This window comes from Bubalus kerabau, chromosome 14 (assembly GCF_029407905.1).
Source record: "Bubalus kerabau isolate K-KA32 ecotype Philippines breed swamp buffalo chromosome 14, PCC_UOA_SB_1v2, whole genome shotgun sequence".
NCBI lineage: Eukaryota > Metazoa > Chordata > Mammalia > Artiodactyla > Bovidae > Bubalus > Bubalus kerabau.
The window spans coordinates 33,587,578-34,484,325 of record NC_073637.1 but is presented as its reverse complement, the minus strand read 5'-3'; the positions used below and the strand labels follow the sequence as shown (position 1 = coordinate 34,484,325).

General features: G+C 40.1%; 3 protein-coding genes and 4 long non-coding RNA genes across 16 annotated transcripts in view; 4 read left to right on the top strand and 3 right to left on the bottom strand.

Annotated features, from left to right (window-relative positions):
• Positions 1–11,014: 11,014 nt before the first annotated feature.
• LOC129626762 (uncharacterized) lies at positions 11,015–48,351 on the bottom strand. 3 transcript variants are annotated; one of them, XR_008702190.1, is made up of 3 exons: positions 48,093–48,351; positions 14,746–14,823; positions 11,015–13,689 (listed from the first exon to the last, which is right to left on the bottom strand). It is a non-coding gene; the product is annotated as an uncharacterized LOC129626762 (long non-coding RNA). The 3 variants fall into 3 exon arrangements; XR_008702189.1 differs by lacking the exon at positions 48,093–48,351 and adding an exon at positions 37,484–38,055; XR_008702188.1 differs by lacking the exon at positions 48,093–48,351 and adding an exon at positions 36,613–36,902.
• On the top strand, positions 37,041–42,500 carry LOC129626761 (uncharacterized). Its single transcript, XR_008702187.1, has 2 exons — positions 37,041–37,260; positions 41,120–42,500. It is a non-coding gene; the product is annotated as an uncharacterized LOC129626761 (long non-coding RNA).
• Positions 48,352–77,186: 28,835 nt separating the features above from the next.
• Positions 77,187–864,802, bottom strand: PREX2 (phosphatidylinositol-3,4,5-trisphosphate dependent Rac exchange factor 2). 5 transcript variants are annotated; one of them, XM_055546191.1, is made up of 40 exons: positions 383,860–384,288; positions 312,298–312,369; positions 308,990–309,112; positions 306,308–306,412; positions 301,056–301,157; positions 297,601–297,762; positions 287,106–287,239; positions 284,622–284,725; positions 283,150–283,299; positions 277,783–277,927; positions 272,785–272,885; positions 265,247–265,350; positions 254,132–254,181; positions 251,122–251,197; positions 246,090–246,162; positions 243,483–243,625; positions 243,234–243,326; positions 239,306–239,454; positions 233,626–233,711; positions 227,512–227,648; positions 224,052–224,169; positions 222,196–222,380; positions 219,661–219,822; positions 204,055–204,274; positions 203,300–203,507; positions 191,430–191,609; positions 187,545–187,639; positions 186,605–186,687; positions 185,421–185,511; positions 184,651–184,779; positions 177,131–177,172; positions 171,988–172,205; positions 164,102–164,204; positions 157,597–157,740; positions 147,681–147,795; positions 120,976–121,042; positions 120,546–120,736; positions 96,294–96,396; positions 89,658–89,725; positions 77,187–82,702 (listed from the first exon to the last, which is right to left on the bottom strand). In XM_055546191.1, exons 1-40 carry the CDS (start codon positions 383,998–384,000, stop codon positions 82,657–82,659), a joined length of 4,818 nt encoding a protein of 1,605 aa, XP_055402166.1. In that variant the 5' UTR covers positions 384,001–384,288; the 3' UTR covers positions 77,187–82,656. The 5 variants fall into 5 exon arrangements, 2 of the variants coding, with proteins under 2 accessions (XP_055402166.1, XP_055402167.1); XM_055546192.1 differs by lacking the exons at positions 312,298–312,369; positions 383,860–384,288 and having other exon boundaries at positions 308,994–309,086; XR_008702180.1 differs by lacking the exons at positions 77,187–82,702; positions 89,658–89,725; positions 96,294–96,396; ... (35 more) ...; positions 312,298–312,369; positions 383,860–384,288 and adding exons at positions 731,980–732,117; positions 732,239–732,276; positions 748,289–748,457; ... (1 more) ...; positions 828,667–828,770; positions 864,426–864,566.
• On the bottom strand, positions 437,771–488,839 carry LOC129626759 (uncharacterized). Of its 3 annotated transcripts, none has more exons than XR_008702184.1 (6): positions 487,669–487,685; positions 486,628–486,753; positions 486,115–486,225; positions 481,171–481,563; positions 480,920–481,017; positions 437,771–438,338 (listed from the first exon to the last, which is right to left on the bottom strand). It is a non-coding gene; the product is annotated as an uncharacterized LOC129626759 (long non-coding RNA). The 3 variants fall into 3 exon arrangements; XR_008702183.1 differs by lacking the exon at positions 487,669–487,685 and adding an exon at positions 488,372–488,499 and having other exon boundaries at positions 437,776–438,338; XR_008702185.1 differs by lacking the exons at positions 486,628–486,753; positions 487,669–487,685 and adding an exon at positions 488,372–488,839 and having other exon boundaries at positions 437,777–438,338.
• On the top strand, positions 532,966–842,068 carry CPA6 (carboxypeptidase A6). 2 transcript variants are annotated; one of them, XM_055546193.1, is made up of 12 exons: positions 532,966–533,444; positions 534,255–534,388; positions 673,052–673,127; positions 749,216–749,340; positions 757,575–757,689; positions 759,786–759,887; positions 762,394–762,498; positions 790,849–790,959; positions 791,452–791,542; positions 833,978–834,180; positions 838,307–838,391; positions 841,866–842,068. In XM_055546193.1, the coding sequence occupies exons 1-12, from the start codon at positions 533,379–533,381 to the stop codon at positions 842,051–842,053; spliced, it is 1,401 nt and encodes a 466-aa protein (XP_055402168.1). In that variant the 5' UTR covers positions 532,966–533,378; the 3' UTR covers positions 842,054–842,068. The 2 variants fall into 2 exon arrangements, 1 of the variants encoding a protein (XP_055402168.1); XR_008702182.1 differs by lacking the exons at positions 532,966–533,444; positions 673,052–673,127; positions 749,216–749,340; ... (6 more) ...; positions 838,307–838,391; positions 841,866–842,068 and adding an exon at positions 540,052–540,742 and having other exon boundaries at positions 533,990–534,388.
• LOC129626760 (uncharacterized) lies at positions 678,818–718,366 on the top strand. Its single transcript, XR_008702186.1, has 4 exons — positions 678,818–679,082; positions 711,277–711,546; positions 715,710–715,924; positions 717,654–718,366. It is a non-coding gene; the product is annotated as an uncharacterized LOC129626760 (long non-coding RNA).
• Positions 864,803–888,736: 23,934 nt separating the features above from the next.
• ARFGEF1 (ADP ribosylation factor guanine nucleotide exchange factor 1) overlaps positions 888,737–896,748 on the top strand; it is a 162,239-nt gene continuing 154,227 nt past the window's right edge. The window contains exons 1-2 of the mRNA XM_055546164.1: positions 888,737–888,847; positions 891,985–892,140. Of these exons, the coding sequence (XP_055402139.1) occupies positions 892,119–892,140 (22 nt within the window). The 5' untranslated portion in view covers positions 888,737–888,847; positions 891,985–892,118. The remainder of the gene's footprint in view (positions 888,848–891,984; positions 892,141–896,748) is intronic.

Genomic DNA, 896,748 nt, shown 5'->3' with positions numbered 1-896,748 from the left:
CTCACATCCATACATGACTACTGGAAAAACCGTAGCTTTAACTATATGGACTTTTGTTGGCAAAGTAATATCTCTGCTTTTTAATACCCTAAGTTTGTCATGGCTTTTCTTCCAAGGAGCAAGCATCTTTTAATTTCATGGCTGCATTTACCATCTGCAGTGATTCTGGAGCACAAGAAAATAAAGTCTGTCATTGTTTCCTTTGTTTCCCCATCTATTTGCCATGGAGTGATGGGACCGGATACAATGATATTAGTTTTTGAATGTTGAGTTTTAAGCCAGCTTTTTCACTCTCCTCTTTCACTTTCATCAGGAGGCTCTTTAGTTCCTCTTTGCTTTCTGCCATATGGGTTGTGTCCTCGACATATCTGAAGTTATTGATATTTCTCCCATCAACCTTTATTTCAGCTTGTGCTTCATCCAGCCTGGCATTTCACATGATGTACTAAGCAGGGTGACAATATACAGCTTTGACGTTCTCCTTTTCCTATTTGGAACCAGGCTGTTGTCCCATGTCCAGTTCTGACTGTTGCTTCCTGACTTGCATATAGGTTTCTCAAGAGGCAGGTCCGGTGGTCTGGTATTCCCATCTCTTGCAGAATTTTCCACAGTTTATTGTGATCCACACAGTCAAAGGCTTTGGCATACTCAATAGAGCAGAAATAGATGTTTTTCTGGAACTCTCTTGCTTTTTTGATGATCCAGCGGGTGTTGGTAATTCGCTCTCTGGTTCCTCTGCCTTTTCTAAAACCAGCTTAAACATCTGGAAGTTCATGGTTCATGTATTGCTGAAGCCTGGCTTGGAGAATTTTGAGCATTTCTTTACTAGCATGTGAGATGAGTGCAATTGTGCAGTAGTTTGAGCATTCTTTGGCATTGCCTTTCTTTGGGATTGGAATGAAAACTGACCTTTTCCAGTCCTGTGGCCACTGCTGAATTTGCCAAATTTGCTGGCATATTGAGTGCAGCACTTTCACAACATCATCTTTTAGGATTTGAAATAGCTCAACTGGGATTCCATCACCTCCACTAGCTTTGTTCGTAGTGATGCTTCCTAAGGCCCACTTGACTTCACATTCCAGGATGTCTGGCTCTAGGTCAGTGATCACACCATTGTGAATATCTGGGTTGTGAAGATCTTTTTTGTACAGTTCTTCTGTGTATTCTTGCCATCTCTTCTTAATATCTTCTGCTTCTGTTAGGTCCATATCATTGCTGTCCTTTATTGAGCCCATCTTTGCATGAAATGTTCCTTTGGTATCTCTAATTTCTTGAAGAGATCTCTAGTCTTTCCCATTCTGTTGTTTTCCTCTATTTCTTTGCATTGATCGCTGAAGAAGGCTTTCTTATCTCTTCTTGCTATTCTTTGGAACTGTGCATTCAGATACTTATATCTTTCCTTTTCTCCTTTGCTTTTCACTTCTCTTCTTTTCACATCTATTTGGTAAGGCCTCCTCAGACAGACATTTTGCTTTTTTTGCATTTCTTTTTCTTGGGGATGGTCTTCATCTCTGTCTCCTGTACAACGTCATGAACCTCCATCCATAGTTCATCAGGCACTCTATCAGATCTATTCCCTTAAATCTATTTCTCACTTTCACTGTATAATCATAAGGGATGTGATTTAGGTCATACCTGAATGGTCTAGTGGTTTTCCCCACTTTCTTTAATTTAAGTCTGAATTTGGCAATAAGGAGTTCATGATTTGAGCCACCGTCAGCTCCTTGTCTTGTTTTTGCTGACTGTATAGAGCTTCTCCATCTTTGGCTGCAAAGAATATAATCAATCTGATTTTGGTGTTGACCATCTGGTGACATCCATGTGTAGTCTTTTCTTGTGTTGTTGGAAGAGGGTGTTTGCTATGACCAGTGCATTCTCTTGGCAAAACTCTATTAGTCTTTGCCCTGCTTCATTCTGTACTCCAAGGCCAAATTTGCCTGTCACTCCAGGTGTTTCTCGACGTCCTACTTTTGCATTCCAGTCCCCTATAATGAAAAGGACATCTTTTTGGGGTGTTAGTTCTAAAGGTCTTATAGATCTTCATAGAACCATTCAACTTCAGCTTCTTCAGCATTACTATTTGGGGCATAGGTTTGGATTACCGTAATATTGAATAGTTTGCCTTGTAAATGAACAGAGATCATTCTGTCGTTTTTGGGATTGCATCCAAGTACTGTATTTCAGACTCTTTTGTTGACCATAATGGCTACTCCATATCTCTTAAGGGATTCCTGCCCACAGTAGTAGATATAATGGTCATCTGCGTTAGGTTCACCCATTCCAGTCCATTTTAGTTCACTGATTCCTAGAATGTCGACGTTCACTCTTGCCATCTTCTGTTTGACCACTTCCAATTTGCCTTGATTCATGGACCTAACATTCCAGGTTCCTATGCAATATTGCTCTTTACAGCATCAGACCTTGCTTCTATCACCAGTCACATCCACAACTGGGTATTGTTTTTGCTTTGGCTCCATCCATCCCTTCATTCTTTCTGGAGTTATTTCTCCACTGTTCTCCAGTAGCATATTGGGCACTTACCGACCTAGGGAGTTCCTCTTTCAGTATCCTATCATTTTGCCTTTTCATACTGTTCATGGGGTTAAAATCCATTTTAAAAGAGGGAACAGGGGAGTCTTCTTCCAAATGTCAACTCCCTTCTAGAATCTACTTTTCTTCTTGAGGTGTCTTGAGGTAGTTGTTTGTCTTATCTCATCCAGGGTTTATGGTTCTAATTTACTGGAAGTTCAGTCAATTAGGAAATTACTTGGACACCACACAGGAAGTGGTACCCTCGGTAATTCATTTTTGAAGTTTTCTGCTACTCTCTGAATTCTGTTTCCTCTGAAGATTTTCTCTTACCTATTTGTTTGGGCCCCTTTCATGTTAAAACCTTTCCTGAATGTCTGGTGATCCTTGGTTGTGCATCCTTGGTTGACAAAAAATCAGGCAGATTAAAAGATCCACCCTGCTGGCTGTAGCTTACTGAGCGGCAGATTTTTCTTTCTTTTTTTAACTTTTCTAAATGTTTTTATTTTTTTTAATAATTAAATATTGAAAATTTTACAAAAATGTTAAATGATTGAGGTTCTTTTCATTTTTTCCCCCCTCAAAGGTTCTGAACATAAATGGATCTTTTCTTAAGGGCAACCTTGTTGGTATTTCCTCATTATTTTGGTGCAGCTCCCTCAGATATGCAGGTCTTCTCTTTGGAGTTGCTCTGTTATAGACAGATAACCTCTGAAATCAATTTCATACTGAAAATATATTAGTTAAGATGGTTGTCAATCATATAGATAAAAATCATTAATGAAATTCCTTTTTCAGGTATGTTGCATACAATTTACTTATACTCTCTTTGGTTTTTCTCAATGAACACTTCCCTATTGACTAAATTAGATATTTCTGTTCAAATAGTAAAACCCCAAACAAGCAGAAACTCCTCAAAATCTTAAATTTTTTAAATTTCTGGATAGTATGATATCCCCATTACCTTTATTTTCATTGCAATTTTATTTTATCCTCTGTAAGAGAGGCTTCTTTCTCCCATGAGTTCTATGTTATGACTATACAGAACTCCTTGTATGCATGCATGCTAGGTTGCTTCTGTCGTGTTGGACTCTTTGCAACCCCATGGACTGTAGCTCACCAGGCTCCTCTGTCCAGGGGATTCTCCAGGCAAGAATAGTGGAGAGGGTTGCCATGCCTTCCTCCAGGGGATCTTCCCGACCCAGGGATAGAACACATGTCTCTTATGTCTCCCACATTGGCAGATGGGTTCTTTACCACTAACGCCATCTGGGAAGCCCCTACCAAACTCCTTACCTTCTGTCAAACAGAGCTTAAAGACTTTTTCAGTTTTGTGACTTTCCACAGAATATACTTTCTTCCTAAAATTCCCTCTTTCTTTCTACATTTAGCTACAGAGCTTCTACTTTCCTTCATTATTCAGCATAGTGATTTCTTCTGTGAGTGCCTCTGACTTTTCCAGACAGACTTGTTCTGACTCATTCATTCTATATTTAACTGAAACAGTGCACTTAACTCTATTGATAGACTTACTTTTTCTCTTGTAATAACTTTGTTCATATGTCTTTCTTACTGGTCTGTGAATTCCATAAAGGCAAGGACTCACATTACTTTTTGAAACCAATCTTACCAACTGACAGCATCTCCATTAATGACCAGAGATCCACACCAATCACATTCCATACTCTCTTTGTAGTAAGAGTCACATTACCCCAGTTCAGTTCAGTTCACTTCAGTTCAGTCACTCAGTCGTGTCAGACTCTTTGCAACCCTATGGACTGCAACACACCAAGCTTCCCTGTTATCACCAGCTCCTGGAGTTTGCTCAAACTCGTGTCCATCAAGTCAGTGATGCCATCCAAGCGTCTCATCCTCTATTATCCCCTTTTCCTCCTGCCTTCAATCTTTCCTAGCATCAAGGTCTTTACCAATGAGTCAGTTCTTCACATCAGGTGGCCAAAGTACTGGAGTTTCAGCTTCAGCATCAGTCCTTCCAATGAATATTCAAGACTGATTTCCTTTAGGATGGACTGGTTGGATCTCCTTGCACTCTAAGGGACTCTCAAGAGTCTTCTCCAACACCACAGTTCAAAAGCATCAGTTCTTTAGCGCTCAGCTTTCCTGATAGCTCAGGTTGTAAAGAATTTGCTGGTAATGCAGGAGACCCCAATTCAATTCCTGGGTCAGGAAGATCTGCTGTAGAAGGGACAGGTTACCCACTCCAGTATTCTTGGGCTTCACTTGTGGCTCAGCTGGTAAAGAACTCACCTGCAATGCAGGAGACCTGGGTTCGATCCTAGGGTTGGGAAGATTCCCTAGAGAGGGGAACGGCTAACCACTCCAGTATTCTGGCCTAGAGAATTCAGTCCATGGTGTCCCAAAGAATGTGATGCAGCTGGACAACTTTCACTTTCAGGTTACTCAAGGGAGACCTTATACTTTTATTATGGAATTATTATTTAGCTAAAAAATGAATATATATATGTGTACATTGTATATGTATATATGTGTCATAAACATTTTAAGTATTAGCTGAAGCTATTTTATATTCAAGTATTTTTTTTTATATTCAAGTATTTAAAATTCCAAGTTATGATAATTTAGAGTCTCATTCAATAAGCTTGAATGCATGCATTATAGGTAGCATAGAGTCTGTTACTCTTTTATCCACTATGATTTCTGTTGTGGAATTTAATATGAGAAAGAAGATTGTTTCTGTAATGAATTCACAAATGTGTTTCCATTTTGAAATACTGGGTATTCATGTGTGCAGGTGTCAGCTGGATAAATATATATAATAGCTTTTAAAGTAGTAGATTTTACACAATGATGGACATGGAATTAGTACTTATAAAATAATCTGTGGAGGCTTGTTTCAGTTATAAGGGACAAACTACAGACCTGGTATATAGACGGAGCCCTGAGTAATACTTTTTCCAGATCTTCATGGTACTAAAGTGTTTGAAGGAGAATCAACAGCTGTTGTGTGAATCTATTGAAGCATTAGGAAAAATTTATTCTCCAAGTAAATTTAGCTTAAAACTCTATAGACGCTTTTGAGGATTTCAAACAGATGCAATCCTTCATATCTACAAGGAACTAGACATGAAATCCTAAAAATAAATAAAAGTGAAATTATAATGGAGTCTATCTATACTTTAAGCAAATCTAGTGTGATTTTTATTACACTCAAATGAAATGTGTCTCTGAAAATAAGTGTGCCACCAATTTCCTGAGAATTCTTATAAATTTCCTCACCCCAAGGTGAAGAAAACGAAAATTTAAAATCATGAGAATGTTTCCTTTACCAGATGGAATCTAGAGACTTGAAGAAATAAGAAGAAAGGATGAAATGTGACCAAAGCAACTATAACATGTTAAAATTTTGCTTTGCTGGACAAATGTACCTATGGTGAGTACATTGGTCACCAGAAAGCAGGACAGGGGGTTGTGGTGTTGAATGGAGGTGGGTCCTTAACTGAAACTCCCTTTGGTGTGCACCACCTTCCCTTGTGGGTCAAATGGTAAAGAGTGTGCCTGCAATGCAGGAGACCTGGGTTCAATTCCTGGGTTGGGAATATCTCCTGGAGGAGGAAATGGCAACCCACTCCAGAATTCTTGCCTGAAGAATTCCATGGACAGAGAAGACTTGTAGGCCCATGGGGGTCACAAAGAATTGGACACGACTAAGCAACTAACATTTTACTTGGTGTGCACTGGCTTTGCACCCAGTCTGGTGTAGGGAATACAGCTTTCCTCCATGGGGTCTCTCAGCTAGGTAAATGCTTATGGTTAGACCTGAAAACACATGCAAAATTTTGGCCTGGACCCAGGCTCCCCAAATGCCAATATAAATGACTGTTATTTTCCTTAAATTGAAGCATTGTCTTCAAGGAATAAATTAGTCTGACCTTAAGAACTGACTCATTTGAAAAGACCCTGATGCTGGGAAAGATGGAGGGCAGGAGGAGAAGGGGACGACAGAAGATGAGATGGTTAGATGGCATCACCGATTCAACGGACATGGGTTTAAGTAGACTCCAGGAGTTGGTGATGGACAGGGAGGCCTGGCGTGGTGCAGTTCATGGGATAGCAAAGAGTCAGACATGACTGAGTGACTGAACTAAACTGAACTGAACATCTATGAAAAAAAGTTAAGATGGAGATAAATAATTCAATAAACTATACAGATCAGATCATAGTCTTAGTGTTAATATTGTGTTAGATGGATCATTACCATGTTTGCAGATAACATTTAGGTTTAAATTTTAATTCAAATTTGCTTATTTAAATATTAAAATAGTGCATGTGTGCATGCTAAGTAGCTTCTATTGTGTCCAACTCTTTGCAATCCGATGGACCAGAGCCTGCCAAGCTCCTCTGTCAATTGGATTCTCCAGGCAAGAATACTGGAGTGGGCTGTCAAGTCCTCCTCCAGGGTATCTTACCCACCCAGGGATCCAACCCACTTTACCACTAGTGCCACCTGGGAAGCCCGAAATAGCCATACAAAAAATAGTCAATCAATCTTTGATAATGGTGCAAGGGTAATTCAATAGAAAAAATGATAGTTTTTTCAACAATTGGTGTGGGTACAATTGTACATTCACATTTGTTTGTTTGTTTTCCTTGCTTGTGCATGCACACAGTCATGTGCATCTATCTGCAAACTCATGAACTGCAGTCCGCCAGGCTCCCCTGTCCATGGAATTCTACAGGCAAGAATTCTGGAATGGGTTGCCATTCCCTTCTTCAGGGGATCTTCCCAACCCAGGGCTCAAACTCTTGTCTCTTGCATCTGCTTCATTGAGAGGCAGTTCTTTACTAGCTGACCCACCAGCCCCCCTCCTTTTTTTTCTTATCTAGGATTAACTTAGCTTTAAAAACAGAAAAAAGTTATCAATTCACTCTTCTCAACTTAACTGGACAGTCTACCTGTGGTATAACTGCCAGGTAAAACAAACATTTTTACAATTTGATGGCCCCTAGCTTTTTTTTTTTTCTTTCTTCACAGAAAGGAAAGAAATAATATGAAAACAGCTCAAGGTATACACTGACAAATAAAAATATATGAGGAAAGACGATCACAAGGTTTGATTTAACTGGAAAAACAGAGGAGATTGGTCTATGTTAAAAAAAAATGCCAATCCTGAAAAGTTGAGTGTGAAGATTTTAGAGCAATATTATTATTATTTTATAGCAATAAAATATATTATTCATTTGTATGTGAATTACATTTTGAAATGACAATATTTTGGATTTATTTTATTAAATAAAAATGTTTTTAAAATTTAAAAATAATGACATGAAGATCTGTATAAATCATCATGTAACAGACATAAGGATACATGAAAGAATGAAATGATAGTAAAAAAATCATAGAATGCTGAAAGGCTTTGAAAAATATAGGAGATAAAAGAATTTAAAAGGGAAAATGATTGAAACTAGTCAAATACCACAATGATGTTGGTGCTGAATTGATTAAATTCCACTTCCCAGGTATTAAAAATATTTTCCTTTTAACAAATTGGCCTATGAAGGTTACCACTGAGATGAGCATCTTTTAAAACTAAACAAAGTAGGGATGTCAAATGCTTCCATGTGCTGCTCCCCCAATAACTGCAAAGGCCATTCAGAGGGAAAAGTTGGGATAGTTAGGAGAAGATCAATTAACATTTTAAAAGTATAAAACCAATTCCTAGGATGAATGCTTTATATTACATTGGTGGGTCAAATCTTTCCAATTTAAAAGAACTTCAGTTCAGTCACTCAGTCATGCCCGACTCTTAGCAACCCCATGAATTGCAGCACGCCAGCCCTCTCTGTCCATCACCAACTCCCAGAGTTCACCCACACTCATGTGCATTGAGTCAGTGATGCCATCCAGCTGTCTCATCCTCTGTCACCCCCTTCTCCTCCTGCCCCCAATCCCTCCCAGCATCAGAGTCTTTTCCAATGAGTCAACTCTTCACATGAGGTGACCAAAGTATTGGAGTTTCAGCCTCAGCATCAGTCCTTCCAATGAACACCCAGGACTGATCTCCTTTAGGATGGACTGGTTGGATTCCTTGCAGTCCAAGGGACTCGAAAGAGTCTTCTCCAACACCACAATTCAAAAGCATCAATTCTTCAGTGCTCAGCTTTCTTCACAGTCCAACTCTCACATCCATACATGACCACTGGAAAAACCATAGCCTTGACTAGAAGGACCTTTGTTGGCAAAGTGATGTCTCTGCTTTTTAATATGTTATCTAGGTTGGTCATAACTTTCCTTCCAAGGAGTAAGCGTCTTTAAATTTCATGGCTGCAGTCACCATCTGCAGTGATTTTGGAGCCCCCCAAAAATAATGTCTGACACTGTTTCCACATCTATTTCCCATGAAATGATGGGACTGGATGCCATAATCTTAGTTTTCTGAATGTTGAGCTTTAAGCCAACTTTTTCACTCTCCTCTTTCACTTTGATCAAGAGGCTTTTTAGTTCCTCTTCACTTTCTGCCATAAGGGTGGTGTCATCTGTATATCTGAGGTTATTGATACTTCTCCCGGCAATCTTGATTCCAGCTTGTGCTTCTTCCAGCCCAGTGTTTCTCATGATGTACTCTGCATATAAGTTAAATAAGCAGGATGACAATATACAGCCTTGACGCACTCCTTTTCCTATTTGGAACCAGTCTGTTGTTCCATGTAGGCTGCAATAATATAACACAGAATGCCATATTTGCATTTTCAAGATTTAGATATAACCCTTAATCTTGTTTTCCTAGAAAGAGACATTTCTGCTACTGGGTAAAAGAAAACACAATAGTGCAGTCTTGAGATCTCCTTCTGCATATTACTTAAGCCAGAGTAACATTCTGGTATCTCAATAATCACAGCCATTCTTTGTCAGTATATATAAAGTATACAATGAGATTCCAGGTTCAAATCGAATGAGAAAATATATGTTTGTTTCTGTTTATATAATAATTTCTCCTTCAGCTTCTTAAACTTTCATTCAGTGTATTAATTCAGCTTTTTAAAATTTGGATATAGTTGCTTTTCAATGCTGAGTTCGTTTCTGCTGTACAACGATGTGAATCAGTCACATGTATACATATATCCCCTTTCTCATGGACCTCCCCTCCAGGTCATCACAGAGCATGGAGCTGAGTTCCCTGCTGCTATACAGAAGGTTACAATTAGCAATTAATATTTTACACATGCTTCCTGATGGCTCAGACGGTAAAGGATCTTCCTGCAATGCGGGAGACTTGGGTTCAATCCCTGGGTTGGGAAGATCCCCTGGAGAAGGGAATGGCAACCCACTCCAGTACTCTTGCCTGCAGAATCCCATGGACAGAGGAGCCTGGTGGGCTACAGCCCAAGGAGTCACAGAATCAGATACAACTAGGTGACTAACACTTTCTTTCTTTGTTTCTTACACATGGTAGTGTATATATATATAGATCTTAATCTCCCAATTCATCTCACCCTCCACTGTCACACATCTATTCTCTATGTCTGTGTCTCTATTGCTATTACAAATATGTTCGTCTGTATCCTTTTTGTAGATTCCACATATATGTATTAATATACAACATTTGTTTTTCTCTTTCTGATTAAAATCAGTGATTAACTCTCTCACTTTTTCAGCTTCTAATATAAGACAGTCTGTGTCCCAGTTAATAGTAGAGGGAAAATATAAAAAGAGAAGAGAGGCCAAACAGTGGATTTAATACTTATTAGCCCTTTCTTCTACATAACAAAATTAATGGCTCCCACTTGCATTTCTCTTCAGTGAGTTCTAGATCAAAGCAGGGTCGAGGACTGTAAAACATGTGAAGGAATCTTAACATGATTTATTTATAAACATAAAGTAACCCTCCCACTCTCTTTATTATTCATACTAGATAAAAAATCTACTAGTTGTTTTCATTTCCTCCTATAGAAAGGAGTTAACCAAAGATACAGGCTCTAAGAATAACATCAAGATATGCCAATGTTTTGTTTAGTTGTTTAGTTTTTAGTTTTTTAAGTTTTTTAAGATTGGTAATGGGCTTCATTTGATTATATAAGAACATTTAAGTATTATTGTAATACATAATTTCTATGTTTTGAACCACTGTTGTTGTTTAGCCACTAAGTTATACCCAACTCTTCTGTGACCCCATAGAATGTAGCCCTGCCAGGCTCCTCTGTCCATGGGATTTCCCAGGTAAGAATACTGAAGTGGGTAGCATTTCCTCCTCCAGGGGATCTTCGCAGCCAGGGATGAAACCCTCATCTCCTGCATTGTCAGGTGGGTTCTTTACCACTAAGCCACCTGGGAAGCCCTCTTTGAACCATTATTCCACTTTAAATTTTTTTATGAAATGTTAACGATTTATTTGGTTTTAGAAACTGAGCTTCTAAAAAATAGGTTAAATTAATTAGCATAATAATGATGAAAAATAAGGTGATTAAAAAATACCTTCAGAAGTTTTTGTTTTATTGTTATTATCATTACTGTTTTGAAGTAGGAAAGTACACTGTATATATAGATAAAAGAGAGAGAAAAAAAGCATCAGACCCTCCAATTCCTAGACTCCAAGCTACTTTCAAAAAGTTTTCTTCCTATTTCTCCAATAAAACCATATTGTTCTACTTTCTTCACAATTTCTCACCTTGGCATTTTTACTCAGTTTCTCCTAGTTAAATACCCTCCCCCTTCTCTCTCACCAGAAATCTACAAATCTCCGAAGCCCAGCTCCAGTGGAGCTCTTTTTAGCCACCCAACAATTTCTCCCTCTCCTGGATCTGCATCCAAGGATCATATCAACTGTACATTGGTACAGCATACCATCCAACATCCATCTTGATTAGTTAGCTATACTTTTTTGTTCACTGGGAATTGCACCATATCAATTGTAACTTGCATAATTCTACTTCTGCTGAAAGTGAAAGTCACTCAGTTGTGTCCAACTCTTTACGACCCCATGGACTATACAGTCCATGGAATTCTCCAGGTTAGAATACTGGAGTGGGTAGTCTTTCGCTTCTCCAGGGGAGCTTCCCAACCCAGGGATCAAAACCAGGTCTCCCACATTGCAGGTAGATTCTTTACCAGCTGAGCCACAAAGGAAGCCCAAAAATACTGGAGTGGGTAGCCTATCCCTTCTCCAGCAGATCTTCCCAACCCAGGAATCAAACTGGGGTCTCCTGCATTGCAGGTGGATTCTTTACCAACTGAGCTATCAGGGAAGCCCCCAATATTAATTCAGCAAATATTCACTGAGCCTCTGCTCTAGAGACTAGGGATAAATGGTGCATTAAAATCAACTCAATTTTTACTCCCAAGGAGCTAACAAGCTTTCATTCATATATTTGACTATAATTTAATTTTAATGTTATATCTTAGTTATATTTCTACATGTTTAGATCTTATGCCTGTAACTACATTTCAAACATGTATAGAACAGTCTCAATCTTTGTATCTGACACAATGGTCAGCATACATCTCACAAAACACAGAATTAAAGAAAACTGGAAGAATCTTTGGAGATCCATTAAAAAAAAAGATTGAATTATAGAATAAGAAATTGACAAGGAGAAGACTGAACTGTCTAAAGCCTAAAGTCACATGGCAAGATCTTCTAAGTAGGTATTTACTGATTTGGTGAGCTTGAAGAAATCTCTTGTTCAAGATCTCATGAGAGTCTTTGCCAAACTAACTCCCTCACTTGCTAGTTTACATTTCTCACATCATCAGTAGTTTATTTGGTAACAGATTTCAGAGACATATTTTCTATGATTCTCCCTATTTTTACAGATGGGAAAATGAGTCAGGAGACAATTTGATAATTTGATTTCTTCAAGAACATGTCAGCTGAATATACCCATTTGATTTACTGGTGAAGATGGATTGATTTCTCCCTAAGATCAAGAGCAAGACAAGGATGTTTCCTCCCTCCACTGCTATTCAACATGGTGCTAAAAGTTCTAATCAGTGCAGTAAGGGAAGAAAAAGAAACAAAAGGCATAACCAATTAGAAGGGAAGAACTGAAAATATCTCTATTTAAAAATAACACGACTGTCTACATAGAAAATCCCAAGGAATTTACACAGAAACTCTTAAACTAATAAGTACATTCAGTAATGTCACAGAATAAAAGATCAACACACAACACTAAAAACAAACATGAAGAAACTGAAATCAAAAGGATAATGCCATTTATAATCATTCTAACGGAAACAAAATACTTAGGGATTATAGTTAAGAAGACATGTGCAGGATGTGTATAATGAAAATTTAAAATGCTGATAAAATAAATAAAAGATGATGTAAATAAATAGAATTGTCATGTTCAAGTTATATTCATGAATTAGAAGGCTAAATGAGTAAAGATGGCCATTCTCCTCAGTATAGCCTGTAGATTTAATGTAATACCCATCAGTATCCCAGCAGGATAATTGTAGACATGGTCAAGTTATTCTAAAATTTATATGGCAATTCACAGACTCTACCAGAGATAAGATAATCTTGAAAAAGAAGAATGAAGTGATTAAAATTACTCTCACCAATATAAAGTCTTACTTATAGCTGCAGTCTAGTGGTTTTCCCTACTTTCTTCAATTTCAGTCTGAATTTGGCAATAAGGAGTTCATGGTCTGAGCCACAGTCAGCTCCTGGTCTTGTTTTTGCTGACTGTATAGAGCTTCTCCATCTTTGGCTGCAAAGAATATAATCAATCTGATTTCACTGTTGACCATCTGGTGATGTCCATGTATAGAGTCTTCTCTTGTGTTGTTGGAAGAGGGTGTTTGTTATGACCAGTGCATTTTCTTGGCAAAACTCTATTAGTCTTTGCCCTGCTTCATTCCATATTCCAAGGCCAAATTTACCTGTTACTCAAGGTGTTTCTTGACTTCCTACTTTTGCATTCCAGTCCCCTATAATGAAAAGGACATCTTTTTTGGGTGTTAGTTCTAGAAGGTCTTGTAGGTCTGAGAACCATTCAACTTCAGCTTCTTCAGCATTACTGGTTGGGGCATAGACTTGGATTACTGTGATATTGAATGGTTTGCCTTGGAAACGAACAGAGATCATTCTGTCGTTTTTGAGATTGCATCCAAGTACTGCATTTCGGACTCTTTTGTCGACCATGATGGCTACTCCATTTCTTCTGAGGGATTCCTGCCTGCAGTAGTAGATATAATGGTCATCTGAGTTAAATTCACCCATTCCAGTTCATTTTAGTTCGCTGATTCCTAGAATGTCGACATTCACTCTTGCTATCTCTTGTTTGACCACTTCCAATTTGCCTTGATTCATGGACCTGACATTCCAGGTTCCTATGCAATATTGCTCTTTTTTTATTTTTAATTTTTTTTTTTTGCCATGCTTCTCTTTTTATTTATTTTTTTGTTTTCTTTTTTTTAATTTTATTTTATTTTTAAACTTTACAATATTGTATTAGTTTTGCCAAATATCGAAATGAATCCGCCACAGGTATACCTGTGTTCCCCATCCTGAACCCTCCTCCCTCCTCCCTCCCCATACCCTCCCTCTGGGTCGTCCCAGTGCACCAGCCCCAAGCATCCAGTATCGTGCATTGAACCTGGACTGGCGATTCGTTTCATACATGATATTATACATGTTTCAATGCCATTCTCCCAAATCTCCCCCCCCCCACCCCCACAGAGTCCATAAGACTGATCTATACATCAGTGTCTCTTTTGCTATCTTGTACACTGCAATATTGCTCTTTACAGCATTGGACCTTGCTTCTATCACCAGTCACATCCACAGCTGGGTATTCTTTTTGCTTTGGCTCCATCCCTTCATTCTTTCTGGAGTTAGTTCTCCACTGATCTCCAGTAGCATATTGGGCACCTACTGACCTGGGGAGTTTCTCTTTCAGTATCCTATCATTTTGCCTTTTCATACTGTTCATGGGGTTCTCAAGGCAAGAATACTGAAGTGGTTTGCCATTCCCCTCTCCAGTGGTGTTCATGGGGTTCTCTAGGCAAGAATACTGAAGTGGCTTGCCATTCCCTTCTCCAGTAGACCACATTCTGTCAGATCTCTCCACCCTCTTGGGTTGCCCCATGGACACAGCTTAGTTTCATTGAGTTAGACAAAGTTGTGGTCCTAGTGTGATTAGATTGACTAGTTTTCTGTGAGTATGGTTTCAGTATGTTTGCCCTCTGATGCCCTCTTGCAACACCTACCATCTTACTTGAGTTTCTCTTACCTTGGGCATGGGGTATCTCTTCACGGCTGCTCCAGCAAAGCGCAGCCATTGCTCCTTACCTTGGAGAAAGGGTATCTCCTACAGTGGAAGAGAGAAATACATTTAAGGGCCTAGATCTGATAGATAGAGTGCCTGATGAACTATGGAATGAGGTTCATGACATTGTACAGGAGACAGGGATCAAGACCATCCCCATGGAAAAGAAATGCAAAAAAGCAAAATGGCTGTCTGGAGAGGCCTTAAAAATAGCTGTGAAAAGAAGAGAAGTGAAAAGCAAAGGAGAAAAGGAAAGATATAAACATCTGAATGCAGAGTTCCAAAGAATAGCAAGAAGAGATAAGAAAGCCTTCTTCAGCGATCAATGCAAAGAAATAGAAGAAAACAACAGAATGGGAAAGACTAGAGATCTCTTCAAGAAAATCAGAGATACCAAAGGAACATTTCATGCAAAGATGGGCTCGATAAAAGACAGAAATGGTATGGACCTAACAGAAGCAGAAGATATTAAGAACAGATGGCAAGAATACACAGAACAATTGTACAAAAAAGATCTTCACGACCCAGATAATCACAATGGTGTGATCACTGACCTAGAGCCAGACATCCTGGAATGTGAAGTCAAGTGGGCCTTAGGAAGCATCACTATGAACAAAGCTAGTGGAGGTGATGGAATTCCAGTGGAGCTATTTCAAATCCTGAAAGATGATGCTGTGAAAGTGCTGCACTCAATATGCCAGCAAATTTGGAAAACTCAGCAGTGGCCACAGGACTGGAAAAGGTCAGTTTGCATTCCAATCCCAAAGAAAGGCAATGCCAAAGAATGCTCAAACTACTGCACAATTGCACTCATCTCACACGCTAGTAAAGTAATGCTCAAAATTCTCCAAGCCAGGCTTCAGCAACACGTGAACTGTGAACTTCCTGATGTTCAAGCTGGTTTTAGAAAAGGCAGAGGAACCAGAGATCAAATTGCCAGCATCCGCTGGATCATGGAAAAAGCAAGAGAGTTCCAGAAAAACATCTATTTCTGCTTTATTGACTATGCCAAAGCCTTTGACTGTGTAGATCACAATAAACTGTGGAAATTCTGAAAGAGATGGGAATACCAGACCACCTGATCTGCTTCTTGAAAAATTTGTATGCAGTTCAGGAAGCAACAGTTAGAACTGGACATGGAACAACAGACTGGTTCCAAATAGGAAAAGGAGTACATCAAGGCTGTATATTGTTACCCTGTTTATTTAACTTCTATGCAGAGTACATCATGAGAAACACTGGACTGGAAGAAGCACAAGCTGGTTTCAAGATTGCCGGGAGAAATATCAATAAGCTCAGATATGCAGATGACACCACCCTTATAGCAGAAAGTGAAGAGGAACTAAAAAGCCTCTTGATGAAAGTAAAAGTGGAGAGTGAAAAAGTTGGCTTAAAGCTCAACATTCAGAAAACAAAGATCATGGCATCTGGTCCCATCACTTCATGGGAAATAGATGGAGAAACAGTGGAAACAGTGTCAGACTTTATTTTTCTGGGCTCCAAAATCACTGCAGATGGTGACTGCAGCCATGAAATTAAAAGACATTTACTCCTTGGAAGGAAAGTTATGACCAACCTAGATAGCATATTCAAAAGCAGAGACATTACTTTGCCAACAAAGGTTCGTCTAGTCAAGGCAATGGTTTTTCCTGTGGTCGTGTATGGATGTGAGAGTTGGACTGTGAAGAAGGCTGAGCACCAAAGAATTGATGCTTTTGAACTGTGGTGCTGGAAAAGACTCTTGAGAGTCTCTTGGACTGCAAGGAGATCCAACCAGTCCATTCTGAAGGAGATCAGCCCTGGGATTTCTTTGGAAGGAATGATGCTAAAGCTGAAACTCCAGTACTTTGGCCACCTCATGCGAAGAGTTGACTCATTGGAAAAGACTCTGATGTTGGGAGGGATTGGGGGCAGGAGGAGAAGGGGATGACAGAGGATGAGATGGCTGGATGGCATCACTGACTCGATGGACATGAGTCTGAGTGAATTCCAGGAGTTGGTGATGGACAGGGAGGCCTGGCGTCCTGTGATTCATGGGGTCACAAAGAGTCGGACACGACTGAGCGACTGATCTGATCTGATAGCTGCAGTATTCATGACAGTGCAGGATTGGAGAAATGGATATATGAATCAGTGACATAAAAATATGCAAATATGTGTAACTTAATTTTGATAAAAGTGCAGAAGCATTTCAGTGGAGTAAGAACTGTTTTCTCAACAAATGGTGCTGCAGCAATTAAACACCCACAAGAAAAAAAAAATGAAGCCTGATTTACTCCTTACACTTGATACAAAAATTAACTCAAATTTGGTTTAACTGGGTGAATTTAAATGTAAGATATAAAATTATAAAATTCTTAGGAAAAATATAGGATAAAATCTTAAGGATCTAGAGCAAGACAAAGAGGTGTTAGGCATGATGCCAATAGCACAATCGATAAAAGGGAAACAGTAAGTAAGACTTTTTTTCTAAATTTAAAACATCTCAGCAAAAGACTATTTTAAGTAGATGAAATGATAAACTACAGACTGAAAGAAATTATTTGTAAGCCAGATAGACAACACAGAACTAATGTGAAGAGTTTAGAAAGTCTTCCCAAAACTCAACAATAACCAACACACAGTTAAAATAGGGAAAGAGGCAAAAGAGATAAAGAGACAAATTCCTCCAGAAAGATATGCATATGGTACATAACCACATTAAAAGATGTTGAGCATCTTTAGCTATCAAGGAAATACAAACTAAAACTACAATAAGATATCATTACATAGATGTCAGAATGGATAACATTTAAAAATAGTGATAATATCAAATGCTGGTAATAATGTGGAAGAACTGGATCACTCACACACTGCAAGTTAGAATGTAAAGCAGTACAGTCACTCTGGAAAAAGTTTAGCAATTAGCATGTGGTGCGGCAACTGCACTCCTGAGTCTTTATCCCAGAGGAATGAAAACATGTTTGCATAAAAATCGGGACACGTTCATAGCAGCTTTATTCATAACAATGCAAAACTGAAATGAATCCAGATGTTCTTCAACAGATGAATGGTTTAGCAAATGCTATTCTATCCATTCCATGGAATACTACTCAGAAATAAAAGAGAATGAACTATTGATGCAAGATGTCACTGGAGTGAATCTCTAGGGAATTATGCCAAGTGTAAAAGCTAAGCTAAGCTAAGTCACTTCAGTCGTGTCCGACTCTGTGCGATCCCACAGACAGCAGCCCACCAGGCTACCCCGTCCCTGGGATTCTCCAGGCAAGAACACTGGAGTGGGTTGCCATTTCTTTCTCCAATGCATGAAAGTGAAAAGTGAAAGTGAAATTGCTCAGTCATGTCCGACTCTTAGTGACCCCATGGACTGCAGCCTACCAGGCTCCTCCGCCCATGGGATTTTCCAGGCAAGAGTACTGGAGTGGGGTGCCATTGCCTTCTCTGGCCAAGTGTAAAAAGCCATACCTAAAATGTTGCAAGCTGTATGACTCCATTTTGTATAACATTTAAGAAATCACAGAACTTGAGCTTGAAGAACAGCTTAGTGATGGGGGAGGGGCCGAGGAAGGTAGGTTTGTTAATAAAAGGGCAATGAAGAGTTCCTCATGGCAGTGGAATTGTTCTTTATCTTGACTGTGGTAATCAACATATTGAACCTACACATGTGGTAAAATTGTATACAACTAAATGAAGTGAAGTGAAGTGAAAGTTGCTCAGTCGTGTCCGACCATTTGTGACCCCATGGACTATACTGTCCATGGAATTCTCCAGGCCAGAATACTGGGGTGGGTAGCCTTTCCCTTCTCCGGGGGATCTTCCCAACCCAGGGTTCAAACCCAGGTCTCCTGCATTGCAGGTGGATTCTGTACCAGCTGAGCCACAAGGGAATCACACCACAAATGAGAACAAGTAAAACTGGGTAGGTGAATAAATTCTAGGTCAATATTCTGGTGATGAAAATGTGCCATTTTGGGGGGTAAAATTTTAATACAAGTGGAGACTAGGGAAAGTGCACACAGGATTTGTGGTTCAGTCAGTAGTCTTAAACAGCTCTTCTGATTTCATGTTATATCCTCTGCATCTCAATAATTTAATCATTTCTTGATGATTCAAAAGACTTTCAGATCTTATACTGTGCCTGGCTCATCAATAATCACATTAGTCATCACGAATAACATTATAGATATGAGACTTGATTTGGATTTGTGGTGACCCTTTTTTGATGTCAATGTTCCTTCTTAAAAAATTTTTTTTCAATGCTCCTTTTCTCAATAAAGCAAAGACATTAAAAAAAAAAAAAGATTTGTTTGAGGTTCCTGCCAGTTTGAATAAATAGAATTTTATTAACCACAAACCTTTAAATATTAATGTATGTGAACAATTTTCAAAAGTTTTTTTTTTTTTTCAAGTTTTGTAATGAAAAGGAAACAATGTTATACTTGACCAAGTATGCATGAAGGGATGTAGATTGATCAGGTATGTATGTCATGGACTTTTGGTTTGATGCAAAAAATGTTTTTATTCTTGTTAATTCTTGTACTGGAACCTTTGGGTCAAAGGTTCTAATTTAATGAAAATGCATGATAGTGAATCTTCTTTGGGTACTATGCATTCTAATAGATGGCAGTGAACTTTTCACAGTATTAGTAGCTATATGAATGTAATTTTGTATGAATTTCAGGTAAAATAGTTACTAAGAAATATCTAAATTTCATCCTGAGCCAGATGACTGGATTTGATTTTACCCCTGGTTGCTTTAGCCAGTTGAGATCTCATATTTGGGGAGAAATAAAACTTGAATTATCTCACTAAAAAGAATATGATTACTAGCAATAACAATCTGAGTTATTTCATATTTGAATTGACTTCATGTGTTTTTACAGCTGACATTCTAAAGATCAGTAACAATTTTTAAAACCTTGAAATAGTTTCAGTTCAGTTGTTCAGTCATGTCCGACTCTTTGCAACCCCATGGACTATAGCATGCCAGGCTTCCCTGTCTATCACAAACTCCCGGAGATTGCTCAAACTCATGTCCATCCAGTTGGTGATGCCATCCAAACATCTCATCCTCTGTCATCCCCTTTTCCTCCTGCCTTCAATCTTTCCAGCATCAGGGTCTTTTCCAATGAGTTAGTTCTTCACATCAGGTGGCCAAAGTATTGGAGTTTCAGCTTCAGCATCAGTCCTTCCAATGAATGTTCAGGACTGATTTCCTTTAGGATGGACTGGTTTGATCTCCTTGAAGTCCAAGGGACTCTCAAGAGTATTCTCCAACACTACAGTTAAAAAGCATCAATTCTTTGTCCCTCAGCTTTTTTTATAGTCCAACTCTCACACCCATATATGACTACTGGAAAAACCATAGCTTTGACTAGACGGACCTTTGTTGGCAAAGTAATGTCTCTGTTTTTTAATATGCTGTCTAGGTTTGTCATAGCTTTTCTTCCAAGGGGCAAGTGTGTTTTAATTTCATGGCTGCAGCTGCCATATGCAATGATTTTAGAGCCTAAGAAAAGAAAGTCTGTCACTGTTTCCATTGTTTCTCCAACTATTTTCCATGAAGTGATGGATCTGCATGCTATGGTCTTAGTTTTTTGAATGTTGAAATACTTTAGTAAAGTTTATACATTAGTCCAAAGATAAAATTAACATGCTCTGCCCTTAATGGAAAATTTCTGTAGAATTACAGCTGAGGAGTGAGGTAATGAGCTAGAAAATGCAGGTTGAAGTATCAGAACCAAATTTCTATCAAATTGAAGTCAGTGTAACTATACTTTTATTTATTGACACCCAGCTCCTTCCAAAAGCATTTGAAGTTGGTCCAAGTAAATAACATCTTCACCTTCTAAGAGGCATCCTCTTGAACTCAATAAATCTGAGAAGAGTAATAAATTTAGAAGAAAAATACATTCCAGGCCTGAGTTCACCAAATTAAAGTAGTTTTGCCTGGCAAGAATGCATCTGCTTTTGAAAGCAAACAATTTAAAATTTGATTAAAAAAAAAAAAGATTCAGTAGTACCATCACCATGAAATGGAAACACAGATTTTGAATCTCAGATGATCTTTCTTCCATAAATGCCAAAGTTTCTCTTCATTTCAGTCACATCATCTTTAGCGGATTGCATTTCTTGTGGAAAGAAGCCCAAGTTTACACTCCGTAGCCATGAACATGGCCACATTCATTTTGCAAAAATGAGCTGGCTGTGCCAGGAAACAAGCCCCATAAAAATAAGACAATGAGCTGGCCTTCCACCACAGTGCTCTGCCATGAAGAAGAGAGGAAAATGCTCTCCCAGCATTTCCTCTATATTTAAGTTGCATATTCCTTTGAGAAGCCAATGAAAGCTATGGACATATCCCCAGGAGAGGAATAAAGGCAGACACATCCATCCAAATACAATTCTTAATGATTTGAAGGCGGTCATGAAACCCTTACATCTCCTTCTGTGGTCACCTGCTGTGCTCACCAGCTCTTCCCCTTTCTTCTTTTTCTCTTTAGAGCCCTTAACACTCCCCTGCCACATTTAGCTTTGTCCTAACAGTTGTCTTTGATGTTTTGCTTAGTTCTATCAGTGCGATAGCAGGCCAACTTTAGTATACAAATTGCATTTGGTGTGTGTGTGGGGAGGGGGCAACATTTATCATATGGCAAGCGCTGTATTGTGGGCTTCCCAGGTGGCTCAGTGGTAAAGAATCCGCCTGTTAGTGCAGAAGATGCAGGAAACTTGGGTTCAATCCTTGGGTCAGAAAATCCCCTGAAGGAGGACATGGCAACCCTCTCCATTAATCTTGCCTGGGAAGTCCCAGGGACAGAGGAGCCTGTTGGGCTAAAACCAAAGGGGCCACAAAGAGTCAGACATGACTGAGCAACAGAGCACAGAGCATGCAAAGCCCCGTATTAAATTCTCAAAAGAATCACACAAAATACGAATTGTAGTTTTCTATATTTGACTGCCTAGATAACTATAGAGAGGTATAGTAACATCTCCAAATCACATGTCTGGATTGGAACACATGTCTATTTGATTCTCAACTTTCCCTCTTAAATTTGTTTTCTGAGCACATGAATCTATATTGTGGTGCTCAGGAGGTACTCTAGTCTTCTGGGAAATAACGTCTTTCTACTTTTTCTACTACTACTACTACTACTACGTCGCCTCAGTCGTGTCTGACTCTGTGCGACCCCATAGACGGCAGCCAACCAGGCTCCGCCATCCCTGGGATTCTCCAGGCAAGAACACTGGAGTGGGTTGCCATTTCCTTCTCCAAGGCATGAAAGGGAAAAGTGAAAGTGAAGTCGCTCAGTGGTGTCCGACTCTTCGCGACCCCATGGACTGCGGCCTACCAGGTTCCTCTGTCCATGGGATTTTCCAGGCAAGAGTACTGGAGTGGGGTGCCGTTGCCTTCTCTGCTACTTTTTCTACTTAGATCTTTCCAGAAATTAACCCTGCTGTCTGCTGCCAGGTACCCCAGAAGAAGACTGACTCCCCTTCCCCCCACCACCCGCCCCTGTCAAGACGACCACTTTATGCACATCTGTGGAAACCCAGGGTCTTATGGACCTCCCTGACAGGCCAGTTCTGTACTAGCTCCTTGTAAATGAATCAAAACTCATCTTTAGGGGTTAACATAAAGATCAAATATCCCCACTTTTCTTAGATTTACAAATTCAATCCTACGAGTTTTTTTAGTAAATATTCAGTTCAGTTGCTCAGTCATGTCCAACTCTTTGTGACCCCATGAATTGCAGCATGCCAGGCCTCCCTGTCCATCACCTACTCCTGGAGTTCACTCAAACTCACGTCCATTGAGTCAGTGATGCCATCCAGCCATCTCATCCTTTGTTGTCCCCTTCTCGTCCTGCCCCCAATCCCTCCCAGCATATTAGCTAAGCAAATATTTTCAGATGCCATTGCTTTTCAAGCAACTTTCTTGACACTACTATTTGTTATATTATTTTTTAAAAAGCTATCTTATAATTGTTACTGAAGCATTAGCAAGCCCTCTTCTGAAGACCCAGATTGAAGACTGGGTTCTTGATTATTTCTTGTTTCATGTAGTTTCCTCATAGTATCCCGTTCATTTGTCTTTTAAAATTTGCTTGCTTATTCTGTTCATTCTTATTCCTTAAGCAAGAATATCTGATCTATCATTTATTAATATCCCAAGTTCAATTTTTAAAAATTAACATCTAGTCCCGTAGTGCATGCTTTTGTTCACTAGCAACTAACATAACTGTTCATGCTCTGATCACATAGTAAACATACACCATCTACAACGGAATTCTTCTGTATTCCCTGTAGCACCTAGTAGAGGGCTGAGCATGTAGCAAGGTTCTGGAACTGAGTTGAAATGAATGCATGCTTTATCACATATCATGTACTATTCTGGAAATTTTAAAAGAAGGTATTATTTTAGGTGATGTCTCATTTTCCAAGTGAAATGCATTATAAAGTCACATATATAGTTACACATGAAAATATTTTTAAAGTAACTGAATGCAATGGAATCTCAAAGAACCAAAAAGATTAAATTACGTTTGTCAAAGAAGCAATCATCATAAATTGTTCCATTTAATCTGTTACCTCTTATTAAAGAATAGATCATACACACATGGTTGCTTAAGAATAAAAACAAACAAGCAATAAAAGACTATTGAAAAAGAAACATCTAACTAGATTAGGTGGTTTAACCACAAATGTCCCAGATATGAGAAAATCACCAAAAGCCTTAACAATATGGTGGGTTTTTTCAAAGTCACATGGCCATGATTCTTCTCATTGCATATAACAAATGTTTTATTGAATGTTACAGAGGTGACTATTCTACCTTTCTCCTTGTTTTGACGTCCTTTTCACCTCTACTTTACCTGGGGATACCTCTGCAATATGTTGCAGTATTTGAAAATCAATAACTGAAAAGACCAATGATTACTCAGTTGTGAAGTTTCCCCCCACCCCCTCTCGGTGCTCCTCTCTGGAAAGTAGCCAGCTCTGCTTGCAAATTACTGGATTGTGCTTGTGCTGACTATTGTGTTTCCAACATAATTATTTTTTTTGGAATTGATTTGAATCAGCACCATGAAATGTTAGCATTAAACTCTATAAACTTTTTGTGGAGCCTACATTCAACTTTAATGCACATAATAGAGGGAAGTTGGCACTGGAACTGAGGACAGTAGCAGAAATCAAAATTAGTGAGTTTAACAGGTGTTCTTTCAGTGAATACATGAAACTACAAGTTCCAAAGTCATGCTCCTGGTAGGTAAATTTTTGTTAATTTTAGCAAGGCTTCATCCTGCTTATTATACTATTCTCTAAATTATAAGTAATCCTATCATTGGAAATTTATGGAGTTTATTTGTTCCTGTGGTTTATTTTTAAGACCTCAGAACCAAAAGGAGAAAATAAGCGAAGAAAACAAAGGGCTAGAATCTGGAGGAAAGCACTTATAAGTAATGTTAGCTACATGATTTACCTTTGCAAGAATCATTTGACTCTTCCATTCATTAATTTTTCTCTGAAAGTCATCCTTGATGTTTTTCAATTTAGGATAATATAAAGTCATAACATGATATTGTCCTTCATTATCCATATGGTTAACCCTTTCAGTCAAAACTATCAAGATGATATAGACAAAATTTCTTCCATTAAAGCATTCTCATGTGAAAGTGAAAGTGAAGTCGCTCAGTCGTGTCCGACTCTTTGCGACCCCATGGACTGTAGCCCACCAGGCTCCTCCGTCCATGGGATTCTCCAGGCAAGACTACTGGAGTGGGTTGCCATTTCCTTCTCCAGGGGATCTTCCCAACCCAGGTATCGAACCCAGGTCTCCCACATTGCAGGCAGATGCTTTAACCTCTGAGCCACCAGGGAAGCCCTCTTCTCATGTGAAGGGAAGCCATTTTTTCCCAAATATGGGAACTGAGAGAGTCTGGTAGAGGTAAAACAGTATGGAATTATTCTTAAATATCTGACATGCTAAATTCAAGATTTAAATATTAGAGTCTTACTTTCTGCATTATACATACACCAAAGTTAAGGGAATCAAACAACTTTCATGACAGGCACAAGCAATTCAGCTTATTAATTTCTAATTCAGCTTATTAGATGGGAATAAAAAGATTAAAAACAATATCAAAATATCAAAACAGAAATGATAATAGTAATGGAAATTAAATTTACCAAGGGCTTAGGGAACCATGTCTTTCATTAAATACTTTATATGTATAAATAATTATGGACCTTCTAATGTAAGTACTATGTTTATTCTCAGTGTACTAATACAGATTAGTATTTAATCCTTAAATTAAATTGAAGGTGGGAGGAGAAGGGGATGACAGAGGATGAGATGGTTGGATGGCATCACCAGCTCAATGGACATGAGTTTGAATAAACTCGGGAGTTGGTGATGGACAGGGAGGCCTGGAGTGCTACAGTCCATAGGGTCACCAAGAGTAGGACATGACTGAGTGACTGAACTGAACTGAACTAAGGATTAAAGAACATTATCAAGAACATATAGCCTACAAGCAGCAAAGCAGGGATCTTGCTCTCAGAACCAACTAAGCTTGTAGTTCAAGTTTATTCTGTTTCCCAAACAATGAAAAAAATTAATGATTGATAACCTTATAGCTTTATATAATTTTCTCATTCAGCACCTTCTTTGTGCCTGTCACTCTGTCAACATTATGTTTATCTAAGTCTAAAGAAAGTAAAATTCCATTTCAAGAATCTGCCACTGAACAGAGCAGACTATAGCTATGCAAATATAATGGGAATTCAAAACATTATCAACAACAGTAAGAGGAGGGCAGTCCTAACAGGATTGGCAAGACTGCAGATTTCAAAACACGAGAATACAGAAAATAAAAGCAGTTACTATAACATGATACTCTTAATCTATTAAGGAATTTCATTTACAAAATGTATTTTTAACATATTATCAATTTTATTTATAATATGTATTTTCATAGAATGACTACACTAGAAGGTATAATGAAGTAATTAGGTCTTTGCAGAAGTAGGTGGAATCACTATAAAAATAACACTTACAGGAACAGACAGATGATACTGGGGATTTTTGTTTATCACATTTGTGTGCATGTTCTTTTTTGGCAACTAAACAATCCTAACTGGCATTGCCACCAAGAGACCACTTCCCCAGATGATAAAAAATTTTGGGGGAAAAAAAAATTCCCTCTTAATTTATGTGGTAATGCCATTTCTTGAAAATTCAGTACATATTTAATAATAAGCTACTCAAAAACCTTTTGGAGAAGGAAATGACAACCCACTCCAGTATTCTTACCTGGAGAATCCCATGGATGGAGGAGACTTGTGGGATACAGTCCATGGGGTCACAAAGAGTCGGACACAACTAAAGCCATTTAGCACAAAAACCTTTTCAGTCTATCTGTGAAATTGAACTGGGATCTCAACTCCAATAATTATATATAGTTTTTTAAATATGTGCTTATGCCGCTAGGGACATAGGAACTAATGTCCAACACAAGGAAGTTTGGGGGTTTTCCCACGCGGGGCATCATCTACCCTTCCTAGCATCCGCACACCAGGTATCAATGGTATAGTCAGTTCTGCTATAACATGATATACACACTCCTTTAAAAATACAAATTAAGAGCCACAGAGATTTTGATGGGGAAAAGGGGCTAAATTTTGTCATCAACATGTTTAAAACAAGATAGAAACATCATAAAAAAGGGTAGTACAATTTTCTATATGTGAGTGAAAGTTGCTCAGTCTTGTCCAACTCTTTGCAACCCCATGGACTATACAGTCCATCGAATTCTCCAGGCCAGAATACTGGAGTGGGTAGCCTTTCCCTTCTCCAGGGGATCTTCCCAACCCAGGGATCAAACCCAGGTCTCCCACATTGCAGGCAGATTATTTACCAGCTGAGCCACAAGGGAAGCCAAATTTTCTATATATCCAGTGATAATAAATGTATAAAATCTAGGATAAATATGGTATTTTATCTTGCAAAAGACCTGGAGTTTATTTGGGGAAGTGGGCGTAGGAAGGGATGCAACTTGAAAGTGATTCTGAGGTACTAGGAGGCAGGTTTTCTGATCTGTAGCATCAGATGCAGAGAGATATGGCTCATTAACCTTCTGGAGATCTCGCTCAGCTTTTAATCCCACGGCATGTTTTTACATTTGAGATTCAGGCCCTTCAAGGTACATGTTTATAGCAGATGTCTATTTCATCAAAATTGAAATTTTGATCCAATGTATAACCTTCTTCTTCAATTAAGTTAGGAATTATTGCTTAAAATTCTTTTCCAACTTTCTCATCTGCATCCAGAGCTTTGCCTGGCAACTGAAGACGCTGGACATCATGGTGTTCTTGGAAACCTCTAAGCCTGACACTATAGCACCAAGAGGATAGCTGACAGTTTCCATGAGGACCTTCAGGTGTTTCCTTTTTTGTAAGTACTACTTGGGGTTTTGAAAAGAAAGTGAAAGTGTTAGTTGCTCAGTCGTGTCCGACTCTGTGCGCCACTATGGACTGTAGCCCGCAGGGTCCTCTGTTCATGGGTTTCTCCAGGTGAGCATACTGGAGTGGGTTGTCATTCCTTTCTTGGAGAATCAAACCCAGGTCTTCTGCCTTGCAGGCAGATTCTTTACCATCTGAGCCACCTTGGAGTTTTGAGCCAGGATGCTTAAAAAGATTTGTGATGTTGAAAAAGTGTTTGGTTTGTGTTGTATCAGTTCAGTTCAGTTGCTCAGTCATGTCCAGCTCTTTTCAACCCCATGGACTGCAGCACACCAGGCCTCCCTGTCCATCACCAATTCCCAGAGTTTACTCAAACCCATGTTCAGCAAGTCAGTGATGCCATCCAACCATCTCATCCTCTGTCGTCCCCTTCTCCTCCCTCCTTCAATCTTGCCCAGCATCAGGGTCTTTTCCAGTGAGTCAGTTCTTTGCATCAGGTGGCCAAAGTATTGGCATTTCAGCATCAACATCAGTCTTTCTGTTGTCCTTTTGCATTTGTGAATATATATTTACAAATGCGAAAGGACAACAAAACATAACTTATGTAGCATAACATACATGGTAAACTGAGGTACTAGTAGATGTTTGAGTGTGTGTGTGTGTTGTTTATTTCCATGCATCTGGTTCATCTTGGTGCCGTTATTTGCATTATCATAATTTTCCCTCATGAAATTTTGCAAAAAAGCAAATGTTAAATTCACCTTATGCTAAAATTGTTTCCTAATATACTGATTTTCTTGGAATAAATTTATGGTTTCAAAAGAAGCATTATAGCAGAAATGACTGTACAGTTCAATCACTGTTATGACAAAAAAAAAATCCAACAAATTCTTTTATATGCTCCTCTGGGGATGAGAACCACTGCTGTGGTTCTTCATGATTCTGGTTGGCGAAACGTTACCTCTAAAGTGTCTTTGGCATGTTGACCTCAGTTATTAGGTTAACTCTCAAACACTCATTTTTCTTGTTTTCAGAGCTGCCTACATATACGAGGTTATACTGGAGTAGAGAAATGGGAAACTTAGTTGTGAAAGGCAGGGGAAGCTTATACAATAAAGATGAGCTGGGTCATGAAGAATAAGTGCTCTCCAAGCAGCCTGAGCAAAGGCCCAAAAAAGTGATTTACTGAACAGAGAGAAGCACGAGTTGAGTTTGGTAGCATGTGGGCTGTATAGAGGGAGTGGCAGGGAAGGACTCAGGGAAATTCTTTGCCATGCTAAGTTTGGACTTCAGTCTCAGGTAGTGGCCAAGCTATAAAGCTTTGTCAGCATAAGGGTAATAGGTCTGAAGTGCATTAAGAAAGATCAGTAGCAGCAACAGACTGAAGGCCAGTCCTCCAGGCTGATGGGACTGTACCTTCCAGTCTTGAACAACAGAAGATTATCAGAAATACAAAGCATGAATGTCAGCTAAGGCAAGGATGTGTTTATGAAAAAAAAATTATGGGGAAAAATAGTGCTATCTTTTGTTAAGTAAGTACTATATGCCAGGCAGTGTCTTGTGTCCTAAACATTTAAAAAAACCATCATAACATCTATATGAGTTTGACTGCATGGAATCACATTTTAATCTCTGTTTTACAGATGATGAGAATAAGGCGGCACAGTTTATTTAATCTGCCATTTAGAAATAATCAGCAGGGGTTGCAAAGAATTGACTGAGAGTCTAACACTTCAACTTTTACTGTTTCAGGACAAAATCACTTTCTTAAAAAAGTGTGCCTTCCACTCCTTAAACCATTTAATAAAATCTCCTTGTATATGAAATGTTTCCTTATTAATTTTAGTAGGTTTAAGTATATACAGTCAACTACAAATTGGCACTTGCCATCTACAAGGATCAAATCATGTGCTGTTACAGCGGCTGACCTTCAACACACCTTAAAGGGGTTCAGGGTGGAAAGCAGAAATGAGGTACTCTGTGCTGGTGGGGGCAGGAACTGGCAAGATAGGTCTTCAGATAGATATTTTCAGGAGCTGATTTTTATGAGCCCAATTCTTGAATCTCCTCATATATAGAAAAGCACTAAAATCCTTCATGGTGATATTTGTTTCTCATGGCTAGCAAACGCTTCACAAGACTAGCAGAAACCTGGAAAAAATATTTGCTTGACTGCATGTATCCCCTCTTCACCAAAATCTCATGTATACTGACCATCCCCCCCTGCTTCTTTGGAGCAGTTTCTCAGAGCTATCTGAGGTGCTGTCTCCCAGTCTGCACTCTTGATTTTGCCCCAAGTAAAACTTAACTCACAGCTTTGGCACATGCCCTAACTGCGTGGTCCAGACTGGCCCTTGACATCTGTAATGTGGTCTGAGCACAGGGTGGAGGTCACTGAATGCAACATCCTATGAGCAAATGAAACTAGAGGAAGTGCAAAGAAAAAGGGAAAAAAAAGAAAAGATCCAAAGAAACTAGAGGCTGGAGATGTTGAGTACTGGTCCAACCTTTCAAAGTGATAGAGTGAGAACCACAACAGAAGCCTTGGTAATCCCCACTTCATGCTCTTCTAGTCAATGTCAGGGCCTAAGAGCTGGAGTTAGAAGAGACAGCAGTTCAAATCCTGGTAACACCACATCCAAGCTGGGAAACTAGTGAAGAGAGACTTCTGGGATGCTGAGAGGAGCAACAGATGCTTAATTTTGGATTGTGATCTTCCCACGGACTGTTGCCCAGTCTTCAGCTCTATGAGGCCTTTGCTCATCCCAGGGCCTCACACATAGCACTGCCCTTAGAACTTGAATAAAAACTCACTGCTCAGCCACAGCCTCCCAGCTCCATCCCTCCCAGGTCCCCTCTTCCCAGGAGATCAAGCCCTGAGCCTTTGGAGTGGGAGCACTGACTCCAAGACCCTAGACCACCAGAGAACTAACCCTAGGGAGTATCAAATAGTGAGAACTCACCCAAAGGAAACCACTTGAATACAAGCCCTGGCATCACCCAACCACCAGTAGCACCCTGTGCAGGACACCTCATCTAAACAACAAACAAAGCAAAAATACAAACCAGATCCTCAGCAGACAAGATTACCACCTCACTCAGCCTTGCCCATCAGAGAAAAATCAAACAAACAAAAACTCAGCACAAATCTCATGCTATATGAAACTTATACAAACCACTGGATTGACCTTAGGAGGGAAGAAACCAAAAGGAAGAAAGAATTCAACCTTGAAGTCTGGGAAAAGGAGACCTCAAACACAATAAGTTAAAAAATAATAATGAAAAGGCAGAGAAATACTACACAAATGAAGGAACAAACTAGAAACACAGAAGTCCAAATAAATGAAGAGGAAATAGGCAAACTACATGAAAAAGAATTCAGAATAATTCTTGAAAACAAAATGGAGAAAATGTAAGAATCAATTAACAAAGATCTAGAAGAATTAAAGAATAAACATACAGAGACAAACAACACAATTACTGAAATTAAAAATACTCTAGAAGGAATCAATAGCAGAATACCTGAAGCAGAAGAACAAACCAGTGAGCTGGAAGATAAAATGGTGAAAATAACTTCTGAAGAGCAGAATAAAGTAAAAAGAATGAAAAGAGCTGAGGACAATCTCAGAGACCTCTGGGACAATATCAAATGCACCAACACCCAAATTATAGGGGTCCCAGAAGAAGAGAAAAGGAAAGGGTATGAGAAAATTTTTGAAGCAATTATAGTTGAAAATTTCCCCAACATGGAAAAGGAAATAGTCAATCAAGTCTAAGAGGCACAAAGAATCCTATACAGGATAAAGACAAGGAGAAACACGCCAAGACACATATTAATCAAACTAACAAAGACTAAACACAAAGAAAGAATATTAGAAGCAGCAAGGGAGAAGCAACAAGTAGCATACAAGGGAAACTCCATATGCTTAACAGCTGAACTTTCGGCAGAAACTCTGCAGGCCAGAAGGGAATGGGAACACATGTATACCTGTGGCGGATTCATTTTGATATTTGGCAAAACTAATACAGTTATGTAAAGTTTAAAAATAAAATAAAATTAAAAAAAAAAAAAAGAAAGTACTGAAAGGGAAAATTCTACAACCAAGATTACTGTACCTGGCAAGGATCTCATTCAAAATTGATGGAGAAATAAAAGGCTTTTCAGACAAGCAAAAGTTAAGATAATTCAATACCACCAAACCAGCTTTACAACAAATGTTAAACAGACTTATATAGTCAAGAAATACAACAGAAGAAAAAAAGATTCACAAAATCAGTCCCATACAATTAAGAAAATGGCAACAGGAACACATATATATCAATAATTACTTTAAATGTAAATGGATTAAATGCTCCAACCAAAATACATAAACTGACTGAAGGGATACAAAAACAAGATCCATATATACGCTGTCTACAAGAAACCCACTTCAGACCTCATGACACATATAGACTGAAAGTGAGAGGATGGAAAAATACATTCCATGCAAATGGGAAGCAAAAGAAAGCTGGAGTAGCAATCCTCATATCAGACAAAATAGACCTTAAAATAAAGATTACAAGAAATAAGGAAGGACACTACATAATGATCAAAGGGTCGATCTAAGAGGAAGACATAACAATTGTAAATATCTATGCACCCAACATAGGAGCACCTCAATACATAAGACAAACACTAACATCCATAAAAGGAAAAATTGACAGTAACACAATAATAGTAGAAGACTTTAACATCCCACTCACACCAATGGACAGATCATCAAAACAGAAAATTAATAAGGAAACACAGGTCTTAAATGATACATTAGATGAGATGGATCTCAATGATATCTTCAGGACATTCCATCCAAATGCAGAAGAATACACCTTCTTCTCAAGTGCACATGGAACATTCTCCAGGATAGTCCACATCTTGGGTCACAAATGAAATCTCAGTAAATTTAAGAAAATTGAAATTGTATCAAGCATCTTCTCTAATAACAATAAAATGCTATGAGACTAGATATCAATTACAAGATAAAAACTGTAAGAAACAAAAACACATGGAGATTAAACAACACATTTTTAAATAACCAACAGGTTACTGAAGAAATCAAAAGGGAAATCAAAAAATTTCTAGAAACAAATGACAATGAAAACATGACAACTCAAAACCTATGGGATGCAGCAAAAGCAGTTCTAAGAGGGAAGTTTATAGCAATACCATCCTACCTCAAGAAACAAGAAAAAAATCGAATAGACAACCTAACTTTACACCTAAAACAACTGGAAAAAGAAGAAGAAGAAGAACAACAACAACAACAAAAAACAACCAAAATTAGTGGAAGGAAAGAAATCATAAAGATATAAGCAGAAATAAATGAAAAAGAAATGAAAGAAAGAATGGTAAGATTAATAAAACTAAAAGCTGGTTCTTTGAGAAGATAAACAAAATTGACAAATTTTAGTCAGATTCATCAAGAAAAAAAAGAGAGAAGAATCAAATCAACAAAATTAGAAATGAAAAAGGAGAGGTTACAGCAGACAATGCAGAAATATAAAGGATGATAAGAGACTATTATGAACAACTATATGGCAATAAAATGGATAACCTGGAAGAAATGGACAGATTCCTAGAAAAGCTCAATCTTCTAAGACTGAACCAGGAAGAAATAGAAATTATGAACAAACCAATTACAAGCACTGAAATTGAAGCATGATCAAAAATCTCCCCAAAAAACAAAAACCCAGGACCAGATGGCTTCACAGGAGAATTCTATCAAACATTTAGCAAAGAGCTAATGCCTATCCTTCTAAAACTCTTTCAAAAAATTGCAGAGGAAGGAACTCTTCCAAACTCATTCTATGAGGCCACCATCACCCTGACACCAAAACCAAACAACACACAAAAAAGAAAACTACAAGCAATATCACTGATGAATATAGATGCAAACATTTTCAACAAAATTTTAGCAAACAGAATTCAGCAACACATCAAAAAGCTCATACACCATGACCAAGTTGGGTTTATTCCTGGAATGCAAGGATTCTTCAATAGATGTAAATCAATCAATGTGATACACCATTTTAACAAATTGAAATATAAAAACCATATGATAATCTCAATAGATGCAGAAAAAGCCTTTGACAAAATTCAGCACCCATTTATGATTAAAACTCTTCAAAAAATGGGCATAGAAGAGACGAGACCTACCTCAACATAGTAAAAGGTCATATATGATAAGCCAACAGTAAACATTATCCTCAAAACTGAAAGCATTCCCCCTAAGATCAGGAACAAGACAATAGTGTCCACGTTCACCACTATTATTCACCATAGTTCTGGGAGTCCTAGCTATAGCAATCAGAGAAGAAAAAGAAAAAAAAGGAATCCAGATTGGAAAAGAAGTAGTAAAGCTCTCACTGTTTGCAGATGACAGGATACTGTACACAGAAAACCCTAAAGATAGTATAAGAAAATTACTAGAGCTAATCAGTGAATTTAGCAAAGTTGCAAGATACAAAATCAATACACAGAAATCACTTGCATTTCTATATACTAACAATGAAAAATTAGAAAGAGAAATTAAAGAATCAATCCCATTCACCATTGCAACAAAAAGAATTAAATATCTAGGAATAAACCTACCTAAGGAGACAAAAGAACCATACACAGAAAATTATAAGACACTAATGAAAGAAATCAAAGATGACATAAACAGATGGAGAGATATTCCATGTTCCTGGGTAGGAAGAATCAATATTGTGAAAATGACTATACTACCAAAAGCAGTCTACAAATTCAATGCAATCCCTATCAAATTGCCAATGGCATTTTTCATAGAACTAGAACAAAAAATTTCACAATTCATATGGAAACACAAAAGACCCCGAATAGCCAAAGCAGTCTTGAGAAAGAATGGAACTAGAGGAATCAACCTTCCTGACTTCAGTTACACTACAAAGCTACAGTCATAAAGACAGTATGGTAGTGGCACAAAAACAGAAATATAGACCAATGAAACAAGATAGAAAGCCCATAAGTAAACCCATGCACCTATGGGTACCTTATTTTTGACAAAGGAGGCAAGAATATACAATGGGGCAAAGACAGCCTCTTCAATAAATGGTGCTGGGAAAACTGAAGAGATACATGTAAAAGAATGAAATTAGAACACTTCCTAACATCATACACAAAGATAAACTCAAAATGGGTTAAGGACCTAAATGTAAGACCAGAAACTATAAAATTCTTACAGGAAGACAGGGAGAACACTCAATGACATAAATTAAAGCAAGATCCTCTATGACCCACCTCCTAGAGGAACAGAAGTAAAAACAAAAGTAAATAATTGGGACCTGATTAAACTTAAAAGCTTTTGCACAGCAAAGGAAATTATAATCAAGGTGAAAAAACAGCCCTCAGAATGGGAGAAAATAAGAGCAAATGAAACAGTTGACAAAGGATTAATTTCCAAAATATACAAGCTCATACAACTCAATGCCAGAAAAACAAACAACCCAATAAAAAAGTGGGAAACAGACCTAAACAGACATTTCTCCAAAGACATACAGATGGCTAATAAACACAAGAAAAGATGCTCAACATCGCTCATTATTAGAGAAATGCAAATTAAAGCTACACTGAGATATCATCTCACACCATTCAGAATCGCCATCATCAAAATGTCTACAAACAATAAATGCTGGAAAGGGTGTGGAGAAAAAGGAATGCTTCTGCACTGTTGTTGGGAATGTAAATTGATACAGCCACTATGGACGACGGTATGGAGATTCCTCAAAAAACTAGGAATAAAACCACTGTATAACCCAGCAATCCCACTCCTAGGCATATACCCTGAGGAAATCAAAATTGAAAAAGATACATGTATCCCATTGTTCATTGCAGCACAATTTACAATAGCTAGAACTTGGAAGCAACCTAGATATCCATCAACTGATGAATGGGTAAAGAAGCTGTGGTACATATATACAATGGAATATCACTCAGCCATAAAAAGGAACAAGGTTGAGTCAGTTCTGATGAGGTGGATGAACCTAGAACCTATTATACAGAGTGAAATGAGTCAGAAAGAGAAATAAATATCGTATTCTAACATGTATATATAGAATCTAGAAGAATGGTACTGAAGAGCTTATTTACAGGGCAGCAATGGAGAGAAACAGACATAGAGAATAGACTTATGGACATGGGGAGAAGGGAGGAGAGGGTGAGACCTATGGAGAGGGTGAGACCTATGGAAAGAGTAACATGGAAACTTACATTACCATATGTAAAATAGATAGCCAACAGGAATCTGCTGTATGGCTCAGGAAACCTAAACAGGGGCTCTGTATCAAACTAGAGGAGGGGAATGGGGAGGGAGATGGGAGGGAAGTTCAAAAGGCAGGGAATATATGTATACCTATGGCTGATTCATGTTGAGGTTTGACAGAAAACAATAAAATTCTGTAAAGTGATTATCCTTCAATAAAAAAAATTAAAAAGAAAAAAAAAGACTCACAACTTTCATGCTGTGCATTTTTTTAGACAACAATTTATTAAGTAGAATAATTCCAAACCCTTAGAAATGTTAGTTCTTACTGAAAACTAAGAAGCAATTGTGAACTGTTTGTTATATCAGTATTGTTTTCTCAAAGTTTCTAAGAGACCCAAACATCTTTAGTTTTTCTGTAACAAGACAAAAGTAGGTGAATTTAGACTTGTTTAACAATGAATGGTTCAGTGTTCTATCTTATTTGGAAATAATCTAGTCATTCTTTGAACTCCCATCATTTAACTTAACCTAGCAAAACTCTGAAGTCTCAAGTTACCAGAAAGATGAGGGGAAACTATTTTAAGTCGACCTAATAGAAAGCATAATTATTCTTAAAAGTTCACCTAAAAATTCTTCTCATTTACATTTAAATTACTTATGAAAATTCCAACTTACAAAGTTATTTTTCTTGCTGAAAAACTTTGTAGTTATCTTTGGTACAGTGAAAGTATTATAGCGTTAACAATGCTAAAGACTTCCCCATATTAATTAAATCAAACTTCAACTAGCTTTCATTTACTAAGGATTAATCCTTGATCTTGGGAACTTAACAAATATCTGGGATACTTTGTATTTGTGAAAATTTTATATAAGTGCTTATTATTTAAGCCAATTAAATAAACTTCCTTTAAAATTAATTTTGACAATACCATCTGAAGGTAGAAAAACACCACATTTAAAATGAACATATATAGACATTCATACATATATACAGATAGACACAGAAATATTTTCACTTTAAAATTTTAGTCATGAATCAGGTATAATACACAAGCTACTACTTTATTTAAAAAAAAAAACAAAAAACAACTGTTAGAATAAGTCTACTCACTCGATGTGGAGAAGGCTTTTAAGATGTTTATTTGCCCTTGACAAGCAATTTTTTAAGGAGGCTGTTTGGGAAAGAGTTCTTTTTGCAGTTTGTGTTTAAAATGGTCTCTTTTCCTTATTTTTTAGTCTTAGGAATAGGAGATGGCCTGCATAAGAGCTCCCCAAGAGGTCACATGCCTTTTGAAATAAATGGGGGATGTGTGGGGATCAGTGAAAAGGAATGGGTGGGATTTGAATGGTCTCTAAAGCTGCATTTCCAGCTTTTCAAAGATCTGTAATAGATAACATAGTTGATTCACCCTGTTCAATTACCATTTACACCTGGTTTTCAAAGGGGGCTGGCATTACAGCAGGAGGCATGACGGTTGGTCTTTTGTGAAGGAGGGATCTCAGCACTATTTAAAGGAAATTGATATAAAAAGAGCTGTGTAGAGAGAGGGAGGGGCTGAGAGAAGCACAGCAGGTGAACACCATTAGAAGAAGAAAGTAGAGAGAGAGGAACATTAGGGGAACATTAAGTAGTTTCTTTGAGGTTAGTCAGTCCCTGAGACAACTCAGAATTAGCCTTAGATAATTTGGAGTTAGTATCCTGGAGGGAAGCAATTTGGGAATTGCTAACTCACGTTGAGGCCTCAAAATGCCAGTTGAAGTAAGTTTCCCATTTGGACTGCCTTGTCTTACATCCTTTTCCTAATTGACTGCCCAGGTAGACTAATTTCAGCCAATTTAACTGTAAATCATCCCAGGGAATCATAGTCCAGTGAGATAAATCCTTGCAGGGTGAAGGGCCATAGTTGTGGTAGATAAAACCAGCCAGAGTACTAGAAGGAGGCCACTGTAGCCTTACCTTAATGCCAAGAGTAATTACTCACCAAGACAAAACAGGAAATAATGCCCAAGAACAGAAGCCAGGAACTAGAAAATAAACTAGAATCTCAGTCAAGGTGGAGACTCAGGTAGATGCTAGGCCAAACATGGCAGCTGTCTTGGCTCTCAGGGAGAGAGGGAGCTGTTTAGAAAGGGAAGTGACATCAAGCTGCTTCATCAGTTACCAGGGAAACCAGTAGAGAGGCCCTGCCCCTCACTGCAGTTTTGATAATTCTGGTGGAGATGTTCTGATCTAAAGACTAGAATAATCAGTAGTGTGGTTCTGGGGGCAAGTATGTGGGAAGGTCAGTCATGTGAGTAGGATGCAAATGAAGCAGGTACTGGTTGAGCAGAGAATAGACAGAGGGCAAGAGTACAGCCATCCATCTTGGTTGGGTGGCCTGATCATACGACTGTAAATAAGAAAAGGGTTTATCTGGGGTCTTAGGAACTGCAATTCAGGAAGCACAGATTCGAGTAGCAAGCAACTCAAACATGCTCCAAGGGAAGTAAAAATGGCAGAGGCTTATAAAGACAACGAAGACATTCCAGAGAATTTACAAAGGTTGCCTTGCAGAATTACTGTTAGTACTGGCAGGTAGTTAGCTGTGGGCAGCTGATTTGTTGCTAAGCTGCAGTTTCCAGAGAGTGAAGAAAATGAGTTCCAGGTGGGCTGATTGGTTGGCCAAGTCAGATGTTTATGTTGCCTCCAGGTACGATGTAAGTTCTGCTTCCTTAACAACCTCTGGTTCCACTTTAGATCCGTTCACATAAGGAACTCTATTTTATTGTTCAGGGTTCATGGGGTCTCCCCATGTCCTGAACTGCCCCAACATATTCCTAGTTCATGCAAATTAGGGCAACATAATTGTTACTAGCATAACTTTTTCACACTGAAAGGTGTTCCAATTTGGTGGGAAGAAGTCAAATGGAGGTAAACTCATGTAAGTTTCTTGTATCATTCAGAAACTAGTGCAGGTATTTACTTACATGTAATATGTTAAGGGGACTTCCCTGCTGGCTCATAGGGTAAAACGTCAAGGATGCATTTGGAAATGTATACTGCATGTGTGCTCAGTCCTGTCTGACTCTTTGTGATCCCATGGACTGCAGCCTGCCAGACTTCTCTGTCCATGAAATTTTCCAGGTAAGAATACTAAAGTGGGTTACCATTTCCTACTCCAGGGGATCTTCTCAATCCAGGAATTGAACCTATGTCTCCCACATTACAGGTGGATTCTTTACTGCTGAGCCACTGGGGAAACCCTTGGAAATGTATATTTAACTACTAAACACACAAAAAGTTAGAACTAGAAATTAAAAGAGAAGGAAAAAACATGTGACAGTAAAAAATATTTGATTAATCCAAAATAAGTTAGGAAAGAAGAAATAACATCAAATAAAGAATAGATGGGACTTGTAGAAAACAAATAGCAAGAAGATAGAACTGTATCAGTTATCAATTTATCAGTTATCAATTTAAGTGTAAACAGATTAAACACTCAAAACCAAAAATTACTATATTGGTTAAAAAACAAACAAGATCCAACTATGTACATATACACTTTAAATATAAAGACCCAGATGGGTTAAAAGTACACTCCACAGTACTGGCACAAGCAATGGGTAAGAAAGAGAACTTGAGAAAATGGTAATGTTCTAGAAAGACAGCTAAGAGGAATGAGAGACAGAGTTTGCTAGAAAAAAAAAGAGATTTCCACTTAACCTTGAAGGTCAGTTTTGCTGCTTATAAATTTTCAGAACCCAAGTCTAATAGTAAGCCTATGTCAGAGCCCAGGGTAGGCTGCCCCAAATATGCATCAATGGCATATTTGAATTAATGTCAGTTAAGAAACAGCCAATGTAAAAGGGATATTTTGACCTTCCTCTCTATGTCCTTGAAAGCAGGAAATAAATCTCCCATGTGAAAGGTACCCTCAGGGAACCAGAAGGTAGAAAGACATCCTTATTACCAGATAGGGGATTTAGGGGCCCAGAAGCCTGTACAAAAAAAACCAACAACCTCTTACTTCTTTCTTAATTTACTACCCATGCCCAAAGTTTACTTAAATTCCTTACTAATTAATGATGTCAACCTACGTTTCTTTGTCCTGTCAATTCCTCTGAAATTTATTGTTTGTCTAAAAAGTATAAAAGCTGCCTGCTCTGGCCACTTCTTAGGATCCATTTCTATGAGACGTCCTTACACATGAATTGGTGGCTCGATGGTAAATAATGTGCCTGTGATGCAGGAGACCTGGGTTCAATCCCTGGGTTTGGAAGATCCCCTGGAGAAGGGAATGGCTACCCACTCCAGTATTCTTGCCTGTAGAATATCCTGAACTGAGGAGCCTGGCAGGGTACAGTCCATGGGGTTGCAAAGTTGGAAATGACTGACTTTCACTTAGTTACATCTGAATTAAATTTCCTTTTCTCCTATTAATCTTCTTGTATCAATTTTATTATTGATTGAAAGCCACAAAAACTTGAAAAGGAAATTTCTCCATGACATAGTGAAAATAATTTTGCTAAAAATCCAAGGGCGGAAACTCAGGCTTCTAAATAATATAGAAAAAAAATTCTCCCAAACACTATGCTGTTCAGACATTTTACAATTTCAGTGAGAAATATTTCTGATCACAGCTTCATACACTGCAACAACTGTCCTTGATAAAATTGGCTCACAAAAAAACACAAAAGAATGAGCAGCTTATTCAACCTAGTTTTATAACAGTAACATCATTAAAATCATAAAAAGATTGTGTGGTTGCTTAAAAATAAAGAGTTTATGCTTTCATAGAGATAGAAACATTTTCTGGGTTTACATTTAGTTTCCCATCATTTGTTTTATAAACAATAAAAGATAATTGAATTGTATGTCAGAAAATATTTCAGTCCCAACTGCATCTTAAGACCTTTCAGTTAAAGACATTAAAAATTTCATAGCTTGTACATAAAAGCTGCTAGAATTTACCCACATTGTACTTATTAGTTAAATTATCACAGTCACATGGATTTTTGTGTTGGTTGGAGGGAATAATAGTATGTTTTCTAAAAGCTTGCCATTATTCTATTCAAGTAGAAAATCCCCTTCTTTGAGTTTCACATGTGTTTTACATGAAGGAATAACTAAGAGGGCTTCCCTGGTGGCTCAGCTGGTAAAGAATCTGCCTGCAATGTGGGAGACCTGGGTTCAATCCCTGAGTTGGGAAGATCTCCTGGAAAAGGGAACTGGCTACCCACTCCAGTATTCTGGCCTGGAGAATTCGATGGACTGGAATATAGTCCCTGGGGTTCGCAAAGAGTCAGACACAACAGAATGACTTTCACAAGAGGACATATTACATAGTATCTGTATGTCAGATATTTTCCGTGTGTCACTGACCGAATACCTTGACCCATCATCAGTTTAACTTGGATTGAATACCAAAAGTTGACCTTGACCTAAGCTCTTAGCCATAAAAAATATAAACAAACACTCCTTCACTCCAGTGCATTGAAGATTATTGCTTCTTTTGTGTTTGAAAATGGTTATTGACAGCAAAGTCAAATGGACAAAGCACTATTTGTACATAAGACTTTCTTCTGATTGGGGCCATTTTTACCCAGTGACTATCTTTTTGATTTGTGCCTATCTATAGAGCTCTTTCCTTTAGGATTCCTAAAGACATCAACCCTGGATACTCATTGGAAGGACTGATGCTGAATCTCCAATACTTCGGCCACCTGATGCAAAGAGATGACTCATTGGAAAAGACCCTGATAGCTGGGAAAGATTGAAGGCAGGAAGAGCAGCGGGTGACAAAGGATGAGATGGTTGGATGGCATCACCGACTCAATGGACAAGTTTGAGCAAACTCTGAGAGATACTGAAGGACAGGGAAGCCTGGTCTGCTGCAGTCTGTCGAGTTGCTGTTTCCATTCATACTGTGTCCACTTCTCAGTCCTGAACTAAGAACACTCGTTTCTGATTCTGTCTGTATTGTATCTCCCTGAAGTTGTTTTTCAGGACCTTGTAGATTGATTTGGAAGTTTTCTCTTAGGCATAAGGTGAAGGCATATACATGGCAAGATTACTGACAATGTAATTTCCAAAAAAGAGGATGCTTCACAGTGTCCTATCTAGAGAGGCTGTGAATAATGGAGACAGGCTGTGGATGGAAGTGATCAAGATGGTAGGGGTAATCTTGGGAAGAGGGGAGCCACTCTGCCATGATAGAATGTGACCCCCCGCTTAGGATCTCAGGTTGGGGCTTCATTTTGTTTCAGTGCCATTACTCCCCTGTGCCCCAGCCTTTCCTGTAGGTCACAGTGCTCTTTGTAATTTAATTCTCAACTCAGAGCATTTTATAAACTCAGTGACAGCAGTCTGTAGTTGCTCTTCACCCTTTTACTGAAGACAGAAAGACAGCAAGTTACCATAATCGACCAGTAATGGGCTTAACCAACAAACCGAACACCCTCTACATGAATTTCATGATAAAACACAATGTCAAAACCTTTAAGTTCCATTGGATAATATTTTTATATGAAAAACCAAATTGCATTTCTTTTGGTGACAACTTTAGGATAAAAGATACTATGTCAGTGTAACAATGATACTTAAATTCAAATTAACATGTGCACACACACACACACACACACACTGATCAAAGCTGGTTTTTAGCAAAGAATGCCTAAAGAAAAATTCTTAGTTATGATTTCTTCTGATTTTAAATTTGGTAATAGCATTATCAGTGATTTAAAACTGGAATCCAGTGTTTGAACGCTATGCCTAATATAATTAGTACAGTTATTTTTAAAGAAAATCATTTTGTGAACCAATTAATCAGATTTTCAACAATTTAAAAGAGCAAAACACCCTCTAACACATTCAAAAACAGACAAACAAACAAGGCTTCCAGTTTTCTAAATGTCTAACTGGATGTGAAACCTAAAAGGGAGCTACAGGTACAATACGCAAACCATAGAATTACAGCATTACCAACTATTTTAAATAAAATTTGACATTCCCTTCCTAAGTATTTCTGAATCCTTTATTTTTCTGAGTAAAGAAAAAATCTTGGGGGGTGGGGAATGTAGTCTCCTGAAAGACCCATTTTTGTTTGCATATCACAGAAAATGGAAGAACCAGATACTTTTTGTGAAGCCTGATGTTAAAGACACATGCCTGTTCAACCACTCTAACAAGTATTTGTGTAAAACTTTGTTTTCAAACACTTTATATAAATCTCCATTTGATCCCTATATTAATCTTATGTGCTAGTTGCTATTGCTGGTTCCTTTTAAAGGCAGGAGAATAAAAACTCGAAAACTCACCCACATTTACAAAGCTACAAAATATAAGCATTGATATTTGGATTCAGGTCTTTAGTGTTCATCAGGTAAAATTACCATTACTTATAGTAGAGATCCTTTCCGTTCAGTTCAGTTCAGTTGCTCAGTCGTGTCCGACTCTTTGTGACCCCATGAACTGCAGCACACCAGGCCTCCCCGTCCATCACCAACTCCCAGAGTTCACCAAAACCCACGTCCATCGAATCGGTGATGCCATCCAGCCATCTCATCCTCTGTTGTCCCCTTCTCCTCCTGCCCCCAATCCCTCCTAGCATCAGAGTCTTTTCCAATGAGTCAACTCTTTGCATGAGGTGGCCAAAGTATTGGAGTTTCACCTTTAGCATCATTCCTTCCAAAGAACACCTAGGACTGATCTCCTTCAGAATGGACTGGTTGGATCTCCTTGCAGTCCAAGGGACTCCAACACCACAGTTCAAAATCATCAATTCCTTGGCGCTCAGCTTTCTAAACAGTCCAACTCTCACATCCATACATGACCACTGGAAAAACCATAGCCTTGACTAGAAGGACCATTCTTGGCAAAGTAGTATCTCTGCTTTTGAATATGCTATCTACATTGGTCATAACTTTCCTTCCAAGGAGGAAGCATCTTTTAATTTCATGGCTGCAGTCACCATCTGCAGTGATTTTGGAGCTCCCAAAAATAAAGTCTGACACTGTTTCCACTGTTTCCCCATCTATTTGCCATTAAGTGATGGGACCAGATGCCATGATCTTAGTTTTCTGAATGTTGTGCTTTAAGCCAACTTTTTCACTCTCCTCTTTCACTTTCATCAAGAGGCTTTTGAGTTCCTCTTCACTTTCTGCCATAAGGGTGGTGTCATCTGCATATCTAAGGTTATTGATATTTCTCCCAGCAATATTGATTCCAGCTTCTTCCAGCCCAGCATTTCTCATGATGTACTCTGCATAGAAGTTAAATAAGCAGGGTGACAATATACAGCCTTGACGTACTCCTTTTCCTATCTGGAACCAGTCTGTTGTTCCATGTCCAGTTCTAACTGTTGCTTCCTGACCTGCATACGGGTTTCTCAAGAAGCAGGTCATTTGATGTCTCCATTCTGTACTGTGGGTCAGACATTAATTCCTATTGTGTGCTGTTCTTTACAAAATGGACAGGGGACTTTCCTGGTGGTCCAGTGGCTAAGACACCATGCTCCCAATGCCAGGAGCTTGGGTTTGATCCCTGGTAGGGAACTAGATCCCACATGCAGCAACTAAGACTAGGTGCGGCCAAATATGTAAATAATAAATATGAAAAAAATGGACAGAAATGCCCTTGAAGTTGTAGGGGAGCAAAATTTGCCACCCCAAAATGTGCTTCTTGAATGAAGATTAATGTAAGCTAATTATTTTTAAGAACCAGAAGACTCAGGAAGATTTTCTTGTTTCCTCCCCTTTAACTGCTTAAAGGGCTTCCCAGGTGGCAACAGTAGTAAAGAACACACCTGCCAGTCAGGACACATAAGAGAGATGGGTTCGATCCCATGGTTGGGAAGATGCCCTGGAGAAGGAAATGGCAACGCACTCCAGTATTCTTGCCTGGGAAATCCCATGGACAGAGGAGTCTGGCAGGCTACAATCCACAGGGTCAGAAAGAGTCAAACATGACTGAAGCGACTTAGCATGCATGCAACTGCATAAAAGAATTTAGATAAAAGGTCTGTTCCAGAGATATCTACAAAGAATATGGGCCAGGTGTGGTGGAGGGACCTCAGCAGGACCTAGAAATAAGAGCTCTTTTTGTGTCCTACTGACACTGCATTGTCCCCAAACCGTCATTTACCAAACATTTGCTTTTTTCATCCCCAAATCAGTTGACTCCCTCCCATTTGAAGTCCCAAACCACTACCCTCAACATCCTTTTTTTGTCATTAGCAGAAGATGGTATTTCAGGTGACAGTTTAGATCATTTTGGCAAGTTAGTTTTCCTGTTTTTTTTTTCTTCCTCATGTATATACGTTATTAAACTTTTGCTTGATTTTCTCCTGTTAATGTATCTATTGTCAATTTAATTCTTAGACCAGCCAGAAGAACCTAAAAGGATAGAAGGAAATTTTTTCATTCCCATGTATATCTTGATAATGAATTACACAACATCTTTCTATAGTCAAATTTGAATGGAGAGTCCCCAATTATTATTAGTCTTGAAACATGAAAAATATTTCTTTTTGCTAACATTATTTTATATACTGTAGTTAAGGATGGAGAATTTGCTCATTTATAAATTCCACACTCTATGAGTCAGCAGTTCAGCTTTTCTATATAAACAGATAACTAGAACATGATGTAAAATTTACATAGGTGACCTGCGTAGGACTCAATAACAGAATAGAGGTGCAGGAACAGAATATTGTACATGAGGATGAGAGGGAAGACAGTTCATAGAAATCTATGGAAAGCTTGGCCCTCACATCCCCAAATAACAATGAAACTATCCCAGTTGCAGACAATGGGGCTGAACCACGTCTGCTAGTCCCCTTATCCCTCTGCTCTGAGGCTTCTGAAAGCTACAAACCAACGATGCCCAGCTGCGCTACTGCCAAACATGTTTTAAAGAATCCTCAAAAATAAAAATTTTATGTAAAATAATTTCCACAAAGTTTTTTTTTTTTTTTTTTTAATGAAAATGACAAGCTCTGTCACTCAACCCCTCCTTCTTCAAACCACTCTCCTTGGGGAAGAACAAAGGAAATACATGAAGCCTATTTTTAAGCTGTAGCTTGCCTGTTTAGGCTTCCCCACCTAGTTTCTGCTAGAGCAGAATTTGATGCAACTTGTTTGAGAAGATTTGGTGGTGTCCAAGATGAATCACAGTTCAATCCAAACCGATGACTACCGAGGAAGTCTTTACTTGTGTATTTATTTATTGGTTCTAGTTTTTTCCATTCGGCCAGGAAACATAAAATGTTTCAAAAGTTCTAATGAAATTAGGACTAGGAATGGCTTCCCCAAATAAATGGAGAAAGATTACATAGATAGATGATAGAAGGATAGAGTGGTCTCTTGAATCATGTAGTTACACTTGGTAAGAGTGGGAATCTAAATTGGCCAGAATTGCACTTTCAAACTAGTCTCAGGGAAATGGTAGCATTGTTCTGAGACACAGAAAATATTTTCTTGTCGCTTCAGAAACAAGGGGAATGGAATCTTGCCCGTGGTTCGGTGCCCAGAGCATTTTCAACACCACAGTGAACATCTATCAAGGCACCATCTGCCAGCAACATAACCATCCATGGAAGTGTCAACAGGACTGCAGGCAGCTGCCTCTGGTCTCCCACATCTCTGCCTTTATGGGGACAGCCAGCTCCCCAGACTAATTCTTCTGTGGAACTTGGAGCTTAGATCCCACATTAATATGAAGCAAGAAATGTTTTTCATTGATTTCAGTCAGCACTCCAAGTCCAAAGGCAAATGGGGTTTCACAAACTATTATAAATGAAGTGGGGAAATGGTTCCATCTAAGTGTGAGAAAAGATTGTATCAGTTAGAAAGAGAAGGAATGGAGCTTATAGGCAGAAAAACCTTTAAGGGTTTAAATAGGGCACAATCTACAAAAAGGGAATGGAAATGACTCTGTCCCTCAACACAAAAGCCATGGAGAATGGGGAGGGAAAGACAGCAATGATGAGAAAGTACAACTGAGATTCTCTTCTGCTCACAACCTCAGAAATCTGCAAAGGCTTCACTTGGTATCGTAAAGTCCCCTACAAATGAACCTTCAAGTTATAAACTTTCACAGATGCAAACGCACATCCAATCACATAAGTTAGTTCATGGGTCTGGCGTACACTGTCACCTTCGTGCATCCTCTGCAAATGATTGTGCTTTGGTGTACTTTAGTGTACAGAACTTATAGAGTACAGTAGTATAATGGCTGTATCTCAAGCCCAGGATGTCAGGAATCAAGCAGAAAAGTAGCCTTGATGTAGCTGATACTACTGTACTTTTACTGTAAGATTAAAAATGTTTTTTCTCTATTTTTTGTGTTTGTGTTTTATGTATTATTCATGTGAAAAGTATTATAAACCTATTACAGTACAGTACCATATAACTTACTGTATTAGTTGGGTACCTAAGCTAACTTTGTTAGACTTATGAATGTGCTCTTGGAACAGAACTTGTTCATATGCAGGGTACTTACTGTATTGAAGTACTCCTGCTGAAATCAGTTAGAAACTGCATAGCTGAGGGTCTCCGTTGTGGGGATCAAAATTCATTATCATATGAACAGTAAATAGGCATGTAGAAAAAGCTGAACAGAAAACTATTTCTAATCTGCAGACACCCCAAAGAATATTACAGCAAATCACAAAACCAAAAATGTGGTGGCAAGGGAAGGAAAAACAAAGGAAATACCATATACACTTTGCTAAGCAAATATTAAATTGTGTATTTTGTTGATTATTCTTTCTAGATTTCTACAGTCACGTCATTTAATAGGTGTGCCTGGGGTAGTGCTCACCACACTCCCTAGTGTATCATAAAATTTAGAATCTTGGCTCCAGACTCAAAAGAGGAAGGAGAGCATTTGTTAAAATATGTAAAAGACAAAAGATTTCTTGTGATGCTTGTGCATGCGTGCTAAGTCACGTCTGACTCTTTGCAACCCCACAGACTGCAGCCCATCAGGGTCCTCTGTCCTTGGGATTGTCCAGGCAAGAATACTGGCGTGGGTAGCCAGGGATCAAACCTGTGCCTCTTAAGTCTCCTGCACTGGCAGGCAGGCTCTTTACTACTAGTGCCACCTGGGAAGTCCTTTCTTGTAGTATATCCCACAATTATTGACTATGTCTTTAAGAATTAAGGAAAAACAAAATTAAGTAGAGATCCCTCATACCTAACCAGCTGCCAGTCTATGCCCATTCTACTTCTGAGATAAACTTCCTTATATGCTCTTCTTTTCCATTACTGTGTTTATCCAAGACATATTTTGCCTATTTTTTTCTAGAAATTAATGGTTTTAACTGTTAAAGCTTGACCTAAATTAAGCTGATGCCCTATTGCCAGATGAGTGTTTCTGAAATTCTCATTCAAAATTTTCCTGCTCAGAACTTAATTTGTGTGTGCATTCCAACTGACACAGGATAAAATTCATACTTTTTAGTGTCTATATGTAAAGCAGACCAGAGAGCCTACAAAACATGCAATTAGTGTCCAGTAAAGTGTTTCATAAAGAAGAAAATGAAAAATAAAAAAGCAAGATGCTTTTCAGTCTACTTGTCATTAAGTACAACTTGCCAGATTCAAACTGACCTGGGTCCAATGTTTGCCACTTTCCTGGTGCTGAGTTTCTAACTCTCACAGGACCTTCTCTCTCCTTTTGGCTTGAACTTCACCATTTGAATTTGCTTACAGATTCTTCTCTCTCCCGTTTCACTCCTAGCATTCCCTGGTAGAGCTTCCACATATCTCAGCAAGAAAGATTGGTATGGGTTGTGGGAAAACATCCGAGGAGCTACACAGGTGTTCTGCCTTTATAGGAGCTGAAGTCTGTGGCCTGACCTCTTGAATCCACATGGTTACCATAAGTATAAACATCCTGTAAATGCAAATAATTTCAATTGTTCTACAAAACTTCATTAATGGTATTGAACATCCATCTGCAGTTTGTTTCAACTTAATCACAGGTAATTATTACTTCATTTTATTCATTTTATGTCCAAAAAAAGTCTTAAATGTAACATGTATTATGCATTGGAGGAAGTTTTAACTAACTGATGTCATTTGACTTATGAGAAATCACTTGGAAAGTAATTAAACACTAGTACTTTGCTGTAATTAAAAAAAATAATTTTACACATGTAACTATATAAGAAAATATATAATTTTATTAATTTGATACTATTTTATGTATATGTATGTATAATATATAATTATTTATAACTCATATAATGTATAATAAAATAATTTTGTAAATATCCATTCCTTTGAATTTTTTATAAATTCAAAGGATAACCTTTCCTATCCTACTTTCATTGCTAAACTTAGTTTTAAGAATGAAACTAAAGAAAAAAGGAAAAGTTGCAACTGCAAATTAATATAACTCAATTGATATACAAGAACTCAATTTTCTAATATAATTGCAAACTAAAATAGCTCCATTGATATAAACAGTCACCATCTGTTGAATGCTTGCTGTGCTGTTAGACTGGGTGTTTTATTTACATTATGACATTTCTGTCTCACTAGCACTGTTACTGGCTCAATATTCCTCCATTTCTCAGTGAGAGAAGGTAGGAGTTATTTTTCCCAAGATTAGACAAGTAAATAAGAGCAAAGATTCAAAACTTCTGAATTCAAAACCCATGTTCTTATCCAATGTCAAATCTTTGTCTACATAATTATTTTGAAGCCCAAACTTGGAAAGATGTTTTATAATAGCTAAGCTCACCTCTTCACAAAGAAGGTTAAATGGGGATAGTGCTTTATTGGATTTAAATGACCTCTTTCTGTAGTAATAAACTGTTGCAAAAGCTCCTGATATATTACTAAAGGATTTTTATTAGAAAAAGTATTTCATGATTATAGCTTCATGGAGGAAATAACTCTTGGATAAAAACCATACTTTAGAAAAGAACTGTCTCCAAAAAGCACATCAATCCTAGTATATCTCTTAGCTTTGGGGGACTGAAAAACACAGCCTGAGATCCCCCAAAACTTCAAAATATACTACTATAAAAGGCAGTAGGAAAAAGGATAATATATAACATTTTATGTCTGGTATCTAAATGGTAGTTAAGAAGCAACAACATTTGAGTTTGTGTAATCCAAATGCTAGCTTCCATGAACCTTACCCCATCAACCTTGCTGAACGCTGATAGAAAGTGGAGTTGATTTTCATTATTAAGTTCCTCAGTTGCTGCTGCTGCTGCTGCGTCGATTCAGTCGTGTCCAACTCTGTGTGACCCCATAGACGGCAGCCCACCAGGCTCCCCCGTCCCTGGGATTCTCCAGGCAAGAACACTGGAGTGGGTTGCCATTTCCTTTTCCAATGCATGAAAGTGAAAAGTGAAAGAGAAGCCACTCAGTCATGTCCGACTCTAGCGATCCCATGGACTACAGCCTACCAGGCTCCTCCGCCCATGGGATTTTCCAGGCAAGAGTACTGGAGTGGGGTGCCATTTCCTTCTCCAAGTTCCTCAGTTAACTGACATTATAAAAATGGAGACTGAATAACCCATCAGAGATGAACTGAAGTTTAAACCTCCATGGAATAATTCCATGGAATAGATGTCAATAAAATTCCATGTTTGCTAAGTTTCCTATTTGGGTTTTCATTCATGTTATTAAAAAACAGATAACTAAAAGATGCACAGCCTTGGAATAAAACATTGGCAAATTGAAAAAAAACTTGTTTTCATTAATTCTTCTTTTCATTAATTACCAAAGCAGAGGAAATGGGATTTGATTGTAGCAGGAAGGATTAGTTTACAATGATTAAGAGAAAAAAAGAATATGAACTAAATATACAACCAGTTCCCATATGAGCTAAAGTATATTCATGTGTGTGTATGTATGTGTGTGTGTATATATATATATATATATATATATATATATATATATATATATATAAAATTTCCATGAAAATGTTTTAAATAGGTCCAATGTTTGGCTACCTTGTTTTTTTTTCTTTGGATAAAATTGAAATTTTGAAAGTAGATATCCATTCTATTTGGTGGCTGAGGACCCTTCTTGAGCCAGATCCTCATTCCATTCACTAAATTTCATTTCACCGAAATCTTCTGGTTTGTTTTTGTGAGACCCACATGAAAGGTGGTGAGGGGGTGGGAGCTGGGGCACTGGATGTCAGCTAACTTACAAGACAGAGGAGCACAGGGAAATGATGCCACCTGCCTTGAGCGGCTTTCCTTGAGCTCTTTCTCTTTCAAGTTCCACTTTAAAAACGAGAACATAAAGTACTCCACATACTTTAATTCTTGTTTGAAAAAAAAATATGCTTCACACAGCTCTAATCTGAATTTGAATTGACATAAAAAGCTACAGAGGTACCCTCAAAAGGGAAAGTTAACTTTATTCTGAATCAAATATTGGAGCTTTACAATCACATTTTTTTCATCTACCTTTTACTTAAAATATGGGTGAATAATACTGGTACCTGAATAGATTGCCTTAAATAACTGAGTCAGAAAGAGAAGTTGCCATTGAGAAATAGAAATACAAACCCATCTTCTTGCATTATGAAAGCCAAAAAAAATAATCACTTCCCACAAAGAAAACCTGACCTATGTTCCCAGTCTGATATGTGTATTATTAATGTCACGAAGTCATTGTCCTCTAGAGAGTAACATGGGGTTCCTATTTGCATCTTTGTTACTTAGCTTTTATATAACACAGTCACCTTTTAAGAGGTCTTAAAGGTCAATTTTGATTTAGGTTTTTTGAGGTTTCCTCCTCTTTTCTCTTCTTGAATTCATTTGGAACGCGTTTTGGTTTGCAGTGTTCTGAACAATTTTGTGCTGAGTGGAAATCTACCCTAAGGTCCTAAGGATGCTTCCAGGAGACAAATTTTGACCACCCTATTGACTTACATGTTGAAAACCTAACATGTGTGTCTTTATGGAGTTCGGGACAGTGCTCAGATCTTTGGCTGTTTACCCCCAACCTCTTCAGGTTGCTGTTCAAAGCAGATAGGGGGTAAAATGTGTCCACCTCAGGCTTCATTTTCCAGAGGAGGAAATGAATTTATTCCCTTTTAGTGAGTACTATAACCTATCACCATGGCATCTGGTCCCATCACTTCATGGGAAATAGATAGCAAACAGTGGAAACAGTGTCAAGACTTTATTTTGGGGGGCTCCAAAATCACTGCAGATGGTGATTGCAGCCATGAAATTAAAAGATGCTTACTCCTTGGAAGAAAAGTGATGACCAACCTAGACAGCATATTCAAAAGCAGAGACACTACTTTGCCAACGAAGGTTCGTCTAGTCAAGGGCTATGGTTTTTCCAGTGGTCATGTATGGATATGAGAGTTGGACTGTGAAGAAAGCTAAAGTGAAAGTGAACTCACTCAGTCGTGTCCGACTCTTTGCGACCCCATGGACTGTAGCCTACCAGGCTCCTCCCTCCATGGGATTCTCCAGGCAAGAGTACTGGAGTGAGTTGCCATTTCCTTCTCCAGGGGGAAGAAAGCTAAGCACTGAAGAATTGATGCTTTTGAACTGTGGTGTTGGAGAAGACTCTTGAGAGTCCCTTGGACTGCAAGGAGATCCAACCAGCCCATTCTAAAGGATATCAGCCTTGGGTGTTCTTTGGAAGGACTGATGCTAAAGCTGAAACTCCAGTACTTTGGCCACCTCATGCGAAGAGTTGACTCATTGGAAAAGACTCTGATGCTGGGAGGGATTGGGGGCAGGAGGAGAAGGGGACAACAGAGGATGAGATGGCTGGATGGTATCACCGACTTGATGGACGTGAGTTTGAGTGAACTCCGGGAGTTGGTGATGGACAGGGAGGCCTGGCGTGCTGCAATTCATGGGGTCGCAAAGAGTTGGATACAACTGAGCGACTGAACTGAACTGAACTGATAACCTATCACCAACCTTCATATACTGTCCAGTAGTTCATCTTTAAAGAAGATGTGGAACATTTATACAGTGGAATATTATGCAGTCATTAAAAAGGAATCAAACTGGCTCATTTGTAGGGACGTGGATGGACCTAGAGACTGTCGTATAGAGTGAAGTAAGTCAGAAAGAGAAAAACAAATATTGTATATTAACACATAAATGTGGAATCTAGAAAAATGGCATCAGATCAGATCAGTTGCTCAGTCGTGTCCGACTCTTTGCGACCCCATGAATTGCAGCACGCCAGGCCTCCCTGTCCATCACCAATTCCTGGAGTTCACTGAGACTCACGTCCATCGAGTCAGTGATGCCATCCAGCCATCTCATCCTCTGTCGTCCCCTTCTCCTCCTGCCCCCAATCCCTTCCAGCATCAGAGTCTTTTCCAATGAGTCAACTCTTCGCATGAGGTGGCCAAAGTACTGGAGTTTCAGCTTTAGCATCATTCCTTCCAAAGAAATCCCAGGGCTGATCTCCTTCAGAATGGACTGGTTGGATCTCCTTGCAGTCCAAGGGACTCTCAAGAGTCTTCTCCAACACCACAGTTCAAAAGCATCAATTCTTCGGCGCTCAGCTTTCTTCACAATCCAAATCTCACATCCATACATGACCACAGGAAAAACCATAGCCTTGACTAGACGAACCTTTGTTGGCAAAGTAATGTCTCTGCTTTTGAATACGCTATCTAGGTTGATCATAACTTTCTTTCCAAGGAGTAAGCGTCTTTTAATTTCATGGCTGCAGTCACCATCTGCAATGATTTAGGAGCCCCCCAAGATAAAGTCTGACACTGTTTCCACTGTTTCCCTATCTATTTCCCATGAAGTGATGGGACTGGATGCCATGATCTTCGTTTTCTGAATGTTGAGCTTTAAGCCAACTTTTTCACTCTCCTCTTTCACTTTCATCAAGAGGCTTTTGAGTTCCTCTTCACTTTCTGCCATAAGGGTGGTGTCATCTGCATATCTGAGGTTATCGATATTTCTCCCAGCAATCTTGATTCCAGCTTGTGTTTCGTCCAGTCCAGCGTTTCTCATGATGTACTCTGCATATAAGTTAAATAAACAGGGTGACAATATACAGCCTTGACGTACTCCTTTTCCTATTTGGAACCAGTCTGTTGTTCCATGTCCAGTTATTTGCAAAACAGAAATAGAGACACAGATGTGGAGAACAAGCACATGGACACTGAGAGAGAAAGGGAGGGTGGTGGGATGAACTGAGATTGGGTTTGACATCTATACATTATTGATACTATGTATAAAATAGATAACTCTGTATAAAATAGGTAACTAACATGAACCTACTGTATAGCACAGAGAACTGTACTCAGTGCTTGGTGGTGACCTAAATAGGAAGGAAATCCAAAAAAAAGAGGGGATATGTGTATACATATAGCTGATTCATTTTGCTGTCCAGCAGATTCTAACTAGCAACACAGTAAAGCAGCTATACTCCAAAACAATAATTTAAAAAATAAAGGACTTGTACCTAAGTGGCTTCAGTTCTCAATGTGCTCACACTCATGATTATGTGGCTCATGCCCTCCTCGTCCTGCTGACTTAATTACATCCAGCTATGGAATCACAGGGAGCTAGATTTGGAAATGTTTGAGGAATTCTCGCAAAAGTGACACGGTCTAGCTCCAGTGTACATGGCTTTCCATGGCCAGAAGGAGTTCTAGTGGCCTATGTGAGCATGAAGCTGATGTAGATTTATTTTCTCTTTTCACACTCCCCAATCCCCCTTTCCCTGATAGCTCAGTTGGTAAAGAATCCACCTGCAATGCAGGAGACCCCAGTTTGATTCCTGGGTCAGGAAGATCCCCTGGAGAAGGGAAAGGCTACCCACTCCAGTATTCTGGCCCGGAGAATTCCATGGCTTGTATAGTCCATGGAGTCACAAAAAGTCAGACATGACTGAGCAACTTTCGCTTTCACTTCAAACCACCCTGAATTCCAACCCAGGTAAATCTGTTAATGCCAACCAATCAAGTTAATGTCAAGACTGACTGTATCTGCATGTGTGCATGCTAAGTCGCTTCAGTTGTGTCTGACTCTGCAACCTCAGGGACTGTAGCCTTCCAGGCTCCTCTGTCCATGGGATTCTCCAGGCAAGGATACCAGAGTGGGTTGCCATGCCCTCCTCCATGGGATCGTCCCAACTGAGAGATCGAACCCATGTCTCTTGAGTCTCCTGCACTGGCAGGAGGTTCTGTTTACCATTGGCAGTTTCTATTTACCAACAGAACCACCTGGGAAGCCCCTGATCTTGCGTAGTAACCTTTAAGTAAGTTGCTGCTCCCTTTTCTACAAATCTGTTTGTGTCCATAGAAAAACTCTGGGCAGGTCACCCCAGCTCCTGTCTGGCTATGCTTACCTTTCCACAAAAGGCAGCTCACCTTTTAGGACAATTAAGTCAGCCACAGGGCAGAGATAGTCATCTGGCCTCTAAGTGCTCCTCCCTGCATCAACAGGGATACAGGTTTACATCCAAGACCTAATAAAATCAATTGTTTAACATCAAGATCCTTATATCTGCCACCGTTCATCACTGTCAAATCCAAGCCTTTTCAGTCCCCTTTCCATTTCTGTATTCTCATCCCAGGTCTTGGCTTTCCAAACCCACCTCTGTTTTTCTGAACCCCTGGCCATTTATTTCCATGGTGCCCACCTTACTCCCCCAACCCCTGTCCCATACTCACACAAGATCTTAAATGTATTCAGCTCATTTTCAAAGTCTCTGCCTCATCACATCTCTCCTCCCCCAACAACATTGTCTAGGAAGCAGATGGCACCCCTGGCCATTTATTTCCATGGTGCCCACCTTACTCCCCCAACCCCTGTCCCATACTCACACAAGATCTTAAATGTATTCAGCTCATTTTCAAAGTCTCTGCCTCATCACATCTCTCCTCCCCCAACAACATTGTCTAGGAAGCAGATGGCTGCATCCCTCCTGCTCTCCACCATTCCTTTCAAACAGTTCCTTCTTCCTCCTCCCCTGGGGCTTTTAGGTTGATCACTGCATCTCTCACTTACAACACCCTGCTACTGGAATTGACTTATTTCCTTTTTTATCCCCAATTACAATACAATGACCCACATTCCTTGAACATTTTGTCATAGGGCTTGAATCTTTTACCACACACAAGGCTCATACAATATTTTTTAAAATTATTTATACCTAGTTATTATTAAAATATGGGTAAGCTTGAATGAACAATTTGCTTTGACATTCTATTTCTTGACTTTCAAAAATACTATTTGTGAGTTTTTTTTTAAACTGTATGTATGTTTTTTGCATTTAAAAGTGAGGAAAGATTTCGCATGCCACAACAAAGATCAAAGATCCTGTGTGCTACAACTAAGACTCAGTGCATCCATATAAATAAATAAATTATATATATATATATATATATATATTTTTTTTTTTTTTAATGAGGAGATGCTATGCTATAACTGGCATGGTATCTCCTAGACCAGGGAAGGTAAGTATACTTCTTTTGCCTGCCAACTTCAATTGCTTGGAGTACCAGTGACTCTTTTTTATTGGCTATTGGACACATGTATCCTGTGAATAATCCTGTAATTTGGTTAACAGGATTTGGTCATAAAGGGTCAGGAAAGGCAGATATTTCACTGCTTAGGACACTCTTCCAAAGAGTGCATGGCTAATATCAATTCAACCTTTAGTGAAAAAGTGAAAGTGTGTGTCACTCAGTTGTGTCTGATTCTTTGGGACCCCATGGGCTGTTTCTCTGTCCATGGGATTCTCCAGGCAAGAAAACTGGAGTGGGTTAGGTTTTGGCTTAAGTGTAACATCTTCAAAGACTGTCCAGCTCCAGACTTGAAGATGTTCTTGCTGTAAGCTTCCCTTGTCATAGTAAGTAAGTCTCTCTTATTTACTCTCTCTCTCTTCCCCAGATCATTAATTTCCCTAAAGAAACCCTGCCCATCTTGCTCACTATTGAATCTTTTGCTTGGGATATTGTCTGGCTCATTTGTTGTTGTTGCTGCTGTTCTGTCTCTAAGATGTGTCCAACTCTTTGTGACCCCATGGACTGTAGCCTGCCAGGCTTCCCTGTCTTTCACTATCTCCTGAGGCTTGCTCAAATTCATGTTCATTGAGTCAGTGATGCTATCTAACCATCTCATCCTCTGCCACCCTTTTCTCCTTTTGCCTTCAATCATATCTTACTATGTCTGGCACATAGTAAGTTCTTAATAAATATTGCTGAATAAATAAACCGTGTGGTCCTGATCTGCATGTCCGAATGTGTTCTCTACATTTTCTTCCTGTCCTAGACAGACAAGAGCCCTCGCTATTGCCTCTAAGTCTCTCCATTCCCTAACTTTCATACCTATAGACACAGTAGATTGGATTGCATCCCAGGAATGCAAACCTAACATGCCTGATTTTTGTTCTGAATCCTTCAATATCCATTTCCAACTTCACCTTCTCTAGCGAGCATTTCCTCATCTTATCTTCCCATTTGGGACTTCTGAACATTTCATCACTTCCTTTTTTATACTTTTAGAACTGGAAGGGACCTTAAATTTGATTTGACCCAACACTCCAAATCAACATACAAGAAAACAGGGCACCAAGGCATGTAGGGCCTTCCACAAGGTGACTCCTCAGTGGAGGAACAGAGCCTAGAAGTCAGTCTCCTGTGTTTATGCCCCTGCACATACCTCCTTTTTAAGGTCAAAGACCAACTTCACCATTATCAACTGAGAGGTCTAACTCATCTGATGGACGGATGGACATATTATTAAATACAAATGATCACAGTAGGGATATTTACAATTAAAAAAAAAAGCTGTCCAACTTTCTGAAAAGAATTACTTAAGCTCAGTGTATATTTTTCCAATAAATTAGGGTATTCACGTATCAGAAATGCTCACTGTAATATCCATTTGTATGAATGATTACACTGTTTGTAAAGCATTTCTCCCTTTCATACAATTTGAATACATTCGCTCTGATTCCAGATTTTTTTTTAAAAAAAAAAGCACTTTCAAGCTGATGACATCATAGTGATATTAATCTCCAAAGAGAAGCTTTTATGAGTTATAAACTACACTCTAGAACTGAAATAATCTTCTAAACTGAGCTATAACTTTTATGGTAGAAGCATTTAGCAAAGGTTGAAAAGGCATTTCTGCTGCAGTATATTTTCTCCATGACCCTCACAGCACTATTCTAGTTTCTATTTCCCACTCCACTCACTGCTGGCTCTTTATTTGGTTTAACCTGTTAACGTGTTTTGTTGTCAATGTGCCATTATTAGCAAAGATTGATTCCGAGCTCTTTGCAAAAAAAACATAGCAACAATAGTCAATGCTGCATGGCCCTACTAGAGCCTTGCTATTTATACTTTCCAAAGATTCTAGCATAAACCTGGTATGTTCTTCCTTATTAACTCCATCTTGCAAAATCATATTCACCTTTCAAGTCCCAGCCAAGTTCAGCAACAACTCAGCAGACTTTCTCCTCAAATCAGTCAGCAGTGATTGCTCCATCTGGTGCATCCAGAGAGATGGATGGCCCTTTGGATCGGGAACAGCATGAATAGCCATAAATATTTTTAGTTTGGTGGAAACCTCCTTTCGCTGCTACCTGTTCAGCTAATATACAGTGGAGAGAATAGAGAAAAAATCTATTAATGATGAATCACCAAAGTTCTAAGATGAGAATGGTTGACAGTCTGGACATTTCTCATAATCAGAAAGCTAGTAACTAGCTGCTTTCAGATGAAAGTTTTGATTATGAAGACTTAAAATCTGGATTTCCTAAAAAAACACTCCTGATACACAAATAAGTAAGGAGAAGGGTTACTTTCCCAGAAGTTGATGGGGAAATGAAATTGCCATGGAAAAATGAAAAGGGATCTATCAGAGGAAAGTAGCATATCTTAAATACTACTATGTGCTAGGAGTTATTTTAAGCATTTTACATCATTTTATTTAATTTATACATCCATACTGAATTAAAGAGATTGAGTTGGCCAAGGTAACTGATTAGCTAGTGTTTGTACACAGTTTTTGTTGTATGTATGTATATATATATATGTGGGCTTCCCAGGTGGTGCTAAAGAACTGCCTGCCAAGGCAGGATACGTAGGAGATGTGGGTTTGATCCCTGAGTCAGGAAGATCCTCTGGAGGAGGGCATGGCAACTCACTCTAGTATTCTTGCCTGGAGAATCTCATGGACAGAAGAGCCTGGCAGGCTACAGTCCATAGGGTCGCACAGAGTCGGACAGGACTGAAGGGACTTAGCACGCATGCATGCACGCATGTATTCATGTCTTTTTTTCCTCACTACTCCACACTGCCTGCATGAAGACTATTTCCTAGAGTAACTTGGAGAAAATAGACTATTTTCTGAGAGAACCAACAAATAGGGGCAATATGGCACCTGTTGTAGTGATGGACAAGGCTTTTGCTCTGTGTCTTTCTAACCAAGCAAACATGTGTCTTAGTCCATTCTGGATGGTATAACAAAATACCACAAAATGTTTACAAGACTGGGTAGCTTGTAAACAACAGAAACTTATTTCTCACAGTTCTAGAGGCTGAGAAGTCCAAGATAAAGGAATCAACAGATTCGATGTCTGGTGAAAGCCCAGTTCCTGGTTCTTCGAGGGCCAGCCTCTTGCTGTGTTCTCATGAGAAGAGGTGAGGGACCTCTCTGGGGCCTCTTTTATAAGGGCAATAATTCCATTCATGAAGGTTCCATCCTTGTGATCTAATTAGCCCCCAAAGACCCCACCTTCAAATACCATCACACTGAGGATGTTTCAACCTGTGAATTTTGCCTGCTTAGTCACTCAGTCATGTCCGACTCTTTGTGACCGCATGAACTGTAGCCCACCAGGTTCCTCTGTCCCTGGGATTCTCCAGGCAAGAACGGAGTGGGTTACCATTTCCTACCTCAAGGGATGTTTCTGACCCAGGGATTGAACCCGAATCTCTAAAGCTTCCTGCATTGGCAGGCGGGTTCTTTACCACTAGCTCCACCTGGGAACATTCAATCATGCTGAAAGGGAAGGGGGGATGGGCTCTGGGTCCAAGATGGAGCTGACAAAAGGGAGTTGTCGTGGTTCAGCCACATATACATACAGTGGAATATTATTCAGCCTTAAAAACAAAGGAAATTCCATCACATGCTGCACCTTGAGGACACTGTGCTAAGTGAAATAAGCCAGTTACACAGAGACAAACAGTGTATGATTCCGCTTGTATGAAGTACCTGGAATAGTAAATTGATAGAGACAGACCATAGAATGATGGTTGCCAGGGACTAGGGGAGGGGGCACAGGGGAGTTAGCATTGACGGGGCACAGAATTCCAGTTTTACAAGGTGAAAAAGAGTTACAAAGATGGGTCACACAACATCTGTGAACTCTATACTTAAAAACAGTTGAAATGTGTACATATAGCTGATTCACGTTGTACAGCAGAAACTAGCACAACATTGTAAAGTAATTATACTCGAGTTAAAAACAAGTAAATAAATGACCATGGAGAGCAATAACCCCAACAACAACAGAGTAATAAACTTTAAGAAAACCTATAAAAAGTAGTTGAGGTGGTAAGTTTAATATTATGGATATTTTATCACAATTAAAAATAAAAATTCAAGAGATCAGTTAGTAAATATCTGTAAGCCTCAGTTGCATCAGGTGTTAAATGAAGATAACAGTTGATCTGTCCTACGTTGGATGCAGGAAAACAGAATCACACATAGAAAATGCATCAGCACTGCTTGACTTGTATTATCTGCTTCCCAGATGCTAACTGTCCTTTTCATCACAGTCTCTGTTGTTTTTGCTGCTCTCTTGCCCAGCAGCAATTCTCTAGGATGCGGTCTCCTTACCATAGTGCTTCATAATGTTCAAAGCACTTACCACTCTGTGGGATTGTTGTAGCTACTGGGAGGTTTGCTCTTTCGTTTGCCATCCCCCACATAGGAAGCACGAGTTCCTGTTTTAATTGATCATGCTAGCCTCAAAGCCTGGAACAGTGCTGGCACACAGAGGGGCTAACACATACCATTAAAAATAAATTCTTTCTATTAGGGTGTCATCTCTGTTACATGACACTCAGATATTTTTTGTTCAGCTGCTGCTGCTGCTAAATCACTTCAGTAGTGTCCGACTCTGTGCGACCCCAGAGACGGCAGCCCCTAAATGATACAATAATCTGATGATAAAATTATCAGAGATGATTCCTAGGTGCAGCCCACACTCCTGAATCAGAATCTCCAGGCAACTTCCCAGGAACCTTTGCATTTCCTTTTTTTGGAGGGTGGTGGGGCACACTGCATGACACGTGGGATCTTAGTTCCATGACCAAGGATTGAGTCCACACCCCTTGCATCGTAAGCATGGAGTCTTAACCTCTGGACCTCCAGGGAAGTTCTAGGAATCTTTATTTGTAAACAAGATCCCCGGGTAAATTGAGCGCTGGTCCTTGCTACTCAAAATGTGTGCTCACTAGAAATGCAATCTCAGTCCTGACTCAGACCCACTGAATCAGAAGCTGTGTTCTAACAAGATTTCCAGGGGATGTATATGCATATGAAAGTTTAAAAAGCACTGGGTTAAGCTATATTCTCTTAGAGTTTTCAAATCTGATGGGTGTCACCAGAATTATTTAGTGAAGCTGGGTGGGAAGCCTGGGAAAAGGTACATGTTTGTCTTACAGTTTTGTGAATGATTCTGATGGTGAGGCAGACTTAGGAACCACCATTGGACTCCTATTTCCCACATATAGATTAACTCACTACATGATTTTTTTTTTAAATGGCCCCTGGTTCTCTTAGAAAAAAAAGTCATCCACCAAAGCTGTGAACATGTCATTAACAAAGTAACCAACAAATTAACTGAAAGTAACTGCCTACCAGCACAAAAGTACAGTACATGATGCTGGTGAGTTTTGGGGTCCCTCGAGGAGGTGCCTTCAAGCCATTAAAAGTGAGAGACTCTACCAGGATTGTCACAAACGGTACTGGGGACAATGTAACCATCCAAGAGAGCTCTACTATCTGTTCTCCACATATTCTAAGAAATTAACTCCTGTCACCTCCCATACCCCCATCCCTGTTTAAAGATATGTGCTCAGTCGCTCAGTCATGTCCAGCTCCTATGGGACCCTATGGACTGTAGCACACCAGGCTCTTCTGTTGGTGGGGTTTTTCAGGTGAGAATACTGGAGTGGGCTGCTCTTCCTCCTCCAGGGGATCTTCCCAACTCAAGGATTGAGCCTGAATTTCCGGCATCTCCTGCATTGGCAGGCAGTTTCTTTACCACTGAGCCACCTGAGAAGCCTGTTTAAAGATAGGTTTTATTATTATTCAGGGATGATGAGGCCAACGGATCAGGAGAGGACTGCCTTTGAAAAGATAGTTTGTTATAGTTCTCAAGAGAAGGGACATTCGTGCCATAGGGGGAGGTACCAGGGTTGGTCAGGATGCAGAAGAAGAAAGAGGAGGGAACATGGGAATAAGAGCCTTTACTGTGGTTTCTCTGAGAAGAAACATGTGAGGAAGGGAAAGTAGGCTTGGGCTAACTTCAGCAGGCTCTGGAGTAAGGGGTGTCCCTAGGGTCTGGTTCCTGACCCTGCAGTGATTAGAGCAGGGGAGAGTGGCTCAAGTTTGGGAGTCTGATAAACAAGATGGTGGGAATATAGGCTCTGCCTGGATTGGTTTGCATTTGTAAAGCACTGGAGATGGTGAGTTGTTTACTGTCTCAAAGAGTTGAGTCACCCTGGGAGGAGCAGACCCTGAGGGTCAGTAAAGCTCCAGCTGTTGAAACATCAGAATGGGGACTTCCCTGGTGGTCCAGTGGTTAGGTGCCCAATGCAGAGGACACAGGTTCAGGTGCCTGATTGAGGCACTAAGATCCCACAGGCCATGGGGCAACTAAGCCCACTTGCTCCAACTAAAGAAAGCCCTGATGCCACAGTGAAGACCCACGTGGCCAAAAATTAAAAAAAAAAAATGACAACAAAAAAATCAAAATGCAGAAAATAAAAGACATGGTCAATACAATCCCCTAATCCCCATCACTCTGCTAAGATCAGAAACATTTCATTTTTTTTTAATTGGAGGATCATTGCTTTACAATGTTGTGCTGGTTTCCCCTGAACAATATCAAGAATCAGTCATAACTATACACATGTATCTCCTCCTCCTTGTGCCTCACTCCCACCCCCACTTCCTGCCCTCCATTCTTATGCCAATCATAGAATTAGCACTGCCTTATTTGTAGAAAATACATCACCCTACTGATATCATACCGTTCCTTTCTGGGGTGTCATTTTCTACTGTTTCTGCAGTTAACATGATAATAATTGTGATATTGGAAATGGAGATGTGATTCAACTTTAACTTTCCAAATGAGATTACTCCCCTCAGCACTGGCAGAAGTTGCAATCAAGCTTTCACTTTTTAAGTTTTCTCAAACAACTGATTTTTCTCAGCCATTCCCTTAACTAACGTCAATGTAAATATTAATATAAGATATTTCAGATAACTTTTCACTCTGCCTATTCTCTAAAGATGAATTTGGCAGCACTTGCAGTCTGTCGCCAAGGGCTCAGGTATCTGAGACCTTTGTTTAGCTGAAGTCCGAGACTTTGATGAAACAGTCCTAGGAAAAATGAAACTTAATCACAGTCCTTTTCCTTTTCTCTTCTGGTTGAGGATTAAAGTGACAGTGGACTTTACTTTAGGACATCACTCCAGAAGATGCTTGAAATGCACCCCAGAAACTTGAGAAAAGAGGCAATGCCTCTTACATGTCTTCATGATTTATAATGTCAGATGTGAAAACATTGTATGATGGCGCTTCATCATCTTCTTTTACTCAGAGTGCCACAAGACATATTTCTTTCTGGATTTCAGTTTTAAAGTTCTAGTTCAAGATCAGTGATATTTATTATTAATTATCCAGTGAAGACTCTCCTGGGAACAATCATCTAGCTTTTTTACCTCTGACAATTTTATCCCCAAAGTAACGAAAGAATGGTCAGGGAATAAGTTCAGAATCACACTCCATCCATTGTTTAGATCTGAATTCAAAACTGTGTGCCAAAGACCATTGTTTGGTTTACTTTTTAAAGAATGATTTTATTCTATGGACAATAGCATGTGCAACTTAAATATTAGTGTTTCAAAATGCAACTAAATTCTTTAGATAGCCATACTGATAACTTTTTGATTCTTGGATGACATCTGATATAAAATATGAAGCTCTGTTTAGATCACTAAATTACAAAATATACACTGGGACTCCTAAACCCATTTTTCCACAAAACATGGTCTCTCCCAAGGTTAACATCACATTAGAGACTTACAGTTAAATAACAGATCCCAGAGAACAAAGCCAAATAAAACAAATCCAATACATGGATAGTTATATTCCCTTATCATGAAAAGCTACATGAAAAAAATCTAGCATTTTCATTAATAGAAAAATAAATCTTCACTGATACTCTGCCTACAATCTAAAACAAAAACAAAACCCAAAATCTTTATACTCCTTCCTTTTCAAACTATAGCTCCTTTCCTTTCTACCAACTTGATAAGAAAAATGATCTATAGCTGCTTTGTTTTCCTTTTCTGCTCAATATATAACCTATAGTAATCTGACTTCTGGACCAAGTATCTCTTGTAAAGATAACTACTTTCCTGTCCTAGTTTTAAAAGATCGGGAAATTCACAGAAGAGGAAATACACTGATAGATTTGTCACTGCAAGATAAAGCACATCATCAAGATTGGCAGTCTTCCTAAAGGAAATCACCCTGAATATTCATTGGCAGGACTGATGCCGAAGCTGAAGCTCCAATACTTTGGCCACCCGATGCAAAGAGCTGACTCACTGGAAAAAGACTGTAAAGCTGGGAAAGACTGAGGGCAAAAGAAGAAGGGGTCTCCAGAGGATGAGATGGTTCGAGAGCATCACTGACACAACGACATGAATTTGAGCAAATTTGGGGAGATAATGGAGGACAGAGGAGACTGGTGTGCTACAGTCTGTGGTGTTGCAAAGAGTCAAACACAACTTAGTGTTTGAACAACAGTTAGACTGGCACATGACCACTCTAGTACTATTCTCATAGCCATTTGTTGTTAATGCTTGCCCAGAATCCATTTGTGCTTGCGGTAACATCACCCTAATATTCTTTAGGGAATCTCCTGACAGCCTTCATTATTATTTGAGATAGACAGTGTAATTCTGGTCTTGCCAATGAGAGTACAGCAATCTGCTTGGCTCTAGTGACTGGTTTAAGGGAAGTCATATGACTCAGCCTACACCATCAAAAACAATGCAGGTATTTTGCAGAAACTTTTGGGGAGTTCTCTTCAACTACAGGTGGTAAGCTGTGTGAAATATAAGCTTAGTGTTGCTGGGGCCCATTTGTTATCACTAAAGGAGAGTTGGGGCTACCCTTGTGGCTCAGACAATAAAGAATCTGCCTGCAATGTGGGAGACCTGGGTTCTATCCCTGGGTTGGGAAGATTCCCCTGGATAAAGGAATAGCAACCCACTCCAGTATTCTTGCCTGGAGAATTACATGGACAGAGGAGCCTGGCAGGGCTTCATTCTATGGGGTCACAAAGAGCCAGACACAACTGAGTGACGAAGCATAGCACAAGGGAAAGCAACCCGAGAAAGGAGCAGAAACAAAGGAAAGCAAAGTCAAGAGACAAAGAGAAATTTCGGATGACATCATTTTAATCCCAGGGCTGGTCCTCCCCTAGAGATTAGCCTACAACATTTAACAACTTCATTGTATCCTTCTGATGTTCTGTTTTGGTTGTTAGGGTCACTCAAACTTTGGTTTCTATTACTTAAAGGAGGAAGTCAAGAGATATCTGGAGTAACAGGAAAATTTGGCCTTAGAATACAAAACAAAGCTGGTAAAAGGCTAACAGAGTTTTGCCAAGATAACGCACTGGTCATAGCAAACACCCTCTTCCAGTAACACAAGAGAAGACTCTACACAAGGACATCACCGGATGGTCAATACTGAAGTCAGATTGATTATATACTTTGCAGCCAAGATGGAGAAGCTCTACATAGTCAGCAAAAGTAAGACGGGGAGTTGACTGCAGCTCAGATGATGAACTCCTTACTGCCAAATTCAGACTTAAATTGAAGAAAGTAGGGAAAACCACTAGACCATTCAGGTATGGCCTAAATCAAAGTGAGAAATAGATTCAAGGGATTAGATCTGATAGAGTGCCTGAAGAACTATGGACAGAGGTTCACGACATTGTACCGGAGACAGTGATTAAGACCATCCTCAAAGGAAAGAAATACAAAAAGGCAAAATGGTTGCCTGTGGAGGCCTTACAAATAGCTGAGAAAAGAAGATAAGTGAAAGGCAAAGGAGAAAAGGAAAGATGTACCCATTTGAGTGCAGAGTTCCAAAGAATAGCAAGGAGAGATAAGAAGGACTTCCTCACTGATCTATGCAAAGAAATAGAGGAAAACAACAGAATGGGAAAGATTAGAAATCTCTTCAAGAAAATTAGAGATAACAAGGGAACATTTCATGGAAAGATGGGCACAATAAAGGACAGAAATGGTATGGAAGATACCATAAAACAAGCAGAAGATATTAAGAAGAGGTGGCAAGAATACACAGAAAAACTATACAAAAAAGATCTTCATGACCCAGATAATCACAATGGTGTGATCACTCACCTGGAGCCAGACATCCTGAAATGTGAAGTCAAGTGGGTCTTAGAAAGCATCACTATGAACAAAGCTAGTGGAGGTGATGGAATTCCAGTGGAGCTATTTCAAATCCTAAAAGATGATGCTGTGAAAGTGCTGCACTCAATATGTCAGCAAATTTGGAAAACTCAGCAGTGGCCACAGGACTGGAAAAGGTCAGTTTTCATTCCAATCACAAAGAAAGGCAATGCCAAAGAATGCTCAAACTACCACACAATTGCACTCATCTCACACACTAGTAAAGTGATGCTTAAAATTCTCCAAGCCAGGCTTCAGCAATATGTGAACCATGAACTTCCAGATGTTCAAGCTGGAGCTAGAAAAGGCAGAGGAACCAGAGGTCAAATTACCAACATTCACTGGATCATCGAAAAAGCAAGAGAGTTCCAGAAAAACATCTATTTCTGCTCTATTGACTATGCCAAAGCCTTTGACTATGTGGATCACAATAAACTGTGGAAAATTCTGAAAGAGATGGGAATACCAGAGCACCTGACCTGCCTCTTGAGAAACCTATATGCAGGTCAGGAGGCAACAGTTAGAACTGGACATGAAACAACAGACTGGTTCCAAATAGGAAAAGGAGTACGTCAAGGGTGTATATTGTCACCCTGGTTATTTAACTTATATGCAGAGTACATCATGAGAAACACTGGGCAGGAAGAAGCACAAGCTGGAATCAAGGTTGACGGGAGAAATATCAATAACCTCAGATATGCAGATGACACCACCCTTATGGCAGAAAGTGAAGAAGAACTAAAGAGCCTCTTGATGAAAGTTAAAGAGGAGAGTGTAAAAGTTGGCTTAAAGCTCAACATTCAGAAAACTAAGATCATGGCATCTGGTCGCATCACTTCATGGCAAATTTATGGGGGAACAATGGAAACACTGAGAGACTTTATTTTCTTGGGCTCCAAAATCACTGTAGATGGTGACTGAACCATGAAATTAAAAGACACTTACTCCTTGGAAGGAAAGCTATGACCAACCTAGACAGCATATTAAAAAGCAGAGACATTACTTTGCTGACAAAGGTCCATCTAGTCAAAGCTATGGTTTTTCCAGTAGTCATGTATGGATGTGAGAGTTGGACTATAAAGAAAGCTAAGCGCTGAAGTATTGATGCTTTTCAATTGCGGTGTTGGAGAAGACTCTTGAGAGTCCCTTGGACTGCAAGGAGATCCAATCAGTTCATCCTAAAGGAAATCAGTCCTGAATATTCATTGGAAGGACTGATGTTGAAGCTGAAACTCCAATACTTTGGCCACCTGATGTGAAGAACTGACTCATTGGTAAAGACCCTGATGCTGGGAAAGATTGAGGGCAGGAGGAGAAGGGGACAACAGAGCATGAGTTGGTTCAATGGCATCACTGACTCAATGGACATGAGTTTGAGTAAACTCCAGTAGTTGATGATGGACAGGGAAGACTAGTGTGCTGGGCTCCATAGGGTCAAAAAGAGTTGGACACAACTGAGCCACTGAACTGAATTGACTCATACTGAGAGAATTGGGCTAATACAAATATCAGTATTGTATAATCTATATGATATATTTACAAAAGTGCTGGTAAAAGGTACTTTGGTGAGATTAACTGTCATAATTCATTTTGAAAGAAATGTTTTTTGGTATTACAAAAAGCATATAGAAACAAAGAAAAATTTTAAAATTTAAGGATTTTAAATGTTCTTTTTCTCTTCTTAATCTACTTATAATTATGAATTTGGTAATTCCCTCTACCTTTCTGACCTCCATGACCACTCTATTTCTTTTTTTGTCAAACTTTTTATTTTATATTTGAGTATAGCCAATTAACAATATTGGGATAGTTTCAGATGCACAGCAGAACAACTCAGCCATACTAAGATACATGTATCCATTCTTCCCCAAACTGCACTCTCATCCAGTCTGCCACATAACATCAAGCAGAGTTTGAGATCAACAGGTATACATTGCTATATTTAAAATGGATAACAAAGGAGGACCTACTATATAGCACAGAGAACTCTGATCAACATTATGTGGAAACCAGTCTATTTCTTGAATCTTCTCTCAGTCACTTAAAATATTTCCTCAGGATTGCACTCACAGCATCTTTTCTTTTGCTTAAATTTCAGTGTCCCAGAATTTTATCCTCAGCTTCTAACTCCATGGGTTTTTGTGGGTGGCCTTATTATTCCCATATATTTCCTAGATTTCCCAGCCCCCATCTCTTACTTAGAATCTAGACAGATTGCTTTATTTGGACAACTAGCTGTCTCCATTTGGAAGTCCTCAAATTCAACATGCTGCAAAATGCATATACCATTGTCCCTCAGTATTGATGGGAGATTGGTTCCAAGACTTACACATACCAAAATCCAGGATGCTCAAGTCTCTCAAATAAAATAGCATGGTATTTGCATATAACTTATACACATCCTTCTGTATACTTTAAATCATCTCTAGGCTACTTATAATACCTAATAAAATGCAAATGTTATGTAAATAGTTGTAAATGCAATGTAAGTGTGTTAAAAGGAGGTGCTGACAAAAGCAAATTCAAGTTTCACTTTTCGAAACTTCTTTGAATTTTTAAAGAATAATTTGGATCCTTAGTTGATTGAATCTGTGAATGTGGAACCTGTGGATATATAGTTGAAGGGCCAACTATATTTTATTTTCTTTCAAATCTGCAACTCATCCTGCCTTCCCTTATTATGGGGGCCAACTGTCCAAGTTAAAACCTTTAGAGGTGTCCTTGATTCCTTCTTTTAATTTACTTTCCCATATCCTATGAACTAACACATGTTGCTAATACACCTCCTACATATTTCTCAAAACACCTTTTCTTCTGTATTCTCTGCGATACTCTTTTGTTATGAATTCCATCACTTTCCTTTAAACCAGTGATTCTCAAACCCCAATGTGCAAAGAGAATTGCCTGAAAAGCTTACTAAAATGAAATCCCCAAGCTTTGTGGTTGTTCAGTCGCTAAGCAATGTCCAAATCTTTGTGACCCCATAAACTGCAGCATGCCAGGCTTTCCTGTCTTTCACTGTCTGCTGGAGTTTGCTCAAGCTCAGGTCCATTGAGTTGGTGATGCCATTCAAACATCTCATCCTCTGCCACTCCGTTTTCCTCCTGCCCTCAATCTTTCCCAGCATGAGGGTCTTTTCCGATGCGTCAGCTCTTCGAAGCAGGTGGTCAAAGTATTGGAGCTTCAGCTTCAGCATCAGTCCTTCTGATGAATATTCAGGATTGATTTTCTTTAGGATTGACTGGTTTAATCTTGCTGTCCAAGGGACTCTCAAGAGTCTTCTCCAGCACCACAATTTGAAAGCATAATCCTTCAGGAAATTCTGACAAACTTGGTCTGAGAATTCCACTCTGAAAAACTCAATTTTGTTTATTGTAACAGCCTTCTAACTGCACTGCTATGAATGTAGCAATTTTGATCATTTGCTGCCCTGCTTCAACACTTCCAAAGGTTCACCACCACCCACAAGATAAACTGCGAACTCCTTTACATGGCATACCATGCTTTCAAATGACAGTTATCCCCTCCAATTCTATCTTCCTATTTCCCAAATAAGCCATCTGTCTGAATATTTGGAGAGCAGATCTTTCTCCCTAACTTTGTTCTACTTCATAGCAACATTTAATATTCTGTTATCTAATGAACACTATAGAGTGTTTCTAGGTACCAGGTTTAGTGCTAAGTTTTTACCTACAGTATCTCATTCAATATATGCTACAGTTCTGTGAAGTAAGGGGCAGTATTATTATAGTTTTACAGCTCAGAGAATTTTGAGAGTCAAATAAGTAACTTGCCCAGGGTCACACAGCTATTAACTGCTGGAGCGGCCCTTGAATCAAGAGTCCTGTACTGTACACAGTACACAGGCTCGCCATACCTCTAAAATACGAGCTCCTCGAGGGGCCCTGAGGGTGGCATGGTACTCAATTCCGATACCAAGTTTTCAAATAGTGGGTGCTCAATGTGTGCAGTTGACTTTCTCAATGAATGAATAAATGAATGAAAAACTGAGTGAATGACTGAATGAATGAATTCTAGGAGGAGGAAAGATAAAGAAGGAAAGCACAATGCTTCTTAGCCACATCTCAAAATGTGATTTCATGTTCAGGAATATATGTTCCTTACCAATACAACTACCTTTAAAACTAGCATTGTGAGAAGTGTTTAAAACTCACTGTATATTTTTAATTGAAATTTTTATGGATATTGTTGTAGATTCTCATGCAGTTGTAAGAAATAATTCAGAAAGAGCTAGTATGCCCTTTACCCAGTTTCCCTGAAAAGTTGTGGTCTTGCATAAGTATAGTAGAGCTTCATAACCAGAATGTCAATATTAATACTGTCAAAATAGAGACCTTTTCATCACCACAAAGACCATTCCTGTCACCCTTGTATAGCTACACAACATACTTCCTTCATTCTAATCGGTTTTCTATTTCTCTAATTTTGCCATTTCAAGAAAGCTATATAAATGGAATCATACAATATGAAATCTTTTGCAACTGGCTTTTTTCCGAGTTCTTTACATATTCTTAGACACTAATAATTTGTCAAATATGTAGTTTGCAACTATTTCCTCCCAGTCTGCAACTTGTCTTTTTACTGTCTTCACATAGGCTTTAAAATAGAAGAAGTTTTAAATTTTGATAAGATCTAATTATCAATTTTTCTTTTTATAGATCATGCTTTCTTATGTCAAATCTAAGAACTCAAGCGCTAGATCTCAAAGATTTTATATTTTTTTCTAAAAGTTTTGTCATTGCCTGTTTTACACTTAGGTCTATAATCCATTTTGAGTTAATTTTCATATAAGGCATAACATTGAGTTCAGAGATCATTTTTATACCTATCGGTGTCCAAATGCCTTAGAACCATTTGGTGAAAAAGCTATTCTTTATCCATTGAATTGCTTTTGAAACTTTGTCAAAATATATAAATAGACAATTATCTCAAAAGTTTGTGTGCATGCTAAGTTGCTTCAGTCATGTCTGACTCTTTGTGATCCTATCAGCTACAGCTGGCCATGCTCCGCTGTCCATAGGATTCTCTAGGCAAGAATACTGGAGTGGGTTGTCATGCCCTTCTCCAGGGGATCTTCCTGACCTAGGGATCAAACTCACATCTCTTGTGCACTGGCAGGTGGGTTCTTTACCACTAGTGCCACCTGGGAAACCCCATCTCAAAAGTTTAACTTAAGAAAAGCCTGTTTGGATGGTTGGATGCTTTGGAACTAGAGAGGTGATGTTTGCACACACAGCATGGCAGATGGACTAAGTGCCAGTGAATTTTACACTTTATAATGGTTGAGTTCATGTTATGTAAATTTCACCTCAATTAGAAAAAAGTGGGCTGACTTCCCTAGTGGTCCAGTGGTTAAGACTTTACCTTCCCGTGCAGGGGGTGTGGGTTCAATCCCTGGATGGGGAGCTAAGATCCTACAGGCCTAGCAGCCAAAATACTAAAGCATAAAACAGAAGCAATATTGTAACATACTCAATAAAAGACTCTTTCAGAAAAAAAAAAAAAAGTAGGAAAGAAAGCTAATCCTTCCAACCAATAGTTTAGAAAACTGAAATATGTTTTTCTAAGACTGTAAATAAGACTTTTCGTACCATCATTGAGTCTATTTTCTCCAGTAACTTCCAGATCCCTCATTGCTAAAATTAGGTAACGTCCTAACCTCTAACCTCTGAAATAAACATTTTTAACTGTGAGTCAACATGAGGGCACTTTGAGTGGCAGAGGTTTCTAACAGACCTAATATTTCCTGGCAATCTGTCCCTGTATGTCCTTAGTCATTCTTGCACCATCATTTATATCCTCACTTGTCTTCATCCTTCTGCACTAAAGTGCCCTCAACAGCACACTCTACTATATCATGTGGTGATCACTGCCTTTTTCTCTCAGCACACAGCCCTAGAATAATATATCTCATCATTTTTCTGACAAGGAGTTCACAGGTCTCTCCTACGTAAAAGCAGGATAGTGAGTCAAGGGCAGAGAGTCAAGGAACTCTGTGACTTGCTGAATTTCTAGACAGTCTTATACTGAAATTTTTCTTGAGTGTGCACTTGAACTAACAGTGAAAAATTCCTCATCACAAGGAATATCGGCGATGACCTGAGGGTTCATATTTTCAAGACACGGCTTCAAAAAATCTGTGAGATATCTGTATTACTGCAGAGGAAATCAACATTGAATATTCATTGGAAGGACTGATGTTGATGCTGAAGCTCCGTTACTTTGGCCACCTGACCTGAAGAGCTGACTCTTTGGAAAAGACCCTGATGCGGGGAAAAATTAAGGGCAGGAGGAGAAGGGGACGACAGAGGATGAGATGGCTTGATGGCATCATCGACTCAGTGAGCATGAATTTGAGCAAACTCTGGGAGATAGTGAAGGACAAGGAAGCCTAGCATGCTGCAGTTCATGGGGTCACAAAGAATCAAACATGACTTAGCAACTGAACAGCAACACTTCAGATCATGTTCAAATAGCAGACCAATGTCAGTCTAGAAAACCCCACACTTAACATTTTAAAATCAGTCAGTTCAGTTGCTTAGTCAAGATTGAATGAAAACTGACCTTTTCCAGTCCTGTGGCCACTGCTGAGTTTTCCAAATTTGCTGGCATATTGTGTGCAGCACTTTCACAACATCATCTTTTAGGATTTGAAATACCTCAACTGGAATTTCTGGAGAAGGCAATGGCACCCCACTCCGGTACTCTTGCCTGGAAAATCCCATGGACGGAGGAGCCTGGTGGGCTGCAGTCCATGGGGTCGCTAAGAGTAGGACACGACTGAGTGACTTCACTTTCACTTTTCACTTTCATGCATTGGAGAAGGAAATGGCAGCCCACTCCAGTGTTCTTGCCTGGAGAATCCCAGGGACAGGGGAGCCTGGTGGGCTTCTGTCTATGGAGTCGCACAGAGCTGGACACGACTGAAGTGACTTAGCAGCAGCAGCAACTGGAATTCCATCACCTCCATTAGCTTTGTTCGTAGTGATGCTTCCTAAGGCACACTTGACTTCACATTCCAGGATGTCTGGCTCTAGGTGAGTGATCACAGCATAGTGGTTATCTGGGTCATGAAGCTCCTTTTGGTATAGTCTTCTGTGTATTCTTAATACCTTCTGCTTCTGTTAGGTCCCTACCATTTTTGTCCTTTATTGTGCTCTTCTTTGCATGAAATTTTCCTTTGGTGTCTCTAATTTTCTTGAAGGGATGTCTACTCTTTCCCATTCTATCGTTTTCTTCTATTTCTTTGCATTGATCACTGAGGAAGGCTTTCTTGTCTCTCCTTGCTATTCTTTGGAACTCTGCATTCAGATGCTTATATCTTTCCTTTTCTCCTTTCTCTTCTTTTCTCAGCTATTTGTAAGGCCTCCTCAGACAACCATTTTGCCTTTTTGTATTTCTTTTCCTTGGGGATGGTCTTGATCACTGCCTCCTGTACAATGTCATGATCCTCTGTCCATAGTTCTTTGGGCACTCTGTCTATCAGATCTAATCCCTTTAATCTGTTTGTCACTTCCACTGTATAATCGTAAGGGATTTGATTTAGGTCATACCTGAATGGTCTAGTGGTTTTCCCTACTTTCTTCAATTTAAGTCTGAATTTGGCAGTAAGGAGTTCATGAGCTGAGCCATAGTCAGCTCCTGGTCTTATTTTTGCTGACTGTATAGAGCTTCTCCATCTTTGGCTGCAAAGAATATAATCAATCTGATTTCAGTATTGACCATCTGGTGATGTCCATGTGTAGAGTCTTCTCTTGTGCTGCTGGAAGAGGGTGTTTGCTATGACCAGTGCGTTATCTTGGCAAAACTCTGTTAGCCTTTTACCTGCTTTGTTTTTACTCCAAGGCCAAATTTGCCTGTTACTCCAAGTATCTCTTAACTTTCTACTTTTGCATTCCAGTCCCCTATGATGAAAAGGATATCTTTTTTGGGTTTTAGTTCTAGAAGATTTAGTTCTTGTAGGTCTTCATAGACCATTCAACTTCTTCTTCAGCATTAGTATATGGGGCATAGACTTACTTGCATTACTCTGATAGTGAATGGTTTGCCTTGGAATTGAACTGAAATCATTCTGTCATTTTTGAGATTGCATCCAAGTATTGCATTTCAGACTCTTTTGTTGACTGTGGGGGCTACTCCATTTCTTCTAAGGGATTCTTGCCCACAGTACTAGATACAATGGTCATCTGAGTTAAATTCACCCATTCCAGTCCATTTTAGTTCACTGATTCCTAAAATGTCGATGTTCACTCTTGCCATCTCCTGTTTGACCACTTTCAATTTACCTTGATTCATGTACCTAAATTTTAAAATACTTTTTGTGAAAAGAAAATTAGTCTTTAACCTTTACGTCATCTAACTTAAGCACCCTGGACATGGCCATGCAGAATTACAAATTTAGTCCAGAAAACATGGCAAACTGGTGCCATCAATATTTGAGTCACTTCATTTTGATATTTGGCAAAACTAATACAATTATGTAAAGTTTAAAAATAAAATTAAATTAAAAAAAATAAATAAAATATCCTCTATTCTAACATCTCATCACATTATAAGCTGAAATGATCAGAAAGGATATGTCTGCATTTGAATGGAGTATGTTCTTCCAAGCCCCTAACGTTCTGAACATGGATGAATGGAGACAATATCACATCCTGATTTTAATTCTAATCCACTGTTGTTGTTCATTTATGTCAATGTCCTTTGCTATACACCAGAAATTGACACAACATTGCACATTAACTATATTTCAGTAAAAAATAAAAATAGATTAAAAAAAAATTTGTCAGTAGTTCTTCCTTTAAGCCTTAAAGCTTTCCTCCCCCTGCCGCCACCAAACCAGGTAATAAATGGCTGCCCCATCTCTTGTTTACCTTCTTTCCCCTTTATGTTATCATGACATTTTTAGAACAGTTTTCCCACTCTGTGCTCCACTGAATATTTGCATTCCAAGAAAATATTAACAAATCTTCTATGAAACATGTCCTCTCTTCTAGAAGTTGTGAAACACATCACCTCTTTCTTCCAAAGTTGTGATTTTTATAAGTATATTAAAAGGTCAGAGAAGTCCTATGATAAAGCAAATCTGTTTGAGTCTGTGTTTCTTAAAACCAATTTTGACCACAAAATACGTTTTGTATGTGTGTCTAATAGCGACCTAATAGTGACTCTGGAACACCAGTGTCTGGACTGCTGCTCTAAAACAAATAACCTCTATTTGTTCATTCCAGTTTTTCTTATTACTGTATTAAATTTGCAATCTCAATATACCAGCAATCTCCAAAAGGTAAAATGTAGTTATTGATTTTTGTTTCCTCCAATGATTATCTCCTTCCTCTTTTCTGAGGTGGTCTATATAGTCAACATCATACAAATTTTTCAAACTCCTCACTGGAATTTTGTAATTTTTTATTATTGTTATTAACTAGATGTCTCAATTTTCTTCCCTGTAAAATGTCCAGACTTCTTAGCCTGGCACTGAGACACCTATACCATCCAGATTCAACCTTCTTTTCATTCCATATCTCTCTCTAATCACATCCATAAATCTTTTTTTTCTTTGGTATATAAAGAAATTTATAATCTAATAATAAAAAGCAACAAGCTCAATAAAAATGTGCAAGCATCTAAACAGACAATTCATACAAAACATTATTTGTGAAAGTTGCTCTGTCATGTCTGACTCTTTGCAGAATTCTCCAGGCCAAAATACTGGAGTGGGGAGCCTTTTCCTTCTCCAGGGGATCTTCCCAACCCAGGGATCGAACCCAGGTCTCCCGCATTGCAGGCAGATTCTTTACCATCTGAGCTACCAGGGAAGCCCCCAAATCATTATATTAACAGCCAAAAGCTCAGGTAAAATGTTCAGCATTATTAGTTATCATATTCACAAATCTCGATCCTCTATCCAAACTAATTTACTCACCATCTCACAATCTGGCACATTTGCATCTCAGTACAAGCTGTTCTTGTTACAAGGCCGCGTCCACTTCTTCTGTTGCTTAATCTTACACATTCTGAACACTGGCCTAGCCAACTTTGATCGTTTCTGTGTTTTCTCATTAGCCTTCCCCTTCTAGAACTGTAAACTCCACATGAGCAATAGCCATATATGTTTCTAAGGACTGATTATCCAGCTTAGCTCAGAACCTGTTAAGAAATTTCTAGATGCCCAATAAAGAGACATTGGGTTGAATCTGAATTCCTTGTATTTCTATGGCACATATTTCTCATCATCGTACCTCTCGTTTTGTATTGGAGTATATTGCCTTTTTTCGGTAATTACCATTTTAGTTTGTGCACTATGATAGTCATTTATATTATGAAGTTATTTAACTGTAGAGTCTGGGAATTATATGCATTTATAACACCCTCAGCAACCATGATAGGGGCTTATCCATAACAGGTACTGAATAAACCTTGATAGACTGGCTCATTAATTCAAGGAACACGCAGTCTCTTTCTGTGAAGCTTGCTGCTGCTGCTAAGTCGCTTCAGTTGTGTCTGAATCTGTGCGACCCCATAGACGGCAGCCCATCAGGCTCCACTGTCCCTGGGATTCTCCAGGCAAGAACACTGGAGTGGGTTGCCATTTCCTTCTCCAATGCATGAAAGTGAAAAGTCAAAGTGAAGTCGCTTAGTCGTTCCCGATTCTTAGCAACCCCATGGACTGGAGCCTACCAGGCTCCTCCGTCCATGGGATTTTCCAGGCAAGAGTACTGGAGTGGGGTGCCATTTCCTGCCCCTATTTAGCTTCTTTTCCTAGCAGTTACTGTCTCTACAACTCACCTTAGTTCATATTTGTAGATCTGTTTCACATGTTTATCAAAGTTTCTTCTATTGAGCTTGTGAATTCTTAAAGAATGAAAAGCTCTGTTTCATGCATATTTTTGTCTCTTAAACAGGTGAAAACATAACAGGAATTGATTAAATTTAAATGGATAGAAACTGAAATGGTCATACTACATTTCACTTTATTATTTTCGACACATGATACAATGTTACTATTCTAGTCTTTTCTGCAGACAAAAATAAATGATATAAAATACATAATACAGTTGATTATTTTAACCATGCACAAAATACTCAGAGATTCAAACTATGTTACATATATTTTACAAAGGAAAAAGCACACTACTATAATAACATATTCATGTGACATTTGTCATTACAGTTTGGGTGTTACACAACGTTAAATATGCATATATTCAAAAGAACCACTATTTATAGAACCCATTTGATATTTTAATGTTTAAAATAATGAAGAGTGTGTAAATGCATACTTATAAAAATATTTTTAAACAAAAAAGCTATGTTCTACTCATTTACTTGGCAGTTACAAAAATATATATTCATCTGAAACTCTAGTAAATTTGCTTGAGTGATTAGATACTTAAGTTTAAATGTATGCTTTCTAGAGCATTTTATCAACTTAGTATTCTTGAAATTACACAACATAGATATCTACATGGTATTAGAATAAGTTTGCATTACAAATAACGTCATTACAGGAAAAAGACACAAAGGAGATTAACGCGGAGGAGACAATGAGCAGATTTTTGAACCAAATACATGCAATGCATAAAGGCAGCCCACCAACTGTGCCTTTCACAAAGTGAATCCTCAAACACGTTTGTTGAATGAACACGAGTGGATAATATTTATTCTGTTATTTGACCCCAAATGAACTGTCCAAAGCTTTCTATTTCTACTAGAACTATCATTTAAGAATTCAATAATTTTGTTCTTAATCAACTACCTCTGATGGCAAAGCCAGATCAATAGACTCCAGACTAAGTAGCAGACTAGTGCCAGTCATCAAAAGATGGCCTACCAGCGACACTTACGCCATATTTAGACACACATTCAATATACTGAACCACTCCATATTTCATACCTTCATACAAAATAAGACAGAAGACTCTAAGTCATTTTTATAATGTATTATCATAAAAACAAAACATTATAAATATTAATATATGTATATAAAATATATATTTATCTCTTAGTATAGCTAGTAGACTTCAGAAATGTCTTCTCAGTGAGAGAAGCAAACTATCCTGAGTGAAGGAGGTCAAGCACAACTTGGCAAAATGAACGCTGAGATTACTGTTAAAAACAAAACTTTTAAGTAGCAAATTTTTCGAAAACAAAAGACTAAGCACAATAACTCTTATGGAATCACAGCACCTTCCAAGTTTGTGGCCCCTGTATGTAAAAGGAATCAGCCTGAGCCCATTCTTGGTCCAGACACCTGCTGGAAGCTTATCCCAACTCGTCTGCTTCACAAAGGATGAAACTCTTCTGAAGCTCATCTCTAAATGTGAAAAACTTTATAAAATACAGAATATTTTTCTTAATCAAGGTTCAGATGGTCCTAAACCGTTTCCAAAATTTTTGCCTTCATACTTACATAGGACAACTGACAACTCATTCGGCAAATCGATTAATATATACACCTGTTAATGAAGTAACTATTACTAACGTTGGGATCATAACTGAGCTATCATTTTGTATGATAATTCACTTTAAAAGCCTTTAAAAATGAAACATAAATTTTAAAATTCAGAAGCAATTTAATCACATGCTAAAGGTTAGTTTCACTATTTGTAAATTCAGCTAGTGAAGAAAATCTAAAAATGACCTTTAAAGTAAAAGGTAAATGAAAATGACTTAAAATTAGTCATTTCAAATTTCAACTTTATGTTTTACTGAATATGTAGGTGAATAAAAATATGCCTTCTATTCTACACTAAACCATGCTACATAGGAACTATTTGAACTAATGAAAGAGTAGTGTTCTAATTACAAATTTATTATTTTCAAATACATACAGTAACTCAAAGGAATGCTTCCAAGTCAGTAAAATTAGTTTTGCTGGTAAAATGTGTCCAAGGAGTAGAAAATAGTTTGTTTTCCTAAATGACTTAATATGCCACTCAGGATTTTTTTATCTGTTCATTTTCTTGGCTTTCACAGTTAATGCCAAGGTCAGTATCATGCTGTTCTGAATTCATCACAAAATTTAAATTAAGAGAGTCAGAACCAATATCATTACAATGTCATATATGTTATAATATCAGAAGTTATTCTAACTTTAAATTGAACATTGTTGCTGTAAGAAGAGTGGCCATTGAATGCAAGGGAATCTAAATCACTAGAAGAATGTAATTTGAAAAGACAAAAAATAGTATGACACTCCTAAGATGGGGATACTGGTTCATAAAATAAAGCCTAGATTCTAAATTCAACATTACATATCCAGTATAAGTAAAACCAGTACAAAAGTTCTTTCTTTCCTCCTTCCCTCCCTTCTTCCATCCCTCTTTATTTCCTCCTTCTTTCTTTCTTCCATTCTTTTTCATTAAATGTAATGGAAATAGGTGTAAAATTCTAGTCTCCTCGAATTACTCATACCTTTAATATTAATTTTTAATATTTAATAAGAAAACTTTATAAGGTACAATGGAATGTTTCAGATTTCTTGACTATGAGTTACTAGTTAACAAGTATTTATGATTCAGCCCCATATTAAGAACCAACATTTCTAGGCGTGACCTTCTGTTTTAGGTGGAGAGAGGCAGAGGTCCACACTTAAACTGCAAAGTTGGGAGAACCTGGAAGAACTGTTAGCAGGCTTTTGTAACGTTTAAAGGTACACTGGTTTCAGAACAGTATGTGAGCATTTAGGTAAACCCATTCTAAAAACTCAAGGCCAGTCTATGGTCACATCAAGGCCAATCTAGGGTCACACCACCCTGAACATGCCCGAGCCCATATAAAAGCTCCAGGTCAGTTGAATGCCCACTGTCACACAGAGGTACATGGTGGTGTTGAAGAGTTGTCCTTATTCATTCATTCACATGACTTTTTGCTGTCACCACTGTTTTGGAATCAGTCCAATTTTACATATTGTACTACTCAAGACTTTAAAAACATGTCTAAAACTGTTATCTTCAATTATGAGGAATAGATCATGTCTTTTCAGATTGCAATAGCATTAGGTTACTTCATAATGTGTATACAGAATGGCAAAATGTCCAGCATATCCTGTGATTTTCATATATTTAGAGGCACTTTATATGTTTCCATTCACTTTTTTCTTAACATAACACGTATAATATAATGGCCCACGCCACACAGAACTCCAACTTTACTAACAAATAACTGGCAGTATTATAACATTTCCTGTATTAATAAGGAAAAGTAACACAATGTATTAAGAAGGCAGACTTCCTAGGCTCAAATCCTGGTTCTACCACTTATTGGCCATGTGATCCTGGGCAAGTCACTGGACCATTCTTTGCTTCAGTTCCTCAACTGTAAAACAGGGGTGATGCTAAGAATATCACCTCAAAGCATCAATATGAGGATGAATGAAGCAATAACAAGAAACTATGGCAAAGCACCTGGAGGTATTGCTTGGCACATAGAAATTACTTAGGTTTTAGCTACAGTTTTCATTACAATAAAAAATCACAGTGATTGATGGTAACGTCATCACTAACTTTTGAGCCTTTACGTGCCAAGCACTGATAGATGGTACATTTACACCATGTTTAACCCTTAAAATAGTATTAAGTACATTATATAGAGATTCAATCTTAAAGTATGCTAATTTATAAACACTACAATAGCAGATAATTTCTCCCATGAAATACAAAGTATGACTGAAATGTTTAAGTGGCCTCTTCAGACCTTTAACAAGGAATACGGCTTCCAGGGTGGTGATCAGAGAACAGTAATGACAACATGAAAAGTACTTGCTAGTTAATCAGTTTTGCTCACTCATTATTCCCATGTTAAATGTAATCAAATCATCAGTAACAGGAACATCACAATTTACTAATTTCATGGACCTTCAGGATTACCGGCAATAGTATCAAAAATGTTAAAGCCCTGAAAGTTAAGAACACATTTAATGCGAATATTTATATTAAGGTTATGTCTTCATTAAATTCAAAGTGTTCAACTTTTTTGTCTGAAAACTCTGATGTTGGTTTATTTTTCATTATAAATATGTACTTATCATGAAAGTCTTCAATGTTTCTATGCGAAATAACATTTATTACCTTGACCAGGACATGAAGACCTCATATATACATAACATAGTGTTTCTGTTATTGAATACACAAGTGCTAGTGATGAAAGCTTTTTAATGAGTTTGAAAACTATTACCAAATTTCATAAATTAAAATTTAATAATGGTTGGTAAATACTTGACTTATGGACAGCATTTCATATTGGAAATTAATCTAAATCCACATAAGTATCACAATCACAGCAGGGGCATTTAACTGTTTTGAAAAATTATAGATTTAAAATCAATATTACAATTTTCACTATGCTAAGGAAACATTATTAATATTTTATCAATGTAGACAGATAAACATTATGTAAACTTTAGAATGAAAATAGAATATAGCTTGTACTTTCATAAATTATCAAGGTCTCTAATAGTCCTTTTAAAGTTCAACAAATTAAGCTTTATTTTCTCATGTTATACATATACTACCTTGATAGAAACACACTCAGTATGGTGTATTCTCTAAGAGTCTGACATCGCATATGAAAGCCTGAACAAGATTTTCAGGTATCTTTCAAATTTAAAGGTTGAGTTTTTTAATAGGTTTATTTTCCCCTGCTTCACCCTAGTCATCCTCCCAATCCTTCCCAATCCCTGCTTCTCCGCACCCCTGGACACCTACGTCCCAGCTTCAGGACTCATTATCCAAGGAAGCCATGTACATTTCAGAGACCGAGGACAGAACTGGTTCACTGGAACTCCCCCCGAGCGGAAAGCGTCCCTGAAAGCAGCTGGAAGAAGATGCTGCTGGACGCCTCAGTCAGTTCTCTTCTCCTCTACTGAGAAATACTCTTTCTCTTACTGAAAAAGAGTACAGGATGCTCCTCACCTTTCACCCACAAATGACTTTCTCAGATGCAAGCAGGAGACCAAAAACCTACGACGCCCAGTCTCTGCCGTCTGCCGCATTTCTGTGTGATCACCTGGAAAGTGTGACCAGGTTCTCCAATGACAGAATTCTTCAAGTGGAAATATCCATCATTACATGCTCCATTTGGAGAAGATGAAAAGCGAATGCAATATAGTAATTTCAATAAATGGGAAAGGAGGCACAATGGTTAATGTTTCATCTTGGATCTTTTTTCATATAATCTCCAGGACAAATAATTCATGTTAACACAGAGAGAAATCAGTTTGTGAAGCTGAGTTGTTTGAATGGACTTCTATCCATTTCCAGCACAAACATCTAAGTACAAACTGAACATTAGTTATTTACAGCATGATGAAAGAGTCAGAGAAAAAAAGTCCATTTCTTTATGTTGAGTGGAGGATGTTTAGCCAGCATGTCCTTTGTCTCATCCAGTGTTCAGAAGCTTCTGCTTGTCTGGTTCCTTGAAGATGCTCCTCATTCTTCTCCAACTGGAGGAGGCGGCTCACACAGCTTGTACAGCCTAGAAAAGGCATGGGAAGGTGTGACAGTGACCCAGCACATTTAGATCACTTGAGATGTTTTTATTGGTATGACAAATACATTGACAAGAACTTCTTGGTTTGGGAGTCAGTCAAGATCCTATCACCTATTTCACTAAAAATTGCATGTGCGTTAGCAAACTTCAAAATTTTGGTTCTGTTATTACAAAACACCCACGTCTCTTTGCACATCTACATGCCCACTGACTAGGCAATGCTGCCGTTTTTATACCAGCTGCTTCTGCTCCAGTGCTGTCAATCTGGGCTGTTCACCTTGCTGGTAGCAAAAGTGATGCTCTGAAATCTAGGAGGTACTTAGCATCATATGTATTATGATTATCTTGCAGCAACATAGCATCTCTCTCTGAAGTCATTCCTGACTTTCCGAGTTCTAGAACTCTGCCTCACTTGTACCATCCTGGTGGTGCTGACAGTTGGTCAAGGCTAGGCTGATGAGACACAGTCCTGAGGCCTGAATTTCAAGGCACAAGGAGCTGGTGTTTCCTAAGGAACACCTGCCCAGCTCTATCCACACTGTCAATCCCTTGTCAATAGAATCAGGTGGAGATTCAAGTGGGCCAAGGAATCCGTTTGAACTGGTGGCGATGACCCCAAGATGCTCTCTTTGCCTCTCAGGTCTAGTTTTCTGAAATCAGACAGCATGCAGGCAAAGCTCGGGGCACAGAACCTGGAAGATGACAAGTTCTATTGCTTCACGTTCTTCTGAATGGTTGACTCCTAACTCCAGAACCAAATGAAGGTTGATATAACTGCTTCAGTAGTGATACATAAAGCACACCCATTACTAAGGCCAAAGCTGAGAGAACAGGTAGGCTTCCCTGGTGGCTCAAACTGTAAAGAATCTGCCTGCAATGGAGACCTGGGTTCGATCCCTGGGTCAGGAAGATCCCCTGGAGAAGGAAATGGCAAGCCACTTCAGTATTCTTGCCAGGAGAGTTCCCATGGACAGAGGAGCCTGGTGGGCTACAGTCCATGGGGTCCCAAAGAGTTGGACATGACTGAGTGACTAACCTTTACACTTTGAGTGAACACCAGCAGATGTAATGAAGCTGGTTGTAAGCCTGGAGTCCTCGATAAGAATGTGGCCATGCTGGTCCTACTTCAGAGCTTAGTCTTATGCTCTAGAAATATAAGGTGTAAATTTCAACTTTGCTCCATTTTACGTTCTTTTTTTTTCCTTTTTTCAGCTACATCACACAGCACGTGAGATGCCAGTTCCCTGACCAGAGCTTTAACCAACACCTCCTATTGGAAGCATGGAGTCTTAACCATTGAACTGCCAGAGAAGTCCAACTTTACTCTGTGTTAAAAGCATTCCAAACCCAGGGGTCTCTGTGCTAAGTCACTATCTTTTACAGATGAAATTGAACACAGTTTAAATGTGCTGCTGACAAATTCAGCAAATTATAAACTTCCTCTCCCTTCAACATTTAATCCCACGGTCATTCAAAATCAAAGGGTGGGGGAGAATGAGAAAGATTTAATAGCAAGTTAGAAATCTAGTTAAACAAAATAACTTTCCCATTCTGGAAACCCAGACAAGAAGTAATTGCCTTTGGAGTCTGCAAGGTGTTTAATACCGTATGTGTCATCTCTGGGGAAGAAAATGAATGCTGAAATAAGGACATCTCACACCAGAAAAGCTTATTTCATCCTTCCTGGACAAAAGCATACGTTAAATTGAGCTGATAGACTTCAAAGCTGCTTGTGCAGCTGAAGGATATGATGTTGCTTCAGACTGCATTCCCAGAGCTGGAATAATAGAATGAAGGGACCATTCTTCTCTTTAATTTCATTTCATTTCCTGACAGTGCAGCCTAATGAGTGAAAAGGCCTCATGTAGAACAGGAACAGTTGGCTGGGTGGCAAACGTCCTTCCCTGTGAGGTCTGGGCTGAGAAGCCACCTGCCATTACCTTGCACTGCACGTTTCCACATAATGCAGCTAATGCCACTGGGTAGAGCAGTCAGGAGAAAAGGCTACTCCCTGCATTTACCTAATGAAGTAATAGCTCTGGGTACTGCAGCAGAGCTGGGCACATTCTACTTGGCGGAGGTTTCTTGGAAGGGACTCAGGGTTATCTGAGTCCAGACACATTTGTAATGGAACTTGCAGGCTTTGGAAATTGCAAACAGGCAGATCAAGCTCGGTAGTAAAATGTAATAGGTAAGAGCTGGACTTTCACTCTGTGCTGACCCGTTTGCTTTTTGGCATCTAAACAGTGAGGGAATGGAGGCTTTTGTTTGCCCAACATTTGGGGCTTTTGCCACATCCTCATGCCACTTGTGCACACCACGGGCCCTACAAGATAAAGATTGGTTTCCGGCTCCACTTTCTTCTTTTCTTGATGGGCTCAGGCAGCCATCCTGGAGCTGGTATTTCCAGCTCAAATCCAAGGCTGCAGACAGTAGGATTCTCAAACTTCAGTCTACACAGATCACAGCCTTCATTTTTCAACAAGGCACAAAGAAGAGCTGTGCTAAAGGAGACCACAAAACAGATGAAATTATCAACACTGCTCTGTCCCAAAGAACCCGCCTGCCAATCAGGAGATGCAAGAGACACGGGTTCGATCGCTGGGTTGGGAAGATCCCCTAGAGAAGGAAACCGCAACCCACTCCAATATCCTTGCTTGAAGAATCCTATGGATACAAGAGCCTGGCAGGCTACAGTCCATTGGGTTGCAAAGAGTCAGACATGACTGAGTACACATGAGCACTACCTGGGCACTCTGTCCTGAGGCAACTGTCTCCATTTTATAGATGGAAAAACTGTCTAATAAAGGTAAATATCCTAAGTAAGGTCACATGTTAGCAGCTTGGACCCAAAATCATTTTGTGTCTACAAATATGATACAAATACACACAAACTACAATTATGCAAATGAAGAAAATCAAGTTTTCATTACGTAATACTTGCCAAAGTGTGTAATGTAATAGAAAATAAGAGCAGTGTGCCATTATCTGGAATGTAATATCTGGTTCTTAGTGAAGACATATTTATTGCTCTGACCAGTCAATGTGTGCTAGTTAGAAGGAGAAGGAACCTCGTTTGCACCGCCCACCACAGCATCTCCATGTCCCACTGGGCCTCGTGTAGTATCACCAAGTAAGGCTCATCATCTTTTCCTACACATGCTTTTCTTCCTGTATCTACTATCTCAGTGACTAGAATCTTTCACCACTGTCATCCAAACCAGAGATCTATCTGGTGGCCATCCTAGAATCTTCCTCTTCACTACCCTCCTACAATGATTAGTAGTGTCCAAAGCATCTGCTGCTTTCAGTCTCATTTGTCCTCAAATGACTCCTAATGTTGCCAGACATAAAGTCTAAAATCCAAATCTTCCAGAAAGAAAGATGGTTTATTCATGGCTCTTTGTTGGCTTTGTGTTACCTTGAAAATTCTTCAGTCTGGTACAAGTCTTTTCCTGATCCAGCCCCTGCCAATGTCTCCAGCCTTGCTCTGTATAATTCTTAAATCACATTGAATCATCAGTCATAGAAGTCTAGGTGTAGCTGTCAGATGCGATGTGTTCTCTCAGCACTGGGGTCGCTGCATCAGCTCAGGAAGACATCTATTAATTACCATGCTGATGGGGTCAGGAATTCTTTGTGACCTCTCCTCTCCATCCTTAGGCTCAGTTATGTGCCTCTTCTATGTTCCCATGGCAATCTGTGCTATTCCTATCATGGTTCTTTATTTAAAAGTTAAAATATATATGCTTTATAACATTGTGTGATTTCAGGGGTACAGCACTATGATTTAGTATATTTGTCAATTTATTCTATTATAGGTTATTACAGTATAAAGGGTATACAATAAATTCCTTGCTATATAATAAATTCTTGTTGCTTATCTACTTGATATATAGTCTTTGTATCTATTATCTCACACCTTTAATGTGCCCCTTCCCCTTTCCTCTACACTTTGGTAGCCACAAGTTTTTTTCTATGTCTGTGAGCCTGTTTCTGTTTTACATGCAGTTTCATTTATATTATTTTTTAGATTCCACATGTAAGTGACATCACATGGTATTTGATTTATTTCACTCGGCATAATATTCTCTAGGTCCATCCACATGGCTGTAAATGGCAGAATTTTATTCTTTTTTACACGCTAAATTGCTTCAGTCATGTCCAGCTCTTTGTGACCCTATGGACTGTAGCCCACCAGGCTCCTCTGTTCATGGGATTCTCCAGGCAAGAGTACTAGAGTGGGTTGACATTTTCTATCCAGGGTTTGAACCCATGTCTCTTGGGTCTCCTGCACTGGCAGGCAAATTCCTTACCACTAGCACCACCTGGGAAGTCCATTCTTTTGTAAGGTTAAGTAGTATTTCATTGTGTGTATGTATACATACATTTACACATTTATATACATATATAATATATATACCACATCTTCTGAATTCAGTTCGTTGATTCCATGTCTTACTACTGTAAACAGAGCTACTATGAACATTGGGGGTACATGCATCTTTTTGAATTAGTTTTTTTTCTTTTTTCCAGATACATGCCTGGGGTGAAATTGCTGGATCATCCAGCAGTTCAATTTTTAGTTATTTAAGGAACCTCCACGCTGTTTTTCATAGTGGCTGCACTGTCATGGTTCTTATCACACACACACTCTATACTATTTTCATTTTATTCAGTTGTTGCTCTTTGACACCTCACTGACTGGTAGTGGGGATTATGTCTTTATCCCTAGCTTTTATCAAAGTGCATGACATCTGCAGTCGCACAGCAGAAATTCAATATATGTTTGCTCAGTGAATTTTAAAAAATGAAAGGCAGTGGATAGAGAAAGGAAAGCTGTAATAGAGATTGGTTGGGGATTTGAATCAAATACTATGTCAGTCAGAGACAGCAAAATATCTCCCTGAAGATGTTTCTAGAAACGTTACCCGTGCTTATGGAGGGCCTGGTCTTGAGAGACAAATGTGTTTTTCAAATCACTGTCTTTGGGGCCGAAATCCTCGTTCCCAGATGGGAGGGATCCCAGGTGCTCTGTGGTCCTTGGCGCCTTCCCTGTGCCCTCACAGAGCGCTTCTCGCTTTCTCCCTACCCTTGTGGTGTTTCGCTCTGGCTTCCCTGGTGGCTCCAACAGTAAAGAATCCACCTGCAAAGCAGGAGATGCAGGAGACCAGGCATGCATGGTATGGCAATCCACTCCAGTATTCTTGCCTGGGAAATCCCACGGACAGAGGAGCCTGGCCTCTTTAACTGAAAGCTCTTTGAGGGCCGGAACTATTTTTATCTCATGTTTACATTCTCCACTGGGCATAGCAGAGTGTTTTCCATTTCTTAAGTTCTCAGTATTTGTAGAATGAATGAAATCCTCAATAAATATTTGTAGAATGAATGAAAGCATAATTAAAATTGAAAAATTACTCTAGATTTCTCTCTCAGAGCAATTAACCCCTTGTAAAACATGTCCACTTTAGAGCTAGCAAGTTTTATTTATTTATTTTTTTTGCTTCAAGTGTTTTAAATGTAATCCAATAAACAAAACAATGAGCTCATCAGTTTCTTTTCTCATATTGAGGTTGCACACTGGTTTATTGATCAGGATGCTTAAGTCTCATCCCCTCTGTTCATTAGCATTTATAAGCCCCAGCTAAGAAGACCTCTCTGAGCCATTATCTTGTTTTCTTCTTGGAATTTTAAAGCTTCACTGGGTTTATTATCCAAATATACTATGTCTGTTAAGGTCCTGGAGAGAGAATGCCCATGTAAAGTGATTCTTCAGCAAGAGAAAGACTTAGACTCTCATTTAATCAACTATGAACAATAACATAAACAAGACTTGAGGATTAAATAGAGTTAGGAGTCAGCCCTGAAAATAAATGCAATTAGAACTTGAGGACCACATTCACTTTCAGGGGGAAATATTTTTCCCTTTTGAAAATACTTTGGCTGCCCACACAGTTTTTCAGAATGAATGCTGCAGTCATCATTCGCGTTCTGGTAACTGCTTCGTGACAGCGCTTGAAGCGCTTGCATTTTGTTAAAATGCAAATATATACAATCAAATGTAAAAGAAATTATTTAACTTTGCCCTACTTCAAGGCGGATGGCTGTCTACCCTAATGTCACCAGGGAAATCAAAGGAACATTTCTTCGATGGTTGTTTCCATGTTTCATTCAAAGGTGGATTAGTCCTTTGTCCATGAGTCCTTTCTCCTGATGGTATGTGTGCTGTGGACATTTGGTAGGATAATGAACAAGAAGCTCATTAATTGATTTATCCATTCACACATTCTCAAAGTCTGTTCACATATTCTATGTAGGCACTATGATGAGCAATGAATAAAATCCAAAAAGAATCTTCCCTGCCTCTAAAGAATTCATGTCCAACTTGGGCAGAAAGACAGGTAACAATACACTGCAGCAAAATCAGGGTTATAACAGATCAATACACAAGATGCTATGGGAACACAGAGAGAAAGAAAACCACAACTTCAAGGAGAAAATGATACCTGACATGAGTTTTGTGGTTATGGAGCAGTTTTTCATAAGACACATATGGAAAAACCCATCACACCAGAGAGAAAGCATGCGTGATTGTAGAAGTGTAAGTGGAAATGGCATTTTGGTGGCTTGGCACAGTTGGAACATCTATTTTAGTAGTACCTGGGTGGACTTTTGTTTTTGAATTCAGGATGGAATTTGCAAAACAGAATAATGTTGGTAATGCTACCTCTTAAGTTTGCTTCACCTAAAATTTCATTTAATCAGAGAACATTTACACCTAATCACATTGAGCCACGGAATGCTTACACGGCTGATTTCCATGAGTATATTCAGTAGTAGACTGGGTGTATCCTGTGGCGGCTGCACAAGCTGTGAGAGACACTGACTGGGACGTGGTAGCAAGACCTCTGGGAAAGAGCAGACCTGGGGAATCACTCACCTTGGAGCCGACTGCGGAGTCCGGTCTCTGACTCCCAAATTCTTTGCTGTGTTCTGAACTCTTGCTCCCTAAAAGAAATAAGGACAATCACTTTTAATTCTGCACCGTATTAGTAATTATTTAACATACCATGGGCTTCCCTGGTGGCTCAGCTGATAAAGAATCCACACGCAATGTGGGAGACCTGTATTTGATCCCTGGGTTGGGAAGATTCCCTGGAGAAGAGAACGGCTACTCACTCCAGTATTCTGGCCTGGAGAATTCCATGGACTGTATAGTCCATGGGGTCACAAAGAGTCGGACATGATCGAGTGACTATCACTTTCACTTCACTTTCAACATACCCTTAACATTTGAGTGGAGAGTGTCATTGCAATGATATATTTAACATCAAGAGATACTCAAGAAGGAGAAAGACATCATCGTCTGAGTATTTTCAAAATTGATGTTTTTAAGAATCAAAGTAGGGCTTCCCTGGTGGCTCAGTGATAAAGAATCTGCCTGCCAGAGTAGGAGACAAGGGTTCGATCCCCGATCTGGGAAGAGCTCACATGCAGTGGAGCAACTAAGCTTGTGTGTCACAACTATTGAACTTGTGCTCTAGAGCCCAAGAGCCACAACCACTGGGCCCACAGGCCACAACTGCTGAACCCCCAGCAGCCTAGAGCCCATATTCTGCAACCAGAGAAGGCACTGCAACGAGAAGCCCACACACGACAACCAGAGACCAGCTCCTGCTTGCCAAAACGTGGGAAAAGCCTGTGCAACAACAAAGACCCAGCACAGAAATGTTCCTTTAATTTTCCTGGTGACATTTGGGTAGACAGCCGTCTACCTTGAAGTAGGGCAGAGTTAAATAAATACATAAAATTTTTAAAAAGACTAAAAATAATACTGATACACTGTTTAAAAGGATTGATATTTATTTCAAGAGCCATCTAAATCATTTCAAAATAAGGTTGAATGACAGCTCCCTGTTCACTATCTCATCTATGTCATTATTCAATATTTAAGCAATAGTTAAGACACTGAAAACAGGAAGTGAGCAAACTAGAAATACCTGCTCTGCGCACCACCCCCCCCACCTCCACCCCCATTTTCCTGGGACAGAAATCACAGTTCTATCACCTGCATGCAGCTTGTTCTGTGCTTAGCTGAATAGCTGTTTAAAGATTCATAGTATTTATCAAGAAAATCTTTCCTTAAATAGTTTAAAGCGGTTTCTAGACAAGGCAGGTGCATGTGGATCTCTAAAATGTAAGAATTCTGCCTCAAAGATTATAGTACAAAGATAAGGTGCTTTAGCAATGAAAAAAGTCTTTGCAAATCTGTCGAGTTCAGGAATATTCATTGTCCACTTCCTAATGGGAATGAGTCACTACAAAGAAGCAAACACCAGAGTTTGGGGCTGAGTATAAATGGAGGAGAGTGATTTTAAAAATCCTGAAACTCTCTCTGCTGCTCCCCGATTCTGACAGACGGGAAAGGAAGAAAGAACAGGAGAAAAGAAAAGAAAGAAAGAAAAATAAAAGAATATATTCTCTAAAAATGGACCAAATCAAGGAAAGGAAATAGGGAAAAGAGGATGTGTAAGGCAAAAAACAGTTAGGAAGAAATTTAGGAATTGCAACTATGCATTGAAAAAATCTCTTCATTTTGAAGGAATTTTAGACTTAGAAAAAAGTTTACAAGCAGAACAGAGAGGTCACAAACCTTAACCACTAGGTAAACTCCCTCTAATGTTAACCCTTCACTTGGTCCTAGTGTGATGATCAAAAGCAGGAAATGTTATCAGCTAAGCTGTACATCTTATTCACCTTTCCCCATTCCCTCTCACTAATGCCCCTTTTTCATCCCAGAATCCAATCCAGGACCCCATTCTATCATCACATCTCCATGGTCTCCCCCAGTCTGGGGCAATTCCTCAGGTTTCCTTGGTCTTTCATGACCTTAATATTTGGGATGAGTACTGGTCATTGTTTTGCAGAATGTCTCTCAATCTGGGTCTGTCAGATGATTAGACAGAAGGTATGTATTTTGGGCAAGAAAATCACAGAAGTGATGTTACATCTTCTTAGTCCATATCACTGATGCTAACTGTCATCATACATTATGTCACCATAGTATATCTATGAACAAAGCCAGTGGAAGTGATGGAATGCCAGTTGAGCTATTTCAAATCCTGAAAGATGATGATGTGAAAGTGCTGCACTCAATATGCCAGCAAATTTGGAAAACTCAGCAGTGGCCACAGGACTGGAAAAGGTCAGTTTGCATTCCAATCCCAAAGAAAGGCAATGCCAAAGAATGCTCAAACTACTGCACAATTGCATTCATCTCACATGCTAGTAAAGTAATCCTCAAAATCCAGGCTTCAGCAATACATGAACCGTGAACTTCCAGATGTTCAAGCTGGTTTTAGAAAAGGCAGAGGAACCAGAGATCAAATTGCCAACATCCACTGGATCATTGAAAAAGCAAGAGTTCCAGAAAAACATCTATTTCTGCTTTATTGACTATGCCAAAGCCTTTGACTGTGTGGATCACAATCAACTGTGGGAAATTCTGAAAGAGATGGGAATACCAGAGCACCTGATCTGCCTCTTGAGAAACCTATATGCAGGTCAGGAAGCAACAGTTAGAACTGGACATGGAACAACAGCCTGGTTCCAAGTAGGAAAAGGAGTACGTCAAGGCTGTATACTGTCACCCTGCTTATTTAACTTATATGCAGAGTACATCATGAAAAACGCTGGGCTGGAGGAAGCACAAGCTGGAATAAAGATTGTCGGAAATCTTGTCGGAGAAATATCAATAACCTCAGATATGCAGATGACACCACCCTTATGGCAGAAAGTGAAGAAGAACTAAAAAGCCTCTTGATGAAAGTGAAAGAGGAGAGTGTAAAAGTTGGCTTAAAGCTCAACATTCAGAAAACTAAGATCATGGCCTCTGGGCCCATCACTTCATGGCAAATAGATGGGTAAACAGTGGAAACAGTGTCAGACTTTATTTTTTTGGGCTCCAAAATCACTGCAGAAGGTGATTGCAGACATGAAATTAAAAGTCGCTTACTCCTTGGAAGGAAAGTTATGACCAACCCAGACAGCATATTAAAAAGCAGAGACATTACTTTGTCAACAAAGGTCTGTCTAGTCAAGGCTATCGTTTTGCCAGTGGTCATGTACAGATGTGAGAGTTGGACTATAAAGAAAGCTGAGTGCCGAAGAATTGATGCTTTTGAACTGTGGTGTTGGAGAAGATTCTTGAGAGTCCCTTGGATTGCAAGGAGATCCAACCAGTCCATCCTAAAGGAAATCAGTCCTGGGTGTTCATTGGAAGGACTGATGTTGAAGGTGAAACTCTAATATTTTGGCCACCTGATGTGAAGAGATGACTCATTTAAAAAAACACATGTATACCTGTGGCGGATTCATTTTGATATTTGGCAAAACTAATACAATTATGTAAAGTTTAAAAATAAAATAAAATTTAAAACAAACAAACAAACAAACAAAATAAGAAGACCCTGATGTTGGGAAACATTGAGGGCAGGAGGAGAAGGGGATGGCAGAGGATGAAATGGTTAGATGGCATCACTGACTCAATGGACATGAGTTTGGGTAAACTCTGGGAGTTGGTGATGGACAAGGAGGCCTGGCGTGCTGTGGTTCATGGGGTCGCAAAGAGTCGGACGCAACTGAGCAATTGAACTGAACTTCTATCTTTTATTTTTCTTCTAACTCAACCAGTTAATGAAAACAACTCTATTAAGCAAGCATATATCCATAAAATTGGTATGTGAAAACTGTACAGTTTGCTCTCTATATCCTTTGCACCTGTAAGTTTAATCCACTATGTCACTGATCCACAGTTGGTTAAATCCATGGATGCAGAACCCATGGGTGTGGAAACCGGTGAAAACAGAAGGCCTTCTGTATTCATTGTACTCCTCTGGCATTTTATGTAAGGGATTTGCCCATCAGTGGATTTGTCATCTGTGGGGGCTTCTGGAACCAAACTGAGGGGGGATGTCTACACTGCAGTTAGAAATACAGACAAAAATTCATGCTGAAAAGTTTCCTGTTCCTCAAAAGGAAACTAAAGATCTTAGGAAATGTTATTCATTAATCAGACAAACTTTCTAACCATTCAGTCTCTTGGAAAGCTGAATCTAAATGATTGAAAGACAAGAGAATCAGAAAAGTTAGACAGCTGATTCACATTTGTGTTCTAACTAATCAGATTCTATGTCCGTAAGAGTTCGTTTGTGGATTGGATCCCAGACATTAACCTCACTGCCTGGAACTGCAGACACTAGAAAGAAGATGGGCCACAGAAGGAATATCTCAAAAGTCTCCCTGGGACCTGGGCACCCCAATTTCTATAAAGAGCAAGCCCCAGGCTCCATGATCTTTCACAAAGAAGGCACAAGTCAGGTTTTTGTCTCAGAACCAGATGTAGCAGAGAAACAAGTTAACAAAAGAAGGTATCTACCCATCCTCAATGGATTTATTAATAAACGATAGGAGGAAGGAGTGATGAATATTGAAAAATAGCACAGTTGAGAAATAAACTTACAAAGTTCACAATTTTTCAGTCTTTTATATTTTATAAATATATAGTAATACATATTAATAACATACATACGTGTGTGTGTGTGTGTGTGTGTGTTTAGTTGCTAAGTTGTGTCGTACTCTTTGTGACCCCCTGGACTGCAGCATGCCAGTCTTTCCTGTCCTTCACCATCTCCTGGAGTTTGCTCAAATTCATGTCCATTGAGCCAGTAATGCTATCTACCCATCTTATCCTCTGCCACATAAACATACTTAAAAGAGGTTTAAGCCGGTTAAACAACTCATCAAGACCCAGGTAATAGCACTTTTACTTTTCCCATCTGTATTTTATCTATCTTAGTTTCCAGTTGTAAGCGGCTAATGGTTTTGATTATCCAAATCCATATAGTAAGAATGTACATGTAGCTAACTCGTAATGACCTCCTCATTGGACTATTCTAAAAAAGGTCAATCATCAGTCTCCCAGTTTTGTCATAAACCATAATTCTGAGAGGGCTCCTCCAAGAATTATTGCCAAGTCACTGTAACAGCAACACAGTGAAACAGAAAAGTTAATCTCTTTCTGTATGTTTAGTGCCCAAATCCCAGCCCTGACATGAATAATCACAAGTTTACTTTGGATCTACTTTTTAAAACCAAATTTGAATATCTACCTGAAAAATCCTTCCAAAACCTGCAGGCTGTTCCTTCTGTATTTGCCCTTTTCCAGCTGACCCACACTGTGTCATGTGCTTCTCACAGATCTGACCTTTACTTAGCAAACCCCTCTTGGACCTTGTGAATTCTTAGTTTTCAATCCTCAGCACTGGGGTTCCCAACCCGAAGCACCAATGTATTGATATATAGTGCGTACTGTCTGTCCCTCATCTCTAAAGATCCCAGCCAGGCACCAGCCTCACTTGGGACTGTCTCCACGGATTTTTCTTCTGGTTCAGTTGACATTCTGTAGTGTGATCTTGGGAGCAAACCCATAGGGATTTATATGTTTACCTGAGAGGTATACACTAAGTCTTCAGTAAATAAAGCAGGCATAATTACAAAAGCATAGCTTAAAAATTAAGTCATTCACTACTAATGGATAATTCAAACCAAATCAGCAAGTAGAGAGATTTGTTAAATCAATTTTCTGAAGTAGCCCTAAGAAAAGGTGACAGAATAAAATATAAAATTGATGTCTTTTGATTTCTTTTGTCTCCTACAGATTTGTGACTTTTTTCTACTAGATTAAGCACGTTTTCCTCATAATTGGTACACTGGAGATTAGTGCATTTTTGTTAGCTTTTTAAAGAATCTTAAGGATTCAAAACTAAACTAGCATACCTAAAATACTATTGAGCCATTGTATAGAAAGTTCAAGTAATTCCCTGGTGGTCCAGTGGTTAGCACTTGGCACTTTAACAACAGGGACCTGGGATCATTACCTGTTCGGGGAACAAAGAGGGAGCAAGCCACTTGGCTGAGCCGAAAACAAAAAAGGAAGAAAGCTCATTCATTTTGTAAGAGTGTATTCTTTTTCACTTGTAGGTGCATCAGTGATCTAAATATAGTCCAAAGGCTGCTCTTCATCCTCTGAAGGAAAACCTGAGGTATGTTCTTTACCTTCAGAATAAGACACACACTTAGCATGGTGTGGAAGACCCTTCAAGATCTCCAGAAGCAAGCAGAGCCCTCAACTCTGGTTCCTCCTCACCCCTCCCCATTCCTCAGTCTATTACACAGCCTCACTAAATGAACTGTCATTCCCAGAAATTGCCTCAGTCCTTTTGTCTGGCACTTTACACAGCCTCAAATCCACTCCTCTCCATTCGCCAGGCCACCTCCCTTGCCTCCAACCTGTTACCTCTCACACATCCGTTTTCTCAGGTTGTCTGTGTTTCCTGGAGAACCCTCAGAGAGATGTCTGGGCTTCTTCCCTGGCAATCAGTATTTCTTGCTCACACTTCCCGAGCCTGGAAAAGGGCCTGTCACTTCCAGGCACCGTCCAGATTATGATAAATGAGCCAAGGAAACTTCAGGTTCAGGTCCTGAGAAATGACTTCCTGAAACGCGTGAGGCTCACCTGCTTCCGCATCACATCTGTAGCCTGCATGATGTACCGAGGAGGCAGCCCGTGGCTTCTGGCCAGAATGATGGCCTGCTCCAGGGTCACACTCAGGGTGCACCTGTGGACAAAAGCAAGGGCTTTGTAACAATGTTCACCAGTAACAATGCTCTTCAAGACAGCTGGGGTTGCCAATGAAAGGTGGAGCAATATGCCTCCTGGGAGAAGTATTCATTTTTCCCTGGTCATCTATCTCCCATGTACTCATGAGGTACGCATGTTAATAAACTTCTGTTTGTTTTTCTCTTGTTAATCTGTCTTTATTACAGGAGTCTCAGCTAAGAAGTCAGAAGAGTAGAGGGAAAATTATTTTTCCTCCTCTCTTACATGAATTTCAAAATCAAATTCAAAGCAGCCAAATTCAAAGCAACTAGACAATGAACCGTTTATTTTTCTATGTAGAATACCTGTTTAAAAATAGCTTTGAGAGGTACACTGCTGGGGTCCTAAGTTATTTGCATTTAAAACAAACCCATAATGAACACTTTTTAGGAGGGAGCTTATACATAGAAAATTTAAGTAAGTAGGATTAATAAGCTTTCTTATCAGATATTAATCTTTACTGATGTTTCATGTACTTTAAAGGAAACGACTCACTAATACTCGTCACTCATGTCCACATTTTCATGGTTAATAGACTTATGCTGATTTATATACAATATTTTAGAAAAAAGTGAAATTAATATTCATTGAGGTCAGAATTTTTTTTAAAGGTGTGTTTCTTGAACACAATCTAACAAGACTGTAAACTTTTGAAAAGGAACTCCTAATGAGTTATTTAGCAATGTGGTGCCCAGAACAGACTGAGAAAATTCACAATTTAGTCCTGAATTCAGTGATTGGTGAGCCCTGGTCCTCTTCTTTTAGCCCTCTTCCTTTCCTTTAAGGCCTTTCTTTCACTTCTTCCACATTTTTCTCTATAGCAACTCTTAGGGAGCTATGAACCCTCTATGCTTGTTCATATTTTCAAGTTTCTGAGTTGTTTTTTAGGGGTACCTTCTGCACACATTTCATAAAAATGCTACTTTTAGAGGTTTGTGCTAACATCTATATTAGTGGCTTTTGTTTTATTTTTACATTGATTGATATTTATTGTTTTTCTCTACACTTTCACATTTACCTCCCTGTGGTTTGGTACTTTACATGTGCATTTTTCTAGATCTGTTTAGAATTTCCCACAAATTAAAGTTCTACAGTGCAATTGCTTATATGTGACAAATATCTAGGTCATTTATCCATGTTTGTGAGGCTATACCACAGGAGCCCAGTACACCTGGTAGGTTCAGATATTGATGAATTACGAAAAAGGAGAAAGGGACTTGAAACATTACTGCTGCAATTTTAGAAAGAATCTGACAAAACACAGCCATATTATTAGACGTAATTGTACTCCTGGGAGAAATATGATCAGTTCCATTGGCTGTTAAATGACGTGAAAAGCAGTTTTCTTATTAACACTACAGAGAACTCTTTAGCATTAAGAACACATATTCAGATGGGCTGAAGTTTTATAATTAGCCTCTATATTATAGTATGAGCTTCCTTGATGGCACAGATAGTAAAGAATCTGCCCGCAATGCAGGAGACCCATGTTCAATCCTTGGGTCGGGAAGATGCCCTGGAGAAGGGGAGAAGGGATTGGATACACAGTCCAGTATATGATGTTTATGAATATTCAGTGTACAAGTTTTATAATAATATATAATCGTCCTTTTACATGTACCTCCATGCACATGCCAATGAAAGCCAAGAGCAATAATTGAGAGTTCATGTTTAAAAAAGAATCAATTTTTACAAAGCATTTAATTGTCAGCTTACTCAACATACAACATAACCTTTTTCTCCTTCTTAAGGTCTCCTGTACTCCAATTTTAAGTCCTTATTGATCCTAACATTGTAATCAATAATGTTCATTACACCAGCTGAATGAATCCAAGAAAAAAAATCTTTATCTTTTTCTCATCACACTGAAATATGTCTTTGCTTCCCAATAAAGGCTGACTTGCCCTCCTCAACTTACAACAAACACTCAGTTATTGTGGAGGATTTTCAACAGGCAGCTTGCATTATCCACTTTCTTAATCTTTTTAAACTGATTTATTTCTCTCTACATCAAACTGTCGTAAACAGTGGTACAGCAGCAAATTATCTGCCAGAGACTTTAAAAGGCTTTACTGTAATTTCCCGATCAATCAACAAGGGCAGTAACGTGCTCTTGGGCAGGGTACCTCAAAGAGTCACATCTTTAGAACCCATCATGTGAGTGCATGCCTGTGTGCTAAGTCGTTCCAAGCACGTCTGACTCTGTACGATCCTATGGACTGTAGCTGGCCAGGCTTCTCTGTCCAAGGGATTCTCCAGGCAAGAGTACTGGAATGGGTTGCCAGTCCCTTCTCCAAGAACCAATCACACACATCATCTAACAGAAAAATCTACCTTAAAAGTAATACATATGTTTTCTGTCATCAGCATGTCAAAACAGGATGTCTTTTCATACTAACCACTGAGTACCTTCCAGTGAGTTTCCAAGATTAATATGAAATTTTTAAAAGTGAAAAATTTTAAAAGAGACAGCCAGGTCAATGTGGGAAATTTTGCCTATTTGATTCAGTTTATTTATCTAATGGAAGTCTAGTTTTTCCATCACAGCATCACAGTTTCATTCTCATAATTAAGCATGTGTAAGAGCACCCAGCACTAAGCCCACAGCTCTGTGGTCAATACACCATTATTCACCTCATAGCTTTTTATCTTCTCTCACTATCTCAATCTGAATGGAACAATTCAGCATTTGCAAGAAGCAGTTTGATTCTGGCATTCTCTGAAATATTTCCAATCTAGAGTAGCACTTAGTTTTTCGATGATGCATAAATGTATACTCAGAGTTTGGCTTTACAAGAGAACACTGGATTTTACAGACACTTCTCTGATTACCAGTGAGTCTGTCCTGCTCACTGGGCAAGAGAAAGAAGGAAGCAGACCAGAGGTGGGGAATCCTGAGCAAATCTCATTCCATATGAGATTCCTTGTCTGAACCTCCAATTTCCTTTCTTGAATTATCTCTGTTCACACCTTAGGGAGTTAAATTAAAATATAAAAACATGCTAAGTTGCTTCAGTCATGTTTGACTCTTTGTGACCCTATGGACTGTAGCTCTCCAGGCTCCTCTGTCCATGGGACTCTCCAGGCAAGAATGCCGGAGGGGTTGCCATGCCCTCCTCCTGGGGATCTTCCTGACCCAAGGATCAATGGATTCTTTACCATAGTGCCACCTGGGAAGCCCAATATGTAGATAAATCTAAATTTTTACTCCATCCTGGAAAACATGGGTTCTGAACTGTTCAGCTTCTTCTAGCTGCAATATCATTTTTTAAATGTAAACAATTCTTTCCCTGAGAATCACAAAAATAAAAAAATAAAGACCACGGTGTAGAATCTGTCCTTCATAAAAAGGCAAATATAACATATGCACTGAGGAAAGCTGTTCCATAATTTTTGTAATAAGACATCCAAGTAATAGCTCAGCTTAGGGCATACTCCTGAGAATGTGCACTTGACAGGGCTGTGAAATTATGCAGAAATTGTGCATTCCCCATAGAAAGAAAAAGGAGAGGGTCAACACACCTGTGCATATAATGAATAAATCTTCTTGACATATTTCATATTAAAAATAGATCCATATCACTCAGAGATTTAGCATAGTTTTAATATGATAAATGTAAGGTATGGCCAATGGGTTCAATTTAATTTGAAAGGCACTTTGATTTAGTGATGCTATGGAAGAGTCACAAAGAGGTTCCTTTCTATTCATCCATTCATTCAACAAATATTTTTGAGCGTCTACTTTCTACCTATAAGTACCATTAAGTTCTGGCAATGGCAGATTTACTATCAAGATAACAAAGGTTGAATTTAATCTTTTACTATTAAAAACTCTAAAACTAATACAATTATGTAAAGTTTAAAAATAAAATAAAATTAAAAAAAAAATAAAAAATAAAACTTTATTAATGTTATTTAAGACACTCAAGGCTATGGTTTTTCCAGTGGTCACGTATGGATGTGAGAGTTGGACTGTGAAGAAAGCTGAGTGCCAAAGAATTGATGCTTTTGAAATGTGGTGTTGGAGAAGACTCTTGAGAGTCCCTTGGACTGCAAGGAGATCCAACCAGTCCATTCTGAAGGAGATCAGCCCTGGGATTTCTTTGGAAGGAATGATGCTAAGGCTGAAACTCCAGTACTTTGGCCACCTCGTGCGAAGAGCTGACTCACTGGAAAAGACTCTGATGCTGTGAGGGATTAGGGGCAGGAGGAAAAGGGGATGACAGAGGATGAGATGGCTGGATGGCATCACCGACTTGATGGATGTGAGTCACTTCAGTCGTGTCCAACTCCATGCAACCCCATAGACGGCAGCCCACCAGGCTCCCGCATCCCTGGGATTCTCCAGGCAAGAACACTGGAGTGGGTTGCCATTTCCTTCTCCAATGCATGGAAGTGAAAAGTGAAAGTGAGGTCGCTCAGTCATGTCCGAGTCTTCGTGACCCCATGGACTGCAGCCTACGAGGCTCCTCCATCCATGGGATTTTCCAGGCAAGAGTACTGGCGTGGGGTGCCATCACCTTCTCTGGAAGTAGAGTTTACCTGACTATAATTTGGCACATGTTTCATATGAGTCTGTTATTTTTATTCAAGTGCTTTTCCCAACTGACCCTAGAACATGAGATATCAATTTTGTATGTCAAACTATAGAGTTTAGTGTCAGAAAAAGCGTGTGAAATGGTCTCCCATTTGGCAGTCCTATTTCTTGATGCCAGGGCTCCACAATGACCGACATCCAAACCTCCACCTCAACTGGAGAGACAAAGCTCAGCTCCCTAAATTAGCTTAAATGCACCATATTACATTTCAACCATTTACTAACTCGTATCTATTTACACTCTATTTGGTTCACTTTTGAGACTTCAATTCTTATCTGAAGCAAGTTATGTGTTAATCTTTGTTTTTTAATATGTTAATCTTTTAAGATGACTCATGACATTTTAAATAAATTAGATAAAAGATTCTCCAAATCCAAGGACCTTCTATGTATTTGGTCATTTAGCAAAATCACAGATAAAATATCAGTTTTACTCAAATTACATTTTAAACCTCCAGAGCTCTAAAGCCACATTTAATGTTGACTCAATTTATACTGAACAAGGAAGCCCATCTCTGAAGGGTTGAAGTGCATCAAATTGAACACTTGGGGAGAGGCGTCACCCCTTTTGGACCACAAGGGTGATGCAGTAACTCACTGTGAAACTGACATAGCAAACCAAAACAACGTGACCTTTATGGCTTTGAGCTGTGGATTTATTTGCTGGCTTTCAGAATGTTCACAGTCAGGACCTCTAATGCTTGTTTGGCAGCTAATCATTATATTGTTCTCTCTTGGGGTGGTCCCAAACTTTGTCATTACTAGTGGAGGAGGATCCTTCAGATAGTAATAAACTGACATGTTAAATAAAAACTATGAGAAACTAGTGCAATCAAGATCTCTGAATTTGTAGCCACAAACATTTGCCTTAAATTCACATTATGTAGATGTTGAAGTTGAAAAAAAAAACTTAAAATGTAATTAAAAAGTGAAAAATACACTCTTTAGCAAGGTATATTTTGCTTTTATTTCTCCATATTTTAAACATTGAAGCTGAGTATAAATATTGGTGCTAGTGGTAAAGAATCTGCCTGCCAATGCAGGAGATGTAAGAGACTCAGGTTTGATCCCTAGGTTGGGAAGATCCCCTGGAGGAGGAAATGGCACCCCACTCCAGGATTCTTGCTATGAGAATGCCATGGACAGAGGAGCCTGACAGGCTACAGTCCGTGGGGTCACAAAGAGTCGGACACAACTGACCATCTGAACACTTCAATTGGATCCCTCAGAAATATTACATACTCAATTATGACTGAAAACTATGTCCCCAAACAAACCCCACTGAAGTCACTGCATTCAGGGATACATGTTTCTTTCCTGAGCAGTGATATTTAACTCTTTTGTGCAATAGTAACATAACTGAAGTACCTGGATAAGAATGTTCACTTTTTTGTGTGTGCTAGTGCAGTATAGTTTGCAGAATAATTTCCTAGAAAAATATGATAAACGGAAGACACACAGCCACAATTAAAAGGCATGTGTTGGGGTTTCTGAGTTTGAGGAACCATATGCCAAACAATGATTTTGACTGACGCTGGAAAAGGAAACATTAGACATGTCCTCTAACAAATTTTTTATATAAATTAGCTAAATATTTCAATACTTATTATTTATTTCAAAATTTCACTTGGAATAATTTGCATTAATATAAAGGTTAATTTAATTTTGTGCTATATAAGTGTGTGTGTGTGTGTGTGTTTGCTTAGTTATGTCTGACTCTTTGCAGCCCCATGGACTGTAGCCCTCAAGGCTCCTCTGTAAAGGAATTTTCTAGGCAAGAATACTGGAGTGGGTTGCTATTTCCTCCTCCAGAGGATCTTCCTGACCCAGGGGTGGAACCTGAGCCTCCTCCATTGGTCAACGGATTCTTTATCACTAGCGCCAACTGAGAAGCCCTGGGAAGCTAGATAAATACAAAGTGAAATACATTTTTAACCATTCTGAAATCAGCGAGGTTAGCCCCAGTGTAGAATTGCACCCAATGATAACAGTCTTGATTTTGTTTTTTAGCTCTGGACTTTCATGTGTATTGCCTCATTTTCACCATCTTTTCTGTGATGCTGCCCTTGGTCGTGAGCATAAGAGGGAAAAAATTCCCTTAGGTCAAATACATGGCTCAGAGTCTATGTATAAGAACAGCCTAAAGAATCTATCATTTGATAATATTCTTCACGTGAATTGTATGTCTTTATATAGTTATAGCCATTTATATTTAGAATCACACTGATTTAGATCTTAAAACATAAAATTATTTCCCTTATTCTATGAAAGGTTTCTTTTCCCCTCCTTTAATTAAAAGCCAGGTCCATTATCCTTGTTCAAGTGACTGTCACTAATAAGTTATTAGGAATCTAATCAGCTGTGACTCTCCAGGATCCTTTACTAAGTTGAAGTTACCTGGGCAGCATTCAAGTTTTGGAGAGGATAATAATGACTATGTCAGTCCCAAGAGAAGGTGAAATAAGCTGAAACAGTAGCTACAACTACTACTTGCCCACCACTCTTTCATACCTAGAAGTTTTTTATGACAGGTGGAAGATCCTGCGACCCCCTGGCTTTATGCACTTTGCAGCACCATCTGAACTTAGGAAGCCTAAGGCAAACTAGTTTCAACAATCTTTGACTAAAGGCACATTTCTCCCTGGTGAAGAAAATGTAAACGATTCTACTAACTTTCCAAATGTTTTTATACTTCGTGCTTGTGCTTTTCTCGTGATCCCATCTTATTCAACCATTAAAAACTAAAAACAGGGACTTCCCTGGTGCTCCAGTGGTTAAGAATCTGCCTTCCAATGCAGGGAATGTGGGTTCAATCCCTGGTCGAGGAACTAAGATCCCACGTGCCTTGGGGCAACTAAGGCCGCTTGAAAACTACTGAGCCTACAAGCCAAAACTAGAGAGAAGCCTGCGAGCCACATGGAAAGATCCTGCAAGCCACAACCGAGACTCAACAGAGCCAATAACAGTAATAATAATAATAAATAAAAAAGCAGCTGGAGGATATAGATGAGTTAGAGATTCTCCATTAACATTCTCTTATTTAATCTCAATCTTAAAATTCTTGAAATGTGCTACAAAGTTACTATAATTTAAGGTGTCCCATGAGTTAGTGCTTAGACACACTGTTTAAAAGACACTGTATAGTAATGGGTATATTAAGTATGGTGCAATCCAAGATTCTCATATTTACTAATTTTTAAATATTAATGAAAGTGCCAGCATTTAAAGAAATAAGAAAATTGTTAGAAGAAATAAGATGTAGAAATTATTTAATTCCTTAAAGGCGTATGTGCAATATTTGTAGTGTCTTCAACCTTCCCATTTTTGTAAAGCCTTCCCAGAGTGGGTATGGTCAAGATTAAAATTATTGTTTTCCTATAATCTTTCTCTAGTTATTTAAGATGACCCATTGTTTCACCTCCAGATTATGTTATAAGCTCCCAAGCCGTTCAAACCAAACTCATCAATTATAAGAGATAAATGTATGTGTGCCAGACCCATGTACTAAGGTATCTACTCTAGTATCTTTCATGCTTACCAATTTCATATTTCTTTTTAAAAATGTTTGTTTTATTGCATGTATTGAAATATTGATCTATTTTGAATTTAATTTTCTTGTTTCTGGCTGCACTGGGTCTTCATTGCTGCGCATGGGCTTTCTCTAGTTGTGGCAAGTGGGCTTCTCACTGTGGTGGCTTCTCTCGTTGCAGAGCAGGGACTCCAGGTGCACTAGCCTCAGCAGTTGTGGCTCACAGGCTTAGCTGCCCTGTGGCACGTGGGATCTTCCCGGACCAGGGATCAAACCCATGTCCTCTGAATTGGCAGGCAGATTCTTGCCCACTGGACCACCAGGGAAGTCCACTTCATGTTTCTTACTGTCTCTCAACTCTCTCCACTTGAGCCACACTGCTAGTATCATCTCTTGCCTGGACTGATGTAACCTCACTCTCACTCCTTTTATCTTGTCTCTTCCCACTATTCTTCGGAGGTGATCTTTTAAAAACGCAGGTGAAAAGGCAGACATTTCAATGGCTTTCCATTTGGTAACCTGAAACACAGAGTCGTCACAATATGGTCTCTGGTTTTCCTTACTTCTTCTCCACACTTCAACTCTACGTTCACAGTACCCTGAAGTCACCTCCTTCCAAGGTTCTCATATGCTGCTCCTCGCTGATGCCCTGGTTTGGGTCACATATCATACCTCTGGTCATGCTCTATTATATTTGTCTGAAAGGTGTAGGGATGAAGAATACGGGCATAAGAGGCAAACCCCCAGGGTTGCAGCTTGAATTTGCTAATTCTGTGGCTTTGGGCACATTACATAAATTTCTAAAACTCTGTTTTCTCACCTGTAAATTGACTTTAAGGATAGCATGCACCTCAGAGTATTGTTTTGAGAATTACATAAAATAATTTGTGTCTCATACTTAGGTCAGTATATATATAGCATGTAGTATATTCTCACCAAATTTTAGCAACTTTCATTAATATTACTGTCACTTTCACCACAAATAGGCCAGACTAGTGCCTGTATTGATTGCAACCTTCCTGGAACTAGTATACTTCCTGGGATTAAGTAAGGATTCAATAAACAATTATTGAAAAAAATTACATGAATTCCTAATGTGTTCCAACAGTATTATAGGTCACTCCTAAAAGATGCAATTAATTTCTTTATACTCTACATTGGCCATCTATTTGTTCAAGAAATGTTCACTTATTAAATGAACTTGGTACAGTAATAACTGAATTGTAGAGACAATAAATTTTAGTAAAAAACCAATCTCAGATTCCCTTAGAATTTCTAAACATGATATAGCTTTTCTTTCATCAGCAATGACTTGCATTTCCCTTTTTCTGGATTGAACCACTGCTCCTACCATGGCTTCTGATGAGCAACTCTGGATGGGTTTTGGTAATGCGAGGAAATCACACATTATACTACATTGATTCTTTAGCCTTACATCAATTCTATTAATTATTACTATTCTCTCATCAAAATGGTCCATTTACAATTTACCAATATTTTCCAGGTTCAGAAGACATGCTGGGACCCTAGCAGAATCAGGTCTTTTACACTGTCAAAATGACATGGGATTATGCTTCATCTCTCCTGTAGTTTCAAAAGCATGTGTCTATTTCTTTGAGTCACTTCACTGAAAAAAAAAAACCAAAACCAATCTTTTGGCTCTCTTTCTCCTATTGTCCATATGAGAACTGGTGCCACACGATACAGCTGACTGGCTTCCCAACGTGGCCCCCTCGTCAAGACCTCAGACTGTTAAGTGCCAGGAGAGCAAGGACGTCTTACATCCCTGGTTTGGGGCAGCACAGAGCATGCCCCACAGCAACGCTCCTCTCTCCCTCCATGAATGACTTGCAAACAAATGCTAGTACCTGATTCTTTCCAAGTCCTAAATGCTTGTCTCTGTTTTAACATATACTCTTGGTTTTGACTCAAGGGAAGAAGACTTCCCATCCCTGAATTCAAGGGGATCCCGTTCTGCTGTTCTTGAAGGACTTTCTATAAGCTATCAATGGAGGATTCTAAAAATAAGCTGTAACAGGATCCACTGTTTTGAGTATTCCACTTTTAAAAGATCAGAGGAGTGAGCTCATATCTTCATACACCTGTCATGCTATTGTGACTCATCACTGTGATTCTTCCAGCTTTACTGAGACCTGACATATAACATTGTGCTGGTTAAAGGTGTATATGTTGATCTGATACACTTACATGATGTAAAATGATTACCACTGCAGAATTAACTAATACCTCCATCGTATCACTTTAATTACTTGTTTTTGTTTTTTTTTGTGGTGAGAATATGTAATACCTACTCCGTTAGCAACCGCTGATTTTGTTTTAGATACAAGGTTTCCCCTACTTTAGTAGGTATGATCTAGTCTGCTTTCTAACTATGGTGCTGGAGAAAACTCTTGAGAGACCCTTGGACAGCAAAGATATCAAACCAGTCAACCCTAAAGGAAATCAACCCTGAATATTCATTGGAAGGACTGATGCTGAAGCTGAAACTCTGATACTTTGTCCACCTTATATGAAGAGCCGACTCACTGAAAAAGATCCTAATGCTGGGAAAGATCGAAGGCAAAAGGGGAATGGGTCAGCAGAGGATGAGATGGTTAGATAGCATCGCCAACTCAATGGACATAATTTGAGTAAACTCCGGTAGATAGTGGAGGACAGAGAAGCCTGGTGTGTGTAGCCCATGAGGTCGCAGAGTCAGACATGACTTTGCAACTGAACAATAACAACAAAATTATCTAGTCAATTGCATTTCATATTTCTATCTCTGCAGTGAGAAGATGGGTTCACTATTAGAAACAGAGATTAAGACAGAAACAATGGAGTGTACACTATTGCCAGGTCCTTCACTAGATGCTTTCACATATATTGCTCACTTAATTCTCATGTCATCTTTTTCAAAAAGAAATTATTAATTCCATTTCACCACTAAGTCTCTAAGAGACCAGGTGATATAATCATGGTCACACAGCAAGTAACAGGATTCAAAACCAGTTTTCTGATTTAAAATCTAGGACTGCATCCATTATACAAAAATCACATCACAAAGATCATTACATTTGGAGACTCTCAGCTCCCCAGATGCATAATTCAACAGTCCCAATCTTGGTCTCAGCATTTATATGCTCAGTGCATCATTCAGGCAGAGACTAATGCAGCCAGCCCAAACCACTTCACCATGAATGTGGACCTCCTCGTACTGAAATGTGTTCATGATTAAGAAGGAACTAGCTTCACAGATTGCTGAACAATTATATTGACTGTAACTCAATCAAATAGTAAAAATAAACTGAAAGAAGATCACGTTCCTTCTCTACTACAGATTTGTATTTTTCTATATGAAATGTACTGTTCCTTGTAAGGCATGTTCATTCCTGCAGGAATCTCATTTATCATGGCTTCTAATTACTTTTAACTACTGAGCACAGGGCACCACTGTGAAAAGTCTATCGACAACCAGAAGGAAGCACCCGATTGAACAAACTAATTGTTTAATGTTTCAGGGTGTTATTTTCCCTGCTTCTCTTTATTATACTTCACACCGAGGAAGAACTATACATCAGAGGGTTAAGGCAGTATGTTACACAGGAATCAATCCTGAAGTGACTAGTATGGTTCAACACATGCAGAGTGTCTGCAAAATTAATATGGAAAGCCCACTGCAGATCTATTGATCCTTCCCACCTTGGTCACCCTGAGCAATGTGTTTGTAACAAATGAAAAGCTTAAGAAAATTGCCACCAGTCAGCAGGGATTTCAAAAATCCAACACCTCTGTCCTTTTTCCCTTATAACAGAGGAGGCACTTTTCTTAATGAAACAAGCAAATATTTTTAAATGTGAAAAACAAGCAAACAGCTATTTGTTTTAAAGAATAAATAATACACTTACAGACATATGTGCGTGCATGTGCTCAGTCGTGTAGGACTCACAGGTGATCCCGTGGACTGTAGCCTGCCAGACTTCCCTGTTCATGGGATACTCCAGGCAAGAATAATGGAGTGGGTTACCATGCCCTCCTCCATGGGATCCTTCCCACCCAGGAATCCAATCTGCATCTCTTACATCTACTGCATTGGCAGGCAGTTTCTTTACCACTAGCACCACCTGGGAAGCCCATTCAACATTATTATTTGACTCTTGTCAAATAGGCAGTGCTGATGAAACCTTCTGTACCAACTCCTATGGTTCACAGTCTGAGAGCTGAAAGACAAGGGGTTAATGAATATTTGAAAAGAAAGCAGAGAGACGGCAGGCGGAGAGTGGCACCATAGAAAACCACTGAACAGAATGGAGAAGCAGCGGGCAACAGCTGGAAAGAGATCCTGGCAGCAGAAGCAGAGCCAAATTGAATACTCTGGCTCACTCCATATATCTTAAGGCAAAAAAGCAATCGTGTATAAAGGGCACATTTTCAGCACTGCACAGAGAATTAGCCATGAAATTCCCATTAAAGATAATAGGACTTTTCTATTGCAACTTTCAGTACATTCTCAGCAAGTTCTCAATGTCTATCCTTAAACCTAGGCTTCAAAATCAACTGCCAGGCATACACATTCTATAGCCCTCATTCCTTTCTCATCTAGCACATTAAGGCATGTTCTACTCTGACCAGGTTCGCTGCTGTGGTGAGTGCAGAGGCAATTATGGACCTTTGGGGGATGGGTAGCTGACCACTTGGCCACAGTAGGAGGTGTTTGCTAGGCTGAAGATGTACATGAATATGAAACATCTGTGGGTAAGGTAGGACCTTCATGACCACAGCCACCAGGTTTGAACCTGCTTCTCTGCATTTAAAATGATCCAGCCCGTGACCCTTTCTCCAGTAGATTTCACTTCTGTTTTGGTTTTATTTTTGGAATTTAACTGAATAGGTGAGGACCCTAATCCTGGCTGCTCAAAGGCTACCCAAAGGTCCTCATCACTCCCTCTCTAGTCCATCTGTTTTCGCTACTGGACTTTTGTCCTCAATTTTTGCAGGTTTTTTGATGACACCAGTGCTTAAGGGGTGTCCAGTATGTGATTTTTATCTGCCGCCCCCATCCTTTGACAGGATAATTGTTTTCTCTTTGACCTGTTTATGCAAGATACTAAGCAGAACTTTTGAGTATTTTTCATTCCTTTCTCGTAGATCCTACAGTGGTTTATTCTGAGGCTCTTGGGTGTACAGGTGACTGATGGTAGAGAATCAAGGAATCTTAATGCTTTTTACACACTCCTTGGTGGTCTTTTCTCACCTTCCACAGTAGGCAGCTGAGTCTTCTTTTATTACATTTCTGTGCCTGTTTCTGGAATACCTCTTCCCTGCTCCTAACACCTGAAGCATGTTCCCAGAAAACTCTTAGTACTGTGTTTCCATTACCCTTTGAGATTATATATATACTTGATTATTTATTGTTATTATACCCACTTGTACTCACATACAACTTTAGTCCTTGCTGAGTATGAATCCATCAAAGGACATCCCTATATAGGTACGGCTTCCCAGGTAGCACAGTGGTAAAGAATCTGCCTGCCAATGCAGGAGACTCAAGAGACACGGGTTTAATCCCTGGGTTGGGAAGATCCCCTGGAGGAGGAAATGGCAACCCATTCCAGTATTCTTGTCTGGAAAATTCCACGGACAGAATGGAGCCTGGCGGACTACAGTCCATGGGGTCACAGTCAGACATGATTGAGCGCACAGACACACAGGTACGCCATGGACATCTAACACTCAACATGTTATAGTTAATGCAACATCTGTCTCCACAATCCCCTCAATGACAAATGCATATCCTCCCCACCCCCACCACAGCAGCCTCCCTCCCCTCCGTCTTTCCACGCTGATGTTAACTGCAAATTGGCACTTGCCATCTACCTCTACAAGGATTAAATCATGTGCTAATGTGACTTAGCAGCAGCAGCAGCAATGCAGCTGCTGACTTTCAACATCCCCTTGAAAGGAGTTCATGGTGGAGAGCAGAAATGAGACACGCTGTGCTTGGGAGGAAAAACTGGCAGGACAGGTCTTCAGATAGACATTTTCAGAAGCTGATTTTATGAGCCCAATTCGTGTATCTCCTTATATCTAGAAAAGCACTGAAATCCTTCATGGTGATGACTGTTCTTCATGACTAGCAGAAACCTTCTGGAAAAATATGTGCTTGGTTGCATGTATTCCCCCTTCACCAAAACCTTATATATACCAGCCTCCCCCGCAGCTTCTGTAGAGCAGCTTCTCAGAGCTATCTGAGGTACTGTCTCCCAGGCTGCAGTCCTCATTTTGCCCCAGATGAAACTGAATTTGCAGCTCCCATGTTGAGCATTTTTTAAGTCTACACTGGAAGAGTCAGCATCTCTCTCCCCTGTTCTCTACTCCTCACCAGTTGTTCAGTTCTGTGTACTGCCGTTCCATACTTTTCACATGTCTTTTCCCTTCTAACTCTGTGCCCAGGCCTTAGTTTTGGGCTTCATCATGTGACTGAAGTCCTGTAAAATCCTGGCTGTCTCCCTGCCTCCCTCCTTGTCCCATTGTAGACCATGGTACTGATCTTCATTTTAAAAATATTTTTCAAGTATCTAATCATGTTATTCTTTTGCTAAAAGTCCTTCACTGGCTTCCTAGAGCCTCTGAGAGGGAGTCTCCAACTCTTAACTCAGTAGGCAGGGCATTCCATGCTCCAATTCCTGCCTTTATTGCTCCTTGCATCTCCCAGGACGGCTTCCTCCTCATTTCACTGTCCAGAAATAGCAAACTCTTTACTGTGACCTTCAGCCCCTTCCTATGCTATTTCACACTCCTCATTATTATATTTTCATACCATTCCTTTACAGGGGAATGTCCTCCTCCATTTCTGTCACCTGGTAAACACTGTCCATGCTTTAAAACCTGCAACAGGTGTTACATTACATCCTTCCTGCTTAAAAGGATTGAAATCTCACTTTTCGGTATTCCTCCAGAGGATTAGATGACCTAGTGCCCACTTGAAATTAACATCATAGAGGCAGAAATTGCTGCTTCCTCCCATCAGCTGCCCCCACATCACCTGCTCTCCTGCTCCAGATCACACAGAAAAAGAGGCAGTTCTGAAAGTGCTGGCCAATGAAACATTTATATTGGTGAGACACCCATACTTCTTCTCTCCTCTGGAGGAGAGAAAATCTGGCTTATGACAGTTAATACAGCCCTTATAAAACCACTAGCCATGAAATCCTCAGGAATACATCTTAGAGAATGACTGGAACTTTGTTTTTTATATAATTTTGCAGGTTTAGGGAAAACAATAGCTTCAGTTTCTTTCAAATAAAATCTGCAGAATCATGCCCTGTTTAACACTGTAATTCAAAGTTGATTCTACACTTGTCACTTTCAAATAGCTCAGTTTCAGAAATGTAAATACTTAAATTTTACTAGTTAAATAGAAAAATTGGGTTTAGCAAAATCCGATGAAATATCACTTATAATTATGTATTTAGATTATTTTCTCAAGATATGTTTAATGTACCTAGAATTTTCCAATTTTAATGATAGAAGGTAATAAGGTATAAGCTCTGACTTTATAAGTATTGACATTAAAGCTTGCCTAGCCAACAACACATGATTACTGGCAGTCTGAGCTAGAAACCACTACAATAAGAAGTGACTCATAATTACTGTTTTATTCTTCTTTCACAGTAATCTAATGAAAGCGATGAACATTTTTAAATAGAATAATTTAATGTACTAATTTATTAAGATTTCTATCAACTGCAAAGAAAAATTCAGGAAAAAAAACATATATGCAAATCTAGTCACCTCTACGGGGGAAAGAACTTTAGTAAGAGATAATGGAAAAAGGTAAAAGAATAAAACTTCTATCATATTTGAGATATTTGATATAATTCTATGAGAATAAATTTACTTATCTGGTTGCTTAAATTAGCATAAACTGTGGAGTTTTATTTGCCTACTTTACAATTTAGTATAATTTGAAGATCTGGGTTTACTTTTCTTTCTTCTCCCCTAGCTTTCAACAGAAGTATAATTAACAAATCTCATATAAATTTAAAGTATACAACTTGGCGATTTGATATACCTATACATTGTAAGATATTCTTCACAATTAAGCTAATTAACGCATTGATCACCTCACATTGTTACCATAATCTTTGTTGTTGTTGTTGTTTTTTCTTTCCTCTTTTGGTGGTAAAAGCACTTACTGCTGCTGCTGCTGCTAAGTCGCTTCAGTCGTGTCCGACTCTGTGCGACCCCATAGACGGCAGCCCACCAGGCTCCCCTGTCCCTGGGATTCTCCAGGCAAGAACACTGGAGTTGGTTGCCATTTCCTTCTCCAATGCAGGAAAGTGAAAAGTGAAAGTGAAGTCGCTCAGTCGTGTCCGACTCTAGTGACCCTATGGACTGCAGCCCACCAGGCTCCTCCGTCCATGGGATTTTCCAGGCAAAAGTACTGGAGTGGGGTGCCATTAAGATCCTAGCAAATGTCAAGAATATAATACAATATTAAGTATATTCACATTGTTATGTCAGATCTCCAGAATTAGTCATCTTGTGTAGCTGAAACTTTGTACCCCTTGACCAATGTCTCCCCATTTTCCCCCTCCTCCCCATAATTCTATTTTCTGCTCCTTTAAGTTTGCCAGAGTAAGTAAGATGTATACTTACAGCATAAGTAAGATATATTTTGTCTTTCTCCTAGAGCCCTATTATTATAGCATTTTATTTTTTCCCTTCTAAAGATTGGTACACAGTTTTACATTTTCACTTTTTTTTTGTTTAATTCATTAATGATTTTACTAGATATTAACAAATGGGAAAAGCTGCATTGGCCATAATCAAATTATAACTGTTAAAGAAAAATAAACTGCAGCCATATCTAATGACAATTTTAAATATCACTACTCACTGCTACTATCACTCATTGCTACTACTATCCTGATACAAAATAAGTGCTTTACACTAACATATGTTAGATTCCTGACTATAAGAGCATAAATTTAGGACTTCTTATTGGGAACGTACAGGATCCTGGCATCATGAGTTACCAGTTTCTTCTGTTCTAGTTAGCCACCTTTCTGGAGATTTAAAATTCAAGTATTTCCACTAATCTCATTACTGAAACTTCCAATGCATTTTTGGACAAAAAATAAGTGGATACAACTTTAAAACTACATTTGCTTATAGCAATCGTTTACTTTTTCCCTCTCATACCTAGAATCTAACCTACACACAGAAATCCCCAGAGTAAACCCACTCCTTGTGTTTGATGCGTTTTGTTGCAGCTTCATCATCTTCGCTGTTAGGACTCTGATCACCTACGCCAGGTTACCTTGAGTGCTCCACTTTTATAAGAGTCTGCATTCCTTACCCTGGGCCTATTTGTCAATTTGTCCTTTGATGTCATGGTGATGACAGAATAAAATATTGCTAAGAAAGAGTTCTTTAAAGTCAAACAAAAGTGGTTTTTAAAATTGTTAATTGATGGTTCCCTTAAAAAAGAATTTAAAAGATTGTTGCTATGAATTAAGAATCACTACACTGTTTATTTTCATTTTAAATAACTGTTTCATTAACCAAACTAGTAAGACACATTTCTCTTTAGTTGTTTTTAATTCCTGGATTTCATTTTTCTGAAAAATGCTGAGAGTCATATTTTGGGTTTTATTTTATGGTCACATGATGGGTTTTGTACATTTCTGCTGGAAGACGGATGACTGAGAATTCAACCACCCTCTGCAATACTATCTATCCAACGTGAAACTATGTCTCAGTTTCTAAATAACCAACTAAGAAATGCATCTTGGAAATATACTCCTTTTCAGTTAGAAACTTCATATATATAGTTTTTTTAGCTCCTAAAGCATTATATATGTTAAAATGAGTTTCCAGAATGTATAAAAGAAAAAGCAGTCCAACACTGGAATACATAAATGGCAGCCAGCTGGCTCATTATCATCGTGCTTTATAATAATGAGAAGAGGCCTTGCCATAGACTGTTTCCTCCTCATACCTGCGTGGGATTCAAAACAAAGCGGCTATGGTGCTGCTGCTGCAGGTGCTGGTGAAGCCCTGACACAGCGGGCCAGCCCCTTCTGATGCTGCTGTTCACATGCCCCACTGGTGACGGAACACCAAGTATATTAGCTAACGATGGGCCTTGTTTCCTGGAAGAGATTCATCTTCACAACAAAGCTTGAAGATTAAAGGTAATTTATGTTTACAGATCTCCAAGACTTTAGTGCTCAGACATCACAGGTGGGTCAGACGTGAGGACTGGGCTCAAATGACCTGTCTTCCTGCAGGATCATCCCAGAAATTCCTACACCACTGAAAATCTGTCATGAATAGATTAAAAGAAAGGAAAGGAAAGTTAAGTTGCTCAGTCGAGTCTGACTCTTTGCGACCCCATGGACTGCAGCCTCCCAGGCTCCTCTGTCCATGGGATTTTCCAGGCAAGAGTACTGGAGTGAGTTGACATTTTCTTCTCCAGGGGATCTTCCTGACTCAGGGATGAAGCTGTGTCTCCCACATTGCAGGTGGACGCTTTACCCTCTAATCCCCCAGGGAAGCCCTAGATTAAAAGAGGATGTGGACAAAAACTTCCTGGAATGAGTCCTCAAAGGGAAACGCTGTGATTCTAGAGTCCCTGCCCTCACTAGAAATTTCCTTGACCTAACGTTTCCAACCTAGATAGCATATTGAAAAGCAGAGACATTACTTTGCCAACAAAGGTCCGTCTAGTAAAGACTATGGTTTTTCCAGTGGTTGTGTATGGATGTGAGAGTTGGCCTGTGAAGAAAGCTGAGCATCGACGATTTGATGCTTTTGAACTGTGGTGTTGGAGAAGACTCTTGAGAGTCCCTTGGACTGCAAGGAGATCCAACCAGTCCATTCTGAAGGAGATCAGCCCTGGGATTTCTTTGGAAGGAATGATGCTAAAGCTGAAACTCCAGTACTTTGGCCACCTCATGCGAAGAGTTGACTCATTGGAAAAGCCTCTGATGCTGGGAGGGATTGGGGGCAAGAGGAGAAGGGGACGACAGAGGATGAGATGGCTGGATGGCATCACTGACTCGATGGACTTGAGTCTGAGTGAACTCCGGGAGTTGGTGATGGACAGGGAGGCCTGGCGTGCTGTGATTCATGGGGTCACAAAGAGTTGGACACGACTGAGTGACTGAACTGAACTGAACTGAACCTTTCAGGGAGCCTCTGGAAATATCCACCTACTTGTTGCCACTGGGGAAGGAAGCAGAAACAAACATCATGGGAGGGACGTGGAATCTTTGTTTTTGGAGGTGGTAAGGCTCAGGCTTGGGTTTTATAACTTTTGCAATATGCTGATTCGTCAGTATAATGATTAAAGGAAAACAGTTGGCTATTAAGTGGTGATGTGGAGAAAGAAGCAAAACAAAATGAAATACCACAATGAATGGAAGGATTCGGCAGAAGGATGTAATAGGGAAATTTAGGAACCCTCTGGCACGCTGTTGGAAGGGCTGCAGCAATCAACTGCATGGTATAAAAGAGAGCTTTAAAGCAGACTCACAGACAGAGAAAACAAACTATTGGTTACCAGTGGGAAGAGGGAAGCTTGGAGGGGCAACATAGCAATAGGGAGTAAAGTGTTAGTCGCTCAGTCATGGTCTGTCTCTTTGCAATCCCTGTAGCCTGCCAGGCTCCCCTGTCCATGGAATTTCTCAAGCAAGAAAACTTGAGTGGGTTGCCATTTCCTTTTCCAGGGGATCTTCCTGACCCAGCGATTGAACCTACATCTCCTGCACTGGCAGGTGGATTCTTTACCACTGAGCCACCAGGGAAGCCCTTATAAAACTATAGGTACTAATAAAACTATGTTCAGATGTATGTTGTTTGATAGAAGGAGTAAGAGATGAAAGCGAAACGGAAACGTTGGAAAAGTTCCATTTATCAAACTAGCTTTTAATATCACAGACACAGTTTAAAAGGCAAAAAAAAAGCCTGATCTTAATAAAAGACAATCTTCTTTCAATATTCAATAACAATGGAGGTATTTAACACAAGTGAATGATTGAGGAGTGTAGGGAGCAAAGTTCATCAGTAGAATTGTAATGCACACAAAGGACTGCCCTGGGAAAGAGAATTTAATAAAAACAAAGGTGGGCCAATCACTATGAAAAGATTTTAATAATTCATCCTGAATTCTATTTCTCCTAATCTTGCATTAGGGCTTCCCTGGTGGCTCAGTGGTAAAAAATCCACCTGCCAAGGAGGAGACTCAGTTTAATTTCTGGGTTGAGAAGATCCCCTGGAGAAGGAAATGAAAACTCACTCCAGTATCCTTGCCTGGGAAATCCCAAGGACAGTGGAGCCTGGTGGGCTACAGTCCAGGGGTTTGAAGTGAGTTGGACACAACTTAGTGACTAAACAACAACAAAAACCAGCTTTCATTCTCTGTGGTATGCCACCCTGGCGTCTAATTCAGGTTGGCGTTAAAACATCTAGATATGAATGCTAATTAAAACTGCCCTTTCATTCTGAAAAATCACATTCTTCTCTTTAATATCAAATACAGGCTTATAACTCAATACTTTAAAATATTTTAGATTCCTTTTTCTTGGTGAATAAAATCAGAAAAGGCAAGAAACTGATTATCTAATGTGGATGGCATATCGTTAACTACTTCCCATCTTAATTTTAAAAGTAAATGCTAAAAATAGTCTGTAATATTTATTCTATTTCATATTTTGTATTTCTCCCTTTGTCAGAACCTCAAGGTAAACCTCCATGTTCAATAATTAGGGTAGGTATGGATCTACTTGGGTTCCTTCCTAGCTTTCTGAATTATAATTACGGAAGAAGTATTTTAGTAACAGTGTTATGCAAGATTTCTGATTCTAATATAAATCAGCACACATTTTATCACCATGAAAAATCTAAGCATAGCCTTACCTGAAAGATTAAAGATATTACTAAATGCCTATATTACTCTGCATAATAGAAAAATAAAACAGTACTATTTTGAAATAGTTTTAACCTTAATTTCAGCATCTGTGATGGGGCATTTTTGCCTACATCTCAGTAAATCTCTCTGAAATGAATTAACTAAAGCTATATTTACTTTGAACTGCAGAAATGGAGAAAGCCAAAATACTTTGAAATTTCAGTGTTACTTGTGATTCCCTGGTGGCTCAGACAGTAAAGCCTCTGTCTACAATGCAGGAGACCCAGGTTTGAACCCTGGGTTGGGAAGATCCCCTGGAGAAGGAAATGGCAATCCACTCCAGTACTATTGCCTGGAAAATCCCATGGACAGAAGAGCCTGGTAGGCTACAGTCTATGGGGTCGCAAAGAGTCGGACACGACTGAGCAACTTCACTTTCACTTTCACTTTGTGATTCCAACACATCCATCAATGAATACAGCAATTAAAAAATGGTTGTGGAACACCGATCTATTTCTCCTACTCATCAATCGTCAAACTCTAAAACTGCTCATGGGACATATGAGAGAGTAACTTGGACAATTTGGTCATGATTCTAGGATTAAAAAATTCTAGAGTTTAAAAAACTCTGGCAGTTAAAAAATTTTTTTTGGCTATTCCATGAGGCTTGAACGATCTTACTTCCCCAACCAGGGATCGAACCCAGGCCCCCTGCAATGGATGCACAGAGTCCTAACCACTGAACCGCCAAGGAACCGCATTAAATGGCAAACTTAAAGGCATTAACTTTCAGTAAATTCATGTGGAGATAGGAGAATATGCTTGTAGTTTGAAGCCTGGCATGTCTCTTGGTTGTCACAGTCCTCAGATAACTATGATCTTACACCAGTGCAGAGTAAGAACATTAATCACAGTGATGACATACCGAGTGTCAAGGCCACAGTGGCCTCTATGTTCCTCGAACACATCATGCTGGCTCCCACTCGGACTCCCACACTTGCACTCTGCTCCCTACAATCGAATGCACTTTCTCTGAGATATCTGCATGACTCACTCTCGCATTTCACACAGGTCTCTAACCCAACAGAACTTCCTCCTTGGAAGATGAAATCCCCTCATCCCGTCTTGTCCCCTGTCACCTCTCTGACTTCTTTTCTGTATTTATGTCACCTACCATGTTACCATTTATTTACCTTGTCATCTGTTTCACTCCCACATGATTTACATTATATAACAGTAGGGAGGTTTTTGCTTTTTTTCCCCAATGCTTGATACCAGAAACTAGAACAGTGCTGGCACATAATTAGTGCTCAATGTATATTAACTGAGTGAATGGAAAGTAAATAAATGGATGAACGAATGAGAACAAATGATTGAACATGACTGATCAAAGACAGCATTTTTCTGCTGAACTCATTTAGTTGCAGATGATATTTCACCTAAGCTCTTAGTAAGCTTGCAATGCTTCCCAGGTAGTTTAGATTTAAAGAATCTGCCGGCAGATGCAGGAGAGGTGGGTTTGATCCCCGGGTTGGGAAGATCCCCAGGAGGAGGAAATGGCAACTCACTCCAGTAGTGTTGCCTGGAGAATCCCATGGACAGAGAAGCCTGGCAGGCTACAGATCAAAGGGTTTTAAAGAGTCAGACACGACTGAGTGACTGAGCGTGAGCATGAGTAAGCTTGCAATAGAGCACAAAGTACTCAGCAATTAAAATAAAGGGGACAATTCTGTCTATTGTGTCACTCACACAGGTGTAATTGCTCCTTTTAGTCTTGCCACACTTCATAAGCAAGGACATGCTGTGTAGGACTTGAAATCCATAATTCAGGCATATCAAGTCAAATGGAATTTCACAGATGAAAACCTACTGACTTGAATCAACTTTTTCTTTCTACCTCTTCAAAACCTCTACCCATCAAAACCCAGTTCAAACACTACCTTCTCCAGGGAAAGTTCCAACCATCTCCAAGATATATGTTGCTTCTGATTCTTATTTTTTAGCTGTAACTCTCCTAGGTCATTTATTTTTTTCTTGTAGTCTAAGTCATTTGTTATTTTTATTATATTTTTGTTATCTTATTTTGTCACATTATTATTTACTATTATGTTATGTTGTTTGTTGCTTATGCCTCGTGTCTCTAACATGAGCATCATCAATTTATGATGTTACCCAGCCAATAGCACCAACTGCGGTCCTTTACATGGATTAAGTACCAAGTAAGTTTGAATAAACAACAACTACTATTCTCTCAAAATCTAACTGGCCTCATACTAAGAACAGACCATGACTGGCAACGGAAGACTCTCTGCCTACCAGATTACAATGAGGACTAAATCCTGTTCTATTATTTTCACTTATATGGTTTTATTTCTCTGTGAAAACTGAGATGTGACAGAAGAGGAATAAGTGATTATGAAGAAGGACCTGACTTGGGGTTCTCCACTCATATTTGAATCTGATACAGCTGTAGGAATTTATTTACCTACTGGCTTTCCCAAACAGAGCGCTGATGCATAAGATAAACCACCTGAATAGAACCCATCTAAAACTCCTCCTTACAGTTTCAGGAAGAGCATATCGTATGGGCTTTTAGACTGTGATTTTTCCAGAAGTAGGAAGACAGTAGTAACCCCAAGAAAACATCTAACTCACAACAATTGAGTAACAAGGACCCAAACCACTGAAGAAAAGGTAAAAAACCATTTTTCTAGAAAATATTCTAGTCACCGGCTCCTACCAAGCAAGTTCCTAGAGTGCATAAAACAGATGCACAATTTTGTACCTAAAGTATAAATCTTAAGATATATAAAGAATGATAAGCTTCTAGGCCACAGTGATATAAATGTGGGATTGCATTCATTTTGTATGAATAAACAGTCACTGAAAATAGAACTAAAGCCAGAAATTACTCTGCAAGAATTAACACATCTCTGAAGTCTTATTCCAAATATGTTTCCAGCTATAATTTCACAGAGCTAAATGTAATAAACAAGAAAGTCCAAACATAACGAGGTGTAGTGAAGACGCAGGCAAGGATGCAGCAAGGTGGGAGTCACGTACCGATGCACGCCGCTGTTGCACATGATGACGTGGCAGGCCCCCAGCCTACTGCACAGCTCCGAGGACACTGACAGCAGCCCGACTCCGGAGGCGCTGCAAGCCGTGTTCACACAGGCAGCCGTGCGCTTGGATCTGATAAATGAGGCCACCAGTCGATAAAGTTCATCCAGAACATTGAGAGGCCTCATGAGCTGCAGGAAAAAACAAAAACAAAGATTAACATAAAGTTCAACAGGTTTAATAGAAAGATATGTTTTCAGATGGGCTATAATTCACAGTCATTATAACCTATAATCTAAAACATTTTATTATGGATGTAACAGAATTGGAGCTCACAAATTTTATACTGACACCGTGCTCAAGAACAACACCAACAAAATTAAATAAAAGGTAAATGGTAAAATATAGGGTCAGTGTAATCTATTTTTACCTTATCTACGTAGGCAGCTTTAGATGTAGAGTTTGGTGGTGAATTTGACTTGTCCAAATAGAATGCCCTGTAAGAATCCAAAGAATAAATGATCATTTATTGTTAGAAAAATTAAAAAGCATGAAGACGTGCAAGTTTTACTGATTTCCTTTTAAAGACAAATGAATTAACAAAGTGCTGAACGCTAGCATGAGTAGAACTGCAAAAAAAGAAAGTTTTCCATTCAGAAAAAAACAATTAAAGCTACCATCACCTCCATTATTTATTATACGGCCTTAGAGAGATATTTAATTTGTATATACCTCAATTTCCTCTTTTGTAATTTGGAGATTTTAGTAGTTTATATTAATAATACTTCATGAGGCAGCCAAGAAAATGAAGTGAGTTAATGCAAATAAAATACTTAGGAGGGGACACAGCACAGAATAAGTGCTCACTGATGCAGTAATTAATATTATTATAAAAGTTGAAGAAAGATATTTTCTCATGACTGTTGAAACACATGATCTGGTTTTAATTTATTATGCAAGTGACAGATTATGAAAATAATTCTCCAAACACTAATTTTAAACAGATTACTTAGCTGGATTCTTTCAGCCACTAAGTTATGTTCAGATGAGAAGTAAAATTCTCTTCAAAGACATACTGGTTCTTTTTTGTCACCAGGATGCAATATGGTCACAACTATTTTAATACACTAAGTGGAAAACTCACTCTAGAAAAGTGATACACAGCTGGCCACACTGAGCACTCTCCCTACTTTCTAAAAGAGACAGTCCTAAAAAAAAAAAAAAAAAAAGTTGTCACTGATTCACCCAGTGAAGAGGAGGATCACGTAGATCTAATCCTGCTATAGTCACTTGAACTGATGTGGCAGAAATCTACAAATTTTCACTGGGACAAAATGCTTAAAGAAAAACCCCCACATATTTGATGAAGCAAGCCAATAGAAAAACAGAATAAAACATTTTATAGATTTAAAATGTGTAAATGCCCACATCAAGTAAAACTTTATTCTGAGAGAATCTCACTTTTTCTAAATGCTATAGTGCTGTGCTTAGTCACTCAGTCCTATTTGATTCTTTGGGATCCCATGGCCTGTAGCCCTCCAGGCTCCTCTGTCCATGGGATTTCCCAGGCAAGAATACTGGAGTGGGTTGCCATGCCCTCCTCCAGGGGATCTTCCCAACCCAGGGATCGAACCCAGGTCTCCTGCATTGCAGGTGGATTCTTTACCATCTGAGCCACCAGGGAAGCCAAATGCTATAGAGCAAAATGAAAATAGATAAAGCATCTTATGATATAACCACACCCTTCAAAATGCTTTTAGAAGATAAAAGCTTATGACAAATTCAGAGCTAAATATATTTACTGATCTAGACTTGTGTGAGTAGTTAATATTCATTAATCCATAATTACAGACAGTGACAAATTATTATAAAATATATCTATGGGCTGATGACACTAAGAGAAGGTAACCATGAAATACAGCTTCTTCCTGACTCCTATGAAATTTACACAGCCAAGAAATATTTTAATTCAATCAATTATTTCTTAAAATAAAAATTTAGACTTGAGCCTGTAACTAATTTTGGGTACTCTCTGTTCAGAAAAATGATTGTTCAGCCATGAATTTTACCATCCCTAAGGTTTACAGGTATTCATAGAACTTCAGTATTTTTCAGAACATGACAAATTTCCAACATGAAATACATTTCTAATGCACTTCCCTTAATTACAAAAGTCTGGCAATACCCTTTAATCAAAATTTATGAGAGAGTTAATGGTAAAACTGGATTAATGCCAAAATTGACTGTAATTTAATATGCTTTTGAGGTTAGTAAGAATGAAGTCATGGCTCTTTGTCTCAATAAGCAAATCTTATTAAGACGGTTTTGAAAACACGCCTGCTACTTTACATAGGATGAACAGTAAGTTTTCTTTCATGCAGGCATGCATCAGGTTTCCTTGTTGCAACTTTGTAAATGAACCTTGCCTTACAAAATAAATGCAGTATGATAATATTTTCTATTTAGTCTCTAGAGAATAAAATACCAAGGAAAGAGGGATGTCATGTTACAATAAATGCAGTATAAATATATCCAAATTAAATAACTAAAAAGAAATGAATCTTGGGAAAGTATCTCATACAATCTAACAGCAAGGACAAATACAGAGGTATCTAGAATGTAGTCCAGGAAATGATAGGTAGGTTAAAAACTTACAGAAAGATACTGAAATACACACACATGAGGAAGAAGGAAGGCTCCATAAGAATATGGTACATGAGTTGGACTTGGATGGATGGATGGGATTCAGGACAGGCCAAAATGGAAAAACAGAATTTCAAGTAGAGGCAACACTATGAACAATAGAAGAGAAAGAGAAATGGATGGAGCCAACTTTGCCAGAGAGCAGGTTCATGTAAGGCAGAGAGACTGAGTACTGGGCAAGTGGGCTGGATTCACAGTGTGAGGAAATGAAATACCAAACTAAGATATAATTAATTTGTTAAGCAGTGGAGAAGCACTACGCAGGGAAAACTGCTACCAGTGAAAAAGTAGGAATAAATGGGAAATCCTCCAATTAAAAAAATAATAAAATTTCTGAAGCTGAAGCTCCAATACTTTGGCTACCCAATGTGAAGGGCCGACTCAATGGAAATGACCCTGACGCTGGGAAAGACTGAGGGCAGGAGAAGCGGAGGACAGAGGATGAGATGGTTGGATAGCATCACTGACTTGATGAACATGAGTTTGAGCAAGCTCTGAGAGATGGTGAAGGACAGGGAAGCCTGGATTGCTGCAGTCCATGGGGTTGCAAAAAGCTGGACATGACTTAGCAACTGAACAACAGCAACAAAATTATTTTTTTAAAAAGAATAAATAGAAAGAAGTACACGACCCATCAGCTATGACAATTTAGGGAAATTTGAGACCCTAGAAGTGAAAAGACTTTTTTTTTTTTTTGCAGCATGTGGGATTTTAGTTCCCTGACCAGGGATCAATCCCATGCCTCCCTGCATTGGAAGTGGGAGTCTTAACCACTGGACCACCAGGGAAGTCTGGGACACAGGGAATTGATATCTGCCGTGAAAGAAAGAAAATGAGTGCGGGGAACATCAAGATTAATTCAGACTCATGCAAGTTAATATACTAACAAGTTAGAAAAATGATTTCTCAAATAAGTAACATATTAGGATCACAGCTCTATAGGGTCAAGCTGATGCTCCAGGAATGGTCAGGCTTTTACATAAAGAGAGACCATGCAAAAGTCTGATAGGAGAGACACAGAGGTTAAATCAATGACAAAAGTGACTGGTATTTGGCAATCTCTCTGGCTGTTCGTCTCCCTTTTTCTGGGCATGCTGGAAGATAACCAGTTTCTAAGAGGTAATTAAGGTGCAAGAGTCTCTGGTGTTTTATAAGTAAGGAGGAACAACTACAGTATTCCACTCAGGTCTCTGCTAGATTCTTGTCTGTTCTTTACATCAGTGCTTATGAGATCATTTCTGTATTTATAATAATTTATGGAAATTTATCACTTGGCCAGACTCATATATAATTCTAATATCATGTCCTATCTCTAAATATTCTAACCTGGATCATGTAGTTTTTGGATTTTAGCATTTACTCTGCATTTCAAAAAGGAGTTATAACAGTGTTTGGTCAATTATAGATATTAGTCACAGACATGCCATTATTACAATGGTACAGTAGTTGACTATAGGTGTGACTGTTTCATAAGTACTATTGTTAAACTGCCTTTGACTATCATAGCACTTAAATTAAAGGGCGAAAATCCACAGAAAATCACATCAAAAGATACTGATCTCTTGTATAAATGAAAATCACCAGATAGGTTCAACCTGTGCCCACATATGGGCAAAGAATACATGCTAAATAAGTAGGTAGGAGAATGGTGATTTGCACCTTCATCTCACCCACCTTGAGTGACCATAAGCATTAGCTCTGACTTCTCTGAAACAGGTTTTACCTAAAGTTATATGAAGAGAAATCCTCAATAATGAGATAAACTTGGATTTGCTTGGATAAATTTGTCTCTTGGCTTGTCAAAAACAGAGCACCTAAAATTATAGTTTGCTGTCCCATAATCAAAGACAGTGCCTGATTCATAGCCTGTAATAATACTTGATGTAGTACTGAATTGAGTTTTACTTCATGAGAGCTCTAAAACACAGTCGAACAACTAAAAATACGTGTGACCTGATAGAGAAAAGGAACTATATTAAATATCTTAATTTAAAAATAAAATAATTATATTGCACTTTTGAAAAAGAATTCTTTGTAGGAAGGATTCTTTTTAAGTTTATAACTATGAGGCTACATCTCAATTAACACTGAAGCAAATACTTATAGGATATAACAATCATCAGAACTTAAAAATAGAGAGGAAGGGTATTTAATACTTCCTCCTCAATGAGAGAAAATGATGATTAAGAGACAAATATTCATAAGATCTCTTGCAAGACTCATAGGAGTGTTGTTTTACCTACAAATGACTAGCAGAAATGATACAGCAAATTCTTCTTCAGTGTTCTAAAGAAGAAAAGATGAAAATAAACATGATTAAGTACTATCATGTTTAGATGTTAAAAGCCTAACTTTTGGCTTCTATACTTATACACTGCTGCTGCTGCTGCTGCTGAGTTGTTGCTTCAGTCATGTCCGACTCTGTGCGACCCCAAGAGATGGCAGCCCACCAGGCTCCGCCGTCCCTGGGATACTCTAGGCAAGAACACTGGAGCGGCTTATACACTAGACCCTATAAAAATGGTGATTTTGTTTAATTGGGCTTCCCTGGTAGCTCAGATAGTAAAGAATTCATCCACAATGCGGGAGACCCAGGTTGGATCCCTGGGTTGGGAAGATGCCCTGGACGAGGGCTTGGCAACTCACTCCAGTGTTCTTGCCAGGAGAACCACATGGACAGAGGAGTCTGGCGGGCTACAGTCCATGGGGTTGCAAAGAGTCGGACACGACTGAGCAACTAAGCACACAAACACGAGGCCTTTAGTGCACAACACCTGACACACAGCAAATCACCCAGTGTTACTAATAGCTATCATTATCATTTTTATTCATTACTTAACATCTTTTTTTTAATTTAATTTTATTTTTAAACTTTACAATATTGTATTAGTTTTGCCAAATATTGAAATGAATCCACCACAGGTATACCTGTGTTCCCCATCCTGAACCCCCTTCCCTCCTCCCTCCCCATACCCTCCCTCTGGGTCGTCCCAGTGCACCAGCCCCAAGCATCCAGTATCGTGCATCGAACCTGGACTGGCGACTCGTTTCATACATGATATTATACATGTTTCAATGCCATTCTCCCAAATCTCCCCACCCTCTCCCTTTCCCATAGAGTCCATAAGACTGATCTATACTTAACATCTTAATGCTCAAACTACCGCACAGTTGCACTCATCTCACATGCTAGTAAAGTAATCCTCAAAATTCTCCAAGCCAGGCTTCAGCAGTACGTGAACCGTGAACTTCCTGATGTTCAAGCTGGTTTTAGAAAAGGCAGAGGAACCAGAGATCAAATTGCCAACATCCGCTGGATCATGGAAAAAGCAAGAGAGTTCCAGAAAAACATCTATTTCTGCTTTATTGACTATGCCAAAGCCTTTGACTGTGTGGATCACAATAAAATGTGGAAAATTCTGAAAGAGATGGGAATACCAGACCACCTGATCTGCCTCTTGAGAAATTTGTATGCAGGTCAGGAAGCAACAGTTAGAACTGGACATGGAACAACAGACTGGTTCCAAATAGGAAAAGGAATACGTCAAGGCTGTATATTGTCACCCTGTTTATTTAACCTATATGCAGAGTACATCATGAGAAACGCTGGGCTGGAAGAAACACAAGCTGGAATCAAGATTGCCGGGAGAAATATCAATAACCTCAGATATGCAGATGACACCACCCTTATGGCAGAAAGTGAAGAGGAACTCAAAAGCCCCTTGATGAAAGTGAAAGTGGAGAGTGAAAAAGTTGGCTTAAAGCTCAACATTCAGAAAACAAAGATCATGGCATCCGGTCCCATCACTTCATGGCAAATAGATGGGGAAACAGTGGAAACAGTGTCAGACTTTATTTTTCTGGGCTCCAAAATCACTGCAGATGGTGATTGCAGCCATGAAATTAAAAGACACTTACTCCTTGGAAGGAAAGTTATGACCAACCTAGATAGCATATTCAAAAGCAGAGACATTCCTTTGCCAACAAAGGTTCGTCTAGTCAAGGCTATGGTTTTTCCTGTGGTCATGTATGGATGTGAGAGTTGGACTGTGAAGAAGGCTGAGCGCCGAAGAATTGATGCTTTTGAACTGTGGTGTTGGAGAAGACTCTTGAGAGTCCCTTGGACTGCAAGGAGATCCAACCAGTCCATTCTGAAGGAGATCAGCCCTGGGATTTCTTTGGAAGGAATGATGCTAAAGCTGAAACTCCAGTACTTTGGCCATCTCATGTGAAGAGTTGACTCATTGGAAAAGCCTCTGATGCTGGGAGGGATTGGGGGCAGGAGGAGAAGGGGACGACAGAGGATGAGATGGCTGGATGGCATCACTGACTCGATGGACGTGGGTCTGAGTGAACTCAGGGAGTTGGTGATGGACAGGGAGGCCTGGCATGCTGCGATTCATGGGGTCGCAAAGAGTCGGACACAACTGAGCGACTGATCTGATCTGAACATTTTAAAATTTTTAAATAAAAATTGTACATATTTAAGGTAAATACTATGGTGATCTCATATAAATATACACAGTGAAATGACCAGAGTCAAGCTAATTAATATATAATATATTTAATAGCCTCACCTAGTTAACATTTTTTTGTGTATATAAAATCTCCTGGATTCCACTCTAAGCATAATTTCAGGGTTCAATACAATATTATTAAATATAGACAACATGCCTGCACATAAGCTCTCTAGATGCATTCATCTTCCATAACCACAAATTTGTACCCTCTGACCAACATCGTCCTATTTTCCCTACCTCCCTATTCTTTTCTGCTTCTATGAGTTCAACATCTTCATTTTTTCCCCCCAGATTCCACATAGAAGTGAGACCACATAGTACCCTTCTGTGGCTTATTTCAGTGAGCACAACGGCCTCCAGGTTTATCCCACTCTGTCCTGGCTGCAAGGTTTCTGCTAAGAAATCTGCTGACAGCCTCATTGAGGGTTTCTCTAGTACTGTACGTAAACAATTTTTTTTTTTCTTTTCAGTTTTAAAATTTCTGCCTTTGATTTTACACAACTTTATTATAATGTGTCTAGGAGAAGAACTTTCAGGGTTGAAACTCTTTGGAGACCTATAAACTCAGGAACTTGGATGTCCAAATTTCCACCCAGATTTAGGAATTTCTTAGATATTATTTCTTTAAAAAAGGCGTCTGTCCCTTTCTCCCTTTCTTCTCTTTCTGGGACTCCAGTAATGAGTTGGTTGTTTCTCTTGATGGTATCCCATAATTGATATAAGCTTTTTTTAGTTTTTCTTTTTCTTTTTGTTCCTCTGACTGGATAATTTAAAACACTCTGTCTTCAAGTTCACTGATTTTTTTTTTCTTTTGCTTGGTTGAATCTGTTGAAGTTCTCTATTAAATTTGGCAGTTCAATCAACATATTCCTCAACTCAAGAATTTCTGTTTGAGTTTTTGAAATGGTTTCTATTGCTTTGCTGGACATCTCATTTTCTTCTTTCACTGTTTTCCTAATTTGGTTGACCATGTTTTCTTACATTTCACTATACTTCTTTGAGGATCATTCTAAATTCTTTGTCAGGACATTTACAGATCTCCATTTTTTTAGAGTCAGTTATTGAAGCTTTTTTTTTTCTTTTTTCCCTTTGGTGATGACATGTTTCCTAGATTATTCATGATCCTTGTGGTCTTGCGTTGGCATCTGTGCATTTGAAGTAAGAGGCAACTCTTCCTATCTTCACTGACTGGCTTCAGCTGGGAAAACTTTTCACTGGTCAGTCCACACAGAAATTCTGCAAGGGCCATCGAATGGAATCTTCAGCATGCAGGTCTGGTGTCTGGTCAGCAAGTGGACCACAGGGACCAGCCTGGTACCTGGGTCTGCAGGAGCCCACCTGAAGCTCTATTTCTGAATTCTGCTAATGAAAATACATTAAGAAACTGAAAATCCCCCAGGACCCTTTTTTTTTTTTTTTGTAATTTCATTCTTCAGATGAACAGATTACAGGTTAAGTTTTAAAGAACTCTTTGAAACTAAACATGATCTATGTCATGTTACCTCTGTAAGCCCAGCACCTAGAATATTGCCTTGGCCAAAGCAGCTGCTCAATAAGTATTTGTTAAGTGAATCACTAAGTACATACTTAAGGAAAAGTGAAAATTAGCATGGATAAACAAGAAATCATCTCATCCACTACTGAGTCCTTTCTCCAAAGAACTATAAATTTGAGCAAGTACATTCCAGTGAAAAAGTAAATATGCCCTCATTGATTCCATGTATCTTTTAGACATTGTCCAATAACATCCTTCCTCTTCCAGTCAAAATTTTCTGCCAAGAAGCCTAACCTGGTAATCCTTCCAAACCTCTGAACGACTCCCCTCAGCTGACTCCGTCCACCTCACTACTCACACCATTCTTCCTAGTAATGCCAGTGAATTTATTTGTACTGACCAAAGTTGATGGTTTAATATAATTAAATAAATTAGAGAAATCAAATGGGCAGAAGTATCCTTAATTTATGAATGGCAATACAATTTTATTGAATTTTGTTAACAAGTTGCTTTAAAATCTTCCCTCCCTGCCAACATAGCTCCATGAGACTGGTTTTCTTCTATGAGACGCCTTGTACTCATGCCCAGTTGCTCAGTCATGTCCAACTCTCTGTGACCCCACAAACTGTAGCCTGCCAGGCTCCTCGGTCCATGGGATTGTTCCGGCAACCAGTGGGTTACCGTTTTCTCTACCAGGGGATCCTTCCAACCTAAGGATCAAACGCACATCGAATGCATTGGTAGGTGGATTCTTTACCACTGAGCTACCAGGGAAGCCCATTGGAAGGGTTTTGAGTTGTTAAAACAAGCATAGAAAGATTTTAAAGATGCATTTTCCCCTGTAAGCTATGCTATCATCCCAACCTAGATTAGTTACCAAACAAGAAATTAGTTACCATTAGTTACCACTCATCTCACACATCAAATACTTTAAATATTGGTATATGCAGTGTTTGTTCAATTCTTTAGATGTTGAATACGGGAAATCACTACTTCACTCCTAACTTTAATTTTGATTGCAGAATAACAAAAATGACCTTTATTAACTGCCCCCAAAATCTGGTGGCATTCAAGGTGTAGAAGAGCAGAGCTGCATGTGACACCTTCCATTTAGCTTTTAATCACAAACTGAATAAAAAGCTACCACTTCTAATACTGTCTTTGGAGGCACCTGGAAGCCTCCTTCTACTTTGTTCGTAGCACAGTAGGGCAATCATCGTTTCTGTCTTGGGACTAAATTCAGGCCTGGACACAAAACTGGGCTGTGCATCCTTCTAGATAGTTTTCCACCATTGTCTCTATCTTTAATAGTTTTTCTGGTGTGAAATCAAAGACAGTACCTAGGTTATTCTCAGAAGTATCTCTGTGCACAAATAGTGAAAGTGAAAGTCGCTCAGTCATGTCCGACTCTTTGCCACCCCGTGGACTATACAGTCATGGAATTCTCCAGGCCAGAATACAGGAGTGGGTAGCCCTTCCCTTCTCCAGGGGATCTTCCCAATCCAGGGATCTAACCCACGTCTCCCGAATTGCAGGAGGATTCTTCACCAGCTGAGCCACAAGGGAAGCCCAAGAATACTGGAGATAAAGCCTGCCCAATTCCATCCTGCAGAACTATTTTATGAAGATTGCCTCTGTCTTCCCCACAAGGCAGTGAGGTCACCTGCTCCAACACCGAGTCCCTTGGGAAGCCCTTGATTATAACTGCAATCTTCAAGTAAGTTGTTCTGTAGGAAACTCACAAAACCCATCTTCCATGAAACTCACCTGCAAACATGATGCCTTGTGAGGAGCTATTCCTTGAAAGTGAAGTGAAAGTGAGAATCACTCAGTTGTGTCTGACTCATTGCAACCCCATGGACTTGCAGTCCATGGAATTCTCCAGGTCAGAATATAGGAGTGGGTAGCCATTCCCTCAGAGAAGGCAATGGCAACCCACTGCAGTACTCTTGCCTGGAAAATCCCATGGATGGAGGAGCCTGGTAGGCTGCAGTCCATGGGGTTGCTAAGAGTCGGACACAACTGAGCGACTTCACTTTCACTTTTCACTTTGATGCATTGGAGAAGGAAACGGCAACCCACTCCAGTGTTCTTGCCTGGAGAATCCCAGGGACGGGGGAGCCTGATGGGCTGCCGTCTCTGGGGTCGCACAGAGTCAGACACAACTGAAGAGACTTAGCAGCAGCAGCAGCAGCCATTCCCTTCTCCAGGGGATCTTCCCAACCCAGGGATTGAACCCAGGTCTCCCACGTTGCAGGCAGATTCTTTACCAGCTGAGTCACAAGGGAAGCCCAAGAATACTGGAGTGGGTAGCCTATCCCTTCTCCAGTGGATCTTCCCAAACCAGGAATCAAACTGGAGTCTCCAGTATTGCAGGTGGATTCTTCACCAACTGAGCTATCAGGGAAGCCCTAGCTACTCCTTACACTAGGCAAATCCTGCTGCTGCTGCTACTGCTGCTAAGTCGCTTCAGTCATGTCCGACTCTGTGCAACCCCATAGATGGCAGCCCACCAGGCTCTCCTGTCCCTGGGATTCTCCAGGCAAGAACACTGGAGTGAGTTGCCATTTCCTTCTCCAATGCATGAAAGTGAAAAGTGAAAGTGAAGTCGCTCAGTCATATCCAACTCTTAGCAACCCCATGGACTGCAGCCTACCAGGCTCCTCCATCCAAGGGATTTTCCAGGCAAGAGTACTGCAGTGGGTTGCCATTGCCTTCTCTGCAAATCCTGAGGATGATGTAAATCTCCTCTCAATGTCATACTCATGTCAGCTTATGAAGCATTGCTAGCTCCACTGGATGAAAAGGAGATCAAGGCTCAGAGATACTGAGAACTTGCCCCAAGTCATACAGGCAATTAGTGCAAGAGTGGGGACTGGAATCCAAGTTTGACCAACTTTCCCTCCTCCAGTATATTACTACAGCAGGCAACTCCAGATCATTCACCTTCTGGTTTTTCTCATTATATCTTATTTCTACTTAGACTGTAGAAAGTCTAAGTTCAGTTCAGTCGCTCAGTCATGTCCGACACTTTGTGATCCCAGGGACCGCAGCACGCCAGGCCTCCCTGTCCATCACCAACTCCTGGAGTTTACCCAAACTCATGTCCATTGAGTTGGTGATGCCATCCAACCATCTCATCCTCTTTCATCCCCTTCTCCTCCTGCCCTCAATCTTTCCCAGCATCAGGGTCTTTTCAAATGAGTCAGTTCTTCACATCAGGTGGCCAAATTTTTGGAGTTTCTGCTTCAACATCAGTCCTTCCAATGAACACTCAGGACTGATCTCCTTAAGGATGGACTGGTTGGATCTCCTTGCAGTCCAAGGCACTCTCAAGAGTCTTCTCCAACACCACAGTTCAAAAGCATCAATTCTTCGGTGCTCAGCTTTCTTTATTGTCCAACTCTCACATCCATACATGACCACTGGAAAAACCATAGCCTTGACTAGACAGACCTTTGTTGGCAAAGTAATGTCTCTGTTTTTTAATATGCTGTATAGATTGACCATAACTTTCCTTCCAAGGAGTAAGTGTCTTTTAATTTCATGGATGCAATCACCATCTGCAGTGATTTTGGAGCCCCCCAAAAATAAAATCTCTCACTGTTTCCCCTTTTATTTGCCATGAAGTGATGGGACTGGATGCCATGATCTTAGTTTTCTGAATATTGAGCTTTAAGCCAACATTTTCACTCTCCTCTTTCCCTTTCATCAAGAAGCTCTTTAATTCTTCTTCACTTTCTGCCAGAAGGGTGGTGTCATCTGTATATCTGAGGTTATTGATATTTCTCCTGGCAATCTTGAGTCCAGCTTGTGCTTCCTCCAGCCTAGCGTTTCTCATGATGTACTCTGCATGTAAGTTAAATAAGCAGGGTGACAATATACAGCCTTGACGTACTCCTTTTCCTATGTGGAACCAGTCTGTTGTTCCATGTCCAGTTCTAACTCTTGCTTCCTGACCTGAATACAGGTTTCTCAAGAGGCAGGTCAGGTGGTCTGGTATTCCCATCTTTTTCTGAAAAAAAATTTTCCCATGAACTAAATGTCACTTGGTCTATTAAGCATATTACTATCTTTTCTTATTTAGCTCATAAGAAACACAATGAGCATCATATTAGGTCTATTAAAGATGCTTCTCCTTCAGACTAGGAAGATATTTGTTCATCTATGAGCTCTCATTGTGTTTTCTGAGTATATTTGGTGTATATCAGATTTCACTGATTTCTCAAGTATCAAGATGAAGTTCAACATTTATATCAACAGAAGCACCTCTAAGAAACTTTTAATTTATTACATAAATGCTATGAATGGAACAGAACTATAGGTTTTAAATTCTGCATAATGAACACATCTTAATATAACAGACTTGAAAGAAGTTCAGTTTTGTCCTTTAAATATTTTGCATTTAATTCTAGTATCATCATTATATAATTAAATTATATCTAAAATTAAATTATTATATCTAATTAATGTTATATTATTATATCTAATATGATAGTATATATTAGACAATTATTATATATCTAATATAATATAAAATTATATTATTATATCTAACAATTCAATACTTTATTTTGAAATTTGACGCAAAGATCATGACATAATGAATACTGATGATTTAAAATGTATGCAGATGAATTCCCCTTTCTTGACAATGTGTATGAGGTGCATTCATTATGAAGACAAAAACACGTTAGTGAGTTTAATTCACAGTCAGAAATCATCCAGAGATCATTTCTTTCATATACAAGTAACAATAAGACTCCAACTATTTCAGCTCCTTTTGCCTTTGTCTTCTGCTCTGGTCTTTGTCATAGCTTCTTTTCTGCTTCTACACTTATGAAGCTACCCCTTTTCAGAGAAAACAAAACAAATCCAAATGCTTCCTTGCCCTTTGAAATTCCCAATTTTTCAAGAAGATTTTCCATATTTGTGTTGTCCTTAACTCTTTCATTGTTAGTGATTAAAGTTGCATTAAAGCACGTCCCCAAGCCAAACACATTAATACTGGGATCATTCCCTACTTCAGAGAAGCAGTGGAGTGCTGTGATTAAGTGTGTGCTGTGGAGCTGGAAATACCTAGCTTGAGTCCTGGCTGCAACACTGCCAGGTGCCTGCATTTGAACGATTCACTGGCCCTCTCTGGATGTGAGGTGCTACCACCTGGGAAATTTCATGCATTATTTTGGCTTTTACTATGCATGACCTCTCAGAGAAGGCAATGGCACCCCACTCCAGCACTCTTGCCTGGAAAATCCCATGGGCGGAGGAGCCTGGTAGGCTGCAGTCCATGGGGTCGCTACAAGTCGGACACGACTGAACGACTTCACTTTCACTTTTCACTTTCATGCATTGGAGGAGGAAATGGCAACCCATTCCAGAATTCTTGCCTGGAGAATCCCAGGGACGGGAGAGCCTGGTGGGCTGCTGTCTGTGGGGTCGCACAGAGTCGGACACGACTGAAGCAACTTAGCAGCAGGAGCAGCAGCATGCACGACCTCTATGCTTTCTCTCTGTATCAGAGAACAATGCAGGCACCCAATCCAGCATGTCTCTGTCTCCCTCTCAACAAATCATGTTTCTGGTGGAAAAGATTTTTTCCCTCTATTTCTCAAATATTTCTAAAATCTATACCTTCCTATCCATCTCCATTTTTATCATATATGTAGAGTTCTTATTTCCACTTGTCTGAACTATTTTAATAGATTCTTAATCAGTCTTTCCACCTCTAGTCTCATTCTCATCCCTACTTTGTCCTCACTAGTACCCCCAGGCTGCTCAGTTATGTTCTGTATCATGGTTTTGTTGCCCCAAATTTTGGACATTGATAGATACACAAGCATTCATTAATTGTCCATTAATAAGTACCTTATCAGCAATGGGTAAACCAAAAAGAGAAAGACAAGGTGAAAAGCAGAAACAGATATGCATAAAAAGAATTTAAAATTTGATGTAAAAATGTCAAAACAGAAGCTTATAATGGGAAAATAAGGGAAAAGACTAACCTCAGGAAGGTGAGAAGACCTCTCAGGAAGGACAGATTTTGAAATATTCCAAGGGATTCCCAGGTGGCATTAGTGGTAAAGAACCCACCTGCCAATGCAGGATAGTAAGAGATGTGGGTTCAATCTCTGGTTTGGGAAGATCCCCTGGAGGAGGGCATGGCAACCTACTCTAGTATTCTTGCCTGGAGAATCTCATAGACAAAGGAGCTTGGTGGGCTACAATCCATGGGGTCGCAAAGAGTTGGACACAACTGAAGCAACTTAGCATGCAAGAAAGATGGGAAGAAATTGGCCAAAGCAACTGAAATTAGTGTCCTTCTGACTGCAGTTACCAGAAGCCAAGCAAAGACGTATTTGATTTTCTTCCTGAATGACTGAGAGAACTTCACACACTTGAATCTCTATAAGATGGAACGTTGTCCTCAGTTGAAGTTGGGTGGTCTATGTAACTAGACAGCCAATTTACAAACAGAATACCCTGACTCTTCACATAAATTATGACTTTCAATACATCCATATTAATTTTTCTGAGTTACAATTATGTCCTTTCAATCAAAAGCTCTGGGTCCAAGCTAAATTTTCTCACTGGTGAAGGGATAAGGTGATTTTCTTATCCCTTCTTTTGAAAGAAGGGATATGACTCTTTTGAAATAATCATTTAGAATGATTCATTCTCCTTCCATGGTCCATCCACCAAAGAAAAGAACTCTGAAATGTCAGCAAAAAGGAACTGAACATAAGCAATAGGAAAAAAATTCACTGAGAGAGTTTGACTAGGCTGCTTTGAATATATTTTTTAAAGACTGATTGTCCTTGTGCTCTGGTAGAAAAGTCAGCAGAGTTAAAAATAAGAATCAATCTTGCTTCCACAAGCAGGGACAATTTTTCCTCACAAAGTATATTTCCCTAACTGATTCTTCAGGGTGTGTTTATTTTTTCTTGGACACTTGCAGCTCTTTTTTATTCCAAAGGAAATTCTGAACACGAGGTACTTTGATCTTCCCTTTGCTTTGGTGAAAACAATAGCTTTTCTTAGCTTGCAGAGAGATAATTTTCTTCAAATGTTGCTTTTTGAAGATGATTTTATCTGCTGCTATTTGTCAGCCATAACATCTATTCATCCTGGATAAACTATCACAAAGAAGGACTTATCACAAAAATGTGAAAACTCATAGTCAAATCATTCTAATCCCCTTTGTTACCCTCACCTAAAAATTTAATTAAAATTCCTTTCATGTAATAATAAAATAAATATTAGACATAATTACAACTTCCCAAGGGTAAATGAATTAGTCTTAATTCACATAGAAATAAATATAGGCCAAATAATTAAATGAGATTATATGCATAAATATATTGGCGGCTCTATCATGTTTTCAGAAAGTAACAGTGACAAAGTTTAATAGAATTATAGCATTTTTCAAATAAAGAAGAGGGATGTTGCTCTCAAAAGTGCCACTAGAATTTCAACTTTGTCTGATCTTGTCTCATGTGAAATTTATGAACCTTGGCTACACTGATAAATTTTCTTTAGAGAAGTCTCCAACAGAGTCAGCATCTGTACCCTTCAAATGGCCCAGAATTTTCTGAATATAAAATGAAGTAGACTGGATCCTGGAATAAACTCAATAAAATGATAATGCCCTACCCAAAGACCAATACATTGCAATTCACTGGATTTCCAGTTCAAGTATTTTTACAGTATTGTGCATGCGTGCTAAGTTGCTTCAGGTGTGTCTGACTCTTTGTGACTCCATGGACCGCAGCCCACCAGGCTCCTCTGTCCATGGGATTCTCCCGGCAAGAATACTCGAGTGGGTTGCCATGCCCTCCTCCAGGGGATCTTCCAGACTCTGGGATCGAATGGTATCTCTTCTATCTCCTGCATTGGCAGGCAGGTTCTTTACCACTAGCTCCACCTGGAAAGCCCTTTTACAGTACTTGTTATGTACCAAGCACAGTGGTGAATTAACGTGGTTGCCCTCATGTATACATCAGCACGTAAATAACCTGCAGTTAAAACAAAATAAAAGAAAACACAGACTCTCCAAGAGTTTCAAAGAAGACACCAAGCAATTCCAGCCGAGGCTATCCCTGAAAGCTTCCTGCAGGAAGACATAGTCAAATCTGAGACGGGATGGGTCCTAAGCACAGTAATTCCCCTACATGTGAACATGCTCCATTCCAAGAGCTCGTTTGTAAGTTCAGTTTGTTGACGTGTTCAACAAAGTTAGCCTGGATACCCAATAAACATAATCGGCTATATCATACTGTACTGTAATAGGTTTATAATATGTTTCACACAAATAATACATAAAAAACAAAAGCAAAAAATAAAGAAAACATTTTGAATCTTCAGTACACACCTTGAAAGGTATGGTAGTACCAGCTACAATAGTGCTGCTTTCACACTTGCGTCCAGACATCTTGGGCCGCAGCAAGCTCTGTAGGTGATACAGTAGCGCTCACTGCACAGTAAGCGCACAGAAGCGAAACCACTCGCGGAGGACGCACTCACGTGACAGCGTACGCCAGGCACGCGGGCCAACTTACGTGACTGGGCATGCAAACCTGCGTTCACATCTTTGAAAGTTCACAACCTGAAGGCTCCTATGTAGGGGATTTACTGTCCACGCTTTCAGCACATGGAAATAGGGCTGGAGTGTGTCCTGAGTGACAGCTGGGTTGAAAGAAGTGAGGAACAGTTGATGGTATAGGAGGTAAAGGAGGGCATATGGATTCTGTTCATCCATTTGTTTCATGCCTTTCTTCCTCCTGAATTCCAGCCTCCAGACGCTTTATCGTTTCTCCTCAACCCTTCAGGACTTTTACTTATTCTTTTTTCTCTGTTAATCCTTAAGGAAATCAATCCTGAATATTCATTAGAAGGACAGTTGCTGAAGCTGAAGCTCCAATACCTTGGCCACCTGATGTAAGGAGCTGACTCATTAGAAAAGACCCTGATGCTGGGAAAGATTGAAGGCAAGAGGAAAAGTGGCCAACAGAGGATGAGATGGTTGGATGGCCTCACTGACTCAATGGCCATGGGTCTGAGCAAATTCCTGGAGATGGTGAAGGACAGGGAAGCCAGGGGTGCTGCAGTCCACGGCGTCACAAAGAGTCAGACACGACTGAGCCACTGAACAACAACCACAGTTCTCTATGTTGGAAAATACTCCCTTCCCCACAACTTTACCTCCCATCCCCTCCCCCTTAAACACTGTAAACCCAGCTTCTCTTCCAGAGAAAAAGTCACTTACTGAATTCATTCCTGTCCCTGATACTTGGTGGGGGTGAAGCGTGTGTCAAACACAAGTATCCTGCAGTTCCTTTAGTTTTATACACTGAAAGAATATGACACCTAGAGTATAACTTTAATTTTGTAAACATAGATCCTTTACCTATGTCAGATATAGGAAAGAAACTTAGTACACTTTTAAGCATTATGAACAAATTCAAATTCTTTGTAGATTTAGTTGTTTTCTCCTGCTACTGAAGAATCACTTCTCATATAAAACAAAATATACAGCTCTGAAATCTCCATAACCTATTGCAAATAGAAATAAACTGGATATACACATTTAGTCTACAGCTAGTCTTAGCAAAACAGAAATGTGGATGTATCTCAAGGTATAAAAAATGAATTTCAGCTGAAGATTGGATGGAAAGCAAATATAAAACTGCTATAGAAGAGTTCACTATGCATCTGGAATGTTTCCAGTTAATTAAAACAGAATAACTCTAAAATCTGCAGCTTTATAAAGTGAAGCAATTGAAGGACAAAGGCATTATCTGTATTTTAATTGATATTCTCTCTCTTGCTTGCTCTCAGATTTTATGAAGTTCATACTCTTGTTGATTTAAGATAGCTTGCACAGCTTCTCATCAACAGAACCAAAATTTTCCATTTCAAACTGGGGTATACTATTTACTGTCTAAACAAGGAATGGGAAATAGTGTGTTATGAGTCAAAGACTCTGTGGGAAGAAAAAGATGGGGACAGAAGACAAGTGCCTGTAACTGAGCAGGACCTTACATCATCGTCCTGGGACAAATACCTACCCCCACACCCTCCACCTGTCTCTTGCTTGTAAAAAAGGCCCCCAAGGCCTCCCCTGAGTTCCAAAGAATAAATTTAATCAGAGAAGTGAGAAAATGCAGAAAAAAGGCAGTCAGGAAAGGCAAAATATTACTTTAGCCATTAAATAAAGTCAAGGGTCTTTAGTTCCTTCTTGAGGACTATAGATAATTTGTTGTTATTCAGTTACTAAGCTGTGCCTGACTCTTTGTGACCCCATGGACTGCAGCATGCCAGGTTCCTCTGTCCTCCACTATCTCCTGGAGTTTGCTCAAATTCATGTCATAGATCATACCTCAAGCCATATCCCTGAGCTGTTTTGTAGATACTGACATGCTTACCAGCTGGAAGAAGTAAACTGCAGACTGGCCACAAACACATAACTCCAGACAGGCTGGAACCAGAAGGTTGATGACATCGGCTTTCGATCTCACCACCAACCAATCAGAAGACTGTACACAAGCTGATCACACATCCTGCAACCCACCTCCCTCATTCTACCTTTTTTGTCCCTGAAAGCCATCGGAGAGTCTGGGCCTTTTGAGCATTACCTGCCTGGACTCCTTGTTTGATGCTCTGCAACAAATGCTGAACTCCTTCACTACAACCTGGTGTCAGTGGACTGGCTTTACTGTGCATTAGGCAAGGGGGCCCAAGTCTGGATTGGTAATGAGCCGATGACTGCAGATGGGGTCAAAGCCTGAAGTCCTGCTATTCTTTATTTTCTCATGCTGTTTGATAGCTGTAAAGATGTGAAATGGTAGTAAGGCTATGCCATTCTTCATATCTGTCTCATGCCAGGAGAACATACTCATTTTTTTTCCCTTCAAGGTAGAGAGAAATGATCCATTTTATAGAGATGCTATCATGGGAACAGCCAAACATATGCATCCTTCTAGCCAGGCATTTCTCAGTTGAAAAAACTGTTCAAAATATATGACTCTGAGATTAATATTTGTGTAGCATTTCTTGCTAACCTAAACAAAATATCTATCATCCTTATACTTGTTATATAAAATATATTTCTGTTTTTTAAAAAATTCTCTTTAAAGACAGTGTCATTCTATATCCAAAAAAGGACATACTTTAAGAGAATATATGCTTTCAATAATTTCCTTGTCTGCTTTCTATAAAGATGATGAATTTACATTGAGATACCCCAAATTATAAGCCCTAAAATATTCAGTACAAAGTTGTTACTTCACCACACTAATAAATGACCTTAGAAACTAATATACAACTTGTTTCCTTTTGATTTTTCTCTTTTGCTTTAACGCTGACTTTATACTGAAAATGGTATTTGAAAAAAGCTAATCTAGATCCCTCAACCTGAAAGGAGCACTTTATAGAAGAATACTGTTCACACTCACATTTATCTCATTAGTCACCATGCAGTGCTGCTTTCTGCCAATAAACAGGATACATTAAAATGAAAGGGTTTGGCAATGATAAATTACATTTATGTAAGGTGGGGAAAAATGAGGCTAATGGGAAAGATGGCTTATGGCCAGAGTAAATACAAAGGGGAGTCTGAGTTAGAAAAGAGAATAAAACAGTGAAGGTAAGGAATGAGAATGCCCCTCTCTCCAGAATTTCGTGGTTAGAATTTCTGAGTTAGACACTTCACATGCTGTACTTCTTAAGAATCGGAAGGAAATCAATCAAGAACATCATCTGACTTGGCACCAGAGGGTATATTTTAGAAGCAGCTGTTAGAAATTTCCGCTGGCTCAATCCTGTTCACCCGGAGAAACAACTAACCCAGGGTGTGTGCAGGCACCCAGTGCCAGGGCTCTGATGCATGAGGCAGACTCCTGAGGTACATGGCCTCATCTGTATTCCCCTGGAGACTGGAGGAGAAACAATCAGAACAGCCAGCTGGCCACCGCATGCTTCACTACTGCTTCCAGCAAACTTCAACCATTTGAATTCTATTTGCAAGAGATGCATGAGCTATAACTGGACAGCAGGAATTCAATAAAACATTTGCAATGGTCTCCTTCCTTACAATAACATCCAAACTCCTATAATAGCCTACAGCCCTTACATAACCAGGCCTCTGCACAGCTCTCTCAACACAAACGATCCTTCTCAACTTGTCAGCGTTGCCCTGGCCACCTTTATCTTCCTCAGACAAGATAAGCTATTGCCATGACCCGTTTGCATCAATTTGCCGCTTTGGGAACGATCTTCCCCCATATTCTGGCAAGACCATCTCTTTGTGATTCAGGTTCCTTTCAAATCTTTTGTGTGCTTAGTCACGTCCAACTCTGTGACTCCATGGACTGCAGCCTGCCAGGTCCTTCTGACCATGGATTTCCCAGGCAAGAATACTGGAGTGGGTTGTCATTTCCTTCCCCAGAGAATATTCCCAACCCAGGGACTGAATCTGAGTCTTTGGCACTGACAGGTGGATTCTTTACCAGTGCGCCACCTGGGAAGCCCTTCTTTCAGATAACACCTAATATTTAAGTTCTTCCTAACTAATCTGCTCTTTTAGAATAGCAACTAGTTTCAGATTTTCTTCATTACACTTTTCACTATCCGCAATACATTGTTTATGGATTAGCTTATTTGTTCATTTTCCATCTTGGCCATTCTCACAAGAATGGAAACCTCATGAACATTTAATGGATAAATGATACAGAATCAAAGCAATTGGAGGCACTTGATAATATCTGATACCAAAACTTCGTAACAGAAAATTTATTTGTTGTGTAAACCATTTACTCCTCTCACTGAGATGGCCTAATATAGTAAAAAAACAAAAAAACAAAAAAACAAAAAAACAAAAAAAAACTATAGACTTTAAAGAGAAAAAAGTCTTTAAGTCTTGTTTTCACCACTTATTATCTGGGTTAACTTGTGCAACTTCCCTTTAAAATAGAGATGATAATATGGAACTCACTGGCTTATTAAATAATCTACATAACTCACCTAGCATTGTGACTGACTTCTAATGTGTTCTTAAAAATTGGTAGGTATTATGGCTACAATATCTTTTCTTTTAAGTAGCAAATTCCCACCTGCTCTTTGTTGTTCTGGAGAAATCTCTATAACTGCTGTGAAATCCTTCGTTTGTGCTTGTCCGGCATGCTTGCCCTGTGCTTTCTGTGACAGCCCACTGGTCTTCTGTGCTGCTCAGCCCACCCAGGAACAGGCACATGACTCAGGTCTTGTCAATGACACCAGGTACTTTGCTGGGAATCTTAGTTGGCAGGAGAGTACAGTGGGGATACCTTCTCTTCTCTAAATGCAATACTGGTCTGTGGTGACCACTTCTACCCCAAAGTGAAACAACTTTGCCTGAAAATGAAGCCCACAGAGAGGACAAGAATACCAAAAAGAGAGAGAAAGAAAGAGTATCTTGAAGCCCATATACCTGGATCCAGCTGTACCTGAAACACCCATAGTCACTGGATATACTGGTTATATAAGCCATATTATTTTGTTTATGCCTGTTTAAGTTTGGTTTCTGAAACCTGTAATCTAAAGAATTTTAGAATCTAAAGCTTTCCAATAAAGCTTTCCAAGAAGATAATCTAAAGCTTTCCAATAAGATAATAGTTTACCAATTTACCTACTTATGCTTGTTTGTGATAAAGCCTTTTCTGATATCTAATTAGTAAATTAACATTTGGAATGAAACAGTTTTCAGTGAAAGTGTTAAAAAGGCTCTAGAGCTATGAGGAACTAGTGACCCCTGAAGGTTTTTTTAACGTGGACAATAACAGCCTTTAAAGAAATGGTCAAGGTCAGCCCCTGGGTCTGAAAACCAAGAACAGATTGTTCAAGAGCAACATCTGAGTATTTGAGGTTACAAGTAACAGGAAAAATTAAGGAAGAAATTAACACCCTTACTCAAGAAATCAGCAGGGAAAAATGGCATTATTAGGAGTAAAGAGGAAAGTAATTGTCTTCCTGTGCAAAGGAAATTTAATATTCAGCAAGAAGGATATATAGCAGGTAACTGGTGACAAATGGAAACCCACTCCAGTGTTCTTGCCTGGAGAATCCCAGGGACAGGGGAGCCTGGTGGACTGCCGTCTATGGGGTGACACAGAATCGGGCACGACTGAAGCGACTTAGCAGCAGCAGCAGCAACTGGTGACAAGGGCATGTGATTTGTACCAAGTCTGTAGTCAAGGCTATGGTTTTTCCTGTGGTCACGTATGGATGTGAGAGTTGGACTGTGAAGAAGGCTGAGCGTCGAAGAATTGATGCTTTTGAACTGTGGTGTTGGAGAAGACTCTTGAGAGTCCCTTGGACTGCAAGGAGATCCAACCAGTCCATTCTGAAGGAGATCAGCCTTGGGATTTCTTTGGAGGGAATGATGCTGAACCTGAAATTCTAGTACTTTGGCCACCTCATGCGAAGAGCTGACTCATTGGAAAAGCCTCTGATGCTGGGAGGGATTGGGGGCAAGAGGAGAAGGGGACGACAGAGGATGAGATGGCTGGATGGCATCACTGACTCGATGGACTTGAGTCTGAGTGAACTCCGGGAGTTTGTGATGGACAGGGAGGCCTGGCGTGCTGTGATTCATGGGGTCGCAAAGAGTCAGACACGACTGAGTGACTGAACTGAACTGAACTGTACTTTTAATGCTCTCTTCGGGAAGAGATACATTAAAACATTTTCTTATGTTAAGAGGACAGCATGCAATTAATACATATGCTGTTTTTCTTAACAAAGAATCTTGAACATCTTGTCCTGTATCTATTCTTGTTATTGTTCAGTCGCTCAGTCATGTCGGACTCTTTGTGACCCCATGGACTGCAGCACACCAGGCTTCCCTATCCTTCACTATCTCCCAGAGTTTGCTCAAATTCATGTCCTCTATACATGAGTGTATATTTGTATTTTTTTAAAAAGACCCATAGGTGTATAAAGGCTATGCCCCATCCCCACTTTTCTCTGCCAGTTACAGCTAAATAATGGACATGAGTCGGACACGACTGAGTCGGACATGACTGAGCAACTGAACTGAACTGAAACATATATTTACGAGAGCTTTCTATACAAGATACTTTGATAAATGCAATGGGAAACAGAAAGATAAACTTACCCTGCATCTCAAAGAGCTTATAATAGAATAAAGAAGATAAAGAACCTATACACATAACTGTATCATCAGGGATAATAACTGAATTCTGTAACAGCCATAAAGTAAAATGGAAGAGGGAAAGGATGAGCTGTCACTCATTTAGCCTCGGCAGTGGCTCTGAAATTTGAGTGTGATTTGATGAGAATCACCTGGAAGGCTTGTTCCAACACAGAGTGTGGGGTCCACCCAAGAGATGCTTTTAACAAGCTTGCAGATGATACGGATGCTGCTGGTCTGGAGGTCATACTTTGACAACTTCCCGATCTATGGAATTGGTTTTCAATTCTAGTAACACATTGGACTTCCCTGGTGGCTCAGATGGTAAAAGCGTCTGCCTACACAATGCGGGAGACCTTGGTTTGATCCCTGGGTCAGAAAGATCCCCTAGAGAAGGAAATGGCAACCCACTCCAGTAGTCTTGCCTGGAAAATCCCATGGACGGAGAAGCCTGATAGGCTACAGTCCATGGGGTCACAAAGAGTTGGACACAACTGAGCGACTCACTTTTACTTTTCTAGTAACACATCAGAGTCTAAGGGACTTTTAAGGGCTTCTGAGGTGGTGCTAGTGGTAAAGAAGCCACCTGCCAATGCAGGGAACATAAGAGACATGGGTTAGATCCATGGGTCATGAAGATCCCCTGGAGGAGGGCATGGAAACCCACTCCAGTATTCTCGCCAGGAGAACCCCATGGACAGAGGAGCCTGGTGGACTATATTCCATAGGATTGCAAAGAATAGGACATGACTGAAGCGACTTAGCACGTAAGGGACTTCTGAAAAACTGAATGCCCAGGGCTTCATCCTAGCCCAAAAATAAATGAAAAATGTCTTACAAAGGAGACTATCCTAGAGCTGGACATTGAATCACATGAGTAGTAGCTTTATAGACAGGGGAGACAGGAAGCAGAAGCTAAGTGATGTGTGAAAACTCAGGGGAGAAGGGAAGTAAAGGGTCTGGTTAGAAATGAGGAAAGCAGCCTGGCTGGCACAGGCAGAGAAAGGAAGGAAGTCTTGGGCCAAGTCATGAAAGATGTTGGCTGCCTGGGAAGGGAGTTTGTGACTGTTTTTGGTGGGGGGAGAGCAATAAGAAATCAACAAATGCTTCGAGTAGAAGAGTGACATGGTCAGACATGTGGGTTAAAATTATTATCTGGGAGCAAAATTCTGAGCAGATTAGAACAACACTGCTCCTTGGAGATCAGAAATGAGTGAGGATGCTAAAGCAATGGTCTAGTGGGATGCTGGTCTGGTGGTCATACTTTGACAACTTCCCGATCTATAGAATTGGTTTTCAATTCTACCAACATATTAGAATCCTCCTAAGGGGCTTCTGAGGTGGTGCTAGTAGTAAAGAATCCACCTGCCAACACAGGAGACATAAGAGATGTGGGTTCAATTCCTGGGTCAGGAAGTTCCAGTTTGCTCAAACTGGACTTGGGGGGTGTATTGTCAGGGCCCACAGCTTCCATAGAAATGCTTTAATTTTGTATTCTTATTTGAAAGATAACCTATATTTTATCAGATATGAAAGCAAAAATTATCTTTTGTGCTAATGGTACTCAAATGAGAGGTCTTCACAAGATGTGACTTAGCTTCTTAAGTCAGTATTGCTTAGTCAGTGAGGGTGAAAGTCGCTCAGTCATGTCTGACTCTTGCAACCCCGTGGACTATACAGTCCAGGGAATTCTCTAGGCCAGTAATTCTGTGGTGGGTAGCCTTTCCCTTCTCCAGGGGATCTTCCCAACCCAGGGATCAAACCCAGGTCTCCCGCATTGCAGGCGGATTCTTTACCAGCTGAGCCACAAGGGAAGCCCAAGAATACTGGAGTGGGTAGCCTATCCCTTTGTCCAGCAGATCTTTCTGACCCAGGAATCTAGACACAGTATTGGAGCTTCCCTGATGGCTGAGATGGTAAAGAATCACCAGCAATTCAGGAGATGCAGGTTCAATCCCTGGGTTGGGAAAGATTCCCTGGAAAAGGGCATGGCAATCTCCTATTCTTATATCCAGTATTTCTGCCAGGAGCAGAGGAGCCAGGCAGGCTACGGTACATGCAGTCGCAAAACATCAGACACGACTAAGCACACATACACAGTATTTAAGAACTCAGGAATAACTATTTTTTTCCCTGTGAAAGTGTATTAGATGTCATTGAGAAATAACGATCTAGACAAGGTAATAAAATTAGAGCAGTCTAAGAGAATCATCAGGATCTTCAACTAGATTTTAGGAGGAAAAGAAAATGAGAAATGAAAAAATACTGGGGGCTTTGAGGCTAAAGACGATAAAATGATGGTAGAGAGTAAAGAACATGGAAAAGGGACAGGTTTGTGTGAGGCAGGGTTAGCGTGAGGATGCAGTCACAGTGAAACAAAGCCAACCCACTGGTGGTAACCACAAGAACCAACCCCTTCCTGCACCAGAAATTTTAGGAATTAATTTATCTTCATGATTTGGCCACATTATGGAAAAAAACAAAAAAAAAAGAAAAACAACAGTATTTTTGATTTACTAAGGCCTAAGGCAGAACAAAGTCTTTTTTCTTTTAAAAATAAAAGTCATAATCTGTCAATAATTTTAAAAGATGACCTATTACAAGAGTAATTTATAAAAGGGAGATACATAGGCTAATAATTAATTGAAGATTAAAGCTTCTGAATTAGAACACATTTCCCTTTCACTTATTGCGGTTAATTTTTCCCTGCCATTGATAATGGTATCAGTAAAATGATTTTTAGAGGAAAAACAATAAAATGCAATGCTACTTGAAAGTATTTGAAAGTAGATACTTTTTCTAATATCAAGCAGTACCTGTTTTATTTTATCTTCTATGTTAAACATATTCACCTCTTGGTATAAGTTACTGGCTGTTTGTTGTTTAATGGTACATAAAGAAAACTATTTTACCTTTAATCCACTGAATCTCCTAGGAGACACTGCTATAAAAGATCAATGGTTTTATTTTCCTGATAATGGTCTGCTAAATATTTAATCTCTTGATCTTCCTAAGAAATTAAGACAATATCATGAAAGTTCTAAAACTTTTTCTAACTTATTTGCAAAAAAAGAACCCATTAGAATATCAGAAATATTAAACTCTAAAGAAGAAGACTTTATATCAAAAGAAATATCATGATTAATCATCTAACGAATAATTGCAAAAGCTCTATTCATCTGCTCTTATTACAATATGAAAACCTTTTTTAAAACTGAACAATGACATACCTGAGCTTCTGGTTGTACTGTTTGACCTTTTCCAAGGAGGCTGCATTTATCTGAGCTTGAAATTCCTCCACTGAAACATTGTCTCTATAATAATATCCTTCCATGCTCTCCAGTGCTGTGAAAACAAGTAAATGTACTCTTCATGTGATTATATAACTCAGTTCTCTACATTTAGTGTCATCTTATTATTAGTAAATGGATTGAATAGCACCAAATATGACCATATATACAAGAAATAAGGTTAAACCAGTCCAAAAACAGATAAAAATCATTCTTGGGCTCAAACATTTGGCAATTATCTTTAGTAAGTAGGCAAAGGTAATTTCTAATTTAAACTGTCAGGACTTCCCTGGTGGTCCAACGGTTAGGAAGACTCTGTGCTCCCAATGCAGGGGGCCCAGGATCAATCCCTGGTTGGGGAACTAAGATCCCACATGCCACAACTACGCCTCAGTGCTGCAACTAGAGAAGCCCATGCAATGAAGACCCAGCCTAGCCAAGACAGATGAAAAGAAAAGAACTTAAAAAAATTTTTGTCTTCTATTTTTAAAAAAGTTTTGTACATGTTTTTGTGAAGCTGAACTCAAACTTCATATATATTTACACATATATATTATTTATACTCAAACTTCATGGTTTCCTTCATGGCTCAGTGGCAAAGAATTTGCCTGCCAATGCAGGAGATACTGGTTCAATCCCAGGGTGGGAAAGATTCCTTGGAGGAAAAAATGGCAACCTACTCCAGTATCCTTTCCTGGGAAATCCCACAGACGGAGGAGCGTGGCAGATTACAACCATGGGGTCAACAAAGAGCTGGACATGACTAAATGACTAAACAACACAACATACATATATATAAACACTTAAACGTATATATACACATATAAACACACACCATATATACACATGCATATAGCTAGGTATGAGATGCAGAAATGTGTATTAACATAACAAGAGTAAAAATTTGAATTTGTCTGTCTCCATGTATATTAATATTCTCTTGCAGTTGCAACTAAATTATGAAACAAGAAGTATAGATAAAGAGAACTGTTAGAATACTACCTCTAGTTCAATGGTCAGTTAATTCAGTTAAAAATAAATAAGCTCTGTCATGACCTTGAGGGGTAGAATGGAGGTGGGGTGAGAGGAAGGCTCAAGAGGGAGGGAATGTATGTATACACACAGCCGATTCACTTCACCGTATAGCAGAGACTAACAACATTGTAAAGCAATTATACTCTGATAAAAAAGGGACCATTTATGGAGAAACGTTTAAGGAAATAAATAAATAAGCTAAAACATATTTATATATATGTAAAACTTACCAATAATTTCAAATGCCTTTGATTAATATAGATTTCTTTCATAACTAACATTTTTAGTTAAGTGTTTCTTCTTCCTTTAGACTTTACACAGTGGTATTTTTAACCTTTTGGAGAGGAAATGAATCACATGAAAGTGCCTAGAAATACAAGATTCCCTTTCAAGAGGCTGCCAGCAACAGGAATGGCGATGGATCCAATTTGGAAATGCAAATTATTTCCCCTTGAACTTGTTACCACTAATGAGCCTCAATTTTCAGCAGACTAATTCAAAATGGATAAAAAAAATAATCTTTCAAAACTGCTAAATGCCATAGTCTCTAAACTAAATAATAATGTTTCCTCAAATTGACAAAAACATTACCACTTTGGGGCAAAGACAGAAAAGGCACTGCTAATTTTAGCTGTGCTGTTTTCTAAAGTAATCAGATTTTTAGGGCATTGAAGAAATGACAAAATTTTTAGAGTATTGCTAAATTTAATTTTTTTTTGAATGGCATTATTGGTCTATAACTGAGCAAATCATTTGTGGAAAATTAGAGAGAAAGCTTCCTAACATTTACTTCAGTAAAGAAAATTGAATTTGTGGGCTTCTTTCAAGGATTATTTATTTGTTTATTCCTTATGAATTCTGCGTTCATTAGAATATTTGCAACTGGTTCAGTAAGCTTCTGGGCCTGCATACACACAAGAAATACAAGGAGGTCTCCCTGATAAAACAATCCTCAAATACATGTGACATTCCCTTCCATTAAGAGTGTTATTTGTGAAAGGCCACTATTCCAGGAAGAGTCAGCCTATCAATAGTCATATTTCACTGTGCATTCCTCTTCTGAGTTATAAAGCTAATAGTGAAAACCCCTGCATTGGAGTAAAACCATAACTTTCACTGCTTAGTAGCTGTGTGACCTTGGGTATGTTAATTACTATCTAAGATACTCAGGTTCTTATTTGTGAAATGGAAAACACAACCACCTACTAATAAAGGTACTTGGGAAGCAATTACATTAAATAATAGTACTTAAGAGAGCCCATGACTATTCTTATCACTAACTGAATGTATTTTATGTACTAGGTGACCAGTGCCCCACAAGCATGATCTACTTCTATTTCCACAACAGGTGGAGATGATGGATGAGTGAGCCTAGCCAAACAGGAAGTTTGGTTCCAACTAAGAGGAGGATCCACGCAAGGATGTTTCAGTTTGTGATTTAAGGCCAAGAAGATTGGAAGGTGACACTAGGAAGGGGTAATGGGACAGGAGGCAGGGGGTTGACAGTGTGAAGGAACAAGAAAACCTCTGGGATCTAGTTTCTATAAAGTCTTGATGACTCAGCTTTGTCCAGAATGTCCAGTCCTGCTCTAAAAGCTTGTTACAAATAGAGAAACAAATGTTCCTTATATTTCTTAAGATATTTTCAAATTCACAACAGTTAAAATTCACAATTATATAAATTTAAAAACAATAAGAAAAGAGTTTAAAATGTTGCCAGGAGTCTCAACAATATAGGGAAATGAACCCCCCAAAAATGAGTTTTATGTTTAAAAAGTAAGCTTTGTATGGCAAAGTAGAGAAAGGAGAACAACATTCCCTATTTTAGGTGAACAACTTGGTTATATTTTTTAAAAAAGAAAATAGAATGACATATACCAAACTAAATTTGTATTCTCAGCAGGAAAAAAGGTTAAATATATAATAAAATCCAAACTTCAAAGTCTGACCCTTCCTTAGCATTTCCTTGTCTAATTTCTTAATTAGACAATTAAGTCTAACTGGTACAGGCATAGTTGGTTGAATAGTCTTGACATACTTGGTGTAATAAATATTTTAAAATAGTACCAACATATTTGGTTGAATAAACATTAACTTACTTAAGAGCACTTAATTGAAAGCAATATTTAAAACACTACTTGAGTTTGTTAGCTTGTTTTAGTCCTACTACTTTTGAATTTAGAAGCAAAACATTATTTTAAAAGCAGGTATAGTCAGTAAAAAAAAAAGTTAGAAAATTATAGATTAAATTATCTAAGACTGAAAATGAGCCTTTCTTCCACTCACTCAAAATACATTTCACAGCTTTTCCAAGAAAAGGATTGATCAGAAAAAAATATGGAGCCTCTGAGTAACAATTTTAAGAATAGTGTCAACTAACACCCTCTTCTGATAGCACAAAAGAATTGCACTAGTTAAAAAAGACACTACATATGGACTGTTACAAATCCCCAGAAATGGTCAGAATTCTTCAGAACTGGCCACAGCGTTTGTAAAGAAGGCAAGTTTTATCTGTTACTGTGACCAACACTGGGAAAGGCTGTGCTGCCTTGTAAAGAGATGTGGGTGCTCATGCTCATAAAGACCCACTCTTAACTTTGAGGAAATTTCAGTTCGGGGAACTGTTCCTTCCTTTCTAAAAAGCTATTACATATTCTGTTTATACATACTCTGCAAAACCCCAATGGAAAACTAAAGGATGCACCTTTTAAAGAACCTTAAGAAGAGTTTTCCAGGAAAAAAAAAAAAAGTAACTTAGAAACTGAGTGTTTATAACAGACTGCTCCCTTTTATTTAAAAGAGAAAGAGCACTCAAGTTTCTGGGTGATTTTAATTATGTTCAAAGAGGTAATATCTTTTATTTTTTTTGAGGTAATACCTTTTCAAGAAGTTAGGAGCAACAGTTTTGTGTGCCAGCTTTTTGCACAGGAAGTGAAGAAACCAAATATCCCCAAGAATGTGCTTGTGGAGAAAGAACCAGCATTGAATATTCCATTTAGTTTAAGGAAAATTACTATCAGAGACCCAGGCAGCACGTACTTAACACTTTACAAGAAAGGGATGCTATATTGCTGGGCAATATACCTAAAAAATATATACCTAAAAAAACAAACAAACAAAAACAAAAACTTTCATCTGATGTCGTGTCCCAAAGAAGTAGAATACATGGATCCAAGAACCTGCCTGCAAAGGTTCTTCCCGAGCTAGGGATTGAACCCATGTCTCCTGCATCTCCTGCACTGGCAGGACACTTTACTCCTGAGCCACTTGGGAAGCTCCCACTTTGTCCCACTAACATGCTGCTAAATTGTCCTCCCAGGAACAGAGGCCCATCACAGTCATGAAGAACACCCTCCCTAGACAAAGGAATGGATCTGAAGATGCAAGATGTGAACCGAGGCAGATGTTCTAGAGCCACCCACTCGCATCCCCTTTCCAAAACGAAGGGCTTATTCTCCAGCTGCAGTGACTGTCAGAAGGAATCACTCAGTGGTCAGCTCTCTAGGGCATCTTCAGCCTGTTCTGATAACAACTGTCCAGCCGAAATTCCATTTTCTCTGTGTAGCCCAAGTCCTAATGATCTAACAGTGTAGAAGCAAAAAGGCTCAGTTCTCACTGCCCCAGCTCCCCAGAATCTAGAAGTGTCAACACCGTGAAATGGACTCAGCTAATTAAGCAAAGATGAACTGGATACCTGCATGTGTGTGCGTGCAGTTATGTCTGACTCTTTGCAACCCCATGGACTGTAGCCCACCAGGCTTCTCTGTCCATGGAAATTTCCAGGCAAGAATACTGGAGTGGGTTGCCATTTTCTCCTTCAGGGGATCTTCCAGATCCAGGGATCGAACTCTCAGCTCTTGCGTCTTTGCATTGGCAGGGGGACTTGTTTTTAATTGGAGGATAATTACTTTACAATATTGTGATGATTTTTGCCATACATCAACATGAATTGGCCATAAGTAAACATGTCCTCTCTACCCTCCCACCTTCCTCCTCACCCCATCTCTCCAGAATGTCACAGAGCCATGGCTTTGGGTGCTCTACGTCAGACATCAAACTCCCACTGGCTATCTATTTTACATATGGTGAAAAGATGGGCAATGTCGCTCACCACTGGAGAAGTGCCAATCAAAACCACAAGGAGGCAGGCAGTTTCCTTACCACTGCACCACCAGAAAGTCTGTATAATTGCACAGTGATTTATAATCCACATCGCACTGTGCTTTCTCACTCCTGAGGGACATTAGAATCACCTGGAGAGCTTCTGAAATATACTGACATTTGAGCCCCACCTCCCAGAGATTCTGACTTCATTGGTTCGGTGTGGGACCAAGCACGGGTGTTTTCTAAAATGTTCCCAAGATGATTGAAGGGCAGCCAGCATTGAGCAGCACTGCAGGACTGCATGATAGCAAGCCAGGCACCCTGGGTGTCTATCTCCCTTGAACTCCCATTTTCACTCAGTTTATAGTCACTTGCTGTATCCAAGGGCTCATGAATCCCGACAGGATTCATTGTCTGGCTTGTAGGAAGTAATTCTAGAAGACTGCTTCACTGTGATCTCCATGTTCTAGTGGTTTGGTTATGCTTTGTGTTGATTTTTCTGTCTGGCTGTTTCTGTGTTCCTAACCTTGGAAATCTGTCTTTTTGTCATTTTGGCTGCCTAGATTCTTGTTCTTCAGCAGTTCTGGTTTTCAGCAATGGATGTTCCCTAGAGCGCACCTTACTTGCCTCCAACTCTGGAATTCCTGATTTACTAGTTGGTCTGATCTCTGCAGGGCGCCACATACATCAGAGTACCCTCCTCTGCCCAAGGATCCACGCAGACAAGAAAAATAACAAGTCAGGACATTTGCTTCTTCTTATAAGTATGTTGTCCTTGGTACCATATACTTGTGTGCTTCCCATGTGGCTCAGTGGTAAAGAATCCAGCTGCCAATGCAGGAGACGCAGGTTCTATCCCTGGGTTGGGAAGAATGCTCCAGTATTCTTGCCTGGGAAATCCCATGGACAGAGGAGCCTGGTGGGCTACAGTCCATGGGGTCACAGAAGAGCCAGACACAACTTAGCGACTAAACAACAACAAGCCATTTACTTAGCACCATCTACTATGGACCATATAGTTAGGAAGGCTTCCCAGGTGGCGCTAGTGGTAAGGAAACTGCCTGCTGATACAGGAGACATAAGAGACGTGGGTTCGATCCCTGGGTTGGGAAGTTCCCGTGGAGGTGGGCACAGCAACCCACTCCTGTATTCTTGCCTGGAGCATCCCACGGACAGAGGGGTCTGGTGAGCTGCAGCCCATCGGATTGCAAAGAGTTGGACACAACTGAAGCGGACTTAGCACGCATGCGCAAACAGTTAGGAGGGCTGGTTCTAATACATTTCCCAGGAAAACTTCAAATTCATCCACTTTATTCTTTTATATTTGCTAGCAAAGACTTATGTACCCACAAAATGAAAACCCTTCAAATAAACTTTCATCCCAGGAATAGACTCTATTTGGAATCCCTTCCCTTTACCACCACTTTCAATTACCAGATGGTAATCTCTACTCAAGCTGGGGCTGAATTTCCTGTGCTTCTCTCCAAGCTAATGAAAACTCAGAACAACTAACAATTCCTCATGGGAGTTCTGTGAGTGCAGAGGAACCTCTGCATCTCCTTTAAATAAACAACCTTATCACTGACAGATTGTTAATGAGACAGACTCCCTTCCAGTCTTCTTTACCTATCCGTGACCTCCATGGCAGAAGAATTTCCGCTATCGCCTCTTCAAATCATTTTTCATATTTTACTGCTGTGTGAATACTAAAACCTAATGTTTGTGAAAGCTTTTCTTTACATTACATTGTAAGAGCAATATTATACTCACTGAAATCATATATATTTAGGGATTCTTTTTAAATTAGCCTTAGCCACAATTATAAAATAGAGACTCCTTGCAAAATAATTCTTTCCCTGTGCATATTGGCTGCTGGGTAGGATATTCAGCTATTTATGGTTGTTTGTCACAAATGTAATCACTTTTTTAGAAGAGATGATTAATGCCATCTGTCATCTCAAGAATGACGTCAAAGACAAAATTTTTTAAAAGAGAGAAAGAAAGGAAATGAAAGGAAGGTCCTTTAACAAGTGCATGGTCTGCTTAAATGCTATAAAAGTGAACATTCCAGACCAGTAGCCTTTTCTTTCTTCTAAATCTTATGATCTCTGTAGTGCCTTTTCACATATTTTAGGCTAACCTATTCTCCTAGCCTAGTTCCAAAGGTGTATTTTTGCTATATTTCTTTTTTTTATTTCTTTCCATTGTAGATTCTGTTCACCTATATGGACTCTACCACATAAATGAAAACACCTTCTAGTAACTCCTAAGATCTCTTCGCTGAAATTTTTCTCAGCTTAAATGCATTCTTGCCAAGTGTCTGTTTAAGGTCGCCATTGTTTTTTGTGAACTGAGAACTTCCAGATGTACAAGCTGGATTTAGAAAAGGCAGAGGAACTACAGCTCAAATTGCCAGCATTCACTAGATCATAGAGAAAGCAAGGGAATTCCAGAAAAACACCTACTTCTGCTTCATTGACTATGCTAAAGCCTTTGACTCTGTGGATCACAACAAACTGTGAAAAATTCTTAAAGAGATGGGAATACCAGACCACCTTACCTGCCTCCTAAAAAACCTGAATGCAGGTCAAGAAGCAACAGTTAGAACAGGACATGGAACAACACACTGGGTGGTTCCCAAACTGGGAAAGGAGTGCGTCAAGGCTGTGGGTCGTCACCCTGCTTATTTACCTTACGCAGAGTGCACGCGAGAAACGCTGGGCTGGACGGCTCACAAGCTGGAATCAAGATTGCCCCGAGAAATGTCAACAAGCTCAGATATGCAAGTGACACCACTTTAATGACAAAAAGTGAAGAGGAACTAAAGAGCCTCTTGATGAGAGTGAGAGAGGAGAGTAAAAAAGCCGGCTTAAACCTCAACATTCAAAAAACTAAGATCATGGCATCTAGTCCCATCACTTCATGGAAATTAGAAGGCGGAAAAGTGAAAACAGTGACAGATTTTATATTCTGGGACTCCAAAATCACTGTGAATGGTGACTGCAGCCACGAAATTCAAACACACTTGCTCCTTGGAAGAAGAGCTTTGAAAAATCCAGACAGTGTATTAAAAAGCAGAGACATCACTTTGCTGACAAAGGTATGTATACTCCAAGCTATGATTTTTCCAGTAGTCATGTATGAATGTGAGAGTTGGACCATAAAGAAGGCTGAGCACCAAAGAACTGATGTTTTCAAATTGTGGTGCTGAGAGTCCCTTGGACTGCAAGATCAAATCAGTCAGTCTTAAAGGAAATCAACCCTGAATATCCATTGGAAGCACTGACGCTGAAGCTGGAACTCCAATACTTTGGCCACCTGATGCGAAGAACTGACTCACTGGAATAGACCCTGATGCTGGGAAAGATTGAGGGTAGGAGAAGAGGGTGACAGAGGATGGTTGGATGGCATTATCAACTCAGTGGACATGAGTCTGAGCAAACTCTGGGAGGTAGTGAAGGACAGGGAGGTCTGGAGTGCTGAAGTCCATGGGGTCACAGAGTACAGACATGACTTAGGGACTGAACAACAACAATAACATTGTTTTTAAACTATAGCAATTGAAGGAAGGGTAATCTATCTTGGAATGCGGGAGACCCGGGTTCAATCTCTGGGTCAGGAAGATCCCCTGAAGAAGGAAATGGCAACCCACTCCAGTACTCTTGTCTGGAGAATCCCATGGAGGGAGGAGCCTGGTAGGCTACAGTCCATGGGGTCGCAAAGAGTCAGACACGACTAAGCGACTTCACTTCATTTCAATCTATCTTTTAGAATTATAACATGCAGGAGGTACAAAGCAGAATTTTCACTTGGTAGTGAATTTAGATTTCACAAGACTGTCGGTTCTTCAGTCAGCAAACTTGATTTTATTCCTCTATTCTATTTTTATTAAAATAAAATTAAAAAAAAACTCCAAAGCAAAACCAAAGCAGTCTTGAAAACTCAAAAGAAGAAAAAATGTAGTATTCTGTGGTACCACTTAGAGAAATCTTGTGACCACAGCATGAATCTTTTTTAAAAAAATCATAGACAAAAAGAAACTATACAATATTCTGGATTTCTGATCTTTCTGGCTTTTGTGACTCCAAAGATTAAAAAGATTCAGGACCTTCCCTGGGAAATCAGTTCACTGCAAGAATCTTCTTATTCATGTCAATCTTAATTTCTTCTACTGTGGTTAACACTCATTGTTTACTTGCCAAAACAATTTTTTTTAATTTATAAAAGGGATACATTTTTACTGACAAAATTAACATAATGCAAAAAACTCAAAGAATAAAAAATCAACAATTTAATCACCCAATGGTATTGAAAACATTATATATATATGTAAGTATATACATACATGTATGATATAATTGAGTCTATACATTTTTTTGTAATCTGTGTATACTATCAAACTTTTTCTATCTCATAAAATATTTTAACCATATGTTAATGGCTTTACAATAATTTATTTAAGGCAAATTAATTTATCTTTATTTAAGCCACTCATGTCTTATTTCTCTATTATAAATAATGTTGCAATTCTACTTGATAAATATTTATACCATACATGATTTTTCCTTAACAGACGATCGCACAAGGAAACATACTAAGTATTCAGAATAAACTTTTGAATTCGTGAAAAAGCATGATGGTTATTATTACATTTCTTTTAAACAACTGATAAAGAAAATAATCTAAGTACACGAAGTATAAAAAAGAAAGCAATTACCTTGTGAAAAAAGAACAGGATGAATTTTAAACCCTCCTCCATTTTTCAACCGTTGAGGCAGTTGTTCAAAATGATAACTATCAATGTAGAAGTAAACTTTCAGAGCTTGCCGGCTTCCTTCTGCTTGATAAGTAAGAGGAACATCTAAAATGACATTTAATGTTATATTACTTCCTATTATCAGGGTATGTTATATAGTATGTTTGTTAAAAACTAGGATTCATCAATTACTTTACATTAAAAGTACCCATTTATATTAAGTTCAGGTTTGGCATATGTAACAGCGCTATTCAGTGAAAGAGTATTAAATCAGGTTCTCATTAGCTAACGCAACAGATTTATTATTGTACTGTATATAAAATTCTGAAACAGAAAACTTCGCTACACTTTGACACACCAGATGTCTCAGTTAACTAAATGAGAAGTTTAGATACACATGGTTTGGAATCAAAATCTCCCAAGGCAGCTGCCTCATTCATATTTTAGTCAAGATGACTCCTTGGGATACACTTGTAAAGGAGTGTGCAAGAAACTGAGTGCATAGCAACCATTATCAAAATTAGCACGGGTTTTGCAAACTCCACTCTGAGCACCAGATCAAAAATGCATTACCTCTGTCCCTGCCTTACAGTCATTAGACATTATCTGTTTAAATTCTTTTAGCTGCTTTCAAAGATCCTAAATTTAATTACTCACAACAAAACTCCAACCAACTTGAAAAGCTGGAATGCTGCAGTACTATTTCACAGTGTTATCATAAATCCTTCTTATTACGATACTTGTCCGTGACAAATAACTTCCACTTCATTAAAAAAGAATGCAAACTCTTCCTAAAAGGCTACAATAGTCACATTAACCAGTTTAAAATTAAGGCCAAAATAGAGTAAGTATTTAATATATGTTCTTGACTCAATATTATTTTTACCTTGCTTCTTGAAATAAAACTGTATAAAAGTAGAGCTCAAGATTAAATACCATAAGTGATCACAGATTCCAGGTTTCTTACTAAACGTATCTAATTCTGTATATCAATAGAGGACTTATTGTATTAACATCTACAATTCCTTTTTAAACCATATAATTATGGTTATTTTTTGTTTCTTTTTTTTTAAGGGAGACATGAAGAAATTGAGGTTAAGAAAGAGAATAAACAAATTTCACAGTTGAAGATTAAGAAGTTAAGTGCATTTTAATGAGTAGGAAAATTCTTTTTTTTCTGGTACTAAAATTAAAGAAAAAAGATGCATGAATACTAAATAAATTAGAGATTAAAATATACAAAATATTTGTATCTTCTAGTTCCCCTTTCCTTACAATGTCTTTCATATATATTATAATTTTGTTAAATTCTATCCCTTAGTTCCAATATAGTCAATCTCTGTATTTCCAAATGGATAATGTTATTGGAAAGAAAATGAGAATGCAGCAGTATCATATTACTGGGTTAGCAAAGCACAAATAAAGATGCAACACCAGGAATTAGGAAACAGAAAAATGATTGAAAATGATCAAGCATACTAAATCTAAAATGTGGTTAAAATTAAGAGTGCTATGTGAAAGACTTTTCCTCAAGGTATTTGCTACATATGTAAAAGTACAGGAGATGTTAGTGGTAAAGGATCTGCCTGCCAATGCATGAGACTTGAGACCTGGGTTCTATCCCTGGGTTGGGAAGATCCCCTGGAGGAGGACATGGCAACCCACTCCAGTATTCTTGCCTGGAGAATTTCATGAACAGAGGAGCCTGGCAGACTACAGTCCATGGGATCGCTAAGAGTTGGATATAACAGCAATTAACACCTTCATTTTCACTAATTACATCATATAACATGGGAAATATTTTGTACTTTCTCTATACCAAAATGGGTCAGATTGCCCATTTATTCCTTTGTATCTTTCACTAGTAGCTAAGGTCCATGCCAAGAGGGATTTTATTTTACTTAATCAATATTATATCCCTAGAACTTGGTTCAGTACCAAGCATGTTATATACACCTTATAATTATTTGTTCAAAGAAAATGAAATATCTTTAATCCAGATATTTGAGTTCTACTTGCTTGGCTTGCATTTTTCGTCAGAATCTTACTGTTCTTTAATGCAAAAATAAGACTGTGAATAATGCTAAATGGAGCTTTTTTAAAAGGACACAGATTAATAAAACAGAGACAGTGGCCTCAAATATTTACTGAATACTATCATAAGCCTTACATAGTGCTAGAGACTTTCAAATACATAATTTTCTTTAAGCCTCACAATCCCATGAGTCAGGGAAAGCTAATATTCTCATGCTTGCAGATGAGAATGGAGCCTGGATTTGAACTCAGATTTCCTGATGTCAAGGCCCAGTGTTCTCTATATGCTTCATGCTTCCAACCCTCTGGACTCAGTCTTTCCCTTATAGACACTCAGCCGACTAGTCATCATCACAGTGATGCAAATTAGTCAATCTAACCCCTCTGCTTCTAGGCTTACAGAAAGATCAAATCACATGCAGTTAATAAAAAAGTTCTAGTTTTCTTACACTATTTCAATACGATGTGATGATACTTGGGTATAAATAATTCTCTTCTTTCTTAAAACAACTCAAAATAATAACTATACTATCATAACAGTTTAAATTTGCTTAGAATACCTAGTATCATAGCCTTGGAACTGACTTGTCACTGGGGAACTAACTTCAAAAGTTGAGATTATGCTTCAGGGAAATATATAAAAATGTACTGCCACACAATGTAGCACAATTTTTGTGTTTATTGTGTCTACATTTATAATGTTATTTATATAATGTCAAAATATTATGTACATGGTCTCAATTGCTTTTAATATTTAGTATATATTTCTATATGCCAAAGTTAAATTTCTCATAATGGCTGTACAGTAAATATTCTATCAAGCTTAAAATACTGGTTCATCTCCAGTTTACTCAACAGACCATTCACCAGTAATGTCTTATTTGAATAATGGACAACGTGCTCCTTTGAGGTCATGGTTCCTCAGGCAAAATTTAAAAGAAAAAGTATCAGGTTATATTGTGAAAATAGAGTTTCTCTGCCTTGTAGTGAAATTATTCCTACAGTATTCAAGTAAATGAAAATATATTCTATATCTGCCCACAGAAGACTGTACAATTTGCCCAAATAATATTATCCTTATCAAATAATCCCCTTTACCGAATACCCCCTAGAATACAGCCTAAATCCCTAACATTGTAATTCATGTTTTTGTGCTCTCTCATTTATCAGTGGAGATGAAACTTTAATAAGATTCTATTCTCTCTGCCCTCATAATTTAATACATACAGGATGAACTACTTCCCATCTCCACAGCTACCCTCAAGGTCAAGTCACCATCATCTCTCACCTGGGTCACTGCAAGGCCTTCCTAAGTGGTCTCTCTGCTTCTGCCCTTGCCTGGTAAGGTCCACTCATCACAGCAGCACAGGCTGCCTTTATTTAGTATGTGCAATTCCCCAGCTCAGTGGCTCAATGAGAAAGGCAAAGCTCATTCAAAGATGTGGCCTCCTCTTTGTCCTCAGCCCCTTCTCCTTTCCCCTCTCTGACTTTGCTCCAGCCACACAGCCCTCCCTCCTATCCCCAGAATGTGTCACACATGCTCCCACCTTGGGGTCTTTGTTCTCATTGTTTCAGTGGACCTGGAACACCCTTCTCCCAAACAAAGTAGGCCCTTTACTGAATTTCTACATTCACAGATGCAGAAATACATTCACGGGTTCTGCATTCACAGATTCGACCAACTGCATGTCCAAAAAAAAATTCCAGAAAGCTCCAAAAAGCAAATTTGAATTTGCTTCCGATCAGCAACATTTTGCAGAGAAGGCAAGGGCAACCCACGCCAGTACTCTTGCCTGGAAAATCCCATGGATGGAGGAGCCTGGTAGGCTACAGTCCATAGGGTCGCTAAGAGTCGGCCACGACTGAGTGACTCCTCTTTCACTTTTCACTTTCATGCATTGGAGAAGGAAATGGCAACCCACTCAGTATTCTTGCCTGGAGAATCCCAGGGACGGGGGAGCCTGTTGGGCTGCCATCTATGGGGTCGCACAGAGTTGGACACAACTGAAGCAACTTAGCAGCAGCAGCAACATTTTGACCATTTACACTGGTATTTACATCAGAGCACTTATTAATATATTGGTATTCTAAGTGATCTAGAGATAATTTAAAGTATACGGGAGAATGTGCGTAGGTTACCTGCAAATACTACACCATTTTACATGATACTTGAGCATCCGTGGATTTTGGTATCTGAGAGGTTCCTGGAACCAATTCCTGAGAGATAACTCTGTCTGTATGACTTGTTTCTGGTCTTCACCCTCCGCCTGAGAATGCTTCCCTCCCTAGCATGTTACTCACAGGCAATCTCTCACCTGGCCCTTCATTTTCCCTCTTTGTTCTTTTCTATGTCCCTTCATGCAGTCATATTATCTCCTAATTTATTATCAAATTAACTCTTTTATTTCCTGTAATATTTATCTCTGTCTGCTTAGTCCTCTACTCCATCCAGCACCTGGAAATGTGCTTTGCCATAATAGGCATTTTAGAAATTTTTGATAAATGATTATCATTCCTGGATAACAAATTAAATGAATATTTATTGAGTCCCTATTTATTGTACTAGATATTGGAAATGTGAAAATAAATAAAAACCTTTCCAAGTTCTGAAGATACAGAGCTTCTACCATAATTCATAGGATCCTTACACTTACAGATAAACAAGAACCAGAAAAATAACAAACTGCTAAAAGATTTCTTGGCCCAATAGACACATTTTAAACCTATATGTGACAATGTTGAAGTGGTATATAAATGATGATAACTTGCAGAAACTAAACTTAAGAACTATTTCTCTGAATGTAGATTTCTAAAACAATGCCCTTGTTAGGCTTAACAATGGCAAATTGCTAAATGAAAGGGATACATTTCAATATTTCAATTGAATTTCATAACTTCTTTGCAACATTAGATACAACCAAGTTCTGTCGAAATTTTTTTCTTCATTATGCACGTTTGTTTTTCCTTCTACTTTTATAACCATAAAACCTTTCTGCCTGCTGCACTGTATAAACTGAATTGACATTTGTTCATTCATCTCCTTGAAAAAAAAATTGTCCTTTTTGTTCCAGGCACTCTCTTGGGTGCTGGAGGTACAACAATGAACAAGACAGGAAAAAGTTTTGCCATCTTGAAAACTGTACAGGATGAATAAGTGAATCAAAATAGTTAATATGATTATATTTGTACACATTAAAATTTTTGACATGGATAAAATCATCTTTGATTTCTACTTTTAAGCTAGCAAAAATGTAAAACATGTGTCTACTCCTTCAGAATTAAATTATAAATTTTATCAATTATTGTCAGATCAAACAATTATAATGCCTTTCCCAACTGATTTGATCTAAATGTTATACAATGTGGGCATAACTTAGGTCTCTGTGTATTACTGGTTCTAAATGCTCCAGTATATTGCCTGCTAACACATTCTTTACAGGATCATTTGAAGAGGAGCCATGGAAACCCAATACAGTCATTTCTGCTATATAATTGTTACATGTTAGAGCAAAAGCTTTGGATTCCTCAGAGATTATCTATATAGCTGGAAATACTAGGGCAGTTCTTTTATTAAAAAATATTGACATTAAAAAAAACAGCAGAAAGGACAAATGTTCTATCAACCCATTTATAAAATTCAGAGACAGAAAGTAGAATCAAGGTTAGCAGGGACTGGAGAAAGGGAGGAAGATAATTACTATTTAATGCATATGGAGTTTCTGTTTGGGAGGATGAAGAAGGTCTGCAGACGGATGGTGGAAATGGTTGCACAACATTTTGAATAAACTGAATTGTACATCGAAACTGATTGAGTGGTAAATTTAATGGTATGTATGCTGCTGCTACTGCTAAGTCACTTCAGTTGTGTCCGACCTTGTGCAACCCCATAGATAGCAGCCCACCAGGCTCCCCCGTCCCTGGGATTCTCCAGGCAAGAACACTGGAGTGGGTTGCCATTTCCTTCTCCAATGCATGAAAGTGAAAAGTGAAAGTGAAGTCCCTCAGTAAGTGTCTGACTCTTCGTGACCCCATGGACTGCAGCCTACCAGGCTCCTCCGTCCATGAGATTTTCCAGGCAAGAGTACTGGAGTGGGGTGCCATTGCCTTCTCCAAATGGTATGTATATTTTATCACAATAACAAAAAAGAAAGAAAAGACAATCTTGAGTAGCACAAAATTTGCTGCACACACTCCAAAAAAGTTTTAGAGGTCAGACTAACAGATAAAAACATCAATATAAAATTAGGTGTAGATTTAACATATTTATACTTTCTATCACTTCCCCAGTTGGTTTTATTATTTTACATTAAAAATAATATTTTACATATAACTTAATCTTCATATCAAATATATTCATATCCAAGTTTTGCCATATATTGTTTGATAACAAAATAAATCTTATAAAACACATATGAAATATTTAACTACCTACTTGCAACCAATGGTTCCTCTTCTGATGGTTTAAAGTAAAAAGAAACCTTTTCCAAATCAAACAGTGCAACCAGTGTGTCTTCTAGCATGGCTTGTTCATCTGTCTAGAGAGAAGAAAAACAATACATGATATGGTTAGATTGTTTGAGACAGAGCATAACATAACATAACACAACATCTCCAGACCAAACTAGCTTCACTTGTGTTTTATTTACATACAAACCACATTATCAACATACCTAAGAACTTACTGCCTAAAATGAAATGAACTAATCTTCAGATTTACAAGTTTCTTTTGTAGCTTCATGTTTTTCTTTTCCTCTACTGTCTACATGATTCTGAACAATTTTTCAGTCTATTTTGTAGCTAGATTCTAGTTATACTGATTTTATCTATTAGTTACAGACAAATGTGTACACATAAACATCTTATTTGCCTCCATATCTCTATAATCTTGTAAATGTAACGGCTGAAAAGTAAAAATACTGTTTTCTTAAAAAGCCACAGTACATAATGGTCATTGTATTTTACAATAAGATAACCTATGCATTATTCAATTTGCAATTTATGAAAACTGTGATAAAATCAATTTGCATGTATGTGATGATTTTTCTTCCAAAGAGCCTGGGGACAAGAATCATTTTCACTTGCCTTTATGAGGACTTAATCTTCCCTGTTGGCTCAGAAGGTAAGGAATCTACCTGCAACCCAGGAGACCGATATTCAATCCCTGGGTCAGGAAGATCCCCTGATAAGGGAATGGCAACCCACTCCAGTATTCTTACCTGGAGAATTCCATGGACAGAGGAACCTGGTGGGCTATAGTTCATGGGGTCACAAAGAATTGCTGGGAGGGATTGGGGGCAGGAGGAGAAGGGGACGACAGAGGATGAGATGGCTGGATGGCATCACTGACTCGATGGATGTGAGTCTGAGTGAACTCCGGGAGTTGGTGATGGACAGGGAGGCCTGGCGTGCTGCGATTCATGGGGTCGCAAAGAGTCGGACACGACTGAGCGACTGATCTGATCTGAGAGACTAACACTTCAAAACTTTCAATCTAGAATGTTGTGAATGTGAAATCTGATTTGTTTTAATCTTTCATTTCATTCCTATATTTTACAGTTGAGGTAGGTAAGACCCAGACTTAGTAACAAGTAATTGCATATCTCAGCATCATCATCTTTTAGTACTGGGTTCTGGGCAACCTATTAGCAGATCAGTGTAGTATCAAAGTCTTGTAGTAATTTCCTCATGAAAGAATAATTAACTTTATCATACACATCTTTTCTTTCAAAGGTAACATTTATTTCCTTAAGAAAATCAATGGTCTTTTTAAGCAATAATTTTAACATGCTATGTCCTCATTTTTAAAATTTGCTGTAGCTTATAACCATATTTTGGGGGCAGCATAAGTAGAGGGTGGAGATGGTAAAGAATTTCTATTGTGTGGGAAAAAACCATGAAGGCAGCCCCAGACCCCAAAGAAGGACAGCATGGGTAACAAAAGGTTAAGAGCATCATCACTTTGTACCTCAGTTCGGTACTTAACATAATGGATGGTACACACTCGATGCTGGATAAAGGTTTATGAGATTCTTACTTTTTAAAGTCCGTTGGAGGGTAGCAAAATGCTATAAATCTGAAATTGTAGGGACAGGACTAAAGAATGAGCATTTTTCCAGTTAACAGGAATATATACACACACAGGAAGAAATGTCCCAAACAGGCATTGTAATACGTAGATGTGGTTAAAGTCATACCCAAGGACCTAGGACTGCGTTCAGCACCCAGAGACACATAGACTGCCAGTGACTGCAGCTCCCCGGGAGCCCTTCACAGTCCCAGGAGACTTTTATGCTCTTGTTACAGAGACAGAAAGATTATGGGTTTCCTAGACTTTTTTAAACGACCTTTGGATTTTTTAAATCAATTTTTAAAAATTAACTTGGGGATTGTTGTTGTTGTTTAGTTGCTAAGTCATGTCTGACTCTTTTGTGGCCTCGTGGACTGTAGCCTGCCAGGCTCTTCTGTCCATGAGATTTCCCAGGCAAGAATATTGGAGTGGGTTGCCATTTCCTCCTCCAGGAGATTTTCCCGACTCAAGGATCGAACTTGTGTCTCCTGCACTGGTAGGCAGATTCATCATCACTGCATCATCAGGGAAGCCCAACTTAAGGGTATCAGACACCAATTTAAAATAAAAAATAACTTTCTTGAGATACAACTTACATATCATAAATTTCACCCGTTTTAAGTGTACAGCTCAAGGGCTTTTAGTATATATACAGAGCTGTAACCGCCACTATCATCTGATTCTAATACCTTTTCCCCACTAGGATTGAACCTCTACATACCTTCCCCCAATCCTTAGCTCCAGGAAATGACTAGCCTACTATCAGTCTCTAAAATTTGCCTTTTGTATTATTTCACAATAATGTAATCAAATAATACTGGTTTATTTCTCTTACAATATTTTCAGGGTTTATCCATGAGGTAGCATGTATCAGTTGCTGCTGCTAAGTCGCTTCAGTCGTGTCCAACTCTGTGCGACCCCATAGACGGCAGCCAACCAGGCTTGCCCGTCCCTGGGATTCTCCAGGCAAGAACACTGGAGTGGGTTGCCATTTCCTTCTCCAATGCATGAAAGTCAAAAGTGAAAGGGGAGTCGCTCAGTCGTGCCCGACTCTTCGCGACCCCATGGACTGCAGCCTACCAGGCTCCTCCATCCATGGGATTTTCCAGGCCAGAGTACTGGAGTGGGGTGCCATTGCCTGCTCCGAGCATGTATCAGTAGCTCACTCCTTTTTACTGCTTAATAATAGTCTATTGTGTGGATATACCCCAACTTGATTGTCACTCATCATTCAGTTTTTGGACAATTGGATTGTTTTCACATTTTAGCTATTATGAATAATTTTTCTAGGAACATTTGTTTTTGTTTAGAATTGTACATGTTTGTACATGTTTTTGTTAGAATATGTTTTCATTTCTCTTGGATATTACCTACAAGTAGAATTTCTGGGTCATATGGAAATTCCATGCTTAACATTTGGAGGAACTGCCAAAATGTTTTCCAAAATGACTGCTCTCTTTTACATTCCCTTCAACAGTGTATGAGGGTTTTAATTTCTCTACATCCTCGCCAACGCCTGTGCCTATCTTTGTCTTTCGGATTACATTCATCCACATCTCTGTGACACAGTATCCTATGCAGTTTTGATTCGCATGTCCCCAGTGGCTAAAGATGTTGATCATCTTTTCATGTGCCATTTATACTGTCTTTGGAAAAATGTCCATTCAAATCCTCTCTGCCTGCTTGTTAATTGAGTTGCCTTCTTATTCTTTAGTTTTAAAGGAGTCTTTATATAATCTGGATGTAAGCCAGTTACTAGATGCATGGATTACAAGCTTTTTTTTCCCCATTCCTTTGTAGGTTTACTTTCAAATAAAAGTACCAGCACATGACAGGCCAATGGCAGGCATTAAGTAAGAAGAGAATGCAAATGAAGCCTCATTAGCCAATTAATTCATTCAACAAACACTTAATGCCTACCATGTATTAAGAAGTGGGCAACTGATCTTATGTAATTCTTATTTGATAGGCAAGGAGTAATTAATATTTATTTTGTCTTAAAACACTTTTCACAAGAGGTGAAAATATGCTATAGGAATGAAATAATGATTAAATAATGATTAAATGACAATAATGAAAAATTATTTCTTCTCCCTTAGAAGAAATAGAGTAGCCCTCATAGCCAACAAAAGAATCTAAAATGCAGTATTTGGGTGCAATCTCAAAAAAGACAAAATGATCTCTGTTCATTTCCAAGGCAAATCATTCAATATCACAGTAATCCAAGTCTATGCCTCAACCAGTAATGCTGAAGAAGCTGAAGCTGAACGGTTCTATGAAGACCTACAAGACCTTCTAGAACTAACACCAAAAGAAGATGTCCTTTTCATCATAGGGGAGTGGAATGAAAAAGTAGGAAGTCAAGAGATACCTGGAGTTACAGATAAGTTTGGCCTTGAGTAAAAAATGATGCAGGGCAAAGGCTAACAAAGTTTTGCCAAGAGAACGCACTGGTCATAGCAAACACTCTCTTCCAACAACACAAGAGGCAACTCTACACATGGACATCACCAGAAGATCAATACTGAAATCAGATTGATTATATTCTTTGCAGTCAAAAATGGAGAAGCTCTGCTGCTGCTGCTGCTGCTAAGTCACTTCAGTTGTGTCCGACTCTGTGCAACCCCATAGACGGCAGCTCACCAGGCTCCCCTGTCCCTGGGATTCTCCAGGCAAGAACACTGGAGTGGGTTGCCATTTTCTTCTCCAATGCATGAAAGTGAAAAGTGAAAGTGAAGTCGCTCAGTAGTGTCCTACCCTCAGTGACCCCATGGACTGCAGCCTACCAGGCTCCTCCATCCATGGGATTTTCCAGGCAAGAGTACTGGAGTGGGGTGCCATTGCTCTATATGTCAGCAAAATATAGGAGCTGACTGTGGCTCAGATCATGAACTCCTTACTGCCAAATTCAGACTTAAATTGAAGAAAGTAGGGAAAACAACTAGGCCACTCAGGTATGACCTAATTCAAATTGGTTATGATTTTACATTGGAGGTGACGAATAGCTTCAAGGTAGAGTGTCTGAAGCACTATGGACGGAGGTTCATGACATTGTATAGGAGGCGGTGATCAAGACCATCCCCAAGAAAAAGAAATGCAACAAGGCAAAATGATTGTCTGAGGAGGACTTACAAATAGCTGAGAAAAAGAAGAGAAGCGAAAGGCAAAGGAGAAAAAGAAAGATACCCATCTGAAAGCAAAGAGTTCTAAATAATATCAAGGAGAGATAGGAAAGTCTTCCAAAGTAATCAGCGCAAGGAATTGAGGAAAACAATAGAATGGGAAAGACTAGAGATCTTTTCAAGAAAACTAGAGATACCAAGGGAACTTTTCATGCAAAGATGGGCACAATAAAAGACAAAAAGGGAAAAAAAAAAAAAAAAGACAAAAAGGGTATGGGCCTAATAGAAGCAGAATATATCAAGAAGAGGTGGCAAGAATACACAGAAGAACCATAGAAAAAGATATTAATCACCCAAATAACCATGATGGTCTGATCACTCAACCAGAGCCAGACATCCTGGGGTGCAAAGTCAAGTGGACCTTCAGAAGCATCACTACAAACAAAGCCAGTGGAGGTGATGGAATTCTAGCTGAGCTATCTGAAGTCCTAAAAGATGATGCTGTTAAAGTGTCACACTCAATATGTCAGCACATTTGGAAAACTCAGCAGTGGCCACAGGCCTGGAAAAGGTCAGGTTTCATTCCAATCCCAAAGAAAGGCAATGCCAAAGAATGCTCAAACTATCACACAATTGCACTCATCTCACATACTAGCAAAGTAATGCTCAAAATTCTCCAAGCCAGGCTTCAATAGTATATGAACCAAGAACTTCCAGATGTTCAAGCTGGATTTAGAAAAGGCAGAGGAATCAGATTGCCAACATCCTCTGGATCATAGAAAAAGCAAGAGAATTCCAGAAAAAATCTACTTCCACTTCATTGACTACGTTAAAGCCTTTGTGTGGATCACAACAAACTGGAAAACTGAAAGAAATGGGAATACCAGACCACCTTACCTGCCTCCTGAGAAACTGTATGCAGGTCAAGAAGCAACAGTTAGAAATGGACATGGAACAATGGACTGGTTTAAAATTGGGAAAGGAGTACATCAAGGCTGTATATTGTCACCCTGATTATTTAACTTCTATGCAGAGTACATCATGAGAAACGCTGGGCTGGAAGAAGCACAGCTGGAATCAATATTGCAGGGAGAAATATCAATAACCTCAGATATGCAGAAGACACCATGCTTATTGCAGAAAGTGAAGAGGAACTGAAGAGCCTCTTGATGAAAGTGAAAGAGGAGACTGAAAAAGTTGGCTCAAAGCTCAACATTCAGAAAACTAAGATCATGGCTTCTGGTCCCATCACTTCATGGCAAATAGATAGGGAAACAGTGGAAACAGAGACAGACTTTATATTTCCTTGTGCTCCAGAATCACTGCAAATGGTGACTGCAGCCATGAAATTAGAAGACGTTCTTGGAAGAAAAGCTATGACCAACCGAGACAGCATATTAAAATGCAGAGACATTACTTTGCCAACAAAGCTCCGTCTAGTCAAAGCTATGGTTTTTCCAGTAGTCATGTTTGGATGTGAGAGTTGGACTATAAAGAAAGCTGAGCACTGAAGAATTGATGTTTTTGAACTGTGGTGTTGGAGAAGACTCTTGAGAGTCCCTTGGACTGCAAGGAGATCAAACCAGTCCATCCTAAAGGAAATCAGTCCTGAATATTCATTGGAAGGACTGATGCTGAAGTTGAAGCTCCAATACTTTGGCCACCTGATGTGAAGAGCTGACTCATTAGAAAAGACCCTGATGCTGGGGAAGATTGAAGGCAGGAGGAGAAAGGGATGACAGAGGATGATATGGTTGGATGGCATCACTGACTCAATGAACATGAGTTTGAGGAAGCTCCAGGAGTTGGTGAAAGTCGGGAAATGAAAATGCTGCAGTCCATGGGGTCTCAAAGAGTTGGACACAACTGAGCAACTCAACAATAACATTTTAAAATTTTTCTTTAATTAAATCTTTTCTATTTGGTTATATTAGCAACCTAATAAGAAGTTAATCACACACATGGAGTGTATAAAGTCTTTACAAAAGAATGTAACTCTGTTTCATTGAATTTTATTCAATGAATGTCCTTATCTTATCATTCCAGAACTTTTTATGACCATGTAGTATAGCTATTACCCTATCCTCAATACCACTGAAGAAAAACATTATTTTGATGTGCAAACTCATATCTATTCATTTAAAAACTCAACCATGTTACTTGGAAGCTATATTTACTATGTGTACTTTAAAAGACAAATAGAACCTCATGTTTAAATCACAATTATATATAACATGCGCCTTTGGTTTAAATACCATGAACATATTTGCCTTGACACATCATGACAACTATCAGAGCCACAGGAAGTATGTGTGAAAAAGCTCTAAGTTCACCACAATCTCCTCAAATATTTTTGAGATGGCTTTCTTCATCTCTGCTGTGGACCACTGATGCATAAACACACAATATTTTACAGTAATTAAGGCAATGTTCTTAGATTTAACAGGACAAACACGCACACAAATGAAGGAAATAAAACCATTTGACACATGCAAATTTTAACCAGATTGTCAGACAGTATGGCATGCAAGTCATTAGAGTTCTTCTAAGAGCATCTTCCAGAACATCGACCTCAGGGGGAGCTCGGGGTATCATGGCAGACTCTTTCTTCTGTACTGGAAAGAAGCAACCAACACAGACAAACCCTCTTTCCTCTGCTGACCTTTCTCAGCCGGTGCTTAGGGATACAGGAATTAGTAACAGATGGAGGCTTTCTCAGCTTTTAGCAGCCACTGAGAATAAATAAAAATTAGGAAAGAAGAAATACCTTCGACCTACTTATTAAAAGTATATTTGCCCATGGAAAAATATACCTTTTTAAAAGAGCTGGATGGCTGCAGATATAATAATGAATTGATAGTCACTCAGTCATGTCTGACTCTTTGTGACCCCATGGACTGTAGCCCACTAGGCTCCTCTGTCCATGGAATTCTCTAGGCAAAATTACTGGAATGGGTTGCCATTCCCTACTTCGGAGGGTTTTCCTGACCCAGGAATGGAACTAGGGTCTCCTGCATCGCAGGCAGATTCTTTAGGGAAGGATAGTAATGAACAACCACTTTTTACTGGGACTAGGTCCCAATGTATGTTACATTTGGCCCAGCCAGGGGAGGCACTGGGATTCCTTACCAAGTTTGGTGATAGAAGGGACTGAAAGTGAAAAAGAACTCCTGCATTTGCTATTTGGTCCAGCCACCTTCTGCTGGCCTCCCACGTTTCCATCTCGTTTTCTTTGCTGTTGTCAAACATCTGGTTTAAGGCCGCCATGAGCTGCTCAGAGAAGGCACAGACGGTGGCCACCAGGCTCTGGCAGAAAACCATGTCTCTTCGGAGCTGAGTCTCGCTATCTGTGATGCAGGAGAACATAAAGATGGTTTTGCAAAATGTCATAGTTGAATAAAACCAGTTCATTAAGCATCTGCATTCACTGTTATTTCACTCTCTCTAAACTCACACCATGGGAAAATGTGAATTCAAGCTCTATTCATGAGCACATAGTTTTCAGTAAGTATCCTTTTTACAAAACATGGAACACCAAAAAGTGTTAGAAACATTAAGATCTTTTTCTTACTTGATATTGTGACTTGATTTTCCAATCACTAAATTGCTTTATAAACTCCAAGGAAATAAAATAAGGTTTATTCACTTTTTTTTTTTTTTTAGTAATGGAACATAATATGAATTGTTGTGTGACACTTTCCCTAAAGGAAATTCAAAGCCCAATTTTTCAGTTTGTGCTGGCAAAATATTATTAACAGTAAATTAAAGAAAATTATCTACTAGGCCTATTCAAATACTAATATAAAATATACATGGGGAAAGAGTACTGATGTCTGACTACTTGAAACAATAAACAAATCTAAATCTCCTGAAGTCACCTATTCAATGTCACAAGCTATCAATAGGTCCAGTTCAGAAATCCCTATATTTTTTGACATAATTAGATATTTACAGTTTTAGTATAAATCGACTTTTACTAGCATACTTCTTCTGCAATTAACTGGATTTTCGCCTGACCTCCTTTGAAGGTATGTTGACCCTGTGAACTGCCAGTTCTGGACCTCAGGTTTCTCAAATGGAAAGCAGCCCTGCCCTGAGAACTCAATCCCAAAGGGTTCACTCCTCTGAGACACAGGGTGTATGCAAACTACATAGCAACATAAACACCAAGCCACACCCTCTGTACACTGAAAAAGTACTTGTACTAGAAAAACAACACAGGTGAAAAATCAACATATCCCCAAATGTATTCTGAACATGTTGAGGGCTTGCAAACTTCTGAAATGAAGAAGCACTGTCAATAATTACTGTATAACATAAACATGCTGCTTTTATTCAGCAGTGAGTTCTTCTTGCTTTATTGATGAAAAGGCATATTTTTTTAAGTTGTTTAACCAAGGACATGAAACACCTGCTTTTAATAACTACCAAAGCATAGGGGAGGGGTTGGGGGCAGGAGGAGAAGGGGACGACAGAGGAAGAGATGGCTGGATGGCATCACCGACTCGATGGACATGAGTTTGAGTGAACTCCGGGAGCTGGTGACAGACAGGGAGGCCTGGTGTTGCGATTCATGGAGTCGCAAAGAGTCGGACACGACTGAGCGACTGATCTGAACTGAACTGAAAGCACAGGTGCACATAATTGCTGCTTGTTACTCAGTTTCACTGTTAGTAAAAACTAGTCTTGAAAATTTTATTAGAAACAAGATTAAATATGAAAAATAGTTAATTATATAATAAAAATATTTATTGATTAGGTTGAACTCTATGAACTTGCTGCTTTGGTAGCTCAACATAATTGAATATGGCAATTCCATATGGTTCAATCTGTTGACAACAACATATGTTAGACATTTCCCTTAAGTATTAAATATCATGTGCCCCATTCTAATAGATGGAAAAGAGTTTTTTACATGTCATTATAAAATGGGAAAACTGGGAAACAGTTTGCCCAGTTTCAACTAAGAAAAAAGCAAAACACCTGTTCTGTTGTACATAATTTCTAACAGTGTGTAGATATTCAACAAGTACTTACTGAATGAAAATAATGAATCAGCAGAGTGACTAACAACTAAATTAAGTGAATTGAAAGTGTATGCATTCATTCTCTGGCTTCTTGAAATGACGATTTAGTCTGACTTAACGGAAAAGGCTGGAGAAGGCAATGGCACCCCACTCCAGTACTCTTGCCTGGAAAATCCCATGGATGGAGGAGCCTGGTGGGCTGCAGTCCATGGGGTCGCTAAGAGTCGGCCATGACTGAGCGACTTCACTTTCACTTTTCACTTTCATGCATTGGAGAAGGAAATGGCAACCCACTCTAGTGTTCTTGCCTGGAGAATCTCAGGGACTGGGGAGCCTGGTGGGCTGCCATCTATGGGGTCGCACAGAGTCGGACATGACTGAAGCAACTTAGCAGCAGCAGCAGCAGTCTGACTTAAAAGGGTGATTCTTGGTTCATGGGCCCTCTGGCTGTGGGACACCCTTCTTCCCTCTCCACTCAGCAAACGTGAAATCGTTCTTCAAGAGTCCACTTACTGAAATACTGAAATATAACCTCCCCTTGTGAAATGTCCCCTCTCCTTCAGGAAGCTGGTATACTTTTCTCTGCCCCACCTCAGGCCTGGGGGTGTCTCCCCCTGCTGGAGGGCTAATGACCTAGCACTGTGAGAGTTTGCTTACATGCTTGTTTCCCAGGGGACAATCAGCATCAGTGCCAGGGGGAGTTGGCATATCGTGTGATTTATGCTCAGGGACTTTAAAGGCAAATAATCTGCTTTCAACTACCCATTCCACCATCTTTAAAGTGTATGATTCTAGGTATTAGATTCCTATTTTTAAAATAGGAGCTACTCCTACTTCTTAGATCTGTGATAAAGATAAATGGAATGTTTGTTCTCTACATATTTCTGCTTTGAAAATAGGTTCATCTCTACCATTTTTCAGGTGTAGAGAGAAAACATATGAACACCAAGGCAGGAAAGGGAGCTGGAGATTGGGCTTGACATACATACACTATTATGCATAAAATAGATAACTAATGAGAACCTACTGTAGAGCACAGGGAACTCTCCTCAGTGCTCTGTGATGGCCTAAATAGGAAGGAAATCTAAAAAGGAAGGAATATATATATATGCGTGAGTCACTTTGCTGCACAGTAGAAACTAACACAACACTGTAAAGCAACGATGTTGTTGTTGTTCAGTTGCCCAGTTGTGTCTGACTCCCTGCGACCCCATGGACTGCAGCACTCCAGTCCTCCCTGTCCCTCACCATCTCCTGGAGTTTGCCCAAGTTCATGTCCATTGCATCCGTGATGCCCTCCAGCCATCTCATCCTCTGACGCCCTCTTTTCCTTCTGCCCTCAATCTTTCCCAGCATCAGAGAAAGCAACCATACTCCAATAGAAATTAAAATAAATTAAAAAAGAAAATAGAGCTGAGTGGAGGCTCTATGTTCTTAAAGTAATAGATTTAAAAAAAAAGATAAATGCAATAAAAACATTTAAAGCACGTAGCAAGGTGAAATCGGACGTGATATTATCAAGATTCTTTTTCTCTCCTAGCATCTAATGTGGTACCCGGCACATGGGTGCTCAGAGAAGGAATGCCATGATAAAGAAAGAAACCCAATAAGAGAACTGAAAAGCATATAGGTCTTTTCCTTTTAATTATGCAGCTGTTCAAAATTCAAGTGTCCATCCTTTACCAAAGCTATTCTCATTCATCATTTTCATCAGTAAGAACTACAGCAGGAATCGCAAGAGCTGCTCCCAGCTTCTAGTAAAAGAAGAAAAGCAAAGCGTTCTGTCTTGTTCACGCGTGTGTGGGACAGCTTGTTTATTATTTTTTGCCAACTAAGAATTCCCATATAGTGAGAACACACTCAAAACAAATGGATTATTACCTATCCATTTGTTTCATTTCAGTATTTGAGAACCTACTTAAATTCATCTTCTACAAACATGTTTAAAAACATTAACACTTCATTTAGTCTAGGCTATTTAAAAAGCTCAAGTTTCATCTTAAGCTTGCTGATCTAAAAAGAATGAGAAGGTTTCTAGGCACACAAGTAATCCATCTGAAGTTGTAGGGAAAAGAAAGCAAAATAAACAAAAAGAAGAGAAAAGAAAAAGACAGAAATAAAAGGCAATTAAGAATAATGTTTAGCAGATACAGTCTGCCCTTTTAAAGTGAAAAGCATAATTTTGTGGCCAACAACATGGAGTAATATGTCTGTTTGGTACCATTCAAATGTAATAGGGAAAAAAAGAGTCAGGAAATTAAGTAAACAAAAAAAGAGAATTATGATAGGAAAAGACAATTTAAATCAAAATAAGAACACCCATCTGAATATTATTAAATAAAGCAACACATTACAGAACCACTTCTGGAACTGGCAGATCTAAGTCTCAATTTCAAAACTGCCACCTACTATTTATTAATTCACCCAATAAGGCATCTTTATGCCTAATCTTCTGGATGCCCCAAAATATGTGGTGACTGACTACATGTACTAGTTATGATTCATCTGCTTGAATGCAGATTTCTTCACCTTTAAAACTGTGGAAACAATAATAATGTTCTCACAGAGTAGTTGTGAGAACACAGTGAAATCCATAAAAATGAGGTACATCAACTCTGCTGTTATTATTAAAGTTCAAAAAATATGACATACTTTTATCATTATTATTACTCAGTCAAAAAGCAAGGCAAAAACCAATCATCAGAAGGAAAAAAAAAAGGCTTTCTTGTTTAAGTTGGCTCATCCATTCATTATAATTTAAATTTTCCAAGTGTGGTAGATTGTAAAGTAGTCACAAAGTCTTCCCCTCTCTGTGTCCATGCCCTTCCAAACCAATTTCTGATTGTGATTCCTCCCATCAAAAGTACAATCTGTTTCTCCTTGAATCAGAACCATCTACATCCTTGCTATAAACAAAAATTAGACACAGGTTCACAATAAAACTTATTTGTACAAGGAACTTTACCAAAACCTGGTTCCTTTCTCCTTTTAAATCATATTTTGTATAAATATACGTTTATATACGCTTTCATGCTTTTTACTTGTAATTGAAAATGAGCATGTTTTATGTCTTTATCATAAAATATTATAGAAGTATTTTTTAATCTCTGCAAGGCTTTGGAGAAGGTAGGGATCATATTTCCATCTATTGTGTAAACAGGTGAAGCCACTCCCTTCATATCATAAGACACCTAAGGTAGTGGACTGTAATAATTTCAAACAGTAAAAGTAATGCAAACTCTTACCTGAATATTCAAGAAGAGCCAGGAGTATCCTACACTTTACCTCTGCAGAGAAAGAAAATATACCAGTCAGTTGTTCAGTCTTTTTCTGCAACTAACATCATATTTTAGTTGTATAGTAAAAAATAAGCACAAACTCATTATATAAATATAATAAAATCCCATTCATTTGACAAGCCATTTTTTCCTATCTACCTACATATATTCTACCTATTGCTCAAGACCCTAAAATCATTTCCATATCTGAATTATATGAGCCTTGAAACATCATTCAAATCTTGCTATCTCTGTAGGTCATCATTAGCTTGCATGATGTTCTGTAAATGCCTACAGCGATTATGGTCTTGACCAGTAAATGTCAAATAGCATTTTTTTAAATTTTTAAACTTTTAAAGATTATATATACAATATTTCGAGCTTCTCTGGTGACTCAATGGTAAAGAATCTGCCTGCAATGCCGGAGGCCCCAGGTTCAATCCCTGGGTTGGGAAGATCCTCTGGAGAAGGGAATGACAATCCACTCTAATATTCTTGTATGGAGAATTCCATGGACAGAAGAGCCTAGAATGCTACAGTCCATGGGGTCACAAAGAGTCGGACATGACTGAGTGACCAACACTTCCACATTCCATACAGTATATAAAGAATATATATTATATAGTACAGCTGAGCGCTGAAGAATTGATGCTTTTGAACTGAGAGGTATTGGAGAAGACTCTTGAGAGTCCCTTGGCCTGCAAGGAGATCCAACCTGTTAATACTAAAGGAAATCAGTCCTGAATACTCATTGGAAGGACTGTCGCTGAAGCTGAAGCTCCAATACTTTGGCCACCTGATGTGAAGAACTGACTTATTGGAAAAGACCCTGATGCTGGGAAAAATTGAAGGCAGCAGGAGGAGGGGACAACAGAGGATGAGATGGTTGGATGGCATCATCGACTTGATGGACATGAGTTTGGGCAAGCTCTGGGAGTTGGTGATGGACAGGGAAGCCTGGTATGCTGCAGTCCATGGGCTTGTAAAGAGTTGGACACAACTGAGCGACTGATCACTGATATAAATATGCATTAATAAATATTATATTATAAATTATGGCTCAGCAGTAAAGAATCTGCCTGCTAATGCAGGAGACACAGGAGACATGGGTTCAGTCCTTGGGTTGGGAAGATCCCCTGCAGGAGGAAATGGCAACCCACTCCAGTATTCTGAAAAATTCCATGGACAGAGGAGCCTGGTGGGCTACAGTCCACAGGGTTGCAAAAAGTCGGACAACAACTGACTGAACAACTAAGCACATTACATACTGTGTATCACATATTAGAAACACATGTATATACTGTTCCTCTCCTATCTTTAGGTCAAAATATTGCCCTAAAGGGCTGAAAAATACTAAATATTTCCAAGTAGTCTTCTTCTCACCCCATCCCCACACAGGACCAACCACAGATGTCCGATAAATGATGTGTGTTAATGTCACACTCATTGCTGTGTACCCAATCAGCTATGCACTCATTTGCTTCCAATTGGTAGATAGTTTGCTTGCAGTGGGAAAATATTAAACATAAGGAGTTCCTTTATGTGCCCAAGATTATGGAAAATAGAAAAGGTTAGGTGGCATCCTATTCTAAATAAATTCACAGAATAATCAGAGCAATAAAATTAACAGATAAGATATGCAGGAAATACCAGAGAGGACATTAAGTTTTACAAGTGAGACACAAGGACAAATGGATTTCAGAGGCAGAAAAGTACACTGGACTGAGTCAGGAGACCCATCTATTATACACTAACTGTACCATTTTTAGTAAAGTGTTAATCGACTTTGGGTCTCATCTTGCTCATTCATAAGATAACATCTATGTTACCTAGTTTATAGTACTGTGCATAAAAAACACGTGGTGCTGTGCTTAGTCGCTCAGTCGTGTCCAACTCTTTGAGACCCCAGGGACTGTAGCCCACCAGGCTCCTCTATCCATGGGGATTCTCCAGGCAAGAATACTGGAATGGGTTGCCATGCCCTCCTCCAGGGGATCCTTCCAACCCAGGGATGCGATGGGACCCAGGTCTCCCGCACTGCAGGCGGATTCTTTACCATCTGAGCCACAAGGGAAGTGAAACACATGGGAATATATATCAAAAGGCTTGGAAAATTATTTAAAGTGCTCTGTACTGATGAAGCACTTTTATTATTGTGACTTGAATCTAGCTAAAGTTGGTATAGAATTTTTTTGAGTCTCAAAATTTTAAATGTTCAAAGTTAACTGTCAGGGGAGAAGTACATATCTTAAGAGTGGGAAAAGTGCTAGCAAGGCAATAGAGTAGGAAAAAAAAAAAGCCAAAAATTCAACAATCTAGCAAAGAAAAGATTTTATTACATCATTGCTGCTGCTGCTGCTGCTAAGTCGCTTCAGTCGTGTCCGACTCTGTGCGACCCCATAGACGGCAGCCCACCAGGCTCCCCCATCCCTGGGATTCTCCAGGCAAGAACATCATTAAGAGATTGCAATTGGGATCCAATTGGAAAATCCCAGTGAAAAATGGCTTCCAAATTAGATTGATGAGTTTAGATTGATCTAAGAGAAAATCACTCTAAGGCTCTGAGGCAGGGGACTGAACATGATATTTTAGGAGAATGAATCTGGTAAGGACTTACATGGACCAGAAAAGATGAATTAAATCAGATGAATTAAAAGGGGAATTAGCCAGAAAATGTCTCATTAACTGAAATATTAAGAAAAATGGAAAAACTGAAGAGAATTTTGAGTTTAAAAAAAAAGAAGCAGCTCTTTAGGATATTAGGACAAAGGCAGAGAAAAAAATGAAAAAAGTACTGCTGGAAAAATGAGAGCTTTCAAAGAGTATACTTTTGGTAGGTAGGCAGCAAAGGTATGATATGTCACGAACAGACGTATGAATTTAAGGTGACAGTGGATGCAATTTGGACGGGTATTCTTCCCCACACCACCAAGCAATTCTCCAACCCCAGCTGGGTACCCTACAATTCAATTTAATTCTGACACCATCTACCGGGATACAGTGCCAGATATCATGGGATAAGGTCTCACCCCCCAGGGGACGGCACCCCACCCCCACTTCAGACACCATTCACAAGTCCAGGCTGTCATCTGTGCTTCTTCTGATCAACTGGATACACACTAGAGGTTCCAGTGATCCCCTCCTTGGGTTCAATTAATTAGCTAAAACACCTCACAGAAGCCAGAGAAACACTTTCTGACTAGATTAGCAGTCTATTATAAAAGGACATAATTCAGGAACAGCCAGACGTAAGAGATGCACAGGCAAGGCATGGATGGGTAAGAGCACAGAGTTCCAGACACCAACACAAGTTCACACAACAGTCTCTCGGTCATGACTGACTCTTTGCAACCCCATGAACTGTAGTCCACCAGGCAACTCTGTTCATGGAACTTCCCAGGCAAGAAACCTGGACTGGGTTGCCATTTCCTTCTCCAGGGGCTATTTCGGATCCAGGAATCAAACCCAAGTCTCCTACGTCTCGTCTCTTGCAGTGGCAGGAGGATTCTTTACCACTGAGCCACCTGAAAAGCTGAAGTTCACCAACCCAGAAACTCTCCAACCCTCTCCTTCTGGGTTTTTCTGGCAGCTTTATAACAGAAGCACGGTCAATGAAATAATTGGCCATTGGCCACTGAACTCAATCTCCAACCCCTCTCCCTGCCTGGAATTCAGGGATAGATGGGGCTGAAAATTTCAACCTTCTATTCACAAGGCTGGCTCCCCTGGCAACCAGCCACCATCTTTAGGTGACTTCCCAAAGTCACCTCATTAACAGAACAAAAGACAGCTTTGCCTTCTCAGCACGGGGAATTCGGAAGCTTTTATATCTCTCTGTGCCAGGGAAGAGGATGAAGACCAAAGATATATATATATATATATATATATATATATATATATATATATTTATTCTAAAACAATACCACAGTGGGCTAACCACACAAATTACCTTCAGTTAGCTGATACTATGATTCCATAACTTAGCTGAGGGATAGGAGACAGACATAATCTTAGTGACATCACCCTATGACTCTGTCCCCATCTAGTCCGCTATTTCCTCTGCTCTCCTCTGCCCTCAGCTTACAGGCTATGAGTGAATGGTATGCATATTAATGGCACTGGAACAGTCCTTCCTACATAAAGACCATAGACTTACATTCTGGTATCATATTTGGTATATATTTGCTAGGATATTTCTAAATCAGAGATGAAGGCATGATGGTGTTCAGAACATGCTACCCTCAAATATGGCACTTTGGAATGCTGAGTTATTCATATTTTAAGTTGAAGGACTCTGAGAAACAGTGGGGACAGGAAGGACTCCCTGACCCCCACTTTTCCCCCTGAAGCAGATCATAAGACGCTCAGGAGGGCTATACCCAGAGGAAAGAGATGTCTATATCTCCAAAGAGCGAGGGATGCCAAAAGAGCAGGCCTTGCCACCAGTTTTACTACGCTTAGCACATACCCTGTGGTCCTGTAACAATTTTCTAGGACTTTCTGAAAGTGAAAGTCACTCAGTTGTGTCCGACTCTTTGCAACTCCATGGACTATACAGTCCATGGAATTCTCCAGGCCAGAATACTGGAGTGGGTAGCCTTTCCCTTCTCCAGGGGATCTTCCCAACCCAGGGATCGAACCCAGGTCTCCCATATTGCGGGCAGATTCTGTACCAGCTGAGCCACCAGGGAAGCCTTCAAACCTAGTATGAAAAGATGCAGATTTAATCTTTTCTTCTGGTCTTCATTTCCTTATAAAGGCTCTCGTGTCCATGTGAAACTTATATTAAATGAAGTTATATGCTTTTCTCCTGTTCATTTGGTTTTTGTCAGTCTAATTTACAAGGCTCCAGGCAGAGAAGCTAGGAGGGTAAATGGAAAAAGATGTTTTTTCCTCCTCTACAGGAACATCAGCTACACATACACACCAGAACATTCTGGCAAGGTAGCACTAAGTTAATTTCCAGCCCAGACCTGACCTTCCATTAAATCATTCTTTACAGAAGGACAGTTTGGGAAATAGAATGAAAATGTCTTTAATTGAACAGGATGAATCCATGGTGAACCGGTGAGGTTAGTTCTGAGTCCATCCACAGAACAAGCAGCTGATTACAAGGATCCCAGTGCAGCTGCTTCCGCCCCATAGAACAGCACTGGACACTACACAGACCACCAGGAAATGGCAGCTTGCCCTCTCCCTTGATGGTCCACTGAGCTGAACTACTGATTAACTGTTTTTAAAGACTCCTTAACGTGGTGACAATCACAGCTCTTACCCCCGCAAAAGTAATTGATACTGCATTTACTCTAAAAGCAAATATAATGTATACAGGAAAACCCAAAACTGATGAGAACAACTGCATTTAGATTCACAAATGACAGCTTTTAGGAGTGTTGTGATACTGGTATCTAGTCAGTGGAAATCTACTTTTTACTCAGCAAAGTATGGACTTTCCAGGTGGCTCAGTGGTAAAGAATCTGCCTGCCAATGCAGGTGATCGAACCCAGTTCGATCCCTGGGTTGCAAAGATTCCCTGGAGGAGGAAAATGGCAACCCACTCCAGTATTCTTGCCCAGAGAATCCCATAGACAGAGGAGCCTGGTGGGCTACAGTCCAAGGGGTCACAAAGAGCTGAACACAACGGAATGACTGAGTACACAACAGTAATATATATGCTTAAATTCCTTGAAGCTTTTAAAAATATATTTGTCATTTTGGCTATTCGTTATTTGGGGGGGGGTTTAAATTCAGACTTCTGATTGAATGTGATGTTATAATGTGTATGTAACTATAAAATAAAACTATAGCCAAGAAATCCAGCTGTGAAGGATAAAAGATTTCATCATATGATGGAATAGCTGTGATTTATTTGGAGTTTTCCATATGTGTAAAAATTTCTTATCTATTGATCTCTAAAGAATATCTAAGATGTTATACTTGACTGTATTTCTAGGCAGAAAACTTGGTAATCACAGAACATTTACACCATTCATATCATTTAGTAAATGAAGAAACTGAGGCACGAATGAATGATATCACAGGCTTAGACCCTATAGGGTTTAAGAACTTTCTTGTGTCAACAAAGTGTGTAACTCTCTCTGTGTGCCTGCAAGCTGAGTCACTTCAGTCGTGTCCGACTCTCTGTGACGCTATAGACTATAACCTGCCAGGCTCCTCTGTCCACAGGATTCTCCAGGCAAGAATACTGGAGTGGGTTGCCAGGTCCTTCTCCAGGGATGTTCCCGACCCAGGGATTGAACCCACATCTCCTGCATTACAGGTGGATTCTTTACCACTAGGGAAGCTCCCTTAATTTTAGGATAAATTTAGAATAATTTATCCTAAAAAAAATACTAGTGAGGGACTTCCCTGGTGGTCCAGTGGTTAGGACTTCATGCTTCCAATACAGGGGCCTGAGTTCAATCCCTGTTCAGGGAAATAAGATCCCACATGCTGTGCAAAGTGGCCAAAAGAGTAAAAAATATTTAAAATGGCAATGGTGGGTTAAAAAGTGGGTTACGATGTACTGTTACTTCAGCTGATTACTATTTACCACATTCAAATGACATATGGATGACTGAGGAATATAAATTTACATACAAGCATAATATGTATTATGCAGGTTTCTCCACCTTAGTCCTAAGGATATTTTAGACCAAATAATTCTTTGATGAGACAGACTATCTGGTGCCTTGTAAGATGTTTAGCAGCATCCCTAGCCTCTACCTACCAGATGCCCCATGATTGTGACAACGAGAAAATGTCTCCAGACATTGCCAAGCACTGGTCTAATACTGGGCAGAAAATCACTAATTGGAGATTCCAAAAATTAGACAAATTCCTCATTTCATCTTTTTCACTATCATCACTTTGGAAACTCTCAGAATATTTTCCTTAACAACTCTGACCCTATAATATGCAACCAAACTCACTGGCATTGTCTGGAAATTTTTTATATCTCTAATTAGAGGTGGTACCAGTTATGGGATGCTGAGTAGACCATCTCATGCTAGTATTAAAAATAACAAGCAACTTAGACAAACACCTCTGAAAGACAAACTGAAAAACTAATGATTCAACCTTATTTTGATTCTCACAGACTCACAATTGATTTTTTAGACTGTCCATGAAATGTAGTTTCAAGCATTTTGTGAATCCTTTAGAAATTTTTCTGATATAGTTTCATATTATAAAATATATGAAACTCCCTCATTTTCTACTCATCTTCCTAAGACTGAGCCTTTGCTTTATTTCCTACGACTATTCTTTGAGATACAGTCCACGTTGTTTAGACCCTTGGAACACAGGTTTTGTCATCTTATTCCTTCTCACCCTCTGCTTTCTCTCACCCTTTTCAGTCCTTTTATTTTCCTCATAATATGAAACACTCCAAAGAGTAATCAGGGCATGTCTGAATTTGAGGGTTTAATGGATTTTTAAATGAGTGTTGCTCATGTCATGGGATTTTTTTTGCTTTTTATCCTGACCTTCAACAAATCTTCTGATGTTCTGAGCAAGATTCCGGACGCTGCTGGGAAGATTCCAAGGATCTTGCTTGATGTGAAGTCTTAACCTTTTCGGACAACTCAGCTTTGGTTCCATTTCCTGCTGAAACTCTAAATAAACACAGAAAAGCTCTCTTAAGTCTCAACCATTTACCGGTTCACAAGCCCATAAACAACAGAAGCCTCTTCCTTTCATTCCTGTGGTCTTAGTCTAGTATCATGGTAGCAATTTATGTAGCTTTATTACGGGAGAAAATCTGTTAAATCTAAAACAAAGTCAGATCCTTATTATCTTCTCACAAAGGTTTAAACAAAGGAAGAAATCTAGATGAAAATCTCTATTTCAACATCCTAAACCGGACGGCAGAAAGTGGCAGCTCTAGAGCCTGTTCTGTTGGCCAACTCCCGCACCCCAACCCATTCCCAAATCCCCTTCCATCAGCACTGGGCTATACCCAAGCATTGAGCCTGATTTCAGCAGAAGCAACTCAACACTTACATTTCTTGAATTAATACATCCAGTCTGCCCTCTATAGGCTTTAAACATTTTAAATTTTCAAAGAACTCTAAAAAAGGTCCTACATTGGTTTATTATATATATTCAATGACTATCAGATAGAAGTAGTATTAAATGAACGACAGAACTAGCACCTAGAACCCTTTTTTTCTCATGCTCAGCTTTTGCCTCATGACTGTATTGTCCCCCACTTTTGTTTCCTAACTGCCTCGAACAGGTACATTGTAAACCTCACCTTGTAATCCTCGACCTGGTGTCAGGTACTTAGTTTGCTCAAAGGCCCTCACGACTGCTTGGCCTCTCAGGAGATTGGTTATGGAATCCACCTATCACAACAGCAGAGATTTGGGGGAGTTACAGAACTTCTCATAACACATAACAGACATTTCCAACAGTAAATCTCCTAGCATTTTTTCTGAAACCAATGATTATTTTGGGGCTCCTATGCTGCCAGCAAAATCTATCTTTGAATAAAATATTGGGATAAACTCACCTGATAACATTTTAAATGGCATCTCTTACTATCCTACCATATATCCATGTGCAATATACATGTGCTCAGCTGCATCCAACTCTGCCACACCATGGACTGCAGCTGCCAGGCTCCTCTGTCCGTGGGATTCTCCAGGCAAGAATACTGGAGTGGGTTGCTGTGCCCTACTCCAGGGGATCTTCCCGACCCAGGGATTGCCTCTCCTTTATTGGCAGGCAGATACTTTACCACTGTGCCACCTGGGACACCCACCACATATTCACACAAAATATAAATTTACTTTATAAAAGAAGTAAGAGGTCCAGGATGATTAAAAAAAAAAAACACCTAAAAGTTTTCATAATCCTTTACAAAGTGGTCAAAGTTTCTACATTATGGATTTTCATTGTGGTTATACATTTAAAAAAAAATGCAAAACACCAACATGAGCACCAAGACAATCTTGTGCTTCTTGAGATTAGAAATGAAATTGAACAAGAAATCATGAGGGAATATCTGAATATCCACAAAGAAACAAATAACAAATAGAACAACTCCTGTTTGTAAAATGCTTTAGCTCCTCTGTCCATGGGATTCTCCAGGCAAGAATACTGGAGTGGGTTGTCATTTCCTCCTCCAGGGGGTCTTCCTGACCCAGGGATCGAACCGGTCTTACATCTCCTACAGTGGCAAGTGGGTTCTTTACCACTAGCGCCACCTGAGAAGCCCTTATAATTTTTAAGGACTGTGAAATACTTGACATTCATAACGATCTTTTGGGTCAGATGGCTGAAGGAATCCCATGTCAAGCTCTGGAAACTGAAGTACACAAGGTAGAAAAACAGATGAGTTATTTCCATTCCAATTTGAAACTCCTTTACGTCTGGAAAATGGATTTTTAACAGTTCAGTCTGTGGAAAAAATTCCTACAATTGTCCCAATAGTACCTGGCTGAAAAGATGCTCAAGGCAGCTGTGTATCTTGTCCTGTTTATCACGAGAGATGCGAACATTTAGGGGAAGTTCATCACCTAGATATTAAAAAAAAAAATCATTCCTCTTATGTTTAACATTCCAAACCATTTTCGAGTAAATAAAGGAAAAAATAATTAAACACTAGCTCTTATTCCATATGTTAGTTCTCATGTTCAGAAAAAGAATTTCAAAGCTTTTTGACAGACATTAGGATGTTAGATTATCGCTCCTCTGAAGCTGCAGTAAAAGCAGAGGGACTCACAGAAAGAGCCCTGTGGTACCCGTGTCAATGATTCTTCCAAATGGTGCATTTATCTAATGGTTGAATAGCTGGGATAAGCAGCATATTTCAAATTTAAGACATTTCCCAACTGGATGAAAAGTCTTTTGTTCTTCATACACACAAAATAAAAACTGTATAAGACATTTATATCAAGCAGTATTTTTCTCATTGCCCCCTTCCCTATTGCCCACCTGAGCTCAGGTGCACCTGCTGTCTTCAAAGCCCGTCCCTCCTCTGCACACAATCAACAATGTCTAATGTCCTGGTAAAATTTGTTTCCTGTATAGTAATGCTATCTACCCTTTATAACCTTCTTCCTATATTCTAAGTACTGTCTGAGGCACTATGGTATTCAATTATTTTTTAAATTCATTTGTTTAAACCCTTCATAGTACCACAGAAACATCATAAGACAGCATTTATTAACATAAAAATCAGTTTATTCTTTCCATCTTTCAAAAAATTCACTGTTTATAAAGAGATTGGGAAACTGACTTTCTCAGGCATGTAAAACAAAGGCCATTGTGTGGCCACCAAGAATGGCTGTTCAAAGATAAAAAATGTGTATGGAGTAAACAAATGAATCCCAGAGGGCTGGCATCAGAGTTCACGTGGCTTCACCAAACGCACCTGAGTCCATCTCATCGCTGTGAAAATATGAGCTGCACTGGCTGCTGCAGATGCTGGTGAAGGAGGCTACGGAATTCCTGTTGCTGTTGCAGTCACTGAAAGTGATGAGGCACATGTCATTTTCACAAAAGGACAAAGTTTGGCAAAGTCTCCCTGTCACTTCTTATTGGATAAACATAGTATGCCACTGTGACATTTGTTAATATGCTTTCTAGAAATTGATGAAGAAGGCAAGTTTGCTCAAATCACATTTTAGCTTAGTTTAAAAGAAAAAAATTCAAATTCAATCATATTTCAAATTTTCTTCTTATATAACCTAATCATGAATTAATTTTAGAATGCACAGTTATTGGTGTGGTCCAGTGGCTAAGACTCTGCACTCATAATATGGGGGGGCCTGGGTTTGATCCCTGGTCAGGGAATTAGATTCTGCATGCTGGAAGTAAGAGCCAATGCAGCCAAATAAATAAATACTTTTGTAAAAAAATAAAAAAGTAAAATGCATAGTTAATTTACAGGAGCCAAACCAAACTTAAAATGTATGATCCATTTGATAGTATACACCTGTAGTTGATTTATTAAGAGAGACAAATCCTGTTTCATGATCTCTGCCTATGAATCCTTACTACAAACTTCGATTATAACTCATTCATTGCATTCTGAGCCCTTTCCCATCCCCTCAAGGAAGATGATGCCTTGCCTCCACTCCAGAGCCCAGCAAGGATGTCTCACCAAGTAAGTACTGGATAACGATGAATGCCAAGGGAAAGAAAGCTGGAGGTGTGAATATGGACACAAGACAGATTTCAGGTTTCAGAAATAGTGCAGCAGACGAAATTCTTTTTGCCTTTCAGAATAGGTAAAAAAGACTTATTTAACTTTAAATATACATTTATAATTTCTCTTTTACTCTAGCGAGAACTTGAGAGTAACTTTAATTATCTGATAACTAGAAGTTGAGGTAAGAAAGTATTTTTAGATCTGTAATTTCCCACTGGAGAGAAACCACAGGTTCTTATTAAAGAACCCCATAAAGGGTTCTTATTAAAGGTCTCCTTAGAAGCTAAAAAGTAAATGAAACAGTAAAAGTGGTTAATCTGTTTTTTATATTATTAAATTTCTAGAAATAATTAACTCACATACTCATTAAAATCCTTTTCATATAGAAACTGGAACTGTAGAGTGGTTAATAAATTGTGAGCCAGGCCACCTGATTTCCTGGGTAAATTATGTAACTCCTGTGAGTCTCAGCTTTCTTAGATGTAAAAAGCAGTTAATACCAGAACTTGCTACAGAGGACTGTGGTAGGAATTACCTGAAATCATCCTGTTTTTCCCATGTGTCTGGTAAAAATAAGCTTTTTTTTTTTCAACTTTTTATTTTGTATTGGGGTATTGTTGTTCACTCGCTAAGTCGTGTCTGACTCTGCAAACCCATGGACTGCAGCACACCACACTTCTCTGTCCTTCACTATCTCCCAGAGCTTGCTCAAACTCATGCCCATTGAGTCAGTGATGCCATCCAACCATCTCACCCCCTGTTGCCCTCTTCTCCTCCTGCCTTCAATCTTTCCTAGCATCAGGTTCTTTTCCAATGAGTTGGCTCTTCGATTCAGGTGGCCAAAGTATTGGAGCTTCAGCTTCGGCATCAGTCCTTCCATGCAATAGTCAGGCTTGATTTCCTTTAGGATTTACTGGTTTGATCTTCCTGCAGTCCAAAGGACTCTCAAGAGCACCCGAATTTCAAAAGCGTCAATTCTGCAGTGCTCACCCTTCTTTATGGTTATGGTTTCAGGTGGACAGCAAAGGGACACAACCATACATAAATATGTCTTAATGGAACCTATGAGTTTGTGCTAAATATCTCTGATGAAACAACTTTGATTTAATAATAATTACTAAATAACTTTTAATTGTAAAACACTACATAATAAATGAGTAAGTGAGAGAGCAATCATCTGCAGTTGATGTGAATAAAATGGAAGGTTCGGAAGCTGCACACCCAGCACACATGACAGGTTACCAGGGCCTCCCTGGGGTTCCAGAAGACACAAGGGGTCAAAGGAGAGAAAGCACTTTCAATTAATGAAGTTCACTGCAGGAGCCATCATGTGAACGTCGGGTAAGAAGATGGCAACAGAGTCTGGAGGGAAGGTGTTATGGATGAATTGTATCCCCCTCCTCAGATTCATATGTTGAAGTCCAACACTCAGTGTACCAGACTATGACCTTATTTGGAGGGAGGGTCGTTACAGAGGTAATCAAGTTAAAATGAGGTCATCAGTGGGGACCCTAGTCCAATATGGGCTTCTCAGTGGCGCTAGTCATAAAGAACCTGCCTGCAAATGCAGGACACATAAGAGACATAGGCTTGATCCCTGGGTTGGCAATCCCCTGGAGGAGGGCATGACAACCCACTCCAGTATTCTTGCCTGGAGAATCCCATGGACAGAGGAGGCTGGCAGGCTACACTCCAGAGGGTCGCAAAGAGTCAGACACGACTGAAGCAACTTAGCAGGCATGCATGAATACTAGTCCAATATGACCAGTGTCCTTGTAAGAAGAGGAAATGTGGACACAGAGACACACTTGGAAGGAAAAGGATGTGAAGAGACAGAAGGAGAAGACAGCCAACTGCAAGCCAAGAAGAGAGACCTGGTACAGAGCCTTCCTTCACAGCCCTCAGAAAGCAACAACATTGCTGACACCTGCATTTAGACTTCCAGCGCTAGAGCTCTAGGGTAATAAATATAAAGTTCTGTCGTTCAAACCACCTGTTTCTTGGTACTTTGTTCCCACAGTCCTACCAAAATTGTACAGAATGCATGGCAGGGAAGAAAAAATGCACAAAGCTGGTCACAGAGGTGAGGGAGTGAAATTTGTCCAATTAGCTTGAAACACAACGGAAGAGGAGAAACAAGACAAAAAGAGCCCCTATTCACTCAACAGTCCAATAATCAGAAACAGCTGCTGCTGCTCAGTCACTAAGTGGTGTCTGACTCTGTGTGACCCCATGGATTATAGTCCGCCAGGCTCCTTTGTCCACAGGGTTCTCCAGGCAAGAATATTGGAATGAGTTGCCATTTCCTCCTCCAGGGGATCTTGCCAACCTGGGTATTGAACCAGTGCCTCCTGACTGGCAGGCAGATTCTTTACCACTGAGCCACCAGAAACAGATATTCCCCCCAAACTGTTAACACATGCATGATTTGCTTATTTTCCATACATGTTACACAATCCATAAGAGAATAAAAAATCTCCCAAATTAGGCCCACTCAGCTGGAGGAAAAAATGGTTTTTCAAAATTTACACAGATTATAAAAGGGAAGAATTTGAAAGACTATGATGTCTCACTGTGCTGTCTGAGGTTGTTTAAGAGCTGCAGTTATTTTATGGGAAGTCCCCTGGAAGGCAAGGAGATGAAACCAGTCATTCTTAAAGGAAATCAACCCTGAATGTTCACTGGAAGGACTGATGCTGAAGCTGGAAGCTCCAGTACTTTGGCCACCTGCAAAGAACTGACTCATTGGTTAAGATCCTGATGCTGGGAACGACTGAGGGCAGGAAGAGAAGGGGGTGACAGAGAATAAGATGGTTGAATGGTATCACTGATTCAATGGACATGAGTTGGGCAAACTCCAGTGTACGGGCATACCACCCTGAACACACCTGATCTCGTATGAAGTTGGGCAAATGGAGATGATGAGGGACAGGGAAGCCTGGCACGCTTCAGTCCCTGAGGTTGTGAAGAGTCAGACATGACTTGGCAACTGAACCACAATAAATAAAAGCAACAGTCAAAAATTTTTTTCAAGACCTTTGTGGAAAACACAGAATCACCTTCAACTTGGTCGATGAGAAGAGTTTCAGGAATGAATGCATTTACCTGTAGGAGTCTCTGTTGCTGATGGTGTCATGACCCGAGTCTTCCTGCTCATCTCCGGCCATGTTAAAACAGACGCGTTTGCTGTTTCTCTCTCCCTTCTCGTTGTCACTGTCTGTTGGGACTATGGACTCAGATGCCTTACGTTCTAATTTAGGAGAATATGTTATCGAAGACAGAAGGCTGCAATGGGATTTAAAAAAGAAAGGGTAAGTGTACATTTTCACACAGGGGGCTACAAGTAACTACCTTGCTCATTAAATATGATAGGCTTATAGATATTTCTAGAATGCTTCTTCTAGATTTCCCCTGAAATTAATATCCTATTGCATATAATAGGGCTTCCCTGGTGGCTCAGTTGGTAAAGAATCCACCCACAACGCAGGAGACCTGAGTTCAATCCCTAGGTGGGGAAAATCCCCTGGAGGAGGGCACGGCAACCCACTCCAGTATTCTTGCCTGGGAAATCCCATGGACAGAGGACCCAGGCGGGGCTGCAGTCCATGGGGATGCAAGAGTCGGATATGACTTAGCAGCTAAATCGCCACTGCATATAAAGCCTGTCATGCCAAGTTCCTCTCAGAGTAAGAGAAACAGCACACTACTTGGACGAGAAAGTTGTATTCAAATCTAGGTTCTGCCATGGATTAGCTGTGCTATCCTAGCAAAACCAGGATAGTTCTCCTTGACATCTATGAAACATGGGTAGTAAGAAGAGTGTCCCACAGGGTTGCTGTGAGAATGAAATGCATGCAGCGCAGTGCCGGTTCACCACGGGCACACCTCGCTCCCCAGCCACTGTCACCACCATGTAAAGATACCTGGGAAACCTTAAAGTGCTAGCCAAATATTAAAACAAACACCATACGGGCAAAATCTCCTCACTGACTTACCTTCAGACAATAAAAACCCCTCTACCACTCTCCCTCTGCTTTGGGTTTCCTCCAGGCTTTCTCTATTTGTCAGAGAGAATGTCTTAGGGCAAACCCTTCTCATGCTCGTGTAAACAGAAGTCCTGCCTTTGTGACCCAAAGATGCTAAATACAGTCACGTACAAGATGGGGACAGGAGGCAGCAGGGGCTGCTACCCCAAGGGCATCCACAATCCACACATCATCAAACAGTCGTGAATCTGCCCAAAGGAAAAGCTCTTCCACTGGAATTTTACAGCTAAAACACACTGTCAGACTCTGAATTGGCATTAAACTAGATTTGGACTCTGAGTTGTGGCTCGGCAGTAAAGAATCTGCCTGGCAATGAAGGAGATTCAGGTTTGATCCCTGGGTTGGGAAGATCACCTAGAGAAGGAAATGGCAACCCATTCATGTATTCTTGCCTGGAGAATCCCATGGATAGAGGAGCCTGGCAGGCTACAGTCTAAGGGGTTGCAAAGAGTCGGAGATGACTCAGCAAAGAAATAACAACACAACTGATTCCACCAGGCTAAACTCGAAAGTTCAGCCGTAAATCACTTCCTAAACTAACTCAAAACGACACAATAATGGAATTAGTCCTTACTATCAAACGGTGTGCTGTAAAATTGCAAAACAAATTAAACCATAACTGAACAAAGGACTCAGACATGCTTTCTGCAGCCAGCATCATCTTTTCTTTTACCAAATACCAATGACATGCTGTTCTAACCAACAGTACATTTGCACGTTATCTTGACACCCATTTTTCTGTAGCAATGTCATATTTATTTTAGTTCAAGATCATGAAAAGATCTTACACTTCTTATTTATACCCCATAATGTCAAGCCCAATGCTGTGCACTGAGCAAATATTTATTAAGTGATTTCACTAATGAATTAATTACATTTATTGTACCATGCACTGTCCCTGGGGCTGTGAATACAGCATTTTACAAAACAAACAAAACTCCCTGCCTTCCTGAAGCTTAAATTATACTGGGAAGAAACAAACAATAAGCAAATAAACTGTATAGTATATAGTGTGTGGACAATGATGCTGAGTCACTCAGTCGTGTCCGACTCTTTGGGACCCCATGGACTATAGCCCACCAGGCACCTCTGTCCATGGAATTTTCCAGACAAGAATACTGGAGTGGGTTGCCATTTCCTCCACCAGGGGATCTTCCTGACACAGGGATTGAACCCGTGTCTCCTGCATTGGTAAGCAGATTCTTGACCACTGTACCACCTGGAAAGCCCATATAGAATATCACACGGCTACAAAGAGAAAGGGGAAAATTTAAAAAAAAAAAGAAGGAAGCTGGGGCTGCAACTTCAAATAGTCTCACCATGAGGTGGTATCTAAATAATATTTTGGCATTTTATAGTTTTTAGAAGCTTGGGAGAATGAGGAAGTTGTATTAGATTGCTCAGGGCTCTGTGAAGCTATGAATTATTTTAAAGACACTTTTTCTATTTGGAAAGACACTTTCATGTCTCCTAAGATAGATTGTACACTTCTTCACTCCCTCCACCTCAAAGGTTAAAGCATTAGATTAACTCCAATTACCCAAACTGCACACTGGCAGACAGATGAACCCTGAATACCAAAGAGGGAAGAGATGACAGAGTTCTCATTCTGCGAGGAGTCCTCTGTGCTTTAAACATCTTTTAAATGAGAAATCATGGGTCTCAGTATAAACACTTTTTTCAAAGCTCTGCAAATTATGTTCACATATTTGCTTTCCATTTTAAACAGTTGTAGTCTTGATTGTACTGATCCTGTGGGAACACTTGTTAGGCTAACAAACAGAGTATAGAAAAACAGTGTTTTTGACACTGAGTTTTGTTTTGTATTTTTTTTTTTTTTACAAAATTCCTAGATTCTTAGAAGCAAAAATAGAGGCTAAAGCTCAATATTTATGCTCACAGATATATTTTCCTTTACTTGTGTTCCTATACAGTGTTAAGCTCTCTCTGACAGCTTATAGGTCCATTGACTCTGAATGAACATCCTGAGCTGAGCATCATTTCTGGTCAGTCTGCACCTAATACTCCTGATGCATAAAGATTTTTGTATGTGGTAGATTGCACCTAGGGCTTCCCAGGTAGTGTGAGTGGTAAAAATCCTACCAAGGCAGCAGATGTAAGAGACACAGGTTTGATCTCTGGGTTGGGAAGATTCCCCTGGAGGAGGGCATGGCAACCCATTCCAGTATTCTGGCCTGGAAAATTCCATAGACAGAGGAACATGGCAGGGTACAGTTCATGGGGTTGCAAAAAGACATGACTGAAATGATTTAGCACACACACACACACACACACACACACAAGCAAGAAGGCACCATCTCTCCACAGATTAGCCACCAGCCTAACACTTGAGTGCCTAGAAGGTCAGGCACACTGGCTTTAGAAGCAGGGCTGCCCAGGCAGAGGTGCATCATGTTCTGGGATCAGAAAGAGGCTAATGCAACAGGAGCTCAGGGAAATAAGTTTGTTTTTTTTTTTTTGGTTGGGGGGGAGGGCAGGGACAAATCATGTTGGGATGTGCAGGCCACAGTAACACATCTCCTATTCTTCTACTTGCACTTCAGTGTCATTAAGTGGTTTTAAGCAAACAGCAAAATCTACCTGTACAGATTCCTCTGGCATCTGCCTAATGTAGAATGTACCAGATGGAGAGATGCAGCTGGAAAGTTCTATACCGAGTACTAGGGAGGGGATGATGGTTACCCAGTGCAAGGTGATGGGGTGGATAGGTTCTCAGGTACAACTGACAGAACCTGATAAGGTGCTGGAGGTGAAGCAAAAGGAAAGAAAGGAATCACAGAAGATACCTAGACTCTGGCTTCACAAATGGAAGGGATGGAGAATACTTTCCTGAGAAAAGGGACAACCTTGATGAGGGAGGGGTCAAAGTAGATTTAAATAGGTCAAAGTAGATATGAGGTTCAGAAACAAATTTAAGTTTGAGGAGTCTGTGATACAGCCCAGTGTTTCATAACCCAACTCAGACAGACTGTGAGAAGAAATCATTACATATAATCATATAACTTCCCTATATCAGGCTTCCCTGATAGTTCAGTTGGTAAAGAATCCACCTGCAATGCAGGAGATCTAGGTTCAATCCCTGGGTTGGGAAGATGTCCTGAAGAAGGGAAACGTTACCCACAACAGTATTCTGGCCTGGAGAATTCCATGGACTATACTGTACATGGGATCGCAAAGAGTCGGACACGACTGAGAGCAACTTTAACTTCATTTAATCATATAACTGTGACCAGTGAGCTAACACACATTAGCTTTTATGAAACTGTGCCTACTTTTTTACATTAACTAGCAAAATGCTTGTGAAAACCTAAAAGATAATTCAATCACTAGCCTTGACGTTCCTATCTGTAATCTCCAGGTCGCTAACTGTCCTCAATAATGTGTTTTGTTCATCACTCAACTATGAGGCCCCAGACACTTGGAAAATGAAGTCTGTTCTCAAACTTTGTGTCTTCATCAGCCCTCAATACTCTTTACGCATTTTCTTCCTGTAAGAATACACCAAGTCTGAATTTTAAAATCCCGTCAAATCCCTGTACTCTCCACGAAATATTTTTCCCTTTACTTATGTCTAGTGCCTAAGTGTCATTAACTGGAAAATAGCCCATTAAAGGGCAAAAGTATTTAGTGAGAAAGTCAATTCCTAGGCAGATGTTAAGAAGTCCAGGATCCCCAAGAAGGAGAAAGGGGTCTGAGGCTCTCGAAGTGGAGATAGGGGTCTGGAATTCTCAAGAAGGAGAAAAGGACAAACTTTTTTTTTTTTTTTTCTCTCTATTCCTTTCAGTTCAGTCGCTCAGTCGTGTCTGACTCTTTGCAACCCCATGAATCGCAGCACACCAGGCCTCCCTGTCCATCACCAACTCCCGGAGTTCACTGAGACTCACGTCCATCGAGTCAGTGATGCCATCTAGCCATCTCATACTCTGTCATCCCCTTCTCTTCCTGCTCCCAATCCCTCCCAGCATCAGAGTCGTTTCCAATGAGTCAACTCTTCGCATGGGGTGGCCAAAGTACTGGAGTTTCAGCTTTAGCATCATTCCTTCCAAATAACGCCAGGGCTGATCTCCTTCAGAATGGACTGGTTGGATCTCCTTGCAGTCCAAGGGATGCTCAAGAGTCTTCTCCAACACCACAGTTCAAAAGCATCAATTCTTTGGCACTCAGCTTTCTTCACAGTCCAACACTCACATCCATACATGACCACTGGAAAAACCATAGCCTTGACTAGACGGACCATTCTTGGCAAAGTAATGTCTCTGCTTTTGAATATGCTATCTAGGTTGGTCATAACTTTTCTTCCAAGGAGTAAGCATCTTTTAATTTCATGGCTGCAGTCACCATTTGCAGTGATTTTGGAGCCCCAAAAAATAAAGTCTGACACTGTTTCCACTGTTACCCCATCTATTTGCCAAGAAGTGATGAGACCGGATGCCATGATCTTAGTTTTCTGAATGTTGAGCTTTAAGCCAACTTTTTCACTTTCCTCTTTCACTTTCATCAAGAGGCTCTTTAGTTCTTCTTTGCTTTCTGTCATAAGGGTGGTGTCATCTGCATATCTGAGGTTATTGATAGTTCTCCCAGCAATCTTGATTCCAGCTTGTGTTTCTTCCAGTCCAGCGTTTCTCATGATGTACTCTGCATACAAGTTAAATAAGCAGGGTGACAATATACAGCCTTGACGAACTCCTTTTCCTATTTGGAACCAGTCTGTTGTTCCATGTCCAGTTCTAACTGTTGCTTCCTGACCTGCATACAGGTTTCTCAAGAGGCAGGTCAGGAGGTCTGGTATTCCCATCTCTTTCAGAATTTTCCACAGTTTATTGTGATCTACACAGTCAAAGGCTTTGGCATACTCAATAAAGCAGAAATAGATGTTTCTCTGGAACTCTCTTGCTGTTTCGATGATCCAGCGGATGTTGGCAATTTGGTCTCTGGTTCCTCTGCCTTTTCTAAAACCAGCTTGAACATCTGGAAGTTCACGGTTCATGTATTGCTGAAGCCTGGCTTGGAGAATTTTGAGCATTACTTTACTAGCAAGTGAGATGAGTGCAATTGTGCGGTAGTTTGAGCATTCTTTGGCATTGCCTTTCTTTGGGATTGGAATGCAAACTGACCTTTTCCAGTCCTGTGGTCACTGCTGAGTTTTCCAAATTTGCTGGCATATTGAGTGCAGCACTTTCACAGCATCCTTAGTCAATTACACAACTCAGTTTAAACTCTGTTTAAACTAGGGATTACACAACAACAATGTATCTGGCTGTAGGACAGTTTCTCCTTCCTGAAAACCTTCTGACTAATCCTGATATCTTAGAATGTATTATGGGAGTGGGTCTGGAGGATCTTTCTATTGTTAAATTCTAATCTTGTTATCCTAAAATGTAAATTGTGGGAGTAGGTCTGGTAAAATTTTCACAAACTTGAGACATTCTTTTGATTCATTGTAATAACTAATTAAAAGTATACAACTCCATTGCTAACACCAGCAAGGGGGGCACTCTTTCTGCCCCCTTCTGATGTCTGTGTCAGAAGCTTTCTCTGTCTCTTTTATACTTTAATAAAACTTTATTACACAAAAGCTCTGAGCAATCAAGCCTTGTCTCTGGCCCCAGATTGAATTCTTCTCTTCCGGAGGCCAAGAATCCCAGCATCTTTCATGGTTCAGCAGCAATCTTTCATTAGCTTCCCAAAATGGAACAGGAATCACCAAGTCTTGATGAAATTCATAACATCACCTTACTTCCTGTTACTAGACAGCAAATCTGTCTCCAGTTCTATCTTTGGATCTGAACAAGGTAGGAGGATTTAGAGGAATGCCTACACGTCATGTCAAAAGACATGTTCCCAAGAGACAGGAAAACCAGACTTCATGATTAGACAGGCTCAGCACTAGGTCCTTTCACAGGAATGAATGACTTCTAGAAAGGCGAGCAGTGAGGTGCTTCAAGGTTTTAATTCTCTTAAAAACTTGGCAGAGCATCTGAGATCTGCTTCTTCACTCTGCAGAGAATAATTTCTACATGGTGAGAAAATTGTTTGGTAAATATCTTTTTAAATGATTTGTCAAGCTCCACTGCAGCATCTCTGAATGATGCAATGGGGGACTCCAGGCACTTGGATGACTGAACTATTTTAAAGTGATTAGGTTACACACTGAATTATGGTGAAACATATTTATATTTGGGCTTCCCTGGTGGCTCAGATGGTAAAGCGTCTGCCTGCAATGCAGGGGACCCGGGTTCAATTCCTGCGTCGGGAAGATCCCCTGGAGAAGGAAATGGCAATCCACTCCAGCACTCTTGCCTGGAAAATCCCATGGATGGAGGAGCCTGATAGGCTACTGTCCATGGGGTCGCAAAGAGTCAGACATGACTGAGTGGAATTAAATTATATGGTGCACACAGAAAAGACCAAGGAAGTTGCTCATATCACTGGCGCATTTCACTTCACTTTCCTAGTAAACATGCACAGTTGGTGAAGGCTTTCAGAATAACAAGTAAAAATAGGTAAACATTTTAGGTAGGTAGTTTGGTTAATAAAAATAGCTTAACCCTCTTTCAGAAATTAGTGCTTTAAATATATAAACATTTTAAACCAAGTACAGGAAGCCCCTTGGCTCTAACCATTTTCTTGAAAGTATATCTACTTTAGCTGAACTTGTAAAAAAAAAATCAATAAATTAACAAAGACAGACAAAGTCTGGACAACTGCCAGGAAGTGCTGGGTAGTCAGTGCATTAGAAATCCAGTCTACAAGGCAGCGTTCACTCAGGTACATCAATAATCCTACCATTGACAAAGGACTCCTCTGAAAAGGAGGAGTAATAACTCTTGGTTTAACTGGAAGTGTGGGATTGGTCCAGATGCTCTCCTAAAATCCCTCTGAGATCTCAGATACATGAATGCTACTATCTATTGCCTTATTAATAAAAAGTCTTCCTCCTGAACTTTCTAAATACTTCAGGGGAAAAAAAGAGACTGGCTTCTAAAATAGAGTATAACATATATATTAATAATAAAATCAATTTATTAAGGAAAAATATAACATCCTAAAATATTAACTTCTCTGTCACACTGTCATTCTAAAACAATTCCAAATACCATATAATTGCTTAAAAATAACCACCTGTTCTCTCAGTAATCTCAAGCTGTTTAACTTGTTTATAACTGCCATGGTCACAATATACCAAGTGATAAAAGTAATTTTAAAAACTAGTGTATTTTAGACAAAGGAAAACAGAATTTCAATTCTAAATTAATTCATAAAAATGTCAGAAAACAATAGCACAGTAAATAGTAACTATCAAAATGTAATTTTAGGATCTCCCTGGTGGTCCAGTGGTTAAGAATCCACCTGCCAGTGCAGAGGACACAGGTTTGATCCCTGGTCTGGGAAGATTCCACTTGTGGCAGAACAACTGAGCCTGTGCCCTAGAGTCTGTGCTCCACAATGAGAGTAACCCCTGCTCACCTTGCCACAACTAGAGAAAGCCTGCACACACAGCAATGAAGACAGGGCACAGCCAAAAATAAATAATTAAACAAAATTTTAATAAATTAAGAGATAATCTTAGAAATATGATGCATCTAATATAATGATTTTCATCTCTAAATTTCAAAGATGTGTAAAGCAAGAGAAAGTGTCAGTTAAAATTTCATTAGTCTAATTACAACAGAGCCTTAGAGTAAGTTTTAAATATTTTAAGTCATATGTGAATTATCCATGGAAGTAGGGAAGATGTGTGTGAACTAAATAATACACATTTGATACTAATCTAAATCTGCAACTCCACAGTGAGTACAATAAAAAGAGGAAAATGGTCCTGATAGTCTTCAGATTCTACCCATTAGGATATATTCAACAATTTCAGGCTCCTAAATGATAAGCAAGCATGTCAAGCACTAGGCTGATTGCTCTTTGTATTCATTTTTATAATTTTCACCATAAATCAACACTTTGTTATTATTCACCCCATTCTATACATGAGGAAGTGAACTCGTAAAGTCCTGTATTTCCTAGACTAGATGTGATCATAATCACACCCATGACATAGCCAATTTCCTATAGAGTTCAGGCAGTTCTCTAACCATCAAATTCTGGAATGAGAATCAGAGTTGACCTCTTTGGAAGAATATTATTCAACTCCTTCTTCTTCTCTGTTCTTAATTTTTTTAAAAGTTCCAAATTACTGGCACAGAGATTTGGATAATTCCTCAGTAAACCAATAATTCAATCAGAAGAGAAAAACAGGTGTTGGTCATTCCTAGGGCTATAGACTTTTAGTTTTACTCATTTAACATGTTAAAGATTTGGTATATTTTACATTTTTCCATAACATCTATCAAGTGCCTATCCACCAAATATTGTGTTCTTGTCTGTAACAGATACAAGCAATTCCCTATACACAGTTTGTAGTCTTCCAATCATATTGTTCAATCGAACATTTGCACATTGAAACTCAGTGTTTTCTGTATGAAAGAATTTTATTCTCCTCTCTGGTACTAAATTCAGTTCAGTCGCTCGTCATGCCGACTCTTTGCGATACCATGGACTGCAGCACACCAGGCCTCCCTGTCCACCACCAACTCCCGGAGCTTACTCAAACTCATGTCCATCGAGTCAGTGATGCCATCCAACCATATCATCCTCGGTCGTCCCCTTCTCCTCCCACCTTCAACCTTTCCCAGCATCAGGGTCTTTTCTAGTGAGTCAGTTCTTTGCATCAGGTGGCCAAAGTATTGGAGTTTCAGCTTCAACATCAGTCCTTCCAATGAATATTCAGGACTGATTCCTTTAGGATAGACTGGTTGGATCTCCTTGCAGTCCAAGGGACTCTCAAGAGTCTTCTCCAACACCACAGTTCAAAAGCATCAATTCTTCGGCCCTCAGCTTTCTTTATAGTCCAACTCTCACATCCATATATGACCACTGGAAAAACCATAGCTTTGACGAGATGGACCTTTGTTGGCAAAGTAATATCTCTGGCTTTTTAATATGCTGTCTAGGTTGATCATAGCTTTTCTTCCAAAGAGCAAGCATCTTTTTATTTCATGGCTGAAGTCACCATCTTCAGTGATTTTGGAGCCCCACAAAATAAAGTCTCTCACTGTTTCCATTGTTTCCCCATCATTTGCTATGAAGTGATTGGACCAGATGCCATGATTTAAGTGTTCTGAATTTTGAGGGTTTTTTTTTAATGTATTTATTTTAATTGCAAGTTAATTACTTTACAACATTGTAGTGGTTTTTGCCATACATGGACATGAGTCAGTCATGGGTGTACGTGTTTCCCTCATCTTGAGCCCCCCCTACCTCCCTTCCCATCCCATCCCTCAGGGTTGTCCCAGTGCACCAGCTTTGAGTGCCCTGTTTCACGCATCGAACTTGGACTGGTGATCTATTTCACATATGGTAATACACATATTTCAATGCTGTTCTCTCAAATCATCCCACCCTCACCTTCTCTCAAAGAGTCCAAAAATCTACTCTTTATATCTGTGTCTCTTTTGCTGTCTCACATATAGGGTCATTGTTACCATCTTTTAAAATTCCATACATATGCATTAATATGCTGTATCAGTGTTTTCTTTTTGACTTACTTTCATTCTTATAATAGGCTCCAGTTTCATCCACCTCTTTAGAACTGATTCAAATGCATTCTTTTTAATAGCTGAGTAATATTCCACTGTGTATATGTACCACAGCTTTCTTATCCATTCGTCTGCCGATGGACATCTAGGCTGCTTCCATGTCAGATATTGTAAACAGTGCTGCAATGAACATTGGGGTACATGTGTCTCTTTCAATTCTGGTCTCCTCAGTGTGTATGCCCAGCAGTGGGATTGCTGGGTCATATGGCAGTTCTAGTTCCAGTTTTTTAAGGAATCTCCACACTGTTTTCCATAGTGGCTGTACTAGTTTACATTCCCACCAACAGTGTAAGAGGGTTCCCTTTTCTCCACATCCTCTCCAGCATTTATTGTTTGTAGACTTTTTGATAGCAGCCATTCTGACCGGTATAAGATAGTACCTCACTGTGGTTTTGATTTGCATTTCTCTGATAATGAGTGATGTTGAACATCTTTTCATGTGTTTGTTAGCCATCTGTATGTCTTCTTTGGAGAAATGTCTGTTTAGTTCTTTGGCCCATTTTTTGATTGGGTCATTTATTTTTCTGGTATTGAGCTACATGAGCTGCCTGTATATTTTTGAGGTTAATTCTTTGTCAGTTGCTTTGTTTGCTATCAAGCCAACTTTTTCACTCTCCTCTTTCACTTTCATCAAGAGGCTCTTTAGTTCTTCCTCACTTTCTGCCATAAGGGTGGTGTCATCTGCATGTCTGAGGCTATTGATATTTCTCCCAGTAATCTTGATTCCAGCTTATGCTTCATCCAGCCCTTCATTTTGCATGATGTATTCTGCATATAAGTTAAATAAGCATGGTGACAATATGCAGACTTGATGTCCTCCTTTACCAATTTGGAACCAGTCTGTTGTTCCATGTCCAGTTCTAACTGTTGCTTCTTGACCTGCATGCAGATTTCTCAGGAGGCAGGTAAGATGGTCTTTATTCTCTGGTACTAAATGCTTCCTTAAAACATAGGTCAACAGAATTGACATGTTTTGATTCAATGGACATGAACTTGGGCAAAATCTGGGAGATAGTGAGGGATAGGGGGCCTGGCGTGCTGCAGTTGATGTGGTCACAAAGAGTCAGACACCACTTAGCGACTTACATTGTTTGAACAACAACCACATCATTTTTAAGGTGATGGAATGAAGAGGACCTAAACGGTCAGCACAAATTCCTATATTTTCAAACACTACAAAGAATAATGGATGTTCAAGAGTCCCATTTCATACAGCTATTTTATCAGGAATATTTAAAAGGTCAGTAAATAAAATACTTACTCATCTATTTGACAAACACACATCTCCACCTCCTTCAGTGCAGTCTGAAGTTTGCCCAGAAGTTTCTGATAGATATCCTGGGTTTCTAAGTCTTCTTCTTTCAACAAATACCGGAGACCATGTCCATCTTGCTGTCCCAGAGACAGACCTGAAGGGGCTGCCATGGTCGTGATCGTATGTTGAATGTACACCATAGGGCTTAGTTTTCCTGAGGAGTTAAAATCATTCTATAGTAACAACTATTACCTTTAATTTACAGTAGCAATCCAGTGTAATCCATTTTAGACGCCCAACCTTACAAAAAATAAAATGCCAATCCAATGCTAAATTTAATTCAAGAATTAAAGCTTACAGGGAGTTGAGATTCAAAATTAGGATACAATTCAATTCCACGGCCCACTCTGATGGCATGGGATGGTACTCTGCTTTTCTTGCAGCTGCTCCTCCTATATTTTTCTCACAGTCACAGAGCCATTTCAGATGAAAGATTTCACAGCAAGATGAGCTGTGCTTATCAGACATACAAGGAAGCCAAAAACAATCATTCTTTTTGAAGGAAAAGTAATACAAAATGCATAAGTCCACTTTCATCCTACAAACACTTATGCATAATTATCCAAATGACTAGAGTGAGGAATCCTTTAGTTCAGACTTGCTGACATGCCAGGAATCTATCCAATTCCAGGGATGTGGGAATAGTTATGACTGCCTAAGTTACTTGTCATAATTTGATAAAATTTAAAAAGCTAACCTACCTTGTTCAGATTTATTTTCTTTATCATGAGAATTATGCTTCCTACTATCCAACTGAACGCCAAACGCACTCCCCAGGGATGTTGATGTTTTGGGATAAGAAACTTCCATCACATTGACATGGCAGTTGGTAGGGCAGAAGTCACTGCTGTGCAGAGGGGAGATTCTAGACTTGGCCTGTTTAAAGGTGGGCCAGGCTCTATTCTTTAGTACACGAGAAAACTGTAAATGAAAGAAGAAAGAGAAAGCAGTTAAACATGCTGTGATAATCAAACATTTCACTCCTGTCATCCATAGCAAAGTCAAAATAAAATTACATCATGTAACTGGAATGGGTGAAATAAATTATAAGTTGCTACAAATTAAGTCATTACTTTAAAACCTTCACATTCTTAGAAAAGCAAAGCCACAGAGGCAGCAAATGCAATGAATGCCTTTGAAACTCTGACTGCAAGCTAAGCGGTAAAAGAAATGAATTTAAGTGATCAATACCACTTACTAGGACTCAAATCCACAGGCTCCTAGCAGCTGAGAGTCAGAGAGAGAAATCGAATCAGCGTCCTAGGACACCAAGATAGGAACACAATATTTAAAGTGAGGCAAGCTGGAAGAATAGGGTAGCTGTCAGGTCAAGGGTAGAAGAAGGATTATTCCAAACACTGTGAGAAAGCTGACCCAGACCTGAGTCTGTGAACAGGCTAGACAGCAAAGCTCTGTGGTGGTACCCCTGAGGCAGAACAGACTGTACCTTCCATGGTTTCTACTAATGCCTGCCGAGCCTTGGTCAGGATCAGCCTGAAGACTGGTGTGGACTCTGCTTCTATGCCATTGAGAATAAAGTGATGCTCAAGGAATTTACACAGCTTCCTCATATAGCCACTCAATGACTTAAAACTTTGCAATTCATCCATGGTCTAGACGTGCCATGGTTTACGTGTGTGCTAAGCCATTCAGTCCACTCTGACTCTTTGTGACTATATGAACTATAGTCCACCAGGCTTTTCTGTCTATAGGCTTCTCCAGGCAAGAATACTGGAGTGAGTTGCCATGCCTTCCTCCAGGGGATCTTCCCAACCCAGGAATAGAACCCACATTGGCAGGTTCAATTGGCTTATGTCTCCTACATTGACAGGCAGGTTCTTTACCACTAGCACCACCTGGGAAGCCTGCCATGGTCTACACGGCCACCTAAAGTCTGATGCATACCCGGGTTATCTATCTCAAGCTCTCTTCCCTTTGCTCCTCTGGCTTGCACTCAGTTCCTCTCCCACACCGTCTACTCTCTGGAGATCCTGGTACAAACTGTTCAATATCACTAGAATATTCTTCCTTCATTTCTAAACTTCCTCCTATGCACTTTCAAGTTCTGTGAAATTGTCAAGAGATGTTCCTTGAGTGCCAGTCTAAGTTCAGTTTTCCTGGTGTTAGGTGTTAGGTTACAGCACTCTGTCACTCCCCCTTATAGTTATGAATAACTTTCTTATTTCCCTCTCCCTGAGCAGATGTGAACTCCACGAGGGTGATGCTGACATCTGTCTTGTGTACCACAAACAAAGCATCTCACAGAGACAGATTATAGTTTCAGAAGCAAAGGACTGAGAGCCACCAGCTCCCTATGTTTCAGTTGCGTGTGTGTGCTTAGTCACTCAGTCGTCTCTGACTCTTTGTGACCCCACGGACAGTAGCCCATCAGGCTTCTCTGTCCATGAGGATTCTCCAGGCAAGAATGCTGAAATGGGTTGCAATTTCCTCCTCCAAAGGATCTTTCCAACCCAGGGATCAAATCCAGGTCAAACCCATTGCAGTCAGGTTCTTCACCACCTAGGCCACCAGGGTATGTCATCCCCAAAACTGGAGGGCTTCTGAGGTGGTGCTAGTGGTAAAGAACCCACCTGTCAATGCAGGAGATATAAGAAACAAGGGTTCAATCCCTGGGTCAGGAAGATCTTCTGGAGGAGGAAATGGACTTAGCGACTTATCTAGGTTAAATTTAAGAATAAAGATGTGACACAAAAAAATCACATCTTATAAGCTCACTATTAGAATATGATCTATCTTATGTATATATTAAACTATGCTTTCAAATCATATGTCAGAAGCTACGAAGCTCAGCAAAGTGCTAGCACATAGTAGGACTCTGAATGGAACTGGACTAAAATGTAGGAATCTATTAACAAATTATTAACATATTTGATAATGATATGAAAGTGAAAGTGGAGAGTGAAAAAGGTGGCTTAAAGCTCAGCATTCGGAAAATGAAGATCATGGCATCCGGTCCCATCACTTCATGGGAAATAGATGGGGAAACAGTGTCAGACTTTAGTTTTTGGGGCTCCAAAATCACTGCAGATGGTGACTGCAGCCATGAAATTAAAAGACACTTACTCCTTGGAAGGAAAGTTATGCCCAACCTAGATAGCATATTCAAAAGCAGAGACATTACTTTGCCCACAAAGGTCCATCTAGTCAAGGCTATGGTTTTTCCTGTGGTCATGTATGGATGTGAGAGTTGGACTGTGAAGAAGGCTGAGCGCTGAAGAATTGATGCTTTTGAACTGTGGTGTTGGAGAAGACTCTTGAGAGGCCCTTGGACTGCAAGGAGATCCAACCCATCCATTTGAAGGAGATCAGCCCTGGGATTTCTTTGGAAGGAATGATGCTAAAGCTGAAACTCCAGTACTTAGGCCACCTCATGCAAAGAGTTGGCTCATTGGAAAAGACTCTGATGCTGGGAGGGATTGGGGGCAGGAGGAGAAGGGGACGACAGAGGATGAGATGGCTGGATGGCATCACTGACTTGATGGACATGAGTCTGAGTGAACTCTGGGAGTTGGTGATGTACAGGGAGGCCTGGCATGCTGTGATTCAGGGGGTCGCAAAGAGTCAGACATGACTGAGCGACTGAACTGAACTGAACTGATATAGTGAAAAATGGGACTTCCCTGGTAGCTCAGCTGGTAAAGAATCCCCCCACAATGCAGGAGTCTCTGGTTCAATTCCTGGGTCGGGAAGGTCCCCTGGAGAATGGATAGGCTACCTACTCCAGTATTCTTGAGCTTCCCTGGTGGCTCAGATGGTAAAGAATCCATCTTCAATACAGGAGACCTGGGTTCAATCCCTTGGTTGGGAAGAACCCCTGGAAGAGGGCAAGGCAACCCACTCCAGTCTTCTTGACTGGAGAATTCTATGGACAGAGGAGCCTGGCTACAGTCCATGGGGTCACAAAGAGTTGGACATGACTGAGCAACTAAGGACAGCACAATATAGTGAAAATAGTCTAAACACTGAAAGACAGAAAGGCATTTAGAGAATTCTTGATCTGTTTTTAAAAATATTTATTTATTTATTTGGCTGTGCTGAGTCTGTTAGTTGCAGCACGTGGAATCTTTAGTTGAGGCATGCAGTACCTATTTTTTTTTTTTTTAAGTTGTGGCACACGAACTCTTAAGTTGTGGCAGGTGGGTTCTAGTTCCCTGACCAGGGATTGAACCTGGGCCCCCTGTATTGGGAGCATGGAGTTTCAGCTACTGGACTACCAGGGAAGTCCTAAGAATTAATCAATCTATTAATCTCCAAAGGCTTCGCTGGTGGCTCAGACGGTAAAGCGTCTGCCTGCAGTGTGGGAAACCCGGGTTCAATCCCTGGGTTGGGAAGATCCCCTGGAGAAGGAAATGGCAACCCACTCCTGTACTCTTGCCTGGAAAATTCCATGGACTGAGAGGCTCCTCAGAGCCTGGTAGGCTACAGTCCATGGGGTCGCAAAGAGTTGGACACCACTGAGCGACTTCACTTTACTTTACTTTCACTTTTACTTCTAGTAGGGCTTCTACTAGAAGCCTTCTCTAAGGAGAGATAAGAAAGCCTTCCTCAACAATCAGTGCAAAGAAATAGAGGAAAACAACAGAAGGGGAAAGACTAGAGATCTCTTCAAGAAAATTAGAGATACCAAGGGAACATTTCATGCAAAGATGGGCTTGATAAAGGACAGAAATGGTATGGACCTAACAGAAGCAGAAGATATTAAGAAGAGGTGGCAAGAATACACAGAAGAACTGTACAAAAAAGATCTTCATGACCAAGATCATCACGATGGTATGATCACTCACCTAGAGCCAGACATCCTGGAATATTAAATCAAGTGGGCATTAGAAAGCATCATACGAACAAAGCTAGTGGAGGTGACGGAATTCCAGTTGAGCTATTTTGAATCCTAAAAAATGATGCTGTGAAAGTGCTGCACTCAATATGTCAGCAAATTTGGGAAACTCAGCAGTGGCCACAGGACTGGAAAAGGTCAGTTTACATTCCAATCCCAAAGAAAGGCAATGCCAAAGAATGCTCAAAATACCACACAGTTACATTCATCTCACACGCTAGTAAAGTAATGCTCAAAATTCTCCAAGCCAGGTTTCAGCGACACATGAACTGTGAACTTCCAGATGTTCAAGCTGGTTTTAGAAAAGGCAGAGGAACCAGAGATCAAATTGCCAACATCCACTGGATCATCAAAAAAGCAAGAGAGTTCCAGAAAAACATCTATTTCTGCTTTATTTACTGTGCCAAAGCCTTTGACTGTGTCACAATAAACTGTGGAAAATTCTTCAAGAGATGGGAATACCAGACCACCTGACCTGCCTCTTGAGAAATCTGTATGCAGGTCAGGAAGCAACAGTTAGAACTGAACATGGAACAACAGACTGGTTCCAAATAGGAAAAGGAATACGTCAAGGCTGTATATTGTCACCCTGCTTATTTAACTTATTTGCAGAGTACATCATGAGAAACGCTGGGCTGGAAGAAGCACAAGCTGGAATCAAGACTGCCGGGAGAAATATCAATAACCTCAGATATGCAGATGACACCACCCTTATGGCAGAAAGTGAAGAGGAACTAAAAAGCCTCTTGATGAAGGTGAAAGAGGAGAGTGAAAAAGTTGGCTTAAAGCTCAACATTCAGAAAACTAAGATCATGGCATCTGGTCCCATCACTTCATGGGAAATAGATGGGGAAACAGTGGAAATAGTGTCAGACTTTATTTTTGGAGGCTCCAAAATCACTGCAGATGGTGACTGCATCCATGAAATTAAAAGACGTTTACTCCTTGGAATGAAAGTTATGTCAACCTAGATAGCATATTAAAAAGCAGAGACATTACCTTGCAAACAAAGGTCTGTCTAGTCAAGGCTATGGTTTTTCCTGTGGTCATGCATGGACTGTGAAGAAAGCTGAGCACCAAAGAATTGATGCTTTTGAACTGTGATGTTGGAGAAGACTCTTGAGAGTCCCTTGGACTGCAAGGAGATCCAACCAGTCCATTTTAAAGGAGATCAGTCCTGGGTGTTCTTTGGAAGGACTGATGCTAAAGCTGAAACTCCAATACTTTGGCCACATCATGCGAAGAGCTGACTCATTGGAAAAGACCCTGATGCTTGGAGGGATTGGGTGCAGGAGGAGAAGGGGACGACAGAGGATGAGACGGCTGGATGGCATCACTGACTCAATGGATGTGAGTCTGAGTGAACTCCGGGAGTTGGTGATGGACAGGGAAGCCTGGCGTGCTGCAATTCACGGGGTGGCAGAGAGTCAGACATGACTGAGCGACTGAACTAAACTGACTGAGGGTTTCTCAGGTGGCGCTAGCAATAAAGAACCTGCCTGCCAGTGAAGGCAGATATAAGACACACGGCTTTGATCCCTGTGTCAGGAAGATCCCCTGGAGGGGAGCATGGCAACCCACCTCAGTCTTCTTGCCTGGAGAATCCTATAGACAGAGGAGACTCGCCGGCTGTGGTTCATAGGGTTGCAAAGAGTTGGACACGGCTGAAGTGACTTCATGCATGCAAATCTCTAGTAAATAGAGATCTATTACTCTCTCTTTATTACTATAGAAACTGTGACTTATCTCGGAAAGACCCAGAATTTAAGGCCAGATGCAAACTTTCCCTCAGAAGTTCTTTCCCACTGTAGTCGCAGGATAAACACCTTAGATCAGGCTCCCAAGGCACACACAAAAGCATGGAGATCAATTTCATTATGTCACAGCATCCACTGTAATAGGCAGTTAGCCTTCTCTCTCCTTCTTTTATTTTAATCAACTATTCATTCAAACAAAAACACAAAGAGAAGCATCTATGCATGATCCTGGGTTGTGCTGGAGATACAACTCCTGCCCCTACAGATTGTATTTTTGTGTAAACAGGAACTATCTCTTGAAAGCTCATTAAATATATGGAAGAAGTATTCCCATTGCCAAAAATAAGCCCAATTATGGAATTATTTGGAAATAGGAAAGGGAATCCAGAATTTTTAAAAATTCTCAGGCCAATACAGACTGAGTGGCATTCCTCCAAACAGCGCATAGTTTTGCGTCTGGATCCATCGCCCACACTTCCTGCCCCATGGGGATTAAACCCCAGCTTAGGGTTCACTCGGGTCCCCAGCAAGGTCTGAACATCTGTGGCCTGTACCACTGGCCAAAAACTCAAATCTGATGGCAACACCCTGGCAATGGAAACTAAAATATCAACCTGTTTCTATTTTTAAAACCTAAAATTTTCAGTCAAAACAATAAGGGAAAGCCAGTCTCTTTGAGATTTTAGTTTCTAAGGATACATTTTATTTTATAGAAAGAGGGCTGTTTGACGCTTTTATTTTAGAGAAAAATGGGTTGCTAATAATAGTTTGGGCTTCCCTGGTGGCTCAGTGATAAAAAATTTGCCTGCCAATGTAGGAGATGTGGGTTCAATCCCTGGGTTGGGAAGATCCCCTGGAGAAGGAAATGGCAACCCACTCCATTATTCTTGCCTGGGAAATCCCATGGACAGAGGAGCCTGGCAGACTGCAATCCATGTGGTCACTAAGAGTCAGACATGAATTAGCAACTAAACAACAAATAATAACAGTTTAAAAGTAAATATGTGGAAACTAAAAATAAATATTCACAAATGCTACAGTTTCTGTTGACACACATTTGATATACAGATGGAATTTACTTTCCATGACAGACTATTACCTTAGGTATCAACATTTTATTCAAACTGAAAAGATTTTTGAAATGTTCTCTTGTTAAGCTTGTTTCTCTACTTCATTAGAAAGATACCAACCTAGAGCCAGACATCCTGGAATGTGAAGTCAAGTGGGCCTTAGGAAGCATCACTACCAACAAAGCTAGTGGAGGTGTTGGAATTCCAGTTGAGCTATTTTGAATCCCAAAAGATGATGCTGTGAAAGTGATGCACTCAATATGTCAGCAAATTTGGAAAACTTAGCAGTGGCCACAGGACTGGAAAAGGTCAGTTTGCATTCCAATCCCAAAGAAAGGCAATGCCAAAGAATGCTCAAACTACCGCACAATTGCACTCATCGCACACACTAGTAAAGTAATGTTCAAAATTCTCCAAGCCAGGCTTCAGCAATTCATGAACTGTGAACTTCCAGATGTTCAAGCTGGTTTTAGAAAAGGGAGAGGAACCAGAGACCAAATTGCCAACATCTGCTGGATCATCAAAAAAGCAAGAGAGTTCCAGAAAAACATCTATTTCTGCTTTATTTACTGTGCCAAAGCCTGTGACTGTGTGGATCACAATAAACTGTGGAAAATTCTGAAAGAGATGGGAATACCAGACCTCCTGACCTGCCTCTTGAGAAATCTGTATGCAGGTCGGGAAGCAACAGTTAGAACTGGACATGGAACAACAGACTGGTTCCAAATAGGAAAAGAAATACATCAAGGCTGTATATTGTCACCTTGCTTATTTAACTTCTATGCAGAGTACATCATGAGAAATGCTGGGCTGGAAGAAGCACAAGCTGGAATCAAGATTGCCGGGAGAAATATCAATAACCTCAGATATGCAGATGACACCACCCTTATGGCAGAAAGTGAAGAACTAAAGAGCCTCTTGATGAAAGTGGAAGAGGAGAGTGAAAAAGTTGGCTTAAAGCTCAACATTCAGAAAACGAAGATCATGGCATCTGGTCCCATCACTTCTTGGCAAATAGATGGGGTAACAGTGGAAACAGTGTCAGACTTTATTTTTTGGGGCTCCAAAATCACTGAAGATGGTTATTGCAGCCATGAAATTCAGATGCTTCCTCATTGGAAGGAAAGTTATGACCAAACTAGACAGCATATTCAAAAGCAGAGACATTACTTTGTCAACAAAAGTCAGTCTACCCAAGGCTATGGTTTTTCCAGTAGTCATGTATCAATGTGAGAACTGGACTATAAAGTAAACTGAGCGCCGAAGAATTGATGCTTTTGAACTGTGGTGTTGGAGAAGACTCTTGAGAGTCCCTTGGACTGCAAGAAGATCCAACCAGTCCATCCTTAAGGAGATCAGTCTTGAGTGTTCATTAGAAGGACTGATGTTGAACATGAAACTCCAATACTTTGGTCACCTGGTGCGAAGAGCTGACTCATTAGAAAAGACCCTGATGCTGGGAAAGATTGAGGGCAGGAAGAGAAGGGGACAAGAGAGGATGAGATGGTCGGATAGTATCACCGACTCAATGGACATGAGTTTGGGTGGACTCCAGGAGTTGGTGATGGACAGAGAGGCCTGGCATGCTGCAGTTCATGGGGTCACACAGAGTCAGACATGACTGAGCGACTGAACTGAACTGAATGATTCTAAGTAGATTTATGGTCAAGAAGTGATGAAGAAGGGATTGCTTTTAAAGCACTAAAGTCCTAGTTCCTAAATGAAAAATAAAAATAAGTGAGACAGTACTCCATAGGACTGATACCTAGTTGGCTGCCTGCCAAATATGTGACACAAAGTCAATTCTTAATCTCCCTGAGGAAAAAAGCAGGATGATAAGAGTATTTGGTACACATGGCTACTTCAAGGCTCAAACAGCAATAATGTACATACAAGAGCTTTCAAACTTCAACAACATTCTTTTTATCATTTGAAATCATTGCCCAGTAGCCTGTCCACTTCTGCTTTAAAAGGTTCCCAAGCACCCAGTTACTCCTGAGGAAATGGAAGATGCTTCTCACATGCCAGGATGTTTTTGAGAATCACCTACTTTGGGGGGAAACCCCTATACTTTCTGCTTCTGATCCCTACAACATACACCCCTCATCAGTTCAGTTAACTCACTAAGTTGCATCCGACTCTTTGTGACCCATGGATTGTAGCCCACCAGGCTCCTCTGTCCATGGAATTCCCAGGCAAGAATACTGGAGTGGGTTGCTATTTCCTTCTCCAGGGGATCTTCCTGACCTTTGGATTGAACCCAGGCCTCCTGCACTGCAGGCAGATTCTTTACTAACAGAGCCACCAGGGAAGCCCATCTTTACCATCTGAGCCACCAGGAAAGCCCCATATACACCCCTCATTTTATCTCAAACCAGGCTGTTAGAAACCAAAATAACATCTTCTTTAATTGTTTATGTCATAAACAATTCAGCACATAGCTTGAACTGATCTTTTCTCTCCATCCTACACATAGCTTGAACTGATCTTTTCTCTCCGTACCCAAGGCTTCTTTGAGTCCAAATCACCATCAATATGGACATCTTTACAAACAAATCTGATGATTATGTCACTTTGAAACATCACTGGAAAAATCAGATTTTGTCAGGTTTCCTTTTTAATTGCATCCAACTCAAATCCTCCTTTCTGGCCCAGGCAGTCTGTCAACTCTTCCTCAATAAGATCAGTCTCATTTCTAAGTCTTTGCCTTTGCTTATGATATCTCTCTTTAGTTGAGAATGAAGTAAAGAGAGCTATCAAATCAATCTGACACATCTTTCCAACTGACAGCAGCTAGCATCTGCTGACTACTCAATCCAAGAGGATTTCTCCTCCTCTGAAATGCTATTGCCCTTGCAGTTCCCTGGTGGCTCCACAATAAAGCATCTGCCTGCAATGCAGGAGAGGCAGGAGACAGGGGTTCTATCCCTGGGTCAGGAAGATGCCCTGGAGGACAAAATGGCAACCCACTCCAGTATTATTGCCAGGAAAATTCCATGGACAGAGGAGCCTCATGGGCTACGTCCATGGGGTCGCAAAGAGTGGGACACAACTAAGCAATTGAGCATGTCCTCATTTGCAGTCAGAACCCTGCTGTTTAGCATAGTAACAACTACAGGTATACAAACAAGAAGTTTTAGAATAAAAGGGAACAAGGTTCAAATTCCACTGCTGTTCCCAGCTGCATGCCTTTGGGCAAGTTAGCGGACCACTCTGAACTTGAGTCACTTCATCAAAGAAATGTGTCTCATACCACTGTGTTGGTAAGATTACACAACACAAGCAAACTGTAAAATATGGCTTGTTGTTTAGTTGCTAAGTCGTGTCTGACTCTTTTGGAACTCCATGGACTATAGTCCACCAGGCTCCTCTGTCCATGGGATTTTCCAGGCAAGAATACTGGAGTGGGTTGCCATTTCCTTCTCCAGGGGATCTTTCCAACCCAGGATGCGTCTTCTGCATTGGCAGGTGGATTCTTTACCACTGACCCACCCAGGAAATCCAAAATACGGTACACAATGCCTGATACCAACTGTTATAAACTGTAGTGCTCTCCATAACTGCAGGAAGAGCAGGGTGGTGTAGAGCATGTAGAGCAGGGTGGTGAGTGCCAGCATATTCAACCATTATGGCAACACCTCCAAGGAGGCTCATGAGTATTATTATTGCTTCATGTATTTTGACCTTTCTTCTCAAGTAGACAGTATGTGGGAGAAGGAAGTCTTCTTCAAATAACTGACTTAAGGTCCCATTGCCTACACAAAACGTACACATTTAGTAAGTAATTTTCTAGTCTTCCTGTCCCATACTGCAACAAACTTGCTTTTGTGGATTTCAGTTTTTTGACCTCTGATATTTCATTAAGGAATGCATTAAACATATCTGCCACATAAAATGGATGTCTGCTTCTTTTGCAGGGCTATGTTTAAGGGCACTGCCCTGACATTCCTGTTGTTGCCTCTTTGAAACTCCGGGTGAGAGATTTCATTTAGAACTCCATCCAAGGAAAGTTCTGCCTCTCTTAAGAAATTATGTATATACTACAGAGATGCTGATAGATATGTGACAGACAGTGTTCCTTTTTCATTTTAGCCATCAGGAAGCTGAAGGCCGAACAGAATATGCCACTTGAGTAGGTAGAGTCTTAGGACCTACTTACCTATAGCCCTTTATTCTCTGATGATCTAGATCATCTCTCTCTCTCTCTCTTTTTTTTTCCAATGAATATCATCTTTTAAAAAAAATTTTTTTTTGAAATAAAAAATTTTTATACCATCTCTTCTAATAATTTTTTTAAGATTATCTTTTTTTGATGTGGACCATTTTTAAAGTCTTTATTGAATTTGCTACAGTGTTGCATCTGTTTTATGGGAAGATTTTTGTTGTTTGTCTTTTTGTTCCTGAGACATGTGGGACCTTAGATCCCCAGTCAAGGATCAAAATCGCACCCCCTGCGTTGGACGGTCAAGTCTTAACCACTGGACCACCAGGGAAGTCCCTCTAACATAGCTTTATCTCTAAATTTACCTGTTCATTTTCCTTCAATCTTCATTCTCTCCTTCTTTCTCTGAGTAATAAAGTTCCTTAAGCTTTAGTTTGGCACATGCATGCTAAGTCACTTCAGTCATGTCTGACTCTTTGCGATCCTATGGACTGTAGCCTGTCAGGCTCCTCTGTCCATGGGATTCTGCAGGCAAGAATGCTGGAAGTGGGTTGCCATGAACTCCTCCAGGGGATCCTTCTGATCCAGGGATCGAACCCGAGTCTTCTGTACCGCTGAGCCACCGGGGAAGCCCTTACTTTGGCACATGGATGCCCAGTTTGAGACTACATGTCCAAGCCTCCTTTGCACTAAAAGTCTGCTGCTGCTAAGTCACTTCAGTCGTGTCCGACTCTGTGCGACCCCATACATGGCAGCCCATCAGGCTCCACCGTCCCTGGGATTCTCCAGGCAAGAACACTGGAGTGGGTTGCCATTTCCTTCTCCAATGCATGAAAGTAAAAAGTGAAAGTGAAGTCGCTCAGTCATGTCCGACTCTAACAAGATGTAAATAGGGATGGTGTGTACAACTTCTGGGTCCTGCCCTCAAAAGGAAGCAATTCACTCTCTGCTTTCTCTTTCCCCGTTTAAGGGGAATTCATTTATACATGGTGGTGGTGAGCCAACTTTGGCTTTGTGGAAGAGGGCAATATCCTAGAGGAGAAAACAAAAATATAGGAGGATCCCCAGAAGATCATCAAACCCCAGCACACTGGACCCCTATCGGTTGGGCTTTCACAAGAGTGAGAAATAAACTTTCTGCTTTAAGTCTATGTTGTCTTGGCCCTTCTTAAAGCAGCTGAATCAATACCCTATGTAATGTGCCCTCATCCTAATGTTTTGCTTTTACTTAGATAGTTTACCTTCCCCTATGTATATTTCTTTAAGCTACTTCTACTGCTTTTGTTGTTTGAATGAATGCAGAGAAAATAGGAAGAAATTGAAAACGAGGTAGAAAAATGAGACACAGAACCGTGACAAGTTTGATAACCAGAATCTGCCTGAACCCTACCATACTTTATACAGATCTATCTCTGAAGTAGAATGACTCTCTTTTCAAAATGTGTTCAAAAGGGAACTACTAATTTGCATTTGTTTAGAGCTTTTAAATTTAACTTCAAAGAACTGTCACATCTCAAAGGGACAGGAAAAGTAAAAAGAAAATCTTCTGTTCTTCGGCTTCCACAAGGCTTATTCATGGAATCGTTCTCAAACTCAAAGGGGTCAACAGCAGTCATGGAAAGAGGGTGAACAGATATGACAGTTATACAGTGATCTTGAATATCACTTTTTCTTCATAAAATTATGACATCAATATATATGCAACTTAACAAGCCAAACAGTATGCTGCTAAGTCGCTTCAGTCGTGTCTGACTCTGTGTGACCCCACAGATGGCAGCCCACCAGGCTCCCCCGTCCCTGGGATTCTCCAGGCAAGAACACTGGAGTGGGTTGCCATTTCCTTCTCCAATGCAGGAAAGTGAAAAGTGAAAGTGAAGGCGCTCAGTCATGCCCGACCCTCAGCGACCCCATAGACTGCAGCCCTCCAGGCTCCTCCATCCAGCCAAACAGTATAGGAAGGCCTTAAAGAAAAACACAGCGAGTCCTCTTTTCTTTCTCCTACCTGAGGTAACCGAGATTGAAATTTCTTGGGTATTCTTTCATGCATTTGCCTATTTTTAAATGGATGTATCTGGACACAAAAGGGCTTATCTTTTATTTACCATATCAAACATAGTCAGTTAAGTCATATTCACAGACACTGGGATAGATAATATTTCCTAGTATGACCATCAAATTTTAAGCAACTAGTCTCTCCCTCACTCTTTTTTTTTTTTTTTTTAGCTTAAAGAACAGAGATGTATTCAGTCACACTTCCGCAGGCAAGAACTTCAAGATCAAGTGAAAAGTGAAAGTGAAGTTGCTCAGTCATGTCCGACTCTTTGTGACCCCATGGACTATAGCCTACCAGGCTCCTCTGTCCATGGGATTTTCCAGGCAACAGTACTGGAGTGGATTGCCATTTCCTTCTCCAGGGGATCTTCCCCACCCAGGGATCAAACCCAGGCCTCCCGCATTGTAGAAAGACGCTTTACCGTCTGAGCCACCAGGGAATTTGGCTAATTCACTTTCTGGTGAGGAAACTCTTCCTTTTAGGTCATTCATTGGCTATTAAACTCCCCCACACACATGTGCAAGCAAAATATCCATGCAACCAGCCTCACTTTGAAGAAAATAATTTAATTAGCTATCTTCCCATTGATACAAATAGAAAAAAAAATTAAAATATATTAAAAGATATGTTTTGGAGATCCATTTTTATTTACTCTGTCTCTAAAATATATTGTCAAATTCGCTAAATGTTCTCTGTCTGCTCTGTCTTCACCAGAGTCTATGCCACCACCATCACTCACCTGGACACACCTCTCTAGATTGCAAGATTGCACCTTGCAATCTACTCCTACAGGGGAGTCAGCACTATCTTTTTTTTGGATGTGATGTAGACCATCTTTATTAAGTCTGTTACAATACTGTTTCTGCTTTATGTTTTGGTTTTTGGGTGACGAGGCATGTGGGGTCTCAGCTCCCTGACCAGGGATTGGACCCACACCCCTGCACAGGCAGGCTAAGTATTGATACTGCACCACCACGGAAGTTCCCAGCATGACCTTTCAAAACCTACATTAAATGAAGCCACCATTATATCTAAAAACTTCCAACTTCTCGTTGATGTAAGAAGAAAATCCAAAGTCCCGAAAGATACCGAGTTTCACAGCATCTCATGCTGGTCCCTGCTGAAGTCTCCACTCTTAGGACTAATCTCTTTCCACCTGACACCGTGGCCTTCTTTCTGCTTTGAGGCCTAAAGGACTGATGCTGAAGCTGAAGCTCCAATACTTTGGCCACCTGATGCCAACGGCTGACTCATTGGAAAAACCTTTAATTCTGGGAAAGACTGAAGGCAGAATGAGAAGAGGGCAACAGAGGATGAAATGGGTGGCATCACTGATTCAATGGACATGAACATAGGTGAATCTCGGGAGATGGTGAGGGACAGGGAGGCCTGGTATGCTACAGTCCGTGGGGTCATGAAGAGCTGGACACGACTTGGCAACTGAACACCACCACCAGCTGTTCTGTCTACCTGAAGGCTTCTTCCTCCCTTTTGGAGAAAGAGCTCTACTTGTCATTTAAATACAAGCTTTCCTAAGGATGCTTTCTCTAGTACCCAGTTCAGAGTTCCCACACTGGTACTTCCCACCATGGTTGTCCTCATAATTCTCTTCAATAGTTTATTTTCCCCTTTGTAGACATGTATTTACTTTGTTGCTGTCTCCCCCAGTCAAATGGAAACATCATGAGGGAAGAATCTTTGCTGCCATATTCCTGGAACCAAGAACAGCTTCACACATAAAAGGTGCTCAATTAATATGATCAATTAATGAAGGAAACAGCCTGTGTTCCAAGTACTTTCTGATTGAGGACCCTGTTCCCTCTGTTGAGAGAACAGGTAAAGAACAACTACTGTATCATTTTAAAATCTGACTTCAGAATTACGTGGTTTGGATTAACATCCCTACTCTATACTTGCCAGTAAGAAATTTAATTCTTTGCATGAATGCAGGCATGATGCTCAGTTGTGTCTGACTCTTTGTGAAACCACAGCCCATAGCCCGCCAGGCTCCTCTGTCCATGGAATTTTCAGGCAAGAATACTGGAGTGGGTTGCCATTTCCTCCTCCAGGGGATCTTCCCAACCCAGGGATTGAACTCACATCTCCTGCTTCTCTTGCACTGGCTGGTGGATTCTTTACCACTGTGCCACCTGGGAATCCCAATTTAATTGTCTAGGTCTCAGTTATTATATTGGAAAACATGAAATAATGACTTAGCTTGCAAAGATCAAATGAGGTAAAGGATATAAAGGCATTTGAAAAACTCTAAAATGCTATATAAATCTTATCATTATTTCAATAAACTGGTACATAAATAAGGAATAAAAAATCAAACACTGAATTAAATTTGACATTACAATAATAATTTAAATAATAATCACGTGTGAAATACACAGAGCCTTTACTTTACCTTTTTATAACTGGATATTCTCTGACATATGCGCTCAATTTTTTCACTACAAATGGCACTGAATTTACTTTGAAGGTCAGTAGGTATCACTTCATTCAAAGAGCTAAGGCTGGTGCAGTTTTGTACGAAATGATCATCGCTTTTAGCCAGGGCTTCAAGAATCTGTAGGCACACACACACATAAAACAGAACAAGAAAATAAAAGCTTCAAAATCAGCCAAATAAAATGTTCACAATTCCACAACATAGGGTGTTTTTTCCCCAGTGTGCTTCTTTTAGCTGCCTGGGATTTCTGTGTTCAATAAACCCTGGCAGTGAAGTGATGGACTTGTGTGTCTGGCATCTCCTGTTTTCCCTTCTGCTGGCTATAAAAGGCTGCCTGAGGGAGGTGAGGGGACTTCAAAGACACCCTGCTGAATAAATCAGTACACTCTGATGTGGGAACACACTGCCCATATTTTAGTCAGAGTTATTCAGAACATTTTTTTTTCCTCAACTTGGTAGTGGAACAACAAAAACTAAGGAAAACCATATCCTTTCTTGCTACTGAGAGCCTGATACAGAGAGTGCATTTATAATAACAAATGTTCGAAGAAGGATGGAATAAATGAGACTTTCTCTTGCCAAAGTTAAAAAACAACATTGCTTCCAGTGTCTGAACTCTGTCTGATGAAAGCAGCAGATAAAACCATTCATATGATGTGCTCAATTAGTAAATCTTTTGGCTATCTGAATTGATTATAGGCAGCATGTGTGTGTATACATCATGAATCACTGAGAATTTCCAATGAACAGAGAATTAATTATGTGTATTATTTATATGTGGGCTTCCCAGGTGGTACTAGTGGTAAAGAACCCACCTGCCAATGCAGGAGACATAATAGATGCAGGCTCAATCCCTGGGTTGGAAATATTCCCTGGAGGAGGGCATGGCAACCCACTCCAGTATTCTTGCCTGGAGAATTCCATGGACAGAGGAGCTTAAACTAGTCTTTAAGCTCCAATGTTGTTGGAAGCAAGAGTTGGACACAACTGAAGCAACTTAGCACGAACATTATGTATATGTAGCATTTATGATTGTTCAAAGATCACAATGACTGATTACAACTTTGCATGAGATTTTTATAATACAGTGTGAGATAGACAATGTATAGATGTTTATTTGAGCTCCCTCACCACTTCCATTTCCCTGTCTTGCAGAATATGGAGTGTGAGTTTTTGGTTTAATAACTAGTCTAGAAATCAGAGCTCACTTTATCATTAGCAGTGTGGTCTTGGTTAAATTTCTTAATTTCTTTGACTTTCTTCATGTGTAAAATAGAAATATATACAGTATTAAGTTGTACAGTTGTCATATATAAAATAAACCACGTAATTTTGTAAATTTCAAAGAGTTAGAAAATGAGATAAAATAATTACAATAAACTGGTCCCAAAGTCTTCTATAGATCTTCTCAGTAGTGTAATTTATTAATAGTTGGCAATGGGTTGAATTTTGAAACTATAGATTCTTTATCAATAGATACATATAGTGGTACAATGTCAACATAATGATGGGATAATTTTAAGAAGCTGACTTCATATTGTAAAGCAATTACCCTCCAATTAAATTTTAAAAAACAAATGAAAAAAGAAATTGACTTTCAGAATATAAAAGAAAAACATAAAATAATTATTTTTGAAATAGTGCATTTGGATTTTTCTATTATTTTCTTCCACTAAAATTTTAAAAATACCAGCTGTTGTTACTAGATCTATCTCAACTATACACATTTGAAACACGAACTGAAATGAAGAAATAAAGGTGGTGAAGATACATGTTTCTTGTTGTACCTGAATCCTCCCAGGGTGATGTAAAAGTAGATGGAACACAAACGTTCTGACCTGCGGAGGGTGCAAAGGAGTCTGACCGATTTACTTTGTGGAAGGATCGTGGAAAGCAAACAGGGTGACCTCCTACTTACCACGTGTTTTATCCATTTGGATGAAGATCCTCTTCCTCCCTCCCTGTCTTGCTTTAAGGACTAAGGACAAGACTCTTCACAACTAAGAATTATATACACACCTGAAGATCTATTCATAAACTAGTCTCTAAGCTTCGAGAAACTGTATGAAATAAACATGAGCCTTACAGAATTTGAATGCATTTTACGACTTCAAATATTCTTCAGAGGATTATGTACATTTAGGAAAGCACCATCTGTCATGAAAACCATCTGAACCATTTTCACGATACTGAATTCACAGACATAGCAAGCTTACTAAATGCAGAGAACCTTTGCCAAATCAACTAATGCTCGCCTGGGCAAGCAGCTCATCTAACATAACACTGTGCTCCAAAGGAGGTCAATTAAAAAAAAAAAAAAAAAAGACTATACACAGTTGAGTAATGGGGGAAAAAAGAAGAAGAAAGAGAACTTGAATGAGCGGACAGCTGAAGCATTCACGCTATTTCATTTTTTAAAGTGGGGGTGGATGAGGACTTCAGGTGTTTTACTGACACCATAATGTCTTTCTCTGATGGGACCGCTCGTACCTTGGCAGTGAGGCTGAAGAAGCCTTTGGGCTCGATCATCTTCTCCACCACGTTGCACTTGATCCCAGCGGTGCTGTCATACTCATACACAACGCCATACTCCAGGTGGACATTGTCCACCGTCAAACTCACGTGCTCCGTCTTCCCGTCGATGATCGCCATGGTGTTGAACTTGTCAATTACCTCTGGAAAAAAGACGACTTTAATTCAGCAAATTCAGGAAGGGTTTTTTAGTCTCTTCAAATAATCTGAATCTCTCTGAATATTTTTTAGAGTTTTTAAAGGGTGACTAAATCTGATGTGCTAAATGAAGTATCTAGCTAACGGTTTTAAAAAGAAGAGCATTGAAAAAAAATACAAAATTGACTGATCCAAACCTTACCCTTCTAATATGACTAGTTTTATCTTTGCACATCCAGTTTTGATCTATGGACCATATGCATGCCTACTTATATCTGTATCAACATGAGACATACCATTTTTTCATGAAAATCATGCATAGCTTCAAGTCAGGGTTCCTAAAACTGCCTCAAACATTGGATGAATATTTTCTCAAAGCAGAAAAATACAGAAAATCATACTGAAGCAGAAAGGAGATGCAATAATTATTTTTTCAGCAGAGAGTGCCTGAATTTTTCCAAACAGCATCTTCTGAGACTAACTCATTGAGAAAATGTATCACTGCTGACCGTAATAAAATTTCCATCCCAAATATATTCCTATAGGTTTTTGGCCAACAATCAGTCAGCTAGTGAAAAAAAAATGTAGTCTCAAGCAAGAAACTGCTGAGGAATGAGGATTCTAACAGTAAATACTAAGTAAAAATACAGTACTAGTTTACTTAAAACAATTAATTCCTAGAATAAAGGCAGGACCAGTAAATATAAAATAGGCAAGAGCAGAAAAAACGTAATTTCAAAGGAACTATGAACTTTCTAAACTAGGGCTTCTCAAATTTTATTGTACATACAGATATTATCTTGCTAAAATTGAGATTCTCACCCAGTAGATCAAGGGTGGGGCTGAGCCTCTGTATCTCCATCTTATGTGATGCAGGTACTCATGGTTTGTGAACCACATTGGAGTGGGAAGGTTGACGCAACATTTAAACTCAAAACAAGGAAACACATTATAGCTGGGGTTTGAATCCTCATTCTACCACTTACTAGCTTGGGCACATTCATTAACCTCCATGGACCTCAATTTTTTCTCCATAAAGTTAGGGTGATGATAATTCTGATGCTTTTGAACTGTGGTGTTGAAGAAGACTCCTGAGAGTCCCTTGGACTGCAAGGAGATCAAAGCAGTCAATCCTAAGAGAAATCAACCCTGAATATTCATTGGAAGGACTGATGCTGAAGCTGAAGCTCTAATACTTTGACCAGCTGATGCAAAGAGCCAACTCACTGGAAAGACTCTGATGCTGGGAAAGACTGAAGGCAGGAGGAGAAGGGGATAACAGAGAATGAGATGGTTGGATGGCATCACTGACTCACTGAACATGAGTTTGAGCAAACTCTGGGAGATGGTGAAGGACAGGGAAGCCTGGTATGCTGCAGTCCCATGGGGTAGAAAAGAGTCGGACACGACTGAGTGACTGAACAACAAAACAGAGCTTCATTTCTGATAAGCTGATAAGGTAATCCATGTAAAATATATAACAGAGAGCCTAAGAAAGCGTCGTAGTTATTCCATGTTAGCCGTGAGCAATCATGACTTAGGGATTTGACGTGACGTCTATTTGAGATGATGACTAAGGTAGTCACCTGAACATATAAGGTTTTTAACAACTGGGACTCAGCAATGGCACATTGACAAAGAATCCTATAAGCCCAAGAGGAGAAGAAGAAACCCACCTTCTACTTTACAGTCAAAGGAATCCCCTGCGTCATCTCCTGGCGGTTTGGAGTTGGACTTCTGAAGGTCTTCCTGAGCGCTCTCAACACTATTATAAACCCATTGTATGGAATCTTGCTGGAAATGAAGGAAAGAAACCTCAGAGGTATTTAATATCAGTGTTTCCTAAAATGCATATCCATTTCATAAATGTGCTTCAGAAGAAGAGCTGACAATCTTATTCACCCTTCTCGTTTAAATACAATAAAATTTGAGAGAGAAGGAAAGTCAGTGTCCAAAACTGACAGGAAGTCAATGGCAATTAATATTTTTTTAACAAACTGACCTTTTTAAGCTTGAGGGTTTTTTTCTTCCAAAGATAGGTTTTTAAATAAGATGTATTTCCCAAATGTCTTACTCAAATGACTCAAGCATATCGTACAATGAACTATAGATTACATTTGTAAACAAAATAAATGGTAGATGGATACTTTTCTGAAGAAGCAGTCATCTGTAAGTGTACAGATGATTTAAATGTACTTCTTTAAAAAATATTTTTTACGTAGACCAGTTTTATAGCCTTCATTGAATTTGTTACAGTGTTCTGTCTGTTTTAGGTTTTAGTTTTTGGCCATGAGGCATGTGGGATCTTAGTTCCCTCACCAGGGATTGAGCCTGCACCCCCTGCACTGGAAGGCAAATCGCAACCACTGGACTACCAAGGAAGTCCCTAAAAAGCTCTCGTAACAGTCACACATGTTTCAAATACACTTAATGTTTTTTGTGAATCAAACCAATAAGAAAACTGGAAGAAGATGTTTCAACTCATGGGGTCCCCAATTGATATAACTACCTTTTAATCCTTCTACATCATAAATGATCCTATATTTTTTAAGTAGCAGTTCCCCATCTTATTTAGATAAATGAGAAAGATGAAATGGCTACCAAGTAAATGTTTACAGGGTTGCATTACTTTAATGTTTGTAGTTTTCCTAGGTAGGGTGATAAGATGAGTTGCATGACTGAAGTGTGATATAATTTGTATTATCCATCTTCACAATTGTGTTTAATTATTGTAGTGCTATACATTATTAAAGGCTTCCCTGATAGCTCAGTTGGTAAAGAATCTGCCTGCAACAGAAGGATCTCAGTTAAATTACTGGGTCAGGAAGATCCGCTGGAGAAGGGATAGGCTCCCCACTCTAATATTCTTGGGCTTCCCTTGGGGCTCAGCTGGTAAAGAATCTGCCTGCAATGCGGGAGACCGGGGTTCGATCCCTGGGTTGGGAAGATCCCTTGGAGAAGGGAAAGGCTACCCACTCCAGTATTCTGGCCTGGAGAATTCCATGGACTGTATAGTCCATGGGGTCACAAAGAAACAGACATGACTAAGAGACTTTCATTTCATTTATACATCATTAAGGGCTTGGACACGACTGAGCGACTGAACTGAACTGAACTGAACTGAAGGGCTTCCCTGGTGGCTCAGATGGTAAAGCCTGCAATGCAGGAGACCTGGGTTCAATCCCCAGGTTGGGAAGATCCCCTGGAGAAGGGAATGGCAACCCACTCCAGTACTCTTGCCTAGAAAATCCCATGGATGGAGGAGCCTGGGGTTTGGCTTCAAAAAGTCAGACATGACTGAGCAACTTCATTTTCACATATCATTAAAAGGCTTCCCAGATGGCGCAGTGGTAAAGAATCCACCTGCCAATGCAGGAGATGCAAGAGATGAGGGCTCAATCCCTGGAGCAGGAAGATCCCCTGGAGAAGGAAAGAGCAACCCACTCCAGTATTCCTGCCTGGAAAATTCCATAGATAGAGAAACCTGGTGGGCTACAGTCCATGACTTTGCCAAGAGTCAGAGCAACTGAGCACCAAAACCACATCATTAAAGTGCTAGTTAACACTTAATCATGCAAATAAACTTTGGTAACTGGTTGTGGCCTTCAAGGAACCAATCCCCCAGAATCCAAACCTTTGTGTAGCTCCTTCTGACCCTGGGCTTGGTCATGTGATATGACTTTTCGGAGGGCTAGTAACAAGCACAATATAGAGATCATCACTCGGAATATTCCCTCTTGAAACCTAGACACTATGCAGAAAGGAGAATTATGCTTAGGACTGGAAAGGAGGACCAGGTGGAGTGGCTCTTGAGTGAGAAACCTTCAGGAGGGGACCCCAGCACCAGTCAGTTCCCAGCAGAATGAAGCCCTCAAGGAACCAACACCAAGTCAACCGGAGAAGCAAGAGAAATAATTAATCACTGTTGTTCCAAGTCACAAAGTTTGGAACAGTCTGTCTTGCAGCAATGGATACCTGCTAGAGTGTGTTATATACCTGGTGAATTTCTCTGTTTATTTACTCCTTTTCTTAATTATTTCACTGGCCAACACCTCTCCAACAAGGAAGATAAGGGAAATGAAAAGAAACTCAACTCAACTCAGTTTAACTAATTCTTAAAATTCTGGCATAAGGGGAAAGATCTGATCATTTCAGTATCTTTTTAAAACTTCATTCACTAACATAGTTCAATAAATATGTATGAAACTACTGTTAATCCAAGTAACCTATGGATCGGCATGTGAATTCCAATTTGCTATGCTCGTTTGACCTTATTAGTAAGCAGAATTGATCAGCTATTTTCTTGGAGGCTCAGTATTTTGCAGGATGTCAGTCCTGGCCCAAGAGAAAGTAGTCATTCAGCTTTCCATTTTGGACACAAAATCATACTCCCAAATCCAAAAAAAGGAGTATTTTAGGTGCATGACAGAAAAAACAGAATGCCTCTCCTTTAGAATTCCTTTTGCACTCAATTAATTTGAGAGAATTTTATTTTTCTAACCCAATACTCATTTGTATCTCATGAGATAGTAAGTTTAGCTTACCAAATAGGATTTTAACTTTTTTTTTTGTATGGGATGTAAAGTTTGAATCAGAGGACAATACTTAAAATTTTAAGTAATGGCAAGCACATTGTGGTATTTTCTTTTAAGAGCTAAATTCAGTTACCTAAATAAAACATATCCAACAGCCAATCATGGACTCTATAAAGTATAACCTACAATTTTTTTCTCACAGAAGTTTTATAATAAACAGTGTAAGCATTTATAATTCATATATACCAACAAAATATATGCTGACCATTACAGATTCTAAAGCATCTGTCAAGAAAATAGTTCAGGCCTTTAGATTTCAATTTGATCAACACTTAACTATTTAAAAACTCATCACAAGGAAGATGAAAATAGCCCAGGACACTGTTTAAACTGGTGATAATACTACAGCAGCAAACTGTGGCCACTTAAGCAGAATCGATTATAACTAATTATGCACATAAAAGAAGCGTTATGAGACTGACAATGCTGCGCTTAAACATGAACCTGGCAGCGGAAACCACAGACAGTTCTGGCATCACCGCATGCCACCCCCAGGGCCTTCTGAGCGCGCTCGCCATTACAGCTGCACCAGGGCATTTACCTTCGTTGGTCTCCGGTACTTCCTGCAGGCCGTGACATGGGCAATTACGCTGGCGTGTGTCTCTTTGCTGACATTGATTCCGTTGACTTTGATGATACACTGTCCAGGGTGAAGACCAGCAGCTGCAGCCACAGTTCCTTTAAATACAAATGAGAAAATTGCCAAAAACTAATTATAGGAATATGATTCATTTCTATCCCATGTAACATAGGGAAGCAACTTTATTTTATTTAAGTTCCATATAGCAATTTTTTTTAATTAGAGTATAACTGCTTTATAATTTTGTGTTAGTTTTTAATATATATATATCTCCCCTCCCTCTTGAACCTCCCTCCCATCCCATCCCTTTTCCCACCCCTCTAGGTCATCATGAGCTGAGCTCCCTATGCTATACAGCAGCTTCTTAATAGCTATCTATGCACACGGTATATATGTCAATGCTACTCTCCCAATGTGTTGTACCCTCCACTTCCCAACCACCCCATGTCTACAAGTTCATCGCAGTTTCAAAATATAATAAAGAACTAGCTAGTATGTTCATGGCGGAGAAGGTAATGGCACCCCACTCCAGTATTCTTGCCTGGAAAATCCCATGGATGGAGGAGCCTGGTAGGCTGCAGTCCATGGGGTCGCTGAGGGTCAGACACGACTGAGCATCTTCACTTTCACTTTTCACCTTCATGCATTGGAGAAGGAAATGGCAACCCACTCCAGTGTTCTTGCCTGAAGAATCCCAGGGACAGGGAAGCCTGGTGGGCTGCCGTCTATGGGGTTGCACAGAGTCGGACACGACTAAAGTGACTTAGCAGTATGTTCATGGGCTTCCCTGGTGGCTCAGATGGTAAAGAATCTGCCTGCAATGTGGGAGGGCCAGGTTCAATCCCTGGGTTGGGAAGATTCCCTGGAGAAGGGAACAGCTGCCCACTCCAGTATTCTTGCCTGGATAATTCCATGGACAGAAGAGTTCTTGATGAATTTGGCTCTGATGGCAATGCCTTCTCAAACATTCTCTATTTATTTGGCCATTCAAACTGTGTTGAAGAGAATATCTTCCCACCCCATCTAAGAATTCGTTTGAAGGGATATTATAAAGAGATCTCTATCATGCTAATCAGTTACTTCCCCTTTCAAAAGTCTAATCAATCTAATATTCTATACATGCAAATATAATGGCAAAATGAGAAAACCAGAAGCACAGGCCTTTTTACCTTCATTTAGTCTACAAAATCTCTAAATATTAAAATAGTCTTCACTTTCATTTTTTTTTAAATGACAAAAGAAATTCTTTAAAAAAAAATCAAGTCCATAGCAACTAGGAGTGAACTGGATTTGCAAAGAAAATGAGTTTAAGATATGTACAAAGAGTCAGGAAGCACAGAATTTGTGGAGAATAAAATTAATCAGAAAACATCAACTGTCCACCATTTATTTGCACAGATATAGTGGCATATTCTAACCAGTGAGTTAAGATTTTCAGGACCTGCCAATCAATACTATTTGATATTCTGAACAAATCAACATTTACAAAGCACCACTGCTAAATACAATATATGTAATTAATATCAATGATTATAAAATTATCATAAGCATGTTAGAAGAACCTTCCTTTGCAAGCAAATAATGAAGGAATTATTCAACATGTTATTAAACATGTTAAAGAACATAATTGATATTCAAGAAGACAGTATACATTTTCTTCTCACTAAAATTCACTTCCAGAAATATTAAGTGGTTTTTCTGGATTAAGCTGAGCATTGAAGGAGGAAGGGAGGGACATTATCAGCAGAAAGAACAGCCTGGAATCTTTGAAAAAAAAAGAAGGTGGGGGGGCGGTTGTACAAATGGACTTATCTACAAAACAGAAATAGAACAACAGACGTAGAAAACAAACTTATGGTTACCAGGAGGTAAGAAAAGGGGAGGGATAAATTGGAGAATGGGACTGACATATACTCATTATTACATATAGAATAGATAACTAAAAGGACCTACTAATGCACAGCACAGGGAACTCTACTCAATACTTTGTCATGGATTATATGGGAAAAGAATCTTAAAAAGAGTAAATATATGTATATGCATATCTGACTCACTTTGCTGTACATCTGAAGCTGACACAACATTTTAAATCAACTATACTCCAATATTTAAAAAAAAAAAAACAAACAAACAAACAAGAAGAAAAGAAAGAACAGCCCCAAAGAGGTACTGAGTCAAGAAATAACCTGGACATTTGGGACCATAGGGGCAACTGGTGTCCGTCTTGAATGAAAGTGAGTGAAAAATACAGGAGGACAAAGCAGAGGCAGGTTTTGAAACTTATGAAGTGAACATTATTATATACACAAGAGGAAAAACATTTAAGAGTTTTAAGCAGAGAAGTGACATGATCCCTCCCCACCCACTGAAACAGGATGGATCATTGGAGTTCAAGTCAAAAATCAAAATCACAGTAAGCATCTACTGCAAATTCCCAGGTTGGAATTAAGGTAGCATTAGTTATGAAGGGGAGAACGAGATCAAGTATTTGATGTTTGATGATGGAGTTGATGGAGAGGTGAGAGTACCCAGGATCATTCCTAAGCCTCTGGACTCAGTGGCTGAGTAGATGGAGTTACTTAAATAAAGAGAGACTGCCCGGAGGTAAAGCAACTTCAGAGAATAGATGAAAAGTTCAACTGGGGAAAATACTGGATTTTAAGGTGCCAAAGGGGCACTGATGTGTAATAAACAAAATAAAATAAAAATTAGATCTTGGCTATAGAATTCAAGGAATCTGAGCAAAGAAATTCAGAAATCCCCAGCAAAGAGGATCAATACAATTGTTTATGTAGAAAGCACAGAAGGTAGAGAAGAGAAGAGAGTGCCAACAATTAAGGGGTCAACAGATGAAGAGTTGGCAGAGAAGGGATAGGAGAAAAATCTGAAAAGCACCATCTCAGAAGTCAAAATATGAACGTTTCACCCCAACAAGACTAGTCAGTTTAAACAAATGGGACAGAAAATTCAATTAAGACAGGAACTTTCAATATCCTTTGCACTTCTCAGTTTAGTCCATGATTACTCTTATAAGACATGGGCTACTCTTGAAGACATGGGTACGAGGTGGGAGGTGCTATAGCACTGGGCTGAAATTCAAGTAGGATGTGAGGAAGATCCAGCCAAAATACAGACCAGCATTTTGGGAAGTTTGGTCATGACAAAAATTAAAGTCCTGAGAGCAATATTCTGGAGCTGAGAGTCTCAGTCTTTGACATGCATATCAATCACCTGGGAGGGGGGGCGGTATCTTGTTGAAATGCAGATTCTGATTAGGTAAGTATTGGATGGGGCCTGAGATTCTATATTTCTAACCATTTCCCAAGTGATGCCAATGCTGTCGGTCTTTGGACCAAATTTTGAATGTCAAGGATCCAGAGGGGAAAATAAGGAAGAAGGCAAGTTTTGAGTTTGCTGTTCAATTCAAGATAGTTTTGTTTCTTTGTTTATTTCAATGAGGAAAAAGCTGACCACTTTTATGTGTGCTGTATATGCTAAGTTGCTTCCGTTGTGGCTGACTCTTTGCGATCCCATGGACTATAGCTCTCCAGGCTCCTCTGTCCATGGGATTCTCCAGGTAAGAATACTGGAGTGGGTTGCCATTTTCTTCTCCAGAGGATCTTCCCCACCTACGGATCAAACTGGCATCTCTTAAGTCTCCTGCATTGGCAGGTGGGTTCTTTACCACGTGCGCCACCTGGGAAACCCAAGGCTATTTTTATAGCCTTTACTATAGTAATTCAGTGAACAGAAAGGCTGAAAATTCTGTAAGGGGACTATCTGACAGTGTAATACCGCAGAGGCAGTATCTGAAGGGATAGGCTCCAGAATCTTTATAGAGATATTAACGTTGAACTCCAGAGAAGAAAATGGAACACCTGTTCCTCTAGAGTAGGAGAAAAACAGATGATGACCAAGTAGCCAACAAGATATAGGACTTGGAAGGCTTCATACCTGGGAGACAGGAGGCAATGATGAGGAGAAAACTGATCAGACACGTAAAGAGACTGCTGAGGAGTAACAGGGGCTCAGTAAAAGACTAGACAGTGACTTGGGATGACACTAATTCCCTATCCAAGACAATTCTTTCTCAGCTGCTCAAAAGAAATAGCAAAGGCTGTAATGAGGCTTATCTGAGGCCAAAACGAGGTGGTCTGGATGCACCTGAGGGATAAGGCCAAGAGGACCCTGGATGCACCTGAGAGACAGGGATGAGAGGATCCTAATGAAGCAGACAAGTGATGGTAGTGACCCACCATGGGGATAAAGCTGGCTCAGGGAGGAAGTGGTACTCTGTAGGATGTAATTCACCAGCAGAAAAGGAGAAGTATCCAAAGCTTGGACAACCCTATCAAATTTTGCTTATTGTTTTTTATTGAACTACAGTTCACTTACAAACCAACTGAATTTTAAAATAACCTGAGAATATCAAAGTGATGAGAGATTAAAAAAAAAAGACTCCAGCACCAGAACCTGGCATACTGGAATTGTAGATTCCACAGGTAGAAGTTCAGTCATTGATATGCTCTAGTGTGCGACCATGGGAAAAGGCTGAAGAAGAAAAATGGGAAAGAAGTTTATTTTTTCATGGCAAGATTACAGCGCAAAAGGAAACCACAGGCTATTATCTTATTTCATATTCACTCGAAAGGAGAAGCACATGAGCATTTCTTTGTTTTCTTCTTCAGAAGCAAAAGGCATAGTAACCAGAATTGGACTTAACCCTACGACTAAGTTTCCAAAATACAACCTTGCTCCTTAAAAGACAAGGAAAGAAAAAACTTGATTCACTCTGGTTTTCAGTTATTTCATAGTACTAATAAAGTGACTGGCTCCTTTTTGGGCTAGTGAAAATGAAGGAAATACTTATCACATCAAACATCCCTTTCGGTATGCAATGAATCCCATTTCTGTTTTATAATTTTAATGAGTAACTTGAAATATTTAAAATATCTATTAATCTATGTATTTTAAAAGTCTGAGTGAAAAGAAGTTTTTGAAGTAAGGTTAATTTTTATCACACATACACTAATGAAAGTGATTTTATAGACTCTAATAGAGGTCTAGCTAGTGTGTTCTTGATAAATTTGACTCCGATAGCAATGTCATCTCAAAATTTCCCAGTCTAATGTTGGAACGATCATGTTGAGATGCTTTACAAGTCACATATCTTAGTAATGAAAAGCATGTATATCTCTTGTTGAGATAAACATGTCGCTTACTGTGATCCTTCTTGCTAGAGCAGCAATTTATTTACTGTGGTTAGTAATGTGGGATCTAACAGTTATTTCTTTAAATTACATCAATGTTAGCATAAAATTTAAAAGTGTGTATGTTAACAAGAGATATCAAAAGCTGATTTGCCTGTCAAACAGAAAGAGAATAAAATATAAACATTAAGTTTTGGGTCCCCTAAATTATTTAATTTAAAATTGCATTTGATGGTTTATAAAACACATGGTTTATGAGACCCCTTGAAGTAATCATACAGCAGCAGACGCTACATAAACCACACAGATAATTCTTAAACCCAAACTCACATATAGAATTGCTGACAGAAATACAGTAATATGCTGTCAGAGAAAAACAGACCATCTTAAAATCATTACATCCTTTGATTACACTGAAACATGGAGAAAAGTGAGATTGAGAGGAATCATTCTCTTATGAATTTTTAACAATGATAAATTTGGCTTACAATTTGGAGAAGTTTTGTTTTGTTTTGTTTTGTTTAAATAAGAGTATTCTGGTGGAGGTGGATTAGTCACTAAATCGTGCCTGACTCCTGACACCCCATCTAATGTAGCCTGCCAGGCTTCTCTGTCCACTGGATTTCTCAGGCAAGAATACTGGAGTGGGTTGCCATTTCCTTCTCTGGGGGATATTCCTGACCCAGAGATTGAACCAGAGTCTCCTGCATTGCAGGAAGATTCTTGACCAACTGAGCCACTACCATTGAGCTAATACAGCAAACATTGAGAATATCCATAGCAACATGATTACACACATTTTTGTTCAGTAAGGACCATTCAAACCTGCTGGCCAGTTGGATACCACACAGGACCGCTTTCTCACCTCTTCCTACTGCGTGCACCACTGAAGGGCCATATCCTCGGATCTGGAAGCCAAGTCCTTCCGCTGAATCTGGGATTTTCACTGTCCTAAAGTCAATAGAAAATAAGGTAAGATGACTTTAAAATGCCACAACTGGTTAAAACAATAGCTGTCCACACAGCTATTGTGGACTGAATAAAATTCAATCCTTCCATAAATACATATCTGGGGTCTAATGTGTGAAAGAGACTGGGCTGGATAAGCATGGGGGGTGCACCTCCAAGGGACCCAGAGCAGGCACCCAATATCTCCCACTGAACACAGTCATTGCACAGAATATCCTGACCAAGGAACAGGCTCTGGTCACACCAACCTCCCTTTGAATCTTGATTTAGTCCCTTAATACTTGGCTAACTTGCATGAACTGCTTAACTGAGCCAGTTTCCGCAAAAAGATGATGGTGTTAAAACTACTTTGCAGGGTGTCAGGGAAGGTGAAAAGAGAAACCTTTGGTAAACTGCCCTGTCTCATGCTATGAACTGCGCAAGTACTTAGTACAATGGAAGCATCTCTTCCTAGTTTACTCTGACAAAGCCTTTGGTGCACTTTGCAAAGTCTCACTTTTAAAATTAACATAAAAGAAACACAAGGTTCATCCATTTCTACCTGTTGGGAACTTCAGCAAAGAGCAACAACAAAGAGCTGGTTTTAAAGAACAGACCTTTCAAACACAGTATCAAAATCATTTATTTAAGAATATGATTAACTTTCGTGTTCATTCAGTGGAATTTCAAAAGGATAACACATCAAAAGGTAAATCTGAATAAGAAAAGCCGTATTTTTTAATGAACCCACATGGAAATGAAGAGGAAGGGATGGAGATCTTGAGTCAGCCATCATGGCAAACAGGGATGGAGTAATAAACTGGCAGTAATAAACAAGCTACTCCAAGGAAGGAAGGCAGAAATCAGAGAGCAACAATGAAAAGCAGCGAACTCGAGATAAGACACAACATCATAACAACAAAAATGAGTCTAAATAAATTTCCAGAGAGAGCAAAGACAAATGAATACCCTGTAATAAATGTTGATGAATGGCGCTTGATGCCCAAAAAACAAAAGTGTTTTTCAAAAGATGATGAATGAATCATGAAATAAAAGCTGGCAGCATTTCAAGGGAACATGAGACAGAGTCTGAAGTTAGGTAGAGCAGCACTTACTCACTGTTTATGAAAGAGCTGGCGGAGCTGTTTGAGCAATGCTGCGTCTACAAAACTTCAGAAAGATACACGCTACACTTAGACTTAAAGGCAGAGGCTGGCCCTATAATTTCAAATATAACCCTGGCAGGCATTCTGGCAATCTGTGACAGAAATGCAAACTATCTGTTTTAGGGAAGCCTGAAAGTGTTATTATAGAATTTAAAGAATCCTTTGTCCATGGAATTCTCCAGGCAAGAATATTGGAGTGGGTAGCCATTCCCTTCTCCAGGGGATTTCCTGACCCAGGAATCAAATCCAGGTCTCCCGAGTTGTAGGCAGATTCTTTATCATCTGAGCCACCTGGGAAGCCCTGAAAATGTTATATAAATTAGGTTACACACTATGAAGTGATCTGTATATTGGTGGCACTGAGCTTATGGAATGAATTTATCCTTTATCCTTAATTAAACACTTTGCTATATAAGGCTATATCTGCTTCTTTTCCAACACCTTGCTCCTAGGGTCTGTCAAAGGTACACTGGAAGATGGAAGATTGACTAAGGAAAAGAAAAGGGAATAAACACATCTTCTGAGCATGAAATAAAAAATAGAGGTAGCTTATGCTTGACTATGAATAAGAGAATGAGAGTTCTTGAATGAGAGTTCACTTTTGGGGAAATGGGCTTCCCGGGTGGCACCAGCGGTAAAGAACCCACCTGCCACTGCAACAGACATAAGCAATGCAGGTTTGATCCCTGGGTCAGGAAGATCCTCTGGAGAAGGAAATGGCAACCCACTCCAGTATTCTTGCCTGGAGAATTTCATGGACAGAGGAGGCTGTCGGGCCACAGTTCATAGGGTGACAAAGAGTTAGACATGACTGAAGTGACTTAAGACTCACACTAAAATAACTTGGACCTTTCTGGCCATGGTGAATTATTGGTGCTTTTGAACTGTGAAAAATTCATAATGGACTCTCAAAACTCTTTATGAGTAAAGTCTATCCTTATATTGTTATTCGAGGTTGACTTTGCTCTAATCTTCAAGATTATTACATTTTTAACAAAATTTGTACAGAACACTGTGAGATGCATTTTATTCATAACACTGTAACTCTCTTCATAAAATGACCTTTGGAAAATATGTTTCCCTGCTGGGACCACTATACTATTAAATGAAGGATTAAATTTATGCAAGAGGAATGCTCATTTCCTGTAGAAAATGAGTGCACTAAATTATCTGCTACAAAGCCTTTTGAAAAATTCCTTGATATAATCAATGTGTAAAATACAGATGGGTTCAAAAGAAAAATTCTGTTGTATTTGCCTCTCATTTTTTGCCTTTTTACTACATAAATTATAAGTGGCCATTGTAAGAAAATATGAGAATGATTGACATGAATCATATGTTGGAATAAGGGCATAAAGGAAAGATTACAATATTTCAGACAAATTAAAAATAAAAAGGAAAAACTTGAGTATTCCATATAGTATCACTGACTCAGTGGACATGAGTTTGAGCAAAGTCCAGGATATAGTAAAGGACAGAGAAGCCTGGCATCCTGAAGTCCATGGGGTCACAAAGAGCTGGACATGACTTAGCGACTGAACAACAACAATTCTCAAAACAGTCTTGAAATACAATGTGAAACTTACTTTTCACGTAATAAAGAAGCAGTGGGGAAAAAATGAAATAAAAGAACAGATAAGCATCACAGATAACATCACTGGAGGACATACTACGTGCTGAACACATGACTAGGTTCTTTACAAACCTAGATTTATTTAAGTTCTTAGCACCTCTGTAACACTCTTACAGTCCCAATTTTTTTATGGATAAGGATACTGAAACAACACAATTAACAAGCAAGTGGTGAAAGAGCCTTGAATCTGGGCCAGAAATACAGGGTTTCAGATACGGTGCAGCAGACATGGAAGGAAGAGTCAGAACACCCAGGTTCAACCCTGCTCATCTAGCAACTAATTCTAAGACTAAGGATTTGCCTCTTTCTATTCAGTATTGAAGTGGATGGCTTCCCAGTCCTCTGAATTGAAATGTCTATGATCAATGAAAAGTATTTACAGGGTTAAATCAGAGGGCAAGGAACCATGGTGACGGCCTTTAGTTTACTAATAATTGCTCTGGAATCCTATGGCCTCATCCTTTTCCAGCCTGTCCTTTTCCTTTTAAATGCCCATGCAGAGTATATCACATGAAATGCTGGACTGGAGGAAGCACAAGCTGGAATCAAGATTGCCGGGAGAAATACCAACAACCTCAGATATACAGATGACACCACCCTTATGGCAGAAAGTGAAGAAGAACTAAAGAGCCTCCTGATGAAAGTGAAAGAGGAGAGTGAAAAAAGTTGGCTTAAAACTCAACATTCAGAAAACTAAGGTCATGGCATCCAGTCCCATCACTTCATGGCAATTAGATGAGGAAACAATGCAAACAGTGACAGACTTTATTTTTTTGAGCTCCAAAATCACTGCAGATGGTGAGTGCAGCCATGAAATTAAAAGGTGCTTGCTCCTTGGAAGAAAAGCTATGACCAACGTAGACAGCATATTAAAAACAGAGACATTACTTTGCCAACAAAGGTCTGTCTAATCAAAGCTATGGTTTTTCCAGTAGCATGTATGGATGTGAGAGTTGGACCTTTAAGCTGAGCACTGAAGAATTGAAGCTTTTGAACTGTGGTGTTGGAGAAGACTCTTGAGAGTCCCTTGGACAGCAAGGAAATCAATCCAGTCCACCCTAAAGGAAATCAGTCCTGAATATTCATTGGAAGGACTGCTGCTGAAGCTGAAGCTCCAATACTTTGGCCACCTGATGTGAAGAAATGACTCTTTGGAAAAGACCCTGATGCTGGGAAAGACTGAAAGCAGGAGAAGGGAATGACAGAGGATGAGATGGTTGGATGGTATCACCGACTCCATGGACTTAAGTTTAGGCAAGCTCTGGGGATGGTGATGGACAAGGAAGCCTGGTGTGCTACAGTCCATGGGATTGCAAAGAGTCAGACACAACTGAGGGACTGAACTGAAATTCAGAGGTAGGCAACTAGGTAAGCTTCATCTTAGATAGGATTGTATAAAAGGGAAGTAATAGACCATAACTGGGCTTCCCTGGTGGCTCAGTGGTAAAGAATCTGCATGCCAAGGCAGGAGACTTGAGTTTGACCCCTGGGTCAAGAAGACCCCTGAAGAAGGAAATGGCAACCTATTCCAATATTCTTGTCTGGGAAATCCCATGGACAGAGGAGCTAGGTGGGCTAAAAAAGCTGGTCACGGTCACAAAGACAACAAAAGATATTAATTAGGCTTAGAGAAAAGACATTATTATGGTTATCTGTTGCCCTCTGTCTCAAAGTCTTCCTAAATTACTAACTTTGATGAGTCGTGCTCACTCCTTCAGACCCCCTGGTAAGCCATGGGTAGAAGCTAGAGCCTCTACCTGGATGACACTGCAGAACTAGCCCATTACACTGCACTTCAACTCCTAAGATAAATGACGGATTCAGCTATTGCTGAAAATACATATCAAGGTAGGGAAGACACTATACCATATATACTTAGAATATTTTCATAAGCAGTTAAAATAAGCCTTTTTGCTTCTGAAGTGGTAACCTTCATTTATCTTAAAATTAATGAAGTTGCTTATTACTATAGAAAAATAATATAATTCAAAGAGAAATATGGATAAATAATATAATTTAAAGAGAAATATGGATATAATCATGTTAAGACATTATGCTAAGTACTTAATATACATTCTCTTGATTAATTGGTTCATGGAAATCTGATTCAGGGACATTAGATCATTGATGATTTTCAGACCAAAAGCCAATGTTTCCCAAGTATATCCATAATATCTTATTAATTTTTTTTCATAAAGCCCCCAGATCATTAATCATGCTCCCATTCTATAAAGATGTAATTATGTGTATCCCCTTGTGGACCTGACACAAAGAGCTAACTCACTGGAAAAGACCCATCACCAGGAGTTTGTGAAGGACAGGGGAGCCTGGTGGGCTACAGTCCATAGGGTAGCCAAGAAGGGGACATGAACAGCTGACTACATGAGCAACTGAACAACAAATTGTGTGTTTCAACACAGGGTGTTTTATCCATTCATAGTCCCTGAAATCCTTGGATTTAGGGAGCATGAGGGAATAAAGTTTCCATTACCAAGTGTCCTGCTGGTTTTCCTACTGGTAATCAAGCTCAACCCAACCCAAACAAGAAAAATTGGGGTAACAAAAGGAAAATATTATTTCTGCTGAAATTAACCTGCTTTAAGTAGCAACATAAAGTAGCTTAACCATCATAAGCAACATAACTTTTCCATCATCTAAAGACCAGTATCAGTGATGTTGGTGAGGTTCAAATGTGCAAGCAGTGAGATGCTTAATTTCAGACACCGATTTTGCTAACTTTTCTATTTTACTTGCTAATGTCTAATGTTTTCAAACACTGTATAAACTATACAACATACTCCCTTGGCTTTGTGCTCACGAGAACTCTTAGAGGTTTTCTGCTATTTAAGCATGATTTCAGGAAGCAATCCACTTCATTGAAAGGTCTCATAAAAACTAGGTCACCATTAATCGCAAAAATCTTTTTCCCAACTTCCATGCCAGCCATCTAGGAGAGAAATAGCAAAAAAAAAAAAAAAAAACAAAAAAAAATTTATTTTAATAAGAAACCTACTTTTTCACAGAATTAGAATCTGAAAAGGTCTAGAACTTAGTGATTTCTGACATTTTAATACATCTGCAATGTTTTTATACAACCTCATAGTACAGAACTGTGGAAGAGATAACACAGTTACTCCCTTTGATTCAGTTTTTCATTGGATCACCCATCTATACTGAAATTCTCCCTCCTTCCAGGACTTAACCCTGTACTTCACCTGTGACCCTTCTTTTCTGTTATCTTTAATAGTTCTTCTTACTTCATCCTTTTAACTATAGTCAAACCTCAGGTTAATTGTTTTTCCTGTGTTTTCCATCTATATCCAATTAACTCAGAGAGTTACAACCTCTATACAGACATGGATGACAACCAAATATGCATCTCTAGCCTGACACAGCGTAGGTGTCTGCAGGGAAGGAGAGAGAAATGCCTGGAATCCAAGGAAGAGCTCCAACAGGCATGGATCACAAGACGCTGGAAGGATAACATTATCTCTGCATGCCAACTAGGTCAATCTTCTTAACTAACCCTACTGCCAAAAAGGGAAAAAATAGGGTGGCTCAGGGGTAAAGAATTCACCTGCCAATGCAAGGGACTCAGGAGACTCGGGCTGCATACCTGGGTCAGGAAGGTACTCTGGAGGAAGAAATGGCAACCCACTCCAGTATTCCTGCCTGGGAAATCCCATGGACAGAGCAGCCTGGCGGGCTACAGTCCATGGGTTCACAAATAGAAACGATTAAGCAACCCACTCCAGTGTTCTTGCCTGGAGAATCCCAGGGACGGGGGAGCCTGGTGGGCTGCCGTCTATGGGGTCCCACAGAGTCGGACACCACTGAAGCGACTTAGCAGCAGCAGCAGCAGCAAGCACGCACACACACATGCACACTGCCTGTAAACTATAGTATATGCTGGTTACTAGCTAAAGGATGAAAACCTGGCAGAGGGCATTTTATTGGTGGCAGAGTCAGGTGAACCTGCGCTCCAAGAACATCATCTGAAAATGGGGAAAACATTTCCTCATCATAGAAAATTAACAAAAAAATTTATTTGTTGGCCAGGCCCACTAACAGGGTATGACCTGAGCAGATTTATTTTCTCTGACATTAATACGCTATACATAAAGCTTTCAGCGGGTTTCCCTGGTGGCTCAGCAGAAAGAACTGGTCTACCAATGCAGGAGACCCAAAAGACTCAGGTTTGATCCCTGGGTCAGGACAATCCCCTGGAGAAGGAAATGGCACTCTGCTTCAATATTCTTGCCTGGAAAATCCCATGAACGGAGGAGCCTGGTGGGCTACAGTCCATGGGGTTGCAAAGAGTAGGACAGGACTGAGCAACTAAACAGAAAGCTGTGTCTTTCATGAGGCTGACAAAAGCAGAGACCTCAGGCATCAGCAGCTAGAATGAGTGATAGCTGGCTACTGACTTTAAATAGGTTCAAAGTTAAAAGCCATGCTTTACTCATTCTCACATTCCTTATTAAAAATGTATATACTGAGAGACATTTGCTTGAGGAGTAAGCATTTTACAAGGCAGACAAAGGTAGGAACACTTTAAACCCAATATACTTGGGACAGAACATTACAACGCATGTTCCATGAGGGCAGAGAATTTTGTCTATTTCCTTCACTGCTGTATTCCCAGAGCCTAGAATGCTGCCAATCACATAACAGGTACTAAATAAATATTCCTGAGTGAGTGAATGGATGAATGATTGGGAGATTCCTCTGTTTAAAAGTCTTGTGGGGTGAGAGTACATTAATCAGCATTAACCCAATGAGAAAATCAATCAAAGCATGTGCTTTACTGATGGAAATTGTATTTAAATAAGATAACCAAAAATGAGAGGATTATGATTCACACACACACACATATATGGGGAGGGGGACACTTCCCTGGTGGCTCAGACGGTAAAGCATCTGGTTGCAATGTGGAAGACCCGGGTTTGATCCCTGGGTCAGGAAGATCCCCTGGAGAAGGAAATGGGAACCCACTCCAGTACTCTTGCCTGGAGAATCCCATGGATGGAGGAGCCTGGTACGCTACAGTCCATGGGGTCACAAAGAGTCAGATACAACTGAGTGACTTCATTTTCTCTTTCACACACACACACACACACACACACACACTGTTGATGTTGTTGTTCAGTCAGCCAGTCATGTCCAATTCTTTGTGACCCCATGGACTGCAGCACACCAGGCCTCCCTGTCCCTTACCATCTCCCGGAGTTTGCTCAAGTTCATGTTCTTCGCACTGGTGATGCCGTCCAGTCATCTTATCTTCTGATGCCCTCTTCTCCTTCTCCTCTCACTCTTTTCCATCATCAGGGACTTTTCCAATGAGTCATCTGTTTGCATCAGATGACCAAACTACTGGAGTTTCAGCTTCAGCAGCAGTCCTTCCAGTGAATATTCAGGGTTGATCTCCATTAAGATTGGCTGGTTTGATCTCCTTGCTGTTCACAGGACTTTCAGGAGTCTTCTCCAGCACCACATTTCAAAGGTATCAAATCTTTGTCGTTCTGCCTTCTTCACGCTTCAGCTCTCACAACCATACATGACCACTGGGAAGATCATAGCCTTGACTATACAGACCTTTGTCAGCAGAGTAACATCTCTGCTTTTCAAAACACTGTCTAGCCTTGTCATTGCTTTCCTGCTGAGAAGCAATGGGCTTCTGATTTCATGCATGGCTGCAGTCACCGTCCACAGTGATTTTGGAGCCCAAGAAGAGGAAGTCTGTCACACTTCTACCTTTCCCCCTTCTATTTGCCATGCACTAATGGGGCTGGACAGAGGAGCCTGGTGGGCTACCATCCATGGGGTCTGTAGCAAAGAGTTGGGCAACACTGAGTGACTAACACACACACACACACACACACACACAAGGGAGCTGGACGCCATGATCTTAGCAGATACACACACTACCTAATGTATAAAATAGATACCTAATGAGAACCTACTGTATAGCATAGGGGGGAGAAAAGAAAGTGTCATCTGTTTGTAGGACATATATTAAGCTAAGCTTAAAAATGCATTCCAATATACATTGGGTGCAGACAAATACTGTTTGATTCCACTTACACGAGGTACCTAGAATAGTCAAATTCATAGAGTCAGAAAGTCCACTGGCAGATCCCAGGTGCCAGGGGCTGGGATGGGGGAGGAGGAAAAATGGGGAGCTACCATTTAATGGGGACAGAGTTTCAGTTTATGAAGGTGAAAAATTTTGAGAGATGGATGATGGTGAAAGTTCCACAGCAATGTGAATGTACTTAGTGCCAATGAACTGTACAGTTAAATATGTTTAAAACAGTATGTTTTATATTATGTGCCTTTTACCACAATAAAAAAAATTTAAGTGATAGGGAAATAGAAGACACGGTTCTTGATTCAGTGGAAGAATCACGTAACATGCATAATAGTCCCACCCTAAACAGTCTCCACCAGGTTGCAGACTAGAATCAGACATGGACTAAGCCACCTGGACTCCTACAAGGTCAAGTTGAAGCTGTACATCTTTACAATACCTCCCCCACTCTCCTTAGCTACTCAGACACCCTCTTTCACAAATCCCAACAGTATTACAAAGAACCTCAGAATAAGATTATTCAGAATCATTATTTTCAATAAAGATACTTGAAGGCTGATTTCAGTTTGTTTAAAAACTTTTAAATGTGTATGTCACAGACAGAAAGTTTAAATAAAAACACTAATTTATATTACCTCAGCATTAGACCCCTTTTCCACCAACTTTATTATTGGAACTTTATTTTTGTCTTCTAATCCAAAACCATAGCTGCCTTCATTGGATTTAATCTGAAATGTAAAATATTAACATGACTAACAAAACAACTATGAAAAAAGTTACAAATCAAACAGATTGAAATGATACATTGTATCACCAAACATGTTTATGTAATCTATCAATGTCTAATGAAGAAGAAAATCTGCACAGCATAGTAATAAACTTACCAATAAGGATTTAGCTATAACATTTTCCACAACTTTTAAATCATGTTTCATCAGTCGATGTTTCATATTTGACCCTTCCATTTCCTCATCCGCAAAAAAACGGAAAAGTAGAGGTTCGTCTTTGAATTCACTTTTCTCAAGCACTATGGAAATAGAGAGCGAGCCCAAATCAATCTCATTTTCCATGCTGACAGACCTTCAGCCTGGAACAAGTTACATTCACAAATATCCCAACAATACTTTTTAATTTCCATAATTTCAAGCTGATGTTTCCTTCAATTACTGTTACCTAAAAGACTGAATTTTTAAAGATAAGTAATATTTTTTCATGATAAAGTTTTTTGACTTAACCAAATCTGCCGCCTTCCAGATTAAAATCCAACTTTTACTTTCAAAAGATTATATTGAATTTTAAAAATGCATGCAATTCAAAACATAGAATCCTACAGGGTTTTGAATTTGTAGTAAAACAGTTTAAGTAAAAGACAAAAACATTTCTGTTTTTAATATCCCACACAATTATGGGAAAATTCAAATGGGTTAAATGTAGCCTTTATGTGTGTGATCAATTCTCATCGTAGTCGCTTTTGTTCCAGCACTTCTAACCAGAAATCTGCCTTCTGGGTGAAATGTGATTTTAGTTTTCACCAATTCCTAGTCATCTGCATAAAAACACTGTTCTCAAATAACCTTATTTCTGCAAAGGTCAGTTTTTCCCTTTTATCTGAACATTAACATTTTCCCCCAAAGTCCCAAAGCTGCCTGACATGCTCTAATGATATAAGGTATATGTTTTGTTAGCCTTTTTAAAATATAAGGCTACATACTGATAGAAAGCATTTGTACTCAGTGAGATCCTGACAGTTGTCAAAGTGTCTTAAAAGAGAAATCTTCTTTCTACTTATCTATCCTTATATTCTTATTCTGGAAGCAATGCTGGGGAAGTTACTTAAACTCCTTGACTTCAGTTTCCTCACCAATAATATGTAGACAATAAAATCTTCTTCATAATGTTGGACAAAACTAAAATGTAACGAATGTAAATAATTTGGCATATAGTAGGCAAAAAAAAAAAAAAAAAGATAGCTCTTTTGTTTCATTATTCTAATGGAGTTCCAAATCATAACTGTTGATCAGTTATATGTATGGATTGATCTTTAAATGGAAAACTGCTGGCAACATAAATTTAACGAATAAAACTACCAACCACAAATTAAAAGGCAACACAAGTTGTAGCTGACAATAGGAAGGAGAATATAATTGAGATCGAGGTAAGCCTTGCCTAGGGCTTCCCAGGTGGCGCTAGTGGTAAAGAACCCGCCTGCTGATGTGGGAGACATAAGGGATGCAGGTTTGATCCCTGAGTCGGGAAGATCACATAGAGGAGGGCATGGCAACCCACTCCAGTATCCTTGCCTGGACAGGGGAGCCTGGCGGGCTGCAGCCCATAGGGCTGCAAGAATCGGACAGGACTGAAGCACTCACACAGGTAGCCCTTGCCGACATGACCTGCTTTATTCCCCAAACTCACATGGTGTTTCTGCTACTGCTGTTTTCCTCCACCAAACAGTCAGTCTAAAGGCAGGGAGAGAAAACATCCATAAGGCCAGGCATGAGCCCAACTGGCTGTGCCTTTACTGACAGAGACTTCCATAGGGAAAAACTTTACTGCAACCCAATATTTTAAAATAAATATTTAGATAAAATTGATGCTTGCTGATGCTTTAAAGAGAAAAATCATCAAAATCTTTGAAGGTTTTCAGCTTGATATTATAGTTTTAATTCCATATAATGATGCCATTTCTTCCATTCAATAATTGGCTTTTCAAAGACCAGTATTTCCTGTGGTCCAGAGACACTGGGATGTAATGGAAGTCCCAAAGGAACAAACGATAATCAAAGAGGCTTTCAAAATCACTGCTACTTTTCTGTTCTTATTTCTTCAGAAAAAGTAATTTATGAATATAATTGGCCAATAGGCACAAGAGCTATCAAATAAGTACCTAAGCAAATATTATTAACAATGGAAAGCGATGGTTTGGGTTTATGGAATCTATAAGATTGTATGAATAGAGAGGGAAAACTAAGTCTCATTACTTTTATAAATTTAAGAGAAATGAAGTCAACAAATAAGAAAGAAATTCAATCTTTAGTTAATAGTCAAAAAGAAAATTTTTTCCAGAAATTTATAATTTTGTTCTCTAATTTTGAAGGTTCTAAAAAATTCACTATAAATATGCAATTATATAAGCTCTCATTTAATCATTTTAATATATACTGGCATTAAAAAAAAAAAATGAAAGCCATGGGTCTGACTAGAATAGTTTCAAAGAGATAGATGAGCTGTTTTTTTTAACTTCTAGTTCAAGCTCTTGCTTTTTCAGAACCAGTCTAGAAAAACAGAAAAAAAGTCATGGCAACTTATAGATAATACTTGTGGAGACACTGCTTGCAGACGTGGTGGCCCAACAGGGACATGTGGCAAGACCCAGACAGTCTTGCTGCTCCCTCTTTAGAGGACTTCCCTGGCCACTGAGAGACTCCCAATGTCTTGACAAAACAAAACAGTGAAATACATCTGGAAGCTTCCAGAATAAATATGCTTACCATGGTGCATAAATCCATTGTCACAGAGCCCAATGCCAAATATCATCGCCTCTTCTCTGGTGCGGCAATCCCCCTGTCAACCACAAAAGCCCTGTACAAGTTAATAGGCGACCGAAGATTTTGCTGCATTGAAACCACATTTGACATTCTCAGCACTGTCCTGACAAAGCCATTCATACATTACGGCTGATGTTGCTTTCAGAAGCCCACTAACAATGCATCTAATTGTTATCAAACATTCTCTTGATTATGAAAATATCTTCTTTTGACATTAAAAACAAAGATTTACTATTTCTTGAGAAAAATTATGTTTGATTAAAAACAAAAATACATGAGTAACTACAATTTATTGCTACCACAAATGATGCCTTATTTCTTTGATCATATATCCCAATTATGCATCAAAGAAATATCCTATAGTTGAAAACTCACTAAATAAAGCTTGCTAAGTAAAAATCATTATGCATCATCTCCTGTATCACCTCCCACCAAATGGCCTTGCTCTTTAAGTGCCTCCAAAGAAACCTATTAATCTAGTGTGACTTGTAAGACCCTAAGAGTATGTTGTTCAGGGGAGTCAGCAAATGCAAGCTTCTCTTTCGCTCTTTTGCCAGAAAAAATAAAAATTAGCTCACATAACTGATGCCCAAAAGAAAGCCTAATGCAACCTTTTGTTATGATTTTTATCTAGAAAACATCTATTTTATTCATTCAAGTATGAATTCATATACACTCTTCCCTCTATAACATGGCTTCAGCATCTGAGAATTCAACCAACCACGGATCAAAACTAGTCAGAGGGAAAAAAAAAAAAAAAACCAAGGAAGTTCCAAAATGTAATACTTGAATTTGCAGAATCAGTGACTATTTATATAGCACTTACATTTCATCAGGTATTAAAAGTAATCTTAAGGTTAATTAAAAGATATGGGAGATTATATGCAAATGCATGCCATTTTATACAAGGGGCTTGAGCACCTGTGGATTTTGGTAACTGCAAGTGTCCTGGGACCAATATCTCCTAGACACCAACAGGACTGACTATGTATATGAATATGTATGTATATATGTATGTATCTGTTGTATCTGTGTCTATATAACCTTACAGTTGTATGTTTTACAGTTTAAGAAGTGCTTTCTTACATATTATCTCATTTTTTCTAGCCCTATCTTTTAGCTCTTAGGTACAATACTCTTCTGGGAAAGACTGAGGGCAGGAGGAGAAGGCAGAGACAGAGGATAAGATGGGCGGATGGCATCATAGACTCAATAGACATGAATTTGAGCAAACTCTGGGAGATAGAGAAGGACAGGAAAGCCTGGCATGCTGCAGTCCATGCGGTTACAAAGAGTCAGACATGACTGAGCTACTGAGTGACTGAACAACAACAATACTCTACCAAATCCATCCTTTCTTCTCTCTGGCTTCTATTTCATTCCTATGTCAGCGCCCTAATCCAGTGTTCCTTCATCTCACTTCTAAATGGCCATAATTCTTTTCCTGTACTGTCTTTAATATTGTACTCCTGTACTTTCTCTAATATTGCCATTATAGAATTAAATTTTCTTTGTTTTTTAAAAGACTTTTTTCTGGTATGGCCCATTTTTAAAGTCAATATTGTTAGAATATTGTTTCTGTTCTATGTTTTGGGTTTTTGGCCACAAGGATGTGGGATATTAGCTTCCGGATCAGGGATCAACCCCGTACCCACTGCATTGGAAGGCAAAGTCCAGGAAAGTCCTTAGAATTAAACTTTCTTACGCAGGAATACTGGGCTTCTCAGGTGGCGCTAGTGGTAAAGCACCTGCCGGCCAATGCAGGAGACATTAAGAGACGCAGGAAAGATCCCCTGGAGCAGGGCAGGGCAACCCACTCTAGTATTCTTGCCTAGAGAATTCCAGGGACAGAGAAGCCTGGAGGGCTATTGTCCTTAGGATCGTACAGAGTCAGACAGGACTGAAGGGACTAAGCCTGCACACACACACAGGAATACCATGTACCAAAACTTTAAACTAACTCTCATTTTTTATAATCATAAAGTATCAACATTTTGTTTTGGGCTTTGCATGCCTCCCATAACCCTGACTTCATTATACCCCTCCAGACCTATTTTCCAAAGGTTAGGTCACCTTTGCTCTCATCAATTTGGCTTCCAGACTGTGGCCAGGACTCCCTTTTGTTTATTTCCATCCTCGTTCTCATTCATGGAATCATTCACTCCACTCAATGCCTTAAATTCTACCTATCAGTCTATCAAGGACCAACACAAGTGCCGCCTTATGCTATAACAACTCTACCCCTCCCCAATCCTCCTGTTAATGATCACGATAATTACGATCTGTATCTTTAGACAATGCATCTGTCCTCTTTTCAAAATCTGTTAGTAATGTTCATACATTCACAGAAAAGATTTTTTTTTTGCTACACAGTGTGCTAAGTGCTAGAAGTAACAGAGTAAAACACTCAAACACAAAACACTTCCCTGCCCTCATAGTTGAAATCTGAAGAACGGAGTCACTTAAAATATATAAGTTGTTGTTTTTTGTTGTTCAGTCACTAAGATGTGTCCATCTCTTTGCTACCCCACGGACTGAAGCATGCCAGGCTTCCCTGTCCTTCGCTCTCTCCCGGAGTTTGCTCAAACTCATGTCCATTGAGTCAGTGATGCCACCGTCATGCAATTTAGTCAATACCTCCAAACAGGTGTCATACTAGGTGCTGGCACATAGGTTAACCAGCCCCCACCCAAAGAATCATGGGGACAGTTTCAATATAAAGTGGGATTATCTAAGACAGATACATCCAGGGAACTGGGACCACAGAGGAAGATGCTGAGCCAAGTCTGGAGGATCCAGCAAAGTTTACTGGGGGAGATGATGTTGAAGCAGAGCCTTAGAGGAAGTATAAAAATCAGCCCAACTGACTAACAGTCCCTTGAAGGCAGGAACCACATCTGCTTTCTGTTTTGTTGGCTTCTTTTATTTTAATCACCAAAGCACCTGCTTAAATGTTAAGTTCACAGTAAAAGCTTGTTTTAATAATCACCAACAGTATACACTGATTATTCAACTGACAGCCTTGGTGGAAAGAGACCCTTCCTTTAAAATAAAATCTCTTGTTCATCTTAGCTTAAGAACTTTAATTTACCATTCTCTTATCATTCAATTACCATACCTTTCTCCTCAAAGCCAGCCCATGTTGTCCTAATCTAAAGCTAGAGTTAATTATGTCTGATACTTACATATATGCAAGTTTTACACTATCAGAATCATAAAGCTTAAGTGATGGAGCTGCTGCTAAGTCACTTCAGTTGTGTCTGACTCTGTGCGACCTCCATAGACAGCAGCCCACCAGGCTCCCCCGTCCCTGGGATTCTCCAGGCAAGAACACTGGCGTGGGTTGCCATTTCCTTCTCCTAAGTGATGGAGAAGAGCTGATATATATAGTTATCCCAGTAAGCAGGAAACAGTTGTGAAAATAAAATCTAGACAGACTGAGTGACTCAGGCAAGTCTGCATAACTGCTTAACAGCAAAGCTGTCATCAGACCAGATTACCTGTATCCTAGTCCCTTTCAATTCTACTATGCAGGCATTTCTACAGGCACTGGCATAACAGACCAGAAAGAAAACCTGAAGTAAAAGAGAATTGCAACTTGGTCTGGGTTTTGAGCAACTTATTTTAGTCTTCTAATGTTCATACTTGGAAAGTAAAAGTGCCAAAAAGGAAAAAAAAAAGTTGATGACTGACTTCCTTTGTCAGAACTCTAAATATTTATTCAGTATTAGCCTTTGCTTCAAAAAAAAAAAAACTTTCTTCAGTTTTCTCACATAATCAACATAGAAGAATTCATGTGAATTCTCTAACAGTATAATTTCTATGTGAAATTTCAACTCTATTACCAAACATAGAACCAATCCCAATGACAGGCACTGATCAACATATTATAAATGGTTTTCACACTAGTAAACCCATTGAACACTGGAATTTGGGTTTTATCTAAAAAAGAACTGTTTGCTTTAAGATCTTAATTTCTCAATAAAATAAATCTAAATACTAAATGTAAAACCAGGTATTCCTGGATAGTCTAGAAGTTAATATTAAATAATAAAAATTTCAAAAAGTATGTGCACAGATAAATCAAATACGAATTAAACATTTATATTTAAGGCAAAAATAAACATTTCCATGACTGAGCATCAAATACTATTATTCACTTGTAACAAAAGATGTAGATGATTTTCTTCAGTAACAAAAAACTAACTTGACTCAAATATCCAAATGTAATGACAACATTTCAACCAAGCCATATTCCCTTCTCCAAAATAGTAAGTTCTGTCAAAGCAAATATCAGTTTTCTTGGCCTTTCCTTTAACCTGTGGAAAACATTTGATTATTTATTAGTTAATCTAGTATGATAAAACATCTAAATAAATTTATATTTGAATATATATTATAATGGGCTGGATGCCTTGAGTTGCAAATAACATTTCTCAGTACCAGCTGTCAGCTCCCACACTCTGAGAAGCAGAGTGACAATCACAATAAATTCTGCACTTTCTTATTTACAATGTGTGCAGATGGATACCAAAGCTCATAATATCAAGATACAATTATCATCTAACAGAGAAGACGGCACAAGGTGACTAGAATAACTTGCTAGGACTAAACATTAGATACCTTAAAAAAAATCTGTAAACAAAACATATGAGAAACTTCAGTACATATACACACTTTTCTTTAGTGATATTCAAATTACACTTAGTCTTTTGAATGGATCTCAGCTGATATTTTTGAATCACAAAACATCTCCCTCTTGAAAGACAATACAGCATAAAAATTAAGTTTGAAAACTCTGAAATCAGATGATCCAGGTTCAAATCCTAATTCTGCTTCATTCCAGCTGTATGAACTTGGTCAAGTCATTTCACTGTGTCTCATTGGCAAGTAGGGAGTTTTTAAAATCCCTAAATCACCTCAAAGTTTAAAGCAGCCATGAAGGTAACTCAGCAATTTCTATTTGTCTATTTACCTGTGCAATCAACCAGTCTATCAGCTTGTTGGCCATAACGACAGACTTGTAGGTTCTTAAGTGATAATCTTTATCTCTACAAAGGAAAGAGAAACCAAAAACACTAAGCAAGAGGGTAAGTAAGGGGGAAAAAAGAGGGGGATAAATAAGCACCAAGAACACTTCATTTAGTATCAGTGTGCAACAGAAAAGTTTACTCGACAGAATCTGAATTGATTGCCCCACTTACAAGTAAACAAGGGAGCTTTACAAGGTTTATGCAACACCTGACAATTCCCTTCATCAGTTCAAACCAGGAGAAGAAACCCCCAAGGATACCAAAATAGGACATTTCTTCTTTCACATTTTTTTATATCCAAATTGATTATTACTGCTGTCTTATTTGGTAATAACTTGGCTAGAAATACAATTGCTCATTAATAAAAGAATAATAAAACAAAATTCATTCCCTTTAAATCAAGATAGGGAAAAAATAAATAAATAAATAAATCAAGATAGGGTTTACGAAAGAATTCCTCAAAATGTGGAGAATAAATCCACCCTTTGCATTTCTGTTCTTGAATTCTCCAGGTAGGCACGATTTGCCCTGGAGGATGATTCAGTTGGCTCAGCTGTAGTGGCAGACCTCAGGCCTCCCCAGAGGGAAACACACATTCTTGTCATTTTGTCTGATCACAGCATGGCCTTAGTCACACCACATCCCCAGGCAGCCAAGGGAACCGAGAGCAGACTCTCCTGTCTGCAAAGTTCCCGGATCTGAGAAATCTTTCAAAGTCTAGTTAGATAACTACAAAGTGCTCAGGATCAGAACAAGACCCCAAGGGCAGAAATCTATGATTCATTTATTTTGCTGGCCTGAATCAAAATGGAATGAGAAAAGGAGATTCTTTCAAAATGTCAAAAAAAAAAAAAATCCAAACTGCAATCAACTTGACGTGACAAATAATTACTGGCTATATTCATGGTTCTTTTAACTTCTGTCAGCAATTTACAATTAATATTGACATCATTTCATCCACTCTCATAAAAAGCTCTCCAAAATATGACTGAAATTCCTGAGATTTCAATAGTGAATGTACTAGGTTAGCCAGTAATCAACAGCAGATTTTTTTTTTTTAATCTTTTAAAATCTGTCTCCGTTTCTGACACCCCATCATCCATTTCATCTTGGCTTCCATACGTGTCAAAAAGAAGGACAGGGTAGTTTTTATAGAATACATGTGGCTCTATGGATTTTTTCACCCAAGTCATTTTTCTTTTCATAAGCTGAGTTCATACATATTAAAAGCATGACTATCACACATTCCATCTGCTTTATGGATTTTTTCCCCATAAATTTACCCTTGACAACTCATAAACCATAGTCATTTCTAGCCAAAGAACAATTCCTTCTTATCAGCTCTTTTAGAATGTAACTTTCTTGATAAAAAATCTCACGTGGCTAAAATATATTTTCAGAACACATTTTCTCATATATAAAACCTACATACACACAGACACACACATGGCATGAAAAAATAATCCGGTATCGGTTTCTATTAGTTTAAGACCTGGGTTCAATCTCTGCGTTGGGAAGATCCCCTGGAGGAGGGCACGGCAACCCACTCCAGTATTCTTGCCTGGAGAATCCCATGGACAAAGGAGCCTGATGGGCTACAGTCCATGGGATTTCAAAGAGTCAGACACAACTGATCAACTGAACACACATACAAGCACAAAAAAACCCATGTGCTATTATTAAGTAACCATTTTTTAGCATTATGCTATCCAAAATATTTACAGAATGTCTGTGCCAGGAATATAGCAGAGAATCAACAAATACTGGTTTCTTTCTTTTTTTTTTTTACTTTGTGAAGCCTGCTTGTGAAAGTGGACAGGGCATTTTCAGGGGTAATAGGTAAGACTGTATTTTCTCTTTCAGGATCTGAAGTGTGGGCATTCCAACACTTAATCAGCAACTTTTGGAATTTTTTTTTTAAGCTCTGCATTTCCTTGGAATTGGAAACCAGAGTGAAAAATAGAAACACTGTCCATCAAACGCCTGGATTCTATATCCATGACTGAAAAGCCTCTACGTTCATTTTAGAAATCATACATTCATTTTTTTGTTCTGAAAAATATGTTTTAGTCAATAAACTCCAAATGAAATCTGGCCATCTGAAATTAATTTACTATTATATTACGTTATATCAGTTCTATCAGTTTGTGGATACTACAAATACAATTCTCCTCTTGATTATCTCTATTAGTAATCATAACATAAAACTCAAAGTTTTCTGCTATCTTTCTAAAAGGATAAACTGAAAATGAATCCTAATTTCTCTTTAGAAACCAGAAAGGCATATCTCTTCAGAAGTAAAAATATGGTATAGAGAAACTGATAAAATTATTAAATCCAAATTAATTCTTAAGTTTCAAGTGCAAAACTTTTTCTTTCAATAAAAGATGATTAAAAGAAAATATTTTGACATAAAATACAAATCAAAGATTTGATCATAAGTCTAATTGAAAAAATTAATATACAAGTAATCATAATGGTAAATATTTATTAGTAAATAGTATTTTGAAATCCTGTCTGGTTACTCAACTATTATTTATCAAATACTAACTGACTGTGGATAATTTCATTATCTAACCTGTAATTTACTATGCTGCTAAGTCACTTCAGTCGTGTCCAACTCTGTGCAACCCCATAGACGGCAGCCCACGAGGTTCCTCCATCCCTGGGATTTTCCAGGTAAGAACACTGGGGTGGGTTGGCATTTCCTTCTCCTTACTATGAATTAATGGCAAATAATTTTAGAAATCAGAATAAAAAGAGTAGAAGAAACTCTATAATTAGAGCTCCAGAAAATTTTGAAATATTTTAAGATAAATTGTTACTTAAAATATCTTTAAGAGCAAAATGTTCACGTTTGGAAGAAAAACAAAATAAGCTTAATAATATTTACCTAATATGCAATATAAATATTTCCATTTAAACTGCCCAGAATTTAGAAACTAGACTCACCTTATGACTGGAGTAAACAGACTGTGAAGACGACAATATAATCGTACACCCTGTTGTAAAATAAAGACATGTCAAAAGCAAGTAAAATCAGCCAATGGACATACCAATGAAATTTAGAAATAGATTATTCTGAAATTATTACACAATCTTAACCAATTTGAAGTTATTCAAATGTTACATTATATTAAAAAATCATATCTGAATAACTAAAAATAGGATTAAATTGTGTTATTAATTTTTCACCTACAAGTGACATTCATACATATGCATGTACAAACATGCATATGATACACATATATACACCTACGCATACATACAAAAAAGCCTTCCTCAGCGATCAATACAAAGAAAGAGAGGAAAGCAACAGAATGGGAAAGACTAGAGATCTCTTCAAGAAAGTTAGAGATAACAAGGGAACATTTCTTGCAACGATGGGCTCTATAAAAGACAGAAATGGTATGGACCTAACAGAAGCAGAAGATATTAAGAAGAGGGGGCAAGAAAACACAGAAGAACTGTACAAAAAAGATCTTCATGACCCAGATAATCACAATGGTGTTATCACTCACCTAGAGCCAGACATCCTGGAATGTGAAGTCAAGTGAGCCTTAGAAAGCATCACTACGGAGGGAGGAGCCAAGATGGCGGAGGAGTAGGACGGGGAGAACACTTTCTCCCCCACAAATTCATCAAAAGAGCATTTAAACATCGAGTAAATTCCACAAAACAACTTCCGAATGCCGGCAGAGGACATCAGGCACCCAGAAAAGCAGCCCAACTCTTCGAAAGGAGGTAGGAAAAAATATAAAAGACAAAAAAAGAGACAAAAGAGGGAGGGACGGAGTTCCGTCCCGGGAAGGGAGTCTTAAAAAGAGAGAAGTTTCCAAACACCAGGAAACCCTCTCACTGCCGAATCTGTGCCGAGCTTTGGAAGCACAGAGGGCAACATAAAAGGGAGGGGAAAAAAAAAATAAACAATTAAAAATCGCGGACTGTGAGCCCTACGGGAACTCCCCCAGCGGAGAAGCAGCGCAGACGCCTGCACACGGCATTAGCAAGCGGGGGCTGGGCAGGGAAGTGCGGCACGGGCTGTGTCCCTTAGAGTAAGAATCGGGCCGAATGTCCTGAGCGCTATCTGAGCGAAATAATTTGGGCTAGCAAACCAGACTGTGGGATATCTACCACGCGAAAAGCCAGCCCTAACCTAAGACACTGCCAGGCCCGCGCACAGAACAAAGGACTGAACAGAGATAGCCGGCTGCTGACCTCCCCCTCCGGTGACAGGCAACCAGAGCCGGAAGGGGGCAATCGCAGCCCCAGAGAGACACTATCTATAAAACTGTAAGCAGGCTTCTTTGCTAACTAAAACTTCTTGGGGGTCTGGACGGTCAACATCTGCCTGAGAAGGTGCGCCGGTTTTACACCCAGATAACCGAGTGGCGGGGAGGCGATAAGTCGCAGCATTGGCGCCCACCAAGCACCTCATCGCCTGAGCTGCTCGACCTGGGAAGAACACAAAACGCAGGCCCAACCGAGTCTGCGCCTCTGAGGACTACCCGAGTGCCTGAACCTGAGCGGCTTGGACCTGGGAGCTCAGTCCAGGGCCGGCCTCTGATTATTCCCGGCAGAACAACCTAGAGCCCAAGCAGTGTGGGCAGGGAGGTTACACGCGCCGTGAGCGGGGGCAGACCCAGTGTGGCTGAGGCACTTCGAGCGCACGCCAGTGTTATCTGTTTGCAGCATCCCTCCCTCCCTCCCCACAGCGCGGCTGAACAAGTGAGCCTAAATTAAAAAAAAAAAAAAAAAATAGGGTCCTCCACCGTCCCCTTTATGTCAGGGCGGGAACCAGACACTGAAGAGACCAGCAAACAGAAGAAGCTCTAACAGAGGGAAACGCCTTGGAAGCTACAGGCCATAGATTAAAACCCTGTGGTTACTACGGATTACATAGGAAGGGGCCTATAGATCTTGAGAAATATAAGTCGGACTAAGGAACTGCCAAAAATGAACTGAACCCACAATACTCACAACAAAACCAGAGAAAGACCTAGATATATTTTTACTATTTTTACGATCAATCTTTCTTTCTTTCTTTTTTTTTTTTAATTAAAAAAAAAATTTTTTTTAAGTCCTCTATTGTCCTTTAATTTTCACTTTTATAACTATTACTTTGCAAAAAAAAAAAAAAAAAGACCCTATTTTTTTTTTTTTCTTCTTCAGCAAACTTCATATATATATTTTATAATTTTTTGACCGTGGTTTTTTTTTTTTTTTTTTTTTTTTTCTTTTTCTTTTTTCTTTTTCTTCTTTTCTTTAACATTGCATTTTTGAAATTCCAAACTCTACTCTAGATTTTTAATTTTAGCCTTTTGATATATGTTATCAATTTTGTACCTATAGTTTTTTTCATAATTGCTGTGACTTTTTTTTTTTTCCTCTGTTTCTTTCTCTTCTTCTTTTATATAACATCGTATATCTGCAATTCCAAACTCTACTCAAGATTTTTAATTTATGCTTTTTGGTATTTGATATCAATTTTGTACCTGTATTTTCTTTATAATTTTTGCGACATTGTTTTTGTTGGTTTGTTTGTTTTCTCTCTTTATTTTTCTTCTTCTTCTTTTTTTTTTTTTTTTTTTTTTTAACGTTGTATTTTTGAAATTCCAAACTCTACTCTGGATTTTTAATTTTTGCTGTTTGGTATTAGTTATCAATTTTGTACCTGTAGTTTCTTTATTACTTTCACGACCTTGTTTGTTTTTCTTTGTTCGTTTTTTCTCTCTTTCTTTTCCTTCTCCTTTTCATTAACATCGCATTTTTGAAATTCCAAACTCTACTCTAATTTCTAATTTTTGTTTTTATGTATTTGTTACCAATTTTGTACCTTTAAGAACCCAATCTTCAGGACCCATTTTTCACTAGTGTACGAGATTACTGGCTTGACTGCTCTCTCTCCCTTTGGACTCTCCATTTTCTCCACCAGGTCACCTGTATCTCCTCCCTAACCCCTCTCTACTCTACCCAACTCTGTGAATTTCTGTGTGTTCCAGACGGTGGAGAACACTTAAGGAACTGATTACTGGCTGGATCTGTCTCCCGCCTTTTCATTTCCCCCTTTTATCCTTCTGGCCACCTCTGTCTCCTGCCTCCTTCTTCTCTTCCCTGTATAACTCCGTGAACATCTCTGAGTGGTCCAGTTGTGGAGTGCACATAAGGAAGTGACTACTGGCTAGCCCACTCTCTCCACTATTGATTCCACCTCATCTCATTTGGGTCACCTCTAACTCCCTCCTCCCTCTTCTCTTCTCCATGTAACGCTGTGAACCTCTCTGAGTGACCCTCACAGTAGAGAAACTTTTCATCTTTAACGTAGATGGCTTATCAGTGGTGCTGTATAGAAGGAGAAGTTTTGAAACTACTGTAAAATTAAGACCGATAACTGGAAGTAGGAGGCTTAAGTCCAATCCCTGACTCCAGGGAACTCCTGACTCCAAGGAACATTAATTGACAGGAGCTCATCAAACGCCTCCATACCGACACTGAAACCAAGCACCACACAAGGGCCAACAAGTTCCAGGGAAAGACATAACAAGCAAACTCTCCAGCAACAAAGGAACACAGCCCTGAGCTTCAAGATACAGGCTGCCCAAAGTCACCCCAAAACCATAGACATCTCATAACTCATTACTGGACATTTCATTACACTCCAGAGAGAAGAAATACAGCTCCATCCACCAGAACATCGACACAAGCTTCCCTAACCAGGAAACCTTGACAAGCCACCTGTACAAACCCACACACAGCGAGGAAACGCCACAATAAAGAGAACTCCACAAACTGCCAGAATACAGAAAGGACACCCCAAACTCAGCAATTTAAACAAGATGAAGAGACAGAGGAATAGCCAGCAGATAAAGGAACAGGATAAATGCCCACCAAACCAAACCAAAGAGGAAGAGATAGGGAATCTACCTGATAAAGAATTCCGAATAATGATAGTGAAATTGATCCAAAATCTTGAAATTAAAATGGAATCACAGATAAATAGCCTGGAGGCAAGGATTGAGAAGATGCAAGAAAGGTTTAACAAGGACTTACAAGAAATAAAAAAGAGTCAATATATAATGAATAATGCAATAAGTGAAATTAAAAACACTCTGGAGGCAACAAATAGTAGAATAACAGAGGCAGAAGATAGGATTAGTGAATTAGAAGATAGAATGGTAGAAATAAATGAATCAGAGAGGATAAAAGAAAAACGAATTAAAAGAAATGAGGACAATCTCAGAGACCTCCAGGACAATATTAAACGCTACAACATTCGAATCATAGGGGTCCCAGAAGAAGAAGACAAAAAGAAAGACCATGAGAAAATACTTGAGGAGATAATAGTTGAAAACTTCCCTAAAATGGGGAAGGAAATAATCACCCAAGTCCAAGAAACCCAGAGAGTCCCAAATAGGATAAACCCAAGGCGAAACACCCCAAGACACATAGTAATCAAATTAACAAAGATCAAACACAAAGAACAAATATTAAAAGCAGCAAGGGAAAAACAACAAATAACACACAAGGGAATTCCCATAAGGATAACAGCTGATCTTTCAATAGAAACTCTTCAAGCCAGGAGGGAATGGCAAGACATACTTAAAATGATGAAAGAAAATAATCTACAGCCCAGATTATTGTACCCAGCAAGGATCTCATTCAAGTATGAAGGAGAAATCAAAAGCTTTTCAGACAAGCAAAAGCTGAGAGAATTCTGCACCACCAAACCAGCTCTCCAACAAATACTAAAGGATATTCTCTAGACAGGAAACACAAAAATTGTGTATAAATTCGAACCCAAAACAATAAAGTAAATGGCAACGGGGTCATACTTATCAGTAATTACCTTAAACGTAAATGGGTTGAATGCCCCAACCAAAAGACAAAGACTGGCTGAATGGATACAAAAACAAGACCCCTGCATATGTTGTCTACAAGAGACCCACCTCAAAACAGGGGACACATACAGACTGAAAGTGAAGGGCTGGAAAAAGATTTTCCATGCGAATAGGGACCAAAAGAAAGCAGGAGTAGCAATACTCATATCAGATAAAATAGACTTTAAAACAAAGACTGTGAAAAGAGACAAAGATGGTCACTACATAATGATCAAAGGATCAATCCAAGAAGAAGATATAACAATTATAAATATATATGCACCCAACACGGGAGCACCGCAGTATGTAAGACAAATGCTAACAAGTATGAAAGAAGAAATTAACAATAACACAATAATAGTGGGAGATTTTAATACCCCACTCACACCTATGGATAGATCAACTAAACAGAAAATTAACAAGGAAACACAAACTTTAAACGATACAATAGACCAGTTAGACCTAATTGATATCTATAGGACATTTCATCCCAAAACAATGAATTTCACCTTCTTCTCAAGCGCACATGGAACCTTCTCCAGGATAGATCACATCCTGGGCCATAAAGCTAGCCTTGGTAAATTCAAAAAAATAGAAATCATTCCAAGCATCTTTTCTGACCACAATGCAGTAAGATTAGATCTCAATTACAGGAGAAAAACTATTAAAAAATCCAACATATGGAGGCTGAACAACACGCTGCTGAATAACCAACAAATCACAGAAGAAATCAAAAAAGAAATCAAAATTTGCATAGAAACGAATGAAAATGAAAACACAACAACCCAAAACCTGTGGGACACGGTAAAAGCAGTCCTAAGGGGAAAGTTCATAGCAATACAGGCACACCTCAAGAAACAAGAAAAAAGTCAAATAAATAACCTAACTCTACACCTAAAGCAACTAGAAAAGGAAGAAATGAAGAACCCCAGGGTTAGTAGAAGGAAAGAAATCTTAAAAATTAGAGCAGAAATAAATGCAAAAGAAACAAAAGAGACCATAGCAAAAATCAACAAAACCAAAAGCTGGTTCTTTGAAAGGATAAATAAAATTGACAAACCATTAGCCAGACTCATCAAGAAACAAAGGGAGAAAAATCAAATCAATAAAATTAGAAATGAAAATGGAGAGATCACAACAGACAACACAGAAATACAAAGGATCATAAGAGACTACTATCAACAATTATATGCCAATAAAATGGACAACGTGGAAGAAATGGACAAATTCTTAGAAAAGTACAACTTTCCAAAACTCGATCAGGAAGAAATAGAAAATCTTAACAGACCCATCACAAGCACGGAAATTGAAACTGTAATCAAAAATCTTCCAGCAAACAAAAGCCCAGGTCCAGACGGCTTCACAGCTGAATTCTACCAAAAATTTAGAGAAGAGCTAACACCTATCCTGCTCAAACTCTTCCAGAAAATTGCAGAGGATGGTAAACTTCCAAACTCATTCTATGAGGCCACCATCACCCTAATACCAAAACCTGACAAAGATCCCACAAAAAAAGAAAACTACAGGCCAATATCACTGATGAACATAGATGCAAAAATCCTTAACAAAATTCTAGCAATCAGAATCCAACAACACATTAAAAAGATCATACACCATGACCAAGTGGGCTTTATCCCAGGGATGCAAGGATTCTTCAATATCCGCAAATCAATCAATGTAATACACCACATTAACAAATTGAAAAATAAAAACCATATGATTATCTCAATAGATGCAGAGAAAGCCTTTGACAAAATTCAACATCCATTTATGATCAAAACTCTCCAGAAAGCAGGAATAGAAGGAACCTACCTCAACATAATCAAAGCTATATATGACAAACCCACAGCAAACATTATCCTCAATGGTGAAAAATTGAAAGCATTTCCTCTAAAGTCAGGAACAAGACAAGGGTGCCCACTTTCACCATTACTATTCAACATAGTTTTGGAAGTTTTGGCCACAGCAATCAGAGCAGAAAAAGAAATAAAAGGAATCCAAATTGGAAAAGAAGAAGTAAAGCTCTCACTGTTTGCAGATGACATGATCCTCTACATAGAAAACCCTAAAGACTCCACCAGAAAATTACTAGAACTAATCAATGACTATAGTAAAGTTGCAGGATATAAAATCAACACACAGAAATCCCTTGCATTCCTATACACTAATAATGAGAAAACAGAAAGAGAAATTAAGGAAACAATTCCATTCACCATTGCAACGGAAAGAATAAAATACTTAGGAATATATCTACCTAAAGAATCTAAAGACCTATATATAGAAAACTATAAAACACTGGTGAAAGAATTCAAAGAGGACACTAACAGATGGAGAAATATACCATGTTCATGGATTGGAAGAATCAATGTAGTGAAAATGAGTATACTACCCAAAGCAATCTATAGATTCAATGCAATCCCTATCAAGCTACCAACAGCATTCTTCACAGAGCTAGAACAAATAATTTCACAATTTGTATGGAAAAACAAAAAACCTCGAATAGCCAAAGCGATCTTGAGAAAGAAGAATGGAACTGGAGGAATCAACCTACCTGACTTCAGGCTCTACTACAAAGCCACAGTTATCAAGACAGTATGGTACTGGCACAAAGACAGAAATATAGATCAATGGAACAAAATAGAAAGCCCAGAGATAAATCCACGCACATATGGACACCTTATCTTTGACAAAGGAGGCAAGAATATACAATGGATTAAAGACAATCTCTTTAACAAGTGGTGCTGGGAACTCTGGTCAACCACTTGTAAAAGAATGAAACTAGAACACTTTCTAACACCATACACAAAAATAAACTCAAAATGGATTAAAGATCTAAACGTAAGACCAGAAACTATAAAACTCCTAGAGGAGAACATAGGCAAAACACTCTCTGACATACATCACAGCAGGATCCTCTATGACCCACCTCCCAGAATATTGGAAATAAAAGCAAAAATAAACAAATGGGACCTAATTAACCTTAAAAGCTTCTGCACATCAAAGGAAACTATTAGCAAGGTGAAAAGACAGCCTTCAGAATGGGAGAAGATAATAGCAAATGAAGCAACTGACAAACAACTAATCTCCAGAATATACAAGCAACTCCTACAGCTCAACTCCAGAAAAATAAATGACCCAATCAAAAAATGGGCCAAAGAACTAAATAGACATTTCTCCAAAGAAGACATACAGATGGCTAACAAACACATGAAAAGATGCTCAACATCACTCATTATCAGAGAAATGCAAATCAAAACCACTATGAGGTACCATTTCACACCAGTCAGAATGGCTGCAATCCAAAAGTCTACAAGTAATAAATGCTGGAGAGGGTGTGGAGAAAAGGGAACCCTCTTCCACTGTTGGTGGGAATGCAAACTAGTGCAGCCACTATGGAGAACAGTGTGGAGATTCCTTAAAAAACTGGAAATAGACATGCCTTATGATCCAGCAATCCCACTGCTGGGCATACACACTGAGAAAACCAGAAGGGAAAGAGACACGAGTACCCCAATGTTCATCGCAGCACTGTTTATAATAGCCAGGACATGGAAGCAACCTAGATGTCCATCAGCAGATGAATGGATAAGAAAGCTGTGGTACATATACACAATGGAGTATTATTCAGCCATTAAAAAGAATACATTTGAATCAGTTCTAATGAGGTGGATGAAACTGGAGCCTATTATACAGAGTGAAGTAAGCCAGAAAGAAAAACACCAATACAGTATACTAACGCATATATATGGAATTTAGAAAGATGGTAACAATAACCCTGTGTACGAGACAGCAAAAGAGACACTGATGTATAGAACAGTCTTATGGACTCTGTGGGAGAGGGAGAGGGTGGGAAGATTTGGGAGAATGGCATTGAAACATGTAAATATCATGTATGAAATGAGTTGCCAGTCCAGGTTCGATGTACGATACTGGATGCTTGGGGCTGGTGCACTGGGACGACCCAGAGGGATGGAATGGGGAGGGAGGAGGGAGGAGGGTTCAGGATGGGGAACACATGTATACCTGTGGCGGATTCATTTTGATATTTGGCAAATCTAATACAGTTATGTAAAGTTTAAAAATAAAATAAAATTTAAAAAAAAAAAAAAAAAAAAAAAGAAAGCATCACTACGAACAAAGCTAGTGGAGGTGATGGAATTCCAGTTGAGCTATTCCAAATCCTGAAAGATGATGCTGTGAAAGTGCTGCACTCAATATGCCAGCAAATTTGGAAAACTCAGCAGTGGCCACCAGACTGGAAAAGGTCAGTTTTCATTCCAATCCCAAAGAAAGGCAATGCCAAAGAATGCTCAAACTACCGCACAATTGCACTCATCTCACATGCTAGTAAAGTAATGCTCAAAATTCTCCAAGCCAGGTTTCAGCAATATGTGAACCATGAACTTCCAGATGTTCAAGCTGGTTTTAGAAAAGGCAGAGGAACCAGAGATCAAATTGCCAACATTCACTGGATCATGGAAAAAGGAAGAGAGTTCCAATAAACATCTATTTCTGCTTTATTGACTATGCCAAAGCCTTTGACTGTGTGGATCACAATAAACTGGAAAATTCTGAAAGAGATGGGAATACCAGAACACCTGACTGGCCTCTTGAGAAATCTGTATGCAGGTCAGGAAGCAACAGTTAGAACTGGACATGGAACAACAGACTGGTTCCAAATAGGAAAATGAATACATCAAGGCTGTATATTGTCACCCTGCTTATTTAACTTGTATGCAGAGTACATCATGAGAAACGCTGGGCTGGAAGAAGCACAAGCTGGAATCAAGATTGCCGGGAGAAATATCAATAACCTCAGATATGCAGATGACACCACCCTTATAGCAGAAAGTGAAGGAGAACTAAAGAGCCTCTTGATGAAAGTGAAAAAGTGAAAAAGGAGAGTGAAAAAGCTGGCTTAAAGCTCAACATTCACAAAACGAAGATCATGGCATCCGGTCCCATCACTTCTTGGCAATTAGATGGGGAAACAGTGGAAACAGTGTTCAGACTTTATTTTGGGGGGGGCTCCAAAATCACTGCAGATGGTGATTGCAGCCATAAAATTCAAAGACGCTTACTCCCTGGAAGGAAAGTTATGACCAACCTAGACAGCATATTAAAAAGCAGAGACATTCCTTTGTCAACAAAGGTCCATCTAGTCAAGATTATGGTTTTTCCAGTAGTCATGTATGGATGTGAAAGTTGGACTATAAAGAAAGCTGAGTGCAGAAGAACTGATGCTTTTGAACTCTGTTGTTGGAGAAAACTCTTGAGAGTCCCTTGGACTGCAGGGAGATCCAACCAGTCCTTCCTAAAGGAGATCAGTCCTGGGTGTTCATTGGAAGGACTAATGTTGAAGCTGAAACTCCAATACTTTGGTCATCTGATGTGAAGAGATGACTCACTGGAAAAGACCCTGATGCTGGGAAAGATTGAAGGCAGGAGGAGAAGGGGACGACAGAGGATGAGATGGTTTAATGGCATCACCAACTCAATGGACATGAGTTTGGGTGCCCTCCGGGAGGCCTGGCATGCTGCAGTTCATGGGATCGCAAAGCGTCAGACACAACTGAGCGACTAAACTGAACTAAATACATATATACATGTATATACATATAGGTATTTGTATATATATACACATATACATATACATAAGTATACATATATACATTCATGTGTGTGTGTATATACATACATATGACATATATACATACATGTGAAAAATATCTTAAGAATTATTTTTCTTAAAATATAAAATTTCAACATATAATGCAAACAGATGATTTATAAATCTATGCAATGACCCACCATACTACTTGATCATTATATGTCAATACAGAGTTTGCAAGTGTACAAAGAAAAATGATATTTCATGAATTTTATAATTTGTATTTTTGTTAAATGTATTCAAGTATCATGACCACTTGTTGCTACATGTAAAATAGTTTTCAATGGATATAATCTTCCCAGTGATGCAACTGCATTAGAAGAAGATAAGAGAAAAAAACAATAGGATTTAATATTACAATTCTTATAATGGCAAGAAAACACCGAGAGGCTTGTTTCCATATGTCACATAAAAACTTCCTATGCCAGAAGAATTTTGGTCTCCCTACAAAATTTTATCTTGCTTCAGTAGGACAACATGAATTCTTCCATTGATTAAAGGTGTGGGAGAGGCTATTACCTTTGAAATAACATCCTGCATCTCATTTCTTGGATAAAAGGTTCCATCATCATAACGAAATCTATATAGCATCTGTTCTGGTTTAAACTGATGTTTATCTGTAACTAAGAATATAAGAACAGCATATTAAAATCCTGACAATCCAAAAAGTAGAAGATAAAAACATATTTGTAAAACACATATTCCCAAATACTGAAAGCTTTTAATTTTATCAAAATCTTTTGTTTCCCTAACATAGTAATGCTAATCCAGTATTTCGGCAGTAAGATTAATGATAAGATTTTGTGATATAGTTACGATTTCCACAGATGGACTGAAGAACTAAACTGAGGTTAGCAACATTCAGCTAGCATAGTATATGTAACAGATACATATACCATATATACTATACATATTAGCATAGTATATATATATACTTTAATAAATGAGTATGTATTTTCTATTTCTTCACAATGCTCAAAGTCAAGTAGAAAGTGCCCTTCAAATAGCAGATACTCCAGTTAGTGAGTCATAATTTGATTCTCAGCCCCAGAAGTGAGTTTTAGCATTTATCTGTCTTATCTTATAGCAATCAAGCCAAGACCACACATACACGGATCTTAACCATTTATCCTGTGTTTAAATCTCCAGAGTACATTAGATAAATTCAATATGTAACTGATAACAAACTTTTAACAGTTTTCTTACATTGGCAAATGCTTTTCTTTTACATTGTTTAATTTTTTTTTCTTCAATGGAAAGTGAGAGTGGTCACCCTTCACTTTCATTCTTAGAATAAGATTTTCATATTTATAAAGACTCCTTCTAAACTTTCAAGTTTTATTTTTTCCAGAAGTATTTTATAGGTAGTCTAATAAAAAAATAATTGTTTTAGAAAGGAAAAACCTCAAATTAAATCTCAAAGAGTTTACATTTAAATGTTTCTTTACAGGGAATGCAACATTTGCAGAAAAGATAATTTATTGCAATGGGTTCTATTTTCATGATTAGATAGAAGACTTTGACCTTTACTTTTTGCTAAAAAAGTTGAAGGGAGAGAAAAACCTGTCAGGATTAATTCTAATAAACCATTTTAGGTGAGTCCATAAGAAAAACAAGAGACTTGTAACACACACACACACACGTATACAAAGTTTCAGCTATTTCACCCTAACCTATCCAAACCAAATGAATGACTTAATAGCCATAAAACTGAGATATGACTGCTGCCAAAAAGACAACATCACCTTTTGGCATCTCTTTTTCTAGGTTAAGTCAAAAAGAAAAACATATGTGAAAGAAAAATAAAATTGAAAGAAATATTTTGAAATCTTACAACATGTTTCAGAACTAGTTATTTGTTTCTCCTACGGAATCTACCTATTAATAATTCTCATTTTTATCCCTTAAGAGTCATTGAAATAAATGATTATATTGATATTCCAAAATTCAAGGAAACTTGGGTCCAAAGGTCTCCTGCCACAATAAAGGAAGTGGTGGGTCAACCTACTCAAAAATGGAGTCCTTCACTGTAAGGTAAACTCTTGTGATTTTGATCATAATTCTTGGGTTAATCTGTAACTTGTAGCTGTTCCCTTAGAAAAACAGTGAATAGTTCTGCACTGAAATTTATTCCCCCCAACTTCCTGAGGAGGGAATGGCTTTATTAACTGATGAGGAAGGTTGCTTAATACCATCTTTTAAACAACTATGCAATGCTGGGCATTACCAGGAATGTACTGGCAAATGTTTAACAGCTGTCTCTCTGGTGATGAGGCAGAAGGAACACTGATGTGTATAATTTGCCAATATCCACGGTACCAAAAATTCCCACACTGGCCAATTTCAAGCTCCCCAAATAAAGTCACTAAACACAGAATTAGACATGCAGTGACACATGATTATTTAGTATTCCCACCATAAAAAAATAGTAGATACAAATAATACCAAGTCCATAGACAATAAAATATAGTAAAAGAATTAGGAAGTGATGAGATTTAAGAATATATTAAATTTATAATATATGTACTTATATATTTACATCATTTCATTTTAATAATAGCTGTGGTTAACAATCAGCTTGCAATTTTTAAAAAACATTTAATCATCTGCTCTCTAGAGCTTGTACCAGCCAACTTCAGCACACCACTGGCTATAATGAATGAGCCCTCAGAATTCTCACATAAGCATTTTTAATGCAAATAATACAGCCAGATAAGAAGAACATTATCAACCTACCACAGAGAAAGTATATGCTGTCCCAACCCAAGAATTCCCAGTGTAGCAAGGCTCAGCCTCTGATGAAGTTCCCAGCAATATTTGCAACGTGAATAATAGCAATAATAGTCGACTTTTTTTTTCTTTTTTGCTGGTTCCTTTTAAAACAGATGACTCATTCAATTTTATTTTAGGAATTCTATTTTCACTAAAATGCAGCTGAAATCACATACTAATGAAACTAGCCTGTCTGGTTCTTATTTCTTCATCCTAATAAAATTATTAATGTGAAATTGCATAATGTGTTCTCTAACCATACTTTGGGAGAACCTCTATTAGTTAATTGTGAATACTTAAAAAAAAAAAAACATTATTTCCAGTGACAAAAGTTCTAACATGTGAAATCTGACACTACAGCTTGATCAGATACTAGTAACAGTAATAACACAGGTCATCAAAATCAAACAATATTCATGGAATGTACTCAGTGCTAGATTTCTCAGGGGAAAAAAAAGAGTTAATCATATTATAAATATTTCAATTCTTTTAAGTTAAATAATCAAAGCGTTCTTGTGTTTTAATTCAGAACTTACCTACTACTTTCTTTTCAAAATTGTATTCCTATTGGAGACAATACTGAGCCTGGGAGAAGTTGATTAGGACTGAAATTATGATATCCATTCAAAAAAAGGTTTACGTTGTTGATTTTTTTCTCTTTCTAGAAGGAGGTAGTTAAAAATATTTTGATACTTATATTACTAAAATGAATAAGGGTGGTTCCCTCTGTGATTCCTTCCAGATCTTTTAGCAGTCCTGAACTGGTCAGACTCTATATAACTATGTTCATGAAGATATTGAATAAGTATCATTCCACATCAACTTTGTACCAACTTAAAAGTGACTTTAATATGTTTGCCTAGCTATTCATGTATTCAGGGAAAGTAATAACAGTTTTGTTAATTGTAAAGTCCACCCATAACAGTCATGTCTGGTGGCTCAGATGATAAAGAATCTGCCTGCAGTGCAGGAGACCAAGGTTTGATCCTTGGGTCAGGAAGATCCCCTGGAGAAGGGAATGGATACCCACTAGAGTATTCTTGCCTAGAAAATCCCACAGACTGAGGAGCCCGACAGGCTACAGTTCATGGGGTCACAAAGAGTTGGACATGACTGAGTGACTAACACTTCCACTTTCTTCAGTTTTTAGAATTCAGTTCACTAAACAAACAAACAACTCTTCCTCATACAATTTCTGGGCCATCTATGTTGAAATAAAGCAAGAGAGGATAGTTGACTTGAAAATAATCTCACAGCTCCTTTGAAAGGACAACCTCTTTTCATGCCCTGACCTTTCCAGCATTGGGAATAAAGCTTCTCCAATATTCTGTTACCTGTCACAAGGTATCTCATAGTCAAAAAAGAAAATACTGTAGCAAACAAAGTAGCTCTTTCTAAAACATAGTTAACTCATCACACAGAAGTATAAAAAGTTACATATCCATAATTTTTTAAACAATTTAAATAGCAGCATCCATTGTTGACAGATAGCTTTAAGACTATTTTTTGTGTGTGTTATTTCTAATTCATAAAGGATTAAAGTGACTCAGATTAGCAGCAGGAGTCACAATAACTTCAACTGAAAATAAAAGTGTTAAAAGTGATTTCTGTGACTACTGTTTGCAGATATCATTGTAAAACATTAACACACGTATTATGATTATTCTAGCTTTCATATATTCATTGATTTTATATTGACCTAGGAGCTAAGCCTCAGGAACAGAAATTAAGTAACTGACTACCAAATTGCGTTAGCTTCTGTTTTTCCTGCATATGCAACTACAGGACGTTTTTAGGAGTCTCTTACAGTCAAGTGAGTGAGTGAGTGAAAGTTGATCATTCGTGTCTGACTCTTTGCGAGGTTCAGTCCATGGAATTCTCCAGGCCAGAATACTGGGGTGGGTATCATTCCCTTCTCCAGGGGATTTTCCCAATCCAGGGATCGAACCCAGGTCTTCTACATTGCAGATAGACTCTTTATCAGCTGAGCCACGAGGGAAGCAATCGCATATCTGAGTTGTGTCCACAGGTATGTGCACAAAAATGATATACAATGGGAAATGTACAAACCTATTTAAAACAAACAAAAAACTCCACCATTCCTCCAAGGTGATATTTAGGAGCACTGTATTGAAGATGGTCAAGGCTATATCAGGCACCAAAACCCTATACAGAGCCGAATGCCACAACCTCATCCTTCACTATTAACTAAATTTTATGTGAGTAAAAAATTAGCTTCTATAATGTGAGCCTCCTATAATGTGTTGGGAAGGTTTACTAATTACAGCAGCTAGTGCTAACCAATACAGCTTTCCTTCTCAATAGTCCCTGCAAAAAATTAGTTCTCCTAACCTAGTAGATTTCTGTCTTCTCTGAAAGGAGATATACCAAAGCTGGATTTCATAATGAACAAAGTAAAAAGATGGGCTTAAAACCATCAGACCATAGAAAAAATATCCCTGATTCATGTACACATACCTTCAAGTACCTAGCATAATATCTCCCATGTAGAAAGAAGGAAAGAATCAGTAAGGAACGGAATAAACAAGTGTCCATAAACAGATTTTTCCTTCCTTACTCTATGGGTAATGCATAGTCCCTGGAATTATACAGTCTGGAATGGGAAAAGAATAATCATTTCTGACAGTTAATGATTATACACAAAACTGCTTTATGTGCCACCTCCTTTATCTTCAATAAAATATAGGATAAAACAAATAACATTCAATCCTTGTCCCAATATATACCTGAAGGTGGGGTTAGAAGAGAAAGTCAAACACAAACAGGAAAGCCATCTAGCTCAGTATCTTAACTTATAAGATATTGGATGATGCTTTTAGCACACTAAATGCTAAATGGAGTTTTAATGACATTAATTGACCAAGTACAAAATCATATACAACTTCTCAGTATTATCTGTTTGTTCAAAATATAGCCATTCATTTATTCACTCACTCAGGAAATAATAATGAGGCACCTATATGTTCTGGGCATTGTACGCATTTGCTATACATTAACACACAAGGCTCCTGTTCTCATGGTGCTTCTATTTTGACTGAGATCTAGCGTAGGGATGAGAGATAAAGAGAGAAATATTAAACAAAGAAATAAATGAAACAACAGGACAATTTCAGAGACTGATAAGGAGTCCATGAAAAAAATAGCAAAAATTTAAAAGAAGTTTATTGAAATAATGGGGACTGGGTAGGATTCTAAAAGGCAGAGTGTCATGGAAGATGAGACCCAATACATCAGCATCTGTTAATTCATTCACTGTTGTTTCTCCAGGACCTAGACAGGTCCCTGACATTTATTAGGGATTACTAAGCAACTGCTGATTGAGAATAGCAAGAGCAAAGATCCTACATGAAAAGTCATCTTGGAGTGTTCAAAGAAGAGACAGAAGGTCAGGGTGGCCGCCACGTCAAGAGTTAGGTACAGACAACTCAGAGAGGAAGTCAGGGGCTCTATCATGTAGGGCTATGTACAAGAGCCTTGGTAAGAGATTTACATAAAAAATCTGGACTTGTCTTTAAGTTTAATGGGAAGCCAGTAGATGACTGTAAGCAAGAGAACACCTAGATCTTATAAATGTCTTAAAAGGTCTCTTCAGCTGTTTCCTGCAGAGTATTCTACAGGGGTGGAGGACGAACACTGAAACAAGGACAAAGAAGGTGGTGACTGGGAAGAAGGTGGGGATCCTGGGACAGCAGTAGTCTGATTAGTGACCTGTGTGTTGGTAGGGCTCACAGGACTTCATGGCATGAGGAAGGAACAGGAATGCTAGATGATTCCTATCTGGGTAGATGCGGACATTATACTGGCAACATCTACTGTGCTGGGGGAAAATTGGGAGAATCTAGTTTATTTTCATCTCACTCTAATTTAGGGAAAAAGACAAACATCAAAACTCCATAGCCAAATATCCGTATTTAGTCCCAGTTCCTTGTCTTTTTCTCTTCTTGCACATTTTGCACGAGAAATTCCTCAAGCTTTTATTCTTAGTTCAATCATCATTGCTTTGTTGGTTTTTTTTAGGTGTTTCTTATTGATGTGCTGAGAACCTGATGCTCTCTTGAAATGATTCACAAACACGACCTCATTGTCCCTCTACCTCAAGAGTTACATCCACAGGTTTTCAACCTCCTGCTGGGTCCTCACCTGCAGGAGGAGGGTCCCCAGTCCTTCATCTTCTCCCCCCTGGTCCTCCTCTTTAACTATCTCTGTCATCCAGACAGAAAGCACAGAAAATCTGATCTCACCCCTCATTCTTCATGGGCTCCCCTGGCGGCTCAGATGGTAAAGAATCTGCCTGCAGTGCAGGAGACCCAGGTTTGATACCTGGGGCGGGAAGATCCCCTGGAGAAGGAAATGTTAACCCACTCCAGTATTCTTGCCTGGATGAGCCCAATGGACAGAGGAGCCTGGTGGGCTACACTCCATGGAGTCGCAAAGAGTAGAACACGACTGAGTGACTAATACTACCTCACTCTGCATCTCCCAAGTCTAAAGAGGTATCACATATGCTCTCAGCTTCTAATGGACCCCTCTCATCATGCCCATGCACAGGGCCCTGGTCTTTCTTTCTCCTGAGGAAGGAACGATCCCTGCAGGCAGAATCTTCTTTAATCTCTAACTCTCCACTCCTCAGTTAGCTCCGAAACCAAGCTTTGGTCGCTCCTCTGGTTCCAGGTGCCCATCAGCTCCTCACTTCCTTCAGAAGCAGTCCCACATGCCACAGTCAGCAACGTAAGAGCTGCTAAGTTAGGGTGTGTGCCTTCCTTTCTCATCGCAGCCCTCTCCCCAGTATATTCATCTGTGAAAGGCATGGGCCTGCCTTGTGACATTGTGCTAGTTCTGAAGAGGCCACCATGAACTTCACGCTCCCCTTCACTACTTCTTCAGGGTGGAATGTCCTTCTGTCCTTGTCAGAGTTCCATTCACTCTACAATGCCCAGTGCTAAGGCCACCTCACTCACGAAGCATCCCAAATACCCTAGGTAAAACTCACCATTAAGGAACTTGTCTCAATCCTACATCATTCTTAACTGGAATTTAAGTCTTGCCTGTGTTGGAATTGTTTGTTTCAAGTTAACAAATAAATCAGCATAAGCCTATATTCCCTGAAACAATATTCTATACAGATGAGACACTCTAGGATGTTGGAAAAAAACATAAGCATCCTATAACGTGGACAAGTATTATAAACTAAACCAATCAATGCAACAAAGGCAAATGTAATTTGTGGAAAAATAAATTAAATAGGTGATTAATAAAATAATTACCATGATGGATGATTCCATTTTCCAATAATGCTTGTCCCAAGTGAACACCTTCCTCAGGCCTGTGAATCTCTCCAATTTCCAACAGCCATGACACAAATTCACTGCAATCGAAATCCAATGAAGAAGTTAAATCATTTTGTTTTTCCCCAGGAAGTCTATCTGTACCATGCATTTATCAAGCAGCTATGAAAGGAATATTCCTCAAAATACAAAGGGATGCTTGTAGTGAATCTTACATACATTGTTTTCATATATGTAAGGCCCATATATATTTACATTGGACTCTATTCTAGAAAACTCATGTCCATACATTCAGACTTACCTAAACTCTATTTAATAACTATTTAACTTATCTAGACCTTTAGTAAACACAAAGGGAAAATTCTAGAGTATCTTTATTAGACATATAAAAGCAAATTTGGGACTAGAGAGATACAACAGATTTTAAAGGTAACTAAACAGCAGAATTAGATAGAATAACAGTGACTTAAAATAAGAGATAAACTGTCTTGAATGTAGCTTTTCAGGCACAGAGAACCAATAGGTTTGAAACTCCAAGAGGGCATACAAAATAATTCTATTATGCATGCCCTATATGATAGAATTCTAAAAAGCTTCTTCCATCCACCTCCCTCCCATTATGGCAAAACCAATACAATATTGTAAAGTAATTAACCTCCAATTAAAATAAATTTATATTTTAAAAAATTTAAAAAATAAAAAAATCAGCAGAAACATAAAAAAAAGAATTCCATCCCTTGGTTTGTCAATTATATTCTAATCTAGGTAGCTCTGTGAATGGACTGGTATATGTAATTAAAATCCTAAGTCAGTTGACCTTAAAATATAGAAACTATCCAAGTGGGCCTGACTTGAGCAGCTGACCCCTTTGAAGCACAGAGTTTTCTCAGGCTGGTGGCATAAGAGGAAGTGAGAACGAGTAAAAGCACAGGAAAGATCCAGTGTGCCACTGCTGATTTTCAAGCTAGAAGGGGTCATATATCAAAGAATATAGACAACTTCCAATGGCCAGCATGGAAACTGGCACCTCATCCTTACAACCACAAAGGATGAAATTTTGCCCACAATCTGAATGTGCTGGAAAATGAAGTCTTCCTCAAAGATTCAAGATAAGAGCCCAGCCCCTGCCCTGCCAACACCTTGATTTTGCCCTTGTGAGACCCTGAGCACAGGACCTGCTCTAACTCACCTGGACTTCTGACCTACAGAAATACAAGTGAATACTACCTGTGCATCGTTTTAAGTGACTAAGTATATGACAATTTGTTTTGCAGCAATAGACAATGGTGTGTCTATTATGTGTGTTAGTCGCTCAGTCATGTCCAACTCTATGCAACCCCATCCACAGACTGCAGCCTGCCAGGCTCCTCTGTCCATCAGATTCTCCAAGCGAGAATACCAGAATGGGTTGTCATTTGGTTCTCCAGGGGATCTTCCTGATGCAGGGATCAAACTTGGGTCTCCTGCATTGCAGCCAGATTCTTTAACCATCTGAGCCACCAAGGAAGCCCCCAGTAGACAAATGTTAAACACTAAAAGACACAGAAAAGTCTGACTACCTTGTTTTCAAATTTTAAAATAACTTGGAAAATTCATCACTATATCTAAACTGCCATCCATAAGGAACCCTCCAGCACAAAACCATCCATCAGAACTGTCTACCATGCACATCTGCTGTGGTTGGGAAAGGCCACTGAGAATTAACAGCTTACATCACTCACTATTTTGGGAGAGGGTGGGGAGCCCCAGTGTTTTGTAACACTTAGGAGACCCTCATCTCAGTACTGATATTTTTTTTAAAAGGCCTGTGATATCACTAAGAGAACACAAATACAGAGACATCTTACAATAAAATATTTTATCATGCTCATGTTTAAAAAGCTAATGCTTAAACGCTTATGTTAACTAATGAATATATTTCAGAACAATTTTATTTTTGCACAGAGGCCAGAGAAGCAAAGCGATGGAAAGTGTCAGGAAATTACTTTTTAATTTGTTTCAAAACTAAAAGCAACACATATGAGAAAGTCAAATAACCAAGGGATATGGAAATTCAAACATAAATGTCTACTCCACAATGTACATTTTAAGGCAGAAGAAGCTATTAAAGGTCTTTGTATGCTTCTATTAAAGAAGAACCATTCCAAAAGAAAAGTAACATAGAATCTGGTATAGTGGTAACATCATGAACTTTGCAATAAGACAGCTTGGATTCAAACACTGTTTCTGTCTCTACGAGCTGTGTGATGTAGGGTGAGTAAATTTAATTCTCTAAGTCTCAGTTTGTTTGTTTTTTTTCTTCAATAACATGGAATTAATAAGAATATCAACCCCATAGAGCTGCCTGGGATTAAAGGAGCTGACAAATGTCAGGAACTCAACACTGGGCCTAATACATGGTAAGTGATTATTCAATGTCAGCCATCCATAAGTGGGCTGAGATGGTTGGCACAGAGCTAAAATATAATTCCTCATTTTTATCTTAGCAGATTCCTGAATGTTTCTAAATAAAGTGAGGGGAAAAAGCATATTTAATGTTTTCCTATAAATTAGGAGTATGGGGGAAAAAATAAAGGGTAGGGAAGAAAGTTAATGAGTGACTTTATTGCAGAACCTAATCAAGTAATAGAAAGATCCCATCCACACATGGTGAAGGGATCATGATTGGGTCAGAAACATCTCACACTCAGGTCATAGTAATGTTATGGAAAAGGCTACAATTAACATAGCAAATGTTTACTGAGTCTCCACTATGTCACCAGGGTTCTGGGCAACGCTTTGCAGATCACTGCAGTTAATGGGCACCACAGCCATAGGAGATGGTGTGGGTAAAGCCTTAATAGAACTCTTTGTCCTTTAGTAAGGACAAATTTGAGCCTGGGTGAGCTTTCTAGCTCTGTCTGCCTAGAAACTGATGAGGGTTGAATGTCAGTTATATTACTAGGTGGCATTCTTACCTGGAAACCTCATGTACAGAAGAGCCTGGAGGGCTACAGTCCATGGGGTCCCAAAGAACCCAACACGACTGAGCCACTAACACACTGCTTGTGGTCAAAATGGTTTCTGATAGTTAAATTGCACACTTATAAACACCTGGTGGGAAGCCACAGCTTGAAGTGACTCATCAAGTATTACTCTTGAAGTAAGGGGGTATTACGGGAACCTTGGAGGTTACACCAATGAGGTTGTTCTGAGAAAGGGTGTCTTCTTTGCAACATGGGACTCTTAAGCCAAGGGGGGCTCACATCTGCTCTCTCCCCTCACCTGGGGGCACAGCCAACACCAGAAACTACAGCTTCCTGCCGTTGTGTGGCCTGCTGCAAGGACCACCCCCAGTGAAGAGGGACCCCCACTGCTCCCCGGCAAGCACAGGGTCTCCTGGCCTATATTCTTCTGATGAGGTTGGAGTTGGCATAGTCTATGGTGATTTTGTATGTTGGACTTTCCTGATGGCTCAAATGGTATAGAATCTGCCTGCAATGCAGGAGACCTGAGTTCAATCCCTGGGTCAGGAAGATCCCCTAGAGAAGGGAATGGCAGCCCACTCCAGTCTGTATAGCTAAGAAGACATTCTGAAACATAATTAACACTGTTGTCATTGCACATAAAAATTAACAATAAATTCTAAGCATTCTCATCACAAGGGAAAATATTTTTTTTCTCTTTCTTTAATGAGTATCTAAATGAGATAACTGATGCTCACTAAACTAATTATAGTAAACCTTTTACAATGTATGTAAGTCAAATCATTATGCTGTGTACCTTAAACTGACACAATTATAGCTCAATAAAACTGGAAGACAAGAAAAAAAAAGAAGACATTTTGGTCAGTATCACAGGTAAGCAATACAATCATTTCTATTGTTATAGAGGAAAGAGAAATTTAACTCTTCCCCAGTCTCTCAACTGGGCTTCCCTGGAGGGGAAGAAACCACCTGCTAATGCAGGAGATTCAGGTTCAGTCCCTGGGTCAGAAGGATGCCCTGGAGAAGGAAACGGCAACCCACTCCAGTATTCTTGCTTGGAGAATCCCATGGACAGAGGAGCCTGGCAGGCTACCTTCTGTGGAGTCACAAAAGAGTTGGACACTACTTAGTGACTAAACAACAAATCTCTCAACTAGCCAGTGGCAGGATCAGATCTGAGTGGGGACTGGGTTTTGAACTATCTCTTCAGTGTACTTTTATAGCATTGACATTGTAAGTTCCTAGTTGTATGAACTTGGACATGTCAAACTCCCTGAGCCCCTAGTTTCTTAATCTTTAAAAAAAAAATTAAGGTTTTTAACTCTTAAGTATGTGTTTGAAGACTGGAAATTATGTACAGGAAGAAGCTGGCACAGAGCGTGTCCTAAGCAGAGCCACCTGAAGGCAGTTACCCTGCCCTCTGGCTTAACCCGGCAGAGATCCCCACCTACAGCCGAGTAGCATCTGCAGAACCAGAGGCACAAGTTTGATCTCTGAGCGGAACAACCAAGTGACCTCCCTGCCTGTTCCTCTGTGCCTGGCCCCTCGCGTGACCCACTTTTTCAGACTCTTCATCAATACCCTTTCATCCTGAGCCCAGCTGTCTAAATTCTGAATTAATTGGGAGTTTAGACTGTGTGCCTTTCAGTCTAAGTGACTCTAAGGCCCTGCACCCATGTCCTTGCCAGACTCTGTGCCCTACAGGCAAACCCGCCTGCCTGCCTGCTTCTGCCTAATCCCAGTCTGCCATGCCCCTGAAACACAGTTTATCAGAAATTACTAAAGTCATGGATGAATGGATGGATGGATGCCTTCAGTTTTCTGGTCAGGATTCCTGGCTCTATATCCACTCCCTTATCCCATTATGGCCTAGGACATGCGGATAGTAAAGAAATATTCAAAAACACTTAGGAGAATATTTTTTTAGGAAAAAATGAATAATTAAAGGAAAGTTAACACATGAGATTGTGAAAATATGAAAGAAACACAGGCAGCCAGACAACAACCCTACCTTCCCAGAAAGCATTTAGGGAACGTAGTCAGTTTTCTTTTTCTGTCTTTGATCAGATTTCCTTGTTTGCACATCATTTTATAAAGTTTCTCACCCTGTTCGGAGATCATTACCCAGGTGTCTTGCTCCATTCCTAATTTTAAACCTGTCAAAAATGAAAACACAGGACAGGTCACTGAAAAAGTCTCTTCATTTGTTCATGCATTCATAAAACAAAACATTCTTTGCATGTCTACCACGCGCTGGGATTTGTGGATACAAAGCTCGTGTGATAGGACTCTGGCTGTCAAGAAGTTCATATGGTACTAGGAAGACAGTCAAGGTGAGATGCCTGCAGCCAAAGGGCACCGCTGTGCAGACTGTGCCCCAGAGGCACGCGGTTTGGCTGGTGGAGGAAAAGGAGCTGTATCTCAGACTCCATGGACCCCTTTAGTAGGACTCATGCTTATGCTCAGCTGCTCAGTCATGTCTGACTCTTTGCAACCCCATGGACTGTAGCCCACCAGCTCCTCTGTCCATGGGATTCTCCAGACAAGAATACTGGAGTGTGTTGCCATTTCCTTCTCCAGGGGATCTTTCCAACCCATGGATCCAACCCAGGTCTCTGATATATCCTGCACTGGCAGGCAGGTTCTTTACCACTAGCACCACCTAGGAAGCCCTTGGTAGAACGAGATCAGCACAGCTAGACAGTGGCACTGGAGACAGCCTTAGAGGAAAAACTGTGCTATGGGAGAGAAATGGTCACAGTACCTAACCGCTATCTTAGGGAAGTTTCATGGATGGACCATGTTTGAATGCATGAATATGAACAGGATTTCCAGAGAGAGAACGTCTTCACAAAGGTCATCTGAAGGAAGAGGCACACAGCCCTGGGTTTCAGGTGACAGGACAGTAGATGGATGGATGGCTGGGCAGGGTCCTTGCTCACCAGCAGTCTCAGTGTATTTCATGCCTTCAGAACTGGGGGAACATCTATGAATTGTAACCAGAGGGAGGGGGAAGGCAGGGAAGTGCAGGAAAGTTTTGACGCTTTGGAAACAAAGCTCAGAGGACAGTATAGGGAATTAAAAGGAAGAGGGTGTAAAAAGAGAGAGACAATTAGGAGGGATCCACTAAAGTTCAGGCAAGTTCAAATCTCTGTAAACAATAGCAGGTTATCGGGAGAAGAGGATAAAGTTGAGAAATACCTGGGAGGTGGTATTGTTAAGACATAGCAATGGGTTAAATGTGGGTGTAGAGAGAAGAAATGAGGATGGCTTCCAGACAGTTGATGGGAGAACTGAATGGTGATGGGAAGGTGTCCTGGGCAAAGGGTTTCAGGTACAGAGAAATCCAGCACTGAGTAGCTTGAGCTGGGATGTTCACATGAAGCCCAGGGGGCAATTGATTAAGTGAGCATGGAGCTCCAGAGAGACAACAAGACTGGACACAAAGACTGAGAACCTGGCAGTGAAGAGTGGAAGTTAATCTGATAGAGACAGGCAATGCAGGCCAGGAAATTTAGAGGCAACCATTGCCAAAGGTAAAATTCTGGCCACACTGACAATCAGTGGATGGGACTGATGAAGACATGTGGCAGAAGAATTTCTGGATTTTTTTTTTTAGTCTTCTAATTACTAAGCTTCTTACTGAAATTTTATTTACAATGGAGAAGTCATTAACATTTGCCAGTAACAGTGAATAATCCATTACAAATAGAATAAACAGAGTTATGTAAGTTAAAAAGCAGAGTTAAGAATAACATAGGTAGAGTTATAGACTGTGCTTTCTTTTTTGTTTTCTTCCTTTTTTTAGGTCTTGGATGTATTTATATGCATAGCCAGTTCAAAAAAAAAGCTAAGGTTCAACTTGATGAAAAATTGACTATCTTTTAAAGGATTTGCTGTGTTCCTTGAATGGACTGTTAGATTCAACAAAACCCAAAGTGTCAGTTATGCATTCATGATCTTTGTTTTAAATTTTTTCTATCTGGTTCTTCATCTAAGATAAATCAAAGGAGTATTTTTAAATGTTTTAGAAATTCTTATAAAAATGTATACTATGACTAATTTAATCAAGGTAATAGAAATTTTTACATTCTTCAAGGGGAAATATCTAAAGATGGAAGGAAAAGCTCTTTATGTTCTAAAATTATATCATTAATGAGATATTTTATACCTAAATCTCTGGGGAAAGGAATAAACACTGTCACATTTCTCATCAATTATTTGGTAAAGAAAATAGTTAGTTATGCAAACACTTCTATTTCCTGGCTAATTACAGAAATGTGAATACGTGCAGGTAAACTTCACACACTGAGTATCACCAGACCAAATACTGTTTGCAAATCTTGATAAAAATATGAAGCAAATTTGAGCTAGACCTCCTCATGTGAACAAGTTCCTTATGGAGTTACATGACATTGATTCAGTGACATTGTAACAACACTTAAAAGTTAATATGCATGCAAAATGCCTTATTTTATAATTAGGATACTAAAATATTTGACCAAGGAACTTTCAGTGTACTGTTAAATACAGAGGGACAATTGGTGTAGGTCTCCAAACACTGAATTATATTATTAAAGCGTGTTTCTTAAAGCAAAACTCTATAATGATTCTTTAGAAATCAGGAAGGATAAAGTGTGACCATATATTAATCCATATATGTGGAATCTAGAAAAACAGTATAGATGATCTTGTTTGCAAAGCAGAAACAGAGACACAGATGTAGAGAACAAACATATGGATACCAAGGGGGAAAGGTGGAGGTGGGGTGAATTGGAGATTGGGATTGACATATATACACTATTGATATGATGTATAAAATAGATAACTAATGAGAACCTACTGAATAGCTCAGGGAACTCTACTCAGCAGTCTGTGGTGAACTACATGGGAAGGAAATCCAAAAATGAGCAGATACCTATACAGTATAGCTGATTCACTTTGTTGTACAGAAGAAATGAGCACAACATTCTAAAGCAACTATATTCCAGTAAAAAATTTTTTAAAAGTAATAAAGTGCAAAGAAAACTGAACAAATTTTAAAGCAAGTAAAACTATTTGCTGTAAAGTGAATGTCTGTATGTCCCCAAATGGTGTCCCCAGTAGCTCAGCAGGTCAAGAATCATCCTGCAATGCAGGAGACAGAGAAGACACAGGTTCAATCCCTGAGCTGGGAAGATCCCCTGAAGGAGGAAATGGCAACCCATTCCACTATTCTTGCCTGAAAAATTCCATGGGGAGAGGAGCCTGGTGGGCTACAGTAAAAAAGGTCGCAAAGAGTCGGACATGACTGAACAACTAAGCATGCATGCCCCCAAAATTCACATGTTGAAACCTAGTTTCCAATGTAATGGCATTAGGAGGTTGACCTTTGGGGTAATTAGTTCATGAGGGTGGAATCCTCATGAATGAGATTAGTGCCCTTATTAAGGAGATCTAAGAGAGCTCTTTCATGCCTTCCGCTAGGTGAGGACAAAGAGAAAACGGTCATCTACAAACCAGGAAACAGCCCTCAACATATACTGAGTCTTGGTCTTCCCACCCCTCTGAACTGTGAGAAATAAACTTCTGTTGTTCATAAGCCACCCAGTGCAGGGTATTCTGTTTCAGCAGTCTCAACAGAACTAAGACACTGTTTAAAACACACTGCTAGCCACAATCTAATTATTTTGCTAACTATATAAAGTTTTCTTTTATTTGATTTCCATAATGTGAAGTCAAGTGGGCCTTAGAAAGCATCACTATGAACAAAGCTAGTGGAGGTGATGGAATTCCAGTGGAGCTATTCCAAATCCTGAAAGATGATGCTGTGTAAGTGCGCACTCACTATGCCAGCAAATTTGGAAAACTCAGCAGTGGCCACAGGACTGGAAAAGGTCAGTTTTCATTCCAATCCCAAAGAAAGGCAATGCCAAAGAATGCTCAAACTACCGCACAACTGCACTCATCTCACATGCTAGTAAAGTAATGCTCAAAATTCTCCAAGCCAGGCTTCAGCAATATGTGAGCCATGAACTTCCTGATGTTCAATCTAGTTTTAGAAAAAGCAGAGGAACCAGAGATCAAATTGCCAACATCCGCTGAATCATGGAAAAAGCAAGAGTGTTCCAGAAAAACATCTATTTCTGCTTTATTGACTATGCCAAAGCCTTTGACTGTGTGGATCACAAAAAACTGTGGAAAATTCTGAAAGAGATGGGAATACCAGGGACCACCTGACCTGCCTCTTGAGAAATCTGTATGCAGGTCAGGAAGCAACAGTTACAACTGGACATGGGACAACAGACTGCTTCCAAATAGGAAAAGGAGTATGTCAAGGCTGTATATTATCACCCTGCTTATTTATCTTATATGCAGAGTACATCATGAGAAACGCTGGACTGGAAGAAACACAAGCTGGAATCAAGATTGCCAGGAGAAATATCAATAACCTCAGATACGCAGATGACACCACCCTTGGGCAGAAAGTGAAGAGGAACTAAAAGGCCTCTTGATGAAAGTGAAAGTGGAGAGTGAAAAAGTTGGCTTAAAGCTCAACATTCAGAAAACGAAGATCATGGCATCCGGTCCCATTACTCCATGGGAAATAGATGGGGAAACAGTGGAAACACTGTCAGACTTTATTTTTCTGGGCTCCAAAATCACTGCAGATGGTGACTGCAGCCATGAAATTAAAAGATGCTTACTCCTTGGAAGGAAAGTTATGACCAACCTAGATAGCATATTCAAAAGCAGAGACATTACTTTGCCAACAAAGGCCCGTCTAGTCAAGGCTATGGTTTTTCCACTGGTCATGTATGGATGTGAGAGTTGGACTGTGAAGAAGGCTAAGCACCGAAGAATTGATGCTTTTGAACTGTTGTTGGAGAAGACTCTTGAGAGTCCCATGGACTGCAAGGAGATCCAACCAGTCCATTCTGAAGGAGATCAGCTCTGGGATTTCTTTAGAGGGAATGATGCTGAAGCTGAAACTCCAGTACTTTGGCCACCTCATGCGAAGAGTTGACTCATTGGAAAAGACTCTGATGCTGGGAGGGATTGGGGGCAGGAGGAGAAGGGGACGACAGAGGATGAGATGGCTGGATGGCATCACTGACTCGATGGACGTGAGTCTGAGTGAACTCCGGGAGTTGGTGATGGACAGGGAGGCCTGGTGTGCTGCGATTCATGGGGTCGCGAAGAGTCGGACACGACTGAGCGACTGAATTGAACAACATTGGAAATATTCAAAATGTATTTTAGCATGGGCTAACATCACCTACTTAATGTAAGTGAACATCAAACACCATCTACTTCCTCATAACTTTTGCCCATTTTCTGCTTTCTTGTTAAATTTGAATCTTCACAAAGTATTATAATGCTCAATCCATATACGCACCTTTCCGCCGTTCTCGTTCTTTCAAAATAGCTTCAAACCATTCATGTTTCTCTTCAGGTGTTTTTGCCATACACACAAACCATTTATTTTTGGCCGTGTTATGTATCTTCCATCCGTTAACAACAATGTGTCCACTGCTATGGAAGTCAGCTGAAAATTAATAGGTAAAGTGAATGAACAAATGTAATATATATTAGAGCAACACAATCATTCATATCAAAAAAGTTCCAAAACCACTGAATTCTTCAAAATATCTTTATATGTGTGTATTGAAGAACATAAAATTTTTTAAAATAAAGAAACTTTTGTATACTAAATGCAGTCAGACCTGAAAAACAGAACATCCCTAATTCACAACATTAACAGTTGAACTTTTTAAAAAATCTATTCGGTTTTAGGGGACCCCTGGTACCTCATATGGTAAAAAATCTGCCTGTAATGTGGGAAACCCAGGTTCAATCCCTGGGTCAGCAAGATCCCCTATCCATGGGGTTGCAAAGAGTCGGACACGATTGAGCAACTAACATTTCATTTCATTTTTCATTTCATTCGGTTTTAATGAACAGTTTAAGAATTTCCATCTTATTCAATTCAAATCTGACTACTGTACTGCAATCTATGGTTTGCCCAACACTGCACTACAGACCACATTTTCTAGAAGTCAAACATTCTTGGCCTCTGGCCAACTACACAAATAAACTAGTTGTCAAGAAAGAATACAAAGGATCTGGCACTACTTTTTGAATGGCTTTCCAAGCCTGTACCAATGAAAATTAATTCCAGAAGGTTCAATGCTTTCCTATGACAGCTCTTAAGCTGGATGTTTTAATAGCATCATGATCAAACTACTATATACGTTATGGACACAACTACTAGTTGATGACACTCCCAGCTACTTTTGTATCTCTGTGTTTGATGTTAGTGTTTAACATGGTTTGGGCTTCCCTGGTGGCTCAGCAGTAAAGAATTCACCTGCCAATGCAGGAGACATGGTTCGATCTCTGGGTCTCAGTATTCTTGCCTGGGAAATCTCATGGACAGAGCCTGTCAGGCAGTCCATGGGGTCACATGAGTCGGACATGACTAGCAAAAGATGGAAGGCAAAAGGAGAAAGGGGCAGCAGAGGATGATACGGTTAGATAGCATCATCGACTCAACAGACATGAATCTGAGCTAACTCCAGGAGACAGTGGAAGACAGAGGAGCCTGGCACACTTGCAGTCCATGGGATCGCAAAGAGTCAGACACAACTTAGCGACTGAACAACAACAAACAAACATGCTTCAAGTGAAGATAATTTTCCGTTTTAAAAGAGTCCTCCTCTCGGTTATCTTCCCTTCCTCCTCCAACTGTTCTGCCTATCAAAGTATTTCTAAGCTCAAATTCACTGCAGATGAATCACTCAAGTGAAAAGTCTATCTTACAAGGGAGTTTATTATTGGCATTCCAATTTAAATTTACCAATCATTTACCTGTGCCATCATCCACATTCTCCACTTCCATCACCTCTGTATTGATCCGGCCACGAAAAAGGTACCGATGTCCATCAGTAGATGCTTTGCTATTTTTCAACCGTCTTATAACAAGAAGAAAATCACACACAAAAAACGTGGTTACTAAACTTAAGGCAAAACCTTGTTAAAGCAAGATAATTTAAGCCATTCTTTGAAAAAGAGATGCTAGTTCCATCAACAGTATCAAACATTAAGCTCTTGGTGTTTTTTTACTTGTGTCCTCAAATTCATAACAGTTCAGGTTGCTCTATAAGATGGTGCTAGACACGGAAGCCCTGAGCCAAGGACAACACACAGGTGGGAGGGTGAATACATGCTTTTGCTCAATATATGACATCAAAGATCCCCAATCAAACTCTGACAGACACTAAAAGTTGGTTATTCACAATTTCACTTGATTTCTTTCACAATTTCACTTCATTTCTCAATTTTCAGTAACTAGATGGTAATTTTTTCTCAATTCCTGGTAAATTTCAGTTAATACTTATGATCAAAGAGACTTGGACTGTACTGGAGGTTATTAAGCATTAACTAGCTCTAAAATATTTTTCCCATACTGTTGTAATATGATAACCGTACACTTGAAGAATAAGTCTCTCAAATATACCTATAATCCTTCATAAGAATCCTATTTATTTATAAAATAGTCTAAAACATTTCAAAATGTTGTGTATAGTACACTAGTACCAGCCTTTGATCTTAAAAACTGAGCAACACAAAGTAAAAAAAAAAAATCCAGGTTCAGATGAGCTTTTGTAATAATGAATTAGTCAGTTATGGATATATTTATACTTGAATCACTGAACACTCAGGGGAGATTGCTTTTAAAATATTTTAAAGAGGAAAGATTTGAAGAAATAATTCAAGAAGATTAAGCAACATTTAGTCATCCAAGAGACTTCAATTGACTTGAACTATTTGACTCATTGACAAAAGTCTGCTAACAACTGAATATACTAAAATTATTAATATATGTTTCATAATATATACTGAAATTATTAATGTATCATGTTACATATACACACTAAGCAAAAGTTAAGTTGTCAAGTACATTAATGCAGAGCTCCCTCCCCTCTTCTCCTCTGCATTTATATGTATTTGGTCCATGTTATACATACATTATGGCTATTTGCCAAGCAGCAGGATTTTGATTTTATAAAACTTTCCCTATCATTTAATTTATTTAACAGTTACAGCCATGAGACTATGAATGGCAACATCATTTGTACAGTTAATTTTGCAAAAGCTCTGACCTTGAGGGCAGTCATATATATAAGGATGGGAACAACTCTAATAAAAAAAAGATCTGATTCTCAAACAGATGTCTTTAATAATCAAACCTAGATGGATGTGTTAATTTAGTGGGAGAAACCTTTCACAATGGGTATTATATTAAATCATCACATTGTACACTTTAAATATCTTATAACTTTGTCAATAATACCTGACTAAAGTTGGGAAAAAATAATTGCACCTAAACAACTTGAATTACCTAATTTTTTTTATTCATCCCTTTATCTTAAAGTGTTCCCCTTTTATTTTTTGTCATCTTTCATGAGGCACACACATTTTATCACAATCTGCAATAAAGGTGGGCTTTGAATTAGAACTGAATGGGTCCAAAATTCATTTCTGTAACTATTATTTATGGGAAAGTTACTTAACCTCTCTGTGAGAACCTTTTGTTCTCTACAAAACAATGATAGTGAAAATACCTATTTTATAAATTTATTGGGAATATTATATAATTAATTCATGTGATTCTGAGATCATGCCTGACAGAGAATAAGCATTTTTTTTTAATTTCTCTTGGAGTATAGCTGTTTTACAGTGTTGTGTTAGTTCCTACTGTACAACCAAGTGTGTCAATTAAATGTATACATAGATCCCCTCATTTTGGATTTCCTTCCCATTTAGGTCACCACAGAGCATTGAGTAGAGTTCCCCATGCTAAACAGTCAGTTTCATTAGTTATTTATTTTATACATAGTATCAATAGTCTATATATATCAATTCCAATTTCCCAATTCATCCCACCACCCCTTTCCCCTCTTGGTGTCCATATGACCTTTTAATTTTTAAAGAGCTTCATACAGGTAGAATTAATAGCCTGTTCTAGATTTTCCTGAAACCCACATCTACTAATCCCAATCTTGCTGCTAAACACAAAAAATTGAGAAGAGCATACTACAAGAAATAAATAGGTTCATTTTCACAGGTGGTAGAAAAGGAATTTTTTAAAAAGCTCATTAAGATAGAGAGACGATAATTTAATTATTTCCTGGCTCTAATCCTAACCTGTTCTCTTTCTTGAAGTAGCAAGGAGAAGGGGCTGAGAATACATGGAAGTTTTTACTGATGAGGTCATGGGGGCACAGAGACAATGTTGAATCTGTGAAGTGGATAAACAGCTTTTAAAGTATTACCTGTCTACATTCTTACCTATGTTTTCTTTTGCAATACACCAAAAGGTTGTCAAAAAGAAAAAATACCCGCTCTTGAATATTTCCAGAAGAAATTTTCAGTAAGACTCCACACATTAGCATTTCTGTACAGGTATCAGTAATGTTGGACCCCTAAATCAGGAAAAATGGAGAAAATAATGTCTGATTACTTAACAGAAACTTTGACGCAGTTTTTTTCCTCCTGTTTTTATTTAAAGATGCAATATACAAACAGGATAGAAGTTCAAATAGTTTAAGTATTAATATACTGAGCTTAGGTGTCCTTCCCTCCCAGTCTCCTCCAGGTGAGTATCAGTAGGTATAGCTCCTCTTAAGAGATTCTATGTCTTCTTTAGTTATTTTACATATGTGTAAAATATGTAAAAAAATTTTACATATTTTACACAGCATATATAATGAATGTTATCTTTGTTCTCTAAAAATAGGAGATGATTTCAAACTAACTCATGACATGAATGTTCCTAATACTCATTTTCCTCCTCCTCCTCTCTTTCCTTGGTCTGGGAGAAGAGCTCCATGAACAAACGGAAAGTATGTGTCCATTTTTAGCCAGTCTTAATTTATATAAAATTGTTCCTCCATATCCATGGGTGAATGGTTCCAAGACTCCCAAAGATACCAAAATCTGAGGATGCTCAAGAGGCATAAATAAAATGGCATAGTATTTGCATATAATCTACACACCTCCCCCGTACATGTTAATCTCAAGATTGTATCTAAAATCTAATACAATGTAAAGTGAAAGTGTTAGTCACTCAGACAGGTCAGACTCTTTGCAACCCTGCGGACTGTAGCCCACCAGGTTCCTCTGTCCATTGATTCTCCAGGCAAGAGTACTGGAGTGGATAGCCATTCCCTTCTCCTGGGGATCTTCCCCGTTCAGGGATTGAATCCAAGTCATTGCAGGCAGATTCTTTACCATCTGAGCCACTAGGGAAGCCAATACAATGTAAATGTTACATCAGTTCAGTCGCTCAGTGTCTGACTCTTTTTGACCCCATGGACTGCAGCAGCCAGCAGCCAGGCCTCCCTGTCCATCACCAACTCCCGGAGTTTACTCAAACTCATGTCCATTGAGTTGGTGATGCCATCCAACCATGTCATCCTCTGCCATCCCCTTCTCCTCTGGCCTTCAATCTTTCCCAGCATCAGGGTCTTCGCATCAGGTGGCCAAAATGTCACGTAAATAGTCATAAATATAATGTAAATACTATCTAATAGTTGCTGGTGCAAGTTTTGTTTTATGAAACTTTCTGGAATTTTTTTTTTCCCCAAATAGTTTCAATCTGAAGTTGGCTGAAATTCTGGATGCAGAACCCGGAATACAGAAGGCCAACTGTCCCAACTTCTAGGACGGAGAGGAAGACAAAAGAAGAAATAAAAGGAAAAAAATCTATTTTAAGAGAGCAACCTTCCATAAAACCTTTCACCACAGTTATTAAAAGATGCACTGGCATGCTCATTCATTGAATAAACCCTTACTGAGTGCCCATGAAGGTCATATGATCAGCAACAAACTGATTCTTAACACAAGTGCTAATCATGGGAGGTTGAGAGGAGGAAGCACAAGAGAGAAGGAGCCTGGGCTCCTGAACCATCAACAAAGGGAAACTGCCCACTGGGCAGAACCTACACATGAGTGTCATGTGAACTGACCAGAAATGTCTACTTTGAGCCATTGGTCTTCCCCAGTGTCTCAGTAATAAAGAATCTGCCTGTGATGTAGGAGCCACAGCAGACACTGGTTCAACCCCTGGATCAGGAAGATCCCATGGTGGAGGACATGGCAACCCACTCCAGTATTACTGCCTGGAGAATGCCATGGACAGAGGAGCCCAGTGGGCTATAGTCCAAGAGGTCACAAAGAGTTGGACATGACTGAAGCGACTTAGCAGGTCATAAGTGTAAACTAGCATAACTAACTTGTTGAGTCACCGAGTTGGAACAAAAAAAAGGGGAACTTTTCAGTAGAGCTCTGTTAAGTGTGCTTTGTAAGAATACTTCTGTTTTAAATATGTATGGTCTTTTTTGATATTTAAAACTGAGAACATCAATATTAATTTCATATTTGCATATTAACAATGAATATTTTCCTGATTAATATTAAAAATTTAAATTAAAATAACTCATATAACTATAATAAGAAACTTCCCAAAAGAGAAGTTATTAAGACAGTGTCACTGCGTTAGTCTGGGTATCTATATTACAAACACATTTTACATTTGAAATACTTCCCTCTCTCCCTTTGTCATACGGGTAGAAATGGATAGAAATGGAGATCTGTCAAACATTCACACAATTTCATATATTTTGCAATGCGATAATTAAGCAAAAACTGTCATCAAATGTAAACATCAATCTCAACTGCAGTGGCAATGACTTCTAATTTATAGTGAATACATCTCTCCCTTAGAAAAAAAATTAGAATGGCATTTAAAATTTAAAAAAGGAAACATCACATTGATTATTGCACAAGGGACCTAAATAACATTATGAAAAGTGGCTTTATCAATAGCAATTTTATAAATGGTACAAAACACTTCACTTTAGATTATTCCATACAGTAGTCCATAAATGCCAATGCAGAAATATAGTCTGTTACATATGGAGAGGCAATGGCACCCCACTCCAGTACTCTTGCCTGGAAAATCCCATGGACGGAGGAGCCTGGTAGGCTGCAGGCCATGGGGTCTCGAAGAGTTGGACATGACTGAGCGACTTCACTTTCACTTTTCCCTTTCATGCATTGGAGAAGGAAATGGCAACCCACTCCAGTGTTCTTGCCTGGAGAATCCCAGGGCCGGGGGAGCCTGGTGGGCCGCCGTCTATGGGGTCGCACAGAGTCGGACTCGACTGAAGCGACTTAGCAGCAGCAGCAGCATTAGTATTATACTAATTTGCATATTAACCAGTCTTCCCAATAGTTTCCCAGGTTAAATATGTATGTATTTATTTGTAGATGTATTCCTAAATGAATGAAATACTAACAATACATTTTCTGACTTGTTTGTGGTGATTATCTTCATTAATAAATATAAGGAAAATTTAATGCGAATTTGAGCTAACTATAATCCGTCCTCTTACACAGCCTCAGGGGAGATACTGTCCAAGCACTGAAGAACTCATGGGACCACTGTGCAAAATAGAAAATGGATCTATTACTTGTGATGATAACTGACATACACTCTGAATGGTCCCATGTAAGGCCAACACAATCTCTTTGTAAATGTAACTTCTTTGGAAAGCCAAACATAATCAGAAAGGATCTCAGTGAGCTGAATTTCAGGGGAGTTTGTAAGCACTGGGCTGAAATGTGTTGAAAGTGAAAGAGTTAGTCGTTCAGCCGTGTCTGACTCTTTGCGACCCCATGGACTCTAGCCCGCCAGGCTCCTCCTTCCATGGGATTCTCCAGGCAAGAATACTGGAATCGGTTGTCACTTCCTACTCCAGGGGATCTTCCTGATCCAGAGACTGAACCCATAAATCCTGTGTCTCTTGCATTGGCAGGTGGATTCTTTACCACTGGCGGCATCTGGGAAGCCCCCTTCATCATGAAAGGTCCACCAAAATCTGAACATAGCTAAGATGTTCCTTCTACCTTCCAAGTTCTGTTATACCATTGCCTTTTGATGGTATGAATTGACTTCAGAAACCTAGAAGATCCTATTTCTCCTCTGGACCTTCTCCAGCTTGTCAGGGTTTCCCATAACATGAACACCTCCAAAAATGAATCAACCATTTGGATTGAGCTGGCAAATGAAAAATATAGAAGTGATATTATTATTTCTCCAGTCCCGTACAACACATTCCCTAGTGGCTTAGACGGTAAAGAATCCTGCAATGCAGGAGAGCTGAGTTCGATCTCTGGGTTGGGAAGATCCCCTGGAGGAGGGCATGGCAACCCACTCCAATATTTTTGCCTGGAGAATCCCCATGGACAAAGGAGCCTAGCAGGCTACAGTCCATGGCGTTGCAGAGTTGGACATGACTGAGCAACTAAGCACAAGGTTTTATTAGCACATCTATGGTAACCCCATGTTACATGTGATTCAAAGTTCCCCTAGGTCTTTCTCCTCTACCCTATACTTGAATATTTTGACTTTTCGATTCAGTTAATCCAGACTGACATCATAACAAGCTCTCAAACCTCTCACTAATATGCATTATATTGAAGGCATCACCATAAATTCCCATCAGCTCCCAATCAAAAATCAGAATAAGATGAATTGACCTCTTCGAAGTCAACACTTCTTTCCATAAGTGACTCAAAGCATCTGCTTAATTATCAATTAATGAAGTTGTATGGGGGTAAGAACATCAAACCCAACCACCCACAGTTTCTAGAATTCCTGTTATGCTTCATAGAGTATCTTGCAATATATACATATACCAAAAGAGACAAAGTTTATCTCACAATATACACATAATGCACATTTTACTAAATCCTATTGAGACAGTTTTATTACTGAGGTGATATGTCTTTAATATTTAACACCAGAATTTAGGAATTAGTACAGTAACACCTTTCCTATCTTCTACCATGGTAACCTCCTATCATCACATGAAATATTTTCATGAATAATTTAAATAATTCTTGGAAAACCTTTATGCACTTAAAGGAATCCATGTCAAAACATACAGATTTGTCTAAAAACCTCATTCTAAAAGAATGTCTTCTCTTTATATCAGATTCATCTTTTGCTGCTGCTGCTGCTAAGTCGTTTCAGTCGTGTCCAACTCTGTGCGACCCCATAGACAGCAGCCCACCAGGCTCCCCCGTCCCTGGGAGTCTCCAGGCAAGAACACTGGAGTGGGTTCAATGGGAAAAAAAGGCTACTGTGCCTTTGACTTACTATGATTTAATCTGTATATTATCTCCATGACAATGTTGGATAAAAATCATTAAAAATTCTTGAAACACAGATACATAGAGTATTATAAATACTGAAAAAAATTTGGCCAAGTGTAGATATACTCCTGTGTAATCACAATATTCCTCTCACTTCAAATTCATCTGATCTGCAAGCAGACACTTAATAAATGTCTGTTTTTGACTAATGTTGTGTCATATTTTCCTCTCACTTAAATAATATAATCTACCTTTCTCTGTAGCAGAAAAAAACAAAAACTCACAGCTTTATCTTTGAAATGAATGAGGTTTATGATATTTTGAAAATGATGTGCAATTTCTTTTTCATTATCTGGAAATGGCAAGAGAGATGCTAGGGTTAGGGATAAAGAAGCCAAGCTACAGAAATGAAATAGGATATGGTTAAAAGCATCAGCTTGCCAGGAAACACTCATCAGCCCTACAGTCCATCAAAATGAGGATGTCAAACAAATGAGCTAGAAAACAAAAAGTGTGGAAGCAATAAAACAAGCGAGGCAGGTCGTCAGAAAAGAGCAAAGCACCTAGGACAATCGTGCTCAAATTTCAGAGTTAAGACACACCTGATGGGACTATTAACATTTCTAGGTTCCCTGGCACTATCCCCAGAGAGGGTACATCTGGCTAAGTCCTGGACCATTCAGTAGATTCTGATGCACTGTGGTGTTCCATCAACACTTGAAGTCACACCGCTTTGGAAGCCTGAGCTCAGGCACTCAAGTGCATAGAACAGCAACTCTGCTGACACAGGGATGAAGGTGAGTATAGGGCCTGCTCTATGAGACCTCTAGGTGAGCAGTAGTCCCAACTGCTTCCCAGAGCCCAGGACAGAAGAGGAGTTTATCATATGTTCCATGGTCACAGTTACACCTATGCTATGGTCCAACATCACTGAATATTCATTTAAATTTGCATAACGTTATTTTGGGGCTTTCCTCGTTACTCACTCGGTAAAGAATCAACCTGTAATGCAGGAGACCCCAGTTCGATCCCTGGGTTGGGAAGATCCCCTGGAGAAGGAACTAGCAACTCATTCCAGTATTCTTGCCTGGAGAATCCCATGGACAGAGGAGCCTGGCAGGCCACCGTCTACGGGGTCGCAAGAGTCGGACACGACAGCAACTAAACCACCAATGTTATTTTGGGCTTCCTGCATGGCGCTAGTGGTAAAGATCCCACCGGCCAATACAGGAGACAGAAGACATGTGGGTTTGATCCAGGGATAGGGAATACCCTCCTGGAGGAAGGCATGGCAACCCACTCCAGTATTCTTGCTTGGAGAATCCCATGGACAAAGGAGCCTGGTGGGCTAGAGCCCATGGGGTCCAAAGAGTCAGACACTACTCAATGACAAACATTTATCTGTGTAATGGGGGTTATAGTACTTCAGTAAACTGTTAAAAGAGACCAAGATTGCCTACAATGGAATATCAGTGTCTCCCCAAAAGGAAGTTGGCTGATGGACAATTAAGGGCCCTTGTCCTCCCTTGAGCAAATTTACCCAAGTAAGATTATTTGAATCTTGGATTTTGATCTTGTATCTTGAATGGAGCAACATTAAGAATGGAAAAATTATTAGAACTTATCCCTGATACTGGGAAAGACTGAGGGCAAGAAAAGGGGGTGACACATGATGAGGTGGTTGAATGGCATCACTGCTTCAATGGACATGAGTTTGAGCCAACTCTGGCAGATGGTGAAGGACAGAGAAGTCTGGTATCCTGCAGTCCATGGGGTCACAAAGAGACACAACTGAGTGACTGAACAACGAACAACCCATTCTAGCTAGGGCACTAATGAGACTGTCAAAGAGCTTCAGCTGACTAGACAGCCTTTCGAGCCTGAGAGGGAAGCTCTTCTATTTATTTCACGAACTATTCAATACCTTTTAAATTAAATTTCCTTTCATTTCTGTTGCTTGGGGCCATATAACTTAAGTAAGATAACCCTTTCAGTAGTCAGGTGCATAGATTAGACAAATGAAGGGGATTTCTGAAGGGTAAAATCTAATGACTAAACCAAAGCTTTAAAATATTACCTCTCTCATCTGCAGAACATTTTACAGTGTTCAAAGTACTTTTCACTTATTTCATTGACCCCTGTAATAACCCAAACTGTATGTTGAAGAGATCTGGTGCTTTATCCACAAACTAAAGGTTAGAGTCCAGACTGGAAACCAAATCTGCTCGAAAGCCAGGTTTTTTATTATGTCATATGACTTGAGAACAATACATCTCCATTGTTTGTTTACTTAAATTCAACATAAAACAATGTAATGACAATTTAATGATACAAAACACTAGAGAGACAAGTTACACCTGAGATTTTAATGCCCTTCATATGATGAATGGGGAAATAAGACCCTGAATATTTAAGGGATCTACTTGAAATATAACAATAATCCACCGAAAGTAGAAATAATGCATACTATGTTATACCAGATTAAGATTCCATTGAAGAGAATTTTGGTTACTGGAGCAACAGTGTCATCTCTAAGATAATCTGCATGGTCTGCAGGAGCTCCTGGAAGGACTCAGATAGCTGCTGCTGTTGCTGTTCAGTCGTTCAATTGTACCCAACTCTTTGCGACCCCATGGACTGCAGCATGCCAGGCTTCCCTACCCTTCACTCTCCCAGAGTTTGCACAAAGTCCTGGCCATTAAGTCAATGATGCCTTCCAGTCATCTCATCCTCTGTCGTCCCCTTCTCCTCCTGCCCTCAATCTCTCCCAGCATCAGGCTCTTTCCAGTGAGTCGGCTCTTCGCATCAGGTGGCCAAAGTGTTGGCGCTTCACCTTCAGCATCAGTGCTTCCAACGAATAGTCAGGGTTGATTTCCTCAGGATTGACTGCTTTGATCTCCTTGCAGTTCAAGGGACTCTCAAGAGTCTTCTCCTGCACCGCAGTTCAAAAGCATCAATTTTTCCGTGCTCAGCCTTCTTCATAGTCCAACGTTAGCTGTTACTCAACATTAGCTCAAGGCTCCTAATGTCCAAAATTCTTGAAGGAACTGTTTTGTAACTGTCATGCCATCAGTCATCCATTCTTGGTCTTGTCTTAACCCCATAGAGTCACTCTGAACACACATAAAGCTGTCTGTAAGCTGAGCAAAACTCCCTGTTAGCAACTCAAAGAAAGCCCTAAGCATTCCAACTCCCTTACCAGGGCCTGAATTCATCCTCCATGACTGTGTCCCTTTGTTTTCTATGCCTCTGGAGGCTCACCAGATCGCAGTTTCTCTTTAACTTCTCTGAAGGGACAGTGCCTGAATACTGTAAAGCTTCCCGCATGCTCTCAATGTGGTGAACTGAGGTGTGCGATCAGGTACTTGTTACAAGTTTCCAACCAACTGGCTGGGCCCTGCTCCAGACAGCATTCCCTCTAAAGTCCTAAAACTCTCAAATCACTGGATGGCTGTGTCTTAGGCAATCATTTTCAAATCTGACTCAAGGAGACTTCATCTTGCCGCTCTTTGGAACTGACACTCATCTTCTCTGCCCTGTACCTGGAACTGTGGTCACATCAGATTTGCTGCCACCAGTTTCCTCTGTCCCCCGGTTCCATTTGTCTCTCCCACTGCAAGTTCTATAAGCCCACCGAAGTGGGTGAGGCTGGGACAGCCACTGTTGAGGCTACGAAGGACACAGTATGGACCACACAGCCTTATTCCTCTGAGTTGTTAACTGACCCTGAACAGTGCAAGAAATAGCAACACTTTTAAAGGAATCTCTCATTTCTGAAGGAGCTCCAATTTTTAGGATACACAGGAAGAAGAAACAAAATTATGACAGATTCCATTTCCCGAGAGAACTGAAAAGAGTCTTATGAAGGTTTTATTTTGGTCAAAGTCCTGGCAGAAGTCACTGACAAATCCTGCAGTTTAAAGCAAGTTTGGTGTTTCTTCCAATGTGTGAGTGACAACAGAATGGCAAAGCAAACTTTCCTCCATTTTTCTCAACCCAGCAGGACAACTGTTTTCAAGAAAAGAATTATCATGAATCAACTGTAATATACACAACCATTTAAACTGATTGAAATAAGTAGCATTCATGCTGAAATAAGAGTGACCCTGAATACTTGAAATGAAAGAATATAGACAAGGAAGAAGAGAAGTCAGATCCCAGTTAGCATTTTAAAAGATTCATGGTGAGAATAGACAAATAGGAGCATTCCCTGGGGTCAGTGTTTGAGGTTTCTTTGCAAATCTGAAAGGATATAGGTTAGGTCTAAATAGAAACCAACAAATTGAAGATAAAAAACAAATTAGTTAATTATAAAGCCCTAAAGATAAAAATAACCCCCTTGGATTTGTGTGATAATACTGGTGTGTGAACATTTTAAATCTTCTTACACTTTAAAAATATTATCTCAATTGCTTACTTTATAACAATAAGAAATTATCCTAGTTGAAAGCTCTTGATCATCTAAATTAAGTCAATTTAAAGAAAAAAATTTAGTTTATTCTTTTGTTGTTGCTGTTGAGTTGCTAAGTTGTATGCAACTCTTTTGCAACCCCAGGGACTGTAGCCCAGCAGGCTCCTCTGTCCATGAAATGCACCAGGCAAGAATACTGGAGTGGGTAGCCACTCCCTTCTCCAGGGGATCTTCCCAAACCAGGGATCAAACCTGCGTCTCCTATGTCTTTTACATTGGCAGGCAGATTCTTACCACTGAACCACCAGGAAAGCCCAGTTTATTATAGTTTATTACAGTGCTAAAGTAATATATGGGCTCTCCTTGGTGGCTCAGATGGTAAAGAATCCATCTGCAATGCAGGAGACCCACGTTTGATCCCTGGGTAGTAAAGATCCCCTGGAGAAAGGAATGGTTATCCACTCCAGTATTCTTGCACGGAAAATCCCATGAACAGAGGAGCCTGGTGGGCTATAGTCCATGAGGTCACAAAGAGTCAGACACAACTGAGCGACTAAGCACACAAAGTAATACAGAGCTCCAACTGCATGAACTGACAATCAAAATTACTATAGTTGCAAACATATTACAGATTCTGAATATCACTCTTCATTGGATTTTTTGTCATTTCAAAAAATCTTTCTTTAGTGAATCATGAAACCATAAAATTTTTCATCTTGAGTGCACCTTAAAAATCATGTCACAGCCAGCTCCTTCATCTTCAAAATTCAAATTTAGAGAGATGAAATAGAATAACATTCACCATGAAATACCTAGTTTAGAGTCTGAAAATAATAATATCAGAGCACAGGTTTGGAATCTTTCTCTCTCCAGGACTCAGGCTATGGTTATGGGCAACTAACCGAAGTTAAGACTGGAGAAAAGATTATCACACTGCACAAACACTGAGCTATCAAAGTTTATGATATACATACACCATTGTGATCGGCTCTACCGCAAAGCTTTCAGGTTGAAGTTAAGTCAATTAACCACCCCTCTAAAGATATTTAAAAAGAATAATGACAGCACTTTTTGGAACTAGTTAGAGCCTCTACCATTGTCTAGAAAAAGGACCATTTATGGTTCGGTTCCATCCAATGCCAGTAATACTACGCACAGCATAAGACATAACAAAACTATTTTAAGATCAATTGTTGAGTCCGATGACTGTACCTCCCAGCCTTCAATATGAGACTGCCACTCCTCTAAAACTTCCAGCTTTTCCATCTGTCTCTTGGCCTCGTTGATGTTGGAACAGACGGCTTTCATGGCTTGGAGAGCTTCCATGAGTGCTGCATAGTCACTGTGTTTCCTTGGAGTCCGCTTAAGCAACTCCTGTTTATACACAAAAAACAAATCGCCCTTTGATCTTCAGCTTTCTGGGACAGCAGGTTCAGACTGATCAGGAAATGAAAACTGCAAGGATCGTGAGAGCCACTTTCAGAAGTGACATCACAAACTCCACCAAGATCAAGACCCAGAAAAAAGCACTGAACAAGTAAGTGTCAGCACCTACATACCCCAGAGTCACTTTAAATTTTCCCTTAAAATGAAGTTGTTTTTAAAAACTAAATTAGATATCTCCTTTCAAACTATCAAATATCTCACCTACAGCATGTAATTTTTTAATATGATTTATAAGTTTTTATAATTTTTATGTTTGACTTGAGCTCCAAAACGAGGACTTCTTTATATGTTGATTCCAAAACTAATACAATTATGTAAAATTTAAAAATAAAATAAAATTTAAAAAAAAATTAAAAAAAAAAGAAAACTTACACTGCAAGAAAAAGAAAAAAAAAAAAAAGAATGGTAAACCATCAAACAAAAATATCCTATAATTTAAAAAATAATTTAAGTCCCTTACTTTCTAACACTTTTTGAGAAACTATAAAAAAGTGTCATAAACAAAGCAAATTTTTTAAATGTCTTATATTCTAGAAAAAACAAGTAATTTATAAATTCTGCAATACCCCATCATTAAAGGAGCAATTTATGCTGTTTTTGCCAACAACTTGGTTGTTTCTCTCTCAGTTTATTCTCTACAATGAATTCTATACACCCTTCAATAGCTTTTTCCTTTTTTCTTTTTATTTTTTTTTTCCATTCAGGATATCAGAACTAGAGTAATCTTTAATCTTATAAAAGGTCTTATTTAGAAGCACAAAATTAAACATCTTCACCCACTGTCTAGACAGCTGTGACCACACTGCTTTTTAATTAGTCATTTGTTTCCTTACGACCGTTGCCATCATCATGTAACTAACACAATTAGAGAAATCCGGAGGTAAATCTTGAAGAGAATTTTCTAAATTCTTAACACAGTGGGAAAATATGCAGTTGTTATGCTCTCTTGATGTTCTTTATTGTTGAAAATTCTGCCATCAACTTTGACCCTGCATTCAAAATATTCACACTCTGTTTGACAGAACCAGCACCAAAAGGATCCACATTACATCACTGCCAAGGTCAGGTTTAAAAAGTTATGCTGGATCACAAATCCACAAAAGAGAGATGCAGGCTTCTCCAGAAACCCTCAAGTCTTAGAGTTACTTGTAAATTATGTGAAGTGGTGAAGGCAGTCTACAGGCTACAATTGGGGGCTCCCATGGGCCTGTGCCAAGTGAGATCTCTGGAGTTGAGACATGAATTTAGATACTGTGAGACAGCAAAAGAAATGACCAGTAATAATCTGTCAGTTACTGGCTAGGAACCCTGTGCTGGTTGGCCAACCCAGTCATTTCAAGTTCTACAAATAAGACCAAGGTATCTTTTCTTTAAAACGCTGCCTAATCTCCTAATGTTTTCTAATGAATAAATAAAAACCATCCCAAATTAAACAGAATACCAGCTCAGTTTTTCAGTTGATGGTACAAAGGAGAAAAATATCAATACCAATATATATACTGCACAAGTAGTTTTTTCCTGTTTATCTGTGAAGATAATTTTTCAAAAAGCAAAGAGATGTCATTTCTCCATGACTTGTAGATGCTCTGAATTGACCTTTCTTCCTAAAGCAAGGATATGTCCATGTTCCTATCTCTGAGGCCACCTGAGGTCATCCTTGGTCAGAAATGAGTTGATTTAGAACAACCACATGACTTGATATCTTTCTTTTAATATCACCATCCCTTCTGATTCTTAAAACAAATCCTCGGGATTCCAAAACCAGGAGTAGGAATAAGAGGAGTGATGAGAATGCATGCAAATTTGTCACCAAATCAGAGGTAAGAAGGGACTACCAGAAAGATGGGAGTCACATCTGTGTCAATGCTGTCTACTCCTTGAAGACGGTGCCACAGTTCCTCAGACCTGGACATCCCTGTGCTAGCTTCTCTCTATGTGAGCTAACCAAGTGATTTACACTTGTTTTCTTTTAATAAGAAATCCTTCTCAAAGAAAATTTTCATTGAAATCTAATGTATGCAACTGACAAAAACTATAATGAAAAAATGTATTTTTAGTTCAAATTCATAACATCTATTTCTCAAAAAGTAAATCAATTAAGAATGCAAGTTAATATATCCATAGCATTTCTGAGTTTGTTTTTTAATTTAGATACTAAGAAGTAGTTAATTTATTAAAATAAATCAGAATCAAATACACATGAATAATAACGGCTAACATTTATGGAGTGCATACTATGCTAAATGATTTGTATAAAATAGCTTAATCAATTATTAGGTACTCCTTTATGTATATGAATACATATGTATGTATATCTATGTATACATAGATATATATGTATACATAGATATACAAACACACATTCTTTTAGGTATTTATTATAATTTCATATCATCATCATTATTTCTGTTTCATACATGAAACCCATGCCTTTAAGAGGTCAGATTACAATCTCACTCATGCAGCTAGTAAGCAGAAGGCGTAGGACTTGAACTCAGAACTCAGATGCTCAACCACTACCCCCAACTGACTATTCCGATGCCACATTTCCAAAAAAATTCCTTTCCAGAACTGCTATTCTAATCTATTCAATATCCTTATATTATGAACAATATTTAGTACATTACAATGTGTTTTCCATAATACAACTTTTGATCATTTGTAATGAGGCCATGGATCTACGATCATAGGCATTTCCTGTCTTCCAGAGGCAGAGTTTTCTTATAACTGTCTTTCCATGTTCTATCATTTATTATCCCATGTGACCCACTCCATTACCTGTAATAATGACCGAAAAAACCAGGCTCTGAAATTATATAACTTAGCCTTAACTTTATTAGCATCAAGAAGTCAACAATGGTTGAGGAAAGGAAAAAAAATCACAACAGCAGGTTTACTGAAGACAAAATAAAGTGCTATATAAACTGGTCATAATGTACTTAATGGGATTTATCTTGGAACTAATGTGTTTATACTAAAGGTAACTCAAACAAGTATTTTTTTTTTTTATGAAGAGCACAAAAAGTCTCTATTCCCAGACATTTGTTCCCTACTCTCTATATAAATTAGTGACAAAATAGCTATTTTTTCCCAATAACTGTATTTGTTTTTTCTTTAGAATGTCAGACTATTTAAAAGAAAATTTTTATTTTTAAAAAGATCATCAGCAAAAATATACAGATACAAGAGAAATGCAACAATGAAGAAAACACATAAAGTACCTTCAAAAGTAGAGGGTATTTGCATATTCTTTGTATTGGCGTTACCAAGTATCCTTCCAGAGGGACATCTGTGTTCTTCCGTCCTCCGAGCAGCATGCAGTTCTGGGGTGGAAATACAGACAACGAATTATATTTTCAAGCCTGATTCTCTCATAAACTTTTCTGTTGAAAACTTGTGAAAGCATGTCTCTATATAACTTCTGTCTCTGAGAAATGCATGTGGTGTACGTGCTCAGTCATGTCTGACTCTTTGTGACCCCATGGACTGTAGTACACCAGGCCCTTCTGTCCGTGGGATTCTCTAGGCAAGAATGCTGGAGTGGGTTATCATACCCTCCTCCAGAGGATCTTCCCGACCCAGGGATTGAACTCACATCTCCTGCGTTGCAGTCAGATTCTTTACCACTGAGCCACTGGGGAAGCCCGAGAAAAGCACATTTAGTTACAAATAAAATTTACAGGAGAGAAAGGAAATAATTTTGCATTTCAGTTTAGAGACCTGTGTTTTGTGTCTTTATCTTGAAAATGAATTCACATATATCCAACTGAATATGAAGTCTGAGGAAGAAGACAGAAAGTAAAAGATGGAGGAATGAATTAATGGAGAGATGTTGAGTGGATGGACAGATGTGCTGAGAAAAAGAAATAAACAGAGATGGAGGGATGAATTAATGGAGAGATGGATAAGTGGATGGATGGAGGGATGGATGTGCTGATGGATGAATAAACAGATGCACACGTGCATATATACATCATGCTTAGGGAAAGGTTGTGTAGTGATGCAGAAGGTCAGGCCTGAAGATGACTGGGTTCTCCCCATGCCCTGCCATTGGCAAGTGATGCAACCTGGACCAATTTCAAGGTTCTAATTTTCCTCTCTGTTAAACAGGCCAGTTTTAATCCAGTGATCTCTAAGCCACTTTGAGCTGTAATACCTCACCAATGACACTGGCCAGCCAGTCTCAGAGAAGGAGGTCAGACATGATCTCCACAGAGGCAAGATGAAAGAAGAAAACTCAAAGCCAACAATCACACTGAAATGAAATGGGAGCAGCTTCCGTTTACTAAAAGTGACAGTCAAGAGAATCGATGCTGATAAAGACTTGATCCTCTTAAGCACTTCATCTTTATTCTGTGTTTAAGCTGCAGCGACAATATAAAAAATTTAAAAAAAACAAGGGTTTTAATTTTAAAAATTTTTACAAACTTTTTTTGGCTGTGCCACAAGACTCATGAGATCTTAGTTCCCTAACCAGGGATTAAACCTGGGCCCTGGCAGTGAAAATGCCAATTCCTAACCACTGGACTGCCAGGGCATTCCCTAAAAAATAGTTTTGAAACTGATGTCAAAACCTGTTTCTGCAGCACCTATCACGGTGACTGGCACAGAGAAAGCAGATAATAAATATTCAACAAAGGAAGAAAAGGGCTCCTCAATACTGATAACTTAATAACCTGTATACCACTATCTTTTAAAATACAGTCTTACATTCAGCAAGAGGAGAGACTGAGTGCTGAGCAGGAAAGGAGATAAAAGGAACAGTGATGGAAGCAGAACAATGCCACCCCACCCCCACCCCTCCAGCCCCCACTGCCTTGAGCAACAGAGTTCAGCTCCAATCTGTGCAGCCAACTGGGCAAAACCAGTTCCGTGACTTGCACTTCACCAGCAACCTTAGACAGAGCAGCAAATAAGTGTCCCATTCAAACCTGTTCTAAGGGGTTTCAACCCCTCTTGCAATCAGGTCATCAAAATAACTCTTTCCACCTGTTATGGTACTATCCCCAGAGGAATCCTATGTATTAATAACATATCTACATACCATTCTACTTCCAGTGATGTTTCGGTGTTTCCATAGAGTGAGCACTCCTTATACATGCAGCCACCCCCTGTACCTAGCCCTGGGCTAAAGCACCCTAAGCAACTCATGACTGTCTAACTTGCTACTGGGGCTTCCCAGGTGGCTCAGTGGTAAATAATTCACTTGCCAATGAAGGAGACACAAGAGACGTGTGTTTGATCTCTGGGTCAGGAAGACACCCTGGAGTAGGAAATGGCAACCTGCTCCAGTATTCTTTTCTGGAGAATTCCATGGACAGGGGAGCCTGGTGGACTACAGTCCATGGGGCCACAGAGAGTCAGACACAACTGAGTGATTAAGTAGCAGCAACCTGCTTTTATTTTCTTATCCATTAGTCCTACATTGACTACAAACTCCCTTCTTAACAGCTGAGGTTGGTTGTCATTTTATTTCTTTTTAAACTTTTTATTGGAGTATAGCTGATTTACAATGTTGTGTTAGTTCCTGCTGCACAGCAAAGTGAATCCATCATACATATACACAGATCCACTCTTTTTCAGATTCTTTTCCCATATAGGTCATTACAGAGAACTGAGTGGAGTTCCCTGAGCTGTACAGTAGGTCCTTATTAGACTGGCTTGTGAGAGTCACCTCTCTACTTATGTAGACAGAACATATATATATATTTCCTAAATAAGCTCCCAGAGAGTCCACCAATCCTAAAAACTTACTCAGGTGATGGCATATGCAAGTACCCAAAATTATAACATCATCATCCCATATCTGTAAACCCTTAATGTTTTCCAAAGGGTGATTGCTATTATCCCTATTTAATGAGTAAGGAAAAGGACACCAGAGATGTAATGAATTTCCTAAAGTTATCCAGATAATTAGTGTCCACTTAGTGCCAAGGCAAGAACTATCAAAGCCAGGGTCTTCCTACCAGCAGCATCTGGGACTTGGGATATGTAGCGGAGACCCAGCTCTGCTGAGAACAGAGTGCCCTGAGGGGTACAGCAGAGTTCTGAGACTTCACAGGGAGCCCCATTAGTCCAAAGGTGCAGGAACTTCCTCTGGCCATGCCAGAGAGAAGAGATCAGTAAATTCTCTTCCCCCAAACAACTGATGCGTGTGTGCATGCTAAGTCGTTTCAGCCATGTCCAACTCTTTGCAACCCTATGGACTGTAGCCCTCCAGGCCCCTCTGTCCATGGGATTCTCCAGGCAAGAATACTGGAGTGGGTTGCCATGCCCTCCTCCAGAGGATCTTCCTGACCCAGGGATCAAACCATCTCCTGTGTCTCCTGCATTGCAGGAGGATTCTTTTACCATTGAGCAACCAGGGAAGCCCAAAACAACGGTTATACTAAACCAAATTGTGAGGGCAGGGGGGGACAACAATTTCAGGACTCTAGAAATCAACTAAAGTCAACAAATTGAGAAGTGTTTATTCACGAAAAACTGCTGAACTTCAGGTAAGAACAGAGGACTTGGTGGCATTCTTGCCTGGGCTCTTCCCTTTCTTCCCCCTCTTCTCCACCCCCGCCAACCAGGGTCATCCTCAGCTCATCCTGCATGGTGGCCCGGTCACAGTAGCACTGGAAACCAGCTATCAGAGGGGACCGCAGAGGGCAAAAATCCCACACCCAGGAGTGCTGGCAACGTAGCACACTGCCTACGAAAAATGGGCACGCTCACAATTATGCTAGCCCGAGACTCCGGTCCTGCTTGGGGCAAACGTCAGCCTGTGTATGTGCAGAGAAGAAATGAGATGATGGCCCCTTAAGAAGAAAAACCCAGGTCTGAGTTGGAAACTGCCTGCTCTGTGAATGTGTCCCCCCACACTCCCACACAGATCCAGAAATCAGATGCATCGTGATGTTCAGTTTACCTCTGACAAATTCCCAACTGACCACTAAGTTAAAAAGTCAGAGGAGTGACGCCTAAAGGGAAAAACTAAGTTATAAAACAAAAACTGAGTGAAGACGGGGGCAGCAGCTGCGTATACAAAAGACACAGATTCTCAAATTCAATCCAGGCAAGTTACTAAAAACAAAACAAACAAAAAAATGATAACCAGCCTCGGGAAATAGGACTTCCTAAGTTAAGATGCATTTATTAAAAAAAGAAAAGACCTGATCATAAACTCACTGTTTCAGCAATTCTACTCTAAGTATTTACCCAAGAGAATGAAAATGTATATCCACACGCAGACTTGTACATGAATATTCATAATAGTATTCTTTAGAACTGCCCAAACTGGGCATATCCTGACTTTACTAAGAAAAATCTTTCTCTCCGAAATGACTTCAAGGATCTTCAAGGCCCACCATTACCACAGTCAATCATTGACCCATTATTCATAAACTGGCAAATGGATAAACAAAACACAATGGAATATTATTCAGCAATAACAATGAATGGAGTATGGATACATGTTATAATAAGGATGAACCTCAAAATCATTTTAGTCAGCAAAAGAAGCCAGGCATTAAAAGATAGTATTGTATTATATTCCATTTATATGAAATCTCCAGAAAAGGCAAACCTAGAGGGATGGAGAGCAAATCGGTGATTTCCTGGAGCTAACAGTGGGAGTGGAAATGAGTTGTAAACAGGCATTCTATTTTTCAGTTTAAATGAACTGATCCAGGCTCTAAAACCGGATGGTGGAGATGGCCTCTCCACTCCACAGCTTGCTAAATATCACTGAATTCTATTTACAGTGAGGTTTTCACTGGCAATTATGATGTTTAAGTAACTGCCAAAGTATGCATTTTTTTGTACTATCCTAAAGAAATTAAACACAGATTTTTCTCTTTTTATGAACAATGAATAAAGAATATATGTAGGAGAAAGGTCAGTCTTGAAAATTCTTTTCTACCATCCCCATGAAGTGTTTCCTTCCTGTCACTGCCCTACTTAGAGCTCTCTAAGCAGCAGTAAATGAAACTCTAGAGACTGGAGGGATATAAAAGCAATGGTGAACTCGGGCATAAACATCTTCTCTCACTAAGAACCTGTGGTCTCATAACTCGTCAACCAGGAGAGGGCATGGCAGTGTTTCTCCATGAACAAGCTTCTCCCAACTCTCACTTCTTTTCATTTCATTCATTCATTTCATTTGTGTGTGTGTGTGTGTGTGTGTGTGTGATTTTAAGAGTATATATCAGACTGGCGAAACAGTTCATTCAGGTTTTTCCATATAACAGAAAACACTTAATAAACTTTTCAGCCAACTCAATTTATTACTATATGCATTTACTAAAGTACAGTTGATTTACAGTCTCACTTCTTACATTTCTCAAAGGACTCTCTAGCTCCGTAGCAGGGATATGTTAAAAACAGATGTCACACAAGCAGTTCTAATACTACCCTGATGCTATTCCTTGACTCTCAGTGGACCTATCAACAAATAACAGCATATGGTGACACATAAATATATACTTACCAAAAGAAATGTCCGGATTGTTCTTATTTTGTTAAGTTCAAAGAGCAATTTCTGTGCCTTCTCATGATTACTACAATATTCATCATAGATGCGAAACTTGTCTTTCTGTAAATTCAAGAATACATTAGAGTCATTTTATTAGCCATTTTGAAACATGAAAGGTGATGTTTACGAACAAACTTTATTATAGTAAACACTTAATTTCAAGAGCCATACTGTGTGTATATAGGAATATGTTTATTTTTTTCTGATCCATGAAGGGGATGGATCTAGGAAGGGGACAGACTTATATTCATTACAATCCAATATGATGTACACACAAAAAAGTAAATGAACCAAGTGGTAGCAGATTACAGACAAGAGAGCATTTAGCTTTACTGGGAGGGTTCAGTTACAGCTTTAGAAACGATATCATATCCAGGCAAGAGCAGGGAGATGAATCTACAATTCCCCAGCAGGGAGAGGGAAGAATGTATTTTGGTGGAAGGAAAAGCATGTGTCAGATCACAGAGGAATAGGACATAGTGCCCTGCAGGTCACATGCACCAATCTGGACAGTTTAAAAGGGGCATTGACAAAGTAAATGATATTCAGCAACAAGCAACTAAGATAATGACAGACCTTGAAGATGTTACATCTGAAAGGTCATCTCAGAGAAAGATACTTGTTTGCATATAAAAGTAAGGAAGTGCTGCTGCTTCTGCTGCTGCTAAGTCTCTTCAGTCGTGTCCGACTCTGTGAGACCCCATAGACAGCAACCCACCAGGCTCCCCTGTCCCTGGGATTCTCCAGGCAAGAACAATGGAGTGGGTTGCCATTTCCTTCTCCAATGCATGAAAGGGAAAAGTGAAGTCGCTCAGTCGTGTCCGACTCTTAGCGACCGCATGGACTGCAGCCCACCAGGCTCCTCCGTCCATGGGATTTTCCAGGCAAGAGTCCTGGAGTGGGGTGCCGCTGCCTTCTCTAGTAAGGAAGTGCAGCTACTTTCAAATAGCTGTCATACTTATTATAAAGGATTTATAAATCTTTGTAGCTCTGAAACACAAAACTAGGACCACTGGGTGCAAACTGCAAAGGCCATGATGGGCAGTGACAGGCAGATTTTGGATTAATATAGCGATTTTTCCAACAATTAGAGTTATCACTAAAAGTGATCAAGTAAAAGCAAGATGAACAATCTTCATAGGTGCTACAGAAAGGATACTTTCCTAAAAGGAGAAATGTCACACCACCCTGATCTCTAAGCTCTCTTCCATTTATAAGGTTTTCTACAAGTGACAATGATTAATATCTATCAAAGTGATCCAAATAAAAGAGGAAGACACAGAAAAGGTAGTGATCAAAGAGTAGAAGAGAAGTGTGTCCTCTGAAATTTCTAAGACATGCATTTAGAAACACTGAGTGCTATTTTATACAGCCAGAAGAAAATTGATTGAATGACTTTATTTCAAGAGATGGTATGAACCAGAAGAAAACAAACTTCAGAAATAGTTCAGCTAAATTCGTGGCTGACAGATTCATAGTGTGTTACTGAGGAAATGGATGTCAGGGAGCAAGATTCCCATGTGCAACCCAGGAATCAGTAACCCAGCAACCACTCCAGCTGGCAGGAGATCTGCATTCCTTCATGAAGGGGAACAGTCTGGATTAAGTGGACACAAACACACGTGACTTAGAGTTGTACCCAAGGAAAGTGTCATCTCCCTATACTCAAGGAGTCTCTCTCTTTCATAGAATTATTTTTACGGAATATTTTCTGATACTTAAAATAACATGTACAGAGTCTGCTCACTACATATATAGATCTAGAAACTACCCATCATTACTTTATAAAAGACTAACTAGAAATAAAAAAAATAAATGAAAATGGATTTCAATGACAAAATTTTTAAACAGAACACTAATCGTATAGCATTTTGATAAATAGATGGATTTCAACGGGTATTCTGAAAATTAGCAACAGGAGAATGATAGAAATAGAAGCACTACTTTTCTTTTGTCCGTATGAATGCCCTTTAGTTCTGAAAACAATTTTCACTATACAGGTGGCTTCTTACCTTGCAAATCGACTGCATAAATAATTTCAGCTATCATGTGTAAAGAAATGCAAACGATCATACAAGCATGACATACAATTTGAAACAACTGAGTCCTGACTGGCTTGTTCTTCTTCTGCACTGCTCCGTACAAGCCTCTGAGAAAAATTCAGATGCAAGCGTGTGTGTACCTTGAGGGACCAGGTCTGTTCATCTCCAGGTTTGTCAGAAGTCAATGAACAAGAGAACATTTTGACTAACACAAGGCTCATCACACCATTATAAGAGTGAGGATTTTCTGCCTCAAAAGAGAAATGCTCCATGTTTGAGAGTAACATAAAAATCCATTCATTATGGACAGCCTGAATATTCATTAGAATTCAAAGCTACAGCGGATGCGAAAAACTAACTCGTTGGGAAAAAAGAAAAGCCTGTTTATTCTGCACTGAATAAAATGGATGATGAGAGGCCCCCTCCCCTTTTCTGGCTCTAAGTGGAAGATTTCACTGGCCTTAAAAGACCCCAAACTTTTTTTTTGGTGTCAGATTTTACTTCTAACGCTGAATTCCCACATACTACTTTGCCAAAAGGGAAACCTTAAATGCTAGGGGGAAAAGCTTTTAAAATAAACAGAAATTGATCCTACAAACTGAAGAAAGCAGGTTCCCACTTCTTGCTGAGCGCTAGGTTCTGGATGTAAGCACTCTTCCACGACCTTTAAGAATTCTTTATGTACTGCAAGGATATCCTCAATGTTTGAGAACAGCATCTGTAAATAAATGTGTAAATGCAATAGTGAGGCAAGTTGGAAAAAAAATTCTATGGGAACATAGTATTTTCTCTCCACGTTGAGAACACTGGTGGAGAGCTGCCCTTTCCCACCCACCAGGCTGGCAGAGCACCCATTCTGTCTGGAGGTCCGCTCCCCTCCCACACAATTCTGGGAACCACCGAAAACCTGATCCAGGTTCTCAGGACAACCCGAAGTGACTGAATCCAAGCATGACAGTCCCATTCCACAAATGACAGTGGGCGGCAGGTAGAAAACCAGACTTGCTGGCTTTAGAGGAAGCACTTCTCTGCCCGCAGAAGTTACTGCTACGAGAGCCAAAGTATTGTCATGTTCCTGTGAGTAACAGCAATCTTTTGCTTGCAACCAAAAGCACCCAAACTATTAATAAAATACTCCATGGTAAGGAGAACAGAAAAGTGATTACTCAATTCAATGGGAAATAGAAATGCCTATAAAATTCATGGGGACTTTTTATTTTCAGTAAAATAACAGGGCAAGTTAGGATCCAAAATAAATATCAATGAAAACATGTACAGTTTAAATGAGTAGTAACAACTATAGCAGGATTCTCATTTACTATCTCCCCCCCCACCCCCGCTTTTTCCCCAAAACTCTTCACAATTTTCCTTCCCTATGGTTTAAAAGGAAATGCTCATACATTTGTGAGCTGAAGGTATTGTGCGGACATTTTCTGCACCAATGGACCATCCAAATCATTTGTTCCTCAGGAGTCAGAGCCTGGAAGTCACAATGGCCCACATCCTGCCTTCCAGGCCCCTCCAGTAATCCTCTCACACACGGTTCAGCTCCCTCCCCCTCAGAGACTGGAAAGTTTTTGGACTTGAGGTTATTTTTCTTCTTCCTTTCAAACACTTCCAAGGTCCTGGCAAAAAAAAAAAAAAAAGTCCCATCTTCTACACCATCCTCATAACCCTCCATTTCTCTTCCCAAATCCTATTTTCTTGTTTTCTCGCTGTCATCCACACAGGTGCCTGGCACAGAACTTACTCTGTGGCATTACACTGATACTTCCCTGGCATTCCTCTCCTTGCTATTCTTTGGAACTCTGAAATCAAATGGATATATCTTTCCTTTTCTCCTTTGCCTTTAGCTTCTCTTCTTTCCTCAGCTATTTGTAAGGCCTCTGCAGACAATCATTTTGCCTTTTTGCATTTCTTTTTCTTGGGGATGGCCTTGAACACTGCCTCCTGTACACTGTCATGAACCTCCGTCCATAGTTCTTCAGGCAGTCTGTCTTCAGATCTAATCCCTTGAATCTGTTTGTCAATTCCACTGTATAATCGTTAGGGATTTGATTTAGGTCATACCTGAAAGGTCTAGTGGTTATCCCTATTTTCTTCAATTTAAGTCTGAATTTGGCAATAAGGAGTTCATGATCTGAGCGACAGTCAGCTTCCAGTCTTGTTTTTGCTGATTGTATAGAGCTTCTCAATCTTTGGCTGCAAAGAATATAATTAATCTGATTTCGGTGTTGACCATCCGGTAATGTCCATGTGTAGAGTCTTCTCTTATGTAGTTGGAAGAAGGTGTTTGCTATGAACAGTAAGTTCTCTTGGCAAAACTCTATTAGCCTTTGCCCTGCTTTATTTTGTACGACAAAGCCAAATTTGCCTTTTACTGTAGGTATCTTGACTTCCTACTTTTGTATTCCAGTCCCCTATGATGAAGAAGACATCTTTTCTGGGTGTTAGTGCTAGAAGGTCTTGTAGGTCTTCATAGAACTGTTCAACTTCAGCTTCTTCAGCATTACTGGTCGAGGATTACTGTGATACCGAATGGTTTGCCTTGGAAACGAACAGAGACCATTCTGTCATTTTTGAGACTATATCCAAATACTGCATTTTGGACTCTTTTGTTGACTATGAGGGCTACTCCATTTCTTCTAAGGGATTCTTGCCCACAGTAGTAGATATAATGGTCATTTGAGTTAAATTCACCCATTCCAGTCCATTTTAGTTCACTGATTCCTAAAATGTCGATGTTCACTCTTGCCATCTCCTGTTTGACCACTTCTAATTTACCTTGTTTCATGGACCTAATATTCCAGGTTCCTAAGCAATACTGCTCTTTACAGCATCGAATTTTATTTCCATTACCAGTCACTTACACAACTGAGTGTTGTTTTTGCTTTGGCTCCATCTCTTCATTCTTTCTGGAGTTATTTCTTCACTGTTCCCAATATGTAGCATATTGGGCACCTAACAACCTGGGGAGTTCATCTTTCAGTGTCTTATCTTTTTGCCTTTTCATACTGTTCATGGGGTTCTCAAGGCAAGAATACTGAAGTGGTTTGCATTCCCTTCTTCAGTGGACCACGTTTTGTCAGAACTCTCCACCATAACCTGTCCATGTGGGGTGGCCCTACACAGCATGGCTCATAGTTTCATTGAGACAATACTTTGCCAGCAAAGGTCCATCTGGTCAAAGCTATGGTTTTTCCAGTAGTCATGTATGGATGTGAGAGTTGGACCATAAAAAAGTTGAGCACCAAAGAATTGATGCTTTTGAAGTGTGGTTGTTGGAGAAGACTCTTGAAAGTCCCTTGGACTGCAAGGAGATCCAACCAGTCCATCCTAAAAGAAATCAGTCCTGAATATTCTTTGGAAGGACTGATGCTGAAGCTGAAACTGCAATACTTTGGTCACCTGATGCAAAGAACTGACTCATTAGAAAAGACCCTGATGCGGGGAGAGATTGAAGGCAGGAGGAGAAGGGGACAACAGAGGATGAGATGGTTGGATGGCTTCACTGACTCGATGGACATGAGTTTGAGCAAGCTCCAGGAGTTGGTGATGGACAGGGAAGCCTGGCGTGCTGCAGTCCATGGGGTGGCAAAGAGTCAGACACGGCTGAGCGACTGAACTGAACTCCCTGGCATTCCAGTGGTTAACTCTTTGCCTTTCAGTGCAGGGGGTGAGGGTTCGATTCCTGGTCAGGGAGCTAAGATCTCACATGCTTAGTGGCCAAAAAAACAAAACATAAACCAGAAACAATATTGTAACAAATTCAATAAAGACTTAAAAAAACAACTTATACTGGAACTGGAGAGAAGTGGACAAGCCCTGAGGTAACACCCCACAGGTGACATTTTATCTGAGGGGACCGTGTACTGGGGTCAAGGGCCAGCTGCACCTCCTCACCTTCACGGTTTCTTCTGTTACATTTTTGTCAAGCTTCGATGCTGCGCACTGGTTCATCCGGTGCAAGAACGCCTGCAGGAAATAGGAAAAGATATTATGAAGACAACATGGGGTTCATCAAGTTACTGAGTGTTGATCCGAATCAATTATTTTTTTATAAGAATCCAGTAACTATCAAGTGTAATAGTTTTGTTGTATCAATAAAAGACAGAAACCTTGTGCATTGTTTGTTTCTCCTACCTGGGGATTATATTTCCTTTACAGTTTGGGACAGGGCCAAAAGTGATCATGTGGATATGAATTAAATGTATTTACCAAGATCTCAAAGTTCTGCAGTAAGATACTTAGAGTCAAATGTTGCCTAAACATCTAAGTCTTGTGAAGCACAAAGGACCAAAATTTAGCCAAAAGGGGACTTCTAATAAAAACAAAAGGGCCAGAAATTCTAAAGGGATCCCTTTACAAGTGAGAGAGATTGTGGGAGTGAGGAAGGAAGGGAGAAAGAAAAAGAGACTTTCAAGAAGACAAGGAAGAATTTCCCATCCTCTCCTGCCTGCCTTGAGTTTTTGTATTTCTGGGATCAGGTTCAGAGCTCTCTAAAGCCCTATGGTAGGCAAATAAGTTCATTAGTATTTCAAAGATCTAGACTCTTCCTGGTGGTCATTAAGCCCGTGATGAAATAAGCTATTATTTTTACAAAGAAAAAAAAAAGAGTTATTTATACTGGGCCTTACAAATGTTTAGAAGGAAAAAAATGATTTTCCATCCAGCAAATCTGGTCTGGGTCCTCAAAACAAGGTCCATTAACTACTTAAAGACCAGGCGAGATCATTCCTTCCTTTATCTGTCCTAAGAGCTCCAGCCACTACCTGCGAAGTCAGGGCACACAGAAGCTGGAAGGAATCTGGAGATACTCCACCAAACAAATGAAAATTAATGTAAGAATGTCTGTAGCATGCAAGGCTCCTCTGTCTATGGAATTTTCCAGGCAAGAATACCGGAGTGGATTACCATTCCCTTCTCCAGGGGATCTTTCCAACCCAGGGATCAAACCCAAGTCTCCCGCATTGAGAGGAATCCCATATTTACAAAGATTTAAAAGATTAACAAAACAAAGGATTGTTCATAATATTCCAAAATCATCACCCTCAAGACATTGCTAATAACAATACAAAATGACATAACACTTCTGAGGACAACTTAGTATAAATCTCAGATTTCTAAGTGGGCGTTTCCTTTAACCCAGCAATTCTATCTCTTGGAATTTATCCTAAGAAAATTTTCAGACAAGGGGTTTCAATGTATTGATTATAGAAGCAAAAACAGGGGAAACAACTTAAAAGCTCATCATTAAGGGGATCGTTTAATATATTATGGTACATGCAAACTACAGAATACTGGGAAAAAGTGTAATCAGAAATGGAATGAGATGAAAAGTATATATACATATGTCTGTCTTAAAAAGATGTCTGTAAACTATTGTTTGGTGGAAGTATGACTAAGCATACTGGATGCACACATACATACACACTTTTACATATATATGCATATGTGTATATATACACACATATATGTGTACACATGTATAATGTCAGAGTGCATTCATACTAAGAAAAATATGTGGCACACACTAAAATGCAAATAGTGATTACTTCCAGGTGGTAGGAAAGTGACCTTTGTACACTTTCTTATTTTCAGAATATCTGGCTGTGTGCATGTTAAACTTTTGTAGAACTTGTGTAAAGAGAAAAACAAAACCATCTAAAAGAACAAAACAACTGAACTGCAGGATCTCACTCCTAGCTTTAGCTTCAGCACCATCTTGATTCCTGATCCAGTGGGTTCACGTTTCAGATTCCATAACTTCAAAGCCACATCAGTACTAACAGCCTCATCTCAATGTAAGAATTCAGCTGAATTAAATAAAATGAATAAGAAAGTATTGGATGACACCTTAACTTTCTTATTAGAAATTTGTAATACAATCTTTTGAAATATTATCTAAAGTTAGGTATAATTGGCAATGGATAGAGATTTTCAAATTTTCTGGCTTTAATACCCATTTTAATTAGTGTTAACCTAATTTTCAATTTTCGTTTTTTTTTTTTTAACAATACCTTTATCAAAAATGCTCCTTAGCTCTTCCCATTTAGTCATGAAACAGCATGATGCTCTGACCACCAAGTTTACATTTCATATTGACCACACAGGAAACAGAAGCTCTCGTGCAAGCAAAACTTAAACTTCACCTCTACATTTATAAATCTTATCGTCATAAACTAAACTCAGTCACATTCTGAAACCAGCAAATTAAAGAAAGGAGTAGTGACATGAATCAAACTATGAGGCAAAAGGAAACATACAACCTAATAAAGTAAACTCTATCTTTATCTGACATTTTATCTTCTTATCCTCCGTGACAATATGGAACTTTTTGTTTAACTGCATGTGAAACAAAACCTGGAACTTCTTAGCATTTCTAACCAAGCATTTATGTTTCCCAAGAGCCTCATCTTATATAGCAGTGAAGGCAGAATTTAGATGCTTCTTGAGAGGGCAAATTCATGAAAACTGACAGTTTCTACAAAATGTGTAAGTCTTCCTTTCTGAAGATAAATGATGTGTTTACAGCATCAAACTTTAATAACCAGAATCTATAGAGTCCTTTCAAACTTTGGTAATTGGGGTATTTCATCATTCTCCTGTCATTCAAGGCAGCATTAATATTCTAGTCACAAAAATACATGAGATTTAGTATGTTGTTTTATCTCTGTATTCATTCATTCTCAGTGATTCAGAATCTCATCGGAATTAGATCATCTTCAATCTGATACAAATATAAGGAAAATAAGGACCAGAAAATGGCTTTAATGCCAGTGGTCCTCAAACTTTTCAATGTGTATAAGACTTGAAGAGTTTCAGAATGCCTTATCTTCTCTTCAATTTGCTTCACATTGTTTTCCTCTCAACAAGTTTGGTAAAATATATTAAATGCCATACATTAGTTAAAGAAAGCAAAAGAAGTCACAAATTTGCTACCACATCATCAAAAGAAAGAAGAAAACTCATTCAGATATAATAGGGAGATGCCAGCTTCATCCCTGTCTGTCCATCTGGGCCACTACCAGCTCAAAAGTAAAGTCCATAATGAGTTTTATCTCAGAATGCATTTGCTTATCTTATCATTTCAGTGTACTAAATTATAATCTTTCTCTTTTTGTCTTTCTCCCTCTTTTCATCAGTAACGCACACACAAATCACCCTCCAAAGTCACACAGATTTTTAACAGTTCACACTTTTAATTCCAGATACCTGATGCCAATTTGAGTTTCATATCATATAAGCATTAAACCTTATTACTCCTATAAATATTCTGCATTCAGAATGATCTTAGTATTAACCTGTCACCTTGAAATTGTGGCTATTCAATATGAATAGAGATGTATAAATTTTACATATGAAGGTGAAAAGGGAAAATTTAAAGAGCAGCTGTGCTACTGCAGGGAAAACGTATTTTCATTTAATGAAAATAGGTGGAAAAAATAAGACCAAATATTTCCTTTACCTCTTTAACTTAAGAGTACAACATCAAAAGTTTTTGGAAGATAGTGTTTTGTTTTGTCTTCCTGAGAGAAAGACAAAACTCTAAATAAATGAAAAGGGCTTGGGACTTCCCTGGTGGTCCAGTGACTAAGACTCCACACTCTCCCAATGCAGGGGCACAGGTTCGATCACTGGTCAGGAAACTAGATTCTACATGCTGCAACTAAGATCTGACACAGCCAAGTAAAATTTTTTTTTTTTTTAAAGAAAAGAAAAAGGCTTGCCATTGGAGTTTGCTTTGAACTCCTGGTTGACCGTGGCACCATTTAATTGGAACAGAGAAGTCAGAAGGGGGAGTAGCTGTTGGAGTGGGAGAATCAGAGTTTGTTCTAGCCATGTTGAGTTTGAGATGCCTACTGGACACCAATGTAGAAATCTCAAGTAGGGAGTCAGCTGTACTGATCTTTTTTCCAAAGGGAGATTGAAGCTAAAGTTAAAGGGTTGATGCTACTGGCAGGAAGATGTAACTCAGGGACAGTCTTCATAACTCAAGGAAGAGAGAAGAGACAGCTGGCTCCTATTCATTGGAGAAAATATGTAGGCAGAGAAGGAAAAAGGCCCCAGAACAGAACCTTGAGAGCATTCTAACATTTACAAGTCAAGTAAAAGAAGAGAAACCAAAGAAGCCAGGAAAGCAGGAGCAAAATCAGAGGAGTGCAGTGTCACAAAAGCCAATAGAGAGAGGGTTTCAGGAAAGAAGTAGTCAATTGCTTTAACAGTGCAGAGAATTCTAAGTACGAACAGATATGTGACTTGACAACACAAGGTGGGTCACTGGTGATCTTGACCATGGCGCAACCAAAGGAATGGGTACAGGATAAATAGAGAATAAGAAAATGGAGTTGGTAGCCACAGAGGTTTAAAGGTATTTAAAGTTTTGCTGAGAAAAGGAGGTGGATTTGAACCAAAGAAGCGTATATATTTTTTTTAAGCTAGAAAATACTAGCTCAATTCATCCAAGTTACATTTTATGTTCCCTTAATATACTTTGGTGAACCCTTCATAAATTTTCCACTCCACTGGATCTCATTTTTGCCTGAAGACCCACTGATTCCAATTTTGAAGTAGGACTCCTTCCTTTACCGTGGAAAAAAGTAACAGACATGCATATTGTGGTGTTAATATCTGTAAATTTAAATACATATCATGCATGTATTATAAATATTAACTACTAGCCAAAATGCTACAATATTATATTTAATTTGCATGCAAGGCATTGTTCTTGGCAGTGATTCTTAAATGGTTTAGCCTCTGGACTCCTATACATTCTTAAAAATGATGGAGAACTGTAAAGAGCTTTTATTTGTGTAACATATCTATCAATATTTAACATGTTAGAAACTAAAACTAAGAAAAATTTTATTATTTGTTATCCAGAAAATCATGTATAAATTTATTTTAAATTAACAATTATAAACCAATTATATGTTAACATATCTAACATACTTTTAAGAAAAACAGCTATCTTTTCCTAAAAAATTTCAGTGAGAAGTATGGTACTGTTTCATAGGAATGCAAATTTCTTTAATGTCTGGCTTAATAGAAGACATCTGGATGCTCATATGCTTCAATGTGTTGTGACACGTTGTTTGGAAACATTCTATTTTTTAAATGTATTTATTTATTTTTACTTTTGGCTGGGCTGAGTCTTTGTTGCTGTGCAGGTTTTTCTCTAGTTTCCACAAGCAGGGGCTACTCTCTAGTTGCAGTGTATGGGCTTCTCTTGTTGCACAACATGGGCTCGAGGGAACTCAGGCTTCAGCAATTGCATAATGTGGGCTCAGAAGTTTCAGATCCCAGGCTCTAGGAATTAGGCTCAATAGTTGTGGCACACAGGCTTAGTAGCTCCACAACATGTGGGATCCTCCCAGATCAGGGATGGAACCCGTGTCTCCTGCATTGGTAGGTGGATTCTTTACCAGGGAATCCCTGGAAACATTTTCAATCAGAGTTGGAAAAGGAAAAACTATGTTCATTTCTAGAACATTTTCAGTGCATTGTGAATATTCTTCTTTAAAACAACATCAAAATTCAGTAAGTGATAGTTTCTTAAAGGTAGTCATGATGTGGAATATGACATCATATCAGTGAACTTCTTGTACTCTGCTTTGTTAAAACCCATTGATCTATCCTGCAATATGAAGGGCCTTTTATCCATGCTTGCTGTTGTAGATTTTTTAATAGCAATTCACCGAGTTATGTATATTTTCCAATTAACACATTTTATTGCCTGGATCAAAAAACAAGATCCAACTATATGTTATCTAAAAGAAACCCATGATAAATATAAAAACACACATAGACTGAGAGCCAAGGGATGGTAAAATATATACCATGCTAACATTAATCAAAATAAAGTGGGAGAAGCCATATTATTTTCTGACAGAGCAGACCTCAAAAGCAAGAAGAGTTCTCAAAGATAATCAATTCTCCAAGAAGACATAACAATGCTTAACCTGTATGTATCTAACAAGAGCATCTAAATACATGAGACAAAAACTGATAGAACTGTCACGAACAATAAACGAGTCCACAGTCATTGTTGGAGACTTAATATTTAATCAGAAGTGGAAATATCTAGTAGGCAGAAAATCAGTAAGTATACAACTGAACTCAACAACATTATCAATTGGCTGGATATAAAATAACTATATCCAACAACAGCTATCACCAACCTAGACAGCATATTAAGAAGCAGAGACATTACTTTGCCAACAAAGGTCCATATAGTCAAAGCTGTGGTTTTTTTCCAGTAGTCATGTATGGATGGGAGAGTTGGACCTTATGGTCCAACTTCTTTATAGAAGGCTGAGCCGAAAAACTGATGCTTTCAAACTGTGGTGTTGGAGAAGACTCTTGAGAGTCCCTTGGACTGCAAGAAGATCCAACCATTCAATCCTAAAGGAAATCAGTCCTGAATGTTCATTGGAAGGACTGATGCTGAAGCTGAAATTCCAATACTTTGGCCATCTGATGAGAAGAGCTGACCCACTGGAAAAGACCCTGATGCTGGGAAAGACTGAAGGCAGGAGGAGAAGGGGACAACGGAGGAGGAGACAGCTGGATGGCATCACTGATTCAATGGACATAAGTTTGAGCAAACTCTGGGAGCTGGCCATGAACAGGGAAGCCTGGTGTGCTGCAGTCTATGGGGTTGCGAAGAGTTGGACATGACTGAGCAACTGATCTGAAACTGAACTGAACTCAACAACAGCAGAAAGTACATTCTTCTCAAGCTCACATGGAAAACTCGCCAAAATAGACCATATTCTGGGCAATAAAACACATTGTAACACACCTAAAAACATAGATATCATACAATATCTGACCACAATGGAACTAATTAAACTAAAAATCAATAATAGATAGTTAGAAAACCCCAAAATGCATGGATATTAAACAATACACTTCTAGATAACACATGGGTCAAGTAAGAAATCTCAGGAGATATAAAATATTTTGAAGAAAATGAAAATACAACTCACCAAAATTTCTAAGAAGCAGCAAAAGAAGAACTCAGAGGTAAGTTTATAGCATTGAAAGTATACATTAGAAAAGATTTAAATCAATAATCTAAGCTTTCACTTAGGAAAGAAGAGCAAACAATCCAAAGTCAGAAAAAGGGGGAAAAAATATAATAAAAATTAGAGAAGAAATCAGCAAAATTTAAAACATAAAATCAACACCAAAACTCAACAAAACCAAAAGCTGGTTCTTTGCAAAAGTAAATAAAGCTAATAACAAATGAAAAACAGGACACCAACAGAGATTGCATGGACATAAAAAGGATAATAAAGGAATATTATGAAAAATGTTATGACTGCAAATGATAACTTAAATGAAATGGATCAATTCCTTGACAGACATGACCTGCCAAAATTCACACAAAAAGAAATACAATTTAAATAGGACTTTATCTATAAAAGGAACTGAATCAATATTTATAAACCTTCTAAAATACAAAGCATCAGACTGAACAAGTTCACTGGTGAATTCTATCAAACAGTTAAAGGAAAAATTACATCAATTCTTCGAGTCTCTCCCAGAAGACGGAAGTAGAGGAAATACCTCCTAACTTGTTCTGTGAGGTCAGCATCCCTAATAGCAAGATCAGACAAAGATCTCACAGGAAAATGACACCAATATCACTCATAAATTAGATGCAACAATCCTAAACAAAATTTTAACAAATAAAATCCAAAGTGTATAAAAAAAACTATAAACCATTGGAAAATGGGAGTATTCCAGGTATGCAAAGTTGGTTCAACGTTGAAAATCAATTAATGTAAGCCATCAATAGTATAAGAAGAAAAATCATATAATCCTATCAATAGATGCATGAGAGGAGGCTGACAAAATCTAACAGCCATTCACAAAAATTGCTCTTGGCAAACTAAGAATAAAGGAGAATGTCCTCAACATTATAAAAAGTCTTTTAAAAGCTTCAGTTCAGTTCAGTCGATCAGTTATGTCTGACTCTCTGCAACCCCGTGGACTGCAGCACGCCAGGCCTCCCCATCTATCACCAACTCCCAGAGCTTGCTCAAACTTGTGTCCATCGAGCTGATGATGTCATCCAACCATCTGATCCTCTGTCATCCCCTTCTCCTCTCACCTTCAATCCTTCCCAGCACCAGGGTCTTTTCCTATGAGTCAGTTCTTCGAATCAGGTGGCCAAAGTATTGGAGTTTCAGCTTCAGAATCAGTCCTTTCAATGAATACTCAGGACTGATTTCCTTTAGGATGGACTGGTTGGATCTCCTTGCAGTCCAAGGGACTATCAAGAGTCTTCTCCAACACCACAGTTCAAAAGCATCAAATCTTCTGTGCTGAGTTTTCTTTATAGTCCAACTCTCACATCCATACACAACTACTGGAAAAACCATAGCTTTGACTAGATGGATCTTTGTTGGCAAAGTAATGTCTCTGCTTTTTAATATACTGTCTAGGTTGGTCATAGCTTTTGTTCCAAGGAGTAAGCGTCCTTTAGTTTCATGGCTGCAATCACCATCTGCAGTGATTTGGGAGCTCAAAAAAATTAAGTCAGCCACTGTTTCCCCATCTATTTGCCATGTATGGATATGAGAGTTGGACTATAAAGAAAGCTGAGTGCAGAAGAAGTGATGCTTTTGAACTGTGGTGTTGGAGAAGACTCTTGAGAGTCCCTTGGACAGGAAGGATATCCAACCAGTTCATCCTAAAGAAGATAAGTCCTGGGTGTTCATTGGAAGGGCTGATGTTGAAGCTGAAGCTCCAAGACTTTGGCCACCTGGTGCAAAGAGCTGACTCATTTCAAAAGACCCTGATGCTGGAAAGACTGAAGGCAGGAGAAGGGGATGACAAAGGATGAGATGGTTGATTGGCGTCATTGACTCAATGGACATGAGTTTGGGTAGGCTCTGGGAGTTGGTGTTGGACAGAGAGGCCTGGCATGCTGCAGCTCATGGGGTCGCAAAGAGTCGGACATGACTGAGTGACTGAACTGAACTGAACTGAACTGATGGGACTGGATGCCATGATCTTAGTTTTCTGAATGTTGAGTTTTAAGCAAACTTTTTCACTCTCCTCTTTCCCTTTCATCAAGAGGCTCTTTAGTTATTCTTCGCTTTCTGCCATAAGTGTGGTGTCATCTGCATATGTGAGGTTATTGATATTTCTCCTGGCAATCTTGATTCCAGCTTGTGCTTAATTCAGTCTGGCATTTTGCATGACGTACTCTGCATAGAAGTTAAATAAACAGGGTGACAATATACAGCCTTGACATACTTCTTTTCCTATTTGGAACCAGTCTGCTATTCCATGTCCAGTTCTAACTTGTTGCTTCCTGATCTGCATACAGATTTCTCAGAAGGCAGGTAAGGTGGTCTGGTATTCCCACCTCTTGAATTATTTTCCACAGTTTGTATTTAAAAACTTAGAGCCAGTATTATACATAATGGTGAGAAACTAGAAGCTTTCTCTGCTGCTGCTGCTAAGTTGCTTCAGTCGTGTCCAACTCTGTGCGACACCATAGATGGCAGGCTCCCCCATCCCTGGGATTCTCCAGGCAAGAACACTGGAGTGGGTTGCCATTTCCTTCTCCAATGCATGAAAGTGAAAAGTGAAAGGGAAGTCACTCAGTCGTGTCCGACTCTTAGCGACCCCATGGACTGCAGCCCACCAGGCTCCTCTGTCCATGGGACTTTCCAGGCAAGAGTACTGGAGTGTGGTGCCATTGCCTTCTCCGGAAGCTTTCTCTAAAAGCAAGCAAATAAAACAGAAAAGGACTCACAGATACAGAGGGGAGTGGAGTGGGGAAGAGGCAAGACAGGTGAAGAGGATTGCTAATGCTAAGTTGCTTCAGTCGTGTCCGACTCTTAAAAGGAACTAAATAATAAATAAGTCACAGGGACATAATGTACAGCATCAGTTCAGTTCAGTTCAGTTCAGTCACTCAGTCATGTCCAACTCTTTACGACCCCATGAATCGCAGCACGCCAGGCCTCCCTGTCCATCACAACTTCCAGAGTTCACTCAGACTCACGCCCATTGAGTCAGTGATGCCATCCAGCCATCTCATCCTCTGTCGTCCCCTTCTCCTCCTGCCCCCAATCCCTCCCAGCATCAGAGTCTTTTCCAATGAGTCAACTCTTCGCATGAGGTGGCCTAAGTACTGGAGTTTCAGCTTTAGCATCATTCCTTCCAAAGAAATCCCAGGGCTGATCTCCTTGAGAATGGACTGGTTGGATCTCCTTGCAGTCCATGGGACTCTCAAGAGTCTTCTCTAACACCACAGTTCAAAAGCATCAATTCTTCCGTGCTCAGCCTTCTTCACAGTCCAACTCTCACATCCATACATGACCACAGGAAAAACCATAGCCTTGACTAGACGGACCTTTGTTGGCAAAGTAATGTCTCTGCTTTTCAATATGCTATCTAGGTTGGACATAACTTTCCTTCCAAGGAGTAAGCGTCTTTTAATTTCATGGCTGCAGTCACCATCTGCAGTGATTTTGGAGCCCCCAAAAATAAAGTCTGAAACTGTTTCCCCATCTATTTCCCATGAAGTGGTGGGACCGGATGCCATGATCTTTGTTTTCTGAATGTTGAGCTTTAAGCCAACTTTTTCACTCTCCTCTTTCACTTTCATCAAGAGGCTTTTGAGTTCCTCTTCACTTTCTGCCATAAGGGTGGTGTCATCTGCATATGTGAGGTTATTGATATTTCTCCTGGCAATCTTGATTCCAGCTTGTGTTTCTTCCAGTCCAGTGTTTCTCATGATGTACTCTGCATGGGAATAATCAATTTCTTATGATAACTTTGGATGGTGTGTAATACATAAAAATTCTGAATCATTACGTTGTACACCTGAAACTAATGTAATATTTTAAGTCAACTATACCACAATAAAGGGGCTTCCCAGGTGGCTCAGTGGTAAAGAATCCTCCTACCAATTCAGGAGACAAAAGAGACTTGGGTTTAATCCCTGAGTTGGGAAGATCTCCTGGAGAAGGAAATTCAGTATTCTTGCCTGGAAAACTCCAAGCACAGAGCTGCCAGGTGGGCTACAGTCCATGGGGTCTCAAAGAGTTAGACAGGACTGCACAGGCAGGCACTACAATAGATAGAGAAGATTAAATTTTTAAAAGAAGGGACAAGAAGCTTTCCCACTGAGATCAGGAACAACAAAGGATGTCTCCTCTTACCATTTTATGATAAAAGACTGTTACTCAACATATACAAAGAACTCTTAAAACTCGACAAAAAATGAATAGCCTGATATTTAAAATGGGCAAAAGTACTGAACAGACACCTCACCAAAGCAGATATGTAGGTGACAAATAAGGATATGAAAAGTTGATCAAATCTTATGTTATTTGGCAACTGAAAATCAAAACAACAAGATACCTCTACACACTTATAGGAAGGGCAAAATCCAAAATATTGACAACACCAAAGGCTGGTGAGAATGTGGAGCAATCAGGAATTCTCATTCAGTGCCGGTGGGAATGCAAAATGGTACAGCCACTGTGTATGCTAAGTCGCTCAATTGTGTCTGACTCTTTGCAATCCCATGGACTGTAGCCCAGCAGACTTCTCTGTCTATGGCATTCTCCAGGCAAGAACACTGGAGTGGGTTGCCATGCCCTCCTCCAGGGAATCTTCCTGACCCAAGGAGCGAACCAGCATCTCTTGAGTCTCCTGAATTGGCAGGCAGATTCTTTACCACTAGTGCCACCTGGGAAGCCCACCTAGCACTCTGCTGCTGCTGCTAAGTCGCTTCAGTCGTGTCCGACTCTGTGCGACCCCATAGACGGCAGCCCACCAGGCTCCCCCATCACTGGGATTCTCCAGGCAAGAACACTGGAGTGGGTTGCCATTTCCTTCTCCAATGCATGAAAGTGAAAAGTGAAAGTGAAGTCGCTCAGTCGTGTCTGACTCTTTGCGATCCCATGGACTGCAGCCTACCAGGCTCCTCCATCCATGGGATTTTCCAGGCAAGAGTACTGGAGTGTGGTGCCATTGCCTTCTCCGACCTAGCACTCTACAAACCATCAAATATATATATATATATATATATATATATATGTTTTATATGTCACACCTGGATTTACTCAAGTGCCTAAAGAAATCACAATGGTACCTAAATAGTGTAACGTGATTCCTAGTGAAAGCTTTTTGAATGTTGTTTTCTTATAATTCAGACACAAAAGGATTTGTTGTGTCATAGATATTGAGGACCTTTTAAAACCTGCTCAATTTCCCAATCAAACAATGTTTCACTCTCTTTCAGAACAACTATGAATTCAAAGTGAACATCACCATTATCTAAGAGCCTAAGGAAAGTCAATTTTTCATCATACTATCTAGATCTTTTAAACTGCTTTGGCTGAAACTTTCCCAGGATTTAAGTATAATTATAACATTATTTGGTGTCTTCTATTTGCCTTCAGCACCCCAGAAGGCAGCATGATTAACTGTGATCCTCGGGAGTTTTTGAGGAAGAATTTATCTTTGTCAGCAGGTAATCAGTGCACTAACTACACACAAGACACGTGATTTTTAAAGATGTTTAATAGCTAAGGGGCTGGAAAGTCAAAGGACAACAGATGAAAAAGAAATGAGAACTATTCTCAACACAACTACAATCATGTATAAAATTATTTAAAAGTGAAAATTTTGGAAATTTGTTGAGGCAGTTAGAGTAAAAACTAAAATACAATCTTTTCTCAAGTGTCTTTTAAGTTACTGTTTCACTTTTTCTTATCTTTTCTTGGATTTTGATTCCAACCATCTTATTTCACAGCTCAGCCTGTAAAAGTAGGTATACTGAAGGTATCTTTCTTGAATATTTAACTTCCACTGACCTAAGAAAAGGAGTTGGTCTACTGCAAAGGTTGAGAGCAACAGAGATATTTTCTTACAGTAGAGGTATTTTAAACACAGCACAGAGTGACTAAAACATTGATTCAACTGATAACATAAAAAAAAAAAATAAGAGCATTCACATAAAAGTAACTACAGTCTCTCTTCAAACACAAAGGAAAAATCAACAAAGGGTTCACATTCCTAAATGGTTGCAATGGGCTGGAACAAAAGCAGCCACAAGTTTTCATTTGCTTCAGTCACCGCTACTCTTTCTATCCCTGCTGTGTGTGCTGAGTCCCTTCAGTCCTCTCAGACTCTTTGTGACCCCACGGACTGTAGCCCACCAGGTTCCTCTGAAAATGCGACTCTCCAGGCAAGAATACTGTAGTGAGTCTCCATGCCCTCCTCCAGGGGATCTTTCTGACCCAGGGTTTGAACTCATAGCTCTTACAACTCCTGCGTTGGCAGGCGGGTTCTTTACCACTAGTACCCCTGGGAAGCCCAACGTTGTTACCATTTTTACACAAAAATCCATTTCACTCACATCTGTGACTTAGAAATCTCCATAACCATTTCAGTTTCCAGTCCATGATCTTGAGGCTTTGCCACAGCCCTTTCGGATCTGATATATTTTTTTGTTTTTTAGCAGAATAAATGTCTGCACATTTACTTCAAAAAATATCACACAATATTAGTATCTTTGCCATAAGATCCACACAAAATCATACATGACTTTTTAGTAGCTCATAATTAAAGTCTGTTGTTGTTGTATGTTTCCAGAAAATCTATAATTAGATATTCATAGTATGCTTACTCATGCACTTGAATTTTTAATTTTTAAATTAAGGAAATTCAATAAATATTTTTGATTGGTTACATTTAACTTCTTTTTTAAATTTTATTTTTTAATTAATTTATTTTAATTGGAGAATAATTACTTTTAAATATTGTGGCGATTTTTGCCATACATCATCATGAATCGGCCTCAGATATACATGTGTCCCTCCCCCATCCTGAACCCCCTTCCCTCCTCCCTCCCCACCCCCTTCCTCTTCACTGTCACAGAGCACGGCTTTGGCGCCCTGCTTCATGCATGGAACTTGCACCGGTCATCTATTTTACATATGGTAATGTACATGTTTCAATGCTATTCTCTCAAACCACCCTACCCTCACCTTCTCCCGCTGATAAATTTTTTAATACTCATCATTTCAGAGTTCTAAGTTTTAAAGTATTTGACTGAAAATGAACTCCCAAGAGAGCTCTAAAAGCCTTAAATAAAAAAACTGAGAAAACTGGTGCCTATTTACTTAACACCGAGTTTTCCAATGAATTCACGATCAAGTTAGACGCTAATTCTCTGAAGTGACAGTTTCTACGACTCTGCAAATCATGTCTACAGCTGGTTTTCTCTAAGACTAAAAATAACTCTAATTCCTTTATTTTAAACTATTAAATTTTTTTTTAAATACAGTGACCTTTTTTTGTCAATAAACGCTTCTTGGCTTAGACACTCTCAGTACCACTTATTCATCATGATCTTGTGTTCCTTGTATTGTTTGGGGTGATTGATGTCTCCGGAATAGTCAGGGATATACCACATTTTAAGGAGAAATCAGCTAAATAAAGTAAATAAGATTAAGAAACACCCAATGCTTTCTAGGTGGCTCAGTGGTAAAGATCCCTGGGTGGGGAAGATCCCCAAGAGAAGGAAATGGCAACCCACTCCAGTATTCTTATCTGGGAAATCCATGGACAGAGGAGGCTGGTAGGCTCTAGTACATGGGGTTACAAAAGAGGGGGGACTTGACTTAGCAAGTAAACGACAGTAACAACATTTATAGCCAGCTGCTTTGAACCCCTGCAAAATTTACCCTCATATCCCACCCCCACACACCTACAAACAGCTACCCATACACCTATACAGATGTCTCCCAGGGGTAGAATTCAGCCCTAAGGTTAGCATTTATGAAGCCAAAGACTCTAAGTCTCAGTTTCTAAGTCTCACTCGATAAATCAGATTAATAATAACAATATCTATCTTCCAGGGAGATGAGAATTCACAGGTCATTTTCGCAGGCACCTGGCACTGTGCTAGTGCATAATTAGGACTAAATAATCGTTAGCCAGCATTTCTGCTATGAACGCTACAACAGCCACAGTTCTCTTACTTTTACCATGTTTTTGCTTTCAGTTTGTTTTTTATTGAAGTATAATTGACTTGGGCTTCCCTGGTGGCGCCAGTGGTAAAGACCACCTGCCAATGCAGGAGACATAAGACACATGGGTTCAATCCCTGGGTCGGGAAGATCCCCTGGAGGAGGGCATGGAAACCCACTCCCATGGACATGGAGAATCCCATGGACAAAGTAGCCTGGGCAGGGTATTGTCTATGGTGTTGCAAAGAGCCAGACAGGATTTAAGCTATTGAACGTGCATGCATAATTGATTTACAATTATTCAGGTATATAGCAAAGTGATTCAGTTATATATACACATCTATTAGGTTCATATTTCAGATTCTTTTCCACTAGAGGTTATTACAAGATACTGAATATAGTTCCTTGTGCTATGCATTAGGTCCTTGTTGTTTATCTATTTTACATGTAGCCATATGTGCCTGTTAATCCCAAATTCCTAATTTACCCCTCCTACCCCTTCCCCTTTTGGTAACCATAAGCTTATTTTCTATGTCTATTTCTGTTTTGTGGAATAATTTCATTTGTATTGTTCTTCTACTAGTGTTTTAAGTAATACCAGAGAGAACAGAACTAGAGGATAATGCCTCTCGGCTCCTCTATTAACAGTGAACCAATCCAACTAACGTTAACTTTGGAAGAATTCCTTGACTCTAAAATAAATAACTCAGGACACTTGTCAGGGGAATTTTATATATATACACACATATACACATACACACATGGGAATTATATATTTAAATATATATATATATATACACACACATATACACACACATATTCCATACTGTCAAATTATACTGGATCTTTTCTACTCAGGTTAGCCCTCAAATGTGGTTCATGTCAATCTCTTTATTCACATTTTCCAAACATTCCTGAAATGTAAAGATTAACAAACAGTAGAAGGTAGAAAAAAATCAATTCAAGATTAAGGGGGGTTCAGGATGGGGAACACATGTACCCCTGTGGTGGATTCATGTCAATGTATGGCAAAACCAATACAATATTGTAAAGTAATTAGCCTCCAATTAAAATAAATAAATTTATATTAAAAAAAAAGGTTAAACTGTAAGGTGTTAATATAGATTACAGCTGATCCCCATAATCCTTGAGAGGACTTAGAACACGGTGTTCATAAAAATTGAACAATGTATGAAAGCAAGGCTAGACCACAGCTTTGACTTCCAGGAGCTGCTACTCGATCTGGGTGCAGACAAGAATCACAAAGACTGAAGAAGTAAGGTCTCAGGCAATCTGAAAATACCTTCAGAAAAATCAGGTATACAACAAGGTCCTATTGTATAGCACAGTTCTACTCAATGTTATGTGGCAGCCTGTACAGGAGTGAAGTTTAGGGGAGAATGGATACATGCATATGTATGGCTGAGTACCTTTTCTGTCCACCTGAAATTATAACAACATTGTTAATCAGCTATACTCTAATATAAAATTTAAAAGAGAGAAAAGTCAGATATAGAAAAGAAGATAAATATTCTTGACATTGCCTAAGCTCTTCTAGATGTGATTTACCCTTTATAGCACCAATAGAAGTATTAAACAAAGATAAAGATAATATATTAGGCTAGGTTACAAAATTTAAATTAAAATCTATTCCTTCATAATTCATAAATCATAAATGGGCTTCCCTGGTAGCTCAGCTGGTAAAGAATCCGCCTGCAATGCAAGAGACCCTGGTTCCATTCCTGGGTCGGGAAGTTCCACTGGAGAAGGAATAGGCTACCCACTCCAGTATTCCTGGGCTTCCCTGGTGGCTCAGTTGGTAAAGAATCCACCTGCAATGACCTGGGTTCAATCCCTGGGTTGGGAAGATCCCCTGGATAAGGGAAAGACTACTCCAGTATTCTGGCCTGAAGAATTCGATGGACTATATAATCCATGGGATCTCAAAGAGTCGGACATGACTGAGCAACTTTCACTTCACTTCACTTCAATATTTGTGAGAGAGCTTAAAGTCAGATGAAAATAATGAGCCTTTCAATACATACAGATTTATAACAAAAATACAGACATTTCAAGTATCCAGTAATTTGAGGTTGCATTTCAGGTAAAAGCGTGCTTCATGGTGTCAGCTGGTGATCGACACGGGACAAAACCGATTTCTAAAAGGCACATGAGCATACTTGTGAAATTTCTCCTTAAGAAGATGTCTGCTAAAATGCCTTTTTTTATTATTAAACAAATATTTATTCATAGATGCCAGTAGACTATTGTGGCTCCAATACAATACTTCACAATGTGCTGCTCAGGAATTTACATCGGTATCAGATAACTCAAAAAACACAACACAATAAAAGCAAAGGCTAAGCGGGAAGTACAAAGCGCATTATATAGATAATATTCTCAAGCACACATTTTTCTCTGGCACAGGAAACTGGTCATTTCCCGAATTTAAAATGCAGAACACTATTCCTGTTTAAGTCGTTAATAGAGAATTCAATTCCCATGAAAAGGAAATGTAAGCAGTGGGGGGAGGAAATGTATTTAATGCTGGAAAACAACCCAGAGAAATGAATGAGGTTCCCAACCTGAAGCTCTGTCGCTGCCTGGTGCCCATCCCCCTCTTTTTTCTCACACTTGGATCCAGTTTACTGTGCAACCCCATGAGGCACACACAAAATTTTTTTTTAATTCTCTTCATGATAAATATTTGCTTCAAAGAATATTTTTGTTGAGAAATTTGTATATTTACTTTACCTTTTCTTTAAGACTGACTCCTAAAATTGCCTGCTTTTATCCTGAAAACACATCTGACTTTTCTTCCTATCACACTCCTCAGGTACCATTTCCCCTTCTCTCCTTTTCTTATGCCCCAATATTCACAGAGAATTCACTACTCTGTGGTTTTGTTTCCTTTCCTTTTTACCCTTTACTTCAACTCTATTCCTAAGAGGAATTAATGTATAGCAATGAAAATGGTTAGTGTCGGGCTAATATAGATAAATAGAACAGAACAGAATAGTATCTACAAAACACCACAAGTAGGAGGAAATTCCATGTTTAAAGTACAGATGGTACTTTAAATCAATGGAGAAAAAATGCACACATGGGGGGACAATGCACAGTCCGGTTTATAGACTTTGCCAAAATATAAGAGAAAATAAGAGCTTGAATTCTGGAGTCAGTCTGCCTGGGTTCAAATCCCAACTCTGTTAATGACTAGATGCATGACATCTCACGAGTACCTTTACCCTCCTGAGGCTGCCTTCATATTTGTAAAAAGAGGGTAAATGGCATCTACTCTTCCAGACTTGTTGTGAATATCAAATAAATTAATATATGTAAAGCAACTGGCACATCAATGACCAATACATAACTGTTTGCCATTATTACTATTTTTCTATTTTGTCTTCTATCACCAAATACATTTTCTAGATGCTATTAATATTTTTTCTTCTTTTTGTTTGTTTTAAATTTATTTATTTTTAATTGCAGGATAATTGCTTTACAGTATTGTGCTGGTTTCTGTCAAACATCAACATGAATCAGCCATAGTATTAATATTTTCTTAATAACAGCTTACTTAATCTCTGAAGATCTTTAGGAAGAAGCATTTTTAATCAATGCATTAATAAGAGAAATAGGTATTGTATATATATAAATATGTAAAATATTTTAAAATAATTTTTAAGCCATTCATAATTTTTATTCATAATTTTCTTTATAAAAATTATATTAATCTGCAAGAAGGCAAACTTTTGAAAGCATTTACTTAAAACATTCAAGAAACAGGAGTAAAATAAACTCAACTGTAAAATCTGGGGTAACATTTATTATCAATAATCCCATTATATTTCAAAAACTAAGAAGAAAACAAAACGTGAAATATCATAAATACCCCTACATACTTAATGAGGAAAATGCGAACAGAAAAATATTATCATAAGTTCATTTCCATAGTTATTGGTTTACAGCTCTGGCAACAACTGAATATTCATGAGGCAAGTAGGGTGGAGGTAAAGAAAACTTTACTCCCAAGAAAAAAAGAAGACTGTGATAACTAAAAAAATATTTTAGGCATCTTTCTCTGATCTGGGACATATAAAACAACAAAGAAAAAGATAATGTCTGTTCAAACTTTATCTTTGAGTTTTGTTGCTGCTGTTGCGGCTTAGTTGCTAAGTCCTGTCCAACTCTTTGCCATCCCATGGACTGTAGCCTGACAGGTGCCTCTGTCCATGGAATCTTCCAGGCAAGAATACTGGAGTGGGTTGCCATTTCCTTCTCCAGGGAATCTTTCTGACTGAGGGATCAAACAGACATCTCTGCGTCTCCTGCTTGGCAGGTGGATTCTTTACCACTGAGAGTTTTGTTATATACCCACAAAGATGCAGAAAATTAGCTCAACTACTGCAAAATGATAAATATCTGCTAATATCAATAGTTTCTCTGTTTCAGATGACTTAAATCATCGTAGGTCCTCAAGAAGTAGCCTTTTGACAATGGAAATGAAACTATTCCAAAGCAGGGTGTGGATAACTAACATGGTTTAGAGCAATTATTTGTAGAGCTTGGAGCCTGGAAGTTCAAACAACATGTAAAGGATAAACTCAATGATAAGCTGACACCTAATCTGAAAGAAGCCCAATGTGGGGAGTGTTTGTGGAAGAGCTAAGCACCTCAGCAAATAGACTTCAGGCATTACTGAGGCCTCCAAGGACACGGGAGTATATGGCTCACAGTCACTGGTCCAAAAGTGACCCTGAGAGATGCTGCTTGAAATGGAGTGAGGAAGGGTATAAAGGAAGGAGACTGGCATTTAACAGGGAATAACTACTGCTGTCATGACCTCTTCCAAATGCAGTGGACTTTAGTGTCAGGCTCCAGACCTGAAACAAAACTGGGATAAAAAACAGAAAATGAGGTCAAATTTAATTTTATAGTCTAGATGTCCACTGCTGAGACGGATTATTGACCTGGGGAAATTGTATTCTGGCTCATCCAAGGATACTCGATTTGGGACAGAAAAACTAATTGGAGACCCTGCCTCTGGGGATGGGCAGGCATCCTCTTTGGTCAGAACTATTTCAAGGGCACTAGGGAGGAAAAGAACACAAGGCTTAAAGGACAAGCAAGCCTCAAATGAAATGCTTCCTCCCTGTGAACTACTTCCCTACTTACAAACCTTCAAGTTGTGAACTTTCAAAGATGCGAATGTGTGTTTCATCAGCATCAGGCATGAGTGAAATTGCAGCTTGCCTTCCATCTCCTATGGCTGAAGATCCTTCAACTCTACCATGTCCCACCTCCTCTCCCTCCTCCAGTCAGTAAATCTCCTTTCCTTTTCACTCGATGCCAGACCCTCTGGGTCAGCTGTTGTACTGGACTACTTTCCAAGGTACTGTATTGTAAGATTAAAAATGTTTTCCTTATTTTTGAGTTTGTTATGTATTATTTGTGTAAAACATATTATAAACTTATGACAGTACAATACTACAGTTGATTGTGTTACTTAGGAACCGAGGCTAACTTTGTTGGACTTAACGAACAAATTGGACTTAAGAATGTGCTCTCAGAACAGAACTCGTCTGTATGTAGGGGACTTGCTGTATAAAGTAAGTATTCTTTGATACTTTGATCAAAGAATAATGGCAGGAACTGCATTTTAAAATTTCATTTTCAGCAATGTATCCTGAAAATCTCCTGGGAGTGGACAGTCCATTGGGATGCATATGTTCTGAAGGATCTGGACAATTTTCTCTCTTGTTTCTGGACAAAAAGGAACAATACCCTCATTAGGATGTGATAAGCATAGTATATGCACCCAGCGTCAAGCTCTGCCCTACCTACTGAGTAGATAAGGAGAAGAAGGCCAATTCCCTGCCCTCGAGGAGCATGCACTCCAGGGACTAGATTTGTCAAGATAAACCACCAAATATACAACTTAATTTCAGATGGTGGTGAATACGATAAAGAAAAGTAAAACTGTCTAATGGGAATAATGAGGACCTAAGACCCAGGAAAGAATCCTCTGGAGAGGTGTCATTTGAGGAGAGACCACAAGGAGCTGAAAAAAAGGAGGCATAGAAATATCCGGAAGAAGGTAGGCCAAAGCAACAGCTGATGCAGATGAAGCTGGGGCATGTGGACTCAAAGAATAGAGTGGTTGAAATGGACCATGAAGAATGTGGGGGTCACAGTGAGGACTTGGCATTTTATTTTCAGTGTGATGTGAAGTCCTATGGAAGAAGAAATGGCAACCCAATCTAATATTCTTGCCTGAAAAACTCTATGGTCAGAGGAGCCTTGTGGGTTACAGTCCATGGGGTCACAAAAAGTCCAACATGACTGAGCACGCACATGCTAGATGTGAAGCCCTATGCAAATTATCTCATTAATGCTTCACTAATCCTGTAGAGTTGGGTATAATCTTGGGTCCATTTCAGCATTGGAGAAACTGAGTCCCAAAGTGTGAGTAACTTCTCCAAGGTTGAACAGCTATGAAATCAAGGATTCAGTCCCTACTGCACTCAGCTCACTGGACGGCTAGACTCACACTTCCCCACAGTAAGTGACAACAGTCAGGTCAGGAGACCTCGTGTGGAGTTTGAAAGAAAATCAAACTATACTCAGTGTCTAAATTTTATTTCCAAAATTTCTGTGCCTGGTTGGAAAGGATGTCACTGTTTTCATATCTTTTAGCAAAGAAATTGAATAAGTCTCTTCTGTTCAAAGCTACTTGACTTCGATTGTACTGGATTATTCCCTAACTGAATAAAAATCACAGAATTTGAGCAACCTGATATTTCTGCAACAGAATATTGCTTAAAGGAGAAAATTCTCCAGAAATTCTTTCTTCTTATCCTAATTACAGCAAGTAAGTTAAGAAGACCACATTAAAGAACACAATGCAATGAGTACCTATTTTCAGTTAACAAGTTCCAGCTGTTTCAAGGGGCAGGCTAAGATCTTCCTGGTAACATACTCCTCACTGGTTTCCCCTAGGAAAAGTATCCCATCTGAATGATCCTGTGCCATTTGTGGAATTGAGATACTTAAAGGGTCATCTTGCTTTAATCAGAAACTAATGTATTAAGAAACTACTACTTAAGGGAATATAGGGGCTTATAAGGGTTTAGGATATGGTTAGGATAAATCTCAATCTCCTTGAAAGAGTCTTCAGGAATCCTTTAAGACGAATGTACTAATGAATTAAAAGTGGCATAAAAATCTCCTTTGAAGCTGACTGATGTAGTTGATAATGATAATAATTAACCACCCACTCTCCAGAGAGCTAGCTGTTCTTCAGTTCAGTTGCTCAGTCATGTCTGATTCTTTGTGACCCCATGGACTACAGCATGCTAGGCCTACCTGTCCATCATCAACTTCCAGAGCTTACTCAAACACATGTCCATTGAGTCAGTGATGGCATCCAACCATCTCATCCTCTGCCGTCCCCTTCTCCTCTTGCCTTCAATCTTTCCCAGCATCAGCATCTTTTCAAATGAGTCTGTTCTTCACATCAGGTGGCCAAATTATTGGAGTTTCAGCTTCAGTATCAATCCTTTCAATGAATATTCAGGACTGATCTCCTTTAGGATGGACTGGTTGGATTTCCTCGCAGTCCAAGGGACTCTCAAGAGTCTTCTCCAATACCACAGTTCAAAACCATCAATTCTTCAGTGTTCAGCTTTCTTTATAGTCCAACTCTCACATCCATACATGACTACTGGAAAAACCATAGCTTTGACTAGACACACCTTTGTTGGCAAAGTAATGTCTCTGCTTTTTAATATGCTGTCAAGGTTAGTCATAACTTTTCTTCCAAGGAGTAAGTGTCTTTTAATTTCCTGGGTGTAGTCACCATCTGCAGTGATTTTGGAGCCCCCAAAAATAAAGTCTGTCATTGTTTCCACTATTTCCCCATCTATCTGCCATGAAGTGATGGGACCAGATGCCATGATCTTCGTTTTCTGGATGTTGAGTTTTAAGCCAAGGTTTTCACTCTCCTCTTTCACTTTCATCAAGAGACTCTTTAGTTCTTCTTTGCTTTCTGCCATAAGGGCGGCATCATCTGTGTACCTGAGGTTATTGATATTTCTCCCGGCAATCTTGATTCCAGCTTGTGCTTCCTCCAGCCCAGTGTTTCTCTTCATGTACTCTGCATATAAGTTAAATAAGCAGGGTGACAATATACAGCCTTGACGTACTCCTTTTCCTATTTGGAACCAGTCTGTTGTTCCATGTCCAGTTCTAACTGTTGCTTCCTGACCTGAATACAGATTTCTCAAGAGGCAGGTCAGGTGGTCTGGTATTCCTATCTCTTGAAGAATTTTCCAAAGTTTGTTGTGGTCCAAAGTCAATGGCTTTGGCATAGTCAATAAAGCAGAAGTAGGTATTTTTCTGAAACTTCGCTGTTTCAATGATCCAGGGGATGTTGGCAATTTGATCTCTGGTTCCTCTGCCTTTTCTAAATCCAGTTTGAACATCTGGAAGTTCACGGTTCACGTACTCTCAAAGCCTGGCTTGGAGAATTTTGAGCATTACTAACTAGAGTGTGAGATGAGTGCAATTGTGTGGTAGCTTGAGCATTCTTTGGCATTGCCTTTCTTTGGGACTGGAATGAAAACTGACCTTTGCTCTTCTTGGTACAATGTGAGTTCCTCAATTAGTCTGTTTTCCCTAAACTATCAGATATCTAAAATTCCTAACTTGAAGCAGTCAGATAACTATATGTAACCAGTTATCAAACTATAACAAATGTTATAGTTTCAAAATAGTAGTCCTTTCTCAAAATACTTTCTCAAAATAGTAGTTCAACAAACCGTGTTCCACCATGAAATAAGCATTATGATTTTAAATGCATTCATGACATTTTGTTATTTTTGTTCAGTTGCTAACTCATATTTGACTCTTTGCAACCCCATGGATTGCACTATGCCAGGCTTCCCTGTCCTTCACTATCTCCCAAGGTTTGTGCAAACTCAAGTCTCTTGAATCGGTGATCCTATTCAACGAGTTTCCAAATACTTTACAATTTTCCAAATTCCTTAAAATTCAAAAGTACCACACACATTTTGCAGTACATCTTTAGGAAATGCTGCTCCCAAAAATATCCATTAAAAAATAAATAGAATGGATACAGACAATGTAAAAGATCTATCTAAGAATATTGTCTGAATTTCCTGTGTTCATACATTATGAAAATATTACCAATAAGTGGACCTATTACTAAGGAGTTCATATATTATAAAATGCATTTGAACACTTCTACTAGGATGAATAGCCATTGAGTCAATCATATTAAGATGATGAGTGTCTTGCCCATGCATCTTAAGTGACTATTTTAAAAACTCTGGGCAGAACTCTGTGTTTCAGCTGGGATATAGAAAGTTGTGAGAGACCACTGCTTCCACCTTAACAAGGAGAACAAGGTAGATAAGCTATAAAATCATAATTTTTCATAGAGCTAATGATGCAAAAAAAATCAAAATGAAATGACTTCCAGATAGTGAGAAATTCCATAAGCATGAAAAGACATCTACTGGAGGAGCATTAGAAGGAATAGGAATCTGCTATAGATCAGAGTACAGAGAAATCAGCTAAACTTTTAAAGAAGTCCCAGACACCAGCCAAATTCACATTCACAAGCCAACTCTTTCCTGTAAGCCTTCACCAAAAGATGAAGTGTGTGGAAGGCTCGTGTGCTGAAGCTTGGAAGCCAGAGCAAGAAATCTGAGAAGGATCCCCAATGAGGCACACAGTGCAAGGCTGGGACCCACCAAAAGCTGACGACTGGAGAAAACTGAGAAGAATCACTCCATGGCCCTGATGCACACTTAATAGCAGCTCTCTGAATGCTGGGCTCAGGGCAGCAAGAGGAAAAGAGAATTCCTGAGATGCAGAAAGCCAGGTGTGGCACTGAGGTATTAAGAAAACTCCCCAGGAACACAAGGTGTTGTTTGGAGAGTGGGCAACTAGGTTGTAAACTGTGAAGAGATCTCTGATCCTCATCACTGCTTCAATTCCAAACCCCACAGGAGACTACATCCTGCTTCCATATTCAGAACATTCGGAGCCAGTAGTGAACAAACACAGAGAAGGTAAAACTTTCAAAAATACCATCAACAAAAGGTCAAAATAATAATGTCATTTACAATAGCATCATATAATCAGAAAATTAGTTATACATTATAGTAATCATAAAGAATTTAACCATGAAAAGTCATGTAAATTCTATTCTGTGGCTTTAAAATACCTCTAAAACTTATACTTGCATTATCCATGAAACATTTATTATGCAACATTGTGTATAGAGTACAGTGGATGTAAACAATACACCAATAATTAGTCTAAAAGAAAAGAAAAAGGGGGAAGAGAAAACCGTGGAAGGGAGAGAATGGGAGAAGAAAGGATAAAGATTAAGAGAATTCTTCCCACTCAAGATGTTTAAAAATTAACTTTAGGGTAGAATTATACACATATTTATATGTGTATAATTATGTTTAAACGTTATTTATGTTTAAATGCAAATTATGTTTAAACGTTACAGAACTTTTTAGCATAAAATGTCTTCCAGATCTAACTCCAGGCATAGTTCTTGCTTTTAATATCTGGATTAAAGGTTACACTGACTGGCACATACTCAAGATCACAACGATGGGCTAAATCATTCCCTGGGCCCCACGGTTTAGTCAGCAAAGCTACTTACTGAGAAAATTCTTGAAGACTAGGATGAAATCTGTTTCTAATTCTCCCACAGAATTTAACGTGGGATCTTACACATAATAGATGCTTAACAAAGGCATACTAAATCTGTCTGGCATAACTTTTTCTTTTCATCAGTGTTCTTTTTTGAATTCAAAATTTCCAACAATTGCTTAATATATGATTATGTGAAAATAATTCATAATCATCTTTATTATCATCTTCAATGACAGGAAGCTATTTCATACAAGGTTTTTAATAACCAGTTAGCTGACATCAAAAGGCTGTAAACAAGTCTCCTCTCTTCTCCACCATAAAATTTATAATAATACATTGAGTAACAACATTAAGACAACTCCAATAATTGAATTTTTGTTATAGAGTCTATCCCAACGAGATGATTCCTGGGTTGGGCTAATTCAGGCTTTTTCTAGTCTCAGGTCAGCCAGCCCACCCAGTGATGACCAGTGCAGCACATCTCTGAGACTGTAAGAGTGTCCATGCCTTGGGACAGAAGAAAACATGGTTGGTCTGGCTTGCTTTAGACGTATGCTTTAACCAATGAAATTACCCATGACTGGCTGACAGCAAAGAAGCAATAATCAGTTTAAAGTTACATATAACTATTATGCATCATTTCTACAGAACTTAATCATTCCTTTTTAATTTATCCCTCAGCCAATTATCTTCCTAAAGTCATCCTGTGATTTCAATCACTCCTTCCTCTAGTCGTCAGTGTTCTTAATGATGAGAACTGTGTCTACATACCTGTATAAACTCAATCCATCCTTCAGGACATAGATTAAAGCCCACTTTGTCCATAAAGATTTCCTCCAATCCTATGGCCTATATTTTTCTTAATTAAATGGCCAATATAATTTACTGGACAAAATATTTATTGGGCATTTAATCTTATATTTGGGCATCTCCATGGTGATTAGCAGTACAGAAAATGCTCAATAAATAGCTATTGAAATGTAGTAATATTCCAAAATTTCAAAAAGTAGTTGTAAGATATACTATTCTAAGAAACTAGAATTATAACTACAAACTAGACATCTTATCCTCAATCATCTGATTAAATGGATGGTGTTATGTTGAGAAGAGATGCAGTCTAATAAAATCTGCTATATGATCAGAAAATATACTCAAAGCAAAGCATTAATTTGAGAAACAGTTTTTAAAACAAACAGAACTCTTAAATGATCAAACATCCATCCATAAATACTTATAAATCTAGAAATAATTAAAATCTTGAAATAGTTTTAAAATTATGTTTAATAATTATTTTCTCACCATTAAAAAATATAAAACATTTTGAAATCTGTTTACAAACATAAGCCCAAGGATAGTTTCAAGTTCTTCAATTTCTGAAATAAATAGTTCACAATCTTCAGATACTATTTTTTAAGGTAAACACTGCAATTTTTCATAACCTCAGAACTTCCAATTGAAATGTGTTCAACTGAAGTTTTTCCTTAAAAATAACTAATTACATTGCCCCTCTTTTTCTAAGGCACCAGTCATGACTCCCTATATTCTCCGAAAGAACTCAGCTTGGTTCCTCTAACTAGAAGCAGTTCCTGTTATATTCAGATTAACCCAAACTAACAAAATCTGAACTGTGGCTATAGAAGTGGAGTGGCTCAATCGTGCCTGACTCTTTGCCATCCCATGCACTGTAGCCTGCCAGGAGTCAGTGGAATTCTCCAGGCAAGAACACTGGAGTGGGTTGCCATTTCCTTCACTAGGGGATCTTCCCAACCCAGGGATCAAACCTGGGTCTCCTGCATTGCAGGCCGACTCTACCATCTGAGCCACCAGAGACTATAGAAAATAAGCTTTGCTTCTAAACCAAAGTGCTAACATTCAGGTCCTATGGCTGTAATGACATAAACAATGATGTTTCTTTCAAAATACTGCTCTGTTTTTAAGAATGCCTAAATCGCTGTATGCTGTATTAAAACATTAAAGGATAAATCTGTCTTTAAAAATTGGTTATCATTAACCAGTCTCAAATGTTTTTTTTAAAGGCTCAATATCTGATCAAATCAGATTTTAAGCAATGTCCCATAAAATTACAAAACCCTCTATTTCTCCAAGCTTTTAAATATTTATCAGCCTACATGCTTTCTGAATGAATAAATACTAAGGAAATGAAATGTTAATCACACTTCTCAGCTCAGACTAATTAACATACAAGCATAGAAATTTGAAATTCAGCCATAAAAATAGAGCAAAACCAGGATGTTAGGTTGGTTAGGGGGTTATATCTTAACACCTGTGTCTTTGGCATCACCATATCCTCATCATTACTGAACCCAGAGATGGCAAAGAAATTAGTAGATGTCCTTGATTTAACCTTCAGACCACTGTGACATTCCTGCACACAGAGCTTAGCTTTAGCCTCACAGAAGATGAGTCTATACCAGTTCTGGAGAGAGTAAGACAAAGAGCGAGTGTAGGTTAATATGGGCCCTGTCTATGGGAAAGATCAGTTTCTCATCAAAAGCATCTATATGTTCCCATTTCAAAGAGCTTGATGAATTGTTTGTAATACCTTTTCAATACTTCTATCCTTGACCAGTGCTTTCCTTAAGCAAAAATAAAAAACAGTGTAGATAGTATAATTTGTAATCGAGGCTTGCTATGTTTAAAAGTTGAGAAAGATTCATGTTAAAAATTAAAGAGTTTTAGATTACCTCTTAAAAAATCAGATGTTTGACTCCTCTGGGGGCCACATAGCTGCCTGGCAGCAATTGTCTAGAGATGAGCGTTGGGGCCCCTATGTGTGCCCCAGTCCTGACCACTCCCTAATGTTTACCCTCCAGCAGCTTTGCTCATTTTTGTTCCCTGTCTCACCCCATGAGTGTTCTACTTGAACACTTTGGTATGAAGGTTAAGCATATGAACTCAAGTCAGACTTTATTGCTGTTGTTCAGTCGCTAAGTTGTGTCCGACTCTTTGCAACCCCATGGACTACGGCAGGCCAGGCTCCTCTGTCCTCCACTATCTTCCACAGTTTGCTCACCATATCTGTTACACATTTTGTTTCTAAACATTCCCCAGATGGGGGACAGTTCACATCCCTGGCTACACATTACAACCATCTGAGAGAACGTTTTTTTTTTTTTTTTAAAAATTGCCAAGGCCTTACCCCAAGCTAAGTAAATCAGATCTGTTAGGGGTGGATCTGGATCGACTAGAAAAGCTTCCTAGGTGATTATAATGCACAGACAGGCTTGAGAACCAGTGATGCAAAGTATGTGCATGCGTGCTAAGTCACTTCAGTTGTGTCCGACTCTTTGTGATCCCATAGACTGTAGCCCACCAGGTTCCTCTGTCCATGAAGAATATTGGAGTGGTTTGCCATGCCATTCTCTACGGGATCTTCTAGGCCCAGGGATCAAACCTGCATCTCCTGTGGCTCCTGCATTGGAAGAGGATTCTTTACCGCTGAGCAACTAGGGAGTGCAGATGCACAGCACAGGCAGCATCAGCCCCACCGAGCAGCTCTACCATGCTCAGATTCAGTGCAGAGGTTCACACCTCTCACTTCTACAGGAAGCCTTCAAACCCAGAAATTATTGCTTCATCTGGCAGAAAATATTCATTTTGCAAACATGTCTGCATTTTGGGTATGCGAGTTACACATTTAGAAAAATATGGAGATAATTGTTTAAGGAATGTGGTATTTCTTAAAGTGTGTCCCTATGTAGGTTATTTTGAATGCCTATTTAGGGTACTTCCAGAGCCGTGTGTGTGCGTGTTAGTCACTTAGTCATGTCCGACTATTTGCTAATCCATGGACTGTAGCCCACCAGGCTCCTCAGCCCATGGAATTCTCCAAGCAAGAAGACTGGAGTGGATATTCTCCAGGGGATCTTCCCAACCCAGGGATCGAAGCCTTGTCTCCTGCATTGCAAGTAGATTCTTGACCGTCTGAGCCACCAGGAAGCCCCATCCATAGCCTTAGGGGTAATAATTTTGAATCTTCAGAAGATGATTGAATTTAGCAATATCAATGCCACATTAAGTAATTTTAAAAAGGACAAATTAGCTATTTTTACCTAATACTAAGACAATTTCAAATTGCTATGGTAAAGTCATAAGTTTGCTACTTTAAAATGGCAAAATCATTAATAGATTTGCATGAAATATAGAGCAATATTATTAAGACATTGCTAATAAAGTCTAAGCTCTGTGCTAATTTGGTTAAACAGTTCAAATACTTATCAAACTATAGGAATGTATCCAGAATGGCAAAGTAATAAAAACACTATTCGTTCAAGTAATTTCATGTTGAGAAATTGTTTTTTTTTAATTACAGTAGTCTAATATTTAACTGGATCTGGAAATTTTTAATTCTTAGAATATTCAACATTTAAAAGTTTTAAAAACACATTTAAAAATCATTCTTAAATAAAATTTAATAGATAGCTATTTAATTTGGGGAAAAAATATTCTAAGATTCTCTAATGTCCTTCCAAGTCACTAAATTAAAATGCCACTTACATTTAAATGTAAACTGAGACTTGCTCCACTTATTTCAGCGTCAATCTTTTTAATCAAATATTAACTTTCTTATCTTTTTCCCCATATCTGTTTCATTTATTAATTTTGCTCTCCTTTCCCCAAACCAGGGGTCACAAATCCAGATGCCTACAGGGCAGGCAGACCACATAATGTAGCAGCAGGCAGTCAGGTCCCCAGGCAGAGGTCATAACATGGTTGCCTGGAAGTCTGGTCCACACCCAATTGATTTGCTGGCTCCGTGTTTTAAAAATTGGGAAAACTCAGATAAAAATCCATAATTCCAGTTTATTCTGGAAAGGCAGGCATTCTGGGAACATGGGAGACACACCCACTCTTAGCAAACTGGAGCTGGCTTCTCTGCCCTCTGAATAGGATACAGACTCTCCAATGTGCCAGTTATCATCACCTACTTGACACAGTCATGTACAGATGTGAGAGCTGGACCATAAAGAAGGGTGAGCATTGAAGAAATGATGTTTTCAAACTGTGGTGTTGGAGAAGACTCTTGAGAGTCCCTTGGACTGCAAGATCAAACTAGTCAATCCCAAAGGAAATCAATCCTGAAAATTCATTGGAAGGGCTGAGGCTGAAGCTGAAGATCCAATACTTTGGCCATGTGATTTGAAGAGCTGACTCATTAGAAAAGATCCTGATGTTGGGAAGGACTGAAGGCAGGAGGAGAAGGTGACAACAGAGAATGAGATGGTTGGATGGCATCACCAACTCAATGGACATGAGTTTGAGCAAGCTCTGGGAGATGGTGAAGGACAGGGAAGCCTGGTGTGCTGCAGTCCACGAGGTTGCAAAGAGTTAGACACAACTGAGCAACTGAACAACAACAACTTGTCATGTATACAATCCCAGATAGCTTCCAGAAGCTTCTGAGTTTCCAACTTCCTCACAAAGGGATAAGCTAATCAAGTAAGAGACAACCCCCTACAGCTAGGCTGGGGGCCTAGAAGATGACAGGTGGGCAGCCACCCTGGGGACACAGAAGCCAGGAAATGCATCCTGTCTCTCCAGGGCAGTCAGGAGACAGAGTGATGGAGGGAAGAGCCACTCAGTGCATGCTTGAATAGTGGGCTCCTCTACCATCCATGGCGGGACCTCAGTGGGTGGCTTCCTCTCTGCACAGTGGGACTCCCCAAGCCTCTTGGAGAGGACAGAGGTGAGGACCCAGTAGGGTGAGGAGTCCTTGGCACCAGGCACAGCACAGGGCTCAGGGGACCCAGGGAGAACTGGCGGAGTCAACATGGGCTTCAGGTGGAGAAATCGGCTTCACATCCCAGCTGCACTCCATCATCACCATGAGCTTCAGTTCCTCCATCAGCAAAACTGAAATAATGATAGAAGGGCCACCACAAGCGCTGTGACCACAGCCTGCCTCCCCTCTCATCCACTTCCCACCACCATCAATCCCCCTGCTCAAAATTTAGTCCTGGGCTCGCAGCAGGGGTGGAGGGGGGAGGAAGAGGAGACCCGAGGAGAAGGACGGAGGCAGATGCTAGGCAGCTGTGGGCTTTACAGCTCTCGAAAATTAAAAGAATCGTAAGAGAGATGATCCAAAACTCTCTGACGATAAGGCAGAAGTGTTCAGATCTTTTTCATGGCATCACGACAAGGCTTCCATTTTGGGAAGAGGCAGAAAGTGAAAGGGGAGGGCTGGGGGTGGTCATTCAAATGGAAAAAGTATCTTCTGGTGGCTGCTATTCTACCTTATGGGGATAGCAGAGACACTGTGCATGCCCATGTGAGATCACACATGTACACACACATACACACACACACACAATTTCCAGTTCTCCAGAATCCCTAATGATGAAGACAGACTCCTTCAGTCGTGTCTAACTCTTTGCGACCCCATTAACTATACAGACATTACTTTACCAACAAAGGTCTATCTAGTCAAAGCTATGGTTTTTCTAGTATGTATGGATGTGAGAGTTGGACTATAAAGAAAGCTGAGCACCACAGAATTGATGCTTTTGAACTGTGGTGTTGGAGAAGACTCTTGAGAGTCCCTTGGACTGCAAGGGGATCCAACCAGTCCATCCTAAAAGAAATCAATCCTGAGTATTCATTGCAAGGACCGATGCTGAAGCTGAAACTCTAATACTTGGGCCACCTGATGTGAAGAACCGACTCATTTGAAAAGATGCTGATGCTGGGAAAGATTGAAGGCAGGGGAGAAGGGAATGACAAAGGATGAGATGGTTGGATGACATCACCGACGCGATGGACATGAGTTTGAGTAAGCTCTGGGAGTTGGTGATGGACAGGGAAGCCTGGCATGCTGCAGTCCATGGGGTTACAAAGAATTGGACACGACTGAGTGACTGAACCGAACTGAACTGAACTACAGTCCACCAGGCTCCTCTGTCCGTGGAAGTTTCCAGGAAAGCATGCTATAGTGGGTTTCCAGTTCTTTATTCAGGGGATCTTCCTGACCCAGGGATTGAACCCAGGTCTCTTGCACTGCAGGCAGATTCTTTATTTTCTGAGCCATCAGGGAAGCCCTAGTGTGAAGGGAAGAGACAAGCTACATGTAGAGGATTGTGGACAGCTGCTCAGAAAAGATGGAGTTGGAACATCCTAGACCAAGAAGGGCTTCCATGGGCAGGATGTCAGGTAAAAGGCAAAGGAAGCCATGTGAGCCCAGACCCAGAGGCAGAAGCTAACAAATCTGTTTGAAGACAGTCCTTTAGTCCAGCACATAAACCAGAGAACGGGGGAGCAAGGCAGGAGGTGAACTTGAACCTCTCCCTGGAACTGCAGAGGCCTCTCAGTGCCAGTCTGTGACTTCATTCTGGACACATCTGATAACAGAAACTCTGTACCCAATGCACATAGCTCTACCCACAGAGATAACCCCAGAATCCCAGCAGGAGCACAAAGAGTTGGAGGGGAATGATAAACACGCCAAAGGAGCTCTAACAGTACAGAAAAAAAAAAAAAAGAAACAAGCTTAAAATGCCAATCAGTCAGTCATTCAGGGTTAGTCACTCAGTCCTGTCGACTCTTTGCAACCACATGGACTGTAGCCTACCAGGCTTCTCTGTCCATGGAATTCTCCAGGCCAGAATACTGGAGTGGGTAGCCATCCGCTTCTCCAGGAGATCTACCCAAACCAGGGATCAAACCCACATCTCCTGCATTGCAGGCATATTTCTTTTACCATCTGAGCCTCCAGGGAAGCTCTAAAATGCCAATAGGGGCTCTGAATTGATTTAGTTAGCATTGCCAGGCCAATGGCATGCTAGCTTAACCTTTATAGAGAGTTGACCACCTTTACACTGTCCTGGAAAAATGGAAATATTGATGTTAAAACAAAAGAGATCTAAACACATCAGAAATGAGTGATTTGGAGATTTTTTTAACTGTGGACTGAACTCTAAACTGTGGCATGAAAGAGTATCTCTATTCCCCTGACAGGAGCTGAAAAGGGTCACAGGGATCTGTGAAGGTCCCCATCTCCCTGTTTCTCTCAGCCCCAGGTTACTGGCACTGTGTCCAACAACTTCATAAGGTCCCTGGCGGTGCAGTAGGAAGTCAAATCTCTGCAGAATGATAGAAGTCACACAACTAGAAATCAGTGACTTAAATCCAGTGAGAACAATGCTCGTGGAAGTGTTACAGAGAGCTTGGACACCAATCCAGATATTACAGATAAGATCTATAATCCCTGCATGCCCAAGGAGTAGACCATACTGGCTAAGAACAGGGATTCCATCACAAGACATGGTTCAAAACCCAGAGCTGGGTGATTCTGGGCAATTGCCTAACCTCTCTGTGCATCCATGTCCCACCTGTAAGCAAAGGAGAATAAAATGTCTACCTCACTGGATTATTGTGAGAATTAAGTTTATTCACACAATGCACTCGGTGCTCTGCCTTGCACCTTAAATCGTGTTCATTAGTATAATTTGATTAGCCCCAAGAGATCCTAGAAAAAAATACATTAATCTTTTCCCCATTTCTTTTGTCTCCAGTCAAAGGACGTATTATGAAAATGAACTTTCCTCTCAATACTCTTTTACCAACCAAATGAGATTAACTCTGAACTTCCACCTCCCAAGTGACAGCTGGCCTGAGATCTTTCCGCCACTACATGTGTCTTCCTAGTCACAAGGCTTCCTGAAAGTCTCCAGGAGGCTGTGTTCCTCTAGTTGCGTTCCCTGCTAGAACCCTCGTGGTCCTGAGAATAGAATTAAAGAGACATCACTCTGGGTATATCTGGTGGGTACCAGCTTCTCACCCACAGGTCAAGGACTGACCTCAGTACCAGCCAAGCCCGGACTTCCCTCTTAGACCGCCGTCTGCCGCTCCCTTGCTCCTCTCCCTTCTAAATGTGTCTGTCCATCCAGGGAAGAGATTCCTTCCTGCTTTCCTTGAAGCCTGCTATACTCAACAGGCTTCCCAGGGGTTTTCTGCCTCCGATTTCAGAACTCACAGGCTGTCCTGCTTACCAGTGAAAGGTCTGGAATCCAGAGCAAATAGTTGTTTTCCCATCCTTGACAATAAGGAAAAGTAAGTTTCATCAGCACACAAGTAAATCATTGCATGCTTTAATCATGATGTTTAGATCCAAAGTGAAGTTGCTGCTGTTGCTGCTAAGTCGCTTCAGTCATGTCCGACTCTGTGCGACCCCATAGACGGCAACCCACCAGGCTCCCCCGTCCCTGGGATTCTCCAGGCAAGAACACTGGAGTGGGTTGCCATTTCCTTCTCCAATCTACTTCTCAATAATTCATCAGATTTTTCAAAAGATAAAGCGGCAATATCCTTTGCAGACATATTAGCATCAAGGTTAAGTATAATCTAAAAACTGTGTGTGTGTTAGGCACTCAGTCGTGTCTCACTCTTTGCTCATCAGGCTCCTCTGTCCATGGGATTCTTCAGGCAAGAATACTGGAGTGGGTTGCCATTCCCTTCTCCAGGGGATATTCCTGACCCAAGGATCGAGCCTGGGTCTCTTGCATTGCAGGCAGATTCTTTACCCTTTGAGCTTTTAGATTCTTAACCTTTTACCCTTTGAGTTTTTAGATTTGAGGAATCTAAAAACTACCTGTGTTGAAATTAAAATAAACATAGCCAGAAGAATTAACATCAATCACATTGTGTCAAAAAATTAGAAAGAACTCTTCAATAGAGAAAAAATCAAATCTCCCACCAAGCTACTTCTTTACCCAAAGCATCCCCTTTATCCTCATTCCTCTAAAACAAAATCTGTTAATGAGTTTGGCAGCAAAATCTACCAAACACTGATGAGTGTTCAGGATGCTATTGTGTTTGGCTTGGAAAACAAGTTCATGATTAGGAAATCAACATGGGAAGCATACTGCAAATATCCAAAGGCATTTTCTCTGCCTAGCAACTGGCAAGAACTTGGGGTGTTTTTTTTCCTGCTACTATGTCATGTTGCTCTGGTCACTGGGAACCATGTGGTTGCCACAAAAGGAAAAAGAAAAAGACCTTCTGCGCTTAAGCAGCGGCATGAATTTAGCCTGAAAGCGGCTGTATGGGGACCTGTGGGCCTGGGTGACTCGGCAAGGAAAGGACAGGGAGTGGGCCCCTCCCCCAGTTGGTCCTTGGCTTCCTCCAGGCCCTGCACTGCAGCTTAGGGACCTTCAGCATTTCCTCTTCTGGGAAGGCTGGGAATTGACTGTTTTTTATGAAATGAACATGACCCAGAAAAGCATTCAGCATGATCTGCCCATGCACTTGAAAGAGTACTCAGCTGTACTTCGCATCACAGAGTGTTTAAGCCCGTTTATTAAAACACAGCTTGAACCCACAGACATGTACGTCTTCCAGGCAACATCAACGGACCCTTGGCCCTAAACTGCCACAGCTCCTGGCTGGCGTGCCTACATGGGAAGTGAGAGGAATTCATGTCTACCAAAGGGGGTTCAGTAAATGAAAAGCCCGTAGTAATAATTTGATTTAATTGAGCATATATTAATCAAGCTACACTAGTAGAACTACATCTCTATGTGTGCTTAGCAGCAAGACCTGTTGGCAGAGTGCCTTGGATTTGAGTCCAAAGTCTTGATCCCTGCTTTATGTCAAAAGGTGCTTTGCTGTTCAATTTAAGAATTATTTATTGAATACTGTGTGCCCTGTACCATCTTAGTTTCTAAGGAATCAATGACAAATAAATCTATCTTTGTCCCCTTGAGCTTATAACCCAGTAGGAGACACGTATATATACAAAAATACCTGAGTTAAAAGTATACTGCATACAAACATTTTCATGGAACATAAGATGGAGTGATCGGATTGCTCTGAGAATAGAAAAGGTGATGTGAAAAGGCTTTACTAAGGAGCTGAAGAATACATAGTATTTACTGGGGATTCTAAAGAATACATGGAAATTCTTCAAGGTGCAATGATACAGTTTCCCAGAGCAGGACTGACCACAGGGTGAGTTAGATGTATTACTATGAGGTGCCCTAACATCACCCAGCATGGTGTTAGGCTCCTGACATGGATTAACTCAATCTTTACAACAATCTAGACTTGGACACTAAAAGTCATAATAAAAATTACAATACGATAGCAAACTCTTATTGGGCATCCACTTTGTGCCAGGTATATTTAGCCCTCACACCACACCTATGCAGCAAGTATAATTATTATCCACACTTTCAGATGGTGGAACTGAGGCATAGAGACAGTAAGTAACTCTCTCAACATGACGAAGCTAAAAACGCCATGTGTGTGCATGCATGCCAACTCATTTCAGTAGCATCTGACCCTATGCGACCCTATGGACTGTAGCCTGCCAGGCTCCTCTGTCCATGGGATTCTCCAGGCAAGAATACTGGAGTGGGTGGCCATTTCCTCCTTCAGGGGGTCTTCTCGTCCCAGGGATCGAGCCCACATCTCTTATGTCTCCTGCATTGGCAAGCAGATTCTTTACCACAGTAGTGCCACGTGGAAAGGCCCTACGAATGCCACAGTTGAACTCAAGTTACTTAACCTCTATAACTCTACTCAAAGGAGGGGTGGCTAAAAAAACCCACCATTCAAGTTTGCTGTTATAATTAAGTCAGACAGTGAGTATAAAGTACCCAGCTGAGCATGAGGCACTACCAAACACTCATTTCCTAATGTCTGCAATTATTACTGACTGCATCTCAATTTAGCAACTAAGTCATTTTCTATCAGTCAGTCTCCAAAAACTTATCAGCATACAGCCTGACCTCATGCCCCGGGCTCACTGGCTTTGGGGCTCAGAAATGCACCCAGCTGAGATCACCTGGTCCATGCAGATGTTGAGGATATTAAGAGTGTCGTCTTTTACGTTTCTCATCTTCTAGTGACACTGAAGATCATTAGGTGAAATTCCCACAATGCATACCAGCACTGACAAGTTGGCACCCATTCACAACTCAAACATTCCCCATCCACAAGAAGCTCATTATCTTAGAGGCATTTATTTCAATGTTGTTGACTTCTTTACTCACAATGAAAATCATTAGAAAAATCAGCTTACCATAGAACTTAAACTCCCCGATCTCATTCAGTGGTTGTTGAATTCCCTCTGGATAGTTCTTACTTTCAATAACTCTCTTGTCTTCTATTCAGTTCAAGGGTTTCCAGCCTCCGTTTCATCACCTGATTTGCCCACAGTATCTTTCCTAGATGTTTCAGGGCCCTGGCTGCCATTCCCCAGCCATTCTCTTCTCTGTAATGATCTCTTAAAGCATGATGTCCAGAATGTAATTAAATGCCTTGATGAAGGGCAGAGAGACACTGTCACTCCCAAATGTATCCAGGTCTTCCTGCTAAGATGATATTTACTTCCCTAACAGTCTCTCTTCCCTTTTTTCAGGCATTAGTTTAAAACACCTAGTATCTTTTTCCCAGTTGCCCTCTGTGACTTCACCCAGGTCGGTGAGTAAAGATGAAGAAATACAGCAAGCCATGAGCAGCGCTCCACAGCGCTCCATGGAGGCACCTCTCTGCAGGGTGTTCCCATTTCATCTGGAGCATCGCCACTTCAGGGCTGGCCAACTTATTGTTCTGAGAACAGACTGGGGTTTTCTTCCCCATGCTTCATATTCTTTTTGTTTGCTATTTTGAAACACTCCTATTCTCTTTGATGGTCAAACGCCTACCTTTTCTTCAACTCCTGCCAATTTCACAAAGGACTACCAGGTCCCAGATTACTGCCATATTTCAAGTTCAGTGGTAAGCTACCTCATCCCCGTGCCTCCCCTCTCCTCTTCACTCCAACGTGCATTAAGCTCTAAGCAAGTGGAACTAACCATTGTTTTCTGAACATGCAAGCCTTTCTTAGCTCTGATTTATGTGTTATGCTGCTCCCTTTGCACAGAAGATCTTTCCTTCTACTCCTTTGTTCAAATTCTTATACTTCCTTGAAGTCTCAGTCAAAGCTTCCTTCCCTATCCCTCACCCTGACCCTAACCTCTAGGCAGGATGAGTTGCTCTGATCCTACTTTGCTCTATTCAATCATATCTGACATCTCTATGACATCTTGTTGTTTAGTCGCTCATTCACAACCAACTCTTTTGCAACCCTATGGACTGTAGCCTGCCAGGCTCCTCTGTCCATGGGATTCTCCAGGCAAGAATACTGTAGTGAATTGCCATTTCCCCCTCCAGGGGATCTTCCCAACCCAGGGATTGAACCTACATCTCCTGCACTGCAGGCGAATTCTTTACCACTGAGCCACTGGGGAAGCCCCTAAGACATCTACTAGATGTTATACAGCACATACCTGTCTCCAGATCCGGAATTCCCAGCAGACTGTGATCTCCCTCAGGAAAGAGCCATGTCTATGAAAATGAAAGGACTCAAAGAAACATCTATTTGCCCCACAGAAAACACTCAATAAGTGTTTGCTGAATAAATAAATGAGAAGATGCAAGAGATATCACACGATTAAAAAAGAACATACTTAGCAATTAAAAGAACAAGAATAAACTAAGTTAGAAAATGCATGGCATTTGCTTGCAAACATATATATTTTAAGCTGGATAGTTGAAAAGATCCTTTAATCTTTTTATATATCCCGATTCTTCAAAGGTAAAGACCACAAACAAAAACCACAGGCTACAAAACCATCTGACATTAATTTGAATCTCCATGTCACTCATTTTTTGTCCAAGAGGGAAAAAAAAGTCTGGCATATTGGAGTCAAACTTTTCCATATGGTATTGGCATTTAGGTAAATGTGCTGGGATTGAAAATAACCAGACCTGGCTTATTTTGAATGGCATTTATCATTGCAATTTTTAAAGTAAATAGTACAAATGTTATAGCAAATAAGCAATGAATGAGGAAATTCAGGTGGATATGAATTAAAAAATTATAATTTTAGTTCCCATTAATTTATTTACAGTAAATGATGTGATGAAACTCTAAACACATAACTCATAAAAATAGAGAATATGTACTCTAAGATTATTTTCAAGTTACATCCACCAATATAATTTATCAGCTCTAAACTTACAAATAATTCACTGAACCTTAAAACCCTTAGGTATAATACTACACAGAAACTGGAGTTTCTTATTAGCATCCTTTCTTTTATCATTATAAGAAACAAACTAATTTTCTTTCTCACGCTATTTGCAAAATAACAAACAATAGCTCTGGGCAGATGAAAAAATTTCCAATAAGCTGTTATTAATTCAACAGGAATGTCTAATTAAAAGGATATTTCCTATCTTTTGTACTTAAAGACCAGCGTGGAAACTATGATTAATTTAGAACTTTCTAGAGAAGCCAAGCATATGTGTTTTAGAACTTCTAAGTGACTAATAAACATATATTTCCTGAATAACCACTCTAAACTTGAATTCTGTTTGTGAGGCACTATGATGAGAAAGAAAAAAAATAAATCCTAGTTCACTATACTGTAAAATGACACTTAGGCTACTTATAAAGATAGAACTAACGAGCACAAATAGTCATAAAGCAATCTGAAAACCACCCAACAGAAAGGTGGACATAGGTTTACCAAAGACATTCATAAAAATGTTAATAGCAGGACTGTCCATAATAGTCAAGAGCAAGAAACCACCCCAATGTCCACGAAGAACAGAATGAATAAATTATGATCTATTCAAAGAATGGGATACTACAAAGCATAAGAATGTTTGAACTACAACTACATTCAATAATGTGGAAACACGGCACAAATATCAAGTGAAAGATACAAGACACAGAAGAGTATATACTGAATAAATCCTTTGCCATAAAATTTAAAGTCAGACAAAACTAATCTAGAGAGCCGGATGTCAGAGCAGTTACTGCATGCTTGCGTGGCTCAATTATTAAGCCATGTTTGATTCTTGCAACCCTGTGGACTGTAGTCCATCAGGCTCCTCTGTCCATGGGATTCTCCAGGCAAAAATACTGGAGCTAGGTGCCCTTTACTACTCCAGGGAATCTTCCCAACCCAGGGCTCAAACCTGCATCTCTTACGTCTCCTGCATTAGCAGACAGATTCTTTACCATAGAGCCATCTGGGAAGCCTGAGCAGTTATTACCCTTGGAAAAGGCTGTTACTGAATTCCCAACAAATACCAAGTATACCAAATGAGTAAGATACAGTTGAAAAGATATAATTACATGTAAAATATAATACTTTAATACTCAGGCACTGCCTCACTGCCACACTATCTATTTATAATAATATCCATCAACTCTTGGCTCAATCCCATTGCTCTCATCTTTTCCTACCTTCAGTTTATTAAAATACTACTATGGAAAAAAAATACTACTATGCACATGGAAATGTAAGAGATAAAAAGGTACATACTAACAATGATCTGCTTCACTTGAAATGCATTTGCCACCTCATTAATTCTTCAGGTTCACTACAGGGCTGGCACTGCATTAGGAATTGATTATCAGGAATAAAAATGACCCAAAGGCACAATTCCTACTTACAGATCCTTGGAGAAAAACATAATGAGTAAGACACAGAAACAGAAAAACACAAGCTATGGGCAGGCAACATCAACCAGAATCATTGGTTCACTTCTTCATAAGACTTCAAAAGACTGGGAGGTCCTGAGTAGAGAAGTCCAGGAGTTTGTACAGCTTTTCAGTAGGTCCTGGTGAGTCAACACATGTTTTTGAGAAAGATAAAGATAAAGTAAGAGCCATACATTCACTAGAAAAATCTAATTTCTTTCAGAAAAATCTAATTTATTTTGGGGCAAGAAGGAATGAGAAAGAATGAAGTTGGAAACCAGTTCAGTGACCTTCAGGAGGAGGTCAAAGGCCCAGACCAAGAAGCGCAGGAGAAATACAGATCACAGATACAATTAGGAGCTAGTTCTAAACTACACCAGTCAGGATGCAATAGAGATGGCATGTGAACAATAAAACTGTCCATTCCTGTATCTATTTTCATAACTATTTTAATATCCAATTGTTGACCTCCTTACAAAGAAGATAGTCAAACTGAAAGAAACTTAAGCCGATAAAACTCAGCTTTTGTAATGGCATCATTACAGAATCTCTAGATTAGGAGAACCAACTGTCATAACCATTCACAGCAGTAAAAGCAGCTCCTTCTTAGTATGAGTTTTGTACAATCAGTCTGAAAGAAATTCTCAGAATTTGCATGATTAATAGTAGGAACATTTTCTCAACCTCATACTTGGCCAACCGTACTGTTTTAATCTACAAAAAAAAAAAAATTTTTTTTAAGTCAACTCCCTTCCATTCACCATTTTGTTATTCCTTATATGGGAAAAGTAACTTCAAAACTCAATAAGAGAATATTTCTAGGTAAGATTTTAGCTAATTCATCTCACATGTTATAAAATAATACTATTAAAATATAAATGCTATAGTTTATATACAGAAAGAGATAATATGTATCTATTAAAATACATTTTTAGAAAATGACATGAAAAATGCTTATAAGTTTGTACTTTTAAAATCAAATTTATTAGAATGTTTTAAACACTCTAGATTTTCTTTTTTTTTTTTTTACTTTTTTCAATCTAGCCATCATGCTGTTTCTTCTTAACCAAGATACCAGACAAATTATATTTTCTCAGTTTAAGTCCTGAGCAATATTACAAAAGCAACACTGAGAGAGGAGCCTCCAAACATGAGTTTTTATAATTTATTTTTAAAAAGCTGTTGATTAGAACACATCAACACAGTGCTCAGCAATAATTCACCTTTTCTCCAATTTCCAATCTTTTCTAAGTGCAGAAAGCTAAATGTAAGTACAATTTTATAATTCAGAGGACATTTTCTTGACTACTTACAGCATATACTACAATCAGCCAATGAGACATGCGACACCTACTCTCTAACAGACATATGCTGACATATATGATCAATGCAAAATGTAAAGAAAAAATGTGTTAAGTTTTACAATAACTGAAAGCACCTTGAAAGTTAGAACAATTGAAAAAGCACTGCACTTGGTGTTAATACTTAGGTTCTACTTCTATTTCACATGGAATTCTGTTTCCAGACTCTTACTAGTATTACTGTTCCCAATTGCACAATGTCTGACTTGCTTTATTATTGGGCACAAATATAATGTCATCAACTGTGATGTCCACACAAATAATTATCTATTTCAAAAATTGCATAAATGGCAATGCAAGACAGGTAACACCGAAGTGTTGGAAATCTGCATTACGGACACTAAAAACTACAGGAGTTTCAGAAGGTAAGTGTGGTATGGGACAGATTAGGAAGGATGTCACGACAGAAAAATGATAAGTGAATTGGGTCTTAAGAGGCAAGCGGAATATGAATATTCAGCAGGAAGAAGGTTATCCCAGTAGAAAGAATACCTTAAGCAGAGACAAAAATGCAGGTCAAGATGTTTAATTGGATCACCTGAAAACCAAACTGTCCTACAGGAGAGATCCCTAAGGGGAAGCTCCAAGAAGTAAGCTTGGATAGATATGGTAAAGAGCTTTTCATAAAGGCTCCAGAAAGTCAAGCTGAAATCAGGAGGTGTGAGCACCAAGGAGATAAGGTCAATGACAAAAGAAAAAAAAAAAGATGAAAAGGCCATTTGTGGAAGATTAATTTGGGCATTTCTTTGGATGGTTATCACTCTGCCTCCTAAGAAGTCACTGTTACATTTCCCCTGAAGAAAGGGAGATTAACTCATAGAATAAGCAGTAGAGGCCTGGGGACATTTAGAAATGTCTAAATACATTTAAGCAGGAATCAATCAGGCACTCAGACTGGTTAGAAGGGAGATGAAAGATAAGGAGTCAAAGATGACAGCAAGCATTCCAGTCCAGGAGACTGGAGAATGCCAGTTAAAGAAAGGAGCTGGGGTGAAAGAGAGAAAATGATAAGTCCAATTTTATACATGGAGTTGGAGGCAGACATGAGGCTTACAGTGCGACGTTCTGTATGTAGAAGACATGACTTTGGGAATCAAAGTTATGGCTGGAGCAAAATATTTGACTTTAATTTTATTTACATAAAAGTCATTGTAGAGGCCATGAGGAGTTGATAAGGTTAGTGAAAACAAAGTCGTGTAAAAAAGGGAATAAGAAGCTAAGAATGAGAGTCAGAAGCAAAGGCAATAACTATAGAGAATTTCATCATGAACCCAAAGGATAACTCACAAAACAGAATTTCAAAAAAGTTAATACTCATGTGCTCAGTCGTGTCTGACTCTTTATGACCCCATGGAGTGCAGCCTGCCAGGCTCCTCTGTCCATGGAATTTTCCAGGCAAGAATACTGGAATGGGTTGCCATGCCCTCCTCCAGGGGATCTTCCCGACCCAAGGATCAAAACCACATCTCTTGCATCTCCTGCATTGGCAGGAGGATTCTTTACCACTGAGCCACCTTGGAAACCCAGTAATATTGATGAGCAATATCAAATGCCACGGGGAAGCTAAAGGAGGGAAATCAACATTAGGACAGAGTTAAGAGATACAGTAAAATAAAATGAAACAAAAATAAGGTCATCGGAAAACTTTAGGAGTCTTTCTTCTAAAGAGAGGAGTCAGGAAACCAGGCTCAGTTCAGTTCAGTTCAGTCACTCAGTCATGTCTGACTCTTTGCAACCCCATGAATCGCAGCACGCCAGGCCTCCCTGTCCATCACCAACTCCCAGAGTTCACTCAGACTCACGTCCATCGAGTCAGTGATGCCATCCAGCCATCTCATCCTCTGTCGTCCCCTTCTCCTCCTGCCCCCAATCCCTCCCAGCATCAGAGGCTTTTCCAATGAGTCAACTCTTTGCACGAGGTGGCCAAAGTACTGGAGTTTCAGCTTTAGCATCCTTCCTTCCAAAGAAATCCCAGGGCTGATCTCCTTCAGAATGGACTGGTTGGATCTCCTTGCAGTCCAAGGGACTCTCAAGAGTCTTCTCCAACATCACAGTTCAAAAGCATCAATTCTTCGGTGCTCAGCCTTCTTCACAGTCCAACTCTCACATCCATACATGCCCACAGGAAAAACCATAGCCTTGACTAGACGAACCTTTGTTGGCAAAGGAATATCTCTGCTTTTGAATATGCTATCTAGGTTGGTCATAACTTTCCTTCCAAGGAGTAAGCGTCTTTGAATTTCATGGCTGCAGTAACCATCTGTAGTGATTTTGGAGCCCAGAAAAATAAAGTCTGACAGTGTTTCCACTGTTTCCCCATCTATTTCCCATGAAGTGGTGGGACGGGATGCCATGATCTTCATTTTCTGAATGTTGAGCTTTAAGCCAACTTTTTCACTCTCCACTTTCACTTTCAAGAGGCTTTTGAGTTCCTCTTCACTTTCTGCCATAAGGGTGGTGTCATCTGCATATCTGAGGTTATTGATATTTCTCCTGGCAATCTTGATCCCAGCTTGTGCTTCTTCCAGTCCAGCGTTTCTCATGATGTACTCTGCATAGAAGTTAAATAAACAGGGTGACAATATACAGCCTTGATGAACTCCTTTTCCTATTTGGAATTTCTATAACACCTTCATTTCCCAAACTGGCATAACTCCCTTCCCACATCAAGAACACTTTCTGCTTATCACTGTTGTCCTAGTGCTTTGCTCAGGCACATGGAAAACAGCTGACTACTCTCACTGGAGGTAAATCGAAACTTTAACAATATCACTACCACTACTTCTCATTAGTACTCAAAGTATTATTGGGTAACCACGGATGACATCTTATACATGCAATCTCTAGCTGATTTCATTTCCTTCAGTTCTATAATTTTGCCAGTGTTTCCCTTTTCATCAATCATTTCCTAATTTACATGATCTACCTATTTTGTTAACATGTACAGATCAGACTTAAGTTTGTAGCCCTTCATCACTAAACTTCAATACCCTTCCAATATATGGTGAATGTTTCAAGAAATTTTCTCAACAAAGAGATTTTACAAATATTTCTAAAAGAAAATTCTATATCTTAGAATTTGATGATACTGAGTGTGAAAATAAAGTGAAAGTCACTGTCATTCTTTATGACCCCATGGACTATACAGTCCATGGAATTCTCCAGGCCAGAATACTGGAGTGGGTAGCTGTTCCCTTTTCCTGTGGATCTTTCCAACCCAGGGATCAAACCTAGGTCTCCCACATTGCAGGTGGATTCTTTATCAGCTGAGCCACCAGTGAAGCCCAGTATTGAGTGTGACCCACACCAATTCATTCAACAAATATTTGTGAACACCTACTAAGTGCCAGGTGTGGTTACAGGGGTTAAACAGAAAAATAAATGGTCATGAATGCCTTCCCTTCCCTAATGACCTCACTTTCTACTGAGAGAAGAAGCAGCCACAAACCAACACAATCATTAAGGCAATCGCATGTCAGCAAGGGCTATAGGGAAATTCAAGCAGTAGAGGTGATTCGCAGAGAAGGCAATGGCACCCCACTCCAGTACTCTTGCCTGGAAAATCCCAAGGATGGAGGAGCCTGGTAGGCTGCAGTCCATGGGGTCACTAAGAGTCGGACATGACTGAGCGACTTCCCTTTCACTTTTCACTTTCATGCATTGGAGAAGGAAATGGCAACCCACTCCAGTGTTCTTGCCTGGAGAATCCCAGGGATGGGGAGCCTGGTGGGAGGCTGTCTATGGGGTCGCACAGAGTCGGACATGACTGAAGCGACTTAGCAGCAGCAGCAGCAGGGGTGAAAGGAGGGTGTTGGGCTGAAAATGTCAAGTATGTAACTCGGAATATGGTGGTTATGGAAGAACTCCCTGGGAGATACATCTGAGCAAACATCTAAAGGAGGTGAAGGAGCTGGTGTCCGAGATGAGAACATGCTGAGTGAAGGGAATAATAGTTCATAGGTCTGAGGCAGGGGCACACCTGGAGTGTTTGAGGATCAGCCAAAAAGAGACTACGATTAGAAGAAGGTGAGACAAAGAATAGCAGGAAATGAGATCAGAGAGGTAAGGGGGAGAGAGTTGATCACAGGGTCTCCCAGGTCACTAGAAAGATGGGGTTTTCCTTTGAAGGAGATGAGGGGTATTTAGAAAATTTATATCAAAAAAGTAAAAATGACTTGGCATGTTCTTAAAGAATCACTCCAACTACTGGATAATCCCTGACTGTAGGGATGCAGAGAAACCAAAGAGGAAGTTGCTGGATCAGGTGTAGTGGACAGAGGTGGTGAAAAGTGGTTCTGTCTGGGTGTTCTTTCAAGATAGAGCTAAAAGGACTTGCCCCATTAGATGTGGGCTATGAGAAAAAAAGATTAAATCATGGTTTACTGACACGAGGAAGATCTCATGAGAATGAGGCTTGGCAGGGAGGAAGTGGGATGCCAGGTGGAAGAAGGTAGATGATCAAGAGTCTGGTTTTGGCCATGATAAGTGTGAGACACCTATGAGACATCCAGGAGGAGAGGCAGAAATTCAAGGATGAAGTTCAGGTGTAAAAATGTAGGTAGAAAAAAGGTCAGAGGAATGAATTTTGGGGCTCCAGGAAATATATCATTTCCTGGAAGCTCCAACAGCTAAGTATTATGAAAAAGAAGGCAACCAGCAAAGGACCCGAGAGGGTGGAGCAGAGAGTCAGGAAGAAAGTCAGGAGGGTGTAGCATCCTGGAAGGAAGTGTGTCAGTGAGGGAAAGTAGGTCAAGTAAAATGAGGACTGAGACGCTGACCATGGGTTTTAGCACCACAGATAGCACCCGTGAGTTGGACAAAGGCATTCTGGGTGCAGGGGCAGAGTAAAAACCAGTAGGGTTAGTTCAGAAGAAAATGTAAGCAGAGTAACATGAACTGATTTATGTCTTCAGCCTAATTCTACTTTCTGTTCCTGGGGTATGGTCATTGGACTCTGTTTTCTTCTGCATATCTTTTCTTTGTCACTTACCTTCATGTAACCTAGAAAGAGCCATCCATCAGGGTTATCTCTACAATAACTAATCATGACAATAATAACCCTAGTGTTTGTGCCCTCCTTTATCACAAAGTACTCAAAGTTCACCTCCACTGTTTATCATCTGTGCGGAGACAGAAGAAATGACATAGCATAGGCTGGGGAGACAGAGCAGGTGAGCACTCTCTGGCAAGCTAGTGATCATCTTTGAGTCTCCCTGTATTTCCTATAAAACTGGGAGGTTAATCCCTACATCACAGGACTCCTGTACAGGTTAATTATAATGGATATAAAAGCCCATCGTATGGGAGTTGCTAGGCACATATAGGGTACTAACTATCCACTCTCTGTCCCCCTGCTCTGAGATTTTAACTAAGTTGGCCATCATATTCCCCAGTGATTTAGTTTTTCCAATATTTGTGTGTTGGTCTCTTCCAGTCCACCTTCCAATCCCCAATGGAGCCATTCCTGCAATCCACTGCTAAAAGCCAATCGGCCAGATGACTCTGAATTCAGCCTCTGTTCTGTGACTCCCCAGCTCAAAAGTCTCTCTGAGCTCTTCATTGTCTACTAAATTAGTTCTAAACTACTTCTTCTTGCATACAAGGCCATCTACCATCTCGCCCCAGTCCATCTTGATCACTCACAAAACCCCTACACCAACCCTTCAGTGGGACCATCACTGCTCTGCAAAAGCAAAACCATGGAATGAGAAGGCATTTCCAACAACTTTCATCAAAAGTATAATATAGTCAAAAAGCACAAGTCTTAACTGTTACTAGAGTGATAGATGAGAGGGACTCTGTTTGCATTAGATAAATTAGCATATGAATGTAATTGCTAAATAGCTTTAGATAGTGCAAGCCCTGCTATAACAGCAGGTGGAGGAGAAAGGGGGCCCTACACCTCTTTGCTGTTGTTCAGACACTGAGTTGTGTCCGACTCTTTGTGATCTCATGGACTGCAGTATGTCAGGCTTTCCTGTCCTTCACTATCTCCCAGTTTGCTAAGATTTATGTCCATTGAGTCAGTGATGTAATCTAACCATCTAATCCTCTGCTGCCCCCTTCTTTTGCCCTCAGTCTTTACTGGCATCAAGGTCTTTTCCAGTGAGTCAGCTCTTCGCAGGAGAGTCAGGTTCCGCATCAGTCTTTTCAGTGAATATTCAGGGTTGATTTCCTTTAGGAGTCACTGCACCCCTACACTCCTGCTCTGTCCTCATTCCCAAGGCTCTGACTAGCTGGCTGTGAGCAGACTTAGGTATGGCACAGACTGCATCACCATTTCAGAAAAGGAGACTACTTTTCTCTTTGATTTAGTCAACATTCCTTACCCTTCAGTCAAACAAGAATTACCTCTTGATTCAAGAAAACATGAGCTGCAGCTACTTGTGTGAGAACTCTTAACTTCAAGTATTTCTGGTCTCTTTTCCCAAACTGGCCACCCAACCCAATCTCTGTAGGGGATTGGTGGGGCTGAGAACTGCAAAGTAAAATGTCAGCCTTTATTTGTAAATTAGTTCCATCAGAGACATCGAAGCATGAAAATAGATTAGGGGTATTGTTATTTTTACTGGGATAATTAATCCCATGTCATTGAAAGGCTGATGATCATCACAGTATTTCTTCCTATGAATAGGAATTGCTCTCCTTTGAGGTTTGGGGTTGTTTATTCATTTTTGGTTTTGATGTGGGTGGTTGTCTGAAGACTAAACTGGATCTGGACCTTACACTGTTTTACATGAAATTTAGAGACTAGGACTCAACAGAACAAATCTTAACCTCGCTCTCAACAACTGTTACTCAAAAATATACCATCAAGTTGGCAAAAAAACAAAGAACCACTTTGTTCTGCGGTTTCCAGAAATGGAGATAACTCATTTCTTTCATGATTTTTCCATATTTCCTGAATCTCTAAACAAATTATAAACAACCAAGGAGAATAAGAATTTAAGGTTCTGGGAATTAGAAAAAACTGAACTAGTGAAATTTGAATTATAGGACATTACAGGGGAGTTACTTGCCGATAAAGGTTCATATAGACTAAGCTATGGTTTTCTATGAATGTAAGAGTTGGACCATAAAGAAGGCTGAGCACCAAAAAATTGATGCTTTCGAACTGTAGTGCTAGAGAAGACTCTCAAGAGTCCCTTGGAACTCAAGGAGATCAAACCAGTCAATTCTAAAGGAAATCAACCCTGAATATTCATTGGAAGAACTGATGCTGAAGCTCCAGTACTTTGGACACCTGATACAAAGAGCCGACTCATTGGAAAAGACCCTGGTGCTAGGAAAGACTGATGGCAGGGGGAGAAACGGCCACCAGAGGATGAGATGATTGGATGGAATCACTGACTTAATGGATGTGAGTCTGAGCAAACTCCAGGATACAGTGAAGGACTGGAAAGCCTGGCTATGGTCCATGGGGTCACAAAGAGTAGGATACGACTAGTGACTGAACAACAACAAGATGGCATCAGGCTTAGATGAGGGGTAAACGATTCTCTAACTCAGTTCTTTTTATCTGAAGTGACCCATTCTACTTGAGTCCACCTGGGACCATAAGTGAACTTTTAAAAGAAGAACCTTCTAATGTTTACACAGTGGCAGCAAAGTGAACTGCTTTGGTGACTGAAATAGTGACCTTCAAACAAGTGGTCAGGAACGTTTTCAAGTTTTTCCTAATGGCAGAGTCTCTAGATCAGACTTGATTTATTAAGAAAGACTTTGGTGGCTGGTAAGTACTCTTCTAAATTACACAATAATCATAAAACACGAATAACACCTTCTAGGTGGAAAATGGACCAAGGAAGTAACTAACCAATCAGCTCAATTTTTCTAATCATCTAAGGAAGGGCTTCCCTGGTAGCTCAGTAGAAAAGAATCCGCCTGTCAATGCAGGAGACACAGGTTCAATCCCTGGATGGGGAAGATCCCCTGGAAAAGGAAATGGCAACCCACTCCAGTATTCTTGCCTGGACAATCCAATGGGCAGAGGAGCCTATCGGACTATGATACATGGGGGTCGCAAAAGAGCCAGACACAACTTACTGACTAAACAACAAGGAAATAAGTTTAATAAAACCAGTTACAATCTACTTCTCGGGTTACAAAAAGTGAAAGTCGCTCAGTCTTTTCCAGCTCTTTGCAACCCCATGGACTATATAATCCCGGACTTCTCCAGGCCAGAATACTGGAATGGGTAGCATTTCCCTTCTCCAGGGGATCTTCCTGATGCAGGTCTCGATCTTCCACAACCCAGGGATCGAACCCAGGTCTATCTGCATTACAGGCGGATTCTTTACCAGCTGAGCCACAAGGGAAGCCCAAGAGTACTTGAGTGAGTAGCCTATCCCTTCTCCAGCAGATCTTCCCGACCCAGGAATCATACAGGGGCAAATATTGGTCCTAGTCTTTATTATTATAGGGTAATATACTCCTCAGATGTCATTGTAAGTCTAAAGTCCATACTGGAAGCTACCCTGTAAATCAGTCTGTCTGTGCCAGAGGATCCTGAAAAGGCAATGGGCAGGTGATGACCAGACAGCGTGAGAAGGGGCCAAGCAGCAGGAACTACACGTCTTAAGCATTAGAGGCAGCTGAGATCCCCCCTCCCTGAGGCTGCTTCCTTGGCTCTGTGTCACAGACTCCAGAGATCTCAGCTGTGTTAACCCTTGACCCCAGTTCCTTTCATGACCCTCTGGCTTGTCCAGATGTTATCTTAGACCATATTCTAAATCCAGCCTCACTTCCCAGTGATCACCCCACAGCATTTGCCATGCTCTTGATGAATGAGCACCATCAGAGCTCAATGCCTCCTCCTGGGACTCTGGGACTCCTGGCCTGGACCAGGGCTGAGGCACTGAGCAAAAGGACAGAAAAGCTCAAAGCTCCCCCATCAGAGCTGCTGAATATTCTGTTACAAAGCTAAGGGGATGTTCTATATGTGGTGTTCCTCCTAGGCACTGTATCTTGCATCATTATATCATTAGACAAATTGGCTTGCTTTAAAGCCCACTTCATATACTCTGTACTCATTGGAAAAGACTCTGATGCTGGGAAAGATTGAAGGCAGAAGAAGAGGGCAACAGAGGATGAGATAGCTGGATGGCATCACTGATTCATTGGACATGAACTTGGGCAAATTCCGGGAGATGATGAGGAACACGGAAGCCTGGCATGCTGTAGTTCATGGGGTCATGAAGAGTAGGGCATGACTTGGCAATGGAACAACAACAAAAATACACTCTGTACTCATTCTTGTGGTTACTTTGCCTCAATATCTGTTACCGTTAAGGCTGGCCGAGTCCCAGTTCTGTCCTCACCGCACCACACTCTCCAAACCAGTGCCACTGATAAAGGAGAGATAAGAACCCCAGGTTTCTTCTAACTTTGAAACAATCAGGCAGACAAGTCACAAATAGCACAAAGAAGTGAATGGAAAAGGCTTCAACTTTCAGTGGTCATTGTATTTGCACTTCCTTTTCAACTTTTATGATGTATTAGCCATAGAATGGGCTCCAAAGAGAAACGGAAGAGGCAAGCACACAACGTTATCAAGAAAACCCAGCCAGCTCAATCCCTTCCCTTCAGTCATACTGCTTTAGACTCCAGTATAATTATCCACCAATTTCTATTCTGAAGTTGGTAATGACGATGGTAATAAATCTATTTCCCTTCCTTCAAGCTACGAAATTCAGTGAACTGAAGAATGAAGGCGGCTTCAAAAATATCATTTCTAGAAAGAACGCTGATGAAAACTTCAGGGCCAGGTTCTGAGCTCCGGTCTCTCTTGACAACAAGACAAAAAACGAGGCTCCAGGACGCTGCGGAGAAAGGGAATAATTTCCACAGTCCTGAAGAGATCTTCCCCTCCCCCAGCCTCTGGCAGTGGCTCCCAATGACACTTCACAGGCCAGTACAGGGCTGCATCCAGCTGTCCACACTCCTCCAGGGAGCCACTTCTTAAAGCCATCAGGGAGACGTCGCCATGGGAACAAGAAGGGGCGGGGAGACGACGCCATCGGAACAATGAGGGGCGAGACTTGTAAGGTGCACTCCTTACCTTCCTCCTCCCTCACAGGAAAGGACCGACCTTAAATCTGTAAAATGGATAGAAAGGATCTGCGACCTTCCCTTGTAACTCATCTGAGGTTATCAACGGTAAAAGGTTGGAAAACTAACTTTAGATCCTGCTGGGGGTTCAAGATCTCCAGCCTCCAACCCCTTGCCCATGACTCAGTCCACCCAGGGCTAAAGGACACTTCCCTTTCCAGCAAAAGCTTCTTGGCCCGTGGAGCCCGGCACACACCACTGGGTTCCCACTGACACTGAATTCTAACCTTAGCTACCTGTGTATGCACAGTCACTCAGTCACGTCCGGCCCTTTGCAACTCATGGACTGTAGCCCACCAGGCTCCTCGATCCATGGAATTTTCCAGGCAAGAATACTGGAGTGGGTCGCCATTTCCTTCTCCAGGGCATCTTCTGGATCCAGGGGTCCAACGGAGTCTCCTGTCTCTCCTGCATTGGCGGAAGGATTCTTTACCACTGAACTGGCTGAGAAGCCCAGCATTGGCGGAAGTTCTCACCAGATGCCACGCTGCCAGGACCTGAAATCCTACTAGCAATACTCCACAAAACCAGCTCTTGGTGGTATGAAGGGAGCAGATTTTGGGTTTGCAACTCCAAAAAACAAATGCTTGTTAAACACATGTATACCTGTGGCGGATTCATTTTGATATTTGGCAAAACTAATACAATTATGTAAAGTTTTAAAATAAAATAAAATTAAAAAAAAAAAGTTAGATTATTGAACAGTGACAGCTAAAGAATTGACTACTTAAAGCCTTATGTCTGAGTCACCACTCTTTCAGGAATCTGTTAACTTTATTAGCAATGTATCAGTTCAGTTCAGTTCAGTCCCTTAGTCATGTCCGACTCTTTGCAACCCCATGGACTGCAGCACACCAGGCCTCCCTGTCCATCACCAACTCCCAGAGTTTACTCAAACTCATGTCCACTGAGTCAGTGATGCCATCCAACCATCTCATCCTCTGTCTTCCCCTTCTCCTCTCGCCTTCAATCTTTCCCAGCATCAGGGGCTTTTCAAATGAGTCAGCTCTTTGCATCAGGTGGCCAGAGTATCAGAGTTTCAGCTTCAGCATCAGTCCTTCCAATGAACATTCAGGGCTGATTTCCTTTAGGATGGACTGGTTGGATCTCCTTGCAGTCCTAGGGACTCTCAAGAGTCTTCTCCAACACCACAGTTCAAAAGCATCAATTCTTTGGTGCTCAACTTTCTTTATGGTCCAACTCTCACATCCATACATGACTACTGGAAAAACCATAGCCTTGACTAGACAGACCTTTGTTGGCAAATGTATAACTGGGTTGAATTTCACCACTAAATTATAACTATTCTGAGGAGTTAAAATAGCGATCTGATTAACACTCTGCTCTTGGATATTGTCTATCAGAGTTAACAGTAAAAAAATAAAAGTTATTTTGAAGTATTTTTAGGGAATTACAGAAAGAAATAGGACATTTTCATCGTCTATAAAATATCAAAACACACAGATTTTGATTCCCCATCTGCTTCTTTCACTCTCCTTGCCATTTGGAGCAGCTAATACACATTTTACTCATTTCTCTTATAGCTCCTGTAATTTTTCATTCTTGTCAGTGATATATCCCCTGAGACCAGAACAGTGCCTGGCACACAGTAGGTGTGCAATAAACAGGCCCTAGAATATTAACACTCAAAACATCTAGACTATTTTTTTTAATTTTTACTGGAGTATAATTGCTTTACAATGTTGTATTAGTTTCTTCTGTATAGTAAAACGAATTAGCTATCTGTATACATATATCCCTCTTTCTCATATTACAATTATTGGAGAGGATAAATCATAAGACTTATCACATTAGAGGTATTATTTAAATTGGCCTGACATATAACTACACTACATTGAAAATAAGGATATTCATAGATTAAACAAATTGGTTTTAGAAATGAATAAAAAATCACCAATCCCATTCTCTCTTTTTTAGAACATTCTGAATGTCATTATTTTTATGAAGTATGGTGCTATATAACATTATGTAAGTCACAGGTGTACAATAGAGTGATTCACAATTTTTAAAGGTTATATTTCATATTATAAAATATTAGCTATGTTCTCCTATGTTATACAATATATCCTTGTAGCTTATATTTACCAAATAGTTGGTACCTCTTAATCCCCTATCCCTATACTGCCCCTCCTCCCTTCCCTCTCCCCACTGGTAACCAAAAATTTGTTCTATCTGTGAGTCTGCTTCTTTTTTGTTACTTTCACTAGTTTGTGGTATTTTTAGATTCCACATATAACTGATATAATACCGTCTTTCTCTGATTTACTTCACTTGGCATAACGCTCTCCAAGTCCATCCATGTTGCTGCAAACAGTAAAATTTAATTATTTTTTATGACTAACAGTCCATTGTGTGTGTGTGTGTGTGTGTGTGTGTGTGTGTTGGCAATTATAAGTAACGCTGCTATGAAAACTGGAGTGTATGTATTTTTTCAAATTAGTGTGTTTTTATTTTTTTTTCAGATACATACCAGGAGTGGAATTTCTGGATCATGTCGTAGTTCCATTTTCAGGTTTCTGAGAAACTTCCATGCTGTTTTATTTTATTTTTTGTGTGTGTCATTTTTAATAGATTCTTTTAGCTCTGCCTTTTTCTAAAAATTACTGTGAATTTCACTTAACAGATATAAAATAGTAAAGAAAAAAATCTATAATATCACCGAGTTGGAACTTTGAATTCTGGCAGGCTAGAAAATAATGTTTAGAGAGGATATATAATACAGTAATAGTAAAGCTATATTTTTTTCTTTAAATCTAGTTAGCGGACTTTTTCTTTTCAAAAATTTATTCAAATATTCTGGCTGACTATCTAGATCTCTTATAACATTTGCTTATATTTTCCTAATGCCATGAAAGTTGAATCTTACCTAAATCCTCAACTATAAAAATGTGTATGTTTAAAATGAACAATTCATTCAAGTATCAACTAAACTCTCAAATTTCTGAAGTCCAACTGATCATATTCCTTGTAACTAGGTAAACACTAAGTAAAACTGAAAAAAAAAAAAAACTCAGAAAACATTTGCTATTCTCAAAAAATTTCACCATACAGAGAAGGCACAATTTATACATGAGGATTATTATCTCACTGAAAAATATACAGGAGAAATGTCAACTTCTCATACTTCAGCTGAAAACTATACTCATTCATCCATAGCATGATTCCCTTTTGGACTCGAAGATTATTCAATTATATGATTGTACTAACTGCCTCTTGAGAAACCTATATGCAGGTCAGGAAGCAACAATTAGAACTGGACATGGAACAACAGACTGGTTCCAAATAGGAAAAGGAGGATGTCAAGGCTGTATATTGTCACCGTGCTTATTTAACTTACGTGCAGAGTACATCATGAGAAACGCTAGGCTGGAAGAAGAACAAGCTGGAATCAAGACTGCCAGGAGAAATATCAATAACCTCAGATATGCAGATGACACCACCCTTATGGCAGAAAGTGAAGAGGAACTAAAAAGCCTCTTGATTAAAGTAAAAGAGGAGAGTGAAAAAGTTGGCTTAAAGCTCAGCATTCAGAAAACGAAGATCATGGCATCTGGTCCCATCACTTGGAAACGGTGTCAGACTTTACTTTTGGGGGCTTCAAAATCACTGCAGATGGTGATTGCAGCCATGAAATTAAAAGACACTTACTCCTTAGAAGGAAAGTTATGACCAACCTAGATAGCATATTCAAAAGCAGAGACATTACTTTGCCAACAAAGGTCCATCTAGTCAAGGGCTATGGTTCTTCCAGTGGTCATGTATGGATGTGAGAGTTGGACTGTGAAGAAAGCTGAGCACCAAAGAATTGATGCTTTTGAACTGTGGTGTTGGAGAAGACTCTTGAGAGTCCCTTGGACTGCAAGGAGATCCAAACGGTCCATCCTAAAAGAGATCAGTCCTGGGTGTTCATTGGAAGGACTGATGCTAAAGCTGAAACTCCAATACTTTGGCTACCTCATGCGAAGAGTTGACTCATTGGAAAAGACCCCGATGCTGGAAGGGATTGGGGGCAGGAGGAGAAGGGGAGGACAGAGGATGAGATGGCTGGATGGCATCACCAACTCAATGGACATGAGTTTGGGTAAACTCCAGGTGTTGGTGATGGACAGGGAGTCCTTGCATGCTGCGATTCATGGGGTTGCAAAGAGTTGGACATGACTGAGCGACTGAACTGAACTGGACTATCCTTGGTAGAAAATGCCCATAACTAAATAATTTCATTTATCAAACTTAATTCTTTGACTACCTGAAGGCCAGTTACCCTCCTCATCTGAAGTAGACTTGGCAAATAAAACAATCCAGGAATGATGATCATTTTAATTATGGATTCACTTCATTTGTATTTAAATCACAATAATGTGTTCTACTAACGTGATCTATACAATATCCATTGAATGCAAAGCAGTATATATACATTTTGGAGAGTAGAAGGGATGTGTGTAAAATTAACACTTGCCTCAAACATTTCATGATTTAATCATATATAGAATAAATCTGAGCTATATATAACATTGGAGAAGGCAATGGCACCCAACTCCAGTATTCTTGCCTAGAAAATCCCATGGACGGAGGAGCCTGGTGGGCTGCAGTCCATGGGGTCGCTAAGAGTCGGACACGACTAAGTGACTTCACTTTCACTTTTCACTTTCATGTATTGGAGAAGGAAATGGCAACCCACTCCAGTGTTCTTGCCTGGAGAATCCCAGGGATAGGGGAGCCTGGTGGGAGGCTGTCTATGGGGTCGCACAGAGTCAGACACGACTGAAGCAACTTAGCGGCAGCAGCAGCAGCATACATAACATTATATATAACAGCTTTAAATCTGCTATGAAGTGCTAAGTAAACAAGCACAAAGAGATCCAAACTGACCCAGAAGGAATTAAATTAACCTGAAACTAGTCTTAGTGATGATAAACATTACCAATGGGAGAACTAGAGTTGTCTATTTTTTAAAGGTTCACTTGCATTTCCTCATTTCTGTAAGGGAAACTCCTAACTTCTGGATAACCTCTGGCTCCTGAGTGCTTGCCTGGCTCTGACCCATCCTGGATTGACTGTGAGCTTCTGTTGCTGGCCTGTTCTTGATACTATTCCTTCCTCTCTTTTAGCCTCTGTGTACTTCCGGAGTCAACAAGTTGTGTGTCCAGCTCCCAGCATCTGCCTTGGTTTTCCCAGCCCTGATTAATCATACTGTTCCCACCATCTAAAAATCCCCAGGCCAGAGAATCACCAACACAGTGGATCAGATCTACTCAGAATCCCTACTCATCAGGGTGGCCTCAGGCGTGAGTTAACAGGTGCCATGTGTTCAGCTGTGTCCAACTTTTTATAACCCCATGGACTGTGGACTGCCAGGATCCTATGTCCATGGAATTTCCCAGGCAAGAAAACTGGATTGGGTTGCCATGGCCTCCTCCAGGGGATCTTCCTGAATCAGGGATCGAACCCTTGTCTCTTGTGTCTCTTGCATTGGTAGGCAGATTCTTTACTGCTGTAAGGATACAATCCTTGAAAGGAGCTGTGAGTTGCAAGTTATACAGGAATATACAGTGCCTGACACAAAACAAACACATAATATATGATGATTTCCAGAGTATTCTGGGACTTCCTTTGAGGGGAAGGGGAACCAGAAAAAATTTTAACTTACACAAAATATCCAAATCTCTCAACTCTTCCTGCAGTCGAAGCCAACTACAGGGGTGTTGGGGGGAGGACCTAGTGGAACACTTACAAACACTTGTGAAGGGATAGATAAATGAAACATGAAATGGACTTCTATGTGGACAAGAATGTATCATTTTAGGGAAATGATTCAAGTGGTATTTTAGTATAATAAGTTCTTACAGTAAAGGAATCCAAGAATTAATATAAATGATTTCCGAGGGACAAGCCTAAATTATTAATATCATTGGGTCCCAAAAGGTGTCAGATATTACTCTGCCTCTCAATATTAATTCTCTACCTCTTAATTTTAGTGCAGTAATTCCCCTACATAGGAACCAGTTCTGTTCCAAGAGTGTGTTTGTTAAGTCCAATTTGTTGGTTCGTCCAACAAAGTTAGCCTAGGGACCTCTCAGCTATATACTCTCAGCTACATAGTACTGTACTGTAATAGGTTTACAATACTTTTTCACACAACTAATATGCACATAAAAAACAAACACAAAAAATAAAGAAAATCTTTTTAATCTGACAGTACAGTACCTTGAAAAGCACAGTAGTGCAGTACCACAGTTGGCATGGACAGGCTGGCACACGTGTTCACATCTTTGGAAGTCTGTAACTTTCAAGTTTCACATGTCGAGGACTTACTGTATAAAACTCCCCACACCTCATCAGTACGCATGGCTGCCCAACTAGATACATTTCCCAGTCTCCCTTGCAGCTGATTCAGCCTTGTCATGAAGTTCTGGCCAAGAGGATGGGAGTAAAAGTGAGGTGTGGAACTTGTCGCCCACCCTCAGTCCCTCTGAGGCTAGAACTTGCAAAAAGGATCCTAGTAGGCCAACTTCAACCATATGGACAAAAACAAAACCCTCATGTGTTGGTTCTCCAACATCCTCTGCTCACTGGAACTGCTGGAGAAACTATATTAAATACTGGTTCTCCGTCCTACAGACTGATGTAGATGGTCCTAGGGGATGCTGGAGCAGTAAGATTGGACACGAGGTCTCTTAATGACCCGATGACGCTGCTCATCTCCCGGGACAGCGTTGGGCAATAGTACTGAAAAATTAAATAACCACAGCGCCAAGAGAGGACACAAAAAAGGCATGTTGATTACATACCGCTTTCATAGTCACAAACAATCCTTCTGTGTTGTTTAAACTACTGTTGTTTGGCCTCAGAGAAAGCAGCTGAACAAATATCCTTGTAAATATACATAATAAACACAAAAATTCTGGTCTTCTGGAAAAGGAATTATAAGTACATGTTTAAAAAAAAGGACCGTTCTTTTCTTAAAAAAAAAAAAAAAGTGTGGTTTTTGCATAATCTAGGGAAATCGTTGGTGAGCTACAGAAGAGTCATTAAAGAAAAGCTAAAAATGAATTTTAAACATTAAGATTACTCCACTTGACAAGACAAAGGCAAAAAAAAAGTTTGCCAATTTTTTAATAATTTGCATAAATTAATATGAATTTCGAAGCAAAATGTGAAATCTCAAAAAAAAATGACTTTAGGACAGAGTTAAATACTAATTTATCTAACAGGCCCATTTTTGATAGGCTATGGGTTGCTGCTGCTGCTGCTAAGTCGCTGCAGTCGTGTCCGACTCTGTGCGACCCCATAGACAGCAGCCCACCAGGCTCTGCCGTCCCTGGGATTCTCCAGGCAAGAACACTGGAGTGGGTTGCCATTTCCTTCTCCATTGCGTGAAAGTGAAAAGTGAAGTCGCTCAGTCGAGACTGACTGGTGGCGACCCCATGGACTATAGCCCACCAGGCTCCTCCATCCATGGGATTTTCTAGGCAAGAGTACTGGAGTGGCTTGCCATTGCCTTCTCCAAGGCTACAGGTTAGACTTCTTTAATAAAGAAATGGACTCATCTTTATTTGTTCCTCTGTCATCCTCAACATATGACTTCTATTTCATGGTCAAAAATGGCTGCCCATCATCTACTATCACAACCTCATACCAGCCAGGGAGAAGGGGAAGTCTCTGCCAGGGATCTCATTATTAACAGGGACAAGAAAAATTGAGAAAAAAGTATATCTAGAATATTCCAGAAAATGTGGAGATGTAAAATCTATAAATTAAATATATTTCTATATATATTACAATTATATAAAGTCAAACATGGCATGGATATACACTGTAAAAAATGGAATTCCCCTTAACTCTCCTAATTTCACCTCTGGGAAAATAATGCGTTATTACATTTAGGTAAAATAATGTCTTTTCACAGCTCATCCTCTAGTACTACTGACAGAAATAAAACTTTGGAATAGGAGATGCCATTTTTGGAATCCTGTTTCTTTCTTTGGGGCAATAGTCTCAAATAAGAAAAAACTAGAATCCAAGGGAGCAAGAAACCAAGGCCAAGTTGAGACATTACAAGGCATCAAAGGCAAACAGCGCTTCTTGCACAACCGCTGAAAATGTGTCACCGTCTATAAAGCTTCTCCTCCTGGCAAGAAGACAACTTAAATAGATAATTAAAATCACAAAAGTGGCAGAGCAAAGTCAAACAGAGATATCAACCCTTATTTGACTTTCTCAGAGAAATGAAGCTTTGAAGTGAATTAAAATGCTTACCCATTCATATTCTACACTGCTAGATTTTTGCTATAAACCCAGAAAATAGTTTCATATCAGTATTCTAAATTTAACCAGCTGGGGTCATTTCTTAAGTATTATACCATTTAACCTTTTCAAATGAAGGGCCTGTCTTTTCATGGAAAATATGTATTTAGAACATAATGTCCTTGGCCTAGATATTCTCCAATGAAACAGGTCTTTTTTTGTACACTATACTTAGCAATATGGCAAAGCTAGAATTAAAAAAAAAATTATTCAAAGATTCAAAGTCTGAAATCATTCACAGTAACTAAAAGTATTTAAGTATCAGAACCTCAACTTAAGGTATCAATTGTCTTAAAAATTGCAATCAATGAACTCATGGATCAAATGCAATAGTTCATGAGAATGGGGAAAAATTAGAAAACAAAGTTTTTATTAGATGTGTCAAGATTTGAATGATTATACTCAAAACTACTGGTAAAGTGACCCAACCACACTTTCAAGAAAAGAAACATTTACTAAGTTGAGAATAATAAAAATGCATCTATTATGAAAAATAAATATTATAAGACTTTAAATACCTAATAAAAAACAAAAACAATTATCTTTAGGTCAAATCAATTATATCTAACACTCAAGCATAACAATTTAATTTGGTATTAAATTACATATTAAAATATAATGCCAGGTATAGAGTAAAAAGGGCTTCCCAGGTGGCACTAGTGGTAAAGAATCCACCTACCAATGCAGAAGACTTAGGAGACTTCGGTTCAATCCCTGGGTGGGGAAGATCCCCTGGAGTAGGAAATGGCAACCCACTCCAGTATTCTTGCCTGGAGAATCCCAGGGACAGAGAAGCCTGGCAGGCTACAGTCCATGGGGTCGCAAAGAGCTGGACATGACTGAAGAGACTTAGCATGCACAAATGCAGAGTAAAAAAAAAAACCACTCAAAAGACAAGTACTGGGGAAAAATGTAATCTGACAAAAATGTTGTCAGGTAAACCAGCATTTCTTATCTAAAAGTGTGAGCAATGATAGCAATGTGCATTAAATGTAATGCATAAACTGTACATCATTTATATCATGATTTTTAAAAATGATTATGTCATTATTTTCAAGATTTGAACCTAATCGTAATAGATATAATAATAAATTAATGCAAGCTACTTCCCTCTTCTGACTTCTAACTTTGTATGTTGCATTTTAAAAAGTCACACTTCACCTACAGAAGTTGATTTAAATTTTAGGCCAGCCCTGTGAGGCAGTATTGACTATGTTTTCCAGATATGCAAGGAGGCATAAAGAGGCTATGTAAGTTGCCAACATCACACTGTTTGTACATTTCAGTACCAAGACTTTAACCAAGGTTATTGGGCCTCTAAACCCATAGTCTGCACCATGCACTTCACCCCACTGTCCCCATGCGGGAGGCAGAGCTGCTGGCAAGTGGTCACAGAGAGATGCAAAGGGTGTGTCCCAGCAGTTCCAGAATTTTAAAACATGCAAGAGTTTTAAAAAAGTTTAGACTCTATCATGACGTTTTGCTGTGGGTATGTTCCATGGCAGGATGGCTCGGAAAATTTTGCCAAGTGCTTTCCTTGCCTCCCAGCTCCTTGGTGGCTCTTGATTTACCAAGCGATGCATTTGACTTTCATGATGCTCTGCTGAAGCTGCTTCAGTTCCCTTTTTTATCTATCATCTCCATCTCCTCAGCTATACTCATCTCCCTCAAACATCCCTAGACATCCCTTAATGTTTATAACCTGTTTCTCTCCTTGCATTTACTACCAGCCTCCTTGAATAGCTTTTCCATCCATCTTCATCTCCTCGGCTTCCACTCAGATCACGTCTTCCAGCTCCTTCTTAGGCTTCTGCTCATGCATGTTCCTGAAGCCAAAACTTCAGTGCCGTTTTAATTGCCAAATCCAGTTGTCTCTTCAGTCTTCACACGACCTACTTCTGAAAAGCTCTGAGAGTTGAAAGGAACCTTTCTTCTGGGAGCTAGATCTTTCCTTGGCTTTCAAGAGATCACTTGACCCCAGTTCTTTGTTTCAACCCTTGACAACTCAGTCCAAGTCACCAGTGCACTCTACATCCTACATCCTATTCTTGGTTAGGAGGTTTTCTTCCTTGAATTGCTTCCCCTTTGTCATCTCATCTACCCTGATGGCTTCAACATACATGATTAGTTACTTTCTCCATGTCTTCCACATTCTAATCTTCAAAAATCATAGCAGACTTTGAACTCAGCAAGTTGAAAACCAAATTCACTTTTCTCCTCCTCCCCACGCCGTTCTGCCCCTTGCACTTCATTTCAAGTTAATGACCCTCCCCATCCTGTCTTCAAACTAGAAACCATTCTAATATTCTCCATTCTACTTAAGCTTCCACTTCTGAGTGAACATAAATGCTAATGGTTCTACCCAAGAAATGTCTCATGGTTGTTGGGTGTTTTGATGTTTTGTGGGTTGACTTTTTTTTTTTTTAAGAGTTTTGTTTGGGTTTAGTTTTTTTATCTTCATCATTGTTTCTACCTTAGATCAGACATTCCACAGTTCTTACCTGGACCAGTGAAATGTTTGAAACTCCTAACAGGTAACCAGATTTCAACCTTCATTCCTCAACTCTGTTGATAGAATTCTCTTGCTAAGAAACAAAACTAATCTCAATAAAGCCTACTCATATCAACGTTATCAAATTATAATACAGCATAGTCATGCAGATGAAGCCTTAAGACTAAAGACACATTCCTCTCCACATCCCCCTAGACAGCAAGTCAGTTCTGGTCCCATGATTGACACTCCAAATATCAGAACTATGAAAGAGCCCCATTTAATTCATGGTATGTTTCCTACTGTAATTACCGTAAATAGTCAGGACAGCTTAAGAGCTACTTCCTGATGTCATTCTCGAGAACACACCTTCAGTCTAATGACTCGCAAAAAAGAACTCAGTCAAGCCAGCCTGGGAGTAGGGTCCAGTCAGGATGATCAACAGGAGCTGTCTTAAGGTTTAGGATGAAAATAGGGCAGGGTCTGCAGACCTGGAGAGCAAGATCACTTTGGTAGGAGCAGAAATCTGTGTTACACAAGCTAGACTATATTTATGTTTTGTGTCGTTTCCGGGATTACTGGTCTGTGCACTTCCTCAGTAAACAGTAACAACTTTTGGAAGTTTATAAACTGTCCCAGGTTAAGAGGAGCAAGGAAACACCTTCTCTGCATTCTTGTGTGAACGGACAAAGAAACAGTGTGTTAGTCGCTCAGTCATGTCAGACTCTTTACGACCCCATGGACGATAGCCTGCCAGGCTCCTCTGTCCATGGGATTCTCCAGGCAAAAATACTAGAGTGGGTTGCCATTTCCTTCTCTGGGAGATCCTCCCTACCCAGGGGTCGACCCCAGGTCTCCTGGATTGCAGGCAGATTCTTTACCATCTGCGCTACCAGGGGAGCCAGAGAGCCAGGGAGGTGGCAGAAATAAAGAACAAGAGGAAGGGGTCCCAAGGCCAAATTCAAAGACATAGATTCAGGGAATCTTGGCCTGGCAACTTCTTCCCACAAGCGACCCCTTCCCAGTGCCAACCTTGGAGGCCCTGGACTTATTATTAATAAGGAGGCAAGTCCCACACAATGACTTCCCACTGTCTTTAACTGAAGTCATAATTCTTAAGAATGGAACCCTTCTCAAACTGGTCTGAACATATCTCATCTCTTCCCAATACTCAAAAAGCACACAGGACTGTTTATCCCCATTAATTAAGAATCTTTTAGCACTGGAGCATGCCAAGCCATGCCAGCACCACCCGCTGCCTGCCATACCACGGTCACCCTCAATGTGTTTTACTATTTCAGGATGGATAAATTTCTTCCAAGTCTGGCACGTTCCTCCTCATCCTTCAGGAGCCAGCTCTATTATCACCTCTTACCCACCCTTCCCCTGACCTCAGGCTGAGGGAGTCCCTTGTGCCTACCTGCCACTTGGCTTATTACTCTATCACTTAAGCTCCCAAATGGCACTGTGATTATTTGAATACTGAGGGTTCAGCCTGCAATGTATAATGCTGAGGGGAACACAGGTCCATGCAAAACATGTATTGAATCAATTTATCTTTACCTCAAAATGCTGCATCATGACTGAAACCCATTCAAACCATTTTGTTTGCTTTTGCTTCATCTGTCTATTTGTTTTCTTGAGTACTTGCTGTTTACAAAGCACCATGGTGAGCTCAAGTAAAGCATAATGAGGAAGTAAAGGTGCCATCTCTACTCTCTCAGAGTTTACCACCCAGATGAGGTGTTTTTCTAATTGCTTTAGCAAAAGCACAAATCAGAGGACAGTGGAGCTACATGAGGAGGTCCCAGGGTGGAGAGCCTGAAGCCACACAATTCAACTCCCTGGATCCTCTTCAAGGGCTCCTGAAGCCAAACCCCAGAAGCCTGGAGCTCTCCGGAGCACCATGTCAAAGAGCTAATGGCTTTCCAGGTGGTACAGTGGTAAAGAATCTGTCTGCCAATGCAGGAGATGCAAGAGATGCAGGTTCGATCCTGGTTTGGAAAGATCCCCTGGAGTAGGAAATGACAACCCACTCCTGTATTCTTACCTGGAAAATTCCATGGACAGAGGAGCCTGGCAGGCTACAGTCTATGGAGTTTCAAAGAGTAGGACACAACTGAGCACAAGAGATTCACATATAATAAGCCAAATCAGATAAGAAATACACAGTTGCTCAGTATAAACTATAAAGCACCATACTAACTCTGACTGTTGTTACATAGACTGCAACCTGTCACTGTCTTAAAGTCAAGATTACCATGGGAAGGACCAAACTGACCAAAGGGAAACACAGAGAAAGAGGAAGCAGAGACTCAGAGACACAGAAAAAGGGTAGAGGAGAATATAACAGACACACAAATCAGACACTCACCTTGACCAAAATCTATGGCTCTGTATAGCAATGAGAGATAGGACTCAGATTCTGGGGGCAAAGCCTGGACAGGTAACAAATTTCAGAATCTTTTGTTTATGAAAAGATATACAGCTGAACTCAAAGTCTGTGTCTTAATGTTCCAACAATGGAGAATAACTGTGCTTTCTGATTAGCCAGGTACAATCCCAGTGTACACCTGCTTCCCTGCATAATTATTACTAGCAGGCCCCTGCATCCTCGAAAGTGTCCCAGTTTAAATGAAAATTATATGATCACCCTGCCTCAACACCACCTGCCACAGTGAAACGTGTCGACACAATTTTCCAGGCCCAGTGCAAAATTCAAACGTGAGGCCTTTCATTCAAAAGGAAAGAAAAAAAAAGTGCTATTAAGGGTACTGAAGGGTTTCCCTGGTGGCTCAGTGGTAAAGAATCCAGTTGCTAATGAAGGAGACTGGGGTTCATGCCTGGCCCCGTTAGATCCCACATGCCGTGGAGCAACTAAGCCTCTGGGCCACAACTACGGAGCCTGTGCTCAAGAGCCCAGAAGTCGCAACTACTGAAGCCTCCGTGCCCTAGAGCCCATGCTCTGCAACAAGAGAGGCCACCGCAGTGAGAAGCCCTCACACCACAACTGGAGAGTAGCTTCCACTCTCTGAAATTAGAGAAAAGCCCAAGCAGCAATGAACACCCATAAATAAATAAAGAAAACTTTGTTTAAAAAGTTGTATTAAAGTCTGAAGCTGTATTTTTTCTTTCGTGTATCTGTTCTGCTCACATCCCATCGTCCCACTGGACTTCACAGGCAAAGCACAACTTCCTAGATAAAATTAGTAAGAATTTCAATCATTGATGGCACAGCATCAAACTAAGCTTGAGGTCCTTCAGACTTGGCAGCCCTGTGTGACCGTATAAGACACACCCTTGAAATCGACCCTGGTCTGTCCTTTCTCCAGGAAACCAGTTACAACCTACTATTGTCCAGACTCTGGACATCAAACACTGGATATTAGGTCTATAAAAGCATTTTCTTTTAGAAAAGAAATGTTTTAGAGTATTCCTAATGAAGCCTAGAATTTCATTTCCCAAGCAAAACAAGAACAGAAGTTCAAACAAATTGTCACTCTCTACCATTTTACCTAAGACCTAAAAATAATCAATTCCAATAATATAATCTATCCAAGGACCCAAATGAAAATTTAGACTACAATGGATTTAAATAACAATGCTACAATGCCCTTAATACCTTGATACCTGATTTAAATAGTTGCACTTTTAAATGCAGATGCTACATTTTTTACTTAAAGCTTCTTGTTACATAACACATATGTGCCTGAGTGAAACTTAACTTCCACTATCTATACAGACCAAATGGAAAATAAAATCAGGAATTTAAGGATGATTGAGGAGATGTTCAAGCTGATTTTAGAAAAGGCAGAGGAACCAGAGATCAAATTGCCAACATCCGCTGGATCATCGAAAAAGCAAGAGAGTTCCAGAAAAACATCTATTTCTGCTTTATTGACTATGCCAAAGCCTTTGACTGTGTCACAATAAACTGTGGGAAATTCTGAAAGAGATGGGAATACCAGACCACCTGACCTGCCTCTTGAGAAACCTGTATGCAGGTCAGGAAGCAACAGTTAGAACTGGACATGGAACAGACTGGTTCCAAATAGGAAAAGGAGTACGTCAAGGCTGTATATTGTCACCCTGCTTATTTAACTTCTATGCAGAGTACATCATGAGAAACACTGGGCTGGAAGAAACACAAGCTGGATTCAAGATTGCCGGAAGAAATATCAATAACCTCAGATATGCAGATGACACCACCCTTATGGCAGAAAGCAAAGAGGATCTAAAAAGCCTCTTGATGAAAGTGAAAGAGGAGAGTGAAAAAGTTGGCTTAAAGCTCAACATTCAGAAAACTAAGATCATGGCATCTGGTCCCATCACTTTATGGGAAATAGATGGGGACACAGTGGAAACAGTGTCAGACTTTATTTTTTTGGGCTCCAAAATCACTGCAGATGGTGACTGCAGCCATGAAATTAAAAGACACTTACTCCTTGGAAGGAAAGTTATGACCAACCTAGATAGCATATTCAAAAGCAGAGACATTACTTTGCCAACAAAGGTCCATCTAGTCAAGGCTATGGTTTTTCCAGTATTCATGTATGGATATGAGAGTTGGACTGTTAAGAAAGCTGAGTGCCAAAGAATTGATGCTTTTGAGCTGTGGTGTTGGGGAAGACTCTTGAGAGTCCCTTGGACTGCAAGGAGATCCAACCAGTCCATTCTAAAGGAGATCAGTCCTGGGTGTTCTTTGGAAGGAATGATGCTAAAGCTGAAACTCCAATACTTTGGCCACCTCATACAAAGAGCTGACTCACTGGAAAAGACTCTGATGCTGGGAGGGATTGGGGGCAGGAGGAGAAGGGGATGACAGAGGATGAGATGGCTGGATGGCATCACCGACTTGATAGACGTGAGTTTGAGTGAACTCCGGGAATTGGTGATGGACAGGGAGGGCTGGCGTGCTGCAATTCATGGGGTCGCAAAGAGTCGGACACGACTGAGCGACTGAACTGAACTGAACTGAACTGAGGAACTGTCCTTAAAAATGGGGCAGGAGGTTTAGAAGATAAATTCGCGAATTCATCCGTTCATTCGTGCAGTAAGCGTTTATTGAGTATTTACGATGTCACAAGTATTGCACGAAAGTCTAGGGAAACAGAAGTGAGTAAAATGTGGCCCTGTCCCCAAGAAGCTTGCATTCTAGAAGAATGAGACAAATCTAGTCAAATATCTGCCCAAGCTTGCTCTGGCTCCAAGGAACAACTGACTACAGAGAAGAGCGGGTACTGAACAGGGAGCACTCTAACCCGGGAAAGATGGAGAGATGGAGTCATGAAAGTTTTACTGAAGGAGATGAAGAGTCTTGAAAGCCTAGCAGGAAGCCAGCAGGTTGCTAAGGGTTAGGGAGGAGCAGAAGAAGAGGCCTGAAGCAACCCATGGGAAGAGGGTGCCATTCAAATGACTGCAGCAAGTTTCAAGGTCAGAGCCTTGTTCAGTCAAGAAGTGTGTGCCTGGGTGGCTACTAGAGAGAAGGTGCATATAGATCATACAGACTGAGAAAACCGGAGGATGAAAAAGGCAATGTTCACGGACTATCTGGGGGTGGGAAGAAGTGATGGGGGGAAGGTGGGGGAGGGGGGAGGTGCCCTCTCCTTAAAAGGCCAAAGGTGGGAAATAAGAAGAGAAACCATCTTATTAAAAAAAAAGTTTCCCTTCAGGCCATATGATCACTTGATCCAGAGAAATAACACAATTTGCTTGCTCCTTTAAGGCTGTGTAAGTAAAAATATGTTCTCAGGAAAACTAAAAATACGTTTTTCATCTCTGTAATAAAGATCAGAATTACCCTCACCCGTGCTGTTGGGCTGAAGTATTGAGAGAAATAAAATACAATGACTAATCTAACAAATATTTAAATTTGAATTGGGAATTCATTATCAAATTTTTGCAACAAATTTACCACTGCACTTATTTAATACTACATCTATTTAAAGGAAAAAAAAAAAAACAAAACAAAACACTTATTTTGTTTGTTTGTATTTCTGACCATTCCCTAAGGATGGATTCCTAGAACAGGAATTACCAGGCCAAAGGGTTTGAATATTTTTAAAGCTCTTGGTGTGTATCAGTTAGGATAAAATTAAAACTAGATTAGCTAATCAACTGAAAGTAACCATATAAAACAAATGACAAGTAAATGCTGCTACAAATAATATCCCCAAAAGAAAATCTAATGATCTATTATAGGTAGATCTTAAACTTTCAATGTTTATAAAACCAAAAGGAAGTCAGAGTAAACTTGTGTTTAGGCAGACTTTTGGGCCAATTAGTGTTGTTGTGTGTGTGAACATATACATGAAAATAGCAAATAAAGAAAAGGAAAAATGGAAGAGCTCATAATTTATAAATGAGATAAGAAGAATGAATCATAAAATGATCTACTAACAGTAAAATGCAATCTATTTTATACCTCCCATAATTTCTTACCTAACTCTACATAGAATTATATTATCATTTTAAGTAATCAGATGTTGTTAAGATTAGAGGAAAAACTGATATTTTAAATAAAAATCAACACATTGGTTTTTAAGGTAGGTTAGGTTAGCTATTTTTGTAAACTAGAAGTCTTTTGCTCAATACTATTACCCTATACCTCCAGAAAGAAGTTTCTAATGCATCTTGAAAAGTTACTCAGATTCTTCGAAAGTCAAAGAACTTGCTCGCCAACAAAGTTTCATGAAAGTCAAATCTGAAGCTATGAAAAATCAAATTTGCTTTAAAAACATTCTTTTTTGACATTGATGCATGGAAGTGTACAACAATCCTACTTACCACCAATTACCAGTATATTTGCAAATACCCACACTTTCCCAAAGAATGTGGCCCCTGGGGGCTCAAGTATATCGATATTAATTTGAGAAGTGAACCAGAAGCCAGTCAATGCGTCTCACCCCAAGAACTGAATTTGCACTATCAACGATTATCAGCAGATACTGTACCTCTCTCAGAACACTGCGCAGGAAGTTTGGCCTTTGCAGACCAAAGAGGAATGGAATAGGGTGGTGGGAAAAGGAGGTTAGAAGATTTGAGGGAGATTTTCGCAAAGGCTAAAGGTCCTCTGTGTCTGAATGATGCTCTCCTGCGCGTCTCGGTGGAGAGGAGCCAACCCTCAAATTCTGTCTCTGCAGCAGCGAACAGAAAAATATTCAGCTTCTGGGTGATGTCTAAAAAGTTTCTTTCACTGAGTTTTGCCCCTCCTGGCTTTAAAATGAATGAAACATTTTCAGAGCACACTTCCAATGAGTCAAGCTAAAACTCCGAAACAAAGTTCCTGCCAGTTTCAAGAAATCCTGAAGTCGCTGGATTTATTACACCGCTTCTCTGGGCTCAGTGCAAACAGGGGACCCAAGAGCTGAACCCACGGGGGTGGGGATTTAAACCCTGGGTTGGGGGGTGGAGGGAGGAGATAGGAGGACTAGGGTGGCGGTGAGCAGTTCCTGTGGCTTTAATATCCCACAGCTGCTGGAGATCACAACCCCGCTGCTCTCTGTGCGCCCTCCCGCCCCGCCCCCCCCCCCAAAGATTATTATAACTAGAGACTTCACTGCCGTGTAACCTGAAAAATGAACTCAAGTTCCATAAGAATCAAGGATTAAAAACAAACAAAAACGAAATGTACATGAACGCAGAAGCTAGACTTGAATCACCTAGCCAAGAATCTTCAAACAAAATCCAAAATCCCCCCCGAGAGGAAGAGAAGGGGGGAAAAAAAAATCACAACGCACTCGAGCAGACCAGGGAGGGGGTAGAGATGAGAGAGGAGAAATGGATCAGCAGAGATTCCCCGAACAAGAACCTTCTCCCACGCGAGCTAACTTTTGGCCCTGGGGCGTCTGGAGGCATGCAGCATGCCCCCGCCGGGTGCCCCAGCGTGGGCGCGCACATTGGGGCGCCCGCGACGCCCGGACGGGTACCCAGGTGCCTACAGACAATGCCGCCCGCGCGCGCGCCGCTCACCGACACCAGGAACTCCAGCGTGCCCACGTAGTCGCGCTCGGTCTTCTGCAGCTCGCTGAGCACGCACACGCGCAGCCGGAGCTGCTTCTCCAGGTCCCGGGCGCTCTCGGCGCGCCCGTCCCCGCGACCCTCGTCGCTCATGGTGGGCGCCCGGCCGCGCGCCCGCCGGAGAAAGTGGCCGCCTCCACCGGGTCCGCTGTGGGACTGGCGACTTTACGTGCCGCGGAGAGGCGGGGGGCGCGGGGAGAAGGAGGGGGCGCCGGGCGCGGAAGGCCGGGGGAGCTAGACAGAGGCCGCTCCCGGGGGACCCGGGGACCTGCGCGCCGCGCCCCGCGCGGCTCTGGCCTCACACGGCCCGGGCTGGAGGGAAGGCGGCTCAGGCAGCCCTGGCGGTGACTTGGACATTAATCAAATGCTTTGTATCCATGTGACTCCGACCCTTTACCCTTCGCCAAATCTCAGGAAAAAGGAAGCACAACCCTGGGGAAGTGTGTTGCGTGCCAGCTAACTAAACACACACACACGCGCTCACACACACACACACACACACACTCACACGCACAGTCAGCACTGGAGATGGAACTCATTGGAGATTCCCAAACCCAGGAGGACGGCTCCAAGACACAGCTCGAGGGTTTGCTCCCCTGACTCGCGCCTATTGTTTAGCGTTAATGTGTTTTGTACAAATCCTGAAAGCAAAGAAACAAGTCCCCACGATTACATAACTGGATGGGAACAAAAACAACCATGGTATTGACCCTCCCGTCTTTGAAAAGAAACACATTGATGGGGTTTTTATTCGGGCACAAAACAGGTTTGCTTTCAACCGCCCCGCCCCACCCCCCCAACCGAGACAGTTTCACCAGGCGGATACCCTCTTGCCTGCACTGGGGAAGTTAATTAGCATAATAAATGAAGACGCTATGGGAAAGTGACAGCCTGGCCCATACAATAAACTCCGGATACAATAAGTATCATCCTTGCACGGTACTGTTTTGGAGGGAGAGCTTTTTCATGTCTATAACTCTCTTTCAGCATGAGGAGAGAATGTAAATTCAACCAGAGGCAAGAATATTTGTGCCAGTTTTGTTTCTGAGTTGCTATGATTTATGACAGTGTCACTAATTGAAAAGATAAAGCTGTTACTGACTGCTCATCAAAAGATATACAGACATAGTTACAGATCCATAAATGTAGGTACAGATGTAGACATAGGTTCTTAAGATTTGAAACTGGACAGAACCACAAAGCCTGTCCTGATTTTAATGTTTCTGTTTATTGCCTTTTTTCATTTAGAGCCAGAGCCAGGTCCTAATGAGCAATTAATTTAACAAGCAACCAAACAATCCATATGTATTTTTGGTCTTGATACTATCCATGTATATATTTCAGAGTCATTTTTTCCCACTTTGAACAACTTTAGTTCACCCTAGTGTTATTTAAAGAAACCGCAGAGCAAATGGTTTTGATGCAAGAAAGTGGCATGTTCATTTGTTCCAACAGTTGAAAGCATTATCAAAACAAAAAATTAAGATGACTTTCTAATTATTTACGTTAAAATAATTATCATGTTTCCAGATGTCTTTTCAGTGCATGGTTTGTGATGAATCACTATACCCCTCTGTAATGAAATCTAGAGGGATTGTACTTTTCATACTAAGGGCACAGTTTTTGAATGATGTATGAGGAGCTGATGGACAAGATGCAATTTTCCTCTTTCTTTTGCACACGGCTGTTTAGAGCAGAGGACAAGTAAGTAAATATCTTCACACCCTATGGCAGAAGAACAAAGGACCAGGCACATTAAAGAGCAGACCCCACAGTGCCTGGTAAACAATAAACAAAAGAAATGGAGCGGAAGACTTAGGAAACACACACCCCATAATGAATGGGAAAATCAAACACGATTGAACCTTTTCACAATATACTCCAAGCAGCAAGGAATGAATGCATTTCCTCCTCCCCAGTCAGGAGCCTTCTCTAACGTAAAAAGTAAGTAAATAAATAATGCTTTCCATCAGGTGTTCGTCTAGATAAAATAATATTTCTTTCTTACCGACTGACCCCAATTGAAGAACTGGGTATGCAATTTTCTTCCATCAGAAAAGGTCTGTACAAAACCCATAAAAGAATGTGTTGCCAAAAAGGCAATGGAATCTAGCAAGAAAACAGTCGTTTAAATGTGCAGATTTGGATTTCTCTCAGGAGTGCTCATGTAGAAAAAAGATACTAATAGTTTCTGCTCACCCCGCAACATCATTTACAATTAATGAACAGCTTCAGGACACCACGTAGTGCCTTCTGCCAGGCACATCCGTCTTCTGTAGCCCTGGCTGGAGTTCTTAATTCCTCATCAAAGACTTAAGAGCATAAGAAAACAGAGTTGGAGTATCTGGAAACCTTCACTTTGATGGTAAATAAGGTCTTTCACAAACTCTGAATGTGTTGTATCCTTCCCTGCTTCCTCTATTGAAACTCTGAGCACTGTTTGCCAGGAAAAGAAGAGCAACAACCAAGATGATGGACAGGGTCCAGCTTTTCCCTGAAATACTAATGAGGTTGAAGCATCCCATAAAAAGGAGATGGTAGAAAATAAGATCGAGAAAAGAGGCTGAGTATAAATTAGCTCAGCCATGACATTTATTTCATATGCATGAATTGGAGTGGTTTAAAGAGTCAAAGCCTGCCTTCTTTTGGTCAGACCCAGAGCAGGACAACTCCTGGACTGAAAGACAGAAAATCCAAGGCCATCTCTTTGCAAGAAGAGCATTTCCCTGGTCATATTTCAGGCAGAGATTATTTTAGCTTCCTTGCTCTTTCAATACTGGTATTGGCCAAGGTAAAGTAATTGATCAGATTTGATGCTGAAGTTCAGTAAAAGATAACAGCACTGGAAAAAAAAAAAAAGGAAAAATTGCTTGTTTGCCTTGCAATCATGTTAAATTGAAACTTCTTCAGTTCAATTCAGTACAGTCCCTCAGTTGTGTCCAACTCTTTGTGACCCCATGAATCGCAGCACGCCAGGCCTCCCGTCCATCACCAACTCCCGGAGTTCACTCAAACTCATGTCCATCAAGTCGGTGATGCAATCCAACCATCTCATCCTCTGTCGTCCCCTTCTCCTCCTGCCCCCAATCCCTCCCAGCATCAGAGTCTTTTCCAATGAGTCAACTCTTCGCATGAGGTGGCCAAAGTACTAGAGTTTCAGATTCAGCATCAGTCCTTCCAATGAACACCCAGGACTGATCTTCTTTAGGATGGACTGGTTGGATCTTCTTGCAGTCCAAGGGACTCTCAAGAGTCTTCTCCAACACCACAGTTCAAAAGCATCAATTCTTCAGTGCTCAGCTTTCTTCACAGTCCAACTCTCACATCCATACATGACCACTGGAAAAACCATAGCCTTGACTATGCAGAGTACATCATGAGAAACTCTGGGCTGGAGGAAGCACAAGCTGGAATCAAGATTGCCAGGAGAAATATCAATAACCTCAGATATGCAGATGACACCACCCTTTATGGCAGAAAGTGAAAAAGAACTAAAGAGCCTCTTGATGAAAGTGAAAGAGGAGAGTGAAAAAGTTGGCTTAAAGCTCAACATTCAGAAAACGAAGTTCATGGCATCCCGTCCCATCACTTCATGGCAAATAGATGGGGAAACAGTGTAAACAGTGGCTGACTTTATTTTTCTGGGCTCCAAAATCACTGCAGATGCTGATTGTAGCCATGAATTTAAAAGATGCTTACTCCTTAGAAGAAAAGTTATGACCAACTTAGATAGCATATTGAAAAGCAGAGACATTGCTTTGTCAACAAAGGTCCGTCTAGTCAAGGCTATGGTTCTTCCAGTGGTCATGTATGGATGTGAGAGTTGGACTGTGAAGAAAGCTGAGTGCCGAAGAATTGATGCTTTTGAACTGTGGTGTTGGAGACCCTTGAGAGTCCCTTGGACTGCAAGGAGATCCAACCAATCCATCCTAAAGGAGATCAGTCCTGGGTGTTCATTCGTAGGACTGATGCTAAAGCTGAAACTCCAATACTTTGGCCACCTGATGTGGAGAGCTGACTCATTTGAAAAGACCCTGATGCTTGGAAAGATTGAAGGCAGGAGGAAGGGGATGACAGAGGATGAGATGGTTGGATGGCATCACCGACTCAATGGACATGGTTTTGGGTGACTCTGGGAGTTGGTGATGGACAGGGAGGCCTGGCGTGCTGTGATTCATGAGGTCGCAGAGTTGGACATGACTGAGAGACTGAACTGAACTGAATCTACAGCTATCCTCGGAAAATGAGCAACTAGTTTCTATGATTGGCCTCCAAATGAGATCATTGTTAGAGTGTACTATCTGCCTGCTATCCTATGACTTCCTTTAAAAAATCCTCCCCATGGACTCCCCTGGCAGTCCAATAGTTAAGAATTCGCCTCCCAGTGCAGAGGGTGTGAGTTCCATCCCTGGTCAGGGTACTAAGATCCCATGTACCTTGTGGCCACAAAACCAAAACAAAAAACAGAAGCAGTGTTATAAAAAAATTCAATAAAGACTTTAAAAATGATCCACATTAAAAAAAAATCTTATTTCCAATATTCTTGGAGGTGGGTCATAGATATTTCTGCTGTGGTTTATGTCGGAGACTGTTTTGCCTATGTTTTCCTCTAGGAGTTTAATAGTTTCTGGTCTTATGTTTAGGTCTTTAATCCATTTTGAGTTTATTTTTGTGTATGGTGTTAGAAAGTGTTCTAGTTTCATTCTTTTACAAGTGGTTGACCAGCTCTTTTCTCCATTGTGTATTCTTGCCTCCTTTGTCAAAGATAAGGTGTCCATAGGTGCATGGATTTATCATGGATTTATCTTCTATTTTGTTCCATTGATCTATATTTCTGTCTTTGTGCCAGTACCATACTGTCTTGATGACTGTGGAAATAAAAGCAAAAATAAACAAATGGGACCTAATTAAAATTAAAATCTTCTGCACAACAAAGGAAACTATAAGCAAAGTGAAAAGACAGCCTTCAGAATGGGAGAAAATAATAGCAAACAAAGCAACGGACAAAGAATTAATCTCAAAAATATACAAGCAACTCCTGCAGCTCACTTCCAGAAAAATAAAAGACCCAATCAAAAAGTGGGCCAAAGAACTAAATAGACATATCTCCAAAGAAGACATACAGATGGCTAACAAACGCATGAAAAGATGCTCAACATTACTCATTATCAGAGAAATGCAAATCAAAACCACAATGAGGTACCATTTCACACCAGTCAGAATGGCTGCGATCCAAAAGTCTACAAGCAATAAATGCTGGAGAGGGTGTGGAGAAAAGGGAACCCTCTTACACTGTTGGTGGGAATGCAAACTAGTACAGCCACTATGGAGAACAGTGTGGAGATTCCTTAAAAAGCTGGAAATAGAACTGCCTTATGACCCAGCAATCCCACTGCTGGGCATACATACCGAGGAAACCAGAATTGAAAGAGACATATGTACCCCAATGTTCATCGCAGCACTGTTTATAATAGCCAGGACATGGAAGCAACCTAGATGTCCATCAGCAGAAAAATGGATAAGAAAGCTGTGATAAATATACACAGTGGAATATTACTCAGCCATTAAAAAGAATACATTTGAATCAGTTCTAATGAGGTGGATGAAACTGGAGCCTATTACACAGAGTGAAGTAAGTCAGAAAGAAAAACACCAATACAGTATACTAACACATACATATGGAATTTAGAAAGAAGGTAACAATAACCCTGTATGCAGGACAGCAAAAGAGACACAGATGTATTGAACAGTCTTTTGGACTCTGTGGGAGAGGGCAAGGGTGGGATGATATGGGAGAATGGCATTGAAACGTGTAAAACATCATATGTGAAACGAATCGCCAGTCCAGGTTTGATGCCTGATACAGGGTGCTCGGGGCTGGTGCATTGGGATGACTCAGAGGGATGTTATGGGGAGGGAGGTGGGAGGCGGGGTTCAGGATAGGGCACACATGTATACTCATGGCGGATTCAAGTCAATGTATGGCAAAACCAATACAATATTGCAAAGTAAAATAAGTAATTTTTAAAAATCTTAACAACAACAAAAAATCCTCCCAATTTCATATACCTCAAGCTATACCCCACTTTCTTCTTCCCTATAAAAATTTCTAAAGAGTTCTACTTATTGCTGGGTGCAAGCAGACTAGTGCCCAGCCCCCGCAAATACTCAGGTTCTAATCCAGAGAATTATGAATTGCTACTTTACGTAGTCGAAGGTAATCACACATAGATATGATTAAGGACCTTGTGATGGAGAGATTCTCCTGGATTATCTAGGCGACTGCAGTCTAATCACTTGGATCCTTAAAAGCAGAGTAACTTTCCAGGGTTGATCACAGAGGGAGATGTGATTAAGAAATGTTGGAAAGCTGCAGCACCACTGATTTTAGAAGATGGAGAAAAGGGACCACAAGCCAAGGAACATGGGCACTCACTGAAAGCTGAAAAAGGCAGAGAGACTGAATCTCCCCTGGAGCACCCACTAGGAACACAGCCCTGTTGGGACCTTGATTTAAATTCTATATGATGCGTGTTGCTCATATAACCCACAGAGCTATCAGATAGTCATTTTGGGTCATTTTAAGCCACTAGGTTTATGGTAATTTTTTTACCATGGCAATAAAAAATTAATGTTACCCTTATTTCTTTACCTCACCTGAAATGTCCCCATCACATAATCAAATCCATCTAATACTATTCCCAAACCAATCACAGAAAGCAGTGAAAGTACTTTGTGATAAAATATACAGGAAAGAAATCACAAGTACCACAGCAAAAAAGCCAATTGACGGAAAGAGATATATAATGTAGTAGGCTACTCTTGGTGATGCAGAAGAATTTTCATTTTTGCAGAAGTACTTCCGAACTCATGTAAACATAAAATAGAACATTGTGAAATATTTTGCATATCTATTTTTTTAAGTTATTGGGTTTTAGTATTTTAGGCAGTTTTAAGTTTATAGGAAAATTGAGTTGAATATAGAGTTTCCATGAATCCTCTTACATTCTACCCTTCCCCCACCACCCCCAGCCACTTTCTACTATTGTTAATATTTTGCATTAGTCTGATACTTTTGTTACAACTAATCAGCCAATATGTATATTTTATTCTTAATTAAAGTTCATGGTTTCTTTAGGGTCCATTCCTAGGGTTGCACATTCTTTAATTTTCAACAAATATATGACATTACATGGTGGCTCAGATGGTAAAGAGTCTGCGATGTGGGAGATCCTGGTTCAGGAAAATGCCCTGGAGGAGGGCATGGCAACCCACTCCAGTATTCTTGCCTGGAGAAGACCTATGGACTGAGGAGCCTGGTGGATTACAGTCCATGGGGTCGCAAAGAGTCAGACGTGACTGAGTGACTAAGCACATGACATTGTATCCACCATTACTGTATCATACGGAATCCTTTCACTGCCCTAAAAAGCTCTATTCATCTCTTTCCCTTCCTCCCCAAAAGACACTGGCAATCACTGATATTTTACCTGTCTCTATAAATATACATTTTACAGAGTGTCATATAGTTGAAATCATACCTTTTCAGATTGGCTTCTTTCACTTAGAATATGTGTTTAAGGCTCTTCCAAGTCTTTTCCATGGCTTAACAGCTCACTTCTTTTTGTCACTGAATAAAATTTCATTTTTTTTTCAGTAGTTATATATGGATGTGAGAGTTGGACCATAAGGAAGACTGAGCACAGAAGAATTGATGCTTTTGAACTGTGGTGTTGGAGAAGACTCTTGAGACTTGCTTGGACTACAAGGAAATCAAACCAGTCAATCCTAAAAGAAATCAACCTGAATATTCATTGAAAGGACTGATGCTGAAGCTGAAGCTCCAATACTTTGTCCACCTGATGCAAAAAGTCAACTCACTGGAAAAGACCCTGATGCTTGGTAAGATAGAAGGCAGGAGGAGACGGGGGCAACAGATGATAAGATGGTTGAATAGCATCACTGGCTCAAAAGACATGAGTTTGAGCAAACTCCGGGAGATGGTGAAGGACAGGGAAGCCTGGTGTGCTGCAGTCCATGGGGTCACAAAGAATCAGACATGACTTAGTGACAGAACAACAACAAAAATTTGATTGTCTGGCTGAATCAGTCTTTTTATCCATTTACCTGTGGAAGGACATCTTAGATGCTTCCAAGTTTTGACAATTATAAACAAAGCTGCTATAAACATTCACAGGAAGGGTTTTGTGTACACATAAGTTTTAAATTCCTTGGGGTAAATACCAAGGAATGTGATTACTGGATCATATGTTAAGAGTATGCATAACTTTGTAAGAAACTGCCAAACAGGCTTTCAAAGTGCATTCTGCACTCCCACTAGCAATGAATCATGGTTTCTGTTAGCTTTAGCTTTTCCACAGACCTTATTTATCAATATTAGAAAGATTGTACCCATTTTTGATAGCTATAATTTTAATTTTTTGATAAGTTTTGTATAAATAAATGTAGGCAATGTCTCTTGACTACCCCCTATATTATGAGGCTATTACCAATTCTGTCCTTTTTTTTCTCCTTCTCACCACCTTCCACCTTCTACTTGTTGAGCAGTATCTTTAGTTTTGTATTGTTAGGGTTGATAATATTTATCTTGTATTCTGTGACCGCACTTAAGTCTCTTTCTAAAAGTACAATGGCACAGTGCTAAAGAATCCACCTGCCAAAACAGGAGGTGCAAGAGAAGTGGGTTCGATCCCTGGGTCGGGAAGATCCCCTGGAGGAGGAAATGGCAACCTACTCCAGTATTCTTGCCTGCGAAATCCCAGGGACAGAGGAACCGGACAGGCTACAGCCCATGGAGTCACAGGGAGTCAAAGAGAACTGAGCATGCACGTAAGTAAAATCAATAAACAGAGCATATATTATATGACTACCTTAGTAATCCTCACTACAGAAATAAGTAGTGTGAGAAAATTATATTTCATTCTCCCTATGTCCAAATTCACAATCCTGATGATGCTTCATGGACCACTTCTAGGTTAAATGGTTTCTGTTTCATAACATCATCAACTGCTGAAAGACACTCAATGGTATTTCTTGGTTTTCTTCATATTTGAACCATGATTTTGTCACACTGTTTGTTTTCCATTTTTGGTGGAGATCCTAATTGTTTTGTGAAAAGAAGAAATATATCCTTTCTTCACAAGTCACTAATATTATCTAGAATGCTAGGTTCAGAATTATTGCCTATTAGAATTTTGAATGCATTGCTAATTTTTCTCCTACCATTTTTTAAAAATTTTATTTATTTATTTTTGGCTGTGCTGGGTCTATGTGCCCTGGCTTTTCTCCAGTTGCGGCAAGCAGGAGCTACTCCAGTTGCAGTGTGCAGGCTTGTCATTGTGGTGGCTTTTCTTGTTGCAGAGCAGGGGCTCTAGGCATGTGAGATTCAGTAGTTGTAGCTCCTGGGCCCTAGAGCACAGACTCTGTAGAGTTGTGGCACACAGGCTTAGTTGCTCCATGGCATGTGTGCAGCAAAATGATTCAGTTATACATATATGTATATATACATTCTTTTTCATATTAGTTTCCATTATAGTTGATCATAGGATACTGAATATAGTTCTTTGTGCTATACAGTAGGACCTTGTTGCTTATCCATTCTGTATATAACAGTTACTTGGAGAAGGCAATGGCACCCCACTCCAGTACTCTTGCCTGGAAAATCCCATGGACGGAGGAGCCTGGTAGGCTGCAGTCCATGGGGTCACTAAGAGTCGGACACAACTGAGCAACTTCACTTTCACTTTTCACTTTCATGCATTGGAGAAGGAAATGGCAACCCACTCCAGTGTTCTTGCCTGGAGAATCCCAGGGACAGGGGAGCCTGGTGGGCTGCTGTCTATGGGGTCGCACAGAGTCGGACACGACTGAAGCGACTAAGCAGCAGCATCTGCTATGAAATGTTCTGTTTTTAAAGGTAAGCTAGAAGCTGGTTACAAAAGCATACACCCACTCCTGGTCCTATTCAACAGCAGAGATGAACTTAATTTATAACTTTTAGTTGTATTTTCTCTTTTTTCTTATAAACATTTTTGTAGTTCATATTGTGCTCAACACTATTTTTTTCTTCCCAGTTTTTCCATGCAATTGTATGTATTTTGCCATGCAATTGTATGCAGTAATGTCATGTCATATCATGTTTTATCTCCATATCAGTGTTATGTCCTCTTTTATTATTTCTAATATTTTATATATTTGCTCTGTGTCTTGTTATTCTTAACCAGGTTTATGAAAGTGTTTCTGTTTTACTGCTCTGTGCCTGCAACTGGCTTCTGGAATTTTTAGGCTTTAGAATTTTTTAGTTTTTAGAATTTTTTTCTCTTTAATTATTTTTGCTTCTTTATTAAATTTTTTCTATTTTCTTCTCATTTTCCTTGCTGCTGTGTTTTTCTAATTTTCTAGGTATTAAAAGCCTGTATAAGCAATAATTTTTCTTTAATTATGAAGCTATTTAAGGATTTATATTTTCCTATGCACAGTTATTAAAATGCATCTTAATAATTTTAACACTCCTTTACACTGCTTCCTTAACAGTTTGCAATTTCAATTATTATTTCTTCTTTGATCTAACAATTATTTGGAAGTATGTTTCTTAATTTCCAAGTCCCTAATTCAGTTTTATAGGACTGACCCCTTAGCCTGTGGAATCTGATACTAACTCCAGTAGGTAGTGTCAGAATTGAGTTGAATTGTTAGGTCAGCTAGTAAAGAATCCACCTGTAATGCTGGAGACCCCAGTTTGATTCCTGGGTCAGGAAGATGCCCTGGAGAAAGGAGAGGCTACCCACTCCAGTCTTCATGGGCTTCCCTGGTGGCTCAGACTGTAAAGACGCCTGCAATTCGGAAAACCTGGGTTCAGTGTTTAGGTTGGGAAGATCCCCTGGAGAAGGGAGTGGCAACCCACTTCAGTATTCTTGCCTGGTGAATTTTCATGGACTGAGCAGCCTGATGGGCTATAGTCCGTGGAGTCGCAAAGAGTCAGACACAGCTGAGCAGCTAAGCGCAATTGTAGGACACTCAGCAGGGGCCAGACTTGCTTGGTGGTGTAGAAACACACACACACTGGAACTGTGGTCAGAATTATAATCTTTTTGTTCTTAACCATAGACTCTAAAGATCAAAAATTGCTCTATTTTAAAGTAAAATGTCCTTGAAGGTTAAAGTGTTAGTTTCTCATCGTGTTGACTCTTTGCGGCCCTATGGACTGTAGCCCTTCAGGCTCCTCTGTCCACGGGATTCTCCAGGCAAGAATACTGGAGTGGGTTGCCATTCCCTTCTCCAGGGGATCTTCCCAACCCAGGGATGTATCCTAAGTCTTAGAGTGCCTTAAAATCAAAACATACCTTAACTGTTGTCAAAAACAAGATTTTATGTATTAATTTTGACATAAATCCTTAACCTTTATGAATAGAGGAATGTTTCTTCACTTTATATTCCTTTTCAGAAATTCAAAATAATCTGCTAAAAAGGAAAACACTATTTTTGATATGATTGACATGGTCTTTAAATTTTTATAGGCTTTAGAGAATATATTCTATAGCTCCTTTTGAGATATCTTTGAGAAAAAGCTAATACTTAGTACAAGTTTTCCTTTCCCCCCACAAACTTTTCTTTTTTAAAAAAATTGGGAAAATACAGTCAAATTAGATGTCATGGAAAAGTTGTCCTTAATTTCAATCAGAAGATTTTGGTAAGCTCACTTCCTTAGGAGCTATTATTGCAAATGTGTATGAAGGTAAGTATTTTTAAATCTTCCCTTTAAAAGGAATACTATTTTGGGGACTTTCCTGGTGGTCCATTGGTTAAGACTTTGCCTTCCAATTCAAGGTGTGCGGGTTCAATACCTGGTTAGGGAGCTGAGATCCCACACACCTCATGGCCAAAACACCAAAACATAAAACAGAAGCAATGCTGTAACAAATTCAATAAAGACTTTCAAATCGGTCCACATCAGAAAAAAAAAATCTTAAAAAAAAAAAGGAATACTATTTTTATTAGACTCTAGGAAAACTTTCATGTGGATGAAGTGTGGGATTTTTAAAAATATGTTTGTTTGTTTTTAACCAAAAATAAAGATGACTTATGAATGTACTTTAGGCCTTTTTGTGGACTTCTCACTAAACCAAAGATGAAAGTATTTGGGAAGTGGAGATGATTTTTATTTTTAAAAAATCTACTAGCTTAGCACCCAGGTCTCCTAATTAAAGAAAAAATTAAGTTCTTGACACTATAACTTGCTATATTATTTATACCTCTTTCTCTCTCTCTGGGGCTTCCCAGATGGCACAGTTGGTAAAGAATCCACCTGCTAATACAGGAGACTCAAGATATGTGGGTTCGATCCCTGGGTTGGAAAGATCCCCTGGAGGAGGAAATGGCAACCCACTCCAGGATTCTTGCCTGGAAAATTCCATGGACAGAGGAGCCTGGTGGGGTATAGTCCATAGGGTCGCAGTCAGACATGACTGAGACATGCACTAACATGTGCACTCATTCAGACACACACTCACACACCCTTTCTCTATATCAGCTTTACCATAACTGTAATTTCTACCATCCTACAATCACACCCTCTCAGCCCACACATACTCTCGCCACCCCCATTCTTTGTTACATGCAGTGACTTTTCCTCAATTTCATGTGACATACTGTGTAATCCCATCTTCCAGCAGATCTCCAAGTTCCCCCACCTTATCTGATTCTGCAAGTTTTCCTAATACTGCAAGGGACAGCCACCACCATGGTCTTCTCAAGACCCTTCACCTGATTCACATTACCTGGTGGAGTCTTCTTCCCTCACACTTCCTCTGTGATGAGGAACTATTATTGGTTATCTAGGGGTTTTAACCCCATAGAGCAGTGTGTGTTTGTTAGTCTCTTGGTCCTGTCCAGCTTTTTGTGACCCATGGACTGTAGCCCTCCAGGCTTCTCTGTCCATGGGATTCTCCAGCAAGAACACTGGAGTGGGTAGCCATTCCCTTCTCCAGAGGATCTTCTCAACTCAGGATTGAACCTGGATCTCCTGCATTGCACACCGATTTTTTACCATCTGAGCCACCAGGGAAGCTCTTTAACCCCATATGCATATGTGAAAAAAAGATAAAATAGGTCTCCTTGAACCGAAACCAAATATATCAGTGGCCATTCTGACACCATTAGAGACAAAAACTAGATAAAACAAGCAACCTAGAAACCCAAATTTGCAACCCAAATCTTAAGAGACCCTGGGACAAAGGTATATTAATATACATATATATGTGTATTTATTATTATTAATATATTTACAAATATGATAGCTATTTTATTCAAGTTAGGTTGATATCAACAGATCCATTTCCAGTCAGTGATTGTGTTTTACATAAAGGAACTGTACTTAAAATATTTATTCACTTCAGAAATACAGGTAATTCAGAAGAGTGTGGTTTCCTAATGAATGTCATTTTATTTGGGCTTCAGTGGTCCTGGGTGTCTATGTGTGTGTATGTGTGTGTGTATGTTACTATGACCAAAGACAAAATATGCTTCTGGTTGTGACATATTTACTACTTAGGAATGTGAACACAAATAATCTTGCCTTCTAATTGAGATAAACAATGCAATATTTATGGAAATATGTGTTTTTGACATAAACTCTGAGCAGTGTCATTCTCCTGTCTACTGTCTCACACCCAAGATAAGCCTTTCACTCCTCTTGCTTCAGCTTCTGCTTGATAGAATCTCCGTCTTAAGATGAGTTCAGTTTATTCAAAATTCAAGCAAATGGAAATAGCTAGGAGAGTTGAATTTAAAAGTAAAGTCTCTGCCTCCAGATTGATGGGTTTATACCCAGAATTAGTGGGAATTCTCAGACATTTCAAGTGGAGAATAACTCCCTGCAGAGATGGCAGGAGTACAAACCTAGAAAACCTCAGTCTCAACCACTTTATATTGTTTTCTCCAGTTAAAGGCTAAAACTGTATCCCTAAAATAATGGGTCTTGGGAGTAGAAACATTTATGTAGAATAGCTTAAGGCAAGTAGCGTAATTTGCAAAATGTCATAAATAAGACTGAGAAACAAACTTGTCGCTTTCTGGACACATGCAACATAGGAGATATAAATGCATTAAAATCAAAATATTATTTCATAGAAATGAGCTTCCTGAACTGGTAAATGTGCTGTTCAAAGAAGACTATTTCAAAGGCATACTTCTTTACGTGATTAAGATTCTTTGTAATTAAAAACCTCTGTCTTAAAAATATTCTTCAACTTCAAAGGCACTGTTAGTCAGGAAATCCCCCTGGACTTCTTGGTGACACTTCTCCTTTTTTTCAGTAATAGGAAATCACAATACCAAAATACAGCCAAGCCCGCACATCTGTTGGCCACTTCTGCTGTAGGCACTCAACTGATGCAAGATGTGTCTGCTGAAGCCTGGGGGAGGGGGCACAAAACAAGTGAATACAACCTGCAAAGTCAAGGGCCAAGCCCAGAGACAACATGATAAGAGAAAGGAAGAGGCCCAAAATCGCCCATCTGTATCTGCTTTGAAGTTCATGTGTGCCTATGAGTGTGTCTGTGTTGTGTGTATTTTGTTTCGGACAAAGGTGCTCAGTAAATATTGGTTGATCAATTTCTGTTTTGCAAAACAGGGATCCCTCTTGAGATGTCACAACTGAAACAGTCGCTTCCAACTCAAAAGGTAGCTTTCCTATTAATGTAATCAGGATCAAAATATTTATTCAAACTATTTACTCAGTTTGCTCAACATGTTTGTAGATACAAATTAAATATATATGCTAAGAAACGCATAACAATCTTTCATTGATATCCTCCTCATGATCAAACATTCAAAAGAGTATCAACGGCTTTCATTTATTGGACACCTCTCTTCCTGACAGTAGGGCAAGCACTTCATTCCAAATTCGAACAACCCTACAGAGTAGCCACCATGACTCCATTTTACAGATTACAGTGTTAAGGTTGTGCCCAAGTTCTCAGAGCGTACTGGACGCCGACACACTGGGTTTCACTCAGGTGTCAGAAGTATATTTGCTCTTCCTTGCACATCTCCACTCACATCTGCTCATCTCCTTAAGGAGTTTACAAAGGGCAGTCCCCTAACCAAAGACAATAGCATTATCTAGAAACTTGTGAGAAAGGCAAACTCTCAGGCCCTGCCCCAGATCTGCTGAATCAGAGATCTGTGGGAGGGCTTTAGCAATCTGGTTTTTTTGTTTTTGTTTTTTTTAATATTTTCATTTATTTATTTATTTTTGGCTGTGCTGGGTCTTCCTTGCTCTGCGTGGCTTTCTCTAGTTGCAGCGAGCAGGAACTACTCTTTGTTACAGTGCTTGGACTCCTCATGGTAGTTCCATTTCTTGTGGAGCACAGGCTCTAGGGCACAGGGGCTTCAGCTGTTGCAGCGCAGGAGCTCAGCAGTTGTGTGCATGGGCTTAGTTACTTTAAGGCATGTGGAATCTTCCCAGACCAGGTATCGAACCCATGTCTCCTGTATTGGCAGGCAGATTCTTACCCACTGTGCCACCATGGAAGTCTTAGCATCTGTTTTTAATAAACCCTCCAGGTGATTCCGATGGCTGCTCAAAACTGAGAAAGACTGCTTTATTCCATGCCACCTTTGATATGTACTATCATCACATGACTGACTGAATATGACAAAGATTCTTTGAATGACAGAACTTTGGTCAAGCTCCTGAGCCTTTTCCTAGCCCTACCTGTGCAGTTCCTTGTAAAATCCAGTTTTAGCAGGAACCCTAAGTCAGTTTAACTAGTACCATCCACCCTCAACATCTAATCACCTTGAATATCTGATCAGGTTCTCCATCTTTGACTATCCTGCAGGTGATGTCTGAGCACCCTGGCCTGTCTGAAGCAAGAATTCTGTTAGGTCAGTTTACCCAGAGTCCCTCATACACCTGATACTTCCTCTTACTAGTTTTCCATCTACTGAGCCCCACCCTGCTCTTTGGTTATAAATTCTCACTTACCCATGCTATATTTGGAGCTGAGCCCCAACTCTTTCCCATGCTGTGCAATTCCATTTCAGTGGTCCCTATATCTATCACAATGGGCCAGACTAAGGTCTGTCTCCCCATCTTTAACAGTTCAGTTTAGTTCAGTCGCTCAGTCGTATCCAATTCTTTTCGACCCCATAAATTGCAGCACACCAGGCCTCCCTGTCCATCACCAACTCCCAGAGTTCACTCAAACTCACGTCCATCGAGTCAGTGATGCCATCCAGCCATCTCATCCTCTGTCATCCCCTTCTCCTTCCGTCCACAATCCCTCCCAGTATCAGAGTCTTTTCCAATGAGTCAACTCTTCACATGAGGTGGCTCTTTAACAAGCATCACTGACTATTTTTTCTTTAACACATTTTTCTTCATTAACAAATATACACAAATATATTAGTCATGACTCAAGCTCTCTATCTGGAAGTTGTATCGCTTAATTACAGTTTACATAACAAAAATAGCCTTGTAAGTGGTGGTAAAATCATTTTAAGAGTATCAAATTTAAAAATGATTGCAATAATTCTTATTAGCATTTTAAAATGTTGATAAATATGTATATGATTCTATACATATTTGTCAAAATTGAGTTGAAATAGCCAGAATCTTTCCTTTTTATTGTAAGATTTTTAAAAAGAAAGTTAAAACATAAAATAATTCTGAAAGTAAAATTATATTTGCTGACTATTGTCAATCAATTTGACTCTTGACTGACATTATTATCAACATACAGACATCAGTTTACATGTAGGTGTTTAAGTCTCCCATAGATTGTAATCAGCTATTGCCACTGTGTGTAGCCAACCATTCTAAAATTTCTTAAATATATTCATCTATTTATAATAGATCATTTTACTTATTAAATATTTATATCATAAATATACAACATTACCTGTTTATATAATGTTATCAATTATATATGATAAATACATAAATGAATTTTATTGAATATACTTAATATATATTAAAATGGACTATTTTTATATTTCACACACACAAAAAATCTATCCCCAGATTGATAAAGGGATAAACAATGTATAACCATTATTTTAAAAAGTGCAATTTTAAGAAATCATGGAAATCATGTAGAACAATATCAGCATTTTATAAATTAAAAAAAAAATAGTTCTAATGAGATAACATGAACTTTTCCCAAATAGCATAACCTTTACTTTGCATGCAATGTACAATTTTAACTACCTTCAAAGATGCCTCCAACCAATTTCTTCTCCCCCTAAATGCACCCATGCATGCGTGCTCGGTAGCTTCATGTGTCCAGCTCTTTGCAACTCCATGGACTGGAGCCTGCCAGGTTCCTCTGACCATGAGATTTTCTCAGCAAGGACACTGGAGAGGGTTGCTCCAGGGGATCTTCCGGACCCAAGGATCAAACCCACATCTCTTGCAGTCTCCTGCACTGGCAGGTAGATTTTTTTTATCATTAAAGCCACCTGATAAGCCCCCTCCCACCCTGTTGATTTGAGGAAGCCTTTATTTTTCTTTCCTTTTTGAAGGTTACTTCCACAGGATACATACTTTGCTTCAGCACGTTAAAGATATCCACCCACTGTTCTTTCTTGCATGGTTTCTGACAAGAAGTCTACTATCTTTCTTTTTCCTCTATAGACATCTTCTCTGATGTCTCTTAAGATATTCTTTCTTTTTAGTTTTCAACATTTAAGTAGGATATGCTTCAGTTTGTTTTTGCTTTTTGGGGGGATTATTTCAAAGGTTTATTCTTCTTGGTATCCTTGGAGCTTCTTAGATATGTGTCACCAATTTTGAAAATATTTCAGTATTTATTTTTTCAAATATTTTTTCTACCCCATTCTCTGTTCCCTCTCCTGGGATTCCAATCATGCATATATCATATGATATTATTGTACAACTGTTGGATGCTGTGTTAGATTTTTCTCTTTGTTTTCCAATGTGAGTAATCTCTATTGACCTATCTTCAAGTTCACTGATTATTTTCTAGACTATGTCAAGTCTACTGGTGTCAAAGTCAGTCTTCATCTCTGTTATTGTGGTTCTGATGTCTCCAATTTCCATTTGATTCTATCTCTACTGAAATTGCCTGTCTTCTCTTACGTATTTATTTTCCATTAGAGTCTTTAACACATTAATCATAGTTATTCTAAATTCTCTGTCTCATTGTAGAAACAACTGGATCATATCTGAGTCTGGTTCTGATAACTTCTGTATCCTTTCACACTTTCACTTTCCCTTGCTTTTTCTGCATACTTTATGTGGGGTTTTGTGTTGTTATTGAAATCTGGCCATGTTGTATAAGACACTAGATATTGAAGTAAATAATTTTTAAAGTTTGGACATGAGCTTGCTTTTCCTTCCAAATGGCTTTTGGAACAGAGTTTTGTGTTAGTCTAACCCAATGTTGGGCTGGGTTTGAAGTCTGTTGTTGCTGTGACTACTCTCAGTATCGAAAATTCCATGGACAGAGGAGCCTGGCAGGCTACAGTCCATGGGGTCACAAGAGTTGGACGTGACTTAGAGACTAAACCACACCACCCTCAGGGTACCACCACCACCCCCAAATTCCTCTACTGATATCTTGTGTTTATGATATTGGTTAGTTGAGATGAGTTTTCTCAACACCTGCTTTCCCTGTGGCCATGGATCTTTACTACGTACTGGATTCCCACTGTCCATTACACTGTTATCTGTTCTTAACACTTGTTAGTGCAATGGTGGTGGTGGGGTGCTCATTTTCTGACATTGTGATTAAGCTTCAGTCTTAGGCAGGTACTGAACCATGGGAGTATGCTCTTTACAAATGTTCCTGCGTCTTCTTCACATGGAAAGCTGGCTGTAGCACATATTTATCCTCTCCATGGGGGCAAAGCTTTTCTTTTTTCCCTATGCCAGCTACAGTGGATTTCCACCAGTACCCTCAAGCTACAATTTTTGTTGCCCTTTCCACCATGGATTAAGACTTTTGTTCCTAAGGGAGACAGAGAAGGTAGAACCAGGCAGAGCTGTGCAGTGGCTACTATTCCCTGCCCAAACTAGCACTTTGGGAAAGTTTTCTCAGGCTTCTCCTTGGTCTTCCCTGAGAGCACCTGGTGGAGTTCTCAGAGGAAACCCTGCAAGAGGATTTAGTCCCTGCCCCCGCCCCGAGTCTGCAGCCTCAGAGCTTCATACTTTCCTTCAAGCCCTTACTTGGCCTTCAGAAACTCATTAAAACTTGGTGACTGAATATCTCACCATAGTGGGTGTTTGGTGATGTCTGTCCAAGGTAAGCAATGCCCAAATTTCATTACTCCCTGTAGATGCATCTCTCTCCAGATTTCAAGTATTAATAACTGTTTGTCCAGTGACCTTAGTTCTTGGAAGGGCTCCAATAATGTCATAAGTGTGTAGTTTTCCTGCTTTTGTCTTGCTATAGTGGTGAAAGAGATGTTTTATCCAGTTCTCTAATCTGAGCTGAAACTTTCATTTCCCTCCTTTAAAAATCTTTTGAGGGACTTCTCTGGTGGTCCAGTGGTTAAGACTTTGCCTTCCAATGCAGGCAATGCAGGTTCTATCCCTGGTTGGGGAGCTAAGATCCCACATGCCTCACAGCCAAAAATCCAGAATGTAAAATAGAAGCAGTGTTGTAACAAATTCAATAAAGACTTTTTAAATGGTCCACATCATAAAAAAATTTTTTTTAATATTTTGAAAATGGTCTTATCCTGTGACTGGCTTTGACCAATAATAGCATGCACTGAAAGTGATGTCCTAGGAATCTGAGACTTGCTGAAGATCTACTGACTACCTCTTAGATTCCTGAGCCTCCTTGTAAGAAATCTAGGCAACACACTGGAGAGAATGCACATGTAGGAGCCCCTAGGTGCCCAACATGTGAGTGAAGAAGCCAGCTTGAATGATCCTACCCTCTGACTGTAATCTCAATAAAGAACCCAAGCAAGACCAGCAGAATAACCAACTGGCTGAGCCCAATACATAGAGAATCATGAGAAATAATGAGGCTATTTTGAGCTACTGCCAAGTTTTGAGGTGGTTTGTTACTCTTTAATAGATAATGAAGCAGCGCTCAGTAAATATTTGTGGAATGAATACATGAAAATTTTAGACGTATCACCTTGACCATAATTCTCTAAATACCACACGTTCCTCCTCCTAAGAGCACTAGGTAGCAGAGCATGTAAGGCAAAGGACTACAGAGAGAAAAAAATAAACTGAGAGGATCTTGAAAAAAAAAAAAAAAAAACTGTGTTATTATTTTTCCCCACTGGATTTAAAGAGGAATCAAGAATCAGTTTAGAGATGAGAGAATCAATGCATTATCTGGACCAAAACATAAATTCACCAAAACAGCACGACACTAAGCTTCCATTAGTTTGAATGGAGCCTAGAAGCCATTCTATTTGAATTTAAGAATCTTTTAAAGCCAATTTTGTGGATCATGATTAAAATGAGATCAAAATAAAATATTATTTCAAGGAAATTATCCCTAAAGTCTGCATAATATTCTAGATGTTTCCACACATTACAATTATGAACTTGCCCTATTTACTTAAAAAAAAATTGTTTAAAGTTTTAACTGCTTTGAAGAGAGCCAGAAAATGACTAAAAATGGCTAAAACAGAGACATTTTTACCAACTCAGACAACAAATTACACCACATACAATTAGAGCTATTTTCTAACCCCAGCCTCTCTTAAAAACTCAATTAAAGTTTAACAAAGAACAACTAATGAGATAAATGAGTCAAAGGCTGATCAGCACAAAACAAAAATAAATTCCAGGAATTTAGATAAATAGGGCAAGTTCACAATTGGGATACATTTAGAAATCTCTCTAAAGTATTATATTCGTTCCCTTATCAAGATTCCCTAAAAACAATTCCTCTTATAAAACTTCTATTGCTGATAATATAAGAAAAATTACAGCCATAATACTATTAATTTTATAAGATGGTGCTCCTGTCTGCCCCAGGCCTACACAAATGAAAATTAATGAAGCATGCTTGCCAACAGAGACAGATTTCTGGGGCTATAATTGAAGGACCTATATACACATTTTATGGGACTTGAAACAAAAAATTTCCACTTTAACTTCCAGAATGTAATCTCTGACTTCCTGGTTCTCCTAGCTTCATCCAGCAGCGCTGACTAATGCAAGTATTGCCATTACCCAGATTGGAGAGCAACGAGAGTACCTGGCTTTAAGGAAGAAAAAGAAACATGTGGGACTTCTCTGGGATTCCAGTGGTTAGGACTCTGAGTTTCCACTGCAGGGAGCATGGGTTCCATCCCTGATCGGGAAATAAGATCCCTCATCATGCCATGCAGTGTGGCCATAAGTAAAATAAAAGTAGCAGCAGGTCCCAATGCCAAAGAGAACAAGAATTTAAAAAGCAAATGTGGCGGATTCATTTTGATATTTGGCAAATCTAATACAGTTATGTTAAGTTTAAAAATAAAATAAAATTAAAAAAAAATAAAAAAATAAAAAGCAAAACATGAAACGAATGTCTCTGTTTCAGCTGTAGTTAAAACAATGGTTAAGGCAGTAACAACAAGTGAATAGAACCCACTGTGAGAATTTGTGCTTGAAATTTCCTGGGGAAGTTGTAGATTCTCCCCCACTCCGCCTTTTCTCTTTATTTGTTGGTAGTCAATTATTAAGACTTTGTTTATGTGATAGAATGCTTCCTGCACAGGTGTAGCTTGAAATGGAGGGAGGAACTTGACAATAGGAATCTACAATTTGTTTTGTTACAGGTGGTTTCGTTGTGGCTGAGATTTTAAATTCTTCCTCAAAGAGAACAACAAAAATGTAAATTGTATTGTAAGAATCATTTCAGAGTGAGAGTGATTTTCAAAGAAAAGAAAAATAGAACATATGATGTTTATTAAAACTTTACTGTCTGCCAGACATTGTATGTGGTTTAACTGTTCTAATTTTTAGATACACACACTAAAAATAATATTGCTCCCATTCAAAGATGGGAAGATTGAGGCTCAGAAGTAAAGAATTTATTTAAGTTACAAAAATAAAATTGATAGCCAAATTATAATAAGAAACCAGTTGCTCAAAGCATGATGTTTTATTTCAGGACACACTGGGACAATTCAGTTCAGTTCAGTTCAGTTGCTCAGTCGTGTCCACCTCTTTGCAACCCCACGAATCCCAGCGCGCCAGGCCTCCCTGTCCATCACCAACTCCCGGATTCTACCCAAACCCATGTCCATCGAGTCGGTGATGCCATCCAGCCATCTCATCCTCTTTTGTCCCCTTCTCCTCCTGCCCCCAATCCTTCCCAGCATCAGGGTCTTTTCCAATGAGTTAACTCTTTGCATGAGGTGGCCAAAGTATTAGAGTTTCAGCTTCAACATCAGTCCTTCTAATGAATACCCAGGACTGATCTCCTTTAGGATGGACTGGTTGGATCTCCTGGCAGTCCAAGGGACTCTCAAGAGTCTTCTCCAACACCACAGCTCAAAAGCATCAATTCTTCAGTGCTCAGCTTTCTTCACCATCCAACTCTCACGTCCATACATGACTACTAGAAAAATCAATTAGGCAAGACTTATATCATACACATATACATACATGTACAAAATCATAAAACAAGTATTTAGTGCATGCCCACTATATTCCAGAACTTTGCAAAGCTCTATGGAGGCAGTAGAGAATTACCTTTTCATCTTTTCCTTAGGGAACTTACACTCTAAGAGCTCTGAAGGTTTGTCCCAAGGACTTGATAAATCATCTCTCCTTGGTCAGACAGTCAACATTCATTTAATCATTCATTCAATAAAAATGAATTCGGAACATATCCTAGACCAGGTCCTATCTTAAATACTATATAAGTAGGGAATAAAACAAATTAGAAAACACACAAATAAACACCTGCATTTCTGTAACTCACAAGGTAGTGGAGGGGACAACTAACAAGATAAATAAAATGTATGGAATATTATTTAATCATGATTACTTAGGAGAAATAAATAACCGATGGAAGGCAGAAGGGCTGGGAGGACTGCAGTAACAGAAAAAGAGCTGCAATTCGAGAATGACAATGCCAGAATGTACCAAGGACATGAGGGAAGAAAGTATGAAGATAGATAGATGTCTGGGTAAAGAGTGTTCTAGGCAGAGATGGAGCAAGTGTCAAGGGCCTGTGACAGGAGTTTGTCTGGGAGGTTGATGTGACTGAGACTGAAGGGTAGGGAGAACTCCGTAGCTGAGCCCAGAGGGAAAAGAGGACCAGGCTCTGTACAGGGTTGTGTAGACCAGAATGAGGATTTGCGTGAGACTGGATGTGGTTGGGAGGTTTTTGAGCAGTGAGATCACAGAATTTAGTTGTACAGTTGTTTCAACTGCAAACACTTGTGTCCTGGAGCCCAAAATGAAGAAATATATTTCTTTCCACTTAAAATGCCACCAAGACCTTCAAGAGGGATTTAGATTTGGCACAGATGAGGCTGTCTGAAGAAAGGATCCATCAACTTCTCCTGAATGAGGTATTTCCTGTACTCTTTTCAACATGCCCATAGCAAGTTGCGGGCTCTGAGCCAAGGTATACAACACAAAGCACCATTTTCAGCAACTGCTTTAGGGAGCATGCATATAGGTATGGCACTGTTTTACGAATTTTGAGAAAACGCATCCTTTTAGAGTCCAGGTTTGACTGGTGATTGCAACTCCAGTTTAATTGGCTTTCCTCAAGTCACATGGGCTTCTCATTGATATTGATAAAGAACCTGCCTGCCAAGGCAGGAGACACAAGAGGCGCCATTTCGATCCCTGAGCTGGGAAGATCCCCTGGTGTAGAAAATGTCAACCCACTCGAGTATTCTTGCCTAGAGAATTCCATGGACAGAGGAGCCTGGTGGGCTACAGTCCATGGGGCAGCAAAAAGTCAGATATGACTGATGCGACTTAGCACGCACAATCTACACACTTAATTATTGGCAGAGGCAGAACCATACCTAATTCCTAAGCCTCTCACGAATGACCATCTTCACCATACCAGCCGCCATCCCATGTACTTTAGGTTCAGGATCCATGGATGAACTTGTATTGTGATTTGATGATATAAGGCATTAGTATCCTCAACTTGCAGGCATGCAAAGTGAGACTCAGAGACAGAAGAATTTTCAGGATCACAGCCAGTAGATGGTTAAGCCCAGTGTTTCCTGAGTACAAAGCCTATTTCCCTCTTACTAGAAAAGAAACCCTCCACTTTAGAAAAGTAACAAGGGGCCTTCCCTGGTGGCTCAGTGGTAAAGAATCTGCCTGCCAATGCAGGAGACCAGGGCTCCATTCCTGATCCAGGAGGATCCCACATGCTGAGGAGCACCTAAGCCCGTGTTTCACAGCTATCAAGCCTGTGCTCTAGACCTGGGAACCTCAAGTACTGAGAGCCCATTGCTCTGCAACAAGAGAAGCCACTGCTTCACTGCAATGAGAAGCCCAAATGTTGCAACTAAAGATTAGCCCCCGTTCTCCATAACCAGAGAAAAGCCTGCACAGCAATGAAAGCCTAGCACAGTCACAAATACATAAATGAATAAAAATGATATGTAAAAAAATGTTTAAAAGAAAAGTAGCAAGGCCCCTTGGAGATCAGCATGTGCCACACTCTCGTTTTACGTACGATGGTGTCACCATCTAGACCATCGTTAGAACTTGCTGCACCCGTTATAAAACCCAGAAGCAATACTGTTCTTAAAGATGAATAGCTAGTCATCTGACCCACAGCAAACCCTCCATTTCCAATTATTAATAGCCATGTGTCTCTCCAAAAAGTACTTCAACCAGTTGGCTTTATAGTATACCATATGAACTACAAATGTAGCCTAAAAGAGATGCAGATATAGAGAACAGGCATGTCCATCACAGGTGGGGAAGGGGAAGGTGGGATAAATTGGGAGATTAGGATCGACATATATACACTACCATGTATAAAACAGCTAGCTAGTGGGAACCTGCTGTATCACACAGAGAGCTCAGCTCAGTGCTCTGTGATGACCTAGAGGGGTGCGATGGGTCGGGGAGGGAGGGGATATACATATATATATATATATACACACACACACGCAAATAGCTGATTCACTTTGTTGTACAGGAGAAACTAACAGCATTATAAAGCAGTTTTACTGCAATAAAAAGTAGTCTATCAATATTAGCAAAGAGACGGTCCTTTTCAGAAAGGAAGAACTTTCAATCCTATTACAAGCCCATTGTTCTCATATGTTTGTTCTCTCATACACTGAATACTACATTGCAAGGACTGGAACTGTACCATGTAAGGGATATGTTTCAATATTTGCTTCTTATTTGGTTCATGACAAAAGTGAGGTAATTAATGACATTTGGTATTACTGGCATTACCAGCAGTTCTGTGTTTGAAATCGTTTTTAGGTTATCTTCACTAACCATCTGTAAAATAAAATCTTAGAAGCTATTCCATAAAATGGGATCCTGACTCAGTTCATTCAGTGACTTTAATAAGCAGGAACCTGGAAACTATTAAGATACACCTTAAAGGCTTCTCTGTTTACTCTTCCAGTTCCCCATGGGGGTGCTATTTAGTATTCGTATTTGTTAGAAATGATTCAATGATTTAAAGGAATTCACTAGCTTTTAATTATCTGTCAGCATTTTTTTTTTCTAGAATAAAATGCCTTTAATTATATGAAAAGACTTCAGGCTTGGCAATGGGAGAACATACTTTCAAAATCCAGATAAATAAATAAGATGAGTCTTCCAGGCAAACTCCAGAAGACTGTGTACTGTTTACCAGCACATGTTAACATGCGTGAAGCAAAATGAAAAATGAAGGTTCATTCAAAATTAGTCTAGTTATAAACATCATTCTGCCCACACCCTCATCTTCCTCCTGAAGATAATCAGTGATGCTAAGCATTTACTGGTGAGCCATTTCAAGTAATGCTTTGAAATGAAATCCCCTGCGCAGAAGATGTTGCTTTAGTATTGTTGAAAGAGGGGAGACATGCCAAAAACATGACCCCTACCCTGGAGGATTTTTTTTCAGTCTTACAGTCAAACTAAGGAAACATCATGGGACTTCCCAGGTGGTAAAGAATCCACCTGCCAATTCAGGAAACACAAGAGATATGAGTTCAATCCCTGGGTCGGGAAGATCCCCCTGGATTAGGAAATGGCCACCCACTCCAGTATTCTTGCCTGGAGAATCCCATGGACAGAGGAGTCTGGCCGCAGGGTACAGTCCATGGGATTGTGAGAGCTGGACATGATTTAGCAACTAAACCACTGCTACCAGGGGAGATTATGTCTATACTGAAGGACAAACAGAACGCAGCCCAATGAAGATGACGTGGGTGGAATAATGGGAACTGTTGGGGGCAGGGGGATTGATTCTGGGAGTGAGAGAAAGAAATGCTGCTTTAGAATTCCAAGTATTTGGGATGACAACAAAGACTCAAACTTGATGCTGCCTCTGAATCCCCCTTGAGGGCTTGTCAAAACAGATTGCTGGGCTCCAGTCTAGTGTATGAAGTTCTGCAGGTCTGGAGCAGACCCCTGAGGAATCTGCCTGTCTAGCAGGTTCCCAGGTGATGCCGATGCTGCTGGTCGAGGAAGGCCATTCTGAGGTCCCTGGACTAGAACACAGTGTGGAGGGCAAGTCATGGCGTGAGCTGTGGCCAGAGCTGTAAATTGGGCTTCTGTCCCTTCCCAAATGAACTGAGGCGAAAGATACCACTGAAGCTTTGACAGCAGAGAATGTTGAAGTTTGGGCTTTAAGAAAGATTAATCTGGGTGCACTGAAAGAATGGAGAACTGCCAAACTGAAGATAAGTTTGGGCCTGTGTAATCATTCAGGGGAAAGATGTGGGTCATTGTGGGAGGACAGAGAACCTATGATTTGAAATTTAAGGGGAAACCAGACTCAGAATAATGTGCAAAATTGAGTCCAGGAGCCCAGAGAGAGGACTCCAAATGCATCACCAAACTAAGGTTCCAAGGATATAAGGGCCACAGAGACAGGCAAGGGTAGATGGCAAAAAGGTCCTGGCCATGACCTGAACAAGCTCTTTCTTTTCCTCCTCAGGATGGTTAACCATGTTAAGAAGACCATGGATGAAGGGAATAAAAGCTGGGGAGGTGATTTCCTTAAGGAAATTAGTAGTATTGGGGCATTTCAAGGTTCTGTCAATTATTGATTTGTATGGTAAGCTTCTGTGAGCTCCAAATGAACTGTAAAACAACTCCAGGTAGTCAATGAAAGCTGAAACTAAGGCAAGGTAAGACACCCCAAGGAGTCAAGTGGTTTGGGCTTCACTGTCCCAGAGCAGGGGGCACGGATTCAGTACCTGGTCAGGGAACTCATATCTCGCATGCTGCATGGCATGACCAAAAATAAATAAATAAAGCTAGGGGGCTAGACTAGTACTTTATTTTCTCGGATCTCTGTGAGGATACTGGTTTGATCAAAATTACCATTTTGGAATAAAACTATCATATGACTCAGCAACTGCACTACCAGGCACATACCCTGTTCAGTTCAGTTCAGTTGCTCAGTCATGTCCGACTCTTTGCAACCCCATGGACTGCAGCACGCCAGGCTTCCCTGTCTATCACCAACTCCCGGAACTTGTTCAAACTCATGTCCATTGAGTCAGTGATGCCATCCAGCCATTTCATCCTCTGTTGTCCCCTTCTCCTCCTGCCTTCAATCTTTCCCAGCATCAGGGTCTTTTCCAATGAGTTAGTTCTTTGCATTAGGTGGCCAAAGTATTGGAGTTTCGGCATCAGCAGCAGTCCTTCCAATGAATATTCAGGATGGATTTCCTTTAGGATTGACTGATTTGATCTCCTTGCAGTCCAAGGGACTCTCAAGAGTCTTCTCCAACATCACAGTTCAAAAGCATCAATTCTTCAGTGCTGAGCCTTCTTTATGGTGCAACTCTCACATACATACATGACTACTGGGAAAACCATAGCTTTGACCAGACGAACATTTGTTGGCAAAGTGATGTCTCTGCTTTTCAATATGCTGTCTAGGTTGGTCTTCCAAGGAGCAAATGTCTTTTAATTTCATGGCTGCAGTCACTATCTGCAGTGATTTTGAAGCCCCCAAAAATAGTCTGTCACTGTTTCCACTGTTTCCCCATCTATCTGCCATGAAGTGATGGGACCGGATGCCATGATCTTAGTTTTTTGAATGTTGTGTTTTAAGCCAGCTTTTTCACTCTCTTCTATGAACTCAGTCATAGAGGAGTTCTGACAAAACATGGTCCACTGGAGAAGAGAATGGCAAACCATTTTAGTATTCTTGCCTTGAGAACCCCATGAACAGTATGAAAGGGCAAAAAGATGTACCCTGAGAAAACCATAATTCAAAAACATACATGTACCCCAATGTTCATTGCAGCACTGTTTACAATAGTCAGGACTTGGTAATAAGCCAGGTGTCCATTGACAGATGAATGGAGAAAGAAGCTGTGGTACATATACATATATTAATATAATGGAATATTACTCAGCCATAAAAAGGAATGAATTTGAGTCAGTTGAAATGAAGTGGATGAACACAGAGACTGAAGTCTGAAAGAGAAAAACACATAGTGTATATTAACATGTATATATGGAATCTAGAAAAATGGTACTGATGAACCTATTTGTAGGGCAGGAGTAGAGACACAGACACACAGAACAGACCTGGGGACACAGCAGGGGAAGGAGAGGGTGGGACGAATTGAAATATACACATTGCCATGTGCAAAATAGCTAGCTAGTGGAAAGTTTAGCAAGTTGTTGTATAACATAGGGAGATCAACCTGACACTCTGTGACAACCTAGAGGCGTGGGGTAGGGGGTTAGGAACCATGTTCAAAAGGGAGGGATATATGTATATATGTATATATGATATATGTATATATGGCTGATTCACATTGTACAGCAGAAACCAATACAACATTGTAAAGCAATTATCCTCCAATTAAATATAAATTAAAAAGAACTACAGTTTCCAAATTCTGTCACAGTCCAGAGCAAGAACTATTTGTGTTACATCTAACCATAATTAGGTATTTAACCAAAAATTGGGCAAAGTGAGGTCTTAAACTAACAGGATATAGCTATTAAATATGTCAAGGAACTGCCACTCTCATTAATCATGCTAAAATAATCTGAACTTCCAAAAATGAAACAATGGCCAAAGGTACTTTCCTTTTAAAGAATTACTGTTATCTAGAGGAAATATGCCTTGTTAGTCTGTATTGATTTCCAAAAAAGGGCAATTATAATTTAGACAAAAATAATCTTATGAATCTATAACAGATGCAGGAACACACAAACACACACACACACACACACACACACCACACTCCACACACTAAAGGAGTTCATTACAAATATGTAGCTTTTTTTCTTGGTGAAGGATAGATTAAGCATTCCACTAAAGAAATCAGATTCCTAATTTAATACATTTTCTCATCACTTATTTCCAGTATATGTTCTAAAGAACTGGTACAGAGATAAAACTTGCCAATACTTGGAACCTATAAATAGAGTAGTTGGCTTTAATGCATATTTTAAATCCACCTAAATTTAAGCTTTAAAGCTGGTGAAGTTTTCGGAGAGGCAGAAATAAAATATCCATTTTCCAAAAGGAAAAAGACAGTTGGCAAATTGGGTGAAGAACAACATGAAATTGTCATTAGTGCTAACGAGAACTGCATTCTCAGCAAGAGAAAAATATAAACTCCATCAAATGTATAAGCTAAACTATCCAAAGACACTGATCATAGAACAAACAAAGCAATTTTCAAAAGCCCTCAGAAAATGGACACCAACATTCTTCAAATAAGAGGGGTGCGCCCCAAAATAACACATTTCTGTTTCCTTTTTCCTCTCCTTTTTATATGTTTTGCTTCTGGCCCACAGCTGCAAGCAAGGGCTGCTAAAAAGGCTCTTTGACCAGCAGTGAGAGCTTCCCTGGTACTGGGATGCCTCTAGTCACCCCATTACCAGGTCTCTTCACTGACACTTGTGAAGATGGGAGCTATGTTCCCTCACTGAGCTTCAAGAGGAGATTCTACAATGTTTACGAATAGCAGGGAGCAACATGCAAGTTAGAACAAGTTCTCAGGAGCTTGTTCAGTCCTTTCCAGTCCTGGAAAAATGCCCAGTTTAAGGAAACTCTCACTCATCTTGCAAAAACCCTCATTCAGTAGATTGGAGTTGGGTTGGAGTGCAAAGAAATTATTTCTTTACAAGAAATTCTGAGAACCATAGATTCAGAAGAAGCCATAAAGATCTTCCAATGGTCCAAAGTGCTTATTTAACTTTTCCATGACTTTGTTCATTATTCATTGGAAGGACTAATCTTGAAGCTGAAATTCCGATATTTTGGCCACCTGATGCAAAGAATTGACTCATTTGAAAAGACCCTGATGCTGGGAAAGATTGAAGGCAGGAGAAGAAGGGGACAACAGAGGATGAGATGGTTGGATGGCATCACCAACTCAATGGACATGAGTTTGAGTAAACTCCAGGAGTTGGCGATGGACAGGAAGGCCTGGTGTGCTGTAGTCCATGGGGTCACAAAAAGTCAGACACAACTGAGTGACTGAGCTGATGACTTTGTTAAAATATGCAGGTTTAGACCTCAGACCCACTCTCTCATTCCCCTATGTAACTTCCTGATTTCTTTTGATGTTCAGATTTGCTCTAAGTACTAAACAAGGGTTTCTGTCATAAGCCACATTTTTTAAAACAAAAGCAGTGACTATTCACAACCTGATTACAGTATTTCATTTTCTAAGTGGAGGGCAAAAGGTGTGTTTCAGTAGAAAACTACACTGTGTAGAGCTTCAGAGCACAGCCTTCAGGGTTAACTGACTCTGATTTCAAGGGGTCTATGTGGCCTTCATTATCTTTGTGCTATTTTATGACTCTGTAAATTGCAGAACACTGAGAGCAGTGCAATAATGCTTGTCTATAGATATACAAATAGACTGGGGAAGTCCCATGTCCCTGCCCACTCCAGAGCAGAGAGGAGATAGGGGACTGACTGTTTCACCCATTTGCACATTCATTCACTCTTTTTGATTTTGACATCTTTGAACCAGATCTTGTAACATCTTTCTGTTTCCTTATTTAATTAATAAGATAAATTACTCAGTTTATATTTGTATAAGAGTCACAGCATCACCAATTCAATGGACATGAACTTGGGCAAACTTTGGGAGATGGTGAAGGCCAGGGAGGCCTGACGTGCTGCAGTCCATGGGGTCAAAAACAGTCAGATATGGCTTAGTGACTGAACAACAACAAGAGTCACGACTTTACCTTTCGAAAAACTTGTTCTCTAACAGAACACTATATTTTAAAAATAATTCCAGACTACACTATTTGAAACTAATCAAATCCATTTTTTTATACTTGTGTCATTATTCTCAGACTGTAATAGTCTGGTTAAAAACAATAAACTGTCTAATTCATCAAAAAGCTTTTAATTTCAGTTATGTTCTCATATTGTCTACGTGCTATACAAAAAGTTTAAAGGTCCATCAAGTAAATGGATGAGAAAATAAACTCTGAATATGTGTATGTGTGGGTTGGTGGTAAAAGGAAAAATAAATTGATGACATACTAGATATTTAAGACTCTTGAGAGTCCCTTGGACTGCAAGGAGATCCAACCAGTCCATTCTGAAGGAGATCAGCCCTGGGATTTCTTTGGAAGGAATGATGCTAAAGCTGAAACTCCAGTACTTTGGCCACCTCATGCAAAGAGTTGACTCATTGGAAAAGACTCTGATGCTGGGAGGGATTGGGGGTGGGAGGAGGAGGGGACGACAGAGGATGAGATGGCTGGATGGCATCACTGACTTGATGGACGTGAGTCTGGGTGAACTCCAGGAGTTGGTGGTGGACAGGGAGGCCTGGCATGCTGCGATTCATGGGGTCACAAAGAGTCAGACAGGACTGAACGACTGAACTGAACTGAACACAGCAATAGGATCTTCTCTGGGGGATCTTCCCAACCCAAGGATCTAACCCAGGTCTCCTGCATTGTCGGCAGATTCTTTACCAGCTGAGCCATAAGGGAATCCTAAGAATACCTATCCCTTCTCCAGTGGATCTTCCCGATCCAGGAATCGAACCGGGGTCTCCTGCATTGCAGGCAGATTCTTTATGGGCTATGACATAGCATAATTAAAACCAATTTATCCAAAACAGAAACTGTCAGAGCCAGATAGCTTTATTTGTGGATTTTATCAAACATTTAAAGAAGAAATTGTACCAATTCTCTATAATCTCTTTCAGAAGATAGAAGCAGGGCAAATGCTTCCTAATTTATTCTGAGCCCAGCCTGACCTTAATAATAAGTCACACAAAGACATTGCAAGGAAAGAAAACTATAGAGCAACATCTTTCATGGACATGGATGAAATATCCTCAAAAATATTTAGCAAATCAAATCCAAAATTGTATAAGAAAAATTATACATCATGACCATGTGGAAGGTATCCCAGGTATGCAAGGCTGGTAGAACACTTGACAATCAATTAATGTAATCTATCACATCAACAGACTAAAAAAAGAAAAATCATATAATCATATCAATAGATACAGGAAAAGAATATGACAAAATCCAATTACTCATGATAAAAACTCTCAATTATGGAAAAAGCAGTAAAAATACTCTGCAGTGTTAGATATGTGTCACTATACATTTGTCCAAACCCAAAGAAACGGCAAAACAACATTCATACCTAGGTGATAAAGTGAAGATCAAGAAAGTTAAATCATCTGCTAATAAATATCACAGTTGGACTTCTCTGGTGATCCACTGGTTAAGAATCCACCTGCCAATGGAGGGGACATGGGTTCAATCCCTGGTCTGGAAAGACTCCACACACTACAGGGCAACCAAGCCCAAGTGCCACAACTACTGAGCCTGTGCCCTGGAGCCTGTGCTCTGGAACAAGAGAAGCCACCCCAAGGAGAAGCCCCCACACTACAACCAGAGAGTAACCCTTCTTCAGCATAACTAGAGAAAGTCTGCACACAGCAAGGGAGACTCAGCACAGGCAAATAAATAAATATCACAGTTAACAAGTAGCCGAGTCAGCACTTGAACCCAGGTTGGCCTCCTTCCAAAGCACATGCCTTTTTACTGTTCCACCTAATTGCTCATTATAGTGGGTGATTTTAAACTGACTAATTGAAAAAGTCAATATTCCTTAAAGAAATCTCCTCACATCAAGGAACAAATAAGATATATAGTAAGCATGTCATTAAACTTAGACTTGCAGCCTGATTAACTCAGCAGCAAAAAGTCCTCATTAAAGGAATTCTTCATACCTCTGGCATTTCTCAACATTGAAACACAATGGGGTCCTAAGAAACATTCTTGGGTCAAGTTTTCTGAAGTGATTGAAGTAACCATCTGTCTACTCCATTCAAAAACAAAATATTGTTGTCTGTTATTTAGTCACTAAGCTGTGTCTGACGTTTTTGTGACCCCATGGACTGTAGCCCATCAGGCTCTTCTGTTCATGGGATTTCCCAGGCAAGAATACTGGAATGAGTCACCACTTCCTTCTCAAGGGGATCTTCCTGACCCAGGGATTGAATTCGTATCTCCTGTATTGCAGGCAAATTCTTTACCACCAAAACATCACGGAAGCCCACAAAGTATTACATTGCACTAAAAAGTTTTAAGGAATTTTCTAGATTAAACAGTTTTTCCAACAGAAAGCTAATCTTGATTAGGTAATGCCTGAAAAAAAAAAAAAAAAAAAAAGGAAGATGATTATCAAGTTTCCTGGTAATAAAAATAAGTCAGATTATCAAAAGCCTAGAAATATGTCCTCTCCTTGAGGTGAAATAAGCAATGATACAAAGTAAGAATTAGCCTTTTTGAAGCTAAAATAAGAAGTTTTAAAAACAAACCAAAATGCTGTGAGTGCTATCACGTTGATTTGGGGGAAGGACAAAATTATGAATCTATCAAAATTCCACAAAGAGCTCATGATGTGTTCAAGAAGTTCTTATTCTGATTATATATCTGTGTGTGGATGGCAAAATGTCAACTGCAGCATATACCCTTTTCTAGAATATTTCTCCAAGCAGAGAGAGAAAGGGTCTCCCAAAATAAGAATCTTCAGAACCCTCCTAATATTCTTTGGCATTTAAATTACTCTTTGGGGGGAAATGGGAAATAAAACCTCAGCAAAAGTATGAGGGCATGAAAGAGAGCGTGAAGAATAAGGAGTGAAAGATGGACCATGCCCTGAGTACAGAGTCTTAAATCAAAAAGTAGAAGGATGATCCAGAAAAGGAGGCTAAGAAGGCCAGAGAAATAAATATAAAACCAGAGGAGTAGGTGGTAATGGAAGACACATGTATCATGTTTCACAGAAGGAAATACGGAAACTGTGTCGAGTAAGAGTGAGAAACCAGACGGTTCCCTGGTGGCTCAGTGGTAAAGAATCTGCCTGCCAATGCAGGAAACACAGGTTCGATCCCTGACCCCAGGAGAGCCCACATGCTGCAGAGCAACTAAGCCCGTGCACCCACAACTGCTGAGACTGTGCTCCAGAGCCCGGGAGCCACAACTATGGAAGCCCACATGCCCTCGAGTCCATGCTCCACAACAAGCGAAGCCACTGCAACGAGAAGCCCAGGCACCACTACTAGAGAGCAGCCCCTGCTTTTAGCAACTAGAGAAAACCCCGAACGACAATGAGGACCGCCCAGCACAGCCAAAAATAAACATGGAAATAGGTAAATAAAATTCTAGAATCTTTTAGAAAAAGAATGAGAAACCAGATGAAAAGAAAACACCTGAGTGAGCATGTATGTCAATAACAGAGGTCTCTGGTAATTTTAGGAGAGTCGTGTTGATAAAATCAGGAAATCAAAGTCAAATGACCATTTTTTGCAAATGAACTTAACGTTGAAATAGGGAGCTTATGAAACTATGCTTGATAGAGCTCATTCCACTCTAGGAATAGATTCACTAACTGTAACTACCAAGTCAAGAAGTCAGACAGGGATCTTCCAAATAAATGGTGTGTTAGTTCAGAAAAGAACGTGTCTGTTATCATAAGCATGTCTCAATAAATGCAGTGAGAAGCATCAGCTTATTAAAAGAACATGCCCTAATATTGGAGATAAAGAAAAGTAAAATGATGCCTTCTGATTTTTTTTTAATCAGCTAATGTTAATAGAGATGAATATCATTATGGAGACAGATTTGATCAGAAACAAAGGGAAGGAATATTAACTATAGAAAAACTACAAACTAACACAGAGGAGCCTTTTAATCTGTGAGAGTCTAGCAAAATAATGACAGTGAAGAACAAGACATAAGAAAAGGAAATGGAAGATGAGTTAAGCTCTAATTTCACTTGTCCTATGAGGGCTTGCTGCCAAGAAATGAACTTTCTAGCCATGAAGAAGAAAAATTGGATAATGGACAGGTAACAGAAAAAATTGGTAGCTTACTAGCTGATAGATAACAGATGGATGGATAGATAGTTGATAGATAGGTTGGATGGGTGAATAGATAGATAATAGATGGGTAGATGGATGGATGGATGGATAGATAGACAGAAAACAAATCTAGTACATATGTGTAACATAATAGGTTTTTTTTTTTTTTTTAAGTGAGACTAAGGATCACAAAAATAAGGGAAACAATGTACTCTCTGCATAATGGACTCAGATTTTTTTTTTCAAAAGCCTTATTTAATAAGGAACTGGCCTCATTTTTGAAGCATGGGAAACACACAAAAAAGCATGCCATTCATTAGATGTAATTAATTTCACACAGGGTTTTCTGAAAGTAACTAAATGAAAACCAAGCCGTGGCTTGCACTGAATATGCTTTAGGTTAAAATAATAAGACAGGTAATCAGTCATTTAAAAAAGGAAGCACACTTAAGACCTTGTCTTGTTGGTGAAGCATTGCTAGAAGTATAATCTACCTATCAGCTGGGGTCTCCTACTCTGTTGAGATCTATACAGGTCCAGGCTTGAGCTCTTGTTCTGCACAGTGTAGAAATTTAAAGCCTTCCCATTCTTGGAGGGCAAACCTTCTTAATGTCAAGTCTGTTTCACATTTCTGGGCCTGCTGTCTCTAACATCAAGTTAACTGAGACAGAAAAAACAAATACCATATATTAACGCATATATATGGAATCTAGAAAAATCATACTGATGAGCTTATTTGCAGGGCAGGAATAGAGACACAGACCACAGACGTAGAGAATACACTTGTGGATACTTTGGGGGAAGGAGAGGATGAGACGAACTGAGAAAGTAGCACTGACATATATATATGCTACCTTGTGTAACACAGATAGCTAGTGGGAAGCTGCTGTATGTATGATCCAGGGAGCTCAGCCTGGAGCTCTGGGATGACTTAGAGGGTTGGGATGGGGGTGGGGAGGAAGACTCAAGAGGTAAGGGATATATGTATACACATAGCTGATTTCTGGAGAAGGCAATGGCACCCCACTCCAGTACTCTTGCCTGGAAAATCCCATGGATGGAGGAGCCTGGTAGGCTCCAGTCCATGGGGTAGCTAAGAGTCGGGCACGACTGAGCGACTTCACTTTCACTTTTCACTTTCATGCATTGGAGAAGGAAATGGCAACCCACTCCAGTGTTCTTGCCTGGAGAATCCCAGGGACGGGGGAGCCTGGTGGGCTGCCGTCTATGGGGTCACACAGAGTCGGACACGACTGAAGTGACTTAGCATAGCATAGCATAGCTGATTTCACTTTGCGGTACAGCAGAAAGTAAGACAACTTTGTAAAGCAATTATCCTCCGATTAAAAACAGAAAATACGCTTATTAAGGGGGAAAAGAATTCATCTGTATCCTCAAGCCAGTTTGACCTCATGTTTGCGAGTGTGGTATACTGTAAGATTTGGTATGGGATGGGCCAGCCGGAGACTGTGTGTATGGTTGTAGAAAGGTGTATAGTCTCTGTTGAGGCTTCAAGAACTCTCTGCAGAGAAAAGTCTCCAGCCACCCTGCTGCTTCCAAGGGTTGCTCCACCTCCCAAGAACAGCATGCCAGGTGCTCAGTCACACAGTCAAGTCCGACTCTTTACAACCCCGTGAACTAGAGCCGGCGAGGCTCCTCTGTTCACAGGATTCTCCAGGCAAGAATACTGGAGGGGGTTGCCAACCCAGAGGATCTTCCCAACCCAGGGATTGAACCTGCATCTCCTGCATCAGCAAGCTGGTTCTTTCCCACTGAGCCACCTGGGAAGCCCCAACATCCAGCAATACCATCATTTCCTCTTTCTAATCTCTGCCCTCTTCCCTCCTCCACCTCACCCTCTCAGAACAAAGGAAATTCCTCTCTAAATTCTGATGAGGAATTTAGTCAGCCTACCCACTCCAGTATTCTGGCCTGGAGAATTCCATGGACTGCATGGGGGTCACAAAGAGTGACCAAAAAAAATCCGTGGGGTCACAAAGAGTTGGACACGACTGAGAGACTTTCACTTTCTTGTGCTTTGACTTGTTAAACACCACATCCCCAGGGCCCCACCTCCAACCCAAAAGCTAATCAAGGTGTTTTCTCAAAGGAATCAATAGCTTCCATCCCCAAAGGCATTCTGGTTTCCAGTTGCTAAGAAAATAAATCCAAAATCTAAAAGACACATGTACTTCAGATGAGTGGCTGTGTCCCAAAGGAAGACTACCAATTGCTTAAAAAGACTCCTGTCATAGAACAGCAATATTCACGGTAGCCTGCACTTATTGAGAGTAAAGTTTGTTGTAGAATAGCTAGTGCCTCTAAGGGGATTTTTCCCACCTTAGGAAATCCTCAGTGAAATTGGAGGTCACATACAAGAAAGCCATCCAAAAAATAAGACTTGCGAGAAGACTGTATTTTGTGAATGGGGATAACTTCCCCTGGGGAGCCCCAGGACACATTCCCAGCAGTTTACAGCCCTGATCTGACCATGTCAGTAGAGCTGAAGGAACAAACAGCCCTGGCAAGGCCCCCACACCAAGGGCTAAGTCAGGACTAGGCTGACTGCCCACTTTCCTGATGGCAGTGAGTTCTTCATGACTTTCAATCTTGTTTACCCCTTTATTTCCTGGCACTCGAGACTCCTGACTCATTCCACACCTTCTCTTTTCTTGCTACACAGCTGGCACCTGGAAATTCTCTTCCTCCCCTTCCCTCCATATTGGATGCTCTCTTTCTTACATCCCAAGGCTTCAGAATGCTCTTCAGAATCCCTATGAATGACATTCAGAATCTAACTTCTGTTTAAGACCTGATTTTTTCTCTCTCTAATCTTCTAGGATTTTTTTTTTTTTTTTTTTTTTTGGGTCTCTAACTCTATTTTTATGTATATGGCTGGAGATTCAGTGGATCCTTTTAATCTAGGAAATCTTGCCCTTTAGTTCCAGGAACTTTTTTCAGTTTCAGGAATCCTCATATCTTCCTCTCTCTTTTCTTTGGAGAATTCTTAGTATTCAGACATAGTTCCTCTTACACAGATCTTCTAAATTTGTTTTAACTTTCTTCTCCTATTATCAGTTTTTTTTTTTTCCTTCATTTTCACAAAGGTTTTCTTGACAACTTTCTACTGATTCATTGTGCTGTGATCAGTCACTTCAGTCATGTCCGACTCTTTGCGACCCCATGGACTGTAGCCCATCAGGCTCCTCTGTCCATGGGATTTTCCAGGCAAGAATACTGGAGTGAGTTGCCATTTCCTTTTCCAGAGGTTCTTCCCAACCCAGGGATCGAACCTGCGTCTCTTATGTCTCCTGTATTGGCAGGCCCGTTCATTACTACTAGCTCTATCTGAGAAGCCAATTGATTCATTAAGTTCTCATATATTTTTAATATCCAAAAGTTCATTCTCATACTTGAGTAATTCACTTTTTACAATGTTCTGGTCTTGCTTTGTGAATACAATATCATTTTGCACCTCTCAAGAAGTATTAAAACATTTTGAAGTTTCTTGATTCTTTTTGCATTTTATATCTTCTCTCTATATATTTTGGCTTGTTTGCTGTGTTTTTGTTTTTTTTTTTTTCCTTCTGTATTTCATGTTAGAGACTATTTCCATGAGCAGAATTTATCAGTGGTGAATAGCACTTGACATTAAGCTGGCTTTTGCCAAAGGCCAGTCAGTTTTCCATGAAGGAAATTTTCTATTCTCCTACCTAGTGTGTGTCAGTGAGTCTGGGAGAATTCTCATTATTGTTTGGGGAAACAGTAAGCCTTTCTAGAGAGTGAAGTTCTAATCTTCTGCTGGTACAAGCACAGGATATCCATTAGCTAAAGATGGAAGGAGAGGATGTGAGAACCTATTTCATAAACAAATTTTCTACAGATCTTTAAAAGGTCCCTGACACTGCAAATTTACAAGTTCTTCTAGAGTTACGAGTCATGGATCGTCTTGCTCTTTGTAGACCTGCCCCTCACACTACTACATTCACTTTTACCTTTTTCCAGACCATGTCAGCTAGCCCTCATCCATCCTTTTTCCATCTTTCAAAAGCTTGTTGAAATCCCTTACCTGCTATTGTTCATTAAGTTATTTGGTTCTGAGTTCTTCACCTTTTTTGCTCTTTTCAATGATGTTATAAAAGGGAAAAGAAATAACCACTGTGTCCAGTGGTTAACCTGGACACAGGTTAATCTGTCTTGTTAACCAGAATTACGGTTCTCTCTTCAGTCCTTATAACCTGTCTTCCGTTCTTACCACTCCAGTGAAATTACTCATATAAAGGTCACAACCAACCTCTGTATTGCTCTCTATATTGGGAATTACCTTGACTTCATCCTCTTTGATTTTTTGACATTTGATACAACTGGCCACTCTGTGAAATTCTTTATGGGGTTGAATGATAACACATTCTTTTGGTTTTTCCCTTTATCATTCAGTCTTCAGTCTTCTTTGCTTACTCTTCCATTTTTTGCCATCTCCTAAAGGTTCAAGTACAAGTCCCGAGATATGTGGTGAAAAAACTAGAGACCTAGGAGAATCAATAGTGTAGTTCCAGTGTGAGTCCCAAGGCCTAAGAGAGAGCTGATGGCGTAAGTTCCAGTCTAAAAACTGGCATGCTGAAGACACAAAGAGAGCTGATGTTTTAGTTTGAGTTTGAGTCTAAAGGCAGGATGGTTTAGTTTGAGTCTAAAGGCAGGAAAAGACTGATATTCCAGCTCAAGTATTTAGTACTCATTGGTGAGTCAGCCTTTTTATTCTATTCAGGCCTTCCACTAATAGGCTAAGCCTCACCCACATTAGGGAGGACAAGCTGCTTTACTCAATCTACCTAATCAAATGTTAACCTTATGCAAAAATATCCTCATAGACACACCCAGAATATTGTTTGACCAAATATCTGGGCATCCCATGGCCTAGTCAAGTTGATACATAAAATTAACCATTACAGTTGGCTAATCAAAAAATGTCAGTCATATTAGACAATCATAAAAGAAGTACATAGAGAACCAGAACTTTTAATTTTACATCAAACATAAATGCATATTCATTTACCTATCTTTTATAGTAGACCCATAGTATTTTCTTTGAATGAATCTGGTGATTAGAATTACTGGTGGTGGCCTTTCTCACAAAACTATACCCATAATTTATCTTCTTTCAGTGTGTGTTTCCTTCAGTGAAGAAGAAGAACTTCCCAGTTGGCACTGGTGGCAAAGAATCCACCTGCAAATGCAGGAGACCTAAGAGACGTGGGTTCGATCCCTGGGGTGTGAAGATCCCCTGGAGCAGGAAATGGCAACCCACTCCAGTATTCTTGCCTGGAAAATCCCACAGACAGAGATGGGGGGAAGGTCACAAGAGTCAGACATGACTGAGCGCACACACACAATTTATCTTCTTCCAGTGTGTGCTTCCTTAAGTGAAAAAACAACTTAAATCTAAGAGCAAACATTGTTGTAGACCTTTAAAGATTTTTCTCCTAGTTCTTTATAGTTATTTGATCTGATCTCATTTTTAAGAAGCAATTTGCTTTAAAAGTACTTAATTGAGTTTTCATGGCCACAGCATTTTTATTTTAAAACTTGTCATCTTGCATAATAGGAAGTTGCCAAGTTGTGTGACAGGTAGTTGTTAATTTATTATAATGACACAATTTGGAATCAAACACAACTGAGTTCAGGGAAGCATACAGTTCAACTGATGGGAGCACAAGTACTTGAGTAGAACTTGGAGCAGAGTAACAGCATGAAGGTCAGATTGCTGTCTCAATTACCTGGGAGAGTCAGCTCATTGGGAGTCTGTTTAGCGAACTGCTCCTTATATCATCAGGCTAAGAGGACATTAAAACATTAACCACCTGTTTTTCACTACATTTATTGAGGAGTCCCCAAGATCACCATGAAAAACAAGAAAAGGAAGAGGAGGGACTTCCCTGATGATCCAATGACTAAGACTCTGAGCTCCCAATGCAAGAGCCTGGGTTCGATCCCTGTTTGGGGAATGAGATCCCACATGCCACAGCTAAGAGTTCAAATGCTGCAACAAAGATCCAATGTGCCACAACTAAGACCTGGAACAGCCAAGTAAATAAATTAATAATTAAAAAAAAAAAAAAGAAGAGTCACCTCCAGAATTTTCTAGAAACTTCCTCCATTCCTTTTGGTTATATTCATCAGTTCCTTTTTATGATTTCCTTAAAGTATGTAATTAAAAAAATTTTATGCTCACTCTATTCTCTCTGAGATATACCTTTTGGTATTTCAAGAATAAAATTATATATTGCTTTTTAAAGTGTGTATTTTTATTGTAACAATTTTTTTTTTTTTAGAAAAAAGTAAAATTCTGCCCTATTCCATTTAGTTGATAAAATAGTCTGTGCTGAACAGTGAAAAACAACTCAGAAATAGGTACTTTGGTTAATACACCATGTCAATGAAAGGCCCTTTTCTCACTTCTCTGTAAGGATGAAATGCATGTGAGGATGAATTTTTATGTGACAAATTTATGCTACAAAGAAAAGCTATCACTTTTGCTAATGGCATCCATAAAATATTTGTTAATCTAAGTCACAAAAGCCTGAAAATTTTGAGCTTTGAAAGATATGGGAAAAAAAAGACTATTCAGTAACTTTATTTCTGAATAGCTAAAAAAATAGTTATGCTCTGCTAGGCAAGTCATCAGGGACTGGTGTGACCAAGTAGTAACAGTTGTGCTGGGTAATTTGTCACATTTTCCTTTTTTTTTTTTTTTTTTTTGATAGTAGAGCTAACTAGAAGCAAAATAATGTGTTGTTTATGAGAGGGCTCCAGAGTCAGACTATGGGTTTGAATCTCAGGCCCACATTTTCCTATCTTGATGAACATTGACAACTATTTGTCTATAAATGTTAGTGTTTCAAAGGCTAGATCCTTGAAAATATTAATATCACCAAAATAACCTATTTAAAAGGTAAGTCTGAGTTTGCTGCTTACCTCAATAAGGGAGAACACTACTTTGCTTTTTTTTTTTTTGGCTATGCCATGCTGCTTGTACCCATGGCCTCTGCAGTGGAGAAGCAGAATCTTAACCACTGGACCACCAGGGAAGGCCTGGGAAAATACTACTGTGATTATGAATTAATAGTGTCTTGGAGGGGATAGAGCAAAGTTTTGATATTTATGAGGTTTGGGGGTTTGGTTTAAGGCAAGTCTTTCAAGGCAAGGAGGTGGGGCTTGCTTAATATTAGGTAAGATCAGAACACTTTAGAAGGGGCGGTCCTAAGATGGCAGAGAAATAGAATAGGGAGACCGCTTTCTCCCTGACAAATTCATTGAAAGAACATTTGAATACTGAGCAAATTCCACAAAACAACTTCTGAATGCTGGCGGAGGACATCAGGCACCCAGAAAAGCAGCCCATTGTCTTCGAAAGGAGATGGAGAAGTCTTGAGGCTACTGTAAGAATAAGACTGAAATCCAGAGGCAGGAGGCTTAAGTTCAAACCTGAGGACACCAGAGAACTCCTGACTCCAGAGAACATTAATCAATAAAAGCCCATCCAAAAGCCTCCATACCTACACTGAAACCAAACACCACCCACAAGCCAACAAGTCCCAGAGCAAGACACACCACGCAAATTCTCCAGCAACACAGGATCATAGCCCTGAGCTTCAGTATACAGGCTGCCCAAAGTCACACCAAACCCATTGACATCTCAAAACTCATTACTGGACACTTCATTACACTCCAGAGAGAAGAAATCCAGCTCCACTCACCAGAACACCAACACAAGCTTCCTAACCAGGAAACCTTGACAAGCCACCCATCCAACCCCACCCACAGTGAGGAACCTCCACAATAAAGAGGAACCACAAACTGCCAGAATACGGAAAGGCCACCCAAACACAGCAATCTAAACAAGATGAAAAGGCAGAGAAATACTCAGCAGGTAAAGGAACAGGATAAATGCCCACCAAACCAAACAAAAGAGGAAGAAATAGGGAATCTACCTGAAAAAGAATTCAGAATAATGATAGTGAAAAACAGAACACTTTAGGTTTGTTGACTACAGCAAAATCAGGGCTTTGAGCAAAGGTATGGAAGAGTCTTAGAAAGCAAAGCGTTATTTGATGCTATCTATTGAAAGACCAAACAGTCTTATGTTCATTAAAAATGGATTTTTTCAGGAAGTTCCTGAAAGGAACATTGAAGTTATTTTTAAGTTTTATCTCTCTGGACAAAAATTTCCTTCAACAATTGTGACATTGTGATGAAGCCAGTGACAGAGTAAAATCATGATAATGTGGACAGCAAAATGTATTTTGGGGGGCAGGGTTGGGAATAGATGGTTTTGATTTGCCAAATGGGAACAAAATAGTAAGTTTATAGATGATGGTGCTGAGTAAGTACTAATAAACCTAAAAAGAAAGTATAGGGACTTCCTTGGTTGTCCAGTGGTTAAGAATCCACCTTCCAATGCAGGGGATTCCGGTCTGATCTCCGGTCAGGGAACTAAGATCCCACTTGCTGTGGGGCAACTAAGCCCAAACACTGCATGTATTTGAGCCTGCACACTCTGGAGCTCTGGCCACAAATAAAGAGAAGCCTGTGTGCCACAACAGGAAGATTTGACACAGACAAATAAATAAATAATCTTAAAAAAAAAAAAAAGAAATTATATACAATGGAAGGAGCAAGGGCTTTGAGTCAGTCAAATCTAGATGTAACTCTATGTTACAACGTTTTGAGCTTCCCAGGTGGGGCTACTGGTAAAGAAACTGTCCGCCAATGCAGGACACATAATTGATGTGGGTTCAATCCCTTGGTCAGGAAGATCCCCTGGAGAAGGGAATGACAACCCACTCCAGTGTTCTCGTCTGGAGAATCCCATGGACAGAGGAGCCTGGTGGGCTACAGTCCATGGGGTCACAAAAGAATCGGACACGACTGAAGAGACTTAGCATGCCTGCATGCACACACAACATCTTAGTATATGATCCTGGTTTGGGATTTTTCGTGTGATTAACTCTCTCTGAGGTGCTGTGGGAATTAAATGAAATAATGGATGAGGAAAAAAATGCATGGGAAATGTACCTATTTCAGGCAGGAAACCCATGGCTCATTCAAACGGGGGAACTGAAAAAGGTTGGATATAGAGACTGATTGCAGAGGATAAGGAACCAACAAAGGATGCTGAGGCTGCATCCTTAGGATGCAAAGAGCTATAACCTAAAGGAGCAAGGGATGGAGCTGTACAGGAGCTGTGATCCTGGGAGGGAAGCCATCTGACAACTGCTGGAGCCACAGGTAAAGGGATGGAGACGCTGCCAAACCAGACAGGGAGCAGCAGGAATAAATACACCAACCTCTTCCCCCTCTCTAATCTCCTGCACTACATTTGTCAAGCCCAACTCAAAGTCAGAGGGCAAATGAGCCTGGATAATGCCTGGATAATGTCTTCCCAGGTCAGCTTTTTGGGGTGTGGAGCAAGATGGAGAAGAGCAAACAACATGTCAGGAAAGACACAGAGAATAACTAGCCCAGCAGGGACATAGAAAAATCTTAGTTGCCCTGCCATGATTGACTTAAGACTGAGATTATCTGTTGAAATAGAGGGACGTGCCAGTATAGTGCTAAAGAAATCTCTATATATCTGTTTTTGGGGTAAAATGTTTTAAGCACTAGCCACAATTCTGGTGTAATAATACTTGATTATTACTAAGAATGTTTACTTAATGGGCATGTTCCTTCTATATGGAATATCCTTATCAGCAAATTAGGATGTAAGAATATACAATGTCCATTAGCATTAGAAGTATTAATACACTGTCCATTCATAATGTCCATCCAGTTAAAAAAAAAAAAACCTATAAGTTTTAAAAGAAAAAAAAACTACTATGGATTCCCGGGTGACGCGGTGGTAAAGAATCCGCCTACTAATGCAGGAGACATGGGTTTGATCCCTGGGTGGGGAAGGAGGGAATGGCAACCCACTCCAGTATTCTTGCCTGGAGAATACAACAGAGGAGCCTGGTAGGCTACAGTCTACAGGGTCACAAAGAGTTGGACATGACTGAAGCGAAGTTGGCTTAAAGCTCAACATTAAGAAAACGAAGATCATTGCATCTGGTCCCATCACTTCATGGCAAATAGATGGGGAAACAGTGGAAACAGTGTCAGACTTTATTTTTTGGGGCTCCAAAATCACTGCAGATGGTAACTGCAGCCATGAAATTAAAAGACGCTTACTCCTTGGAAGGAAAGTTAGGACCAACCTAGATAGCATATTCAAAAGCAGAGACATTACTTTGCCAACAAAGGTCCGTCTAGTCAAGGCTATGGTTTTTCCTGTGGTCATGTATGGATGTGAGAGTTGGACTGTGAAGAAGGCTGAGAGCCGAAGAATTGATGCTTTTGAACTGTGGTGTTGGAGAAGACTCTTGAGAGTCCCTTGGCCTGCAAGGAGATCCAACCAGTCCATTCTGAAGATCAGCCCTGGGATTTCTTTGGAAGGAATGATGCTAAAGCTGAAACTCCAGTACTTTGGCCACCTCATGCGAAGAGTTGACTCATTGGAAAAGACTCTGATGCTGGGAGGGATAGGGGGCAGGAGGAGAAGGGGACGACAGAGGATGAGATGGCTGGATGGCATCACTGACTTGATGGACGTGAGTCTGAGTGAACACCGGGAGTTGGTGATGGACAGGGAGGCCTGGCATGCTGCGATTCATGGGGTTGCAAAGAGCTGGACACGACTGAGCGACTGAACTGAACTGAAGCAACTGAACACAACATGCAGTGAACAAGGATGTCACAATCATCAGCAATTGCACCCCTCTAAGGTGAGCTGGTGAATCCTAAGGGCACTCAGGAAAGAAGAATATCTGCCCTCTAGCAGCCATCTGACCTTAGCCACTCCCTTGGTGAGCCCTGAGAAACTCAGGATATGAAAACAGGAATCCAGCCCCAGATAGCTGAGACCTGTATTAAAGGAGTGATTTCAGTGAGCCCACACTCTTGCATACATAGAAAAGCACTAACTTTCTTAACTTGGGATATCTCATTTTCTTTCATTAACAAAAAAACTTTTGATACTCAGGCTACTTGCCTTTTACTGAAAAACTTCTATATAACCTGGCTCCTCCCCTCACCTCCTCCACGTGGTTCTTTCAGGCTTACTTGAGATGTTGTCTCCTGGACTTAAAGTCCTAAAAATTTCCCCTGAATAAAACATAACTCTCAATATTTAGGCTGAATGTATTTTTTCAGTCAACAGTTCTTTTGCCATCGAACTCCCTTTGAATGTTCTTGAATGCCCATGAAAATCCTCTACAGATGCTTACTTCTGCTGAATAGTAAGGCATTGAACTACCCCTCACTCTCACAACCACCTCCTCAAAACAGTTTTAAGCTGGGAAAGGAATATTTTCTAGGATGAGTCTGGTCAACTCATTATTCAACGTCACTTCCTTCTGTGTTTGGTTGTTTCTTATCTCAAAACATGTCCACAGTGTGGGATGTGGGCTTGACCTAAGTTCCTGAACAGGGCTTTAGCAGTCAAAGGCTGCTTTGCTATCAGCTCTTCTGAATCTTGTTATTGTCTAACGTAGAAAATGTTGAAGGGTGGATATTCTCCTTTAAGTAGATCATGGAAAGTGCTCCTTGAGGACTGTCACCCCTTTGGAGAAACCAAGAATCTATATTCGGGGCATTTCCCATCCTCTCTATGACACCAATTCCATTACTTTATCGTAACAGCTCACTTTGTCATCGAATAAGCTTTTGAGAAATGACTGTGTACACTTTCCAAGGGAATTATTAAAAGAGACAATGCTAGTTCTGGTGGATAAGTGCGGATATGCTTTTTTTTTTTTTTTTTTGTCAGTCCTGCTTCTTCATAGTTTGCTTGAGTTTTTACATGTGGCATACTCTTAAGTACAAATTTATCCATATTCTCTAAAAGACGGCAAATTCCTTCAAGGCTGGGACTATAATTTACTCCTCTCTTTTTCCACCAAAAGTATTCTTCTACTTGATGACTTTAACTCATTTGTGAAATGCTGCCACCAAGTGAAGAGCCATTAAATTAAAAGAAAAAAATCAATTACACTTTTTTCCAAAGGATCAAGTTTTAATATCACATATATGTAAGAACTGCTTTAATACCTAAGTAAGAATGATTTATTATTAATATGACATTTACCAGTATATAAATAAATGCTGCTAAAGTGCTTGAAACCTATTTCCTCATAGAGCTTATTATATTTATTTTCATTTATTTCTTTTTAAAACCTCACATTGACTGCAGGGGCAGATTTTATTATCCTCCATTTATTATGAGGAAAGGAAGACTCAAATAAATGAGTAACATGGCTGAGGTTGAATTAAAATTCATTAAATGTAATAGGAAAAATTATGATGCTTTTATCAGAGACCAAACCTCAAGATACCCAAACAATTTTCTTAGAAAAATACCAGTTGAACAATAAAAACAATTTATTATAATTAATAATAAACAGATTAAAGTAAATAGACTGTTAACATTTAAAATGTACTGTAATATAAGAGATAGCGGATGGTGGGTGGTAGAGGAAAGATGTGAGAAAGATATATTTTGGAAGATATATTCTTTCTGCATCATTCTCTGCCAATTTTTCAACCATTTCAAGGCTCATAGTTGCCTAGTACTCAAATCTACACTTGAAATTATAGCACAGAAACATACCTTTAGGGCAAAATAAAGACTAAATAACCATGAGAACACTTCAAACATTTCAAAAGAGCCCACGTGAATCACTAGCTGAAGAAGCTGCCTTTCATCCCTTTGCTTATGTACACAAAGGAAAACATTTCGAGTACATCATTTCCAGTGTGCAATTTAAATTTGTTCCACATGCTGTTCTCGGACTAAAAAGTTGTTTTGAGTGAGCTGGCAATCATTTCTTTGCCCTAAATCATACTACTGAAATACCACTTCGTATTGCCTGTTTATTCAGTGTCTTTTATGGTGAAAATCTTGTGACTCTGGAGGAAGAAAGAGCCAGTACCTGAAAAGCAATATAATTTTTCAAGATATGTTGAAAAGTCATTAACTATGCACTCATTAAGTGAGATAGGTCATCACACATCACAAAGCATGTAGCTGTATCAATGAGTGGAGAAATCAATGATGAAACAACTATTCCTATAACAGCCTCATTAGAAGATCATTTGAAACAGTGGTCAAATTGGTCATTTGCTTCTGATGAAGCAGTTGTTTTGACTGCAACAGTTCAAATGGCTTCCATGAGAACCGACTATATAGCAAAGGGAACTCTCCTTAATGCACTCTGGTGATCTGAGTGGTAAGGAAGTCCAAAAGGGAGGGGATACATGTATATCTACGGCTGCTTCACTTTGCTGTACAGTAGAAACTAATACAAAATTGAAAAGCAACTATGGTGCTGGTTTAGTTGCTAAATCATGTCCAACTCTTGCAACCCCAGGGACAGTGGGCCTCCAAGCTCCTCTATTGGAGTGGCTTGCCATTTCCTTCTCCAGGAGATCTTCCCGACCCAGGGACTGAATCTGGGTTCCTTCATATTGCAAGTGGTCTCCTGCATTGTAGGCGGATTCTTTACTGACTGAGCCACCAAGGAAGCCTCATAACAACTGTACTCCACTAAAAATCTATTAAAAAAAACAAAATCAAATGGCTCACAAAATGCTAACTTGCTACAAAAGTTATTTATCCCTGTGTATCGAAGTGTTTTCAACTTCTTAGAATAGAGTGGAGCCCTCATACTCATTTTCAATAGTTTTGCAACCAAAACTAGAGCAAAAAGGACATGAATGCCTTTAGATTCCAGAGGGTGAGTAGGCTCCTGAATTCACAGAAGTGGCAGAGTAAACAGTCTTGAAAAGCCAAAGACCCAGGTAATCTACAACACACTAGACACTTGAAAATATACAACAAAGATCAGTGCCTCCCTCCCATTTATTTTACATGGATTTGCCAAGAATCCCCGTTTTGAGATACACATCTTTCTTTCTTCATCCTTCTTTTATGCTCACCCTCCTTATTTATCAATTTATTTTTTTTAATTTTTTCAAATATTTTTATTTATTTATTTGGCTGTGTCAAGTCTTAGCTGTGGCATGCAAGATTTTAGTTCCAGTATGTGAACTCTCAGTTATGGCATATGGAATCTACTTCCCCAACCAGGGACCAAACCTGGGTCCCCTGCATTGGGAGCACAGAGCTTTAGCCACTGGACAACCAGAGAAGTCTAGTCACCTAATTTCTGACATAATAAATAATTTCTCTTAACGTGTGTCTTCCTCCTCTGCCTCATTCCTTCAGGCACCTGTCATATCCCTTTCAAAGACTACAACAGGATGTAATGTCAACAGACTACATGGGACTGCGATGTGCCTGTGTTTTGTTTCTCTGCATGTATTTTTCTCCCTAGTGTTAATCACATTTTATTTATAAAGCCTTTTTATGATTATACAGACAGAAGTTTACAAATAATTTATTTCCAGCAAAAATTTATTTTAAATCACAAACAAGGCTTTCTTAGTATCAAAAGGCACAATCCTGAAAATGTTTTCAGTGTCTTAGTCAGTTGTTGTATAAGTGGATAGAAATGTAAATTATTGGCTGTTTTTAACTATTTCTCCCTACTTTCATCATTGTTTTCATTTTCCAAAAATTGTTAAGACTGCAAGACAAATTGCAACAGAAATTATCCCAGGATTTCAAATTTTTCTGAAAGGAAGTATTATATGGTTATGAAATCTTAGTCCCAATCCAAGTGGCTGTGTGTGCATGCTCAGTTGCTTCAGTCATGTCCAACTCTGTACGACCCTATGGACTGTAGCCGCAGGCTCCTCAGTCCAGAGGATTCTCCAGGTAAAAATACTAGAATGGGTTGCCATGCTTTCCTCCACGGGATCTTCCTGACCCAGGGATTGCACCTGTGAGTCCTGCATTGCAGGTGGATTGTTTAACTTCTGAGCCACCAGCGAAGCCCAAATCCATGTGGTCATCCAAGTCCAAATAAAAGAATTCTTAAAAAGTATTAATGGACCTACTACCAACTTCATATAGATAAAAAAAAAGGGGGTGAAAAGTTGACCAAAGACTTTTGCTTCTTCAGAACTATTATGTTTTGTTAATATTGACAAAGAAGCTAAGACTTAATATCTAAGACAAGCATATACAAAAAAATTCACAGTGAATTTTTAAAGTTCCTATAGAAAAACTCACATGAAGTTAATGGAAAACTTCCACCAACTCAAATACCTTCTGGTGTGCATTGTCTTAACCAACCATCAATGACAACAAAGCTCAGGCGGAATGTCCATGCCTTTTTCACAGAATTTTCTTCTAAGAACAGAAACCCAATGGACAAAGGATAAAATACTTCTTTCTTTTCATGGTTCTTATGAAACAATACTCCTTCCATTCACCCTTTAGAATCACTCCTAACTTACCTCCCTGGGAAGAAATATCCATTTTCTCTAGGCTTAAAGTAATGTTTAAATCCGTGTTTCAAATGCTGCTAGTCTATTGGTATAGGGAAAATGAATCCTATACCAAAGGCTGCTGCTGCTGCTGCTGCTGCTGCTGCTGCTGCTAAGTCGCTTCAGTCATGACCGACTCTGTGCGACCCCATAGACGGCAGCCCACCAGGCTCCCCCGTCCCTGGGATTCTCCAGGCAAGAACACTGGAGTGGGTTGCCGTTTTCTTCTCCAATGCGTGAAAGTGAAAAGTGAAAGTGAAGTCGCTCAGTCGTGTCGGACTCCTAGCCAACCCCATGGACTGCAGCCTACCAGGTTCCTCCGTCCATGGGATTTTCCAGGCAAGAGTACTGGAGTGGGGTGCCATTGCCTTCTCTGATACCAAAGGGAAACTTTATTATTTAGTTGCTGCCGTTTGATCTATTTCTAAGTGTACATACAATTCAGTGGTATCCGTTATCTTCACAATGGTGTGCAACCATCACCACTACCTATTTCCAAAACTTTTTCACCACGCCAAGTAAAGATTTTGTAATCATTCAATAGAACTCTCCATTCTCCATTCCCCCCAGCTCCTAGTAAGCTCTACTCCTTTTTATGTCTATGAATTTTCCTATTCTAGATATTTCATATAAGTAGCATCATACAATAGTTGTCCTTTTGTATCTGCTTTATTTCACTAAGCATAATATTTTGCTAAGCATAATATTTCACTAAGCATAATATCAGAAAGCTGAGCGCCGAAGAATTGATGCTTTTGAACTGTGGTGTTGGAGAAAACTCTTGAGAGTCCCTTGAACTGCAAGGAGATCCAACCAGTCCATCCTAAAGGATATCAGTCCTGGGTGTTCATTGGAAGGTCATTGGAAAAGACCCTAAGGCTGAGAAAGATTGAGGGCAGGAGGAGAAGGGGATGACAGAGGAAGAGATGGTTGGATGGCATCACCGACACAATGGACTTGGGTTTGGGTGGACTCTGGGAGTTGGTGATGGACTGGGAGGCCTGGCCTGCTGTGGTTCATGGGGTCGCAAAGAGTCAGACACAACTGAGTGACTGAACTGAACTGAGAGTCATACAATAGTTGTCCTTTCGTATCTGCTTTATTTCACTAAGCATAATATTTTAAGAGTCATCCACATTGTATCATATATCAGAACTTTATTCCTTTTTGTAGCCTAATAATATTCCATCATATACATATCATATACATATGTACATATACATACCTATCACATTTTGGTCATCCATCTGTCTGGGGATAGACACTTGGATTCTTTCCATCTCTCAGCTACTGTAGTTAATGTTCCAATGTACATCACAGTACAACTATCTGTTTGAGCCCCTGTTTTCAGTGATGTGGGGTATATATATGCCTAGGACTATAATTTCTGAGTCTTATGATAATTCTATATTTGTCTTTTGGAGGAACCAGAAACACTTTCCACAGGAGCTTCACCATTTTACATTCCCACCAGCAAAGGATGAGGGTGTAATTTCCTACATGTTCATTGACACTATTTTCCATTTCAAAAAATGAGAGCCATCCTGCAAGTGTGAAGCAGTATCTCATTACAGTTTTGATTTTCACTTCCCTGATGATTGGGGATGCTGAGTATCTTTTCATGTATTTATTGCTCATTTGTACATACTCTTTGGAGAAACATCTATTCAAGTCTTGGCCCATTTTTTAATTGGGTTGTTTGTCTTTTAGTGTTGAGTTTTGGGAGTTCTTATAAACTTTGTATACTAAACCCTTATCAGAAAAAAAATGATTTACAAGTGTTTTCTCCCATTTTGTATGTTGCTTTTTCATTTTTTTGGATAATGCCTGTTGATGAACAGAAGTTCTTAATTTTGAGTAAGTTCAATTTATCTATATTTTCCTTTTATTGTTTATGCTTTTGGCATCAGATTTAAGAATCCATTGCCAAAATCTAAGATCATGAAGATTTACAACTATGTTTTCTTCCAAGAATTTTATGGTTTTAGCTCTTATATTCATGTTGTTTATCCATTTGTGTTATTTTTTACATAACATGTGAGTTAACCTAGTTTTGAAGATTATATCTTGAAACATGCAAGGCAACATGTAGATTATTATAGGGACCCCCAACACACAAATTTATCTCTATTTAGTGGTGCATCACTGATTGCTCTGAACTTGGGAGAGAAATAAAGGAAACAGAGAAGAAAGTCAACAATAATTCTAGCTTTTGGATAAAGACTAGATTCAGATGTAAAAGACAAAAAGTGGAAGTTTCAATTAAATAAAACTTACCTTCCCTGACATCCACAATACACCATTTCCCCATGCTTGATAAAATGCTTCAAGCTGAACAGAGGAAGGAAATTGGGATTTCAGATCAGGGAAGGTTCCAGAGAAAGGAAATTTTGCTGACTTCCAGGATGATTTCTAGCAAGAGAGAAAGATAAAGTTCTATATTTAGGGGATCTGAAAGCCAAAGGAGGAATATTATGTTTCTTACCTGACTACTCATGGAAGTTACAGGACCCATGGAAAGTTTCATGCATCCTCATGATGAAAAACAATGCAGTAAATGCCTACAGTGTTCAGTCGCTAAGTCGTGTCTGACTCTTTGCGACTCCATGGATTGTAGCCCCTCAGGCTCCCCGCTCATGGGTTTCCCAGGCAAGAATACTGGAGTGGGTTGCCTTTCCCGCCTGTAGGGGATCTTCCCAAACCAGGGACTGAACCCAAGTCTCCAGGATTGGCAGGCAAGTTCTTTAACAGGGTACTGTTTATACAGACAAATGGGCCAGAGAGGAACCTCAGAAATATTGACTGAGCCTCCCTCCCACAGGGCATGGGGAGATGCCTAACTACTAACAACAAATATCACGAATCACCCTAAGAATATAAAATGTTTATTACAATGACTTTAGAATGAGTTCAATTATGTCTTATAAAATTTTATACAACCAACAGAGAACTATTACATTTTTAAAAAATAGATAAGACACAGGTAAATATTATCATCACCATGCCTCACCTTGTGGCTAGTTCTCATCAGCTTTACTACTCTTCTAATTTGGAAGATTAGACAATTTAAATTATTCTACAGCAGCTAAATACAGTTGAATGCATTTGCACAAGCTTGTGTCATGATATTTTAAAAGAACAACCATATTTTCAGATGATGCTTTCACAAAGCCATAAAATGACTGTTCGAGACACTGTTGTATGCAGATAAATTCACTGATCTGCTTCTGAATCTCCAGTGCAATTTGAGAACACATAAATGCAAGCAAGAGTAAAAGGAGGACTGAAGACTAGCAAAAAATTGGATATGGCCAGAAATCTCTCTCTTCACATCATAGTTTTATCGTTGTCAAGATGAAAGGAGGGTCCTATTTTCGGCTCTCACTTCAAAGCTGTCCAAGCATTAAATCTCTAAATTGCTCATGCCTATAGAAAAAGACCTGTGAAGACAGAGGAAAGTTGTGTGAATCCCAGGGGAGTAAAAGGTGATTTCTCCCCATGAAAATGTAAATCATTCTGATAGATTGTAATAAGTCCAGTAAGAGGGGGATCATTTTGAGATAAGGTAGAAAATGCTGCAACACACTGATATGGAGAATGGAATGTAGAGCTGTGTGTTCCCCTTTGGAAGAAAGTTCAGAAAAAAGTCAAAAAGGTGAGATCTGGCTCTGTGCTGACGAAAGTAGTTAACTTTTCAAATTTAAAGACTCAACTGACTGGTCTTCAATCATTTTTCTGTTTTTCTTACAGTTTTATTGAGATATAATTGACATAGCAAGTATGTAAGTTTAATGTGTACAGCATAATGATTTGACTTATATACATCATAAAATAATTACCACAATAAGTTTAGTAAACACTCATTTCACATAAGTACAAGATAAATATTTAATATAACGAGGACTCAAGATTTACTCTCCTAACAACTTTCATATATAATGTTAATATACAGTAATGTTAATTGCATTAATCATGCAATACTTCCCTAGTACTTATTTATCTTCTAACTGGAAGGTTGTACCTTTTAACCACTTTCAACTAATTACCCCTCGCCCCTACCACCTGCCTCTGGCAATCACAATAAATGATCTAGTTTTACATGACTTTGTTTGCTTATTTGCTTTAAAATATAACTGACCTGCAACACTATGGTGGTTCCTGGTGTACAACCATAGTGATTTGCTATTTCTATACATTAAAAAGTGGTCGCCACAGTAAGTCGGGTTGCTATCCGTCACACAAAGATATTACATTACTATTGACCACGTTCCCTACTTCACCTCACCCCTGCAACTCCTTTGTTTCTGAACTGGAAGTTTGTACTGCTTACTTTCCTTACCTATTTCGCTCCTCCTACCACTTCCCTCCCCTCTGGCAAACTACCTGTTTGTTCTCTGTATCTATGCTTTGTTAGTTTCATTACTTGTTTTGTTTGTTAGATTCCCCATATAAGTGAAATTGTATGGTGTTTGTCTTTCTCTAACATGACTCATTTCACTTAGGTAATACCCTCTAATTCCAAATATATACATATCATTGTTGTTGTTCAGTTGCTAAGTTCTATCTGACTCTTTGCAACCCCATGGACTGAAGTATGCCAAGCTCCTCTGTCTATGGGGTTCTCCAGGCAAGAATACTAGAGTGGGTAGCCATTCCCTTCTCCAGGAGATCTTTCCAGACCAAGGATCAAACCCATGTCTCCTCCACTGAGCCACCGGGGAAGCCCAAATATATATGCATGTATCTATCTATCTATATGTGTGTGTGGTCTTAAATCATATTTTACTCCGTCACAAAAAAGAATGAAATGTTGCCATTTGTGACATTGAGAAGGTATTATGCAAAGCAAAATAAATCAGACAGGGAAGGACAAGTACTGTATGTTCCACTTACATATGGAATCTAAAATATAAAATAAATGCACAAATATTACAAAACAGAAACAGAATCACATCTACAAAGAACAAGCTACAGAACAAGCTACTGGTTACCCGAGGGAAGAGGGGTAATGGAGGTGCAAAATAGGTAAAGGGGATTCAGAGGTAAAAACTACTAGGTATAAAATAAATAAGTTACAAGGATGTAATATATAACACAAGGGATATAGTCAATATTTTATAGTAACTTTGCATAGACTATAATCTATAAAAATATCAAATTACTATGTTGTACACCTGCAACTAACACAATATTGTAAGTCAACATACTCTAATTAAAAAATTAAAGCAATCCACATTAAAAAAAATAGCAGCTCTGTTTTTTTTTTTTTTTTTTTCCCTGAAGTGAGCTTTTCCTCTTCATGACAGATGACTGTTCTGCCTAAAGTTATTTGTCACTAGGGTGGAGACAGAAGGGTAGAGTTATAATGTTCACCATATTCTTAGCATCTCCTCATTATAGTCTAATTCTTCATGTCTGTTTATTATGGGAAGCACTCTCCATAATGTGGCATTGTCTGCTTCACAAGCTAGAGTGAGAAAGAGGTGAGCAAGGAGTGGGGTTCTATGATGGTGTTACAGTTATCACAGTGATGTCCTCATTATCTTGCTATCAACACTTCACCTTTTCATGGTATAAACTGATGTCATCATGACCAGTGAACACTTACTGAATGTTCATTATAAGCTTGCCAAGAGAACTCAGAGTACTCATTCTTGATCTCTAGGGCCTTTCTATTTGGGAGGAAGATACAAAGCAATCCCATTTCCTAGATTGTCAAGTTTGGATTTTATTGTATCTCATTTATAATCTACAAACAGTTTTCTGGATGCTTAGAAGATGCGAGATCCTGGGTCAGAAACAAAGGACTTCATCATTCACGGCAGAGCAAGCATCAGTAGACCTTGGGAAATACACTGCTTTTCCAGCAAGAAGCAAGCTAGTCTGTTTGTCCGAGGGGGATACCCTACCTCATCTCACAGGCTACCAGCTGCATAAACAAACGTGAAAAATGGGCCCTGCAGTCTCCACACCCAGCAAGACATATAGGAACTCAAGAAGCCCATGTAAGGCTGTCTCTGTCAACAGAAGCAGAAAGTCAAATGATGGATGTGGGTGACAGCAGCACTAAGTTTGGAGACCAGAAGTAATCAAGACATTCATTACTCAGAGAGATTGATGACGCCATTGGCCACAAAAAATGCTGATTATAGTAACATGCTTATTAGCAGCTTACCTCTATAGGCAGCAGTGGTTTGCTTACAAGGAAAAAAAGAGGGAGAGAAGGAGGAGGAGGAATGGGTCTCCTAGAGTTTTAAAAATACTTATTCGTTGAGATTGGACTAACCACATGGAGAGAGTCAATGTAAAACCATCATTGTGAACAGGAAGAAGGGTTAGATGCAGGAATCTGATTATAATCAAGTGAGTTAAAATGTTATCTTTATCCAGACATTTCTACATATTTTCTATTAAATACCCCTCCTAAGGGACAATAGAAACAATAGGAAAATGCTTGTGTTTTAAGTTTCAGTGAACTGCATAATGGTTGATGGGAAGATGGGGATTTAAAACCCCTTATGCTCCCATTAGATAAAAATCTGTGACACGTAGATCAGCATGAGGCCAAGTAAATTAGTGGCAGACCAGTTCCTGCTCCACACCCATGTCTGCCTGGCCCTGTTCCCTCAGCGAAGTCCAGAGCCACCCAAGGGTTTGTAGCCAATAGTGACCTTTTGTTCCAGAAGCTCCACTGATTCTAGCAGGAAATGGTATTTCCTCCACTTGGTTCCAGAGGACACTGCACATGACCTAGGAGTATTCTGTGATCCTATTGTGAGGCCACGACTGAGTGACTGAACTGAACTGAACTGATTGTTAGGCCAACAGCAATGAACCAGCAAAACAGCAACATTTCCCAGAACGAAAGTAGTTGACATCAGGCCTGCACAATACTGACAGTTATGAAGGAGACCAGGACTCCTTGATTTGGAGGGAAGATCTGTAGCTGAGATTATAGCCCCTGTCTTTCTGTACTGTCTGTCAGCATTGAAAAGCGGAAATCATTGGTGAGCACCAAAATATTATTTAATATGAATAACTGGCCCAAGTAAACGTGTGAAAATCAATGCTTTTTTTCAAAAGTAATGTTGATCAACTTTCTTCTTCATAGCTTACCTACTGAGTCTTTGATCAGGAGAAATACTCTCTTCTCTCTTTGTGTGCATGCATATGCACACGTGTGTCTCACTAATTCCAGAATCCATTTGTGCATTCATTTTTATTAAAATCCCACTTTAGGAGAAAAAAGTAAGTTTTCATTTGCATGCAGAAGAAAAGACTTGGGGAGATCTTTGTCACTTAATTTAAGGAGCTATATTCCATCCCTAAAACTTTTCTCTTCCCTCTTCCTATTGCTCTCTGATTAACCCATTTCCTTGTTCACAGCCTGCTCCATCTTAACCAAACATCTAAACATTAATTCTTCAGTTATTTTCAAGTATATATATGACCAAATGCCTTTCGAGTATAAATATGACCAAGTGCTTTGATCACTTCAACTGTATTTGCATTTTAAAAGAGGAAATTTGAGGGCTTCCCTGGTGGCTCAGTGGTAAGGAATCCACTTGCCAATGCAGGAGACAGAGGTTCGATCCCTGGTCCAGGAGGGACCAGGCTGCCACAACAATTGAGCCTGTGATCTAGATCCTGGGAACTGAAACTGCTGAGCTCACACGCAGCAACCACTGAGCCTGCCCTCCACACGAGAGGAGCCACCGCAATGAGAGACCTGCACACCACAACTAGAGAGTGGCCCCTGCTCGCTGCAACTAGAGAAAAATAGATACAAATAAATAAATAAAAGAGGAAATTTGTATTTAGAAAACGTGGTCTCTTACTAACAGTGGACTTTGGAGGGGTATCTTTGGTGGGGGCATGGAGGGTTCTTCTTCACTATAAAGCCTTTAACAAAGCCTCTAGTCTACTTCTGCATAAGTCCATCTCCAGTACACTTCACCAAACAGAGGATTTCTGTGCCCAAACACAGACCGAATCATTGACTTTAGGCCTATTTATGGACAATGCTAACTATCCAACAAAAAACTTTCCATTTCTAGCAGTTGACCAGATATTTTGCCTGACAGCAAGCATCCAGATAACTATTTGCGAACACACGGACCTTTGATTGAATTTTTCATTTGTCAGCCGGGTGCTTGGCACTAAAAACACATAGCCTTCAGAAACCACAGAAGGAACTCATTCTCCAGGCATTTGGTGGGATCCGCCTACAATGCGGTCTTTCTGTTCTAAAAAAAAGTTCCACTGTCCATCAAAAGTGGCAGCAGCGAGATGTGTCATGTTGAGAACTTGGATACTAGGAGGCTCTTTTGATCTTTGGAGAAGCTGATGCTACTCAGGAGCCAAAGCTGCTCTCTCTGTCATTTGGGACAGGCCAGCTGTGGTCATCTCAAACACTCCTGATTTCAGTGGCTTAAACAGCAGTTTATCTTTTACTTATGCTACATGTTCAGTGTGGGTCTGGGGTGGTAGTGGGTGGTGGTTGGTAGAGTGGTTGGAGGGTGTTGGCTCAGTGGTTACTCAGGGACCCAAGTTGAAGGAGTCTCCATGTCAGCATGTATTTCTGAGTTTGCCTCAAGAAGTGCAGAGCTGGTCTCCTATTGGCATTTTTAAGACTTTTTATTTTATATTGGAGTATAGTTGATTAACAATGTTGTGATCATTTCAGGTGGACAGCAAAGGGACTCAACCATACATACACATATATCCAATCTCCCCCAAACTCCTCTCCCATCCAGGCTGCCACATGATATTGAGCAGAGATCCCTGTGCTCTACAGTAGGTCCTTGTTGGTTATCCATTTTAAATGTGAAGTGAAGTGTTAGTCGCTTAGTTGTGTCTGACTCTTTGCAACCCCATGGACTGTAGTCTGCCAGTCTCCTCTGTCCATGGGGTTCTCCAGGCAAGAATACTGGAGTGGGTAGCCATTCCCTTCTCTGGGGTATCTTCCTTACCCACGGGTTAAACCCAGCTATCCCCCACCTTGCAGACAGATTCTTTACCATCTAAGCTACCAGGGAAGCCCCATTTTAAATATAGCAGTGGGTATATGTTGATCCCAAACTCTGCATCTCTTCCCCCTATTCTTCCCACTCAGGGACCCAAGTTGCAGAAGTCACCATGTCAGCACATATTTCTGCATTTGTCTCACAGGGAAGACCAGAGCTGGTGGGTCTGTTATTGGCATTTTGTAAAATCTCAATTGGAAAAGCTCATCCCCATTGGCCAGAATTGGTCCCATGGATACCCCTAACTACAAGCAGTCAGGAAAGCACAGTCCCCCTGTGTGTACCCCAGAAGAGGATAGAACCACATGTTGGGGAATAGTAGTAATATTGTCACATCCATCCAGGTAAAAAAAAATTCACCAAGATGCAATCTTCATACAGCTGGGTTTCTTCCAAGGGCAAAATCAAGCACTTTTTGGTTCTCTCAAACTAATAGCAAGGTAATACTCTATTAATACATTATTACATAGATAAGACCCCTAGAAAAATGTCTTATTTGAAATTCAGAAGTTTATTCTCTCAAGGACCTTCTCCTTACTCCCCAGTGCATCAAAACTAAAAAGAAACAACCATAAGCAAGGGAGAGAATACGTGCTAAAACCTTAGTTCTTCACGTAAAGCATGCAAAGGTGCTAATTGTGAATTCCAACAATGGAAAAACAAATCGACTTGCCTACTGGCAAAAACATTGCTTTTTAATGAGAACATTCCCTGTGCTTCAAAATCTCATCACCAGGGATAACAGCTGTTCCATGTGGTATATAGTCAATTTGCCTAGGCAAACACGTATTTGTTTTTATAAAATAAGAGATTATACTCTATACTTTGATGTCCTGATTTTTAAAATATCCAGTGTTCTTGTAAACATTTTATAATTATTTGAAACAATTTCAGTGTCTACATAATATAAACTAAAAAAAAATATTTATTTCACTGTTTTCCTTTTGGGCATTTAGGTTGCCTGTCATGTAAATGTGTTTACTTATAAGATTATTTGATGAACATTTGTTTGCCTCACTAGATTATAAACTTTTGTGTTTGTTTTTGGTCACAAATATAGTCTAATTCCCGATATATGAGTGAGTGAGTGAGTGAGTGAAAGTCACTCAGTTGTGTCTGACATTTTGTGACCCCTTGGACTATAGTCTGTCAGACTCCTCTGTCCATGGGATTCTCCAGGCAAGAATACTGCAGTGAGTTGCCATTCCCTTCTCCAGGGGATCTTCCCAATCCAGGAATCGAATCCAGATGTCTCCTACATTGCAGGCAGATTCTTTACCATCTGAGCTACCGTGTGTGTGTGTGTGTGTGTGTGTGTGTGTGTGTGTTTATTAGATTCTTTTCCCTTATAGATTTTCACAAAATAGTAAATATGGTTTCTTGTGCTATACAGTAGGTCCTGCTCATTATTTTATATATTAGTTCAGTCACTCAGTCATGTCCCACTGTTTGTGACCCCATGGACTGCAGCACACCAGGCTTCCCTGTCCATCACCTACTTGCAGAACTTATTCAAACTCATGTCCATTGAGTTGGTGATGCCATCCAACCATCTCATCCTCCATCATCCCCTTCTCCTCCTGTCTTCAATCTTTCCCAGAATCAAGGTCTTTTCCAATGAGTCAGCTCTTCACATCAGGTGGCCAAAGTATTGCAGTTTCAGCTTCAACATCAGGCCTTCCAATGAATATTCAGGACTGATTCCCTTTAAGATTGACTGGCTGGATCTCCTTGCTGTCCAAGGGACTCTCAAGAGTCTTCTCCAACATCACAGTCCAAAAGCATCAATTCTTCGGCACTCGCCTTATTTGTGGTCCAACTCTCACATCTGTACATGACTACTGGAAAAACCAGAGCTTTGACTAGATGGACTTTTGTTGGCAAAGTAATGTCTCTGCAAAGTAAAGCAAACATCTTTTAATTTCATGGCTGCAGTCATCATCTGCAATGATTTTGGAGCCCAAAAAATAAAGTCTGTCACTGTTTCCATTTTTTTCCCCATCTATATGCCATGAAGTGATGAAACTGGATTCCATGATCTTAGTTTTCTGAATGTTGAGTTTTAAGCCAACTTTTTCACTCTTCTCTTTCACTTTCCTCAAGAGGCTCTTTAGTTCCTCTTCACTTTCTGCCATAAGGGTGGTGTCATCTGCATATCTGAGGTTATTGGTATTTCTCCTGGCAATCTTGATTCTAGCTTCTGCTTCATCCAGCCCAGCATTTTGCATGATGTACTCTGACTATGTCAGCAAATTTGGAAAACTCAGCAGTGGCCACAGGACTGGAAAAGGTCAGTTTTCATTCCAATCCCTAAGAAAGGCAATGCCAAAGAATGCTCAAATTATCACACAATTGCACTCATCTCACACACTAGTAAAGTAACGCTCAAAATTCTCCAAGCCAGGCTTCAGCAATACCTGAACCATGAACTTCCAGATGTTCAAGCTGGTTTTAGAAAAGGCAGAGAAACCAGAGATCAAATTGCCAACATTCGCTGCTGCTGCTGCTGCTAAGTCGCTTCAGTCGTGTCCGACTCTGTGCGACCCCACAGACGGCAGCCCACCAGGCCCTCCCGTCCCTGGGATTCTCCAGGAAAGAACACTGGAGTGGGTTGCCATTTCCTTCTCCAATGCATGCAAGTGAAAAGTGAAAGTGAAGTCGCTCAGTAGTGTCTGACTCTTCTCGACCCCATGGACTGCAGCCTACCAGGCTCCTCCATCCATGGGACTTTCCAGGCAAGAGTACTGGAGTGGCTGGATCATCGAAAAAGCAAGAGAGCTCCAGAAAAACATCTATTTCTGCTTTATTGACTATGCGAAGGCCTTTGACTGTGTGGATCACAATAAATTGTGGAAAATTCTGAAAGAGATGGGAATACCAGACCACCTGACCTGCCTCTTGGGAAACCTGTATGCAGGTCAGGAAGCAACAGTTAGAACTGGACATGGAACAACAGACTGGTTCCAAATAGGAAAAGGAGTACATCAAGGCTGTATATTGTCACCCTGCTTATTTAACTTCTATGCAGAGTACATCATGAGAAACGCTGGGCTGGAGGAAGCACAAGCTGGAATCAAGGTTGCTGGGAGAAATATCAATAACCTCAGATATGCAGATGACACCACCCTTGTGGCAGAAAGTGAAGAAAAACTAAAGAGCCTCTTGATGAAAGTGAAAGAGGAGAGTGAAAAAGTTGGCTTAAAGCTTAGCATTCAGAAAACTAAGATTTGGTCCCATCACTTCATGGGAAATAGATGGAGAAACAGTGGAAACAGTGTCAGACTTTATTTTTCTGGGCTCCAAAATCACTGCAGATGGTGATTGCAGCCATGAAATTAAAAGACGCTTACTCCTTGGAAGGAAAGTTATGACCAACCTAGATAGCATATTCAAAAGCAGAGACATTACTTTGTCAACAAAGGTCCATCTAGTCAAGGCTATGGTTTTTCCAGTAGTCATGTATGGATGTGAGAGTTGGACTATAAAGAAAGCTGAGCACCGAAGAATTGATGCTTTTGAACTGTGGTGTTGGAGAAGACTCTTGAGAGTCCCTTGGACTGCAAGGAGATCCAACCAGTCCATCCTAAAGAAGATCAGTCCTGGGTGTTCATTGGAAGGACTGATATTGAAGCTGAAACTGCAATACTTTGGCCACCTGATGTGAAGAGCTGACTCATTTGAAAAGACCCTGATGTTGGGAAAGATTGAAGCCAGGAGAAGGGGATGACAGAGGATGAGATAGTTAGATGGCATCACCGACTCAATGGACATGAGTTTGGGCAAACTCCAGGAGTTGGTGATGGACAGGGAGGCCTGGCGTGCTGTGGTTCACGGGGTCGCAGAGAGTCAGACATGACTGAGCGACTGAACAGAACTGAACTGAACTCTGTGTAGAAGTTAAATAAGCAGGATGACAATATACAGCCTGACGCACTCCTTTTCCAACTTGGGACCAGTCTGTTGTTCCATGTCCAGTCTAACTGTTGCTTCTTGACCTGCATACAGATTTCTCAGGAAGCAGGTCAGGTGGTCTGGTATTTCCATCTCTTTAAGAAATTTTCTAGTTTGTTATGATCCACACAGACAAAGGCTTTGTTGTAGTCAATAAAGCAGAAGTAGATGTTTTTCTGGAATGTGTATATGTTAATCTCAAATTCCTAATTCACGTTCCCCCTTTTCTCTTTGGTAACCATGAGCTTGTTTTCTATGTCTACAGGTCTATTTCTGTTTTATAAAGAAGTTCATTTGTATTTTTGTGTGTGTGTGATGTGAAAGTTGCTCAGTCATGTCCAACTCTTTGAGACCCCATAGACTATGCAGTCCATGGAATTCTCCAGGCCAGATACTGGAGTGGGTAGCCTTTCCCTTCTCCAGGGGATCTTCCCAACCCAGGGATCAGATCCAGGTATTCCTCCTTGCAGGTGGATTCTTTACCAGCTGAGCCACATAATTGATATTGAGCATCTGTAGAATGAACCAGTGAAAGTACTTTTCAGTTCTTGGCTCAAATCAGCCTCATCCACAAAATATCTCTGATCCTCAGCTCTGCCTAGTGGTCTCTGCCTCTTCTAAAACTTCCCTGTAGTTTTTTTTTTTTTTATAACGCCCTCACAGGATAAAGAGAAAAAACACTATTTTTTGAGCACTATTATGTGCCAGGCACTGTCATATGCATAATCCAGTTAATTTGGGGAAATTCCCATTGCTTCAAATATTTCTTCTTTTCCTAATTTTCTTCTCTTCTAGTAGTCCTATTAAATATATATATCATACCTTTTGTAGTTGTCCCACAGTTCCTGGATATTCTGTCCTGTTTTCTGAAATATTTGCTTTTTACTTTTTCACTTTTGGAGGTTTCTATTGTTATATTCTCAAGTCCAGAAAGTCTTCGGCATGTCCATTCTACTAAGTAGGCTCACCAGAGGCAATTTTCATTTCTGTTAGTGTTTATATCAACGGCATTTCTTTTCAGTTCTTTTCTTAGAATTTCCATCTCTTAGCTTGCATCATCCATCTATTCTTGCATGCTGTCTACTTTATCCACTAGTGCCCTTCACTTATTACTCATATTTGTTGTAAATTACCTGTCTGATAATCCCAGTATCCCTGCCATTTCTAACTCTGTTGCTTATTCTTTCTCTTCAAACTGTGTTTTTCACACCATCTGTCTCTTGAATTTGGAGGGTAGGAGAAAGCAGTTTGCCCTATGAAATTAATCCTCTTATGGATCTAAGAAGAGTTGTTGGTTTTTCAGTTTGTTCAGGTTCTTATTTATTGGTAGAACAGAGGGGTGACCTGAGGCTTCAGTTTCTGCCTCTGTTGAATCAGGGAGGTGCTCCCAGGGGTGTGATTTGAGTTCATTCCGTGTCCACAGATCCTCTAAGAAGATGGACCATGCCTTCTTGTCATTTTCACCCAAGGAGAAAGTGCTTACCTGAGCTAATTTATAGGGTGGTCAGGGTCCTAGGAGATGGGCAAGTACAATATTGCTACCCAGCAGGAAGTAGAGTGACCATCTGAAACAACCAGATCCTTTGCATTTAAGTTTGGTTTGAATTTGTGATCTGAGAGAGCATCAGCCCTTGCTAGTTTAGGCAGAAGCATAGATCCGGCAGAGAGAGTAGTGGAGGAAAGGAGTCAGGACAAGACAAAAACTAGCAGCAGCTGTAGGAGGAACCTTGGGCCCAGGAGCAAATGCTCGAAATTGTTCAATCACAGAGCTGTTTTCAGAATCTGGATGTGTGAGTGGTAATCAGATGACCTTACATTCATCAAATGACCCTGGGTCATCAAATGACCCCTAGATGGCCCGGTGAGGGCTGTTTCTGCTCTTTCCCCTCCTATTCCCTTAGCCAATCTGGAAGAGTCTAATTCACCGTCTAATGTATAAGTAAGCAAAGCGCTCCTCTGGCTCAATATTCTTGAATTATGCTGAACACAGTAAAAACTCATTAATTCCAATCACTTGTTTCAAATTTCTAATTATTTCATTTGGACTAAGCTGAAGTTGATTTTTGCTCAGCAAAATTTTATTATGGATAGCTCGAATTAAAAAGAAAAGGGGTAGAAGAATTGTGTAAAATATTTAAGGAGACAAGCTGTTAATTTACAACTATTTTCTCTGTTTATTAAAAATGTATGACTCAAGGAATTTCAAGTAGGTGGAATGAATAAACTTTTTTTTGGTCACACAGGGCAGCTTGTGAGATCTTAGTTCCCCTACCAGGGATGAGCCTGGGCCATGGCAATGAAAGCCCTGACTCTTAACCACTGGGCCACCAGGGAATTCATGAATAAATACTGCTTACAGTCATCCTTTTTTTTTTCCCAAAAAATATTTACTGATTCTCTCTATGGGCTAAGTTATTGCTATGGTCTGAATAATTATGTCCCCTCTAAATTCATATGTTGAAATTCTAACACACAAAGATAATGGTATTAGTAGGGGGGACCTTTGGCGAGGTACCTAAGTCATGAGGGTAGAATGTTCTTGAAAGGAGTCAGTGTTTTATAAAAGAGGTTCCAGAGAGACCCCTGTCCTCTTTCACCACATTAGGACACAACAAGAATCCTGAAACCTAGAAGAGAGTGCTACCCTGACTATGATGGCACCCTGATCTCCAACTTGCAGAGCTGTAAGAAATAAAACTGTATTCTTTATAAGCCACCCAGCCTATGGTATTTCGTTACAGCTTTTCAAAAGGACTAAAAGAGTTAACAGAACACTGAAACACAAAATCAATGAAATATGGTATGGTGCATGTGTATATGTGTGTGTGTGTGTGTGTGTGAAGTATGGTACTGTATGCTAATTTAAAAAATAAAAGTATAGCATAAGAAATAGATTGCAATATTGGGTTTCCTGCCCATATACTGTAATATTGGGGTTTTGCACACATACACTCACAAACACACGTATAATAGCCCTTGCCATTAAGAAGCTTAGAGGCTGACGGAGAAGACAAAAAAATACATTGGTATGTTAAGTGCTGAGATACAGGTATACACACAGTGGATTAACAAGCATAAAAGAGGGGCATCTAACATAACACAATAAAACCAAACACACACAATTCTCCATTGGCATGATAGGCCCTCAAAGAACATTTTGATGAGAATTTATATGCACCTATGACTAGGCTTCCCAGGTGGCCCAGTGGTAAAGAAACAGCCTGCCAATGAAGGAGACTCAAGAAACACTGGTTTGATCCCTGGGTTGGGAAGATTCCCCTGGAGTAGGAAATGGCAACCCGCTCTAGTACTCTGGCCTGGAAGATCCCAGTCGAGCCCGGCAGGTTACAGTTCATGGAGTCACAAAGAGTCAGACAAGGCTGAGCACTTACCTTTACCTTTTATGACTTACTGATAATATTACGTACTGTTATTTGCTACATGAAAAGAAAAAGTAAAGTAACTGTCATAAAATCCAAGCATATCTTAGAATTTTTTTCTCCCTTATTTGGATAAAAGAACATTTTATACCTTGGCTTTTCTCCCCCATTACAAATTTTTAACATAGTAAATCTCTATACAATATTAAAATTCCCATTAGTAATAATCAATCAATTCTATGTATATGAAATACATTGAAAAGTTAATAAATAAAAAGAATGGATATTTATTTCTCTTCCCATCTTTAGCTGCAAGGTTTTTGAAGGAACTATTTTTAAGTACCTTTAAAACTATAAAGTCTTTACCCCATTTGTAGATGTCTAAACATTCATTGGAAAAAGGAAAAATCAATACAAATTTGCTTCTTGTGACCAGATTCAGAATTGAAATTTGTTTTATTTTTTTCTCTAATATGGTAGAAAATTCTCACTAGCATATAAAGCCATAATTGAAGTTTATTGAAATAATAATTTTTTAAGACATCAGAATAAGAAGCCAATTCAAAATTCTATTCAATATCAAAATATCCTGAAATTGTGCCAAAATCTCATTCTAAACCCAAACTATATCTAGAGGGATGTTCAAAAATTCAAGTGATGCACTCTGATTTTATTTTTACATTCCTTCATCATTGCTATTTTTGTTTTGTGATAGAAATTTTTCTATACTCCCACATGGTCCAATTCTCAGTGACATTTCTAATCAAATGAAACTCAAGCTGGGAAACCTTATTCCTGGGATTCATTTTTGGGATTTCACACTACAACTTAAAACAGAAAACTGGATAAATAACAGAAAGTTAGGTCTAACTCATGCAAGTCGACTGGGCATTAAAACATTTAGACTTCCTTGAATATTTGCATTTAACATGAACTAGGTCCTGAAATAATAAGTGAAAAAGTCAGTGCTACAGAGTTATTTGTGCCCACATTATAATCAGAGGCAGAGGAGGTGTCATGCAAGTTTCTCAGCATCTCAATAACACAACAGATGTAATCCTTTCTATAAAGTGTTAATCTGAACTCATCAAAATAAGTTATTTCCCAGACTTTTTTCTCACTTCCTTTTGGAGCTCATCAAATGTATAAAAGATAAAGAGAATGCATCATAAATCAATAATTACATATTTAAGACAATTTAGAAAAAGTTATCGTGTCTCCCACATACCATACAAAACTGTCAATAAGTGATTTAATCACAAAATGATATCATAAAGGTACCGCAAGAAAATTAATATTCTTGCATTGGGAAATGCCTAAGAAAGGAAAGTAGAAGTTATGAACAACCACAAAACCTACAGTTAAAAAACAGGAAAGACAAACAAAAATCCTGTGAAAAATCTAAGAGGCAGAGCTTGAGTGTGACTTAGGAATATTATTCCAGCATTTTGTAACTTGTCCAGTTTACATGGTGAGGGATGGAAACCCCAAAGGACTGAAAGTCAGCCCACCAGCCCATGGATCTGATCATTCTTATCCCTGTGGCAAGAATGTCACTGTGGAAACAACCAAATCTGGCTATTATGGCTATGGATGTTAACACTAATAGCTGCCTTTTCCTGCTTTAATTCTGTATTCATCAAGCAAGCTTCTATTTAGAATGTGACTACCATTAACATCTGCTTTCTGGTAAAGAATGTGCTGTTGAGGTGACACAAGCTTCCTGGTACATAAAATAACAAAATATCATTTATCTATTCATTTAATAAGGATGGAGGAGATCATATGCTCTGGACATGGTCCTAAGGTTATTAAGTTAAATAAACATTTTTAAAAATTCTTAGTTAACATGAAACCAAGGAATAGATGTGGCAGAGGTAACTAACATCTTGCTTTGTGAATATGCACTATCCTTAAAAATGTTTCAGCATGCACATCCATGTGTAAATCATGTATTTGTGACTTCCTAGTGGCTCAGATGATAAAGAATGCACCTACAATGTGGGAGACCCAGATTCCATTCCTGGGTTGAGAAGATCCCCTGGAGGAGGTCATGGCAACCCACTCCGGTATTCTTGCCTGGAGAATCCCAGGGACAGAGGAGCGGGTGGGCTACAGTCCATGGGGTGGCAAAGAGTCAGACACGACTGAGTGACTAGCACTCCTACACTATGCTAATATATTGGACACACAGCAAAATGAATAAAGAAATCTAACTCCAAGGTAACCTGATGTGACCTCCATTCTCTTCCCAGAAATAACCCAGATGTGTGCTACCTACTCATTGCGACCCCATGGACTGTAGCCTACCAGGCTTCTCTATCCATGGGATTCTCCAGACCAAAATACTGGAGAAGCTTGCCATTTCCTACTCCAAGGGATCTTTCTGACCTAGAAATTGAACCTATATCTCTTACATCTCCTGCGCTTGCAGGTGGATTCTTTACCACTAGCACCATCTGGGGATCCAGACATGGTTCTGGTCATATTTTGTGTGTCCCCTTTCCATTCCACCTGCGTCAGATCCCTTGGTGGGAGAGTTAAGGAAGCAGAGGTGATAACTAAGATCCCACTGGATGGCCAACTAAAGGTTCATCAGGTCAAGTAAGGTGAAACAAAAATCTCTCTGTGTAGAGACAGTGTGAAATAAGATAGTTCTAGGAATTGTAAAAAGGTAAAAATTCAGAAATGGGAATACAATGCCCTGTGTATAAGCAGAGGTCTTTTAAACAAAAATTTTAACTCAGAGATTTTTACTAGCATTCACTTAATTTAGAAAGAAAAAATAAAAATATAAACAATATCCTTTCTGGGCTAAGCTCAAAAAAGGAAGAGGCAGGAATGATCACACTCCAATATTGAGAGTGTGACTGACTGGTCACGAAATTTCTCGAGATTTCTGCAGGACTCGCATTAGAAGTGTTTTAAGTCCTCTTACTCAGAAATTCTACTTTATGCTCAGGAAAAGTTTCAGGATATGTGAGAAAGCTTACTTAAAATGTATTAGGTGCTAACTACATGCCAGGCACCTGTGATGCACACAGCTGGTCACCAATGTCGCCCTGCATGAAAGGACTTATTGTGTCCAGCTGTTGGCCCCTGCACGCATGGCCTCAGCTGCAGAGACACCTCTTCACCCAGGGTGGGTCACCCCTAAAACTGATGGAGGCAGGCTACAGAAGTCCAGCCATTCTGGCTCCACCAGGATGACACCAACAGGTCATCTGACCCCAGGAGCCAAGAGAGCTGAGTCAGCATTGCAGCTAGACTACTCGTTTGGCTGGATGTTGCTTCTGCCTCCTCCCTTGCAAAGGTGTCCATCCAAAGGGCTTCTTCTAATAAGCCACCTGCCCTCTAAACTCTGCCTGTGTCTGCTCCCCGCAAACCCCACCTGCAATAGATCTCCTTTGGAAGTTGAAGACACCACAGTGAATATGATAAAGACCCCTGAGGACTTCCCTGGTGGTCCAGTGGTTAAGAATCCACCTGCCAGTGCAGGGGACAAGGGTTCGATCCCTGGTCTGGGAAGATCCCACATGACTTGAAGCAACTAAGTCCGTGTGCCATGACAAGAGAAGCCATCGAAATGAGAAGCCTGTGCGCTGCAACTAGAGAAAGCCCATGCTGCATATCAATGAAGACACAGGGTAGCCAAAAATAAATAAATTAATTAATTAATTAATTAAAAAAAAAGATAAAGACCCCAGTTCTTGGCACCCACATCTGGCTTGGAGGAAACCTAAAATAAACAAATAGATGAAGATGGTACAGACTGTAACTCATGCAGTGAAGAGAATAAAATAGGATAATTTAAAGGAGCAACCAGAGCTGTGTGGAGGTTACATCTTGATCAAGATATCTAACAAGGAAGTCACATTTAAAGAGAGAGAGAGCTGAAAGGCAAGAACAGACCAGCCAAGCAGAGAAGTGATGGCAAATGTTACATGAAATTTCAAGAGCAAAGGCACCATGGTATAAAAAGATAAAATTTTAAAGTTATTGGGAGAGAATGTCAAAGAATGTATGATCTTAAAGTGAGAAAGGGTTTTTTAAACAAGTCACAAAGAATGCAAGCCACACAGAAAATTTAACTGCATTTAATGTAAAGCAGCTGTACTACAAAATACACTATAAACAAAGGAAAAGGGCAAAACCACAGGGTGGGAAAAACTAAGTCTGTGTAACTGACAAAGAACTATTATCCAGAATATGTAAAGCACCCACCCACCCATAAGAAAAATAACGCTAGAGAAAGAAATGGGTTCAGAGATTAGTGCTTTCATCTGTAGTGCCAATGTTTCATCTCTATTGAAAATTACATGTTGAAGCAATGTATATAATGGCTGAAAATTAAGATTCAACAAAGATGTGTATATGCATAACTGATTTACTCTGCTATATACCTGAAACTAACACAACATTGTCAATCATCTATACTCCAATAAAAATTTTAAGATTCAAGAAGATGAATGGGGGAATTGGTCTTATTTGAATTGGTCGCTGAACTTTTTAAATACCTGAACTATTTCACATTTTTCATTGGGGAATATCTTCCCTGATGGCTCAGTGGGTAAAGAATCCACCTGCAGTGCAGTAGACACAGGAGACTTGGGTTGATCCCTGGATCAGCAAGATCCCCTGGAGGAGGAAATGGCAACCCACACCAGTACTCTTGCCTGGAGAATCCCATGGACAGAGGAGGCAAAGGAGGCTACAGTCTGTGGGGTCACAAAGAGTCAGACACAGTTGAAGTGACTTAGTACATACACAGAGAGACAAAGAAAGGAGGAAATATGAAACTGATTTATTGAAATTGTAGATTAGTCCCTGCTATTTCAGAGCATCTCTGCTTTCTGTCCTTTCCAGCAGGTTCTTCAACTGATCTTTTGTTTCATGAATCATGCCAGATCCTTCCAAAGGTTAACTTTTTGCTGACACCTTTAGAGCCAATTTTTCTTGCTTTCCAAGAACCCTAACTGCACAGAGGTCTCCCATGAGAGTGAGCCAGTTACGGCCCCACAGAAAGCCAACACTCACTAACTTACTAAGGTCCTGGAGTATGGGGAGACATTTCTCATCTATGTATATTTAGTGTCTGGAACATTACATGTTACAGACTGAATGCTGGGGTCCCTCCCCAGCATAATGGTATTTGGACATGGGACTTTGGAGAGGTAATTAGATCCCGATGGCAGCACCCTTTATAAAAGAGACTCAGCTTTCTCACCCCTTCTTACCATGTGATGACACAACAAGTAAAAGTGAAAGTCGCTCAGTCGGGTCCGACTCTTTGCGACCCCATGGACTATACCCCATGGAACTCTCCAGGCCAGAATACTAGAGTGGGTAGCCTTTCCCTTCTCCAGGGGACCTTCCCAACCCAGGGATTGAACCCAAGTCTCCTGAATTGCAGGCGGACTCTTTAGCAGCTGAGAAGAAGACAGTCCATTATGAACTAGGAGGCAGACCCTCACCAGACACGGGATATACTGGTGCCTTGATCTTGGACTTCTCAGCTTCCAGAATTGTGAGAAGTAAGTTCTGTAATTAATAAGCCACTGAGTCTATTGTGGTTTGTGATAGCAGCCTGAAAGATTCAGGACAAGATGTGATTTATTCATTCCAGATTTCCATGCAGACCATCTGGTATTTAAAGATGACATTTATCTGGTACTGATGAACCTATGTGCAGGGCATCAGTGGAGGTGCAGGGCATCAATGCAGATGCAGACAGAGAGAGCAGACTTGTGGACACAGCAGGTGAAGTAGAATGTGGGACAAGTGGAGAGAGTAGCACAGAAACAGATACATTACCGCATGCACCACAGCCAGTGGGAATTTGCTGTGTGAAGCAAAGAGCTGAACCAGGTGCTCTGTGACAACTGAGGGGATGGGATGGGGTGGGAGCGAGGTTCAAGAGGGAGGGCACACATGTATACCTATGGCTGATTCATGTTGATGTATGGCAGAAACCAACACAATATTGTAAAGCAATTATCAAATTATCCAATAAATAATTGTAAAGCAATTATGTATTTTAAAATTAATTTAAAAATAAAGATGACAGCTATCACTCACCTCCATCCTAGCCTCATGCTTCAACTTCCCTGAGTTCAGCAGATTTTTAAACTAAGAAGATTAGGAGATCAGACTATTTCTCAGAAAATATTCAATAGTCAAAACTGTTCTGTGACAACTTATGTTTAATTTAGGGCCTTGTATTAATAAAATGCATACCAACTAATTACAAAAAGGTTGTCTGAAAAGAAAAACAGGCACCAAAAGTTCCCCTAGCCTGGAAAGGACATCTATATAGAATGATACATGTTGCCTGTAATACTTCAACATAGATAAGGAAAACTGAGGCTTTCTTAAATCCCAGTTAGCTTCAGAGAAATAAGAAGCTTATTCTAAAACCACCCTGGGTATTGTCAGTTACCAAAATAGCTTGAACAAGATTTAGGAATAAGGTTTTTTTTTAATGAATATAATATTTACCTGCAAAATAAAATTCAGATGCAACACTGAAATTCAACACCCAAAATAAATAGAAGAATTCGTTAAAACAATTTTGGAAAATTAAAAATAATTCTATAACATTTATTATGTATGGCAGGAAGGAAGATTCTACTTAGAATGCTTATGTCCATCATAGAAAAATGAAAAATATAGAAAAATGCTAAGAAAAAATCATCCATAATTTTTAAGTGTTAGGAATCTTTCTACTGCATGTAGCAGGAAAATGCAATTCAAATTGCTTAAGCAATGAAGGGGATCTATTGGTTTTTAGAAATGAAAAAGCTGGACATGAATAAACTTCAAAAGCCAGTTGATTTGTGGTCAAGTGATGTTACCAGGACCAAATTTATATCTCACCGTCTCTGACTTTGCCATCCATGAAGCTGGTTCCATCCTCAGGTGGGCCACCTCTCAGAGCCACAGCATGGCTACACCTCAACTGCTCTAGCACGACCTGACCTTCACTTCCAAATCTCACAGGAAAAGAAAGACTTTGCGGACCTGACTGCTGAAACCAAAGCCTTCAGAGCTGAGTTGGCTCTGAATGGGCCTCATCCTGAAATCATCACAGGTTCAGTGCACTGACTGACTTAGGGTACCAGGGGTGAAGCCCACCTCCCAGAACACGGGGGCTGCAAGGAGTCGAGTTTGATACTATAATGAGAACTGCAGATGATGCTTGAAGTAGAAAGAATGAGAATGGGAGAGAAGTTACAAATGTCTGCTACTATAAAACCATTGCCGAAAGATAACAACCATTGATGTTTTGTTATGTGTGTATAATTATACACACACATAGACACATGTGTAAGAAATTAGAGCATTTAAAAACTGATTTATAGAAACTAATATAAAATTTAAAGTTCTATATTATTCTATTTATATGAAAATTATTTCTCTTTACTTCTCTTACATGACAATCTATTTTTGTTTTACAGATCAATGTTTTTCAAAGTATCTTAAAGGATATCAATAACTTAAAAAAAATAGTCTCTCCTGATCCCTGAATTGTCTCTGTTTTCTCCAGGGTCAGTTTTTTTTTTTCTTTTGTGCCTTGAAAACATATGATTGTCGATTGCTCATTCTCATTCATGGATAAAGGGCTGAGTTGCTTGACTAGATGGCATGGGTGTCTTCTGAATATGTACAGTCTAATTTCCCTAGGAAGTCCCTCCCTCAACTGAATAGCACGGTTGACTACAGTCTCCATGTAAATGGGTGCTACCTTGTCAACTAGCAAGACAGAACAGCCCTCACTCCCATCCCCACCAATACCAACAAAAAGGGCTTTACGTTGGGGTGCCCATATCAATACTCTGATCCCTAGAATTCTTCAGACAGATCATCTGACAGTTTTAGAAGTCACCATTATAGCTTTGTCCTGGAAACAATCGCCATAGAGTATTGACAATGGCAGGAGATGGGGGCAACAGTTCAAGCTCAAAACTAATCCAGTGACAACACGTCTCGAACAACTCTTTAATTGGTCACCTTCTAATTCACCTCTTCTCTTCTTACCACCTATCAGTCTGTAAACTTTCCATGGCGACAACACTAATTTCTACCTCCACTGCACTTTTCTGCTAATCTTTTAAAATTCAGTTCCTGCTCTAGTGTATCTGCCCTTATAATCCCTTTGATTTTCCACTTTCAAGAAACAGGCTTCAATCTCTGATCTTCTTTCAATCTTCTGATCTTCTGTTCTCTCCTCTCATCTCAGGGTTTTTATGAATTCATTCTCTTTTAAATTTCCTTGTAATACTGCCAATGGAAAGTGTGAAGGATAAGAGGTCAATGTGAATGTTCAGAGAGATGAGCTTGTATCAGTTTCTTTATTAGAGCATGGAAAGCACCATGAACTCTGCATGGCTTGTGTAGAATGAAGCTGCACTGCTTATGGCAAGTGCTAATGTGCATAAAGGTCTGCACCCTGGGTAGGACCTAGAGTTCACAGGAACCATGTTGAAAGCTCTGCTGCAGTCTGGAGGCACAAGTTTTTGAAGGTGGAAGAACCAATGTAGTGAACGAAATGCTGGATTGCTTGTCCTGGTCAGTCCAGAGGTTCCCATGGGAAATTACTGCCTTTCAGTAAGCTCACCCCTGTGTATATCACAATCATTCAATGCCACATCCCTAGAACATAAAGGAGCTGTATATGATGATAGAACCATAACTAGACACCAAGAATTCAGTCCCCTTGTCTTCCCACTTTCTAATACTTCTACATACAAAGAACATCGGAAGACTCTGCTTATCTCTGTATACTAATGACACCCATTCTCCATCCTTGATCGTTTCAGATATGAAGCGGAATTTCCTAGAGTGACTCAGCCTCAAGGTTCAGATACTGAGAATAACTAGGCTGCTTATTGTATTTATATATTACTTCTACACACCGTCATTTTATGACAGTAGCAGTAATATTGCACTTTCAAAATCTTTATCAGATTAAGGAGAAGTTGAATATTTCTCAAAAACATTTATAGTAACGGCATTCTACTTTTTGAATGTCATGTTAAGGATCTCATGTAGAATGACTTCAATGTTTTAGTATTAGCTGTGAACACTGAGGAATCTTAGAAAATGAAATCTATTTTTCTTTACAGGCACAGAGAAAGAAGGAACTTTAACATTTGATAATGACCAACACTCATTTAATTGCTGGATTAACCTACATTCACTGTAAAAAAAGAGGGCTTGGAGAGACAAGTACTCATCAGGCTCTCCTGCAGGGCTCCTATCTCTGCTTGTTGCATCGTGCCTGTTACAGGGATTAACCACCAACACTGGCAATTCTCTGGTTCATGTTTTCTTTGTTTTTCAAAATCCCTGCATACATACAGTTTCTAAATACTCCTTTCTTTATTTTCTCCTTTCTTCTTAAAGCTGGTCTTCAATTGCTTTGCAGGTTTCTCAGTAATGATCATACATAAAAAGTTTGTTGCAGGGAATCGCAAACTCAGATTAAGAATGATTTTCTTTCTCAGGAACGAATCACATTCTCTTTATTCAATGTACTTTTAATTTTGGTCTGTCATGTGTCATATGATAACTTGGATTCATACTCACAGAAAAAAGGCTTGTCATCATCACACTTTCAAAACTATGCTATGGAAAGGGTCTCAAGCATGAGTTGCTAATGCCATTTAAAATTCTGTTTGATTTATCATCTCTCTTTTCTTTCCTATCTATTCACCTGTCACTTAGAATGCTTTAAGGGTAAGTATCTCAAAAAGACCAAAAGAAGAGATATGGGCATAATGCTGATGGGAGCTTACCAAACTCCAACAGAGTCTTTGATATAAGTAGAGTTTTTTTTTTTTTTTAAGTGAATTTAGACTTTGAACTTCAAAGTCTTATGACAACATCCCTCTAGTCCAAGATTAAAAGTGTAATAAGTAGCCTTCTGGTTCAAGACTACGAAGGTTTTATAAAAACTACCTGACTGTGTAGAGCTCTTCACCCATTTGTACTCAGTTTGATAGAATAGTGGATGAAAATATGGATTTAATAGTCACAGAGACCAAGGTTTAAATGTACTTCTAACTCTTTATTAGTTATGTAATTTGGAGTATGTTTTTTCAATATTTCTGAGTTTCATTTTTCTATGGTATAAAATGAAGAAATAATAACATCTACTTCATGGAGTTGTAACAAAGATCGAATGAGATAATATATGCAAAGTATTTAGTATTTGAAAAATACTATTCAAAATAAACATCTTTTGCAATAGTATACTATTGTGAAGTTGCTGCCCTTGTTTTTTGATATTTCAACATTTTTGTTTTATGAATGGAGTTTTTACCCTCTAGACATATTAAAGCTTCTAAAAATGCTTCATAAAATACATCCAGGGAGTCCTTTGGACAGTAAGGAAATCAAACCAATCAATCCTAAAGGAAATCAACCCAGAATACTCATTGGAAGCACTGGTGTTGAAGCTGAAGCTCCAATACTTTGGCCACCTGATGAAAAGAGCTGACTCGTTGGAAAAGATGATGAGGATGCCGGGAAAGATTGAAGGCAGAAGGAGAAGAGGGCGGCAGTGGAAGAGATGGTTGGATGACATCACCAATTCAATAGACATGAATGCAGGTGAACTCTGGGAGATGGTGAGGGACAGGGAGGCCAGTGTGCTGCCATCCGTGGGGTCACAGAGTCAGACACAACTTAGCGACTGAACAACAACAAATTCTGATTGGCTTAGTGATGAAAAGCACTTTTAAATTAAAAATATTCCAAAATTTCCAGATATTAAGGAAATTAAAGGTTTCAAATATTTTTTAAAAAAAGATATCTTCTAGAAATAAACTCAGAAAAGTTTTAAGAATTCACAGTCACATAATGTAGATATATCCTGGCAAACCAGAGTAGTTTAATCATTTCGATTTAATTAAAAACATCTATGTATTTTCCATTAGATTAGTGTTAAGTATAATTTACATGGAGACTGTTATTCTACTTGGGTATATTTTCACTAAACATACACAGGCTTGCTGATTGAATGAGATAGCATGCCTTCTACATGTTTAAGATTATGAAAAACTGTAAATATGTTGAACCAAAATCGAATCACTGTTCTGACAAATTTTATGTTAACAGTGCAGCTGTCCCAGAATGTGGTTCAGATTGGAGGCTGATGATGTCACACAAACATCAAGAAGGTAGGGAAAGGTTTGTTACTCGCAGAAGATGCCTTTCAAGAGAGAGCAGGGCAGGCCTCCCAAAGAAGTCCAAAATGGCTTTAAAAAGAACATGGCAAGGAGACTGGCTTTCTGTTTTCTGGCGGTGAGGGGCGGGGTTGGAGCACAGCTTCACATGTGCAGGCAGGGGTTTTTCTGCATTGAATTTCTGTCCTACAACCCCCACCCAGGCACTAAAGAAGGAAGCACCCGGGCTTCCTGCTCAACCTTCCCAAATGTGGAAGAGAGGGAAAGGGGGGCCTTAAAAGCTGCCAGCAGGACTTCCATGGTGGTCCAGTGACTAAGGCTCTGTGCTTTCACTGTGAAGGGCGAGTGTTCAACTTCTGGTTGGGGAACTTCTGCACGCCAGGTGGTGCCAGGATATCTACTTGAGGGCTTTTTTGGTGGCTCAGGAAGAATCTGCCTGCCTATGCAGGGGATGCGGGTTTGATCCCTGAGTCAGAAAGATCCCCTGGAAAAGGAAATGGCAACCCACTCCAGTATTATTCCATGGGAAATTCTATGAGTAGAAGAGCCTGGCAGACTATGGTCCATGGGGGTCACAAAAGAGTTGAACATGATCTATTGACCAAACAACAACATCAACCTGAAGACAATTTCCAAGATTTTTAGGCAACTTAAACTTTGTGCTGGTATTAACTTGAGTTAATAAATGTTCACTGGATGTCTAGATAATTTCTAAGATAGAATACTGAAACATTAATTACTAAGCAAAAGTTTAAGTTTATATATTTTATCTCTTATTTTTATGACATAGATAGATAGATATGGTAAGCACTTGTGTCTCTTAAAAAATGCTCCTTTGAGAAGTTGTGCTATAAGGGGTACGTGTATATCAAGGAAATGAGAGTAGTTTTGTCCTAAAGGGGAATGACTGTTCTAGAATGAGAAGAGAAAAATGCAGGACACATACAGAATGGGGATAGAAAGCAGTGGAAGTTTTGCTGAAAGGGAATTTTGTTGTTTTTGGTTTTATAGTCAAAGCTGCTTAAAATTTGCTGGGTATATTAGTTTCCTATCACAGCTGTAACAAATTATCACTAGTTTTGTAGCCTAAACCAACCCAAATTTATTATCTTATGGTTTAGAAGTTCAAAAATGGGTCTCACTGGGCAAAAATTAAGATATCAGCAGGGCCAAATTCTTCCTGGAAGCTATAGAAGAGAATCTGTTTTCTTCCCTTTTCAAGATGGTAGAGTTGCCTGGAATCCTTGATTGATGGTCCCCTTGCAGCTTCAAAGTCAGCAAGAAGCAGTGTCTTTCTCGTAGGGCCTCACTTGAACACTGGACTCCCTTGTCTCCTTCTTCTACATTTAAATGATCATTGTGGGACTTCTGGACTTACCTGATGGCTCAGACGGTAAAGAATCTGCCTGCAGTGCAGGGGACCCAGGTTCAATCCCTGGATCAGGAAGATTCTCTGTCTGGAGAAGGGAATGGCAACCTACTCCAGTATTCTTGCCTAGAGAATTCCATGGACAGAGGAGCCTGGCGAGCTATAGTCCACAGGGTCACGAAGAGGACATGGACACGACTGAGCAACTAACACACACACTGTGGGACTTCCCTGGTGGTCCAGTGGTTAAGAATCCACCTTGCAATGCAGGGGACATGGGTTTAATCCCCTCTCAGGGAACTAAGATTCCACATACTGCTGTGTCTCAACTACTGAGCCAGCATGCCTCAACAAAAGGTCCCGCATGATGCAACTAAGACCTGATTCAGCCAAATAAATAAATATTATCTAAAAAATAAAGAAAACCACTGTATCAGAACATGCTTCACACACATTCTTTTAAAAATAAATAAATAAATGATCGTCATGATTACATTGTGACCACCAGATAGTCCAGGATATTCTCGTCATTTTAAGGTCAAATGACCAGCCTTAAATTCCAATCTTAATTCATCTACAACCATAATTGCCTCCTGCCATGTAACATAACATATTCACAGGTCACAAGGATTAGGCAGTGGATGTCTTTGAAAGGGGTCATTATTCGGCCCATCATGAATTTATTTATGAGATTTTCAAAAAGAGATTTCATATTAATTAGTATATTGGTATTAAAACAGAATTTTGTCTTCTGTCTGTTAAAATAGAATAATTTTCTTGGATTATTTGCATGCTCTAAGAAGAGTTGTAGAAGGTTACTTTATTATCTGTGTAATCTGCCTAGAGGACTTCTCTAATGTCTCAGGGGGTAAAGAATTCACTTGTAATGCAGGAGACATAGGAGATGCGAGTTTGATCCCTGAGTCAGGAATATGCCCTGGAGTAGGACATGGCAACCCTCTCCAGTATTCTTGCCTGGAAAATTCCATGGACAGAAGAGCCTGGTGGGCTACAGTCCATGGGGTTGCAAACAGTCAGACATGACTTAGGACATGGCATACGCAGTCTGCCTAGATAACTGCCCAGATCCCTAGTGGGACCCTAGGCTGCCCTGCGGCTTGTTCTTTCCTCCAGAATATGAAGAAGCCCCTTGGGCTGAAGCTCAAGGATTTGATATAAACCACAAAGTATGCTGTACCTCAGTAGACTGTGCATGGGCCAGATTTCCTTCTGGATGCAAAGGTAGAGTCCTGTCTGAGCCACTAGGGAAGTCCCAGGAAATACTAGAGTCATGGGTGAACATACAAGAGAGGCAACTGGAACTGTGGACAGCATCACCAAAAGCCTTGACATTCCAGCTCTGGAGCCTCAACAGACTCAACAAGTGATCCTGCCTGCCAATAAGATTTTTATCTACCATTGTTTTGGAATCCACTCGTCTGGTTACTCTCAGCAAACAACTCTTGGCTTTTTATTTTAATATAACCTTTGCTATTACTATATCTCTTCTTCATTTTAGGCATCCCTCTGGGAAGACACCTGACCCCCAACTCCAAAACAGCTGACCTTTGCCACCAGGTCCCAAGAGATGGTTCAGATGATTTTGCAGGAACACTGCCAACCAGAGTCCTGTCAAGACTATCTCCTAGCCCCAACTCTGTCCCACTTGGGAAGTTTATGATCGCCTCTCAGTTATTCAGCAAGGGATGCTATTCTATGTATTGAAAAAAACAGTGGGGACTGACAATATTGAGCTTTATTTGAGCCTGGTGCTCCTGGGAAGCAGCAACAGGGTCAAGATCCTTCCACCATTTTGTGATTCTTTGGGGTTTCAAGAAATGGCCAACCAAGCAAAGGAGTCTTCCCTTGCAGATTAGGAGCAATGACATCCCTCTACCTTTCCTCAATGACTCCCTTGTTTTATGAAATCCCAAGCTCTCTATTCCATCTCTGAGGCATTCCTCAATGAACATTCTTTCTATTGCAAAAGCCTGAATAAAAACATTCCCTTAATTAAGTCCAGTATATCTTCTCGTCCACAAAAGCAAAAAGCCATCTTCAAATTAGCTACTTGCCAAGCTGACTTTTGCTTTACTTGGAAACCCTGTGCTTGAGGAAAAATGTACCTTGGTTGGGTTTCCCAGGTGGTAAAGAACCTGTCTGCAAATGCAGGAGACACAGGAGACTCGGGTTCGATCCCTAGGTCAGGAAGATCTATTGGAGAAGAGCATGGCAACCCATGCCAGTATTCTTGCCTGGAGAATCCCATGGACAGAGGAGCCTGGCAGGATACAGTCAATGGGGTTGCAAAGAGTTGGACACAGCTAAAGTGACTTAGCACGCACCATGGCTAGTTGTTTGGAGCATCTGGTCTGGAGCAGATCTCACACACTGGCTATGCTGCTCACACCACGTGAGCATGGACAAGGGACTTGAACTTTCTGTGTCTCATGTATTCACCTGTAAATGGGGGTGACGATGATGCTGCTGATGATGGAAACTTTCTAACAGGGCTGTTACATAAAGAGTTCATAACATGCACCTGGTTTAGACAGTTAATCACCTGTCACCATTATTTGAGGAAGACCTAAAGTTTAGGGACTCCCCTGGTGGCTCAGATGGTAAAGAATCTGCCTGCAATGCAGGAGACCCAGGTTTGATCTCCGGGTTGGGAATATCCCCTGGAGAAGGGAATGGCAACCTACTCTAGTATTCTTGCCTGGAGAATTCCATGGATAGAGAAGCCTGGTGGGCTATGGTCCATGGGGTTGCAAAGAATTGGACATGACTGAGCGACTCATCTCACACACTAGTAGAGTAATGCTCAAAATTCTCCAAGCCAGGCTTCAGCAATATGTGAACCGTGAACTTCCTGATGTTCAAGCTGGTTTTAGAAAAGGCAGAGGAACCAGAGATCAAATTGCTAACATCCGCTGGATCATCGAAAAAGCAAGAGAGTTCAGAAAAACATCTATTTCTGCTTTATTGACTATGCCAAAGCCTTTGACTGTGTGGATCACAATAAACTGTGGAAAATTCTGAAAGAGATGGGAATACCAGACCACCTGACCTGCCCCTTGAGAAATCTGTAGGCAGATCAGGAAGCAACAGTTAGAACTGGACATGGAACAACAGACTGGTTCCAAATAGGAAAAGGAGTACGTCAAGGCTGTATATTGTCACCCTGCTTATTTAACTTCTATGCAGAGTACATCATGAGAAACGCTGGACTGGAAGAAACACAAGCTGGAATCAAGATTGCCGGGAGAAATATCAATAACCTCAGATATGCAGATGACACCACCCTTATGGCAGAAAGTGAAGAGGAACTAAAAAGCCTCCTGATGAAAGTGAAAGTGGAGAGTGAAAAAGTTGGCTTAAAGCTCAACATTCAGAAAACGAAGATCATGGCATCTGGTCCCATCACTTCATGGGAAACAGATGGGGAAACAGTGGAAACACTGTCAGACTTTATTTTTCTGGGCTCCAAAATCACTGCAGATGGTGACTGCAGCCATGAAATTAAAAGATGCTTACTCCTTGGAAGGAAAGTTATGACCAACCTAGATAGCATATTGAAAAGCAGAGACATTACTTTGCCAACAAAGGTTCGTCTAGTCAAGGCTATGGTTTTTCCTGTGGTCATGTATGGATGTGAGAGTTGGACTGTGAAGAAGGCTGAGTGCCAAAGAATTGATGCTTTTGAAATGTGGTGTTGGAAAAGACTCTTGAGAGTCCCTTGGACTGCAAGGAGATCCAACCAGTCCATTCTGAAGGAGATCAGCCCTGGGTGTTCTTTGGAAGGAATGATGCTAAAGCTGAAACTCCAGTACTTTGGCCACCTCATGCGAAGAGTTGACTCATTGGAAAAGACTCTGATGCTGGGAGGGATTGGGGGCAGGAGGAGAAGGGGACGACAGAGGATGAGATGGCTGGATGGCATCGCTGACTCGATGGACGTGAGTCTGGGTGAACTCCGGGAGATGGTGATGGACAGGGAGGCCTGGCGTGCTTCGATTCATGGGGTCCCAAAGAGTCAGACACGACTGAGCGACTGAACTGAATTGAGCGACTAACACTTTCAAAATTCACCAAGTCCTGATATTCTGAGAAAAGTTTATTTCCTATTCAGTATTTCTGAACTAAAACATCACAAGGTTGTATAGCACATACAATTGTAGAGGAACAATAAATATTGAATAAATTAATGGATTAATGGGTGAGTGGATGGAGGAAGGAAGGAACTATGGATGAGGGGGCAAGTATTATTATAACCAAAAGATGACTTTTGAACCAAATATAGTATTTCTTTACAGTTAAATGAGCAGACTGAATTCCAAACTCTATCTCACAGGTGTGTCATTCATACTCAGAAATCAAATTAAATACATTTCGTCATGGAAGGAATGGGTCCTACACAGGCAGCTGATACGATCCAGAATATTGCACTCAGTGTTCTGGGGTGAAGGTTTGTGATGCAGTGTGACCTAACTTCAATTAATGACAGCTGTCTCCGGAAACCTGATTTCTTCCCTGGGGAAATAGAGTATCAATTAAAGTCTAGCTAGATTGAAATACATCACTGTTCAATGAGTGCAGAAACTTGAATTCATGCTTCTTGATTTACCAGTAAGACAGAAACGCTTTCAACATATAATTAGCTCTATCGTTTGTCACATCCAATCGAAATACACAGACTTATTCAGGCACTAAATGTGGGAAATCTTTTTAAACTTTATTTTTTTTCTTTTTTTTAAAATTTTATTTTATTTAACTTTACAATATTGTTTTGGTTTTGCCATATATCTGCCACAGGTATACATGTGTTCCCCATCCTGAAACAAACAGCAGAACTGTATGTCATCGTAAAAAATTGAGCTACAATGTGATATTCAGTTTATGTTCTGAAACAAATCAATAGTCCAGGCAAGTCATAACTCTTACTACATACTGCCCTCCAGTGGATTCCTGTCAGACACAACCTCTGAAAATTGAGAGAATCTGTTCTGGCTTAGAAAATCCCATGGACAGAGGAGCCTGGTAGGCTGCAGTCCACAGGGTCGTGAAGAGTCAGACACGACTGAGTGACTTCACTTTCCCTTTTCACTTTCAGGCATTGGAGAAGGAAATGGCAACCCACTCCAGGATTCTTGCCTGGAGAATCCCAGGGATGGGGAACCTGGTGGGCTGCCATCTATGGGGTCACACAGAGTTGGACATGACTGAAGCAACTTAGCAGCAGCAGCATACAAAGGCTTTCTTTTAGAAGTGATGTTCAATCTTTGACATAAACTTTTAAAATGCTCTTGCAAATACGAAACGATAATTTTCCAAACTTCTTTAAAAAGAGCCGTATATTTAAATTACTTGATGTGAATGTAAAGTACCTGTTCATTTCCAGCCAGAGTTTAACTTTTTCTCAGTTTATTTCTATTTGGCCCATCTCATTAGGGGTCCTGAGTCTGTTGTTGTTTAGTCGCTCAGGCATGTCCAACTATTTTGCCACTCCATGGACTGTAGCCCACCAGGCTCTTTTCTCCATGGAATTTCCCAGGCAAGAATACTGGAATAGGTTGCGATTTCCCTCTCCAGGGGATCTTCCCAACTCAGGGATTGAACCCCAGTCTCCTGCATTACAAGTAGACTCTTAACCACTGAGCTACCAGGTCCCGGGCCTACTACTATATAAAAAAAAATATTAAACAGAGAGGATGTTAGTTGCTCCAGTCCTGTCCAATTCTATGTGACCCTGTAGACTATACCCCATTAAGTTCCTCTGTCTGTGGGATTCTCCAGGCAAGACTATTGGAACCTCAATTAAATAGAGCCAGGATGCCAGCAGGGGGAGCTCTCACACATTCCAGCCAGAGCAGAGCCCAACAGGAAAGAGAAAGTCTCTTTGCTGCAAGGACTCAGCCAATGAAAAGCAATGGATTTTTTGTTCACTACAGCCTTTGATTGTGTGGATCACAATAAACTGTGGAAAATTCTGAAAGAGATGGGAATACCAGACCACCTGACCTGCCTCTTGAGAAATCTGTATGCAGGTCAGGAAGCAACAGTTAGAACTGGACATGGAAAAACAGACTGGTTCCAAATAGGAAAAGGAGTACGTCAAGGCTGTATATTGTTACCCTGCTTATTTAACTTATATGCAGAGTACATAATGAGAAACGCTGGGCTGGAAGAAGCACAAGATGGAATCAAGATTGCCGGGAGAAATATCAATAACCTCAGATATGCAGATGACACCACCCTTATGGCAGAAAGTGAAGAGGAACTAAAAAGCCTCTTGATGCAAGTGAAAGTGGAGACTGAAAAAGTTGGCTTAAAGCTCAACATTCAGAAAACGAAGATCATGGCATCTGGTCCCAACACTTCATGGCAAAAGGATGGGGAAACAGTGGAAACAGTGTCAGACTTTATCTTTTTGAGCTCCAAAATCACTGCAGATGGTGATTGCAGCCATGAAATTAAAAGATGCCTAGGCCTTGGAAGAAAAGTTATGACCAACCTAGATATCATATTGAAAAGCAGAGACATCACTTTGCCAACAAAGGTCCATCTAGTCAAGGCTATGGTTTTTCCTGTGGTCATGTATGGATGTGAGAGTTGGACTGTGAAGAAGGCTGAGTGCCAAAGAATTGATGCTTTTGAAATGTGGTGTTGGAGAAGACTCTCGAGAGTCCCTTGGACTGCAAGGAGTTCCAACCAGTCCATTCTAAAGGAGATCAGCCCTGGGTGTTCTTTGGAAGGAATGATGCTAAAGCTGAAACTCCAGTACTTTGGCCACCTCATGCGAAGAGTTGACTCATTGGAAAAGACTCTGATGCTGGGAGGGATTGGGGGCAGGAGGAGAAGGGGACGACAGAGGATGAGATGGCTGGATGGCATCACCGACTCGATGGACTTGAGTCTGAGTGAACTCCGGGAGATGGTGATGGACAGGGAGCCCTGGCGTGCTGTGATTCATGGGGTCGCAAAGAGTCAGACACGACTGAGCGACTGAACTGAACTGAACAGCCCTCCTAACTGCCTTTTTCCTCCTTTAAAGTGGTCTTGTCTTGCCCTGGAAGAACTTGCACATGACTCTCCATATCTGCAGACCTAGAATTACAATTCTCTGCCAACCCCAAATAAACCCGTTTTAGCTGGAGAAATATCTGGCAGCCTGTTTACTGCATGTCAACAACTATTTCTATCTAAATTCATTCTGAGTAAAAGAAGAAGGACTCTGTACCTGTTAGAAGGAGTTTAGATTAACTTCTTTAAATGCTGCCTTGACTCTACTGGGTAAACAAACAATTCTTCTCATTTCACAAATGAAAGTCACAAGTTTATGGTAAATTTTAAAATAAAACTTAGATGGCCCATTTCTAATGATGCCTGGATGTGTGAAATCTGATAAGAAGATGACTCTAAGACACTGCAATTTGACTTGTTCCATTTAGAATTTGGTTTTGTCAAATGGCCCAGCATTTCAATGTCTACCAATTTTTCACTGCCTCTTTGGTATCTGGAAATCACAATATTTTCTGTTGTTTCAAAATAATACCTCATCATCATGCTGTATGACTGAAACTAACAAAAATTGTAAATCAACTGCATTTCAATTTTTAAAACTAAAAAATAATACCTCAGAGTAGGGCAGCTCCTCATAAGATAATTATCTTCCTTGTTTTTCTTTGGTAAATATTATACAGCAAACATTCCACAAGGAATTGTGAATTTAACCCGTGAAATTTTTCAGGGAAGGAATTGACAATGAATACTAGCTAAACAGCAAGGCTCTCACTGGTAACTAATTACATGGACAAGAAAATGACCAGGAGGACATTTCTGGAAGAAAGTTATTTTTCCTGTGAAGTAAGCATGACTGCGGTTAAGCTCAACTTCTCTTAAATGTAAATTTAAAATACTAAATAATCTAGGGGAAACTAGCCTCTATTTCTGGTTGATAAAAGATCTTTTAAGAAGCAGGTATTTAAAATATTGCTCTAGTAGTAATTTACCTCCAGATTATTGGGCACTGCAAGTGTGCTTGCTGGCCAATGAAATTTTGAAATAGCACATCACTTTAAGTCATGCTTATTTGAGTTTGAGTATGCATTTATATTCTGTTTGCTTATCAAAATATTCCTTTGATAGCCCCAAAAATGAATATAGGAAAGTGGTTAGCTTATAATAATAACCTCAATTACATTTTTAAATATGCCACAACCAAACTGTGAGACAAATCTCTTTACAGAATGCTTTAACAAAAAAGACTAAGTTGGACTTTCCCGGTGGTCCAGTGGTTAAGAATCTGCCTGCCAACGCAGAGGACATGGGTTCAATCCCTGCTCTGTGAAGATCCCACATGCGGTGGAGAAACTAAGCCCATGCACCACAACTACACGCCTGTGCTCTAGAACCTGGGAGCCCTAACTACTGAGCCCATGCCCTAGAGCCCATGCCCGACAGCAAGAGAAAGCCACTGCAAGCCACTGCAATGAGAAGCTCACACGCTACAACGAAAAGTAGCCCCCCATGGCCACAACTAGAGAGAGCCCAAGTGCAGCAAGGAAGACCCAGGGCAGCCAAAAATAAATAATAAGTAAATAAATAATTTAAAAAGACTAAGTCAGTTAAGAGGAGCTCTTGAAAGTGACTGATGAAATTTGACTCTAATTTATATATATATACAACATATATTCACTTATTTAATTTTTTGCTCTCAAAATATGAGCATCAACTGTATACCAGAAAGTGCATAAAATACAGAGGATTCAAATATGAACAAAACAGGGTCCTGACAAACAGGAGTCCAAAGCTCAATGGGACAGTCAGATGGGTAAATAGATCATTAAAATACAATGCTGTTAAGTGTTGTCATAGAGACATGCAGAGATTATTAGGAGAACATAGAGGGCATATATGAATGGGCAGGTTCACAAAAGCAGCATTATTTGTGTTTTAAAAGATAAGTGAGTTGATTGAGCACACAAACTGCAGTGAGTTTCCTCCAAATGCAATGGAAAAGGGTGGCTAGTGAGGGAAATTACAAATAGTTCTATTTGGCCTGAGGCTGTGCAGCCTGTAGGGGGAGAGGACATTTACAAGGTTGGTGGCAGTCTTGCATTTTTCCATAGGTGCTTTGGAAAGTTAATGGAAAAGTTGAATTGTAAGCAGGATAATGGCATTATCAGATTTAAATTTCAGAGAACATATTCTGATGGGGAGAAATCGGAATGTTACACAGCCATAAACAAGAATGAAACCTTGCCATTTGCAGCAACATGAATGGAACTTGACAGCATTATGCTAAGTGGAAACAGTCTCACAAAGAAAGACAAAAACCTCACAATCTCATTTATACATAGAATCTAAAAAAAGAAGAAGGAAAAAAAACCTAAGCTCATCAAATCAATACAGAGAACAGAGTAGAGGTTGCCAGAGGCAGGGTTAGAGAGCAGGTAAAATGGGTGAAGGGAACTAAAAGGTAAAAACTCTCAGTTATAATATAAACAAATTATGGAGATGTAATGTACAATGCCCTGGGATTTCTTTGGAGGGAATGATGCTGAGGCTGAAACTCCAGTACTTTGGCCATCTCATGCGAAGAGCTGACTCATTGGAAAAGACTCTGATGCTGGGAGGGATTAGGGGCAGGAGGAGAAGGGGACGACAGAGGATGAGATGGCTGGATAGTATCACTGACTCGATGGACGTGAGTCTGAGTGAACTCTGGGAGCTGGTGATGGACAGGGAGGCCTGGCGTGCTGCGATTCATGGGGTCGCAAAGAGTCGGACACGACTGAGCGACTGAACTGAACTGAATGTACAATGTGGTGACTATAGGCAATAATACTACACTGTATGTTTAAAAGTTGTTAAGAGAGTAAATTTAAAAATTTCCTGTCCCAGAGAAAGAACTCTATAACTACGTATGGTGACAAGTTGTTAACTTAACTTCTTATATATGTTTCACAATAACTACAAATATTGAATCATTATGTTGCACACCTGAAACAATATAATGTTGTGCATCAGTTATACCTCAGTTCTTAAAGATGGTTTCTTGGGTGAAAACTGTGGTAAAATTGAATTTCTAATCAGAAATATGACCACATAGCATTAATACAAGCAGTTGTTACCTTTATTTGCTCATTTTTCCTTTCTTGATAAATAATTGTACAATGTACAATTGTATCCTTGTATGTATTATGGTATATTGTATCATTCTGTATATCTGTTTGTATCTGGTCATGTCTCTAATTTGTCAAACCTATAAACAGAACTGAATCTTGCCTTCTCAAGTACATCCAATCATTTCTAGGTTATTTTCATGATTTCAAAGATTATTCATACTCATGAACCAAAAGATATCTCTGAAATAAAAATTAGTGGAAGGAATGAATTGATTTAAAAAAAAGTGACAAGAGACAGTGAGAGACACTTAGGATAATACATGGGTACTTCCACAGTGACTGAAAATATTCTAGAACACAATGCACTCATCCTTAATTAGACAGAGCCAACCTGAGAACCATTTCTAAAAGCACTTCAACCCACAGCCAAAAATAAAATTCACACAAGCCCAATTTCAATTCTTAAATGAAATTGTATTGGAGGGGTGAAAAAAAACCCACCGAGCTCTTTATACAGCAGTTGAACTCAATGGTATGGCAAAATTAGCAAGAATGCTTAGTTGATGGGAAAAGGTCAAACTTGGGCATGGCATCATGACCCTGAGCCTGCATCATAGACTGGGTGCAGAAACCAATCTTTCCAGAGCCAACTGGGAGTGATGCCCTGCTCAGCCTCGGGCTGGCTGTGGGTCCTTGGACACAATATTTAGCCCAACTAGGCCTACTTTCTTCCTGTAACAGGGTTTCATGGCACTAGTGACACCCTGGACCAGACCACTTTTGGTGTGGGGAACCTTCTAGAATCTAATCCCAGGTTAAGTTTAGCCAAGTAATTCTGAGTGTATTTCCTATAGAGCAGGGGTTCCCAACTTCTGGGATCTAAAGCTTGATGATCTGAGGTGGAGCTGGTGTAATAGTAATAGAAATAAATTAAGTACACAATAAATTGGCTTTCCTGGTGGCTCAGACGCTAAAGAGTCTGCCTGCGATGCAGAAACGGGTTCGATCCCTGGGTTGGGAAGATCCCCCAGAGAAGGAAATGGCTACCCACTCCAACATTCTAGCCTGGAGAATCCATGGGCAGAGGAGCCTGGTGGGCTACAGTCTATGGAGTCACAAACAGTCAGACATGACTAAGTGACTAACACTTTCACAGTTTTTCAGACAATAAATGTAATGTACTTGAATCATCTGGCAACTCTCCCCACTTCCTGGTCTGTGGAAAAACTGTCTTCTGTGAAACTGGTCCCTGGTGTCAAAAAGGTTGGGGATTTCTGCCAGTCTGCAGAGTGAGGCCAAACTCCTGCCTACCTATGTCCAGCCTAGTTTCTCTCTGGTGACTATTCATACACATTGTATATCGATATAATCTCCAGACTATAGACACCATGCACCCAGGTGATTTCTTTGCAGAGAAGAGTGGTATTTCCCAAAGAATTAAAAGTTTGCAAGAATAGCACATTGGCTAAAACAAAAGAAAACCACACTGTGAAGAAAATGTCTAGGTTTTTACTCTTAAATGTCTGCATCCAAGTCACTTTACAATTTCCTTAAGAATAATAGAGTGGATTATTATTATTATTTAACTTAAAGAGTCCCTATGGACTGTAGCCCACCAGACTCTGTCTCCAAGGGATTCTCTAGGCAAGAACACTGGAGTGGGTTACCATTTCCTTCTCCAGGGGATCTTCCCAACTCAGGGATTGAACCCGTGTCTCCTGCATTGCAGGCAGACTTTTACTCACTGAGTCACCAGAGAAGCCCTCGGAAGGGAGCATGTATGCACATCAGGACGTCAATATTACAGAGAAATAAATTTTAATCTTGTTTAAGCAACTATTACTTTGGTTCTGTTATTAGCACCAAACCAATATCCAAATAAGCCATTCCATCCTCAGAATAATCCTAAAAGGAAAATGCTATTATCATATTTCAAATGAGGAAAAAAATTTTAAACTTATCACGTTTTCAGAACCAGTAAGGTCACAATGCCTTAGAGGTAGTCAGGAAATAAATGCTCCTTTGGCTAACCCTGCTGCCACTAAGCCACTTCACATCAGAAAGTTGATGATTTGAAGGTAAAGTGTACCCAAGCCTCAGCTGCAAAGGAATCTGGGAAATGCAGTTTTTAATCCTTCCAGCACCTCTCCTCCCTACAAGGGAAGATGGAAAACTAAATAGAGAAGAATGCACAAGAGATCATTAGAAGAGATGATCTCCAAAAATCCTAGCCCCACTTCTTATTGCTGTGTGTCCTTGGGTAAGCTACTTAGCCTATCTGTGCCTCAATATTGTCTAAAAATAAGAATTATAAAGGTGTCTACTACATAGGGTTGTTGTGAAGATTAAAAGAGCATAAAAATATGTAAAGTATTTAGACAGTGACTGGCACATACTATTATATGTATCTATTATAATAATTACTATTATCATTAATCCTATTCTAATTCTAAAATCCCATGATATTTATTTTCTAGTGTGTCCAAAAGGTGAAGTACACAGGTCACCAACTTCAAACAACTTGAGCTAAAAGTGTAGAATTTTAAAGTGAAATGTATTTCCCTTCAATTTAAAAACTTGTAAGAACAATCACCTAATGTCCTCTGTTGTTAGCTGCAGAGGGAATCTTCAACTGTTCAAGGAAGTCTGTGCTATATCTCTTCTCACTTATTACATTTAAATACTGAAATCCCTAAGATCCTCTTAGACAAAATTCATTCAGATTTCTGGTCAGTTTTTAAATGATACCATGGCAGAGGCTGATGGTTTTCCTGCAGTAAACATTCTCTCTGTCTCTGTCTCCTAGGGATAGTTTCTTCTGGTTCTTTGGCTGAGTAGATGCTGTCCACAGCATCCCAGTCTCCCTCACAACTAGGATGGACATGTGACTATGTTCTGACCTATGTAGGTGAACAGAAGTGGAACCTCATTTTGCCCTTAGACAGAAGGTTGTATCCTCTTTCCTCTGCCCCTTCCATCTCTGGGTGGTATATGCTGCCACCCACTAACACTGCCTTATGAGAAGCAATTGTTAAATATGCAAGAATTTTGCAAGCCAGTTGTTAGACAATTGGTAGCTTCACGGCAGCCTTGGAAGGAATATTTACAGCATAGAAATACACAACACTACAAATCAGTCCCCTCTTCCCTCTAAACTCCCAGTCAGGTTATTATTTTTTTTTTTCCTGAAAGTCAGTTTACCAGTACACATCGTCCTTGCCCCACTAGAATTGGGATACTTGAGTGAGATCTATATGGTCATTCGAGGAGGGCAGGTCCAAGATACGGCAAAGCGAGGAGCCTGGGCTCCAGTGCAGAGTCACCAAGCCAGCATGGACTCCCCATGTGAGACATATGTTTCTAACTCAGTGATTCTCAATAAGGGACAATCTTTGCCCTTCGGGGACATTTGGTAGTGTCAGGTGACAGTTTGGGTTGTCACAGCAGGGACAGTGTGGCTGCTTCTGGCACTTGTGTATAGAACCTGGTTGTCATTGTTGTTTTTCAGTTGCCAAGTTGTGTCCAGCTCTTTGCGGCACCATGAATTGCATCACGCCAGGCTTCCCTGTCCTTCACCATCTCCTGGAGTTCGCTCAAACTCATGCCCATTGAGTCAGTGATGCCATCCAACCACCTCATTCTCTGTCAACCCAAGGGTTTTGCTAAACATCCCACAATACACAGGACAACACCCACTACCAAAAATCATATGCTTCCAAATGCCGACAGTGCCAAGACTGAAAAGCCCTGATCTCATTTAGCTACATTTATGTTGATTTCTATTATAGAAAGAAAACGGAGAGCCTAATACAAAGGTATAATTGACATCTCTAATATCATATAAATGCATACATATGCTCATAATAGCTACAGATATGTGTACATACAAACATATAATAATCTGTATTTAAAACAAAAATGGAAAGAAACCACTTTTATAATGGGTTTCTAAGCATTTCTCTCCTTTAGAAGCATTCATTCCTTGAAATCTCCGAACACTGTTCTGGGTAATGGAAGAGGTAATTTACCAAGTGGCTGCTGCTGCTGCTGCTGCTGCTAAGTCGCTTCAGTCGTCCAGGCAAGAACACTAGAGTGGGTTGCCATTTCCTTCTCCAGTGCATGAAAATGACTATAGAGGTATAAAAGAATTAAATTCCCTTCAGGATGTAACTCACTCCTACTCAGAATCTTATATTGGGAGCAAGAGGTGAGGGTGTTAATATTTTTCCCTCCAAGAAAATGGCAGACCTCCTGTGTTCTCCGTAATTTCAGGAGGAAATTACACTGGGGATGTTCATGACCTTGACCAATAGAGGTCATCTGATTGCATACAAGTAAAAATGGATTCTCAGAAATGTCCCCCAGGGAAATAAAAATGTTGATGAAGATAAAGAAATAAAAATTCATGGATGTTCTCTTGAAATAAAACTGAAAATGCATATTCTGTGAGACAAGCATGAACCCAAGGGGGAAAAAAAACAATAAGTACTCTCCAGTTTTTATGCAAGGGAAAAGGGACAGATTTATTATTTTTCCAAGGCAAACAGATCACTTTATCATAAAGTACTGACAAAAGTTTATTTCTCAATTACTTATATAGCACAAATAGTATATCTATAATATAAATTATGTAGTTAATGTTTGGGTATATGTTTATATAAACTAAGCTGAGTTCTAAAATTTTAAACAATATTATTATTTTTAAAAAAATCAGCTTTCCCAGTGGCTCAGCAGTAAAGAATCTGCCTGCAATGCAAGAGATGCCAGTTCAATCCTTCAGTTAGGGAGATCCCCTAGAGGAGGGAATGGCAATCCAGTCAGGTATTCCTGCCTGGAAAATCCCATGGACAGAGGAGCCTGGCAGGCTCCAGTTCATGAGGTTGCAAAGAGTGGAACACGAGTGAGCACACAAGCATAATAAAAACCAGTTCAATCTGATTTTATCTCTTATATTTTACCTAATCTAGGAACTGCACTTTTGCAAGTGATGATAATAACTTTTCTTTTCATCATTCCAATACATCTTATGATCTCTATCCCTTAACTCCATCTGACTTTTTTTCTTCCTTTCTAAAATTCATCCAGGTCTGTCACTTCATCTATCCCTTACTTTGATCAGAATTATTCTTCAAACTTCCCCCATTGACTCATTCTGATGTTTTCTGTATCTTCCTTGTGTTCTACTTGATGCTCAAAGTTACCAAGTATGCTCCCCTTAAAAAATATCTACTATTTGTCATCATTATCATTTCTAATCAAAGACTTCTTTCCAAGCCCCTCAATTCAAATCTGATTACTCATTTATCAAATTTTAAACCTATTATGAATCTATTCACCACCAAACACATTTATTGAAGAGTTTCTATATGCTAATGCTTTCGAGGAATTAGACAGGACCTCCTCTAAAGAAACTCACAACCTACTGAGGGAATTTGGATATTTTAAAGAAATTACACTTTATCTATCTCATGCTTCAAGGGAAAGGTTTTATGGTTTATGGAGTCGCCAAAATATTGAGGCAACACAGAGTGGTTTGTGTTCATATATTCTTGAATTTTGATGCTAAATAATTAAATATACTTGTTGGAGGTCACCTTTCCAAATTTCAAAGAATCTAAAATTCTTCTTTATAGTTTTCTCTAAAGTAGTTGTTACTATTGGTTTCCCCATTTGTGCCCAAATTCGGCCTTATTGATAGTCATATGTACGAGCAAAGAACAAACAAAACTGCAGCCAGCATTCCACCCCTGACTCAGAGGTTGCAACCTGGCACCTAAGGAGTCACTTCTAACTCCAGATATGCATGGTTGAACATGCACTGCTGTGGGTTTAAGTATTATTATTTTAAATACTGCATGTAAATTATCATGCCTGTTATCAGTTTTTTGACTTTTCTCCTGTTGTTCCTGGATCTGCAGGTCTAGCCAGGACCCTCTCTTTTCAGCTATGTAAATCCTACCTGTCCTGCAAGACTTGTGGCCAAGAGTCTCACTATAAACTATAATGCCTTTCTCAGTTATGCCAGTTTTCACTGATTTTACTCTCTGCTGCTGCTGCTGCTAAGTTGCTTCAGTCGTGTCCAACTCTGTGCGACCCCATAGACAGCAGCCCACCAGGCTTCCCCATCCCTGGGATTCTCCAGGCAAGAACACTGGAGTGGGTTGCCATTTCCTCCTCCAATGCATGAAAGTGAAAAGTGAAAGTGAAGTGACTCAGTCGTGTCCGACTCTTCGCGACCCCATGGACTGCAGCCTGCCAGGCTCCTCCCTCCAACCATGGGATTCTCCAGACAAGAGTACTGGAGTGGGTTGCCATTGCCTTCTTGGTATCCTCTTGCTATTAAATGACAACTAGGCTTCAAAATATAGATGATTTATTTTGTATGATCTTACTCTCTAACCGCTTTGTATCATCCATATCATACAGTCATAGTCCCCTTTTATACGTGAGGCCATTTGTTGAAAGTTTCATTCCTTCCTCATGGCTGGAAGGGGTTTTGCCTACAGAGACAAACTGACTACCACTATTCGTTATACTGCCCTGCCATCTTGAAGCACAACAATGCGGCTGGAAAGCCACAGCCACTCAACATCTTGCATTAAAATACAACTAGAAAGACCACTGATGGGAATGAAGTCTCCATGGGCACAGTCTAGAGCTCCTCAGGGTACCGACTCTTCCGGGCATACCCTCTCCTCACTTAGCTCTACCTGCACCCCCCATTCCAGCTCCAGAACACCAATACTTCCAAACCTAACCCTGCCTATATTTGTGTCAGCTCTTCCTGGGGCTTTTGAAGCTGCTTTATCCCACCCTCACTCCTGAATGAAAGCCCCTATTCCTTCCTAGTTAGGCTCCCCAGGGGGCTCCGTGGTAATCCGCCTGCCAATGCAGGAGGCATAGGAGACAGGGTTCAATCCCTGGGTAAGGAAGATCTCCTGGAGGAATAAATGGCAACACCCTCTGGTATTCTTACCTGGGAAATCCCATAGACAGAAGAGTCTGATTGGCTAAAGTCCATGGGTTGCAAAGAGTGGAACACGACTGAGAGACTGAGCATGCAGGCATCCCTTCCTAGTTAGAAAACAATCAGGTTTGTAAAAATTTCAAAGATGTTATGAAGTTATATAAAGTGAACATTATCATCTGACACGTGGTGTAGTTGTTATGCATCTGACACCAACAGAATCTGTATTTTATAAGTGTTAGCAAACCAGGTTCACTTACCCAATGTGCAGCAAGCCAAGGGCTGAGACACTGAGGTTTGCAGCAAAGAGTTTATTCACACTGCAGCCAAGAGAGGAGATGGGATAGCTGATCCCAAACCCACCTTTCCGAAAGCGAGGGGCTTGGGATAATTATGGGATGGAGCTGTAATGTGTGTGGAGCCTGGGGAAAGGTAAGTGGAAATAAGGAAAAGCTGTAATCATCATCGTTCTGTGCAGATGTAACCAGGCCTGCATGCCCAGAACTTGTGGTGTCGCCATGTTTTCAGGGTGGAGCTCCTGGCCCTCTGACGTCAAAGGTCACAGAGAGGACACTGGCACATGCCCATTGGGAGGGTCCGTTGTCTTAGCCAGTCTCAACCAGCTCAAACTGGACACAGCTGACTCCAAGTTTCTGAAAACACAATTGGGGCAAACATCTTACTATTTATGTTTAAATAGTAAGACTACATGATGCTCAGAGGACATACAAGTTTTTGAAAAACAAAGGTAGCTTGATCAGCAAAAGCAGTTGACAGTTCATCATGTATTAATAGCTGACAGATGATGACCTTTGGTTTCACAACTGTTCACAAAATTTCGTCAGGAGGTTAACCTCTTTTAAGGCATCTTTACTTCCTGTCTTTAGAGTTTCTTCCATAATCTTCAAGAGTGTGACTGACTATGTGAGCCAAAGACACACTCTGAGGGTCTCAAATTTATGAATTAAGAAAGCTACCTTAGTCAGGATAGGTTTTTCAAACAGTGAAGAATGAAATATGCATTACTTCCCTAGAATGCAAAACATCACTGCCCCAAACGTGGCAAAAAAATTTCCAAACCACCTTTATGTTATTGTTTTTTCCTTTTAGAATTTTATGTATTAAATAGTTCTATTACCATAAGGAAAAAAACTCTTGATAGTTTTTATTTTTTCCATTTCTTTAAGATCCTAATTAAGAGTTGAAAAAATACAAGTTTTAATATTGAAAATTAGGGACTATGGCCACTAAAATGTTCTGAGAAGCCAGAGTCCAAAGACACTCAAAGGGAAACCCACCCAGAAGTGAGATTGTGAATATCTTGGAGCTTCATTTGTGTTCTAAATTCTCTCTGCTTACGTGGTGTTTAGATGCCACCCAGATATTGCGTTTGTTGTTACTTCAGGTACTATCCATGTGTGTGTGGTTTTATGAATATAATGTGTAATGATCAGAATAATTTTTAATCAATGGATAGCTCTGAAATATTTCCTGCCCTGAATTATAAACATGGCAACTATGTGGAGGTTATTAAAAATGTTGAAGTATTTAATTTATTAAACATGCCTTTCTAATTCCCCTTTTCAGTGACTGGTAGACTAACTTTCCTCCTCTGATTTCAAAAGAGTGTGACTACTTAACCTATGGCAGTAGGAGTCTGGTACCAAAATAAAAAATTTTGAGTGCAAAATCATCACATTGCCAGAAAATTCTGAAATCTACTCCTTTGAAAAATACAGGCTAGGTATTACTAATGTGTATATAAATGACAGTAGGCCAACACAGACATTTTTTAAGTGATGTACTCAACACACAGAAAAATGAATAATTTTTCAGGTATAATTTAAATTATTAGCATTATTTATAAAGAAATATATTAATTCTTTACATACAGTACCTCACTATTATTACTAATTCCTTAAGTTGCATATATCTAAATGCAATATTTATGATGGATAAATATCTTGATAGATTTATATTTTTCCATGATGGGTAAATAATCACCTGATGTAAAGCCAAGAATAAAAGTATGAAACAAAATAACCTCACTGTCTCAAAAATAAAATGAAATCCATAACCCTTATCATCTTTTAGATTAGAATTCTTATCGAAGAGTATTTAGTTAGTTCTTATTTTTTAAATTAAGCTTATTTTTCCCAGGCAATATGTTCCTAAATCTTCCTCAGGAGGACAATTACTCACTGATACCATGCTGTACCCTGACTCTAGGACAGAAGTTACACTCTATGACAAATGCTCAGTCCACTCCAGTACTCTTGCCTGGAAAATCCCACGGACAGAGGAGCCTGGCAGCTACAGTCCCCAGGGTCGCAAAGAGTTGGACATGACTGAGCGACTGAACAACAGCAGTAGCAATAAAGTGTTGACCAATCCGTTGGAGTCAGGCAGCAACGGAGAGGCAAGGGTCTATACAATCCAGGCTCTCCTTCCGAAAGTGAAGAGTGGGGTGCAGGTGGCTCTGTGCAGGTGCACACAGAGGGCGTGTGGCTCTACGCTAAGGCCTCGCCCATGGGTGTGCACCAGCATCAACTAGGCTAGGCCATTTTGAATATTTTGGACAGAAGCAGATGAGCCTTCTCTGTGGCCTTTTCCTCCTTCAGCAAGGAGAGAAAGACTTAAGACCATAGGGGATGTTGAGACCTAAAGACTGAAGGAGCCTTTATCCCCAAATCACGGCTCAAGGAAAGTTAACCATGATGAACATACACACTGGACTTTTACTGGAGCAGAAGCATCTATTTTGTTCAACCACTAGTTTGGGGGGAGGTGGTTGTTTTTATTTGTATAGCAAATACCGTTAACTAAAGTGCAGACCTTTCCTTTTTTTTTTTTTTTTTTGAGAAAGCAACTGCTCAAGTTCACAACAGTAATGCTGATGATGTTTATACTAGTGTGTTGCGTTATAAAGTCATGACTTTCAACAAATGTTACTTTCTATGATGCTAGTCAATTCCATCACAAGGTCCTTATTTAAACAGAAAATAATTTACATTGGCAAAAACTCAACTGCCTCTAATGATATGGTATGTAACTTGTATCTGCACAAGTGAAGTTTTTAGTACCTCTAATGTGAAAGATGGGCTTCCCAGGTGAATCAGTGGTAAAGAATCCACCTGCCAATGAAAGAGACTCAGGTTCAATCCCTGGGTCAGGAAGATCCCCTGGAGGAGGAAGTGGCAACCCACTCCAGTATTGTTGCCTGAAAAATCCCGTGGACAAATGAGCCTGGTGGGCTTAAAGTCCTCGGGATCGCGAAGAGTCAGACGTGACTCGGCAACTAAACAGCAACAGCAGCAATGTGAAAGATTCCGTTCTCCTGTAACCTCGCATTTGAAATATGCTGCTCCTGTAATCCAAAGAATAAAATACTTCTATGAACTTTTATCACAAACATGGTTATGATGGTTAGTTTTGTGTCTACTCGCCTGGCCATGAGGTACTGAGATCATCCCCAGATCATTTCTGGGGATGTCTGGGAGGGAGTTTTGGGAGACATTGGCACTTGAATCCATGGACCCTGTGAAGCAGATTCTCTCCCTGATGTGGGTACAAAATCATCCAATCCATTCATGGCTGGGATAGAAGAAAAGATGAAGGAAGGAAGAACCTGACTCTATTCCCCGCCTCACTGCTTAGCTGGGACTTATCTTCTCCTGACCTTGGACTAGGGCTTACCCCGTCGGCTCCCCCAGTTCTCAGACCTCAGACTCAGAACTTCAGACTGAAGTACAGCACTGGGTCTTCTGGGTCTCTGGCTGGACCCAGAAGTTGTGGGTAACTGTAGGTCTTCTTGGCTTCCATGATTGTGAAGCTAATTCCTTACAGTAAATAATAAATTACAATGATTTTTCTTCTTACATTTATTCAAATAAATTTAAAACAAAATTTCTTTTTTATGTATTTTCCTTCCATTTATTTTTCAATTTAACAGTATGGCTTTGAAAATTCTTTAACTATATGTATGAAAGTGAAAGCATTAGTCACTCAGTTGTTTCTGACTCTTCGTGATCCCCATGGACTGGGGGCCTGCCAGGCTTCTCTGTCCATGGAATTCTCCAGCCAAGAATACTGGAGTGGGTAGCCATTCCCTTCTCCAGGAGATCTTTTCGACCCAGGGATTGAACCTGGGTATCCAGCTTTGTGGGCAGATTCTTTACCGTCTGAGCCACCAGGGAAGCCCAGTATGTGTAGCTATAGCTTGTTATTTTATTTATTTTTTGTTGTTTTTATTTTTAAACTTTTTATTTTGTACTGGGGTATAGCCAACTAACAATATTGTGATAGTTTCAGGTGAACAGTGAAGGGACGCAGCCATACATGTACATGTATCTGTTCTCCCCCAACTCCCCTCCCATCCAGGCTGCCGCATAACATTGAGCAGTATATCCCCTGCACTATAAAGTAGGTCCTTAAAAACAAAACATCTTAAAAGACTGTTATATCTTCAATATGATTATTAGCAGTTCCTCTTCTGAATTATGAAAAACTACTTAAGACTTATATGAAGTTTTAAAAGTATAATATCCTTTGGAAATAAATTTATAAAACACCTAATGATATTTTGTTTTAAATTCACGAGTAGCTTTCTCAGAAGTTATGCCCTAAAACTTATGCCCAAGCCTGTTACCCCTTCATTCTCAAGGCCAGAAGATTTTTTGACTAGAATCTCTGCAGTTAACTTAGCTGTTTGACACCTGGTTGAGCAAAGGTATGCCTCATCACACATAACTCTAAAATAAAACATCATCTTTTCCCTGTTGATTAAGATAAGGCCTCTGAATTGCTTATCTCACAAGCTCCACTTTTCATGTTTTGGAAAGTTGGTGGCATTACATAGCAATGTAGGCCACAGGCACAACTATTTTGGGGTCTGGAGTACCCCCTCCATTCTCAGATGTCTGCCAGCCTGCCTTGACTCTATAAACCCAGTATGGCAATGCATCCTTACTTCCCTTGGGACTGTCCCAACCTATATATAATGTCACCTTGTACTTGGGAGGTTTTCATATGACTCTTCTTATCCAAGAATGACGAGTGGAGAGCTGTTGGCCTAGAGAAAGGGGTCATTCATGACACTGGGCCCTGTCTAACCAGAGTAAACCCCCCAGTATGTCCCCAGGTACCAAATTCACAATTGTGCTGAGAGCCCAAAGCTCCAGAGAAGAATAAAAAGCATATCCTACCTCAAGACCCAGAAAGGGTGTCAGCACCCACTCTGGTCTCCTTGTCCTGGCCACTGCCCATGGGTGTCCTCTCTCCCCATCTCCCTTTGAATCTACCAGCACTCTGAGTGGCTAGGAGAGAAGCAGGGTGTTAGGATGTTGGTAATCTCATCCTTCTTCTGCCCCCACCTTCACCTTGGCGTCGAGACTAACACTACTGCTTAGCCTTTAAGAGTTTGATTGGTGAGAAGGTGGGAAAAGGAAATATTAGCTAAAATGAGATGTGAGATGATCTTTAGTTCTCAGTGACATGTGCTTTTTCCTCTCCTGTCCGTTTTGTACTGGTCCTTGTTCGCTTGAGTTACTACTGGTGCAAAATAGTGTCCCAGTTAGAGTGGTAAGAGAAGGAAAAAAAAAAAATCTTAACCATTAAAACACCTATGTTTTGCTGCCAAGGCAATGCCAAAACCTTATTCCAGTTTTGAAATAACAAATGGATCTCTAGTCTCTCTGTTGTGAGTGGCAGAAGCTCACCAAATTGTTCCAGGGCGATTTGATGATTTTTATGGACTTCCCTGGTGGCTCAGTGGGTAAAGAATCCAACAGCAAGGCAGGAGACGCAGGCAAACACAGGTTCAATCCACTGGTTGGGAAGATCCCCTGGAAAAGGCAATGGCTACCCATTCTAGTATTCTTGCCTGGAGAATCCCATGGACAGAGGAGCCTGGCAGGCTACTGTCCATAAAGTCACAAAGAGTCGGACACAACTGAAGTGACTGAACATGCACACAGGCATGCTCATCTCCAGTGACCGTCTGATCTCATTATGCACTTCACCAGCCCCCCAGCAATGTGGCCCAGAAGCCACTGCATTTCTGTTTTCCAACTTCCCTTCGTGGATAACAATCCAAGCCCACTGCCCCAAGACAAAGATCTAAACCTGAGTACCGTGCCCTCTATCAGGCACACAACCAGGGCATTCTAGCAATCCAAAAGGTTTCATGCAATATCAACACACAAAAATGCATAACAAGGCTTAAAGGAATCAGGGTGCCTCCTGGTAGAACACAACTTGTCCGTGTGGTACTAAGACCACCAGAGGACGCCCACACAGCCAAGTTTAATGAACCGTTTTTCAGGGGATGCTTTGCATGGAGACATTTCCAGTGCGCGTCTCATGTGCTAATGCGCCACAGCTGCGGTGGTAACCCTTGATGAGTTCCATATGGAGCCGTGGTTATAATCAGCTCTTTCTGGAAACTCTCTCTTGGACTTCTTCTTTAATTAGGATTAAAATGCGCTGAGGGCCCACAGGAGATGTGAGGGCAGCCTTTTATTTCAGGCATTATCATTTCTCTCAGGCAAGATCGCCTTTCAGAAACTGTGTACATTCTCTCTCTAATCTTCACCAAAAGAGGTCCAGCCTGTTCAACTAATTCCCTCATTTCTTAATAATCTGAAAATGACTTCGAGGCAGCAAGCTTCAGCAAAAAAGTAATTGTTCGTTGCTCCACTAAATGGTGTTTCTGGGATTAAGAGCGGATTGGGGCATTTGTAAGAAAAATAAAAGCGTACCTCACTATAAAGAGCGGACACAGGAACCTCAGAAAGAAAACCAACAGGTCATTTTAATGAGATAAGGTTCTCCCAAACAGCATCTGCCCCAGGTAATTATGTAAATTAACACACTGAAGGCTTGAAAAATAGAGCCACCAGAAATCAGCTCGGCATGCAAAAGCAGAATTCATGAAAGGAAATAACTTTCAAGAAGCGTTCACCTGACTCTTAAAACTATAAAGCATCTATAGAAACAAAACACTATAAATAAAAATAAAATGCAAACAACAAACTTGGAGTTGTAGGAGGAGATTGCAATATATATGTCAAACTGAAGGTTAATATCTTCAATACATTTAGGAAAAACTCTTACAACAAGGACAAAAATATATAAAACACCCCAGTAAAAAAATTTAGCAAAGTCAAAGAATAGGAAGTTTACACAGGAACAAACACCAGTACATACAACAAGAAAAGTCAAACCTCATAATCAGTCAAGAAATTCAAATTCAAACAACAAGGAAGATCAATTTCCACTATCAAATGGGCACAGAATTAAAACAAAAATTTTAAAGAGGTACTCCTGAGGAATTATTTTTGAGGAACTAAGAAAAAGACCTACTCCCAGTTTGATAAGAGAATCAGCAAGAAAAATTAGAAGGCAAATAGAAACTTTTTGAAGGAAAATTTGGCAACAAATATTAAAAATATTAAGCTGTACCTCTATCCTCATTGGAGGAGGTCATCCAGGGCACAGGATGGTGGGCTGACCCCGCCCCTCCCCCCCACGAGCTGCACACGGGCAGTGGGAGGGACCACACTCTCTCCTCTGTTGTTGGAGTGTACCTTCTGCCCAGTGCTCCGGGTAGGAGATGGTTTCTGGGACTCGCCTTCAGAGACTGGCACGTTGTTGAGACCTACCAAACTGAGTAGGTGGCTGAACCCCAATGAGGCCTCTCTATAAGCTTTTAAGATTTGGTGGACAGATGTGGAGATCTATTCATTGCACAGCCCCTTGGAGGCGAGACTTTTAAGTTTCCTGCCTTATCCCACCTGCTGCCTCTCAGTGGAGCCTCTTGATGGAGCCTCTCAAACGGAGCATGGTCTGTCTCTCTCTTCTGTCTCTCCTTGACCTCTGTGGCCAGTGACCAGTTCAGATTTCATCCCGGAAATTCCCAAGTATATGAACCAACCCTTTTTCACCCAGTAAGTCCACTACAGGACAAATATAATGGTTTGCCTTTATCTGGGGGAAGGGAGGGTTGATATTGAAATTTACATTTTTAATGTTTAGGTGTATTATGTTTATTATGTTTTTGAGTATTTAAATTTAATGGACTATTGTATGAGTGTATGCATGCTCAGTTGTTTCTTACTCTTTGTGATTTCATGGACTGCAGTAACCTGCTAGGCTCCTTTGTCCATGGAATTTTCTAGACAAGAAATACTGGAGTGGGTTGCCATTTCTTATTCCAGGGCATCTTCCTGACCCAGGGATCGAATCTATGTCTCCTGTGTCTCCTTCATTGACAGGAGGATTCTTTACCACTGACCCACCTGGGAAACCCAATGGATTATTAGTATTTTAATAAATAACAGTCATACGAATTTAAGTGAACTCAAAACATCTAAACCATTAATTTCTTAATATAATATCCATATTTTCTTGAAAATACAATGAGAAAAGAAAAAGGGGCCTCATAAACTTTGTCCCCCAACCCTGTTTTCATTGTCCTGTGTTTACACTTTTTCTTGCTAGGAACTCTGCTTTATTATCTTCAAGGCAAGAAGTGGCAACATGACAATGGCCCTGATGTTAGAGGACTTGAGTTGGTTCCTGAACATGCTTCTCACTACCTGTGTACCTGGGGCAAGTCTTTTGGTCGCTGTCACTTCAGTTTCCTCATCTGGCTAATCGGGAGTACAGGTGTATCTCATTTTATTGCACTCCAATTTGTGTTTTGCAAATACTGTATTTTTGGCAAATTGAGAGTTTGTGGCAACCCTGCATTGAGAAAGTCATCAGCACCATTTTTCTGATAGCATTTTCTCTCTGTGTAACACTTTGGTAATTCTTTTTTTTATTATTAAATTTTTATTTGTTTATTTAGGCTGCACTGGGGCTTCATCGCGGCATGGGCTTTCTCTAGTTGCAGTGAGTGGGGGCTACTCTTCACTGTAATGCATGTGCTTCTCATTGCGATGGCTTCTCTTTTTGCAGAGTATGAGCCCTAGGCACATGGGCTCAGTAGTTACGGCTTACAGGTTTGCTTCCTCTGCAGCATGTGGAATCCTCCAGGACTAGGGATCGAACCCATGTCCCCTGCATTGGCAGGTGGATTCTTATCCACTGGACCATCAGGGAAGTCCCACACGTTGGTGATTCTTAAAATATTTCCAACTTTTTCATTGTTATTATTTTTAAACAGATCAGTGATCTTTCATGTTACCATTGCAAAAAGATTATGACTGGGTGAAGGCTCCAATGATGGTTACATTGTTTAGCAATTAAGTATTTTAGTGTATGTATGTTGTGTTTTTAGACTTAATACTAACACACACGATACACTATGCACTGGGAAAACAGAAATTCCTGTGACTCATTTTATTTCAATGTTCACTTTCTTGCTGAGGTCTGGAGCCAAACCCACATTATCTATTAGATATCTTGTAATTATCCAACCTAAGTCCTAGGACAAGTATAAGGATTACATGAGATGCTATGCACTGATCTCTTAGCATAGGACCTGCCTCAGACTGAACACTTAAGGCGGGTAATTCTTAAATAAAATATCTACTTAAAACATTATGCATGCTTTATGTGTTACTGACTATGATACCTTAAAAGTGGGGTTCTAAAATTCCATTGCTGATGTATTATTGAACTTCTGGTCCATCACATATAAAAATAGCACTGTCTCAACTCTTCAATGAATAGTAGTCTGAGGAACTGTCATAACAACAAAATTTTCAAAAATTTTAAAGTTTCTTTAAGATATAATTCATTAATTATTGTATCCATTTAATAGGATAGGCCACTGTGCAGCTATTAAAATTGTGTTCAACTCTGCGACCCCATAGACTGTAGCCCACCAGGCTCCCTTTGTCCATGGAATTTTCCAGAAAAGAACACTGGAGTGGGTTGCCATTTCTTACTCCAGGGGATCTTCCTGACCCAGGGATCAAACCCACGTCTCCTGCATTGGTACCCACCTGGGAAGCCCATAGTGAAGTATTATAGGTATTTAATGGATATTTGTGTGACCCTTGTTTTCTCATCTCTGAAACCATAGACCTAGGTTAGAGATAACTTTTAGTTACTTTGAGTTCTTTTCTCCCACATTTTCTGTAGGTTTTCATTGTGATTTAATTTTCTTAGTTTGTTATCAGAGTGGATTTGGGTGTATTATATCCATACTGAAAGAAAATAGATGAGAGTGAATAGGAGGAGTCATTGTGACAACTAGATTTACAGGAAATAGCGAAAAACATTCCATCTCTTATACTGTAGCAAATTGAATGCTGCCTTGCTGCTGCTGCTGCTGCTGCTGCTGCTAAGTCGCGTCAGTCATGTTCGACTCTGTGCGACCCCATAGACGGCAGCCCAACAGGCTCCTCTGTCCCTGGGATTCTCCAGGCAAGAATCCTGGAGTGGGTTGCCATTTCCTTCTCTAATGCATGAAAGTGAAAAGTGAAAGTGAAGTCGCTCTGTCATGTCTGACTCTTAGCGACCCCATGGACTGTAGCCCACCAGGCTCCTCCATCCATGGGATTCTCCAGGCAAGTGTACTGGAATGTGTTGCCATTGCCTTTTCTGGAATGCTGCCCTTGGAGTTGTGCAATATGGCGGCCCTGCTTCTAATAGGAGAAGCCCTTCCATAGCACCTGCAGATAATGTTGGGATTTGTTGTTGTTGTTCAATCACTCAGTCATGTCCCACTCTTTGTGACCCCATGGACTGCATACGCCAGGCTTCCCAGTCCTTCACCATCTCCTGGAGTTTGCTCAAACTCACATCCATTGAGTCAGTGATGCCATCCAACCATCTCATCCTCTGTCATCCCCTTCTCCTCCTGCCCTCAATCTTTCCCAGCATCAGAGTCTTTTCCAATGAGTTGGCTCTTCGCATCAGTTGGTCAAAGTATTGGAGTTTCAGCTTCAGCATCAGTCCTTCCAATGAATATCCAGGACTGACTTCCTTTAGGATTTGAGTGATTTGATCTTGCAGTCCAAGGGACTCTCAAGAGTCTTCTCCAGCACCACAGTTCAAAAGCATCAATTCATGGGCACTCAGCTTTTCTTATGGTCCAACTCTCACATCCATATATGACTACTGGAAAGACTATAGCTTTGACTCTACAGACCTTTGTTGGCAAAGTGATGTTTCTGCTTTTCAATATGCTCTCTTGGTTGTTCATAGCTTTTCTTCCAAGGAGCAAGCATCTTTTAATTTCATGGCTGCAGCCACCATCTGCAGTGATTTTGGAGCCAAGAAAATAAACTTTGTAACTGTTCGCATTGTTTCTCCATCTATTTGCCATGAAATGATGGGATTGGATGCCATGATCTTAGTTTTTTGAATGTTGAGTTTAAAGCCAGCCTTTTCACTTTCCTCTTTCACCCTCATCTAGAGGCTCTTTAGTACCTCTTTGCTTTCTGCCATTAGAGTGGTATCATCTGCATATCTGAGGTTGTTGGTATTTCTCCTGGAAATCTTGATTCCAGCTTGGGGTTCATCCACTTTGTCATTTCACATGATGTACTTTGCATATAAGTTAAATAAGCAGGGTAATATTATACAGCCTTGACATACTTCTTTCCCAATTTGGAACAGTCTGTTGTTCCATGTCTAGTTCTAATTGTTGCTTCTTGACCTGCATACAGGTTTCTCAGGAGGCAGGAAAGGTGGTGTGGTATTCCCACCTCTTGAAGAATTTTCCACAGTTTGTTGTAATCCACACAGTCAAAGGCTTTGATGTAGTCAGAGAAGCAGAAGTAGATGCCTTTCTGGAATTCCCTTGCTTTCTCTATGATCCAGTGGATGTTGGCTATTTGATCCCTGATTCCTATCTTTTCTAAATTGTGGTCCACTGGGGACGGGAACAATAAACCACTTTAGTATTCTTGCCTCGAGAACCTCATGAACAGTAAAACTTAGGAATGATCTTCTAATGATGAAGGATTTCAAGCTGTGATTTATTTTTAAAACCCTGGTAGCGAAAAATCAGAGAGATGAATAATTCTTGGGTCTCTGTCCCAAGATTGTGGCATTTGCTAACGGGTCTCGTTTTCACATTTGCATAATATATGCCCTAGTCTTAGATATCCCAGCCACACTTCCAGGTGTTTTCTTTGCTCAGGGGTAAGAAGAGCACACATCTAATAATTTAATAAGACTTGAAACAGTTTTCTGAAGGAGCTAACAGCAGATTGATACAACTCTGGACTGCTGAAGTCTGCCTTTATTAAATGAATGCCATACTACCTTTGCAGTTAGGTTCACAAGAGAATGAATTTATTCATGAGGGATTTGCATCTCTTCTGATGGCATTCTATCCAGAAAGCAATATCCAGTTAAGCTCCATAGCAGGTTTTGAGGGATGATGAAACTCACACCCTCTGCCCTCAGCGAAGCACACACTGTTCCTTTGACTCAGGAATGCTTTTCCCTTTCAATCTAGGAGCAAAACATGTGGCTCCATGTGCTTTCCTCCCAGATCACTAAAGCCTGAAGGCACAGGGCTGCTTTCTAAACTGGTTCCTGTAGCAAGAAGCAAAATATTGGGCTTAAAAAAAAATCTCCGCAGATATACATGCTTTACGGTACTAGAGTGCTCATCATTTTGATGGGGCTATAGAATCACTCAACTCCATTCCATCAATATCTAAAGATGAAGGAGCTAATGATGGGTCATGGGCCTCCGCCACCACTTAGCATCCCTCGGGGGTTAAACTGCTGAGCCCTGTGGACTGCAGTATAGGATTTCTGCTCTGTGGCCCCAGAGTTCCCTACTCTCCCTCACCTGGTTCTCCAATCACATCCCACTGGGATTCTACAGGTTGAAATCCAAGGGAATACCACTCCCCTCTCCATGCACCTCTTGATGGAATCCCCCAGAGCACAAACTCCGTGGGGACAGAGCCTAGACCCTGGAGGCTGGTTCTCCTCCCGGCTTAAATAAAATAAAGACAGTTGGCAATTTCAGTGTGTCCTGACTGCACCTCTCACTCCCCACCCCTGCTGACCACCCAGTCACATGCCAGACACACCCGGGACCCCAGGACTTCAAATTTACAACTAAGATATGGTAAGAATATTCATACCGGAATACGATCCAAGTCAGCATCTTCTTGTACTTGAAGGAAGTGGCCTTTGGCATTCACTGCTTTACGTAGTGTCATGACATTTTTGCCTTCAAACTATATATTCAAGCATCCTCCCTGACATTGTTTTCCCACCTTTTCACACCATGACAAATGCGTAAACTTGCCAGGAGAAACAGGAGGTGGAGGAGGGCAGCCCATCCCACCCCCTTGCAGCCATCCAAAGTTGGCCATCTGTCTTGCCATCTTGCTTCCCAGCTTCAGTGTCTTTATTTGAACACATACAGGGATATAAAGCAGGTGTCATCTTCTATGGTTTTCCAACCAAGGGCTTCCCTTGTGGCTTGATTGGTGAAGCATCTGTATGCAATGCAGGAGACCTGGGTTCAATTCCTGGGTCCAGAAGTTCCCCTGGAGAAGGAAATGGCAACCCACTCCAGTATACTTACCTGTAGAAACCCATGGACAGAGGAGCCTGGGGGGCTACAGCCCATAGGATTTCAAGAGTCAGACATGACTTAGCACTATCTTTCCAACCAAATTTACCCTAATATAAAACTTGACCAAAAAAAGAAAAAAAGACTTAAAGCAGAACAGGACTAAGGTTGATAAGGTCTCCTTTGGTTGTCTTCCCACTTTTCATTTCAGAATCCTCCTCTCATCCAGGCTGCCAGCCCACCCCAGCCACACACAATTCTCCAACAGCTGAAGACAGCCACTTCAGGTGGCTGGGTGGGTGGGTAGAAGGGTCCTGTCTGGATTTGTCCTTCCTGCATAGCACCTGTTTATCTGAATGAGAAAGATTATGTTCTCCCCTCATACATGCAATCAAATGTTGTATATTCTGTTTCATTCCTCTCTTAGAACCCTGGTATCATCTTGCTTCTCTGACAAAACGTATAATGCAATGAATAGGTAGCAGTGAAGCAATGATAGTTTTACCTGGAAAATAGTTCATCTTTTCTTATTTTTCTCAGTTAAGACATATAGTGAATGAAGCTCCATGATATAAAAATGAAAAAAAAAATTATGGTTTCTGCATTTTAGAAGCTTACATTCTAGCTAGGAGAAAGGGTGCATACCGACTATATTTGAATAAAAACAAGTTATAATACAATGTCATTAAATGGCCTAGTAGAAGTCTGTAAAAACTGACATGGAGACACTAGACAGGAAAAAGAATGATGAGAATGGATAAACGATCCCCAACCTTTTTGGCACCGGGGACCGGTTTTGTGGAAGACAGTTTTTCCATGGATGGGGGAGGAGAGGGAGGTGCAAGTGATAATGCAAGCGATGGGGAGTGATGAGGGGAGGCAGATGGAGCTTTGATCACTCACCTCTTATCATGAGAGTATATGGAAGCCAAACAAAAACAAACAGCTAAAAGTCAGTTATAAATAATTGCACATTCTTCACAGGTTAGACTTTTCTCTCTTCCTGCAGACAGAAAATTTACAGTCGCTTTCTGAGGATGAACTGGCCAATGAAGAGAGTGTAAGAGGAGGCTTAGGGTGTCCTGCAGGCCTCACACAGTTGCCACCACCCCACAGTAGACCTTGACCCCAACTGTCTTGACTTTCCTTGGCAGCTAGTTTCCTAGGATATCATCTCAAAACCAAAAGTCAGTGTGTATAACCCTGTCTTCTCAGAAGCACTTAGGAAGAAGGCCTTTACTCTCTCAATAGAATGAAGTGTGTGCAATGCGTGTGTGCTCAGTCATGTCCAACTCTTTGTGACCCCATGGACTGCTGTAGCCTGCCAGGCTCCTCTGTCCATGAAATTTCCCAGGCAAGAATTCTGGGGTGGGTTGCCGTCTCCTACTCCAGATCTTCCTGACCCAGGGATCAAACCCAGGTCTCTTGCATCTCCTGCATTGGCAAGCGAATTCTTTACCTCTGTGCCACCTGGGAAGTCATCAAATGAAGAACAGTGTTATCTAAACGAAAAGGTCTGGGAGGACAACATTTTTATTTGAAAAAAAGCAAAATCCCTTAATAGACAACACTAAAGGAAGTATTCAGTTCAGTTCGGTCGCTCAGTCGTGTCTGACTCCTTGCGACCCCATGAACTGCAGCACGCCAGGCCTCCCTGTCCATCACCAACTCCTGGAGTCCACCCAAACCCATGTCCATTGAGTCGGTGTTGCCATCCAGCCATCTCATCCTCTGTCGTCCCCTTCTCCTCCTGCCCTCAATCTTTCCCAGCATCAGGGTCTTTTCAAATGAGTCAGCTCTTCCCATCAGGTGGCCAAAATACTGGAGTTTCAGCTTCAGCATCAGTCCTTCCAATGAATATTCAGGACTGATTTCCTTTAGGATGGACTGGTTGGATCTCCTTTCAGTCCAAGGGACTCTCAAGACACATCAAATTTAATTGACAAACAGATTACCAGCAGATGTCAGATGAAAAAGAATAAAAATGCATAGAATATAAGGTAGATGATAAAAAGAACCAAGATTTAGAAATTAGTAATCAGTATTTTTGTATCATATTATGCTTGGAAATGCAACGTTGTAAATGGAATACAACTTAACATTTAACATTATATGTCTCCTTGCAAATTTTTTAAACCACTGCACGTAATTTTCACAGTCACAGCTATGTACTATGGGAAAGGCTAAGCCGAAACATACAGGAATGGGTGCCAGTGGGTGAAGGGGGAGAGAGAGAGAGATTGATGTCTGTTAAGCTTACGAAGAAAAAAATTGAGGACTTTCCAAAAGTGCAGAACTAAATTCAGTCCTACAGCTACATACGGAAACTCTTAACTAAAATAGACACGCCATTCAGTATTCTGAAATTATAATTGGTCTTTCAGCTTATTTTGCCTTGAGTTAGTCTCCTTTAACTATTAATACAGAAATACCTGCCCCAACCAGTACATCTTCCCTGTACCCTTACAATGTGATAAAGATCATTACTTTCTTTAGTATATATGAATTTCTGATTTTTGCTGAATGAGTTCTTAAAGCACATTCTCAATAGGATTACATGCATTGGCACACAGGAATGCTAATGAGGCGCTTCAGGCCATTCCCAATTGAAAACCTAATTGCCTTCCCAAAAATGCATTGGAAAGTTGACTAACTGGAACTCAGAATGTATCCTCTTGTGGAAATAAATGGTGGATAATTTCCCGGATGGCCCACAACAGTTAAGCCAGATCATGACATACCTGGGCCATTGTTCCAACAGCAGCAGGATTCCAGGTCCAGGTAATAGAACCTTTTTGGTAGAGTAGGAAGAAAGAAGATACAGTGAGGTTTTCTCCTCTTTGTTTTGTTGGTGTTATTCAGTCACTCAGTTGTGTCCAACTCTCTGTGACCCCATGGACTGCAGCACACCAGGCTTCCTTATCCTTCACTATCTCCCAGAGTTTGCTCAAGTTTATGTCCATTGAGTCAATGATGCCATCCTACCATCTCATCCTCTGGCTGAGTGGTTAAGGCGTTAGACTTAAGATCTGATGGACATGTGTCTGTCCATTCCAGTAGAGTTGCTTTGTTTCAGTATTAATATTATTATATCGGGTTGGCAAGAAAGTTCGTTCAGGATTTTCCTTACTATCCTATGGAAAAACCCAAATGAACTTTTTGGCCAGCCCAATATATTATTAATACATAGGTTAAGGGCATCTTGGCCATTATCTCACCTCTCATTTAGCATCTCTCCACCGTTTACTAGAGGTCCTGTCCTCAGAGTGACTGTGTCACCAGCCACCCCAGCCTGGCAAAGTGTCTAAGCTCCAAAAGTAAATGCCTTCCCTCCTTCAACCCTAACCAAGCCCCATGGTCTTCATGCCAAGGAGGCAGCATTTGAGATGCATTTACAGTCCATAAGATCACCTACTTACAAGATTTCTTATTGGAATTCTACAAGGAGGAGCAGCTCCTCTCATTGCTTCTTCTGGCTTTCAAGAGACCAAACTGTCATTAAAAAAGAAAAAAAAATCAAGAAATTTGCAGATGTTTCATTCTTGGCAGTAAAAGCCCCAGTGAGTTCCAGACAGCAGAAGCCCCCGCTTCTCTTGTTTCTGGCTCCCGTGGCAGTGTTGAAGAGGTTTAAGAACAGCTGTCTGTGGCCTCTTTCTCTCCTTTTCTCTTTCCTTAAATGTTCTCTCTAACATGCCCCAATGTTCCTTTTAAGTGAGATCTGTTTTTTTATTTTTTGAAGCAGATGCTCTTGTCACTGTCCTATTCTGGTCATGAGGTCCGTTGTTGTTGCTTATTTGCTCAGTCATGTCCAGCTCTTTGCAACCCCATGGACTGTAGCCCACAGGGCTCTTCTGTCCATGGGATTTTTCTGTCCATGGAGTGGGTTGCCATTTCCTTCTCCAGGGGATCTTCCCAACCCAGGGATTGAACCTGTGTCTCCTGCATTGGCAGGTGGATTCTTTAGCACTGAGCCACTGGGGAAGCCCCATGAGGTCCGTTACAGGAGACCAAATTGTCCTTCAATCCAGTCTGAATCTGAGTGGAGAGGCAGCAGGTGAGGAACAGTCATGGCTCATTGCAAAGCTTCAAAGCTTTATAGAGGCTGCCCGGAAAGTGCCAGGAGAAGAGTCCAAGGAGAAGATCCCAGTTCCAGAACAAGAGGGCCATGATTGATTTTTGAATCGGGCGTGAAAATTGGCCTTTGGATGGCGAGGAACCCCACACACTCACACATACACCACTTGATCTTTGGCAGAGGGAAGTCAGGTCAATCTGGGTTCAGTTCCAGGCTTTTCCATTTACTAGCTGTGTGGCCTTGGACAATTTAACTTCAGTTTCCTCACTTGAAAACTGAGATAAAAGCTATATTAAAGGTTAAAAGTTAGCATTTGTAAAGATGCCAAACTATTACTTATCCTTTTCACTAACACCATCTGCCATTGTCTTTTAAGTCAACTAAATCCATAAATAATGGTCCAGACATGGGTTCTGAGCATGACTATAGGTATAGCCTCTCTCTATCAGTTACCTGTCTGTAAGTGGGGATGTTAACACCCACCTGATGAGGCTGCTGTTCAGGAGTAGAGTCAGGTCCACAGGAAACGTGCAGTGAGTGAGGGCCCAGCATAGAGTGTGCCAGTCCGCAACCTATCATATTTGAGGAGGATGTCATCCTGCTCTTTACCATCTGAGCCGCCCCTCCCCCAGTGGCTCAAACACCAAAGAATCTGCCTGCATTACAGGAGACCTGGGATTGATCCCTGGGTCAAGAAGATCCCCTGGAGAAGGAAATGGCAACCCATTCCAGTATTCTTGCCTGGAGAATCCCATGGACAGAGGAGCCTGGTGGGATACAGTTCATGGGGTCACAAAGAGTTGGACACAACTGAGTGACTAACCCTTCCACCTTTCATCTTACTCTACCCTACTGTTCACACAGCGACAGTCACCTGGAAAGCCAGTGAAGAGCTCACACACTTCCAAGGGGCCTTCTGGCCGTGCTTGGTAAAGAGAGGCACTGGAACCCCACTGTGACTGACAATGATGGGTGGCTACAGAAATAGCTGGCCGTGGAGATCACATTTTCAGCAAGGCCCTCCAGCCCCAATGAAACATATTCCTGTCCTCTGTCCTATCCCATGTGCTCCACAAAGTAGGGAAATAGAGTTTAGAAGATCACCACAGATGAGAGGCAGTGACCTAGTCTGTACTACATCAGAACACAGAGTCACCATCTGGGTTGCAGGAGCCCAGAGCTCCATCAAAGTCTGGGAGTGTGGCATGTGGAATGAGCTCCTTCTTCTTTTAACTCGGTCATTGAGCAACTGAGATAGTCTAGCACAGAGTAGACACTCAGTGCATTTGTTGATGATAATTGCACAAGTGCCACATACATTTCTGTACCCCAGGAACACCAAAATGTTTGGACAGTGAAAGCAATAATGCAGTCTGTAATTAGAATACCAAAAAATTTAATGTCACACTTAATCAAATCTAGTAACTCTCTCTCGTTTAGTCTTATCATAATAGTCAGCCAGTTTGATTATTTGTTATCTCAGGCTTTAACTCCCAGCCTGATTATCAAACTGATTATTGCCTGGACTTAAAAACAATATTGGGAGAAATTTTTAGTTTTTGACTTTATTTTTGAAATTTATTTATTTTTGGTTGTGCTGGGTCTGTGTTGCTGCAGGGACTTTTCTCGAGTTGCAGTGAGCGGGACTACTCTTGTTGCAGTATGTGGGTTTCTCACTGCAGGGGCTTTCCTTGTTGTGGAACGTGGGCTCTAGGCTTCTGCAGTTGTGGCACGTGGGCTTCTTAGTTGTGGTTCCCAGGCTCTAAAGCACAGGCTCAGTACTTGTGACACGCTGGATTAGTTGCTCCATGGCATGTGGGATCTTTCTGATCCAAGGATCGAATCTATGTCTTCTGCATTGGCAGGCAGATTCTTATCCATTGAGCCACCAGGGAAGCCCTGGGGGAATTTTTACAATTAGTCGATTTCCTTCAATTCTGTTATTTAAGATAAAACATTTTGAAATTGTAAATTTTCTGGTTGTTACCAAGTTCTCTATAGTGCACGTGTGCATGCTAGGTCGATTCCATCGTGTCCAACTCTGCAACCCGGTGGACTGTAGCCTGCCAGGCTCCTCTGCTCGTGGTATATACTTCTAATTATAAAGATATAGGCCAAGGGATAGCTAGAAACAACACAATGATTTTTGCTTCACAGTTTAAAGTCATCTATTTGACTCTGAATAAAAATTTTTGCCAAACTAAAATGGTTATTGTACATTAATCATGATAGCCAAACTTTCTATTTTCTGTTCCCAAACCCTCTTACGCAACTTTATTTCCTGATACTAACAGAATTTGTTCCATATAAAGGCATGAATACATTATTTTTGTCACTAGAGGGCAGGAAATTAAAGTACATTGTTTGTAAAATCCCTTAAGGTAAAAGTATTATATTTAGCGAATTGTAATGATTTCTTAAAAGAAGGAATTAATTCATTAAATAAATATTGTCCTAGCAAATACGCCATAAGCACCAATAAATTCAACTCTTTCTGCTTTAACAATTTTTATAGGAAAGAAATACAAAATCCTATTGGGTGGCAATTTTTAAATAAACATTTCTTCTATAATATGTCTTTTAATAGTTCTCATTTGCTTAAAAAATTCTTTATTGCTTTCTGTTGTGATTGTTCTTCATGTAATAAGTTTCTTTTCTCTGAAGTTTATTTAACCTTGTTAAATCTTTAGCGAATGGTTTAAATTTTGAATAATAGAATTCCATCTATTGATTTGCAGTCGTCTTCCAAACTGGCTTTCCTGGCATTTTTCCATAACTGGCACACCTGTGAATACCTTCCTGCATAAGACCTCCAAGTAAATGCCCTGAGAAGTTATGCACACTTAACATTTCTTTAAGTACTTACCAAATGAACCAGGGGCTTCTCTGGTGGCACAGCGGTGAAGAATCTGCCTGTCAATGCAGGAGATGCTGGTTCGATCCCTGGGTCTGGAAAATCCCCTGGAGAAGGAAATAGCAACCCACTCCAGTATTCTTGCCTGGAAAATCCCATGGACAAAGGAGCTTAGCAGGCTACAATTCACGGGGTTGCAGAGAGTCAGAGACAATTTAGTGACTAAAAACAACACAAAATGAACCAGACAGAGCTGAGTCCCTGCCAACATGCCTTAGATTCAAAATGTGAATCTAAAGTTGGAAATCTACATAACAAAATAATACAAAGGAAAATGATCAATTATGAATTCTGTGAACATAGAATTCAAATCAGATGATCTCAGGCTTTTACTGTCTGTCTCAACCTTAGTATAGTAGGCAGAATAACTGCCTCCTAGAGCCTGCGAATATGTTACTTTCCATGGCAAAGGGACTTACAGAGATAACTGAGGTTAATGACCTTAAGAGGGAGAGATTTTCCTAGACCATCTAGGTTGTTGTTGTTTAGTTGCTACCAGCTCTTTTGCAAGCGCATGGACTGTAGCCCACCAGGCTCCTCTGTCCATTGGATTTCCCAGGTAGCAATACTGGAGTGGGTGGCTGTTTCCCTCTCCAGGAGATCTTCCTGACCCAGGGATCAAACCTGCATCTCCTGCACTGGCAGGCAGACTCTTTACCACTGAGCCACCTGAGAAGCCCCAGACTATCTAGGTGGGCTGGTCTAACTATATGAGCTCTTAAAATCAGAAGAAGAAAGCAGAGAAGACCAGGCCAGAAAGATTAACTGGAAGAAGCAGAGGAGAGATTAGAAGTGTGAGAGGGAAGTGCCCCACAGTTGCTGGCTTTGATGATGTAGGAGCAGGGTCATAAGCCAAGGAAAGGCTTCTGGAACCTCTGAACAGCCCTCAGCTGACAGCTGAAGAAATATTTACCTTCCAATCTACAGACCTGTAAGATAATACCCATGTGTGGTTTAAGCTGCTAAGTTAGTGGGGATTTGTCTGGCTATCCTAGGAAACAGATGCACCTGGCCACTGCTGATGGGATAAAAGAGGTCCCCTTTCCAGGGTCCATCCAGTGCCTTAGCTTTGCATCTTCCTCCCAGCTCACCCACAGCTCCACTAAGCTTTCCTGTAGGAGATGGTGCCTGAACAGAGTCTTGCAGGAGGAGTTAGCCAAAACAAATGGGAGTTGTTTCAGGCAGAAGGGATGGTGCAAGTGAAGGCAGAGAGACGGGAAGTTGTATGCTATGTGAAAAGAAGATGAAGGCTACTGTGTGTTGTGAAGCATAAAGTGTGTAGAGAATGAGGCTGGAGAGGTAGAGCAGGACCAAAGCAAGGAAACAAATGCCACATTAAATACCACCTTCACCTATAGGCAATGGGGAGCTGTTCGTGTACCACCAGGCAGAGTTTTAAAGCATGTGCTTCACAGGTGATCATTCTTACAGCTGCAAGGAAAAAGGATTCAAGGGACATGAAATGTTAGAATAGTCATGCAGATAGCCAGGTAAGATGTGATACCTAACCTAAGATAATGATATCTGTTTGAGGATGAATCGAACCGATATTTAGCTCATGAAATCAGCAGAACTTAATGATTAATATGATATGGGATTTGAATGGGAGGTAGGGTCACCAGGTGGCTCAGCGGTAAAGAATCCACCTGCCAAATACAGGAGATGTAAGAGACTAGCGTTCAAACCCTGGATCGGGAGGATCTCCTGGAGAAGGAAATGGCAACCCACTCTAGTATTCTTGCCTGAGAAATCCCATGGACAGAGGAGCCTGGCAGGCTACAGTCCATAGCATTGCAAAGAGTTGGACACAGCTGAGGGACTGAGCACACACACACACGGACACACACACTTACATGGTCATGCTTAACTCCCAGCGTCAGAGTAAATGGTGGTTCCGCCAACAGAGATGAAAATACACAGAAGGAAGAGCTGTGTAGTGGGGAAGAGGGTCATGTGCTATTTTTGGCATATGCTATGGAATTTGAGATATCTATGGAGAATCCAGGATGAGCTGTCTAGTGCTCAGCTGGATTTTTGAGTCTGAAATGCAGGGGAGATGTTTATATTGTATAAATAGGGACATCCTTGGCGTATGGCATATACAGAGTAGTGAAAATCATGAGGGTAGTAGTGATTCCCAGAAATAATATGTTGAATAAAAAGAAATAGGAATCTCACATTAAACCCTTGAGTATGCAATGTGAGAGTCATGGAGAGAAAGAAACCCCACAAAAGGTCCAGAAGAGGAAAAGTCAGTGAGATTAGTTGAAGAAGCCATGGAGGGCAGTGCAGGCAACGTAAGAAGAGAAGAGAGATCCCAGAGAAACGAAGCAGCCAGCGCCAGTACAGCCGTGCTTGAACCCAGCAGGTAAGACATCGCTGGTGACCTGATGGCAATCCCAGTAGCACAGGTGATACTGAAGCAGGCTACAGTGAAATGAGGGGAATACAGCACATGAAGACGTGAAGAGAGTACTGTTTCATCCTTGATATTCACTGCGTTTTGGCCTGACATCTATTCTTGGTTTTACCAGGATGTAGGATCTTGCCAGCTTCATTCAAGTTTACTGAGCACCTACTCAGAGCCATGCACCGAACTATGGAGAAGATGAAGATACATACATGTAGGGTCTTCCCAGTAAGGAGCCTATGGTTAAAAGGTAAGATAATCCATAACAAAAACGATAGCTGGCCCTTATTGAACATTTTCAATGTGCAGGCACTGATGTCATGCATACTTTACATCTTTATAAGTACCATGTTAGTCACAATTATTATGCTTGATTTTTTTTTCAGATGAGGAAACTGAGGCACAAAAAAAAAATTGTGTAACTTGCACAAGGTCATTTACCTAGTAAATATTCACATAAGAATTTAACTTCAGGAGATGACATCAGTGTGTACATTTAACTACTAGCCCTATAAAGAAAGCTCGAACATAATGGGGCTCAGAAGAGAGGAACCGTGAAGCACTGTGGGGGTTCAGAAGAAAGAGAAAAAAGTCTTCTGTTGAGAGAATCAGGAATGAGTTCATGAGGAGGTTGCATTTGATTAAGCTGGATGATGACGTGGAGCGTGAGAGAAGGAGCAGTGAGGAAGGGCCAGTCCCAGGGCATGAATCAGCCACAAGGACCAGATGCAGAGCTCCTGGGTGCTGCTGAGGCACGTGGGGAGGACAGGAATTCTGGGAGGAAGGAAGTCCTGAAAACCTGGACACTGTGAAGAATGGACTTGCAAACAAGAGATGAGTTCAGCCCCTGACATGATAATCAGAAATTCGGACTATAAAATAACCAATTCATGAAAGTTTACAATATAATTGGCTTATTTTTTGCTCTGTCCTTCCACTAGTCCCCTTTTCTGAAAAATCTGAATTTTTGAGCTTCTTTTTATCTGGCTGAATGCAATATGAAATGCTAAATGCACATATCTAACAATTGTGAGTTAAAAAGGTACTTCGTTTGTATAAGGAAATATTTATTAGTGAAAAAATATTGCTAAAGGAAATCAGGCCTTCAGAGATTGAACTGTAATGACCTTCCTTAAGACATTCATTTCATTTGGGCCAGGATCAAAACTGGAAGCAAAATTGCAGCTGTCTATAAATATACTATTAAAAATATAAAGACCATATTTTAAGCTGATAAATGTAAGATACTGTCACATTAAAAAAATCTCAGAAATGAAAATGGGAGGCATCTACTTTGGAAGCCCAACTATCTTACAGTAAGGATGTTTGTATATTAGATGTTTCAGTCAAGGTCCTGAACTTAGACAGATGGTGTCATAGCCTGGGATTTTTGAGGAAGCCTTTCTAGTGAAGGAATTGTTTGCAGCAATACAGACAAGGATTCCCAGTGGCTCAGTGGTAAAGAATTTGCCTGCCAGTGCAGGAGATGTGGGTTCAATCCCTGGTTCGGAAAGATACCCTAGAGAAGGAGGTGGCAACCCATTCCAGTATTCTTGCCTGGGAAATCCCAAAGACAGAGGAGCCTGGCAGGCTACAGTCCATGGGGTTGCAAAAGGTAGGACATGACTGAGCACATATGCAAAAGACAGGGTTAAGGGACCCTGTAGTCAGGGTGCTGAAGCGTGCTCAAAGACTAGCAGCAGCTAGAAACCATCACCACCCACAGGCCTGAGATGTAACAAGAGAGAGGCTTTTCTAGAACCAGGGACAGCCCAGGCCTTGGGAGACAGAATAACCATCACACTCACCAGTAACATGTGTATGTAAGGCTGCTGCTGCGGCTGCTACTAAGTCGCTTCAGTCGTGTCCGACTCTTAGCGACCCCATGGACTGCAGCCCACCAGGCTCCTCCATCCATGGGATTTTCCAGGCAAGAGTACTGGAGTGGGGTGCCATTGCCTTCTCCAGTATATAAGGCTAGGAGACTTCAAAACTCAAATCTAAGCAACCTCACCCCATCTCCCACCAGTCACGTGCAGCATATAGTATCCTGCCCTGAGCTGTAAGAAGTTGGTCACAACCCAAAACAAAGACAGAACTTAATAACTAAACAACACCTTTTCTGTCACTTATATAACCCCAGGCCGTGAGATTAGGTCTAGTGTGTCCCTAAAGTCAAATCTTGAACGCTAAAGTTGGGAGGAGTCTGATCACCTTTCAGGATGGCCAGCAATTCCTGCAGGATTTGTGCCCCAAAGAGACATCCCTAAAAGGTGGTGGAAAAGTTTTCAACAGGAAGCATTTATGCTAAAGGATTCCATACATTCCAAATGGGAAATGTCAAGACCGAAATATTATTTTTATTATTATTATCATCACTTTTGCTGGAACAAGCAAATCATCACATATGGACTTTATAGCCAAAACATTTTTTTTTTCCTGCTTCTCAGTTCCTCCATCAAGCCCAAAATAGGTAATTACAGAAGCCAATGAAACCCTTTATACGATCCTAAGATTTTGCGGGAGCCCTCACCGCCTACACACTGGGCAGCGGGTCCTCTGGGAAACATTCAGTGTGAGCCACATGTGAGTGAAAGTGGAAACCGACAGCTTTAGTTCTAGCTTTGGAACATATGGTGCAGTAAATGATCAGCATGCAGTCTATAATTAAGGACACGGCTTCTCAATAATAACACCTAAATGTGCATGTATTTCGCTGTACGTTTATCTCTGGAACAGACTCATATATGGTCAGGCTCTGGTCTGAGGCAACACTGATGCTTTGGTGACTGTCATGAACAGCCTCAAAATGATAAATGCCTTCCTCATCCACTCCCGTCCGCCTCCAAGCAGCTGGTAGTCCACTCTGACCCACATGTTTCTTACCTGATATTATGTGACCCCCATCATCTTGGCCATGAGCAAATGGGATCAGCAGCTGGGGTCTGAGTCAGTGACTGTGATCAAAAGCCCACAGAGTGGTTTAGCCTGAGAACCTCATAGTGCTTATCACTAAGAAGTATCAACTCAATTCAAGTACTTATTCTCTCTGGAGAAGTCTCAGTGGAAACTGAAGCCAGGGGGCAAGAGCCTCCAGGAGCAGACACAGCCACTCTGACATAGAGTGCAGGGCAACAGGGAAGAAGGTGCTGGGGTGTGGCAGAGAGGCTGTAGATTGGCACTGGGCACAGCAATAGACGCTGAGGCTCTACAGTAGTGTTGTACTGAGATTAGAATGGAGGGCGGGGAGCGACAGATACCTGACTCTGATATGGCTCCTGCAGCAGCCTGAACAGCCAGGAATGGCATCTCACTTCCTTAATGCCTGACTGTGAGGTTGTGGCCGGAGATGGGAATGGCAGCCCACTCCAGTGTTCCTGCCTGGAGAATTCCATGGACAGAGGAGCTACAGTCAATGGGGTTGCAAAGACTCGGACACCACTGAGGGATTATCACGTTCATGAGGTTGTATGCATCATTTCCTGATGTATCCTTATAGAAATTCCTACCACTGAAGATGGCTCTGTGATATCTCTGAGCACATGATGTCTTCTGAGCACATCTCTGTGTCTTGTGACTTAAAAAAAAAAAACTGAAGACAGGAGATTTTGTGTTGAAACCACATTTGTACAAATGACAGTTTATCCCCACCAGGAATATTCTTTTTGCACATATAGAACAACAAAGGATGAGTATGGGGCTTGGGAGAACTTCACTTCTTACACCTAAGCAACACTGCATTTCAGCTCTGCCAAACCAATGTACTGACCAGTGCCAGAAACTGCTAGGATGAAACTGGTCCCAATCTGGGGAAACTGTGGCAAAAATCTTGGAAGAAACATGAAGTGTTAGAGATTTTCATTCCTGTTGGGCATAACACTATAATATTTATACAAACACAACTATATCATGGCCTCCTTGAGCACCAGAAATGTGTCTTATCACTCTCAGTGCCTAGGTAGGACCTTGCATACACCTCAGACTGTGTGAAGCTGGTCAGCGCTTCTTATGTCTGGGTTGTCAAGGTACACGGTCAGGTATTTAGGAAGATGCAGCCATGGAACCATAGATTGCCTTAGATTTTGGTGGCATGATTTCCCCACCTGTAAATCAGTAAAAAAAAGAATGAGTAATCTCTTTTGATTATAATTGTTAGCATCTACCTCATTATGAAAAGCAAGTGAAAAATAACTTCCTCCAATTTCTTAGTAAAAACAGTGCTGTGGTTTGAAATGGAAGCAATTCTCCTTTCTGAGAAGGCTGGCTGGCTAACCAGTCCCTTACAAAAATTGCAATGAGAGCTGAATTCCCCAGCAGCACACGATTTCATCCTCAGTTCTGCAGACTAAGGCCAAAGGATGTAGAGGAAGTAGAATGCCAAGTTAATAATGGACATGAACAACGTAACCACCAGGTGGCAGGGCATTCACATCTGCTCAAGCAACCACCCGAGAGGTGCTCAGAGTGATTCCAGAGGGTTCTTTAGTTGATCAAAGGAAGGAGGGGTAAAGTTTCACGGCAGCAAGCTGTGTTATCTTGCTGGTTCCATCTCTAAAATGGGCAGATTTCTGCCAGGTCCTCACACTGGCCTGGCAGCACACCTCTCTTCTAAGCAGGGTTGGATGGCACTGTCATCCAGTTCTGGCCTCTCATGTCCCTTTTTTATGTTATGAAGCCTGGAATCATTAACTTTGTTGGCCTATTCCTTTGGCAGTTTGACAAAGCCCAGGAATCCATTCTCAGGATAATATTTTCAATGCATACTATAATACATAGGATTACAAATGAAGCCAATTATCATGAAACACGGTCCAACCCACTGAGGTTAAGATCCCCCGCAACTTGACTCATTCATATAGCCTTTCTCTGAATCAGGAATAATGAAATCAATTAGGTTTCCCCTTACCAAATTAAATTCACATTCTGCCTTACTGTATTATTTTTAGATTGCCTTGGTTGGAGTTTGACAAATCTCCAACTCTTCTGTTGAATTTTTTAAAAGTTTTTATTTTTAATTGGGGGATAATTGCTTTACCATGTTGTGTTGGTTTCTTCTATACAACAGCATGTATCAGCTAGAAGGATACATACATCCCCTCCCTCCTGAGTCTCCCTCCCACCCTTCTACTGCATAATCACAAAGCGTTTCTTGGTCATGCTCGCACATGGCTCCCAACAACACATGGCTGACAAAGCCCATCATTCTTACATCTCCAACTCCTAGAGAAGTTCTTCATTATCACTCCCTAGTAATGATGTACAGAAGGGAACTAGTAAGAAGCTGTGCAATAAGTGAAACAGACTGGATGGAATCCCCTAAATGCAGCTCACCTAGTATTTTCTAAACAACTTGCATGAGTGCTCAGTCATGTCTGACTCTTTGCAACCCTATGGACTGCCACCTGCCAGGTTTGTCTGTCCATGGGATTCTCCTGGCAAGAATACAAGAGTGGATTGCCAGTGTCCTCCTCCAGGGGATCTTCCTGACCCAGAGATCCAACCTCAGTCTCTTGTGTCTCCTGCATTGCAGGCAGATTCTTTACCCACTGAGCCGCCTGGGAAGCCCATTCCACCCAGAGATCCACTCCCTGCTCTCTGGAGTGTCTGGAGTTCAGAGAGCTATTTTGCAATTCAATCTCATCTCCCAAGCAACTCTGGGCAAACCACCTAACTCTCTGGGCTTCAGTTTCCTCATGTAAAATATGTAAATAACAGCCATAGCTCTAAATATAGTTGTGAGTGAAGTAAGTGAAAGAATGCATGTGAAGGTGCTGTGTGTTAACAAAGTTGGCACTGAAAACCACGAGCACCTGGGTGTTCTGTAGAACCTTCATCACATCTAACTTCAGCTCTTGTTAATTACTGATGAGTGGGTCCATCCTCTCCCAGCTTTTCTTAAGTTTGGAAGCATCAAGCTTGTCTCCACTCTCAGTGTATCCTACAAGTCTTTCTATTATAATTTCTTAAAATATAATTCATTCTTAAAATAATAGCACTTAAAAATATCCTTGGTCTTCCTAGGATATTTTTGCCCTGAAAACAGTTGTGGATGTTTAAGCACCAGGGTTTTTAATGCCCTGTTGCTGGCTCCGTTTGAGGGTGGGGAGCTCCCCACCCTCAGGGCTATTCAAGCAGGAGCTTGGTAAGCGTCCGTAGTAGCTCCTGTGAGGGTTTGTTTGATCTTTGTGACCTGCATTCCTGGTAGCCAACAACCCATACTTGTTTTGTTTTACAGAGTTCCTAATCAGGACTTTCAGAATCATCTGTCTGCCCTCGCTCCACAGGGCTGGTATTAGTTTTCCCTCAGTTATCCTTTCAGACTGCCTCCTTAATCAGGGATGGATTAAAAGCTACAATCACATGAAAAGTAGAGGCAAAATGGCCTAGGAGTCCTTTATCCTATAAAACTCCCAATAAAACTCAGTCGTGTCCAAGTTTTTGCGACTCCATGGACTGTAGCCCCCCAGGCTCCTCTGTCTATGGGATTTTCCAGGCAAGAATATTAGCGTGGGTTGCTGTGCCCTCCTCCAGGATATCTTTCCAGCCCAGGGATCCAACTCGAGTCTCTTGTGTCTCCTGCATTGGCAGGTGGGTTCTTTACCACTGGCACCACCAAACTGCCAAGCACATAAGAACTCTGTGGAAATTCATCACTGATGTATAAACCCTGCTAATCTGAGAGAGGACCTCTAACTCCTTTTCCTGTGCTCACCATTTCAGACTTTGAGGGGTGGGGCAAGAGGAACAGGAGAAAACAATTTTTTCTTTCTCTCCTCTAAAATATGAGAAAACCTATTATTATCCTTCATAGGCATGAGACAACCTTAATACTGTTCTCACCACTGTCTTACAGCGAGGAAAATTCTCTCCTATCTGAAATTAATTCACAGGAAATACATTCTGCTATCTACAATATGAGACTCCCAGAAATTACACTAGAAATGCTGTTTAAAAATTCAGAAAACTTTTTCCCTGAAACTTTTGAAGACACCAGAGCAGGTTTTATTCTGGTTCCCTGAGAGCATCTCACCCCGATTGTCAGCCCTGGGCTCCTACCCTCCATTCCATAAGTGTTTACCTCCACAGCAGGTATGCATTGCGTTGGCCATACAAAGAGGCATGAAACACAGTCCTTGTGTTCAAGGAATTACTCTCTTGGTCCAGTTTTTGGTACTGACATCACAATACACAAGTTACAATGTAAATTGTTACAATCAGTGATACCACTACTGACATGCTGATGATAATGAATGATTTACTTTCCTTTGCTGACAAAGGTCTATCTAGTCAAAGCTATGGTTTTTCAAGTATTCATGTAGAGATGTGAGAGTTGGACCACAAACAAGGCTGAGTGCCAAAGAACTGATACTTTTGAATTGTGGCGCTGGAGAAGATTCTTGAGAGTCCCTTGGACTGCAAGGAGATCCAACCAGTCCATCCTGAAGGAAATCAACCCTGAATATTCATTGGAAAGACTGATGCTGAAGTTGAAACTCCAATACTTTGGCCACCTGATGCGAAGAGACAACTCATTGGAATAGACCCTGATGCTGGGAAAGAGTGAGGGCAGGAGGAGAAGAAGTTGACAGAAGATGAGATGGTTAGGTAGCATCACCAACTCAATGAGTTTGAGCAAATGAACATAACTTTCAGCAAACTCCTAGAGATAGTGAAGGACAAGGTAGCCTAGTGTGCTCTAGTCTGTGGGGTCACGAACAGTCAGACACGCCTTAGCAACTGAACAACAATAACTTTCTTAGTAAATTGCTGTTGCTGTTTAGTCACTAAGTTATGTCCAACTCTTGGTGACCCCATGGACCATAGTCTGCTAGGCTCCTCTGTCCATGGAATTTTCCAGGCAAGAATACTGGAGTGGGTAGCCATGCCTTCCTCCGGGAGATCTTCCTGACCCAGGGATTGAACTCTTGTGTCTCCTGCATTGGCAGGCAGATTCTTTACCATTGCACCACCTGGGCAGCCCCTTAGTAAATTAGATCCCATTTAAAGTCATCCCCCAAGCACTTGTGATCATTCTGATTTGCTTCCTTTAGTGGGATGGGAGTGAGTGGAGTTACAGTGACATCTAGGTTCTGCATTCAGGATTTGTGACTATCACCATTCATGAGTGCCACAGAGAGAAAGAGGGGTTGAGAAGAGCTGCCCTGGCACATGCAGTGAGGCGCTGGACTCCTGGCCATAAGGAGCTTATAATACAACTGGCTTGATATATCTGATAACCATACAGATAATGTATAATTCACAGCTAAACTGAGGGAGATTAGACTACGTAAGTGAGAGAAAGAGGGTGGGGGAATGATTTCATATTAGTCTTGAGACATTTTGTAAGGGTGGGGAGGCTCCAAGATTAGGGAGGTGTTAACAGGTGAAAGTCATAAAGACAAGTGTATTGAAGAGGGGTAGATTCCCTTCAAGGGTCTTCCCTGGTGGCTCAGTGGTAAAGAATCCACCTGCAATGCAGGAGACATAGGTTTGATCCCTGGGTCAGGAAGTTTCCCTTAGAGGAGGAAATGTCAACCCGTTCCAGTATTCTAGCCCAGAAAATCCCACAGACTGAGGAGCCTGGTGGGCTACAGATCAAGGGGTCATAAGAGTCAGACACGACTTGACGGCTAAACCACCACAGACTCCCTTCAAAGTGAGACTGACTAAGGCTGCTCCCTTCTGTCTCCACGCATCTTTCCACATCTCCCACTCAGAGCTGCAGCTCTCATCAGATTGAACCTCAAATCCATCCACTTCCCTATACCCCTCAAGTCTCCATCTTAACTCAGGACTTCATCAGGTTTTACCTCTGTTCCTGCTACAGCCACTATACGGCTCTTCCTGTCTCCACTACTGCCTTCTTCAAATCCCTCCTCCACAGAATGGCCCCCCTGATATAAAGGACCATGTAACTAACTCTTGTGCTAAAACCAGTCAGTGACTCACCTAGTGCCTCCAGGAGGAGGCCCCACCCTTGGACACAAGACCTTGCATATTGTAGTTGTTACTTTCCCTCAGCCTACCCTTGCCCCTTCTGATCCCCTGTCCCCCTCCCCAGAATCTGAATTACCCTCTGTCCTTCTTAGGTCAGGTTAGCCTAACAAAATGCTATAGATTGGATGCCTAAATAATAGAAATGTATATTCTTACAGTTCTGGTGACTGGAAGTCCAAGACCAAGGTGCCAGCAGGACTGATGTCCAGTAAGGACTCTCTCTTTGGATTGCAGATAGCCACCTTCTTGCTGTGTCTTCACATGGCCATTCCTTGGTGCATGCCTGTGGAGAGAAAAGGCTGGTGAGTGAACCAGCTCCTTGGTGTGTCTTATAAGGACACTAATCTTGTAGGATCATGGCCTCATCCCCATGTCCCAGTCTAACCCTCATTACCACCCACAAGCTGCATCTCCAAATGGCAACACACTGGGGGGTTAAGGGTTTCAAAATATGAATCTGGGAGGGGGGAAAAAATTTTCAGTCCATACCACTTGCTAGTCTCTGAGTTGTTCCCGCTAGCTGGTATGTCCTTCTCTGAACCACTCCCTGAAACCCCCTTTCTGCCACCCCCTCTACTTGTTGTCTTTGTTTGGCTAATTCCTTTATACACCTTATGACTGAGTTCAAATTTGGCTATATATTCTCCTATAGGCTCCCACGGGCATCTTATATGCTTCCATCAAGGCTGTCCTATAGCTGAAAGGACCATATATATTAATATATGGGTTTCCCAGGTGGTGCAATGGTAAAGAATCTGCCTGCCAATGCAGGAGACACAAGAGACGAGGGTTTAATCCTTGGGTCAGGAAGATCCGCTGGTGTGGGAAATGGCAACCTGTCCCAGCATTCTTGCCTAGATAATCCCATAGACAGAGGAGCCTGGCAGGCTACTGTCCATGGGGTTGCAAACAGTTGGACTTGACTGAGCAACTGAGCACGCACGTGCACACACACACACAATGTATATATATAGTCAGGATGGTGAAAATATATATATAATGTATGTGTATAATAAGGGCCATAATTTCCTTCAGGGCAGAAGTAATGCCTTATTTTTTATCTGTCATCCTATCCCTAAAGCTTAGCACAGCACCTGTCACATATTTGTTGAATGGATGAATAAATGAATAATAAGGAAGGTGAAGCCAAGTTGTGGGAAAAATGAGGCAGAAAATTTATGCTTTTAAAATAAGTAGCTTGAAGCCCTTATATATTCTTGGCATAAAATATGATACACATGGTTTTATAAGGATGGTTGGAAAATTTTGTTCAAGAATGACAGGGGATGGGTGAGGACACCTGCTATGAGACGATCATAATAATCCCATATGAATGCAGAAAATAATAATAGTAACAATCATATCTATCATTTGTTCAGCACTTGCTATGTGTCAGATATCAAGCAGTTTTGTTTATAATTTTTTTACTGTGGTTTTATTTATTTATCTTTGGCTATGCTGGGTCTTCGTTGCTGCGTGGGCTTTTTCTCTAGTTGCAGTGCTCAAGTGCATTGTCGTGGCCTCTCTTATTGCAGGGCACCAGTTTTAGGCACGAGGGCTCGGTAGTTGCAGCTCCCAGGGTCTAGAGCACAGGCTCGGTAGTTGTAGTGCATGGGCTTAGTCGCTCCATTGCATGTGGAATCTTCCTGGATCAGAAATCGAACCTCTGTCTCCTACATTGGCAGTCAGATTCTTTACTACTGAGCCACCACAGAAGTCCTCAAGTGTTTCAAATGTGTAACTTAGATTCTAACAACCCCAGCTTAGAAGATAAAAAAAAAAAATTCCTATTTTATGTAAGGGGAACCTGAGGTACAGAGAGGTTAAGGTCACAGAGCTAGGAAGTAGCAGAGATTAAAGATAAACTATAAAAGAAATTTCAAAGGCTGAAGAATCACAGCTTGAAGCTAGTTTAGGTGTTATAAGAGAATGGGAGAAGCAAGGACGATGTTCAGGATTCTAACACAGGGAAAGAGAAAACTGAAAAAGTTAGGATGAGAAGTCACCTTGTTGAGAGACACTGTGATCATCTGGGATGAATTGGCCTTGATGTAGTGACTTGACATCCCAGTGGAGGTGATCCGTAGGCAGCTATAAATACACACAGCAAACCCATGTGGACTCTGACACACATGTTTAGATCCAGGGAGATGCAAACATGGATTTTATGTGACATTTCTTTCTTTTTTCTTTGTTGAAAGTATAGCTGATTTACAGTATTATATTAGTTTCAGGTGTACCACGTATTTAAAGTTTTTAAATTTAAAAACACCATAAAATATTGGCTGTATCCTTCATTCTGTACAATATATCCTTGTAGTTTATTTTATACATAATGGTTATCTTGCCCCACTCCACTTCCTTCTCCCTGATGGTTAGCACTAGTTTTTACTCTATATCTGTGGGTCTTTTGCTGTTTTATTATATACATGCATTTTTAAATTTTTTTCAGATTCCAGATTTAAGAGATAACAGCATAATAGTCTCTAGGTCCATCCACATTGTTGCAAATGAGAATTTCATTCTTTTTTATGGCTGAGTCATATCCCATTGTATATATGTATCACATCTTCTTTATCCGTTCATCTGTTAATAGACATTTAAGTTGCTTCCATATCTTGGCTCTTGTGAACGTTGCTGCTAGGAACATAGGGGTGCATGTATTTTTTTGAATTAGTGTTTTCATTTTCTTCTGATATATACCCAGGAGTGGAATTGCTGGATCATGACAGTTCTATTTATAGTTCATTTGGGCAACTAAGTGAAGGGTGGTATTAAGGAGGATTTACTGAAGTCAGGGACACAGGTTAAGAGTGGAAAGGCTTTGTATACTTTAAGATAAATGAAACAATAAATTTAATATTATGTATATTTTACCACTATAAAAAGAGGTGAGAGACTGCTTCAGGGATCCAGGGAAGAGATGATTAGACACAAACGTGGGAAAGGTCAAGGGAAACTTAATAAGGAAGATTTATTGAACCATCCATCCTTTGACTTATTCTAGCTATAAACATAAGAGTGATTTATTTTTTAACATTTATTGACCCGATACTACGTGCCAGATGCAGGGCTGGGGCACAAAGATGGATAATCATTCCTACTCTTTAACTGTATCCTGCACACAATTGCCTAGTGAGATTAAAAGATTCATATGCAATATTCATAATACAGCATATCAGGGGGCTTTTGACACAAGTAAAGGATACTATGGAAGCACAGTGGAGAGCAACTAACAAGCTATAGGGAATAGTCAGGGAAGAGTTCTGAGACCTGGTGGCCTGTAAATTGGGTCTTAAACAATGAAGAAGACCTTGTCAGGTAAAGGAGAGTTGGAGGGAAGAGGGGGAATTCCAAGTAGAAAAGAGCACAGGTGGTGTTGCTGAGGCATTTGCTGGGAGGCACAGAGGGACAAAGAAGAGACACGAGGTCTTGGCATCTGAAGATCTCCTGTTACTCTAGCACATCTGCTGCTTCCATGATGGGACCCATTCCCTTGGTCCACATGGGTGGTGATGGAGCCCCAAACTCAGCCCACCCAGCTGGGGAGAGCAGCTTCATCAGGCAGGATGGATGTCTACTGCCTTTGGCACATTTAGTAAACAGTTCTCCTGAAGTGCCTAGGGGAGCAGAAGGAGGAGCAGTGGAGAGAGCCCTTCAGAAGATTCTGAGGATGCTGTAGACTTCAGCAATGGCATAATTATTACTGAAAGAAGATTTGTTATTTAGTCGCTCAGTCGCGTCCTACTCTTTTGCAACTCCACGGACTGTAGCCTGTAGGCTCCTCTGTCCATGGGATTGTTGTTTTTGTTTTTTAATTGAAGGGTAATTGCTTTACAGAATTTTGTGCTTTTCTGCCGTACATCAACAAGAATCAGCCATAGGTATACCTATGTCTCCTCCTTCCCAGACCTCCCTCCCATCTCCCTCCCATCCCACCCTTTAGTCTATCACAGAGCCCCTGTTTGATTTCCGAGTCATACAGCAAATTCCCATTGGCTATTTTACATATGGTATTGTAAATTTCCATGTTACTTTCTCCATACATCTCACCCTCTCCTCCTTCCCTCCCCCTGTGTCCATTTGTCTGTCCTCTGTGCCTGTTTCTTCACTGCTGCCCTGAAAATAAATTCATCAGTACCATCTTTCTAGATTCCATATATATGCATCAGTATGCTGCTGTTGCTAAGTCACTTCAGTCGTGTCCGATTCTGTGTGTGTCCCACCAGGCTCCCCCATCCCTGGGATTCTCTAGGCAAGAACACTGGAGTGGGTTGCCATTGCCTTCTCCAATGCAGGAAAGTGAAAAGTGAAAGTGAAGTCAGTAGGTCATGTTCAACCCTCAGTGACCCCATGGACTGCAGCATACCAGGCTCCTCTGTCCCTGGGATTTTCCAGGCAAGAGTACTGGAGTGGAGTGCCATCACCTTCTCCAATGCATTAGTATACAATATTTATATTTCTCTTTCTGACTTACTTCACTCTGTATAATAAGCTCTAGGTTCGTCCACCTCATTCAGTTCAGTTCAGTTCAGTCACTCAGTCGTGTCCAACTTTTTGCAACCCCATGAATTGCAGCACTCCAGGCCTCCCTGTCCAGCACCAACTCCCGGAGTTCACCCAAACTCATGTGCATTGAGTCGGTGATGCCATCCAGCTATCTCATCCTCTGTTGTCCCCTTCTCCTCCTGTCCCCAATCCCTCCCAGCAGTTCACCTCATTAGAACTGATTTAAATGCATTCCTATTTTATGACTGAGTAGTATTCCATTGTATATATGTACCACAGCTTCTATATCCATTCATCTGTCAATGTCCATGGGATTTACCAGACAAGAATACTGGAGTGGGTTGCCATTTCCTTCTCCAGGGGATCTGCCCAACCCAAGGATAGAATCTGCGTCTCCTGCATTGGCAGGCAGATTCTTTACCGCTAAGCCACTGGGAAAGCCTGACAGAAGACTAGATGTCCATCAGCAGATGAATGGATAAGAAAGCTGTGGTACATATACACAATGGAGTATTACCCAGCCATTAAAAAGAATATATTTGAATCAGTTCTAATGAGGTGGATGAAACTGGAATTGATTATACAGAGTGAAGTAAGCCAGAAAGAAAAACACCAATACAGTATACTAATGCATATATATGGAATTTAGAAACATGGTAATGATAACCCTGTATGCAAGACAGCAAAAGAGACACAGATGTATTGAACAGTCTTTTGGACTCTGTGGGAGAGGGAGTGGGAGGATGATTTGGGAGAATGGCATTAAAACATGTATAATATCATATAAGAAATGAATTGCCAGTCCAGGTTCAATGCAGGATACAGGATGCTTGGGGCTGGTGCACTGGGATGACCCAGAGGGATGGTATGGGGAGGGAGGTGGGAGCGGGGTTCAGGATGGGGAACACATGTACACCCGTGGCGGATTCATGTTGATATATGGCAAAACCAATACAATATTGTAAAGTAATTAGCCTCTAATTAAAATAGATAAATTTAAATTAAAAAAAAATGCTAAACAATGCCTCAGTAAAAAAAAAAAAAAAGAAGAAGACTAAAAGTGGATAAACGAAAGATTCCTTGAGCTAACTCCAGAGTGTTATTAATGAGTATCCTGGGACACATCCCGGAATGAATGCAGGAGTCACCTGAGGGGAACTCTCTAATGGTGGCAAATTTCAGAAAAACGTATTGCCTTGTGAATGGAGGCAGACTTCCAAGTCAAATGCACCAATTCTGCCAGTTAATATCTGTCTGGACTGGATAATTTTGTTACCCTCTCTCGACCTCTGCTGCTTTTTTCTGTAAATGATGATCAGTAGCACCTGCGTCATGGTCTGCCATGAGGACCAAGTGTGACCACGCTCCTGTGGTTCTTGCAGTCCCTGACACAGACTGAGGCACTCATTGTGTTACGATAACCATCACCATCAAAACGACACCACTGATGCTCCCCAGTCAGAAAGACAAGACAGCCCGAAATGGGGATCCCAGGGCTAACATTTTCACATTTATTGTGTTAATCAGCATTTTTTAAAGAGGTGGATTTCTAGATGTTTCCTTCCCATAGAGTGGAGGACAGCCATGCAATTAGTCTTTTTCTAACTGAATATCTCTTTACAAAGCAAAAAAGAGGGAATATATGAGTAACTGAGACATTGCTTTCCACCTACCAGTAAGGCAACATAAAATGTGCCAAAATGACTGTCAGAACATTAATTTTGGAGTGAACCAATTAAAGAGAAATTTCCTTTTTCTGTCTTTATTTTCATAGTTTCCTTGTTTAGTTAAAAACAAGCAAACAAACAAACAAGCAGTCCAGGTAATGAAATTAGTTCACTAGACAGAACTGATGTCCTGAGAGACCACTGCAGAGGGAGGGCAGGTGTTTCTCACACACAGAGTAAAGGAACACAAGGCAGCTATTTCGGGAGCTGAAAAAAGGGAAATATCAACACATTTCACTGAGTTTTTCCCCTGAGAAATTGTGCCAGGTACACATTTTACATTTTCACATATTAAGAAGCTGAATATATTAAAATATGGGAACTAATTCAACCTCAGGGGTGTAACTAAAATCCTAAATAATGCAACATACGAAGAACCCAAAAGTTAAGCTAAATGAAGTTTTTTATATAAAAAGAAAAATAAAGCCAAGTGAGGAAAATGAAATCTAATGAGTGAAAATATAATTTATAGGGAAAAATATAAAATTTGTCTCATGAAGTTAAATCTGGTCAGGTGGCACTAGTGGTAAAGAACCCACCTGCCAGTGCAGGAGACGTAAGAGATGTGGGTTTGATGCCTGGATCGGGAAGATCCCCTGGAGGAGGGCACGGCAACCCACTCCAGTATTCTTGCCTGGAGAATCCCATGGACAGAGGAGCCTGGTGGACTACAGTCCACAGGGTCACAAAGAGTCAGACACGACTGGAGTGACTTAGCACAGCACACACAGCACAGTCATATTGGAAAATAGAGAACTCCTAGTCCTCTACTGAAACTGATGCCTTAATAAAACTGAAAGTACAAAATTATCTGGCAATGTTCATAACTTCTACCATGTCTATTACAGAGAATGATCTTCCACCTGTGCAGACAGGACAAACATTGCCAAGAGGGAATCGAATCCCAAGAGATGGAGAGGAGTGAAAGAGTACTTGGCCACAGTAAGTGTTAACACCACTTCAGACCAACATAGATTATATTCGGGCTATAAAAGGAATGTGAAGGTGCAGTCAAGGACCCAAATAGATTACTCTTGAGAAATCACAGAGAAATAGACAGCAGTCCTAAGGCTTGAGGGGAAGAAATGCCCCTCTCTTCTAAAACATAAACCCAAGAAACTGCCAAGAGAAGATCAGGATGATCCATAGAATTCAAGTGAGTTCACTAAGGGAAAAAAATTACCCAACTAACCGTCAGTTAAGAAGTTGTCACAGTGTGCCTGATGTCCTCTGCCGGCATTCAGAAAGACAGAAATATAGATCAATGGAACAAAATAGAAAGCCCAGAGATAAATCCACGCACATATGGACACCTTATCTTTGACAAAGGAGGCAAGAATATACAATGGATTAAAGACAATCTCTTTAACCAGTGGTGCTGGGAAATCTGGTCAACCACTTGTAAAAGAATGAAACTAGAACACTTTCTAACACCATACACAAAAATAAACTCAAAATGGATTAAAGATCTCAACGTAAGACCAGAAACTATAAAACTCCTAGAGGAGAATATAGGCAAAACACTCTCCGACATACATCACAGCAGGATCCTCTATGACCCACCTCCCAGAATATTGGAAATAAAAGCAAAAATAAACAAATGGGACCTAATTAACCTCAAAAGCTTCTGCACATCAAAGGAAACTATTAGCAAGGTGAAAAGACAGCCTTCAGAATGGGAGAAGATAATAGCAAATGAAGCAACTGACAAACAACTAATCTCAAAAATATACAAGCAACTCCTACAGCTCAACTCCAGAAAAATAAATGACCCAATCAAAAAATGGGCCAAAGAACTAAATAGACATTTCTCCAAAGAAGACATACAGATGGCTAACAAACACAGGAAAAGATGCTCAACATCACTCATTATCAGAGAAATGCAAATCAAAACCACTATGAGGTACCATTTCACACCAGTCAGAATGGCTGCGATCCAAAAGTCTACAAGCAATAAATGCTGGAGAGGGTGTGGAGAAAGGGAACCCTCTTACACTGTTGGTGGGAATGCAAACTAGTACAGCCACTATGGAGAACAGTGTGGAGATTCCTTAAAAAACTGGAAATAGAACTGCCTTATGATCCAGCAATCCCACTGCTGGGCATACACACTGAGGAAACCAGAAGGGAAAGAGACACGTGTACCCCAATGTTCATCGCAGCACTGTTTATAATAGCCAGGACATGGAAGCAACCTAGATGTCCATCAGCAGATGAATGGATAAGAAAGCTGTGGTACATATACACAATGGAGTATTATTCAGCCATTAAAAAGAATACATTTGAATCAGTTCTAATGAGGTGGATGAAACTGGAGCCTGTTATACAGAGTGAAGTAAGCCAGAAAGAAAAACACCAATACAGTATACTAACGCATATATATGGAATTTAGAAAGATGGTAACAATAACCCTGTGTACGAGACAGCAAAAGAGACACTGATGTATAGAACAGTCTTATGGACTCTGTGAGAGAGGGAGAGAGTGGGAAGATTTGGGAGAATGGCACTGAAACATGTAAAATATCATGTATGAAACGAGTTGCCAGTCCAGGTTCGATGCACGATGCTGGATGCTTGGGGCTGGTGCACTGGGACGACCCAGAGGGATGGTATGGGGAGGGATGAGGGAGGAGGGTTCAGGGTGGGGCACACATGTATACCTGTGGCAGATTCATTTTGATATTTGGCAAAACTAATACAATTATGTAAAGTTTAAAAATAAAATAAAATTAAAAAAAAATTTAAAAATAAATTTCCATGGGAAAAAAAAAAAAAAGAAGAAGTTGTCACAGACACTGTATACCAGGATTTTAGCAATGCAGTTTAAAAGCTCAAAAAACTCCTCATGAACCAAGGGTATACTTGCATACTCAAGATAGGTGAATTCCTGAATGGTTGAATAATGTTAAATATGGGTAGGAATTCACTTAGGGTATAAGGAGTTTCATACCTGGTCTAGTTCTTTTCTGTAATGTTGTCCGTGACCTGAATGAACACCCAAAAACACATAAATCACAGTTGCACGATTAACTCTTCAAATTGCTAAATAATTAAAGTACATAAAGAATACATACTTAAAATATTTTTGCCTTTTTCCCACAGACTGGTGGAAAATTGGGTCCAAAATAAATATGATAAAACTTATGACATGTAAAATAGAAAATTTTACATAGCGTTTCAAATGGCAAGTATACAAGACTTTTTAATTTTTTTTTTTACTTTATCTTCACAGTGATCCAGTGAGGTGGGTATTTTTGCCATGTTACAGATGATGATATTGATGTTTGCCAGATTAGTGACTTTCCCAAGTCACCTTACAACCTCCTGCTTCCATAATCACATCTTCCTGTCTCCCTCCCATAAGGAAACTTGTGATCCCATTGGGTGTACCCAGGTAATCCAAGATGATCCCCTCATCTTGAGATCTTTAACTTAATCCCATCTGCAAAATCTCTTGCTATATTGAGTAGCATTCACTGGCTCCAGAGATGGACATGGACATCTTTGGGGGTTGTTATTCAACCCAGCCATGCTGTTGCATGATGAGCAAGGTGGGGAGTTGTTAGAAATGAGGTCAGAGAGACAATCAGGAACTAAATCACATGGACCAGAGAGACAATCGGGAATGAAATCACATGGGCCTTGAAGGCCATCCTAAGAATCTTGGGTTCCACCTTAGTGGAACACTATGACAAATCTAGATAGCATATTAAAAAGCAGAGAAAGCTATGGTTTTTCCAGTAGTTATGTACAGGTGTGAGAGTTGGGCCATAAAGAAGGCTGAGCACCGAAGAATTGATGCTTTCAAATTGTGGAGCTGGAGAAGACTCTTGTCAGTCCCTTGGACTGCAAGGAGATCAAACCAGTCAATCCTAAAGGAAATCAACCCTGAATATTCATTGGAAGGACTGATGCTGAAGCTTAAGCTCCAGTACTTTGGCCACCTGATGTGAAGAACCAACTCATTGGAAAAGACTCTCATACTGGGAAAGATTAAGGGCAGGAGGAGAAGAGGGTGACAGAGGATGAGATCGTTGGATAGCATCACCGACTCAATGGACATGAGTTTGAGCAAACTCCAGGAGATGGTGAAGGACAGGGAAGCCTGGCATGCTGCAGTCCACGGGATCACAAAGAGTCAGACACAACTTTGTGACTGAAGAACAAGTGGAAATCCACGCAGAGGAGTGACACTGTTGAACTGTGTCTTTAAGGATGACTCTGGGGGCTGTACTGACAGGAAACTGCAGGGAGGTCTGATAGACAAGGGGAGGGGAGAAGAGTGAGGAGGTGCTTACAGTGATGTAACTGAGAAATGATGGCAGCTCAGACCAGGGTGGTATCAGCGGAAGCGGTCAGAAGTGTTTGGATTCTGGAGGTACTCTGAAGAATAGAGCCAACAGGATTATCTGACAGATTCAATGTGCTCAGAGAAAGAGGGGTCAAGGGTGATTTCTTTTTCATCTGAGCAACTCAAAAAATGAAACTATCTGTTCAAATGGAAACTTCTGTACAAGGAGTAGATTTGGAGAGATAATTAGAAAATAACCATATATTCTGTTTTGAATATGTCAATCATCATGACTATTAGACATCCAAGCAGAGATATGGAATAGAGAGCTGGCCTTAGGAATCTGGAATTTAGGAAAAAATTTGGAACAGAAATACAAATGTGAGAATATGAGAATTGTCAGCCTATAGAGTGTATTTTCAGCCACAAGCCTGAATGAGATCATCAAGAGAGTAAGTGTTAGATAAATAAGAGATGATCAAGGCCTGAATTCTGGAGCATAACCATATTAGCAAGACAGAAAGGAGAAGGGAAGCTATAAAAAAGAGTAAGAGAAAATCAGGGTACAAGTGCAGTTTCCTAGAGAATAAGTGAGAAGAGTGAGGAGATTAAGGATGATGAATCATCATCGATAACTCGAGATGAGCCAGATTGCCCAATCCATGTGATCTGGGATAGTCTGATAGCTCTGAGTAGTAATAGCCAAGATGATGAGTAGCTATAGATAAATCACTTAGAACTATGGTTTCCAAGCTTCATCTCATTTTTGGAATCGTCTGAAAACCTAAACTAAACATAGTGATACTTGGCCCACTCCCCCAGATATCCTGAGGAGGATTTTTTAACGTTTCCCAGCTGAATCTAAGGGGCTTTGCTGGTGGCTCAGATGGTTAAAAATGTGTCTACAGTGCAAGAGACCTGGGTTCAATCCCTGAGTAAGGAAGATCCCCTGGAGAAGGGAATGGCAACCCACTCCAGTATTCTAGCCTGGGAAATGCCACGGACAGAGGAGCTGGCAGGCTACAGTCCATGGGGTCATAAAGAGTCAGACACGACTGAGCAACCAAGAGTTTTCAGCTGATTCTTTGTGAAGCAAAGTTTGGGACACGCTAGTTTAGAAAAATGCCCAGTGTATCAGAAGCTTTCTCAGAGTAAATGAAGTTGAGGAAGCTTGTGGGAAGAGAGAGGGTTTAAGGGGAGGGAGGTGGGGGAGATCAGTGTGCAACTAGCAAATTATGTGGACAGCATAACTGTAAACTGAGTGCTTGTTGTTCAAGCATCGTGCTGGCAAAGGCAATTATATTTGAAAAAATTTACATTACAAATTACATTTGGTGCACCAAAATTTTGGGACCTTATACCAAAATTAAGTAGATATTTGTTTCTGCTAGAAATTGTTTTTGTCAGTTGCATCATAACAAGAATGATGCAACTGAGAAAAAGCAAAGAAAATATCTCTAAGAGTGAGACTTAAGCCTCCAAATGGTGGGCCAGACCCCAAAGGCACAGACTGAAGGAAGCCAGTACAGAGTGACCCTTGGTCCCAGCGACACTTTGTAGTGCTGCCTCCCAAGCAATACGAAAGCGATTCCTACCACTACTTCAGACTACCTGAAGAGTTAGACCACAGATAGTTGTCTTTCTTTTGGAGCCGATGTAACCATATCCAGACTGTTTTGGTTTTTTTTTTCTCCCTCCTAGAAATCTTGCAGCTGTGAATTTAATGCCAAGTTGCATGTTTCAAATGAAGTTCAATAAAGAACGTCTAACTCAGATAACAAGAGGCTCTCAGAGATTCTTTATCCACCAGCTGTTAACTTTTATGTTAAAATTCTGCTTGGATATTTGATTCTTTCCTTTAATTCGGAAAAGCACTTAAAGCACTTAGGAAAGCACCAGATTGATTTTCAACTTGGGAACCCCCTGTCTGCAGAGCAACTCAGAAAGAGTTTCAGTAACATTATGTGAGTGTTTTCTGCTCTAGTAAGCAGGTAACGTGGTGTTAGAAATGCATTCTGAACAAAGAGTTTGCTTATGATGCAATAAGGAGCTTTTTTTTTTTTTTTTTGGAGGGGGGTTGGTTTTTGTTGTTTTTAATTTTTATTGGAGTGTATTTGTTTACGATGTTGTTAGTTTCTGCTGTACAGCAAAGTGAATCAGCTATATATATATACACATATTCCCTCTTTTTTGGATTTCTTTCCTATTTAGATCACCACAGAACTTCGAGTAGAGTTCCCTGTAAATTAGGAGTTTATCCTGAAGAAAAGGTGGACAAAATCAGGAGGGAAGGTGGATGGAGTTTGATGGGAGTGACCTGATTTGACAGGAGGATTCAAAGGTTAGTGGGGGGGTGCTGACAGGAATTGGGGTGGAAATAGGAAAGACCTGGGGGGGAGGGGAAGGAGACAGGTCCCTGATCAGAGAGAAGAGGATCCATAAAATAGTAAACTAATCATTGGGAACAGGAGAGATAAGAAACAAAAGAAAGAGAAAAAGAGGACAGTCCCCAAACAAGGGAGAAAAGGAATGAGAAGCCAGTTAACGTGAAAAACTTTGGTCAGGAAAAGGAAAGGAACCAGCACAGAACCAGAGATGAAGTGTTGGGGCTGAAGCTGGGAGAAGACTGCCCAGGTTCTGATGTGAAGGAGGAAATATGGTCAAATTCGCTGTTTTCTGCCACCACTGGTGACTTTTCAAACTGTCCTACCTACAACAGAAAAACATCAAAATAATACAAAAACTGTCTGTAGATGACAGAGATTCAAATAGCTGTGGTTAATTTATTACTGATACATGGCCAATGTGAAAGGTCTCATGAGTGTCCATAACAAGGATGATGCAACTGACAAGCAAATCCAGTTGTACATATGGCATGAAAAATAAGATAATCAAGCCATTTCGAAAAACTTTGGTGAAATGTCTGCTAAGGACCACAGTTAAGCCCATTTTCAAAGAAGTTAGTGAAATATTACATCTGATTTATAAAACTAGATGAATATACTTTTTACAGAGGATATAATTTTGATATATAAAATAATCCTGAGACAAAAGACACATAATAAATCAACAATATGCAAAGCATATGTTAAAACTATCCCAAGATTATAAAGTAAAGAGATTTAGTAAGTAGAATCTAGACGTCTGTATTTTTTATAAAACCTAGGAAATCAACCCTGACTATTCATTGGAAGGACTGATGCTGAAGCTGAAGCTCTAATACTTTGGCCACCTGATGTGAAGAACTAACTCATTGGAAAAGACCCTGCTGCTGCTGGGAAAGATTGAAGGCAAAAGAAGGGGCAACAGAAGATGAGATGGTTGGATGGCAATACTGAATCAATGGTCATGAGTTTGAGCAAACTCTAGGAGATAGTGAAGGACAGGGAAGCCTGGCGTGCTATAGTCCATGGGGTTGCAGAGTCAGACACAACTCAGAGACTGAACGACATGCATGCATGTATCTGATGGACATCCTCAGAACCACTGGCCTAGAAGATGTCAGATTCAAATGAAGGATAAGCTTGTGGCAAATAAGCAACTGAAATTTATGACTAACAACACTTGACCATTGATGCCTAAAACCCTCAATCAAAACCACACCAAGACTTTGATAAATAGAAACATGTTGTGGATCACAAGGACATTGACAAATTCCCAGGAACCTGTCATAGAGGATACAGTTTCTGAAATATTTATATTAATATTTTACTTATAAAATATTTACCTAGAGGAGGATACACATCTCTTTCAATTTGACATCTCTCATGTAGTCTGTCAAGAGGAATATAGATTTTTTTAAAAAATCTAATTATTTCTAGTGCTTTACACAGTGAAAGAATACATCTTTGTGGTTTTGCAGGGGTTCTCTGGGAAATCATAAGTACAGTTTTAGATACAAAAGATATCCTGAAAGCTTTACTTTATTTATTTTTTGTTCTATACTTAGTGTCTGGTTTGAGGAAGACAAAATAAAAATATTATCAGAGGAGATAAAGGCACTTGATTAAGTGGGTGCCTAAGAAACCATACTTGTTACCTATTTAGTTGAAGTGACAGGAAAATTAACAATAAACGTTGAAGGTAGCATAATGGTAAAAACGTTAGGTCTTTCAGAAGTGAGGATTCTTCTTTTGTTGTTGTTGTTTTCTTAAATAATGCAGGATGTGACAAAGTCAGCATAAAGCACAGAAGGTTACTCTTAGGACAATCTTTGCTGTGTAGGTAGATGACACTGAAAGATTAACCCTTCACATTGTAAGCGAAAGCAATAAACAGTGAGCCAAGGAAGCAGTTCCATCAACATGAGCAAACTTTGCTAAGCCATTAACACATTCCATAGCTTTTCAGGTTCAGGTATTATAAACCAAGGCAAACAAAATTTACATTCCAAGCTTTGCCTTTCCTTGTGCTCTTTACTCTCTGGAACATACTGGCACTTTAGGATACATCCTACAAGACCATGAGAAATAATTTCAGAAGATGTTATTAGCATACAATGCTTTCATCATTACTAACCTCAAACAAACAATAAATAAGCCTTTTTTAGAAGTTCTCAGTTTCAATTTCCAATACAGTCATTATCAGTAGCTATTCATCAGTACCTATCCGTAAATGAACTCTTCCGAGCCCTCAGTAAGTTTCAAGAGTGTAAATTGGTCTGAAGAACAACAACAACAACAACAAAACAGAAAACAACAGTATTTTAGAGGAAAACCATTCTTTTCCTTGAAACACAGAAGTACATTTGTAGTTATATTTTCTCTGTCATTGTTGCTCCTAGAATGGTCTCAAACACCAGTATTATTGTAACTTTAAACTGAACCAAAGTGACTAACATCTACTTCATAGAGAAAATTTCTAAGTGGATAATTGAGAATTGTCTGTCAAAAATCAGCATTTTAATCAACAAGAACTCATAAATACATCTAATGCAACTTTCTAAGATACACTTGCTACAATTTTATATCCCTCTGAAAATGGCAAAAATTAATGAAAGATATAGCCTATTGGTAGCATATTAAAAGAAAACATATAAAATTATGCTCAGATATCAATGTTTCAGGGGTTTATCTTCCTTTGAAATAATTTAGATATCCAGTAATGATCCATTAATTAGCTCTATTTAATTAGTCTAAGGTTTTAAATTCCCTAGAGTTCTTTTTTAAATTGAGATATAATTCACATAGCATAAAGTTAGCCATTTTAATGTATACAATTCAGTGGTTTTTAGTATATTTACAAAATTGTACAACCATCGCCATTATCCAATTCCAGAATATTTTCAACACCCCCACCAAGGAAGATTCATACCCCTTAGTGGTCATTCTCTTTAACTCCCTTTCCTCCTGTTTCAGCAACTGCTGATATACCTTGTGTCTCTCTGCTCTACCTGTTTTGGACATTTCGTGTAAAGAAGATATCCATGTGGCTTTTTGTGTCTGGCTCCTGTCGTTTAGCATAATGTTTTCAAGGTTCATCCATGCCACAGCAAGTATCAGCATTTCATGCCTTGTAGGGCCAAATAATATCCCATTGTATGGACATACCAAATTTAGTATTTGTCCCTTCATCAGTTGGTGGACATAGAGGTTGTCTCCACTTTTTGGTTCTTATGCATAATGCTGCTTTGACTATTTATGTATAAGTTTTGGCGTGAACATATGCTTTGATCTTTCTTGAGTGGAACCTAGGAGTGTAATTCTAGATCACAGGGTAACTCTATATTGAATTTTTGAAGAACTATAGCACTGTTTCCTCAGCAACTGCATACTTTACATTCAGACCCACAGTAGCTAAGGGTTCCAAATTTTCTACATTCTCACCAACGTTCATTACTGTGTCTTTGATTCTAGCCATCTTGGGGCACATGAAGTGATATATCATAGTGGTTTTGATCTGCAATTCCTTAACGACTAATGATGTTGAGCATCTTTTTCATGTGCTTATTGGCCATCTGTATATCTGCTTTGGAGAAATGTCTACTCAGATTTTTCCCATTTTTCAATTGGTTATCATTTTATTATTAAATTCCCTGAAGATCTTGGAAATTATCTTCAAGCTGCCATACTTCAAAACATGATTCTTATTAAAATAAAGCATCTGCCCAAATAATTCAATATAATTGTAGACAAATTGACATTTTTCATAACCAATCAGTACAACTGTATAAGTTTAGAGAAAGTACATTCAAATAGAATAAAAAATGTGCTTTTACATTGTACTTGACATTGATAAATCAGAGAAAAACATTGCTGTTTTTTATTATACCAATATTATTCAACTAATCTTATTTGCCAAAGGCTTACCTTAATTGAATGAACTTGGAGTCTTAAAATGTTTCAGAGTTAGTTTCTGCAAGAGTACATTTTGTTTTAATTGTAGCATATTGAAAGTATTATTAATTCAAGTTCCCTATTTTCTTGGAATTTAGGGACATTGAAAGGATACTTATCTATCTCTACAAGCCAATTCGATCAGAGCTCCTTTATTTTTCTATTTACTCTTTCCCTGTCCTTCAGCACTAAGACAATATTCTCATCTCTCCACCTTTGAGCATCTAATATGTCTGAAAGTAGAACATTACTGTCTATCTGACCTCTCTCCTCATGACAGCTTTTCTTCTTAAACAAATTTCATCACCTATTCCTCAAATTTCTACCCCCCCTACCCTTAGTCTTTTTCATAAAAGTTTTGTTTAAAATCTAATCTTATCCACTGTTATACAGTTTCCATTCTTATTTGTTTTTGTTTTTTTCATCATCTTTCACTGTCCTAGGCAAATGGATTGGAGAGTGGTTTTTCAATCCTTCGTTTATTTTTGCTTTTGACTTGATCCTCATCAAACCTTCTTAATCTCTGTCTCATGCTCCATTCCAGCTCAACTTTCTCTTAATTTTCATTAGAACACTTAATGTCACAAATGGTGTAGCAAACATCCTTTCTCTGTTGTTTGCAATGACAGTCTCTAAAGTATTCTTATCTATGTTTTCTCTACTTTATAATCACCTTGGAGACAGGCTTTAGGAAGGAGGGGAAAGCAGGATGGAGAATGGGAGAGTGGGGAGGGGAGGAAGAGGTGGGAGAGGGGAGGGAGAGGGAGGGCAAAGGGAGGACGAGAAGGAGGAAAAGGAGGAATCAGAAGAAGTAGCTGGTGTCTGAGGGAGAGATGGCTAGTTGACAAGAGAAAGATTAAAAATGTGGGGGCAAGATGGTGCTGGAGAAGATGGATGGGAGAGAATTGCTAGTGATATGTTGTGAAAGGAAGCTCCAGCACATTCCTCACAGAATTGCTGAGACCACATATGGCAGCTAACCTCACATCAGCTCTTTCCTCAGGTGTTGGAACAATGGCAGAAAGCCATAAAAGAGACCGTGTGAGCAGTAACATCTCTGTCAGTAAGACGTGGAGACATGAGCACAAAACCACCTGTGAGGAGAGGATTGTTGTACCGTGAGCCCAACCCAGGTCGTCCACCTTCTCTTCATGAGGTCTTTACCAAAATCTGTCTACATGGTTCTCACTCATAGCCTAAGAAAGGGACTTACAAAGTCTTCCCTCATAGCATCGTAGAATCCCAGATCTGGAAGAGACATTAAAATTTATCTAATCGTCCACCAGAATGAACCCACATCAAGGAAGATGTCTTCCTTTCCCTACTGTAGTTTCCTCTTTTTTTTCTCTCTGCAGGATAATATTTCTTTTAATAAAACTCACCCTTCCACTAAAATATGACAAAGGCATAGCCAATAATCAGAATTTCCCTTCTGTCCATCTCCAAATCTCTAACTGGTTTAATAATTCACTCCCTCAGTGCCTTAAAAGGGGGACTTTTATCTTTGAATCCATCTATAAAACCATCTTCTTCTCCTCCCACTTGCTAAATGGACTCTATTTATCATTCATTTTATGGGCGCTTATCTACTCTAAGGGAAGTCTGATCAGATAACCTGGTCCTTAGAAAAGCAGGGGAAGATTGTTAGGAAGGGCTTCTATTGTTTGGGAACCTTTCTTTGATCTTAAATTTTTAGGAAGGTTATAGAATGTCTCCAGGGTGTTTTGCATTTCTGATGGCTCAGGAAATGATTACCTTGGTCTCAGGGTCTGGAGAGCATTTGCTAAGCAGGCTCTCTGGGTCTAGCCCTTCAGGATGATTTCAGGATGAGCTTAATCCCCAGTTAGAGACTGAACATTCCTAGTTTAATGTTGTGATATAATATGACAGATTTATACATTGTTCTGACATAATGAAATGCAAAGAGATGAAGTGTTTTATTTACACAGTAACCTCTTATTTCAACAGCTCACTGGCAGTTGTATAGGCTTTTGTGGCCTTGTCGAAAAGGCCCCAGGAAATATCACTGTGAGCCTTGCTTGCAGAGCAGCCTTGCCAGTTCACAAAGACCAAAGCACCAGGCCAGGAAGTCAAGACAGAAGAAGTCAACATAAACCAGCAGGAAACAAATCCAGGAGGCTGGGTACGGCCCCTTCTCAAAGGCACCCATGCAACTCTCAGCTGCTCCGGTGGGCTTTCCTCTATGTGGATAGAGAGGCCACAGAGTAAATGTCTGTTGAATGAATCCCTTCTCAGCTTAGCACTCACTCAACAAACACTGTTGATCATTCCTTCGGTGAACGTTGTTCTCTCAAGGAGAGAAGAGGCAGTCATACAAAGACAGAGGGACACAGCTCTGCATTCAGGGAGAAGACAGACTTTTGAGAAAGGCAGACCAACACTTAAAATTGACATGCTGTGCCCTACAGTAGCAGACATAGTGGGTGTTAGGAAGGGGGACATGGAGAAGAGATTAACCGAAGTAATCCTGGGGTAGTTGGAGAAAGGGGCTTCTCAGGTGGCTCAGTGAGCTACCTGCTGACATAGGAGCTGTGGACTTGATCCCTGGGTCATGAAGATTCCCCTGGAGGGGGAAATGGCAACCCACTCCAGTGTTCTTACAGGGGAAGCCCCTGGATAGAGGGGCCTGGGGGATTGCAAAAGAGTCAGACATGACTTAGCGAGAGTAAAGCAACAAAGAAGTTGGAGGAAACTTTGGAAAATCATCTTAGACGAAAATCATTTTTTTAGCTGTTATGCTCCAAATGCCTATGTGTTTGGTTAAAGTCCCCAGGAGGAAGAGTTGGTGATTTCTTTTCTACCAACGGTTCTGGCTGTCATGTTAGAAGGTGCAGGAGCTCTTGACGGCAACTGGTCGTGGGTGACAGCAGGAGACACCCTAGATAGCCATGTTCTTATTTACTAAAGCAAAGCACATCCTCCCCCAAGATGGGTTTTCTGGTGTATGAGGGTAGAAGTGTGCTGCTGTGCTAAGTCACTTCAGTCATGTCCAACTCTTTGAGACTGTCTGAACTGTAGCCCAGCAGGCTCTTCTGTCCATGGGATTCTCCAGGCAAGAATATTCGAGTGGGTTGCCATTTCCTTCTCCAGGGGATCTTTCTGATCCAGTGATTGAACCCAAGTTTCTTATATCTCCTACATTGGCAGGTGGGTTCTTTACCACTAGCACCACCTGGGAACCCCAGGGGTAGAAGCAAGTAAATGCAAAAACAGCCTTCTTCATCACCAACATGGGAAAACCAAGAAGGAACTGGCTTCCTTCAAGGTTTCCTCCACCCCCTAGCTTTTAGGAGAAAAGCCAAAGCAGAACTCATTGTAAAGTAAAGCCTTGTTCCTTGAAGTGTGACTGAAGGGCCAGCAGTACAAGCATCAGTTGTAATCTTGTTAGAAATGCAGAATCTCAGGCCCCAACCCCAGCCTGCTGCCTTAGAAGCCGTGTTCTAACAAGATTCCCAGGTGATGTGTGTGCACGCCCGAATTTGAGAAGCCTGCTCTAGACCAGCAAGGGGGCTGAACTCCAGCTCACCTGAGGGGCTTTTTCAACAACTGATCCCACCCCCGGGAATTGATTTAAATAGCCTGGCTCCCTAAGTGATTCCAAATGTGTGGGGAATGTGCCTCAATACCCAGAGTCCTCTAGTTCCCCAGGAGAACCTTTGCACACTGGCCTCAGGCCTGGGTGCTGCCGATGACATGTGAAATCAGCATGGGGCTCCCTGAAGCACAGGGAAGTGGCTGCCCTGACTTGGTTCAGGTAGGAGTGGGGACCTGGGCTGGCCGGCCACACCTGAGGTCCCCAGCTCATCCAGACTGAATTCATTGTGCATTTCAGGAGGTGGACTCCAAGGAGAAATTTGCCTTGGTAGAGTAAAACACAAAGCCTGCAATGCTCTACACCTGTGTGTTTTAGCTCATCCTCAAACAAGTCTTTTGCAGTTCACACTCATACTTGTGCTCAGTCATGTCCAACTCTTTGCCACCCTTTGGACTCTAGCCCACCAGGCTCCTCTGTCCATGGGATTTTCCAGGCTAGAATACTGGAGTGGGTTGCCATTTCTCCCTCCAGGGGATGTTCCCAATCCAGGAATTGAACTTGCACCTCCTGTGTCACCTGCATTGCAGGTGGATTCTTTACCTGCTGAGTCATCAGGGAAGCTCTAGGGTAGGAGGAAGGTTGTCGTAAAAAGTTAGCATCCTATAGTTGGAAAGCAAAAAAAAAAAAAAAAAAAGCCTCCAAAAACAAGAAAATAAAAAGAGTTACCCAAATGAAGCAGCACCCAGCAAACCCCCGTGGTGAGTCAGCCTGGGGAGGCCCAGCCCCTTGGAGGGAGCCTGGTTAAGGATCTGATCAGTTCAGGGCAGGGCTGTGTGAGCTGCTGCTTCTCATCCCAGGACCAAGTCTGAGCAGCAACCTCCCTCCCTCAGCTGCTTGAACTTTTTTTTTGTTCTCCGAGGCTGGAAAGAAGTGTCACATTTTGCTCCCTCCCAAGCCCACGCCCCCACCTCTCCCAGGGACCGTGTGCCGTGTGGAGGGGGTGCCTTAACTACAGGGGAACTTTTGCAGCCCTCTCATCCTCACACTATGAAGTTCTTCGGGAAGCCCAGGAGCCAGACAGCAGCTTTTCTGCCTCTCTGCCTGCTCTTTTTGAAGAGCCTGAGCCTAGGACACAGTCACCTTTACAGCAACCGCTATGCTGGGTGAGTGGAGCGACTTTCATGCCCTGCACGGCTTGGAGTAGGATCAGGGGAGGGCACTGGTTTGGTCCTGAGTGAGCCTCACTTGTTCTGGTCTGTGGTCTGTGTGTGAATCTGTATGCTTTCCTGGCCACCTAATCTTAAATGTCCATGCAGTCCCAGGCTCTCTGGAGAGAATGTGCTGGGCACACGTCTAGTTTCTCATACTCTTTATGATATGCCAACCTGAGCCGTGGACTGGTGTTGATTGGGATTCTGTCTTTAGAATCACTGTGGCCAGTGTGTACAGTATCTGCCTTGGTGTATGCTCGGCCGCGGGGATGCTGTACCACATGAACTGTGGCCTGAAAACTAAAGCTTCCCCTTGAGGAGTGTATGCAGGAGTGGTGGGTGGAAATTCACCAGTGATTAATTTAAGAATCGGGTGTGACTTTTTATTTTCTCTTGAGTGTTTGTTAGCCTACAGCGTGGTTATTAGAAAGATTTTCAAATCTGAGCAATGGAAATGAGTCAACTCAAAATAAGCCCAATAAACGTAGCCAACTGCAAAATTATGGGTGTTTTTCTGAAGGGAGAAACCTAAAGGGGGAACGCCGTGTGCGTTTCTCCCCCTCTGGGTTAGCATGCTTTGTTTGCCTTCGGTGAGGAGGCGCGGGGCTGCGTGTGAATCGTGTGGGACTGCGCATGTCTTATCCTAAAGGCTTACTGTGAAATATACAGCCTGTGCTTTGCTTGAATTTGCAGGGGGTCGTTCTCTGAATCTGGAAATGCTGGCATTCCTGCATTTTAGGGTGGGGGGAACCTTAAATAGCTCCTCTAATTCAGTTCCTTTCTACAGAGAAGGAAAAACTAGAGTCTTAAATCTTTCTAAATAGTCTACCAGTGCTCTGTGAGGACCAGTAGAGGAAAGTTTTCATATCAATCTGGATGAAGGCCAGGTCTTAAAGCAGTTGTTCTTTCTAGGAATCATGTAGAGAAGAATTTGTAAGTGTGACCCTGGAAAAGAGAATTGTTTCTCTTTTTCTCCTAAAGAATCTGGGCACAGCTATAGAGGTCCCTCTGAATACGGTGCTTACAGAGGAAATTTTGTAAAATGTGCTCTCAGTTTAAGGAGATGCAGGATGATGGAGAGGGGGTGTTGGAGATGAGGACTATAGATAGTAACATCCTCAAAATTTCCACCCTGGTGTTCCTGGGAGTATTCGGAGTTAAATCTGACAGCTGCTTTTCTGTCTCCTGAACATACATTGTCCAGGCTTTACAACTTGTCCTTGGTGGTCACCGCCCTTGAAGACCTGGGTATGGAAGCTGTGTTTAGTGACTGATGATGCCAGCTAAGATGTGGAGGAGTTTGCTCTGACTCTTTAATGGATGTTAGTTACATGATAAACATATATCAGATTTAGATGTGCTCGTGTGACATAGGACCTCACTCCTCCACTCAGCTGTGGCTCAGTCCATAATGACTTCGGTGTGTGACCCTCGTCAAAGATAAGTGAGCACGTCAGCTTAGCAGAGCAGGTGTGCCCACTTCCCTAAGCACCACTTAGCAGAGGAAAGGAAGCCAAAGGTGGTGGCCTTTCTTAAAGAACTTGGAATCTTTCAGGACGAAGTTGCACTATCTTTCTGTTGTTCTGCAAAGAAAGTAATTGCCATTTTCTCTCTGGCTGCTCCATAATAAGTTAGTCCCAAATGTATAAATTAGAGGTGTCTGGAAGTTGTAAGGAAAAGATGAAACAATGAGACATGGAAGGGAGCCTTCGCTGTCCATCACAGGAGAGCTTCTCCTTTATCCAGAGATGTCTTTGAGCACACTCACCATTGAAAATGGGGGTTTTTGCTTTTACTTCATTTGATACATGTCATTTTCTTACCACTAAAGACAGAAATGCTGCGTAGGTTTGGGATTCTGTTGCTTTCCTTCCCCAGGAAATGCTTTCTGCAAGTCTAGCTAGAACTAGATAAAATAACATGATAGAATGGTATTGAACATTATTTTTGTTTCTCATCTGAAGTTATTCTAAACCACCTCATTTTTGTCCTTTAAGTAATCTATTTAGGTACTATTGGTAGTAATTATGAAGCAGCACTATTTCTTGAAGTTTTGTAAAAAAAACAAACAATTTTTTTGTGAGTCTTGGTTGAATCTGATAATAAGTGATCATCATTTGCAGGACTCTGAGCACAAACAAAAACAATACGCAGGGCAGACCAGTGTGCTTCTTAAGAGCAGCTAATGAGCCTAGGCTTTCTACACAAACTAGTAACAGTTGTGTGATGCGGTCGTATAATAAGATGCTTGAAAAATGGCAAATTTAAGCATGTTGGGAAAAAAGTGTAGGGAGACTATAAGGAAAATCTGACATAAATGAATACCTTTTCAGGTAACTACCAAATTACTTACAAGGAAGATTTAAAAATATGTAGAAAAGGGATGAAGCCAAGTGTGGAAAATAACTTGACATCAAATAACATTTATTGGTACTCTGTTAGCAGGTTTTAAGAGCTATGAAACAGGTCAAACATTTTGGTGATTAAAAAAAATATCAGTCAGTGAATGAGACTCCAACTCGGCTAACATCACTCTGTGTTCTCTCCTGTTCCCTTATCCCCTCATATTCCTAGAAGCAGTCTTGGTTATTTATTAGACTGTGATACTGAGGGCAAAAAGAATCTTCTGCATGACATGAAATTAGGGTAGTTTTTTTTAGTGATGGTAAAAGAGAGATCTAAGCCAGTGACACAATAAATTCTGGTGATACTGTAGAAGCAAAGTGGCTATAATATTTTGCTGAACTGCCTATTCAGTTCTGCCTTTACGTATAATGTTTATAAGTCCTGAAGTTCAACTGTCTGCCTTTCAGTTTCTGCTTTCCCACTCCTAGTAGCTCTGTTACCTTAAGGTAAATTCCTTAACCTCTCCGAGCCTCAGTTTCTTCATCTGAGACACTGAGAAAATATTCCCTGCCAAGTTGTCATGGGAATTAAATGCAACAGCCTGAGTATTGCATGGTTTTTGGCACTTAGCTTTTTTAACACCATGTCAACTACTTACTAAAAATACTTACCAGTACTTAATATAAAACATTGATAAAAAATATTACTTTCTCAATTAGCCTAATGAGAGTTTTGGTATCCTCATTTCACAGAGAGGTTCAATTGAGGGACAAAAGGGCAATCCAAGTTCACAGCTAACTATCCCACAGCGGGGATTCTAACCCAGCTCTGCCTAACTCAACAAACTGTACTTCTCACTGTGCCCCCATTCAGGTATAGAAAAGAACGATTTTTTCAGAAGAACGGAAGACTTCACCTTGTTGAGGGAACTGATAATAGGATGATGAAAGAAAAGAGTAGATTATGTGGGCAAAATTGTGAGCTGACCCTTGGTGGTCTTCTCTAAGGTGGCAAATTGTTAATAGAAAAGCAGGCAGAGACCATATGAGATAAGGAACTTTAGATTGTCACCAAAATAAGTAGCACAGAAAGCGGCCATGGGTGTGCACTTCGTGCCTTCAGTATTATTCCAACACCTACTTATGCCAAGAGTACAAGAGCCAAGGCCCTCTGATAGCTTGCAGTTTAGTAAAGACAGTAGCCCCACATGTAACATTAGGAGGCACACAGTGTTTGAGTGTGTTGTGGGATAGCAGTCTACTGTGGGATTGCAGAGAGAGCTCAATGCACCAAGAAGGAGGGAGAAATCCCTCCCCTCTTCTGGTCACCCAGCCTTGGGTACCTGGGCTAGGGTAGAGAGAGCACGACTTCCACCACCAGAGCCACGACGTGGGACTGAACGCTGGTGCAGGGTCTACATAGGTATGTGCAGGCTGGTCACAGCCCACTAGCCAGCTGGTGTGTTCTGATGAGCCAGCATCCATGCTGCACTTGTCCTCGCATCCCTGCCCCTCCCCTTCCATCTCCCACCTGTACAGACACCCGGTTATTGGTCAAGTTCACCAATCATCCATTGGAATGGAATATCAAGATCCAGGAATTAGACTTGAAGAAAATGAGATTTTTAAAGGCATTTGGTTCTTAAAATCCTGTGAGCAGAGAGGCCCCAAATTGGGATGTGACATGGCAACCCACTCCAGTATTCTTGCCTGGAGAATCCCATGGACAGAGGAGCCTGGCACTCTGCAGTCCATGGGGTCGCAAAGAGCCGAACACGACTGAAGTGACTTAGCACAGCACGTATTGCAGAGAAGTAGAGGTTTGGGGGAATAGATTTGACTTCAGGGATGTCATTCTTGCTCTCCATCTTAGCTCTCTAGGTAGTCCCCTCCATTGCTCAAAGCAGCTTTTAAGTCTTTTACCTTTCTGATGGTGGGGGTGGGGGTGGTGTTCAGTTATTAAGTCATGTCCGACTCTTTGCGACCCCATGGACTGCAGCATACCAGGCTCCCCTGTCCTTCGCTATCTCCCAGAGTTGGCTCAAATTCATGTCCATTGAGTCGGTGATGCTATCTAACCATCTCATCCTCTGCCACACTCTTCTTCTTTGCCTTTAATCTTTTCCAGCATCAGGGTCTTTTCCAATGAATCGGCTTTTCACATCAGGTGGCCAAAAAATTGCAGCTTCAGTTTCACTGGTAGCTTCCTAGTAATGTTCTGAACTTTTGGAAACCTAGGGCTAGAATTCAAGCAATCCAGTTGCTCATGCATGTTAAGAGTTATCTTCTATGTTGGTGGTTAAAGTTCTTTTCAGATGGGTTGACCATGAACCTCACTTGCCATGGACTGGCCCTGTCTGTAAATACTGTTCTGGGGTAGTAACTGCCAGTGCTCCTCTTTCAGTCTGAGAAGGGTCCTGATTTGGGTGGAAAATTGTGGGTTCTGCCTTTTATTCTTCACTGTGTCTGTTTCCTTGATGAGCTTTACTCTAGATCTTCAACTACCTTCTTATTTCATTCCTGAAGAGCAAGTCTATCTCTATAGTTCCTTCCATACCTATAAAAATTATCCTACTTGTCCTCTCTCTTATAATAGCTACCAGCCATGTTTATGATGTCTTTATCTCAGCTTGGATAAAGGTAACTTTCTGCTAACTGATCTCCCTGCCTATAGTCTTTCCCGTACTGATGACCTCACTAAATAAGACTTCTGTTGTGTTGCTCTCTTGCTCAAAGATCTACTTTGGCCACCTATTGCCAAAATACATCAAATCCATTCTCTGCCAGGCTCTCAAGTCCTCTATCATCAGACTCTCTGGTTCCTCTGCCTCTATTTCACTCTGCTCAGTCCTAAAACTCCTCTGTAATGAGAATAGAGAGCTTCAGCTTTGCTCATCCTGAACAAGCAAGGCAGGCAAGCCCCGCTCATAATAAGAGCCAAAAGCAAGGAGGAGCCATCTCAGATCATGAATAAGGGATTAAAATGTGTGTGATAGACTTCCCTTGCTGTCCAGTAGTTAAGACTTTGCCTTCCAATGTAGGAGGTGCAGGTTCAATCCCTGGTGGGGGAACTATGCTCCCACATGCCTCGCAGTCAAAAAACCAAAACACAAAACAGAAGCAATATTGTAACAAATTCAATAGAATTTAAAAATGGTCCACATCAAAATTTATTTTTAAATGTGTGTGAAAGACATAGATTTGGGGCATCAGGTGTTAGGAAGGGTGTATGGTGGGATCTAAGGTTGCTTTGAAACTTTGTCCCCACAGGTTGGCATGTGATTAATGGAATGGTTCTTCGGTGTCTTCTGGAAGTTCCTTTTAGCACTTGACCCTGGTTGCTGCTGCTGCTGCTAAGTCGCTTCAGTCGTGTCCGACTCTCTGCGACCCCATAGACAGCAGCCCACCAGGCTCCCCCGTCCCTGGGATTCTCAAGGCAAGAACACTGGAGTGGGTTGCCATGACCCTGGTTAGTGGGAGGCTATTTTTGGTTTCCTTAGGCACTAGCACAGAGTACAGCACCCCCTTGTGGATTGTTGGTCAGCTCATTACACCAAAAGTTTTCTTCCCTGCCCGGTGTTGTGTACTGGAGCTGCCAGCTTTGCTTCTGAAGGACATCGATGCTGCAGCCCCTACTCCTGACCTGAACTGGCAGGTCGATGGTACTCCGTGGGGATCAGCATTCCTCCTGCCAGTGAGCTAGTGGGAGGAGGAGCATTTCCTGTGCTTCTGGACTGCTTTTCCAGTGGAGCCCAATCTGATGACGGAGCTTTTATTTTATGGCGCCAGGATACCTTCTGGGTAATGCCATTAAGCCTAATCACTTCCACCCCATGAAAAGCAGTGAAGGATGTTAATGTTTCATAACTTCACGGCTTAGATTGTGCAGGCTACAAAAGCATTGTGTTTTCTGTCTTTATAAATGGAATTACTGAATGGAAAATAAAAACTCTTTTGATGACTTGTTTTACAGTCTTCATTATGATCAATCGGTAGATAACTGGTATATAGGATTAGCATTTGCTTTGACAAATAAATGCCTTTCCAGTCTGCCTTCTGGGTATTAACTTCTTTATAATAAAGCAGCATGTGAAGCTTTAGGATCTTTTTCTGGGTAGTATAGTAAATTTCCTTAAGAATTAGTTTTCTTATTACAGGTTGAAGCAAACTTTTATCTGGTTTTCTTCAACAAAATTACCATCTTTGTTCTTTTTTCTCAGTATACTTTGAAAATAGTAAAATAATTTCTTAATATGTGTTCTTAAGAATATTATTAGGTTGTCTTATTTTTCTTTCTCTTTTTTTGTTAGAATAAAGAACCAAAAAATCAATGGCTTAAACAAGAAACTTATTTCTCTCTCATGTGAAAAATCCAAAACTAGTATGGTTGATGGTGACAGAGACTCAGGGGTCTGTCTGTGCTATGCCTCGGCTGTGCTCAACACTCAACTCCCAGATGTGTCAGGAAGGAGTCTTCCAGCCTTTGGGTCCAGCCTGCAGGAAAGTAGAAAGGGATGGTCTCTCTTTCCTTTTAAAATCACAGCCCAGAAGTTCAAATATCACTCACTACTGGCTAGAATCAATTACATGCCCTTAGCTGCAAGAACCCTAGAATGTCACAGTAGTTCATCTTTATGGCTGAGCTGGCTCTCTATGTGAGAGAATGGTGGTCACAAGGTGTGTGTGTGTTAGTCGTTCAGTCATGTCTGATGCTTTGCGACCCCATGGACTATATATAGCCCAAAAGGCTCCTCTGTCCATGCAATTCCCTAGGCAAGAATACTGGATTGGGTTGCCATTTCCCAGAGTGGTTTGTTATCTTCCTGACCCAGGGATTGAACCCGGGTCTCCTGTATTGCAATGGGTCTCTGGGATTGCAGGCAGGTCCTTTATCAACTGAGCCATCAGGTAAGTCCCTTTAGCTGCAAGGGAAGCTATGAAATAATGGCCAGATATGTGATATAAATAGCAATCGGCCTCAATGGTCACTCTGTTACTTAATAAATGCCCACCCCACCCCGCCATTCTCCCTTCCACTTGGTTCTCCTGAAGAAATAATCCATCCAAATGAGCATTCAGGATTTTGCACTTCAAGGTGATTTGAAAGTGTGCATTTTTATTCTGTATATGATCTTTTTAAAGTCAGAGTGTCAAAGCTGAAGGAGACCAAACAAACAAACAAAAAAAGCATAGCCCAATCCTTTTATTTAATATATATAAGGAAGCAGAACTCCAGAAAGGTAAAGGGATTTTCAGGGCTGGTGGTGGAGTTGGAACTAAAATCTAGGTCAGCCAAGTTCACAGCATTTTTTTTTTTTTGTACAGTTGACAACACTTTGAATCCAGAAAACTTCTCTCTCTTTTCTATTCCCTACAGTAGCTGGGAATGAAGTAAAGTGAGTTGGCAAGGCTGAGACATGTTTAATGAGGGAGGATTTTCATTTCATTTCTATAAATATTTGTTGGGAATCTGGCCCTCTGCTAGTCTGGGATGACAGAGATAAAAGAACGGTACATGTGCACAGCATAATGAGGATTCAGGCAAGAAAACAAGCAATTCCAACTCTGCAATCATGGTGCCCTCAGAGAGAACTCTTGGAGTTGGATAAGTGCAAGAGAGTGTCACTTAATCCAGACTGAAGGGTGGAGAGAGGTCAAAGAAGCTTCTTGATTGCAAGATGGGTCTTAAAAAACAAACAGAAATTTGAATGGATTATTAAATATGCAAGGTAGTTTTCTTTCAAATGGTTGGTACTCAGAGGACATGACCCTGACCTTGGTCATAAAGAAGAGGTAGAAATCAGGTTAAGGTTTTCCAGATACAGGGAATATATTGAATGCACAGAGAACTACAGGTAAGAGAACTTGTCAAGTCTAGAAAATTAAGCATAGCTAAAATGAAAGGCTTCAAAGTCATGAATCACTTTATGCCCCATAACATGAAGCTGTTTTCTCCCGAAGGTAATGGGGTGCTGATGAAGACTTTTCAGCAGGGAATTTACATAGATTTTCTTGAAGAAAGTTCCCTCTGCCATCATTGAGAAGGGGAGGCTTGAGGGCTGAAGATTTAGGGGCAAGAAGACTGGGATGTTATGGTGACCATGGTAATACCCAGAAGAGCCTGGCTTCTGGTAGTGACAATTGAAGGAAAAGGAGGGAAACCAATTTAAAAAGTATTTAGGAGGTAGGATTTTCACAATTGGGTAAGCCAAAGAGGAGACACAACAGGTAGTAGTTATAAAGTGATTCTCAGGATTGGTTAGCAAGACTGAGCACTTAGCAGAGAAGGTTAGTACTTTCTCAGATATGTATGGTTTGAGGTTCAAATAAAGTGCCCAATTGGATAAAAGAGAAACTAGTTAAAGTGTTAATCCCTCAGTGTGTCCAACTCTGTCAGACCCCATGGACTGTAGCTCACCAGGCTCCTCTGTCCATGAAATTCCCCAGGCAAGAATACTGGAGTGGGTAGCCATTCCCTCCTCCAGGGATCTTCCCAACCCATGAAAGGAACCCGGGTCTCCTGCATTGCAGGCAGATTCTTAACTGTGAGGGCCACCAGGGAAGCCCCAATTTGATAGATGGGTTGAATCTAAACTGACATAGATTCTAGTAACTCATGTGTAAGGAATTTTTTAACATTGAATGTACCATAAAACATCCAGGAAGTATTCATTATGTGAAAAGAACAGTGGGGGAAAACCAGAGAAGAAACAAGTAGAAAGGCCTACAGAGAGAATAAGAAACCCAAGAAATATTAAAGGAAAATAAGAGATTCAAGAAGGAAGAGGTCAGTCACATCAGTACTGCAGAATAGTATCCATTGGTTTGTCCATTAAGGAAATCCTATTTGTCATCAAATGATTTTGGTGGAAAAAATGAGTGAAAACCAGAGCACAGTAGGTTGGGGAATGAATGGGATGTGAGCAAGTTAGCAATGAGTGTAGATTATAATTTCAAGAAACATCTATGATAGGGGTGGAAAGAGAGGTCAATGACTAGAGTTGAAGAGTTTTAATTATTTTGCTTTTACTTCTTAGGAAATAAATGGCCATATTTTATGCCAGGTGGTAAGAATGAAAAGAGAAAACAAGACTACAGATAAAGAAGAGGGAGGGGGGAAGGATGGAGTTGGGTCTCTGAAGACACAGTGCTAGCAGGTCTCTCCTTTCTCTTTAAAGTTGGTGGAGCGGTCGTGGTCCTAGAAGAGACCATAGACAGAAAACTGGTAAAAGGAGAGATGATTTACGTCTAGACTGCTTTCATGTCCTAGCTGCTGTAAAAAGTGCTGCAATGAACACTGGGGTACATGCATCTCTCTCACTTATGGTTTTCTCAGGGTATATGCCCAGTAGTGGGATTGTTGGGGCACGTGGTAGTTCTGTTCCTAGATTTTAAGAAATCTTCATACTGTTCTCCATAGTGGCTGTATCAGTTTACATTCCCACCAACAGTGCAAGAGGGCTCCCTTTTCTCCACAGTGGGAATTTGCTGTGTGACACAGGGAGCTAGCTCAACACCATGCTGTGTGACAACCTAGAGGCGTAAGATGGGGAAGGAGATGGGAGAGGGCTTCGGGAGGGAGAGGACATATGTATACCTGTGGCTGACTCATGATGTATGGCAGAAACCAACATAATATTGTAAAGCAGTTTTCCTCCAATTTAAAAAAAGAGATTTAGATTTAAAGTGTTCCTCAGAGAGATGAGTTGAACCCTAAGAAGGACCACCAGGCATTACTGAGAGTCCAGCTCTTGGCAGAGATGTTTGTAAAGGAACCATGATCCGGCTCCATCATTTTCTTGAGGATCATCCTAGGTTTCCTCGTGTTATCTAGATCTTGCCACTGTGGACCCTCCTCATTCAGTCTATCACAGTTTCATGAAAGGGTGAGGATACATCTTTAAACAACCTGTTAGGAAGCTGTAAAGCAAGTTAGGAAAGTTAGTTTCAGAAATCTCCCCATCCATCCTCCACTTTTCTTTTCTCTGTACCTGCAAGATGGGCTTCTGCTGCTGTGTCCAGCTCCCTTTCCCAGCAAGTGAATTGGCAGAAGGAGAGAGAGACGGGGGGTCTAACCTCCCCATCCCTCCGTTCTGCTTTCATTGACACAGTTCTGACGGTAGCTGCCAGCCTCCATGGTTATATAAGGCTCCTTCAGGACAGCCTCTCCTCTAAGGGCCAGGTCATCCTGCCCTCCAGGAGGATAATTTCCTTTCTCCCTTTGTCCCTTCCTTCAGACCCCAGGAATCGCTAACTTCTAGGTTAGTGAGGAACCAAGCTGGAATTGAAAGCAGAAAGAATATGTGTTTAACTCTGGCCATTTGTGTGAGAGCAACTTCTGGAGCTCAAAATGAAAGAGGGCAGAAATGATTTAGCAATGGAAGAGAGGATAAAGTAAAGGCTGCCACTAATATGTATTTCTCTAGCACTGAACAAAATGATAAAGTGCTTTATAAATCTAAATCTATTATAAAGCACTATATTTATTAGGTAAATGATTATGTTTAATATTAGTTAGAAAGGCTCTTGTGTAGATGTATCCTATTATAAAATTGATTACCTTTCCATTACCTTCTAACTTCCTGGGGCATTAAAATACCCCTGAAAATGGATCTTCTTAATCAAATAAATATGGGGCTTCCATGGTGGCTCAGATGGTAAGGCGTCTGCCTGCAATGCGGGAGACCCAGGTTCGATCCCTGGGTCAGGAAGATCTCCTGGAGAAGGGAATGGCAACCCACTCCAGTACTCTTGCCTGAAAAATTCTATGCACAGAAGAGCCTGGTGGCTACAGTCCATGGGGTCGCAAAGAGTCAGACATGACTGAACGACTTCACTTTAATCAAATAAATGAGCCTCTCTCTGCCTCCCCAATCAGTTACCTGAGAACAGGAGGTATTGTCTCCTCTTCCATCTTTCCAGATCTTCCATCCTCCCCCATTTCACAACATTTACTGATCAAGAACCAAGAGTACCGATGGATGATGACTTATCATTCCTTATCCCCAGGTAAGATTGCTATTGTTATTGTTCAGTCACTCAGTCGTGTCCAACTCTCTGTGACCCCATGGACTGCAGCGGGTTGCAAGGTTTCTCTGCCTTCACTGTCTCTCAGAGTTTGCTCAAACTCATGTCCATTGAGTTGATGATATCATCCAACCATCTCATCCCCTGCTGCTCACTTCTCTTCCTTCCCTCAATCTTTCCCAGTGTTAGGAATGTGTAACCAAGTAAGGTTAGGAATTGTCAAAGGAGATAGCAGTAGCCCCTGCATCTTGAGGACTTATGTTTTAATCCAACAATCTAAACTGGAAAAAAACAAATGAAAATTCAAGTATATTAGGTCAATCCACCCTCTTCCTGCTCTTTTGTGACCTGTTTTTTAATTTTTTTAAACACACATATCATTTATTTGGATAGCATTTCAGCCTTAGATTACTAACCACTGACAGATGAAACTTTCGTAAGATCACACGTCTTATCCTCAGGTGAGAATTCTGGTCTATTTTTGCACTTACAGACTCTGTAGCCATTGCATTTGGGACCTCATTTACCATACTTTCACTTCCCCATCTACTTTTTAGATGGTCCAGTTCTTATCAGACATGGAATCACCTAAGTTTCTACTAAGTTCCTTTTGGTGATTTTTGTGAATGTAACGAGGTTACAAAGCTTGTCATGAGATGGTTGGGGTCCTATTTACAGTCTGTCAATCATGTTTCCACGGAACATATGTAATGTGTGTACGATTATGTGTTAGCAATGTATTTGGCATCAAACTTACTAAGCATATGGAAGGTTTGAGATATTTGAGACAAGCCTGTGTAGCACAGTATTTGGAGTAGTTATAAATTTGCTGCCAGAAAAAAAAAAAAAATACTTTAAGCCATTGACTTACAGGACCTAGAAGGAGGACATATGTGGGGGAGACCAGTTCTCCCTTAGTGTTTAAGTTTCTGTGTAGGCACAACAGGGAATAGACTGCAAATGGCAGGTAGGGAAGCATCTTGATATGATATCTGATAGGAAAACCACATCAGTATCCAGAGAGAAATGTAGCCTGCCTTGTTTCCTCTGTCTCAAATGAGGATTTCTTCTTTCTATTTTTCCCTAGGAGCCTAGTTTGCTGCGGTGGTTCACACTCCACAATAGCTACCCTAAAAACTCTCCAATTACCTCAAGTCCCCAGTCTACCTAACCTCTCTTCTTCCCACTCCAAAACCCAAGCCTTTTACTTACAAGAGCAAAGAAATATATTTTTTCCCTTCTAGATCAAGGCAATGTGGCTTCTATCTTGAGTCATCTTCGCTTCCATTGTTTCTACCTCAATCTACACAAGGTCCTCTATCTGGCTCTCATCTAAACAATGTCTCATTCATTCAGTCAGCGCTATTAACTGAGTGCTACTGTGTGCCAACACTATCCGAAGTACTAGGAATACAGGAGTTTAGGTGCTCAGAATACAGCACTGCCTGAGACACAAGGGAATGAAATAGTCTCTCGTGGAGTTTATATCTTCATGTTGTTGTTTTTCACTTGCTAAGTCATGTCCAACTCTTTGTGACCTCATAGACCGTAGCATGCCAGGCTCCTCTGTCCTCCACTATCTCTGGAAGTTTGCTCAAATTCATATCTACTGAGTCAGTGATGCTATCTAACCATGTCATCCTCTGCCACCCTCTTCTCCTGATATCAATCTTTGCCTGCATCAGGGTCCTTTCCAATGAGTTAGCTCTTCACATCAGGTGGCCAATACTATTTTACATCCTCATGAGATGACAGGAAAGTCATAAACCATGGTGTTAAGTTCTGATAAGGGTTTTAAAGATAGATGAAGCATAGAGAAGGGATAGAGAGCATCATGAAAAGAATGAGACCAGGAATCACGTTAGTATCTGAGGGCAGACATTGCCCCATGGGAGACAGCAAAGTGGAGTGGGAGGCTGTTTGACTGGTCCCTGTGCAGGGACTGTGGTTCTTGGACGAGCAGCATCAGCATCACCTGGGAACTTGATAGAAATGTAATGTGAAGCCCCCCAACACCACCACTGTGAGGAACTCTGGGGCTAGGGGTGGTGGCCTAGCAATCTGGGCTGTAAGGAGTGACGTAAGCTAAAGTTGGAGAACCATGTAGTGAGCCAGCACCCAAGTGACACAGCTAGAATTGAACCTTTGAGGAAATAGTTGCTCTTGCTGTTGCCCTGCCAGTGGACCTCTATTTCATCTTTTTTTTTTTTTTTAACTTTACAATATTGTATTGGTTTTGCCATATATCAAAATGAATCCGCCACAGGTATACATGTATTCCCTCCTCCCTCCTCCCTCCCCATACCATCCCTCTGGGTCATCCCAGTGCACCAGCCCCAAGCATCCAGTATCGTGCATCGAACCTGGACTGGCAACTTGTTTCATATATGATATTATACATGTTTCAATGCCATTCTTCCAAATCATCCCACCCTCTCCCTCTCCCACAGAGTCCAAAAGACTGTTCTATACATCAGTGTCTCTTTTGCTGTCTCGTATACAGGGTTATTGTTACCATCTTTCTAAATTCCATATATATGCGTTAGTATACTGTATTGGTGTATTTCATTCTGGCTTACTTCACGCTATATAATAGGCTCCAGTTTCATCCACCTCATTAGAACTGATTCAAATGTATTCTTTTTAATGGCTGAGTAATACTCCATTGTGTATATGTACCAGAGCTTTCTTATCCATTTATCTGCTGATGGACATCTAGGTTGCTTCCATGTCCTGGCTATTATAAACAGTGCTGCGATGAACATTGGGGTACATGTGTCTCCTTCAATTCTGGTTTCCTTAGTGTGTATGCCCAGCAGTGGAATTGCTGGGTCATAAGGCAGTTCTATTTCCAGTTTTTTAAGGAATCTCCACACTGTTCTCCATAGTGGCTGTACTAGTTTGCATTCCCACCAACAGTGTAAGAGGGTTCCCTTTTCTCCACACCCTCTCCAGCATTTATTACTTGTAGACTTTTGGATCGCAGCCATTCTGACTGGCATGAAATGGTACCTCATAGTGGTTTTGATTTGCATTTCTCTGATAATGAGTGATGTTGAGCATCTTTTCATGTGTTTGTTAGCCATCTGTATGTCTTCTTTGGAGAAATGTCTATTTAGTTCTTTGGCCCATTTTTTGATTGGGTCATTTATTTTTCTGGAATTGAGCTGTAGGAGTTGCTTGTATATTTTTGAGATTAGTTGTTTGTCAGTTGCTTCATTTGCTATTATTTTCTTCCATCCTGAAGGCTGTATTTTCACCTTGCTTTTAATTTCCTTTGATGTATAGAAGCTTTTAAGTTTAATTAGGTTCCATTTGTTTATTTTTGCTTTTATTTCCAATATTCTGGGAGGTGGGTCATAGAGGATCCTGCTGTGAGGTATGTTGGAGAGTGTTTTGCCTATGTTCTCCTCTAGGAGTTTTATGGTTTCTGGTCTTACGTTTAGATCTTTAATCCATTTTGAATTTATTTTTGTGTATGGTGTTAGAAAGTGTTCTGGTTTCATTCTTTTACAAGTGGTTGACCAGATTTCCCAGCACCACTAGTTAAAGAGATTGTCTTTAATCCATTGTATATTCTTGCCTCCTTTGTCAAAGATAAGGTGTCCATAGGTGCGTGGATTTATCTCTGGGCTTTCAATTTTGTTCCATTGATCTATATTTCTGTTTTTGTGCCAGTACCATACCGTCTTGATAACTGTGGCTTTGTAGTAGAGCCTGAAGTCAGGCAAGTTGATTTCCTCCAGTTCCATTCTTCTTTCTCAAGATTGCTTTGGCTATTCGAGGTTTTTCGTATTTCCATACAAATTGTGAGATTATTTGTTCTAGCTCTGTGAAGAATATCATTGGTAGCTTGATAGGGATTGCATTGAATTTATAAATTGCTTTGGGTAGTATACTCATTTTCACTATATTGATTCTTCCAATCCATGAACATGGTATATTTCTCCATCTATTAGTGTCCTCTTTGATTCCTTTCACCAGTGTTTTATAGTTTTCTATATATAGGTCTTTAGTTTCTTTAGGTAGATATATTCCTAAGTATTTTATTCTTTCCGTTGCAATGGTGAATGGAATTGTTTCCTTAATTTCTCTTTCTGTTTTCTCATTATTAGTGTATAGGAATGCAAGGGATTTCTGTGTGTTGATTTTATATCCTGGAACTTTACTATAGTCATTGATTAGCTCTAGTAATTTTCTGGTGGAGTCTTTAGGGTTTTCTATGTAGAGGATCATGTCATCTGCAAATAGTGAGAGTTTTACTTCTTCTTTTCCAATTGGATTCCTTTTATTTCTTTTTCTGCTCTGGTTGCTGTGGCCAAAACTTCCAAAACTATGTTGAATAGTAATGGTGAAAGTGGGCACCCTTGTCTTGTTCCTGACTTTAGAGGAAATGCTTTCAATTTTTCACCATTGAGGATAATGTTTGCTGTGGGTTTGTCATATATAGCTTTTATTATGTTGAGGTATGTTCCTTCTATTCCTGCTTTCTGGAGAGTTTGGTCATAAATGGATGTTGAATTTTGTCAAAGGCTTTCTCTGCATCTATTGAGATAATCATATGGTTTTTATGTTTCAATTTGTTAATGTGGTGTATTACATTGATTGATTTGCGGATATTGAAGAATCCTTGCATCCCTGGGATAAAGCCCACTTGGTCATGGTGTATGATCTTTTTAATGTGTTGTTGGATTCTGATTGCTAGAATTTTGTTAAGGATTTTTGCATCTATGTTCATCAGTGATATTGGCCTGTAGTTTTCTTTTTTTGTGGCATCTTTGTCAGGTTTTAGTATTAGGGTGATGGTGGCCTCATAGAATGAGTTTGGCAGTTTACCTTCCTCTGCAATTTCCTGGAAGAGTTTGAGTAGGATAGGTGTTAGCTCTTCTCTAAATTTTTGGTAGAATTCAGCTGTGAAGCCGTCTGGACCTGGGCTTTTGTTTGCTGGAAGATTTCTGATTACAGTTTCAATTTCCGTGCTTGTGATGGGTCTGTTAAGATTTTCTATTTCTTCCTGGTCGAGTTTTGGAAAGTTGTACTTTTCTAAGTATTTGTCCATTTCTTCCACGTTGTCCATTTTATTGGCATATAATTGCTGATAGTAGTCTCTTATGATCCTTTGTATTTCTGTGTCGTCTGTTGTGATCTCTCCTTTTTCATTTCTAATTTTATTGATTTGATTTTTCTCCCTTTGTTTCTTGATGAGTCTGGCTAATGGTTTGTCAATTTTATTTATCCTTTCAAAGAACCAGCTTTTGGCTTTGTTGATTTTTGCTATGGTCTCTTTTGTTTCTTTTGCATTTATTTCTGCCCTAATTTTTAAGATTTCTTTCCTTCTACTAACCCTGGGGTTCTTCATTTCTTCCTTTTCTAGTTGCTTTAGGTGTAGAGTTAGGTTATTTATTTGACTTTTTTCTAGTTTCTTGAGGTATGCCTGTATTGCTATGAACTTTCCCCTTAGGACTGCTTTTACAGTGTCCCACAGGTTTTGGGTTGTTGTGTTTTCATCTTCATTCATTTCTATGCAAATTTTTATTTTGTTTGATTTCTTCTATGATTTGTTGGTTATTCAGCAGCATGTTGTTCAGCCTCCATATGTTGGAATTTTTAATTTTTCTCCTGTAATTGAAATCTAATCTTACTGCATTGTGGTCAGAAAAGATGCTTGGAATGAATTCAATTTTTTTGAATTTACCAAGGCTAGATTTATGGCCCAGGATGTGATCTATCCTGGAGAAGGTTCTGTGTGCACTTGAGAAAAAGTTGAAATTCATTGTTTGGGGATGAAATGTCCTATAGATATCAATTAGGTCTAACTGGTCTATTGGATCGTTTAAAGTTTGTGTTTCCTTGTTAATTTTCTGTTTAGTTGATGTATCCATAGGTGCGAGTGGGGTATTAAAGTCTCCCACTATTATTGTGTTATTGTTAATTTCTCCTTTCATACTTGTTAGCATTTGTCTTACATATTGTGGTGCTCCCGTGTTGGGTGCATATATATTTATAATTGTTATATCTTCTTCTTGGATTGATCCTTTGATCATTATGTAGTGACCTTCTTTGTCTCTTTTCACAGTCTTTGTTTTAAAGTCTATTTTATCTGATATGAGTATTGCTACTCCTGCTTTCTTTTGCTCCCTATTTGCATGGAAATCTTTTTCCAGCCCTTCACTTTCAGTCTGTATGTATCCCCTGTTTTGAGATGGGTCTCTTGTAGACAACATATGTAGGGGTCTTGTTTTTGTATCCATTCAGCCAGTCTTTGTCTTTTGGTTGGGGCATTCAACCCATTTATGTTTAAGGTAATTATTGATAAGTATGATCCCATTGCCATTTACTTTATTGTTTTGGATTCGAATTTATACACCCTTTTTGTGTTTCTTTAGTATTTGTTGGAGAGCTGGTTTGATGGTGCTGAATTCTCTCAGCTTTTGCTTGTCTGTAAAGCTTTTGAGTTCTCCTTCATACTTGAATGAGATCCTTGCTGGGTACAATAATCTGGGCTGTAGGTTATTTTCTTTCATCACTTTAAGTATGTCTTGCCATTCCCTCCTGGCTTCAAGAGTTTCTATTGAAAGATCAGCTGTTATCCTTATGGGAATTCCCTTGTGTGTTTTTTGTTGTTTTTCCCTTGCTGCTTTTAATATTTGTTCTTTGTGTTTGATCTTTGTTAATTTGATTGATATGTGTCTTGGGGTGTCACCTTGGGTTTATCCTGTTTGGGACTCTCTGGGTTTCTTGGACTTGGGTGATTATTTCCTTCCCCATTTTAGGGAAGTTTTCAACTATTATCTCCTCAAGTATTTTCTCATGGTCTTTTTTTTGTCTTCTTCTTCTGGGACTCCTGTGATTCGAATGTTGTATCATTTAATATTGTCCTGGAGGTCTCTGAGATTGTCCTCATTTCTTTTAATTCGTTTTTCTTTTATCCTCTCTGATTCATTTATTTCTACCATTCTATCTTCTAATTCACTAATCCTATCTTCTGCCTCTGTTATTCTACTATTTGTTGCCTCCAGAGTGTTTTTGATCTCACTTATTGCATTATTCATTATATATTGACTGTTTTTTATGTCTTCTAGTGCCTTGTTAAACCTTTCTTGCATCTTCTCAATCCTTGTCTGCAGACTATTTATCTGTGATTCCATTTTGATTTCAATATTTTGGATCAGTTTCACTATCATTATTCAGAATTCTTTATCAGGTAGACTCCCTATCTCTTCCTCTTTTGTTTGGTTTGGTGGGCATTTATCCTGTTCCTTTACCTGCTAGGTATTCCTCTGTCTCTTCATCTTGTTTACATTGCTGAGTTTGGGGTGTCCTTTCTGTATTCTGGCAGTTTGTGGAGTTCTTTTTATTGTGGCATTTCCTTGCTGTGTGTGGGTTTGTACAGGTGGCTTGTCAAGGTTTCCTGGTTAGGGAAGCTTGTGTCGGTGTTCTGGTGGGTGGAGCTGGATTTCTTCTCTCTGGAGTGCAATGAAATGTTCAGTAATGAGTTATGAGATGTCTATGGATTTGGAGTAACTTTGGGCAGCCTGTATATTGGAGCTCAGGGCTGTGTTCCTGTGTTGCTGGAGAATTTGCTTGGTATGTCTTGCCCTGGAACTTGTTGGCCCTTGTGTGGTGCTTGGTTTCAGTGCAGGTATGGAGGCGTTTGATGAGCTCCTGTCAATTAATGTTCCCTGGAGTCAGGAGTTCCCTGGAGTCAGGGTTTGGACTTAAGCCTCCTGCTTCCAGTGATCGGTCTTATTTTTACAGTAGTCTCAAAACTTCTCCTTCTATACAGCACCAGTGATAAAACATCTAGGTTAAAGATGAAAAGTTTCTCCACCATGAGGGTCACCCAGAGAGGTTCACAGTGTTATATGGAGAAGAGAAGAGGGAGGAGGGAGTTAGAGGTGACCCGAATGAGATGAGGTGGAATCAACAGAGGAGAGAATGGGCTAGCCAGTAATCACTTCCTTATGTGCACTCCACAACTGGGCTGCTCAGAGATGTTCATGGAGTTATACAGATAAGAGAAGAAGGAGGAAGGAGAAAGAGGTGGCCAGGAGGATAAAAGAGGAGAATGAAAAGGAAAGAGACAGATCCAGCCAGTAATCAGTTCTCTAAATGTTCTCCACCATCTGGAACACACATAAATTCACAGAGTTGGGTAGAGTAGAGAGGGGTTATGGAGGAGACACAGGCGACCTGGTGGAGAAAAAGGAGAGTCCAAAGGGTGAGAGAGCAGTCAAGCCAGTAATCTCATTCCCAAGTGAAAAATGGGTACTGAAGATTGGGTTCTTAAAGGTACAAAATTGGTAACAAATACCTAAAAGCAAAAATTAAAAATCTAGAGTAGAGTTTGGAATTTTAAAAATACAATGTTAAAGAAAAGAAGAAGGAAAAGAAAGAGAGAAAAAACAAAAAAACAAAGTTACAAAAATTATAAAGAAAATTTAGGTACAAAATTGATAACAAATACCAAAAAGCAAAAGTTAAAAATCTAGAGTAGAGTTTGGAATTTCAAAAATACAATGTTAAAGAAAAGAAGAAGAAAAAGAAAGAGAAAAAAAAAACAAAAACAAACAAAGTTGCAAAAATTATAAAGAAAATTTAGGTACAAAATTGATAACAAGTACCAAAAAGCATAAATTAAAAATCTAGAGTAAAGTTTGGAATTTCAGAAATACAATGTTAAAGAAAAGAAGAGAAAGAAAGAGAGACAAAAAAAAGTCACAAAAATTATAAAAAAAAATATAGGTACAAAATTGATAACAAATACCAAAAAGCTAAAATTAAAAATCTAGAGTAGAGTTTGGAATTTCAAAAATACAATGTTAAAGAAAAGAAAAAAAAAAAGAGAGAGAGAGAAAAAGAAAAAAAAAAAAACAAGGTCACAAAAATTATAAAATATATATATATGAAGTTTGCTTTTAAAAGAAAATAGGGTCTTTTTTTTGCAAAGTAATAGTAGGTTATAAAAGTGAAAATTAAAGGAGTAATAGAGGACTTAAAATTTTTTAAAAATTAAAAAAAAAAGAGAGAATGATCATAAAAATAGTTTAAATATATCTAGGACTTTCTCTGGTGTTATTGAGGGTATTGTGGGGTCAGTTCATTTTTGGCTAGTTCCTTGGTCTGGCTTATATTTCTCAAGATCTACAGGCCCCTTCCTATGTAGTCGGTACTAACGACAGGGTTTTCATCTATGTCCTGTCGTTTCCAAGGCGGTTCCCTCTGTTATAGCTTCTTCTGTTTGCTGGTCTCTTCAGTGTCTGATTTCCACCCTGATACAAAGGGGGCGGTGGTGGACACTTTTTTTTTTTTTTTTTAAAGCTCACTTGTTCAGTCGCACTGTGGGAAGGGAGGGACGCTGCAAACAAGTAACACTGGCGTGTGCTCGCAGTACCTCAGCCACACTGGGTCTGCCTCCGCTCAACGAGCGTGTAGTCTCCCTGCCCACACTACTCAGGCTCTAGGTTGCTCCACCGGAAACCATCCAAGGTCGGCCCTGGGCTGCCTGCACCTCCCAGGTCCAAGCCGCTCAGGTTCAGGCACTCAGGTAGTCCTCAGAGGCCCAGACTCGGTTGGGCCTGCGTTTTGTGCCCTTCCCAGGTCTGAGCAGCTCAGGTGATGAGGTGTTTGGCGAGCATGGTTGCTGCGACTTATCGCCTCCCCACAGCTCGGTTTTCTGGGTGTACAACTGGCGCACCTTCTCAGGTGGATGTTGACGATCCAGAACCCCAAGAAGTCTTAGTTAGCAAAGAAGCCTGCTTACAGTTTTGTAGATAATGTCTCTCTGGGGCTGCGATTTCCCCCTTCTGGCTCTGGCTCCCTGTCACAGGAGGAGTATGGTCTGTAGCCGGCTATCTGTTCAGTCCTTTGTTCCGTGAGCGGGCCTGGCAGTGTCTTAGGTTAGGGCTGGCTTTTCGCGTGGTACATATCCCACAGTCTGGTTTGCTAGCCCAAATTAGTTCGCTCAGATAGCACTCGGGGCATTCAGGCCAGATCCTAACTCTAAGCGATGCAGCCCGCGCCACGCCTCCCTGCCCAGCCCCCGCTTGCTATTGGCGGGTGCAGGCATCCGCGCTGCTTCTCCGCTGGGGGAGTTACCGTGGGCTCCTAATCTGTGGGTTTTAATTGTTTATTTAATTTTCCTCCCTGTTATGTTGCCCTCTGTGCTTCCAAGGCTCGGCACAGACTCGGCAGTGAGAGTGTTTCCTGGTGTTTGGAAACTTCTCTCTTTTTAAGACTCCCTTCCTGGGATGGAGCTCCGTCCCTCCCTCTTTTGTCTCTTTTTTTGTCTTTTATATTTTTTCCTACCTCCTTTCGAAGACTTGGGTTGCTTTTCTGGGTGCTTGATGTCCTCTGCAGGCATTCAGAAGTTGTTTTGTGGAATTTACTCGGCGTTTAAATGTTCTTTTGATGAATTTGTGGGGGAGAAAGTGGTCTCCCCCTCCTATTCCTCCGCCATCTTAGCTCCTCTCCTCTATTTCATCTTAAAACTGTGAACCATCTCCATCACCTGTTCAAACTGTGAACTTCCTCCACACCTTTGTCTAGGTGGGGTATATTTCTTGGCGGGGGGGGGGGGCCCTCCCTCCCCCCTGCCTGCCCACCTGCCCACCTGCCCTCCAAGAGACTTTCAGACACAGCTTCTCCAGCAAGAGCTCCCTGGCAACCATCTGTGATGGCTTTCTGCTCTGAGATTCCAGAGACTTGCTCAGTCATTTATAGTCATCCCCATGTGCCACAGGGACATCTCGTCTTTCCTTTTCAGTTATATGCAAATTAAAAGTAAGGTGCTACATCTTATCTTTATCTGTATTCTTAGTCCCCAAATAGTGTTTGACATATTCAGTAAAGAGCTTCCCTGGTGGCTCAGTGGTAGAGAATCCACCTGCCAATGCAGGAGACTCGGGTTCAATCTCTGGGTCAGGATGATCCCCTGGAGAAGGAAATGGCAACCCACTCCAGTATTCTTGCCTGGAAAATCCCATGGACAGAGGAGGGTGGGGGGCTGCAGTCCATGGGGTCGCAAAAGAGTTGAACATGACTTACAACAACGAAATTCAGTCAAAGTTTAGATGATGGAAAGGAGTGAAGGGAGGAAGAGAGGCTGGCAGAGAAGGAAACTAATAAACCAGGAATCAGAGTCTGACATCTGCCAGCAGTTTTGCCAGACTAGGTTTCATCAATCAAGGTCGTGAGAAAGAAACCATTTGGCTCCCATGACTGCAGGAGGAATGTGAGGTTGCTTAGGGCCACCTGTATGTGCCTTGGTGCATCCGGCCTGTTGTTAGGGAGGTGTGATATTCCTCCCTGCTCAGTGTGTCTTGGGTATCACTCACACAATTTCCCAAATTTGGTCTCGGATGTTTTATAGCCTCCTAAAATGCTTTGAAAAGCATTCTGACTCCTGGGGTGGGGTGGGCGGTAGATTGGAGGCAAAGCTGTTTCCTGCAAGTATCAGAATGGTCACCAGCTGGTCAATATGACTCTTCACTACTGCCTTTCATCAAATTTAAAGAAGTGATCCTTGCGTTCTTTTTATTGTTCTATCCTCTAAGGCAGTGGTCTGCAACTTTTTTGGCACCAGGGACTGATTTTGTGGAAGACAGTTTTTCCATGGACTGGTGCTGGGTGGAAGAGGGGATAGTTTCAGGATGATTGAAACACATTGCATGTATTGTGCACTTTATTTCGATTGTTATTACATCAGCCACCTCAGATCACCAAGCATTAGATCCCGGAAGTGGGGGACCCTTGTTTTAAGAAATACATGTGAATGCATTTGAGATTATAGATTGCTCCTTACTCATCAGTTCACGTTGAGTTTAATATCTTCTCTAAGTCTCTGAATAGTTTTTATGAATCAGGGAACTTCCATTACCCCAAAACTGGGTTCACCTCTTTTTGGGGGTTGTTGAGTCAAAAGACACAACCAAGCAATGATCAGGAGAAGGAAGGATTTATTATTTGCAGCAAGTAAAAAGAACTCAAGGGATATTTCCCAAAGCAATATCTCCCTGAACAGCAAAATTTGATAAGTTTTAATCTAAGAATGGGTGTGTTAGTTGCTCAGTCATATCCAACTCTTTGTGGCCCCATGGACTGTAACCCACCAGGCTCCTCAGTTCATGGAATTCTCCAATCAAGAATACTAGATTGGGTAGCCATTCCCTTCTCCAGAGAGGATCTTCCCAACCCAGGAATGGAACATGGATCTCCTGCATTGCAGGCAGGTTCTTTTACCATCTGATCCATCAGGGAAGCCTGAAGGTTACATACATATGTCATGAAGGGGTTTGGGCAGTATATGCATATTCATTAAAGTAATTGAGCAGAGGAGAATTCAGCCTAGAATTAGGTCAAAGACTAACAGAGTCCAAGCTTTAGTTGAAAAAAGTCACAAGGATCAGATAAGGTCAACATCATCATCTGTTAGTTTCCAATGGAGCTGGTGGTTGAGGGGTCAAGCAGGGTCGAATTCTGCAAAACGGCTCAAGAACGTGTTTGAGCTGGCAATCTTTACAACTGATTTATTATCTTTGTTATTGTTACTTTGCTTACCTAATAACAGCCAGTCTGTTCCTGCATTATTTTGACCCTAGCCCACCAGATTCCTCTGTCCATGGGATTCTCCAGGCAAGAATACTGGAGTGAGTTGCCATGCCCTCCTTCAGGGGATCTTCCTGACCCAGAGATCAAACCTGGGTCTTCTGCATTGCGGGCAGATTCTCTTCCCTGGTGAGCCACCAGGGAAACTTTGCTCCCTTAAAATCACTAATTACTGAGACCTGTTCAAGGGCAAACATTGTAGTCTGGCTTAGATCACAAAATGCCAAAAATGGCTTCTCTTACATCAAGAAAGTCATGCCTGGTACTCTTTCTCTGGGGACCCCCCATGCTATCTTCTTGTACATCTACACGATCTCTCAGAACTTTATTGTCCATGTTCTTCCCTTTAGCTCATCTTTTTCTAACTCTTTGGGTGTCTTCATGCAATAGGAATATGTCTGCTGGTATTTCCTATATTCCATTCGCCTACTTAGATCACCATATATAAATTCCAAGTACCATAGAAACAGAATGGCCCTGGAGACCAGAGGCAGGCTTCCTTTAAAAAAGATCACAATAAAAAATTTAACAGATAGAATTGATCAAATAGAGTGCTGTGTGGTTCAAAGTGTCCTAAGATGTACGGCACTTTCTGCTTGGAGCTCAGCACACTTCCCAGGGCAGCAGTCAGGTTTAGTAAAATCTGTAAATATCCAGATGGAAACTGTGTGAAATCAGCTGGTCCCTGTGACAGAGGCTTAGCTTCTTAGAAAGGCTTGAAGTAAGGAGTTGTGGGGAGAAAAGGGGAGAGAGGAGAACCAGCTCAAGAATAGAAGGAAGGGGGAGGGGATTAAAGGTCAGAGAATTTACTCTACAGTTTTGAAACTAATACATAGTTTCTCAAGAAAACATAACGATCTGAACTGCCAAAGGACTTGCCACCATCTTGGCTTCCTTTTTGCAGGTGAAAAAGCATTTGGTTTTTCCTTTAATACAACTTATATAGAAAGTACTTAACTACAGGTTGAATACTGCATCGTGGATCCAGCTATTGATACCTAAGTTCTTTCTAGGATAGCAATCAATAAGAAAAAGAGGAAATAGTAAAATGGAATATTGCCAATTCAAACATTCAGTTAATTCCCTTTCCCCAAATTAAGCCTTCTAAACCAACCAGTGGAACAATGCAAAATCAACATGATGACTCAGGCTCATTTGTATAAAAGTCAATTGCAGATACTTAAAGGAGTGACTTACTGAGAACAGGAAAAATTTATGGTAGGTATTTAACAAAGGTTTTGTATTCTGACATGTACTGTACAATTTATTTAAAAGTTATGCACCACTTCTGGCGAGCATATTGTATCTTTCAAGTATTAATTACTCCAAAGAATCTTTGGGCAGCCAGTTCATTTCACCCAGCTAAAAATATCCGTTAACTTCAAAAAATAGAAATGGCCAAATTGGAGCCCATGAGAAAAGCACACCCTAAGCCATAAGACCTGTAACTTTCTTTACCTACTATCATTGTTAAGAACAACACAAGCATCTTGATTTCACAGTTTAAGCAGTAATTCACATCATCTGTATTTTGTAAAATACCTTATATTCCTCACCCATTTGTTTTATCAGAATCTGACAACTTATGGGGATACCCACTTAATAATCTAGCTAAAGCTTGCAAAGCCAGTCTTTCTTGTCACTAATAGAAGGAAATAATTGTGTTCTTTCATAGCATTTATCTTTCAGGACATTGCTTAACTCCCTCCTGAGGTCTCAGAATACTCTTTGGTAGCCCTTATCATTTTGAATTATAATTGTCTGTTTAATTGTTCATTCTTCCTAATTGTGTACACTCTGGGGGGAAAGAATCTTGTTGTTCTTCCTCAAGTCCAGTCTACACAGAGGTAGGATTTATTGTTATTAGATATATTATCTAAAATATGAGCAATTTCATGTGGTTCAACCTAATATAAGCTTTGAAATGAAAATATTAGTTGTGCTTTGCAACCTGTTAGACTGTAGCACCCCAGGCTCCTTCCCAGAATTCTCTGGGCAAGAATACTAGAGTAGTTCCCATTCCCTTCTCCAGGGATCTTCCCAACCCAGGAGGTGAACCCTTGTCTCCTGCATTGCAGGCAGATTCTTTACCATCGGATCTTTAACTGAAAAATGAGGATTTTGTTTTCATGCTATGGAAATATTAGCAACTTATATCCAGATTTTCCTTGAAACAAGATCTATCAAGTTTACAGATGTATTGCCAGACTTCCGAAGGTCTAATGTTGAAAATAGATCACCAAGAGATCTCATTAACAGTGAATTTTCTTGAGGGCTGGGGTAGGGCCTGAGACTGTGTTTGTAGCTGACTCTCACGCACGGCTGATGCTATGGTTTGCAGGCCATGCTTTGCAGAGCAAGTTTTTGGACCACAGAATGAAGAGTCAGGAGATATAAGTTCTAGATCTGCTGCTAGCTGTCTGTGTGACTTTAATAAGTTACTTAATCTTCCAGAGCCTTGCATTCTGTGATGTCTGAGGGTTCAGTTGGGAGGTCAGTTCCTTCCTGACTTGTTAAGAGTGTGTGACCTGTTAAGATCGTGTTTACGTAAGTGATTAGAGAGTCTGCACAGCATAAAGGATAGAAGCACCAGCCCCATCCTTAGACTGCCTGGGTTCGCAGCTTCTCCGCTTTCTAGGTAAGTGACCTTAGAGGGAGTTACTTACATTTTCTGTGCCTCAGTTTCCCCATCTTCAGAATTGAACTGATACTGAATTATCTTATCTATGCAAAGTGCTTACAACAGAGCCTAGCACATGTAAACTCAATTCATTTCCTCTATTGCAACATTGGTGTTCTTTAGGGTTTCATTACTAGGAAGACTTCTTAAGGGGATTTTCTGAAATATGGGCAAAGATTTAGTATATGGAAAGATGTTCCTCACCAATTTACTTTATCAAAACCTAGGAAGCTACCTGGGGCTTCCCAGGTGACTCAGCGGTAAAGAATCCGCCTGTCAACACAGGAGATGGAGATTCGATCCCTGGGTCAGGAATATTCCCTGGAGGAGGAAATGGCAACCCACTTCAATATCCTTGCCTGGAAAATCCTACAGATAGAGGAGCTTGGCGGGCTGCAGTCCATGGTGTCACAAAGAGTCGGACACAACTTAGTGACTAAACAATGACAACAAGGAAACTATATATATGCTCAACAATGAGAGAATGGCTTCTTGCAGTGCATGTGATGGAATTTTTTTAATTGGAGTATAATTGCTTTATAATGTTGTTAGTTTCTGCCGTGCAGCAAATTGAATCTCCCACATGTGTACATGCATACCCTCCCTCTTGAGCCTCCTTCCCACTTCTATAGGTCATCGCAGAGCACCCAGCTGAGCTCACTGCGCTACACAGCAGCTCCCCACTGGCTATGTTAGTGTGTATATGTCAGTGCCGCTCTCACAGTTCATGCCACCCTCCCTGCCCTCCCCATGTCCACGTGTCTGTTCTGTCTTTTGTATCCATTGTAAACATCTACAGATAACTCTTAAGATGCAATATAAAATGGGGAGAAAACGGGATATGGAACTGAATTAACAGCTCAGGTTTAATTATGATTTCTTATGTTAACTGTATCTGGGAGAAAATGCTCCAAAATACTGTGATTATTATGACCAAGTGAAAGCATTTTAAGTGATTTTCTTCTTCCCTCCCCTCTATTTACTACTAATTCTACATGAAGCATGAGTGACTTTTATATTCAGAGAAAAAGTAATTTTAAACATGTGTAACTTCCCTCCCCATCCCTTCCTACCCCATAAAAAAAAAAAAAAACCCTATAGCAAGGATTTTGGCTTCTGTGGTGCCTTATGCCAAAACTGTTCTAGAAGCATTGCAAAGAAGAATCAGAAGTCAGTAAGTTTAGTAATATCCCACTCAGCGCCAAGCTAATGACTGAGAAGTAAAACAAGTGTGTTCATTTTTATTATTATTATTATTTCTGAACGAAATGAGATTGTCGGGTATTCAGTGAAGCATTAACTGGTGCAAGCTGCGCATCATGCAGATGCTGGAAAGATTGAAACACAGAAGCAGGGCTTAAGGCTTTTCAGTTTAGGATAATACCAGGAACAGCCAGCACCATGCTGATATGTGTGTTTAAGTAGATGAGTTTTCAAATAGAAATTCAGCAGTGGTCTCAACACCACAGTCCATTTAAATCCATATTTAGATTTTTATTTAAAAGTTAATACAATAGGTCAGCAAAAGGCATTTGAAGTGACTGGAGGGGGGATCTATTATATTTTTCCATATATCCCCCAGGACATATATTTTTCCCTGCCTGAGCTCAGCCATTATACTTTGAGAAGAAATTCAGGAAAAATATTTGCGAGCAATTTCCCACACCATAAAGCTGTCATAACAGTGATCATCAAAACCCAGACCGACTTGAATGTCTTCTGACTTGCCGAAGAAGATTAAAGACTATTTCGTTCTTGCCTCTGTGGGGCATGGATTGGGAGGAAAGTGTCTGCATACATTTTTTTACTACTACACTGCTGCCTGATAAAAGCCCTCATCCTTAATTTTTATCTAACTTTTTAGTACTTTGAAGTTCTCACTTTTGGGGTATACATCACCTATGATCTATGGACGCTTGATTGGCTCCCTAACCAGAAACCTCAACCTCACAACTACAAGAAAATAACTTCTGAATAAAATCACGTTTCAATCACTTACAAATAGTTTTTCTTACTCTCCTCACTCTCATGCATTCTAGAACTCCGATGAAAAAGAATGCTATCTCTGGACTTCCCTGGCAGTCCAGTGGTTTGGATTTCACCTTCCAGGGCAGGGAGTGAGGGTTCAATCCCCGGCTGGGGAGCTAAGATCCCACCTGCTTTGAATTAAAAAACCAAAATGTCAAAAAACAGAAGCAATATTGTAACAAGTTCAATAAAGGTCCACATCAAAAAATATTAAAAAAGAATTCTGTCTTAAAACAGACTTTTGGTTAAAGAATATTGAAAAAAGTTGCAGCTAACTCTGTAACTGTAAGCAGTTTAACTGTGGGTGATTGGTATCATCCAGAAAAATAGGTCTGGGACCTATGTTCATTCATTCATCATACTCTCATTGAGCACCTTTCTATCCCAAGTTGGGCTTCCCTGATGGCGCAGATGATAAAGAATCTGCCTGCAGTGTGGGAGACCCAGGTTCAATCCCTGGGTCAGAAAAATTCCTTGGAGAAGGAAATGGCTACCCACTCTGGTATTCTTGCCTAAAATATTCCATGGACAGAGGAACCTGGCAGGCTACAGTTCTTGGAGTCAGATACAACTGAGCAACTAAAACTTTCACTTTCACATCCCAAGTTCCAGATATTAGGAGTATCAGGGGCTACGGACAAGGCAGGCAAAGCCCTGATTCTGGTGAAGCCCATATTTCCATGAGGGAAGTGGGCAATGCGCAAGTGAACAAACAATAATCATTACAGGTGCTTACAACAGATATAATGTAAATAGACAAGATACTATGATTTTCATTTATTTGTTCAGCAAATATTTTTTGATTATCGGCTCTGTACCTACTACTGTGCTGAGCATCCCACAAAGTAGGTGTGTCTTTCCTTTCGCTGAGTTTACACTCTGGTTGTTGTGACAAATGTTAATTACAAATACAGTTAAAGTTACAAAGGAAAAGTAGTACAAGGTACAAATAGTTCAGAGGGGACTGACAGCTAAAACTTGGGGCTTGAGTATAAGACCAGAGAGGGCTTTCAAAGGATGTTGTGTGTGGCAGGGCTTTGAAGGGTGAGTTTACTGGGAGTGGTGATTGTAGCCGAGGACAGCTGGTGAGAGATGTGCTCTCATCTAGGGAGAAAGGAGCCAGGGGTACATGCTGTGCCTTTCCTAAACTCAGTTTTCTTTTATTTAAATTCTTAGTTTTTAGGCTTTATCAGGCAACTATTTACTTTCTTTATTGGAGTATAACTGCTTTACAGTGTTGTGTTAGTTTCTGCTGTACAACAATGTGAATCACCTACTTGTTGTTTAGTTGCAGAGTTGCATCCAACTCTTTTGCAACCTCGTGGACTATAGCCTGCCAGGCTCCTCTGTCCATGGGATTTCCCAGGCAAGAATTCTGGAGTGGGTTGCCATTTCCTTCTCCCAGGGAATCTTCCTGATCCCAGGGATCGAACCTGTGTCTTCTGAATCTCTTGCATTAGCAGCAGATTCTTTACCACTGAGCTACCTGGAAGGCCTGAACCCACTCCAGTATTCTTACCTGGATAATCCTCATAGACAGAGGAGCCTGGCAGTCTATAGTCCATGGGGTTGCAAGGAGTCGGACACAACTGAGCGACTAAGCACAGCACAGCATATACATAAATCCCCTCCCTCTATAGCCTCCCTTCCATCCCTCCTCTGTGCCCCACCCCTCTAGGTCATCACAGAGCGCTGAGTTGAGCAACCTGTGCTATACGGCAGCTTCCCACTAATAATCTGTTTTACACGTAGTAGTGTATGTATGTTAGTGCTGCTCTCTCAATTCGTTCCACCTTCTCCCCCACCCCACCCCCATGCCCACAAGTCTGTTCTTCATGTCTGTCTCAGTTTCTAAACTCTAGAACTGGCCATGGTCCTTCCATTGTAGGACACACCTGAAATCATGAAATGTGGGGAGCCCTTTGCTTTGCATATAGAGCTTTCTGAGTATTCCCTCTTGGCCTCAAGAGGCAACTGAGTTACTGTGAGTTGGCTGCAGAATTAAAAGGAGAGGTTGGAGGGAAATGTCAAAAGGAAAATTCAGATGTGATTTAGTAGGTAGGTGAGGTTTCCTAAAGGCAACACAGCACACGAGGAATTGGATCCAAATGCCAAGAGGCTCTGCAGGCAGGCAATGAATTCGAATGTGAGAAGGTCATATTGGAGGAGATGAGCCTTGGATTCATTATTCAGATAGAAACACACACTTTGTATACATTTTAAATACATGCAGTATGTGAGTGGAAATATCACTGGATATGTATCCTTTGCTCATTTCTCTACTGCTTGTTTTTCTTTTTCCTTTTTGGCATCAATTTCGAAGAGTCTCATGTATTAGGGATATTAATCCTTTGTAACCTATAAATAGCACATGCTTTTTTTTAACTGATTATCATTTGTCTTTCAACTTTTTATGTAAGGCAAAAAACAATATACATAATTTTAATGGTTATAAATTCAAACCTACCTTCAATTTTTCCTCCATTGTGGCTTTTAGATTTCTCCTATTTAAAGCATCAACTATCTCTTCTGCTCAAAGTTATACACTTGTTCTAGGATTTTTTTTTCTTCTGATTTGGCAATCTTTTTCTTTAAGCCTTTATTCTATATGGATTTTTTTCTTTTGCATGATGTGAGGAAGAGTATAACTTTGTTTTATCCTAATGGCCATTCACAGAACAGGACATTCAAAGAGCCAATATACAGGAAAAGTTGCATTTCAATCTCAGGGACATGTAGAGGAAAGCAATAAAATGGCATTTCGCATATATATTATAAGAGTAGCAAAATTTTTGACTTAATGGACGTGAGTCTGAGCAAACTCCAGGAGATAGTGAAGGACAAGGAAGCCTGGTGTGCTGCAGTCCATGGGGTCGCTAAGGGTCAGACACACCTGAGTGAATGAACAACAGCAAGAGATTGAAAGTGCTCAGTGCTGGTAAAGATGTGGAAGAAACAGGAATTCTTGTACAGTGGAAGTGGAAATGTGAAGTTTTGCACGTTCCTTAGAAAATAATCCAACAGAATTTAATAAGAGTTAAGGTCTTTGCACCCGGCATAGCACCACCCGAAAGCGGGAGCCTGGCTGCTCGCTTCTCAAAAGCCGATAAAGAGGAAAGGAACGTTTGCTTTATTTTGGAGATGCTAGGAGCCAGGGGCTTGGGGTGGGGGAGTGACGGGGAGGGTGGGCTCCCCCCACATCCCTCCAACCAATGGGCAAGAGCTTTTATAGGATGAGAGAGAGCTACACGTAGAAATAGCACAGTCAGCTCTGACAGTCGTCTTGAAATTGGTCTGACTGGCATCATCTTGATTGTTTTAAGTACAGTTAATCTTCAGTTCCAGACCTGGCTTTGTTCCCGTTTCCTTGAGGTCAGTTCTTGGAATTGTGACCGCTTCTGTCATGGCATCAAATAGTTAACGTCTTCCACCTGGTTTCAGTATCTGTAAGTCAGCCCACAGGATATGGCTCAGAGTATTATCTATAGCCCTTGAGAAGGAACTGAAGGTCCTAGACTTTGCTTACTGACTAAAGTACTACTGCCATTTTGTCCTGTTTGTTTCCTTTGCTTCTGCAATTTTTTTCACTTCTCTGATTAAATTTATTCTTTGGCTAAAGTATTTCCACAGAAAAAAGGCAGGCAGAGGACTTGGGAAGGGACCAGAGTGTCCTGCATTCTAATCCCATTCATTAGAAAATACCTGTCAAAAGAACTAGCATGTTATGGTGTTTATGGCAGTGCTGTATACAGGGAATTTTTTAAAAACCTGAAGACAAAGTCTATCAATGAGGGAATTATTGAAAAAATCATATATCTGTCTATACTGTGAAATATTATGAAGCTCCTATAAAGAATGCATTATTGGCAGAGGAATGTGCATGATGTATTGTTGAATGAAAATAGGAAGTTTTAGAGAATGAATATGTGCTTATTTTTGAAATGTGATAGTTTTGTGTTACAGGGACATTCTTTGGGGTGTTGTCTGTGTGCTTCACTGCTTTTTAGGAGATGGGGAGGAGGTGTTGGCCTTGCTGTTTTGTGAGGGTAACCATCGCTTTCTCCCTTTTAATATTAAAATGATCTAGGGACTTCCCTGGTGGCCCAGTGGTTGGGACTTTGCCTTCCAAGGCAGAGGGTGCAGGTTAGATTCCTGATCGGGGAGCTAAGATCCCACATGCTTCCTTCCAAAAAACCGAAACATAAAACAGAAGCAATATTGTAACAAATTCAATAAAGACTTTAAAAATGGTCCACATCAGAAAATCTTTAAAAAATATTAAAATGATCTAATATAGCTACATGGGAGACAATTCTATCCTGTGATTATATATTTCATAAGAAATAGACTAGGGAGCAGGAAACCTGGTTTATCTTGACTTACATGTCTTGGGTGTGTCTCTATGTTCCTAGTATCTCCTTCTAACACATGTTAAGAAAAAAGAAAACATCAAATACTCCAAATGCTCCTGAAGTAAAGGCATGATCTGTACACTTGCAATAGTTCAAGGCCAAGATTTACAAGGTCATCAAGAACCCACCAGAGAATGACTATCATTCCCTCATTTAGCAGAGATTCAGTGTCTTAATGCTTATACTTAGCAGATGGAGAATGTAAGCTCACCTTGGGTCATAGTCTAGTTTACCGCACAGCATCTCCCATTCATAGAATGAAACATCTAGAAAGAACTGAGTTACCTCAAAGCTACTGATCAGAATCACCAGCAGCTCTAACAAAGGTAAATACTGAATACAAACACACTAGACAGTCCCCAAATGGACTGAATCAGACTATTTGGAAACTGGGCCCAGGAATCCATTTTTTTTGGAATAATTGCTGAGTGATTCTGACACATTTTATCTATAGATGACTGTTTGTGAACTACTGACCAAATTGATCTAATAAGTCAAACTACCTGCCAAAGTTCATATAAGCAGTCACGGCAGTGAACATTTGTAAAACCTCCACTTAAAAAGTACGTTTTAGTGCCAGGCTCTCCTGCACAACTAGCAGCATGTGTAAAATTCGAACATGTTTGAAGTTTTTCATTTTTTCCCCATGTGCTAGAGGCCACTGATCCTTGATATGGGGGTTTTGTTAAAGTAACATATCAGCCTTGCCATTAAAAAGTCTTACCCCGAGTCTCTGCCATTAGTATGCACCTGACACTCTCAGTGTCCTGATACTGGTTTTATCCCAGTCTTTAGCCACAATGCATATACTTTGTGTCAAAAACTCAGTTGTCTAGGCAATACGATCCTTTAAAAACTTTACAAGAGTAATGCCAGTGTCCAAGTCTTAATTGTATATTCCCTTCCATTTTGAGTAATGGATCTGACTTGTTTAAAAGTTGAAAGAAAATCTATTTACACCAGACCTTCAATATTTGAGAACCTTGAAGAATATTACCACTAAAAGAGAGACCAAGTGGAATGGAAACCTTTTAGAAACATTGAGACAAAGCAAATGGCACACATGGTATTTCTCCTTAGCCTCTAAGGCAGTAAGGGACCAGCTGTCATACAACAAAGTCTGAGGGGACCATGTAACCTAATGGGCATAGCCAGAGTGCTCAGCTTTAAAAGGCTCTTGTGCTTATAAAAACAATCAACGTGGCACCATTAACTCCATATGTTAGATTTAAGGCTTTTTTTTTTTTTTTTTACCCCAGCCTGCATTTGATTTACTTAAACATTTGTAATGCTTACCTTTTTAATTCAAATAGAGAATATAAGTGAATAAGATGTTTGTTCAGATTCTAATGTGGGGTTTTTCCCTTAGGAGGTTGCTTGGCAAATATTTGTTGACAGTATGACCTGGTACCTTCTTATTGTGCCATTAGAAAAAAAAAATCAACTGACATTGATCTCTAAAGTTAAATTAGCTTCACAAAGCACACATTGCTCCACTGGAGAAGGAAGTCAGGAAGGAAATGATTAACGTGATGAAGAAAATCCAGGGTAGGGTTGTAATTGAGCACAAAGTCCCTAATTCAAACATTAAAGCAAGCTATTTCTGAAGTTCAAGGTACATAGTGCAGAGATATAATTATAAAATCACCAAGACCACTCCTCCTTTAAGTTCTATTTCCTAGAAGTCTGTGACATTTTCCAAACACGTTGCTTGCCTCTCTGAGCACTTCTTTGTCTCCCTCACTAGATCCTTCCCCAAAGCGTCCCCCAACCTCCACCCCAGCACAGAGGGCATCACTCAGGGCTCTCCCTGTCTCTAGGAGCTCTGTGTTCTCTATCCCAAAGATGCTGGTCAATTTCACGGCTTTAGGATTACTGGTGTTCTGATGAGTCTCACGCCATTAGTTCCAGCCCTGGCTTCTGACCCTAATTCAGTCCCATATGTCCAACTGTCTGCGGAACATTTCTAAGCGGATGCCAACTTCTTTGAAATAGTTCATCCTTTTCCCCACAGTCTTCCCTGCCTCTGTTCCCAATTTTCATTCAGTTGAGAGAACTCCCACCACACTGAGTCAAAACCTCTGTTTTTCTTTCTCCCCTAGTTCAGCTGCTCCCCACATCTCATCACTCCTTTTTTTCCCCCTCAGTCTCCTTCAGTTTCATTTCTCTTGTGCCACCTTCATTATATCATGGTCATAATAAGCTCATCACTTGCCTCTCTGCCACCAGTTTTACCCACTCTGATCTGTTCTGCACATCAGTACCAAATTAATCTTCCTAAAGTACCGTTCTCTGATGTTGCTGTGCTGATCCAGGGCCCTTCAGTAGGCCTCAACATTCCAAGAATCATGTCCAAACTCATTTGTCTGGTGTCCAAGGCACTCTACAACTTGGCCCTCTATAGTCTTTTCCTTTTCCCATTCTCACTCCTTTTTTCACTCTGAAACAAGTCTCAGTTCAAATCAGAGGGGTCTGACCATCACTTGGCCACACTCCATTTACCCCCATCCTATCTATCAGGATTCTGTCCTTCATACTGTCCTCCTATCTGAAACATCTGTACCCTTCAGCCTCTAGTTCCAAGTTCTTCTCTATCATGACCAAAACATAAGCTCACAGATATGTCTCTCTCCTCCAACAGCTTTTTCGTCAACTCTGTGTACCTTACATGTAAGCCCATGTCTTCAACTACTTCAGATGGCTGTCCTAGTGCTTCATAAATAGTAAATGCTTGGAAAAGATTTATTTTGATTAGATTTAGAGCCTGGCCCATTTTCTTAATCAAGATTCTCAGTTCAGCTTGCCCCAAACAGTGAAACAAACAAACAAACCCCTGCCAAAAGAAAATATTGGCAGCTCGACTCCTTTTTTATTCCCCTTTGTGGCTCAACTGGTAATCCATCTGCAGTGCAGGAGACCTGGGTTTGATCCCCGGGTTGGGAAGATCCCCTGGAGAAGGGAAAGGCTACCCACTCCACTATTCTGGCCTGGAGAATTCCATGGACTGTATAGTCACAAAGACTGTATGGGGTCACAAAGAGTTAGACACAACTGAGCGACTCTCACTTCACTTCACTTTACTTTGTCTAAAGTTAAACAAGAAGACAGTGTGTGAATTGCATTTCACCCTCATCTGTTTCCGTTCATATAATCCACATCTCCTAAAACCGGGAGATCTGTACTTGGGAAAAGGGATCAGCCCATATAAAGATGTGGAGGAGAGACTGTGGCCAGAGGAAGTTTTCTGACTTGCCAGCTTGATAAAATCCCTCTAGGGGGATTTTCTGAGATGCGCAGCACCCGTTGCCACAGCCAGTACCTAAGCCATGGTCCCCGTGGAGGTGAGGGAGTCAGTGCACACAGACCTATCTGGTTTTCCTAAAAACGTTAAGAATTCTATGCTCCAGACCCTTATCCAAAAGAAGTTATGATTTTACTGGCTGTGTTTTCTGTAGCCCAAACTAGCCTAAAAAGAATCAAAGAAAAATACAACTCTTAAAACTCTTGAATGAATTTCTGGATAGATACATTATTACCTTAGTTGTGCCACCCAGGATTGATTATGACTTAATATACTTTGCTGTATGACTTAATGTACTTTGCTGTGGGGAATTGAGTAGTTTTAAGAAGTTAAATATTCTAGAAGTTGGTGAGCCTGGTGCTAAGTCATTTCAGTCATGTTTGACTCTTTCATGACCTCATGGACTGTAGCCCACAAGGCTCCTCTGTCCAGGGAATTCTCCAGGCAAGCATACTGGAGTGGGTTGCCATGCCCTCCTGCAGGGGATCTTCCCAATCCAGGGATCAAACTTGAGTCTCTTGCATTGTAGGCAGATTCTTTACCATCTGAGCCACCAGGTAAGCTCTTGAACCAAAGTTAGCTGGCTTGGGAGAGTGCATATGTAACTCTTCTGGAAAACAAAATAACATAATGTTTTACACACACACACACACACACACACACACACAAGTCTTTGTGTCTTCAAGTGTTATAGATTCAGTCCCAAAGATATTTCCTCCCCAAAGCCTGCTTCTACTGAGGATGCTGATGAGGCTGAAATCAAGGCATCCAGGACTGTGCTCCCTCTGAAGGCTCTAGGGCAGAATCCATACTAATTGGTGACCTCCTCTCTCCAAACTCTTGCTCTGTGGTCACATTGCCTTCTCTTATATGTGTGTTAAATCTCCTGCCTCTCTGTATAAAGATACTTGTGATTCCCTTTTGTTGTTGTTTCCTTGCTCAATCATATCTGACTCTTTGCAACCCCATGGACTGTGGCCTACCAGGCTTCTTGGTCCATGGGGAAGATTCCCAGGGGGATCTTCCCAACCCAGGGATCAAACCTGAATCTCCTGCATTGGAAAGTGATTTCTTTACCACTGAGCCATCAGGGAAACTCATTATTGCCTTTAGGGACCTCACAGATAATTGGCACTAATGGTAAAAAAAAAAACACACACACAAAAAACCAAAAAACCCCACTTGCCAATGCAGGAGACATAAGAGATGTGGGTTTGATCCCTGGGTTGGGAAGATCCCCTGGAGGAGGGCATGGCAACCCACTTCAGTATTCTTGCCTGGAGAATCCCATGGACAGAGGAGTTTGGCAGGCTACAGTCCATAGGGTCACAAAGAGCTGAACATGACTGATGTGACTTGGTATGCACACACAGATGCAGATAATACAGGGTAATCTTGTATCTCCAGAGCCTTAATTTAATCATATCTGCAAAGTTCTTTTTTGCCATAAAAGGTCTTATTCACAGACTGCAAGGATTGGAGCATGGATATCTTTCAGTTCAGTTCAGTCACTCAGTCGTGTCCAACTCTTTGTGAACCCATGAACTGCAGCACACCAGGCCTCCCTGTCCATCACCAACTCCCGGAGTTCACCCAAACTCATGTCCATCGAGTCGGTGATGCCATCCAGCCATCTTATTCTCTGTTGTCCCCTTCTCTTCCTGCCCCTAATCCCTCCCAGCATCAGAGTCTTTTCCAATGAGTCAACTCTTCACATGATGTGGCCAAAGTATTGGAGTTTCAGCTTTAGCATCAGTCCTTCCAAAGAACACCCAGGACTGATCTCCTTTAGGATGGACTGGTTAGATCTCCTTGCAGTCCAAGGGACTCTCAAGAGTCTTCTCCAACACCACAGTTCAAAAGCATCAATTCTTCAGTGCTCAGCTTTCTTCACAGTCCAACTTTCACATCCACACATGACTACTGGAAAAACCATAGCCTTGACTAGACAGACCTTTGTTGGCAAAGTAATGTCTCTGCTTTTGAATATGCTGTCTAGGTTGGTCATAACTTTCCATTCAAGGAGTAAACATCTTTTAATTTCATGGCTGCAATCACCATCTGCAGTGATTTTGGAGCCCAAAATAATAAAGTCTGACACTGTTCCCACTGTTTCCCCATCTATTTCCCATGAAGTGATGGGACCAGATGCCATGATCTTCGTTTCCTGAATGTTGAGCTTTAAGCCAACTTTTTCACTCTCCACTTTCACTTTCATCAAGAGGCTTTTTAGTTCCTCTTCACTTTCTGCCATAAGGGTGGTGTCATCTGCATATCTGAGGTTATTGATATTTCTCCCGGCAATCTCGATTCCAGCTTGTGCTTCCTCCAGCCCAGCGTTTCTCATGATGTACTCGGCATATAAGTTACATAAGCAGAGTGACAATATACAGCCTTGACGTACTCCTTTTCCTATTTGGATCCAGTCTGTTGTTCCATGTCCAGTTCTAACTGTTACTTCCTGACCTACATACAGATTTCTCAAGAGGCAGGTCAGGTGGTCTGGTATTCCTATCTCTTTCAGAATTTTCCACAGTTTATTGTGATCCACAGAGTCAAAGGCTTTGGCATAGTCAATAAAGCAGAAATAGATGTTTTTCTGGAACTCTCTTGCTTTTTCCATGATCCAGTGGATGTTGACAATTTGATTTCTGGTTCCTCTGCCTTTTCTAAAACCAGCTTAAACATCTGGAAGTTCACGGTTCACGTATTGCTGAAGCCTGGCTTGGAGAATTTTGAGCATTACTTTACTAGCGTGTGAGATGAGTGCAATTGTGCAGTTGTTTGAACATTCTTTGGCATTGCCTTTCTTTGGGATTGGAATGAAAACTGCCCTTTTCCAGTCCTGTGGCCACCGCTGAGTTTTCCAAATTTGCTAGCATATTGAGTGTAGCACTTTCACAGCATCATCTTTCAGGATTTGAAATAGCTCAACTGGAATTCCATCACCTCCACTAGCTTTGTTCATAGTGATGCTTTCTAAGGCCCACTTGACTTCACATTCCAGGATGTCTGGCTCTAGGTCAGTGGTCACACCATCGTGATTATCTGGGTCGTGAAGATCTTTTTTGTACAGTTCTTCTGTGTATTCTTGCCACCTCTTTTTAATATCTTCTGCTTCTGTTGGGTCCATACCATTTCTGTCCTTTATCGAGCCCATCTTTGCATGAAATGTTCCCTTGGTATCTCTAATTTTCTTGAAGAGATCTCTAGTCTTTCCCATTCTATTGTTTTCCTCTATTTCTTTTCATTGATCGCTGAAGAAGGCTTTCTTATCTCTCCTTGCTATTCTTTGAAATTCTGCATTCAGATGCTTATATCTTTCCTTTTCTCCTTTGCTTTTCACTTCTCTTCTTTTCACAGCTATTTGTAAGGCCTCCCCAGACAGCCATTTTGCTTATTTGCATTTCTTTTCCATAGGGATGGTCTTGATCCCTGTCTCCTGTACAGTGTCACCAACCTCCATCCACAGTTCATCAGGGAACTAAAATGGACTGGAGTGGGTGTTTTAACTCAGATGACCATTATATCTACTACTGTGGCCGGGAATCCCTTAGAAGAAATGGAGTAGCCATCATGGTCAACAAAAGGGTCCAAACTGCAGTACTTGGATGCAATCTCATAAATGACAGAATGATCTCTGTTTCCAAGGCAAACCATTCAATATCACAGTAATCCAAGTCTATGCCCCAACCAGTAACGCTGAAGAAGCTGAAGTTGAATGGTTCTATGAAGACCTACAAGACCTTTTAGAACTAACACCCAAAAAAGATGTCCTTTTCTATAGAGTACTGGAATGCAAAAGTAGGAAGTCGAGAAACACCTGGAGTAACAGGCAGATTTGTCATTGGAGTACAGAATGAAGCAGGGCAAAGGCTAATAGAGTTTTGCCAAGAGAATGCACTGGTTATAGCAAACACCCTCATCCAACAACACAAGAGAAGACTCTATACATGGACATCAACAGATGGTCAACACCGAAATCAGGCTGATTATATTCTTTGCAGCCAAAGATGGAGAAGCTCTATACAGAAGCTCTATACAGCAAAAACAAGACTGGGAGCTGACTGTGGCTCAGATCATGAACTCCTTATTGCAAAATTCAGACTTAAATTGAAGAAAGTAGGGAAAACCACTAGACCATTCAGGTATGACCTAAATCAAATTCCTTATGATTTTACAGTGGAAGTGAGAAATAGATTTAAGGGACTAGATCTGATAGATAGAGTGCCTGATGAACTATGGATATCTTTGGGGGGACATTATTCAGCCTATCACAATGATTATTAATATTTTGTTTATATCAAATACTACATAATTTTAAAGTTATAAAGCATCAAGAATTTATTAGAAGAACATACAGCATATGGCTAACAGTTGTTATCTCTTAGGAGTGGAAGGCTGGCAGAATTTCACTTTCATTCTTTTGAAGCATTTTAGTTGCTTAAATAGCAGAGACATCACTTTGCAGACAAAGGTCCATATAGTCAAAGCTATGGTTTTCCCAGTAGTCATGTACGAATGTGAGAGTTGGACCATAAAGAGGGCTGAGCACTGAAGATTTGATGCTTTTTAATTGTGGTGCTGGAGAAGACTCTTGAGAGTCCCTTGGACTGCAAGGAGATCCAACCAGTCAATCCTAAAGGAAATCAACCCTGAATATTCATTGGAAGGACTGTTGCTGAAGCTGAAACTCCAATACTTTGGCCACCTGATGCAAAGAGCCAACTTATTGAAAAAGACCCTGACACTGGGAAAGATTGAAGGCAAAAGGAGAAGAGGGATGAGATGGTTAGATAATATCATTGATTCAATGGACATGAGTTTGAGCAAACTCCAGGAAGTGAAGGACCAGGGAGTCTGGCATGCTACCGTCCTTGGGGCTACAAAGAGTTGGACATGACTTAGAGACTGAACAACAACTCTTTTACAATGAGGCATGTGATGGATGTGTTTGTGTTTAGGGATAAAACTGTAAGAATTAATACAGATTTTTTTAGATGCGTTCAGCAATATTGAAACATAACTACGGAAGCCCACACACCCTAGAGCCACAAACAGTGCCACGGTGAGGTACTTTTCTCTGTATTTTACAGCACTTGTTTCCAGGACTCCCTTCCCCCACCCCCTGTGCAGCTGTTCTTCGTCTCATCTATGCCATTTGGATTGAAAACACACTTAAGGCAATTACATCCAAGCTCGGATTTGCTTGGCTTCAAAGTCCCTGCTGTTTCCTCTGCTGCAGGCTGGGTATTTTTCCTAATTTCTTCCTTCAAAGACCAAAGAAGGGTGTTTCCAGAAGGAAGAGGACAAGGAGAAGAACTGGAAAAAAATAGAGAATATTTCTTTTTTGATCTGTGTGCTGAGATTATTTTGGTTTTGGTTTTCTCTCAATAAGGGTTGCAGTGCCCCACCACTTAATTAGGACAGATCCACTCCTCCTTCATATCTAAAAACCTATCATTTGTGGAATGGTGTTTGTTTTTCTATGCTGCCAACAGTGAAGTAATGATACACATTTTCAACCTATGTTCTTGGAGCAGTTGATAGTTTTTAACTGTAAACTGAGGTAGCTCAGAATACAGTTATGAATAAGAAAAAGGCCATGCTCTAAAAACTCATTTTTTTCCACTTAATCAGTCTTCTATCAAGGCCATATGCATACAGTTGACTGATGACTAATTTCTTCCATCTCTCTCTTCTCTAACATTCGATTTCTTTACAAAGGCCTCAAAGTCTGAAGAGTCCATCTAATAATCAAAAAAAAGAAACATTTTGAGTTAGAAAAGAGTGTCGTTTCTCTCTAGAGGACATTTCATTATTTTAAAGAACAAATTTGGAAATCCAGAACTTTTCTACAAATGTATGAATTAGAACCATTATTGTGTTTTGAGGCCATATTAATCAAAGAATTTGCAGTTTCGTGTGACATAGGACATTTTTCATTGTTTTTGTGAAATAACCAACTGTCTTAACCTGTATCTGTAATCAGGCATTTAATTAGATCAACTTGATTAATCACTAGGGGCATTTATTATACTGTCTACTCACAGAGGTAAACAGCTGGTATGTGCATGTGGTTGAAATACTCTGGAAGAAGGAGGTGGAAAATCTGTTAAAATCTGCCACTGTCTTGCTTTTTTCAATTTAGACACTGTAGGGAGGGGCTAATTTTATTGACAGTAAAGGCAGAAGCAGAATAGACATTTTTAAAAGAACGTAGGAGAACATCTAAGTATATGAATTGTAGAAAAAACATACAGCCAAGCTTCTCAAACTTCGTGTGCATAGGAATCACCTGGGGATTTTGTGAAAATGCAGATTCTGATGTAGGGGGGCTGAGGCCTAAAATTCTGCATTGCTAACAGACCCCAGGGTGCTGCTGGCGCTGCTGCTGGGGTCCACCCTGTAGACTGGGAACACCGAGAGGGGTCAGTCAACCCAAGGCCACTGCTTTTGTGAAATCGAGAAAACAACCCAATTATAAATCTTGGCCCTGAGATGACTGAAGTCTCATACCTTGTCCTTTTCGGTGCCAAACAGGACTTTCCTTTCGGGAGACTTACAGAGGCTCTAGTCCAGAGGTGCCTTTCTGATATTGTAAACCTACAATAGATTTTCAGTTGCTTGGTTTAATCTGGATTTTTAAAGTGTATGTATTTTTAAGTTTTTATTTATTTTTGTCTCTGCTGGGTCTTCAATGCTATGCAGGCTTTTCTCTAGTTGTAGCAAGTGGAGGCTAGCTGCTCTCCAGTTGCGGTGTGCAGATTCCTCATTGTAATGGCTTCTCTTCTTGCAGCGCATTGGCTCTAGGGTGTGTGGGCTTCCGTAGTTATGGCTCCCAGGCTCAAAAGCACAGACTCAATAGTTGTGACACACGGGCTTAGCTGCTCCAGGGCATGTGGGATCTTCCAGACCAGAGATCAAATGGTGTCCTCTGCATTGGCAGGTAGATTCTTTACCACTGAGCCACCAGGGAAGCCTAGTGTGTGTATTTTAAATTTCCAAATGATACTGTAAACTCACTGAGAACAGAAACAGGATCCCGATAATGGATGCATATTAAATTTTAATCAAATGTGCCTCTAATTGAATATTATGACGGCTCTGTCTCTACAAAACATTTCCAGTTAGCCCAGTCTATGACCTGCTGATTTTGCCAATAAAACAACTGATGTTGCTTAGGAAGGCACTTAATCCTAAACTTTAAATGTTGACTGAGGGAGTTCCCAAGATGGCAGAGTGGAAAGACTCTGAGCTCACCTGCCCTCATGGGCACACCAGAATTACAACTATTTACAGAACAACTGTTGATGAAAAGATGGGAAAGACCAGAAAAGATCTACATGTGGAATCTAAAAAGTAAAACAAAGTAGTGATATAGCAAAAAATAGACTCACAGATATAGAGAAAAAACTAATGGTTACCAGTGGGATGGGGAAGAGGGAGACTCACCATGGGGTAGGGAATTAAAAACTCTATACTATGTATAGAAGTAAATAAGCTTCAAGATATATTGTGCAGCAAAGGCAATATAGGCAATATTTTACATTAACTATAAATGGAGTATAGTCTATATAAGCTTTGAACCATGTTGTACACCTGAAACTAAATGTATTATTGTAAATCAACCATTACTCAATTGAAAAACAAAAAATTTCTCACTCTCTTCCCACTCTGTAAGTAAAGGATATTTTCATACTGAAAAACAGCCATCAATCCCAGTTATGATTCTGTATTAGAATAAGAGATACCCTAAGATCATTGGGGAGTTGTCAGCACCTGAACACACCTTTTTTTTCCCCCTCCAACCTCACTATCAGGATTTTGTTCACTTTCCCTTCTGTTTTAGTATACTCTGTATACTCCACCTTCTACCCATGGTATCATCCTGTGCATCTTTAGATATGGTGTGGGTGAAGAGATCCATGGTCTATCTGTGTACCCCAGGACCTGCTATGATATATAGATATACATATACATATATTAATCTTATTATACATGATATAGTGTATATAATAAGCAGATGTGTTTATGGGCAGAATTCAAAATTCTGAATATTTAATGACAGCCCCATTTCTAGACGATAATCTTAACTTTGAAATTTTAAAAATACTTTTGAGACCACAATTAATTGAATCTGGAGCTTGTGTAAAACCAACAGGATTAAAATTCATATGTGGCTGGCATTTAAAAATCAGAGCACCTGAATTACACCTTAGTTCCTGTGCTAAGAGAAAGGAGCAGAAAGTAAATAGACTTGAATGCAGTTATTAACTAGAAATACAAACAGAAGTTAGTTTAATATAGAATATTAGTTTCCCACTAACCAGTATACTATAAAATCAATCTTCTTTTCAAAATGAAGAAAAACTGAATGAAACCATTTGGAGACTGGGAAGCACTTTAGAAATGCTCATTGTGTCAAATGCCTATGATGGAAACTGCAATTATAAATTGGGGTCACGTAGAAACAATGGGTGAGCTATTCCCAGGCTGCCTAGAAACTTCCCAGGGCACTTAATATCTGACTTCTTGTTACACAGAAGGTGTCTGTTAGTTCCACAAAGCTTAATTGCTAGAGCAGACTTTTTTCCCTCCTCTTTTTTGAAAAACAGAGCCATGAGGACTAAATGACTTGTTAAGAGTCTGAAATGAGGAAATGACCTGGCTAAGAACTGGCTGAAGACAAGCTACTTAATTAGCTTCTCTATTCAGACTTTATTCATTTGCCAAGACAAAACTTCAGATAATTATTTTTTGTCTATTCAAATGACCAGCATGGCTAGTGAAAGATGAGTTGTCCCTAGACCAGGTGTTAGTTTCTAAAATTAGTTTACTTCTGGGAAGGAAAGCTTTCTGAGCTCCTAACCATCTCCATTTCAGTGACCACAAGCATGAGCCCCCTCTCTGGCCTTTTAGAAGGAACTCGCCCTCATGAGGATTCATGCTTCCACTTTAAGTTTCTCAAAACAGATCTCAGTGGGATCCTTATCCTGCTTCTTATGTGCAAGATAATGTCTACCCTGTGGTGAAGCCACAGACAGTTGCAATGAGTTTCGTGTGTCTCCATGCTTTGCGTAGCATGGGAAGCTGTGTGGATTCACGTGCATGGCTGATTGCCATCCCTGACAAAATTCCGCCTGCTATGGCCCCAACAGAGCTGGCTGTCCACTGAGAGTGGGAATGTGTGTCTTCCAATTGGACAGTGGTGTCCTTGATGCTGCTAGACCCCCTCAGGATACAAGGTTGCAGCCCCAGTTGCCCAGCTGGCTGTTTCTCTCCACCTAAGTTGTGCCAAGGCCTGGTCAGGGAGCTCTGCTCCTGTTACATTCCTGTTTTGACCCTCGATCGATGCTGTCCCCGGTGGCTGAGTCATCTCCACCCAGGTTGCACTGGGAATTCACTTCTGTTCCAGCAGCTCCAGGGAGCAGCCCAAGTGTGCATATCAGTGCGGTTTGCTGCACACTTACCACGCCAAAGCACTGGTAGGATGCAGAGGCAGGGGACAATGGAGGGGGAGAAAGCGAGAGAGACCCTCCTCTTCTGAGGATCTGGGCATCTGGGATCCATAGCAATGCGGGTCAGCTTGGACTCTGAAGTATTGTGTGGCTTTCTGAGCCTGTCCACCACTGTTTCTCCTGGGGGAAACCATGCCGCTGGGATGTTGACTGCTTTGCTACAAGACTGTCTTTCATTCAACTGCCACCTCCCTTAGACCGTTCAATACTCACTGTGGACTGGTTCAGACACCTCCCTTTCCCCTCAACCACCCCCATAGGATCTGACCTCCCTCTTTGAGAAATGCCTCTCTATCTTTCATGTATATGTGTGTGTGTGTGTGTGCGCGCACGCGCGCGCACACAGACACATATGCATGCACACACAAGTGTTTGTATACACACACACTTATGTTGGAGAAAGGGTTTGGATTCCCCCTTCCCTCGTCCACTACAAACCTGGAGCCTTCTTAGGCTTGTGTCAATGAGCTGATGCAAACATATTAAGGAGGAGACATGGTGCCCAGTTCCACAAACTGGATTAATCTGAGTGTGATCACCAGCCCAAACACAGCATCTGTTCTTATGTCCTGGGGCCCTGGAAAAGAATGCTGGTACTTATAAATTTGTTTCAGATTTTCCATAGACACTCTGAAGAATCTGATAGTTTCTGTTATTTATCGTAGATAGTCTGGGGTTTCTAAAAAATTAGCATTTGAATTGCATATTGGTTAAGGGTTTATTGTTTGTGAGTAACAGAAGCCAATTTGAGCTACTTTAAACCAAAATGGGAAATTTGTTGAAAGGATTCAGGCAGGGCTCTGGGGACTTCAAGGAAGGATCATGGACCTTTCTTTAAGAGCTCTGTGTTCATCTGATCTTTGTTTGCAGTCCCTGTATCATAGTTAAAATCCTAAATTGTAGGCAGAAAGAATTTGGTGTCTGTTCGGTCACATTCCAGCCAGTCAAGATCATGGATATAGATTCAGGTCATTCAAACCAAATGCTTGGGGCTCAGCCCTGTAGACACGGTGGAGAGGTCTATGGATAAGACTCCAAAAAATATCCATCATAGGGAGCATTCATTCATCATTTTATATTATTGAGACAACTATAATGATCGAATGATGACATCTTGTTAGTCCTTTGGACTGCCAGAAGCTCAAAGCAGTCAATCCTAAAGGAAATCCACCCTGAATATTCATTGGGAGGACTGAAGCTGAAGCTTCAATACTTTGGTCACCTGATGCAAAGAGCCGACTCATTGGAAAAGAACCTAATGCTAGGAAAGATGGACGGCAAAAGGAAGAGGGGGTGACAGAGGATGAGATGGTTGGATGGCATCACTGAGTCAATGGACATGAATTAGAGCAAATTCTGGGAGATAGCGAAGGACAGGGAAGCCTGGTGTGCTTTAGTTTGGTGGGGTTGCAAAGAGTTGGACACAGTGACTAAACAACAACAACTTTAACTCCTAGGTCATATGAGACTAATTAAAATGCCTTTTCAGAAAGGAAAGGAACCATTAAAGTAAACCCAGGGGTTCTGAACTTGGTTCCCTGGACCCATAAACATACAGACAGGGCCTCTGCATGTTCCACTGCTCCAGCATTTCCAAAGGCTTTCATTTATTTGCTGTGATAAAGCTGCTGCAAATCATTAGGACCTTGAGTTTCTTTGTTCTTTGGGGGGAAAAAATGGTATTAACATCATGTGGAAGTGTTTCTGTGTCCTCATGAGAATTATTTGTGATACAAAATATTCTTTTACTAAACAATGGAGAAATTATTTAATAAGCTGAATATAGTAGTGTGTGTGCATGCTAAGTCCCTTCAGTCATGTCCAACTCTTTGCAACCCTATGGACTGTACATGCCAGGCTCCTTTGTCCATGGGATTTTCCAGGCAAGAGTACTCAAGTGGGTTGCTATATCCTTCTCCAGGGGATCTTCCCAACCCAGGGATCAAACCCACATGTCTTAAGTCTCCTGCATTGGCTTTGGAAGGCAGGCTCTTTACCACTAGTGCCAACTGGGAAGCCCCCAATACAGTAGCAGTTGTAATAATAGCAAGCACTTACGCAGGGTTTTCTGTGTGCCGACACTCTCCAATGCATGGCAGATACGATCTTTCCAAACCTGGAATTCAAGAAAGAGTGGGCGGAAGAGGCATTTAAGTCCCAAAGAAGATTGAGGGCCACTGAGCTAGGTCTTCAGTTACTGTTCAGCATTGCAGTAATTTTGATGCAGAAATAAAAACATTTTCTTAACAGAGAGTTACAGTTCTTCCCAGGAAAAACGTCATAAATGAGCCTTCTCTTGCTCACCTCCTCTGAATTTGGTTCTAGCCACAGCTTCACACATTCCTAAATTGAAGTTTTGATCTGTTTAAAACCTTCGATGTTTTCTCATTTCTCTTGCTATGTATAGGGCATCTGAAGTTAGATGTAGTTTAGCGCAAGAAAATAATCACTAGACTATAAACACTTTCAGGGAACCATCATGAAGAGCTGTTGCACCTTTTGTTTTTTAAGTGGAGTCTAGAAAAATGGTACTGATGAACCTGTTTGCAGGTCAGGAATAGAGACAAAAAACAATAGAAATGGAGACTAGAGAAAGGACTTATGGACACAGCAGGGGAAGGAGAGGGTAGGACAAATTGAGAGAGTAGCATTGAAATATACACACTTGTTGTTTAGTTGCTAAATCATGTCCAACTCTTTTGTAACCCCATGGACTGTAGCCCAGTAGGCTCCTCTGTCCATGGGACTTCCCAGGCAAGAATATTGGAGTGGGTTGCCATTCCCTTCTCCAGGGGATCTTCCTAATCCAGGGATCTAAGCCATGTTTCCTGCATTGGTAGGTGAGTTCTTTACCATTGAGTCACCAGGGAAACCCCAACCATGTATAAAATAGATAGCTAACAGGAACCTGCTCTATAGCATGGGGAACTCACCTCGGTGCTCTGTGATGACCTAGAAGGCTGGGATGGGGAGGTGGGAGAGAGGCTCCAGAGGGAGGGGATATGTGTGTGCTGCTGCTGCTGCTGCTGTTGCTTCAGTCGTATCTGACTGTGTGACCCCATAGACGGCAGCCCACCAGGCTCCACCATCCCTGGGATTCTCCAGGCAAGAACACTGGAGTGGGTTGCCATTTCCTTCTCCAACACATGAAAGTGAAAAGAGAAAGTGAAGTCGCTCAGTTGTGTCTGACTCTTCGCGACCCCATGGACTGCAGCCCACCAGGCTCCTCTGCCCATGGGATTTTCCAGGCAAGAGTACTGGAATACAGTGCCATTGCCTGGATATGTGTATACTTACGGCTGATTCACATTGTTGTACAGCAGAAACCAACACAACATTGTAAAACAATTATTCTTCAATTAAAAATAAATATTTTTTAAAAATTGGAAAAAAATAATGTGAAACATGTTCTCTGATCTGCCACAGTTTCACAGTCATAGTGTGCCTATCCCTTCAAAATTAAGTAACTATCTAATAATAAAGGGCTTCCCAAGTGGCCCTAGTGGTAAAGAATCTGCCTGCCAATGCAGGAAATGCAAGAGACTCAGGTTCGAGCCCTAGGTCAGGAAGATCCCCAGGAGGAGGAAATGGCAACCCATCCCAGTATCCTTGCCTGGGAAATCCCATGGACAGAAGAGCCTGGTGGGCTACGATCCATGAAGTCACAGAGTCAGACACAACTGAGCATCTGAGCAAAGCACAGGATATCTAATAAGAATTCAGTTTTAAATATTACCTGTTTGTCAGATACTGAATCAGGTACCTCTTCATATGTGCTCTTCACAACGCTCTGAGAAATGAGTGTTATTAATCTCCTTTTACAGCTGAGGTAACTGAGGTCCAGCCAAGTAAATACAGAGGATGCGATCATTGGATAGCTTCATCAATTCAGTGGATGTGAGTTTGACAAACTCCAGGATATAGTGAAAGACAGGAAAGCCTGGCATGCTGCAGTCCATGGGGTCACAAAGAGTTGAACATGACTTAGAGACTGATAACAACAAAGTAAATACTTGATTCATAAGTTGTTGTTCAGTCGCTAAGTCATGTCTGACTCTTTGCAACCCCATGAACTGCAGCACACCAGGCTTCTCTGTCTATCACTGTCTCCCTGAGTTTGCTCAAACTCAAGTCCATTGAGTCAGTGATGTCATCCAACCATCTCATCCTGTCATCCCCTTTTCCTCTTGCCCTCAGTTTTTCCCAGCATCCAAGTCTTTTCCAATGAGACCATTCTTCATTCACATCAGGTGGCCAAAGTATTGGAGCTTCAGCTTCAGCATCAGTCCTTCCAATGAACATTCAGGGTTGATTTCCTTTAGGATTGACTGGTTTGATCTCCTTGCAGTCCAAGGGACTCTTCAGAGTCTTTTCCAGCACCACAGTTCGAAAGCATCAATTTTTCAGCACTCAGCCTTCATCATGGTCCAACTCTCACATCCGTACATGACTGCTGCAAAAACCATAGCTTTGACTATACAGACTTTTGTTCACAAGTCGCATCCTCTGAATGGAAGCTATTTTATTCTAGGCAGCAAAACTGTGTTCCTGTGTTTCCTGTTTTATCCTCTAGCACCAAATGGGCCCAGGAGGAATATGTAAGGAAGGAATAAGTGAATGACTGTCTAATTCAGTCTGTACACTCTCCACTGTACCATGTTTCCTCTGATGTTACCCTGGAATGTGCTCATGCACTAATTAATATGTGTACAGCAGTCTACTGTCACAGAGTATGTGTATATTCCCAGCCATTGGCTTGTCTTTATGTATTCCTGGCATAAAGAATGTTGGTTGGAGAATATGGAATTAAGTTATCACAAGTCTGTGATTAGTGGGGAGCGAGGGGTGATCAGAATCTTATGTTTGAATACTACCTGTTTTTACTGTTGTTTGCTGTTCAGTCACTAAGTTATATCCAACTCTTGGCAACCCCCTGGACTGTAGTCCACCAGGCTCCTTGAGGTTCTCCAGGCAAGAATACAGGAGTAGATTGCCATTTCCTTCTCCAGGGAATCTTCCTGATTCAGGAATCAAACTCATGTCTCCTACATTAGCAGGCAGATTCTTTACCATTGAGCTACCGGGAAGCCCCACCTGTTTTCAGCAGAGCCACAAAAATTCACCTAATTCTGGAATATTTTTCTTCCCAGATAATGATATATAAAATGCAACTTCCTTGAAGTCAAGTTATTTTACATTTTCTCTTGTCAATACATTTAGTTTTTGATGTTTTACAGCATAAAAATATGTTTACTATAAGCCCCAACATAAATCACAAGAAGGAAAGATGAAAGCAGAAGACCCAGGCTATAAATATCATCCTTAGAGAAACATTGTGTCACTTTACTCATACATTTTTTAAGTTTATTTTTAATTGGAGGATAATTGCTTTACAGTATCGTGTTGGTTTTTGCCATTAGACAATGTGAATCAGCCATAAGGATACATACATTTGTTGATGATACACATTGTTTTAAACCTTGGAATTGTAGATCTAATGATTCCCTCATCTCTAAAAAATACCGAAAGGATTACAATACCCATTGACTTTAAGTCCTTTGCTCACCTAAGAACTTCAGGAGACTTGCATTGTCTGGGTGAAATGCCGTCCAATGATTGCTGGAGAAAATGGCCATGTTGATTGAGAATGATAGTTTATATTAGCTTGGCAACTACAGTTTGAGGTTAATTACCAGCAATAGTGGTTTTTCTTTCAGCATTTATATACTCCCTGATACTTAGGAAACTAAAAGAATGTGTGCTCTGCTACTTTGTAACCAAGATTATTCAGTGAGCCTCTTTCAGTATACAAACATCTGGCTCCCAGAGATCAGCAAAGACATCTCAGCTTCAGGTCTATAAATAGTGCCTCTCCATTACAGCCACTGTATTAGAATATTTGAAATGAACTTTTTAAAATGTCATCTAGAGAAACACATAAGAAAAACTCTGGTTTGGTAAGCCTCGTGGTTGTATTAGCCAAAATAAAATCTTTATACCAGGGAGTGATAAACTCCTTTTGAGTTGTGAATTCTTTTGGGATGAATATTATATATCTGGTCCTCCACAGTGGAAATAGGTAGAAAATTTTACACACCATTTTCAAGGATTCTCTAATCTCTGAAGCTCATCCATCTCAGTTAAAAATGTAAATATCACTTCAATTCTTAGGCACAAGCCTACCCAGACTTAAAACTGTTCAGTTCAGTTCAGCTGCTCAGTCGTATCCAACTCTTTGAGACCCCATGAATCATAGCACACCAGGCATCCCAGTCACTCAGTCATGTCCGACTCTTTGCGACCCCATGAATCGCAGCACGCCAGGCCTCCCTGTCCATCACCAACTCCCAGAGTTCACTCAGACTCATGTCCATTGAGTCAGTGATGCCATCCAGCCATCTCATCCTCTGTCGTCCCCTTCTCCTCCTGCCCCCAATCCCTCCCAGCATCAGAGTCTTTCCAATGAGTCAACACTTCGCATGAGGTGGCCAAAAAATTGGAGTTTCAGTTTTAGCATCATTCCTTCCAATGAAATCCTAGGGCTGATCTCCTTCAGAATGGACTGGTTGGATCTCCTTGCAGTTCAAGGGACTCTCAAGAGTCTTCTCCAACACCACAGTTCAAAAGCATCAATTCTTCGGTGCTCAGCCTTCTTCACAGTCCAACTGTCACATCCACACATGACCACTGGAAAAACCATAGCCTTGACAGACAGACCTTTGTTGACAAAGTAATGTCTCTGCTTTTCAATATGCTATCTAGGTTGGTCATAACTTTTCTTCCAAGGAGTAAGCGTCTTTTAATTTCATGGCTGCAGTCACCATCTGCAGTGATTTTGGAGCCCCAAAAAATAAAGTCTGACACTGTTTCCACTGTATCCCCATCTATTTCCCATGAAGTGATGGGACCAGATGCCATGATCTTTGTTTTCTGAATGTTGAGCTTTAAGCCAACTTTTTCACTCTCCACTTTCACTTTCATCAAGAGGCTTTTTAGTTCCTCTTCACTTTCTGCCATAAGGGTGGTGTCATCTGCAAGTGAATTAATCCCCTGGAGGAGGGAATGGCAGTCCACTCCAGTATTCTTGCCTGGAGAACCCCTTGGACAGAGGAGCCTGGTGGGCTACAGTCCCTGGAGTCACAAAGCGTCGGACATAACTGAGCAACTAACAGTACTACTCCTAGTGGATTAATTTCCTTGTCTGTTTTTCTGTGTAACCTCTTTATTACCTTTGAATGTCTACGAATGCCCAGAAGCCATAATGATCTAGCATTTGGGAAAAGTTTACTCCAACAATGTGGCAGTTGATACCATGCCATTCTTCAGGTCTTTCTTTTTTAATCGTCAACTACATAATACCTTGCATTGCCTACCTTATGTGGAGTGGCCTGCCATGAGCTTCTAGTCTTTCAAATATATGATTTTCTCTGGAAACTTATTTGAACCCATATTCGGGGAGGGGGGAAGAAACTGGACCCAGAATGTAGTAGTGGAACTTTCAGACACTATTCTTGCCATTCACAACTAATGCCATTGTGGGATCATTTAGCTAAAACAGCCTGTGTATCAGTGCCCTTGCTTTCTTAGTATCAGTTATCATGTTGGCCTTGTGTGACACAAAGAACTGAAGAAATACATATGCCTGTCTCAAGGATCTTTCAGGTTATAATAAGGAGGTCTACACCTGAAACACGGAGTGAAACAAGAAAACAGTTAATTCAGTATTGACACAGAATAAGGAAACATTGATATGTGCTAACTGATTCTAACAGCAAGTATACAAGTACATCATTATAAACTTAATGAGTGTTTCTCAGAGTGTGTTCTCAAACTTATTTGGCCATAAATCCTACTTTATAACACCAATTACTATCCTGAGAGCACACTTGGGAACCTGAACTAGAATTATCATGAAAAATTATCCTAAGGGAGAAAGATCTTGAGAAATAGGTAGGATATGTATGGCCCAGAATAATCTGCCCCCAAATCATCAGCAGTTATTTTTTTTTAAACACTTATTACTGGGTCCTACCTTGGTCCTTGTTGTTCAGTCGCTAAGTCATGTCCAACTCTTTGTGACCCCACTGATATGCCAGGCTCCTCTGTCCTTGTCTATCTACCGGAGTGTGCTCAAATTCATGTTTGTTCAGTCAGTGATGCCATCCAACCATTTCATCCTCTGTTGCCCCCTTCTCCACCTGCCCTCAATCTTTCCTAGTGTCAGGGTCTTTCCCAAAAAGTTGCCTCTTTGCATCAGGTGATCAAAATACTGTAGCTTCAGTACCAGTCCTTCCAATGAATATTCAGGGTTGATTTCTTTTAGGACTGACTAGTTTGATCTCGTTGCTGTCCAAGAGACTCTCAAGAGTTCTCCTGCACCAGAATTCAAAAGTGTCAGTTCTTTGGTGCTCAGTCTTCTTTACGGTCCAACTCTCACATGCATACATTACTACTGGAAAAACCATAGCTTTGACTATACAGACTCTTGTTGTGGTTTCCGTCTGTATAAAATACTTTTAAAAAGTAATCTGTATCCTTCTTCTGATTATTAAAGAGTGATTTTTTTTTTTTTTCATCTCAAGAGAGAAAAGGGAAGGGAATTTACTTTCATTGAAGGTCTACTAAGGGTCTGGTCTTTTTTGTCATTTATCTCACTTAACACCCAAAACAACTTAATAAGGGAGGTATCATATCTTACAAGATATTTGATAGATTAAGGAACTAAAATTGAAAGAAGTTGAATGGGTTGCTTAGGTCTTATGACTATTAAGTGGAAAAGCCAGAGTTTTAACCTCCTTTTGTACCTTGTTTTCCCCATGAGAAAACACTGTCTCTGAGAACAGCAGAATCTCTAGACACCTTGTGTCTAGCTCAGGACTCCCTCCTCACTCCTGGCAACAGACCATTTCTGTAGAGGGCAGCAGCCTCTAGTGGCTTCAGCTCTGGTGAAAGTTTGCTGACCCCAGGAACTCCCACCAGCATCATGGTGTTCCAGGCATCTCCCAGAGCCCAAACAAGCAGTGTGGAGGACCGATTGCCAACATGAGCTTAGATTTGATAATGACTAGCCACGTAACCTTAAGTAAATTGCCCAGTCTCTGACACTGTTTTCTCAGTTTCACAATGGGAATAATGCCTGCTCATAGAATTGTGTGGGTTTCATTAACAGGTTTATTGAAGTATAATTTATATTCAATAAAATCATTCAAAGATACAATTGAGTGACCTTAGTAAAAGTCATTAGTGGGACAACTGCGACCAGAATCTAGTTTTAGAAAATTTCCATCACCCCATAAGGTATCACAGGGCCTTTTTTTTTTTTCAATTCCCAGCCCTACCCTTGGTTCTAGAAAACACTTATGTGCTTTCTATAATAATAGTTTGCCTTTTCCAGAATACCATATAATTGGAAATATACACTATATAGTCTTTTATGTTTATTATCTTTCACTCAATATGCTGTCTTATGGTTCTTTCATTTTGCTTGTAGTTTTTATCAGCAGTTCATCCTTTTGATTACTGAGTAGTATTTCATTGTATAGATAACCACATTTTTCATCTCATCAGTTGATGGATATTTGGATTGTTTCTCCTTTTTGGCTATTATGAATAATACAGCTATAAATTATAAACATATAAATATTTCTGTAGACATACATTTTTATTTCTTTTTTTTTAATTTATTTTTTTTATTTTATTTTTAAACTTTACATAATTGTATTAGTTTTGCCAAATATCAAAATGAATCCGTGAGTAGATACCCAGAAGTAGAACTGCTGGGCCATGTTATAAGTTATGTTTAATGTTATAATTTGCAGTCATACTGCTCAGAGTATTTGTACCATCCTCATTTACAGGGCATAAGGGGTTCAGTTGCTTTACATTCATCACCAGCACTTAGTGTTACCAGCCTTCAACGTTAACTATTCTAGGAGGCTTGTGGTAGTCTCTCAGTATGGGTTTAATTTTCATTTTCCTAATGCACAGTGGTATTGAGCTTCTTTGTGCTTTGTTGACAGTTCATTTATCTTCTTCTGTGGATGTTCAGTCCAAATTACATATCCTCTTTTATGAAGTATTTAGTCATAAAAGGATTTTTTAAGATATATATCTTCTATTGTATAAGGTCTATTCAGGTATTTTGGTCAATCCAAAATTAAATTTTGTCCCCTTACTGTGTGTTTTAAGAGTTCATTATCTATTTTGGAAAGAAATCTATCATTAGATACGTTTTGTAAATATTTTCTCCCAGTTTGTGCCTTGGGTTTTTATTCCCTTGATAGTGTATTTCAAAAAGCTGGTCCTTAATTTTGATGACATCTCGTTTATCAATTTCTGTCTTCTATAACACAATCAGCACAACTCAGAAAAGAAATGTTATTGGTGTCACAGTTAAGAAAACCACGTTCATAAAAATTTTTTTCCTAGGTTTCCTTTTACAGGTTTTATAGTTTTAAATTTTTCACATTTATATTTATGATCCATTTTGACTTTTTTTTGTATAGTATAAGGGAAGAGTCAAATTTCATTTCTTGCATGTGGATAGCCAATTATTCTAGCACAATTTATTGAAAATATTTCTTCACTATTAAATTACTTGGCCCCTTTGAAAAATTCATTGATTATATAAATGTGGGTCTTTTTTTAGATTCTCTACTCTCTTCATTGATCTATACTTCTATTCCTATGACAATACCATGCTATTTGATTACATGATTTTCTATTAAATCTTGAGGTCAGGGAGTATAAGTCATCTAACTTTGCTCCTTTTTTAAAAATGTTTTGGTATTCTAGATGTTATCAGTTTCTCAAAAATGCACACTAGGATTTTGATTGTAATTGTACTGAACCTATACATCAATTTGGGGACAGTTGCTATCTTAAGTTTTCCATCCATGAATACAGTATCTAATTCCATTTGTTTATGTCCTAATTTCTCTCCGTGATACTTTACAGCTTTCTGTGAGGTTTTATACACAGTTTTATTCCTGAGTCTGTCATGTTATGAATGGAATTATCTTTTATTTTTGAATTTTCATTGTTAGTATATAGAAATTTAATTTTTATATTGCTCTTTGTGTTAATTTTCTATTGATGCTATAACAAATCACACAAACTCAGTGGCTTACCACAACACAAATCTATTGTCAAAAATTCTGGAAATCAGAAGTCAGAATTCAGTTTCATTGGCTAAAGTCAAGGTGTTCGCCTGGCTGATTCCTTCTGAAGACTCTAAGAAAAAACTTCTTTTGCCTTTTTCAGCTTTTGGTGGCAACCTATCTTCCTTGGCTTATGGTCCTTCCTTCATCTTCAAACACTGCTTTCATCACCATGTCACCTTCTTCTCTCTGTAGTCGAATCTCTCTATGCTTTTCTCTTATAAAGACACCTGTGATTCTAGTTAGGACCCACCCAGATAATCTAGAATAATCTTTCCATCTCCAGATCATTAACTTAATCACATCTGCAATGTCTTTTGCCATAAAAGGTAAAAATCACAGGTTCCACATATCAGAACCTGAATGTTTTTGGGGGGCATTACTCAATGTACCTTATGGCCCTGCTAAATTCACTTATAAGTTCTAGTAGGTTTTATGTAAATTCTTTAAACATATCTACTTGTATAATAGTATGATCTCTGAATAAAGAGTTCTAATTCTTCCATTCCAACTTGTATGCTTTTTATTTTTTTTCTTGCCTCATTTCAACAGATAAAGCTTCCAGTAAAATATTGAATACAAATAGTGAGAAACACCTTTTCCTTGATGTTAGCAGGAAAGCAGTCTATCTTGCATCATGTATCATATTTTCTATAAGTTTTTCATAGATCAGTTCAGTTCAGTCTCTCAGTCATGTCTGACTCTTTGCCACCCAATGAATCGCAGCACTCCAGGCCTCCCTATCCATCACCAACTCCCAGAGTTCACTCAAACTCATGTCCATCGAGTCAGTGATGCCATCCAGCCATCTCATCCACTGTTGTCCCCTTCTCCTCCTGCCCCCAATCCCTCCCAGCATCAGGGTCTTTTCCCATGAGTCAACTCTTCGCATAATTGGCCAAAGTATTGGAGTTTCAGCCTCAGCATCAGTCCTTCCAATGAACACCCAAGACTGGTCTCCTTTAGAATGGACTGGTTGGATCTCCTTGTGGTCCAAGGGACTCTCAAGAATCTTCTCCAACACCACAGTTCAAAAGCATCAATTCTTCGGTGCTCAGCTTTCTTCACAGTCCAACTCTCACGTCCATACGTGACCACTGGAAAAACCATAGCCTTGACTAGATGGACCTTTATTGGCAAAGTAATGTCTCTGCTTTTTAATATGCTATCTAGGTTGGTTATAACTTTCCTTCCAAGGAGTAATCGTCTTTTAATTTCATGGCTGCAATAAAATAAAGTCTGACACTGTTTCCCCATCTATTTGCCATGAAGTGATGGGATCAGATGCCCATGATCTTCGTTTTCTGAATGTTGAGCTTTAAGCCAACATCTTCACTCTCCTTCAAGAGGCTTTTTAGTTCCTCTTCACTTTCTGCCATAAGATGGTGTCATCTGCATGTCTGAGGTTATTGAGATTTCTCCTGGCAATATTGATTCTAGTTTGTGCTTCTTCTAGCCCAGCATTTCTCATGATGTACTCTGCATAGAAGTTAAATAAGCAGGGTGACAATATACAGACTTGACGTACTCCTTTTCCTATTTGGAACCAGTCTGTCTTTCCATGTCCAGTTCTATCTGTTGCTTCCTAACCTATATATAGGTTTCTCAAGAGGCAGGTCAGGTGGTCTGGTATTCCCATCTCTTTCAGAATTTTCCACAGTTTATTGTGATCCACACAGTCAAAGACTTTGGCATAGTCAATAAAGCAGAAATAGATGTTTTTCTGGAACTCTCTTGCTTTTTCAATGATGCAGCAGATGTTGGCAATTTGATCTCTGGTTCCTCTGCCTTTTCTAAAACCAGCTCTAACATCTGGAAGTTCACAGTTCACGTGTTGCTAAAGCCTGGCTTGGAGAATTTTGAGCATTTCTTTGTTAGCATGAGAGATTAGTGTAATTGTGCAGTAGTTTGAACATTCTTTGGCATTTCCTTTCTTTGGGATTGGAATTAAAACTGACCTTTTCCAGTCCTGTGGCCACCGCTGAGTTTTCCAAATTTGCTGGCATATGGAGTGCAGCACTTTCACAGCATCATATTTTAGGATTTGAAATAGCTCAACTGGAATTCCATCACCTCCACTAGATTTGTTCATAGTGATGCTTCCTAAGGCCCACTTGACTTCACATTCCAGGATGTCTGGCTCTAGGTGAGTGATCACACCATTGGGGTTATCTGGGTCATGAAGGTCTTTTTTGTGTCATTCTTATGTGTATTCTTGCCACCTCTCCTTAATATATTCTGCTTCTGTTTTAGGTCCATACCATTTCTGTCCTTTGTTGAGCCCATCTTTGCATGAAATGTTCCCTTGGTATCTCTAATTTTCTTGAAGAGATCTCTAATCTTTCCCATTCTGTTGTTTTCCTCTATTTCTTTGCATTGATCACTGAGGAGGGCTTTCTTATCTCTCCTTACTATTCTTTGTAACTCCGCATTCAAATGGGTATATCTTTCCCTTTCTCCTTTGCCTTTCACGTCTCTTGTTTTCTCAGCAATTTGTAAGGCCTCCTCAGACAACCATTTTGCCTTTTTGCATTTCTTTTTCTTGGGGGTGGTCTTGATTACTGCCTACTGTACAACGTCACGAACCTCTGTCCACAGTTCTTCAGGCACTCTATCTGATCTAATCCCTTGAATCTATTTGTTACTTCCACTGTACAATAGTAAGGGATTTGATTTGGGTTATACCTGAATGATATCGTGGTTTTACCTACTTTCTTCAATTCAAGTCTGAATTTGGCAATAAGGAGTTCATAATATGAGTCAAACTCAGCTCCTGGTCTTGTTTTTGCTGACTGTATAGATCTTTTCTATCCCTCCATCCACAGGAATCTCCAGGTGAGAATGATGGAGTGGGTTGAGATTTCCTTCTCCAGGGGATCTTCCCGACCCAGGGATCGAACCAAGGTCTCCCGCATTGTAGGCAGATGCTTTACCGTCTGAGCCACCAGGGAAGACTTTCACTTTCACTTTCTTTCATAGATCTTCTCCAACTTTGGCTGCAAAGAATATAATCAATCTGATTTCGGAATTGACCATCTGGTGATGTCCATGTGTATATTCATCTCTTATGTTGTTGGAAGAGGGTGTTTGCCTATGACCAGTGTGTTCTCTTGACAAAACTCTGTTGCCCTTTGCCCTGCTTCAGTTTGTACTCCAAGGCCAAATTTGCCTGTTACTCCAGGTATCTCTTGACTTCCTACTTTTGCATTCTAGTCCCCTATGATGAAAAGGACATCTTTTTTGCTGTTAGTTCTAGAAGGTCTTGTAAGTCATCACACAACCACAGTTCAACCTCAGCTTCTTCAGCATTACTGGTTCGGGCCTCAACTTGGATTACTGTTGTATAGAATGGTTTGCCTTGGAAACAAACAGAGATCATTCTGTCATTTTTGAGATTGCACCCAATTACTGCATTTTGGACTCTTGTTGACTATGAGGGCAACTCCATTTCTTCAAAGGGATTCTTGCCCACTGTAGTAGATTTAATGGTCATCTGAATTAAATTCACCCATTCCAGTCCACTTTAGTTCCCTGATTCCTAAAAGGTTAATGCTCACTCTTGTCATCTCCTGTTTGACCACTTCCAGTTTGCCTTGATTCATGGACCTAACATTCCAGGTTCCATGCAATATTGCTCTTAAAGCATAGGACCTTGCTTCCATCACCAGTCATATCCACAACTGGGTGTTGTTTTTGCTTTGGCTCCATCTCTTCATTCTTTCTGGAGTTATTTCTCCACTGTTTCCAATATGTAGCATATTGGGCACCTACCAACCTGGGAAGTTCATCTTTCAGTGTCCTATCTTTTTGCCTTTTCATTCCATACATGGGGTTCTCAAGGCAAGAACACTGAAGTGGTTTGCCATTCCCTTCTCCGTGGACCACATTTTGTCAGAACTTTCCACCATGACCGGTCCATCTTGGGTGTCCTTAGGGTTTTCCAGATACAATATCATGTTATCTGTAAATGGTGAAGTTTTTACTTATTCCTTTCTAATTTTGATCACTTTCTTCTCCTTGTCTGATTGCTCTGGTTAGAGCTTCCAAATCTATGTTGAATAAGACGATGAGAGTGGGTATCTTGTCTTGCTCCTGATTTTAAACAACATGTTTTCAGTGCTTCACTGTTGAGTATAATGTTAGCTGTGGACTTGTTACAAATGTTACAAACTTTATTATGTTGAAATACATTCCCTTTTTACCAACTTTGTTGAGAAGTTTGTTAAATCATCAACAGACATTTATAGATGCTCTTTACAAGATTAAGTAATTCCCATCTATTACTAATTTGCTAAGATTTTTTTAAATCGGGAATGGATGTTAATTGTCAAATGAGTTTTTTCACCTATTATGTGGTCATATGGCTTTTTTGCTTCATTAATATAATCTATTCCTTTCTTGATTTTTTCTTTTACTATTAAGACAACTTTTTAGTTGTAGCATAAACCCTATTTTGTCATGCATTATATCTTTTTCAAACATTACTAGATTTGACTTGCTAAATATTTTAAAAATATTTTTGCATGTGTATTTGGGAGAGATATTTGTCTATTGTGTCTTTACTCTTTCATATTGTTGTCTGGTTTTCATGTTCAATAATACTTCATAAATTGAGAGTATCCTTTTCTGTTTTGTGATTTTATTTGATATTTGCAGTCTTCTTAAATATTTGTTTCAATTCACAGTGATGTTATCTGTGCTTTGGCCTTTCTTTATAAGAAAGTTTTAAGTTACTGATTTAATTTCTTTATATAATAAAAGTATATTCAAATTTTTTGTTTCTTCCTGAGGCAGTTTTGGTAATTTTGATCTTCTGAGGCATTTTCCCTTTCCTCTGAATTTTCAAATTTGTTGGCACAAAGTTATTCATAATGTTCTTTTATTAGCTTCTTAATGTGTTTAGAATTTGAAGCAATATCCTGTTTTATTCCTGATGCTGGTAACATAAGCATCTTTTTCTTGATTCGTTTATCATTTTCTATTTTATTGATTTTTTCAAGAAAGCAACTTTTTCTCATTGACTTTATCATTTATATCTTTCATTTTTCATTGATTTTTAATTTTTTTCTTTTATTTACTTTGGATCAAATTTGCTCTTGTTTATAAAGTTTCTTAAGGTGGAATCTTTGATCATTTGTCTTCAATCATTCCTCCTCCCCAATATAAACATTTCAAGTTATTCATTATTCTTCCAAGAACTGTTTTAGGTTCATGCCACATGTTTTAATATATTATGTTTTTTATTTCCATTCAGTTCCAGACTATTTCTTAATTCTCCATGTAATTTATTGTCTCTAATTTAATTCCATTGTGGCTGAAGAATAAATTCTGTTTGCTTTCGGCTCTTTGAAATTTATGAAGGTTTTTATGGCCCAGCATTTGGTGATCTGGTGACTATCTCATGTGTACTTTAAGAATGCTTATTTTGCTTTTGGATTTATGGAAGGTTCTATACATGGGCTTCCCCTGTGGCTCAGCTGGTAAAGAATCCACCTGCAGTACGGGAGACCTGGGTTTGATCCCTGGATTGGGAAGATCTCCTGGAGAAGGGAAAGGCTACCCACTCCAGTATTCTGACCTGGAGAATTCCATGGACTGTATAGTCCATGGGGTAACAAAGAGTCGGACACAACTGAGTGACTTTCACTTTTGTACATGTCAGGGTTGTTACTGTGTTTTGGGTTTCCTTTATTCTTACTGATTTTTTTTTTCTACTTGTTCTGTCAGTTACTGAGGGTAGAGTGTTGATCTCTTGCAAGTGTTGATTTTTTACTCTCCTTTAATTTTGACAGTTTTTGTTCCATGTATTTTGGAGCTCTGTTGTTAGATACATATACATCTACAATTTTCCCTGCTATATTGACCCTTTGAAAAAATGTGAAATGTATCTCTGGGTTTCTTTTAATTTTATTTGCCTTTAAGTCTATTTTACTTACTCCAGTTATCATATTTATTGTTCAGTATATTTCTCCTATCTTTTGACTTTCAATCTATTTCTGTTTTTGACTTCAAAGTGTCTGTATCTTACTTTTTAAATCTCATCTAATGATTTCTGCCTATTGATTATTTAATTCATAACTTTTGATATGATTGGATTTGGTAATCCATTTTATTTTCCATTCCTCTCATCACTTTCTATAGTCTTTCTGCAAAATTAATATTTTTGTATGACATTTTAATTTCTCTATTAAAATTTGTAGCTCTATTTCCTTGCCATTACAATATGCATTTTTAAACTTCTGATAACCTATTTCAAGTTAATACTTGTCTTTTTACATAAAATATGAGAAGTTTATATTGATATAGATCTGTACTCCATTCTTTTTTGCTACTATGTCACGTACACTTCATGAATGAAAGTTTTAAGCCCAATGACACTATTTAATTATTTTTGCTCTAAGAAGTCATATTTTTAAAAGAAGCTCAGAAATCAAAGAAAAATTGTAAGTAGAAATACATGTGTGCATATGAGTAGGCCTATTTTTGTGCCTATATATATACATATACACACATACACATATGCACATAAAAACATACCACATATACTTATACCTATAGCTCCATATTTCCAGTGCTCTTAATTCCCTCCTTTGGATCTTAGTAACTGCAAGGAGATCCAACCAGTCCATTCTGAAGGAGATCAGCCCTGGGATTTCTTTGGAAGGAGTGATGCTAAAGCTGAAACTCCAGTACTTTGGCCACCTCATGAGAAGAGTTGACTCACTGGAAAAGACTCTAATGGTGGGAGGGATTGGGGGTAGGAGGAGAAGGGGACGCCAGAGGATGAAATGGCTGGATGGCATCACTGACTCGATGGACGTGAGTCTGAGTGAACACTGGGAGTTGGTGATGGACAGGGAGGGCTGGTGTGCTGCGATTCATGGGGTCGCAAAGAGTCGGACATAACTGAGCAACTGAACTGAACCTTTTGGTATCACTTCCCTTTAGACTGAAAGACTTTTTAAAATCATTTCTTGTAGTGTAGGTACATTGGCAGTTTGCTGGGTTTTTGTTTTACCTGCAAATAGTTTTATTTCACCTTCATTTTGAAAGAGTCGTTTCCCTGGAAAGAGAATTCTTGACCAAAGTTTTCTTCTTTCAGCAATTTGAATATGTCTTTCCAATATTGGTGGTCTTCATAGTTTCTGATGAGAAGCTAGCCATTCCTCATATCATTGTGACCCTCTATGTGCTGAGTCATTTTTATATTGCCTGCTTTCAAGATTTTCTTCTTACCTTTGGCTTTCAAAAATTTGACTGATCAAGTTTTTGGTTTTTGGTTTTTTTTTCCACTTTAGTTAATACATTTTTCATTTCTAAAATCCCATTTGGATCTTTTTATAGTTTTCTTCTCTTCTATATTCACTATCTGTTATTAATTTTCTTTAATTTCTTGAACATAATTTAAGTTTTTGAATATATTTATAATAGCTGTTTGAAATCTTCATCTTAAATCCAACATCTGAGCCCACTCAAAGTCAGTTTCTAATGACTACCTTTTTTCTAAATATGGGGCATACTTTCCAGTTCCTTTTCACATCTCAATTTTCAGTTTAGAATTAGTAAATATTTGTAGATAATACCTGTAGTGACTCTGGAATGTGTTTTCTCCTTTGGAGAGATTTGGGAATTTTTATTATTAACATGTCTGGAGTTAAATTGAAATCCCCAAGTGCCATTTTTCTTTTTTTTAAACCAGAGTCTCTTGAGGGGCTGTGGGTGAATTTCTCCCCTGCACCTTCAATTTAGATGCCAGACAATAATTTGGGGAAAGATTAGGCTCAGATAGGGCTTCCTTGGAGTCTCAGATGGTAAGGAATCTTACCATTATCTCCTGCAATGCAGGAGACACAGGTTCGATCCCTGAGTCAGGAATATCCCCTGGAGAAGGCAATGGCAACCCACTCCAGTATTCTTGCCTGGAGAATTCCATGGACAGAGGAGCCTGGTGGGCTACAGTCAGTCCATGGGGTTCCAAGAGTAAGACACAACTGAGTGACTAACAGTATCAGAACTAGGCTCAGAGACTTCAAGGCAGTAGTGCTTTCATCTTCTGCTGTGGATGGCAGTACACATTCAGAGGTGTGGCATATGCACAAGCCCTCCTGCTTTTAATTTTTGTTAGTTTCCCTGGAGTATAAGATGAGCACACACAGTGTTTAGCAGTCAGCCAGGGAAGTTTATTATATCTGCTCTTCTACAGTTCTTTCATATCCAAAATCTCTCTTTTTAGCCGCTTTCCCACCAGCACCTAATGGAATCTGTCACCTTCAGCTGATAAATGTGCAGATTTTCAGTGCCCACATTGGGAGCTGCTGGAGGATAGGAATACTCCGAGGACCAACCCCCTCCCCCCACCCAAAAAACAACAGCTGCCAACCCATAGTTCTTATTCCGTGCAATATCAGTTTCTCATGAATAAACATTTATCAACTTGCTGAATATATTTGGTTGTTTTTCCAGTGCCTTGAAGAGACTGTCATTAATAATTTAGTCTAGTGCATAGTCATTGAAGGCAATGGCACCCCACTCCAGTACTCTTGCCTGGAAAATCCCATGGACGGAGGAGCCTGGTGGGCTGCAGTCCATGGGGTCGCTGTGAGTCAGATACGACTGAGCAGCTTTACTTTCACTTTTCACTTGCATGCATTGGAGAAGGAAATGGCAACCCACTCCAGTGTTCTTGCCTGGAGAATCCCAGGGATGGCGGAGCTTGGTGGGATGCCGCCTATGGGGTTGCACAGGGTCAGACACGACTGAAGCGACTTAGCAGCAGCAGCAGCAGCAGCATAGTCATTTTCTATGGAGAAGAGTCATCTGACCTTCTCGTGCTGTCATCACCAGAAGTAGAGTCTATAGGATTATTTTGAGGATGAAAAGAAATACTGTACATAATGTATTGGTTCGGCTTCCCTGGTGGCTCAGACAATAAAGAATCTGTCTACAATGTGAGAGACCTGGGTTCAATCCCTAAGTCAAGAAGATCCACTGGAGAAGGAAATAGCAATCCACTCCAGTATTCTTGCCTGGAGGATTCCATGCACAGAGGAGCATGGAAGGCTATATATAGTCCATGGGGTCGCAAAGAATCAGATAAGGACTGAGCACCAACACACACACAATGCATTGGGTACAGTGGCTGACACATGGTAAGTACTCAATAATAGTTGTTTCTGTTATTGTTATTTTTACTTAATAGATTCTAGACCTCCTCACTAGGCACCCAGCATTACTCATTCATTTTCTCCTCTGGAACAGAGCATCTAAATGATATGCAGGGAAATCCATCTTACCAACCCTGAGGTTGCCTATCATCTCCTCCTCATGCAGGAGTCCAAATTCCTCAGTTTACCCAAATATTTCATACAAATACTCTCATTGTCCACATGTGCTGTGACATGGAAAGGTTTAGAAAGCACTACTCTTAAGGACTGCCCAGAGTCAGGGCCTGAATGGACTCTGTAGGTCAGCTTTCAAGCAGGCTTTTTGGGAACAAATCTTTTAAGGAATATTTTCAAAGTTCTCTAGAACAGGAGTTCATCTGCATATAAGACCATCCATTCAGCAAGTAATCTGGATGATTTGAAATGTGCCAGGCCCCTTTGCCCAACTTCCACCAATTCAGGAGTAAAGCAGAGGTTCCTGACTCCCCCGATGGTCCATAATATGCTCTACCTTCTATGAGTGTCCTATTTCTCCTAATAGTTTATGCAATGTGTATGTGTGCTCAGTTATATCCGGCTCTGTGCAACCCCATGGACTGTAGCCCACCAGGCTCCTCTGTCCATGGAATTCTCCAGACAAGAATACTGGAGTGGGTTGCCATGCCCTCCTCCAAGGGATCTTCCCAACTCAGGGATCGAGCCCATGTCTCTTGCGTCTCCGGCACTGGCAGGTGGGTTCTTGACCACTGAGCAACCTAGGAAGCTCAGTTTGTGCACCATGGTAATTTAAAAGTCCCTAACTGAGTTTGTTGGCTTTACCAAAGACAAGTGGGTAGAGGGTGTATGTGCAGGGGGAGCTCTAATAATAGCTCTGAGTATCATATCTGTTGTTCCATATTTGTAGGGAGTGCCATATTAGTTCTGTAGAATTTTAAAAAAGAAAGTTATCTTGGTCTACACAGTTTACAAATGCTGCATGGTAAACAGAAGGAATTTCGTTCCACAGTTATTTTCCTGTTTGGGGCCAGTCTTTTCACAGTCGTCTATACACCGATACCATTGCAGCCATCAGCCTCATTAACTAGAGATGGCCATCATGGTGGGGCTCTGAGGGATTGGTGGAATTTTTATTCAGATTTCTATTCCTGCTTGAATTGGCCCCTCAGTAGAGTTCTTTGTGTCCTAGGCTTAGGATTTGTGTCCTAGGCTTAGCTTAGCATTGTCTGTGCTAATTGGTAGAACTCCATGAGTATATATTTACATTCATAGTTCTAGCATATTATCGGCCAATAAAGATTACATGTGAACTACTTTGGGTATTAATTTGTACTGATTATCTGTGCGCAGTTTGAAGCAAAGAGGTCAACACTTTTAAGGAGACCTATGATTTAAAGGAGAAGTACACTCACTTCCCATTAATAGAGCTTGTTGCTGCTTAATAAACCCATCAATTAAGGGTCAGCATTTCTGTGTGATACTAGGTTTAAAGAAAAATAGCCTAGCATGCCCACTCTAGAAATCATATAGCTAAGGAATATATGATGTACACATAATAAGTTAGAGCAAGAAACTTCACTGTTAAAATTCTCCATAGAGTAAAAATGTTTACTTTTCATCATTAAAATGCTCTACAGAACAGTTTCAATAAAAATAGTACGGTGATGAAATGCGTTATGCGAGACTTATGAAGATAAATTATATTTTCAAGCAGCTGCCAGCACATAGTTCACACTTTAATAAGTGAAATAGCCCTTAATCACACTCAGGTTTCTCTACTCTCTTGTTCTTTAAAAATCTGTTTTTTGTCTCTGCACAGCATCTGCTAGGACAAAAAGATGATGTGTCAATTAAACAACTCCAGATAGTTCATGAGGGAATTATCCTCCAGCAACCAAAAAGGTTTTTGGAGTTGATGCCAAAGATATGTTTGGAGTTTCATTTTAATTTATCAGTTCATGTTTTGGTCCCTGAAGGTAATATTTTCCTTCTAAAATGGGCCTGTATTAGGTTATTTTCACTAAAAGCCAATTTCCTGAAGTCTGTTCAGCATTTCAGGGTGCTATGTAGATAAACATTCAAAAAATTGAAAAATATAGGACTGTGAAGTAACTTGGTAAAGTGAAAGAGATATTTATATCTCAAATTTAAATATCACAAACCATCACAGGCACAGAAATATATGCGGAGCACTCAAGGTTTGTTGCTCTTGCCTAACTGAACATGAGATCTTTACTTTTATTGTATAAAATTATACCTTAATAAATATTACAGATTTATATTAGAAAAAGAAAAAAAAGACTTGTTTGTTGCTCATGACACAGTGTGGGGGCCAGGGGTGCTCTCTCTGAGAGTTATTCAGAAGTCTAAGCTCTTTTCATCTTTCCTGCCATCTTCTCTGGCCCTAGGGTTTAGCAATGGACCCTCTGCACTCCTTCAGCAAATGGGGAAAGGGAGGTGGAAAGGATTTTAAGGGAGATTTCAGGGGCCAGACCTGAATGAGGCACACATCATTTCTACATACATGCCAACCAGACTGGTCACTCAGGGTCACGTAGATGTCAGCAGATGAAAAATACAGTCTGTGATGTGCCAAAGAGAGGGTGGAAAACAAAAATACTAAGCCCCACTAACCTCAGTCACGGAACTAGAGTTCTGGGCTTATGTAAACCTGTAACAGAGACTCTGAACAGATATATGAGGCCAACATGTCTTATTTCTAAAAAGAGACAAATAGCTGGTCTGTATGTGAATTTCCTGTCTTGTTTCCATAAGGTTCCTTTTGTATTACTAAGTGAAAACAGTAAAGTGACAAACGCTTGCAGTTATCAGAATGTAATTTTCAAGTTAATGTATTTTATCCTTCAGGAAATAGAATTAAGTTAGATTAGTCACTCATCCTTAATTATTTTGTTTATAAAAATGATTTGTACAATAAATATGTTGCAGATCAACTTGGATCATACTATGTGATATAGTTATACTTGCCATCACAAGTTGGTATTCATTGGCATTTTGTTGTCTCTTGAAATATATCCCACATTTGAATATGTAATGACATTGTCCCTGCAACTTATCCATAAGTTGAATATATATTTAAGTTAATTTTTAAAACGTCTCGATTCACTGCAATATTTTCTTACTCCTATTTTTAATTTAGTAAGAATTTCCTTCTGTAGTTACTTTTCTAATGTGTCCTGTATCAGCTCCTTTGGTTGATATGGCTGTTTGTCTTGCTTCTGAGCATTTAATAGGACTCGTAATTTCAGAACTTTGGACTCCTGAACACCAGTATTGCTTTACATGCAGTTGTGGTTTAAAATAACATGCCTTTGAATAAGCACTGTGATCATTTGACTAAAAATATCATGTCTCCAATAGATTGCTAGAATCAAATTATTCATATTTTAAATTTATTTGACAAGGATAATTATTTATACAGATTTTTAAATTCTAATCTTGGGTAGTCGTTAATAATCATGTTACTTTATTTATTTCTGTTGTCTTTGATGACTTTAAATATATAATCTCTGATATATTAGACATTGATCTATCAAGACCAGTCAAGTCTTAACTACCAAATGAAATGTTATGGAATTTGATCAAGATTAATTGAGTACCTGTGAGATACAAAGATAAACATCCCATAAAGATAAATGCAATTCCCACATGCATGCTCAGTCACTCAGTTGTGTCCAACTCTTTGTGACCCCATGGACTGTAGCCCAACAGGCTCCTCTGTCCATGGAGTTCTCCAGGCAAGAATACTGGACTGGGTTGCCATTCCCTCCTTCAGGGGATCTTCCCAACCCAGAGATTGAATCCAGGTCTCCTGTGTCTCCTGCATTGCAGGCAGATTCTTTACCCTCTGAGCCATCTGAGAAGCCTGTAACCTATATTTATTCAATTTTGCAATAACCCTTTGAGACAGAGACGGCTGCTGTAGTTGTCTTTACTTCACAGATAAGGAAACCAAGGCTTAGGGAAGTGAAGAGACTTGGCTGAGGTCATAGTGACAGATGACTAAAGAGCCAGAACCTGAACCTTGACGCTAAAGCCCAAAGGTGATGATGAACTACCATGTACTGCAGCTTATTAAATACATGGTTACCAAATACTAGGCCCAGCACTAAGACATTCCATGTCTCCATGTTTAATTTGTATCACCAACAACTCTATTAGAGAGGCAAGACAGTCAAGTGGTTTGAAAAAGGTCACAAGCCTAGAAAATGCAAAAAATGTGATCTGAGAAAAAAAAAGAATATCTGCCAGACCCCAAAATTCCCCCATCCAGCCTAGGTCCTCTGACCCTGAGTCTATTGTTCTGCCCTTGGTACATCAGGCAATGACTTCACAAGACCCAGAAAACAGTCCTGGATCTTATCTGAGAACTCAGGGCTCATCATCCCACAAGTAGATACCTAAAAAATAACAACCATCCCAGTTTGCCCAGGAATAAGGGGTTTCCATGGTGATGGCAATTTTAGAGCTAAAACCAGAAAGTCCTGGATGAACCAGGATGACTTGGTCACTGTAATTATCTGGTACTCTTCTGTCCATGAATGTGTCCTGTGGGAAATTCCTATCATTATCCCAGTTAATTTGCTATTCTGTTTCCTAGAAGAGCTAATTTATCAATTTGCTGTTAAGATGTCACCTCTAAGAAGAAAGAAAGGAGGAATTTAAGTACTGACAGGTACAGATAACCTTGGGTAGACTGAGACTTTTGGGCTCTGAAAACCCAGAGTAAAGTCTATGTATGAGTATCTCTTGCCTCCCAGGTGGCTCATATGGTAAAGAAGCTGCCTACCAATGCAGGAGACATGGGTTTGATTCCTGGGTCAGGAAGATCGCCTGGTAAAAGCAGTGCCTCCCCACTCCAGCATTCTTGCCTGGAGAATTCCAGGGACAGGGGAGCCTGGGGGGATCTCAAGAGTCAGACATGACAGAGCAACTAAACAGCAATGAGTATCCATTACATAGCAGAGTTTAGTTTAATTGAATTTTGTTCTTCAAAATTCTTTTCTTGAACTCTCTCACACTGATAATGTAAAAGTCATTTCTCATATAGTTCCCCATCCCCTAACCTCTTAAAAATTTTGTGTTTGTTTTTATATTTGTGAGACACCACTCCCAAGTTCTCCCCTTTTGTAGTTAAGCAGTGTTCATAAATTTATTCCTTAGCTGACATGCCCTCTAAGAATAACCTCAGCATGTAAACTCTTCTTTCATACAGTTTGAAATTGCAAAATCCCCAAATCCCAGCTTGGAACCCAACCATTAAACATGTAAACCCCCAGATGAATAAAGTTCCATTTTGTTTTATAACCATTTTGCTTGAGAGCCTACATACTAAAGCAAAAGCTCTGACAGTTTTCTTTTGCAGTCGAGAGTGGGTTGTGGTCAGCCAAGATAGAACCCCTCAGTCCAGAAACTCATAATTCCTGCTCTTAGCACTTGCCTTCCCCCAAGTTGTTGTTGTTAGGTCACTCAGTGATGTCCGACTCTTTGCAACCCCATGGACTTCCCCAAAGTTATACATACATAATTCTTACTTTTGGCTACTCATATGTATATTCATATGATTAAGAGGTAATTTTTAAAAATACTAGTGTATGCATGAACCAGGTCTTTTTTTTTTTAATTGTGGTAGAACTGCTTCACAATGTTGTGCCAGTTTCTGCTGCACAATGAAATGAATCAGCTGCTGCTGCTAAGTCACTTCAGTCGTGTCCAACTCTGTGCAACCCCATAGACGGCAGCCCACCAGGCTCCCCTGTCCCTGGGATTCTCCAGGCAAGAACACTGGAGTGGGAATCAGCTATATGCATGCAAAAATCACCTCCATCTTGGACCCCCATCCCACCTCTCTGTGTCATCACAGAGCACCGAGCTGAGCTCATTGTTCTATAAGGCAGGTTTCTGCTAGCGGTCTACTTTAGACACGGTAGTATATATGTGTCAAACCTAATCTCCTAATTCATACCCCCTCCCCTTCCTCTACTGTATCCACATATCTGTTCTTTATGTCTGCATCTCTATTCCTGTCCTGGAACAAGCTTCATCTGACCATTTTTTTTAGTTCCACATACATAATTATGATATTTGTTTTCCTAACTTCACTCTGTCTGACAGGCTTTAGGTCCATACTACTATGGAAAACAGTAGGGAGGTTCCTTAAAAAACAGGATAGAACTACTATATGACCCAGCAATCCCACTACTGGGCACGCACCCTTAGAAAACCATAATTCAAAAAGACAAACCTGTACGCCAATGTTCATTACAGCACTATTTACAGTAGCCAGGACATGGAAACAACCTAGATGTCCATAGACAGATGAATGCTTAAAGAAGATGAAGTACATATGTACAATGCAAAATTATTCAGCCATCAGTTCAGCTCAGTTCAGTTGCTCAGTCATGTCCGACTCTTTGCAACCCCATGAATTGCAGTACGCCAGGCCTCCCTGTCCATCACCAACTCCCAGAGTTCACTCAGACTCAGGTTCATCGACACAGTGATGCCATCCAGCCATCTCATCCTCTGGCATCCCCTTCCCCTGCCCCCAATCCCTCCCAGCATCAGAGTCTTTTCCAGTGAGTCAACTCTTCGAATGAGGTGGCCAAAGTACTGGAGTTGCAGCTTTAGCATCATTCCTTCCAAAGAAATCCCAGGGCTGATCTCCTTCAGAATGGACTGGTTGGATCTCCTTGCAGTCCAAGGGACTCTCAAGAGTCTTCTCCAACACCACAGTTCAAAAGCATCAATTCTTCGGCACTCAGCCTTCTTCACAGTCCAACTCTCACATCCATACATGACCACAGGAAAAACCATAGCCTTGACTAGACGGACCTTTGTTGGCAAAGTAATGTCTCTGCTTTTGAATATGCTATCTAGGTTGGTCATAACTTTTCTTCCAAGGAGTAAGCGTCTTTTAATTTCATGGCTGCAGTCACCATCTGCAGTGATTTTGGAGCCCCCAAAAATAAAGTCTGACACTGTTCCCACTGTATCCCCATCTATTTCCCAAGAAGTGATGGGACCAGATGCCATGATCTTCGTCTTCTGAATGTTGAGCTTTAAGCCAACTTTTTCACTCTCCACTTTCACTTTCATCAAGAGGCTTTTGAGTTCCTCTTCACTTTCTGCCATAAGGGTGGTGTCGTCTGTATATCTGAGGTTATTGATATTTCTCCCGGCAATCTTGATTCCAGCTTGTGCTTCTTCCAGCCCAGCGTTTCTCATGATGTACTCTGCATAGAAGTTAAGCAGGGTGACAATATACAGCCTTGACGTACTCCTTTTCCTATTTGGAACCAGTCTGTTGTTCCATGTCCAGTTCTAACTGTTGCTCCTGACCTGAATACAGATTTCTCAAGAGGCAGGTCAGGTAGTCTGGTATTCCCATCTCTTTCAGAATTTTCCACAGTTTATTGTGATCCACACAGTCAAAGGCTTTGGCATAGTCAATAAAGCAGAAATAGATGTTTTTCTGGAACTCTCTTGCTTTTTCTATGATCCAGCAGATGTTGGCAATTTGATCTCTGGTTCCTCTGCCTTTTCTAAAACCAGCTTGAACATCAGGAAGTTCACAGTTCACGTATTGCTGAAGCCTGGCTTGGAGAATTTTGAGCATTACTTTACTAGCGTGTGAGATGAGTGCAATTGTGCGGTAGTTTGAGCATTCTTTGGCATTGCCTTTCTTTGGGATTGGAATGAAAACTGACCTTTTCCAGTCCTGTGGCCACTGCTGAGTTTTCCAAATTTGCAGACCAACAAGACCTTTTTCCAAATTTGAAGACCTACAAGACCTTTTAGAACTAACACCCAAAAAAGATGTCCTTTTCATTATAGGGGACTGGAATGCAAAAGGAGGAAGTCAAGAAACACCTGGAGTAACAGGCAAATTTGGCCTTGGAATACAGAATGAAGCAGGGCAAAGACTAATAGAGTTTTGCCAAGAAAATGCACTGGTCATAGCAAACACCCTCTTCCAACAACACAAGAGAAGATTCTACACATGGACATCACCAGATGGTCAACACTGAAATCAGATACTCAGACATAAGAAGGGTCAAAATTGGGTCATTTTTAATGATCTGAACCAGGGTTTTATGAGAGTTGATTAATTAAATGACAGATGGTGGTAGCAGCCCTGGCTAAGGGGAGAATGTGACCCAAAAAAGATCCTAATGGCTTGATCTCCTATCATGATGATCTCTCTCAAATAGACAGTTGAGCTGGGTCACTCCCATGATAACTACTCATGTGGGTACTACTTGATAAGAGAAGTCATGAAGGGGGTCATGTGATGCTGTACTGGTATCAAAATGATTGTGTATTAAGCAGAACATGAGAAAATTTTGCCTCATGAGTCTAAATGAGAGCCTGACCAAAGCAAAACATGTTCCAGCCATTCACTGATTCTCATTCATTCAACAGATACTTTTCTGAGCATTTGCTACGTGCCTGGCTTCATTCTAGCCATGTAGGCTCCACCTATATTATGGTGGAGAAGCAATAGACAAATGTATCAAACAGATGTATGTGCTATTATCAAGCAGTATAAGGTGATATAAAGTTAAGGATAGAGGGGGAGGGATATTTTATTATTTTATTTTATTTTTATTGACCATACCACACTGCATGTGGGATCCCCGTTACCCAACCATGGATCAAACCCTTGCTCCCTACCTGTAGTTTCAACCACTAGACCATCAGGGAAGTCCCAGGGAGGGCTACTGTAGCTACTGAGATTGGAGAAGTCTTCCCCAATGAAATGATTAGAACTTTGAATAAAGTGAGAAAGTAAGCTATGCCTGTGTCTGAGGAAGGAATCTTCCAGGCAGAAAGAAAGTTAGAATATAGATCAGTACCTTTGGTCAACTCAAGGAGATAGTGATATACCCTACAGACTAGAAAATGGCTAGAAAGTAACTATGAGAATGGCACCTGTAGATCCTTTTACAGACACCATGAGCTGTTATTCCATAATGGCATTTAATGATTCTGATCTTTAAACGTGTGCCATAGTACAAAAAGTAGCCATAGGGCTAGTTACATCAGGAAGATGCTGAGAATATAAAAATAGAGATACAAAAAGAAATCCTGTAAGATACAGGGTACTCTTTGACAGGGGGCTTCTCAAGTGCTAGTGGTAACCTGCCTGCCAATGCAACAGACATAAGAGATGTGGGTTTGATCCCTAGGTTGGGAAGATCCCCTGGAGGAGGGCATGGTACCCACTCTGGTATTCTTGCCTGGAGAATCCCATGGACAGAGGAGCCTGACCACGTATAGTCCATAGAATCACAGAGTTGGACGCAACTGAAGCAACTTCACACACAAGCAATCACTCTTTGACACATCTGGATACCCAGCCAGAAAGTACCCTGCTCTTTGGGTGTCCACTGCTCCTGAGAGAGAGTGGACAAGTTCCTGACTCTCTAGGGTTGATGCTGGCTGAGATCTGTACAAGTGCCTAGATTTCCCGGGCATCAGCTCAGTCTTGATCAGGGGAGAATCTGTGGTCTTTACACTAATTCGTTGGCATTTGGTTGTTCCATTGGCATCCGTCCACCTGTTGTAAAAAAATCATCCCACATGGGAGGATACTGGTGATTTGTTCTTGATGGTCAGGGAGGCAAGAACTTAGAGTTCCAACAGCCCATCACCTTGAAGCTTTACAGAACTGACAGATTATCAGGGATAGGAAACTTGTATTTGCATTTTCAGTGAGAGACTATAACAGGATGGAGAATGACCATGAAACATTTATTAAGCTCCTACATGGATGACAGAGTATGAGATGGTTGGATGGCATCGCCAATTCAATGAACATGAGTTTAAGCAAGCTCCAGGAGTTGGTGATGGACCGGGAAGCCTGGCATGCTGCATTCCATGGGGTCACAAAGTGTTGGACACGACTGAGCAACTGAACTGAACATGACACATGACAGTGATAAGCTTAAGCACTAGAGGAATGGTGTATAATACAAGCTTCTGATGTCAAGAACTCTCTCATCCAGTGTAAAAAGAAATCAGAATTGCCTATCAAAAATTAAGGATGAAAAGTACCTGAACTTTTGAGCTTTGTTCTGAGAAGCTCTTAGATAACTTAGGAAAACTATTAAGTTACTTACAAACTTTCTGTCTTAGTAGGCAAGTCAATAATTCAGGCAATAAAAGCAAAAATATATACAGGAGCTTCACGGATTAGAGTCTTAAAGGATCCATTAAGGAAATAGGACTTAACCGCTTCTTGAAAATTGGTAGAACTTGAATAGGCTTAAAGGAGAGTGTTCCTCATGGGGAGAATATTGTAACCAGGCAAAGAGACTATGATTCACAGGTAACGTTGGAAACCTGTTTAGTTCAGCCTGGCTGGAACAGTAAGAAGTTTGGAATGATCACTGGAGGTCAGAAGGTGGAGGATCGTGTGTGCCAGACTAGGAATTTGAGTTGCATCCTAAAGCCAAGGGGAGATGCCACTGGTTCTGAAGAAAGCCATGGTATATAAAGATTTACTGAGACTGAGTTAGAGGGAAGGGATGACAAATAGCAGAACCTAAAGCTAGAAGAGTTGTTAGAAAAATTACTGTAGTCGGTAGCTCAGGTGTCAGAAGACGTGATGTTTCAAGTTGGGTGAGTTGGACAAAGATTGACCCAAGTGGTTGAACAGGGCACCGCAACTTCTACTTTTAACCAAGATGGATTAGCAGAGATTGGCTATAACTAACTTCCTGCCTAAAACAACTAAAAAAACAAAATGAAACAATGGTATTCAGATACTGAACATCAGACCTGACAATGATCAATGAGAAGAAACAAATAAGGTTAGTAGTCTGATTGCTCCAGCTTCCTAACTAGAGAGAGTTTCCAGGAAGCAGTGGAGGGAAGGGTGGGGGGAGGGCTGAGGCGGAGCCTAAAAGTCTCCCTGAGTTGAGGAGACAAAGGTAGTGGAAGGTATAGCTTATGGGGAAAATACAGGAAGCAAGAAAGTTCCAGAGATCTGCAGGGAGCTCCTCAAATCTTCCACTGAGTATTAATCAACAAATCAATGTGAAACTACTCAACCCTGGAGAAAGAACCAGCACAAAGATTAAAGAGAACAGTCCCTGTATTCCAGGTAGGGCAGGAATGCAGCAATAGTTTATCTTCCAAAGGATTGTTGTTGTTGTTCAGTCACTCAGTTGTGTCCAACTCTTTGCCACCCTGTGGACTGCAGCACACCAGGCTTCCCTGTCCTTCACCATCTCCCAGAGCTTGCTCAAACTCATGTCCATTGAGTCGGTGATGCCATCCAACCATCTCGTCCTCTGTCATCCCCTTCTCCTCCTGCTTTCAATCTTTCCCAGCATCAGAGTCTTTTCCAATAAGTTGGCTCTTTGCATCAGGTGGCCAAAGTATTGAAGCTTCAACTTCAGCATCAGTCCTTCCAATGAATATTCAGGATTGATTGCCTTTAGGATTGACTGGTTTGATCCTCCTTGTAGTCCAAGGGACTCTCAAGAGTCTTCTCTAACACTACAGTTCAAAAGCATCAGTTCTTCAGTGCTCAGCCTTCTTTATGGTCCAGCTCTCACATCTGTACATGACTACTGGAAAAACCATAGCTTTGACTATATGAACCTTTGTATCCCAGAGGATAGAGTAGAAAAATCCTCTTCATTCACAGGACCTCAGGGACAGAACTCAGAAGGATCTTCCTGTAGTAGTGGAACAAAAATGATCTGTAGAACAGAAGCTATTCTAATCCTGACTAGCAATGCTTCAAAGCAAGACAGGAGAATCGAATTGTGTCCAGGTACCTTAACTTCTAAGGACAGAACTTAAAAATATTAGAATACAAAAAATGTCCAAGACCCCCAAGTTGGAATTTTTTACCCAATGACTGGTGTCCAAATCAAGTATTACCAGGCATGCAAAAGAGTGTTCGATGCATGAGACAGGGTGCTCAGGGCTGGTGCACGGGGATGACCCAGAGGGATGGGATGGGGAGGGAGGTGGGAGGGGGGTTCAGGATGGGGAACACATATACACCCATGGCTGATTCATGTCAATGTATGGCAAAACCACTACAATATTGTAAAGTAATTAGCCTCCTTAAAAAAAAAAAGTAGAAAAAGGTGAGCCATGAAGAGAAAAATTAATAGAAACAGACCTACAAATGCCACCAGTGATAGAATAGGTAGATAAGAATGTTGTAACAGTCATTATAACAGTATTCCATGTGTTCAATAAGGCAGACAAAAGATTAAGCATGTAAGTAGCAACATGGAAAATATGAAAAAGACACTTTGAAATTCTAGAGATGAAAATTATAATGGCTAAAATGAAAAAAATAAAACCACTGGATAGGATGAACAGCAAACTAGATAAGGCTGAATAAGAGATTAGTGAACTTGAAGAAGACATGACAATAGAAACCATTTTAAATTATGAAATGAGTTGCCAGTCCAGGTTCAATGCACGATACTGGATGCTTGGGGCTAGTGCACTGGGACGACCCAGAGGGATGGAATGGGGAGGGAGGAGGGAGGAGGGTTCAGGATGGGGAACACATGTATACCTGTGGCGGATTCATTTTGATATTTGGCAAAACTAATACAATTTTGTAAAGTTTAAAAATAAAATAAAATAAAAAAAAAATGAAACAGAGATAAAAGTGCAAAAAAAAAACAGCTCATTAGTAAACTATGAGAAAATATCAAGCAGCCTGATATACATGTAACCAAAGTCCCCAGTGGCCAGGAGAAAGGAAATAGTAGGGAAGAGGAGAGAAAAAACATTTGAAGAGATAGTGGCCCAAAATGTGTACAAACTGGAAAAAATTTAACCACTTTGCCAAATAAGATACACATACAAATGGCCAAATTAGCCCATGAATACGCCAGAGATTAATTACAGCTACAATGACGGTTAAGTTGACTTCAAGTTTTGGATCTTGGATAACAGAAAGGTTAAATGGTATACACGACAGCTAAAGTAGGAAAGCCAATTAGGGCTGGAGGTGTAGGGTTGAATTTTAAATGTGTTCCTTTTGTGGTACAGAAACATTCAGGGTGGAAATATCTAACAGACAGATGAAAAAAATAAGACTAGAACTAGGAAGACAGGTGATGTCAGAACATATAATTGTTAAAAGTAGAAACAATAAAAAAATCGATACTCAATGATTTCTTTCTTGATAATGTTTCTATATATGTGTATGTGTGTATTTCATGTATGCTCACATATATAGTCATGTGAAAGGCTTGTAAGTTTACCTACTGCCTTGAAAGTAGCACTCATGTTAAATTACACTTTGTGTGAATGGAAAGAGATGGCATTCTCAACTCCTGTCTAATCTATTCCTCTGTTCAGAGTGACATAAAGATGGGAATCCTGGGGAAAGTGCATTTTAATACTGATCTTTAAGAAAAGGACAATGAATAGCTTTAAGTCCAGCCTGCACACAAGTTAGTGTTATATGTGTGTCGTGTGCTCCATGGCTTCCATCGAAAACAACGCATAATCCCCAGCACAGCCCGCCTCCAAGCCTATATTATGATCACCATCAACAATTGCAGCCAAGGAATAACAGGATGCACCACTTACTGAGGAAATGAGACAATTAAGTCCTAACATTCTTGGATCTAAGCCTAACAATAGATTGAGCTATGTGAGGAAATGCTCTATAAGCAGTAAACAGCCATTCATAGGAGAACAGACTAAAACCCTCTAGAATGCTGATTAATTTGGTGAGGGTGCTTTGGCTAAACAGTTCTTGATTGTGACTTCCTATCCATCAAAATCATGATAGCTGTTGACATCCCTGGCTATTTTGCCATTTGATTACTTTACGTAGGTAAAGAGACTTCCACTCTGGAATCCCAGCTATCCCAACTATCAAACCGACTAGCATAAGCATTTGTTGAACTTTTAGTAGTAAATAGCATAGTATGCAGTACTCAAGTCAATGATGCGAAATTGAGAATGTTTAGCTTAGCACATTATCAATAAAAAGACTTTCAGAGGCATTAAAATCCATTCAAAACAGATGCCTAGAAGCATTTTGTCTCAAGAGTGTTTTCTCTTCCAAATAGTAAGGTTTTAACACAGAGGCGTATGTTTGAGCTGAGCAAAAATGTCCTTTCTATAAAAAAGCAGGGTAACACCGAGAACTGTTTAATCAATAAGCTCTCATGGATAGAATACATGTGATATGCTTTTGGTTCTTAGAATGTTTGAGGCTATTTTTTACTGTGTGCGTTTTATTGGCATTAGTATGCAAGCATAACATACGAAAAAGAAGTTTCATACACACAAACCATAGGTGTTCAGTTGAATGACTTTTCAGAAAGTGACCAGATCCATGTAATTGATAACCAGACCAAGACACAGAGTATTACCAGCACCTCTCAGTCCCTGCCCCTCCCCTCAAGGATAACCAGCATCCTAGGTTAACATCATTGCTTAGTTTTACCTGTGTCTGAACTTTATATTAAGGGACTCATACTCTTAGTATCTGGCTTCCTTCTCTCAGCATTCAGGAAGGGTGTCCATATCTGTGCACCGTCATTGTGTTTTATTTTTATATAATAATATACCCGCTCTTGGGTTATTTCTAGCTTGGGGCCTAACAAATATTACTGCTATGAACATGGCGGTATGTGTCTTCTGCTGAACATGTGAATGCATTCTGTCAGGGATATGGTAGGAATTGCTGAGTTATTGGGTAGCTTTAGTAGATACTACTACAATTTTCTCAAATAGTTGCAACAATTTACACTTCCATCAGCAAGCGTAATAGCTGCACAATTTGGCAAATCCTTGACATAATTTGCCTTTCATCTGAGCTATTCCTGTGAACATGTGGTGATACTGCACTGTGTTTTGACTTGCATTACTCTGATGACTAACAAAATGCCACTTTGTATGTTTATTGGCTATTTCGGATGTCTTCTTTCATGAAGAACCTATTCAAATTCTTTGCTCATATTTCTAATGGATTATTGTTTCCTGTTAAGCTCTAGGAGTCCTTTATATATTCTGGATATATGGTTTTATTGGCTACATGTAGAGTAATTATAATAATTTTTTAAAGTCGTTTAGTCATGTCAGAAATTTGCGACCCCGTGGACCACCAGGCTCCTCTGTCCATGGGGTTGTCTAGGCAAAAATACTGGAGTGGGTTGTATTCCCTTCTTCAGGGAATCTTCCTGACCCAGGGATCCAACCTGGGTCTCCTGCATTGGCAGGTGGATTCTTTACCATCTGAGCCACCAGGGAAGCCCTACTGTAATAATGATTTGTAACAAATTCTAAACATCCTCTTGCATTTTATGTTGTCTTTTAAAAAAGCTTATTTATTGAAATAAAGTTGATTTACAGTGTTGTGTTAGTTTCAGGTATATAGCAAAGTGATTTAGTTATGTATATATATGAATACACACACACACACACATACACACATATACACTCTTCAGATTCTTTCTCCTCATAGGTTATAACAAAATATTGAGTATATTTCCCTATGCTATGGAGTAGGTCCTTCTATGGTATCTTTTGATGAAGAGAACTTTTTTTGTTTTATTGTAGTCTAATTTATCAGATTTTTTTAGGTTTGGCACTTTCTCTGTTCCTTTTAATAAATCTTTGCCTACCCTGAGGCTTTGAAGATATTCTATTTTTTTCCAAAATCAGTGTTTTCTCATTTAGAGCTACAGTCCACATGGAATTAATCTTTGTGTACTGTGTGAAATAGAGTCAAGAGTTGTTTTTTTTTTTTCTATATGGCTATCCATTGTTGCTTGGATATTTATCAGTCTGGGCATTTGATTATTTCTCTAGTGGAGCAAGAAGAGTAAGTTGCAATAACATATGCATGTGCAAATATATAGATATTTATATATACCCACATATGTATGTACAGATTTATACACACATATGTTGAGGTGCAGATTGTGCTGCAAACATTCATTTGTGAGGTGGTATTTTTTATGCCTCTACATCCAATGTTATCAATATTTAATTTCCAGGACAGCTTATAAAACCCTCGTTGGCACCCATTGTTCCAGTGAAGTATAAGATGCAGTCAAATTCCAGTTCTGGACCCCAGGACATCTTCCATTTCGCTGGCAGCAAGATGAAATAGTGCTTTCAGAGTGAATAAAGAGATAGACTTCAACAGGAAGGTGTGTGAAAGAGTGAAGTAGGTACTATTGAACAGTAACAACGCATTAATAACTTCTGTATAGCAAAGTCTTTGACTCTTCCCAAGTGTTCTGAATTGAGAAATACCAAGTACCTCACATGGCAAGGCAAAAATTGTATTGGCAGATTCCAGGCCCTCCATGGTAAACTGTGTAGACTATGCTACATACCTTGTGGGAAGGGGACAGACTTGAATGGTACCTATAGAGCTATGTAGTACAATTTAGGACATTTGTCCTGCTGAGCTGGAAACAGATATGTCTATGGAGAGAGATATGCCATACAAACTTTTCAGGTATCAGGGGGAGTAGTTGCTAAAATTGAAATGTCAAAATTTGCAGACATAATATCCTTGCTAATAGTTATAAGTAAGGATTTCAGTATTCAAAGGCTTTTATACTGGGAGCATTTAAAATAGCAATATACTTTTATAAAAGGATAGCATTTATAATACACTATAACTCTTCAAGTAACACAAACTTCTTTTACTATTTCTGATGCTAAAGTTCAGGGCTCTAAAGGAATGTTCACTAGGCATGTAAAAGCCTGTTTAAGGAAAAGAATTCAAATGAACCTATTATAACTAGTACCAGTTATTTCTGTGCAATTAATCTATAAAAATTTAATAACATAGCTGAGTGTCCAAGTTGAAAACTAAATGGCAATGCAGTAAAATAGTGGCCTGACAGAAGCTATACCTTTGAAGCTCCTGCAGTTACCAACATCAGCTTAAAACCTGAAGTAATATCTGACATGTCCAAACAATCATAGAGAGTAATTAAGACCAGCGGTTTAAAAGAAGTTGTAGGCTTGCCTAAGCTTGGTATTTTAGTAAATGTGATCTGATTTCTTTTAAGCCTTATTTGAATGAGCGTTAAACCTTATAAATGCAGACCCTCTTGGATGCCATTTGGTGGGAAGTGAAAGCACAGCCGCCCCTCTGTATTTATGAGCTGTCCAAGAGAACCGTAACTGGGCAGATTAAATAATAATAAATGTTCTCACCTCCCCCTGCTTATGCTCCCATAACCCTATTAAAAAAGCAAAAGACCAAAAAAGCAAAACAAAAAATACTCCTCTAATTATACAGTTGACATAGAAATAGAGTGTGTCTCACCATATCTGAAAGCACTGAGTTTAGGAATGTGGCTCAGCAGAAAAGCAAGATTTTTCTGGTCTTAAAATGAATAAGACCTTGATATTTGCCAAACAAGCAAATGTGTTTCCGAGCAAAGATGCCCTGCAGCGTGAGTGTTGCGGTGGCTCGGACGGTAAAGGAGCCGCCTGCAAAGCAGGAGATCCAGGTTTGATCTCTGGGTCAGGAAGATCCCCTGGAGAAGGACATGGCAACCCACTTAAGTATTCTTGCCTGGAGAATCCCATGGACAGGGGAGCCTGGCCGGCTACAGTCCATGGGATCACAAAGAGTCAGACATGACTTAGCAACTAAACAATAAGTATTATAAGTAGGTAAGGCATTAGTGGTGTGATCTAAGGATTCACACAAAGCCCCTCTTCCCCAGCCCCACAAATGGCTCTCACATCAAATCATCCTTGACTTTTCACTGCAAAAAATTGTCAGTTCAGTTGGTTGAGGGATTGCCTTCTTTTAAGACAAATGCCCAAGAGAAGGAAGCATTGAGTGACTTAGGTAATCAGATCCTCTCCAGTGAAAAGTAGTGGGTCAGATAGAGTCTGTTTTGTTGGAGTACGGGAGGGGTGAAAAACCAGGGTACCAGAGTGGTAAGAACTGAATGGGAAGAGTGTAACTGGAATAAAAATTGTGGGGGAAAATAGGATGAGTAAAAAGAGGGACAAAACTATCTCCAACAGGTGCCATCATACAGGCTTCAGTTCAGTTGCTCAGTCGTGTCCAACTCTTTGCAACCCCATGGACTGCAGCACACCAGGCTTCCCTGTCCATCACCAACTCCCAGAGCTTGCTCAAATTCATGACCATTGAGTCAGTGATGCCATCCAACTATCTCTTCCTCTGTCATCCCCTTCTCCTGCCTTCAATCTTTCTCAGCATTAAGGTCTTTTCCAATGAGTTCTTTGCATCAGGCAGCCAAAGTATTGGACCTTCAGCTTCAGCATCAGTCCTTGCAATGAATATTCAGGACTGATTTCCTTTAGGATTGACTGGTTTGATCTCCTTGCTGTCCAAGGGACTCTTGAGAGTTTTCTCCAACACCACAATTCAAAAGCATCAGTTCTTTAGTGCTCAGCTTTCTTTATGAAAAAAGAGTTTCTTCTCAACACTCACATCCATGCACAACTGCTGGAAAAACCATAGCTTTGACTAGATGGACCTTTGTGGGCAAAGTAACATCTCTGCTTTTCAATATGCTGTCTACGTTGGTCATAGTTCTTCCTCCAAGGAGCAAGTGTCTTTTAATTTCATGGCTGCAGTCACCATCTGCAGTGATTTGGGAGCCCACAGAAATAGTCTGTCACTGTCTCCATTGTTTCCCCATCTATTTGCCATGAAGTGATGGGACCAGATGCCATGATCTTAGTTTTTTGAATGCTGAGTTTTAAGCCAGCTTCTTCACTCTCCTCTTTCACTTTCATCAAGAGGCTCCTTAGTTCTTCACTTTCTGCGATAAGGGTGGTGTCATCTGCATATCTGAGGTCATTGATATTTCTCCCAGCAATCTTGATTCCAGCTTGTGCTTCATCTAGCCCAGCATTTTGCATGATGTACTCTGCATATAAGTTAAATATGCAGGGTGACAATATTCAACCTTGATGAACTCCTTTCTCAATTTGGAACCAGTCCAGTATTCCACACTCGGTTATAATTGTTGCTTCTTGACCTGCATACAGATTTCTCAGGAGGCAGGTAAGGTGGTCTGGTATTCCCATCTCTTGAAGAATTTTCCACAGTTCATTGTGATCCACATAGTCAGAGGCTTTAGTATAGTCAGTGAAGCAGAAATAGATGTTTTTTCATAATAGCTTTCAGAATTGAAGGAAGCGATTCCCCACTTCTGTGGAGAAAGGAAGGTCCAAGCAGGAGTGAGGAGGGCAACCAGCCCAGTAATGGGACAGGATATGTCTGGTGGGAAAACAAACCCAGAGCCAGTTTCACTCTGCTGATACTGGCATCTTTATTTGGAAGCTTTCAATGATCAATAAATCTGCAAAGAGAATCAGCCATACAGTCTCTATCCCTACCCAGAAGACTTCAAGTAGAGTCAGATATCCATATGATTCCAGCATCATATGGGTATGATGCTGGTCAACAGTAGTTTTCAGTTGAGAGCCTTAAGAAGCAAATACCAGGCTTGCCTTAATTACAGTTGTGGGAAATTAGCATGAAAGCAACCTTGGAGTTCTAGCTCAACCTTAACACCCAAGGCAGGCATCTTCTCTACATTGTTCCTGGAAAATGTCCAATTAGCCTCTACAGCACAACCTGCCTGAGTCTGAACCATGAAGTCAGATAGACCTCGGTTCAAATCCTGGCTCAGCTGCTCCCTAGCTACATGGCATCAGCTTAACCCCTCTGTCAGATTTTACAACTATAGAATAGAGGTCACAGTTCCTACATCATAGCTTTGTTCTAAAAATTAAGAAAAATGGTACATAGAAAATAGTATGGAATATGTCAGTAGCTATTATTATTATTATCTACCTGAATATTCTCCCTTTATTTACCCTTACCTCATAAAGCAAGTCTTCTAGAATGTTCTATATATAACAATTTTATGAAAAGCTTCTTGAGGGGAAAGGCCTTTGTATTTTTTGTCTCCATCTTGTATGTCTTTGACCAACATCAGATGCTCAATGCCTCAAATAGTACCTCTTGCATAGGAGGCATATAATAATATCTTTGTTAAATGAATTTTGCTGAATTAAGTCTGTTCCATTCCCTGCAAGTGCTAAAATGTTATTTTCTGAGGGTAAAAAATATTAAAACTATTGAAAGAGACTACAAAATAAAAACCAGAAACTATAAAACTCCTAGAGGAAAACATAAGCAAAACACTCTCTGACATAGATCACAGCAAGATCCTCTATGACCCACCTCCCAGAGTATTGGAAATAAAAGCAAAAATAAACAAATGGGACTTAATTAAAATTAAAAGCTTCTCCACAACAAAGGAAACTATAAGCAAGGTGAAAAGACAGCCTTCAGAATGGGAGAAAATAACAGCAAATGAAGCAACTGACAAAGAATTAATCTCCAAAATATGCAAGCAGCTCATGCAGCTCAATACCAGAAAAATAAACGATCAAATAAAAAAAATGGGCCAAAGAACTAAACAGACATTTCTCCAAAGAAGACATACAGGTGGCTAACAGACACATGAAAAGATGCTCAACATCGCTCATTATCAGAGAAATGCAGATCAAAACCACAATGAGGTACCATTTCACACCAGTCAGAATGGCTGCTATCAAACAATAAACACTGGAGAGGGTGTGAAGAAAAGGGAACCCTCTTTACACTGTTGGTGGGAATGCAAACTAGTACAGCCACTATGGAGAACAGTGTGGAGATTCCTTTAAAAAACTGGAAATAGAACTGCCATATGACCCAGCAACCCCACAGCTGGGCATACACACCGAGGAGACCAGAATTGAAAGAGACACATGACCTCAATGTTTATCGCAGCACTAGCTAGAACATGGAAGCAACCTAGATGCAGACGAATGGATAAGAAAGCTGTGGTGCATATATACACAATGGAATATTACTCAGCTATTAAAAAGAATGGATTTGAATCAGTTCTAATAAGGTAGATGAAACTGGAGCCTATTATACAGAGTGAAGTAAGTCAGAAAGAAAAATACCAATACAGTATATTAATGCATACATATGGAATTCAGAAAGACGGTAACGATGACCCTATATGCGAGACAGCAAAAGAGACACAGATGTAAAGAACAGACTTTTGGACTCTGTAGGAGAAGGTGAGGGTGGGATGATTTGAGGGAATCGCATTGAAACATGTATATTACCATACGTGAAATAGATGACCAGTCCAAGATCGATCCATGAAACAGGGCACTCAAAGCCAAAGCACTGGGACAACCCAGAAGGGTGGGATTGGGGGGGAGGAGGGAAGGGAGTTCAGGATGGGGGATATGTGTGCACTCGTGGCCAATTCATGTCAACGTATGGCAAAAACCACCACAGTATTGTAAAGTAATTAGCCTCCAATTAAAGTAAATACATTAATTTTAAAAAATAAAAATAATACAACCTTGAATATTCAAATTTTAAACTGTTTTTATATCCTACAGTCAGAAAATTTGTGCATCATTTATTCTGCCCCTTTAGGATCTGATTTAATGCTGCCAAATAGAGTAAGAGAAAGGGATAGATGTAAGACAAACAGGACCAAAGAATTTATCTTTTAAAAATTTTTTTGTATTGGGATATAGCCAATTAACAACAATGCTGTGATAGTTTCAGGTGAACGGAGAAGGGACTCAGTCATACATATATGTGTATCCATTCTTCCCAAACTCCCCTTCCATCCTGGCCGCCACATGACACTGAGCAGAGTTCCCTGTGCTATATAGTAGGTCCTTGTTGGCTATCCATTTTAAATACAGCAGTGTGTACATGTCTATCCAAAGCTCCCTAGCTACCCCATCCCCTCATCCTTCCCCTGCCCCTGGCAACCATAGTTTGGTTCTCCAAGTCTGTGAGTCTGCTTCTGTTTTTTAAGTAAAGTTCATTTGTATCATTTCTTTTTCGATTTCACATATAAGGGATGTCATTTCTCCTTCTCCATTTGACTTACCTCACTCAGTATGATACTCTCTAGGTCTCTCCATGTTACTGGAAATGGCATTATTTCATTCTTTTTAATGGCTGAGTAATATTCCATTGTACCAATGAACCACAGCAGGACCAAAGAATATAGGCCTGATGTGACATTCCTGCTGCTTTTATTTGGCAGAAGTTTCTGTCTTTTTCCTTGTCCACAATTCATTTTTATAATTTTTTTAATAAATTTATTTATTTTAATTGGAGGCTAATTACTTTACAATAATGTACTGGTTTTGCCATACATCAACATGAATCTGCCACGGGTATACACGTGTTCCCCATCCTGAACCCCCCTCCCACCTCCCTCCCCTTACTATCTCTTGAAATTAACAATAACACAATAATAGTGGGAGACTTTATTACCCCTTTTAATATTAAAAATTCCAACATATGGAGGCTGAACAACATGCTGCTGAATAACCACAAATCACAGAAGAAATCAAAAATGCATGGAAACGAATGAAAATGAAAACACAACAACCCAAAACCTGTGGGACACTGTAAAAGCAGTGCTAAGGGGAAGGTTCATAGCAATACAGGCATACGTCAAGAAACAAGAAAAAAGTCAAATAAATAACCTAACTCTACACCTAAAGCAACTAGAAAAGGAAGAAATGAAGAACCCCAGGGTTAGTAGAAGGAAAGAAATCTTAAAAATTAGGGCAGAAATAAATGCAAAAGAAACAAAAGAGACCATAGCAAAAATCAACAAAGCCAAAAGCTGGTTCTTTGAGATGATAAATAAAATTGACAAACCATTAGCCAGACTCATCAAGAAACAAAGGGAGAAAAATCAAATCAATAAAATTAGGAATGAAAATGGAGAGATCACAACAGAAAACACAGAAATGCAAAGGATCATAAGACACTACTATCAGCAATTATATGCCAATAAAATGGACAACTTGGAAGAAATGGACAAATACTTATAAAAGTACAACTTTCCAAAACTGGACCAGGAAGAAATAGAAAATCTTAACAGACCCATCACAAGCACAGAAATTGAAACTGTAATCAGAAATCTTCCAGCAAACAAAAGCCCAGGTCCAGACAGCTTCACAGCTGAATTCTACCAAAAATTCAGAGAAGAGCTAACACCTATCCTACTCAAACTCTTCCAGAAAATTGCAGAGGAAGGTAAACTGCCAAACTCATTCTATGAGGCCACCATCACCCTAATACCAAAACCTGACAAAGATCCCACAAAAAAAGAAAACTACAGGCCAATATCACTGATGAACATAGATGCAAAAATCCTTAACAAAATTCTAGCAATCAGAATCCAACAGCGCATTAAAAAGATCATACACCATGACCAAGTGGGCTTTATCCCAGGGATGCAAGTATTCTTCAATATCCGTAAATCAATCAATGTAATACACTACATTAACAAACTGAAAAATAAACCCATATGATTATTTCAATAGATGCAGAGAAAGACTTTGACAAAATTCAACATCCATTTATGATCAAAACTCTCCAGAAAGCATGAATAGAAGGAACATACCTCAACATAATAAAAGCTATATATCACAATTCATATTTTTATATTTCTCCCTGGGCTACATCTGATTAGCTGTCCAGTATACCCACACCTGCGAATCACAGCTAGTTGCCTTATTAGTTACTGTAGATTTGCTCCCAACTCGCTATAATCTACCACTTTTGAAACTCACTTTGTTACATAAAAACTTGATTTTTTTTTTTAAACTTAGAGGAATAATGTCTTCCTTCTAGTGCCATAGCATCCTATAAGCTTAAAGAAAGCAAGGCAGTTAGGGCGTATTTGTTCAAAAGAGCCTCTGATTTGATATTTCATCAGCTTTAAAAGCAAAACCTCATTTTTGGGACTTATAATAAAGCATCCTGATTGGGTTCTGAGCAGGAATTCAGACTGGTTGGTACCTAGGTTAATAGCATTTTCGCTATGATGCTTTATAAACGAAATATAAATTGCTCAGGCTTTTGTCCCTACATGTTCTTTCTGGACCTCAGCTCACTGACAAACCACCTCTTAGGAGTTCTGCAAACCCCTGGGGTGCTAGACGTACTTGGATGAATTTGATTCTAGATACTGGAGGTGGGGTGAAAAAGACTTGATGATGGATAGGACGAGTGAGGAAGACAAAAGAAAGGATGACTTTGAAGTTACTGGCATGAGGACCTGCCTAAATAGTGATACCATTTACTAAGATGGGGGAAAAATAGAAAATCAACTGCTTTGGGTTGCATGGAACTATGAAAGGGTGATCTATATGATTTGCAGGTAACCAAAGAACATTTTCGGAGAAGGCAATGGCACCCCACTCCAGTACTCTTGCCTGGAAAATCCCATGGATGGAGGAGCCTGGTAGGCTGCAGTCCATGAGGTCGCTAAGAGTCGGACATGACTGAGCGACTTCACTTTCACTTTTCACTTTCATGCATTGGAGAAGGAAATGGCAACCCACTCCAGTGTTCTTGTCTGGAGAATCCCAGGGACGGGGGAGCCTGGTGGGAGGCCGTCTATGGGGTCGCACAGAGTCGGACACGACTGAAGCAACTTAGCAGCAGGAACAGCAGCAAAGAACATTTTATGGGCTTCCCAGGTGGTGCTAGTGGTAAAGAACAAGCCTGCCAATGCAGGGGACATAAGAGAAGCAGGTTTGATCCCTGGGTAGGGAAGATCCCCTGGAGGAGGGCACGTCAACCCACTCCAGTATTCTTGCCTACAGAGTCCCATGGAGGGGCCTGGTGTGCTAAAATCCATAAGGTCAAAAAGAGTTGGACGCGACTGAAGTGACTTAGCATGCACACAAAGAAGAGTATTTTATAGTAGAATTGGAATTTAAGTGAGTTCAAAGAGGGAAAAGATTATTAAATTTTCCATTGTTATATGATACTTGGATTCCTTTAGATAATTTTTGAATGTGATGTATTTTTTAAAATGTCAATATTTATGATACACTAAAACTATATCCATTGTAGCTATTTAAACTTGTGAAAATATTAGATGACAACTTTAAAACATGTGAGGAGATAGTTCTTCAAAATTTTCTTGTGTGTAAGTAAGCAAAAATATTTGAAGACCACGGCAGGAAAAAGCCAAGGTAATATTCTAGCCTATACAAAGATCTGATGTCAAATTGTTTTCTTAACAATCAAAAAGTGAAAGCCTTTTCCAAAACCTCCTGATTCTGCGGCAAAGTACACACTAGTGGGCTTCAGATTCAAGGACATCATGTTCTTTAGTGCGCTGGCAGAGCTGGTACCACATTTGTATAAAATAAGAGGCCAGAATGAAGACATATAGGGAGACAGCAGTATTCTATCTTGTTTCATGTATTTTTGTATTTGAGGCATCTCAGCCTGAGTCTGAATCATTTCTGTTAGCATCACCAATGAACCCTATGGAACACTGGCTGACATGAAGCCAAAACATAGCATGTCTGCTAGTTTTGGACAGATGTGTACAGTAATATGACGCCACTGAGAAGGGCCTTTGTGAACAGCACTTCCTGCTGAGTGAGCTACAGTGTTGAGGTGGGGACTGGGGCCTAACAAGAGAAGATAAAATGTTGTCAGGGGGACCCAGAGCCCAGGATCAGGGAGAAGGTACAAGATTTACAGACAACTGAAAGATAAATGTACAGGCAGGTTTTAATTCCAAAAAATATTTAATGAGCCCCTAATATGAGCTGAACACATTTGTCGGCTGTAAGCAAGACTGAGCTGATGGCTTTCAAGGCTGGCCAGCCAATACTTCATTTTTTAAAACAATTCTTGCCTCCACAGCAACTGCAATCACTAGTCAGAATAAGAACTCACATCAACATATAGAAAAATACTGTTTTTCCTCCTCAAATAAAACTGATATTTCCTGAGCCATCATCTTGGACTATAAAACAAAGATGGTGAAACATATGTGAGTTTGTGTTTATGTATACAGGATAGGTGAATTATTTTTTTAGTTCAAGGGTGATGCTTTTTTATTGAGATAATTGACATATCACATTATGTTAGTTTCAGGCATATACCATAGTGATTTGCTATTTGTATATATTCTGAAATGATAAGAGTGAGTCTAGTTAAATTAACATCATTACCACACAGTTAATAAATTTTTTCTTGTGATGACAACTTGTTAAATCTATTCTCTTAGCAACTTTCAAATGTACTTATATAGTGTTAACTTTGGTCACCATAAAGTGAAAGTGAAAGGAAATGGTAACCCACTCCAGTGTTCTTGCCTGGAGAATCCCAGGGATGGGGGAGCCTGGTGGGCTGCCGTCTATGGGGTCGCACAGAGTCCGACACGACTGAAGCGACTTAGCAGCAGCAGCATGGTCACCATCCTGTGCATTATACCATCAGTTCAGTTCAGTTCAGTTGCTCAGTCGTGTCTGACTCTTTGAAAGCCATGAACCACAGCACGCCTCCCTGTCCATCACCAACTCCCAGAGTCCAACGAAACCCATGTCCATTGTGTCCGTGATGCCATCCAGCCATCTCATCCTCTGTCGTCCACTTCTCCTCCTGCCCTCAATCTTTCCCAGCATCAGGGTCTTTTCAAATGAGTCAGCTCTTCGCATCAGGTGGCCAAAGTATTGGAGTTTCAGCTTTAACATCAGTCCCTCCAATGAACACCCAAAACTGATCTCCTTTAGGATGGACGGGTTGGACCTCCTTGCCATCCAAGGGACTCTCAAGAGTCTTCTCCAACACCACGGTTCAAAAGCATCAATTCTTCGGCGCTCAGCTTTCTTTATAGTCCAACCCTCACATCCATACATGACCACTGGAAAAACCATAGCCTTGACTAGATGGACCTTTGTTGGCAAAGTAATGTCTCTGCTTTTTAATATGCTATCTAGGTTGGTCGTAACTTTCCTTCCAAGGAGCAAGCGTCTTTTAATTTCATGGCTGCAATCACCATCTGCAGTGATTTTGGAGCCCAGAAAAATAAAGTCAGCCATTGTTTCCACTGTTTCCCCAACTATTTGCCATGAAGTGATGGGACCGGATGCCATGATCTTCGTTTTCTGAATGTTGAGCTTTAAGCCAACTTTTTCACTCTCCACTTTCACTTTCATCAAGAGGCTTTTGAGTTCCTCTTCACTTTCTGCCATAAGGGTGGTGTCATCTGCATATCTGAGGTTATTGATATTTCTCCCAGCAATCTTGATTCTAGCTTGTGCTTCTTCTAGCCCAACATTTCTCATGATGTACTCTGCATAGAAGTTAAATAAACAGGGTGACAATATACAGCCTTGACGTACTCCTTTTCCTATTTGGAACCAGTCTGTTGTTCCACGTCCAGTTCTAACTGTTGCTTCCTGACCTGTATACAGGTTTCTCAAGAGACAGGTCAGGTGGTCTGGTATTCCCATCTCTTTCAGAATTTTCCACAGTTTATTGTGATCCACACAGTCAAAGGCTTTGGCATAGTCAATAAAGCAGAAATAGATGTTTTTCTGGAACTTGCTTGCTTTTTCTATGATCCAGTGGATGTTAGCAATTTGATCTCTGGTTCCTCTGCCTTTTCTAAAACCAGCTTGAACATCAGGAAGTTCACAGTTCATGTATTGCTGAAGCCTGGCTTGGAGAATTTTGAGCATTACTTTACTAGCGTGTGAGATGAGTGCAATTGTGCAGTAGTTTGAGCATTCTTTGGCATCACCTTTCTTTGGGATCGGAATGAAAACCGACCTTTTCCAGTCCTGTGGCCACTGCTGAGTTTTCCAAATTTGCTGGCATATGGAGTGCAGCACTTTCACAGCATCATCTTTTAGGATTTGAAATAGCTCAACTGGAATTCCATCACCTCCACTAGCTTTGTTCGTAGTGATGCTTCCTAAGGCCAACTTGACCTTACATTCCAGGATGTCCAGCTCTAAGTGAGTGTGAGTGATCACACCTTTGTGATTATCTGGGTCATGAAGATCTTTTTTGCACAGTTCTTCTGTGTATTCTTGCCACCTCTTCTTAATATCTTCTGCTTCTGTTAGGTCCATATCATTTCTGTCCTTTATTGAGCCCATCTTTGCATGAAATGTCCCCTTGGTATCTCTGATTTTCTTGAAGAGATCTCTAGTCTTTCCCATTCTATTGTTTTCCTCTATTTTTGCACCGATCACCAAGGAAGGTTTTCTTATCTCTCCTTACTATTCTTTGGAACTCTGCATTCAAATGGGTATATCTTTCCTTTTCTCCTTTCCTTTTCGCTTCTCTTTTTACAGCTATTTGTAAGCATCATGACTTATTTGAAATTGGAAATTTGTCTCTTATGAAGAGCTTCACCCATTTTACTCACCCCTACATCTACCCCTCCAATATGGCAACCACCAATCTGTTCTCTGTATCTGTGAGCTTATTATTTTGTTTGTTTGGGGGCTTTGGATTACACATATAAGTGAGACCATATATGTGTGTGTATATATATGTACACACACACACACACACACACACACACATATACATACATACATATGTTTGTCTTTGTCTGACTTGTCAGACTTAATACACTAGCATAAAGTCATCAAAGTCCATCCAAGTTGTCACAAATGGCAAGATTCCCTTCTTTTATGGCTGAAAAAATATTCTATTTTATCTTTGTATATTTTCTTTACCCTTTCACCCATTTGTGGATACTTAGGTTGCTGCTCTGTATTGACTGTTGTAAACAGTGCTGCAGTAAACAAACACGGGGGAGCATCTCTCTTTCTTTTATTTTTGGAGTTAGTGTTTACCTTTGGATAAATCCTCACAAGTGGAATTGCTGGATCATGTGGTAGTTCTACTTCTAGTTTTTTGAGGAAACTCCCTACTGTTTTTCATAACAGCTGTACCAATTTACATTCCCATCAACAGGGTACAGGAGTTCCACTTTCTCTGCATCCTCACCAAAACTTATTTCTTGCTGTTTTGACAATAAACATCCTAACAGGTATGAAGTGATAGGTCATGGTGATCATGACTTGCGTTTCCCTGATGATTAGCGGTATTGAGGACTACTTCATTTACCGACTGGCCAGCTGTCTTCTTTGGGAAAATGTCTATTCAGATCCTCTGCTTATTTTTTAATTGAATTACTTGTTTTTCTGCTATTGACTTACATGTATTTTTTTTTTATCAATTTTAGATATGGATCCCTTATCAGATATGCGATTTATAAATATTTTCTCCCATTCAATAAGTTACCTTTTCATTTTATTAATGGTTTCCTTTGCTATGCCAAAAATTTTTTAGTTTGATGTATTCCCACATGTTTATTTTTGCTTTTGTTGCCTTTGCTTTTGATGTCAAATCCAAAAAATATCGTTGCTGAAGCCAATGTCAAAGAGTTTATCACCTATGTTTTCTTTAGGAATTTTATGGTTTCAAGTCTTACATTCAAGTCTTTAATCTGTGTTTACTAAAGAGACTGTCTTTTCCTCGTTACATATTCTTGACTCCTTTGTTGTAAATTAATGTAATCTTGTAATGCATGACATGATGCTTTGATCTCTCTGAAAACTGCTTTTGTTCGTGGGAGTCTTTTGTGGTTCCACACAGATTTTAGGATCGTCTGTAGATTGCTTTGGGTAGCGTGAACATTTTAATACTGATTGTCTCAACCTATGGGCATGGAATATGTGTCCATTCATTTGTGTCTTAAAGTTCTTTCATCAGTGTCTTGCAGTTTTCAGTGTACAGGTCTTCTACCCCTTTGATTAAATTTATTCCTAGGTATTCTTTTTGATGCACTTGTCAGTGGGATTGTTTTCTTAATTTTTCTTTCTGATGGTTTGTTGTTAGTATATAGAAACATAACACATTTTTGCATATTGATTTTGTAACATGCATCTTTACTGATTTTTATTAATTCCAACAGTTTTAATATCATGTTATCTGTAAATAGTGACAATTTTAGCTCATTTCCTACTTGAATTTCTTTTTTAATTAATTAATTTTGGCTAATTGCTCTGGCTAAGACTCCAGAAATGATGTTGAATCAGTGTAGCAGAGTGGACCTCCCAGTTATTTTCCTGATTTTAGAGGAAAATTTTTTTACCATTGGGTATGAGGTTAGCTATGAATTAATCATATATGGCCTTTATTGTGTTGAGGTATATTCCCTCTGTATCCACTTTGTTGAGAGTTCTTATCATAATAGATGCTGAATTTTATCACATGCTCTTTCTGCATTTATTGAGATGAGCATATCATTTTTAATGCTTATTTTATAATAAGGATTATGTGGATATCACATTATCACATTAATGTATATCACATTGATTTGTGGATCTTAAAGCATCTTTGTATCTCTGGAATAAATCCTACTTTATCATGATGTATGATTCTTTCAGTATGTTGTTTGAATGTAGTTCACTAATACTTGGTTGAGTAATTTTGCATCTGTGTTCATCAGGGATGTTGTTTAGTCGTTAAGTCATGTCTGACTCTTTTGCGACCCCGTGGACTGTAGCCTACCAGGCTCCTCTGTCCATGAGATTCTCCAGACAGGAATACTAGAGTGGGTTGCCATTCCCTTTTCCAGGGCATCTTCCTGACCCAGGGATCAAACCTGGGTCCCCTGCATTGCAGGTGGATTCTTTACCATCTGAGCCGCCAGGAAGCCCAACAGCAGGGATATTGGCTTCTAATTTTCTTTTCCTGTGGCATCCTTGTCTGGTTGTAGTATCAGAGTAATGCTGGCCTCTTGAAATGAGTTTGGAAATATTCCATCCTATTCTATTTTTGGAGAAGTTTTAGAATAGTTGGTATTAATTCTTCTTAAATGTTTGGTAGAATTCACCAGTGAAGCCATCTGGTTCTAGACTTTCCTTTGTTGGAAAGTGTTTGATTACTTCCTTACTAGTAATTAATTTGTTCAGATCTTCTTTTTCTTCATGATTCAGTTTCAGTATGTGGTATGTTTCTGGGAGTTTATCCACTTCTAGGTTGTTCCATTTGTTGGCATTTAATTGTTCATTGTAGTTTGTTTTTCTGTAGAGTCAACTGTAATGTCTCCTCTTTGCTGACTTTGCATCTTTTCTTTCTTTTATTGGTGAGTCTTGCTAAAGGTGTTTCAGTTTTATCTTTTCAAAAAAAAAGACTGTCTTTTAATTTCATTGATCTTTTTATTGTCTTTTTAGTCTCTGTTTTATTTCCATTCTTTGTTATATCCTTTCTTTAGTAACTATGGGCTTTACTTGTTCTTTTCTTTTTAGTTCTTTGTGGGTTTATTATTTCACCCAACATGTGGGAGTCACTGAGTTTGGGGGTTTTTTCATGAGAAATTTTTCCATATGTAGCTTATGATGGTATGTCCATGGGAAAAGGTAAGCTCAGGGTCCTCAATTCCTAATTGTGAACCAGAACTTGATGCATCATGAACATACAAGAGTTTCCTTTTTCAGAACATTCAGAATCATGTCAACAATATAGATTAAATATATTAAAATTGGTATTTGATGTTTTATTTGCAGTATCCCCTACTAGGTTCCTCTGCAACTTTCCCTGCCTTTATTTCTGTCTCCATGCAGGACTCCTCTGAATTACTTTCCAGGCCACAGAGCAGTTCAGGTAACCTGAAGAAAAACGGACAAAGACATGTACTTGGTGTTGACTGCTTCCCTGTAAATACACAACACACACAGAGGTGTGTGTTCACACATCATGCTAGTAGACAAGCTATTAATAGATACTGTCATTTGCATTGTTTTCTTTCTGGTAATAGTGGAAAACTTGGGTCTTCTTTTACTCTCTTTGTAAAGTCAATGTTGGACTTTCAGATCTGAGGAAGCATTGTACATGCGAAGGGTGATGTTTGCTTAAACCAGTAGTAAATTATTTGCCAGGGATCTAATCTATAATCAGTCTTTGAGTTAAAGAGAATTATGTTTAACTTTGCTAAAAGGGATGTATCTTGTGTCTTGGATGGGTAACTGAAGAGATTCCCCAGACCCCTTGAAAAATGCTATTCTATATAGACTAGTTTTAAAGGAGCTGGGAGCAACATAAACATCAATGTTTTTACATTAACTATTCTAGCAGGAAATCTTTCTAAACTATAACACGCCCTAACTGAACATAGGCTAATACTTGACCTTTTATAACCAAGATGGATTATAGTCAGTGTCAGTTATTTGGAGGCACTGAAGTGCTGTGGTCTCCTGGCTTCCATGTTATATAGCTCCCAGATGCTGTCTCTTGTCCTTACGTCAATTTTGGTATCTTATATCCTTTTTGGCTCTTAGTTATATCTATTACAAGCAAGAAGCACCAAAGGTCTATAGTAAACTCTTCACTCCCTTTTGAATGTCTACTCTTCTGTTATTATTCTAGCATGGTAATAGGACACAATAGATACCCAATGAGGAAAAGAGGGAAGAAAGGAAGGAAAGGAGGAAATGAAGAGAAAAGGAGAGGGCAGGAAGGAAGTTATTAGCTAAGAAGTTAGATTACTAATTATTAGAATTATCTCTAAATTAAATGTAAATAAGTTCTTGAATTTTGTTGCCTCAGCACAGATTCTATAATATTGCCCTTGGCAACTGGGAGATGATTTTGTTTATTTCTTACTTCTGGGATGAGTTCTGGAAAGACTGTATTTATCTATAGAGATATGTGTATAATTTGATTAAATTAACCATCTATATTTTTTAAACTCACCTTTTCCTCTCTTGAGTCTACATATGAAGAAAATTCTGAAACAATAATGAGTTGTTTCTTTACAGTTATATATTGCCACACTTAGAACAATCCTCTTGTTGGGGACTACTTTCAGCCTCTAGTAATAAATGCACTTATTTAAAACTGTGATAGTGTGAACAGTCAGTTGCAATTAGCACTGGAATAAATCAGGTCATAATTCAGAGCATCTTTCCTAGGTGATTTTCTAGATGACTTTGGCAATATATCTTTGTCTAATGGGGGAAGAAAGCTTATTGACATCTAAACTGGTTTTCCCTGGAGAAGGAAATGGCTTCCCACTCCAGTATTCCAGCCTGGAGAATTCCATGGACTGTACAGTCCATGGGGTCACAAAGAGTCGGCCACGACTGAGCAACTTTCACCTCACCTTCACTGCACTTGTTCTCCAGGACCCACCTCCAGTGCATCCTTCCACTAACATTGAAGTGCTCCTTCCTCCATGACCTCCCTAACCTATAGCTTCTCCTCGCCGTCTACCTACAAAGGAGCAGTTACCTGTTGTTCTAGCCTCAGCTCAAACACGGCCTCTGTTAAGAAACTTTCCTTTCAGGAAGATTCGGGTGCTCCCATGGTACTCCACTTCCACAAACATATCGTCATGTCATTGTGTATTTGCATGTCAGTTTCCTCTCTAAATTACGTGCTTCCTTGTTGCATACTTAAAACATGTTGTATTGTTGGGTGCCAAGGAGGCACTTAGAAATGTCTTTTGAATGACTGAATAATGGGAGATTTTGTAATCCTAAATCTCCAGAAGGACTTCCGAAGTAAATCAATATCATACCTTCCCACAGGTATCCATTTCTCCTAATAGAACATAGCTTCAGTGGGATATGCTATTTTTCACTGTAATATATTATTTTTAAATACTAACTAGAGAGGAGCTATTACTCTATTGGGAAGAATGGTGGTAAGATGTTACAGGAAAACCTGAATGAACTTTTAGGCCAACCCAATAAAAATACAATTGACCCTTGAACAATACAGGGATGAAGGGCCCATCCAGTCAAGACTTTACGTATAACTTTACCGCTTGCCCTCCAGACTCTTGGTCCCACATCTATGGATTCAACCAGGCAATCACAGATGATGTGATACCTATTTATTGAAGAAAAAAAAAATCTGCATAAAGTGGACTCAGTTCCAACTCGTGTTGTTAAAGGTCAAATGTAATTCCTGTTATAATTTAGAGACATTGTTTAACTCATTTTAATTGAAGCAGTTCTTTCACACTAGCAAAGCACTTTAGAATTGCCTGTGTGTGTGTAACTAATGGACAACAGATGAGAGCTGTGATGCCAAAGCCTTTTATTGGGTGTAAATTCATTTTTATGGCTCTAGGAACTGTTGTGAATATAGATTAATTCATTTGAGGCTATTGAAATTACTTTGAGAAACTATTTTACCAATATGTGGTAACAAAAGCAATTTCCTGTTCTTGTATGTGTGTGTGACAGAGATGGACATGAACCTGAACTTGGCCCTTCCCTTTCTGCCACTGCCCCCAGTAGCAGGGCTTCACCCAGGGCCACAGTGTCATAAGTGACAAGCCTCACAGTCCTATTGGAGAAGGCGATGGCAACCCACTCCAGTACTCTTGCCTGGAAAATCCCATGGACGGAAGAGCCTGGTAGCTGCAGTCCATGGGGTCGCTGCAAGTCGGACATGACTGAGCAGCTTCACTTTCACTTTTCACTTTCATGCATTGGAGAAGGAAATGGCAACCCACTCCAGTGTTCTTGCCTGGAGAATCCCAGGGATGGGGGAGCCTGGTGGGCTGTCGTCTATGGGGTCGCACAGAGTCGGACATGACTGAAGCGACTCAGCAGCAGCAGCAGCACAGTCCTATCACTAGGCAACCCATATCCCTGGTCAGAGTAGCACAGAGACCCCCCAGCACCAGCCCAACCACGCTGCTGTTCTGGGCTCTGAAGTAAAAAGCTTTTCAAAGACTTGCCTCTCTTTGGTGGAGAAGGCAATGGCACCCCACTCCAGCACTCTTGCCTGGAAAATCCCATGGACAGAGGAGCCTGGTGGGCTGCAGTTCATGGGATTGCTGAGGGTCGGACACGACTGAGCGACTTCCCTTTCACTTTTCACTTTCATGCATTGGAGAAGGAAATGGCAACCCACTCCAGTGTTCTTGCCTGGAGAATCCCAGGGATGGAGGAGCCTGGTGGGCTGCCGTCTATGGGGTCGCACAGAGCCGGACACGACTGAATCGACTTAGCAGCAGCAGCCTCGCTTTGGACCACTGACCCCAAATGCTTCCTGCTTCTAATCACCAATAACAAGGAGGAGCCAAGCGGGGCTTTCTGTCCAGGTACTAAGGCTGTAGGGCCCCAAGTCATGTCTCCCTCTGCCCAGATTTACTGACCACTACCAGAGCCCTCCACTGGCAAGAGTGACCCTCTGGTTTTTTTTGTTTTTGTTTTTGTTTTATTAAAGCATAGTTGATTAACAATGGTGTATTAGTTTTAGATGTACAGCAAAGTGATTCAGTTATATATATATATATATATATGCTTTTTCAAATCCTTTTACCTTATGGATTATTAAAGACTACTGAGCAGAATTCCCTGTGCTATACAGTAAGTCCTCGTTGATTATCTTTTTTCAATACAGCAGTGTGTACATGTCAATCCTAAATTCCCAATCTATTCATCTCTCCCACCCTTCCCCACTGGTAACCATAAATTCATTCTCTAAGTCTGTGAATCTGTTTCTGTTTGGTAAGTAAGTTCATGTCTATCAATTTTTTTAGATTCTTCACATAAGTGATATCATAGGATAGTTGTCTTTGTCTGACTCACTTCACTTAGTATGATAATCTCCAGGTCCATCCATGTTGCTGCAAATGGCATTCTTCCAGTCTTTTTAATGGCTGAGTAATATTACATGGTATATATGTACCACATCTACTTTATCCATTGCTCTGTTGATGGACATATCGGTCACTTCCATGTGTTGGCTATTGTAAATAGTGCTCTGATGAACCTTGGAGTGCATGTGTATTTTTGAAACATGTTTTTCCCCAGATATATGCCTAGGAGTGGGATCGCTAGGTCACATGGTTGCTCTAGTTTTAGCATTTTAAAGGACCTCCAAACTGTTCTCCACAGTGGATGTACCAATTTACATTCCCACCAACAGTGTAGGAGGGTTCCCTTTTCTCCATCCCCTATCCAGCATTTGTTGTTTGTAGATTTTTGGACTATGGGCATTATCACTGGTGTTAGGTCATGTCACATTGTAGTTTTGATTTGTTTTTCTCTAATTAAGGATGTTAAGCATCTTTTCACATGCTTTTTGGCCAACTGTATGTCTTTTTTAGATAAATGTCTATTTAGATCTTCCACCCATGTTTTGATTGGGTTTTTTGTTATTTTGATAGGGAACCACATGAGCTGTTTGTAAATTTTGGAAGCTAATCCCTTGTCAGTCTCATCATTTGCGATTATTTTCTCCCATTCTGTGGGTTGTCTTTTTACTTATGATTTCCTTTGCTGTGCAGAAGTTTTTGAGTTTAATTAGGTCCCAGTTGCTTAATTTACATTAAACAAAAGTTTCCATTATTCTAGGAGACAGCTCAAAAAAGATATTGTTGCTATTTGTGTCAGAATGTTCTGCCTATGTTTTCATCTACTAATTTTATAGTGCCCAGCCTTACATTTAGGTCTTTAATCCATTTTGAGTTCATTTGTGTGCATGACGTTAAAGAATGTTCTAATTTCATTTTTTTACAAGTATCTGTCCAGTTTTCCCAATACTCTTATTGAAGAGACTGTCTTTCCTCCATTGTAGGGAGTGACCGTCTTTTCCCTCTGTCACCAATCCCTAAGGTCTCCTTGGACCTGTTTTTCTGAGGGAATGGGTAACACCTTACTTTGGAGGACTTTCTGGAAATGTTTTGCTTACTTCTGTGACTCTCCTCACCAAGCAAGGACTTACAATCCTCTATACTGAGAAAGTGTAGCAGGAAAGTACATATAGAACTAGCACTAAGGAGGGAAGTGTTACTTGTTCCTGGGCAAAGGGGGGAACTGAAGAGGTTGTGTTCCCACCTGGGAAGAACGTGAATCTGCCATCCAACACAGAAGGCATGTTTAGCATGTTTGCAAAACTCAAAGTAGTTCAGTGGTTCTGAAACATAAGCTGTAAGACTGGAAACAGCAAGAGATGAGTCTCTAGGGATGGCAGAGGACCACAAAGTCTAAAAGGACACATATATTTTATTAATTACCTGTGAAAGCGTTCATATTTTCCAGGCACTGCGTTATGGCCGTGCCTATATTAATTCATCTAATATCTACTGCAATCTGATAAGATAGGCACTCTTACTCCCATTTTACAGATGAGGAAACTAGAGACTAGAAAAGTTAAATAACTTGTCTAGAATCATTCTGTCAGTGGAATAACTGGAACTCAAGCCCAGGTCTTTCTGGAGTCTAAAGCTCATACTCAAACTGTATTGCCTGTATCCTTGAAAATCATTGCTGTAGCAAATGGGGCCCCACTGATGATTCTCAAACAAGAATGGTAAATGAAAACAGAACCATAGAAAAAAGTGTACATGCAAGGCTATAAAGAAGCAAGAAGAGCCGAACAATAAAAATGTTAATGAATTTGGACTCATTATTTAGGCAGTGAGAAACTATGGGTATATATGATTAATTTTAAAGGATTTCTTTTTAATTTTAAAAATATTTTCAAAACAGCTTTGTACAAACTGTATTTTCCATCTTTTCAGTCCCAGTATTTGGAGATCTGTTCCTGTGTCATTTTTTTCATTCTTTTGGTGTCATACTATTCAATTTCAGCAGTGGAAATTGAGGTCAGAAAAGAGGAAATTACAACTGCATGTAGAGAATCAGTCATGTAAGGTCCTGAAGATCTCAGTTGCACACAGATATGCCTATTAAGGAGCCCAGAAGGGGAAAGTAATGGAATAAACCTTAGCACACTTTGAACCTGAATTGTGTTCTGCTGTTGTATTTTGTTTTCCTGAGCAGAAATAAAAATCTTGTAGAACAAAGCCACAAGATTGGTACTGACAGTCTACGTGACCTTTAAAAGTGAAACCTTTGCTGGTATTTTTGGGAGAAGAATAAGCAGTTTTTTACTTCAGAAGTAAGAAAATAAGTTGTTTAGGATTTATTGTGTTACTGAAACCATTTTATTTTCACCTTTCCTGGACAGCATGGTAATGTTGATAGGTGATGTTGATCTCTTTTGGTTTAGGATACAGTAAACCAAGTATTTATGTATATATGTTCCTTTCCTAGCCTTTGACATGTTCAACTAGCTTTTCAATCAGATGAGCCATAATTACCCAACTGCAACCAAAGTAATACTATTTCCTGATATTACAGCTAGTATTACATCCTACTAGCTAGGTGAGAGCATCCTCTGCCCTGGGTGTCTTGCTCTGGCTCCCCTCCAACTGTATCTCCATCCTCCTCAAAGTGTACCCTTTTTCCATGGACTGTTTTGGGAATCCAGAGCCTTGGAATCCATGCCCAAACAGCCTCCTTCCCACCTCCAGGGCCCACATAAGATTTGCCAGCTCCAGACCCAAGTGGTAAGAGAGGCAGATATTTGTGCAGGCTGCTCTTGGAGCATGGATATGCAGACTGGGGTATCCACAAGCCAGGAGTAGGAGAAGGCTGCATGTTAGCAGCCAACACTCTCTGTGCTCCTACGTCTGGGCCCAGTACCCCTTGGAATATAATTTGTAAATTTCAGTCTGGATTTCCAGACTGTTAAGAAGGTATGCCTCTCAACCTGGGAGGATAGTACATTTTATTATCTTTTCATCTTGATTTACATCTTTTAGTATTTACTTGCTTGGCGCAGGGTCTCCTTTAGACTCTTGGCTGAGGCCCATCAAAAGTTAGGGGTCTGGGTTGACACCTGACTCAAAACCATTGAATGTGATTCTCTGACCTGGGGTGTGGAGTGGGGTATGACCATCTTAGTTTCTGCAGACCACTTAAGCTGAGAACATGCTGATGTAGGAACTGAGTGCTATCAATGGTAGGGCCAACAAGCATAGTCCACAGACTTTTGGAATGAGACCTTAGAAGCACCTTAGTTCCTGTACTATCCAAGCCTTGGTTGCTCATCTTAAATTCTATAGACAACCCAGTGTCTTCCCTATAAACTTCCTTTCTGCCTCCTTCCTTTGAAAAGGGTGTCCATTACTTCCATCTCATAACCTATGTTTCTACATGGACAGTGGGTCTTAATGAATTCATTGCCTAATAGCCTAAAACATGATGTGGGAACATAGGCTGATGAACAGGCTTTCAAGCTTGTTCATAAAAATTGCACCCACTACATCAAGCAGTTCGAAGAGGCTGGTCAGATAGCTTTTATAACTGGCCAATAATAGACTAAAAGAGTTCTACTATCCAGACTTAACCAAATCTTCTGTACCTACCTGTTGTAACTGAAGAATGATCTTCACTGGTGTTTGCTGATGACTTCATCTCTGTTTGTATTTGCTTTGAGGTTTAGAGCTTTGTTCTCTGAGGCAGTGTACTATATACATTGGGTTTTATTTCTAGGGTTCTGAATAGAGAACTCTTCATAGGAAGGGCAGATAGTAGGAACCTGCCTGTCCCTTTTCTGGAGAGGTGTTAGAGGGATACTCTGTCTCCACCAAGAGCCACCAGCCTCACGAGCCCTTTCCCAGAGGAGAGCCTTTTGACGGCATCAGTTCTTTTTCCTCCCATCATGCTTTCTCCTCAGTATAATTCGGCTCTAATTGAGAATGTCAATAAACTGATTTTTTGGAGGATATATGGAGGAGAGGAGAGATGTGCTTCTGTATTACTGACACCAAATAACTCTCCAAGTGCTGGCTGTGGAGCATTATGTTACCTTGAGACACATATTAAAATAACACAACAACAAAGTACTTCATCATAAGGGCAAAATCAGCAATAAATCATTGGGTGCAGGAGTAATATTTAGTCCTTTCAAGTAGCTATTAGTCACAATCTCATATTTTCAGAGCTGTATCATGAGTAGTAACTTTGTTCCTACCCAAAGATGAATGCTGCTACTTGAGATGGAGATAGAATTGGAATGGACTGCCCACAGCAAGTTGTTGGATTGCGAACTCCTCGTGCATTATATGTAGATTAAATTCCCCCTCATTTTACAAAGTTGGGTTTCCTGGGTGGCACAGTGGTAAAGGATCTGCCTGGCAATGCAGAAGATGCAGGTTCGATCACTGGCTCAGGAAGATTCCCTGGAGAAGGAAATGGCAGCCCACTCCAGTGTTCTTGCCTGGGGAAGCTCAAGGACAGAGCCTGGCGGGCTGCAGTTCAAGGGGTCACAAAAGAGCTGGACACGACTCAGCAACTAAACAACAACAACATCCTACAAGAGAAAATAGAAGCCATCAAGAGCTCCCATTGTCACATGCTACCCTCCTAAAGTTGCCCACAATCCCAGCCATCCTCCGAAAGGAAAGAGTGGAACTCCTCTGCCTTGACTCCAGCTAATTGCCTCCTCCAACTCCCACCCCCAAAATCATTGTCTGAGGAAGTTGCAGTGACCCATAGGGATGACATCCAAGATGGTGATGCAGTGCTGAAGGATACACCCATGTGTGTGTGCGTGCATGCATGCTAAGTCACTTCTGTGAGACACTACAGACTGTAGCCCACCAGGCTCCTCTGTCCATGGGATTCTCCAGACAACAATACTGGAGTGGATTGCCATTGCCTTCTCCAGAGGATCTTCCCAACACAGGGATCAAACCCGGTTCACCCTCATTACAGGCAGATTCTTTACCATCTGAGCCACCAGAGAAGTCCCTCCCTTCTTGGGGGGCAACCACTACCAGAAAAGTTAAATCTCAGGGCTCTGACAGCAGATATTCTCCTCCAGGGGATCTTCCCAACCCAGGGATTGAACCCATGTCTCTTCTATCTCCTGCATTGGCAGGCAGGTTCTTTACCACCAGCACAACCTGGGAAGCCAACTCTACCCATACAGTGGAATATTTTATTCAACCATAAAAAGGAATGAAATTCTGGCACATGCTACAGAATGGATGAAACCTGAATACATTTCACTGAGTAAAATGTCAGACATAAAAAGATAATATCATATGATTCCTCTCAAATGAGATTCCCAGGGTCATCAGATTCAGAGACAGAAAGTAGGATGGTGGCTGCCAGGGGCTGGGGAGGTGGGAGATGTGGGGAGTTGGTGTTTGTTCTCTCTACCCCTGTGTGCTCTGTTTCAGGTTTCCCATTTCTCATAAATTTTTAGAATATACTCCCTGAGCTGTGTAATCAACACCTGTAGCATTCACCCCAGATTCTCCTGTGCTGTAACAAAGGAGTCTTCATGTTGGGACGGGTCATAAGTTATGTGACATTTACTTGGAGCCCAAGGGTTTATCAGATGCTTGAGCCTTGAGGGGGCCAGCTTGGGGACCAGCCTCTCCCACTGTGGGCTACAGAAACTGTAGGTGCAGGATGCTTCCTGCTGCATGAAAAGGGTAACTTTTGAAAAAAATTCCCTTACTGCACTCGGATCAGACCATTCCTCTGCTTAAAACTCTCTGATGACTTCATCTCTGGCTCAGATTAGAAGCCAAAATCTTTACAATGGCCTTCAAGGCCCTGCCTCTCAGATGCCCCCTTCTGGTCCCCACGACTCACTTCTGCCAGTCACACCAGGCTCCTCCTAACTCCTTAATCCCCCAAGCATGCTTCCATGCCTCAGCCTTTGCATTTGGCCCTCTTTGCCTGGAACATTCCTTCCATAGGAATCCACATGGCTTTCTTGCTAGTGTTGCCTCCTCAAATACACCTTCCTTGACCACCATACTTTTTAAATATTTATTTATTCATATAGGCTGCTTTGGGTCTTTGTTGCCTCATGCAGGATCTTCGTTGTCTCATGCAGGATCTTTCCTTGCAATGCATAGACTCTCTAGTCATGGCACATGGGCTTAGCTGCACTGCAGCAGGTGGAATCTTAGTTCCCCACCTAGGGATTGAACCTGCACCCCTTGCCTTGCAAGGCAGATTCTTAACCACTGGACCATCAGGCAAATCCCTGACTGTCATATGTAAAATTCAGCAACCCTCCTCTGGCACTTGGTAGAACCCTCCCCTGCCTTCTGGTCTCCATAGTGGCCCTCACCATCCACAGACTGTATGGTTTACTTATGTATTAAGTATGAATGGTTCCCCCCTGATGGAAGTCAGAGATTTTTGAATTTTTGACCATTTCTGTTTCCTCTTTGCTTAGAACAGTGTGTGGTGTGTTGTACACACTCAGTGAATATTTGAATAAATTACTAAATAAAAGAATGAACTAGTGTTTGCTCCCAAGAATGGTTAGAAGTCATGTTGCTGCACAAAATTCTCTCTTTAGAATGGAATTATAAATGGAATCTGTACAGGTCCACAGTGATTCCAGAATTCTGTGACAACCAGGGTTTGTTAATCCAGATTACTGACAATAGTAATAATGCCAAAATCATTAGACCTTCAAGGGAACCATAATGCAAAATAAACCCAACTTTCCCAGGAAACCCACATGCTCTGGGAAATTAATGGAATCAAGTCTCCTTATCAACTGCAACTCTCCAATGATACAAACTCTGAAGTTCAGCATTTTCCTTTGCAAATAAGTAAGGTCAGGAGAGGATGGGAAACTTTGCACCATTACAAGTCATTGAAACTGCAGTTTTTAACCCTTGTCACCTGCCCAGCTCTACACTGACAGTAAGATCATTTATGCCTCCCCAGTGGGGGCTTCCCTGGTGGCTCAGTGGTAAAGAATTCTCCTACTAATGCAGGAGACTTGGGAAATAAGGGTTTGATCTCTGGGGACAGAAAGATCCCCTGGAGAAGGAAATGATAACCTACTCTAGTATTCTTACCTGGGAAATCCCATGGACAGAGGAACCTGGCTACAGTACAAAAGAGCCAGACACAGCTGAGTGACTAAACAACGAACCCCAGTAGTAGATGGAATATTCTTCAGAGAAACCTGAGGCTCAGAAGTCACTTTCCCAAATTTATTCTGCCATGTGATTCAAACTTAGGTTTTCTGAATCTACCATCCAAAGCCTTCCCATCACACTACACTGCCTCCAAAGATAATAAAATCATACCATTTGGGATTTGTTTTTGCTGACCCTGAACTAGATTTGAAATGACCAAGCCTCTACAACAACTTTCCACCTGTATTACTAAAACACTGACTACAGCGATGAAACTTTTCCACAGCAGAAGGAAATGATATTTCAAAGGCTCTTATCTTTTCCAATTCATGTTTTGAAGATCATCTTGGCTTATCACTAGGGGAAATCTCTAAGTAATAAAAGAAATGCAATGAAAAAGAAAGGCAATGTATCATAAAATGTGCTTTGCATCTTGATAGCAATGTGATTTATTTATTACTGATGATAAATGTGAGAATAAATTGTTTTTGTGGAATTCATGAATAAGACAGTTTTGGTAAAGTGAAGTCTTGCTTCTAGCATTCAGCCAGTTGAATACTTTGTTGAAAAGTAGAGTAAGGACCTTGGGGCAGTTTTGCAAATATAATTAGGTTTGCAGCTTATTAAAATGTAGATTCAAACTTCCCCAATATATAATATATTTTGAATAATAATACAGATGCCAGGAGACTCTCTGAATGAGATTGGGAAAAAAAGTGATAATCTTTTTTTTTAGTGTGCATCAGAGAAAAAATTACCTATCTTAGAACAGCCATTGTAACTTAATCTATTCCATTTTTTCCCCAAGATAAACTATGTCCAAAATGAGCCCAGTTAATTCTAACTGAAATAAATAGGTTGGTATATTCCTTTCCCATGTTAGGCAGTGCCCAGTTATACATATGTATCACACTGTTTTGTATCTTAATTAACAATATCCTTAGTTTGAGTGATGACTGGCAGCCATAATTTAATTAGGAGAATCTCAGCATCCCCTGATAACTGATATAATCTGAATTTGAACTCTATTATGTGTCTGCTTCCATTTGGTATGGAGATTCCTGGCCAATTAAGAGCAAAAAGTAAAATCTGTATGTGTGTGTGTCTGTGTGTACGCACACGCTAAATTGTTTCAGTCGTGTCCAACTCTTTGCGACCCCATGGACTATAGCCTGCCAAGCTCCTCTATCCATGGAATTTTCCAGGCAAGAATACTGGAGTGGGTTGCCATGCCCTCCTCTAGGGGATCTTCCCCACCCAGGGATTGATTTCTTATGTCCACTGAATTGGCAGCCTGGTTCTTTACTAGCACCACCTGGGAAGCCCAAAGCCTATATATTTGAAACCTACAAAGTGAGGGTGTAAGGAGTGCAAGAAAGGAGAGGAAGGTAGAGACCTATTGGGATAGTGTGTTGCAGATCATGCTAAGATTTTTTTAGAAGAATTTTCTCTTTTTGTGAGTGGAAAGGTACTGAAGAGTTTTAAGCAAGGAAGGATGGGATGCTGTTTGCATTTTCCTTTAAATCGGTTTACCTGCCTTGTGGGGAAGCAGGGGAGCAAGATGGTAGCAGAGACTCCAGTCATGAGGCTGGGAAAGTGGGCCACACAGGAGAGAGGAGGGAGGGAAAAGCAGTGGAGGTGAAGAAAGCAAGGAAGAATCCAGATCTGTACAAGAAGTGGAATGAACTAGATGTGGTAATGGGTTGAATGTTGGGTTAAAGGAGAAGGAAGTTTCAAAGACAAGGTCATATCCATCAAGTTTTTTTTGTTTTTTTTTTTTTTTTTTAGTTCAGTACCTCAAAATCAATATATCTAATAATAATAAAACTTATCTGCCCCCGCTTAAAAAAAAAAAAAAAAAAAAAACAAAGACAAGGTCATGGCTCCTGACTTTGTCTTGGTGCCTTGACTTACAGCAGGGAGTGGATGTTTTATTTAACAAATAGGATAAGTGGATTTGAGGGAAAGATTAACTTTGCTGTTGGATATTATATTTGAGATGTCTGGGAAACACCCAGGAAGAGATAATAAGTTAGATCTACAGTCAGAGAAGTGAGCAGAAACTGGGAAGAAAGGTTTGATGCAGAGATAAATTTGGGGGGGGAGGGGAGTGGTTATCAATCGAGAAGGGAATGGCTACCCACTCCTGCGTTCTTGCCTGAAGAATCCCATGGACAGAGGAGCCTGGCGGGCTGCAGTCCCTGGGTTGCAGAGTCAGACAGGATTGAGCGACCAATACTTTCACTTCACCTATCAATATACAGATGCTTCAAAGTCATAGGATTAGGTGAGATTGCCAAGGGAAAGAGTCTTAGGGTGAAAAGGGAATGAGACCCTGAGAAAGGATGTTTAGAGGCTGGTACAGGAGGAGGATCCACGGGGAAAGCTGATCTCCTAAGTTACACCTCTGCTGTGATTCTTTGGGCAGATGTGTATTCCATCCCTCCCTAGGTGCTGGGCAGGCCAGCATGCACTAGAACTAATGCCTGACCTCAGGAGGCTGGCATTGCAGCCAGGGAAGGAGAGCACTATGATCCAGTGCTGTATGTATAATGACATACGTGCAATACACAGATGTAACACACAAGCACGTGCTGGCAGAGCTGTAGCATTCAGGATATGCAAGATACAATGGTGTCGTCATTCTGGTTAGGGTAGGAAAAGCAGTCGGAGAGGCCTTTACAGAAAAGCTCTGTAGCTGGGTGTTACAGGATAAATAGGAGTTCTTCAGACCAACAAGGCAGGGAAGGGTTTCATTGCAGAGGGAACAGCTAAATCAAGAAAGGGAGAGTCAGCACTGCTCTCAGGCAGTGAAAAGGACTCTGGTGTGGCTGAAAAGCTGGCCATTGAGATGGGGGAGGAAACCAGGAGAGGAGCCTGGGTACCGTGCAGTTCCACATGTGATGGAAAGTTGTTCAAGGGGATCTTTAGAATCTGAATAGTTGCTAGCAGGGCACAGGAAGTCAGTAAATGTTGATTTAATGAATACGTGATCAGATTTACATTTCACAAAACCCCACTTGTGGCGGCAGAGAGAGAGAACATGGGCCTAAGGAAACAGTGGAGCAAGACCAGCAGAGCCAGCTGAGCCCTTGCTTGGACCAATGAGAGAGAGAGAGGAAGGTGGACTGAGGGTCAGGGAGAGGGGACAGGGCTGTGGAAGAGCTATAGGCAGCCCGAGTGCTATCATTATCCCACCTACAGACAAAAGAAAACCAGAAGCTTTAGAACCTCCAAGATTTAAAGAAGCTTTAATTCACCAAATATTTGCTGAAGACCTACCATGAACTAGGGACAGGACTTGTTGGGGGATACCAGTGAACACAATGCCTCAGGTGTGCACGGAGCTTCCCTATAGCAAAGAAGTAGAACCAGTCGTCTTGCTGGGCTTCCTGGGTGGCTCAGTGGTGAATCCGCCTGCTAGTGCAGGAGCTATAAGAGATTCAGTCTTGATTTCTGGGTCAGGAAGATTCACTGGAGAAAGCAATGGCAATCCACTCCAGTATTCTTGCCTGGGAAATCCCATGGACAGAGCAGTCTGGTGGGCTACAGTCCATGGGGTCGCAAAATAGCTGGACATGACTTAGCAACTAAATAACAACATACCTAGTGGTAAGAGGTGGAGAGATGCACGGTAGGTGTAGAAGGTGGAGTAGTATTATTTTGTTGGTTTTATATTTGAGAGGAAAGGACAAGATAGCATCACATTGCCTCAGTTTCCCCAACTCAATCCTCAAGACCAAACTGCTAGGAGATACTTTGCATGAATCCAGAGATCCAGGCACAGAGGCCTGTCTATTTGGTTCTGGCACTCTACTCTTGACCATTAAGGAAAAGTCCCAAACTCAAAAAGACCATCTTTAAAATCCCAAGGGAGAAGGCAATGGCACCCCACTCCAGCACTCTTGCCTGGAAAATCCCATGGACGGAGGAGCCTGGTGGACCGCAGTCCGTGGGGTCGCTAAGAGTCGGACAAGACTCAGCAACTTCACTTTCACTTTTCACTTTCCTGCATTGGAGAAGGAAATGGCAACCCACTCCAGTGTTCTTGCCTGGAGACTCCCAGGGACAGGGGAGCCTGGTGGGCTGCCATCTATGGGGTCGCACAGAGTCAGAAATGACTGAAGTGACTTAGCAGCAGCAGCAGCAAAATCCCAAGGGCTATAGGCCCAAACAGAACTTCATTGTTATAGGACATTTGACTGCTTTACAAAGAGCCTCATTTCTGTTCTCATTCAGTCCTCCCCAGACTCCGTTCCTTAGTGAGGATGATCAGGTGTTGAGAAGGTGAAGCAACTGAGCCAAGCCTTGAATCCATCTTGATGACCTGGATTCAAGGGCGCTTGTCACCTCCACATGGGTAAGGTCAGGTTTACAACTGGGCATCGGTTGTTAATTGTGATCACATCACCTCCTGGTTCTTCATCCTCCTGTGAGTTCTTTGTCATGATATGTGCTCCACAAGTATTTATAAATCATGTAGATTTGGGGTTAATCAGTCATCACTGCATCAGTCCATGTTTCCTGCTCCCTGGCAGCTGTGGGGATATTGGAAGGCAGAAGAATGGGGTACTGAAAATAGAAATGTCTCAGACAGAAACCACTTCAACAGTGTTTATTTAGAGTTACAGTTTTCATGGGGAGGTAGAATGGCTCTGAAGTCAGGGTTGGGGGTGGGAAGCAACTGCAGCTCTGGTTGGTCTGGGCTAAGTAAGCAAGGACACCCAGCCCGCCCTTTCACCTCCAGAGTTCTTTTCTCACCCAACTCCATGCATAGTCCAGCAGAGGAGGCAAAAATAAATAGCGGTAATAATAATTCCTCCAATCGCCTGCCTTGTGTGCCTCTCTGTTTCCACAGACACTCAAAGGAGTTGGATTCCAACACACACCAAAACCCATAACCCTATGGTAATATGAAGACCAAGTGTTTTACATCCAGGAAGGGAGATGGACAAGAAATAACCTCAGGGAAAGCAGAGCTAAGGATGAACTCAGGGAAGATTCTGTACAAAAATATATTGTATTTTAAAAAGAAATTCAGGTACTTCTGTCTTTGCCACCATCCCTCCTCAGGGCTGTGTCTTCTGACTCACACAGTGTGACTGTTTTAAAGTCAAGGATTGCAGGGATTAAATGTAGCTTTTTACTGATGCCATTACAGTCACACACTCCCAGATGAGCTCGTCCTCCTCTTTTGAATGGGCATCAGAGTCAGCCTATGTGATCCCCCTTAAGGTAGAGATAGAGAAGCTGGTTCACTTTCTTTTTCTTCAGGAATCCTGATTAACGCAAAACAAAAGATTGCAGCAGAATCAAATGTTACATTTAAGCAGTTTGAGTAAGGAAGGACATGAAATGTCTTTTGTGACCAACCATAATGAGGTTTTAGAATTACTCTCAAAGGGGACATATATCCTCATATCCTTCCATCAAAATCCGTGTCTCCTGACTCCTGTTACGTATTTCACAGTAGGCATCCTTTCTGTCCATCTCATTAGAGCCAGTGAAATCGCAGAAACCGCGCTAATGCTCGAGTCAGAACCCTGTTATCAGAGATTTGACTGCTATTCTACTTGGATGATAACAGCCCAAAGACTTGCATGTGCCTTTTTCTCCTATATCTAATTTTATAAAGTAGAAGCATCTTAGTGCTTTGCTTTTTAGAATGAGCAAATTATATCACTGCAATGAGAATTCCCACCACAACAAAGAAACCCTCAGGCACATTGAAAGACTGCAGGGTTGAAACACTGCAGACCATTGCTGGTGTTTGAGAGACTAAATAACTCTCTCCCATTGTGTAACTTGACAATTTGCAGAGAATGCCTCCATGCTCCCTAATTTGATCCAACTAGCTGTGCTACAATGTAGGGCAACATTAACCATGTCTTACAGAAAGATCACAGAGGTGAAGTTGTTCACCTCAAGTCTCACAGCTAGTGATGGGAAAGCCAGGACTAGAATTTTAAAGTGCAGAAGAGGAAGTTGAGGTGTATCTGGGCTCCTATTGCTATGAGCCCTCCAGGCCTGGGGTAACATAGAAAAGGAAGAGGCCAGCATAGACATGTCAGAATAATATGATTCCCACAGAGCTCTGATCTAGCCTTACTCAGAGAAGGATATCGTCAAAAAGATTACATAAATTGGCACCCACCCTGTACCAAACCCTCTTCATTAACTGCCTTCAATCCTCTTCCAACCCATATCATATTACAAAAGGTAGAGGGGTGTGGCTCGGGGCAGGAGGGAAGCCAGTAGGAGGGCTGAGGTGTCTGATGTTTGTCAATCAGGGGCTGTCAATCAGGGGCCCTAGCCTCCTTCATAACCCACTCCAGTGTTCTTGCCTGGAGAATCCCAGGGATGGGGGAGCCTGGTGGGCTGGCGTCTCTGGGGTCGCACAGAGTCGGACACGACTGAAGTGACGCAGCAGCAGCAGCAGCAGCCTCCTCCTCCATATTCTGTGCTGCAGAATACAAATAAAGCCATTTGAATTCCAGAAATTCCCCACTATTCCAGACTTCCAGACTTCAATAACAGTTTAGATCTGTGTTTCTTCCCAAGATCTGGCCATTCATAAAGCTAAAAGCCTACATCATATAGATTTTATCCATCGAATGGGGAAAGTTAAGTACCTAGTAAGAAGACACTAAAAGTGCAGCCTGAACAGGTGGCATTGCAGAGTCAAGGCCTTTATAGAATCACAAAGCCATTAAGCTTCATGTAAATTCCTTTTGGGGAGACAAAAGAAATACAGTTTAGTTTTTGCCTTTGAAAGAGCTGACAATCCTTTGATTCTTCAGCTTTTGTGTGGTTAATTTTAGACTGCTAATATTAACATCCCCTCACTGATTATTCTTAATTAAACTTACTCCTGAGTCACTGTTAAATGCCAAAATGTCTGTATCCTCAGAATATTCTTCCAGAAGGCTTTGGCTTGTAGGAGCCTGTAAAAATATTCTCCACTCCCACTCCTATAGTTTGCGCCTCATGTACATGGACATTAAAAACTGCCAAATCAACACTGCCACCCACCCTCCGCCCCCTGAGCATCCCACTAATCCTGGGTGCAATCTAGGAAAGGCAGTTGTCAAGAGATTGGAAAGAAAGTGCACGTGGGATTGCGTCTTGGTTTATACACACAAACATTGTGTATTTCCTCATTGTGAAGTAGTCATGTGTTTTTATGGTACCTCCACCGCCATCACCACCATCTTCCCATCATCATCTGCAGGAGTGAGCCTAGATAACATGAAGAATACATTCTTCTTCCACCATGATTGGTTCAAGGATGAGCTTAGCATCTTAATGATCCAGTCTGTAGGACTCTTTCCTTTCAGTAGTTGAAAAGGAAAAGTAAGCCCTTCTTGGTAACAGTGTGGTATATGGATGTGAGACCTGGGCCTGCAGCAGCCATTTTGTGACAGTGAGTAAAGTGGGCTTGGGTGAACAAAGTTAAGAGAATTGTGGAGAAATCAAGCTGGAGCCCTGACCAAACTCTGCTGACTTATTGCCAGACTTTTCATTGATAAGCAAATAATTTCCCATATGATTTAGTTCATTGTAAGATGGGTTGTCTGTTATTTGAAACCAAAAGCATCTTAACTGAGGTGTTAATTACACAATCATATTTCTTAACCCCTGACTGAAGTGTTCCAGAATTGGTTACATTTATAGAGCCAGATAGTCCAAAAATGAAAAGTACAGTTGGTCAACCCTTACCAAGGTGGGTTTGAACTGCCAGGGTGCACTTATACATGAATATTTTTCAATAGTAAATATTACAGTACTATATGGTCCTTGATGGGTTGCATCATGGATGTAGAGGAAGCTCAGATACTGGCGGGCCAATGATAAACTATATGTGGATTAACCCCCAAGTTATTCAAGGGTGATCTGTAAATTCAGAATTTCTTCCAGGAAAGGAACTCAAAGACCTAAACCACCCAACATCATACAGAGAGTCATCACATTCATTTAATAGAGAAAATAAGGAGGGAAAAAAGACATATCCAGGGTCTGGGCCCTGCAGGCTCTTGGATCCCACAGGGGCAATGACAAGGCCCAGCTGCCTCACTCTCTGCAAGTGTCCTCATTTCCCTCCCACTGCTGCTGTTCCTTCTCCACAGGCTGGTTGTCATTCTGCCAGTTTTCCTTAAGTCTTCACAGCATCAGCCACCATTGCCATGCAAGGAGCTTTTTATCAGGCCAAGCTTACTTCAAAGTTCTTGTTCCTTAGAAATTTTCAGATTCAATAGAACAAGTCACAAGTGATGATAGCTATACAGTTCTGATGTCATACATTGCTCACAGACACAATGAACAATTCAGGACAATTTTGACAAAGTAATCCTTCTAAGACATTGAATAACCCTTGACAAAATTCAACCCTAACTCTCTATGCTCTTGTATACACAGATAATCATTGCCTTTATCATTTCTTCAAGTCCTTAAAGGATAGAAATAATCAAATACACTACCTTAAAACAGCAAACACTAAATTATGAAAGGATCAAAAAAATCATAAAAGGATCAGATGAAATAAAACATTATAAAACATCCAGAAAGAGATTGATAATAAAAACTCAAAAACTATTGGGTATCATTGTAATTTATTGTTTGGATTAAAAGTAAATACATTAAACATTGCAATTGAAAGAGCTCTCTGCAGACTATTCAACTTGGGCAATTATTGTACGCCTAATTATTTTTCATACAGCAGACAATTCCATATTCACACTGTATTTGGATAGCTCCAGTATGATTTTAAATAAGTTCTAGACATCTTTATCAACATCCCCTGAAATTTTAGGCAGAGAAGAAACAGGAATGTATAGGTAGTCTTTTGCAGCTACCTTAGTCTCCGCATGAAAAAATTCAAGACTTGCAGTTCTGATGTTCTTCTAACTTTGTTGAGATATAATTGACATGTTAAATTTGTGTAAGTTTAAGGCATACAATATGATAATGTGAAATGTTTACTAGTATAGAGCTAGTTAAACACATCCCTTACCTCATAAATTACAGTTTTGTTGTTGTTGTTATGGGTGGGAAGGACATTAAAGTTCTATTCTCTCAGTAACTTCCAAGTATACAGTACGATATTATTTTTTTTTTAATTTTATGTTTTTTTCCTTTTTTTTTTTTATTAGTACAGATTTTTTTTTAAAACCTCAAACACTGTATTAGTTTTGCCAAACATCAAAACGAATCCGCCACAGGTATACATGTGCTCCCCATCTTGAACCCTCCTCCCTCCTCCCTCCCCACACCATCCCTCTGGGTCATCCCAGTGCACCAGCCCCAAGCATCTAGTATCGTGCATCAAACCTGGACTGGCAACTCGTTTCATACATGATATTACACATGTTTCAATGCCATTCCCCCAAATCTTCCCACTCTCTCCCTCTCCAACAGAGTCCATAAGACTGTTCTATACATCAGTGTCTCTTTTGCTGTCTTGTACACAGGGTTACTGTTGCCATCTTTCTAAATTTCATATATATGCGTTAGTATACTGTATTGGTGTTTTTCGTTCTGGCTTACTTCACTCTGTATAATAGGCTCCAGTTTCATCCACCTCATTAGAACTGATTCAAATGTGTTCTTTTTAATGGCTGAGTAGTACTCCATTGTGTATATGTACCACAGCTTTCTTATCCATTCATCTGCAGATGGACATCTAGGTTGCTTCCATGTTCTGGCTATTATAAACAGTGCTGCGATGAACATTGGGGTACACGTGTCTCTTTCCCTTCTGGTTTCCTCAGTGTGTATGCCCAGCAGTGGGATTGCTGGATCATAAGGCAGTTCTATTTCCAGTTTTTTAAGGAATCTCCACACTGTTCTCCATAGTGGCTGTACTAGTTTGCATTCCCACCAACAGTGTAAGAGGGTTCCCTTTTCTCCACACCCTCTCCAGCATTTATTGCTTGTGGACTTTTGGATTGCAGCCATTCTGACTGGCGTGAAATGGTACCTCATAGTGGTTTTGATTTGCATTTCTCTGATAATGAGTGATGTTGAGCATCTTTTCATGTGTTTGTTAGCCATCTGTATGTCTTCTTTGGAGAAATGTCTATTTAGTTCTTTGGCCCATTTTTTGATTGGGTCATTTATTTTTCTGGAGTTGAGCTGTAAGAGTTGCTTGTATATTTTTGAGATTAGTTGTTTGTCAGTTGCTTCATTTGCTATTATTTTCTCCCATTCTGAAGGCTGCCTTTTCACCTTGCTAATAGTTTCCTTTGATGTGCAGAAGCTTTTAAGTTTAATTAGGTCCCATTTGTTTATTTTTGCTTTTATTTCCAATATTCTGGGAGGTGGGTCATAGAGGATCCTGCTGTGATGTATGTCAGAGAGTGTTTTGCCTATGTTCTCCTCTAGGAGTTTTATAGTTTCTGGTCTTACATTTAGGTCTTTATCCATTTTGAGTTTATTTTTGTGTATGGTGTTAGAAAGTGTTCTAGTTTCATTCTTTTACAAGTGGTTGACCAGATTTCCCAGCACCACTTGTTAAAGAGATTGTCTTTAATCCATCGTATATTCTTGCCTCCTTTGTCAAAGATAAGGTGTCCATAGGTGCGTGGATTTATCTCTGGGCTTTCTATTTTGTTCCATTGATCTATATTTCTGTCTTTGTGCCAGTACCATACTGTCTTGATAACTGTGGCTTTGTAGTAGAGCCTGAAGTCAGGTAGGTTGATTCCTCCAGTTCCATTCTTCTTTCTCAAGATAGCTTTGGCTATTCGAGGTTTTTTGTATTTCCATACAAATTGTGAAATTATTTGTTCTAGCTCTGTGAAGAATACCGTTGGTAGCTTGATAGGGATTGCATTGAATCTATAAATTGCTTTGGGTAGTATACTCATTTTCACTATATTGATTCTTCCAATCCATGAACACAGTATATTTCTCCATGTATTAGTGTCCTCTTTGATTTCTTTCACCAGTGTTTTATAGTTTTCTATATATAGGTCTTTAGTTTCTTTAGGTAGATATATTCCTAAGTATTTTATTCTTTCCGTTGCAATGGTGAATGGAATTGTTTCCTTAATTTCTCTTTCTGTTTTCTCATTATTAGTGTATAGGAATGCAAGGGATTTCTGTGTGTTGATTTAATATCCTGCAACTTTACTATAATCATTGATTAGTTCTAGTAATTTTCTGGTGGAGTCTTTAGGGTTTTCTATGTAGAGGATCATGTCATCTGCAAATATTGAGAGTTTTACTTCTTCTTTTCCTATTTGGATTCCTTTTATTTCTTTTTCTGCTCTGATTGCTGTGGCCAAAACTTTCAAAACTATGTTGAATAGTAATGGTGAAAGTGGGCACTCTTGTCTTGTTCCTGAGTTTAGAGGAAATGCTTTCAATTTTTCACCGTTGAGGATAATGTTTGCTGTGGGTTTGTCATATATAGCTTTTATTATGTTGAGGTATGTTCCTTCTATTCCTGCTTTCTGGAGAGTTTTGATCATAAATGGATGTTGAATTTTGTCAAAGGCTTTCTCTGCATCTATTGAGATAATCATATGGTTTTTATTTTTCAATTTGTTAATGTGGTGTATTACATTGATTGATTTGCGGGTATTGAAGAATCCTTGCATCCCTGGGATAAAGCCTGGCTGAATGGATACAAAAACAAGATCCCTACATATGTTGTCTACAAGAGACCCACCTCAAAACAGAGGACACATACAGACTGAAAGTGAAGGGCTGGAAAAAGATTTTCCATGCAAATAGGGACCAAAAGAAAGCAGGAGTAGCAATACTCATATCAGATAAAACAGACTTTAAAACAAAGGCTGTGAAAAGAGACAAAGATGGTCACTACATAATGATCAAAGGATCAATCCAAGAAGAAGATATAACAATTATAAATATATATGCACCCAACACAGGAGCACCACAGTATGTAAGACAAATGCTAACAAGTATGAAAGGAGAAATTAACAATACCACAATAATAGTGGGAGACTTTAATACCCCACTCACACCTATGGATAGATCAACTAAACAGAAAATTAACAAGGAAACACAAACTTTAAATGATACAATAGACCAGTTAGACCTAATTGATATCTATAGGACATTTCATCCCAAAACAATGAATTTCACCTTTTTCTCAAGCGCGCATGGAACCTTCTCCAGGATAGATCACATCCTGGGCCATAAATCTAGCCTTGGTAAATTCAAAAAAATAGAAATCATTCCAAGCATCTTTTCTGACCACAATGCAGTAAGATTAGATCTCAATTACAGGAGAAAAACTATTAAAAATTCCAACATATGGAGGCTGAACAACACGCTGCTGAATAACCAACAAATCACAGAAGAAATCAAAAAAGAAATCAAAATTTGCATAGAAATGAATGAAAATGAAAACACAACAACCCAAAACCTGTGGGACACGGTAAAAGCAGTCCTAAGGGGAAAGTTCATAGCAATACAGGCACACCTCAAGAAACAAGAAAAAAGTCAAATAAATAACCTAACTCTACACCTAAAGCAACTGGAAAAGGAAGAAATGAAGAACCCCAGGGTTAGTAGAAGGAAATAAACCTTAAAAATTAGGGCAGAAATAAATGCAAAAGAAACAAAAGAGACCATAGCGAAAATCAACAAAGCCAAAAGCTGGTTCTTTGAGACGATAAATAAAATTGACAAACCATTAGCCTGACTCATCAAGAAACAAAGGGAGAAAAATCAAATCAATAAAATTAGAAATGAAAATGGAGAGATCACAACAGACAACACAGAAATACAAAGGATCATAAGAGACTACTATCAGCAATTATATGCCAATAAAATGGACAACGTGGAAGAAATGGACAAATTCTTAGAAAAGTACAACTTGCCAAAACTGGACCAGGAAGAAATAGAAAATCTTAACAGACCCATCACAAGCACGGAAATTGAAACTGGAATAAAAAATCTTCCAGCAAACAAAAGCCCTGGTCCAGATGGCTTCACAGCTGAATACAGTATGATCTTATTAACTAGAGTCACCTAGAGCTGTGCACTAGATTCCCAGACCTCATTCATCTTAAACTGAAAGCTTGTACACTTTGTCCTGCATCTCCCAAGCCCCCTACCCCTCGGCAACCACCATTCTACTTGCTATTTCTATGAGTTTGGCTTTTTTAGTTTCCATTCACAAGTGAGGTCATATAGTACTTGTCTTTCCCTGTCTGGCTTATTTCACTTACCGTGATGCTCTCTGGGTCAATTCACATTGTGGCAAATGGCAAGATTTCCTTCTTTCTTAGGGCTGAATACTATTCTATTGCATCTTCATACCACATTTTCTTTGTCCATTCATCCAGCACTGGACACTTATTTCCACATCTTGGCTATTGTGAATGATGCTGCAATGAACTTAAGAGTTTGCCCTCTCAATCCCACATTCTGTATTAATTGTATATCCACAAAGCAGTAAACGCAGTCACCCCCAAAGATATAAAGACCAATCCCTTTCCACAATATGAGAATGTTTCCCAGTTTAAAAACATCCTCAAGGTTTCAAGGAGCTGTTCATTCATAGAATTCTAAAGGGAGGGAACTGAATTTAATGAGACATCAACACAATCTGTGGGAAGCAAAAGGCACTGAATTTTGATCACTCAAAGGAAGAGCTCCCTAACAAGGAACAGTTTGTTCTTCATCTCGGGATCTTAGTTTTCTTTAAACTGGAGAAGGTGAGGAAAACCTGGTAGATCTGCAAGTAGATTTTGAGAATGGAATCGCTGCTCAGCTTCTCTATATGATTTGAGCCTGTGATGCTGTAACTGCAGTTAAACTCGAAAATAATGAACCTGGTGATTTGATATTGTGGGATATATCTGAATTTATACAAGAAAGTTTCAGAAATTGTAATATGATTACCTTTTTAAAATAACAGAATAAATATTTTATATTTAAAAAAAAATAAAAAATAAAAACATCCTCAAACAAAACTAACATCATAAAAAGACCAAAAAAACCCAAAAAACTCCAAATTTCCAAACTGAGGACTACATTTGGCAAGAATGTAAACAGATCCTGCTTCGTTTTTCCCGTTTCATTGACTATATCCCCCAGTTCGGTTCCCAGTAATTTCAGTCAATTCTTGTTTTTGATTAACAAATTAAAGGCTAATTTAGAAAACTGGCTCATAGCTTCCAAGGGAAATTTGCCACAGCTTTCTGTAACTGCTTCATCCCAGTAGTGCACCAGAAGGAAAAAACGTTTCTGCATGTCAAATTTCCAATAAGTGTTCTTCAAATCTCTTGTAGAATTAAAGCCTCATTAAAAGCCAGTGCCCATGTTTTGCTGATCAGCGGGGCAGACACTAGATTGGCTCTCTCAGCACCTCCTGCAGCCTCTGCTTGTGTGTCTTTCTGGCCAGCAAAGGCTACAAAAACCTAAGCTCCCTTGGTTCCATATGTGATTTAGGTTGCATTTGACCCTGACTCAGATTAGAGCTGAGGTGTGTGGAGAGAGACACTGTGATAACAAAGCAGCGTTGTACGTATGAGGTGTGTCTTGTGGCATAGTAGCAGGGCTGTTCTCTCCCCAGCTCTTCTGCCTCATACAATTTCTACTGAACTCTCAAATCCTAAGGTTACAAACAGAATGAAGTAATAACTAGGAAAAGAGAAAGTCTGGCCAACAGCTTCTGGGAAATCCAAATCCTATTTACAACATTTTACTACTCTCTAAACATTCTTTGCCCTAGTTAGGAGAAATGAATATCAGGGTTTTAAATACTAACCATATGTTGTGTGTGTGCATGCGTGTGCACATGCCTGTGCTCAGTTGCTCAGTTGTGTCTGACTCTTTGTGACTGCCTAGACTTTAGTCAGGCTCCTCTGTCCATGGGATTTTTCAGACAAGAATACTGGAGCAAGTTGCCATTTCCTACCATTTACCAATCCAGAGATCGAACCTGCATCTCCTGCATTGACAGGTGTATTCTTTACTATTGAGCCACCTGGGAAGCCCCAACCATATGTTAATGTATTCTAAATTTTCGTTTCTGACCTCAGCTCCCTGCCAAACCCCAAATTCATATAATCCAACTGACTCATCACCTTATCCAAGGCCTGATAGGATCTCAAATATAGCATGTCCAGAAAGAAAAAGGAGCTTGATCTTTCCACCAAACCTGCCTCCGGTCTTCTCAATCTCAGCTAATGGCCAAAATGTAGTGGTCGTCTGTGATTGTTCTCTAACTCTGCTTTGGTTATATATAAACTCAGCAGTGAGTTCTATGGTCTCTACCTCTAGCCTAACCTGGATCTAGCCTCTCTCTCCCCCTTCGTAAGCCAATTCTGTCCTTCTTGTTTAGTCACTAAGTCATGTCTGACTCTTTGTGACCCCATGGACTGCAGCACACCAGGTTTCCCTGTCCTTCACCATCTCCTCGAGCTTGCTCAAACTCATGTCCATTGAGTCAGTGATGCCATCCAACCATCTCATCCTCTGTCACCCCCTTCTCCTCCTGCCTTCAATCTTTCTTAGCATCAGGGTCTTTTCCAAAGAGTCAGCTCTTTGCATCAGGTGGCCAAAGTATTGGAGCTGCAGCTTCAGCTTCAGTCCTTCCAATGAGTATTCAGGTTTGCATTCCTTTAGGATTGACTGGTTTGATCTCCTTGCTGTCTAAGGGACTCTCAAGAGTCTTTTTCAATACCACAGTTCAAAAGCATCAGTATTCTTTGGTGTGCAGCCTTCTTTATGATGCAACCCTTGCATATGTACATGACTACTGGAAAAACCATTGCTTTGACTATACAGACCTTGCCTGCAAAGTGATGTCTCTGCTTTTTAATACACAAAGTTTGTCATAGCTTTTTTTTTCCCAAGGAGCAGGCGTCTTTTAATTTCATGGCTACAGCCACCTTGGGACTTGCATGGGTAGATACCTGTTGAATGAATGGTTTGTTCTCTGTTGTGGTAAAAGTTTTCTCTGATTGAGTCCTATTCTTCAATATCACAAGAACTTGTCAAATAATTATTTGACAATAATATACAAAAGTCCTTGAGATATAATAAAGATAATATTTTACTGTAAGAAAAAAAGAACTTCATGGTAGGGTTACATTTCATTGCTTTTTCCCTCTCTGACCTGTGCTAATAAGAGAGCAGGGAATTTTCAAACCACACAATGGAAGCCAATTTCAGAAATTTCAAAGCAGTTTACAAAAAGCCAATTTCAATTCAGCAAATATTTCTTGATCAGCCATTACATATGAGATGTCAGGGTAGGCATTCAACCTCTTGAGAAATTGTCTGCTGGAAAGTGAAGTACAAGAGAAAGGCTTTTGAAGATTATGTTTTTCTTTTCTCTCTCGTGAAAATAACTGTAGCAACAACAAAAAGAAGGTCGTCACTTCTGCCTAATGTTGATCCAAGAGTGAAGTCTAAATCTTCGTGTTCTAGGCAAACTGCCACAGGGAGCTTCTTCATGTTCTGAGTACTTTATATTGCAACTATAAACTATGACCGAAGAAGGGAGACTCCATTTAGCTCTCTTGAGTATTCTCTGCCAAGTTGCCTCTTATTTATTGCTTTTTAATGAAATGTTTCATGTGCATCAAAACACAATCTTTCAACAAGGGAAATACAGCTCTGAGACCTCTCTAATATAGAATCTACATGTGAACATTAATTTTTCTAGATGGGATTACTTAATAGACTTCTTTGTCCTTGGGCTGAGGGGTTTTTTTGTTGTTGTTGTTGTTGTTCAATAAATGAACAGCCTATTATTCATTCTTCCACAAGATACAAGCTTTCAGAAAATTCAGCAAATATTTTAAACTGTCCTATTTTTCTTGCAAATGAAAGATGAGCCTTAGCTATTGAGTAAATCTCCCCTTTTGAAAACACACAGTTTTTTTAAGCTGCCATCAAAATTAAACGGGTGTTTTAGAGAACGGTATTCGGGGAGGAAAGAAAGAATATCAATATGTGTTTTCCCACATATGAAATATGTTATTTACTATTGTGTGCATGTTAAGTCACTTCAGTTGTGTCTGATTCTATGTGACTCTCTGTAGCCAACCAGGCTCCTCTGTCCATGGGGATTCTCCAGGCAAGAATAATGGAGTGGGATGCCATGCCCTCCTCCAGGGGATGTTCCCGCAGGGATCAAACCCAAGTCATGTCTCCTGCATTGGCAGATGGGTTCTTTACCACTAGTGCCGCCTGTTTACAGTTCAGTTCGGTTCAGCTGCTCAGTTGTGTCCGACTCTTTGCAACCCCATGGACTGTAGCACGCCAGGTCTCCCTGTCCATCACCAACCCCTGGAGCCTAGTCAAACTCATGTCCATCATGTTGGTGATGCCATCCAACCATCTCATCCTCTGTTGTTCCCTTCTCCCCCTGCTTTCAATCTTTCCCAGTATCAGGGTCTTTTCTAATGAGTCAGTTCTTTGCATGAGGTGGCCAACGTATTGGAGTTTCAGCTTCAGCATCAGTCCTTCCAATGAATATTCAGGACCAATTTCCTTTAGGATGGACTGGTTGGATCTCCTTGCAGTCCAAGGGACTCTCGAGAGTCTTATCCAACACCACAGTTCAAAAGCATCAATTCTTCAGTGCTCAGCTTTCTTTACAGTCCAACTCTCACATCCATACATGACTACATAGCTTTGACTAGATGGACCTTTTTTGGTAAAGTAAAGTCTCTGCTTTTTAATATCCTATCTAGGTTGGTCATAACTTCTTCTAGGGAGCAAGTGTCTTTTAATTTCATGGCTGCAGTCACCATCTGCAGTGATTTTGGAGCCCCCCCCAAATAAAGTCTGTCACTGTTGACATTGTTTCGCCATCTATTTTTCATGAAGTGATGGGACCAGATGCCATGATCTTAGTTTTCTGAATGTTGAGTTTTAAGCCAACGTTTTCACTCTCCTCTTTCACTTTCATCAAGAGGCTCTTTCATTCTTCTTCACTTTCTACCATAAAGGTGGTGTCATCTGCATATCTGAGGTTATTGATATTTCTCCCGGCAATCTTCATTCCAGCTTGTGCTTCCTCCAGCCCAGCATTTCTCATGATGTACTCTGCATAGAAGTTAAATAAGCAGGGTGACAATATACAGCCTTGACGTACTCCTTTTCCTATTTGGAACCAGTCTCTTGTTCCATGTCCAGTTCTAACTGTTGCTTCCTGACCTGCATACAGATTTCTCAAGAGGCAGGTCAAGTGGTCTGGTATTCCCATCTCTTTAAGAATTTTCCAGTTTGTGGTGATTCACATAGTCAAAGGCTTTGGCATAGTCAATAAAGGAAAAGTAGGTGTTTTTATGGAACTCTCTTGCTTTTTTGATGATCCAGCGGATGTTGGCAATTCAATCTCTGGTTCCTCTGCCTTTTCTAAATCCAGCCTGAACATCTGGAAGTTCATGGTTCACATACTGTTGAAGCCTAGCTTGGAGAATTATGAGCATTACTTTGCTAGTGTGTGAGATGAGTGTTTACTGTTAAATAACATTAAATGTAATTATTCCATTGGTTTTCCTTATGTAATTCTTACAAATAGCCGTAAGTAAAATCACTGTTATTGTGCAGCATGCTTTTGGTTACAAGCAGATGACTCAAACTGGCCTACAGAATAAAGAAAAATGTTACACTATAAATTTTACACTATATAACAGGAAGTCCGGAGGCAGGACAAGCTTGAAAGTTGGTTGATTCTCTAAGGTCATTAAAGACCTGGGTTCTTTCTGTCTCTCTATCCAATGGTCCAAAGAATCTGCTTCACCCCAAAGTTCACTCTCTTCTTAATTATGCTGCCATGGCAAGCAGGGTTACACATTGTTTATGTCCAACAACAGAATGGATCTTATTTTCCCTTAAACCTTGGAATATCAGTCCTTCCCTTAAACCTGATTGAGTCCATTTATAGCACGTGGCCATCTCCAGACCTCCAGACTAACAAAAGCTTCCAGGGATATTCAAGCTCTAATTGGCTGACAAGACTCATCCCTGATATGGGGATGGGGGTGTTTATCTGAGCAAGTCAGTTCTGTTAGGGTTTAAAGAGGGGGAATAGATTTAGGAGGGGCAGTCAAAAACATCCACTACACTCATCTTATCTAATACCTTGTGAAGGGCAACATTAGAAGCCCTTTTCCACATCTGGTAAATTGCCTTTATTAAAAAACTGAACATGGGTAGCTTGTACCAGTAAAGAAGCCATTACTACAAGACTATGAAATTTTCCCTCTTCATTATATATAAATCATGGTTGTAGAAAATAACGAGACTATCCATATGTGTGTTTCAGATGCCAATGAGAAGAGAGGAAATAGTCCCAAACAGAGAAACTTATCAATGATTAGATTCAAATACATGTGAAAATGTTAAGAAATAAAAACACTACCAATAGCCAAAGAAAGTTAAAAATACACACGACTGAGTCATGGGTTGCTTCTGATACTTACAGTGAAACACACTTGGAAAAGCAACCTATTTCAGCCCTTTAAGTTTTAAAGGGTGAGAAAAATATTTTTCTGTAGAGGTAATAATAGTAGCTACTATGCACTGATGGAGAAGGCGATGGCACCCCACTCCAGTACTCCTGCCTGGAAAACCCCATGGACGGAGGAGCCTGGAGGGCTGCAGTCCATGGGGTCACTAAGAGTCGGGCACAACTGAGCGACTTCACTTTCACTTTTCACTTTCATGCATTGGAGAAGGAAATGGCAACCCACTCCAGTGTTCTTGCCTGGAGAATCCCAGGGACGGGGGAGCCTGATGGGCTGCCGTCTATGGGGTCGCACAGAGTCGGACACGACTGAAGCGACTTAGCAGCAGCAGCTATGCACTGAAAGGCTGTGAGAAGTTAGGTGTTTCTCAGACAGGTGTTTCTCTCCAGGACTATGAGTATAAGCCCATCATGGTAGGAACTATTGTATCCGTAGCACCCACCACTGTGCCTGGCATATAACATAACTTTTAAAAAGTGTGGTCAAATGAAATTTCACAACCACAGTTGTGAAAGATACATGTGCCCCAGTGTCATCGCAGCACTATTCACAACAGCCAGGATGTGGAAGCAACCTAGATGTCCATCAACAGATGAGTGGATAAAGAAGTTGCAGTGTGTGTGTGTGTATATATATATATATACACACACACAAAGGAATATTACTCAGCCATAAAAAGAAACGAATTTGAGTTGGTTCTGTCGAGGTGGATGAACCTAGAGTCTGTTATACAAAGTGAAGTAAGTCAGAAAGAGAAAAACAAATATCATATATTAATACATATATATGGAAGCTAGAAAAATGGTACTGATGAACCTATTTGCAGGTCAGCAATAGAGATGCAGACATAGAGAACAGACTTGTAGACACAGTGGGGGAAGGAGAGGGTGGGAGGAATCAAGAAAGTAACCTTGAAACATATACCTTACCACATATCCTTGAAATGGATAGCCAGTGGGAATTTGCTTATAACACAGGGAGCTCAGCCTGGCACTCTGTGGAAACCTAGAGGTGGGGGAGGGAGGTTCAAGAGGGAGGGGACATATGAATACCCATGGCTGATTCATGCTGATGTAAGGCAGAAACCAGCACAACTTTGTAAAGCAATTATCCTCCAATTAAAAATAAATAATTTTTTTAAAAAGAAAAATTCTCACAAAAACCTTATGTGACAATATTTTAGTGTTTCCCCAACTAAGGATCAGGTATTGTTGGCTCTAAATGTTTATACAGCTTGGTCAAGTGGAGAAGCCCAGACTGGAATCCAACCTTATTCTTTTTTCTTTCCTGAATGAGAGGGAACTGGATCAGAAAAGATAAATTCAGTGACTTAGAGACAGGAATGAAAAACTGAATTACTGGAGTTTGTGTTCTTAATACTGGTGCATTTATTAGGTTTAGAAAAGACATGTTCCAGATACATCAGATGATAGAAGTTTATCATGCTTGCTAAGTCACTTCAATCATGCCCAACTCTTTGCAACCCTATGGACTGTAGCCCGCCAGGCTCCTCTGTCCATTGGATTCTCCAGGCAAGAAACTGGAGTGGGTGGCCCTGCCGTCCTCCAGGGGATCTGCCCGACCAGGGATCGAAACTGTGGCTCTTATGTCTCCTGCACTGGCAGGCGGGTTCTTTACCACTAGTGCCCCCAGGAAAGCCCAGAAGTTTATCATAAGGAAACACAAAAGGAGGGGGACTGCTTCTAACACAGGTCCTGAAACCAAATGATCATCACGAAGGGCTGTGTCCGGAGCTTCCTGCTTGATGACTTTGGTCACTCGGCAGTTCTGAGTCCAGTGCCCTGCTCCAGACCCTGCAAGATAACTGATCTTCTGTTCTCTAGGTCTCAAGCGCAAACTCCCCATGACAGGATCCGACTGCGTCGGCTGTTTACCTGTTGCCGCTGGCGGTAGAGGGAGCCCAGCTGGGCAGGACTCACTTGTAATTCCACCCTACTATCCACAGACTGTCTTTAAGTTAGGTGTCAAGTTAGGTATGGTCCCCAGGGAAGCAGTTACCAAGAAAAAGACAGCTGGAAGGGAGACTGCAGACAGGTCACAAATTCTGAGGCCCCCTGAAGGTCTGCTTCAAGCCATTTCTTCATGAGAATCTTATTCATTCTTCCGCTTGACAGATTAGGACAGGAGAGAATATGAAGGAAGGATGCATGAGGAACTCTCAAAGTATTAATACTGGATAAAGTGGGAAAATGCCAAAATGTAATAATAATATCAAACATCTAAAATATCTGACCATGCTGCTTCTGCTGCTAAGTTGCTTCAGAGTGTCTGACTCTGTGCGACCCTATAGACGGAAGCCCACCAGGCTCCCCCGTCCCTGGGATTCTCCAGGCAAGAACACTGGAGTGGGTTGCCATTTCCTTCTCCAATGCATGAAAGTGAAAAGTGAAAGTGAAGTTGCTCAGTCGTGTCCGACTCTTAGTGAGCCCATGGACTGCAGCCTACCAGGCTCCTCCGTCCATGGGATTTTTCAGGCAAGAGTACCGGAGTGGGTTGCCATTGCCTTCTCCGATATCTGACTATATGTCAGGTATTACTCTAAGCACTTGACTTGAATGCTCCTTTAACCCTCACTCATTGAATAGCCCATTAATTAAGTGCAATTCTCCCCAATCCACTGAGAGAAGGACTGAGACACAGAGAGGTTAAGAACCTTGCCTAAGGCCACACAGGTGATGTTGGCAACTTGCCCTCAGAGTGCATGATGCTACTGCCCTATCAGTTAGTGGATAACTGAGCTTTGGAGAAAGAAAAAAAGAGAAAAGTTACAGGTGCCAAACATTTGAGGGAAAAGAAAAACCAAAGCTGAAATGGAAAAAACTGATGCATTGTGGTCTGGGAGTCAGGACTTTGAAATGGGGCCCTCAAACTGAGGATGGGGTTCCAATGCCAGCAGTGGACAGGAAGGGGTTCTAGAAGCAGGTGTGTATAAAGCAGAGAACCTCAAAGCATCTAGAAAAACTTTACACTCAGCTGGAAGAAATTGAGGAAGGTTTTGGTCTCCTAGGGAAGTGGGTATGAGAGGTACCTCTGTAATATTTTGATTTTTATAAACATGGATTCATATACTAGCTCTGTTAACTTACAAGGAAATGTAGAGTTTGATGTAAGCGTTAATTGTGAAAGGTCATGCCAGGAAACAGAGGAAAAATCTGGAGCTTCACATCTGTGTCTTTCAAAAAGAGGCTGAGGAAAAGGACTCTCAAATCACCCGTTTGTTGTTGTTTAGTTGCTAAGTCACGTCTAACTCTTTTGTGACCCTATGGGTTGTAACCCACCAGGCTCCTCTGCCGGTGGGATTCTCCAGGCAAGAATACTGGAGTGGGTTGCCATTTCCTTCTCCAGGGGATCTTCCTGACCCCAGGATTAAACCCTGCATCTCCTGCATTGTCAGGCAGATTCTTTACCACTGAGCCACCTGGGAAGTCCCAAATTGACATAAACAGATGTTCTTCTATAGTTGTGGTGTGATCAAGGCATAGCAATGACTACGGCAGGCACTGAACTCAAACAATATACTCTTTGTTATTTTGCTTTGTGACAAAAGTCAGAGAAAGACAAATGCTATATGTTTTCACTTCTGTGCCTGTGTGCCTAGTCGCCCAGTCATGTCTGACTCTTTGTGACCCCATGGATTGAAGCCCACCAGGCTCCTCTGTCCATGGGGATTCTCCTGGCAAGAACACTGGAATGGGTTGCCATCCCCTCTCTCCAGGGGATCTTGCTGACCCAGGGATCAAACCTGGTTCTCCTGCATTGCAACTTCCAGGAGACTTATATGTGTGACTTAAAACAAGTGAAGTGAAAGTGAAGTCGCTTAGTCGTCTCCGACTCTTTGCGACCCGTGGGCTGTAGCCCACCAGGCTCCTCCATCCATGGGATTCTCCAAACAAGACCAGTGAACAAATAAAACAGAAATAGACTCATAGATACAGAGAACAAGCTAGTGGTTACAATTGAGAGAGGTGGGGCAGGGGGGAGAAGTAAGTGAAGGGGTTTAAAAAAGACTACTAGTTATAAATGGGTCACAGTGATACACAACACAGGGAAGACAGTCAATATTCTGTAACTTTGGTGTGTCATCTATATAAAAAATTGAATTGCTATGTTGTGCACCTGAAAATAATATAATGTTGTAAGTCAACCATACTTCAAAAAATTTTAAATGTGTATATAATTAAACTCAATTTTAAAATATAATGAAAAGGCAACTGGGAGTTCATCCCCCACTCCTGCAACAAGGACCCTGAGACCCAGACTGATGGTAACAAGTTTGAGATGGGAATCTCTTTCTGAATTCTCTTCTCTACGATTATATTCTCACTAGACATTTTAAAAATTTTTTATTAAAATATAGTTGATTTACAATATTGTATTAGTTTCAGGTGTACAGTGAAGTGATTTAGTTATGCACATACACGCATTTTTTATATTCTCTTCCATTAGAGGTTACTGCAAGACATTGAGTGAAAGTCACTCAGTGTCGTCTGACTCTTTGCGACCCCATTGGCTATACAGTCCATGGAATTCTCCAGGCCAGAATACTGGAGTGGGTAGCCTATCTCTTCTCCAGGGGATCTTCCCAGACCAGGGATCAAACCCAGGTCTGCCACATTGCAGGTGGGTTCTTTACCAGCCAAATCACAAGGGAAGCCCAAGACATTGAGTATCTTGTGCTTTATAGTAGGTCCTTGTTGGTTATCTATTTTACATATTATAGTGTGTAGATATTAATCCCAATCTTCTAATTTATCCCACCCTTTTCCCCTTTGGTAATCATAAATCTGTTCTTTGTGTCTGTGAGTCTATTTCTGTTTTGTAAATTAGTTCATTTGTATCCTTTTTTTGCATTCTGCATATAAGTAGTATATTTGTCTTTCTGTCTGGCTTCACTTAGTATCTCATTAAACATTCAGTAATAGTTTCTTTTTAATTAATTTTTAATCAAAAGATAATTGCTTTACAGTGTTGTATGGGTTTCTGTCATACATCAACATGAATCAGCCATAGTTATACATATGTCCCCTCCCTCTTGAACCTCCCTCCCACCTCCCAACCCATCCCACCCCTCTAGGTTATAATAGTTTTTAAATCAATTAAATTTATTTATTCTTATTCATATGGTTGCTATGTAGAGGATCATGTCATCTGCAAACAGTGAGAGCTTTACTTCTTCTTTTCCAATTTGGATTCCTTTTATTTCTTTTTCTGCTCTGATTGCTGTGGCCAAAACTTCCAAAACTATGTTGAATAGTAATGGTGAAAGTGGGCACCCTTGTCTTGTTCCTGACTTTAGAGGAAATGCTTTCAATTTTTCACCATTGAGGATAATGTTTGCTGTGGGTTTGTCATATATAGCTTTGATTATGTTGAGGTAGGTTCCTTCTATTCCTGCTTTCTGGAGAGTTTTTATCATGAATGGATGTTGAATTTTGTCAAAGGCTTTCTCTGCATCTATTGAGATAATCATATGGTTTTTATTTTTCAATTTGTTAATGTGGTGTATTACATTGATTGATTTGCGGATATTGAAGAATCCTTGCATCCCTGGGATAAAGCCCACTTGGTCATGGTGTATGATCTTTTTAATGTGTTGTTGGATTCTGATTGCTAGAATTTTGTTAAGGATTTTTGCATCTATGTTCATCAGTGATATTGGCCTGTAGTTTTCTTTTTTTGTGGGATCTTTGTCAGGTTTTGGTATTAGGGTGATGGTGGCCTCATAGAATGAGTTTGGAAGTTTACCATCCTCTGCAATTTTCTGGAAGAGTTTGAGCAGGATAGGTGTTAGCTCTTCTCTAAATTTTTGGTAGAATTCAGCTGTGAAGCCGTCTGGACCTGGGCTTTTGTTTGCTGGAAGATTTTTTATTACAGTTTCAATTTCCGTGCTTGTGATGGGTCTGTTAAGATTTTCTATTTCTTCCTGATCGAGTTTTGGAAAGTTGTACTTTTCTAAGAATTTGTCCATTTCTTCCTCGTTGTCCATTTTATTGGCATATAATTGTTGATAGTAGTCTCTTATGATCCTTTGTATTTCTGTGTTGTCTGTTGTGATCTCTCCATTTTCATTTCTAATTTTATTGATTTGATTTTTCTCCCTTTGTTTCTTGATGAGTCTGGCTAATGGTTTGTCAATTTTATTTATCCTTTCAAAGAACCAGCTTTTGGTTTTGTTGATTTTTGCTATGGTCTCTTTTGTTTCTTTTGCATTTATTTCTGCTCTAATTTTTAAGATTTCTTTCCTTCTACTAACCCTGGGGTTCTTCATTTCTTCCTTTTCTAGTTGCTTTAGGTGTAGAGTTAGGTTATTTATTTGACTTTTTTCTTTTAATCTAATACAGTTATGTAAAGTTTAAAAATAAAATAAAATTAAAAAAAAATAAATAAATAAAAGAAAAAAAAAAAAAAAGAAAAAAAAAAATAAAATAAAAAAAAAAAAAAAAAAAAAAAAAAAAAAAAAATAAAGGACATATGGTTGCTATGGTGCATAAGGGCTTCCTAGGTGGTGCTAGTGGTAAAGAACCTGTCTGCCAATGCAGGAGACATAAGAGACGCAGGTTCACGCCCTGGGGTCAGGAAGATCCCCTGGAGGAGGGCATAGTGACACATTCCAGTATTCTTGCCTGGAGAATCCTATGGACTGAGGAACCTGGCGGGCTACAGTCCACAGGGTTGTGAGGAGTTGGACACAACTGAAGCAATTTAGCATGCACGTATGGTACATAAGAATTAGTCAACAAATTTACAACCAGACTTGATGCTAACATTACAACAAAACCTCATTTGCCCTGTAAGACAAAGGGACGGAACATCAGTATAGCATTAGTGAATGCATATTAATAAATATTGGGCAATTACTTACCTGTTATCTATACTACATCCTTAAACTGTAATTAAAAACATCTGTGCAATCTTTCTGGAAACTTTATATAGGCTGAGTTAGAAATCTCTGACTTACAATGCCCATATGTATGAGTAGCTGGTTGCCCACTCATGTCTCTAACCTTAACCCGCATTCAGACCTTTGAGTCTCTCGTTTTTAATCCCAAGGGGCCTTAAAATGATGTTGCCACCTAGCGGTTGAAAAAAAAAACTGATACATTATAGAGGATTGGGAAAATCCGGAGAAGGGAAGGGCAACCTACTCTAGTATTCTTGCCTGGAGAATCCCATGGATAGAGGAGCCTGGCAGCTACAGTCCATGGGGTCACAAAGTCAGACATGACTGAGAGACTAACACTTTCACTTTATGAAGGAAGCCTCAGTTCATCTTCTCTGATAGTTGTGCACAGCTAGTTTTCCTAAGTTTCAGTAGCTACTTGACTTCCTGAAACTTTCCTGTTTGTGGTCCTGAATTTTTGTTTTGCTGGTTTTGTTAGTTGCTAAGTCATGTCTGAGTCTTTGCAACCCTATGGACTGCAGCACACACATGCTCTCCTGCCCTTCACTATCTCCTGGAATTTGCTCAAACTCATGTCCATTAAGTTGGTGATGCTATCTAACCATCTCATCCTCTGCCGCTCCCTTCTTTTTTTGCCTTCAGTCTTTCCCAGCATCAGGGTCTTTTCCAATGAGAAGCTCTTTGTCAGATGGCCAGAGTATTGGAACTTCAGCTTCAGCATCCGTCCTTCCAATGAATATTCAGGGTTGATTTCCTTTAGGATTGACTGGTTTGATCTCCTTGCAGTCCAAGAATTATTGTTTACCACTTCGAAAAAGACTAGCTAATGGATCTGGGGAGAATAAGCTTTCTGTTTGGTAAAACAAATGGGGCACTTGGGAGGCACTGGTCTTACATGCTGAATAAAGAGCTGTTGGGTTTTGGCTACTGGCTAGTTACCAATATAATTTATGAGCTTACAAAAAAGTATGACATTTCATGGGCTTTGCGAAATAGCTTTCCTTATTCTCTGTTCTTTGATAAGTAATCAAATGGTAATAAACACATTTCTCAAGTCACACCTGAAAATTTCTACAAGCTGAGATGAAGTGGACTTTTTGTGGTAAAAATGACAAAACTGGGTTTGAACAATCACTTTCAGGGTTAATAATCCCAGGGGTGGTCCCCTTTTATCCTGTACTCACAGAGGAGGAACCAATTGCCAGGTTGAATTATCCATCATCTTAAAAAAAAAACAAAAACTTCCCATGGCTGTAAAACAGCTACAGATTGCTTTCTTTGCACTCTTGAGGAGCTGACAGGGCCCCAGATGGAGGTGTTTTTCAGCAACTTGTCAAGCGATCCATTCCTCAAAAAACAACCATATCATCCATTGGAGTTGTTCTTTGCCAAGAATTATATTGGGCAGGTGGGAGAGGCCAGGATATGATGAATCCAGAAAACACAAAGGTCAGAGAAATGTGTAATAGAAATGAAAAAAAAGAATGAAAGAAGAGGTGTAATTGCATTTAAATTCCGAAGGTCATAGTTGAAGTTTTTTGTTTTGTTTTGTTTTTACAGTGACTTGATTTTTTTTTCTCCTTTCCTTCTACTTTTTTATTCTTTCCAGGAAAATGGACTTTATGACACAGGTAGCAAGAGGTTGTTCTGTGTGATGTTTTTGAGGAATACAAAAGCCAAAGCTACAAAACCATATTGAGTAGGAGTGTGTACAACATACTAAATTATCATTCAGCAAGCCAAGGGTCTTTTAATTCATAGGCCTAAGGAAGGTATAACAGGGTCATTTGAAACCATAAAGCAAAAATTATGGGAAATGGACACAGAGCCCTAAAGAATGACTGTCTAACAAATCCAAAGTCTCCCTTGGGCTCTGATGTCCTCCATATTAATTTTAACCTAGTCTTTGAGACTGCAATTCATCTAAGTGGTAAAACCATGGAAAGCTCATAAATTCCATCCTTCTTCTGATACAACTTTGAGGCTGGAGAGAGAAGCTATGGCTGAACTGCTCGAGTTTTTGTTTTGTGCTTTATATATGTGGTATGGGTAGCATTCTATTTTGTCTGTAGTCATTGTAAAATGCCATTGAAGATGATGGAAAATACTCATTCCTCTTATACTTCATTTTTCCTTACATTTCCTCTGGAAGCCAATTATTCTCAATGATCTCCTTTATACCAATCTGCTAATAAATATTTAGTAAGTTTCTACTCCATGAAAAACTCATTGAACAGTTGTGGGGTTTTTTACTATGATAAATTAATTTTTTTATTGAAGTGTAGTTGATTTACAGTGTGTTAGTTTCAGGTGTACAGCACAGTCATTCAGTTATACATGTATAGTTGTGATTATTATATACTAGCATTGTGCTTCTCAAGCGCATCATGACAAAATTAGAAAGTGATAATACGTGTGTGGCACACCTGGGGGAAAAGTATCGCTGCAGAGAGCTCTCTGGTGGAAAGCATGACACCTCTAGTCTTCTTAGGCAATTCAGAATCTGTGTAGACTGTTCAGATGTAATTTTAACTGTGGAACATTTTTAATGGCTGTAAAAATTGATTTTAAGTTTTTATCACTTTCAAAAACCATAATGAAAAATAATATGAAAAATAAAAAAAAATATATATATATAACTGAATGACAGCTGTACACCAGAAACCAACACAACATTGTAGATCAACTATACCTCAATAATTTTAAAAAATAAAAAATAACAAAAATTTTATAGCCATCGGTATTTAATGGCCACAAACAATGGGGGCAGGGGGTTCCCTCCAGTTCGGTCTCACATACCAGTCGGTAAGCTGTGTACTCAAGAAATAAGATGTCCCTTAGAGGTGGGCTTATCTTTATGTTCTCAATGTGGAAAGATTCCAAACCAGAAATGTTCCACTGTATATGGATGTCATGGGTCCTCTTATCAAAAGTCACGTTCCTTTTCAGCATAAAGTTAAACATTTTAAGTAGGCTTTTTTGCTTTTTTTTTTTCCTGTCATCGGGAACTGTCCTTCTCAGTATCTGCTCTGAGATATCATGGAAGTTCTTGTCCTGTTGCCACTGTTACTGTTTTTTTCCCCTTTCTCTGCTTGAGTGTGAATTTGTAATCTTCAAAAACTGATGAAAAAATAAATAAATAGTTTTAAGACAGAGGGGGAAAAAAAGATGAAAACTATCACAGAGTACCAAGAATGCAATAAAATTCCTATAGGCCAGTCTAAAATTTTGCTGTTTTTTCTAAATGCAAAGGCAGTTTTTTTTAAAAAAAAAAATATAGAAATGGCTGTATCTTTATTTTTAAAGGGTATACCTCACCATTTTTTTCCCTTTATTATAGTGATAAGGTGATAAGACTCACTCCCAATACAGAAGAGGAAGCATTTGTACTGAAGAAAATATGCCACCAAATGAAGGTAAGCAAGTGTCCACTCATTTGTCATTACGCTCATATGTGTTTATAAGGCTTTGCTGACTGAGGTTGAATCACTGGACTCATGGGAAAAAATCACTGGACTCTTAGCCATGGGGAAAAAATGCTAAGAGCTAACCTGAAAGTGCCTGGAACGTATAGTTAAGGTTACTCCAAATTGTATATATCTGACCAGTTTTCTAGTCTATTTTCCATCTCCCTTAGTAGAATGTAAGCTTCATGAGAGAGCTTATTTTTGTTTGTTGCTCTGTTCTCAATGAGTGTCTTGAACATTAGAAGCTCAGTAGGTTTTCTTAACGAATGAGAGAATTTAGTTAGTAATTTTCCAGAGCTTCACTTCTCCTCCTTGAAATCTTCTTGCTGATTATCTAGACACTTTCCTTCTAATTAAAACTTCAAGCAGACGTGAGCGGAGGAAAATAAGCTAGAAACTCAAGTTAATTAATTTTGCTATGTTTCAGTGAGTCCGATAAGAGGATTCTGTTGGTAAAGGTTGAATGACTTTGATTATTCAATCTTTGATGAATTCTATGGATTTTAGAGTTAGAGGATTTCTCATCTCCCTATTACTATATATAATTCAGTGTTAACTTTAGCTAAAAGGTTATGATGAGAAATGGGGTTGATGGTCTCTTTTCCATGCCTACTAAGCACAGAAGCATCCCATAAAGTTTGTGGTGCTCTAGCTTCATTTTAATGGAAAGCAAAGCATATTTACCAGGGCGGCTCATTAACCTCAGTGTGGGATAGACAAACAAGTGTCCTAGGACTGGCATACAGTTCTACCTGGAGATGGTGTTAGGGGGATGACAGAGGAAGGATAAATTCGGTAGCTTCTGGAGATATGTATAATTATCAGATTTGGGGTCTTTTATTTTTGGTTTGATGTTTCTCTTTGCCATCTTCCCTTCAGATACTGACTTTATTTGCAAAGGAAGTTTGTTTGAACTTTTATTGATTGCTTGCTTCCTCCTCATCCATGGTTCCTACACAGGCAGTGCCAATTTAAGTTGGAGTCTCATGACAAGGGCTCATGAATGAGGATGCAGGAGTTTATTCCAAACTCTTGTGATTTTCTCCAATACCAACGAGGCTGAGCTTGCCAGGCATTTCCTAAATCTCCTCTCCCCTTCAAAAGAATCCCTGATTCTGGGTACTGACATTGAGCTACCCCTGGTCACATATGATCATCAACCCCATTATAGATTTTTTAGCAGCAATACCTGAACACTCTCTGAACAGTACCCCAGGGACTCAAAAGTTGCAGTGAAACAAAGCAAGGTTCAAATAGAAGCTTCTGTCTCCATTGACATGTGGTAGACATATCACTCGGAGAAGGCAGTGGCACCCCACTCCAGTACTCTTGCCTGGAAAATCCCATGGACAGAGGAGCGTGGTAGGCTGCAGTCCATGGGGTCACGAAGAGTCGGACACGACTGAGCAACTTCACTTTTACTTTTCCCTTTCCTGCATTGGAGAAGGGAAATGGCAACCCACTCCAGTGTTCTTGCCTGGAGAATCCCAGGGACGGGGGAGCCTGGTGGGCTGCCGTCTATGGGGTCACACAGAGTCGGACAAGACTGAAGTGACTTAGCAGTAGCAGCAGCAGCAGACATATCACTAGAAAAGTATAAGAGCCCCCTTTACATTTTAGTGTGTAGTATTTCAGGGAACAAATAATCTGAACAAAATATTGGGGAAAAAATTGTTCATCAAAGGACTTTTTCCCCATTTTGTGAATATATTTACCTGGTAGGCCTTATAGAGTTATGAAAATGAAATTGCATAGTTCTATATGTGATAATCACTTACCATTATCAAAAGCAATAGCATTATATCAGTGGGAACTGTGGGAATTTCTTATAAACTCATCAGTCATTGTAGATGAAACCAAAAGATGCTAAGCCTAGACAAGATGGTAGACCCTGATAACAGCACATTTACGTCGTAACTTTTGGTACTTAAGAAAAACACAAAATCATATACAGAAAAAATGTGTACAGAAAAATATGTTCCTGTATATTGTTTTCATTAGGTCCTTAAGGAAAGGGAATAAACCAGGGAAGGAAATGATTTGGATGTGAAGGGGCTTAGGGGAAGGGACTGTTGAGGAAAGAGGGGAGCAGAGTGAAGGGGAGGGAGTTGGAGTTAATATTTCAAGTGTTAATGATACTCTGAGTCCATGTCACAGACAATTACATCCGGCCCCTCACGGTCACTGTGTGATGGTCACAGTGCTAAGTGCTTTCCAGAATTGCCTCATTTCAACAACACAATGAATTGGGTATTGTTATTACTGCTGTGTTATGACCAACCTAGACAGCATATTAAAAAGCAGAGACATTACTTGGCCAACAAAGGTCCATCTAGTCAAAGCTATGGCTTTTCCAGTGGTCATGTATGGATGTAAGAGTTGGACCATAAAGAAGGCTGAGCACTGAAGAATTGATGCTTTTGAACTGTGGTGTTGGAGAAGACTCTTGAGAGTCCCTTGGACTGCAAGGATATCAAACCAGTCAATCTTGACTGGTTTAAAGGAAATCAATCCTGAATATTCATTGAAAGAACTGATGATGAAGCTGAAGCTCCAATACTTTGGCCACCTGATGCAAAGAACTGACTCACTGGAAAAGACCCTGATGCTGGGAAAGATTGAAGGCAGGAGGAGAAAGGGATGACAGAGGATGAGATGGTTGGATGGCATCACTAACTCAATGGACATGAGTTTGAGCAGGCTCCAGGAGTTGGTGATGGACAGGAAAGGCTGGCATGCTACAGTCCATGGAGTCACAAAGAGTCAGAATGACTGAGCAACTGAACAGACAGAGAAACTGGGAGAGACAGATAGAGGTTGAGGAACTTGCCCAGGTCACAGGGCAGAATACACATCTAGGCAGTGCCAAGCCTTCTAGAGCCCAGGTCAGCCCACCTCCTGACTCTAGTCTGTGTTCTCTGATCCTAGTCACAATGGAGAGGATTAAAGCTGAGTCTGCAGGGCAGTGGAGCCCGGTCTCAGAATGTGATCAATATCATGCTCTTACCTACTTTATTCCTTGAGTCAGGGGGTCACCAAGACCACCCCCAGTTTCAGTGATTGCTGGAGGACTCTTACGGCTCAGCCTATAAACTGTTTTATTGGGCTGAAGTTTGAGGCCCGGAGCTTAAATAAATTTCTATCCAAAAGTGTCATGTTAACTTGATGTAATTTTTAAATTCATGTGATTTCATCCCGTGATCCTCTTGCACTGCTGAAAATGGCAATTCTGGCCAGGCAGAGAAAGCAGCCTGCAGAGAAGAAAGAATGTGACCGTCTGCCATCCGATGCCCTGTGGAGCTGGCGGGACAGAATTGGGGCCATTGTTAGCTCTTCAGCACACCCTGTGCACTGCCTCCACGGAGAGAGAGGAGAGTTTGCCAGAGGCTTTCAGTTGCCTTCTTTCCCTGCGGCATAGTGTGGAGGGCAGAATCCTAAGGTGGCCTCACAATTTCTATCCCATGGTGTACACATCCCGCATAATCCCTCCTCTGAGTGTGTGTGTGTGGAGAGGTGGAGGCAGGGAGAGCTGTTAATACGATAAGATAGTCATTTTCTTGATATATAATGTATTATGTGGCAGAAGGGAGAGTACCAGGGTGGGCCTGACCTAACCAGACAAGCCTCTTAAAAGCAGAGCGTTTTCCCCAGCTGTTCACAGACAAAGAAGTCAGAGAAGTGCTCCCACTGGCTTAGAATCAAGCTGCTGTGTTGTGAACCGCACATGGGAGCCATGTGATAAGGAGAGTGGCCTCTAGGACATCAGAGCCCTCCCCAGTGATAGGCAGCAGGGAGATGGAGATGTCAGTCCCACAACCATAAGAATTCTGCCACAAGCATACAAGCTTGGAAAACGACCCTGAGGTCCAGATGAAAATTCCAGCCCAGCTTGTACCTTGATCTTTGCTTGGGGAAATCTTCAAGAAAAAAATCCAGCCAGCTGCATCTGGACTTTCAACCTATAGAATTGTAAGATGATAAATGGGGATTGTTTTAAGCTGAGCTTGTGGTCATTTGTCCTGCAGCAATAGAAATGAATAAGCACAGTAAGATAACATTTCTATATCTTGGGCTTTGATGGCTCTTGGTTTAACAGCATATATAAATGCTTTAGGACTTCCAAGATAGTACTAGTGGTACAGAACTCACCTGCCAATGCAGGAGATGTTAAGAGATGCAAATTCAATCCCCGAGTCAGGAAGATCCCCTGGAGGAGGGCCTGGCAACCCGCTCCAGTATCCCTGCCTGAGAAATCCCATGGACAGAGGAGCCTGGCGGGCTGTGGTTCATAGGGTTGTACAGAGTCAGACACGACTGAAGTGACTTAGCACATGCACACAGGAATGCTCTAAGTTACTTTTTCTGTTTTCACTGGCTGTAACCAAGCATTTATGGAAAAATGAAAAACAATTGGAATATGTGCTTGGGCTAAATTCACAATGCCTCATCTGAAACCTGAACAAATGCAAAGTGTGTGTGCAATGCTGAATGGAATCTGAGAAGGTACTGTCAGAGCATAGCTAATTAGACAGAGAACTGCTGTTACAAAGCTGGTTACTTTCCTAATTAAATTTCATGGTTTCACTGAAGAATTAAAACAAGAAAGTTAAACAGAAAACCATGCCTCCAGAGAACTGGATTGAGAAAGCACCAACCAATTAAATTGTTAATTAAGAGCACAACCATGATTTAAATAAAATTATGATGGAGAGGGGAGAGTTTGCAGGTGAGTAAAATTAAAGTCTGAACACCATGGTCTGCCTACATTTCCTTGCAAATTCGCTGTGCTCTGAAGAAACAAAAATGGCTTTATGTAAGATCACAAAGTTTCTCTTAGAGAATTGACACAGCCTTGGTGAAAGAAAAACTAATGATGTTTGTTTCCAATTTTCTCTTCAGAGATCTGTGGGATAAAAAAAACTGCCCTGTGTCTGAAATTTTATCATTTTTTTCCAACTAAAACATATCCTCAAAAATATTAGTTTTCTTGGTATCTTTGAGTGACATATCTAGAGTCATAAATTTCCATGGGGAAAAAGCTGCACTTCATATGAGGCAGGCTTTATCCTTTCTCTCTGCTCAGTTGTGAACTTGGCTGCTGCCTTGCCCAGGTGTGACCTCCCTCCTCAGCTTTGTGCTCTAGTTGACCCCTCTCTTCTTTTAATCCTTCTTGGTACCCACCCAAGTCATGCAGCTGGACCCACAGGAGTCCAGAACACCTGTGGTCCCTAGAAGCTCACAAGTTCCAACATCCAACTGGACAGTTTAATGGATTAGGGAACTTGTAAGGAGGAAGATAAATGATAGAATTCTTGCTGCAGGAGTTACTTGTTCTGAGTTTCATTAGAAACTGATTGTGCCATTAGAGGATCTCTTAAGCCTTGCTATGAGAGACAGAATTCTAAGATGATCTTGAAGATTTTTAGCCCTGGTATATACACACCTTCTCCCAGCTATTCCATCAAACACTAATCTAGGCACTGCTTTTAAAGGATTTTGCAAATGTAAGTAGGGTACCAAGTCAGTTGATCTTAAAGTAGGGAGATTGCTCAGGTGGGCCTGACCTAATCGGATGAACACTTTAAAAACAGAGTGCTTTCCCCCACATGATTGCAAAAAGAGGAAATCAGAAAGACTCCTGCTGGCCTGGAGGAAATCAAACATCTAGGCTGAGAGCTGCCACGTAGCAAGAAACTGCAGGAGGTCTCTAGTTTTTGACAGCTGACTAGGAGAAAAACAGGGACCTCAGTCCTACAATCGCAATGAAGTAAATTTTACCATCAACCGGTGAGAATGTAAGAGGATCCTGAGCCCCAGATGAGACTGCATTTTAAGCTGGCACCTTAATTGCAGCCCTGTGACACCCTAAGCAGAAAACCAACCCACTTCTGACCTACAGAAATGGTAAAGTAAAAAACTGCACCACTAAATTTATGGTAACTTAGCAATAAAAATCTAATAGGATAACCTCAAACAGCCAGTGACTCAGTAAGTTAGCTGATGATACACACAAGCATTTTGAATGATATTGAAAGATAAATGTGAAGAAGAGACCAAAACTTTAATCTGTCAAAATGTTTGGGGCAGGAAATAGCATTTACATTTTTCTGTTAAAGGCTTTGTAAAGCAATGAAGCAACTTTGCTTTTGCTTTCTCTGGCATGATTTTTGAAAGAAAGCTTCTTATAATCCAGGCAGTATGTTCAAATGCAGTTATGGATTACATTTCAGGAATACAAATTTCAGAGGTGGTATGCAGTTTTTTCCTCCCTTTGTGTGGCTATTGGTAATTAGTAAACTCAATAACAGAAACATTAAGAGAAATAATACAATCTGTGGGAAAGACAGGAATACGTTGGAAACATTCTTTCAAAAGTAAAAAAAAAAAAAAAAAACCTACAGTATTCTTATTCTGATTACCCTGATCCTTCATTTAATTTACTCAAGTTGACAACATGACCATGGACTAATGCCACTGTATTTTTTAAATTTATTGTTAATTGGATGACATTTGCTTTACAATGTTGTGTTGGTTTCTGTTGTACAACAACGTGAATCAGTCATAAGTGTGCGTGTGTGTGTATCCCCTCTCTCTTGAACCTCCTTCCTGCCCCACCCCCATCCCACCTCTCTAGGTTGTCACGGAGCACTGGGTTGAGCTCCCTGGGTTATGGAGTAACTTTCCATTAGTTATCTATATTACACATGGTAATGTACATGTTTCAAAGCTACTATCTCAATTGAACTCACCCTTTCCTTCCCCCACTGTGTCTACAAGTCTTGTCTCTATGTATGCATATCTACTGCTGCCCTCCAAATAGGTTCATAAATACCATTTTTCTGGATTCCATATAAATGCAGTAATATATGATATTTGTTTTACTTTCTGACTTACTTCACTGGGTATAACAGGCTCATCCTGTTCATCCAACTCAGTTCAACTGACTCAAATTTGTTTCTTTTTATGGCTGAGTAATATTCCATTGTATATACGTACCATATCTTCTTTATCCATTTGTCCATTGATGGACATCTGGGTAGTTCCCACATCCTAGCTATTTTAAATAGTGCTGCAATGAACATTGGAGCACATGTGTCTTTTTCAGTTCTGGTTTCCTCAAGGATAGGCCCAGTAGTGGGATTGCTGAGTGATATGATAGTTTTATTCCTGGTTTTTAAAGGAATCTCCATACTGTTCTCCATAGTGGCTGTATCGATTTACATTCCCACCAACAGTGCAAGAGGATTTCACACATCCTCTCCAGGGCTTATTCTTTGTAGATTTTTTGACGATGGCCATTCTGACTGGTGTGAGGTGATACCTCATTGTAGTTTTGATTTGCATTTTTCTAACAATGAGTGATGTTGAGCATCTTTTCATGTGTTTACTGGCCATCTGTAAGTCTTCTTTGGAGAAATGTCTGTTTAGGTCTTCTGTCTCTTTTTTGATTGGGTTGTTTTTCTGATATTGAACTGTGTAAATGGCTTGTATATTTTTGAGATTAATCCTTTATCATTTGCTTCATTTGCAATTATTTTCTCCCTTTCTGAAGATCATCTTTTCATCTTGTTTATAGTTTCCTTTGCTTTGCAAAAGCTTTTAAGTTTAATTAAGTTCCATTTGTTAATTTTTATTTTTATTTCCCTTATTTTAGAAGGTGAAATACCACTGTATTTTAAGTTTACCATGTTTCTTTTCTGTTTGTAAGACTTCTTAGTTTTGATCTTTAAACAACCTGTTCTGAGATGAGTTTTTAAACTTTAAAATTAGTTGCTCTTGTTGGATGATAGTAATCGTTATTCCTAAAGTACTTGAAACTGGACAGCTCAAGAGGCCGGATCCAGCACAATCTCCCATAGAAGGTGATCTCCACTGGGCTCATTCATCTACCTACCATCACTCTCATGGCTAGGGATTGGCTGTGGGCTGGAATGACAGGACATCTGAACCATGTGTCTCTTAGTCTAGGTAGCTAGTCTGGGTGTCATGGGGATCTGAAAGCAAACTTACAAATCTTCTTAAACCCAGTTCAAAACTCAGGACTTCTTCCACATTCCATCAGCCAAAGGAAGTCAAACGGCCAATCCAGACCCAAGGTACAACAGACTCCAGTTCTTGATTAGATGATTTCAAGGTGTGAACTGTGGGCTTTTGGGTGGCGCTAGTGGTAAAGAACCTGTCTACCAATGCAGGAGACATATGAGACTCAGGTTCAATCCCTGGGTTGGGAAGATTCCCTGGAGAAAGGGAATGGCAACCCACTCTAGTATTCTTGGCTGGAGAATCCCATGGACAGAGGAGCCTGGTGGGTTACAATTCATGGGATCACAAAGAGTCGGACATGACTGAAGTGATGTATGCATGCAAGGTGTGAATACAGACACGAGAAAAATGTGTGGTCATTTTTATAAGCAACCTCAGACCCCACACATACATATCCTTTCCAGTCTGCACCAAATATGAAGTGAAAGATGACAGCCCCTACCTTGTCTATAGTCTCGCTGCCACTACCTTGATTCTGGCCTTACGGTCTCTAGCCTGGTTTGCACTCATCTCCCAAGCTGCCTTCCCATCACTCACTTATGACTTCAATTTGTTCCCGATAGTGTAGTCAAGGTGATCTTTCTGAAGTGAAAACTGACCATGTCATATCTCTACTTAAAGCTTTTGAAGTGTTCCCCATTGTCAAAACTGGAGAAGACCCTGATGCTGGGAAAGATTGAGGAGGAGAACGGGGTGACAGAGGATGAGATGGTTAGACGGCATCACTGACTCAAAGGACATGAGTCTGAGCAAACTCTGGGAGTTGGTGATGGACAGGGAAGTCTGGCATGCTGCAGTTCACGGGGTCACAAAGAGTCAGACAAGACTGAGCAACTGAACAACAACTCATTGTCAGTAACAGTATTTCTAGTCCAGGCTGTACACTGAGTCTTCTTGGAAGCTGGTATCTGGCCCCCACACTGCCAGAAGTTCAGATTCAATTCTGATAACCAAGGCTCAAATTCCAGATGAACCTTGGTTATTAGAGTGTTTTGAAAATTTCCTTAGGTGCCTTCACAGGTGGTAAGGAGAATCAAGCACTGGCCAAGGGTATAAACTTCAAACTCTTTGGCATGACACACAGATCCCTTGAAAACCCCACCCGGCCTGCCTCTTAAGCATTTCTCATCATCCATTTTGTCCTTGGCTCAGTGCTCAGAACCCTTGCTGTACTGACCTGTCATTTCTCTCTGAGGGGCTTTTTCTAAGCTATTCCTCTTATCTGGAATGCTCTTCTCCTCTTTGCCCTACTCATAAACATCACACACCTTTGAAGATTAGGCTAACACTTAGGGTTCTCCTTGAATTCTGACCCTCTACAGACAGTATATCTGGGCATCTATGTCACTTTGTACTTAACCAACATCTTCCCTCCCCCAGTCCATCCCCAGTGCAATGAGTTGCTTACAGATCTGCAATTTAGTAGATCCCTGAATTTCAGTCAGCGCATATAACTCCTGGGTTGGGAAGATCCTGGTTGGAGAAGAAAATGGCAACCACTCTAGTATTCTTCCCTGGAGAATCCCATGGACAGAGGAGCCTGGCGGGCTCCAGTCTTTGGGGTCACAGGAGTCGGGCACGACTGAGTATCTAAGCACACACACACACAGGGAGGCACTGACGGGAGAGAAATAAGTGAGTCTTCCATTGGTGCTAAAGAAGTGCATAGCCAGGCACGCACTCCTAGGAATGCAGCCAAGCCAAAACATACAAGAGACCATTACTCCTTCCAGACCCACCCTTTGGGCTTCACTTTTTTTTCCTGTCCTTGGTAAATCACCCTTTGTATTTATTCTTATAATTTTACCCCAAAAATAATAAGAATTGAAGGGTGTGATTTTTGCTTTGTCAAATTGAATTTATTTCTGCTTTTAAAGAACATGAACATGGGATCAAGGATGTGGGAATAGATGAAGTTCCTTTATAAGGGCAGAGATGAAGCTTCTTAGTGGCTGAGAGGTTTCCGACCAAATGTATAGACTACACTTTGGTGCCATTTCCTAGACCCATGAACTTACAATAGCCTATTCATCAGCCACAAAGACTTTGCTTGGTTTTAGAAGTTTCCTGTTTTCTAGTATATTTTTTTCTCTAGTTACATAAATGTGGAGTGATTTCCCCTGCCTTACATGGTTTTAGAGATCATTTTCAGTGAGAAAGACGGAACCTCATTTTAAAGAAATGGGCACCAGCATATAAATGAGTACCAGTGACTCAAAGGAGTGGACCATGACCATCCAAACACATGTATTAAATATTTAACCATGTGAGGTCTTATACAGGTCAGTTGGGGAAAGCAGTTAGCATAGTGATGAATGAGAGTATAACCCTTGGAGATAGACTTCCTAGGTTCATATCTAGGCTCTTTCATGTTGTGTGTGCGCATGCTCAGTCATGTCCGACTCTGTGACCTCATGGACTGTAGCCCACCCGGCTCCTCTATCCATGAGATTTTCCAGGCAAGAATACTGGAGTAGGTTGCCATTCCATTCTCCAGAGGATCTTCCCGACCCAGGGATTAAACCGACGTCTCCTGCATCTCCTGCATCAGCAGACAGTTTCACTGAGCCATCTGGGAAGCCCTTTCATGTTATATGTGTCAGCAAACTACCTGATTTATCCGTGCCCCTACTTCCTAACCTGTAATGTAGGAAAATTTAGAAAGAGTTGATTATTCCCACACTTGGGTTACCCTATAGCCGGCACATATATTAATATATCATGGGAAATAGATGGGGAAACAGTGGAAACAGTGTCAGACTTTATTTTTCTGGGCTCCAAAATCACTACAGATGGTGACTGCAGCCATGAAATTAAAAGATGCTTACTCCTTGGAAGGAAAGTTATGACCAACCTAGATAGCATATTCAAAAGCAGAGACATTACTTTGCCAACAAAGGTCCGTCTAGTCAAGGCTATGGTTTTTCCTGTGGTCATGTATGGATGTGAGAGTTGGACTGTGAAGAAGGCTGAGCGCTGAAGAATTGATGCTTTTGAACTTGGTGTTGGAGAAGACTCTTGAGAGTCCCTTGGACTGCAAGGAGATCCAACCAGTCCATTCTGAAGGAGATCAGCCCTGGGATTTCTTTGGAAGGAATGATGCTAAAGCTGAAACTCCAGTACTTTGGCCACCTCATGCAAAGAGTTGACTCATTGAAAAAGACTCTGATGCTGGGAGGGATTGGGAGCAGGAGGAGAAGGGGACGACAGAGGATGAGATGGCTGGATGGCATCACTGACTCAATGGATGTGAGTCTCAGTGAACGCTGGGAGTTGGTGATGGACAGGGAGGCCTGGCGTGCTGCGATTCATGGGGTCGCAAAGAGTCAGACACAACTGAGCGACTGATCTGATCTGATCTGATATTGCAGTTATTTTTGACATGCTGTGTCTCCCTCAGTAGACTGAGAACCTTCTGAGAGCAGAGAGTACTTCTCATTCTTCTTTGGGTAGAATCAATGTCTGACACGCCCTAGTACTTGGCTGTAGTAAACACTCAACAAACCTTATAGGAATAAACAGATGTCATTCATTCATCTACTTGCCTATGATTATAATGCAAGCAGCTCTAACTTGGATTCTAATCAAGAACATAAGTATGACTGAATATGTTTTAAACAGGATCCGAAAGATTATCATCATAGATCATCTTTTGGATAGAATGATGGGTTAAAGGGAGTATCAAGAAATAGGCAAAGGTGTGAGGTAAAGGAAATTATCTGTCTCTTCAATTACAAAGGAAGTTTGATGAAGGAAGTAGGATTTCTCTAAAAGCTTGATGTAAGTTTTCTGAGAGAATCATCTTTAAGTTCTGCCACTTTCTGCTAGAGGCTCAGGTCACGTTAGAATTTTGCCTTCAGGCGTTGACTAACTCAATGACTACAATAATGGTAATAACCAGAAATACTTCAATTTGAAAATCAGATTTCAGGTGTTCTCAGAGTCTATTTGTTCTGTTTCATCAAAAGTGTCTGTATCTCTTTAAGGTGCTGACATCCTTGATGAGCTTGATGAACAAATCCATGCCTTTCTTATAACCTAAAAACAGTTATTAGGGATGCCTATGTGGCAGTTCTCTGTGCCCTAAAAAAATTCAGAGCAGCTTCTGCATATTCATCAGCCACAAAGACTTGACTTGATTAAAGACATTTCCTGTTTTCTACCATTTTGTTTTCATAGCTGTGTAACTGTGGAGTGATTGAAATTCCCATGGTCCCACAGATATATCTCTTAGATCTTTTCCTGATAATTGCATTTGCTTTAAGTCTATCTGATCATGAGTGTTCTTCTGTTCTCTCACATTTTAGTCACATTTTGAAAGTGGACTGTGAACTGGGCGGAGACTCAGCCTCAGATTTTTGAGAAAGAAGAAAGGAGATGGTCCAGGGGGCACAATCATGATCTCACAAGGAGAAGATATTGACCCAGTGTAGGGATCAGTGATCTTTAAGAAGTCACATGTCTTGTTTGTTCACCCCCTTAGGGAGAGAACGTTGGGATCACAGGCAAAAGACATCTCTGTGTTGGTGGACAAGTCTGAGCCTGGCGGTGATCTGATGAGGGAGCAAGCCCTGGGCTCTCAGGAAGAAGTGACTAGATGCGAGGATAAACAACAGAAGGGCAGGATGTGTTCTTCTCTCATTCAGTAGTCCCACCCTTCCTTGTCCTAAAACCTCAGTCACCACATCAGGAGTCTGGCTTAGAATAGACAGTCCATTGGTTTAGTCAACAAGATCAGCCAAGGTCCAGTCAGAAACCACACTAATAATTTGAACAGAAAAATTTTATGTACAGTATTGTGTTGGCCAAAATGTTCATTCTATCAGATGTTATGGGAAAATCCAAAGGAGATTTTTGGCTAACCCAATAGTGTTAACTTAGTAAAGGATGACTGACTACTAAAAGGCATAAGAGAGTAAATACAAGGGCAGAGAGTACTGCACTTGGGCTCTCTACCCCTGGGATAGGAAAGAAACTGACGAACGGACTAAGAACTTAACAGTGTTTTTCACCACCCCCAATGCCAAGGCAGAGATTCAGTCCTCCCTGCAGTCAGTGGCTCACCAACGGGTGGAGAAATGAGCCAGGATACCTGCAGGCCAGAGCTGGTCCAAAGGAAACTGTTAGCTATGGGGTCCAAAAAACCCGACAAAGTAAGTGCAACTCAGACTCACATGAGTCAAGTTGGGCGGCTCAGACAGTAAAGAATAACTGGCTTCAGTCCTCGGGTTGGGAAGATCCCCTGGAGAAGGAAATGGCAACCCACTCCAGTATTCTTGCCTGGAAAACGCATGGACAGAGGAGCTTGGCAGGCTGCAGTCCATGGGGTCACAAAGAGTCGGACACAACTGAGCAACATACACACACACACAGACACGACTCACATATGCCACCAAAAGCAGTGACATGGGAGGGAAGAAAGCACATGGGAACCAGAAGAGGCTCCTTCCTCTGCTGTGTCTCTGCAGCCCTCTCCGGACAAAGCCTGCACTGACCAACCATCAGAGGAGACATGTTTGCAGGGCCCAGCTTGAGTACCACAAAGCAGGACAAGAAGAGGGTGGACTTGCAGTTAAAAGGCAGTATATTCATAACACAGCACCTTTGCTTTAGCCCCAGAGATATGGTAGTTAACAAGATAAATTAAGGTCCTTATTCTCACTAACCCTATCATCTGAAGAGAAATAGAAGTAAAAAAGTCATGGCAGGGAGTAGCTATTAAAATGTTAGTTACTCAGTTCTGTCTGACTCTTTGTGACCGCATGTACTGTAACACATCAGGCTCCTCTGTTCATGGGATTTTCCAGGCAAGAATACTGGAGGGGGTTGCCATTTCCTTCTCCAGGGGATCTTCCCAACCCAAGAATTGAACCCAGGTCTCCTGCACTGCAGGCAGATTCTTTACCATCTGAGCCACCAGGGAAGCCATATTAAAGGATGATTTTGAATCCCTCAACCCACCAAAAAAAGAAAAGGGATTTAACAGTTCTTCACTTACTATGTGCCAAACATTCTAAGTATCAAATATTTATCATGTAATTGCTGCAATTTAAAGATTGGGATTATTATCCCAGTTTTTAGATGAAAAAAAAATGGAGTCATCCTGCATCCATTTCACAAAAGACTTTTTTAATTTAAAGGAGTTCCTTTTGAACATGATTTCAGGAGGTTTCATCTGAAATCTTTATCAGGTTTGGAAAAAAACTTTTGCTGAGATTATTCGGGCGGCCAGCTGAGAGCAAGAAAGAACACTGAGATGTGGATGTGCTAAAAGGGGGAGTCTGGATGGAAGGAACTGGGGGCTTGCCACGGACCAACCTGGCTCCCTTCACAATATTATCCAGAAGGGCTGAGGGCCTGGCCAGTGAGCCATCTCTCCTGCCACCCCCAGCAACAAGACTGCTTCTTTATTTATTGATTAATAATGTGTTCAAACCATCCCAGCACATTTTATTTTAGTATATCTAAATAATTGATGTCAAACATTAAAAAATTATTTTTCTACTATGACTATGTGAATAATGGAGAAGCAGCTAAGAGACTGGAGGAGAAATAGTGGCAGCAAATGAGGTCTTTCTATTTAAGCAAATGTAAAGTTGACTCTACATATCACAGATCTTATCGTTTATTATATGTATTTCAAAAATATCAGGCAAAACAATTTATAGACTATGAAATAAACACTGATTTTGGCATAACAATCTCTTGGGGTCACCTGATCTCTTTTAAGAGTATCAGAGCCCTTATTGGTCAAGAGATCAATTGATCAGAGTTGATCAAGGTAAAGGATGTATACTAAAGGTTGACTTTCACAGGACTAAGGATATTACCTAGGATAATTTATTCCTCCATAAATTATACAAATGACATCTATATCATACAATTATGAGTAGATTCCATCTCAGATAAGGAATGTAAGAAACATAGCCATAAAAGTTAATTCTCTGACCAAAAATATCTAGCCTCATTCTCTTCATCAAATCTATGCTTATGGTCTCCAGAAAATGTCCAGGAAGCTGGGGTTATAATCAGAATTCCAGATAACTGTAATTAAATAGTAGATGGTAAAGAATCTGCCTACCAATGCAGGAAACTCAAGAGATGTAATTTCGATCCTGGGTCAGGAAGATCCCCTGGAGTGGGAAGTGGCAACCTACTCCAGTTTTCTTGCTTGGAAAGTTCCATGGACAGAGGAGCCTGGCAGGCAACAGTCCATGGGGTTGCACAGAGTCAGACATAACTGAGCAACTGAGCACTCAGAAACACAGAAGTCAGAGTTATCTTAAGGACAAATGCAGAGTATGCTTACAAACTTTTAGACTATATCACACATAAGGGAAAAAAATCAAAGACCATAGTGAAATATGAGTTTATCACTAACAAGCATTGTAGAATTAAACGTCTGTGAGTTGATGTGCCTATTAGGGTGCAAGGCTGACTGTCCTTCAGTTTCTAGTCTCCTCTCTTATGATAAGAGTCAGGCTTCCCTGGTTGAGGAAACTCCTAGGGAAGAGAGTTACGACTGTTACAGGAAAGTTTTTTTTAGAGAATGTATTAATATTTTCAGGCAGATAAGGAAAATAAAAAAGTTTCTTCCTGCATTTGCTGTTTTTCAAGTGCTTAAAGCTTAAAATAATCAAAATACCAAAGCAGCACCCCTGAAAGTGGCTTGTCCTGAACTCCTCATATTTTGGGATGGCATATTCTTTTTTAAATAGTTATTCAATTATTTGGCTGCACTGGGTCTTAGTTGTGACGTGTGGGATCTAGTTCCCTGACCAGGGATCAAACCCTGGCCCCTGGCATTGGGAGCATGGAGTCTTAGCCAGACCACCCTGGGTTGTATATTCTGCCCTTCAGCATCATCACAGCTAATACTGAAGGTGGTACAACAGAGTGCTATCTTAAACAAAAATATTTGGCATTAACTTAGCAACTGGGCAGTAGATGGAAGGAACCTAGACATCACCATCTGGAGAGAGAAAGACCAATGTTATATAATAACATTTAAACTATCAGCTAAACTGATATCAGCTGTCCCAAAAAAAGTACTTATTGATCCAGCTACCCTGGTGGCTCAGACAGTAAAGAATCTGCCTGCAATGCAGGAGACCAGAGTTTGATCCCTGGGTTGGGGAGTTCTCCTGGAGAAAGGAATGGCAACCCGCTCCAGTATTCTTACCTGGGAAATCCCAGGACAGAGAAGCCTGGCAGCCTACCGTCCATGGGGTGGCAAAGAGTTGGACACAACTGAGTGACTTTTACATTGATCCTATAGCTCTAAGGAAAGTAGTTGCAAATATCCAGAATATTAACATGCATTGGTTCTTTTCTTTGTTTACAGAAAGGTATCACAAGGAGCTGAATTCAGGCAGGAACTGACCAGTTTACAAACAGAAATGAAAAGGAATTGGGGGAATAAAAAGGCAAGAAAAATGCTTCTAGATTCTAAACAGAGGAAAATAAAACTGAAAGAGCTTTTCAGAAAAAAGGGTTCATTAAGATTTCTCAGATTTGCAAAGTGACTTTTTTTTAAAGGTTTTTTTTTTTTTAATGTGGACCATTTTAAAAGTCTTTATTGAATTTGTTACAGTATCACTTCTGTTTTATGTTTTGTTTTTTTGGCTCCAAGGCAGTGGGATCTTAGTCCCTGCCCTGGGATCAGACCTCCACCCCCTGCATTGGAAGGCGAAGTCTTGACCACTGGACTGCCAGGGAAGTTCCTGCAAAGTGACTTAGATCGAGTTCTTTTTCTACCTTTCCACTTCAGCCTACTTTTTCCAATACCCTCAAAGTGGCTCCCATTGAGTTAGGGAGCGGGGACAGTGACCAGGACTAGGAAGCCAAAAATTATAATAAGATTTGAGAATTATGTTTAGATTCAGGATTTGGTTACAGAATCTAGTTTCTGAGAGATAGCCCAAAATATCATAGACCTGATCCCAAAAAATGTTTAAAAAAATATTAATATCAAATGGTCATATTTGTTGGGCAAAAGTAAAGCAGGAAGAACACTGAAAGACATGCAGTATAATTTTAAATAGAATGGTCAGAAAGACATCATTAAAAAGATGGCCTTTGAGCAAAGGTTTAAAGGAGGTAAGGGTGAGTTTTAATCCTACACCTTTGGGAATACCCACCCCTTTCATATTTACCTGTCCAAAGGACCATCCTGGATGCTAACTCATGAGAAGCTTTTGCCAACTGCCATGACTAGATGCATGCATTCTCCTTGAGCCCATGAAGAACTCTGTTAGTCTCTCGTACAATCTGTTCTCACATTCTTGTTTTCTTACACACGTGTTCTCATTCACTTGTTAGTATAGGAGAATGACACACCCAACTTAATAAGAATAACCTAAGGTTAATAAATTGTAGCTCTCTTTTCCTTAACCCCACACAACCTCCATCACCTCTTCATGTATTTTAATATTGACGATTGACATTTCTCAACATCCTTTTACCCTTTCCAACAAAACTACTGTTTATACACCCCTTCCACACAGAAATACTACCTTTCCTGCCTCATATACAAAGAATGTTCTTCCCAGGTGGTTCACTGGGAAAGAATTTGCCTGCCAATGGAGGAGACGTGGGTTTGATTCCTGGGTTGGGAAGATCCCCTGAAGGAGGAAATGGCAACCCATTCCAGTATTTGTGCCTGGGAAATCCATGGACAGAGGAGCCGGGCAGGCTGTTGTCCATGAGGTCACAGAGTCAGCCAGGACTAAGTGACTGAGTACATACACATATAAAAAGGACATGCGTTTTTAAAGATGTATACTATGTTTGTTAATACAAAGGATGAAAAATGTTAATGACACCCACAGGCTTAGCTTGAGTCAAGGGGACAGAATGGTATATAGGCAAAAAGAGACAGACTTACAATAAGACAGTGTGAAGGCAAAAGCAGAGCAAAACAAAGCAATTACAGAATTTAGGTTCAATTTAATCTGAGGTTAACAGGAAGGCTTTAGAGAGAAGATAATGCTTAGCGATTCAAGTCCTTGCTTATTCTCAAAGGAAAAAGGGTAGAGGAAAAAAATCTCACTTGCCTGGGAATCATTTGCAGACAGTCTCACTGAATATACACCACCAGTAACTCCAGACTGTCTGAAAGGAAACTTAGTAAATACTGACTACAGACCTGAATGTTTCCAATACTCTTCAAAGCATCTCTAATTATTTATTTAATGCTGTTGAACAAAAATTCATGGACATGCTTTAGCAGCTGTCAGTTTCATTCAGGATCCATTTTGAAACTGACAGAGGCTTGCTTTCTTTTAATAACAACCTCATTCCTCTTGGAAAACCATAATCCTGAAAGAAGTATGTTAAAGTACAGGACAAACTCTTTCAAGAATAAATAAGTTTGTAGTTTAAATTTGAATGGATTTCTAAATGTTTCTTCTCAAGGAATTTTGTAAGAATAATTGCTAAAATTAAAACAGCTCAGGGACAAATCCTGCACTCATCTCTGCCTGGGAGGTAAAGAGTACCTGCATATAATTTGCAAGCTCAGAGTGAGCCTCCGTACTTACACGCAAACATTTAAGGAATGCAGTTCTTGTACATACAGAAGGATATTTCTTAGAAAGAGAATGATCCTTGGAAATAAAAGCATTTTGTATGAGGATATAATAGACAAAACTCAGACCAAACCTCTAAAATAGAAACTTACCTCTTTTCTAGGACGGAAACACAGAGATCCATTTTGAGTCACAATTAATTTCTTGCTTATAATGAGAACATTAACTTTATTTTTTTAAAGACTAGAAAGCTTATAAAATTCTTATATGAACTTCATGAGATTATATAATTCTTATATAACACTTTGCTATCAAGGGATTCTAAACTCTTTATAAAATGTTAGTTGGTTTAATTATCACAGTTCCCAAGCAGGTAAAGAAGTGACAAGTTGTATGTGTGATGGGCTTTATCTCATTTTCTACTGTGAGTCATGGTTACTCTTGAAGCAGAAATGGAGCTATACTTTCCTAATATGCAGTTGATCTGACTCATTCTACCTCCCCCTGAGTTGGGTGGTTATGTTCCAGTTTTGCTGTTATTTCTGTTTCACTAAGGTCTGGCAATGGAGTGTCATAGTCTATGCCTCCATGTTGGATTTGATGAGATGAAGGCAAGCAAAAGCTTTTTAGAAGATACCGGCTTTGTTCTGTTTTATGGGCAGTTATACCTTCAGAGTACTAGATCTCAGTACATGATGACTTCTTCTTTGTTGTGACATATGTAGGGTTCAAATGGACTCATTCAAAGTTGGATTTCTTTTTAATGTAAAACACAATACATATAGTGTTCAAAATTCAAAATATTTAGAGGAGACACAATGAAAATAAATCCCCTCCTACCTCTCTTACCATAAGGTTCTTCCCACAGAGGCAACCAGTGTTAGCAGTTTCTTACAGAGATATTCAACACAAATCCAGGAAGGGAGGTAGCAGGGGAAGGGATAGATAAAGATATTCCATAAATTATAACAAACCTATACACATTGTTCTACTAGGCACTTTCTTCACTTAAGATATCTTAGCAATCATTCCATAACAAAATAAAAAATGCTCCCATATTCTTTTTTTGTAGCTCTGTAGTTTTCATTGTGTGAACATACCAAACTGTCTTTAACCAGTCTTTCACAGATGATGTTAAGATTGATTCCAATACTGTGCTATTATGAACATTATCACAATGAAGGACCTGATAGGAAATTCGTTTCCCACATTTACCAGTAGGATAATTTCTCAGAAATGGAATTACTGGGTCAAAGAGCATATGTACTTTCATTTATAGATATTTTTCAAATTGTTCACTGAGAATTTATCAATTCACACTCCCACCAGAAATGTCTAAGAATTTCTATTTCTCTACATCCATGGCAACATAGTGTTCAGTCAAATTATATATAGACTAAATAATGAGTTCCCTATTCTTAAAGAAGATACTTGATACATCAAAGGCTATCATGTTTCCACAGGCCCACACACTTAAAATAACTTGTGTACTTATTTTCAAGAAAAGTTTTTGAAAAATTTTAACTTGAGGTAAAATTGCTTATAAGTACAGCTCTACCCCATGCGCTATGACCATTGTTGTTGTTCAGTCGCTCAGTCGTGTCTGACTCTTTGCAACCCCATGGACTGCAGCATGCCAGGCTTCCCTGTCCTTCACTATCTCGAGGAGTTTGCTCAACCTCATGTCCATTGAGTCAATGATGACATCCAACCATCTCATCCTTTGTCACCCCTTCTCCTCCTGTCCTCAGTCTTTCCCAGCATCAGGGTCTTTTCCAGTGAGTCGGCTCTTGACATCAGGTGGCCACAGTATTGCAGCTTCAGCTTCAGTCCTTCCAATAAATATTCAGGGTTGATTTCCTATAAGATAGACTGGTTTGATCTTGCAGTCCAAGGGACTCTCAAGAGTCTTCTCCAGCACCACAGTTCAAAAGCATCAATTCTATGAACAGAGCTTTGCTGAAACAATTTTGTGTGTCAGATTTCTAAACCTTAACAAGCTAACAAGTTGTTTCAATAAATATCTGATAGAAAACATTTCTAGTACTATTGAAGATTCTGAACAATATATTGGAGCCTCTTATACTGTAATGTGGTCACTTTCAGGAAAATGTGGAAGCCTGAATCTAGTGAAAAGTAGAAAATACTATTTCATATATGGTATTTAAAGTATGTATCTGTAGTACAGGGTAGGCATTTAAAAATATGCATGGGTTAGGATTTGTGATATTACAAGCTGAATTGCAGTGAAGTTCTGCCAAGTGAGAAGTTGTTTTTATGAGATGTTTAAATGTATGTTGCATGTTCCAACAGAGCTAGCCTGCTGTATACTATACATTATGTATATAGCATTTGCAGAGATATAATAAAAATGTCTAATATTCCAAATGTGGACTTGCACTCAACCATAAATTATGTTACAGATATCTTATAATAGCTCTCTCCATTTACAATTACAGGAAATTCTCAAGATTTTATTATACACATGTATGGACAGGTATGCCCCCAGAGCCTTGCTGTTTTCCACAGAAAGTAGTGTTTGACAAAGCTCTAAAGTATCAGACCTTGATAGGTAATGTAAAAATACTTGATTAATACTGTAATATCAACAAAAGTTTACTATTCATTCAAGGCCTTCTCTTGAAAATCTTTGTTCTTACAAAATAAGGCTATTGAGGAAACCTTCTTGTGGTTATATTAAAGAGGAAAGATTAAAACATGTCTATGTTGGTATTGCTAGAAGTTCATATGGCATAAAAACTGCCTCTCACTTAAACATTTATAATACCAAATATTCCTTTACACCATTTGAGTTAGATACTAAGAATTTTTAAAATAAACTGAAAATGGATTAAAGACCTAAATGTAAGAGCTGAAACCATAAAACTCCTAGAATAGAACATGGGCAGAACACTATTTGACACAAATCATAGCAATATTTTTTTAATCTGTCTCCTAAGGCAAAAGAAATAAAGGCAAAGATAAATAAATAGGACATAATTAAACTTGAGACTTTTATACAGAAAAGGGAAACATTGAGCCCTTGTGCATCCATGGTGAGACTCTAAATTGGTACAGTCACTATGGAAAACAGTATGGAAGCTTCTCAAAAACTGAAGAACTACCATATGACCCAACAATTTCACTCCTAGGTCTATAGATGAAAAAAACACTAATTTGAAAAGATACATGCACTCCAATATTTATAGCAACATTATTTACAGTTGCCAAGATATAGAAGTAATCTACATGACTTCTTTGCCAAATTACTTTGTTGGCAAAGACATTACTTTGCCAACAAAGGTCCATCTAGTCAAGGCTATGGTTTTTCCAGTAGTCACATATGGATGTGAGAGTTGGACTGTGAAGAAAGCTGAGCGCCGAAGAATTGATGCTTTTGAACTGTGGTGTTGGAGAAGACTCTTGAGAGTCCCTTGGACTGCAAGGAGATCCAACCAGTCCATTCTGAAGGAGATCAGTCCTAGGTGTTCTTTGGAAGGAATGATACTAAAGCTGGAACTCCAGTACTTTGGCCACCCCATGCGAAGAGTTGACTCATTGGAAAAGACTCTGATGCTGGGAGGGATTGGGGGCAGGAGGAGAAGGGGACGACAGAGGATGAGATGGCTGGATGGCATCACTGACTCGATGGACGTGAGTCTGAGTGAACTCTGAGAGTTGGTGATGGACAGGGAGGCCTGGCATGCTGCGATTCATGGGGTCGCAAAGAGTCAGACACGACTGAGTGACTGAACTGAACTGAACGTGACTTCTTGGGTGGTGCTAGTGGTAAAGAATCCACCTGCTAATGCAGAGACATAACAGACATGGGTTCAATCTCTGAGTCAGGAAGGCCCCCTAGAGAAGGGAATGGCAACCCACTCCAGTATTCTTGCCTGGGAAATCTCCTGGACAGAGGACCCTGGTGGGCTACAGTCCATGGGGTCACAAAGAGGCAGACATGACTGAGCAACTGAGCATGCATGCACCACGTCCATCAAGAGATGAATGGATGAAGAAGATGTCACACACACACACACACACACATATACACATACATACATACATACAAGAGAATACTTTTCAGCTATAAAAAAGAATGAAATTCTGTTATTTTCAATAACGTGGATGAACCTAGAGGGTATTATGCTGCTGCTGCTGCTGCTGCTGCTAAGTCGCTTCAGTCGTGTCCGACTCTGTGCGACCCCATAGATGGCAGTCCACCAGGCTCCCCCATCCCTGGGATTCTCAAGGCAGGAACACTGGAGTGGGTTGCCATTTCCTTCTCCAATGCATGAAAGTGAAAAGTGAAAGTGAAGTCGCTCAGTCGTGTCTGACCCTCAGCAACCCCATGGACTGCAGCCTTCCAGGCTCTTCTGTCCACGGGATTTTCCAGGCAAGCGTACTGGAGTAGGGTGCCATTGCCTTCTCCGGGGTATTATGCTATTATCACTTAAATGTGGAATCTGAAAAAAAACTTTAAATGCATATATATAACAAAACAGCAATAGACCCACAGATATAGAGAACAAATTAGTGTTTACAAGCAGGGAGAAAGAAAGGTGAAGGCGTAATATAGGGGTAGAAGATTAAGAGATACAACTACTGTTCTATACATCTGTGTCTCTTTTGCTGTCTTGCATATAGGGTTATCGTTACCATCTTTCTAAATTCCATATATATGTGTTAGTATACTGTATTGGTGTTTTTCTTTCTGGCTTACTTCACTCTGTATAATAGGCTCCAATTTCATCCACCTCATTAGAACTGATTCAAATGTATTATTTTTAATGGCTGAGTAATACTCCATTGTGTATATGTACCATAGCTTTCTTATCCATTCATCTGCTGATGGACATCTAGGTTGCTTCCATGTCCTGGCTATTATAAACAGTGCTACAATGAACATTGGGGTATATGTGTCTCTTTCAATTCTGAAGGGAGGGGGGTTCAGGATAGGGAACACATGTATACCCATGGTGGATTCATGTTGATGTATGGCAAAACCAATACAATATTGTAAAGTAATTAACCTCCAATTAAAATAAATAAATTTATATTAAAGAGACACAACCACTATGTATAAAATAAATAAGCTACAAGGATATATTATACAGTACAGGGGAACATAACCATTATTTTGTGATAATTTTAAATGGAGTATCATCTATAAAAATATTGAATCACTATTAAATCACCTGAAATTAATATAATATTACTTCAGTTTAAAAAGGGTACCTCCACAAGGACTAACTCAGACACAACTTTTGTTGAAGATGATTTTCAACAGATCCCATAACCCACTCAAGTGTGATATTAATAATGGTAAATAATACTTGACAATAGTCCTGTGAATGTGAAAGTCACTTAGTCGTGTCGGACTCTTTGCGACCCCATGGACTTCAGCCTGCCAGGCTCCTCTGTCCATGGAATTCTCCAGGCAGGAATACTGGAGTGGGTTGTCATTACCTTCTCCAGGGGATCTTCCTGACCCAGGTATCGAACCCAGGTCTCCTGCCCTGGAGACAGATGGTTTACCATCTGAGCAACCAGGGAAGCCCTAATAGAGGCATACCTTGGAGGCACTGTGGGTTCAGTTTGAGACTATCAATAAAGTGAATATCACAATAAAATGAATCACACTAATTTTTTGGTTTCCCAGTGCATATAATAGTTACGTTTACACTATACAGCAGTCTATTAAGTGTGTGGTATCACTGTTTTTAAAATATATACCTTAATTTTAAAAAACACAATTAGGATAGTAATATCAAAGATCACTGATCACAGATAACTGTAACAAATAATAATGAAAACAGCCTGAGATACTGAAAGAATTACCAAAATGTCACATGCAGACACAAAGTAAGAAAATGCTGGTTGGGAAATGGCACAGATAGACTTGCTCAGTGCAGTGTTGCCACAGCCTTTAATTTGTTTAAAAAAAGAAAACTGAAGCACAATAAAACAAGGTGTGCTTGCTTGAGAAATTGCTTAATTTCTCAGTAGAAGCAACTGGAAGCCAGAAGTCAGTGGGATAACAGCTTTAAATTGCAGAATAATAACTATAACAATAAGATTCTGTCATATGACAAAACTAAAGCAATGTAATAAAATTTTGATGTCTTTTATTCAAGGAAAAATAAGGCATGAATTGGAGAAATACATTGCCTCACAGGCAGTGGAGTGCTCTGCCCAGTAATTTTGGATAACAGCAAGTTTTACAGTTTTAGAAAAGGCAATGTGTCAATGGGCACGACTGACTAGGAGGTCAGGGATTTCTTTTTTTTTTTTTTTTAATTTTATTTTATTTTTAGACTTTACATAACTGTATTAGTTTTGCCAAATATCAAAATGAATCCGCCACAGGTATACATGTGTTCCCCATCCCAAACCCCCCTCAGGGATTTCTTTACAAGGCTAGTAGGTCCTGTTTTCCAGGGCAAGGTAACCTAGGGCTTCCTTGGTGGCTCAGTGGTAATGAATCTGTCTACCAATACAGATGTGGGTTCAATCCCTGGGTTGGGAAGATACCCTTGAGAGGAAAATGGCAACCCAATCCAGTATTCTTGTCTGAGAAATCCCATGAACAGAAGAGCCTGGCAGGCTATACAGTCCATGGGGACACAAAGAGTCAGACACAACCCAGCGGCTAAACAACAAAGGTAACCTAGCTAGAGCTTAGTTAGAGGACCATGATTGGTATCATGTTAGCTTTCCTTGACAGGTGTTTCCAGTGAGTATGGGCTGACTTACTCTAGACTTGTGATGTGGGTCAGGCCACTGCGACAGCCTCCATTTTGTGGGTCCTGTATAATAAATTATCTTTATCAATGCCAACCTTTAAGTGCAAACCCAGCAAAAGATATCTTCTGAGAATGAGGATGGAGTATGTCAGACAAAATTGGAAGACTTCATCAGCAACACTCACTAAAGGAAATGTTGGAGGCTGTTCTTTAGGGGAAGGTGTAACTTCCAAACTAATGAAGAGAAAAAATAGAACAAGCATACAAACAAAAAATTAATCCCAGAAATGACAAGAATATTGAAAAACAGCATCAAGGAATAGGTCTGGGGCTATACCCCATAGGCCCAGCCTCCAGACAAAAGAAAGAGCCCAGAGACAGTGACAGAGATAGCAGGAGTTTATTGGACCTGGGATCTTCATGTCCAAATAAAGGTCTTGGAGCGACACCCCGCCATGAATGGCAGGCAGGACGTAACCACAATCTTTGGAGAAGGAGACTACCATTTATATGGGGGGTGTTAGTTGTTCAGTTGTGTCCAACTCTTTGCAACCCTATGGATTATAGCCAGCCAGGCTCCTCTGTCCATGGAATTTTCCAGTCAAAAATACTGGAGTGGGTTACCATTTCCTTCTCCAGGTGTATTCTTGACCCAGGGATCAAACCTGGGTCTTCTGCATTGCAGGCAGATTCTTTACTGTCTGAGCTACCAGGGAAGCCCCTTTTTATAAGGGGAATGGATGTTAAGTTGGCTCATCAATTACCAGGACAATTAGCCACTAGGGCTCAGTACAAGCATTTAGGCAGTTACCTATTAAGTCCTATAATAAGAGGGTTGGATAACTGTGTGAGTGAAGTGGGGACTGGTCAAGCAGGGGTTCTGCAGAGAGTAAGAGAATAGCTATATTGAAGGATTTGACCACACAACAGGTGAGACAATTAGAAAGAATTGTCTTGTTAGATGATTAAAACTAGAAATGAACAACAACAAAAAAGTGATTCCTATAAAAATTGGGGGAAGGGTCTTCATTAGGGGTCCTAGGGTTCTACTGAGGTTTTGTTTCTTAACCTAGGTATGGTTACATGGATTTTTCACATTGTAATAATTCTTTAAGCGCTATGTTTGGCTTGGTGTATTCTTTTGCAGCAAAAATGTTTTTAAAACTTGACAACTCTGTCTCAGCCTCATTGCAAGAAACATAAAAATGATTAAATGGCCCCTCAAACTCCTGAAAGATCTCACAAGGTACATTTGAGGATCGGAAAAAGTTTAGAAAAACTCTCACCCACACCCCGTGAAAGATCTGATTTTCTATAAACTACTCCCTTGCTTTGATATTAAATGTCGATCTATATTCCCTTTTCCTTCTGTGAAGCTTTCTCTCAACAAGGTATTTCATTCATTAGAAAACCTATCATTTCATTCACACAAATTCCTTCTAAAAGTGAGGGCACTGTGCTGCCTAGAACTATTTGTGGAGGAGTTTTGATCAGATCTATTTTTTTAAAAAATAGACTTTTTCATTTTTTAAAGATTTGATAGACACTATTTCAGTAGTTTGCTAAAAGGATAGATCTTAAATGTTCTCACTACAAAAAACTAAAATTGCAAATAGAAAATAAAGAAATAACAGGCTTACAGAAATTTTGAAATAAGCTAAAGAAATGTTTCAAACCTTATAAAACTACCACATTCCAAGCTAACATACCTGAAGCTTCCTTGTACAAGTCCCAATAATTACAACATCCCAACATCAATCTTTAATCTAGCTCTGGCTTCTGGTCTCCATCACTCATGATCTTGATAAACAAACCATACCTTCAGGCTGAGCCAAAGTGAAAATTCAAAAAGTAAGAAACACTTGACATTCAGACTCAACAAACTACTCTGATTTTTCTTTGATAATAATTTTCTGTTTGGGGGGCATTTTGAGTTTTGCCCGTTCACTGGCTATTTCTCTTTTTTAAAGTATTGGTTAAGCAGTGAAAGGGGCTTAATAGGATTCCTGCCATGATTTCAGTGTTGCAATTAGAAATTACATTTATTTTAATCCTCAGGCTTATTTTTCCTTTCCATACAAATTTTTATCTTCTATCTTATGTTTTCCTCCTTCCTTCTCTAAGTTTCTTTGGTTTTAAGACTTTAGATTTTCTGGAATATGAAAACTGGACTCTTTAATAGTCTGGAGGCATTTCAACAATTCTTTTTATGAGGTAACTGAAAGGCAAAGCTAACAGCAATGAAAGCCAGAACCTTTTCTGTTCTTGTCTAGATGACACATCGGTTTGTTGTGACTTTACTTCTGGTCCAGAAATGCTGCAGAAATATTGCTTATGAGGAAAGGCTAAGAATCCAAATTGTAAACTCAATGAATCAAATATATGCCTGTATTTCATATTAAAAACATATAGGCAAATATTACATTTTAAGACTTCCTGATATGAGGACAGGACAGTCATAAGTTCAGATTAAACTGGAGTTTGGGATGCTACCCAGGGAAAGACTTAGCTGAGATACTTAATTAAAACCATCTGTCAAGGCAAGAGGAGCCAAATACAGAGAAGATGGATGAATGGTCCTATAGGCAGCTAGGAAGGAAAAGCAGAATCCCCTGCATGTGAGCTTTAGAGGTGGGTCTAAAAAGTGAACTTGTGGATTCCTAAGCTTCTAGAACACTTCCTGGGCTCAGGGAGAAGCACCCTCACCACTGGGCAGGGCGGCTCCACTTGGATCCTGCATCTCAGTTGATGGGTGGGTGAGAGGATAGATGAGAAAGATTGAGGGCAGGAGGAGAAGGGGGCAACAGAGGATGAGATGGTTGGATGGCATCACTGACTCAACGGACATTTGTTGCTGTTGTTCAGTCGCTCAGTCATGTTTGACTCTTTGCAACCTCATGGACTGCAGCCATCTCCTTCACCATCTCACGGAGTGTGCTCAAACTCATGTCCATGGAGTCAGTGATGCCATCCAACCATCTTTCCCTCTGTTATCCCCTTCTCCTCCTGCCTTCAATCTTTCCCAGCATCGGGGTTTTTTCTAATGAGTTGGCTCTTTGCATCAGGTGGCCAAAGTACTAGAGGGACTCTCCAGAGTCTTCTCCAACACCGCAGTTCAAAAGCATCAATTCTTCGGTGCTCAGCCTTCTTTACAGTCCAACTCTCACATCTATACATGACAATGGACATGAGTTTGAGCAAACCCAGGAAAAATAGTGAAGGACAGGGAAGCCTGGTATGCTTCAGTCCATGGAGTCGCAAAGAGTCAGACATGACTGAGCGACTGAACAGCAACAATAAAGATGGGAGATGAGGGGGAGAGGGAACCTCTGTCCTTATACGCACACACACCCCCCCCAAAAAAACACTTCTCTGCCCTTTCCCTCCTCTGCTTTCCTATCCTCAGCCTTTACTGTTTATTGTTCTCTGGGTAAATGGAGGATGAGGATAAACAATCTTTTAAAAGAAGCTCTTTTCTCTTAGTTCCCAAACACCCTTCAGGCAAAATTTTCTGCTACAATGATCCTTTATTGGGGTTTTTGAAATTCAAGACACAGCATGACTTGCATCTTCTAAAAAAAAACAAGGGGGGGTGGGGAGGTAATAGGGAGCACACTTTCAGTAAAGGGCGCGGGAGAGTAAATGTTTTAGGTTTGATGGCCATATGGTCTCTGTCTTAAACACTCAACACTGACGTCTTAGCCCAAAAGCCGTCATAGATAATACTTAAACAAATGAGCATAACTGTGTTCCCATAAAACTTTATTTATGGATGCTGAAATCTTCTTTTATTTCTTTTTCCACTTATCTTTAAAAATGTAAAAACCGTTCCTAGCTTGGGGTCATACCAAAACAGGCAGCAGGCCAGATTTGGCAATGAGCTATACATACTTTTCTAACCCTTGATTTAAAAGGTAAGATCTTTTTGCTTTAAAATTGAGGTTATTTTTAAGAAAGCATAGCCTTATAAATGGTCAAAAAATTCACATCAAAAACACAACAAGATAACATTTTCTAATCACATAAAAATAATTAAGAATTAATGAAGGTAGATTGACCCACCTGGAGCTTTCCAGGTGGCGCTAGTGGTAAAGAACCCGCCTGCCAATTCAGGAGATGTGAGAGACAGAGACCTGGGTCTGGAAGATACCTTGAAGGAGGACATGGCAACCCACTCCAGTATTCTTGCCTGGAGACTCCCATGGACAGAGGAGCCTGGTGGGCTACAGTCCATGGGGTCTCAAAGAGTAGGACACAACTGAAGTGATTTAGCACAGCATGGATTGACCCATAGTACCTGTACTTTGGGGTTTAAGTTTAGGTGTAGGTGTTAAATTCATTGGGGCAATCTGTGTGTATCTGATATTTACTTACTTGTAATGTTTGATGTGATAGAGAATTTAATGGATTAGTTAGGAAGATTCCAATTAAAATGTATAATTGATTATAGATGACTTCTGATTTTAAGATAAAAGTTGGAAAAGAGTTTACACTCAAATGATAGCAAAATGCTTGGAAGAACTTTAGTCTCTATAAGTTTAATAGTTTATATTAAAATTTACAAGTTTAATTTATATTGTTCAAGTATGTAAAAAGGACTTATCTGTTTAAGTAGTAAACTTGCCTGGTCAGACATTGAAATAAAATTCATTGAGTACATTTATAAATGCAATGTAAAATATTTAAACACATTGGATAAACTAAAGACTATTTAAGGATGTTTATCCTGAAGATCCCTCAGAGAAGGAAATGGCAACCCACTCCAGTATTCTTCCCTGGAGAATCCCATGGACAGAGAAACCTGAAAGGGTATAGTCATAGGGTCACCAAGAGTCAGACATGACTGGGCGTACACATGCACACATCCTATGCAACTTAACTAAACATTAATGAAAGAACAAAGGGGAATTTCCTGGCTATCCAGTGGTTAGGACTCAGGGCTTTCACTTCCAAGGGCAGGGATTCAATCCCTGATGGACGAACTAGGATCTGGCAAGCTGAGGAGCCGGGAAAAAAAAAAAAAAAAAGAGTAAGGAAGATCTCTTTGAATTGATAGGAAGTGATCTCCAGGACACATAGTTAAAGTGAAAAAAGTAAAGCAAAAAAAAAAAAAAAAATCTATTAAAAAAAAAAGAGAGAAGGTAAATTTGTTGTTTTAGATAGAGATTTGCAAATGGAATAATAAGATTTGTATTAATAAGTTGAGGTTAAAAATTAATGAAAAGGATGCTTTTAATATGTAACATTGCTAAGTTGATGTTCTTGAAAAATGTAAGCAACTGAGACTAATCCTTTCTGTGAAAAAGCTTCTTGAACTTCAAAACTCATGATAAGAGGGATCCATAAAGAGCACAATGACAGGAAGAGGACACCAGGTATAGATAGCAAGACTGGCCAGTCCACATTGACAATTGAGAGTGCCAATGATATTGTACCAACTGGGTCTGTGCCCATGATGCTAATTGGTAATGTGTTTCCATAAGATATGCTCTTGACCCCAAGCTAAGCCACCAGTAGCCAATCAAACGTCATGGATCAGGAAGATGTCAGTGTTGCTGTTGAGCACTTTGAGGAAGGAGACCCACAGATGTTTTAGATCTTCAGCATGATGCCACCAAGTAGCTGGAGCACAGTATTCCCTGTAACTTGAGAAATACCCTCTGCATAGAAATGTAGAACAGGAAAGTGGTGTCTGTCTAAACCTGCCATGAGTCAAATCCCAAAGCTTTCCTGAGAATGTTTTAAGAACAGAGATCACCAAACTATAGTCTGGGGCAAAATCTGGTCGGCCACCTGTTTTTGTACAGCCCTCAAAATAAAAAATAAATGGCTTTTATATCTTTAAAAGTTAAAATCAAAGCAAAATAATATTTTGTGACACATAAAAATTATATGCAATTTAGATTTCAGCATCCATCACAAAGTTTAATTGAAACACAGCCATGCTCATTCTTTGGCTTTGTGTGTTGGTTTCACAATGGCAGACTTGAGTAGATGCGACAGAGGCCATATGGCCTGCAAAACCTAAAACGTTTACTACTCGATCCTTCATAAAGTTTGCCAGACCCTGCTCTAGGTGGGACAGCTTTATCACCTCCAGAGAGTTGATGTGCTGCATGGACAATCCACGGCTACCGCGTATTTCTTATCCCAGGTGACCTGAGATGATTTGCTGGCCAGAGGTTTGAGGTGGGGAACTAACCCCTGGGGCTGCAAACAGGCAGGCAGCTCTGCATGACACCAGGCGACTCCTCATTCATGTTATTAATATGTAAGCAGGTTGGCCTCTCCCAGGATTAAGTTACTCTCTTGTGAGAGTTAGCAGCAGATTAAAGCTAATCTCTTTACCTTTGCTCTCAAGAAATTTTAGTATCCCATTTAACTCAAAAAACATTTTAATCTTTACTCTTTGGATTTCGACTACCTCTTATTCAAGTCATCTTCAAAGAGGATAAAGAAAATTCTTGTTCTTCAATTAGTATTAATATTAGAGTAGCCCATCTTCCCAAATAGGAACCTCCAAGTTATATGCCAGTCAAGCCTTAAGAGTTCAGATGCAAATATGAATTTACTGTTAGGTTAAAAAAGTCTGAACTTTAGCACACTCACAAGATAGCCTATTTATTTTATTTTTATTTTTAATTTTTTATACAATTTTTAAGGTTACTTTCCACTTACAGTTGAAACAAAATATTGACTTTATTTCCTGTGGTGTACAATACCTCCTAGGCCTGTTTTACACTCAATAGTTTGTACCCCCCACTACCCATATAATGTCTCCCTGTGACTGGTAATCACTAGCTTGTTCTCTGTATCTGAGTCTGCATCTTTTTTGTTATATTCATTTGTTTGTCATATTTTTTAGGTTCCACATATAGGTGACATCATACAGTTTTTGTCTTTCTCTGACTGATTTCACTTAGCATAATGCCCTCCAAGTCCATCCATGTTGCTGCAAATGGCAAAATTTCATTCTTCTTTTATGGCTCAGTAGTATTCCATTGCACATATATATCACATCTTCTTTATCCTTTCATCTATCAATGGACACTTAGATTGCATCCACATATTGGTAATTGTTATTATTTATGCTGCTCACTGGGATATGTGCATCTTTTTGAAGTGGTATTCTTGACTTTTTCACATATATACCCAGGAGTGGGAATTGCTGGGTAATTCTTGATGAAGGTGAAAGAGGAGAGTGGAAAAGTTGGCTTAAAACTCAACATTCAGAAAATGAAGATCATGGCATCTGGTCCCATCACTTCATGAGAAATAGATGGGGAAACAGTGGAAACAGTGTCAGACTTTATTTTTGGGGGCTCCAAAATCACTGCAGATGGTGACTGCAGCCATGAAATTAAAAGACTTACTCCTTGGAAGAAAAGTTATGACCAACCTAGATAGCATATTGAAAAGCAGAGACATTACTTTGCCAACAAAGGTCCATCTAGTCAAGGCTATGGTTTTTTCAGTGGTCATGTATGGATGTGAGAGTTGGACTGTGAAGAAAGCTGAGCGCCAGAATTAATGCTTTTGAACTGTGGTGTTGGAGAAGACTCTTGAGAGTCCCTTGGACTGCAAGGAGATCCAACCAGTCCATTCTAAAGGAGATCAGCCCTGGGTGTTCTTTGGAAGGACTGATGCTGAAGCTGAAACTCCAGTACTTTGGCCACCTCATGCAAAAAGTTGACTTATTGGAAAAGACTCTGATGCTGGGAGGGGTTGGAGGCAGGAAGAGAAGGGGACAACAGAGGATGAGATGGCTGGATGGCATCACTGACTCAATGAACATGAGTTTGGGTGAACTCCGGGAGTTGGTGATGGACAGGGAGGCCTGGCGTGCTGAGGTTCATGGAGTCGCAAAGAGTTGGACACGACTGAGTGACTGAACTGATGGTAGTTCTATTTTTACTTTTCTGAGAAACCTCCATGCTGTTTTCCATAGTGAAGGACAGCCTATTTCTGATGCATTCCATGCTCATCTGTATTGGAAAAGCAAGATTTTTAACTGTAATCTTTTGAGACCAATGCTTCAATCCACTTAAACATTCCTTCTGTCACTCCTACCTCCTTGTCTTTGGAAGGGCCATGGTTCTTGAAGGATCCATCTAAAGGGAGGTAGAATTTGGGTTATGTTTAGTTCAGTATGCTGCTGCCAAGTCGCTTCAGTCGTGTCTGACTCTGTGCGACCCCATAGACGGCAGCCCACCAGGCTCCCCTGTCCCTGGGATTCTCCAGCCAAGAACACTGGAGTGGGTTGCCATTTCCTTCTCCAATGCATGAAAGTGAAAAGTGAAAGGGAAGTCGCTCAGTCATGTCCGACTCTTAGTGACCCCATGGACTGCGGCCCACCAGGCTTCTCCGTCCATGGGATTTTCCAGGCAAGAGTGCTAGAGTTGGGTGCCATTGCCTTCTCCATTAGTTCGGTATAAGTGGGATTATATTTATATGACTTGAGTTACCTGATCTACACTTGTTAGCTGTCTTTTTCAGCCCATTCTGCCAACATAATGACTCTGTGACAGGTGAAGTAAAGGGATACAAACTCATCCTATAATGCCCAGGACTGGAAGTAGGATTCAAGGGGTATAAGATGTGTAAAGCCAGATTCTGCTCTATAGAATAGTCTTCATGTCATCAGACATGCATAGCTGTAAGCATAAGATTTGCTTTTTTTTTTTTTACCATCTAGTCAAGTCAGAGAAGGCAATGGCACCCCACTCCAGTACTCTTGCCTGGAAAATCCCATAGACGGAGGAGCCTGGAAGGCAAGTCCATGGGGTTGCTGAAGGTCGGACACGACTGAATGACTTCACTTTCACTTTTCACTTTCATGCATTGGAGAAGGAAATGGCAACCCACTCCAGTGTTCTTGCCTGGAGAATCCCAGGGACAGGGGAGCTTGGTGGGCTGCCGTCTATGGGGTCACACAGAGTCAGACACGACTGAAGTGACTTAACAGCAGCAGTCAAGACAGACATCCTCTGCTGTTAGAAATGTGCTTGACAGAAAAGCACATGCAATTATAAATGCACTGTATATTTTTTATGGAAATCATGTAAAGTACCAGAGAAGGCAATGGCAACCCGCTCCAGTACTCTTGCCTGGAAAATCCGATAGACGGAGGAGCCTGGAAGGCAAGTCCATGGGGTTGCTGAAGGTCGGACACGACTGAATGACTTCACTTTCACTTTTCACTTTCATGCATTGGAGAAGGAAATGGCAACCCACTCCAGTGTTCTTGGCTGGAGACTCCCAGGGATGGGGGAGCCCGGTGGGTAACACAGAGTTGGACACGACTGAAGTGACTTAGCACCAGCAGCATCTAAAGTAAAATTTCTGTGTTTTCAGAATTTGTGTTTTTTTTAATTTCTTTATTTTTAATTGAAGGATAATTGCTTTACAATATTGTTTTGATTTCTGCCATATATCAACATGAATTAGCCATAGGTGTACATATGTCTCCTCCCTCTTGTACCTCCCTCCCACCCCCACCCTTTCTTACCCCTCTAGGTTGTTACAGAGCCCCAGTTTGAGTTCCCCAAGTTATACAGCAAGTTTCCTTTGGCTATCTATTTTGCATATGGTAGTGTATATGCTTCCATGTTACTTTCTCCTTTCATTTCACCCTCTCCTTCCTCCCTCCCACCCCCGACCCTTGTCCACAAGTTCGTTCTCTATGTCTGCATCTTCATTGCTGCCCTGCATATAGGTTCATCAGCACCATCTTTCTAGATTCCATATATATATGTTAATGTAAGATCAAAATTAGTGTTTTTAAAGCATGAATCTGTAGCACTTCTGCCAGCAGTGAGTACATTCATGTGATAGGTCACATGTCATGCCTTCCACTGTATCATAGCAAATCCTAGTGCATACTTAGCATATCATGGCCTGATTAAGGCTCATGGTTCCAGACAATACGCTTTGCAAAACTACCACTAACTCAGTTAAGTAGCCTGAAGAAATCAGTGTTTTTGTAGCAAAACTATATATTCTTCAGTAAGTTAGTAGTTGCCACGAAAGAGTGATTTGCCTTGGAAACAAACAGATCATTCTGTCATTTTTGAGACTGCATCCAAGTACTGCATTTCAGATTCTTTTGTTGACTATGATGGCTAATCTATTTATTCTAAGGATTCTTGCCCACAGTACTGATATAATGGTCATCTGAGTTAAATTCACCCATTCCAGTCCATTTTAGTTCACTGATTCCTAAAATGTCGATGTTCACTCTTGCCATCTCCTGTTTGACCACTTCCAATTTGCCTTGATTCTTGGACCTAACATTCCAGGTTCATATGCAATATTGCTCTTTACAGCATCGGTCTTTACTTCCATCACCAGTCACATCCACAACTGGGTATTGTTTTTGCTTTGGTTCCATCTCTTCATTCTTTCTGGAGTTATTTCTCCACTGATCTCCATTAGCATATTGGGCACCTACTGACCTGGGGAGTTCATCTTTCAGTGTCCTATCTTTTTGCCTTTTCATACTGTTCACAGGGTTCTCAAGGCAAGAACACTGAAGTGGTTTGCCATTCCCTTCTCCAGCAGACCACATGTTGTCAGAACTCTCCACCATGACCCGTCTGTCTTGGGTGGCCCTACACGGGCATGGCTCATAGTTTCATTGAGTTAGACATGGCTGTAGTCCATGTGATCAGATTGGTTAGTTTCCTGTGATTGTGGTTTTCAGTCTGTCTGCCCTCTGATGAAGAAGGGTATGAAGGTTATGGAAGTTTGCTGATGGGAGAGACTGACTGAGGGGGAAACTGGGTCCTGTTCTGATGGGCAGGGCCATGTTCAGTAAATCTTTAATCCAATTTTCTGTTGATGGATGGGGCTGTGTTCCCTCCCTTTTATTTACCTGAGGCCAACTATAAACTTGCATCTGGGTCAGTCTCTTATGGGGTCACTGCTTCTTTCTCATGGGTCCTGGTGCACACAGGGTTCTGTTTGTGCCCACCAAGAGTTTGTTTCCTAGTCCTGCCTAAGTTCTGGTGGCTCTATGGTGGGCTCAATGGCAACCTCCTCTAAGGGGGCTTATGCCATATACATGTTTGCTGCACCCAGAGCCCCTGCCCCTGTGGCAGTCCACTGCTGACCCATACCTCCACAGGAGACACTCAGAGTTCTGTCTCAGTCTCTGTGGGGTCTCTGGGTCCTGGTGCGCATAAGCTTTGTTTGAGCCCTCTGAGCATTGTTTAAGCTGGATTTAGAAAAGGCAAAGGAACCAGAGATCAAACTGCCATCCGATGAATCATGGAAAAAGCAAGAGAGTTCCAGAAAAACACCTACTTTTCCTTTATTGACTATGCCAAAGCCTTTGACTATGTGGACCACAACAAACTGTCGAAAATTCTTAAAGAGATGGGAATAACAGACCACCTGACCTGCCTCTTGAGAAATCTGTATGCAGGTCAGGAAGCAACAGTTAGAACTGGACATGGAACAACAGACTGGTTCCAAATAGGAAAAGGAGTACGTCAAGGCTGTATATTGTCACCCTGCTTATTTAACTTATATGCAGAGTACATCATGTGAAATGCTGGGCTGGATAAAGCACAAGCTGGAATGAAGATTGCCGGGAGAAATATCAATAACCTCAGATATGCAGATGACACTACCCTTATGGCAGAAAGTGAAGAAGAACTAAAGAGCCTCTTGATGAAAGTGGAGGAGAGTGAAAAAGTTGGCTTAAAACTCAACATTCAGAAAACGAAGATCATGGCATCTGGTCCCATCACTTCATGGGAAATAAATGGGGAAACAGTGGAAACAGTGTCAGACTTTATTTTTGGGGGCTCCAAAATCACTGCAGATGGTGACTGCAGCCATGAAATTAAAAGACACTTATTCCTTGGAAGAAAATTGTGACCAACCTAGATAGCATATTAAAAAGCAGAGACGTTACTTTGCCAACAAGGGCCCATCTAGTCAAAGCTATGGTTTTTCCAGTGGTCATGTATGGATGTGAGAGTTGGACTATAAAGAAAGCTGAGCGCCAAAGAATTGATGCTTTTGAACTGTGGTGTTGAAGAAGACTCTTGAGAGTCCCTTGGACTGCAAGGAGATCAAACCAGTCAATCCTAAAGGAAATCAGTCCTGAATATTCATTGGAAGGACTGATGCTGAAGCTGAAACTTCAATACTTTGGCCACCTGATGTAAAGAGCTGACTCATTTGAAAAGACCCTGATGCTGGGAGGGATTGGGGGCAGGAGGAGAAGGGGACAACAGAGGATAAAGATGGTTAGATGATATCACCCACTCAATGGACATGAGTTTGAGTAAACTCCGGGAGTTGGCAATGGACAGGGAGGCCTGGCACACTGCAGTCCATGGGGTCACAAAGACTAAGTGACTGAACTGAACTGAAGAGTGATTTGACTGTAGATCAATGCAAAGAAAGAGTGATTTTAAGACATTCTTGGATTGCCTTTGTGAACCATGTTAATTTTGCATTTTTTAAGAGAATACCTCAAACTGTGTAAGCATCCACAAGACCTGTACCTGCCCTGGCCAGGTCCACTCATCTGATTCCCAATATGAGAGAGGAGTTGCACTGGTTGGTCTACTCTGTTGTCTAAATAATAAATAATACACATTTGTGAGAAAGATGGTGTGGGGGAAAGACTCTATTATTATTACTGTGACTCTTACTATCTACAAATCTCCTCCTCTTTCAGTCTCTTCACATGCCAGCTGATGACTTACTTCCATTCTTAAATTTCAAATTACCCATGAAGAAGTCTAACTCAACTTTTCTTCCTAGGCTACAGTATAGGTTATTGAGGAGCCCATGGAGTAACCACCCTTTTGCTCCAAACAGTGGCCATTCCTTTGTAAAGAACAACTCTGAGCCTCACCAGTATTCCTGGGCATCTCCTTTAATCATCTCTCCAGTCAGTACATGAATATGAAAGAGACTTGATGAGCAGCACTGAGTACCCTACTGAGGCTGGAGAACCTGCAGCAGAGCCAGTCCACACACTCCCTGCCCTTCTCCAGCAGCCCTGGCTCTCTGGGTGTAGGAACAGAGAAGGTAAGCTGCAGCATTGGTCCAGGGCTGGGGTTGGCTGGTGCGGGTGCAGTGGCATGAGGTCACTCATGTGATAGTGAGGTGATTGTAAGTGCTGTCAACCACAATGTACAGTTTGGTAAAGAAAGAGTGAAGGCTGCAAGGGAACTGGAAACCAGGAGAAAGCAATAGAATCTAGGGAGTCAATATGTAAATGAGATTAAAACTCAGAAAGGTGAAAGCATGGCTCAGGATCTGTTGTGGTCCATGAGTGGTTAAGATTTTGGAAGTGTCGTAAGATGTCCTCAAAGTGCATGTCTGGAGTGGAGTGGAGATCTGGGTCATTGTAGTCAAGATGGTGAAGGTTCAGGTGTCAATTATGGATGTTTCTAGAATGTTGTCTTGCTTCTAGACTGTTGTTTGCAGGTGGGGTGCTGACTGCACACCATGAAGAAGTGCCCCATCCCAGTGCACGAGGGAAAACGACCACAAGGTCAGCAGAGGGCAGCACCAAGTCAGGACAGATGGCAGTGCATCCACATAGCATTATCTTTGGAGGAAGATACTCCTCTTCTAGAGGAAAACTAAAGAGTAGAGGCATTGAAGCCATAAGGGGGACCTGGGAAAATACCAAGCAGGAGAAGAAATGGAAGATTGGCTATTACTTCCATGAGATTTGAGCTATTTATCCAGATATGAGAATTTAGTTTTGCTCTAGAAGGCTTTTCAGAAGCCATTTGGGTGTCTGGCAAAGAAATGAAAATCATGAATCAGTTGCAACCATTTACGAATGAAATTCTCTCTGAAAGTTTAATTTAGTCTTGGCAACAGCAAAGGCAGGGTCCACTTGTCATGGTGATTCTTGCTGTCCAAGTGTTTGCAGGAGGCCTTCTTCAGAGTGGCACACAAGGAACCTGGTACTCTTGAAAAGTCTGGCAAAGTAGAGATGGCATCTTAGAGACAGAGCTCATCTGCCTGAGAGTCCAGGTACCTGAGAAAAATCTGCTTCACAAGTCAACCATGTTTTCAGTAGATTCCCATAGTTGATTGATACATACAAATGATTTGTTCATTCTGTTTCCCCTGGGGGCTGGGAAACAAATCTAATAGCAACTTGGCAAATAATCGCCATTGAATTTGCTGTCCTAAAGGTCTTTTTCAAAGCAGTTTATCCTTTAGGAGCAAAAAAAAAAAAAATAGTGCTTTTGTACTTTGGGGCTTCCCTGGTGGCTCAGACAGTAAAGGATCTGCCTGCAATGCAGGAGACCCAGGTTTGATCCCTGGGCAGGTACGATCCTCTGGAGAAGGGCATGGCAACCCACTCCAGTATTCTTGCCTGGAGAATTCCATGGACGGAGGAGCCTGGCGGCCTGCAGTCCATGGAACTGCAAAGAGTCAGACAGGACTGAGCGACTAATGCTTTGGCTCCATGTCCATTAGCTCCTCTGCTGCTCCGTTTCTAGGGTGTTTCATGGTAGCCCTGCACCTTGTGTGCAGTGCAAGGAGCTGCCTTTGATCTATCATGTCAGCAGTCAGGGAAGCCCCTTAGCCCAGCAGAGGGCTGCCTCAAAGGACAGACTTCAAAGTGATTGTCATTCTCAGAAATAAGCACACTAACGGGTCTGTATGGGTTTTTTTAATCACATGCTGCCAACAGAAACTTCATCATTGGTTTTGTTTTTCTATGTCCCATTATCCTTCCAGCCTTCCCCCTTTGAAGTGTTTACTCACCATCTCTACATCTGGGTTTTAAGGGGGATTCTGCAGTAGTTTATAGCATACCTAACAGCAGAGCAAGAGACTCTGGGGGGGAAAAAAAGAAAGACACACCATGATCCCAGATCTAATTGTCTCCCACCTGCTCTCCATTACCCAGCATATTTGTTTTGGGGTCGTGCAGATTTAAATTTGTCTCTAGCTTTAATTCAAATAGCGTGACCAATCTGACCAAATGTCACATACTAAATGATTTAGAGACCACACTGTGATTCTCAATTCATTTCTCAGTAGTAATCATTTTTTGACACTGAGTCAAAATACTTCTTATAAGATCCCTTTAGAGGACAGCAGCATTACCCTTTGTGGTTTGCAACGATTGTTCTCATCATTGTTTATTTAGGATGAGCTTGTTGCCACTTTATGGATCATTTTACATCTGAAGAAACTCACAAAATTATATTGGCAGTTTTAATTACTAATTAAAATACACTGACTTCATTTGTTTTGCTGTCGTTCAGTCACTGTCGTGTCCAACTCTTTGTAACCCCATGGACTGTATGTAGCACGCCAGGCTTCCCTGTCCTTCACCGTCTCCCGGAGTTTGCTCAAACTCATGTCCATTGAGTCAGTGATGGCATCCAACTATCTCATCCTCAGTCACTCCCTTCTCTTCCTGCCAGCATATTTCCCAGCATCAGGGTCTTTTCCAATGAGTCCACTTTTCGCATCAGGTAGCCAAAGTTTTGGACACTGACTTCAAACTTAGTGTATATAATGAGCTCAATTCAGGCTTTTTAAATGAGAAAATTCACTTTATGCAGGGATAATGGTTGGAAACAGACACAGATCCCTTCTAATGGATACTGATTGGTATAACCATTTTACTGATATGATGGTTACAAGAACATTCTGTGTATTTGATACAGCTCTATGTACTATTGTCAGAACTCACTCATGTAAGAGAAGAATACAGTTTTGCAAAAGGGTGAATCCTTGCACAAGCAGAAAGTCTGAATTAAATAAACTAATACTGTAGGTACTGTCCTATATCTCCAAAATATTATCTTTAGTAGCCACTGCTCAGTTTGTATCCCAGCCAAAGCACAGGCTGCCAAAAAAAAAAAAAAAGGCGGGGCAGGGGGAGAAATAGGCAGAGAATAGGGAGAGAAATATGGGTTTTACCACTGTAGACTTCAGCGAGCTTTACTCCTAGAAGCAAGACCAATTGCATGGTTCTTTTTCTTATACATACATTTTGTCCTGCCAACAAGAGGATAACCTCCTCTGGGGCAGTTATATCTTTCCTTCAATTTAAAGTACTGGAAATAAAGTTTTATGCAAAGTCCCAGGACCCCTAACTTATACTTAGTAGAAGTAACCTGAACCAATAAGGAGCTCTCCCATACTGAGAGAACTGGAGAGGTAGATTACCAATGTGCTCCCCAACCCTCAAAAATGGAAGAGTATTCCAGCCCAGGATGACTGCTCCAGGAAGGATAACTGAGTCCAGGAAGGAGAAGTGAATAAATCATTTAAATTGTGCCTCAGAGAATGCAGTGGGGATCAGTTAAAGTTAGCACTGAGTGCAGCCTTGAAGGACACAGGCTGAACATGCAGAATTTCCACCACAGAGAGAAACATGGAAACATGATGAAATGCAGTGGCCTTACTGTGGAAGAGGAATGAGATTTTAAGGCTGTTAGTGTCAGGTCATATGGTATCATCCCTGATGGCTCAGTGGGGTAAAGAATCTGCCTGCCAATGCAAGAGATGCAGGTTTGACCCCCTAGTTCGGGAAGATCCCCTGGAGAAGGGAATGGCTACCCACTCCAGTGTTCTTGACTGGAGAATCCCATTGGCATGCTACAGTCTGTGGGGCCACAAAGAGTCGGACACAACTGAGCACACATATACACACACTCAGGCCTGAACTCCCCAACCCGCCTTGTATAACTAGTCTGGGAAAGGAACTGGATATAAGATGACTTCTCCTTTCTCAGAACTACATGGGTTATTCCAATAGCTGGCTTTCCAGCTGAATCCTCTTAGAGAAGCCTGACCTCCTTGAGAGAATTTCAGAGCAATATATTTTCATTTTCTATTCAAAAATTTTAGGAAAAAAATTAAGCATAATAGCTAACCGTCCTCGAGTTGTTAATTATTAGTCAAACACATAATGTTCTTTACCTATATCATTTCATTTAATGCAAAAGCCTTAGGCAGCAAACATTACTAATAATTTCCAGGTTCTGAAGCTAGGAAGCAGCAGAGCAGTGATCAAAATGTAACCTGGGAGCTGACCCCAGCCCTGTGTTCTCAAACATGCTTCATTTTCCAAGGGACAGTTGCTTTGTGTTTTTGCTAACGCTGAAGCATTTATTTCTGTAGCTTCTGTTTTAATTAAATAAGGAAACTGTGATTTCACAACTCGCTTAGAATTGCTTTTCTTTTTCTTGTCATCATTCTAGTTTTTGATTCAGTTCAGTTCTACAGACATTCATTGAGCAACTACTCTGTGCAACTATTCAGTGTTCCTATGGAAACACAGCCTCTGCCCAGGAAGAGCATGTGAATGGGACAAAATGAATATAGAGGAAACAGAGAGCCATACAATTGCAATATATTGTATCAGCAAATGCAAGACGGTGTCATGCCAGCTGCATGTAGAACTGCAGAGCAAGGAGTAAGTTGCTGATTGAAAGTACCCACAGACTAAGTCTTCCTAACAGTCATCAGGACAGGGAAGCCAGGCATGCTGCAGTCCAAGGGTCGCAAAGAGTCAGACATGACTGATGGACTGAACTGAACAGTCATCAGGAAGTTTCATGCTCCCAACCATCAACACGTGTTATGGCGTTTGAATCAGACATTCTCTTAGAGCCAGAAAAGGCACAAAATCTTGGCTAAGATCTAAACAAAGCTTTGAGTGCCTGGGTGAAATATTCAGAGAGAAAGGGATAGAAACTTGGGGAAAGGCAAGATGCAGCAGCAGAAGAATAGACAGAATAAGCTGAAAAGTGTACGTCTGTATGTTTTCACTTAGGCCGGAAGGGGCTGGTTGTGGAGAATTGGACTTAGAGCTTTCCTTTAAGGAACCCCAGTAACTTCTGGCTCTGCTAATCACTAAGGGCACTGTTCCTCGCTCTCCACCAGAGACGATCTCAGAACAGTCTTGGCGCTTCTAGGGATCACCTGGAGATCTAATTCATTGTTTTAAACCTGAAGAATTTACCCTAACAAACTCTTATCTGCCCAAGTCCTCCCATTCTAATAGCCATTACTCTACTCTCATCTGGACAATCACTATTAGCTTCCTAACTGCTCTGCTTTCTTTCAAGGTCGCTCTGCACCAACTCCCGTCCCTTCTACACAACACAGATTACCTTCTGTAAAGTGTAATTCAGATCATCATTATTATATCATATCTGCATCTTCATCAGTGATGAATGTGGCAGGAAGTATGCTGAGCCCTGGACACACAATTAAATCTCACTAATTCTCACACACAAACATCAGCTTTATTTCCACTTTACAGATGATGAAGTGCTAGCGCTCTGCTAGGTCGCTTCAGCCATGTCCGACTCTTTGAGACCCCTCAGACTGCAGCCCGCCAGGCTCCTCTGTCCATGGGATTCTCCAGGCAGGAATGCTGGAGTGGGTTGCCATTTCCTTCTCCAACAGATGATGAAACTGAGATTTAAATAGTCACAAGTCACACAGCTTGTTAAAAAGACAAAGTCAGCATTTGAATCTGGGTCTAACTCCAATGTTCATCTTAGCCATTTTTCTATCCTGCCTCCTCCCATTTCTCTGAGAATTTGTAAGGCAACAGGGAAGCACTAAGTGTGTTTGAACACACCACTTTACATGAAAAGTTTTCCTCCTAGACATCACTACCTATTTAAATTCTCCCTCAATCCCATCTCTTCCATGAAGAAAAGCAAAATAGCGCACAGGAGAATATACCTTTCTAATTATTTTTATTTTGAAACAGTCTTAACTTACAGAAAACATGGAAGTATAGTCAATACAAAGGGCTTTTTTCTAAACCATCTGAAACTAAGTTTCCCCGTTATGCTGAACACTTCCAAGTATATTTCCTCCAAACAAGGGCAGTTTCCTAATAACCAAAATAGGACCCTCAAACTCAGAAATTAACACTGATACCTTACTACCGTTCAATCTTCAGACCCCACTCAGATTTTGCCAATTCTCCCAAAAATGTCCTTTATAGTAAAAGCATCTGGTACAGAGTCACGTGATTGGATTAAATTGTCATCTCTCTTTAGTTTCCCTCAGTCTGAAATAAGTCTTTCCTTAACTTTCATGATGTTGAGACTTCTGAAGTTTTCAAGTCAGTTATTTTGTAGAATATTTTTTGTTTTGTTTTGTTTTGTTTCATGTTTCCTCAGGTCTAGAATCTGGTTATTCTTCTTCGGCAGAAACATCAGAGAACATCTCTGTGTTCTTGTTGCATCCTATCTACCAGCATAAATTTCTGTGTGTCCCATGGCTTATGATGTTCACAGCAACTACTAACTGAAAAGGAGTCTGCCAGGCTTCTCCACTGTTTCTTCTCCTAAGTGCTTTGTAGAGAGGTATTTTGAAACTGTGTAATTCCCATTTCTCATAAAACTTTAATCTATGTATAATATATTTTAATATGGGCTCATGTTTTCCTATCTTATTCAAGAGATCTAATCTATTATTACCATGATCTATAGTGATGCTAAATTTGTTCTGTATTAGACCAGTGGGAACTCTTTTAAGTTGGCCTCTGTGTCTTTTCCCATCCTTCTAATCATACTTTGGTTATTTTCTTTCTGGCACAAGAGGGAGTTCCCAATTCATCTTGTACTTCCCTTGCCCTGGTCTTGGAATTAGCCATTTCTCCAAAGAGTCCTGGTTCCTTTTAGTGCAAATTGGTATTTTAGAAGTCAAGGTCTAGACATTGGGTATGCTCGTTGATGCTGGTAGACAGAGCTAACGAACATAGGCATGTATTATATATGTGTGTGTGTGTGTGTGTGTACACAGACATATATACACACATTCCAACTTTTATTTGAATATTTATTTTTGTATCTGCTTTTATGTTGAAAAGCATTGGTTTACATTAAAGCCTATTTTAATTTTTGTCCTGTCTGTAATTCTTTCTTTGGTACTGAGAAACCAGCCTCCCATTATTTGAAATGCATTTACTTATTTGACCAATCCCCTTGAGTATAACCTACTCATATCATTTCCTCAACTTTACACACGCACACACACACACACCATCCTCCTTACCCTATTTGGGCTCTAAAACCCTGTGCCAGGCCACCAGTTACCCCATATAGAATCCCTTCTTAATCTATGCAAGTGCTGATGCTCAGAGTGAGCACCTATCCACATGGGCACCCTCCTCATCCTCCATGGGCTCCAACATCCATCTCTTGGCCAAGCCCTCTGTGTGGACACCCTCATGACCCTGCCCAGGCTCTGACACCACACTCCCTCCCCGCTCCAGCAGGACACCCTCCTTCCTACATAGACATCCTGCCCAGGTTCTGGGTTTCCATCCCCCACCCCCAAACAGGGCTGCTCAGCCCCACCTCAGGGTCTTAGGGCTGAACTGTTTAGGAAGGGAAGGGAAGAGGAGGAGAAAGAGGAAAAGGAAACAAGCATGTACTTGGAAGTAAAATAAATATGCTTTTCCATCCCTGTCACTGCTTAAGAGCTTGATGAACTCTGGCAAAGCTGCTGACCTTCTCTGAGCTTTTTCCCTAAGAAGGCAGAGGGCATAGTCTAAGGAAGACAGACTTTGGAGTCAGAGACTTGTTTTGAAACCAGGTTCTGCCTCTGTCTCAGTCTGTCCAGGCTTCTATAACAAAATAACACAGACTGGGTGACTAAGAAACAACAGAAATGTATTTCTCACAGTCCTGGAGGCTGGAAGTCCAAGACCAGGTTGCCGGCATGGTCCGGTTCTGGTGAAGTCTTTCGGTTTGTGGGCTGCTAGCTTCTCACTGTCTCCTCATGTGGTGGGAAGGGGCTCAGGAGCTCTCAGGCTTCCTTATTAAGTCACTAATCCCCTTCAGGAAATCCTGTCCTCATGACCTAATCATTTCTAAGTCCCGACCTGCCAATACCATCCCACTGGGCATTAGAATTCTAACACGTGTGTATGGGAGGCAGACACACATGCTCAGACATCGTGGCCACTGACTAGTTCCATGACCCCAGGCACATCACCTACACTCATTGTAAAATGAGAGGGGTTAAGTGTGATGCTGTATACAAAGTGCCTGGTGCGGGCAGGAACTGGCAGTTGCTGTTGCTATAGTTATCTGTAAATGGAGATATCAACATCCAGGTTCTACAAATATTAAAAGCAGCAAGGGAAAAACAACAAATAACACACAAGGGAATACCCATAAGGATAACAGCTGATCTTTCAATAGAAACTCTTCAAGCCAGGAGGGAATGGCAAGACATACTTAAAATGATGAAAGAAAATAACCTACAGCCCAGATTATTGTACCCAGCAAGGATCTCATTCAAGTATGAAGGAGAAATCAAAAGCTTTTCAGACAAGCAAAAGCTGAGAGAATTCTGCACCACCAAACCAGCTCTCCAACAAATACTAAAGGATATTCTCTAGACAGGAAACACAAAAATGGTGTATAAATTTAAACCCAAAACAATAAAGTAAATGGCAACGGGATCATACTTATCAGTAATTACCTTAAACGTAAATGGGTTGAATGCCCCAACCAAAAGACAAAGACTGGCTGAATGGATACAAAAACAAGACCCCTACATATGTTGTCTACAAGAGACCCACCTCAAAACAGGGGACACAAACAGACTGAAAGTGAAGGGCTGGAAAAAGATTTTCCATGCAAATAGGGACCAAAAGAAAGCAGGAGTAGCAATACTCATATCAGATAAAATAGACTTTAAAACAAAGGCTGTGAAAAGAGACAAAGATGGTCACTACATAATAATCAAAGGATCAATCCAAGAAGAAGATATAACAATTATAAATATATATGCACCCAACACAGGAGCACCGCAGTATGTAAGACAAATGCTAACAAGTATGAAAGGAGAAATTAACAATACCACAATAATAGTGGGAGACTTTAATACCCCACTCACACCTATGGATAGATCAACTAAACAGAAAATTAACAAGGAAACACAAACTTTAAATGATACAATAGACCAGTTAGACCTAATTGATATCTATAGGACATTTTACCCCAAAACAATGAATTTCACCTTTTTCTCAAGCGCACATGGAACCTTCTCCAGGATAGATCACATCCTGGGCCATAAAGCTAGCCTTGGTAAATTCAAAAAAATAGAAATCATTCCAAGCATCTTTTCTGACCACAATGCAGTAAGATTAGATCTCAATTACAAGAGAAAAACTATTAAAAATTCCAACATATGGAGGCTGAACAACACGCTGCTGAATAACCAACAAATCACAGAAGAAATCAAAAAAGAAATCAAACTTTGCATAGAAACGAATGAAAATGAAAACACAACAACCCAAAACCTGTGGGACACTGTAAAAGCAGTCCTAAGGGGAAAGTTCATAGCAATACAGGCACACCTCAAGAAACAAGAAAAAAGTCAAATAAATAACCTAACTCTACACCTAAAGCAACTAGAAAAGGAAGAAATGAAGAACCCCAGGGTTAGTAGAAGGAAAGAAATCTTAAAAATTAGGGCAGAAATAAATGCAAAAGAAACAAAAGAGACCATAGCAAAAATCAACAAAACCAAAAACTGGTTCTTTGAAAGGATAAATAAAATTGACAAACCATTAGCCAGACTCATCAAGAAACAAAGGGAGAAAAATCAAATCAATAAAATTAGAAATGAAAATGGAGAGATCACAACAGACAACACAGAAATACAAAGGATTATAAGAGAGTACTATCAACAATTATATGCCAATAAAATGGACAACATGGAAGAAATGGACAAATTCTTAGAAAAGTACAACTTTCCAAAACTCGACCAGGAAGAAATAGAAAATCTTAACAGACCCATCACAAGCACGGAAATTGAAACTGTAATCAAAAATCTTCCAGCAAACAAAAGCCCAGGTCCAGACGGCTTCACAGCTGAATTCTACCAAAAATTTAGAGAAGAGCTAACACCTATCCTGCTCAAACTCTCCCAGAAAATTGCAGAGGATGGTAAACTCCCAAACTCATCCTATGAGGCCACCATCACCCTAATACCAAAACCTGACAAAGATGCCACAAAAAAAGAAAACTACAGGCCAATATCACTGATGAACATAGATGCAAAAATCCTTAACAAAATTCTAGCAATCAGAATCCAACAACACATTAAAAAGATCATACACCATGACCAAGTGGGCTTTATCCCAGGGATGCAAGGATTCTTCAATATCTGCAAATCAATCAATGTAATACACCACATTAACAAATTGAAAAATAAAAACCATATGATTATCTCAATAGATGCAGAGAAAGCCTTTGACAAAATTCAACATCCATTTATGATAAAACTCGCCAGAAAGCAGGAATAGAAGGAACATACCTCAACATAATAAAAGCTATATATGACAAACCCACAGCAAACATTATCCTCAATGGTGAAGAATTGAAAGCATCTCCTCTAAAGTCAGGAACAAGACAAGGGTGCCCACTTTCACCATTACTATTCAACATAGTTTTGGAAGTTTTGGCCACAGCAATCAGAGCAGAAAAAGAAATAAAAGGAATCCAAATTGGAAAAGAAGAAGTAAAGCTCTCACTGTTTGCAGATGACATGATCCTCTACATAGAAAACCCTAAAGACTCCACCAGAAAATTACTAGAACTAATCAATGACTATAGTAAAGTTGCAGGATATAAAATCCACACCCAGAAATCACTTGCATTCCTATACACTAATAATGAGAAAACAGAAAGAGAAATTAAGGAAACAATTCCATTCACCATTGCAACAGAAAGAATAAAAATACTTAGGAATATATCTACCTAAAGAAACTAAAGACCTATATATATAAAACTATAAAACACTGGTGAAAGAAATCAAAGAGGACACTAACAGATGGCGAAATATACCATGTTCATGGATTGGAAGAATCAATATAGTGAAAATGAGTATACTACCCAAAGCAATCTATAGATTCAATGCAATCCCTATCAAGCTAACAACAGTATTCTTCACAGAGCTAGAACAAATAATTTCACAATTTGTATGGAAATACAAAAAACCTCGAATAGCCAAAGCGATCTTGAGAAAGAAGAATGGAACTGGAGGAATCAACCTACCTGACTTCAGGCTCTACTACAAAGCCACAGTTATCAAGACAGTATGGTACTGGCACAAAGACAGAAATATAGATCAATGGAACAAAACAGAAAGCCCAGAGATAAATCCACACACATATGGACACCTTATCTTTGACAAAGGAGGCAAGAATATACAATGGATTAAAGACAATCTCTTTAACAAGTGGTGCTGGGAACTCTGGTCAACCACTTGTAAAAGAATGAAACTAGAACACTTTCTAACACCATACACAAAAATAAACTCAAAATGGATTAAAGATCTAAACGTAAGACCAGAAACTATGAAACTCCTAGAGGAGAACATAGGCAAAACACTCTCCGACATACATCACAGCAGGATCCTCTATGACCCACCTCCCAGAATATTGGAAATAAAAGCAAAAATAAACAAATGGGACCTAATTAACCTTAAAAGCTTCTGCACATCAAAGGAAACTATTAGCAAGGTGAAAAGACAGCCTTCAGAATGGGAGAAGATAATAGCAAATGAAGCAACTGACAAACAACTAATCTCGAGAATATACAAGCAACTCCTACAGCTCAACTCCAGAAAAATAAATGACCCAATCAAAAAATGGGCCAAAGAACGAAATAGACATTTCTCCAAAGAAGACATACAGATGGCTAACAAACACATGAAAAGATGCTCAACATCACTCATTATCAGAGAAATGCAAATCAAAACCACTATGAGGTACCATTTCACACCAGTCAGAATGGCTGCGATCCAAAAGTCTACAAGTAATAAATGCTGGAGAGGGTGTGGAGAAAAGGGAACCCTCTTACACTGTTGGTGGGAATGCAAACTAGTACAGCCACTATGGAGAACAGTGTGGAGATTCCTTAAAAAACTGGAAATAGAACTGCCTTATGATCCAGCAATCCCACTGCTGGGCATACACACTGAGGAAACCAGGAGGGAAAGAGACACGTGTACCCCAATGTTCATCGCAGCACTGTTTATAATAGCCAGGACATGGAAGCAACCTAGCTGTCCATCAGCAGATGAATGGATAAGAAAGCTGTGGTACATATACACAATGGAGTATTACTCAGCCATTAAAAAGAATACATTTGAATCAGTTCTAATGAGGTGGATGAAAGTGGAGCCTATTATACAGAGTGAAGTAAGCCAGAAAGAAAAACACCAATACAGTATACTAACGCATATATATGGAATTTAGAAAGATGGTAACAATAACCCTGTGTACGAGACAGCAAAAGAGACACTGATGTATAGAACAGTCTTATGGACTCTGTGGGAGAGGGAGAGGGTGGGAAGATTTGGGAGAATGGCATTGAAACATGTAAATATCATGTATGAAATGAGTTGCCAGTCCAGGTTCGATGCACGATACTGGATGCTTGGGGCTGGTGCACTGGGACGACCCAGAGGGATGGAATGGGGAGGGAGGAGGGAGGAGGGTTCAGGATGGGGAACACATGTATACCTGTGGCGGATTCATTTTGATATTTGGCAAATCTAATACAGTTATGTAAAGTTTAAAAATAAAATAAAATAAAAAAAAAAAAAAAAAAAAGAAAAACACCAATACAGTATACTAATGCATATATATGGAATTGAGAAAGATGGTAACAATAACCCTGTGTACGAGACAGCAAAAGAGACACTGATGTATAGAACAGTCTTATGGACTCTGAGAGAGAGGGAGAGGGTGGGAAGATTTGGGAGAATGGCATTGAAACATGTAAAATATCATGTATGAAACGAGTTGCCAGTCCAGGTTTGATGCACGATACTGGATGCTTGGGGCTGGTGCACTGGGACGACCCAGAGGGATGGAATGGGGAGGGAGGAGGGAGGAGGGTTCAGGATGGGGAACACATGTATACCTGTGGCGGATTCATTTTGATATTTGGCAAAACTAATACAATTATATAAAGTTTAAAAATAAAATAAAATTTAAAAAAGAAAAAGAAAAAAAAAGCATCCAGGTTCTAGGGTTGTTATGAGGATTCATGATACGAGATGTGAACCACTGGCACACCACACAAATAAATGCTTAGTGTATAATCGCTGCTCTTCTGGATGCCTCCTGTGTGGCACATATATTCTGCCCTTACATTCTCCCAATTAGGTTGTAAATTCATTGAAAGTAGGAATCTTCTTAGGCTCATTTTGTATCTTCAGCAATGCCTAGGGAAGTTCTTGGCATGTATTTTTTTCACTAAATTAATGGAGAGCTTTAAATTACCAAGATTAAAATCTGGGAGTTTTGTTCTATAGGCAATTTGTAGTCATTATAAATTTGAGGGTATGGCAGAGACATTGGAAGTGTTGTTAAAGAGTGATTAATTGGTTGGTTCTATACAAGATGAATTACAAGAGGAATGGAAGGTGGAGATTTAGAAATTGTCTATTTATTTGGTGTACTATATAGAATCTTCCACATTTGCATGTTTATAATGTGGTTTCAAATAATCAGGCTTTGGTGAGCCAAACTACATTTACTCTCTAAACAATAATTGTTTTCAGCAAGAGTGGATAGATTTTTTTTTTTTTTTTTTTTTTGCAGTGTCAGGGTGAATGAGGAATAAGGGATGGGGCTAAGCAGAGATTCCCATAAAGATTCTGACTCACAAAACTGGCTGGAAAGGGGATCTAGAAGGAAAATGGGAGAGGACCTAGTTGACAGTTTCCATTTGGCTTAAAGTCCTGGTGTCAGCTGGTCACTTAAGATGCTTGTGTGTGTGTGTGTGTGTGTGTGCGCGCGCGCATGCACGCAAATGTGCTCAGTCGTGTCTAACTCTTTGCCAACCCTATGGACCATAGCTGGCCAGGATCCTCTGTCCATGGCAATTCTCCAAGCAAGAGTACTGAAGTGGGTTGGCATGCACTCCTCCAGGGGATCTTCCCAACCCAAGGATCAAACCCATGTCTCTGCATCTCCTGCATTAACAGGTGGGTTCTTTACTGCTGGGGATGTCAATACCTAAGTTAAAACGTCAGGAACACTTGAAAAGTTGGCAAACCTCAGCTTCCTTCAAGTCAACCCTTAACCCCACCCCCATGTGAACCTCTTCTGGTAGGAGAAGAAAGAATGAGTGAATGAATGAGTAGCGATTCTAGGGCCCTTCACCCTTGAGCCCCATCCCCCACCCACCTCTTACCAATGCAGTTTACTGCTCTCCACAAAGGCTTTTCCTATCCACGGGGACCGTGGCTGTGTAACTCTGGGAAGATAAGGTTTTGCAGGACACTGTTAACTGTCTGCTGCTTTTGAAAGCTTTGTCTTTCTTTCTGGCACATACCTGGACTAAAGGATAGGACGTCTGGGAAGTCCAAGCTTGAGAAAGGTAGCCTCATCCCACTGAGGGAGACTGTATGTAAATCAGGAATGTCCCCAATGTCATAAATGGTGGCATCTAGCAAGCACAGAGAAGCATCATTGCTTTTGTAACAAGTGTGTTCTCTCCATTTCACTGTGCAGTGGTTTAGAATCAGAGTCCTGCCAAATGTCCGTCTGGGAAATAGGACTCTTTGGTCCAAATCATCAGCAGTAGAAAGCCCTAGTGTTAAATCCTCTGTTTATGAAGTTACAGACAAGTTTCTCATTTTACTGCTTTCCCTCAGTGACTCAGAGCATGACGTCTATGGTTGTGAGAGGTTGTGATTTAGGAGAGGTTTATACTAACCTTCGTCAAGACCTTAAAAAGATAAACAGTAGGATCAGGAAGAAAGCTTGCCTGTATCTCCACACTTGTAAAATTTGAATAGATTTGGGATGTTGACAGTGGAGAAAGTCTGTTCTACTCTTACGGTAGGGTCATAATGACTGAACATGAGCAGAAATCTGAAGACTGTGTCCTTATACAGCTAAATTCTCCACCTCGACAGGGAGTAATTTTGTAGGATCGCATGGCTATGGAGTAGTGAGCGGGGCTGTGGGCAGGCTAGCATCATTTTTCCTGAGACTGAATTCATAGATGAGATTCGTCTTGTTGATTTTGTCCACCCAGTTTCCCTGTATATTATATGTGTATTTGCAAGGAGGGGTAATAAATACTTTCAGTGGGAGAAGTATAAAAGTTGGATAATCTATCAATTGGGAAATCGTTCTATGAGTAGTCTAGATAAAGTTTCATATGGATTTTATTAACTTACATGTATATAAATGCTATATCATGGATAGTATAGTTATGGTACTATAAGAGTGTGCCAAGATATGGGGACAAAGAGAAATTTCCTAATGAAATACGGTTCTCTAGAAGTGTAATGTCTTTAGTCAGACCCCAGACTTTGGTGCATGACATGTTATGGTCAACCATTTGATTCAAGGGGGCCTCAGACGTGTTTGGAAAAGGAAGATGAGTCAATATCAGACAGTCTGATAAGCCCCTTGGACTAATATAACTTGATAGGGCTTCATGAAAGAAAATGTCATCAGTTTTACTGATTCTTGTACTCTGCCTTAAATTTTTGCTTATGTGACAAGATTATACCTTTTTCCTTTGAGTCGGTGTTCAGGGCATGTTTGCAGACACCTTCAGGCTCATGATGAAGTGTGACCAGATGGGATGAAAAGCCTAAGCCCACAAGATTTGTGATATTCATTTGCTGAGAGCAAATGCATTGGTGAATGGTTTGCAACTGCTCTTCCTCACTCTGTTTTGCACTGACAGAGTCTTGCATCAAAACTATGCTTAACCCCCTTCCTGCTGATCTCTTTTTCCAAGAGGACTTAGTGTAGCACATGAATGGTCCAACCTGTGAAAACAGCTGTCCACTTGTTCTGGGTAGACTTAGAAGAATAAAAACTTTATATTTAGGTACTTTGAATTTCTATGTTCCTTTGAAGGATAACACTCATAATTTGCATTTATTTGCATATTTTAGACAGTGCCAAAAGCTAAATTTATTTTTTAATCCAATAGCTATTTAAAGAGGTAATCAACAAGGTAGACAAAACAGATGCTCCTACAAGCTTATATTCTAGTCATGGAGAAGAAAATAGGCAAATACAGAAGAAAACAAGGTAGTTAAGGATTATGGTAAATGCTATGAGAGAAATAAAGGGGATTATATTGAGAGAATGGAATTCTTTGAAAGCTCAGTAAAAGCCTCTTTTAAAAGGTGATAATAAGACTGTAACCTGTCATGCAAAGGTCTCAAAAGAAAACATTCCAGACAAATACCATTGTAAGCACAAAGGCAGATTTGCCTAGCAGAGCTTAGTTGCTTTATGGGAAAAAAAAGTTAATGTGGCTGAATTGCAATAAATAGAAAGAAGAGGAGTTAATCATGAGGTCTGAGATACACCCCAGGGCAAGGTCATTCAAGGCCTGGGAGAAAACCATATAAAACTGGGGTTTGTTCTGAGGAAAGTGGAAAGCTGACTTTTTAAGCAGAGGTATGATGTGGTCTAGGCTTCCCAGGTGGTTCAGTAAAAAAAGAATCTGCCTACTAATGTGGGAAATGCAGGTTCAATCCCTGGGTTGGGAAGATCTCCTGGTGAAGGAAATGACAACCCACTCCAGCATCCTTGCCTGGAGAATTCCACGGACAGAGGAGCCTGGCAGTCTGTAGTTCGTGGAGTCACTAAAAGTCAGAAACAGAGCACACACGCCCGATGTGATCTAAAGCAAAAGACTCTTTCTTCCAGGAATGGACAATCTTAGGCATAATCAAAACCCAGTGCTGAAAATGGTCCACCCAAGGCTCAACAGCTGTGATCAGAAGTCTACTTTCTCTTGAATATTCAGTACAACAGGGGCTTAGTGTCTGATCCATGGACACATGAACAAAGGGAATAAGTAAGGATTATTAGACTTGAGGGCTTCCTTGATGGCTCAGACAGTAAGGAATCTGCCTGCAATGCAGGAGACCAGGGTTTGATCCCTGGGTTGGGAAGATCCCCTGTAGAAGGGAATGGCAACCCACTCCTGTATTCTTGCCTGGAGAATTCCACGGACAGAGGAGCCTGGTAGGCTACAGTCCAGTGGGTTGCAAAGAGTTGGACACCACTGAGCAACTAAGCACACCACATTAGACTTGAGACTCGCACAAAGCCTCCCTCAGAGCCAGAATGCAGAAGTCTGAGGATTCAGACCACTGCTTGGCTGATGCTGATGTCCCAGGAGCTTTGGGCAGACACTCTGCAGACCTGAGATCCAACCTCTGAGGATGGAGGGGTTTGCTGACCAGACGGTACTGATCTCTCTGATGTACAGTGACACACATGCTGAAAAGACAGAAGAAACTGCAGATTGAATCCAGCAGCTATTGCTAAAAACAACTGCTACAGGAACAGATACATGGGGTGGCAGGAGTTGGTGGGGGGGGTGGCGGTGGCAGCAGCCACTTCATCATTAAAGAGTGAGATGGAAGGTGCATGCCTCACTTCCACTCCTATTGTCTTGGTATGACAGGCAACAACAGGGTTCAGAAGAAATATGACTAATTACTGGTGAGTGTGCAATTCAAATAGCAGGGCAGTGGTGCACAGATATTCCATAGAGAGTAACCTGCAGACTTCAGCTGTCCAGTAAGTCTTTGGCCTTAGTCAGTGTCCTTTCCAGAGAGCATGGAGACCATCCATTAATCTGGCAACTGGTTAACATCAGTTCAATTAAGTCTGTTTTGGGAACTAACTGCTGGTCCTGCTCAAGCCTCACCATTTGTCCTATTAATGGTCAAAGATGCAGTGAAGCCCTCCAACTTACATGGGACAAGAGCTATAAATGAGACCTGGGAGTAAAAATTCCTTTTAGTTATCCAACCTCCCTCCCTACCCTTGAAAGATTTGTGTGTGTGCTTGCTCAGTTGCATCTGATTCTGTGATCCATGGATTGTAGCCCACCAGACTCCTCTGTCCATGGGATTCTCCAGGCAAGTATACTGGAGTGGATTGCCATTTCCTCCTCCAGGGGATCTTCCCCACCCAGAGATTGAACCCATGTCTCCCGCATTGACAGGCAGATTCTTTACCACTGACCTACCTGGAAAGTCCTTGCAAGATTTGGTAGGACCATGGTAAAGAGAGGTAGCTTAGAATATCTCTCCTTCACTCCTTCAGGCCTTAGCACAAAGAGGTCTTATTCTTCTCTAACATCCAAGTGCTAATCTCCACGTGATCAGTGCATGCTCAGTCACGTGATCAGTGCATGCTCAGCCACGTGATCAGTGCATGATCAGCCACGTGATCAGTGCATGCTCAGCCAGGGCCAGGATCAGATATGGTCCATATATTGAGTACACATAGAGCAAGTAACACATTCTGCTAAAAGGCATGGCTGTGGTGAGGGGTGGGAGAGGGTGCAGTTATATTTCTATCCCCATGTCTCCTTGTCACCTGAGGCCCTTATGACACAGGCAAAGCCTCTATAAACAATTCACAGTTGTCTAAGTGAAGCAATGGTCACTACATTGTGACGTCCACACACTCCCAGGCTTTAATAATAGTAACCTGCTGCCCTTCTGTTCTCTTTGTGAATTTCTTTGTGAGTGTACTTATATGCATGTACTGCCTTGTTTCTCTAATTCTCCACTTGTTAAGTCTGGTTGTTTCAATAGCTAGAGGGAAGAAAGATTTCATTATAAACTGCATGACCACATTTGTTTAATTTGAAAGGATTTAGAAGAAAGGAAACAGGCATTTTTTTTAAGTATGTTTATGTTGTGAATGAAATATGAAAGAAAGAAAATGAAAGAAAAAAAAATCGATTCTTAAAGCAACAATCTGCTTCTTATAGCAGATGATGAGAAATGCCCACTGAAAGTCTTCCCTGGACCATTTTGTCAGCTGCAGGCATGTCATGAGTTCACATAATCCAAACTTTTGTTGCATATTAAAATTGAAATTAAATTTTTAATAAATTTTTTAAACTTTAGTTCTAGATTGTGGGTTTCAACAGTAAATTAGGGCCTAAGAGTCAGACACAACTGAGTGACTAACACACATACGGTCTTTAAAAACTTTACCTATAAGTTTCCAATTTTGATGTTAAAACAATGCTAAGATCTCTTAAAGTTGGAGCCAGCACACTGGGCAAGAGTGCCCAGCCCACTCCACATCCAGGGCATCACCACACATGGACATGCACCCCATGGGGAATGGTGAGCAGTCCTGTCCTTAATCCCTAATAACCTCAAGGCTTCAGGTAAACAAAGAGCTTTTATTCCTGGTAGAAAGTTTGGTAATTTCTTTCTGAAATGATTCTATGAGTAAGAGTACCTGGGCTTCATAATTTTTGCATGTGTGTGCTGGGTCTTCATTGCTGTGCACAGCTTCTCTAGTTGTAGTGTGTGGGTTTCTCTAGGTGTGGAGCGCAGGCTTTGTGGGATCTTGGATCCCAAGGCAGATTCTTTATCACTGCAACAGCAAGGACTCCCTGGGCTTTATAACCTTTCAAAGCCTCTTTTCAGTTCTTTCTTTCTTCCTTTTCCTTTTGTGTGTGTGTGTGTGTGTGTGTCTTTCCTCTTTTCTTCCTTTTGGTCCTCAGAAACTCATCTAAATTTTTAGATAAATAAAGCAAATCACCGGTATTACTACTCTAAAATTTTTAAAGTTTTTCCTTGTTGAATAAATTTTTTTTCATAAAATTTTCTTAACATTATGCTCTACTTTGCCTCTACTCTGTCATCTTCCTTTGCTTTTTCAAAACTATATTAGTCTCTGTATTATTGTATACATCTTAAGTACTGTGGAATTAAATGTTTTGTCATATATAACAGTTTTCATATTAAAAACTCACATCCTTATGGGTATGATTTTAATCAAGTACCACCTTTTTTAATATTAACATTTTAACAGTAAAAACTCATGTCATTATGTATATGATTTTAATAACCTCATGATATTCTCCCTTTCTTTAGTCTTTGGTTGTTATCTTTGTAATAAGAAAAACAATACACCCTAATCTAGAATAAAGATTTGGTAACTGTTGTTAAATATTTCCCCAAGTACTATAGTAGTTTTTGTAGTGTTGGTCGCTCAGTTATGTCCAACTCTTTGCGACCCCATGGACCATATAGCCCACCAAGCTTCTCTGTCTATGGGATTCTCCAGGCAAGAATACTGGAATAGGTTGTCATGCCCTTCTCAGGAACTGAACCTAGGTCTCCTGTATTGCAGGCAGATTCTTTACCATTTGAAGCACCAGGAAAGCCCCAAGTACTATAGTAAATATATAAGGAACAGTCTGAACCTTTAAAATTCTTTTTATTTTCCTTCCCTTTAAAACATGATCTAAGAATGGAACAACAAAGGATTATTAATTTGCAAAGTAATATATAGTTAATAAATATTGTTAGCTACATTAATTATTAATAGAGAATTCAATTTTTAAAAACTACATGTAAGACTCCATAATTTTTTATTTGCTGAAAGTATAGAAAGATAAAATTTTATAAGATGCTTAATTCTTTTTCAGTTTAATATATATTCAAGCACCTAGCATGAGCTCAGAATGAATGAGCTTAGAGTGAATGGGGTGTAATTCCTGTAGAACTTGGCCACCAGCACCCTCAGGAACTTGTCAAAAACGTAAATCCTCAGCTCCATCCAGCTCAACTGAATCAGGAACTCTGGGAGTGAGAGTCACAAGTTATTCAAGCTGTTTCAGGTGTACTATAAGGTTTAGGGATTTACTGGTATATTATAAGGTCCCCAATCCACAAGAAACAAAAACACACTATTGCTACTTACTGTTCAAAGTGCCATGTTAAACGTGTCTACAAAGCACCCTGGAGAAAAGGAAGAATCAACATATAACTGTTTGAGAAAATTCTGGAAGACAGACCCAAACTTTGGTGGGAGTAGAATTTTATTCTTTAATTCAATAAATCTTTATTGAGCATACTCTATCCTCATTACTCTACCAGACTGAGAAAGTTTAACGAACAATAGTTCAAAAAGAGTCATTGAGGAATAGCTCAGAGGCAGATTTACCAAGAAGCTAACCAAGCTTAAGCTCGGGCTTCCTCAGTTGTCTGGGACCCTGCCAATGCCTGCCCCTATTTTCATAATTATACAAAAGTATGAGAATGCAAGGCTTCCCAGGTGGCACTAGTGGTAAAGAACCAGGCTGCCAATGCAGGAGACACGAGATACGGGTTCGATCCCTGAGTTGGGAAGATCCCCTGAAGGATGGCATGTCAGCCTACACCAGTGTTCTTGCCTTGGAGAATCCCATGGACCAGAGGAGCCTCACGGGCTACAGTCCGTGGGGTCACAAAAGAGTCGAACATACCTGAGTGACTGAGCACACACACACACACACATGCAAGAAGGCATAATTGTGTACTCTTTTTCTTTTTTCATTTAAAAATAATTTAGTTTATATATATATGCCTGTAGCTTTTGGTTTTTCCAAATAGATAGTCACATCTGTAAGCAATAGGACTTTTGTTTTAGCCCCAACTCCCAATTCCTTACAACTTTATATTCTCACACAATGACCAGAACTGCCATTGTTTAGTAGTTAAGTCGTGTCCAGCTCTTCTCGACCCCATGGACTGTAGCCCACCAGGCTTCTCTAAGAGATTTCCCAGGCAAGAATATTGGAGTGAGTTGCCATTTTCTTTTTCCTCATTTAAAAAAAATTTTATTACAGTATAGTTGCTTTAGTGTATTCTTTTTCTTACACTGGACTCCCCAGATTGTATAAGCCTCAGGTTCCCCACAAAGCCTGGATGGGTCTCACACTTGCCATGTTTGGGAGTAGAAGAGAAATAGTGAGGAAGCAAGTGGGACCTTCCAGCAAAGGAAACTGTATATGCCAGGGGATGGAGGTCAAGAATGACAAGCCTGCCTGGTGACCGGGGGAAGGTGATGCTGAACAGGTGCATGACCGGGGGCCTTGGATGTGCTGCCAAGGGATCTGGACCTGATCTTCTATGCAGTAGACAACATTAGGGATTTGTCAGTAGGTGCCTGCATTTAATAAAGTCAACTGTGGAAGGAAACAGATAGGTGAAGGGAAAGACTAGACCAGAGTTATCAGTCAGCAGTATAATGAAACCAACCAGGAGCGAAATGTTGAAGGTACAGATACAGACAGTAGGAGTGAATTTGAGGGACATTTCAAAGAGACAGTCCACCTAGGGACTGATAGACTGGGAAGAGGCGTTAAAGGTGACATTTTAGATTTAAAGTTTGAGTGGTTTGGGTGCCTTAGAATGTGGACAATAAACCTCTCAACTCAAAGAAAAATATTAGAGGAGCAGTGAGTTTCATGGAAAAAACAATGAGCCCCATTTTCAATCATCTGATTTTTTCTACATGAGGCTTCTATCATCCTGAAATACATATATCATTCCAACCAAATGCTTTTTGAAAAGAGCTACTACACATTTAAAAGAAAAATCACTTAGACATGGGCCAGTGTTTTATAATTACACAGTATCACTATTCTAAAAATTATATTCTATGGTCATTAAACAACTAGTTATTTCCAAAAAAAAATGGGATATAAGTACATAAGCAGCAGTCTATCTTGATGATTAAATATCAATTGAATAGCCTTTAAAATAATTTAGCACCATCTTTGATGGCTAGGGCTTTTCTGGTAGCTCAGGCGGTAAAGAATTTGCCTGCAATGCAGGAAACATGGGTTCAATCCCTAGGTTGGGAAGATCTCCTGGAGAAGGGAATGACTACCCATTCCAGTAGGATGGCTAGAAAAATGGTTCTAAAGTATCTGCAAATAGTTTCTAGGATGAAGAGGTCCATTTATATCATTAAATGGATAGTAAAGGGGAGAAGTTAACAGTAGGCTCTGCTTGGGCCCAGTGTAGGTTGGAGGTTGGTGGAGGAAAGTTTAAAGTTCCATATCAGAGATATATATGACAGAGCAGTGAATTATATTTGCACTCCACATCAAAGAACACAAGACAGATTTGGCGCCTTGATATAATTATACGGATTAGACATTTAGCAAAACATAAAGCAGCATGATGTCTCAAGAAGAAGGTCATCTAAATACCCCTCAAGGATTTCTCACTGAGATTATTCTGAAAGAGTAAACTCCTCGAGGATAAAGGACATCTGTTTTGGGTACATGATCTTCGAAGAGCCTGTTAGACTTCATGATTTATTCATGGCCATTTAGGGGGCAAGCTGCTGCCCGAGCTCCGCACTCCTAGTCTGTACTCTGCAGAGCCATGGGGCTGCCAAACACACAGAAAACAGCCATGGAGGCTCCTGAGTTGCCATGAAAGTCCTCAGGCCAGCTTAATACTGATCAAAGGGTTCCTTGCTGTGAATTAAGAATTGATACATCCTGACCTCATTTCTACTCTTGAGATTAGAAGTTATTTCTCTCTTTTCCTGGATTTACCTCAAACCTGGTTGAAATTAATTCCCTTGGTTCTTTGAATTTTTTATGACTCAGCAAGCTAAAGGCGATTTTAGATAACCATACAGTTACCACCTGTTCAATTGGCAAATGGTCAGGAATTTTTAAAAATTATGGTGGAGAGAGGGGAAAGGGAAGTTATAGTTTAATGGGTAGAGATGACGTTCTGCAGACCTGTTCCCAGCGTGACTGTAGTTAATCCTACTAAATTGCGTGCACTTAAAAATGGTAAAGACAGTCTAAAAAATAGAGTAAAATTTGTCATTCTTATCACACATTTTGCCACAAGAAGGAATTCTCCAGGCAAGAATACTGAAGTCGGTTGCCATTCCCTTCTCCAGGGGATCTTCCTGACCCAGAGATCGAACCTGGGTCTCCTACATTACAGGCAGATTCTTTATTGTCTGAGCCACCAGGGAAGCCCTACATCATACATTATGCCACAAGAAGCCCCAGACCCTTACTGGGTAATTCAGTTTCAAGATTCCCCCAAAGAAACCCACCTCTTTCTTTCCATACTTGTTTTTGTATAGAGTATCTGGTTTGGTTCTTGGATCTTTAACTGTGTATTTGTCAAACAGAAATTGGGCAGCATGTTCAGCTGACAGGCATACACTCTAAAGGTGGGTTAAAAGAAGATGTGTGGATCTGCCACTGTAAGAAGTTGAGATCCATAAACCAAATCCCATGGCATGGTGCAGAAAAGCAATGCTTAGTGATTCCAAACTCAGAGCCAAAACCTGCGCATTCTTCAGTATTCTTCTTCACAGAGACGATCAAAGACATAAATGATTTCAAACAGCACATAGACAGATGACCATTTCTATTTTGTTTAAGAATATAGGTGTTTTTGGAGAAGGAAATGGCAACCCACTCCAGTATCCTTGCCTGGAGAATCCCATGGACAGAGGAGCCTGGCGGGCTACAGTCTATGGGATCGCAAAGAGTCAGACACGACTAAATGACTAACACACACATACATACACATAGGTGCTTTTGCTAGAACACAATATTTACATTCCAGAAAACCTTGCATTATACAAAATTATACACTAAAAATAACAGGGCTTCTAAGAAAATTAGATTATTGACAGACCACTCAAACCCATGCAACTTTATACAGAGAATAACAACAAAAACAACAACAAAACAATAACATACTAGTGTGATTTAAAAGGTATGTTAAATTCCTAATGAATAAATACTACAGTTGACACAGGGACAGTAAATATAGGTATTTATTTCAGGAAATAGAGTGGCTGGATGGAAAGGGGTGACAGGAGTCCACTGAGCTTCACAGTGACAAGGACAACATTCAGAAGGATCAGAAAAAAACAAGCAAAGGGGACTTTGAAGGCGAAGCAGTGATCGAGTTGAGCCAAGAGTGAAAACACAGGGTGAATGGGATTTTGAAATGTCCTGAATTCCTCTGAGCCTTGCTGTGTCCCTCTGCAGCGTACCCTTATGTTCAGCTCCTATTACTTGTCAGTGTAAAACATTAACACACTGGGAAAACCATATAGGAACCAATGCAAATTCAGTTTTATTTTTACATTGCCCCGGATTACTGCTATTGAATGAATGTTTTTGTCCCCTCCAGATTCATATGTTGAAACTGATCACCAATGTGATGGTGTTAGAAGATAGGGCTTTGGGGAAGTGACTGGGTGATGAAGGGGAAGCCCTCGTGCATGGTACTCATGACCTTGCCCAGAATACTTACCTGCCCCTTCCATCACGTGAGAACATACCAATAAGACTTATGAACCAGGAAGCAGGGTCTCACCAGACATCTAATCTGCTGGCATCTTGATCTTGGACTTCCCAGCTTCCAGAATTATGAGAAATAAATGTTTACCGTTTATAAGCCACCCTTCCCTGGTGGCTCAGACGGTAAAGAATCTGTCTGCAACAGGGGAGACTCGGGTTCGATCCCAGGGTTGGGGTATTTCCTAGAGAAGGAAATGGCAACCCACCCCAGTACTCTTGCCTGGAGAATCCCATAGACAGAGGAGACTGGTGGGCTACAGTCCATGGGGTCACAAAGAGCTGGACATGACTGAGCAACTAACAATTTCACAACTTTCAGTCCATTATAGAAATTTCCAGTCATGTCAAAGCTATTTTGAATTATGGAAATGCACATCGTACAAAAACAGACTATACCTGAATTTGAATGTTTTCTGAAAATGCAGAAAATGTGTAGATTTGACTCAGGAAAATTTGAGAATGGACTTCGTTCCTATCCCTGCCTCCACATCTCTGTGCATATCCTTTTCTGCTGCCAAACAAATGACTTTTCCTCTAAAACTGGTGCCAGACACAAGCTTTCTCTAAGAGTCACTGAAAAAGAGTAGCTGATTAAGGGCTACTAAGGGTTTCTTGACGTACAAAGTAAACAGAGAAAATTTCAGAGTCTTCAAAACTATAGTTAAATCTGGTGTTGTCATTAACACCCACTTGAAAGAGCAGTCCTCACATGGGACTTTCATAAAGCATGGTCCTCAGAATAACTATTTCAGAATTGCCTACTGCACTTGTTAAAAAGTCAGATTCTCTTGGAACCCTTGAAATTAGGATTTCTGGCAGTCGGTCCCAAGAGTCTTCATTTTCAAGACTTTCGTTTCTTCAAGTCTTTCATTGTCAAGCTATCCGTCAGGCTAATAAGTCTGATACTCTCTAAAGTCTCAAAGGCAGTAATATAATGGTCTCTTGCCAGACAGTGCAAAGGGACATAGTAGGCAATAGCTGTTTAAAAATGTATTTTTCAAAGCATGTACTACTTAAGAATCTGATACATCTTTTTGACAGGCTCTGGATAAGGTAGAGGCATTACAAGAAACTGCTACTGCTAAGTCACTTCAGTCGTGTCTGACTCTATGCGGCCCCATAGACGGCAGCCCACCAGGCTCCCCCGTCCCTGGGATTCTCCAGGCAAGAACACCAGAGTGGGTTGCCATTTCCTTCTCCAATGCAGGAAAGGGAAAAGTGAAAGTGAAGTCACTCAGTCATGTCCGACTCTTAGGCTAATGCTGCCTGATACTGTTGGGAATATTAGGAATGTTAGGGAAGACATGATCTTCAATGATCTATTCCCTGACGGCATTCAGGTCTTATGTTCAAGTCTTTAATCCATTTTGAGTTGACTTTCGTGTATAAGACTGTGGTCAAGTTCATTCTTTTGCATGTGGCTGTCCAGTTTTCCAGCACCATTTGTTTGAAGAGACTGTCCTTTTCCCATTGTATATTTTTGGCTACTCTGTTGTAAATTAATTGACCATATATGCATAGGTTTGTTGCAAGGCTCTCTTCTGTTTCATTAATCTATGTCTGTTTTATGCTAATTTCATACTGTTTTATTATTATCCCTTTATAATATAGTTTGAAATCAGAAAGTGTGATACCGTCAGCTTTGTTCTTCTTTCTCAGGATTGCTTTGGCTATTTGAAGTGTTTTGTGGTTCCATACAAATCTTAGGTCACCAGAGCCAGTGGCATGTACAAATTCAACTCTAGGGGCCAGCTGCACGTGCCTCTGTAGTGTGCACGCATGCATGCGTGCCTACGATCAATCGTGTCTGACTCCTGGTGACCCCATGGACTGTAGACTTCCAGGCTCCTCTGTCTCTGGGACTTCCCAGGAGAGGGTACTGGAGTGGGTTTCCACTTCCTTCTCCAGGGAATCTTCCCAACCCAGGGTTGGAACCCATGTCTCCTGAACTGGCAGGCAAATTCTTTACCATCTAAGCCACCAGGGAAGGCAAAGGCCCAACCTGTGTGGTGGCAGGAGCTCAATGCAGATATACTTGTAGTAACAGGGGCCAAAGCAAGCAGCAAGGATCAGGGTTAACAGTGAACTTTCTGGCAACTATAGGAGCCCTGGGGGTTGGTGTGCCCTCCCGTCACTACACCATCTCCCCCAGGTGTGTGTACTACAGTGAGGCTGGTGGCAGGGCTGGGCCAGGCAGGTGTGCAGCTGGAGACGTTAACTCCAGATGAGTATCATGGTCAGGCCAGTGACAGAAGACAGGGCCTGACCTGTGCCCACAAGCAGCCACAGGGGTTTGCTTGTGGCTGTCAGCATGCTCTCCTGTGGCTGTCCCATCTCCCTCAAGGTGCGCACTCTGCAGTCTGGTATTGGGCCTCAGTTCAGTCACATGCAAGTGCCCAGCTGGAGGTGCAGCCCCAAGTACATGCACAGTGGTGGGGGTCAGCCACAGGAGTTAAAGCAGGTCAAATGCATGTTCTTGCACCATCACAGGGGCCTGAGCTGGCTGCTAGTGCAGCTGGAGGTGTACTAGGCTCTGCCGATGTTGGGGGGGGGGAGTGGGGGAAGGGGAGCAGGAGGGGCTCAGCTGGCATTAGTATGTATGAATACCTATCGGGGCAAAAGCCAGTGAAATCTGCAGGAGGCCTGCGGCAGCCGTGTTGGTCATTGGTTCCTTCCTCAGTGGTAAATACAGCTCAGTTTCTCTTTAAAAGATCTCAGACGGTAAAGAGAAGGAGAACTCTGTCTTGCTGGCATGTTCCCTCTTGATACTGAGCAGTGCTGGGTTTTGGCTGGGATGATGCAGGCAAAATGAAGCTGACTTTCTTGTCTTCTTGCGCAGTTATTCCCATTTTGTTGTTGTTGTTCCACTGTATTGCTGAAACTTCTTAAGTAGACTCCAGAGCTCACTCAGCTGTTTTTATTCATGGATATCTGGCTAATTGTTGATTTTTGTTGGAAGATGGAGTCTGGGGTCACCTATGTCACCATTTTGGTGACATCACCTAAACCTACTTTTCTAATAACCCACTTTTTCACTTAATGCTATTTTATGGAGATATTTCAAGGCCCATCAAATACACATTTTTAATTTTTTTATTGGAATATATAGCTTTACAATGTTGTTAGTTTTTGCTGAAAGCAAAGTGAATCAGTTATCCATATACATATCAGTTCAGTTCAGCTGCTCAGTCATGTCCGACTCTTTGCGACCCTATGAATTGCAGCACGCCAGGCCTCCCTGTCCATTACCAACTCCCAGAGTTCACTCAGACTCACATTCATCAAGTTGGTGATGCCATCCAGCCATCTCATCCTCTGTTGTCCCCTTCTCCTGCCCCCAATCCCTCCCAGCATCAGAGTCTTTTCCAATGAGTCAACTCTTCACATGAGGTGGCCTAAGTACTGGAGTTTCAGCTTTAGCATCATTCCTTCCAAAGAACACACAGGGCTGATCTCCTTTAGGATGGACTGGTTGGATTTCCTTGCAGTCCAAGGGACTCTCAAGAGTCTTCTTCAACACCACAGTTCAAAAGCATCAATTCTTCAGCGTTCAGCTTTCTTCACAGTCCAACTCTCACATCCATACATGATCACTGGAAAAACCATAGCCCTGAGTAGACGGACCTTTGTTGGCAAAGTAATGTCTCTGCTTTTGAATATGCTATCTAGGTTGTTCATAACTTTCCTTTCAAGGAGTAAGCGTCTTTTAATTTCATGGCTGCAATCGCCATCTGCAGTGATTTTGGAGCCCCAAAAAATAAAGTCTGACACTGTTTCCACTGTTTCCCCATCTATTTGCCATGAAGTGATGGGACCAGATGCCATGATCTTCGTTTTCTGAATGTTGAGCTTTAAGCCAACTTTTTCACTCTCCTCTTTCATCAAGAGGCTTTTTAGTTCCTCTTCACTTTCTGCTATACTCCTCCCTTTTTTAGATTTCTTTCTCATTTAGGTTACCTTAGAGCTTTGAGTAGAGTTCCCTGTGCTATACCATAGGTTCTCATTATTTATCTATAGTAGTGCACATATCCCAACTCCCAGTTCATCCCACCCCCACTTCCATCCTTGGTATCCGTACGTTTGTTCCCCACATGTGTCTCAATTTCTGCTTTGCAGATAAGTTCATCTGTACTATTTTTCTAGATTCCACATATACGCGATATTATATATTTGTTTCTCTCTTTCTGACATACTTCACTCTGTATGACAGTCTCTAAGTCCATCCACGTTTCTGCAAATGGCACTATTTATTCCTTTTATGGCTGAGTAATATTCCATTATGTGTGTGTACATATATGTATATACATATACCACATCTTCTTTATCTATTCTTCTGTTGATTGACATTTAGGTTGCTTCCATGTCCTGGCTTTTGTAAACAGTGCTGCAATGAACACTGGGGTGCATGTATCTATTTGAATTATGGTTTTCTCTGAGAATATGCCCAGGAGTGAGATTGCTAAGTCATATGGTAGTTTTATGTTTAGTTTTCTTAAGGAACCTCCATACTGTTCTCCACAGTGATTGTACCAATTTACATTCCCACCAACAATGTAGGGAAGGGTTCCCTTTTCTCCACATCCTCTCCAGCATTTATTGTTTGGAGATTTTTTGATGATGGCCATCCTCACTGGTGTGAGGTGATACCTCACTGTAATTCTGATTTGTATTTCTGTGATAATTAGACACGTTGAGCATCTTTTCATGTATTTGTTGACATGTGTATGTCTTCTTTGGAGAAGTGTCTGTTTAGGTCTTCCATCCATTTTTTTCATTGGTTTGTTTGGTTTTTTTGTTATTGAGCTGCATGAGCTATTTGTATATTTTGGAGATTAATCCTTTGTCAGTTGTTTTGTTTACAAGTATTTTCTCCCATTCCAAGGGTTGTCTTTTTGTCTTGTTTATGGTTTCCTTTGCTGCACAAAAGCTTTTGAGTTTAATTAGGTCCCATTTGTTTGTTTTTATTTTCATTTCTCTAGGAGGTGGGTCAAAAAAGATCTTGCTGGGATTTACGTCAGGATGTTCTATGTTTTCCTCTAAGAGTTTTATAGTGTCTGGCCTTAGATTAATGTATGTGTATATATTTACTTTGATATTATATCTCTAAATGCTGCTGATCGTTGAATTTTCATGGTTTACCTGTGTTGACTCCCTTCCCTTCTCTGTACACAGTGATTTGTAAATAATGACAGTCTTATTTCTTCCCTTCTAGCTCTTAGCCTTTTTTTCTTTATTCTTCTGCTGGCTGTGAAGAATATACTTCTGCCTCAGTATGAAAATCTGTGGAATTGGCATTAATGTACATTTACTTTGTTTCTGACTTTAAAATGAATGCTTCTAATGCTACTCCTGTATGCAAGTGCCTGCTGTATATTTTTGGTAGATAGTATTTAATAGACTAAGGAAGTATACTTTTTAGTATTAATTTCTATATATATATTTTATAATTAATAGACATAGGACTTTGAAAAGTTATCTTCCTGAGTATATTGATATGCTCATATAGTTTCTTTAATATATTACTATTGATATAAGGAAATACACTAAAGATAAACTAATTGCATTCAGTCATGACATTAATACCTTTTTCTATAGTTTGCTAACATACATTTCTAGGGTTGGCACCTATGTTTATAAATAAAATTGGCTTATCATTCTTTTTCTCAGGCTATGACTGTCTCATCACTGTTAATAATATTGGTCACCTGAACCTTCATTCTTTTGCTCTTAAGCAATTGTGCTAACAAGTTTTCTATTTTAAATATGTTTCAAAGACCAACTTTGGTTTTGGTAAGCCTCATCATTACTTTTTTTTTTTCCTTTTCACTAATGTATGCTCTTTTTTTCTAATGCCCTGTATTCTATTCTTTTGTAGTTTATACTATTGTTCTTTTTTTAAGTTTTGATTTAGACGTAAGACTCATCAATTTCTCATCTTTATTCTTCTGCAACAGGATCATTTACGGTTATAAATTTCTTAGAAATGTCCTATTTAGTTTTGATTTGGTTGCAACTTTACTACAGTGTCTTTCTTAACCCACAAGTTATTTAAAGTCTGTTTTCTCAATTTCTAAATGTAGATATATTTTGTCACTGATTTCTAAATTTAATTACACTGTAATCAGAGAACATTTGTTTGACATGAAGTCTCTGACATTTGTTGAAACTTATTTTGTAGCCTGGTATTGAGTTAATTTTCATAAAAATTCTAAGTGTGCTTGGGAAGCAAGTCTGATCTTTTGGTTACTGAGATATAAGATTTTTAATTTGAAGTCCTTATGATATCCATTTTTGCGATACATATTTTGATGCTGTTTAATTGAATGCATTCAGATTAGTAGCATTTATGTCTTCCAGTAAACTGAGAATTTTATTAGTATATATGGATGTACATATGTACATACATATGTATAAAGATATTTTTATATTTCTACATTATATATAGTGATATGTATATATATTAATATATTATCCCCAAAAAATGGTTTTGCCCTAAATGTTTTGCTATTAATATAGTTATACTAGCTTTTTTCCTTTAGTATTTGTATAGTGAGTGAAGTGAAAGTCACTCAGTCATGTCCAACTCTTGCAACCTCATGGACTGTAGCCCGCAGGGTTCCTCTGTCCATGGGATTCTCCAGGCAAGAATACTGGAGTGGGTTGCCATTTCCTTCTCCAGGGGATCTTCCCGATCCAGGAACCGAACCCATGTCTTCTGCATTGCAGGCAGATTCTTTACCAACTGAGCTAGTTTTCACTGTTTCTATTTTATGTCTTTTGTAACCAGTACTTAGGAGAATACTTCTTATTATTCAATATTCAGGCTCTTTTAAGCTGGAGAATGTAATCCTTTTTAATTAACTATATTTACTGACATGTTGTCTTATTTTTTTCTTGAAACTATTTTTTCCTGATGCTTTTTCTGTGTTTTTCTGCCTTGCAGACATTGTACTTCCCTCAGAACTCCTTTACCTTTCTCCTGTTTGTCTGAAATATTTCATCTATATGGAATTGATAACCCTATCGAAGTATCTTTCATTTTCTTTCCTTCTCAGGAACTTCCTCTAGCCAGTCTTTTAGACCCTATGAAGATCTCAAGTTGAGCATTCTAGCTATGAGTTGGATATGTTGGCTTTTACTTATAGTAGATACCTTGATCATGTGTTCTACATATTTTTTCTCATGAACTCTTCTTCAGCAAAGTTTCAGATGAAAGAATTCTGCATGGCCTGACTTGAGGGTACATCTTTGTCTGGAGAAGTCTTGCATTTATTACTACAAAGTGCCTCCTTATCAAATCTTACTGGTGTAGAGTTGTTAATTCCTACTCTTTAACCGAGGCTATTGCCCTTTGAAGGTCTAGTTTTATACTAGAAGCTTGGTTCCAGCTCTGAACTTTGGACCCCAGATCTCAGCCTGATTCCCCATGTGGTTGTGACAGATTCCCACAATTCTGATACCATCACAGCTCATGTGCACACAGCTCTAAATGGCATTTTCTTCTTTATTTTAGGCTCCTGGGAATTTCACTTTACATTTCGCTCTACTTTAGAAGGAATGATAGCTATATTTTATTCAGCTTTTTCTAGATATCTTGAGCAGAAGAGTGTTAAGGTTTTCTAGCTCTCTGTATTGCTGGAAAAGTAAATCCCATGGCAAGTTGGTCATTAGCATGAAAGTGTTAGTTGCTCGGTTGTGTCCAACTCTTTGTGACTCCATGGACTGTAGCCTGCCAGGCTCCTCTGTCCATGGAATTCTCTAGGCAAGAATACTTTCAGTTCAGTTGCTCAGTCATATCCAACTCCTTGCAACCCATGGACTGCAGCACGCCAGGCTTCCCTGTCCATCACCAACTCCTGGATCTTGCTCAAACTCATGTCCATCAAGTTGGTGATGCCATCCAACCATCTCATCTTCTGTCATCCCCTTCTCCTCCTGCCTTCAATCTTTCCCAGCATTAGGGTCTTTTCAAATGAGTTAGTTCTTCGCGTGAGGTGGCCAAAGTATTGGAGCTTCAGCTTTAGCATCAGTCCTTCCAATGAATATTCAGGACTGATCTCCTTTAAGATGGACTGGTTGGATCTCCTTGCTATCCAAGGGACTCTCAAGAGTCTTCTCCAACATCACAGTTCAAAAGCATCAATTCTTCAGTGCTCAGCTTTCTTTATGGTCCAACTCTCACATCCATACATGACTACTGGAATAAACATAACTTTGACTAGATGGACCTTTGTTAGCAAAGTAATGTCTCTGCTTTTTAATATTCTGTCTAGGTTGGTCAGAACTTTTCTTCCAATACTTAAGTGGGTAGCTACTTCCTTCTCCAGAGGGTTTTCCCATCCCAAAGTCAAACCCAGGTCTCCTAGCACTGGGAGCAGGGTCATTAGCATACACTGTCTAAAAACTTTTAGGATCTTGTCTTTATTCCTGGTATTCTAAAAATCCTTATATATTGATCTGAGTCCTCCTTTCTTCTCTAACCTGTCTTTATGCTCTTAATTCACCAGATGTTGGGCATATGATATATTTTCCTGTATTTTCTCTATTTTCTATCTTTTTACCATTTTGCTCTACATTCTGGGAAATTTTCTCAACTTTTTTCTAAGATTCTATTGGATTATAAGTTTCTGCTCTTTTTTATTCTCTAATTGTTCCTTTTTTAAAGCATTTGCTCTCAGGGCTACGGCCCTGTCTCAGCTCACTGGAGGGAAGTGGGCAGGTGAGCACCCTGCACTGATAAGCTAGAGGGAAGAGTCTGCGAGCAGCCGTGTCCTCATGGCGCCATGAGGTCCTCCAAAGGCCTGCCACCAGTATCTGCATCCCCAGGGAGAGTCCCCATTACACTGGCCTTCAAAGCCAGACATTCTGGGGGCTCAGTTTCCTTTGCAGGAGCCCAAAGTGAGGCTCAGATCCCTTGTTCCTTGGGAAGAACTCTTACAGTGGTGATTATCCTCCTGCTTGTGGGTCACCCACCCAGGGGTGTGGTCGTGAATACACTGCGTCTCCATCCATCCTACTGTCTCACTGTGGTTGCTTCCTATACCTTTCATTATAGAAACTCTTTCCTGCATTTCCTGTCATTCTCATTGATAGCTGCCCTGTAAATTGTTGTAATTTTGCTGTGCCCTTGTGTGAAGCAGGGTCTCTTACTCCACCATGTTGGCCACCCAGGCACTTTTCAGGTAACAATAACAACTAGTTAAGGGTTTTCAAGCTGTCACTATGACAGGCTCTCTGCTATGTATTTTACTTCTATTGTTCCAGTTAATGTTACAAAAAAAACCTGTGAGTAGGTTTTAAATTTACCTTCACAGACTGGATGAGGAAACTAAGACTCAGAAATGTTAAGTGAAAGTGAAAACCGCTCAGTTGTGTCCAACTCTTTGCGACCCCATGGACTAAACAGTCCATGGACTTCTCCAGGCCAGAATACTGGAGCGGGTAGTCTTTCCCTTCTCCAGGGGATCTTCCCAACCCAGGGATTGAACCCAGATCTCCTGCATTGCAAGTGGATTCTTTACCAACTGAGCTATGAGGGGAGCCCCCAGAAATGTTAAAACCTCATCCAAAGTCACACAGCCCATGCTGCCAGCGCTAGCATTCCAGCCTAGAGTCTTGGATTCCCAAGTCCATGCTGTGAACTTTTACATTAAAGTTCCTCCACCTCTTAAACAGATCTGGCTGCGATTGGTAGTCATAGAAGGAAAGGAATGCATGGGAACACCCACCCAGTTCCAAGGTGAGAGACTCTGCAGAGGAGCATCCTCTCCTGGAATATCAGTTGGCCATGGCAATAAAGACCTGAGGCAGCTGGTCTGCAAACAGCCTTAGGCCATCCTGACCAGGCTGCTGATTCTAGGTTGTGGTCAGTATCCAGGGTCACCCAGCCTTTCTGCTCATAGCCGGTTCATCACTTCATCCAGATGGGATCAGGCCCTAAGGAAATGACTAATGGTAACCTGCCCACAGTGGGCTGATTTGAACTTTGAAATACCTGCATATAGAATTCATAGGGCAAAAAGCCCTTAATGGGAAAGACCAGGATGTGAAAGCCACCAAGCAGACCCTCTTGAACACTAAGGCAGGAAATTGGAAGTTGTTTCTAGTTCTGGGATATTCACAGGAAATCCTGGAGATACTTACCCAGTCAGTAAATGATGGGTACTGGAGTTAAGCACATTCTATAATACCATTCAGTAGCCCTGCATCCTTGGGAAAGGACTTTGCCTCTCTGAACCTGAGTCTTCTTGTTCATAAAATGTACAATCAACTCGTTTCCCAAGGTCTTATAGAAAAGATTAGAACTACCATAAAGTGGGTGGCACTTTACAAATCTCATGTGAGTATTACAGGAGTATTACTATAACTTAGACATAGGAGTCTCCTGTATCTTAGTGTGGGCATCAGCCTGCCACCCAAGACTGAAATATTCATGTTACTTACCCAAGTACCCTTTCCCTAAAACATTACTGGAGAAAAATCTGGTAATTCATTTTAGTTTACTAATACCAAAACAAAATACACTTCCTGATTTTTGCAGATTCTTTTTTGTTGGTTTGTTTTAGACCAACTGCTTTCTGGTGACGTTTCCTAGGAAGGCTTCTCCAGGTCAGGCAGTAGGGGACATTTCTTCCATGGAATTTTCCTATGGAGAAGCTATGCTCTTCTGTGGAGTGAGGATTCTTATTTTAGCATATGCCCCAGAAACAGCACTCACAGACTCATCACCAGAGTGGTTATTCAGATATTTCAGGTTCCTGTGGCTCTCCATCCTCTAAATACAGCACTATTTCCTCATCTCCACAGGTATTAGGTGATACACCTTAATAGCAAGATCTGTCTCTGTAATGGGTTTAGAGGCAAAGATGATTAAAGGATTAGAAAGTCTTAACATATAAAGAAAAGTGCAAGACAGAAAGGTACTTTGTCTCACAAAAGCAAGAAACCAGTCATTCCCCATTGAAGAACAGAACAAGGGGAAAAAAAAGTGTGCTTCAGTGTAGGGATTAAGAAAATGTCTGAAAATCTGGTTAAATGTGGATATGAGTTAAATTAGGATAGCGTCGACTCTCATCTTTGGGAAACATAAGAGATGTGGTTTAGATGCATCAATTGGGGACAGTCTGGTCCAGGCCTGGATATATCCTTGCCCAAGGGCTGGCAGATGGATCAAATGACCTCTCAGCATCCCTCCCAACCCCACACTTCTGTCGTCCTATGCTTGTTGGACTAGCACATTAGCTGCGTTAGACTTGCCCTTGCAAGTTAGTGGAGGAGGCAGCTGCCTGAAAGAAAACAGGTAAACTCTTTTTGTCCCCAAAATAAATGCCTCTGTTTCAGGGGGCTTCCCTGGTAGCTCAGATGGTAAAAAATCTGCCTGCAATGCAGGAGACCTGGGTTCAGTCCCTGGGTCGGGAAGATCCCCTAGAGAAGGAAATAGCAACCTGCTCTAGTATTCTTGCCTGGAAATTTTCGTGGATGGAGGAGCCTGGTGGGCTACAGTCCATGGGGTCACAAAGACAAAACTGAGGGTTGCATGATCCTGCAACAGATCAAGACCAGAAATGCAGGAAGAGGGAGTCCCAAACAGAAGACATGAACATGACCTGTAAAGACAAACTGTGCCTTACTGAAAGTGCAGCTCTTGGCTTGTATGGAATTGAGGCTCTCCTCCATCCCAGCTGAGTCCAGTTCATTCTTTCAGTGAATGAGCAGCTCCTACTAGGCATGGAGCACTAGACAGTGTACCACAGACTCTACTGTAAGCCAAACAGTGACCTTTTGCTTTCCTGCAAAACACTGAATGAGTGATGAACATGTGGTCAGTTACCCTGCAGGGTCTGCACTTATGCAGCAAACAATGACTGAGTTGCTAAGATGCACAAGACACCATGCCAGGCACTTGGAATGGGTTGGTAACTAAGCGGACAAATCCGTTGCCCTCATGGAGCTTACATTCTGGGAAGAGACACACATGATGAAAGACACACGAGATTCTCTAAGAACTGTGACAAGGAGCCCTGCCCTGGCTGACAAGTACCCCCCACACCGCCCCTGAGAAAGGGATGTTTCTATTGGCATGTGAAAGCTGAATATGAATCGGTGAACAAGCTTGCATCATGGGAGGAGGCATTAGGAGAGCGCTCCATTTAAAGATACCGAATGTTGTCAAGGGACCACAATCTGCTTTATAGTAGGATGAAGGGTCATCTATGTATTCCTCTTTCTTGCTATTCTACAAATATTAGTGCAGTAAATAATTTTAAACAGTATCAAAGTCATACTTAAAACTAGTTTATCTCATTTTTATCTTATGACTAATAGATTGGTATTTATTACTTGTAAACTATGATCAGATTCTACATGGATGTGATATCATTTGAACACTAAATTCAGAATCAACTGAGAGATTGACCCTGATAATGAAAGCCTTGAGTCTAATTCTAAAATGGCTTTGGTATTGCTGTAAGCCAACAAGACGATGTGTTTGACACTGTGACACGGATCTTTCCCCACCGACATTGACTGTGAATTATAGGTTGGTTCCTGCACTACAGGTGGACCTGTGGCAGCCCGGAGGTGTCTCCCAGATATCACAGGGAATGGTCACCGATGTCCACGTTCCCCACAATGGCTCCCGAGCCCTGTTAACCTTCCTGCAGGAAGCCAACATCCAGTACAAGTAAGCGTGCTTTTTCATTGCTTAATTCATTTATACTCAATTGAACTGAATGGCAACTGTATTTAGGTTATGTCTTAAGTGCCAACAATAGTGTTTCAGGTTCTGTTTTTCATGTTGGGGAAGGCAACATGGATGTGGAACAGTTCTATTTACCAGTCATGAGCTTCTTTCTTAGTGTAACGGTGGAGGGGGAGCAATCACACTTCTCTATCATTCACCTAAGTAATCAGTGTACACATGGGAGGGTTTTACTGTGTGAGAAGAGGGGACTAGTTTATCCATGCCTAGAGGGTGGATTCGGGCAGACAAAAGCCAGACTCTGCAGGAGCTGCATCAGTTGGACAAAGGAAGAGACTTGGGACCTTGAAGGCAGAGAGGAAAATGCAAGCAAAGGCGAGAAGCAACACAGTGAGTGTGCAGGGAACTGGTGCAGGTCAGGGAGTAGGAAGAAAAGGTGCCTGCGAGGTAGGGCGAGGGGCCAGGTTGTGGGAAGCTGCTGTTCAGAGTTAGGAACTCAGACCTTATCTTATGGGTGATGCTGCACAATCGTAGGATGTGAGCAAGGGAGCCACATGTAACTGGGTAGTGGGGTAGGAGGAGACCACAGCAGCAATCCAAGTGAGAGAATGAGGACTGTGAGTCAGGACCAGAGTGGCGGGATCAAAAGAGAATTCCAAAAAATATTTCAGAAGCAAAACCACCTGGACTCTGCATTTGTTGGGATGTAGATGGAAGAGGAAGAACTCTTGGGTGATTCCAAGTCTTCTGTCTTTGGTGACCAAGTGGATAGATTTGAATACTTTGAGTTTTTTTTTACAGTATTAGTTAAGCAGTGAGTGTGAAACAGCTGGAAGATAGTCCCAATCATCAAATAAGAAACAAAATCTTTTGAGATAAGGGATGTCAGTGGCACCCAGTGCCACAGTGATCTCCTGCAAGAAAAGGACTGATCAGTTACCTTCAAATTTGGCAATGGAAGTTTCACTGGTAACCCTAATGGTAGGATTAGAGTGTCAGGAGCAGAAGACAGAGCAGTGAACAGGAGGTGAGAACACAGCAGCAGAGCAGACTATTCTGTGACTCTTAGAAGTTACAATAGGGAGAGGGCAGAGGTGAGGAAGATGCTTATTCAGTGACTGCCTGAGATTTGGAGGGTGGGCAGGGGGCCTGAAAGTGCTGTGACCAGCAGGGAAGGAGGCAATTGATGATGAAAGACAGAATGCACAGGTGAGGGAGTAGTTTTAAACGGTAGGAAAAGTACTTTATCCTATAAGACCAAAGAGGTAAATGTGGGTCTAGTTAAGATTGTGGAGAAGAGAGTCAAGAGGTTAAAGAGAGAGCAGCCGTCGTCGTCGCGCTAGTGGCTCCGTCCTGTCTGACTCGTGTGACCCATGGACGGTAGCTAACCTGGCTCCTCCGTCCACAGAGCCCTCCAGGTGAGAATACTGCAGGGGTAATCATTTCCTTCTTCAGAGGATCTTCCTCACTCAAGGACCGAACCCAGGACTTGTGCATGGCAGGTGGATTCTTTCCATTTGAGTCACCAGGGAAGCAGGGCAAGAGATCATAACTAATAGCCCAGTTTTCTGGATGAACTGAGAAGCAAAATTTATCACTTAGAATAAAGAAATAGGGGTAGGAACCAATAAAAGTGGTTGTTGCAGAGAAGAAAGATTGTAGCACTGATACAGAGTTGACGTTTGTTGGTTAGAACCACAAAAAGCTCAAGGCAATAAGGAAGTTAAGGTTTCCAGTGAGATGCTAGCTCAAGTATTCATCTGTGGGGTCTAATCTGGAGAGTCTAGATTAGAGGAGGATCTAGGAAGAATGATGGAACACTGGGGTGCATGTTATTTTTTGAATTATGGTTTCTTCAGATATATGCCCAGGTATGGGATTGCTGGACATATGGTAACTCTGTTAGTTTTTTAAGGATCCTCCATACTGTTCTCCATAGCGAATGACATATACACAGTACTATAAATAAACTAGCTGACTAATTAACTAAATAAACTAGGACCTACTGTGGGGCTTCCCTGATGACTCAGTGGTAAAGAATCCGCCTACCAATGCAGGGGATGCAGGTTCAATCACTGGGTCAGGAAGATCCCATGGAAAAGGAAATGGCAACCCACTCCAGTATTCTTGCCTGGGAAGTCTCATGGACAGAGAAGCCTGGAGTCAAAAAAGCCCATGGGGTCAAAAAAGTGTTGGACATGACTTAGGTCCTTTGTTGGTGTTGTTTAATATCTAACTGTATAGCACAGGGCACTCTATTCAATACTCTGTAATGACCTATATGGGAAAATAATCTAAAAAGTGGATGTATGTTTAACTGATTCACTTTGCTGTACAGCAGAAACCAACAACTTTGTAAAGCAACTATATTCCAATTTAAAAAAAAATTTTTTTAAATGATGGGACAGAATGGAAGAATCAGGGCATTAAGATATTTACAGTGAAAACAGGTTTAGTGTGACTGAGGGCAACAAGTTGGAAGGAAACACATTTTGATAAAGTGTAGGCTGCTAGACATTAAGAGTTCTGGAGTAGAATACTTGTGGCTGGTGGCAGGATTACAGGGGTAGCAATGAAGGAGATGGCTGAAGTGGAATGGAGATCATTGAGGTTGATGCAGTCAAGAGAGAGTGAGGTTAATCACCATAAAGCCATCTCAGCAATCTTGAATTTCCTTGGCTGATGGCAAGATTAGAGGTGGGGAAAGAGAATGTGTTTCTCAGACAGGAAGTAGCAGGGAGGAGCCAGGAGTTAGAGGTAAGCAACCAGGAATGGCACAATGCTGAAGGGAGGATGAGCTTTTCCTGGAAGTTAGAAGGTTAATGGAGCGGTACCAATGGTACCCAGGAGGATGCTGACAAAGTAGAAGAGAAAGTCACCAAAGAGTCTGTGTCCTTGAAAGAGTCCACAGTTTCTGCTGGTGCAAGAATATGAGAAGAGGGAGTTCTCTAAAGAGACTGGAGAATGTAGGAATTTTATTTACGATCAAAGAGAATTCCAGAGAGCACAAAAGCAAAGGATGGGGGGAAGAGATGGAGAGAAAATGCAAAATCTGGGGGGAGAAATGCAGGCTAGTGAATGAGTGAGATGGGAAGGAGTGACTTACTCTTAGTTTGGAACCCTGTGATTTTGGCCACAATTGTAAATGACTAAGCAGGTGCTGCTAGTGGTAAAGAACCTGCCTGCCAGTGCAGGAGACACAAAAGATGCAGGTTCCATCTCTGGGTCAGGAAGATCACCTGGAGAAGGAAATGGCAACCCACTCCAGTATTCTTGCCTGGAAAATCCCATGGAGAGGAGCCCGGCCAGCTACAGTCCATGAGGTTGCAGAGAGCCAGACACGACTGAGCACATGCAACCTCTCAAGTACTCCAACTTTTAAGCTAGTGTTTTTACTGCCAGAACTGGCACAGAGATCCCCAGTGAGGCCCAGGAAGGGTTCAAGGCTCTCTCAGTCAAGGGAGAGAGCTCTAGTCTCTGTGAAAGCCTGAGACAGAGGGTTCAATGGGGCAGTAACATCCTTCCCTGGCCCCAGAGATATTTGGCTCTCAGAGCGATAGCGCAGCTTTATGAAAGTACTGATGGGCTTTTTGCAGAAAGGTATTTTAGCTGTGCCTCCATAACAGGGCAGAGTCACAGCTATGCACAAAACCATTGTTCACACTGAACACATTTTAGTCGCTGCTGTAGCTCTGAAGGCAGGCTTTGATTCTCTGAATGCCTAGCAGGGAAGAGCTTATTCCTGTAGGTCCTCAATAAAAAACTCAAATGCCTCATTAATTATTGTTTGGAAGAAAAGAATATACCAGCTATTTTAACAAGTCTCTATTTCCATTCAACATAGGTCATGTGGAACTGCTATAGAATAAAATATCACCCTTTATACCACAGAGAATAGAGTTTTAAAAAATGAGAGTTTTAAACCAATGGTCTCCTCCTGGAGAGCAATCATTTAGAATTATTCATTTTGTTGGCATGAAGATAATAATACATAGGTCAATTAAATTCCCCAGGGCTGGTAGGTATAGATCATTCTAATTGAGTTATATTATTGTAGCCTGGGATATTTTCCAAAGATTATAATTTACTCTGTACAACTATACATAATGTATAGATATACTCATCTTTACAGCAGAGATAATGTGGCCTCATGTGTCTGGCCCCTGGGTGATCAACCCCTCTTAACAATATGACCTAGGAAATGATTCCTTTTGCCACAAAAAAATTTCAATAATTTTTTAAATTGAATACCTGTTAAAAAAAATGGTAATGGAATTTCAAAGTTTGACATACACTCACTCCCTTGTCCACCCTAGAAGCTTTGGGAAGGTGATTTTGTACTAAGTGATAATATTACTTGTATATAGTTCTTAATAGATCTAGAAAAAAAATCTTTGACTATTTCAAAAGGAAAACAACTCAATGAAAACATAATCATATTAAAAAAGCTTGAAACAGTACACTTTGGCATGTTCATTGACTTTTTAAGGAAGTATATTCTACACATTGAGGCTTCCCAGGTGGCACAGTGGTAAAGAATCTGCCTGCCAATGCAAGGATGCAAGAGACGTGGGTTCGATCCCTAGGTCAGGAAGATCCCCTGCAGAAGGAAATGGCAATCCACTCCAGTATTCTTGCCTGGAGTATTCCATGAACAGAGGACCCTGGAGGGCTACAGTCCATGGGGTCACAAAGAATCAGACACAACTGAGCACACACGTGATTAGAGTAGAAAGAGTAATCAGCCATAAGGAAACTAAGAAACTACAGCTGGTTTTTTTTTTTTTTTTTTTAAAGCCATTTGGACCCCATTTCATGGGCCTCTCGTCAATCTGCTGGTTTCCAGTTGGCCACTTTGACAAGAAAAATGGGGCCAGACCTGGTGTGACAGCATGGTGGTCAGGAAGCTGTTCCCAGGCTACAACTGCTCCCACTCTTGTGACCATTAATTGCCTCTCAAGTCAAGAAGCTGGTGACTGGACCCCAGAGTTCTGAGTCCAGACACCTGACAACCTCTAAACAGTCATGTTTCTGCCACCTCAACATGGTCACACCAGCAAGAGATGGCCTCTGCCCTATTCTTAACTTCCTGTCTTGGCAGGGTTCACAAATTCGTACCCAGAACCATAGCTACAATAGATGCTGTTGACCACACCCAGCACAGACACTCAGGAGCAAAGAGGATGCACGGACCAGTCATATTCTAATGCTTTCTTCCATTTTTATTTAATGTGGAAACTGAGAAGACTGAGAACAGTCAGTTTCCAGATTAATTAGCCTAAATTACTGGTTTCCAGATTGTTAGCCTAAATTTGAGCTCAACTATGTATTAAAATCACCTTGTGATCTTTTCATAAAGGCCTGATACCTTTACACAGAGATTCTTGTGTAAGTAGGGCTCAGTGCGGCACATTTTTTTACAGCTCGTGGGTGATTTTTAAAGCAGCCTATCTTGAGAATCACTGGCCTAAATGAATGGATAGACAGCAGAGCTCCAAAGACCAGCTCAATTGAGGGCACCAGGAAATTTTAAAACAAGACTGAGAGCTTAAGTGTTGATTCATCAAAGAAGTTAATACTCAACTAGATTGATTCCACAACCTCAAACTGAAAAACTTCATAATTTTCTTACTTTGGTTACAACACTAGTTAGAAAATATTACAGTAAATCTTGTATAGGAGCAATTATCAATTAGAACTATTCTGATTATTCTCTGAATGGGGATTTCATTATATTATTAGCAATATGTTAAGTCATTTATCGACTGATAATGATAAAGAATTCATTCAGAAGCATGATTTTTCATACTGAAACTCCTGGGAAAATATTAGCTTTTGAAGGGGTACAGTGCCAAACAAACAGATGGACCAGCATCAGAACTTCAGAAATTTTCTGATGATGAATATGAAGAATGACCTTGTGCCTGCTTAATCGCTTCAGTCGTGTCTGATCTTTGCAATCCCATGAACTGTAGCCCACCAGGGTCCTCTGTCCACGGGATTCTCCAGGCAAGAATACTGGAGTGGGTTGCCATTTCGTTCTCCAGGGGACCTTCCAGACCCAGGGATTGAACTGGCATCTCTTGCATATCCTGCATGGGTAGGTAGGTTCTTTACCACTGAGCCACCTGGGAAGCCCACTCTTGCCTTAAGGGGAAACAAATTATCTGTGCTTGTTTATGTTTAAAAAGTCTGCCCACTTTGGAAATAATACAAAAACAGTACACTAGAGCTTCGTTTTGTAAACATTCTGTAAAGGTCTTTATACCTTTGAAAACTTTTGTGTGTTTGTGTGTCTTATGTTTTTAAATTGAAACTTCACAGAGATTCTTCTGTAGTTTGCTGGCTTTGACAAATCTATTTACTACCCACCCCCCACGTCCCCCGCTTAGTTTCCTGAAAGAGATAGAAGTATCCAGGAGAAATGGATAGATGGTACTGGTAAGGGAATCATAGCTGAAGACTGCCTGCAGTAACTGGAATTTGTTGATAGTTTATAACCATCTCAGCTCTAATCAAACTTGCATTTTTCTTGACCACCCCAGATTCGCTCACAACACAAGAAGATGACATTGACAAAGATGTTCATTTGGATCTTTACAGCCACACTGGCAATACTGGAAAATTATTTACCCATACAAAGCTACTTTCATCTATAACTTGTTTCCTTGAGGGAAGAAAGAAAGAACTAATACAGATCATGTTCAGACTGACAATTTAAACTCCACTCATATTTTGAGCCCCAGCAAACAGCTACCAAACAAGTTTACCAACTCTGTGCCATGCCACCTTACCTTGATTTTTGACGTTTCTAAAGTCAAACATTGAAACCAAAAGGACAGTAAGCTGATGATAAATTCCCGATTAAATGCTTTGTCCTCAGTGGGTCCTCAGTAAATAACAAATGAGTAAATCAAAAGGAATGTCCTACACCCAGCATGACCCTAAGTAAATCTACTTCTTTTGTGGAGCAAAAAATTGTCTTGAATTTCTTGAATAAAGTGGCTTTCATGGGTCAGCTTTGAAAGTCATTTAAAGATGCCATTATATGTTGCTTTAATAGCCCTGAAACCACCAAGCAACAAGTTCTTTGGAATATAAAATAAGAAAGCAAAGTTTTTGGTTTTCTTTTTTTTTTAGCTACCTGTCCAGCCCAGGAAAATCAGTGAGAGGCTCTTTAACATCTTTAAGTAAATAAATGAGCACCTTGTTACTTCATGGTGCTCTAACTGGTGGAGGTGAGCGAGCACTGGGGGAACTAGTCATATTTAGCTTGGACATCTCATCGAGGATATCAATGACTGCAGCTGGAGCTATTCCACACATTTCAGTGACCCTGGAATCCCCGACCCTGGCCACAGCCTTCAGTTCCCAAGTGCATTCACTTTGCTTACCTGAACTTGTCTTCTCTTGGCATCCTTGATACTGTCAGGCAGTAAAAGTAGCTTTTTCTGACTATGGTTGTTTCTTCTGTTTCCTCTTGAAGCTGGCAGCTTCTTCTTTCCCTTTTCTGAGCTCTGGGTCAAGTGTGCTAGGTAATGACATAAGGAAAGTCTTTCAGTGACAAAAGGCACAGAAACAGAAACAGATAGAAATAGCTGAAAAGGAGGCTGCAGCAAGGGAGTGAAGGAGCTTGTCTTGCTTCATTTCTCAAAATGTTGCACTAGATTGAGTCTGTTTTGAGTTCACATTCCAAGTTCAAATTCTGGCTTTGCATCACTAGCGGAATGACAATTGGCAAGTTCTTAACCCTTTTGAGGCTTGGTCTCCCCATTTGCAAAGTGGAAATAACCATATGAGGTAGGTTTTATTAACTCAGTTGATGTATGTATTGCGATGGCCAAAGGTTCATTCAGGTTTTTCTGTATGATGTTATGGAAAAACACGAACAAACCTTTTGGCCAACCCAGTAAAATACACGGCACAGTGCCTCCCACCTGGTAGGTGCCCAGTAAATGTAAGTGTTCCCATCATTCCATTCTTGTAGCTATTCCATCAATGGTGGTTATTATTAGTATCATTATTACTTGGGAACATCTGTTCTGTAATTTTACATTTAATATTCATTATACCATTTATCTAAGAATTGTTATTTTCTGAAAAAGAACATCTTCCCCACATTTGGTATTTTTAGAAATGTCAGTCCTGGTTTTCTTTTGACTCATTTTTATATTTTCTCCATTTAATTGTAATCATGTCTATCATTTTAAATCCAGGATCCTCATAGAAGATCTTCAGAAAGTACTGGAAAAGGGAAGTAGTTTGCCAGCCTGGAGAAGTCGAAGATCCCTCTCTGGATATAATTATGAAGTTTATCACTCCTTAGAAGAAGTATGTAATCAAAGGACTTTTTGTGGCTTTTTTCCAAGTGCCTCTTTATCATTCAGGTCTCAGGACTGGGGAGAAGCATAGGGACACAGGCAGAAGTTATGTGAAGAATATTTAAGCTCTTACAATGTCCAGGCACCTCAGTTCTCTTCCATTAAGCATTTTGTCTGAGAAGTATATATGAGAAGTAGCAAAATAATTTTAATTTCACGTGCTTTACCCAACCCACCCCTACAATGGCCAGGAGAAGTGCAATGGAAGAATGTGGTAATGCTGCTATATAGTCAGCCCTTGGTATCCAAAGGACATTGGGTGCAGGACTCCCTGTGGATTCCAGAATTGTGGATACTCAAGTCCTCGTGTACCATAGCATGGTACAGTCAGCCCTCAGAATCCACCAGTTCAGCATCCAAAGATATGGAGGGCCAACTGTAATAACAGTAATAAACACCCTAACTGGAAATCCATGGAATGTAGAGCTAGCCAGAGTTTGAGGGCAATGGTTTGGCTGAGCAGTGGAGTCAATTTTGATGTTGGCCCCATACCCTCTGCAAATTTGAGTCCCCCAAAGCCAAATGGCATGTGTGGCTCCTCAGAGCCTGTTAGCTTGCTGTTACTTATTTTATCTGGAAAACATAGGGACCCATCCCACTGCTGCTACTGTACATCTGGGCAACAACTAGTTATTCTTCAAATCTCAGTTTGTGCAAGAAGAGAGCTGGTTCTACTCTCCCAGATGGGCCAGAACTCCCTGTTCCAGCCCCAGCGTATTACCTGCACCCATGGTACATGGATGTGATACCTAACATAATTTTTAATTATGACTAAGTACTTGATTAATGCCTTCCTCTCCTAATAAGCTGCAAGGGCCCTGGGGGCTGGCCATTGCTTTCTTGTTCACCATTGTATCTCCAGTGTCAAGCAGAGACTTCCAAATAGAGGGTCGTTGACAGAATGAATAAATGAATGAGTACATACATTTTTTCATTCTTCCCCTGAATTCTGAATTGAGCAAAGGAATGCCAGTCATAGAAGTAATGAGATCCTGTTATATTCTTAAGAATATGTTTGGTTCTCTTGATAATGACTTTCAAAATTACGTCCACATATTTTATGTTTTTAATATACTTTGGAGAAGCTTGGAGTTAGCAGCAATGGAAAGGATTTAGATAACCTGACACATTAAAGTGCTATTAACATGCACTAGAAAAAGGTCAAAATTTTAAAATATATTAATATAGATAAGTACATATACATGTGTGTGTGTTGAGTTGCTCAGTCTTACATACATATATGTAAATATATGTGTGTACATGTGCTCATTAGACTAAACAGCGAAAAAAAGGAAAATATGAGTACTTTCCAAATATTTTTTTTAGACTCTTACACATCTTGAAACAGTGGGACACTTTTTTTTGTGACTTCCTTCCTCCTCTATTGGGCTTTTAAGTCAGAAATGTTACCCATCTTTCTAAATACCTTATTTATCTACCTCAAATATACCTTTTCCTGATGCCAGATAAATGTGTGTGAATGGATCAGTGTCAGCATATTGCTATCACTGGGGAAATTATTCATGGTATGCCCTCTGATGTGTGGCTGGGTAGACTAAATCTTAAATGCAAAAGATAATGCCTTTTTCTTAGCATCTTCTGTTCAGTGGTAAATTACAATATATAGGACTTAAACACCTTCGAATAGTTGGGATGGTTTTTCTGAAGCTTATTTCTTTCTTTTCCTCTTAAACACTTGGAGATGAAAGAAATAAATTTTTATTTTTAAAAAAGAATCCAGAATACATTGATTAACTTTCTGTAAAATTTTGCCATTAAGATGTTAATGACAAATAGTAGTAGAAAGGTATGCTTTAAAAAGGGAACAATATGAAGACAAAGCAGCTAAATATGAGAGCAGAAAACAAAGTGTAATTTTTAGTATCCTGAAGAAAATTAAGACTACAAAATTGGTTTTTCATTAAATTTTATACTACATACATGCTTTTTGAGTTCCAAGACCTATTGTCTTTTTGTTACCTTTTGTTTATTAAAAGCTCCATAATTGTGTGAGTCTAATATGGTTTTTAATTTATTTGCTTTTAGATTCAAAATTGGATGCATCATTTGAATAAAACACATTCAGGTCTCATTCACATGTTCTCTATTGGAAAATCATATGAGGGAAGATCTCTTTATGTTTTAAAGGTAAAAAAAATAAAAATTAGCAACTGAATATTTACTATTCATCTTTTTCAGCTTTGACTTATAAGGAAAAGAAGCAAAATGGTATTTCATAGTGTCTCGTATTTAACATCATCTGGTAATTTAAGACTGGTGGCTTAGATAGTAAAGAATCTGCCTACAAACAAGAGACCCGGGTTTGATCCCTGGGTGCCAATGATACCCTGGAGAAGGGAATGGCAACTCATTCCAGTATCCAGGCTGGATAATCCCACAGACAGAGGAACCTGGTGGGCTGTCAGTCCATGGGGTTGTAAGGTGTCAGACATGATTGAGTGACTAACACTTTCACTTTTTTCCCAGTAATTTAAGAAAAAATATTTTTTCCCTTAAGTTTTTGAGCCATATTTAATTTTTGCCATTTGAGTATTCCAAAGAATACTATTTCTAACTTATTCAGAGTGACTGATGAACTTCAAAAATAATGACCTTCAAAATTATTTGTGGGTTGGTGCTGCTTACAATGAACACATGCAAAACTATACAAATGTGTCAGAAGGTGTACATCACTCCCAGCCCTTGAGCCTGCATTCTCTTCCAGCTACTCACCTGTAGCTCTCCATTCCTTCTCAGCCAAACATCTTAAAAGATTTTCCTACATCACTGTCTCTTACTTCCTCACCAACCATTCAGACCCTGGACTCCCTGACCTTTGCCCCGACAACGACTCTAGAACTTCTGCATGACTTCCCATCTCATAGCATCCTCTTCCCTTGTCCTTTCTATACGTGCTGGTGACCCCAGGGTTCTCTCCCCAGATGTGCTCTCTGTCTACCTGCTGTCTCAGAAGCACATCCACCACATGGTTTCAGTGATCATTCCAGACTTACCTGTTCAGTGGACTCTGCTCTCTAGAGCTGGGCATCCTCATCTCAACATTCACCAAAGCACCTCAGACTCACGATGACACCACTGTGCTCCAGATCAGGAAACATGAACCACCCCAAATTCCTCTTCCTTATTCTAACCACTTCAAATCTAACATGAAGAACTGACAAATTTTTTTTTTTCTTCTATCTTCTGGATTTATCACAACCTCTCCTCTTGTCCTCACTGCTGTTGACCTAGGCTTGTTTCTGGATCTATTCTCCCTGGACTATTACAATCATGGCTTCAGGACTGAACTTCCTCATGAGTCCCCATCCTCTCATCCTCTAACCTAACTATACACACACACCCACACCCCTCCCATAGAATACAGGATGAAGCCTTATCTGTATGTCATATCCAGGAATGTCATCTGTCTCTTGCCTCTGTGTCAGCTTCATCTCCCTTCTTTCCTCAGACCTTAGAAGCAGTGGTTCAAACATGGTGTGCTCAGCTTCTCTTCCAAGCTTGAGGTAGATGTCTTCTTTCACTTGTCTGCCAAGCCAGCTTCAAGTCTTACTCTCCTACTCAAAGTCTTTCTCTTCTGAGAAGCCCTTGTTTGTTCCACAGGCAAATGACACATAGCACCCAATGTCCCCAAAGTAACTCCTGCATATTCACATTATAGTGATGAATTGCTGGTATCTCTGCCCTCTCCACTACCATATAAATTCCTCATTTTCTTATCTCAGAATCTCCAAGGCCAAGCACCGTGTCTGATATTTAAAAGGATTTCTTGAAGTGTTAGTATAAGTTGAGTGAATTAATGAATGAGTGAAAACTAGATCTCCCATCAATGTCAAAAGCCACCTACTAATTAGTGGGTAAGAAACCATGTTATAGATGAAATTTATATAACAAGATTATAAAGAAAAGTTTATTGCTTGATTCTACAAATCAAATTGTTTTGTGTTTCCTTTATGTACTGTAATAAAATTTGACTTTGTCTTCCTACAAGACATAGCTATTTCTTTAATAGATATTGCTTGGGAATATTTCTGTTACCTTGCCTGGGGAGGGGGGTTGAGAAAAAGAGGGCAAGGACAAGGAAAAGGAAGGGGAAAATTCAGCTTCTTACTTAACCGCCACATACTATATTAAAATGGAATGTGTGCGTGCTAAGTCGCTTCAGTCATGTCCAACTCTTTGCAACCCTATGGACTGGGGACCTCCAGGCTCCACTGTCCTTGGGATTCTCCAAGCAAGAGTACTGGAATGGATTGCCATTCCCTCCTCCAGGGGATCTTCCCGACCCAGGGATCGAACCTGCATCTCTCACATCTCTTGCTTTGGCAAGCAGGTTCTTCACCACTGGCACCACCTGGGAAGCCCTAAAATGGAGAAGCACACCTATTTAACCAACTGCCTTTTCCTTATGTATTTTCCACTTCTTTGATTTGTAATTAAGGCAATAAATTTACAGTTTCTGCATAAACAAGCCTGGACTTCTGAAATCGATAGGCACTCTCTTTGTCTTTTTTATGGGTTACCTAATGAACCCAACTCTAGTGAAGTATTATGGTGAAACCATATTAAATTATGCAGGTCAGTGAATCCAAAAATAAAAGCTTGCTTTGGTAACTATGAATACTCTTGTTTTCAGCTGGGCAGAAGATCACGAGCTTACAAAAGAGCTGTCTGGATGGACTGTGGCATTCATGCAAGAGAATGGATTGGCCCTGCCTTCTGTCAGTGGTTTGTAAAAGAAGTAAGTTAAACCCGTTATGCAGTATCCATTTGAGCTAGCCAGTGTTTTTATTCTGCTCAAGGAACAAAACTGGGAATGTGAAGCAAGTGATACCTGAAAATAACACCATAATTTTGTGGGTTGCTTTTATGTTTATGAAGGCCTCTCAAAACCCTGGCTCAGATTATCTTCACCTCTGCCCTTGGAGACTGGAATTACCAACCCTCATTAAAGAGAAAGAACTTGAGATTCAGAGTGTTTATGAATTTATGACAAATTAGGAACCAACCATAGGAGCTGATATATGACAAAACGCTAAAAATTCAATGTATGGTGTTCCAAAACAGTTTCTCATGTGATATTCAGCATGGAATATTCTACATGACTTTTGTTCTCCTTCAAAATGATCTCACATAAGCTATAGCAATAAAGAGATGCCCTCCTGCTATGGATCTGTGATTTAGACACCCAAGACCTTTAGCATTTGTAGATGTAACATTCGCTGTTTCAGTGCTTTTCAGTGACTAATGGTTGGTGACTCATAGTGGTTTCTCATTTTCTGGAGGCTTCATTTAAGCCATAAGCCCTATGAGGCTAGTATATTGAATATGTTCTTATCCCAAGAGTGGGTCAGCTTCATGGGCTAACATCTTAATACGTTCTGATATCTTTATATTGTCAAGAATGTAATGACTTTCATGGTTTTCTTTTTCAGTTTGACTTCTTAGTGTTTTGTTTTTTTTTAAAGACTCCTAAAAGAAAACAAACTACTAGTACAGGTAATAAAAGTGAAAAAGTCTAAGGAAAGGAGGTTCTAAGCCAGAAAATAACCCTAAAAATTATTTATGGAAAACCATTAATGATACAAGATAGTGAAATATTTCAGTTATATTTCACTATGTTTTATGGGAAAGTGACCTAGTGCAGTTTGTGATTTTGAAGACTCCCCTAGTCTTAGAAAATATGCCTTACAAATGTCAGTGATGTACTAAATTTGTAAAATCTGCTTCTCCACCACTACCAAGCCCACACAAGTATCCATTTTATAATGTAATAATAAAATTTTCAAAGTATTCCCACTCAGTGTATTCAGCAATTCATATTCTCTTAAAATACCATTTTATCCAGTAGGACAAATGCAAAAGCTAACAAACTGTTAACCCTAGCATCTTGTATAAATATCCATTATATACATATAACATTTTCTACTGTCTTAAGTTTCAAAAATGAAAAGGGAATAAATGGTTAAGAACAGAACATCTTGGTCTCCCACATTGCAGGCAGATTCTTACTGTCTGAGCCACCAAGTAAGCCCCAAACATGTGTTCAGTTCAGTTCAGTTGCTCAGTCATGTCTGACTCTTTGTGACCCCATGAATCACAGCACGCCAGGCCTCCCTGTCCATCACCAACTCTCGGAGTTCACTCAGACTCGCATCCATCAAGTCAGTGATGCCATCCAGCCATCTCATCCTCTGTCGTCCCCTTCTCCTCCTGCCCCCCATCCCTCCCAGCATCAGAGTCTTTTCCAATGAGTCAACTCTTCGCATGAGGTGGCCAAAGTACTGGAGTTTCAGCTTTAGCATCATTCCTTCCAAAGAACACCCAGGCCTGATCTCCTTTAGAATGGACTGGTTGGATCTCCTTGCAGTCCAAGGGACTCTCAAGAGTCTTCTCCGACACCACAGTTCAAAAGCATCAATTCTTCGGCGCTCAGCTTTCTTCACAGTTCAACTCTTGCATCCATACATGACTACTGGAAAAACCATAGCCTTGACTAGACGGACCTTTGTTGGCAAAGTAACATCTCTGCTTTTGAATATGTATACATAAGATAAATTCCTACATGTGTACTTGTTAGGTCAAAGGGCATGTGATTTTTATTTTTATTTTAAGGAGTATTCTAAAATTGCCTTGAGATTGGATATAGCATACTCACAGCAATATGTAAGAGCACCTCTTTCTTTACTCTTTATATTTAGTGTATTATCAAACTTGTTATATTTTGGCATTTGTCAGGTGAAAATATGATATTTTGACAGAGCTTTAATTAACTTTTCTCTCATTAAAATATGATTTTGTTTTATATTAAAAAAAAAAAAAAGAACAGAACATCTATTGTTTATAGACTATGGTCCTTCCCAGGTGGTGCTAGTGGTAAAGAACCCAGCTGCCAATGCAAGAGACGTAAGAGACATGGATTCGATCCCTGGGTCAGGAAGATCCCCTGAAGAAGGGCACGGCAACCCACTCCAGTATTCTTGCCTGGAGAATCCCATGGACAGAGGAGCCTGGTGGGCTACAGCCCATAGGGTAGCACAGAGTCAAACACAACTGGAGCGATTTAGCACACATGCGTGCATGGTCCTGTGTGTTATTATAAAACATAAAATATATCTTCCAAACATTTAGTCTCACCCTCACATGTGCAGCCTTTTTATAGCACCTAAACTTAATTTGTCCATGTGGTAATTGTCTCTCTTCTTATACCAGTGCCGAGGGCAGAGCCTATCTTATTCATTGCCAAATCCCTAGCACCTAGAACACCATCTGGCACTTAATAATACTTCAGTTATCTGTGAATAAATGGGGATAATGAGAATTCAGTGGTTATGATAATGAGAAATATCTGGGAGATGACTTGCAATTCATCTCCTAAGGATATGAATGGTACTACCTGGACTTTGCAGTGTGCAATATGTATAGCCATACATGACAGCCCTAGAACCCAAGTTAAATTGAGTCCCAAAGAGTTGATGCTTTTGAACTGTGGTGTCGGAGAAGACTCTAGAGAGTCCCTTGGACTTCAAAGAAATCAAACCAGTCCATCCTAAAGGAAATCAGTCCTGAATATTCATTGGAAGGACTGATTCTGAAGCTGAAGCTCCAGTACTTGGGCCACCTGATGCAAAGAACTGACTCTTTTGAAAAGACCCTGATGCTGTGAAAGATTGAAGGCAGGAGGTGAAGGGGACGACAAAGGATGAGATGGTTGGATGGCATCACCAACTCGATGGACATGAGTTTGAGTAAGCTTCTAGAGTTGGTAATGGGCAGGGAAGACTGGCATGCTGCACTCCATGGGGTTGCAAAGAGTCAGACATGACTGAGTGACTGAACTAAACTGAATTTTTGCTCTCTCTTTTTTGGTGCTTTTCCCCAAATTCAGCAGCTTAAAACAGCAAACACTGATTACTTTCTAGTTTCTGTGGGTCACAATCCAGGTGCAGCTTAGCCAAGTGCCTCAGGTAAGTCAAGGTGTCAGCTGGAGATTGGGCCATCTCAGGCTTGTGTGGGGAATCTGTATCTGAGAGCTCAGTCGCGTGACTGTTGGCAGCTTCCATTTTCACTGGCTGTGAGCCAGAGATATTAGTTCCCCATCACATGGGCATCACCACAGGACAGCTCACAACCCAGCACGTGGCTACCCTCAGAAAAGATGAGGCGGAGAAAGAGCGAGCAGCCCAAGATGGAAGCCACAGTCTCTTTTAACCTAATTTCAGAAGTGATATCCTATCACTTTTTCATATTCTGTCCATTGGAAAACATCACTAGGTCCAGACTGGATTCAAGGGGAGGGCATTAGACAAGAGCACAAGTGCCAAGAAGTGAGAATCACTGGGGGCCACCTGGCACCTTAGAGGCTGCCAGCCGTACCCGGTGGGACTTTCCCGTAGCCATCACTGTAATGTTTGCATCCTTACTTCAACATAAACTGGAAGAAAACTCATCAAGCCTTTTAAGTTCCTGCTAGAACAGCAGATGGCACAGAGGTTATGTAAACACATGTAGTAGTCAGACAGCCCTGGGTTGAAATGCCAGCTCTGCCATTTACTAGCTGTGTGATCTTGGTGGGCAAGTCATAATCATAATCATAATATGTGACACACTCGGTTATAGGGAGGATTCAATTATATAATGTTTATAAGAGACAAGAGTGCTTGGCATATAATAAGCAGTTAATAAAATCAATTCATTTGTAATAGGAGTAGTATCAGCAAGTTGATATTTTAAAATGACCAGAGCATCTTTAGAAAGAAAATCAGCAAGGATATGAAAGAACTTAACACCACCAACCAACAGGATCTAAATCACGTTTATGGATCACCCAACCAACAACAGCAGAATATGCATTCTTTTCGAGCGCCTGCAGAACATACTGGGGCTTTACCCCAGCTCAGCTGGTAAAGAACCTGCCTGCCAATGCAAGAGATGCAAGAGATACAGGTTCAATCCCTTGGTTGGGAAGATTCCCTGAAGAAGGAAAATGGTAACACACTCTAGTATTCTTGTCTGGGAAATCCCATGGATAGATGAACCTGGTGGGTATGTCCATAGGGTCTCAAAGAATTGAATACAACTGAACACACACACACAGAACATATACCAAGATATTCCATATCACACACCAAGAAACAAATCTCAACAAATTTAAAGGAGGTGAAATCACACAGACTGTTTTCTGACCACAGGGAAATCAAACTAGATATTGATAACAGAAAGATAACCTCCAAACACTGACAAATTAAGACGCCTCTGAATTACCTATAAGTTAAGGATAAAATCTCAAGGGAAATTTAAAAAGTAAATTGCACTGAATGAACATGAAAATACATACAGCATATTAAAATTTGTGGTACACATCTAAAACAATGCTATGATGGAAATTTATAGCACTTAAATGTATACATTAAAAAAGAGGGAAATTCTCAAACAATAAGCTCTCAACTCAAGAACCTTTCTATTTCTAAAAAATAGAAAATAAAGGCAAAGCAAGAAGAAGGAGGTAATAAGAATAAGAGTAAAAATCAATGAAACTGAAAACAGAAAATCGTTAGAGAAATCAGTGAAACAAGGAGCTAGTTCTTGAAAAGATCAGTGAAATCAACAAAGTTCTAGCAAGAGAGACGAAAAACGACAGAACATACAAATTACCAAATTAGGAATGAAAGATATGATTACAGACCCTGAAGATATCAAAAGGACAATAAAAGAATATTATGAATAACTCTACACATATAAATTTGACAACTTAGGCAAAAATATACCAGTAAATAGAAAAACACAAACTTTCACAACTCATCCATCATGCAACAGGCAAGTTGAATATCCCTACTACTATTAAAGGCAGTGAATTCATAATTTTAAAATTCAAAAAGAAGAAAGGAATAAATCTCTCTACCCAGATGGTTGCAGTAAAGAATTCTACCAAATGTTTAAAGAAGAATAATACCAATTCTACACACTCACTTTCACAAAATAGGAGCAAACATTTTCAATTCATTTTATAAAGTTAGTATTACCCTAGTACCAAAATCAGACAGAGACAGTAGGGAAAAAAAAAAAAAAAACAACTAGAAAATAGATTCAGAAATCCTTAACAAAATATTTCCAAATAGAATTTATCAATCTATAAAAATAATTCTGCATCACAAGCAAGTGAGGTTTATTTCAGAGACCCAAACCTGGCTTAATATTTGAAATTCAATCAATGTAATCTACCATACGGAGAAGGCAATGGCACCCCACTCCAGTACTCTTGCCTGGAAAATCCCATGGAGGGAGGAGCCTGGTAGGCTGCAATCCATGGAGTCGCTAAGAGTCCAACACGACTGAGCGACTTCACTTTCACTTTTCACTTTCATGCATTGGAGAAGGAAATGGCTACCCACTCCAGTGTTCTTGCCTGGAGAATCCCAGGGACGGGGAAGCCTGGTGGGCTGCCGTCTATGGGGTTGCACAGAGTCGGACACAACTGAAGTGACTTAGCATAGCATAGCATAGCAATCTACCATACTAACTAGCTAAAGAAGAGAGTCTATTTAATCTTATCAATTGATATAGAAAAATACCTTGACAAAATTTAATAGACATTCATAATAAAAACTCCCAGAAAAGTAGGTATAGAGTGGAACTTCCTCAACTTTATAAAAACTATCTATGAAAATCATATTGCAAACATTACACTTTGTGGTAGATAAGCAAATGCTTCCTCCTAGGATCAAGAACAAGGTAAGGATGTCCACTCTCACCACTCCTAATTAACATAGTGCTGAAAGTTCTAGTCAGTAGAAGAGGAAAAAATAAAAGACATACAGATCTGAAAGGAATGAATAAAATTTTTCTATTCATTAATGACATGATTGTCTACATAGAAAATCCCAAGGAATCCACAGGAAAATAGAAGTAACAAGTAAGATCACAGGACACAAGATAAACATACAAAAATCAACTGTATTTTATATACTAGCAGTGAACATGTGGATGCTGAAATTAAAAACACATAATTTATAATTACTCAACAAATGAAATAAACTTAGGCATAAATCTCACAAAACAAGTATAGGAATTATGTGCTGAAAACTATAAAACACTGATCAAAAAAAAATCTAAATATATAGAGACATGCCATATTCATGGACTGGAAGTTTCAATATAGAAAAATATCAGTTCTCTCCAATTGATATCAATGTTTAACATAATTCCTATAAAAATTCCAGTAAGACTTTTTGTAGATATAGGTGAAATTATTCTAAAATTTATATGAAAAGGCAAAGGAACCAGAAGAGTTAAAACTATTTTGTTAAAGAATAATTTTACTCAACTTCAAGGTACGTAGCTACAATAATCAAAAGTATATAGTACTGGTGGAGGGACAGACAGAAAAATGGAACTGGAGACTCAGATACAGATCTACAAAATGTGCCCGGGTGATTTTCAATAAAGATGTAAAAGCAATTCAGTGAAGGAAAGACTTGCTTTTCAACAAATGGTGCTGGAGCAAGTGGACTTCCATAGGCAAATAAATGAATTCCAACCTAAGTCTCATTTCTTGCACAAAAATTAACTCAAAGTGGATCGTAGACTTAAATGGAAAATGTAAGTTTATAAAAACTTTTTTTTTAAAAAATAGGAAAAAAACCTTCAGGATCTAAAACTAGGCAAAAAGTTCTTAGACTTGACACCAATTGCAAGCTCCATATAAGGAAAAGTTGATAAACATTATCAAGCATAATCAAAATTTAAAATTTTACTGTGTGAAAGACCCTGTTAAGAGGATAAAAAAGACAAGCTACAAACTTTGCCACATATCTGATAAACGACTCCTATTTGGAGAATATAAACTCAAAACTTGACAATAAGAAAGCAAGTAATCCAATTAGAAAATGGGCAAGAGCATGAAGAGACATTTCACCAGAGAGTATACAGATGGCCAAAAAAAAAAAAGCCCAGAAAAAAAGATGCCATTAGTGCAATTCAAATTAAAACCACAATGAGCTATCACTAGACACCCATCAGAATAGCTAAAATTACATACACACACACCCCTGGAGGTACAGGGAGGGACTGACTCACCAACCAGTGCTGGGGACGATGGGGAAAAACTGGATCACTCACACACTGCTAGTGAGAATGTAAAATGGTGGACTTACTCTTGAAAACAGTTAACACTTTCATTTAAAACTAGACTTGCCATCTGCAAACAGTGAGAGTTTTACTTCTTCTTTTTCAATTTAGATTCCTTTTATTTCTTTTTCTGCTCTGATTGCTGTGGCCAAAACTTCCAAAACTATGTTGAATAGTTATGATGAAAGTGGGCACCCTTGTCTTGTTCCTGACTTTAGAGGAAATGCTTTCAATTTTTCACCATTGAGGATAATGTTTGCTATGGGTTTGTCATATATAGCTTTTATTATGTTGAGGTATGTTCCTTCTATTCCTGCTTTCTGGAGAGTTTTTATCATAGATGGATGTTGAATTTTGTCAAAGGCTTTCTCTGCATCTATTGAGATAATCATATGGTTATTTTTTTTTTTCAATTTGTTAATGTGGTGTATTACATTGATTGATTTGCGGATATTGAAGAATCCTTGCATCCCTGGGATAAAGCCCACTTGGTCATGGTGTATGATCTTTTTAATGTGTTGTTGGATTCTGATTGCTAGAATTTTGTTAAGGATTTTTGCATCTATGTTCATCAGTGATATTGGCCTGTAGTTTTCTTTTTTTGTGGCATCTTTGTCAGGTTTTGGTTTTAGGGTGATGGTGGCCTCATAGAATGAGTTTGGAAGTTTACCTTCCTCTGCAATTTTCTGGAAGAGTTTGAGCAGGATAGGTGTTAGCTCTTCTCTAAATTTTTGGTAGAATTCAGCTGTGAAGCCGTCTGGACCTGGGCTTTTGTTTGCTGGAAGATTTCTGATTACAGTTTCAATTTCCGTGCTTGTGATGGGTCTGTTAAGATTTTCTATTTCTTCCTGGTCCAGTTTTGGAAAGTTATACTTTTCTAAGAATTTGTCCATTTCTTCCACGTTGTCCATTTTATTGGCATATAATTGTTGATAGTAGTCTCTTATGATCCTTTGTATTTCTGTGTTGTCTGTTGTGATCTCTCCATTTTCATTTCTGATTTTATTGATTTGATTTTTCTCCCTTTGTTTCTTGATGAGTCTGGCTAATGGTTTGTCAATTTTATTTATCCTTTCAAAAACCAGCTTTTGGCTTTGCTGATTTTTGCTATGGTCTCTTTTGTTTCTTTTGCATTTATTTCTGCCCTAATTTTTAAGGTTTATTTCCTTCTACTAACCCTGGGGTTCTTCATTTCTTCCTTTTCTAGTTGCTTTAGGTGTAGGGTTAGGTTATTTATTTGACTTTTTTCTTGTTTCTTGAGGTATACCCCAATGTTCATCGCAGCACTGTTTATAATAGCCAGGACATGGAAGCAACCTAGATGTCCATCAGCAGATGAATGGATAAGAAAGCTCTGGTACATATACACAATGCAGTATTACTCAGCCATTAAAAAGAATACATTTGAATCAGTTCTAATGAGGTGGATGAAACTGGAGCCTATTATACAGAGTGAAGTAAGCCAGAAAGAAAAACACCAATACAGTATACTAACGCATATATATGGAATTTAGAAAGATGGTAACAATAACCCTGTGTACGAGACAGCAAGAGAGACACTGATGTATAGAACAGTCTTATGGACTCTGTGGGAGAGGGAGAGGGTGGGAAGATTTGGGAGAATGGCATTGAAACATGTAAAATATCATGTATGAAACAAGTTGCCAGTCCAGGTTTGATGCACGATACTGGATGCTTGGGGCTAGTGCACTGGGACGACCCAGAGGGATGGTATGGGGAGGGAGGAGGGAGGAGGGTTCAGGATGGGGAACACATGTATACCTGTGGCAGATTCATTTTGATATTTGGCAAAACTAATACAATTTTGTAAAGTTTAAAAATAAAATAAAATTTAAAAAAATAAAAAAAATAAATAAATAAATAAATAAAACTAGACTTGCAAATATAATCAGTTCAGTTCAGTCGCTGTCGTGTCTGGCTCTTTGCGACCCCATGAACTGCAGCATGCCACGCCTCCCTGTCCATCACCAACTCCCAAAGTTCATTCAAACCCATGTCCATTGAGTCAGTGATGCCATCCAACCATCTCATCCTCTGTCGTCCTCTTCTCCTCCTGCCCTCAATCTTTCCCCGCATCAAGGTCTTTTCAAATGAGTCAGGTCTTTGCATCAGGTGGCCAAAGTATTGGAGTTTCAGCTTCTACTATCATATAACCCAGTAATTGCACTCTTGGCATTCATCCCAGAGAAATTAAAACTTATGTTCACTCAAAAACTGTATACAAATGTTTCCAGCAGCTTTATCTGTAATAGCCAAAAACTGGAAACAATCCAGATACCCTTCAATGGGCAAGTGGTTAAACAAACTAGTACATGCATACCATGGAAAACTACTCAGCAAAAAAAGGAACTATGGAAACACACAACATGAATGAATCTCCAGAAAATTATGCTGAATGAAAAACTAGTCCCAAATAGATATATACTTTAGGATCTCCTTTATAGGATGTTCTTGACTCAAATAGACAGCATATTAAAAAGCAGAGAAATTACTTTGCTGACAAAAGTCTGTCTAGTCAAAGCGATTGTTTTTCCAGTAGTTATGTATGGATATGAGAGTTGGACTCACATAAAGAAAGCTGAGCACCAAAGAATTGATGCTTTTGAACTGTGGTGTTGGAGAAGACTCTTGAGAGTCCCTTGGACTGCAAGGAGATCCAACCAGTCCATTTAAAGGAAATCAGTCCTGAATATTCATTGGAAGGACTAATGCTGAAGCTGAAGCTCCAATACTTTGGCCACCTGATGCAAAGAATTGACTCATTGGAAAAAACCCTGATGCTGGGAAAGATTGAAGGCAGGAGGAGAAGGGGACAACAGAGGATAAGATGATTGGATGGCATCACCAACTCAATGGACATGAGTTTGAGCAAACTCCAGGAGTTGGTGATGTACAGACAAGCCTGGCATGCTGTGGTTCATGGGGTCACAAGTTGGACATAATTGAGGGACTGAACAACAACAAATATGGATTTAAACTGCAAGGGTCCACTCATACACAGATTTTTTTCAACAAATACGTAGCACAGCTGTACATGATCCTTGGTTGGTTGAACCCAGGGATGTGGAACACTAGATACAGAGGACCAATTGTAAAGTCATATGTGGATTTTTTTTTCTGGCCATACCGTGTGGCATGTGGGATCTTAGTTTCCTGATAGGGATTGCACCTGTGTTCCTTGCACTGGAAACATGGAGTCTTAAACATTGGACCTCCCGGGAAGTCGCATATATGGATTTTCCACTGCTTTTGGAGGGTCAGCACCCCAGTCCCCATGTTGTTTAAGGTTCAACTGTATAGAAATGGATAACAGATTAGTGTTTTCTGGGGATTAAAGAAAGGAAAATGGATGTGGCTATAATAGGGCAATCATGAGGGGTCCTTGTTGTGATGGCAAGGTTCTGTATCTTGACTGTGTCCATTTCAGTACACTAGTTGGGATATTATACTATAGTTTTATAAGATATTGCCATTGGGGGAAGTGGGTCCAGGGTACAAGGGATTTCTCTGTATTAATTCTTATATGTGAATTTGTAATCTCTGTCCATGGAATTTTCCAGGAAAGAATACTGGAATGGGTAGCCATTCCCTTCAACAAGGGATCTTCCTGACCCAGGAACCAAACCTGGGTCTCCCGCATTGCAGGCAGATTCTTTACCATCTGAGCCACCAGGGAAGCCCCATGTGAATCTATATCTATCTCAAAATGTTAAATGTATTGTAAAAAGAGTAACCAGGTCTCCGTACTCCTGGGTTCCATTCTCTTTGGAACCAGGTACTGTTTTCCTTTCTGGGCAGTCAGAAGCCAAGTTCATTCTTGCTCCTTCCTCTCGCTATGTATAAACCTCATCAACTGACCCTGACTCACTCCACCATGGACACCAGGAGTATTGGCTGTGGCTGTGACTGTCCCTCTCAGCCAGCTTGCCTCTCCCATGTCAGGCCCTGGGAGCCACTTCCACTGCTGCTGCCTACTCCAGTTTAGTAGATGAGTCCCTGAGTGTCTTGGACACACAAAGCTTAGAAAACAATGACAGAGAAGCAAACTACCTGGCTTGATTCACGGGTGAGATGGCCTTGATTATTTTAGTTTAAAAACTGCTCAAGCGAATTCACTATCTCAACACATAACTGATAACTGTATTCATTATCTCAACAAATAACTGCTGGCTGGCAGATGTTTTTAAAATGCAAAATGCATGATAAGATTGTGGGTTTTATCTTTTAAATTGAAAATCTTTTAATTATGTTGAAAAATAGAGAGCTATCACTTTCAATTTCAATACCTGTCACTTCTTTTTTTTATAGTATTCATATTATAAATTTTTTATATCTTATTAATATAAGCAAAATAAAGAAAACCAATGGAGGTATGCTCGGGTTACAAAATCTTTCTCTTTTTCAATGCTTCTTTATACCAGGTTAACAGAACCATTATTAATGTTATATTTATAGTACAGCAGATAGCTCAGTTGGTTAAGAATCCACCTGCAATGCAGAAGACCCCAATTCAATTCCTGGGCCAGGAAGATCCACCAGAGAAGGGATAGGCTACCCACTCCAGTATTCTTGGGCTTCCCTTGTGGCTCAGCTGGTAAAAAATCTTGCCGCAATGCGGGAAACCTGGGTTTGATCCCTGGGTTGGGAAGATCCCCTGGAGAAGGGGACAGCGACCCACTCCAGTATTCCGGCCTGGAGAATTCCATGGACTACAGTCCATGGGGTAGCAAAGAGTTGGACATGACTGAGTGGCTTTCACTTCATTGGTATTACTACACTTCAGGGGTATACTTTGGCCACCTGATGTGAAGAGCTGACTCATTAGAAAAGACGCTGATTCCAGTGTCCAAAAGACATTGGAAGGACTGAGAGCAGGAGCAGAAGTTGGCAACAGAGGGTAAGACAGTTGGATGGCATCACTGGACATGAGTTTGAGCAAACTCCAGGAGATAGTGAAGGACAGGGAAGCCTGGCGTGCTGCAGTCCATGGGGTCGCAAAGTCAGACAAAACTTAACAACTGAACACAACAACTGGTTTTGGATGGAGGAAGCCAAGGGGAAAAAACATGGTAGATGTACTACTGAAATGTGTATCAAAGATGTCACTTCACCATGAATCCAAAAAGGAATTTTAAGAAACACTATCTTTTGCTGATAAAGTTTTCTTAAATTTGTCATGGGCCAAGAGGGATGATACAGATACTAAATTCATCAAAGAAAGAAAACTAGAACAGATTAAGAAAGGGAAAGAAACAGAGGTAAATATATAGAACTTGGAAGTTACCTGTGTGCAAAAGTGAACAGCTACTACTTGCAGATGAATAAGAGACTTAAATGGGCTTCCCTAGTGGCTCAGCGGTAAAGAATCTGCCTGCAATGCATGATCAAACCTGGGTTTGATCCCTGGGTTGGGAAGATCCCCTGGAAGAAGGCACGGCAACCCACTCCAGTATTCTTTCCTGGAGAATTCTGTGGATAGAGGAGGCTGATGGGCTACAGTCCATGGGTTGCAAAGAGTCAGACATGACTGAACAACTAAGCATGGCACAAGAGACTTAAATATGAGGACACAGGGCAGGGAACAAAGAAAATAGAGAGCTAAGCAAGACTTATAAAAAGGAACACTCACAAAGCTTAAAAGTAATGGAGTTAAAAATAAAATTGCAAAGGAAACTAACAAGTTAAAAATAGTTAAAAACCGTTTAGCACTTCCTCAAAAAGTAAACACATAGTTACTCATGCAACCCCCAAATTCCACTCCTGTATATATAACCAAGAACAATGAAAACATATATCCACACAGAAATGTGTACAGGAATGTTCACAGCAAAATTTTCCTAATAGCTAAAACAATGGAAGCAACTCAGAGGTCCATCAACTGATGGATAAACAAAATATGGTAGATGCATGCAATGGAATATTATTCAACCATAATAAAGTACAATACAAACCACAACATGGATGAACCTTGAAACATGTTATGTGAAATAAACCAGAAGTAAAAGGCCATATATTGTATCATTCCATATATATGAAATGTCAAGAACAGGCAAATCCATAGAAACAGGAAGTAGATTAGTGGTTGCCAGAGGATGCAGGGAGAGGGGAATTGGGAATGACTACTAACAGGTACCATGTTTCTTTTGGGGGGTGATGGAAAAGTTCTGCAATTAGATAGTGATGACAATGGCATTTATGAACATACTAAAAAAAACCACTGAACTGTACATTTTTAAATGAATTACACTCAATTTTTAAAAAAAAGAAACAAAATGTTGATACATGCTACAACATAGATGAACCTTGAAAGCACTGAGCTAACTGAAAAAAGCAGCCACAAAAGACCACACAGTACACAATTCCTCTTGTACATGACGTCCAAAACAGGCTAATTTACAGACAGAAAGTGGATTAGTGGTTACCTATGGCTAGGAAAATGAGGGGGGTCAGGGAGTTGATACCTAAAGGATATGAAGTGTCTTTTTTGGTGATGAAAATATTCTAAAATTAGGTAGTGGCGACAGTTCATTACTCTGTGAATATATTAAAAGCCACTTAATTGTATACTTTAAAAAGATGAACTGTAGAACGTGTGAATTATATCCCGATAAAGCTGTTATTTCTTTAACTCAGTGTTAAGTAGGGTCCTGTTAGAGAATGTTTATATTAATCAGCCAACAATTTCTTGCTGGTCACTCCATTTTCAGCTCTCAACACTGTGGGGTCAGCAGAACTGTAAGTCATGGGCCAGCCCTCAAGGAGTCTACATTTTATTTGAGGAGAAATATTTGTGTGCAGGAAGCAGTAAACAACATAAAACAGTGTATCTTTGGAGATTAAGTTATACTGACTGTAATAGCTGAAGGAATTCAAGAATCAGAGACGGACTTTCCTGGCGATCCAGGGGTTAAGACCTCACCCTCCAGTGCAGGAGAGTGTGGGTTCGATCCCTGGCGAGGGAGCTAAGATCCCACATGCCTCATGGCCAAAAAACCAAAACATAAAATAGAAGAAATATTGTAACAAATTCAATAGTTTTGAGTTTTAAAAAAAAAGTTTTTTAAAAAAATAGTTTTCAAGAGTTTTAAAACGGTCCGCATCCAAATTAAAAAAAAAATCTTTAAAAGAAATCAGAGAAATCCATTAGACTTTGAAAGATGACAAGCTTTAGGAAAAATCTGTGGGGAAGTGAGTCTCATTAGACCTTGACTCAGGAATGGAAATGTGACCAGGGAGATATAATCATGAGATATAATCACAGTCTTTTTTCAAAAAAAAGACTAATAACATTGAGGATATGGTGTAGATTAGTAAGACCAAATCCTACAGTCTGTGTGAGTGGATTCTAGTGCAATCTGAGACTGACTGAAAAATTATTAAAGTTAGCCTTGGAAGCCAGAGTTTGGTCCAATAAAGAAAAATGAGAAAATATTCTCATGCATGAAAAGCATATCAGTATTAAATGAGAGTTTAAAGAAGAAATACAATGATATATGAATGGAAGGAAGTAGGAGCCTAGAGTGAGGCAACTAACTAGAAGTGTTTAGGGCAAAATTCCACACATGGACAGGGAGAGTGGATGTAGGAATGGAAAGTAAAGAAAAGGTTTATATGGTTCAAATGAAAAAATCATTCATTCATTCAACCAAAGACTTATTAAGCTCTTCTTTTTATGTGAAAGCAGCTTGCAAAGTTCTAGAACAGTACAAGTACTATAATGTACATTACGTTAATGCTTCCCTCAATTCTTTTACTACACTTCTACTGGGGAGATGAGACACAAACACAGAAAACAGCAATAAAGAAAGTCTTTAGGAACTGATGACCAGCTTGATATGGGGATGAAAGTGCAGGACAAGTCAAAGATGGCAAGATGCTCAAGAGAATGATGAAACTGTGGGAGCATCAGCTGAAATGTTGGCAGTTTTATTAGTCTGAAGGGAAGAACCCAAAACCACACTCCATTAAGCAAGTTAAATGATTGATGTAGTCAACAAGTAATTACTAAGTGTCTATCATGCACCAGCCCAGGCAGAGTGTATAGTGGGGACGGAGACAGGATTTTCAAAACTCTGTTCTCTTACAGCTTGATTCTCCTAAACCAAAAGGAGGAAATACTCTGATGAGAGATTAAAGAGACTCTGTAAACAGAGTTGAGTATCGCAACCAAAGGAATCAATACCTGGTTTACTGGTTTAATTTGGAAACAGAAATCCAAGAAAACATCCCAGTGATTTAGCCAACCATAACAGAATTGTTACAAATATTTTTCTTGAGTGTATTACTCCACCTGAAAAGAGACAGGAAAAAGGTAGAGAACTGAAACAGTTTACCACTCCTGTTCTGAGCTCTGGCACGAGTTCAGGGGAATCATAATGGTAGTTGAGGTAGGCAAGCAATTTTTAGCAGCAGCCTATATTTAACATCTTTTAATTTTTCATATTTTTTTCTTAATTGTGGAAAAGCCACTTAATTCTTTGTTGGCAGTGCAGATGGAATAGCATTTGCTCATTTCTCAGAATCATCTCCAATCAAATGAAGTCATCTGGGCTTTGTGCACTTTTGACAGTTTAAAATTGTCTATCTCCAGAGATGGGTATCTCAAGCCACGGCTGGGGCTAGCTGGCTCAGAGTTATGTACATAACTTAATTTTTGCCTCAAATATTTCTACATTGCTAGAGCAAATTTTTTTAAATTATTTATTATAATTGGAGGCTAATTACCTTACAATATTGTGGTGGTTTTTGCCATGCATTGACATGAATCAGCCACAGGTGTACATGTGTCTCCCCACCTCCCTCCCCATTCCATCCCTTTGGGTTGTCCCAGTGCACCGGCTTTGAGTGCACTAGGGCAAATTTGACCAGAGTCTTTACTTACAAAATATAGAATAAGTGGCACTTCCCTGGTGGTTCAATGGCTAAGACTGCCCTCCCAATTCAGAAGGCCTGGGAGTTAAATCCCTGGTTCAGCGGGGCGGGTGGGGGCGGGGGGAGTTAAGAGAACTAGGTCCCCCATGCCACAACTAAGAGTTCACATGCCACAACTAAAAATCCCACATACCACAATGAAGATCACGTGCAGCCAAATAAATATTTTTTTAAAGAATATAAAAGAAGTAACTCTGGAAAACATTGATTTGACTTCCAAGTAAGTAAGATGTTTCCAAATGTCAAAGTAAAGCAGAAAAGTATAAAGGAAACGACTGATAGCCCTGACTTCATTAAATATATTAAAGGAGTATTTAGGATGGGAAAAATGCCTGTGACATGCTGTTATATCAAAAATAAATAAATAAATAAAAGCCAGCATGGACACATAGCAAAGTAAACCTAAAGCAAATGAAAAGACAACCCTCAGAATGGAAGAAAATATTTTCAGATGAAGAGACTAACAGGAATGTAATCTCCAAAATATACAAACAGCTCATGAAACTCGATGTCAACAAACAACCTAATCAAAAAATGGGCACAAGACCTAAATAGATGTTTTTTCCAAAGAAGATATACAGACAGCCAAGAGGCAAAGGAAAAGATGCTCAACATCACTAATTATCAGAGAAATTCAAATTAAATGATGTATCACTTCACATCTGTCAAAACGGCCATCATCAAAACATCTACAAAGACTGGAGATGAAATGGATAAAAGGGAACCTTCCTACATAGTTGGTAGAAATATAAATTGGTACAGTCGCTCTGGAGAAGAGTATTGAGGCTCCTTAAAAAAACTAAAAATAGAGCTACCATATGATCCAGCAATCCCACTCCTAGACATATACCCAGATAAAACCATAATTCAAAAATATACATGTACCCCAGTATTCATTGCAGCACCATTTACAATAGCCAGGACATGGAAGCAATCTGAATGTCCATCAACACAGGAATGGAAAAAGCTGATGCAGTACATATATACAATGGAATATTATTCAGCCATAAAAAGGAATAAAATAATGCCACCTGCAGCAACACAGATGGACCTAGAGATTGCCACAGAGTGAAGTAAGCCAGAAAAGAACACATATCATTTATATATAATAATGATATATAATATCATTTATATGTGGAATCTTAAAAAAAATGGTACACATAAACCTATTTATAAAACAGAGTCACAGATGTAGAAAACAAACTTATGGTTACCAAGGGGGACTGGAGACAGGAGACTGATAAATTGGGAGATTGGAAGTGACGTATACACACTATAATATATAAACAGATAACTAATAAGAAGCTACTGTATAGAACAGGGATCTCTACTCAATATTCTATAATAACCTATATGGAAATAGAATTTTAGAAAGAGTGGATATGTGTATATGCATTACTGATTAACTGTCGTATAGCAGAAACTAACACAATATTGTAAAGCAACTATACTCCAATAAAAAATAAATTTTAAAAAAATTTTAAATAACTTTTACACTTATTACAACCTGAAAAAAAACAGCATGGACATTATGATTTCCATGTTGTAAAATCTATATTTGGGATACATATACATATATACTAAATACTAAAAAATTATGATTTTTCTTATTTTTTTGAATTTTCCATATTAAACAGAATCCAAAATGACATGTTTTAAACAAATTTAACCCAGTCAAAACTGAATAGTTTCATTCTCAAACTAAACTCATTTATGCTTGAGTTGTATATTCCTGCAGGTATTTTAAAATCGGGCTTCCCTTGTGGCTCAGCTCTTAAAGAATCTGCCTGCAATGTGGGAGACCTGGGTTCACTCCCTGGGTTGGGAAGATCCCCTGGAGAAGGGAAAGGCTACCCACTTCAGTATTCTGGCCTGGAGAATTCCGTGTACTATACAGACCATGGGGTCGCAAAGAGTCGGACATGACTGAGTGACTTTCACTTTCACTTCATTTTAAAATCAGTGATTGAATTTAACTCAGCGGCAGACCAAAGATAAAGAAAGCAAGGGTTTGTGAGAAGATGATCCATGGGAAAACTGGGACAAGAATGCTCTGAAATGGAAAGTTCTTCCAGACTTTGAAGAGGCATAATATATAGGTGGATCTAATTTGGTCCTTTAACAGAATGGTAGCCAAAAGGAGGGAGGGAAAGAGAGCGAGAGAAAAAAAAAACTTCCTTAATGTCCCAGGTGGATCATGGTATTCTTCTGCTGTTATACAATGTGAAACCTCACTCTTTCAGGCCCAGCCTGATTACACTGGAAAACCAACTCCATTTCCACGCTCCTAGCCATCTACAATAGGCACTAAGGATGGCTAATCCTGGTGCCAAAACCTGGCATGCGATTCAGGGTAGTATGTAATTGTTGGTGGTGTTGTTAATGAGTTTCTAAGTCATGTCTGACTCTTTGCAATCCCATGGACTGTAGCATGCCAGGCTCCTCTGTCCATGGGATTCTCCAGGCAAGAATACTGGAGTGAGTAGCCATGGCCTTTTCCAGGGGATCTTCCCAACCCAGGGGTCGAACCTGTATCTCTTATATCTCCTGAATTGTCAGGTGGGTTCTTTACCATTGGGATTCCCTGGTGGCTCAGATAGTAAAACATCTGCCCCCAGTGCTGGAGACCCGGGTTCAATCCCTGGGTCGGGAAAATCCCCTGGAGAAGGAAATGGCAACCCACTCCAGTATTCTTGCCTGGGAAATCCCATGGACAGAGGAACCTGGTGGGCTACAGTCCACGGGGTCGCAGAGTCAGACAGAACTGAGCGACTTCACTTTCACTTTTCTTTACCATTAGAAGGAAGCCCCTCATTATGTCTTACTGGAAATTAAAGGTAAAAACCAATATAAACCCTCAAATGTAGGCATGAAACTCAAACTTTTGGTTAAGAAACGTATCACTAAAAATAGAATAAACCTTTTAAGGAAGAGAATTTAAGTTTTTGTATAAAATATACCAAAGGTTGGGGAATAAATAAGTAATTGAGAGGGTTACTAACTCCAGACCAAACTTCTAATAAGTTCAGCTGAGTAAGCAAATAAGTCTTTGTTGTTAATGGTATAATAAAAAACAGTTCATAGATCTGCATTTGTAAAAATTCTCTGATTTTGTCCGCTACCATCCCTTTTAATTGCAATATTTTAATTTTTCTGCCAGTCTTTTAGTACCTTTAATTCCTTATATTCTCCTATCCTTCTCACCCTTCCCAGTCTTCTCTTTAATCCTCTGCATCCTCCAACCAAGCTCTTTCTTCCTTTTAATTCAATTTGTAATGCCTTATATATAGCAGGCTCTATATTAATGTTTGTTCACTTTATTTTTTTTTAATTTTATTTTATTTTTAAACTTTACATGACTGTATTAGTTTTGCCAAATATCAAAATGAATCCGCCACAGGTATACATGTGTTCCCCATCCCGAACCCCCCTCCCTCCTCCCTCCCCATTCCATCCCTCTGGGTCGTCCCAGTGCACCAGAAAGCCATTGCATCCATCATGCTCCACTATTCAACATCTGAGAATGTTTTGGGCACTGTTTATACAGGCAGTGTTTATACAGGCAGTCTTCACTTATCTGGCACAGAAAAGTATGTATGACTGTAGAAGTGACCATGCAAACTGAAGCCATAAAAATCTATCTTGATAACTAATGTGGAAAATTAAGTTTGTTCTATGATCTTTATGTATTTTTGTCAAAAGATTAAAGACTTTCTTACTGTGTTGTAAGCATGTAAGACATTGACCAAAAATAGTGAAACTAACACTTATTACACTGTAATTTAAAACATTAAAGATATTGATAATTAAATGTCTTATTTCTTTGTAAAAATCTTTATCACAGGTTGTTTGGATAGTGCTTCTCATTATAAAACTTACAACATGAGGTGAGCATCATTTTTTTAACACTCTGGCAAATTGTAATACTCCTTTCTTAGTTTTGATCAGATTTCAGTATTTTTTTCCTTTCCTTGTGCTTTCGATGTCAAAAAATATCTGCAAGAGTTGCTTTAATGTGAAATGTTGACAGCGTCATTTTTTCTGGAACACCTTCCTCCTTTCCATTACAACCATTTCCCTCATTTATGTCAGTGAGTTTGTCTTCACTTAGTTCCTCAGGCTACCTAAGGCAGTGTCCATATTCCTGTGGTCAGCTATTTCTACTATAACTCCACTTACATTTGATTCATATTTCCCTTCTGCATTATCTGCATTATTGCTTCACTGTAAGCCTTGTTGGCCAATACTCTCTTACCATATCCATTTTTGCAAAATGCCACATGAGTTTTTTCACCGGAAGACAAGGGAGCAACACAGCTACATACTTTGCTGTCTGTGTATGAACTGAGTAAACACACACAGTGGCCAATCACACACCTACAGACTTTAAAACAAGTGGCACAATTTGTCACAGGTCTTGATGCACAGCTATAATTTACACAGTGGTTTGTAGAGTTAAGACCTAGCACTAGTAACAAATTTGAACTGTACTTGGAGGACTGCTATTATTTAACTAAACCATGGTTACTGATATTTGTGTATATCAGAGCCATGCAGATTGAAGATGCCTATGCTTTCTTTTTGTAGGTTAATGATTCTTACATAGTAGATTTTAACAATGCCACCAAGTCAGTCCTCGCCTCTGCTCTGTTGGCCCTGATTAAATACAACCAACCATTGTTATCAGGCTATCTCAGTACAAAAATTCTAGAACTGTGAAGTGGTTTTATTTAAGGAAAAAGTAATGCAGCTACTGCTAAGTCGCTTCAGTCGTGTCCGACTCTGTGCGACCCCATAGACGGCAGCCCACCAGGTTCCCTGTCTCTGGGATTCTCCAGGCAAGAACACCGGAGTGGGTTGCCATTTCCTTCTTCAGTGCATGAAAGTGAAAAGTGAAAGAGAAGTCACTCAGTCGTGTCCGACTCTTAATACAAAATATTTCAAATGTTTATCTATATCTCTTAATAGAAAATATAGATTAATAGATAACATTTTTCAATAGTCACCTTCCCTGTTAGACTAGCCAGTCTCTGAGAGGTTCTCAGTATAAATTAATTAAGTATAAAAATAACTAGATTTGCATATGATTTTCCAGTTCTCCATCATTCATTCACAGAGCCTTTGTTCATGTTGCTTCCAAGCTATTATTTAGTTACCATATTGTATTTAAGGAGCTTCTCACAGTATGACTTTGAATACATTATACATTAAGCTCCCTTTTTAAAAATTTCCCTGGGAACTCTCTCCTGCTCTAATTCATTCTCCAATTACTGCATTATAAATAACTCCTTTGTGTCAAGATGCACCCACTTTGGTGTTTCAACTCTTTTCTACCGTAAATAGTTTTACTCCACTCCAGTCTAGGTGAGAACCTTCAACTTGACTGCTGACTGTGCTGTTACTTTGACCTCAGTTGTAACAGCTAGTTCTCCCAGCATGCACTTCACTCAATATGTGCTTGTTATTTTTAGGTCTTCTTTTTTTATATATAAATTTATTTATTTTAATTGGAGGCTAATTACTTTACAATATTGTATTGGTTTTGCCATACATCAACATGAATCCGCCACGTGTGTACACGTGTTCCCCATTCTGAACCCCCCCTCCTACCTCCCTCCCTGTACCATCCCTCTGGGTCATCCCAGTGCACCAGCCCCGAGCACCCTGTATCATGCATCAAACCTGGACTGGCAATTCATTTCACATATGATATTATACATGTTTCAATGCCATTCTCCCAAACCATCCCACCCTCGCCCTCTCCAACAGAGTCCAAAAGACTGTTCTATACATCTGTGTCTCTTTTGCTGTCTCACATATAGGGTTAGTTACCATCTTTCTAAATTCCATATATATGCGTTAGTATACTGCATTGGTGTTTTTCATTCTGGCTTACTTCACTCTATATAATAGGCTCCAGTTTTACCCATCTCATTAGAACTGATTCAAATGTATTCTTTTTAATAGCTGAGTATTTTTAGGTCTTCTGTAGTGATTCTAGAAGAAAAATAATGGAAAAAATTTTAAAGCTGCCTTTTTAAAAGCCAGCACCACTGATCCTAAAAACAGTGTCACATTCCAGGTTGCCATCGAGTTCTAAGAAAGCAACATCCAATCAAATAAATTCAAAAACAATGAAAAGGGGGAACTCTTGGGCCTAACCTTCTCTTACCACACAAAGACTTTCATAATTGCAAAATTTTTCTTTGAATTTAACTGAAGTTTATTTGGTGAATTCTGGTATATGTTCAGTTCAGTCACTCAGTTGTGTCTGACTTTTTGTGACCCCACGGACTGCAGCCAGGGTTCCCTGTCCATCACCAACTCCTGGAGCTTGCTCAAACTCATGTCCATTGAGTCCGTGATGCCATCCAACCATCTGTCGTTCCCTTCTCCTCCTGCTTTCCATCTTTCCCAGCGTCCGGGTCTTATCCAATTAGTCGGTTCTTCGCATCAGGTGGCTAAAGTATTGGAGCTTCAGCATCAGTCCTTCCAATGAATATTCAGGACTGATTTCCTGAATTCTGATTCTGATTCTGGTAAATGACATGCATCTCTTTATGCAGAAGCCAAAGTAGTCTTGGTAGGTACCAAATAGATTCATTCTTTGTCTCTCTTCATTAAGTTCAGAAATTCCATAACCTAATACCAACATATCACTCTCCTAGCAGACTGTTATACTCAAAACTGTACCTTTTAGCTTAAAATGCATCTCAGCAAAGTACTTTTAAGTGAATTGATGGAGGTGAGTGTAGTACCCAAAGACTGCCACAATGAGGCGTGTGGAACATGGTTTTGTGACTGGCTTTCAGGTCATGACTACTTAAATCTTCCTTCTAAGCAACAACAGTAGTCAAGAAATTAAACTTGGAAAACCAGGAAGGAACTCGATTAGTAGGTATCTCCTTTCCTGTGTGTATGGATGGTGGGAATTGATTGCTAAAAAGAGTCCCACGTGTTAGAAGGAAAGCACGCCCCAGTGTTCTTTATGGTTATCCTGTGTTAGAGTATGATAGACAGTCACATGATCATCTTTTAAGTATGATAGTATGATCATGTTAGAGTATGATAGAATGTCACATGATCATCTTTTTTTCCTAGAAACTTCACCTAAACCATACAAGAAGCCATCTACAGCCATTATTTAAAGCACTGAAGAAAGAGGTTTCTGAATTGTCCTATTCAGCTCTGAACAGTCATCACATTGTGATCATTCTCATTTTGTCTGACCAGATGGAGAATGGCTGCAATTCTTAGAGTTATAAAAATCACAAATATAGCATATGCAAAACAATGACACTCTGTTTATTTGTCAGAGGAAGAAAATGTTCCGGCACATCTCAAATATTAAATCCACTCCAGAAAAGAATGTTAGGAAACAGCTTCCTTAGTTAATACATTATTTGGAAATGAAGAAATTTAAAACAAAGCCATGTTAATGGCCTCAAAATATATAAAAACACTTGACAGTTATAATTGAAAGTGATAAATCGTTTTAAAATGAAGTTTTAGAAGTGGAATATTTCCAAACTCATTCTGTGTGGCCACCATCACCTTGATACCAAAACCAGACAAAATTACAAAAAAAGAAAATTACTGGCCAATATCACTGATGAACATAGACACAAAAGTACTCAACAAAATACTAGCAAGCCAAATCCAACAATATGTTAAAAAGATCATACACTGAGATCAATTGTGACTTATCCCAGGGATGCAAAGACACAATATATGCAAATCAATCAATATTATACACCATATTTACAAATTAAAGAATAAAAACCATATGATCATCTCAATAGAGCAGAAAAAGCTTTTGACAAAATTCAACAAGCATTTATGATAAAAGCTCTCCAGAAAGTGGGCCTAAAGGGAACCTACATCAGCAAAATAAAGGCCATATATGACAAACTCACAGCAAACCTTATTCTCAATGGTGAAAAGCTGAAAGCATTTACTCTAAGATCAGCAACAAGCAAGGAGCTCCACTCTCACCACTTTTACTCAACATAGTCTTGGAAGTTCTTGCCATCACAAGGAAAGAAAAAATAAATAATAGAAATCCAAATTGGAAAGAAAAAAAAAATAGGAATCCAAATTGGAAAGAAGAAGAAGTTATCTTTGCAGATAGCACGATATTATACATAGGAAATCCTAACGATGCCATCAGAAAACTACTAGGGCTAATTAATGAATTTAGTAAAGTCTCAGGATACAAAATTAATATACAGAAATATCTTGCATTCCTATACACTATCAATGAAAGATCAGAAAGAGAAATTCAGGAAACAATCCCATTTACCATTGAAACAAAAAGAATAAAATACCTAGGAATAAAGAACAAAATACCTAGGAATAAACCTACCTAAGGAGGCAAAAGACCTGTACATAGAAAACACGGATGAAAGAAATCAAAGATGACATGAACTGATGGAGAAATATACCATGTTCTTGGAGTGGAAGAATATTGTGAAAATGACCACTACCCAAAGTTATCTACAGATTCAATGCAATCCCTATCAAATAACCAATGGCATTTTTCACAGAACTAAAACAAAAAAAATTTACAATTAGTATGGAAACACAGAAGTCTCCAAATAGCCAAACGAGTCTTAAGACAAATGGAGCTGGAGAAATCAGGCTCCCTGACTTCAGACTAGACTACAAAGCTACAGTAATCAAGGGAGTATAGTACTGGCACAAAAATAGAAATACAGATCAACAACATGATAGAAAGCCCAGAGATAAACTCACACACCTGTGGCCACCTAATCTATGACAAAGGAGGCAAGAATATACAAGGGAGAAAACACAATGGCTTCGATAAGTGGTGCTGGGAAAACTAGAAAGCTACATGTAAAAGAATGGAATCAGAACACTCCCTACCACCATGTTCTTTACTGTTTTAGTCCCTCAGTCCTGTCTGACTCTCTGTGACCCCATGGACTGTAGCGTGCCAGGTTCCTCTGTCCATGGGATTTCCCAGGCAAGAATGTGGAGTGGGTTGCCATTTCCTTCTCCAGGGGCTCTTCCCAGCCCAAAGATCAAATGCACGTCTCCTACTTGGCAGGCAAATTCTTTATCACTGAGCCACATGAAATGCCTCCCTAATACCATACACAGAAATAAATTCAAAATGGATTAAAGCCTTGAATGTAAGGCCAGATGCTATAAAACCCATAGAGAAAAACATAGGCAGAACACTTTTTGACATAAATCACAGCAAGATCTTTTTTGACCCACCTCCTACAGTAAGAAAAACAAAAATTAACGAATGGGACCTAATTAAACTTAAAAGCTTTTGCACAGCAAAGGAAACCATAAACAAGATGAAAATACAATCCTCAGAATGGGAGAAAATATTTGCAAACAAAGCAAATGACAAAGGATTAATCTCATAAATATACAAGCAGTTCATGCAACTATATATTAAAAAAACAACCCAAATGAAAGATGGGCAGAAGATCTAGATACCCATTAACTTTTTTTCATTGAAAGCTTAACAAAACCAAGGGTTGGCAAGTTGTAGAGCAATGGGAATTCTCATTACTGATAATGAAAATATTTACTGATTTAGACATAAAATGGCAACATTTAGTAAAGTGCAAGGCACAGAAATCCATGACCCAGCAAGGTATTCCTAGATTTATATAATAAAGAAACTTTCACACATGTCTAGGAAAAATGTTCAGGAATGTTCACCGCCAATCTTGTAACACTGAAATATCAGAAACAACATAACCATCCATCAACAAAATAAGGGATAGATATAGTGTGCATTTACCTTTATAAATGCCTCTATATACCTTTATAGATATAGTGTGCATTCCATTTATAATGGAATTCCATATAATAGTTAAAAATGAATAAATCATCAACTTAATAAGTGTCAAAATATAACATTGGAGAGAAAAGCAAACTGAAGATTGCCATATCATGATCTCATTTGCATGAAATTTCAAAGCATACTCATATTATATATTGTTCATGAATCCACATATATGTACTAAATTAGAAAATCATGCACAGAAATGATAATGGCAAATTGAGGACACTTATTGAAGGAGGGGAGGAAAACGGGATCTGAGAGTGATAAAAAAAAGGGGGGGGGAGCTCTAGTTTAACCTATAATGTCTTGATATTCTTTTAAAAAGATTTGATAAATACAACAAGATGCAGTGGATGTAATTTCTTCTCTGTATTTTTTATATTTGTTTAAAACATATTGTGATTTTTTAAAAGGAAGTTAGTGATATTTTCTCCAATACAAAAGCATGGCAGTCAATTGCATTGGAGGAGGAGAAGGCAGAATAAAATGAGAAGGTCCAAATGCAAGTCTCCAGAATAATCTAGTGCTTAATGTGCTAACATGTAGCACATTTTCTGTGTTTGGAAGAGGTGAGACTTCCCCACTTTGGACTGAGATGAATGAGTCATGGATCCCAGTGCTATGAGAGAAGGGAGAGAAATTACAACTTTTCCTATCTCTTCATTCCTGCCTTGCTGCTCCAAATTCCTTTCCTTCCATCTCTTCTTCCTCTCTCGAGTGGCATGGAAAACCACAAACCTCTAACATTAAGGGAGAAAAGATAGCTAATCGTATAACTGTCTCTGGCATCCCACCAGCAGACTTCCTCCAGGCTTTGGGGGACCTCCTTTTATTAGAGGAAAACAAAATTCCAGGGTATGTACAATTGATCACATACCAGGAACTTTCCTCTAGTTTGAGACATTGGACTGTTAATAGAAATTCAAGCACATATGAAAGTTCTACCGAAGTTATTTGGCCAGCAAATTATTGAGTCTTAAAGGAGAACAAAAGAGAATTGTATTAACAATGTTTATCGACTTGTATTAATTTATAAGTATTAAAATTATAGTTAATAAAATAGTATTTAACTCATTTCTTATGTTCTTGAATATATTCCTATATTTTCAGTATTATTTCTAATATAGTGATACTTTCTCAGATTGCATTATTGGATTGCTGCTCTCTATTAACAGAATTCTCACTGTATAAATACAGAATGCTGCTTATGATTGGTTCAGAAATTCTACATACCTGGATGTAAAAGAAAATTGAAACTTTTAAGTATTAAATTTTCCAAAGCAAGATATAATTTAAGAATTATTTGATTTTGAATTATTTTAATATGGTAAAATTCTAACAATCCAAATGGATATAAAATGAGAGGTGGTAATCTTTCCTATACATTGTCCCCCAGGCCCCCTCCCCCAAGGCAGCCATTGTTACAAATATCCTAAATGTTTGTCTAACTTTATAAATAGTACTTTATAAATATAGTACTTTATAAATAGACAAATATGCATCAAAAAGGATTTATTTTAAAAGTCCATTCCATAGGAATGGTATTTCAAAATGTTTATATTCTTAACTTGGCTTAGCATATTTAATGCTTTTCTATTTGAGGCCAAATCTTCAAGCCTGGCATCAGTCACACAGAAGCAAGATTTCAAAGGAACCATGATAAAGGTGACACAATAAATAATTGTCCATTAACTCTTTGTAGAAAAGTCAGGAAAGAACAGAGTGTCCATGCAGTAAGTTCCAAAACTTGAGTCTGCTACCAGTTACACATAAACAGTTAAGTGGCAGATATAACTATCCTGTGTTGTGATGTATCACGTAAGAATATCAAAATATTTAGGTAATTGTCCACAACTGAATGGAATCTTAAAAAGCACTGATAATACAAAATCATATCTAAATTGCTGCTTTCTTAATCATCCTAAACTTTAGCCAGATCTGAAATATTACAAGAGGCTGCCTGATTAATCTGTTTTGCACCCTTGCTAAAATGTTATCAGAAATAGTTTGAGACAGAAGTCTCAAGAAAGAACATGTGATGTCAAATTATAACTCACATTAGCTTGTTACTTTTCAACTCAATATATTTAGTATTGCCCATAGATATAAAATATTTCTCATATTATTTTTCGAGATCTTTATGTGGGATTGATTTGTAGGAAACATGTCACCTCTGTCTTTTAGGCTCTTCTAACATATAGGAGTGACCCAACCATGAGAAAAACGTTGAATCATCTGTATTTCTATATCATGCCTGTGTTTAACGTCGATGGATACCATTTTAGCTGGACCAATGTAAGTCACTTTGCCTATCCAACTGAAAAAAAACATGGAAAATTGTCCTAAAGCAGGAAGGATGCTTGGTGGGCAGCCAGCCTAGTACTTCCAGAGCTATGAAAGATTTCCACTCCCTTCCCTAGCACAGCATCAACCTTCTGATTTTGTTTATATATGTTTGTCTTTTGCATAAGATTTCATGTTTAAAGAAAGATGTCTCCTTACAAATAAATTATGAAAAGTCACTTGTCTAGTCCAGCTTATTGAATTTTGCCTGTGAAGAAATGAGGCCAAGAGAAACTAAGAGAGAAGTCTGTGGCAGGAATTGGAGCATGAACCTGGGTGTCCAACACTCATCTTGTCCTCTTCTCACTCCATGGACTTGTTTATTCCTGGAGGAAATCCCCCACCCCTCACTGCTGTGATTCATTCACTGAAGAACTACTAAAATGCATGGGCAAAACCTCTTAAGTGTTTATTCTGCACCTCTTTTCTTTTAATTACATCTAGGATCGATTTTGGAGAAAAACAAGGTCAAGGAACTCAAAGTTTCGCTGCCGTGGAGTGGATGCCAATCGAAACTGGAGGGTGAAATGGTGCGGTATGTTGGGGACTAATTGGGATCTGGATTCAGAGGTATCCATTGCGTTCACTCTCAAAAATGATGAGCCCATTAGGGCTCCGATGTAACGTTGATGTCTTTGTGTATGTGAAAACCTCCTATGTTATGCACTGTAGCTGTAATTCACAAAAGAAAATCAAAGCATTTTCATAAAGGATTCAAATCTGGCAACCTCATCCTGAAAATTGAAAATTTAAACACAGACATAAAAGCAGAAAACTAAGGGATATTTGTCATTCAGAAACTAAAACAGGAAATGTGGTTTGTGGTATAAATCCAGTTATCGTAATTTATCCTTTCACTGAGAGTAACGCTGATCCTGTCTTCATCTGTCTATGGTAATCACAGCTGCCAAATTCTTGTCTAGAATCTACCAACCTGCCAATCATACACTGATTGGGCACTCATTTGGCAAATATATTTTCACTACATTCCATGTTTCATGACAGTAACCTTTTAAATAAGGAGAGGATGTCATTTTAAGAAAGGAAACTCTTGTGGCAAAATAAAGAAGCAGGTAGACAGCAAAAGAGAGAAACAGAAAATTAGCCACAGCTAGTGTAGAAGAGGCAAAACTTGACCTCGTCCCATCTTGGGTTTTCAGCTGGGGCTCTTAAACAGAAAGACAGATTAACAAGGAAAAACAGCTTATTAATGGGCTCTGCACAGGATACATAGGAGAAAGCTCATGAAAAGTAACTCCAAGTGGCAACTTAGAACACCAACTTATACAGAGTCTTCAACGAAGAGCAATAAACTTGTAGAGAAACAATAGGACAAAGGAAAACAGTTTTAAGTTTCCAAGGGCTGCCAACTGTGGGAAATAATTATATGAGAAGAAACTCAAGCAGGAAGGTTTGTTTGCAGATTCCTCTGGTGTTGTCTCTGGGCTAAAGGTCTGTCTCCAGTAGGAGAATTTATATCCTGTCTTTAGGCAGAAAAGGGGAAAGTGAACAGAACTTCTGCCTTTGCTGCTGCTCAATTGCCTTGGACTCAAATTAATTTTTATGTCAAAGAGGCATATTTGGGGGCAAGCGACATATTCTGGTTTACTTTGCTAGGTATCCTAGTTGGCAACAGCGGGGAGGGAAACAAGTGTAAGCCACATGCAGCTGTAAAGAGCTACCCTTTCTCAGAGTCCTTCCCTAGTGCCCTCAAAATACAGACCAGAGCGTTGTGCAATAGCATGTCTCACGAGAGTCTCTTAGCAATGAAGCTCATCACAGTCTTTCCTTCTGTGAGGCTTTGGTTCGGTACCAGATGCCACTCCTCCCATCTCCACCAGCATCAGGCAGGATAACTGGGTGTGCTTGAGACTCCTTCCATAGAACATTCTTTAATCCATTAGGACTGGCAAATCAGAATATGGTAAAGCAGAAAGAATATGGTTTAGAATATCACAGATAGATGGCTTCCCTGGTGGCTCAGACAGTAAAGAGTTTGCCTGCAATGCAGGAGACCCGAGTTTGATCCCTGGGTCAGGAAGATCCCCTGGAGAAGGAAATGGCTGGGATTCTTGCCTGGGAAATCCCATGGACAGAGGAGCCTGGCAGGGGTTGCAGTCCATGGGGTTGCAAAGAGTTGATAGACTGAGCGACTAAATACCTTCACTTCACTTTCACGATTTCATTCTACTCTTGTTAGCAGATTGATTTGGGTGATTTTCTCCAATCTACCAAATTAGTAATAATAATAACACCCACCTCATTGGGTTCTTAAGGGAATTAAAGGACTTAACATATGTTTAAAGATGATTCGGTCCTAGCTCCAAACGGGTTGACATCTCAGTGACCCAACCATTCTTCCCCACCTTCCAGAACACTCAGTTCACCTCAGCCTCAGGTCAGTTGTTTGTAAAACTACCTCTTTCCTTCAGGGGAGTGTTGTGGTGATGAGCCATGAAATAAGCTTTAAAGTATTTGCACTTATGAGAGAAAGAAAAGCATTACATAAATACTATACAGTGGGGACTTCTCTGGTAATCCAGTGGTTAAGACTTTGCCTTCCAATATGTGTTCAATTCCTAGTCAGGGAGCTAAGACCCCATATGCCTCACAGCCAAAAAACAAAAACATAAAACAGAAACAATATTATAACAAATTCAATAGACACCAAAAAAATCTTTTAAAAAAACACTATAAAGTGATACTATTGATGCCTATTTAGATTTTTTTTTCTTCAACCTGGACTGAGAAAGCAAACTTATTCGTATTAACTCCCTGAGATCACTAACTTTTAAAAATTCCCTTTTTTCCATCTCTCAGATGGGAACTTTTTGCAAGCTCATAATTATGTGTGCTGTTTCAGTAGCTGCCAGGTGCCCGCATCCATAGGTATGGCCAAGATGCCCACAATCACCTGAGTGAGCATCCAGGATAGTAACTGAGTCAAGTCACACTAGCAGGCCAGCCAGCTCTGCAGTGTAAAACTAGACTCTTGATTATATCCAATTACAAAGAAGCGGCTCGCTCCCCTGTGCTTCCTCCTTTCTCCAGACTGTTTCCTTCAGCCATGCACCTTCTCTGATTCCTTAGTTCCAAACTACAGTCCCAGCTGGAATTCCTTTGATTCTCTCCATGTTTGAATCATTCTGATTCTTCCCATGAGTTGGCACTCACGATGTGCAGGGGATTTTGTCAAATGTCAGTGGCAAAATGACCCTGGTGGACCATTGTAGGTGATGCAGGAATGCAGGTGTGGCTGGACCTTTCTCCCCACCAAGGTCTCTCAAGTGGATTCAGCTGATCTGACCGGCAGGCAGCTGTGGCTTCCTCCCTCACAGCATCTAATCCATCTGCTTCACTGAGGGAACCAGGATCAAGGGCATCCTGGTACCTGAAATCAAATCCTAAGTGAACCTCCAAATAAATATCTATAATGTAGAAAAGCCCAAGACCAGTGAAAACACTCTAGAGTCAACACTGAACTGACAAAAACCAGTATTTCTTTCTCTGAAATTAGTGAGTCTAAGACTTAAAAAGATGAGAACATGAAACTATGGTTTTATCATGAAAAAAAAATCTGTGGACATGCAAATAACAGTCTGAATACAATGTGGAAAATACAGCTTAGAGCATATACATGGAAATAGGTATACCTGTCCAATACTTGGGCTTCCCTGGCGGCTCAAATGGTAAAGAATCTCCCTGCAATACAGGAGAGCCAGGTTCAATCCCTGGATCAGGAAGATCCCCTGGAGAAAGGAATGGCTACCCATTCCAGTATTCTTGCCTGCAGAATTTCATGCACAGAGGAGTCCATGTGTGGCAAAGAGTCAGACATGACTGAGTGACTAGTACTTTCACTTCCAATACTTTAGAGCACCCCCCAGGGGCTTTCAGGCTATAAAATAAATATCACTCTTCTGGAAGTCCAGCAGAGGGACTTAACAAGGCAGAGTAGTGTAGGAACCAAGAATAAATTTCATTCATTCATTTGCCAAAGTTAACTGAGCACATACACTCTCTTAGATATTGTGTTGTTGTTTTTTCCTTCCTCTATGCACTCTTTTTTAGAGAATACTGTGAGTACATAATTTTCCAAATTGCAATAAATCCAGGAGAAAACCAAAGGGTTTGGATGAATCCCATACTAAGCTTTAATCTGTGAATAATTCAAGTGTTGCCTAAATTTAAATTACTATTAGGACAACCTACAGATGGGAGAACATGTTTGCAAATCATATATCTGATTAGGAACTCAGAATATTAAAAGAACTCTTACAAGTCAACAATAAAAAGATGACCAAATTTTAAACACACAAATTATTTGGGAACAGACATTTCTCCAAAGAAGATATACAAATTGGAATAAGCACATAAAAAAATGCTCAACATCATTAGCCATAAGGAAAATGCACACCTAGGTACCACTTCACACCCATTAAAATGGCTAAACAACCCTCAAAATGGGAGAAGATATTTTAAAATGACACAACTGAAAAAGGATTAATCTCCATAATATACAACCAGCTCTTGTAACTCAATATCAAAGAAACAAACAAACAAAAAAAAAAAAACCCCAATCAAAAAATGAGCAAAAGACCTAAACAGATACTTCACCAGAAAAGACATACAGGTGGCCAACAAACACATGAAAATATGCTCAACATCACTAATTAGTAGAGAAATGCAAATTAAAACTACAATGAGGTATCACCTCACACCAATCACAATGGCCATCATCAAAAAATCTACAAATAATAAATGCTGGAAAGGGTGTGGACAAAAGGGAACCTTCATGTACTGTTGGTGGGAATGTAAATTGATACAGCCACTATGGAGAAGAGTGAAGAAGGGAATGGCAACCCACTCCAGTATTCTTGCCTAGAGAATCCCATGGGCAGAGGAGCTTGGCAACCCCAGTCCATGGGGTCGCAAAGAGTCGGACACAACTGAAGCGACTTATCACCCATGGAGAACAGTACAAAGGTTCCTTAAAAAACTAAAAACAGAACTACCATATGACCCAGAAATCCCATTTCTGGGCATTTACCCTGAAAAAATCATTGTTCAAAAATACACATGTACCCCATCAACAGGTGAATGGATAAAGAAGATTTTTCATATATATATATGCATGTGTGTGTATATATATGTGGAAAATTCTGAAAGAGATGGGAATACCAGACCACCTGACCTGCCTCCTGAGAAACCTATAAGCAGGTCAGGAAGCAACAGTTAGAACTGGACATGGAACAACAGACTGGTTCCAAATAGGAAAAGGAGTACATCAAGGCTGTATATTGTCACCCTGCTTGTTTAACTTATATGCAGACTACATCATGAGAAACACTGGGCTGGAAGAAGCACAAGCTGGAATCAAGATTGCCGGGAGAAATATCAATAACCTCAGATATGCAGATGACACCACCCTTATGGCAGAAAGTAAAGAGGAACTAAAAAGCCTGTTGATGAAAGTGAAAGTGGAGAGGAAAAAAGTTGGCTTAAAGCTCAACATTCAGAAAACGAAGATCATGGCATCTGGTCCCATCACTTCATAGGAAATAGATGGGGAAACAGTAGAAACAGTGACAGACTTTATTTTGGGGGGCTCCAAAATCACTGCAGATGGTGACTGCAGCCATGAAATTAAAAGACGCTTACTCCTTGGAAGGAAAGTTATGACCAACCTAGACAGCATATTCAAAAGCAGAGACATTACTTTGCCAGCAAAGGTCCGTCTATTCAAGGCTATGGTTTTTCCAGTAGTCATGTATGGATGTGAGAGTTGGACTGTGGAGAAAGCTGAGTGCCGAAGGATTGATGCTTTTGAACTGTGGTGTTGGAGAAGACTCTTGAGAGTCCCTTGGACTGCAAGGAGATCCAACCAGTCCATCCTAAAGGAGATCAGTCCTGAGTGTTCATTGGAAGGACTGATGCTGAGGCTGAAATTCCAGTACTTTAGCCACCTCATGCGAAGAGTTTTCTCATTGGAAAAGACCCTGATGCTGGGAGGGATTGGGGGCAGGAGGAGAAGGGGACGCCAGAGGATGAGATGGCTGGATGGCACCACCGACTCAATGGACATGAGTTTGGGTAAACTCCGGGAGTTGGTGATGGACAGGGAGGCCTAGCGTGCTGCAATTCATGGGGTCACAAAGAGTTGGACACAGCTGAGCAACTGAACTGAAATATATATATATATGATAGAATATTACTCAGCCATAAAAAGGAATGAAATTGAGTGATTTGTAGTGATGTGGATGGACCTAGAGTCTGTCATACAAAGTCAGTCAGAAAGAGAAAAATAAATATTGTATATTAATGTATATGTATAGAATCTAGAAAAATGGTACGGATGAAACTATTTTCAAGGCAGACATGGAGAACAGTCATGTGAATACAAGGTGGGAAGGGGAGGGTGGAACAAACTGGAAGAGTAGGCGTGACATATATACACTACTATGTGTAAAATAGGTAACTAGTGGGAAGCTGCTATATAGCACAGGGAGCTCAGCTTGGTGCTCTGTGATGACTTAGAGGGGTGGGATGGGAGTATGGGCGGGAGGCTCAAGAAGGAAGGAATATATGTATACATATAGCTGCCTTGCAGTATATATATGTATTCATATATTCACATTGTTGTATACCAGAAACTAATACAACATTGTTAAGCAAATATACTTCTTTTTTTTTAAGATGGCTATAATACAAAAAAAAAAAGTATAGCAAGTATTAGTGAGGGTATGGAAAAACTGGAACTCAATACTTGATGGTGGGAATGTAAATGATGTGGCCACTTTGGAAAAAATGTTTTAATAGTTTCTCAAAAGTTAAACAAAGAGTAGCCATATGGCCTAGCAATTCTGCTCCTAGGTATATACCCATGAGAAATGAAAACACACATCCATAAAATAACTCATACGTGAATGCTACATGAAATAAACTAGTTATGAAATAAAAAATATTGTATGATTCCATTTATATATATAAATGTCCAGAATAGACAAACCCATAGACAGAGAGTAGATAAGTGGTTGCCAAGGGTGAGGGAGATGGGGTAGTGACTGTAATGGGTAAGGGTTTTGGGGGGAGATGATGAAAATGTTTTTTAATTAGATAGTGGTAATGATAATGAATATACTAAAATTCATTTAACTGTATACTTCAAAAGAGTGGATTTTATGGGATGTAATTATAGCTCAATAAAACTGTTACAGTTAAACTGTTAAAGAATTTTAACTATCATTTAGGATGAAATTAGGCATTTACTAAAACATAACTACTCTTTGTAGCAGACTCCATTACCTAATATTGTAAATTACATGTCATATGGAGAAAAACCACATTTTGTAGGAGCCAATCACATATGCACCTCTCCACATATGCCCTTCTCCTCCCAACACTCCCTCACTCTATCAAAATAAGAGGGGTATGTTTTGACAGGGCAAATATTTTGACAGATCACCTGAGATGAAAAGGGAAACTGCCACTTAGTGGTTGTTCCCAGCCAATGCCTGGGAAAGTACAAGAGAAGGTCACTGGGTGACTTTCTGGGAATTTCTGCAGCTGAAGGGCTTTAGTTTTTAGAGAGCTGTTCTAGCTGAGAACCCGGGTTGCACTGCTACCAAGACATAGGAAACTTCAAAGGACTGGGGCAAGGAGAGGGAAAGAAAGGCAATGTTGCTAGGATATCTAGAAAGGGGTTTGGAATCCCAAGATATCTAATGAGGATTTTAATTAAATTTTGCTGTGAAGAATATAAATTGTCTTCAGTATGTATTCCATAACCACCACCATTGTTCAGATTCAGCACCATCTACTTCACTTACTAAGGCTTTGCGGAACTGGGTCTGCTGTTTGGGGCTATGAGCAAGTGCTGAGTCTGCCCTCCAGGTAAGCTCAGGGAGAGACTGCTGCTAAGTTGCTTCAGTTGTGTCCGACTCTGTGCGACCCCATAGACGGCAGCCCACCAGGCTCCCCCGTCCCTGGGATTCTCCAGGCAAGAACACTGGAGTGGGTTGCCATTTCCTTCTCCAATGCATGAAAGTGAAAAGTGAAAGTGAAGTCGCTCAGTCTTGTCCGACCCTCAGCGACCCCATGGACTGCAGCCTACCAGGCTCCTCCATCCATGGGATTTTCCAGGCAAGAGTACTGGAGTGGGGTGCCATTGCCTTCTCCAAGGGAGAGACTATTCCACATCAAATGTTTCAGAGGCATGGAACGCACAATAGGAGTCCAAGTGAATTTACATCATCAGAGATGTACAGACAAGAGTTAGATAATTCTGAGTGGAGAGTGATGGATTAAATGTCAACTAGGTGATCAAACTAGATCCTTGAGATTCCAGCCACCTCTGTTAATGGTGATTCTAATATGCTCTGTGTGCTATGTGCTAAGTCGCTTCATTTGTACCCGACTCTTTGTGACCTTAGGGACTATAGCCTGCCAGGCTCCTGTGTCCATGGGATTCTCCAGGCAAGGATACTGCATTGGCAGTCAGGTTCTTTACCACTAGCACTACTTGCTGCTGCTGCTGCTTAAGTCGCTTCAGTCGTGTCCGACTCTGTGCGACCCCATAGACGGCAGCCCACTAGGGTCCTCTGTCCCTTGGATTCTCCAGGCAAGAATACTGGGGTGGGTTGCCATTTCCTTCTCCAATGCATGAAAGTGAAAAGTGAAAGGGAAGTCACTCAGTCGTGCCCGACTCTTAGCGACCCCATGAACTGCAGCCTACCAGGCTCCTCTGTCCATGGGATTTTCCAGGCAACAGTACTGGAGTGGGGTGCCATTGCCTTCTCTGAGCACTACCTAGGTAAATCCAATTGATTTTTTAAAACTGGAGGATAATCACTTAACAATGTTGTGTTGGTTTCTGCCATACAATAATGCTAATCAGTCATACACACAAACACACATATATATCCCCTCCCTCTGGGGATATTAGACCATTCACTCACTAGATCATTCAAAATGACCTAAATCAAATCCCTTGCAATTATACAGTAGAAGTGACAAATAGATTCAAGGGATTAGATCTGATCGAGTGCCTGAAGAACTATAGCCAGAGGTTCATGATATTGTATAGGAGACAGTGATCAAAACCACACACCCCCAAAAATGCAAAAAGGCAAAATGGTTGTCTGAGGAGGCCTTACAAATAGCTGATAAAAGGAGAGAAGCTAAAGGCAAAGGAGAAAAGGAAAGATACACCCATTTGAATGCAGAGTTCCAAAGAACAGCAAGAAGAGATAAGACAGCCTTCCTCAGTGATCAGTGCAAAGAAATAGAGGAAAACAATAGAATGGGAAAGACTAGAGATCTCATCAAGAAAATTAGAGATACCAAGGGAACATTTCATGCAAAAATGGGCACAATAAACGACAGAAATGGTATAAACCTAACAGAAACAGAAGATATTAAGAAGAGGTGGCAAGAATACACAGAAGAACTATACAAAAAAGATCTTCATGACCCGATAACCACGATGGTGTGATCATTCACCTAGAGCCAGACATCCTGGAATGCAAAGTCAAGGGGACCTTAGGAAGCACCACTATGAACAAAGCTAGTGGAGGTGATGGAATTCCAGTTGAGCTATTTCAGATCCTAAAAGATGATGCTGTAAAAGTGCTGCACTCAATATGCCAGCAAATTTGGAAAACTCAGCAGTGGCCACAGGACTGGAAGTGGTCAGTTTTCATTCCAATCCCATAGAATAGCAGTGCCAAAGAATGTTAAACTACCACACAACTGCACTCATCTCACACTCTAGCAAAGTAACACTCAAAATTCCCCAAGCCAGGCTTCAACAGTGCATGAACCATGAACTTCCAGATGTTCAATCTGGATTTAGAAAAGGCAGAGGAACCAGAGATCAAATTGCAAACATCTGTTGGATCATCGAAACACCAAGAGAGTTCCATAAAAACATCTACTTCTGCTTTATTGATTATGCCAAAGCCTTTGACTGTGTAGATCACAACAAACTGTGGAAATTCTTCAAGAGATGGAAATACCAGACCACCTTACCTGCCTCCTGAGAAATCTGTATGGAGGTCAAGAAGCAACAGTTAGAACTGGACATGGAACAACAGACTGGTTCCAAATTGGGAAAGGAGTACATCAAGGCTGTATATTGTCACCCTGCTTATTTAACTTATATACAGAGTACATCATGTGACATGCTGTGCTGGATGAAGCACAAGCTGGAATCAAGATTGCCAATAGAAGTATCAATAACCTCAGATACACAGATGACACCACTCTTATGGCAGAAAGTGAAGAGGAACTAAAAATTTAGCCTCTTGATGAAAGTAAAAGAGGAGAGAGAAAAAGATGGCTTAAAACTCAACATTCAAAACACTAAGATCATGGCATCCGGTCCCATCACTTCATGGCAAATAGATAGGGAAACAATAGAAACAGTGAGAGACTTTATTTTCCTGGGCTCCAAAATCACTGTAGATGGTGACTGCAGCCATGAAATTAAAGGACACTTGCTCCTTGGAAAAAAAGCTATGACCAACCTAGGTATCATACTAAAAGTCAGAGACAGCAGTGTGCCAACAAAGGTCCATCTAGTCAAGGCTATGGTTTTTCCAGCAGTCCTGTATGGATGTGAGAGCTGGACTATAAAGAAAGCTGAACACTGAAGAATTGATGCTTTTGAACTGTGGTGTTGGAGAAGACTCTTGAGAGTCCCTTGGACTGCAAGGAGATCCAACCAGTCCATCCTAAAGGAGATCAGTCCTGAATACTCATTGGAAGGACTAAAGCTGAAGCTGAAGCTCCAATACTTTGGCCGCCTCATGCGAAGAACTGACTCATTGGAAAAGACCCTGATGCTGGGAGGGATTGGAGGCAGGAGAAGGGGACGACAGAGAATGAGATGGTTGGATGGCATCACCAACTCAATGGACATGAGTTTGAGCAAGCTCCAGGAGTTGGTGATGGACAGGGAAGCCTGGCACGCTACAGTCCATGGGGCTACAAAGAGTCGGAACCAACTGAGCGACTGAACTGAAATGAAACTCCCTCTGGAGCCTCCCTCCCACCCACCACCATCCCACCCCTCTATTTTGTCACAGAGCACTGGGTTGGGCTTCCCGGGTTATACAGCAGCTTCCCACTAACTACCTGTTTTACACATGGTGGTGTATATATGTCAGCGCTGCTCTCTCAGTTCCTGCCACCCGCTCCTTCCCCTGTTGTGTCCACAAGTCTGTTCTCTATGTCTGCATCTCTATTCCTGCCCTGAAAACAGGCTCATCAGTACCGTTTTTCTAGATTCCATATGTACATTAATATATATTTGTTTTTCACTTTCTGACTTACTTCACTCTGTATAACAGACTCTAGTTTCATCTACCTCCCTACAACTGACTCACATTCATTTCTTTGTATGGCTGAGTAATATTACATACACACACACATATATATACACCTAGCAATTCCATTACTGGGCATATACCCTGAGAAAACCATAATTTTAAAGGATATATGTATTTCAATGTTCACTGCAGCTGTTTACAATGGCCAGGACATGGAAGCATGGACATCTAGCATGGAACCTAGATGTCCATTGACAGATGAATGGATAAAGAGGTTGTGGTATGTATATAAATCTAATTTTAAATCAAAACAAATGTATTGAGCACCTTATTTCTTTCCAGGATAGAAGATCACAAAGCTAAACTGCAAATCCTCCTATTTCTAACACTTTAGGAAAATGCAAAAAAAACACTTCATTTTCTTCTGTCATAATTCAAACACATTTCCCAATAATCCACCACTAAAAAGAGCTATTTTATTTTACCTTTTGGCAAATTACTTGTAAATCCAGTTTTTCCTAATCCGGATACTGATTATATGTAAAACTCACTTCATCTCCCTATTTTATATTTCATGTTCTTTGTGCAAGGCACATCCAAAAATTAGTTTTTTGTAACAACAAATTAAATAACATTTGATATTGATTGCATGGGTGTACTGTACACAAAATGATATATTGTTTTATTTCTCTGATCATTCTTCTGAATAAATACGTAGGAATTAGAAGGTGGATGAAAATATCTTAGTTTATTTTTTAACATATTTTCCAACATCATGCTCAGATATCTTTGTTGAAGCTTTTGAAAATGACATCACAAAGTTTAGAAACCTTTTATGAAAAGCTCATCTTCAAAAATCAGTGAAGAAAGTAGCATGAAGTGAGGCACGATGGACGTTTCAGAATTACTCCCTTGGTTCCTGGGACACTGACCTCCTGATTTTTCATTTGGCACTGATTTTTTAGTCCAGTAATTTTATTGTACCTGTTTCAGCAGGTAAGCCTCCCATGCTGCTAAATCTTTAGGAGACTTCTAGTCTTGTGCTGGGCATGTGTGCTAAGCTGCTTCACTCGTTATCCTACTCTTTGCTACCCTAGGGACTGTAGCCCACCAGGCTACATGGGGTTCTCCAGAAAGAATACTGGAGTGGGTTGCCATGCCCTCCTCCAGGGGATCTTCCCGACCCAGATATCAAACTCAACATCTCCAGCATTGGCAAGCAGTTCTTTACCACTAGCACCACCTGGGAAGCCCATGCTGGGCATAAGAGTGAGGATTTTAAGGTTTTTATCAACTTATTCTTGTTCCCTTATGCTGGCTGCTCTTCAGCATTATTGGATTTCTGAGTTCACTAGAAACAAAGTATATCTCTCTGATCATTTTCCTCCAGCTGTTAGCATTTGCATTTGACAAGTCATGTAATTTTTTATTTTCATAAATTTCATGCATATCTAATCGCTTTGAATTTTTGGGTCCTCATTACTGTTTTTAACATGACATAAGCATTACTACATTATTAGCTTCCTTCTGGGTCACTAATGTTGTTATTTCCCTTGTTTTCAGATTCCTGTTTCCTTTCTGTCTATATGCTTATTTTTAATGAAAACTCCTTTTGAAGTAACTTTTCTATTACTAAAGCAATCTCTTTTGAATGCTATTCTTACATGAAGAAATAGGAAAACAATGATATTCTTTTTATCTACCACTTTTTATAATTGAAAAGCTGTGATGTGCTGAATAATGACATGAAGCACATGGGCAGTTACCTTGCCTTCACACCGTCTTCTTGAACAGCATTCCCCAAATTACACAAAACAGCAGCATTCTCCAGCCATAAAAAATCCTAGAGAACTGCAAAACCCTAGTGGTCCAGAAGGTATTAAGTGTCTCCCACAAATAACTATCTTAGTCTATCCAGGCTGCCATAGCCTAATACAGTTGACCCTTGAACATCATGGGGGTTAGGGGTGCCAACCCTTCACACAGCTGAATGTCCAGGAACAACATATAGTCTGCCCTCTTTATCTGCAGCTCCTCCACATCAAAGGTTCGGCAGCAGAGGATTCAACCAGCCAGGGATCATGGAGTGCTATGGACTTACTATTGAAAAAAATCTGTATATAAGTGAACCCATGCAATTCAAAACCTGTGTTGCTCAAGGGTCAACTGTACCAGAGATGAAGTGGCTTACAAAAAAACAAACATTTTATTTCTCACAGTTCTAAAGGACAGCAAGTGCAGGATCATGTTCCTAGCAGATCCATAGTTTACGAGGGCTTCCTGGTCCATAGGTAACAGCTTCTCTCTGGGTTTGCACTTGGTGGAAGGTTCTAGAGAGTTCTCTGGGTTCTCTTTGATAAGGTCACTATCCATCCATGAGTGCCCTACCCTCATAACCTTATTCTGTCCCAAAGGCCTCACCTCCTAACACTATCACATTGGGCATTGAGATTTCAACATATGAATTTGGGAGGGGGGAACCAAAAATATTTAAACCAGAGCAATAACTGATACTAATGATGGTAGTATTTTTTTATTCCTAGTTTTTTTAAGGAACCTCAATACTGTTCTCCATAGTGGCTGTATCAATTTACATTCCCACCAATAGTGCAAGATGGTTCCCTTTTCTCCACAACCTCTCCAGCGTGTACTGTTTGTTCATTTTTTGATGATGGCCAGTAGTATTTCTAAGTTGTAAGAAAAAAAAAAGACTTTATTTCACAACCTAAGAAAAAATACCAATTATATTTTATATAGTTGTCATCTCAGAAGTTATCAGATGAGTGACCAAATTCATTCATTCATTTATGTAACCACTATTTGCTGAGCTAATTACTGAGAGAACAGCAATAAACAAAGTCAAGTGTCATACATGCTATGAAGAAACAAATGCCAGGAAAGTAATAGAGAGTGACAGGGTGAGGGTGGGTTAACTGAATTAGGTGACATGGGGAAGATGATTTCATCTGATGAGACCTGAGAGTGAAGGAGGGCTGGAGAAAAAGCAGGTAGAGAGAAAAACAGTATAAAATCTTTGAGTCAGGAGCATCTTTTAAGGGAGAGCAATGAGGGCTGCGTGCCTGGAACTGAGAGAGGAGGAGGAAGGAGAGACAGGTAGAAGATAACGTCAGAGAAGCAGACACAGGGGAGATGATGTAGGTCCAGTATCTTAGGAAGGACTTGGGATGATGTTTTGAATGGGATGGAAAAAAAAAATTACTGGAAAGTTTTGAATTGAGAAGTGACATGACCTAATGAACTTTGAAGATAATTATTCTGGTTTCTCTATATCAAATGGATTGTTGAGGGCAGGTATTGATTGCTGAAGGCAGATGTGGGTGCATGCTCAGTTGTCTCTGACTCTTTGTGACCCCATGAACTGACCCCATGAGCCCACCAGGCTCCTCTGTCCATGGAATTTTCCAGGCGAGAATACTGGAGTGGGTTACTATTTCCTACTCCAGGAGTTCCTCCCAACCCAGGGATCCAACCTGCATCTCTTGCCTCTCCTGCATTGGCAGGTGGATTCTTAACCACTGAATCACCTGGGAAGCCCTGTTGAAGACAGATATTTGGATTCAAATTATATTGTGTTGGCCAAAAAGTTCGTTCGGGTTTTTCCGTATGCTGTCACAGAAAAACCCAAACAAACTTTTTGGCCAACCCCACACTTTTCCATTTAAAAACACTGCTTTTAAAATATAACTTTAAAAAAGTCTGACCTAAGAATATTATTCCCATTGACAACCATGGCATATACGACAATGAATTCTAAATGTTAACATATCTTTATTATATAAAGAACTAAGTGTTTGTTTAAGGAACCAAAGATAAGCAACTATGTGAGAAAAAAATATTTGCAGTAAATAAAGCAGAGAAAGTTTTACTATCATTTTTACATAAACACTTCAGAATCAAACATTACATAGTAAAAAGTGATTTTAAGCGTCCACATAAAATGTAAAGAAAAAGACTCTAGAGGCTGAGATTTTAAAAACAGTCATAATTCATGAAGATAAAGCCATATGATAAAATGGGCAACCTCCCAGTAATCAAAGAACAATATTAAAGTAAAACAAGATACCATGTCATCCATTAAATTATTCCCCAAATTATTTGATGTGATAACCTAAACTGGACACAATGGTAAAATTGGGAAAGCATGTACCTCTGGGGGCTTTTCTGCTGCTGCTGCTGCTGTCGCTTCAGTTGTGTCCGACTCTGTGCGACCCCACGGACGGCAGCCCACCAGGCTCCCCTGTCCCTGGGATTCTCCAGGCAAGAGCACTGGAGTGGGTTTTAGAAAGCAGTTTGATCGCACATCCAGAATGCCATTCATTCTTCTATTCACTCAAAAAAGAAAAGGTTACCACATGCATTCTTTTTGCCACACTAGGCTAGGCACCCAGCAAGTAGAGATGAATCCTACAGTTTCCCTGTCCTCATGGTGTTTAGAAATCTTTGAGCTTGAAGCAGGTGAACAGAAGAATGACAAAGGAGAAAGAGTGAAGGGTGGGGGGGAAGGGACAGAAGAAAAAAGGAGCAAAATGTTAGAGATATACATAGTATGGGCAGGGGTCCCCAACCTTCAGGATCTGATGCCTGATAATCCAAGGTGGGGCTGATGTAATAATAGAAATAAAGTGCACAGTAAATGTAATGTGCTTGAATCATCGCAAAACCACCCCCTGTACCCGGGTCCATGGAAAAATTATCTTCCACAAAAGCAGTCCCTGGTGTCAAAGAGGTTGGGGACCACTGGTCTAGAGAGACATACACACATGCAGATGATCCTCAACTTATGATGGTTCAACTTACAATTTTTCACCCTTACGATGGTGTGAAAGCAATACACATTTAATGAAGGATATACTTCAAATTTTGAATGTTGATGTTTTCACGCGCCAGTGATGCGTGGTATGATGCTCTCCTATGATGTTGTGCAGTGACAGTGGGTAGGTCAGCCACACAGCTGATACACTTGCAACTATTGCATACCCAGAAAACCAGTTTTCACTTTCAGTACATTATTCAATAAATTACATGAGATCTTCAAAACTTATTATAAAATAGGCTTTGTGTTAGATGATTTTACCCAACTGTAGGCTAATGTAAGTGTTCTGAGCATATTCAAGGTGGGCTAGGCTAAGTAAGCTACAATGCCCTGTAGTTCAGGTGTATTAAATGCATTGCAACTTAGAATATTTTCAATTTATCATGGGTTTAATGCCATCTGCATGTAACCTCACTGAAGTCTGGGAAGATCTGTATAGTAAGGCTATAAAGGAAAAAGGAACCAGTGCTATTTGATGAAGTCAGAAAAGTCTTCATAGAAGAGATAATAGCAGATTTAAAAATTAAAAATATATTTGTCATCAGGTAGACTGAACTGTGGGGCAAAGGTAAACACAGCAAAGACTTAGAGTTACAAGGGAATTCAGGTAGAGGAAACAGGTATGTTCTGGAGAAGAATAAGTAGGCAATTAGTGACATGTGAAAACAGATTTAATATCTTGGCACTATTAAAATAAAAATTATGATTTGTGATATGAAAAATTATCACCAGTTCTTAGGCTGTGGTTTTCATTTCTACCTTTCACAATATTTGAAGTTATTTTACAAAGTCATAAGTATAGTGAATTTGTAAGATTCTTGAGAAAAAATAAATGAAATTTTTCAACTACATATTAATGTAAATTTTAAAATCGTTTTTCATCAAAATAGAGTATGCTGCTGCTAAGTTGCTTCAGTCGTGTCCGACTCTGTGCGACCCCATAGACGGCAGCCCACCAGGCTCCTCTGTCCATGAAGGTAATAAATTGCTCTGTTTGAAGTTTTTGTTAGATTTTAATAGCAATTCAGTTTCAAAAACAATCATGGCCAATACTGTCTCTCTCAATTCATTTAATCATTTATAAATATTTAATAATTCAAATTCCTTAATGTAAGTAAAGGAAAAAAAGTAGCTGTTTTCATGTGAGTCTTAAACTCATTAGAATATAAATTACAGAGTTTTGTGCAGGAACATGAATAAAGTCTATGTACGAAATTTTTTAAAAAAAGAATATGCAACACGGTAAAGAATCTGCTTGCAATGTAGGAGACCTAGGTTCAATCCCTGGATTAGGAAGATCCCCTGGAGGAGGGCATGGCAATCCACTCCAGTATTCTTCCCTGGAGAATCCCCATGGACAGAGGAGCTTGGCGGGCTACAGCCCATGGGATCGCAGAGTCGGACATGACTGAGCAACTAAGTACATCATGCAACATTAAACAGGCTTGGATGTGAGCATCAGGTGACCCTGGGTGGCTAGCGCACAGGATGCCTAGAAGGACAGGTGAGAGATGAAGCAGGAGAAGGTCCCAGTGTACAGGTCATGAAGGACATGCTGAATTTCAAGGCTGTGCTGGGCTCTATAGATTTGATCCTAGAAGCCGTGCCTTTCAAACTGAACTGAGGTTATATGCTTATAGATACACATCCCAGAGAAAGTCACCAAAAAGCCATAGCACCCCTTCAGGGCATATCAATTTCATTTGAAGATTTCAGAAGGGGAATTATTATTTTATGTTAGAACAAACACAAATACATAATTGAGTCAACCAGACAAGTCACATGAATTTTGAACATAAAACAAAGATTTCAAAGAAGTCATGGACTTAAGAGTCTATGTTGATTTTGCCTCCTCGGAGCATTTTGATGGAAAAGTTTGACCAACACTGGGTAATTGGGGGCCTTTTAAGGGAAGGATCATTAGGAGCTTTCAAAGCTGGGAAGGAAATGACTGATCTCTGAATGTCAGTTGAACAGGAGTGTCAGACAAAGGATCAGTCACGAAACTACAGCAGGACCATCACCCTGGGGGAGCGGCAAGAATGGAGAGGAAACCCACACGTGAGAAATGAGGAAAGATGCACTCACTGGACCCCAGTGAGATGTAGATGATGAAGTCAGAGGGAAAAGAGAGCAGCCTAGGACGATTCCATTTCTGGTTAGAGCATCTGGCTGGTGGATGGGGTATCACCTGCCAAGATCTGGCATCTACCAAGAGGTGAGGATTTGGTGGAAAATCAGAGTCCAGTTTGGGGCAACGGATCTCAAATGCTTGTGGGAATCTAGGGAAAGATGTACAGCAGGTAGCTGGATACAGGCTTGGAGCATTGAAAGGGGTCTGGTCTGAACAAACAGGCTTGTGGGTCTTCAGCACATCGAGAGTAATTGAAACTTCAGGGACAGATTAGATCAGTACACATGAATAGTAGAAAGAGAAGCAAGTCAAACCAGAACCTTAAACCTGTGCATACCCTTGGGACTCAGGATTCCATTTTAAAAACACATTATAAGGAAACAGAGGATGATGCTGATCACAATGTGATCTATATCAACAAAAGATTGAAAACAACCCAATGTTGAACAACAGGGCAATGATTAAATACATTAATGTATGCCCATTTGGTGAAATTTTAGGAAACCATTAAATGGATCAAAAGTTCATTTAAAAATAACAACAACAACAACAAAAAAAAGAGGCTTCCCTGGTGGCTCAGTGGTAAAGAATCTGCCTACCAATGCAGGAGACATAGGTTCGATCCCTGGTCTGGGAAGATTCCACATGCTCCTACACCACAACTATTGAGCCTGTGCTCTAGAGCTCGAAGACCACAACTGCTGAGCCCACATGCAGCAACTACTGAAGCCCGTGTGCCCTAGAGCCTGCACTCTGCAGCAAGAGAAGCCATCGCAGTGAGAAGCCAGTGTGCTGCAACTGAAAAATAGCCCCGGCTCACTGCAACCAGAGAAAAGCTGGTACAGCAACAAAGGCCCAGCACAGCCAAAAATGTAAATAAATAAACTTTTTTATTTTTAAATAACAAAAAGGGAATGCCCCAGTGGCCCAATGGTTGAGACTCTGTGCTTCCACTGCCAAGGGTGAGGGTTCGATCCATGGTTGGGGAACTCGGATCCCACAAGCCCCATGATGTGGCCAAAAAATAAATTTTTTTAATAAAATAAAAATAACAAAAAGCTTATGATATAATATTGAGTCTGATTCTAATTTTTTTCACTGTGATTACAATTCTATAAAACATATAGTGATGATTCCATGTGTACATATGACAGATATGTGTATATGACATATACACATTTACATACTAACACAAGAGAAAAAAGACGGACAAAAATATGCCAAAATGCTGGAATTAGAGGACTAGTGGTGTTTTTCTCTTCTTTTAAATGTTTTCTAAACTTAATTTTAGAATTTCACTCTAAGAAATAAATTTGCCTTTAATAATGTATAGTCTGTATTTACTTCTCCCATACAACCAGCAAGTGATAAGCCAAATAATCAATCAAGTGGCATGGGTTTTTTTAAAGATGTATATTTTGAAAAAGAATCCCAGAAATAAGTGTCATTTAAATATATGCTCTTGTTGCCACTAATGAAACCTTAAATAAGCCCATCCTATTACTGAGAACTTAGAAAAACTCAGTAGAGGCACAGAATTTATTCAACAAATTTATTGAACACCTACTACATGCTGATACTCTATTTGGATTCTATTTTGGAATAAATGTTTCCTCAGATCAAGGAAACAGTTTCCAATTTTCTTCTTCAAAGTATTTTTCTCTGCTTATCTGTGTTCAAATGACACTTTAAATAAAAACATCTTTGCTGACTATCCAACTTGGACCTATTGATATTCTTATAATTCTATTTACATTTCTGTGTGTTAAAAGACATAAAGAAAATAAAATTTGAAGGATACAGGATGCTGTGAAAGTGCTGCACTCAATATGCCAGCAAATTTGGAAAACTCAGCAGTGGCCACAGGACTGGAAAAGGTCAGTTTTCATTCCAATCCCAAAGAAAGGCAATGCCAAAGAATGCTCAAACTACCGCACAATTGCACTCATCTCACACGCTAGTAAAGTAATGCTCAAAATTCTCCAAGCCAGGCTTCAGCAATATGTGAACCGTGAACTTCCTGATGTTCAAGCTGGTTTTAGAAAAGGCAGAGGAACCAGAGATCAAATTGCCAACATCCGCTGGATCATGGAAAAAGCAAGAGAATTCCAGAAAAACATCTATTTCTGCTTTATTGACTATGCCAAAGCCTTTGACTGTGTGGATCACAATAAACTGTGGAAAATTCTTAAAGAGATGGGAATACCAGACCACCTGACCTGCCTCTTGAGAAATCTGTATACAGGTCAGGAAGCAACAGTTAGAACTGGACATGGAACAACAGACTGGTTCCAAATAGGAAAAGGAGTACGTCAAGGCTAGATATTGTCACCCTGTTTATTTAACTTATATGCAGAGTACATCATGAGAAACGCTGGACTGGAAGAAACACAAGCTGGAATCAAGATTGCCGGGAGAAATATCAATAACCTCAGATATGCAGATGACACCACCCTTATGGCAGAAAGTGAAGAGGAACTAAAAAGCCTCTTGATGAAAGTGAAAGTGGAGAGTGAAAAAGTTGGCTTAAAGCCCAACATTCAGAAAACGAAGATCACGGCATCCGGTCCCATCACTTCATAGGAAATAGATGGGGAAACAGGGGAAACAGTGTCAGACTTTATTTTTCTGGGCTCCAAAATCACTGCAGATGGTGACTGCAGCCATGAAATTAAAAGACGCTTACTCCTTGGAAGGAAAGTTATGACCAACCTAGATAGCATATTCAAAAGCAGAGACATTACTTTGCCAACAAAGGTTCATCTAGTCAAGGCTATGGTTTTTCCTGTGGTCATGTATGGATGTGAGAGTTGGACTGTGAAGAAGGCTGAGCACCGAAGAATTGATGCTTTTGAACTGTGGTGTTGGAGAAGACTCTTGAGAGTCCCTTGGACTGCAAGGAGATCCAACCAGTCCATTCTGAAGGAGATCAGCCCTGGGATTTCTTTGGAAGGAATGATGCTAAAGCTGAAACTCCAGTACTTTGGCCACCTCATGCGAAGAGTTGACTCATTGGAAAAGACTCTGATGCTGGGAGGGATTGGGGGCAGGAGGAGAAGGGGACGACAGAGGATGAGATGGCTGGATGGCATCACTGACTCGATGGATGTGAGTCTGAGTGAACTCCGGGAGTTGGTGATGGACAGGGAGGCCTGGCGTGCTGCAATTCATGGGGTCGCAAAGAGTCGGACACGACTGAGTGACTGATCTGATCTGATCTGATACATTTCTGTTAAGAATGTGAATGAGTAGAACTTCTTTGGAAGGGTATTTGGCAATGTCTACCAAAATTGTTTTAAAATACACATCATTTTGACTGAATAAATAATTTTACTCTTAGGAATATGTCCTATGGCTATATTCACATGTGTAGAAAATAACATATATACAAAGATATTCATTGCAGCACTCTTTTGTCATGACAAAAGATTAGAAGCATCAAATTCCACCAACGAAGGACCAGTTAAAGAAGTTAGGCTATAATTATACAGTGCAATAGTCAGAATTAGACAACTATTTTATGGACTGATATGGAAAAATCTCCAGAATTACACATATCAACACACACAGTTGAACAGAGTAAGGCTTTAGATTAATATATATAAAGAATACTACTATTTGTTTTAAAAAAGGGTTTTTCCTCAAAAATGGGTATTTTAACTGGCTTTTTGCTTATCAATGCAAAGCCTAACCATGGAACAGTACAAGAAAGTAGTAAAAGTGATTGCATCTCAGGAAAAGAAATGGATGGCTAGACAGATGAAACGGGAGCACTTGACATGGCAAACCATGTATATCCACTGGACCTTCAAAAATAAAATTAAAGCAGTAAAAATAAGATTCTTTTCTGAAAAAACAAAATAAACTTTCAACTAAATCAAGCTCCAAAGGTACTATTATTAGTAAAACACAGGAGAGTGAGGCCAAAAAGCAGTAATTCATGGGCCTATAAAGAAGTCATATCATACTTTTTCCACCAGCATACCTCACTGCCTCCACTCACTGCCCCACCACATGGGGTGGAGAGTAGTAAGTCACAGACTATCTAATCTAACACACAGGCTTCCCTGGTGGCTCAGTGGTAAAGAATCCACCTGTCAACACAGGAGACTTGGTTCGATCCCTGCATCAGGAAGATCCCCTGGAGGAGGATATGGCAACCCACTCCAGTATTCTTGCCTGGAAAATCCCATGGACAGAGAAGCCTGATGGGCTACAGTCCATGGGGACACAAAAGAGTCAGACGTGACTTAATGACTAAGCAACAACAACAAATCTAACACCAAAACATGATCCTCTACCCATCTGGACTTCCCCATCATCCCTCTCAGTACTACCCTAGAAGTGTTGACTGTGAAAGAGATTGAGAGAAAAAGGTTTTACTTTGATTCAAAACATTTTACAAAAATGTATTGTTATACAGAAAATGTACATCAGCAAAAAATATTTTAATTAATGTGACATATTCCATTAGGATACAATATCTATTTTCTTACACTGACATCTGTTTAAAATCAGGTTCCAGCATGTCATTCCAGACTAAGTAATTCTGAAAGAGAAATCCCAGAATGGGCTTCCAGCAAGTTCCATAACAACAACAAAATAGCACTAATCCATTTCATTTACCACCCCTATATTGAGAAGGACATGGGCAACAATCAAAGACAAAGCAGTAATATGATTTAAAACTATTGATTCCCTTTTAATTTATTCTCATTCTCAGGTATATTCTTATTCTCAGGTATGGTTTTATTTGCACATATTTTAAGAGTACACTGGAAAGCCAGAAAGCAACATCTTTGTTCAGCTCTTGTTCAATCTCTCACCTTCTTTTACAACCTTAAATTATAATAAAACTGACCTTAAAATATAAAACACAAGTGGAATTTTAATGTGATAGACTAAGAGGGACCTTGCTGTAGGGCAGATTGACTTAATAAACATTTATTGAGTCCCTGCTATGGCTGATAGGCAAATAGGAATACTATCCAGTTCTTGTTCTTGGGAACTGGTGGTCAGTGAGGGAGACTGGCAGGTAAACCACCAGCTGTGCTTTGAGACTGAGTGAAAACTGAAAACCAGAGGAACAAGTGTCACCCTTACAGAGGCGAGAGGGAAGAGAAATCCTGACCAGCGTGAGACGGAAAAGCTGCAGATCAGTGGCTTTTGAGCTCAGCCTTCAGGTGTGGAAGGACCTTGATAGGTTGCAAGAGAGGAGCCAGACAGTCCAGGCTGAAGGAGAGGAACAAAGGCAAGGAGGTGTGGGGGAATGAGGAAGCAGGAACTGACAAGCGAGAGCAGGGGCTGCTTGTGGGGTATGCAGGAGAGAAAGTGAGTCTAAAAACGTTCAGTCAGCCTGGGCTTGGGCACCGTGCTGAGGGTGGTTGCATGAGGAGCCAATGAGAACTGGGGGGAGGGGTGCTGGATAGGGTAACACGATCTATTTGTGTTTTAGAAAAGGTCTCCGATAGCAGTAGAAAGGATGGATTAAAGTGTGTGGTGACAGGGAGACTAGCTGAGAGGGCATGGTGTTGTCCAGGTGAGAGATGAGGGACGTCAAAATTAGGATCGAGCCAAAGAGGAGAGAAAGCAGACACTGGAAAGATAGAGGGATAAAACATGGTGACTGACTGGAGGAGGGATGGGGCACAGTAGAGTTTAAAACTCAGATCTTTAGCCAGAAAATTAGCTTCCCTATGTATCCAATTAAAGAACTTTGACCCTCAAACCAAAGAATGTCAAAAGAGAGAAAAAATAATAATTTTGTAGAAGCACCCCCTGGTCTGAATCATATTAATAAATGCATTCATTTACTTAATATTTCTAAAAGCAGTATGCTAGGTAAAGGGATACAAATAATAAAAAGACATGATTCTTGCCCTCAAGAATCTAGTTAAAATCTTGAGAAAGAAGAACAGAGCTGGAGGAATCGAGCTCCCTGACTTCAGACCATTCTACAAAGCTACAGTAATGAAAAACAGTAGGTACAGGCACAAAAACAGATACACAGATCATGGAACAGAATAGAGAGCCCAAAATAAGCCACACAGTCATGGCCAATTAATCTATGACAAAGGAAGCAACAATATACAATGAAGAAAGACAATCTCTTCAGTAAGTAGTGCTGGGAAATCTAGACAGCTTCATGTAAAAGGATGAAATTAGAACTCTAACAGCATATGCAAAAATAAACTCAAAATGGACTAAAGACCTAAATATAAAACCAGAAACTATAAAAGTCCTAGACCTGGCTTCCCAGGTGGCTCAGTGCTAAAGAATCCTCCTGCCAGTGCAGGATACATGGGTTTGATCCCTGAGTCAGGAAGATCCTCTGGAAGAGGAAATGGCAACCCACTCTAGTATTATTGCCTGGAAAATCCCATGGACAGAGGAGCATGGCAGGCTACAGTCCATGGGAGCAACTGAGCATACATAAAACTCCTAGAGGAAAACATAGGCAGAACACTTTTTGACATAAATCGTAGCAATACATTTTTTTTGTATCTGTCTCCTAAAGCAGAAGTAATAAAAAGCAAAAATAAAAAATAGAACTTAATTAAACTTAAAAGCTTTTGTACAGCAAAAGAAACCATCTACAAAATGAAAAGACAACCTACTGAATGGGAGAAGATATTTGCAAATTATATGGCCAATAGTGATTAATTTTATCCAAAATATATAAATAGCTCATACAACTCAACATCAAAAAACCAACACAACCATATTAAAATGGGCAGAATATCTGAATAGGCATTTGCCAGAGAAGACATAGAGATGGTCAACAGGTACATGAACAGATGCTCAGCATCACTAATCATCAGAGAAATGCAAATCAAAATCACAATGACATATTACCTCACACCTGTCAAAATGGCCATCATCAAAAAGAACCAAAATAATAAATGTTGAGGAGGATGTGGAGAAAAAGGAACCTTTATACATAGTTGGTGGGAATGTAAATCGGTGCTGCCTCCATGGAAAATACTATGAAGGTTTCTCAGAAAACTAAAAGTAGAACTAACATGCTGCTGCTGCTGCTGCTAAGTCACTTCAGTCATGTCCAACTCTGTGCGACCCCAGTGACGGCAGCCCACCAGGCTCCCCCGTCCCTGGCATTCTCCAGGCAAGAACACTGGAGTGGGTTGCCATTTCCTTCTCCAATGCATGAAAGTGAAAAGTGAAAGTGAAGTCGCTCAGTCATGTCCAACTCTTAGCGACCCCATGGACTGCAGCCTACCAGACTCCTCCATCCATGGGATTTTCCAGGCAAGAGTACTGGAGTGGGGTGCCATTGCCTTCTCCGGACTAACATAGAACCCAGCAATTCCACCCCTGCATATATATCTGAAAAAAACAAAAACCCTAATTTGAAACAATACATGCACCCCAATATTCACAGCAATGTTATTTATAATTGCTGAGATATGAAGGCAACCCAAGTGTCCAACAAGAGATGAATGGATAAAGAAAATGTAAAGAACAAACTAGGGTTATCAGTGGGAAAAGGGAAGTGGGGCGGGACAATATAGGAATAGAGGATTAAGAGGTGCAAACTATTCTGTATGAAATAAGCTACAAGGATATATTGTGCAACACAGGGAATATGGCCAATATTTTATAATAAGAATAAATGGAGTATAAAAAAAGATTGACAGTTAAGTGAAAATAAAATTAAATTAAACTATGATAAATGCTGTTTAGGGATAAATAAAGGATGATTATAAGAGTGTATTTGTGTCCTATTGACTTCCCTGGTGGCTCAGACGGTAAAGCGTCTGTCTACAATGTGGGAGACCTGGGTTCGATCCCAGGGTCAGGAAGTTCCCTGGAGAAGGAAATGGCAACCCACTCCTGTACTCTTGCCTAAAAAATCCCATGGACGGAGGAGCCTGGTGTCCATGGGGTCGCAAAGAGTTGGACACGACTGAGCGACTTCACTTCACTTCATTTAGTGTCTGCTCTAACAAATTGCCACAAACCGAGTAGTTAAAACAAAACAAATTTATTTTCTTACAGTTCTGGAGGCCAGATTTCACCAGGCTAAAGGTGTGCTAAGCCCCCATTCCTGCAGGAGACTGTAGAGGAAAACACTTCCTTGCTTCTTCCAGCTTCTTAGTGGTCTCTTGTATTCCTTGTGACCTCTTCCTTCTCCTTCAAAGCCAGCACCCTAGCATCTTCTCTGACTCAGCTTTCCTCTGCTTCTGTCACATGCCCTCTGTCTTTAATCAAATTTCACTCTTAGAGGATACTTGTGATTACATTAGGGCCTACCCAGATAATCCAGGATAATCCCCCCCACCCCCGTGTCAGACTCCTCAGTGTATCACATCTGTAGAGGCCCTTTTCCATTTGGGGAAACATTGACAGATTCCATGGGTTAGAACCTGGCAATCTTTGGGGGCCATTATTCAGCCAACCAGCCCCTTTCTCCTAAAGGCTGTGGTGAGTTTTAAGCAAAGGAACTATGTGGTAAGATTTGAATTTTAGTAAGATTAACTTGGAACTTCTGAGGATGCAGAAGAAGAGCCTGGAGTCAGGGAATCCCTCCAATAATTCTGGAAAGTTTGATTGAAACCATAGTAGTTGGGTTGGGTGTATTGGTGGGAAATTAAGATGGCACCAACCGCTCTTTGCACACTGCTGGATGCAATAAATGATTTCTGGTTTGGGCAATCAGGTGCCACAAATGAAAATTTGTAATACAAGAAGAGAAGCAGATTTGGAAAGGGGTTGGAGGACCTTAGGCAAGGAGGGAAGTGTTTATTGAAGAAAAGTATTTCTAATCTGAGAATTAAACAATGTGCTTGCAAACAGAAATCAATTTACATTACTTGTGTTAGTAAGTTTTATCCTCATATTCTTAGAACATAATCTAAGGATGTTAAAGAAAAATAAGCATGTAATTATACTGAATTTTTTTTCATCTGGAATCTGCAACCAACAGTCCCCAACCTTTTTGGCACTAGGGACCAGTTTCATAGAAGACAATTTTTCCATGGACTGGGGGCATTGGGGGTGGTTTGGGGATGATTCAAGCCCATTACATGTATTGTCCACTTTATTTCTTTTATCATTACATCAGCTCCACCTCAGATCATCAGTCATTAGATCCCAGAGGTTGGAGACCCCTGCCCTAAACTATCAATGCTGTGAAGTCACAGCGATCTTTCTCATCCAATAGTTCTCAGTTTATTTTTCCCACTGCTACATGCCCAGCTGAAAAGAGGGGCACACTCCTTTTGGTTCATTCCAACACACATGTTCTAATTGACCTTTTTACTCCCCCATTACAAGCTTATGTTAGAATAAATTGAGTTATTTATCAGGATAAATAAACCAATTCTTTTAGTTCAACAATTTTGTAATGTGAGAACCAGCTACTGTCAGACAAACCCCAGGACTGATAGCAACACACTGTCACAGAAACAGAGCAGGATCCTATGGTCCTGGCCCCCCTTCCCCCACCCCTTTGTGTCCTCAGTCTGCCTTTGGTCTGTGAAAAAAAAAAAACTTTAACCAAAGGATAAGTTGAATCACAGAAGTGAGAAAATGCAGAAACAAAAGAAAACAGGCAACCAAACTAAATAATAATAATTTAGTCACTAAACTAGAGATAGCATCACTGACTTAATGGATATAAACTTGAGCAAACCCTGGGAGATAGTAGAGGACAGGGAGGCCTGGTGTGCTGCAGTCCATGGGGTTACAAAGAGTTGGACACGACTTAGTGACTGAACAGTCACTAAGCATAGTCAAGGACATTTAGTTCCTTCTCAAGAACTACGAATAATATTCTGAGCTATATCTTGTGATCTGTCTTATAGATACTGAAACCCCCACAAGGTGGAAGTTAACTATTGCAGTACTTGAAGACCAGATTGTAAGCATGACATAAGCTCCCATAATTCTGAGAACCAGCCTCAAAGAAATGGAAACAAACAAACCCTGGAACTGAAGATTAACTGTACATAAAACAATCATCATGACGCTGGTCAGACCACTGATGACCAATTTCAAAATGCTCGTCAGAGCTGACTGTGCTGTTTCTGCATGTAACCACGCCTCCTCCCTCTGTCTATAAAAACTCTTGCCCACTGGTTGGGGGTGAAGGGAGTCAGCCTTTGGACAGGCGTCTGCCTTCTCCCTCACTCCCCCAGCCTCCAAAGTGGAAAGTTTGTTGGCATCCAAAATACAGCAAACTTTGTACCAACCTGGCCTCTTTATTGGCTTTTGAGCAGTGAGCAGCCAGACCCCACTTTCAGTTACATCACAGCAGCACATAAGAATCACTAATTCGGTCCCTAATCCACCCAGGACCAGTGAAGCCAGAGCAGTGACACGCCTGTTCACTGAGCTCATTAGGACAGCTCTGACCAAGCCCGGTCTTGTGATTTTCAGCCCATTGCTGCTTCTAGTATCAGTTCCTTCTCCATTTTTTCTCTATAAAGACTACCTTCCACCTCATTTTACCATCCAGAAGGACTAAGGTTCATAGAAACAACAGAATTTTTTTTTTTTTTTTCAGTAAAGTAGTATCTTTTCAAGTTTCATCCATCTTGAGTCCCATCTAGTTTCTTCACTATTACAGCCTCACGGGGCCTTCCCTGGTCTCCCGCGCTCTCTCCTCCCTTTGTGCTCCTATGCACTCAGCCTGCACCGTGCACTTTATGGCTGTTATATCCTATGTTGTCTTCTCCTCTCGTTTCCTTATATGTGCACGCACTGTCTTCTGCCTAGATTTACGAGGTCCTTGTAGAGTTTTGCATCTGAGAACTCAGAAATGAAAGAGGTGATCTATGGTGTGGAAGTTAAACTGCTGAAGCATTCAGAACAGAGATGTCTGCTGCTTTTTTGACGAGACTACCATCTCCCCCCTCTGCACTGCAGAGATCCTGTTATATATTCTGCAGTTGTTCTGCATGTAAAGATGGGAAAGAGACTGTTTTTTCAGCTTCAGAAACAATATATTGGCTCCCATAAACTGAGAGAAAACTAATAACCTGTACATTCTCATGCTCCTAAAACCTAGAGTGATGGCTTAGATGATTCTTGTTCCTCTCCCCCAGAAGTATGTTTTATCATTGTTTCTTGGCTATGGAATTCTTTTATGGTGTTGTTTCTTTGAAATGTGTCCTGGTGCTTTAGCTTTCTGCTATCTTGATCTTCTGGAGTACAGCAGCTATTTCTGATCAGAATCTGTGTAATTGAGGCTAGGTTTGGACAGGACTCTTCAAATTGTATATCCAACATGGTTACTTAAAATCCGCCAGGGACTTTCTGTTCAATAATATTTGTGAGCTGTTTCTTCACATTTTAGTAAAGCCTGGATAGTGCCCCAAAAGGCTATAAATAAAATTAGATTGTTTTAGTGGTTTTCTTTGCACCTGAATTAATTTATTTCCATCTTAGAGGCCCCACTATTCAGGATTCTGATTTTATTTTTTAAAGACAAATAAGTAAGGCAAAAAATTAGAGATACACTGGCAGAAAGCATTCTCAATGTGATATCCCATTTTGCTGCTGAATCAATACGTAATCTGTAGTAAATAACCGTGGCAGGATGCCAATCAATAAAATTAAACCATAAAGTGCTATAGAATATTCCAGTGTCTATATGTGTTTCTCAGGCAAACAGCATTAAATTGAGGGATAATCCTTCTCCATATTATACCATTTAGCTCATATATGATAATTATGAAATAAAATGCTTTTGAGTTTATTTTGCACCCAACATTGGTCAAGCACTCTGCTTTGCCTAATCGAGTAGGGAAATGGGTTTGCATACATTTTAACATAGGCACTAAGTTTTATGACAAATGCAGATAAAGGGCGTTACAGGCATACAAAGTACAGGCACCTAACCCAGCCTGGGGGCCACTGGAAAAGGTGCCAAGGAGAAGTGCTATCTGAAGAACAAGTAAAATCAGACTGGGAAGAAAAGAGATACATCAGACAAGGGAACAGCACGTACAAAGTCATAAGACAAGGTGTGTGGAATATCAGGAAAATAACCAATAGTGTGGTGAAGAGTGTAGTGTATTAAAAGTAGAAGTAGAATGTTTAAGACAGACTGGTGGAACCTAAAATTTCAAGCAAATCAACAGAACAGATCATGAAGGGCCTTATCCCATAGGCATCTGGCCAGAAGGAGAAAGCATAACCCTCTGACATTCTGAATTCTAAAAAAGGGGGAACTATGTAACCTTGAAACTATTATAGAACTACAGAAGGTCCATGACATCATCTGGTAAATGGTTAAATACCAATCACAGTGCTCTCTGTATAGCAACAGGACAAAAATCACCAATTGGGTTTTGATTTTTTTATTTTTGGCTATGCCTCTCAGCATATGGGATCTTAGTTCCCCTTCCAGGGATTGAACCCATGCCCCCTGCAGCGGAAGTGCTGAGTCTTAACCACAGGACTCCCAGGCAAGTCCCATAAATTCATTTTTTTTTTAAGACAGAAAAACACACAACAAGATGAACTGTAATGCCTTTCACTACTATTTTCAGACACTTTGACCACACTACCTCTCTGGCCTTTAAGCCATAGTAAAGACCTCCCAGGTGGTGCTAGTGGTAAAGAACCCACCTGCCAATGCAGGAGATGTAAGAGACGCAGGTTCCATCCCTGGGTCAGGAAGATCCCCTGGAGGAGGGCATGGCAAGCCACTCCAGTATTCTTGCCTGGAGAATCCCATGGACAGAGGAGCCTGGCGGGCTATGGTCCATGGGGGTGCACAGAGTCAGACACGACTGAAGTGACTTAGCACCCACTCAAAGACTTTAGCACTTTATCTAGAAGGCAGCCAATGAAGGCCTTTAAACAACAGAGCAATAAGATCAGTTTTACGTTTTTAGAAGATTACAATGACATTGTTGAGAAGGCTGAATTCAAGGCAAGCCAGACTGAAGGCAACGAACTATTGTGGTAATGCAGGGGAATAATGCTGAGGGTCTGCACTTTGCTCGTAGGAGTCACATAGAGGTGGAACAGATGGGATCGACTGAATTTCCTCTCCAACAGCATGGAGGGATTAGGGAGAGGGCTACTTTCAGGGTCTCTCCATCTAAGTTTCTGACTTGAGCCACTCAATGAATGAGGGAAATATAGGTTAAGAAACATTGCAAGAGGTCACTTTGGTGGGTAGGAAAGACAGAGATGATTTCATCTAAGGACAGCTTGAGCTTCCAGTGCCTCTGAGACAAGCCGGTGGAGACATGCAGAAAGCTTGAGATAGAGATTCAAGACATTGACTTGAACTAGATATTTCCTACTCAAGAATATTGCTCCAGGAATTTTCCCATCTCTATTGTTTTGTTGTCTGTTTGTCTGGTTGGCTGGTGTGTTTGTTTGGTTCTCTACTGGGCTTTCCCCCATCAGCATGAAAGCATGCCATTATTCCTCTCATCTGAAAAAATCCTGTCTCCCCTTCTTCCACCAGCTACTGCCCCATGCCTTTGTTCCTTTTTAGCAGAGTCTCATCCTCTCCTAGTCCCTACACATAATATTATACTATATAAACTCACTGCACATAGTATTATACTCTAATCAAATCCCACATTGCTAAATACAATGGTCACGTCTTGATCTCACCTTACTTAGTTTCTAAGCTGCTTTGACCACGTGAATCATGCTTTATTTTTCAAAACATTTAGCTTCACTTGACCTCCATAATATAAAACTCTCTTCCTAACCCACTGGTTTCCTCATCATTTTTTTCACTCTAATTTTTTGGGGTAGGAGTCGGACATGAATGGGCGACTAAGGCAAACACACACATATACCATTTTTCTAGATTCCACATATATGTATTAATATACAGTATTTTTTGTCTCCTTATGACTTACTTGCAAAGCAGAAACAGACACACAGACTCTAATATATGGGTACCAAAGAGTGGGTATGGTTGGGAGATTGGGATCAACATATATACACTACTGTGTATAAAACAGATAACTAATGAGAACCTACTGTATAGCCCAGGGAACTCTACTCAGTGCTCTGTGGTGACCCAAATGGGAAGGAAATCCAAGGAAGAGGGGATATATGTATACGTATAATTGATCCACTTTGCTGCACAGCAGAAACTAACACAATGTTGTAAAGCAACTATGCTCCAATATAAAAACCAAATTAAAAAAAGAACTTCACATGACCTGGTCCCCCGTTGATTGTCTGATCTCGTCGATTTCTACCCCACGCTCAACACTTGGCTGCATGCACACTGGCCAGGCACACGCCAGGCCCGCTGTGGAGCCATCACATTGGCTGTTAGCTCCACCCAAAACACTCTTCCCCAGCGGCAATGGCTGACCGCCTGTGTTCTTCAAGAATGCTCAACTTCAGCTACTAAGAATAGCTCTCAGTGCCATCTTTGTAATCGCAACTCACATCCCCAGAATTCCTGATCTTTCTTTTACTCTCTGCCTTTTCTCTGTTCCACTTCTACTACACAGTGCAATTACTTAGTCACTGTGTTGTTCATCTCCCCATCACTGTCACTGCCACCGTTAAAATGTAAATTCTATGTGGCAGAAAACTTTAGTTTGTTCACTGACCCGTCCTAGTTTGAGGTGCATAGAACTAAATGAATGAAACTATCAATACATAAGCAGAAGCTGAAGAAGACATAGTCATTGAGAGATTATTGGAGAAAATGGACTAAGGGCAGAACAACTGGGTACTTTTCTTTTAAGGACTAAAAGAGGAAGACAAACCCATAAAGAGGGCTGAGAAGGAAATAATATAGTTGTTGGAAGAAAAATATAAGAGGAGAATGTGGGGGAGAAGGGGAGGGAGGTTCAACAGGGAGGGGATATACGTATACGCATAGCTGGTGCATGCTGTTGTACAGCAGAACGGCTTCACAGCTGAATTCTACCAAAAATTTAGAGAAGAGCTAACACCTATCCTGCTCAAACTCTTCCAGAAAATTGCAGAGGAAGGTAAACTTCCAAACTCATTCTATGAGGCCACCATCACCCTAATACCAAAACCTGACAAAGATCCCACAAAAAAAGAAAACTACAGGCCAATATCACTGATGAACATAGATGCAAAAATCCTTAACAAAATTCTAGCAATCAGAATCCAACAACACATTAAAAAGATCATACACCATGACCAAGTGGGCTTTATCCCAGGGATGCAAGGATTCTTCAATATCCGCAAATCAATCAATGTAATACACCACATTAACAAATTGAAAAATAAAAACCATATGATTATCTCAATAGATGCAGAGAAAGCCTTTGACAAAATTCAACATCCATTTATGATCAAAACTCTCCGGAAAGCAGGAATAGAAGGAACATACCTCAACATAATAAAAGCTATATATGACAAACCCACAGCAAACATTATCCTCAACGGTGAAAAATTGAAAGCATTTCCTCTAAACTCAGGAACAAGACAAGGGTGCCCACTTTCACCATTACTATTCAACATAGTTTTGGAAGTTTTGGCCACAGCAATCAGAGCAGAAAAAGAAATAAAAGGAATCCAAATTGGAAAAGAAGAAGTAAAACTCTCACTATTTGCAAATGACATGATCCTCTACATAGAAAACCCTAAAGACTCCACCAGAAAACTACTAGAACTAATCAACTAGTAAAGTTGCAGGATATAAAATCAACACACAGAAATCCCTTGCATTCCTATACACTAATAGTGAGAAAACAGAAAGAGAAATTAAGGAAACAATTCCATTCACCATTGCAACGGAAAGAATAAAATACTTAGGAATATATCTACCTAAAGAAACTAAAGACCTATATATAGAAAACTATAAAGCACTGGTGAAAGAAATCAAAGAGGACACTAACAGATGGAGAAATATACCATGTTCATGGATTGGAAGAATCAATATAGTGAAAATGAGTATACTACCCAAAGCAATCTATAGATTCAATGCAATCCCTATCAAGCTACCAACAGTATTCTTCACAGAGCTAGAACAAATAATTTCACAATTTGTATGGAAATACAAAAAACCTCGAATAGCCAAAGCAATCTTGAGAAAGAAGAATGGAACTGGAGGAATCAACCTACCTGACTTCAGGCTCTACTACAAAGCCACAGTTATCAAGACAGTATGGTACTGGCACAAAGACAGAAATATAGATCAATGGAACAAAATAGAAAGCCCAGAGATAAATCCACACACATATGGACACCTTATATTTGACAAAGGAGGCAAGAATATACAATGGATTAAAGACAATCTCTTTAACAAGTGGTGCTGGGAAATCTGGTCAACCACTTGTAAAAGAATGAAACTAGAACACTTTCTAACACCATACACAAAAATAAACTCAAAATGGATTAAAGATCTAAACGTAAGACCAGAAACTATAAAACTCCTAGAGGAGAACATAGGCAAAACACTCTCTGACATACATCACAGCAGGATCCTCTATGACCCACCTCCCAGAATATTGGAAATAAAAGCAAAATGAACAAATGGGACCTAATTAACCTTAAAAGCTTCTGCACATCAAAGGAAACTATTAGCAAGGTGAAAAGACAGCCTTCAGAATGGGAGAAAATAATAGCAAATGAAGCAACTGACAAACAACTAATCACAAGACTATACAAGCAACTCCTACAGCTCAACTCCAGAAAAATAAATGACCCAATCAAAAAATGGGCCAAAGAACGAAATAGACATTTCTCCAAAGAAGACATACAGATGGCTAACAAACACATGAAAAGATGCTCAACATCACTCATTATCAGAGAAATGCAAATCAAAACCACTATGAGGTACCATTTCACACCAGTCAGAATGGCTGCGATCCAAAAGTCTACAAATAATAAATGTTGGAGAGGGTGTGGAGAAAAGGGAACCCTCTTACACTGTTGGTGGGAATGCAAACTAGTACAGCCACTATGGAGAACAGTGTGGAGATTCCTTAAAAAACTGGAAATAGAACTGCCTTATGATCCAGCAATCCCACTGCTGGGCATACACACTGAGGAAACCAGAAGGAAAGAGACACATGTACCCCAGTGTTCATCACAGCACTGTTTATAATAGCCAGGACATGGAAGCAACCTAGATGCCCATCAGCAGATGAATGGTTAAGAAAGCTCTGGTACATATACACAATGGAGTATTACTCAGCCATTAAAAAGAATACATTTGAATCAGTTCTAATGAGGTGGATGAAACTGGAGCCTATTGTACAGAGTGAAGTAAGCCAGAAAGAAAAACACCAATACAGTATACTAACACATATATATGGAATTTAGAAAGATGGTAACAATAACCCTGTGTACGAGACAGCAAAAGAGACACTGATGTATAGAACAGTCTTATGGACTCTGTGGGAGAGGGAGAGGGTGGGAAGATTTGGGACAATGGCATTGAAACATGTGTAATATCATGTATGAAACGAGTTGCCAGTCCAGGTTCGATGCACGATACTGGATGCTTGGGGCTAGTGCACTGGGACAACCCAGAGGGATGGAATGGGGAGGGAGGAGGGAGGAGGGTTCAGGATGGGGAACACATGTATACCTGTGGCGGATTCATTTTGATATTTGGCAAAACTAATACAATTATGTAAAGTTTAAAAATAAAATTTAAAAAAAACTAACACAACATTGTAAAGCAATTATACTCCAATAAAAATAATAATAAATGAAAAAAAAATAGTAGAGATGGGAAAAGGAGGAGAGTATATCAGAAGCCAAGGGAGGAAAATATTTCAAGCTCTGTGAGAAGCCAGGTAAGGCTTCTGGTCTCCTGAAGGATCACCTGGTCCTTCTTAAGCCATGGACCATTTTCCTGCTTCACTGGCCAGCCTATACCTTTTCTGGCCCTGTCCATCCTCCACACCCCTCTGCTCTCTCTGCACGTTCCTTGAGGAAATAGTTCTTGATGGAAATGTGGCATAAAATGGAGAGTGAGGTGACCAAGCAATACAGAATATAGAGTTTTATAAGAAATTAACATTTGTGTATAGAATAACAGTCGCAAATATTCAAACAATAAAGTCTGAGGCTAAAGGGAAAAAAAAATGCCTTCCTGTTGTAAACACTCCCCTCCAGTTACAAATATCTCTCCATCCATCCTCTGAAAGAAACGTATCAGCATACTGTCACAGCTTTTATGCAATCTAAGAGGAAACTTAATGGCCCTTTTTGGCTATGACCTATTAAAAGCTCACTCATGAAACTATCACTCAGGATAGCTTGTGTTAGGGGCAAGGGAGGATTTGCATCTACATGCATAAACAATTGGGGCTCATCACCATAGAGAAGAAGTTTTGAAGTAACCCATTTCCTTGCTAAACATTTATTAAGGTATAATCTTGGGAACGGAGAAGGCAATGGCACCCCACTCCAGTACTCTTGCCTGAAAAATCCCATGGATGGAGGAGCCTAGAAGGCTGCAGTCCATGGGGTCGCTGAGGGTCGGACACGACTGAGCGAATTCACTTTCACTTTTCACCTTCATCCATTGGAGAAGGAAATGGCAACCCACTCCAGTGTTCTTGCCTGGAGAATCCCAGGGACGGGGAAGCCTGGTGGGCTGTCCTCTATGGGGTCACACAGAGTCGGACACGACTGAAGTGACTTAGCAGTAGCAATCTTGGGAAAGCTCAGAATTTCGGATTTGAAATTATTCAAGAAATGCTTAGGTAATAGAGTGTTTTCATACACCAACAGGCTTTTTGAAGGTAGTTTGGTGGTGGTGGTGGTGTTGCCCTGGTGAGTCCTCAGCGTTCCATGGAGATGAACTGGTATTGTCTAAGCAAAAACCTGGATTCAATGAAATAGTCCAAGATATAAGCACCCCCCCTGAGGAGGGTCAGCTCAGTTTATTCATTCAACAACAATTAGAGTGGAGCAAAGGTGTCCACTTTGCTAAGTACTGGGAATAATAAGGCATGACTTCTGTCCTAGAGGAGTTCACCCTCTACAGAAGTGGTAGAGTCTATAAAAATAAATAACTACAGTACAACATACATGCTACTGAATTTACAGCCAGACATAGTCATCTGTAGAACTATTCTATATTCCAAACCCTGCTGTTCTTCCCATCCTGTGTTAGATCTTTACCACCTATGTTAGTAAGCGATGTTACAAAAACCTCAGATATACCCAGAGAAGATTTAGTGAAGATGTGGGAAAGCAAGTGCTTCAGGTCAAGAATAGTGTCTCCCTGTGGCCACACAGCCAGGGATACAAGACTCTCAGCATCCCACCTCAATCTCGCCGCGAATGCTCCCCACTCCAGAAAGGAATACTAGCACTAGCTCTGTCTTCAGTACAGTGTAGTTATCCCCCTTGCTACTCAGAAGAAGTGTATTTCTTGGAAAAGAAAAGCATTGTTTGGTTTTTCTTACCTTATAAAGGATAGAAGACGGCAATCCTTACCCACTATTAGATGAAAAACAAGTAGATCTCTAGCTTCTACAGATTCAGGAATGGCTTAGAAATACTTCACAATCTATAGAAAGAATGGAAAATGAGAATACTAAAGAATTATGGGCCTTCTTTCTTGACAGTTTGAACAAAGCAAGTAATTTAGCAACTTAGAATGTTATTTAGAAGAGGGTCTGATTTTCTAAAGAAATGTCAGTTGAGCTGTCACTCATTATCCCAATATGATATTATCTAAGGATACAGTTATCAGAAAACACTATTTATATGTGTAAATAACATATATTTAATATAAAATTTAATGGGCCACATTTTTTTTTATTTTGACAGCACAGAAGGCTCCAAAATGAAGTTTAAAGAGATGGTTTGGACAACTAATTCCTAGTTAGGTCTGATGGATCTGGTAGAGGACAGGAAGGGGGAGAACAGGAGGAGTTCTCATGGTATCATGAAGTGACTTCTACCACCACACTCTTAGAGGACCATTTGGAAAATAGCTACCAATGGTAGCCACTAGGGAAAACAGTATGGTTTCTCAAAACACTAAAAACAGTATTACCATATGACCCAGCAATTTCACTCCTGGGTACATATCAAAAACAAAAAACACTTATTCAAGAAGGAATGCACTCCAATGTTCAGAGCAGCATTATTTATAACTGCCAAAATATGGAAGCAATGTAAGTGTCCATCAACAGATGAATGGATGAAGATGTGATATACATATGCATTGGAATACTGCTCAGTCATAAAAATAATGAAATTTTGCCATTTTCAGCAACATGCGTGGACTTAGAGGGCATTATGCTACATTAAATAAGTCATACAGAAGTAGGAAGATTGAATGATACCACTTTTACGTGTAAAATAAAAATACAACAAATTAACGAATGTAACAAAAACAGAAGCAGACTCACAGATATACAGAACAAGCATAGTTACTAGGAGGAGGGTGGAGGGGCAGTTATGGGATGAGGGAATGGAAGGTACAAACCACTAGGTGTAAGATAAATTCAGGGACATACTGTACAACATGGGGAATATAGCAATATTTAGTAATAACTGTAAATGAAAGGTAACCATTAAAATTGTGTAACAATTTTTAAAAAGAAATAGTTACCAATTCATAGTAATAACAACAATAAACAAGATATACTGAAGAAAAGAGTGATAAAATATTGATGATGAACATAAAACACCATCTGAGCAAATGGAATGGTGTAACATGTCCTTGGATTGGGTGACTCAGTATTATAATATCCTCAAAAAATCAGTATAAATTTAGTGCAATTCCAGTTAGAGTCTCAACAGGGTTTTTCATTTATGTTTTGGGGGACTGATAAAATGATTATTAAATCTATATGGAAAAGCAAATAGACCCTAAAAAGCACTGAAAAAAAGAATAACAGTAAGGGGAACTTGTCTGATATCAGCACATATCTTAATGCTACTATAGACTAATAGGGTGACAATATGGAAAGAGACTAATAGAACAGCAGAACAGAGAATCCAGGAATAGATCAACAAATGCAACAGAGTTTAATATATGACCAAGGTGGTTTTTCAATTCAGTGGGAAAATGGTAGAATATTTAATAAATTATGCTGAATGAATTGTCTATCAATATAGAAAAACTGAAGACAAAGCTGTGTGTTACATATGTATAAAAAGAAATCCAAAAGGATTAAAGACTTAGATGGAAAAAAGATAAAATGATAACATTCTTGAGGTTTCCCTGGTAGCTCAGTGGCAAAGAATCCATCTGCTAATGCAGGAGACATAGGCTTGATCCCTGACACGGGAAAATCCCACACGCTGCTGAGCAACTAAGCACATGCGCCACTATCGAGCCTGTGCTCCAGAGCCCAGGAGCTGCAACTGCTGAGCACACGTGCCACAACTACTGAAGCCCACACACCAAGAGCCCGTGCTCTGCAACAAGAGAAGCCACAGCAGTGAAACCTGCACACTGCAACTAGAGAGCAGCCCCTGCGCACGGCAACTACAGAAAAGCTTACGCAGCACCAAAGACCCAGCACAGCCAAAAATAATAATTTTTTTTAAATGACAACATTCTTAGAAGAAAACCTACAAACAAGCTATAATCCCTCAGAATAGGAAAAAATTCTTAACCAAGACAGGAAACCCAAAAGCCATTGAAAAAGACATAGTAATTATATAAAATTTAAGATGTTTAAAATTATAAAAAGCTATCATAAACAATTGGAAAGTATAAATATGAGGATAAAATGCAATGCAGATGACAAACATCTATACAAAGCTCTTTTATACATGAGTAGGGCTTCCCTTGTGGCTCATTCCCCCACTGCCAATGCAGGAGACACAGGTTTGCTCCCTGGGTCGGGCAGATCCTCTGGAGAAGGGAATGGCCACCCACTCCAATATTCTTGCCTGGGAAATCCCATGGACAGGGAACCTGGGGGGCTATGGGCCATGGGGTTGCAAGAGTTGGAGATAACTTAGCAACTAAACCAACCAACCAAAAAAGATAAACAGCCCAACAATAATATGAGCTAAAGACAAGATTAACCAATTCAGAGGCATGTCCAATCCAATTTCAACCTATAAATCAATGTTCAAACATACTTGCAATAAGGAAGGCAAATTAAATTTTGCCATCAAAGGCAAAAATCAAAAGGTGATGCACTTTCAGGGTATTGTTGAAAGAGATGGTGCTCTTGACCATTGCTTGTGAAAATATCAATAATAACAATCTTAGTAAGCAATCTGACAAAATTGATGATAACTAAAATCTTTTTAAAACTTTAAAATTATGTAATACATGAAATTTAAAAACTGTAAGTGAAAATAGTACACATTTAAAATGAAAAAATAACCAATGAAAATATGCCAATAACTATGACATCTTTATTTCACTCTCGCATTTCAATGAATTCAGCTGTAAGTCTAGACTCAAATTTCCTGTTTCAAAAAAACTTTGCAAATATTATTCTAGTTTTGCTGTTTAAAATGTCAGGTGAGCTGAGCACTGAAGAACTGATGGTTTCAAATAATGGTGGTGGTGAAGACTCTTGAGAGTCCCTTGGACTGCAAGGAGATTAATCAATCCTAAAGGAAACCAACCATGAATATTTACTGGAAGGCCTGATGCTGAAGCTCCAATACTTTGGCCACCTAATGTGAACAGCCGACTCATTGAAAAAGACCATGATGCTGGGAAAGACTGAGGGCAGGAGGAACAGGGGACGACAGAGGATGAGATTGTTGGATGCCATCACTAACTCAGTGGACATGAGTTAGTGAATTTAAGCAAACTCTGGGAGATAGTGAAGGACAGGGAAGCCCGGCATGCTGCAGTCCATGGGATCGAAAAGAACTGGAACACAACTTAGTGACTGAACAAGTGTTGCTATTTAAAATGTCAGATGTGAATCTAATTTCATTCCTCTATAGATGGTCTGCTGCTTTCTCTCTGGAATTGATTCCTTGCTCCTAAATTTCACTTAACTGTATCATGTTGATATTTTTCCTTTTCTCTCTCATGTTGGTACACAATAAGACCATTTAACCTTTAATCGTGGCAAAATTTCAATTAGCAATTCTTCAAGTGGTTAACTTGATTTTTCATTTAGAAGCCCTACTAATCAGATGTTGGCGATTATTCTATTTTTCATGTCCTTTAATTTTTTTTTCATTTTTACAATTCTTTGTTCCCTTCTCAATGCCTCTGGGAATGTTTCAAAATCCACTCCATCTCATCAATTCACACATTGATTGCATTCATGCAACCCATGAGTTAAGTTTTTTCCATTATATCTTATGGTTCTTTTTTATAACTTCTTGCCCCTGTCTAATGTTTCCAGTGCCCTCCCATATGCCCTTGAGAATATTTACTATGGTTGTTGTGAGCTCTTGTTTCTCTAGCTCATTACTTCTGCTCCCTCTGGAAGTAGTTGCTCAGTTTGTGATCTCTCCTTTACATAAGTGTTGCTCAAAGGTCTAGTTTTTTCTGTTCCTTTTGGAGCCTTAGCTATAGTTTTTATATTAAGTTCTGAGTTCCATATATATCCCAGTTGCTTTTGAGGCTTTGAGTTCAAAATTAGAGTCCAAGGAAGAAAACCACAATTGCTTTAAGTTCCCTATCCTGACTCCTTCTGCATAAATGAGACATAATGTCCTCAAGAATTAGCCTGGTCTTAGTTTTTTCATTTTCAGTAGTGCTAGACTAGGTCATAGACCTACCAACCATTTTCCATTTGTTTATGGAAAGAGTTCCAGCGTTCCAGTTATAGGAGAGATAGCAAGGACTCAGAATGGCAAATCACTATGGAAAATGCCATTATTTCCAAAATTTCTTGGAACCTTAATCCTCTGTGATTATTACTGTAAATCTTATTTTCCTCCCTCTCCTTCATGGACTTCCGTAATTTTTTAATTTCAAAAATATTAAAATTTACTTTTGAGGATTTCTTAACTGAACTGACCCTGAAGATAACTAGAGAGCTCTCTTGGGTTTTATAAAACCAGTTTGACTATAGCTGATCTAAAAATATAACAGAAATTGGCATGTTCTGTGGAATTATTTCTGTTTTGCCTCCCTGTTCTTAATATATCAATATTTGTATCTTATCAGACATCTATACAGATGTCTAGACTTTTCTTTTGATCTGACATTTACTTATTCAACAACTGTTTGTTGAACACTTGCATATTATTGTTCTAGTTGTCAGGTGCCCAAAAAGAAAGACACAGTCCCTGCCTTCACAGAGCATTAGAATCTAACAAAGAATCCAGACTGAATGCGGGTTCGGTTATAGCAGGGATTTCTTCCTATGTTGTCTTCCAGTATATCCCAGGCACCCAGGTCAGTGTAAATATTGACTGCATATTAAATGAGTAACTATTGACACTTAGGACAAGTGGGTTGAGTGTTATGGTGGGAAAGTGCAAGTGTCATGCAGTATATAAACAAGAGGCCTTACCTGCTCTGGGGGGATCATACAGAATTAGTTCTCCAGCTGTTGGAGCCCTCCCGTTAGGGTGTTTTATGCAGGCTTCGCTAAACAAGCAGCATCCAGTTCCTATTCAGGCTGCCCGGCCATTATATACATGGAGGCCTGAGCCACCTTGGATTTTTCAGTATTAATTTCAGTAAATGACAAATTAGACGAACTGCTTAATAATATCGTGTGTTTACAGAAACAACAGAAGAATCCGTTTAACAATGGCTATTTGCGTTTCTTGCTTCTTGCCTGCCCGTGCCTACACCCCATTTTCCTTTCTAACTTGCAGATGAAGGAGCCTCCACGCATCCTTGTGACGATACATACTGTGGCCCGTTCCCAGAATCGGAGCCGGAAGTGAAAGCTGTAGCTAACTTCCTCCGAAAGCACAGGAAGCACATCACGGCTTACCTATCTTTTCACGCATATGCTCAGATGTTGCTGTATCCATATTCTTACAAGTATGCAACAATCCCCAATTTTAGCTGTGTGGTAAGTACTTGAAGCTGGATATGTGTGTCGGGCTTCATGCTTTTCTAATGCCAAGATGGTCCTATGTAATGATGCAACAAGCATTGTGTATATATATACACACACTATACTATATATACTATACTATATATATATATACTATATAGTTATATAGTATAACTATAGTATAGTTATATAGTATATGTATAACTATAGTTATACATATATATAGTTATATATATAGTATATATATAGTATATATAGTTATATATACTATATATATAGTATATATATTATATATAATATATAGCTATATATATAGTATAGTATATAGTATATATATATAATAGTTACTGTATATGATTAAGAAAGGTCTTAATCATATACAGTAACTATTATCCTCATTTTATAGATGAGGAAACTGAAACCTAAGCATACTAAATAATTAAAATAAGAACACACCACTACTCACTGTCATACCCAGGATTCACTCCAAATCTAGCTCAAATGTTGTTGCTTTTAACCACTGTGCTACACTGCTTCTCAAATGCTATCATTTGAAACTATTTACTTTCTTACCACATGTTATTTGGAAAATGTCAGGATAGATTTGATTGTTTTACAACTTCGGTCACATATGCAGGAGTGTAATTAACTTTATTGAGTAAATAATTGTTCATAAATTATGGTCTGACTCTCATTAATTAGAAGCAAGTTTTAATTTATAAGCGCTATTTGCTTAATGCCACTAAGTCTCTGGGCATGTATCTGACAAGTTGGTGCTTAGAATGAACAGCTTTTCAAGCATGAGATTACTTGAAAGTGAAAGAGCAGAGTTCCTTCCTCTCCTCATCTCAGAAACCCAACAAGCTATCCACTACAGGAATTAATTCCTTGTAAATGAGTCTGGTTCTGAGCCTGTAGCATCTAGAGGCCAATGAAGTTCAAAGCCAGGCCTAGCTAATAGATAGTGTTACAAGTAAGGAACAAGGAGGGAGAAGGGATTGGGAGGGGGCGTAGGCAAGCTTTGGGTTGCTGTTGATGTTCTGTTCTTTGTCTGGATGCTGGTTACTGGATGAGTGTGTGCAATTTGTGATCCTTCATCAAGCTATAAATTTAATTTGTATACACTTCTGTAGGTATGTTACACTTTAAAGTTTTTTTCATAAAAGCATCCCCTTTCTTCCTATACCTCAATCTCCAAATCCTGCATCTGTTGCTTGGGATTGCAGGAATCCCTGATCTAGATATCCAGGACCTAAGAGGAATGAGGAACATGAGGTGGTCAGAAGGTGGTCTGGGGAAGGCTTGTTTCCTATCCAAAAGAGGAACTCTGTTCTTAGCCTTTTGTGCAAGAATTCTGAGCAAATTCTCTCTCTTGAGAAATACTGTAAAGGTGGGAGTGATGCTAGATGGTGCTATTCTTCAGCTCCTCAGTGGAGCAAAGACGCTTTTCATTTTCGGTGTTAGTGCCCTGGCAGCGTAGCACCTGTACTGCAATATTTCTATAGGCAGTTGTTCATCCCTTTCTAAATTGGGCACAGCGTCTGTTTGTATCCTCACAACTGATTATATAGAATATGCAATGTATTCAAACTATCACATGAGGATGGTCTCCATATTTTGAATTTATTTTCCCACCAGCAGTTAAATTACTTTCTTTTTGTCTTGGATTAGAGGATATGGTATGAAAATTGGATCAGTGATGAACTCTCCTCCCAAGGGACACTGGACAATGTTAGGGACATTTTTTGATTGCCACCACAGGGGTGGAAGATGTTACTGGCATCTAGTGGGTAGAGGCCAAGGATGCTATGAAATATCCTACATTACACAGGACAGCCTTCCACAGCAAAGAGCAATTCAGTCCAAACTGTCAGCAGTAACCCTATTGAGAAATCCTGTTCGTGGGTTGCAGATAAGCTAAATTGCTAATACCAAGATTACAGTTCTCAGAAACTAGATAGTCTGTGAATGTTAACCAGAAACCATTAAATTCTGTTCAACTTGTTCAAAAGCATTCCATCAATATGTAGGAGTCTGTGGTTCTGCTAACATATTTAGGTCATGAAGATCTTTTTTTTTTAACTTTTAAAAAATGATTATTATTTTTGGCCATGCTATGCCACAGCATGTGGCACGTGAGATCTTAGTTCCTTAACCGGGGTTGGAACCTGTACCCTCTGCACTGGGAGCATGGAGTCTTAAACACCAGATTGCTAGAGAAGTCCCCAAACTTGCTTTAAATATACAAATATTTAAAGAACAAATATACTCCTTACTTAGCTGAGATCCAATAAAGGAGGCCTGGGTCCTTCTGAACAACTCGGGGGAAAAAAGCAATGGAGAAAGGAAGAATCACTTAAACTCATCTAAATAGATGCCACCCTGGAAAATAATTCTTAGAAAATTTGATGAAGTTTCTACTCTGTGGAAGGAATATGCCTAAACCTCTTATCAACATACACCCCAGTCACAGAAGTCCAGTGATCACAAAAGGCTAAAACTATGTTTTGTGAAAACAGGCAGAGTGGTTATCTTTTTTTTTTTTTTCTCAATAGTTTTTTTTCCCCCCTTTGGGTTTAGTCATCTGAAATAATAAGGAAAAAAGGTCTGTTCATATCAGGATGCAGTAATCTTCTAAATGTAGAAATATCTGCCCTTGCCATGGACTATTGCTGAGGCCATTGGAGAAAATGTTAAAAGTCTTTGCACATTCTCCATAAAGATACCTCATTATGGTGTTTACATTCCTATTCTGTTGGCTCCCACAAGGAGAATGTCATCATCAGGGAGATCAATAATAAATGTTTGTCAGGTCCTACTGCCTGGTCCCTAAATAGCCCCTTGTAGTGTTTGCTGCAAATGCTGCTCTCTGCATCCCGGAGGTAAGCGAGAACAGCAGACTGAAGCCAGGCGCAACATACAACACCGCGTTGCCCAGAGTGCTTCAGTGTGCTGCATTAAATTATTCACAGGCAAGTGGAAATGGGAGAGTCATACACCAGTCTCAGCATACTTATTTTCCCCTCACTGGTCACTCAATATGTCTCTAACTCCTTGTTGAAACTAGTCCTTTCACACCATTTGAAAATGTTTTCACAGGGTAGTCTTTATCATTTGAGTTCATCTTAGGAATATTCACCTTTAGGTATTTTGATGGCATTTATTTTTCCTGCTTTTTGGCATAGGTAGAAAGTTCCACCTTAGAATTTCTACATCTTAGCCACACCTGGCTGAGCTCTGCCAGAGGAGTGTGTAACCTTAGAAGTCAGGAAGCATTCTGAAAGTGTGGTCCATTCCCACGAAGGATAAACACACAGAACAAGAGGAGTCACTCCTACTGAATTAAAGGGTTTGGGAACTGATTCAAATGGGTTTTAACTACCTTGAACCTAGCCACTGAAGTATGTACTTAAGGATCAAAAAGATTATCTTGATGCTCTTGCAGATCTATGCTTATTCAACATACATGCAAGAAATAGTGATTAAGGGGACTTCCCTCATGGTCCAGCAGCAAAGACTCCATGCTTTCCCTGCAGGGGGCGCAGGTTCCATCCCTGGTCAGGGAACTAAGATCTCTCATGCTGTGTGGCTAAAAAAAAAATTTTAATTAAAATAATCTATTTTTTTTAATTTCTCTTAAAAATAGTGATTAAGCATCTGTTATATACAACCATGTTGCTAAATGGTGTATATGTAGCTATGAGTAAGACTGACATGAGCTCTGCCCTGTCAAGCATTTTGTAATTTATAGAAATGGTGTCTCTGAACTAGTTCAAAATAAAGAGGGCAGAACACTAAATCGGTCTCGGAAGATGTCTTTATTTCAACCCAACCATTCCATGCAGTGTAACCCCAGTCTGACCACTGAACCTTGATGAACCTTCCTTTCCTTGTCTATATATGGAAATATTACTGATCACTGGCTCACTGTAGAAATTAAGGGAAATAGTGTGCTCTAAAACATATTGCAAAATGCAATATGCAACAAAGAATAACAATATTACCATTAAATACAGCTATTCATCAGTGTGCCCAGCGTTCTCTAAATTGAGTACTGATAATACTCAGACAACATGTCGGTGTTTCTAAAGGTTTCAATGCAGTGATGTATGTGATATAATTTCTCCATTTAAATTAATAGGAATCTGCAGCTTATAAGGCTGTGAATGCACTTCGGTCAGTTCATGGGGTACAGTACCGATACGGGCCTGCCTCCAGCACATTGTGTAAGTTTCCTTTGGATGCTGTGTTGGAATCATCTCTTGAACCAATATCCTGTGTAATGACTTCCCTTTAAAAAAAAAAAAAAGAGAGAGAGAGAAAATATGTTCCCCACTCCCCAAAATGAAATTTTTGACTACCAAATTAGCCAAGGAAGATGGAAGTTTACGTCTGACTAGTTTTACGCTGCTTGACAGAAATGACTGTCCCAATTCAAATAAATCCTACACAGAGAATATGCTAAGCACGTAATAAAGACGACAGAGTTGAACTGAGATCTCATGACAGTACAAAGTACCCAAATGGGCTCCTTAAGCAGGTGTAACTCCTGTGAAATGGTAATGGGCCTTGAGAAGAAAATGAAGTAATGTTTCAGCTCTGAAAGAGCTTCCTTTTTATCCCTTTCCTTCACCGTTCTTGTTATGACATTCTATTTCTTACATAACACCATCAACTGAATTTCTTCTTGAATGGTAATTAAAGTATCTCCTATTTCATGTGAAATAAAGAGATAAAGAGTAACAAGTTCTTTCCAGTGTATGGACATAACTTGGACATATATAGAACCAGGAGACATGGATTCTAGTCTTAATTCTGCCACTAGTTAGACAGAATCCTGACAAAGACGATAATCCTGGGCTTCAGTTTGCACAACTGATGCATGAGGAATGGGACTAGGTCATTTCCCATAGTCTTTCAAACTGTGCAATTCATTAACAGACTTCTCTGGTGACCCAGTGGTTAAAAATCTGCCTGCCGATGCCAGGGACACAGGTTTAATCCCTGGTCCAGGAAGATCCCAAATGCCTTGGGGCAACTAGGCCAAGTGTGACAACCACTGAAGCCTGAGCACCTAGTGCCTGGGAGCCACAAGAGATGCCACCACAATGAGAGGTCCACACACCACAGGAGAAGACCCCACTCTCCACAACTAGAGAGCCCATGTACAAAGACCCAGTGTAGCCAAAAAGAAATGTAAAAATAAAATTCATTGACTATATGATTTAGAAAATCTAGTGAGAAACCATATATTCCTGAATATCTAGTGTCATTCTAGAAGCTCACCATGACCATATAGTGAATCATATAATGTACATTATATGTGGGTGTACAGACATTGACATTCAATTATACTTTTCAATGAGCTAGCAAATTTCTTAATTTCTTTAATTTATCCATTGTAACCAATTTATCCATTTCTAACCAATCACTTCTTCAGCCTTCAGAAGAAATGCTTGGCTTGTTAATTAACATTGTTTATAAGTTTATCCTGGTAATGGTGATATCTTAAGTATCAGAAATTTTTTTTAAGTTAATGATCATTGGTCTAATGCTGACCTTTCTATAACTGTCTTTTAAAAGAGCCACTTTGAAAGGGGAAATATAGTATTTTTTAAAATCACATTACCAGTTAATGCCAATACAATATATATTAAAAATCTAAAAACATTAATTTTTAAAAAGCCTTACTCACAGTTCACCTTTCAGCTTGGTTTTAAGACACAGTCATAGTGTTATATTTACTGAGAGCAACCTGTTACCATAGAAATGAGGCTGTCATATCACCATGATGTAAGGGTTGGCAAATATTGTCTCTGACTTCGGCTACTATGGCTACTATTTGCAGTTCCAGTGACTGACTCTAACCCAGAGGGACAAGAAAGCCACAGCCTACCTTCTGGCCCCAACTGAAGCAAAGGGGTCCTGGGAAACAGCAGAGTCATTTGATTGTCATCGTTATGTAATTCTGTCTAACTAGTCCTAGCAAAAATGGCATCAAAAAGTGGTATCATTTGAGAGGGAAAATTTTTAAATAATGGTGTAATGTTAGGCTGGATCATATAAACTTCAGGAAAAAGTATATAAAGATTCTTCTATGAAAATTTATTCATTTATGAGTTAATTATTAAAAGCATGTTATGCTAAAAACTGCATACTAGGCACTTTGGGGTTAAAGGTATTAAACAGTAACACCAAATGCATCCTGATTGCTTTAATTTTCAAAACAACTCTATGCAGTAGGTACTATGATCCCTTTTTCAAAAGGAAGACTGAGGCACAAAGAATCCCAGAAGGTGCTGTGATTGGACACAGTCCAAGCCCACAGTGTGGGCTTTCAGTTCTGTGCTGGAAAGCTGGAGTGTATAAGGTCACAAAAGCCAGAAGGAGAGAGTTGCCAGAATGGATTATCAGCTAGGTTAAATGCTGCTGAGAGGCTAAAAGTGTGATCTGAGCAAGGAAAAAATGAAAAAGGAGATTAGGCCCGCTGTCATAGGTGACCTTCAAGAACAAAGGCTTCATAGTCTGGTAGAGGCAAGAACCAGATTGAAAGTGGTTGAGGATGTAGAAGCAACATATATAGATTATCTTTTGAGAGCTAAAGCAAAAGAAAGAAGAAAAAGAAGATAATATATAATAGGGATCTTGAGAAGGAAGTGCTCCAGGGAAGTAGGGCTGGGACAGTTTGGTCAATGAGGATGCAAGAGAAGGGGTGGTCTATTAGCAAAACAAGGTCCTGGAGAAGGGACCCTCTCACTACCAGAGAAGGCAACAAAAAATAGCATCAGACAATATCACGTGTAAAAGACGAGCAGCAGTTCTTCCTGAGCTAGGAGAAAGGTGAAGAGTGGGATGGAAGCAGAGGAGGTGCTGGGTTAACTACCCATAATGAGAGTGGAAACAGTGATAAAGTAAGGGGCAGGACCAGAAGAGAATGACGAAGGGTCTGTAAGTGAAAGTCTAGAAAAAGGCACCTATAATACTATTGGTAATGGAGAAAGACTTCAGAATGAATGAATTTACAACAGATTTTCTCCATCTCCCTGTTGAGATCGAAAATGGAGAAACTGGACTTCAGAATTGAGAATTAGTAAATCAAAAGCAGAAAAGGGCTAGAAAAGAAGGGTCTAGTGAGAAATTTAGTGGTGTAATTCATAGTCAGCTAGAGAGTTCAATGAAATTCTAAGAAGCCTGTGGGCAGTCTTAGAAACTGCAATAAGTAAAGGCAAAGAACAAGTTCATCAGGAGTGAAAAACAGGGGATATAGAAGAAATGAGGTTTTCTGAGATCAGAATTTCAATATTCTAGACCTTGGAAGAGAAGAAAAAAGCCCACAATATGGGTATGTTTCTTGGTGAATGAAGTGAGGGTGGAGAGAAATGATATTGAAGTTGAAGCTGAGAAATTGAGGTCATTGTACTGGAAAAGCATTGCTGCATAGACTAGATCCTCCAAGAGCAAAGTTTTCATAAATGTCAGAGGCAAGAACCAGACTGAAAGTGGCTAGGATGATTTATGATGATAGCAGGTATGATTTATAAGTTCCATGAGCTCAGTGTTAAGGAACTCTGGTTAAATTGCTCCTGTTGAAAGGGTATTTAAGTGGAAAGATTTAGTATAGCTTAGTAAGCAAGTACTATATATACATTTTGAAAATTACATACTCTAGTGAAGTTGACAATTTTTTTTTTAACTTTTAGATGTGAGTTCTGGTAGCTCAATGGATTGGGCCTACAAAAATGGAATACCCTACACGTTTGCTTTTGAACTACGTGACACTGGGCATTTTGGCTTTTTACTCCCAGAGACACTCATCAAACCCACCTGTACAGAGACCATGCTGGCTGTGAAGAATATCACAATGCACCTACTAAAGAAGTGCCCCTGAGCCACCCCAAGGGGCAGGTCAACCACCAGAAAGAGCCGATTCTGTGCAAGATTCATGTGAAAGTTACAGAGAAGGGCAACTGCTGAGAGGGAACCTAACTGTGGACTTTAAAATCTTCTCATGCAATCCCATTATATTGCCTACTTTGTTGTAAGAGAAGACATCCATTTCTATCCTTTTTGAGTCTTATTTGTTTAAGTGGGGAGGGGATATTTTCTAATTTTTTGTCTCAAGAAATGTACAAATTGGGGATTCTACTTCAATAAATCTCATCTTCTCAATTAAAATCTAGGCTACTAATTATGTTTTATCACTTGGTTCTCATGTAAAATGAAAATTTTTAGAATGGAAAGAAATATATTTCTTAATATCATAAATATAAAGCCTAATAAGACCTCAGATTATTCATATCACCCACTGGCATTAGTGCACCAAACACCTATAAAGATGTAGCAAGGAAGGGCAGTTATGTTCAGACTTCAAGAATGCCACTTAAAAAAAAATCGAGTAAACATTAATTGAGGAGCCACACAGTGTTAAGAGCTTTACACTTATTAGCAATCTCACCAATTCCTCAAATACTATTTGGCTTCCCTGGTGGCTCAGAATCTGCAATCCCAGCTCCTGCAATGCAGAAGACTTGGGTTTGATCCCTGGGTCAGGAAGATCCCCTGGAGAAGGGAATGGCTACCCATTCTAGTACTTTTGCCTGGAGAATTTCATGGAAGAGGAGCCCAGCGGGCTACAGTCCATGGGGTCACAAAGAGACAGACTGAGTGACCTTTCACTTTCAGACACTACTGTCATTCCCATTTTTCAAATGAGGAAATTGTGGTTTAAAAGGATGATATCAAGCAGGGGGTGGGATGGGGTAGATTGGGTAATTGGGATTGGCATATATACCCTGCTGCTGCTAAGTCACTTCAGTTGTGTCCGACTCTGTGTGACCCCATAGACGGCAGCCCACCAGGCTCCCTTGTCCCTGGGATTCTCCAGGCAAAAACACTGGAGTGGGTTGCCATTTCTGTCTCCAATATATACGCTACTATGTATAAAATAGGTAACTAATAGCATTGATGACTGTATAGCACAGGGAACTCTACTCAGTGCTCTGTGTTGATCTAAATAGGAAGGAAATCCAAAAAAGAGGAGATATTAATATATGTATATGTGTGGCTGATTCACTTTGCTGCACAGCAGAAACTAACACAACATTGGAAAGCAACTGTTACAAAAAATTTTTTTAATGTTTTTTAAAAAGGTAATATCGATTCCCATTTCTAAGAATATGATAGGATAAGTATCTGTACTGGTGGAAATAACTCAAGCTTCTAGACAAGTAGAGAGGGTACAGATTGCCACTGAGTCTTCACCCAGGTTTGCAACCCCAATTCAGACTACCTAGATGGTCTGATAGGCCTCTAGCCAAGAGTTCAGTTCTGACTAATCCCAGACTGGTTATACATTCCAAGTATGTGATAGAAGCAAATCCTCTCAGAGGACTTAGCTGACCAAAACACATCATGAACACCAAGATAAAGAGATGAGCCTTAAAAGTTCCAGAGAGAAAAAGAAGTGATGGCAAAGAAACAAGGACCAGAGTGTCGGGAAACTTCTCAACAGCACCACAGATGCTGGATGATAGAAAAATGTCTTTAGACTTTTGAAGGAAAAATCTATTCTAAAAATCTATAACACACCTTCCCTGACTGTCCAGTGGTTAAGACTGTGCTTCCACTGCAGGGGGGTTGCACATTCGATCCCTGGTTGGAGAACTAAGATCCCACATGCCGAGCAGAAAAAAAAAAAATCTATACCCAGCAAATCAATCAATGAAATGTGAGGGTAAAATATAGACATTTTCATATAACTGAAGTCCTAGTTATCTTTCTCTGAAAACTCCTTAAGGATATGCTCTACCAAAGTAAGGGTCTAAATGAAGATAAAAATGTAAAATCCTAGAAAATAGGAAATTCAACATAGGAGAAAAGAATGTAAAAAAATCTCTACAGTTGTGTGATTTGAACATCCATGCCTTGTGCTTGGTTGCTTAATAAATATTTATATTTGGCTTTAAAAAATAAAAATAAACAAATTTCAAGATAAAGAATCTGAAAAAGGGACTTCTGGTGGCACAGTGGGTAAGAATCCACCTGCCAATGCAAGGGACACCAGTTCAATCCCTGGTCCAGGAAGATCCTACCATGGAGCAACTAAGCCCGTGCACCACAACTATTGAGCCTGCACTCTAGAGTCCCTGAGCCACAACTACCGAAGCCCACGCACCTAGAACCCTGCTCCACAAGAGAAACCGGCATACCCCAAGGAAGAACAGCCCCTGCTCTGCACTAGAGAAAGCCCGTGCACAGCAACAGAGACCCAGCACAGCCAAAAACAAACAAACAAAATTATATAAAACAACCTGAAAAATACATAAACATATAACTGAATCACTTTGATGTACATTTGAAACTAACATAACATTGTAAATTAATTCTACTCAGTTTAAAAATAAATAAAATTATGATTTGCCTCTCCATTTAAAAAAAAAAAATCAAGATAGTGGTGAAGGGAAACTTTCCAGTAACAGCATGTGCCAGGCTTAGAGAATGATTAACTTGGCATAAGGGAAGGAAAACTAAAGACTTCAGAGGAAGTTTTCCAAGATATATATGAAACAGAACACTTAAACATGCTCAGAGGCAATTTTCACTTATATCCAAAAATTCAGGGATGATTTAGTAATGAAAGCACAGAAACCAAGCTAACCAAAAACAAGCAGCAATTGAGAAGAAATATAATCATATACAGTCAGCAAAAACAAGACCAGGAGCTGACTGTGGCTCAGATCATGAACTCCTTATTGCCAAATTCTGACTTAAATTGAAGAAAGTACGGAAAACCACTTGACCGTTCAGGTATAACCTAAATCAAACCCCTTATGATTATACAGTGGAAGTGAGAAATAGATTTAAGGGACTAGATCTGATAGACAAGAGTGCCTAGTGAACTATGAACAGAGGTTCGTGACACTGTACAGGAGACAGGGATCAAGACCATCCCCATGGAAAAGAAATGCAAAAAAAGCAAAATGGCTGTCTGAGGAGGTCTTACAAATAGCTGTGAAAAGAAGAGAAGCCAAAAAAAAAGGAGAAAAGGAAAGTTATTCTCATCTGAATGCAGAGTTCCAAAGACTAGCAAGGAGAGATTAAAAAAACAGCCTTCCTCAGTGATCAATGCAAAGAAATAGAGGAAAACAATAGAATGGGAAAGACTAGAGATCTCTTCAAGAAAATTAGAGATACCAAGGGAACATTTCATGCAAAGATGGGCTCGATAAAGGACAGAAATGGTATGGACCTAACAGAAGCAGAAGATATTAAACAGAGGTGGCCAGAATACACAGAACTGTACAAAAAAGATCTTCACGACCCAGATAATCATGATGGTGTGATCACTCACCTAGAGCCAGACATTCTGGAGTGTGAAGTCAAGTGGGCCTTAGGAAGCATCACTACAAACAAAGCTAGTGGAGGTGATGGAATTCCAGTTGAGCTATTTCAAATCCTGAAAGATGATGCTGTGAAAGTGTTGCACTCCATAGGCCAGCAAATTTGGAAAACTCAGCAGTGGCCACAGGACTGGAAAAGGTCAGTTTTCATTCCAATCTCAAAGAAAGGCAATGCCAAAGAATGCTCGAACTACCGCGCAATTGCACTCATCTCACATGCTAGTAAAGTAATGCTCAAAATTCTCCAAGCCAGGCTTCAGCAATATGTGAACCATGAACTTCCAGATGTTCAAGCTGGTTTTAGAAAAGGCAGAGGAACCAGAGATCAAATTGCCAACATCCGCTGGATCATGGAAAAAGCAAGACAGTTCCAGAAAAACATCTATTTCTGCTTTATCGACTATGCCAAAGCCTTTGACTTTGTGGATCACAATAAACTGTGGATAATTCTGAAAGAGATGGGAATACCAGATCACCTTACCTGCCTCCTGAGAAATCTGTATGCAGGTCAGGAAGCAACAGTTAGAACTGGACATGGAACAACAGACTGGTTCAAAATAGGAAAAGGAGTACGTCAAGGATGTATATTGTCACCCTGCTTATTTAACTTAAATGCAGAGTACATCATGAGAAATGCTGGGCTGGAAGAAGCACAAGCTAGAATCAAGATTGCCGGGAGAAATATCAATAACCTCAGATATGCAGATGATACCACCCTTATGGCAGAAAATGAAGAGGAACTAAAAAGCCTCTTGATAAAAGTGAAAGAGGAGAGTGAAAAAGTTGGCTTAAAGCTCAACATTCAGAAAACGAAGATCATGGCATCTGGTCCCATCAATTCAGTTCAGTCGCTCAGTCATGTCCATCTCTTTGCGACCCCATGAATCATAGCACACCAGGCCTCCCTTCCTGGAGTAAGCGTAACTTGCCTTCCAAGGAGTAAGCGTCTTTTAATTTCATGGCTGCAGTCACCATCTGCAGTGATTTAGGAGACCAAAAAAATAAAGCCTGACACTGTTTCCACTGTTTCCCCATCTATTTGCCATGAAGTGATGGGACCAGATTGACTAGTTTTCTGTGATTATGGTTTCAGTGTGTCTGCCGTAATCACAGAAAACTAGTCAATCTGGTCCCATCACTTCATGGGAAATAGATGGGGAAACAGTGGAAACAGTGTCAGACTTCATTTTTTGGTGGGCTCCAAAATCCCTGCAGATGGTGACTGTAGCCATGAAATTAAAAGATGCTTACTCCTTGGAAGGAAAGTTATGACCAACCTAGATAGCATATTCAAAAGCAGAGACATTACTTTGCCAACAAAGGTCCATCTAGTCAAGGCTATGGTTTTCCCAGTGGTCATGTATGGATGTGAGAGTTGGACTGTGAAGAAGGCTGAGCGCCGAAGAATTGATGCTTTTGAACTGTGGTGTTGGAGAAGACTCTTGAGAGTCCCTTGGACTGCAAGGAGATCCAACCAGTCCATTCTGAAGGAGATCAGCCCTGGGATTTCTTTGGAAGGAATGATGCTGAGGCTGAAACTCCAGTACTTTGGTCACCTCATGTGAAGAGTTGACTCATTGGAAAAGACTTTGATGCTGGGAGGGATTGGGGGCAGGAGGAGAAGGGGACGACAGAAGATGAGATAGCTGGATGGCATCACTGACTTGATGGACATGAGTTTGAGTGAACTCCGGGAGTTGGTGATGGACAGGGAGGCCTGGCGTGCTGCGATTCATGGGGTCACAAAGAGTCGGACATGACTGAGCAACTGAACTGAACTGAACTGTGTCACTTAGCTATAAATAATACCTATATCATTAAAATGTCAGCTCTAAATACTGATTTGACCAAAAACTGATATAAATATATGAGAAGGATAGAAAGAGGTGAATGTATATGAGAGGAGGGTGTACAGAGTTAAATCTTTGTCTGCTGTAATAGGTCAATAGATAAGATCTAAAACCAAACAAAAAAATTTTTTTAAAAATCAGTATTCATATATTATTTAGAAATAAAAAAGTAAGTACTAGAAGGCAATTTTAATGATTAAGAATTGTTGCACTAATAACAGAGAACTGGAAATAAGGAGGATGGAGCAGGGGATTGCTGTTTTTGATATAAACCTTGTTATGTTAGGGCTTCCCTGTACCTGCTGGTAGCTCAGATAGTAAAGAATCTGCCTGCAATGCAGGAGACACGGTTTGAACCCTGGGTCAGGAAGAACTCCTGGAGAAGGGAATGGCTACCCACTCCAGTATTCTTGCGTAGGAAATCCCATGGATAAAGGACCCTGGCAGGCTACAGTCCACGGGGTCGCGAAGAGTCAGACATGACTGAGCGACTAACATTTTCACTTTTCACTTGTCATATTATTTGACTTTTTTTAATTATGAAAAATATCATGACGTATATCCCTTTTAAAAGGAAGATTTAAAAAAAAATTTATATTATATTGGAGTATAACCAATTAACAATGCTGTGATAGTTAGGAAGAGTATTTTTTTAAAACAAACTCTCAAACTACTCACCTTCCTGTCTGTTGATGTTTGTAAAATAGACATTATTTCAATAAAAAATAATCAAAATTAAATTTAATATTAAATAAGATTATCCACTGAATGCCTGGCATAGAACCTAGACTATAGTAGAAAACCAGGAAATAGTAGCTTTATCTACGTTTTACAAAACTGATTTATTTTTTTATCTTATAGTCCCAGTTATATATTGTAGAAATTAATCTCAGGCAGGTTTGGGGCTCAGTCCTGCTAAAGATGATTGCACCTGGGAATTTAAACTTCAACTCATTCCTTCTGGCAGTAAATGTTCAGAAATCATGTACATTTGGGGGTTAGTTTATACTATTTACTTCTACCCAGAGAATAGGCAAAAGCCAAAGTGCAAAGAATCTGTCTGCAATGCAGAAGACCAGGGTTTGATCCCTGGGTCGGGAAGATCCCCTGGAGAAGGGAATGGCAACACACTCCAATATTCTTGCCTGGAGAATTCCATAGACATAGGAGCCTGGTGGTCTACAGTCCATGGGATTGCAGAGTTGGACACAACTGGAGAATAACGCTTTCACACACACAAAGTGTCCAGACACAACCAGGAGACCCTAAGGTTTATAAAGACCCAAGAATGCAAAGGGGCTGCTTCTCAAAGGATCTGGCAAAGATGCATACCATCACCTGGAGGCCTCTGGCGGCCTTCATGGACCCCTTATCCTTTCGACTGGGAATCTGCTGTGTGGCCCCTGTTCTGCTGGTTGCCTGTGTCTAGATCCAGATGCTTTGCCTACTGATACCTTTCCAAACTTTATCACCCCTATGACAACCAAACACAGTCAACTTGTGAATATTCAGGGAGAAAAAAAGAATTTACAGATAATCCCCCAAATTCATTTTTCATTGTATTTTAAATTTCTAGGGACTTCCCTGGTGGTCCAGTGGCTAAGACTCCATGCTACCAAAGCAGAGGTCACAAGTTTGATCCCTCATCAGGGAATTAAATCCCACATGTGGAAACTAAAACCCAGCACAGCCAAATAAATAATTTTTTTTAATTCTACTTTTTCTATATCCTCTGAAATAAGATCTGTTAGCAAGTTAATACCTAGAACTTAAATTTTTATTAGTTATCCCTGCCCTTCATATAGCATAGGTGCTAAAAGTAATTTTTTCAAAGTCAAAACAAGGGTGACAGAAAATATAGAATCTGAATAATCCACAAACTAGCTGAGTATATAATTTGTTATCCACAAATAGATTCAAGATGAAATGTTGCCTTGATGAACCTCATGTAAATTCTTTTCAATGCTTATTCTCACATTTCAGGAGCACTATATATATTTTACAGCTCAAGTTCCATAAGTGAGTATTTTAATATTTATAGGCTATTTTCATTTTTAATCTTTTTAAACTGAGCTTCAAAATTCCGTACTGTTGGATAATTTACATTCAAAGCATTTCGCTAGGTGCTGTGTGTGTGAGGAGGGTGTGCTGGAAACAAAAAATGTTATACTGACGTCTAAACTTGCTTAGGAATGTAAATGGTTAACTTCAAATTAAAAATATTTTTAATAGTTTAGCACCTGAATTTTAATAGTTTAGCAAGATACATCCCCCCATCCTTCACTTTTGTTAATAATTTAACAAATCCTGGTTATGTTGGGTTGTTTTTGCTCCCAAGAAATTCTATAATAAAACACCACAAATTGGGTGGCTTAAAAAACACGGAAATCTGTTGTGTCAGGGTTCTAAAAGGCTAAAGTCCAAAATCAAGGTGTCAGCAGGACCATGCTCCCTCTGAAACCTGAAGGAGGATCCTCTCTGGCTCTTCCTTGTTTCTGGTGGGTTGCTAGAATCTTCAGTGTTCCTTACTTGCGGTACTTAACTTCAAACTCAGCTTCTCTCACATGGCCTTCTCCCCATGTGTCTCTGTCATCATGCGGCGGTCCTCTTATAAGGCCACCAGCCATTGGGGACCCACCCTACTTCAGTATGATCTCAACTAGTTCTATCTGCAATGACCCCATTTCCAAACAAGGTCACAGGTACTAGGGGAGTTACAACTTCAAAGTATCTTTTCTGGGAGGAAGAGAAAACTCAACCCAGGACAGAGAACAAACATCCTGAGATACTGTCACAGACCCCAGAAGTGATGGATCTTGGGAGTTCCCTGGTGGCCAGTGGCTAGGAGTCCAGGGTTTCAGTGCTGTGGCCCAGGTTCAAACCCAGGTCTAGAAACTGGGTGGCATTGCCAAAAATTTTTTTTAAAAGGAAGTGGGTGAATCTTGCTTGAGCTTAATATTTTGTTCTCAAGGTTGCTGGGGAATAGATGCAAATAAGCATATTTTTAAGTCCTAACACTCCCAATGAGATTGTTTTTAATAGACGATTAATGGAAATAGAACAATCCACTCTTTGTAGTTTACTTTTTTAAAACACTAAAATTATAGTTCAAATGATGATTTACTTTTCCTAACATAGGAAGCTTGTTCATTTTAGGTAGGGTCACATATTACCTTAGCTCCCAATAATTATTTGGGGTTGCTGCATCATAAAAAGTATTTACAGCGAAGTTATACTAGATCAAATCTAATTGATTAAATCAGAATTCTGTGCAACATTAATTAAAGTATGCTGCAGATTAAGCAAAGTAATTACATGAGCGATTGCATTTAATGGAATATTTTTATGAATCAGAATATTGCATAATAAACCTGAAAACAGCTACACTGAATACCAAATATATTTCACAAAACAAATTGCACTGAGAACTGCAAAGACATCTGAACAAATGCACATGAACCTAAAGGCGACTTGAAGTTCTTCTGAAGCAGGCTCCATTCTTCATTTCTACGCACCGCCAATCCCATCCACCACCCCCCGCCCCGCCCCCGCATGCTTCCATAATGATCACTTTTAGGACCACTTCCTCCTTCCCCAGGAGAGGCACTATGGGAGTTTCTGCCATGGAGCATCCATGCCTATTCCACCAGCCCAGGCAAGGGGAGAGAAGCATATCAGAAACACGAGATGTTATAGCATATAGACTCTGGAGTACTATTCACCTTATAATTTATGAGTTCAACTAACAGGATAGCTTCCCACAAAACACTGAAACAGTGTGTTTGAATGTTTAAACTGTTTCACAAGTAAATGCTTCCCCAGTTGGCAAGATCTAAAAGACAACAAAGACACCCAGCCCCACCACCCCAAGAAAATGAGCCAACAGTTCAGGGCAAATGCTCTGGAAGAAATCATTTGCAACAACCAAAGGACTGCTGTTAGATTCAGTTATTGAATTTCTATTTCTGCAGTTATACTTCTGGCCGAAGCACAGATCTCTGCTACCCTAGGTAGAATTCTTCAGTAATGTAAAGCTGTATCCACTCTTCTAAAGGAAGCTATCTGACATCTGCTCGGTAGAAATTGTGTTGCTGGATGTTTTCAGATCCAGCTGTCCTATCTCAAGCAACAGTGGTCTGAAATCTTGTGTAAGGTGTTCATTTGGTAGAGCAGCAGACATAAAGAGACATTGTAATGGCTTTGTGCCAGTGTCAAGGGAATTTCATAAAAGAAGGAATATTTGAAGTAAGTGCCACTGCTGCACCTATTACCAACTATCAGGGGAGATCCTAAAGAGGTAGAACCGAGCTAAGCAGGAGTGTCCAAGAATCAATCAATCATTTAGAACAATAATAGTAACTCTGAGACACTATTAACTAAAGAATTCTATACTGGGAACTTGAAATCAATTTTTTTTACTGTCATAAATATGAACACTGGGCTTCCCTGGTGGCTCAGACAGTAAAAAATATCTGCCTGCAAGGCAGGATGCCAAGGTTTCAATCCTTGGGTTGGGAAGATTCCTTGGAGAAGGTAATGGCAACTCACTCCAGTATTCTTGCCTGGAGAATTCCATGGACAGAGGAGCCTAGTGAGCTACAGTCCAGGGGGTCACCAAGAGTTGGACACAACTGAAAGACTTTCAAATATGAACACTAGCCTTTATGTTTCCTTACAATAACTTCAGAGTCTGTTCTTTATTATCATCTTTAAGCTGCTTTTATATAGAAGACTTTGAGTCACAAACAACATTTCAACCACAGATCTTATAGCAATCTGCATATTTTGTTAGCCAATTAATCATTCCAAGTATACTACTATAAGTGTTTCTCTTATACCTGGATACAAATTTTCAGCATACCACTGTCTTTCCCTATCTATCCCCCTTCTTTTAAAGGCTAAAGAGAATTCTAGCTTCCTGTGTCTTAGTCTCTTTTCTCTGCCTCCCTCCAACGTGCATTCTTCCCTAGTAGACCCTTCTTAAGTAAGTTTTTGCAATGGTGAACTGGGGAAAGAAGTGAAGAAAGCAGAAGAGGAGCGGGAGGCTCCTTTGACAGATGGGAACTTTCCCAGGGCCTTTGAGGGCAGGAGGCACAGGCAGCTGCAATTCATAGGATAACGGATAGGAGAGTAAAGAAGGAATTCTAGAAATCATTTCTGGGGCTTCCCTGGTGGCTCAGTGGCTAAGAGTTCACTTTGCAATGCAAGGGACACCAGTTGGATCCCTGGTCCAGCAAGATCCCACATGCCGGGAGGAGCTAAGCCCGTGGGCCACAACTACTGAGCCCACATACTTAGAGCCCATGCTCCGCAACGAGAAGCCACTACACTGAGAAACTAGCGCACAGCTAGAAAGTAGCCCCCACCCACCACAACTAGAGAATGCACGTGCACAACAACGAAGACCCAGTGCGGTCAAAAATAAAGAATTAAATACATATATTTATAAAAAGGAATCATGGCTGAAGATTATACATGGCTTTGTCATGGTCAACAAGGACTTTGAAATTACTGGGCCTTATTCATTTGAATATATAAATATACATTATTTGAAAATGAACCATTTGGATCCTAGTTAAAAACATTAAACTCTATACTGGATGTTTATTATAATTTCTGTTTGGTTAGCACCCTAGAATACCCTTGCCCATGTCTAGGGAAATATGAAGATGTAAAAATCCTGGGTTCCCAAGGTGGAACCCAGAAATAAGCTTAGTATCATTTGCACAACACACAGAATACAAGCATGTGACTTAGGCTCCCCTGATAATAGGTCCAGAAGTGAGAGTTGCTATTCAACAGTCATTAAGTTTCAGTTATGTAAGATAAGCTCTAGAGATCTCTTTATAACATCATGCCTATAGTTAACAATACTGGATTACACACATAAAAATGCAGTAAGAGGGTAAGTCTCATATTATATGTTTGTAACAATTTTTTAATACTGGAAATTTTTTTTAAGTGAGCAACCTGAGGAAGAGAAAGTACCACTCAGCATCCATGAGGTGGCAAAAATAGCAGCCAACCAGACAAAACTCTAATTCGAAAAAGATACATGCACCCCAGTGTTCACAGCAGCACTGTTCACAATAGCCAAGACATAGAAACAAACCAAATATCCACTGACAGATGAATGGCTAAAGAAGATGTGGTGTGTACACACACACACATACAATGGAATGTTACCCAGCTATAACAAAGAATGAAATAAAGTCTTTTGTAGCAATATGGAGTAATAGGCAAACTTGGCCCTGGAGTACAGAATGAAGCAGGGCAAAGGCTAATAGAGTTTAGCCAAGAGAACACACTGGTCATAGCAAACACCCTCTCCCAACAACACAAGAGAAGACTCTACACATGGATATCACCAGATGGTCAACACCGAAATCAGATTGATTATATTCTTTGCAGCCAAAGATGGAGAAGTGCTATACAGTCAACAAAAACAAGACCAGCAGCTGACTGTGACTCAGATCATGAACTCCTTATTGCCAATTTCAGACTTCAATTGAAGAAAGTAGGGGAAACCACTAGACCATTAAGGTATGACCTAAATTAAATCCCTTATGATTATACAGTGGGAGTGAGAAATAGATTTAAGGGACTAGATCTGATAGAGTGCCTGATGAACTATGGACGGAGATTTGTGACACTGCACAGGAGACAGGGATCAAGACCATCCCCAAGAAAAAGAAATGCAAAAAGGCAAACTGGTTGTCTGAGGAGGCCTTACAAATAGCTGTGAAAAGAAGAGAAGCAAAAAGCAAAGGAGAAAAGGAAAGATATATCCCTTTGAATGCAGAGTTCCAAAGAATAGCAAGGAGAGATAAGAAAGCCTTCCTCAGTGATCAGTGCAAAGACATAGAGGAAAAAAATAGAATGGGAAAGACTAGAGATCTCTTCAAGAAAATTAGAGATGCCAAGGGAACATTTCATGCAAAGATGGGCTCGATAAAGGACAGAAATGGTATGGACCTAACAGAAGCAGAAGATATTAAAAAGAGGTGGCAAGAATACACAGAAGAACTGTACAAAAAAGAGCTTCATGACCCAGATAACTGAGATGGTGTGATCACTCACCTAGAGCCAGACATCCTGGAATGTGAAGTCAAGTGGGCCTTAGGAAGCATCACTACGAACAAAGCTAGTGGAGGTGATAGAATTCCAGTAGAGCTATTTCAGATCCTAAAAGATGATGCTGTGAAAGTGCTCCACTCCATACGCCAGCAAATTTGGAAAACTCAGCAGTGGCCACAGTACCGGAAAAGATCAGTTTTCATTCCAATCCCAAAGAAAGGCAATGCCAAAGAATGCTCAAACTACCGCACAATTGAACTCATCTCACATGCTAGTTAAGTAATGCTCAAAATTTTCCAAGCAGGGTACAACAATACATGAACCGTGAACTTCCAGATGTTCAAGCTGGTTTTAGAAAAGGCAGAAGAACCAGACATCAAATTGCCAACATCCGCTGGATCATCAAAAAAGCAAGAGAATTCCAGAAAAACATCTATTTCTGCTTTATTGACTACGCCAAAGCCTTTGACTGTGTGGACCACCACAGACTCTGGAAAATTCTGAAAGAGATGGGAATACCAGACCACCTGACCTGCCTCCTGAGAATCTGTATGCAGGTCAGGAAGCAACAGTTAGAACTGGACATGGAACAACAGATTGATAGCAAATAGGAAAAGGAGTTCATCAAGGCTGTATATTGTCACCCTGCTTATTTAACTTCTATGCAGAGTACATAATGACAAACGCTGGGCACAAGGAAGGAAGCACAAGCTGGAATCAAGATTGTCAGGAGAAATATCAATAACCTCAGATATGCAGATGACACCACCCTTATGGCAGAAAGCTAAGAAGAACTAAAGAGCCTCTTGATGAAAGTGAAAGAGAGTGAAAAAGTTGGCTGAAAACTCAACATTTAGAAAACGAAGATCATAGCATCTGGTCCCATCACTTCATGGCAAATAGATGGGGAAACAGTGGAAACAGTGGCAGACTTTATTTTTGGGGGCTCCAAAATCACTACAGATGGTGACTGTAGCCATGAAATTAAAAAATGCTTGCTCCTTGGAAGAAAAGCTATGACCAACCTAGACAGCATATTAAAAAGCAGAGATATTCTTTGAAAAAAAAGGTCGATCTAGTCAAGGCATTGGTTTTTCCAGTAGTCATGTATGGATGTGAGAGTTGGACTATAAAGAAAACTGAGTGCCGAAGAATTGATGCTTTTGAACTGTGGTGTTAGAGAGGACTCTTGAGAGTGCCTTGGACTGCAAGGATATCCAACCAGTCCATCCTAAAGGAAATCCGTCCTAAATGTTCATTGGAAGGACTGATGTTAAAGCTGAAACTCCAATACTTTGGCCACCTGATGGTGGGAAAGATTTAAGGCGGAATGAGAAGGGGACGACAGAGAGTGAGATGGTTGAATGGCATCACCGACTCAATGGAGATGAATTTGGGTAAACTCTGGGAATTGGTGATGGACATGGTAGCCTGGTGTGCTGTGGTCCATGGGGTGGCAAAGAGTCAGACATGACTGAGCAACTGAACTGAACTGTAGCAACATGGATGGACCTAGAGATTATCATACTAAGTGAAGTCAAAAAGAGAAAAACAAATACCATATATCATGAATTATATGTGGAATTTAAAATATGACACAAATGAACTTATCTATAAAACTGAAACAGACTCACAGACATAGAGAACAGAACTGTGGTTGCCAAGGGGGAGGGGGGTGAGGGAGAGACTAAGTGAGAGGTTGAGGTTAGCAGATAAAAGTTTTATATACGGATGAATAAACAACAAGGCCCTACTGTATAGCACAGGGAACTATATTCAATATCCTATAATAAACCATAATGGAAAAATTATATGTGTATAACTAAGTCACTTTGCTGCACAGCCAAAATTAAACACATTGTAAGTCAGGTATACTTCAATAAAATAATTTTTTTAAAAATAGCAGCCAAACTCACGCTACAGAAACAGTGGTGGTGGGGTGGGGGCAGCTACAGTGAAGGTTATGGTTAAACTCAGCAGGCCTGTTCTGCAGCCTGTAGTTGGACATCATCCCCAGATTCTTAGCTGTGAGCCTGTTCTCCCATAAATATTTATACAATAAACTCCTTTCCTGTTTGATCAGCCAGCACCAATTTATGGCGCCATACAAAACATTTTATTAAAACTCTGGTGGGGTTGCATATGAGAAGAATGGCCCAGTTTTCCATAGTTACTCTGCTTTTATATTTAACCCAGGCATTATTTGCTGCATAATATTACTTGGAGATTTTAATCAGTGGCTTTTAGTTCAAAGTTAGATTGTATTTCCACAATGTTAATGAAAATGGCATGAGTATACCATGGAATAAAGTGTCTTCAAAATTCCATATGTAACTACTCTCATAAAGAGAGGGTGCAGTGAGACAAGAAGTATGTTTGGCTTTATATTTAGAAAGAGAGAAGATTCTGACTGGGTCTCTTAGTCATACTCCAGAGGAGTCTTCCTTTAATATTTTTCTGAGCAATAAGCACATATTACGAAGGACCTGAGCTTCATATCATTCATACCAAGCAACAGCCTCTAAATTTTACAAATATGTAAAAACACAGGGTAGGAGATGCAGGCAAATTTTACTGGACCAAGGGGTGGGTATGGTGATGGTGGAGGCTATTAATCTAATCAAAGCTTGCAGAGGTCCTCATCGATTATGGGTAAATGATCATTAGGATTTCACCTTGATCTACTTTTATCATAGTCAAGCTACTGGTCGCCTTGTTTAGCCAAAGGAAATTCTTTTTTTTTTTTTTTTTTTTGTATAGCACACTGTTGACAATGCAAGTCAACTTAGAAGAAAAACATTTCAGTAACTATCTCATCTAAAAAAAGGAGGAAATGATTTAAATACAGGCTTTGCTGAGAAGAAATCTCCCTGTTTGGTATTCCTGGGGATAATAAAGATTTTATTCTTAAAAGCCTAAACTAACAAGACTAAACCACTTACTGGATACATTTACCATTCTGCATGTGTGACAAATAAGCAATCATGCCAGAGCAAATCCATGCCTCAAAGGAGTTGATGTAGTTACCCAAAGGTTTATTGAGCAACTGCTCTGTGTCTCCTGCCCAAATGATTCACGAGCAAAATCAAGAAGGTATAAAGTTATCAACAGTGCCTCCTCTCTTGGCAACCTCTATTTCCTCTAGATATCCAGCTCCCTCTGTTGCCTCCCACTGCTCAAGAAATCCCACCACCACCACCATGAGCCCCAGCTGAAGCACCCACCGATGGCCTGCCTTTCCAGATAGGTCTCTACCTCTAGATCTCTCTCTACTCCTCTTCCTGAAAAGACCAAATCTTTTGTCCCTGAAGGAAGTGCTCTTATCTGTCTTTTGAAAGGTTATTAGTCAGCTCTTGCAACCATAGCAAAATACTGCAGACTGGGTGACTCAAATAGCACCCATTTTTTCACAGATCCAGAGCCTGGATTCTAAGGTCATAGTTCCTGGCCTTTCTTGATGCATGGTAGCTTGGCGGGTTATAGGCCATAGGGTCACAAAGAGTTGGACAAAACTGAAGGAACATAACATGTAAGCACACACGGGGTGGGGGAAAGAGACAGAGGGAGTGAACACTCTGGTATCTCTTTTCATAAGCACACAAATCCTATTTAATCAGGGCCACACCCCTGTGACCTCATTTAACCTTAATTGCTTCCTCAGAGGCTCCATCACCTCTGGGATCCACACTGGGAGTTAGGGCTTCAACATATGAATCTGTAGAGGCTGGAAACACACATATTCAGATAACAGAAGACATACAGTTAACTCAAATAAACCACATGATGAAAGGATTTTAGCCCTCTTTGCACAGAATGCACCTTCTGGCAGGGAATAATCCCTCAATTACCATGGGAAAGAATTTCTAGTGATTCAGTGGGTAACTTTGATGAGAGTCAAAGGAAAGTGTGAAAAAGGCTTGAAACTCAACATTCAAAATGGCAACTGGTCCCATCACTTCAAGGCAAATAGAAGGGGGTAAAGTGGAAGCAGTCACAGATTTTATTTTCTTGAGCTCCAAAATCACTGAGGACAACAACTGCAGCCATGAAATTAAAATATGCTTGTTCCTTGGAAGAAAAGCAATGACTAACCTAGACAGCACATTAAAAAGCAGAGACATCACTTTCCAACAAAGGTCCTTATGTTCAAAGCTATGGTTTTTCCAGGATTCATGTACAGATGTGAGCATTGGACCATAAAGAAGGCTGAACACCAAAGAATTGATGCTTTTGATCTGTGGTGTTGGAGAAGACTCTTGAGAGTCCCTTGGACAGCAAGGAGACAAAACCAGTCAATCTTAAAGGAAATCAATGCTGAATATTCATTGGAAGCACTGATGCTGAATCTCTTATACTTTGGCCACCTGATGTGAAGAGCTAACTCATTGGAAAAGACCCTGATGCTGGGAAAGATTGACAGCAGGAGGAAAAGAGAGTGGAATGGATGAGATAGCTAGTTAGATAGCATCACTGACTCAATGAACATGAGTCTGAGCAAACTCCAGAAGGTAGTGAAGAACAGGGAAGCCTGGCATGCGGCAGTCCATGGGGTCACAAACAGTCGGATATGACTTAGCAACTGAACAACAAAACAGGAGGGAAGTACAGCCTTCACTTATCACATGGCCCCTGTGTCCTCCTGACCCCACTGGGTGCAAGGCTCACTCTCATCCTGGTTTGCAGCTGTCTCACTGTTCCCGCTTCTTTGGTGTGGGTCAAGAATATGCAGTAAACCACTCCACTGACAGCCGGGCACGCAGTCACACACTCCATCCCCAGACCTTCAGGCCACAGGTCATCTGTGGTCCTGAACTTTGCCAAGGCTACAAGTCCACAAATAAGAAGGGGTACATCATGTCCCCTAGTCTGGCAGTACACCATACAGCCATGCCTGGCCCGTATTCCAAATTTTCTAAATCATTTATGCTTGTGCATATACAGCAACAGACAAACTTGCATATTCTTAACTTGTAAGCTTTTCCTTCTACCTTTACCTGCCTTTGGGGGAGTTAAATTATATTACCTTGTAGTAGATACAGATGGTGTTTAGAAATCTTAAAGGTTTCATGGCCTGTACCTCAGAAATAGAGAAAGAGCCAAGATGTGTGTGTAACATTACTTTTTTTTCCCCTGTCCTAGTCTCACATAGAAATCTGACCAAACGCTACATCAGCAGCTACTGCTGCTGCTACTGCTAAGTCGCTTCAGTCGAGTCCGACTCTGTGTGACCCCATAGACGGCAGCCCACCAGGCTCCCCCATCCCTGGGATTCTCCAGGCAAGAACACTGGAGTGGGTTGCCATTTCCTTCTCCAATGCATGAAAGTGAAAAGTGAAAGTGAAGTCGCTGAGTCTTGTCTGACTCTTAGCGATCCCATGGACTGCAGCCCACCAGGCTCCTCCACCCATGGGATTTTCCAGGCAAAAGTACTGGAGTGGCTTGCCATTGCCTTCTCCGAACTTTTTTTCCCTCTATGTACTTCTCTCCCTCACAACAGGGAGACCAAATCAATTTTAATGGATCAATAAACAGAAGAGTAAAAAATAAAATAAAATGCAATAATCTTGATGGTAGAAATTTAAAATGTCAGCTTTAAGGTTACTTTAAAATATTTTAATATGTTCCATTTCCATGAAAAGTGCAAGCAAATCCCACCATTTCCCTCCAAGAAATCAGATCCCTGGAAAAAGTCATGTGTGGAAATGCCTATCTGGGTACTTCAAAACTCCTAAGGTTGTATCAAAGCTATATATCTATATAATTGGGTATGGAAATTGTGGAGGTATTTAATAAAATGTAAATAATTCCGGAGTGTGTCACCTTGTTAAATATTTGGTATATAATTTAACAAAGGTTCTCTGATATTACTGTCTTCTGAGTTTATCAAATTTTCAATTTATTCTCATTTTAGTATGGAATTTTCATTTCACACTCATTAAGGCAATCCAGGGTGGAAGGGAGCTTCAAAAGGGAAGAGAAATATGTATACCTATGGCTAATTCATGAAGAAGGCAATGGCACCCCACTCCAGTACTCTTGCCTGGAAAATCCCATGGACGGAGGAGCCTGGTAGGCTGCAGTCCATGGGGTCGCTAAGAGTCAGACACGACTGAGCGACTTCACTTTCACTTTTCACTTTCATGCATTGGAGAAGGAAATGGCAACCCACTCCAGTGTTCTTGCTTGGAGAATCCCAAGGACAGGGGAGCCTGGTGGGCTGCCGTCTAGGGGTTGCACAGAGTCGGACACAACTGAAGCAACTTAGCAGCATAGCAGCAGCATGGCTAATTCATATTGTTGTATGGCAGAAACCAAACCAATATTCTAAAGCAATTATCCTTCAACTAGAAATACATTTTATAATTTTTAAAAAGGAAATTCATTCACTACAGAGGCAAATAACTGACCTGTAGAGTAGCCATAATGCCTGGCAATGGAGGCAACCATATATAAGTGGTTTATTGAAATGACGTGTCAATACATTATGTTTGAATGTTGTCCTTCATTAATGATGCATAGTTTAGTGTGTTAGGCAGACTGGCAATGGACAGGATACTAGGATACGTTAACGCCACATTTCTAGCCAGTCTTATACATACATCTGCAGTGCATTGATACCAATCATTAGTTTTCAAACAATACCTGGAATCAACAGAATCAGCAATGCCTGGGAACATTAAAAATGCAAATTTTCAGGACCTCACCCAGACCTACTGAATCAGAAACTTGGACTCAATTGTTTTAACAAGCTCTGCCTGGAAAAATCCCATGGACAGAGGAGCCCGGTAGGCTGCAGTCCATGGGGTCACTGAGTCAGACACGACTGAACGACTTCACTTTCACTTTTCACTTTCATGCACTGGAGAAGGAAATGGCAACCCACTCCAGTGTTCTTGCTTGGACAATCCCAAGGACAGGGGAGCCTGGTGGGCTGCCGTCTATGGGGTCGCACAGAGTCGGACATGACTGAAGTGACTTAGCAGCAGCAGCAGCAGGTGATTTTAATGCAAGCTATGGTTTGATAACCCCAGGCTCATTATTTGTGCCTGATTTTCAATGAACACAAAAACAAACCCCAAACCCTGCCCTTTCTGCACACCCCAATCATAGTTGCCAGATTTAGCAAATAAAAATAAGAGGACACCAGTTACATTTCAAATAAAAACGTAAAATTTTAGTATAATTATGTTCTTGCAGTTATGTCCCATATACATACATATATATATACACACACACACACACACACACCACTTATACAGGGGGATATATAGTATCTCTGTGCATACTTATACTAAAAAATTATTTGTTGCTTATCTGATATTCAAATTGAACTTTTCATCCTGTGTTCTGAGGTTTTCTGGCCTCCACACCCAAGGATGTTCTGATCTGGCCAGCCCTCGGCATTCTCCACAGGGTTACATCATCCAATCCCGTTTTAGAGTTTATCACCTTACCAGCCTCTCACCACCCCAGGGGTCACATGATGGTTGCTCTCAGAGTGACCTTCCCTCGCCTGTCAGATTATGCACACTAATTGGTACAGAAAGTGAAGAGGAACTAAAAAGCCTGTTGATGAAAGTGAAAGAGGAGAGTGAAAAAGTTGGCTTAAAGCTCAACATTCAGAAAACGAAGATCATGGCATCCAGTCCCATCACTTCATGGGAAATAGATGGGGAAACAGTGGAAACAGTGTCAGACTTTATTTTTCTGGGCTCCAAAATCACTACAGATGGTGACTGCAGCCATGAAATTAAAAGACGCTTACTTCTTGGAAGGAAAGTTATGACCAACCTAGATAGCGTATTCAAAAGCAGAGACATTACTTTGCCAACAAAGGTTCGTCTAGTCAAGGCTATGGTTTTTCCTGTGGTCATGTATGGATGTGAGAGTTGGACTGTGAAGAAGGCTGAGCGCCGAAGAATGGATGCTTTTGAACTGTGGTGTTGGAGAAGACTCTTGAGAGTCCCTTGGACTGCAAGGAGATCCAACCAGTCCATTCTGAAGGAGATCAGCCCTGGGATTTCTTTGGAAGGAATGATGCTAAAGCTGAAACTCCAGTACTTTGGTCACCTCATGTGAAGAGTTGACTCATTGGAAAAGACTTTGATGCTGGGAGGGATTGAGAGCAAGAGGAGAAGGGGACGACAGAGGGTGAGATGGCTGGATGGCATCACTGACTCGATGGACGTGAGTTTGAGTGAACTCCGGGAGTTGGTGATGGACAGGGAGGCCTGGCGTGCTGCGATTCATGGGGTCGCAAAGAGTAGGACAGGACTGAGCGACTGATCTGATCTGATCTAACATGGTCAAACAGAACAGTCACCTACGTTTATACTTGTGGCCACTCAAGGTAGAAATATTGGGTGTCAGCTGAAGACAAGAGCTAAAGAAACATACACCAAATTTCACCTAGCTAACTTTAATTAATGAAAAACTTTTTTTCTGTTTAAAGAGCTTTACATTTCATGCATGATTCTGGATTACTAATAAGGAATAATTAACTGTGGATGAAAAATGTTTGTGTATCTCTTAGCAGAGCTGTATGCTGACGGTGGGTTCTTTCCTACAACTGTTCTATTTAAGTCAGACAACCAAAACCCAGCAACTGTGAAACATAAATCCTTCCCAAATTGGTTTTATAGTCATTTTTCATTTTTGAATTGTCACCCTGTTTCCTTTTTGAATTTACATAAAATAGATTTTAAATACACAGTTCAATATGTTTTGACAGACACGCATCTTCACCCCATTAACATACAGAACATTTTATTTTCTTCTCTCTAGAAAAGATCCTCAGGCCCCTTTCCAGTCAACTACCACACACCCCCCAGAGGCAACCACTGCTCGGATTTTTATCACCCTACATTAGTTTTGTGTGTTCTAGAACTTCATATAAACAGAACTGTTTTCCCTTTCACATATTCAAAACATTTGGCTCTGTGGCAGGGGACTTTTAATGTGTTTTTATTTCTCTCCTCTGAAATTCTCTGAAAAGATCTAAAGTTAGGATCTCAGGCCTCACTCGCAAGAGGCAGGATGGGTGCTGGATATTTTTCTGGTCTGAAAGGAACAGAAATAGGCCAGGGTTCCCTAATGGCCTCCTGAGACAGGTCCCCAAGGCAAGAAGCCCTTGGGTCAGGGAACCCAGGAAGTGGGGCGGGGGAGGAATGGCAACTGGAGGAGCTTGGCGGGCTACAGTCCAGGGGGTCACAAAAGAATCTGACACGACCGACCGAGCGACTAAACAACAAAGAGAACGTCTAGGAGCAGTGCTGGATGGGGAGCTCCTCCAGCGCCCCCGTGGGCTGCGTGAGGTACTGCACCATCGCCTTTAGGTCAGCTCCCATCACTAGGCTTCTAGGCCTACAGCGGTTGCCCGTGTACTCCATGGTATCTGTAATGAAAATCAGACTCTGCAGCATGGGAAAGTGTTCCTATGTCTGTACTTTGGGGACAGACTAGACCAGACCAGACTCCCTACAGCAACAGCAGAGGAATGTAGCTGCCCCAGCTCCAGCTAATATATGTTAAACATATGAGTTACTTAATATTTTTAGTGCTTTTCAAAGTACCCACTGGAGTAGTCTCTAATTATTATTTTAAAAGTCTACTACCCAGACAGAACATAAAATTTTAAATACCAGAAGTATGTAATCTAATATTATCCTCTATTTCACTTTTGTTCACATCCCCAGGGGGAATCCAGGGATGAAAAAATATATAAATCCAAACAGACACGTTGCTGGAATGGTTAATTTAAATTGGTATATACAAATGTTATATATGAGACAAATTTAGAAAAATACGAAGAATAAAATTGTTTTAAAGACACCCCCCCAAGACATTGACGCTCATCACAAATAATCAACAGCCCTTCCGCCCCCCAACCTGGAGTTGTTCTCAGACTTCTAGAATCTCCCAAAGGCAGACTTACCTATGGCTCCTTCCATGAAGACTCCAAAGCTGTTCTTGCTCACTGGATGGTAGAATCTATCTCTGTCAGGTTCCCAAGACCATCACCTCCCCTAGGTCAGAGGAGAGGCCTTGTAGGACCATCACACAAGACAAAAAGCCTTCCTCCTTCTTTGCTGTCAGAGGCTGAGTCCTCCTGGAGAGCGTTCTGGCAGAGTTTGTAGAGCAAGATGCTTGTCAAGGATCAACAGCTGTGAAAGGAAGGGGCACAAGCTGACTTAGAGGAAGTAGGAGAACAACCAGGCAAGCCCAACAAACATGGCTGAAAACTCTGGGCTGAGAACTCCTTGACCCCTGACCCCTGCCTCTGACCCCTGCCCTGTCTCTAGATCCCTCTCTCTCCCATCACCCCATGCAGGCAGCTCCAGGAAGGGTGGAATCTCGGGCCAATCAGCTCAGGAAATGAGGCACACCTGAGGAGCTGACTCTAGAAACCCCATACCTGTAAGCAATTATGCCCAACCCTCCCCTCCCTGCTCCCCTGGCAACCACTCATCTACTTTCTGTCTCTATGAATTGGCCTATTTCGGACATTTCGGGTAGATGGAATCATATAGTAAGTGGTCACTCATTTCTGGGTGTGTAATTTCAAGGCACATGTCCAGCACTGGTTCTCAGATTTCCCCAGGAGGGTGAAGCTTGCTGCCCACAGTGGTGTGGTGATGGTGGTTTATTTGCTAAGTCATGTCTGACTCTTGTGACCCCTGCAGACTGTAGCCCACCAGGCTCCTCTCTCCATTAGATTCCCAGGCAAGGATACTGGACTGGATTGCCATTTCCTCCTCTGTGGGAATCTTCCAGACCCAGGGATTGAACCTGATCCTGCGACTCCTGCATTATAGGCAGATTCTTTACTGCTGAGCCACCAGGGAGGCCCCACCCACAGTGGTGATGGGTAGTTAATTGGCTGCTTTACTTTTCTGATCTCATTCTCCTACTTCCCACCCCCACCCTGCCCCCATGTTTCCTAGAATCATGTCTCAAAGAAAGGTCTTGGCTCAAATCCTTGCTTTAGGATCTGCTTCTGGGAGAACCTAAACTGAACACTGCATATATCCAGTTAAGTAATCCATTTATCAGATATATACACTGAACATTTCCTCTATGCTTATTACATTGCTTGGTAACTTTATGTTTTGTTAGTTATATCTCAATAAAAACAAATTGCAATAAATAAATGATGGAGCTGGGATATTTATATTTATATTAATACATTTCTGCTGCTGCTGCTAAGTTGCTTCAGTCGTATCCGACTCTGTGCGACCCCATAGACGGCAGCCCACCAGGCTCCCCTGTCCCTGGGATTCTCCAGGCAAGAACACTGGAGTGGGTTGCCATTTCCTTCTCCAAAGCATGAAAGTGAAAAGTGAAAGTGAAGTCACTCAGTCGTGTCCGACTCTTAGCGACCCCATGGACTGCAGCCTACCAGGCTCCTCCACCCATGGGATTAGCTCCATTCAATAATCAGGGCTACTGGGGAATGGGATGTTTATTTCCACAGCTCATTCAAGCTCAGGCAGAACAGACTCTGAGATCAGGGCTGTGTGTATGTGGTTAGTCATCAGTCGTGTCTGACTCTTACGACACCATGGACTGTCGCCCACCAAGCTCCTCTTTCTGAGATTCTCCAGGCAAGGATACTGAAGTGGATAACCATTCCCTTCTCCAGTGGTGCCCTCTGGCAAAGAGATGTAGGTACCAGCCAGCACTTGTAGTCTGGAGGCAGGATGCACTGAAATGGCAGGGATGAGGGGCTGCAGGTGGGGCACAGATAGGACCTGCTGCATTTGGTACCTGAGAGATGGACCTCACATACCTGCCCAGCATATTCACAGATGAGCCATTCTGTGAAGAAGGAGGGTTCACTTAGAAGCTTCCAAATCTAAGAACTTATCTTTATAAATGTATTCCTAAACAGATCAGTACATGGATGATGTGTTTGGGGAGCCCCTTTATCTCAGTTGTAACCCCAAATCAAGAAAAGCTGAGGAAGGAGACAAGCACAAAGCTTTCAGGCCAAAGTGGGATTTTAGGTAGAATAAGGACCCCAACATCCCCAATTATGTCTACATCCTAATCCTCAGAATCTGCAAATGTTCCATTTTAAGGTAAAAGGGACTTTACAGGTGTGGTTAGATTAAGGATCTTGAAATGGGGAAATTATCCTGAAGTACCCAAGTGGGCTCAATAGAGTCGCACTTGTTTTTAGGGTTAGCGTTTTATTTTTTAAATATTTATTTCTTTATTTGGCTGCATCAGGTGTTAGTTGTGGCACGCAGGATCTTTAGTTGTGGCATGAGAGTTCTTTAACGGGCTTTCCAGGTGGCGCTGGTGGTAAAGAACTTGCCTGCCAATGAAAGAGACATAAGAGACGTGCATTCAATCCCTGCATTGCAAAGATCCCCTGGAGGAGGAAATGGCAACCCACTCCAGTATTCTTGCCTGCGAAATCCCTTGGACAGAGAAGCCTGGTAGGCTACAGGCCATGGCATCCCAAAGAGTTGGACACAACTGGAGTGACTTAGCACACACACATGAGGGTTCCTGAGTTGTGGATTCAAGATCTTTAGTTGCAGCCTGTGGACTCTTAGTTGCAGTACATGGGATCTAATTCCCCAACCAAGGATCTAACCCCAGGACTCCTGCATTGGGAACAGAGTCTTAGCCACTGGACTGCCAAGGAAGTCCCAATCTCGCAATTTTTATGAGAGGGACAAAGGAAAATTAGAGTCAGAGAAGGAGATTGTGAACACAAAAGCAGAGATCAGGGTGATGTACTTTGAAGATGGAGCAAGGGGCCATCAGTCAAGGAGTATGAACGCCACTAGAAGGAGAAAAAGGCAACAACACAATCCTTCCTCAGAGGTTCCAGAAGGAACCAGTCCTGCCAATATCTTGACTTTAGTCCATTAAAAATGACTGCAGACTGCTGACCTCCACAGCTGTAACAGGGTAAATGCACTTTGTTTTCAGCCACTAAATTTGTGGTAGTTTATGGCAGTGGTAGGGAGAAGGCAACAGCACCCCACTCCAGTACTCTTGCCTGGAAAATCCCTGGTAGGCTGCAGTCCATGGGGTCACTGTGAGTCGGATACGACTGAGCAGCTTTACTTTCACTTTTCACTTTCATGCATTGAAGAAGGACATGGCAACCCACTCCAGTGTTCTTGCCTGGAGAATCCCAGGGACGGGGGAACCTGGTGGGCTGCCATCTATGGGGTCACACAGAGTTGGACACAACTGAAGCGACTTAGCAGTAGCAGCAGCAGCATGGCAGTGGTGCCATGTACTCAGTCATGTCTGGCTCTTTGCAACCTCGTGGATGGTAGCCTGCCAGGATCCTCTGTCCATGGGATTTCCCAGTCAAGAATACTAGAGAGGGTTGCCGTTCCCCGGAAAAGAGAATCTTCCCAACCCAGGGATCAAACCAAGCCTCTAGCATCTCCTACACTGGCGGGCAGATTCTTTACCATGGCATCACCTGTGGTAGTAGTAATGGAAACTAATACAGGGACCATTGGAGAGTACTTTCCCAGAATGGGTTTGAAAAATAATTGCCATCCTTTCTTTTCCAGAATACATTGCAATATTTGGAAGAGTCTTTTTTTTAATTAATTTATATTGAAGTTTCTTTGCAGAGTTGTCTTAGTTTCTATTGTACAGCAAAATGAATTGGCCACACTTATACACATTTCTGCTCTCTTCTGGACATCCTTCACATTCAGCTCACCACAATGCACTAAGTAGAGTTCCCTGTGCTATACAGTATGTTTTTATTATCTATTTTATACAAACTATCAATAGCATATATATGTCAATCCTGATCTCCTAATATCTCCCAACCACCCTTTCGCCCTGTTATCCATACATTTGTTCTCTAAGTCTGTGCCTCTATTTCTGCTTTGCAAATAGGATTACCTATACCATTTTTCTAGATTCCACATTTATGACTTAATATATGGTATTTGTTTTTCTGACTTATTTTACTCTGTATGACACTCTAGGTCCATCCATGTCTCTACAAATGACCCAGTTTTGTTCCTTGTTAAGGAGGAGCTCACCCTTATGACAGAAAGTGAAGAACTAAAGAGCCTCTTGATGAAAGTGAAAGAGGAGAGTGAAAAAGCTGGCTTAAAACTCAACATTGAAAAACAAAGATCATGGCATCCGGTCCCATCACTTCATGGCAAATAGGTGGGGAAATAATGGAAACAGTGGCAGACTTTATTTTCTTGAGCTCGAAAATCACTGCAGATGGTGACTGCAGCCATGAAATTAAAAGATGCTTGCTCCTTGGAAAAAAAGCTATGACCAACCTAGAGAGCATAATAAAAAGCAGAGACATTGCTTTGCTGACAAAAGTCTGTCTAATCAAAGCTATGGTTTTCCAGTAGTCATGTATGGATGTGAGAGTTGGACCATAGTGAAAGCTGAGCACCAAAGAATTGATGTTCTTGAACTGTGGTGTTGGAGAAGACTCTTGAGAGTCCCTTGGACAGCAAGGAGATCAAACCAGTCCATCCTAAAGGAAATCAGTCCTGAATATTCATTGGAAGGACTGATGCTGAAGCTGAAGCTCCGATACTTTGGCCACCCTTTGCAAAGAGCCAACTCATTGGAAAAGACCTTGATGCTGGGAAAGATTGAAGGGAGGAGGAGAAGGGAACAACAGAGGATGAGTATATATATACTGAACTGAGTGTGTGTGTATATATATGTATATGTATATATATATATATATATATATATATATATAATGGAATATTCAGTTCAGTCACTCAGTTGTGTCCAATTCTTTGCGACCCCATAGACTGCAGCGAGCCAGGTTTCCCTGTCTATCACCAACTCTCAGAACTTACTCAAACTCATGTCCATCAAGTTGGTGATGCCATCCAACCATGTACTACATTTTCTTTATCCATTCCTCTGCTGATGGACATTTATGTTGCTTAATGTACTGGCTATTGTAAATAGTGCTTCTGTGAACACTGGGTTGCATGTATCTTAAATTATGGTTTTCTTGGGGTATATGCTCAATGTCACTAGCTATTAGAGAAATACAAATCATAACTGAAATGAGTTATCACCTCACACCAGTAAGAATGGCCATCATCAAAAAATCTGTAAACAATAAATGCTAGGCAGGGTGGGGAAAAGGGAACCCTATGTGCTTCCCTGGTGGTTCAGTGGTAAGGAATCTGCCTGCCGATGCTGGAGACGTGGGTTCAATCCTTGGGTCGGGACGGTCACCTGGAGAAGGAAATGGCAACCCACTTCAGTATTCTTGCCTGAAAAATTCCATGGACAGAGGAGCTTGGTGGGCACTATAGTACATGGGGTCACAAAGAGTCAGACACAATTTAATGACCAAACAACATCATGTACTATTGGTGGGAGTGGAAATTGATACAGCCGCTATGGAAAACTACTGAGGTTCCTTTAAAAACTAAAAATAGAACTACTGTATGATTCAGTAATCCCCCTACTGAAAGGATCTTAAAAATTAAATATAAAGAAAATAAGATTTTTGTACCTGGGTGTACTTAATCTATTTTTTAATCTCCTCAAATACCATACTTTTACTTTCTTTGTATGATTCCTTTTTAAAATAAATATGATTTGAAAGTATTTGTGTGTGTGCTTTTTAAAAAATTTTATAAATTGAAGGTTGAAATTTATCTTTTAGGCTTTGGATTTACAAATTATGTCATGCCAAGTAAATATTCTTCTTGTAATGTTAACATATGAAAAAATAATGGATGAATTCCATGAAAATAACATGTTTACAACTCTAAAAATAGTGTTAAATTCAGTAAATTAAACAGAAATATCCCTACTACATATCATCAAATATCTGAGCAAATTCAATGTGAGTTGAAGGAAGAGGGCTGCCAGGCATAAAGAGGAGAGTGTGAGGTTCCTAAAGATGAGAATGGGACACAGGGTGGGATAAGGTCTTAGAAAAATATAAGAAGAAAAAAAGGAAGGGGGTTTACAGACATAAAAGAAATAAAGTGTTCCAGGGACATCTGGTAAAAGGCCCATGTAACTTATCTCTGACTCCAGTCCATTCCCCACCTTGTCACCAGGTAACATATAATAAAGTTCACTCCAGTCATTCCCCTGCTTAAAATGCTCTAATTAAAAAGTGTTAGGTTAAAATAAAACAGAAGAGCCACAGTCCGTAATCTCAATGGTCTGCAAAGCCCTGGAGGATTGAAAGCCTTATCACCAGCAGCCCAATCAGACAAGACTCTGCATTATTCCTAAGACATCCCATTGTCTCTCATGCCTCAGGGCCTTTGTGAATACTCTTCCCTCGTCCTGTTTGTCCTCATCAATTATCATTTCAATCCATCCTAACTACCATCTCAGTGAATTTTCTGCTAGAAGAGTTAATCCATCTTGGGTGCCGAGCATCCATCCGTTGCATTCTTGCCAGGGATGCCAAGAACACAAAAACTCTGACTGCTCTTTACCCTGGTTAAGTTCTCAGCTTTGTGCTTACAGAGAGCCGTCTTGAGGGCTGATGCAGCATCTTGCTTGCTGCTCACTATAAAAAAGATAAATTCCTTAAGCTCAGGGTTCCTCTCCTATAACACAACACTTGGCATGTGCAAACATCCATCCGTCTAGCCCCACCTGCATGCCCCATGGGATTTGGGAGGCAAGGGGTCTGATGTCAATGTCATGCTAGTGCTGGTCACTGTGCTGTGATTAATAGTCATTTGTCTCTGTCCTAGAAATCGTGTATCTTCTCCCAGTATCTATGAAACATTACCAGTCTAGCCTGTTAACTTCCAAGTAGGGTTGTTTAGTTGCTAAGTCATGTCCAACTCTTTTGCAATCCCATGGACTGTAGCCCACCAGGCTCCTCTGTCCATGGGATTCCTGGGCAAGAATACTGGAGTGGGTTGCCATTTCCTTTCCCAGGAGATCTTCCAGACCCTGGGATCAAACCCAAGTCTCCTGCATTGGCAGGCAGATTCTTTACTACTGAGCCACCAGGGAAGCCCCTCCAAGTAGGGCAAAATCCCATATTTTTCACAGACCTTGATAGTTTCCCTTCTCTCCAGACAAGGTCTGTGGCCTCTTCTATCTGTGATCCCACAATATTTGCACAAATAAAATATTATTACAGGAGGGCATGGTTTATGGCACATGGGAAATGTTAAAATAAAATGTGTCAAATAAATATTTTCAGTTTAGTAAAGGTCTGTGCTCTGAGAACTGCTTCACTGTCCCCGAAAACTGGGCCTATTTAAATAGAATAGACAAAGGGAGACTGTTCTTTCATTGCCTAAGGCCAAAGTGAAAGTCACTCAGTCGTGTCTGACTCTTTGTGACCCCCATGGACTATACAGACCATGGAATTCTCCAGGCCAGGATACTGGAGTGGGTAGACATTCCCTTCTCCAGGGAATCTTCCCAACCCAGGAATCAAACCCAGGTCTCCCACATTGCAGGTGGATTCTTTACCAGCTGAGCCACAAGGCAAGTGTTCCTGAAATGAATGGTGCTCTGAAGACCTTGGAGAATCAAAGAGTGACAGTGTTAGGCTCCTTCCATCTTGCTTCAGGTTTCCCCAGTGGCTCAGATGGTAAAGAATCTGCCTGCAATGCAGGAGATGCAGGTTTGATCCCTGCATCAGGAAGATCTCCTGGAGAAGGAAATGGCAATCCACTCCAGTATTCTTGCCTGGGAAATTTCACGGACAAAGGAGCTGGCTGGCAGCGGTCCATGGGTTGCAAAGAGTGGGACATGACTAAGTAACCAACACAAACATACAACCTTGCGCATGTCAATTACATCTGGCCAGCATGATCCTGTTAACAGTTCCGAGGCTTAAAAAAATCCATTTGAAAGCATAGTTTTTCTAGTCCATAGTATATGTTTTCTGTCCTTAAGAATTGAAGGTTGAGTCTACATTTCAACATTTTGAATGATTTTTTTTTCTGAATGTTGTAAGCTGGGGGGAATAAAAACTCTCATTAATTATTGAATTTTTTCCCAGTGATTCTATCATGTTTTTGCAGCCAGAAGGCATGGCAGTGTATTAATAAGCTGAAAAAAATAAATGCATTAATAGACTCTTACTTGGTTATGAGATCATGAAGAGAAACTGAAAAAAATGCAAAGTAACAAACAGAAGCAGCTGTTAGAAAGCCCCAGTAGTGGGGATATCATGAAATAATAAGTATCTCTAGCCAAAGGCAACAGGTTGGTGTGCCAGGTGGAAGCCAGAGTCACCTCACTAATGGATGGTACAAGAAACACTTCCTCCTGCCCAAGAGGTAGGGAAAGAAGGAATAATGTATTCTATTCGCTTCAAAACTAGTTGAACGCTTGTATTTAAATTAACTAAAGTCAAAGACTCTCATGTTTGAAATCAGATTTATGTTGATAAAATATGCAACTGATTTTTGAGATAGCATATGCACAAGGCTAGGGGCTTTCCTGGTGGCTCAGATGGTGAAGAATCTGCCTGCAATGCAGGAGACTTGGGTTTGATCCCTGGGTCGGGAAGATCCCCTGGAGAAGGAAATGGCTACCCATTCCAGTATTCTTGCCTGGAGAATTCCGGGGACAGAGGAGCCTGGCGGGCTATAGTCCATGGGGTCACAAAGAGTCGGACACCACTGAGTGACTAACACGCACATGTACAGGGCTGAGTTCCTGCTGGAAATGAACCTTTTGTTAAATGCAGGAGGTAGATTCCCTCCCTCAGTCCCTGATGGCATGGTGACCCATGAGGTCACCCCAAGGTTACAGCGCTATGTGTCTGTGTTCCAAGCAGCACCGTTCACCTCACACTCTGGCTCCAGAGCTCGATTTAGGTGGAAAGTTGAATAAGAAAAGGATGTTTAGCCAAAACATTCCAAAATTTGGAATGGCTTGAGAGAACATTGCACATTTTATTCAATCTTAATCCGCCTTCCTTATTTTTTCCGACATTTGAAAGAAGGAAACAGGAACCATGAAAATACCATTAATCAAAGCAACATAAAAAGAGAGGAAAGATGAGTCTTCTAATAATTGGAGGAGAGGATATCTTCATAATTTTGGCACCTATGCTGTACTCCCCTTACTAAGGCTCACACCAGAAGCTGTATCCTGGGGCTCTGGGAGGTGGGTGGGTAACTCCCATGAGCTCTGTTCAGGATTTCAGTGCTGCCTCTACTACTGGCACAGTTCAGTTCAGTTCAGCCACTCAGTCGTGTCTGACTCTTAGAGACCCATGGATTGCAGCACACCAGGCTGCCCTGTCCACCAACAACTCCCAGAGCTTGTTCAAACTCATGTCCATGAAGTCGGTGATGCTATCCAACCATCTCATCCCTTCTCCTCCTGCCTTCAATTTTTCCCAGCATCAGGGTCTTGACCTATGAGTCAGTTCTTCGAATCAGGTGGCCAAAGTATTGGAGCTTCAGCTTCAGCATCAGTCCTTCCTGTGAATATTCAGGACTCATTTCCTTTAGGATGGACTGGTTGGATCTCCTTGCAGTCCAAGGGACTCTCAAGAGTCTTCTCCAACACCACAGTTCAAAAGCATCAATTCTTCGGAGCTCAGCTTTCTTTATGCTCCAGCTTTCACATCCATACATGACTATCGGAAAAACCACAGCTTTGACTAGACAGACCTTTGTCAGCAAAGTAATGTCTCTGCTTTTTAATATGCTGTCTAGGTTTATCATAGCTTTTCTTCTAAGGAGCAAGTGAAGAAAGAAGCAAAAAAGAAGAAAAGGCAAAGGTGAAAAGGAAAGATATACCCATCTGAATGCAGAGGTCCAAAGAATACCAAGGAGATATGAGAGCCTTCCTCAGTGATCAATGCAAAAAAATAGAGGAAAATAGTAGAATGGGAAAGACTAGAGATCTCTACAAGAAAATTAGAGATACCAAGGGAACATTTCATGCAAAGATGGGCACAATAAATGACAGAAGCAGTATGGACCTAAGAGAAGCAGAAGATATTTAAGAAAAGGTGGCAAGAACACACAGAAGAACTACTGACAGAAGAGTGGGAAATGCAGAAATGACCTAGCATGTTCTCTATTTTGGCCATTGTCAATGGCACCCACCTGTCCTTTTTTTCAATAATTTGTTTATTTATTTATTTATTTAGGGCTATGCTGGGTCTTCACTGCTGCTCTCAGGCTTTCTCTAGTTGTGGTGAGTGGGGGCTACTCTTCCTTGTGGTGTGTGGGCTTCTTATTGCAACGGCCTCTCTTGTTGTGGAGCACAGGCTCTAGGCTCAAGGGCTTCAGCAGTTGCAGCTCATGGGCTCTAGAGCACAGGCCCGGGAGTTGTAGTGCATGGGCTTAGTTGCTCTGTGGTATGTGGAATCTTCTTGGACCAGGGATCAAACCCATGTTCCCCGCATCGGCAGGCAGATTCTTATCCACTGCGCCACCAGGGAAGTCCCACCTCCCCTTTTTACCACAAAGCTGGAAAGCAAGGTACCTTCTCCTTCAAAGTTTTATGTCCCAATTATAACTCTCACTCTACCAATAACCTTCATGATAGCTCAGGGGCCAGGAAAAATGAAGTTGTGTTAAACCATTAGCCTTGAATAATTAGATCGTTCATTAAGAGAACTCTAGATTCAGCGGTGGATGAGAAATGGGAAAGGCTGTTGAAAACAAAAACAGTTCAGGAAAAAAGGAAAACTCACCAGGCTCAATACTTCCCTCCCCTATTCATCTTCCCTATTCTATAAGGCAGGGTCTTTTACCTCGCCTCCAAATTCCTATCACTTTGCGGGATCCCATTGACAGCTCCAACAGGGAAGATGGCTGTGATCCCAGACTGTCAAGGATGTATGTTTTGACATGTTCTGTGCTTCAATCTGATCTAGTGGTGTGAAGACCAATGACATCATCCCCAGCACCATCTTGTGTGCTTGGGTAATAAGATGAGGACCACTGACAAAGACATCACAGGTACCCCAAGGAAATCTCTGGTCTATGCATCCTAATAAAAGTCTCTTACCGGTCATTCAGGGTGGTGCTTATATCCACTAGTTGTGGGTTTGGGTTATTCTGGGCTAACCCAGATAAAGCCTTCTGGGGGTTTCGCTTCTATCCTTTCAAATTGGGGAAATAACTAACAAGGGAAAGTTGTTTTTAACTTCTTCATTTGTAGTAAGAAAAGTAATATAACAGGACTCAAAAATGAGGGTCACCTAGTTTCCACTCTGCTTAAAGTTTGCCTAGTAGGGCTGGTACTTTCCCGGGTTCTCTAGAGCAGTATCTGCACAAGCCCCACCCCAGGGTGGAAAGGTAGGGGTCACAGAAACAGCCTTACATACATGTTTCTCAGGAGAAGTTGACTTACTAGAATTCCTGCTGCTGCTGCTGCTGCTAAGTCACTTCAGTCATGATCAACTCTGTGCAACCCCATAGACGGCAGCCCAACAGGTTCCCCCATCCCTGGGATTCTCCAGGCAAGAACACTGGAGTGGGTTGCCATTTCCTTCTCCAATGCATGAAAGTGCAAAGTGAAAGGGAAGTCACTCAGTCGTGTCCGACTCTTAGCGACCCCATGGACTGCAGCCTACCAGGCTCCAGTATTCTTGCCTGGAGAATCCCATGGACAGAGGCTAATTTGTGTGTGCTTGCTCAATCATGTCCATCTCTTTGCAACTCTATGGCCTGTAGCCTGCCAGACTCCTCTGTCCATGGGATTCTCCAGGCAAGAACACTGGAGTGGGCTGCCATTTCCTTATCCAGGGAACCCTTCTCTCCCAGGGGTTGAACCCTCATCTCTCGCATCTTCTGCATGGGCAGGCAGATTCTTTGCCATTGCACCACCTGGGAAGCCCCTTGACCAATTCATAAGTACCATTTAAAACTCAATTACCTGAGCCACATTTCTCATGTAATTCCAAATAGCTGTTATCCCTAATCATCGTATTCATGTTAATAGCACCAATATTCTTTTGTTCATCCAGGCATAAAGTATCAGATCACCTCTGACTCCTCTTCATGAGGCCCCTTCCTCACCCAATCAATTGTCAAATCCCCTGGTGGTGGTAGTTGAGTCTTTCAGTCATGTTCAGCTCTTTGCAACCCCACAGACTGTACCCTGCCAGGCTCCTCTGTCCATGGAATTTCCCAGGCAAGAATACTGGAGTGGGTTGCCATTTCCTCCTCCAGGGGATCTTCCCAACCCAGTGTTCGAACCCATGTCTCCTGCATTGCATGCAGAATCTTTACCACCAACCGACAAGCAAAGCCCCATCAAGCCCCTGATTCCTTAATAAAATAGTCTTCCCTTCTGCTAATACCCTAGTTCTGATCCTGTCTGGCTTTAAATGGTCTCCCAGCTCCAGGCCTTTCCTACCTTCATTTGGCAAATGGCAGTTTGATTAATCTGCCCGTTTCATCATTTTGGTTTTAGGACCCATGTGTTTAAAAGTTCTTCAGGACTTTTTTTTTTTTTTTTAAGATTTACTTATTTATTTTTGGCTGCTCTTATTTATTTTTTGCAGCTATGAAGATTGCTGCATGCAGGCTTTCTCTAGTTGCAGCAAGAGGGGGCTAGTTGCAGTGGGAGGGCTTCTCATTGCGCTGGCTTCTCTTGTTTCCTAGTGTACAGGCGCTAGAGCACTCAGGCTCAGTTGCCTCACAGGCTTAGTTGCTCCTCTGCATGTGGGTTCTTCCCCGCACAGGGATTGAACCAGTGTCTCTTACACTGCGAAGCAGATTCTTAACCACTGGACCACCAGGAAAGCCCCGGGACTTTCTATATTCTGCAGCAAGGTTTTTCATCTGGTAACACACAGCATTTTGTCCCTGTTCGTTGCATGCTTTGCAAACATCCTGCCACCTTTTGACCAATAAGGTAAATGTTGGTTTCCTCAGCATTCAAACTTTTAACAGCAGTTTCTGTCAAACAGAATGCTGATCTGAGCAACTTGGGGGCGGTGTTACCTAGAGGATCACTTGAGTGGGAGGAAAGAGGCTTGAAGTAACATCAAGAATATGCCAAGGGAATGATCTTGGGCTTACTGGAACTTGTGACATCAGCAGGTGTTTAAGATGTACCATCTGAGAGTAAATAGCTCCATTCCCAAAGAAACACGCTGAAGGCCAACCAAGTGAGCAGTGCAGTATCTACGGATGCTTTCATAAACACTGTTAGACCTTCATTGTACCACACCATGGCTTGTGCTAGAAGTGCTGCTGGCTTGTTTACTGTTTCTAGACTTTTCATCTTTTCCACTGTCCTGCAACAAATTCTAGTTCTTAAAGTTACAGCACCAGCCCAAAAGACAGAATCACTGGCCAGTAAGACTTAAGTCCAAATTCCTTACCATATTCCACAAGGCACTTCTCACTTTGACCCCAACCTTCCTTTCCTGCCTCAGCTCCCAACACTTTCCCCTTGAGTCGCATGGGACCACACGCTGCTCTTTGACTAAACCAGCCATGGTCTTTGGGACTTTGTATGCAGGAGAAATGCTATGTTCTTATTTTTTCTGTACTCATTCATCAAGACCCAGTTACAACGGCATCTCCTCTCTGGTGTTTTCTCTGACTCTCCCTGTGAGAGGTGATGGCTCCCAAATTCTTCACATGGATCTTCATGACAACATGTAAATTAATACCTTCACTTTTTGTAATCAGTTCAGTTCAGTTCGGTCACTTGGTCATGTCCGACTCTTTGCAACCCCATGGACTGCAGCACACCAGGTTTCCCTGTCCATCACCAACTCCCAGAGCTTACTCAAACTCATGTCCATCAAGTCAGTGATGCCATCCAGCCATCTCATCCTCTGTTGTCCCCTTCTTCTCCTGCCTTCAATCTTTCCCAGCATCAGGGTCTTTACCTATGAGTCATTTCTTTGAATCAGGTGGCCAAAGTATCGGAGCTTCAGCTTCCGTAGCAGTCCTTCCCATGAATATTCACGATTCATATCTTTTAGGATGGACTGGTTTGATCTCCTTGCAGTCCAAGGGACTCTCAAGAGCCTTCTCCAACACCACAGTTCAAAAGCATCAGTTCTTCGGTGCTCAGCTTTCACTATGGTCCAACTCTCACATCCATACATGACTACTGGAAAAACCATAGCTTTGACTAGATGGACCTATGTTGGCAAACTGCTGTCTCTGCTTTTTATTATGCTATCTAGGTTGGTCATAACTTTTCTTCCAAGGAGTAAGCGTCTTTTAATTTTGTGACTGCAGTCACCATCTGCAGTGATTTTGGAGTCCAAGAAAATAAAGTATGTCACTGTTTCTGTTGTTTCCTTATCTATTTGTCGTGAACTGATGGGACCAGATGCCATGATCTTTGTCTTTGAATGTTGAGTTTTAAGCCAGCTCTTTCACTCTCCTCTTTCACTTTCATCAAGAGACTTTTGAGTTCCTCTTCACTTTCTGCCATAAGGGTGGTGTCATCTGCATATCTGAGGTTATTGATATTTCTCCCCGCAATCTTGATTCCAGCTTGTGCTTCTAGGTTACAATCTCGTTGAAGTAGGAAAAATGCCTTATTAGTTTTTGTTTTCTCAGTGATACGAATAAACTTACTTATAAAACTGAAACAGACTCACAAATTTGCAGAACAAACTTACAGTTACCAGGGGGGAAGTGTGGGGGAAAATGATAGACTGGAAGTTTAGGATGGACAGATAGACTCTGCTATATTTAAAATAGATAGCCAACAAGGAAGTCTGTTGGAAGTCTATATAGCACAAGGAAGTCTGCTCAATATTCTGTAATAACCTAAATGGGAAAAGAATTTGAAAAAGAATACACATATGTGTATGTGTGACTGAATCACTTTGCTGTACAACTGAAACAAATACAACACTGTTAATCAACTATGCTCTAATATAAAGTAAAATTATTTTAAATTTTGTTTTCACATGAGCACCTATGCAACATTTTGCCAACAGAAGGTAGTTTTCAAATGCATGAATGAATGAAGTGATCGTTTGTGCAGTGCCTCATACGATCCAGTGTGTTCTATTTACATCTGCCATCATACATTTAAGCTGTGGTTTATGTGATAGGAACCACTGCAACATTTCCTGGGCACGTTATGCAATTGTTATCATGGGAAGCAAATTCTTGTATCATATTCTCAACACTATTGCAGGCCTGTTTCCTTAATAAGATAAATTTTTTAAACACTACACAGGATGAAGATGTTAACAAACCTTATCGTGGTAATCATTTCACAATATGTACGCGCATCAACTCACCATGCCGTACACCTTAAACTTACATGTTCTATGTCAATAGTACCTCAGTAAAGCTGGAAAAATCTACACAGGTGTTCTCCTCTTACTCTGGAATGTGAAAAATCATAATTTATAACACAGGTAAGAGGAATGACAAGTCCTAATACAAGTGAATTCCTTCTTTTCCACCTGCAGGCAAAGTTGATTTCTCTCTTCACTTCAGTTCACATATGTATTATAGCAATAATTTCTATTGTTTTGTAATTATATGTTTCTACATTATCTCATCTGCTAAATTTTGAGCTTCTCAAGCCCAAGAATCATGTTTTATCTATCTAGATCTATTGATCAATCTATAATAATCAATTTGCATATATAAATATATGTATATTTTTATTTACTTTATATACTTATGTATAAACATATACATTTATATACTTAGTATTTATATAAATTTATAAATTATATAAATTTACATAACTAATTTGACTGGCAATACTTTCCATTTGACAAATATCAACATTACTAAAATAATGAATGGACATTTTAAACAGTCAGTAATTTTTATCACTAACAATTTGTTTTCAGAACTACTAAAAGGAGAAAAAAATTAAAGCAAGGCTATTAAGACCCATTGCCCCTAAATAGTAATTGAAAATGAATACAAAACTCCTATGAAGTAATTTTTTAAAAAGCCAAAACTCAATCATGATTCAATTTTTTAAATTTATTTTTTAATTGGAGGGTAATTGCTTTACAATATTGTATTGGTTTCTGCCATACATCAACATGAATCAGCCACAGGTATACATACGTGTCCCCTCTCTGTTGAACCTCCCTCCCACCTCCCACCCTATCTGACCCCTCTTGGTAATTACAGAGCTTCAATTTGAGTTCCCTGCGTCATACAGCAAATTCCCATTGGCTATCTATTTTACATATGGTAGTGTATAAGTTTCCATGCTATTTTATCATGATTCAAATTTGACAGAACTTTCTAGTTTAATAGTATTGGTCCATAATTTGATATTATTTAGCCACTGGGGTAATAACAATTTTCCATTGCAGTTTAGAGCAACGTTTCCCAATTTTGGTTAATGAAAAGACCCCCTTTTAAACGTCAGAATCCTCCAGACTCACACTTGCCCTAATTTGTGCTTGTTGCTGTTCAGTAACTCAGTCATGTCCTACTCTTAGTGACCCCATGGACTGCAGCACGCCAGGTTTCTTTGTCCTTCACCATATCCAGGGGCTTGCTCAAACTCATGCTCATTGAGTCAGTGATGCCATCCAAACATCCTCTGTCATCCCCTTCTCCTGCTGCCTTCAATCTTTCCCAGCATCAAGGTCTTTTCTAGTGAGTCGGCTCTTCCCATCAGATGGCCAAAGTATTTGCGTTTCAGCTTCAGGATCAGTCCCTCCAATGGATATTCAGGATTGTTTTCCTTTAGGATTGACTGGTTTGATCTCCTTGCAATCCAAGGGACTCTCAAGAGTCTTCTCCAACACCACAGTTCAGAAGCATCAATTCTTCAGATCTCAGCCTTCTTTATGGTCCAACTCTCACATACATACAGGACTACTGGAAAAACCATAGCTTTGATTATATGGACCTTTGTTGGCAAAATAATGTCTCTGCTTTTTAATACGCTTTCCAAATTTCTCATAGCATTTCTTCCAAGGAGCAAGCGTCTTTTAACTTTATGGCTGCAGTCTCCATCTGCATGAGTTTGGAGTCTGATAAAATAAAGGCTGTCACTGTTTCCATTGTTTCTCCATCTATTTGCCATGAAGTGATTCATTTTCTGAATGTTGAATTTTAAGCCAACTTTTTCACTCTCCTCTTTCACCTTCATCAAAAGGCTCTTTAGTTCCTCTTCACTTTCTGCCGTAAGACTGGTGTCATCTGCATATCTGAGGTTATTGATATTTCTCCTGGCAATCTTGATTCCAGCTTGTGCTTCATTCAGCCCAGCATTTCTCATGACGTCCTCTGTGTATAAGTTAAATAAGCAGGGTGTCAATATACAGCGTTGATGTAGTCCATTCCCAATTTTGAACCAGTCCGTTGTTCCATGTCCAGTTATAACTGTTTCTTCTTGACCTGCATACAGATTTCTCCGGAGGCAGGTCAGGTGGTCTGGTATTCCCATCCCTTTAAGAATTTTCCACAGTTTGTTGTGATCCACACAATCAAAGGTTTTAGCATAGTCAATGAAACAGAAATAGATGTCTTAACTGGACATTACATGAATTCAAAGTACATGTCCAAATCATTTCAGATGGTCCTTTATTATTTTTTTTTCCTAATGTTTACTTATTATGTCTGTGCTGGGTCTTTATTGCTTGTGGACTTTTTCTGTAGTTGCAGCAAGAGGGGTCTATTCTCTAGTTGCGGTGCACGAGCTTCTTATTGCAGTGGCTTCTCTTGTTGCAGAGCACAGGCTCTAGGGCATGTGGGCTTCAGTTGCTGCTGCTCCCGGGTTCTTGAGCCCAGGCTCAATGGTTGTGGCACACTGGCTTTGTCGCTCCAAGGCATGTGGGATTTTCCTGGACCAGGGATCGAACTCATGTCGCCTGCCTTGGCAGGTGGATTCTTTACCACTGAGCCACAAGGGAAGCCCTGCCCTTTACCTTTGACTCGTTTTGTATGGAATAGAAGTCACAAACAGAAAAAAAAAAAAAAAAAAAAAGAATAGAAAAAAATAGCTTTCTCATCCCTTGTGGCAGCATGGTGAGAAGTGCAGGATCTAACAATGTTGGGAAACTTATGCTCTGTCCACACTTTTCTGATTTCAACAAGTACTTCTCTGAGAGAAGACCAGCCTGTTTTAACTGTACACAAAGTAATAGCAGATCCTCTTTCTTCTGTCCTTCACACGTGGAAATGGCTGACAACCCTCAACCTTTTTTTATTTAGGGTGAACATTTTATTAATAAAAACAATGTAACGTTTAGAAAGGTGATACAGGATCAAAGAATGCATTGGTGATTTTGTTTCCACTATTATATATAAGATCTATCATCTTATAAAAATCTCTTAACTCTGTTCAAGTTTTTGTTTTCCCTTCCTCGAAAATCTCTTGTGAGTTCCACCATCTGTTTTTATTTATTTTTAAATTGGAGTATAACTGCTGTACAATGTTGTGTCACTTTCTGCTATAGGACAATGTGAATCAGCGAGAAGTATACATATATCCCTTCCCTCTGGAGCCTCTTTGATCCTTAACTTACGTTGAGTGCTCAGGCACTTCACTAGAGTCCAACTCTTTGCAACTCCATGGACTGTAACCCACCAGGCTCCTCTGTCAAGGGAATTCTCCAGGCAAAAATACTGGAGTGGGTTGCCATGCCCTCTTCCAGGGGTTCTTCCCTACCCAGGGATTGAACCCACAACTCCTACGTCTCCTGCATTGCACACAGATTCTTTACCCACTGAACCACCTGGGAAGCCCTAATTTATTTTGTCCAGGACAAAATAAATATGTCCTCTTCAGACAGGCTGGCCTCCTTCACACCAACAATTGTCTCTGAAATTCTACAGGTCATCCAGGTTCAATGACAGACAGAAAAAAAAAGCTTCACGATCTGCAAATTCTCAGAATCATCGCTTCTTGAGTAGAGGCCAGGAGTCCCTGGTTCCAGACAAGTCCCAACTCCTCTGAAGGTAGAAACCCTACCTGCTGGAGCTGACAGGAGGGCAGCATATTGAAAAACTAGAGTGTGACTACAGGGAAATGGGCTTGGTTATCTGGTAACACAGAAACAGGCTCTAGAGGTAATCTCTAAAATATTTTGATCACCAGCCCAGCCACTGGAATGGAAATTTAGTCTCCTAAGCAGATCTTTGATGCACCATTCTGGTCATTGTTTTCTGTTTTTATTTTATTTTAATATGACTTAGATCAAAGACCACCTCTCTATAAAGCTTTCTCTGATCCTTCTTGTCAAAATTCATTGTCCTCTCCACTTTATATCCATAAATGTACTTCTACTGAATATGTTTCGTTATATTTCATGTTGTGATTAGTTGTTTAAAATGTTTCATATTGCTCGTCTCTTGAGAGCAGCCATTAATTTTAATCATATTTGTACCCCTTAAGTTCTCTGCTGGTGCTTAGAAATAGCAAGTATTCAAAGCATGTTTGTTGATTGGAGTAAAAACCTGCTAAGTTGATGTTTAGGTTAATAACAACTAAAAGAATAGTGAGTCTGTGCCACATGATTTTTAAAACTATGTGGCAGGGCTTCGCTGGTGGCTCAGCAGTAAAGAATCCTCCAGCCAATGCAGGAGACATGGTTTCCATCCCTGATCTGGGAAAACCCCGCATGCCTTGGAGCAGCTAAGCCCCTGTGTCACAACTATTGAGCCTGTGCCCTAGAACCCAGGAACCACAACTTTTGAGCCCCCGCACCACAACTACTGAAGGTGGAGCGCCCTAGAGCCCATTCTCTGCAACAAGAGAAGCCACAGCAATGAGAAGCCTGTGCACCACAACCAAAAAGTAGCCCCCGCTCGCTACAGCTAGAGAAAGCCCTGGCAGCAACAAAGACCCAGCACAGGCAAAAATTAAAAAACTACATGGCAGCTAAGCAGTTCAGGCTTTCACAATAACGGACATGGACATCTTTGCAAACATTTTATCCACGATGTATGCAAAGCACTTTGGAAACCTTAGACCATTATAAAAATACTAGTGGTTTCTATTAGGTTCTGAGATGAACAAAGTGTATAGCATTTCTGTAGCTAGGTAGTCTAGTGAGGCAATTTTGTTAAATGTGGTTATTTAAAATAAAATGTATAACAATGGAGAAGGCAATGGCACCCTACTCCAGTACTTTTGCCTGGAAAACGCCATGGACGGAGGAGCCTGGTAGGCTCCAGTCCATGGGGTCCCTCAGAGTCGGACAGGACTGAGTGACTTCACTTTCACTTTTCACTTTCATATGTTGGAGAAGGAAATGGCAACCCACTCTAGTGTTCTTGCCTGGAGAATCCCAAGGACGGGGGAGCCTGGTGAGCTGCCGTCTATGGGGTCACATAGAGTCGGACACGACTGAAGCAACTTAGCAGTAGTATAATAAATGTCATGGCTATGATTAATTTGCATTTCACTGAAATCAGAATTCATCATTAGGATCATATGAGCTGAAAGGTACCTTTACCAATAGCACAGGGTTTTGCTAAAAAAAAAAAAAGAGAGAGAGAGAGACAGAAGAACAAAAAAGCAAGCTGTTTTCAAAGAGTTTGACAGCCCACATTAAAAAATTACAATAAAGCAACAGTGGTGTTGTAAACAACTGTTTGTCACAGAGATAAGTACCAAGGACCACTACTTGCCAACACCTTGGCCCAATGGAGGGGCGTCTCTATGGCTACTGCATTTGAAAATATTAAAGCTGCTTAGCTTCAAAAAATAGCATTTATTCATACTTTTCCTTTAGCACAATTAGTAAGGTGACTAACACTGGCTTAGTTTGTATATCTTCCACATGGTTTATTTTAAACTGTTATGGACATGGCACATCAGAGAACCTAGGAAGTCCAAGTTATCTTATACAACAGTTACAGAATATCATTTCAAAAAGATAGTAATGGACAATTAGGGGGAGCGGGGAACCTTCAATTTTTGTGAGCATACAGGGCAAAAACCTGATGAAATTTGCAGCAATGCACTATTGTAAAGCTTAACAGAGGATCCCCTGCAATTAGCAAAGGAATATCATAAAGACCAAGACTGTAGAGAACTTAAACACACTGCTACCATTAGAAAATCATAAATCCTGGAAAAAAAAAAAAAAGAAAATCATAAATTCTGACCCATTGGCATTTAGTCTGATGTGCTACGTTATTGAACAGCTAATATTTGAGGGACTTCAAACTTCACCCAATGGTAAACAACGGTAAACACTTTGAACAGAAAGAATGAAGCGGAAGTCTAAAGTTATGCAGCGTTTTCAGAAAAACAGGGGTAGAACTCATAAAAGGTCTCAGCAACTCAGATATAGTCCACTGAGCCTAGGTTTCCCATTCTTCAAATTATTTTTCTTGTTACTTTTAAGTGGAAAATAGAAATATTTTCTAATCTCAGTTCAAAAAATTAAACAAGGCAAACCACTCAGAAGCACTCCCTAAAGTCAGCACTCAAGTGGGAAAGAATTTAATATTGGATCTGAGGAAGTGTTAACCAAAGTCAATGATACTTGCCGGGAAAAGACAAAATTCTGTGGACTTTAATTTTAAGGAATAATATCTCATGTGATCATACATTCAGTTTTCCATTATAATTTTTATGAAATAATATTTGAAATATGCTGCAAGGCATGCATGTTTTTCAAGATATTAAGTAAGCTGTTAATATAAAATTCTTGGTAAATGAAAATGCCACATTACTGTATTTCAATGTTTTCTCTGTTAGGCCATCTCCTAACGTTATGTCTCATGAACTTATTTTTATATACCTCTTTTATTACTCACACGGAAAAAATAGAAAATATAGACAAGCAAAAAAGAAAAAAATTGTATATTGTTACCATCCAGAGATAAGCAATATAAACATTTTTATTTATGTCCTTTCAGAGTAACTAAAGCTCAATACATTCATCATATTGTACGTTGATTTTTCCCCAATTACAATATGAAATCTTTCCATATCAGCAATATAGACACACCATCCTTTTTTTCCTTTTTTTAAAATTGAAGTATAGTTGATTTACACTATTAGTTTCAGGTGTACAACATAGTAATTCAACATTTTAACAGATTATAATCCATTTAAATTTATTATAAAATAATGGATATATCCTTGTTGCTTATTTTACTAATACATGGTATTAATAATTATAATTGTTGCTTATGTATTATTACTATGTACATGGTAGTTTGTATCTCTTAAGCACTGGTAACCACTAGTTTGTCCTCTATATCTGTGGGTCTGTTTCTGTTTTGTTATATTTGTTCATTTATTTTATTTTTTAGATTCCACATGAGTGATAACATACAGCATTCGTCTTTCTCTATACAAAAAAGTGTTTGTATTTCACTAAGCATTAATACCTTCTAGGTCTGTCCATGTTGTTGCAAATAGCAAAATCTCATTCTTTTTTACTGCTAAATAGTATTCCATTGTGTGTATGTATGTACATATGTGTGTATTTATATACACACACACACATATATATATATATGTAGCATTTTCTTTACCCATTTATCCATTGATGGACACTTAGATTGATTCCATATCTTGCCTATTGTAAATAATGCTGCTATGAACATTGGAGCCCATGTATCTTTTCAGATTAGTGCTTTCATTTTCTTTGGAAATATATCCAGGAGTGGAATTGCTGGATCATATGATATTTACATTTTTAGTTTTCTGAGAAACCATCATACCATTGTTTTATTAACCAATTCTGCATCAGTAGATGTTTGCTGCTGCTGCTGCTGCTAAGCTGCTTCAGTCGTGTCCGACTCTGTGCGACCCCATAGACGGAAGCCCACCAGGCTCCCCCGTCCCTGGGATTCTCCAGGCAAGAACACTGGAGTGGGTTGCCATTTCCTTCTCCAATGCATGAAAGTGAAAAGTGAAAAGGAAGTCGCTCAGTCGTGTCAGCGTGTCCGACTCTTAGAGACCCCATGGACTACAGCCTACCAGGCTCCTCCATCCATGGAATTTTCTAGGCAAGAGTACTGGAGTGGGGTGCCATTGCCTTCTCCCAGTAGATGTTTAGGTTGTTTATTATAAAACTGTGATAAGCAATCTATCCTCTATCCCATACCCAGAATGAATTTTTAAAACATAAACTAGGTAAGTTATTCCCCTACTGATCATTTCATTTTTCTGTTGGGAAAAAGACTAACTCCTTCCTTAGCCTATAAAACCCTACCTAAAATAGGACCCTGGCTCCTGGCCAAGAACCTCTTCCCCTTCCTCCTCTCACTTATTTACTCTGGCTTCACATTTCTCTGTGGTCAGACACGTCAACAGTATGGTTTCTGCATCAGGGCCTTTGAACACACTTTTTAACCAGACATTCTGTAGCAAGCTCCTCACCATCCAGGCCTCTGTGCCCTGTGGGTCCTTTCCTGACTACCCACCCAACCACCTCTTTTCAGTTATTTTACTTCATACTGCCTGATAATACCATATTTATTTGTTTTAATTTTCTGAATATTTTCTGTCACTCTCCCTAGGTTACATATAAGATGCTATATGTACTCTTAGTGGAATATCAGACTTCCCTGGTGGCTCAGATAATAAAGAATCCACCTGAAATGCAGGAGACCCAGATTCAATCCCTACGTTGGGAAAATCCCCTTGAGAAGGACCTAGCAACCTACTCCAGTATTTTTTCCTGGGAAATCCCATAAACAGAGGAGCCTGAGCCTGGTGGGCTACAATCCATAAGGTTGCAAACAGTCAGACTCGACTGAATGACTAAGCGCGTGCATGCACACACACGCATGCACACACATGCACGCGCACACACACACACACGTGTTTGAATTAATCAGTTAATTCAGGACAGAAACTCAACAAATACTGTTGTTCTTATTTTAATTGTCTCCTCAGAGGCAGCAACTGCAAAGAAAAACACACTGGTTTAGGAGTAAACCAGCCTTTTCTAATCCTGGGCAGATTAAGCGTGTCAGGAAAACCTTGCCTCACTCCTCACCCCTCTCTCCTTTCTGCCACTGCCACACCCTTCCAGATAATACTCAGAAATTTCCCTCTGTGGAAACCACTGTAGTGGTTACTAGATTATTCACATCATCATTTGTTTAAAACATTTCTCCTCCAGGAGACCAAAACTCTGTAATAAGACTATGTCGTATTCCCTGCTGAGTTCCCAGCTCCAGGAATAATGCCTGGCATGAAATAAGTACACAGAAATTTCTTTTACTTGTTGAATGAAAGAAAGATTAGTCTTCTTTTGACTGAAAACACTGGGGCTTAAAAATAAATTATAAAGCGTCGAAATTTTTACTTTCTTAAAGCTGCACCAGAACTCTTCTTAGGAAGGGAAACACCTTGGTAAGGAGGAGGAGGTGAACACCTGCGGTCTGTGGGAAGGTGCTGAGGCAACAGAAATGACTTAACAGGTTCTGAATGACACCGCAAGAGGAATTTGTTTTGCCTCAGAGTGGCAGGAGGAGCCCAGGTGATGAGAATGTGAAACCAGGGCACCAGGTAAGATGGAGAGTGTGAGAGAGAGTAAAATTTCCCTTGGAATTCTCTACTTCCATCTCTCTCTTAGATCTTCAGTAAGGTCCACTTACTATGCAAACTGGGGCTTCCCACGTCGTGCTAGTGGTAAAGCACTATTCTGTACATTTGTGTAATCTTAGAGCACTGCCTGATGCAGGAGACTCAGGAGACGCAGTTTCAATCCTTGGGTTGGGAATTTCCCCTAGATGAGGAAATGGCAAACTACTCCAGTATTCTTGCCTGGGAAATCCCGTAGACAGAGGAGCCTGAGCCTCGTGGCTACAGTCCATGGGGTTGCAAAGAGTCGAACATGACTGAACACATATGAACACACCGTGAAAATCACCTTGTGGGAGCTGTGTGTGGGTAAGAAAACTGGGAAAGAGCCTGAATGTGACATCTGAGTCAATGCATTGCTGAACAGAACCAAACACATGAGACACCAGAACAATCCATAAACTGAGGAAATAAAAGTTTGGAGCCAGAGGACTTTAAGACAGTTAACTGCCTAGGTATTTAAGGAAACCAGCCACAAGCCTTGGAATTGGAGAACTGATTTCATTCCACACAGACCTCAAGGGACAGGGACACCCCTGGATTAAAACAACCAGGGAGGGACTCCTCTTAACTTGTTACCCCAGTTCTGGTTTAGGTTGCAGCTCATCCTTTCAGCAATGTGGAATTTGGGGTCTGAAAGATTGAGGAAAATGGGGAAAGAAAAAAAAGGAATGAGAGACCCTTTTCTTTTATCATCAGATAAACTCAACCTCACTAACATGTCCCTTCCTCCTTGTCTTAGAAGACAGAACATAGCAATTTCGTGGTTGAACGTCTTTTGGGGAAAGGTACTCTATAAATAAGCAGCGTATCCTTTGCAGTTAAGTTACTCAAAGTAAATGCCACATGGTTTTCTTGATTTTACTTGATTACTCAAACAGATTTTTGCCACTTGGAAATTTCTTTGGAGTATGAATTGCATTACTGTTTTCAGCTCCCTACCTAGGGAATCTGTAAGGACAGTCCTATGAAGATCTTTGATGATGACTCATGAGTGACCTGCCAGGAGAAAAATATCTGATATCAAGAGTACTATTCTGTACATTTGTGTAATCTTAGATCACTGCAGGAGGAAGGAAACAGTTGCCCAGTCAGACATAAATTGTTAGAATAAATATATAAGCTGGGTCTCTTCATTTTCACAGAGCTCGATAGGCTGAAGCATGCTTTATACAAGGTTATGTTTCAAGTGTGGACACATAAGGGTTTCACGGCTGCCAATGGCTGCTGTTTTCATTGGAACAACCCTGATTCTTCCCAGAAAGAGAGTTTGCAAACTTTCTTGCCAAAATTCAGTCAACTCATAACTCAACACACACTAACACATTCACTCTACTTCCATTGGCCTCAGAATTCAGAACATGCAGGGCCAACTGGACTGACCGCTTACATCCAAAGTAGCTTTATTGATTATAACTAAAGTGTTGTTGTTTAAGATTTTCTTTTTTTTCTTTTTGATGTGGACCATTTTAAAGTCTTTATTGAATTTGTTACAATATTGCTTCTTCTTTTTTTTAATGTTTTGGTGTTTTGATCCCGAGGCATGTGGGATCTTAGCTCCCTCACCTGGGATCAAACCCACATCCCCTGAATTGTAAGGCAAAGTCTTAACCACTGGACCACCAGGGAAGTCCCAACTAAGGTGTTTTAAGGCAGGAAATTTGTGGTAATATGCTATGGCAGTAGGAAACTAGTACAATATGTAATTCTGGTTATCTTTCCTGGGGGGTTTTGAAAGAAAGGGAGTTTGATATTTCTCAGATTTTATATACAGACATACCTCATTTTATTGTGCTTCAGTTTATTATGCTTTGCAGATACGGCATGTTTTTATCTATTGAAGGTTTGTGGCAACCCTGCATTGTCCAACAATAGTTTGCAATTTTTGGCAAGAAAGTATTTTTAAATTAAAGTATGTCCACTATGTTTTTTAGACAGAATTCTAATTTACATTAGAATAATGTAATTATTACATTATATATTAAATTACATATTATAATGTAAATTTAACTTTTATATGCACTGGGAAACAAACAAAACAAATGTGTGACTTACTTTATTGCAATATTTGCTTTATTGTCTGGTCTAGAACTGAAACTGCAATATCTCCTACATATACCCATGATGTATATACATTACTTTTATTTATTTATTTATTTTTTACTGGAGTCCTTCTTTTTTAACTGGAGGATATTGCTTTACTATATTTTGTTGGTTTCTGCCATACATCAACAGGAATCAGCTACAGGTATACCCATATATGATGCATTACATTCATAATCAGAAAAATATCAGGTTTATTATTTTCTCCCAAAATACTAAAATGGTAATGAGAGCTGTGGTAGAAAGTTTTAAGCACTGAGGCTCAAACTGACAACACTCCAATCCTTAGAGTCTAGTGTCATTTATTGAGAAAAATCAACTTATGAAGATTCATGAAACGAAAAGTGGCAGAGTTTATTTTAATCAAGAGCTCATAAACAAATAAAACTCAATTTATTAGACATTTATCGAGGACCTGTTGGGTATCAGGCACTATCTGGATCCATCAGGTGTATCTTTTTAACAGACTTCTTTAAAGGACAGAATGTAACATTCTCTCTGCACAGGCCAGTGTGCAGCCGCTTTCTGACCTCTTTCCAGTGCCTGAGCTTTGTGCCCGGTGGCTGGTGGTGCTTCCAGCAGTCAGAGCTGCTGGGGGAGGAGGTTGTCAGTCATGGCCAGGGGTGGAGTCGATGCTCTTGGGACAGAGGAGGAGGTGATGGCACGGGGTGAAGGCACTGGCAGGAGAGGGGATAGCAGAGATGATGGACTATTTCATAATTCCTTAATTAGGACACTGAAAAGGCACCTCCAAGATAGCCTTGTTTGTGGCAACATGTTGATGTCCTTACTTTCCTTTGGTAATTTCTGGCCAGGTCAGGAGGACCAGAGGGAAGCTAATGAGATGGCTGAAGGGAGAGGCAGGGTAACTAGCTTTTTCTTCATTGTCTCTCAGCCCCACAGCACGTTACAAAAGCTTTGTCTAAGATAACTTTCCGTGTCCTGTCTTCTCTCTCCAGGCATCATCAACCTCTCAAGCCCTCACACCTGAGCCCCACACATTCAGTCCTCTGTCTCCAGGCTGTTCCTTCAGCTTGGAATATCCTTCTCCCTATTCAAAAATTATTTTATCCTTCGGAGCTGCTCAACTCCAATGCCAACGGCTTCTTGCAACAGTAAGTTAAACCGTGTGCCAAGGACTTTGATATCCAGTATATTATTGGATCCGTTCCATCTGAGTGTTGCTTTCTCATCTGACAGTGTGTTTATTCAAACCTGGGATCAGTCCACTATTGCCTGTGGCTGCATAAAATCTCCCTTCAGTGGGTTTCTCTTTCCTCTTTGTTCCCATAGCTCAAGGCATAAGTATTATCATTGATTTTACACTGCTTCATAATTAGCTACCATTTTACATATTTGCATTCTCCCTTTGGACCCCACTGGTGATACATGTGTACAAAGAAAACACAAATATATTTATAGATCAGGGGTTTCTTCTCCAGTTTCTTCTCCTAACCATGAACTTTGAGAGAGTCACAAGGTTTCAAAAAGGTTAGAATTTTCCCTCTGTGCTACCACTGCCAATTAATGTAGAAAGTTCATCAATGTGTCACACACTGGAGTCAGGAAATGGTACTAAAACGATTGCTTGCTGCTACTGTTTCGTGTAAAGCCTTGAGTTAGTAAGACCTGCTGCTTAATGAAGTGGAGAAATGAACCTTGGAGAAATGGCTCTAGGATTTCAAGGTGGAGTCAGAGATAACATCACTGGAGGAAGTATAGGGAATTCAGTCAGTTAAGTTCAGTCCCTCAGTCGTGTCCAATTTTTTGTGACCCCATGAATCGCAGCACACCAGGCCTCCCTGTCCATCACCAACTCCCGGAGTTCACTCAAACTCATGTCCATCGAGTCGGTGATGCCATCCAGCCATCTCATCCTCTGTCAACCCCTTCTCCTTCTGCCCCCATCCCTCCCAGCATCAGGGTCTTTTCCAATGAGTCAACTCTTCACATGAGGTGGCCAAAGTATTGGAGTTTCAGCTTTAGTATCAGTCCTTCCAATGAACAGCCAGTACTGATCTCCTTGCAGTTCAAGGAACTCTCAAGAGTCTTCTCCAGCACGACAGTTCAAAAGCATCAATTCTTTGGTGCTCAGCTTTCTTCACAGTCCAACTCTCACATCCATACACGACCACTGGAAAAACCTTGACTAGATGGTCCTTTGTTAGCAAAGTAATATCTCTGCTTTTTAATACGCTATCTAGGTTGGTCATAACTTTCCTTCCAAGGAGTAAGCGTCTTTTGATTTCATGGCTGCAATCACCATCTGCAGTGATTTGGGAGCCCAAAAAAATAAAGTCTGACACTGTTTCCACTGTTTCCCCATCTATTTCCCATGAAGTGATGGGACCAGATGCCATGATCTTAGTTTTCTTAATGTTGAGCTTTAAGCCAACTTTTTCACTCTCCTCTTTCACTTTCATCAAGAGGCTTTTTAGTTCCCCTTCACTCTCTGCCATAAGGGTGGTGTCATCTGCATATCTGAGGTTATTGATATTTCTCCCGACAATCTTGATTCCAGCTTGTGCTTCCTCCAGTCCAGCGTTTCTCATGATGTACTCTGCATATGAGTTAAATAAGCAGGGTGACAATATACAGCCTTGATGTACTCCTTTTCCTATTTGTAACCAGTCTGTTGTTCCATGTCCAGTTCTAACTGTTGCTTCCTGACCTGTATACAGATTTCTCAAGAGGCAGGTCAGGTGGTCTGGTATCACCATCTCTTGAAGAATTTTCCACAGTTTATTGTGATCCACACAGTCAAAGGCTTTGGCATAGTCAATAAAGCCAAAATAGATGTTTTTCTGGAACTCTCTTGCTTTTTCCATGATCTAGCAGATGTTGGCAATTTGATCTCTGGTTCCTCTCCCTTTTCTAAATCCAGCTTGAACATCTGGAAGTTCACGGTTCACATATTGCTGAAGCCTACTTGGAGAATTTTGAGCATTACTTTTCTAGCATGTGAGATGAGTGCAATTGTGTGGTAGTTTGAGCATTCTTTGGCATCGCCTTTCTTTGGGATTGGAATGAAAACTGACCTTTTCCAGTCCTGTGGCCACTGCTGAATTTTCCAAATTTGCTGGCATATTGAGTGCAGCACTTTCACAGTATCACCTTTCAGGATTTGAAATAGCTCAACTGGAACTCCATCACCTCCACTAGCTTTGTCCGTAGTGATGCTTCCTAAGGCCCACTTGACTTCACATTCCAGGATGTCTGGCTCTCGGTCACTGATCACACCATCGTGATTATCTGGGTCATGAAGATCTTTTTTGTACAGTTCTTCTGTGTATTCTTGCCACCTCTTCTTAATATCTTCTGCTTCTGTTAGGTCCATACCATTTCTGTCCTTTATCGAGCCCATCTTTGCACGAAGTGTTCCCTTGGTATCTCTAATTTTCTTGAAGAGACCTCTAGTATTTCCTATTCTGTTGTTTTCCTCTATTTCTTTGCATTGATCACTGAGGAAGCCTTTCTTATCTCTCCTTGCCATTCTTTGGAACTCTGCATTCAGATGCTTATATCTTTCCTTTTCTCCTTTTTTTTTTGGCTTCTCTTCTTTTCACAGCTATTTGTAAGGCCTCCCCAGACAGCCATTTTGCTTATTTGCATTTCTTTTCCATGGGGATGGTCTTGATCCCTGTCTCCTGTACAGTGTCACGAACCTCCGACCATAGGTCATCAGGCATTCTGTCTATCAGATCTAGTCCCTTAATTCTATTTCTCGCTTCCACTGTACAGTCATAAGGGATTTGATTTAGAGCAATCCTGAATGGTCTAGTGGTTTTCCCCACTTTCTTCAATTTAAGTCTGAATTTGGCAATAAGGAGTTCATGATCTGAGCCACAGTCAGCTGCCGGTCTTGTGTTTGTTGACTGTATAGAGCTTCTCCATCTTTGGCTGCAAAGGATATAATCAATCTGATTTCAGTGTTGACCATCTGGTGATGTCCATGTATAGAGTCTTCTCTTGTGTTGTTGGAAGAGGGTGTTTGCTATGACCAGTGGCGTTCTCTTGGCAAAACTCTATTAGCCTTTGCCCTGCTTCATTCCATACTCCAAGGCCAAATTTGCCTGTTACTCCAGCTGTTTCTTGATTTCCTACTTTTGCACTCCAGTCCCCTATAATGCAAAGGATATCTTTTTGGTGTGTTAGTTCTAAAAGGTCTTGTAGGTCTTCATAGAACCGTTCAACTTCAGCTACTTCAGTGTTACTGGTTGGGGCATAGGCTTGGATTACCGTGATATTGAATGGTTTGCCTTGGAAACGAATAGAGATCATTCTGTCATTTTTGAGATTGCATCCAAGTACTCTATTTCGGACTCTTGTTGACCATGATGGCTACTCCATTTCTTCTAAGAAATTCCTGCCCAGAGTAGCAGATATAATGGTCATCTGAGTTAAATTCACCCATTCCAGTCCATTTTAGTTCACTGATTCCTAGAATGTCGATGTTCATTCTTGCCATCTCCTGTTTGACCACTTCCAATTTGCCTTGTTTCATGGACTTGTCATTCCAGGTTCCTATGCAATATTGCTCTTTACAGCATCGGACCTTGCTTCTGTCACCCAGTCACATCCACAGCTGGGTATTGTTTTTGCTTTGGCTCCATCCCTTCATTCTTTCTGGAGTTATTTCTCCACTGATCTCCAGTAGCATATTGGGCACCTACCCACCTGGGGAGTTCCTCTTTCAGTATCCTATCATTTTGCCTTTTCATACTGTTCATGGGGTTCTCAAGGCAAGAACACTGAAGTGGCTTGCCATTCCCTTCTCCAGGGGACCACATTGTGTCAGACCTCTCCACCATACCCGCCTGTCTTGGGTGGCCCCACAGGGCATGGCTTAGTTTCATTGAGTTAGTCAAGGCTGTGGTCCTAGTGTGATCAGATTGACTAGTTTTCTGTGAATATGCTTTCAATGTGTCTGTCCTCTGATGCTCTCTCGCAACACCTACAGTCTTACTTGGGTTTCTCTTACCTTGGACGTGGGGTATCCCTTCACGGCTGCTCCAGCAAAGCACAGCTGCTGCTCCTTACCTTGAACGAGGGGTATCTCCTCAGGGCCACCCCTCCTGACCTTGAACGTGGAGTAGCTCCTCCCGGCCCTCCTGCGCCCGCACAGCCATGGCCGCCACTCCTTTGGACATGGGGTAGCTCCTCTCGGCTGCCCTCCCTGACCTCGGGCGTGGGGTAGCTCCTCTCGGCCACGCTTCTGCGCGGTCCGTCGCAGCATAATTAACTTCAATAACCAAGCAGAGACCACTCCCACCCCTACCAGCTGAACTTACTATTCTCTTATAAAACATGTTGGGGAAGAGGGGATTGGGGATGACAGATTCTGGGAGACTGGTTTAACCTGTTGGCTCTAATATTCAGAGAAATAAAAGCAATGGAAGTACAAACCAGATTTGAGACTCTGCATGCAGTTACTAAAGAGATTCTCTTTGTGACCCCATAGACTATAGCCCACCAGACTCCTCTGTCTATGGGATTTTCCAGGCAAGAATACCAGAGTGGGTTGTCATTTCCTTCTCCAGTAGATCTTCCTGACCCAGGGATTGAACCCACATCTCCTGTGTCTCCAGAATTGGCAGGCAGATTCTTTACCACTGTGCCACCTGGGAAATTAAAGAGATTCAAAGCCAATTAAAAGCAGCACCGATATAAATGAAAACTATTAACATGTCAGTTTCACACAAACATTTTCCATCATTTGAAGA

Coding starts and splice junctions, on each gene's coding strand:
- PREX2 (XM_055546191.1), bottom strand. CDS start 384,000: ATGAGCGACGAGGGTCGCGGGGACGGGCGCGCCGAGAGCGCCCGGGAC. Junction 204,275..219,660: donor GAATATCCAGTTATAAAAAG/GTAAAGTAAAGG, acceptor TTTCATTTACAG/TTTTCTCGTGTACTAAAGAA. Junction 89,726..96,293: donor CAGATGTGATGCGGAAGCAG/GTGAGCCTCACG, acceptor TATTTCTTTTAG/GGAGCAAGAGTTCAGAACAC.
- CPA6 (XM_055546193.1), top strand. CDS start 533,379: ATGACATGTGAAATCAGCATGGGGCTCCCTGAAGCACAGGGAAGTGGC. Junction 791,543..833,977: donor CTGGAGGGTGAAATGGTGCG/GTATGTTGGGGA, acceptor TCTAACTTGCAG/ATGAAGGAGCCTCCACGCAT. Junction 838,392..841,865: donor GCCTGCCTCCAGCACATTGT/GTAAGTTTCCTT, acceptor TTTAACTTTTAG/ATGTGAGTTCTGGTAGCTCA.